This window comes from Panulirus ornatus, chromosome 3 (assembly GCF_036320965.1).
Source record: "Panulirus ornatus isolate Po-2019 chromosome 3, ASM3632096v1, whole genome shotgun sequence".
Taxonomy (NCBI): domain Eukaryota; kingdom Metazoa; phylum Arthropoda; class Malacostraca; order Decapoda; family Palinuridae; genus Panulirus; species Panulirus ornatus.
Window position 1 is genome coordinate 2,267,358 of NC_092226.1, and position 1,153,433 is coordinate 3,420,790.

The 1,153,433-nt window shown below is 41.1% G+C and overlaps 5 protein-coding genes across 10 annotated transcripts in view; 2 read left to right on the forward strand and 3 right to left on the reverse strand.

The window, feature by feature from the left end:
• Positions 1 to 11,478: 11,478 nt before the first annotated feature.
• Atg16 (Autophagy-related 16) lies at positions 11,479 to 123,473 on the reverse strand. Of its 2 annotated transcripts, none has more exons than XM_071682747.1 (13): positions 123,317 to 123,467; positions 101,145 to 101,302; positions 93,384 to 93,523; positions 92,922 to 93,084; positions 80,405 to 80,493; positions 64,289 to 64,427; positions 59,152 to 59,257; positions 50,815 to 50,957; positions 49,656 to 49,776; positions 29,604 to 29,783; positions 19,842 to 19,926; positions 14,598 to 14,744; positions 11,479 to 14,051 (listed from the first exon to the last, which is right to left on the reverse strand). In XM_071682747.1, the coding sequence occupies exons 1-13, from the start codon at positions 123,426 to 123,428 to the stop codon at positions 13,958 to 13,960; spliced, it is 1,677 nt and encodes a 558-aa protein (XP_071538848.1). In that variant the 5' UTR covers positions 123,429 to 123,467; the 3' UTR covers positions 11,479 to 13,957. The 2 variants fall into 2 exon arrangements, with proteins under 2 accessions (XP_071538848.1, XP_071538855.1); XM_071682754.1 differs by having other exon boundaries at positions 13,812 to 14,051; positions 50,815 to 50,954; positions 123,317 to 123,473.
• A 4,858-nt stretch (positions 123,474 to 128,331) lies between these two features.
• On the forward strand, positions 128,332 to 584,425 carry LOC139760017 (mediator of RNA polymerase II transcription subunit 12-like protein). 2 transcript variants are annotated; one of them, XM_071682758.1, is made up of 31 exons: positions 128,332 to 128,461; positions 171,034 to 171,135; positions 190,239 to 190,430; positions 199,420 to 199,582; positions 222,518 to 222,733; positions 242,009 to 242,133; positions 280,606 to 280,859; positions 303,056 to 303,194; positions 306,955 to 307,106; positions 307,315 to 307,409; positions 310,805 to 310,938; positions 322,881 to 323,199; positions 330,943 to 331,124; positions 333,158 to 333,355; positions 348,099 to 348,219; positions 356,319 to 356,434; positions 356,650 to 356,781; positions 382,844 to 382,970; positions 408,947 to 409,083; positions 430,479 to 430,609; positions 444,836 to 445,017; positions 463,302 to 463,514; positions 468,086 to 468,190; positions 480,196 to 480,317; positions 489,422 to 489,537; positions 507,630 to 507,783; positions 539,588 to 539,686; positions 554,251 to 554,435; positions 561,888 to 561,976; positions 569,873 to 570,183; positions 584,186 to 584,425. In XM_071682758.1, the coding sequence occupies exons 1-31, from the start codon at positions 128,369 to 128,371 to the stop codon at positions 584,408 to 584,410; spliced, it is 4,929 nt and encodes a 1,642-aa protein (XP_071538859.1). In that variant the 5' UTR covers positions 128,332 to 128,368; the 3' UTR covers positions 584,411 to 584,425. The 2 variants fall into 2 exon arrangements, with proteins under 2 accessions (XP_071538859.1, XP_071538867.1); XM_071682766.1 differs by having other exon boundaries at positions 584,201 to 584,425.
• A 5,080-nt stretch (positions 584,426 to 589,505) lies between these two features.
• On the forward strand, positions 589,506 to 752,743 carry LOC139760033 (uncharacterized). The gene is made up of 11 exons (XM_071682776.1): positions 589,506 to 589,737; positions 608,989 to 609,118; positions 629,726 to 629,881; positions 655,565 to 655,713; positions 663,729 to 663,852; positions 683,892 to 684,032; positions 699,835 to 699,970; positions 715,334 to 715,474; positions 716,548 to 716,728; positions 734,920 to 735,349; positions 752,070 to 752,743. The coding sequence occupies exons 1-11, from the start codon at positions 589,589 to 589,591 to the stop codon at positions 752,556 to 752,558; spliced, it is 2,226 nt and encodes a 741-aa protein (XP_071538877.1). The 5' UTR covers positions 589,506 to 589,588; the 3' UTR covers positions 752,559 to 752,743.
• A 28,987-nt stretch (positions 752,744 to 781,730) lies between these two features.
• On the reverse strand, positions 781,731 to 1,082,174 carry LOC139760043 (uncharacterized). 3 transcript variants are annotated; one of them, XM_071682799.1, is made up of 24 exons: positions 1,082,081 to 1,082,163; positions 1,016,069 to 1,016,182; positions 1,014,208 to 1,014,357; positions 1,005,001 to 1,007,196; positions 987,933 to 988,032; positions 974,873 to 974,937; positions 960,571 to 960,706; positions 953,708 to 953,851; positions 939,123 to 939,263; positions 923,996 to 924,157; positions 921,853 to 921,988; positions 920,334 to 920,401; positions 915,483 to 915,580; positions 915,236 to 915,343; positions 915,026 to 915,078; positions 914,715 to 914,793; positions 899,002 to 899,109; positions 895,901 to 895,999; positions 878,732 to 878,870; positions 856,734 to 856,846; positions 846,107 to 846,231; positions 821,363 to 821,519; positions 783,173 to 783,361; positions 781,731 to 783,000 (listed from the first exon to the last, which is right to left on the reverse strand). In XM_071682799.1, the coding sequence occupies exons 2-24, from the start codon at positions 1,016,132 to 1,016,134 to the stop codon at positions 782,014 to 782,016; spliced, it is 5,619 nt and encodes a 1,872-aa protein (XP_071538900.1). In that variant the 5' UTR covers positions 1,016,135 to 1,016,182; positions 1,082,081 to 1,082,163; the 3' UTR covers positions 781,731 to 782,013. The 3 variants fall into 3 exon arrangements, with proteins under 3 accessions (XP_071538900.1, XP_071538889.1, XP_071538908.1); XM_071682788.1 differs by lacking the exon at positions 1,082,081 to 1,082,163 and adding an exon at positions 1,080,759 to 1,080,908; XM_071682807.1 differs by lacking the exon at positions 1,016,069 to 1,016,182 and having other exon boundaries at positions 1,082,081 to 1,082,174.
• Positions 1,082,175 to 1,131,885: 49,711 nt separating this feature from the next.
• LOC139760052 (uncharacterized) overlaps positions 1,131,886 to 1,153,433 on the reverse strand; it is a 33,711-nt gene continuing 12,163 nt past the window's right edge. For both annotated transcript variants that reach the window (XM_071682818.1, XM_071682826.1), the window contains exons 2-9: positions 1,148,684 to 1,148,833; positions 1,148,444 to 1,148,557; positions 1,148,027 to 1,148,192; positions 1,147,690 to 1,147,895; positions 1,146,483 to 1,146,693; positions 1,141,761 to 1,141,881; positions 1,133,821 to 1,133,988; positions 1,131,886 to 1,132,346 (exon numbers count right to left, since the gene is read on the reverse strand). In XM_071682818.1, coding sequence (XP_071538919.1) covers positions 1,132,188 to 1,132,346; positions 1,133,821 to 1,133,988; positions 1,141,761 to 1,141,881; positions 1,146,483 to 1,146,693; positions 1,147,690 to 1,147,895; positions 1,148,027 to 1,148,192; positions 1,148,444 to 1,148,557; positions 1,148,684 to 1,148,833 — 1,295 coding nt within the window. In that variant the 3' untranslated portion in view covers positions 1,131,886 to 1,132,187. The remainder of the gene's footprint in view (positions 1,132,347 to 1,133,820; positions 1,133,989 to 1,141,760; positions 1,141,882 to 1,146,482; positions 1,146,694 to 1,147,689; positions 1,147,896 to 1,148,026; positions 1,148,193 to 1,148,443; positions 1,148,558 to 1,148,683; positions 1,148,834 to 1,153,433) is intronic.

Below are 1,153,433 nucleotides of genomic sequence, written 5' to 3' on the forward strand. Positions count from 1 at the left end.
CCCCTCCCCCACCCCATGATTCACTTCCGCTTCTATGGTTCCATCCGCTGCCAAATCCACTCCCAGATATCTAAAACACTTCACTTCCTCCAGTTTTTCTCCATTCAAACTTACCTCCCAATTGACTTGGCCCTCAACCCTACTGTACCTAATAACCTTGCTCTTATTCACATTTACTCTCAGCTTTCTTCTTTCACACACTTTACCAAACTCAGTCACCAGCTTCTGCAGTTTCTCACAGGAATCAGCCACCAGTGCTGTATCATCAGCGAACAACAACTGACTTACTTCCCAGGCTCTCTCATCCACAACACACTGCATACTTGGACCTCTTTCTGCTTATTTTTTACTTATTTTGCTTTGTCGCTGTCTCCCGCGTTAGCGAGGTAGCGCAAGGAAACAGATGAGAGAATGGCCCAACCCACCCACATACACATGTATATACATACACGTCCACACACGCAAATATACATACCTATACATCTCAACGTATACATATATATACACACACAGACATATGCATATATACACATGCACATAATTAATACTGTCTGCCTTTAATCATTCCCATCGCCACCCCGCCACACATGAAATAACCACCCCCTCCCCCCAAATGTGCGCGAGGTAGCGCTAGGAAAAAGACAACAAAGACCACTTTCGTTCGCATTCAGTCTCTAGCTGTCATGTAATAATGCACCGAAACCACAGCTCCCTTCCACATCCAAGCCCCACAGAACTTTCCATGGTTTACCCCCAGACGCTTCACATGCCCTAGTTCAATCCATTGACAGCACATCGACCCCAGTATACCACATTGTTCCAATTCACTCTGTTCCTTGCACACCTTTCACCCTCCTGCATGTTCAGGCCCTGATCACTCAAAATCTTTTTCACTCCACCTTTCCATCTCCAATTTGGTCTCCCACTTCTCCTCATTCCCTCCACCTCTGACACGTATATCCTCTTGGTCAATCATTCCTCACTCATTCTCTCCAAGTGACCAAACCATTTCAAAACACACTCTTCTGCTCTCTCAACCACACTCTTTTTATTACCACACATCTCTCTTACCGTATTATTACTTACTTGATCAAACCACCTCACACCACATAGTGTCCTCAAACATCTCATTTCCAGCACATCCACCCTCCTTCGCACAACTCTATCCATAGCCCACACCTCGCAACCATATAACATTGTTGGAACCACCATTCCTTCAAACATACCCATTTTTGCTTTCCGAGATAATGTTCTCAACTTCCACACATTTTTCAACGCTCCCAGGACTTTCGCCCCCTCCCTTACCCTATGATTCACTTCCGCTTCCATGGTTCCATCCGCTGCCAAATCCACTCCCAGATATCTAAAACACTTCACTTCCTCCAGTTTTTCTCCATTCAAACTTACCTCCCAAATGACTTGTCCCTCAACCCTACTGTACCTAATAACCTTGCTCTTATACACATTTACTCTCAGCTTTCTTCTTTCACACATTTTACCAAACTCAGTCACCAGCTTCTGCAGTTTCTCATATGAATCAGCCACCAGTGCTGTATCATCAGCGAACAACAACTGACTCACTTCCCAAGCTCTCTCATCCACAACAGACTGCACTCTTGCCCCTCTTTCCAAAACTCTTTGCATTCACCTCCCTAACAACCCCATCCATAAACAAATTAAACAACCATGGAGACATCACACACCCCTGCCGCAAACCTATATTCACTGAGAACCAATCACTTTCCTCTCTTCCTACACGTACACATGCCTTACATCCTCGATAAAAACTTTTCACTGCTTCTAACAACTTGCCTCCCACACCATATATTCTTAATACCTTCCACAGAGTATCTCTATCAACTCTATCATATGCCTTCTCCAGATCTATAAATGCTACATACAAATCCATTTGCTTTTCTAAGTATTTCTCACATACATTCTTCAAAGCAAACACCTGATCCACACATCCTCTACCACTTCTGAAACCACACTGCTTTTCCCCAATCTGATGCTCTGTACATGCCTTCACCCTCTCAATCAATACCCAGTCAACAATACACTCACCCCCTTTTTTAATAAATTCCACTGCAATACCATCCAAACCCACTGCCTTGCCAGCTTTCATCTTCTGCAAAGCTTTTACTACCTCTTCTCTGTTTACCAAATCATTCTCCCTAACCCTCTCACTTTGCACACCACCTCGACCAAAACACCCTATATCTGCCACTCTTATCATCAAACACAGTCAACAAACCTTCAAAATACTCACTCCATTTCCTTCTCACATCACCACTACTTGTTATCACTTCCCCATTTGCCCCCTTCACTGAAGTTCCCATTTGTTCCCTTGTCTTACACACTTTATTTACCTCCTTCCAAAACATCTTTTTATCCCCCCTAAAACTCAATGATACTCTCACACCCCAACTCTCATTTGCCCTCTTCTTCACCTCTTGCACCTTTCTCCTGACCTCCTGCCTCTTTTTTTTATACATCTCCCACTCATTTGCATTTTTTCCCGGCAAAAATCGTCCAAATGCCTCCCTCTACTCTTTTACTAATAATCTTACTTCTTCATCCCACCACTCACTACCCTTTCTAATCTGCCCACCTCTCACGCTTCTCATGCCACAAGCATCTTTTGCGCAAGCCATCACTGCTTCCCTATATACATCCCATTCCATCCCCCACTCCCCTTACGTCCTTTGTTCTCACCTTTTTCCATTCTGTACTCAGTCTCTCCTGGTACTTCCTCACACAAGTCTCCTTCCCAAGCTCACTTACTCTCACCACTCTTTTTACCCTAACATTCTCTCTTCTTTTCTGCAAACCTCTACAGATCCTCACCTTAGCCTCTACAAGATAATGATCAGACATCCCTCCAGTTGCACCTCTCAGCACATTAACATCCAAAAGTCTCTCTTTCGCGCGCCTATCAATTAACACGTAATCCAATAACACTCTCTCGCCATCTCTCCTACTTACATACGTATACTTACGTATATCTCTCTTTTTAAACCAGGTATTCTCAATCACCAGTCCTTTTTCAGAACATAAATCTACAAGATCTTCACCATTTTCATTTACAACACTGAACACCCCATGTACACCAATTATTCCTTCAACTGTCACATTACTCACCTTTGCATTCAAATCACCCATCACTATAACCTGGTTGCGTGCATCAAAACTACTAACACACTCACTCAGCTGCTCCCAAAACACTTGCCTCTCATGATCTTTCTTCTCATGCCCAGGTGCATATGCACCAATAATCACCCATCTCTCTCCATCCACTTTCAGTTTCACCCTTATCAATCTAGAGTTTACTTTCTTACATTCTATCACATACTCCCACCACTCCTGTTTCAAAAGTAGTGCTACTCCTTCCCTTGCTCTTGTCCTCTCACTAACCCCTGACTTTACTCCCAAGACATCCCCAAACCACTCTTCCCCTTTACCCTTGAGCTTCATTTCACTCAGAGCCAATATACTTCATATTATTCCCTCCTTTGGTGAACTTCCACTGCTACACTCCTTTCAAGCAATGTACCATACACATTTGTCTTTTATTATACAGCATTTCTAATCTCATCCATCCACCATGCATTTCCCATTCATTCTTATATCTCACAATTTGTACCCAACTACAAATTCTAAAACCTTCAACAGTCTTTCTCTAAATATTCAAAACATCCCATTCAGATATGACTGCAACCCTACATTCACTTCACTTTCATCTAGTCTTTCTGTCACCCTTCATTCATATTCCATCTTGCACTCTCTGATTTATCTCACTTGCCAACACTTTTACTTTTCCATTCTTCCTTACGTCATACCTCCATTGCTCCTTGATCCTCACTTCAAGAACTGCAAAATTGTCAGAATCTCCAAAGAATCCTCTCACAACTCTAGCATCAAGCACAACCTTATTCAACCTTTCATCCACTGCCACACAGTCACTCAAACCCTTTGTTCTTTTCTTCCATTATTTCTACCCAAGTATATCAGTGGATAATCTTGTACTGGAAAAAGATGCTTGCAAGAAATAAGTCCTCTCTCAGTCTAGACTCTATAAGATAACTTCCATTCTCATTTACTACAGGGATGCCTCATGTGCTTGCAAGAAATAAGTCCCCTCTCAGTCTAAACTCCACAAGGTAACTTCCATTCTCATTTACTCCAGGCATGCCCCATTTACCAACTATCTTGCCAATTTCATCACATCCCACCTTTGCACTGGTATCACCTATTACAACCACTTTTCTCTCTCAAACCCATTTATCCATTCATTCAAATTTCCCAGAAACCCTTCATTTCATCCTTGCTTCACAAAGTCTTCATATTCACACAAGTAATCTGCAACATCATCAAAGAACAGTATGAAGCTTTCTTTTTTGTGGTACCATTAATCCACCAATCACAACAAAATGAAAGAAGTCTATGAACCTATACATGACCCACCATGCAATGATTCTCATTCATCTTTTCCACGACAGAGCTTCAGCATTGTTGAAATTCAGATAATGGTTCTCATTAATCATTTACCAGGAAAGACCAATGTTTAAATTCAAACAATGGTCCACATTAACTTCTTTCCAAAGTCTTTACAAGACCAATTCTACTATACAGGCTTCTCTCTCCCAAGCTAGTTGAAGTTGTTGACTCTGTTTCTGGTTGCCAGCCCAAACAATATTAACCCTTCCACAGATACATTACCACAAAACCCTCTAGTTTGCATTAATGTCAACAATTTCACAATGACCAAACTCATTCTCTTGTAGAAGAGTTTGGCCTAAAAAGAAAAAAGATACTCTAGACAATCTTAAAAAGAGGTCTTTATGATAAAGCAATATTAAACCCTGACTTCAGAGGTTCCACAACTGTGACTTTGGTGTTATTTCTGGTCTCATGTACTGCATAAATTGTGTTATGGATGGCAAAAAATGTCTCCCAAGTGTATATATCATAACATATTCTAAGATATCCATGGGGACGGGAGAAAGAATACTGCCCACATATTCCGTGGATCACAGAAGGCAATTAAAAGGGGCGGGAGCGGGTGGCTGGAAATCCTCCCTTCCTGTATTACTTTCCAAAAGAAGGAACAGAGCAAGGAGTCAAGTTAGGATTTATTCCTCTAAAGGCTCAGTCATCTGCTCTTGACATTAACTCACTCATGAGGGAAATGGTGAGCATGTATGAAAAAAAAGTACGAATTATTTTAAGTATCACCAGATACTCTACCAGTCATGTGCAAAGAAAAGCAGACCATGGCCCCCTATCCATAACCAGGTCCCATAAACCTTTCCATGGAATTCCCCTGACAGCCTCATATGCCCTGGTTCATTCCATTAACAGCACATCAACCCCTGTATACCACATCACTCCAACTCACTTTAACCCATGCAGGCCTTTCACCCTCCTGCATGTTCAGACCCCAAGCACTTAAAAGCTTATTCACTCCATCTTCCCATCTTCAATTGGTTTCTTCCTTCTCATCTCCACCTCTGATACATTCAGGTACATCCTCTTCATCAATGTCTCCTCACTCATTCTCTCCATATATCCAGTCCATTTCAGAACACCCTCTTCAGCTCTCTCAACCATATTCTTATTACAGTACCTCTCTCTTACCCTACCATTTCTTAATCAATCCTCCTTACACCACAAAATGTTCTCAAGTATTACATTTCTAACGCCCTCTTCTGTACTTTCTAATCCACAGCCAATTACTCACATCCATACTACGATAACTTTAAATTATATTTTATTTTATATATTATACTTTGTCGCTGTCTCCCACGTTTGCGAGGTAGCGCAAGGAAACAGACGAAAGAAATGGCCCAACCCCCCCCCCATACACATGTATATACATACGTCCACACACGCAAATATACATACCTACACAACTTTCCATGGTTTACCCCAGACGCTTCACATGCCTTGATTCAATCCACTGACAGCACGTCAACCCCGGTATACCACATCGCTCCAATTCACTCTATTCCTTGCCCTCCTTTCACCCTCCTGCATGTTCAGGCCCCGATCACACAAAATCTTTTTCACTCCATCTTTCCACCTCCAATTTGGTCTCCCTCTTCTCCTCGTTCCCTCCACCTCCGACACATATATCCTCTTGGTCAATCTTTCCTCACTCATTCTCTCCATGTGCCCAAACCACTTCAAGACACCCTCTTCTGCTCTCTCAACCACGCTCTTTTTATTTCCACACATCTCTCTTACCCTTACGTTACTCACTTGATCAAACCACCTCACACCACACACTGTCCTCAAACATCTCATTTCCAGCACATCCATCCTCCTGCGCACAACTCTATCCATAGCCCACGCCTCGCAACCATACAACATTGTTGGAACCACTATTCCTTCAAACATACCCATTTTTGCTTTCCGAGATAATGTTCTCGACTTCCACACATTCTTCAAGGCCCCCAGAATTTTCGCCCCCTCCCCCACCCTATGCTCCACTTCCGCTTCCATGGTTCCATCCGCTGCCAGATCCACTCCCAGATATCTAAACACTTCACTTCCTCCAGTTTTTCTCCATTCAAACTCACCTCCCAATTGACTTGACCCTCAACCCTACTGTACCTAATAACCTTGCTCTTATTCACATTTACTCTTAACTTTCTTCTTCCACACACTTTACCAAACTCAGTCACCAGCTTCTGCAGTTTCTCACATGAATCAGCCACCAGCGCTGTATCATCAGCGAACAACAACTGACTCACTTCCCAAGCTCTCTCATCCCCAACAGACTTCATACTTGCCCCTCTTTCCAAAACTCTTGCATTTACCTCCCTAACAACCCCATCCATAAACAAATTAAACAACCATGGAGACATCACACACCCCTGCCGCAAACCTACATTCACTGAGAACCAATCGCTTTCCTCTCTTCCTACACATACACATGCCTTACATCCTCGATAAAAACTTTTCACTGCTTCTAACAACTTTCCTCCCACACCATATATTCTTAATACCTTCCACAGAGCATCTCTATCAACTCTATCATATGCCTTCTCCAGATCCATAAATGCTACATACAAATCCATTTGCTTTTCTAAGTATTTCTCACATACATTCTTCAAAGCATCCATCTTTATCTTCCCAGGTGATGAGCACTCTTTCCAAACATTCTTCAATGCTACCAGGACCTTCAACCCTTCACCCACAGTAAGATTCACCTCACCTTCCTTGATTCTGTTCACTGCCTTATTCACTCCCAGGTATCCAAAACACTTCACTCCATCCAAGTTTTCTCCATTCAAACTCACACACTAACTAACCTGTTTTTTAGCACTGCAAAACCTAATAACCTTGCATTTTCAAAATTCATTCTCAAATTCCTCCTTTCAAACACTCTCCTAAACTCAGCATCCAACTTTTGCAGTTTCTGACTCAATTTCAACTCAAATGTACCATTAGTACCATGTCATCACCAAATAATAACTGACTCATTTCCAAGGTTCCCAACTCAAAACAGATTGCAAACCTGCCAGCCTCTCCAACACCCTTGCATTTATCTCCCTTACCATTCCATTCATGAACAAATTATATAGCCATGATAACATCACACACTCCTGCTGCAGACCCACCTTCATCTGAAGCCACAAACCCTCCTCTCTACCTATTTGCAAACACAAACATCTTAAAATCATGATAAAGCTCCTAACTGCTCCTAATAGCTTTCCTCCCACATTATATATTCGTAATACCTCACACAAAACATTTCTATCAGCCCCATCATATGCTTTCTCCAGGTCCATAAGAGCCATATACAAGTCATTTCGTTTCTCTAAGTATTTCTCACACACATTCTTCAGTGCAAACACCTGATCCATACATTCCCTACCACCACTAAAATCACATTGTTCCTCCCCAATCTGATGCTCGTGCATGTCACCATCCTCTCAATATTCATTCTTCAGTACAACTCACCTTGTATGTACATTCAACAAACTTACACCTCTTGCCTGTGAACCTTTTGCCTTTATACATTAACACTGTACATGCCTTCAAATAATCATTCAAATAATCCTCATGCACCTCACCATGATCCTTACATACAATGAAAATCCTAACCAACCAATCAATGACACAATCATCTCATTCCTTAAGAAATTCAACTGCAGTTCCACATTTCATCCTAAGCAAGGCCTCACCACCTCTCCTTTTTTCACCAAACTACTTCCCATGACTCTCTCACTTCACCTACCTCTCTGACTCAAGCACCCTACATATGCCATCCCGTCATCAAACGCATTCATCAGTCCTGTAAAGTACTCAGTCCATCCCCTCTTCACCTCCTCACTGCCTGTTACAATTTCCCCTTTAACAAACTCATCAATCAATAAACTTTGCCATAACCAGAGAATAAACATGAGAAGTAACATAAACTATTGTTTTGTGACACATTGCCTCATAGTGAAGACACTATTGAAAGGAAATTTCTTAACTTTATATTTTCAGTGTACAGTATCTTTTCTTTTAATAATAAAATGTCAAGATATTCCTAAGAATTTTTGTATTTACAATTATATCACAGCAAAATGAAATACGATTTTATGTATCATATGCCATCAATTGATATCCAACCCATCAGCAGTCCACTTATAAGCGAGAGACTGCAAGATGCATATCACAATTTGAACATGGTGCTCTACTGCTTGTTTGTCGTTGGGTCAATATATTCCTTAGCCAACCCAAAATCTATTATGTTTCTCATTTTGTGCTTTTTTTTGTGGCGCTCCTTCCTATGAGAAAGTTCTAAGGTTTGACATCTCGATAAATTAATCTTCTAGAACGTACATATTCTGTCCTAGTAATTAATTGTATGGCTATTCATAGTACTGTCTTGAGACAGTTACATAGGGGAGTACAGGATGTAAGGCTATCAGTCATGAAGTGAAATCTGAGGTGCTTCGGAGGTTGGATAATGCTGAGAAACTCATGGCCAGAGCCAATTCCATGATTTTCATCCACACAACTGATGCCACTCTTAAGTGCTATGCTAGTGTTTAAGGAGAGGAGTAATGTAATGAATAGAATGTAAACCTTCATGAGCACCTGGATTGAGGAACAGAATCAAAGGAATAGGCCTGTGACAACAATGATAATCCAGAAGTCAAAACCATTATGTAATGACTTGAGTAGTGAAGTAGGCAAGACAAGTCAGGAGAAAACTTTTGGTGCAAGTAGGTGGTGATTAAAAAGATTAAAAATGCACAATTTCTATAATATCCTTATGAGCAGGGACACTGACAGAGCTGATACTAAGGCAGCACAATAGTGCTCAATGCTTTTAAAGAAAAGTTTTGAAGAAGGTGCTAAACATCTAAACAAAAGCTTAATGTTGGTGAAACAAGTATTTTCTAGAAAAGCATGCCAATAAGAACATTCGATGGCAAAAACACAAAAATGCTCCAGAGTTCAAAGCAGCCAAAGATCACTTGATACTACCAATGGGAAGGAATACTAAAGGAGATATTAAGTTGTTGCTATTGTTTCATAAAAAATTCCAAAGCTATGAAGGGTGATGTAAAGCTGGCATTACCTTTTATCTGACACTCTATCTACAAGGTTTAGATCACCAAAAAAATTTGATGATTAGTTTTATGCCTCTTTCTGTAATGCACCCTTGTACCAGTAAAAATTTAGCCACTAAAGCATTGCTTATCACTGATAATGCACCAAGTCATCCTCAACACCTGGCTGAGATAAATCCATCTATTGGAGTGGAGTTCCTAAAAATACCATATTTGCTTCTGCACAAATCAGAGCATGATCTATTGCCACTATCTATCTGTCTATCTATATCTTTGATGCCCATTTCCTCCCTCAAGGGGTTAGCCATGACAGAGTCTCCATAATTGTTGAACTCCAGTGTTGCTTCTTAGCCTGTAGCACCCCATGCTTAACAGGCCAATGGCAGAAAACTCTAGCACAGTGCTTTCAGAGGCTCCTACCTGTTCCTAACTACTTCTACCTAACATGTTGACCTAATATTTCTGCCTAATGTTCCAACCTAATAATTCTACCTAATGCTCCTAGCTAATGCTCCTCCCTACTACTTCTAGCTAACGTTCCTACTAACTACTTATATCTATTGCTCCTACCATTTCGCCAAAAGACGGGGCTAGCACAAAGCACTCACCACAGGAAAATCCAGAGTTAGGAAGAATGAGTTGAGTAAGTTAAGTGCTGTCAAGTGTTATGTGTGATAAGGAGAGACTGTATATCAGTGGACAGACTGCCAGCAGTTCATGTGTAGGTGAAGCAGAAAGAAAAGACAGTTACCACGGTAAAAGGAGCGCAACTTGACAACCACTGAGGTGCTAACACTGCACAACCATCACTAACCCTCCCAATACCCAGGTGGGTAGTGCCAGTAATATAACTCCCTATTGGTAGCTGCCTACCAACTACTACCTACAATCCATCACCACTTTTAAGGCACATCACCTTGGGGGTACGTTCCGCCAACTCTTTGAAGGTATAAAAGGGGATGATTAGCCTTCGAGAGTATACATGTATACATATTTTCTCAGGTTTTGGCAAGGCAGAAACAATTTCACAGAACTATGACTAGCCAACAATATTGGCTATGATGATGTTAAAGATGAGGATGAGTTGCTGGAGTTACATTCTAAGGGTTTCCTTAATGAGAAGCTTATGTATCTGGAAGCAAAAACACTTGAAGAAGTAAGGGAAAAAGAAACATTCCTTAGCACAAGCCAGTTTACATGCAAGGGGTAAACAGAAATGTGTGGCTACTTAGACAAGGCTGTAGCCCTCACTAATAGCATGGATCCCAAACATGAATATTCCACAGAGAGCTTACAAACCTTTCATGTGGCTACAGGGAAATATATAAAGAAAGAGTAATGTCATATAGGTAACAATGAGCAACATTTCTAAAAGGCTTACGAAAAATTTCCCTCCACCTCCATTTCAAAACTGCAAAGTCAGACGATTCAGGGGTTATGTAAACAAGCCTAATAACACTCCCTCTCCCTTCCAGTTACCCCTCACTCAATCACTACCTGAAGTCCTGATCACTGCATTTTCAGACCAGCTTTCATTGAACATCATTTAAAGTAAATCAGATGACAATGTGGTGTACTGCTCTTAGGCTAAGCTGTTTCATGTACACTTAAAAGAAAATTATCTTTACCCAAGGGTCTGGTGGATTTTAAAATAAACACTATTGCTTAAGTTGTTTTGGCTGGTTTGGTTCCTGCAGTAATGATTGCACGATGCATTTTTTTAATAATCATGATGATGTATGACATTAAAAAAAAAGAAATAAAAAAATACATTGTGATTTGTTCTGAAGAAATATATAAGAATTCTCACCTTAGGTAGTTGTTCGACTCATATTAAGAAACATTTCCAGCTCTTAAGATGAGATGCCTTTCAAGAATATAAAGTATAACGAAAAGGACCGAGGTCAGGATAAATAGGTAATATATTTAATGTTCTAATCATTCATACATTCTATATAGTTTAGCATTCATTTGGAGGCATAGGTTAATTTCCAGGAATTGTTACTGCAGACCTAAAATCCAAAAACTGAAGAAGCTATTCTCCTTTCCTGAGTTCTCAAAGCATGCCATTCAGAATATAAAACACATGCAAACTTGATGTTCTTAATCAATGTCAAAGTCATGCCATTTAATATGAAAACTCTGAAGGCAACATGTAGCTCTTATTTCCCTTCAGTGTGTGGCCTTAAGCAACAGGAAAATAGCACATCGTGACATATCCAACACACCATTGCATTTGTGGATTTTCATTAAATGAATGATAACCTGAATTACATCGTACTTAATTGCTTATGTAATGACAAAACGTAATTTTTCATCATAATAAAAGATTATAGTAATGAACAACAGCAGTTATGGTTGTTGCTATATATAGAAAACAGGGTTACCAACAAAGGGCCAGACCCAGGAACTTTTGTCAAACCTCTTTTTCGGTTGTATTATACTGTGCCTTAAAGGCAAAGATACTTTTTTTTTGTTGAGTGTACTTTCCATACTTACTTTATATAATGGGTTTCAACCATTCATTGTAAGATCCAACTTGTGACAGGTCGTCTATGAATGAAATACCATCACAAGTAACATTACAGAGGCATCAGATTTACAAAAATGAAATCACAAAATACCAAGAGTTTAGTGTATTCCAAAAAGATCAAAACTCCTGTTAATATCCACTGTGGCCCATGCAGTCTTCATTATGCTAACGGGTCACTCATCTCCACCCTCACATTTCTTCACTGTCATTCATATTCAAGCTTATGATTCATCATACCAAACTTGAGGTACAGCACACAGCGCACAGAAGAAAACAGAAGCAACTATAGTTAATATTACATCTAAAAAAAACAAGAATAATATAGCTTTGTAAAACGAAATAAGTACAAAATGCAATATACTAGCTTTTCAGTACTTTTGGACATAAGTTCATCTCTGAAATCACTCCTGAAAAAACATTAAGATCACAAACTTTTCTATGATTTAAAAATGTCTATTGGAACTACAAATTACAGTTATGATAAGTTCATATGAAACAAAATCAACAAAAAACGTTTTTCATCATGGGATTTTCTAAGTTTTCCTTTATTTCCCTTTAGTGTGAGCAAACATGTCAGTATAAGGATAAATAAAAATGGAAACTTTTTATACATAAGATCCAGTTCAAAAATCTGTTTGTAGAAACATTATATGCAAAACCTGATGAGTACGCAAAGTAACGTCTTATACATATATAGATTCTCTAAGTATACAACTGCTTGATCATATGGAAGTTAATATAATTATGGTAAAAGGCATTTATTTCTGTAAACAGAGAATAAATCCTTTCAAATGTTCAAAACAAAACAAAGGCATACAAAACATATACATCAACTAAATGAAGATCAATAAGTGGAATTATGTCTGGAAAATATTGTGGAACACAAAGGCAAGGATAACTGTCTTCCCCTGCCAACAAACAAAGCAATCATTGTACATTATATAAGAAGCAAGATGTGTGGATTAAGGAACTCAGTTTAAATGACAGATACTTTAACAGAGATATTGAATAAAAATGCTGGGTTTGAACTGCAGTACGAGAGTATAGAATTTAAATTCACTTGGATGATAAAAAAAGAATCAGAAAGTACCATGAGTACTGTGATAAAGAGAAGGACCTGTTCATACAAATAGCATTCATGGCAATGATGATGAATAACTAACTGCTGATAAATAGTACATTTAACTGCCATAAAGGAAAATAAGCATGAACAAAGGTAAACACTGGGCTATTCCTTGCATTCAAAACAATGGCATTTAAACAATTCATAAGAGAGTTAAGGATGGTGTGAAAACCCATGAATCAGAATAAATAAAAACTAATATAACAATTCTCTATGTACATATATATTTTCATACTTGGATTATAAGTTTATAAAACCTATTATAAGGGATTCTTAGATGTGACTATTTTTACAGGAAATTTTTGAAGTCTAGTAAAAATTTCATATGGATATCTCTATGTATTTGCAGCAATTTCAAATGACAAGAAACATCTTTTCATGGTTCAGTAAAAATCTATGTAAATTTTACAAAAAAAATGGTATCCTGAAACCTTGTTCTTTATACTACATACATAATAGTGCACATCAGCTACTTAGGAACCACTTAATGAGAATCTTATTCATGCACAAAGCCAGAAATTTATCATAAAACTGATAATGTTGTGCAGATGACTCAATATCAACATTCTCATTAATTAGATCTTACATAGCAGTGGCAGTGTTGTAGCAAGATATGAGAGAACTTAAGCATAACCTAGGATTTGGTTTCCTCTATCACAGATGCAAAAACTCAAAAAACATCACTGGTTCAAGCACCAGGAGGCAAAATACATTTTCTTAAGTATTTCAAAAATCTGACCAAGCTATGACTTTTTTAGCTCGATCACAGGACACAAGTGATTTTCCATTCGGATGCCAGGTGCATGCGACGACACAGGCCCTATGAAGGAGAGAAAAAATAAAGAATTTATTCAAGAAAACAAAATCCCTGAACACACTTGCCATCTCAAATGGCATCCTTCCTAGCATATGAGGATAATGGTGTTCTGTACACCATGATCTTGGCATAAAAGAGCAACCACCCATAGACAAACCATTATGAGTACCATCCTACAAGTTCTAGCATGCTGCGGGATCTAACTCAAGTGCAGGATTGAATCCAGCTCTGGAAGCAGAGAAACCACAAGTGCTGTTCATAAGTTCTGAAGTTACAACACTTGTCTTCCTGCAATAAAATCTTTATAGTCATGTAATTAAAAACAATAGATAAATATCATGTGCATGCAAGGCTGCTAATACAAGCAAGTTAATTTCAGGCTATGTATTGCAAGAAAAATATCTTAAGATTACATATAGATCAATTGTCATACTACAGAAATTGTTATTTCTACAATAGAAAAAAATGCATAAAACTGACAATAAAAATCTTAAGAATCAGTTTCATAAGGTTTATCATTATAAGATTACTGTTACATAAGTTACTCACGTATGTTCCCTCAGAGTCCTTTCAAGCTTGCCACAGTTAACATTCCATATATAGACAGTACCATCACCACTGCCTGCTGCAACATAGCTAGCATCTGGTGAAAATGCTGCTCTTGTGTAGTCTGCTCCTACATGGAAGCCATCACCACTGTGGAAACTCACCAACATAAATGATATACCATAAACTCTTCCATATTAATCAATTCATACAAAAATTCCTTACTATTGTATCTTTTTATATTTCTGCTAGCATTATCTAGAACTAACTCCCACCCATCTTGCACAGATACATGCTTTTCGATATTCTTCCAATATCTTACTCTCTTGCCCTGATCCAAGATGATAAATAAATAGAATGAATTCAAAGACCAAAATCAAACATTTCATTTACTAGGAAATAAGCCTAGTTAGGAACGATGCAAACACAAAATTTTTCTCTCAAAAAGAGCAGACTAAGAGGATATCTAAGCTCTCAAAATACTAAATATCTGTCAACATATACAAAAATTTCTTCACTTTAGGAATAAATTCAATGACCAAAAGTAAGGTATGAAAGTAAAAGGAAGGGGATGTAACAGCAACGTAAGCATAAGTTTTTTACTTGCATACTACTAGAACATTAGAATAAGCTACCTCTAGATGTTGTAAATGCAAAAAAACATGTGTGGACGTGTATGTATATGCATGTGTATGGGGGTGGGTTGAGCCATTTCTTTCATCTGTTTCCTTGCGCTACCTCGCAAACGCGGGAGACAGCGACAAAGCAAAATGAATAAAATAAATACCTTCAAAACAAAGTCAAACAAACACTTCAAGGATATTTTCATCAGTAAATATCCTCCTAATCAGTTCTTAATCATTTACTTTAATTTTTCATTTCCATCTTTTTACCCAGTCTTTCTTTTTCAGAATCCAGCCTCTGTGTTGGGATCACCAAAAAAGTAGGAAACCTTTTTCTTATCCAAACTTTCCTATGTGCCTTGCATCCGTATATTAATGATAGGACTACTATATCTTCAAACATACTCACTTATGCCATCCCAGATAACTCTCTCTCTTTCCACACATTCTTTAGTGCTCCCAGAGCCTTTGCTCCCTCACCCATCCTATGACTCACTTCTGAATCCATGGTTCTAGTTGCTTATTAAAGATCATAAAAGCTTTAGCTTTTATCTATGAATGCAGGTTCACAGCAGAGAAAAAATATAATTAAATAGGTTTGTTATGGATAATATCCTGTGCTGGCTGGAGTGAAAACACGCCCAGGGAGAGCCCATCTGGCCCAGACACTATAATATGCTTCACCTTCCTCAATTGCTCATGCACCTGAACAAGCGAGATGGGCTTATTGAGGACAGGATTGGTGACATAAGTGGTCATATCACCTTCATCATGATCAGGTAAGTCCGGGGGACTCAGGGCACCCTCAAAGTGAGCTTCAAACTCTCCCCCACCGAGGATCAAGATATCATCATGTCTATCAACACTAAAGTCATCCTTCCAATTAATGGCCTTCCACACCCTGGCATCATCTACATCATCTAGAAGCCTCTCCCATCTACCCAGATTAACACTACCCTGCTCCACTCCCTGTTTACCCATACACATATTGCTCTGCACAGTGTGTCCTATACTGCACTCAAAATCATCAATATCTAAATTTTCATCAACTGGGTCCATTTTTGCAATACTGTTTACAAACATTTCCTGATCATTTCTGTTAAATCTAAATGGCTTCCTATGCAATCTCGTCTCTCCAGTATTACTAGGGAGAATAGCATGATCTTCAAGCAATGAATGCCCTGGACAGGAGGCCATTTAAATCAATACTTGTATTGGTGAATGTTACCATGATGGGGGTATGATTGGAGAGATAATCACCTCGCTGTATCACAGAAAAATCACTCAAATGGCTCATCAGTGTCTGAGACATGACACTTCTAAATCTGATACCTATTTTTACCAGAAAATGTTTAGTATAGGACTTAAGATTGTAAATCACAAAAAAAGAATTATCAATGCATATGGGAGATAATAGTTCAGAATTATGACAATTCAAACCTCTCATTAATATTGCCAGTTATGACATATCCATTAAGCATAAATCTAAAGTAAAATGTTCCCTGAATTGATGCATATAAATTATGAGAATAGTATCATGAATCACATGGAGGAATATAACAGAAACCAAACAATACTCCTTGTATATTACAGAATTGCAACCACACTTGATCCCCATGCCCATGTGGATAACATGCACCAAATAAGACAACCAGTTTTAACACACACTAACATCCCCCTATTATCTGCAAAGAAAACCACTTTACTTCCGAACATCACATATCTGTGGGACAACATGGGCAGAGGCATCTTAACCTCACTAATAGGGGAGAAAGCATACTTCCCATGTATTCCCTATGTGTCAAAGAAGGCAACTAAAAGGGGAGGGAGCAGGGGGATGGAAATCCTCCCCTCCTGTTTTCTTTTTTTTTTTTTTTACTTCCCAAAAGCAAGAACAGAGAAGAAAGACAAGTGAAGATATTCTCTCTTAGGCTCAGTCCTTTGTTTTTAATGCTACCTCACAAACAGAGGAAATGGCGAATATGTATGAAAGAAAAAAGAAAAGAAAATCAGAAAGTATATTGCTGTACATAAAGGTTTTCTAATTTCTTTATCAATGCTCCAAGATATTATTCTCAAGTTGCTCACTTGCTATGGTGCTTAAAAGCCTATGGGGTCCCAATTAGCTTAAAAACCTGTGTGGTCCCAATTATTAATGACAGCCACATCCCTGTACAACTTGTGTTCTTGGGTGTCTAGACAGATAACACGCCTGACGTTCTCAGGCCACCTCTACTCCATCATCTCAACATCGCACAGCCGACACCACTCCCTCCTGACATTCTGTTGGATACCTTTCTATATGTGTATCCTAAGGTAGTTATCACCATAGCTTTTCAGACATTTAGCATCGTCCAGGATAGCGGTGCACTGATTCTTATCAACCATCATAAAGAGGATGGGGCAGCATCTGGAAGTCGCAGACTCCCCAGACTGACTACTGCCTCCAAGCCTATGGTGTGTACCACTCACATCCACCCCAATCTTTTACCAGATTTTGTTGATTTTTCACAAGTTGTCATAGAACCATCCAGTGCCTCATGCTCATGATAATGTTGGCCTTACATTCCTTTCAATCCAGCACCTCTAAGAAATGTTGTTGCTTCAATATGATTTCTGCCTGCTTATCTACCCAAAACTTAAGCTCAACGTAGTTCATCTTTATCTGGCTACTGGGGGATGTAATTATATCATTTAACATCTACATTTCTTTCACGACCTAATCAAGTCTTCTAATGATCGCTGCAAGCTCTCCCTCCTCTTTCTGGATGCTAATATGCTATCATATCATATTTGTTGAGTTTGGCTAACTGGTGATACTGTAACTTCTGTAACTCAAACAACTGTTTGGTAGCCATGGCCATGTTGATGCTACATGGGCTGGACTACTAGACAACTCAGTAAGTCTCAGGAGCTGTTTCTGGTTTGTTTGCATTGCCCTCCTCACCTGCTACATAATACTAATGTATCCATGATAACATGTATCACAGCACATGCACAGAACAAGGATACAAGGTCAAGAGAGTGGTTTAAGATGTCAAATAAAATAAAGTCTTAATGATTCATTTTCACCTGTCATTGATAAAGAGATCATTGCATAATCATGTCACTTACTGGCTTAATTAGCTGTTGTCAAGGTCAAGTTGCATTCCTCTGACCCAGGTAGCTGTCTTTTCTTTCTCTCTCAAGCACATGTGGCCTGCTGATATTCTGTCCACAGACATACAATCTCTCCTCGTCACATGTAACACATTACAGCACTCAGCTCACACAACTCATTCTTTGTAGCTTTACATTTTCCTGCAGTGAACGTTATGCGCTAGCCCAACTTTCTAGCAAAAGGGTAGGAGCAATAGATAGTTGTAGTAGGTAGGAATATTAGGCAGGAGCATTGGGGGAAACATTAGGTAGAAGTAGTCAGCAGGAACATTAAGTACGAGCACTGGGTAGAAGTAGTCGGCAGGAACATTAAGTAGGAGCACTGGGTAGAAGTAGTAGGTTGGATCTTAAGGCAGGAACATTAAGGAGGAATCTCTGGAAACAATGAATAAGATTTACCCCATGTCAGTGGCCTGTTAAGGGTGAGGCACTAAAGATTAAGAAGCAGCTATGTAATTCATCAGTTGTGGAGACTTTTCCTATGACCAACCCCTTGAGAAAGTTCCTAATTGGAACAGGCATTAGAGAAATAGACAAATATAGACATAAATCACTAGATGTGAATTCCTCCGTACATCTGATCTAACAAGCAATGATTTTTCTGAATAAGCACTGTCTACAAATACACTAGCGCAATGTGTTTCAATTAAGTGCTTTGTTCACCTATCGATTTAACTAAGAGAATCTAAAACAGTACAATGCATGCACAATATTCATAATAGACTTGGGCCATTACATAGATAAAGATATAGATAGCCATGGATGTAAATCACCAAATCATTCCTTGCTTCTGATCTAACATGCTCTTCCTGACAGGGCACTTTCCATAAGTACACTATCAACATGCTTCAATTAAGTTCTTTGTTCACCTATCTCTAATTAAGAGCATTCAAAACAGGACACTGCATGCATAATATTCACAAAGCACTTGGGCTATTAATCATTTGCTCACTTCCAAGAGTCAGGGACCTAACAACAATGCATAAAAGAAATAAGAAATCCTCCACATTGGTTTATAAGTCAAATAAGAGAGGCAATAACCTTGTGCTTGTACAAAAAAAAAATGAATTAATGAAAAAATATTCATCTCATCATGTAATTAATAAGGAGAGATACAGCAGGAAGGATGTTTAACACATTGAGAAGTTAGGGAAAATAAAAGGCAGGGACAGGAAAATGGCAATGTTTGAGAATATTTGGGGGAGGACATCAACTAATGTAGCTGTGTTAATGTGATGCAAATAAAGAACAATCACTGGGAGAAAGGGTAATTCCTTCACTCCACACAATATGGCTTCAATAAAGGTCCTTCACTCTCCAAAATATGGCTTCAATGAAGGAAAACAAGTTTATTGCCATACAAAGTTTTTTCATCATAAAGATAAACATTAAACATTCATTACTTGAAATCTTCATAAATTCCTAAATGAAAAGAGAGGAAGGAGAAAATAACTGAAACACTTACGTGAATGTATTTACAACTTGATTTTTTCTAAGGTCTAAGATTTTCAGAGAATCATCTCGTACACAACTTAGTAAGTAAAACCCATCTGAAAAACAAAATGATTCATAAAATAAACATCAATACTGGCTCAAGTGAAATAAAAACAAATATTTGTAACACATTAGACATGAGAATTTCATTCAAAACATTCAACTCATCTTCCATTTACATGAGGCAGATCATGTGCACTTAGAGAGCATTTTTGAGAATTAAGTCTACAGACCTGGGATTCCTAGCCCAAACCCCACAACCTGGAAGGAGAGTTAAGATGCCCATTTCCCTAGGTTAGGTTGCTGCACTGCTAACCTCAGATCTGACTGAAGGATATGACATCAAACTTTCATTAAATTACAGCATCTACAGTTACTGACATGGGTCCAGGTCAAAGTTCAAGGGAAAGTTATCAATGACCTAAATCTAAAAAAATAATCTCATACTGTCCCCACTAGACTTCAGAGTCATTCACACTATTATAGCATATACTGCAAAAACATCATTTTTCATATATATATTTGCTGCTGTTTCCCACATCAACAAGTAGCATCAGGAAAAGACAAAGAAACAACACTCATTTTCCCCCATCCACATTCTTGCTGTAATGTATGATTCACCGAAACAAAAGCCCCCCAACCAAAGCAAAGTCCTTCCCTGGCCATTTCATATGATGTGGTTCACCCAATTGACAGCAAGTCATCTATCGTGTATCATGTCACTCCAAAAAGCTCTATCCCATACATGCTTCACATACTCCAGCATGTTCATGTTCCCAATAACTCATGGCATCTTTCACTCCATTCTTCTTTCTTATGCTTGGTCTCCTCCTCTTCCTTATTCCCTCCACTTCTGATGTACACTCTCTCTCTCTCTCTCTCTCTCTCAAGCACCAGTCATGGACAAAAGCATCAAGGCTGGGCCTTAATTGAAATAAAGAGAATTATGAAACAGAAAAAGAAAAGACAAGGGAAAGTATTTACAAATTTTGGAGGAAGTGAAAAACCTATATTTTGAAATGTGCCACGTCAAAGTCATTGGGAAAGACATGAGAGGATAGTGAGTTCCAAAGCTTCGACATGTAGGGAAAGCAGCAGGTATCAAAACGGCCCACTCTTGGGTTACCGATGGCCACACAATAATCATGTGACACAGCAGCTTGCCGAGTATTGTATGGTCTAGCTAGTGGTGTGACACACAAGCAGACAGCTCTTGGGAGCAAAAACCAACCTAATACCTATAGAATAGGGAAAGTAAACCAACAGTGCAGCATAGGGCAAGGAACTCAAGTTTATAAGGCAGACTGCTTTCAACTCAACTCTATCAAGTAAGGATGCAGAGCTAGAACAACCCCAAATGTGAGAGCAGTACTCCATACAAGGATGAATCAATCCCTTGTAACAATGGAGCGAATGTTCAGAAGAGAAGTTTTGACATCTAAACATGACACCCAGTTTCTTAGAGGCAGACATAATTATTCCCATAAAGTGGGTTTTTCACGAAAAAGTAGATGTTACAGTAATACCAGGTATGTTCATTGAGTCGAGATGGAATTACAGATCCCTCAAGGGAGAGACAAGAGTTGACGGGTAGAAATTGGGTCTTGGAGGCATTAAACTTAACAAGATTTTGTGTATCTATCTATCTATCTATATCTCTGATGCCTGTTCCTTCCAGGAACTCCCATGGCAAAAGAGTCTACACTTATCCCTGTCCTTACTTGCCTCCCTTGCATACACCATTCCAAGCATTCTTCCACTAATTCTCTCCCTCCAGTATTCTTCCACCCTATTTGCCCATGTCACAGGTGGTCTACCACTCACATCAAAGTCTTTCTGGTCTTTATTTATGGGCATCTCTAACAACTTCTGTTGCTCTACCTTCCCTTCACTTTTCCACTTTGATGGTACTATAGCTGTCTATCCCATAAACAAAGCAGCTTCTTTGGTTCCTGTTTCTCCTCTAACTCCACCTTGCATGATTCTAACATTCCTTCACCCCCTGATGCTCCTCTTCCTAATCTTATGCCCCTTCCTGTAATCTCTTTTAGAACTGTTCAAAAAGTGCTTCTTTCTCTGGACACAAGCATGTCTTATGGTCCTGATGATATCCATCCCCATGTACTGAGAGAGTGTGCCTTTGAACTTGCACCTATGATTGCACATCTGTTCTGTTTCTGTTTAAAAAACAAAGCTTTTCCTTCTCCTTGAAAGCATGCATCAATACATCCCATCCCTAAGAAGGGTGACCATTCTGATCCCTCTAACTATCCTATTGCTTTGACATGTACCATTTCCAAAGTCTTTGAATCCATCCTCAACTCCCATATCCTTAAACACTTCGAAAATCACAGTCTTCTCTCTCATAACCAGTATGGCTTCCATAAGGCGAAATCCACAGGTGATATTCTTTCCTATCTTACTAATGTCTGGTCATGATCCCTGAAAGATTTTGGGGAGTCATACGTGCAGTTGCCCTTGATGTATTTAAGGCTTTTGACAGGGTGTTGCATCAGGGTCTCACCTCTTAAGCTCCCCTCTTTTGGCTTCCCTCCCTTTTTTTGCTCCTTCATATCGAGCTTCCTCTCTGGTCAATCTATCTCTGTAGTTGTTGAAGGATCAGCCTCCCCTCCTTTTCTCCAACAACAGCACTGTCCCTCAAGGTTCTGTCCTATCCCCTACACTTTATCTCCATTTTTCAACAATTTCCTCTTAACAAATAATCCAGTGCACTCATATCCTGACTACTCAACACTGCATTCATCCACATCCTTCAATTCTGCTCCCTCCTCTCTCACTCGATCTGCATCTACTCTTGACACAGCCTCCTCAATAAACTCAGAGTCGGACAGGATATTCAGAGGGGTACACAAAATCTTGTTATGTTTAATGCCTCCAAGACCCAGGTTCTACCCATCTCTAACAAAAACTCATCAAAAATCTCATCTCTCCTTTGATGGTTCTGTAAATGCATCTTTTGACTCAATGAACATACTTGACTTTACTGTAACTTCCACTCTTCCTTGTAAACCCAACATTACAGGAATAGATAAGTCTGCCTCTAAGAAACTGCATGTCCTCTTTAGATGTTGAAATTTCTATTCTTCTGAATAGGTGCTCTGTTTATACAAGGAATTCATTCATCCTTGTATGGAGTATTGCTCTCACATTTGAGGTTGAAAGAGTTGAGTCAAAAGCAGTCCGCCTCATAAACTGTCACATGCTAACTTCCAAACTTGACCCCCTTGTCCTATGCTGCAATGTTGGTTCACTTTCCCTCTTCTATAGGTATTACTTTGCTGCATCACATAATTATTGTATGGCCATCAGCAACTCAAGGGTGAGCCATTTTGAGACCTGTTTCTTTTCCTACATGCTGAAGCTCTGGAACACTCTACCCTCTATGTCTTTCCCAATAATCATGACCTGGCACATTTCAAAAGACAGGTTTTTCACTTTCTAAAACAATTTTAAACACTTTCCCTTGTCTATTCTTTTTCCTTTTCATAATTCCCTCAATATTTCAATTAAGGCCTGGCCTTGATGTGGACTTTTGTCTTTGACTGGAGGCTTCAACATCAAAAAAAAAGTGATCAGACATCTCACCAGTTGCTCCTATGAACACATTCCCATCTAACAGTCTCTCCTTTGCATACCTATCAATTATAACACTGGGGGAGAAAAAATACTTCCCACGCATCCCCTGCATGTTACAGAAGGTGACTAAAGGGGACGGGAGCGGGGGGCTAGAAACCCTCCCCTCCTTGTATCTAAACTTTCTAAAAAGGGAAACAGAAGAAGGAGTCATGCAGGGAGTGCTCATCCTCCTTGAAGGCTCAGATTGGGGTGTCAAATGTGAGTGGATGTAACCAAGATGAGGAAAGAAACCTGGATGTTTTGGCTCTGAGAGAAATGAAGCTCAAGGGTAAAGAGGACGAGTGGCTTGGGAATGTCCTGGAGTAAAGATAGGGGTAGATGAGAGGACAAGAGCAAGGGAAGGAGTAGCACTACTCCTGAAGCAGGAGTTGTGGAAGTATGTGATAGAGTGTAAGAAAGCAAACTCTAGATTGATATGGGTAAAAGTGAAAGTGGATGGAGAGAGGTGGGTGATAATTAGTGCCTATGAACCTAGTCATGAGAAGAAAGATCATGAGAGGCAAGTGTTTTGGGAGTAGCTGAGTGAGTGTGTTAGCAGCTTTGATGCACAAGACCAGGTTATAGTGATGGGTGATTTGAATGCAAAGGTAAGTAATGTGGCAGTTGAGGGTATAACTGGTGTGCATGGGGTGTTCAGTGTTGTAAGTGGAAATAGTGAAGAGCTTGTAGATTTGTGTGCGGGAGACAGCGACAAAGTATAATAAATCAAATAAATACATGTGTATGTGTGTGGGTTGGGCCATTCTCTCATCTGCTTCCTTGCACTACCTCGCTAACGCATGAGACAGCAACTAAGTATAATAAAAAATAAATAAACGTATGTAAGTAGGAGAGACGGCCAGAGGGCATTATTGGAGTATGTGTTGATTGTTAGGTGCGTGAAAGAGAGACTTGGATGTTAATGTGCTAAGAGGGGGAACTGGAGGGATGTTTGATCATTATCTTCTGGAGGCAATGGTGAAGATTTGTAGAGAATGTTAAGGTGAAGCAAGCGATGAGAGTAAGTGAGCTTGTGAGAAAGTACCAGGAGAGATTGAGTGTAGAATGGAAAAAGGTCAGAGCAAATAACATAAGGGGAGTGGGGCAGGAATGGGATGTATTTAGGGAAGCAGTGATGGCTTGCGCAAAAGATGTCTGTGGCATGAGAAAGGTGGGAGGTGGGTAGATTAGAAAAGGTAGTGAGTGGTGGGATGAAGAAGAGATTGTTAGTGAAAGAGAAGAGAGAGGCATTTGGACAATTTCTGCAGGGAAAAAATGCAAATGATTGGGAGATGAATAAAAGAAAGAGGCAGGAGGTCAAGAGAAAGGTGCAAGAGTTGAAAAAGAGGGCAAATGAGAGTTATGGTGAGAGAATATCGTTAAATCTTAGGGAGAATAAAAAGATGTTTTGGAAGAAGGTAAATAAAGTGTGTAATACAAGAGAACAAATGGGAACATTGGTGAAGGGAGTTAATGGGGAGGTAATAACAAGCAATGGTGAAGTGAGAAGGAGATGGAGTGAGTATGTTGAAGGTTTGCTGAATGTGTTTGATGATAGAGTGGCAGATATAGGGTGTTTTGGTTAAGGTGGTGTGCAAAGTGAGAGGGGTAAGGGAGAATGGTTTGGTAAACAGAGAAGAGGTAGTGAAGGCTTTGCGGAAGATGAAAGCTGGCAAGGTGGTGGGTTTGGATGGTACTGCAGTTGAATTTATTAAAAAAAGGGGGTGACTGTGTCGTTGACTGGTTAGTGAGGATATTCAATGCATGTATAGTTCATGGTGAAGTGCCTGAGAATTAGCGGAATGCATATATTGCCAATATATATTGCCAATATACAAAGGCAAAGAGGATAAGAGTGAGTGTTCAAATTACAGAGGTATAAGTTTGTTGAGTATTCCTGGTAAATTATATGGGAGGGTACTGATTGAGAGGGTCAAGGCAAGTACAGAGCATCAGATTCGGAAAGAGCAGTGTGGTTTCAGAAGTGGTAGAGGATGTGTGGATCAGGTGTTTGCTATGAAGAATGTATGTGAGAAATACTTAGAAAAAAAAATGAATTTGTATGTAGCATTTATGGATGTGGAGAGGGCATATGATAGAGTTGATAGAGATGCTCTGTGGAAGATATCAAGAGTATAAGTTGTGGGAGGTAAATTTTCAGAAGCAGTGAAAAGTTTTTATCGAGGATGTAAGGCATGTGTATGAGTAGGAAGAGAGGAAAGTGATTGGTTTCCAGTGAATGTCGGTTTGTGGCAGGGGTGCGTCATGTCTCCATGATTGTTTAATTTGTTTATGGATGGGGTTATTAGGGAGGTGAATGCAAGAGTATTGGAGTGAGGGGCAAGTATACAGTCTGTTGTGGATGAGAGGGCTTGGGAGGTGGGTCAGTTGTTCGTTGATGATACAACACTGGTGGCTGATTCGGGAGAGAAACTGCAGAAGCTGGTGACTAAGTTTGCTAAAGTGTGTGAGAGAAGAGAGCTGTGAGTAAATGTGAATAAGAGCAATGTTATTAGATTCATTAGGGTTGAGGGACAAGTCAATTGGGAGGTAAGCTTTATTGGAGAAAAACTGGAGGAAGCGAAGTGTTTTAGATCTGGGAGTGGAGTTGGCAGCGGATGGAACCATGGAAGCAGAAGTGAGTCACATGGTGGGGGATGGGGCGAATGTTCTGGGAGCGTTGAAGAATGTGTGGAAGGCGAGAACATTATCTCAGAGAGCAAAAATGGGTATGTTTGAAGGAATAGTGGTTCCAGCTATGTTATGTGGTTGCAAGGCGTGGGCTATAGGTAGGGTTGTGCGAAGGAGAATGGACGTGTTGGAAATGAGACATCTGAGGACAATATGTGGTGTGAGGTGTTTTGATCGAGTAAGTAATGAAAGGGTAAGAGAGATGTGTGGTAATAAAAAGAGTGTGGTTGAGAGAGCAGAAGAGGGTGTATTGAAATGGTTTGGTCACATGGGGAGAACGAGTGAGAAATGATTGACAAAGAGGATATATGTGTCAGAGGTGGGGGGAATAAGTGGGAGAACAAACTGGAGGTGGAAGGATGGAGTGAAAAAGATTTTGAGCAATTGGGGCCTGAACATACAGGAGGGTGAAAAGGGGGCAAGGAATAGAGTGAATTGGAATGATGTGGTATACCGGGGTCGACGTGCTGTCAATGGATTGAACCAGGGCATGTGAAGCGTATGGGGTAAACCATGGAAAGTTCTGTGGGGCCTGGATGTGGAAAGGGAGCTGAGGTTTCGGTGCATTATTACTTGACAGCTAGAGACTGAGTGTGAACGAATGGGGCCTTTGTTGTCTTTTCCTAGCACTACCTCATACACATGAGGGGGGAGAAGGTTGTTATTTCATGTGTGTGGCGAGGTGGCGATGGGAATGAATAAAGGCAGACAGTATGAATTATGTACATGTGCATATATGTATATGTCTGTGTGCGTAAATATATGTATACGTTGAGATGTACAGGTATGTATATTTGCGTGTGTGGATGTGGATGTATATACATGTGTATGTGGGTGGGTTGGGCCATTCTTTCGTCTGTTTCCTTGCGCTACCTTGCTGATGCGGGAGACAGCGACAAAAAGCAAAATAAATAAATAAATGTATATGTATGTATATGTATGTGCGTGTGTGGGTGTGTATGTATATACATGTGTTAGTGGGTGGGTTAGGCCATTCTTTCGTCTGTTTTCTTGCGCTACCTCGCTAATGCAGGAGACAGCGACAAATTAAAATAAAATAAAATAAATAAATAATAGTTCCTATTGACCCCTAACCCCACCCACCCAAATCTAATACTTCCTATTGACCCCTACCCTCACCCACTCACATTTACTTATGAATGTCCCTTTTTTAAACCAAATATTCCAAATCAAGAGTCCTTTTTTTAGCACACAGTTCCAAAGCTGCTAATCATTTCCATTCACACTAAGTATATTATATCCCCTAATTTTACCCTCAACTGCCTCTAATACTTGATCATTTGCATTATGTATCTGATTCACTCACTGTTCCTCCCAAAACACTCATCCCTCTTCCTTACTCCTCTTGCTATCAGGTCCACATGCAGTCATCACCCACCTCTGTCTGTGATACTCATCTCATATATTCAAAAAGGTAAAATATACACGTTATATACTGCTTCTCATACAGAGATTGTCAACCTAATAGGCACAAAGGGCTAGTTTAACATTCTGTTAGGCACAAAGGATTAGTTTAACAACCTCTTGGGCATGAGGGGTCAGTACGTGACTAATTCTATGATAGCTTAGTACATCTTAATAAAACCATTATATGCACGCCTGCCTTTCCTACATCAGTAATGCAGCATCAGGAACTGAGATTCAGAGAAAAAGATCATTACTTTGATCCTTAATCTGTTCCTACTTTCTGAAAGTGGTGCATTTGGTGAGAGCAATGTGTAAGTGCAGCAACACCAAAAAATTAATCCAAATCTTTACCATATCCACATAGATAACTAAAAGCATACATAAATTTTTTAAAACTGTCTTAAAACAGTACAAATAATCCACATTATAGATGCCACACTAGTTACCCCAGCGCAGCTATGAGATGCAAAAAATCAAAATCCTAATTTCACAAAAACCATTAAAAATGCAAAACCCACCTACACAACTATGAAACAATGAAAACACAAATTAATAAAACTTATCAACCACATCATGTGAAGGGAAGCATATATCTCACCCCTAGCTAGTGTTAAGGGAACATACATGTTTACATTTCACATACTGACACCCAAACCAGCATGACTAAAATCCATGGTGACCCATGTCACACTTGTACACCACCAGCAATATAATTAAAAACACTTTTCCAAATATGAAACAATGAAGATACAACATAAAATCAACTTATCACATGGCTTGTCCCATGCACTGGCAGAGGGGAGGTGGACATGCTCATGAAGTAAATTCTTGGATGAACAAAGTAGCATTACCAAGGCCACTGCTATATGTGACCACTTCTAGAAGAGTATGTAGCTCTTGCAAAAAAATATATAATATGTCACAGTTGTAAAGAATTTCATAACAAACAACTGTGAAGAAACTGCGAAGCTTGAGTGATGCAGTACAAGATGTGGTCACTATAACAAGCAATTCACTACTCGGACTGCTTTTGTATCATTCACATAGTATAGCAGGCTATGGCAGATATTTAGGGATCACTTACTTTGTCCACTACTGTTGTTTCAGAGCATCTAAACTATCAAAATGTGTTAAACCCATTATTCTAGTTTGAATTTTGCCTCATGCCACTTTAATACACTTAAGCTGTAACTTAATCTACCTCATAACTTGAAGAAAATTCAATCTCTGGCTATGAAACTTTATACAGTTATTTCCTAGCATCAAAGGAACTGAATGGCATGAGACCAATAATTCCAGGTTGAATTTTAAGCAATGTATATAGAGGTTAATCTTGAACCTTAACCTAGCTCATAACTTGGAAAACTCCACCTCTGGCCTTGATACTTAATATAGATAATTTTGATATTTTCAAAACGATATCTTTACCCATTCTAATTTCACTCCCAATTACTATGTTGCATAGCAGAAGACACAAATGTTTTATGGAACACCCCTCTACTTTTTTATATGGGTGAATGAATTATGGCCTCAGGCAACTTATGATCACTACAGCAGCCCAAGTTTAGATTATCAAAATACACTTGCACCGAAAAGTGAAGTACAGAAAACTGAGACCCACACAGAAAGGGTTAACCCTTTAAGTCAACTTGTTCCTGTTTAATGGAATAAAAAATGATTTCTCTGCTGCCTCACAACCAATCAACAGGATAACCTCATCTTTGAGGAATAACTAGAAACTGATTGAATTAAATACAGGGGTTTTGTGGTCCAAATAGAATCAGGCTGAAAAAAATTAGCCCAAGTTCAGTAATAGATTTAACAGGCCTAGTTAATTGTGCCTATGCTGCAAAATAGTAGTACCTAATGGTTCCTTAGGTTATTATGGTTATAAGTCTGGGGTTTCTTAAAAATAACATGAGACTTTGGTAAAATTTTTCATAAAAAATCAATTTCAATCAAGAAATTACCATCTTACCTCTTGATAAGGATAGAGAAGTTATTTTTCCTTGGAGTGGCACCTCATTTGCAGATTGTTCAGTTCGAGTATCCCAAAATCTGATCTTCTTATCAAAATGACCTGATATAATAGTTGTTGCTGCACTGTCAGATGGTACAAGGTCATTACAGCTTGACCCAGCAAAGATTGTTCTTATACCTATGGAAAAAGGAAAGCTTTATCATATAATGGATTACCATCACACACTGTAAACAAAACCTGTTTTAAAGAACAAAATAGTTTTTTTCTCTACCATCACCACTATGATATGTGCCCCTTTCATTAGCCTTACCTGAACATCTAACAAGACAGATACATTCCACAAACATCAAAATACATTTGCTCAAAAATGAACTACTGCTTGTAATCTATCAATGTAAGAGCTGGTCTTTTTCTGTACCACCTTTGCTGTTATGTTATGGCCACATGAGACAAACAACAGATTTGTACTTGTGATCTAAACCAATAAAAGATCTTAACTCCCAATTAACTTGCCCCTCAACCCTACTGAACCTAATAACCTTGCTCTTATTCACATTTACTCTCAACATTCTTCTTGCACACACTTTACCACACTCAGTCACCAACCTCTACAGTTTCTCATCTGAATCAGCAACCAGCACTGTATCATCAGCGAACAACAACTCACTCACTTCCCAAGCCCTCGCTTCCACAACAGATTGCAAACTTGCCCCTCTCTCCAAAACTTTTGCATTCACCTCCCTAACAAATCCCATCAATAAACAAATTAAACAACCATGGAGACATCACACACCCCTGCTGCAAATCAACATTCACTAGGAAGCAATCACTTTCCTCTCTTCCCACTCGTACACATGCCTTACATCCTTGGTAAAAAAATTTCACTGGTTCTAGCAACTTACCTCCCACACCTTATACTCTTAAAAACCTTCCACAAAGCATCTCTATCAACCCTATCACATGCCTTCTCCAGACCCATTAATGCTACATACAAATCCATCTGTTTATCTAAGTAGTTCTCACATATATTCTTCAAAGCAAACACCTGATCCACGCATCTTCTACCACTTATGAAACCATATTGCTCTTCCCCAATCTGATGCTCTGTACATGACTTTGCCCTCTCAACCAATACCCTCCCATATAATTTCCCAGGAATACTCAACAAACTTATTATTTATTTTTATTATACTTTGTCGCTGTCTCCCGCGTTTGCGAGGTAGCGCAAGGAAACAGACGAAAGAAATGGCCCAACCCACCCCCATACACATGTATATACATACGTCCACACACGCAAATATACATACCTACACAGCTTTCCATGGTATACCCCAGACGCTTCACATGCCTTGATTCAATCCACTGACAGCACGTCAACCCCGGTATACCACATCGCTCCAATTCACTCTATTCCTTGCCTTCCTTTCACCCTCCTGCATGTTCAGGCCCCGATCACACAAAATCTTTTTCACTCCATCTTTCCACCTCCAATTTGGTCTCCCTCTTCTCCTCGTTCCCTCCACCTCCGACACATATATCCTCTTGGTCAATCTTTCCTCACTCATTCTCTCCATGTGCCCAAACCACTTCAAAACACCCTCTTCTGCTCTCTCAACCATGCTCTTTTTATTTCCACACATCACTCTTACCCTTACGTTACTCACTCGATCAAACCACCTCACACACACATTGTCCTCAAACATCTCATTTCCAGCACATCCATCCTCCTGCGCACAACTCTATCCATAGCCCACGCCTCGCAACCATACAACATTGTTGGAACCACTATTCCTTCAAACATACCCATTTTTGCTTTCCGAGATAATGTTCTCGACTTCCACACATTCTTCAAGGCCCCCAGAATTTTCGCCCCCTCCCCCACCCTATGATCCACTTCCGCTTCCATGGTTCCATCCGCTGCCAGATCCACTCCCAGATATCTAAAACACTTCACTTCCTCCAGTTTTTCTCCATTCAAACTCACCTCCCAATAGACTTGACCCTCAACCCTACTGTACCTAATAACCTTGCTCTTATTCACATTTACTCTTAACTTCCTTCTTCCACACACTTTACCAAACTCAGTCACCAGCTTCTGCAGTTTCTCACATGAATCAGCCACCAGCGCTGTATCATCAGCGAACAACAACTGACTCACTTCCCAAGCTCTCTCATCCCCAACAGACTTCATACTTGCCCCTCTTTCCAAAACTTTTGCATTTACCTCCCTAACAACCCCATCCATAAACAAATTAAACAACCATGGAGACATCACACACCCCTGCCGCAAACCTACATTCACTGAGAACCAATCACTTTCCTCTCTTCCTACACGTACACATGCCTTACATCCTCGATAAAAACTTTTCACTGCTTCTAACAACTTGCCTCCCACACCATATATTCTTAATACCTTCCACAGAGCATCTCTATCAACTCTATCATATGCCTTCTCCAGATCCATAAATGCTACATACAAATCCATTTGCTTTTCTAAGTATTTCTCACATACATTCTTCAAAGCAAACACCTGATCCACACATCCTCTACCACTTCTGAAACCACACTGCTCTTCCCCAATCTGATGCTCTGTACATGCCTTCACCCTCTCAATCAATACCCTCCCATATAATTTACCAGGAATACTCAACAAACTTATACCTCTGTAATTTGAGCACTCACTCTTATCCCCTTTGCCTTTGTACAATGGCACTATGCACGCATTCCGCCAATCCTCAGGCACCTCACCATGAGTCATACAAACTTATACCTCTGTAATTTCAACACTCACCATTATCCCCTTTGCATTTGTACGATGGCACTATGTATGCATTCAGCCAATCCTCAGGTACTTCACCATGAACCATACATACAATGAATATCATTACCAACAAATCAACAATACAGTCACCCCCTTTTTTAATAAATTCCACTCCAATACCATCCATACCCTCTCTCTTGCCAGCTTTCATCTTCCGCAAAGCTCTCACTGCCTCTTCTCTGTTTACCAAACATTTCTCCCAGACTCTCTCACTTCACTCACCACCTCGACCAAAACACCCTATATCTGCCACTCAATCATCAAACACATTCAACAAACCTTCAATACTCACTCCATCTCCTTCTCACTTCACCACTACTTGTTATTACCTCCCCATTAGCCCTCTTCACTGATGTTCCCATTTGTTCTCCTGTCTTATGCATTTTACTTCCTTCCAAAACATAATCATATTCTCCTTAAAATCTAATGATACTCTCTCACCCCAACTCTCATTTGCCCTCTTTTTCACCTATTGCACCTTTCTCATGACCTCCTGCCTCTTTCTTTTATACATCTTCAAGTCACTTGCACTACTTCCCTGCAGAAATCATCCAAACATCTCTCTCCTCTCTTTCACTAACTAATCTTACTTCTTCATCCCACCACTCATTACCCTTTCTAATCTCCCCACCTCCCACGCTTCTCATGCCAGAGGCATCTTTTGCGCAAGCCATCACTGCTTCCCCAATAACATCCCATTCCTTCCCCACTCCCCTTACATTATTTCCTCTCACCTTTTGTCGCTCTAGATTCAATCTCCCCTAGTACTTCCCCACACAAGTCTCCTTTCCAAGTACAATTACTCTCACCACTCGCTTCACTGCAACATTCTCTCTCCTTTTCTGAAAACCTCTACAAACCTTCACATTTGCCTCCACAAGATAATGATCAGACATCCCTCCAGCTGCACATCTCAGCACATTAACATCCAAAAGTCTCTTTCACTCACTTATCAATCAACACGTAATCCAATAATGCTTTCTGGCCATCTCTCCTACTTACATACGTATACTTATGTATATCTCTCTTTCTAAACCATGAATTCCCAATCACCAGTCCTTTTTCAGCACACAAATCTAGAAGCTCTTCACCATTTCCATTTACAACAATAAACACTCCATGTACACCAATTATACCCACGACTGCCACATTACTAACCTTTGCATTCAAATCTTCCATCACTACTACCCGGTCTCATGCATCAAAGCTGCGAACACATTCAATCAACTGCTCCCAAAACACTTGCCTTCCATGATCTTTCTTCTAATGACCAGGTGCATAGGCACCAATAATCACCCATCTCTCTCCATCCACTTTCACTTTTAACCATATCAATCTAGAAGTTACTTTCTTACACTATATAACATACTCCCACAACTCCTGCTTCAGGACTAGTTCTACTCCTTCCTTTGCTCTTGTCCTCTTACCTCTGACTATACTCCCAAGACATTCCCAAACCACTCTTCCCCTTTACGCTTGAGCTTCTTTCCAATCAGAGCCAAAACATCCAGGTTCCTTTCCTCAAATATACTACCTATCTCTCCTTTTTTCTCATCTTGGTTACATCCATACACATTTAGACACCCCAATCTGAGCCTTTGAGGAGGATGAGCACTCCCTGCATGACTCCTTCTGTTTCCTTTTTTAGAAAGTTAAAGTAACATGGAAGACAGAGACAAAGTATAATAGAAAAAATATATATATTTTGAGGAGGAATGCTATTTCATGTGTGGCAGGGTGGCAATGGAAATGGATGAAGTCAGCAAGAATGGATATGTACATGTGTATAAATGTATATGTCTGTGTATGTATATGTTGAAATGTATATATATGTATATGTGTGTGTGTGTGTGTGTGTGTGTGTGTGTGTGTGTGGGTGTTTTTGTATATACATGTGTATGTAGGTGGGTTGCGCCATACCTCGTCTGTTTCCCTGCGCTAACTCGACAATGAGGGAGACAGTAGTTAAATATAATGAAAAAAAATGTGTATATACGTGTGTATGTGGGTGGGTTGCGCCATTCCTCGTCTGTTTCCTTGCACTACCTCACTGACATAGGAGACGGTGATTAAGTATAAATATATGAATACAATATACATATATACAGTTTTACATACGTACTCACCATTTCCCATATTAGCGAGGTAGCATTAAGAACAGAGACTGAGCCAAAGAGGGAAAATCCTCACATGGCCCCCTTCTCTGTTCCTTCTTTTGGAAAAGTAAAAGCTGGAGGGAAGGATTTCCAGCCCCCCACTCCCTCCACTTTTAGGTGCCTTTTACAACATGCAGGGGATACATGGGAAGTAATCTTTCTCTCCTATCTCCAGCTACAGACTGAGAGTAAACGAATGTGGTCTTTTTTTTTTTGTCTTTTCCTAGCACTACCTCACTGGAAAGGGGGGATGCAATTTCATGTGTGGAGGATGGCGACAGGGATGGATGAAGGCAGCAAGTGTGAATATGTACATGTGTATATATGTATATGTCTGTGTATGTATATATACTCTGTACATGTCTTCACCCTCTCAATCAATACCCTCCCATATAATTTCCCAGGAATACTCAACAAACTTATACCTCTGTAATTTGAGCACTCACCTTTGTCCCCTTTGCCTTTGTACAATGGCACTATGCAAGCATTCCTCCAATCCTCAGGCACCTCACCATGAATCATACATAAATTAAATAACCTTACCAACCAGTCAACAATACAGTCACCCCATCTTTTAATAAATTCCACTGCAATACCATCCAAACCTGCTGCCTTGCCGGCTTTCATCTTCTGCAAAGCTTTTACTACCTCTTCTCTGTTTACCAAATCATTTTCCCTAACCCTCTCACTTTGGACACCACCTCGACCAAAACACCCTATATCTGCCACTCTATCATCAAACACATTCAACAAACCTTCAAAACACTCACTCCATCTCCTTCTCACATCACCACTACTTGTTATCACCTCCCCATTAGCCCCCTTCACTGAAGTTCCCATTTGTTTCCTTGTCTTACGCACTATATTTACCTCCTTCCAAAACATCTTTTTATTCTCCCTAAAATTTAATGAAACTCTCTCACCCCAACTCTCATTTGCCCTCTTTTTCACCTTTTGCACTTTTCTCTTGATTGAGAGGGTGAAGGAATGTACAGAGCATCAGATTGGGGAAGAGCAGTGTGGTTTCAGAAGTGGTAGAGGATGTGTGGATCAGGTGTTTGCTTTGAAGAATGTATGTGAGAAATACTTAGAAAAGCAAATGGATTTGTATATAGCATTTATGGATCCGGAGAAGGCATATGATAGAGTTGATAGAGATGCTCTGTGGAAGGTATTACGAATATATGGTGTGGGAGGCAAGTTGTTAGAAGCAGTGAAAAGTTTTTATTGAGGATGTAAGGCATGTGTACGTGTAGGAAGAGAGGAAAGTGATTGGTTCTCAGTGAATGTAGGTTTGCAGCAGGGGTGTGTAATGTATCCATGGTTGTTTAATTTGTTTATGGATGGGGTTGTTAGGGAGGTGAATGCAAGAGTTTTGGAAAGAGGGGCAAGTATGCAGTCTGTTGTGGTTGAGAGAGCTTGGGAAGTGAGTCAGTTGTTGTTTGCTGATGATAAAGCACTGGTGGCTGATTCATGTGAGAAACTGCAGAAGCTGGTGACTGAGTTTGGTAAAGTGTGTGAAAGAAGAAAGTTGAGAGTAAATGTGAATAAGAGCAAGGTTATTAGGTACAGTAGGGTTGAGGGACAAGTCAATTGGGAGGTAAGTTTGAATGGAGAAAAACTGGAGGAAGTAAAGTGTTTTAGATATCTGGGAGTGGATTTGGCAGCGGATGGAACCATGGAAGCGGAAGTGAATCATAGGGTGGGGAAGGGGGCGAAAACTCTGGGAGCCTTGAAGAATGTGTGGAAGTCGAGAACATTATCTCGGAAAGAAAAATGGGTAAGTCTGAAGGAATAGTGGTTCCAACAATGTTACATGGTTGCAAGGCATGGGCTATGGATAGAGTTGTGCGCAGGAGGGTGGACGTGCTGGAAATGAGATGTTTGAGGACAATATGTGGTGTGAGGTGGTTTGATCAAGTAAGTAATAATAAGGTAAGAAAGATGTGTGTTAATAAAAAGAGTGTGGTTGAGAGAGCAGAAGAGGGTGTTTTGAAATGGTTTGGTCACATGGAGTGAATGAGTGAGGAAAGATTGACCAAGAGGATATATGTGTCAGAGGTGGAGGGAACAAGAAGTGGGAGACCAAATTGGAGGTGGAAAGATGAAGTGAAAAAGATTTTGAGTGATCGGGGCCTGAACATGCAAGAGGGTGAAAGGCATGCAAGGAATACAGTGAATTGGAATGATGTGGTATACCGGGGTCGACGTGCTGTCAATGGATTGAACGAGGGCATGTGAAGCATCTGGGGTAAACCATGGAAAGTTGTGTGGGGCCTGGATGTGGAAAGGGAGCTGTGGTTTCAGTGTATTATTGCATGACAGCTAGAGACTGAGTGTGAACGAATGGGGCCTTTGTTGTCTCTTCCTAGCGCTAACTAGCACACATTAGGGGGGAGGGGGTTGTTATTTTCATGTGTGGCAAGGTGGCGATGGGAATGAATAAAGGCAGATAGTATGAATTGCGTACATGTGTATATATGTATATGTCTGTGTTTGTATATATATGTATACGTTGAGATATACAGGTATGTATATTTGCGTGTGTGGACGTGTATGTATATACATGTGTATGTGGGTGGGTTGGGTCATTCTTTCGTCTGTTTCCTTGTGCTACCTTGATCCAATTCACTCTATTCCTTGCATGTTCAGGCCCCGATCACACAAAATCTTTTTCACTCCATCTTTCCACCTCCAATTTGGTCTCCCTCTTCTCCTCGTTCCCTCCACCTCCGACACATATATCCTCTTGGTCAATCTTTCCTCACTCATTCTCTCCATGTGCCCAAACCACTTCAAAACACCCTCTTCTGCTCTCTCAACCATGCTCTTTTTATTTCCACACATCACTCTTACCCTTACGTTACTCACTCGATCAAACCACCTCACACACACATTGTCCTCAAACATCTCATTTCCAGCACATCCATCCTCCTGCGCACAACTCTATCCATAGCCCACGCCTCGCAACCATACAACATTGTTGGAACCACTATTCCTTCAAACATACCCATTTTTGCTTTCCGAGATAATGTTCTCGACTTCCACACATTCTTCAAGGCCCCCAGAATTTTCGCCCCCTCCCCCACCCTATGATCCACTTCCGCTTCCATGGTTCCATCCGCTGCCAGATCCACTCCCAGATATCTAAAACACTTCACTTCCTCCAGTTTTTCTCCATTCAAACTCACCTCCCAATAGACTTGACCCTCAACCCTACTGTACCTAATAACCTTGCTCTTATTCACATTTACTCTTAACTTCCTTCTTCCACACACTTTACCAAACTCAGTCACCAGCTTCTGCAGTTTCTCACATGAATCAGCCACCAGCGCTGTATCATCAGCGAACAACAACTGACTCACTTCCCAAGCTCTCTCATCCCCAACAGACTTCATACTTGCCCCTCTTTCCAAAACTTTTGCATTTACCTCCCTAACAACCCCATCCATAAACAAATTAAACAACCATGGAGACATCACACACCCCTGCCGCAAACCTACATTCACTGAGAACCAATCACTTTCCTCTCTTCCTACACGTACACATGCCTTACATCCTCGATAAAAACTTTTCACTGCTTCTAACAACTTGCCTCCCACACCATATATTCTTAATACCTTCCACAGAGCATCTCTATCAACTCTATCATATGCCTTCTCCAGATCCATAAATGCTACATACAAATCCATTTGCTTTTCTAAGTATTTCTCACATACATTCTTCAAAGCAAACACCTGATCCACACATCCTCTACCACTTCTGAAACCACACTGCTCTTCCCCAATCTGATGCTCTGTACATGCCTTCACCCTCTCAATCAATACCCTCCCATATAATTTACCAGGAATACTCAACAAACTTATACCTCTGTAATTTGAGCACTCACTCTTATCCCCTTTGCCTTTGTACAATGGCACTATGCACGCATTCCGCCAATCCTCAGGCACCTCACCATGAGTCATACAAACTTATACCTCTGTAATTTCAACACTCACCATTATCCCCTTTGCATTTGTACGATGGCACTATGTATGCATTCAGCCAATCCTCAGGTACTTCACCATGAACCATACATACAATGAATATCATTACCAACAAATCAACAATACAGTCACCCCCTTTTTTAATAAATTCCACTCCAATACCATCCATACCCTCTCTCTTGCCAGCTTTCATCTTCCGCAAAGCTCTCACTGCCTCTTCTCTGTTTACCAAACATTTCTCCCAGACTCTCTCACTTCACTCACCACCTCGACCAAAACACCCTATATCTGCCACTCAATCATCAAACACATTCAACAAACCTTCAATACTCACTCCATCTCCTTCTCACTTCACCACTACTTGTTATTACCTCCCCATTAGCCCTCTTCACTGATGTTCCCATTTGTTCTCCTGTCTTATGCATTTTACTTCCTTCCAAAACATAATCATATTCTCCTTAAAATCTAATGATACTCTCTCACCCCAACTCTCATTTGCCCTCTTTTTCACCTATTGCACCTTTCTCATGACCTCCTGCCTCTTTCTTTTATACATCTTCAAGTCACTTGCACTACTTCCCTGCAGAAATCATCCAAACATCTCTCTCCTCTCTTTCACTAACTAATCTTACTTCTTCATCCCACCACTCATTACCCTTTCTAATCTCCCCACCTCCCACGCTTCTCATGCCAGAGGCATCTTTTGCGCAAGCCATCACTGCTTCCCCAATAACATCCCATTCCTTCCCCACTCCCCTTACATTATTTCCTCTCACCTTTTGTCGCTCTAGATTCAATCTCCCCTAGTACTTCCCCACACAAGTCTCCTTTCCAAGTACAATTACTCTCACCACTCGCTTCACTGCAACATTCTCTCTCCTTTTCTGAAAACCTCTACAAACCTTCACATTTGCCTCCACAAGATAATGATCAGACATCCCTCCAGCTGCACATCTCAGCACATTAACATCCAAAAGTCTCTTTCACTCACTTATCAATCAACACGTAATCCAATAATGCTTTCTGGCCATCTCTCCTACTTACATACGTATACTTATGTATATCTCTCTTTCTAAACCATGAATTCCCAATCACCAGTCCTTTTTCAGCACACAAATCTAGAAGCTCTTCACCATTTCCATTTACAACAATAAACACTCCATGTACACCAATTATACCCACGACTGCCACATTACTAACCTTTGCATTCAAATCTTCCATCACTACTACCCGGTCTCATGCATCAAAGCTGCGAACACATTCAATCAACTGCTCCCAAAACACTTGCCTTCCATGATCTTTCTTCTCATGACCAGGTGCATAGGCACCAATAATCACCCATCTCTCTCCATCCACTTTCACTTTTAACCATATCAATCTAGAAGTTACTTTCTTACACTATATAACATACTCCCACAACTCCTGCTTCAGGACTAGTTCTACTCCTTCCTTTGCTCTTGTCCTCTTACCTCTGACTATACTCCCAAGACATTCCCAAACCACTCTTCCCCTTTACGCTTGAGCTTCTTTCCAATCAGAGCCAAAACATCCAGGTTCCTTTCCTCAAATATACTACCTATCTCTCCTTTTTTCTCATCTTGGTTACATCCATACACATTTAGACACCCCAATCTGAGCCTTTGAGGAGGATGAGCACTCCCTGCATGACTCCTTCTGTTTCCTTTTTTAGAAAGTTAAAGTAACATGGAAGACAGAGACAAAGTATAATAGAAAAAATATATATATTTTGAGGGGGAATGCTATTTCATGTGTGGCAGGGTGGCAATGGAAATGGATGAAGTCAGCAAGAATGGATATGTACATGTGTATAAATGTATATGTCTGTGTATGTATATGTTGAAATGTATATATATGTATATGTGTGTGTGTGTGTGTGTGTGTGTGTGTGTGTGTGGGTGTTTTTGTATATACATGTGTATGTAGGTGGGTTGCGCCATACCTCGTCTGTTTCCCTGCGCTAACTCGACAATGAGGGAGACAGTAGTTAAATATAATGAAAAAAAATGTGTATATACGTGTGTATGTGGGTGGGTTGCGCCATTCCTCGTCTGTTTCCTTGCACTACCTCACTGACATAGGAGACGGTGATTAAGTATAAATATATGAATACAATATACATATATACAGTTTTACATACGTACTCACCATTTCCCATATTAGCGAGGTAGCATTAAGAACAGAGACTGAGCCAAAGAGGGAAAATCCTCACATGGCCCCCTTCTCTGTTCCTTCTTTTGGAAAAGTAAAAGCTGGAGGGAAGGATTTCCAGCCCCCCACTCCCTCCACTTTTAGGTGCCTTTTACAACATGCAGGGGATACATGGGAAGTAATCTTTCTCTCCTATCTCCAGCTACAGACTGAGAGTAAACGAATGTGGTCTTTTTTTTTTTGTCTTTTCCTAGCACTACCTCACTGGAAAGGGGGGATGCAATTTCATGTGTGGAGGATGGCGACAGGGATGGATGAAGGCAGCAAGTGTGAATATGTACATGCGTATATATGTATATGTCTGTGTATGTATATATACTCTGTACATGTCTTCACCCTCTCAATCAATACCCTCCCATATAATTTCCCAGGAATACTCAACAAACTTATACCTCTGTAATTTGAGCACTCACCTTTGTCCCCTTTGCCTTTGTACAATGGCACTATGCAAGCATTCCTCCAATCCTCAGGCACCTCACCATGAATCATACATAAATTAAATAACCTTACCAACCAGTCAACAATACAGTCACCCCATCTTTTAATAAATTCCACTGCAATACCATCCAAACCTGCTGCCTTGCCGGCTTTCATCTTCTGCAAAGCTTTTACTACCTCTTCTCTGTTTACCAAATCATTTTCCCTAACCCTCTCACTTTGGACACCACCTCGACCAAAACACCCTATATCTGCCACTCTATCATCAAACACATTCAACAAACCTTCAAAACACTCACTCCATCTCCTTCTCACATCACCACTACTTGTTATCACCTCCCCATTAGCCCCCTTCACTGAAGTTCCCATTTGTTTCCTTGTCTTACGCACTATATTTACCTCCTTCCAAAACATCTTTTTATTCTCCCTAAAATTTAATGAAACTCTCTCACCCCAACTCTCATTTGCCCTCTTTTTCACCTTTTGCACTTTTCTCTTGATTGAGAGGGTGAAGGAATGTACAGAGCATCAGATTGGGGAAGAGCAGTGTGGTTTCAGAAGTGGTAGAGGATGTGTGGATCAGGTGTTTGCTTTGAAGAATGTATGTGAGAAATACTTAGAAAAGCAAATGGATTTGTATATAGCATTTATGGATCCGGAGAAGGCATATGATAGAGTTGATAGAGATGCTCTGTGGAAGGTATTACGAATATATGGTGTGGGAGGCAAGTTGTTAGAAGCAGTGAAAAGTTTTTATCGAGGATGTAAGGCATGTGTACGTGTAGGAAGAGAGGAAAGTGATTGGTTCTCAGTGAATGTAGGTTTGCAGCAGGGGTGTGTAATGTATCCATGGTTGTTTAATTTGTTTATGGATGGGGTTGTTAGGGAGGTGAATGCAAGAGTTTTGGAAAGAGGGGCAAGTATGCAGTCTGTTGTGGTTGAGAGAGCTTGGGAAGTGAGTCAGTTGTTGTTTGCTGATGATAAAGCACTGGTGGCTGATTCATGTGAGAAACTGCAGAAGCTGGTGACTGAGTTTGGTAAAGTGTGTGAAAGAAGAAAGTTGAGAGTAAATGTGAATAAGAGCAAGGTTATTAGGTACAGTAGGGTTGAGGGACAAGTCAATTGGGAGGTAAGTTTGAATGGAGAAAAACTGGAGGAAGTAAGGTGTTTTAGATATCTGGGAGTGGATTTGGCAGCGGATGGAACCATGGAAGCGGAAGTGAATCATAGGGTGGGGAAGGGGGCGAAAACTCTGGGAGCCTTGAAGAATGTGTGGAAGTCGAGAACATTATCTCGGAAAGCAAAAATGGGTAAGTCTGAAGGAATAGTGGTTCCAACAATGTTATATGGTTGCAAGGCATGGGCTATGGATAGAGTTGTGCGCAGGAGGGTGGACGTGCTGGAAATGAGATGTTTGAGGACAATATGTGGTGTGAGGTGGTTTGATCAAGTAAGTAATAATAAGGTAAGAAAGATGTGTGTTAATAAAAAGAGTGTGGTTGAGAGAGCAGAAGAGGGTGTTTTGAAATGGTTTGGTCACATGGAGTGAATGAGTGAGGAAAGATTGACCAAGAGGATATATGTGTCAGAGGTGGAGGGAACAAGAAGTGGGAGACCAAATTGGAGGTGGAAAGATGAAGTGAAAAAGATTTTGAGTGATCGGGGCCTGAACATGCAAGAGGGTGAAAGGCATGCAAGGAATACAGTGAATTGGAATGATGTGGTATACCGGGGTCGACGTGCTGTCAATGGATTGAACGAGGGCATGTGAAGCATCTGGGGTAAACCATGGAAAGTTGTGTGGGGCCTGGATGTGGAAAGGGAGCTGTGGTTTCAGTGTATTATTGCATGACAGCTAGAGACTGAGTGTGAACGAATGGGGCCTTTGTTGTCTCTTCCTAGCGCTAACTAGCACACATTAGGGGGGAGGGGGTTGTTATTTTCATGTGTGGCAAGGTGGCGATGGGAATGAATAAAGGCAGACAGTATGAATTGCGTACATGTGTATATATGTATATGTCTGTGTTTGTATATATATGTATACGTTGAGATATACAGGTATGTATATTTGCGTGTGTGGACGTGTATGTATATACATGTGTATGTGGGTGGGTTGGGTCATTCTTTCGTCTGTTTCCTTGTGCTACCTTGATCCAATTCACTCTATTCCTTGCATGTTCAGGCCCCGATCACTCAAAATCTTTTTCACGCCATCTTTCCACCTCCAATTTGGTCTCCCACTTCTCCTTGTTCCCTCCACCTCCGACACATATATCCTCTTGGTCAATCTTTCCTCACTCATTCTCTCCATGTGCCTAAACCATTTCCAAACACCCTCTTCTACTCTCTCAACCACGCTCTTTTTATTTCCACACATCTTTCTTACCCTTACATTACTTACTCGATCAAACCACCTCACACCACATATTGTCCTCAAACATCTCATTTCCAGCACATCCACCCTCCTGCGCACAACTCTATCCATAGCCCACGCCTCGCAACCATACAACATTGTTGGAACCACTATTCCTTCAAACATACCCATTTTTGCTTTCCGAGATAATGTTCTCGACTTCCAAACATTCTTCAAGGCTCCCAGGATTTTTGCCCCCTCCCCCACCCAATGATTCACTTCTGCTTCCATGGTTCCATCCGCTGCCAGATCCACTCCCAGATATCTAAAACACTTTACTTCCTCCAGTTTTTCTCCATTCAAACTTACCTCCCAATTGACTTGACTCTCAACCCTACTGTGCCTAATAACCTTGCTCTTATTCACATTTACTATGAACTTTCTTCTTTCACACACTTTACCAAACTCAGTCACCAGCTTCTGCAGTTTCTCACATGAATCAGCCACCAGTGCTGTATCATCAGCAAACAACAACTGACTCACTTCCCAAGCTCTCTCATCCACAACAGACTGCATACTTGCCCCTCTTTCCAAAACTCTTGCATTCACCTCCCTAACAACCCCATCCATAAACAAATTAAACAACCATGGAGATATCACACACCCCTGCCGCAAACCTACATTCACTGAGAACCAATCACTTTCCTCTCTTCCTACACGTAAACATGCCTTACATCCTCGATAAAAGCTTTTCACTGCTTCTAACAACTTGCCTCCCACACCATATATTCTTAGCACCTTCCACAGAGCATCTCTATCAACTCTATCATATGCCATCTCCAGATCCATAAATGCTACATACAAATCCATCTGCTTTTCTAAGTATTTCTCACATACATTCTTCAAAGCAAACACCTGATCCACACATCCTCTACCACTTCTGAAACCACACTGCTCTTCCCCAATCTGATGCTCTGTACATGCCTTCACCCTTTCAATCAATACCCTCCCATATAATTTACCAGGAAACTTATACCTCTGTAATTTGAGCACTCACTCTTATCTCCTTTGCCTTTGTACAATGGCACTATGCAAGCATTCCACCAATCCTCAGGCACCTCACCATGAATCATACATACATTAAATAACCTTACCAACCAGTCAACAATACAGTCACCCCCTTTTTTACTAAATTCCTCTGCAATACCATCCAAACCTGCTGCCTTGCCGGCTTTCATCTTCCGCAAAGCTTTTACTACCTCTTCTCTGTTTACCAAACCATTTTCCCTAACCCTCTCACTTTGCACACCACCTCGACCAAAAAACCCTATATCTGCCACTCTATCATCAAACACATTCAACAAACCTTCAAAATACTCACTCCATCTCCTTCTCACATCACCACTACTTGTTTTCACCTCCCCATTAGCCCCCTTCACTGAAGTTCCCATTTGCTTCCTTGTCTTACGCACTTTATTTACCTCCTTCCAGAACATCTTTTTATTCTCCCTAAAATTTAATTACGTGGAGACAAAATAGACAAGGGAGATATGTAATGAGCACTGACCACCAAAGTTTTGACAATACAGGTTGAAATTGAAGGACCACCTTAAAACCTCCATTAGATCAAATGTAAAACCCCAGTGAGTATCTAGGATGCAAAAAATCCCATCTTTTTCTTGGGGGGAGGCATTTAACTGTTCTGGATACCTAAGGTTGAATTTCATATCATCTTAATTCTTATATCTAAACATTCATTAATATAAAGTCATATATATGGTGTGGGAGGAAAGTTGTTAGAAGCAGTGAAAAGTTTTTATCGAGGATGTAAGGCATGTGTACGTGTAGGAAGAGAGGAAAGTGATTGGTTCTCAGTGAATGTAGGTTTGCGGCAGGGGTGTGTGATGTCTCCATGGTTGTTTAATTTGTTTATGGATGGGGTTGTTAGGGAGGTGAATGCAAGACTTTTGGAAAGAGGGGCAAGTATGAAGTCTGTTGGGGATGAGAGAGCTTGGGAAGTGAGTCAGTTGTTGTTCGCTGATGATACAGCGCTGGTGGCTGATTCATGTGAGAAACTGCAGAAGCTGGTGACTGAGTTTGGAAAAGTGTGTGGAAGAAGAAAGTTAAGAGTAAATGTGAATAAGAGCAAGGTTATTAGGTACAGTAGGGTTGAGGGTCAAGTCAATTGGGAGGTGAGTTTGAATGGAGAAAAACTGGAGGAAGTGAAGTGTTTTAGATATCTGGGAGTGGATCTGGCAGCGGATGGAACCATGGAAGCGGAAGTGGATCATAGGGTGGGGGAGGGGGCGAAAATCCTGGGAGCCTTGAAGAATGTGTGGAAGTCGAGAACATTATCTCGGAAAGCAAAAATGGGTATGTTTGAAGGAATAGTGGTTCCAACAATGTTGTATGGTTGCGAGGCGTGGGCTATGGATAGAGTTGTGCGCAGGAGGATGGATGTGCTGGAAATGAGATGTTTGAGGACAATGTGTGGTGTGAGGTGGTTTGATCGAGTGAGTAACGTAAGGGTAAGAGAGATGTGTGGAAATAAAAAGAGCGTGGTTGAGAGAGCAGAAGAGGGTGTTTTGAAGTGGTTTGGGCACATGGAGAGGATGAGTGAGGAAAGATTGACCAAGAGGATATATGTGTCGGAGGTGGAGGGAACAAGGAGAAGAGCGAGACCAAATTGGAGGTGGAAAGATGGAGTGAAAAAGATTTTGTGTGATCGGGGCCTGAACATGCAGGAGGGTGAAAGGAGGGCAAGGAATAGAGTGAATTGGAGCGATGTGGTATACCGGGGTTGACGTGCTGTCAGTGGATTGAAGCAGGGCATGTGAAGCGTCTGGGGTAAACCATGGAAAGCTGTGTAGGTATGTATATTTGCGTGTGTGGACGTATGTATATACATGTGTATGGGGGGGGGGGGCCATTTCTTTCGTCTGTTTCCTTGCGCTACCTCGCAAACGCGGGAGACAGCGACAAAATGTAATAAAAAAAAAAAATAATATATAGATATGTCAATAGAATCATATTGAATTACTCCTTAGAATAAAACAAATACAGGCAGTATAAACATAATCTGAAAATATCTAAAACATGAATGCTCACGCACTTCAGATTCATACTAAATTGGTGATGTGCTTCCTGCTTCCTCAGTGATTTCTGCTATGTTTGTGGTTATTGTCTTTATTCTGCCCTTATAATGAAATCCAAGAAGTATCCAAATCATAGAGCTGATGGTAGTACAATAAAAAGAAAGCAAGTAATGTCACCAGCTTACAGAAACTTCAAATTCTACAGAAATTAGATAAGGGCAAATCAATTCATAACCTAAGATAATTATGGTGTTGGTAACATGACAATATATAATATCAAGTAGTAACAAGAAAAGCATGATGCCAACCCCAGCACTTCATCTATCTATTTATATCCTTGATGCCCATTTCCTCCAGGAATTCCCATCAAGGGGGTGCACAGAGAAAGAGTCATCACTTATTCCTGTCCTTACATGCCTCCCTCACAAACACCATTCCATGCATTCTTTCACTACTTTGCTCCTTCCAATATAGTCTCCCACTTTATCTCCCCATGTCACGGCTGGTTTTTCTCTCATACCAACCTCTTTTATAGTACTGTCATACATTTTCCTTGTAAACTTCTCATCTTGCATTCTTTCCACATGCCCAAACCATCTCAAAGTATTACATTTCATCCACTCTACCACTTCACAATTCATCACCTTTGTAATCCCTGCCACACCAAATCTCTCATACAAACCCTCATTTCTTTCTTCATTCCATCTAGTCATACCACATGCTCTTCTCAAACAGCTAGTTTCCAAAGACCAGATTCTTGACCTCTGTGACGCATTCCATATCCATGTTTCAGCTTCATAGGTCAAGGTCAGGAGAACTATACCTTCTCTTAATCCTTTCTTAGCTTCCAAACTTCCACATCTACCCTTTGTTATTCTATTAAAGGACCCAGTGACTCTTTTACCCTGTACTGCTCTCTCCCTTCTCTCCTTCCATAATCACAAACTTATCCAAGATATCTTCCAAATACTTAAATTCTATCTCTTCTTTACCTCTTCCAGTCTTTTTCCTCCCATTTCTATAACAGTTTAGTGCACTTTCTTCTCTCATTTGACTGGGCTTTACAAAATCTATACTTTGGCACAGTTTCCTTTCAAACACCAGTGCTTTACTTTTACTTGCATTTACCTTCAGTCACCTACTCTCACACATCATAAAACAAACTTATAACCTTCTGCAACTCCTCTTCACTCTCAGCAAACAACATAGCATCATCCATAAACAGACTTGTCATCAGCCAACATACCTCAACATTATACTCCATCCCTGCATTCCCTTTCCCTAGTTCTGCTTTCATCTCTCTAATCATTCCATCAATATGTGTGTTAAAAGCTACAGTGGCAACACACAGCCCTACCTTACATCCACTTATTCACCAAAACTTTTGCTCAACTCTCCATCCACTCTTATATGTGCATTTGTTCCTCTACTGAAGGCTTCTACACCATCTAACAGTTGTTCCCTAACTTCAAATATCCAGACATCATCCCATAGAGCATTCCCCTTAACTCTGTCATAGCTTTCTCTTGATCCATAAAAGCTGCATGCAGCTTCTTTTCTTTTGCTAGATACTTTTCCAGTCATTCTTACCACAAAATTGTAATCCACACATTCCCTATCTTTTCTAAATCCTCCTTGCTCCTCAATCACTCCACATTCAGTCACTTCCATCACCCTATAAATCAACACTTGCATACTCTTTTCCTCATATACTTAACAGATTAATTCCCCTATAATTGATACATACATCCTTAGCACTGTTTCTATTGAATAAAGCGTGGCGGCAAATATGAATAAATTTGCAAAATTTTCCTTATTCTTTTAACTTTCCTTGATATTTCATATAAGCTGATGGATAATTTCTTTTCTTTTTCTTTGATTAATGCTGGTCCTGGGAACACCACTAATTTTCTAAACTCTGGCCTTCAGTGGGTAAAGGAGCACTTATATGAGTGTGAAAGCACTGCTTTACTTTAGCATACAAGACATATGCTGAGGATACATTTAAGCAAACTGAAAAGCTGTAAGTACTTAATCCATCTCATATCAATAGTTATGAAACTGAAAGGACTTTATATGCAGCTTTTATGCACCTAATTAATTTCAACATTCCATGTAGATCTAGAAAATGAAGTTAGGTCTCACACAGGTTAACCTTAAGCAACTTTAGAAAACTGCTGCACTGCAACAATTTTTCTGTGATACTTCTTGATGTATTGGAAATGAAATGTTTGAGGACAATATGTGGTGTGAGGTGGTTTGATCGAGTAAGTAATGAAAGGATAAGAGAGATGTGTGGTAATAAAAAGAGTGTGGTTGAGAGGGCAGACGAGGGTGTGTTGAAATGGTCTGGACACATGGAGTGAATGAGTGAGAAGAGATTGGCAAAGAGGATATATGTGTCAGAGGTGGAGGGAACAAGAAGCGGGAGACCAAATTGGAGGTGGAAGGATGGAGTGAAAAAGATTTTGAGCAATCAGGACTTGAACGTAAAGGAGGGTGAAAGGTGTGCAAGGAATAAAGTGAAATGGAATGATGTGGTATACCGGGGTCGATGTGCTGTCAATGGATTGAACCAGGGAATGTGAAGCATTTGAGGTAAACCATGGAATGGTATGTGGGGCCTGGATGTGGAAAAGGAGCTGTCTGAGTATGTATAGGTATGTATACATCAAAAGGTATATGTATGTATATGTGTGTGTGTGGGCGTTTATATATATACATGTGTATGTGGGTGGGGTGGGCCATTCCTCATCTGTTTCCTTGCACTACCTCACTAACACAGGAGACCGCAATTAAGTATAACAGATACAAAATATATACTTCTTGATAACTATGATATGTTAACTATGATATGTTCAGAATTGACTGAGTTTGCCAGGTGCTTACCAGAAAATCAACAGAGACAATCATATCTAACTTGAAAAATATTCAGATCTGAACCTGTACATAAAATTCAGGTTTCACTTACATGAACGACTTCTAAGATCCCATATCTTCAAGGTGCGATCATGAGACCCCGTCACCACTTTAGCTGACTCTGATAAAAATCTTGCTGCCATTACTTTACCCGAGTGGCCAGTTAGAGTGTGCTGTTGGAAAGTAACACAGCTATAGCAATAAATCTTCAACAAGATAATAAAATACCTTTTTTCAAATTCATTTACAGATCTCATACACTACAGATAATTATGTTACAAAATAAAGTGACTCTCTGGTTTGTTTCTTAAATGCTTGAAAGAAACTCTGTATTAGCACATATTTCATTAAATACATTATCAACACACATCATCAGTATGAAACTCTTAAAACAGCAAATTAACAACCCTATGGACAGACAGTAAACAAGATTAAACCAGAGAAAATAGAGTAATAAGCACAATAGAGAATACTAAATCATTGAAATGAAATCGTCTGAAATTTCATAAGTTTCCATTCAAAAAAAGTTTTACTATTCCAAATGAAAGTAAATTCATCATCTGTCTTAACTGAGAGGGTAGATGGATATATTAGATGGTAAAGGCACAACATCATATGGTAATACTTTTATATTTCAAATAACTCCTGCCTTGAATTTGTACAGAAAGTGTACCAACAGAACTAAAACTACATCAAGTGTTCTTTAGATCATCTTTTCAGTACTGTTAATGAGTTCTGAACAAACATATAAGGAGTGATAAGTAACAAAGGAAATGAGTAATTATTAATAATGTGAGAAATAAGGGTACATAAGTGAGAAATAGTTAATAGACAGGGAGCAACTCTTACCATTCAAGCGCACATAAAAAAGGTAAGGAATAAATAGAAAACAACAGACTTAACAGGCTCTCTATAAACAGATATGCAATAAAAAAGAAAAAGTGGGATAAAAGAAACCTTCTGAAGAATATCTGATACGTATTTCTGGTATGAAAGTAAAACATGCGCAAGCACATGGAAAGAATAAGCCCCTTAAATAACTCATAAGTTAGATTTAAATGTGTAAAAGTCATAAACAAAGCATGAGAATTATAGTTCACACTCACATAATATATATGGATAGAAGTTAATATGTGGATAATTGTAAGGAAGAGTTGCTGAACTTTCAATATATAATACACATGCTATCATCCCATACATGAAGAACTTACTCTTAATCTATGATCCACAACTGTCCACACTCTGCTGGCAAAGTCACTTGAGGCACCTAGGATGAGTGATTCTTCTGCATCAAAGTCTATGGCTGTCACTCCTGCATTGCTACCAGTTAACAACCCTTTCGGTTCTACCACTGCTGTTCAAGATAAATAAATCTAAATAAGGATACACAAATATGCAAACAGAGAATCATGCAAAACGTTATTGCCACATCCTCAGATTCAATGGCATACTAAAGAAAGGTTGAGATTTTAATTATTTGAAACAAAGTAAGTTTTTGCCTTTCTCTTGCCCGTTAAAGCTGTGAAGATGACGTATTGATATGGAATAGTGCCTGTTCAAAGGATGTAAGGCTGCAATGAATGGCCTTGAACAGGAAGATGTGATCCTTGGGAAAAATATTTATGACCTCGAACATGGAAATGCTGCCATTTCCCTATTCAAGGCCATTCAGCCATACATATTTCCCACGAGTATCCCTTGTTTTCCCCAGTTTCTTAATCAGTGCCCACTTATGTGTGTTGTATCTATGCGTGTGAACATTGCATGAAAAAAATAGTGCAGTGCACATAACGTATCATATATCAGCCCTTAGGGTCACCAGGCTGGAAAAAGACTGTACTTAGGGTTGCAATCCAAAATTTTTGGGCTTTAAATGATACTTTTCTCTTAAAGAATTTACTGTAAAGTTTTGGATATTCCCTAACTTATCCACAAAATTCATTAGACAATAAAAGTTTCTCAACTCCTCTTTCCTTAGCCTGTTATACTATAATGATCCCAAAGCAGAACTCTAGCACTCCACTGGTGACCTCCACCCATTTCATGAAGGCTCCTCTGACATGTCCTTTGTGACCTATCTATCAATCTATATCCCTGACACCAGTTCCAGCTGAAACACCCTCAAGGGGGTGGCCACAGCAATAGTCTCCATAACTAGTGAACTCCAGTGCCACTTCTTAGCCTTTAGTGTCTCACTCTTAACAGGCCACTGGTAGAGGGCAACTCTGGTAGTGTTTGCAGAGGATCCTACCTAATATTCCTACTGACTCCCTCTATCTAATGCTCCTTCCCACTACTTCTACCAAATATTTCTAACTAATGCTGCTGCCTAAATATTCCTAGCAACTACTATCTACTGCTCCTACTATTTTGCCAAAAGGTAGGGCTAATACATAGTGTTCACCACAGGAAAATCTAGAGTAATGAGGAATTAGGAGTGTGAATCACATGTTGTCAAGTGTTACGTATAACAAGGAGAGATTGTAAGTTTGTGAACTGAATGCCAGTAGTTAACATGTGAGTGAGGCAGAAAGAAAAGACAGCTATCTGGGTCAGAGTGCAACTTGACAACCACTGAAGTGCTGGCTCACTAAGCAGCTGTCACTAACCCTCCTGATACCCAGACAGCTAGTATGGGTAATATACCTCCCTTCTCTCCAATGAAGGAGTCTTTCCCTTATTCCTACCTGGTGACCCAGCTTCTTAATCAGCCTTCCATGCTGTACAGAGTCAAATGAATTCTGACAGTCTAGATATTCTCAATATGTTCAGCCTTCTCTTCTGTCTATGGCAAAGCTCACTCTGTTCTCTCACTTAGGTAATTTATCTTCTTCAGAAGGACATCCATTTACTATCTAATCATCTTTTCAAGTACCTTAAAGACCACACTCAAACACAAGACAGTTCTGTAGTTCACTGCTGCTTCCCAGTCTCCTTTCTTATAGACAGGTATGACTTTTGCCCTTTTCCACTCCTCTGGCACTTAGCATTTCTTCAAGCAAACTATCAAGCTTATCTGCAAACATTCTCAGCACATATAGTGAAATTTCATCAGGACCATGAGCCTCAAATGGTTAAGACCCTTTAGTATTCTACTAATGTCTCTTTTCAGTATCTTAATGCTTGATAAGACCTCCTCCCTGTGCCATCTTACTGGTTTGGGGGATATTGTGCCTTCAACTGCAAAAACACTTTTGAATTTGTTATTCAGTTCTTCTCATATCCTTAAATCATCCTTTACAACTCTTCCCTCTGAATCTCTAAGCCTAACTAGCTGCTCTTTAAGTGACAATGCACCTTTGATGAATCCATGAAAAAGTTTTGGATGTTCTTCTGCCTTGTCCACAATATTCTCTTCAAATTTTTTTTGTTCCTCTCTGTTCATTCTGCAAAAGTCTTTCCTTGCTCTCATACATCTCACAATTGATGGTTGACTAGAGTACCACCTATATCTTCATCACATTATAATTTTTATGGTGACCAACTCAACACAGACAAAATATGCCCAAATAGGCAGTAGCTGGAAAGCAGCCAATGACTAGGGAGGTATATTACCAGTACAACCCATCTGGGTACTGGGAGGGTTAATGACAGCTGCATAGTAAGCCAGCAGTTCAGTGGTTTTCAAGTTGCATTCCACTGACCCAGGTAGCTGCCTTCTCTTTCTGCCTTACCCACACTTGGACTACTGGCATTCTGTCCACAAACATACAATTTCTCATTGTCACACACAACACCTGACAACACTTGACTCACACAGCTCATTCTTTGTAACTCTAGACTTTGCTGTGGTGAGTATTACGTACTAGCCCTGCCTTTTGGCAAAATGGTAGGAGCAACAGATAGAAGTAGTAGGCAGGAACATTTACTAAAGAGTATTAGTTAGGCAGCAGGTTTGGATGGTATTGCAGTGGAATTTATTAAAAAAGGGGGTGACTGTATTGTTGACTGGTTGGTAAGGTTATCTAATGTATGTATGATTCATGGTGAGGTGCCTGAGGATTGGCGGAATGCTTGCATAGTGCCATTGTACAAAGGCAAAGGGGATAAGAGTGAGTGCTCAAATTACAGAGGTATAAGTTTCCTGGTAAATTATATGGGAGGGTATTGATTGAGAGGGTGAAGGCATCTACAGAGCATCAGATTGGGGAAGAGCAGTTTGGTTTCAGAAGTGGTAGAGGATGTGTGGATCAGGTGTTTGCTTTGAAGAATGTATGTGAGAAATACTTAGAAAAGCAAATGGATTTGTAAGTAGCATTTATGGATCTGGAGATGGCATATGATAGAGTTGATAGAGATGCTCTGTGGAAGGTACTAAGAATATATGGTGTGGGAGGCAAGTTGTTAGAAGCAGTGAAAAGTTTTTATCGAGGATGTAAGGCATGTGTACGTGTAGGAAGAGAGGAAAGTGATTGGTTCTCAGTGAATGTAGGTTTGCGGTAGGGGTGTGTGATGTCTCCATGGTTGTTTAATTTGTGTATGGATGGGGTTGTTAGGGAGGTGAATGCAAGAGTTCTGGAAAGAGGGGCAAGTATGAAGTCTGTTGTGGATGAGAGAGCTTGGGAAGTGAGTCAGTTGTTGTTCGCTGATGATACAGCGCTGGTGGCTGATTCATGTGAGAAACTGCAGAAGCTGGTGACTGAGTTTGGTAAAGTGTGTGAAAGAAGAAAGTTCATAGTAAATGTGAATAAGAGCAAGGTTATTAGGTACAGTAGGGTTGAGAGTCAAGTCAATTGGGAGGTAAGTTTGAATGGAGAAAAACTGGAGAAAGTAAAGTGTTTTGGATATCTGGGAGTGGATCTGGCAGCGGATGGAACCATGGAAGTAGAAGTGAATCATAGGGTGGGGGAGGGGGCGAAAATCCTGGGAGCCTTGAAGAATGTGTGGAAGTCGAGAACATTATCTCGGAAAGCAAAAATGGGTATGTTCGAAGGAATAGTGGTTCCAACAATGTTGTATGGTTGCGAGGCGTGGGCTATGGATAGAGTAGTGCGCAGGAGGGTGGATGTGCTGGAAATGAGATGTTTGAGGACAATGTGTGGTGTGAGGTGGTTTGATCGAGTAAGTAATGTAAGGGTAAGAGAGATGTGTGAAAATAAAAAGAGTGTGATTGAGAGAGCAGAAGAGGGTGTTTTGAAATTGTTTGGGCACATGGAGGGAATGAAAGAGGAAAGATTGACCAAGAGGATATATGTGTCGGAGGTGGAGGGAACGAGGAGAAGTGGGAGACCAAATTGAAGGTGGAAAGATGGAGTGAAAAAGATTTTGAGTGATCGGGACCTGAACAAGCAGGAGGGTGAAAGGCGGGCAAGGAATAAAGTGAATTGGATCGATGTGGTATACCAGGGTCGACGTGCTGTAAATGGATTGAATCAGGGCATGTGAAGCGTCTGGGGTAAACCATGGAAAGTTCTGTGGGGCCTGGATGTGGAAAGGGAGCTGTGGTTTTGGGCATTATTACATGACAGCTAGAGACTGAGTGTGAACAAATGGGGCCTTTGTTGTCTTTTCCTAGCGCTACCTCGCACACATGAGGGGGGAGGGGGATGTTATTCCATGTAAGGCGAGGTGGCGATGGGAATAAATAAAGGCAGACAGTATGAATTATGTACATGTGTATATATGTATATGTCTGTATGTGTATATATATGTGTCCATTGAGATGTATAGGTATGTATATTTGCGTGTGAGGACGTGTATGTATATACATGTGTATGGGGGTGGGTTGGGCCATTTCTTTCATCTGTTTCCTTGCGCTACCTCACAAACACAGGAGACAGCGACAAAGCAAAATAAAAAAAATCAGTTAGAAAAATTAAGTAGAATTAGTAAACAGGAACACTAGACAGGAGCACTGAGTAAAAGAAGTAGGTTGGAACATAAGGCAGGAACATTAGGTAGAAGCATTAAGTACAAGAAATCTGTAGGAACATGAGGCAGGAGCCTCTGCAAGCACTGCGTTAGAGTTGCCCCCTGCCAGTGGCCTGTAAAGGGTAAGGCACTAGGTTAATAGGTGGCACTGGAGTTCATCAGTTATGGAGACTGCTGTCATGGCCACCCCTTTGGGGGAGTTTCAGAAGGGAACAGGTGTCAGTGATACAGATATACAGATAGATCAAGGCCATCATGAGTGAAAGTAAAGGTAAAAGGAAAAGAAATTAGAAATTAATCAGGGATTTTCTGCTGTTTGTAAACCTGACTCTTAAAGGAAGAAAGGCCATATGAAGAGAGAAAGACAAAAGAAGGAATAAAATCTACAGATTAACTTTTTCAGGGAGGGAGATATTATAAGAGCTAATCCTCGAATGGCTGGTCCCCACACAGGAACTGTGGAACTGTGGTAAGCAGCAGCCAAATGCATGCCATGGTCCAAACCTTGGGGATGGTCACCCATGCAGACAGCCCACAAGAATAATGGCCAAAATAATATCTACAGAATAATCTACAGAATAGAGAGAGTGAGTATCAACATCATGACACACAGAAAGGAAAAGCTGAAGACAGGTGATGCCAGGAGAAATAATTAGACAGAATGCTTTAGATTCCATTTAGTTAATGGAGTGGTGGAGGATGAAACACCCCAAATGCATGAAAAGTATTCCATACTTGGGCGAACAAAATCCTTGTAGATGAGAAATAGCTGCTCACAAGAAAAATCATCATGGCACCTATTCAATACTCCCAGCTTTTGGAAAGCACACTTTATAATGTTGATTATGTGGGATTTCCAGGACAGAGTAGAGGCTATGGCTATGCCTAACATATTTATGTTATTACAGGGTTTGCGACAAGTTCTGAAAATGAGAAGAGGAAAAAATTATTCTTAAAAAGAGATAAAGTAAGAAATTGCATTTCATCACTATCAACTGTTACAAGGTTACTGCTTCCCTAGTCCTAAATGCTACTCAGGTGCAAAATGACTGAGGAAATATGATCAGTATGAGAGAGAAAGCAAGCATTTAAGGGAGGAGGAGAGGAAGAGTGAATTGAAGTATGTAAAGTGGAATCACCAGCCATCAGCATAAGAGAGAATTATGTAATAAGTTGATAAAATATAATCTACTGATAGAGGAAAGAGAGTAGGCAACAGGACAAAACCCTGAGGAACACCACTACTGATAGGATAGAAGGGGTTGTTGCTCCATCAATGACCACTGCATTGAACTGGCCAGAGAAGAAATTATACATCAAAGAACAAAGGGAAGCAGTGAAACTGAAAGAAAAGAATTTACAAAGAAAAGATTTATATAACACCATGTTATATGCTTTGGAGATGTCAAGGGCTACAATATGAATTTCTCCTAAATCCCTGAGGTGAGGACCAGAGGTGAGTCACATTAGAGAGATCACCAGTAGACTTAGCACTGTGACACCCATACGTGTGATCTGAAAGAAGGAAATGATATTCCAAGTGTTTGAGAAAGTGAAAGTTTAGATTTTCTAAGATTCTGAAAACAGCAAAATTGAAAGCAATGGGTGATAGTTGGAGGGATTACAGCAATCTCTTAGGTATGGGTTGCACAAAGTAGGAGGGAAAGTCCAGGTCTTTAGACAGAGACCATACAAGTAAGAACAGATTGGTGCTAGCTCAGAGGCACATTCCCTTAGAACCTCAGGAGGTATGATGCCTGAGCAACATGCCTTATCTACATGTAAATGGGAGAGTACCTGAAAGACCCTGCATAAGGAGAGTGTAGATGACAGGTTCAGTTAGATGACAGCAGAGGATTAGAAGCTGAATCATCTAAAGTCCACTTAAAGGTAAACAGAGTACCAAAAAGAGTGACTTTACCAGCTGCAAAGTTATCAATAGATTGATCAGGTAAGGAAAGATGAGAAAAGGCTGAATTACTGAAGTATTGGTTAAGAGTAATTTGGTTAAAGTAATTTGGTTAAAGACCAAAAAAGATCTGTTGGTAGAAATTGTCAGTGCACTTTCTTTTCACAAAAGTGCACTTGGCTCTCTGATGAACAGCCTTTCATTGATTCCATTCTTTTTTCTTTTTTTTGGATGGGTGGGGATGTTTTGGGCCACTGTCCACTACACAACATCCCTAATGCAGCAAGCATCAGAGCAGGAGCAAACAAACCTCAACTGAGGAGAAAAAATTTAGAAGTTGGGATGTAAGACTCCATCCCAGCCAACATAACCTCTGCTATGCATTCAGCACAACACAAGGCATCCCGACCAGAGAAGCAGTACCCATCCCACAGAAAGTTGATAAAGAAGTTGCACAGAAAGCTTTGAGCTCTCCCAAAGGGCCAAAATTGGCCTTTCAAAGGGGAATACAGGATGGGTGTGCCTAATCAAAATTAACAGAATGTGGTCAGAGGACCTTAAAGGGGAGAAATGATGTATGAAAAGTGAAAGGGTTCAAAGGAAAGAAGAGGTTAAGTGTGTTAGAATAGTAGTTGTAATGGCTTGGAACTGGGGTAGGGTCTTTAATTAAGAGTTCCAGATTGTTTAGGAGAGAGAAAGAAAAGGCCTCAGCTCCACCAGTATCATTCTGGTTAGAGTCTAAACAATCCTTATGGTGTACAATGAAATCCATTGCATAGAGGACATCAGCACGGAGATAGGGTGGAAAAGTTGTACATATTTAGTGGAATTCAGCAGGAAATAAGTAAAACATGAAAGCAAGGTGACAGATAGTAGAAAGATTTTGAGCAAGATGGCATCAAAATTATGAGACCGAAGATCCTTGAAGTGAGCAATATGCTTTTTGTACTACAGTAGGCACAAACTCCACCATTGGAATGTAGGTGATGATAGAAATTACAGTTAGAGAAGTGACACTGCAAAGATTAAGCAGTCTTGGTCAGTTGTATTTCAGAGAGAAGAGAAATATCAGAAGAGAAGGTAAATAGGTGGTGTTCAACAAAGGAAAAGTTAGAAGTAAGCCTGCTAATGTTACAGACACTGACAGAAAAAAGATCCAGGCCTAGGAACTGGTGCTATGGAAGTCAGGTGGATCCCAGTCACATGATGGAAATTAAGTGGGCCAAGGGATCTGCCTAACCCCTCTTGACTGGTAGTGCTGCTCTGAATCGGTGTAGGAGAATCATTTGATGGTTGCACTGCCTTCATTTAGAAGTAATGAACAGTAAGAAAAAACAGAAAAAGAAATAAAGATTTGTGTGAGTAATGTGCTGTCAAGTCTTGTGTATGAGACAAAGAATGTGTGACACTGGGGTTGAATGCCAACAACCCAAATGTGGGCGAGGTAAGGGATAAAAGACAGCAATCTGGGCCTGAAAGAGGGTATGAAATGAACAACATAGTGCTCTTTAACTGCTTGCTGCCACTGTCCCTCTCAAAGCTAGACAGTAGTACCTTCCTGCATGTTCCCCACGACTACTATCATCAAATAGCAGACGCAGCAATAAGTGCCACCTATTATATCTTGAATCTCGTTGCTTTTTCACACCTATTGTTGTACCATCTCTCTCTTTCTGTATGTGAGTGTGTTTTTGTCAGTCAATAACTGGTATGAATAAATTTTTTGCAAAAAAAGAAATACATCCACTTGCAAAAAAAGCATACTAACAACGATTGATATCCCAAAGCTTCAATTTCCTGTCAACACCCCCCGTCGCCAATATTCTTCCTTGTGGACTGAAGCAGACGGAATTCACTTCTCCATCATGTGCATCCTGTCCAAAAGGATAATATATGTTAATATTTCCAAACAGATTCTCACTCAGTAACTTCAAAGTATATACAGGCATCATAATTAAGATTTAAATAAATATTAGGGAAAGATTTTCCATGTGCAAAATTGTTATAAGTGCAGAGAAATGCATACATGAAAAAAACAAGGGATAAGAGACACATCATTATCAATGTAGCTAATCAAATATACAGCAAAAAAAGGGCTTGAAATCTAATAATTTTTCAGTAAATAACATATTTCTCAACATGAATCTAATGACGATTCTTCTAACAAATTAAAATGTTTTTCTTATGGTCACAGCCTAGTCATAATGCTTCCGCCTGCTACACAGAGGTCCCGGGTTCAATCCTGGCTCTTGGAGGTCTGCATATATCTATTTATTTATTTATTTATTTTGCTTTGTCACAGTCTCCCGCGTTAGTGAGGTAGCGCAAGGAAACAGACGAAAGAATGGCCCAACCCACCCAAATACACATGTATATACACACGTCCACAAACGCAAATATACATACCTATACATCTCAACATATACATATATATACACACACAGACATATACATATATACACATGTACATAATTCATACGGTCTGCCTTTATTCTTTCCCATCGCCACCTCGCCACACATGAAAATAACAACCCCCTCCCCCCTCATGTGTGCGAGGTAGCGCTAGGAAAAGACAACAAAGGCCACATTCGTTCACACTCAGTCTCTAGCTGTCATGTATTAATGCACCGAAACCTTAGCTCCCTTTCCACATCCAGGCCCAACAGAACTTTCCATGGTTTACCCCAGATGCTTCACATGCCCTGGTTCAATCGATTGACAGCACGTCAACCCTGGTATACCACATCGTTCTAATTCACTCTATTCCTTACATGCCTTTCACCCTCCTGCATGTTCAGACCCCGATCACTCAAAATCTTTCTCACTCCATCTTTCCATCTCCAATTTGGTCTCCCACTTCTCCTCATTCCCTCCACCTCTGACATATATATCCTCTTTCTCAATCTTTCCTCACTCATTCACTCCGTGTGACCAAACCATTTCAAAACACCCTCTTCTGCTCTCTCAACCACACTCTTTTTATTACCACACATCTCTCTTACCCTATTATTACTTACTTGATCAAACCACCTCACACACCATATTGTCCTCAAACATCTCATTTCCAGCACATCCACCCTCCTCTGCACAGCTCTATCCATAGTTTTGATTTTGATTGAGAGGGTGAAGGCATGTAAAGAGCATCAGATTGGGGAAGATCACTGTGGTTTCAGAAGTGGTAGAGGATGGGTGGATCAGGTGTTTGCTTTGAAGAATGTATGCGAGAAATACTTACAAAAGCAAATGGATTTGTATGTAGCATTTATGGATCTGGAGAAGGCATATGATAGAGTTGATAGAGATGCTCTGTGGAAGGTAAAAAGAATATATGGTGTGGGAGGCAAGTTGTTAGAAGCAGTGAAAAGTTTTTATTGAGGATGTAAGGCATGTGTATGTGTAGGAAGAGAGGAAAGTGATTGGTTCTCAGTGAATGCAGGGGTGTGTGATGTATCCATGGTTGTTTAATTTGTTTATGGATGGGGTTGTTAGGGAGGTGAATGCAAGAGTTTTGGAAAGAGGGGCAAGTATGCAGTCTGTTGTGGATGAGAGAGCTTGGGAAGTGAGTCAGTTGTTGTTCGCTGATGATACAGCGCTGGTGACTGATTCGTGTGAGAAACTGCAGAAGCTGGTGACGGAGTTTGGTAAAGTGTGTGAAAGAAGAAAGCTGAGAGTAAATGTGAATAAGAGCAAGGTTATTTGGTACAGTAGGGTTAACGGTCAAGTCAACTGGGAGGTAAGTTTGAATGGAGAAAAACTGGAGGAAGTGAAGTGTTTTAGATGTCTGGGAGTGGATTTGGCAGCGGATGGAACCATGGAAGCATTGAAGAATGAGTGGAAGTCGAGAACATTATCTCAGAAAGCAAAAATGGGTATGTTTGAAGGAATAGTGGTTCCAACAATGTTGTATGGTTGCGAGGCATGGGCTATAAACAGAGTTGTGCGGAGGAGGGTGGATGTGCTGGAAATGAGATTTTTGAGGGCAATATATGGTGTGAAGTGGTTTGATTGAGTAAGTAATAATAGGGTAAGAGAGATGTGTGGTAATAAAAAGAGTGTGGTTGAGAGAGCAGAAGAGGGTGTTTTCAAGTGGTTTGATCACATGGAGAGAATGAGTGAGGAAAGATTGACCAAGAGGATATATGTGTCAGAGGTGGAGAGAACGAGAAGTCGGAGACCAAAGTGGAGGTGGAAAGATGGAGTGAGAAAGATTTTGAGTGATTGGGGCCTGAAGAAGCAGGAAAAGGCATGAAAAGGTGAAAGGCGTGCAAGGAAAAGAGTGAACTGGAACGATGTGGTATACCGGGGTCGATGTGCTGTCAATGGATTGAACCAAGGCATGTGAAGCATCTGGGGTAAACCATGGAAAGTTCTGTGGGGCCTGGATATGGAAAGGGAGCTGTGGTTTCGGTGCATTATCGACATGCTGTCAATGGATTGAACTAGGGGATGTGAAGCGTCTGGGGTAAACCATGGAAAGTTCTGTGGGGCCTGGATGTGGAAAGGGAGCTGTGGTTTCGGTGCATCATTACATGACAGCTAGAGACCAAGTGTGATCAAATGCGGCCTTTGTTGTCTTTTCCTAGCGCTACCTTGCGTACATGGGGGGGAGGGGATTGTTATTTCTTGTGTGGCGGGATGGCGATGGGAATGAATAAAGGCAGACAGTATGAATTATGTACAAGTGTATATATGTATATGTCTGTGTGTGTATATATATATATGTATACGTTGAGATGTATAGGTATGTATATTTGCATGTGGACGTGTATGCATATACAAGTGTATGTGGATGGGCTGGGTCATTCTTTCGTCTGTTTCTTTGCAATACCTCGCTACTCCTAAAAGGGGTGGGAGAGGGGGAACCAGAAATCCTCCTCTCCAGTTTCTATTTTTCCAAAAGAAGGAACAGAGAAGGCAGCGAAGTGAGGATCTTCCCTCTGAGGCTCAGTCTTGTTCTTAACACCACCTTGCTAATGTGGGAAATGGCGATTATGTATAAAAAAAATCCCTGTATATTCTCTTACTTTTTTTTTCAAAGGACATTATTTATTTTCAACATCATTATCAATAATTTAACATACCTGAGACAGCGCTTCACCAAAACCAGACTCATGTTGTTTTACACAAGATTTAGAAATCTACAAACCTTATCATATTTCTACATTTTAGTCTTCCATAGCTCTGTCCAAGGCTTTGATCTACACCAATCATTATACTTAACAAGCAAGATAGCAGTGTGTAAATCTTGCATCCTTCCAAAGATAAAAACCTTAATGTTTTCAGGTATATCAGTCTCTGGATTTTTTAAAAACAATTTTGGGCTGTACAGCGTAACTACATTTTTCATTTCCTAAGGATGATCAACACTGGTTTTTACATATCTATCTGGGCTCCAGATGCAGCTGAATACCAGCTTATTCTCCATACCATTAAAATTTGTGAAAGAAAATTATAGGCCCTTGGACAAAATGCATGTTAAATATCTATAAAGTTGATAGAGTAAGCTGACCAATCTGGATTACTCAGAACTGGCTTTTTTAAGCCTACTTACTTTTCCTACCTCAGCTAGGTAAGTTCAGGAACAAATAAGCAATGGTTCTATATGATGAAAGCAGAGCTTACCATTCACATCTATGTCCTTCAAACTATTCCCTGCTTTATCCTCATATGCCCTTGTTAAGCCCTAGCTTGACAAGGGCATAACCAGTGGATCTCACCTCACAGAAGCCATACTGGTGATCTGGGAGTAAACCATGAGATTTTTGATGTCTGAGGATAAGGGAGCTGGGGAGGGATGCAAAGACTTTGGAAACAGTTGATAACACAGCAACAGGATGGTAGTAAGAGGGTTTAAAATGGTCACCCTTCTTAGGAATAGGATGCATCAAGGCATGCTTCCAAGAAGAAGGAAATGTTCTGTTTTAAGCAGAAACAGAACAGACAAGCAAGCACAGGTGCATGTAGGGAGGCACACTCCTTCAGTACATAGGAATGAAAGCCATCAGGGACAAAAGGCATCAGGGACAAAAGCCACACTTGTGCCTTGAGAAAGAAGCTATATTCAGACAGTTCGAAAAGTGATTATGGGGAAGGGCATAAGATTAGTATGAAGTATCAGTGGGTGCAGCAATGTTAGAGTCATCCAAGGGAGAATCTGAGGAAAAATGAGAACCACAGAGAGAGTTGCTTTGTCTATGAGAGAGACAGTTATATCATCATAAGAATGGGAAAACAAAGGAAAAGTAGAGCAACAGAGGGTGTTAGCAATGCACTTAGCTAAAGACCAGAAAGATCTATCTCTACACAAAGAGGAGAGGTTACCACAATTCCTTTGAATAAAGGAATACTTTACCTCACAAACAATGCAATTACAATGACTGATGGCTGTGATAAATAATGAATGGGAGTTGGAAGAAAGAGAGTTTTTCCAGGCCCAACATGCCTGATCCCTTGCCCGAATGGATTTAGAACAGGAACAGTTGAACCATGGATCACAGGAAAAGGATGTCTTGCAAAAAGCAGGAATAAATGCTTCTATTCCTACAACAATAACCTCCACTATGCATTTGGCTGAGCAAGAAGCATCATTCATGAATCACAAACAGTGTTACTTTATCATGAATCCAACAGCAACATTCATGAATCACAAACAGTGTTACTTTATCATGAATCAAACAGCAATGTATAACCATGCAAAAAGTGGTGAATAAACGTAAATACTATCTAATTAGTAATACTTCCACCAACCAGACCCTTGAGCAAAATAACTCATCCATGCTTTCAAAATTTTTTTGAAAATATGACAATTACTAAATTTTCCTTTTCCTAAACTTACCCCATTGAGGGAGTTCCCAGAGGGAACATGCACCGAGGATAAATATAGATAAATGGACAGAAAAACTTACATATTTAAGGTATGCTTTGGCAGGTAGAACAGCAGTGAGACAGATAGGTGGACTGCAGGCAAATTTATCGTCAGTAGTCACTTGCTTTGGTTCTCGTGCTGCTTCTTTCAGTTGCTCCTCAAGCATCATCTGTCGCTTCCTATAAAATGCAATTCCACTGTGTAATTATCCTTAAACAGTCACCCTCTGCTTTAAGGATCATTCATGTGAAAAAGTTTCTGTCTCAGAAGTGTCCCAACACTTTTACCTCTCTATTCTTCCTTACACCAAACCTCCAGTTCTCCCTGATCCCAACTTCTACAAGAACTAGAAAGTTATCAGAATCTCCAAAGAATCCCCTCACAACTCTAGTATTCAGCACAACCTTTCTCGACCTTCGTTCAGTGCCACATAGTCAATCAAACCCTTTTGTTCTTCTCTTCCATCATTTCTCATCCATGCATATCTGTGGATCATCTTGTGCAGAAAAAAGGAGTTTGCAAGGAATAAATCCCTCTCAGCACAGTTATCAACAAGATAACTTCTATTCTCATTTACTCCAGGCACTCCCCATTTACCAGCTATTTTGTTAATTTCATAATATCCTACCTTCACATTCATATCAACCATTACAACCACCTTTCTCTTCTTCTTAAACCCATATATACAATCATTCAGATTTCTCCAGATATGCTTCATTTCATCCTTACCTGGCACACTCTTCATATTAACAGGTGCATATACAAATAAATACCCATGGATAGAGTTGTGCGCAGGAGGATGGATGTGCTGGAAATGAGATGTTTGAGGACAATGTGTGGTGTGAGGTGGTTTGATCAAGTAAGTAACGTAAGGGTAAGAGAGATGTGTGGAAATAAAAAGAGCGTGGTTGAGAGAGCAGAAGAGGGTGTTTTGAAATGGTTTGGGCACATGGAGAGAATGAGTGAGGAAAGATTGACCAAGAGGATATATGTGTCGGAGGTGGAGGGAACGAGGAGAAGAGGGAGACCAAATTGGAGGTGGAAAGATGGAGTGAAAAAGATTTTGTGTGATCGGGGCCTGAACATGCAGGAGGGTGAAAGGAGGGCAAGGAATAGAGTGAATTGGAGCGATGTGGTATACAGGGGTTGACGTGCTGTCAGTGGATTGAATCAAGGCATGTGAAGCGTCTGGGGTAAACCATGGAAAGCTGTGTAGGTATGTATATTTGCGTGTGTGGACGTGTGTATGTACGTGTGTATGGGGGTTGGGCCATTTCTTTCGTCTGTTTCCTCGCGCTACCTCGCAAACGCGGGAGACAGCGACAAAGTATAAAAAAAAAAAAAAAAAAAAAAAAAAAACATAATTCAAAATTCCAATCTTTCCACCAGTGAAATGGGGAAATACAGTGGAGGAATACTGGAGGGAGAGAAATGGTGGAAGAATGTGTGGAATGGTGCATATGAGGGAGACAATAACGGATAGGGATAAAAGAAGAATCTTTTGCCATGGCCACCCCGTGATGGGAGATACAGGAGGGAATGAGCATCAGAGATATAGATAGATAGATAGATTCAAGACAACAAAGCTATAGCAAAAATCTTAAATAACTCTTTTGCATTCTGTACTCAGTCTCTCCTGGTACTTCCTCACACAGGTCTCCTTCCCAAGCTCACTTACTCTCACCACCCTCTTCACCCCAACATTCACTCTTCTTTTCTGAAAACCCATACAAATCTTCACCTTAGCCTCCGCAAGATAATGATCAGACATCCCTCCAGTTGCACCTCTCAGCACATTAACATCCAAAAGTCTCTCTTTCACACGCCTGTCAATTAACACGTAATCCAATAACGCTCTCTGGCCATCTCTCCTATTTACATAAGTATACTTATGTATATCTCGCTTTTTAAACCAGGTATTCCCAATCATCAGTCCTTTTTCAGCACATAAATCTACAAGCTCTTCACCATTTCCATTTACAACACTGAACACCCCATGTATACCAATTATTCCCTCAACTGCCACATTACTCACCTTTGCATTCAAATCACCCATCACTATAACCCGGTCTCGTGCATCAAAACCACTAGTGAAAGTAGTAGTGAAAAGGTAGTGAAAGCTTTGCGGAAGATGAAAGCCGGCAAGGCAGCAGGTTTGGATGGTATTGCAGTGGAATTTATTAAAAAAGGGGGTGACTGTATTGTTGACTGGTTGGTGAGGTTATTTAATGTATGTATGACTCATGGAGAGGTGCCTGAGGATTGGCGGAATGCGTGCATAGGGCCATTGTACAAAGGCAAAGGGGATAAGAGTGAGTGCTCAAATTACAGAGGTATAAGTTTGTTGAGTATTCCTGGTAAATTATATGGGAGGGTATTGATTGAGAGGGTGAAGGCATGTACAGAGCATCAGATTGGGGAAGAGCAGTGTGGTTTCAGAAGTGGTAGAGGATGTGTGGATCAGGTGTTTGCTTTGAAGAATGTATGTGAGAAATACTTAGAAAAGCAAATGGATTTGTATGTAGCATTTATGGATCTGGAGAAGGCATATGATAGAGTTGATAGAGATGCTCTGTGGAAGGTATTAAGAATATATGGTGTGGGAGGAAAGTTGTTAGAAGCAGTGAAAAGTTTTTATCGAGGATGTAAGGCATGTGTACGTGTAGGAAGAGAGGAAAGTGATTGGTTCTCAGTGAATGTAGGTTTGCGGCAGGGGTGTGTGATGTCTCCATGGTTGTTTAATTTGTTTATGGATGGGGTTGTTAGGGAGGTGAATGCAAGACTTTTGGAAAGAGGGGCAAGTATGAAGTCTGTTGGGGATGAGAGAGCTTGGGAAGTGAGTCAGTTGTTGTTCGCTGATGATACAGCACTGGTGGCTGATTCATGTGAGAAACTGCAGAAGCTGGTGACTGAGTTTGGTAAAGTGTGTGGAAGAAGAAAGTTAAGAGTAAATGTGAATAAGAGCAAGGTTATTAGGTACAGTAGGGTTGAGGGTCAAGTCAATTGGGAGGTGAGTTTGAATGGAGAAAAACTGGAGGAAGTGAAGTGTTTTAGATATCTGGGAGTGGATCTGGCAGCGGATGGAACCATGGAAGCGGAAGTGGATCATAGGGTGGGGGAGGGGGCGAGAATTCTGGGGGCCTTGAAGAATGTGTGGAAGTCGAGAACATTATCTCGGAAAGCAAAAATGGGTATGTTTGAAGGAATAGTGGTTCCAACAATGTTGTATGGTTGCGAGGCGTGGGCTATGGATAGAGTTGTGCGCAGGAGGATGGATGTGCTGGAAATGAGATGTTTGAGGACAATGTGTGGTGTGAGGTGGTTTGATCAAGTAAGTAACGTAAGGGTAAGAGAGATGTGTGGAAATAAAAAGAGCGTGGTTGAGAGAGCAGAAGAGGGTGTTTTGAAGTGGTTTGGGCACATGGAGAGAATGAGTGAGGAAAGATTGACCAAGAGGATATATGTGTCGGAGGTGGAGGGAACGAGGAGAAGAGGGAGACCAAATTGGAGGTGGAAAGATGGAGTGAAAAAGATTTTGTGTGATCGGGGCCTGAACATGCAGGAGGGTGAAAGGAGGGCAAGGAATAGAGTGAATTGGAGCGATGTGGTATACCGGGGTTGACGTGCTGTCAGTGGATTGAATCAAGGCATGTGAAGCGTCTGGGGTAAACCATGGAAAGCTGTGTAGGTATGTATATTTGCGTGTGTGGACGTATGTATATACATGTGTATGGGAGGGGGGGTTGGGCCATTTCTTTCGTCTGTTTCCTTGCGCTACCTCGCAAACGCGGGAGACAGCGACAAAGTATAATAAAAAAAAATAAAAAAACTCTTTTGCATATGTATGTGCAATCAAAGATGCAAATTGTTCCAAATCACTCATAAGAGATATGTTCTGCAATATACTGACATAAAAGTTGAAGACATATTATCAGAAATAAAAGGCAAGGAAGTAGCACTGAGGTTCATCAGTTATGGAGACTTTTGCCAAGGACATCCCCTCAAGGAGTTCCCAAAATGGTCAGGAATCAGATATACTGACAGACAGATAGATAAAATGGAATGACAGCGAACGAAACAGCAGGCCCAAAGCTTTATCTAAAGACAATGGACCAGACAGAAAATTTTATAATGAAGTCCTTGACTGCTCTTTTCAATAAGTCACATACTATAAGGAAAGTTCCAAAGGGTAAGAGAGATGTGTGGTAATAAAAAGAGTGTGGTTGAGAGAGCAGAGGAGGGTGTTTTGAAATGGTTTGGTCACATGAAGAGAATGAGTGAGGAAAGATTGACTGACAAAGAGGATATATGTGTCAGAGGTGGAGGGAACGAGAAGTGGGAGACCAAATTGGAGGTGGAAAGATGGAGTGAAAAAGGTTTTCAGTGATTGGAGCCTGAACATGCAGGAGGGTGAAAGGCGTGCAAGGAATAGGGTGAATTGGAACGATGTGGTATACCAGGGTCAACGTCTGTCAATGGATTGAACCAGGGCATGTGAAGCATCTGGGGTAACCCATGAAAAGTTCTGTAGGGCCTGGATGTGGAAAGGGAGCTGTGGTTTCGGTGCATTATACATGACAGCTAGTGACTGAGTGTGAACGAATGTGGCCTTTATTGTTTCTTCCTAGCGCTACCTCGCGCACATGAGGGGGGAGGGGGTTGTTATTTCATGTGTGGCAGGGTGGCGATGGGAATGAATAAAGGCAGACAGTATGAATTATGTACATGTGTATATATGTATATGTCTGTGCGTGTATACATATGTATACGTTGAAATGTATAGGTATGGATATGTGCATGTGTGGACGTGTATGTATATACATGTGTATGTGGGTGGGTTGAGCCATTTGTTCGTCTGTTTCCTTGCGCCACCTCGCTAACGTGGGAGACAGTGACAAAGTATAATAAATACAATATAAATAAAAAAAAAGGCAATAAGTAACTGCTCAGAATTTTTTCCCAATTAAATTAATATCTGTAGTTGGAAAACTTATGGAAACTATGATCTGAGACAAAACTGCAAATCACTTAAAAGACCATTACTTAATAAATGATTATCAGCAAGGTTCTCAATTAAATCACTCGTGTCTGACCCATCTACTTGATTCTTTTATGACATAATCATGACATATGATGAAAGTAAAGCAGCTGATAGCATCTTCCTAAATTTTCAAAAGTATTCGATAAAGATCCGCATTAAAGGTTTATAGCAAAGATTAAGTCACACAGTACTGATGAGGTTTTACTTTAGTGGATAAGAAATTGGTTGATTGGCTATAAACAAAAGAGGTGTGATTTACAGTAAAGCCTACTGAATGGTCAGATGTGACAAATGGTGTGCCACAAGGATCAATCCAAGCACTGATTCTCTTTCTCAAATTTATCAATGATACTAATAATGGGCTGCATTGTAAGACATAAAAATTCACAGATAATATTCCATCTATTCATCTATATCTCTGACACCCATTCTCTCCAGGGACTCCCATCAAGGGGGTGGCCACAGCAAAAGAATCTCCACTTATCACTATCCTTAAATGCCTGTCTCATATACACCATTTCATGAATTCTTCCTCCATTTGTCTACCTCCAGGACTCTTCCAATCTATTTTTCATGTTACAGGTGGGTCTCCACTCACACTAATACCTTTAATCATACTGTTGTACACTCTTCTTGTAGACTCCCCATCCTGTATTCTTTCCATAGGCCCAAACCATCTCAAAGAACTGCATTTCCCCACTCCACAATTCATTCTCTTTGCATACCCTACCATACCAAATCTCTCACACTTACACATTACTTTCTTCATTCCATCTAGTCATACCAAAAGCTCCTCTCAAATAAGTGATTTCCACAGCCTAAATTCTTGACCTCTTTGACTAATCCAGTGTCCATGTTTGGCTGCTTAGATTGGGGACTATCCTGCTCCTTAATCCTGTCTTCAATTTCATAATTATATCTCTTACACCTACCCTTAATTTTTCAATTAAGGGACCCAATGAATATTCTACCCTGTACTGCTCTCTCCCTTATCTCTCCTTCCATAAAACAAACTTACCCAAGATGACTCCTAAATTCTTAAATTGTGTCACCTCTTCCAGTCTTTCCCACTTCACATCTATAACAGTTTAGTGCACTTTCTCATCTCACTCTACAGGGCTTTGCAAAATCTATACTTTCACTATGTTTCCTTTCAAACACAATTACTTTACTTTTCTTTGAATTTACCTTCAACTGCCTATGCTTATACATATAAAATACATCTGGAATTACACATATCATAAAATACATCCAGAAACTTTTGCAACTCTTCTTCATTTTCAGCAAATAATACAGTATCATCCACAAACAGGCATGTCACTAAACACCATACCTCACCATCACACCATCTCCACACCCTTTTTCCTAGTTTTGCTTTCATCTCTCTTACCACTCTGTCCATTTATATGTTAAAAAGCCATGGTGACAATACTCAGCCATCTCACATCCACATGTATACCGAAACCGAGACTTACACTCAACTTTCCATCCCCTCTTACACAAGCATTTGCTCCTCTATAGAAGGCTTTAGCAACATCAAAGTCATCCTCCTAACCCGCATACCCTTAAAATATCCCATAAAGCTATTCAACTATTCTCTGTATGTTACCACTAACTATCCCCTCTTCTCAATGTCACCCTCATTTACTCTCTTGTTTTTCTAATACTATTAACCTCCTTCCAAAATATTTTATTATTTTCTATGAATTTCCTGCTCTCTACATCTTTCACTTATCCTCATTTTCAGCTCTCATCCCTTCCTCTCAACCTCATTACACTTTCTTGTGCATCTCCAAATTAATCACACTCCTTCCCTCCAGATACTTTCCATAAACTTCACTCTTCTCTTTCAAAAGTGTTTTAACATCCTTATCCCACCACTCACCACCTCTCTCATGTCTACATCCCAACTTCAATATGTCATAAACTTCACCCACAAATGTAAGCAATGCTTTTCTAAATACTTTCCACTCCTTTTCCAAGGCAATCAAATATACGAAAAATGATAATTATCAACTTAATTCAAACTGTAGCCAAAAGCTATAAATATACATTATAACAATATAAAATGATATGTGTTTTTAAAGGAAGGATGAGGGCAATGACCAATAAACAAGACTAGTCCAAACCATACATCATCACAGCCATTTTTCATTTCATCAAAATCAGCAAGAGTCCCTTTCTTGTACCTCCCTTTTTCCATTTCTGTATTAATATGTCTGTTCAACAACTAATGTTGGGCATTTGATTTATATGTGAAAACGTTCTTTCATACTCATCTGCCGTTTCCCACTTTAGTAAAGTTGTGCACAGAGAAGATGAACAAAAGGCCTCATTTGCTTGCATCTATTTTCTACAGTTACTACAGTTACTTCATATGCTCTGGTTCAATCCAATGACAGTACGTCAACCAATGTATACCACATCTTTCCAATTCACTCTACCCTACATATGCCTTTCACCCTCCTGCATGTTCAGGCCATGAACATTCAAAATCTGCTTACACTCCATTCTTCCATCTCCAGTTTGGTCTCACCCTTCTTGTTCCCTCCACTTTTGACATGTATATCATCCTTGTCAACCTCTCCTCACTCATTCTCTCCATATGTCTATACTACTTCAGCATATTTTCTTCACCTCTCCAAACATACTCTTCTTACTATCATACCTCTCTCTTACCCTATCAATACTTACATGATAATTTCTCCTCACACCACATGCTGTCCCCAAACATTTCATTTCCAACACATCCATCCTCCACTGTACATTTTTAACTAAAGCCCATGCCTCATATCCATACAGCATTTTTGGGACTACTATACTGTCAAACATACCCATCTTTGCCCTTGCAGTTAGTGGCCTCTCTTTCCATACATTCTTCATTGCTCCTAGAACCTTCTCCCCCTCACCTTATGACCGGATATCTACTTCATCCAATTTTTCTCCGTTCAAACTCACACCCAAACTGACCTGTCTCTGCTCTGTTAACACTTATTACTGTGCATTTATTCACATTTATGCATTCTGTAGGGGATGAGGGGGCCTGGAAGGTGAATCAGTTGTTTGCTGATGACACAGCACTGGTGGCAGATTTGAGTGAGAAACTGCAAAAGTTGGTGTTTTGCAGTTTTGCAGTTTCTCACTCAAATCTGCCACCAGTGCTGTGTCATCAGCAACCAACTGATTCACGTCCCAGGCCCCTTCATCCCCTACAGAATGCATACCTGCCCCTCTTTCCAAGACCATTTGCATTTAACTCCCTCACCACCCCATAAGCAAATCAAACAGCCAGGGAAACATCACACACGTCTGCCACAGACCTACCTTCACCTGGAACCACTCACCCCTCCCCTTTACCTACTGGTACACATGCCTTACTTTCTTGATAAAAACTCCTCACTGCTAATAACTTTCCTCCCACACCACATATTTGCCACACCTTTCACAAAAGAACCTGTATCAATCATACCATATGCTTTTTCCACATTTTTTTCTATATGTATTTCTCATACACATTCTTCAGAGCAAACACCTGATCCACATATACTTAACCATTCCTGAAACCAAAGTGTTCCTTCCCAATATGATGCTATGTATGCCATTACCCTCTCAATAACCTCTCATCCATATAACTTACCAGGTATTATTAACAAACTCAACTCTGCAATCTGAATGAACTTTTGTGCCCTGAGCCCTCATACAATAGCACAATACACACTTTCTACCAGTCCTCAGGTACCTTTCCCTAATCCATCATGCAATGAAAATCCCAACTAACCAATCAAGAACTTGATCTACCTAAATTCCCTCTTACACAAGGATGTCACAACCTCTTCTCTCTTCACCAAACCATTCGCCATGACTCACTTCACATGCCTCATCGAACCAATCCTCCTGCATCTCTCACCAAACAGAACAATTCCTGAAAGTACTCACTCCATCTCTTTACCTTACCACTAAATATTACTAATACCCCACTTGCCCCTTCCCCAATATTCCCATGTGTTCTCATGTTTTTCCAACATTATCAACTTCCTTCCAAAAATATTACTATCCCTGAAGTTCACCGATACCCCCTCATCCCAAATCTCACTTGCCCTCTTTTTCAGCCCCTGTACCTTCCTCTTAACCTCCTATCTCTTTCTCTCTTTCTCATGTACATCTCCCAATCACTCCCTTTCCTTCCCTGCATGTACCACCCAAACACCTCTCTTTTCTCTTTCGCTGGCAATTTATTTCATTATCCCAACACACTCCCCTTTCTCACTGACCACCTTCCACATTCCAACACTTCTCTCCGACATGTTAGCACTACATACCTCCCATTCCTTACCCACTTCCCTAGCTTTAAAACTACTGCCTTTTGCCATGCTACACTCAATCTCTCCTGGTATTTCTTCTAATAAGTCTGTTTACCAAGCTTATTTACTCTCACCATCCTCTTCCTAAAACCTCTACAAATCTTCACACTCACCTCAGCCAGGTAATAATCAGACATCCCATCAGCTGCCCCTCTCAAGCACAAATGCATCCATGAGTTTCCCTTTTGCACATTTATCAATCAGTAGATGATCCAAAAATGCTATGTACCAACTTTCTTATACACCCACATACTGTATACTTATGCATAGCCCTATTTATAAAATGAGAAAAAAAATCCATGACTAATATCTATTAGTTGGGCTTACATTAATTCATGATATTTCACTGAACCAGTCCAGAGCAGCTGCTAATGATAAGGACCCATTCACAACTGCTAACAGCATATCCAATGACGTGGGCCTACAACGCAGCACTCAGACAGTCCAAAACCCACATCCCTAAACTGAGCATCACAGTTGTATGGTGGCGTGCATGCAAAGGTTGAGTGTACACCACATAAAACCAGAGCGAAATACAAACCTGAATATGCTGAAAAGGAAGACAGCTTTTGGGAAGAGTAGTATTTTGTGACAAAAAACATTTTGCACCGACTGTCCCACATCCAAACATTGTGTTTAGTGGCCAGTCAATAGCAGCTTTCATTTGCTGTGCATCAGTGGGTATCCATGTATGTCTGTTTGTTCTTTTGACTGTATCATATCATCTTTGAACATACAGCTTTATACATTACATCCTACTTATCCTCAGTTATACCACTGGTATATTATATCATATCACAGTATTATTTTCTGATATGATATACCCTTAAAATGTTATCAGATTAGAGGTAAGGCATGTGATGGAAGGAAAGAGGAGTGGCAGGGTCAGTGCTAGTCTATTTGAATGGAGGCAAGCAGGAGGTGTCGGTCAGCTGGTTGATGTTGGTGAGGGGAGATTCACCTGCCAGAAGTATATTGATATATTAGAGGCTCCTATCCCTGGGGATTGGGGAAAAAGAATACTTCCCACGTATTCCCTGCGTGTCGTAAAGGGCAACTAAAGGGGGCAGAAGCAGAAGGCTGGACATTCTCTCCTCCTTGTACTTCAATTTCTAAAAAGGGAAGAGAAGAAGGAGTCAAGCAGGGAGTGCTCATCTTCCTTGAAGGCTCAGATTGGGATGTCTAAATGTGTGTGGATGTAACCAAGATGAGAAAAAAGGAGAGATAGGTAGGACGTGTGAGGAAAGAAACCTGGATGTTCTGGCTCAAAGTGAAACAAAGCTCAAGGATAAAGGGGAAAAGTGGTTTGGGAAAGTCTTGGGAGTTAAGTCATGGGTTGGTGATAGGACAAGAGGTAAGGAAGGAGTAGCACTACTCCCACCTTTTTCATGCCACATGCATCTTTTGCGCAAGCCATCAATGCTCCCCTAAATACATCCCGTTCCTCCCCCATTCCCCTTACATCATTTGCTCTCACCTTTTGCCATTCTATACTCAATCTCTCCTGGTAATTCCTCACACAAGTCTCCTTTCCAAGCCCACTTACTCTCACCACTCTCTTCACCCCAACATTCTCTCTTCTTTGCTGAAAACCTCTACATATCTTCACCTTCACCTCCACAAGATAGTGATCAGACAACCCTCCAGTTGCCTCCCTCAGCACATTAACATCCAAAAGTCTCTCTTTTACATGTCTATCAATTAACATGTAATCCAATAATGCCCTCTGACCATCTCTCCTACTCACATACAGATACTTAAACTTCTGTTTTTAAACCAGGTATTCCCAATCACCAGTCCTTTTTCAGCACAAAAATCCACAAGCTCTTCACCATTTCCATTTGCAACACTGAACACCCCATGTACACCAATTATACCCTCAACTGCCACATTACTCACCTTCGCATTCAAATATCCCAAGACTAAGACTTGGCCTCATGCATCAAAGTAGCTAATACACTCACTCAGCTGCTCCCAAAATACTTGCCTCTCATGATCTTTCTTCTCATGACCAGATGCATAGGCACTAATAATCACATACAAAAACAGATGGATTTGTATGTGGCATTTATGGATCTGGAGAGGGCAAATGATAGGGTTGATAGAGATGCATTGTGGATGGTTTTAAGATTATATGGTGTTAGGTAAGCTGCTAGAAGCAGTGAAAAGGTTTTACCAAGGATGTAAGGCATATGTACGAGCATGGAGAGGAAAGTGATTGGTTCCCAGTGAATGTCGGTTTGTGGCAGGGGTGCATGATGTCTCCATGGTTGATGAATTTATTTATGGATGGGGTGGCTAGGAAGGTAAATGCAAGTTTTGGAAAAGGAGGCAAGTATGCAGTCTGTTGTGGATGGGAGGGCTTGGGAAGTGATTCAGTTGTTGTTTGTTGATGATACAGCACTGGTGGCTGATTCGGGTGAGAAACTGCAGAATTTGGTGACAGTATGGTAAAGAGTGTGAAATAAGAAAGTTGAGAGTAAATGTGAATAAGAACAAGGTCATTTCGTTCTGTAGGGTTAAGGGACAAAGTAATTAGGAGGTAAGTTTGAATGGAGAAAAACTGGAAGGAGTGAAGTGTTTTAAGTATCTGGAGTGGACTTAGCAGTGGATGGAACCATGGAAGCAGAAGTGAGTCACAGGGTGGGGGAGGGGGCAAAGGTTCTGGAAGCGTTGAAATATGTGTGGAAGGAGAGAATGTTATCTCAGAGAGCAAAAATGGGTATGTTTTAAGGAGTAGTGGTTCCAACAATGCTATATGGTTGTGAGGCATGGGCTATAGATAGGGTTGTGTGGAGGAGGGTGAATGTGTTGGAAATAAAATGTCTGAGGGCAATATGCAGTGTGAGGTGGTTTGATCGAGTAAGCAATGAAAGGGAAAGAGAGATATGTGGTAATAAAGAATGTGGCTGAGAGGGCACAAGAGGGTGTGTTGAAATGCTTTGGACACACAGAGAGAATAGGTGAGGAAAGATTGACAAAGAGGATATATGTGTCAGAGGTGGAGGGAACAGGGAGAAGTTGAAGACCAAATTGGAGATGGAAGGATGGAGTAAAAAGATTTTGAGCGATCGGGGCCTGAACATAGAGGAAGGTGAAAGATATGCAAGATATAGAGTGAATTGGAAAGATGTGGTATACCGGGGTCGACGTGCTGTCAATGGATTGAACCAGGGCATGTGAAGCATCTGAGGTAAACCATGGAAAGTTTTGTGGGGCCTGGGTGTGGAAAGGGAGCTGTGGTTTCGGTGCATTACACATGACAGCTAGAGACTGAGTATGAACGAATGTGGCCTTTTGTCCTTCCCTAGCGCTACCTTGCAAAGTGGAGGGGGAATGCTACTGCATGTGTGGTGGGTTACCAACAGGAATGAATAAAGGCAGCAAGTATGAATTACGTGCATGTGTAAATATGTATTTGTCTCTGTATGTATATATATGTGTATACATTCCTAGCACTACCTCTCATGCATGCAGGGGAAGGGGGGTGTCATTTCATGTGTGGTGGGGTGGCGATGGGAATGAATAAAGGCAGCAAGCATGAATTATGCACATGTGTATATGTGTATAAGTCTGTGTATGTATATATATGCATACGCTGAAATGTATAGGTATGTATATGTGCATGTGCGGACGTGTATGTATATACATGTGCATTGGGTGGGCTGGGCCATTCTTTCGTCTGTTTCCTTGCTCTACCTCGCTAACGCGGGAGACAGCGACTAAGTATAATAAATGAATAAATATATTCTTCAAAGCAAACACCTGATCCACACATCCTCTACCACTTCTGAAACCACACTGCTCTTCCCCAATCTGATGCTCTGTACATGCCTTCACCCTCTCAATCAATACCCTCCCATATAATTTACCAGGAATACTCAACAAACTTATACCTCTGTAATTTGAGCACTTACTTTCATCCCCTTTGCCTTTGTACAATGGCATGGCACTATGCAAGCATTCTGCCAGTCCTCAGGCACCTCACCATGAGTCATACATATATTAAGTAACCTTACCAACCAGTCAACAATAAAGTCACCCCCTTTTTCAATAAATTCCACTGCAATACCATCTTCTTTGCTTTGTTGCTGTCTCACGCATTAGCAAGGTAGCGCAAGGAAACAAACGAAAGAATGGCCTAACCCACCCACATCTGCACGTATATACATACACGTCCACACACGCAAATATACATGCCTATACATCTCAATGTATACTTATATATATACACACACAGACATGTACATACACATGTACATAATTCATACTGTCTGCCTTTATTCATTCCCATCGCCACCCCACCACACACGAAATAACAACACCCTCCCCCCTCATGTGTGCGAGGTAGCGCTAGGAAAAGACAACAAAGGCCACATACGTTCACACTCAGTCTCTAGCTGTCATGTATAACGTACTGAAACCACAGCCCCCTTTCCACATCCAGGTCCACAGAACTTTCCACGGTTTACCCCAGACGCTTCACATCCCCTGGTTCAAGCCATTGACAGCACGTCGACCCTTGTATACCACATCGTTCCAATTCACTCTATTCCTTGCACACCTTTCACCCTCCTGTAAGCTCAGGCCCCGATCACTCAAAATCTTTTTCACTCCATCTTTCCACCTCCAATTTGGTCTCCCACTTCTCCTCGTTCCCTCCACTTCTGACATATATATATATCCTCTTGGTCAATCTTTCCTCACTCATTCTTTCCATGTGACCAAACCATTTCAAAACACCCTCTTCTGCTCTCTCAACCACACTCTTCTTATTACCACACATCTCTCTTACCCTTACATTACTTACTCGATCAAACCACCTCACACCACATATTGTCCTCAAACATCTCATTTGCAGCACATCCACCCTCCTGCGCACAACTTTATCCATAGCCCAGGCCTTGCAACCATATAACATTGTTGGAATCACTATTCCTTCAAACATACCCATTTTTGCTTTCCAAGATAATGTTCTTGACTTCCACACATTCTTCAAGACTCCCATAACTTTCACCCCTTCCCCCACCCTATGATTCACTTCCGCTTCCATGGTTCCATCTGCTGCCAAATCCACTCCCAGATATCTAAAACACTTCACTTCCTCCAGTTTTTCTCCATTCAAACTTACCTCCCAATTAACTTGTCCCTCAACCCTACTGTACCTAATAACCTTGCTCTTATTCACATTTATTCTCAGCTCTCTTCTTTCACACACTTTACCAAACTCAGTCACCAGCTTCTGCAGTTTGTCACACGAATCACCCACCAGCACTGTATCATCAGCAAACAACTGACTCACTTCCCAAGCTCTCTCATCCACAACAGACTGCGTACTTGCCCCTCTTTCCAAAACTCTTGCATTCACCTCCCTAACAACCCCATCCATAAACAAATTAAATGACTATGGAGACATCACACACCCCTGCCGCAAACCAACATTCACTGAGAGCCAATCACTTTCCTCTCTCCCTACACGTACACATGCCTTACATATATAAATAAAAATACATATATGTGTGTGTGTGTGTGTAACTGGGTGGTTGGGCCATTCTTTATCTGTTTCCTTGCGCTAACTTCCTGATACAGAAAACAGCAGTTAAGTATGTAAGAAAGTATGTGAGAAAGTAGTGATAATATGCAATGTTTTTTGATGAGTACTAATGACTTGGCAATGCAGTCCTGCCTAGCATCCCTTTCAATAAGGTATTTTATTTTTTCACACCCTTCAAATTAAAGAAAAACATCACAGTGAGTGTCAAGGAGCATGAATTTTCTGCACTTCAAGAAAGTGTTTCCATCCTGCAACCATTACCCATAATTTTTTTTCATTTTTCTTTCCCCATTCCACATTAGGTACTGTTATTAAAAAGGATAATGGTAGACATGAAAACATTATGATTTTACCTAGATAAAAAGCAATAAAAAAAAAGGACCAATTACCACTCTCATATTTTGCTGGAGAATTGATACGCTTCAGGAATGCAGCTGAAAATGCACTACACAGCCAAAGGTGTTAAACAATGACACCACAGCAACACTAAAATACAAAACTGCATATACACTAGCAATAAAGAATAAAAAGATATAAAATATACGAAAATTAAAAGATACTATATACAGAATAGGTAAATAAAAAATACATAAACAACTGCAAAACAGCCAAACTTGGGTTTAACTGGCAACACTAAAATACAAGACTGCATTTACACTCATAATAGAAAAGAGAGATATAAAAATTAAGTAAATAAAGCAATACTTTATACAGAATGGATAAATATGAAATACATATACAACCCCCAAACAGCCAAAGTTGGGTTTAACTGAATAAAAGGAGTAAAAAGATATAAATAAGAAAATAAAAAGATCCTATATACTGCATAGGTAAATGAAAAATACATAAACAACAGCAAAGAAGCCAAACTTGGGTTTAACTGGCAACACTAAAATACAAAACTGCACTCACACTAGTTATAAAAAATAGATATGAAAAATAGGGAAATGAAAAAATACTTTATACAGAATAGATAAATATAAAGTACATAAACAACCCACAAACAGCCAAATCTATGGAAGGGAAAAGCCTGTACCTTGGCCATTCAATCCATGGGCTAACTTTCCCTTTGCTAAGCAAATTTGGGTATTACAAAGACTGTGCAAGACTGAATCCTTGTAAAGCAAGGGAAGGGTCTCCCTGTCAGTTGTCTATGAAATCAACTTTCAAGAGATCTTAATATCAAGAACACATACTAACTTAAGAACTGTATCATTTTCCATATTAAGTCTTTCTGCATCTTTTGCCTTCTGTGCCATCCATCGGTCAATCAGCTCTCGATTTTCTTCCTGCAACAAATTTGAAAGTTTAATCAAAACAATTAGAAGTTAAATGAAAATCTATAAAAACTATATACTGGAAAATTCTATAATATCTATGTACATGTGAAAGGAGATATCTCATAAATCTTAGGTCATATATGTCAGAAGAATGAATGAGATGAGATTGACATTTAGAAATATTTTCTATTCATTCACTGTTCTTTACTTTCCCATGCTCCCATCTTTACCTTTTCCTCCCTATATATTCACAGAATTAATTCTATTTTAATCACATATTTCTATTTTGAGTGCAGAACAAGCTTAAGGTGAAATATCCCTTACATCTAGCCAAGACACCAAACCTTGATTCTCTCTATGATATACTTGCCTCCAAATCAGTAAAACTGATCAGTTACTAGTAGTATGGTTCTTCACAAACAATGTAAGCAATAATTTTCTTTGTCAACTACAACCTGACATTGGGAGGATTTGTGATGGCTATGCAGAGACAGCAATTAAGTATAATAAAAGAAATAAATACATAGAGTTGTGCACAGAAGGGTGGATGTGCTGGAAATGAGATGTTTGAGGACAATATGTGGTGTGAGGTGGTTTGATCGAGTAAGTAATGTAAGGGTAAGAGAGATGTGTGGAAATAAGAAGAGCGTGGTTGAGAGAGCAGAAGAGGGTGTTTTGAAATGGTTTGGGCACATGGAGAGAATGAGTGAGGAAAGATTGACCAAGAGGATATATGTGTCGGAGGTGGAGGGAACGAGGAGAAGTGGGAGACCAAATTGGAGGTGGAAAGATGGAGTGAAAAAGATTTTGAGTGATCAGGGCCTGAACATGCAGGAGGGTGAAAGGCGGGCAAGGAATAGAGTAAATTGGATCGATGTGGTATACCGTGGTCGACGTGCTGTCAATGGATTGAATCAGGGCATGTGAAGCATCTGGGGTAAACCATGTAAAGTTCTGTGGGGCCTGGATGTGGAAAGGGAGCTGTGTTTTCAGGCATTATTGCATGACAGCTAGAGACTGAGTGTGAACGAATGGGGCATTTGTTGTCTTTTCCTAGTGCTACCTCACACACATGAGGGGGGAGGGGGATGTTATTCCATGTGTGGCGAGGTGGCGATGGGAATGAATAAAGGCAGACAGTGTGAATTGTGTGCATGTGTATATATGTATATGTCTGTGTGTGTATATATATGTGTACATTGAGATGTATGGGTATGTATATTTGTATGTGTGGACCTGTATGTATATACATGTGTATGGGGGTGGGATGGGCCATTTCTTTCGTCTGTTTCCTTGCGCTACCTCACGAACGCAGGAGACAGCAACAAAGCAAAATAACATAAAAAAAATATATATATATATGTCATTTTTATCTATCATACTTTGTTGCTGTCTCCCACGTTAGAGAGCTAGTGCAAGGAAACATTTTTTTTTTTTTTTTTTGCTTTGTCGCTGTCTCCCGCGTTTGCGAGGTAGCGCAAGGAAACAGACGAAAGAAATGGCCCAACCCACCCCCATACACATGTATATACATACGTCCACACACGCAAATATACATACCTACACAGCTTTCCATGGTTTACCCCAGACGCTTCACATGCCTTGATTTAATCCACTGACAGCACGTCAACCCTGGTATACCACATCGCTCCAATTCACTCTATTCCTTGCCCTCCTTTCACCCTCCTGCATGTTCAGGCCCCGATCACACAAAATCTTTTTCACTCCATCTTTCCACCTCCAATTTGGTCTCCCTCTTCTCCTCGTTCCCTCCACCTCCGACACATATATCCTCTTGGTCAATCTTTCCTCACTCATTCTCTCCACGTGACCAAACCATTTCAAAACACCCTCTTCTGCTCTCTCAACCACGCTCTTTTTATTTCCACACATCTCTCTTACCCTTACGTTACTTACTCGATAAAACCACCTCACACCACACATTGTCCTCAAACATCTCATTTCCAGCACATCCATCCTCCTGCGCACAACTCTATCCATAGTCCACGCCTTGCAACCATACAACATTGTTGGAACCACTATTCCTTCAAACATACCCATTTATGCTTTCCGAGATAATGTTCTCGACTTCCACACATTCTTCAAGGCTCCCAGAATTTTCGCCCCCTCCCCCACCCAATGATCCACTTCCGCTTCCATGTTTCCATCCGCTGCCAGATCCACTCCCAGATATCTAAAACACTTCACTTCCTCCAGTTTTTCTCCATTCAAACTCACCTCCCAATTGACTTGACCCTCAACCCTACTGTACCTAATAACCTTGCTCTTATTCACATTTACTCTTAACTTTCTTCTTTCACACACTTTACCAAACTCAGTCACCAGCTTCTGCAGTTTCTCACATGATTCAGCCACCAGCGCTGTATCATCAGCGAACAACAACTGACTCACTTCCCAAGCTCTCTCATCCCCAACAGACTTCATACTTGCCCCTCTTTCCAAAACTCTTGCATTCACCTCCCTAACAACCCCATCCATAAACAAATTAAACAACCATGGAGACATCACACACCCCTGCCGCAAACCTACATTCACTGAGAACCAATCACTTTCCTCTCTTCCTACACGTACACATGCCTTACATCCTCGATAAAAACTTTTCACTGCTTCTAACAACTTGCCTCCCACACCATATATTCTTAATACCTTCCACAGAGCATCTCTATCAACTCTATCATATGCCTTCTCCAGATCCATAAATGCTACATACAAATCCATTTGCTTTTCTAAGTATTTCTCACATACATTCTTCAAAGCAAACACCTGATCCACACATCCTCTACCACTTCTGAAACCACACTGCTCTTCCCCAATCTGATGCTCTGTACATGCCTTCACCCTCTCAATCAATACCCTCCCATATAATTTGCCAGGAATACTCAACAAACTTATACCTCTGTAATTTGAGCACTCACTCTTATCCCCTTTGCCTTTGTACAATGGCACTATGCACGCATTCCGCCAATCCTCAGGCACCTCACCATGAGTCACACATACATTAAATAACCTTACCAACCAGTCAACAATACAGTCACCCCCTTTTTTAATAAATTCCACTGCAATACCATCCAAACCTGCTGCCTTGCCGGCTTTCATCTTCCGCATAGCTTTTACTACCTCTTCTCTGTTTACCAAATCATTTTCCCTAACCCTCGCACTTTGCACACCACCTCGACCAAAACACCCTATATCTGCCACTCTATCATCAAACACATTCAACAAACCTTCAAAATACTCACTCCATCTCCTTCTCACATCACTTCTACTTGTTATCACCTCCTCATTTGCGCCCTTCACTGAAGTTCCCATTTGCTCCCTTGTCTTACGCACTTTATTTACCTCCTTCCAGAACATATACCCTTAATATCTTCCACAGAGCATCTCTATGAACTCTATCATATGTCTTTTTCAGATACATCAATGCTACATACAAATCCATCTGCTTTTCTAAGTATTTCTCACATACATTCTTCAAAGCAAACACCTGATCCACACATCCTCTACCACTTCTGAAACCACACTACTCCTCCCCAATCTGGTGCTCTGTACATGCCTTGAACCTCTTGATCAATACCCTCCCATATAATTTCCCAGGAATATATTTGAGGAATGGAACCTGGATGTTTTGGCTCTGAGTGAAACGAAGCTCAAGGGTAAAGGGGAAGAGTGGTTAGGAAATGTCACGGGAGTAAAGTCAGGGGTTGGTGAGAGGACAAGAGTCACACTACTCCTGAAGCAGTAGTTGTGGGAGTATATGATAGAGTGTAAGAAAGTAAAACTGAGTAAAACTGAAAGTGGATGGAGAGAGATGGGTCATTATTGGTGCCTATGCATCTGGTCATGAGAAGAATGATCATGAGAGGCAAGCGTTTTGGGAGCAGCTGAGTGAGTGTCTTAGCAGCTTTGATGCACGAGACCGGGTTATCATGATGGGTGATATGAATGCAAAGGTTAGTAATTTAAGTGTATAACTAGTGTACATGAGGTGTTCAGTGTTGCAAATGGAAATGGTGAAGAGCTTGTAGATTTGTGGGCTGAAAAAGGACTGGTGATCGGGAATATGTATGTGAGTCATGGATTGCGCAAAAGATGCTTGTGGCATGAGAAAGGTGGGAGGTGGGCAGATTAGAAAGAGAAGTCTGTGGTGGGATGAAGAAGTAAGATTGTTAGTGAAAGAGAGGAGAGAGGCGTTTGGACGAGCTGGGAAGTAGTTCAAATGACTGGGAGATGTGTAAAAGAAAGCGGCAGGAGGTCAAGAGAAATGTGCAAGAGGTAAAAAAGAGGGCAAATGAGAGTTGGGGTGAGAGAGTATCATTAAATCTTAGGGAGAATAAAAAGATGTTTTGAAAGGAGGTTAATAAAGTGCGTAAGACAAGAGAAAAAATGGGAACATCAGTGAAGGGGTCAAATGGGGAGGTAATAACAAGTAGTGGTGAAGTGAGAAGGAGATGGAGTGAGTATTTTGAAGGTTTGCTGAATGTGTTTGATGATAGAGTGGCAGATATAGGATGTTTTGGTCAAGGTGGTGTGCGAAGTGAGAGGGGTCAGGGAGACTGGTTTGGTAAACAGGGAAGAGGTGGTAAAAGCTTTGCAGAAGATGAAAGTCAGCAACTAAGTATAATTACTAAAACCATGGAAAGTTTTGTGGGGCCTGGATGTGGAAAGGGAGCTGTGGTTTTGGTGCATTACACATGACAGCTAGAGACTGAGTGTGAACAAATGTGGCCTTTCTTGTCTTCTCCTAGCGCTACCTTGCATGTGCATGGGGGAGAGGGGTGCCATTTCATGTGTGGTGGGGTGGCGATGGGAATGGATGAAGGCAGCAAGTATGAATATGTATATATGTATATGTCTTGTATGTACATGTATGTATATGTTGAAATGAGGTAGCACAAGGAAACAGATGAGAGAATGGCCCAACCCACCTGCATACAAATGTATATAAATATACACCCACACATGCATATGCATATATACATATTCATACTCAGACTCATACATATATACAAATGTACATAATTCATACTTGCTGACTTCATCCATTCCCGTCACCACCCCGCCATACATGAAATGGCACCCCCCTCCCCCCTGCGCGCGTACGAGGTAGTGCTAGGGAAAGACAACAAAGGCCCCATTCGTTCACGCTCAGTCTCTAGCTGTCATGTGTAATGCACCAAAACCACAGCTCCCTTTCCACACCTAGGCCCCAAAAAACTTTCCATGGTTTACCCCAGATGCTTCACATGCCTTGATTCAATCCATTGACAGCACGCTGACCCTGGTATACCACATCTTTCCAATTCACTCTATTCCTTGCACGCCTTTCACCCTTCTGTATGTCTCCCACTTCTCCTCATTCCCTCCACCAGATATCCTCTTTCTCAATCTTTCCTCACTCATTCTTTCCATGTGATTAAACCATTTCAAAACACCCTCTTCTGCTCTCTCAACCATACTCTTTTTATTACCACACACCTCTCTTCCCCATTCATTACTTACTCGATCAAACCACCTCACACCACATACCCTCCTCAAACATTTCATTTCCAGCACATCCACCCTCCTCTGCACAACTCTATCCATAGCCCACGCCTCGCAACCATGTAATATTGTTGGATCACTATTCCTTCAAACTTACCCATTTTTGCTTTCCAAGATAACGTTATCAGCTTCCACATATTCTTCAATGCTCCTAGAACTTTCGCCCCCTCCCCCCCGCCACACTATGATTCACTTCCGCTTCCTTGGTTCCATCCGCTGCTAAATCCACTCCCAGATATCTAAAACACTTCACTTCCTCCAGTTTTTCTCCATTCAAACTTACCTCCCAATTGACTTGTCCCTCAACCCTACTGTACCTAATAACCTTGCTCTTATTCACATTTACTCTCAGCTTTCTTCTTTCACACACTTTACCAAACTCAGTCACCAGCCTCTGCAGTTTCTCACCCGAATCAGCCACCAGCGCTGTATCATCAGCGAACAACAACTGACTCACTTCCCAACCTTCTCATCCACAACAGACTGCATACTTGCCCCTCTTTCCAAAACTCTTGCATTCACCCTGCATTATGGATGGGGATCCATAAACAAATTAAACAACCATGGAGACATCACGCATCCCTGCCACAAACCAACATTCACTGAGAACCAATCACTTTCCCCTCTTCCTACATGTACACATGCCTTACATCCTCGATAAAAACTTTTCACTGCTTCTAACAACTTACCTCCCACACCATATATTCTTAATACCTTCCACAGAGCATCTCTATCAACTCTATCATATGCCTTCTCCAAATCCATAAATGCTACATACAAATCCATTTGCTTTTGTAAGTATTTCTCACATACATCCTTCAAAGCAAACACTTGATCCACACATCCTCTACCTTTACTGAAACCACACTGCACTTCCGCAATCTTCAAAGCAAACACTTGATCCACACATCCTCTATCACTACTGAAACCACACTGCTCTTCCGCAATTTGATACTCTGCACATGCCTTCACCCTCTCAATCAATACCCTCCCATATAATTTCCCAGGAATATTCAACAAACTTTTTTTTTTTTACTTGTTTTGTCGCTGTCTCCCGCGTTAGTGAGGTAGCGCAAGGAAACAGACGAAAGAATGGCCTAACCCACCCACATACACATGTATATACATACATGTCCACACACGCACAATATACATACCTATACATCTCAATGTACACATATCTATACACACACAGACATATACATATATACACAAGTACATAATTCATACTGTCTGCCTTTATTTGTTCCCATCGCCACCTCGCCACACATGGAATAACAACCCCCTCCCCCTCATGTGTGCGAGGTAGCGCTAGGAAAAACACCAAAGGCCCCATTCGTTCACACTCAGTCTCTAGCTGTCATGTAATAATGCACCGAAACCACAGCTTCCTTTCCACATCCAGGCCCCACACACTTTGCATGGTTTACCCCAGACGCTTCACATGCCCTGGTTCAATCCACTGACAGCACGTCGACCCCGGTATACCACATCGTTCCAATTCACTCTATTCCTTGCACGCCTTTCGCCCTCCTGCATGTTCAGGCCCCGATCACTCAAAATCTTTTTCACTCCATCTTTCCACCTCCAATTTGGTCTCCCACTTCTCCTCGTTCCCTAAACCTCTGACACATATATCCTCTTGGTCAATCTTTCCTCACTCATTCTCTCCATGTGACCAAACCATTTCAAAACACCCTCTTCTGCTCTCTCAACCACACTCTTTTTATTTCCACACATCTCTCTCACCCTTACATTACTTACTCGATCAAACCACCTCACACCACATATTGTCCTCAAACATCTCATTTCCAGCCCATCCACCCTCCTGCGCACAACTCTATCCATAGCCCACGCCTCGCAACCATACAACATTGTTGGAACCACTATTCCTTCAAACATACCCATTTTTCCTTTCCGAGATAATGTTCTACTTCCAAACATTCTTTAAGGCTCCCAGAATTTTCGCCCCCTCCCCCACCCTATGATTCACTTCTGCTTCCATGATTCTGCAGTTTCTTACATGAATCAGCCACCAGCGCTGTATCATCAGCGAACAACAACTGACTCACTTCCCAAGCTCTCTCATCCACAACAGACTGCATACTTGCCCCTCTTTCCAAAACTCTTACATTCACCTCCCTAACAACCCCATCCATAAACAAATTAAACAACCATGGAGACATCACACACCCCTGCCGCAAACCTACATTCACTGAGAACCAATCACTTTCCTCTCTTCCTACACGTACACATGCCTTACATCCTCGATAAAAACTTTTCACTGCTTCTAACAACTTACCTCCCACACCATATATTCTTAATACCTTCCACAAAGCATCTCTATCAACTCTATCTTATGCCTTCTCCAGATCCATAAATGCTACATACAAATCTATTTGTTTTTCTAAGTATTTCTCACATACATTCTTCAAAGCAAACACCTGATCCACACATCCTCTACCACTTCTGAAACCACAGTGCTCTTCCCCAATCTGATGCTCTGTACATGCCTTCACCCTCTCTTTCAATACCCTCCCATATAATTTACCAGGAATACTCAACAAACTTATACCTCTGTAATTTGAGCACTCACTCTTATCCCCTTTGCCTTTGTACAATGGCACTATGCAAGCATTCCGCCAATCCTCAAGCACCTAACCATGAATCATACATACATTAAATAACCTTACCAACCAGTCAACAATACAGTCACCCCCCTTCTTTTTTTTTTAATAAATTCCACTGCAATGCCATCCAAACCTGCTGCTTTGCCGGCTTTCATCTTCCGTAAAGCTTTTACTACCTCTTCTCTATTTACCAAATCATTTTCCCTAACCCCTCTCAACAAACTTATACCTCTGTAATTTGAGCACTCACTTTTATCCCCTTTGCCTTTATACAATGGCACTATGCAAGCATTCCACCAATCCTCAAGCACCTCATCGTGAGTCATACATACATTAAATAACCTTACCAACCAGTCAACAATACAGTCACCCCCTTTTTTAATAAATTCCACTGCAATACCATCCAAACCCGCTGCCTTGCTGGCTCTCATCTTCTGCAAAGCTTTTACTACCTCTTCTCTGTTTACTAAATCATTCTCCCTCACCCTCTCACTTTGCACACCACCTCGACCAAAACACCCTATATCTGCCACTCTATCACCAAACACATTCAACAAACTTTCAAAATACTCACTCCGTCTCCTTCTCACATCACCACTACTTGTTATCACCTCCCCATTAGCCCCTTTCACTGAAGTTCCCATTTGTTCCCTTGTCTTAAGCACTTTATTTACCTCCTTCCAAAACATCTTTTTATTCTCCCTAAATTTTAACGATATTCTCTCACCCCAAATCTCATTTGCCCTCTTTTTGCCTCTTGCACCTTTTTCTTGACCTCCTGCCTCTTTCTTTTATACATCTCCCAGTCAACTGCATTATTTCCCTGCAAAAATCGTCCAAATGCCTCTCTCCTCTCTTTCACTAATAATCTTACTTCTTCAAACCACCACTCACTACCCTTTCTAATCTGTCCACTTCCCATGCTTCTCATGACACAAGCATCTTTAGCACAAGCCATCCTGCTTCCCTAAATACATCCCATTCCTCCATCAATCCCCTTACGTCCTTTGCTCTCACCTTTTTCCATTCTGTACTCAGTCTCTCCTGGTACTTCCTCACACAAGTCTCCTTCCCAAGCTCATTTACTCTCACCACTCTCTTCATCCCAACATTCTCTCTTCTTTTCTGAAAACCTCCACAAGATAATGATCAGACATCCCTCCAGTTGCACATCTCAGCACATTAACATCCAAAAGTCTCTCTTTCGTGCGCCTATCAATTAACACATAATCCAATATCGCTCTCTGGCCATCTCTCCTACTTACATACTTATACTTATGTATATCTCTCTTTAAACCAGATATTCCCAATCACCAGTCCTTTTTCAGCACATAAATCTACAAGCTCTTCACCATTTCCATTTATAACACTGAACACTCCATGCACACCAATTATTCCTTCAACTACCACATTACACACCTTTGCATTTAAATAACCCATCACTATAACATGGTCTCATCCTTCCAAACTACTAACACACTCACTCAGCTGCTCCCAAAACACTTGCCTCTCATGATCGTTCTTCTCATGCCCAAGTGCATAGGCACCAGTAATCACCCATCTCTCTCCATCCACTTTCAATTTTACCCAAATCGATCTACAGTTTACTTTCTTACACTCTATCACATACTCCCACCACTCCTCTTTCAGGAGTAGTGCTACTCCTTCCCTTGCTCTTGTCCTCCCACTAACCCCTGACTTTACTCCCAAGACATTCCCAAACCACTCTTCCCCTTTACCCCTGAGTTTTGTTTCACTCAGAGCCAAAACATCCAGGTTCCTTTCCTCAAACATACTACCAACCTCTCCTTTTTTTTCATCTTGGTTACATCCACTCACATTTAGACACCCCAATCTGAGCCTTCGAGGAGGATGAGCACTCCCTGCGTGACTCTTTCTTCTGTTTCCCCTTTTAGAAAGTTAGAATACAAGGAGGTGAAGGTTTCTAGCCCCCCCCCTGCTCCCATCCCCTTTAGTCGCCTTCTACGACACATGAGGAATGCATGGGAAGTATTCTTTCTCCCCTATCCCCAGCATACTTATACTTATGTATATCTCTCTTTTTAAACCAGGTATTCCCAATCACCAGTCCTTTCTCAGTAAACAAATCCACAAGCTCTTCACCATTTCCATTTACAACACTGAACACCCCGTGTACACCAATTATACCCGTAACTGCCACAGAACTCATCTTTGCATTCAAATAACCCATCACTATAACCCAGTCTCATGCATTAAAGCTGCTAACACACTCCTTCAGCTGCTCCCAAAACACTTGCCTCTTGTGATCTTTCTTCTCATGCCCTGGTGCATATGCACCAAAAATCACCCATTTCTCTCCATCCACTTTCAGTTTTACCTAAATCAATCTAGAGCTTACTTTCTTACACTCTAACACATACTCCCACAACTCCTGCTTCAGGAGGAGTGCCACTCCTTACTTTACTCTTGTCCTCTCATCAACCCCAACTATACTCCCAAGACATTCCCAAACCAATCTTTCCCTTTACCCTTCATTTCATTCAGAGCCAAAACATCCAGGTTCCTTTTCTCAAACATACTACCTATCTCTCCCTTTTTTTCTCATCTTGGTTACATCCACACACATTTAGACACCCCAATCTGAGCCTTCGAGGAGGATGAGCATTCCCCGCATGACTCCTTCTTCTGTTCCCCATTTTAGAAATCTATACAGAAGGAGGGGAGGTTTCCAGCCCCCCGCTCCTGCCCCCTATAGTCACCTTCTACGACACGTGGGAATACATAGAAGGTATATATATTTCAAATATTAACAAAAGAAACATGATCAAACTAGAAATGCCTGAGTACTTAGGGTAAAAAAAAAGAACTGGCCTCATGAGTGAAGTCATTGAAAATGATGGTGAAAGAGAAGCATCTGCTTGTAGTGGGAGAGAGAAAAATTGTTGTATTGGAGTGGAAGATATCACAAATGAAAAACTATGAAGAGTAGTACAACTCTTAAAGAATACAAAAGTTGGGGGCGCAGATGGAGTGGCAAGTGAGAGATGAGTAAAGGTGAAATTCCTGTGAAGCAGATCTGGAAAATGTGTATGGAGGTATACAAAAGTGGTCAAGTGCATAATGACTGGACAGAGGCAGTAACTGTCCTGCTATATAAAAGAAAAGGAGAAAAATGAGTAAAAGAATTGTAGAGGAACATCTTTTAGGATGGTAACATCCTGTTGAACGCATAGAATTTAGTCAAGTTCTTTCTATCTATCTCTATCTCTGAGACCTGTTCCAACTGGAACTCCCTCATGGGGGTGGCCATAACAATAGAATCTCCATAATTAGTGATCTTAAGTGCCACTCCTTAGCCTTTAGTGCCTCATTCTTAACAGGCCACTGGAAGAGGGCAACTCTAGCACAGTGTCTGCAGAGGCTTCTACCTAATGTTCTTACTGACTACTTCTACCTGATACTCCTGACTAAATGCCTAATGCTCCCAACATTTTGTCAAAAGGCAGGGCAAGTGCACAGTGCTCACCTGAAAGAAAAATCTAGAGTTACAAAGAATAAGCTGTGTGAGTTAAGTGTTGTCAAGTTTTATGTGTAACAAGGAGAGTGCCAGAAAACTTTAACGTTTCAGAAAACTTTGAAAGGTGCTAGGAGTACAGCATTAGACAGTGCACTTATAAAGTGGTCTAAGCTCTGACGTAATGAAGGTATACGCATTTCTGAGGAGATGCTTATCAAGCAGGCCAAAGTTTTTCAATGAGAACTTAAGTTAGACTATGACTGTGAATATTTGCTAGGATGGTTACACAAGTTTAAGTGGAGACGTGCAATTTTGAAACTTGTGAGCGGTGAGCAGCATAGTGCTGACACAGAAGCTGCACCAAACTTTCTGGATGAATTTGCATAGTCAGTGGCAGTGGAAAACTTAGCCCCAGAACAAGTGTATAATGCTGACGAATCTGCCCTGTATTGGCGGAGTGTGCCACAAAAAAGCTTTGCTCAAGATATTGAGGAATCTCCATCTGATATATCAATATAAATTTGCTTTGAAGCATTAATGGTTGTATTATTTCTTGTTTTAAACTTTGGTTTACCTTTAAAAACAAAGCAATATGCATGTGGAATGAGCTGGCAAGACTAGGGGTTGGGCATATGTTTATATAGTGGGTTCCCTTAGGGGTCAATTTCACTTTTCCGGCAATGGCCAAGTCCTAAGGTTGCCAGATTAAAGAGGCACAACCTGTTCTAACTTATGAGGAAGCTTACCTGTGCTTTTCTATATTTATCTTCAAGTGCAGTAAATGCTAGGTTAAGAGTTTGATATTCATCTCTAAGAACTTGGTTCACAGCCTGGATATCTGCAATTGTAGACTCTTTCGCTGCCAGGTCTTCTCTTAGAATTAAAAGATCTGACTCATACTCTGCCAATCTGTTGAAAAAATAAGAAAATGATATCAAGTCTTCATGACTGGTGGATTACAATGATATGAGTAATTTTATCATGACTGGTGAATTACTAAGATATGAGTAATTTTACCATAATGGGAAACTTTTCAGAGGCAGGCCTCACAGCTTACCAGTGAAAAGGTTCCTGCCAAAAGGGACAACATTTGTCACAGAGATCCTTCAGCATCTCTTTTTTGGTCTCAATATCTTTATGAGTTATGCAGTCTTGCTATATTCAAAATGTAAACATATTCATACATCACATGAAGCCACTGAACTCACTTGTTTTCCTTCACAGCTAAAATTTTATCCCGCTCCTGGAGGCATTGATTTAACTCTACCAGCTGCTGTGCATTTTCACCTTTCCGTCTGTGCAAATCTGTCAACTCTTCTTGCAATTTATAAACTTTTTGCTCCAAGGCCTGAAAAAACAATACAAAACTGACTAAGTGACTCCATAATATTGCAGTCATTTCATTTTTCATACATATTCACCATTTCCCACATCAGTGAGGTAGCATCAAGAACAGATGACTGAACCTTAGAGGAAAATTCCTCACTTGCCCTCCCCCCTCTCTCTGCTCCTTCTTTTTGAAAAGTTAAACAAGAGGGGAGGATTTACAGCAACCTCCACGCTCCCAGCTCCCACCCGTTTAGTCGCCTATAACACACAGGAAATACGTGGGCAATATTCTTTCTCCCCATCCCCAGGGAATATAGTAGACCTATCCTAATAATTAGCTAGATATGATAAATTCCTACCAGCACCATGACAATGACAAGCTCTAGGTACAACCCTCTCAGAAACCTGTTAGTTTTTCAAGTGGACCATACATATAACAGAAACCTACAATATAAATAAAAAGTGACGAATAATTTCCCCCTTAAATAATAAAAGACTGGGTGTTTGACGGTTATGAAAGGTGCAAACACACTATCAATGCACTTCTAAATGCCAGTACTAAAGGATATTTATTTTTTTAATTTATCAATTTTGCTTTGTCGCTGTCTCCCGCATTAGCAAGGTAGCGCAAGGAAACAGACGAAAGAATGGCCCAACCCACCCACATACACATGTATATACATACACGTCCACACCCGCAAATATACATACCTATACATCTCAATGTATACATATATATACCCACACAGATATATACATATATACCCAAGTACATAATTCATACTGTCTGCCTTTATTCATTCCCATCACCAGCCCGCCACACATGGAATAACAATACCCTCCCCCTTCATGTGTGCGGGGTAGCGGGGTAGCGGGGTAGCGCTAGGAAAAGACAACAAAGGCCCCATTCATTCATTCACACTCTGTCTCTAGATGTCATGTACTAAAGGAAGCCATCTCTATTTCAGTCAGTCCTACCACAGCAAAACTCATATCCATTACTGTGTCAATAAACAGTTCTTTATGAAAGAGCAAATTTTATATTTCTATCCAAGGCAATGCTCAATTCCCCTGAGGAAGTGGAGAAAGATTCTATCCCCATATTCAGTTTCTAAAAGAAGAAACAAAAGCCAGGCACAAAGTGCTAATCCTCTTTGAAGGCTCAGGTTGGGGTGTCTAAATGTGTGTGGACATAACTAAGATAAGAAGAGAGGAGAGATAAGTAGTATGCTAGAGAAAAGAAACGTGGATGTCTTGGCTCTGAGCAAAACAAACCTAAAGGGTGATGTCTTTGGAGTAAAGTCAGGGGTTGGTAATGACAAAAGCTGAGGAAGAGTAGCACTACTCCTGAAGCAAACAGTGAGGGAGTGCATGACAGAGTGTAAAGAAGTAAAATCTTGATTGATGTGGGTAAAAATGAAAAACAATGGCAAGAAATGGGTGGTTGTAGTGCTTATGTACCTGGCCATGAGATGAAAGATCATAAAAAGTAAGTGTTCTAGGAGCATCAAAGTGAGTGTACCAACAGTTTTGATGTAAGAGACCAAATAGTAGTGGTGGGTGATTCAAATGCGGTAAGTTACGTGGCAGCTGAGGGTATAATTGGGGTGCATGGGGTAGTCAGTGTTATTATTTGGAATTGTGAACAGCTTGGAAAGCTGTGCACTGAAAAAGGACAAGTGATTGGGAATACCTGGTTTAAAAAGAGGGATATACACAAGTATACGTATAAGTGTAGGAGAGATGGTCAGTGGGCATTATTGGATTATATAATGTAAGCCGGAAAGGCAGCAGGCTTGGATGGTATTGCAGTGGAATTTATTAAAAAAGGGGGTGACTGTATTATTGACTGGTTGGTAAGGTTATTTAATGTATGTATGACTCATGGTGAGGTGCCTGAGGATTGGCGGAATGCGTGCATAGTGCCATTGTACAAAGGCAAAGGGGATAAGAGTGAGTGCTCAAATTACAGAGGTATAAGTTTGTTGAGTATTCCTGGTAAATTATATGGGAGGGTATTGATTGAGAGGGTGAAGGCATGTACAGAGCATCAGATTGGGGAAGAGCAGTGTGGTTTCAGAAGTGGTAGAGGATGTGTGGATCAGGTGTTTGCCTTGAAGAATGTATGTGAGAAATACTTAGAAAAGCAAATGGATTTGTATGTAGCATTTATGGATCTGGAGAAGGCATATGATAGAGTTGATAGAGATGCTCTGTGGAAGGTATTAAGAATATATGGTGTGGGAGGCAAGTTGTTAGAAGCAGTGAAAAGTTTTTATCGAGGATGTAAGGATGTGTACGTGTAGGAAGAGAGGAAAGTGATTGGTTCTCAGTGAATGTAGGTTTGCGGCAGGGGTGTGTGATGTCTCCATGGTTGTTTAATTTGTTTATGGATGGGGTTGTTAGGGAGGTGAATGCAAGAGTTTTGGAAAGAGGGGCAAGTATGAAGTCTGTTGGGGATGAGAGAGCTTGGGAAGTGAGTCAGTTGTTGTTCGCTGATGATACAGCGCTGGTGGCTGATTCGGGTGAGAAACTGCAGAAGCTGGTGACTGAGTTTGGTAAAGTGTGTGAAAGAAGAAAGTTAAGAGTAAATGTGAATAAGAGCAAGGTAATTAGGTACAGTAGGGTTGAGGGTCAAGTCAATTGGGAGGTAAGTTTGAATGGAGAAAAACTGGAGGAAGTAAAGTGTTTTAGATATCTGGGAGTGGATCTGGCAGCGGATGGAACCATGGAAGTGGAAGTGGATCATAGGGTGGGGGAGGGGGCGAAAATCCTGGGAGCCTTGAAGAATGTTTGGAAGTCGAGAACATTATCTCAGAAAGCAAAAATGGGTATGTTTGAAGGAATAGTTATTCCAACAATGTTGTATGGTTGCGAGGCGTGGGCTATGGATAGAGTTGTGCGCAGGAGGATGGATGTGCTGGAAATGAGATGTTTGAGGACAATGTGTGGTGTGAGGTGGTTTGATCGAGTAAGTAACGTAAGGGTAAGAGAGATGTGTGGAAATAAAAAGAGCGTGGTTGAGAGAGCAGAAGAGGGTGTTTTGAAATGGTTTGGGCACATGGAGAGAATGAGTGAGGAAAGATTGACCAAGAGGTTATATGTGTCGGAGGTGGAGGGAACGAGGAGAAGTGGGAGACCAAATTGGAGGTGGAAAGATGGAGTGAAAAAGATTTTGTGTGATCGGGGCCTGAACATGCAGGAGGGTGAAAGGAGGGCAAGGAATAGAGTGAATTGGATCGATGTGGTATACCGGGGTTGACGTGCTGTCAGTGGATTGAATCAGGGCATGTGAAGCGTCTGGGGTAAACCATGGAAAGCTGTGTAGGTATGTATATTTGCGTGTGTGGACGTATGTATATACATGTGTATGGGGGTGGGTTGGCCCATTTCTTTCGTCTGTTTCCTTGCGCTACCTCGCAAACGTGGGAGACAGCGACAAAGCAAAAAAAAAAAAAAAAAAAATAATTGACTGGCATGTAAAAGAGAGACTTTTGGATGTAAATGGGCTCAGAGGGGTCACTGGAGGAATGTCTGAATATTGTCCTGTGGAGGCAAGGGTAAAGATTTGTAGAGGTTTTTAAAAAAAGAGGAAACAATGTCAATGAGAAGGAAGTGGTGAGAGGGAGTGAGCCAGAGAAGAGGCTTGTGTGAAGACAGATCAGGAAAGACTAAGTGTAGAAAGGCATAAAATGAGAGTAAATGAAGTAACGGGAGTGGGTGAGGAATGGAGGTATTCAGGGAAGAAGAAGGTAGTACTTGAAAGGCAGCCAACAACCAGGGAGGTATGTTACCAGTACTACCTGCCTGGCTATCGGGAGGGTTAGTGACACCTGCATAGTGAGCCAGCACTTCAGGGGTTGTCAAGCTGCAATCATCTAACCCAGGTAGCTGTTTTTCCTTTCAGCCTCACTTACATGTGGACTACTGGCATTCTGTCCACAAACATAAAATTGCTCCTTGTCACACAAAACACTTGACAACACTTAACTCACTCAACTCATTCTTTGTAACTAGATTTTCCTGTAATGATAACTATGTGCTTGCTCTACCTTTTGGCAAAATGTTTGGGGCAATAGACAGAAGTAGTAAGTATGAACATTTAGGCAAGAGCATTAGGTAGAAACATCAGGTTGAAGTCGGTAGAAACATTAGGCAGGAGCATTGGGTAGAAGCAGTCAGTAGGAACCTCTGCAAACACTGTGCTAGACTTGCCCTCTGCCAGTGGCCTCTTAAGGGTGGGGTATTACAGGGTAAGAAGTGGCACTAGAGTTCACTAGTTATGGAGCCTCTACTGTCATGGCCACCCCCTTGAGGGAGTTCCAGTTGGGAACAAGTGTCAGAGATAAAGATAGATGATAGTAATGCAAAAGATGGGAGGTGGGCAGATTAGAAAGTGAATGGTGGGATGAAAAAGCAAAGTTGTTAATAAAAGAGAAAAGGGAGGCATTTGAGCAGTATTTACAGGGAAAGAGTACAAATGATTGGGAGATGTATAAGACAATGTGGCAAGAGGTCAAAAAGAAGGTGCAGCAGTTGAAAAAGAGGGCAAATGAGAGTTGGGGTAAGGGAGTTTCAGTAAACTTTAGGGAGAATAAGAAGATATTTCTGAAAGAGGTAAATATGTGCAAAAGATAAGAGAACAAATGGGAACATCAGTGACAGGAGCAACAGGGGAAGTGATTATAAGTGAGGAGGAGATGGAGTGAGTATTTTGAAAGACTGTTAAATGTGTTTGATGATAGAGTAGCAGATGTAAGGTGTTTTGGATGGGCTGCAATGCAAAGTTACAGATTCATGGAGAGTGGTTTGGTGAAAACCTCGCGTAAGATGATATGCGGTAAAGAAACTTGAATGGATGGTATTGCAGTTAAATTCATCAAGAAATGGCATAAGTTTGTTGAGTATTCCTGGGAAATTATATGGGAGGGTACTGATTGAGAGGTTGAAGGCATGTACAGAGCATCAGACTGGGGAAGAGCAGTGTGGTTTCAGAAGTGGTAGAGGATGTGTGGATCAGGCGTTTGCTTTGGAATATGTGTGAGATAATTACTTAGAAAAACATGCCTTACATCCTTGATAAAAACTTTTCACTGCTTCTAGCAGCTTACCTTCCACACCATATACTCTTAAGAACTTCCACAAAGCATCTCTATCAACCCTATCTTGTGGAAGTGAAGGTAAAGATTTGCAGTGTTTTTCGAAAAAGAAGAGATGTTGGGGAGAAGAGAAAGATGAGAGTAAGTGTGCTTGGAAAGGAGACTTGTGTGAGGAAGTACCAGGAGAGATTAAGTTTAGAATGGCAAAAAATGAGCGCTAATGACATGAGGGGAGTGGGGCAGGAATGGGATGTATTTAGGAAAGCAGTGATGACAAGTGCAACAGATGCATGTGGCACGAGAAAGGTGGGAGGTGGGCAGATTAGAAAGGGTGGTGAGTGGCTGGATGAAGAAGTAAAGTGAAAAAGTGAAAAGAGAGGCATTTGGATGATTCTTAAAAGGAAGGAGTGCAAATGAATGGGAGATGTATAAAAGAAAGTGGCAGGAGGTCAAGAAGAAAGTGCAAGGGTTGAAAAAGAGGGCAAATGAGACTTGGGGTAAGAGATTATCATTAAACTTTAGGGAGAATAATAAAGGTGTTTTGAAAGGAGGTAAATAACACATGTAACTCGAGAACAAATGGGAATATCGATGAAGGGGGCAAGGGAGGAAGTTATAACAGGTAGTGATGAAGTGAGTATTTTGAAGGTTTGTTAAATGTGTTTGGTGATAGAGTGGCACATGTACGGTGTTTTGGTCAGGGTGGTGTGTAAGTTGAGAGGGTCAGGGAAAATGGTTTGGTTAAGAGAGGAGGTGGTGAAAGCTTTGTGGAAGATGAAATCCGGCAGGCTGCTGGTTTGGATGGTATTTGCCTTCCTAGATAATGTTGTCTCTTTACACATTTTTCAGCACTCCCAGAACATTTGTCTCCACCCCTACCATATGACTCACTTCTGCTTCCATGGTTACATTTGCTGCCATGCCCACTCCTAGATATCTAAAACATTTCACTTCCTCCATTTTTTTTTTTATTTCAAACTTACACCTCAACTAACCTGTCCCTCAACCCTGCTGAACCTGATAACCATGCTTTTATTCACTTTCACTCACAACTTTCTTCTTTCACACAACTTCCAAACTCAGTCACCAAATTCAGTAGTTTCTCAGACAAATCTGCCACCAATGCTGTATCATCAGCAACCAAGAAATTACCCACTTCTGAGGCCCTCTCATCCCCACAGCCTGCATATTTGCCCCTCTCCAAGACTCTTGTATTTACCTCCCTCACCAGCCCATCTGTAAACAAATCGAAAAACCAGGGTGATGTCACACACTCCTGATGCGGACAAACCTTCAATTGGAACCATTCACTCTCCTCTCTGCCTGCTCATACACGAACCTTACTCCCTTGATAAAAACTTCTCACTGCTTTTAGCAGCTTTCTTCCATCACTGTGTATTCTTAAGACCTCCCATAAGGCATTTCTATCAACCCTATCATAAGCTTTTTCAAGATCCATAATGACACATACAAATCCATCAGTGGTTCTATGTATTTCTCACACACATTCCTTAAAGCAAACTCCCGATCCACACATCCTCTACCATTTCTGAAACCACACTGCTCCTCCCCAATCTGATGCTCTGTACATGCTCTCACCCTCTCAATCAATACCTTCCCATACAACTTACCATGGATACTCAACAAACTTATGCCTCTTCAGTTTGAACACTCACATTTTTCCCCTATGCCTTTATACAGTGGCACTATACATGCATTCTAGCAATCCTCAGGCACTACATCATGATCCATACATACAATGAATATCCTTACCAACCAATCATCAACACAGTCACCCCTTTTCAAAATAAATTCAAGTGCAATACCATCCAAACCTGCTGCCTTGTATATGTACGTATATGTGCATGTATGGGCATTTATGTACATATTTGTGTATATGAGTGGATGGGCCATTCTTTGTCTGTTGCTGGCGCTACCTCGCTGGTGGGAAATGGCGATCAAGCACAATGATAATGATATTAATAAGATACATATGGAGCGTTAATGGGATGGCCTTGATTAGGGCCTCGGTTGCCCGTGCCATCTCAGTTAACATAAATGAAAATAAATAAAAAAAATCTCATGATGAAAATCTGTTTCAATGCAGTTATGTCCTTTCATTACTCCTTGCTCATATCTCAGAGCACCAGATGTGATTCTTACTAATTCTTTGTATCACTATGTAGCTGTATGCTGTATTCCAACATTAAGTATACTTAGTTATGGTATAATACATCACATTCATTCTTAATACATCCTCATCTATCTAACAGAACAATTACTTAAACTATCCAATCCTTTAAGGAAATACTCCTGTCTCATAGTCTCATACATACTGCATGAAAGCATTTGAGCACTGTCTTCCTCTTCCTTCAGCAACTCCTTACATACTGTACCCTCAAATTCATCAACATGTCAAATGTAAAAATGACATGATGCAAGTAATCTGCTAACCATGTTAAAAGGATATGAAAACATGTTATCAGTGATGAATGATCAATACTGTTAAAGCTCTACAACAATCCATTGTTAGTCTTTCACCTGAACAACCACTGATGAGGCTCCTCCACCTTCACTGCCACTACTGCCACATCCTTGACTCTGCAACTCGGTATTTGCTTGACGTAGCTTCTCATTTTGGAGAGTCAGCTGTAGATTCTCAGTTCTTAATGATTCACTTTGCTCAAAGAGACGATTATCTGAAATATTTCATGTTGTAACCTAGTCAGATCATAATCTAAATACAGTATATACTAAAAAGCTGCAAAATGTCTGCACAAGCAATATATGAAGTTATAATATCACTACAACACTACCTATACAATTTCAAGTTTTTGTGAGTATGTGTGTACCTTTTCCATGGCTGAACTACAGCACTTAGATTCCAGACTTTGGGTGTAAGCACCTCAGAATCAGGGAAACATATCAGGCTACTACATGTTGGTTTTTAAGCTTGTTTTGAGGCCATTAAAGGCTACCCTAGCATTATAGATCACGTGTACTTACTGTATTCACTCAAAAGAGGTGACCAAGCAGCCTTAAATCATAATGAAGGTACCTCACAATCAAAGTCTGGATCCAAAGGTGCCAAAAACTGGCTTTCAAGGTCAGTAAAGGCAACCACTCATGGTTCAGAGTTACAAGAGCTTCATATAGCCCCTAGAGACCCCAAATTTTGGATGTATATACTTTTGGATGTTAATGTGCTGAGAGATGCAACTGGAGGGATGTCTGATCATTATCTTGTGGAGGCTAAGGTGAAGATTTGTAGGGGTTTTCAGAAAAGAAGACAGAATGTTGGGGTGAAGAGAGTGGTGAGAGCAAGTGAGCTTGGGAAGGAGACTTGTGTGAGGAAGTACCAGGAGAGACTGAAAAAAAGGTGAGAACAAAGGAGGTAAGGGGAGTGGGGGAGGAATGGGATGTATTTAGGGAAGCAGTGATGGCTTGCGCAAAAGATGCTTGTGGCATGAGAAGCGTGGGAGGTGGGTTGATTAGAAAGGGTAGTGAGTGGTGGGATGAAGAAGTAAGATTATAATTGCAAGAGAAGAGAGAGGCATTTGGATGATTTTTGCACGGAAAAAATGCAAATGAGTGGGAGATGTATAAAACAAAGAGGCAGGAGGTCAAGAGAAAGGTGCAAGAGGTGAAAAAGAGGGCAAATGAGAGTTGGGGGGACGGGTGCGGGGGCCAGAAACCCTCCCCTCCTTGTATTTTGACTTTCTAAAAGGGGAAACAGAAGGAGTCACGAGGGGAGTGCTCATCCTCCTCGAAGGCTCAGATTGGGGTGTCTAAATGTGTGTGGATGTAACCAAGATGAGAAAAAAGGAGAGATAGGTAGTGTGTTTGAGGAAAGGAACCTGGATGTTTTGGCTCTGAATGAAACAAAGCTCAAGGGTAAAGGGGAAGATTGGTTTGGAAATGTCTTGGGAGTAAAGTCAGGGGTTTGTGAGAGGACAAGAGCAAGGGAAGGAGTAGCAGTACTCCTGAAACAGGAGTTGTGGGGGTGTGTGATAGAGTGTAAGAAAGTAAATTCTACAATGATATGGGTAAAACTGAAAGTTGATGGAGAGAGATGGGTGATTATTGGTGCATATGCACCTGGGCATGAGATGAAAGATCATGAGAGGCAAGTGTTTTGGGAGCAGCTGAATGAGTGTGTTAGTGGTTTTGATGCACAAGACCAGGTTATAGTGATGGGTGATTTCAATGCAAAGGTGAGTAATGTGGCAGTTGAGGGAATAATTGGTATACATGGGGTGTTCAGTGTTGTAAATGGAAATGGTGAAGAGCTTGTAGATTTATGTGCTGAAAAAGGACTGGTGATTGGGAATACCTGGTTTAAAAAGCGAGATATACATAAGTATATGTATGTAAGTAGGAGAGATGACCAGAGAGCGTTATTGGATTACGTGTTAATTGATAGGCGCGCGAAAGAGAGACTTTTGGATGCTAATGTGCTGAGAGGTGCAACTGGAGGGATGTCTGATCATTATCTTGTGGAGGCGAAGGTGAAGATTTGTAGGGGTTTTCAGAAAAGAAGACAGAATGTTGGGGTGAAGAGAGTGCTGAGAGTAAGTGAGCTTGGGAAGGAGACTTGTGTGAGGAAGTACCAGGAGAGACTGAGTACAGAATGGAAAAAGGTGAGAACAAAGGATGTAAGGGGAGTGGGGGAGGAATGGGATGTATTTAGGGAAGCAGTGATGGCTTGCGAAAAAGATGCTTGTCGCATGACATGCGTGGGAGGTGGGTTGATTAGAAAGGGTAGTGAGTGGTGGGATGAAGAAGTAAGATAATTAGTGAAAGAGAGGAGAGAGGCATTTGGACAATTTTTGCAGGGAAAAATGCAAATGACTGGGAGATGTATAAAAGAAAGAGGCAGAAGGTCAAGAGAAAGGTGCAAGAGATGAAAAAGAGGGCAAATGAGAGTTGGGGTGAGAGAGTATCATTAGATTTTAGGGAGAATAAAAAGATGTTTTGGAAGGAGGTAAATAAAGTGTGAAAGACAAGGAAGCAAATGGGAACTTCAGTGAAGGGCACTAATGGGGAGGTGATAACAAGTAGTGGTGATATGAGAAGGAGATGGAGTTAGTATTTTGAAGGTTTGTTGAGTGTGTTTGATGATAGAGTGGCAGATATAGGGTGTTTTGGACAGGGTGGTGTGCAAAGTGAGAGGGTTGGGGAAAATGATTTGGTAAACAGAGAAGAGGTAGTAAAAGCTTTGCGGAAGATGAAAGTCGGCATGGCAGCAGGTTTGGATGGTATTGCAGTGGAATCTATTAAAAAAGGGGATGACTGCATTGTTGACTGGTTGGTAAGATTATCTAATGTATGTATGATTCATGGTGAGGTGCCTGAGGATTGGCAGAATGCTTGCATAGTGCCTTGTGCAAAGGCAAAGGGGATAAGAGTGAGTGCTCAAATTACAGAGGTATAAGTTTGTTGAGTATTCCAGGTAAGTTATATGGGAGGGTATTGATTGAGAGGGTGAAGGCATGTACAGAGCATCAGATTGGGGAAGAGCAGTGTGGTTTCAGAAGTGGCAGAGGATGTGTGGATCAGGTGTTTGCTTTGAAGAATGTATGTGAGAAATACTTAGAAAAGCAAATGGATTTGTATGTAGCATTTATGGATCTGGAGAAGGCATATGATAGAGTTGATAGAGATGCTCTGTGGAAGATATTAAGAATATATGGTGTGGGAGGCAAGATGTTAGAAGCAGTGAAAAGTTTCTATCAAGGATGTAAGGCATGTGTACGTGTAGGAAGAGAGGAAAGTGATTGGTTCTCAGTGAATGTAGGTTTGTGGCAGGGGTGTGTGATGTCTCCATGGTTGTTTAATTTGTTTATGGATGGGGTTGTTAGGGAGGTGAATGCAAGAGTTTTGGAAAGAGGGGCATGTATGAAGTCTGTTGTGGATGAGAGTGCTTGGGAAGTGAGTCAGTTGTTGTTCGCTGATGATACAGCGCTGGTGGCTGATGCATGTGAGAAACTGCAGAAGCTGGTGACTGGTAAAGTGTGTGAAAGAAGAAAGTTCATAGTAAATGTGAATAAGAGCAAGGTTATTAGGTACAGTAGGGTTGAGGGTCAAGTCAATTGGGAGGTAAGTTTGAATGGAGAAAAACTGGAGGAAGTAAAGTGTTTTAGACTTCTGGGAGTGGATCTGGAAGTGGATGGAACCATGGAAGCGGAAGTGAATCATAGGGTGGGGGAGGGGGCAACAATTCTGGGAGCCTTGAAGAATGTTTGGAAGTCAAGAACATTATCTTGGAAAGCAAAAATGGGTATGTTTGAAGGAATAGTGGTTCCAACAATGTTGTATGGCTGCGAGGTGTGGGCTATGGATAGAGTTGTTCGCAGGAGGGTGGATGTGCTGGAAATGAGATGTTTGAGGACAATATGTGGTGTGAGGTAGTTTGATCGAGTAAGTAATAATAGGGTAAGAGAGATGTGTGGAAATAAAAAGAGTGTGGTTGAGAGAGCAGAAGAGGGTGTTTTGAAATGGTTTGGTCACATGGAGAGAATGAGTGAGGAAAGATTGTCCAAGAGGCTATATGTGTCAGAGGTGGAGGGAACGAGGAGAAGTGGGAGACCAAATTGGAGGTGGAAAGATGGAGTGAAAAAGATTTTGAGTGATCGGGGCCTGAACATGCAAGAGGGTGAAAGGTGTGCAAGGAATAGAATGAATTGGAACAATGTGGTATACCGGCGTCAACGAACTGTCAATGGATTGAACCAGGGCATGTGAAGTGTCTGGGGTAAACCATGGAAAGTTCAGCGGGGCCTGGATGTGGAAAGGGAGCTGTGGTTTCGGTGCATTATTACATGACAGCTAGAAACTGAGTGTGAATGAATGGGGCCTTTGTTATCTTTTCCTAGCGCCAACTCGCACACGAGGGGGGAGGGGGTTGTTATTCCATGTGTGGTGAGGTGGCAATGGGAATAAATAAAGGCAGACAGTTTGAATTATGTACATGTGTATATATGTATATGTCTGTGTGTGTATATATATGTGTACATTGAGATGTATAGGTATGTATATTTGCATGTGTGGACGTGTATGTATATACATGTGTATATGGTTGGGTTGGGCCATACTTTCATCTGTTTTCTTGCACTACCTCGCTAACACAGGAGACAGCGACAAAGCAATATAAATAAATAAGTACTTTAAAATCTGGGCAAGGACATCTGTATTCAATGAGAGAAGTGTTCAACTGGTTGGAAAAAGCAAATTTAACTGTAAACCTTGGGAAGGAAGAATTTGCTAGAGCAACTGTAGAATATCTGGGTTATGTCATTGGTAAGAGAAGTGTCTAACCAATTAATGCTAATGTGGAAAGTATTATATAATATCCAGCACCTACAAATAGGAAAGAATTATTGAGATTTCTGGGTATGGCCAGATATTATCGTAGATTCTCTAAGAATTTCCCAATCGTTGCTTTACCATTAACCAACTTATTGTCAAAGATAATAAAATTTGTGTGGAGTGAAACGGATACTCATAAGTCCACCCAAACTTTCTACTACAAATCAAGATAGACCATTTAAATTGTAGATAGATGCTAGTGATTTTGTAGTTGGTGATTTTAATGCAAGAGAAAGATGATGTTGATTTTCCAATTTGTCATTTTTCAAAGAAGATTTTTCATATGAGAAAAACTACAGTACTGTTGAAAAGGAAACACTGGCATTGATTTTAAGTTTGAATCATTTTGATGTTTATTTGAGGATCAGGTAGGCCAATCCATGCGTTTAGTAATCACAACCCCCTTATCTTTTTGCATAAGATGAAAAACGTAAACCAATGTTTAACAAGGCGGAGTCTTTTGTAACAAGATTATAATTTGATTATTAAACATATACGATGAAAGGATAATGTTGTAGTCGATGCCTTGTCTCATATTCCAGTTAGTCATGAGGCAACCTGTAGCTGACTCATGCTCATTTTGGGAGGGGGATGTTACAGTTATCTCCCCTCTTTACCAATAATTATCCAAGGTATATTATATTCTTTTGAAAAGTCTGATTGTCGTACATTTAAATGTGAAATTTTGCTTATTTAATTGTAAATAATTTAATAGCAGGTATTTTCACTATTGTTACAATTCATGGGAGACCAAGGAACATGTAAGAGATAATAGAAATTAATACAAAGTCCTTGTATACAAAAGTAGAAAAAGTACTGGAATGTTCTGGTTTTTCTCACTTTCTGAATAGGTTTTGGTAGGATTTTGTACTATGCTTGTCTGATAAATGTATCATGATATCTGCACACATCTTGGTGACTTCAAAGTATTATAAATTGAGGCCAGTATATTTGCCTAAGACTTGCCAGGTAAAATAAATAGAGGGAGATCATTGTATCAAGAGTGAATTATGTTATATTCATGTTAAGAGCACATGTTTATTTTTTCATGTAAATATATTTTTGTAATTCTTATAGTCCTGTATTTGGCATTTAACCAGTGTTGGATATAAGAGAATGTATATATCAAGCACCTATCAGCAGTCAGATGTTAGCTAGAATGTAAGGGGATCTGTCTAGCCCAAATCTCCTTCAACAGAAGCCATTATTTCAGAGTTCTGTCTTATGGGCCGATGGGGTGATTCTACATCCTTAAAGGAAGGGGTGAGGTCGTAACATAAATGGGAAACAAAAGGAGTCACGCGGGGAGTGCTCATCCTCCTCGTAGACTCAGATTGGGGTGTCTAAATGTGTGTGGGTGTAACCAAGATGTGAAAAATGGAGAGATAGGTAGTATGTTTGAGGAAAGGAACCTGGATGTTTTGGCTCTGAGTGAAACGAAGCTTAAGGGTAAAGGGGAAGAGTGGTTTGGGAATGTCTTGGAAGTAAAGTTAGGGGTTAGTGTGAGGACAAGAGCAAGGGAAGGAGTAGCACTACTCCTGAAACAGGAGTTGTGGGAGTATGTGATAGAATGTAAGAAAGTAAATTCTTGATTAATATGGGTAAAACTGGAAATTGATGGAGAGAGATGGGTGATTATTGGTGCATATGCACCTGGGCATGAGAAGAAAGATCATGAGAGGCAAGTGTTTTGGGAACAGCTGAATGAGTGTGTTAGTGGTTTTCATGCACAAGACTGGGTTATAGTGATGGGTGATTTGAATGCAAAGGTGAGTAATGTGGCATTTGAGGGAATAATTGGTATACATGGGGTGTTCAGTGTTGTAAATGGAAATGGTGAAGAGCTTGTAGATTTATGTGCTGAAAAAGGACTAGTGATTGGGAATACCTGGTTTAAAAAGCGAGATATACATAAGTATACGTATGTAAGTAGGAGAGATGGCCAGAGAGCGTTATTGGATTACGTGTTAATTGACAGGCGTGTCAAAGAGAGACTTTTGGATGTTAATGTGCTGAGAGGTGCAACTGGAGGGATGTCTGATCATTATCTTGTGGAGGCTAAGGTGAAGATTTGTATAGGTTTTCAGAAAAGAAGAGTGAATGTTGGGGTGAAGAGGGTGGTGAGAGTAAGTGAGCTTGGGAAGGAGACTTATGTGAGGAAGTACCAGGAGAGACTGAGTACAGAATGGAAAAAGGTGAGAACAATGGAAGTAAGGGGAGTGGGGAAGGAATGGGATGTATTTAGGGAATCAGTGATGGATTGCGCAAAAGATGCTTGTGGCATGAGAAGAGTGGGAGGTGGGTTGATTAGAAAGGGTAGTGAGTGGTGGGATGAAGAAGTAAGATTATTAGTGAAAGAGAAGAGAGAGGCATTTGGACAATTTTTGCAGGGAAAAAATGCAATTGAGTGGGAGATGTATAAAAGAAAGAGACAGGAGGTCAAGAGAAAGGTGCAAGAGGTGAAAAAGAGGGCAAGTGAGAGTTGGGATGAGAGAGTATCATTAAATTTTAGGGAGAATAAAAAGATGTTCTGGAAGGAGGTAAATAAAGTGCGTAAGACAAGGGAGCAAATGGGAACTTCAGTGAAGGGCGCAAATGGGGAGGTGATAACAAGTAGTGGTGATGTGAGTAGGAGATGAAGCGAGTATTTTGAAGGTTTGTTGAATGTGTTTGATGATAGAGTGGCAGATATAGGGTGTTTTGGTCGAGGTGGTGTGCAAAGTGAGAGGGTTAGGGAAAATGATTTGGTAAACAGAGAAGAGGTAGTAAAAGCTTTGCGGAAGATGAAAGCCAGCAAGGCAGCAGGTTTGGATGGTATTGCAGTGGAATTTATTAAAAAAGGGGGTGACTGTATTGTTGACTGGTTGGTAAGGTTATTTAATGTATGTATGACTCATGGTGAGGTGCCTGAGTATTGGCGGAATGCGTGCATAGTGCCATTGTACAAAGGCAAAGGGGATAAGAGTGAGTGCTCAAATTACAGAGGTATAAGTTTGTTGAGTATTCCTGGTAAATTATATGGGAGGGTATTGATTGAGAGGGTGAAGGCATGTACAGAGCATCAGATTGGGGAAGAGCAGTGTGGTTTCAGAAGTGGTAGAGGATGTGTGGATCAGGTGTTTGCTTTGAAGAATGTACGTGAGAAATACTTAGAAAAGCAAATGGATTTGTATGTAGCATTTATGGATCTGGAGAAGGCAGATGATAGAGTTGATAGAGACGCTCTGTGGAAGGTATTAAGAATATATGGTGTGGGAGGCAAGTTGTTAGAAGCAGTGAAAAGTTTTTATCGAGGATGTAAGGCATGTGTACGTGTAGGATGAGAGGAAAGTGATTGGTTTTCAGTGAACGTAGGTTTGCAGCAGGAGTGTGTGATGTCTCCATGGTTGTTTAATTTGTTTATGGATGGGGTTGTTAGGGAGGTGAATGCAAGAGTTTTGGAAAGAGGGGCAAGTATGAAGTCTGTTGTGGATGAGAGAGCTTGGGAAGTGAGTCAGTTGTTGTTCGCTGATGATACAGCGCTGGTGGCTGATTCATGTGAGAAACTGCAGAAGCTGGTGACTGAGTTTGGTAAAGTGTGTGAAAGAAGAAAGTTAAGAGTAAATGTGAATAAGAGCAAGGTTATTAGGTACAATAGGGTTGAGGGTCAATTCAATTGGGAGGTAAGTTTGAATGGAGAAAAACTGGAGGAAGTAAAGTGTTTTAGATATCTGGGAGTGGATTTGGCAGCGGATGGAACCATGGAAGCGGAAGTGAATCATAGGGTGGGGGAGGGGGCGAAAATCCTGGGAGCCTTGAAGAATGTGTGGAAGTCGAGAACATTATCTCGGAAAGCAAAAATGGGTATGTTTGAAGGAATAGTGGTTCCAACAATGTTGTATGGTTGCGAGGCGTGGGCTATGGATAGAGTTGTGCGCAGGAGGATGGATGTGCTGGAGATGAGATGTTTGAGGACAATGTGTGGTGTGAGGTGGTTTGATCGAGTAAGTAATGTAAGGGTAAGAGAGATGTGTGAAAATAAAAAGAGCATGGTTGAGAGAGCAGAAGAGGGTGTTTTGAAATGGTTTGGGCACATGGAGAGAATGAGTGAGGAAAGATTGACCAAGAGGATATATGTGTCGGAGGTGGAGGGAACGAGGAGAAGTGGGAGACCAAATTGGAGGTGGAAAGATGGAGTGAAAAAGATTTTGAGTGATCGTGGCCTGAACATGCAGGAAGGTGAAAGGCGGGCAAGGAATAGAGTGAATTGTATCGATGTGGTATACCGGGGTTGACGTGCTGTCAGTGGATTGAATCAGGGCATGTGAAGCGTCTGGGGTAAACCATGGAAAGTTGTGTGGGGCCTGGATGTGGAAAGGCAGCTGTGGTTTCGCGCATTATTGCATGACAGCTAGAGACTGAGTGTGAACGAATGGGGCCTTTGTTGTCTTTTCCTAGAGCTACCTTGCACACATGAGGGGGAGGGGGATGTTATTCCATGTGTGGCGAGGTGGCGATGGGAATGAATAAAGGCAGACAGAGTGAATTGTGTGCATGGGTATATATGTATGTGTCTGTGTGTGTATATATATGTGTACATTGAGATGTATAGGTATGTATATTTGCGTGTGTGGACGTGTATGTATATACATGTGTATGGGGGTGAGTTGGGCCATTTCTTTCATCTGTTTCCTTGCGCTACCTCGCAAACAAGGGAGACAGCGACAAAGCAAAATAAATAAAATAAATAACCAAAATCCCTGGGGATAGGGGAGAAAGAATACTTCCCACGCATTCCTCACGTGTCATAGAAGGCAACTAAAGGGAGCGGGAGCGGGGGGCTAGAAACCCTCCCCTCCTTGTATCTTAACTTTCTAAATGGGGAAACAGAAGGAGTCACGCTGGGAGTGCTCATCCTCCTCAAAGGGTCAGACTGGGGTGTCAAAATGTGTGTGGATGTAACCAAGATGAGAAAAAGGAGAGATAGGTAGTTTGTTTGAGGAAAGGAACCTGGATGTTTTGGCTCTGAGTGAAACAAAGCTCAAGGGTAAAGGGGAAGATTGGTTTGGGAATGTCTTGGGAGTAAAGTCAAGGGGTTAGTGAGAGGACGAGCAAGGGAAGAAGTAGCACCACTCCTGAAAGAGGAGTGGTGGGAGTATGTGATAGATATTAAGAAAGTAAACTATAGATTGATTTGGGTAAAACTGAAAGTGGATGGAGAGAGATGGGTGATTATTGGTGCCTATGCACCTGGGCATGAGAAGAAAGATCATGAGAGGCAAGTGTTTTGGGAGAAGCTGAGTGAGTGTGTTAGTAATTTTGATGCACGAGACCAGGTTATAGTGATGGGTGATTTGAATACAAAGGTGAGTAATGTCATAGTTGAGGGAATAATTGGTGTACATGGGGTGTTCAGTGTTGTAAATGGAAATGGTGAAGAGCTTGTAGATTTATGTGCTGAAAAAGGACCGGTGTTTGGGAATTATTTTATTTAATTTGCTTTGTAAGAAAGTAAATTCTCGATTAATATGGGTAAAATTGAAAGTTGATGGAGAGAGGTGGGTGATTATTGGTGCATATGCACCTGGGCATGAGAAGAAAGATCATGAGAGGCAAGTGTTTTGGGAGAAGCTGAATGAGTGTGTTAGCGGTTTTGATGCACGAGACCGGGTTATAGTGATGGGTGATTTGAATGCAAAGGTGAGTAATGTGGCAGTTGAGGGAATAATTGGTATGCATGGGGTGTTCAGTGTTGTAAATGGAAATGGTGAAGAGCTTGTAGATTTATGTGCTGAAAAAGGACTGATGATTGGGAATACCTGGTTTAAAAAGCGAGATATACATAAGTATACTTATGTAAGTAGGAGAGATGGCCAGAGAGCGTTATTGGATTACGTGTTAATTGACAGGCGTCCGAAAGAGAGACTTTTGGATGTTAATGTGCTGAGAGGTGCAACTGGAGGGATGTCTGATCATTATCTTGTGGAGGCTAAGGTGAAGATTAGTATGGGTTTTCAGAAAAGAGGAGTGAATGTTGGGGTGAAGAAGGTGGTGAGAGTAAGTGAGCTTGGGAAGGAGACCTGTGTGGGGAAGTACCAGGAGAGACTGTGTACAGAATGGAAAAAGGTGAGAACAATGGAAGTAAGGGGAGTGGGGGAGGAATGGGATGTATTTAGGGAATCAGTGATGGATTGCGCAAAAGATGCTTGTGGCATGAGAAGAGTGGGAGGTGGGCTGTTTAGAAAGGGTAGTGAGTGGTGGGATGAAAAAGTAAGAGTATTAGTGAAAGAGAAGAGAGAGACATTTGGACGATTTTTGCAGGGAAAAAATGCAATTGAGTGGGAGAAGTATAAAAGAAAGAGACAGGAGGTCAAGAGAAAGGTGCAAGAGGTGAAAAAAAGGGCAAATGAGAGTTGGGGTGAGAGACTATCAGTAAATTTTAGGGAGAATAAAAAGATGTTCTGGAAGGAGGTAAATAAAGTGCGTAAGACAAGGGAGCAGATGGGAACTTCAGTGAAGGGCGTAAATGGGGAGGTGATAACAAGTAGTGGTGATGTGAGAAGGAGATGGAATGAGTATTTTGAAGGTTTCTTGAATGTGTCTGATGACAGAGTGGCAGATATAGGGTGTTTTGGTCGAGGTGGTGTGCAAAGTGAGAGGGTTAGGGAAAATGATTTGGTAAACAGAGAAGAGGTAGTAAAAGCTTTGCGGAAGATGAAAGCCGGCAAGGCAGCAGGATTGGATGGTATTGCAGTGGAATTTATTAAAAAAGGGGGTGACTGTATTGTTGATTGGTTGGTAAGGTTATTTAATGTATGTATGACTCATGGTGAGGTGCCTGAGGATTGGCGGAATGCGTGCATAGTGCCATTGTACAAAGGCAAAGGGGATAAGAGTGAGTGCTCAAATTACAGAGGTATAAGTTTGTTGAGTATTCCTGGTAAATTATATGGGAGGGTATTGATTGAGAGGGTGAAGGCATGTACAGAGCATCAGATTGGGGAAGAACAGTGCGGTTTCAGAAGTGGTAGAGGATGTGTGGATCAGGTGTTTGCTTTGAAGAATGTATGTGAGAAATACTTAGAAAAGCAAATGGATTTGTATGTAGCATTTATGGATCTGGAGAAGGCATATGATAGGGTTGATAGAGATGCTCTGTGGAAGGTATTAAGAATATATGGTGTGGGAGGCAAGTTGTTAGAAGCAGTGAAAAGTTTTTATCGAGGATGTAAGGCATGTGTACGTGTAGGAAGAGAGGAAAGTGATTGGTTCTCAGTGAATGTAGGTTTGCGGCAGGGGTGTGTGATGTCTCCATGGTTGTTTAATTTGTTTATGGATGGGGTTGTTAGGGAGGTAAATGCAAGAGTCCTGGAAAGAGGGGCAAGTATGAAGTCTGTTGGGGATGAGAGAGCTTGGGAAGTGAGTCAGTTGTTGTTCGCTGATGATACAGCGCTGGTGGCTGATTCATGTGAGAAACTGCAGAAGCTGGTGACTGAGTTTGGTAAAGTGTGTGGAAGAAGAAAGTTAAGAGTAAATGTGAATAAGAGCAAGGTTATTAGGTACAGTAGGGTTGAGGGTCAAGTCAAATTGGGAGGTGAGTTTGAATGGAGAAAAACTGGAGGAAGTGAAGTGTTTTAGATATCTGGGAGTGGATCTGTCAGCGGATGGAACCATGGAAGCGGAAGTGGATCATAGGGTGGGGGAGGGGGCGAAAATTTTGGGAGCCTTGAAAAATGTGTGGAAGTCGAGAACATTATCTCGGAAAGCAAAAATGGGTATGTTTGAAGGAATAGTGGTTCCAACAATGCTGTATGGTTGCGAGGCGTGGGCTATGGATAGAGTTGTGCGCAGGAGGATGGATGTGCTGGAAATGAGATGTTTGAGGACAATGTGTGGTGTGAGGTGGTTTGATCGAGTAAGTAACGTAAGGGTAAGAGAGATGTGTGGAAATAAAAAGAGCGTGGTTGAGAGAGCAGAAGAGGGTGTTTTGAAATGGTTTGGGCACATGGAGAGAATGAGTGAGGAAAGATTGACCAAGAGGATATATGTGTCGGAGGTGGAGGGAACGAGGAGAAGAGGGAGACCAAATTGGAGGTGGAAAGATGGAGTGAAAAAGATTTTGTGTGATCGGGGCCTGAACATGCAGGAGGGTGAAAGGAGGGCAAGGAATAGAGTGAATTGGAGCGATGTGGTATACAGGGGTTGACGTGCTGTCAGTGGATTGAATCAAGGCATGTGAAGCGTCTGGGGTAAACCATGGAAAGCTGTGTAGGTATGTATATTTACGTGTGTGGATGTGTGTATGTACATGTGTATGGGGGGGGGGTTGGGCCATTTATTTCGTCTGTTTCCTTGCGCTACCTCGCAAACGCGGGAGACAGCGACAAAGTATAAAAAAAAAAAAAAAAAAAAAAAAAAATTTGCTTTGTTGGTCTTCTGCGTTAGAGAGGTAGCGCAAGGAAACAGACGAAAGAATGGCCCAACCCACCCACATACACACGTATATACATACACGTCCACACACGCAAATATACATACCTATACATCTCAACGTATACATATATATATATATATATATATATATATCAAGGGTAAAGGGGAAGAGTGGTTTGGGAATGTCTTGGGAGTAAAGTCAGGGGTTGGTGAGAGGACAAAAGCAAGGGAAGGAGTAGCAGTGCTCCTGAAACAGGAGTTGTGGGAGTGTGTGATAAGTGTATGAAAGCAAATTCTCAATTAGTATGGGTAAAACTGAAAGTTGATGGAGAGAGATGGGTGATTATTGGTGCATATGCACCTGGGCATAAGAAAGATCATGAGAGGCAAGTGTTTTGGGAGCAGCTGAATGAGTGTGTTAGTGGTTTTGATGCACGAGACCGGGTTATAGTGATGGGTGCTTTGAATGCAAAGGTGAGAAATGTGGCAGTTGAGGTAATAATTGGTATACATGGGGTGCTCAGTGTTGTAAATGGAAATGGTGAAGAGCTTGTAGATTTATGTGCTGAAAAAGGACTGGTGATTGGGAATACCTGGTTTAAAAAGCAAGATATACATAAGTATACGTATGTAAGTAGGATCTGGAGAAGGCATATGATAGAGTTGATAGAGATGCTCTGTGGAAGGTATTAAGAATATATGGTGTGGGAGGCAAGTTGTTAGAAGCAGTGAAAAGTTTTTATCGAGGATGTAAGGCATGTGTACGTGTAGGAAGAGAGGAAAGTGATTGGTTCTCAGTGAATGTAGGTTTGCGGCAGGGGTGTGTGATGTCTCCATGGTTGTTTAATTTGTTTATGGATGGGGTTGTTAGGGAGGTGAATGCAAGAGTTTTGGAAAGAGGGGCAAGGATGAAGTCTGTTGGGGATGAGAGAGCTTGGGAAGTGAGTCAGTTGTTGTTCGCTGATGATACAGCGCTGGTGGCTGATTCATGTGAGAAACTGCAGAAGCTGGTGACTGAGTTTGGTAAAGTGTGTGAAAGAAGAAAGTTAAGAGTAAATGTGAATAAGAGCAAGGTTATTAGGTACAGTAGAGTTGAGGGTCAAGTCAATTGGGAGGTGAGTTTGAATGGAGAAAAACTGGAGGAAGTGAAGTGTTTTAGATATCTGGGAGTGGATCTGGCAGCGGATGGAAACATGGAAGCGGAAGTGGATCATAGGGTGGGGGAGGGGGCGAAAATTCTGGGAGCCTTGAAGAATGTGTGGAAGTCGAGAACATTATCTCGGAAAGCAAAAATGGGTATGTTTGAAGGAATAGTGGTTCCAACAATGTTGTATGGTTGCGAGGCGTAGACTATGGATAGAGTTGTGGGCAGGAGGATGGATGTGCTGGAAATGAGATGTTTGAGGACAATGTGTGGTGTGAGGTGGTTTGATCGAGTAAGTAACGTAAGGGTAAGAGAGATGTGTGGAAATAAAAAGAGCGTGGTTGAGAGAGCAGAAGAGGGTGTTTTGAAATGGTTTGGTCACATGGAGAGAATGAGTGAGGAAAGATTGACCAAGAGGATATATGTGTCGGAGGTGGAGGGAACGAGGAGAAGAGGGAGACCAAATTGGAGGTGGAAAGATGGAGTGAAAAAGATTTTGTGTGATCGGGGCCTGAACAGGCAGGAGGGTGAAAGGAGGGCAAGGAATAGAGTGAATTGGAGCGATGTGGTATACCGGGGTTGACGTGCTGTCAGTGGATTGAATCAAGGCATGTGAGGCGTCTGGGGTAAACCATGGAAAGCTGTGTAGGTATGTATATTTGCGTGTGTGGACGTATGTATATACATGTGTATAGGGGTGGGTTGGGCCATTTCTTTCGTCTGTTTCCTTGCGCTACCTCGCAAACGCGGGAGACAGCGACAAAGCAAAAAAAAAAAAAAAAAAGTAGGAGCGATGGCCAGAGAGCGTTATTGGATTACGTGTTGATTGACAGGCACGCGAAAGAGAGACTTTTGGATGTTAATGTGCTGAGAGGTGCAAATGGAGGGATGTCTGATCATTATCTTGGGGAGGCTAAGGTGAAGATTTGTATGGGTTTTCAGAAAAGAAGAGTGAATGTTGGGGTGAAGAGGGTGGTGAGAGTAAGTGAGCTTGGGAAGGAAACTTGTGTGAGGAAGTACCAGGAGAGACTGAGTACAGAATGGAAAAAGGTGAGAACAATGGAAGTAAGGGGAGTGGGGGAGGAATGGGATGTATTTCGGGAATCAGTGATGGATTGTGCAAAAGATGCTTGTGGCATGAGAAGAGTGGGAGTTGGGTTGATTAGAAAGGGTAGTGAGTGGTGGGATGAAGAAGTAAGATTATTAGTGAAAGAGAAGAGAGAGGCATTTGGATGATTTTTGCAGGGAATTGAGTGGGAGATGTATAAAAGAAAGAGACAGGAGGTCAAGAGAAAGGTGCAAGAGGTGAAAAAGAGGGCAAATGAGAGTTAGGGTGAGAGAGTATCATTAAATTTTAGGGAGAATAAAAAGATGTTCAGGAAGGAGGTAAATAAAGTGCGTAAGACAAGGGAGCAAATGGGAACTTCAGTGAAGGGCGCAAATGGGGAGGTGATAACAAGTAGTGGTGATGTGAGAAGGAGATGGAGTGAGTATTTTGAAGGTTTGTTGAATGTGTTTGATGATAGAGTGGCAGATATAAGGTGTTTTGGTCGAGGTGGTGTGCAAAGTGAGAGGCTTAGGGAAAATGATTTGGTAAACAGAGAAGAGGTAGTGAAAGCTTTGCGGAAGATGAAAGCCGGCAAGGCAGCAGGTTTGGATGGTATTGCAGTGGAATTTATTAAAAAAGAGGGTGACTGTATTGTTGACTGGTTGGTAAGGTTATTTAATGTATGTATGACTCATGGTGAGGTGCCTGAGGATTGGCGGAATGCGTGCATAATGCCATTGTACAAAGGCAAAGGGGATAAGAGTGAGTGCTCAAATTACAGAGGTATAAGTTTGTTGAGTATTCCTGGTAAATTATATGGTAGGGTATTGATTGAAAGGGTGAAGGCATGTACAGAGCATCAGATTGGGGAAGAGCAGTGTGGTTTCAGAAGTGGTAGAGGATGTGTGGATCAGGTGTTTGCTTTGAAGAATGTATGTGAGAAATACTTAGAAAAGCAAATGGATTTGTATGTAGCATTTATGGATCTGGAGAAGGCATATGATAGAGTTGATGGAGATGCTCTGTGGAAGGTATTAAGAATATATGGTGTGGGAGGCAAGTTGTTAGATGCAGTGAAAAGTTTTTATCGAGGATGTAAGGCATGTGTACGTGTAGGAAGAGAGGAAAGTGATTGGTTCTCAGTGAATGTAGGTTTGCGGCAGGGGTGTGTGATGTCTCCATGGTTGTTTAATTTGTTTATGGATGGGGTTGTTAGGGAGGTGAATGCAAGAGTTTTGGAAAGAGGGGCAAGTATGAAGTCTGTTGTGTATGAGAGAGCTTGGGAAGTGAGTCAGTTGTTGTTCGCTGATGATACAGCGCTGGTGGCTGATTCATGTGAGAAACTGCAGAAGCTGGTGACTGAGTTTGGTAAAGTGTGTGAAAGAAGAAAGTTAAGAGTAAATGTGAATAAGAGCAAGGTTAATAGGTACAGTAGGGTTGAGGGTCAAGTCAATTGGGAGGTAAGTTTGAATGGAGAAAAACTTGAGGAAGTAAAGTGTTTTAGATATCTGGGAGTGGATCTGGCAGCGGATGGAACCATGGAAGCGGAAGTGAATCATAGGGTGGGGGAGGGGGTGAAAATCCTGGGAGCCTTGAAGAATGTGTGGAAGTCGAGAACATTATCTCGGAAAGCAAAAATGGGTATGTTTGAAGTTATAGTGGTTCCAACAATGTTGTATGGTTGCGAGGCGTAGGCTATGGATAGAGTTGTGCGCAGGAGGGTGGATGTGCTGGAAATGAGATGTTTGAGGACAATATGTGGAGTGAGGTGGTTTGATCGAGTAAGTAATGTAAGGGTAAGAGAGATGTGTGGAAATAAAAAGAGTGTGGTTGACAGAGCAGAAGAGGGTGTTTTGAAATGGTTTGGGCACATGGAGAGAATGAGTGAGGAAAGACTGACATAGAGGATATATGTGTCAGAGGTGGAGGGAACGAGGAGAAGTGGGAGACCAAATTGGAGGTGGAAAGATGGAGTGAAAAAGATTTTGAGTGATCGGGGCCTGAACATGCAGGAGGGTGAAAGGAGGGCAAGGAATAGAGTGAATTGGATCGATGTGGTATACCGGGGTTGACGTGCTGTCAGTGGATTGAATCAGGGCATGTGAAGTGTCTGGGGTAAACCATGGAAAGTTGTGTGGGGCCTGGATGTGGAAAGGGAGCTGTGGTTTCGGGCATTATTGCATGACAACTAGAGACTAAGTGTGAACGAATGGGGCCTTTGTTGTCTTTTCCTAGAGCTACCTCGCACACATGAAGGGGGAGGGGGATGTTATTCCAGGTGTGGCGAGGTGGCGATAGGAATGAATAAAGGCAGACAGTGTGAATTGTGTGCATGGGTATATATGTGTGTCTGTGTGTGTGTATATATGTGTATATTGAGATGTATAGGTATGTATATTTGCGTGTGTGGACGTGTATGTATATACATTGTGTATGGGGGTGGGTTGGGCCATTTCTTTCGTCTGTTTCCTTGCGCTACCTCGCAAACGCGGGAGACAGCGACAAAGTAAAATATAATAATAATAAAGTGAGTCAGTTGTTGTTCGCTGATGATACAGCGCTGGTGGCTGATTCATGTGAGAAACTGCAGAAGCTGGTGACTAAGTTTGGTAAAGTGTGTGGAAGAAGAAAGTTAAGAGTAAATGTGAACAAGAGCAAGGTTATTAGGTACAATAGGGTTGAGGGTCAAGTCAATTGGGAGGTGAGTTTGAATGGAGAAAAACTGGAGGCAGTGAAGTGTTTTAGATATCTGGGAGTGGATCTGGCAGCGGATGGAACCATGGAAGCGGAAGTGGATCATAGGGTGGGGGAGGGGGCGAAAATTCTGGGGGCCTTGAAGAATGTGTGGAAGTCGAGAACATTATCTCGGAAAGCAAAAATGGGTATGTTTGAAGGAATAGTGGTTCCAACAATGTTGTATGGTTGCGAGGCGTGGGCTATGGATAGAGTTGTGCGCAGGAGGATGGATGTGCTGGAAATGAGATGTTTGAGGACAATGTGTGGTGTGAGGTGGTTTGATCGAGTGAGTAACGTAAGGGTTAGAGAGATGTGTGGAAATAAAAAGAGCGCGGTTGAGAGAGCAGAAGGGGGTGTTTTGAAGTGGTTTGGGCACATGGAGAGAATAAGTGAGGAAAGATTGACCAAGAGGATATATATGTCGGAGGTGGAGGGAACGAGGAGAAGAGGGAGACCAAATTGGAGGTGGAAAGATGAAGTGAAAAAGATTTTGTGTGATCGGGGCCTGAACAGGCAGGAGGGTGAAAGGAGGGCAAGGAATAGAGTGAATTGGAGCGATGTGGTATACCGGGGTTGACGTGCTGTCAGTGGATTGAATCAAGGCATGTGAAGCGTCTGGGGTAAACCATGGAAAGCTGTGTAGGTATGTATATTTGCGTGTGTGGACGTATGTATATACATGTGTATGGGGGGGGGGGGGTTGGGCCATTTCTTTCGTCTGTTTCCTTGCGCTACCTCGCAAACGCGGGAGACAGCGACAAAGTATAAAAAAAAGAAAAAAAAAAAAAAAATTCATACTGTCTGCCTTTATTCATTCCCATCGCCACCACGCCACACATGAAATAACAACCTCCTCCCCTGCATGTGCGCGAGGTAGCACTAGGAAAAGACAACAGAGGCCACAATCGTTCATACTCAGTCTCTAGCTGTCATGTATAATGCACCGAAACCACAGCTCCCTTTCCACATCAGGCCCCACACAACTTTCCATGGTTTACCCCAGACACTTCACATGCCCTGGTTCAATCCACTGACAGCACGTCAACCCTGGTATACCACATCGTTCCAATTCACTCTATTCCTTGCACGCCTTTCACCCTCCTGCATGTTCAGGCCCTGATCACTCAAAATCTTTTTCACTCCAACCTTCTACCTCCACTTTCGTCTCCCACTTCTCCTCGTTCCCTCCACCTCTGACACATATATCCTCTTTCTCAATCTTTCTCCACTCATTCTCTACATGTGACCAAACCATTTCAAAACACCCTCTTCTGCTCTCTCAACCACACTCTTATTATAACCACACATTTCTTACCCTATTATTACTTACTCGATCAAACCACCTCACACCACATATTGGCCTCAAACATCTCATTTCCAGCACATCCCCCCTCCTGCACACAACTCTATCTATAGCCCACGCCTCGCAACCATATAACACTGTTGGAATAACTATTCCTTCAAACATACCCATTTTTGCTTTCTGAGATAATGTTCTCGACTTCCACACATTCTTCAATGCTCCCAGAACTTTCGCCCCCTCCCCTACCCTATGATTCACTTCCGCTTCCATGCTTCCATCCCCTGCCAAATCCACTCCCAGATATCTAAAACACTTTACTTCCTCCAGTATTTCTCCATTCAAACTTACCTCCCAACTGACTTGTCCCTCAACCCTACTGTACCTAATAACCTCGCTCTTATTCACATTTACTCTCAGCTCTCTTCTTTCACACACTTTACCAAACTCAGTCACCAGCTTCTGCAGTTTCTCACATGAATCAGCCACCAGCGATGTATCATCAGCAAACAACAACTGACTCACTTCCCAATCTCTCTCATCCACAACAGACTGCATACTTGCCCCTCTTTCCAAAACTCTTGCATTCACCTCCCTAACAATCCCATCCATAAACAAATTAAACAACCATGGAGACATCACACACCCATGCCGCAAACCTACATTCACTGAGAACCAATCATTTTCCTCTCTTCCTACACATACACATGCCTTACATCCTTGATAAAAACTTTTCACTGCTTCTAACAACTTGCCCCCCACACCATATATTCTAAATACCTTCCACACAGCATCTCTATCAACTCAATCATATGCCTTCTCCAGATCCATAAATGCTACATACAAATCCATTTCCTTTTCTAAGTATTTCTCACATACATTCTTCAAAGAAAACATCTGATCAACACATCCTCTACCACTTCTGAAACCACACTGCTCTTACCTAATCTGATGCTCTGTATATGCCTTCACCCTCTCAATCAATACCCTCCCATATAATTTCCCAGGAATACTCAACAAACTTATACCTCTGTAATTTGAGCACTCACTTTTATCCCCTTTGCCTTTGTACAATGGCACTATGCACGCATTCCTCCAATCCTCAAGCACCTCACCAAGAGTCATACATACATTAAATAACCTTACCAACCAGTCAACAATACAGTCACCCCCTTTTTTTAATAAATTCCACTGCAATACCATCCAAACCCGCTGCCTTGCCGGCTTTCATCTTCCACAAAGCTTTTACTACCTCCTCTCTGTTTACCAAACCATTCTCCCTAACCTTCTCACTTTGCACACCACCTCGACCAAAATACCCTATATCTACCACTCTATTGTCAAACACATTCAACAAACCTCCTAAATACTCACTCCATCTCCTTCTCACATCATCACTACTTGTTATCACCTCCCCATTAGCCCTCTTTACTGAAGTTCCCATTTGTTCCCTTGTCTTACACACTTTATCTACTTCCTTCCACAACATCTTTTTATTCTCCCTAAAATTTAATGATACTCTCTCATCCCAACTCTCATTTGCCCTCTTTTTCACCTCTTGCACCTTTCTCTTGACCTCCTGCCTATTTCTTTTATACATCTCCCACTCATTTGCATTATTTCCCTGCAAAAATCGTCCAAATGCCTCTGTCTTCTCTTTCACTAATAATCTTACTTCTTCATCCCACCACTCACTACCCTTTCTAATCTGCCCACCTCCCACGCCTCTCATGCCACAAGCATCTTTTGCGCAAGCCATCACTGCTTCCCTAAATACATCCCATTCCTCCCCCACTCCCCTTACCTCCTTTGTTCTCACCTTTTTCCATTCTGTACTCAGTCTCTCCTGGTACTTCCTCACAAAAGTCTCCTCCCCAAGCTCACTTGCTCTCACCACTCTCTTTATCCCAACATTCTCTCTTCTTTTGTGAAAACCTCTACAAATCTTCACCTTTGCCTCCAAAAGACAGTGATAAATTCATATAATGATATCACAATACTTGCCATATTGAAACTTTATAAACATCTTCAGAAGTAATAGAGATGTGGATCAAGGTGAATTCTTGGATATCAAACACTTTCAAGCTGAATTTTCTAGGTGTGTGGAACTCTGCCACATGAAATTGTTCAAGAATCATTTAATGCGCCAATTAAGTAATATTTGGGAGTATCAGCCAATACTCTGTGTCTTTCGAGCCAAACTATTTACACTAAGATATCAACCAGTGCAACAATCTGGTCATTTAAAAATTTTGGCCTGCATCTAGTATCCTTATTCATCTAAGAGAAACTACATAAAATTTGGTATCCACGTAGGCAGATAAGTAAAGCACAACACTAACCTAACTAAATGTACCCCAGACGTGAAACATGGGAAAATAAATGCCAATACAAAACGAGTCAGAACAATAACTTATGACCGACTAGTCATCGAACAATGCAACACACGCGGTACAACTCCGGGGTCTGGCCTACTGACCACGGAAAAAATAGGTCTCGATATAGTAATGAAACTCCGATCATTCGACATCACACAAGACCAAACTCAGCGTTGATAATGGAGATCTGACATTAAAAGTTATATAGCTTCCTGTCAGAAAAGGACATAAATATATATAGATCAAAAAAAAATATATTACCACAGCCGAGTATCATGGACGTGACAGGCGCATTTCCGTCAATTAAAACTCAATCTATGTACTTACGTAATTGAAGAAGATCACTTATATTTTCAAATTCCTTCTTATTCCGTTCTCGAAGTTTATAGTAAATAATTTGTCGCCAATCGCCTTCATTAGACTTGTTCCAAGCCATCATTCCCCACCAAGACGTGTTTGGTCGGTTTGTTTCCTCTGGCGAAAAGTAATATTCATCACTTTATCCAGTGTTGTATACAGCAGAATATGGCATTGATTATAGTCAACGATTACTTTTACAAATACAGATAAAATCTTCAAACATGCCTATCAAATTAGTCATTATATTTTCATTTACGCTATACTGAAGCTTGAACATTGACGCATCAATAACTAAGCAATTCAAATATTTGTCACCCATTGTCTCAGTATATGTTGAAACAGGTACCTGTATCAAGTTAAGATAATCTATGAGATCATTCATAAAATATATATATATATATTTATATATATATATATATATATATATATATATATATATATATATATATATATGAATTACATATTCTCATACCCATAAAGGTGGTTAAGATAGTATAAATGGAAGGAATTGAATGATATACTTTCTATGTTTGTTTATATCAAACGCTCGACTAGACCCAAGCAGTGGACGTCCAGACAGCGTACCATCCAACCAGCTAGTACACCATCCCACCAGCCAGCGCACCATTTTGCCAGCAAGTGCACCAGCTCGCCAACTATATCTCCCTATAACGCCATCAAGCATACCATTCCGCCAACCAGAGAACCTTTCCATCAGCCAGTGCATCATCTCACCAATCAGTGCACCATCCCGCCAGCCAGCACGACATTCCGCCAACCAGCACATCATCCAAACCGCGAGCCAGTGCACCATCCCACCAGTCAGCGGGAATTTCAATTGCAAGAAAATGGGGACAGCTTTGGAGACAAATTCTATGAAAATTACAGAACTTCCTTCATCGACATATCACAAAACATAGAACAAGAGGGATGATATGCCATCTGAATTTAACTCTATATTCATACAATGTAGTATGAATATAGATGATATGAAGTATGATAGTATTGTTGGAGAGAATGATTAGGTTTTTTTTTTTTAATATAGTGATGACTAAAGGATGCCACGGTGGGGGGGGGGATCAGAGTGGCTACAGAAACCAAAGAGGAAGTAAAGTCGTGTAAAGTCTGAAATTATCTAAAAATGCTGATTAGGAGATGGACTTATATAATAAAGGTATTAAACAGTACTATAAAGGTCCTGTGAAATCTACATTGAAGGGGTCAGAATTTGGGTACCTACGGTTGTCAGAAAAGATGAAGGATGAAAATGGAAACAGTTTAGAGAAATGTCATAAAGCGAGTTCAGGGATACATGGAGGAAATAGGATACTGCAGCCAGCCAGCATATGAAAGATAAAGGAAAGCAAGGAATGAGTAAAGCAAAGTATGAAAGAGTTGAGAGATTTTGGCAAAAAAAATCAGAGGGCAATCCAAAAATTTAATAGGTCGAGGAAATAAGTTTAATGATGTTTAAAAGTGTTTTTACTGTGGACAAAAATAATACACTAGCATTACCAAGGTAAGAAGAGGATGTAGTCTAGGAACGTTAGTTAATCAGCAGAAATAGAATAATCAAGCATGTAAAACAACTCGACCTTCATAAAGCCCACAGTCCAAATAAAGTTTCCCCACACATACTAAGAATGTGCGAAGGCAATTGCTACACCACTAGAAATGTTCAATGAGTCATCAGTGGAAAGTGTACATAGTTCTAAAGATATGGAAGAGGGCAAATGTGCCTATAGTAAAAAAGGGATCGCGTAACTGCACTGAACTACAGGCCAGTCTTATTAACAGATGTGGTTCATGAAATATTGGAATAGATAATCAGAAAGCAAATAAAGGACTACTTATAAAGGAGAAACTTTCTAACTGGTAGACATTGTTTTATGAAGAGATCATGCATAACTAACCTCCTAGACTTCTATATAGGGCAGGGTGAGCTCCATCTTACAGCAAAGAGAGGGTTGGGTAGACTGGGTGTTCTAGGGCTGCCAGAAAGCATTTGACGATTTCTCAACTAAGATTGATTAAAAAGCGAGATCTACAGATAGGAAGAAGGGGTGAGTTCCTTCACTGGACTGGAGATTACTTTATTAGGAGGGAGTAAGTAACACAGGTAAGGGTAGATCCTGAAAGTGGAATGGGATTACAAGTGGCGTACTGCAGGACTCATTCTTGGGCCCACTGTTATCGTTGGTACATGAAATGCATGTGCCTGATGAACTGGAATTATATTTAAACATATTTGCGGACAATGTCAAAATCACGAGGAAAGTAATGATTAACTCCATCTGCCAACAGTAAGGTCCTGAAAAAAAAATCCATTGTTGGTCGAATGAGTGGATTATAAGATTAATTCCAAGGTGATGAGGTTGGGACAGATGGAAAGGACTTAGCGTAATGATTTTCTAACTGGAAATATATCAAAGAAATCTGCACGTAAAAGAAATCTACGGTTCGACAATGTGCCTAATATGTCGCTAGAGATACGCATTAGTAGAAAAGTAAAAGATGTAAATTGTCTGCCGGCAAATATAAGAATTGCATTCAAATATATGGATGAGGACGTATTTGTAAAACTCTTCATGTTTATATATCAGACCAAAACTGGATTATGCCTCAGGTATGGTCACCGCTCTTATAGAATCATAAACGTCCGAGTGAGGTTAAGAAAAGAGAATGAAGAGAGATTAGCAACAATGAGAGGCTAACAGACTTTGAATTTCTTTTATGATTTGGATGATACTGACAGGGAACAGTTCTTATGGAGATACAGTGACCAGAGGCCATAATAAAAAGCTGGGTAATAAGCCCAGGTTTAGTATTAGGATGGTGGATGGATGGGATAAACTATTCAGTAAGATAGTAAATGCTGGCAGTTTATAAGGGTTTAAGAGGATACTTGACTGAGAATGTTCAGAGATGGGGCCCCGTTAGTGTAGAACTCCCTCCCCGTACTGTTTACATTAAGTAGTTACCATCAAGCCAAGTATGTACCATCCCTACAGATGGTACATGTCTATATGTGTAATGTGTTAATATGTCTATATGTGTAATGTGTTATTTCTGTATGTTTTATCACGATGTCTTTATATATATGTTATTTGCTCTGAACATGCAATTGAAGTTATGTCTATCACGTCTCGGGATAACATATGTACGTTTTCTGTTTCGAAATAATCATAAAGTAGTAGAAAAGTCGCCGTTCTCACCACAGATCAGGGTGACTAAAACCAATGAATGCACGCTAAATGTATAAGTAGATATTATAAAGTAATTATGTGGGGTGTAAACGTAATAATTCACATGTCTAAGTAAACTTTGACTGTATCTCTGATACATATCTTTATAAAACACTGAAGTTCAAGCTGATGATCAGAGCAGTGTTCGAAATAGTTCAGTCTATTTGTTGGGGTTCAGAATTTGACTGATTAAACGTGTCACTGAAACACACGTGGTTCAACAAGTTAATCTATAACTGAGAATTAACCCATTGCTAAGAAAGAAGGTAACACCAAGTGATGGTCCACTGTAATAATCGTGTGAAACAAGAATATTACCAAAATAAATGTTTCCTTATTCCTAACTTTTAGACTAGATTTAGGGATTGCCTTAGAAATCTTTAAATTGTTATGCCTAGTGAAGTTTTTTGAGGTCATCACCCCCATAGTTTGAAAGCTTCAAATACGGAAAATTTTATACAAGATATGATTGTTTTCAGGGGATTTAGTGGACGCACCTTGGGTCCTCAGAGAGAGAGAGAGAATTTTTATCTCTTGATTAGTGAATATGTACAATCACAGTTCAGCAGGAAACTCAGAGAGGTTCTTCACAACACTGATTATTCTCAGCTAGGTTACACTGACAGCATGAAAGCTTGCAGTACTGATTACTGTCAGTTAGGTTACCCTGACAACCTGACCGCTTGTTGTATGACTGGGTAATCAAGGCAGACTCTGTGGGTCCAACTGCAGACCTGCTCACACTGCTCAACACAATTACCGAGGATGCAATAGCTGAATTAATTTGGCGGCCGCAGGTGCTCATCTTTTATATATATTTCCCCTAAACAAGAGATGATGTCATAGAAAACATATTTCAGTGACCAATGCCGGGTGAGGTTCTGGTACTGGCTTCATCATCCACACCAGCTGCCGTAAAGGGGGTCTAATGCTGGCCTTATCCTCCAAACCAGCTGTTGTAAAAGCGTCTGGTGCCAGCCTTACCGTCCACACCAGCTGCCGTGTGAGGGTCTGGTGCTGGCCTCACCGTCCACATCGGCTGTCGTGAAGGAGTCTGGTGCTGGAGTCACCCTCCAAACCAGTTGCAATGAGGGGGCCTGGTGCCACCCTCACCGTCCACACTAGCTGCTGTGAAGGGGTATAGCCCCAGCCTCACCGTCCATACCAGCTGCCATTAGGGGGGGGGGGGTGCTGGTCTCACTGTCCTCACCAGCTGTCATGAGGGGGTCTTGTGCTCGCCTCACTGTCTAGACCATCTTGATTTTCTAAAGTATTAAATGGTTTTGAAAATGTAAATCACCCGCTGTTCCTTTCACTTAAAGGGGGACCATTTCCATGCAGAGCTGTGACTGAAAACATATCTTGATACTGAGGCGATGAATTGTTGAAAAGCACATCCAGGTTTTGTGGTTGCTTCATGAAAAATGACTTTGGGCACTATGTATGCCAGGGTATATATAAGAAGTGTATCCAAAACGCATATCCAAAAATCACACACATCCCTCAAACCACACAGCTAAAAAATGTAATAGGTGCATGATGATGAAAGCTCGACGAGATCGCCCGTATGTGTCCTTAATCCCCATTTTTTTTAATCATCAGTGAAATTCTTCTATTAAATTCCTAACAGTGCGCGTTATCTCTAGCTGATATTGGTGTTAGTTAGAGATGGTCGCTCGGATGTTAGATCGCTAGATTTTGGTGGCGGCCAAAATATTGGCTGGCTATCAGTGGCAAGTTGAGTTGACGCTAACTCAGTGGTCAGGCCAGCAGGATGATGGCTGTACCGTCGGCCGAGAAGCGACCGCTCAAAAGACAAAAATTAGGGCCTCCAGATGTATATCCTCAAGATGCGAAACAGAAAGAGGTACAATTTAGTCATGGTTACTTTTAAACAGGAAATTATACCTCTGATGTTATTTTATGTTTAGATAAATAGTATTACATGTATGGGTTTGAATTTTGACAGTTCATTGGTTAAAATGCTTCTGCCTTCCTACCATTTACTATATGAAATAAGTTTTTTTTTATATATAGGACTGATTGTAGGTGAAAGTTGTTTCCTTGATGAGAACCAGAATTTCTCGAAAAAAAAAAAATCCAGGAGTGGGCTCCACTGGAAGTACAAAAAAATGTTTGAGTTGAATTTATTTTGACAAGATGCATAAACAGTGTACACAACTTTTTTGCGGAAGATAACATGTAAAGTATATAGAAATACTTATTTACGACGTTTTCCTTACAGTTAGTTCAAGATGATTGATGGGTCAAAGACTAACAATAAGAAAATATAAACATGCAGTTGATATTAAGTAGAATGATTCTGTAATGACACTCATATTTTTGCAGTAAAGATAGTGGAAAAGTATATAGCAAAAGGTAAGAAGAAGAATGCAGCTTACATGGATCTGTAGGAAGCGTATGACAGAGTTGAGTGGAATACTTTGTGGGATGTCTTAAGGATATATGTTACAGGAAAAAACTGCTGGATGGTGTAAATGCCATCAATAGAGGAGCAAATGCATGTGTAAGAGTGGATGCAGAGCTGAGCAAAAGTTTTGGATTGCATGTAGGTGTGAGGTAGGGCTGTGTGATGTCGCTGTGGATCTTTTATATATATATATATATATATATATATATATATATATATATATATATATATATATATACATATATAATTATTATTATTTTGCTTTGTCACTCTCCCGCGTTTGCGAGGTAGCGCAAGGAAACAGACGAAAGAAATGGCCCAACCCACCCCCATACACAATGTATACACACACACGTCCACACACGCAAATATACATACCTATACATCTCAATGTACACATATATATACATACACAGACACATACATATATACCCATGCACACAATTCACACTGTCTGCCCCCATTCACTCACATTGCCACCTCGCCACACATGGAATACCTTCCCCCTCCCCCCTCATGTGCGCGAGGTAGCACTAGGAAAAGACAACGAAGGCCCCATTCATTCACACTCAGTCTCTAGCTGCCACGCAATAATGCCCGAAACCACAGCTCCCTTTCCACATCTAGGCCCCACACAACTTTCCATGGTTTACCCCAGACACTTCACATGCCCTGATTCAATCCACTGACAGCACGTCAACCCCGGTATACCACATCGATCCAATTCACTCTATTCCTTGCCCTCCTTTCCCCCTCCTGCATGTTCAGGCCCCGATCACACAAAATCTTTTTCACTCAATCTTTCCACCTCCAATTTGGTCTCCCACTTCTCCTCATTCCCTCCACTTCCGACACATATATCCTCTTGGTCAATCTTTTCTCACTCATTCTCTCCATGTGCCCAAACCATTTCAAAACACCCTCTTCTGCTCTCTCAACCACGCTCTTTTTATTTCCACACATCTCTATTACCCTTACATTACTTACTCGATCAAACCACCTCACACCACACATTGTCCTCAAACATCTCATTTCCAGCACATCCCCCCTCCTGCGCACAACTCTATCCATAGCCCACGCCTCGCAACCATACAACATTGTTGGAATAACTATTCCTTCAAACATACCCATTTTTGCTTTCCGAGATAATGTTCTCGACTTCCACACATTCTTCAAGGCTCCCAGGATTTTCGCCCCCTCCCCCACCCTATGATTCACTTCCGCTTCCATGGTTCCATCCGCTGCAAGATCCACTCCCAGATATCTAAAACACTTTACTTCCTCCAGTTTTTCTCCATTCAAACTTACCTCCCAATTGACTTGACCCTCAACCCTACTGTACCTAATAACCTTGCTCATATTCACATTTACTCTTAACTTTCTTCTTTCACACACTTTACCAAACTCAGTCACCAGCTTCTGCAGTTTCTCACATGAATCAGCCACCAGCGCTGTATCATCAGCGAACAACAACTGACTCACTTCCCAAGCTCTCTCATCCACAACAGACTTCATACTTGCCCCTCTTTCCAAAACTCTTGCATTCACCTCCCTAACAACCCCATCCATAAACAAATTAAACAACCATGGAGACATCACACACCCCTGCTGCAAACCTACATTCACTGAGAACCAATCACTTTCCTCTCTTCCTACACGTACACATGCCTTACATCCTCGATAAAAACTTTTCACTGCTTCTAACAACTTTCCTCCCACACCATATATTCTTAATACCTTCCACAGAGCATCTCTATCAACTCTATCATATGCCTTCTCCAGATTCATAAATGCTACATACAAATCCATTTGCTTTTCTAAGTATTTCTACCATACATTCTTCAAAGCAAACACCTGATCCACACATCCTCTACCACTTCTGAAACCACACTGCTCTTCCCCAATCTGATGCTCTGTACATGCCTTCACCCTCTCAATCAATACCCTCCCATATAATTTACCAGGAATACTCAACAAACTTATACCTCTGTAATTTGAGCACTCACTCTTATCCCCTTTGCCTTTGTACAATGGCACTATGCACGCATTCCGCCAATCCTCAGGCACCTCACCATGAGTCATACATACATTAAATAACCTTACCAACCAGTCAACAATACAGTCACCCCCTTTTTTAATAAATTCCACTGCAATACCATCCAAACCTGCTGCCTTGCCGGCTTTCATCTTCCGCAAAGCTTTTACTGCCTCTTCTCTGTTTACCAAACCATTTTCCCTAACCCTCTCACTTTGCACACCACCTCGACCAAAACACCCTATATCTGCCACTCTATCATCAAACACATTCAACAAACCTTCAAAATACTCACTCCATCTCCTTCTCACATCACCACTACTTGTTATCACCTCCCCATTTGCGCCCTTCACTGAAGTTCCCATTTGCTCCCTTGTCTTACGCACTTTATTTACCTCCTTCCAGAACATAAGAGCAAGGTAATTAGGGACAGTAGGGTTGAGGGTCAAGTCAATTGGGAGGTTAGTTTGAATGGAGAAAAACTGGAGGAAGTAAAGTGTTTTAGATATCTGGGAGTGGATCTGGCAGCGGATGGAACCATGGAAGCGGAAGTGAATCATAGGGTGGGGGAGGGGGCGAAAATCCTGGGAGCCTTGAAGAATGTGTGGAAGTCGAGAACATTATCTCAGAAAACAAAAATGGGTATGTTTGAAGGAATAGTGGTTCCATCAATGTTGTATGGTTGCGAGGCGTGGGCTATGGATAGAGTTGTGCGGAGGAGGGTGGATGTGCTGGAAATGAGATGTTTGAGGACAATGTGTGGTGTGAGGTGGTTTGATCGAGTAAGTAATGTAAGGGTAAGAGAGATGTGTGGAAATAAAAAGAGCATGGTTGAGAGAGCAGAAGAGGGTGTTTTGAAATGGTTTGGGCACATGGAGAGAATGAGTGAGGAAAGATTGACCAAGAGGATATATGTGTCAGAGGTGGAGGGAATGAGGAGAAGTGGGAGAGCAAATTGGAGGTGGAAAGATGGAGTGAAAAAGATTTTGTGTGATCGGGGCCTGAACATGCAGGAGGGTGAAAGGCGGCAAGGAATAGAGTGAATTGGATCGATGTGGTATACCGGGGTCGACGTGATTTCAGTGGATTGAATCAGAGCATTTGAAGCGTCTGGGGTAAACCATGGAAAGTTGTGTGGGGCCTGGATGTGGAAAGGGAGCTGTGGTTTCGGGCATTATTGCGTGACAGCTGGAGACTGAGTGTGAACGAATGGGGCCTTTGTTGTCTTTTCCTAGTGCTACCTCGCACACATGAGGGGGGAGGGGGAAGGTATTCCATGTGTGGTGAGGTGGCGATGGGAATGAATAGGGGCAGACTAGTGTTAATTGTGTGCATGGGTATATATGTATGTGTCTGTATGTGTATATATATGTGTACATTGAGATGTATAGGTATGTATATTTTTCGTGTGTGGGCGTGTGTGTGTGTACATTGTGTATGGGGGTGGGTTGGGCCATTTCTTTCGTCTGTTTCCTTGCGCTACCTCGCAAACGCGGGAGACAGCGACAAAGCAAATTAATAATAATATATTATATGGATGGCGTGAAGGAAAGATGAAAGCAAAACTAGGGAAAAGGGGTGCAGAGATGGAATGTGGTGGTGAGGTTTAGTGGCTAGTGGCAATCCTGTTTGTGGATGATACTTTGTTGTTTGTGGAGAGTGGAGTTGCAGAACATTGTAAGTGTGTTTTATGTGTGTCAGCATAGGCAATTTGAAATAAATGCAAGTAAAAGTAGAATGATGGTGTTTGATAAGAAACGAAGTGAAAGTATAGATTTTGTAAAGCCGTGTGGAATGAAAGAAGAAAGTGTACTAGATTGTGCTATGGATATAGAGGGGAAAAGACTGGAAGAAGGTAAGGGATTTAAGTGTCTAGGAGGTGTCTTGGGTGAGTTTGGTGATACGGTAGGAGAGATAAGGGAGAGAACAGTACAGGGTAGAAGAGTCTTTGGGTTCCTTAATAGAATAGTGAAGGGTAGACGTGTAAATATGAAAGTAAAGAGAGGATTAATGGACAGCATAGTCCTCCCATCCCTGACCTGTGCAGCCATGACATAGATGTGGAATGAGTCACTGAGGTCAAGAATCCAGACTATGGAAATGAGCTATTTGAGAATAGCATGTCGTGTGACTAGATGGAATGAAGAAAGAAATGAAGAGGTGTGTGAATATGTCGTATGGCAAGGAATGCAAAGGGAATGAATTTTGGAGTGATAGAATGGGTGAAACATAATACTTTGAGGTGGTTTGGGCATGTTGAAAGAGTGCAGGACTCAGAGTTTGTGAGGATAGTGTATTATAGTACGGTTAAAGGAGTTGGTGTGAGAAGAAGACCACCTGTGACATGGGCAAATAGGGTAGAGGAATACTGGATGGAGAGAAGTGGTGGAAGAATGCAGGGAATGGTGTGTGTAAGGGAGGCATTTAAGGACTAGTGGAAACTTTTACCTCGGCCACCCCTTGATGGGAGTTCTCAAAGGGAACAGGCATCAGATATAGATAGATAGATAGCTGATATTACAGAGTTGAGCACCAATGGAGAAGAATGAAAATTTGGTGAGAAACAAGTAAACTTTTTATGGATTAAGTTAGATGCTTATGATTTTAATGTGTACGTAGTTGATTATTATTTTTTTCTACTTTGGTGCTAAATTGGTCATTCTTTTCCTTAAATATATTATAAGAACCACAGAGGAAATGCTTATATGTAAATACACTTTATGTGTTATCCTTGATGAAATTAGACTGTATATTTTACCAAATATACTCAGGCAGTCAGTTGAAAATATATTGATATTGTTAACACATAAACTAGTTCTTAGAAACACTTACTTTTTTTTTTAAGCGTCATATGGTATGACTGGCTGAAGAGACAGGAACTGATAGAAAGTTAGTGGTCAGAGCCTGGTAAAGAGAAATATATTTTAAACAATGTCGTACTTGCAGTTCAGATGAACAGTTCCATGAACTTCATACATGATCACATGGCCAAGGATCTGTGTATACCAGTAAGCTGGTATAACAAAACTATACTTTCAAGTTTCCAGGATCAGTCAAGTTTTATCCATCCAGGAATCATGTCAGAGATTTCCCTGTTTTCCTACTGTACACGTATTATTGATTCAGTTGCTGCTGAGCAGAAGACAATGTTTAATGGAATTATGAACTTGTCTGCTTGTGATTTACAAGCTATTACAGTTACTGTCAAAGATGTCTACCTTTTATGTAAGCCAGACATGACAGAATGCATGCAGTTCAGTACGTAACAGAACAATGCCCTTTGGCAGAGATTTGGGAACAGTCAGTGCCTGCAGCAAAGAATCAGTGATGAAGGAAACAGGGACTTTTATGTATAGCATTTATTCCATTTTCTGCAAGCTATTAGTCCGAAGAGGACCATTTCAGGAAATTGTAGATGTCACAGAAAATAAGACCGTCTTTTAATTCTCTGATTTGAGATGGCTGCTTTGATATTTCTCTGTAAGTGCTTTCATGTGCGATCACAAAATCCGTTGTAGATACTTTGAACAGAAAAGTTCACAAGTTAATAGCCTGATAGCAGAAGAAGTACTTTGGCTTTTTATACCATGTCACCACTATGAATCCATAAATTATATTTTTGTATGAAATGGCAAAACTGACCAAATGCTTTCAGAAGAATTCTTAAAAACTATTTGAGCTGTTTCATAAGGACCAAGAGCTGCAGTATTTTGAAAAATATCTTTTATTATCAGAGTTTTAATAATCTAATTGTACCAGATACAAACCGTGAAGAATTCAGCACTGAAATGTTTCAGATGCATATTTTAGCTGTTTGATCATCTGAAAGGGTTCCAGAAAAGGAATGAAATGTGTCTCACTTTCATCATAGCACATTATGAATATGGCATGGAAATCAAGATGCTAGTTGACAAAAACAGAAAAAAATATGAAATTTAGTTAATTAAGTCAGTAGGCCAAAACACCATGGAAGAGGAGGATATTCTGAGTGAACTTGTACTTTATATGTCTGATGCTTGTTCTCAACTGGAACCCCCTCAAGGGGGTGGCCAGGGCAATACAATCTCCATAACTAGTGAACTCCATTACCACTTCATAGCATTTAGTGCCTCCCCCTTAAAAGGCCACTGGCAGAGGGCAACTTTAGTGCAGTGTTTGCAGAAGCTTCTACCATATGTTCCTACTGACCATTTCTACCTAATTCTCCTGCCTAATGTTTTTACCTAATGCTCCTGCCTAAATGTTCCTACCTGCTACTTCTGTTTGTTGCTCCTAACATTTTACCAGAGGCCAGGCAAGCACATGGTGCTCACCACAGGAAAATCTAGTTATGAAGAATGAGCTGCGTGAGTTAGATGTTTTCAAGTGTTATGTATTACAAGGAGAGCTTGTATATTTGTGTATGGAATGCAAGTAGTCCACTTGCGGGTGAGGCAGAAGAAAAGATAGCAATCGGGGCTAGTGGAGTGCAACTTAAGCAAAATTGTTGACAGAGTTACAGAAAAATGATGACCAATACATCAGTTTCACAACTGGTATAGATATTTGCAACTCTTCAAGATTTCATTGATGATTGATTGTGAGGATGACATTAGCCATATGAATTATATCAAAATCAAGTAAATCAAGAAACATTGAAAGAAACTCACTTAGATGTCTTACCTAGGCTTATATTTCATGTTTCAGGTGATGGAGAAGTAAACCTGATCTCGGTATATAAACATTGGAAGAATGGTGACTCTCATCATGTCTGTCAGCTATAAGGTCCAACTCTCGTACCTGTGGCAGTCATTACTGATCTAAATAAGAAATATTTTTTATTTTATTATACTTAGTCACTGTCACCTGCGTTAGTGAGGTAGCGAAAGGAAACAGACAAAACAATGGCCAAACCCACCCACATGCATGTATATACATAAACGCCCACACACGCACATATGCATACCTATACATTTCAGTGTATATATATATACATATACAGACATAGGAAAATGAGATTTTATTTTCTTATATATATGACAGGCGTGCGAAAGAGAGACTTTTGGATGTTAATGTGCTGAGAGGTGCAACTGGAGGGATGTCTGATCATTATCTTGTGGAGGCTAAGGTGAAGATTTGTATGGGTTTTCAGAAAAGAAGAGTGAATGTTGGGGTGAAGAGGGTGGTGAGAGTAAGTGAGCTTGGGAAGGAGACCTGTGTGAGGAAGTACCAGGAGAAACTGAGTACAGAATGGAAAAAGGTGAGAACAATGGAAGTATGGGGAGTGGGGGAGGAATGGGATGTATTTAGGGAATCAGTGATGGATTGCGCAAAAGATGCTTGTGGCATGAGAAGAGTGGGAGGTGGGTTGATTAGAAAGGGTAGTGAGTGGTGGGATGAAGAAGTAAGAGTATTAGTGAAAGAGAAGAGAGAGGCATTTGGACGATTTTTGCAGGGAAAAAATGCAATTGAGTGGGAGATGTATAAAAGAAAGACACAGGAGGTCAAGAGAAAAGTGCAAGAGGTGAAAAAAAGGGCAAATGAGAGTTGGGGTGAGAGAGTATCATTAAATATTAGGGAGAATAAAAAGATATTCTGGAGGAAGGAGGTAAATAAAGTGCGTAAGACAAGGGAGCAAATGGGGAGGTGATAACAAGTAGTGGTGATGTGAGAAGGAGATGGAGTGAGTATTTTGAAGGTTTGTTGAATGTGTTTGATGATAGAGTGGCAGATATAGGGTGTTTTGGTCGAGGTGGTGTGCAAAGTGAGAGGGTTAGGGAAAATGGTTTGGTAAACAGAGAAGAGGTAGTGAAAGCTTTGCGGAAGATGAAAGCCGGCAAGGCAGCAGGTTTGGATGGTATTGCAGTGGAATTTATTAAAAAAGGGGGTGACTGTATTGTTGACTGGTTGGTAAGGTTATTTAATGTATGTATGACTCATGGTGAGGTGCCTGAGGACTGGCGGAATGCGTGCATAGTGCCATTGTACAAAGGCAAAGGGGATAAGAGTGAGTGCTCAAATTACAGAGGTATAAGTTTGTTGAGTATTCCTGGTAAATTATATGGGAGGGTATTGATTGAGAGGGTGAAGGCATGTACAGAGCATCAGATTGGGGAAGAGCAGTGTGGTTTCAGAAGTGGTAGAGGATGTGTGGATCAGGTGTTTGCTTTGAAGAATGTATGTGAGAAATACTTAGAAAAGCAAATGGATTTGTATGTAGCATTTATGGATCTGGAGAAGGCATATGATAGAGTTGATAGAGATGCTCTGTGGAAGGTATTAAGAATATATGGTGTGGGAGGAAAGTTGTTAGAAGCAGTGAAAAGTTTTTATCGAGGATGTAAGGCAAGTGTACGTGTAGGAAGAGAGGAAAGTGATTGGTTCTCAGTGAATGTAGGTTTGCGGCAGGGGTGTGTGATGTCTCCATGGTTGTTTAATTTGTTTATGGATGGGGTTGTTAGGGGGGTAAATGCAAGAGTTTTGGAAAGAGGGGCAAGTATGAAGTCTGTTGGGGATGAGAGAGCTTGGGAAGTGAGTCAGTTGTTGTTCGCTGATGATACAGCGCTGGTGGCTGATTCATGTGAGAAACTGCAGAAGCTGGTGACTGAGTTTGGTAAAGTGTGTGAAAGAAGAAAGTTAAGAGTAAATGTGAATAAGAGCAAGGTTATTAGGTACAGTAGGGTTGAGGGTCAAGTCAATTGGGAGGTGAGTTTGAATGGAGAAAAACTGGAGGAAGTGAAGTGTTTTAGATATCTGGGAGTGGATCTGGCAGCGGATGGAACCATGGAAGCGGAAGTGGATCATAGGGTGGGGGAGGGGGCGAAAATCCTGGGGGCCTTGAAGAATGTGTGGAAGTCGAGAACATTATCTCGGAAAGCAAAAATGGGTATGTTTGAAGGAATAGTTATTCCAACAATGTTGTATGGTTGCGAGGCGTGGGCTATGGATAGAGTTGTGCGCAGGAGGATGGATGTGCTGGAAATGAGATGTTTGAGGACAATGTGTGGTGTGAGGTGGTTTGATCGAGTGAGTAACGTAAGGGTAAGAGAGATGTGTGGAAATAAAAAGAGCGTGGTTGAGAGAGCAGAAGAGGGTGTTTTGAAGTGGTTTGGTCACATGGAGAGGATGAGTGAGGAAAGATTGACCAAGAGGATATATGTGTCGGAGGTGGAGGGAACGAGGAGAAGAGGGAGAGCAAATTGGAGGTGGAAAGATGGAGTGAAAAAGATTTTGTGTGATCGGGGCCTGAACATGCTGGAGGGTGAAAGGAGGGCAAGGAATAGAGTGAATTGGAGCGATGTGGTATACCGGGGTTGACGTGCTGTCAGTGGATTGAAGCAGGGCATGTGAAGCGTCTGGGGTAAACCATGGAAAGCTGTGTAGGTATGTATATATGCGTGTGTGGACGTATGTATATACATGTGTATGGGGGGGGGGTTGGGCCATTTCTTTTGTCTGTTTCCTTGCGCTACCTCGCAAATGCGGGAGACAGCGACAAAGTATAATAAATATAAATATAAAATATATATTTTTTTTTTGCTTTGTCGCTGTCTCCCGCGTTTGCGAGGTAGCGCAAGGAAACAGACGAAAGAAATGGCCCAACTCACCCCATACACATGCCTTGATTCAATCCACTGACAGCACGTCAACCCCGGTATACCACATCGCTCCAATTCACTCTATTCTTTGCCCTCCTTTCACCCTCCTGCATGTTCAGGCCCCGATCACACAAAATCTTTTTCACTCCATCTTTCCACCTCCAATTTGCTCTCCCTCTTCTCCTCGTTCCCTCCACCTCCGACACATATATCCTCTTGGTCAATCTTTCCTCACTCATTCTCTCCATGTGCCCAAACCATTTCAAAACACCCTCTTCTGCTCTCTCAACCACGCTCTTTTTATTTCCACACATCTCTCTTACCCTTACGTTACTTACTCTATCAAACCACCTCACACCACACGTTGTCCTCAAACATCTCATTTCCAGCACATCCATCCTCCTGCGCACAACTCTATCCATAGCCCACGCCTCGCAACCATACAACATTGTTGGAACCACTATTCCTTCAAACATACCCATTTTTGCTTTCCGAGATAATGTTCTCGACTTCCACACATTCTTCAAGGCTCCCAAAATTTTCGCCCCCTCCCCCACCCTATGATCCACTTCCGCTTCCATGGTTCCATCCGCTGCCAGATCCACTCCCAGATATCTAAAACACTTCACTTCCTCCAGTTTTTCTCCATTCAAACTCACCTCCCAATTGACTTGACCCTCAACCCTACTGTACCTAATAACCATGCTCTTATTCACATTTACTCTTAACTTTCTTCTTTCACACACTTTACCAAACTCAGTCACCAGCTTCTGCAGTTTCTCACATGAATCAGCCACCAGCGCTGTATCATCAGCGAACAACAACTGACTCACTTCCCAAGCTCTCTCATCCCCAACAGACTTCATACTTGCCCCTCTTTCCAAAACTCTTGCATTTACCCCCCTAACAACCCCATCCATAAACAAATTAAACAACCATGGAGACATCACACACCCCTGCCGCAAACCTACATTCACTGAGAACCAATCACTTTCCTTTCTTCCTACACGTACACATGCCTTACATCCTCGATAAAAACTTTTCACTGCTTCTAACAACTTTCCTCCCACACCATATATTCTTAATACCTTCCACAGAGCATCTCTATCAACTCTATCATATGCCTTCTCCAGATCCATAAATGCTACATACAAATCCATTTGCTTTTCTAAGTATTTCTCACATACATTCTTCAAAGCAAACACCTGATCGACACATCCTCTACCACTTCTGAAACCACACTGCTCTTCCCCAATCTGATGCTCTGTACATGCCTTCACCCTCTCAATCAATACCCTCCCATATAATTTGCCAGGAATACTCAACAGACTTATACCTCTGTAATTTGAGCACTCACTCTTATCCCCTTTGCCTTTGTACAACGGCACTATGCATGCATTCCGCCAATCCTCAGGCACCTCACCATGAGTCATACATACATTAAATAACCTTACCAACCAGTCAACAATACAGTCACCCCCTTTTTTAATAAATTCCACTGCAATACCATCCAAACCTGCTGCCTTGCCGGCTTTCATCTTCCGCAAAGCTTTTACTACCTCTTCTCTGTTTACCAAATCATTTTCCCTAACCCTCGCACTTTGCACACCACCTCGACCAAAACACCCTATATCTGCCACTCTATCATCAAACACATTCAACAAACCTTCAAAATACTCACTCCATCTCCTTCTCACATCACCACTACTTATCACCTCCCCATTTGCGCCCTTCACGGAAGTTCCCATTTGCTCCCTTGTCTTACGCACTTTATTTACCTCCTTCCAGAACATCTTTTTATTCTCCCTAAAATTTAATGATACTCTCTCACCCCAACTCTCATTTGCCCTTTTTTTCACCTCTTGCACCTTTCTCTTGACCTCCTGTCTCTTTCTTTTATACGTCTCCCACTCAATTGCATATATATATATATTTTTTTTTTTCTTTTTTTTTTATACTTTGTCACTGTCTCCCGCGTTTGCGAGGCAGCGCAAGGAAACAGACGAAAGAAATGGCCCAACCCCCCCCCCATACACATGTATATACATACGTCCACACACGCAAATATACATACCTACACAGCATTCCATGGCTTACCCCAGACGCTTCACATGCCTTGATTCAATCCACTGACAGCACGTCAGCCCCGGTATACCACATCGCTCCAATGTGTGTGTGTGTGTGTATGTATGTATATATGTATATTATCCCTGGGGATAGGGGTGAAAGAATACGTCCCACGTATTCCTCGCGTGTCGTAGAAAGCGACTAGAGGGGACGGGAGCGGGAGGCCAGAAATCCTCCCCTCCTTGTATTAACTTTCTAAAATGGGAAACAGAAGAAGGAGTCACGCGGGGAGTGCATATATATATATATATATATATATATATATATATATATATATATATATATATATATATATATATATATATCTTCCCTGGGGATAGGGGAGAAAGAATACTTCCCACGTATTCCCTGCGTGTCGTAGAAGGCGACTAAAAGGGAAGGGAGCGGGGGGCTGGAAATCCTCCCCTCTCTTTTTTTTTTTTTCTCCAAAGGAAGGAACAGAGAAGGGGGCTGGATGAGGATGTTTCCTCAGAGGCCCAGTCCTCTGTTCTTAACGCTACCTCGCTGACGCGGGAAATGGCGAATAGTATGAAAGAAAGATATATATATATATATATATATATATATATATATATATATATATATATATATATATATATATATATATTTTTTTTTTTTTGCTTTGTCGCTGTCTCCCGCATTTGCGAGGTAGCCCAAGGAAACAGATGAAAGAAATGGCCCAACCCACCCCCATACACATGTATATACATACGTCCTCACACGCAAACATACACACCTACACAGCTTTCCATGGTTTACCCCAGACGCTTCACATGCCCTGATTCAATCCACTGACAGCACGTCAACCCCGGTATACCACATCGCTCCAATTCACTCTATTCCTTGCCCTCCTTTCACCCTCCTGCATGTTCAGGCCCCGATCACACAAAATCTTTTTCACTCCATCTTTCCACCTCCAATTTGGTCTCCCTCTTCTCCTTGTTCCCTCCACCTCCGACACATATATCCTCTTGGTCAATCTTTCCTCACTCATTCTCTCCATGTGCCCAAACCATTTCAAAACACCCTCTTCTACTCTCTCAACCACACTCTTTTTATTTCCACACATCTCTCTTACCCTTACGTTACTTACTCGATCAAACCACCTCACACCACACATTGTCCTCAAACATCTCATTTCCAGCACATCCATCCTCCTGCGCACAACTCTATCCATAGCCCAAGGTAAACACAAGGTAAAGCTTCTCATCGTTCATCCCCAACACCTTCTACACATATTGGCAAAGTATAAAACAGCACCCAAGGAAAAAAAAAAAAATTCAGAAAATGAAAATACTCCGTCACCGAATTCCTCACCTATCACAACAAACTCGACGTTCATGGATTCATTTCCAAAATAATCTCACAAGGATGGGGGGAAGGTGACTGAAACATTTTAGCTGTGAGGGGTTTGCTGAAGTCCTCCTGTTCCCAGAGAGCAGGACATAAGCCAATAACGTACCTTGCACTCCCTCGTTGGGTGGGTGCCCCCAGGTGCTGAGAAGCCTGACAGCTCTCAGGTTCTTGGCAGATTCGATAAAGAGGGGGAGGAACCAGGGACACGGGTTCAATAAGAAATTTAAGGGAAAATCTTATTTCCTTTTAGGGGTGGCTAAGGGCTCCTGAACTAGTGGACAAAAAGGAGGAGAATCTTATTTCAGGATCCCCTGTGCAAATTGCTCCTCTTGGTCTTTACCGAAGTCTCCTGTGCATAGTTTAGGTTTTTTGCTGAATTTTCCGCTGAGTGTCAGCTATGATAGAGGTAGCGATGTAGCCTAACTAACCCCAGCTGGCTAGACTGTCTCTCTCATCCAGAGGACGAATAGTTACGCTACGCGGCCAATTTGCTACGTTGATCTGATCTCAAGAGGTTGGGTTCACCCACGAGTGGGTTATGGGAAGCAGTGAGACTTCTGGAGGTTGATCTTGGCAACTTCGTTAGGTGTGTCATACCACCGCTAGAAAGCATCACAGTTGATGGCGCGAAAGTCGAACTCTTCAGCTGTGCCGCTACTAAAGGTGATCTTGAGAAATGTAACTTGACTATTGGGGGCGGCGTCAAGAGTTCTTTCGTATATGGAGATGAGTGTTAGTGCGGAACAGCAGTAAAAGAAATGCACTAAGTAAGGTTCTTTCGTAGCTTGGTATTGTGATGTTTCTACACAGTGTGAGGCTCTTATAGCTTGTTATCGTGCTGTTTTACTGAGTCTAAGGCTTTAATAGCTTGATACAGGGCTGTTTCTGTTGAGTGTGAGGCTTTCATAGCATGATATCATGCCGTTTCTGTTGAGTCTGAGGCTTTTATATATATATATATATATATATATATATATATATATATATATATATTTTATTTGTTTATTTTGCTTTGTTGCTGTCTCCCGCGTTTGCGAGGTAGTGCAAGGAAACAGACGAAAGAAATGGCCCAACCCACCCCATACACATGTATATACATACACGTCCACACACGCAAATATACCTACCTATACATCTCAATGTACACATATATATACACACACAGACACATACATATATACCCTTGCACACAATTCACACTGTCTGCCCTCATTCACTCCCGTCGCCACCTCACCACACATGGAATACCATCCCCCTCCCCCCTCATGTGTGCGAGGTAGCGCTAGGAAAAGACAACAAAGGCCTCATTCGTTCACACTCAGTCTCTAGCTGTCATGCAATAATGCCCGAAACCACAGCTCCCTTTCCAAATCCAGGCCCCACACAACTTTCCATGGTTTACCCCAGACGCTTCACATGCCCTGATTCAATCCACTGACAGCACGTCAACCCCGGTATACCACATCGATCCAATTTACTCTATTCCTTGCCCTCCTTTCACCCTCCAGCATGTTCAGGCCCCGATCACTCAAAATCTTTTTCACTCCATCTTTCCACCTCCAATTTGGTCTCCCACTTCTCCTCGTTCCTGCCACCTCTGACACATATATCCTCTTGGTCAATCTTTCCTCACTCATTCTCTCCATGTGCCCAAAACATTTCAAAACACCCTCTTCTGGTCTCTCAACCATCCTCTTTTTATTTCCACACATCTCTCTTACCCTTACATTACTTACTCGATCAAACCACCTCACACCACACATTGTCCTCAAACATCTCATTTCCAGCACATCCACCCTCCTGCGCACAACTCTATCCATAGCCCACACCTCGCAACCATACAACATTGTTGGAACCACTATTCCTTCAAACATACCCATTTTTGCTTTCCGAGATAATGTTCTCGACTTCCACACATTCTTCAAGGCTCCCAGGATTTTCACCCCCTCCCCCACCCTATGATTCACTTCCGCTTCCATGGTTCCATCCGCTGCCAGATCCACTCCCAGATATCTAAAACACTTTACTTCCTCCAGTTTTTCTCCATTCAAACTTACCTCCCAATTGACTTGTCCCTCAACCCTACTGTACCTAATAACCTTGCTCTTATTCACATTTACTATGAACTTTCTTCTTTCACACACTTTACCAGTCACCAGCTTCTGCAGTTTCTCACATGAATCAGCCACCAGCGCTGTATCATCAGCGAACAACAACTGACTCACTTCCCAAGCTCTCATCCACAACAGACTTCATACTTGCCCCTCTTTCCAAAACTCTTGCATTCACCTCCCTAACAACCCCATCCATAAACAAATTAAACAACCATGGAGACATCACACACCCCTGCCACAAACCTACATTCACTGAGAACCAATCACTTTCCTCTCTTCCTACATGTACACATGCCTTACATCCTCGATAAAAACTTTTCACCGCTTCTAACAACTTGTCTCCCACACCATATATTCTTAATACCTTCCTCAGAGCATCTCTATCAACTCTATCATATGCCTTCTCCAGATCCATAAATGCTACATACAAATCCATTTGCTTTTCTAAGTATTTCTCACATACATTCTTCAAAGCAAACACCTGATCCACACATCCTCTACCACTTCTGAAACCACACTGCTCTTCCCCAATCTGATGCTCTGTACATACCTTCACCCTCTCAATCAATACCCTCCCATATGATTTACCAGGAATACTCAACAAACTTATACCTCTGTAATTTGAGCACTCACTCTTATCCCCTTTGCCTTTGTACAATGGCACTATGCACGCATCTCCTTCTCACATCACCACTACTTGTTATCACCTCCCCATTTGCGCCCTTCACTGAAGTTCCCATTTGCTCCCTTGTCTTTCGCACTTTATTTACCTCTTTCCAGAACATCTTTTCATTCTCCCTAAAATTTAATGATACTCTCTCACCCCAACTCTCATTTGCCCTCTTTTTCACCTCTTGCACCTTTCTCTTGACCTCCTGTCTCTTTCTTTTATACATCTCCCACTCAATTGCATTTTTTCCCTGCAAAAATCGTCCAAAGCCTCTCTCTTCTCTTTCACTAATAATCTTACTTCTTCATCCCACCACTCTACCCTTTCTAATCAACCCACCTCCCACGCTTCTCATGCCACAAGCATCTTTTGTGCACTCCATCACTGATACCCTAAATACATCCCATTCCTCCCCCACTCCCCTTACTTCCATTGTTCTCACCTTTTTCCATTCTGTACTCAGTCTCTCCTGGTACTTCCTCACACAAGTCTCCTTCCCAAGCTCACTTACTCTCACCACCCTCTTCACCCCAACATTCACTCTTCTTTTCTGAAAACCCTTACAAATCTTCACCTTCGCCTCCACAAGATAATGATCAGACATCCCTCCAGTTGCACCTCTCAGCACATTAACATCCAAAAGTCTCTCTTTCGCGCGCCTGTCAATTAACACGTAATCCAATAACGCTCTCTGGCCATCTCTCCTACTTACATACGTATACTTATGTATATCTCGCTTTTTAAACCAGGTGTTCCCAATCACCAGTCCTTTTTCAGCACATAAATCTACAAGCTCTTCACCATTTCCATTTACAACACTGAACACCCCATGTATACCAATTATTCCCTCAACTGCCACATTACTCACCTTTGCATTCAAATCACCCATCACTATAACCCATCACTTCTCCTCGTTCCCTCCACCTCCGACACATATATCCTCTTTGTCAATCTTTCCTCACTCATTCTCTCCATGTGCCCAAACCACTTCAAAACACCCTCTTCTGCTCTCTCAACCACGCTCTTTTTATTTCCACACATCTCTCTCACCCTTACATTACTTACTCGATCAAACCACCTCACACCACATATTGCCCGCAAACATCTTATTTCCAGCACATCCATCCTCCTGCGCACAACTCTATCCATAGCCCACGCCTCGCAACCAGACAACATTGTTGGAACCACTATTCCTTCAAACATACCCATTTTTGCTTTCCGAGATAATGTTCTCAACTTCCACACATTCTTCAAGGCTCCCAGGATTTTCGCCCCCTCCCCCACCCTATGATCCACTTCCGCTTCCATGGTTCCATCCACTGCCAGATCCACTCCCAGATATCTAAAACACTTTACTTCCTCCAGTTTTTCTCCATTCAAACTTACCTCCCAATTGACTTGACCCTCAACCCTACTGTACCTAATTACCTTGCTCTCATTCACATTTACTCTTGACTTTCTTCTTTCACACACTTTACCAGTCACCAGCTTCTGCAGTTTCTCACATGAATCAGCCACCAGCGCTGTATCATCAGCGAACAACAACTGACTCACTTCCCAAGCTCTCTCATCCACAACAGACTTCATACTTGCCCCTTTTTCCAAAACTCTTGCATTCACCTCCCTAACAACCCCATCCATAAAAAAATTAAATAACCATGGAGACATCACACACCCCTGCTGGAAACCTTCATTCACTGAGAACCAATCACTTTCCTCTCTTCCTACACGTACACATGCCTTACATCCTCGATAAAAACTTTTCACTGCTTCTAACAACTTTCCTCCCACACCATATATTCTTAATACCTTCCACAGAGCATCTCTATCAACTCTATCATATGCCTTCTCCAGATTCATAAATGCTACATACAAATCCATTTGCTTTTCTAAGTATTTCTCACATACATTCTTCAAAGCAAACACCTGATCCACACATCCTCTACCACTTCTGAAACCACACTGCTCTTCCCCAGTCTGATGCTCTGTACATGCCTTCACCCTCTCAATCAATACCCTCCCATATAATTTACCAGGAATACTCAACAAACTTATACCTCTGTAATTTGAGCACTCACTCTTATCCCCTTTGCCTTTGTACAATGGCACTATGCACGCATTCCGCCAATCCTCAGGCACCTCACCATGAATCATACATACATTAAATAACCTTACCAACCAGTCAACAATACAGTCACCCCCTTTTTTGATAAATTCCACTGCAATACCATCCAAACCTGCTGCCTTGCCGGCTTTCATCTTCCATAAAGCTTTCACTACCTCTTCTCTGTTTACCAAATCATTTTCCCTAACCCTCTCACTTTGCACACCACCTTGACCAAAACACCTTATATCTGCCACTCTATCATCAAACACATTCAACAAACCTTCAAAATACCCACTCCATCTCCTACTCACATCACCACTACTTGTTATCACCTCCCCATTTGCGCCCTTCACTGAAGTTCCCATATGCTCCCTTGTCTTACGCACTTTATTTACCTCCTTCCAAAACATATTTTTATTCTCCCTGAAATTTAATAATACTCTCTCACCCCAACACTCATTTGCCCACTTTTTCACCTCTTGCTCCTTTCTCTTGACCTCCTGCCTCTTTCTTTTATACCTCTCCCACTCATTTGCATTTTTTCCCTGCAAAAATCGTCCAAATGCCTCTCTCTTCTCTTTCACTAATAATCTTACTTCTTCATCCCACCACTCACTACCTTTTCTAATCAACCCACCTCCCACGCTTCTCATGCCACAAGCATCTTTTGCGCAAGCCATCACTGCTTCCCTAAATACATCCCATTCCTCCCCCACTCCCCTTACCTCCTTTGTTCTCACCTTTTTCCATTCTGTACTCAGTCTCTCCTGGTACTTCCTCACACAAGTCTACTTCCTAAGGTCACTTACTCTCACCACTCTCTTCACCCCAACATTTTCTCTCCTTTTCTGAAAACCCCCACAAATCTTCACCTTTGCCTCCACAAGATAATGATCAGACATCCCCCCAGTTGCACCTCTTAGCACATTAACATCCAAAAGTCTCTCTTTCGTGCGTCTATCAATTAACACGTAGTCCAATAACACTCTCTGGCCATCTCTCCTACTTACATGCGTATACTTATGTATATCTCGCTTTTTAAACCAGGTATTCCCAATCACCAGTCCTTTTTCAGCACATAAATCTACAAGCTCTTCACCATTTCCATTTACAACAATGTTGTATGGTTGCGAGGCGTGGGCTATGGATAGAGTTGTGCGCAGGAGGGTGGATGTGCTGGAAATGCGATGTTTGAGGACAGTATGTGGTGTGAGGTGGTTTGATCGAGTAAGTAATGTAAGGGGAAGAGAGATGTGTGGAAATAAAAAGAGGATGGTTGAGAGAGCAGAAGAGGGTGTTTTGAAATGGTTTGGGCACATGGAGAGAATGAGTGAGGACAGATTGACCAAGAGGATATATGTGTCAGAGGTGGAGGGAACGAGGATAGCGTCTGTTTCCTTGCGCTATCTTGGAAACGCGGGAGACAGCGGCAAAAAAAAAAAAAAAAAAAAAAAAAAAAAAAAAAAAATTCTTTCTTTCATACTATTCGCCATTTCCCATGTTAGCGAGGTAGCGTTAAGAACAGAGGACTGGGCCTTTGAGGGAATATCCTCACCTGGCCCTCTTCTCTGTTCCTTCTTTTGGAAAATTGAAAAAAATGAGAGGGGAGGATTTCCAGCCACCCGCTCCCATATATATATATATATATATATATATATATATATATATATATATATATATATATATATATATGTGTGTGTACGTGTAGGAAGAGAGGAAAGTGATTGGTTCTCAGTGAATGTAGGTTTGCGGCAGGTGTGTGTGATGTCTCCATGGTTGTTTAATTTGTTTATGGATGGGGTTGTTAGGGAGGTAAATGCAAGAGTTTTGGAAAGAGGGGCAAGTATGAAGTCTGTTGGGGATGAGAGAGCTTGGGAAGTGAGTCAGTTGTTGTTCGCTGATGATACAGCGCTGGTGGCTGATTCATGTGAGAAACTGCAGAAGCTGGTGACTGAGTTTGGTAAAGTGTGTGGAAGAAGAAAGTTAAGAGTAAATGTGAATAAGAGCAAGGTTATTAGGTACAGTAGGGTTGAGGGTCAAGTCAATTGGGAGGTGAGTTTGAATGGAGAAAAACTGGAGGAAGTGAAGTGTTTTAGATATCTGGGAGTGGATCTGGCAGCGGATGGAACCATGGAAGCGGAAGTGGATCATAGGGTGGGGGAGGGGGCGAAAATTCTGGGGGCCTGGAAGAATGTGTGGAAGTCGAGAACATTATCTCGGAAAGCAAAAATGGGTATGTTTGAAGGAATAGTGGTTCCAACAATGTTGTATGGTTGCGAGGCATGGGTTATGGATAGAGTTGTGCGAGGAGGATGGATGTGCTGGAAATGAGATGTTTTAGGACAATGTGTGGTGTGAGGTGGGTTGATCGAGTGAGTACGTAAGGGTAAGAGAGATTTTTTTTTTTATTTTTCCCTTTGGGGTTAGGGAAGGTTAGGGAAGAACAGAGAAGGGCTTGAGGGAAAATTTTAGATTTTGTTCCCTTTTTAAAATTAAAAAAAAAAAAGAAAAAGGGGGGGAAATTTAGCAGTTCCCCTTTTTATGCCCCTTTTATGAAGCAGGGATGTGGGGGTTTTTTTTCCCCAAAAGGGATAATTTTTAAAATTTTTAATTTTAATTTTTAAAAAATATTTTTTTTTTTTTTCTTTTTCCTGCTCCCGGTTTTCGGGGAACGCAAAGGAAAAAACAAAAAATAAATAAAACTTTTTCTCCCGGGTCCAAAGCAAAAACAAAAAGTTCCCCTTTTTTCCCCATTCAATGCCTTGATTAATCCCCTGACAGCCCTCAACCCCGTATACCACATCGCTCCAATTCCCTATTCCTTGCCCTCCTTTACCCCTGCATGTTCAGGCCCCCCATCAACAAAAACCTTTTCATCCTCTTTCACACCTCCAATTGCTCTCCCTCGTACTCCTCGTTCCCTCCACCTCCGACAATATATCCTTTGGTCAATCTTTCCTCACTTCATTCTCTCCATGTGCCCAAACCATTTCAAAATCACCCTCTTCTGCTCGCTCAACCACGCTCTTTTTATTTCCAACATCGCTCTTACCCTGACGTTACTTACTCTATCAAACACCTCACACCACACGTTGTCCTAAACATCTCATTTCCAGCATCCATCCGCTGCGCACAACTCCTATCCATAGCCCACGCCTCGCAACCATACAACATTGTTGGAAACCCACTATTCTTCAAACATACCCATTTTGCTTCCGAGATATGTTTTTCGTCTTCCACATTCTTCTAGGCTTCCAGAATTTTCGCCCCTCCCCCACCCTATGGATTCCAATTCCGCTTCCATGTTCCATCGCTGCCAGGATCACTCCAGATATCTAATCACATTTACTTCCTCCAGTTTTTCTCCATTCAAACTTACCTTCCCCACTTGGCTTGACCCTCAACCCTACTTTACCTAATAACCTTGCTCTTATTCCAGTTACTCTTAAATGTGAAATATATATATATATATATATATTATATATATATTTGATATATATATATATATATATATTATTAGATATCATATATATAATATATAATTATTTGTTTTTTTTTTTTTTTTTTTTTTTATTTTTTTTTTTTTTTTTTTTTGCTCTCCCGCGTTGGCGATGTAGCGCAGGAAACAGACGAACGAACTGTACCAACCACCCATACACATGTCTATACATACGTCCACACACACGCAATATACATACATAACACAGCTTTCCATTGGTTTGCCCCAGACGCTTCACATGCCTTATTCAATCCACTGACAGCACGTCAACCCGGATACCACATCGCTCCAATTCACTCTATTCTTGCCCTACTTTCACCCTCCGCATGTCAGCACCCGATCACACAAAATCTTTTTCATCCATTTTCCACCTCCAATTTGCCCCCTCTTCTCCTCGTTCCCTCCACCTCCGTCACATATATCCTCTTGGTCAATCTTTCCTCACTCTTTCTCTCCATGTGGCCCAAAACCATTTCAATAACACCATCTTCTGCTATCTCAACCACGCTCTTTTTATTTCCACACATCTCTCTTACCCTTACGTTACTTACTCTTTCAAACCACCGCACACCACACGTTGTCCTCAAACATTCTTCATTTTCCAGCAACATCATTCCTCCTGCGCAACAACTCTATCCATAGCCCACGCTCGCAACCATACAACATTGTTGGAACCATATTCCTTCAAACATACCCATTTTTGCTTTCGAGATAATGTTCTCGACTTCCAACATTCTTCAAGGCTCCAGAATTTTCGCCCCCTCCCCCACCCTAAGATCCATTCCGTTCCTTGTTTTTCCATCGCTGCCAGATCCATCTCCCAGATATCTAAAACACTTTACTTCCTCCATTTTTTACTCCATTCAAACTTACCTCACAATTGACTTGTCCTCAACCCCTACTTTACTAAATAACCTTGCTCTTTATTTCACATTTATCTTAAATGTGAATATATTATATATATTTATTATTAATTTATATATATGTATAGATATTTTTTATATATATATATATTATATATATTTTAAATTATATATATTTTTTTTTTTTTTTGTTTTTTTTTTTTTTTTTTTTTTTTTCTCTCCCGCGTTTGCGAGGTAGCGCCAGGAAACAGACGAAAGATGTGTACCAACCCACCCCAATACACATGTATATACATAGTCCACACCACACGACATATATACTACTACACAGCTTTCCATGGTTTACCCCAGACGCTTCACATGCCTTGATTCAATCCACTGACAGCACGTCAACCCCGGTATACCACATCGCTCCAATTCACTCTATTCCTTGCCCTCCTTTCACCCTCCTGCATGTTCAGGCCCCGATCACACAAAATCTTTTTCACTCCATCTTTCCACCTCCAATTTGGTCTCCCTCTTCTCCTCGTTCCCTCCACCTCCGACACATATATCCTCTTGGTCAATCTTTCCTCACTCATTCTCTCCATGTGCCCAAACCACTTCAAAACACCCTCTTCTGCTCTCTCAACCACGCTCTTTTTATTTCCACACATCTCTCTTACCCTTACGTTACTCACTCGATCAAACCACCTCACACCACACATTGTCCTCAAACATCTCATTTCCAGCACATCCATCCTCCTGCGCACAACTCTATCCATAGCCCACGCCTCGCAACCATACAACATTGTTGGAACCACTATTCCTTCAAACATACCCATTTTTGCTTTCCGAGATAATGTTCTCGACTTCCACACATTCTTCAAGGCCCCCAGAATTTTCGCCCCCTCCCCCACCCTATGATCCACTTCCGCTTCCATGGTTCCATCCGCTGCCAGATCCACTCCCAGATATCTAAAACACTTCACTTCCTCCAGTTTTTCTCCATTCAAACTCACCTCCCAATTGACTTGACCCTCAACCCTACTGTACCTAATAACCTTGCTCTTATTCACATTTACTCTTAACTTTCTTCTTCACACACTTTACCAAACTCAGTCACCAGCTTCTGCAGTTTCTCACATGAATCAGCCACCAGCGCTGTATCATCAGCGAACAACAACTGACTCACTTCCCAAGCTCTCTCATCCCCAACAGACTTCATACTTGCCCCTCTTTCCAAAACTCTTGCATTTACCTCCCTAACAACCCCATCCATAAACAAATTAAACAACCATGGAGACATCACACACCCCTGCCGCAAACCTACATTCACTGAGAACCAATCACTTTCCTCTCTTCCTACACGTACACATGCCTTACATCCTCGATAAAAACTTTTCACTGCTTCTAACAACTTTCCTCCCACACCATATATTCTTAATACCTTCCACAGAGCATCTCTATCAACTCTATCATATGCCTTCTCCAGATCCATAAATGCTACATACAAATCCATTTGCTTTTCTAAGTATTTCTCACATACATTCTTCAAAGCAAACACCTGATCCACACATCCTCTACCACTTCTGAAACCACACTGCTCTTCCCCAATCTGATGCTCTGTACATGCCTTCACCCTCTCAATCAATACCCTCCCATATAATTTACCAGGAATACTCAACAAACTTATACCTCTGTAATTTGAGCACTCACTCTTATCCCCTTTGCCTTTGTACAATGGCACTATGCACGCATTCCGCCAATCCTCAGGCACCTCACCATGAGTCATACATACATTAAATAACCTTACCAACCAGTCAACAATACAGTCACCCCCTTTTTTAATAAATTCCACTGCAATACCATCCAAACTGCTGACCCTGCCGGCTTTCATCTTCGCAAAGCTTTTACTACCTCTTCTCTGTTATCTGTTTACCAAATCATTTTCCCATAACCCTCGCTTTGCACACCACCTCGACCAAAAACACCCTATATCTGCCACTCTATCATCAAAAACATTCAACAAACCTTCAAATTTTACTCACTCATTCCTTTAAAATCACCACTACTTATCACCTCCCCATTTGCGCCCTTCACGGATGTTACCATTTGCTCCTTGTCTTACGCACTTTATTTACTCCTTCCAAAGAAATTCTTTTTATTATTCCTAAAATTAATGATACTCTCTCACCCAACTTCATTTGCCCTTTTTTTCACTCTTGCACCTTTCTCTTGACCTCCTGTCTCTTCTTTTATAGTTCCCCTCAATTGACATATATATATATAATTTTTTTTTTTTCTTTTTTTTTTTAATTTGTCACTGTCTCCCGCGTTTGCGAAGGCAGCGCAAGGAAACAGCCGAAAGAAATGGCCCAACCCCCCCCCCATACAATGTTTATACATACGTCCACACCACGCAAATATACATACATTTACACAGCATTCCAAGCTTACCAGACGCTTCACATGCCTTGATTCATTCACTGACAGCACGTCAGCCCGGGTTACCACATCGCTCCAATGTGTGTGTGTGTGTGTATGTATGTATATATGTATATTATCCTGGGGATAGGGGTGAAAGAATACGTCCCACGTATCCTGGTGTGTAGGGTAAAAAGCGATAGAGGGGACGGGAGAGCTGGGAGGGCCAGAAATCCTCCCTCTTTGTATTAACTTTCTAAAAATGGGGAAAACAAAGATGGAGTCCGCGGGGAGTGCATATATATATATATATATATATATATATATATATATTATATTTATATATTATATATATAATATATATATATCTTCCCTGGGGATAGGGGAGAAAGCATAGTCCACGTATTCCTGCGTGTCGTAGGAAGGCGACCTAAAAAGGGACAGAGAGCGGGGGGCTGGAAAAAAAAAAAAAATTTAAAACAAAACTTTTTTATTTTCCTCCCTCTCTTTTTTTTTTGTCTCAAAGGAAGGAACAGAGAAGGGGGCTGGATGTGATGTTTCCTCAGAGGCCCAGTCTCTGTTTTAACGCTACCTCGCTGACGCGGGGAAAAATGGCGTCGAATTGTTATATGAAAGTATAATGATATATATAATATATATTATTTATATATATTATATATATTATATTTATATATTATATTATATATATATATTTTTTTTGTTTTGTTTGTCGCTGTCTCACGCATTTGCGAGGTTAGCCAAGGAAACAGATGAAAGAAATGCCAACCCACCCCCATACACATGTATATACATACGTCCTCACACGCAAACATACACCACCTGACAGCTTTCAAGGTTTACCCCAGACGCTTAACATGCCCTGATTTCAATCACTGAACAGCACGTCAACCCCGGTATACCACATCGCTTCCAATTCACTCTATCCTTGCCCTCCTTTCACCCTCCTGCATGTTTTTTTTTTACAGGCCCGACGGGATCACACAAAATCTTTTTCACTCATCTTTCACCTCCAATTTGGTCTCCCTCTTCTCCTTGTCCCTCCACCTTGACACTATATATCCTCTTGGTAAATCTTTCTCACTAATCTCTCATGTGCCCAAACCATTTCAAAACCACCCTTTTCTACTCTTCAACCACACTCTTTTTATTTCCACACATCTCTTTACCTTAGTGACTACTCGATCAAACCTCTCACACACACATTGTCCTCAACATTCCTTTCCAGACATCCATCCTCCTGCGCACATTTTATCCATAGCCAAGGTAAAAGCAAGGTTAAGCTTCTCATCGTTCATTCCACAACTCCTTTACACATATTGGCAAAGTATCAAACAGCCCCAAGGAAAAAAAAAAAAAATTCAGAAAATGAAAAATACTCCGTCACCTGAATTCCTCACCTATCTCAACAAACTCGACGGTCATGGATTCATTTCCTAAATAATCTCACAAGGATGGGGGGAAGGTGACTGAAACATTTTAGCTGTGAGGGGTTTGCTGAAGTTCTGTTCCCAGAGAGCAGGACATAAAGCCATTAACGTACCTTGCACTCCTCGTTGGGGGGTTTAGTGTCAGTGCCCAGGTGTGGTAAGCCTGACAGCCTCTCGGTTCTTGGCAGCTTCGATAAAGAGGGGGGGAACCAGGGACAAGGGTTCAATAAGAAATTAGGGAAAATTTATTTCTTTTAGGGGTGGTAAGGTCCTGTGAACTAGGGACTAAAAGGAGGAGAATCTTATTTAGGATCCCTGTGCAAATTGCTCCTCTTGGTCTTACGAAGTTCCTGATGCATAGTTTAGGTTTTTTGCTGAATTTTCGATGAGTGTCAGTATGTTAGAGGTAGCGATGTTAGCCTTACTAACCCCAGCTGGCTTGACTGTCTCTCTCTTCCTAGAGGACGAATAGTTACGTACGCGGCAATTTGCTACGTTGATCTGATGCTCAAGATTGGGGTTTGAGCTTCGTTTTTTTTTTTGTTTTTTATCTTGGTTCTTTTTTTTTTTATTTGTTTTTTTTTACGTTTTTTTTTCTTTTTGTTTTCTGTTCATTTTTTGGTTCACCTCTGAGTGGGTTATGGGAAGCAGTGAGACTTCTGGAGGTTGATCTTGGCAACTTGTTAGGTGTGTATACCACCGCTTAGAAAGCATCAAGTTATTGGGCGCGAAAGTCGAAATTTAGCTGTGCCGCTACTAAAGGTGATTTGAGAAATGTATTGGACTATTGGGGGCGGAGGTCAAGAGTTTCTTCGTATATGTGATGGTGTTTGTGCGGGAACAGGCAGTAAAAGAAATGCACTAGTAAGGTTCTTTCGTAGCTTGGTTATTGTTTTTGGATGTTTCTACACTGTGTGAGGCTTTCCATGGTTTGCCCAGACGCTTCACATGCCTTGATTCAATCACGGGACAGCACGTCAACCCGGTATTTACCACATCGCTCCAATTCACTCTATTCCTTGCCCTCCTTTCACCCTCCTGCATGTTCAGGCCCCGATCACACAAAATCTTTTTCACTCCATCTTTCCACCTCCAATTTGGTCTCCCTCTTCTCCTCGTTCCCTCCACCTCCGACACATATATCCTCTTGGTCAATCTTTCCTCACTCATTCTCTCCATGTGCCCAAACCATTTCAAAACACCCTCTTCTGCTCTCTCAACCACGCTCTTTTTATTTCCACACATCTCTCTTACCCTTACGTTACTTACTCGATCAAACCACCTCACACCACACATTGTCCTCAAACATCTCATTTCCAGCACATCCATCCTCCTGCGCACAACTCTATCCATAGCCCACGCCTCGCAACCATACAACATTGTTGGAACCACTATTCCTTCAAACATACCCATTTTTGCTTTCCGAGATAATGTTCTCGACTTCCACACATTCTTCAAGGCTCCCAGAATTTTCGCCCCCCTCCCCCACCCTATGATCCACTTCCGCTTCCATGGTTCCATCCGCTGCCAGATCCACTCCCAGATATCTAAAACACTTCACTTCCTCCAGTTTTTCTCCATTCAAACTCACCTCCCAATTGACTTGACCCTCAACCCTACTGTACCTAATAACCTTGCTCTTATTCACATTTACTCTTAACTTTCTTCTTCCACACACTTTACCAAACTCAGTCACCAGCTTCTGCAGTTTCTCACATGAATCAGCCACCAGCGCTGTATCATCAGCGAACAACAACTGACTCACTTCCCAAGCTCTCTCATCCCCAACAGACTTCATACTTGCCCCTCTTTCCAAAACTCTTGCATTTACCTCCCTAACAACCCCATCCATAAACAAATTAAACAACCATGGAGACATCACACACCCCTGCCGCAAACCTACATTCACTGAGAACCAATCACTTTCCTCTCTTCCTACACGTACACATGCCTTACATCCTCGATAAAAACTTTTCACTGCTTCTAACAACTTGCCTTCCCAAACCATATATTCTTAATACCTTCCACAGAGCACTCTATCCACTCTATCCTATGCCTTCTCCAGATCCATAAATGCTAAAATACAAATCCATTTGCTTTTCTAAGTATTTCTCAAAATACATTCTTCAAAGCAAAAACCCCGAAACGAACATCCTCTACCCCTTCTGAAACCCACTGTCTTCCCCAATCTGTTTCTCTGTACATGCCTTCCCCTCTCAATCAATTTCCCTCCCTTATTTAAATTTTCCAGGAATACTCAACAGATTATACCTCTGTAATTTGAGCACTCACTCTTATCCCCTTTTGGGCCTTTGTACAACGGAAAATGCAGCATTCCGCCAATCCTCAGGCACCTCACCATGAGTCATACATACATTAATAACCTTACCAAACCCGTCAACAAAAACAGTCCCCCCTTTTTTAATAAATTCCATGCAATACCATCCAAACCTGCGGCCTTGCAGGCCCCCTTTTATCTTCCGCAAAGCTTTTACTTCCTCTTCTCTGTTTACCAAATTATTTTCCCTAACCCTAGCCATCTTGCACACCACCTCGACCAAAACACCCTATATCTGCACTCTATCATCAAACACATTCAACAAACCTTCAAAATACTCACTCCATCTCCTTCTCCATCACCACTACTTATCACCTCCCCATTTGCGCCCTTCACGGAAGTTCCCATTTGCTCCTTGTCTTACGCATTTATTTACTCCTTCCAGAAACATCTTTTTATTCTCCCTAAAATTTAATGATACTCTCTCACCCCAACTCTCATTTGCCCTTTTTTTCACCTCTTGCACCTTTCTCTGACTCCTGTCTCTTCTTTTATACGTCTCCCACTCAATTGCATATATATTATATATTTTTTTTTTTCTTTTTTTTTTTATACTTTGTCACTGTCTCCGCCGTTTGCGAGGCAGCGCAAGGAAACAGACGAAAGAATGGCCCAACCCCCCCCCATTACACATGTATTTACATTACGTCCCACACACGCAAATATACATACCTACACAGCATTCCATGGCTTACCCAGACGCTTCACATGCCTTGATTCAATCCACTGACAGCACGTCGCCCCGGTATACACATCGCTCCAATGTGTGTGTGTGTGTGTATTGTATGTATATATGTATATTTATCCCTGGGGATAGGGGTTGAAAGAATCGTCCCACGTATTCTCGCGTGTCGTAGAAAGCGACTAGAGGGGACGGGAGCGGGAGGCCAGAAATCCTCCCCTCTTGTATTAACTTTCTAAAATGGGAAACAGAAGAAGGAGTCACGCGGGGAGTGCATATATATATATATATATATATATATATATATAATATATATATATATATATATATATATATATTATATATCTTCCTGGGGATAGGGGAGAAAGAATACTTCCCACGTTTTCCCTGCGTGTCGTAGAAGGCGACTAAAAGGGAAGGGAGCGGGGGGCTGGAAATCCTCCCCTCTCTTTTTTTTTTTTTTCTCCAAAGGAAGGAACAGAGAAGGGGGCTGGATGAGGATGTTTCCTCAGAGGCCCAGTCCTTGTTCTTATACGCTACCTCGCTGACGCGGGAAATGGCGAATAGTATGAAAGAAAGATATATATATATATAATATATATATATTAATATTTATATATATATATATATATATATATATATATATATTTTTTTTTTTTTGCTTTGTCGCTGTCTCCCGCATTTGCGAGGTAGCCCAAGGAAACAGATGAAAGAAATGGCCCAACCCACCCCCATACACATGTATATACATACGTCCTCACACGCAAACATACACACCTACACAGCTTTCCATGGTTTACCCAGACGCTTCACATGCCCTGATTCAATCCACTGACAGCACGTCAACCCCGGTATACCACATCGCTCCAATTCACTCTATTCCTTGCCCTCCTTTCACCCTCCTGCATGTTCAGGCCCCGATCACACAAAATCTTTTTCACTCCATCTTTCCACCTCCAATTTGGTCTCCCTCTTCTCCTTGTTCCCTCCACCTCCGACACATATATCCTCTTGGTCAATCTTTCCTCACTCATTCTCTCCATGTGCCCAAACCATTTCAAAACACCCTCTTCTACTCTCTCAACCACACTCTTTTTATTTCCACACATCTCTCTTACCCTTACGTTACTTACTCGATCAAACCACCTCACACCACACATTGTCCTCAAACATCTCATTTCCAGCACATCCATCCTCCTGCGCACAACTCTATCCATAGCCCAAGGTAAACACAAGGTAAAGCTTCTCATCGTTCATCCCCAACACCTTCTACACATATTGGCAAAGTATAAAACAGCACCCAAGGAAAAAAAAAAAAATTCAGAAAATGAAAAATACTCCGTCACCGAATTCCTCACCTATCACAACAAACTCGACGTTCATGGATTCATTTCCAAAATAATCTCACAAGGATGGGGGGAAGGTGACTGAAACATTTTAGCTGTGAGGGGTTTGCTGAAGTCCTCCTGTTCCCAGAGAGCAGGACATAAGCCAAAACGTACCTTGCACTCCCTCGTTGGGTGGGTGCCCCCAGGTGCTGAGAAGCCTGACAGCTCTCAGGTTCTTGGCAGATTCGATAAAGAGGGGGAGGAACCAGGGACACGGGTTCAATAAGAAATTTAAGGGAAAATCTTATTTCCTTTTAGGGGTGGCTAAGGGCTCCTGAACTAGTGGACAAAAAGGAGGAGAATCTTATTTCAGGATCCCCTGTGCAAATTGCTCCTCTTGGTCTTTACCGAAGTCTCCTGTGCATAGTTTAGTTTTTTGCTGAATTTTCCGCTGAGTGTCAGCTATGATAGAGGTAGCGATGTAGCCTAACTAACCCCAGCTGGCTAGACTGTCTCTCTCATCCAGAGGACGAATAGTTACGTACGCGGCAATTTGCTACGTTGATCTGATCTCAAGAGGTTGGGTTCACCACGAGTGGGTTATGGGAGCAGTGAGACTTCTGGAGGTTGATCTTGGCAACTTCGTTAGGTTGTGTCATACCACCGCTAGAAAGCATCACAGTTGATGGCGCGAAAGTCGAACTCTTCAGCTGTGCGCTACTAAGGTGATCTTGAGAAATGTAACTTGACTATTGGGGGCGGCGTCAAGAGTTCTTTCGTATATGGAGATGAGTGTTAGTGCGGAACAGCAGTAAAAGAAATGCACTAAGTAAGGTTCTTTCGTAGCTTGGTATTGTGATGTTTTCTACACAGTGTGAGGCTCTTATAGCTTGTTATCGTGCTGTTTTACTGAGTCTAAGGCTTTAATAGCTTGATACAGGGCTGTTTCTGTTGAGTGTGAGGCTTTCATAGCGTGATATCATGCCGTTTCTGTTGAGTCTGAGGCTTTTATATATATATATTATATATATTATTATATTATATTATATATATATATTTATATATATATTTATATATATATATATATATTATTATATATTTTATTTGTTTATTTTGCTTTGTTGCTGTCTCCCGCGTTTGCGAGGTAGTGCAAGGAAACAGACGAAAGAAATGGCCCAACCCACCCCATACACATGTATATACATACACGTCCACACACGCAAATATACCTACCTATACATCTCAATGTACACATATATATACACACACAGACACATACATATATACCCTTGCACACAATTCACACTGTCTGCCCTCATTCACTTCCCGTCGCCACCTCACCACACATGGAATACCATCCCCCTCCCCCCTCATGTGTGCGATGGTAGCGCTAGGAAAAGACAACAAAGGCCTCATTCGTTCACACTCAGTCTCTAGCTGTCATGCAATAATGCCCGAAACCACAGCTCCCTTTCCAAATCCAGGCCCCACACAACTTTCCATGGTTTACCCAGACGCTTCACATGCCCTGATTCAATCCACTGACAGCACGTCAACCCCGGTATACCACATCGATCCAATTTACTCTATTCCTTGCCCTCCTTTCACCCTCCAGCATGTTCAGGCCCCGATCACTCAAAATCTTTTTCACTCCATCTTTCCACCTCCAATTTGGTCTCCCACTTCTCCTCGTTCCTGCCACCTCTGACACATATATCCTCTTGGTCAATCTTTCCTCACTCATTCTCTCCATGTGCCCAAAACATTTCAAAACACCCTCTTCTGGTCTCTCAACCATCCTCTTTTTATTTCCAACATCTCTCTTACCCTTACATTACTTACTCGATCAAACCACCTCACACCACACATTGTCCTCAAAACATTCATTTCCAGCACATCCACCCTCCTGCGCACAACTCTATCCATAGCCCACACCTCGCAACCATACAACATTGTTGGAACCACTATTCTTCAAACATACCCATTTTTGCTTTCCGAGATAATGTTCTCGACTTCACACATTCTTCAAGGCTCCCAGGATTTTCACCCCCTCCCCCACCCTATGATTCACTTCCGCTTCCATGGTTCCATCCGCTGCCAGATCACTCCCAGATATCTAAAACACTTTACTTCCTCCAGTTTTTCTCCATTCAAACTTACCTCCCAATTGACTTGTCCCTCAACCCTACTGTACCTAATAACCTTGCTCTTATTCACATTTACTATGAACTTTCTTCTTTCACACACTTTACCAGTCACCAGCTTCTGCAGTTTCTCACATGAATCAGCCACCAGCGCTGTATCATCAGCGAACAACAACTGACTCACTTCCCAAGCTCTCATCCACAACAGACTTCATACTTGCCCCTCTTTCCAAAACTCTTGCATTCACCTCCCTAACAACCCCATCCATAAACAAATTAAACAACCATGGAGACATCACACACCCCTGCCACAAACCTACATTCACTGAGAACCAATCACTTTCCTCTCTTCCTACATGTACACATGCCTTACATCCTCGATAAAAACTTTTCACCGCTTCTAACAACTTGTCTCCCACACCATATATTCTTAATACCTTCCTCAGAGCATCTCTATCAACTCTATCATATGCCTTCTCCAGATCCATAAATGCTACATACAAATCCATTTGCTTTTCTAAGTATTTCTCACATACATTCTTCAAAGCAAACACCTGATCCACACATCCTCTACCACTTCTGAAACCACACTGCTCTTCCCCAATCTGATGCTCTGTACATACCTTCACCCTCTCAATCAATACCCTCCCATATGATTTACCAGGAATACTCAACAAACTTATACCTCTGTAATTTGAGCACTCACTCTTATCCCTTTGCCTTTGTACAATGGCACTATGCAGCATCTCCTTCTCACATCACCACTACTTGTTATCACCTCCCCATTTGCGCCCTTCACTGAAGTTCCCATTTGCTCCCTTGTCTTTCGCACTTTATTTACCTCTTTCCAGAACATCTTTTCATTTCTCCCTAAAATTTAATGATACTCTCTCACCCCAACTCTCATTTGCCTCTTTTTCACCTCTTGCACCTTTCTCTTGACCTCCTGTCTCTTTCTTTTATACATCTCCCACTCAATTGCATTTTTTCCCTGCAAAAATCGTCCAAAGCCTCTCTCTTCTCTTTCACTAATAATCTTACTGTCTTCATCCCACCACTCTACCCTTTCTAATCAACCCACCTCCCACCTTCTCATGCCACAAGCATCTTTTGTGCACTCCATCACTGATACCCTAAATACATCCCATTCCTCCCCCACTCCCCATTACTTCCATTGTTCTCACCTTTTTCCATTCTGTACTCAGTCTCTCCTGGTACTTCCTCACACAAGTCTCCTTCCCAAGCTCACTTACTCTCACCACCCTCTTCACCCAAACATTCACTCTTCTTTTCTGAAAACCCTTACAAATCTTCACCTTCGCCTCCACAAGATAATGATCAGACATCCTCCAGTTGCACCTCTCAGCACATTAACATCCAAAAAGTCTCTCTTTCGCGCGGCCTGTCATTAACACGTAATCCAATAACGCTCTCTGGCCATCTCTCCTACTTACATACGTTACTTATGTATATCTCGCTTTTTAAACCAGGTGTTCCCAATCACCAGTCCTTTTTCAGCACATAAATCTACAAGCTCTTCACCATTTCCATTTACAACACTGAACACCCCATGTATACCAATTATTCCCTCAACTGCCACATTACTCACCTTTGCATTCAAATCACCCATCACTATAACCCATCACTTCTCCTCGTTCCCTCCACCTCCGACACATATATCCTCTTTGTCAATCTTTCCTCACTCATTCTCTCCATGTGCCCAAACCACTTCAAAACACCCTCTTCTGCTCTCTCAACCACGCTCTTTTTATTTCCACACATCTCTCTCACCCTTACATTACTTACTCGATCAAACCACCTCACACCACATATTGCCCGCAAACATCTTATTTCCAGCACATCCATCCTCCTGCGCACAACTCTATCCATAGCCCACGCCTCGCAACCAGACAACATTGTTGGAACCACTATTCCTTCAAACATACCCATTTTTGCTTTCCGAGATAATGTTCTCAACTTCCACACATTCTTCAAGGCTCCCAGGATTTTCGCCCCCTCCCCCACCCTATGATCCACTTCCGCTTCCATGGTTCCATCCACTGCCAGATCCACTCCCAGATATCTAAAACACTTTACTTCCTCCAGTTTTTCTCCATTCAAACTTACCTCCCAATTGACTTGACCCTCAACCCTACTGTACCTAATTACCTTGCTCTCATTCACATTTACTCTTGACTTTCTTCTTTCACACACTTTACCAGTCACCAGCTTCTGCAGTTTCTCACATGAATCAGCCACCAGCGCTGTATCATCAGCGAACAACAACTGACTCACTTCCCAAGCTCTCTCATCCACAACAGACTTCATACTTGCCCCTTTTTCCAAAACTCTTGCATTCACCTCCCTAACAACCCCATCCATAAAAAAATTAAATAACCATGGAGACATCACACACCCCTGCTGGAAACCTTCATTCACTGAGAACCAATCACTTTCCTCTCTTCCTACACGTACACATGCCTTACATCCTCGATAAAAACTTTTCACTGCTTCTAACAACTTTCCTCCCACACCATATATTCTTAATACCTTCCACAGAGCATCTCTATCAACTCTATCATATGCCTTCTCCAGATTCATAAATGCTACATACAAATCCATTTGCTTTTCTAAGTATTTCTCACATACATTCTTCAAAGCAAACACCTGATCCACACATCCTCTACCACTTCTGAAACCACACTGCTCTTCCCCAGTCTGATGCTCTGTACATGCCTTCACCCTCTCAATCAATACCCTCCCATATAATTTACCAGGAATACTCAACAAACTTATACCTCTGTAATTTGAGCACTCACTCTTATCCCCTTTGCCTTTGTACAATGGCACTATGCACGCATTCCGCCAATCCTCAGGCACCTCACCATGAATCATACATACATTAAATAACCTTACCAACCAGTCAACAATACAGTCACCCCCTTTTTTGATAAATTCCACTGCAATACCATCCAAACCTGCTGCCTTGCCGGCTTTCATCTTCCATAAAGCTTTCACTACCTCTTCTCTGTTTACCAAATCATTTTCCCTAACCCTCTCACTTTGCACACCACCTTGACCAAAACACCTTATATCTGCCACTCTATCATCAAACACATTCAACAAACCTTCAAAATACCCACTCCATCTCCTACTCACATCACCACTACTTGTTATCACCTCCCCATTTGCGCCCTTCACTGAAGTTCCCATATGCTCCCTTGTCTTACGCACTTTATTTACCTCCTTCCAAAACATATTTTTATTCTCCCTGAAATTTAATAATACTCTCTCACCCCAACACTCATTTGCCCACTTTTTCACCTCTTGCTCCTTTCTCTTGACCTCCTGCCTCTTTCTTTTATACCTCTCCCACTCATTTGCATTTTTTCCCTGCAAAAATCGTCCAAATGCCTCTCTCTTCTCTTTCACTAATAATCTTACTTCTTCATCCCACCACTCACTACCTTTTCTAATCAACCCACCTCCCACGCTTCTCATGCCACAAGCATCTTTTGCGCAAGCCATCACTGCTTCCCTAAATACATCCCATTCCTCCCCCACTCCCCTTACCTCCTTTGTTCTCACCTTTTTCCATTCTGTACTCAGTCTCTCCCGGTACTTCCTCACACAAGTCTACTTCCTAAGGTCACTTACTCTCACCACTCTCTTCACCCCAACATTTTCTCTCCTTTTCTGAAAACCCCCACAAATTTCACCTTTGCCTCCACAAGATAATGATCAGACATCCCCCCAGTTGCACCTCTTAGCACATTAACATCCAAAAGTCTCTCTTTCGTGCGTCTATCAATTAACACGTAGTCCAATAACACTCTCTGGCCATCTCTCCTACTTACATGCGTATACTTATGTATATCTCGCTTTTTAAACCAGGTATTTTCCCCAAACACCAGTCCTTTTTCAGCACATAAATCTACAAGCTCTTCACCATTTCCATTTACAACAATGTTGTATGGTTGCGAGGCGTGGGCTATGGATAGAGTTGTGCGCAGGAGGATGGATGTGCTGGAAATGAGATGTTTGAGGACAATGTGTGGTGTGAGGTGGTTTGATCGAGTGAGTAACGTAAGGGTAAGAGAGATTTTTTTTTTTTTCATACTATTTGCCATTTCCCGCGTTAGCGAGGTAGCGTTAAGAACAGAGAACTGGGCCTTAGAGGGAATATCCTCACCTGACCCCCTTCTCTGTTCCTTCTTTTGGAAAATTAAAAAAAAAACAAGAAAGGGGAGGATTTCCAGCCACCCGCTCCCTCCCCTTTTAGTCGCCTTCTATGACACGCAGGGAATACGTGGGAAGTATTCTTTCTCCCCTATCCCCAGGGATAATATATATATATATATATATATATATATATATAAATATATTTTTTTTTTTTTATACTTTGTCGCTGTCTCCCGTGTTTGCGAGGTAGCGCAAGGAAACAGACGAAAGAAATGGCCCAACCCCCCCCATACACATGTACATACACACGTCCACACACGCAAATATACATACCTACACAGCTTTCCATGGTTTACCCCAGACGCTTCACATGCCCTGATTCAATCCACTGACAGCACGTCAACCCCTGTATACCACATCGATCCAATTCACTCTATTCCTTGCCCTCCTTTCACCCTCCTGCATGTTCAGGCCCCGATCACTCAAAATCCTTTTCACTCCATCTTTCCACCTCCAATTTGGTCTCCCACTTCTCCTCGTTCCCTCCACCTCCGACACATATATCCTCTTGGTCAATCTTTCCTCACTCATTCTCTCCATGTGCCCAAACCATTTCAAAACACCCTCTTCTGCTCTCTCAACCATGCTCGTTTTATTTCCACACATCTCTCTTACCCTTACGTTACTTACTCGATCAAACCACCTCGCACCACACATTGTCCTCAAACATCTCATTTCCAGCACATCCATCCTCCTGCGCACAACTCTATCCATAGCCCACGCCTCACAACCATACAACATTGTTGGAACTACTATTCCTTCAAACATACCCATTTTTGCTTTCCGGGATAATGTTCTCGACTTCCACACATTTTTCAAGGCTCCCAAAATTTTCGCCCCCTCCCCCACCCTATGATCCACTTCCGCTTCCATGGTTCCATCCGCTGACAGATCCACTCCCAGATATCTAAAACACTTCACTTCCTCCAGTTTTTCTCCATTCAAACTCACCTCCCAATTGACTTGACCCTCAACCCTACTGTACCTAATAACCTTGCTCTTATTCACATTTACTCTTAACTTTCTTCTTCCACACACTTTACCAAACTCAGTCACCAGCTTCTGCAGTTTCTCACATGAATCCGCTACCAGCGCTGTATCATCAGCGAACAATAACTGACTCACTTCCCAAGCTCTCTCATCCCCAACAGACTTCATACTTGCCCCTCTTTCCAAGACTCTTGCATTTACCTCCCTAACAACCCCATCCATAAACAAATTAAACAACCATGGAGACATCACACACCCCTGCCGCAAACCTACATTCACTGAGAACCAATCACTTTCCTCTCTTCCTACACGTACACATGCCTTACATCCTCGATAAAAACTTTTCACTGCTTCTAACAACTTGCCTCCCACACCATATATTCGTAATACCTTCCACAGAGCATCTCTATCAACTCTATCATATGCCTTCTCCAGATCCATAAATGCTACATACAAATCCATTTGCTTTTCTAAGTATTTCTCACATACATTCTTCAAAGCAAACACCTGATCCACACAACCTCTACCACTTCTGAAACCACACTGCTCTTCCCCAATCTGATGCTCTGTACATGCCTTCACCCTCTCAATCAATACCCTCCCATATAATTTACCAGGAATACTCAACAAACTTATACCTCTGTAATTTGAGCACTCACTCTTATCCCCTTTGCCTTTGTACAATGGCACTATGCACGCATTCCGCCAATCCTCAGGCACCTCACCATGAGTCATACATACATTAAATAACCTTACCAACCAGTCAACCATACAGTCACCCCCTTTTTTAATAAATTCCACTGCAATACCATCCAAACCTGCTGCCTTGCCAGCTTTCATCTTCCGCAAAGCTTTTACTACCTCTTCTCTGTTTACCAAATCATTTTCCCTAACCCTCTCACTTTGCACATATATATATATATATATATATATATATATATATATATATATATATATATATATTATTATTATTATATATATATATATATATATATATATATATATATATATATATATATATATTTTTTATGGGGGGGGGGGTTGGGCCATTTCTTTCGTCTGTTTCCTTGCGCTACCTCGCAGACGCGGGAGACAGCGACAAAGTATAAAAAAAAAAAAAAAAAAAAAAAAAAAAAAATTTTTATACTTTGTCGCTGTCTCCCGCGTTTGCGAGGTAGCGCAAGGAAACAGACGAAAGAAATGGCCCAACCCCCCCATACACATGTACATACACACGTCCACACACGCAAATATACATACCTACACAGCTTTTCATGGTTTACCCCGGACGCTTCACATGCCTTGATTCAATCCACTGACAGCACGTCAACCCCTGTATACCACATCGCTCCAATTCACTCTATTCCTTGCCCTCCTTTCACCCTCCTGCATGTTCAGGCCCCGATCACACAAAATCCTTTTCACTCCATCTTTCCACCTCCAATTTGGTCTCCCTCTTCTCCTCGTTCCCTCCACCTCCGACACATATATCCTCTTGGTCAATCTTTCCTCACTCATTCTCTCCATGTGCCCAAACCATTTCAAAACACCCTCTTCTGCTCTCTCAACCACGCTCTTTTTATTTCCACACATCTCTCTTACCCTTACGTTACTTACTCGATCAAACCACCTCACACCACACATTGTCCTCAAACATCTCATTTCCAGCACATCCATCCTCCTGCGCACAACTCTATCCATAGCCCACGCCTCGCAACCATACAACATTGTTGGAACTACTATTCCTTCAAACATACCCATTTTTGCTTTCCGGGATAATGTTCTCGACTTCCACACATTTTTCAAGGCTCCAAAAATTTTCGCCCCCTCCCCCACCCTATGATCCACTTCCACTTCCATGGTTCCATCCGCTGACAGATCCACCCCCAGATATCTAAAACACTTCACCTCCTCCAGTTTTTCTCCATTCAAACTCACCTCCCAATTGACTTGACCCTCAACCCTACTGTATCTAATAACCTTGCTCTTATTCACATTTACTCTTAACTTTCTTCTTCCACACACTTTACCAAACTCCGTCACCAGCTTCTGCAGTTTCTCACATGAATCCGCCACCAGCGCTGTATCATCAGCAAACAACAACTGACTCACTTCCCATATATATATATATATATATATATATATATATATATATATATATATATATATATATATATATGTATATATATATATATATATATATATATATATATATATATATATATATATATATATATATATATATATATATATGTATATATATATATATATATATATATATATATATATATATATATATATATTATATATATATATATATATATATATATATATATATATATATATATATATATATTAGCTTTGTCGCTGTCTCCCGCTTTAGCGAGGTAGTGCAAGGAAACTTACGAAAGAATGGCCAAACCCACCCACATACACATGTATATACATACACGTCCACACCCGCAAATATACATATCTATACATCTCAATGTACACATATATATATATACACACAGACATATACATGTATACCATGTATACACATGTACATAATTCATAGTTTGCCTTTATTTATTCCCATCGCCACCTCGCCACACATGGAATAACAACCCCCTCCCCCTCATGTGTGCGAGGTAGCGCTAGGAAAAGACAACAAAGGCCCCATTCGTTCACACTCAGTCTCTAGCTGTCATGTAATAATGCACTGAAACCACAGCTCCCTTTCCACATCCAGGCCCCACAAAACATTCCATGGTTTACCCCAGGTGCTTCACATGCCCTGGTTCAATCCATTGACAGCATGTCGACCCCGGTATACCACTTCGTTCCAGTTCACTCTATTCCTTGCACACCTTTCACCCTCCTGCATGTTCAGGCCCCGATCACTCAAAATCTTTTTCACTCCATTTTTCCATCTCCAATTTGGTCTTCCACTTCTCCTCGTTCTCTCCACCTGTGACACATATATCCTCTTTGTCAATCTTTCCTCACTCATTCTCTCCATGTGCCCAAACCATTTCAAAACACCCTTTTCTGCTGTCTCAACCACACTCTTTTTATTACCACACATCTCTCTTACTCTATTATTACTTACTTGATTAAACCACCTCACACCACATATTGTCCTCAAACATCTCATTTCCAGCACATCCCCCCTCCTCTGCACAACTCTATCCCATGTATCTAAAAAAAAAAAAAAAAAAAAAAAAAAAAAAAAAAAAAAGAATCTCCATTCAAACTCACACCCCAGCTAACCTGTCCCTCTCTCTATCCTGGTAAACATGATAACTTCACAGTTATTCACATTTAATCTCACCTTCCTTGTTACTCTCACCTTCCTTCTTTCACACACTTTCAAACTCTGTCACCAGTATTAGGTAAATATAGACAACTGTGAAGTGGTAGGTTCTTTTATAAGACTATATTCTCATTGACAGAGCCTTGTTAAAGGTGTGGACTTGTCTGTGGATAAGGGGCTGTGGTTTCAGAGCATTGTACATATCTGGTAGAAAATGGATGTGAGTGAATGTGGCCTTTCATTGTCTGTGCCTTGCACTAACTGCCTAGTGCAGGAAACATTGATCAAGTATAGAAAAACTGAATGAAATTTCTCATACCTATTGAATGCATATAATGAGCTTTTAAAGAATTTATTGGCATTTTGGTTTCTGTTGATGGCACACATCCACATATTTCCATGATACATATTCTGACCTTGGAAAAAATAGAGGGGACTTTGAGGATGAGGGTTATGTATATCAGGGATAAAGTTGGGTTAATTAGTGTACAGGTAGTTTAAACACAGAAGTAAAACCTGTGAAAACTTCAAACCTGGTGAAGTAGCTGAGATTTATAGCAGAAGTACCATTAATTTGGATCCCTTTTCTTCTTATTCCTCAATTTCTTTAACCCTTTTCGTATTTCATTTAAGGAATAGCTTCAGTGTGGACTTAAGGCTGTGACTGAAGTCTCTTGTATATATGAGTTACGTAGTTGTATCACATATAAGATGGACAGTTTTGTAGCTGCTCTTTTTATGGTATGTGTCCTCTTTATGACTGGTTTATTCATCTTTATTTCAGGATGAATTAGATGATGTTAGTGTAAAACAGGGATTCATACATCGGCCTCAGATCCAGGATGAGTATGGTAGTGCACAGAATACCTCCATCACTCCTGCCAAGGTATGTCAGGATATGACACCTATAAGTTTATGCCATACAAAGTGATGTTAATGGACATTGTTTTTTGGTAGTTGTAAAAATAATTATTTCAAGTAACACGATTTTAGTTATTTTGTGGAAGTTCTGTGCTGTTTCTGGTGTATGGAATTATAGTCAGCAAACAAGTTTTATGTTTTTCATTACTTTTACCTGCAGTATCATATTGCCATTATTGTTTGTTTCTTTGGAAAGAGAAGGTGGTTCTCATGGACTGTAGATGGTCTGTAGATAGCTGGGTACAACTGTAACCTGTATAAAGTTGTAAATGATAGCCTTATGTTCTTTTCTCTGATGTTTCATTGTAACTAGCATACAGTATTAACTATGCTTATAGGTAGTCACATTGAGACAGTGAGGTTTTAGATTCAAAATTACAACCTGCACAGGCATAAAAGAACATCAAGGATGTGTTTTAGAGTACATTAAAAATTTTACTAAATAACATCTATTATACTTTGTCACTGTCTCCCGCATTAACGAGGTAGCACAGGGAAACAAACAAAAGAATGGCCCAACCCACTCACATACACATGTACATACATACACGTCCACACACGCACATATACATACCTATACATTTCAACGTATACTTATATATACATACATAGACATATGCATATATAAACATGTACATAATTCATACTTGCAGCCTTTATTCATTCCCTTCACTACCCTGCAAGGAAAAGACAACAAAAGCCACATTCGTTCACACTCACTCTCTAGCTGCCATGTATAATGCACGGAAACCACAGCTCCCTTTCCACATCCAGGTCCCACAAAACTTTCCATGGTTTACCCCAGACGCTTCTCGTGCCCTGGTTCAATCCGTTGACAGCACGTCGACCCTGGTATACCACATCGTTCCAATTCACTCTATTCCTTGCACGCCTTTCACCCTTCTTCATGTTCAGGCCCCGATCGCTCAAAATATTTTTCACTCCATCCTTCCACCTCCAATTTGGTCTCCACTTCTCCTCGTTCCCTCCACCTCTGACACATGTATCCTCTTTGTCAATCTTTCCTCACTCATTCTCTCCATGTGACCAAACCATTTCAGAACACCCTCTTCTGCTCTCTCAACCACTCCCTTTTTATTTCCACACATCTCTCTTACCTTATTATCACTTACTTGATCAAACCACCTCACACCACATATTGTCCTCAAACATCTCATTTCCAGCACATTCACCCTCCTCCGCACAACTATATCTATATCCCACGCCTTGCAACCATATAACATTGTTGGAACCACTGTTCCTTCAAACATACCCATTTTTGCTTTCTGAGATAATGTTCTCACCTTCCAAACATTTTTCAATGCTCCCAGAACTTTCACCCCCTCCCCCACCCTGTGACTCACTTCCACTTCCATGGTTCCATCCGCTGCCAAATCCACTCCCAGATATCTAAAACACCTCACTTCCTCCATTTTTTCTCCAAACTTACCTCCCAATTGACTTTTCACTTAACCCTACGGTAATTAATAACCTTGCTCTTATTCACACTTACTCTCAGCTTTCTTCTTTCACACACTTCACCAAACTCAGTCACCAGCTTCTGCAGTTTCTCACCTGAATCAGCCACCAGCACTGTGTCATCAGCGAACAACAACTGACTCACTTCCCAAGCCCTCTCATCCACAACAGACTGCATACTTGCTCCTTTCTCCAAAACTCTTGCATTCACCTCCCTAACAACCCCATCCATAAACAAATTAAACAACCATGGAGACATCACGCACCCCTGCCACAAACCAACATTCACTGAGAACCAATCACTTTCCTCTCTTCCTATTCGTACACATGCCTTACATCCTTGATAAAAACCTTTCACTTCTAGCAACTTGCCTCCCACACCATATATTCTTAATACCTTCCACAGAGCATCTCTGTCGACTATATCATATGCCTTCTCCAGATCCATAAATGCTACATACAAATCCATTTGCTTTTCTAAGTATTTCTCACATACATTCTTCAAAGCAAACACCTGATCCACACATCCTCTACCACTTCTGAAACCACACTGCTCTTCCCCAATCTGATGCTCTGTACATGCCTTCACCCTCTCAATCAATACCCTCCCATGTAATTTCCCAGGAACACTCAACAAACTTATACCTCTGTAATTTGAGCACTCACTTTTATCTCCTTTGCCTTTGTACAATGGCACTATGCACGCATTCCACCAATCCTCAGGCACCTCACCATAAGCCATACATACATTGAATATCCTTACCAACCAGTCAACAACACAGTCATCCCCTTTTTTAATAAATTCCTCTGCAGTACAATCCAAACTCGCTGCCTTGCCGGCTTTCATCTTCCACAAAGCTTTTACTACCTCTTGTCTGTTTACCAAATCATTCTCCCTAACCCTCGCACTTCGCACACTACCTCAACCAAAACATCGTATATCTGCCACTCTATCATCTAACACATTCAACAAACCTTCAAAATACTCATTCCATATCCTCACATCACCACTACTTTTTGTTACCTCCCCATTAACCCCCTTTACTGATGTTCCCATTTGTTCTCTTATCTTACGCACTTTATTTACCTCCTTCCAGAACATCTTTTTATTCTCCCTAGAATTTGATGATACTCTCTCACTCCAATTCCAGTTCAAAATACAAAAGTTCTAGATTACAATAAAATCAATGCTCTTGCTATAGGTGATGGAGACAAGTTGCTCTCTTATTATAAAGAACACAAAACTCATCAAAGGATACCTATTCCGTGATGGAAACAAGTTGCTGACTTATAAAGAACGCAAAACTCTCATCAAAGGATAGCAATTCCTGTCTGTCATATAACGATGGAGAGACAAGAACCATAAACTCAAAATACCCAAGAAAACTCAGGAAAATGAGTAAAGAAACTTTAGTGAGATACTGTATAGAAATGGATCTACTTATTTGGAATATTCAGATCAAGGATATGTGTTACCATCAGCTCATTAGAACAGAGGATGGTGCCTACACAGATAACACATTCATTTAGATATTAAAGAAGCAGTATGAATCAGTGTGATTGAACTGTAAATCACCTTGAAGATCACAGCCCAGAAGACTTCCTAGACAGAAATTGTATGTTGCATATAGCTGCTTCATCACCACATGACTTTGAGAAGTCCACTGACTGCATGCCCATACATTCTTCTCTGGCATAAGATTCTTTCTCTTTAAAGAAATGCGAAACACCATTATTACTGGCACTCGCTTGAAAGAATCTTGACTGTGGCATGATTGTGTAAGGGTTGTTATTACATTTAGCGTAGATAGCATGGTCACCTGAGGCCCTAATCAAGGTCATCCCATTAATGCTATATATGATTATGAGGAATGGGATATAAATAGGGTTGTACGGAGGAGGATGGATGTGTTGGAAGTGAAATGTTTGAGGACGTTGACCCCGATATACCACATTGTTCCAATTCACTCTATCCCTTGCACGCCTCTCACCCTCCTGTATATTCAGGCCGCAATTGCTCAAAATCTTTTTCACTCCTTCCTTCCACCTCCTATTTGGTCTCCCTCTTCTCTTTGTTCCCTTCACCTCTGGCACATATATCCTCATTGTCAACCTTTCCTAACTCATTCTCTGCATATATCCAAACCATTTCAACGCACCCTCTTCTGCTCTCTCAAAAATGCTCTTTTTATTTCCACACATCTCTCTCACCCTTTCATTACTTACTTGATCAAACCTCCTCACACCACATATAGTCCTCAAACATTTCATTTCCATCACATCCACCCTCCTCTGTACAACCCAATCTATACCCCATGCCTCACAACCAGATAATGTTTGGAACTACTATTCCTTCAAACATACCCATTTTTGCTCTCTAAGATAATGTTCTCCCCTTCCACACATTCTTCATTGCTCCCTGAACCTTCGACCCCTCCCTTATGCTGTGACTCACTCCCACTCCCATAGTTCACTTGCTGCTAAGTCCACTCCAAATATCTAAAACACATCACTTCCTCCAATTTTTCTCCATTCAAACTTACATCCCAGTTGTTGTCTCTCAACCCTACTGAACTAATAACCTTGCGCTTATTCACATTTACTCTCAACTTTCTCCTTTTGCACACTTTTCCAAACTCAGTCACCTACTTCTGCAGTTTCTCACTTGAACCAGCCATCAGTGCTGTGTCATCGGCAAACAACAACTGACTCACTTCCCAGGCCCTATCATCCCCAACAAACTGCATACTCTCCCCTCTCTCCAAAACCTTTGGATTTACCTCCTTTACCACCCCACCCATGAAAAAATCAAACAACCATGAGGACATCACACACCCATGCTGTAGACCGACCTTTATTGGGAACCAATCGCTTTCCTCTCTTCCTACTCGACACATACTTTACATCCATGGTAAAAACTTTTCACTGCTTCTAGCAGCTTATCTCCCACTGTACATGCTCTTAAGACCTTCCACAAAGCATCTCTATGAACCCTATCATATGCCTTCTCCAGATCCATCAAAGCTACATAAAAATCCATATGCATTTCTCACACATATTCTTCATAGCAAACACCTGATCCACACATCCTTTACCACTTCTGAAACCACACCGCTCTTCTCCAATCTGATGCTCTGTCAATACCCTCCCATATAGTTTTCCAGGAATACTCAACAAACATATGCCTGTGTAGTTTGAACACTCACCTTTATCCCCTTTGCCTTTGTACAGTGGCAATATGCGTACATTCTTCCAATCCCCAGGCACTTCATCATGATCCATACATACATTGAATACCCTTACCAACCAGTGAACAACACAGTCACCCCCTTTCTTAAATTCACCTGCAATACCATCCAGACCTGCTGCCTCGCCAGATTTGATCTTCTGCAAAGCTTTCACTACCTCTTCTCTCTTAACCAAACCTTTCTCCCTGACCCTCTCACTTCGTGCACCTCCCTTACCAAAACACCCTACATCTGCCACTCTGCCATCACACACATTCAACAAACCTTCAAAATACTTGCTCCATCTCCTCAGTTCATCAGTACCTGTTATCACATCCCCCTTGCCCCCTTCACCGATGTTCCCATTTTTTCTGTCATCCTATGCACATAATTTACCTCCTTCCAAAACATCTTTTTATTCTTCGTAAAGTTTAATTATACTCTCTCACCCAACTCTCATTTGCCCTCTTTTTTCAACCCTTGCAACTTCCTCATGACCTCTTGATGCTTTCTTTTATACATCTCCCAGGCATTTGCACTCCATTCTTGTATCATTGAAGCACATCTCTTTATTCTTTCACTAACAACTTTACTTCTTCATCCCACCACTCACTACCTTATATTCTGCGCACATTCCACCTTTCTCGTACCACATGCATCTTTTTCAAATGCTATCACTTCTTCCCTAAATACATTCCATTCCTCACCCACTCCCCTCACCTCATTTGCTCTCACCTTTTGCCATTCTACACCCAGTCTCTCCTGGTACTTCCTGACACGTCTCCTTTCGAAGATCACTTACTCTCACCACTGTCTTCTCTGCTACATTTTCTCTTCTTTTTTGAAAACGTCTACAAATCTTCACCTTTACCTCAATAAGATAGTGATCAGACATCCCTCAGGCTGCCCCTCTCAGCACATAAACTTCCAAAAGTCTTTCTTTTACATGCCTATCAATTAACATGTAACCCAGTAACGCCCATTGACCCTGTCTCATGTTTATATATGTATACTTATGTATATCTCTCTTTTTAAACCAGGTATTCCCAATCACCAGTGCTTTTTCAGCACACAGCTTCACAAGCTCTTCACCATTTCCATTCACAACACTGAATACCCCACGTACACTAATTATACCCTCCACTGCCACATTCCTCATCATCGCATTTAGAACATCCTTCGCTAATACCTGGTCCCCATGCACCAAAGCTACTGACACACTCACTTGGCTGCTTCCAAAACACTTGCCTCTCAAGATCTTTCTTCTCATGACCAGATGCATAAGCACCAATAATCACCCATCTCTCTCCATCCACTTTCAGTTTTAGAATGTACTTTCTTGCACACTATCACACACTCCTACAACTCCTGCTTTAGGAGTAGTGCTTCTCCTGCCATAGCTCTTGTCTCTCACCAACTCCTGACTTTACTCTCGAGTTTTCCAAACCATTCGTCCCCTTTATCCTTCAACTTCGTTTCAGATTGAGCCAGAACATCCAGGTTTCTTTTTCAAAAATACTACCTGTCTCTTCTTTCTTCTTATCTCAGTTACATCTACACACATTGAGACACCCCCTATCTGAGCCTTTGAGGAGGATGAGCACTCCCCGCTTGACTCTTTCTGTTTCCCATTTCAGAAATTGAAATGATGATATAGAGGATGTGTGGATCAGGTGTTTGCTTTGAAGAATGTTTGTGGGAAATACTTAGAAAAACTTGGATTTGTATATATCATTTATGGATCTGGAGAAGGCATATGATAGGATTGATAGAGATTCTTTGTGGAAAGACTTAAGAGTATATGGTATGGGAGGGAAGTTGCTAGAAGCTGTGAAAAGTTTTAAGGCATGTGTACGAGTAGGAAGAGAGGAGAGTGATTGGTTCCCAGTGAATGTTGGTCTGTGGCATGGGTGTGTAATGTCCCCATGGCTGTTTTATTTGTTTATGGATGGGGTGGTTAGGTAGATGAATGCAAGAGTTTTGGAGGGAGGGGTGAGTATGCAGTCTGTTGTGGGTGAGAGGGTTTGGGAAGTGAGTCAGTTGTTGTTTGGTGATGATACAGCTCTAGTGGGTGGTTCCTGTGGGAAACTGCAGAGGTTGGTGACTGAGTTTGGAAAAGTGTGTGAAAGGAGAAAGTTGAGAGTAAATGTGAATAAGAGCAAGGTTATTAGATTCACTAGGGTTGAGGGACAAGTAAATTGGGATGTAAGTTTGAATGGAGATTAACTGGAGAAATTGAAGTGTTTTAGATATCTGAGAGTGGACTTAGCAGTGGATGGAACCGTGGAAGTGGAAATGAGTCAAAGGGTGGGAGAGGGGGCAAAGGTTCTGGGAGTGATGTGGAAGGAGAGAATGTTATCTCAGAGAGCAAAAATGGGTATCTTTGAAGGAATAGTAGTTTCAACAATGTTATATGGTTGTGAGGCGTGGGCTATAGATTGGGTTGTACAGAGGAGGGTGGATGTGTAGGAAATGAAATGTTTGACAGTATGTGGTGTGAGGTGGTTTGATTCGAGTAAGTAATGTAAGGGTGAGAGATATGTATGGAAATAAAGAGTATGGTTGAGAGAGGAGAAGAGGGTATATTGAAATGGTTTGGACATATGGAGAGAATGAGTGAGGAAAGATTAAGAAAGAGGATATATGTGTCGTAGGTGGAGGGAACAATGAGAAGCAGGACACCAAAGTGGAGGTGGAAAGATGGAAAGAAAAAGATTTTGAGAGATCAGGCCTGAGCATACAGGAGGGTGAGAGGCGTGCAAGGAATAGAGTAAATTGGAACAATGTGATATACCAGGGTCGACGTGCTGTCAGTGTACTGAACCAGGGCATTTGAAGCATCTGGGGTAAACCATATGACAAAGTTAAAAAGTCTAGATAACTGGGAATGACTGAAAGTACTGCAGCTTTACTCTTAAGAGAGCAGATAAGAGAGATATATCATGGTCTGAAAAATCTTGGATTTCATTTTCAGTCTTGACTTAAAAGGTCACTGTTGGCATTGTATTCATGAAAGACTAAAATTTTCAACAAAAATTGAAAGGTGAAATAGATTCAATAAGAAAAATATAAACACCCATAATTCAGACTTGTGTCATGCCCCAGGATTCACAATTGTGTTACTCTGTAAAGTGTTCAATATAGATATTTAAGAAGAGCACAGAGAAGTAGCTACAGAATATGCCATACGTGTTAGGATGCAGTGGCTGTTTGGGCCAGTGGATCATAGATTTCAACAGCCTTACTAAGCTGAGAAATGGTGCAGCACCTTGGTCTGCTAAGAATATAAGGGTAGAAGAGCCTTCAAAACCATCGTAACCTTTTGGTTGCCAGTTACGACTAAAATTGCAATACACATTATTCCCATTTCATTACTAAACATGACTTGGTTACCAGTTATGACTAAAGTTGCAAGACACATTATTCCCCTCTCATTGCCAAATACTACCATAGTCTACAATTGTCAAAAAGGTTTTTATGTCCAATGTGGATTGCCAACCCTCTCTATCTATGTTTCTGATGCTTGTTCCTTTTGGGAACTCCCTCAGAGGGGTAGTCAAGGCATAAGAGTTTCCATAACTAGCATTCTCCAACCTTCCCGCAACCAGAAAATGGTGCCAGGATTCCATAAGGTGCTGCCTCCATGTGGTGGCTGGCTGGAACTTAATGTATTGGCAGTGGTTCAGTCAGCTGATGTCTGCCATTCACTTACTGACTCATGTATCACTTTCCTTTTAGTTTACTATGTTTTCCTAAATATATAAGTGATTTAAGGATGGTATGATTCTAGGATGTGCTTTGTAAGTGTTTTGTATATGATAATGCTTGAGTGACTATATTACTCAATGTTTTTGATGAATGTTTATGAGTGGGCAGCACTAGGCTGGTTAGCATCCATTTAACTCCACCTCTTTAAATCATTTGCACTCCTCACAGGTTTTTCATCATAATGCATAGATACGAAGGAGTAGAAAGGAATTCAAACAGTAACAGACCATTAAGTCTAGTTGAGGTTATTTGTAACAGTGAAAGATATCAGGAACTCAGATTAGTGTGGTTAAAGTCAGTAGGCATACAGATAGTTCAAAGAAAATAACCTGCAAATTTTCATGTTTACTAAGGAGGTGCACTAGTGTAAGTCATGGACTTACAGAACATTATTTATTGTCTTTTCGTAAGCATATCTGTAGCACTGCTCTCAACAACTTTGATTGGCAGATCATTCCATATGTTAACAGTCCTTCTGAAGATAAAGTATTTCACCTTATTCAAGGTAAAATGTTTGCCCACAAGTTTGCATCCAATACTTTGAGTGAAATCAGACAAATCAAGGCTCAAGTAGCTTGATAGATGAAGATTATCAAAGCTTTTGATAATTTTGAATGCTTGTATTATTTTTTTTTTTTTTTTTTTTTTTTTATACTTTGTCGCTGTCTCCCGCGTTTGCGAGGTAGCGCAAGGAAACAGACGAAAGAAATGGCCCAACCCCCCCATACACATGTACATACACACGTCCACACACGCAAATATACATACCTACACAGCTTTCCATGGTTTACCCCGGACGCCTCACATGCCCTGATTCAATCCACTGACAGCACGCCAACCCCTGTACACCACATCGCTCCAATTCACTCCATTCCTCGCCCTCCTCTCACCCTCCTGCATGTTCAGGCCCCGATCACACAAAATCCCTTTCACTCCATCCCCCCACCTCCAATTTGGTCTCCCTCTTCTCTCGTTCCCTCCACCTCCGACACATACATCCTCTTGGTCAATCTTTCCTCACTCATTCCCTCCATGTGCCCAAACCATTTCAAAACACCCTCTTCTGCTCTCTCAACCACGCTCTTTTTATTTCCACACATCTCTCCCACCCTCACGTTACCCACTCGATCAAACCACCCCACACCACACATTGTCCTCAAACATCTCATCTCCAGCACATCCACCCTCCCGCGCACAACTCTATCCATAGCCCACGCCTCGCAACCATACAACATTGTTGGAACTACTATTCCCTCAAACATACCCATTTTTGCTTTCCGGGATAATGTTCTCGACTTCCACACACCTTTCAAGGCTCCCAAAACTTTCGCCCCCTCCCCCACCCTATGATCCACCTCCGCTTCCATGGTTCCATCCGCTGACAGATCCACTCCCAGATATCCAAAACACCTCACTTCCTCCAGCCTCTCACCATTCAAACTCACCTCCCAATCGACTTGACCCTCAACCCTACTGCACCCAACAACCTTGCTCTTATTCACACTTACTCCCAACTCTCCCCTTCCACACACTTCACCAAACTCCGTCACCAGCTTCTGCAGTTTCTCACATGAATCAGCCACCAGCGCTGTATCATCAGCGAACAACAACTGACTCACCTCCCAAGCTCTCTCATCCCCAACAGACCTCATACTTGCCCCTCTCTCCAAGACTCTTGCATTCACCTCCCCAACAACCCCATCCACAAACAAACCAAACAACCATGGAGACATCACACACCCCTGCCGCAATCCTACATTCACTGAGAACCAATCACTTTCCTCTCCTCCTACACGTACACATGCCTCACATCCTCGATAAAAACTTTTCACTGCTTCCAACAACTTGCCTCCCACACCACACACTCCTAATACCCTCCACAGAGCATCTCTATCAACTCTATCATATGCCTTCTCCAGATCCATAAATGCTACATACAAATCCATTTGCTTTTCTAAGTATTTCTCACATACATTCTTCAAAGCAAACACCTGATCCACACATCCTCTACCACTTCTGAAACCACACTGCTTGTATTATATCACTTCTTAAACTTCTTTCTTTGCTAAATAGATTTATTTTGTTTGATTGGCTCTCAGAATTTGCTCCTCAGCCCAGAAATCATCTTGGTAGCTTGATGTGGCATTCTCTCCATTCTGTGTATGTCCTTTTTTAGGTAGGGTGACCAAAATTGAAAGCAATATTCAAGATGGGGATGAACCTGTGAATTGTAAAGTGATTTCTCTGGATTAAATCGAAGGCCCTACCTATCTGTCTATTCTGTCTATAGCTTTGACACCTGGAACTCCCTCAAGGGGGTGGCCATGGCAATAGTCTCCATAACTAGTGAATTCTAGTTCTGCTTCTTAACCTTTAGTGCCACACCCTTAACAGGCCACTAGCAGAGGGCAACTCTGGTCCAATGTTTCCAGAGGCTCCTACCTAATGTTCCTACTGACTTCTTTTGCCTAATGCTCCTGCCTAAAGTTCCTACCTATTACTTCTACCTAATGTTTCTGCCTTATGCTCCTACCTAAATGTTTCTACCTACTACTTCTATCTCTTGCTCCTACCATTTGCCAAAAGGCAGGGCTAGCACATGGTGTTCACTGGAGGAAAATTTAGAGTTACAAAGAATGAGCTGTGTGAGTTAAGTGTTGTCAAGTGATGTGTATGACAATGAGGTTATATGTTTGTGGATAGAATATCAGTAGTCCACCTGTGTGTTAGGCAGAAAGAAAGGAATGCTATCTGGGTCAGAGGAGTACAACTTGAAAACCACTATAGTGCTGACTCTCTACACAACCATCACTAACCCTCCCAATACCCAGGCGGGTCATACTGGTAATATACCTGTGTTTGTTGGCTGCCTACTTACTATTAGCTACTGGCGAATTTTGATGTCTTGCCGTGCAACTCATTATCAGTATCATTAATTGTATAAGAAACAGAACCAGCCCAAGACTGATCATTGTGGCACACCACTTGTTATTTCCAACCATTTTGAGGATTGACTGTTAATCATAAATCTGTTTATGGCCAGGCAACCAATTTCCTGTCCACCTTAGTACAACCCAATGTAGGAATATTGTAATGTATATTTTTTGATGAGTTCTTATGAGTTGGCAAGGTGGCTCTGCTTATTACTCCTTTCTATGCAGGTATTTAATGTTTCCCGTTTTTTATGTATTCATCATATTGATTTATTTATATATTTATTTTGCTTTGTCGCTGTCTCCCGCGCCTGCGAGGTAGCGCAAGGAAACAGACGAAAGAAATGGCCCAACCCACCCCCACACATATGCACACACACACACGTCCACACACGCAAACATACACACCCACACATCCCAACGTACACACATATATACACACACAGACACACACATATACACACATGCACACAATTCACACTGTCTGCCCCAATTCACCCCCATCGCCACCCCGCCACACACGGAATAACATCCCCCTCCCCCCTCATGTGCGCGAGGCAGCGCCAGGAAAAGACAACAAAGGCCCCATTTACTCACACTCAGTCTGCAGCTGTCATGCAATGATGCCCGAAACCACAGCTCCCTTTCCACATCCAGGCCCCACAGAACTTTCCATGGTTTACCCTAGACGCTTCACATGCACTGATTCAATCCATTGACAGCATGTCGACCCCGGTAAACCACATCGATCCAATTCACTCTATTCCTTGCCCGCCTTTCACCCTCCTGCATGTTCGGGCCTCAATCACTCAAAATCTTTTTCACTCCATCTTTCCACCTCCAATTTGGTCTCCCACTTCTCGTTCCCTCCACCTCCGACACATATATCCTCTTGGTCAATCTTTCCTCACTCATTCTCTCCATATGCCCAAACCATTTCAAAACACCCTCTTCTGCTCTCTCAACCACGCTCTTTTTATTTCCACACATCTCTCTTACCCTTACATTACTTACTCGATCAAACCACCTCACACCACATATTGTCCTCAAACATCTCATTTCCAGCACATCCACCCTCCTGCGCACTACTCTATCCATAGCCCACGCCTCTCAACCATACAACATTGTTGGAACCACTATTCCTTCAAACATACCCATTTTTGCTTTCCGAGATAATGTTCTCGACTTCCACACATTCTTCAAGGCTCCCAGGATTTTCGCCCCCTCCCCCACCCTATGATTTACTTCCACTTCCATGGTTCCATCCGCTGCCAGATCCACTCCCAGATATCTAAAACACTTTACTTCCTCCAGTTTTTCTCCATTCAAACTTACAACCCAGTTGACTTGACCCTCAACCCTACTGTACCAAATAACCTTGCTCTTATTCACATTTACTCTTAACTTTCTTCTTTCACACACTTTACCAAACTCAATCACCAGCTTCTGCAGTTTCTCACATGAATCAGCCACCAGCGCTGTGTCATCAGCGAACAACAACTGACTCACTTCCCAAGCTCTCTCATCCCCAACAGACTTCATACTTGCCCCTCTTTCCAAAACTCTTGCATTTACCTCCCTAACAACCCCATCCATAAACAAATTTTTTTCAAAAGAAGGAACAGAGAAGGGGGCCAGGTGAGGATATTCCCTCAGAGGCCCAGTCCTCTGTTCTTAACGCTACCTTGCTAATGCGGGAAATGGCGAATAGTTTGAAAGAAAGAAAATATATATATATATATATATATATATCTTTTTCTTTCTTTCTTTCAAACTATACGCCATTTCCCGCGTAGCAAGGTAGCGTTAAGAACAGAGGACTGGGCCTCTGATGGAATATCCTCACCTGGCCTCGTTCTCTGTTCCTTCTTTTGAAAAAAATTTGTTTATGGATGGGGTTGTTAGGGAGGTAAATGCAAGAGTTTTGGAAAGAGGGGCAAGTATGAAGTCTGTTGGGGATGAGAGAGCTTGGGAAGTGAGTCAGTTGTTGTTCGCTGATGACACAGCGCTGGTGGCTGATTCATGTGAGAAACTGCAGAAGCTGGTGACTGAGTTTGGTAAAGTGTGTGAAAGACGAAAGTTAAGAGTAAATGTGAATAAGAGGGGAGGATTTCCAGCCCCCCGCTCCCTCCCCTTTTAGTCGCCTTCTACGACACGCAGGGAATACGTGGGAAGTATTCTTTCTCCCCTATCCCAGGGATAATATATATATATATATATATATATATATATATATATATATATATATATATATATATATATATATATTTGTTGAATGTGTTTGATGATAGAGTGGCAGATATAGGGTGTTTTGGTCGAGGTGGTGTGCAAAGTGAGAGGGTTAGGGAAAATGATTTGGTAAACAGAGAAGAGGTAGTGAAAGCTTTGCGGAAGATGAAAGCCGGCAAGGCAGCAGGTTTGGATGGTATTGCAGTGGAATTTATTAAAAAAGGGGGTGACTGTATTGTTGACTGGTTGGTAAGGTTATTTAATGTATGTATGACTCATGGTGAGGTGCCTGAGGATTGGCGGAATGCGTGCATAGTGCCATTGTACAAAGGCAAAGGGGATAAGAGTGAGTGCTCAAATTACAGAGGTATAAGTTTGTTGAGTATTCCTGGTAAATTATATGGGAGAGTATTGATTGAGAGGGTGAAGGCATGTACAGAGCATCAGATTGGGGAAGAGCAGTGTGGTTTCAGAAGTGGTAGAGGATGTGTGGATCAGGTGTTTGCTTTGAAGAATGTATGTGAGAAATACTTAGAAAAGCAAATGGATTTGTATGTAGCATTTATGGATCTGGAGAAGGCATACGATAGAGTTGATAGAGATGCTCTGTGGAAGGTATTAAGAATATATGGTGTGGGAGGCAAGTTGTTAGAAGCAGTGAAAAGTTTTTATCGAGGATGTAAGGCATGTGTACGTGTAGGAAGAGAGGAAAGTGATTGGTTCTCAGTGAATGTAGGTTTGCGGCAGGGGTGTGTGATGTCTCCATGGTTGTTTAATTTGTTTATGGATGGGGTTGTTAGGGAGGTGAATGCAAGAGTTTTGGAAAGAGGGGCAAGTATGAAGTCTGTTGGGGATGAGAGAGCTTGGGAAGTGAGTCAGTTGTTGTTCGCTGATGATACAGCGCTGGTGGCTGATTCATATGAGAAACTGCAGAAGCTGGTGACTGAGTTTGGAAAAGTGTGTGGAAGAAGAAAGTTAAGAGTAAATGTGAATAAGAGCAAGGTTATTAGGTACAGTAGGGTTGAGGGTCAAGTCAATTGGGAGGTGAGTTTGAATGGAGAAAAACTGGAGGAAGTGAAGTGTTTTAGATATCTGGGAGTGGATCTGGCAGCGGATGGAACCATGGAAGCGGAAGTGGATCATAGGGTGGGGGAGGGGGCGAAAATCCTGGGAGCCTTGAAGAATGTGTGGAAGTCGAGAACATTATCTCGGAAAGCAAAAATGGGTATGTTTGAAGGAATAGTTGTTCCAACAATGTTGTATGGTTGCGAGGCGTGGGCTATGGATAGAGTTGTGCGCAGGAGGATGGATGTGCTGGAAATGAGATGTTTGAGGACAATGTGTGGTGTGAGGTGGTTTGATCGAGTGAGTAACGTAAGGGTAAGAGAGATGTGTGGAAATGAAAAGAGCGTGGTTGAGAGAGCAGAAGAGGGTGTTTTGAAGTGGTTTGGGCACATGGAGAGGATGAGTGAGGAAAGATTGACCAAGAGGATATATGTGTCGGAGGTGGAGGGAACAAGGAGAAGAGCGAGACCAAATTGGAGGTGGAAAGATGGAGTGAAAAAGATTTTGTGTGATCGGGGCCTGAACATGCAGGAGGGTGAAAGGAGGGCAAGGAATAGAGTGAATTGGAGCGATGTGGTATACCGGGGTTGACGTGCTGTCAGTGGATTGAAGCAGGGCATGTGAAGCGTCTGGGGTAAACCATGGAAAGCTGTGTAGGTATGTATATTTGCGTGTGTGGACGTATGTATATACATGTGTATGGGGGGGGGTTGGGCCATTTCTTTCGTCTGTTTCCTTGCGCTACCTCGCAAACGCGGGAGACAGCGACAAAGTATGAAAAAAAAAAAAAAAAATATACATATATATCCTCAGGCACCTCACCATGCCTGGTAAATTATATGGGAGAGTATTGATTGAGAGGGTGAAGGCATGTACAGAGCATCAGATTGGGGAAGAGCAGTGTGGTTTCAGAAGTGGTAGAGGATGTGTGGATCAGGTGTTTGCTTTGAAGAATGTATGTGAGAAATACTTAGAAAAGCAAATGGATTTGTATGTAGCATTTATGGATCTGGAGAAGGCATACGATAGAGTTGATAGAGATGCTCTGTGGAAGGTATTAAGAATATATGGTGTGGGAGGAAAGTTGTTAGAAGCAGTGAAAAGTTTTTATCGAGGATGTAAGGCATGTGTACGTGTAGGAAGAGAGGAAAGTGATTGGTTCTCAGTGAATGTAGGTTTGCGGCAGGGGTGTGTGATGTCTCCATGGTTGTTTAATTTGTTTATGGATGGGGTTGTTAGGGAGGTGAATGCAAGAGTTTTGGAAAGAGGGGCAAGTATGAAGTCTGTTGGGGATGAGAGAGCTTGGGAAGTGAGTCAGTTGTTGTTCGCTGATGATACAGCGCTGGTGGCTGATTCATATGAGAAACTGCAGAAGCTGGTGACTGAGTTTGGAAAAGTGTGTGGAAGAAGAAAGTTAAGAGTAAATGTGAATAAGAGCAAGGTTATTAGGTACAGTAGGGTTGAGGGTCAAGTCAATTGGGAGGTGAGTTTGAATGGAGAAAAACTGGAGGAAGTGAAGTGTTTTAGATATCTGGGAGTGGATCTGGCAGCGGATGGAACCATGGAAGCGGAAGTGGATCATAGGGTGGGGGAGGGGGCGAAAATCCTGGGAGCCTTGAAGAATGTGTGGAAGTCGAGAACATTATCTCGGAAAGCAAAAATGGGTATGTTTGAAGGAATAGTTGTTCCAACAATGTTGTATGGTTGCGAGGCGTGGGCTATGGATAGAGTTGTGCGCAGGAGGATGGATGTGCTGGAAATGAGATGTTTGAGGACAATGTGTGGTGTGAGGTGGTTTGATCGAGTGAGTAACGTAAGGGTAAGAGAGATGTGTGGAAATGAAAAGAGCGTGGTTGAGAGAGCAGAAGAGGGTGTTTTGAAGTGGTTTGGGCACATGGAGAGGATGAGTGAGGAAAGATTGACCAAGAGGATATATGTGTCGGAGGTGGAGGGAACAAGGAGAAGAGGGAGACCAAATTGGAGGTGGAAAGATGGAGTGAAAAAGATTTTGTGTGATCGGGGCCTGAACATGCAGGAGGGTGAAAGGAGGGCAAGGAATAGAGTGAATTGGAGCGATGTGGTATACCGGGGTTGACGTGCTGTCAGTGGATTGAAGCAGGGCATGTGAAGCGTCTGGGGTAAACCATGGAAAGCTGTGTAGGTATGTATATTTTGCGTGTGTGGACGTATGTATATACATGTGTATGGGGGGGGGTTGGGCCATTTCTTTCGTCTGTTTCCTTGCGCTACCTCGCAAACGCGGGAGACAGCGACAAAGTATGAAAAAAAAAAAAAAAATATACATATATATCCTCAGGCACCTCACCATGCCTGGTAAATTATATGGGAGGGTATTGATTGAGAGGGTGAAGGCATGTACAGAGCATCAGATTGGGGAAGAGCAGTGTGGTTTCAGAAGTGGTAGAGGATGTGTGGATCAGGTGTTTGCTTTGAAGAATGTATGTGAGAAATACTTAGAAAAGCAAATGGATTTGTATGTAGCATTTATGGATCTGGAGAAGGCATACGATAGAGTTGATGGAGATGCTCTGTGGAAGGTATTAAGAATATATGGTGTGGGAGGAAAGTTGTTAGAAGCAGTGAAAAGTTTTTATCGAGGATGTACGGCATGTGTACGTGTAGGAAGAGAGGAAAGTGATTGGTTCTCAGTGAATGTAGGTTTGCGGCAGGGGTGTGTGATGTCTCCATGGTTGTTTAATTTGTTTATGGATGGGGTTGTTAGGGAGGTAAATGCAAGAGTTTTGGAAAGAGGGGCAAGTATGAAGTCTGTTGGGGATGAGAGAGCTTGGAAAGTGAGTCAGTTGTTGTTCGCTGATGATACAGCGCTGGTGGCTGATTCATGTGAGAAACTGCAGAAGCTGGTGACTGAGTTTGGAAAAGTGTGTGGAAGAAGAAAGTTAAGAGTGAATGTGAATAAGAGCAAGGTTATTAGGTACAGTAGGGTTGAGGGTCAAGTCAATTGGGAGGTGAGTTTGAATGGAGAAAAACTGGAGGAAGTGAAGTGTTTTAGATATCTGGGAGTGGATCTGGCAGCGGATGGAACCATGGAAGTGGAAGTGGATCATAGGGTGGGGGAGGGGGCGAAAATCCTGGGGGCCTTGAAGAATGTGTGGAAGTCGAGAACATTATCTCGGAAAGCAAAAATGGGTATGTTTGAAGGAATAGTGGTTCCAACAATGTTGTATGGTTGCGAGGCGTGGGCTATGGATAGAGTTGTGCGCAGGAGGATGGATGTGCTGGAAATGAGATGTTTGAGGACAATGTGTGGTGTGAGGTGGTTTGATCGAGTGAGTAACGTAAGGGTAAGAGAGATGTGTGGAAATAAAAAGAGCATGGTTGAGAGAGCAGAAGAGGGTGTTTTGAAGTGGTTTGGGCACATGGAGAGGATGAGTGAGGAAAGATTGACCAAGAGGATATATGTGTCGGAGGTGGAGGGAACAAGGAGAAGAGGGAGACCAAATTGGAGGTGGAAAGATGGAGTGAAAAAGATTTTGAGTGATCGGGGCCTGAACATGCAGGAGGGTGAAAGGAGGGCAAGGAATAGAGTGAATTGGAGCGATGTGGTATACCGGGGTTGACGTGCTGCCAGTGGATTGAATCAAGGCATGTGAAGCGTCTGGGGTAAACCATGGAAGCTGTGTAGGTATGTATATTTTGCGTGTGTGGACGTATGTATATACATGTGTATGGGTGGGGGGGTTGGGCCATTTCTTTCGTCTGTTTCCTTGCGCTACCTCGCAAACGCGGGAGACAGCGACAAAGTATAATAAAAAAAAAAAAAAATATATATATATATATATATATATATATATATAGATATAGATAGCTGGGAATTCATTAAGTGGCCAAAGAGTAAAGTTATGCATAAGTTAAGGTATGTGTATAGTACAGCTACACTGTACAGTGAAAATTTCTGTCTTAGGGATACAATGGATAGGAAGGAATAAGATTTCTGAAGGAAGAAATAAAAAAACTAGGGTGCAAAGGGTTGGGGGGCGAAGTGACTTACCAGTCAGAGGAGAGGTGTTCTGCACTATAAATGAAATGAACTGATGAACTGAGTAATTTCACAGAAATGAATGAAAACACTTTTAGGTAGAGAACATGGATTGAAGAAGTAGGATGTCTTCCACAGAAAGTGACAACTGAAGGGTTCCTACTATACTGTTTGTATAGATTACATGAATTTTATAAATTCAAATTTTTTACAGTATTTCCTTTATACTTTTAGTTAGGAGATATATGATACATGTTTCCCTATTGGGTTATATGCATTGTAATGCCTCCATGATATATGTCTGCATGAAAATGCTGTGAATATCATTTCCTTTTTTTTTTTTTATCAGGTTGCACATTACTTCAATGCCATCTTAAAGAAGAAAGCAGAGTCAAACCAGTTACCAGACACAGCCAGGAAGAAACAGCAAATAAATATCAAAGATAATTTTTGGCTAGTGACACCAAGATCCAAAACTGCAATTGAGGCATGGTTTAAAGACCTTGCTGGATCAAAGGCTCTGACATCCCTTGCTAAAAAAGTAAATAATCATTATGAATTTGATTATTGATAAGAAATGTATTGTGAATATTGTGATTCAACATTTTTTTTCGCATGCAATGATAAAGTTAGAGGTGTATAACTTCATGTAATGGGAAAGTAGCTTTCTCAATTGATTTCTTTTTTAGTAATATGAATCTATCCCATTATCCAACAGGTTCAGTAATGCAGAATCTCACTTCTCTGATAAAATCCTCATTCACACATGCTGCTTTTTTCTGTTTTTCCAACATAGCTTTAATCTTCTTAAAAAGTCTGTCACATGATTTACTTATATATTTGATGTTAATGAACATATCTCTATACTACAGTATTCTTTAAAGTATTTTGTTCATAACAGCAAATTTCTTGACAGTATTTTCATTTTACTTCTCATAGCCATCTCTTCTGCCTTTTCTTTTTTTGTTCTTTGCCGCATTCTGCCTCTGTTGTCATTATATGTACCTTGAAGAATCACCATATACCCTTTACTTCATCTGCATCCCTTTCTCTACTCCCAGCCAAATTTATCTTTACCTTTTTTTCTGACTTAGTTTTGTATTCATTCAGGCTCCATACTGCTATCTTTATATCATTTTTCACTCCCATAGATTAACTTATCAATCTTGTCTTAATCCTCAGTTTTGTTGTTGCCATATAATGATCCATAAGAATTTCCCACACTGCCATCACATCCAGCTTTTCCTGATTTTTTTGACATTTTTATGTGTCCTATCAATATCTGTGGCATGTTATGTCCTCTATCACGTTTCTACATAAATTTGTGAGATAGGTTCTTTTGAAGATAGAGTATTTGCAAGGAGCATGCTTCTTCATGAACAAGTCTGCCAGAAACTCATCATTTGCATTTACTCTTATAATCTTTATCATCCTATTAGGATTTTATCCTGTCATTATAAAACTGTGAAAATTAGGTATGGAGAGGGGTCTCTTGTTTTGGCTCATAGGTAATTCAGTTGTTGTTTGCTAATGACATGGCCCTGGTGGCATATTTGAGCAAGACACAATAGAAGCTGGTGTCTGATGCATATACCCTCTTTGTCATCCTCTTCATATGGCCAAGCCATTTCAGTGTACCTTCAGCTCCTTTAACCATGTTCTTTGTAGCACAACACCTCTCTCTCACCTTGATTTTTTACTCAACCCTCTTCACACAGTATATTGCCCTTAAACATTGCATTCCCACAGATTCACCCTTTTCCATACATTATTCTCAAAAGCCTACACCTTACATACATACAGCACTGTCAGGACTACCCATCTTTGCTTTTACCAACAATGACCTCTTTTACTACACTATTCATGGCACCAAAGACCTTAACCCCTCTCACCCACCCCATGGTTCCATGCTTTCATTCACTGCAATGTCTTCTTCCAGATATCTAAAACATCCCACATCTTCTAGGTTCTTTCCATTCAAACTTACATTCCAACAAGCCTGTTTCTCTTTGTTGTCTTTTCCTAGTGCTACCTTGTGTGCATGTGGGGGGAGGGAGTTGTCATTTATGTGTGGCGGGATGGTGACGGGAACGAATAAAGGCAGCAAGTATGAATTATGCACATGTGTATATATGTATATGTCTGTGTATGTATATATATATGTATACGTTGAAATGTATAGGTATGGATATGTGCTTGTGTGGATGTGTATGTATATACATGTGTATGTGGGTGGGTTTGGCCGTTCTTTCGTCTGTTTCCTTGTGCTACCTCACTAACACTGGAGACAGCAACAGAGTATAATATGATATAATATGGAGAGAGATGGGTGATTATTGGTGCATATGCACCTGGGCATGAGATGAAAGATCAAGAGAGGCAAGTGTTTTGGGAGCAGCTGAATGAGTGTGTTAGTGGTTTTGATGCACAAGACCGGGTTATAGTGATGGGTGATTTGAATGCAAAGGTGAGTAATGTGGCAGTTGAGGGAATAATTGGTATACATTGGGTGTTCAGTGTTGTAAATGGAAATGGTGAAGAGATTGTAGATTTATGTGCTGAAAAAGGACTGGTGATTGGGAATACCTGGTTTAAAAAGCGAGATATACATAAGTATACGTATGTAAGTAGGAGAGATGGCCAGAGAGCATTATTGGATTACGTGTTAATTGACAGGCGCGCGAAAGAGAGACTTTTGGATGTTAATGTGCTGAGAGGTGCAACTGGAGGGATGTCTGATCATTATCTTGTGGGGGCTAAGGTGAAGATTTGTATGGGTTTTCAGAAAAGAAGAGTGAATGTTGGGGTGAAGAGGGTGGTGAGAGTAAGTGAGCTTGGGAGGGAGACTTGTGTGAGGAAGTACCAGGAGAGACTGAGTACAGAATGGAAAAAGGTGAGAACAATGGAAGTAAGGGGAGTGGGGGAGGAATGAGATGTATTTAGGGAATCAGTGATGGAGTGCGCAAAAGATGCTTGTGGCATGATAAGCGTGGGAGGTGGGTTGGTTAGAAAGGGTAGTGAGTAGTGGGATGAAGAAGTGAGATTATTAGTGAAAGAGAAGAAAGAGGCATTTGGACGATTTTTGCAGGGAAAAAATGCAATTGAGTGGCAGATGTATAAAAGAAAGAGACAGGTCAAGAGAAAGGTGCAAGAGGTGAAAGAGAGGGCAAATGAGAGTTGGGGTGAGAGAGTATCATTAAATTTTAGGGAGAATAAAAAGATGTTCTGGAAGGAGGTAAATAAAGTGCGTAAGACAAGGGAGCAAATGGGAACTTCAGTGAAGGGCGCAAATGGGTAGGTGATAACAAGTAGTGGTGATGTGAGAAGGAGATGGAGTGAGTATTTTGCAGGCTTGTTGAATGTGTTTGATGATAGAGTGGCAGATATAGTGTGTTTTGGTCGAGGTGGTGTGCAAAGTGAGAGGGTTAGGGAAAATGATTTGGTAAATAGAGAAGAGGTAGTAAAAGCTTCACGGAAGATGAAAGCCAGCAAGGTAGCAGGTTTGGATGGTATTGCAGTGGAATATATTAAAAAAGGGGGTGATTGTATTGTTGACTGGTTGGTAAGGTTATTTAATGTATGTATGACTCATGGTGAGGTGCCTGAGGATTGGTGGAATGCGTGCATTGTGCCATTGTACAAAGGCAAAGGGGATAAGAGTGAGTGCTCAAATTACAGAGGTATAAGCTTGTTGAGTATTCCTGGTAAATTATATGGGAGGGTATTGATTGAGAGGGTGAAGGCATGTGCAGAGCATCAGATTGGGGAAGAGCAGTGTGGTTTCAGAAATGGTAGAGGATATGTTGATCAGGTGTTTGCTTTGAAGAATGTACGTGAGAAATACTTAGAAAAACAAATGGATTTGTAGCATTTATGGATCTGGAGAAGGCATATGATAGAGTTGATAGAGATGCTCTGTGGAAGGTATTAAGAATATATGGTGTGGGAGGCAAGTTGTTAGAAGCAGTGAAAAGTTTTTATCGAGGATGTAAGGCATGTGTACGTGTAGGAAGAGAGGAAAGTGATTGGTTCTCAGTGAATGTAGGTTTGCGGCAGGGGTGTGTGATGTCTCCATGGTTGTTTAATTTGTTTATGGATGGGGTTGTTAGGGAGGTGAATGCAAGAGTTTTGGAAAGAGGGGCAAGTATGAAGTCTGTTGTGGATGAGAGAGCTTGGGAAGTGAGTCAATTGTTGTTCGCTGATGATACAGCGCTGGTGGCTGATTCATGTGAGAAACTGCAGAAGCTGGTGACTGAGTTTGGTAAAGTGTGTGAAAGAATAGAGCAGAGAGTAAATGTGAATAAGAGCAAGGTTATTAGGTACAGTAGGGTCGAGGGTCAAGTCAACTGGGAGGTAAGTTTGAATGGAGAAAAACTTGAGGAAGTAAAGTGTTTTAGATATCTGGGAGTGGATCTGGCAGCGGATGGAACCATGGAAGCGGAAGTAAATCATAGGGTGGGGGAGGGGGCGAAAATCCTGGGAGCCTTGAAGAATGTGTGGAAGTCGAGAACATTATCTCGGAAAGCAAAAATGGTATGTTTGAAGGAATAGTGGTTCCAACAATATTGTATGGTTGCGAGGCGTGGGCTATGGATAGAGTTGTGCGCAGGAGGGTGGATGTGCTGGAAATGAGATGTTTGAGGACAATGTGTGGCGTGAGGTGGTTTGATCGATTAAGTAATGTAAGGGTAAGAGAGATGTGTGGAAATAAAAAGAGCGTGGTTGAGAGAGCAGAAGAGGGTGTTTTGAAATGGTTTGGTCACATGGAGAGAATGAGTGAGGAAAGATTGACCAAGAGGATATATGTGTCGGAGGTGGAGGGAACTAGGAGAAGTGGGAGACCAAATTGGAGGTGGAAAGATGGAGTGAAAAAGATTTTGAGTGATCGGGGCCTGAACATGCAGGAGGGTGATAGGCGGGCAAGGAATAGAGTGAATTGGATCGATGTGGTATACCGGGGTTGAAGTGCTGTCAGTGGATTGAATCAGGGCATGTGAAGCGTCTGGGGTAAACCATGGAAAGTTGTGTGGGGCCTGGATGTGGAAAGAGAGCTGTGGTTTCGGGCATTATTGCATGACAGGTAGAGACTGAGTGTGAACGAATGGGGCCTTTGTTGTCTTTTCCTAGCGCTACCTCGCACACATGAGGGGGGAGGGGGATGTTATTCCATGTGTGGCGAGGTGGCGATGGGAATGAGTAAAGGCAGACAGTGTGAATTGTGTGCATGGGTATATATGTATGTGTCTGTGTGTGTATATATATATGTGTACATTGAGATGTATAGGTATGTATATTTGCGTGTGTGGACGTGTATGTATATACATTGTGTATGGGGGTGGGTTGGGCCATTTCTTTCGTCTGTTTCCTTGCGCTACCTCGCAAACGCAGGAGACAGCGACAAAGCAAAATAAGTAAAAAAAGATAATATATCTCTCACCCATTCAGTCCTCATACATTTCACATCCACCCTCCTCCATACAACCCTGTCTATAGCCCATACCTTACAGCCATATAACATTGTTGGAACTACTCTTCTTTCAAAATACTCATTTTTGCAGTCCAAGTTAATTTTCTCTCCTTCCACACATTCTTCATTGCTCCCTCCCCCACCCTATGATTCACTTCCGCTTCCATGGTTCCATTTGCTGCAAAGTCCACTCCCAGATATCTAAAATGCTTCTTTTCCTCCAATTTTTCTCCATTCAAACTTACCCCCCAATTAACTTGTCCCTCAACTCTACTGAACCTAATAACCTTGCTCCTCTTCACATTCACTCTCAAATTTTTCCTTTCACAGACTTTTTCAAGCTCAGTCACCGTCTTCTGCAGGATAAGGGCCTTCCCACATATTGTAGAAGGTGACTAAAGGGGTAGGAGCGTAGGGCTAGAAACCCTTTCCTTCTTGTATTTCAGTTTCTCAAAGGGGAAACAAGAAGGAGTCAAGCTGGGAGTGCTCATCCTCCTTGAAGGCTCAGATTAGAGGTGTCTGAATGTGTGTGGATGTAACCAAGATGAGAAGAAAGAAGAGATAGGTAGTATGTTTGAGGAAAGAGACCTGAAGGTTCTGGCTCTGAGTGAAATGAAGCTCAAGGGTATTGGAGAAGAACGCTTTTGGAAAAGTCTTGGGTGTAATGTCAGGGGTTGGCGAGAGGATAAGAGATAAGGAAGGAGTAGCACTACTCCTGAAGCAGGAGTTGTGGGAGTGTGTGATAGTGTAATAAAGTAAATTCTAGATTGATGTGGGTAAAACTTTAAGTGGATGTAGAGAGATGGGTGATTATTGGTGCTCATGCAACTGGTCGTAAGAAAAAGATCATGAGAGGCAAGTGTTTTGGGAGCAGCTGAATGAATGTGCCAGTAGCTTTGGTGCATGAGACTGATTATTGTTGATGGGCGATTTGAATGCAAATGTGAGTAATGTGGCAGTTTAGGGTATAATTGGTGTACATAGGGTATTCAGTATTGTGAATGGAAATGGTGGAGAGCTTGTGGATTTGTGCACTGAAAAAACACTGATGATTGGGAATACTTGGTTTAAAAGGAGAGATATACATAAGTATACATATTTGAGTAGGAGAGATGGTCAAAGTGCATTATTAGATTATGTGTTAATTGATAGGCATGTAAAAGAGAGACTTTTGGATGTTAATGTGCTGAGAGGGACATCTAGTGGGATGTCTGATCACTATCTTGTGGAGGTGAAGGTGAAGATATGTAGAGGTTTTCAATAAAGAAGAGAAAATGTTGGGGAGAAGAGAATGGTGAGAGTAAGTGAGCTTAGAAAGGGGATGTGTGAGGAAGTACCGGTAGAGTTGAGTGTACAATGTCAAAAGGTGAGTGCAAATGAGGTGAGGGGAGTGGGTGAGGAATTGAATGTATTTAGGGAAGCAATGATGGCATGTGCAAGAGATGCATGTGGTATGAGAAAGGTGGGAGGTGGTGGGCAGATTATAATGGTTAGTGAAAGAGAAAAGAGAGGCGTTTGGATGATACTTAAAAGGAAGAAGTGCAAATGACTGGGCAATGTATAAAAGAAAGCGGCAAGAGGTCAAGAGGAAGGTGCAAGAATTGAAAAAAGAGAAAATTAGAGTTGGGGTGAGATAGTATCATTAAACTTTATGGAAAATTTGAAGATGTTTCGGAAGGAGATAAGTAATGTGCGTAAGACATGAGAACAATTGGGTAACATTGGTGAAGGGGTCAAGGAGGGATGTGATAACAGGTAGTGATGAATTGAGGAGATGGAGTGAGTATTTTGAAGGTTTGTTGAATGTGTCCGATGATGGAGTGGCAGATGTAGGGTGTTTTGGTTTGGGTGCAAAGTAATCATGTCAGGGAGAAAGGTTTGCTTAAGAGAAAAGGGTTAGTGAAAGCTTTGTGGAAGATGAAATTTGGCAAGGTGGCAGGTTTGGATGGTATTGCAGTTGAATTCTCTAAGAAAGGGGGTGACTGTGTTGTTGATTGGTTGGTAAGGATATTCACTGTATGTATGGATCATGGTGAGATGCGTGAGGATTGGCAGAATGCATGCATAGTGCCATTCTACAAAGGCAAAGGGGTTAAAGGTGAGTGTTCAAACTACAGAGCATAAGTTTATTGAGTATTCCTGGGAAATTGTATGGGAGGGTATTGATCGAGAGGGTGAAGGCATGTACAGAGCATCAGATCGGGGAGGAACAGTGTGATTTCAGAAGTGGTAGAGGATGTGTGGATCAGATGTTTGTTTTGAAGAATGTGTGTAAGAAATACCTAGAAAAATAGCTGGATTTGTATGTAACATTTATGGATATGGAGGAGGCATATGATAGGGTTGATAGAGATGCTTTGCGAAAGGTCTTAAGAGTATATGTTTGTTTAGGAGGTAAGCAGCTAGAAGCAGTGAAATTTTTTTTACTAAGGATGTAAGGTATGTGTACGAGTAGGAAGAGCAGAGAGTGATTGGTTCCCAGTGAAGGTCGGTCTGCAACAGGGGTGTATGATGTCCCCATGGTTGTTTAATTTGTTTATGGATGGGGTGGTTAGGGAGGTAAATGCAAGAGTTTTAGAGAGAAGGGTGAGTATGCAGTCTGTTTGGGATGAGAGGGCCTGGGAAGTGAGTCAGTTGTTGTTCATCGAGAACAAAATGGGTATGTTTGAAGGAATAGTAGTTCCAACAATATTATATGGTTGCGGGGCATGGGCTGCAGATAGGGCCGAGCAGAGGAGGATGGTTGTGTCGGAAATGAAATGTTTGAGGTTAATATGTGGTGTGAGGAGGTTTGATCGAATAAGTAATGAAAGGGTAAGAGAGAATGTGGTCAAGAGGGCAGAAGAGGGTGTGTTGAAATGATTTGGACACATGGAGAGAATGAGTGAGGAAAGGTTGACAAAGAGGGTATATGTGTCAGAGGTGGAGGGAACAAGGAGAAGCAGGAGACCAAATTGGAGGTGGAAGGATGGAGTGAGAAAGATATTGAGTGATTGGGGCCTGAACATAAAGGCATACAAGGAATAGAGTGAATTGGAACAATTTGGCATACTGGGGTTGACTGGAGTCGACATGCTGTCAGTGAACTAAACCAGGGCATGTGAAGTGTATGGGGTAAACCATGGAAAGGTCTGTGGAGCCTGGATGTGGATAGGTAACTGTGGTATCAGTGCATTATACATGACAGCTGGAGACTGAGTGCGAACGAATGTGGCTTTTTTTGTCAGTTTTTCTGGTACTACCTCGCTGAAGCAGGGGGTAGTGATGCTGTTTCCTTTGGGGCGGGGTAGCGACAGGAATGGATGAAGGCAAGCAGGTATGAATTTATAATTTGTTATTATTCATCGTACATGATCACTGTTTCCCATGTCCATGTAATAGACAACAGGAAACAGACAAAGAATGACCCATCCTCTCAAATATATTCTTATATACATACATACACATACACAGACATATATATACACATGTATATATTCATACTTGCTTGCCTTCATGCATTCCAGGTAGTTATTTGTTCATGTAAAACAATTCTAGAGTTTTGTCATTGTAATTTCTTTTCTGTGTTTAGTGGCATCATTAAATGGGATGTTGTGGTGGGCAAGTGTTGTAAATCCTATCCTTGTCCATCTTGTCTTTCTTGTCTTATGTCTGTAGTTTTCAAGGCAAAGAGGATGATTGTAGATGTGAGTGTGGATTCTTGGATGAGGGCATATGTGTTCATGGAATAGACTTAGTAATTGTCTGCCCTTGTTTTCAGTGTTCTTGAAGTTATTTTGGATAACATTTAATGTATAATAGGGGTTTACAGGAATAGTACCATCAAATAGTTTCTAATACTGTTGATGTTAAATTGGATAATATTTAGTGTGTAATTGGCATTTACAGGGATAATAGAGTTGAATGGATTTTCCTTTGAATGTCCATTTGAATTTAAAGGTTGATGAGATAGTGTGAAGTACATGAAAACTGAAAATTATGTGATGTACTGCACCTGATATTGACAGTCTTACTATTCATTTTAGTTGAGATTGTTTTAGGAGCTAATCAAATCTTTCATCAGGTTCCCATATTCAGCAAGCGGGAAGACATGTTCTTGACATTGTGTGAATACTCAGTACCCATGCTGCGAGCCACTTGGTTTATTAAGATGACATCTGCATATCATGAGTCAAAGGTGGCAGAATCAAAAATTAAGAAGCGACAACAACCAGACATTGCACAAGGTATGTGTATGGGATATGCATGGACATCAGATTTTTTACCTTTGACATGCAGTATTCATCTGAAATGTTGCCAATCTGTGAAAAAATCCTTTATATGATATCTTTTTATTTATTTATTATTCTTGATTGCCATTTTCCACTGATGCAGAGGGTGATGATATCTTCTTATCATATGTTATTAAAGAGAATTTCCCCAAAAGTAGTATACTTAAATTGTTATGGGAAGATGTTGAGTTGATGGGGAGGGCCGTGGCTGGTTCCTTATTTATTTGTTACCAGACTTCACCTGAATGGGGTTATGATGCAAATGAAAAGACATCTTTGGTGAGGCTGAATCACTGGGAGCACAAATTTGTCTCAGAACTTTTCACTCCCGAGGAGTTCACATTTTGTATTTACCGAAAGTAGCACAGCCTTAGGCCACAGGGGCCACTGGAAAGAGAGGTGGAGTAACACCAGGACTCTTTCCCTGAAAGGTCCAAGGGTATTAATTAATGAATGAATATGAGATTTATGAATATTTTCTTGTGCGATTTCATATTACCTACACCTAACCACATTACACACTTTATGGTTATCTCCTTCCTTCATTTTAGACATCCCATAAGTATCATTTACATATGCATCTCTACCTATCTATCTCACTATATCTCTGATGCCCATTCCCATAGGAACTCCCATCAAGGTGTGGCCTTGGCAAAAGAGTCTCCACTTGTCCCTGTCCTTACATGCCTCTCTTGCATACACCATTCCACTCATTCTTCCTCTGTTTCTCTCCCTCCAGTATTCCTCTACCATATTTGCCCATGTCACAGGTGGTCTTCCACTTACACCGACATTTTTAATTGTACTATCATACACTCTCCTTGTAAACTCCCAGTCTTGCTTTCTTTCCACATGCCCAAACCACCTCAAAGTATTATGTTTCACCCATTCTACCACTCCACAGTTCATTCCCTTTGCATTCCTTACGATACTACATCTCTCCTACACCCTTTCATTTCTTTCTTCATTCCAGCAAGTCACACTACATGCTCTTCTGAAATAGCTCATTTCCACAGCATGGATTCTTGACCTCTGTGCCTCATTTCACATTCATGTTTTGGCTGCATAGGTCAGGGTTGGGAGGATTATGTAGTCCCTTAATCCTCTCTTCACTTCCATACTTACGCCTTTACCCTTCATTATTCTGATAAGGGACTCAGTTACTCTTCCACTTAGTACTGTTCTCTCCAATATCTCTCCTTCCATATCACCAGCATTTACCCAAGACAGCCCCCAGATACTTGAATTCTCTCACTTTTTCCAGTCTTTGTCTTCTCATATCCACAGCACAGTTCAATACGCTTTCTTCTTTCACTGTATACGGTTTTACAAAGTCTATACTTTCTCTCCGTTTACTATAAAGCACCATTACTTTAATTTACTTGCATTTACCTTCAATCTCCTTTTCTTACACACATCATAAAACATACTCATACAGTGTTCTGCAACTCCACTCTCCACAAACAGGCTTGCCACTAGCCACCATAATTCATAGCTACACTCCATGTCTGCACCCCCTTTCCCCAGTTTTGCTTTCATCTCTTTTATTGCTCCATCCATATATATATATTCTTTTTTTTCTTTCTTTCAAACTATTCGCCATTTCCCGCATTAGTGAGGTAGCGTTAAGAACAGAGGACTGGGCCTTTGAGGGAATACCCTCAACTGGCCCAATTCTCTGTTCCTTCTTTTGGAAAATTAAAAAAAAACGAGAGGGGAGGATTTCCAGCCCCCCTGCTTCCTCCCCTTTTAGTCGCCTTCTACAACACGCAGGGAATATGTGGGAAGTATTCTTTCTCCCCTATCCCCAGGGAATACATATACATATATATATATATATATATATATATATATATATTTTTTTTTTTTCTTTTTTTTTATACTTTGTTGCTGTCTCCCACGTTTGCGAGGTAGCGCAAGGAAACAGACGAAAGAAATGGCCCAACCCCCCCCATACACATGTATATACATACGTCCACACACGCAAATATACATACCTACACAGCTTTCCATGGTTTACCCCAGACGCTTCACATGCCTTGATTCAATCCACTGACAGCACGTCAACCCCGGTATACCACATCGCTCCAATTCACTCTATTCCTTGCCCTCCTTTCACCCTCCTGCATGTTCAGGCCCCGATCACACAAAATCTTTTTCACTCCATCTTTCCACCTCCAATTTGGTCTCCCTCTTCTCCTCGTTCCCTCCACCTCCGACACATATATCCTCTTGGTCAATCTTTCCTCACTCATTCTCTCCATGTGCCCAAACCACTTCAAAACACCCTCTTCTGCTCTCTCAACCACGCTCTTTTTATTTCCACACATCTCTCTTACCCTTACGTTACTCACTCGATCAAACCACCTCACACCACACATTGTCCTCAAACATCTCATTTCCAGCACATCCATCCTCCTGCGCACAACTCTATCCATAGCCCACGCCTCGCAACCATACAACATTGTTGGAACCACTATTCCTTCAAACATACCCATTTTTGCTTTCCGAGATAACGTTCTCGACTTCCACACATTCTTCAAGGCCCCCAGAATTTTCGCCCCCTCCCCCACCCTATGACCCACTTCCGCTTCCATGGTTCCATCCGCTGCCAGATCCACTCCCAGATATCTAAAACACTTCACTTCCTCCAGTTTTTCTCCATTCAAACTCACCTCCCAATTGACTTGACCCTCAACCCTACTGTACCTAATAACCTTGCTCTTATTCACATTTACTCTTAACTTTCTTCTTCCACGCACCTTACCAAACTCAGTCACCAGCTTCTGCAGTTTCTCACATGAATCAGCCACCAGCGCTGTATCATCAGCGAACAACAACTGACTCACTTCCCAAGCTCTCTCGTCCCCAACAGACTTCATACTTGCCCCTCTTTCCAAAACTCTTGCATTTACCTCCCTAACAACCCCATCCATAAACAAATTAAACAACCATGGAGACATCACACACCCCTGCCGCAAACCTACATTCACTGAGAACCAATCACTTTCCTCTCTTCCTACACGTACACATGCCTTACATCCTCGATAAAAACTTTTCACTGCTTCTAACAACTTTCCTCCCACACCATATATTCTTAATACCTTCCACAGAGCATCTCTATCAACTCTATCATATGCCTTCTCCAGATCCATAAATGCTACATACAAATCCATTTGCTTTTCTAAGTATTTCTCACATACATTCTTCAAAGCAAACACCTGATCCACACATCCTCTACCACTTCTGAAACCACACTGCTCTTCCCCAATCTGACGCTCTGTACATGCCTTCACCCTCTCAATCAATACCCTCCCATATAATTTACCAGGAATACTCAACAAACTTATACCTCTGTAATTTGAGCACTCACTCTTATCCCCTTTGCCTTTGTACAATGGCACTATGCACGCATTCCGCCAATCCTCAGGCACCTCACCATGAGTCATACATACATTAAATAACCTTACCAACCAGTCAACAATACAGTCACCCCCTTTTTTAATAAATTCCACTGCAATACCATCCAAACCTGCTGCCTTGCCGGCTTTCATCTTCCGCAAAGCTTTCACTACCTCTTCTCTTTTTACCAAATCATTTTCCCTAACCCTCTCACTTTGCACACCACCTCGACCAAAACACCCTATATCTGCCACTCTGTCATCAAACACATTCAACAAACCTTCAAAATACTCACTCCATCTCCTTCTCACATCACCACTACTTGTTATCACCTCCCCATTTGCGCCCTTCACTGAAGTTCCCATTTGCTCCCTTGTCTTACGCACTTTATTTACCTCCTTCCAGAACATCTTTTTATTCTCCCTAAAATTTAATGATACTCTCTCACCCCAACTCTCATTTGCCCTTTTTTTTCACCTCTTGCACCTTTCTCTTCACCTCCTGTCTCTTTCTTTTATACATCTCCCACTCAATTGCATTTTTTCCCTGCAAAAATCGTCCAAATGCCTCTCTCTTCTCTTTCACTAATACTCTTACTTCTTCATCCCACCACTCACTACCCTTTCTAACCAACCCACCTCCCACTCTTCTCATGCCACAAGCATCTTTTGCGCAATCCATCACTGATTCCCTAAATACATCCCATTCCTCCCCCACTCCCCTTACTTCCATTGTTCTCACCTTTTTCCATTCTGTACTCAGTCTCTCCTGGTACTTCCTCACACAGGTCTCCTTCCCAAGCTCACTTACTCTCACCACCCTCATCACCCCAACATTCACTCTTCTTTTCTGAAAACCCATACAAATCTTCACCTTAGCCTCCACAAGATAATGATCAGACATCCCTCCAGTTGCACCTCTCAGCACATTAACATCCAAAAGTCTCTCTTTCGCACGCCTGTCAATTAACACGTAATCCAATAACGCTCTCTGGCCATCTCTCCTACTTACATAAGTATACTTATGTATATCTCGCTTTTTAAACCAGGTATTCCCAATCATCAGTCCTTTTTCAGCACATAAATCTACAAGCTCTTCACCATTTCCATTTACAAAACTGAACACCCCATGTATACCAATTATTCCCTCAACTGCCACATTACTCACCTTTGCATTTAAATCACCCATCACTATAACCCGGTCTCGTGCATCAAAACCACTAACACACTCATTCAGCTGCTCCCAAAACACTTGCCTCTCATGATCTTTCTTCTCATGCCCAGGTGCATATGCACCAATAATCACCCACTTCTCTCCATCAACTTTCAGTTTTACCCATATTAATCGAGAATTTACTTTCTTACATTCTATCACATACTCCCACAACTCCTGTTTCAGGAGTATTGCTACTCCTTCCCTTGCTCTTGTCCTCTCACTAACCCCTGACTTTACTCCCCAGACATTCCCAAACCACTCTTCCCCTTTACCCTTGATCTTCGTTTCACTCAGAGCCAAAACATCCAGGTTCCTTTCCTCAAACATACTACCTATCTCTCCTTTTTTCACATCTTGGTTACATCCACACACATTTAGGCACCCCACTCTGAGCCTTCGAGGAGGATGAGCACTCCCCGCGTGACTCCTTCTTCTATTTCCCATTTTAGAAAGTTAATACAAGGAGGGGAGGATTTCTGGCTCCCCGCTCCCGTCCCCTCTAGTCGCTTTCTACGACACGCGAGGAATACGTGGGAAGTATTCTTTCACCCCTATCCCCAGGGATAATATACATATATATATATACATATACACATACACACACATACACATACATACGCACATATACACACACACACACATACAGAGGTATAAGTTTGTTGAGTATTCCTGGTAAATTATATGGGAGGGTATTGATTGAGAGGGTGAAGGCATGTACAGAACATCAGATTGGGGAAGAGCAGTGTGGTTTCAGAAGTGGTAGAGGATGTGTAGATCAGGTGTTTGCTTTGAAGAATGTATGTGAGAAATACTTAGAAAAGCAAATGGATTTGTATGTAGCATTTATGGATCTGGAGAAGGCATATGATAGAGTTGATAGAGATGCTCTCTGGAAGGTATTAAGAATATATGGTGTGGGAGGAAAGTTGTTAGAAGCAGTGAAAAGTTTTTATCGAGGATGTAAGGCATGTGTACGTGTAGGAAGAGAGGAAAGTGATTGGTTCTCAGTGAATGTAGGTTTGCGGCAGGGGTGTGTGATGTCTCCATGGTTGTTTAATTTGTTTATGGATGGGGTTGTTAGGGAGGTAAATGCAAGAGTTTTGGAAAGAGGGGCAAGTATGAAGTCAGTTGGGGATGAGAGAGCTTGGGAAGTGAGTCAGTTGTTGTTCGCTGATGATACAGCGCTGGTGGCTGATTCATGTGAGAAACTGCAGAAGCTGGTGACTGAGTTTGGTAAAGTGTGTGGAAGAAGAAAGTTAAGAGTGAATGTGAATAAGAGCAAGGTTATTAGGTACAGTAGGGTTGAGGGTCAAGTCAATTGGGAGGTGAGTTTGAATGGAGAAAAACTGGAGGAAGTGAAGTGTTTTAGATATCTGGGAGTGGATCTGGCAGCGGATGGAACCATGGAAGCGGAAGTGGATCATAGGGTGGGGGAGGGGGCGAAAATTCTGGTGGCCTTGAAGAATGTGTGGAAGTCGAGAACATTATCTCGGAAAGCAAAAATGGGTATGTTTGAAGGAATAGTGGTTCCAACAATGTTGTATGGTTGCGAGGCGTGGGCTATGGATAGAGTTGTGCGCAGGAGGACGGATGTGCTGGAAATGAGATGTTTGAGGACAATGTGTGGTGTGAGGTGGTTTGATCGAGTGAGTAACGTAAGGGTAAGAGAGATGTGTGGAAATAAAAAGAGCGTGGTTGAGAGAGCAGAAGAGGGTGTTTTGAAGTGGTTTGGGCACATGGAGAGAATGAGTGAGGAAAGATTGACCAAGAGGATATATGTGTCGGAGGTGGAGGGAACGAGGAGAAGAGGGAGACCAAATTGGAGGTGGAAAGATGGAGTGAAAAAGATTTTGTGTGATCGGGGCCTGAACATGCAGGAGGGTGAAAGGAGGGCAAGGAATAGAGTGAATTGGAGCGATGTGGTATACCGGGGTTGACGTGCTGTCAGTGGATTGAATCAAGGCATGCGAAGCATCTGGGGTAAACCATGGAAAGCTGTGTAGGTATGTATATTTGCGTGTGTGGACGTATGTATATACATGTGTATGGGGGGGGTTGGGCCATTTCTTTCGTCTGTTTCCTTGCGCTACCTCGCAAACGCGGGAGACAGCGACAAAGTATAATAAAAAATATATATATATTATACATATATATATATATATATTAATTTGTTTGTCGCAAGCGCAGGAGACAGCGACAAAGTATAATGATATATATATAGGGATATCCCTGGGGATAGGGGAGAAAGAATACTTCCCACGTATTCCCTGCATGTCGTAGAAGGCGACTAAAAGGGGAGGGAGCGGGTGGCTGGAAATCCTCCCCTCTCGTTTTTTTTTAATTTTCCAAAAGAAGGAACAGAGAAGGGGGCCAGGTGAGGATTTTCCCTCTAAGGCCCAGTCCTCTGTTCTTAACGCTACCTCGCAAATGCGGGAAATGGCGAATAGTATGAAAAAAAAAAAAAAAAAAATATATATATATATATATATATATATATATATATATATATATATATATATATATATATATATATAGGGATATCTGATCATTATCTTGTGGAGGCTAATGTGAAGATTTCTTTGGGTTTTCAGAAAAGAAGAGTGAATGTTGGGGTGAAGAGGGTGGTGAGAGTAAGTGAGCTTGGGAAGGAGACTTGTGTGAGGAGGTACCAGGAGAGACTGAGTACAGAATGTGAAAAGGTGAGAACAATGGAAGTAGGGGGAGTGGGGGAGGAAATGGATGTATTTAGGGAATCAGTGATGGATTGCGCAAAAGATGCTTGTGGCATGAGAAGAGTGGGAGGTGGGTTGATTAGAAAGGGTAGTGAGTGGTGGGATGAAGAAGTAAGATTATTAGTGAAAGAGAAGAGAGAGGCATTTGGACAATTTTTGCAGGGAAAAATTGAAATTGAGTGGGAGATGTATGAAAGAAAGAGACAGGAGGTCAAGAGAAAGGTGCAAGAGGTGAAAAAGAGGGCAAATGAGAGTTGGGGTGAGAGAGTATCATTAGATTTTAGGGAGAATAAAAAGATTTTCTGGAAGGAGGTAAATAAAGTGTGTAAGACAAGGGAGCAAATGGGAACTTCAGTGAGGGGCGCTAATGGGGAGGTGATAACAAGTAGTGGTGATGTGAGAAGGAGATGGAGTGAGTATTTTGAAGGTTTGTTGAATGTGTTTGATGATAGAGTGGCAGATATAGGGTGTTTTGGTCGAGGTGGTGTGCAAAGTGAGAGGGTTAGGGAAAATGATTTGGTAAACAGAGAAGAGGTAGTAAAAGCTTTGCGGAACATGAAAGCCGTCAAGGCAGCAGGTTTGGATGGTATTGCAGTGGAATCTATTAAAGAGGGGGGTGACTGTATTGTTGACTGGTTGGTAAGGTTATTTAATGTATGTGTGACTCATGGTTAGATGCCTGAGGATTGGCGGAATGCGTGCATAGTGCCATTGTACAAAGGCAAAGGGGATAAGAGTGAGTGCTCAAATTACAGAGGTATAAGTTTGTTGAGTATTTCTGGTAAATTATATGGGAGGGTATTGATTGAGAGGGTGAAGGCATGTACAGAGCATCAGAAGTGGTAGAGGATGTGTGGATCAGGTGTTTGCTTTGAAGAATGTATGTGAGAAATACTTAGAAAAGCAAATGGATTTGTATGTAGCATTTATGGATCTGGAGAGGGCATATGATAGAGTTGATAGAGATGCTTTGTGGAAGGTATTGAGAGTATATGGTGTGGGAGGCAATTTGTTAGAAGCAGTGAAAAGTTTTTATCGAGGATGTAAGGCATGTGTACGTGTAGGAAGAGAGGAAAGTGATTGGTTCTCAGTGAATGTAGGTTTGCGGTAGGGGTGTGTGATGTCTCCATGGTTGTTTAATTTGTTTATGGATGGGGTTGTTAGGGAGGTGAATGCAAGAGTTTTGGAAAGAGGGGCAAGTATGCAGTTTGTTAGGTATGAGAGAGCTTGGGAAGTGAGTCAGTTGTTGTTCGCTGATGATACAGCGCTGGTGGCTGATTCATGTGAGAATCTGCAGAAGCTGGTGACTGAGTTTAGTAAAGTGTGTGAAAGAAGAAAGTTAAGAGTAAATGTGAATAAGAGCAAGGTTATTAGGTACAGTAGGGTTGAGGGTCAAGTCAATTGGGAGGTAAGTTTGAATGGAGAAAAACTGGAGGAAGTAAAGTGTTTTAGATATCTGGGAGTGGATTTGGCAGCGGATGGAACCATGGAAGTGGAAGTGAATCATAGGGTGGGGGAGGGGGCGAAAATCATGGCAGCCTCCTTCCAGAACATCTTTTTATTCTCCCTAAAATTTAATGATACTGTCTCACCCCAACTCTCATTTGCCCTCTTTTTCACCTCTTGCACCTTTCTCTTGACCTCCTGTCTCTTTCTTTCATACATCTCCCACTCAATTTCAATTTTTCCCTGCAAAAATCGTTGAAATGCCTCTCTCTTCTCTTTCACTAATAATCTTACTTCTTCATCCCACCACTCACTACCCTTTCTAATCAACCCACCTCCCACTCTTCTCATGCCACAAGAATCTTTTGCGCAATCCATCACTGATTCCCTAAATACATCCCATTCCTCCCCCACTCCCCATACTTTCAGTTTTCTAAATTATTTCTTACATTTTTCATATGTATATATATGTATGTGTGTGTATGTGCGTATGTGTGTGTATGTATATATATATGTATATATATATATATAGGGTATTGATTGAGAGGGTGAAGGCATGTACAGAGCATCAGATTGGGGAAGAGCAGTGTGGTTTCAGAAGTGGTAGAGGATGTGTGGATCAGGTGTTTGCTTTGAAGAATGTATGTGAGAAATACTTAGAAAAGCAAATGGATTTGTATGTAGCATTTATGGATCTGGAGAAGGCATATGATAGAGTTGATAGAGATGCTCTGTGGAAGGTATTAAGAATATATGGTGTGGGAGGAAAGTTGTTAGAAGCAGTGAAAAGTTTTTATCGAGGATGTAAGGCATGTGTACGTGTAGGAAAAGAGGAAAGTGATTGGTTCTCAGTGAATGTAGGTTTGCGGCAGGGGTGTGTGATGTCTCCATGATTGTTTAATTTGTTTATGGATGGGGTTGTTAGGGAGGTGAATGCAAGAGTTTTGGAAAGAGGAGCAAGTATGAAGTCTGTTGGGGATGAGAGAGCTTGGGAAGTGAGTCAGTTGTTGTTCGCTGATGATACAGCGCTGGTGGCTGATTCATGTGAGAAACTGCAGAAGCTGGTGACTGAGTTTGGTAAAGTGTGTGGAAGAAGAAAGTTAAGAGTGAATGTGAATAAGAGCAAGGTTATTAGGTACAGTAGGGTTGAGGGTCAAGTCAATTGGGAGGTGAGTTTGAATGGAGAAAAACTGGAGGAAGTGAAGTGTTTTAGATATCTGGGAGTGGATCTGGCAGCGGATGGAACCATGGAAGCGGAAGTGGATCATAGGGTGGGGGAGGGGGCGAAAATTCTGGGGGCCTTGAAGAATGTGTGGAAGTCGAGAACATTATCTTGGAAAGCAAAAATGGGTATGTTTGAAGGAATAGTGGTTCCAACAATGTTGTATGGTTGCGAGGCGTGGGCTATGGATAGAGTTGTGCGCAGGAGGATGGATGTGCTGGAAATGAGATGTTTGAGGACAATGTGTGGTGTGAGGTGGTTTGATCGAGTGAGTAACGTAAGGGTAAGAGAGATGTGTGGAAATAAAAAGAGCGTGGTTGAGAGAGCAGAAGAGGGTGTTTTGAAGTGGTTTTGGCACATGGAGAGAATGAGTGAGGAAAGATTGACCAAGAGGATATATGTGTCGGAGGTGGAGGGAACGAGGAGAAGAGGGAGACCAAATTGAAGGTGGAAAGATGGAGTGAAAAAGATTTTATGTGATCGGGGCCTGAACATGCAGGAGGGTGAAAGGAGGGCAAGGAATAGAGTGAATTGGAGCGATGTGGTGTACCGGGGTTGACGTGCTGTCAGTGGATTGAATCAAGGCATGTGAAGCGTCTGGGGTAAACCATGGAAATCTGTGTAGGTATGTATATTTGCGTGTGTGGACGTATGTATATACATGTGTATGGGGGGGGGGTTGAGCCATTTCTTTCGTCTGTTTCCTTGCGCTACCTTGCAAACGCGGGAGACAGCGACAAAGTATAATAAAAAGAATAATAATATATATATATATATTACCCCTAGGGATAGGGGTGAAAGAATACTTCCCACGCATTCCTCGCGTGTCTTAGAAGGCGACTAGAGGGGACCAGGGGGGGCCAGAAATCCTCCCTTCCTTGTATTTTTTAACTTTCTAAAATGGGAAACAGAAGAAGGAGTCATGCGGGAAGTGCTCATCCTCCTTGAAGGCTCAGATTGGGGTGTCTAAATGTGTGTGGATGTAACCAAGATGTGAAAAAAGGAGAGATAGGTAGTATGTTTGAGGAAAGGAACCTGGATGTTTTGGCTCTGAGTGAAACGAAGATCAAGGGTAAAGGGGAAGAGTGGTTTGGGAATGCCTTGGGAGTAAAGTCAGGGGTTAGTGAGAGGACAAGAGCAAGGGAAGGAGTAGCAGTACTCCTGAAACAGGAGTTGTGGGAGTATGTGATAGAATGTAAGAAAGTAAATTCTCGATTAATATGGGTAAAACTGAAAGTTGATGGAGAGAGATGGGTGATTATTGGTGCATATGCACCTGGGCATGAGAAGAAAGATCATGAGAGGCAAGTGTTTTGGGAGCAGCTGAACGAGTGTATTAGTGGTTTTGATGCACGAGACTGGGTTATAGTGATGAGTGATTTGAATGCAAAGGTGAGTAATGTGGCAGTTGAGGGAATAATTGGTATACATGGGGTGTTCAGTGTTGTAAATGGAAATGGTGAAGAGCTTGTAGATTTATGTGCTGAAAAAGGACTGGTGATTGGGAATACCTGGTTTAAAAAACGAGATGTATGTAAGTAGGAGAGATGGCCAGAGAGCATTATTGGATTACGTGTTAATTGACAGGCGTGCGAAAGAGAGACTTTTGGATGTTAATGTGCTGAGAGGTGCAACTAGAGGGATGTCTGATCATTATCTTGTGGAGGCTAAGGTGAAGATTTGTATGGGTTTTCAGAAAAGAAGAGTGAATGTAGGGGTGAAGAGGGTGGTGAGAGTAAGTGAGCTTGGGAAGGAGACTTGTGTGAGGAAGTACCAGGATAGACTGAGTACAGAATGGAAAAAGGTGAGATATATATATATATATATATATATATATATATATATATATATATATATATATATATATATATATATATATATATATTTATATATATATATATATATATATATATATATATATATATATATATATATATATATATATATATATATATTTATATATATATATATATATATATATATATATATATATATATATATATATATATATATATATATATATATATATATATATATTATCCCTGGGGATAGGGGATTAAGAATACTTCCCACGTATTCCCTGCGTGTCGTAGAAGGCGACTAAAAGGGGAGGGAGCGGGGGGCTGGAAATCCTCCCCTCTCTTTTTTTTTTTTTTTTTTTTTTTTTTTTTTTTTTTTCAAAAGAAGGAACAGAGAATTGGGCCAGGTGACGGTATTCCCTTAAAGGCCCAGTCCTCTGTTCTTAAGGCTACCTCGCTAATGCGGGAAATGGCAAATAGTTTGAAAGAAAAAAAGATATATATATATATATATGTATATATATTTCCAAAACTCTTGCATTCACCTCCCTAACAACCCCATCCATAAACAAATTAAACAACCATGGAGACATCACACACCCCTGCCGCAAACCTACATTCACTGAGAACCAATCACTTTCCTCTCTTCCTACACATACACATGCCTTACATCCTCGATAAAAACTTTTCACTGCTTCTAACAACTTGCCTCCCACACCATATATTCTTAATACCTTCCACAGAGCATCTCTATCAACTCTATCATATGCCTTCTCCAGATCCATAAATGCTACATACAAATCCATTTGCTTTTCTAAGTATTTCTCACATACATTCTTCAAAGCAAACACCTGATCCACACATCCTCTACCACTTCTGAAACCACACTGCTCTTCCCCAATCTGATGCTCTGTACATGCCTTCACCCTCTCAATCAATACCCTCCCATATAATTTCCCAGGAATACTCAACAAACTTATACCTCTGTAATTTGAGCACTCACTCTTATCCCCTTTGCCTTTGTACAATGGCACTATGCACGCATTCCGCCAATCCTCAGGCACCTCACCATGAGTCATACATACATTAAATAACCTTACCAACCAGTCAACAATACAGTCACCCCCCTTTTTTAATAAATTCCACTGCAGTACCATCCAAACCTGCTGTCTTGCCGGCTTTCATCTTCCGCAAAGCTTTTATTACCTCTTCTCTGTTTACCAGATCATTTTCCCTAACCCTCGCACTTTGCACACCACCTCGACCAAAACACCCTATATCTGCCACTCTATCATCAAACCCATTCAACAAACCTTCAAAATACTCACTCCATCTCCTTCTCACATCACCACTACTTGTTATCACCTCCCCATTTGCGCCCTTCACTGAAGTTCCCATTTGCTCCCTTGTCTTACGCACTTTATTTACCTCCTTCCAGAACATCTTTTTATTCTCCCTAAAATTTAATGATACTCCCTCACCCCAACTCTCATTTGCCCTTTTTTTCACCTCTTGCACCTTTCTCTTGACCTCCTGTCTCTTTCTTTTATGTCTCCCACTCAATTTCATTTTTTCCCTGCAAAAATCGTCCAAATGCCTCTCTCTTCTCTTTCACTAATACTTTCACTAAGTCTGTTGGGGATGAGAGTGCTTGGGAAGTGAGTCAGTTGTTGTTCGCTGATGATACAGCGCTGGTGGCTGATTCATGTGAGAAACTGCAGAAGCTGGTGACTGAGTTTGGTAAAGTGTGTGAAAGAAGAAAGTTAAAAGTAAATTTGAATAAGAGCAAGGTTATTAGGTACAGTAGGGTTGAGGGTCAAGTCAATTGGGAGGTGAGTTTGAATGGAGAAAAACTGGAGGAAGTGAAGTGTTTTAGATACCTGGGAGTGGATCTGGCAGCGGATGGAAACATGGAAGCGGAAGTGGATCATAGGGTGGGGGAGGAGGCGAAAATTCTGGGAGCCTTGAAGAATGTGTGGAAGTCGAGAACATTATCTCGGAAAGCAAAAATGGGTATGTTTGAAGGAATAGTGGTTCCAACAATGTTGTATGGTTGCGAGGCGTGGACTATGGATAGAGTTGTGCGCAGGAGGATGGATGTGCTGGAAATGAGATGTTTGAGGACAATGTGTGGTGTGAGGTGGTTTGATCGAGTAAGTAGCGTAAGGGTAAGAGAGATGTGTGGAAATAAAAAGAGCGTGGTTGAGAGAGCAGAAGAGGGTGTTTTGAAATGGTTTGGTCACATGGAGAGAATGAGTGAGGAAAGATTGACCAAGAGGATATATGTGTTGGAGGTGGAGGGAACGAGGTGAAGAGGGAGACCAAATTGGAGGTGGAAAGATGGAGTGAAAAAGATTTTGTGTGATCGGGGCCTGAACATGCAGGAGGGTGAAAGGAGGGCAAGGAATAGAGTGAATTGGAGCGATGTGGTATACCGGGGTTGACGTGCTGTCAGTGGATTGAATCAAGGCATGTGTATGGGGGTGGGTTGGGCCATTTCTTTCGTCTGTTTCCTTGCGCTACCTCGCAAATGCGGGAGACAGCGACAAAGCAAAAAAAAAAAAGATATATATATATATATATATGTATATATATATATATATATATATATATATATATATATATATATATATATATATATATATTTTTGTTTATGGATGGGGTTGCTAGGGAGGTGAATGCAAGAGTTTTGGAAAGAGGGGCAAGTATGCAGTCATTTGGGGATGAGAGAGCTTGGGAAGTGAGTCAGTTGTTGTTTGCTGATGATACAGCGCTGGTGGTTGATTCATGTGAGAAACTGCAGAAGCTGGTGACTGAGTTTGGTAAAGTGTGTGAAAGAAGAAAGTTAAGAGTAAATGTGAATAAGAGCAAGTTTATTAGGTACAGTAGGGTTGAGGGTCCAGTCAATTGGGAGGTAAGTTTGAATGGAGAAAAACTGGAGGAAGTAAAGTGTTTTAGATATCTGGGAGTGGATCTGGCAGCGGATGGAACCATGGAAGTGGAAGTGAATCATAGGGTGGGGGAGGGGGCGAAAATCTTGGGAGCCTTGAAGAATGTGTGGAAGTCGAGAACATTATCTCGGAAAGCAAAAATGGGTATGTTTGAAGGAATAGTGGTTCCAACAATGTTGTATGGTTGTGAGGCGTGGGCTATGGATAGAGTAGTGCACAGGAGGGTGGATGTGCTGGAAATGAGATGTTTGAGGACAATATGTGGTGTGAGGTGGTTTGATCGAGTAAGTAATGTAAGGGTAAGAGAGATGTGTGGTAATAAGAAGAGTGTGGTTGAGAGAGCAGAAGAGGGTGTTTTGAAATGGTTTGGGCACATGGAGAGAATGAGCGAGGAAAGATTGACCAAGAGGATATATGTATCCGAGGTGGAGGGAACGAGGAGAAGTGGGAGACCAAATTGGAGGTGGAAAGATGGAGTGAAAAAGATTTTGAGTGATCGGAGCCTGAGCATGCAGGAGGGTGAAAGGCGGGCAAGGAATAGAGTGAATTGGATCGATGTGGTATACCGGGGTCAACATGCTGTCAATGGATTGAATCAGGGCATGTGAAGCGTCTGGGGTCAACCATGGAAAGTTGTGTGGGGCCTGGATGTGGATAGGGAGCTCTGGTTTCGGGTATTATTGCATGACAGCTAGAGACTGAGTGTGAACGAATGGGGCCTTTGTTGTCCTTTCCTAGCGCTACCTCGCACACATGAGGGGGAGGGGGATGTTATTCCATGTGTGGCGGGGTGGTGATGGGAATGAATAAAGGCAGACAGTGTGAATTGTGTGCATGTGTATATATGTATATGTCTGTGTGTGTATATATATGTGTTCATTGAGATGTATAGGTATGTATATTTGCGTTTGTGGACGTGTATGTATATACATGTGTATGGGGGTGGGTTGGGCCATTTCTTTCGTCTGTTTCCTTGCGCTATTTATTTATTTATTCATTTATTTATTGCGCTATTTATTTATTTATTTATTTATTTTGCTTTGTCGCTGTCTTCCGCTTTTGCGAGGTAGCGCAAGGAAACAGACGAAATAAATGGCCCAACCCACCCCCATAGACAATGTATACACACACACGTCCACACACGCAAATATACATACCTATACATCTCAATGTACACATATATATACATACACAGACACATACATATACACCCATGCACACAATTCACACTGTCTGCCCCCATTGACTCCCATCACCACCTCGCCACACATGGAATACCTTCCCCCTCCCCCCTCATGTGTGCGAGGTAGCACTAAGAAAAGACAACAAAGGCCCCATTCATTCACATTCAGTCTCTAGCTGCCACGCAATAATGCCTAAGTTTGGTAAAGTGTGTGAAAGAAGAAAGTTGAGAGTAAATGTGAATAAGAGCAAGATTATTAGTTACAATAGGGTTGAGGGTCAAGTCAATTGGGAGGTAAGTTTGAATGGAGAAAAACTGGAGGAAGTAAAGTGTTTTAGATATCTGGGAGTGGATCTGGCAGCGGATGGAACCATGGAAGCGGAAGTGAATCATAGGGTGGGGGAGGGGGCGAAAATCCTGGGAGCATTGAAGAATGTGTGGAAGTCGAGAACATTATCTCGGAAAGCAAAAATGGGTATGTTTGAAGGAATAGTGGTTCCAACAATGTTGTATGGTTGCGAGGCGTGGGCTATGGATAGAGTTGTGCTCAGGAGGATGGATGTGCTGGAAATGAGATGTTTGAGGACAATATGTGGTGTGAGGTGGTTTGATCGAGTAAGAAATGTAAGGGTAAGAGAGATGTGTGGAAATAAAAAGAGTGTGGTTGAGAGAGCAGAAGAGGGTGTTTTGAAATGGTTTGGGCACATGGAGAGAATGAGTGAGGAAAGATTGACCAAGAGGATATATGTGTCAGAGGTGGAGGGAACGAGGAGAAGTGGGAGACCAAATTGGAGGTGGAAAGATGGAGTGGAAAAGATTTTGAGTGATCGGGTCCTGAACATGCAGGAGGGTGAAAGGCGGGCAAGGAATAGAGTGAATTGGATCGATATGGTATACCGGGGTCGACGTGCTGCAAATGGATTGAATCAGGGCATGTGAAGCGTCTGGGGTAAACCATGGAAAGTTGTGTGGGGCCTGGATTTGGAAAGGGAGCTGTGTTTTCGGGCATTATTGCATGACAGCTAGAGACTGAGTGTGAACGAATGGGGCCTTTGTTGTCTTTTCCTAGCGCTACCTCGAACACATGAGGGAGAGGGGGATGTTATTCCATGTGTGGCGAGGTGGCGATGGGAATAGATAAAGGCAGACAGTATGAATTATGTACATGTGTATATATGTATATGTCTGTGTGTGTATATATATGTGTACATTGAGATGTACAAGTATGTATATTTGCGTGTATGGACGTGTATGTATATACAATATACATGTGTATGTGGGTGGGTTGGGCCATTTCTTTCGTCTGTTTCCTTGCGCTACCTCGCAAACGTGGGAGACAGCAACAAAGCAAAATAATAATAAAATATACATTTATATATATATATGAAAGAGAGACTTTTGGATGTTGATGTGCTGAGAGGTGCATCTGGAGGGTTGTCTGATCATTATCTTGTGGAGGCGAAGGTGAAGATTTGTAGAGGTTTTCAGAAAAGAAGAGAGAATGTTGGGGTGAAGAGAGTGGTGAGAGTAAGTGAGCTTAGGAAGGAGATTTGTGTGAGGAAGTACCAGGAGAGACTGAGTACAGAATGGAAAAAGGTGAAAACAAAGGAGGTAAGGGGAGTGGAGGAGGAATGGGATGTGTTTAGGGAAGCAGTGATGGCTTGCGGAAAAGATGCTTGTGGCATGAGAAGCATGGGAGCTGGGCAGATAAGAAAGAGTAGTGAGTGCTGGGATAAAGAAGTAAGATTATTAGTGAAAGAGAAGAGTGAGGCATTTGGATGATTTTTGCAGGGAAATAATGCAAATGAGTGGGAGATGCATAAAAGAAAGAGGGAGGAGGTCAAGAGGAAGCTGCAAGAGGTGAAAGAGAGGGCAAATGAGAGTTGGAGTGAGAGACTATCATTAAATTTTAGGGAGAATAAAAATATGGTTTGGAGTGCGAAAGACAAGGGAACAAATGGGAACTTCAGTGAAGGGGGCTAATAGGGAGGTTGATAACAAGTAGTGGTGATGTGAGAAGGAGATGGAGTGAGTATTTTGAAGGTTTGTTGAATGTGTTTGATGATAGACTGTCAGATATAAAGTGTTTTGGTCGAGGTGGTGTGCAAAGTGAGAGGGTTAGGGAAAATGATGTGGTAAACAGAGAAGAGGTAGTAAAAGCTTTGCGGAAGATGAAAGCCGGCAAGGCAGCTGGTTTGGATGGTATTGCAGTGGAATTTATAAAAAAGGTGGGTGACTGTATTGTTGACTGGTTGGTAAGGTTATTTAATGTATGTATGGTTCATGGTGAGGTGCCTGAGGATTGGCGGAATGCTTGCATAGTGCCATTGTACAAAGGCAAAGGTGACAAAGGTGAGTGCTCAAATTACAGAGGTATAAGTTTGTTGAGTATTCCTGGTAAATTATATGGGAGGGTATTGATTGAGTGGGTGAAGGCATGTACAGAGCATCAGTGGGGAAGAGGAGTGTGTTTTCAGAAGTGGTAGAGGATGTGTGGATCAGGTGTTTGCTTTGAAGAATGTATGTGAGAAACACTTAGAAAAGCAAATGGATTTGTATGTAGCATTTATGGATCTGGAGAAGGCATATGATAGAGTTGATAGAGATGCTCTTTGGAAGTTATTAAGAATATGTGGTGTGGAAGGGAAGTTGTTAGAAGCAGTGAAAAATTTTTATCGAGGATGTAAGGCATGTGTAAGTGTAGGAAGAGAGGAAAGCGATTGGTTCTGAGTGAATGTAGTTTTGCGACAGGGGTGTGTGATGTCTCCATGGTTGTTTAATTTGTTTATGGATGGGGTTGTTAGGGAGGTGAATGGAAGAGTTTTGGAAAGAGGGGCAAGCATGTAGTCTGTTGGGGATGAGAGAGCTTGGGAAGTGAGTCAGTTGTTGTTTGCTGATGATACAGCGCTGGTGGCTGATTCATGTGAGAAACTGCAGAAGCTGGTGACTGAGTTTGGTAAAGTGTGTGAAAGAAGAAAGTTGAGAGTAAATGTGAATAAGAGTGAGGTTATTAGGTATAGTAGGGTTCAGGGTCAAGTCAATTGGGGAGGTAAGTTTGAATGGAGAAAAACTGGAGGAAGTGAAGTGTTTTAGATATCTGGGAGTGGATCTGGCAGTGGATGGAACCATGGAAGCGGAAGTGAATCATAGGGTGGGGGAGGGGACGAAAGTTCTGGGAGCCTTGAAGAATGTGTGGAAGTCGAGAACATTATCTCGGAAAGCAAAAATGGGTATGTTTGAACTTTCCATGGTTTACCCCAGATGCTTCACATGTCCTGGTTCAATCCATTGACAGCACGTTGACCCCGGTATACCACATCGTTCCAATTCACTCTATTCCTTGCACGCCTTTCACCCTCCAGCATGTTCAGGCCCCAATCACTCAAAATCTTTTTCACTTCATCTTTCCACCTCCAGTTTGGTCTCCCACTTCTCCTCGTTCCCACCACCTCTGACACATACATCCTCTTTGTCAATCTTTCCTCACTCATTCTCTCCATGTGACCAAACCATTTCAAAACACCCTCTTCTGCTCTCTCAACCACACTCTTTTTATTACCACACATCTCTCTTACCCTTTCATTACTCACTCGATCAAACCACCTCACACCACGTATTGTCCTCAAACATCTATTTCCAGCACATCCACCCTTTTCCGCACAACTATATCTATAGCCCATGCCTCACATCCATATAACATTGTTGGAACCACTATTCCTTCAAACATACCCATTTTTGCTTTCCAAGATAACATTCTCGCCTTTCACACATTTTTCAATGTTCTCAGAACTTTTGCCCCGTCCCCCACCCTATGATTCACTTCCTCTTCCATGGTTTCATCCACTGCCAAACCCACTCCCAGATATCTAAAACACTTCACTTCCTCCAGTTTTTCTCCGTTCAAACTTACCTCCCAATTGACTTGTCCCTCAACCCTACTGTACCCAATAACTGTACTCTTATTCACATTGACTCTTTGCTCTATTCTTTCACACACTTTACCAAACTCAGTCACCAGCTTCTGCAGTTTCTCACCCGAATCAGCCACCAGCGCTGTATCATCAGCGAACAACAACTGACTCACTTCCCAAGCTCTCTCATTCACAACAGACTGCATACTTACCCCCTTTCCAAAACTCTTGCATTCACCTCCCTAACAACCCCATCCATAAACAAATTAAACAACCATGGAGACATTACGCACCCCTGCCGCAAACCAACATTCACTGAGAACCAATCACTTTCCTCTCTTCCTACACGTACACATGCCTTACATTCTCAATAAAAACTTTTCACTGCTTCTAACAACTTCCCTTCCACACCATATATTCTTAATACCTTCCACAGAGCATCTCTATCAACTCTTATCATATGCCTTCTCCAGATCCATAAATGCTACATACAAATCCATTTGCTTTTCTAAGTATTCCTCACATACATTATTTAAAGCAAACACCTGATCCACACATCCTTTACCACTTCTGAAACCACACTGCTCTTCCTCAGTCTGATGCTCTGTACATGCCTTCACCCTCTCAATCAATACCCTCCCATATAATTTACCAGGAATACTCAACAAACTTATACCTTTGTAGTTTGAGCACTCACTCTTATCCCCTTTGCCTTTGTACAATGGCACTATGCAAGCATTCCGCCAATCCTCAGGCACCTCACCATGAATCATGCTTACATTAGATAACCTTACCAACCAGTCAACAATACAGTCACCCCCTTTTTTTAATAAATTCCACTGCAATACATCCAAACCCGCTGCCTTGCCGGCTTTCATCTTCCGCAAAGCTTTTACTACCTCTTCTCTGTTTACCAAATCATTTTCCCTAACCCTCTCACTTTGCACACCACCTCGACCAAAACACCCTATATCTGCCACTCTATCATCAAACACATTCAACAAACCTTCAAAATACTCACTCCATCTCCTTCTCACATCACCACTACTTGTTATCACCTCCCCATTTGCGCCCTTCACTGAAGTTCCCATTTGTTCCCTTGTCTTATTTATTATACTTAACCACTGTCTCCCACATTAGTGAGGTAGCACAAGGAAACAGATGAAGAATGGCGTAACCCACCCTCATATGCATGTATATACATAAACGCCCACACACGCTCATATACATACACAGACATATACATATATACAAATGTGCATATTCTTATTTGCTGCCTATCATATGCCTTCCTCAGATCTATAAATGCTACATATAAATCCATGTTTTTCTCAGTATTTCTCACTCCCATTCTTCAAAGCAAACACCTAATCCATGCATCCTCTACCACTTCTGAAACCACACTGTTTCTCTGCAATCTGATGCCTTGTACATACCTTCACCCTCTCATTTAATACCCTCCCATACAATTTTCCGGGAATATTCAACAAACTTATGCCTCCATAGTTTGAACACACCTTTATTCCCTTTTGTCTTTTTACAGTGGCACTATACATGCCTCCGCTAATCCTCAGGCACTTCACCATGATCCATACATACATTGATTATCCTTATCAACCACTCAACAACACAGTCACCTCCTTTCTTAATAAATTCAACTGAATACCATCCATACCCACCATCTTGCCATATTTTATCTTCCACAAGGCTTGCACCACCTCTTCCCTCTTCACTAAAACCACTCTCCCTGACTCTCTCACTTCGCATTCCACCCTGACCAAAGTACCCTATATCTGCCACTCTTCTCATCAAACACTTTCAACAAACCTTCAGAATACTCACTCCATCTCCTGCTCTCTTCATCACTACCTATTATCCCTTCACCCCATGTCCCCTTCACCAATGTTCCCATTTGTTCTCTTGTCTTACGCAGGTTATTTACCTCCTTCCAAAACATTTTTTCATTTCCATAAAGTTTAATGATACTCTCTCCTCCCAACTCTCATTTGCCCTCTTTTTTAACCTTTGCACCTTCCTCTTGACGTCCAGCCACTTTCTTTTATACATCTAGTCATTTGCACTCCTTCCTTGCACATATTGTCCAAATGCCTCGCTTTTTTATCTCACAAACAACTTTACTTCTTCATCCCACCACTCACTATCCATTCCAATCTGCTCACCTCCCACTTTTCTCATGCCATATGCATCTCTTGCACATGCCATCACTGCTTCCCAAAATATATTCCATTCCTCACCCACTCCCCTCATGTCATTTGCTCTCACCTTTTGCCATTCTACCCTCAGTCTCCTGGTACTTTCTCTCACAAGTCTCCTTTCCAAGCTCGCTTAATCTCACCACTCTCTTCTCCCCAACATTCTCTCTCCATTTCTGAAAACCTCTACTGATCTTCACCTTTACCTCCCCAAGATAATGATCAGACATCCCACCAGCTGCTCCTCTCAGCACATTTACATCCAAAGGTGTCCATTTACCTGCCTATCAATTAACACGTAACCTAGTAATGCCCCTTTGACCCCATCTCCTACTCACCTACATATACTTTTTTATATCTGTGTTTTTGAACCAGGTCTTCCTAATCACCAATCTTTTATCTGCACACAACTCCACAAGCTCTTCACCATTTCCATTCATAACACTGGATACCTCTTTGGTATGCACGTTTTTTTTCTCCACTGTGCATCAAGGCACCATCTGGGCAGGACTCGGAAACTTTATTCAACACTTCACCACAGCATAACAAAGATAGATAAGGGAAACATTTTGTAATTTTTCATAACAGTGCATGCCTGTCTTTGATTTTACAAGGATTTCATATGTTTTAGATGTTTTTTTCATTTTTATGCACATAATGTGGTGACAAGGTCTTTTTGTAGTGCTTTTTAAGGGTTGGTTAATATACTGGGTGTAGGATGAGTATCTGTATAGATATTTCGCTCTATGGAATTTGGAATGAAATTAATGGTGATTGATTGATATAGATATATTACGTTGATTATTTTTTCCCCAGAATGGACTCAGACTCTGACAAGACTTCTGCGTGAACAACTAAACAAAATTGCTGAGATTTATCTTGGTAATCCCAGTTCTGCATCAACTACTCCTTCCGCTGGGTCAACTCCCAATGCTAGTACTCCTGGAGGAACCCTCACAACTAACAATACTGTTGCAGCTGCCCCAGTTCCCGCCACAACACAGCAACCGCAGTCATCACCACACAGTCAGGGTGAGTTCTGAATATAAATTTTTTTCATGTCATTGTCATTTCCTGTAATGTCGAGGTATTGCCAGGAACAAATGAACAAAGGCCACATCCACTTACAACCATTCTCTATCTGTTGTGTATAATGCATTGAAACCTTAGCTCTTTATCCAAAACCAGACCCCACAGACCTTTCCGTGGTTTATCCTGAACACTTTACATGCCCTGGTTTAGTCCATTAACAGCATGTCAACTCCAGTATACCTACCACATTGTTACAGTTCACTCTATCCTTTGCACGACTTTCACCCTCTGGCATGTTAAGTCTGTGATCACTCAAAATGCTTTTCACTCTATCCTTCCATTTTCATTTTGGTCTTTCCATTATCATTGTTTCCTCCACTTCTGACACATATATCCTCTTTGTCAAGCTTTCCTTACTCATTCTTTCCATATGCCCAGACCATATCAGCACACCCTCTTCAGCTCTCTCAACCACATTTTTTATGATCACATATCTCTCTTACTCTCTCATTACTTACTGGATCAAACCACCTCACACCATGTGTTGTCCTCAAGCATTTCATTTCCATCATATCCACCCTCCTCTGCAGAGCCTTATCTATAGCCCATGCCTTACATTCATGTAATATTGCTGGGACTGCCCTTCCTTCAAACTTTCCATTTTTACCCTCTCAGATAATGTTTTCTTTCCACACATTCTTTAGCGTTTCCAGAACCTTCACCCCCTCCCCCACCCAATGACTGACTTAGCTTCCATGTTCCGTTCGCTGTCACATCCACTCCAGATATCTGAGACACTTTACTTTTTTCCTCCAATTTTCTCCATTCAAACTCACACCTCTAACTAACCTTTCCCTCAACCCTGCTAAACTTAATACCCTTGCTTTTATTCACATTCACTCAACTTTCTCCTTTCACACTCTCTTCCGGACTGTCGCTAATTTCTGCATTTTCTCACTTGAATCTGCCATCAGTGCTGTATCATCAGCAAACAACTGACTCATTTTCCAGGTCCTTTCTTCCCTACAGACAGCATACTTACCCCTCTCTCCAAGACTCACATTTACCTTCCTCAACACCCCATCCATAAACAAAATGGACACTCGTGATAAAATCACACACCTCTGCCACAGACCAACCTTCACTGGGAACCATTCACTCTCCTCTCTTCCTAACCATACAGAGGCCTTAAACCCTTGATTTTATAAAAGCTCTTATTGTTTTTAGTAGCTTTCTTCCCTCACCATATATTCTTAAGATCTTCTACAAAGCATCTCTATCACCCCTATCATATACCTTATCCAGATCAATAAATGCCACATACAAATCCTGTATTTCTAAGTATTTCTCACATACATCCTTTGAAGCAAACACCTGATCTGCACATTATCTCCCACCTCTAAAACCACACTGCTCCTCCCCGGTCTGATGCCCTGTACATGCCTTCAACCTCTCAATCAATAACCTTGCATACAACTTAACAGGTATACTTAACAAACCTATACTCCTTTAGTTTGAATTCTCACCTTTATCTTCCTTTCCTTTTTACAGTCTCACTGTAAATGCATTCTGCCAGTCCTCAGACACCTAACCTAACTTAATTACCAACCAGTCAACAACACGGGTACCCCCTTTCTTAATAAAGACAGCAGGATTACCATCCGCTCTGTTTGCCTTGCAGCACTTCATCTTGTCCAAGGCTTTCACCACCTCTTCTTTCTTCACCAAACCACTGTCTATGACTCTCTCAACTTTGCATACCACCCTAACCAAAACATAATACATCCATCTATCTATATCTCTGATGCCCATTTCCTGCAGGAACTCTCATCAAGGGGGTTGCCATGGCAAAAGAACCTCCACTTATTTCTGTCTTTGCATGCCTTCCTTGCACTCACCAATCCACGCATTCTTCCACTGTTTCTTTCTGCACGCCTATACCACATCATAGTATTATGTTTCACCTACTCTGCCACTCCACAATTCATTCCCTTTGCATTCCCTACATCTGCCAGTCTCTCATCAAACACATTTAGCAATCTTCAAAATACTCACTCTTTCTCATCAGTTTATCATTACCAGTTAACACTTCCCTTTTTGCCCCCTTCACTGCTGTTCCCATTTACTCTTTTGTCTTTCACACATTATTTACCCCCTCCAAAATATCTTATTCCTCCTAGAGTTTACTTATTCTCACTTGGTTGATATTTCCCCCTTTGTCCCTCTCACTGATGTTCCAATTTGTTCTATTGCCTTTTGCATAGTATTTACCTCCTTTCAAAGCATCTTTTTATTCTCCCAAAGTGTACTGATACTTGCTCACCCTAACTCTCATTTGCCCTCTTTTTCAACTCCAGCACCTTCCCCTTAACCTCCTGCCACTTTGTTTCATACATCTCCCAAACATTTGCAATCCTTCCCAGTAAGTACTGTCCAGTTTCCTCAATATCCAATTTCACTAGCAACTTCACTTCTTCATTTTACCTCACACTACCCTTTCTAATCTGCCCACCTCCTCCCTTTCGCATGCCACATGCATTTCTTGCACATGCCATCACCACTTCCCTAAACACTACCTGTTCCTCACAATTCCCCTTGCTTCATTTATTTTCACCTTTTGCCATTCTACACTTAATGTCTACAGGTATTTCTTCATACAAGTTTCCTTTGCATGCTCACTTACTCTCACCACTCTTCTCTCCTCAATATTGTATTCTCTTTTTTGAAAACCTCTACAAATCTTCTCTCTTACCTCCACAAAATAGTAATCAGACATCCCACCATCTGCCCCTTTCAGCACATTCATATCCAATAGTTTCTCTTTTACATGCCTATCAGTTAATCAGCAATCCAGTAATGCCCTTTGACCCTCTCTCCTACTCAGATATGTATACTTGTGGATATCTTTTTAAACAAGCTCTTCAGCAGTTACATTCAAATCACTGGATACCCCATGCAATCCAATTGTACCCTATACTGCTACATTATTTTCCTTCGCATTTAAATCATCCATCATTGATGCCTAGTCTCTTCCATCAAAACTACAGACACACTTTTTCTACTGCTCTCAAAACACTTGCCCTTCTTGATCTCTCATGGCCAGGTGCATCTGTCACCATCCACTTTGTTTTACCCACATCAATCTAGAATTTACCTCTGTACGCTCTACCACGCACTCCCACAACTCCTACATCAGGAGTATTGCTACTTTTTTTTAGTTCTTGTCCTCTCACCAAACCCTGACTTTCCTCTTAAGATATTTCCAAACCATTCTTCCCCTGTACCCTCAAGCTTTGTTTCACTCAGAGCCAGAACATCAAGGTTTCTTCCTTAGATATACTACCTTTGTGTACTCTCTTCTAATCTTAATTACATCCCACTCATTTAGACACCCCAGCCCAAGCCTTAAAGGAGGATGAGCACACTCTGCCTGGTTTTCTTTTGTTCCCTCCTTTAGGAATTGAAATACAAGAAGTGATGTGTTTCCAGCCCTCTATTCCTGCCTCTTTCAGTTGCTTTCTGTGACATGCAGGGAATACAGGGTAGAATTTTTTTCCCCCTCCTCAGGATAATTATAAATCTTGAATTTCATTATATTTACTTTCCCTGTGACCTCTTTGACTTTACTTTCTTAAAGTTTTTGCTGGCATTAGTATAAAATTAGTTTTCATAGAAATCTTGGCTCTCCTTGTCACAAGGATAATTCTTTCATAAGTATTTCAGAACATGGATTTTGCTGGCATGGATATAGAATTCATGTATTCATAGAAATCTTGGCTCTCCTTGTCACAAGGATAATTCTTTCATAAGTATTTCAGAACATGCAGAATCCACTGCACCTTCATATGAAAGCTTTCTCCTTGGAAATGAGGCACTGTTTGAGAAAAAACTATATTGTTGATTATAATTTTTTTTACAAAATATCTTTCTGGCCAAATTTACTCTGTAGTTTCACTCATTGGTTTCAAGGTTTTCAAACTCCACGCTGTCCCTTCAAAATTACTACTACTTCTTGCCATTTTTTTTCTTGCTAGCTTTCATTTGTTTTGGGCTACTTTTATCTGTAATCGTGTAAGCTGTAAATTGGTTTGCACAAGATAACCTAACTATCTTAGAAAAACTTGTGAAACACAAATGTTTGGATAAGTACATGATGACTAAAATGTTTGATAGAGCTTTTAGTGTTTAAATTCTTGGCCTCATTAGAATCTTTGAAACAGTAATTTTGATATTAATGGATGGTTGTCTAGGTAATGTACAAGAAGAGCAAATTGATTTATGCATACACAAAAGGAGTAAGATTTACCATGCTTGTTTCTAAGTTTCATAGCTGTTTAATGAATGCAGATTTCCGCATTTATATTTTATGCACAAGGTAAACCTTTGGTTTTAATGACTAATTTTTACACTTACACAAGCAACCAAGAGATGATGTGCTCTCTTGGGGTATGTGTTTAAACACCAATTCATCCAAAAAATTGAGTTTAACCATTACGATTCACCCTTTTTTGTGATTAGCTTACATATGGCCTGCTGATTCTCGCTCATAAAGATTCAATGACCTTATAATTGCTCACTGTCTATCTATCTATATATCTCTGATGCCTGCTCCCACCTGGAACTCCCTCAAGGGGATTGCCACAGCAGTAGAGTCTCCATAACTAGTGAACTCTAGTGCCACTTCTTAGCATTTAGTGCCTCACTCTTAACAGGCCACTGGCAGAGGGCAACTCTAATTAATTGTTTGCAGAGTGTTCTACCCAATGTTCCTACTGACTTTTACTACATATTGCTCCTACCTACCATCTCCACTTAATGCCTCTACTTAATGCTCTGCAACTCTCTCAACCACACTCTCTTATTACCACACCTTCCTCTTACCCTTTAATTACTAACTTGATCAAACCATCTTACATCACATATTGCTCTACTAATTCTAACTATTGCTCCTACCATTTTGCCAAAGCACGGCTAGCTCATAGTGCTCACCATTGGTAAATCAAGAGTTGCGAAGAAAGAGCTGTGCGAGTCAAGTGTTGTTAGGTGTTATATATGACAAGGAGAGATTGCATGTTCATGGACAGAATGCCAATAGTCCATGGGTAGGTGAGACAGAGAAAGACAACTGTCTGGGTCAGAGGAGTGCAACATGGCAACCACACATCCAACTTTAACCCTCCTAGTACCCAGATAGGTGGTACTAGTAGTGTACCTTCCTGGTTGTTGACTGCCTACCAGCTGCTACTTACCACAATTGTCCGCTCAGGGCTGTAATGTAATTACATGTGCTGTATGGGAGGGGAGTTTTATACTTTTAGGGCTCTATCTCCTGAATCATCCTATTCTATTTTACTTTTGTCACTGTCTCCTACGTTAGCGAGGTAGCCCAAGGAAACAGGTGAAAGAATGGCCCAACCCACCCACATGCACATGTATATACATACACATCCACACACGCAAATATACATACCTATACATCTCAATGTATACATATATATACACACACAGACATATACATATATACACATGTACATAATTCATACTGTCTGCCTTTATTCATTCCCATCGCCACCCCACCACACGTAAAATAACAACCCCCTCCCCCCCGCATGTGCGCGAGGTAGCGCTAGGAAAAGGCTACAAAGGCCACATTCATTCACACTCAGTCTCTAGCTGTCATGTAATAATGCACTGAAACCACAGCTCCCTTTCCACATCCAGGCCCCACAGAACTTTCCATGGTTTACCCCAGACGCTTCACATGCCCTGGTTCAATCCATTGACAGCATGTCGACCCCGGTATACCACATCGTTCCAATTCACTGTATTCCTTGCACGCCTTTCACCCTCCTGCATGTCCAGGCCCCTATCACTCAAAATCTTTTTCACTCCATCTTTCCACCTCCAGTTGAGTCTCCCACTTATCCTATTATCTTATCTCCCTCTTATCCTGTTGTCCTAATATCCTATTATCATAAAATCTTTTGAAGTTTTAAAATTCTGTATGTTGTCTGTTTGACAGTATTTTCATTCAGTTTATTCCATTCATCCATTACTCTTATACTTTGAGTACTTTTTATATCCTTCATAACAAGTTTCTTCTTTAATTTTGATGGCATATGGCTGTTCCATTCCTGGTTCTTTCAAATAACCGAGGGTGTTTTGAAATGGTTTGATCACGTGGAGAGAATGAGTTAGGAAAGATTGACAAAGAGGATATATGTGTCAGAGGTGGAGGGAACGAGGAGAAGTGGGAGACCAAGTTGGAGGTGGAAAGATGGATTGAAAAAGATTTTGAGTGATCGGGGCCTGAACATGCAGGGGGGTGAAAGGCGTGCAAGGAATACAGTGAATTGGAACGATGTGGTATACCGGGGTTGATGTGCTGTTAATGGGTTGAACCAGGGCATGTGAAGTGTCTGGGGTAAACCGTGGAAAGTTCTGTGGGGCCTGGATGTGGAAAGGGAGCTGTGGTTTCGGTGCATTATACATGACAGCTAGAGACTGAGTGTGAATGAATGGGGCCTTTGTTGTCTTTTCCTAGTGCTACCTCGCGCATATGCGGGGGAGGGGGTTGTTATTTCATGTGTGGCGAGGTGGCAATGGGAATAAATAAGGGCAGACAGTATGAATTATGTACATGTGTATATATGTATATGTCTGTGTGTGTATAAACATGGATACGTTGAGATGTATAGGTATGTATATGTGCATGTGTGTATGTGGGTGGGTTGGGCCATTCTTTCGTCTGTTTCCTTGCGCTACCTCGCTAACGCGGGAGACAGCGACAAAGTATGTTAGAAATAAAAAAAGAAGTTGGTTTGATCAAGTAAGTAATCAAAGTAAGTAATTAAATGGTAAGAGGAAGGTGTGGTAATAAAAGAGTGTGGCTGAGAGAGTTGCAGAGGGTGTGCTGAAATGGTTTGGACATATAGAGAAAATGATTGAGGAAAGGGTGACAAAAAGAATAGACATGTCAGAAGTAGAGGGGACTGGGAGAACAAGGTGGACCTAATTGGATATGGAAGGGTGGAGTGAAAAAGATTTTGAGTGATTAGGGCCTAAACATGCAGGAGGGTGAAAGGCATGCCCAGGATAGAGTGAATTGGAATAATGTGGTTTACAGGGGTCAACATGCTGTCAACGAACTGAACCAGGGCATGTGAAGCATCTTGGGTAAACAATAGAAAAGAATTGTGGGGCCTGGTTGTGGATAGGGAGGTGTCGTTTCAGTGCATTTCATGTGAGAACTAAAGAATGGATGTGAGCATATGTGGCCTTTCTTCATATGTTCCTGGTGCTACCTCGCTAACATGGGAAATGGCGGTAAAATACGACAAAAGTCTTTATTGCTCTTCTCTGGACCTTCCCTGTTAGTTCTTTGTTCTTCTTTGAGTGTGGTGACAAAATACAAAATATGTTAAGAATATTTTGCTCTGTGGAATATTTTTCTGTCCAGATGGAAAATCCAAAATCCAAAATTCCAAAATCTGAAAACTTCCAAAAATGGAAGTATTTTATGGAGTGTCAGTCGTGTAAGAAACAACTTGAGTGGTTCCGAGCTCACCTGATTTGTGCCACACGTTTAACCTCTTCTCACATGAATCAGTTGTTTGTGATCACTGCTACCAGCCACATGTATGTGCATTTTTTTTTTTTTTTTTTTTTTTTATACTTTGTCGCTGTCTCCCGCGTCTGCGAGGTAGCGCAAGGAAACAGACGAAAGAAATGCCCCCCCCCCCCCCATACACATGTACATACACATGTCCACACACGTGTATACATTACCTACACAGCTTTCCATGGTCCACCCCAGACGCCTCACATGCCTTGATTCACTCCACTGACAGCACGTCAACCCCTGTATACCACATCGCTCCAATTCACTCTATTCCTTGCCCTCCTTACACCCTCCTGCATGTTCAGGCCCCTGATCACACAAAATCTTTTTCACTCCATCTTTCCACCTCCAATTTGGTCTCCCTCTTCTCCTCGTTCCCTCCACCTCCGACACATATATCCTCTTGGTCAATCTTTCCTCACTCATTCTCTCCATGTGCCCAAACCATTTCAAAACACCCTCTTCTGCTCTCTCAACCACGCTCTTTTTATTTCCACACATCTCTCTTACCCTTACGTTACTTACTCGATCAAACCACCTCACACCACACATTGTCCTCAAACATCTCATTTCCAGCACATCCATCCTCCTGCGCACAACTCTATCCATAGCCCATTATTCTCGGAAATTTCTTTGCTTTTTTTTGCTTTTTTGGATTTTATCTTACAGTCACAATGTTCTAGATGCTACCTCACTAGTGCGGGAAATGGTGAAAATGTACAAAAGAAAATGTCAAAAACACCTACAGATGTCCCTCTGGGTAACAGTGAGAGAAAGAATAGTAAGCATCTCTCATTATCAATTGTGAAGAAAATGGAGCTACTGCAGAAACCTGAACGTGGTGTGTCTGTGAGGTATGTGACCTAGGATTATGGAGAGGGAACTACCACACTATACGATTTCAAGAAACAGAAAGACAATTTGATTAATTCTTATTAATTCTTATGCTGAAATTGATGAACAGATATTGATGAAAAATAGGAAAACACTGCATAGTGCAAAAAATGATGATTTTGTTCATGAGTTGAAAGAGTGGGTTCATCAGCATAGGTGTGAACAAGTGCCACTGAATGATATGTTTGTCATGGAACAAGCTATGTCATGAAGAACTGAAGATTGACTGCAAATATTCAGTAGATTGGGTACAGAAATCTGTCACTGTATAAGAATTCTGAAAAATTTTGGTGATACAGCTTCTGCTGATAGTGAAGCAGTGGAAAATTACAGATTTATGATGCTGATGAAAGATCACCATACTGGTGCTATGATCTTAGAAAAACTTTATCTCAGTGACTGATGAGAGGTCACCCACTGGAGTTAAAGATGCTAAGGACAGGCTGACTGTTATTTGACATGCAAATACAGGATGTTTGCACAAATGTAAACTGGCACTGATCAGGAAAAGTAAACACCCAAGGTCTTTAAAGGTGTATGAACTTTGCCTGTTCATTATTTTGCCAACACAAAAGTGTGGATAACCGTTGAAATATTTTCTGATATGTTCAATAAGCTGTTTTTTCCAGTGGCACAAGCTCATTGTAGGGGAGCTGGACAGTAAGAAAGTGTAAGATTTTATTGTTCCTAGACAACTTTTCTGAAAGTTCCCCTCCTGAACTTCTTGTGAAGAATGATATTTTTGGACTCCCTATTAGGAGAGTAAATGGAAATGGGAGCAAGGGATGGATCCCCCTTCTTTTAGATTTCATTGTCTTAAAGAGGGAGCAGAAGGAGCCAGGCAGGGAGTGCTTACTCTTCACAGAGACTCAAACTTAGGCTGAGGTGTCTAAATGTGTGTGAATGTAACTAAGATGAGAGAAAAGAGGAGAGATAGGTAGTATGTTTGAGGAAAACATCCTGAGTGAAAGAAAGCTCAAAGGTAAAGGGGAAGAATGCTTTGGAAATATCTTAGGTTGTTGAGAGGACAAGAGCTTGGGAGGGAGTAGCACTACTTCTGAAGCAATTATGGGAATGTATGATAGTGTGTAATGAAGTAAATTCTAGATTGATTTGGTTAAAATTGAAAGTGGATGGCAAGAGATGGGTGATTATTAAGGTTTATGCACCTGGCCATGAGAAGAAAGATCATGAGAGGGAGCAGCTCAATATGTGTGTCAGCAGTTTTAATGGAAGAAACCAGTTATTAGTGATGGATAATGTGGAAGCAAAGGTAAGTAATGTGGCAGTTGAGGGTATAATTGATGAGCATAGGGTATGCAGTGCTATGAATGGAAATACTGAAGAGCTTGTGGAGTAATGGTCTGAAAAAGGACTTGTGATTGGGAATACCTGGTTTAAAAAGAATGATATACAAAAGTATATTTATGTGAGTAGGAGAGATGGTCAGCTTATTTGTTGGTAAGTGGTAAAGAGAGACTTTTGGAAAGGGGCAGATGGTGTGATATATGATGTATGACCCCTGTCTTGTGGAGGCAAGGGTGAAGATTTGTAGAGGCTTTCAAAAAAGGGGAAACATTGTCAGGGAGAAGAGAGTGGTGAGAGTAAGTGAGGTGGGATGAGAGACTTGAGAAGAAATACCAGGAAAGATTAAGTATAGAGGGGCAAGAGGTGATAGTAAATGAAGTGAGGGGAATGGGTGATGAATGGGAGGTATTTAGGGAAGTGGTGACAGCATGTGCAAGAGATGCATGTGGCATGTGAAAAGTGGGAGGTGGGTAGACTAGAGAGGGTAGTGAGTGGTAGGATGAAGTAAAGTTGCTAGTGAAAGAGAAAATTGAGGCATTCGGGCAGTACTTACAGGGAGGGAATGTAAATAATTGAGGGATATATGAGAGAAAGCAGATCAAGGGGAACATGCAGGGGTTGAAAAAGAGGGCAAATAAAAGTTGGGATAATTGACTAATGGTAAACTTTAAGGTTAAAAACATGATTTGGAAGGAGGTAAATGCTGTATGAAAGATAAGAGGATGAATGGGAACATTGGTGAAGGAGGCAAAGGGGAAGTGATGAGAGGTATGATGAAGTGAGGAGGAGATGGACTGAGTATTCTAAAGGACTTCTGAACATGTTTGATGGTAGAGTGGTAGATGTAGCTTGTTTTGGTTGGGGTGGTATGCAAAGTGAGAGTCATGGAAATTGGTTTGGGGAAGAGAGAAGAGATGGTGAAAGCCTTGCAAAAGATGAAATGCGGCAAGGTAGTAGATGGTATTGCGGTCGAATTTATTAAGAAAGTGGATGTCTGTGATGTTTATTGGTTGGTAATGATTTTCAGTGTATGCATGGATCGTGGTATAATGCCGTTGTTTAAAGGGAAGGGGGATAAAGTTGAGTGTTCAAACTACATAGGTATAAGTATACTGAGTATACCTGGTAAGTTGTATGGGAGGGTATTGATTGAGAGGTTGAAGGCAAATACAGAGCATCAGATTGGGGAGGAGCATTGTGGTTTCAAAAGTGGTAAAGGATGTGTGGATCAGGTGTTTGTTTTAACGAATGTGCGTAAGAAATATTTAGAAAAGCAGATGGATTTGTATGTGGTATTTATGGATCTGAAGAAAGCATGTGATAGGGTTGATAGGGATGCATTGTGGAAAGTCTTAAGAATATATGGTGTGGAAGGAAAGTTTGGTAGAAGCAGTGTGAAGTTTTTCCAAGGGTGTAAGGCTTGTGTACGAGTAGGAAGAGAATGGTTGATGTCAAATGGTTAATGTCAACATGGTTGTTCAATTTATTCATGGACAGGATGGAGAGAGCAGTAAATGTGTGAGAGGGCCTGGGAAGTGAGTCAGTTGTTATTTGCTGATGATACAGCACTAGTGGAAGATGCGTGTGAGAAACTGCAGAAGTTGGTGACAGAGTTTGGAAGTGTGTGTGAAGGGAGAAAGTTGAGAGTGAATATGAATAAAAGCAAGATTATAAGGTTTAGAAGGGTTAAGGGACAGGTTAGTTGGGGTGTGAGTTTGAATGAAGAAAAATTGGAGGTAACGAAGTGTTTTAGATATCTGAGAGTGAATATGAGGGCAAATGGAACCATGGAAGCAGTGTTATGGGGTGGGGGAGAGGGTGAAGGTTGTAGGAGCAGTGGAGAATGTGTAGAAAGAGAGAAATTGATCTGGGAGTGCAAAATTGGGTGTATTTGAAGGAGTAGTAGTCCCAACAATATAATATGGATACGAGGCATGAGCTGTAGATAAGGTTGTGTGGAGGAGGATGGATGTGTTGGAAATGAAATGATGGAGGACAATATATGGTGTGAGATGGTTTGATCAAGTAAGTAATGAATGGGTAAGAACGATGTACAGCCATAAAAAGAGTGTGGTTATGAGAGCTAAAGAGGGTGTGTTGAAGTGGTTTGGATGTATGGAAAGAATGAGTAAGGAAAGATTTGCCAAGAGGATATATGTGTCAGAAGTGGAGAGGACAAGAAGGTGTAAGGATGGAGTGAAAAAGATTATGAGTGATCAAAGGCTGATCATGCAGGAGATGAAAGGCATACACAGGATAGATTGTATTGGTATGTTGTATTATACTGGGGTTGTTGTGCTGGTAATGGACTGAACCAGGTCATGTGAAGCATCCGGGGTAAAGCATTGAAAGATCTGTGGGCCTAGTTGTGGATAGGGAGATGTGGTGTCATTGCATTTTACATGGCAGAGAATGGATGTGGCCTTTCTTTGCCTGTTCCTGGTGTTACTTCATTAATGCAGGAAACGGTGATCAAGTGTGAAGTGAAAAAACTTTGAACTGGTATGGCATCTTAAATTCAGCCTTGTGACCATGGAATTTTACAAGCATTGAAAAGTAAATGAATGTAGTTTTTTTTTAACAATGTATGTGCTGCAATGAACAGAGGCAAAAATATTATTAGGGTGAAGGAAGCATCAGTGCAGCTGCTGATTCTTGAAATGCTGTTTATACACCCTTATTAGTAAATGCTTGGCAGAATCTTTGGCCTTCAACAATGTGATTGTTGTAAGAATGGAAACATTTATCCACTCTTCCTCCAAGACAACTTCGTCTGCCAGTAAATGATTCTGCCATTCTAGTTTTGAGGCCATTCAGGCAAGGGATGAGGCATGTCAAGCTTTGAAAAACTTTCCCTCCTCCAACTCCTGTTCAGCATGTATCACTGCCCATAATCATTGCAAGTATTTTATTCCTGAGGCCAAGTGTTCCTTTTTTCAAAGGAAGTGCAATAAGCATCAGGGTCTCTCTCATCTCTAAGCTCCCCTCTTTTGGCTTCCCTTCCTCACTTTGTTCCCTCATATCTAACTTCCTCTCTGGCTGATCTATATGTGTGGTTGTTGATGGATCAGCTTTTTCATCTTTTGATCAATATTGGTGTTCATCAGTGTTCTGTCCTAGCCCCTATACTTTTCTCCTTTTTCCTATGGATTTCCTTTCTTTCACAAACAACCTAATGCACTCATACTCTGACAACTTAACTCTGCATTTTTCCACATCCTTCAGTTCTGCTGTATCATCTCCCACTCAACCTGCATCTCGTTTTGACACAACTTCCTTAATAAATTTAAACTTGAACTGGACATCTCAGTGGGGTAGATGAAATCCAGTTAAGTTTAATGCCTCAAAGACTCAGTTTCTACCCATTTCTTTTTGGAAAACTCCTCACAACTTTCCTCTCTTCTATGATGATTCTGTAATTCCACCTCTTGACTCAATGAACATACTTGGTATTACTGTAGCATCCACTCTTTCTTGGAAACTCCACATTATGGAAATAGATAAGTCTGTCTGTAGGAAACTGGGAGTCCTGTTTAGATGCTGAAGTTTCTTTTCTTCTGAACATTTGTTCCATTAATGCAAAGGCTTGATCCATACTTCTATGGAGTACTGTTCTCACATTTGGGATGGTTCTAGTTCAGCATCCTTACATGACAAAGTTGAATCAAAAGCGATCCAACTTGTAAACTTTCCCAGGCTAACTTCAAAACTTGACCTGCTTGCCCTACGTCTCAATATCGGTTCACTTTCCCTTTTCTGTAGGTATTACTTGGGTTTTCTCCCTTGAGCTGGCTGCTTCCATGCTGCCCCTACTAGCAAGGTCATGCAAAACTTGGCAACTTGCTGCATCACATGATTACTGTGTGGCCATTGGCAACTCAAGGCTTCGCTGTTTTGATTGCTGTTCTTCCCCCTACATCTCAAAACTTTGTAACTCTCTACTGTCACAGGATTTTCCTGATAACTGTAACCTGGCACATGATAAAAGACAAGTATTTTGTTTCATCCAAATTTTGTAAATACTTTCCCTTGTCTCATCTATTCCCCATTCATATTCCTCTCTGTATTTCAAGATCTGGCTATGATGTAGAGTTTTGTCATTGTCTAGTGCCTCCATTGTAAAGAAAAAATTGAAGACTGAAAATGCCAGGCCTCCTTACTGATGCAAAAGGTTTATTGTTGGAGAGAGAATGATGTAGAGGAAGCAGATATCGATGAAAGGTTGAATATTGCTTGTGATTCTACTATGGTGCATTCATTGAGTGAGAGGGAGATTACTGAAATGATGTGTGAAGTGTAGATAAGTGTTAGGATAGCACTGATGATGAAGATCCTGTAGATATATTTGATGCTTTTTCCCTTCAGGAAGTCACTCAAGGGGTTGGCTGTGGTAAAAGAGTCTTCATAATTGGTGAACTCCAGTGCCACTTTTTAGCCTTTTGTGATTCACCCTTAACTGGCCACTGGTAGAGGGCATCTCTAGCAAATTGTTTTTAGAGGTTACTACTTAATTACTTACCAACTACTACTTCCTAATGTGCCTCCTAATGTTTCAACCTATTACATATATGTAATGCTCCAACTTAATGTTCCAACCTAATACTTCTACCTAATGCTTCTGTCCAATGTTCATACCTACTACTTCTGTCTATTACTCCTATCATTTTGCCAAAAGGCAGGGCTAGAGCACTCTCCACAGGAAGAATCTAGAGTTGTGTAGGTGAGTTGTGTGAGTTGAATGTTGACAGGTGTTGTATATGACAAGGAGAGACTGTATATTTGTGGACAGAATACTAGCAGTCCACATGTGGGTGAGGCAGAAAGAAAGAAAAAATGCTACCTGGGTCAAGGGAGTGCAACTTGACAGCCACTGATGTGCTGGCTCATTCCACAGACATCACTGACCTTCCCAATAACCAAGTGGTTAGCACTGGTAATAAACCTCCTTGGTTGGTGGCTGCATACCAACTGGTAAAAATGTGTGTGGGGAGAGGTATATCATCATCTATACCTGGACAATCCCTTAAGGTGTGTTTCCCACTTTACATTTGGAAATAACATCCAACTGGCACAACAGGAATGTAAGAATTTGTAAATTACTTCCTCTAAATCCAAAAGTGCAAATATGCACAAAAAAAGAACACCTTAAACATCTAGGACCCAAGACTCTTCACTGCCTTGCCAGCTACCATCAGAAACAGGATGGGATGCACACTAGAGAAGTGTAAAAATACATTGGACAAGTACCTACAAAGTGTACCAGGATGTGGGAGCTATATAAGGACTGAAGGGTTTGGCTTCCAACAGCCTGGTCAACCAACGGTTGGGCCTAACCCAGGCTGTATGAAGACTTCACCAGGTATGCAACAGGTTAATTGGGCATAGCACTGGCTGTAGGGATGAAGACCCATGAAGACTTAACTATGTATGCAACAGGTTAATTGATGGCCTTGAATAGTGTGCATTTGTCAGTGTGAGCAAGTTATTAAGGCAGATTATTCAGTTAGAGACTGCTCAGATGTTAATCAATGTCACAGTGCTGCTTCATCTCTGGAAAATCCCGTTCCTGGCCCATCTTCATGTGTCCTGGCTGATAACGAAGATGTCAACATTGATGAACACTCTTCCTCAAGTTCCTGAAGCAAGATGTAATGTCCTGCATTGATTGTATTCAGCTTACTTTGTTGATGGAAAACATCAGTGCTTCTATATATAACTGTACAAAACATTATTTTTTGCACAAAACTGTATCTGAATTCAATCTCCACCTAAATCACAATGTCTTAGTGTAACATAGCCGACATTCATTCTTGCATTATCCATAATATCTGATGTACTGAATTTATTTTCATTATTACCTTTATAATCTCAGAAAATTTGAATCCTGTTATTATTTTATTATTATTATTTTGCTTTGTCGCTGTCTCCCGCGTTTGCAAGGTAGCGCAAGGAAACAGACGAAAAAATGGCCCAACCAACCCCCATACACATGTATATGCATACACGTCCACACACGCAAATATACATACCTATACATCTCAATGTACACATATATATACACACACAGACATATACATATATACACATGTACATAATTCTTACTGTCGGCCTTTATTTATTCCCATCGCCACCTCGCCACACATGGAATAACATCCCCCTCCCCCCTCATGTGTGCGAGGTAGCGCTAGGAAAAGACAACAAAGGCCCCGTTTGTTCACACTCAGTCTCTAGCTGTCATGTAATAATGCCCGAAACCACAGCTCCCTTTCCACATCCAGGCCCCACAGAACTTCCCATGGTTTACCCCAGACGCATCACATGCCCTGATTTAATCCATTGACAGCATGTCGACCCCGGTATACCACATCGATCCAATTCACTCTGTTCCTTGCCCGCCTTTCACCCTCCTGCATGTTCAGGCCCCCATCACTCAAAATCTTTTTCACTCCATCTTTCCACCTACAATTTGGTTTCCCACTTCTCCTCGTTCCCTCCACCTCTGACACATGTATCCTCTTGGTCAATCTTTCCTCACTCATTCTCTTCATGTGCCCAAACCATTTCAAAACACCCTCTTCTGCTCTCTCAACCACGCTCTTCTTATTTCCACACATCTCTCTTACCCTTACATTACTTACTCGATCAAACCACCTCACACCACATATTGTCCTCAAACATCTCAATTGCAGCACATCCACCCTCCTGCGTGCTACTCTATCTATAGCCCACGCCTCGCAGCCATACAACATTGTTGGAACCACTATTCCTTCAAACATACCCATTTTTGCTTTCCGAGATAATGTTCTCGACTTCCACACATTCTTCAAGGCTCCCAGGATTTTTGCTCCCTCCCCCACCCTATGATTCACTTCCGCTTCCATGGTTCCATCCGCTGCCAGATCCACTCCCAGATATCTAAAACACTTTACTGCCTCCAGTTTTTCTCCATTCAAACTTACCTCCCAATTGACTTGACCCTCAACCCTACTGTACCTAATAACCTTGCTCTTATTCACATTTACTCTTAACTTTCTTCTTTCACACACTTTACCAAACTCAGTCACCAGCTTCTGCAGTTTCTCACATGAATCAGCCACCAGTGCCGTATCATCAGCGAACAACAACTGACTCACTTCCCAAGCTCTCTCATCCCCAACAGACTGCATACTTGCCCCCCTTTTTGGCAAAACTCTTGCATTCACCTCCCTAACAACCCCATCCATAAACAAATTAAACAACCATGGAGACATCACACACCCCTGCCGCAAACCTACATTCACTGAGAACCAATCACTTTCCTCTCTTCCTACACGTACACATGCCTTACATCCTCGATAAAAACTTTTCACTGCTTCTAACAACTTGCCTCCCACACGATATATTCTTAGTACCTTCCACAGAGCATCTCTATCAATACTATCATATTCCTTCTCCAGATCCATAAATGCTACATACAAATCCATTTGCTTTTCTAAGTATTTCTCACATACATTCTTCAAAGCAAACACCTGATCCACACATCCTCTACCACTTTTGAAACCACACTGCTCTTCCCCAATCTGATGCTCTGTACATGCCTTCACCCTCTCAATCAATACCCTCCCATATAATTTCCCAGGAATACTCAACAAACTTATACCTTTGTAGTTTGAGCACTCGCTCTTATCCCCTTTGCCTTTGTACAATGGCACTATGCACGCATTCCGCCAATCCTCAGGCACCTCACCATGAGTCATGCTTACATTAGATAACCTTACCAACCAGTCAGCAATACAGTCACCCCCTTTTTTTAATAAATTCCACTGCAATACCATGCAAACCCGCTGCCTTGCCGGCTTTCATCTTCCGCAAAGCTTTTACTACCTCTTCTCTGTTTACCAAATCATTCTCCCTAGCCCTCTCACTTTGCACACCACCTCGAGCGAAACATCCTATATCTGCCAGTGTATCATCAAACACATTCAACAAACCTTCAGAATACTCACTCCATCTCCTTCTCACATCACCACTACTCTTTATCACCTCCTAATTAGCCCCCTTCACTGAAGTTCCCATTTGCTCCCTTGTCTTACGCACTTTATTTACCTCCTTCCAGAACATCTTTTTATTCTCCCTAAAATTTAATGATACTCTCTCACCCCAACTCTCATTTGCATGGGAAGTATTCTTTCTCCCCTATCCCCAGGGATAGGGGATGTTAGACTGTTATCTCCAAATTTTTTGAAACTCTTTAACATAAGTTTTCAGACCCTCAAAATCCCATAATTTTTTCTGATTATTAGTATGGATTGTGCACTGCTAGATCTACTGGTGATCTCTCTGGTATGACTCACCTCTAGTCCTCCTCTCTTAGGCATTTTGATGAAACTTTTGCAGCTTGACATTCCCAAAACATTTGACTGGGTGTGGCATAAATCTTTACTCTCTAAACTTTATTCTGCTGGTTTTCGTGCTTCTCTCTTTTCCCTGCTGTATAGCTTCCTCTTCAGTCATTCCATTGCAATAGTCAATGATTGAGTGACTTTCCCCTCTTTTGCTCTCAACAGTGATGTCTATCCAGGCATCTGTCTCTTACTCTCTTTCTAATCTCCATATAATATATGATCTTCCCTCTTCAACTTTCAGCTTCACTTTTATATTGATAACTCGACTATAATAGCTTAACTCGCTTTTCCTCCTCTCCTTCTAATTCTCATTTTCTTTCTTGTGCTGAACATATTTCCTATTTCACTTCAAAAAATTGATAAAAACAGTAACCTGCTGCTAAAGTGCTGTTTTTCCTCATGTCTCTCTTGAAGAGTCACTTGTTTTCCAAAAATCATTTTCAAAGCACACTTTTCAACTTTGCAATAACATAGACATATTGAGCATAAGCGTATCCTCCACTTTTTCTAGGAAACCCCTTATAATCATCATTAAAGTCTTGCTTCCTAAAAGCTGGAAATGTATAGGTTCCATAATTACTTTTCTCATAAACATGTGTTTCATGTCTGTAGTAGTTTTATTTGCCCTTGCATGGAGTGCTACTTAGATAACCCGGATAATTTTTTCATCTATCTTTCTGTTACTGGGAGTGGAATCAAGATATGTCATTAATTCTCATGGTATAACTTCTTTTCAGCCATCTCTCTCTATCCTGTGATGTTTCTGCCTTCTCTCTGCTCTACTGGCAGTACTTTGGCCACTGCTTATGTGAGCTGTCTCTATGTATCTATGCCATCAAGGCTTGGATATGAGGCATGCGTCTGTCTACTGCCTCCCACATTTCTGTGGTCAGACTGGCCACCTGAGAATTGACCATTATGATACATTATAAGGGTAAAATGGTGTTTTAACCTCCACTGAGGAAGCACTCTCTCAGAAGCTCACATGGCTGTACCTACAGTAGAGAAATGGTTTTGCATACTTAAGAACATACATTTTTTTATACTGGAAAACAATTTGTTTCACAGGATTGTCAGGATCTGGTAGTGGGCTAGTGGTGAGTGGTGGACCAGGTCAGACAACCAATGCTCAGTTGACGCATGTTTTACGCAACTGGAATTACTGCCTTCAGCTGGCTCACTTCATGTACCAGGTTTGCAGGTCTTGTTATTTTTGTTGATTATGTTAGAAGGATTGATTAAACACAAGGTGTTGTGAAATTCTAAAAGGGTTTTACAGAGTCACTGAGAATGTGGCATCATTACCTACTTTATGGTAGGAAAAATTTGAACATTTGAGGGGAATAAAGCCATAAAAGCTACCCTCTTTCCTTTAAAGAGTGATTGATAACAGTAAGTCAGTGTTTTTATTGATTTAAGAAAAACTACTCATAAAGTAACTTCCATAAGTACATTAGGTCCTTGTAGTTGAGAGGATTTTATTTTCAAGTTTCCAACTTTTGCAGCCTTTTTATATGTGATAGAAACCACCCTTTTGTGAATTCCATTTCTTACTTGGCCCTTTACCTGAGTAGGTGAAATAAGTAGGCTAAAGAGAACAATTAAGGTCAAAATATAAATTCAGAGGCATATTCAGTGACTTGACTTTATCTAAGGGGAGAAAGAACCTGTCCATACTCTGCAACTAGCTTCCCGGTTTCTGGCATTAGGACTGGCTTATTACACTGCTACCTTAATCAGTTAGGAAGAGGTTAGACTTTACTTGATTTTCTCTACCCTAGGCTAGCTTTACTTCATACATTCAGTGTTTGCATGTAGACAGCACATCTACATGTAACATTGGGAACAGAAGGAGCCAGGTAGGGAGTGCTCATCCTTGTCAGAGGCTCAGGCTGGGTGTTTGAATGTACATCGATGTAACCAAAACATACAAGAATTTCAAATCAGTGGGAACCGATGAAAATCGTCAGGAATTAATCAAAATCCAAAGAGAGTGTAAGAAGGTCATAAGGCAGAGTAAACTTGAGGAAGAAAAAAGAATTTCAATGAATGTTAAGAATAATCATATGGAATTCTTCAAATATATAAGACGAAGGAAAAGAGTAAAAGGAGGAATTGGACCTTTATGAAACGAACATTATACACTGACTACTGATGACAAGGAAATGGGTACCATACTAAATTATTCTTTTAACTCCATATTCACATTTGAAGAAACATCACTGATAATGCAACCAATGAAAATGTTTCAAGGATTTGATGATGAAGAGTTGAAAGTTAGAGAAATAAAGAGCTCTGAAGTACTTAAATACTTGGACCAATTAAATCCTAACAAATCTGACAGCCCAGGTAGCTTAGCTCCAAGATTTTTAAGGGGGTTCAGGAGATAGCTGATATACTCAAAATAAAAAAAATATTCAACAAATCTCCATCAGATAGTCAGGTGCCAACTGACTGGAAACTAGCAAATGTTACTCCTATATATAAAAAAAGACAAAAAAGTGTGCATTGAACTACCACCCAGTTAGCCATATGTCAGTGTTAGGTAAAATGATGGAAAAAAATAGTATAAGATTGTCACGTTTCTAGAAGATCACAGGATTATATCGGACAACCACTACAGTTTCCACAATAGAAGATCCAGCCTGACGAATTTCCTGAAATTTTTTAATGTTGTTTCAGAATTGGGATGAAAAAGTACTGTGTAATGTTGTATATTTAGATTTCCCAAAGGCTTTCAATAAAGTACCTCACAAGATACTTTTACATAAACTCAAAGCACATGGAGTCAGTGAATAACTTTGTACATGGATCAGGGACTTGCCTACTAGAAGAAAGCAGCGTGTTGTATTAAACAGCGAAGCCTCAGATTGGCTAAACATAATGAGTGGTGTGCCACCGGGGTCAGTCCTAGGCCCCATTCTTTTCATAATATACACTAATGACCTAGAACGTGGTCTCATATCTAAGATCTTCCAATTTGCTGATGATAGTATGCATGAGGTAAAAGCTGTAAACAGGCAGGACTGCAAAATGATTCAAAGAGATCTTTACTTACTAGCAGAGTGGTCAGACTGATGGCAAATGAAGTTTGATGTAAACAAGTGTAAAGTGATGCACTTTGGAGACAAGAATATATGTTACAACTACAAACTATTCGGAAACTCTCTAACTAAAGTAAATGAAGAAAAGGACCGTGGAGTTGTCTTTAGCAACAGTCTGAAGTACAATAGTGTCAGGCAGCATGTAAAAAAAAAAAAAAGCACCCAAAGGTTAGGTTTCATAGCCAGGAACATAATTACAAGACATCAGAAACAATTCTTACACTTTATAATTCTCTAATAATACCACCTTGGATATAGTGTGGTCCCCAAACTATAAAAAGGATGAGGAAAAATTAGAGCTTGTTCAAAAACATGCGACAAAAATCGTCCCATCCCTTTGAAATCTGGCATACGAAGAGAAGCTAAAGCAATTGGATTTCTTCTCCCTTAAAAATATGAAGACTTTGCAGCAATGTTACCCAAGTTTTCAAAATTCTGAACAAGTTGTTGTGTAAATCACAAACATCTTTTTCAAATACAAAATATGGTTACTAGGACAAATGGAATAAAACTCAAAGCTCAAAGATGTAGTACGAACATGGGAAAAGGTTCTCTCCTTATAGGTGTTTGGAGCACTGGAATAAGTTACCATCAGATGTAGTGAATGCTAAGACTATAAACTCCTCCAAAAGTTGTTTAGACAATATATTATATTTTATTATACTTTGTCGCTGTCTCCCGCGTATGCGAGGTAGCGCAAGGAAACAGACGAAAGAAATGGCCCAACCCCCCCATACACATGTATATACATACGTCCACACACGCAAATATACATACCTACACAGCTTTCCATGGTTTACCCCAGACGCTTCACATGCCTTGATTCAATCCACTGACAGCACGTCAACCCCGGTATACCACATCGCTCCAAATCACTCTAAATTCAGGTATACTCTGAGAAAACCACCAGAAAAAACTGTATAAATGACAGTGGTAACGTGGATAGTAGAAGGCTAATGTGCAGCACTAGGAAGTCTGTGATAGCTTAAAGAAACCTCTGAGCTGAGTTACATTTTCTTGTCAAGTTAAGAAAAGACAACCCAGTCATAGGCCAATCAGGCATCCTGTTGTCTGTCTTTCACATGTTAACTCATGAAAAATGAGAAGAGAGGAGAGATAAGTAGTATGATTGAGGAAATAAATTTGGATGATCTGTCTCAGAGTGAAGCGTAGCTCGAAGGTAAATGGGAAGAATGGTTTGGAAATGTCATAGGAATAAAGTCGGGTTGGTTGGTGTGTGTGACAGAGTGTAAGGAAGGAAATTCTAGATTGATGTGGTTAACACTGAAAGTGTATGGCAAGAGATGGGTGATTATTAGTGCTAATGCACCTGGCCATTAGAAGAAAGTTCTTGAGAGGCAAATTTTTGGAAGCCACTGAGTGAGTCACTGCTTCAGCGGATGGAACCATGGAAGCGGAAGTGGATCATAGGGTGGGGGAGGGGGCGAAAATCCTGGGAGCCTTGAAGAATGTGTGGAAGTCGAGAACATTATCTCGGAAAGCAAAAATGGGTATGTTTGAAGGAATAGTGGTTCCAACAATGTTGTATGGTTGCGAGGCGTGGGCTATGGATAGAGTTGTGCGCAGGAGGATGGATGTGCTGGAAATGAGATGTTTGAGGACAGTGTGTGGTGTGAGGTGGTTTGATCGAGTAAGTAACGTAAGGGTAAGAGAGATGTGTGGAAATAAAACGAGCGTGGTTGAGAGAGCAGAAGAGGGTGTTTTGAAATGGTTTGGGCACATGGAGAGAATGAGTAAGGAAAGATTGACCAAGAGGATATATGTGTCGGAGGTGGAGGGAACGAGAAGTGGGAGACCAAATTGGAGGCGGAAAGATGGAGTGAAAAAGATTTTGTGTGATCAGGGCCTGAACATGCAGGAGGGTGAAAGGCGGGCAAGGAATGGAGTGAATTGGATCGATGTGGTATACCGGGGTCGATGTGCTGTCAGTGGATTGAATCAGGGCATGTGAAGCGTCTGGGGTAAACCATGGAAAGCTGTGTAGGTATGTATATTTGCGTGTGTGGACGTATATATATACATGTGTATGGGGGTGGGTTGGGCCATTTCTTTCGTCTGTTTCCTTGTGCTACCTCGCAAACGCGGGAGACAGCGACAAAGCAAAAAATATATATATATATATATATATATATATTTAGGGAGAATAAAATGATGTTCTGGAAGGAGGTAAATAAAGTGTGTAAGACAAGGGAGCAAATGGGAACTTCAGTGAAGGGCGCAAATGGGGAGGTGATAACAAGTAGTGGTGATGTGATAAGGAGATGGAGTGAGTATTTTGAAGGTTTGTTGAGTGTGTTTCATGACAGAGTGGCAGATATAGGGTGTTTTGGTTGAGGTGGTGTGCAAAGTGAGAGGTTTAGGGAAAATGATTTGGTAAACAGAGAAGAGGTAGTAAAAGCTTTGCAGAAGATGAAAGCCGGCAAGGCAGCAGGTTTGGATGGTATTGCAGTGGAATTTATTAAAAAAGGGGGTGACTGTATTATTGACTGGTTGGTAAGGTTATTTAATGTATGTATGACTCATGGTGAGGTGCCTGAGGATTGGCGGAATGCGTGCATAGTGCCATTGTACAAAGGCAAAGGGGATAAGAGTGAGTGCTCAAATTACAGAGATATAAGTTTGTTGAGGACGGGAGCGGGGGGACAGAAATCCTCCCCTCCTTGTATTTTTTTAACTTTCTAAAATGGGAAACAGAAGAAGGAGTCACGCGGGGAGAGCTCATCCTCCTCAAAGGCTCAGATTGGGGTGCCTAAATGTGTGTGGATGTAACCAAGATGTGAAAAAAGGAGAGATAGGTAGTATGTTTGAGGAAAGGAACCTGGATGTTTTGGATCTGAGTGAAACGAAGCTCAAGGGTGAAGGGGAAGAGTGGTTTGGGAATGTCTTGGGAGTAAAGTCAGGGGTTAGTGAGAGGACAAGAGCAAGGGCAGGAGTAGCAGTACTCCTGAAACAGGAGTTGTGGGAGTATGTGATAGAATGTAAGAAAGTAAATTCTCGATTAATATGGGTAAAACTGAAAGTTGATGGAGAGAGATGGGTGATTATTGGTGCATATGCACCTGGGCATGAGAAGAAAGATCATGAGAGGCAAGTGTTTTGGGAGCAGCTGAATGAGTGTGTTAGTGGTTTTGATGCACGAGACCGGGTTATAGTGATGGGTGATTTGAATGCAAAGGTGAGTAATGTGGCAGTTGAGGGAATAATTGGTATACATGGGGTGTTCAGTGTTGTAAATGGAAATGATGAAGAGCTTGTAGATTTATGTGCTGAAAAAGGACTGATGATTGGGAATACCTGGTGTAAAAAGCGAGATATACATAAGTATACTTATGTAAGTAGGAGAGATGGCCAGAGAGCGTTATTGGATTACGTGTTAATTGACAGGCACGCGAAAGAGAGACTTTTGGATGTTAATGTGCTGAGAGGTGCAACTAGAGGGATGTCTGATCATTATCTTGTGGAGGCTAAGGTGAAGATTTGTATGGGTTTTCAGAAAAAAAGAGTGAATGTTTGGGTGAAGAGGGTGGTGAGAGTAAGTGAGCTTGGGAAGGAGACTTGTGTGAGGAAGTACCAGGAGAGACTGAGTACAGAATGGAAAAAGGTGAGAACAATGGAAGTAAGGGGAGTGGGGGAGGAATGGGATGTATTTAGGGAATCAGTGATGGATTGCGCAAAAGATGCTTGTGGCATGAGAAGAGTGGGAGGTGGGTTGATTAGAAAGGGTAGTGAGTGGTGGGATGAAGAAGTAAGAGTATTAGTGAAAGAGAAGAGAGAGGCATTTGGACGATTTTTGCAGGGAAAAAATGCAATTGAGTGGGAGACGTATAAAAGAAAGAGACAGGAGGTCAAGAGAAAGGTGCAAGAGGTAAAAAAAAGGGCAAATGAGAGTTGGGGTGAGAGAGCATCGTTAAATTTTAGGGAGAATAAAAAGATGTTCTGGAAGGAGGTAAATAAAGTGCGTAAGACAAGGGAGCAAATGGGAACTTCAGTGAAGGGCGCAAATGGGGAGGTGATAACAAGTAGTGGTGATGTGAGAAGGAGATGGAGTGAGTATTTTGAAGGTTTGTTGAATGTGTTTGATGATAGAGTGGCAGATATAGGGTGTTTTGGTCGAGGTGGTGTGCAAAGTGAGAGGGTTAGGGAAAATGATTTGGTAAACAGAGAAGAGGTAGTAAAAGCTTTGCGGAAGATGAAAGCCGGCAAGGCAGCAGGTTTGGATGGTATTGCAGTGGAATTTATTAAAAAAGGGGGTGACTGTATTGTTGACTGGTTGGTAAGGTTATTTACTGTATGTATGACTCACGGTGAGGTGCCTGAGGATTGGCGGAATGCGTGCATAGTGCCATTGTACAAAGGCAAAGGGGATAAGAGTGAGTGCTTAAATTACAGAGGTATAAGTTTGTTGAGTATTCCTGGTAAATTATATGGGAGGGTATTGATTGAGAGGGTGAAGGCATTTACAGAGCATCAGATTGGGGAAGAGCAGTGTGGTTTCAGAAGTGGTAGAGGATGTGTGGATCAGGTGTTTGCTTTGAAGAATGTCTGTGAGAAATACTTAGAAAAGCAAATGGATTTGTATGTAGCATTTATGGATCTGGAGAAGGCATATGATAGAGTTGATAGAGATGCTCTGTGGAAGGTATTAAGAATATATGGTGTGGGAGGCAAGTTGTTAGAAGCAGTGAAAAGTTTTTATCGAGGATGTAAGGCATGTGTACGTGTAGGAAGAGAGGAAAGTGATTGGTTCTCAGTGAATGTAGGTTTGCGGCAGGGGTGTGTGATGTCTCCATGGTTGTTTTAATTTGTTTATGGATGGGTTTGTTAGGGAGGTAAATGCAAGAGTTTTGGAAAGAGGGGCAAGTATGAAGTCTGTTGGGGATGAGAGAGCTTGCTAAGTGAGTCAGTTGTTGTTCGCTCATGATACAGCGCTGGTGGCTGATTCATGTGAGAAACTGCAGAAGCTGGTGACTGAGTTTGGTAAAGTGTGTGAAAGAAGAAAGTTAAGAGTAAATGTGAATAAGAGCAAGGTTATTAGGTACAGTAGGGTTGAGGGTCAAGTCAATTGGGAGGTAAGTTTGAATGGAGAAAAACTGGAGGAAGTGAAGTGTTTTAGATATCTGGGAGTGGATCTGGCAGCGGATGGAACCATGGAAGCGGAAGTGGATCATAGGGTGGGGGAGGGGGCGAAAATTCTGGGAGCCTTGAAGAATGTGTGGAAGTCGAGAACATTATCTCGGAAAGCAAAAATGGGTATGTTTGAAGGAATAGTGGTTCCAACAATGTTGTATGGTTGCGAGGCGTGGGCTATGGATAGAGTTGTGCGCAGGAGGATGGATGTGCTGGAAATGAGATGTTTGAGGACAATGTGTGGTGTGAGGTGGTTTGATCGAGTAAGTAACGTAAGGGTAAGAGAGATGTGTGGAAATAAAAAGAGCGTGGTTGAGAGAGCTGAAGAGGGTGTTTTGAAATGGTTTGGGCACATGGAGAGAATGAGTGAGGAAAGATTGACCAAGAGGATATATGTGTCGGAGGTGGAGGGAACGAGGAGAAGAGGGAGACCAAATTGGAGGTGGAAAGATGGAGTGAAAAAGATTTTGTGTGATCGGGGCCTGAACATGCAGGAGGGTGAAAGGAGGGCAAGGAATAGAGTGAATTGGAGTAATGTGGTATACCGGGGTTGACGTGCTGTCAGTGGATTGAATCAGGGCATGTGAAGCATCTGGGGTAAACCATGGAAAGCTGTGTAGGTATGTATATTTGCGTGTGTGGACTTATGTATATACATGTGTATGGGGGTGGGTTGGGCCATTTCTTTCGTCTGTTTCCTTGCGATACCTCGCAAACGCGGGAGACAGCGACAAAGCAAAAAAAAAAAAAAAAGTTTGTTGAGTATTCCTGGTAAATTATATGGGAGGGTATTGATTGAGAGGGTGAAGGCATGTATAGAGCATCAGATTGGGGAAGAGCAGTGTGGTTTCAGAAGTGGTAGAGGATGTGTGGATCAGGTGTTTGCTTTGAAGAATGTATGTGAGAAATACTTAGAAAAGCAAATGGATTTGTATGTAGCATTTATGGATCTGGAGAAGGCATATGATAGAGTTCATAGAGATGCTCTGTGGAAGGTATTAAGAATATATGGTGTGGGAGGCAAGTTGTTAGAAGCAGTGAAAAGTTTTTATCGAGGATGTAAGGCATGTGTACGTGTAGGAAGAGAGGAAAGTGATTGGTTCTCAGTGAATGTGGGTTTGCGGCAGGGGTGTGTGATGTCTCCATGGTTGTTTAATTTGTTTATGGAAGGGGTTGTTAGGGAGGTGAATGCAAGAGTTTTGGAAAGAGGGGCAAGTATGAAGTCTGTTGGGGATGAGAGAACTTGGGAAGTGAGTCAGTTGGTTTTCGCTGATGATACAGCGCTGGTGGCTGATTCGTGTGAGAAACTGTAGAAGCTGGTGACTGAGTTTGGTAAAGTGTGTGAAAGAAGAAAGTTAAGAGTAATTGTGAATAAGAGCAAGGTAATTAGGTACACTAGGGTTGAGGGTCAAGTCAATTGGGAGGTAAGTTTGAATGGAGAAAAACTGGAGGAAGTAAAGTGTTTTAAAAATCTGGGAGTGGATCTGGCAGCGGATGGAACCATGGAAGCGGAAGTGGATCATAGGGTGGGGGAGGGGGCGAGAATCCTTGGGAGCCTTGAAGAATGCGTGGAAGTCGAGAACATTATCTCGGAAAGCAAAAATGGGTATGTTTGAAGGAATAGTGGTTCCAACAATGTTGTATGGTTGCGAGGCATGGGCTATGGATAGAGTTGTGCGCAGGAGGATGGATGTGCTGGAAATGAGATGTTTGAGGACAATGTGTGGTGTGAGGTGGTTTGATCGAGTAAGTAACGTAAGGGTAAGAGAGATGTGTAGAACTTAAAAGAGCTTGGTTGAGAAAGCAGAAGAGGGTGTTTTGAAATGGTTTGGGCACATGGAGAGAATGAGTTAGGAAAGATTGACCAAGAGGATATATGTGTCAGAGGTGGAGGGAACGAGGAGAAGAGGGAGACCAAATTGGAGGTGGAAAGATGGAGTGAAAAAGATTTTGTGTGATCGGGGCCTGAACATGCAGGAGGGTGAAAGGAGGGCAAGGAATAGAGTGAATTGGATCGATGTGGTATACCGGGGTTGACGTGCTGTCAGTGGATTGAATCAGGGCATGTGAAGCGTCTGGAGTAAACCATGGAAAGCTGTGTAGGTATGTATATTTGCGTGTGTGGACGTATGTAAATACATGTGTATGGGGGTGGGTTGGGCCATTTCTTTCGTCTGTTTCCTTGCACTACCTCGCAAACGCGGGAGACAGCGACAAAGTATAATAATGATATATAAAAAAAATATATATATATATATATATATATATATATATATATATATATATATATATATATATATATATATATATATCATAGGATCATAGGGTGGGGGAGGGGGCGAAAATTTTGGGAGCCTTGAAAAATGTGTGGAAGTCGAGAACATTATCTCGGAAAGCAAAAATGGGTATGTTTGAAGGAATAGTGGTTCCAACAATGTTGTATGGTTGCGAGGCGTGGGCTATGGATAGAGTTGTGCGCAGGAGGATGGAGGTGCTGGAAATGAATTGTTTGAGGACAATGTGTGGTGTGAGGTGGTTTGATCGAGTAAGTAACGTAAGGGTAAGAGAGATGTGTGGAAATAAAAAGAGCGTGGTTGAGAGAGCAGAAGAGGGTGTTTGGAAATGGTTTGGGCACATGGAGAGAATGAGTGAGGAAAGATTGACCAAGAGGATATATGTGTCGGAGGTGGAGGGAGCGAGGAGAAGAGGGAGACCAAATTGGAGGTGGAAAGATGGAGTGAAAAGGATTTTGTGTGATCGGGGCCTGAACATGCAGGAGGGTGAAAGGAGGGCAAGGAATAGAGTGAATTGGAGCGATGTGGTATACAGGGGTTGACGTGCTGTCAGTGGATTGAATCAAGGCATGTGAAGCGTCCGGGGTAAACCATGGAAAGCTGTGTAGGTATGTATATTTGCGTGTGTGGACGTGTGTACATGTGTATGGGGGGGTTGGGCCATTTCTTTCGTCTGTTTCCTTGCGCTACCTCGCAACCGCGGGAGACAGCGACGAGGTATAAAAAAAAAAATATTTTAATTTTTTTTTTTTTTTTAATTTTCCAAAAGAAGGAACAGAGAAGGGGGCCAGGTGAGGATATTCCCTCAAAGGCCCAGTCCTCTGTTCTTAACGCTACCTCGCTATCGCGGGAAATGGCGAATAGTATGAATATATATATATATTTTTCTTTTTTCTTTCAAACTTTTCGCCATTTCCCGCGTTAGCGAGGTAGCGTTAAGAACAGAGAACTGGGCCACTGAGGGAATATCCTCACCTGGCCCCCTTCTCTGTTCCTTCTTTTGGAAAATTGAAAAAAAAATATTGAGAGGGGAGGATTTCCAGCCTCCCGCTCCCTCCCCTTTTAGTCGCCTTCTACGACACGCAGGGAATACGTGGGAAGTATTCTTTCTCCCCTATCCCCAGGGATAATATATATATATATATATATATATATATATATATATATATATATATATATATATATATATATATATGTGTGTGTGTGTGTGTGTGTGTAAATATGAATATATTTATTTTTTCATACATATTTGCCATTTCTCATGTAAGTGAGGTAGTACTAAGAACAGGGGACTGAGCCTTAGAGGGAATATCCTCACTTGGCACCCTTCTCTGTTTCTTCTTTTGCAAAATTAAAATTACATGCACAGAAAACCTTTAATTTAACAAACCCCAATATAATGGATTTCGGATTTAATGGACTGGGCAAATAATAACACATTAGTAAATAATAATTTGGAAAATAAAAAAATTCAAGAGTCTCAAATGCCACACCACGAACATTTCATATTACACTTGTTTTCTTGGTAGCATGGGGGTATACTTTTTTTGTTTTGGTCTCATGCTGCCACAATTCAGTTAACTGGGAGTCTGTCTTATAGTACTGTAAATATCACATTATGTTTGCTGCTGTTAATGTTAAGAAACTTCATGAAGTACTTGATATTAATAAAGATGCCAATTTCCATGGTTACACATCAACAGAGAAGCATAACTCAATCTTGGTGAACGTTGGAAGAGAACAGAAATACAAGGAAAACCAGATTACATTAGATTCACATACTGTGCTGAGAATTACAGAATTATATATATATATATATATATATATATATATATATATATATATATATATATATATATATATATATATCTTTTTCTTTCGTACTATTCGCCATTTCCCACGTCAGTGAGGTAGCGTTAAGAACAGAGGAATGGGCCTTTGAGGGAACATCCTCACCTGGCCCCCTTCTCTGATCCTTCTTTTGGGGATAGGGGTGAAAGAATACTTCCCACGCATTCCTCGTACGTCGTAGAAGGCGACTAGAGGGGACGGGAGCGAGGGGGGCCAGAACTCCTCCCTCCTTGTATTTTTTAACTTTCTGAAATGGGAAACAGAAGAAGGAGTCACATGGGGAGTGCTCATCCTCCTCTAAGGCTCAGACTGGGGTGTCTAAATGTGTGTGGATGTAACCAAGATGTGAAAAAAGGAGAGATAGGTAGTATATTTGAGGAAAGGAACCTGGATGTTTTGGCTCTGAGTGAAACGAAGCTCAAGGGGAAAGGGGAAGAGTGGTTTGGGAATGTCTTGGGTGTAAAGTCAGGGGTTAGTGAGAGGACAAGAGCAAGGGAAGGAGTAGCAGTACTTCTGAAACAGGAGTTGTGGGAGTATGTGATAGAATGTAAGAAAGTAAATTCTCAATTAATATGGGTAAAACTGAAAGTTGATGGAGAGAGATGGGTGATTATTGGTGCATGTGCACCTGAGCATGAGAAGAAAGATCATGAGAGGCAAGTGTTTTGAGAGCAGCTGAATGAGTGTGTTAGTAGTTTTGATGCACGAGACCGGGTTATAGTGATGGGTGATTTGAATGCAAAGGTGAGTAATGTGGCAGTTGAGGGAATAATTGGTATACATGGGGTGTTCAGTGTTGTAAATGGAAATGGTGAAGAGCTTGTAGATTTATGTGCTGAAAAAGTATTGGTGATTGGGAATACCTGGTTTAAAAAGCGAGATATACATAAGTATACGTATGTAAGTAGGAGAGATGGCCAGAGAGTGTTATTGGATTATGTGTTAATTGACAGGTGCGCAAAAGAGAGACTTTTGGATGTTAATGTGCTGAGAGGTGCAATTGGAGGGATATCTGATCATTATCTTGTGGAGGCTAAGGTGAAGATTTGTATGGGTTTTCAGAAAAGAAGAGTGAATGTTGGGGTGAAGAGGGTGGTGAGAGTAAGTGAGCTTGGGAAGGAGACTTGTGTGAGGAAGTACCAGGAGAGACTGAGTACAGAATTGAAAAAGGTGAGAACAATGGAAGCAAGGGGAGTGGGGGAGGAATGGGATGTATTTAGGGAATCAGTGATGGATTGCACAAAAGATGCTTGTGGCATGAGAAGAGTGGGAGGTGGGTTGATTAGAAAGGGTAGTGAGTGGTGGGATGAAGAAGTAAGATTATTAGTGAAAGAGAAGAGAGAGGCATTTGGACGATTTTTGCAGGGAAAAAATGCAATTGAGTGGGAGATGTATAAAAGAAAGAGACAGGAGGTCAAGAAAAAGGTGCAAGAGGTGAAAAAGAAGGCAAATGAGAGTTGGGGTGAGAGAGTATCATTAAATTTTAGGGAGAATAAAAAGATGTTCTGGAAGGAGGTAAATAAAGTGCGTAAGAAAAGGGAGCAAATGGGAACTTCAGTGAAGGGCAAATGGGGAGGTGATAACAAGTAGTGGTGATGTGAGAAGGAGATGGAGTGAGTATTTTGAAGGTTTGTTGAATGTGTTTGATGATAGAGTGGCAGATATAGGGTGTTTTGGTCGAGGTGGTGTGCAAAGTGAGAGGGTTAGGGAAAATGATTTGGTAAACAGAGAAGAGGTAGTAAAAGCTTTGCGGAAGATGAAAGCCGGCAAGGCAGCAGGTTTGGATGGTATTGCAGTGGAAGTTATTAAAAAGGGGGGTGACTGTGTTATTGACTGGTTGGTAAGGTTATTTAATGTATGTATGACTCATGGTGAGGTGCCTGAGGATTGGCGGAATGCGTGCATAGTGCCATTGTACAAAGGCAAAGGGGATAAGAGTGAGTGCTCAAATTACAGAGGTATAAGTTTATTGAGTATTCCTGGTAAATTATATGGGACGGTATTGATTGAGAGGGTGAAGGCATGTACAGAGCATCAGATTGGGGAAGAGCAGTGTGGTTTCAGAAGTGGTAGAGGATGTGTGGATCAGGTGTTTGCTTTGAAGAATGTCTGTGAGAAATACTTAGAAAAGCAAATGGATTTGTATGTAGCATTTATGGATCTGGAGAAGGCATATGATAGAGTTGATAGAGATGCTCTGTGGAAGGTATTAAGAATATATGGTGTGGGAGGCAAGTTGTTAGAAGCAGTGAAAAGTTTTTATCGAGGATGTAAGGCATGTGTACGTGTAGGAAGAGAGGAAAGTGATTGGTTCTCAGTGAATGTAGGTTTGCGGCAGGTGTTTGTGATGTCTCCATGGTTGTTTAATTTGTTTATGGATGGGGTTGTTAGGGAGGTGAATGGAAGAGTTTTGGAAAGAGGGGCAAGTATGAAGTCTGTTGTGGATGAGAGAGCTTGGGAAGTGAGTCAGTTGTTGTTTGCTGATGATACAGCGCTGGTGGCTGATTCATGTGAGAAACTGCAGAAGCTGGTGACTGAGTTTGGTAAAGTATGTGAAAGAAGAAATTTAAGAGTAAATGTGAATAAGAGCAAGGTAATTAGGTACAGTAGGTGTTGAGGGTCAAGTCAATTGGGAGGTAAGTTTGAATGGAGAAAAACTGGAGGAAGTAAAGTGTTTTAGATATCTGGGACTGGATGTGGCAGCGGATGGAACCATGGAAGCGGAAATGGATCATAGGGTGGGGGAGGGGGCGAAAATCCTTGGGAGCCTTGAAGAATGTGTGGAAGTCGAGAACATTATCTCGGAAAGCAAAAATGGGTATGTTTGAAGGAATAGTGGTTCCAACAATGTTGTATGGTTACGAGGCGTGGGCTATGGATAGAGTTGTGCGCAGGAGGATGGATGTGCTGGAAATGAGATGTTTGAGGACAATGTGTGGTGTGAGGTGGTTTGATCGAGTAAGTAACGTAAGGGTAAGAGAGATGTGTGGAAATAAAAAGAGCGTGGTTGAGAGAGCAGAAGAGGGTGTTTTGAAATGGTTTGGGCACATGGAGAGAATGATTGAGGAAAGATTGACCAAGAGGATATATGTGTCGAAGGTGGAGGGAACGAGGAGAAGTGGGAGACCAAATTGGAGGTGGAAAGATGGAGTGAAAAAGATTTTGTGTGATCGGGGCCTGAACATGCAGGAGGGTGAAAGGAGGGCAAGGAATAGAGTGAATTGGATCGATGTGGTATACCGGGGTTGACGTGCTGTCAGTGGATTGAATCAGGGCATATGAAGCGTCTGGGGTAAACCATGGAAAGCTGTGTAGGTATGTATATTTGCGTGTGTGGACGTATGTAGATACATGTGTATGGGGGTGGGTTGGGCCATTTCTTTCGTCTGTTTCCTTGCGCTACCTCGCAAACGTGGGAGACAGCGGCAAAAAAAAAAAAGAACATATGTACGATGGAATGATAAGAGAAATGAAAGCAAAACTAGGGAAAAGAGGTTCAGAGATGGAGTGTGGTGGTGAGATGTGGTGGCTAGTGGCAAGCCTGTTTGCAGATGATACTATGTTGTTTACTGAGAGTGAAGAGGAGTTTCAGAAGTTTGTAAGTGTGTTTTATGATGCATTTAAGTTTTCGGGATTGAAGGTAAATGTAAGTAAAAGTTATTTATTATATTTTGTCGCTGTCTCCCGCGTTTGCGAGGTAGTGCAAGGAAACAGACGAAAGAAATGGACCAACCCCCCCATACACATGTATATACATACGTCCACACACGCAAATATACATACCTACACAGCTTTCCATGGCTTACCCCAGACACTTCACATGCCTTGATTCAATCCACTGACAGCACGTCAACCCTGGTATACCACATCGCTCCAATTCACTCTATTCCTTGCCCTCCTTTCACCCTCCTGCATGTTCAGGCCCTGATCACACAAAATCTTTTTCACTCCATCTTTCCACCTCCAATTTGGTCTCCCTCTTCTTGTTCCCTCCACCTCCGACACATATATCCTCTTGGTCAATCTTTCCTCACTCATCCTCTCCATGTGCCCAAACCACTTCAAAACACCCTCTTCTGCTCTCTCAACCACGCTCTTTTTATCTCCACACATCTCTCTTACCCTTACGTTACTCACTCGATCAAACCACCTCACACCACACATTGTCCTCAAACATCTCATTTCCAGCACATCCATCCTCTTGCGCACAACTCTATCCATAGCCCACGCCTCGCAACCATACAACATTGTTGGAACCACTATTCCTTCATACATACCCATTTTTGCTTTCCGAGATAATGTTCTCGACTTCCACACATTCTTCAAGGCCCCCAGAATTTTCGCCCCCTCCCCCACCCTATGATCCACTTCCGCTTCCATGGTTCCATTCGCTGCCAGATCCACTCCCAGATATCTAAAACACTTCACTTCCTCCAGTTTTTCTCCATTCAAACTCACCTCCCAATTGACTTGACCCTCAACCCTACTGTACCTAATAACCTTGCTCTTATTCACATTTACTCTTAACTTCTTCTTCACACACTTTACCAAACTCAGTCACCAGCTTCTGCAGTTTCTCACATGAATCAGCCACCAGCGCTGTATCATCAGCGAACAACAACTGACTCACTTCCCAAGCTCTCTCATCCCCAACAGACTTCATACTTGCCCCTCTTTCCAAAACTCTTGCATTTACCTCCCTAACAACCCCATCCATATATATATATATTATATTTTATTTTTTATTATACTTTGTCGCTGTCTCCCGCGTTTGCGAGGTAGCGGAAGGAAACAGACGAAAGAAATGGCCCAACCCCCCCCATACACATGTATATACATACGTCCACACACGCAAATATACACACCTACACAGCTTTCCATGGTTTACCCCAGACGCTTCACATGCCTTGATTCAATCCACTGACAGCACGTCAACCCCGGTATACCACATCGCTCCAATTCACTCTAGAAGGGGGGGGGGGGCGAAATTTTTGATTTTTTAACTTTCTAAATTGGAAACAGAAGAAGGATCACGGGAGTCTCATCCTCTTAAGGCTCAGACTGGGGTGCTAAATGTGTGTGGATGTAACCAAGATGTGAAAAAAGGAGAGATAGGTAGTATGTTTGAGGAAAGGAACCTGGATGTTTTGGTCTGAGTGAAACGAAGCTCAAGGGTAAAGGGGAAGAGTGGTTTGGGAATGTCTTGGGAGTAAAGTCAGGGGTTAGTGAGAGGACAAGAGCAAGGGAAGGAGTAGCAGATACTCCTGAAACAGGAGTTGTGGGAGTATGTGATAGAATGTAAGAAAGTAAATTCTCGATTATATGGGTAAAACTGAAAGTTGATGGAGAGAGATGGGTGATTATTGGTGCATATGCACCTGGGCATGAGAAGAAAGATCATGAGAGGCAAGTGTTTTGGGAGCAGCTGAATGAGTGTGTTAGTGGTTTTGATGCACGAGACGGGTTATAGTGATGGGTGATTTGAATGCAAAGGTGAGTAATGTGGCAGTTGAGGGAATAATTGGTATACATGGGGTGTTCAGTGTTGTAAATGGAAATGGTGAAGAGCTTGTAGATTTATGTGCTGAAAAAGGACTGATGATTGGGAATACCTGGTTAAAAAGCGAGATATACATAAGTATACTATGTAAGTAGGAGAGATGGCCAGAGAGCGTTATTGGATTACGTGTTAATTGACAGGCGCGCGAAAGAGAGACTTTTGGATGTTAATGTTGCTGAGAGGTGCAACTGGAGGGATGTCTGATCATTATCTTGTGGAGGCTAAGGTGAAGATTTGTATGGGTTTTCAGAAAAGAAGAGTGAATGTTGGGGTGAAGAGGGTGGTGAGAGTAAGTGAGTTGGGAAGGAGACTGTGTGAGGAAGTACCAGGAGAGATGGTACAGAATGGAAAAAGGTGAGAACAATGGAAGTAAGGGGAGTGGGGGAGGAATGGGATGTATTTAGGGAATCAGTGATGGATTGCGCAAAAGATGCTTGTGGCATGAGAAGAGTGGGAGGTGGGTTGATTAGAAAGGGTAGTGAGTGGTGGGATGAAGAAGTAAGAGTATTAGTGAAAGAGAAGAGAGAGGCATTTGGACGATTTTTGCAGGGAAAAAATGCAATTGAGTGGGAGATGTATAAAGAAAGAGACAGGAGGTCAAGAGAAAGGTGCAAGAGGTAAAAAAAGGGCAAATGAGAGTTGGGGTGAGAGTATCATTAAATTTTAGGGAGAATAAAAAGATGTTCTGGAAGGAGGTAAATAAAGTGCGTAAGACAAGGGAGCAAATGGGACTTCAGTGAAGGGCGCAAATGGGAGGTGATAACAAGTAGTGGTGATGTGAGAAGGAGATGGAGTGAGTATTTTGAAGGTTTGTTGAATGTGTTTGATGATAGAGTGGCAGATATAGGGTGTTTTGGTCGAGGTGGTGTGCAAAGTGAGAGGGTTAGGGAAATGATTTGGTAAACAGAGAAGAGGTAGTAAAAGCTTGCGGAAGATGAAAGCGGCAAGCAGCAGGTTTGGATGGTATTGCAGTGGAATTTATTAAAAAAGGGGGTGACTGTATTGTTGACTGGTTGGTAAGGTTATTTAATGTATGTATGACTCATGGTGAGGTGCTGAGGATGGCGGAATGCGTGCATAGTGCCATTGTACAAAGGCAAAGGGGATAAGAGTGAGTGCTCAAATTACAGAGGTATAAGTTTGTTGAGTATTCCTGGTAAATTATATGGGAGGGTATTGATTGAGAGGGTGAAGGCATGTACAGAGCATCAGATTGGGAGAGCAGTGTGGTTCAGAAGTGGTAGAGGATGTGTGGATCAGGTGTTTGCTTTGAAGAATGTTGTGAAAAATACTTAGAAAACCCAAATGGATTTGTATGTAGATTTATGGATCTGGAAAAGGCATATGATAGAGTTGATAGAGTGCTCTTGGGAAGGTTTAAGAATAAAAGGTGTGGGGGGGCAATTTGGGTTGGGAAGCATTTTAAAAAGTTTTTTCAGGATGTAAGGCATGTTTTCGTGTGGGAAGGGGGAAAAGTGATTGGTTTTCAGTAAAGGGGGGGTTTTTTTTTTGGGGCAGGGGTGTGTGTTTGTCTCCATGGTTTTTTAAATTTTGTTTAGGGAAAGGGGTTGTTAGGGAGGTAAATGAAAATTTTTTGGAAAGAGGGGAAAGTATAAAGGGTTGTTGGGGATGAGGAGTTGGGAAGTGATTCATTTGGGTTTTTCGTGATGATACCCCGCTGGGGGCTGTTTCCCTGTGAGAAACTGCAGAAGCTGGTAAAGGATTTTGGGTAAAGTGTGGGGAAAGAAGAAATTTAAAGAGAAAATTGGAATAAGAGAAAGGGTTTAATTAGGTCCATAGGGTTGGGGGGGTAAAGTAAATTGGGGGGGAAGTTTGAATGGAAAAAACTGGAGGAAAAAAAGTTTTTTTAAAAATCTGGGAGTGGATTTTGGCAGCGGATGGAACCATGGAAGCAAAAGTGGACCATAGGGTGGGGGGGGGGGAAAATTTGGGGCCTTGAAGAATGGTGGAAGTCGAAAAAACATTATCTGGGGGAAAGAAAAAATGGGTATTTTTTAAAGGAATAGGGGTTTTCCAACAATGTTGTAGGGTTTGCGAGGGTGGGTTATGGATAGAGTTGTGCGGGGAGGATGGAGGCTGGAAATGAGATGTTTGAGGACAATGTGGGTGTGAGGTGGTTTGATCGAGTAGAAAACGTAAGGGTAAGGGGAAAAGTGTGGAAATAAAAAAGCGTGGTTGAGGGGAGCAGAAGAGGGTTTTTTGGGAAAAGGTTTTGGGGCACATGGAGAGAATGAGTGGGGAAAGGGTTGACCAAGAGGAAAATTTGTGTCGGAGGTGGAAAAACGAGGAGAAGAGGGGCCCAAAATTTGGGGAGGTGGAAAGAGGGAGTGAAAAAGATTTTGTGTGATGGGGGCCCTGAACGCAGGAGGGTGAAAGGGGGGCCAAAATTTTGTTGGTTTATGTGGTAACCCCGGGGGGGGCTGTTTTGTGGGAACACTGTGAAAGGCTGGGGGAAAAATGGAAAATTTAGGTAAAGGTTGTGGAAGAAAGGGAAATACAAAGTGAAAAAGGGGGGGTTATTTTTTTTGGTTTTTCAGAAAAGGGGAGGGCAAAACAAAAAAATTTTATTTAATTAAAAAAAATTAAAAATTAATTTTTAATTTTTTAATTAAAATTTTAAAATTTAAAAATTAAACAAGGGATCATAGGGTGGGGGGGGGGCGAAAATTTTTGGGGCCTTGAAAAATGTGTGGAAGTCGAGAACATTATCTCGGAAAGCAAAAATGGGTATGTTTGAAGGAATAGTGGTTCCAACAATGTTGTATGGTTGCGAGGCGTGGGCTATGGATAGAGTTGTGCGCAGGAGGATGGCGGTGTGGAAATGAATTGTTTGAGGACAATGTGTGGTGTGAGGTGGTTTGATCGAGTAGTAACGTAAGGGTAAGAGAGATGTGTGGAAATAAAAAGAGCGTGGTTGAGAGAGCAGAAGAGGGTGTTTGGAAATGGTTTGGGCACATGGAGAGAATGAGTGAGGAAAGATTGACCAAGAGGATATATGTGTCGGAGGTGGAGGGAGCGAGGAGAAGAGGGAGACCAAATTGGAGGTGGAAAGATGGAGTGAAAAGGATTTTGTGTGATCGGGGCTGAACATGCAGGAGGGTGAAAGGAGGGCAAGGAATAGAGTGAATTGGAGCGATGTGGTATACAGGGGTTGACGTGCTGTCAGTGGATTGAATCAGGGCATGTGAAGCGTCTGGGGTAAACCATGGAAAGCTGTGTAGGTATGTATATTTGCGTGTTGTGGACGTGTGTACATGTGTATGGGGGGGTTGGGCCATTTCTTTCGTCTGTTTCCTTGCGCTACCTCGCAACCGCGGGAGACAGCGACGAGGTATAAAAAAAAAAAAAATATTTTAATTTTTTTTTTTTTTTTAATTTTCCAAAAGAAAGGAACAGAGAAGGGGGGCCAGGTGAGGATATTCCCTCAAAGGCCCAGTCCTCTGTTCTTAACGCTACCTCGCTATCGGGGAATGGCGAATAGTATGAATATATATATATATATCTTTTTCTTTCGTACTATTCGCCATTTCCCACGTCAGTGAGGTAGCGTTAAGAACAGAGGAATGGGCCTTTGAGGGAACATCCTCACCTGCCCCCTTCTCTGTTCCTTCTTTTGGAAATTGAAAAAAAATATTGAGAGGGGAGGATTTCCAGCTCCCGTCCATCCCCTTTTAGTCGCCTTCTACGACACGCAGGGATTACGTTGGGATAGTATTCTTTCTCCCTACCCCAGGGAAAATAAATATATATATATATATATATTATATATATATATATATATATATATAATATATATATATATATGTGTGTGTGTGTGTGTGTGTGTAAACTATGAATATATTTATTTTTTCATACATATTTGCCATTTCTCATGTAAGTGAGGTAAGTACTAAGAACAGCGGACTGAGCTTAGGTGGGATATCCTCACTGGCACCCTTCTCTGTTTTTCTTTTGCAAAATTAAAATTACATGCACAGAAAACCTTTAATTTAACAAACCCCAATATAATGGATTTCGGATTTAATGGACTGGGCAAATAATAACACATTAGTAAATAATAATTTGGAAAATAAAAAAATTCAAGATTCTCAAATGCCACACTCACGAAACATTTCATATTACACTTGTTTTCTTGGTAGCATGGGGGTCTACTTTTTTTGTTTTTGGGTTCTCATGCTTGCCACAATTCAGTTAACTGGGAGTCTGTCTTATAGTACTGTAAATATCACATTATGTTTGCTGCTGTTAATGTTAAGAAACTTCATGAAGTACTTGATATTAATAAAGATGCCAATTTCCATGGTTAACTCAACAGAGCATGCATAATCACTCTTGTGTGAACGTTGAACGAGAACAGAAATACAAGGAAAACCAGATTACATTAGATTCAATACTGTGCTGAGAATTACAGAATTATATATATATATATATAATATATATATATATATATATATATATAATATATATATATATATATGTGTTTATATCTTTTTCTTTCGTACTATTCGCCATTTCCCACGTCAGTGAGGTAGCGTTAAGAACAGAGGAATGGGCCTTTGAGGGAACATCCTCACCTGGCCCCCCTTCTCTGATCCTTCTTTTGGGGATAGGGGTGAAAGAATACTTCCCACGCATTCCTCGTACGTCGTAGAAGGCGACATAGAAGGGGACGGGAGCTGAGGGTTTGGGGGGTTTGGGGGCCAGAAACTCCTCCCCTCCTTGTATTTTTTAACTTTCCTGAAATGGGAAACAGAAGAAGGAGTCACATGGGGAGTGCTCATCCTCCTCTAAGGCTCAGACTGGGGTGTCTAAATGTGTGTGGATGTAACCAAGATGTGAAAAAAGGAGAGATAGGTAGTATATTTGAGGAAAGGAACCTGGATGTTTTGGCTCTGAGTGAAACGAAGCTCAAGGGGAAAGGGGAAGAGTGGTTTGGGAATGTCTTGGGTGTAAAGTCAGGGGTTAGTGAGAGGACAAGAGCAAGGGCGGAGTAGCAGTACTCCTGAAACAGGAGTTGTGGGAGTATGTGATAGAATGTAAGAAAGTAAATTCTCAATTAATATGGGTAAAACTGAAAGTTGATGGAGAGAGATGGGTGATTATTGGTGCATGTGCACCTGAGCATGAGAAGAAAGATCATGAGAGGCAAGTGTTTTGGGAGCAGCTGAATGAGTGTGTTAGTAGTTTTGATGCACGAGACGGGTTATAGTGATGGGTGATTTGAATGCAAAGGTGAGTAATGTGGCAGTTGAGGGAATAATTGGTATACATGGGGTGTTCAGTGTTGTAAATGGAAATGATGAAGAGCTTGTAGATTTATGTGCTGAAAAAGGACTGATGATTGGGAATACCTGGTGTAAAAAGCGAGATATACATAAGTATACTTATGTAAGTAGGAGAGATGGCCAGAGAGCGTTATTGGATTACGTGTTAATTGACAGGCACGCGAAAGAGAGACTTTTGGATGTTAATGTGCTGAGAGGTGCAATGAGGGATGTCTGATCATTATCTTGTGGAGGCTAAGGTGAAGATTTGTATGGGTTTTCAGAAAAAAAGAGTGAATGTTTGGGTGAAGAGGGTGGTGAGAGTAAGTGAGCTTGGGAAGGAGACTTGTGTGAGGAAGTACCAGGAGAGACTGAGTACAGAATGGAAAAAGGTGAGAACAATGAAGTAAGGGAGTGGGGGAGGAATGGGATGTATTTAGGGAATCAGTGATGGATTGCGCAAAAGATGCTTGTGGCATGAGAAGAGTGGGAGGTGGGTTTGATTAGAAAGGGTAGTGAGTGGTGGATGAAGAAGTAAGAGTATTAGTGAAAGAGAAGAGAGAGGCATTTGGACGGTTTTTGCAGGGAAAAAATGCAATTGAGTGGGAGACGTATAAAAGAAAGAGACAGGAGGTCAAGAGAAAGGTGCAAGAGGTAAAAAAAAGGGCAAATGAGAGTTGGGGTGAGAGAGCATCGTTAAATTTTAGGGAGAATAAAAAGATGTTCTGGAAGGAGGTAAATAAAGTGGTAAGACAAGGGAGCAAATGGGAACTTCAGTGAAGGGCGCAAATGGGGAGGTGATAACAAGTAGTGGTGATGTGAGAAGGAGATGGAGTGAGTATTTTGAAGGTTTGTTGAATGTGTTTGATGATAGAGTGGCAGATATAGGGTGTTTTGGTCGAGGTGGTGTGCAAAGTGAGAGGGTTAGGGAAAATGATTTGGTAAACAGAGAAGAGGTAGTAAAAGCTTTGCGGAAGATGAAAGCCGGCAAGGCAGCAGGTTGGATGGTATTGCAGTGGAATTTATTAAAAAAAGGGGGTGACTGTATTGTTGACTGGTTGGTAAGGTTATTTACTGTATGTATGACTCACTGGTGAGGTGCCTGAGGATTGGCGGAATGCGTGCATAGTGCCATTGTACAAGGCAAAGGGGATAAGAGTGAGTGCTTAAATTACAGAGGTATAAGTTTGTTGAGTATTCCTGGTAAATAATATGGGAGGGTATTGATTGAGAGGGTGAAGGCATTTACAGAGCATCAGATTGGGGAAGAGCAGTGTGGTTTCAGAAGTGGTAGAGGATGTGTGGATCAGGTGTTTGCTTTGAAGAATGTCTGTGAGAAATACTTAGAAAAGCAAATGGATTTGTATGTAGCATTTATGGATCTGGAGAAGGCATATGAAAAGAGTTGATAGAGATGCTCTGTGGAAGGTATTAAGAATATAGGGTTTGGGAGGCAAGTTGTTAGAAGCAGTGAAAAGTTTTTATCGAGGATGTAAGGCATGTGTACTGAAAGGAAGAGAGGAAAGTGTTTGGGTTTTCTCAGTGAATGTAGGTTGCGGCAGGGGTGTGTGATGTCTCCATGGTTTTTTTAAATTTGTTTATGGATGGGTTGTTAGGGAGGTAAATGCAAGAGTTTTGGAAAGAGGGGCAAGTATGAAGTCTGTTGGGGATGAGAGAGCTTGCGAAGTGAGTCAGTTGTTGTTCGCTGATGATACAGCGCTGGTGGCTGATTCATGTGAGAAACTGCAGAAGCTGGTGACTGAGTTTGGTAAAGTGTGTGAAAGAAGAAAGTTAAGAGTAAATGTGAATAAGAGCAAGGTTATTAGGTACAGTAGGGTTGAGGGTCAAGTCAATTGGGAGGTAAGTTTGAATGGAGAAAAACTGGAGGAAGTGAAGTGTTTTAGATATCTGGGAGTGGATCTGGCAGCGGATGGAACCATGGAAGCGGAAGTGGATCATAGGGTGGGGGAGGGGGCGAAAATTCTGGGAGCCTTGAAGAATGTGTGGAAGTCGAGAACATTATCTCGGAAAGCAAAAATGGGTATGTTTGAAGGAATAGTGGTTCCAACAATGTTGTATGGTTGCGAGGCGTGGGCTATGGATAGAGTTGTGCGCAGGAGGATGGATGTGCTGGAAATGAGATGTTTGAGGACAATGTGTGGTGTGAGGTGGTTTGATCGAGTAAGTAACGTAAGGGTAAGAGAGATGTGTGGAAATAAAAAGAGCGTGGTTGAGAGAGCTGAAGAGGGTGTTTTGAAATGGTTGGGCACATGGAGAGAATGAGTGAGGAAAGATTGACCAAAGAGGATATATGTGTCGGAGGTGGAGGGAACGAGGAGAAGAGGGAGACCAAATTGGAGGTGGAAAGATGGAGTGAAAAAGATTTTGTGTGATCGGGGCCTGAACATGCAGGAGGGTGAAAGGAGGGCAAGGAATAGAGTGAATTGGAGTAAGTGGTAATACCGGGGTTGACGTGCTGTCAGTGGATTGAATCAGGGCATGTGAAGCATCTGGGGTAAACCATGGAAAGCTGTGTAGGTATGTATATTTGCGTGTGTGGACTAATGTATAATACATGTGTATGGGGGTGGGTTGGGCCATTTCTTTCGTCTGTTTCCTTGCGATACCTCGCAAACGGGGGAGGACAGCGACAAAGCAAAAAAAAAAAAAAAGTTTGTTGAGTATTCCTGGTAAATTATATGGGAGGGTATTGATTGAGAGGGTGAAGGCATGTATAGAGCATCAGATTGGGGAAGAGCAGTTGTGGTTTCAGAAGTGGTAGAGGATGTGTGGATCAGGTGTTTGCTTTGAAGAATGTATGTGAGAAATACTTAGAAAAGCAAATGGATTTGTATGTAGCATTTATGGATCTGGAGAAGGCATATGATAGAGTTCATAGAGATGCTCTGTGGAAGGTATTAAGAATATATGGTGTGGGAGGCAAGTTGTTAGAAGCAGTGAAAAGTTTTTATCGAGGATGTAAGGCATGTGTACGTGTAGGAAGAGAGGAAAAGTGATTGTTCTCAGTGAATGTGGGTTTGCGGCAGGGGTGTGTGATGTCTCCATGGTTGTTTAATTTGTTTATGGAAGGGGTTGTTAGGGAGGTGAATGCAAGAGTTTTGGAAAGAGGGGCAAGTATGAAGTCTGTTGGGGATGAGAGAACTTGGGAAGTGAGTCAGTTGGTTTTCGCTGATGATACAGCGCTGGTGGCTGATTCGTGTGAGAAACTGTAGAAGCTGGTGACTGAGTTTGGTAAAGTGTGTGAAAGAAGAAAGTTAAGAGTAATTGTGAATAAGAGCAAGGTAATTAGGTACACTAGGGTTGAGGGTCAAGTCAATTGGGAGGTAAGTTTGAATGGAGAAAAACTGGAGGAAGTAAAGTGTTTTAAAAATCTGGGAGTGGATCTGGCAGCGGATGGAACCATGGAAGCGGAAGTGGATCATAGGGTGGGGGAGGGGGCGAGAATCCTTGGGAGCCTTGAAGAATGCGTGGAAGTCGAGAACATTATCTCGGAAAGCAAAAATGGGTATGTTTGAAGGAATAGTGGTTCCAACAATGTTGTATGGTTGCGAGGCATGGGCTATGGATAGAGTTGTGCGCAGGAGGATGGATGTGCTGGAAATGAGATGTTTGAGGACAATGTGTGGTGTGAGGTGGTTTGATCGAGTAAGTAACGTAAGGGTAAGAGAGATGTGTAGAACTTAAAAGAGCTTGGTTGAGAAAGCAGAAGAGGGTGTTTTGAAATGGTTTGGGCCATGGAGAGAATGAGTTAGGAAAGATTGACCAAGAGGATATATGTGTCAGAGGTGGGGGGAACGAGGAGAAGAGGGAGACCAAATTGGAGGTGGAAAGATGGAGTGAAAAAGATTTTGTGTGATCGGGGCCTGAACATGCAGGAGGGTGAAAAGGAGGGCAAGGAATAGAGTGAATTGGATCGATGTGGTATACCGGGGTTGACGTGCTGTCAGTGGATTGAATCAGGGCATGTGAAGCGTCTGGAGTAAACCATGGAAAGCTGTGTAGGTATGTATATTTGCGTGTGTGGACGTATGTAAATACATGTGTATGGGGTGGTTGGGCCATTTCTTTCGTCTGTTTCCTTGCACTACCTCGCAAACGCGGGAGACAGCGACAAAGTATAATAATGATATATAAAAAAAAAATATATATATAAAATATTATATATATATATATATATAATATATATATATATATATATATATATATATATATATCATAGGATCATAGGGTGGGGGAGGGGGCGAAAATTTTGGGAGCCTTGAAAAAATGTGTGGAAGTCGAGAACATTATCTCGGAAAGCAAAAATGGGTATGTTTGAAGGAATAGTGGTTCCAACAATGTTGTATGGTTGCGAGGCGTGGGCTATGGATAGAGTTGTGCGCAGGGGGAAATGGAGGTGCTGGAAATGAATTGTTTGAGGACAATGTGTGGTGTGAGGTGGTTTGATCGAGTAAGTAACGTAAGGGTAAGAGAGATGTGTGGAAATAAAAAGAGCGTGGTTGAGAGAGCAGAAGAGGGTGTTTGGAAATGGTTTGGGCACATGGAGAGAATGAGTGAGGAAAGATTGACCAAGAGGATATATGTGTCGGAGGTGGAGGGAGCGAGGAGAAGAGGGAGACCAAATTGGAGGTGGAAAGAGGGGAGTGAAAAGGATTTTGTGTGATCGGGGCCTGAACATGCAGGAGGGTGAAAGGAGGGCAAGGAATAAGAGTGAATTGGAGCGATGTGGTATACAGGGGTTGACGTGCTGTCAGTGGATTGAATCAAGGCATGTGAAGCGTCCGGGGTAAACCATGGAAAGCTGTGTAGGTATGTATATTTGCGTGTGTGGACGTGTGTACATGTGTATGGGGGGGTTGGGCCATTTCTTTCGTCTGTTTCCTTGCGCTACCTCGCAACCGCGGGAGACAGCGACGAGTATAAAAAAAAAAAATATTTTAATTTTTTTTTTTTTTTTAATTTTCCAAAGAAGGAACAGAGAAGGGGGCCAGGTGAGGATATTCCCTCAAAGGCCCAGTCCTCTGTTCTTAACGCTACCTCGCTATCGCGGGAATGGCGAATAGTATGATATAATATAATATTTTTCTTTTTTCTTTCAACTTTTCGCCATTTCCCGCGTTAGCGAGGTAGCGTTAAGAACAGAGAACTGGGCCACTGAGGGAATATCCTCACCTGGCCCCCTTCTCTGTTCCTTCTTTTGGAAAATTGAAAAAAAAAATATTGAGAGGGGAGGATTTCCAGCCTCCCGCTCCCTCCCCTTTTAGTCGCCTTCTACGACACGCAGGGAATACGTGGGAAGTATTCTTTCTCCCTATCCCCAGGGATAATATATATATATATTATATATATATATATATATATATATATATTATATATTATATATATATATATATGTGTGTGTGTGTGTGTGTGTGTAAATATGAATATATTTATTTTTTCATACATATTTGCCATTTCTCATGTAAGTGAGGTTAGTACTAAGAACAGGGGACTGAGCCTTAGAGGGAATATCCTCACTTGGCACCCTTCTCTGTTTCTTCTTTTGCAAAATTAAAATTACATGCACAGAAAACCTTTAATTTAACAAACCCCAATATAATGGATTTCGGATTTAATGGACTGGGCAAATAATAACACATTAGTAAATAATAATTTGGAAAATAAAAAAATTCAAGAGTCTCAAATGCCACACCACGAACATTTCATATTACACTTGTTTTCTTGGTAGCATGGGGGTATACTTTTTTTGTTTTGGTCTCATGCTGCCACAATTCAGTTAACTGGGAGTCTGTCTTATAGTACTGTAAATATCACATTATGTTTGCTGCTGTTAATGTTAAGAAACTTCATGAAGTACTTGATATTAATAAAGATGCCAATTTCCATGGTTACACATCAACAGAGAAGCATAACTCAATCTTGGTGAACGTTGGAAGAGAACAGAAATACAAGGAAAACCAGATTACATTAGATTCACATACTGTGCTGAGAATTACAGAATTATATATATATATATATATATATATATATATATATATATATATATATATATATATATATATATATATCTTTTTCTTTCGTACTATTCGCCATTTCCCACGTCAGTGAGGTAGCGTTAAGAACAGAGGAATGGGCCTTTGAGGGAACATCCTCACCTGGCCCCCTTCTCTGATCCTTCTTTTGGGGATAGGGGTGAAAGAATACTTCCCACGCATTCCTCGTACGTCGTAGAAGGCGACTAGAGGGGACGGGAGCGAGGGGGGCCAGAACTCCTCCCCTCCTTGTATTTTTTAACTTTCTGAAATGGGAAACAGAAGAAGGAGTCACATGGGGAGTGCTCATCCTCCTCTAAGGCTCAGACTGGGGTGTCTAAATGTGTGTGGATGTAACCAAGATGTGAAAAAAGGAGAGATAGGTAGTATATTTGAGGAAAGGAACCTGGATGTTTTGGCTCTGAGTGAAACGAAGCTCAAGGGGAAAGGGGAAGAGTGGTTTGGGAATGTCTTGGGTGTAAAGTCAGGGGTTAGTGAGAGGACAAGAGCAAGGGAAGGAGTAGCAGTACTTCTGAAACAGGAGTTGTGGGAGTATGTGATAGAATGTAAGAAAGTAAATTCTCAATTAATATGGGTAAAACTGAAAGTTGATGGAGAGAGATGGGTGATTATTGGTGCATGTGCACCTGAGCATGAGAAGAAAGATCATGAGAGGCAAGTGTTTTGAGAGCAGCTGAATGAGTGTGTTAGTAGTTTTGATGCACGAGACCGGGTTATAGTGATGGGTGATTTGAATGCAAAGGTGAGTAATGTGGCAGTTGAGGGAATAATTGGTATACATGGGGTGTTCAGTGTTGTAAATGGAAATGGTGAAGAGCTTGTAGATTTATGTGCTGAAAAAGTATTGGTGATTGGGAATACCTGGTTTAAAAAGCGAGATATACATAAGTATACGTATGTAAGTAGGAGAGATGGCCAGAGAGTGTTATTGGATTATGTGTTAATTGACAGGTGCGCAAAAGAGAGACTTTTGGATGTTAATGTGCTGAGAGGTGCAATTGGAGGGATATCTGATCATTATCTTGTGGAGGCTAAGGTGAAGATTTGTATGGGTTTTCAGAAAAGAAGAGTGAATGTTGGGGTGAAGAGGGTGGTGAGAGTAAGTGAGCTTGGGAAGGAGACTTGTGTGAGGAAGTACCAGGAGAGACTGAGTACAGAATTGAAAAAGGTGAGAACAATGGAAGCAAGGGGAGTGGGGGAGGAATGGGATGTATTTAGGGAATCAGTGATGGATTGCACAAAAGATGCTTGTGGCATGAGAAGAGTGGGAGGTGGGTTGATTAGAAAGGGTAGTGAGTGGTGGGATGAAGAAGTAAGATTATTAGTGAAAGAGAAGAGAGAGGCATTTGGACGATTTTTGCAGGGAAAAAATGCAATTGAGTGGGAGATGTATAAAAGAAAGAGACAGGAGGTCAAGAGAAAGGTGCAAGAGGTGAAAAAGAAGGCAAATGAGAGTTGGGGTGAGAGAGTATCATTAAATTTTAGGGAGAATAAAAAGATGTTCTGGAAGGAGGTAAATAAAGTGCGTAAGAAAAGGGAGCAAATGGGAACTTCAGTGAAGGGCAAATGGGGAGGTGATAACAAGTAGTGGTGATGTGAGAAGGAGATGGAGTGAGTATTTTGAAGGTTTGTTGAATGTGTTTGATGATAGAGTGGCAGATATAGGGTGTTTTGGTCGAGGTGGTGTGCGAAGTGAGAGGGTTAGGGAAAATGATTTGGTAAACAGAGAAGAGGTAGTAAAAGCTTTGCGGAAGATGAAAGCCGGCAAGGCAGCAGGTTTGGATGGTATTGCAGTGGAAGTTATTAAAAAGGGGGGTGACTGTGTTATTGACTGGTTGGTAAGGTTATTTAATGTATGTATGACTCATGGTGAGGTGCCTGAGGATTGGCGGAATGCGTGCATAGTGCCATTGTACAAAGGCAAAGGGGATAAGAGTGAGTGCTCAAATTACAGAGGTATAAGTTTATTGAGTATTCCTGGTAAATCATATGGGAGGGTATTGATTGAGAGGGTGAAGGCATGTACAGAGCATCAGATTGGGGAAGAGCAGTGTGGTTTCAGAAGTGGTAGAGGATGTGTGGATCAGGTGTTTGCTTTGAAGAATGTCTGTGAGAAATACTTAGAAAAGCAAATGGATTTGTATGTAGCATTTATGGATCTGGAGAAGGCATATGATAGAGTTGATAGAGATGCTCTGTGGAAGGTATTAAGAATATATGGTGTGGGAGGCAAGTTGTTAGAAGCAGTGAAAAGTTTTTATCGAGGATGTAAGGCATGTGTACGTGTAGGAAGAGAGGAAAGTGATTGGTTCTCAGTGAATGTAGGTTTGCGGCAGGTGTTTGTGATGTCTCCATGGTTGTTTAATTTGTTTATGGATGGGGTTGTTAGGGAGGTGAATGGAAGAGTTTTGGAAAGAGGGGCAAGTATGAAGTCTGTTGTGGATGAGAGAGCTTGGGAAGTGAGTCAGTTGTTGTTTGCTGATGATACAGCGCTGGTGGCTGATTCATGTGAGAAACTGCAGAAGCTGGTGACTGAGTTTGGTAAAGTATGTGAAAGAAGAAATTTAAGAGTAAATGTGAATAAGAGCAAGGTAATTAGGTACAGTAGGTGTTGAGGGTCAAGTCAATTGGGAGGTAAGTTTGAATGGAGAAAAACTGGAGGAAGTAAAGTGTTTTAGATATCTGGGACTGGATGTGGCAGCGGATGGAACCATGGAAGCGGAAATGGATCATAGGGTGGGGGAGGGGGCGAAAATCCTTGGGAGCCTTGAAGAATGTGTGGAAGTCGAGAACATTATCTCGGAAAGCAAAAATGGGTATGTTTGAAGGAATAGTGGTTCCAACAATGTTGTATGGTTACGAGGCGTGGGCTATGGATAGAGTTGTGCGCAGGAGGATGGATGTGCTGGAAATGAGATGTTTGAGGACAATGTGTGGTGTGAGGTGGTTTGATCGAGTAAGTAACGTAAGGGTAAGAGAGATGTGTGGAAATAAAAAGAGCGTGGTTGAGAGAGCAGAAGAGGGTGTTTTGAAATGGTTTGGGCACATGGAGAGAATGATTGAGGAAAGATTGACCAAGAGGATATATGTGTCGAAGGTGGAGGGAACGAGGAGAAGTGGGAGACCAAATTGGAGGTGGAAAGATGGAGTGAAAAAGATTTTGTGTGATCGGGGCCTGAACATGCAGGAGGGTGAAAGGAGGGCAAGGAATAGAGTGAATTGGATCGATGTGGTATACCGGGGTTGACGTGCTGTCAGTGGATTGAATCAGGGCATATGAAGCGTCTGGGGTAAACCATGGAAAGCTGTGTAGGTATGTATATTTGCGTGTGTGGACGTATGTATATACATGTGTATGGGGGGGGTTGGTCCATTTCTTTCGTCTGTTTCCTTGCACTACCTCGCAAACGCGGGAGACAGCGACAAAATATAATAAATAACTTTTACTTACATTTACCTTCAATCCCGAAAACTTAAATGCATCATAAAACACACTTACAAACTTCTGAAACTCCTCTTCACTCTCAGTAAACAACATAGTATCATCTGCAAACAGGCTTGCCACTAGCCACCACATCTCACCACCACACTCCATCTCTGAACCTCTTTTCCCTAGTTTTGCTTTCATTTCTCTTATCATTCCATCCGTACATATGTTCTTTTTTTTTTTTGCCGCTGTCTCCCACGTTTGCGAGGTAGCGCAAGGAAACAGACGAAAGAAATGGCCCAACCCACCCCCATACACATGTATCTACATACGTCCACACACGCAAATATACATACCTACACAGCTTTCCATGGCTTACCCCAGACACTTCACATGCCTTGATTCAATCCACTGACAGCACGTCAACCCTGGTATACCACATCGCTCCAATTCACTCTATTCCTTGCCCTCCTTTCACCCTCCTGCATGTTCAGGCCCTGATCACACAAAATCTTTTTCACTCCATCTTTCCACCTCCAATTTGGTCTCCCTCTTCTTGTTCCCTCCACCTCCGACACATATATCCTCTTGGTCAATCTTTCCTCACTCATCCTCTCCATGTGCCCAAACCACTTCAAAACACCCTCTTCTGCTCTCTCAACCACGCTCTTTTTATCTCCACACATCTCTCTTACCCTTACGTTACTCACTCGATCAAACCACCTCACACCACACATTGTCCTCAAACATCTCATTTCCAGCACATCCATCCTCTTGCGCACAACTCTATCCATAGCCCACGCCTCGCAACCATACAACATTGTTGGAACCACTATTCCTTCATACATACCCATTTTTGCTTTCCGAGATAATGTTCTCGACTTCCACACATTCTTCAAGGCCCCCAGAATTTTCGCCCCCTCCCCCACCCTATGATCCACTTCCGCTTCCATGGTTCCATTCGCTGCCAGATCCACTCCCAGATATCTAAAACACTTCACTTCCTCCAGTTTTTCTCCATTCAAACTCACCTCCCAATTGACTTGACCCTCAACCCTACTGTACCTAATAACCTTGCTCTTATTCACATTTACTCTTAACTTTCTTCTTCCACACACTTTACCAAACTCAGTCACCAGCTTCTGCAGTTTCTCACATGAATCAGCCACCAGCGCTGTATCATCAGCGAACAACAACTGACTCACTTCCCAAGCTCTCTCATCCCCAACAGACTTCATACTTGCCCCTCTTTCCAAAACTCTTGCATTTACCTCCCTAACAACCCCATCCATATATATATATATCATATTTTATTTTTTATTATACTTTGTCGCTGTCTCCCGCGTTTGCGAGGTAGCGGAAGGAAACAGACGAAAGAAATGGCCCAACCCCCCCCCATACACATGTATATACATACGTCCACACACGCAAATATACACACCTACACAGCTTTCCATGGTTTACCCCAGACGCTTCACATGCCTTGATTCAATCCACTGACAGCACGTCAACCCCGGTATACCACATCGCTCCAATTCACTCTATTCCTTGCCCTCCTTTCACCCTCCTGCATGTTCAGGCCCCGATCACACAAAATCTTTTTCACTCCATCTTTCCACCTCCAATTTGGTCTCCCTCTTCTCCTCGTTCCCTCCACCTCCGACACATATATCCTCTTGGTCAATCTTTCCTCACTCATTCTCTCCATGTGCCCAAACCACTTCAAAACACCCTCTTCTGCTCTCTCAACCACGCTCTTTTTATTTCCACACATCTCTCTTACCCTTACGTTACTCACTCGATCAAACCACCTCACACCACACATTGTCCTCAAACATCTCATTTCCAGCACATCCATCCTCCTGCGCACTACTCTATCCATAGCCCACGCCTCGCAACCATACAACATTGTTGGAACCACCATTCCTTCAAACATACCCATTTTTGCTTTCCGAGATAATGTTCTCGACTTCCACACATTCTTCAAGGCCCCCAGAATTTTCGCCCCCTCCCCCACCGTATGATCCACTTCCGCTTCCATGGTTCCATCCGCTGCCAGATCCACTCCCAGATATCTAAAACACTTCACTTCCTCCAGTTTTTCTCCATTCAAACTCACCTCCCAATTGACTTGACCCTCAACCCTACTGTACCTAATAACCTTGCTCTTATTCACATTTACTCTTAACTTTCTTCTTCCACACACTTTACCAAACTCAGTCACCAGCTTCTGCAGTTTCTCACATGAATCAGCCACCAGCGCTGTATCATGAGCGAACAACAACTGACTCACTTAGCAAGCTCTCTCATCCCCAACAGACTTCATACTTGCCCCTCTTTCCAAAACTCTTGCATTTACCTCCCTAACAACCCCATCCATAAACAAATTAAACAACCATGGAGACATCACACACCCCTGCCGCAAACCTACATTCACTGAGAACCAATCACTTTCCTCTCTTCCTACACGTACACATGCCTTACATCCTCGATAAAAACTTTTCACTGCTTCTAACAACTTGCCACCCACACCATATATTCTTAATACCTTCCACAGAGCATCTCTGTCAACTCTATCAAATGCCTTCTCCAGATCCATAAATGCTACATACAAATCCATTTGCTTTTCTAAGTATTTCTCACATACATTCTTCAAAGCAAACACGTGATCCACACATCCTCTACTACTTCTGAAACCACACTGCTCTTCCCCAATCTGATGCTCAGTACATGCCTTCACCCTCTCAATCAATACCCTCCCATATAATTTACCAGGAATACTCAACAAACTTATACCTCTGTAATTTGAGTACTCACTCTTATCCCCTTTGCCTTTGTACAATGGCACTATGCACGCATTCCGCCAATCCTCAGGCACCTCACCATGAGTCATACATACATTAAATAACCTTACCAACCAGTCAACAATATAGTCACCCCCTTTTTTAATAAATTCCACTGCAATACCATCCGAACCTGCTGCCTTGCCGGCTTTCATCTTCCGCAAAGCTTTCACTACCTCTTCTCTGTAAGTAAAAGTATGTAATGGTATTTGAAAGAATACAGTGAAAGTATAGATTTTGTTAAACCATTGAGAGTGAAAGGAGAAAGTGTACTAATTTGTGCTTTAGGTATGGGGAAGTAGGACTCACAGAAGTGAGAGAATTTAAGTATTTGGGAGCTGTCTTGGGTAAGTGTGGTGATATGGAAGGAGAGATATGGGAGAGAGCAATACAGGGTAGAAGTCATTGGGGTCACTAATAGAATAATGAATGGTAGAGGTGTAAGTATGGAAGTGAGGAGAGGACTAAGAGACAGCGTAGTCCTCCCAACTATAACCTATGCAGCTGAAACATGGACATGGAATGAGTCACTGAGGTCAAGAATCCAGGCTGTAGAAATGAGCTATTTGAGAAAAGCATGTGGTGTGACTAGATGGAATGAATAAAAAAATTAAGGGGTGTATGAGAGAGATGTTATGGCAGGGAATGCAAAGGGAATGAATTATGGAGTGATAGAATGGGTGAAATGTAATACTTTAAGTTGGTTTGGGCATGTTGAAAGAATGCACGACTGGGAGTTTACAAGGAGAGTGTATGGTAGTACAGTTAAAAGGGTTGGTTTGAGTGGAAGACCATCTGTGACCAGGACAAATAAGATGGAGGAATACTGGAGAGAGAGAGAAATAGTGGAAGAATGCGAGGAATGATGTATGCGAGGGAGGCGACCTGGACAAATAAGGTGGAGGAATACTGGAGAGAGAGAAATAGTGGAAGAATGCGAGGAATGATGTATGCGAGGGAGGCATATAAGGACAGGGAAAAGTGTAGACTCTTTTGCTGTGGCTACCCCGTAATGGGAGCTCTCGGAGGGTATGGGCATCAGAGATGTAGATAGATATATAGATAGCATGTAGTGTGCAAAAGGTGGGAAGTAGGCAAATTTTGAAAGAGTAATGAGTGTTGGGATGAAGGTAAGATTGCAAGTGAAAGAGAAAAAAGAGGTATTTGGGCAGAATTTACAGGAAAGGAGTGCAAAGGATTGGGGATGCATAAGAAAAAATGGCAGGAGGTCAAGAGGAAGTTACAGGGGTTGAAAAAGAGACAACTGAGAGTTGCAGTGAGTGAGTAACGGTAACTTAAGGGAGAATAAGATGTTTTGGAAGGAGGTAAATAATGTTCGTAAAGCAAGAAATATATGGGAACATTGGCAGAAGGGGCAAAGGGGAAGTGATAACAGGTAGTGATGAAGTGGGGAGGAGGTATAGTGAGTATTTTGAAGGACTGTTAAATGTGTTTGATGACAGAATAGCAAATTTTGGATGTTTTGGTTAAGGTGGTATGCAAAGCAAGAGAGTCATGGAGAATGGTATGGTGAAGAGATAAGAGGTAGTGAATGCCTTGAGTAAGATGAATGTGGCAAGATGGCTGGAGTACATGGTATTTCAGTTGAATTTATTAAGAAAGGGGGTGAATGTGTTCTTTATTGGTTGGTAATGATTTTCAGTGTATTTATGGATCATAGTAAGGTACCTAAGGATTGGTAGAATGCTTGCATAGTGCCATTGTATGAAGAGAAGTGGGATAAAGGTGAGTGTTCAAACTACAGAGGTATAAGTTTGTTGAGTGTACATGCCAAGTTGTATGAGAGGGTTTTGATTGAGAGGGTGAGGGCATGTACAGAGCATCAGATTGAGAGAGGAGCAGCATGGTTTCAGACAGAGGATGTATGGATCAGGTGTCTGCTATAAAGAATGTGTGTGAGAAATACATAGAGAAATGGATGGCATTGTATGTGGCATTTATAGATGGGCGAAAGCAAATGATAAGGCTTATAGAGATGTGTGTGGAAGGTCTTAAGAATACACAGGGTGGTAGGAAAACTTCCAGAAGTAATGTAAAGTTTATATCAAGGGTAAGGCATATTTATGAGTAGAAAGAGAGAAGAGTAAATGGTTCCAAGTGGTCGGTCTGTAGTATGGGCATGTGATATCACCGTGATTGTTTAATGTGTTTACAGATGGGTTGGTGAGGAAGGTAAATGCAAGAGTTTTGGAGATAAGGGTGAATATGCAGTCTGTGGGAGATGAGAGGGCCTGGGAAGTGAAAGTCAGTTTTTGTTTGCTGATGATGTATCACTGGTGGCATATTCAAGTGAGAAACTTTAGAATTTGGTGACAGTTTGGAAGAATGTCTGAGAGTAGGAAGTTGAGAGTAAATTTGAATGAAAACAAGGTTATTAGCTTTAGCAGGGTTGAGGGACAGATTAGTTGGGATGTAAGTCAGAATGGATAGAAATTGGAAGAGGCAAAATGTTTTAGATACCTGGGAGTGGACATTGCAGTGAATGGAACCATGGAAGTGGAAGTGTCTGTGGGGGGTATGTTTTGGAATTACAGAAGAGTGTGGAAAGAGAACATTTTCTGGGAGGGGAAAAATGAGTACGTTTGAAGGTATAGTAGTCCCATCAATATCATATGGATGCAAGGCTTAGGCTATAGGTGAGGCTGTGCGAAGTTAGATGGATGTGTTGGAAATTGAATGTTTGAGGATAATATAAGATGTTAGGTTTGATCAAGTAACTAATGAAAGGATAAGAGAGATGTGTGATAATGTAAAGAGTGTGATAGAGAGAGCAGAAGAGGGTGTGCTGAAATGATGTAGACATATGGAGAGAATGAGTGAGGAAAGGTTGACAAAGGAGGTATGTGTATCAGAAATGGAAGATGTAGGGAGAACGGGGAAACCAAATTCAAGATGGAAGGATGAAGTGAAAAAGATTTTGAGTGATTGGGACCTGAATAGGCAGGAGGGTGAAATGCATGCATGGGATTGAGTGAATGAGCATTGTCATATACTGTACAGGGTCATCAAGCTGTCATTGGACTGAACAGTGCATGTGAAGTGTTCGCGGTAAATCATGAAATGATCTGTGGGGCCTGGATAAGGAGCTGTGGTTTTGTTGCATTACACATGACTGTTGAGATTGGATGTAAGAGGATGTGGCCATTCTTCATCTGTTCCTGGCACTACCAAGCTAACATGGGAAATTTCAACCAAGTATGAAGAAAAACATCTCTTGCACAGATTCTCCCAAACTCAGACACCAGTTTCTGCAGTTTCTCACTCATATATGCCACCAGTGCCACATTATCAGCAAGCAACAACTGATTCACCTATTAAAAAAAAGCCCACCCCCACCCCAGCAAACTGCTTACTTGTTTCTCTTTCTCCAACATCCTTACATTAAACTCCCTCACCTTATCCATCAACATTGAATAGCCATGATGACATCACACACTCTTGCCCCAGACCTACTTTTTCCTGGAACCACTCAACCTCTTCTCTACTAATTCATACATATGCCTTATTCTCATGATGAAAACTTCTTACTGTTTTGATGGCTTTTCTACTACAGCATATATTCATAGCACCTTCCACAAAGCATGTCTACCATCCCTATCCAATCCTTTCTTCAGATCCCAAGATACCAAAAACAAACCCTTCTGTTTCTCGTAAGTATTTCACACTCATTCTTCAAAGCCAATCCTTGATCGACACTTCCTCTTCCTCTTCCGAAGCCACATTTTTCTCCCCAGTCTGATGCTCTGTGGATGCCACCACCTTGTCATTCACCACTCATGCATGCATTTTACCAGGTACACTAAGAAAACTAATACTTCTGTAATTTGAAAACTCACCTTTGTCCCCCTTGCATTTTGCATTTACGCAGTGGCACTGTACATACATTCTGCCAGTCTTAAGGCATTTTATCATGATCCATACATATATTAAAAATCCTAACTAGATGATTAGCATTGCAACATTATGATTATATGTGTATTCATGCATTGTTAGATCTGAGAATGTTTCAGAAAGTTTTCAAACTCATAATGCAATCATATATTCTTGTTTTCTTGCAGGAAGGATTACTTGACCGTCAGGAACTGTTAGAGTGGGTTGTGGAGGCATTTGTACGTTGGCGTGGAGCTGAACATGATGTTGTTCTCCGTGTTGTGTTGCCTCTGCCTTTACAGTACCTAGATGAGATCACACAGTCAGAATATCTGTCACGCAAATTAGCTTATTACTCAGCATCAAAACTGGCTCAACTTTGTCATGATTCTGGCTATGCCTCACCTAGGCCACAGTCTCCAGTTAACCAGACTAGTAATGGGTAAGGATGCAGGATAAGTTTTTAACTTTTGTAATTTGAGAGTATTAAGCATCCTCAGAGCTCACATCAACATTCTGTATGATTTTCAGTGCTAGAAAAGGAATGTTATATCATATAACTGTAGGTTTGCGGCAGGGGTGTGTGATGTCTCCATGGTTGTTTAATTTGTTTATGGATGGGGTTGTTAGGGAGGTGAATGCAAGAGTTTTGGAAAGAGGGGCAAGTATGCAGTCTGTTGTGGATGAGAGAGCTTGGGAAGTGAGTCAGTTGTTGTTCGCTGATGATACAGCGCTGGTGGCTGATTCATGTGAGAAACTGCACAAGTTGGTGACTGAGTTTGGTAAAGTGTGTGAAAGAAGAAATGTAAGAGTAAATGTGAATAAGAGCAAGGTTATTAGGTACAGTAGGGTTGAGGGTCAAGTCAATTGGGAGGTAAGTTTGAATGGAGAAAAACTGGAGGAAGTAAAGTGTTTTAGATATCTGTGAGTGGATCTGGCGGCGGATGGAACCATAGAAGCGGAAGTGAATCATAGGATGGGGAGGGGCAAAAATTCTGGGAGCCTTGAAGAATGTTTGGAAGTCAAGAACATTATCTTGTAAAGCAAAAATGGGTATGTTTGAAGGAATAGTTGTTCCAACAATGTTATATGGTTGTGAGGCGTGGGCTATGGATAGAGTTGTGCGCAGGAGGGTGGATGTGCTGGAAATGAGATGTTTGAGGACAATATTTGGTGTGAGGTGGTTTGATCGAGTAAGTAATGTAAGGGGAAGAGAGATGTGTGGAAATAAAAAGAGTGTGGTTGAGAGAGCAGAAGAGGGCGTTTTGAAATGGTTTGGTCACATGGAGAGAATGAGTGAGGAAAGATTGACCAAGAGGATATATGTGTCGGAGGTGGAGGGAACGAGGAGAAGTGGGAGACCAAATTGGAGGTGGAAAGATGGAGTGAAAAAGATTTTGAGTGATCGGGGCCTGAACATGCAGGAGGGTGAAGGCATGCAAGGAATAGAGTGAATTGGATCGATGTGGTATACCGGGGTCGACATGCTGTCAATGGATTGAACCAGGACATGTGAAGCGTCTGGGGTAAACCATGGAAAGTTGTGTGGGGCCTGGATGTGGAAAGGTAGCTGTGGTTTTCGGTGCATTATTACATGACAGCTGGAGACTGAGTGTGAATGAATGGGGCCTTTGTTGTCTTTTCCTAGTGCTACCTCACACACATGAGGGGGGAGGGGGATGTTATTCCATGTGTGGTGGGGTGACGATGGGAATAAATAAAGGCAGACTATGAATTATGTACATGTGTATATATGTATATGTCTGTGTGTGTATATATATGTGTACATTGAGATGTATAGGTATGTATATTTGCGTGTGTGGACGTGTATGTATATACATGTGTATGTGGGTGGGTTGGGCCATTCTTTTGTCTGTTTCCTTGCTCTACCTCGCTAACTCGGGAGACAGTGACAAAGCAAAATAATAATAAAAGAAAAATAACTGTATTGTATCATATACCTTGTATTTTGATTTCTATAAAGGGAAACAGAAGAAGGAGTCAAGGAGGGAGTGCTCATCCTCCTTGAAGGCTCAGATTGGGGTGTCTGAATGTTTGTGGATATAACCAAGATGAGAAGAAAGGAGAGATAGGTAGTATGTTTGAGGAAAGAGACCTGGATGTTCTGGCTCTGAGTGAAATGAAGTTCAAGGGTAAGGGGGAAGATTCGTTTGGGAAAGTCTTGGGAGTAAAGTCAGGGGTTGGTGAGAGGACAAGAGCTAAGGAAGGAGTAGCAATACTCCTGAACCAGGAGTTGTGGGAGTATGTGATAAAGTGTAAGAAAGTAAATTCTTGATTGATGTGGGTAAAACTGAAAGTGGATGGAGAGATAGGGGTGATTATTAGTGCCTATGTACCTGGTCATGAGAAGAAAGATCATGTAAGGCAAATGTTTTGAAAGCAGTTGAGTGAGTGTATTAGCAGCTTTGATACACGAGACAGGGTTATAGAGATGAGGGATTTAAATATGAAGGTGAGTTATGTGACAGTTGAGGATATGATTGGAATACATGGGGTCTATAGTGTTGTGAATGGAAATGGTGAAGAGCTTGTGGATTTGTGTGCTGAAAAAGGACTGGTGATTGGGAATACCTGGTTTGAAAGATATACATAAGCATATGTATGTGAGTAGGAGAGATTGTCAAAGGGCAGTGGCAGTTGAGGATATAATTGGTATGCATGGGATGTTCAGTTTTGTGAAAAAAAAAATGAAGAGCTTGTTTATTTGTCTGCTGAAAAAGGACTGATGGTTAGGAATACCTGATTTAAAGAGGTATACATAAGTATGTGTATGTGAGTAGGAGAGATGGTCAAAGGGCATTATTGGACTACATGTTGATTGATAGGCTTGGTAAAGAGACTTTTGGATGTTAATGTGCTAAGAGGGGCAGCTGGAGGGATGTCTGATCACTATCTTTTGGAGGCAAAGGTGAAGATTTGTAGAGGCTTTCAGAAGAGAGAATGTTGGGGAGAAGAGAGTCTTGAGAGTAAGTGAGCTTGGAAAGGAGACTTGTGTGAGGAAGTATCAGGAGATTTTGAGTATAGAATGGCAAAAGGTGAGAGCTAGTGATTTGAGGGGAGTGGGGGAGGAATGGGATGTATTTAGTGAAGCAGTGTTGGCTTGCACAAAAGATGCATGTGGTATGAGAAAGGTTGGAGGTAGGCAGATTAGAAAGGGTAGTGAGTGGTGGGTTAAGAATTTAGATTGTTAGTGAAAGAGAATGTTTGGACGATGTTTGCAGGGAAGTAGTGCAAATGACTGGGAGATGTATAAAAGAAAGCGACATGGGGTCAAGAAAAGGTGCAAGAGTTGAAAAAGAGGACAAATGAGAGTTTGGGTGAGAGAGTATCATTAAATTTTAGGGAGAATGAAAAGATGTTTTGGAAGGATGTAAATGATGTGCATAAGACAAGAGTTCTGGGAGTGTTGAAATATGTGTGGAAGTTGAGAACATTATCTTGGAAAGCAAAAATGGGTATGTTTGAAGGAATAGTTGTTCCAACAATGTTATATGGTTGTGAGGCGTGGGCTATGGATAGAGTTGTGCGCAGGAGGGTGGATGTGCTGGAAATGAGATGTTTGAGGACAATATTTGGTGTGAGGTGGTTTGATCGAGTAAGTAATGTAAGGGGAAGAGAGATGTGTGGAAATAAAAAGAGTGTGGTTGAGAGAGCAGAAGAGGGCGTTTTGAAATGGTTTGGTCACATGGAGAGAATGAGTGAGGAAAGATTGACCAAGAGGATATATGTGTCGGAGGTGGAGGGAACGAGGAGAAGTGGGAGACCAAATTGGAGGTGGAAAGATGGAGTGAAAAAGATTTTGAGTGATCGGGGCCTGAACATGCAGGAGGGTGAAGGCATGCAAGGAATAGAGTGAATTGGATCGATGTGGTATACCGGGGTCGACATGCTGTCAATGGATTGAACCAGGACATGTGAAGCGTCTGGGGTAAACCATGGAAAGTTGTGTGGGGCCTGGATGTGGAAAGGTAGCTGTGGTTTTCGGTGCATTATTACATGACAGCTGGAGACTGAGTGTGAATGAATGGGGCCTTTGTTGTCTTTTCCTAGTGCTACCTCACACACATGAGGGGGGAGGGGGATGTTATTCCATGTGTGGTGGGGTGACGATGGGAATAAATAAAGGCAGACTATGAATTATGTACATGTGTATATATGTATATGTCTGTGTGTGTATATATATGTGTACATTGAGATGTATAGGTATGTATATTTGCGTGTGTGGACGTGTATGTATATACATGTGTATGTGGGTGGGTTGGGCCATTCTTTTGTCTGTTTCCTTGCTCTACCTCGCTAACTCGGGAGACAGTGACAAAGCAAAATAATAATAAAAGAAAAATAACTGTATTGTATCATATACCTTGTATTTTGATTTCTATAAAGGGAAACAGAAGAAGGAGTCAAGGAGGGAGTGCTCATCCTCCTTGAAGGCTCAGATTGGGGTGTCTGAATGTTTGTGGATATAACCAAGATGAGAAGAAAGGAGAGATAGGTAGTATGTTTGAGGAAAGAGACCTGGATGTTCTGGCTCTGAGTGAAATGAAGTTCAAGGGTAAGGGGGAAGATTCGTTTGGGAAAGTCTTGGGAGTAAAGTCAGGGGTTGGTGAGAGGACAAGAGCTAAGGAAGGAGTAGCAATACTCCTGAACCAGGAGTTGTGGGAGTATGTGATAAAGTGTAAGAAAGTAAATTCTTGATTGATGTGGGTAAAACTGAAAGTGGATGGAGAGATAGGGGTGATTATTAGTGCCTATGTACCTGGTCATGAGAAGAAAGATCATGTAAGGCAAATGTTTTGAAAGCAGTTGAGTGAGTGTATTAGCAGCTTTGATACACGAGACAGGGTTATAGAGATGAGGGATTTAAATATGAAGGTGAGTTATGTGACAGTTGAGGATATGATTGGAATACATGGGGTCTATAGTGTTGTGAATGGAAATGGTGAAGAGCTTGTGGATTTGTGTGCTGAAAAAGGACTGGTGATTGGGAATACCTGGTTTGAAAGATATACATAAGCATATGTATGTGAGTAGGAGAGATTGTCAAAGGGCAGTGGCAGTTGAGGATATAATTGGTATGCATGGGATGTTCAGTTTTGTGAAAAAAAAAATGAAGAGCTTGTTTATTTGTCTGCTGAAAAAGGACTGATGGTTAGGAATACCTGATTTAAAGAGGTATACATAAGTATGTGTATGTGAGTAGGAGAGATGGTCAAAGGGCATTATTGGACTACATGTTGATTGATAGGCTTGGTAAAGAGACTTTTGGATGTTAATGTGCTAAGAGGGGCAGCTGGAGGGATGTCTGATCACTATCTTTTGGAGGCAAAGGTGAAGATTTGTAGAGGCTTTCAGAAGAGAGAATGTTGGGGAGAAGAGAGTCTTGAGAGTAAGTGAGCTTGGAAAGGAGACTTGTGTGAGGAAGTATCAGGAGATTTTGAGTATAGAATGGCAAAAGGTGAGAGCTAGTGATTTGAGGGGAGTGGGGGAGGAATGGGATGTATTTAGTGAAGCAGTGTTGGCTTGCACAAAAGATGCATGTGGTATGAGAAAGGTTGGAGGTAGGCAGATTAGAAAGGGTAGTGAGTGGTGGGTTAAGAATTTAGATTGTTAGTGAAAGAGAATGTTTGGACGATGTTTGCAGGGAAGTAGTGCAAATGACTGGGAGATGTATAAAAGAAAGCGACATGGGGTCAAGAAAAGGTGCAAGAGTTGAAAAAGAGGACAAATGAGAGTTTGGGTGAGAGAGTATCATTAAATTTTAGGGAGAATGAAAAGATGTTTTGGAAGGATGTAAATGATGTGCATAAGACAAGAGTTCTGGGAGTGTTGAAATATGTGTGGAAGTTGAGAACGTTATTTCGGAAAGCAAAGATGGGAATGTTTGAAGGAATAGTGGTTCCGACAATGTTATATGATTGTGAGGCGTGGGCTATGGATAGAGTTGTGCAGAGGAGGGTGGATGTGTTGGAAATGAGATGTTTGAGGACAATATATGGTGTGAGGTGGTTTGATCAAGTAAGTAATGAAAGAGTAAGAGAGATGTGTGGTAATAAAAAGAGTATGGTTGAGAGAGCAGAAGAGGGTGTTTTGAAATGGTTTGGTCACATGGAGAGAATGAGTGAGGAAAGATTGACAAAGAGGATATATGTGTCAGAGGTGGAGGGAACAAGAAGTGGGAGACCAAATTAGAGGTGGAAAGATGGAGTGAAAAAGATTTTGAGTGATTGGGGCCTGAGCATACAGGAAGGTGAAAGGCGTGCAAGGAATAGAGTGAATTGGAAGTGTGGTATACTGGGGTCGACATGCTGTCAGTGGATTGAACCAGGGCATGTGAAGCATCTGGGGCAAGCCATGGAAAGTTTTGTGGGGCCTGGATGTGGAAAGGGAGCTGTGGTTTCGGTGCATCATACATGACAGCTAGAGACTGAGTGTGAACGAATGTGGCCTTTGTTGTCTTTTCCTAGTGCTACCTTGCACACATGCGGGGGGAGAGGGTTGTCATTTCATGTGTGGTGGGGTGGCGATGGGAATGAATAAAGGCAGACTATGAATTATGTACATGAGTATATATGTATATGTCTATGTGTGTATATATATGTATACGTTGAGATGTATAGGTATGTATATATGCTGTGTGTGGATGTGTATGTATTTTCATGAGCATGTGGATGGGTTGGGCCATTCTTTCGTCTGTTTCCTTGCACTACCCTGCAGAGGGTGATGACTGAGTTTGGAAGAGTGTGTGAAAGGAGAAAGATGAGTGCAAATGTGAATAAGAGCAAGGTTATTAGGTTCATTAGGGTTGAAGGACAAGTTAACTGGGATGTAAGTTTGAATGGGAGGTGGGTTGATTAGAAAGGGTAGTGAGTGGTGGGATGAAGAAGTAAGAGTATTAGTGAAAGAGAAGAGAGAGGCATTTGGACGATTTTTGCAGGGAAAAAATGCAATTGAGTGGGAGATGTATAAAAGAAAGAGACAGGAGGTCAAGAGAAAGGTGCAAGAGGTGAAAAAAAGGGCAAATGAGAGTTGGGGTGAGAGAGTATCATTAAATTTTAGGGAGAATAAAAAGATGTTCTGGAAGGAGGTAAATAAAGTGCGTAAGACAAGGGAGCAAATGGGAACTTCAGTGAAGGGCACAAATGGGGAGGTGATAACAAGTAGTGGTGATGTGAGAAGGAGATGGAGTGAGTATTTTGAAGGTTTGTTGAATGTGTTTGATGATAGAGTGGCAGATATAGGGTGTTTTGGTCGAGGTGGTGTGCAAAGTGAGAGGGTTAGCGAAAATGATTTGGTAAACAGAGAAGAGGTAGTAAAAGCTTTGCGGAAGATGAAAGCCGGCAAGGCAGCAGGTTTGGATGGTATTGCAGTGGAATTTATTAAAAAAGGGGGTGACTGTATTGTTGACTGGTTGGTAAGGTTATTGTATGTATGACTCATGGTGAGGTGCCTGAGGATTGGCGGAATGCGTGCATAGTGCCATTGTACAAAGGCAAAGGGGATAAGAGTGAGTGCTCAAATTACAGAGGTATAAGTTTGTTGAGTATTCCTGGTAAATTATATGGGAGGATATTGATTGAGAGGGTGAAGGCATGTACAGAGCATCAGATTGGGGAAGAGCAGTGTGGTTTCAGAAGTGGTAGAGGATGAGTGGATCAGGTGTTTGCTTTGAAGAATGTATGTGAGAAATACTTAGAAAAGCAAATGGATTTGTATGTAGCATTTATGGATCTGGAGAAGGCATATGATAGAGTTGATAGAGATGCTCTGTGGAAGGTATTAAGAATATATGGTGTGGGTGGCAAGTTGTTAGAAGCAGTGAAAAGTTTTTATCGAGGATGTAAGGCATGTGTACGTGTAGGAAGAGAGGAAAGTGATTGGTTTTCAGTGAATGTAGGTTTGCGGCAGGGGTGTGTGATGTCTCCATGGTTGTTTAATTTGTTTATGGATGGGGTTGTTAGGGAGGTGAATGCAAGAGTTTTGGAAAGAGGGGCAAGTATGAAGTCTGTTGGGGATGAGAGAGCTTGGGAAGTGAGTCAGTTGTTGTTCACTGATGATACAGCGCTGGTGGCTGATTCATGTGAGAAACTGCAGAAGCTGGTGACTGAGTTTGGTAAAGTGTGTGAAAGAAGAAAGTTAAGAGTAAATGTGAATAAGAGCAAGGTTATTAGGTACAGTAGGGTTGAGGGTCAAGTCAATTGGGAGGTGAGTTTGAATGGAGAAAAACTGGAGGAAGTGAAGTGTTTTAGATATCTGGGAGTGGATGTGGCAGCGGATGGAACCATGGAAGCGGAAGTGGATCATAGGGTGGGGGAGGGGGCGAAAATTCTGGGAGCCTTGAAGAATGTGTGGAAGTCAAGAACATTATCTCGGAAAGCAAAAATGGGTATGTTTGAAGGAATAGTGGTTCCAACAATGTTGTATGGTTGCGAGGTGTGGGCTATGGATAGAGTTGTGCGCAGGAGGATGGATGTGCTGGAAATGAGATGTTTGAGGACAATATGTGGTGTGAGGTGGTTTGATCGGGTAAGTAACGTAAGGGTAAGAGAGATGTGTGGAAATAAAAAGAGCGTGGTTGAGAGAGCAGAAGAGGGTGTATTGAAATGGTTTGGGCACATGGAGAGAATGAGTGAGGAAAGATTGACCAAGAGGATATATGTGTCGGAGGTGGAGGGAACGAGGAGAAGAGGGAGACCAAATTGGAGGTGGAAAGATGGAGTGAAAAAGATTTTGTGTGATCGGGGCCTGAACATGCAGGAGGGTGAAAGGAGGGCAAGGAATAGAGTGAATTGGAGCGATGTGGTATACCGGGGTTGACGTGCTGTCAGTGGATTGAATCAAGGCATGTGAAGCGTCTGGGGTAAACCATGGAAAGCTGTGTAGGTATGTATATTTGCGTGTGTGGACGTATGTATATACATGTGTATGGGGGTGGGTTGGGCCATTTCTTTCGTCTGTTTCCTTGCGCTACCTCGCAAACGCGGGAGACAGCAAAAAAAAAAGAAAAAAAAAAGTTTGAATGGAGAAAAATTGGAGGAAGTGAAGTGTTTGAGATATTTGGGTGTGGACGTAGCAGTGGATGGAACCATGGAAGCGCAAGTGAGTCACGGGGGATGAGGGGCCTGGAAGCAATGAAGAATGTGTGGAAGGAGAGAATGTTATTGTGGAGAGCAAAAATGGATATGTTTGAAGGAATAGTAGTTCCAACAATGTTATATGGATGCGAGGTATGGGCTGCAGATAGGGTTGTATGGATGAGGGTGGATGTTGGAAATGATATGTTTGAGGACAATATGTGGTGTGAGGTGGTTTGATCAAGTAACTAATGAAAAGATCATAAGAGAGGTGTGTGGAAATAAAAAGATTTTGGTTGAGAGAGCAGAAGTGGGTGTGTTGAAATGGTTTGGGCATATGGAGAGAATGAGTGAGGAAAGATTGACAGAGGATATGTGTGTAGGAGGTCGAGGGCACAAGGAGAAGCGGGAGACCATATTGGTGGTGAAAGGATGGAGTGATAAAGATTTTGAGCGATCGGGGCCTAAACATACAGGAAGGCGAGAGGCTTGCCAGGAATAGAGTGAATTGGAACTATGTGGTTTACTATGGTCAATGTGCTGTCAGTGGACTGACCCAGGACATGTGAAGCTTCTGGAGTAAACCATGGAAAGGTCTGTGGGGCCTGGATGTGGAATAGGGAGCTGTGGTTTTGGTGCATTACACATGACAGCTAGAGATTGAATGTGAATGAATGGGGCCTTTTTGTCTATTCCTGGTGCTACCTGGATGAAGCAGGGGATAGTGATGCTGTTTTCCTGTGTGGCGGGGTAGCAACAGGAATGGATGAAGGCAAGCAAGTATGAATATGTATATGTGTATGTAAGTAGTGTCTGTGTATGTATATGTTGTATATGTTGATATGTATATGTATGTATGTGTATATATGTGTATATGATTGGATAGGCCACTGACATGGGAAACAGCGATTATGTATAATAAATAAATAAGTAATAAGGTAACACCATAGAGGATGTCAGTGTAAAAATTTTTGTTTTGTGTGTATGTTTGGTACGTTGGGGATATAGTTTTGTCTTCAAAGGATGACAGACACTTTGGGATGATTTTGTCCGTCATCTTTGCCATTAATTGTTCTATTTATTTATCCATCTGTCACTGGGAATCACTCTTTGACTTGCAACATAACCTTGGTCATACCTTGAAAAGCCAAAATTGTATACTCATGAAACCTACTACTTTTTTTTTCATAGAGAATTGATTTGTATAAGATCCATTAGATCAATAAGTAGCCAACAATTGGGTTTTAGGAAAGGTAAGGGATGTGTGGATTAGATTTGTGCTGTGAAGATGACTGTAAAAGTTTCAAGCAAAAGGTCATAAGCTGTATGCAGCTTTTATGGATCTGTAGAAAGAGTTTGACATAGTCGAGTGGAATGCTGTATGGGATATGTTAAGGATATATGGAATATGGGACAACTATTTGATGATGTGAAAACTTTTTATGGAGGAGCAAATGCATGTGTAAGAGTGGATGGAGAGTTGAGCGAGGGTTTCAGAATACATGTGGGTGTGAGGCAGGGTTGTATGATGTCACCATGGCTTTTTAACAATACATATGGATGGATTGGTAAGGGAGATGAAAGCAAAAGCAAAGGGTGCAGAGATGGATTGTAGTGGTGAAGTACAGTGGCTAGTGACAAGCCTCTTGTGGATGATACTGTGGTATTTGCTAAGAGTGAGAAGGAGTTGCAGAAGTTTCTTAGTGTGTATACCTTGTGTATAGTCTTCAGGGATCTTCACCCACACAGTTTGGGCTAGGCCTAACCTGCTTGATTAGGTGGCTGGTTGACCAAGCTGGTGGAAGCCAGAACCCTCAGGTCCACATTTCCCCCACAGCCTGGCTGATTTGGAATAGTTTGTAGGTATTTGTCTGTTGCACTCATTTTGCACTGCTGTTTCTGATGATACAGGTTCTACCACTCTAGTCTGGCACTGTGTGGTCCAGCAACTCCCATGGTCCGGTATGTTTTGAATTTGCCTTCATTAGTTCGTGGATCTGCCATCAGAGCAGCACTATTAGCAGTGCTGTGCGATAATCTGTTTACACTGCAGCCAAGCTAATCAACCGTCCTGTTAATTTCTTATAATCAGTTTTTTGCTGAAAATGAAAGACAGAAAAGTTTAAAGTTTCAGAAAACTTTGAAAGGTGCCAGGAGCACAGAATTAGACAGTGCACTTGTAAAGTGGTTTAAGCTCCCACATAATGAAGGTGTAAGCATTTCAGGGGAGATGCTTATTGAGCAGGCCAAAGTATTTTGTCGAGAACGAAAGCTAGACTGTGACTGAATATTTGCAAGGATGGTTACACAAGTTTAAGTGCATAGTGTGTACAGAGAAGAGCTTAGTGCTGACATGGAAGTTTGTAGTGTGAGGTCATATTAAAAGAATCAATGAAAACTCCAATTCTCTATCAAACAATCAACAGTAATACATACAGGCCAAGAGAGAGTGTGCAAGTTGGCTTCCTGGCCGGGACTGATGCAGCACAAGCTGGCTGCCTTTACAATAAGAATAAAACAACAATAGTAACAAGAGTTGACTGAAACCAACTGCCAATCTGTGATTGTTACATTAACAAATCATAAAGCTGTGACAAAGTTTGTGGATGAATTTGCAGTTAGTGGTAATGGAGAACTTAGCCCCAGAACAAGTGTATAATGCTAACGAATCTGCCTTGTATTGGTGTGGTATGTCATGGAAACCTTGTCCAAGATATTGGAGAGTCTCCATCTGGGGATACTTTTGATGTAAACTGATATAACAATAAAAGCCTTGTTTGAAAGATTTAATGGTTGTATTAAGAATATATGGTGTGGAAGGCAAGTTGTTAGAAGCAGTGAAAAGTTTTTATCAAGGATGTAAGGCATGTGTATGAGTAGGAAGAGAGAGGAAAGTGATTGGTTCTCAGTGAATGTTGGTTTGTGGCAGGGGTGCATGATGTCTCCATGGTTGTTTAATTTGTTTGTGGATGGGGCTGTTAGGGAGGTGAATGCAAGAGTTTTGGAAAAAGGGGCAGGTATGCAGTCTGTTCTGGATGAGAGAGCGTGGGAAGTGAGTCAGTTGTTGTTCACTGATGATACAGTGCTGGTGGCTGAGTCGTATGAGAAACTGCAGAAGGTGGTGACTGAGTTTGGTAAAGTGTATGAAAGAAGAAAGCTGAGAGTAAATGTGAATAAGAGCAAGGTTATTAGGTACAGTAGGATTGAGGGACAAGTCAATTGGGAGGTAAGTTTGAATGGAGAAAAACTGGAGGAAGTGAAGTGTTTTAGATATCTGGGAGTGGATTTGGCAGTGGATGGAACCATGGAAGTGGAAGTGAATCATAGTGTGGGGGAGGGGGTGAAAGTTCTGGGAGCATTGAAAAATGTGTGGAAGTTGAGAACATTACTTGGAAAGCAAAAATGGATATGTTTGAAGGAATAGTGGTTCCAACAATGTTATATGGTTGCGAGGCGTGGACTATAGATAGAGTTGTGCGGAGGAGGGTGGATGTGACGTGTTGGAAATGAGATGTTTGAGGCCAATGTGTGGTGTGAGGTGGTTTGATCGAGTAAGTAATGAAAGAGTAAGAGAGATGTGTGGTAGTAAATAGAGTGTGGTTGAGAAAGCAGAAGAGAGTGTTTTGAAATGGTTTCATCACATGGAGAGAATGAGTGAGGAAAGATTGACAAAAAGGATATACGTGTCAGAGATGGAGGGAAAGAGGAGAAGTGGGAGACCAAATTGGAGGTGGAAAGATGGAGTGAAAAAGATTTTGAGTGATCGGGGTGTGAACATGCAGGAGGGTGAAAGGAGTGCAAGGAATAGAGTGAATTGGAACGAAGTGGTATACCGGGGTCAACGTGCTGTCAGTGGATTGAACCAGGGCATGTGAAGCGTCTGGGGTAAACCATAGAAAGTTCTGTGGGGCCTGGATGTGGAAAGGGAGCTGTGGTTTCGGTGCTTTATACATGACAGCTAGAGACTAAGTGTGAACGAATGTGGCCTTTGTTGTCTTTTCCTAGTGCTACCTCGCGCACATGCGGGGGGGAGGGGGTTGTCATTTCATGTGTGGTTGGGTGGTGACGGGAATGAATAAGGGCAGACAGTATGAATTATTTTTTTTTTTTCATACTATATAATTGGTATACATGGGGTGTTCAGTGATGTAAATGGAAATGGTGAAGAGCTTGTAGATTTATGTGCTGAAAAAGGACGGGTGATTGGGAATACCTGGTTTAAAAAGCGAGATATACATAAATATACGTATGTAAGTAGGAGAGATGGCCAGAGAGCGTTATTGGATTACGTGTTAATTGATAGGCGCGCGAAAGAGAGACTTTTGGATGTTAATGTACTGAGAGGTGCAACTGGAGGGATGTCTGATCATTATCTTGTGGAGGCAAAGGTGAAGATTTGTAGGGGTTTTCAGAAAAGAAGAGAGAATGTTTGGGTGAAGAGAGTGGTGAGAGTAAGTGAGCTTGGGAAGGAGACTTGTGTGAGGAAGTACCAGGAGAGACTGAGTACAGAATGGAGAAAGGTGAGAACAAAGGAGGTAAGGGGAATGGGGGAGGAATGGGATGTATTTAGAAAAGCAGTGATTGCTTGCGCAAAAGATGCTTGTGGCATGAGAAGCGTGGGAGGTGGACAGATTAGAAAGGGTAGAGAGTGGTGGGATGAAGAAGTATGATTATTATTGAAAGAGAAGAGAGGCATTTGGACGATTTTTGCATGGAAAAAATGCAAATGAGTGGGAGATGTATAAAAGAAAGAGGCAGGAGGTCAAGAGAAAAGTGCAAGAGGTGAAAAAGAGGGCAAATGAGAGTTAGGGTGAGAGAGTATCATTAGATTTTAGGGAGAGGAGAAAGATGTTTTGGAAGTAGGTAAATAAAGTGTATAAGACAAGGGAACAAATGGGAACTTCAGTGAAGGGGGCTAATGGGGAGGTGATAACAAGTAGTGGTGATGTGAGAAGGAGATGGAGTGAGTATTTTGAAGGTTTGTTGAATGTGTTTGATGATAGAGTGGCAGATATAGGGTGTTTTGGTTGAGGTGGTGTGCAAATTGAGATGGTTAGGGAAAATGATTTGGTAAACGTTGAATAGGTAGTAAAAGCTTTGCGGAAGATGAAAGCCGGCAAGGCAGCAAGTTTGGATGGTATTGCAGTGGAATTTATTAAAAAAGGGCGTGATTGTATTGTTGACTGGTTGATAAGGTTATTTAAAGTATGTATGACTCATGGTGAGGTGCCTGAGGATTGGCGGAATGCTTGCATAGTGCCATTGTACAAAGGCAAAGGAGATAAGAGTGAGTGCTCAAATTACAGAGGTATAAGTTTGTTGAGTATTCCTGGTAAATTATATGGGAGGGTATTGATTGAGAGGGTGAAGGCATGTACAGAGCATCAGATTGGGGAAGAGCAGTGTGGTTTCAGAAGTGGTAGAGGATGTGTGGATCAGGTATTTGCTTTGAGGAATGTATGTGAGAAATACTTAGAAAAGCAAATGGATTTGTGTGTTACATTTATGGATCTGGAGAAGGCATATGATAGAGTTGATAGAGATGCTCTGCGGAAGGTATTAAGAATATATGGTGTGGGAGGCAAGTTGTTAGAAGCAGTGAAAAGTTTTTATCGAGGATGTAAGGCATGTGTACGTGTAGGAAGAGAGGAAAGTGATTGGCTCTCAGTGAATGTAGGTTTGCGGCAGGGGTGTGTGATGTCTCCATGGTTGTTTAATTTGTTTATGGATGGGGTTGTTAGGGAGGTGAAAGCAAGAGTTTTGGAAAGAGGGGCAAGTATGCAGTCTGTTGTGGATGAGAGAGCTTGGGAAGTGAGTCAGTCGTTGTTCGCTGATGATACAGCGCTGGTGGCTGATTCATGTGAGAAACTGCAGAAGCTGGTGACTGAGTTTGGTAAAGTGTGTGAAAGAAGAAAACTGAGAGAAAATGTGAATAAGAGCAAGGTTAATAGGTACAGTAGGGTTGAGGGTCAAGTCAATTGGGAGGTAAGTTTGAATGGAGAAAAACTGGAGGAAGTAAAGTGTTTTAGATATCTGGGAGCGGATCTGGCAGCGGATGGAACCATGGAAGCGGAAGTGAATCATAGGGTGGGGGAGGGGGCGAAAATTCTGTGAGCCTTGAAGAATGTGTGGAAGTCAAGAACATTATCTCGGAAAGCAAAAATGGGTATGTTTGAAGGAATAGTGGTTCCAACAATGTTGTATGGTTGCGAGGCGTGGGCTATGGATAGAGTTATGTGCAGGAGGGTGGATGTGCTGGAAATGAGATGTTTGAGGACAATATGTGGTGTGAGGTGGTTTGATCGAGTAAGTAATGTAAGGGTAAGAGAGATGTGTGGAAATAAAAAGAGTGTGGTTGAGAGAGCAGAAGAGGGTGTTTTGAAATGGTTTGGTCACATGGAGAGAATGAGTGAGGAAAGATTGACCAAGAGGATATATGTGTCAGAGGTGGAGGGAACGAGAAGTGGGAGACCAAATTGGAGGTGGAAAGATGGAGTGAAAAAGATTTTGAGTGATCGGGGCCTGAACATGCAGGAGGGTGAAAGGCGTGCAAGGAATAGAGTGAATTGAAACGATGTGGTATACTGGGGTCGACGTGCTGTCAATGGATTGAACCAGGATATGTGAAGCGTCTGGGGTAAACCATGGAAAGTTCTGTGGGGCTGGATGTGGAAAGGGAGCTGTGGTTTCGGTGCATTATTACATGACAGCTTGAGACTGAGTGTGAACGAATGTGGCCTTTGTTGTCTTTTCCTAACGCTACCTCACACACATGCGGGGGGGAGGGGGTTGTTATTCCATGTGTGGTGAGGTGGCGATGGGAATAAAGAGGGTGACTGTGCTGTTGATTGGTTGGTAAAGATATTCTATGAATGTATGGCTTATGTTGAAGTGGATGAGAATTGGCGGTATGCAAGCATAGTACCATTATACAAAGACAAATGGGATAAAGGTGAGTTTTCAAATTACAGAGGCATAAGTTTATTGAGTGTTCATGGGAAATTATACTGGAGGGTATTGATTGAGAGCGTCAAGGCATGTACAGAGCATCAGATTGGGGAAGAGCAGTGTGGTTTCAGAAGTGGTAGAGGATGTGTGTAGCAGGTGTTTGCTTTCTAGAATGTATGTGAGAAATACTTAGAAAAACAGATGGATTTGTATGTAGCATTTATGGATCTGGAGAAGGCATGTGATAGGGTTGATAGAGATGCTTTGTGGGAGGTTTTAAGAGTATATGGTGTGGGAGGTATGGTGCTAGAAGCAGTGAAAAGTTCTTACCAAGGATGTAAGGCATGTGTATGAATAGGAAGAGAGGAAAGTGATTGGTTCCCAGTGAATGTTTGCGGCAGGGGTGCGTGATGTCTCCATGGTTGTTTAATTTGTTTATGGATGGGGTTGTTAGGGAGGTAAATGCAAGTTTTGGAAAGAGGGGTAAGTATGCAGTCTGTTGTGGATGAGAGGGCCTGGGAAGTGAATCAGTTGTTGTTCACTAATGATACAGTGCTGGTGGCTGATTTGGGTGAGAAACTGCAGAAGTTGGTGACTGAGTTTGGTAAAGTGTGTGAAAGAGGAATGTTGAGAGTAGATGTGAATAAGAGCAAGGTTATTAGATTCATTAGGGTTGAGGGACAAGTTAATTGGGAGGTAAGTGTGAATGGAGAAAAACTGGAGGAAATGAAGTGTTTTAAACATCTGGGAGTGGCCTTAGCTGCAGATGGAACCATGGAAACAGAAGTGAGTTACAGGGTGGAGGAGGGGGCGAAGGGTCTGGGAGCATTGATAATGTGTGGAAGGCGAGAACATTATTTGTAGAGCAAAAATGGGTATGTTTGAAGGAATAGTGGTTCCAAGAATGTTATATTGTTGCAAGGCATGGGCTATAGATAGGGTTGTGCGAAGGAGGGTGGATGTGTTTGAAATGAAATGTTTGAAGACAGTATGTGGTGTGAGATGGTTTGATCAAGTAAGTAGTGAAAGTGTAAGAGAGATGTGTGGTAATAAAAAGAGTATGGTTGAGAGAGCAGAAGAGGGTGTGTTGAAATGGTTTGGACACATGGAGAGAATGAGTGGGGAAAGATTGACAAAAAGATTACATGTGTCAGAAGTGGAAGGAAGAAGAAGTGGGAGACCAAATTGGAGGTGGAAGGATGGAGTGAAAAAGATTATGAGCGATCAGGACCTGAACATACTGGAGGGTGGAAGGTGTGCCAGGAATAGAGTCAATTGGAATGATGTGATATACCTGGGTCGACTTGCTGTCAGTGGATTGAACCGGGGCTTGTGAAGCATCTGGAGCAAACCATGGAAAGTTTTGTGTTGCCTGGATGTGGAAAGGGAGCTGTCGTTCGATGCATTACATATAACAGCTAGTGACTGAGAGTGAATGAATGTGGCCATTTTTTGTCATTTCCTGGTGCTACCTCGCTGGAGGGGGAATGCTATTGTCATGTTTTGCAGGGTGGCGATGGGAATGGATGAAGGCAGCAAGTATGATTATGTACATGTGTATATATGTATATATCTGTATGTATGTATAGGTATATGTTGAAATGTATATGTGCGTGTATGGGCGTTTATGTGTATACATGTATATGTGGTTGGGTTTGGCCATTCATTGTCTGTTTCCTTGCGCTACTTCGTTGATGCAGGAGACGGCAATTGAATATGATAATATGATGTATATTTATATTTTATCCATGGGGATAGGGGAGAAAGAATACTTCCCACATATTCCTGCATGTCTTAAAAGACGACTAAAATAGGAGGGAGCGGGGCTGCTGGAAATCCTCCCCACTCGTTTTTAATTTTCCAAAAGAGGGAACAAAGAGGGTTGCCAAGTGAGGATATTCCCTCTAAGGCTCAGTCCTCTGTTCTTAATGCTACCTCATCTACGTGGGAAATGGCGAGTATTTAAGAAATAAAGATATATTTATATTCGTAAATTGCTTGCAATATAAGCAGCCAGTTTAAATATGGAGTAATTTCCAGAGCTAAAGAGGTAAAAATTAGTTTAAAAAGTTTATCTATCAAAGAAAAAGTTGATTATAAAGTTTTATAGAATGGTGAGTGATGTTTAAAGTAAATGTTGGCATGATGTTCTCAATCAACAAAGCTACATGTTTTGTCTCAATGCAATGTTGCCAACTGTATTGACTCATACTGTAAATACTGCCTAGCTACCAGTTTTCATTATTCAGTAGATGATTATTATTTGCCAGTTTACGTAATTTTTTGTAATTTTTTTTGTTTGGCTTTATTTCACATGACTCAAAGAGGAAATTTGGCAAATGCGATGTAAGGAGTTCAAAGGGCTTACATCAGGCACCAGTTCATTACATGCCCTTTCAGATCACCAATATAATATTTTCATATTTATTCATCACCATGCATTTTGCATTGGTCACAATATTTTGGGAGATACAGGATCAATCAAATACTATTCCTGAAGTGTTATACCACTTCCTATTTCGTTTTATTTCTGGCTGAGGAAATATTTGAAAATGAAGAAATGGCAGCAAACTAGAGTAGTGTGTGCTAAAGTCTGCTGACAATGCAACTTACTCCCCATCATTTAAAGGTTTGTGCTTGTTTATGCCTCACCTTCTTACTCTAGTGTGATGATGTTATGAAAATCTTTCATTATAGAATTGAAAATTCTTTGAATGATAATTGGTACTGATACCCAATGATGTTATCTGCTCAGGATCTCTCTCTCTCTCTCTCTCTCTCTCTCTCTCTCTCTCTCTCTCTCTCGTGTGTTAGCATGTAAACTATCATATGGACTCAGATTTAGCTTGGAAAATAAACTAATGGAGACTACTGGCTGTTTTATTTCCAACTTTAGTAGTATGACTTGATAGGTGTCACGAACAGGTAAGGTACAGTATTTACAGAGCTGGTGGATGAGCCAGTGTCATAAAGATTGTCTTATTTTCAAGTCTTAACTCTCAGTAATTACATCTGATAATCATAAGATATTAAGAAATATTTTAAAGTCATCTTAATCAATGCAGTCCCTTGATCTATCTAACTTATATAAGTAAGCCAATAAATGGCAATTTAGAATTATGCTAAGCTATTACAGCAGCCTGACTGGTGCTGGGTTGCCAGTCTCTGGCCGGAGATGTTCTTGCGGCAGCCAGTCATTGTTGTCTGATAACCACAGTGACTCCTTACTCCATTCACACCCTTCACCTGTCTGTGTCCACCAATACCAGCTAAGCTTTGTGTCCACCCAGCTATCAGATGTAACCGAACAGGGTATACCTGGTTTTGTTGCACCTCTTACGTAGCACAGTGAGTAGGATTTGAACCAATGTTTTCTTTATTTTCCAGAGCTTCAGTAGTCCTGTCATAATGTTTAAGCAACTTAGAGAAGCAAGATCTTCCCACTCTGAAACAAATTGTCCAGGGTTTTATAATTTCTTCACTTCCATAATTTTAGTCAGCTTACCCCTTGTAACTCTTTTGAAGATTTTTAGGATGTGTGATGTTAATGTTATTGGCCTATAGCCTCTTGGGATTGCTTTGCTTCCACCTTTGTGGGGTGAGGCAGTGTGGACCAGTTTCAGACTCACAGGAGTGATGCCAGAATCTAGATTTTTTTTCAGAGAATATTTTGTGCCTGTGAAAGAGGTGTCTTGCATTTCTTTATGAAGACTGAATTCCATGAGTCCAGACCTAGGACTGAGTGCATGGGCATGTGCTCAATAGCACTCTTGAAATCTTGTGTTGAGGAGTGATATCTGCTATGTGTACAATTGGGAAATTACTGTTTAGGAAGAAGTATTCTTGGGTCATTCATTTTTAATGATTTTGGCTCGGTGGATACTGATTCATATTGCCATATTAGAATCTCTTGACAGTCGTCTGGTAAGTTACCTTCTGTTTGAAGTGGGCTGTGGAGTTTGTGGCTCTGGATTTGCATTTTGCATATGTATGAAAGTATTTTGGGTTGTATCTTATTTATGGCTTTTTGTTCTTTTTCCTGTGTTTCATGTGACATTTTTAGTTTATGGTCTCCTGTAATTCACTTGATAGATTTTCTTTCATTTGTTGGGTGAGCTGTGGCTTCTTTAGAAGATCTGTAATTCTTTTTTTTCACTGCATGTAAAGTGGTCATCTTTCTCATTTTGACCTAGATCTGTTGAGCTTTCTACTTTTAGTACTTAGCACGGTTTCCTATTGTGTTGCAGACATTTCATTGATCACATCCTGAAAACTCTTCCACTGTTTTGTGAATTCTAACAAAGTATAGGGTGTTTGAGATGGTAACATCACTTAATAGTTCCACATTATTCATGAACATAAAGTCCAGAATGTTATTTCCTTTGGTCGGTTTCATTATTTGTTGAGTGAGGGAGAACTTTTCACAGTTTGAATAACTTTTTTTTTGTAGATAGTTTGCAGAGTTCCTTCCAGTGTCAGTATTTTCCACTGCAGTGTTATTTCCTACCTCCCTTCATTTTATGTGTGCCATGTTGAAGTCTCCAAAGATACTTGTGCTTGAGGCTGGGTTTTTAAGGAAGTCGAGACATTATTCTGTGTTTCATATTTGTTCTGTAAATTTGCATCTGGTGGGTTATAGATGAATGTAATTACTTAGTTGTTTTAAGTGTATCTGGTATATATACAAAACTTCACGTGATCTAGTCCTGTAACATCAGTACAGGTTGTAAATTGGGATCCACACCTCACTTTTCATATGGCCTTTTGTAAATGTTCCAGTGCAGATGGCAAATACTGCACTTGACTCACTTAGTAAACCACTTGTGGATGGCATCTTATTTGTTCTGTGTGATTTCAATTCCTGTATTGTAGCTTATATGAAGGATGTTATATTACTTGTGTCTTTGTTGTTTTGAGGGGTTAATATCCTCTGTGTGTCTGCTGAACTTGGCAGAACTTTCAGTTCCCTCACCATTCTGAGGAAGGAAGCCATTGTCACTTCATCCATTGGTAGTTCTTCCCTGTCTCTGGCACTTTGTCTTTCAATAAAAAAGAATATGTTAAATTGTCCCTGAAATGTGGTAGTTCTCTTATTACTTGTTCAAGCAGTGCTTAATTTTTAGTGATTGCACAATTTTGGATGGTAGAATCTATGTTCTTCCACATACCAGTTCAGAAATTTTCTAGGTTGTGTAGATTTACATTTTAAGTAGTGCAAAATGCCAGTCTTCCCATACATGTAATTTCCCTTTGTGTAGTATCTTCAGACTTTGCCCATCCCCTGCATTTGTTGTTCATTTGCTGCTTTGTATCTAACCATGCCTGAGAGAGCTTACTGACTTTTGCTTTCTTCCTTCCCAACTTCTTCCATACTTGAGTCAGCATCAGAGTCCCTTTCCACACACATCTGTGCTAGAAGTTTCCTGCTCTCCACTTTCTCCTTCTCCTTCCATACCTTAGTCAGTGTCATGTATCTCTTGGTAAGATGTCTGTGCTTGCCATTTCCTGACTTTCTACTTCCATACTTAGATCAGCGTCTCTGTCACTTTCTTTGCTTTTATTTGTAGTTGAAGTGTCCTGACTTCTACTTGCAACATACATATCTATAGTGGACTCTCGAGAATATCCACGGGTGATTCTCCACTCAGTAGTAAAAAATGCATGAAAAAAGGACCATGGTATTCTGAAGCTTTGAGTTTCTGAGTTTCTACAGCCAAAAGACAATGTCTAATGAAATGAAGAAAATTTGGTAGGCACCTACCTGCTTACCTGCAAACATCTTTGTTTTTAATGTTTTTTTAGCTGTTTCTTACCAATCTTATTTTATTCCCTGTAACTCTGCTGGTAGGTAGTAGTTTGTTGGCAGCCACCTACCAGAGAGGTATTAGGAGGGTTAGTGACAGTTGCACAGTGGACAACACTTCTGTGGTTGTCAAGTTGCACTCCTTTGACCCAGGTAGCTGTTTTTCTTTCTGCCTTAACTGCACGTGGACTGCTGGCACTTTTGCCCCAAATATACAACCTATTTTTATCTCACATAACACTTGATAACACGTATCTCACACAACTCATTCTTCGTAACAAAATTTTTCTGTGATGAGCGCTGTGTAATAGCACTGCCTTTTTGCAAAATGGTAGGAGCAGTAGGTATAAGTAGGAGGTTGGAATGTTTGACAGGAGCATTATGTAAAAACATGAGGTGGAGGTAGTATTTAGGAGCTTTACATAAAAGTAGTAGGTTGGACCGTTAGGTAGGCATATTAGGTAGAGGTAGTTGGTAGGAACATTAGGTAGAAGCCTCTGAAAACACTGATAGAGATGCTCTTTGCCAGTGACCTAATAAGGGTGAGGCACTAAAGGCTTAAGAAGTGGTGCTGGAGTTCAGCAGTTATGGAGAATCTTTTGCCTTGGCCTCCCCCTTAAGAGAGTCCCAAATAGGACAGGCATCAGAGATATAAATAGATAGAAAGATAGATAACTCTGCTGCTATGTTAGCAACTCAGGCATTCCTTTGAACTTCCTTCTGGTTTGGCATATTTAGGATGATAGATTATTTGTTCTAATCTACATGTACTCATATAGTTTTACTTTATAGAATCAGTGTGAGTGGGCAGGGCTCTGGGAGCAGTCAGCCTTCAGGTCCAGCCATAAATCCTCTTGCATCGACTTTTCAAGAGCTTCTATCGTGTCACCAGCATCGCCCAATTGTCTTAGCAACCTCTTGCTTCATTCAGGTACAGTACTTGTAGCTGAAGTAGCATATGTAGCTCATAGCTAGATGATTCAAGTTGTTTGTATGTTTACATTTTATACTGCTTTTGACATACAAAGAACAATATTATCTTTAGAATAGGGTGATATCCAGACTTCATCAACCCAAATTCTTGTTACCCATAACTGTATGTTTTGACTTTAGTCCATGGTGGCTGAAATTTTTTTCCCATTGATTTGACAATCAGTAGAATTTCCTTGGTCTTTAGATATTCACCAGACATCCTTTCCTACAGAGCGATGATTTATGCTTACTTTACATACGTGTATGTTCAGCACACTATGACATCATGTTATGCAGTGTAAGCGTTCATGCTATATTGTATCATCACATAGTATAAAGAAAATTTTTTTTCGTTCTTTCGTATTTGTTCACTGTTTCAGGCATTAGTAAGGTAGCAACAGGACCAGACAAAGAAAAGGCTTCATTCACAGATATCCATTCTCTGTCTGTCATGTGTAATGCACTAAAACCACAACTTCCTATCCACAACCAGGCCCCACAGAGCTTTCTGTGGTTTCCATGGCTGTAAGGAAAAAATCATCAATAGATAGGTGAGAAGAGGTATATAAACTGACATCATTTGTGATACATATACCCCAAGTTACCAACACAAAAGTGATTCATATACATTTTTGTGTATCAAATTGTGTCCTCTGCCTCAGGAAGGAACTTTCACGAATAAACAAACAGCTTTTTCTCCACATGTGAACTCTATAGCTGTCATTTGTAATGCACCAAAGCCAGAGCCTACCGTCCATAGCCAGGCCTCACAAACTATGGTTTGCCTTTATTGCTCTGTATACTTTGGTTCAGGTGATTTGAGAGCTTAGCACCCCCATATACCATATCAGTTCAGTTCACTGTATCCCTTCTTGCTCTTTACCCTCTTGAATGTTCAGACTCCATAATCCCAAAGCCTCCTTCACTATTCTTTAATCTGATGAACAGAAAATTCAAAGTAGTATCAATGCAGACCTCAGGGAAGGACTCTGCACCTGACCTAACAGTACCCGAGGAACATGACCTTTGATGTGACCTTGCAGGAGAGGTTATGGCAAAGGCCATGTTCCTAATCTTTTACCACCAGTATTTTAGCCTGTTCCGGATCAATAAATGCTGCTTACACACACATTTTTTGTAGTAGCTTTTGAGCAGACCTCTTCAGGTTGAAGGTCTTTAAGAGATGCCCCTATACTTATCTACCCCCCTTTATAATTTTTCCCTGAACCACATATGAATATCTGTAGATTGTTTTATCACAGCCTCACTGCACATATTAGTTCATATACATGGGCACGACTGTCTCTCTGTAGTTATGATATTCATCTGACCAAGCTCATTGTAAACTGTTAAAAGCAGTATAATCTTGTTCTAGAGTTGATTTACTTATGCCTTCAGGAAGTTTGATGTACCCTTTTTTGTTTGATGCCTTAATTTTAATTTTCATGTTTTCCTATATGTGTATATCATTTTTTACCTTATTCACCCTTCACCAGTTCTCATCTTAAGTTAGCACCAGGAACAGAAACAGTGGCCTCATTTGCACACAGCCACTTTTTAGTTTATATGTTTTTATCTGATTCATCCTTCACCAGTTCTCATCTTAACAAGTTCGCACCAGGAACAGAAACAATGGCCTCATTTGCACACAGCCATGTTCTAGTTTATATGTATAATCACGGAAATCAGAACTCACCACCACCATTTTTGATTACGTTATTTTTTTTTTTATTTTGCTTTGTCGCTGTCTCCCGCGTTTGCGAGGTAGCGCAAGGAAACAGACGAAAGAAATGGCCCAACCCACCCCCATACACAATGTATACACACACACACACGTCCACATACGCAAATATTCATACCTATACACCTCAATGTACACATATATATACATACACAGACACATACCTCTATACCCATGCACACAATTCACACTGTCTGCCCCCATTCACTCCCATCGCCACCTCTCCACACATGGAATACCATCCCCCTCCCCCCTCATGTGTGCGAGGTAGCACTAGGAAAAGACAACAAAGGCCCCATTCGTTCACACTCAGTCTCTAGCTGCCACGCAATAATGCCCGAAACCACAGCTCCCTTTCCACATCCAGGCCCCACACAACTTTCCATGGTTTACCCCAGACGCTTCACATGCCCTGATTCAATCCACTGACAACACGTCAACCCCGGTATACCACATCGATCCAATTCACTCTATTCCTTGCCCTCCTTTCACCCTCCTGCATGTTCAGGCCCCGATCACACAAAATCTTTTTCACTCCATCTTTCCACCTCCAATTTGGTCTCCCACTTCTCCTCGTTCCCTCCACCTCCGACACATATATCCTCTTGGTCAATCTTTCCTCACTCATTCTCTCCATGTGCCCAAACCATTTCAAAACACCCTCTTCTGCTCTCTCAACCACGCTCTTTTTATTTCCACACATCTCTCTTACCCTTACATTACTTACTCGATCAAACCACCTCACACCACACATTGTCCTCAAACATCTCATTTCCAGCACATCCACCCTCCTGCGCACAACTCTATCCATAACCCATGCCTCGCAACCATACAACATTGTTGGAACCACTATTCCTTCAAACATACCCATTTTTGCTGTCCGAGATAATGTTCTCGACTTCCACACATTCTTCAAGGCTCCCAGGATTTTCGCCCCCCACCCTATGATTCACTTCCGCTTCCATGGTTCCATCCACTGCCAGATCCGCTCCCAGATATCTAAAACACTTTACTTCCTCCAGTTTTTCTCCATTCAAACTAACCTCCCAATTGACTAGACCCTCAACCCTACTGTACCTAGTAACCTTGCTCTTATTCACATTTACTTTTAACTTTCTTCTTTCACACACTTTACCAAACTCAGTCACCAGCTTCTGCAGTTTCTTGCATGAATCAACCACCAGCGCTGTATCATCAGCGAACAACAACTGACTCACTTCCCAAGCTCTCTCATCCACAACAGACCTCATACTTGCCCCTCTTTCCAAAACTCTTGCATTCACCTCCCTAACAACCCCATCCATAAACAAATTAAACAACCATGGATACATCACACACCCCTGCTGCAAACCTACATTCACTGAGAACCAATCACTTTCCTCTCTTCCTACACGTACACATGCCTTACATCCTCGATAAAAACTTTTCACTGCTTCTAACAACTTGCCTCCCACACCATATATTCTTAATACCTTCCACAGAGCATCTCTATCAACTCTATCATATGCCTTCTCCAGATCCATAAATGCTACATACAAATCCATTTGCTTTTCTAAGTATTTCTCACATACATTCTTCAAAGCAAACACCTGATCCACACATCCTCTACCACTTCTGAAACCACACTGCTCTTCCCCAATCTGATGCTCTGTACATGCCTTCACCCTCTCAATCAATACCCTCCCAAATAATTTACCAGGAATACTCAACAAACTTATACCTCTGTAATTTGAGCACTCACTCTTATCCCCTTTGCCTTTGTACAATGGCACTATGCACACATTCCGCCAATCCTCAGGCACCTCACCATGAGTCATACATACATTAAATAACCTTACCAACCAGTCAACAATACAGCCACCCCCTTTTTTAATAAATTCCACTGCAATATCATCCAAACCTGCTGCCTTGATTACGTAAATGAAGATATTCTTGAAAATTCTTAATTCAGCAACCCTTTTCATTTAAATTTGTGCAGGCTATTACTCTAGACTGTCCTACTGCGTTAGTGTGGAACAATGCAGGTGAGGGCAAAGCCACATCTTGGTTGACCGGATCTCCTCTTGACTTACTTCCATGTGCCCCATCTGAGCTTCCCATGCCCCCACGGTACAATAACCAGCATGTCAGGTGAGATAAAGTAATTTAATTTTCTTGTGATATTTCTGACTTGTTAACATGAAGGATTTTTGCTTGAGATGTTATTTCATATCATCAATCTCATCATACTGAGATTAATAGACTTATATTCGCGGTACAGCATATTTCATTTATCACTGTCAGCATATCCAGATTTAGATCGATGGATTAATGTTAATAGCACAGCATTTATTTTTAGAGTTCAGTTGCGCATGATGGAAGAACACATTCGCCAACGAAGTCGTGCAGCAGAAAATAGATGGTCTTTAGATAAGTATGCTGTAAATGTTGCAGGTAAGATGAGGCCATGATTTTTGCATGTTTTTTCCATACAGATGGGTTACAATATAGTGTAATTTGATGCAACAGTGTCAATTCATCATGAGCACCCATGAAGTGTCACAAGTAATGTGGCAGTTGAGGGTGTAAGTAGGGGGCATGGAGTATTCAGTAAGGTTAATAGAAATGAACATCTTGTGAAGCTTTGTACTGCTGAGAAAGGACTGGTGACTGATAATATATGGTTTAAAAAGAGAGACATACATAAGTACATGTGGGTAGTGGGAAAGTTGGTAGTTGGGCATTATGGGAGTACGAATCTTAGATGTGGATGTACTGAGAGGGGCAGCTGGTGGGATATCTGATCATTACCTGGTGGAGGCAAGAGTGAAGAATTGTAGAGGTTTGTGGAAAAAGGAAAATTAAGAAGAGGTTGGTAAAAGTAAATGAGCCTGGAAAGGAGACTTATGAAATATCAGGAGAAATTAAATATAAAATGGCAAAATGTTAGAGTAAATTAAGTAAGGGGAGTGGGTGAGGAATGGAAGGTGTTTAGGGTCACAGTGATGGTATGTGCAAAAGAAGTGTGTGGCATGTGGAGGGAGGGAGATGGGCTGATGAGACAGGGAAGTGAGTGGTGGGATGATGAAGTGAAATGGCTAGTGAAAAGGAAAAGGGAAGCGTATGGGCAATACTTATAGGGAAGCAGTGTGAGTGATAGGAAGATGTACAAGAGAAAGCGGCAGGATTGAAAAAAGGGCCAATGAGAGCTGGGGTGAGTGAGTATCAGGGAGAATATGATGTTTTGTTAGGTTAACAGTGTGATAAAAACAAGAAGAGTGAGAAGAGGTTGACAAAGAGGACATATGTTATAAGTGGAGGGGATGAGAAGGGGGAGGTCAAATTGGATATGGAAGGATGGATTGAAAGGCATGCATGGGTTAGAGTAAATTGCATTGATGTGGTATACATGGATCGTGCTGTCAGTGTGCTGAACCAGGGCTTGTGAAGTGGCTTAGGGAAACCATGGAAAGGTCTTTTGGGCCTGTTTGTGGATAGGTGGCTGTGGTTTTAGTGCATTGCTTGATAATCAGAAAATAGATGTATGCAATTGTAACCTTTCTTCATCTGTTCTTGGTACTAATTTGCTAATGTGGAAAACAGAGAACAAATATGAATGATTTATTTTTATGCTTGATCAGCATTTCCCACATTTGCAAAGTAACACCAGGAACATATGAAGAAAGGTTTCATCTGCTCATATCCATTCTTTAGATCTCACATGTAATGCACCAAAACCACAGCTCCCCATGTACAAACAGGCCTTGTGGACCTTTCCATGGTTTACCCTGGATGCTTCACATATCCTGGCTCAGTCCATTGACAGCACAATCCCATTATACCACAACATTTCAAATCACTTTATCCTGCGGACAACTTTCACCCTGCTGCATGTTCAGTCACCCAAACGCTCAAAATCTTTTGCACTTCATCGTTCTATCTCCAATTTGGTCTCTCTCTTTCCCTTGCTCCCTCAACTTCTAACACATATATCCTCTTTACCACCCTTTCCTCACTCATTCTCTTATCTTCAGACCATTCCAGCACACCCTCTTTAGCTCATTCAGCCACTTTTTATTACTACACCTCTCTTAAATTTTTATTACTTAATCATACCACCTCACTCCACATATATTGTCCTCAAACGTTTCATTTCCAACACATCCACCCATTTCTGCACAATCTTATCTTTAGCCCATGCCTCGCATCCATATGATATTGTTGGAATGACTATACCTTCAGACACACCCATTATTGCCCTTGTAGATAATATTCTCTCTTTTCACACATTCTTCATTGCTCCCAAAATCTTCACCCCCCTCGCTCTCCCATGATTCACTTCAGCTTCCATGGTCCCATTCACTGCCCTGTACATTTCCAGGTATCTAAAACACTTCACTTCATCCTCCTACATCTAAAACATGTCACTTCATCCTATTTTTCTCCATTTTGTCACACTCCCTATACATATATTTGATGCCCAATTCCTTTGGGAACTCCCATCAAAAGGTTCGCCACAACAAGTCTCCAATTATCCCTTTCCTTACACAATGTCCCCATGGTTGTTAAATTTGTTTGTGGATGGGGTGGTTAGGGAGTTAAATGCAAGAGTTTTGGAGAGAGGGGCGACCCATACATACTTTGAATATCCTTACCAACCAATCAACAACAGTCCCCCCCCCCCCCCCCCCCTCTCTCTCTCTCTCTCTCTCTCTCTCTCTCTCTCTCTCTCTCTCTCTCTCTCTCTCTCTCTCTCTCTCTCTCTCTCTCTCTCTCTCTCTCTCTCTCTCTCTCTCTCTCTCTCTCTGCAGTACCATCGAAACCTGCTGCTTTGCCGGATTTTATCGTCTGCAAAGCTCTCACTGCCTCTTTTCTCTTAACCAAACTATTCTCCCTGACCCTCTCACTTCACACCCCACCCCGACCAAAACACCATGTATCTGCCACTCTATCATCAAACACATTGAACAAACCTTCAAAATACTCACTTCATGTCACTTCATCACTGCCTGTTATTACTTCCCCACTTGCCGTCTTCCAGTAATCTTTTTATTCTTCCTAAAGTTTAATGATACTCTCTCACCCCAACTCTCATTTGCCCTTTTTTTTTTCAACCCTTGCACCTCTCTCTTGACCTCCTGCCACTTTTATTTTTTTTTCTATATATCTCCCAGATATTTGTAATCCTCCCTTGCAAGTATCATCCAAATGCCTCTCTTTGCTCTTTTGTTAACAACTTTACTTCCTCATTCACCACTTACTACCCTTTCTAATTTGCCCTCCTCCCACCTTTCTCATGCCACATGCATCTTTTGCACATGCCACCACTGCTTCCCTAAATACATGATACCTAGAGACTGAGTGTGAATAAATGTGGCCTCTTTTGTCTGTTTTCCTAGCGCTACCTCGCTGAAGGGGGGTTCGCACTTCTTTTTCCTTTGGGGCAGGTTATTGCCAGGATTGGATGAAGGCAAGCAAGTATGAATATTTACAAGTGCATGTATGTATATGTTTGTATGGATATGTATGTGTTTGTGGGTGTATGTATATATGTGTGTATATGAGTGGATGGGTTGTTCTTCGTCTGTTTCCTGGCGCTACCTTGCTGGCGTGGGAAATGGCAATCAAGTGTAATAATGATAGTAGTAGTATAATATGTATGTGAATGAATATGTCTTTCTTCATCTGTTTCCTGGTGCTACCTTGCTAAAGCAGGATATGGTGATCATGTATGAAGAATAGAATATATATATATATATATAGCTGTTAGTAATTTTGTTTTGGTAAGGAAAATAGTTATATATGTAAAACACATTAAGGAGTAGATAACTATTTTACTTTATCAACAGGATCAACCATTAATCGAGTTTTGGGAGCGCTTGATGCCCTTGATCGTCATTGCTTTGATCGTGTTGACTCAAATAACTCTCTTGACACATTGTACAATAAGATTTTTGGTTCTGTGAAAGAAGCCAGTAATGAGGTATGTGAGTATGTCCATATTGGTTATCAAATTTGTAAAGTTTTTAACTTAGTGTTGTATTTGATATTGATATGTGTGTTATTAACTCTTTAAGAGGTATATTTATTTATTTTGCTTTGTTGCTGTCTCCCGCATTACTGAGGTAGCGCAAGGAAACAGATGAAAGAATGGCCCAACCCACCCACATACACATGTATATACATACACGTCCACACACACAAATATACATACCTATACATCTCAATGTATACATGTATATACACACACACATATACATACATACACATGTGCATAATTCATACTGTCTGCCTTTACTCATTCCCATCGCCACCTCGCCACACATGGAATAACAACCCCCTCCCCCCTCATGTGTGTGAGGTAGCGCTAGGAAAAGACAACAGAGAGGTAAGGACACATAATAGATGACCTTTTATATAGCATTTGTCCCTCTTATTAAGACAGTATCATCAGTCTCATAAACCTTTCGGTCCTTCCTTAAAGACTCTGATATCACAGATGTGACTGAAGTCCTTTATTTAGAGCTCTTTTCTAGCCTTTTACCTGACAAGATTAGGGTGAGTAATACTGTTGCCCTACACATGAATAACCCTGAAGAACTCATCTGTGAGTTCTTGGTATTACTGGTAATCTCTTAGGCCCAGTTTGAGATAAACTTTTCCAATATATCTCTCTGAGGAGACTAGTTTCTTCTCCACTTAACCCACGTGGCAGCTTTGTAGAGTTTAGACAATTTACATCTAATGATTTCTCAGTTTAGCTCGGTGTCATCTTGTAAAAATTTGTTTCATACTTTTGTGGCCTGTAGAAGGACAGTTAGTGATATTCATACCCTGTCCAGACTCAAGACTCTTGTTTTCTTTGATGACAATCCTCTTAGGTTCCTCTTAGAGTGGAACCGTAATATGTAGAAATAGTATCCCTTTTTTCACTCTTGAAAGACATCACTGATTGAGCTTCATATCTCATACTCAGTTTGATTTCTTAAGACTTGTTGACCTATCCAGAGTTTGTTGTGCTCCCTGGATCCTTGAACCACTTTTGGCAAGGAATGTTTTTACATGGATGAAGAACTCTCTTCTTTTTAATTTTTTGTCTCAACCTGGGGCTCAACCTCAGACCTCCTCAGAAACATTTTATTGTCTCGACCTAGAGCTCTTCCTTAGCCCTTCTCTCTCTCTCTCTCTCTCTCTCTCTCTCTCTCTCTCTCTCTCTCTCTCTCTCTCTCTCTCTCTCTCTCTCTCTCTCTCTCATTTTTTTTGATATACTGTTTCCTGCATCAGCGAGGTAGCGCAAGGAAACAGATGAAGAACGACCCAACCACTCACATACACATATATATATGCCCATACACACATGTATAGACACACATATGTACACATGTACATATTCATGCTTGCTGCCTTCATCCATTCCCATTGCTACCCCACCAAACAGAATCCCCCCCCCCCTCACACACACACACACACACACACACACACACATAGTGAGTTTGCACCAGGAAAAGACAAAATAGGCCACATTCGCTCACTCTCAGTTTCTAGCTGTTATGTGTAATGCACCGAAACCACAGCTCCTTTTCCACATCCAGGCCCAACAGACCTTTCCATGGTTTACCCCAGATGCTTTACATACCCTGGTTCAGTCCATTGACAGCACATCAACCCCAGTATACCACATCGTTCCAATTCACTCTATTCCATGCACGCCTTTCCCCCTCCTGTATATTCAGGCCCCGACTGCTCATGATCTTTTTCACTTCATCCTTCCACCTCCAGTTTGGTCTTCTGCTTCTCCTTGTTTCCCCCACCTCTGACACATATATCCTCTTTGTCAATCTTTCCTCACTCATTCTCTCCATGAGTCCAAACCATTTCAATACACCCACCTCTGCTCTCTCTACCACACTCTTTTTGTTACCACTCATCTCTCTTACCCTTTCATTACTTACTTGATCAAACCAACTCACACCATATATTGTCCTCAAACATTTCATTTCCAACACATCCAACCTTCCCCACACAACCCTATCTGTAGTCCATGCCTCGCAACCATATAACATTGTTGGAACTACTTTTCCTTCAAACATACCCATTTTTGCTCTCTGAGATATTTTTCTCACCTTTTACACATTCTTCCTAACTCCCAGAACCTTCATCCCCTCCCCCACCCTATGACTCACTTTTGTGAAGTCCACTCCCAGATATCTAAAACATTTCACTTCCTCCAGTTTTTCTCCATTCAAACTTACCTCCCAATTAACTTGTTCCTCAACCCTACTGAACCTAATAGACTTGCTCTTATTTGTATTTACTCTCTACTTTCTCCTTTCACACACTTTGCCAAACCCTGTCACAAACCTCTGCAGTTTCTCACCCAAATCAGCCACCAGTGCTGTATCATCAGTGAACAACAACTGACTCACTTCCCAAGTCCTCTCACCCAGAGCAGACTGCATACTTGCCCCTCTCTCCAAAACTCTTGCATTCACCTCCCTAACCACCCCTTCTGTAAACAAATTAAACAACCATGGAAACATTATACACTCCTGCCACAAACCAACATTTACTGGAAACCACTCTTTTTCCTCTCATCCTACTCGTACGCATGTCTTACATCCTTGGTAAAAACTTTTCACTGCTTCTAGGAACTAACCTCCCACACCATATTCTCTTAAAACCTTCCACAAAGCATCTCTGTCAATTCTATCATATGCCTTTTCCAGGTCCATAAATGCTATATACAAATTCATTTGTTTTTCCAAGTATTTCTAACATACATTTTTCAAACCAAACACCTGATCCACACATCTTCTACTACTTCTGAAACCACACTGCTCTTCCCCAATATAATTTCCCAGGAATACTCAACAAACTTATGCCTCTGTAATTTGAACACACACCTTTATCGCCTTTGCCTTTGTACAATGGCACTATGCATGCATTCCACCAATCCTCAGGCACTTCACCATGATCCATACATACATTGAATATCCTTACCAACCAGTCAACACAGTCACCTCCTTTTTTAATAATTGTAAAGCTTTCACTATATATATATATATATATCTTTTCTTTTTTCTTTTAAACTATTCGCCATTTCCCGCGCTAGCGAGGTAGCGTTAGGAACAGAGGACTGGGCCTTTTTTGGAATATCCTCACCTGGACCCCTCTGTTCCTTCTTTTGGAAAATTAAAAAAAAAAACGAGAGGGGAGGATTTCCAGCCCCCCCGCTCCCTCCCCTTTTAGTCGCCTTCTACGACTCGCAGGGAATACGTGGGAAGTATTCTTAATCCCCTATCCCCAGGGATAATATATATATATTTTTTTTTTTTTGCTTTGTCGCTGTCTTCCGCGTTTGCGAGGTAGCGCAAGGAAACAGACGAAAGAAATGGCCCAACCCACCCCCATACACATGTATATACATACGTCCACACACGCAAATATACATACCTACACAGCTCTCCATGGTTTACCCCAGACGCTTCACATGCCTTGATTCAATCCACTGACAGCACGTCAACCCCGGTATACCACATCGCTCCAATTCACTCTATTCCTTGCCCTCCTTTCACCCTCCTGCATGTTCAGGCCCCGATCACACAAAATCTTTTTCACTCCATCTTTCCACCTCCAATTTGGTCTCCCTCTTCTCCTCGTTCCCTCCACCTCCGACACATATATCCTCTTGGTCAATCTTTCCTCACTCATTCTCTCCATGTGCCCAAACCATTTCAAAACACCCTCTTCTGCTCTCTCAACCACACTCTTTTTATTTCCACACATCTCTCTTACCCTTACGTTACTTACTCGATCAAACCACCTCACACCACACATTGTCCTCAAACATCTCATTTCCAGCACATCCATCCTCCTGCGCACAACTCTATCCATAGCCCACGCCTCGCAACCATACAACATTGTTGGAACCACTATTCCTTCAAACATACCCATTTTTGCTTTCCGAGATAATGTTCTCGACTTCCACACATTCTTCAAGGCTCCCAGAATTTTCGCCCCCTCCCCCACCCTATGATCCACTTCCGCTTCCATGGTTCCATCCGCTGCCAGATCCACTCCCAGATATCTAAAACACTTCACTTCCTCCAGTTTTTCTCCATTCAAACTCACCTCCCAATTGACTTGACCCACAACCCTACTGTACCTAATAACCTTGCTCTTATTCACATTTACTCTTAACTTTCTTCTTTCACACACTTTACCAAACTCAGTCACCAGCTTCTGCAGTTTCTCACATGAATCAGCCACCAGCGCTGTATCATCAGCGAACAACAACTGACTCACTTCCCAAGCTCTCTCATCCACAACAGACTTCATACTTGCCCCTCTTTCCAAAACTCTTGCATTCACCTCCCTCACAACCCCATCTATAAACAAATTAAACAACCATGGAGACATCACACACCCCTGCCGCAAACCTACATTCACTGAGAACCAATCACTTTCCTCTCTTCCTACACGTACACAAGCCTTACATCCTCGATAAAAACTTTTCACTGCTTCTAACAACTTGCCTCCCACACCATATATTCTTAATACCTTCCACAGAGCATCTCTATCAACTCTATCATATGCCTTCTCCAGATCCATAAATGCTACATACAAATCCATTTGCTTTTCTAAGTATTTCTCACATACATTCTTCAAAGCAAACACCTGATCCACACATCCTCTACCACTTCTGAAACCACACTGCTCTTCCCCAATCTGATGCTCTGTACATGCCTTCACCCTCTCAATCAATATCCTCCCATATAATTTACCAGGAATACTCAACAAACTTATACCTCTGTAATTTGAGCACTCACTCTTATATATATATATATAGCCCTGGGGATAGGGGAGAAAGAATACTTCCCACGTATTCCCTGCGTGTCGTAGAAGGCGACTAAAAGGGAAGGGAGCGGGGGGCTGGAAATCCTCCCCTCTCGTTTTTTTTTTTTTTTTTCCCAAAAGACAATGTGTGGTGTGAGGTGGTTTGATCGAGTAAGTAATGTAAGGGTAAGAGAGATGTGTGGAAATAAAAAGAGCGTGTTTGAGAGAGCAGAAGAGGGTGTTTTGAAATGGTTTGGGCACATGGAGAGAATGAGTGAGGAAAGATTGACCAAGAGGATATATGTGTCAGAGGTGGAGGGAACGAGGAGAAGTGGGAGACCAAATTGGAGGTGGAAAGATGGAGTGAAAAAGATTTTGAGTGATTGGGGCCTGAACATGCAGGAGGGTGAAAGGAGGGCAAGGAATAGAGTGAATTGGATCGATTTGGTATACCGGGGTTGACGTGCTGTCAGTGGATTGAATCAGGGCATGTGAAGCGTCTGGGGTAAACCATGGAAAGCTGTGTTGGGCCTGGATGTGGAAAGGGAGCTGTGGTTTCAAGCATTATTGCGTGGCAGCTAGAGACTGAGTGTGAACGAATGGGGCCTTTGTTGTCTTTTCCTAGTGCTACCTCGCACACATGAGGGGGGAGGGGGATGGTATTCCATGTGTGGCGAGGTGGCGATGGGAGTGAATGGGGGCAGACAGTGTGAATTGTGTGCATGGGTATATATGTATGTATCTGTGTATGTATATATATGTGTACATTGAGATGTATAGGTATGTATATTTGCGTGTGTGGACGTGTGTGTGTGTATACATTGTGTATGGGGGTGGGTAGGGCCATTTCTTTCGTCTGTTTCCTTGCGCTACCTCACAAACGAGGGAGACAGCGACAAAGCAAAATAATGATAATAATGAATTATTATTATTATTATTATTATTATTATTATTATTATTTCCTAAATACATCCCATTCCTCCCCCACTCCCCTTACTTCCATTGTTCTCACCTTTTTCCATTCTGTACTCAGTCTCTCCTGGTACTTCCTCACACAGGTCTCCTTCTCAAGCTCACTTACTCTCACCACCCTCTTCACCCCAACATTCACTCTTCTTTTCTGAAAACCCATACAAATCTTCACCTTAGCCTCCACAAGATAATGATCAGACATCCCTCCAGTTGCACCTCTCAGCACATTAACATCCAAAAGTCTCTCTTTCGCACGCCTGTCAATTAACACGTAATCCAATAACACTCTCTGGCCATCTCTCCTACTTACATAAGTATACTTATGTATATCTCGCTTTTTAAACCAGGTATTCCCAATCATCAGTCCTTTTTCAGCACATAAATCTACAAGCTCTTCACCATTTCCATTTACAACACTGAACACCCCATGTATACCAATTATTCCCTCAACTGCCACATTACTCACCTTTGCATTCAAATCACCCATCACTATAACCCGGTCTCGTGCATCAAAACCACTAACACACTCATTCAGCTGCTCCCAAAACACTGGTTGGTAAGGTTATTTAATGTATGTATGACTCATGGTGAGGTGCCTGAGGATTGGCGGAATGCGTGCATAGTGCCATTGTACAAAGGCAAAGGGGATAAGAGTGAGTGCTCAAATTACAGAGGTATAAGTTTGTTGAGTATTCCTGGTAAATTATATGGGAGGGTATTGATTGAGAGAGTGAAGGCATGTACAGAGCATCAGACTGGGGAAGAGCAGTGTGGTTTCAGAAGTGGTAGAGGATGTGTGGATCAGGTGTTTGCTTTGAAGAATGTATGTGAGAAATACTTAGAAAAGCAAATGGATTTGTATGTAGCATTTATGGATCTGGAGAAGGCATATGATAGAGTTGATAGAGATGCTCTGTGGAAGGTATTAAGAATATATGGTGTGGGAGGAAAGTTGTTAGAAGCAGTGAAAAGTTTTTATCGAGGATGTAAGGCATGTGTACGTGTAGGAAGAGAGGAAAGTGATTGGTTCACAGTGAATGTAGGTTTGCGGCAGGGGTGTGTGATGTCTCCATGGTTGTTTAATTTGTTTATGGATGGGGTTGTTAGGGAGGTAAATGCAAGAGTTTTGGAAAGAGGGGCAAGTATGAAGTCTGTTGTGGATGAGAGAGCTTGGGAAGTGAGTCAGTTGTTGTTCGCTGATGATACAGCGCTGGTGGCTGATTCATGTGAGAAACTGCAGAAGCTGGTGACTGAGTTTGGTAAAGTGTGTGAAAGAAGAAAGTTAAGAGGAAATGTGAATAAGAGCAAGGTTATTAGGTACAGTAGGGTTGAGGGTCAAGTCAATTGGGAGGTGAGTTTGAATGGAGAAAAACTGGAGGAAGTGAAGTGTTTTAGATATCTGGGAGTGGATCTGGCAGCGGATGGAACCATGGAAGCGGAAGTGGATCATAGGGTGGGGGAGGGGGCGAAAATTCTGGGGGCCTTGAAGAATGTGTGGAAGTCGAGAACATTACCTCAGAAAGCAAAAATGGGTATGTTTGAAGGAATAGTGGTTCCAACAATGTTGTATGGTTGCGAGGCGTGGGCTATGGATAGAGTTGTGCGCAGGAGGATGGATGTGCTGGAAATGAGATGTTTGAGGACAATGTGTGGTGTGAGGTGGTTTGATCGAGTAAGTAACGTAAGGGTAAGAGAGATGTGTGGAAATAAAAAGAGCGTGGTTGAGAGAGCAGAAGAGGGTGTTTTGAAGTGGTTTGGGCACATGGAGAGGATGAGTGAGGAAAGATTGACCAAGAGGATATATGTGTCGGAGGTGGAGGGAACAAGGAGAAGAGGGAGACCAAATTGGAGGTGGAAAGATGGAGTGAAAAAGATTTTGTGTGATCGGGGCCTGAACATGCAGGAGGGTGAAAGGAGGGCAAGGAATAGAGTGAATTGGAGCGATGTGGTATACTGGGGTTGACGTGCTGTCAGTGGATTGAATCAGGGCATGTGAAGCGTCTGGGGTAAGCCATGGAAAGCTGTGTAGGTATGTATATTTGCGTGTGTGGACGTATGTATATACATGTGTATGGGGGGGGTTGGGCCATTTCTTTCGTCTGTTTCCTTGCGCTACCTCGCAAACGCGGGAGACAGCGACAAAGTATAATAAAAAAAAAATAATTATTATTATTATTATTATTATTATTGTTATTATTATTATTATTATTATTATTTTACTTTGTTGCTGTCACCCACATTAGCTAGGTAGCGCAAGGAAACAGACGAAAGAATGGCCCAACCACCCACATACACAAGTATATGCATGCACAACCATACACGCACATATACATACCTATACATCTCAACATATACATATATATACACACACAGATATATACATATATACACATGTACGTAATTCATACTGTCTGCCTTTATTCATTCCCTTTGCCACCCCGCCACACATGAAATAACAACCCCCTCCCCCCGCATGTGCGAGGTAGCGCTAGGAAGAGACAACAATGGCCACATTCATTCACACTCAGTCTCTAGCTGTCATTTATAATGCACCGAAGCCACAGCTCCCTTTCCACATCCAGGCCCCACAGAACTTTCCATGGTTTACCCCAGACGCTTCACATGCCCTGGTTCAATCCATTGACAGCACGTCGACCCCTGTATACCACATCGTTCCAATTCACTCTATTCCTTGCACGCCTTTTACCCTCCTGCATGTTCAGGCCCCGATCACTCAAAATCTTTTTCACTCCATCTTTCCACCTCCAATTTGGTCTCCCACTTCTCTTTGTTCCCTCCACCTGACGTGTATATCCTCTTGGTCAATCTGTCTTCTCTTATTCTCTCCATGTGACCAAACCATTTCAAAACACCTTCTTCTGCTCTCTCAACCACACTCTTTTTAGTACCACACATCTCTCTTACCCTATTATTACTTACTCGATCAAACCACCTCACACCACATATTGTCCTCAAACATCTCATTTCCAGCACATCCACCCTCCTCCACACAACTCTATCTATAGTCCATGCCTCGCAACCATATAACATTTTGTTGGAACCACTATTCCTTCAAACATACACATTTTTGCTTTCCGAGATAATATTCTCGACTTCCACACATTCTTCAACGCTCCCAGGACTTTCGCCCCCTCCCCCACTCTATGATTCACTTCCGCTTCCATGGTTCCATCCACTGCCCAATCCACTCCCAGATATGTAAAACAGTTCACTTCCTCCAGTTTTTCTCCATTCAAACATACCTCCCAATTGACTTGTCCCTCTACCCTACTGTATTTAATAACCTTGCTCTTATTCACATTTACTCTCAGCTTTCTTCTTTCAGACACTTTACCAAACTCAGTCACCAGCTTCTGCAGTTTCTCACACGAATCAGCCACCAGCGCTGTATCATCAGCGAACAACAACTGACTCACTTCCCAAGCTCTCTCATCTACAGCAGACTGCATACTTGCCCCTCTTTCCAAAACTCTTGCATTCACCTCCCTAACAACTCCATCCATAAACAAATTAAACAACCAAGGAGACATCACACACCCCTGCCACAAACTGACATTCACTGAGAACCAATCACTTTTCTCTCTTCCTACACGTACACATGCCTTACAGCCTCGATAAAAACTTTTCACTGCTTCTAACAACTTGCCTCCCACACCATATATTCTTAATACCTTCCACAGAGCATCTCTATCAACTCTATCATATGCCTTCTCCAGATCCATAAATGCTACATACAAATCCATTTGCTTTTCTAAGTATTTCTCACATACATTCTTCAAAGCAAACACCTGATCCACACATCCTCTACGATTTCTGAAACCACACTGCTCTTCCCCAGTCTGATGCTCTGTACATGCCTTCACCCTCTCAATCAATACCCTCCCATATAATTTACCAGGAATACTCCACAAACTTATACCTCTGTAATTTGAGCACTCATTTTTATCCCCTTTGCTTTTGTACAGTGGCACTATGCAAGCATTCTGCCAATCCTCAGGCACCTCACCATGAGTCATACATACATTAAATAACCTTACCAACCAGTCAACAGTACAGTCACCCCCTTTTTTTGATAACTTCCACTGCAATACCATCCAAATCTGCTGCCTTGCTGGCTTTCATCTTCCACAAAGCTTTTAGTACCTCTTCTTTGTTTACCAAATCCTTCTCCCTAACCCTCTCACTTTACACACCACCTCAACCAAAACACCCTATATCTGCCACTCTATCATCAAACACATTCAACAAGCCTTCAAAATACTCACTCCATCTCCTCACATCACCACTACTTGTTATCACCTCCACATTAGCCCCCTTCACTGAAGGTCCCATTTGTTCCCTTGTCTTACACACTTTATTTACCTCCTTCCAAAACATCTTTTTATGCTCCCTAAAGTTTGATGATACTTTCTCACCCCAACTCTCATTTGCCCTCTTTTTCACCTCCTGCACCTTTCTCTTGACCTTATGCCTTTTTCTTTTATACATCTCCCAATCATTTGCACTATTTCCCTGCAAAAATCGTCCAAATGCCTCTCTCTTTTCTTTCACTAATAATCTTACTTCTTCATCCCACCACTCACTACCCTTTCTTATCTGTCCACCTCCCACGCTTCTCATGCTACAAGCATCTTTTGCGCCAGCCATCACTGCATCCCTGAATACATCCCATTCCTCCCCCACTCCCCTTACGTCCTTTGTTCTCACCTTTTTCCACTCTGTACTAGTCTTTCTTGGTACTTCCTCACACAAGTCTCCTTCCCAAGTTCACTTACTCTCACCACTCTCTTCACCCTAACATTCTCTCTTCTTTTCTGAAAACCTCTACAAATCTTCACCTTTGCCTCCACAAGATAATGATCAGACATCCCTCCAGTTGCATCTCTCAGCACATTAACATCCAAAAGTCTCTCTTTCGGGTGCCTATCAATTAACACATAATCCAATAACACTCTCTGGCCATCTCTCCTATTTACATACGTATACTTATGTATATCTCTCTTTGTAAACCAGGTATTCCCAATCACCAGTCCTTTTTCAGCACATAACTCTACGAGCTCTTCACCATTTCCATTTACAACACTGAACACCCCATGTACACCAATTATTCCCTCAACTGCCTTATTACTCACCTTTGCATTCAAATCACCCATTACTATAACCTGGTTTCGTGCATCAAAACTACTAACACACTCACTCAGCTGCTCCCAAAACACTTGCCTCTCATGATCTTTCTTCTCATGCCCAGGTGCATATGCACCAACAATCACCTATCTCTCCCCATCCACTTTCAGTTTTACCGATAGCAATCTAGAGTTTACTTTCTTACACTCTATCACATACTCCCACCACTCCTGTTTCAGGAGTAGTGCTACTCCTTCCCTTGCTCTTGTCCTCTCACTAACCCCTGACTTTACTCCCAAGACATTCCCAAACCACTCTTCCCCTTTACCCTTGAGCTTCGTTTCACTCAGAGCCAAAAGATCCAGGTTCCTTTCCTCAAACATACTACCTATCTCTCCTTTTTTCTCATCTTGGTTACATCCACACACATTTAGACACCCCAATCTGAGCCTTCGAGGAGGATGAGCACTCCCCGCATGACTCCTTCTTCTGTTTCCCTTTTCGAAAGTTAAGATACAAGGATTGGAGGGTCTCCAGCCCCCGCTCCCGTCCCTTTTTGTTGCCTTCTACGACACATGAGGAATTATATGGGCAATATTTATGAAAATACGGTACAAATCCCTGATGAAAGGATGGAGTTATATTACTACATGTTCAGAGAGGGTGAACAGTGCTCTATGTTTAGCCCTTACATGTGAATTAAAGCAGTCAAACCTGGAAACACTGATCTAACTTGGTAGTAATTTTTAAGCTGCTAGACTTAGGATTTGGGGAGTTTTCATGTTTGAGAGGCATTGATTTTCAGATCTTGACCTGTTGTCATGCCCTTCACATTGACATAAACTGTTTACATAGCAGACTTAAATATACATATAGTGTGTATGTATTCAGTCATTTTGAATTGTACATCATACTGGCTGTGAATTGTAATTAGTGATATAATTCTGAATTTTTTTACTTATTTCCATACAGAACCCAAGTAGCAACAGCAGCTCTGGTAGTAACACTTATTCGGGAAATAACAGTAGCAGCAACAACACCAGTGTTAGCAAGGATGAAGCTATTGTGCGTACACTCTGTGAATGGGCAGTGTCTGTGCAACGTTGTGGTGAACACCGTGCATTAGTTGTCGCCCGTTTGTTGGAAAAAAGACAAAATAATCTCTCCTCAGCAGAGAATGATCTTCCAGATGAGAAGGACTCTGTTACCTCTAATCAAATGATAGCACCAGGTGGATATATCTTCCAAAATCTTCTGCTGAAGTTCCTGGATACACAGGCTCCTGTTTATGGTAAGTCATTTCTATGTGTTTATCATTTCAAGAAGTATATTAGCAGTTAGATAGTTTTTCTTACAAAGTATAGCTTTCTTTGTATTGGTGAGCCTGTTCTGCTACTCTGATTCAACACAAAATGCCATGACAGACAGATTATGACAGAAATCCTTAGTGGTGGGTATTCTTGGTGTATTGGGGTAAGAATATTACTCACATATCCTCTGCATGTTAGGTGAGGCACCTAATGGGCAGAATGGGGGAGGTGGATGGGAACTCTCCTGTCCTATATTAGCAATTTTAAGAATACGAAGAGACTAAAACAAGTAAGGAATTTTTTTCCTATTTGTTACTTATTTCTGAATGTGCATTGATACAGTTAGAATAGAAGTAGGGGAGATAGTTGCTATGTTTGATAAGAGAAACATGGATTTTCTGGCTCTGAGTTAAATATGGTTGAAAGGGAAGGGAGTAGAATGTTTTAGGAATGTTCATTGGGTAAAGTCCAAGATTAGTGAGAGGGTAAGGCTTCTTGTCTCCCTCCCATCCATTCATCTTCATAACAAATCACTAGTCCCTACCCAGAAATGAAAAGCTCACCCTTGCCTCACACTGTCATGTATAATGCACCGAAACCACAGCTCCCTTTCCACATTTAGGCCCCACAAAACTTTCCATGGTTTACCCCAGACGCTTCACATGCCCTGGTTCAATCCATTGACAGCACTTCGACACCAGTATACCTCATCGTTCCAGTGCACTCTATTCCTTGCACACCTTTCACCCTCCTGCATGTTCGGGCCCCTATCGCTCAGAATCTTTTTCACTCCATCCTTCCACCTCCAGTTTTGTCTCCAACTACCCCTCGTTCCCTCCACCTCTGACACATATATCCTCTTTGTCAATCTTTCCTCACTCATTCTCTCCATGTGACCAAACCATTTCAATACATCCTCTTCTGATCTCTCATCCACACTCTTTTTATTACCACGCATCTCTCTCACCCTTTCATTACTTACTCGATCAAACCACCTCACACAACATATTGTCCTCAAACATCTAATTTCCAAAACATCCACCCTCCTCAGCACAACCCTATCTATAGCCCACGCCTGGCAACCATACAACATTGCTGGAACCAATATTCCTTCAAACATACCCATTTTTGCTTTACGAGATAAATTTCTTGCCTTTTACACATTCTTCATGGCTCCCTGAACTTTTGCCCCCTCCCCCACTCTGTGACTTACTTCCGCTTCCATGGTTCCATCCACTGCCAAATCCACTCCCAGATATCTAAAACACTTCACTTCCTCCAGTTTTTCTCCATTCAAACTTACCTCCCAATTGACTTGTCCCTCAACCCTTCTGTACCTAATAACCTTGCTCTTTTTAACATTCACTCTCAGCTTTCTTCTTTGACACACTTTACCAAACTCAGTCACCAGCTTCTGCAGTTTCTCACCCAAATCAGCCACCAGTGCTGTATCATCAGTGAACAACAACTGACTCACTTCCCAAGCTCTCTCATCCACAACAGACTGCATACTTGCCCCTCTTTCCAAGACTCTTACATTCACCTCCCTGACAACCCCATCCATGAACAAATTAAACAACCATGGAGACATCACACACCCCTGCCACAAACCAACATTCACTGAGAACTAATCACTTTCCTCTCCTCCTACATGTACACATGCCTTACATCCTCGATAAAAAATTTTCACTGCTTCTAACAACTTACCTTCCTTACCATATATTCTTAATACCTTCCACAGAGCATCTCTATCAACTCTATCATATACCTTCTCCAGATCCATAAATGCTACATACAAATCCACTTGCTTTTCTAAGTATTTCTCTCATACATTTTTCAAAGCAAACACCTGATTCACACATTCTCTACCACACCTGAAACCACACTGCTCTTCCCCAGTCTGATGCTCTGTACATGCCTTCACCCTTTCAATCAATACCCTCCAATATAATTTCCCAAGAATACTCAACAAACTTATACCTCTTTAATTTGAGCACTCACTCTTATCCCCTTTGCCTTTGTACAGTAGCACTATGCAAACATTCTACCAGTCCTCAGGCACCTCACCACGAGTCATACATACATTAAATAACCTTACCAACCAGTCAGCAATACAGACACCCCCTTTTTTAATAAATTCCACTGCAATACCATCTAAACCTGCCACCTTGCCAGCTTTCATCTTCCTCAAAGCTTTTACTACCTCTTCTCTGTTTACCAAATCCTTCTCCCTAACCCTCTCACTTTGCACACCACCTCAACCAAAACACCCTATATCTGCCACTCTATCATCAAACACATTCAACAAACTTTCAAAATACTCACTCCATCTCCTCACATCACCACTACTTGTTATCACCTCCCCATTAGCCCCAGTCACTGATGTTCCCATTTGTTCCCTTGTCTTATGCAGTTTATTTACCCCCTTCCAAAACATCTTGTTATTCTCCCTAAGATTTAATGATACTTTCTCACCCCAACTCTCATTTGCCCTCTTTTTCACCTCTTGCACCTTTCTCTTGACCTCCTGCCTCTTTCTTTTATACATCTCCCAGTCATTTGCATTATTTCCCTGCAAAACTTGTCCAAATGCCTCTCTCTTCTCTTTCACTAATAATCTTACCTCTTCATCTCACCTCTCACTACCCTCTCTAATCTGCCCACCTCCCATGCTTCTCATACCACAAGCATCTTTTGCACAAGCCATCACTGCTTCCCGAAATACATCCCATTCCTCCCCCACTCCCCTTACGTCCTTTGTTTTCATCTCTCTCCATTCTGTACTCAGTCTCTCCTGGTACTTCCTCTCACAAATCTCCTTCCCAAGCTCACTTTCTCTCACCACTCTCTTCACCCCAACATTCTCTCGTCTTTTCTGAAAAACTGCAAATCTTCACCTTTTCCTCCACAAGATAATGATCAGACATCCCTCCAGTTGCACCTCTCAGTACATTTACATCCAAAAGTCTCTCTTTTGTGCGCCTATCAATTAACACATAATCCAATAACACTCTCTGGCCATCTCTCCTACTTACATACGTATAGTTATATATAACTCTCTTTTTAAACCAGGTATTCCCAATCACCAGTCCTTTTTCAGCACATAAATCTGCAAGCTCTTCACCATTTCCATTTACAACACTGAACACCCCATGTACACCAATTATTCCCTCAACTGCCATATTACTAATCTTTGCATTCAAATCACCCATCACTATAACCCAGTTTCGTGCATCCAAACTACTAACACACTCACTCAGCTGCTCCCAAAACACTTGCCTCTCATGATCTTTCTTCTCATGCCCAGGTGCATGTGCAATAATAATCACCCATCTCTCTCCATCCACTTTCAGTTTTACCCATATCAAACTAGAGCTTACTTTCTTACACTCTATCACATACTCCCACCACTCCTATTTCAGGAGTAGTGCTACTCCTTCCCTTGCTCTTGTTCTCTCACTAACCCCTGACTTTACTCCCAAGACATTCCCAAACCACTCTTCCCCTTTACCCTTGAGCTTCGTTTCACTCAGAGCCAAAAGATCCAGGTTCCTTTCGTCAAGCATACTACCTATCTCTCCTTTTTTCTCACCTTGGTTACATCCACACACATTTAGACACCCCAATCTGAGTCTACGAGGAGGATGAGCACTCCCCGCGTGACTCCTTTTTTTGTTTCCCCTTTTAGAAAGTTAAAATACAAGGAGAGGTGTGTTTCTACCCCCCCCCCCCCCCCCCCCCCCCCCCCCACTCCCGTCCCCTTTAGTCGCCTTCTACAACACATGAGGTGTGCGTGGGAAGTATTCTTTCTCCCCTATCCCCAGGGATAGGGGAGACTTCATATATGCTTGTATTGCCTTCAGAGGATGATATGAAACTGTGGCCTGTGTTTGTGTCATTATCAGATATAAGAATTAAGAACAGGGAGGATGCAAGTACAGTTGCTTGGGGGTTCTGAGCTTTTACCATGGAGGCACAGGAGATGGCATGGTTTGCAGCTATTAGTTGTTATCTGTTCGTTAAAAAGTTGTGTATCCATGTATCAATTTTTCTGGTTATTCCCATCCTTATCATTTTTTGTGCTATGACACCATGGTCACATTTGTCAAATACTCTTGCTAAGAAGTGGCACTGGAGTTCACTAGTTATGGAGACTCATATTGCCATGGCCACCCCCTGAAGGGAGTTCTACTTGGAGCAGGCATCAGAGATATAGATAGATATAGATAGATAGTCTGTGTAAATCATGTGCTGTAGTGTTGAATCAAATTATTGAGATTCAAAACACAAATGATATGATTTGAAACAAAACTCTGTCCAATTCTTTAGCCACAAAGAAATGTAGTATATGATGAATCAAATTTGTTATACACAGTTGACAATCTTAGTAAGATAATAGAGATACTTAGATCTGGTAGATGTTGAACCTGAGTGATTTGCCAGAGAGACACATGTTGAATTTTTTTAATGAAGTGCTGCTACCATTAGTGAGGATGATATTGTTTCCCAAAATAATTTTCTTCTACCTATTTCAAGACAACAGCCCTCTCCACTCATCATGGTTTGTCACAAATTGGTTCCTGTAACACCCTGAAATTACATTGTTGCCACATCTACCTACATCCCCAAGACTGAATCCCATAGAAAATGTTTGGGTAGCCTTGATATACAAAATTGGCCAAAATGATTCCAAAAACAATGCCATAGCCAGGAGCAACTCATTACTAGTGTGATGTTGGCATGAGAAGGCCAAAGAAGCCTTTTAACTCTGCTGGGGTTAACATATATTTTTCCGACTGTGTATTATAAGTAGATTTGAATATAATTTTGTTGTATGGTCATCAGTCAAACAGATGAACATTAGCAAGTTAGAGGTCATTCAGAATTACTCCACAAGCAAACTTGTGGGGGTAGAAGTACCTTGGATCTTTGCAGCCAAGAAGTGAAACATAATTGACGAGATATGCACAACAGCAAACATTTGGCATAAAGAATAATAATTTAAACCTGAAAGCTTCTGAGCAGGGAAAATACAGAAATATCAAGTTTTGAATGATACCTAGGGCTACACCAAAAAGATGTAAAACAAAAATATTTGTTTAGCAAAAAAGGGTGATAAGATTACATAATGCAACACCAGGAGAAATAAGAAACACACTGGGAACAACTGCAGAAAAATTTTAAGAACACTAGATTTATGATTAGAGTTAGTCCCTGATGAGCCTTGGATTGATTGTGATGAAGAATATGTGGCTATGAAAAGAAACAGTTTTCTAAACCTTTAATTCAACAGACAAGACATGCATTAAGCACTTGGTGCTAGCCTTGCCATTTTGGCAAAATTTCATTGTAGGGAGATAAGTAGCCCCCTTGTTTCATCCTATTACTTTAATCTTGGTCACATAATTTCAGTTTTATTGTGTTTCACCATTCCAAATGCAGCTATGTTTAACTTTCTTTGGTAATATGCTCTTTCAAATGCTGCCATCAGCTCTTCTACTTATTCCCAGGAGTTTGCCACCAGAGCTGTGTCATCAGGAAATAGCATCTGATTCACCTGGTGTGACCCACAGCCCCAACATACTCCAGATTACCTCTTTCTCTAAAACAACCTTGTCTTTACCTCTCTTTCCACCTAGTCTATAAAGAGATTAAACAGCCAAGATGATGATACATGACTTTTTCTGAGTATTTCTCTCATACTCTAAATAGCAAACACCTGGTCCAAACACTCCCCCCTTCTGAAACTAATCCTCCCACCCAGTCAGCTCAGCTGTGTTCATAACATAGGCCTTTGAACTACCACACTCCTCCTTACCCTGCTTTTCTACAGTGGTGCTATACTTATACTGTACTCCACCAGTCCTCACATACCTCACCTTGAACTCTGCACACATTGAACAGTCTGACTAACCAGCCATCAGTGCCATCATCCCTTGTCTTGAGGCACTAATCTGTAGTTCTGACCACCATTATGCTCTAATCACAGTTCAAGGATTTCATTACCTCCTCCCCCTTTACCATCTCATATACCATGACTTTTGCCCTACATTCCACTTTATCCCATGCGAGCCACATTCATCTTTAAATCATCTAACACATTCAGTAGGCCTTCAGAATACTTACTTCATCTTTTACCACTTTCCCTTCTGATGTTACATACCGATATCATTCTTTTCTCCTTTGACCAAAGCATTTCTTTTTAGTGCATGTTGAGCATCCCTAATCCAAAATGCTCCAAAATCTAAAACTTTTTGAGCAGTGACATGATATTACAAGTGAAAAATTCCACACCTGATCTCACTTGCCCATGCTGGGCTGTAATGCACTATTGCTGCCAGTTTGTTACAAACCATCGTCATCACTAGACCTATGTGCATTACTCACTGGTTTTTGCTTATTTTCTGCTCTGCATGAATAAGTGTAAGAACATGATTGCTTACCAGTTGCTCATGAATTTAGAGTCAGGAATGAAGTTGATGCCAAACAACCACATATTGTCCATATGGGCAGCTGAGGTTTTGACTCCTTATCTCTCTGATGGTTGTGTTCCACAAACTTTGTTTCATGTGCAAAATTATTAAAAATATTGTACATATTACCTTCAGGCTATGTGTATAAGTTGTTTATGAAACACAAATGGATTTTGTGTTTGGATTTGGGTCCCATCCCCAAGATATCTAATAATCTATGTGGAATGTGGAAAACAGGATGGTATGGAAACAAATGGGTTAGAGCTGAGACATACTTAAACGTTTGAACCGTTCATTCGTCTTCCTCAGGAGATACTGATTCCAATATTTGGCAGGATCATATTCCCCTGCAAGTGATGGTCACCCAGTTGGATGCCTTGATGTGTTGCTTTCTGATTGGATCACTTGTCCTGCTGCCTCCACTCGTTCACAGTGATCTCTGCTGCCTGACATGACCAGCAGATGAATCCAGACCTTTTGTTAACGTTTTTCTTTATCTCTTCCTGTAGGTAAGCTTTCACACTGTCACTGAATGGTGGATGCCAAGGCAACTATAGGCAAGCGACAAACTGTTTAGAGATAGTGTGAGAGCTTACCTAGAGGAAGGTATTAAGAACAACATTAACACAAGGTCTGGGTTCATCTGCTGGTCACGTCAGGCAGTGGAGATCAATGTGAATGGGTGGAGGCAGCTGGACAAGAGATCCAATCAGAGAGCGACATGCCAAGTTGTCTGACCAGGTGACCATCACTTGCCTGGGAACACAGTTCTGCCGAATGCTGGAATCAGTGTCTCCTGAGGAAGGTGGTTGAATGATCAAAACATTGAGGTATGTCTTAAGTCTAACCCATTTGTTTCCACATATCTCATGTATATGCAAGTACTCCAAAATCCAAAAAAATCCAAAATCTGAAACACTTCTGGTCCCAGGCATTTCAGAGAAGGGATACTCAACCTGTATCATTATTACTCTATCACCAACTTTCCATTGCCCTCTTTTCCAGCTGTTGTACCTCACTTTTGATCTACTATCACTTTCTCTAGTACTCCTCCTAATCTTCCTTCCTTGTTCCATCACTTGATACCCTTTCTCACTCATCCGCATCCCACCATTTGCTTGCCACATCTTATTACTGCTTCTGAGTGAACAAATTTATGTGTTGTTCTTGAGAGCACTGTGTTCTCATAGTTGTATTTGAGAAAAAGATGATCCACAACTCCTAGTACCTAACATTTATATCTTTCAACAGATGAGAATGCTTTGTCTGTAAGGTCACAAGAATTTGGGAACCTAGTCCTTCTGTTTTCTGAACTAATCCGTCAAGATGTATTCAGCCATGATACGTATATGTGTACTCTCATCTCTCGTGGTGACTTAGCAGCTGGAACCCCAGATTTAAAGGCAGATTCATCATTTGGAGAAAAGAAGGAGGTATTTACTTTTAGTTTCAAAATGTTTCATGTATACCATGCTCTGAAATATGATGTACTTTTTGTATCTAAAGATGACTGATATCATAATTAATTGAAACAAATTGAAAATTGGAAGTTAGACTTACAAAAATGCTCTTAAGCAATGAGGTGAAGAAGTGAAGAGTAGCTAGAGTGAGTACTTTGAAGGATTGTTGAATGTGATTGATGATAGGATGGCAGATGTAGGGTATTTATTTTGGAGAGGTATGTGAATTGAGAGAGTATATAGCAAATGGTATGGTGGAAAGAGATGCTGTGAAAGCCTTGCATAAGATGAAATGTAGCAAGGTGGCTAGAGTGGGTGGTATTGGAGTTGAATTTCTTAAGAAGGAGAGTGACTGTATTGTTGATTATTTAGTTAGGATTTTCAGTGTATGTATGGCATACAGTTTGATTTAAAAAGGTATTAGTTTATTGCGTGTACCTGTTAAGTTGTACAAACAAGTGGTGATCAAGAGGGCGGTTGAAAGCACAGGGCGCCAGACTGAGAAGGGACAACGTGGTTTCAGGAGTGGTAAAGGATGTGTGGATCTGATGTTTGCTGTGAAGAATGTGTGCGAGAAATAAGCAGAGAAACAGATGGATTTGTATGCGGTATTTATGGATATGGAGAAAGCCTATGATAGGCTTTATGGAGATGCTTTGTAGAAAGTGCCATAAACTTATGGGAGGAAACCTATGAGAAGAAACGAGGAGTTTTTATCAAGAAAGGCGTTTATGCGAGTAGGTAGAGATGTGGGGCTAGTGGTTTCAGGTGGAGGTGGGTCTGTGGCAGGGGTGTATTATGTCACCATGGCTGTTTGAATTTTTGTGGATAGGGTGATGACAGTGGCAAATGCAAGGGTCTTGGAGAGAGGAACAGGTATGCAGTCTGCTGGGGATTGGGGTGGGAGGGTTGCTGGGAGTGAGTCATTGGTTGTTTGTTGATGATACAATGCTGATGACATATTTGAGTGACAAACCTCAGATGCTGGTTTCTGAGTTTGGGGGAATGAGTGAAAGGAGAAAGTTGAGGGTAATGTGAATAAAAGTACGTTTATTAGGTTTAGCAACAAAAAGAGAGAGCTTATTTGGAGTGTGTATTTGAGGAGAGAGAACTTGGAGTACATGGAGTCTTTTAATTTCCTGGGAGTGGATGTGTCAGTGAATGGAACAATAGGATATGAAGTGAGCCGTAGGGTGGGTGAGGGGCAAAGCTCTTAGGTGCATTAAGTAATTTGTAGAAAGAGAGGTCATGTGTTTAAGGGTAGAGATGGGTATGTTTGATGGCTCATTAGTGTGTAGGTGTGGGCCTTAGCCAAAATTTTAAAGGATAAGGTGAATATATTGGAAATAAGATATTTGAGGATTGTATGGTGTAAGAAGGGTTCATCGATAGGGGGGTAAGGGAGAGGTGTGGCAGTAAGAGGAGTATTTACGAGAGAGCTGAAGAGGCTCTACCGATACTGTTTGGACATATTGAGAATATGAGTAAGGAATGGATGACTACGAGGGTATACATGCCAGAAGTGTAGGGAACAAATACAAGGGAGAAGCTACGGATGAGGTGGAAGGACGGAGTGAAAGATGGTTTCAGGGCTTGGAGCCTGAACCTGCACAAGGGTGCAAGGAATGTAAAGGATGGGACCAACTGGAACGTTGCAGTTTCTGGGGATGACTTGCTGTCAGTGGGCAGAACCACAACACATGAAGCAGTTGGGGGAAACCATGGAAAGGTTTGTGGGGCTTGACTGTGGGTAGAAGGTTTTGGTTTTGATGCATTATGCAGGACAGCTAGAGAGTGGATGTGAGAGACTGAGGACATTTCTTCTGCTCTAAGCAGTATCTCATTGACATGGAAAGTGACTAACATATGAAAAACTATATATATTCATTTAGGTTACTGGAATAGTTGAAATGGGATACTTAACCGAAGTTTAATATAGAAATAGACTTTTCCTCTTTCAAACAGAATCAAATAGATATCCACATCTTTAAAATTCTTTTCTGAAGGATGGAACAGACAACATAGATGATGATCTTGGGAAGATTCTTCAGAAGATAACAGTCAATACCAGCCTTGAGGAATCTGGGACAGGTGGGAGAGGAGAACTTGTAGGGGAAGGTAAACAGCGGCCCCCAAGACATTTAGTTTATGCACAGCACTTTCCGTTACCACAAGATGATGCTTACATGCATGAGATCAATCAGGTGAGGGCATGCAAGTTGAGTGCTATATTTTGTGTTGAAAGCTCTAGTCATGGATAAAAGTGCTCAACAAGTTTATACCTTAACCCTTTATTGTTTTACTTTTCCTTTTTCATGCAGAGATTTTTTCAAGTTGCATGAAAAAAGTTTATTTAACTTCACAGTTTCAAAGATTTTCATATGACATTGAAGTAGGTCACTTTAGATAACTATTTTCTCCACAACTATAATCCTGATAATGTGTAAAGGTTTTGTTTTGAATCAGCTTAAAGTGCCAAGGAGTGCAAGAGTGATACCAGAGTGTCAAATGAGTTACCAACATGTGTTTTGTTTATTTATCTCTTGTTGTAACTTTGATTACTGCTTGTCATTAATATATTTGTATAGGAAGCCTTGGTTTTGTTATAATCAGTGTAACAGTGGGTAGTAGTTGGTAGGAAGCCACTGACCAGGGAGGTATGTTACCAGTATTACCTGCCTGGATATTAAGAGGGTTAGTGACAGCTGTGTAGTGAGCCAGGACTTCATTAGTTGTCAAATTGCTCTCCTTTGACCCAATTAGCTGTCTTTTCTTTCTTCTTCACCCATTCATGGACTGCTGGCATTCTTTCCATAAACATATAGTCTCTCCTTGTCACATAATACTTGACAACACTTAACACACACAACTCATTCTTTGTAACTCTTAAGAGTTTTCTGTGGTGAGCGTTATGCACTAACCCTGCCTTTTCGCAAAAGGGTGGGAGCAATACATGGAATTTGTATGTAGGAACATTAGGTAGAAGTAGTAGGAGCATTCGGTAGAAGTAGTAGGTTGGAAGATAGACACAGTAGATAATAGGTAGTAGACAGGAACATAAGTAGGAACCTCTGAAAACATTGTGCTAGGGTTGCCCTTTGTCATTAGCCTGTTAAGGGTGAGGCACTACAGGTTAAGAAGCAGCTCTGGAGTTCAACAGTTATGGAAATTCTTTTGCTATGGCCACCACCTTGAGGCAGTTCCCAAAGGGAATGGGTGTCAGAGATCTAGATAGATAGATAGATCAGAGTAATTTAAAGTTTTTTTAACAAAATTCTAAAGATTTGTGAAGCTGGCACCTTTAGTAACATATGACATATTTGACTTGTCTGTTCTCATTAATTTTTTTGTCATCACTTTTGTAAAGATTGGTATCTGAATAAAGGGATTCTTTTTTATCATTATTAGTGTCCTGTTTTTCATCATGAGGCATCAGCATACACGCTTCAAGAATGATAGAAATCATTCAGTGTTGCATCTTTCCACGTAGTGAAGTGGGAAGGTGAATTCACTTATTTTTGTGTACTTCTTGAATTTATAATCTTTATTTGTTTCTGTCTGTATTAGATTCATGATTGCATTATCTAAAAACTCTAAGATATAGTCCACGTCTTTACTTTCTTCATAGAGTACTGCATTAGCTGAAATATCACTGCTAGACCAGTCGTAAGTGAAATGATGTAGTGTAAAATCACCAGCTTTGCAAGACCCACAGTGTTAGCAAAGTCATGCAGTGTCAAGGGATGACTGGTGGCAACACTGACTTCACTGGCTCCACATATGCTAGGAATGCCTTCTTTTGTCACTGTTAGTTGAAAAGTTAAAATCATCATTCACATGATTGAAAGACAGATCATTGTCAAGTAATTCATGGTCATTTACCTGGTCCTCTAAATATAGCAAATGTCACTTAGTTTCTCTTCAAGAATACAAGCAGGAACATGTGCTGCCAACCTGGTAACCACCCAGACTGGGGTAAGGACCTTTAGAAATAGGCAGAACATCGAGAGGAAGGTGTGGTGCAGGTGCTGAAAGAGAGGGCATTTAAAAGTTAGTGTTAGAGTATTGGCAACTTCAGGGAGAAGAAGAAAATGTTTTGAATTTTTAAGTGAGATGAATAGTGTGAGGAGTACAAGAGAAAAAGTGAGAGCATCAGTGAAGCAAGGAGATGGGAAGTGGTAACAGGGAAGGAAAAGATGGAGTAGGTATTTTAGGGGAGTGTCAAATGTGTTTAAGAGTAGGTTGGCAGGTATGGGGATGTTTGGATCACGTAAATACACAAAGCAAGGTTAAATGGCAACTGGTTTGATGAAAAGTGATGGAATGTTTGTATGATATGAAGTGTGGGAAGACTGATGGAGTTGATGGGATTGCAGTCCTCCAAAATAAAGGTTTATGTCTGACCTTGTGTGATCACTTTGGATGGGCACCATGGTGGTGTGTGGTGCTGCTGTAGCTGCCTCCATGTAGCTAGGGTGCTCTTTTGAATTTTTTTTAACTTTTCTGTGTTCATAGTAGGATTCCGATCTTGTGCTTTGTTATATAATTGTAAGGGAGTGCATATGAACACCAAACATCTCTAGAGGTATGTAGTTTTGTGGTGTCACTGTAATTCTTGGCTAGTAACATGCATTATTAGGTTTCAGTGTTGTTGTGTGTCTCCTATTAATTTTGTATATGAAGTTTTTAATTTTTTGTCTTTTTTGTTTTTCACTGGTAGTATTGTATCTGATATTAATCGTCCCCTCTTTTTTTTTTTTTTAATTTTCCAAAAGAAGGAACAGAGAAGAGGGTCAGATGAGGATATTCCCTCAGAGGCCCGTCCTCTGTTCTTAACGCTACCTTGCTAACGCAGGAAATGGAGAATAGTTTGAAAGAAAGAAAGATTAATAACACCACATGGCCTTACCAATAGCTGAATTCTGTTTTGATTACCCCTCTTTTTTTTTCGCTGTCTCCCGCGTTTGCGAGGTAGCGCAAGGAAACAGACGAAAGAAATGGCCCAACCCACCCCCATACACATGTATATACATGCATGTCCACACATGCAAATATACATACCTACACAGCTTTCCATGGTTTACCCCAGACGCTTCACATGCCCTGATTCAATCCACTGACAGCACGTCAACCCCGGTATACCACATCGATCCAGTTCACTCTATTCCTTGCCCTCCTTTCACCCTCCTGCATGTTCAGGCCCCGATCACACAAAATCTTTTTCACTCCATCTTTCCACCTCCAATTTGGTCTCTCACTTCTCCTCGTTCCCTCCACCTCCGACACATATATCCTCTTGGTCAATCTTTCCTCACTCATTCTCTCCATGTGCCCAAACCATTTCAAAACACCCTCTTCTGCTCTCTCAACCACGCTCTTTTTATTTCCACACATCTCTCTTACCCTTACGTTACTTACTCGATCAAACCACCTCACACCACACATTGTCCTCAAACATCTCATTTCCAGCACATCCTGCGCACAACTCTATCCATAGCCCACACCTTGCAACCATACAAAATTGTTGGAACCACTATTCCTTCAAACATACCCATTTTTGCTTTCCGAGATAATGTTCTCGACTTCCACACATTCTTCAAGGCTCCCAGGATTTTCGCCCCCTCCCCCACCCTATGATCCACTTCCGCTTCCATGGTTCCATCCGCTGCCAGATCCATTCCCAGATATCTAAAACACTTTACTTCCTCCAGTTTTTCTCCTTTCAAACTTACCTCCCAATTGACTTGAACCTCAACCCTACTGTACCTAATAACCTTGCTCTTATTCACATTTACTCTTAACTTTCTTCTTTCACACACTTTACCAAACTCAGTCACCAGCTTCTGCAGTTTCTCACATGAATCAGCCACCAGCGCTGTATCATCAGCGAACAACAACTGATTCACTTACCAAGCTCTCTCATCCACAACAGACTTCATACTTGCCCCTCTTTCCAAAACTCTTGCATTCACCTCCCTAACAACCCCATCCATAAACAAATTAAACAACCATGGAGACATCACACACCCCTGCCACAAACCTACATTCACTGAGAACCAATCACTTTCCTCTCTTCCTACACGTACACATGCCTTACAACCTCGATAAAAACTTTTCACTGCTTCTAACAACTTGCCTCCCACACCATATATTCTTAATACCTTCCACAGAGCATCTCTATCAACTCTGTCATATCCCTTCTCCAGATCCATAAATGCTACATACAAATCCATTTGCTTTTCTAAGTATTTCTCACATACATTCTTCAAAGCAAACACCTGATCCACACATCCTCTACCACTTCTGAAACCACACTGCTCTTCCCCAATCTGATGCTCTGTACATGCCTTCACCCTCTCAATTTATACCCTCCCATATAATTTACCAGGAATACTCAACAAACTTATACCTCTGAAATTTGAGCACTCACTCTTATCCCCTTTGCCTATGTACAATGGCACTATGCACGCATTCCGCCAATCCTCAGGCACCTCACCATGAGTCATACATACATTAAATAACCTTACCAACCAGTCAATAATACAGTCACCCCCCTTTTTAATAAATTCCACTGCAATACCATCCAAACCTGCTGCCTTGCTGGCTTTCATCTTCCGCAAAGCTTTTACTACCTCTTCTCTGTTTACCAAATCATTTTCCCTAACCCTCTCACTTTTCACACCACCTCGACCAAAACACCCTATATCTGCCACTCTCTCATCAAACACATTCAACAAACCTTCAAAATACTCACTCCATCTCCTTCTCACATCACCACTACTTGTTATCACCTCCCCATTTGCGCCCTTCACTGAAGTTCCCATTTGCTCCCTTGTCTTACGCACTTTATTTACCTCCTTCCAGAACATCTTTTTATTCTTCCTAAAATTTAATGATACTCTCTCACCCCAACTCTCATTTGTCCTCTTTTTCACCTCTTGCACCTTTTTCTTGACCTCCTGTCTCTTTCTTTTATACATCTCCCACTCAATTGCATTTTTTCCCTGCAAAAATCGTCCAAATGCCTCTCTCTTCTCTTTCACTAATACTCTTACTTCTTCATCCCACCACTCACTACCCTTTCTAATCAACCCACCTCCCACTCTTCTCATGCCACAAGCATCTTTTGCGCAACCCATCACTGATTCCCTAAATACATCCCATTCCTCCCCCACTCCCCTTACTTCCATTGTTCTCACCTTTTTCCATTCTGTACTCAGTCTCTCCTGGTACTTCCTCACACAAGTCTCCTTCCCAAGCTCACTTACTCTCACCACCCTCTTCACCCCAACATTCACCCCTCTTTTTAAAAGAATTTATCTGGAATGCATAGCTAGCTGGAGGTTGCCATGCATACAAGCACACATGAGGAGTCCTGGTCAATTAGGTAACAAGTCATGTGTGCCCCAAACAACCAGTATACTGCTACTGGCATCACTGCCCTATGTATTGTCATGACCTTTATGCACACGAGTGGAAAGTTACCTACTACTTGATGGTCACAAAAATGACAACAAAGGGGGAGGTGGAGAAACGAGCAGTATGGATCTCCTGTAGAGATACCAACCCTCAGATGCTGACACCAAATCCCTCCAGCAGTGTGCTGGTGTTGGTGCTGACCTCTAGAGAAGGGTAGGTTCGACCAAGGCAGCTATCAGAAGTGCATATGACATCAAATGTTAATGAGATATGCACCAACACAAAACTTGATGAACTTCAGGTCTTACTCTCACAACACAGGGTTGACATTGTAGCAGTGAGTGAGACCAAACTGCATAGCCTGATACCCACTGAGATGGTGGACTTAACAAAATTTTGATTTGCTACACCAAGATTGTAATCATGCAGCGACTGAAAGAAAGAGTAGAGGTGGATTGATGTTCTACATGCATGAAGATCTTCAGTGGTGTACTCCCCCAGAGATTCAAGTGCCTGATGAACTGGAGGTACTTTGGTGTCCTTAATCCAAGTCAAGCACGTCATGCACTAATGGCAAATGTTTACATACCACCTGATGTCATTGCTGCTAGGAGGCAGTTGTTTTTAGAACATCTTGTAGACAGTGGACCTGATACGAAACTGTAGACTCAATGTCCATGTTGTTATAATGGGTGACTTAAACTCCAAGTTTGACTTTGAATCAGTATGTAGGAACATTTCTGCATAACAAATTGTGGATCATCTTATCAGGTGCATTGCCATATTGGATGAATTAGTAACAGACATCCTCTGCCATGTGCCATCTCAGATACTGCCCTCCTTTGGCATTTCAGATCACATTATGGTTATTTGACTTCTATAACTGACTTTGATGCTGCTACTTGAAGTTTGCAGGACAAACAGCAAAACTTTTGAGAGATGCTTCCCCGTAGTGACATTCTCCATTCGTGACAGTGACCCAGGCTGGATGATGGCACGAATCAAGACCCTTCTCTATAAGCATAACAGGGCATACACACAGTCACCACCACCAACTGCTGGAACTAAGATTGCAAGTCAGTAGCAAGATTAAGAAAGCAAAAGAAAAATGGTATGGGTGTCGGGTTAAAAACCTGTGTTGATCTAGTTACAGAGGTGTCAGCCCTTACAAATCATAAACCAAAACCCTGGAAAATTGATCAGTTAGAAATGCTAGATGATAAAGCATTAGGAGAACAAAATAATCTCTACTTCTCTGAAGTGTACAATCGCATTGCCCCTCCCGATACTGAGTCTTTAGCCACGAATCTACCAGCAAAAGTGAATACTTTGTTATTTTGACCTTGGGATGTCGCCAAGTATCTGGTCAAACTCAGGACAAGTATGTCAACAATCCCTAACAAGTTACCCATTTCACTTATGAGAGAGTTCACCTTTGAACTAAATGTTCCTCTTACAGGAGCATATAAAAGATCCATTACAGATGGCTATACTCCGACCATCTGGTGCCATGCAACAATGGTATCGATACCTAAAAAGCAAAGTTTCCTCTGTTGATAGTATCAGACCAGATAGCCTGACTCCATCCTTTTCTAAAGTTTTAGAAAGCTTTTTCATCTCAGAAATGATATCTGATATCAAACCTCATTTTGACCCTAGACAATATGGGAACATAAAGAACTCCTCCATGACCCACTATCTTGTGCACCTCATTCACAAAATGCTTTCTGATCTTGACAAACCAGGAAAAATTTTCTCATTCATTATGTATGGTTTTAGCAATGGCTTCAACATAATTGATCACACCATCATTGTAAGTCACCTCATAGAGTGAGGATGAAGGGGATCACTAACTAGATGGTTTATTGGATTTCTTCAGAACCTCTCCCAAAGAGTGCTTACCCCCTCTGGGTGCATGAGTAGTATAAGCTATACCTCCTGTGGGGCCCCTCAAGGAACACTTTATTGTCCTATCATGTCCTTGGCAATGACTAGTGGAGCTGCACAACACACAGAAACATGTTTGGAGCACATCGATGACCTGACCATCTATGAAAGTGCTCTACACGTGCTGAAGAAATACAGTGCCCAATCCAGTCAACTTGTCGAAACATGCATAACTTACATACCCTTGAGTATTGCTCCCCACCATTTCATGTTATTGTCAAGAAGCCCTCACAGAGTCCTGCTTACAGACATTGTTACAAATGAGGGATGCATTGAGATGAGCACAAGGACATCATGTGACAGTGACCAACTGTTCGGATGCAGAGCATGCTTAGAAAGGCTGTGTACTCCATATATGGCAGGACTGTTTAACTTTAGTGGTCTGTGACGTTGTGACAACAAAGAAGAAACTGTTGTATATATCTTTTGGTGTAAATCAAACTGATTTTTCTGTTATTATTACAAACCAACTTGTTTTTTGTTATGGCAAACAACCCTTTAATTAATTATTGATTATTGTAAACATTTGCCTTATGGATCTAACATCCTCAGCCATGTGATTTTTACCAAAATAAAACCACATTGCCTGTCTGTCTGTCTGTGAGATGTGAGCCACGAGGCCAGGAGCAGATGGGTCAGTGATATCAACCTGTTGTTTGGTGGTCATTGGTTGGCTGAAAGTGAACCAGTTAAGTAAATGCCTTTGGTGAAACAAGGATCAATCAGAAAGAGTGAACAAAGGAGTATCATATTATTATGAGGGCAGGAATGATCCTACCCTTATATTCCCAAGGAATATCTCATGGCTTGAGGGGCAACCCATTGAAGATGAAAAAAAATTCAACCTTCAAAACCTACATTTCTGTGCAATGAATGACTTCTTCAGTAAATATCTCCTCCAAACTTCTGGGTTACTTGGCTCTAAACCTCATAGCACCTTCAGTTAGATGATTACATGAGATGAACAACTCCTCTCGGTGGATATATACACTTTGAGTTTTGCCCCTCAGTATGATAGCTGTGCATGGAACCTGGATGGAGGTGAGTTGGCATTGTGCAATGATTTCTCCTCAGCCAGTCAACTTCAGCCATGTTAAGAAGAGCACATTTGCGTGTGTTTTCTTTGAAGAAAATTGAACGACTCATAGCAAAATTTAGAGAACCAGGAAGATGATTCTAAATTATTTGATGATGATGATTTATATTCTGATTGTGTGCAGAGGGATTTTATGGACACTGACTTCTTTAGCATCAAAAGTTGAACAAGGTTAGGTGGGAAAAGGATTTCTTGCATAAGTAGAGGGAACGTTGCCATTACCTGCCAAACCTTTTGCAACACTGCATCTGACTTACAGCTGGTATTTTCATAAACATTTTTACCCTGCTTATATGAAAGAATTATCAGTAAGTGACATTAATTATTACAAGTTTTATTAAATAAGATAAAGTGTAATGATAATCAGTAATTGATATTTTGGTGTAAGTAAAGTAAACAGTAAAATATGCAGTGACAACTTTAAGCATAATCATGATAGAGTCCAACAAGTTTATGGCCTCTAGTCTCCGGCATCATGGTGTGCTAAGAATCTCCAGATATCTACCTGACTCTACTGCCAGTGAGATAGTAGTAGAACAGGCCCCTCCCATGACCTTTCCCTCTCGGTAAGACCTCCCTCTTTTTCTATTCACTATACCAACATTTGTGGTCTCTCTGGTAACATCTCTTTTGAACACCATCTATTTAGTACCTCTCCTGATATATCATTTCTCTTGGAGACACATTTATCTAATAATGTGTTTACAAGTCCCTTTTTCATATTCAGCTATGATCTCCACTTATGATTCCAATTCAGATGTGGTGTTTGTGCTTATTCCAACATCAGCACACCTGTTGCACAGCCCGAGGACCTTGAATCCCCACACTTTTCCTCTGTTTCACCTATTGCTCTTCTACAAAGTTTATATCTTACTTTATCTATCTAAATTTCTGCCATGGGACTGTGGCATCCTCTAACCCATAAGCCAAGATCTTATACTTTGAGGATTTCAGTGTTCACCATGGGGAATGGTTGAATTCATCCCATATGGACAGTGGAGGGATTGAAGCCCTCACATTCTTCATTCTTAATGATTTAGAGCAAATTATCTCCCTATCCATATTCCTAACTGTTGTGACCACTCTCTTGATATTCTGGATTTATTTTTCACCTCTAGTTCATCCTGCTTTAACTACACAATCTCGCCCCAGTTGATTCATTTGATCACCCTCATAAATGTATCTCATTTAACAGCATTTCCCCCTCCAGCAGCCCCTTCTAAGCATGAATACTGACACCAACAAAGCATAATGGAATAATTTACGTAACTTCTTTTCTGACTGTCTCTTATGTGATGATGCTTCTATCTTCCTCCAGATGCATAGCAGAGTTTGTTCTTGTGGGAATGGAAGCATTTATCCCCTCTTCCTTCAAGATGACCTCTTCTTATCTTTGGTTCAATCATTCCTGTTCTGAGGTCATTCAGGCAAGGGATCAGGCATATTGAGCTTGAAAAAACCTTCTTCCACCGACTCCCATTCAGCTTTTATCACAACCTGTAACTATTGCAAGCATGTTATCCATCTGGCAAAGCATTCCTCTTTTCAAAAGAGGTGGGATAACCTCTCCATCATCCACTGATAGGTCTTTCTGGTCTTTAGCCAAGGGCATCTTTAACAACAACTATTACTCTACCTTTGCTTCACTTTTCCATTCTGATGGTACTATAGCTGTCTCTTTCATAAACAAAGCAACTTTCTTTGATTCCCTTTTCTCTTCTGAATCCACCTTGGTTGACTCTAACAGTCCTTCACCCACAGATGTTCCTCTTATTTATCTTGTTCCCTTCCCCGTAATCTCTTTTCAGAATGTCCAAAAAATGCATCTTTGGACACAAGCAAGACTTATGGTCCTGTTGGCATCCATCCCCATGTACTGAAATTGTATGCCTCTGAACTTTCACCTGTTCTTGCTCATCTGTTCTGTTTCCGTTTAGAAAACAAAACATTTCCTTCTTGGAAGTATGCAGTAATACATCCCATCCCGAGTAACAGTGATCATTCTGAACTGTGTAACCATCGTCCTGTAGTTTTAACATCAACCAGTTCCAAAGTGTTAGAATCCTTCCTCCTCTTCCATATCCCTAGACACCTCTAAACTCAGTCTTTGCTCTGATCATCAGTATGGCTTCCGTAAGGCAAGGTCGACTGGTGATATTCTGTCCTAATGTCTAGTCATCATCTGTGAAAGAGTTTGGGGAGTCTTGTGTAGTTGCCCTCGATATTTCTAAAGCCTTAGACAGGGTGTGGCATCAGGGTCTCATCTTTTAGCTCTCCTCACTTTCCTTCTTCATATCAAGCTTTCTCTCTAGCATCTTTGTCTTTGTGGATGATGAGGGATCAGCCTCCCCCCTTTCTCCGTCAACAGTGGTGTCCCTGAAGGTTGAATGTCCCCTACATTTTTTCTCCTTTTTTTCAATGATTTCCTCTCTTCCACAAATGACCAAATGTACTCATATGCTGATGACTCAACACTGCATTCAACCACACCTTTCAGTTCTGCTCCTCTTCTCTCACTCGATCTGCCTCTCTTCTTGACACAGCTTCCTCAATAAACTCTGACTTGAACAGGATATTTCAGTGGGATAGATGAAATCTAGGTAAGTTTTATACCTCCAAGACCCAGTTTCTACCCGTTTCTATCGAAAACTCCTCAGGACTCGTCTCTCCTTAACCTGTTCTATAAATCCACCTCTTGACTCAGTGAACAAATATACCTGGTATTACTGTATACATAAGTATACGTATGTAAGTAGGAGAGATGGCCAGAGAGCGTTATTGGATTGCGTGTTAATTGACAGGCGCGCGAAAGAGAGACTTTTGGATGTTAATGTGCTGAGAGGTGCAACTGGAGGGATGTCTGATCATTATCTTGTGGAGGCTAAGGTGAAGATTTGGATGGGTTTTCAGAAAAGAAGAGTGAATGTTGGGGTGAAGAGGGTGGTGAGAGGAAGTGAGCTTGGGAAGGAGACTTGTGTGAGGAAGTACCAGGAGAGACTGAGTACAGAATGGAAAAAGGTGAGAACAATGGAAGTAAGGGGAGTGGGGGAGGAATGGGATGTATTTAGGGAATCAGTGATGGCTTGCACAAAAGATGCTTGTGGCATGAGAAGAGTGGGAGGTGGGTTGATTAGAAAGGGTAGTGAGTGGTGGGATGAAGAAGTAAGATTATTAGTGAAAGAGAAGAGAGAGGCATTTGGATGATTTTTGCAGGGAAGAAATGCAATTGACTGGGAGATGTATAAAAGGAAGAGACAGGAGGTCAAGAGAAAGGTGCAAGAGGTGAAAAAGAGGGCAAATGAGAGTTGGGGTGAGAGAGTATCATTAAAGTTTAGGGAGAATAAAAAGATGTTCTGGAAGGAGGTAAATAAAGTGCGTAAGACAAGGGAGCAAATGGGAACTTCAGTGAAGGGCGCAAATGGGGAGGTGATAACAAGTAGTGGTGATGTGAGAAGGAGATGGAGTGAGTATTTTGAAGGTTTGTTGAATGAGTTTGATGATAGAGTGGCAGATATAGGGTGTTTTGGTCGAGGTGGTGTGCAAAGTGAGAGGGTTAGGGAAAATGATTTGGTAAACAGAGAAGAGGTAGTAAAAGTTGCGGAAGATGAAAGCCGGCAAGGCAGCAGGTTTGGATGGTATTGCAGTGGAATTTATTAAAAAAGGGGGTGACTGTATTATTGACTGGTTGGTAAGGTTATTTAATGTATGTATGACTCATGGTGAGGTGCCTGAGGATTGGCGGAATGCGTGCATAGTGCCATTGTACAAAGGCAAAGGGGTTAAGAGTGAGTGCTCAAATTACAGAGGTATAAGTTTGTTGAGTATTCCTGGTAAATTATATGGGAGGGTATTGATTGAGAGGGTGAAGGCATGTACAGAGCATCAGATTGGGGAAGAGCAGTGTGGTTTCAGAAATGGTAGAGGATGTGTGGATCAGGTGTTTGCTTTGAAGAATGTATGTGAGAAATACTTAGAAAAGCAAATGGATTTGTATGTAGCATTTATGGATCTGGAGAAGGCATATGACAGAGTTGATAGAGATGCTCTGTGGAAGGTATTAAGAATATATGGTGTGGGAGGCAAGTTGTTAGAAGCAGTGAAAAGTTTTTATCGAGGATGTAAGGCATGTGTACGTGTAGGAAGAGAGGAAAGTGATTGGTTCTCAGTGAATGTAGGTTTGCGGCAGGGGTATGTGATGTCTCCATGGTTGTTTAATTTGTTTATGGATGGGGTTGTTAGGGAGGTAAATGCAAGAGTCTTGGAAAGAGGGGCAAGTATGAAGTCTGTTGGGGATGAGAGAGCTTGGGAAGTGAGTCAGTTGTTGTTCGCTGATGATACAGCGCTGGTGGCTGATTCATGTGAGAAACTGCAGAAGCTGGTGACTGAGTTTGGTAAAGTGTGTGAAAGAAGAAAGTTAAGAGTAAATGTGAATAAGAGCAAGGTTATTAGGTACAGTAGGGTTGAGGGTCAAGTCAATTTGGAGGTAAGTTTGAATGGAGAAAAACTGGAGGAAGTAAAGTGTTTTGGATATCTGGGAATGGATCTGGCAGCGGATGGAACCATGGAAGCGGAAGTGGGGGTGGGGGAGGGGGCGAAAATTCTGGGAGCGTTGAAGAATGTGTGGAAGTCGAGAACATTATCTCGGAAAGCAAAAATGGGTATGTTTGAAGGAATAGTGGTTCCAACAATGTTGTATGGTTGCGAGGCGTGGGTTATGGATAGAGTTGTGCACAGGAGGATGGATGTGCAGGAAATGAGATGTTTGAGGACAATGTGTGGTGTGCGGTGGTTTGATCGAGTAAGTAACATAAGGGTAAGAGAGATGCGTGGAAATAAAAAGAGCGTGGTTGAGAGAGCATAAGAGGGTGTTTTGAAATGGTTTGGGCACATGGAGAGAATGAGTGAGGAAAGATTGACCAAGAGGATATATGTGTTGGAGGTGGAGGGAACGAGGATAAGTGGGAGACCAAATTGGAGGTGGAAAGATGGAGTGAAAAAGATTTTGTGTGATCGGGGCCTGAACATGCAGGAGGGTGAAAGGAGGGCAAGGAATAGAGTGAATTGGATCGATGTGGTATACAGGGGTTGACGTGCTGTCAGTGGATTGAATCAGGGCATATGAAGCATCTGGGGTAAACCATGGAAAGCTGTGTAGGTATGTATATTTGCGTGTGTGGACGTATGTATATACATGTGTATGGGGGGGGTTGGGCCATTTCTTTCGTCTGTTTCCTTGCGCTGACTCGCAAACGCGGGAGACAGCGGCAAAAAAAAAAAAAAAAATTACTGTAATATCCCCTCTTTCTTGGAAACTCCATATAGTGAAAATAGCTAAGTCTGCCTGCTTCTGTTCCTCTGAACAGTTGCTCCATTTATACAAAGTATTGATTCATCCATGTATGAAGTGCTGCTTTCATATCTTGGATGGTTCTTCTTCTGCATTCTTACTTGATAGAGTTGAGTCAAAAGTGTTCTGACTTGCAAACTCTCCCAGACTAACTTCCAAACTTTACCCTCTTGCCCTACTCCACAGTGTTATTCACTTTCCCTCTTTTATAGGTATTTGGTTTTTGCTTCTGAGAGCTGGCTGCTTGTGTACTCCCACCTCTTACTGGACCACACAATACTTTGCAGGCTGCTGGATCACATGATTACTGTGTTGCCATTGGCAACTCACGGATGGGCTGTTTTGATAATCATTTCTTTCCTTACTCCTCGAAGCTTTGGAACTCTGTACCTTCTCATGCCATCCACAACAACTATTACCTAGCACATTTTAAAAGAGATTTTTCACTTTGTTCAATTTTTTTGATACTTTCCCCCTTCTTAATCCTTTCAGTATTTCAGTTAAGGCCCAGTCTTTGTGTGGACTTTTGTCTCTGACTGGACCTCCAACATAAAAGAAAAAAGCTCGCTTGACACTCAGGCTTTATTATCACACTTTTTAGCATATTATGCTGAAGCATCTATAAAACTTAAACATGTTATTACAGTGAAGATAAGGGACAAAAGAAACTTCTGCCTTGATTTTTTCTATTTTTATGAATATCTTTGAAAGTGTAAGGTTAGATACAATATTAAATGATTTGAAAGACCATGAATTTTGAAAGTTTGAAAGGATAGCTTAGTGGAACTTTAAGAGTTTAAGACCTGAGGGAATCATCATTGCTAGGTTTAATGTCGGTACCTATATATTTGTTTCGGTGTAATCCACATGTTTTTTTATTAAGGGAATGATTTTGTTCAATAATGTATAGAATGAAAATGTGAGAGGTTGAATTCACTGTAACCAAAGGAGATTTGTATTCATATACTAAAAAGGATCCTGTGGTGAGAGCATACTCTTCATGGTAATACTGTTTCTTACTTATTGACATATAGAATCAGAGAATCACCTAAACTGATCTGAAATTATGGTTATGGTATATTTTTTGAGTGATTCATTGTATATGTGAAGATGTAATGATAAAGATTTTAATTTTCAGCGGTATGTTCTACTGTGTGGTGTAGGAAAAGCACGGGATGAAGCACGAACATCAGCAAAGAAACTAACGAAGGAAATTTGCAAGCTGTTTAGCAAGAAGTTTAGTATTGATATTGCAGAAGGTACTAATCATTTATACATTTTGTTTACTTTCTCACTATACTGAATCAAATAGAAGCATATTTGCACTCATGTCTTGATAAAGCAGCTAGACCTTGACACAAGGAGCCCATTCCTCTAACAAAGTATTTGTACTTCCCATGAGCCACCTTTCTTGGTTGGTCAGGCATTACCTTTGTAAGTAAATGAAGTCATTTTTTTTCTACAAGAATGTAATCTTAGCCATATCCATAATGATGGTAAACCAATTTGAGAGTCCTTTTTACAGTTATACCAATTTGATTATGTTAAGCAAGTGCAGTAAGCTGATGATATTCATGTTGGCAACCATAAAGTTATGGTGCTGAAAGTTTATGTATATTATGTTTGTGTAATTGTAGTTTGTGCTCAGAAAGTTTCAGCTGTTGCACAATAGATATAGAATTGTAAAGTGTGATCATCTTCAACTAGTTTGCTAATATGAATCATGCTTCAGCAAAGTATGGAATAGCATCTGCTGTTTACTTCAACCATCTCTTGTGACACATCTTAAAAGTAGCTGGGCCCTTCATGCTTGAGAATAATTTCTTTCTTCTCATTATCATTATATTGGGAGTTCAACCAATCAGATTGGGTCTTTAGTGGCTCTAGAAGATGATTAAGTATCAGGCATGCTGTCATATTCACGAAATGAGTATTAACACTGTGTGCATTTTTTTCATGTTGAAGGCTCCATTCACAGACAAAAGTCCACATCAAGTCTGGGCTTTAATTGAAATAGAGAGAGAATTATGAAGTGGAAATAGAAAAGACAAGGGAAAGTATTGATGAATTTTTAAGGATGTGAAAGACCTGTCTTTTGAAATGTGCATGGTCATAGGTATTGGGAAAGGCATGAGAAGGTAGAGAGTTCCAAAGCTTTGATGTGTAGGGAAAGAAGCAGGTATCAAAATGGCCTATCCTTGAGTTGGTGATGGCCATACGATAATTGTGTGATGCAGCATCTTGCTGAGTATTGCATGGTCTAGCTAGTGGTGGGAGTACACAAGCAGCTAGCTCTCAGGAGCAAAATCTAAAGTAACATCTATAGAAGAGGGAAAGTGAAGCAATGTTGTGGTGTTAGGAAGTTAGCCTGGGACAGTTTATAAAAGGGATTGCTTTCAATTTGACTGTCAAGTGAGAATACAGAGCTAGAACCACCCTAAATTGAGAAGTACTCCATACAAGGATGAATCAGTCCTATGTATAAATGGAGCAACTGGTCAGAAGAGAAGAGGTTTCGACATCTAAACAGGACACCCAGTTTCTTAAGAGGCAGACTTAACTGTTCCTGTAATGTGGCATTACAATAAAGAGTGGATGTTACAGTTATACCAAGAATGTTTATTAAGTCAAGAGGTGGAATTACAGAACTGTCAAAGGAGAGGCGAGAGTTTTTAGAAGTTTCCTATTGAAAGATGGGTAGAAATTGGGTCTTAGAGGCATTAAACTTAACATGATTTTGTGTATCCCACTGAAATATCCTATCTAAGTCTGAGTTCATTGAGGAAGCTGTGTCAAGATGAGATGCAGATCGAATGAGAGAAGAGGGAGCAGAATCGAAGGATGTGGATGAATTCAGTGTCAGTTTTTAACATGGGCTAAAAGGTTAAAAAGCAGAATGCAGGGAGGAGTATGAAAGGAAGGTAACTGAAAGCTTAGATGGAAGTGCAGTGAATTTGGGAATGTGGTCATGTGTGAATGAGGTGTTGAAAGTTTGTACAGAAATACAATTGAAGGTTGTAGAATCAGTAGTTATATACAAGGTAGTGAGATACAGGAATAAAAAGGACAGTGCATGGTGGACACAAGCGATCAAAAATGCTGTGGAAGAGAAGAAAAAGGTATATGTTAGATTGCTCGATATGAATATTCCAGTGGAAGTTCAGCAAAGAAGGAGGGAAGAATACAAAATATTTAAGTGGAATGTTAAAGAGCTGATAGAGGAAAGCAAAGAAAGAGTAGATGAAGATTTTGGAAGGAATTTAAATGGGAAGTTTCTGGATGATAAGAAACTATACTTTAAGTTGGTGAAAAAGGAAAGAGGTGGATATATGAGTGAAAATGTTGATGTAAGAAGCAAGGAACGTGAGTTCCTGAATCAAAAGGAGGGATGTGGGAGAAGGTAAGGCAGCAGTTGTTCCATGCATGTGTATGGAGATGGAAGGAAGAGGATACAAGTGCAAAAAGGGAAGTAAGAAAGGCAATAATGAGGCTGAAGGTAGGAAAGGCAACTGGTGTGGATGGAATTATGGCTGAAATGCTGAAATATGGAGGAGAAAGTGTGATAGAGTGGATACATCTTATATGTAATTTAACATGGAAACAGAATGTTGTGCCTGAGGATTGGATGAAAGCTATTATTGTGTCTTTACTCAAAGGAAAAGGTGCTAGGGATGTAGCAATTATAGGAGAATAAGTCTGTAACATATGCCAGGAAAAGTGTATGCAAGAATATTAATTGACAGTGATGGAAGTGACTGAATGCATACTTAAGTAAAGAGCAAAGGTGGGAGGAGGTGAGGCACCAGTTGTTCCATGCATGTGTATGGAGGATGGAAGGAAGAGGATACAACTGCAAGGGCCTATAGCAAAAAGGGAAGTAAGAAGGGCAATAATGAGGCGGAAGGTAGGAAAGGCAACTGGTGTGGATGGAATTATGGCTGAAATGTAATATGGAGGAGAAAGTGTGATAGAGTGGATGCATCTTATATGCAATTTAGCCTGGAAACAGAATGTTGTGCCTGAGGATTGGGTGAAAGCTATTATTGTTTCTTTACTTGAAGGAAAAGGTGCTAGGGATGTATGTAGCAATTATAGGAGAATAAGTCTGTTAAGTATGCCGGGAAAAGTGTATGCAAGAATATTGATTGACAGTGATGGAAATGACAATGTATACTTAAGTAAAGACCAAGGGGTTTTAGGAAAGGTAAGGGATATGTGGATCAGAATTTTGCTGTAAAGATGACCGTATAAAAGTGTTTAGCTAAAGGTAAGAAGTTGTATGCAGCTTTTATGGATCTGGAGAAAGCATATGACAGAGTTCAGTAGTATGCTTTGTGGGATGTGCCAAGGATATATGGTATAGGGGAATTACTGTTGGATGGTATGAAAGCCTTTTATAGAGGAGCAAGTGCATTTATAAGAGTGGACAGAGAGCTCAGCAAAAGTTTTGGGATACATGTAGGTGTGAGGCAGGTCTGTGTGATGTCACCATGGCTTTTTGATATTTACATATTTATTATACTTAATCGCTGTCTCCCGCATCAGCAAAGTAATGCAAGGAAACAGACAAGACATGGCCCAACCCACCCACACACACGTATATACATAAACACCCATACGTGCACATATACATACATATACATTTTAACGTATACATAGGTACATATACATATATACTCATGTACATATTCATACTTGCTACCTTCATCCATTCCTGTTGCCATCCTGCTACTCATGAAATACGTCCATTGACAGCATGTCAACCCCTGTCTACCACATCTTTCCAATTCACTCTATTCCTTGCATGCCTTTCACCCTCTTGTATGTTCAGGCCCCGATTACTCATAATCTTTTTCACTCCATCCTTCCACCTCCAATTTGGTCTCCTGCTTCTCCTTGTTCCCTCCACCTCTGACACATATATCCTCTTTGTTAATCTTTCCTCACTCATTCTCTCCATGTGTCCAAACCATTTCAACGCACCCTCTTATGCTCTCTCAACCACACTCTTTCTACGACCACACATCTCTCCTACCCTTTCATTACTTACTCGATCAAACCACCTCACACCACTTATTTTTCTCAAACATTTCATTTTCAACACATCCTTCCTCCTCAGCACAACCCTATCTATAGCCCATGCCTCGCAACCCATTGTTGGAATCACTATTTCCTCAAACATTACCATTTTTGCTCTACGAGATAACATTCTCGCTTTCCACACGTTCTTCAACGCTCCCAGAACCTTCTCTCCCTCCTCAACCCTGTGACTCACTTCCGCTGCTATGTCCACTCCCAGATATCTAAACACTTCACTAACTCCAGTTTCTCTTCATACTTTTTTTTTTTTTTTTTTTTTTTATACTTTGTCGCTGTCTCCCGCGTTTGCGAGGTAGCGCAAGGAAACAGACGAAAGAAATGGCCCAACCCCCCCCCATACACATGTACATACACACGTCCACACACGCAAATATACATACCTACACAGCTTTCCATGGTTTACCCCAGACGCTTCACATGCCTTGCTTCAATCCACTGACAGCACGTCAACCCCTGTATACCACATGACTCCAATTCACTCTATTTCTTGCCCTCCTTTCACCCTCCTGCATGTTCAGGCCCCGATCACACAAAATCTTTTTCACTCCATCTTTCCACCTCCAATTTGGTCTCCCTCTTCTCCTCGTTCCCTCCACCTCCGACACATATATCCTCTTGGTCAGTCTTTCCTCTCTCATTCTCTCCATGTGCCCTAACCATTTCAAAACACCCTCTTCTGCTCTCTCAACCACGCTCTTTTTATTTCCACACATCTCTCTTACCCTTACGTTACTTACTCGATCAAACCACCTCACACCACACATTGTCCTCAAACATCTCATTTCCAGCACATCCATCCTCCTGCGCACAACTCTATCCATAGCCCACGCCTCACAACCATACAACATTGTTGGAACCACTATTCCTTCAAACATACCCATTTTTGCTTTCCGAGATAATGTTCTCGACTTCCACACATTCTTCAAGGCTCCCAGAATTTTCGCCCCCTCCCCCACCCTATGATCCACTTCCGCTTCCATGGTTCCATCCGCTGCCAGATCCACTCCCAGATATCTAAAACACTTCACTTCCTCCAGTTTTTCTCCATTCAAACTCACCTCCCAATTGACTTGACCCTCAACCCTACTGTACCTAATAACCTTATTCACATTTACTCTTAACTTTCTTCTTTCACACACTTTACCAAACTCAGTCACCAGCTTCTGCAGTTTCTCACATGAATCAGCCACCAGCGCTGTATCATCAGCGAACAACAACTGACTCACTTCCCAAGCTCTCTCATCCCCAACATATATATATATATATATCCCTGGGGATAGGGGAGAAAGAATACTTCCCACGTATTCCCTGCGGCTACCTCGCTAATGCGGGAAATGGCAAATAGTATGAAAAAAAAAAAAAATATACATATATAGCTGTGTAGGTATGTATATTTGTGTGTGTGGACGTATGTATATACATGTGTATGGGGGTGGGTTGGGCCATTTCTTTCGTCTGTTTCCTTGCGCTACCTCAAAACGCAGGAGACAGCAAAAAAAAAAAAAAAAGAAAAAAAGATATATATATATATATATATATATATATATATATATATATATATATTGGGAGGTGAGTTTGAATGGAGAAAAACTGGAGGAAGTGAAGTGTTTTAGATATCTGGGAGTGGATCTGGCAGCGGATGGAACCATGGAAGTGGAAGTGGATCATAGGGTGGGGGAGGGGGCGAAAATTCTGGGAGCCTTGAAGAATGTGTGGAAGTCGAGAACATTATCTCGGAAAGCAAAAATGGGTATGTTTGAAGGAATAGTGGTTCCAACAATGTTGTATGGTTGCGAGGCGTGGGCTATGGATAGAGTTGTGCGCAGGAGGATGGATGTGCTGGAAATGAGATGTTTGAGGACAATGTGTGGTGTGAGGTGGTTTGATCAAGTAAGTAACGTAAGGGTAAGAGAGATGTGTGGAAATAAAAAGAGCATGGTTGAGAGAGCAGAAGAGGGTGTTTTGAAATGGTTTGGGCACATGGAGAGAATGAGTGAGGAAAGATTGACCAAGAGGATATATGTGTCGGAGGTGGAGGGAACGAGGAGAAGAGGGAGACCAAATTGGAGGTGGAAAGACGGAGTGAAAAAGATTTTGTGTGATCGGGGCCTGAACATGCAGGAGGGTGAAAGGAGGGCAAGGAATAGAGTGAATTGGAGCGATATGGTATACCAGGGTTGACGTGCTGTCAGTGGATTGAATCAAGGCATGTGAAGCGTCTGGGGTAAACCATGGAAAGCTGTGTAGGTATGTATATTTGTGTGTGTGGACGTATGTATATACATGTGTATGGGGGTGGGTTGGGCCATTTCTTTCGTCTGTTTCCTTGTGCTACCTCGCAAACGCGGGAGACAGCAACAAAGCAAAAAAAAAAAAAAAAAAAAAAAAATATATATATATATATATATATATATATATATATATTTGCGTGTGTGGACGTGTGTATGTACATGTGTATGGGGGGGGTTGGGCCATTTCTTTCGTCTGTTTCCTTGCGCTACTTCGCAAACGCGGGAGACAGCGACAAAGTATAAAAAAAGAAAAAAAAAAAAATAATATATATATATATATATATATATATATATATATATATATATATACCCTGGCTTAGTCCACTAATAACATTTCATCCCCTGAATACCCCATCATTCTAATTTTCAATCTGCCCCATGCATGCATTTCACCCTCCTGGATGTTCAGCCCTAAATAATTTAAGATTATTTTCACTTCAGCATTCCATCTTCCTATTGGTCTCCCACTTCTCCTTGTACCTTCCATTTCTGCCATATATATCCTCTTTGTCAACCTCTTTTCACTCACAGGATGGCCTAGATAATGATAAGTCAGTTGCCTGTGCTGTCTCTGCAAACATTGCTAATAGAATTATCTCATGTTTTATAATTTCATATGAACAGTAAAGTTGTAATGTTGTAAGAGAATGTTTGGAATTTGAAAGTGAAGACAAGTTTGATCGCGAGGAGCCTAGTTGACAACCTCCACAAAAAGCAATCAGCTGACTGCTGGTTGGCTGGCTGGTGGTACTTACAGCATATGGGTAGGAATTATGGTTAGCATATGAAAATTTTGCACTTTCTGTGAAACTGATTTGCAGAAATAAATGAACATAATTTTTGAATATCAAAAAATTAGACACAGAAATGCCTGTAAGATATTGTCGCTTTACAAAGTTCTTCATACCTTCATTGTCTGTTGACAGTTTTTTTCCACAGGCTTTCAGACACCTTTTTTTTTTTTCTTATTTTTGCAGTCAGTGTATGATGGGTCACTTTGCTGAGGATGTTCGGTTTCTCATGAAACTCCTTAGCCCTATCATAAAGCATCAGCTGAGAACTTGCGATGCCTTTGTTCCTTGGTTGCCGGAACCATTCATATAACACTTTACCCAGGCTGGTGCACTTAGGGTCATTTAGTTTTTTCTTTAAGCCATGGGTTCCTGTGATTTGCTATCAGCATAGAATTGCCACATTTTCTCATGCTGGTCACACACTTGTACTGTGACTGTCCTTGGTCTAGTTTTTGCAGAATTTCAATTTTTCTTTTTTTACTTTGAGGATTACACTTCCTTGTAGCAGTATTGCACTCACACTTGCCTTGTGATGGGAGAAAGAATTGATATCAAATGAAGGGCACAGAGGTTGCCTAGCAGGAACCAAGACTCCTTGACGACTTATGCTTGACTCAGCGTCAGTCATGGGTTAAGCATCAGTGACTGCAGCACAGTGATGGGAATTTTGAATGGCCAGATCTTTCATTAAGTAGATTATTTTGTTAGATAGATATTTGAATGTGAGATACTCTACCTGTATTGGGGAGAAGCCCTAGGAAAGTTTCAGGCGAATAGAGTATGCTATCAGAAGGTATTTGAGTAGGGAATCATAGAGACTTTTATGCCATGGCAGCGGCCCTTCACCCCCCAAAACAAGGGGAGAGTTCCTAGGAGAAGTAAGGCATAAGTGATTAAGTAGATTTAAGGAGAGAAATTCAAGATTCTGTGCTGTTGAGGCATTTTGTGTTAGAATGGTAATGAGAATAGATATGTTAGTCTTGCTTGTCAGAGCAGCATGCTGTACAAAGAAGATAATGTGCCTTTGGGTATTGGACCTAAACTGAGAATGAATGTCAGAGTGTGCTGAGAGACTGTGCCTTTGATCTAACCTTTGTAAATGGTAATTAAGTTGAATAGGTGGATTAATAATGAGATGGCTGATGTCAGAATGTTTTGTAATTTTTTTCTCAGGTGGTAAAGTGAAGAAGTCTTCACGTGGGGAATTCAACTTTGAGAACATCATGAGTAGATTCTGTGGTCTTTCTTACTTTGATCAACATCATATCACAAGTACAGTGGCATCTCAGGTAAGTTGCTAAAGAATAGCTCTTGTTAACTTGACTCTTTTTTTAACTTCAGTATTAGCTTTTAGAATGAAGCTCTGGTATGGTATTCTTTTTGATGAGGGATTAAGTTTTTAAGAATTTTGTCTATATTTTCACATTACTTATTATTGTCTCTGATTTTTTAAAATAATTAATTCATTTTAGTTGAACTACTGTAACAAAAGCACTTCTTTTAGGTTTTGGAGATGCTCTCAGGTTGTGGCTCTGGCATGTCTAACTATCTTCCAACCCATGACCACATTGCTTTCTTGATGGACCTGATGGAAGTTGCACTTAATGTTCATGGACTCATAGAACTTTGTATTCAGGTTTGTAGTAATTTCTTTTTGCTAGATGATTAATGAAACATTAGCTTTACAGTTTTCTATTTCTTGGAGTTTCAGATTATTCACTAATACATTGTATCATCTAAGTTTCCTGTGTTACTTGAAAAATTTGAATAAAATCATAGAATTAGAAGTGAAACCCCCTTTTTATGAAAAGCTTACAAAAATAGCATTTAGAAAAATAGGAAAATCCTAAAATTTTGTTGATGGGTTAGCAGAACTAGACTAGTTACTGCATAACATCGGAAATAAACTGTAATGTGTATTTTGCATTGTAGTTAGCAGAATACATTGTTTTCTGTCTACAAACATACAATCTCTCCTTGTTACACACAACACATGGCGACACTTAATTCATTTAGCTCATAACTCTAGGTTTTCCTGCGGTGAGCACTGTGTGCTAACCCTGCCTTTTGGCAAAATGGTAGGAGCAGTAAAAAAAAAAAAGTGGTAGTATCAAGTAGGAACATTGGATAGGAGCCTCTGTAAAGACTGCTAGAATTGCCCTCTGCCACTGGCCTGTTAAGGCTTAGGCACTAAAAGCTAAGAAGTGGCACTGAAGTCCACTAGTGTTATGGAGACTCTGTTGCCATGGCCACCCCCTTAGGGGAGTTCCAGGTGGAACAGGCATCAGAGATATAGATAGATAGAGAGATAATACTTCAACAATGAAGCATGCTTTTTCTGCTTATATAGCATTGTTATCATTGTGAAGAATTTAGATAATTCACCTCATAAACCACATGCTGTGTTTCACCACTTACCTCCTTTCTCTAATACCTATTTTCACATTCCAATTCGTACTGCCTTTTCTCTAATGCCCACATCCTACCTTCTGCATACCACGCACATCCCTTGCACATATAAGCAGTGCTTTCCTAAATAACTTCTGTTCATCTTCCATTCTGCTAGTTTTTGTTTACTCTCACCATATACCATTCCTCACCCAATCTTTCTTGGTATCTCTTCCCAAATGTCTCTTTTTCAAGTTCACTCACTTTCACCACACTCCACCTGTCATCTCTTTTCCTAAAGCTACTATTAACTTACACATTTCCACCAAGAAGTGATCAGACATCTTACCAACTTCCCCTTAGGATATTTACATCTGGCATTCTCTCATTGGCACACATCTGTCACTTAGTACATAATCCAGTAATGCCTACTCTTAGGGAGAGTGGCAGGATTGCAATCTGTTGAGAATGAGACAGCCCGGGAAGTGATTCTATTGTTGTTTGCTGATGATGCAACACTGGTTATCTTGGTGAACCAAAGTGGGTATGTTTGAAGGATTAATAGTTCCAACTATATTATATGGTTGTGAGGCATGGGCTGTAGATGGGGTTGTGCAGAGGAGGGTGAATGTGTTGGAAATAGAATGTTTAAGGGTAATATATGGTGTGAGATGGTTTGATGGGGCAAGTAATGAAAAGGTAAGAGAGATGTGTGTTAATAAAAAGAGTTTGGTTGAGAGAGCAGAAGAGAGTGTGTTGAAATGGTTTGGACATGTGGAGAAAATGAGTGAGGAAAGATTGACAAAGAGGATACATATATGTCAAAGGTGGAGGGATCAAGTAGAAGCGGGAGACCAAATTTGAGGTGGAAGGATGGAGTGAAAAAGATTTTGAGCGACCGGGGCCTGAACATACAGGAAGTGAAAGGCTTACAAGGAATAGAGTGAATTGGAATGATGTGGTATATCGAGGTCATCGTGTTTTCAATGGACTGAACCAGGGCATGTGAAGTGTCTGGGGTAAACCACGGAAAGGTCTGCGGTGCCTGGAAGTGGATATGGGGCTGTTTTTTCGGTGCATTACACAGAACAGCTAGAGACTGAGAGTGAAAGAATGAGGCCTTTTTTGTCTTATCCTGGTGCTACCTTGCTGAAGGGGGGGGGGGGATGCTATATCCTGTGTCACGGGTAGCGAGAGGAACGGATGAAGGTAAGCAAGTTTGAATGTGTACATGTGTATATATGTTTTTTTTGTTTTTTTTTTTATTATACTTTGTCGCTGTCTCCCGCGTTTGTGAGGTAGCGCAAGGAAACAGACGAAAGAAATGGCCCAACCCCCCCCCATACACATGTATATACATACGTCCACACACGCAAATATACATACTTACACAGCTTTCCATGCCTTGATTCAATCCACTGACAGCACGTCAACCCCGGTATACCACATCGCTCCAATTCACTCTATTCCTTGCCCTCCTTTCACCCTCCTGCATGTTCAGGCCCCGATCACACAAAATCTTTTTCACTCCATCTTTCCACCTCCAATTTGGTCTCCCTCTTCTCCTTGTTCCCTCCACCTCCGACACATATATCCTCTTGGTCAATCTTTCCTCACTCATCCTCTCCATGTGCCCAAACCACTTCAAGACACCCTCTTCTGCTCTCTCAACCACGCTCTTTTTATTTCCTCACATCTCTCTTACCCTTACGTTACTCACTCGATCAAACCACCTCACACCACACATTGTCCTCAAACATCTCATTTCCAGCACATCCATCCTCCTGCGCACAACTCTATCCATAGCCCACGCCTCGCAACCATACAACATTGTTGGAACCACTATTCCTTCAAACATACCCATTTTTTCTTTCTGAGATAATGTTCTCGACTTCCACACACTCTTCAAGGCCCCCAGAATTTTCGCCCCCTCCCCCACCCAATGATCCACTTCCGCTTCCATGGTTCCATCCGCTGCCAGATCCACTCCCAGATATCTAAAACACTTCACTTCCTCCAGTTTTTCTCCATTCAAACTCACCTCCCAATTGACTAGACCCTCAACCCTACTGTACCTAATAACTTTGCTCTTATTCACATTTACTCTTAACTTTCTTCTTCCACACACTTTACCAAACTCAGTCACCAGCTTCTGCAGTTTCTCACATGAATCAGCCACCAGCGCTGTATCATCAGTGAACAACAACTGACTCACTTCCCAAGCTCTCTCATCCCCAACAGACTTCATACTTGCCCCTCTTTCCAAAACTCTTGCATTTACCTCCCTAACAACCCCATCCATAAACAAATTAAACAACCATGGAGACATCACACACCCCTGCCGCAAACCTACATTCACTGAGAACCAATCACTTTCCTCTCTTCCTACACGTACACATGCCTTACATCCTCGATAAAAACTTTTCACTGCTTCTAACAACTTTCCTCCCACACCATATATTCTTAATACCTTCCACAGAGCATCTCTATCAACTCTATCATATGCCTTCTCCAGATCCATAAATGCTACATACAAATCCATTTGCTTTTCTAATTATTTCTCACATACATTCTTCAAAGCAAACACCTGATCCACACATCCTCTACCACTTCTGAAACCACACTGCTCTTCCCCAATCTGATGCTCTGTACATGCCTTCACCCTCTCAATCAATACCCTCCCATATGATTTACCAGGAATACTCAACAAACTTATACCTCTGTAATTTGAGCACTCACTCTTATCCCCTTTGCCTTTGTACAGTGGCACTATGCACGCATTCCGCCAATCCTCAGGCACCTCACCATGAGTCATACATACATTAAATAACCTTACCAACCAGTCAACAATACAGTCAACCCCTTTTTTAATAAATTCCACTGCAATGTATATATGTATATGTCTATTTTATTTTTTTATTTATTATACTTTATCGCTGTCTCCTGCATTAGCGAGGTGCCGCAAGGAAACAGACGAAAGAATGGCCCAACCCACCCACATACACATGTATGTACATACACGTCCACACATGCACATATACATACCTATACATCTCAACTTATACATATATATATATACATACAATGACATATACACATATACACATGTGCATAATTCATACTGTCTGCCCATATTCATTCCCGTCGCCACCCTGCCACACATGAAATGACAACCCCTTCCCCCGAAATGTGCGCGAGGTAGCGCTAGGAAAAGACAACAAAGGCCACATTCGTTCACACTCAGTCTCTAGCTGTCATGTATAATGCACCGAAACCATATCTATGCACTGAAACCATAGCTCCCTTTCCACATCCAGGCCCCACAAAACTTTCCATGGTTTACCCCAGACGCTTCACATGCCCTGGTTCAATCCATGGACAGCACGTCGACCCCGGTATACCACATCGTTCAGATTCACTCCATTCCTTGCACACCTTCCACCCTCCTGCATGTTCAGGCCCCAATCACTCAAAATCTTTTTCACTCCATCTTTCCACCTCCAATTTGGTCTCCCACTTCTCCTCATTCCCTCCACCTCTGACACATATATTCTCTTTGTCAATCGTTCCTCACTCATTCTCTCCATGTGGCCAACCATTTCAAAACACCCTCTTCAGCTCTCTCAACCACACTCTTTTTATTACCACATATCTCTCTTACCTTTTCATTACTTATTCGATCAAACCACCTCACACCACATATTGTCCTCAAACATCTCATTTCCAGCACATCCACCCTCCTGCGCACAACTCTATCTATAGCCCACACCTTGCAACCATATAGCATTGTTGGAACCACTATTCCTTCAAACATCCCCATTTTTGCTTTCCAGGATAACGTTCTTGACTTCCACACATTTTTCAATGCTCCTGGAACTTTCGCCCCCTCCCCCACCCTATGATTCACTTCCGCTTCCATGGTTCCATTCGCCGCCAAATCCACTCCCAGATATCTAAGACTCTTCACTTCCTCCAGTTTTTCTCCATTAAAACTTACCTCCTAAATGACTTGTTCCTCAACCCTACTGTACCTAATAACCTTGCTCTTATTCACATTTTCTCTCAGTTTTCTTCTTTCACACACTTTACCAAACTCAGTCATCAGCTTCTGCAGTTTCTCACACGAATCTGCCACCAGTGCTGTATCATCAGCAAACAACAACTCACTCACCTCCCAGGCTCACTCATCCACACCAGACTGCATATTTGCCCCTCTTTCCAAAACTCTTGCATTCACCTCCCTAACAACACTATCCATAAACAAATTAAACAACCATGGAGACATCATGCACCCTTGCCAGAAACCAACATTCACTGAGAACCAATCACTTTCCTCTCTTCCTATACTCACATGTGCCTTACGTCCTCAATAAAAACTTTTCACTGCTTCTAACAACTTGCCTCCCACACCATATATTCTTAATACCTTCCACATAGCATCTCTATCAACTCTATCATATGCCTTCTTCAGATCCATAAATGCTACATACAAATCCATTTGCTTTTGTAAGTATTTCTCGCATACATTCTTCAAAGCAAACACCTGATCCACACATCCTCTACCACTCCTGAAACCACACTGCTCTTCCCCAATCTGATGCTCTGTACATGCCTTCACCCTCTCAATCAATACCCTCCCATATAATTTCCCAGGAATACTCAACAAACTTATACCTCTGTAATTTGAGCACTCACTCTTATCCCCTTTGCCTTTGTATAATGGCACTGTGCAAGGATTCCGCCAATCTTCAGGCACCTCACCATGAGTCATACATACATTAAAATAACCTTGCCATCCAGTCAACAATACAGTCACCCCCTTTTTTAATAAATTCCACTGCAATACCATCCAAACCTGCTGCCTTGCCGGCTTTCATCTTCCGCAAAGCTTTTATTACCTCTTTTCTGTTTACCAAATCATTCTCCCTAATCCTCTCACTTTGCACACTACCTCAACCAAAACACCCTATATCTGCCACTCTATTATCAAACACATTCAACAAACCTTCAAAATACTCACTCCATCTCCTTCTCACATCACCACTACTTGTTATCACCTCCCCATTAGCCCCCTTCACTGATGTTCCCATTTGTTTCCTTGTCTTATGCACTTTATTTACCTCCTTCCAAAACATCTTTTTATTCTCCCTAAAATTTAATGATGCTCTCTCACCCCAACTCTCATTTGCCCTCTTTTTCACCCCTTGCACCTTTCTCTTGACCTCCTGCCTCTTTCTTTTATACGTCTAGTCAGTTGCATTATTTCCCTGCAAAAATCGTCTAAATGCCTCTCTCTTCTCTTTCACTAATAATCTTACTTCTTCATCCCACCACTCACAACCCTTTCTAATCTGCCCGTCTCCCACGCTTCTCAAGCCACAAGCATCTTTTGCACAAGCCATCACTGCTTCCCTAAATACATCCCATTCCTTCCCCACTCCCCTTTCGTCCTTTGTTCTCACCTTTTTCCATTCTGTACTCAGTCTCTCCTGGTACTTCCTCACACAAGTCTCCTTCCCAAGCTCGCTTACTCTCACCACTCTCTTCACTCCAACATTCTCTCTTCTTTTCTAAAAATCTCTACAAATCTTCACCTTTGCCTCCAAAAGATAATGATCAGACATCCCTCCAGTTGCACTTCTCAGCACATTAACATCCAAAAGTCTCTCTTTTGCATGCCTATCACTTAACACATAATCCAATAATGCTCTCTGGCCATCTCTCCTGCTTACATACGTATATTTATCTATCTCTCTCTTTTTAAACCAGGTATTCCCAATCACCAGTCCTTTTTCAGCACATAAATCTACAAGCTCTTCACCGTTACCAATTACAACACTGAACACCCCATGTACACCAGTTACTCCCTCAACTGCCACATTACTCACCTTTGCATTCAAATCACCTATCACTATAACCCGGTCTTGTGCATCAAAATTACTGACACACTCACTCAGCTGCTCCCAAAGCACTTGCCTCTCATGATCTTTCTTCTCATACCCAGGTGCATATGCACCAATAATCACCCATCTCTCTCCATCCACTTTCAGTTTTACCCATATCAATCTAGAGTTTACTTTCTTACACTCTATCACATACTCCCACCACTCCTGTTTGCTACTCCTTCCCTTGCTCTTGTCCTCTCACTAACCCCTGACTTTACTCCCAAGACATTCCCAAACCACTTTTCCCCTTAACCCTTGAGCTTCGTTTCACTCAGAGCCAAAAGATCCAGGTTCCTTTCCTCAAACATACTACTTATCTCTCCTTTTTTCTCATCTTGGTTACATCCACACACATTTAGACACCCCAATCTGAGCCTTCAAGGAGGATGAGCACTCCCCGCATGACTCCTTTTTCTGTGTCCCCTTTTAGAAAGTTAAAATACAATGAGGGGAGGGTTTCTAGCCCCCCGCTCCCATCCCCTTTAGTTGCCTTCTACGACACATGAGGAATGTGTGGGAAGTATTCTTTTTCCCCTATCCCCAGGGATAGGGGAAAAAAACTTATCATTTTACAAATTTTATCAACAAATACAAATTAGATAACTTTATTGTTGATAAGATTTGTAAAATGATAAGTTTATGAACACTCGTTGTCTGTCTTGGACAATTGCATGTTTACCAAATGGTGTCATAGCTTTGTCTCTTTGATGTATATGAACTTACTATTATATTTCTCTCTTGTGTCTCCCCTGATGATGTAATTATTACGCGAAAGTGCACTTGGGAACTTATCGTGTTTCATTTTCCCCCATGGACTCGTAGGAATGTATGTATATGTGCATGTATGGGTGTTTATGTATATATGTGTATGTGAGTGGATGGGCCATTCTTCATCAGTTTGCTGGTATTACCTCACAAATGTGGGAAGCAGTGATTAAGTATAATATGTACATATTGCAGTGGAATTTATTAAAAAAAGGGTGTGTCTGTATTGTTCACTGGTTGGTAAGATTATGTAATGTATGTATGACTCATGGTGAGGTGCCTGAGGATTGGTCGAATGCTTGCATAGTGCCATTGTACAGAGGCAAAGGGGATAAAAGTGAGTGCTCAAATTACAAAGGTATAAGTTTGTTGAGTATTCCTGGTAAATTATATGGGAGGGTATTGATTGAGAGGGTGAAGGCATATACAGGGCATGAGATTGGGGAAGAGCATTGTGGTTTCAGAAGTGGTAGAGGATGTGTGGATCAGGTGTTTGCTTTGAAGAATGTATGTGAGAAATACTTAGAAAAGCAAATGAATTTGTATGTAGAATTTATGTATCTGTAGAAGGCATATGATAGAGTTGATAGAGATGCTCTGTGGAAGGTATTAAGATTATATGGTGTGGGAGGCAAGTTGTTAGAAGCAGTGAAAAGCTTTTATCAAGGATGTAAGGCGTGTGTACGTGTAGGAAGAGAGGAAAGTGGTTGGTTCTCAGTGAATGTTGGTTTGCGGCAGGAGTGCATGATGCCTCCATGGTTGTTTAATTTGTTTATGGATGGTGTTGTTAGGGAGGTAGGTGAATGCAAGAGTTTTGGAAAGAGGGGCAAGTATGCAGTCTGTTGAGGATGAGAGAGCTTGGGAAGTGAGTCAGTTGTTGTTTGCTGATGATACATTGGTGGTGGCAGATTCGTGTGAGAAACTGTAGAAGCTGGTGACTGAGTTTGGTAAAGTGTGTGAAAGAAGAAAGCTGAGAGTAAATGTGACTAAGAGCAAGGTTATTAGGTGCAGTAGGGTTGAGGGAGAAGTCAATTGGGAGGTAAGTTTGAATGGAGAAAAACTGGTGGAAGTAAAGTGTTTTAGATATCTGGGAGTGGATTTGGCAGCGGATGGAACCATGGAAGCGGAAGTGAATCATAGGGTGGGGGAAGGGGCGAAAGTTCTGGGAGCGTTGAAGAATGTGTGGAAGTTGAGAACGTTATCTCGGAAAGCAAAAATGGGTATGTTTGAAGGAATAGTGGGTCGAACAATGATATATGGTTGCGAGGTGTGGGCTATAGATAGAGTTGTGCAGAGGAGGGTGGATGTGCTGGAAATGAGATGTTTGAGGACAAAATGTGGTGTGATGTTGATTGATCGAGTGAATATTGAAAGGGTAAGAGAGATGTGTGGTGGTAAAAAGAGTGTGGTTGAGAGAGCAGAAGAGGGTGTTTTCAAATGGTTTGGTCACATGGAGAGAATGAGTGAGGAAAGATTGACAAAGAGGATATATGTTTCAGAGGTTTAGGGAATGAGAAGTTGGAGACCAAATTGGAGGTGGAAAGATGGAGTGAAAAAGATTTTGAGTGATCGGGTCCTGAACATGCAGGAGGGTGAAAGGCGTGCAAGGAATAGAGTGAATTGGAACGATGTGGTATACCGGGGTCGACGTGATGTCAGTGGAGTGAACCAGAGCATGTGAAGCATCTGGGGTAAACCATTGAAAGTTCTGTGGGGCCTGGATGTGGAAAGGGAGCTGTGGTTTCGGTGCATTATTACATGATAGCTAGAGACTGGATGTGAACGAATGTGGCCTTTGTTGTCTTAGAGCTATCTTGCGCACATGCAGGGGGAGGAGGTTGTCTTTTCATATGTGGCGGGGTGGCAACGGGAATGAATAAAGGCAGACAGTATGAATTATGTGCATGTGTATATATGTATATGTCTGTGTGTGTATATATATGTATATGTTGAGATGTATAGGTATGTATATATTGCGTGTGTGGATGTGTATGTATATACATGTTTATGTGGATGGGTTGGGCCATTCTTTCGTCTGTTTCCTTGCGCTAACCCACTAATGTAGAAGACAGCGACAAAGCAAAATAGAAAAAAATAATAGTAATGATAAATTTTTTTTTTTTTTTTTTTTGCTTTGTCGCTGTCTCCCGCGTTTGCGAGGTAGCGCAAGGAAACAGACGAAAGAAATGGCCCAACCCACCCCCATACACATGTATATACATACGTCCACACACGCAAATATACATACCTACACAGCTTTCCATGGTTTACCCCAGACGCTTCACATGCCCTGATTCAATCCACTGACAGCACGTCAACCCCGGTATACCACATCGCTCCAATTCACTCTATTCCTTGCCCTCCTTTCACCCTCCTGCATGTTCAGGCCCCGATCACACAAAATCTTTTTCACTCCATCTTTCCACCTCCAATTTGGTCTCCCTCTTCTCCTCGTTCCCTCCACCTCCGACACATATATCCTCTTGGTCAATCTTTCCTCACTCATTCTCTCCATGTGCCCAAACTATTTCAAAACACCCTCTTCTGCTCTCTCAACCACGCTCTTTTTATTTCCACACATCTCTCTTACCCTTACGTTACTTACTCGATCAAACCACCTCACACCACACATTGTCCTCAAACATCTCATTTCCAGCACATCCATCCTCCTGCGCACAACTCTATCCATAGCTCACGCCTCGCAACCATACAACATTGTTGGAACCACTATTCCTTCAAACATACCCATTTTTGCTTTCCGAGATAATGTTCTCGACTTCCACACATTTTTCAAGGCTCACAGAATTTTCGCCCCCTCCCCCACCCTATGATCCACTTCCGCCTCCATGGTTCCATCCGCTGCCAGATCCACTCCCAGATATCTAAAACACTTCACTTCCTCCAGTTTTTCTCCATTCAAACTCACCTCCCAGTTGACTTGACCCTCAACCCTACTGTACCTAATAACCTTGCTCTTATTCACATTTACTATGAACTTTCTTCTTTCACACACTTTACCAAACTCAGTCACCAGCTTCTGCAGTTTCTCACATGAATCAGCCACCAGCGCTGTATCATCAGCGAACAACAACTGACTCACTTCCCAAGCTCTCTCATCCCCAACAGACTTCATACTTGCCCCTCTTTCCAAAACTCTTGCATTCACCTCCCTAACAACCCCATCCATAAACAAATTAAACAACCATGGAGACATCACACACCCCTGCCGCAAACCTACATTCACTGAGAACCAATCACTTTCCTCTCTTCCTACACATACACATGCCTTACATCCTCGATAAAAACTTTTCACTGCTTCTAACAACTTGCCTGCCACACCATATATTCTTAATACCATCCACAGAGCATCTCTATCAACTCTGTCATATGCCTTCTCCAGATCCATAAATGCTACATACAAATCCATTTGCTTTTCTAATTATTTCTCACATACATTCTTCAAAGCAAACACCTGATCCACACATCCTCTACCACTTCTGAAACCACACTGCTCTTCCCCAATCTGATGCTCTGTACATGCCTTCACCCTCTCAATCAATACCCTCCCATATAATTTACCAGGAATACTCAACAAACTTATACCTCTGTAATTTGAGCACTCACTCTTATCCCCTTTGCCTTTGTGCAATGGCACTATGCACGCATTCCGCCAATCCTCAGGCACCTCACCGTGAGTCATACATACATTAAATACCCTTACCAACCAGTCAACAATACAGTCACCCCCTTTTTTAATAAATTCCACTGCAATACCATCCAAACCTGCTGCCTTGCCGGCTTTCATCTTCCGCAAAGCTTTTACTACCTCTTCTCTGTTTACCAAATCATTTTCCCTAACCCTCTCACTTTTCACACCACCTCGACCAAAACACCCTATATCTGCCACTCTATCATCAAACACATTCAACAAACCTTCAAAATGATAAATATATATTTGTTTATTTTATTATCCTTTGTTGCTGTCTCCTGTGTTATCGAGGAAGCACAAGGAAACATATGAAAGAATAGCCCAACCCCCCCACATACACTTGTATCTACATATACATCCACACATGCACATGTACATACCTATACATTTCAATGTATACATATCTATACATACACAGACATATACATATATACACATGTGCATAATTCATACTTACTGCTTTTATTCATTCCCATCGCCACCCCACCACACATGAAATGACAACTCCCTCCCCCAGCATGTGCACGAGGTAGCCCTAGGAAAAGACAACAAAGGCCGCATTTGTTCACACTCAGTCTCTAGCTGTCTGTCTTATGCACTTTATTTACCTCCTTCCAAAATATCTTTTTATTCTCCCTGAAATTTGATGATACTCTCTCACTCCGACTCTCATTTGCCCTTTTTTTCACCTCTTGCACCTTTCTCTTGACCTCCTGCCTCTTTCTTTTATACATCTCCCAGTCATTTGCACTATTTCCCGGCAAAACTCGTCCAAATGCCTCTCTCTTCTCTTTCAGTAATAATCTTACTTCTTCATCCCACCACTCACTACCCTTTCAAATCTGTCCACCTCCCACGCTCCTCATGCCACAAGCATCTTTTCCGCAAGCCATCACTGCTTCCCTAGATACATCCCATTCCTCCCCCACTCCCCTTACATCCTTTGCTCTCACCTTTTTCTATTCTGCACTCAGTCTCTCCTGGTACTTCCTCACACAAGTCTCCTTTCCAAGCTCACTTACTCTCACCACTCTCTTCACTCCAACATTCTCTCTCCTTTTCTGAAAACCTCTACAAATCTTCACCTTTGCCTCCACAAGATAATGATCAGACATCCCTCCAGTTGCACCTCTTGAGATATATTTTTTTTTTTTGTATGTCCAACTTATTCATGCTGTAATTCATTTTTATTCTTTCTATATAGTGATGAAAATTATATGGTTTGTAAAATAATACAGACAAATATTAGAAAGTTCTGTGGGGCCTGTATGTGGAAAGGGAGCTGTGGTTTCGGCGCATTATTACGTGACAGCTAGAGACTGAGCGTGAAAGAATGGGGCCTTTGTTGTCTTTTCCTAGCACTACCTCGCACACATGAGGGGGAAGGGGGTTGTTATTTCATGTGTGGCGAGGTGGTGATGGGAATGAATAAAGGCAGACAGTATGAATTATGTATATGTGTATATATGTATATGTCTGTGTGTGTATATATATGTATACGTTGAGATGTATAGGTATGTATATTTGCGTGTGTGGACGTGTATGTGTATGTGGGTGGGTTGGGCCATTCTTTCATCTGTTTCCTTGCGCTACCTCGCTAATGCGGGAGACAGCGACAAAGCAAAATAAATAAATAAAGATATTAGAAACAGTAAGTAACGTAAGGGTAAGAGAGATGTGTGGAAATAAAAAGAGCATGGTTGAGAGAGCAGAAGAGGGTGTTTTGAAATGGTTTGGGCACATGGAGAGAATGAGTGAGGAAAGATTGACCAAGAGGATATATGTGTCGGAGGTGGAGGGAACGAGGAGAAGTGGGAGACCAAATTGGAGGTGGAAAGATGGAGTGAAAAAGATTTTGTGTGATCTGGGCCTGAACATGCAGGAGGGTGAAAGGAGGGCAAGGAATAGAGTTAATTGGATCAATGTGGTATACCGGGGTTGACGTGCTGTCAGTGGATTGAATCAGGGCATGTGAAGCGTCTGGGGTAAACCATGGAAAGCTGTGTAGGTATGTATATTTGCGTGTGTGGACGTATGTATATACATGTGTATGGGGGTGGGTTGGGCCATTTCTTTCGTCTGTTTCCTTGCGCTACCTCGCAAACGCGGGAGACAGCGACAAAAAAAGAAAAAAAAAATTAGAAACAGATTATTCTTTGCCTTATATTTTATGTTAGTAATAGTTCAGCCACCAAAGATGCCATAACTGACTCCCTCCCAGACCCTAGTTCTAACTCTCATAGTCCCCCCCTCCCTTATCTCCCCAGTACAGTTCCCCATACTGAACAGGTACAGTGCACGGTTACAGGTGGAAGGAGATGTGTCCATAGATCTTACTGGTTGACACTTGCCAATCATTTGGCAGGGAAAAAATTCTATTAAGATTCATGAACTTTGTAATTATTCTACACGTTTGAATTTCCTTATGAATTTTGTTATACTTGATCACTCTTTCTTGCTTTAGCTAGTTAGCACCTGGAAACAGACAAAGAATAACTTTTCCACTCATTATTCATTTATTTATTTTGCTTTGTCGCTGTCTCCCACGTTAGTGAGGTAGCGCAAGGAAACAAATGAAAGAATGGCCCAACCCACCCACATACACATGTATATACATACACATCCACACATGCAAATATACATACCTATACATCTCCATATACACATATATATACACACACAGACATATACATATATACACATGTACATGATTCATACTGTCTGCCTTTATTTATTCCCATCGCCACCCTGCCACACATGAAATAACAACCCCCTCCCCCCTCATGTGCTCGAGGTAGCGCTAGGAAGACAACAAAGGCCCCATTTGTTCACACTCAGTCTCTAGCTGTCATGTAATAATGCACCAAAACCACAGCTCCCTTTCCACATCCAGGCCCCACAGAACTTTCCCTGGTTTACCCCAAACGCTTTACATGCCCTGGTTCAATCCATAGACAGCACGTCAACCGCGGTATACCACATCGTTCCAATTCACTCTATTCCTTGCACGCCTTTCACCCTCCTACATGTTCAGGCCTCAATCACTCAAAATCTTTTTCACTCCATCTTTCCACCTCCAATTTGGTCTCCCACTTCTCCTTGTTCCCTCCACCTCTGACACATATATCCTCTTTGTCAATCTTTCCTCACTCATTCTCTCCATGTGACCAGACCATTTCAAAACACCCTCTTCTGCTCTCTCAACCACACTGTTTTTATTACCACACATCTCTCTTACCCTATTATTACTTACTCGATCAAACCACCTCAAACCACATATTGTCCTCATACATCTTATTTCCAGCACATCCACCCTCCTCCGCACAACTCTATCCATAGCCCATGCCTTGCAACCATACAACATTGTTGGAACCACTATTCCTTCAAACATACTCATTTTTGCTTTCTGAGATAATGTTCTTGACTTCCACACATTCTTTAAGGCTCCCAGAACTCTCACCCCCTCCCCCACCCTATGATTCACTTCCACTTCTATGGTTCCATCCGCTGCCAAATCCACTCCCAGATATCTAAAACACTTCACTTCCACCAGCTTTTCTCCATTCAAACTTACCTCCCAATTGACTTGACAATCAACCCTACTGTACCTAATAACCTTGCTCTTATTCACATTTACTCTCAACTTTCTTCTTTCACACACTTTACCAAACTCAGTCACCAGCTTCTGCAGTTTCTCACATGAATCAGCCACCAGCGCTGTATCATCAGTGAACAACTGACTCACTTCCCAAGCACTCTCATCCACAACAGACTGCATACTTGCCCCTCTTTCGAAAACCCTTGCATTCACCTCCCTAACAACCCCATCCATAAACAAATTAAACAACCATGGAGACATCACACACCCCTGCCGCAAACCTACATTCACTGAAAACCAATCACTTTCCTCTCTTCCTACATGTACACATGCCTTACATCCTCGATAAAAACTTTTCACTGTTTCTAACAACTTGCCTCCCACACCATATATTCTTAATACCTTCCACAGAGCATCTCTATCAACTCTTATCATATGCCTTCTCCAGATCCATAAATGCTACATACAAATCCATTTGCTTTTCTAATTATTTCTCACATACATTCTTCAAAGCAAACACCTGATCCACACATCCTCTACCACTTCTGAAACCACACTGCTCTTCTCCAATCTGATGCTCTGTACATGCCTTCACCCTCTCAATCAATACCCTCCCATATAATTTCCCAGGAATACTCAACAAACTTATGCCTCTGTAATTTGAGCACTCACCTTTGTCCCCTTTGCCTTTGCACAATGGCACTATGCACGCATTCCGCCAATCCTCAGGCACCTCACCATGAATCATACGTACATTAAATAACCTTACCAACCAGTCAACAATACAGTCATCCCCTTTTTTAATAAATTCCACTGCAATGCCATCCAAACCCGCTGCCTTGCTAGCTTTCATCTTCCGCAAAGCTTTTACTACCTCTTCTCTGTTTACCAAATCATCCTCCCTAATCCTCTCACTTTGCACACCATCTCGACCAAAACACCCTATATTTGCCACTTTATCATCAAAAACATTCAACAAACCTTCAAAATACTCACTCCATCTCCTTCTCACATCACCACTACTTGTTATCACCTCCCCATTAGCCCCCTTCACTGAAGTTCCCATTTGTTCCCTTGTCTTATGCACTTTATTTACCTCCTTCCAAAACATCTTTTTATTCTCCCTAAAATTCAATGATGCTCTGTCACCGCAACTCTCGTTTGCCCTCTTTTTCACCTCTTGCACCTTTCTCTTGACCTCCTGCCTCTTTCTTTTATACATCTCCCACTCATTTGCATTATTTCCCTGCAAAACTTGTCCAAATGCCTCTCTCTTCTCTTTCACTAATAATCTTACTTCTTCATCCCACCACTCACTACCCTTTCTAATCTGCCCACCTCCTACGCTTCTCATGCCACAAGCATCTTTTGCACAAGCCATCACTGCTTCCCTAAATACATCCCATTCCTCCCCCACTCCCCTTATTTCCTTTGTTCTCACCTTTTTCCATTTTGTTCTCAGTCTCTCCTGGCACTTCTTCACACAAGTCTCCTTCCCAAGCTCGCTCACTCTCACCACTCTCTTCACCCCAATATTCTCTCTTCTTTTCTGAAAACCTCTACAAATCTTCACCTTCGCCTCCAGAAGATAATGATCAGACATCCCTCCAGTTGCACCTCTCAGCACATTAACATCCAAAAGTCTCTCTTTCACGCGCTTATCAATTAGCACGTAATCCAGTAATGCTCTCTGGCTATCTCTCCTACTTACATATGTATACTTATGTATATCTCTCTTTTTAAACCAGGTATTCCCAATCACCAGTCCTTTTTCAGCACATAAATCTACAAGCTCTTCACCATTTCCATTTACAACACTGAACACCCCATGTATACCAATTATTCCCTCAACTGCCACATTACTCACCTTTGCATTCAAATCACCCATCACTATAACCCGGTCTCGTGCATCAAAACCACTAACACACTCATTCAGCTGCTCCCAAAACACTTGCCTCTCATTATCTTTCTTTTCATGCCCAGGTGCATATGCACCAATAATCGCCTGTATCTCTCCATCAACTTTCAGTTTTACCCATATCAAGCTAGTTTACTGTCTTACACTCTATCACATACTCCCACCACTCCTGTTTCAGGAGTAGTGCTACTCCTTCCCTTGCTCTTGTCCTCTCACTAACCCCTGACTTTACTCCCAAGACATTCCCAAACCACTCTTCCCCTTTACTCTTGAGCTTCGTTTCACTCAGAGCCAAAAGATCCAGGTTCCTTTCCTCAAACATACTACCTATCTCTCCTTTTTTCTCATCTTGGTTACATCCACACACATTTAGGCACCCCAATCTGAGCCTTCGAGGAGGATGAGCACTCCCTGCGTGACTCCTTCTTCTGTTTCTCCTTTTAGAAAGTTAAAATACAAGGAGGGGAGGGTTTCTAGCTCCTCGCTTCCGTCCCCTTTAGTCGCTTTCTACGACACGTGAGGAATGTGTGGGAAGTATTCTTTCTCCCCTATCCCCATATACACCATATACACATATATACCATATACACATATGCACTCATATACACATATATATGCTTAAACACCCATACATGCACATGTACATACATATGCATATCAACATACAAATATGCATGCATATACATACATGTGCACAGACATATACATATATACACATGTACATATTATACTTGCTTACCTTCATCCATTTTAGGCGCTACCCCACCCCATAGGAAACAGCATTGATATCCCCTGCTTCAGCAAGGCAGGGCCAGGAAAACAGACAAAAAAGGCCACATTCGTTTACACTCGGTCTCTGGCTGTCATGTGTAATGCACCAAAACCACAGCTCCCTATCCACATCCAGACCCCACAGATCTTTCCATAGTTTACCCCAGACATTTCACATGCCATGGTTCAGATCTTTCCATAGTTTACCCTAGACATTTCACATGCCATGGTTCAGTCCATTGACAGCATGTCAACCCTGGTATACCACATCATTCCAATTCACTCTATTCCTTGCATGCCTCTTACCTTCTGTATGTTCAGGCCCCAATAACTCAAAATCTTTTTCACTCCATCCTTCCACTTCCAATTTGGTCTCCTGCTTCTTCTTTTTCCATTCACCTTTGACACATTTCTCCATATGTTCAAACCATTTCAACACACCCTCTTCTGCTCTCTCAACCACACTTTTTATTTCCACACTTCTCTCTTACCTTTTCATTGCATACTTGATCGAAACCCCTCACACCACATATTTTCCTCATACATTTCATTTCCAACACAACTGCCTTTCTCCATACAACCATCTCTATAGTCCATGCCTCGCAACCATATAACATTGTTGGAACTACTATTCCTTCAAACATCCCCATTTTTGCTCTCTGAGATAACGTTCTCTCCCACACATTCTTCATCGCCCCCAGCACCTTTGCCCCCTCCCCTACCCTGTGACTCACTTCCGCTTCCATGGTTCCATTTGCTGCTAAGTCCAATCCCAGATATCGAAAACACTTCACTTCCTCCATTTATTCTCCAATCAAACTCACATCCCAATTAAGTTGTCCCTAAACCCTAGTGAACCTAATAACTTTGCTCTTATTCACTTTTACTCTCAACTTTCTCCTTTCATACACTTTTCCAATCTCAGTCATCAACTTCTGCAGTTTCTCACTCGAATTAGCCACCACAGCTGTATCATTGGTGAACAACAACTGACTCACTTTCCAAGCCCTCTCATCCCCAACAGCCTGAATACTCACCCCTCTCTCCAAAACTCTTGCATTTACCTCCAGAACTACCCCATCCATAAATAGATTTAGCAACCATGGGGGCATCACACATCCCTGCCACAGGCTGACCTTTATTGGGAACCAATCACTCTCCTCTCTTCCTACTTGTACTCATGCCTTACATCCTTGGTAACAACTTTTCACTGCTTCTAGCGGCTTACCTCCCACACTATATACTCTTAAAACCTTCCACAGAGCATCTCCATCAACCTTGTCATATGCCTTCTCCAGATCCATAAATCCATCTGTTTTTCTTAGTATTTCTCACATACATTCTTTAAAGCAAACACATGATCCACACATCCTCTGCCACTTCTGAAACAACACTGCTCCTCCCCTGTCTGATGCTCTGTAAATGCCTTTACCCTCTCAATCAATGCCCTCCCATATAATTTCCCAGGAATACTCAACAAACTTATGCCTCTGTAGTTTGAACACACCTTTATCCCCTTTGCCTATGTGCAGTGGCACTATGCATGCATTCTGCCAATCCTCAGGCACTTCACCATGATCCATATAAACATTGAATAACCTTACCATCCAATCAACAACACAGTGAGTCCCTTTCTTATGTTTAAAGCTAAATAGAATACTTTACAAAGGACAGATATAAGCTGTTCTATTTTCTCAATATTGATAGGACAACCACATCTAAAAAAAGGACAGATTGTCCTTAAAAGTCCAGACTTATCAGTCCTGTCACACACTGTGGATTTGGCTATATCAGCAGTAGCTGGTAATGCTGTTCAATATCATCGTCAACTTTACAGTGTTCAGTTCTCTAACTTCTCGCTTACGGTCTGGTCTATACAAGTTGACTAACAACAATACAAGATTACAACGGACCATGGTCCTTGGAATACCAGACAAAGTTCTCAGCATTGAGATTGCCTCTGTCTCAGGCACTTCTGAGTCTCAGCCTGACTCTGTCTGTGGCAGAGACTTCTCAGTCATCTGACAGCCAGGTTGCCAGCAGCCAGGACAAGGAGCCTTTCCAAAACCAGGGGGCCTTACCTGATGTACTAACTCAAGCTCAGCCATCAGGACACGGACGATGAGGTACTCTGTTTTGAGTACCAAAAATGCCACCTGACTAAGAAAATTATTAGAGGCCATGTCACCAGCCTTAATAATTTGCTAATTCTAGAGTTTATGTATAGATATTGTACCGTACAGTATGCCTAATAGTTTAATGAGTGTACTTAAATTTCAGACTTACCTTTCATTTCCTGCCATGGAAATTATTTGGTATATCAAAGCTAAGTTCATGGTATTGGTTTGGTTTCAAGGCTTTCAAAACAGTACATTTTTAAATATAGATTTTAAAAAATTTGTTCCGCAAAAAAGTTGCAGAACTAATAGAAAATTCTTACTTATTCTTGGATTTAGCATAAATAAGCATTTGCTATGGGTTTGAAGCTTTTTTCCTTGTTTTATTAATTTTTTTATTTGAAAACTTATCTTTATCAGATTATCATTAACTTCCCATAACTAGGTATTGAAATAATCAGATAATCTATGTCGAACTTAGAAATTGGGGTTATCGGATTATTGTTGTCGAAGTCAACTTTTGAGTTGTTGGTGCTCAGCACTGATAATGAGATATGTGGAAAACAGGATGGTATGGAAACAAGTGGGTTAGAGCTGAGACATACCTCATAGTTTCAACTGTTCAGTGTTCTTCCTCAGGAGATACTAATTCCAGCATTCGGTAGGACTGTGTTCCCCAGCAAGTGATGGTCACCCAGTTAGATGCCTTGGCATTTTGCTCTCTGATTGGATCGCTTGTCCTGCTGTCTCCACCCATTCTCAGCGATCTCTGCTGCCTGACGTGACCAACAGATGAACTCAGACCTTGTGTTAGCATTCTTGATCCCATCCTGTAGGCAAGCTCTCACACTAAACAGTTTTTCAGTTGCCAGTAGTTGCCTTGACGTCGACCGTTTTGTGATAGAGTGGGAGCTTGCCTAGAGAATGTGTCAACCGTTTAGTGATAGAGTGGGAGCTTGCCTAGAGAATGTGTCAACCGTTTAGTGATAGAGTGGGAGCTTGCCTAGAGGAAGGGATTAAGAACAATAACAGAAGGTCTAGGTTCATCTGTTGGTCACGTCAGGCCATGGAGATTGCTGTGAACAGGTGGAGGCGGCAGGACAAGTAATCCAATCAGAGAGCAACATGCCAAGTCATCCAACCATCACTTGATGGGGAACACAGTCTTACCAAATGCTGGAATCGTTATCTCCTGAGGAAGACCGTTGAATGGTTGAAATGTTATGGTATGTCTCAGCTCTTAACTCATTTGTTTCCATAACATCCTGTTCTCCACATTTTTCATGATGGATAATACTTAGTGAGATATCTTGGGAATGGGACCCAAATCCACACACAAAATCCATTTATGTTTAATATACAACTTATACACATAGCTGTGAAGATAATGTATACAGTATTTTCAAAATATTTGTGCATGAAACAAAGTTTGTGTAACACTGAACCATCAGAAAGCTAAAATGCCAAAATGTGAGCCACCCTTGTGGACAATTTGTGGTTGTTTGGCATCATCTTCATTCCTGACTGAATTTATATGCCACTGATAAGCAATCATTTTCTTACACTTATTCACACAGAGTATAGAATAAGCGTAAAACACTGAGTAATGCACATAGGTCTGGCAGTGATGATGGTTTGTAACAAACTGGTGCAAACAGAGCATCAGAGCCAAGCATGGGCCAGTAAGGTCAGGTGTGGAATTTTCCAATTGTAGCATCAGGTCACTGCTCAGAAGGTTTGGGATTTTGGGTTTTCAGATTAGGTATGCTCAACCTGTAGAAAGAGGAAAGGTTTTTGGTTCTCCCTGTCATTTTTAGTCATCTTCTGTAATATGCAGGAGACACAAGGGTAGTATTCTTTCTCTTCTCTCCACAGGGATAGATGTAGATGCTGGACAGATGTAGTGAGGAATTTGTTTTGGGTTTAGAATGTGATAGATGAAGATGTGCAAGAATGGTTAACGATTAAATACAGTGAGAGCATTTATTTATGAAAGTGGTATGTGTGAAGGCCTTCGTTATAGCTTATGAATCAACTTTGTGTGTAGAGCAAAAAGTAAGTGCTTCATAAGTGTAGGAGTTTATATTTCACTTCAGCACTCTGGACATGTGTCATTGATTTTGAAAATTAAGTGGAGTGGGGTAAGTGATGTTGTAAAGGCCAGGTTTACCAAATCCACCCCATTTAATTGGGAATATGGTGATAATGATAGGTAGTTTGAACTAAGTATGTATGATCTTGCTCCAGAGTAGACAACAGATCTTAATGATAATGGTGGAAATGCTGGAGTAGATGCTGATTCATTTCATCAAATATTGTGCATTGATATATATTAGGCTCATGCTCAGTGACTTGCGAAAACATGTCGGTAGCTAGAGAGAAAGCTTAAGAAAACCTGGAATTTCATGAAGCTGCAAGTATGAGAACCATTCTTTGGTGGATAGTGAGTGAACTGAACATGTAGCATCTTGGTAAGAGATTTTGCTGCTAGGTCTCTATCATTAGCTTTATGGATTTCATTCTCATCATTAGCTTTATGGATTTTGTATGTGGGTAATACATGGCAAATAGTGAGAAATGCCAATGAGGAAAAGAGGAGAAAGATAACTACCCATACATCTGGGGATGGGGAGAAAGAATACTTCCCACGCATTCCTCACGTGTCGTAGAAGGTGACTAAAGGGGATGGGAGCGGGGGCTAGAAACCCTCCCCTCGTATTTTAACTTTCCAAAAGGGGAAACAGAAGGAGTCACACGGGGAGTGCTCATCCTCCTTGAAGGCTCAGATTGGGGTGCCTAAATGTGTGTGGATGTAACCAAGATGAGAAAAAAGGAGAGATAGGTAGTATGTTTGAGGAAAGGAACCTGGATCTTTTGGCTCTGAGTGAAATGAAGCTCAAGGGTTAAGGGGAAGAGTGGTTTGGGAATGTCTTGGGAGTAAAGTCAGGGGTTAGTGAGAGGACAAGAGCAAGGGAAGGAGTAGCACTACTCCTGAAACAGGAGTGGTGGGAGTATGTGATAGATAGTAAGAAAGTAAACTCTAGATTGATATGGGTAAAAGTGAAAGTTGATGGAGAGAGATGGGTGATTATTGGTGCATATGCACCTGGGCATGAGAAGAAAGATCATGAGAGGCAAGTGTTTTGGGAGCAGCTGAATGAGTGTGTAAGTGGTTTTGATGCACGAGACCGGGTTATAGTGATGGGTGATTTGAATGCAAAGGTGAGTAATGTGGCAGTTGAGGGAATAATTGGTGTACATTGGGTGTTCAGTGTTGTAAGTGGAAATGGTGAGGAGCTTGTAGATTTATGTGCTGAAAAAGGACTGGTGATTGGGAATACCTGGTTTAAAAAGAGAGATATACATAAGTATACATATGTAAGTAGGAGAGATGGCCAGAGAGCGTTATTGGATTACGTGTTAATTGATAGGCGCGTGAAAGAGAGACTTTTGGATGTTAATGTGCTGAGAGGTGCAACTGGAGGGATGTCTGATCATTATCTTGTGGAGGCGAAGGTGAAGATTTGTAGAGGTTTTCAGAAAAGAAGAGAGAATATTGGGGTGAAGAGAGTGGTGAGAGTAAGTGAGCTTGGGAAGGAGTCTTGTGTGAGGAAGTGCCAGGAGAGACTGAATACAGAATGGAAAAAGGTGAGAACAAAGGAGGTAAGGAGGGTGGGGGAGGAATGGGATGTATTTAGGGAATCAGTGATGGCTTGCGCAAAAGATGCTTGTGGCATGAGAAGCGTGGGAGGTGGGCAGATTAGAATGGGTAGTGCGTGGTGGAATGAAGAAGTAAGATTATTAGTGAAAGAGAAGAGAGAGGCATTTGGACAATTTTTGCAGGGAAATAATGCAAATGAGTGGATGTATAAAAGTAAGAGGCAGGAGGTCAAGAGAAAGGTGCAAGAGGTGAAAAAGAGGGCAAATGAGAGTTGGGGTGAGAGTATCATTAAATCTTAGGGAGAATAAAAAGATGTTTTGGAAGGAGGTAAATAAAGTGCATAAGACAAGGGAACAAATGGGCACTTCAGTGAAGGGGGCTAATGGGGAGATGATAACAAGCAGTGGTGATGTGAGAAGGAGATGGAGTGAGTATTTTGAAAGTTTGTTGAATGTGTTTGATGATAAAGTGGCAGATATAGGGTGTTTTGGTCGAGGTGGTGTGCAAAGTAAGAGGGTTAGGGAAAATGATTTGGTAAACAGAGAAGAGGTAGTAAAAGCTTTGCGGAAGATGAAAGCCGGCAAGGCAGCAGGTTTGGATGGTATTGCAGTGGAATTTATTAAAAAAGGGGGTGACTGTATTGTTGACTGGTTGGTAAGGTTATTTAATGTATGTATGACTCATGGTGAGATGCCTGAGGATTGGCGGAATGCTTGCTTAGTGCCATTGTACAAAGGCAAAGGGGATAAGAGTGAGTGCTCAAATTACAGAGGTATAAGTTTGTTGAGTATTCCTGGTAAATTATATGGGAGGGTATTGATTGAGAGGGTGAAGGCATGTACAGAGCATCAGATTGGGGAAGAGCAGTGTGGTTTCAGAAGTGGTAGAGGATGTGTGGATCAGGTGTTTGCTTTGAAGAATGTATGTGAGAAATACTTAGAAAAGCAAATGGATTTGTATGTAGCATTTATGGATGTGGAGAAGGCATATGATAGAGTTGATAGAGATGCTCTGTGGAAGGTATTAAGGATATATGGTGTGGGAGGCAAGTTGTTGGAAGCAGTGAAAAGTTTTTATCGAGGATGTAAGGCATGTGTACGTGTGGGAAGAGAGGAAAGTGATTGGTTCTCAGTGAATGTAGGTTTGCGTGAGGGGTGTGTGATGTCTCCATGGTTGTTTAATTTGTTTATGGATGGGGTTGTTAGGGAGGTGAATGCAAGAGTTTTGGAAAGAGGGGCAAGTATGCAGTCTGTTGTGGATGAGAGAGCTTGGGAAGTGAGTCAGTTGATGTTTGCTATGATACAGCACTGTTGGCTGATTCATGTAAGAAACTGCAGAAGCTGGTGACTGAGTTTGGTAAAGTGTGTGAAAGAAGAAAGTTAAGAGTAAATGTGAATAAGAGTAAGGTTATTATGTACAGTAGGGGTGAGGGTCAAGTCAATTAGGAGGTAAGTTTAAATGGAGAAAAAATGGAGGAAGTGAAGTGTTTTTAGATATCTGGGAGTGGATTTGGCAGTGGATGGAACCATGGAAGTGGAAGTGAATCATAGGGAGGGGGGGAGGGGGCGAAACTTCTGGGGGCCTTGAAGTATGTGTGGAAGTTGAGAACATTATCTTGGAAAGCAAAAATGGGTATGTTTGAAGGAATAGTGGTACCAACAATGTTGTATGGTTGCGAGGCGTGGGCTATGGATAGAGTTGTATGCAGGTGGGTGGATGTGCTGGAAATGAGATGTTTGAGGACAATATGTGGTGTGAGGTGGTTTGATCGAGTAAGTAATGTAAGGGTAAGAGAGATGTGTGGGAATAAAAAGAGTGTGACTGAGAGAGCTGAAGAGGGTGTTTTGAAATGGTGTGGTCACATGGAGAGAATGAGTGAGGGAAGATTGACCAAGAGGATATATGTGTCAGAGGTGGAAGGAATGAGGAGAACTGGGAGACCAAATTGGAGGTAGAAAGATGGAGTGAAAAAGATGTTGACTGATCGGGGCCTGAACATGCAGGAGGGTGAAAGGCGTGCAAGGAATAGAGTGAATTGGAACGATGTCGTATACCGGGGTCGACATGCTGTCAATGAATTGAACCAGGGCATGTGAAGCGTGTGGGGTAAACCATGGAAAGTTGTGTGGGGCGTGGATGTGGAAAGGGAGCTGTGGTTTTGATTCATTATTACATGATAGCTAGAGTCCAAGTTTGAATGAATGGGGCCTTTGTTGCTGTTTCCTATCGCTACCTCGCACACATGAGGGGGGAGGGGGTTGTTATTCCATGTTTGGCGAGTTGGCGATGGGAATGAGTAAAGGCAGACAGTATGAATTATGTACATGTGTATATATGTATATGTCTGTGTGCATATATATGTATCTATTGAGATGTATAGGTATGTATGTTTGCGTGTGTGGATGTGTATGTATATACATGTGTATGTTGGTGGGTTGGGCCATCCTTTCGTCTGTTTCCTTGCGCTACCTCGCTAACGCGGGAGACAGCGACAAAGCAAATTATAAATATATAAACATCTGATGTGTGTTGTAAGAGATGACTAAAAAGGGGGTGTGAGAGGCTGGAAATTCTCCCTCTTGTATTTTTCCTTTTAAGATGTGGGAACTGAGAAAGGTGGGGATCGTCACATCCTGTTTTAACTTTTCAGAGGAAAGAACAAAAAGGATCCAAGAGAAGCTTTGTTATCTGTTCCTGTTGCTGTTTCATAATGGTGGGAAGTGGTGAACATAAAGAAAAGGAAGAATATTAGTTTATAGTGTGGCTTTACTTAAATTGATATTTTTTAAAGCTTTTCATTATTAGACTTTCCATTATGCTCCTCAGATGATTAAAGAAGTGAGCGAGATTGAGGTTCAGCTGGTGGAACGAGGATGTATAGCTGGCTGGTACTGTCCAACTCTTCTATTATATGTTGTTGGTGTTCTCAGGAAGTATCATTGTTGTTTGCTGGGTAAGTCAGTATTTATGATTTCGTAGGGGATTTGACAAACACAAACATTAATTTTGTAAAAGTTGTAATACCTATTTAGTGCATTAATTAGTTTACTGTTCTGACAGTCAAGCATATTTCTTTAGATACAGAATGATTTTTGTCAATTGTTGTTTGTTCATGATACAGCACTAGTAGCAGATTCAATTGAGAAATTGAAGAAGTTGGTGACTGAGTGTGGAAGTGTATGAAATGTAGAAGTTGAGAGTAAAATGGTTATTAGGTTTAGCAGGGCAAAGGGACAGGTTAGCTGGGGTATGAGTTTGAATGGAGAAAATTTGGAGGAAGTGAGGTGTTTTAGCTATCTGGGAGTGCTTATGGCAGCAAATGGAATCATGGAAGAGGAAGTGAGTCACCAGGTGAATGAGGGGGGAGGAGGGGGGTGAAGATTCTGGGAGCATTGAAGAATGTATGGAACAAAGGTTGTTGCCTGAGATGGTGAAAATGGGTATGTTTGAAGGTATAGTAGCCCAAGCGATGCTTTATGGATGCAAATCATAGGTTTTAGACTAGAATGTGTGGAGGTGGGTAGATGTGTTGAAAATGAAATGTTTTAGGACAATATGGGGTGTGTAGTGGTTTGATCGATTAACTAATTAAATGGTTAGAGAAGTGAGGTTGAGAGAGCTTAAGAGGGTTTGGTGAAATGGTTTGACCATGTAAAGTTTGTACTATAGGTGATTGTGTTCGTCATCACTCTGGTGAAGTTTATCATATTTGCCTCACTGTGTTGTACTGGAGGTGAATGTGTTCATCTTCACTATGGTGAAGTTCATCATACTTGCCTTACTGTGTAGTATTGGAGGTGAGTGTGTTCATCATCACTATGGTGAAGTTCATCATAATTGCCTTACTTTGTAGTACTGGAGATAAGTGTGTTCATCAACACTACGGTGAAATTCATCACACTTCCCTTACTAGGGGAGATAGAGTACTTCCCATGTATTCCCTGCGTGTATTAGAAGGCGACTAAAAGGGGAGGGAGTAGGGGGCTGGAAATCCTCCCCTCTCGTTTTTGATTTTCAAGAGGAACAGAGAAGGGGGCCAAGTGAGGATATTCCCTCAAAGGCTCAGTCCTCTGTTCTTAATGCTGCCTTGCTAATGTGGGACATGACGAATAGTATATATATATATATATATATATATATATATATATATATATATATATATATATATATATATATTTAATGTATGTATGACTCATGGTGAGGTGCCTGAGGATTGGCGGAATGCGTGCATAGTGCCATTGTACAAAGGCAAAGGGGATAAGAGTGAGTGCTCAAATTACAGAGGTATAAGTTTGTTGAGTATTCCTGGTAAATTATATGGGAGGGTATTGATTGAGAGGGTGAAGGCATGTACAGAGCATCAGATTGGGGAAGAGCAGTGTGGTTTCAGAAGTGGTAGAGGATGTGTGGATCAGGTGTTTGCTTTGAAGAATGTATGTGAGAAATACTTAGAAAAGCAAATGGATTTGTATGTAGCATTTATGGATGTGGAGAAGGCATATGATAGAGTTGATAGAGATGCTCTGTGGAAGGTATTAAGAATATATGGTGTGGGAGGCAAGTTGTTAGAAGCAGTGAAAAGTTTTTATCGAGGATGTAAGGCATGTGTACGTGTAGGAAGAGAGGAAAGTGATTGGTTCTCAGTGAATGTAGGTTTGCGGCAGGGGTGTGTGATGTCTCCATGGTTGTTTAATTTGTTTATGGATGGGGTTGTTAGGGAGGTAAATGCAAGAGTCTTGGAAAGAGGGGCAAGTATGAAGTCTGTTGGGGATGAGAGAGCTTGGGAAGTGAGTCAGTTGTTGTTCGCTGATGATACAGCGCTGGTGGCGGATTCATGTGAGAAACTGCAGAAGCTGGTGACGGAGTTTGGTAAAGTGTGTGGAAGAAGAAAGTTAAGAGTAAATGTGAATAAGAGCAAGGTTATTAGGTACAGTAGGGTTGAGGGTCAAGTCAATTGGGAGGTGAGTTTGAATGGTGAAAAACTGGAGGAAGTGAAGTGTTTTAGATATCTGGGAGTGGATCTGTCAGCGGATGGAACCATGGAAGCGGAAGTGGATCATAGGGTGGGGGAGGGGGCGAAAATTTTGGAAGCCTTGAAAAATGTGTGGAAGTCGAGAACATTATCCCGGAAAGCAAAAATGGGTATGTTTGAAGGAATAGTAGTTCCAACAATGTTGTATGGTTGCGAGGCGTGGGCTATGGATAGAGTTGTGCGCAGGAGGATGGATGTGCTGGAAATGAGATGTTTGAGGACAATGTGTGGTGTGAGGTGGTTTGATCGAGTAAGTAACGTAAGGGTAAGAGAGATGTGTGGAAATAAAAAGAGCGTGGTTGAGAGAGCAGAAGAGGGTGTTTTGAAATGGTTTGGGCACATGGAGAGAATGAGTGAGGAAAGATTGACCAAGAGGATATATGTGTCGGAGGTGGAGGGAACGAGGAGAAGAGGGAGACCAAATTGGAGGTGGAAAGATGGAGTGAAAAGGATTTTGTGTGATCGGGGCCTGAACATGCAGGAGGGTGAAAGGAGGGCAAGGAATAGAGTGAATTGGAGCGATGTGGTATACAGGGGTTGACGTGCTGTCATTGGATTGAATCAAGGCATGTGAAGCATCCGGGGTAAACCATGGAAAGCTGTGTAGGTATGTATATTTCCGTGTGTGGACGTGTGTATGTACATGTGTGTGGGGGGAGTTGGGCCATTTCTTTCGTCTGTTTCCTTGCGCTACCTCGCAAACGCGGGAGACAGCGACAAAGTATAAAAAAAAAAAAAAAAAAATATATATATATATATATATATATATATATATATATATATATATATATATATATATATATATATATATATATATATTTTTCATACTATCCGCCATTTCCCGCGACAGTGAGGTAGCGTTAAGAACAGAGGACTGGTCCTTTGAGGGAATATCCTCACCTGGCCCCCCCTTCTCTGTTCCTTCTTTTGGAAAATTAAAAAAAAGAAAAAAAAACGAGAAGGGAGGATTTCCAGCCCCCCGCTCCCTTCCCTTTTAGTCGCCTTCTACGACACGCAGGGAATACGTGGGAAGTATTCTTTCTCCCCTATCCCCAGGGAAAATATATATATATATTTTTTTTTTATACTTTGTCGCTGTCTCCCGTGTTTGCGAGGTAGCGCAAGGAAATAGACGAAAGAAATGGCCCAACCCCCCCCATACACATGTATATACATACGTCCACACACGCAAATATACATACCTACACAGCTTTCCATGGTTTACCCCAGACGCTTCACATGCCTTGATTCAATCCACTGACAGCACGTCAACCCCGGTATACCACATCGCTCCAATTCACTCTATTCCTTGCCCTCCTTTCACCCTCCTGCATGTTCAGGCCCCGATCACACAAAATCTTTTTCACTCCATCTTTCCACCTCCAATTTGGTCTCCCTCTTCTCCTTGCTCCCTCCACCTCCGACACATATATCCTCTTGGTCAATCTTTCCTCACTCATCCTCTCCATGTGCCCAAACCACTTCAAAACACCCTCTTCTGCTCTCTCAACCACACTCTTTTTATTTCCACACATCTCTCTTACCCTTACGTTACTCACTCGATCAAACCACCTCACACCACACATTGTCCTCAAACATCTCATTTCCAGCACATCCATCCTCCTGCGCACAACTCTATCCATAGCCCACGCCTCACAACCATACAACATTGTTGGAACCACTATTCCTTCAAACATACCCATTTTTGCTTTCCGAGATAATGTTCTCGACTTCCACACATTCTTCAAGGCCCCCAGAATTTTCGCCCCCTCCCCCACCCTATGATCCACTTCCGCTTCCATGGTTCCATCCGCTGCCAGATCCACTCCCAGATATCTAAAACACTAAAACACTTCCTCCAGTTTTTCTCCATTCAAACTCACCTCCCAATAGACTTGACCCTCAACCCTACTGTACCTAATAACCTTGCTCTTATTCACATTTACTCTTGACTTTCTTCTTCCACACACTTTACCAAACTCAGTCACCAGCTTCTGCAGTTTCTCACATGAATCAGCCACCAGCGCTGTATCATCAGCGAACAACAACTGACTCACTTCCCAAGCTCTCTCATCCCCAACAGACTTCATACTTGCCCCTCTTTCCAAAACTCTTGCATTTACCTCCCTAACAACCCCATCCATAAACAAATTAAACAACCATGGAGACATCACACACCCCTGCCGCAAACCTACATTCACTGAGAACCAATCACTTTCCTCTCTTCCTACACGTACACATGCCTTACATCCTCGATAAAAACTTTTCACTGCTTCTAACAACTTTCCTCCCACACCATATATTCTTAATACCTTCCACAGAGCATCTCTATCAACTCTATCATATGCCTTCTCCACATCCATAAATGCTACATACAAATCCATTTGCTTTTCTAAGTATTTCTCACATACATTCTTCAAAGCAAACACCTGATCCACACATCATACTATTCACCATTTCCCGCATTAGCGAGGTAGCGTTAAGAACGGAGGACTGGTCCTTTGAGGGAATATCCTCACCTGGCCCCCCCTTCTCTGTTCCTTCTTTTGGAAAATTGAAAAAAAAAAATGAGAGGGGTGGATTTCCAGCCACCCGCTCCCTCCCCTTTTAGTCGCCTTCTACGACATGCAGGGAATACGTGGGAAGTATTCTTTCTCCCCTATCCCCAGGGATATATATATATATATATATATATATTTTCCTTTGTCGCTGTCTCCCGCGTTTGCGAGGTAGCGCAAGGAAACATACGAAAGAAATGGCCCAACCCACCCCCATACACATGTATATACATACACGTCCACACACGCAAATATACATACCCATACATCTCATCGTATACATATATATACACACACAGACATATACATATATACACAAGTACATAATTCATACTGTCTGCCTTTATTCACTCCCATCGCCACCTCACCACACATGAATTAACAACCCCCTCCCCCCCTCATGTGTGCGAGGTAGCGCTAGGAAAAGACAACAAAGGCCACATTCGTTCACACTCACTCTCTAGCTGTCATGTAATAATGCACTGAAACCACAGCTCCCTTTCCACATCCAGGCCCCACAGAACTTTCCGTGGTTTACCCCAGATGCTTCACATGCCTTGGTTCAATCCATTGACAGCACATCGATCCCGGTATACCACATCTTTCCATTTCACTCTATTCCTTGCACGCCTTTCACCCTCCTGCATGTTCAGGCCCCGATCACTCAAAATCTTTTTCACTCCATCTTTCCACCTCCAATTTGGTCTCCCACTTCTCCTTGTTCCCTCCACCTCTGACACATATATCCTCTTTGTCAATCTTTCCTCACTCATTCTCTCCATGTGACCAGACCATTTCAAAACACCCTCTTCTGCTCTCTCAACCACACTGTTTTTATTACCACACATCTCTCTTACCCTATTATTACTTACTCGATCAAACCACCTCAAACCACATATTGTCCTCAAACATCTCATCTCCAGCACATCCACCCTCCTGCGCACAACTCTATTCATACCCACGCCTCGCAACCATATAACACTGTTGGAACCACTATTCCTTCAAACATACCCATTTTTGCTTTCCGAGATAATGTTCTCGACTTCCACACATTCCTCAACGCTCCCAGAATTTTCGCCTCCTAGCCCACCCTATGATTCACTTCTGCTTCCATGGTTCCATCCACTGCCAAATCCACTCCCAGATATCTAAAACACTTCACTTCCTCCAGCTTTTCACCATTCAAACTTACCTCCCAATTGACTTGACCCTCAACCCTTGCTCTTATTCACATTTACTCTCAGCTTTCTTCTTTCAGACACTTTACCAAACTCAGTCACCAGCTTCTGCAGTTTCTCACATGAATCAGCCACCAGCGCTGTATCATCAGCGAACAATAACTGACTCACTTCCCAAGCTCTCTCATCCACAACAGACTGCATACTTGCCCCTCTTTCCAAAACTCTTGCATTCACCTCCCTAACAACCCCATCCATAAACAAATTAAACAACCATGGAGACATCACACACCCCTGCCGCAAACCTACATTCACTGAGAATCAATCAGTTCCTCTCTTCCTACACATACACATGCTTTACATCCTCGATAAAAACTTTTCACTGCTTCCAACAACTTGCCTCCCACTTCATATATTCTTAATACCTTCCACAGGGCATCTCTATCAACTCTATCATATGCCTTCTCCAGATCCATAAATGCTACATACAAATCCATTTGCTTTTTTTAATTATTTCTCACATACATTCTTCAAAGCAAACACCTGATCCACACATCCTCTACCACTTCTGAAACCACACTGCTCTTCCCCAATCTGATGCTCTGTACATGCCTTCACCCTCCCAATCAATATCCTCCCATATAATTTACCAGGAATACTCAACAGACTTATACCTGTGTAATTTGAGCACTCACTCTTATTCCCTTTGCCTTTGTACAATGGCACTATGCAATCATTCCACGAATCCTCAGGCACCTCACCATGAATCATACATACATTAAATAACCTTACCAGCCAGTCAACAGTACAGTCACCCCCTTTTTTAACAAATTCCACTGCAATACCATCCAAACCTGCTGCTTTGCCGGCTTTCATCTTCCGCAAAGCTTTTACTACGTCTTCTCTGTTTACCAAATCATCCTTCCTAACCCTTTCACTTTGCACACCACCTCGACCAAAACACCCTATATCTGCCACTCTATCATCAAACACATTCAACAAACCTTCAAAATACTCCCTTCATCTCCTTCTCACATCATCACTACTTGTTATCACCTCCCCATTAGCCCCCTTCACTGAAGTTCCCATTTGTTCCCTTGTCTTATGCACTTTATTTACCTCCTTCCAAAACATCTTTTTATTCTCCCTAAAATTTAATGATACTCCCTCACCCCATCTCTCATTTGCCCTCTTTTTCACCTCTTGCACCTTTCTCTTGACCTCCTGCCTTTTTCTTTTATACATCTCCCAGTCAGTTCCATTATTTCCCTGCAAAAATTGTCCAAATGCCTCTCTCTTCTCTTTCACTTATAATCTTACTTCTCCATCCCACCACTCTCTACCCTTTCTAATCTGTCCACCTCCCACGCTTCTCATGCCACAAGCATCTTTTGTGCAAGCCATCACTGCTCCCCTAAATACATCCCATTCCTCCCCCACTCCCCTTACCTCCTTTATTCTCACCTTTTTCTTTTCCATTCTGTACTCAGTCTCTCCTGGTACTTCCTCACACAAGTCTCCTTCCCAAGCTCACTTACTCTCACCACTCTCTTCACACCAACATTCTTCTTTTCTGAAAACCCATACAAATCTTCACCTTCGCCTCCACAAGATAATGATCAGACATCCCTCCAGGTGCACCTCTCAGCACATTAACATCCAAAAGTCTCTTTTGTGCGCCTATCAATTAACACATAATCCAGTAACGCTCTCTGGCCATGTCTCCTGCTTACATACGTATACTTATGTATGTATCTTTTTAAACCAGGTATTCCCAGTCACCAGTCCTTTTTCAGCACATAGATCTACAAATTATTCACCATTTCCATTTGCAACACTGAACACCCCATGTATACCAATTATTCCCTCGACTGCCACATTACTCACCTTTGCATTAAAATCACCCATCACTATAACCTGGTCTCGTGCATCAAAACTACTAACACGCTCATTCAGCTGCTCCCAAAACACTTGCCTCTCATGATCTTTCTTCTCATGCCCAGGTGCATATGCACCAATAATCACCCATCTCTCTCCATCTAATTTCAGTTTTACCCATATCAATCTAGAGTTTACTTTCTTACTCTCTTATCACATACTCCCACCACTCCTGTTTCAGGAGTACTGCTACTCCTTCCCTTGCTCTTGTCCTCTCACTAACTCCTGACTTTATTCCCAAGACATTCCCTAACCACTCTTCCCCTTTACCCTTGAGCTTCGTTTCACTCAGAGCCAAAAGATCCAGGTTCCTTTCCTCAAACATACTACCTATCTCTCCTTTTTTCTCATCTTGTTTACATCCACACACATTTAGACACCCTAATCTGAGCCTTCGAGGAGGATGAGCACTCCCCGTGTGACTCCTTCTTCTGTTTCCCCTTTTTGAAAGTCAAAATACAAGGAGGGGAGGGCTTCTAGCCCCCCGCTCCCGCCCCCTTTAGTCGCAATCTATATGAAAGTGAAAAAGATTTTGAGTGATCGGGGCCTGAACATGCATGAGGGTGAAAGGCGGGCAAGGAATAGAGTGAATTGGATCGATGTGGTATACCGGGGTTGACGTGCTGTCAGTGGATTGAATCAGGGCATGTGAAGCGTCTGGGGTAAACCATGGAAAGTTGTGTGGGGCTTGGATGTGGAAAGGGAGCTGTGGTTTCGGGCATTATTGCATGAAAGCTAGAGACTGAGTGTGAACGAATGGGGCATTTGTTGTCTTTTCCTAGCGCTACCTCGCACACATGAGGGGGAGGGGGATTGTATTCCATGTGTGGCGAGGTGGCGATGGGAATGAATAAAGGCAGACAGTGTGAATTGTGTGCCTGGGGATATATGTATGTGTCTGTGTGTGTATATATATGTGTACATTGAGATGTATAGGTATGTATATTTGCGTGTGTGGATTTTTTTTTTTTTTTTTTTTGCTTTGTCACTGTCTCCCGCGTTTGCGAGGTAGCGCAAGGAAACAGACGAAAGAAATGGCCCAACCCACCCCCATACACATGTATATACATACGTCCACACACGCAAATATACATACCTACACAGCTTTCCATGGTTTACCCCAGACGCTTCACATGCCCCGATTCAATCCACTGACAGCACGTCAACCCCGGTATACCACATCGCTCCAATTCACTCTATTCCTTGCCCTCCTTTCACCCTCCTGCATGTTCAGGCCCCGATCACACAAATTTTTTTTCACTCCATCTTTCCACCTCCAATTTGGTCTCCCTCTTCTCCTCGTTCCCTCCACCTCCGACACATATATCCTCTTGGTCAATCTTTCCTCACTCATTCTCTCCATGTGCCCAAACCATTTCAAAACACCCTCTTCTGCTCTCTCAACCACGCTCTTTATTTCCACACATCTCTCTTACCCTTACGTTACTTACTCGATCAAACCACCTCACACCACACATTGTCCTCAAACATCTCATTTCCAGCACATCCATCCTCCTGCGCACAACTCTATCCATAGCCCACTCCTCGCAACCATACAACATTGTTGGAACCACTATTCCTTCAAACATACCCATTTTTGCTTTCCGAGATAATGTTCTCGACTTCCACACATTTTTCAAGGCTCCCAAAATTTTCGCCCCCTCCCCCACCCTATGATCCACTTCCGCTTCCATGGTTCCATCCGCTGCCAGATCCACTCCCAGATATCTAAAACACTTCACTTCCTCCAGTTTTTCTCCATTCAAACTCACCTCCCAATTGACTTGACCCTCAACCCTACTGTACCTAATAACCTTATTCACATTTACTCTTAACTTTCTTCTTTCACACACTTTACCAAACTCAGTCACCAGCTTCTGCAGTTTCTCACATGAATCAGCCACCAGCGCTGTATCATCAGCGAACAACAACTGACTCACTTCCCAAGCTCTCTCATCCCCAACAGACTTCATACTTGCCCCTCTTTCCAAAACTCTTGCATTCACCTCCCTAACAACCCCATCCATAAACAAATTAAACAACCATGGAGACATCACACACCCCAGCCGCAAACCTACATTCACTGAGAACCAATCACTTTCCTCTCTTCCTACACGTACACATGCCTTACATCCTCGATAAAAACTTTTCACTGCTTCTAACAACTTGCCTCCCACACCATATATTCTTAATACCTTCCACAGAGCATCTCTATCAGCTCTATCATATACCTTCTCCAGATCCATAAATGCTACATACAAATCCATTTGCTTTTCTAAGTATTTCTCACATACATTCTTCAAACAAACACCTGATCCACACATCCTCTACCACTTCTGAAACCACACTGTGGATGTGTATGTATATACATTGTGTATATGGGTGGGTTGGGCCATTTCTTTTGTCTGTTTCCTTGCGCTATCTCACAAACGCGGGAGTAATTGACAAAGCGAAAAAAAAAAAAAAAAAAAATATATCAGAAGTGGCAGGGACAAGAAAGGGGCAGACCAAAATGGAGAGTGAAAGGCATGCACAGGTTAGAGTGAATTGGAATGATGTCATACATTGGGGGCAGAAAATTGTCAGTGGACTGAACTATGGCATGTGAAGTGAAGTCAGTCTTTCTGAGTATATCATCTAATATCTCAGTATTTATGAGTGGTTTTATTTTGTTGTTTAAATTAAGTTGATTTAATTTTCCATGCACTTTGAGGTGATTGATGATTTGTATTAATCAGTTAACATTCTTTATGCATCTTTCATATTTCCTTGGAGTCATATTTGTACTTTTCTTCCACCTAAAGGGTCCGAATTCTGATTTCTTGTTTTTTTTGCCTTGTTCATGTATGTGAATAGTTACTTTCAGTTTCTTTCCATGTTCTATATAACTCTCTCCATTAATTTTCAATTCCTTCAATTGGATTTCAATATTTTTACATCTGTATTCCATATAATCCCCTCAGGCTGTTTTACTCATGCTTCTTTCAATCCTTTCCTTCTTCTTAAGTGCTATTTTACTCTTCATCTGCTGTTTTCTCTTCCTTGGTATCTTCCATTTTGCTCTTTTTTCCTTTTCGTTACGTATTAGGTTGCTGATTATAATTATTTGCCCTTGTCCCTCATAATGTATTTTTGGGTTTGTATATAGGTTATTGCCTAAAATCCTTTTAATGATCTCTCTCTAGTCTAATTTTTTGTGGTAAAAATTCTTCTCTAAACTTGCTGTTGCCTTCTGTTCCTGTGCCATATTCACATTCATTCATGTCCACATTAAATGTTGTTATGGTTTCTATGAAATTATGAGGTGATAGACTTAAGACATTTCCTATTGTGTCTGAAAACAGTGCCTTCATTTGTAAGAAGATCTATGTTCCATCTTATCAGTGTATGGGCTACCTTTACTGGGCTGAATGAATCATATATTAACTTGTCTTTGGAACTGTATTTTTCTTCTACTGATCAAATCTTCCTTGGTTGTATCTACATCTATAGTCCATTTCTCTTTCCTGCCACTCATTGAAATTGAAGTTAAAATCCCCAGTCACTTTAATTGTGGATATGGTTTCTTTCATCCCTTCAGTATTTCTGCAACTTTCATTAAGATTAGCTTAGTTGTTTAGCTTTGTTTTTGATGGTATGATACTAAGTCTATTTTGTTTAATTCTTGGATGCTTACTGTTATTTTTTACATTTATGTTGACTCATGTTTTGTATCAGCTTTCCTTCTTGGGTGTTATGGACACACCATGAATTGTGGCCTATGTATGTTGGTCTAAACTTTTTTTCACTAAAGATTTTGATTAATGCATATACCTACTGTATTAATTCCAAGTTTTGGATACAAAAGATTGAGCTTCAAATGGTGACTTACAGGCCACAATTTACAGTATATTGCCACACCTCCCCACTTGAAATTGGTTCTGTCTGCTTTGAATATTTCAAATTGTTCCAAGTTTGTGTCACTTTTCGTTTCATTAAAGCCAACTTTCTGACATGTTGATTAAAATGAGCTGAAAATGAAATGAGTAAGAAAGATGGAGTGAAAGAAAGATTTAGGTTATTAGAGCCTGAACTTGCAGAAAGATGTAAGGCATGCATGGGATAGAGTTGTAGTAATGTGATTTACATTGGGAAATTTGCTATCAGTAGGCAAAACCACAGCATGTGAAACAGTCAGGAGAAACCACAGAAAGATCATTAAGAAAGGCTTGGCTCTGGTTAGGGAGTTCTAGTGTCAGTATGCTATATGTGACAGCTAGAAAGAGGCCATTATTATGTTCTTGATGCAGCCTCTAATGTGGGAAATGACAAAAAGGTATGAAAAAGTGTGTAAACATATGTGTATATGTAGAAATAGTACCCATAATTAGGGACAGTGGTCATTTAGTGAATTTGCATCATGACATATACCCCATGCTGTACCTCCCCTCATCCGATCCTCCAACTTCTCTCTACTGCCTCTGCTGGGTGATTGATGCTGTAACTATGGCAGTGCACCAAGGCTCTGTGATACGTGTTGGCTCACTTGTTTTTACACATCCTTTACATTTACATGTATTTCTTTCATAATGAATGGAAGGAGGAGTGGTATGGATGGGAATGAATGAAAATTATCAGGGAAGAGGGAAAGAAGGATGTGCAATTCTGCTATAGCCAGTAGTGTAGGAGGGTGTCACAGAACATGAATGGAATAGGTCAAGAATAGTGTGGGTGAAAGGAAAGACTGGAATTGCGACATACTCATAGGTATGTATTGATTGAGAGGGTAAAGGCATGTACAAAGCATCAGATTGGGGAAGAGCGATGTGGTTTCAGAAGTGGTAGAGGATGTGTGGATCAGGTGTTTGCTTTGAATTTTTTTTTTTTTTTTTTTGTCGCTATCTCCCGCGTTTGTGAGGTAGCGCAAGGAAACAGACGAAAGAAATGGCCCAACCCACCCCCATACACATGTATATACATACGTCCACACACGCAAATATACATACCTACACAGCTTTCCATGGTTTACCCCAGACGCTTCACATGCCCTGATTCAATCCACTGACAGCACGTCAACCCCGGTATACCACATCGATCCAATTCACTCTATTCCTTGCCCTCCTTTCACCCTCTTGCATGTTCAGGCCCCGATCACACAAAATCTTTTTCACTCCATCTTTCCACCTCCAATTTGGTCTCCCACTTCTCCTCATTCCCTCCACCTCCGACACATATATCCTCTTGGTCAACCTTTCCTCACTCATTCTCTCCATGTGCCCAAACCATTTCAAAACACCCTCTTCTGCTCTCTCAACCACGCTCTTTTTATTTTCACACATCTCTCTTACCCTTACGTTACTTACTCGATCAAACCACCTCACACCACACATTGTCCTCAGACATCTCATTTCCAGCACATCCATCCTCCTGCGCACAACTCTATCCATAGCCCACGCCTCGCAACCATACAACATTGTTGGAACCACTATTCCTTCAAACATACCCATTTTTGCTCTCCGAGATAATGTTCTCGACTTCCACACATTCTTCAAGGCTCCCAGGATTTTCGCCCCCTCCCCCACCCTATGATCCACTTCCGCTACCATGGTTCCATCCGTTGCCAGATCCACTCCCAGATATCTAAAACACTTTACTTCCTCCAGTTTTTCTCCATTCAAACTTACCTCCCAATTGACTTGACCCTCAACCCTACTGTACCTAATAACCTTGCTCTTATTCACATTTACTCTTAACTTTCTTCTTTCACACACTTTACCAAACTTTGAAAAATGTATGTGAGAAATACTTGGAAAAACAGATGGATTTGCATGTAGCATTTATGGATCTGGAGAAGGCATATGATAGGGTTAATAGAGATGCTTTGTGGAAGGTTTTAAGAGTATGTGGTGTGGGAAGTAAGTTGCTAGAAGCAGTGGAAAGTTCTTTACCAAGGATGTAAGGCATGTGTACGAGTAGGAAGAGAGGAAAGTGATTGGTTCTCATTGAATGTCGGTTTGCAGCAGGGGTGCATGATTTCTCCATGGTTGTTTAATTTGTTTATGGATGGGAGGGTTAGGGGAATGAATGCAAGAGTTTTGGAGAGAGGGGCAAATATGCAGTCTGTTGTGGATGAGAGGGACTGGGAAGTGAGTCGTGTTGTTCACTGATGATACAGCGATGGTAGCTGATTTGGGTGAGAAACTGCAGAAGTTGGTGACTGAGTTTGGTAAAGTGTGTGAAAGAAGAAAGTTGAGAGAAAATATGAATAAGAGCAAGGTTATTAGGTTCAGTAGGGTTAAGGGACAAGTTAATTGGGAGGTTAAGTTAGAATGGAGAAAAACTGGAGGAAGTGGAGTGTTTTAGATACTTGGGAGTGAACTTAGCAGTGGATGGAATCATGGAAGCGGAAGTGAGTCACAGGTTGGGGGAGGGGGCGAAGGTTCTGGGAGCATTGAAGAATGTGTGGGAGGTGAGAACATTACCTCAGAGAGCAAAAATGGGTATGTTTGAAGGAATAGTGGTTCCAACAATGTTATATGGTTGTGAGGCATGGGCTATAGACAGGGTTGTGCGGGGGAGGATGGATATGTTGGAAATGAAATGTTTAAGTACAATATGTGGTGTGAGGTGGTTTGATCAAGTAAGTAATGAAAGGGTAAGAGAGGTGTGTGGTAATAAGAACAGTATGGTTGAGAGAGCAGAAGAGGGTGTATTGAAATGGTTTGGGCGCATGGAGAGAATGAATGAGGAAAGATTGACAAAGAGGATATATGTGTCTGAGGTGGAGGGAACAAGGAGAAGTAGGAGACCAAAGTGGAGGTGGAAGGATGGAGTGAAAAAGATTTTGAGCGATCGGGGCCCGAACATACAGGAGGGTGAGGCGTGCGAGGAATAGAGTGAATTAGAACAATGTGGTATACTGGGGTCAATGTGCTGTCAGTGGATTTAACCAGGGCATGTGAAGCATCTGGGGTAAGCCATGGGGCCTATATGTGGAAAGGGAGCCATGGTTTGGGTGCATGACACATGACAGATAGAGACTGAGTGTGAACGAATGTGGTTTTTTTTTCTCTTTTCTTGGCACTACCTCTGCTGGAAGGGGTGGGGGAATACTGTTTCCTGTGCAGTGGGTGGCAATGGGAATGGATGAAGGCAGAAATAGGAATGTGTTATTCATTTATTTATTTATTATACTTTGTCGCTGTCTCCCGCATTAGCGAGGTAGAACAAGGAAACAGACGAAAGAATGGCCCAACTCACCCACATACTCATGTATATACATACACGTCCACACATGCACATATACATACCTATACATTTCATTGTGTATATATATATATACACATTTGGACGATTTTTGCAGGGAAAAAATGCAAATAAGTGGGAGATATATTAAAGAAGGAGACAGGAGGTCAAGAGAAAGGTGCAAGAGGTGAAAAAGAGGGCAAATGAGAGTTGGGGTGAGAGAGTATCATTAAATTTTAGGGAGACTAAAAAGATGTAATAAAAAGAATGTAAACGAATGGGGCCTTTGTTGTCTTTTCCTAGCGCTACCTCGCACACATGAGGGGGGAGGGGGATGTTATTCCATTTGTGGCGAGGTGGCGATGGGAATGAATAAAGGCAGACAGTGTGAATTGTGTGCATATGTATATATGTATGTGTCTGTGTGTGTATATATATGTGTGCATTGAGATGTATGGTATGTATATCTGCGTGTGTGGACGTGTATGTATATACATGTGTATGGGGGTGGGTTGGGCCATGTCTTTCGTCTGTTTCCTTGCGCTTCCTTGCAAACGTGGGAGACAGCGACAAAGCGACAAAGCATATATAAAAAGATGTTCTAGAAGGAGGTAAATAAAGTGCGTAAGACAAGGGAGCAAATGGGAACTTCAGTGAAGGGGGCTAATGGAGAGGTGATAACAAGTAGTGGTGATGTGAGAAGCAGATGGAGTGAGTATTTTGAAGGTTTGTTGAATGTGTTTGATGATAGAGTATCAGATTTAGGGTGTTTTGGTTGAGGTGGTGTGCAAAGTGAGAGGGTTAGGGAAAATGATTTGGTAAACAGAGAAGAGGTAGTAAAAGCTTTGTGGAAGATGAAAGCCGGCAAGGCAGCAGGTTTGGATGGTATTGCAGTGGAATCTATTAAAAAAGGGGGTGACTGTATTGTTGACTGGTTGGTAAGGTTATTTAATGTATGTATGACTCATGGTGAGGTGCCTGAGGATTGGCAGAATGCATGCATAATGCCTTTGTATAAAGGCAAAGGGGATAAGAGTGAGTGCTCAAATTACAGAGGTATAAGTTTGTTGAGTATTCCTGGTAAATTATATGGGAGGGTATTGATTGAGAGGGTGAAGGCATGTACAGAGCATCAGATTGGGGAAGAGCAGTGTGGTTTCAGAAGTGGTAGAGGATGTGTGGATCAGGTGTTTGCTTTGAAGAATGTATGTGAGAAATACTTAGAAAAGCAAATGGATTTGTATGTAGCATTTATGGATCTGGAGAAGGCATATGATAGAGTTGATAGAGATGCTCTGTGGAAGGTACTAAGAATATATGGTGTGGGAGGCAAGTTGTTAGAAGCAGTGAAAAGTTTTTATCGAGGATGTAAGGCATGTGCATGTGTAGGAAGAGAGGAAAGTGATTGGTTCTCAGTGAATGTAGGTTTGCGGCAGGGGTGTGTGATGTCTCCATGGTTGTTTAATTTGTGTATGGATGGGGTTGTTAGGGAGGTGAATGCAAGAGTTTTGGAAAGAGGGGCAAGTATGAAGTCTGTTGGGGATGAGAGTGCTTGGGAAGTGAGTCAGTTGTTGTTCGCTGATTATACAGCGCTGGTGGCTGATTCATGTGAGAAACTGCAGAAGCTGGTGACTGAGTTTAGTAAAGTGTGTGAAAGAAGAAAGTTAAGGGTAAATGTGAATAAGAGCAAGGTTATTAGGTACAGTAGGGTTGAGGGTCAAGTTAATTGGGAGGTAAGTTTGAATAGAGAAAAACTGGAGGAAGTAAAGTGTTTTAGATATCTGGGAGTGGATCTGGCAGTGGATGGAACCATGGAAGTGGAAGTGAATCATCGGGTGGGGGAGGGGGCGAAAATCCTGGGAGTGTTGAAGAATGTGTGGAAGTCGAGAACATTATCTCAGAAAGCAAAAATGGGTATGTTTGAAGGAATAGTGGTACCAGCAATGTTATATGGTTGCGAGGCGTGGGTTATGGATAGAGTTGTGCGAAGGAGGGTGGATGTGCTGGAAATGAGATGTTTGAGGACAATATGTGGTGTGAGGTGGTTTGATCTAGTAAGTAATGTAAGGGTAAGCGAGATGTGTGGAAATAAAAAGAGCGTGGTTGAGAGAGCAGAAGAGGATGTTTTGAAATGGTTTGGGCACATGGAGAGAATGAGTGAGGAAAGATTGACCAAGAGGATATATGTGTCGGAGTTGGAGGGAACAAGGAGAAGTGGGAGACCAAATTGGAGGTGGAAAGATGGAGTGAAAAAGATTTTGAGTGATAGGGGCCTGATCATGCAGGAGGGTGAAAGGCAGGCAAGGAATAGAGTGAATTGGATCGATGTGGTATACCAGGGCCGACATGCTGTCAATGGATTGAATCAGGGCATGTGAAGCGTGTGGTGTAAACCATGGAAAGTTCTGTGGGGCCTGGATGTGGAAAGGGAGCTGTGGTATCGGGCATTATTGCATGACAGCTAGAGACTGATTGTGAACGAATGGGGCCTTTGTTGTCCTTTCCTAGCGCTACCTCGCACACATGAGGGGGGAGGGGGATGTTATTCCATGTGTGGCAAGGTGGCGATGGGAATGAATAAAGGCAGACAGTGTGAAGTGTGTGCATGTGTATATATGTAGGTGTCTGTGTGTGTATATATATATGTGTACATTGAGATGTATGGGTATGTATATTTGCGTGTGTGGATGTGTATGTATATACATTGTGTATGGGGATGGGTTGGGCCATTTCTTTCGTCTGTTTCCTTGCGCTACCCTGCAAACGCAGGAGACAGTGACAAAGCAAAATAAATGAATATATATATATATATATATCCCTGGGGATAGGGGAGAAAGAATACTTCCCACGTATTCCCTGCGTGTCGTAGAAGGCGACTAAAAGGGGAGGGAGCGTGGGGCTGGAAATCCTCCCCTCTCAATTTTTTTTGATTTTCCAAAAGAAGGAACAGAGAAGGGGGCAGGTGAGGATATTCCCTCAGTGGCCCAGTTCTCTGTTCTTAACGCTACCTCGCTAACGCGGGAAATGGCGAATAGTTTGAAAAAAAAAAAAAAATATATATATATATATATATATATATATATATATATATATATATATATATATATATATATATATATATATTATCCTTGGGGATAGGGGATTAAGAGTACTTCCCACGTATTCCCTGCGTGTCGTAGAAGGCGACTAAAAGGGGAGGGAGCGGGGGGCTGGAAATCCTCCCCTCTCGTTTTTTTTTTTTTTTAATTTTCCAAAAGAAGGAACAGAGAATTGGGCCAGGTAAAGGCCCAGTCCTCTGTTCTTAACGCTACCTCGCTAATGCGGGAAATGGCGAATAGTTTGAAAGAAAGAAGAAAGATATATATATATATATATATATATATATATATATATATTTTTTTTTTTTTTTTGCCGCTGTCTCCCGCGTTTGCGAGTTAGTGCAAGGAAACAGACGAAAGAAATGGCCCAACCCACCCCCATACACATGTATATACATACGTCCACACACGCAAATATACATACCTACACAGCTTTCCATGGTTTACCCCAGACGCTTCACATGCCCTGGTTCAATCCACTGACAGCACGTCAACCCCGGTATACCACATGGATCCAATTCACTCTATTCCTTGCCCTCCTTTCACCCTCCTGCATGTTCAGGCCCCAATCGCACAAAATCTTTTTCACTCCATCTTTCCACCTCCAATTTGGTCTCCCACTTCTCCTCGTTCCCTCTACCTCTGACACATATATCCTCTTGGTCAATCGTTCCTCACTTATTCTCTCCATGTGCCCAAACCATTTCAAAACACCCTCTTCTGCTCTCTCAACCACGCTCTTTTTATTTCCACACATCTCTCTTACCCTTATGTTACTTACTCGATCAAACCACCTCACACCACACATTGTCCTCAAACATCTCATTTCCAGCACATCCATCCTCCTGCGCACAACTCTATCAATTGCCCATGCCTCGCAATCATATAACATTGTTGGAACCCCTATTCCTTCAAACATACCCATTTTTGCTTTCTGAGATAATGTTCTCGCCTTCCACACATTTTTCAATGGTTCCAGGACTCTCGTCCCCCTCCCCCACTCTATGACTCACTTCTGCTTCCATGATTTCATCCACTGCCAAATCCACTCCCAGATATCTAAAACACTTTACTTCCTCCAGTTTTTCTCCATTTAAACTTACCTCCCAGTTGACTTGTCTCTCACCCCTACTGTGCCCAATAACCTTGCTCTTATTCACATTTACTCTCAGCTTTCTTCTTTCAGACACTTTGCCAAACTCAGTCACCAGCTTCTGCAATTTCTCACCCGAATCAGCCACCAACCCAGTATCATCAGCGAACAACAACTGACTCACTTCGCAAGCCCTCTCATCCACAACAGACTGCATACTTGCCCCTCCCTCCAAGCCTCTTGCATTCACCTCTAACAACCCCATCCATAAACAAATTAAACTTAAACTTTCTGAAAGGGGAAACAGAAGAAGGAATATGTACAAATGTATATATGTATATGTCTGTGTGTGTGAATATGTATGTATGCAATGAAATGTATGCAGAAGTGAGTAACATAGCAGTTGAGGGTATAATTGTTGTACATGGAGTGTTCAGTGTTGTAAGTGGAAATGGTAAAGAGCTTCTAGATTTGTGTGTTGAAAAAGGACTGTTGATTGGGAATACCTGGTTTGAAAAGAGAGATATGCATAAGTATACGTATGTAAGTAGGAGAGATGGCCATAGAACGTAATTGAATTACATGTTAATTGATAGGCGCATGAAGAGAGACTTTTGGATGTTAATGTGCTGAGAGGGGCAACTGGAGGGATGCCTGATCATTATCTTGTGAAGGTGAAGGTGAAGTTATATAGAGGCTTTCAGAAAAGAAGAGAAAATGTTGAGGTGAAGAGAGTGGTGAGAGTAAGTGAGCTTGGAAAGGATACTTGCGTGAGGAAGTACCAGGAGATATTGAGTGCAGAATGCAAAAAGGTGAGAGCAAATGATGTAATGGGAGTGGGAGAGGAATGGGATGTATTTAGGGAAACATTGATGGCTTGTGCAAAAGATGCCTGTGGCATGAGAAGCGTGGGAGGTGAGCAGATTAGAAAGGGTAGTGAGTGGTGGGATGAAGAAGTAAGATTGTTAGTGAAAGAGAAGAGAGAGGCATTTGGACGATTTTTGCAGGGAAATAGTGCAAGTGACTGGGAGATGTATAAAAGAAAGAGGCAAGAGGTCAAGAGAAAGGTGCAAGAGGTGAAAAAGAGGGCAAATGAGAGTTGGGGTGAGAGAGTATCATTAAATTTTAGGGACAATAAAAAGATGCATTGGAAGTAGATAAAAAAGTGTGTAAGACAAGAGAACAAATGGATATAATGGTGAAGGGGCAAATAGAAAGGTAATAAATAGTAATAGTGAAGTGAGAGGGAGATGGAGTGAGTATTTTGAAGATTTGTTGAATGTATTTGATGATTGGCAGATATAGGGTGTTTTGGTTGAGGTGGTGTGCAGAGTAAGAGGGTCAGAGAGAATGATTTGGTAAACAGAGAAGAGGTAGTGAAAGCTTTGCGGAAGATGAAAGCCGGCAAGGCGGCAGGTTTGGATGGTATTGCTGTGGAATTTATTAAAAAAGAGGGTGACTGTGTTGTTAACTGGTTTGTGAGAATATTCAGTGTATGTATAGTTCATGGTTAAGTGCATGAGGATTGGCAGGTTGCATGCATAGTGCCATTGTACAAAAGCAAAGGTGATGAAGGTGATTGTTCAAATTACAGAGGTATAAGTTTGTTGAGTATTCCTGGGAAATTATGTGGGAAGGTATTGATTGAGAGGGTGAAGGCATGTACAGAGCATCAGATTGGAGAAGAGCAGTATGGTTTCAGAAGTAGTAGAGGATGTGTGGATCAGGTGTTTGCTTTGAAGAATGCATGTGAGAAATACTTAGAAAAACAGATGGATTTGTATGTAGCTCTTATGGATTTGGATAAGGCACATGATAGAGTTGATAGAGATGCTCTGTGAAAGATGTTAAGAGTATATGGTTTGGGAGGTAAGTTGCTAGAGGCAGTGAAAAGTTTTTATTGAGGATATAAGGCATGCGTATGGTAGGAAGAGAGGAAAGTGATTGGTTCCCAGTGAATGTCGTTTTGCGGCAGGGATGTATGATGTCTCCATGGTTGTTTAATTTGTTTATGGATGGGGTTGTTAGGGGAAAAAAAAAAAAGATAAGTATATGAGTGTATGTATATGTATGTATACGTTGCAAGGTTTTTTTTTTTTTTTTTTTTATACTTTGTCGCTGTCTCCCGCATTTGCGAGGTACATATATGTGCATGTGTGGGCTTTTATGTATATGTGTGTGTATGTGGGGGGGTTGGGACATTCTTTCTCTCGTTTCCTTGCACTACCTCGCTAACATTGGAGACGGGGACAAAATATGATAAAAAAAAAGGACATTGAAATGTTTATGTATGTATATATGTATGTGTGTGTGTGGGTGTTTTTGTATATATGTGTGTCTATGAGTGGTTGGGCCATTGTTCATCTGTTTCCTTGTGCTACCTCGCTGATGCAGGAAACAGAGATGAAGTATGATAGAAATGAATAAATGTGTATACATGTACAGAGCATCAGATTGGGGAGGAGCAGTGTGGTTTTAGAAGTGGTAGAGGATATGTGGATCAGGTGTTTGCTTTGAAGAATGTATGTGAGAAATACTTAGAAAAAGAGATGTATGTGTATGTAACGTTTGTGGATCTTGAGAAGGCATATGACAGGGTTGATAGAGATGCTTTGTGGAAGGTCTTAAGAGGATATGGTGTGGGGGTTAGTCACTAGAAGCAGTGAAAAGTTTTTATCAAGGTTGTAAGGCATGTGTACGAGTAGGAAGAGAGGAGAGTGATTGGTTCCCAGTAAAGGTTGGTCTGCAACAAGGACGTAGAATGTCCCCATGGTTTTTTAATTTATTTATGGATGGGATGGTTAGGAAGGTGAATGCAAGAGTTTTGGAGAGAGGGGTAAGTATGTAGTTTTTTGGAGATGAGAGGGCCTGGGAAGTGAGTCATTTGTTGTTTGGCGATGATACAGCGCTGGTGGCTGATTTGAGTGAGAAACTGTGGAAGTTGGTGACTGAGTTTGGAAAAGTGTGTGAAAGGAGGATGTTGAAAGTAAATGTGAATAAGGGCAAGGTTATAAGGTTTAGTAGGGTTGAGGGACAAGTTAAGTGGGATGTAAGTTTGAATGAAGAAAAATTGTAGGAAGTGAAGTGTTTTAGATATCTTGGAGTCGACTTTGCAGCAAATGGAAGCATAAGTGAGTCACAGGGTGGGGGAGGAGGTGAAGGTTCTTGGAGCAATGAAGAATGTGTGCAATGAGAGAATGTTATCTTGGAAAGCAAAAATGGGTATGTTTGAAGGAATAGTAGTTCCAACAATATTTTACAGTTGTGAGGCATGGGTCTATAGATAGTGTTGTACATAGGAGGGTGGATATGTTGCAAATGAAATGTTTGAGGACAATATGTGGTGTGAGGTGGTTTGATCAAGTACGTAATGAAAGGGCAAGAGAGATGTGATCAAATGAAAAGTGTGGTTGAGAGGGCAGAAGAGGGTATGTGGAATGGTTTGTTCATATGGAGAGAATGAGTGTGGAAAGATTGACGGAGGATATATGTGTCAGACGTGGAGGGAAGAAGGAGAAGTGGGAGACCAAACTGGAGATGGACGGATGGAGTGAAAAAGATTTTGAGTGATTGGGGCCTGAACATGTAGGAGGGTGAGAGATGTGCAAGGAATAGAGTGAATTGGAATATGGTATACTGGGGTCAATATGCTGTCAGTGGATTGAACCATGGTATGTGAAGCATCTGATGTAAACAATGGAAAGGTCTGTGTTGCTTGGATGTGGAAAGGGAGCTGTGGTTTGGGTGCATTATACATGACAGCTAGAAACTGAGTGTGAATGTATGTGGTCTTTTTGTCTTTTCTTGGCACTACCTCACTGGAAGGGGCGGGAGGAATGCTGTTTCCTGTGTGGCAGGGTGGCAACAGGAATGGATGAAGGCAGCAAATAGGAATGTGATAACAAGTAGTGGTGATGTGAGAAGGAGATGGAGTGAGTATTTTGAAGGTTTGTTGAGTGTGTTTGATAATAGAGTGGTAGATATGGGGTGTTTTGGTCGAGGTGGTGTGCAAAGTGAGAGGGTTAGGGAGAATGATAAACAGAGAAGAGGTAGTAAAAGCTTTGCAGAAGATGAAAGCCAGCAAGGCAGCGGGTTTGGATGGTATTGCAGTGGAATTTATTAAAAAAGGGGGTGACTGTATTGTTGACTGGTTGGTAAGGTTATTTAATGTATGTATGACTCATGGTGAGGTGCCTGAGGATTGGCGGAATGCTTGCATAGTGCCATTGTACAGAGGCAAAGGGGATAAGAGTGAGTGCTCAAATTACAGAGGTATAAGTTTATTGAGTATTCCTGGTAAATTATATGGGAGGGTATTGATTGAGAGGGTGAAGGCACGTACAGAACATCAGATTGGGGAAGAGCAGTGTGGTTTCAGAAGTGGTAGAGGATATGTGGATCAGGTATTTGCTTTGAAGAATGTATGTGAGAAATACTTAGAAAAGCAAATGGATTTGTATGTAGCATTTATGGATCTGGAGAAGGCATATGATAGAGTTGATAGAGATGCCCTGTGGAAGGTATTAAGAATATATGGTGTGGGAGGCAAGTTGTTAGAAGCAGTGAAAAGTTTTTATCGAGGATGTAAGGCATGTTTACGTGTAGGAAGAGAGGAAAATGATTGGTTCTCGGTGAATGAAAGTTTGCGGCAGGGGTGTGTGATGCCTCCATGATTGTTTAATTTGTTTATGGATGGGGTTGTTAGGGAGGTGAAAGCAAGAGTGTTGTGGAGAGGGGTAAGTATGCAGTTTGTTCTGGATGAGAGAGCTTGGGAAGTGAGTCAGTTGTTGTTTGCTAATGATACAGCACTGGTGGCTGATTTGGGTGTGAAACTGTAGAAGTTGGTGACTGAGTTTGGTGAAGTGTGTGAAAAATGAAAGTTGAGAGTAAATGTGAATAAGTAGGGTTGTGGGACAAGTTAATTGGAAGGTAAGCTTGAATAGAGAAAAACTGGAGGAAGTGGCATGTTTTAGATATCTGGGAGTGAATTTAGCAGTGTATGGAACCATGGAAGCAGAAGTGAGTCACAGGGTTGAGGAGGAGGCAAACTTTCTGGGAGCGTTGAAGAATGTGTGGAAGACGAGAACATTATCTCGGAGAGCAAAAATGCGTATGTTTGAAGGAATAGTGGTTCCAACAATGTTAAATGGTTTTGAGGCATGGGCTATATATAGGGTTGTATGGAGGAGGGTGGATTTGTTGGTAATGAGATGTGTGAGGACAGTATGTGGTGTAATGTGGTTTGATTGAGTAAGTAATGAAAGGTAAGAGAGATGTGTGGTAATAAAAAGAGTGTGGTTGAGAGAGCAGAAGAGGGTGTGTTGAAATGGTTTGGTCACATGGAGAGAATGAGTCCAGAAAGATTGAGAAAGAGGATATATGTGTCAAAGGTAGAGGGAATGAGAAGCGGGAGACCAAATTGGAGGTGGAAGGATGAAGTGAAAAAGATTTTGAGCGATCGGAGACTGAACATAGAGGAGGGTGAAAGGTGTGCATTGAATAGAGTGAATTGGAACAATGTGGTATACCGGGGTCGATGTGCTGTCAATGGATGGAACCAGGGTATGTGAAGCGTCTGGGGTAAACCATGGAAAGTTTTGTGGGGCCTGTATGTGGAAAGGGAGCTGTGGTTTTGTTGCATTACACATGATAGCTAGAGACTGAGTATGGACGAATGTGGCCTTTGTTGTCTTTTCCTAGTGCGACCACGCTGGGGGGGGGGGTGCTATTTCATGTGTGGTGGGGTGGTGATGGGAATGGATGAAGGCAGCAAGTATGAATATGTACCTGTGTATATATTTGTATGTCTGTGTATGTATATGTATATATACATTGAAAGGTGTGGTATACCAGGGTTGACGTGCTGTCAGTGGATTGAACCAGGGCATGTGAAGCATCTGGGGTAAACCATGGAAAGTTTTATGGGGCCTTGATGCCGAAAGGGAGCTGTGGTTTCGGTGCATTATACATGACAGCTAGAGATGAGTGTGAACGAGTGTGGCCTTTGTTGTCTTTTCCTAGCGCTACCTCGTGCACATGCAGGGGAAGGGGTTGTCATGTCGTGTGGTGGGGTGGCATTGGGAATGAATAAAGGCAGCAAGTATGAATTATGTACATGTGTATATATGTATATGTTTGTGTATGTATATATATATGTACGTTGAAATGTATAAGTATGTATATGTGCATGTGTGGACGTGTATGTATATACATGTGTATGTGGGTGGGTTGGGCCTTTCTTTCGTCTGTTTCCTTGCGCTACCTCACTAACGTGGGAGACAGTGGCAAAGTATAATATATAGATACAAACAAATAACGTTGAAAGGTATAGGTATGTATATGTGTGTGTGCGGGCGTTTATGTTTATACATGTGTATGTGGGTGGGTTGGGCCATTCTTTCATCTGTTTCCTTGCACTACCTTACTAATGCGGGAGACGGCTGCTAAGTATAATAAGAAATGAAAATATATCAATCTAGATCTCTGACCCCCTTCCCCTCTAGGAATTTTCATGAAGTGGGTGGCCACAGTATAAGAGTCTTCACTTATCCCTTTCCTTTAGTGCTTCCTTCACATACCCCATCCCAAGCATACTTCCACCATTTCTCTCCCTCTATTACTCTTCCACTTTCGTTAATTTATGTGAAATAAAGTTATCTCTAAAAAATACAGATAGACAGTACTATGGGTGTAGTATAGTTATTTTACATATCATATGAATATATGGTTCATGAAATGCAATAATGTTCAAAGATTTATGACTATTTTTTGTAGATTTTAACTTTTAAATCTACTGGATCTTTTCCAGTGTCTCAGGAACAAACTTCTGCCATTTTTGAGGGTTTATGTCGTCTAGTAAAGGCTAATCCCTCAGAATGTACATCTCCTGAAAGAGTGGTTTTTGCTTACTTGTATGAACTGTATGCTTCCTGCTCCTTCTTGAAGGTAAGTTGTGGATATTATGTAGAATTAACAAAGTTTTGAATCATCCACAGGCCTATAACAGTCTTGTGTTGTAATTTCCTCAAGATATCTTGTTTTATGTGTAATTTTTATGTAGAGTATTTAATTTGAACAAGGAAAGATCTATTATCTTTGTTGTTTCACTAAGTGTAGCAGGTTAGATAGTGATCTTTTCTGTAATATCTTGAGTATTTGCTCTTTGACTTTGCAGCTCTATATCTATTGTTTGGGAAGTATGTATATTACATCCTCATAAGCTAATAATGTCATTTTTGCTATGGCATTGTTGTAAACATTGAGGTTAGGAGGCACTGCTAATGCAGGACAGGCTCAAAATTGGGAAAGGTTTTGAAATTCAGTGCCTCATGGGTGATACTTGAGTTTTCTGGAGTATCCAAGCCTCACCCCACCTTCTCATGCTGACCTTGTTATTACAATCTTAGTGATGGAACAGAAGGGGAGAGGCATTGCCTAACCCCATCACAGCAACAACAGTAGTATTTTTTAAATACAGACACTGGATACTGCTGGCTTGCTGGAGAAGGCAATCCAAACAAAGGATAAGTCACTGAAGCAGCCATTTATGATGTTTACTTTCTGGTCAGCATGGCCCTCTAGCATCTTTGGAAGGTTTCTAGTTTCTTTGATTTCAGGGAGAGATGTTGGTGAAATTCATGTAGTTTCTGAACACATTTTATTGGTGCTGTTTGATAGAAACCCATAATTTTTTGCAAAAACAGAGATGGTAAAAATTTAAGAATAAACCTATTCTTATGAAATGATGGAGAACCTCTATGGAATATTATCCTCTATATTAAGTCAGGACTCTTAAAGGTGTCCTTGGTCTTAGAAGATTATGCATGACAACATTTGGTTACTCATCCAAGGTCTTTTAAGCCTTTGTCAACAACAAAATTCCTTTTGGAATCAAAATCAAAGTTATACTTCTCTCACCATCTTGGGCTTTCTCTATAGCCCATGATGTCAGAAAGTGGTGTCTAATTTGGCTTTCTTAAGAAATGTCATGTTGCATATTACTTTTTTCCTTGAGAGAGAGAGGGGGTGGGGGCACCATTTTAAACCTTGACTGAGCAAGTTCTCTCTCAGATGCTCATAGGGTTATGCCTTCCATAGAGAAATAGTTTTCATCTTTATAAACCTTTATTTCTTACCCATGATTTTCTTAAGTAATTTTGATTGTGAGTATTTTGTTTCATGTCTTAAGCCTGTTTTGCTTAATGGTATTATTGATAACCAAAAGACTAGCTTTAGGTGAGGATGAGGATGTGTCCTTAATCCTGAATAGATATTATTTTACCATGTGGTAAAAGTAATCTCACTGTTAAGGATTAGATGATAATTCTCAAGAGTAGGTAGTAGTTGGTAGGCAGCCAGCTACCAGGGAGGTATATTACCAGTACTGCCCATCTGGGTATCAGGAGGGTTAGTAATGGCTGCATAGTGAACCAGCATTTCAGTGGTTGTCAGGTTGCACTCTGACCCAGGGAACTGTCTTTTCTTTCTGTCTCGCTCACATGTTATCTACTGGCACTCTGTCCAGAAACATACAATCTATCCTTGTCATACATAACACTTTACAACACTTAACTCATACAGCTCATTCTTTGTAACTAGATTTTCTTGTGGTGAGTGCTATGTACTAGCCCTGCCTTTTGGCAAAATGGTAGGAACAATAGATAGAAGTGGTAGGTAGAAACATTTGGGTAGGAGTTTTAGGTAGAAACATGAGGTAGAAGTGGTTGTTAAGAACATTGGGCAGGAACGTTAGATAGAAGTAGTCAGTAGGAACATTAGGTAGGAACCTCTACATACAGTATGCTAGACTTGCCCTCTGCCAGGGCCTGTTAAGGGTGAGGCACTAAAGGCTGTGAAGCGGCACCGGAGTCCACAAGTTATGGAGACTATTGCCTTGGCCACCCCATTGAGGGAGTTCCAGAAGGAAACAGGCATCAGAGATATAGATAGTCAGATAATTCTCAAGTATTAAGAGAGTGCCCTGGGTTTAGATAGGATAAGTTAAAGATATGTGTAGCCATCCTACATACCCATTATTTCTGCATAACTTGCATAAAGTAAGTTGGCAACAAATGAGCTGAGAGGCCCTGAGATGTGCTCTTATATAATGGTATGCTTTGATAAAATTTTGTCTTTAATAGTTATTGACCATAGATTGCTAGTCTTTGGTTACTTTATATATACATATATGTATATTGGAAAGGATCACAATTTTGCGTGTGATCAAGATATTCCTGTGAGTCCATGGGGAAAATGAAACACGAAAAGTTCCCAAGTGCACTTTCGTGTTATAATCACATCATCAGGGGAGACACAAGAGAGAAATATAACAGTCAGTTGATATACATCGAAGAGATGAAGCTAGGATGCCATTTGGTAAACGTGATAGTCCAAAACATACAACGAGCATTCATAAACTTATCATTTTACAAATCTTATCAACAATAAAGTTATCTAATTTGTATAGACCATCACTAATATTAAGATTATAATTCTTTGTGTATTTAATGATAGAAAATTCAATGATATTTCTCTTGGTAATAGAGTTAGAGTTGATAACTGAGATGGCGTTACTCCAGTCAATACAATGATCATAGTTTTTAACATGATTAAACAAGGCATTTGATTCTTGTCCGTTCTTAGGGCATTACGTATTTGCAGTCCAGAATTTATTGATGATGAGTTTGAGAAGATATATTCTATTGGACCCAAGTTAAAGTACCCTAGATCTTTCATTGATACATCCCTCATGTTAGCAAAGAAATCATTTCATAGAGTTGAGCCCAAACCTCCCATTGACACCAAGAATCTTTTAGTTCTCCCTTTTAATAATAATTTCACTTTGCTTCCCATGTTGCTTAAATCCTTTAATGTAAATGTTGCCTTTAGCAACAATAATACTATAAAGAATATCTTAATCAGGAATTCACCAGAAAATTCTCTTGGTTGCATCTATAAAGTGCCTTGTGGAAACTGATAAATTATATGTTGGTCAGACTGGTAAGGATTTTCTGTGAGACTTAAGCAACATAAATATAGTATAAGAATGGGAGAAGAATCAAATGCCTTGTTTAATCATGTTAAAAACTATGATCATTGTATTGACTGAAGTAACCCCATCTCAGTTATTAACTCTTAACTCTGTTACCAAGAGAAATATCATTGAATCTTCTATGATTAAATACACAAAGAATTATAATCTTAATATTAGTGATGGTCTATACAAATTAGATAACTTATTGTTCATTTTTTTTTTTTTTATGCTTTGTCGCTGTCTCCCGCATTTGCGAGGTAGCGCAAGGAAACAGACGAAAAAAATGGCCCAACCCACCCCCATACACATGTATATACATACACGTCCACACACGCAAATATACATACCTACACAGCTTTCCATGGTTTACCCCAGACGCTTCACATGCCCTGATTCAATCCACTGACAGCACGTCAACCCCGGTATACCACATCGATCCAATTCACTCTATTCCTTGCCCTCCTTTCACCCTCCTGCATGTTCAGGCCCCGATCAGACAAAATCATTTTCACTCCATCTTTCCACCTCCAATTTGGTCTCCCACTTCTCCTCGTTCCCTCCACCTCTGACACATATATCCTCTTGGTCAATCTTTCCTCACTCATTCTCTCCATGTGCCCAAACCATTTCAAAACACCCTCTTCTGCTCTCTCAACCACGCTCTTTTTATTTCCACACATCTCTCTTACCCTTACGTTACTTACTTACTCGATCAAACCACCTCACACCACATATTGTCCTCAAACATCTCATTTCCAGCACATCCACCCTCCTGCGCACAACTCTATCCATAGCCCATGCCTCGCAACCATACAACATTGCTGGAACCACTATTCCTTCAAACATACCCATTTTTGCTTTCCGAGATAATGTTCTCGACTTCCACACGTTCTTCAAGGCTCCCAGGATTTTCGCCCCCTCCCCCACCCGATGATCCACTTCCGCTTCCATGGTTCCATCCGCTGCCAGATCCACTCCCAGATATCTAAAACACTTTACTTCCTCCAGTTTTTCTCCATTCAAACTTACGTCCCAATTGACTTGACCCTCAACCCTACTGTACCCAATAATCTTGCTCTTATTCACATTTACTCTTAACTTTCTTCTTTCACACACTTTACCAAACTCAGTCACCAGCTTCTGCAGTTTCTCACATGAATCAGCCACCAGCACTGTATCATCAGCGAACAACAACTGACTCACTTCCCAAGCTCTCTCATCCACAACAGACTTCATACTTGCCCCTCTTTCCAAAACTCTTGCATTCACCTCCCTAACAACCCCATCCATAAACAAATTAAACAACCATGGAGACATCACACACCCCTGCCGCAAACCTACATTCACTGAGAACCAATCACTTTCCTCTCTTCCTACATGTACACATGCCTTACATCCTCGATAAAAACTTTTCACTGCTTCTAACAACTTGCCTCCCACACCATATATTGTTAATACCTTCCACAGAGCATCTCTATCAACTCTATCATATGCCTTCTCCAGATCCATAAATGCTACATACAAATCCATTTGCTTTTCTAAGTATTTCTCACATACATTCTTCAAAGCAAACACCTGATCCGCACATCCTCTACCACTTCTGAAACCACACTGCTCTTCCCCAATCTGATGCTCTGTACATGCCTTCACCCTCTCAATCAATACCCTCCCATATAATTTACCAGGAATACTCAACAAACTTATACCTCTGAAAATTGAGCACTCACTCTTATCCTCTTTGCCTTTGTACAATGGCACTATGCACGCATTCCGCCAATCCTCAGGCACCTCACCATGAGTCATACATACATTAGATAACCTTACCAACCAGTCAATAATACAGTCACCCCCTTTTTTTTTATAAATTCCACCGCAATACCATCCAAACCTGCTGCCTTGCCGGCTTTCATCTTCTGCAAAGCTATTATTGTTGATAAGATTTGTAAAATGATAAGTTCATGAATGCTCATTGTATGTTTTGGACAATCACATGTTTACCAAATGCTGTCCTAGCTTCGTCTCTTCGATGTATATCAACTGACTGTTATATTTCTCTCTTGTGTCTCCCCTGATGATGTGATTATTACACGAAAGTGCACTTGGGAACTTTTCATGTTTCATTTTCCCCGTGGACTCATAGGAATATAAATATATTCATTTATTTTGCTTTATCGCTGTCCCCGTGTTTACGAGGTAGTGCAAGGAAACAGACGAAAGAAATGGCCCAACCTACCCCCATACACATGTATATACATACACGTCCACACACGCAAATATACATACCTATACATCTCAATGTACACATATATATACACACACAGACATATACATATATACATATGTACATAATTCATACTGTCTGCTTTTATTTATTCCCATCGTCACCTGGCCACACATGGAATAACATCCCCCTCCCCCCTCATGTGTGCGGGCTAGCGCTAGGAAAAGACAAGAAAGACCTCATTCGTTCACACTCAGTCTCTAGCTGTCATGTAATGATGCCCGAAACCACAGCTCCCTTTCCACATCCAGGCCCCACAGAACTTTCCATGGTTTACCCCAGACGCTTCACATGCCCTGATTCAATCCATTGACAGCACGTCGACCCCGGTATACCACATCGATCCAGTTCACTCTATTCCTTGCCCGCCTTTCACCCTCCTGCATGTTCAGGCCCCAATCACTCAAAATCTTTTTCACGCCATCTTTCCACCTCCAATTTGGTCTCCCACTTCTCTTCGTTCCCTCCACCTCCTACACATATATCCTCTTGGTCAATCTTTCCTCACTCATTCTCTCCATGTGAACAAACCATTTCAAAACACCCTCTTCTGCTCTCTCAACCACGCTCTTTTTATTTCCACACATCTCTCTTACCCTTACATTACTTACTCGATCAAACCACCTCACACCACATATTGTCCTCAAACATCTCATTTCCAGCACATCCACCCTCCTGCGCACAGCTCTATCCATAGCCCACGCCTTGCAACCATACAACATTGTTGGAACCCCTATTCCTTCAAACATACCCATTTTTGCTTTCCGAGATAATGTTCTCGACTTCCAAACATTCTTCAAGGCTCCCAGGATTTTCGCCCCCTCCCCCACCCTATGATTCACTTCTGCTTCCATAGTTCCATCCGCTGCCAGATCCACTCCCAGATATCTAAAACACTTTACTTCCTCCAGTTTTTCTCCATTCAGACTCACCTTCCAATTGACTTGACCCTCAACCCTACTGTACCAAATAACCTTGCTCTAATTCACATTTACTCTTAACTTTCTTCTTTCACACACTTTACCAAACTCAGTCACCAGCTTCTGCAGTTTCTCACATGAATCAGTCACCAGCGCTGTATCATCAGCGAACAACAACTGACTCACTTCCCAAGCTCTCTCATCCCCAACAGACTACTTACTTGCCCCTCTTTCCAAAACTCTTGCATTCACCTCCCTAACAACACCATCCATAAACAAATTAAACAACCATGGAGACATCACATACCCCTGCCACAAACCTACATTCACTGAGAACCAATCACTTTCCTCTCTTCTACACGTACACATGCCTTACATCCTCGATAAAAACTTTTCACTGCTTCTAACAACTTGCCTCCCACACCATATATCCTTAGTACCTTCCACAGAGCATCTCTATCAACTCTATCATATGCCTTCACCAGATCCATAAATGCTACATACAAATCCATTTGTTTTTCTAAGTGTTTCTCATATACATTCTTCAAATCGTGGTTGAGAGAGCAGAAGAGGGTGTTTTGAAATGGTTTGGGCACATGGAGAGAATGAGTGAGGAAAGATTGACCAAGAGGATATATGTGTCGGAGGTGGAGGGAACGAGAAGTGGGAGACCAAATTGGAGGTGGAAAGATGGAGTAAAAAAGATTTTGTGTGATCGGGGCCTGAATATGCAGGAGGGTGAAAGGAGGGCAAGGAATAGAGTGAATTGGATCGATGTGGTATACTGGGGTTGATGTGCTGTCAGTGGATTGAATCAGGGCATGTGAAGCGTCTGGGGTAAACCATGGAAAGCTGTGTAGGTATGTATATTTGTATATATATATATTTTTCTTTCTTTCATACTATTCGCCATTTCCCGCGTCAGCAAGGTAGCGTTAAGAACAGAGGACTGGGTCTCTGAGGAAACATCCTCATCCAGCCCCCTTCTCTGTTCCTTCCTTTGGGAAAAAAAAAAAAAAAAGAGAGGGGAGGATTTCCAGCCCCCCGCTCCCTTCCCTTTTAGTCGCCTTGTACGACACACAGGGAATACGTGGGAAGTATTCTTTCTCCCCTATCCCCAGGGATAATATATATATATATATTTTTTTTTTTTTTTTTTTTGCTTTGTCGCTGTCTCCCGCGTTTGCGAGGTAGCGCAAGGAAACAGATGAAAGAAATGGCTCAACCCACCCCCATACTCATGTATATACATACGTCCACACACGCAAATATACATACCTACACAGCTTTCCATGGTTTACCCCAGACGCTTCACATGCCTTGATTTAATCCACTGACAGCACGTCAACCCCGGTATACCACATCGCTCCAATTCACTCTATTCCTTGCCCTCCTTTCACCCTCCTGCATGTTCAGGCCCCGGTCACACAAAATCTTTTTCACTCCATCTTTCCACCTCCAATTTGGTCTCCCTCTTCTCCTCGTTCCCTCCACCTCCGTCACATATATTCTCTTGGTCAATCTTTCCTCACTCATTCTCTCCATGTGCCCGAACCATTTCAAAACACCCTCTTCTGCTCTCTCAACCACGCTCTTTTTATTTCCACACATCTCTCTTACCCTTACGTTACTTACTCGATCAAACCACCTCACACCACACATTGTCCTCAAACATCTCATTTCCAGCACATCCATCCTCCTGCGCACAACTCTATCCATAGCCCACGCCTCGCAACCATACAACATTGTTGGAACCACTATTCCTTCAAACATACCTTCCATAGAGCATCTCTATCAACTCTATCATATGCCTTCTCCAGATCCATAAATGCTACATACAAATCCTTTTGCTTTTCTAAGTATTTCTCACATACATTTTTCAAAGCAAACACTTGATCCACACATCCTCTACCACTTCTGAAACCACACTGCTCTTCCCCAATTTGATGCTCTGTACATGCCTTCACCCTCTCAATCAATACCCTCCCATATAATTTACCAGGAATACTCAACAAACTTATTCCTCTGTAATTTGAGCACTCACTCTTATCCCCTTTGCCTTTGTACAATGGCACTATGCACGCATTCCGCCAATCCTCAGGCACCTCACCATGAGTCATACATACATTAAATAACCTTACCAACCAGTCAACAATACAGTCACCCCCTTTTTTAATAAATTCCACTGCAATACCATCCAAACCTGCTGCCTTGCCGGCTTTCATCTTCTGCAAAGCTTTTACTACCTGTTCTCTGTTTACCAAATCATTTTCCCTAACCCTCTCACTTTGCACACCACCTCGACCAAGACACCCTATATCTGCCACTCTATCATCAAACACATTCAACAAACCTTCAAAATACTCACTCCATCTGCTTCTCACATCACCACTACTTGTTATCACCTCCCCATTAGCGCGCTTCACAGAAGTTCCCATTTGCTCCCTTGTCTTACGCACTTTATTTACCTCCTTCCAGAGCATCTTTTTATTCTCCCTAAAATTTAATGATACTCTCTCACCCCAACTCTCATTCGCCCTCTTTTTCACCTCTTGCACCTTTCTCTTGACCTCCTGTCTCTTTCTTTTATACATCTCCCACTCAATTGCATTTTTTCTCTGCAAAAATCGTCCAAATACCTCTCTCTTCTCTTTCACTAATAATCTTACTTCTTCATCCCACCACTCACTACCCTTTCTAATCAACCCACCTCCCACTCTTCTCATGCCACAAGCATCTTTTGCGCAATCCATCACTGATTCCCTAAATACATCCCATTCCTCCCCCACTCCCCTTACTTCCATTGTTCTCACCTTTTTCCATTCTGTACTCATTCTCTCCTGGTACTTCCTCACACAAGTCTCCTTCCCAAGCTCACTTACTCTCACCACCCTCTTCACCCCAACATTCACTCTTCTTTTCTGAAAACCCATACAAATCTTCACCTTAGCCTCCACAAGATAATGATCAGACATCCCTCCAGTTTGAATGGAGAAAAACTGGAGGAAGTGAAGTGTTTTAGATATCTGGGAGTGGATTTGGCAGCGGATGGAACCATGGAAGCGGAAGTGGATCATAGGGTGGGGGAGGGGGCGAAAATTCTGGGGGCCTTGAAGAATGTGTGGAAGTCGAGAACATTATCTCGGAAAGCAAAAATGGATATGTTTGAAGGAATAGTGGTTCCAACAATGTTGTATGGTTGCGAGGCGTGGGCTATGGATAGAGTTGTGCGCAGGAGGATGGATGTGCTGGAAATGAGATGTTTGAGGACAATGTGTGGTGTGAGGTGGTTTGATCGAGTGAGTAACGTAAGGGTAAGAGAGATGTGTGGAAATAAAAAGAGCGTGGTTGAGAGAGCAGAAGAGGGTGTTTTGAAGTGGTTTGGACACATGGAGAGGATGAGTGAGGAAAGATTGACCAAGAGGATATATGTGTCGGAGGTGGAGGGAGCAAGGAGAAGAGGGAGACCAAATTGGAGGTGGAAAGATGGAGTGAAAAAGATTTTGTGTGATCAGGGCCTGAACATGCAGGAGGGTGAAAGGAGGGCAAGGAATAGAGTGAATTGGAGCGATGTGGTATACCGGGGTTGACGTGCTGTCAGTGGATTGAATCAAGGCATGTGAAGCGTCTGGGGTAAACCATGGAAAGCTGTGTAGGTATGTATATTTGCGTGTGTGGACGTATGTATATACATGTGTATGGGGGGGGGTTGCGCCATTTCTTTCGTCTGTTTCCTTGCGCTACCTCGCAAACGTGGGAGACAGCGACAAAGTATTAAAAAAAAAAAAAAAAAAAAAAAAATCCCTTTAGTTGCACCTCTCAGCACATTAACATCTAAAAGTCTCTCTTTCGCGCACCTGTCAATTAACACGTAATCCAATAACGCTCTCTGGCCATCTCTCCTACTTACATACGTATACTTATGTATATTTCGCTTTTTAAACCAGGTATTCCCAATCACCAGTCCTTTTTCAGCACATAAATCTACAAGCTCTTCACCATTTCCATTTACAACACTGAACACCCCATGTATACCAATTATTCCCTCAACTGCCACATTACTCACCTTTGCATTCAAATCACCCATCATTATAACCCGGTCTCGTGCATCAAAACCACTAACACACTCATTCAGCTGCTCCCAAAACACTTGCCTCTCATGATCTTTCTTCTCATGCCCAGGTGCATATGCACCAATAATCACCCATCTCTCCCCATTTATTTATTATTTTATTTTGCTTTGTCGGTCTCCCGCGTTAGCGAGGTAGCTAACCACAGGAAGGTGTATAATCTTATTATTATTAAACAACCCTACGACTATTCTATCAGTCATCCTGAGGTTCTAGCAGCTTCAAGGCTGAGCTACACTCAGCAGCAGGGACCGTATGGACTCCTCTTAAGTATGAAGTTCTTTGATGAGGTGGTACTCTTGTTTAGTCAAGTTATGAAAACACCACCTCACCAAAGGTGACTTCATTTATTTTGTTAAATGAAGAAGGTACAGCCTCACCAAAGGTGATTTTTTTCACCTGTGTAAACTCGAGCAGACAGGGTCTGGCAAAACCTAGCGTCCATTATGATCATCATAAAGCCCCAGTACCTCTTTTCCAGCTTCAAGGCTGTGCTGAAATCAGTAGCAGGGAAAGGATGGACTTCTTTGGAGTGAGTTCTCTGTTGAGACTGTACTTTGATGATCTAACCTTGTAGAAGGCAACTTTTCACATGCAGCATAACCACAAGCAGGTGGAGTCCAGTTAACACCTATATATATATGTATATATATTTTTATATATGTGAATAAGAGCAAGGTAATTAGGTACAGTAGGGTTGAGGGTCAAGTCAATTGGGAGGTAAGTTTGAATGGAGAAAAACTGGAGGAAGTAAAGTGTTTTAGATATCTGGGAGTGGATCTGGCAGCGGATGGAACCATGGAAGCGGAAGTGGATCATAGGGTGAGGGAGGGGGCGAAAATCCTGGGAGCCTTGAAGAATGTGTGGAAGTCGAGAACATTATCTCGGAAAGCAAAAATGGGTATGTTTGAAGGAATAGTGGTTCCAACAATGTTCTATGGTTGCGAGGCGTGGGCTATGGATAGAGTTGTGCGCAGGAGGGTGGATGTGCTGGAAATGAGATGTTTGAGGACAATGTGTGGTGTGAGATGGTTTGATCGAGTAAGTAACGTAAGGGTAAGAGAGATGTGTGGAAATAAAAAGAGCGTGGTTGAGAGAGCAGAAGAGGGTGTTTTGAAATGGTTTGGGCACATGGAGAGAATGAGTGAGGAAAGATTGACCAATGGGGTAAACCCAGGAAAGCTGTGTAGGTATGTATATTTGCGTGTGTGGACGTATGTATATTCATGTGTATGGGGGTGAGTTGGGTCATTTCTTTCGTCTGTTTCCTTGCGCTACCTCGCAAACGCGGGAGACAGTGACAAAGCAAAAAAAAAATATATATATATGTATATATATATATATATATATATATATATATATATATATATATATATATATATATATTTTTTTTTTTACACAGCTTTACATGGTTTACCCCAGACGCTTCACATGCCCTGATTCAATGCACTGACAACACGTCAACCCCGGTATACCACATCGCTCCAATTCACTCTATTCCTTGCCCTCCTTTCACCCTCCTGCATGTTCAGGCCCCGATCACACAAAATCTTTTTCACTCCATCTTTCCACCTCCAATTTGGTCTCCCTCTTCTCCTTGTTCCCTCCACCTCCAACACATATATCCTCTTGGTCAATCTTTCCTCACTCATCCTCTCCATGTGCCCAAACCATTTCAAAACACCCTCTTCTGCTCTCTCAACCACGCTCTTTTTATTTCCACACATCTCTCTTACCCTTACGTTACTCACTCGATCAAACCACCTCACACCACACATTGTCCTCAAACATCTCATTTCCAGCACATCCATCCTCCTGCGCACAACTCTATCCATAGCCCACGCCTCGCATCCATACAACATTGTTGGAACCACTATTCCTTCAAACATACCCATTTTTGCTTTCCGAGATAATGTTCTCGACTTCCACACACTCTTCAAGGCCCCCAGAATTTTCGCCCCCTCCCCCACCCTATGATCCACTTCCGCTTCCATGGTTCCATCCGCTGCCAGATCCACTCCCAGATATCTAAAACACTTCACTTCCTCCAGTTTTTCTCCATTCAAACTCACCTCCCAATTGACTTGACCCTCAACCCTACTGTACCTAATAACCTTGCTCTTATTCACATTTACTCTTAACTTTCTTCTTCCACACACTTTACCAAACTCAGTCACCAGCTTCTGCAGTTTCTCACATGAATCAGCCACCAGCGCTGTATCATCAGCGAACAACAACTAACTCACTTCCCGAGCTCTTTCATCCCCAACAGACTTCATACTTGCCCCTCTTTCCAAAACTCTTGCATTTACCTCCCTAACAACCCCATCCATAAACAAATTAAACAACCATGGAGACATCACACACCCCTGCTGCAAACCTACATTCACTGAGAACCAATCACTTTCCTCTCTTCCTACACGTACACATGCCTTACATCCTCGATAAAAACTTTTCACTGCTTCTAACAACTTTCCTCCCACACCATATATTCTTAATACCTTCCACAGAGCATCTCTATCAACTCTATCATATGCCTTCTCCAGATCCATAAATGCTACATACAAATCCATTTGCTTTTGTAAGTATTTCTCACATACATTCTTCAAAGCAAACACCTGATCCACACATCCTCTACCACTTCTGAAACCACACTGTTCTTCTCCAATCTGATGCTCTGTACATGCCTTCACCCTCTCAATCAATACCCTCCCATATAATTTACCAGGAATACTCAACAAACTTATACCTCTGTAATTTGAGCACTCACTCTTATCCCCTTTGCCTTTGTACAATGGCACTATGCACGCATTCCGCCAATCCTCAGGCACCTCACCATGATTCATTTATTATATTATTTATTATACTTTGTCGCTGTCTCCCGCGTTTGCGAGGTAGCGCAAGGAAACAGACGAAAGAAATGGCCCAACCCCCCCATACACATGTATATACATACGTCCACACACGCAAATATACATACCTACACAGCTTTCCATGGTTTACCCCAGACGCTTCACATGCCTTGATTCAATCCACTGACAGCACGTCAACCCCGGTATACCACATCGCTCCAATTCACTCTATTCCTTGCCCTCCTTTCACCCTCCTGCATGTTCAGGCCCCGATCACACAAAATCTTTTTCACTCCATCTTTCCACCTCCAATTTGGTCTCCCTCTTCTCCTCGTTCCCTCCACCTCCGACACATATATCCTCTTGGTCAATCTTTCCTCACTCATTCTCTCCATGTGCCCAAACCACTTCAAAACACCCTCTTCTGCTCTCTCAACCACGCTCTTTTTATTTCCACACATCTCTCTTACCCTTACGTTACTCACTCGATCAAACCACCTCACACCACACATTGTCCTCAAACATCTCATTTCCAGCACATCCATCCTCCTGCGCACAACTCTATCCATAGCCCACGCCTCGCAACCATACAACATTGTTGGAACCACTATTCCTTCAAACATACCCATTTTTGCTTTCCGAGATAATGTTCTCGACTTCCACACATTCTTCAAGGCCCCCAGAATTTTCGCCCCCTCCCCCACCCTATGATCCACTTCCGCTTCCATGGTTCCATCCGCTGCCAGATCCACTCCCAGATATCTAAAACACTTCACTTCCTCCAGTTTTTCTCCATTCAAACTCACCTCCCAATTGACTTGACCCTCAACCCTACTGTACCTAATAACCTTGCTCTTATTCACATTTACTCTTAACTTTCTTCTTCCACACACTTTACCAAACTCAGTCACCAGCTTCTGCAGTTTCTCACATGAATCAGCCACCAGCGCTGTATCATCAGCGAACAACAACTGACTCACTTCCCAAGCTCTCTCATCCCCATCAGACTTCATACTTGCCCCTCTTTCCAAAACTCTTGCATTTACCTCCCTAACAACCCCATCCATAAACAAATTAAACAACCATGGAGACATCACACACCCCTGCTGCAAACCTACATTCACTGAGAACCAATCACTTTCCTCTCTTCCTACACGTACACATGCCTTACATCCTCGATAAAAACTTTTCACTGCTTCTAACAACTTTCCTCCCACACCATATATTCTTAATACCTTTCACAGAGCATCACTATCAACTCTATCATATTCCCTCTCCAGATCCATAAATGCTACATACAAATCCATTTGTTTTTCTAAGTATTTCTCACATACATTCTTCAAAGCAAACACCTGATCCACACATCCTCTACCACTTCTGAAACCACACTGCTCTTCCCCAATCTGATGCTCTGTACATGCCTTCACCCTCTCAATCAATACCTTCACACATATATATATATATATATATATATATATATATATATATATATATATATATATATATATAATGTAAATGTGAATAAGAGCAAGGTTATTAGGTACAGTAGGGTTGAGGGTCAAGTCAATTAGGAGGTGAGTTTGAATGGAGAAAAACTGGAGGAAGTGAAGTGTTTTAGATATCTGGGAGTGGATCTGGCAGCGGATGGAACCATGGAAGCGGAAGTGGATCATAGGGTGGGGGAGGGGGCGAAAATTCTGGGGGCCTTGAAGAATGTGTGGAAGTCGAGAACATTATCTCGGAAAGCAAAAATGGGTATGTTTGAAGGAATAGTGGTTCCAACAATGTTGTATGGTTGCGAGGCGTGGGCTATGGATAGAGTTGTGCGCAGGAGGATGGATGTGCTGGAAATGAGATGTTTGAGGACAATGTGTGGTGTGAGGTGGTTTGATCGAGTGAGTAACGTAAGGGTAAGAGAGATGGGTGGAAATAAAAAGAGCGTGGTTGAGAGAGCAGAAGAGGGTGTTTTGAAGTGGTTTGGGCACATGGAGGGAATGAGTGAGGAAAGATTGACCAAGAGGATATATGTGTCGGAGGTGGAGGGAACGAGGAGAAGAGGGAGACCAAATTGGAGGTGGAAAGATGGAGTGAAAAACATTTTGTGTGATCGGGGCCTGAACATGCAGGAGGGTGAAAGGAGGGCAAGGAATAGAGTGAATTGGAGCGATGTGGTATACCGGGGTTGACGTGCTGTCAGTGGATTGAATCAAGGCATGTGAAGCGTCTGGGGTAAACCATGGAAAGCTGTGTAGGTATGTATATTTGCGTGTGTGGACGTATGTATATACATGTGTATGGGGGGGGTTGGGCCATTTCTTTCGTCTGTTTCCTTGCGCTACCTCGCAAACGCGGGAGACAGCGACAAAGTAAAAAAAAAAAAAAAAATTATATATATATATATATATATATATATATATATATATATATATATATATATATATATATATATATATATATATATATCCCTGGGGATAGGGGAGAAAGAATACTTCCCACGTATTCCCTGCGTGTCGTAGAAGGCGACTAAAAGGGGAGGGAGCGGGGGGCTGGAAATCCTCCCCTCTCGTTTCTTTTTTTTTTTTTTTTAATTTTCCAAAAGAAGGAACAGAGAATTCGGCCAGGTGAGGGTATTCCCTCAAAGGCCCAGTCCTCTGTTCTTAACGCTACCTCGTTAATGCGGGAAATGGCGAATAGTTTGAAAGAAAAAGAAAAAATATATATATATATATATATATATATATATATATATATATATATATATAAAGTTTGGTAAAGTGTGTGGAAGAAGAAAGTTAAGAGTAAATGTGAATAAGAGCAAGGTTATTAGGTACAGTAGGGTTGAGGGTCAAGTCAATTGGGAGGTGAGTTTGAATGGAGAAAAACTGGAGGAAGTGAAGTGTTTTAGACATCTGGGAGTGGATCTGGCAGCGGATGGAACCATGGAAGCGGAAGTGGATCATAGGGTGGGGGAGGGGGCGAAAATTCTGGGGGCCTTGAAGAGTGTGTGGAAGTCGAGAACATTATCTCGGAAAGCAAAAATGGGTATGTTTGAAGGAATAGTGGTTCCAACAATGTTGTATGGTTGCGAGGCGTGGGCTATGGATAGAGTTGTGCGCAGGAGGATGGATGTGCTGGAAATGAGATGTTTGAGGACAATGTGTGGTGTGAGGTGGTTTGATCGAGTGAGTAACGTAAGGGTAAGAGAGATGTGTGGAAATAAAAAGAGCGTGGTTGAGAGAGCATAAGAGGGTGTTTTGAAGTGTTTGGGCACATGGAGAGGATGAGTGAGGAAAGATTGACCAAGAGGATATATGTGTCGAAGGTGGAGGGAACAAGGAGAAGAGGGAGACCAAATTGGAGGTGGAAAGATGGAGTGAAAAAGATTTTGTGTGATCGGGGCTTGAACATGCAGGAGGGTGAAAGGAGGGCAAGGAATAGAGTGAGTTGGAGCGGTGTGGTGTACCGGGGTTGACGTGCTGTCAGTGGATTGAATCAAGGCATGTGAAGCGTCTGGGGTAAGCTATGGAAAGCTGTGTAGGTATGTATATTTGCGTGTGTGGACGTATGTATATACATGTGTATGGGGGGGGTTGGGCCATTTCTTTCGTCTGTTTCCTTGCGCTACCTCGCAAACGCGGGAGACAGCGACAAAGTATAATAAAAAATAATAATAAATATATATATATATATATATATATATATATATATATATATATATATATATATATATATATATATGGGATGTATTTAGGGAATCAGTGATGGATTGCGCAAAAGATGCTTGTGGCATGAGAAGAGTGGGAGGTGGGTTGATTAGAAAGGGTAGTGAGTGGTGGGATGAAGAAGTAAGAGTATTAGTGAAAGAGAAGAGAGAGGCATTTGGACGATTTTTGCAGGGAAAAAATGCAATTGAGTGGGAGATGTATAAAAGAAAGAGACAGGAGGTCAAGAGAAAGGTGCAAGAGGTGAAAAAAAAGGGCAAATGAGAGTTGGGGTGAGAGAGTATCATTAAATTTTAGGGAGAATAAAAAGATGTTCTGGAAGGAGGTAAATAAAGTGCGTAAGACAAGGGAGCAAATGGGAACTTCGGTGAAGGGCGCAAGTGGGGAGGTGATAACAAGTAGTGGTGATGTGAGAAGGAGATGGAGTGAGTATTTTGAAGGTTTGTTGAATGTGTTTGATGATAGAGTGGCAGATATAGGGTGTTTTGGTCGAGGTGGTGTGCAAAGTGAGAGGGCTAGGGAAAATGATTTGGTAAACAGAGAAGAGGTAGTGAAAGCTTTGCGGAAGATGAAAGCCGGCAAGGCAGCAGGTTTGGATGGTATTGGAGTGGAATTTATCAAAAAAGGGGGTGACTGTATTGTTGACTGGTTGGTAAGGTTATTTAATGTATGTATGACTCATGGTGAGGTGCCTGAGGATTGGCGGAATGCGTGCATAGTGCCATTGTACAAAGGCAAAGGGGATAAGAGTGAGTGCTCAAATTACAGAGGTATAAGTTTGTTGAGTATTTCTGGTAAATTATATGGGAGGGTATTGATTGAGAGGGTGAAGGCATGTACAGAGCATCAGATTGGGGAAGAGCAGTGTGGTTTCAGAAGTGGTAGAGGATGTGTGGATCAGGTGTTTGCTTTGAAGAATGTATGTGAGAAATACTTAGAAAAGCAAATGGATTTGTATGTAGCATTTATGGATCTGGAGAAGGCATATGATAGAGTTGATAGAGATGCTCTGTGGAAGGTATTAAGAATATATGGTGTGGGAGGAAAGTTGTTAGAAGCAGTGAAAAGTTTTTATCGAGGATGTAAGGCATGTGTACGTGTAGGAAGAGAGGAAAGTGATTGGTTCTCAGTGAATGTAGGTTTGCGGCAGGGGTGTGTGATGTCTCCATGGTTGTTTAATTTGTTTATGGATGGGGTTGTTAGGGAGGTAAATGCAAGAGTTTTGGAAAGAGGGGCAAGTATGAAGTCTGTTGGGGATGAGAGAGCTTGGGAAGTGAGTCAGTTGTTGTTTGCTGATGATACAGCGCTGGTGGCTGATTCATGTGAGAAACTGCAGAAGCTGGTGACTGAGTTTGGAAAAGTGTGTGAAAGAAGAAAGTTAAGAGTAAATGTGAATAAGAGCAAGGTTATTAGGTACAGTAGGGTTGAGGGTCAAGTCAATTGGGAGGTGAGTTTGAATGGAGAAAAACTGGAGGAAGTGAAGTGTTTTAGATATCTGGGAGTGGATCTGGCAGCGGATGGAACCATGGAAGCGGAAGTGGATCATAGGGTGGGGGAGGGGCGAAAATCCTGGGGGCCTTGAAGAATGTGTGGAAGTCGAGAACATTATCTCGGAAAGCAAAAATGGGTATGTTTGAAGGAATAGTGATTCCAACAATGTTGTATGGTTGCGAGGCGTTGCTATCGATAGAGTTGTGCGCAGGAGGATGGATGTGCTGGAAATGAGATGTTTGAGGACAATGTGTGGTGTGAGGTGGTTTGATCGAGTGAGTAACGTAAGGGTAAGAGAGATGTGTGGAAATAAAAAGAGCGTGGTTGAGAGAGCAGAAGAGGGTGTTTTGAAGTGGTTTGGGCACATGGAGAGGATGAGTGAGGAAAGATTGACCAAGAGGATATATGTGTCAGAGGTGGAGGGAACAAGGAGAAGAGGGAGACCAAATTGGAGGTGGAAAGATGGAGTGAAAAATATTTTGTGTGATCGGGGCCTGAGCATGCAGGAGGGTGAAAGGAGAGCAAGGAATAGAGTGAATTGGAGCGATGTGGTATACCGGGGTTGACGTGCTGTCAATGGATTGAAGCAGGGCATGTGAAGCGTCTGGGGTAAACCATGGAAAGCTGTGTAGGTATGTATATTTGCGTGTGTGGACGTATGTATATACATGTGTATGGGGGGGGTTGGGCCATTTCTTTCGTCTGTTTCCTTGCGCTACCTCGCAGACGCGGGAGACGGCGACAAAGTATAATAAATATAAATAAAATATATATATATATATATATATATATATTTTTTTTTTATTCTTTGTCGCTGTCTCCCGCGTTTGCGAGGTAGCGCAAGGAAACAGACGAAAGAAATGGCCAAACCCCCCCCCATACACATGTATATACATACGTCCACACACGCAAATATACATACCTACACAGCTTTCCATGGTTTACCCCAGACGCTTCACATGCCTTGATTCAATCCGCTGACAGCACGTCAACCCCGGTATACCACATCGCTCCAATTCACTCTATGCCTTGCCCTCCTTTCTCCCTCCTGCATGTTCAGGCCCCGATCACACAAAATCTTTTTCACTCCATCTTTCCACCTCCAATTTGGTCTCCCTCTTCTCCTTGCTCCCTCCACCTCCGACACATATATCCTCTTGGTCAATCTTTCCTCACTCATCCTCTCCATGTGCCCAAACCACTTCAAAACACCCTCTTCTGCTCTCTCAACCACGCTCTTTTATTTCCACACATCTCTCTTACCCTTACGTTACTCACTCGATCAAACCACCTCACACCACACATTGTCCTCAAACATCTCATTTCCAGCACATCCATCCTCCTGCGCACAATTCTATCCATAGCCCACGCCTCGCAACCATACAACATTGTTGGAACCACTATTCCTTCAAACATACCCATTTTTGCTTTCCGAGATAATGTTCTCGACTTCCACACATTCTTCAAGGCCCCCAGAATTTTCGCCCCCTCCCCCACCCTATGATCCACTTCCGCTTCCATGGTTCCATCCGCTGCCAGATCCACTCCCAGATATCTAAAACACTTCACTTCCTCCAGTTTTTCTCCATTCAAACTCACCTCCCAATTGACTTGACCCTCAACCCTACTGTACCTAATAACCTTGCTCTTATTCACATTTACTCTTAACTTTCTTCTTCCACACACTTTACCAAACTCAGTCACCAGCTTCTGCAGTTTCTCACATGAATCAGCCACCAGCGCTGTATCATCAGCGAACAACAACTGACTCACTTCCCAAGCTCTCTCATCCCCAACAGACTTCATACTTGCCCCTCTTTCCAAAACTCTTGCATTTACCTCCCTAACAACCCCATCCATAAACAAATTAAACAACCATGGAGGCATCACACATCCCTGCTGCAAACCTACATTCATATATATATATATATATATATATATATATATATATATATATATATATATATATATATATATATATATATATATATATATATATATATCTTTTTTCTTTTCTTTCAAACTATTCGACATTTCCCGCATTAGCGAGGTAGCGTTAAGAACAGAGGACTGGGCCTTTGAGGGAATACCCTCACCTGGCCCAATTCTCTGTTCCTTCTTTTAGAAAAAAAAAAAAAAAAAAAAAAAAAAAATTGGAGGTGGAAAGATGGAGTGAAAAAGATTTTGTGTGATCGGGGCCTGAACATGCAGGAGGGTGAAAGGAGGGCAAGGAATAGAGTGAATTGGAGCGATGTGGTATACCGGGATTGACATGCTGTCAGTGGATTGAATCAAGGCATGTGAAGCGTCTGGGGTAAACCATGGAAAGCTGTGTAGGTATGTATATTTGCGTGTGTGGACGTATATATATACATGTGTATGGGGGGAGTTGGGCCATTTCTTTCGTCTGTCTCCTTGCGCTACCTCGCAAACGCGTGAGACAGCGACAAAGTATAAAAAAAAAAAAAAAAATAATATATCAGGGATACTGCCTTTTTATTTTGATTATTACATAGTATGAATTATGTAGTATGTGGTCTAACAGACACCTGGACAGGACTTTATGCCATATTATCTTCTATTCACTCTGATAGTGCTATGAGCAAGGATTCTTAATTTTACTACCTTTTTTTTTTTTTTTTTGTATGGCTGAACAGGTATATTATCAAAGATGTTTTACAATAAAGAAATTTGAGACTAGTGGAAGGGATTCTGTTTTTCAAATTAAGGTTAAATCTAATTTAATTTATTCTGAATCATTACCAGAGGTGGGATTACTGAATAGAATATTGATTAATTGATATGTTTTAAACCAAACCAAATGTGATCAATAATTAGGATTAAAGTCATAACCTTTTGGTAAAGGCAATTTAGATGTATTTAAACTAATTTTTGCTTTATACGTTTTCAGTCAAAGCATCATGAGTTGCTGTCAGTGGTTTACCCAAAAATCAAGCAAGCTTTATATGCAAGCATTGCAGCAGCACAGGGAACTTATCGGTGGTCTCTCCAGTTTATGGATGAGTACATAAAAAACCCAAAGTATGTATTAAAATGTTTGTTTTGACAGTTAGGTGTATGGGTTTTACACACACACACTCACACATATTTCCTTTTCTTTTTTATCTTACGTGTTTGCCATTTCCAGTTTTGGTGAGGTAGCATCAGAAGCAGATGAAGAAATAGCCTAATTTGCTTATATCCACTCTTTAGCTATCATGTGTATGCACCAAATTCAGAGTCAGCTATCCACAACCAGGCCTCACAAGACATTTCTGTGGTCTGCCCTGATTATTTAATATGCCTTGGTTCATTCCATTGATAGCACATCACCCCCTGTGTACCACAACACAACAATTCACTCTGTCCTCTATATTTGATGTTTAGTCTGATTGAGCAATTTCTAAGATTTTCAGTAACAGTTGGACTGGTGAGATATCAGTTTTCAAATTGAATGCACAAAGTGTTGCTACTCTCAGCAAAACAAAAGTGTAGAATGATGTACTTATAAAGTATATCCAAGCAACAAATCATATGAGTGGCTCTCACAGAAACAGAGAAAATTTTTGTCATTATACTTTGTCGCTGTCTCCCGCGTTAGTGAGGTAGTGCAAGTAAACAGATGAAAGAATGGCCCCAAAACACCTACATACACATGTATATACATAAACGCCCACACATGCACATATACATTTCACTGTATACATACATATACATACACAGACATATACATATATATACACATGTACATATCATCCATCCACCCCCCCCACCACCACCACCACACATGAAATGGCACCTCACCCCCTCTTGCATGCATGCAATGTAGCGCTGGGAAAAGACAACAAAGGCTGCATTTGTTCACACTCAGTCTAGCTGTCATGTAATAATGCACCAAAACCACAGCTCCCTTTCCACATCCAGGTCCCACAATACTTTCCATGGTTTACCCTAGACGCTTCACATGCCCTGGTTCAATCCATTGACAGCACATTGACCCCAGTATACCACATTGTTCCAATTCACTCTATTCCTTGCATGCCTTTCACCCTCCTGAATGTTCAGATCCTGATCACTCAGAATCTTTTTCTCTCCATCCTTCCACCCCCATTTTGGTCTCCCACTTCTCCTCGTTCCCTACACCTCTGACACATATATTCTCTTTGTCAATATTTCCTCACTCATTCTCACCTTGTGACCAAACCATTTCATTACAGCCTCTTCTGCTCTCTCAACCATACTCTTTTTATTACCACACATCTCTCTTACCCTTTCATTACTTATTCAATCAAACCACCTCACACCACATATTGTCCTCAAACATTTCATTTCCAACACATCCAGCCTCTTCATCACAACCTTATCTATAGCCCACGCCTCGCAACCACATAACATTGTTGGAACCACTATTCCTTCAAACATACCCATTTTTGCTCCGAGATAACATTCTCACCTTCCACACACATTCTTCAATGCTCCCAGAACCTTTGCCCCCTCCCCCACCGTGACACATCCACTTCCATGGTTCCATCCACTGCCAAATCCACTCCCAGATATCTAAAACACTTCACTTCTTCCTGTTTTTCTCCTTTCAAACTTACCTTCCAATTGATTTGTTCCTCAACCCTGCTGAACCTAATAACCTTGCTCTTATTCGCATTTATGCTCAACTTTCTTCTTTCACACACTTTACCAAACTCAGTCACCAGCTTCTGCAGTTTCTCACCTGAATCGCCACCAGCGCTGTATCATCAGCGAACAGCAACTGACTCACTTCCCAAGCCCCCTCATCCACAACAGACTGCATATTTGCCCCTCCCTCGAAAACTCTTTCATTCACCTCCCTAAAAACCCCATCCCTGAACAAATTAAACAACCATGGAGACATCACGCAACCCTGTTGCAAACCAACATTCATTGGGAACGAATCACTTTCCTCTCCTCCTACTCTTACACATGTCTTACATCCTTAAATTTTAGCTGGTGAAATATGTACAACCTGGTGACAACACTGACATCAGTTTAGTAAAAGATATTCCCTGGATTAGATCTGTATGTGAGCTAAGTATATCATTGCCATTCTTACTGTTATGGGAGACCAGCTTGAGACCTTTAGACTGCCTGAACCAAGAAATCAGTGGACAATAAATGTAAGTAACATAATTGGTCCAAATTAGTCCAGCCAGCTGACCAGTAAAGACGTTTATGTTATACCTGCTTATCACTCACCAGAATTGATCATTTTACCCTTCTTTTCAATTTGATATTAGCCATAAAGGATGTAAATAAGGAGACTCAAGAACAGGCAATTGTGACAAGCTCCATCACTCACCAGAATTGATCATTTTACCCTTCTTTTCAATTTGATATTAGCCAGAAAGGATGTAAATAAGGAGACTCAAGAACAGGTAGTTGTGACAAGCTCCACAAAAAGGAAGCTTTAGTAAGGGATGAAACATGTAACACCCGAGAACAGAAGTTTAGAGTTTTTGATTAAAATGAAAAAAATCAGAATTAGGGATTAAAGCAATAAGAGGTGGAAGTAATAAAACTCAATGATCAGTTTAAAGATTATGACAAGTGTCAGGGTATTAAAAGATATGATAAATGATCATAAGCACAGATTGGCATCACTTGAGGGGCTTGATAAAGCATGTAACCAGGGGTATGAAGGTTGAATGACAAAAGAACAGGAGAGATCAGGAAGGGCTATTTTAGATGTCCAAGAGGATGTTGTAGATTAGGAAATGCTCATTATACTTTTTTTTTAAGCATTGAAGGGGGAGCTGCAGTTTTCTTGGATGGGCAGTGGACTCAGAGCATATTGACTGATGCAGTGCGATAGGAACCTGGGAACACTATGATATGTACTGTTATATAGAACAAGTAGCAAAATGTATGGTCTAGTAGATGATAAATTCAGAAAAGTGCAGAGCAAATAGGATTAGTGCTTATTGGCAAAAAGGGAGATAATGAAAAAGCCAGAGGTACACAGTTTGATGAACCAAAACTGGTGGATGAAGAGAATACACCAAATAAAAAAGAAGACAATTGAGAAACATCGTAAGCCAATATTCCAGTTTCATGATAAGAGAAGGGGGCCAGGCGGTATGATACAGTGGTTAAATTGATGAAAACTACTATTGACGTTTGTGTAAATAAATTATACATTTCCCTTTTCCATAGCCAGAGGTTGAACCATAATGTGACATTCATTTTTTTTTTCTAATTTCATTTCAAGATAGAAGTTTCAGTTTTCTAAATTATTTCTTACATTTTTCATATGTATATATGGATTTGTATGTAGCATTTATGGATCTGGAGAAGGCATATGATAGAGTTGATAGAGATGCTCTGTGGAAGGTATTAAGAATATATGGTGTGGGAGGAAAGTTGTTAGAAGCAGTGAAAAGTTTTTATCGAGGATGTAAGGCATGTGTACGTGTAGGAAGAGAGGAAAGTGATTGGTTCTCAGTGAATGTAGGTTTGCGGCAGGGGTGTGTGATGTCTCCATGGTTGTTTAATTTGTTTATGGATGGGGTTGTTAGGGAGGTGAATGCAAGAGTTTTGGAAAGAGGGGCAAATATGAAGTCTGTTGGGGATGAGAGAGCTTGGGAAGTGAGTCAGTTGTTGTTCGCTGATGATACAGCGCTGGTGGCTGATTCATGTGAGAAACTGCAGAAGCTGGTGACTGAGTTTGGTAAAGTGTGTGAAAGAAGAAAGTTAAGAGTAAATGTGAATAAGAGCAAGGTTATTAGGTACAGTAGGGTTGAGGGTCAAGTCAATTGGGAGGTAAGTTTGAATGGAGAAAAACTGGAGGAAGTAAAGTGTTTTAGATATCTGGGAGTGGATCTGGCAGTGGATGGAACCATGGAAGCAGAAGTGGATCATAGGATGGGGGAGGGGGCGAAAATTCTGGGAGCCTTGAAGAATGTGTGGAAGTAGAGAACATTATCTCGGAAAAAAAAATGGGTATGTTTGAAGGAATAGTGGTTCCAACAATGTTGTATGGTTGCAAGGCGTGGGCTATGGATAGAGTTGTGCGCAGGAGGATGGATGTGCTGGAAATGAAATGTTTGAGGACAATGTGTGGTGTGAGGTGGTTTGATCGAGTAAGTAACGTAAGGGTAAGAGAGATGTGTGGAAATAAAAATAGCTTGGTTGAGAGAGCAGAAGAGGGTGTTTTGAAATGGTTTGGTCTCATGGAGAGAATGAGTGAGGAAAGATTGACCAAGAGGATATATGTGTCGGAGGTGGAGGGAACGAGGAGAAGTGGGAGACCAAATTGAAGGTGGAAAGATGGAGTGAAAAAGATTTTGTGTGATCGGGGCCTGAACATGCAGGAGGGTGAAAGGAGGGCAAGGAATAGAGTGAATTGGATCGATGTGGTATACCGGGGTTGACGTGCTGTCAGTGGATTGAATCAGGGCATGTGAAGCATCTGGGGTAAACCATGGAAAGCTGTGTAGGTATGTATATTTGCGTGTGTGGACGTATGTATATACATATGTATGGTGGTGGGTTGGGCCATTTCTTTCGTCTGTTTTCTTGCGCTACCTCGCAAACGCGTGAGACAGCGACAAAGCAAAAAAAAAAAAAATGTGTGTATATGTGTGTATGTGTGTATATGTGTGTATGTGTGTGTGTATGTATATATATATATATATATATATATATATATATATATATATATATATATATATATATATATATATATATATATATATATATATTTATATTATCCCTGGGGATAGGGGTGAAAGAATACTTCCCATGCATTCCTCACGTGTCGTAGAAGGCGACTAGAGGGGACGGGAGCGGGGGGCCAGAAATCCTCCCCTCCTTGTATTTTTTAACTTTCTAAAAAATGGGAAACAGAAGGAGTCACGCGGGGAGTGCTCATCCTCCTCGTAGACTCAGGTTGGGGTGTCTAAATGTGTGTGGATGTAACCAAGATGTGAAAAAAGGAGAGATAGGTAGTATGGGTATGTTTGAAGGAATAGTGGTTCCAACAATGTTGTATGGTTGCAAGGCGTGGGCTATGGATAGAGTTGTGCGCAGGAGGATGGATGTGCTGGAAATGAGATGTTTGAGGACAATGTGTGGTGTGAGGTGGTTTGATCGAGTAAGTAACGTAAGGGTGAGAGAGATGTGTGGAAATAAAAAGAGCGTGGTTGAGAGAGCAGAAGAGGGTGTTTTGAAATGGTTTGTGCACATGGAGAGAATGAGTGAGGAAAGATTGACCAAGAGGATATATTTGTCGGAGGTGGAGGGAACGAGGAGAAGTGAGAGACCAAATTGGAGGTGGAAAGATGGAGTGAAAAAGATTTTGTGTGATCAGGGCCTGAACATGCAGGAGGGTGAAAGGAGGGCAAGGAATAGAGTGAATTGGATCGATGTGATATACCGGGGTTGACGTGCTGTCAGTGGATTGAATCAGGGCATGTGAAGCGTCTGGGGTAAACCATGGAAAGCTGTGTAGGTATGTATATTTGCGTGTGTGGACATATCTATATACATGTGTATGGGAGTGGGTTGGGCCATTTCTTTCGTCTGTTTCCTTGCGCTACCTCGCAAACGCGGGAGACAGCGACAAAAAAAAAAAAAGGTAGTATGTTTGAGGAAAGGAACCTGGATGTTTTGGCTCTGAGTGAAACGAAGCTCAAGGGTAAAGGGGAAGAGTGGTTTGGGAATGTCTTGGGAGTAAAGTTAGGGGTTAGTGAGAGGACAAGAGCAAGGGAAGGAGTAGCACTACTCCTGAAACAGGAGTTGTGGGAGTATGTGATAGAATGTAAGAAAGTAAATTCTCGATTAATATGGGTAAAACTGAAAGTTGATGGAGAGAGATGGGTGATTATTGGTGCATATGCACCTGGGCATGAGAAGAAAGATCATGAGAGGCAAGTGTTTTAGGAGCAGCTGAATGAGTGTGTTAGTGGTTTTGATGCACGCGACCGGGTTATAGTGATGGGTGATTTGAATGCAAAGATGAGTAATGTGGCAGTTGAGGGAATAATTGGTGTACATGGGGTGTTCAGTGTTGTAAATGGAAATGGTGAAGAGCTTGTAGATTTATGTGCTGAAAAAGGACTGGTGATTGGGAATACCTGGTTTAAAAAGCGAGATATACATAAGTATACATATGTAAGTAGGAGAGATGGCCAGAGAGCGTTATTGGATTACGTGTTAATTGACAGGCGCGCGAAAGAGAGACTTTTGGATGTAAATGTGCTGAGAGGTGCAACTGGAGGGATGTCTGATCATTATCTTGTGGAGGCGAAGGTGAAGATTTGTATGGGTTTTCAGAAAAGAAGAGTGAATGTTGGGGTGAAGAGGGTGGTGAGATTAAGTGAGCTTGGGAAGGAGACTTGTGTGAGGAAGTACCAGGAGAGACTGAGTACAGAATGGAAAAGGGTGAGAACAATGGAAGTAAGGGGAGTGGGGGAGGAATGGGATGTATTTAGGGAATCAGTGATGGATTGCGCAAAAGATGCTTGTGGCATGAGAAGCATGGGAGGTGGGTTGATTAGAAAGGGTAGTGAGTGGTGGGATGAAGAAGTAAGATTATTAGTGAAAGAGAAGAGAGAGGCATTTGGACGATTTTTGCAGGGAAAAAATGCAATTGAGTGGGAGATGTATAAAAGAAAGAGACAGGAGGTCAAGAGAAAGGTGCAAGAGGTGAAAAAGAGGGCAGATGAGAGTTGGGGTGAGAGAGTATCATTAAATTTTAGGGAGAATAAAAAGATGTTCTGGAAGGAGGTAAATAAAGTGCGTAAGACAAGGGAGCAAATGGGAACTTCAGTGAAGGGCGCGAATGGGGAGGTGATAACAAGTAGTGGTGATGTGAGAAGGAGATGGAGTGAGTATTTTGAAGGTTTGTTGAATGTGTTTGATGATAGAGTGGCAGATATAGGGTGTCTTGGTCGAGGTGGTGTGCAAAGTGATAGGGTTAGGGAAAATGATTTGGTAAACAGAGAACAGGTAGTAAAAGCTTTGCGGAAGATGAAAGCCGGCAAGGCAGCAGGTTTGGATGGTATTGCAGTGGAATCTATTAAAAAAGGGGGTGACTGTATTGTTGACTGGTTGGTAAGGTTATTTAATGTGTGTATGACTCATGGTGAGGTGCCTGAGGATTGGCGGAATGCGTGCATAGTGCCATTGTACAAAGGCAAAGGGGATAAGAGTGAGTGCTCAAATTACAGAGGTATAAGTTTGTTGAGTATTCCTGGTAAATTATATGGGAGGGTATTGATTGAGAGGGTGAAGGCATGTACAGAGCATCAGATTGGGGAAGAGCAGTGTGGTTTCAGAAGTGGTAGAGGATGTGTGGATCAGGTGTTTGCTTTGAAGAATGTATGTGAGAAATACTTAGAAAAGCAAATGGATTTGTATGTAACATGTATAGATCTGAAGAAGGCATATGATAGAGTTGATAGAGATGCTCTGTGGAAGGTATTAAGAATATATGGTGTGGGTGGCAAGTTGTTAGAAGCATTAAAAAGTTTTTATCGAGGATGTAAGGCATGTGTACGTGTAGGAAGAGAGGAAAGTGATTGGTTCTCAGTGAATGTAGGTTTGCGGCAGGGGTGTGTGATGTCTCCATGGTTGTTTATTTTGTTAGGTGAATGCAAGAGTTTTGGAAAGAGGAGTCAAAAATGAAGTCTGTTGTGGATGAGAGAGCTTGGGAAGTGAGTCAGTTGTTGTTCGTTGATGATACAGCGCTGGTGGCTGATTCATGTGAGAAGCTGCAGAAGCTGGTGACTGAGTTTGGTAAAGTGTGTGAAAAAAGAAAGTTAAGAATAAATGTGAATAAGAGCAAGGTTATTAGGTACAGTAGGGTTGAGGGTCAAGTCAATTGGGAGGTAAGTTTGAATGGAGAAAAACTGGAGGAAGTAAAGTGTTTTAGATATCTGGGAGTGGATCTGGCAGCGGATGGAACCATGGAAGTGGAAGTGAATCATAGGGTGGGGGAGGGGGCGAAAATCCTGGGAGCCTTGAAGAATGTGTGGAAGTCGAGAACATTATCTCGGAAAGCAAAAATGGGTATGTTTGAAGGAATAGTGGTTCCAACAAAGTTGTATGGTTGCGAGGCGTGGGCTATGGATAGAGTTGTGCGCAGGAGGATGGATGTGCTGGAAATGAGATGTTTGAGGACAATGTGTGGTGTGAGGTGGTTTGATCGAGTAAGATGAAGGGTAAAGAGATGAGTGGAAATAAAAAATAGCTGGTTGAGAAAGAGCAGAAGAGGGTGTTTTGAAATGGTTTGGTCCCCATGGAAGAATGAGTTGAGGAAAGATTGACCAAAGGATATATTGTCGGAAGGTGGAGGGAAACGAGAGAGTGGGAGACCAAATTGAAGGTGAAAGATGGAAGAAAAAGATTTTGTGTGAGGGGCTGAACTGCAGGAGGGTGAAAGGAGGGCAAGGAATAGATGATGGTATCGATGTGGTATACCGGGGTTTGACGTGCTGTCATGATTGAATCAGGGGCAAGTGAAGCATCTGGGGTAAACCATTGGAAAGCTCTGTAGGTATTGTATAATTGCTGTGTGAACCGTATGTATATACATAAGTCTGGTGGTGGGTTGGGCCATTTCTTTCGTCTGTTTTCTTGCGCTAAACATCGCAAACGCGGAAGACACGACAAAGCAAAAAAAAAAAATAAAATGTGTGTATATGTGTGTATGTGAGTAAATGTGTGTATGTGAGTGTGTATGTATACTATATATATAAATATGATATATATATATATATATATATTTATTTTTTTATACTTTGTCGCTGGCTCCCGCGTGTTGGCGAGGTAGCGTCAAGGAAACAAAGACGAAAGAAATGCCCAACCCCCCCCTACACAAGTACATACATACGTCCACACACCAATATTACATACCTACACAGCTTTCCAAGGTTAACCCCCAGACAGCTTCACAGCCATGATTCAATCCACTGACAGCACGTCAACGCCCTGTATACCACATCGCTCCAATTCACCTCTATTCCTTGCCCTCTTTCACCCTCCTGCATGTTCAGCCCCGATCACACAAAAAAAATCCTTTTCACTCCATCTTTCCACCGCCAATTTGTCTCCTCTTCGCCCGTCTCCCTCCACCTCCGACACATTTATCCTCTTGTCAATCTTTCCTCACTCATTCTCTCCATGTGCCCAACCACTTTCAAACACCTCTTCTGCTCCGCAACACGCTCTTTTTATTTCCACACATCCCTCTTACCCTTAACATTGTTACTTTATCTCGATCAACCACCTCACACCATCACATTGTCCTCAAACATCCATTTCCCACACATCCACCTCCTGCGCACAACTCTATCCATAGCCCACGCCTCGCAACCATACAACATTGTTGGAACCACTATTCCTACAAGACATACCCATTTGTGATTTCCGGGATAATGTTCTCTGACTCCACACATATTTGCAAGCTCCCAAAAATTTTCGCCCCCTCCCCCACACCTATGATCCAATTCAGCTTCCATTGGGTTCCATCCGCGACAGATCCACTCCCAAATATCTAAAACATATATAATATTTATATTATCCCCTGGGATAGGGTGAAAGAATACTTTCCCAGCATTCCCTCACGTACGTAGAAGCGACTAGAGGGACGGAGCGGGGGGCCAGAAAATCCTCCCCTCTTGTATTTTTTTAGCTTTCTAAAAAATGGGAACAGAAGGAGGTCACGCGGAGTGCTCCCATCCTCCTCCGAACGCAGGTTGGGTGTTCTTAATTGTGTGGATGTAACCAAGATGTGAAAAAAGTGAGAGATAGGTATAATGGGTATGTTTGAAGAATATGGTTCCAACAATGTTGTATGGTTAGCAAGGCGTGGGCTATGGATAGAATTGTTGCGCAGGAGATGGATGTCTAAATGAGATGTTTGAGGACATGTGTGGAGTGAGGTGGTTTGATCGAGTAAGTAACTTAAGGGTGAGAGAGGTGGTGTGGAAATAAAAAGAGCGGGTTGAGAGAGCAGAAGTAGTGTTTTGGAAATGGTTTGTGCACATTGAGCTAGAATGAGTGAGAAAGATTGCAAGAATTATAATGTGTCAGGTGGAGGAACGGGGAAAAAAGGGAAGACCAAAATTGGAGGTGGAAAATGGAGTAAAAAGATTTTGGGGGATCGGGGCCCAAAAAACTGCGGGAGGGTGAAAGGGGGGCAAGGGAGTAAATTGGATGATGTGATATCCCGGGGTTGACGTTGTCAGGGGATGAATCGGGGCTGTAAAGCGTTGGGGTAAACCAGGAAAAGTGTTAGTATTTTAAATTTGCGTTGTGGACATATTATATACAGGTATGGAGGGGGGGGCCTTTTTCTTTTTCTGTTTCTTGGACCTCGCAAACGGGGGAGACGCGAAAAAAAAAAAAAAAGGTAGATGTTTGAAAAAAGGAACCTGGAGTTTTTGGCTCTGAGTAAAACGAACTAAGGGGTAAAGGGGAAGAGTGGTTGGGAATGTTTTTGGGAAAAATTGGGGTATGAAGGACAAGAAAAGGGGAAGGAGAAACACTACTCCTGAAACGGGAGTTTGGGGAGTTTGGATAGAATGTAAGAAAGTAAATTCTCGATTAATAGGGTTTTAAAACTGAATTTTGATGAGAGAGAGGGTGATTATTGGTGCATATGCACCTGGCTGAAAGAAAGATCATAGAGGAAATTTTTTGGGAGCAGCTGAATGGTTGTTAGTGGTTTTGATGACGCGCCCGGGGTTTTATAGGAGGTGTTTGAAATGCAAAATATAAGTGGCATTGGGGGAATAAGGGTGTACATGGGTGACATGTTGTAAATGGAAAGGGTAGAGCTTGTAGATTTATGGAAAAAAAAAGGACTGGTGTTTTTGGGAATACCGGTTTAAAAGCGAGAATCAAAGTATACAATGAATGGGAGAGATGGCCAAGGGGGTTATTAAAAATTTTAAGACAGGCGCGCGAAAAGAGATTTTGGAGTAAAGGCGAGAGGTGCAACGGGGGGTGTCGAATTATCTTGTGGGGGCAAGGGTGAATTTTTGTATGGTTTTCGAAAAAAGAGTAAATTTTGGGGTGAAGAGGGTGGTGAGATTAGTAGTTTGGGGAAGGAGACTTGTGTGAGGAAGTACCAGAAACGAGTACAAAATGGAAAAGGGTAAACAATAAGTAAGGGGAGTGGGGGGGGAATGGGGTATTTAGGGAATCATGATGGTTTTGCGCAAAAGTTTCTTGGGCGAGAAGAAGGGAGGGGGTTGATTAGAAAGGTATGAGTGGGGGGAGAAGAAGTAAGATTTTATAAAAGGGAAAAGAAGGGCATTTGGACATTTTTGCAGGGAAAAAATGAATTTTGAGTGGGAGATGTATAAAAAAAGAACAGGAGGTCAAGAAAAGGTGCAAGAGGTGAAAAAGAGGGCAGATGGAGTTTGGGGGGAGGAGTATCATTAAAAAAATTTTGGAGAATAAAAAGTGTTCGGGAAGAGGGAAATAAAGTGCGAAGACAAGGGGGAATGGGAACTTCAGTGAAGGGGGCCCAATGGGGAGGGGAAAACAAATAGTGGGGTGTAGAAGGGGTGGGAGTGAGTTTTTGAAGGTTTGTTGAATGTGTTTGATGATAGAGTGGGGATAAGGGTGTCCCCCGGGCGAGGTGGTGTGCAAAGGGATAGGGTTTTGGGAAAATGATTTGGGAAACAGAGAACAGTTAAAAGCTTTTCGGAAGATGAAAGCCGGGAAGGCAGCAGGTTTGGGTGGGATTGAGTGGAATTTATTAAAAAAGGGGGTGAATGTTGTTGATGGTTGGTAAGGTTATTTTAAGGTGTATGACCAGGGGAGGGGCCAGGATTTGGGGGAATGCTGCATATCCATTGTACAAAAGGGAAAGGGGGTAAGAGTGGTGTCAAATTACAGAGTTTTTTTGTTGAATTCCCGGGAAATTAATGGGGGGGTATTTAAATTGAGAGGGGGGAAGGCATGTACAGAGCATCAGATTGGGGAAAGCAGTGTGGTTTCAGAAGTGGTAGAATTTGGATCAGGTGTTTGCTTTGAAAAATGATTGAAAATACTTGAAAAAAAATGATTGTATGTAACAGTATAGATTGAAGAAGCAATGATAAAATTTTTAGAGGTGCTCTGTGGAAGGTATAAGAATATATGGTGGGGGGCAATTTTTAGAAACATTAAAAAATTTTTTCGGGATGTAAGGGAGGTACGGTGAAGAGAGGAAAGGTTGGGCTCAGTGAATGTAGGTTTGCGGGAGGGGGTGTGATTCCCATGGGGTTTTTTATTTTGTTAGGGAAATGCAAGAGTTTTGGAAAGAGGGGTCAAAAATGAAGTCTGTTTGGGGTGGAGAGAGCTTGGGAAGTGGTCATTTTTTTTCGTTGATGAACAGCGCTGGTGTGATTCAGGGAAACTCAGAACTGGGGACTGATTTGGAAATGTTGAAAAAAAAAAGTTAAGATAAAAGGAATAAGAGCAAGGTTATTTGGTACAGTGGGTGAGGGGGAATCATTGGAGGTAAAATTTGAATGGAAAAAATGGGGGAATAAATTTTTAATATCTGGGATGGATCTGGCAGCGGATGGGAACCCTGGAAGGGAAGTAATCAAGGGTGGGGGGGGGGGCGAAAATCCCGGGGCCTTGAAGAATGTGGGAAGTCGAGAAATTTCTCGGAAACAAAAAAGGGATGTTTGAAGGAAAAAGTGGTTCCCAAAAAGTTGTATTTGCGAGGCTGGGGTATGGGTAGAGTTGTGCGCAGGGGATGGATTTTTCCTGGAAATGAATGTTTGAGGACAAGTGGGGAGGTGGTTTGATCGAGTAAGTAATGTAAGGGCAAGAGAGAGTGTGGAAATAAAAAGAGCGTGGTTGAGAGAGCAGAAGAGGGTTTTTAAAATGGTTTTTTTCACAGGAGGAATTTGGAAAAAGATTGCCAAGGGGTTTTGGGGGTGGGGAATGGAGGGGAAGAGGGAGGGGGGAAAAAATTGGAGGTGGAAAGAGGGAGTGAAAAAGTTTGGTTTGATCGGGGCCTGAACTGCGGAGGGTGAAAGCGGGCAAGGAATGAGTGAGGGGATCGAGGGTATACTGACGTGCTGTCAGGGGATTGAATAGGGCATGTGAAGAAATTCTGGGGAAACCCAAGGAAAGCTGTGGGTCCGGGAAATTTGGAAAGGAAGCTGGGTTTCGGTGCAATTTTGGGCATGAAAGCTAGAGACTGAGTGTGAACGAATGAGGCCTTTGTTGTCTTTTCCTAGCACTACCCCGCACACATGAGGGGGGAGGGGGATGGTATTCCATGTGTGGCGAGGTGGCGATGGGAATGAATAAAGGCAGACAGTGTGAATTGTGTGCATGGGTATATATGTATGTGTCTGTGTGTGTATATATACGTGTACATTGAGATGTATCGTTATGTATATTTGCGTGTGTGGACGTGTGTGTATATACATGTGTATGGGGGTGGGTTGGGCCATTTCTTTCGTCTGTTTCCTTGCGCTACCTCGCAAACGCCGGAGACAGCGACAAAGCAAAATATGATAAAAAAAAAAAGGCAAAAGAAAGAAAAGATGCTTGATAAAGCGTTACTAGAGGCAATAGAATAGTAATTGGGAATGTTTTGGTTTGAAAAAAGGTGTATACATAAGTATGTGTGAGAGTGGGTTTAGGGTCATTGAACATCATTAGATTATATGTCAATTGAAAGATGTGTGAAGGAGGTGTATGTGTTGAGAATGGTAGCAGTAGGGATACTTGATCATTTCTTATGGAGGCAGTTGTGATTTTTTTATTTACAGGCTTGGGGAAGCCTCATCCTTTTCAAATATCCATATATCTTTCTACTCGCAAGTGGTTATTGCATCGCATATTCATTAGTGAAACAGTTGTGCAATTTTTTCAGCAAATGTTTTGAAAACTACTATGGTATCCAACACTTGGAGGTTTGTTGTGGTTAGTAACTGAAATGTAAAAGGATTTAGCTTGTGTTGCCTTTCGATGAATGCAAGCAAAGCTGAAGAAAATTGGAAGAGTAGAAGGAACATGTTTGTGAAAAACATATCAAAGTGGAGTCGTATGTAGAGATGTATAAGAAATTATATTGTAAGGAAAAGATGATGTGTAAACTTTCATGCTGTATGGTAGGAGAAAGCATTAATGATCTAATTAGTATTTTCAGTGCATGGAAACAGCTAATAGGGAAAGATTGTATAGTTCCTTTGTTTGTGAACTAAGATAGCATACTTAAGATGTAGAGATGTTTTTTCTCCTTTGCAACAAACTGATACTTTTGACATTTGCCAGATTAAAGGTGGACTCCGGTATTATCAAGCAGTTGGCTGATCCTGGAAATCGATATAGTTTTGTATGTAACGCTATCATTGATGCTTGTTCACCCAACACTCCCAATGAGAAGTTAAATGACATGGCTATCCTGTGTGCTGAACTGACTGCCTCATGTAATGCTTTGTCTGCAGAATGGTTAGGTTTGTATTGAAATTGTTTCAATTGTTTCAACATGATTGTGATATATGTTAGTTCACTTCCATATATTATTTGTACTTCACTAGTGAGTAATGAGATTTGTATTCATTTATTTAATATACTTGATTGCCATTTTCCACATCAGCGAGTTAGTGCCAGGAAACAGACAAAGAAATACCCATCCACTCATATTATTTATTATTTTTGTTACACTTAATCACTGTTCCCCTTGTCAGCAAGGTAACGGAGGGAAACAGACGAAGAATGGCCTAACCACATTTACATACATAAACGCCCATACATGCACATTCTATTCTATTCTATTATACATTGTCGCTGTCTCCCACGTTAGCAAGGTAGCGCAAAGAAACAGACGAAAGAATGGCCCAACCCACCCACATACACATGTATATACATACACGTCCACACACGCACATATACCTACCTATACTTTTCAACGTATACATATATATACACACACAGACATATACATATATACACATGTACATAATTCATACTGTCTGCCTTTATTCATTCCCATCGCCACCTCGCCACATGAAATAACAACCCCTTACCCCCTCATATGTGCGAGGTAGTGCTAAGAGAGGACAACAAAGGCCACATTCGTTCACACTCAGTCTCTAGCTGTCATGTAATAATGCACCGAAACCATAGCTCCCTTTCCACATCCAGGCCCCACAGAACTTTCCATGGTTTACCCCAGACGCTTCACATGCCCTGTTTCAATCCATTAACAGCACGTCGACCATGGTATACCACACTGTTCACTCTATTCCTTGCATGCCTCTCACCCTCGTGCATGTTCAGGCCCCGATCACTCGAAATCTTTGTCACTCCAGCTTTCCACCTCCAATTTGGTATCCCACTTCTCGTTCCCTCCACCTCTGACATATATATCCTCTTTGTCAATCTTTCCTCACTCATTCTCTCCATGTGACCAAACCATTTCAAAACACCCTCTTCTGCTCTCTCAACCACACTCTTTTTATTACAACACATCTCTCTTACCCTATCATTACTTACTCGATCAAATGATCTCACACCACATATTGTCCTCAAACATCTCATTTCCGGCACATCCACCCTCCTCCACACAACTCTATCCATAGCCCACACCTTGCAACCATATAACATTGTTGGAACCACTATTCCTTCAAACATACCCGTTTTTGCTTTCCGAGATAATGTTCTCGACTTCCATACATTCTTCAAGGCTCCCAGAATTTTCGCTCCCTCCCCCACCCTATGATTCACTTCCGCTTCCATGGTTCCATCTGCTGCCAAATCCACTCCCAGATATCTAAAACACTTCACTTCCTCCAGTTTTTCTCCATTCAAACTTACCTTCCAATTAACTTGACCTTCAACCCTACTGTACCTTATAACCTTGCTCTTATTCACATTTACTCTCAGCTTTCTTCTTTCACACACTTTACCAAACTCAGTCACCAGCTTCTGCAGTTTCTCACAAGAATCAGCCACCAGCGCTGTATCATCAGCGAACAACATCTGACTCACTTCACAAGCTCTCTCATCCACAACAGACTGCATACTTGCCCCTCTTTCCAAAACTCTTGCATTTACCTCCCTAACAACTCCATCCATAAACAAATCAAACAACCAAGGAGACATCACACACCCTTGCCACAAACCTACATTCGCTGAGAACCAATCACTTTCCTCTCTTCCTACACGTACACATGCCTTACATCCTCGATAAAAACTTTTCACTGCTTCTAACAACTTGCCTCCTACACCATATATTCTTAATACCTTCCACAGAGCATCTCTATCATATGCCTTCTCTTGATCCATAAATGCTACATACAAATCCATTTCCTTTTCCAAGTATTTCGCACATACATTCTTCAAAGCAAACATCTGATCCACACATCCTCTACCACTTCTGAAACCACACAGCTCTTCCCCAATCTGATGCTCTGTACATGCCTTCACCCTCTCAATCAATACCCTCCCATATAATTTCCCAAGAATACTCAACAAACTTATACCTCTGTAATTTGAGCACTCACTTTTATCCCCTTTGCTTTTGTATAATGGCACTATGCAAGCATTCCGCCAATCCTCAGGCACCTCACCATGAGTCATACATACATTAAATAACCTTACCAACCAGTCAATAATACAGTCACCCCCTTTTTTAATAAATTCCACTGCAATACCATCCAAACCTGCTGCCTTGCCGGCTTTCATCTTCCGCAAAGCTTTTACTACCTCTTCTCTGTTTACCAAATCATTCTCCCTAAACCTCTCACTTTGCACACCACCTTGACCAAAATACCCTATATCTGCCACTCTATCATCAAACACATTCAACAGACCTTCAAAATACTCACTCCATCTCCTTCTCACATCACCACTACTTGTTATCACCTCCCCATTAGCCCCCTTCACTGAAGTTCCCATATTTTCCCTTGTCTTGCACATTTTATTTACCTCCTTCCAAAACATCTTTTTATTCTCCCTAAAATTTAATGATACTCTCTCACCCCATCTCTCATTTGCCCTCTTTTTCACCTGCATCTTTCTCTTGACCTCCTGCCTCTTTCTTTTATATATCTCCCATTCATTTGCATTATTTCCCTGCAAGAATCATCCAAATGCCTCTCCCTTCTCTTTCACTGATAATCTTACTCCTTCATCCCACCACTCACTACCCTTTCTAATCTGCCCACCTCCTACACTTCTCATGCCACAGGCATCTTTTGCACAAGCCATCACTGCTTCCCTAAATACATCCTCTTCCTCCCCCACCCCCCTTACGTCCTTTGTTCTCACCTTTTTCCATTCTGTACTCAGTCTCTCCTGGTACGTACTTCCTCACACAAGTCTCCTTCCCAAGCTCACTTACTCTCACCGTATGTATATTTTTTTTTTTTTTTTTTTTTTATACTTTGTCGCTGTCTCCCGCGTTTGCGAGGTAGCGCAAGGAAACAGACGAAAGAAATGGCCCAACCCCCCCCCATACACATGTATATACATACGTCCACACATGCAAATATACATACCTACACAGCTTTCCATGGTTTACCCCAGACGCTTCACATGCCTTGATTCAATCCACTGACAGCACGTCAACCCCGGTATACCACATCGCTCCAATTCACTCTATTCCTTGCCCTCCTTTCACCCTCCTGCCTGTTCAGGCCCCGATCACACAAAATCTTTTTCACTCCATCTTTCCACCTCCAATTTGGTCTCCCTCTTCTCCTCGTTCCCTCCACCTCCGACACATATATCCTCTTGGTCAATCTTTCCTCACTCATTCTCTCCATGTGCCCAAACCACTTCAAAACACCCTCTTCTGCTCTCTCAACCACGCTCTTTTTATTTCCACACATCTCTCTTACCCTTACGTTACTCACTCGATCAAACCACCTCACACCACACATTGTCCTCAAACATCTCATTTCCAGCACATCCATCCTCCTGCGCACAACTCTATCCATAGCCCATGCCTCGCAACCATACAACATTGTTGGAACCACTATTCCTTCAAACATACCCATTTTTGCTTTCCGAGATAATGTTCTCGACTTCCACACATTCTTCAGGGCCCCCAGAATTTTCGCCCCCTCCCCCACCCTATGATCCACTTCCGCTTCCATGGTTCCATCCGCTGCCAGATCCACTCCCAGATATCTAAAACACTTCACTTCCTCCAGTTTTTCTCCATTCAAACTCACCTCCCAATTGACTTGACTCTCAACCCTACTGTACCTAATAACCTTGCTCTTATTCACATTTACTCTTAACTTTCTTCTTCCACACACTTTACCAAACTCAGTCACCAGCTTCTGCAGTTTCTCACATGAATCAGCCACCAGCGCTGTATCATCAGCGAACAACAACTGACTCACTTCCCAAGCTCTCTCATCCCCAACAGACTTCATACTTGCCCCTCTTTCCAAAACTCTTGCATTTACCTCCCTAACAACCCCATCCATAAACAAATTAAACAACCATGGAGACATCACACACCCCTGCTGCAAACCTACATTCACTGAGAACCAATCACTTTCCTCTCTTCCTACACGTACACATGCCTTACATCCTCGATAAAAACTTTTCACTGCTTCTAACAACTTTCCTCCCACACCATATATTCTTAATACCTTCCACAGAGCATCTCTATCAACTCTATCATATGCCTTCTCCAGATCCATAAATGCTACATACAAATCCATTTGCTTTTCTAAGTATTTCTCACATACATTCTTCAAAGCAAACACCTGATCCACACATCCTCTACCACTTCTGAAACCACACTGCTCTTCCCCAATCTGATGCTCTGTACATGCCTTCACCCTCTCAATCAATACCCTCCCATATAATTTACCAGGAATACTCAACAAACTTATACCTCTGTAATTTGAGCATTCACTCTTATCCCCTTTGCCTTTGTACAATGTATATATATATATATATATATATATATATATATATATATATATATATATATATATATATTTCTTTTTTTTTTTTTTTTGCTTTGTCGCTGTCTCCCGCATTTGCGAGGTAGCGCAAGGAAACAGACGAAAGAAATGGCCCAACCCACCCCCACACACATGTATATACATACGTCCACACACGCAAATATACATACCTACACAACTTTCCATGGTTTACCCCAGACGCCTCACATGCCTTGATTCAATCCACTGACAGCACGTCAACCCCGGTATACCACATCGCTCCAATTCACTCTATTCCTTGCCCTCCTTTCACCCTCCTGCATGTTCAGGCCCCGATCACACAAAATCTTTTTCACTCCATCTTTCCACCTCCAATTTGGTCTCCCTCTTCTCCTTGTTCCCTCCACCTCCGACACATATATTCTCTTGGTCAATCTTTCCTCACTCATTCTCTCCATGTGCCTGAACCATTTCAAAACACCCTCTTCTGCTCTCTCAACCACGCTCTTTTTATTTCCACACATCTCTCTTACCCTTACGTTACTTACTCGATCAAACCACCTCACACCACACATTGTCCTCAAACATCTCATTTCCAGCACATCCATCCTCCTGCGCACAACTCTATCCATAGCCCACGCCTCGCAACCATACAACATTGTTGGAACCACTATTCCTTCAAACATACCCATTTTTGCTTTCAGAGAAAATGTTCTCAACTTCCACACATTCTTCAAGGCTCCCAGGATTTTCGCCCCCTCCCCCACCCTATGATTCACTTCCGCTTCCATGGTTCCATCCGCTGCCAGATCCACTCTTAGATATCCAAAACACTTTACTTCCTCCAGTTTTTCTCCATTCAAACTTACCTCCCAATTGACTTGACCCTCAACCCTACTGTACCTAATAACCTTGCTCTTATTTACATTTACTCTTAACTTTCTTCTTTCACACACTTTACCAAACTCAGTCACCAGCTTCTGCTGTTTCTCACATGAATCAGCCACCAGCACTGTATCATCAGGGAACAACAACTGACTCACTTCCCAAGCTCTCTCATCCCCAACAGATTTCATACTTGCCCCTCTTTCCAAAACTCATGCATTCACCTCCCTAACAACCCCATCCATAACCAAATTAAACAACCATGGAGACATCACACACCCTTGCCGCAAACCTACATTCACTGAGAACCAATCACTTTCCTCTCTTCCTACATGTACACATGCCTTACATCCTCGATAAAAACTTTTCACTGCTTCTAACAACTTGCCTCCCACACCATATATTCTTAATACCTTCCACAGAGCATCTCTATCAATTGAATCAAGGCATGTGAAGCGTCTGGGGTAAACCATGGAAAGCTGTGTAGGTATGTATATTTGCGTGTGTGGGCGTATGTATATACATGTGTATGGGGGTGGGTTGGACCATTTCTTTCGTCTGTTTCCTTGCGCTACCTCGCAAACGCGGGAGACAGCAGCAAAAAAAAAATATATATATATATATATATATATATATATATATAGGGAATAGGGGATTAAGAATACTTCCCACGTATTACCTGCGTGTCATAGAAGGCGACTAAAAGGGGAGGGAGTGGGGGGCTGGAAATTCTCCCCTCTCGTTTTTTTTTTTTTCCAAAAGAAGGAACAGAGGGGGCTAGGTGAGGATATTCCAAAAAAGGCCCAGTCCTCTGTTCTTAACGATACCCCGCTAACGCGGGAAATGGCGAATAGTTTAAAAGAAGGAATATATAGGGTATCCCTGGGGATAGGGGATTAAGAATACCTCCCACGTATTCGCTGTGTGTCATAGATGGTGACTAAAAGGGGAGGGAGCGTTGGGCTGGAAATCCTCCCCTCTTGTTTTTTTTTTTTTTTAATTTTCCAAAAGGAGGAACAGAGGGGGGGGCCAAGTGAGGATATTCCACCGAGGCCCAGTCCTCTGTTCTTAACGCTTCCTCACTAATGCGGGAAATGGCGAATAGTTTAAAAGTCTGAGTTTGGTAAAGTGTGTGAAAGAAGAAAGTTAAGAGTAAATGTGAATAAGAGCAAGGTTATTAGGTACAGTAGGGTTGAGGGTCAAGTCAATTGGGAGGTGAGTTTGAATGGAGAAAAACTGGAGGAAGTGAAGTGTTTTAGATATCTGGCAGTGGATCTGGCAGTGGATGGAACCATGGAAGCGGAAGTGAATCATAGGGTGGGGGAGGGGGCGAAAATTCTGGGACCCTTGAAGAATGTGTGGAAGTCGAGAACATTATCTCGGAAAGCAAAAATGGGTATGTTTGAAGGAATAGTGGTTCCAACAATGTTGTATGGTTGCGAGGCGTGGGCTATGGATAGAGTTGTGCGCAGGAGGATGGATGTGCTGGAAATGAGATGTTTGAGGACAATGTGTGGTGTGAGGTGGTTTGATCGAGTAAGTAACGTAAGGGTAAGAGAGATGTGTGGAAATAAAAAGAGCGTGGTTGAGAGAGCAGAAGAGGGTGTTTTGAAATGGTTTGGGCTCATGGAGAGAATGAGTGAGGAAAGATTGACCAAGAGGATATATGTGTCGGAGGTGGAGGGAACGAGGAGAAGAGGGAGACCAAATTGGAGGTGGAAAGATGGAGTGAAAAAGATTTTGTGTGATCGGGGCCTGAACATGCAGGAGGGTGAAAGGAGGGCAAGGAATAGAGTGAATTGGAGCGATGTGGTATACCGGGGTTGATGTGCTGTCAGTGGATTGAATCAAGGCATGTGAAGCATCTGGGGTAGACCATGGAAAGCTGTGTAGGTATGTATATTTGCGTGTGTGGACGTATGTATATACATGTGTATGGGGGTGGGTTGGGCCATTTCCTTTGTCTGTTTCCTTGCGCTACCTTGCAAACGCGGGAGACAGCGACAAAGCAAAAAAAAAGAAAAAAAAATATTATTATTATTATCACTGGGGATAGGGGAGAAAGAATTCTTCCCACGTATTCCCTGCATGTCGTAGAAGGCGACGAAAAGGGAAGGGGGGCTGGGAATCCTCCCCTCTCATTTTTTTTTAATTTTCCAAAAGAAGGACCAGAGAAGGGGGCCAGGTGAGGATATTCCCTCAAAGGCCCAGTCCTCTGTTCTTAACGCTACTTCGCTATCGCGGGAAATGGCGAATAGTATGAAAAAAAAAAATGTTGAAATGTATATGTATGTACATGTGCATGAGTGGGCATTTATGTATATACATGTGTATGTGGGTGGGTTACACCATTCCTCATGTGTTTCCTTGCCCTATCTCTTTAATGCGGGATACAGCAGTTAAGTACAATAATAGAAAAAAATATTGCTGGAAACTTCAACATATACCTACATATATATACACAGACGTATACTTATACGCACATGTACATATCCATACTTGCTGCCTTCATCCTTTCCTGTCGCCACCCCGCCACACACGAAATAGCATCCCCCCCTTCCAGCAAGGCAGCACCAGGAACAGACAAAAAAGGCCACATTCGTTCACACTGTCTCTAGCTGTCATGCGTAATGCACCAAAACCATAGCTCCCTTTCCATATCCTGGCCCCACATACCTTTCCATGGTTTACCCCAGATGTTTCACATGCCCTGGTTCAAACCATTGACAGCACAGCAACCCCAGTATATCGCTTCATTCCAATTCATTCTATTCTTTGCATGCCTTTCACCCTTCCGTATGTTCAGGCTCCGATTGCTCAAAATCTTTTTCACTCCATCCTTCCACCTCCAATTTAGTCTCCCGCTTCTCCTTGCTCCCTCCACCTCTGACACATATATCCTTTTTGTCAATCTTTCCTCACTCATTCTCTCCATGAGTCCAGATCATTTCAACACACCCTCTTCTGCTCTTTCAACCATTCTTTTTATTACCACACATCTCTCTTACCCTTTCATTACTTAATCAAACCACCTCACAGTGCATATTCTCCACAAACATTTCATTTCCAACACATCCACCCTCCTCCTCACAACCTTATCTATAGCCCATGCCTCGCAACCAAATAACATTGTTGGAACCACTATTCCTTCAAACATGCTTGTTTTTGCTCTCTGAGATAATGTTCTTGCCTTCCACACATTCTTCAGTGCTCCCAGAACTTTCACCCCCTCCCCCACCCCTTGACTCACTTCCACTTCTGTGGTTCTATCTGCTGCTAAATCCACTCCCAGATATCTAAAACACTTCACTTCCTCCAGTTTTTCTCCATTCAAACTTACTTCCCAATTAACTTGTCCCTCAACCCTGCTGAACCTAATAACCTTGCTTTTATTCACATTTACTCTCAACTTTCTTCTTTCACATACTTTACCAAACTCACTCACCACCTTTTGCAGTTTCTCACCTGAATCAGCCACCAGCATTGTATCATCAACGAACAACAACTAACTCACTTCCCAAGCCCTTTTATCCACAACAGACTGCATACTTGCCCCTCTCTCCAAAACTCTTGCATTCACCTCCCTAACCACCCAATTCATAAACAAATTAAACAACCATGGAGGCATCACGCACCCCTTCCGCAAACCGACATTCACTGGGAACCAATCACTTACCTCACTTCCTACTTGTACACATCCCTTACATACTTGGTTAAAACTTTTCACTGCTTCTTGGAACTTGCCTCGCACACGATATACTCTTAAAACCCTCCACAAAGCATCTATATCAACCCTATCATATACCTTCTCCAGATCCATAAATGCTACGTACAAATCCATCTGTTTTTCTCACACATTCTTCAAAGCAAACACCTGATCTACTCACCGTCTACCACACTGCTCTTCCCCAATCTGATGCTCTGTACATGCCTTGACCCTCTCAATCAATACCCTCCCATATAATTTCCCAGGAATACTCAACAAACTTATGCCTGTGTAATTTGTACACTCACCTTTATCCCCTTCATCTTTGTATAATGGCACTATGCATGCATTCTGCCAATCCTCAGGCACTTCACCATGATCCATACATACAATGAATATCCTTACCAGCCAATCAACAACACAGTCACCCCCTTTTTTTATGAATTCCACTGCAATACCATCCAAACCTTTCCTGCAATATACATAATACTATAGATATAAGGGCCTCATGCCAACCAGCTTAGTTTAGATCTAGCTGGAAAAGTGGATACTTATATATACATTTTTCTGAGATGGCATCTAGAGGCTGCAAGCATCTGGCAGACACATTTTGCTATATCTAAGGCCATTTTTCACAAGAGCAAAAAAGTACTCTGTGGCAGCATCAGCTAAGATGTACAAGGTCTACAAGGCATATTTTTGCATGCCTGTTGGGGATCAAGACAAATTTTGGGCACCTCATTTCACTTGTGACCACTGCAAAAAATTCTGGAAGGTAAGATTGACAATTGTTGCTCGTTTGGATGGCAGAATTTTATGTTTTAAACATTTTTAGTATTTTTAGAATTTAAAATTTTGTAATTTTCATTTTTTTGAATTTTCATTGTCATTGAAAAAATATCGTACATGGAATATGTTGAAAGATTCTCTTACACATTAGTCATGGGTGAAATGAATTTATAAACAAATATATAATTTTTTCATAATCACAATTTTATATTGTTCTTTTGCAGGCTGGTAATGAGGGTGAAAGGGAGCCATGAAGTTTACTATCCCAAGAATTTGGTAGGAACTCACTGACCACTCAAGCAATTGCTCCTTCTGCTTGGTGGACCTTTCCAAACATTGGACCGGCAAGACTGCACCTGCTGTCACTTATCCTGACCTTTCATCTTCCATTGCCATAGTGCCATACAGCCCTGGGCTCCCTGTACCCTTTCCTCCAGAGAGAGCAGCTGTCATCAGAACAGACCAACAAGTCAGAGGGGTGGAATATGAGATCCAGATTACAATTTTAGAGTTACAGATGAGGAGAGAAACTCATACAACCCCATTCAAAAAGACCTCAATGACTTGAACAGAGATCTTGGTCCCACAAAGTCCAGTGTTGAGCTTTTGACATTTAGACTAAAGCAGCGGAACTTGTTGGATGAAAGAATTCAAACTGCAGATCAGAGGAAGCATCACCTAGGTTTTCCAGCTTCTTTACCCTTCAAAATGGGCTCTGCTTTTGCCACAATGTAATCAGTCTATTTGAGGCAATTGGAATCACTTGTAACCCAAATGAGTGGGGCCTCTTTATTGACAGCTCATCCAGGAGCCTCAAAGCTGTGCTGCTTCATAATTGAAACAAGTGCCTGTCTCTTCCCTTGGCTTACTTGGTGCACTCGAAGAATGCAACAATGTCAAGACCTTTCTAGACACCTTGAAGTATGGTAAGTGCAGCTGGGAGGTCATCAGAGATTTCAAAATGGTGACATTCCTGATGGGTCTCCAAAGCGGTTTTTCCAATTTTCCCCACTATCTTTGCCTTTGGGACAGCAGGGTCACTACAGTGCAGTACCACAGGTGGGACTGGCCACACTGAAGTGAATTCTCTGTGGGGATGAACAACGTCAAGTGGGAGCCACTGGTGGACCCACGGCAGGTGCTGATACCACTACTGCACATTGAATTAGGCCTTATGAAAGAATATGTCACAGCACTAGATAAGGAGTCTGCATCCTTCAGGTACCTTCAAGACTCTTCCTTAAGCTGTCTGAGGCAAAGGTCAAAGCTGGTGCCTTTGTCGGACCACAGGTAAAGAAGATCCTGGAGTGCAAGGAATCCCCCAAGGAGCTTACTAGGAAGGAGAAAACAGCTTGATACAGCTTTGTTGCAGTGGTTTGGGGCTTCCTGGGCAATCATAAGGCCAAAAATTTTGTGGAGCTGGTTGAGACTGTGGTGAAGAATTACAGTAAAATGGGTTGCAGAATGTCCCTCACAGTCCATGTCCTTGATGCTCATGTTGATAAATTCACGAACATGAGAGTGTACTTGGAGGAGCAAGGCAAGCACTTCCACCAGGATATACTGGACTTTGAATGCTGCTACTACGGAACATGTAATGAGAACATGATTAGAGATTATATTTGGGGTCTGATTCATGAAAATAATTTACAGTACAATCGTACATCTTGAAGAACTGCTCACTTCTGAATATTTTGTGATCAATTTTGTTTAACATTAGTGTGAATACATATTAATTTTGATTGATATATTGTTTTTCTAACTTTTTTTTATTTTTTTTTTTATACTAATCGCCATTTCCCGCATTAGCGAGGTAGCGTTAAGAACAGAGGATGAGGACTGGGCCTTTGAGGGAATATCCTCACCTGGCCCCCTTCTCTGTTTCTTCTTTTGGAAAAAAAAAAAGAGAGGGGAGGATTTCCAGCCTCCCGCTCCCTCCCCTTTTAGTCGCCTTCTACGACACGCAGGGAATACGTGGGAAGTATTCTTTCTCCCCTATCCCCAGGGGGATAAAAATGTGCAAATTCACCCATTGTCCAATTGGAAATAGGTAAATTTCAAAATATCTGTCCTGGTCACAGAAGCAAAGTTTGAAGGGAATGATAGCCTATTTCTCTAGTTTTTCCACATCAGCTAGGAAATAACACTTACTACCCTGAAAAAAATTTGTGTCACAGTGTAATTGGTTTACATGGGGTGTTTAGTGATATGAAAGGAAATGGTGAGGAGCTGGTGGAGATATGTGCTGAGAAAAGACTGGTGATTGGGAATACCTGTTTTACAAAGAAGGATATACACACGTATATATATGTGAATAGGAGAAATTGTCACCGGGTATTATTGAAATACATATTAATCGAAAGGTTTGTCAGTAAGAGACTTTTGGATGTAAATGTGCTGAGAGTATAAGATGTATAAGAGAAAGCAGCATGAGGTCAAGAGGAAGGTGCAAGGGTTGAAGAAGAGGGCTGATGAGAGTTGGGGTGAGAGTATCATTAAACTATAGGGAGAATAAGAAGATATTTTGGAAGCAGATGAATAATATGCCAGAGACAAGAGAACAAATGGGAACATCACTAAAGGGGGAAGTGATAACAGATAGTGATTGAGTGAGTTCATGGAGTGAGTATTTTGAAGGATTGTTGACTGTGTTTGATGACAGAGTGGCATATGTAGAGTATTTTGGCTGGGGTGGTGTGCAAAGTGAGGTAGGGTGATATGGTAAAGAGAGAAGAGGTGGTGAAAGCCTTGCAGAAAATGAAATCCAGCAAGGCGGGAGGAGTGGATGGAATTGCAGTTGAATTTATTAAGAAAGGAGAAGAATGAGCTTTTGATTGGTTAGCAAGAATGTTCATTGTATGTATGGATCACAGTGAAGTGCCTAAGGATTGGTGGAATCCATGTATAGTGCCATTATACAAAGGCAAAGGTGATAAAGGTGAGTGTCCAAATTACAGAGGATAATATAAGTTTGTTGAATATCCATGGAAAATTGTATGGGAGGGTATTGACTCAGAGGGTGAAGGCAAGTACAGAGCATCAGATTAGGGAGGAGCAGTGTGGTTTCACAAATGGTTGAGGATGTGTGGATCAGGTGTTTGCTTTTTTTTGAAGAATATGTGAGAAATGGTTAGAAGAACATATGGCTTTGTATATGGCATTCATTGATCTGGAGAAGGTATATGATAAGATTGATGTGATGCTTTGTGGAAGGTCTTAAGAATATTATTATTATTATTATTTTGCTTTGTCGCTGTCTCCCGCGTTTGCGAGGTAGCGCAAGGAAACAGACGAAAGAAATGGCCCAACCCACCCCCATACACATGTATATGCACACACGTCCACACACGCAAATATACATACCTATACATCTCAATGTGCACATATATATACGCACACAGACACATATATATATATACCCATGCACACAATTCACACTGTCTGCCTTTATTCATTTCCATCGCCACCTCGCCTTACATGGAATACCATCCCCCTCCCCCCTCATGTGTGCGGGCTAGCGCTAGGAAAAGACAACAAAGGCCTCATTCGTTCACACTCAGTCTCTAGCTGTCATGCAATAATGCCCGAAACCACAGCTCCCTTTCCACATCCAGGCCCCACACAGCTTTCCATGGTTTACCCCAGACGCTTCACATGCCCTGATTCAATCCACTGACAGCACGTCAACCCTGGTATACCACATCGATCCAAGTCACTCTACTCCTTGCCCGCCTTTCACCCTCCTGTATGTTCAGGCCCCGATCACTCAAAATCTTTTTCACTCCATCTTTCCACCTCCAATTTGGTCTCCCACTTCTCCTCGTTCCCTCCACCTCCGACACATATATCCTCTTGGTCAATCTTTCCTCATGCATTCTCTCCATGTGCCCAAACCATTTCAAAACACCCTCTTCTGCTCTCTCAACCACGCTCTTTTTATTTCCACACATCTCTCTTACCCTTACATTACTTACTCGATCAAACCACCTCACACCATACATTGTCCTCAAACATCTCATTTCCAGCACATCCACCCTCCTGTGCACAACTCTATCCATAGCAGTGAGTTTTCATTAAAGGTGTAAAGATATGTGTATGAGTAGGAAAAGATGAGAGTTATTAGTTCCCAGTGAAGGTCAGTCTACAGCAGGGGTGTGTGATGTCCCCATGTTTGTTTGATTTATTTATGAATAGGTCGGTTAGGGAGGTAAATGCAAGAGTTTTGGAGAGGGGGTGAGTATGCAGTCTGTTGGGGATGAGAGGGCCTGGGAAGTGAGTCAGCTGTTGTTCACCAATGATACAGCATTGGGGACTGATTTGAGTGAGAAACTGCAGGAGTTGGTGATTGAATTTGGAAAAGTGTGGGAAAGGAGAAAGTTGAGAGTGAATGTGAATAAAAGCAAGGTTATTAGGATCAACAGGGTTTAGGAACAAGTTTGCTGAGATGTAAGTTTGAATGGAAAAAACTCGAGGAAGTGAAGTATTTTGATATTTGGGAGTGGACTTGGTAGTGAATGGAACCATGAAAACGGAAGTGAATCATAGAGTGGGGGAGGGGGCAAAGATTCTGGGAGTGATAGAGAATGTTTGAAAGAGAAAAGGTTATCTCAGAGAGCAAAAATTCATATGTTCGAAGAATTAGTAGTTCCAACAAATTATATGGTTGTGAGGCATGGGCTATGGATAGGGTTGTGTGGAGGAGGATGAATGTGTTGGAAATAAAATGTTTGAGGACAATATGTTTTGTGAAATGGCTTGATTGAGTTAGTAATTAAAGGGTAAGAGATATGTGCTGTAGTAAAAAGAACATGGATGAGAGAAAAGAAGAGGGTGTGTTAAAATGGTTTGGACATGGAGAGAATGAGTGAGGGAAGGTTGACAAAGAGGACATATGTGTCAGAGGTGGAGGGAACAAGGAGAAGCAGGAACTAAATTGGAGGTGGAAGGATGGAGTGTAAAAGATTTTGAGCAGTTGGAGCCTGAACATGCAGGAGAGTGAAAGGTGTGCATGGAATAGAGTGAATTGGAGTGCTGTGATATACTGGGGTCAGTGTGCTGTCAGTGGACTGAACCAGGGCATGTGAAACTTCTGTGATAAACCATGGAAAGGTCTGTGGGACCTGGATTTGGATAGGGAGCTGTGGTTTTGGTGCATTACACATGACAACTAGGAATGAGTGTGAGTGGTTGTGGCCTTTCTCTGTATGTTTCATGGCAACCTCACTGACACTGGGTGGTGATGCTGTTCCCTGTGGGGCAGGATGACGCTGGGAATGGATGAAGGTGAGTAAGTATATGTACATGTGTATATATGTGTGTATATGTTTTTAATGACCCCTGATATAATGGATTTCGGATTTAATGGACAGATATTAATACAGTACATTAATGATGATTTAGAAATTAAAGAAACTGAAAAATCTTAAATGCTGCACCATGTGCATTTCATATTGCACTTGTTTTTGGTAGTGTTGGCTAGACTTGCTTTGTTTCAGTATCAGTCTTCCCCAAGCTATCGTGCAGTCAGGTTTTATACAGAGTATTTGTGTTATTTCAGAATTGTGGATTTATTTATTTATTTCATTTATTTATTTTACTTTGTTGCTGTCTCTCGCGTTAGCAAGGTAGCGCAAGGAAACAGATGAAAGAATGGCCCAACCCACCCATATACACCTGTATATTCATATATGCCCACACATGCACGTATGCATACCTATACATTTCAATGTATACATATACATACACAGACATATACATGTATACAAATGCACATATTCATACATGCTGCCTTCATCCATTCCCACCGCCACCCCACCACATATGAAATGACACCCCCCTCCCCCAGCATGCACGTGAGGTAGCGCTAGGAAAGGACAGCAAAGGCCACATTCGTCCACACTCAGACTCTAGCTGTCATGTGTACTTCACCGAAACCATAGCTCCCTTCCCACATCCATGCCCCACAAAACCTTCCATGGTTTACCCCAGATGCTTCACATACCCTGGTTCAATTCATTGACAGCACGTCAACCACGGTATACCTCATCATTCCAATTCACTCTATTCCTTGCAAGCCTTTCACCCTCCTGTATGTTCAGGCCCCGATCACTCAAAATCTTTTTCACTCCATCCTTCCACCTCCAATTTGGTCTCCCACTTCTCCCCATTCCCTCCACCTCTGACACATATATCCTCTTTGTCAATCTTTCCTCACTCATTCTCTCCATGTGACCAAACCATTTTAGTACACCCTCTTCTGCTCTCTCAATCACATGTTTTATTACCAAACACCTCTCTTACCCTTTGAATATTTATTGAATTATTTATAATCCTTGCAATTCAAAATGGCGTGAAGCGATTGTAGGAGGTTCAATTAAAGCAGGCAGTCCATCCTCACTGTATTGCAAAGAAGTATCATTTCACAGAAGAAGGGTGGCATCACCTCTGTCTCAGTCAGTCTTTTGTCTCTAACTGTCTGGCAAGCATTCCCATACTGTCGGATGCCCTTCGCCCAGCTATTGTACTACACACTAAACCACCACCACCCCTATGAGATTTTAGTAGCTGAATATGACATTTTGTTACAACTAAAACAAAACTAAAAACGAGAAAACAAAAAAAGTGAAATTAAAATTTGACAAAGCAGAAGGTAAATATGCATACAAATCACTTCTCAGCAACAAAACACTTCCTTTACATGCAAGCAGAACTAAAATGACATAACAAATTAGTTTGTTCACTCTTCACAGTAGCCACCACAAACATAAACTTGCTAGTGTCCAGGCGGTGTCTCAGATGGTGAGGGCACCACTGCCTGAGTCTTGGTGTCACCACAAGTGGGGGAGAAGTTGCTGCTGGTGGGTACTCCCCTTGTCCCATGGGTGTCATGGGGATTTGCAAAACCCAGGGGTTTAGGTGACATCAGTTTCACAAAGACAGCCAGCCACTGCCGTCCAGCTTCACAGAGTATTGTGTTTGCAACTTCACCGAATATTGTGTATGCAGCTTCACCTCCACTACCATGCCCGGCCTCTCCCACACCTTCGAAGTGACGCATCATTCTGCATGCAGACAGGGGTGCCCACAGACAACTGGGGCAGCATAGTGGTGTCACCTGCTTAGCTGCTCTGCATGCGAGCCTGGCTCTCTGTTATGGCCCACTCCCTGTTTTGCAGAGTTCTCCATCACTAGTTTATCAGATGATGTTGCCAGGGTTCTGGGACACCATATCACAGATGTTTTACTGCTGCCAGCTGTGCTGGTGACTTATCTCCCTCTCTTAGGGGGTTGTTGAGATATTAGAGCATAGACTGTGTCGCTTTGCTGTTGTGCAGGCTACTTCCAACACCTGTGTTGCCCCTCAACACCCATTTGGCTGCCTTTACTGCTGCTTCAGTGCATCCATTGGACTGGGGAAGTGGGCTAAGGAGATGCTGGCCATGATTCCCCATTTTTTTTTTTGTAGGAAACTTCCACCTCCTCGCTGTCTAGATTGATTCCCCTGTCCGAGGCGATTTCCTTAGGTGCACCCCATCTCCTGAAGAAGGTGAGTGGCCCCGCGATAACTTGGGGTTTTCCCACGTAGGTTTGAATCTTACTTGCTGAGCCATGTAAGAGGTGCATTGAAATTATGTAGTCCATCCTCACTCTATTATAAGAAGTATCCTTTTACAGGAGAGGGCATGGCACCACCTCTATCTCAGTCTAGATCCTGCTTCCAACTGCCTGGCAAGTGTTTCCACGCTTCTAGGTGCCTGCTGCCCAACTATTGTGCCACATTTTAAACCCTACAGCAATAGTGGAATTAAAGCGTGTGAACTTAAATGTGGCATAGAAATAGGTTACATTCGATTTAATGGACTTTGGCATTAATAGACACCCCTTCCACCCAATTAGTCCAGTAGTAATAAGGTTTACCATACATGTATGTGTATTTGCATATATGTGTATGTGAGTAGATGGGTCTTTCTTCGCCTGTTTCCTGGTGCTACCTTGCTATCATGGGAAGCAGCAATCAAGTATGATAATTCATATAAATATGTTTTTATGTAACTCATTTGTCAAGAACAGATTAGGTTTTGATTACTATATGATACTTTATTTATGTATTCCATAGTTGCATTTTAATGGTAGTTTATTGGATAGTTTATTGTGTCATGTAACTTTTTAGTTTTTCCACATTTGTCACTGAAATTTGCAAAACAGAGATGATAATATTAGCTACATTTTGGGCCTACGTAGGTGTAGGATTGATGTGAGTGTGGTGTAGGTGTGAGTCTGCTATTATAATTCTGCTCCAGATCAGTGAGCCACCAGCAGCCAGTGGTTTGGTGATTTTCACCTATTTTGATGAGTGATGAATCTTTTTCATTTCATCATCCATTATCAAATAGGTTCCATAAATCTCGCATGTGAAAAGGCAATGAACTAACACTTCTAACATTTCTAGGGGTGCTACATGCTCTGTGTTGCTCATCAAAGGATAGCACTGGCTACATTGATGTGCTAGGACAGGTTGGACTCCGCGACCCACATTCTGCGCCTACAATTCACAGTTCCTTGGCTGTATTTACTGCCATTCTCATTGCACGTCACTGTTTCACCCTGCCTGACTTTTTCAAGATTGTTGTTCTGCCATCTCTAATGGAAGCTTGGAATTCAGGTAGGATATGATAATATTTATGTTCTCTTTTGATTCAACTAGTTTCTAACAGAATGAATCTTTCTATCTCTGACACCCATTCCCTATGGGAACTCACATTAAGGGGGTTGCCATGGCAGAAGAGTCTTCACATGTCTCTGCCCTTACATGCCTTCCTCGCATACATTATTCCATGCATGCTTTCACCATTTCTCTCCCTCCAATTTTCTTCCACATTATTTCTTCAGGTCACAAGTGGTCTTATACTGTCATACACTCACCTTGTAAACTCCCAGTCTTGTATTCTTTCCACATGCCCAAAGCACCTCTAAGTTTTATGTTCCACCCACTCCACCACTCCACAATTGATTCCCTTTGCATTTCCTGCTAAACCCCATTTTCCATATGCCTCTTCATTTCTTTCTTCATTCTATTTAGTAATACCAGATGCTTCTCTCAAATAGCCCGTTTCCACCGTCTGGATTCTTGACCTCTGTAACTCATTCCATGTTTGAGCTGAATAAGTCAGGGTTGGGAGGAGTTTGGGGTCTGTTAATCCTCTGTTCACTTCCATACTTACACCTCTACCCTTCATTATTCTGTAAAGGGATCAATGACTCTTCTACACTACTTTACTCTCTCCCTTATCTATCCTTCCATATTGCCAAACTTACACGAGACAGTCCTTAAATACTTAAATTCCCTCACCTCTTCCAGTCTTTCTTCCCCAGTGTCCAGAACACAGTTTAGTACACCCTCTTTTGGTCTATATGGTTTTGCAAAATTTATACTTTCACTATGTATCTTTTTAAGCAACATTACTTTTCCGTGCATATACCTTCAATCGCCTATGCTTATGCACATGGTAAAACACACATCCTTCTGCAACTCCTCTACACTCTCAGCAAACAATACAGTATCATCCACAAACAGGCTTACCTCTGGCTACCATACCTTCCTGCTACACACCATCTTTGCATCCCTTTTCCCAAGTTTTGATGTCATCTCTCTTATCTCTCCATTCATATATATATATTAAAAAGTGATGATGACATCACAGCCTTGACTCACACCCACTCTCCATCTACTCTTGCACATGCATTTGCTCCTCTATAGAAGGCTTCCACACCATCCAGCAGTTTTCCTTCTACCCCACATATCCTTAACACATCCCACAGAGCATTCCACTTGAAACTGTCATGCATTTTCTCCTGATCCATAAAAACTGCTTGCAACTTCTAATCATTCACTAAATACTTTTCCATAGTCATGTTCACCACAAAAATCAGTTCCACACATTCTTTACCTTTCCCAAAAACCCCTTGCTCATCACTTATTCTGCATTCAGTCACTTCCATCACTCTATCAATCAACATTCTTGCATGTACTTTTCCTGTTTTACTTAACAAACTTATTCCCCATAACTGCTATGTACATTCTTAGCATCTCTCCCTCTGAATAATGGAACAAAAATATCTTCCACTCAATCCTCAGGAACAGCTATCTGTTTCCATGGTAAGTAACATATCAGATGCATCCACTTTGCCACACTGTCTCCTCTATACATCCAGTCTGTCACACAATCTCCTCTATACGTCAGCATTTCAGCCATGATCTTATTCACTAAAGGTGCCTTTCCTAACTTTCTCCATCATTATTGTGCATATTATCTTCCTTTTTTGCTGTAGGCCTTTGCGTTTCTATCCTCTTCCTTCCATCCTCCATACCCGTGCATGTAACAACTTTTGCCTCACCTTCACCCACATACATCAGTTCTACAAAATGCTCTTTTCTATTTTCCTTTCACTTTCTCATTTTGATTCAGCAACTCCCCTTTCCCTGCTTCTCACATTACCATTTCCACTCTTACATCCACCTCTTTCCTTTTTCACCTCCTTTCAGCACACTTTCTTATTTTTCTTCAGCTTTTCACTCAACTTTCTTCCATAATTGTCATCTATTCTCTCTTTGGTTTCCATCAGCTTCTTATCATTCTGCATACACATCTTATATTCTTCCATCCTCCTTTGCTGAAGTTTCATTGGTGCATTCCTTTCAAGCAATCTACCATATGCCTTTTTCGTCTCTTCCACAGCATTTTTTTTTATCTCTTCCCTCCATCATGCATTTTTTTTTTATTCCTATATATCACATCCTTGTATTCAACTACTAATTCTGAAACCTTTAATAGTCTTTCTTTAAACATTTTAAACACCTTATCCAAACTTGTCTGTATCCCCCATATTCACTGCACTTCCATAAAAACTTCCAGTCACCCTCCTTCGATACTCTTGTCTACATTTTTCCTGATTCACCTTTTCACTTACTAACACTTTTACCTCCCCATTCTTCCTTACACCATACCTTCACTTCTCCCTGATCGTCATCCCCACAAGAACTGTGAAATGGTCAGAGTTTCAAAGAATCCTCTCAACTCTAGCACTTGGCATGGTCTTTCTCAATCTTTCATCTGCTGCTGCATAGTCAGTCAAACTCTTTTCTCTTCTCTTCCATCATTTCTCATCCAAGTATACCTATGGGTCATGTTGTGCAGAAAAAAGATGTCCGTCTCAGCACAGATAACCTTCATATAACTTCCACTCTCATTTACTCCAGGCACTACCCATTTACCAACTAGCTTTCCAGTTCCATCAAATCACCCACTACATCCTTGTGTCTCTCATTCTCAAAACCGTTTATACAGTCATTCAAATTTTCCGGGTGATTCGGATGAGAAACTGCAGAAGCTGGCGACTGAGTTTGGTAAAGTGTGTGAAAGAAGAAAGCTGAGAGTGAATGTGAACAAGAGCAAGGTTATTAGGTTCAGTAGGGTTGAGGGACAAGTAGATTGGAAGGTAAGTTTGAACACGCCCTCTTTTACTCTCTCAACCACACTCTTATTACTACACATCTCTCTTACCCTTTTATTTCTTATTCGATTAAACCTCCTCACACCCATATTATCTTCAAGCATCTTATTTCCAACACATCCACCCTCCTGTATACAACCCTCTCTATAGTCCTTGCCTCACAACCGTATAATATAGTTGAAACTACCATTCCTCTTCTGCTCTCTCAACCACACTCTTTAAAATTTCATTACTTACTCAATCGAACCACCTCTCACCACATATTTTCCTCAAACATTTCATTTCCAACACATCCACCTTCCTCTGTATGGCCGTGTCTGTAGCTCATGCCTCGCAACCATATATTTTTTTTGGAACCACTATTCCTTCAAACATACCCATTTTTGCATTTTGAGATTACATTCTCTCCTTCCACACATTCTTCATTGCTCCCAGAACCTTTGCCTCTCTCCCCCACCCTGTGACTCACTACAGCTTCCATGGTTCCATTCCCTGCCAAGCGCACTCCCCAATATCTAAAAAAACTTCTTCCTCCAATCTTTATCCATTCAAGCTTGCATCCCAACCATCTTGTCCCTCAGCCCTGCTGAACCTGATAACCTTGTTCTTATTCACATTTACCATCAACTTTCTTCTTTCGCACACTTTTCCAAACTCAGTAACCAACTTCAGCGGTTTCTCACTCGAATGAGCCACCAGTGCTGTATCATTGGCATCAACAACTGACTCACTTCTCAGGCCTTATCCCCTACAGACTTCAAACTTGCTCCTCTCTCCAAAACTCTTGAATTTACCTCCTTAACCCATCTATAAGCAAAGTGTACAACCTTGGAGACATCATATGCCTCTGCCACAGACCAACCTTCACTAGGAACCAATCACACTCCTCTCTTCCTACTCTTACACTGTCTGACACCCTTGATAGAAACTTGTAATATGATCTTTATATTCCAGTTCATAACCATTCATTCCTGATCCATCTGCAGTTGTATAAGATACTTGAATTCTGACATCACCATCACCTGATATTCCTGACTTGTCTGCAGTTCTGGTGGAGGAAATGTCTTTCTTGCCTCATTTGGTGTTTTAAGGTTTTTGCCCTTTTATTGTATTCATTGCCTTTTTCTTCTCTTCCCTTGGTGTATTAATCCTGATGAATGCTCTACTAAATTCCACTTTATTTTTTTAAGTTTATTAGCCTATCTAAATACCTCCTAGCTAAATAACTCCAAATCAAATGCAACCATGTCCCATTAAGTCTGGTCATTTCAGTGTGTATGTGTTTTTTCATTGTCTTGAAGGAGGGGGTATCTATAAGTTGTTGAAGTGTGAAGCAGAGGTAAGCTTTTTATTTATTCTTGTGGGATGTTTTTTAGTTATGGAGTGGTTTGGATTGGAAGAGTCTAGTTCTGTTGCAGAGATAGTGAGGGAAAGATGTAGTGGATTTTTTTTTTTTGTACGTGTTAAATGTTTGTTGCTGCTAATTCTTTGGATATGTTATATTTGGTCAGGATGATTACTTGATTTTATTATACATCATTGTTACTGTTCCTGACCTGGGAAGAATGAATGGGAATAATGAGGACCTGTACTTTCTATGTTTGGTTGCCATTTTTATCATTTGATATAGGTGGTATCTTCCTTTTTTTGTATGATACTTGACACATGAAAATTTAACTATCTAAAGGGTATACTTCAGTGATCCATTATTACTTGTTACAGGTGAGGGAAATCCTGATGCAGAGCCAGGTGGCCGCCTTACCTGTCACCTGCTATTGCGTATCTTTAAGAGTGTTGACACTCCTCAACCAGCACAGTATTCAGCAGGTCAGTTTAATAGATCAAGAAGAAATTATTATGAAACAGTGTAAAAGAAATGTTAACCTTCAAAAAAGATGTAGATACTTTAAATTCAAGTTGTTTGCCAGAGATGAGTTTGTGTGCCAGTGAGATGAGTTGTGTGCTAAGTCCTAGGCATCTGCAACAGTGTAGCTGTCTGCATGGATAGTCTGCCAATATTTTCACCCATAATGGTAGTAAGTATGTTTGTGTGTTCATGAAGCATTTTTTCTTCTTAACACTTAATGTCATCTGTATGTAAGAAAGAGTGATGCTATATCCTTTTAGTCTGGAGAGAAAAAGCTCTTTCTACAGACACTAAGTCAAGTGATATATTCTGAAGAAATTAATAAGGAGTAATTATTCACATGAGCCAATGGGTTGTCATTGCTTTCCAGCTAATTTTGAGCGCTGTACCATGTGGTCCTCTGTGATGTAGCAGGTAGCATTCATGACCATGAAGCTTTAATGGGCAGCCTAGGGTCGAGCACATAGGTTCGAATCCTAGTTATGACAGTTGGTTCATTATTAACCCGGCTTTTCATCCACCCATAGGGGTTGGCTGATAAAATGGGTGACTAAAGGGATTGGGAGGGGGGGGGGAATGAAATGTTTGAGGACAATATGTGGTGTTAGATGGTTTGATCAAGTAGATAATGAAAGGTTAAGAGAGATGTGGTTGAGAGCGCAGAAGAGGATGTGTTGAAATGGTTTGGACATATGGAGAGAATGAATGAAGAAAGCTTGACAAAGAGGATATATTTGTCAGAGGTGGAGGGAACAAGAAGCGGGAGACCAAATAGGAGGTGGAAGGATGGAGTGAAAAAGATTTTGAGTGATCAGGGCCTAAACATATGGGAAGGTAAGAGGCATGCAAGGTATAGAGTGAATTGGAATGATGTGGTGTACCGGGGTCAACGTGCTGTCAGTGGACTGAACCAGGCACGTGAAACGTCTGGGGTAAAACATGGAAAGGTCTGTAGAGCCTGGATGTGAATAGGGAGCTGTGGTTTTAGTGCATTACACATTGCAGCTAGAGACTGTGAATAAATGTGGCCATTTTTGTCTGCTTTTTTGGCATTACCTCGCTAAAGCGGGGGGCAGCAATGCTGTTCCCTTTAGGGTGGAATGGATGAAGGCAAGCATGAATAATTGCTTTTTTCTACTTAATTGCCGTCTCCCAGGTCAGCAAGGTAGTGCAAGGAAACAGACGAAGAATGGCCCACCCACATACACAGGTATATACATGTGTATATATCTGTGTATGTGTATGTATATGTATGTAATATGTTGATATGTATATGTATGTATATGTGTGTATATGGGCATTTATGTATACATACTTGTATATGAGTGGATGGGCCATTCTTCGTCTGTTTTCTGGCGCTACCTCGCTGACGCAGGAAACAGCGATTATGTATAGTATATAGATATGATAGAGATGCTCTGTGGAAGGTATTAAGAATATATGGTGTGGGAGGCAAGTTGTTAGAAGCAGTGAAAAGTTTTTATCGAGGATGTAAGGCATGTGTATGTGTAGGAAGAGAGGAAAGTGATTGGTTCTCAGTGAATGTAGGTTTGCGGCAGGGGTGTGTGATGTCTCCATGGTTGTTTAATTTGTTTATGGATGGGGTTGTTAGGGAGGTGAATGCAAGAGTTTTGGAAAGAGGGGCAAGTATGAAGTCTGTTGGGGATGAGGGAGCTTGGGAAGTGAGTCAGTTGTTGTTCGCTGATGATACAGCGCTGGTGGCTGATTCATGTGAGAAACTGCAGAAGCTGGTGACTGAGTTTGGTAAAGTGTGTGAAAGAAGAAAGTTAAGAGTAAATGTGAATAAGAGCAAGGTAATTAGGTACAGTAGGGTTGAGGGTCAAGTCAATTGGGAGGTGAGTTTGAATGGAGAAAAACTGGAGGAAGTGAAGTGTTTTAGATATCTGGGAGTGGATCTGGCAGCGGATGGAACCATGGAAGCGGAAGTGGATCATAGGGTGGGGGAGGGGGCGAAAATTCTGTGAGCCTTGAAGAATGTGTGGAAGTCGAGAACATTATCTCAGAAAGCAAAAATGGGTATGTTTGAAGGAATAGTGGTTCCAACAATGTTGTATGGTTGCGAGGTGTGGGCTATGGATAGAGTTGTGCGCAGGAGGATGGATGTGCTGGAAATGAGATGTTTGAGGACAATGTGTGGTGTGAGGTGGTTTGATCGAGTAAGTAACGTAAGGGTAAGAGAGATGTGTGGAAATAAAAAGAGCGTGGTTGAGAGAGCAGAAGAGGGTGTTTTGAAATGGTTTGGGCACATGGAGAGAATGAGTGAGGAAAGATTGACCAAGAGGATATATGTGTCGGAGGTGGAGGGAACGAGGAGAAGAGGGAGACCAAATTGGAGGTGGAAAGATGGAGTGAAAAAGATTTTGTGTGATCGGGGCCTGAACATGCAGGAGGGTGAAAGGAGGGCAAGGAATAGAGTGAATTGGAGCGATGTGGTATACCGGGGTTGACGTGCTGTCAGTGGATTGAATCAAGGCATGTGAAGCGTCTGGGGTAAAACATGGAAAGCTGTGTAGGTATGTATATTTGCGTGTGTGGACGTATGTATATACATGTGTATGGGGGTGGGTTGGGCCATTTCTTTCGTCTGTTTCCTTGCGCTACCTCGCAAACGCGGGAGACAGCTACAAAGCAAAAAAAAAAAAAAAAATATATAGATATGATATATATATTGGTGCTCTGTACGTGCCTTCACCCTCTCATTCAATACCATCCCATATAATTTCCCAGAGGTACTCAACATACTTGTGCCTGTGTAGTTTGCACACTTACCTTTAGCACCTTTGCATTTGTACAGTGGCACTGTGCATGCATTCTGCCAATCCTCAATCACTAAACCGTGATCCATACATACACTAGATATCCTTACCAACCAACATCCAATCAACAACACAGTCACTCCCTTTCTTAATGAATTCTATTGCAGTACCATCCAAACCTGCCGCCTTGCCACATTTCATCTTTTGCAAAGCTTTCACTACCTCTTCTCTCTTAACCAAACCATTCTCCCTGATCCTCTCACTTTGCACACCGCCCTAACCAAAGCACCTTATATCTGCCACTCTTATCATCAAACACATCCAACAAACCTTAAACACTCACTCCATCTACTTCCCACTTTATCACTCACTGTTATTACTTCCCCACTTGCCCCCTTCGCGGATGTTCCCATTTATTCTCTTGTCTTATGCACATTATTTACCTGCTTCCGAAACATCTTTTTACTCTCCCTAAAGTTTAGTGATACTCTCTCATCCCATCTCCCATTTGCCCTCTTTTTCAACCCTTGCACCTTTCTCTTGACCTCCTGCCGCTTTCTTTTATACATTTGCACTCCTTCCCTGCAAGTATCGTCCAAAGGCCTCTCTTTTCTTTTTCTCAAACAACTTTACTTCTTCATCCCACCACTCACTACCCCATTTAATCTGCCCATCTTCCATTTTTCTCATGCCACATGCATATTTTGCACATGCCGTCACTGCTTCCCTAAATATATCCCATTCCTCCCTCACTCCTCTTACGTCATTTGCTCTCACCTTTTGCCATTCTACACTGAATCTCCTGGTACTTCCTCACACAAGTCTCCTCTTCAAGCTCACTTACTCTCACCACTCTCTTCTCCCCAACATTCTCTCTTCTTTTATGAAAACCTATGATCTGCCTGAGGATTGGCAGAATGCATGCATAGTGCCATTGTACAAAGGCAAAGGGGATAAAGGTTAGTGTTCAAATTACAGAGGTATAAGGTTGTTGAGTATTCCTGGGAAATTATATGGGAGGGTATTGATTGAGAGGGTAAAGGCATGTAAAGAGCATCAGATTGGGGAAGATCAGTGTGGTTTCAGAAGTGGTAGAGGATGTGTGGATCAGGTGTTTGCTTGAAGAATGTATGTGAGAAATACTTAGATTGGATTAGATTTGTATGTAGCATTTGTGGATCTGGAGAAGGCATATGATGGAGTTGATAGAGATGCTCTGTGGAAGGTATTACAAGTATATGGTGTGGGAGGTAAGTTGCTAGAAGCAGTGAAAATTTTTTATCGAGGATGTAATGCATCTGTATGAGTAGGAAGAGAGGAAAGTGATTGGTTCCCAGTGAATGTAGGTTTGCGGCAGGGGTGCATGATGTCTTTATGACTGTTTAATTTGTTTATGGATGGGGTTGTTAGGGAGGTGAATGCAAGAGTTTTGGAGAGAGGGGCAAAAAAGGCCACATTCGTTCACACTCAATCTCTAGCTGCCATGTGTAATGCACCAAAAACACAGCTCCCTTTCCTCATCCAGGCCCCACAAGATTTTCCATCGTTAAGCCAGATGCTTCACATGCCCTGGTTCGATCCATTGATGGCAAATCGACACCGGTATATCACATCGTTCCAATTCACTCTATTCCTTGCATGCCTTTCACCCTCCTGTATGCTCAGGCCCTTATCGCTCAAAATTCTTTTCGCTCCGTCCTTTCACCTCCTATTTGGTCTCCTGCTTCTTCTCATTCCCTCCAGTTCTGACGCATATATCGTGTTTATCAATCTTTTCTCACTCACTCTCTCCAGTGACCAAACCATTTCAACACACCCTCTTCTGCTCTCTCAACCACTTTCTTTTTATTACCACACATCTCTCTTACCCTTTCATTACTTAATCAATCAGACCACCTCACACCACATATTGTCCTCAAACATTTCATTTCCACCACATCCACCCTCCTCCACACAACCCTATCTATAGCCCATGCCTCACAACCTTATAATATTGTTGGAACCACTGTTCCTTCAAACATGCCCATTTTTGCTCCAAGATAATGTTCTCGCCTTTCACACATTCTTCTATGCTCGCAGAACCATTGCCCCCTCCCCCACCCTGTGACTCACTTCCACTTCCATGGTTCCTTCTGCTGCTAAATCCACTCCCAGATATCTAAAACACTTCACTTCCTCCAGTTTCTCTCCATTCAAACTTACCTCCCAATTAACTTATCCCCCAACCCTAACATTGCTAATAACATTGCTCTTATTCACATTTACTCAGCTTTCTTCTTTCACACACATTATATTTATTTATTTATTTTTTTTTTTTGCTTTGTCGCTGTCTCCCACGTTTGCGAGGTAGCGCAAGGAAACAGACGAAAGAAATGGCCCAACCCACCCCCATACACATGTATATACATACGTCCACACACGCAAATATACATACCTACACAGCTTTCCATGGTTTACCCCAGACGCTTCACATGCCCTGATTCAATCCACTGACAGCACGTCAACCCCGGTGTACCACATCGCTCCAATTCACTCTATTCCTTGCCCTCCTTTCACCCTCCTGCATGTTCAGGCCCCGATCACACAAAATCTTCTTCACTCCATCTTTCCACCTCCAATTTGGTCTCCCTCTTCTCCTCGTTCCCTCCACCTCCGACACATATATCATCTTGGTCAATCTTTCCTCACTCATTCTCTCCATGTGCCCAAACCATTTCAACACACCCTCTTCTGCACTTTCAGTCACGCTCTTTTTATTTCCACACATCTTTCTTACCCATTCATTACTCAATCAAACCACCTCACGAAAAATGTTTTCCTCAAACATTTCATTTCCAACACATCCACCCTCCTCCGCACAACCCTATCTATAGCCCATGCCTCGCAACCATATAACATTGTTGGAACCACTATTCCTTCAAACATACCCCTTTTTGCTCTCCGAGATAACTTTCTCACTTTCCACACATTCTTCAACGCTCCCAGAACCTTCGCCCCCTACCCTGCCTCGTGACTCACTTCTGCTTCTATGGGAGGTGGGCAGATTAGAAAGGGTAGTGATTAGTGGGATGAAGAAGTAAGATTGTTAGTGAAAGAGAAGAGAGAGGCGTTTGGACGAGACAGGAGGTCAAGAGAAAGGTGCAAGAGGTGAAAAAGAGTGCAAATGAGAGTTGGGGTGAGCGTATCATTAAATTTTAGGGAGAATAAAAAGATGTTTTGGAAGGAGGTAAATAAAGTATGTAAGCCAAGAGAACAAATGGGAACATCAGTGGAGGGGGCTAATGGGGAGGTAATAACAAGAAGTGGTGAAGTGAGAAGGAGATGGAGTGAGTATATTGAAGGTTTGTTAAATGTGTTTGATGATAGAGTGGCAGATATATGGTGTTTTGGTTGAGGTGGTGTTCGAAGTGAGAGGGTCAGGGAAAAAGATTTAGTAAACCTTTGGATGGTATTGCAGTGGAATTTATTAGAAAAGGGGTGACTGTGTTGTTGACTGATTGGTAAGGATATTCACTGTATGTATGGTTCATGGTGAAGTGCCTGAGGATTGGCGGAATGCATGCATAGTGCCATTGTATAAAGGCAAAGGGGATAAAGATGAGTGTTCAAATTACAGAGGTGTAAGTTTGTTGAGTATTTTTGGGAAATTATATGAGAGGGTATTGATTGAGAGGGTGTAGGCATGGACAGAGCAACAGACTGGGGAAGATTACTGTGGTTTCAGAAGTGGTAGAGGATGTGTGGGTCAGGTGTTTGCTTTGAAATTTGTTTGTGAGAAATACTTAGAAAAACAGATGGGTTTGTATGTAGCATTTATGAATCTGGAGAAGCCATATGATAGAGTTGATAGAGGTCCTTTGTGAAAGGTATTAAGAGTATATGTTGCGGGAGGTAAGTTGCTAGAAGCAGTGAAAAGTTTTTTCAAGGATGTAAGGCATGTGTACGTGTAGGAAGAGAGGAAAGTGATTGGTTCCTAGTAAATGTCAGTTTGTGGCAGTGGTGCGTGATGTCTTCATGGCTGTTTAATTTGATTATGGATGGGATTGTTAGGAAGATGAATGCAAGAGTTTTGAAGAGAGGGGCATGTATGCAGTCTGTTGTGGATGAGAGGGCCTGGGGAAGTGAGTCAGTTGTTCGCTGATGATACAGCGCTGGTGGCTGATTTGGGTGAGAAGCTGCGGAAGTTGGTGACTGAATTTAGTATAGAGTGTGAAAGATTAAAGCCGAGAGTAAATGTGAAAAAGTGCATGGTTATTAATTTCAGTAGGGTTGAGGGATAAGTTCATTGGGAGATGAGTTTGAATGAGAAAAACCTGGAGGAATTGAAGTGTTGTAGATATCTAGGAATGTATTTAGCAGCGGATGGAACCATGGAAGCAGAAGTGAGTCACAGGGTGGGGGAAGGGGGCGAAGGTTCTGGGAGCATTGAGGAATGTGTGGAAGGCAAGAACGTTATCTTGGAGAGCAAAAATGGGTATGTTTGAAGGAATAGTGGTTCCAATAATGTTATATGGTTGTGAGGTATGAGTTATAGGTAGGATTGTGCTGAGGAAGGTGGTTTTGTTGGATATGAAATGCCTGAGGACAATATGAGGTGTGAGGTGGTTTGATCATGTAAGTAATGAAAGGGTAAGAGAGATGTGTGGTAATAAAAAGAGTGTGGTGGAGAGAGGGTGTATTGAAATGGTTTGGTCACATGGAGAGAATGAGTGAGGAAAGATTGACAAAGAGGTTATAGGTGTCAGAGGTAGAGGGAACAAGGAGAAGTGGGAGACCAAATTGGAGGTGGAAGGAGGAATGAAAAAGATTTTGAGCGATTGTGGCCTGAACATACTGGAGGGTGAAAGGCATGCAAGGAATAGAGTGAATTGGAATGATGTGTTATACCATGGTTGACATGCTGTCAATGGATTGAACCAGGGCATGTGAAGTGTCTGGGATAAACCGTGAAAAGTTTTGTGGAGCCTAGATGTGGAAAGGGAGCTATGGTTTTGGTGCATAACACATGCCAGCTAGAGACTGACTGTGAGCAAATGTGGACTTTGTTATCTTTTCCCAGCGCTTCCTCGCGTGCGTGCGTGGGGGTGGGGGGTGCCATTTCATCTGTGGCAGTATGGCAACGGGAATGGATGAAAGAAGCAAGTATGAATATGGCCATGTTTATATATGTATTTGTCTGTGTATGTATATGTATGTATACGTGGAAATGTATAGGTATGTATATGTGTGCATGTGGGTGTTTATGCATATGCATGTGTATGTTGGTGGGTTGGGCCATTCTTTCATCTGTTTCCTTGCGCTACCTCACTAATGCGGTAGACAGCAACTAAGTATGATAAAAAAAGAATATGTACATATAATGATTTATTAAAAAAAGGGGGTGACTGTATTGTTGACTGGTTGGTAAGGTTATTTAATGTATGTATGACTCATGGTGAGGTGCCTGAGGATTGGCGGAATGCGTGCATAGTGCCATTGTGCAAAGGCAAAGGGGATAAGAGTGAGTGCTCAAATTACAGAGGTATAAGTTTGTTGAGTATTCCTGGTAAATTATATGGGAGGGTATTGATTGAGAGGGTGAAGGCATGTACAGAGCATCAGATTGGGGAAGAGCAGTGTGGTTTCAGAAGTGGTAGAGGATGTGTGGATCAGGTGTTTGCTTTGAAGAATATATGTGAGAAATACTTAGAAAAGCAAATGGATTTGTATGTAGCATTTATGGATCTGGAAAGATCAAGATCAAGAGAGGCAAGTGTTTTGGGAGCAGCTGAATGAGTGTGTTAGTGGTTTTGATGCACGAGAACGGGTCATAGTGATGGGTGATTTGAATGCAAAGGTGAGTAATGTGGCAGTTGAGGGAATAATTGGTATACATGGGGTGTTCAGTGTTGTAAATGGAAATGGTGAAGAGCTTGTAGATTTATGTGCTGAAAAAGGACTGATGATTGGGAATACCTGGTTTAAAAAGCGAGATATACATAAGTATATTTATGTAAGTAGGAGAGATGGCCAGAGAGCGTTATTGGATTACGTGTTAATTGACAGGCGTGCGAAAGAGAGACTTTTGGATGTTAATGTGCTGAGAGGTGCAACTGGAGGGATGTCTGATCATTATCTTGTGGAGGCTAAGGTGAAGATTTGTATGGGTTTTCAGAAAAGAAGAGTGAACGTTGGGGTGAAGAGGGTGGTGAGAGTAAGTGAGCTTGAGAAGGAGACCTGTGTGAGGAAGTACCAGGAGAGACTGAGTACAGAATGGAAAAAGGTGAGAACAATGGAAGTAAGGGGAGTGGGGGAGGAATGGGATGTATTTAGGGAATCAGTGATGGATTGCGCAAAAGATGCTTGTGGCATGAGAAGAGTGGGAGGTGGGTTGATTAGAAAGGGTAGTGAGTGGTGGGATGAAGAAGTAAGAGTATTAGTGAAAGAGAAGAGAGAGGCATTTGGACGATTTTTGCTGGGAAAAAATGCAATTGAGTGGGAGATGTATAAAAGAAAGAGACAGGAGGTCAAGAGAAAGGTGCAAGAGGTGAAAAAAAGGGCAAATGAGAGTTGGGGTGAGAGAGTATCATTAAATTTTAGGGAGAATAAAAAGATGTTCTGGAAGGAGGTAAATAAAGTGCGAAAGACAAGGGAGCAAATGGGAACTTCGGTGAAGGGCGCAAGTGGGGAGGTGATAACAAGTAGTGGTGATGTGAGAAGGAGATGGAGTGAGTATTTTGAAGGTTTGTTGAATGTGTTTGATGATAGAGTGGCAGATGTAGGGTGTTTTGGTCGAGGTGGTGTGCAGAGTGAGAGGGTTAGGGAAAATGATTTGGTAAACAGAGAAGAGGTAGTGAAAGCTTTGCGGAAGATGAAAGCCGGCAAGGCAGAAGGTTTGGATGGTATTGCAGTGGAATTTATTAAAAAAGGGAGTGACTGTATTGTTGACTGGTTGGTAAGGTTATTTAATGTATGTATGACTCATGGTGAGGTGCCTGAGGATTGGCGGAATGCGTGCATAGTGCCTTTGTACAAAGGCAAAGGGGATGAGAGTGAGTGCTCAAATTACAGAGGTATAAGTTTGTTGAGTATTCCTGGTAAATTATATGGGAGGGTATTGATTGAGAGGGTGAAGGCATGTACAGAGCATCAGATTGGGGAAGAGCAGTGTGGTTTCAGAAGTGGTAGAGGATGTGTGGATCAGGTGTTTGCTTAGAAGAATGTATGTGAGAAATACTTAGAAAAGCAAATGGATTTGTATGTAGCATTTATGGATCTGGAGAAGGGATATGATAGAGTTGATAGAGATTCTCTGTGGAAGGTATTAAGAATATATGGTGTGGGAGGAAAGTTGTTAGAAGCAGTGAAAAGTTTTTATCGAGGATGTAAGGCATGTGTACGTGTAGGAAGAGAGGAAAGTGATTGGTTCTCAGTGAATGTAGGTTTGCGGCAGGGGTGTGTGATGTCTCCATGGTTGTTTAATTTGTTTATGGATGGGGTTGTTAGGGAGGTGAATGCAAGAGTTTTGGAAAGAGAGGCAAGTATGAAGTCTGTTGGGGATGAGAGAGCTTGGGAAGTGAGTCAGTTGTTGTTCGCTGATGATACAGCACTGGTGGCTGATTCATGTGAGAAACTGCAGAAGCTGGTGACTGAGTTTGGTAAAGTGTGTGAAAGAAGAAAGTTAAGAGTAAATGTGAATAAGAGCAAGGTTAGTAGGTACAGTAGGGTTGAGGGTCAAGTCAATTGGGAGGTAAGTTTAAATGGAGAAAAGCTGGAGGAAGTGAAGTGTTTTAGATATCTGGGAGTGGATCTGGCAGTGGATGGAACCATGTAAGCGGAAGTGAATCATAGGGTAGGGGAGGGGGTGAAAATCCTGGGAGCCTTGAAGAATGTGGAAGTCGAGAGCATTATCTCGGAAAGCAAAAATGGGTATGTTTGAAGGAATAGTGGTTCCAACAATGTTGTATGGTTGCGAGGCGTGGGCTATGGATAGAGTTGTACGCAGGAGGGTGGATGTGCTGGAAATGAGATGTTTGAGGACAATGTGTGGTGTGAGGTGGTTTGATCGAGTAAGTAATGTAAGGGTAAGAGAGATGTGTGGAAATAAAAAGAGCGTGGTTGAGAGAGCAGAAGAGGGTGTTTTGAAATGGTTTGGGCACATGGAGAGAATGAGTGAGGAAAGATTGACCAAGAGGATATATGTGTTGGAGGTGGAGGGAACGAGGAGAAGAGGGAGACCAAATTGGAGGTGGAAAGATGGAGTGAAAAAGATTTTGAGTGATTGGGGCCTGAACATGCAGGAGGGTGAAAGGCGGGCAAGAAATAGAGTGAATTGGATCGATGTGGTATACCGGGGTTGACGTGCTGTCAGTGGATGGAATCAGGGCATGTGAAGCGTCTGGAGTAAAACATGGAAAGTTGTGTGGGGCCTGGATGTGGAAAGGGAGCTGTGGTTTCGGGCATTATTGCGTGACAGCTGGAGACTGAGTGTGAACGAATGGGGCCTTTGTTGTCTTTTCCTAGTGCTACCTCGCACACATGAGGGGGGAGGGGGATGGTATTCCATGTGTGGCGAGGTGGCGATGGGAATGAATAGGGGCAGGCAGTGTGAATTGTGTGCATGGGTATATATGTATGTGTCTGTGTGTGTATATATATGTGTACATTGAGATGTATAGGTATGTATATTTGCGTGTGTGGGCATGTGTGTGTGTACATTGTGTATGGGGGTGGGTTGTGCCATTTCTTTCGTCTGTTTCCTTGCGCTACCTCGCAAACGCGGGAGACAGCGACAAAGCAAAGTAAATAAATATATAATGATTTAAGAAAGAAAACTGGTCCCATAACTGATCCTGGTGGCACTCCACTTTTCCATCAAACTATCCTTAGGTTTCATCATCAATTGCCACTCTATGTTTATGACTAGTCACCCAATTTCCTGCCCACTGAATTAGAACCCCATCTTTTCTGTATGACTAGTAACTTTTGATATGGAACCTTATTGAAAGCTTTTTGAAAAACAAGGTAAATCAACTGCTTTGCTTTTGTCATACACCTTGATTACATCATAAGAAAGAGTCAAGATTATTTTGTCAGACATGCATCTGTTTCCTTTATTTCTTTATTTTCTAAAAGTATATGTGAATATTAGATATGTAATCTGAACTAGAATAACCAGGAATAGAAATATGTGCACTTTTTCATTCAAGGTTCATCTCAGAATGTACCAGCAGGCATGTCTCAACGCAGCATCCGACTCAGCTGTGACCGTCATTTATTAGCTGCTGCCCACAATGCCATCGCCGTTAGTCCTCTCGTTGCCGTTTTGAAGGTAATATATTTGGCTATGGTCTTCTTATATATGTATATCAGGTTGAAACAGGGAAATCAGTCCCTCACTGATTAGAGAAGGCTAATCAGTGCTATTGGGCCTCAGTAGATTTGCTATATTACCCACCAGCTGCTGTGCAACTACTGCCTATGCCAGTTCAGCCATGTATCTTTGCCTCAGTGCTCTATATTTGTTTTAAAGAGCTACTATAGAGGGCAGCTGGGTCATATATTTTCAATACTTAATAAAAAGTAGGTCTTATGTTTATGTGAAGATAGGGATTCAAAGCATTTCATTAGATATCGTACTACACTTCAATAAAGTGATTATTTGAATATCATAAACTTATTGGAAGAATTCTCATGGGAACCAAGTCCATGGCCATTGTGCACTAACACCCAACATGCTCTCCCATGTTAACTTTTTTCATTACACATGACATCCATTATCCCTAAAGAACTTGTTCATATTACAGAATCATGATTAGATAAGAATAACAGAATTAACTATAAAAAGAAAAAACATGTATGTACCCAATTTTTGATAAGATTCATATATTTATTTATTTATTTTGCTGTGTCGCTGTCTCCCACGTTTGCGAGGTAGCGCAAGGAAACAGACGAAAGAAATGGCCCAACCCACCCCCATACACATGTATATACATACACGTCCCCACACGCAAATATACATACCCATACATCTCAATGTACACATATATATACACACACAGACATATACATATATACACATGCACACAATTCACACTGTCTGCCTTTATTCATTCCCATCGCCACCTCGTCACACATGGGATAACATCCCCCTCCCCCCTCGTGTGTGCGAGGTAGCGCTAGGAAAAGACAAAGGCCCCATTCGTTCACACTCAGTCTCTAGCTGTCATGCAATAATGCCCGAAACCACAGCTCCCTTTCCACATCCAGGCCCCACACAGCTTTCCATGGTTTACCCCAGACGCTTCACATGCCCTGATTCAATCCACTGACAGCACGTCGACCCCAGTATACCACATCAATCCGATGCACTCTATTCCTTGCCCGCCTTTCACCCTCCTGCATGTTCAGGCCCCGATCACTCAAAATCTTTTTCACTCCATCTTTCCACCTCCAATTTGGTCTCCCACTTCTCCATGTTCCCTCCACCTCCTACACATATATCCCCTTGGTCAATCTTTCCTTACTCATTCTCTCCATGTGCCCAAACCATTTCAAAACACCCTCTTCTGCTCTCTCAACCACGCTCTTCTTATTTCCACACATCTCTCTTACCCTATTATTACTTACTTGATCAAACCACCTCACACCACATATTGTCCTGAAACATCTCGTTTCCAGCACATCCACCCTCCTGCACACAACTCTATCCATAGCCCACACCTCGCAACCATACAACATTGTTGGAACCACTATTCCTTCAAACATAGCCATTTTTGCTTTCGGAGATTATGTTCTCAACTTCCACACATTCTTCAAGGCTCCCACGATTTTCGCCCTCTCCCCCACCCTATGATTCACTTCCACTTCCATGGTTCCATCTGCTGCCAGATCCAGTCCCAGATATCTAAAACACTTTACTTCCTCCAGTTTTTCTCCATTCAAACTTACCTCCCAATTGACTTGACCCTCAACCCTACTGTACCTAATAACCTTGCTCTTATTCACATTTACTCTCAGCTTTCTTCTTTCACACACTTTACCAAACTCCGTCACCAGCTTCTGCAGTTTCTCACACGAATCAGCCACCAGCGCTGTATCATCAGCGAACAACAACTGACTCACTTCCTAAGCTCTCTCATCCACAACAGACTGCATACTTGCCCCTCTTTCCAAAACTCTTGCATTCACCTCCCTAACAACCCCATCCATAAACAAATTAAACAACCATGGATACATCACACACCCCTGCATTCACTGAGAACCAATCACTTTCCTCTCTTCCTACACATACACATGCCTTACATCCTTGATAAAAACTTTTCACTGCTTCTAACAACTTGCCTCCCACACCATATATTCTTAATACCTTCCACAGAGGATCTCTATCAACTCTATCATATGCCTTCTCCAGTTCCATAAATGCTACATACAAATTCATTTGCTTTTCTAAGTATTTGTCACATACATTCTTCAAAGCAAACACCTGATCCACACATCCTCTACCACTTCTGAAACCACACTGCTCTTCCCCAATCTGATGCTCTGTACATGCCTTCACCCTCTCAATCAATACCCTCCCATATAATTTCCCAGGAATACTCAGCAAACTTTTTCATTTTTTTTTTTTTTTGCTTTGTCGCTGTCTCCCGCGTTTGCGAGGTAGTGCAAGGAAACAGACGAAAGAAATGGCCCAACCCACCCCCATACACATGTATATACATACGTCCACACACGCAAATATACATACCTACACAGCTTTCCATGGTTTACCCCAGACGCTTCACATGCCTTGATTCAATCCACTGACAGCATGTCAGGAGGAAGTGAAGTGTTTTAGATATCTGGGAGTGGATCTGGCAGCAGATGGAAACATGGAAGCGGAAGTGGATCATAGGGTGGGGGAGTTGGCGAAAATTCTGGGGGCCTTGAAGAATATGTGGAAGTCGAGAACATTATCTCGGAAAGCAAAAATGGGTATGTTTGAAGGAATAGTGGTTCCAACAAAGTTGTATGGTTGCGAGGCGTGGGCTATGGATAGAGTTGTGCGCAGGAGGATAGATGTGCTGGAAATGAGATGTTTGAGGACAATGTGTGGTGTGAGGTGGTTTGATCGAGTGAGTAACGTAAGGGTAATAGAGATGTGTGGAAATAAAAAGAGCGTGGTTGAGAGAGCAGAAGAGGGTGTTTTGAAGTGGTTTGGGCACATGGAGAGAATGAGTGAGGAAAGATTGACCAAGAGGATATATGTGTCGGAGGTGGAGGGAACGAGGAGAAGAGGGAGACCAAATTGGAGGTGGAAAGATGGAGTGAAAAAGATTTTGTGTGATCGGGGCCTGAACATGCAGGAGGGTGAAAGGAGGGCAAGGAATAGAGTGAATTGGAGCGATGTGGTATACCGGGGTTGACGTGCTGTCAGTGGATTGAATCAAGGCATGTGAAGCGTCTGGGGTAAACCATGGAAAGCTGTGTAGGTATGTATATTTGCGTGTGTGGACGTATGTATATACATGTGTATGGGGGTGGGTTGGGCCATTTCTTTCGTCTGTTTCCTTGCGCTACCTCGCAAACGCGGGAGACAGCGACAAAGTATAATAAATATAAAAATAAATGAATGCGAGTGTGATGAATTTGGCAAAATAGTTGGTAAATGTAGAGTGCCTGGAGTAAATGAGAATGGAAGTTATCTTGTGAATGCCTATGCTGGGTGGGATGTATTCCTTGCAAATCCCTTTTCTCAACACAAGATGCTTCTTAGGAATATGTGGATGAGAAAAGACTGAAGAGAAGAACAAAGGGTTTGATTGATTATGTAGCAGTGGATGAAATGTTAGAAAAGGTTGTGCTGGATACTAGAGTTGTTGGACTATTCTTTAGAGATTCTGACTATTTTGCAGACCTCTTGGAGGTGAGGATCAGGGAGAAACAGATGTATGGTGTAAGGAATAATAGAGAGGTAAAAGTGTTGAGAAGGGAGAAGATGAGTCAGAAAGAATGCAAGGAATATGAAAACAGGGTGACTGAAATTTCAAGTAGGGATGCTGTCATGTGTGAATGAGGTGTTTAAAATTTTTAGAAAAGGACTTTTAAATGTAGAATCAGTTGTTGGATACAAGGTCGTGAGTTATAAGAATAAAAGGGGAAATGCCTGGTGGGCGGATGAGATTAGAAATGCCATGAAAAAGGTATATGGTAGATTGCTTAAAAGTAACGAGGCAGTGAAAGCTCAACATGTAACATGAGATGGCTGGTAAAGAAGAGAAAAGAAAGAGTAGTTGAAGAATTTGTAAGAAAGTTGAGTGAGAAGTTTTAAGGAAAATAAAAGATTGTACAGGAAGGACGTGATAAAGGAAAGGTGGATGTTAGAGTGGAAATGTTAAGGTGAGAAGTAAGGAAGGGGAGTTGCTGAATCAAAAGGAGGAAGTGAAAAGTAGATGGAAAAAGTATATCGAAGACTGATGAATGAGAGAGAATGTGAGGCAACAGTTGTTACATGCATGGGTATGGAGATGAAAGGAAAGGATACAAGATCAAGGGCCTGTAGCGAGAAGGGAGATAGGATGGCTTTAATGAAGTTGAAGGTTGGACAGGCACCTGGATTGATTGGAATTATGGCTGAAATGTTGAAGCATGGTGTAGAAAGTGTGATAATAGTGGATGCATTTGATATGTAATTTACAAAAAAGTGCTGAGGATGTATGGAGCAATTATAGGGGAATAAGTGTACTAAGTATACCAGGAAGAGTGTATGCAAGAGTTTTGAGTGTCAGAAGTGACTAAATACAGGATAAATGAGGAGCAAAGAAATTTTAGGAAAGCTAGGGGATATGTGAATCAGATTTGTGTGAGAATAACTGTGGAAAGGCTTGTAACAAAAGGTAAGAAGCTGTATATAGCTTTTATAGATCTGGGGAAAGCAGTTGATGGTCAAGTGAAATGCTTCAGAGGATTTTTGAGGATGTATGGGGTAGGACATCATTTAGATGGTATGATAGTCTTTGATAGAGTAGTAAATGCATGTATAAGATTGGATGGAGGGGAGTAAAAGTATCAGTGTATATATGGGTATAATGCAGAGCTTTGTTAAGTCACTGTGGCTTTTCATCATAAACATGAATGAAATGATATACATAAATGAAATGAGAAGAAAGATCATGAGAAGCAACTGTTTTGGGAGCAGCTTAATGAGTGTGTTAGTGGTTTTGATGCACAAGACCGGGTTATAGTGATGGGTGATTTGAATGCAAAGGTGAGTAATGTGGCAGTTGAGGGAATAATTGGTATACATGGGGTGTTCAGTGTTGTAAATGGAAATGGTGAAGAGCTTGTAGATTTATGTGCTAAAAAAGGACTGGTGATTGGGAATACTTAATTTAAAAAGTGAGATATACATAAGTATACGTAAGTAGGAGAGATGGCCAGAGAGCGTTATTGGATTACGTGTTAATTGACAAGCGCACGAAAGAGAGACTTTTGGATGTTAATGTGCTGAGAGGTGCAACCTGAGGGATGTCTGATCATTATCTTGTGGAGGCTAAGGTGAAGATTTGTATGGGTTTTCAGAAAAGAAGAGTGAATGTTGGGGTGAAGAGGGTGGTGAGAGTAGGTGAGCTTGGGAAGGAGACTTGTGTGAAGAAGTACCAGGAGAGACTGAGTACAGAATGGAAAAAGGTGAGAACAATGGAAGTAAGGGGAGTGGGGGAGGAATGGGATGTATTTAGGGAATCAGTGATGGAGTGCACAAAAGATGCTTGTGGCATGAGAAGCGTGGGAGGTGGGTTGATTAGAAAGGGTAGTGAGTGGTGGGATGAAGAAGTAAGATTATTAGTGAAAGAGAAGAGAGGCATTTGGATGATTTTTGCAGGGAAAAAATGGAATTGAGTGGGAGATGTATACAAGAAAGAGACAGGAGGTCAAGAGAAAGGTGCAAGAGGTGAAAAAGAGGGCAAATGAGAGTTGGGGTGAGAGAGTATCATTAAAGTTTAGGGAGAATAAAAAGATGTTCTGGAAGGAGGTAAATAAAGTGCGTAAGACAAGGGAGCAAATGGGAACTTCAGTGAAGGGCGCTAATGGGGAGGTGATAACAAGTAGTGGTGATGTGAGAAGGAGATGGAGTGAGTATTTTGAAGGTTTGTTGAATGTGTTTGATGATAGAGTGGCAGATATAGGGTGTTTTGGTCGAGGTGGTGTGCAAAGTGAGAGGGTTAGGGAAAATGATTTGGTAAACAGAGAAGAGGTAGTAAAAGCTTTGCGGAAGATGAAAGCCGGCAAGGCAGCAGGTTTGGATGGTATTGCAGTGGAATTTATTAAAAAAGGGGGTGACTGTATTGTTGACTGGTTGGTAAGGTTATTTAATGTATGTATGATTCATGGTGAGGTGCCTGAGGATTGGCGGAATGCGTGCATAGTGCCATTGCACAAAGGCAAAGGGGATAAGAGTGAGTGCTCAAATTACAGAGGTATAAGTTTGTTGAGTATTCCTGGTAAATTATATGGGAGGGTATTGATTGAGAGGGTGAAGGCATGTACAGAGCATCAGATTGGGGAAGAGCAGTGTGGTTTCAGAAGTGGCAGAGGATGTGTGGATCAGGTGTTTGCTTTGAAGAATGTATGTGAGAAATACTTAGAAAAGCAAATGGATTTGTATGTAGCATTTATGGATGTGGAGAAGGCATATGATAGAGTTGATAGAGATGCTCTATGGAAGGTATTAAGAATATATGGTGTGGGAGGCAAGTTGTTAGAAGCAGTGAAAAGTTTTTATCGAGGATGTAAGGCATGTGTACGTGTAGGAAGAGAGGAAAGTGATTGGTTCTCAGTGAATGTAGGTTTGGGGCAGGGGTGTGTGATGTCTCCATGGTTGTTTAATTTGTTTATGGATGGGGTTGTTAGGGAGGTGCATGCAAGAGTTTTGGAAGGAGAGGCAAGTATGAAGTCTGTTGTGGATGAGAGAGCTTGGGAAGTGAGTCAGTTGTTGTTCGCTGATGATACAGTGCTGGTGGCTGATTCACGTGAGAAACTGCAGAAGCTGGTGACTGAGTTTGGTAAAGTGTGTGAAAGAAGAAAGTTAAGAGTAAATGTGAATTAGAGCAAGGTTATTAGGTACAGTAGGATTGAGGGTCAAGTCAATTGGGAGGTAAGTTTGAATGGAGAAAAACTGGAGGAAGTAAAGTGTTTTAGATATCTGGGAGTGGATCTGGCAGCGGATGGAACCATGGAAGCGGAAGTGAATCATAGGGTGGGGGAGGGGGCGAAAATCGTGGGAGCCTTGAAGAATGTGTGGAAGTCAAGAACATTATCTCGGAAAGCAAAAATGGGTATGTTTGAAGGAATAGTGGTTCCAACAATGTTGTATGGTTGCGAGGCGTGGGCTATGGATAGAGTTGTGCGCAGGAGTGTGGATGTGCTGGAAATGAGATGTTTGAGGAGAATGTGTGGTGTGAGGTGGTTTGATCGAGTAAGTAACGTAAGGGTAAGAGAGATGTGTGGAAATAAAAAGAGCGTGGTTGAGAGAGCAGAAGTTGGTGTTTTGAAATGGTTTGGATACATGGAGAGAATGAGTGAGGAAAGATTGACCAAGAGGATATATGTGTCGGAGGTGGAGGGAACGAGGAGAAGAGGGAGACCAAATTGTAGGTGGAAAGATGGAGTGAAAAAGATTTTGTGTGATCGGGGCCTGAACATGCAGGAGGGTGAAAGTAGGGCAAGGAATAGAGTGAATTGGATCGATGTGGTATACCGGGGTTGACGTGCTGTCAGTGGATTGAATCAGGGCATGTGAAGCGTCTGGGGTAAACCATGGAAAGTTGTGTGGGGCCTGGATGTGGAAAAGGAGCTGTGGTTTCGGTGCATTATTGCATGACAGCTAGAGACTGAGTGTGAACGAATGGGGCCTTTGTTGTCTTTTCCTAGCGCTACCTCGCACACATGAGGGGGGAGGGGGATGGTATTCCATGTGTGGCGAGGTGGCAATGTGAATGAATAAAGGCAGACAGTGTGAATTGTGTGCATGGGTATATATGTATGTGTCTGTTTGTGTATATATATGTGTACATTGAGATTTATGGGTATGTATATTTGCGTCTGTGGACGTGTATGTATATACATGTGTATGGGGGTGGGTTGGGCCATTTCTTTTGTCTGTTTCCTTGCGCTGCCTCGCAAACGCGGGAGACAGCGACAAAGCAAAATAAAAAAAAAAAATATGAAATGATAAGAGAGATGAAATCAAAACTTCGGAAAAGTGTTGGAGAGATGGAGTGTGGCAGAGGTACATTGGCTAGTGACAGCCCTGTTTATAGATGTTCCTGTGTTGTTTGCTGAGAGTGAAGAATAGTTGCAGAAGGTTGTATGTATTTTTTATGATGTGTGTTAGCATAATTGATGGAAGATGAATGCAGTTAAGATTAAGGTAATAGTGTTTGAAAAGAAATAGTGAAAGTATAGATTTTGTGAAACCACCTTGGGTGAAAGAAGAAAGTGTGCTGAACTTTGTTATAGGTATGGAGGAGAAAGACTGGAAGAGGTGACTGAATTTAAGTATTTTGTAGCTATCCTGCATAGATTAGGTGATATGGAAGGAGAGAAAAGGGAGAGAGCAACACAGGATAGAAGAGTCATTGGGTCCCTTAATAGAGTAATGAAATGTAGAGGTGTAGGTTTGGAAGTGAAAAAAATTTTAAGGGACGGCACAAGCCTTCCAACTTTGACCTATGCAGCCGAAACATGCATGTGGAATGACTCATAGAGGTCAGGAATCCGGACTAGGGAACTACAAGTTTTTTGAGAGGAGCATATGGAATGAAGAGAATAATGTGATGTATGAGAGGTCTGGCATGGCAGGGAATGCAAAGGGAATGAATAATAGTAGAATGGGTGAAACATTATACTTTGAGGTGGATTGGGTCTGTGGAAAGAATACAAGAAAGTGATTCTACAAGGAATGTGTATGATTATGTGAATAAATGGGTTGGTATGAGAGGAAGACAACCTTTGACATGGGAAAATAGAGTGGAAGAATAGTGGAGGAAGGGAAATTAGGGTAGAATGCATTGAATATTGTATGAAAGGGAGGCATGTGAGAACAGAGATAAGTGGAGACTGGTCATGTCCACCCCTTGAAGGGAGTTCCCACTTTCTGGCTGGTCATTTTGTGATAAACCATAGAATTACAGGGCTTGCCCCTGGATGGGTTCTTTCAAGTTTTAATCCTTACTGAGATTTCATGAATCTTGGCTCTGAGCTCCAACTCAAATTGCTGATGACTTAGATGAGCTGCTTCTTTAGGGTTCACAGATCCCCCACTTTATGAATGGTATTGCTCAAGATAGATCTGTGATATTAGATGCCATATCATGTTTACCTTATGGCTGCTCTTTTAGAATTTACCCAGCATTTTGTTTACCACATACTCTACCATTTATTATATTTTTGCAGGCAATGCTAATTGTTAGTGATGTTTTAAGTGGCCAGAGTAAGAGCCAAGCTTCCATATCTGACATACTTGGCACATCTGACATGGGAAGCGGCTCCAATGACTCTGATATGATGGGGTAAGTGCTTATCTTATCCTCAGTCGAATTATACAAGTAGGGTTCTGTATATTTTCTTTGCAGGATTTTTAAATTTCAAATGTTTAGGTTAAAGAAAGTGTAGACATTTTTATTTGGGAACAGAGAATGCTGATAATGGGTTGTTGAAATGTAAATAGGATTACCTTATATGTCTATTATTGTCACACCAGGTTAATTAGGTTTACACAGCCTCTTCAACATTACTCACAATCTACCCCCCTTTTTTTTTGCTTTAGATCAACCCAAGGCTAGTATGTTAACTCTGTCGATGAATAATGTGATTGAATTTAAATGCACTGTCATTCTTTTCTGTTTATAACATTTCATTTCCGACACACCCACCCTCCTCTGAACAACCCACGCCTCACAACCATATAACATTGTTGGAACCACTATTCCTTCAAACATACCCATTTTTGCTCTCTGAGATCACGTTCTCACCTTCCATGCTTTCTTCAACACTCCCAGAATCTTTGCCCTCTCCCCCACCCTGTGACTCACTTTTTCTTCACTGGTTCCATCTGCTGCTAAGTCCACTCCCAGATATCTAAAACACTTCACTTCCTCCAGTTTTTCTCCATTCAAACTTACCTCCCAATTAACTTGTCCCTCAACCCTACTGAACCTAACAACCTTGCTCTTATTCACATTTACTCACAACTTTCTTCTTTCACACACTTTACCAAACTCAGTCACCAACTTCTGCAGTTTCTCTCCCAAATCAGCCACCAGTGCCCTATCATCATTGAACAACAACTGACTCAATTCCCAAACCCTCTCATCCACAACAGACTGCATACTTGCCCCTCTCTCCACAACTCTTACATTCACCTCCCTAACCACCCCATCCATAAACAAATCAAACAGCCACAGAGACATCACGCACCCCTGCCATAAACCAACATTCACTAAGAATCATCACTTTCCTCTCTTCCTACTCATACACATGCCTTACATCCTCGATAAAAACTTTTCACTGCTTCTAACAACTTACCTCCCACACCATGTACTCTTAATACCTTTAACAAAGCATCTCTATCCTCTCTATCATATGCTTTTTCCAGATTCATAAATGCCACATACAAATCCATCTGCTTTTTTAAGTATTTCTCACGTAAGTTCTTCAAAGCAAACACCTGATCCACATCCTCTACCACTTCTGAAACCACACTGCTCTTCCCCAATCTGATGCTCTGTACATGCCTTTACCCTCTCATATAATTTCCCAGGAATACTCAACAAACTTATACCTCTGTAATTTGAACACTCACCCTTATCCCCTTTGCCTTTATACAGTGGCACTATGCATGCATTTCACCAATCCTCAGGCACCTCATCATGAACCATAAATACATTCAATATCCTTACCAACTAGTCAACAACAGTCTCCCCCTTTTTTGATAAATTCCACTGCAATACCATTCAAACCAGCCGCCTTGCCCCCTTTTATCTTCCGCAAAGCTTTCACTACCTCTTCTCTGTTTACCAAACCAATCTCCCTAACCCTCTCACTTTGCACACCACCTCGACCAAAACACCCTACATCTCCCACTCTATCATCAAACACATTCGACAAACCTTCAAAATACTCACTCCATCTCCTTCTCACTTCACCATTACTTGTTATTACCTCCCCATTAGCCCCCCTTCATTGATGTTCCCATTTGTTCTCTTGTCTTACCAACTAGTGGATATCCTTACCAACTAGTCAACAACATAGTCTCCCCCTTTTTTGATAAATTCCACTGCAATACCATTCAAACCAGCCGCCTTGCCCCCTTTTATCTTCCGCAAAGCTTTCACTACCTCTTCTCTGTTTACCAAACCAATCTCCCTAACCCTCTCACTTTGCACACCACCTCGACCAAAACACCTTACATCTCCCACTGTATCATCAAACACATTCGACAAACCTTCAAAATACTCACTCCATCTCCTTCTCACTTCACCATTACTTGTTATTACCTCCCCATTAGCCCCCCTTCATTGATGTTCCCATTTGTTCTCTTGTCTTACCAACTAGTGAATATCCTTACCACCTAGTCAACAACATAGTCTCCCCCTTTTTTGATAAATTCCACTGCAGTACCATTCAAACCAGCCGCCTTGCCCCCTTTTATCTTCCGCAAAGCTTTCACTACCTCTTCTTTGCCAAATCAATCTTCCTAACCCTCTCACTTTGCACACCACCTCGACCAAAACACCCTACATCTCCCACTGTATCTTCAAACACATTCGACAAACCTTCAAAATACTCACTCCATCTCCTTCTCACTTCACCATTACTTGTTATTACCTCCCCATTAGCCCCCTTCATTGATGCTCCCATTTGTTCTCTTGTCTTACCAACTAGTGAATATCCTTACCAACTAGTCAACAACATAGTCTCCCCCTTTTTTGATAAATTCCACTGCAATACCATTCAAACCAGCCACCTTGCCCCCTTTTATCTTCTGCAAAGCTTTCACTACCTCTTCTCTGTTTACCAAACCAATCTCCCTATCCCTCTCACTTTGCACACCACCTCGACCAAAACACCCTACATCTCCCACTGTATCATCAAGCACATTCGACAAACCTTCAAAATACTCACTCCATCTCCTTCTCACTTCACCATTACTTGTTATTACCTCCCCATTAGCCCCCCTTCATTGATGTTCCCATTTGTTCTCTTGTCTTACCAACTAGTGAATATCCTTACCAACTAGTCAACAACATAGTCTCCCCCTTTTTTGATAGATTCCACTGCAATACCATTCAAACCAGCCGCCTTGCCCCCTTTTATCTTCCGCAAAGCTTTCAGTACCTCTTCTTTGTTTACCAAACCAATCTCCCTATCCCTCTCACTTTGCACACCACCTCGACCAAAACACCCTACATCTCCCACTGTATCATCAAACACATTCGACAAACCTTCAAAATACTCACTCCATCTCCTTCTCACTTCACAATTACTTGTTATTACCTCCCCATTAGCCCCCCTTCATTGATGTTCCCATTTGTTCTCATGTCTTACCAACTAGTGAATATCCTTACCAACTAGTCAACAACATAGTCTCCCCCTTTTTTGATAAATTCCACTGCAGTACCATTCAAACCAGCCACCTTGCCCCCTTTTATCTCCCACAAAGCTTTCACTACCTCTTCTCTGTTTACCAAACCAATCTCCCTAACCCTCTCACTTTGCACACCACCTCGACCAAAACACCCTACATATCCCACTGTATCATCAAACACATTTGACAAACCTTCAAAATACACTCTCCATCTCCTTCCCACATCACCATTACATGTTATTACCTCCCCATTAGCCCCCCTTCATTGATGTTCCCATTTGTTCTCTTGTCTTTCCCCAAAATTCAATGATACTCTCTCACCCCCAACTCTCATTTGACCTCTCTTTCACCTCTGGCACCTTTCTCTTAACCTCCTGCCTCTTTCTTTCATACATCTTCCAGTCATTCGCACTACTTCCCTTCAAATAATCATCCAAACCCCTCTCTCTTCTTTCACTAACATTCTTACTTCTTCATCCCACCACTCACTACCCTTTCTAATCTGCCCACCTCCCACGCTTCTCATGCCACAAGCACCTTTTGCGCAAGCCATCACTGCTTCCCTAAATACATCCCATTCCTCCCCCACTCCCCTTAAGTCCTTTGTTCTCACCCTTTTCCATTCTGCACTCAGTATCTCCTGGTACTTCCTCACACAAGTCTCCTTTCCAAGCTCACTTATGCTTGCCACTCTCTTCACCCCAACATTCTCTCTTCTTTTCTGAAAACGTTTACAAATCTTCACCTTCACCTTCACTAGATAATGATGAGACATCCCTCCAATTGCCCCTCTGAGCACATTAATATCCAAAAATCTCTCTTTCACCCACCTATCATTTAACATGTATTCCAATAATGCTCTCTGGCCATCTCTCCTCCGTACATACATATACTTGTGTATATCTCTTTTTAAACCAGTCCTTTATCAGCACACAAATCTAAAAGCTCTTCTTTTCCATTTACAACACTAAACACCCCATGTACACCAGTTATATCCTCAACTGCCACATTACTCACCTTTGCTTTCAAATCACCCATCGCTATAACCCAGTCTTGTGCATCAAAGCTGCTAACACACTTACTCAGCTGCTCCCAAACCACTTGCCTCTCATAATCTTTCTTCTCATGACTAGGTGCATATGCACCAATAATCACCCATCTCTCTCCATCCACTTTCAGTTTTATCCATATCAATCTAGAGTTTACTTTTTACATTACCACATACTCCCACAACTCCTGCTTCATGAGTAGTGCTACTCCTTCCTTTGCTCTTGTCCTTTCACCAACTCCTGACTTTACTCCTAAAACATTCCCAAACCACTCTTCACCTTTACCCTTGAGCTTCATTTCACTCAGAGCCAAAACATCCAGGTTCCTTTCCTCAAACATACTACCTATCTCTCCTTTTTTCTCATCTTGGTTACATCCACACACATCTAGACGCCCCAAATCTGAGCCTTCGAGGAGGATGAGCACTTCCCACATGACTCCTTCTGTTTCCCCTTTTAGAAAGTTGAAATACAAGGAGGGGAGGGTTTCTAGCCCCCCATTCCTGTCCCCTTCAGTCACTTTCTACAACATGCGAGGAATGCGTGGGAAGTATTCTTTCTCCCCAATCCCCTATCTATCTATGTTTCTGATTCCCATTCCCTTCAGGAACCTTCTCAAGGGGATGGCCACAGAAGTAGTCTCCATAACTGGTGAACTGCAGTGTCACTTCTTAGCCTGTAGTGCCTCACCCTTAACAGACTACTGGCAGAGGGCATCTCTAGCACAGTATTCTCAGAGGCTTTTACCTATTGTGTCTACTGGTTGCTTCTGCTTAATATTTCTATCTAATATTCCAACTTACTACTTTTACCTAATGTTCCACTTACTGTTCCTACCTATTACTTCTATCTAATGTTCCTCCCTACTGCTCCTGTCTAATGTTCCTACCTACTACCTCTATCTGCTGCTCCTGCCATTTTCTCATTGTCCTCATCATAATTCAGCTTCAGCTGTACCATTTTATTTTTCACAGTATGATATTAATCTATCCTTTAAGTTTTGAAATGAGCAGCAAGAACCCATTATGTTTTGGTGGTGGTCACTTATAAAGATTTTTTATGTGCAACTTTGGAACAATGTGGTATAATTGGTTCAATGTAGTGTCTGGACTGAACTAGGGCATGGAAAGGTCTGTGGGGCATGGATGTGGATAGGGAGCTGTGGTTTCGGTGCATTACGCATAACAGCTAAAGACTGAGTGTGAACGAATCTAGCCTTATTTTTCTGTCTTCCTGGCACTACCTAGCTGAAGCAGGGATTAGCAATGCTGTTTCCTGTGTTGCTGGGTAGTGACAGGAATGGATGATGGCAAGCAAGTATGAATATGTGCATGTATATATATGTATATGTCTGTGTATGTGTTTTTTTATCTGTCTCCCGCGTTTGCGAGGTAGCGCAAGGAAACAGACGAAAGAAATGGCCCAACCCACCCCCATACACATGTATATACATACGTCCACACACGCAAATATACATACCTACACAGCTTTCAATGGTTTACCCCAGACGCTTCACATGCCCTGATTCAATCCACTGACAGCATGTCAACCCCGGTATACCACATCGATCCAATTCACTCTATTCCTTGCCCTCCTTTCACCCTCCTGCATGTTCAGGCCACGATCACACAAAATCTTTTTCACTCCATCTTTCCACCTCCAATTTGGTCTCCCTCTTCTCCTCGTTCCCTCCACCTCCGACACATATATCCTCTTGGTCAATCTTTCCTCACTCATTCTCTCCATGTGACCAAACCATTTCAAAACACCCTCTTCTGCTCTCTCAACCACGCTCTTTTTATTTCCACACATCTCTCTTACCCTTACGTTACTTACTCGATCAAACCACCTCACACCACACATTGTCCTCAAACATCTCATTTCCAGCACATCCATCCTCCTGCGCACACCTCTATCCATAGTCCACGCCTCGCAACCATACAACATTGTTGGAACCACTATTCCTTCAAACATACCCATTTTTGCTTTCCGAGATAATGTTCTCGACTTCCACACATTCTTCAAGGCTCCCAGAATTTTTGCCCCCTCCCCCACCCTATGATCCACTTCCGCTTCCATGGTTCCATCCGCTGCTAGATCCACTCCCAGATATCTAAAACACTTCACTTCCTCCAGTTTTTCTCCATTCAAACTCACCTCCCAATTGACTTGACCCTCAACCCTACTGTACCTACTAACCTTGCTCTTATTCACATTTACTCTTAACTTTCTTCTTTCACACACTTTACCAAACTCAGTCACCAGCTTCTGTAGTTTCTCACATGAATCAGCCACCAGCGCTGTATCATCAGCGAACAACAACTGACTCACTTCCCAAGCTCTCTCATCCCCAACAGACTTCATACTTGTCCCTCTTTCCAAAACTCTTGCATTCACCTCCCTAACAACCCCATCCATAAACAAATTAAACAACCATGGAGACATCACACACCCCTGCCGCAAACCTACATTCACTGAGAACCAATCACTTTCCTCTCTTCCTACACGTGCACATGCCTTACATCCTCGATAAAAACTTTTCACTGCTTCTAACAACTTTCCTCCCACACCATGTATTCTTAATACCTTCCACAGAGCATCTCTATCAACTCTATCATATGCCTTCTCCAGATCCATAAATGCTACATACAAATCCATTTGCTTCTCTAAGTATTTCTCACATACATTCTTCAAAGCAAACACCTGATCCACACATCCTCCACCACTTCTGAAACCACACTGCTCTTCCCCAATCTGATGCTCTGTACATGCCTTCACCCTCTCAATCAATACCCTCCCATATAATTTGCCAGGAATACTCAACAAACTTATACCTCTGTAATTTGAGCACTCACTCTTATCCCCTTTGCCTTTGTACAATGGCACTATGCACGCATTCCGCCAATCCTCAGGCACCTCACCATGAGTCATACATACATTAAATAACCTTATCAACCAGTCAACAATACAGTCAACCCCTTTTTTAATAAATTCCACTGCAATACCATATATATATATATATATATATTTTTTTTTTTTTTTTTTTTTTTTTTGCTTTGTCGCTGTCTCCCGCGTTTGCGGGGCAGCGCAAGGAAACAGACGAAGAAATGGCCCAACCCACCCCCATACACATGTATATACATACGTCCACACACGCAAAATATACATACCTACACAGCTTTCCATGGTTTATATTTTTTTTTTTTTTTTTTTTTTTTTTTTTTTATACTTTGTCGCTGTCTCCCGCGTTTGCGAGGTAGCGCAAGGAAACAGACGAAAGAAATGGCCCAACCCCCCCCCCATACACATGTACATACACACGTCCACACACGCAAATATACATACCTACACAGCTTTCCATGGTTTACCCCAGACGCTTCACATGCCTTGCTTCAATCCACTGACAGCACGTCAACCCCTGTATACCACATGACTCCAATTCACTCTATTTCTTGCCCTCCTTTCACCCTCCTGCATGTTCAGGCCCCGATCACACAAAATCTTTTTCACTCCATCTTTCCACCTCCAATTTGGTCTCCCTCTTCTCCTCGTTCCCTCCACCTCCGACACATATATCCTCTTGGTCAATCTCTCCTCACTCATTCTCTCCATGTGCCCAAACCATTTCAAAACACCCTCTTCTGCTCTCTCAACCACGCTCTTTTTATTTCCACACATCTCTCTTACCCTTACGTTACTTACTCGATCAAACCACCTCACACCACACATTGTCCTCAAACATCTCATTTCCAGCACATCCATCCTCCTGCGCACATCTCTATCCATAGCCCACGCCTCGCAACCATACAGCATTGTTGGAACCACTATTCCCTCAAACATACCCATTTTTGCTTTCCGAGATAATGTTCTCGACTTCCACACATTTTTCAAGGCTCCCAAAATTTTCGCCCCCTCCCCCACCCTATGATCCACTTCCGCTTCCATGGTTCCATCCGCTGACAGATCCACTCCCAGATATCTAAAACACTTCACTTCCTCCAGTTTTTCTCCATTCAAACTCACCTCCCAATTGACTTGACCCTCACCCCTACTGTACCTAATAACCTTGCTCTTATTCACATTTACTCTCAACTTTCTTCTTCCACACACTTTACCAAACTCAGTCACCAGCTTCTGCAGTTTCTCACATGAATCAGCCACCAGCGCTGTATCATCAGCGAACAACAACTGACTCACTTCCCAAGCTCTCTCATCCCCAACAGACTTCATACTTGCCCCTCTTTCCAGGACTCTTGCATTTACCTCCTTTACAACCCCATCCATAAACAAATTAAACAACCATGGAGACATCACACACCCCTGCCGCAAACCTACATTCACTGAGAACCAATCACTTTCCTCTCTTCCTACACGTACACATGCCTTACATCCTCGATAAAAACTTTTCACTGCTTCTAACAACTTGCCTCCCACACCATATATTCTTAATACCTTCCACAGAGCATCTCTATCAACTCTATCATATGCCTTCTCCAGATCCATAAATGCTACATACAAATCCATTTGCTTTTCTAAGTATTTCTCACATACATTCTTCAAAGCAAACACCTGATCCACACATCCTCTACCACTTCTGAAACCGCACTGCTCTTCCCCAATCTGATGCTCTGTACATGCCTTCACCCTCTCAATCAATACCCTCCCATATAATTTACCAGGAATACTCAACAAACTTATACCTCTGTAATTTGAGCACTCACTCTTATCCCCTTTGCCTTTGTACAATGGCACTATGCACGCATATATATATATATATATATATATATATTTTTTTTTTTTTTGCTTTGTCACTGTCTCCCGCGTTTGCGAGGTAGCGCAAGGAAACAGATGAAAGAAATGGCCCAACCCACCCCCATACACATATATATACATACGTCCACACACGCAAATATAGATACCTACACAGCTTTCCATGGTTTACCCCAGACGCTTCACATGCCCTGACTCAATCCACCGCCAGCACGTCAACCCCGGCACACCACATCGCTCCAAATCACTCCATCCCTTGCCCTCCCCTCACCCTCCTGCATACATATATATATATATATATATATATATATATATATATATATATATATATATATATATATATATATATTTATTTATTTATTTATTTATTTATTTTGCTTTGTTGCTGTCTCCCGCGTTTGCGAGGTATATATATATATATATATATATATATATATATATATATATATATATATATATATATATATATATATTGGAAAGGATCACAACTTTTCGCATGATCAAGATATTCCTATGAGTCCACGGGGAAAATGAAACACGAAAAGTTCCCAAGTGCACTTTCGTGTAATAATCACATCATCAGGGGAGACACAAGAGAGGAATATAACAGTCAGTTGATATACATCGAAGAGACGAGGCTAGGACGCCATATATATATATATATATATATATATATATATATGTATATATGTATATATATGTGTTTATGGATGGGGTTGTTAGGGAGGTGAATGCAAGAGTTTTGGAAAGAGGGACAAGTATGAAGTCTGTTGGGGATGAGAGAGCTTGGGAAGTGAGTCAGTTGTTGTTCGCTGATGATACAGCGCTGGTGTCTCATTCATGTGAGAAACTGCAGAAGCTGGTGACTGAGTCTGGTAAAGTGTGTGAAAGAAGAAAGTTAAGAGTAAATGTGAATAAGAGCAAGGTTATTAGGTACAGTAGGGTTGAGGGTCAAGTCAATTGGGAGGTAAGTTTGAATGGAGAAAAACTGGAGGAAGTAAAGTGTTTTAGATATCTGGGAGTGGATCTGGCAGCGGATGGAACCATGGAAGCGGAAGTGGATCATAGGGTGGGGGAGGGGGCGAAAATCGTGGGAGCCTTGAAGAATGTGTGGAAGTTGAGAACATTATCTCGGAAAGCAAAAATGGGTATGTTTGAAGGAATAGTGGTTCCAACAATGTTTTATGGTTGCGAGGCGTGGACTATGGATAGAGTTGTGCGCAGGAGGATGGATGTGCTGGAAATGAGATGTTTGAGGACAGTGTTTGGTGTGAGGTGGTTTGATCGAGTAGGAAACGTAAGGGTAAGAGAGATGTGTGGAAATAAAAAGAGCGTGGTTGAGAGAGCAGAAGAGGGTGTTTTGAAATGGTTTGGACACATGGAGAGAATGAGTGAGGAAAGATTGACCAAGAGGATATATGTGTCGGAGGTGGAGGGAACGAGGAGAAGTGGGAGACCAAATTGGAGGTGGAAAGATGGAGTGAAAAAGATTTTGTGTGATCGGGGCCTGAACATGCAGGAGGGTGAAAGGCGGGCAAGGAATAGAGTGAATTGGATCGATGTGGTATACCGGGGTTGACGTGCTGTCAGTGGATTGAATCAGGGCATGTGAAGAGTCTGGGGTAAACCATTGAAAGCTGTGTAGGTATGTATATTTGCGTGTGTGAACGTGTATGTATATACATGTGTATGGGGGTGGGTTGGGCCATTTCTTTCGTCTGTTTCCTTGCGCTACCTCGCAAACGCGGGAGACAGCGACAAAGCAAAAAAAAAAAAAGAAAAAATATATATATATATATATATATATATATATATATATATATATATATATATATATATATATATATATATATATTCTTTCTTTCATACTATTCGCCATTTCCCGCGTTAGCAAGGTAGCGTTAAGAACAGAGGACTGGGCCTCTGAGGGAATATCCTCACCTGGCCTCGTTCTCTGTTCCTTCTTTTGGAAAATCAAAAAAAAAAGAGAGGGGAGGATTTCCAGCCCCCCGCTCCCTACCCTTTTAGTCGCCTTCTACGACACGCAGGGAATACGTGGGAAGTATTCTTTCTCCTCTATCCCCAGGGATAATATATATATATATGTTTCCTTGCGCGACCTCGCAAACACGCGAGACAGCGACAAAAAAGAAAAAAAAAATTATCCCTCGGGATAGGGGATTAAGAATACTTCCCACGTATTCCCTGCATGTCGTAGAGGGCGACTAAAAGGGGAGGGAGCAGGGGACTGGAAATCCTCCCCTCTCGTTTTTTTTTTTTAATTTTCCAAAAGAAGGAACAGAGGGGGCCAGGTGAGGATATTCCAAAAAAGGCCCAGTCCTCTGTTCTTAACGCTACCTCGCTAATGTGGGAAATGGCGAATAGTTAGAAAAAAATATATATATATATATATATATATATATATATATATATATATATATATATATATATATATATATATATATATGTATATATATATATATATATATATATATATATATATATATATATATACAAAGAAAAAATATATATATATATATATATATATATATATATATATATATATATATATATATATATATATATGTATTTATTTTCCTTTGTTGCTCTCTCCCGCGTTAGCGAGGTAGCGCAAGGAAACAGACGAAATAATGGCCCAACCCACCCATATACACATGTATATACATAAACGTCCTCACACGCAAATATACATACCTATACATCTCAATGTACACATATATATACACACACAGACATATACATATATACACATGTACATAATTCATACTATCTGCCTTTATTCATCCCCATCGCCACCCCGCCACACATGGAATAACATCCCCCTCCCCCCTCATATGTGCGAGGTAGCACTAGGAAAAGACAACAAAGGCCCCATTCGTTCACACTCAGTCTCTAGCTGTCATGTAATAATGCACCGAAACCACAGCTCCCTTTCCACATCCAGGCCCCACAGAACTTTCCATGGTTTACACCAGACGCTTCACATGCCCTGGTTCAATCCATTGACAGCACGTTGACCCCAGTACACCACATCGTTCCAATTCACTCTATTCCTTGCACGCCTTTCACCCTCCTGCATGTTCAGGCCCCCATCACTCAAAATCTTTTTCACTCCATCTTTCCACCTCCAATTTGGTCTCCCACTTCTTGTTCCCTCCACCTCCGACACATATATCCTCTTACTCAATCTTTCCTCACTCATTCTTTCCATGTGACCAAACCATTTCAAAACACCCTCGTCTGCTCTCTCAACCACACTCTTTTTATTTCCACACATCTCTCTTACCCTTACATTACTTACTCGATCAAACCACCTCACACCACATATTGTCCTCAGACATCTCATTTCCAGCACATCCACCCTCCTGCGCACAACTCTATCCATAGCCCACGCCTTGCAGCCATACAACATTGTTGGAACCACTATTCCTTCATACATACCCATTTTTGCTTTACGAGATAATGTTTTCGACTTCCACACATTCTTCAAGGCTCCCAGAATTTTCGTCCCCTCCCCCACCCTATGATTCACTTCCGCTTCCATGGTTCTATCTGCTGCCAGATCCACTCCCAGATATCTAAAACACTTTACTTCCTCCAGTTTTTCTCCATTCAAACTTACCTCCCAGTTGACTTGACCCTCAACCCTACTGTACCTAATAAGCTTGCTCTTATTCACATTTACTCTTAACTTTCTTCTTTCACACACTTTACCAAACTCAATCACCAGCTTCTGCAGTTTCTCACATGAATGAGCCACCAGCGCTGTATCATCAGCGAACAATAACTGACTCACTTCCCCAGCTCTCTCATCCACAACAGACTGCATACTTTCCCCTTTCCAAAACTCTTGCATTCATCTCCCTAACAACCCCATCCATAAACAAATTAAACAACCATGGAGACATCACACACCCGTACCGCAAACCTACATTCGCTGAGAACCCGTCACTTTCCTCTCTTCCTACACGTACAGATGCCTTACATCCTCAATAAAAACTTTTCACTGCTTCTAACAACTTGCCTCCCACACCATATATTCTTAATACCTTCCACAGAGCATCTCTATCAACTCTATCATATGCCTTCTCCAGATCCATAAATGCTATATACAAATCCATTTGCTTTTCTAAGTATTTCTCACATACATTTTACAAAGCAAACACCTGATCCACACATCCTCTACCACTTCTGAAACCACACTGCTCTTCCCCAATCTGATGCTCTGTACATGCCTTCACCTTCTCAATCAATACCCTCCCATATAATTTACCAGGAATACTCAACAAACTTATACCTCGGTAATTTGAGCACTCACTCTTATCCCCTTTGCCTTTGTATAGTGGCACCATGCAAGCATTCCGCCAATCCTCAGGCACCTCACCATGAATCATACATACATTAATAAATAACCTTACCAACCAGTCAAAAATACAGTCACCCCCTTTTTTCAATAGATTCCACTGCAATACCATCCAAACCTGCTGCCTTGCCGGCTTTCATCTTCCGCAAAGCTTTTACTACCTCTTTTCTGTTTACCATATCATTTTCCCTAACCCTCTCACTTTGCACACCACCTCGACCAAAACACCCTATATCTGCCACTCTATCATCAAACACATTCAACAAACCTTCAAAATACTCACTCCATCTCCTTCTCACATCACCACTACTTGTTATCACCTCCCCATTAGCCCCCTGCACTGAAGATCCCATCTGCTCCCTTGTCTTACGCACTTTATTTACCTCCTTCCAAAACATCTTTTTATTCTCCCTAAAATTTAATGATACTCTCTCACCCCAACTCTCATTTGCCCTCTCTTTCACCTCTTGCACCTTTCTCTTGACCTCCTGCCTCTTTCTTTTATACATCTCCCACTCATTTGCATTTTTTCCCTGCAGAAATCGTTCAAATGCCTCTCTCTTCAAAACACCCTCTTCTGCTCTCCCAACCACGCTCTTTTTATTTCCACACATCTATCTTACCCTTACGTTACTTACTCGATCAAACCACCTCACACTACACATTGTCCTCATACATCTCATTTCCAGCACATCCACCCTCCTGCGCACAACTCTATCCATAGCCCACGCCTCGCAACCATACAACATTGTTGGAACCACTATTCCTTCAAACATACCCATTTTTGCTCTCTGAGATGATGTTCTCGACTTCCACACATTCTTCAAGGCTCCCAGGATTTTCGCCCCCTCCCCCACCCTATGATCCACTTCCGCTTCCATGGTTCCATATATATATATATATATATTTTTTTTTTTGCTTTGTCGCTGTCTCCCGCGTTTGCGAGGTAGCGCAAGGAAACAGACGAAAGAAATGGCTCAACCCACCCCCATACACATGTATATACATACGTCCACACACGCAAATATACATACCTACACAGATTTCCATGGTTTACTCCAGACGCTTCACATGCCCGGATTCTATCCACTGACAACACGTCAACCCCGGTATACCACATCGATCCAATTCACTCTATTCCTTGCCCTCCTTTCACCCTCCTGCATGTTCAGGCCCTGATCACACAAAATCTTTTTCACTCCATCTTTCCACCTCCGATTTGGTCTCCCACTTCTCCTCATTCTCTCCACCTCCGACACATATATCCTCTTGGTCAATCTTTCCTCACTCATTCTCTCCATGTGCCCAAACCATTTCAAAACACCCTCTTCTGCTCTCTCAACCACGCTCTTTTTATTTCCACACATCTCTCTTACCCTTACGTTACTTACTCGATCAAACCACCTCACACCACACATTGTCCTCAAACATCTCATTTCCAGCACATCCATCCTCCTGCGCACAACTCTATCCATAGCCCACGCCTCGCAACCATACAACATTGTTGGAACCACTATTCCTTCAAACATACCCATTTTTGCTTTCCGAGATGATGTTCTCGACTTCCACACAATCTTCAAGGCTCCCAGGATTTTTGCCACCTCCCCCACCCTATGATCCACTTCCGCTTCCATGGTTCCATCTGCTGCCAGATCCACTCCCAGATATCTAAAACACTTTACTTCCTCCAGTTTTGCTCCATTCAAACTTACCTCCCAATTGTAGATTTATGTGCTGAAAAAGGACTGGTTATTGGGAATACCTGGTTTAAAAAGCGAGATATACATAAGTATATGTATGTAAGTAGGAGAGATAGCCAGAGAGCGTTATTGGATTACGTGTTAATTGACAGGTGCGCGTAAGAGAGACTTTTGGATGTTGATGTGGTGAGAGGTGCAACTGGAGGGTTGTCTGATCATTATCTTGTGGAGGCTAAGGTGAAGATTTGTATGGGTTTTCAGAAAAGAAGAGTGAATGTTGGGGTGAAGAGGGTGGTGAGAGTAAGTGAGCTTGGGAAGGAGACTTGTGTGAGGAAGTACCAGGATAGACTGAGTACAGAATGGAAAAAGGAGAGAACACTGGAAGTAAGGGGAGTGGGGGAGGAATGGGATGTATTTAGGGAATCAGTGATGGATTGCGCAAAAGATGCTTGTGGCATGAGAAGAGTGGGAGGTGGGTTGATTGGAAAGGGTAGTGAGTGGTGGGATGAAGAAGTAAGATTATTAATGAAAGAGAAGAGAGAGGCATTTGGACGATTTTTGCAGGGAAAAAATGCAATTGAGTCGGAGATGTATAAAAGAAAGAGATAGGAGGTCAAGATAAAGGTGCAAGAGGTGAAAAAGAGGGCAGATGAGAGTTGGGGTGAGAGAGTATCATTAAATCTTAGGGAGAATAAAAAGATGTTCTGTGAGGAGGTAAATAAAGTGCGTAAGACAAGGGAGCAAAAATGGAACTTCTGTGAAGGGTGCAAATGGGGAGGTGATAACAAGTAGTGGTGATGTGAGAAGGAGATGGAGTGAGTATTTTGAAGGTTTGTTGAATGTGTTTGATGATAGAGTGGCAGATATAGGGTGTTTTGGTCGAGGTGGTGTGCAAAGTGAGAGGGTTAGGGAAAATGATTTGGTAAACAGAGAAGAGGTAGTAAAAGCTTTGCGGAAGATGAAAGCTGGCAAGGCAGCAGGTTTGGATGGTATTGCAGTGGAATATATTAAAAAAGGAGGTGATTGTATTGTTGACTGGTTGGTAAGGTTATTTAATGTATGTATGACTCATGGTGAGGTGCCTGAGGATTGGCGGAATGCGTGCATAGTGCCATTTTACAAAGGCAAAGGGGATAAGAGTGAGTGCTCAGATTACAGAGGTATAAGTTTGTTGAGTATTCTTGGTAAATTATATGGGAGGGTATTGATTGAGAGGGTGAAGGCATGTACAGAGCATCAGATTGGGGAAGAGCAGTGTGGTTTCAGAAGTGGTAGAGGGTGTGTGGATCAGGTATTTGCTTTGAAGAATGTATGTGAGAAATACTTAGAAAAGCAAATGGATTTGTATGTAGCATTTATGGATGTGGAGAAGGCATATGATAGAGTTGATAGAGATGCTCTGTGGAAGGTATTAAGAATATATGGTGTGGGAGCCAAGTTGTTAGAAGCTTTCATCGAGGATGTAAGGCATATGTACGTGTAGGAAGAGAGGAAAGTAATTGGTTCTTAGTGAATGTTGGTTTGTGGCAGGGGTGTGTGATGTCTCCATGATTGTTTAATTTGTTAATGGATGGGGTTGTTAGGGAGGTGAATGCAAGAATTTTGGAAAGAGGGGCAAGTATGCAGTCTGTTGTGGATGAGAGAGCTTGGGAATTGAGTCAGTTGTTGTTCGCTGATGATACAGCAGTGGTGGCTGATTCGTATGAGAAACTGCAGAAGCTGGTGACTGAGTTTAGTAAAGTGTGTGAAAGAAGAAAGCTGAGAGAAAATGTTAATAAGAGTAAGGTTATTATGTACAGTAGGGTTGAGGGACAAGTCAATTGGAAGGTAAGTTTGAATGGAGAAAAACTGGAGGAAGTGAAGTGTTTTAGATATCTGGGAGTGGATTTGGCAGCGGATGGAAGCATGGAAGTGGAAGTGAATCATAGGGTGGGGGAGGGGGATGAAAGTTCTGGGAGCGTTGAAGAATGTGTAGAAGTCGAGAACATTATCTCGGAAAACAAAAACGGGTATGTTTGAAGGAATAGTGGTTCCAACAATGTTATTTGGTTGCGAGGCGTGGGCTGTAGATAGAGTTGTGCGCAGGAGGGTGGATGTGCTGGAAATGAGATGTTTGAGGACAGTATGTGGTGTGAGGTGGTTTGATAGAGTAAGTAATGAAAGGGTAAGAGAGATGTGTGGTAAAAAAAAGTGTGGTTGAGAGAGCAGAAGAGTGTGTTTTGAAATGGTTTGTCACATGGAAAGAATGAGTGAGGAAATATTGACCAAGAGGATATATGTGTCAGAGGTGGAGGGAACGAGGAGAAGTGGGAGACCAAATTGGAGGTGGAAAGATGGAGTGAAAAAGATTTTGAGTGATCGGGGCCCGAACATGCAGAAGGGTGAAAGGTGTGCAAGGAATAGAGTGAATTGGAACGATGTGGTATACCAGGGTCGATGTGCTGTCATTGAATTGAACCAGGGCATGTGAAGCGTCTGGGGTAAACCATGGAATGTTCTGTGGGGCCTGGATGTAGAAGAGGAGCTGTGGTTTCGGTGCATTATACATGACAGCTAGAGACTGAGTATGAATGAATGTGGCCTTTGTTGTCTTTTCCTAGCGCTACCTCACACACATGCGGGGGAAGGGGTTGTTATTTCGATTGTGGCGGGGTGGCAACAGGAATGAATAAAGGCAGATGGTATGAATTATGTACATGTGTATATATGTATATGACTGTTTGTGTATATATATATGTATACGTTGAGATGCATAGGTATGTATATGTGCTTGTGTGGATGGGTATGTATATACCTGTGTATGTGGGTGGGTTGGGCCATTCTTTCGTCTGTTTCCTTGTGCTACCTCGCTAGTGCGACAAAGTATAATAAATAAATATAAATGTGTATATATGTATGTAAGTGAATGAGTCTTTCTTTTCCTGTTTCCTGGCACTACCTTGCTTACATTGGAAACAGCAATGAGGTATAATGATATAGAAAATATGATTAAAAAACAGGAGAACATTATGAATTAGATGATATGGGCAGTTGTGTGAAACTATGGATCTCTATTTATTCATTACAGGAAATATGCTGACAAAGCAACTGGATCTCTGTTTATTCATTACAGGAAAGATGCTGACAAAGCAAGCCTAGCAGACTTTGCTCGTTATGCTTTAAGACAAATCTGCTCTCAGGAGTGGGTAAGAGAGCGGTGTTTAAAAATTCCTGAGGAACTTTGCAGTGCTCAGAACCTTCTAGACAGTGCTATCACTCCAAGACAGGTAGGAACCTGGCTTTGTAAAAAAAAAAATGAAATATATATCATTTGCATCAAAATTTTTGTGAGTAGAAGGATTCTTTAATATGTAAACGTCTGTGAGACTATATTGGTAGTACACACAACTGAAATCATTGATGATTGGAAAGAATCAGAGGAAGATTAGGTATTACATACGTAACAACAATATCATGCCATTGAAAATGGGTTGTGGTATACTTTATTTGTTTTTCAATTTGGAAGCTTTGATCATTGTTAATCCACTTCTTGAATTTACTTCATGTGTGTCAGACTCTGAATATACTTAGAATTTTTATTTCTACCTTGTTTTTAAATTTATAATCACTATTTAAAAATTATAGATTGCCAGATATGTACTGCATATCTGTCGCATAGGCAATAACCTTAGATTAACCAAATCACAAGAATAGATTAGGAAATTCTAAGAAGGCAAACTCATTTTTGAATCAGTTATTGAAGATTTTCATCTTCATCTGACTACACTAGTTCATGAATTTTCTGATTAAGAAGCATATTGCTTGCTTACTCAGTAAAGACTTGCAAGTTTCAGAACTCAGAAAACTCATGAATTCATGTGGCCAAAAAAATTGATAAAAGTATTCTATCATTATTAATGTGCTCCTGTTTTGTTTTGTTTTTGTTTTTCTTTCTTCTCAGTTTGATTTTAGGGCAAGCCATCTGCTTGACAACTGTGCAATGCTGTAAGTTTTGGGTGTGCTCAGTATTAGCACTGGATTACCAGTATTTACCTTGCATATTCTAGTCTATTTCCCCTCACCACACACACAGTGAATAGTTCATCATAGTATGTAAAGATAGAACAATCACAAACCTTAACATGAAATAAGAAACTTGTTAGAAAAGCTGTAAAGAAGTATTTTGTGCTGTTTTCCACTCCTGGCTTGCCTTTGCTAAAGAAAGTACTGCATAAATATCAGGTCCTAAGCTGTGGTTTTGGTGCATTACACATGGCAGCTAGATACTTAGTGTGAATGAATGAAGCCTTTTTTGTCTGTTTTCCTAGCATTACCTTGCTGATGCCGTGGGTGGCTTGGCGATGTGGAGAATGGATGAAGGCAAGTATGGATATGCACATGTGCATATATGTATATGTCTTTGTATGTGTATGTATATATGTTGATATGTTTATGTATGTATATGTATATGTATGTGCATATATGTATATATGAGTGTATGGGTTTTTCTTCATCTGTTTACTGGCAATACCTTGCTGACGTAGAAAATGGCAATCAAGTATGATGAATGATTTTGTTTTATCATTATTATTATTATTGTTATTATTATTATTATTATTATTATTATTATTATTATTATTATTATTATATGGTGTGGGAGGAAAGTTGTTAGAAGCAGTGAAAAGTTTTTATCGAGGATGTAAGGCATGTGTACGTGTAGGAAGAGAGGAAAGTGATTGGTTCTCAGTGAATGTAGGTTTGCGGCAGGGGTGTGTGATGTCTCCATGGTTGTTTAATTTGTTTATGGATGGGGTTGTTAGGGAGGTAAATGCAAGGGTTTTGGAAAGAGGGGCAAGTATGAAGTCTGTTGGGGATGAGAGAGCTTGGGAAGTGAGTCAGTTGTTGTTCGCTGATGATACAGCGCTGGTGGCTGATTCATGTGAGAAACTGCAGAAGCTGGTGACTGAGTTTGGTAAAGTGTGTGGAAGAAGAAAGTTAAGAGTAAATGTGAATAAGAGCAAGGTTATTAGGTACAGTAGGGTTGAGGGTCAAGTCAATTGGGAGGTGAGTTTGAATGGAGAAAAACTGGAGGAAGTGAAGTGTTTTAGATATCTGGGAGTGGATCTGGCAGCGGATGGAACCATGGAAGCGGAAGTGGATCATAGGGTGGGGGAGGGGGCGAAAATTCTGGGGGCCTTGAAGAATGTGTGGAAGTCGAGAACATTATCTCGGAAAGCAAAAATGGGTATGTTTGAAGGAATAGTGGTTCCAACAATGTTGTATGGTTGCGAGGCGTGGGCTATGGATAGAGTTGTGCGCAGGAGGATGGATGTGCTGGAAATGAGATGTTTGAGGACAATGTGTGGTGTGAGGTGGTTTGATCGAGTGAGTAACGTAAGGGTAAGAGAGATGTGTGGAAATAAAAAGAGCGTGGTTGAGAGAGCAGAAGAGGGTGTTTTGAAGTGGTTTGGGCACATGGAGAGAATGAGTGAGGAAAGATTGACCAAGAGGATATATGTGTTGGAGGTGGAGGGAACGAGGAGAAGAGGGAGACCAAATTGGAGGTGGAAAGATGGAGTGAAAAAGATTTTGAGTGATCGGGGGCTGAACATGCAGGAGGGTGAAAGGAGGGCAAGGAATAGAGTGAATTGGAGCGATGTGGTATACCGGGGTTGACGTGCTGTCAGTGGATTGAATCAAGGCATGTGAAGCGTCTGGGGTAAACCATTGAAAGCTGTGTAGGTATGTATATTTGCGTGTGTGGACGTATGTATATACATGTGTATGGGGGTGGGTTGGGCCATTTCTTTCGTCTGTTTCCTTGCGCTACCTTGCAAACGCGGGAGACAGCGACAAAGCAAAAAAAAAATATATATATATATTATCCCTGGGATAGGGGTGAAAGAATACTTCCCACGCATTCCTCACGTGTCGTAGAAGGCGACTAGAGGGGACGGGAGCGGGGGGCCAGAAATCCTCCCCTCCTTGTATTTTTTTAACTTTCTAAAAAATGGGAAACAGAAGAAGGAGTCACGCGGGGAGTGCTCATCCTCCTCGAAGGCTCAGACTGGGGTGTCTAAATGTGTGTGAATGTAACCAAGATGTGAAAAAAGGAGAGATAGGTAGTAGGTTTCAGGAAAGGAACTTGAATGTTTTGGCTCTGAGTGAAACGAAGCTCAAGGGTAAAGGGGAAGAGTCGTTTGGGAATGTCTTGGGAGTAGAGTCAGGGGTTAGTGAGAGGACAAGAGCAAGGGAAGGAGTAGCACTACTCCTGAAACAGGAGTTGTGGGAGTATGTGATAGAATGTAAGAAAGTAAATTCTCGATTAATATGGGTAAAACTGAAAGTTGATGGAGAGAGATGGGTGATTATTGGTGCATATGCACCTGGGCATGAGAAGAAAGATCATTAGAGGCAAGTGTTTTGGGAGCAGCAGAATGAGTGTGTTAGTGGTTTTGATGCACAAGACCGGGTTATAGTGATGGGTGATTTGAATGCAAAGGTGAGTAATGTGGCAGTTGAGGGAATAATTGGTGTACATGGGGTGTTCAGTGTTGTAAATGGAAATGGTGAAGAGCTTGTAGATTTATGTGCTGAAAAAGGACTGGTGATTGGGAATACCTGGTTTAAAAAGCGAGATATACATAAGTATATGTATGTAAGTAGGAGAGATGGCCAGAGAGCGTCATTGGATTACGTGTTAATTGACAGGCACGCAAAAGAGAGACTTTTGGATGTTAATGTGCTGAGAGGTGCAACTGGAAGGATGTCTGATCATTATCTTGTGGAGGCTAAGGTGAAGATTTGTATGGGTTTTCATAAAATAAGAGTGAATGTTGGGGTGAAGAGGGTGGTGAGAGTAAGTGAGCTTGGGAAGGAGACTTGCGTGAGGAAGTATCAGGAGAGACAGAGTACAGAATGGAAAAAGGTGAGAACAATGGAAGTAAGGGGAGTTGGGGAGGAATGGAATGTATTTAGGGAGTCAGTGATGGATTGCGCAAAAGATGCCTGTGGCATGAGAAGAGTGGAAGGTGAGTTGATTAGAAAGGGTAGTGAGTGGTGCGATGAAGAAGTAAGAGCATTAGTGAAAGAGAAGAGAGAGGCATTTGGACGATTTTTGCAGGGAAAAAATGCAATTGAGTGGGAGATGTATAAAAGAAAGAGACAGGAGGTCAAGAGAAAGGTGCAAGAGGTGAAAAAGAGGGCAAATGAGAGTTGGGGTGAAAGAGTATCATTAAATTTTAGGGAGAATAAAAAGATGTTCTGGAAGGAGGTAAATAAAGTGTGTAAGACAAGGGAGCAAAAATGGAACTTCAGTGAAGGGTGCAAATGGGGAGGTGATAACAAGTAGTGGTGATGTGAGAAGGAGATGGAGTGAGTATTTTGAAGGTTTGTTGAATGTGTTTGATGATAGAGTTGCAGATATAGGGTGTTTTGGTCGAGGTGGTGTGCAAAGTGAGAGGGTTAGGGAAAATGATTTGGTAAACAGAGAAGAGGTAGTAAAAGCTTTGCGGAAGATGAAAGCCAGCAAGGCAACAGGTTTGGATGGTATTGCAGTGGAATTTATTAAAAAAGGGGGTGACTGTATTATTGACTGGTTGGTAAGGTTATTTAATGTATGTATGACTCATGGTGAGGTGCCTGAGGATTGGCGGAATGCGTGCATAGTGCCATTGTACAAAGGCAAAGGGGATAAGAGTGAGTGCTCAAATTACAGAGGTATAAGTTTGTTGAGTATTCCTGGTAAATCATATGGGACGGTATTGATTGAGAGGGTGAAGGCATGTACAGAGCATCAGATTGGGGAAGAGCAGTGTGGTTTCAGAAGTGGTAGAGGATGTGTGGATCAGGTGTTTGCTTTGAAGAATGTATGTGAGAAATACTTAGAAAAGCAAATGGATTTGTATGTAGCATTTATGGATGTGGAGAAGGCATATGATAGAGTTGATAGAGATGCTCTGTGGAAGGTATTAAGAATATATGGTGTGGGAGGAAAGTTGTTAGAAGCAGTGAAAAGTTTTTATCGAGGATGTAAGGCATGTGTACGTGTAGGAAGAGAGGAAAGTGATTGGTTCTCAGTGAATGTAGGTTTGCGGCAGGGGTGTGTGATGTCTCCATGGTTGTTTAATTTGTTTATGGATGGGGTTGTTAGGGAGGTGAATGCAAGAGTTTTGGAAAGAGGGACAAGTATGAAGTCTGTTGTTGTTGAGAGAGCTTGGGAAGTGAGTCAGTTATTGTTTGCTGATGATACAGCGCTGGTGGATGATTCATGTGAGAAACTGCAGAAGCTGGTGACTGAGTTTGGTTAAGTGTGTGAAAGAAGAAAGTTAAGAGTAAATGTGAATAAGAGCAAGGTTATTAGGTACAGTAGGGTTGAGGGTCAAGTCAATTGGGAGGTAAGTTTGAATGGAGCAAAACTGGAAGAAGTAAAGTGTTTTAGATATCTGGGAGTGTATCTGGCAGCGGATTGAACCATGGAAGCGGAAGTGGATCATAGGGTGGGAGAGGGGGCGAAAATCCTGGGAGCCTTGAAGAATGTGTGGAAGTCGAGAACATTATCTTGGAAAGCAAAAATGGGTATGTTTGAAGGAATAGTGTTTCCAACAATGTTGTATGGTTGCGAGGCGTGGGCTATGGATAGAGTTGTGCGCAGGAGGATGGATGTGCTGGAAATGAGATGTTTGAGGACAATGTGTGGTGTGAGGTGGTTTGATCGAGTAAGTAACGTAAGGGTAAGAGAGATGTGTGGAAATAAAAAGAGCGTGGTTGAGAGAGCAGAAGAGGGTGTTTTGAAATGGTTTGGGCACACGGAGAGAATGAGTGAGGAAAGATTGACCAAGAGGATATATGTGTCGGAGGTGGAGGGAACGAGGGGAAGTGGGAGACCAAATTGGAGGTGGAAAGATGGAGTGAAAAAGATTTTGTGTGATCGGGGCCTGAACATGCAGGAGGGTGAAAGGAGGGCAAGGAATAGAGTGAATTGGATCGATCTGGTATACCGGGGTTGACGTGCTGTCAGTGGATTGAATCAGGGCATGTGAAGCGTCTGGGGTAAACCATGGAAAGCTGTGTAGGAATGTATATTTGCGTGTGTGGACGTATATATATACATGTGTATGGGGGTGGGTTGGGACATTTCTTTCGTTTGTTTCCTTGCGCTACCTCGCAAGCGCGGGAGACAGTGGAAAAAAAAAAAATTATTATTTTTATTTTTTTTATTTATTTTGCTTTGTCGCTGTCTCCCGCATTAGCGAGGTAGCGCAAGGAAACAGACGAAAGAATAGCCCAACCCACCCACATATACATGTATATACATACACGTCCACACACGCAAATATACATACCTATAAATCTCAATGTACACATATATATACACACACAGACATATACATATATACACATGTACATAATTCATACTGTCTGCCTTTATTTGTTCCCATCGCCACCTTGCCACACATGGAATAACAACCCCCTCCCCCCTCATGTGTGCGAGGTAGCCCTAGGAAAAGACACCAAAGGCCCCATTCGTTCACACTTAGTCTCTAGCTGTCATGTAATAATGCACCGAAACCACAGCTCCCTTTCCACATCCAGGCCCCACACAACTTTCCTTGGTTTACCCCAGACGCTTCACATGTCCGGGTTCAATCCATTGACAGCACATCGACCCTGGTATACCACATCGTTCCAATTCACTCTATTCCTTGCATGCCTTCTGCATGTTCAGACCCCGATCACTCAAAATCTTTTTCACTCCATCTTTCCACCTCCAGTTTTGTGTCCCACTTCTCCTCGTTCCCTCCACCTCTGACACATATATCCTCTTGGTCAATCTTTCCTCACTCATTCTCTCCATGTGACCAAACCATTTCAACACACCCTCTTCTGCTCTCTCAACCACACTCTTTTTATTTCCACACATCTCTCTTACCCTTACATTACTTACTCGATCAAACCACCTCACACCACATATTATCCTCAAACATCTCATTTCCAGACATCCACCCTCCTCCGCACAACTCTATCCATAACCCACGCCTCGCAACCATACAACATTGTTGGAACCACTATTCCTTCAAACATACCCATTTTTGCTTTCTGAGATAATGTTCTTGACTTCCAAACATTCTTCAAGGCTCCCAGAATTTTCACCCCCTCCCCCACCCTATGATTCAGTTCCACTTCCATGGTTCCATCCACTGCCAGATCCACTCCCAGATATCTAAAATACTTTACTTCCTCCAGTTTTTCTCCATTCAAACTTACCTGCCAATTGACTTGACCCTCAACCCTACTGTACCTAATAACCTTGCTCTTATTCACATTTACTCTTAACTTTCTTCTTTCACACACTTTACCAAACTCAGTCACCAGCTTCTGCAGTTTCTTACATGAATCAGCCACCAGCGCTGTATCATCAGCAAACAATAACTGACTCACTTCCCAAGCTCTCTCATCCAGAACAGACTGCATACTTGCCCCTCTCTCCAAAACTCTTGCATTCACCTCCCTAACAACCCCATCCATAAACAAATTAAACAACCATGGAGACATCACACACCCCTGCCGCAAACCTACATTCACTGAGAACCAATCACTTTCCTCTCTTCCTACATGTACACATGCCTTACATCCTCGATAAAAACTTTTCACTGCTTCTAACAACTTGCCTCCCACACCATATATTCTTAAAACCTTCCACAGAGCATCTCTATCAACTCTATCATATGCCTTCTCCAGATCCATAAATGCTACTTACAAATCCATTTGTTTTTCTAAGTATTTCTCACATACATTCTTCAAAGCAAACACCTGATCCACACATCCTCTACCACTTCTGAAACCACACTGCTCTTCCCCAATCTGATGCTCTGTACATGCCTTCACCCTCTCAATCAATACCCTCCCATATAATTTACCAGGAATACTCATCAAACTTATACCTCTGTAGTTATTATTATTATTATTATTATTATTATTATTATTATTATTATTATTATTATACTTGATCACCGTCTCCTGTGTCAGTGAGGTAGTGACAGGAAACAGACAATGAATGGCCCATCTTCTCATACACATTTATATATACATAAACACCCATACACATATACATATCAACATATACACATATACATACTCAGACACTGAAACCACAGCTCCCTCTTCACATAGAGTTCCCACAGACCTTTCCATTGTTTACCTCAGGTGTTTCACGTACCCTGGTTCAGTCCTTTGACAGCATGTCAACCTCTGCATACCACTTTGTTCCAATTCACTGCATTCCTTGCTTGCCTCTCACCTTCCTGTATGTTCAGGCCCCAATTGCTCAAATAATTTTTGACTCCATCCATCCATCTCCAATTAGGTCGCTTCTCCTTTTTCCCTCCACCTCTGGCACATATATCCTCTTTGTCAATCTTTCCACACTCATTCTCTCCATGTGTTCAAACCATTTCAACACACCTTCTTCTGCTCACTCAACCACACTCTTTTATTTCCATATATCTCTCTTACCCTTTCATTACTTACTCAATCAGACCACATCACACCACATATTGTCCTCAAACATTTCATTTCCAACATATCCACCCTCCTCCATACAACCGTAACTATACCCCATGCCTTGCAATCATATTACATTGTTGGAACTACTATTCCTTCAAACATACCCATTTTTGCTATCCAAGATAATGTTCTCTTCTTCTACATATTCTTCATCACTCCCAGAACCATCGCCCCCTCCCCTACCCTGTGACTCACTTCCGCTTCCATGGTTCCATTTGCTGTTAAGTCCACTCCCAGATATCTAAAACTCTTCACTTCCTCCAATTTTTCTCCACTCAAACCTACATTCCAATGTACTTGTACCTCAACCCTACTGAACCTGATAACCTTGCTCTTATTCACATTTACTCTCAACTTTCTCCTTTACGCTTTTTCCCAAACTCAGTCACTCACATCTGCAGTTTCTCACTCAAATCATCCACCAGAGCTGTATCATCGTGAGCAACAACTGACTCACTTCCTAGGCCCTCTTATCCACTTAAGGTTGCATACTCATCCCTCTCTCCAAAACTCTTGCATTCATATCCCTAACCACGCAGTCCATTAAAAGATTCAACAACCAAGGGGACATCACACACCCCTGCCATAGGCCGACCTTCACTCAGAATCAATCACTCTCCTCTTCTTACTCATACACATGCCTTAAATCCATGGTAAACTCTTTTCACTTCTTTTTTGCAGCTTACCTCCCACACCATATACTCTTTAGACCTTCCATAAAGCATCTCTGTAAACCCTATCATATGCCTTTTCCAGATCCATAAATGCTACCTACATACAAATCCATCTGTTTTTTTAATTATGTCACACATTCTTCAAAGCAAACACCTGATCCACACATCCTCTACCACTTCTGAAACCACACTGCTCTTCCTGAATCTGATGCTCTATACATAGCATCCTCTCAATCAGTGCCTTCCTATACAATTTCCCAGGAATACTCAACAAACTTATGCCTCTATAGTTTGAACACTCACCTTTATTCCCTTTGCCTTTGTACAGTGGCGCTATGCATGCATTTAGCCTATCCTCAGGCATTTCACCATGATCCATACATACACGGAAAATCCTTACCTACCAATCAACAACACAGTCATCCCCTTTCTCAATAAATTCTACTGCAGTACCATCCAAACCTGCTGCCTTGCCAGATTTCATCTTCCACAAAGCTTTCACTGCCTCCTCTCTGTTAGCCAAACTATTCCCCCTGACTCTTTCACTTTGCACACTACCCCAACCAAAACACCCTACATCTGCCACTCTATCATCAAACACATTCAACAAACTTTCACTATACTCACTCCATCTCCTTATTTCATCACTACCTGTTATTACTTCCCTCCTTGCCCCTTCACGGATGTTTCCATTTGTTCTCTTGTCTTATGCATGTTTTTATCTCCTTCCAAAACATCTTTTTATTCTTCCTAAAGTTTATTGATACTCTATCACCTCAACTCTTATTTGCTTTTTTTTCCCTGTAATTATTGTCCAGACACTGCTCTTTTCTCTCTCACTAACCAAATGGTAGGAGCATTAGATAGAATTAGTGGATAGGAACATTGGATCATTTAGGCAGGAGCATTAGGTAGAAAGAAAGATTAGATAGAAGTAGTAGGTAGGATCATTAGGTAGAAGAAGTTTGTTGGAACATTAGGTAGGAGCCTCTGCAAACACTGCACCAGAGTTGCCAAGTGCCAGTGACGTGTTTAGGGTGAGGCACTAAAGGCTAAGAAGCAGCACTGGAGTTCAATAGTTATTGAGACTGTTGCTGTGGCCACCCCCTTGAAGGAGTTCCAATTGGAACAGGAATCAGAGATATTTATTTATTTATTTATTATTTTGCTTTGTCGCTGTCTCCTGCGTTAGTGAGGTAGTGCAAGGAAACAGACGAAAGAATGGTCCCTGGGGATAGGGGAGAAAGAATACTTCCCACGCGTTCCTCGTGTGTCGTAGAAGGCGACTGAAGGGGATGGGAGCGGGGGGCTGGAAACCCTCCTCTCCTTGTATTTTAACTTTCTATAAAGGGGAATCAGAGATATAGATAGATAAACATCATCCCTAACCTGTTACCAGAGTCCAACCTTCAGGGAATAGTTAAGACCAGCTGACCACTGGCAAGAATTAGAATTGTGGTGGGATTCATGAACAAGGAAGTATTTAGCAAACTATTCATTCACCTCTTACACAAGGCCAGGAATTTTAAAATAGCGGTAAGAATTTTTTTTTTTTTTTTTTTTTTTCCCTTCTTTGTCACTGTCTCCCACGTTTGCGAGGTAGCGCAAGGAAACAGACGAAAGAAATGGCCCAACCCACCCCCATACACATGTATATACATACGTCCACACACGCAAATATACATACCTACACAGCTTTAAATGGTTTACCCCAGACGCTTCACATGCCTTGATTCAATCCACTGACAGCACGTCAACCCTGGTATACCACATCGCTCCAATTCACTCTATTCCTTGCCCTCCTTTCACCCTCCTGCATGTTCAGGCCCCGATCACACAAAATCTTTTTCACTCCATCTTTCCACCTCCAATTTGGTCTCCCTCTTCTCCTCATTCCCTCCACCTCCGACACGTATATCCTCTTGGTCAGTCTTTCCTCACTCATTCTCTCCATGTGACCAAACCATTTCAAAACACCCTCTTCTGCTCTCTCAACCACGCTCTTTTTATTTCCACACATCTCTCTTACCCTTACGTTACTTACTCGATCAAACCTTCTCACACCACACATTGTCCTCAAACATCTCATTTCCAGCACATCCATCCTCCTGCGCACAACTCTATCCATAGTCCACGCCTCGCAACCATAGAACATTGTTGGAACCACTATTCCTTCAAACATACCCATTTTTGCTTTCCGAGATAATGTTCTCGACTTCCACACATTCTTCAAGGCTCCCAGAATTTTCGCCCCCTCCCCCACCCTATGATCCACTTCCGCTTCCATGGTTCCATCCGCTGCCAGATCCACTCCCAGATATCTAAAACACTTCACTTCCTCCAGTTTTTCTCCATTCAAACTCACCTCCCAATTGACTTGACCCTCAACCCTACTGTACCTAATAACCTTGCTCTTATTCACATTTACTCTTAACTTTCTTCTTTCACACACTTTACCAAACTCAGTCACCAGCTTCTGCAGTTTCTCACATGAATCAGCCACCAGCGCTGTATCATCAGCGAACAACAACTGACTCACTTCCCAAGCTCTCTCATCCCCAACAGACTTCATACTTGCCCCTCTTTCCAAAACTCTTGCATTCACCTCCCTAACAACCCCATCCATAAACAAATTAAACAACCATGGAGACATCACACACCCCTGGCGCAAACCTACATTCACTGAGAACCAATCACTTTCCTCTCTTCCTACACGTACACTTGCCTTACATCCTCGATAAAAACTTTTCACTGCTTCTAACAACTTTCCTCCCACACCATATATTCTTAATACCTTCCACAGAGCATCTCTATCAACTCTATCATATGCCTTCTCCAGATCCATAGATGCTACATACAAATCCATTTGCTTTTCTAAGTATTTCTCACATACATTCTTCAAAGCAAACACCTGATCCACACATCCTCTACCACTTCTGAAACCACACTGCTCTTCCCCAATCTGATGCTCTGTACATGCCTTCACCCTCTCAATCAATACCCTCCCATATAATTTGCCAGGAATACTCAACAAACTTATACCTCTGTAATTTGAGCACTCACTCTTATCCCCTTTGCCTTTGTACAATGGCACTATGCACGCATTCCGCCAATCCTCAGGCACCTCACCATGAGTCATACATACATTAAATAACCTTACCAACCAATCAACAATACATTCACCCCCTTTTTTTAAATGAATAACAAGTAGTGGTGATGTGAGAAGGAGATGGAGTGAGTATTTTGAAGGTTTGTTGAATGCGTTTGATGATAGAGTGGCAGATATAGGGTGTTTTGGTCGAGGTGGTGTGCAAAGTGCGAGGGTTAGGGAAAATGATTTGGTAAACAGAGAAGAGGTAGTAAAAGCTTTGCGGAAGATGAAAGCCGGCAAGGCAGCAGGTTTGGATGGTATTGCAATGGAAGGAGAATTATGTTTGATAAAAAAAGTCTCTCCTCCTTACATACATATACTTATGTATATCTTGCTTTTTAAACCAGGTATTCCCAATCACCAGTCTTTTTTCAGCACATAAATCTACAAGCTCTTCACCATTTCCATTTACAACACTGAACACCCCATGTATACCAATTATTCCCTCAACTGCCACATTACTCACCTTTGCATTCATATCATCCCTCATTATAACCTGATCTTGTGCTTCAAAACCACTAACACACTCATTCAGCTGCTCCCAAAACACTTGCCTCTCATGATCTTTCTTCTCATGCCCAGGTGCATATGCACCAATAATCACCCTTCTCTCTCCATCAACTTTCAGTTTTACCCATATCAATCAAGAGTTTACTTTCTTACACTCTATCACATACTCCCACAACTCCTGTTTCAGGAGTAGCGCTACTCCTTCCCAGAGAGCGTTATTGGATTACGTGTTGATAGGCGCGCGAAAGAGAGACTTTTGGATGTTAATGTGCTGAGAGGTGCAACTGGAGGGATGTCTGATCATTATCTTGTGGAGGTGAAGGTGAAGATTTGTAGAGGTTTTCAGAAAAGAAGAGAGAATGTTGGGGTGAAGAGAGTGGGAGTGAGCTTGGGAAGGAGACTTGTGTGAGGAAGTACCAGGAGAGACTGAGTACAGAATGGAAAAAGGTGAGAACAAAGGAGGTAAGGGGAGTTGGGGAGGAATGGGATGTATTTAGGGAAGTAGTGATGGCTTGCGCAAAAGATGCTTGTGGCATGAGAAGTGTGGGAGGTGGGTTGATTAGAAAGGGTAGTGAGTGGTGGGATGAAGAAGTAAGATTATAAGTGAAAGAGAATAGAGAGGCATTTGGACAATTTTTGCAGGGAAAAAATTCAGATGAGTGGGAGATGTATAAAAGAAAGAGGCAGGAGGTCAAGAGAAAGGTGCAAGAGGTGAAAAAGAGGGCAAATGAGAGTTGGGGTGAGAGAGTATCATTAAATTTTAGGGAGAATAAAAAGATGTTTTGGATGGAGGTAAATAAAGTGCATAAGACAAGGGAGCAAATGGGAACTTCAGTGAAGGGGGCTAATGGGGAGGTGATAACAAGTAGTGGTGATGAGAAGGAGATGGAGTGAGTATTTTGAATGTTTGTTGAATGTGTTTGATGATAGAGTGGCAGATATAGGGTGTTTTGGTCAAGGTGGTGTGCAAAGTGAGAGGGTTAGGGAAAATGATTTGGTAAACAGAGAACAGGTAGTAAAAGCTTTGCGGAAGATGAAAGCCGGCAAGGCAGCAGGTTTGGATGGTATTGCAGTGGAATTTATTAAAAAAGGGGGTGACTGTATTGTTGACTGGTTGGTAAGGTTATTTAATGTATGTATGATTCATGGTGAGGTGCCTGAGGATTGGCGGAATGCTTGCATAGTGCCATTGTACAAAGGCAAAGGGGATAAGAGTGAGTGCTCAAATTACAGAGGTATAAGTTTGTTGAGTATTCCTGGTAAATTATATGGGAGGGTATTGATTGAGAGGGTGAAGGCATGTACAGAGCATCAGATTGGGGAAGAGCAGTGTGGTTTCAGAAGTGGTAGAGATGTGTGGATCAGGTGTTTGCTTTGAAGAATGTATGTGAGAAATACTTAGAAAAGCAAATGGATTTGTATGTAGCATTTATGGATCTGGAGAAGGCATATGATAGAGTTGATAGAGATTCTCTTTGGAAGGTATAAAGAATATATGGTGTGGGAGGCAGGTTGTTAGAAGCAGTGAAAAGTTTTTATCGAGGATGTAAGGCATGTGTACGTGTAGGAAGAGAGGAAAGTGATTGGTTCTCAGTGAATATAGGTTTGCAGCAGGGGTGTGTGATGTCTCCATGGTTGTTTGATTTGTTTATGGATGGGGTTGTTAGGGAGGTGAATGCAAGAGTTTTGGAAAGAGGGCAAGTATGCAGTCTGTTGTGGATGAGAGAGCTTGGGAAGTGAGTGAGTTGTTGTTCGCTGATGATACAGCGCTGGTGGCTGATTCATGTGAGAAACTGCAGAAGCTGGAGACTGAGTTTGGTAAAGTGTGTGAAAGAAGAAAGTTAAGAGTAAATGTGAATAAAAGCAAGGTTATTAGGTACAGTAGGGTTGAGGGTCAAGTCATTTGGGAGATAAGTTTGAATGGAGAAAAACTGGAGGAAGTAAAGTGTTTTAGATATCTGGGAGTGGATCTGGCAGCAGATGGAACCATGGAAGTGGAAGTGAATCATAGGGTGGGGGAGGGGGTGAAAATTCTGGGAGCGTTGAAGATTGTGTGGAAGTCGAGAACATTATCTCGGAAAGCAAAAATGGGTATGTTTGAAGGAATAGTGGTTCCAACAATGTTGTATGGTTGCGAGGCATGGGCTATCGATTGAGTTGTGCGCAGGAGGGTGGATGTGCTGGAAATGAGATGTTTGAGGGTAATATGTGGTGTGAGGTGGTTTGATCGAGTAAGTAATGTAAGGGTAAGAAAGATGTGTGGAAATAAAAAGAGCGTGGTTGAGAGAGCAGAAGAGGGTGTTTTGAAATGGTTTGGTCACATGGAGAGAATGAGTGAGGTAAGATTGACCAAGAGGATATATGTGTCAGAGGTGGAGGGAACGAGGAGAATTGGGAGACCAAATTGGAGGTGGAAAGATTGAGTGAAAAAGATTTTGAGTGATTGGGGCCTGAACATGCAGGAGGGTGAAAGGCATGCAAGGAATAGAGTTAATTGGAATGATGTGGTATACCAGGGTCGACGTGCTGTCAATGGATTGAATCAGGGCATGTGAAGCGTCTGGGGTAAACCATGGAAAGTACTGTGGGGCCTGGATGTGGAAAGGGAGCTGTGGGTTTGGTGCATTATTACATGACAGGTAGAGACTGAGTGTGAACGAATGGGGCCTTTGTTGTCTTTTCCTAGTGCTACCTCACAAACATGAGGGAGAAGGGGGTTGTTATTTCATGTGTGGTGAGGTGGCGATGGGAATAGATAAAGGCAGACAGTATGAATTATGTACATGTGTATATATTTATATGTCTGTCTGTGTATATATATGTGTACATTGAGATGTATAGGTATGTATATTTGCGTGTGTGGACGTGTATGTATATACATGTGTATGTGGGTGGGTTGGGCCATTCTTTCATCTGTTTCCTTGTGCTAGTTCGCTAACACGGGAGACAGCGACAAAGCAAAATAAATTGAATATAAAAAAAAAAGTCCTACAAGGTGTGCCACAAAAAGATAGGATACAGCTGATATCAGTTGCTTACAAAGAGGTAAAACAGAATATAGGAAAGTGTTCAGCTTTGAGACCAGACTTAATGAAATGATAAGACTGGATGACAGAGGAAATGCTACATGGTAGGAGCAGTAGATAGAAGTAGTAGGTAGGAACATTTAAGTAGGAGCCTGAGGTAAAAACTTTAGGGAGAAGTAGTAAGTAGGAATATTAGGCAGGAGCATTAGGTAGCAATAGTCAGTAGGAATGTTAGGTGGAAGCATCTGCTAACACACCTTAGAATTGCTCTCTGTCAGTGGCCTGTTAAGGGTGAGGCTTTACTAAAGGCTAAATAGCAGCACTGGAGTTCACTAGATATGGAGACTCTATTGCCATGGCCACCCCCTTGAGGGATTTCCAGAAGGGAACAGGAGTTAGAGATATAGATAGATAGATAGATAGATAGATGTTATGGAGAGAACTGATTAAATTAATTGACAAGAAATTTAAAGTCATGAACTTATTAAGAATTTAAAAGTATTGCTCTCAAAGAGACCAAAAAGAAAAGTGATTGAGTGAAAAAGTAGAGCTAGGAATTAACATAGATGAAAAGCTGGAATTGAGAGCATTTTGAAAAACAGCATATTAGAGAGACAGGTAGATAGTGTGATACTGAGAACTTTTGCTGTTAGAAGTAGAAAGCTGTTGATGGAAATGGTCACTGTGTATACAGGATATGCGAAAAAACTGAATGTTGCTGTGATGTCATCAGCAGTAAACTGGAGATAATTCAGGAATGCATCACAAGCAAAATTGAGGGATTGGAATAGGGACTGTTGTGGCTGGTTGAAAGAACTTAATACAATCTAGAGAGACAAGCAAGCTCATGGTAGTTTGTGGATGACAACATATTGAAGGAATTAGAAAATTATCAGAATAAATCGCAATATAGAAGAAAGAGAATAGGCCGGCTCACATTGGTTTGAATCATGATTACGGCAGTCAGGTTCATGGTCAACCCAGCTGTTCATCCACCCATTGGGGTTGGTGGATGAAATGGGGGTAGTGATGCTGTTGTTTGTGGGATGGGGTATTGCCAGAAATGGATGAAGGCAAGCAAGTATGAATATGTATATGTCCATATGTGTCTGTATATGTATATGTATATGTATGTATATGTGCATTTATTTTTTTTTCATACTATCGCCATTTCCTGCATTAGCGAGGTAGCATTAAGAACAGAGGACTGAGCCTTTGAGGGAATATCCTCACTTGGCCCCTTTCTTTATTTCTTCTTTTGGAAAATTAAAACGAGAGGGAAGGATTTCCAGCCCCCGCTCCCTTCCCCTTTTGTTGCCTTCTATGACACGTAGGGGATATGTGGGAAGTATTCTTTCTCCCCTATCCCTAGGAAAAGATCATGAGAGGCAAGTGTTTTGGGAGCAGCTGAATGAGTGTGTTAGTGGTTTTGATGCACAAGACTAGGTTATAGTGATGGGTGATTTGAATGCAAAGGTGAGTAATGTGGCAGTTGAGGGAATAATTGGTATACATGGGGTGTTCAGTGTTGTAAATGGAAATGGTGAAGAGCTTGTAGATTTATGTGCTGAAAAAGGACTGGTGATTGGGAATACCTAGTTTAAAAAGCGAGATATACATAAGTATACATATGTAAGTAGGAGAGATGGCCAGAGAGCGTTATTGGATTACGTGTTAATTGACAGGCGCCCGAAAGAGAGACTTTTGGATGTTAATGTGCTGAGAGGTGCAACTGGAGGGATGTCTGATCATTATCTTGTGGAGGCAAATGTGAAGATTTGTATGGGTTTTCATAAAAGAAGAGAGAATGTTGGGAAGAAGAGGGTGGTGAGAGAAAGTGAGCTTGGGAAGGAGACTTGTGTGAGGAAGTACCAGGAGAGAATGAGTACAGAATGGAAAAAGGTGAGAACAAAGGAGGTAAGGGGAGTGGGGGAGGAATGGGATGTATTTTAGGGAATCAGTGATGGCTGGTGCAAAAGATGCTTGTGGCATGAGAAGCATGGGAGGTGGGGTGATTAGAAAGGGTAATGAGTGGTGGGATGAAGAAGTAAGATTATTAGTGAAAGAGAAGAGAGAGGCATTTGGATGATTTTTGCAGGGAAAAAATGCAAATGAGTGGGAGAGGTATAAAAGAAAGAGACAGGAGGTCAAGAGAAAGGTGCAAGAGGTGAAAAAGAGGGCAAAAGAGAGTGGGGTGAGAGAGTATCATTAAATTTTAGGGAGAATAAAAAGATGTTTTGGAAGGAGGTAAATAAAGTGCGTAAGACAAGGGAGCAAATGGGAACTTCAGTGAAGGGGACTAATGGGGAGGTGATAACAAGTAGTGGTGATGTGAGAAGGAGATGGAGTGAGTATTTTGAAGGTTTGTTGAATGTGTTTGATGATAGGGTGGCAGATATAGGGTGTTTTGGTCGAGGTGGTGTGCAAAGTGAGAGGGTTAGGGAAAATGATTTGGTAAACAGAGAAGAGGTAGTAAAAGCTTTGCGGAAGATGAAAGCCGGCAAGGCAGCAGGTTTAGATGGTATTGCAGTGGAATGTATTAAAAAAGGGGGTGACTGTATTGTTGACTGGTTGGTATGGTTATTTAATGTATGTATGACTCATGGTATCACTGGGGATAGGGGAGAAAGAATACTTCCCACGTGTTCCCTGCGTGTCGTAGAAGGCGACTAAAAGGGGAGGGAGCGGGGGGCTGGAAATCCTCCCCTCTCATTATTCTTTTTTTTTTTTTTTAATTTTCCAAAAGAAGGAACAGAGAAGGGGGCCAGGTGAGGATATTCCCTCAAAGGCCCAGTCCTCTGTTCTTAACGCTACCTCGCTAACGCGGGAAATGGCGAATAGTTTGAAAGAAAGATGACTCATGGTGAGGTGCCTGAGGATTGGCGGAATGCGTGCATAGTGCCATTGTACAAAGGCAAAGGGGATAAGAGTGAGTGCTCAAATTACAGAGGTATATGTTTGTTGAGTATTCCTCGTAAATTATATGGGAGGGTATTGATTGAGAGGGTGAAGGCATGTACAGAGCATCAGATTGGGGAAGAGCAGTGTGGTTTCAGAAGTGGTAGAGGATGTGTGGATCAGGTGTTTGCTTTGAAGAATGTATGTGAGAAATACTTAGAAAAGCAAATGGATTTGTATGTAGCATTTATGGATCTGGAGAAGGCATATGATAGAGTTGATAGAGATGCTCTGTGGAAGGTACTAAGAATATATGGTGTGGGAGGCAAGTTGTTAGAAGCAGTGAAAAGTTTTTATCGAGGATGTAAGGCATGAGTACATGTAAGAAGAGAGGAAAGTGATTGGTTCTCAGTGAATGTAGGTTTGCGGCAGGGGCGTGTGATGTCTCCATGGTAGTTTAATTTGTTTATGGATGGGGTTGTTAGGGAGGCGAATGCAAGAGTTTTGGAAAGAGGGGCAAGTATGCAGTCTGTTGTGGATGAGAGAGCTTGGGAAGTGAGTGAGTTGTTGTTCGCTGATGATACAGCGCTGGTGGCTGATTCATGTGAGAAACTGCAGAAGCTGGTGACTGAGTTTGGTAAAGTGTGTGAAAGAAGAAAGTTAAGAATAAATGTGAATAAGAGCAAGGTTATTAGGTACAGTAGGGTTGAGGGTCAAGTCAATTGGGAGGTAAGTTTGAATGGAGAAAAACTGGAGGAAGTAGAGTGTTTTCGATATATGGGAGTGGATCTGGCAGCGGATGGAACCATGGAAGCAGAAGTGAATCATAGGGTGGGGGAGGGGGCGAAAATCCAGGGAGCCTTGCAGAATGTGTGGAAGTCGAGAACATTATCTCGGAAAGCAAAAATGGGTATGTTTGAAGGAATAGTGGTTCCATCAATGTTGTATGGCTGCGAGGCGTGGGCTATGGATAGAGTTGTGCGGAGGAGGGTGGATGTGCTGGAAATGAGATGTTTGAGGACAATATGTGGTGTGAGGTGGTTTGATCGAATAAGTAATGTAAGGGTAAGAGAGATGTGTGGAAATAAGAAGAGCGTGGTTGAGAGAGCAGAAGAGGGTGTTTTGAAATGGTTTGGGCTCATGGAGAGAATGAGTGAGGAAAGATTGACCAAGAGGATATATGTGTCGGAGGTGGAGGGAACGAGGAGAAGTGGGAGACCAAATTGGAGGTGGAAAGACGAAGTGAAAAAGATTTTGAGTGATCGGGGCCTGAACATTCAGGAGGGTGAAAGGAGGGCAAGGAATAGAGTGAATTGGATCTATGTGGTATACCAGGGTCGACGTGAATGGATTAGATCAAGGCATGTGAAGCGTCTGGGGTAAACCATGGAAAGTTGTGTGGGGCCTGGATGTGGAAAGGGAGCTGTGCTTTCGGGCATTATTGCATGACAGCTAGAGACTCAGTGTGAACGAATGGGGCCTTTGTTGTCTTTTCCTAGCACTACCTCGCACACATGAGGGGGTGGGAATGTTATTCCATGTGTGGCGAGGTGGCGATGGGAATGAATAAAGGCAGACAGTGAATTGTGTGCATGTGTATATATGTATATGTCTGTGTGTGTATTTATATGTGTACATTGTGATGTATGGGTATGTATATTTGTGTGTGGGGACGTGTATGTATATACATGTGTATGGGGGTGGGTTGGGCCATTTCTTTCGTCTGTTTCCTTGCGCTACCTCGCAAATGCGGGAGACAGCTACAAAGCAAAATAAATAAAAATGAATATTGTTATTATTACTATTATTATTATTATTATTATTATTATTATTATTATTATTATTATTATTATTATTATACTTTATCGCTGTCTCCCACATAAGAGAGGTAGCGCAATGAAACAGACTAAAGAATGGCCAGACCCACCCACATACACATGTATATGCATAAAGCCCTTGCATGCACATATACATGCCTATACATTTCACTGTATACATACATATACATACACAGACATATACATATATACACATGTACATATTCATACATGCTGCCTTCATCCATTCCTGCTGCCAAACATGAAATGGCACCCCCTCCCCCCGCATTCATGCGAGGTAGTGCAAGGAAAAGACAACAAAGGCCACATTCGTTCACACTCAGTCTCTAGCTGTCATGTGCAACGCACTGAAACCACGGCTCCCTTTCCACATCCAGGCCCCACAAAACTTTCCAGAGTTTACCCCAGACGCTTCAATCCATTGACAGCACATCAACCCCAGTATACCACATCGTTCCAATTCCCTCTATTCCTTGCACACCTTTCATCTTCCTGTATGTTCAGGCCCTGATTACTTACAATCTTTTTCACTCCATCTTTCCTCCTCCAATTTGATGTCCCACCTCTCCTTGTTCCACCTTTGACATATATCCTCTTTGTCAATCTTTCCTCGCTCATTCTCTCCATGCGTCCAAACCATTTCAATACGTCCTCTTCTGCTCTCAACTACACTCTTTTTATTATCACACATCTCTCTTACCCTTTCATTACTTACTTGATCAAACCACCTCATGCCACATATTGTCCTCAAGCATCTCATTTCCAACACATCCATCCTCCTCCGCACAACCCTATCAATAGCCCATGCCTCACAACCTTATAACATTGTTGGGACCACTATTCCTTCAGACACACCCATTTTTGCACTCCGAAATAATGTTCTCGTCTTCCACACATTCTTCATTGCTCCCGGTACCTTCGCCCCCTCCCCCACCCTGTGACTCGCTTCTGCTTCCATGGTTCCATCCGCTGCTAAATCCACTCCCAGATATCTAAAACACTTCACTTACTCCAGTTTTTCTCCATTCAAACTTACCTCCCATTTGACTTGTCCCTCAACCCTACTGAACCTAATAACCTTGCTCTTATTCACATTTACTCTCAGCTTTCTTCTTTCACACACTTTACCAAACTCAGTCACCAACTTCTGTAGTTTCTCACCCGAATCAGCCACCAGCACTGTGTCATCAGCTGTATCATCACTTCCTAAGCCCTCTCATCCACCACAGACTGCATACTTGCCCCTCTCTCCAAAGCTCTTGCATTCACCTCACTAACAACCCCATCCATAAACAAATTAAACAACCATGAAGAAATCACGCACCCCTACCGCAAACCGACATTCACTGGGAACCATTCACTTTCCTCTCTTCCTACTTGTACACATGCCTTACATCCTTTATAAAAACTTTTCACTGCTTCTAACAACTTGCCTCCCACACCATGTACTCTTAATAACTTCCGCAAAGCATCACTATCATCTTTATCATATGCCTTCTCCAGACCCATAAATGCTACCAACAAATCCATCTGTTTTTCTAAGTATTTCTCACATACATTCTTCAAAGCAAACACCTGATCCACACATCCTCTACTGCTTGTGAAACCACAGTACTCTTCCCCAGTCTGATGCTCTGCACATGCCTTCACCCTCTCAATCAATACCCTCCCATACAATTTCCCAGAAATACTCAACAAACTTATACCTCTGTAATTTGAACACTCACCTTTATTTCCTTTGCCTTTGTACAATGACACTATGCATGCATACTGCCAGTCCTCAGACACTTCACCATGAACCATACATACATTGAATATCCTCACCAACCGGTCAACAAGACAGTCACCCCCTTTTTTACTATATTCCTCATTAGTACCATCCAAACCTGCTGCCTTGCTGGCTTTCATCTTCCGCAGAGCTTTCACTACCTCTTTTCTATTTACCAAATCATTCTCCCTGATCCTCTCACTTTGCACACCACCTTGTCCAAAACTCCCTATATCTCCCACTCTATCATGAAACACATTCAACAAACCTTCAAAATGCTCACTCCTTCTCCCTCTCACTTCACCACTACTTGTTGTTACCTCCCCATTATCCCCCTTCACCGATGTTCTCATTTGTTCACCTGTCTCACACACTTTATTTACCTCCTTCTAAAACATCTTTTTATTCTCCCAAGGATATATGGATGGTGAGAATATTATCTCGGAGGGGAAAATTGGGTATGTTTCAAGGAATAGTGGTTCCAACAGTGTTTTATGGTTGCTAGGCATGGACTATAGATAGGGTTTTGCGGAGTAGGTTGGATGTGTTGGAAATGAGATGTTTGAGAACAATATGTAGTGTGAGGTGGTTTGATTAAGTAATGAAAGGGCAAGAGATATGTTTGGTAATAAAAAGAGTGTAGTTGAGAGAGCCGAAGAGGGTGTATTGAAATGGTTTGGTCACATGGAGAGAATGAGTGAGGTAAGATTGACAAAGAGGTTATATGTGTCAGAGGTGGAGGGAACAAGGAGAAGTGGGAGCCTTATATATATATATTATCTTTATTATTATATATATATATTTTGCTTTGTCACTGTCTCCCGCATTAGCGAGGTAGCGCAAGGAAACAGACGAAAGAATGACCCAACCGACCCACATACACATGTATATACATACACGTCCACACACGCAAATATACATACCTATACACCTCAACGTATACATATATATACACACACAGACACATACATGCATACACATGTACATAGACCATACTGTCTGCCTTTATTCATTCCCATTGCCACTCTGTCATCAAACACATTCAACAAACCTTCAAAATACTCACTCCGTCTTCTCACATCACCACTACTTGTTATCATCTCCCCATTAGCCCCTTCACTGAAGTTCCCATTTGTTCCCTTGTCTTATGCACTTTATTTACCTCCTTCCAAAACATCTTTTTATTCTCCCTAATATTTAATGATACTCTCTCACCCCAACTCTCATTTGCCCTCTTTTTCACTCTTGCACCTTTCTTGACCTCCTGCCTCTTTCTTTTGTACATCTCCCACTCATTTGCATTTTTTCCCCGCAAAAATCGTCCAAATGCGTCTCTCTTCTCTTTCACCAATAATCTTACTTCATCCCACCACTCACTACCCTTTCTAATCAACCCACCTCCCACGCTTCTCATGCCACAAGCATCTTTTCCACAAGCCATCACTGCTTCCCTAAATACATCCCATTCCTCCCCCACTCCCTGTACGTCCTTTGTTCTCACCTTTTTCCATTCTGTACTCAGTCTCTCCTGGTACTTCCTCACAAAAGTCTCCTTCCCAACCTCACTTACTCTTACCACTCTTTTCACCCCAGCATTCTCTCTTCTTTTCTGAAAACCTCTACAAATCTTCACTTTTGCCTCCACAAGATAATGATCAGACATCTCTCCAGTTGCACCTCTCAGCACATTAACATCCAAAAGTCTCTCTTTTGCTCGCCTATCAATTAACACTTAATCCAGTAACGCTTTCTGGCCATCTCTCCTACTTACATACGTACACTAACGTATATCTCTCTTTTTAAACTTTTTAAATATATATATACAGTCTGTTGTGGGTGAGAGAGCTTGGGAAGTGAGTCAGTTGTTGTTCGCTGATGATACAGCGCTGGTGGCTGATTCGTGTGAGAAACTGCAGAAGCTGGTGACTGAGTTTGGTAAAGTGTGTGAAAAAAGAAAGCTGAGAGTAAATGTGAATAAGAGCAAGGTTTTTAGGTTCAGTAGGGTTGAGGGACAAGTCAGTTGGGAGGTAAGATTTTAATCGAGTAAAACTGGAAGAAGTGAAGTGTTTTAGATATCTGGGAGTGGATTTGGCAGCAGGTGGAACCTGGAAGCGGAAGTGAATCACAGGGTGGGGGAGGGGGCAAGAGTTCTGGGAACGTTGAAGAATGTGTGGAAGTCGAGAACATTATCTCGGAAAGCAAAAATGGGTATGTTTGAAGGAATATTGGTTCCAACAATGTTTTATGGTTGCAAGGCATGGGCTATAGATAGAGTTGTGCGAAGGAGGATGGATGTGCTGGAAATGAGATGGTTGAGGACAATATGTGGTGTGAGTTGGTTTGATCAAGTAAGTAATAATAGGATAAGAGAGATGTGTGGTAATAAAAAGAGTGTGATTGAGAGAGCAGAAGAGGGTGTTTTGGAATGGTTTGGTCACATGGAGAGTATGAGTGAGGAAAGATTGACCAAGAGGATATGTGTCGGAGGTGGAGGGAACAAGGAGAAGTGGGAGACCAAATTGGAGGAGGAAATATGGAGTGAAAAAGATTCTGAGCGATCGGGGCCTGAACATGCAGGAAGGTGAAAGGCGTGCATAGAATAAAGTGAATTGGAACGATGTGGTATACTGGGGTTGACTTACTGTCAATGGATTGAACCAGGGCGTGTGAGGCGTGTAGGGTAAACCATGGAAAGTTGTGTGGGGCCTGGATGTGGAAAGGGAGCTGTTGGTTTCAGTGTATTATACATGACAGCTAGAGACTGAGTGTGAACGAATGGGGCCTTTGTTGTCTTTTCCTAGTTCTACCTCGCGCACATAAGGGGGGAGGGGGCTGTTATTTCATGTGTGGTGGGGTGGCGATGGGAATGAATAAAGGCAGACAGTATGAATTATGTACATGTGTATATATGTATATGTCTGTGTGTGTATATATATGTATACGTTGAGATGTATAGGTATGTATATTTGCGTGTGTGGACATGTATGTATATTCATGTGTATGTGGGTGGGTTGGGTCATTCTTTCATCTGTTTCCTTGCGCTACCTCACTAACGCTGGAGACAGCGACAAAGCAAAATAAAAAATATATATATACATACACCACATCATTCCAATTCACTCTATTCCTTGCTTGTCTTTCACCCTTCTGTATGTTCAGGCCCCGATCGCTTAAATCTTTTTCACTCTGTCTTTCTACCTCCAATTTGGTCTCCTGCTTCTCCTTGTTCCCTCCACCTCCAACTCATATATCCTCTTTGTCAATCTTTCCTCACTCATTCTCTCCATATGTCCAAACCATTTCAACACACCCTCTTCTGCTCTCTCAACCACACTCTTTTTATTACCACACATCTTACTTACCCTTTCAGTACTTACTCGATCAAACCACCTCACACCTCATATTGTCCTCGAACCATTTCCATCACATTCATCCTCCTCCGCACAACCCTATCTATAGCCCATACCTTGCAACCAAATAACATTGTTAGAACTACTTTTCCATCAATCATATAATTTTTTGGTCTCCGAGATAATGTTTTCACTTTACACACATTCTTCAACCCTTCCAGAACATTCACCCCCTCGTCTACCCTGTGACTCACTTCTGCTTCACTGGTTCCATTCACTGCTAAGTCCACTCCCAGATATCAAAACCACTTCTCTTCCTTTAGATTTTCGTAATTAGGCCTTCAGCTGTCCGTTCCATCTTACCTAACATAGAAAAATATGAGATGTGCAAGAATTCCTAGAGATAAATTAAAAATGCTCCTGATAGATATTTGAGAGCCCAGGAAAATGGTGAAAAGATTTGAATGATGTTTTGTCCCATGAAATGAAAACATGCAAAGAGAGAACATTGAAACCATTTAAAGGTTAGACAAACTGATAAAAATGGTTCCATATGAATCCTAATCTGAGAGATCAGCACAGTGCTCATGATAGCACAGAGTAACAGTATTGTTGATAAGTAGTATATATGCCAGCCTTACTACATAGCAAAATCTTGTCATAGGTATCCATAGGTAGGTACTATCTTTTCTGTCAGTGTGGGATCATGTTACAACCTACTTGGTCAGGGTGTTCATAAGTATTACTTTCTGAAGCTTCATATTTTTGAGTCTTAGTTGGTTTGTTTTGGCAGAGGATTCACTGGTTAGATATCTGAGATATGGACAGTCTTTGTTTTGGTGGTTTAGGATTCACAGTAATTACAAATGGGGATAGGGGAGAAAGATTACTTCCCACACATTCCTCATGTGTCGTAGAAGGCAACTAAAGGGGACAGGAGCGGGGAGCCAGAAACCCTCCCCTCCTTGTATTTTTTAACTTTCTAAAAGGGGAAACAGAAGAAGGAATCATGTGGGGAGTGCTCATCCTCCTCGAAGGCTCAGATTGGGGGTGTCTAAATGTGTGTGGATGTAACCAAGATGAGAAAAAAGGAGAGATAGGTAGTATGTTTGAGGAAAGGAACCTGGATGTTTTGGCTCTGAGTGAAACTAAGCTCAAGGGTAAAGGGGAAGAGTGGTTTGGGAATGTCTTGGGAGTAAAGTCAGGGGTTAGTGAGAGGACAAGAGCAAGGGAAGGAGTAGCACTACTCCTGAAACAGGATTGATGGGAGTATGTGATAGAGTGTAAGAAAGTAAATTCTAGATTGATATGAGTAAAACTGAAAGTTGATGGAGAGAGAGGGGTGATTATTGGTGCATATGCACCTGGGCATGAGAAGAAAGATCATGAGAGGCAAGTGTTTTGGGAGCAGCTGAATGAGTGTGTTAGTGGTTTTGATGCACAAGACCGGGTTATAGTGATGGGTGATTTGACTGCAAAGGTGAGTAATGTGGCAGTTGAGGGAATAATTGGTATACATGGGGTGTTCAGTGTTGTAAATGGAAATGGTGAAAAGCTTGTAGATTTGTGCTGAAAAAGGACTGGTGATTGGGAATACCTGGTTTAAAAAGCGAGATATACATAAGTATATGTATGTAAGTAGGAGAGATGGCCAGAGAGCGTTATTGGATTACGTGTTAATTGATAGGCACGCGAAAGAGAGACTTTTGGATGTTAATGTGCTGAGAGGTGCAACTGGAGGGATGTCTGATCATTATCTTGTGGAGGCGAAGGTGAAGATTTGTATGGGTTTTCAGAAAAGAAGAGTGAATGTTGGGGTGAAGAGAGTGGTGAGAGTAAGTGAGCTTGGGAAGGAGACTTGTGTGAGGAAGTGCCAGGAGAGACTGAGTACAGAATGGAAAAAGGTGAGAACAAAGGAGGTAAGGGGAGTGGGGGAGGAATGGGATGTATTTAGGGAATCAGTGATGGATTGCGCAAAAGATGCTTGTGACATGAGAAGCGTGGGAGGTGGGTTGATTAGAAAGGGTAGTGAGTGGGGGGATGAAGGAGTAAGATTATTAGTGAAAGACAAGAGAGAGGCATTTAGACGATTTTTGCAGGGAAAAAATGCAAATGAGTGGGAGATGTATAAGAGAAAGAGGCAGGAGGTCAAGAGAAAGGTGCAAGAGGTGAAAAAGAGGGCAAAAGAGAGTTGAGGTGAGAGAGTATCATTAAATTTTAGGGAGAATAGAAAGATGTTTTGGAAGGAGGTAAATAAAGTGCGTAAGACAAGGGAGCAAATGGGAACTTCAGTGAAGGGGGCTAATGGGGAGGTGATAACAAGTAGTGGTGATGTGAGAAGGAGATGGAATGAGTATTTTGAAGGTTTGTTGAATGTGTTTAATGATAGAGTGGCAGATATAGGGTGTTTTGGTCGAGGTGGTGTGCAAAGTGAGAGGGTTAGGGAAAATGATTTGGTAAGCAGAGAAGAGGTAGTAAAAGCTTTGCGGAAGATGAAAGCCGGCAAGGCAGCAGGTTTGGATGGTATTGCAGTGGAATGTATTAAAAAAGAGGGTGACTGTATTGTTGACTGGTTGGTAAGGATATTTGATGTATGTACGATTCATGGTGAGGTGCCTGAGGATTGGCGGAATGCTTGCATAGTGCCATTGTACAAAGGCAAAGGGGATAAGAGTGAGTGCTCAAATTACAGAGGTATAAGTTTGTTGAGTATTCCTGGTAAATTATATGGGAGGGTATTGATTGAGAGGATGAAGGCATTTACAGAGCATCAGATTGGAGAAGAGCAGTGTGGTTTCAGAAGTGGTAGAGGATGTGTGGATCAGGTGTTTGCTTTGAAGAATGTATGTGAGAAATACTTAGAAAAGCAAATGGATTTGTATGTAGCATTTGTGGATCTGGAGAAGGCATATGATAGAGTTGATAGAGATGCTCTGTGGAAGGTGCTAAGAATATATGGTGTGGGAGGCAAGTTGTTAGAAGCAGAGAAAAGTTTTTATCGAGGATGTAAGGCATGTGTACGTGTAGGAAGAGAGGAAAGTGATTGGTTCTCAATGAATGTAGGTTTGCGGCAGGGGTGTGTGATGTCTCCATGGTTGTTTAATTTGTTTATGGATGGGGTTGTTAGGGAGGTAAATGCAAAACTTTTGGAAAGAAGGGCAAGTATGCAGTCTGTTCTGGATGAGAGAGCTTGGGAAGTGAGTCAGTTGTTGTTCGCTGATGATACAGCGCTGGTGGCTGATTCATGTAAGAAACTGCAGAAGCTGGTGACTGAGTTTGGTAAAGTGTGAAAGAAGAAAGTTAAGAGTAAATGTGAATAAGAGCAAGGTTATTAGGTACAGTAGGGTTGAGGGTCAAGTCAATTGGGAGGTAAGTTTGAATGGAGAAAAACTGGAGGAAGTAAAGTGTTTTAGATATCTGGGAGTGGATCTGGCAGCGGATGGAACCATGGAAGTGGAAGTGAATCATAGGGTGGGGGAGGGGGCGAAAATTCTGTGAGCCTTGAAAAATGTGTGGAAGTCGAGAACATTATCTCGGAAAGCATAAATGGGTATGTTTGGAGGAATAGTGGTTGCGACAATGTTGTATGGTTGCGAGGCGTGGGCTATGGATAGAGTTGTGCGCAGGAGGGTGGATGTGCTGGAAATGAAATGTTTGAGGACAATATGTGGTGTGAGGTGGTTTGATCGAGTAAGTAATAGTAGGGTAAGAGAGATGTGTGGTAATAAAAAGAGTGTGGTTGAGAGAGCAGAGGAGGGTGTTTTGAAATTGTTTGGTCACATGGAGAGAATAAGTGAGGTAAGATTGACCAAGAGGATATATGTGTCGGAGGTGGAGTGAACGAGGAGAAGTGGAAGACCAAATTTGAGGTGGAAAGATGGAGTGAAAAAGATTTTGAATGATTGGGGCCTGAACATGCAGGAGGGTGAAAGGCATGCAAGGAATAGAGTGAATTGGAACGATGTGGTATACCGGGGTCGATGTGCTGTCAGTGGATTGAACCAGGGCATGTGAAACGTCTGGGGTAAACCATGGAAAGTACTGTGGGGCCTGGATGTGGAAAGGGAGCTGTGGTTTCGGTGCATTATTACTTGACAGGTAGAGACTGAGTGTGAACGAATGGGGCCCTTGTTGTCTTTTCCTAGCGCTACCTCACACACATGAGGGAGGAGGGGGATGTTATTCTATGTGTGGCGAGGTGGTGATGGGAATGAATAAAGGCAGACAGTGTGAATTATGTACATGTGTATATATGTATATGTCTGTGTGTGTATATATATGTGTACATTGAGATGTATAGGTATGTATATTTGCGTGTGTGGACGTGTATGTATATGCATGTGTCTGTGGTTGGGTTGGGCCATTCTTTCGTCTGTTTCCTTGCGCTACCTCGCTAATGCGGGAGACAGCGACAAAGCAAAATGAATAAAATAAACAATTATGTCTACTGCTTGTACATGTTGTGAGTATAAGACTAGTTAAACTGTTTGTCTATCGCTTTGGGTATTTTATACCCAGTAACTTCATTACAGTTTTGCTGGAGGGATCGAGTGCACACAGGCATTTTCATTTTTGTCGGTAAAGGTCTTGAGGAATGAGGGTCCCCAGCTATCCATCTATCTACATCTCTAACGCCTGTTGCAATTGTGATTCCCTCAAGTATATGGCCACAGCAAAAGAGTCTCCATAACTGATGAACTCCAATGCCACTTCTTAGTCTTTAGTGTCTCACCCTTAATAGGCCACTGGCAGAGGGTAACTCTAGTACAGTGTTTGCAGAGGATCCTACTTAATGTTCCTAAAGATTACTTCTATATAATGCTCCTACCTACAATTGGGTCCCCAGCCCCTACTGCTAACCCTAGCAAAACGCAGGTATGCATAATTTCTTGGGGTTACAGTAATGAATATGAATAAAACAATCCAGGAGTCTTACATATGTCATCACCCTAATATAGATTAAGGGCACTGTTCATGTAAGAAATACAGCTGTATATGCTTGATCCACCCGTTACCCATTGTAAATTGAAACATTTGAGGAATAGATAGATCTGTTGGATGATATGATTGATAACATTGGGTGTCATCCTTGCTGTTAATGTATTAACTGTTGCTGCTGCTACTGCTCAGGTTTAAGATCCACTCCACATATTTTCTATTGGATAGAATTAAGAAATTGATAATACAGTCATTTATCCTTAAAATATCAACTTCAGTAGAAAATAGTACAGTATGTAAAGTAAAATGTGGAATGCTATAATGTCTAGTTCCATTCCTGAAACCTTAGAGGTATCTTAAGATTATTGGTCTCAGAATTTCATGAATTTAGAATTGTTCCAGAACCACCCTTTCTGGGTCAATTAAGTATAATTATATGTAGAGATTGTTAGTATGTTATCAACCCTCTAATGACTCCAGACATATTTATACAAGCAAAGCGATATAATGGATATCTATGTGTCAAGGTTCACAACTCAGTTTCAAGGCCATACTTGAGTGCGGGTGATGGCTGGCTTGACATTGTGCTATCATTTCTCCCTGCAGTCAGTCATCCTCCATCTATGCTAATGAGAGTACATGTTCATAAGTTCTCTTGGAAGAAAATTGAGCAGCTTTTATCTGGATTTAGAGAACCAGGCAGATGATCCAGAATTATTTGATTATGATATGTCTTTTGATCTGATTTAGTGGGCACTGACTCTTCCAGCATTGAAAATTGATCAAGCTAAGGTAGGGAAAGGTTCGAAAATGGAGGCAATGTTGCCAGTGCCCTCCTGACCTTGACACACTGCATCTGATTGGTGCAGTTGGTAATTTTAGAAACTTTTATTGTTTTGCATTAATGAAAATAGTTATCATCAAGTATCAATGAATATAACATGAGAAGATTCATTATACAAGATAAAACATGATTATTATCTGTAATCAACTTTCTTTTGTAGGTAAAATTGATGAAACACACACAAGGCAACTTGCTTCATTCTCAGGCTTAGTAACCCCTGCACATTTGACTGTGTTGTGCTTAAACATCCACAGAACTTGCACGTACTATATGAGGGAAAGTGGTGCAGGAAATATTCATCTTTAGTGATTGTTTTTCATTGTTATTAAAGTATCTTTGAAACTGTAAACATTTTTTTTTTAACATGAAAAATGTGAATTTGATGGTAGGAAAGGAGAAGTTAAAGAAATGTTTGAGGGTTAATTGTGTTTACTTGATAATTCTGCTTTCCTTCAAAAGTTGTAGATAATTTACTATGTATGAAATGACATTATGTTTCCCACTGGTTATATGTACCATTCTGTTTCAGGCCCAAAGGCTTTTGCACCAAATTTGCCATCCAGATTCTCCCAATACTCACAGTGATGCTTCACAAGACCAGCGAACTGTAATTTCCCATATACTGCAGGTATGAAACAATCTCATTTGCTAACAGATATCCAGTAAACATTGTTTTACTGCACAGTAGATCAGCTACTGCAGGAGCTCTGTCATACACCCTTGATCTCTACGCATATCCATAGATACTTCCATTAGGAGTTACACCTTTAGCTCAGATTTTCCCACATTGTCTTTCCACTTCTCCTTTCATGCCATGCCATCTTAACATTCCATCATTAAGCATGACAGCTTCACACCAGTCAAAATTAGAATAGGAGACCTAAAAACTCTCAACTAGTCCCGTCATGACAGTATTGTGCATTCCGTTTTTTTCTCAATCTGTATTTGAGTTAATGACCACACTCTTCGTTCACTTTTAAGAATATCACCATGATGTGTCTTTAACAATTTTGAGTGACCGGGGCCTGAACATGCAGGAGGGTGAAAGGCGTGCAAGGAATAGAGTGAATTACAACAATATGGTATATTGGGGTCAACATGCTATTAATGGATTGAACCAGGGCATGTGAAGCATTTTGGGTAAACCATGGAAAGTTATGTGGGGCCTGGATGTGGAAAGGGAGCTGTGGTTTCAGTGCATTATACATGGCAGTGTGAACGAATGTGGCCTTTGTTGTCTTCTCCTAACGCTACCTCGCGCACATGCGGGGGGGTGAGGGGGTTGTCATTTCATGTGTGGCGGGATGGCGACGGGAATGAATAAGGGCAGACAGTATGAATTATGTACATAGACAATCACATGTTTACCAAATGGCGTCTTAGCTTCGTCTCTTCGATGTACATCAACTGATATATTTCTCTCTTGTGTCTCCCCTGATGATGTGATTATTACACGAAAGTGCATTTGGGAACTTATTCGTGTTTCATTTTCCACATGGACTCATAAGAATGTGTATATATGTATATGTCTGTGTGTGTATATATTTGTATACGTTGAGATGTATAGGTATGTATATGTGTGTGTGTGGACATGTATGTATATGCATGTATATGTGGGTGAGTTGGGCCATTCTTTCGTCTGTTTCATTGCGCTATCTCGCTAATGTGGGAGACAGCGACAAAGTATAATGAATAAGTGAAATGACTGTATTGTTGACTGGTTGGTAAGGTTATTTAATGTATGTATGACTCATGGTGAGGTGCCTGAGGATTGGCGGAATGTGTGCATAGTGCCATTGTACAAAGGCAAAGGGGATAAGAGTGAGTGCTCAAATTACAGAGGTATAAGTTTGTTGAGTATTCCTGGTAAATTATATGGGAGGGTATTGATTGAGAGGGTGAAGGCATGTACAGAGCATCAGATTGGGGAAGAGCAGTGTGGTTTCAGAAGTGGTAGAGGATGTGTGGATCAGGTGTTTGCTTTGAAGAATGTATGTGAGAAATACTTAGAAAAGCAAATGGATTTGTATGTAGCATTTATGGATCTGGAGAACGCATATGATAGAGTTGATAGAGATGCTCTGTGGAAGGTATTAAGAATATATGGTGTGGGAGGCAAGTTGTTAGAAGCAGTGAAAAGTTTTTATCAAGGATGTAAGGCATGTGTACGTGTAGGAAGAGAGGAAAGTGATTGGTTCTCAGTGAATGTAGGTTTGCGGCAGGGGTGTGTGATGTCTCCATGGTTGTTTAATTTGTTTATGGATGGGGTTGTTAGGGAGGTGAATGCAAGAGTTTTGGAAAGAGGGGCAAGTATGAAGTCTGTTGGGGATGAGAGAGCTTGGGAAGTGAGTCAGTTGTTGTTCGCTGATGATACAGTGCTGGTGGCTGATTCATGTGAGGAGCTGCAGAAGCTGGTGACTGAGTTTGGTAAAGTGTGTGAAAGAAGAAAGTTAAGAGTAAATGTGAATAAGAGCAAGGTTATTAGGTACAGTAGGGTTGAGGGTCAAGTCAATTGGGAGGTGAGTTTGAATGGAGAAAAACTGGAGGAAGTGAAGTGTTTTAGATATCTGGGAGTGGATCTGGCAGCGGATGGAACCATGGAAGCGGAAGTGGATCATAGGGTGGGGGAGGGGGCGAAAATTCTGGGAGCCTTGAAGAATGTGTGGAAGTCGAGAACATTATCTCGGAAAGCAAAAATGGGTATGTTTGAAGGAATAGTGGTTCCAACAATGTTGTATGGTTGCGAGGCGTGGGCTATGGATAGAGTTGTGCGCAGGAGGATAGATGTGCTGGAAATGAGATGTTTGAGGACAATGTGTGGTGTGAGGTGGTTTGATCGAGTAAGTAATGTAAGGGTAAGAGAGATGTGTGGAAATAAAAAGAGCGTGGTTGAGAGAGCAGAAGAGGGTGTTTTGAAATGGTTTGGGCACATGGAGAGAATGAGTGAGGAAAGATTGACCAAGAGGATATATGTGTCGGAGGTGGAGGGAACGAGGAGAAGAGGGAGACCAAATTGGAGGTGGAAGGATGGAGTGAAAAAGATTTTGTGTGATCGGGGCCTGAACATGCTGGAGGGTGAAAGGAGGGCAAGGAATAGAGTGAATTGGAGCGATGTGGTATACCGGGGTTGATGTGCTGTCAGTGGATTGAATCAAGGCATGTGAAGCGTCTGGGGTAAACCATGGAAAGCTGTGTAGGTATGTATATTTGCGTGTGTGGACGTATGTATATACATGTGTATGGGGGTGGGTTGGGCCATTTCTTTCGTCTGTTTCCTTGCGCTACCTCGCAAATGCGGGAGACAGCGACAAAGCAAAAAAAAAAAAAAAAAAAAAAATTATTATTATTATTTATATTATCATTTTATTTAGAGGGTGGTGAGTGTAAGTGAGCTTGGGAAGGAGACTTGTGTGAGGAAGTACCAAGAGAGACTGAGTACAGAATGGAAAAAGGTGAGAACAATGGAAGTAAGGGAGTGGGGGAGGAATGGGATGTGTTTAGGGAATCAGTGATGGATTGCACAAAAGATGCTTGTGGCATGAGAAGAGTGGGAGGTGGGTTGATTAGAAATGGTAGTGAGTGGTGGGATGAAGAAGTAAGATTATTAGTGAAAGAGAAGAGAGAGGCATTTGGACGATTTTTGCAGGGAAAAAATGCAATTGAGTGGGAGATGTATAAAAGAAAGAGACAGGAGGTCAAGAGAAAGGTGCAAGAGGTGAAAAAGAGGGCAAATGAGAGTTGGGGTGCGAGAGTATCATTAAATTTTAGGGAGAATAAAAAGATGTTCTGGAAGGAGGTAAATAAAGTGCATAAGACAAGTGAGCAAATGGGAACTTCAGTGAAGGGCGCAAATGGGGAGGTGATAACAAGTAGTGGTGATGTGAGAAGGAGATGGAGTGAGTATTTTGAAGGTTTGTTGAATGTGTTTGATGATAGAGTGGCAGATATAGGGTGTTTTGGTCGAGGTGGTGTGCAAAGTGAGAGGGTTAGGGAAAATGATTTGGTAAACAGAGAAGAGGTAGTAAAAGCTTTGCGGAAGATGAAAGCCGGCAAGGCAGCAGGTTTGGATGGTATTGCAGTGGAATTTATTAAAAAAGGGGTGACTGTATTGTTGACTGGTTGGTAAGGTTATTTAATGTATGTATGACTCATGGTGAGGTGCCTGAGGATTGGCGAAATGCGTGCATAGTGCCATTGTACAAAGGCAAAGGGGATAAGAGTGAGTGCTCAAATTACAGAGGTATAAGTTTGTTGAGTATTCCTGGTAAATTATATGGGAGGGTATTGATTGAGAGGGTGAAGGCATGTACAGAGCATCAGATTGGGGAAGAGCAGTGTGGTTTCAGAAGTGGTAGAGGATGTGTGGATCAGGTGTTTGCTTTGAAGAATGTATGTGAGAAATACTTAGAAAAGCAAATGGATTTGTATGTAGCATTTATGGATCTGGAGAAGGCATATGATAGAGTTGATAGAGATGCTCTGTGGAAGGTAAGAATATATGGTGTGGGAGGCAAGTTGTTAGAAGCAGTGAAAAGTTTTTATCGAGGATGTAAGGCATGTGTACATGTAGGAAGAGAGGAAAGTGATTGGTTCTCAGTGAATGTAGGTTTGTGGCAGGGGTGTGTGATGTCTCCATGGTTGTTTAATTTGTTTATGGATGGGTTTGTTAGGGAGGTGAATGCAAGAGTTTTGGAAAGAGGGGCAAGTATGAAGTCTGTTGTGAATGAGAGAGCTTGGGAAGTGAGTCAGTTGTTGTTCGCTGATGATACAGCGCTGGTGGCTGATTCATGTGAGAAACTGCAGAAGCTGGTGACTGAGTTTGGTAAAGTGTGTGAAAGAAGAAAGTTAAGAGTAAATGTGAATAAGAGCAAGGTTATTAGGTACAGTAGGGTTGATTGTCAAGTCAATTGGGAGGTAAGTTTGAATGGAGAAAAACTGGAGGAAGTAAAGTGTTTTAGATATCTGGGAGTGGATCTGGCAGCGGATGGAACCATGGAAGCAGAAGTGAATCATAGGGTGGGGGAGGGGGCGAAAATCCTGGGAGCCTTGAAGAATGTGTGGAAGTCGAGAACATTATCTCGGAAAGCAAAAATGGGTATGTTTGAAGGAATAGTGGTTCCAACAATGTTGTATGGTTGCGAGGCATGGGCTATGGATAGAGTTGTGCACAGGAGGGTGGATGTGCTGGAAATGAGATGTTTGAGGACAATGTGTGGTGTGAGGTGGTTTGATCGAGTAAGTAATGTAAGGGTAAGAGAGATGTGTGGAAATAAAAAGAGCATGGTTGAGAGAGTAGAAGAGGGTGTTTTGAAATGGTTTGGGCACATGGAGAGAATGAGTGAGGGAAGATTGACCAAGAGGATATATGTGTCGGAGGTGGAGGGAACGAGGAGAAGTGGGAGACCAAATTGGAGGTGGAAAGATGGAGTGAAAAAGATTTTGTGTGATCGGGGCCTGAACATGCAGGAGGGTGAAAGGAGGGCAAGAAATAGAGTGAATTGGATCGATGTGGTATACCGGGGTTGATGTGCTGTCAGTGGATTGAATCAGGGCATGTGAAGCATCTGGGGTAAACCATGGAAAGTTGTGTGGGGCCTAGATGTGGAAAGGGAGCTGTGGTTTCGGGCATTATTGCATGACAGCTAGAGACTGAGTGTGAACGAATGGGGCCTTTGTTGTCTTTTCCTAGTGCTACCTTGCACACATGAGGGGGAGGGGGATGGTATTCCATGTGTGGCGAGGTGGCGATGGGAATGAATAAAGGCAGACAGTGTGAATTGTGTGCATGGGTATATATGTATGTGTCTGTGTGTGTATATATATGTGTACATTGAGATGTATAGGTATGTATGTTTGCGTGTGTGGACGTGTATGTATATACATTGTGTATGGGGGTGGGTTGGGCCATTTCGTTCGTCTGTTTCCTTGCGCTACCTCGCAAACACGGGAGATAGCGACAAAGCAAAATAAATAAATGAATATATTTATTTATTTATTTTGCTTTGTCGCTGTCTCCCGCGTTTGTGAGGTAGCGCAAGGAAACAGACGAAAGAATGGCCCAACCTACCCACATACACATGTATATACATACACGTCCACACACGCAAATAGACATACCTATACATCTCAACGTATACATATATATACACACACAGACATATACATATAGACACATATACATAACTCATACTGTCTGCCTCTATTCATTCCCATTGCCACCTCGCCACACATGAAATAACAACCCCCTCCCCCCTCATGTGTGCGAGGTATCACTAGGAAAAGACAACAAAGGCCACATTCGTTCACACTCAATCTCTAGCTATCATGTAATAATGCACCGAAACCACAGCTCCCATTCCACATCCAGGCACCACAGAACTTTCCATGGTTTACCCCAGATGCTTCACATGCCCTGGTTCAATCCATTGACAGCACGTCGACCCCAGTATAACACATCGTTCCAATTCACTCTATTCCTTGCATGCCTTTCACCCTCCTGCATGTTCAGGCCCCGATCACACAAAATCTTTTTCACTCCATCTTTCCACCTCCAATTTGGTCTTCCACTTCTCCTCGTTCCCTCCACCTCTGACACATATATCATCTTGGTCAATCTTTCCTCACTCATTCTCTCCATGTGACCAAACCATTTCAAAACACCCTCTTCTGCTCTATCAACCACACTCTTTTTAGTACCACACATCTCTCTTACCCTACTATTACTTACTCGATCCAACCACCTCACACCACATATTGTCCTCAAACATCTCATTTCCAGCACATCCACCCTCCTGCGCACAACTCTATCCATAGCCCATGCCTCGCAACCATATAACATTGTTGGAACCACTATTCCTTCAAATATACCCATTTTTGCTTTCCGAGATAATGTTCTCGACTTCCACACATTCTTCAAGGCTCCCAGAATTTTCGCCCCCTCCTCCACCCTATGATTCACTTCCGCTTCCATGGTTCTATCCGCTGCCAAATCCACCCCAGATATCTAAAACACTTTACTTCCTCCAGTTTTTCTCCATTCAAACTTACCTCCCAGTTGACCTGTCCCTCAACCCTACTGTACCTGATAACCTTGCTCTTATTCACATTTACTCTCAGCTTTCTTCTTTCACACACTTTACCAAACTCAGTCACCAGCTTCTGCAGTTATTCACAGGAATCAGCCACCAACGTTGTATCATCAGCGAACAACAACTGACTCACTTCCCAAGCTCTCTCATTCACAACAGACTGCATACTTGCCCCTCTTTCCAAAACTCTTGCATTCACCTCCCTAACAACCCATCCATAAACAAATTGAACAACCATGGAGACATCACACACCCCTGCTGCAAACCTACATTCACTGAGAACCAATCACTTTCCTCTCTTCGAACACGTACATATGCCTTACATCCTCGGTAAAAACTTTTCACTGCTTCTAACAACTTGCCTCCCACACCATATATTCTTAATACCTTCCACAGAGTATTTCTATCAACTCTGTCATATGCCTTCTCCAGATCCATAAATGCTACATACAAATCCATTTGCTTTTTAAGTATTTCTCACATACATTCTTCAAAGCAAACACCTGATCCACACATCCTCTACCACATCTGAAACCACACTGCTCTTCCCCAATCTGATGCTCTGTACATGCCTTCACCCTCTCAATCAATACCCTCCCATATAATTTCCCAGGAATACTCAACAAACTTATACCTCTGTAATTTGAGCGCTCACCTTTGTCCCCTTTGCCTTTGTACAATGGCACTATGCAAGCATTCCGCCAATCCAAAGGCACTTCACCATGAGTCTGACATACATTAAATAACTTTAGTTAACCAGTCAACAATTCAGTCACCCCCTTTTTTAATAAATTCCACTGCAATGCCATCCAAACCCACTGCCTTGCCGGCTTTCATCTTTCGCAAAGCTTTTACTACCTCTTCTCTGCTTACCAAATCATCCTCCCTAACCCTCTAACTTTGCACACCACCTCGAGGAAAACACCCTATATCTGCCTCTCTATCATCAAACACATTCAACAAACCTTCAAAATACTCACTCCTTCTTCTTACATCACCACTACTTGTTATCACCTCCCCATTAGCCCCCTTCACTGAAGTTCCCATTTGTTTCCTTGTCATACGCACTCTATTTACCTCCTTCCAAAAAATCTTTTTTATTCTCCCTAAAATTTAATGATGCTCTCTCACCCCAACTCTCATTTGCCCTCTTTTTCACCTCTTGCACCTTTCTCTTGACCTCCTGCCTTTTTCTCTTATACATCTCCCACTCATTTGCATTTTTTCCCTGCAAAAATCGTTCAAATGCCTCTCTCTTCTCTTTCACTAATACTCTTACTTCTTCATCCCAGCACTCACTACCCTTTCTAACCTGTCCACCTCCCACGCTTCTCATGCCACAAGCATCTTTTGCGCAAGCCATCACTGCTTCCCTAAATACATCCCATTCCTCCCCCACTCCCCTTACCTCCTTTGTTCTCACCTTTTTCCATTCTGTACTGAGTCTCTTTTGGTACTTCCTCACACAAGTGTCCTTCCCAAGCTCACTTACTCTCACCACTCTCTTCACCCCAATATTCTCTCTACTTTTCTGAAAACCTCTGCAAATCTTCACCTTCACCTCCACAAGATAATGATCAGACATCCCTCCAGTTGCACCTCTCAGCACATTAACATCCAAAAGTCTCTCTTTCGGGCGCCTATCAATTAACACGTAATCCAATAACGCTCTCTGGCCATCTCTCCTACTTACATATGTATACTTACGTATATCTATCTTTTTGAACCAGGTATTCCCAATCGCCAGTCCTTTTTCAGCACATAAATCTACAAGCTCTTCACCATTTCCATTTACAACACTGAACATCCCATGTATACCAATTATTCCCTCAACTGCCACATTACTCACATTTGCATTCAAATCACCCATCATTATAACCCGGTCTCGTGCATCAAAACTACTAACACACTCATTCAGCTGCTCCCAAAACACTTGCCTCTCATGATCTTTCTTCTCATGCCGAGGTGCATATACACCAATAATCACCCATCTCTCTCCATCAACTTTCAGTTTTACCCATATCAAACTAGAGTTTACTTTCTTACACTGTATCACATACTCCCACCACTCCTGTTTCAGGAGTAGTGCTACTTCTTCCCTTGCTCTTGTCCTCTCACTAACTCCTGACTTTACTCCCAAGACATTCCCAAATCACTCTTCCCCTTTACCCTTGAGCTTAGTTTCACTCAGAGCCAAAACATCCAGGTTCCTTTCCTCAAACATACTACCTATCTCTCCTTTTTTTTCTCTCATCTTGGTTACATCCACACACATTTAGACACCCTAGTCTTTGACATATCCATTCTAAAGGTGGTATTTGAGCCTTCTATGGTACAAAACTCCTTTCCTCACCATATGGATCATGAGCCTCCCAACTTCCATGCCTTTTGGTAAAAGATTTCTTTACCCTGTAAACTTCAGTGTTTTTTATGTTTTCCTCCCAATTTTGCCTGTTAGGTAAAGCTCTGTGATTATTTGATTTTTGTTGCCCAAGATTGTTGCTCTCATCACATTCACTTGCTAAAACCTTCAATGCTGAGTTTTTCTGAGTACAGCACAAAGATTGGAGCATCTGTACTCAGGATTATCCCAGTGTCCTTCAGGTTTTTTTTATCTTATTCCCTTCATTTTAAGCTGGAATTTATAGTCACCACCACCACTCTTCTAACATATGTAACTTCTATTTTTTAAACTTGAATCCTGCTACTGGAGACACATTGCACCAGCTTCTTGGTCTCCCAGTTTAAATATTTTCTATGGTGTTTCAGACTGGATATGTCCATCCCTTATTCCCCTCTTGAAATGTCAACTTTGGCATTTTTGGGTACTCTTTGGTGTTCCGTACACAGTTTTTACCCCAACCTTTCTTAGGACATGTACTTCTTCCCACGTTGGGATGCCACCAGCTGTGCTGACCCTATTGCAGAGGTCATCCTAGCTTGACTGGAGTCATGTTAATTAGTTCATCTGACAACACTCTCAAAAATGTATATATTTTAGTGACATCTGCCCCTCCAGCAGCCTCTTCTAGATGTATATATTGGCACCTCAACAAAACTGACTGGAATAAGTAAATGAAATTCTTTTCTGACTTTCCCTGGGGAATTTCTTTTGTGTGGTGATGTTTCTCCACCAAATGCACAGCAGAGGTTACTGTTGAAGGAACGGAAGCATTTATCCCCTATTCCTCCAAGATACCCTTTTCATCCAGTCCATGGTTCAACCATTCCTGTCCTAAAGCCATTCATGCAAGGGACCAGGCATATCGGGCTTGGAAAAACTCTCCTTCATTTGATTCCCATTCAGCATTTATCAATGCCTATAATTATTACAAGTACATTTTTCTTGAGGCAATAACCTCTCCTCATCATCCACCAATAGGTCTTTCTGGTCTTTAGCTTTGGGCATTGGTAACAACTTCTGTTGCTCTATCTTTCCTTCACTTTTCTGTTCTGACACTACTATAACTTTCTTCCCCATAGACATAGTATCTCTCCTTGTTTCCCATATCTCCTCCAACTCTACCTTGAATGACCATAGCAATTCTTTACCACCTGATGCTCTTCTTTCTAATCCTTTGTCCCTTCCTGTAATCTCTTTTCAAATTGTCCAAAAAGCAGTTCTTTCTCTAGACGTAAACAAGACTTATCCTCTAATGGCATCCATCCCCATGTACTGAAAGAGTGTACCTCTGAACTTGCACTTGTGCGTGCTTGTCTGTTCCATGTCTTTTTAAAAACCAAACTCCCCTTCTTGGAAGTATGTATTGGTACTTCCACCTCTAAGAAGAGTGACTGTTCTAGCCCCTCTAACTATCATCCTGTTGCTTTGACATCTACCATTTCCAAAGTCTTTGAATCCCTCTTCATCTCCCATATCCTCGGACATCTTGAATCTCAGTCTTCTCTCGTCACTAGTATGTCTTCCTTAAGGTGAGACCTACTGGTGATATTGTTTCTTATCTTACTGGTCATCATGCCTTAAAGATATTGGGGAATCTTATGCAGTTGCCTTTGACATATCCAAAGCTTATGGCAGGATGTGGCATCAGGGTCTCATCTCTAAGCTCCCCTCTTTTGGCTTCTCTCTTTCACTTTGCTCGCTCATATGTAGGTTCCTCTTTCGCCAGTGTATCTCTATGTTTGCTGCTCTATCAGCCTCTTCCCCTTTCTCCATCAGTAGTGATGTTCCTCAAGTTTCTTTCCTGTCTCCTACACTTTTTCTTCTTTTCATCAACAATTTTCTCTCTTCCACACATAATCAAATGCACTCATATGTTAACAACTCAAGGCAACATCCTTCCACATCCTTCAGTTATTATTCTTCTCTCACTTCATCTGCATCTCATCTTGAAACAATTTCCTAAATAAACTCAGGCTTGGACAGGAAATCTCAGTGGGGTAGGTGAAATTTAGTTAAGTTTAATGCCTCCAAGACCCAGTTTCTGCCCATCTCTCTATCAAACACTCCTCACAATTTTTCCATCTCCTTTGACAGCCTTGTAATTCCACCTTTTAATTCAATGAACATACTTGGTATTACTGTAATATCCACTCTATCTTGTTACCCCATGTTAAGGATATAGCTAAGTCTGCCTCTAACAAACTGTGTGTCCTGATTAGATGTCGGAATTTCTTTTCTTCTGAACAGTTGCTCCATTTATGCAAAGGGTTGATGCATCTGTGTGTGGAGTACTGCTTTCACATCTGGAGTTATTCTGGCTCTGCATCTTTACACGACAGAGTTGAATTGAAATTGGTCCAACTTATAAACTCATCCAGACTAACTTCAAAACTTGACCTGCATTCCATATGCTGCGGTGTTGGGTTACTTTCTCTGTTTTATAGGTATTGCTTTAGTAGGTAGTAGTTAGTAGGAAGCCGATACTACCTGCCTGGGTATTGGGAGGGTTAGAGACGGTTGCATAGTGAGCTAGCACTTCATTGGTTGTCAAGTTGCACTCCTCTGACCCAGGTAGCTGTTTTTTCTTCCAGCGTCACCCTCATATGAACTGCTGGCATTCTCTTTACAAACATACAATCTCTCTGTGTCACATATGCACTTCATTGGTTGTCAAGTTGCACTCATCTGACCCAGGTAGCTGTATTTTCTATCTGCCTCATCCACATGTGGACTACTGGTATTTTGTCCACAAACATAACACTTTACCATGCCAAACTCAAATAACTTATTCTTTGTAACTGTAGATTTTCCAGTGGTGAGAGCTATGCACTAGCCCTGCTTTTTGGCAAAATGGTAGAATCCATAGAGAGAAAAAGTTTATAGGAACATTAGACTGGAGCATTAAGTCGAGGTAGAAGTAGTTGGTAGGAACATATGTGGGGGCATTAGGTAAAAGTATTAGGCTGGAACATTAGGTAGTACCAGGTAGGATTATTAGGTAGGATCCTCGTAAAACATTGCATTTCATAGAGTGGCTCTTTGCCGGTGGCCTATTAAGGTTGAGGCACTAAAGACTAGAAAGTGGCCCTGGAGTTCACCAGTATTGGAGAATGTGGCCACCCCCTAGAAGTAGTTCCAGGAGGGAATAGGCATCAAGAGATATAGATAGGTAGATAGATAGATTGCCTTGGGTTTTGCTCCTGAGAGCTTAGTATTTGTTTACCCACACTACTAGCTGGACCACGCAATGCTCGGCAATCTGCTGCATCACATAATTATACTTTGAAGGCATTGGCAACTCGGGGTGTCTTTGTAATACCTATTTCTTTCCTTACACCTTGATGCTTTAGAATGCTGTATCCTCTCATGTCTTTTCCAATAACTATGTCCTGGTACATTTTAAAAGACGGGTTCTTCACTTTCACCATAATTTGTAAATACTCTCAATTGTCTCTTCTTTTCCCCTTTCATTAACCTCTCAGTATTTCAATTAGGGCCCAGCCTTGATGTGTACTTTCTCTATGACTAGAGCCTCCTATGTAATGTATATATTTCTCACACTTTTCCGAACTCAGTCACCAACTTCTGCAGCTTCTCACTCAAATGAGCCACAAGAGCTGTATCATTGGCGAACAGCTGACTCACTTCCCAGGCCCTCTCATCCTCAACAGACTGCATACTCGCCCCTCTCTCCTTAACTCTTGCTTTTACCTCCCTAACCACCCCATCCATAAACAAATTTAACAGCCATAGGGACATCACAGACCAACATTCAATAGGAACCATTCACTCTCCTCTAAGTATTTCTCACGCATTCTTCTGTGCAAACACCTGATCCACATATCCTCTACCACCTCGGAAACCACACTGCTCTTCCCCAGTCTGATGCTCTGTACATGCCTTCACCCTCTCAATCAATACCCTACCATATAACTTCCCAGGAATACTCAACAAACTTATGCGTTTGCAATTTGAACACTCACCTTGATCCCTTTTGTCTTTGTACAGTGACATTATGCATGCATGCCACCAATCCTTAGGCTCTTCACCAAGTTCCATATATGCATTGAATATCCTTACCAACCAGTCAATAACACAGTCACCCCCTTTTTAAATAAATTCCTCTGCAATACCATCCAAACCCGTCGCCTTGCCAGATTTCATCCTCCCCAAAGCTTTCACTACCTCTTCTCTCTTAACCAGACCATTCTCCATGACCCTCTAACTTTGCATCCCACCCCATCCAAAACACCCTATATCTGCCACTCTGTCATCAAACACATTCAACAAACCCTCAAAGTACTCACTCCATCTCCTCACTTCATCACTACCTGTTGGTACTTCCCCTCTTGCCCCCTTCACCAATGTTCCCATTTGTTCTCTTGTCTTACGCATGTTATTTTCCTCCTTCCAGAACATCTTTTTATTCTCCCTAAAGTTCAGTGATACTCTCTCACCCCAACTTGCCCTCTTTTTCACTTCTTGCACCTTTCTCTTGACCTCCAGCCACTTTCTTTTATACCTCTCCCAGTTATTTGCACTCCTTCCTTGCAAGTATTGTCCAAATGCCTCTCTTTGCTTTTTCACTAGCAGCTTAACTTCTTCATCCCACCATTCACTACCTTTTCTAATCTGCCCATCTCCTACCTTTCTCATGCCACATGCATCTTTTGCACAAGCCATTACTACTTCCCTAAATACATCCCATTCCTCACCCACTCCCCTGACAGCATTTGCTCTCACCTTTTGTCATCCTGCACTCAATCTCTCCTGATGCTTCCTTACACAAGTCTCCTTTCCAAGCTCACTTAACCTCACCACTCTGGGGATAGGGGCTGTGGTTTCGGTGCATTGCATGTGAAAGCAAGAGAATGGATGGGAGTGAATTTAGCTCATCTTTTTCTGTTCCTGGCACTACCTTGCTAATGTAGAAAACTAAAAGAATAATCTTTGTTGCCCATTTCTTGACCGTCCATGAGCTTTTTGTGCTTTTTTAGGTGCACTAACAAAACCCATGAAGCATGTTCAAGTTTTGTATCATATGTGGGATATGAATAGCTTGCTAAATATTTTCTTATCCTTAAACACTTGAAAACTGTTTTGATATTTTCTAGCAGATAGTTGACCTCTGACTTTTCTCCTTTTGTGGAACTCTGACACAGGTTAGGTATGATGTCAACTCCCGAAGCTTATTTCCTGCTAGGTAATAATCATATTGAAGTCTTCTTTCACCTTGTCTTGTCTTCATTACTTTACATTAGCTAGGGCTGAATTTCATCAATGATGTTTCAGACCAACTTCGGAGTCTGTTTATGTCTCCTTGTAAGCTGATGTAATCCTCCTCTCTTTTCACTTCCCTCATGACTTTTTTTTTGTCTGCAGACATTGTACATGACAGCTAGAGACTGTATGTGAGCAGATGATGCCATTTTTTTTTTTTTATTCATTCCTGATCCTAGCTTAAGGGGAAAGATAGTAAGGTATAAAAAAGAAAGTAAAAAAAATACATAAATGCAGATGTTTTGTGTAAATTTATTTTCATGTCATGAAAGGGCATAGTTCTGTGTACTTTATATATGAGCAAGATAATATAGAAACTTTCCTGTATACTTTAAAGCAAAACATAACAATATCACTTTGGTTATGAAACCAACATACAAAAGTTTTTGAGTAATGTTACTTATTAATGTATTTTTGAAGGATTTAGATGAATGGAGTTTGCGCATCTCCTGGTTGGACCTTCACCTAATGTATGAACAACAGCGAGTTTCATCTCAGGAGCTTAATTCATGGCTTGACAATGTGGCTCAGGCTGCAATAGAAGTGTTCCACCTCAACCATGACCCAGATCGATCACCTATGTCTCACTCACTGTCTGGTCACAGGTAATGTTTTGGTGTTGGATTACCATGATGAAATTATCTTTTTTCTTTTTTGAATAAACAGAGTGTAGGAGAAGCCATATCCTTTTATATAGTAATTTATTAATGCATGTAATTTGCCTCAGAAGTTTACATTGGAAAAACGTATGATTATGCCTGCCTTCTTTACGGAGATCACCATATTATTATATTATTTTGCTTTGTCGCTTTATCCCGCGTTAGCGAGGTAGCGCAAGGAAACAGACGAAAGAATGGCCCATCCCTCCCCCATACACAATGTATATACATACACTTCCACACACGCAAATATACATACCTATACATCTCAATGTACACATATATACACACACACAGACACACACATATATACCCATGCACACAATTCACACTGTCTGCCTTTATTCATTCCCATCGCCACCTCGCCACACATGGAATACCATCCCCCTCCCCCCCTCATGTGTGCGAGGGAGCACTAGGAAAAGACAACAAAGGCCCCATTCATTCACACTCAGTCTCTAGCTGTCATGCAATAATGCCCGAAACCACAGCTCCCTTTCCACATCCAGGCCCCACACAACTTTCCATGGTTTACCCCAGACGCTTCACATGCCCTGATTCAATCCACTGACAGCACGTCAACCCTGGTATACCACATCGATCCAATTCACTCTATTCCTTGCCCTCCTTTCACCCTCCTGCATGTTCAGGCCCCGATCACGCAAAATCTTTTTCACTCCATCTTTCCACCTCCAATTTGGTCTCCCAGTTCTCCTCGTTCCCTCCACCTCCGACACATATATCCTCTTGGTCAATCTTTCCTCACTCATTCTCTCCATGTGCCCAAACCATTTTAAAACACCCTCTTCTGCTTTCTCAACCACACTCTTTTTATTTCCACACATCCCTCTTACCCTTACATTACTTACTCGATCAAACCACCTCACACCACACATTGTCCTCAAACATCTCATTTCCAGCACATCCATCCTCCTGCGCACAACTCTATCCATAGCCCACACCTCGCAACCATACAACATTGTTGGAACCACTATTCCTTCAAACATACCCATTTTTGCTTTCCGAGATAATGTTCTCGACTTCCACACATTCTTCAAGGCTCCAAGGATTTTCGCACCCTCCCCCACCCTATGATTCACTTCCGCTTCCATGGTTCCATCCACTGCCAGATCCACTCCCAGATATCTAAAACACTTTACTTCCTCCAGTTTTTCTCCATTCAAACTTACCTCCCAATTGACTTGACCCTCAACCCTACTGTACCTAATAACCTTGCTCTTATTCACATTTACTCTTAACTTTCTTCTTTCACACACTTTACCAAACTCAGTCACCAGCTTCTGCAGTTTCTCACATGAATCAGCCACCAGTGCTGTATCATCAGCGAACAACAACTGACTCACTTCCCAAGCTCTCTCATCTCCAACAGACTTCATACTTACCCCTCTTTCCAAAACTCTTGCATTTACCTCCCTAACAACCCCATCCATAAACAAATTAAACAACCATGGAGACATCACACACCCCTGCCGCAATCCTACATTCACTGAGAACCAATCACTTTCCTCTCTTCCTACACGTACACATGCCTTACATCCTCGATAAAAACTTTTCACTGCTTCTAACAACTTGCCTCCCACACCATATATTCTTAATACCTTCCACAGAGCATCTCTATCAACTCTATCATATGCCTTCTCCAGATCCATAAATGCTACATACAAATCCATTTGCTTTTCTAAGTATTTCTCACATACATTCTTCAAAGCAAACACCTGATCCACACATCCTCTACCACTTCTGAAACCACACTGCTCTTCCCCAGTCTGATGCTCTGTACATGCCTTCACCCTCTCAGTCAATACCCTCCCATATAATTTACCAGGAATACTCAACAAACTTATACCTCTGTAATTTGAGCACTCACTCTTATCCCCTTTGCCTTTGTACAATGGCACTATGCACGCATTCCGCCAATCCTCAGGCACCTCACCATGAGTCATACATACATTAAATAACCTTACCAACTAGTCAATAATACAGTCACTCCCTTTTTTAATAAATTCTACTGCAATACCATTCAAACCTGCTGCCTTGCCGGCTTTCATCTTCCGCAAAGCTTTTACTACCTCTTCTCTGTTTACCAAATCATTTTCCCTAACCCTCTCACTTTGCACACCACCTCAACCAAAACACCCTATATCTGCCAATCTATCATCAAACACATTCAACAAACCTTTAAAATACTCACTCCATCTCCTTCTCACATCACCACTACTTGTTATCACCTCCCCATTTGCGTCCTTCACTGAAGTTCCTATTTGCTCCCTTGTCTTACGCACTTTATTTACCTCCTTCCAGAACATCTTTTTATTCTCCCTAAAATTTAATGATACTCTCACCCCAACTCTCATTTGCCCTCTTTTTCACCTCTTGCACCTTTCTCTTGACCTCCTGTCTCTTTCTTTTATACATCTCCCACTCAATTGCATTTTTTCCCTGCAAAAATCGTCCAAATGCCTCTCTCTTCTCTTTCACTAATAATCTTACTTCTTCATCCCACCACTCACTACCCTTTCTAATCAACCCACCTCCCACTCTTCTCATGCTACAAGCATCTTTTGCGCAATCCATCACTGATTCCCTAAATACATCCCATTCCTCCCCCACTCCCCTTACTTCCATATAAAGCCACAGTGACAGCACACAGCCCTACTTACACCCACATGTATGCCAGAAGTATTGCTCAACTCTCCATTCACACATATTTATTTGCTACTCTGTTGAAGGCTTTCACACCTTCTAGGAGTTGTTCCCCTATGCCATATATCCTTAACACTTCCCATAAAGCATTCCACTTGACTCTGTTATACTTATTCTCTAGATCCATAAAAGCTGCATGCAGGTTCTTATCTTTCCTTAGATACTTTTCCACAGTCATTTTTACCACAAAAATCTGAACCACACATTCCCTACCTTGCTAAATTCCCCTTGCTCCTCACTTATTTTGCATTCAATCACTTCCATCATTCTGTCAAACAGGATACACTTTTCATTTTCTACTTAACAGACTTTTCCCCAAATAAATGCTGCATACATCCTTAGCACCTTTTCCTTTGAATAAAGGAACAGTAATAGCTTTCACCCAAACCTCAGACACAATCTTCTGTTCCCATGCTAAGTTTCATATCAGGTGCATCTAGTCTATCACACTTTTCCTACATACTTCAGCATTCCAGCCATAATCCCATCCCCTCCAAGTGCCATTCTTACCTTCAGCCTCTTTATTGCTCTTTTCACTTCCCTTATTGCTGTAGGCCCTTTCACTTGTATCCTGTTCCTTCCATCCTCCATACCCATGCATGTAACGACTGCTGCCTCACATTCTCCTCTGTTCATCACTTCAAAATACTCTTTCCATTTTCATATCACGTACTCCTTTTTGGTTCAGCAACTCCCGCACCTTGCTTTTCACATAAACATTTCCACTGTTACATTCACCTCTTTCCTTTTTCACCCCCTTCCAGCACAATTTTTCTAAACTTTTTACTCAACTTTCCTCCAAAATCTTCATCTACTCTTTCTTTGCTTTTCTCTCAGATTCAGAACATTCTGCTCACATATCTTATATTTTAACCTCCTTTGCTATACTTCTACTGGTACATTCCTTTCAAGCAGTCTACCACATGCCTTTTTCTTCTCCTCCACAGCATTTCTAATCTCATCCATCTGCTGTGCATTTCCCCTTTTATTCCTATATCTCACAACCTTGTATCAAACTATTAATTTTACAACCTTTGATTTGATAGTCCTTCTCTAAACCTTTTAGACACCTCATTTACACATAAATGCATCCCTACATTTCGTGCACTTCCATCCAGACTTTTAGTCATCCTTTTTTCTTACCCCTCCTCATTCTAATTCATCTTCTCTCTTGGCAACACTTTTACCCCGCCATTCTTCCTTACACCATTCCTCCACTTCTCCTCGATCCTCACCCCACATAAGAACTGCAAAATGGTCAGCCTCAAGAGAATCCCCGAACAAGTTTAGCTTCTATCACAGCCTTTCTCAACCTTTCATCCACTGCTTCATAGTCTATCAAACCTTTTTGTTCTTTTCCTCCATCGTTTTTTATCCTTGTTTACCTCTGGATCATCTTGTGTTGTAAAAGCTTTTTGCATGAAATAAACCCTTCTCACCACAGACATTCACAAGATAACTTCCATTCTCATTTACTCTAGGCACTCCCTATTCAACAAGTTTCTTAACAGTTTCACCACATCCCACCTTCAAATTCATATTACCCATTACAACTATCTCTCCTTCTCAAAACCACTTATAGTCATTCAAATTTCTCCAGAAATGCTTCATTTCATCTTTACCTTGCATGTTCATGGGCGCCTGCATACTTTACAAATCCAGTCCTTTCTTTCACTCTCACTATTCTTGGTCCTTTCCATCCATGCCCTGTAACACCCTCCCATACTCTCAGTGATAGCAGAATTGCACATTCTTCTTTCCCCTTTCCTCAGATAATTTTCATTCATTCCTGTCCATACCACTGTTCCTTCCATGCCCTCCCATAACTTGCATTCATCATTTCCATTTTCATTCCATACACCCTGCCAAAGTATATGAGTTTCCCCAATCCTGGGCACCTCCAGACTATAAGTTTTAAATCTCTGAAATGCATCCTCTTTTTACAATCACCAGTTATCCCATTTACATTGACAGCCATAATCCTTAATCGCACATCCCATTTACTCCTCAGTGTTACTGGTGGAATCCAATGCCTTTTCTTAGCCATTTGTACCTCACCCTCGGCAGACCACTGGCAAAGGGCAACTCTTGCACAGTGTTTCTCAGAGGCAGTTAGGCCCTCAAATTGTCTAAAAAAGTAAAATCCCGGCACATATCAATTGTCTGAGTCTCTGTTTAAAAAAGAAAAGAATGACTTTACCCTGATGGAGTTGGGCAATGCCTTCCACTTGTGTTCTGCATTTAAGGGTATAATAACAAGGTCACCTTGAGAAGATGGGGCAAGACTTGCATACTCCAGAAAACTAGAGTATCCTCTTGTGGCACTGAAATTCAAAACCTTTCCCAACTTTTGAACCTGAACTGCTGTAGCAGCACCTCCTAATCTCATTGGTTATAACACTGCCACTGTGCATCCATATATACAAGTTAAAAAGCCAAGTGACATCACAGTCCTGCCATACATCCACATGTACACTGAAACTTTTGCTTAACCCTTCATCCACTTTTACACATGCATTTGCTCCTCTATAGAAGGCTTTCACACCATTCAATATTTGTTCCCCTACCCCACTTATCCTTAATAAATCCCATAAGGCATTCCACTTGATTCTGTCATACCCATCCTCCAGATCCATAAAAACTGCATACAGCATCTTACTTTTCACAAGATACTTTTTCAGTCATTCTCACCACAAAAATCTAATCTACTCATCTTCTTGCTCATCACTTATTCTGTATTCAGTATTTTCATCACTGTCTCAGTCAACACTCTTGCATACATTTTTCCTGGTATACTTAACAGACTGATTCACTTACTATTGCTACATATGTCCTTAGCACCTTTTCCTTTGAATAAAAGAACAATAATTGCTTTCAATAAGTCCTCGGGCACAACCCTTTGCTTCCTTGTGAAATTACATATTAAATACATCCACTCTAACAAACGTTCTCTCCTCCAAATTTCAACATTTTTTATTGTAATCCCATCCACTCCAGGTGCCTTTCTTACCTTCATCCTTATTGTAGCCCTTTTTACCTCCATTCTTGCTGTAGACCCCAGCACTTGTATCATTTTTCTTTCATTCTCCATACCCATGCATGTAACTACTGCTGCCTCACTTTCTCTGATATTCATCAGTTCTGCAAAATACACTGTCCATCCTTTTTTTTTCACTTCCACCTTTTGATTCAGGAAGTCCCTTACTTCTCGCATTTACATTTCCACTGTTACATCCACCTTCCTTCTTTTTCATGCCCTTCCGGCACAATTTCATAATTTTCCTGAACTTTTCACTTGACTCTGTTTCAAAATCTTCTACGCTTTCTTTGTTTCCTCAGTCAGCTTCAACACTATGTTTTCACATCATATTCTTCCCTCCTCCTTAACTGAACTTCCAATGTTTATTTCTTTTCAAGCATTCACCTCTTACACAGGAAATTTAATCTCATACATCCACTGTGCATTTAACCTTTTATTCTTATATCTCGGGACCATGTGTCAAACTTCTAATTTAACAGCCTTTAGCAGTCTTTCTCTAAACATTTTAAATGCCTCACATAATCACATATGACTACACTCCCACATTTACTGCACTTCTATCTAATTTTTTGGTCATCCTCCTTTCTTACTTCTTGCATTCTTTCCAATTCATCTTCTCATTTGCCATCACTTTTACCTCACCATTCTTTCCTACACCATTCCTCTACTTCTCCTTGATCCTACTCTCCAGAACTGCAGAATGGTCTCTCTCCAAAGAATCCTCCCACAACTCAAGCACCCAGCACAACCTTTCTCAGCCTTTTATCCACAGCCATATATTCAGTCAGACCCTTTTGTTCTTGTCTTCCATCATTTCTCATGCATGCACATCTGTAGATTATCTTGTGTTGAATAAAGATGTTTGCAAGGAACAAACCTGTCTCAGCACAGACAACCACAAGATGACTTCCATTCTCATTTGCTTCAGACACTCCCCATTTACCAAGTATCTTGCCAGTTTCATCACATCCTACCTTCACATTCATGTCACCCATTAATTTCTCTCCTCATGATTCTGTCATTCAGATATCTTTGAAAATGCTTCATTCTTAACTTTCTCAATCTTCATATTAACAGGTACATTTACATATACCCATGGTTCTGGTCGTCTTTCCCTTCACACACAGTATTCTTGATGTATTCCATCCATACTCTGTAATACCCTCCCATATTGCATTGATATCACAATTGCACATCCTCTTCTCCCTCTTTTCAGATAATTTTCATTTATCCATAGCATTCCTCCTTCCACACGCACTCCACAACGTGCTTTCATACTTTTCATTTTCACTCTACATGTACTCTGTCCAATTTCCTGCACATCCATCACATAACTTTAAAATTTCTCCACAAGCTCCCTCCTTTGACACACCAGTCATCCTATTAACATTCATTTACTCAAACTAGTCATCCTATTAACATTTAGAACCATCACCCTGAATTGCTGTTTGGTAACTGCCCTCATATCTGAGCTTCCTAAAGTTGTGCAAGAGAGTGTTTTAAAAGTAGCAGGTGAGTATAGGCACTGTTTATGCTGATAAAGCTTCTTGTTTTTCAGAATCCTTATTAGATTATGTCAGTCACTATAAAGAAAAGATTGAGCTGCATTGAACAAAATTTGTCTTTTTTTTCAGAACTCGGAAGCCTCAGTCCATCTGTCTGGTAGCTCCCCTCATATCTAAGCTTCCTAAAGCAGTTCAAGGGAGAGTTTTAAAAGTAGCAGGTGAGTATAGGCATTGTTTATTATAAGAATAAAACTTCTTATTTTAAAGATTTTTTATTAGGTTATGTGACCAACAAAAAGAGTGTATGGGTGACTGGAGAGACTGGATGTGTGTGATCAACTTGGGGAATTGGAAATGGGAAGAATTATAATTGATTTAGTAGGATCATGAATTATAGCCTATATAAGAATTGTTTTATTTGTTATTTAGGAAAAGAAAGTGCTGAGTGGACAGGATTCATATGTGTTCTCAAGTTTAAGAGATTAAAAATGAAGTATGGAGCTTGAGTGAACATTCATATCATGACAAATTTTATAGAACTGAATATTTAGGTGCAAATGTTTAGTAGTGAAGAAGAGGAGATAAAATTAGTGGAGCACTTTTATGCTTTTTATGCAGCTGTGCTTGATGGATCCATGCAATGCATGAAATGTGCATGTGCATAATTAATTTTATATCCCTTTGTAGTAGTTTAGTACTGGGTTTTTAGTTAAGTTTAGCCATAGTAAAAAAAATTAGAATTGATGCATGTTTGATTTGATATGACTATGTGGGTCAAGAGGAGATGGATGTGATTACTGTAACAATGGTCATATGGAACAGAATTGTAATGCTTCTGTCAGTGTTCACAGCATGAGAGAATGATGATACAAGCAGTTAGCATACCAGAAGTCATTCCTGATTGTTATTGAAAATTGAAAAACATGCATTCGTGATATGATTTTGGCTTTATTGATCCATACACTTTGAACCTATTGAAATCCAAGCATTGAAATTTTAATATAGGAAAGATTGGAATTGTGAAGTATGTATTTGTATATGTGCCTGTGCATATGAAGACCTTACAAGATAAGCATGAAATGAAGCATTTCTGGAGAATTTGTGTGATACAAAGGTGAATGTAATGGGTGATACGAATGCAGAGGTGCGGTGTGATGAAGTTGGCGAGATATTGGTAAGTGGGGAATGCTTTGAGTAAAAGAGAACTGAAGTTATCTTGTAGATGTCTGTTCTGAGAGAGGGGGTTTATTCCTTGCAAACACTTTTTTGCAATACAAGATGGTCCACAGGTAATACATGGATGAGAAATGATGGAAGAGAAGAGCAAAAGGGTTTGATTGACTATGCGGTAGTAGATAAAACATTGAGAAAGGCCATGCTAGATGATAGAGCTGTGATAGGGTTCTTTGGAGACCCAGACCATTTCACAGTTCTTGTAGTGGGGTGAGGATCAGGGAGAAGCGAAAGTATGGTGTAAGGAGGAATAGGGAGGTAAAAGTGCTGGTAAGCGAGAAGGTGAATCAGAATCTGTATGCATTCTTACTTTTACCATGCTGATCTTTGAGTTTCTTATATCTTCCACTATCGCAGTCAACCTCAAAAGGACCCATTGTTGTGTTTTTTTTTAATTTGTTTGTATTCCTTTGTATATTGAAGAATGACATTTCTCTTAACTACCTCACCATAACCCATCACTCATCTTGCCTTTTTCTTTTCATATGTTTGCCATTTCTCATGTTTCCCTGGGGATATGGGGAGAAGGAATACTCCCTACAAATTCCATGTATGACATGGAAGGCTACTAGGGAGGTTGAAATAGAAATGACAACCCTTCACTTACTTGTATTTCAATTTTCTGAAAGTTAGAGTAGAAAAGGGAGCCTATCAGGGAGTGCTTATCATCCTCAAAAGCTGGAGTAGAAGGAGCCAAGTAAGGAGTCTTAGGCTAGGATGTCAGAATGTATGTGGATTTAACCAAGATGAGGAGAAAAGATTTTTCTTGTTGTATAATGCTATATTGTTTCTATAGCTCCTCCACTGGTGTAGTTATCTATTGTAGGTTCTTCCAGAATGTTTTTCAGTCATGTCTAACTTCCTTTTAAATGTTTCTCTGATCAATCTACATAGATTTCTTGGATCACCAGGTTTTTTTTTTTTTTTTTTTTTTTTTTGCTTTGTCTCTGTCTCCCGCGTTTGCGAGGTAGCGCAAGGAAACAGACGAAAGAAATGGCCCAACCCACCCCCATACACATGTATATACATACGTCCACACACGCAACTATACATACCTACACAGCTTTCCATGGTTTACCCCAGACGCTTCACATGCCTTGATTCAATCCACTGACAGCACGTCAACTCCGGTATACCACATCGCTCTAATTCATTCTATTCCTTGCCCTCCTTTACCCTCCTGCATGTTCAGGCCCCGATCACACAAAATCTTTTTCACTCCATCTTTCCACCTCCAATTTGGTCTCCCTCTTCTCCTCGTTCCCTCCACCTCCAACACATATATCCTCTTGGTCAATCTTTCATCACTCATTCTCTCCATGTGCCCAAACCATTTCAAAACACCCTCTTCTGCTCTCTCAACCACGCTCTTTTTATTTCCACACATCTCTCTTACCCTTACGTTACTTACTCGATCAAACCACCTCACCACACATCGTCCTCAAACATCTCATTTCCAGCACATCCATCCTCCTGCGCACAACTCTATCCATAGCCCACGCCTCGCAACCATACAACATTGTTGGAACCACTATACCTTCAAACATACCCATTTTTGCTTTCCGAGATAATGTTCTCGACTTCCACACATTCTTCAAGGCTCCCAGAATTTTCGCCCCCTCCCCCACCCTATGATCCACTTCCGCTTCCATGGTTCCATCCGATGCCAGATCCACTCCCAGATATCTAAAACACTTCACTTCCTCCAGTTTTTCTCCATTCAAACTCACCTCCCAATTGACTTGACCCTCAACCCTACTGTACCTAATAACCTTGCTCTTATTCACATTTACTCTTAACTTTCTTCTTTCACACACTTTACCAAACTCAGTCACCAGCTTCTGCAGTTTCTCACATGAATCAGCCACCAGCGCTGTATCATCAGCGAACAACAACTGACTCACTTCCCAAGCTCTCTCATCCACAACAGACTTCATACTTGCCCCTCTTTCCAAAACTCTTGCATTCACCTCCCTAACAACCCCATCCATAAACAAATTAAACAACCATGGAGACATCACACACCCCTGCTGCAAACCTACATTCACTGAGAACCAATCACTTTCCTCTCTTCCTACACGTACACATGCCTTACATCCTCGATCACCAGGTATTGCATTAAATAATCGCTTCAAGTTCCTTGCTGGGCAGTTTTGTATCTTCCCCGGAAACCTTTTCGATTTGTCCTAGGAATCACACTTGACTTATTCATTCTTTATTTTCCTCTGATGGTTGCTTTCATTTTAAAACATTGTTTATTAATCCCTCTACTTGTTAACAGGCATCTGTTAACGAATATATCTCCCTTTTATTTTGAAGATTGTAAATCTGTAGCTGTTTTAATCTTTCGTAGTAATTCATATGCCCCAGTTCATTTATTTTACTTGTGAAATGTTTGTTTTCTCTCTACCCTGTTTAATTCAGTCTGTTTTATTAATGACCTTACAGCACAGTAGTATTCAAGCTTATGAGATTTCTGAAGTTATGCGATAGTTATATTCTTAAAAATGGTGGTATGAATCAAAAGCGCACAAGTCATATTATGTAAGTAATGGAGTTGGGGGTTTTATTATTAATAAGACAGTTCTGATTATTGTACCAATGAAAAACTACATAATACTTGTACCTGGAAATATGATATACTGTAACATACAAACTCTACAATGAATTTTTTTTAATGAAAACAGAAAATAAACTAAATGACAAAACTTACTTTCAGTGCTGTTCCTAAATTCCTTGCTGGCGCTGATGGAGAGGGAGGAGTTGAGTGGAGTTTCTAAGGAAGGGATTTATCTGGGTCAGATGATGTACTTGTGGAAGGTGATAGTGATGGCTGAATGAGTTCAGCTAGTACATATCTGAAGTGTTGCTGGCTGGTCCTCCTTGTGTGTTTCTTTTTCTTCAAAAAGAAATCTAGTGTTTTCTGTTTAGTCTTCTTTGTCATCTCATGGAAGAATTCTCTGTAGCACCTGATGTTAGCTACAGTATTTGGGACCTCTTTCGAACTCCTTACTATCTTTGGGTCATCCTTGTCAAATATAGTGAGAGCAAGGTCAGTGTTTTGAAATTCTTCAGTTAACCTTTTGCTAGACAGAGAATGTACTTGCTCAACTTCCCCCTCTTCTGTTTCCACCTCTCATGGCATGCTGTATCCTACTGATGATCATCATCATTCGAGGGCTTTTCCTGATGTGATACTCTTCCACATGAACTCCTCACCCACATCAAAGCTACCCCTACCACACACACACACACACACTTGATACTTCTATGTCAACACCAAAACCCCTGGAATCCATGAACGAAATTGAGGAAAAAGCTTCCACCACACTCCATTCATTCATACAGACACTGATGATTTCCTTCCAGGCCTCACCGATGATCATGATGGCATCCCTGATGGTGATGGACTTCTAGAATTCCTTCACATTCATCTGGTCATTCTCTGTAGCTTTCATGATCTTTGCAAGTGTTCTCCGTAGTAATTAGTGGCCTTCAAGGTAGATATCATTCCCTGGTCCATTGCCTGGATTAATTTTGGGCTGAAGGAAGATTGATGTTCTCAATAGGGTCTAGTATTGAAGATGGATGGCCAAGGGCATCATTGTCAGTGATGAATCTTGAAATTTATATGCTTCTCAGCTCTATGTCGAGCTTTGCATGAAAATGATCACAAAAAATTTTGCCTGTTATCTACCTCTTTGGATTATGATGATAATGGACAGGAGAATATTGCTTCTTGTATCCCTTAAGAACCCAGGAATTTTCTGAATTGTACTCCATTAATGGTTTAAGCTTTCAGTCACCTCCAGCATTTCCCCCTTAAGCAATGAGACAAACAATGACAGCAATGAATCCTGGTGAAATCTTCTCTCCATGGGAAGTGTACATTCTCAGAGGTATTCTCTTCCAAAGTAATTCCTCATCAGTAGTCTTAAGAGTTCCTGGGAAATTTTCAGCAGCAGTGACATCAGCAGAAGCAGCATCAGTCATCTTAATGTTGTGGTTATTGTGATATTTCCAAATATTCACAAACCATCTAGGACATGCTTGAAAAATCTTCGTTGCTCCTTCTGCTGCTAAGTCAGCATAATAATCCAGGCCTTTGCATGTATCACAAGCATGCTGAAGATAATATTTTCATATGTTTGGTGTTCGATAAGTGTGCTCAACATTCATTCCATTCTCTCCAATATCAGACTTTGGTAATAGGAGGTGATAGATGCACTCTGCTCGATCTCCTCTACACTGTTACAAATAATCTGCAAAGTATACTCACTAAGTCCAGTGGCACAGCTAATATCAGCTGTTTGTTCACCTCTCATTATCATAACATTTGAGCACATCCATTTTAACCTCATTGGTACCATTGTTATAAGGAAAATTTAAAAGACGGTTTGGTGGCATGATGCAAGGGGCAAAATAAGGGCAATGTACAATATACTGCAGCACAGTATACCGTAGCAGTCTATGACTATAGACTGTATCCATAGCATGTGTATACACTTTTCATGTTCAGTGCTGGCAGTGCCACACCATTATGCTGCCAGCCAAGTGATGATTGCACTATTCTAAACTTAAGTGCGTACAAACTTAAGAAAGTGTAAGTGGACCATGTGTGTTACTCTAAAAATAGCATCAATCAAATTTCCATAAATTGAGAGGTCCCTATTTGTACACTAAACAGTTTCATGATTGATTGTCTCTCTTGCTGCAAATGTACTTAATATCATTCCACTCATTATTAACCTAAAAGCACCATCTTTTCTTTATGTCCTTTAAATTCAAGTCTTTCACTTCTAATTATTCCCAAATTTTTGACATTTACTCAACTCCTTATTTCTTTTTCTGTAGGGCTTTGGTATGTAGATGCTGAAATAGCATTAATTACTCCATGACTTTTTAAGTACTTGATAGCTGTTTCCCACATAAGCGAGATGGCACCAGAAAAAAAAAAAGTCAGTTTGCATCTAGTCACATCCATTCTCTAGCTGTCATGTGTAATGCACCAAAAACTAGTTCCCCATCCACAACCAGGCCACACAGACCTTTCAGTGTTGCATCCTGGATTCTTTATATGCCTTGGTTCAGCCCATTGATAGCACGCCACTGCCAGTATACCACACTGTTCCAATTCACCCTATCCCATGCATGCCATTCACCATCTTGCATAGTTATTCCCTGTTCAGTCAAAATCTTTTTCACTCCATCTTACTCTCTCCAATTCGGTCTTTCTTCTTATTCCCTCCATTTCTTACACATATAGCCTCCTTGTCACTTTTTACTCACTCATTATCTCTTTGTCCAAACCATTTCAGTACACCCTCTTCAGTTTTCTCAACCACACACTTTTTATGACCGCACCCCTCTCATGCCCTTTCTTTACTTTCTCAATCAAGCCACTTCTCACCATATGTTGTCCTTAAGCATTTCATTTCCAACACATCCACCTTCCACTGCACAGCCTTATCGATTGACCATGTCTTGCATCCTTATGATATTGTTGGGACAACTATACCTTCAAGCATACCCATTTTTGCCTTCCCAGATAGCATTTTCTCTTTCCACACTTTCATCAGTGCTATCAGAACCTTTGCCCCCTCACCTACCTTATGACTCATTTCTGCTTCCGTGGTTCCATTTGTCCACTCCCATGTATGTAAAACACTTCACTTCTCCCAATTTTTCTCCATTTAAACTCACACCAGAACTAACTTGTTCCTCAACCCCTAATAACCTTTTTTCACAAGCTCATCCTAAATTAATTACCAGCTTTTTCGGTTTGCCAACTTGAATCTGCCATCAGCGCTGTATCATCAGCAAACAAGAACTGACCTGCCAGGCTCTCTCATCCCCCACAAAATGCATACTTGCTGCTCTCTCCAAGACTCTCGCATTTACATCTCTTGCCACCCCACAGATAAACAAATTGAACAACCATAGTGACATCACACACCCTTGCTGCTTACCAACCTTCACTTGGAACCATTCATTTTCTATGACTCCATGACTTATTTGATCTAGATTCTCATAAGTATACAACATTAGTTCTTTCATCTATTCATATACAGATAACACCCAAATCCCTTTATAGTTTTGCTTGATCTTCCACACACGTTACTGCCCCACTTACTCGTGTCAGCTGATTGCACTTACTCCTATGTCATCTGACTAGACTCTTCTTTACCTCCTTGTCTGTGTTTGAGATCATGATTAAAGACTTATTGTGGCCAGAACTGTCCCTTGTGGTATTCCTGATAGCACTTCTTCATACATGATTCTATTTGTAACTAATTTGAACTTTCTGTTGGTTAGAAATTCTTTGATCCATTTTCCTCGTTTTACTTGTGTTTTTCATTTTGCCACATTCTTTATTAACAATTGATATTTCATCAGTTACTTTTGCAAAATTAAGAAAAGGTAAAGGCATGTACAGAGTGTCAGATTGTAGAAGGAGCAGTGTGGTTTCAGAAGTAGTAGAGGATGTGTGGATCAGGTGTTTGTTTTAAAGGATGTGAGAAATACTTTGAAAAATAGATGGATTTGTACGTAGCATTTATGGATATGGAGAAGGCATAGGATAATGTTGATAGCAATACATTGTGGAAGGTCTTCAAAGTATACCATGTGGGAGGAAAGCTGCTAGAAGCAGTGAGAAATTTTTATCAAGGGTGTAAGGTATGTATATAAGTTGGAGGGGAGAGTGAAGGTTTATCTGTGGCAGGGGTGTATGATGTCACCATGGTTATTCAGTGTGGATAGAATAGTCAAGGAAGTAAATGTCTGTGTTGGAGAAAGGGGTCTTAGATATTGTATACATATATTCATTTTTTTGCAAGAATATGAAGATTTAGTGCTGTGTATAAAATTATCTTTTTCAGGTCAGGTGCTGGAGTCTGTGAATTTTGGTGCCTATTCTGGTAATTCAAAACCAACAGATGATGAAAATGCAACAACTGAGGGCCCTGTGTCAAGCCCTCCTCCAAGTCATAGTCAGCCAAGTAGTGTGAGCAGCAGCAATGGAATGGAGAATCCTCCAAGTGGCAGGTCACTGGGACACTGGCCTCTAGCATCTCATCGTCCTTTCCTCCAACTCGTGCTTATGTGTCTTGATGGTCAGGATGATCAATTATCTGAACTTCTTGAATCTCTCAGAACCCAGCTCACTCAGTCCCTCTTCTCTCCAAAAGAGGTACGTCTGTACTATATTATTAAATGCTACTTAAGTCATTTTGACGTAAAGACCCATTTCATTAAAACACTGAAATTTTCATATCATAGATTACTCATAGTACTTTTTTTTTGGGGGGGAGGGTGTGTGTGTGTGTGTGTGTGTGTGTGTGTGTGTGTGTGTGTGTGTATGTGTATGTGTGTGTGTGTGAGAGAATTAGACTTAATTTTGAGTGTGGTTACTTGTGATGAAATGTGAGAGAATTATACTTAATTTTGAATGTGGTTACTTGTGATTTTCATTTTTAATCATGAAATATTATACAATATACTAGAATGAATGTATTATATATGAATATATGATAAATGATTATTTTTTCATATTTGATCTCTGTTTCCCACATTAGTGAGGTAACACTAAGAACAGATGAAGAAAGGCCTCATTTGCTCACATCCATTCTGTAGCTGTTGTTTGTAATGCACCAAAATTGCATTAACCTATCCAGGAATGCACAAACCTTTCCCTGGTTTATCCCTTCCACTTAACATGCCTGGTTCAGTCTGTTGACAGCATGTCAAACCCTCTATGCAACGTTCTTCCAGTTTACTCTATATCATGCATGCCTTTCATCCTCCTATATGTTCAGGTTTTGATCATTTAAAATCTTTTTCACTCCATCCTTCCATCTCTAATTTGGTCTCCCCCTTCTTGTTTTCTTCACTTAAGACACATATATCCTCTTTCTTAACCTTTCCTCGCTCATTTTCTGCATATGTCCTAACCATTTCAGTGCACCCTCTTATGCTATCTTAACCACAGTCTTTTTATTGCCATACATCTCTCTTACCCATTAATTACTTACTTGATCAAATCACTTCACACCACACATTGTCCTCAAGTTGTGGTGATGTGAGAAGATGAAGTGAGTATTTTGAAGGTTTGTTGAATGTGTTAGATGATCAAGTGGCAGATGTAGGGTGTTTTGGTCGAGGTGGTGTGCTAAGTGAGAGGGTTAGGGAGAATGATTTGATAAAAAGAAAAGAGGTAGTAAAAGCTGTGCAGAAGATGAAAGCTGGCAAGGCAGCTGGTTTGGATTGTATTGCAGTGGAATTTATTAAAAAAGGGAGTGACTGTGTTGTTGACTGGTTGGTAAGGATATTTAATGTATGTATGACTCATGGTGAGGTGCCTGAGGATTGGCGGAATGCATGCATAGTGCCATTGTACAAAGGCAAAGGGGATAGAGGTGAGTGCTCAGATTACAGAAGTATAAGTTTGTTGAGTATTCCTGGGAAATTATATGGGAGGGTATTGATTGAGGGTGAAAGCATATACAGAGCATAAGACTGGGGAAGAGCAGTGTGGTTTCAGAAGTGGTAGAGGATGTGTGGATCAGGTGTTTGCTTTGAAGAATGTATTTGAGAAATACTTTGAAAAGTAAATGGATTTGTATGTAGCATTTATGGATCTGGAGAAGGCGTATGATAGAGTTGATAAAGAAATACTCTGTGGAAGGTATTAAGAATATATGGTGTGGGAGGCAAGTTGCTAGAAGCAGTGAAAAGTTTTTATCGAGGATGTAAGGCATGTGTACATGTAGGCAGAGAGGAAAGTGATTGGGTCTCGGTGAATGTTGGTCTGTGGCAGGGGTGCGTGATTTCTCCATGGCTGTTTAATTTGTTTATGAATGGGGTTGTTAGGGAGGTGAATGCAAGAGCTTTGGAAAGAGGGGTAAGTATGTAGTCTGTTGTAGATGAGAGGGCTTGGGAAGTGAATCAGTTGTTGTTCGCTGATGATATAGCACTGGTGGCTGATTCGAGTGAGAAACTGCAGAAGCTGGCGACTGAGTTTAGTAATGTGTTTGAAAGAAGAATGCTGAGAGTAAATGTGAATAAGAGCAAGGTTATTAGGTACAGTAGGGTTGAGGGTCAAGTCAGTTGGGAAGTAAGTTTGAATGGAGAAAAACTGGAGGAAGTGAAGTGTTTTAGATATGTGGGAGTGGATTTGGCTGCGGATGGAACCATGGAAGCGGAAGTGAGTCATAGGGTGGGGGAGGGGGCAAAAGTTCAGGGAGTGTTGAAAAATGTGTGGAAGGTGAGAACATTATCTCATCAAGCAAAAATGAGTATGTTTGAAGAAATAATGGTTCCAACAATGTTATATGGTTGTGAGGCATGGGCTATAGGTAGGGTTTTGCGGAGGAAGGTGAATGTGTCAGAAATGAGATGTTTGAGGACAATATGTGGTGTGAGGTGGTTTGATCGAGTAAATGATGAAAGGGTAAGAGAGAAGTGTGGTAATATAAAGAGTGTGGTTGAGAGAGCAGAAGAGTGTGTTTTGAAATGGTTTGGTCACATGGAGAGAGTGAGTGAGGAGAGATTGACAGAGAGGATATATTTGTCAGAGGTGGAGGGAACGAGAAGTGGGAGACCAAATTGGAGGTGGAAGGATGGAGTGAAAAAGATTTTGAGCGATTAGGGTCTGAACATGCAGAAGGGTGAAAGTCATGCAAGGAATAGAGTGAATGGGAACGATGTGGTATACCGAGGTCGACGTACTGTCAGTGGATTGAACTAGGGCATGTGAAGCGTCTGGGGTAAGCCATGGAAAGTTTTGTGGGGCCTGGATGTGGAAAGGAAGCTGTGGTTGTGGTGCATTATACATGACAGCTAGAGACTGAGTGTGAATGAATGTGGCCTTTGTTTTCTTTTCCTGGCGTTACCTCACACATGTGCAGGGGGAGGGGGTTGTCATTTCATGTGTGGCGGGGTGGCGACGGGAATGAATATTGGCAGCAAGTATGAATTATGTACATGTATATATATATATATATGTCTGTGTATGTATATATATAAGTGTGTACGTTGAGATGTATAGGTATGTATATGTGCGTGTGTGGACGTGCATGTATGTACATGTGTATGTTGGTGGGTTGGGCCATTCTTTTGTCTGTTTCCTTGCGCTACCTTGCTAACATGGGAGACAGCGACAAAGTGCGTAAGACAAGGGAGCAAATGGGAACTTCAGTGAAGGGGGCTAATGGGGAGGTGATAACAAGTAGTGTGATGTGAGAAGGAGATGGAGTGAGTATTTTGAAGGTTTGTTGAATGTGTTTGATGATAGAGTGGCAGATATAGGGTGTTTTGGTCGAGGTGGTGTGCAAAGTGAGAGGGTTTGGGAAAATGATTTGGTAAGCAGAGAAGAGGTAGTAAAAGCTTTGCGGAAGATGAAAGCCGGCAAGACAGCAGGTTTGGATGGTATTGCAGTGGAATTTATTAAAAAAGGGGGTGATTGTATTGTCGACTGGTTCGTAAGGTTATTTAATGTATATATGATTCAAAGTGAGGTGCCTCAGGATAGGCGGAATGCTTGCATAGTGCCATTGTACAAAGGCAAACGGGATAAGAGTGAGTGCTCAAATTACAGAGGTATAAGTTTGTTGAGTATCGCTGGTAAATTATATGGGAGGGTATTGATTGAGAGGGTGAAGGCATGTAAAGAGCATCAGATTGGGGAAGAGCAGTGTGGTTTCAGAAGTGGTAGAGGATGTGTGGATCAGGTGTTTGCTTTGAAGGATGTATGTGAGAAATACTTAGAAAAACAAATGGATTTGTATGTAGCATTTATGGATCTGGAGAAGGCATATGATAGAGTTGATAGAGATGCTCTGTGGAAGGTATTAAGAATATATGGTGTGGGAGGCAAGTTGTTAGAAGCAGTGAAAAGTTTTTATCGAGGATGTAAGGCATGTGTACGTGTAGGAAGAGAGGAAAGTGATTGGTTCTCAGTGAATGTAGGTTTGCAGCAGGGGTGTGTGATGTCTCCATGGTTGTTTAATTTGTTTATGGATAGGGTTGTTAGGGAGGTGAATGCAAGAGTTTTGGAAAGAGGGGCAAGTATGCAATCTGTTGGGGATGAGAGAGCTTGGGAAGTGAGTCAGTTGTTGTTCGCTGATGATACAGTGCTGGTGGCTGATTCAAGTGAGAAACTGCAGAATCTGGTGACTGAGTTTGGTAAAGTGTGTGAAAGAAGAAAGTTAAGAGTAAATGTGAATAAGAGCAAGGTTATTAGGTACAGTAGGGTTGAGGGTCAAGTCAATTGGGAGGTAAGTTTGAATGGAGAAAAACTGGAGGAAGTAATGTGTTTTAGATATCTGGGAGTGGATCTGGCAGTGGATGGAACCATGGAAGCGGAAGTGAATCATAGGGTAGGGGAGGGGGCGAAAATTCTGTGAGCCTTGAAGAATGTGTGGAAGTCGAGAACATTATCTCGGAAAGCAAAAATGGGTATGTTTGAAGGAATAGTGGTTCCAACAATATTGTATGGTTGTGAGGCGTGGGCTATGGATAGAGTTGTGCGCAGGAGGGTGGATGTGCTGGAAATTGGATGTTTGAGGACAATATGCGGTGTGAGGTGGTTTGATCGAGGAAGTAACGTAAGGGTAAGAGAGATGTGTGGAAATAAAAAGAGCGTGGTTGAGAGAGAAGAAGAGGGTGTTTTGAAATGGTTTGGACACATGGAGAGGATGAGTGAGGAAAGATTGACCAAGAGGATATATGTGTCGGAGGTGGAGGGAACGAGGAGAAGTGGGAGACCAAATTGGAGGTGGAAAGATGGAGTGAAAAAGATTTTGAGTGATTGGGGCCTGAACATGCAGGAGGGTGAAAGGCGGGCAAGGAATAGAGTGAATTGGATCGATGTGGTATACCGGGGTTGACGTGCTGTCAGTGGATTGAATCAGGGCATGTGAAGCGTCTGGGGTAAACCATGGAAAGCTGTGTAGGTATGTATATTTGCGTGTGTGGACGTATGTATATACATGTGTATGGGGGTGGGTTGGGCCATTTCTTTCATCCGTTTCCTTGCGCTACCTCGCAAACGCGGGAGACAGCGACAAAGCAAAAAAAATGTTGTGGGAGTATGTGATATAATGTAAGAAAGTAAATTCTCGATTAATATGGGTAAAACTGAAAGTTGATGGAGAGAGATGGGTGATTATTGGTGCATATGCACCTGGGCATGAGAAGAAAGATCATGAGAGGCAAGTGTTTTGGGAGCAGCTGAATGAGTGTGTTAGTGGTTTTGATGCACGAGACCGGGTTATAGTGATGGGTGATTTGAATGCAAAGGTGAGTAATGTGGCAGTTGAGGGAATAATTGGTATACATAGGGTGTTCAGTGTTGTAAATGGAAATGGTGAAGAGCTTGTAGGTTTATGTGCTGAAAAAGGACTGATGATTGGGAATACCTGGTTTAAAAAGCAAGATATGCATAAGTATACTTATGTAAGTAGGAGAGATGGCCAGAGAGCGTTATTGGATTACGTGTTAATTGACAGGCGCGCGAAAGAGAGACTTTTGGATGTTAATGTGCTGAGAGGTGCAACTGGAGGGATGTCTGATCATTATCTTGTGGAGGCTAAGGTGAAGATTTATATGGGTTTTCAGAAAAGAAGAGTGAGTGTTGGGGTGAAGAGGGTGGTGAGAGTAAGTGAGCTTGGGAAGGAGACTTGTGTGAGGAAGTACCAGGAGAGACTGAGTACAGAATGGAAAAAGGTGAGAACAATGGAAGTAAGGGGAGTGGGGGAGGAATGGGATGTATTTAGGGAATCAGTGATGGATTGTGCAAAAGATGCTTGTGGCATGAGAAGAGTGGGAGGTGGGTTGATTAGAAAGGGTAGTGAGTGGTGGGATGAAGAAGTAAGAGTATTAGTGAAAGAGAAGAGAGAGGCATTTGGACGATTTTTGCAAGGAAAAAATGCAATTGAGTGGGAGACGTATAAAAGAAAGAGACAGGAGGTCAAGAGAAAGGTGCAAGAGGTGAAAAAAAGGGCAAATGAGAGTTGGGGTGAGAGAGTATCATTAGATTTTAGGGAGAATAAAAAGATGTTTTGGAAGGAGGTAAATAAAGTGCGTAAGACAAGGGAGCAAATGGGAACTTCAGTGAAGGGCGCAAATGGGGAGGTGATAACAAGTAGTGGTGATGTGAGAAGGAGATGGAGTGAGTATTTTGAAGGTTTGTTGAATGTGTTTGATGATAGAGTGGCAGATATAGGGTGTTTTGGTCGAGGTGGTGTGCAAATTGCGAGGGTTAGGGAAAATGGTAAACAGAGAAGAGGTAGTGAAAGCTTTGCGGAAGATGAAAGCCGGCAAGGCAGCAGGTTTGGATGGTATTGCAGTGGAATTTATTAAAAAAGGGGGTGACTGGATTGTTGACTGGTTGGTAAGGTTATTTAATGTATGTATGACTCATAGTGAGGTGCCTGAGAATTGGCGGAATGCGTGCATAGTGCCATTGTACAAAGGCAAAGGGGATAAGAGTGAGTGCTCAAATTACAGAGGTATAAGTTTGTTGAGTATTCCTGGTAAATTATATGGGAGGGTATTGATTGAGAGGGTGAAGGCATGTACAAAGCATCAGATTGGGGAAGAGCACTGTGGTTTCAGAAGTGGTAGAGGATGTGTGGATCAGGTGTTTGCTTTGAAGAATGTATGTGAGAAATACTTAGAAAAGCAAATGGATTTGTATGTAGCATTTATGGATCTGGAGAAGGGATATGATAGAGTTGATAGAGATGCTCTGTGGAAGGTATTAAGAATATATGGTGTGGGAGGAAAGTTGTTAGAAGCAGTGAAAAGTTTTTATCGAGGATGTAAGGCATGTGTACGTGTAGGAAGAGAGGAAAGTGATTGGTTCTCAGTGAATGTAGGTTTGCGGCAGGGGTGTGTGATGTCTCCATGGTTGTTTAATTTGTTTATGGATGGGGTTGTTAGGGAGGTAAATGCAAGAGTTTTGGAAAGAGGGGCAAGTATGAAGTCTGTTGGGGATGAGAGAGCTTGGGAAGTGAGTCAGTTGTTGTTCGCTGATGATACAGCGCTGGTGGCTGATTCATGTGAGAAACTGCAGAAGCTGGTGACTGAGTTTGGAAAAGTGTGTGGAAGAAGAAAGTTTAGAGTAAATGTGAATAAGAGCAAGGTTATTAGGTACAGTAGGGTTGAGGGTCAAGTCAATTGGGAGGTGAGTTTGAATGGAGAAAAACTGGAGGAAGTGAAGTGTTTTAGATGTCTGGGAGTGGATCTGGCAGCGGATGGAACCATGGAAGTGGAGGTGGATCATAGGGTGGGGGAGGGGGCGAAAATCCTGGGGGCCTTGAAGAATGTGTGGAAGTCGAGAACATTATCTCGGAAAGCAAAAATGGGTATGATTGAAGGAATAGTGGTTCCAACAATGTTGTATGGTTGCGAGGCGTGGGCTATGGATAGAGTTGTGCGCAGGAGGATGGATGTGCTGGAAATGAGATGTTTGAGGACAATGTGTGGTGTGAGGTGGTTTGATCGAGTGAGCAACGTAAGGGTAAGAGAGATGTGTGGAAATAAAAAGAGCGTGGTTGAGAGAGCAGAAGAGGGTGTTTTGAAGTGGTTTGGGCATATGGAGAGGATGAGTGAGGAAAGATTGACCAAGAGGATATATGTGTCGGAGGTGGAGGGAACAAGGAGAAGAGGGAGACCAAATTGGAGGTGGAAAGATGGAGTGAAAAAGATTTTGTGTGATCGGGGCCTGAACATGCAGGAGGGTGAAAGGAGGGCAAGGAATAGATTGAATTGGAGCGATGTGGTATACCGGGGTTGACGTGCTGTCAGTGGATTGAATCAAGGCATGTGAAGCGTCTGGGGTAAACCATGGAAAGCTGTGTAGGTATGTATATTTGCGTGTGTGGGCGTATGTACATACATGTGTATGGGGGGGGTTGGGCCATTTCTTTCGTCTGTTTCCTTGCGCTACCTCGCAAACGCGGGAGACAGCGACAAAGTATAATAAATATATATAGGATAGGGGAGAAAGAATACTTCCCACGTATTCCCTGCGAGTCATAGAAGGCGACTAAAAGGGAAGGGAGCGGGGGGCTGGAAATCCTCCCCTCTCGTTTTTTTTTTAATTTTCCAAAAGAAGGAACAGAGAAGGGGGCCAGGTGAAGATATTCCCTCAAAGGCCCAGTCCTCTGTTCTTAACGGTACCTCGCTATCGTGGGAAATGGCGAATAATATGAAAAAAAATATATATATATATATATATATATATCTTTCTTTCTTTTAAACTATCCGCCATTTCCCGCATTAGTGAGGTAGCGTTAAGAACAGAGGACTGGGCCTTTGTGGAATATCCTCACCTGGCCCCCCTCTGTTCCTTCTTTTGGAAAATTAAAAAAAAGAAAAAAAAAATGAGAGGGGAGGATTTCCAGCCTCCTGCTCCCTCCCCTTTTAGTCGCCTTTTACGACACGCAGGGAATACGTGGGAAGTATTCTTCATCCCCTATCCCCAGGGATAAAATATATATATATATATATATATATATATATATATATATATATATATATATATATATATATATATATATATATTTTTTTTTTTTATTATACTTTGTCGCTGTCTCCCGCGTTTGCGAGGTAGCGCAAGGAAACAGACGAAAGAAATGGCCCAACCCCCCCCCATACACATGTATATACATACGTCCACACACGCAAATATACATACCTACACAGCTTTCCATGGTTCACCCCAGACGCCTCACATGCCTTGATTCAATCCACTGACAGCACGTCAACCCCGGTATACCACATCGCTCCAATTCACTCTATTCCTTGCCCTCCTTTCACCCTCCTGCATGTTCAGGCCCCGATCACACAAAATCTTTTTCACTCCATCTTTCCACCTCCAATTTGGTCTCCCTCTTCTCCTCGTTCCCTCCACCTCCGACACATATATCCTCTTGGTCAATCTTTCCTCACTCACCCTCTCCATGTGCCCAAACCACTTCAAAACACCCTCTTCTGCTCTCTCAACCATGCTCTTTTTATTTCCACACATCTCTCTTACCCTCACGTTACTCACTCGATCAAACCACCTCACACCACACATTGTCCTCAAACATCTCATTTCCAGCACATCCATCCTCCTGCGCACAACTCTATCCATAGCCCACGCCTTGCAACCATACAACATTGTTGGAACCACTATTCCTTCACACATACCCATTTTTGCTTTCCGAGATAATGTTCTCGACTTCCACACATTCTTCAAGGCCCCCAGAATTTTCGCCCCCTCCCCCACCCTATGATCCACTTCCGCTTCCATGGTTCCATCCGCTGCCAGATCCACTCCCAGATATCTAAAACACTTTACTTCCTCCAGTTTTTCTCCATTCAAACTCACCTCCCAATTGACTTGACCCTCAACCCTACTGTACCTAATAACCTTGCTCTTATTCACATTTACTCTTAACTTTCTTCTTCCACACACTTTACCAAACTCAGTCACCAGCTTCTGCAGTTTCTCACATGAATCAGCCACCAGCGCTGTATCATCAGCGAACAACAACTGACTCACTTCCCAAGCTCTCTCATCCCCAACAGACTTCATACTTGCCCCTCTTTCCAAAACTCTTGCATTTACCTCCCTAACAACCCCATCCATAAACAAATTAAACAACCATGGAGACATCACACACCCCTGCCGCAAACCTACATTCACTGAGAACCAATCACTTTCCTCTCTTCCTACACGTACACATGCCTTACATCCTCGATAAAAACTTTTCACTGCTTCTAACAACTTTCCTCCCACACCATATATTCTTAATACCTTCCACAGAGCATCTCTATCAACTCTATCATATGCCTTCTCCAGATCCATAAATGCTACATACAAATCCATTTGCTTTTCTAAGTATTTCTCACATACATTCTTCAAAGCAAACACCTGATCCACACATCCTCTACCACTTCTGAAACCACACTGCTCTTCCCCAATCTGATGCTCTGTACATGCCTTCACCCTCTCAATATATATATATATTTTTTTTTTTTTTATACTTTGTCGCTGTCTCCCGCGTTTGCGAGGTAGCGCAAGGAAACAGACGAAAGAAATGGCCCAACCCCCCCCCATACACATGTATATACATACGTCCACACACGCAAATATACATACCTACACAGCTTTCCATGGTTTACCCCAGACGCTTCACATGCCTTGATTCAATCCACTGACAGCACGTCAACCCCGGTATACCACATCGCTCCAATTCACTCTATTCCTTGCCCTCCTTTCACCCTCCTGCATGTTCAGGCCCCGATCACACAAAATCTTTTTCACTCCATCTTTCCACCTCCAATTTGGTCTCCCTCTTCTCCTCGTTCCCTCCACCTCCGACACATATATCCTCTTGGTCAATCTTTCCTCACTCATTCTCTCCATGTGCCCAAACCACTTCAAAACACCCTCTTCTGCTCTCTCAACCACGCTCTTTTTATTTCCACACATCTCTCTTACCCTTACGTTACTCACTCGATCAAACCACCTCACACCACACATTGTCCTCAAACATCTCATTTCCAGCACATCCATCCTCCTGCGCACAACTCTATCCATAGCCCACGCCTCGCAACCATACAACATTGTTGGAACCACTATTCCTTCAAACATACCCATTTTTGCTTTCCGAGATAATGTTCTCGACTTCCACACATTCTTCAAGGCCCCCAGAATTTTTGCCCCCTCCCCCACCCTATGATTCACTTCCGCTTCCATGGTTCCATCCGCTGCCAGATCCACTCCCAGATATCTAAAACACTTCACTTCCTCCAGCTTTTCTCCATTCAAACTTACCTCCCAATTGACTTGAACCTCAACCCTACTGTACCAAATAACCTTGCTCTTATTCACATTTACTCTTAACTTTCTTCTTTCACACACTTTACTAACCTCAGTCACCAGCTTCTGCAGTTTCTTGCATGAATCAGCCACCAGCGCTGTATCATCAGCGAACAACAACTGACTCACTTCCCAAGCTCTCTCATCCACAACAGACTGCATACTTGCCCCTCTTTCCAAAGCTCTTGCATTCACCTCCCTAACAACCCTATGCATAAACAAATTAAACAACCAAGGAGACATCACACACCCCTGCCGCAAACCCACATTCACTGAGAACCAATCACTTTCCTCTCATCCTACACGTACACATGCCTTACATCCTCGATAAAAACTTTTCACTGCTTCTAACAACTTGCCTCCCACACCATATATTCTTAAAACCTTCCACAGAGCATCTCTATCAACTCTATCATATGCCTTCTCCAGATCCATAAATGCTACATAAAAATCCATTTGCTTTTCTAAGTATTTCTCCCATACATTCTTCAAAGTAAACACCTGATCCGCACATCCTCTACCGCTTCTGAAACCACACTGCTCTTCCCCAATCTGATGCTCTATACATGCCTTCACCCTCTCAATCAATACCCTCCCATATAATTTACCAGGAATACTCAACAAACTTATACCTCTGTAATTTGAGCACTCACTCTTATCCCCTTTGCCTTTGTACAGTGGCACTATGCAAGCATTCCGCCAATCCTCAGGCACCTCACCATGAATCATACATACATTAAATAACCTTACCAACCAGTCAACTATACAATCACCCCCTTTTTTAATAGATTCCACTGCAATACCATTCAAACCTGCTGCCTTACCGGCTTTCATCTTTCGTAAAGCTTTTACTACCTCTTCTCTATTTACCAAATCATTTTCCCTAACACTCTCGCTTTGCACACCACCTCGACCAAGACACCCCACATCTGCCACTCTATCATCAAACACATTCAACAAACCTTCAAAATACTCACTCCATCTCCTTCTCACATCACCACTACTTGTTATCACCTCCCCATTAGCCCCCTTCACTGAAGTTCCCAATTGCTCCCTTGTCTTACGTACTTTATTTACCTCCTTCCAAAACATCTTTTTATTCTCCCTGAAATTTAATGATACTCTCTCACCCCAGCTCTCATTTGCCCTCTTTTTCACTTCTTGCACCTTTCTCTTGACCTCCTGCCTCTTTCTTTTATACCTCTCCCACTCATTTGCATTTTTTCCCTGCAAAAATCGTTCAAATGCCTTTCTCTTCTCTGTCACTAATAATCTTTCTTCTTCATCCCACCACTCACTACCTTTTCTAATCAACCCACCTCCCACGCTTCTCATGCCACAAGCATCTTTTGCGCAAGCCATCACTGCTTCCCTAAATACATCCCATTCCTCCCCCACTCCCCTTACCTCCTTTGTTCTCACCTTTTTCCATTCTGTACTCAGTCTCTCCTGGTACTTCCTCACACAAGTCTCCTTCCCAAGCTCACTTACTCTCACCACTCTCTTCACCCCAACATTCTCTCTTCTTTCTGAAAACCCCCACAAATCTTCACCTTCGCTTCCACAAGATAATGATCAGACATCCCTCCAGTTGCACCTCTCAGCACATTAACATCCAAAGTCTGTCTTTCTTGCGTCTATCAGTTAACAAGTAATCCAATAACGCTCTCTGGCCATCTCTCCTACTTACAAACGTATACTTATGTATGTCTCGCTTTTTAAACCAGGTATTCCCAGTCACCAGTCCTTTTTCAGCACATAAATCTACAAGCTCTTCACCATTTCCATTTACAACACTGAACACTCCATGTATACCAATTATTCCCTCAACTACCACATTACTCACCTTTGCATTCAAATCACCCATCACTATAACCCGGTCTTGTTCATCAAAACCACTAACACACTCATTCAGCTGCTCCCAAAACACTTGCCTCTCATGATCTTTCTTCTCATGCCCAGGTGCATATGCACCAATAATCACCCATCTCTCTCCATCAACTTTCAGTTTTACCCATATCAATCTAGAATTTACTTTCTTACACTCTATCACATACTCCCACAACTCCTGATTCAGGAGTAGTGCTACTCCTTCCCTTGCTCTTGTCCTCTCACTAACCCCTGACTTTACTCCCAAGACATTCCCAAACCACTCTTCCCCGTTACCCTTTAGCTTCGTTTCACTCAGAGCCAAAACATCCAGGTTCCTTTCCTCAAACATACTACCTATCTCTCCTTTTTTCTCATCTTGGTTACATCCACACACATTTAGACACCCCAATCTGAGCCTTCGAGGAGGATGAGCACTCCACGCGTGACTCCTTCTTCTGTTTCCCCTTTTAGAAAGTTAAAATACAAGGAGGGGAGGGTTTCTGGCCCCCCACTCCCGTCCCCTTTAGTCGCCTTCTACGACACATGAGGAATGCGTGGGAAGTATTCTTAATCCCCTATCCCCTATCCATACATATATACACATTTGCATCTTCATATTGCTGCCTTCATCCATTCCGTCATCACCCCACCACACATGAAATGGCAACCTTCTTCCCCCATGCGCATGAGGTAGTCCTAGGAAAAGACAACAAAGGCTACACTAGTTCACACTCAGTCTCTTGCTGTCATGTGTAATGCACTGAAACCACAGCTCCCTTTCCACATCCAGGCCCCACAAAACTTTCCATGGTTTACTCTGATCACTCAAAATATTTTTTACTATTCTTCCATCTTCAATTTAGGCTCCAGCTTATCCTTGTTCCCTCCACCTCTGACACATATATTGGATGTGCGCAGTTGAAATACATAATTTAGTGCAATTGCAAACACAGATTATATGAATAAAGAAAGGTGTAAGAAAGAAGTTTGAGTTGAAGGAATAACCAAAAAGGCAAGAACATAAGCTCATTAAAAGTTGTTATATGTTGCTATAGGCAGATATATTGGTGAAGAAGGTGAGGATTACAATGTATGAGGGTGTAAGGAATTAGTGGAAGACTGTGACAAAACGTGGACAGATGCAGTGAATGACATTTAGTGTTAGAGATGATTCACTTGATGCCAGAAGAATTATTTTTGGTCATACTGAAAGGCAATGTTTTGTGTGCAAGGGTGGCATGCCAACTCTGTATCCAAAGTGAAAAATTAAGGAATACTTATTTTAGTCTGGAAGACTGTGACAGTGGACATAAGTTAAGGACGTGTGTGATGAGGGGCTGAATGTGTTTGATCCATCCCATGTATATGGGAATGGATTTAAAGGTATTAGATTGACAGATTTTTATTAATCTCATCTCAGTTTTATTGGTGACTGTTTAACCAGGTTCTAAATAATCAGGAGAAGCCTGGAGCATTGCAAGTCACATTTCCTGAAGATGGGAGAAGTCGTCAGCTGATGCTGGAGGCATTGAGTCTGCGATTTGCTTTAGTTGGAGGTCTTTTTGATGTGATCACTTCATCTTACTCTAATTCCATCATCACTGAATGGGCTTTACTCCTTGTAAACCTCATTATATTTGGAGTAATTGATCTCTCTAACAATAGGTAAGTGATAGTAAAACTGAGTATTCTTTTGAGTTAGACTGTCATATGAAATATGCTTGAGACAGCTACTGTGTCCTTAGATTTTTTGTTGATTGATTGATTCACCTTCTTAATCAGGATGATGAGATCATGTGTACTGCAATGAGCATTAGGGTATCATGCTTTATTTTTTGTGGTTTACAGCACTCAAAAGACAAAGTCTAGACCACTCTAACATATTAGCCATCATTGCACGTAAGTTATCCTACATTTGGTAGCAAATCACAGCCCCAGTAAGTGAACACAATAACCATCTAACTTTGATACCCAACCCTCGCATGCCTAAGCGCTTAGACTCATTGTCCAGAGGTGATTTGATGTACAGTCAGGTGAAGTCCTCATTATAATTAAGAATGACTTGAGAACAGATTTAGGTCATAATTAATCAAGCTGAATTTCAATTTTAGATGACAGACATTGAAGTGTTGCCATTATCAAGTGTATGCATGAGTCTTGATATTATGAGGGATGGTGGCTCCATTATTCTCTGGTGTTTTTATGAGATCTCATATGAGGAATCAGGTAATTAGTGTTTTATCACCATTTGTGTACTTGCCCTCAAATGATGTTGCAGTTACCTGTGATTCAATACTTTGTGCTGTGCAGAGCTGCATGGAGGTCTTACACTTATGTTGTGTGTATGTGGGTGTCTTATGTTGACCTTTGACCAGGTATGACTAGTTTTGGTTCCTAGTATTCCTAAGAAGAGGTCTTTCATATGTAAGAGTTTTGGTCCGTAGTATTCCAAAGAAGAGGTTCACTTTATCTTTCGTATGTAAAACTTTTTGTTCCCAGTTCCTGTGAAGTATTTATTTGCTGAATTGAATAATACATTTATTTATTATAAGTGACGCTGGCACTGCATTGACAAATGATATGTGAAGCTATAAATTCCCCCCTTTTTTTTTTTTTTGCTTTGTCGCTGTCTCCCGCGTTTGCGAGGTAGCGCAAGGAAACAGACGAAAGAAATGGCCCAACCCACCCCCATACACATGTATATACATACGTCCACACACGCAAATATACATACCTACACAGCTTTCCATGGTTTACCCCAGACGCTTCACATGCCTTGATTCAATCCACTGACAGCACGTCAACCCCGGTATACCACATCGCTCCAATTCACTCTATTCCTTGCCCTCCTTTCACCCTCCTGCATGTTCAGGCCCCGATCACACAAAATCTTTTTCACTCCATCTTTCCACCTCCAATTTGGTCTCCCTCTTCTCCTCGTTCCCTCCACCTCCGACACATATATCCTCTTGGTCAATCTTTCCTCACTCATTCTCTCCATGTGCCCAAACCACTTCAAAACACCCTCTTCTGCTCTCTCAACCACGCTCTTTTTATTTCCACACATCTCTCTTACCCTTACGTTACTCACTCGATCAAACCACCTCACACCACACATTGTCCTCAAACATCTCATTTCCAGCACATCCATCCTCCTGCGCACAACTCTATCCATAGCCCACGCCTCGCAACCATACAACATTGTTGGAACCACTATTCCTTCAAACATACCCATTTTTGCTTTCCGAGATAATGTTCTCGACTTCCACACATTCTTCAAGGCCCCCAGAATTTTTGCCCCCTCCCCCACCCTATGATTCACTTCCGCTTCCATGGTTCCATCCGCTGCCAGATCCACTCCCAGATATCTAAAACACTTCACTTCCTCCAGCTTTTCTCCATTCAAACTTACCTCCCAATTGACTTGAACCTCAACCCTACTGTACCAAATAACCTTGCTCTTATTCACATTTACTCTTAACTTTCTTCTTTCACACACTTTACTAACCTCAGTCACCAGCTTCTGCAGTTTCTTGCATGAATCAGCCACCAGCGCTGTATCATCAGCGAACAACAACTGACTCACTTCCCAAGCTCTCTCATCCACAACAGACTGCATACTTGCCCCTCTTTCCAAAGCTCTTGCATTCACCTCCCTAACAACCCTATGCATAAACAAATTAAACAACCAAGGAGACATCACACACCCCTGCCGCAAACCCACATTCACTGAGAACCAATCACTTTCCTCTCATCCTACACGTACACATGCCTTACATCCTCGATAAAAACTTTTCACTGCTTCTAACAACTTGCCTCCCACACCATATATTCTTAAAACCTTCCACAGAGCATCTCTATCAACTCTATCATATGCCTTCTCCAGATCCATAAATGCTACATAAAAATCCATTTGCTTTTCTAAGTATTTCTCCCATACATTCTTCAAAGTAAACACCTGATCCGCACATCCTCTACCGCTTCTGAAACCACACTGCTCTTCCCCAATCTGATGCTCTATACATGCCTTCACCCTCTCAATCAATACCCTCCCATATAATTTACCAGGAATACTCAACAAACTTATACCTCTGTAATTTGAGCACTCACTCTTATCCCCTTTGCCTTTGTACAGTGGCACTATGCAAGCATTCCGCCAATCCTCAGGCACCTCACCATGAATCATACATACATTAAATAACCTTACCAACCAGTCAACTATACAATCACCCCCTTTTTTAATAGATTCCACTGCAATACCATTCAAACCTGCTGCCTTACCGGCTTTCATCTTTCGTAAAGCTTTTACTACCTCTTCTCTATTTACCAAATCATTTTCCCTAACACTCTCGCTTTGCACACCACCTCGACCAAGACACCCCACATCTGCCACTCTATCATCAAACACATTCAACAAACCTTCAAAATACTCACTCCATCTCCTTCTCACATCACCACTACTTGTTATCACCTCCCCATTAGCCCCCTTCACTGAAGTTCCCAATTGCTCCCTTGTCTTACGTACTTTATTTACCTCCTTCCAAAACATCTTTTTATTCTCCCTGAAATTTAATGATACTCTCTCACCCCAGCTCTCATTTGCCCTCTTTTTCACTTCTTGCACCTTTCTCTTGACCTCCTGCCTCTTTCTTTTATACCTCTCCCACTCATTTGCATTTTTTCCCTGCAAAAATCGTTCAAATGCCTTTCTCTTCTCTTTCACTAATAATCTTTCTTCTTCATCCCACCACTCACTACCTTTTCTAATCAACCCACCTCCCACGCTTCTCATGCCACAAGCATCTTTTGCGCAAGCCATCACTGCTTCCCTAAATACATCCCATTCCTCCCCCACTCCCCTTACCTCCTTTGTTCTCACCTTTTTCCATTCTGTACTCAGTCTCTCCTGGTACTTCCTCACACAAGTCTCCTTCCCAAGCTCACTTACTCTCACCACTCTCTTCACCCCAACATTCTCTCTTCTTTTCTGAAAACCCCCACAAATCTTCACCTTCGCTTCCACAAGATAATGATCAGACATCCCTCCAGTTGCACCTCTCAGCACATTAACATCCAAAGTCTGTCTTTCTTGCGTCTATCAGTTAACAAGTAATCCAATAACGCTCTCTGGCCATCTCTCCTACTTACATACGTATACTTATGTATGTCTCGCTTTTTAAACCAGGTATTCCCAGTCACCAGTCCTTTTTCAGCACATAAATCTACAAGCTCTTCACCATTTCCATTTACAACACTGAACACTCCATGTATACCAATTATTCCCTCAACTACCACATTACTCACCTTTGCATTCAAATCACCCATCACTATAACCCGGTCTTGTTCATCAAAACCACTAACACACTCATTCAGCTGCTCCCAAAACACTTGCCTCTCATGATCTTTCTTCTCATGCCCAGGTGCATATGCACCAATAATCACCCATCTCTCTCCATCAACTTTCAGTTTTACCCATATCAATCTAGAATTTACTTTCTTACACTCTATCACATACTCCCACAACTCCTGATTCAGGAGTAGTGCTACTCCTTCCCTTGCTCTTGTCCTCTCACTAACCCCTGACTTTACTCCCAAGACATTCCCAAACCACTCTTCCCCGTTACCCTTTAGCTTCGTTTCACTCAGAGCCAAAACATCCAGGTTCCTTTCCTCAAACATACTACCTATCTCTCCTTTTTTCTCATCTTGGTTACATCCACACACATTTAGACACCCCAATCTGAGCCTTCGAGGAGGATGAGCACTCCACGCGTGACTCCTTCTTCTGTTTCCCCTTTTAGAAAGTTAAAATACAAGGAGGGGAGGGTTTCTGGCCCCCCACTCCCGTCCCCTTTAGTCGCCTTCTACGACACATGAGGAATGCGTGGGAAGTATTCTTAATCCCCTATCCCCTATCCATACATATATACACATTTGCATCTTCATATTGCTGCCTTCATCCATTCCCGTCATCACCCCACCACACATGAAATGGCAACCTTCTTCCCCCATGCGCATGAGGTAGTCCTAGGAAAAGACAACAAAGGCTACACTAGTTCACACTCAGTCTCTTGCTGTCATGTGTAATGCACTGAAACCACAGCTCCCTTTCCACATCCAGGCCCCACAAAACTTTCCATGGTTTACTCTGATCACTCAAAATATTTTTTACTATTCTTCCATCTTCAATTTAGGCTCCAGCTTATCCTTGTTCCCTCCACCTCTGACACATATATTGGATGTGCGCAGTTGAAATACATAATTTAGTGCAATTGCAAACACAGATTATATGAATAAAGAAAGGTGTAAGAAAGAAGTTTGAGTTGAAGGAATAACCAAAAAGGCAAGAACATAAGCTCATTAAAAGTTGTTATATGTTGCTATAGGCAGATATATTGGTGAAGAAGGTGAGGATTACAATGTATGAGGGTGTAAGGAATTAGTGGAAGACTGTGACAAAACGTGGACAGATGCAGTGAATGACATTTAGTGTTAGAGATGATTCACTTGATGCCAGAAGAATTATTTTTGGTCATACTGAAAGGCAATGTTTTGTGTGCAAGGGTGGCATGCCAACTCTGTATCCAAAGTGAAAAATTAAGGAATACTTATTTTAGTCTGGAAGACTGTGACAGTGGACATAAGTTAAGGACGTGTGTGATGAGGGGCTGAATGTGTTTGATCCATCCCATGTATATGGGAATGGATTTAAAGGTATTAGATTGACAGATTTTTATTAATCTCATCTCAGTTTTATTGGTGACTGTTTAACCAGGTTCTAAATAATCAGGAGAAGCCTGGAGCATTGCAAGTCACATTTCCTGAAGATGGGAGAAGTCGTCAGCTGATGCTGGAGGCATTGAGTCTGCGATTTGCTTTAGTTGGAGGTCTTTTTGATGTGATCACTTCATCTTACTCTAATTCCATCATCACTGAATGGGCTTTACTCCTTGTAAACCTCATTATATTTGGAGTAATTGATCTCTCTAACAATAGGTAAGTGATAGTAAAACTGAGTATTCTTTTGAGTTAGACTGTCATATGAAATATGCTTGAGACAGCTACTGTGTCCTTAGATTTTTTGTTGATTGATTGATTCACCTTCTTAATCAGGATGATGAGATCATGTGTACTGCAATGAGCATTAGGGTATCATGCTTTATTTTTTGTGGTTTACAGCACTCAAAAGACAAAGTCTAGACCACTCTAACATATTAGCCATCATTGCACGTAAGTTATCCTACATTTGGTAGCAAATCACAGCCCCAGTAAGTGAACACAATAACCATCTAACTTTGATACCCAACCCTCGCATGCCTAAGCGCTTAGACTCATTGTCCAGAGGTGATTTGATGTACAGTCAGGTGAAGTCCTCATTATAATTAAGAATGACTTGAGAACAGATTTAGGTCATAATTAATCAAGCTGAATTTCAATTTTAGATGACAGACATTGAAGTGTTGCCATTATCAAGTGTATGCATGAGTCTTGATATTATGAGGGATGGTGGCTCCATTATTCTCTGGTGTTTTTATGAGATCTCATATGAGGAATCAGGTAATTAGTGTTTTATCACCATTTGTGTACTTGCCCTCAAATGATGTTGCAGTTACCTGTGATTCAATACTTTGTGCTGTGCAGAGCTGCATGGAGGTCTTACACTTATGTTGTGTGTATGTGGGTGTCTTATGTTGACCTTTGACCAGGTATGACTAGTTTTGGTTCCTAGTATTCCTAAGAAGAGGTCTTTCATATGTAAGAGTTTTGGTCCGTAGTATTCCAAAGAAGAGGTTCACTTTATCTTTCGTATGTAAAACTTTTTGTTCCCAGTTCCTGTGAAGTATTTATTTGCTGAATTGAATAATACATTTATTTATTATAAGTGACGCTGGCACTGCATTGACAAATGATATGTGAAGCTATAAATTCCCCCCTTTTTTTTTTTTTTGCTTTGTCGCTGTCTCCCGCGTTTGCGAGGTAGCGCAAGGAAACAGACGAAAGAACTGGCCCAACCCACCCCCATACACATGTATATACATACGTCCACACACGCAAATATACATACCTACACAGCTTTCCATGGTTTACCCCAAACGCTTCACATGCCCTGATTCAATCCACTGACAACACGTCAACCCCGGTATACCACATCGATCCAATTGACTCTATTCCTTGCCCTCCTTTCACCCTCCTGCATGTTCAGGCCCCGATCACACAAAATCTTTTTCACTCCACATTTCCACCTCCAATTTGGTCTCCCACTTCTCCTCGTTCCCTCCACCTCCGACACATATATCCTCTTGGTCAATCTTTCCTCACTCATTCTCTCCATGTGCCCAAACCATTTCAAAACACCCTCTTCTGCTCTCTCAACCACGCTCTTTTTATTTCCACACATCTCTCTTACCCTTACGTTACTTACTCAATCAAACCACCTCACACCACACATTGTCCTCAGACATCTCATTTCCAGCACATCCATCCTCCTGCGCACAACTCTATCCATAGCCCACGCCTCGCAACCATACAACATTGTTGGAACCACTATTCCTTCAAACATACCCATTTTTGCTTTCCGAGATAATGTTCTCGACTTCCACACATTCTTCAAGGCTCCCAGGATTTTCGCCCCCTCCTCCACTTCCGCTTCCATAGTTCCATCCGCTGCCAGATCCACTCCCAGATATCTAAAACACTTTACTTCCTCCAGTTTTTCTCCATTCAAACTTACCTCCCAATTGACTTGACCCTCAACCCTACTGTACCTAATTACCTTGCTCTTATTCACATTTACTCTTAACTTTCTTCTTTCACACACTTTACCAAACTCAGTCACCAGCTTCTGCAGTTTCTCACATGAATCAGCCACCAGCGCTGTATCATCAGCGAACAACAACTGACTCACTTCCCAAGCTCTCTCATCCCCAACAGATTGCATACTTGCCCCTCTTTCCAAAACTCTTGCATTCACCTCCCTAACAACCCCATCCATAAACAAATTAAACAACCATGGAGACATCACACACCCCTGCCGCAAACCTTCATTCACTGAGAACCAATCACTTTCCTCTCTTCCTACACGTACACATGCCTTACATCCTCGATAAAAACTTTTCACTGCTTCTAACAACTTGCCTCCCACACCATATATTCTTAATACCTTCCACAGAGTATCTCTATCAACTCTATCATATGCCTTCTCCACATTCATAAATGCTACATACAAATCCATTTGCTTTTCTAAGTATTTCTCACACACATTCTTCAAAGCAAACACCTGATCCACACATCCTCTACCACTTCTGAAACCACACTGCTCTTCCCCAATCTGATGCTCTGTACATGCCTTCATCCTCTCAATCAATACCCTCCCATATAATTTACCAGGAATACTCAACAAACTTATACCTCTGTAATTTGAGCACTCACTCTTATCCCCTTTGCCTTTGAACAATGGCACTATGCACGCATTCCGCCAATCCTCAGGCACCTCACTATGAGTCATACATACATTAAATAACCTTACCAACCAGTCAATAATACAGTCACCCCCCTTTTTTAATAAATTCCACTGCAATACCATCCAAACCTGCTGCCTTGCCGGCTTTCATCTTCCGCAAAGCTTTTACTACCTCTTCTCTGTTTACCAAATCATTTTCCCTAACCCTCTCACTTTGCACACCACCTCGACCAAAACACCCTATATCTGCCACTCTATCATCAAACACATTCAACAAAACTTCAAAATACTCACTCCATCTCCTTCTCACATCACCACTACTTGTTATCACCTCCCCATTTGCGCCCTTCACTGAAGTTCCCATTTGCTCCCTTGTCTTACGCACTTTATTTACCTCCTTCCAGAACATCTTTTTATTCTCCCTAAAATTTAATGATACTCTCTCACCCCAACTCTCATTTGCCCTTTTTTTTCACCTCTTGCACCTTTCTCTTGACCTCCTGTCTCTTTCTTTTATACATCTCCCACTCAATTGCATTTTTTCCCTGCAAAAATCGTCCAAATGCCTCTCTCTTCTCTTTCACTAATAATCTTACTTATTCATCCCACCACTCACTACTCTTTCTAATCAACCCACCTCCCACTCTTCTCATGCCACAAGCATCTTTTGCACAATCCATCACTGATTCCCTAAATACATCCCATTCCTCCCCCACTCCCCTTACTTCCATTGTTCTCACCTTTTTCCATTCAGTACTCAGTCTCTCCTGGTACTTCCTCACACAAGTCTCCTTCCCAAGCTCACTTACTCTCACCACCCTCTTCACCTCAACATTCACTCTTCTTTTCTGAAAACCCATACAAATCTTCACCTTCGCCTCCACAAGATAATGATCAGACATCACTCCAGTTGCACATCTCAGCACATTAACATCCAAAAGTCTCTCTTTCGCGCGCCTGTCAATTAACATGTAATCCAATAACGCTCTCTGGCCATCTCTCCTACTTACATACGTATACTTATGTATATCTCGCTTTTTAAACCAGGTATTCCCAATCACCAGTCCTTTTTCAGCACATAAATCTACAAGCTCTTCACCATTTCCATTTACAACACTGAACACCCCATGTATACCAATTATTCCCTCAACTGCCACATTACTCACCTTTGCATTCAAATCACCCATCACTATAACCCGGTCTCGTGCATCAAAACCACTAACACACTCATTCAGCTGCTCCCAAAACACTTGCCTCTCATGATCTTTCTTCTCATGCCCAGGTGCATATGCACCAATAATCACCCATCTCTCTCCATCAACTTTCAGTTTTACCCATATTAATTGAGAATTTACTTTCTTACATTCTATCACATATTCCCACAACTAGATTACTAAATTTGATTAGTGCATCCCTGTATATCAATAGAATATGACATGTTTGGTTTGCAGACATCTTAGAATTTATTCTGTTGCTATTTGTGACCATGTATGATTACAAAGAAAATCACTTTTTCTGTCTGGTTATGAATATCTATCTATCTTGAGATGAAATTTCTACAGAGTTGTGTACTTATGGTCATAGACAAAAGCAAGGACCAACAATGTGGGTGGCATTATGGAAAGGTATGGGTGAATAATGACTGAGGCTCAAGTTTGTAATATGCATCACCAGAAGTATGCTTTATTGTTCACCTTGGTTAATTTTTTACTTTTTATCATTTCCTTTGGTACTTAGAATCAAACAAATCTATGGTCATGAGTCCTCCTGATTTTACTGCCAAAGATAGGAATGGCTCAGACAGAAGTAGTACTGGCCCCTCCCATGGGGCCCTACAAGTGTAAGATTCCTTACCTGTACAGTACAAATAGGTAATTACAAAGGTAGGTTAGAGACTTGAAAACAACCATCATTTCATTATGAATTTGATGGTGACCATTTTTTTCAAATATGCTAAGAGCAGCAAAAGGTCATAGTGAGAAATTTGTTTAAAGAAATGTGATGAAGTTCTTTAATAATAGAGTGGTAGATAAATGGCTAAGGTGAAGATTTGTATGGGTTTTCAGAAAAGAAGAGTGAATGTTGGGGTGAAGAGGGTGGTGAGAGTAAGTGAGCTTGAGAAGGAGACCTGTGTGAGGAAGTACCAGGAGAGACTGAGTACAGAATGGAAAAAGGTGAGAACAATGGAAGCAAGGGGAGTGGGGGAGGAATGGGATGTATTTAGGGAATCAGTGATGGATTGCGCAAAAGATGCATGTGGCATGAGAAGAGTGGGAGGTGGGTTGATTAGAAAGGGTAGTGAGTGGTGGGATGAAGAAGTAAGAGTATTAGTGAAAGAGAAGAGAGAGGCATTTGGACGATTTTTGCAGGGAAAAAATGCAATTGAGTGGGAGATGTATAAAAGAAAGAGACAGGAGGTCAAGAGAAAGGTGCAAGAGGTGAAAAAAAGGGCAAATGAGAGTTGGGGTGAGAGAGTATCATTAAATTTTAAGGAGAATAAAAAGATGTTCTGGAAGGAGGTAAATAAAGTGCGTAAGACAAGGGAGCAAATGGGAACTTCAGTGAAGGGCGCAAATGGGGAGGTGATAACAAGTAGTGGTGATGTGAGAGGGAGATGGAGTGAGTATTTTGAAGGTTTGTTGAATGTGTTTGATGATAGAGTGGCAGATATAGGGTGTTTTGGTCGAGGTGGTGTGCAAAGTGAGAGGGTTAGGGAAAATGATTTGGTAAGCAGAGAAGAGGTAGTGAAAGCTTTGCGGAAGATGAAAGCCGGCAAGGCAGCAGGTTTGGATGGTATTGCAGTGGAATTTATTAAAAAAGGGGGTGACTGTATTGTTGACTGGTTGGTAAGGTTATTTAATGTATGTATGACTCATGGTGAGGTTCCTGAGGATTGGCGGAATGCGTGCATAGTGCCATTGTACAAAGGCAAAGGGGATAAGAGTGAGTGCTCAAATTACAGAGGTATAAGTTTGTTGAGTATTCCTGGTAAATTATATGGGAGGGTATTGATTGAGAGGGTGAAGGCATGTACAGAGCATCAGATTGGGGAAGAGCAGTGTGGTTTCAGAAGTGGTAGAGGATGTGTGGATCAGGTGTTTGCTTTGAAGAATGTATGTGAGAAATACTTAGAAAAGCAAATGGATTTGTATGTAGCATTTATGGATCTGGAGAAGGCATATGATAGAGTTGATAGAGATGCTCTGTGGAAGGTATTAAGAATATATGGTGTGGGAGGAAAGTTGTTAGAAGCAGTGAAAAGTTTTTATCGAGGATGTAAGGCATGTGTACGTGTAGGAAGAGAGGAAAGTGATTGGTTCTCAGTGAATGTAGGTTTGCGGCAGGGGTGTGTGATGTCTCCATGGTTGTTTAATTTGTTTATAGATGGGGTTGTTAGGGAGGTAAATGCAAGAGTCCTGGAAAGAGGGGCAAGTATGAAGTCTGTTGGGGATGAGAGAGCTTGGGAAGTGAGTCAGTTGTTGTTCGCTGATGATACAGCGCTGGTGGCTGATTCATGTGAGAAACTGCAGAAGCTGGTGACTGAGTTTGGTAAAGTGTGTGGAAGAAGAAAGTTAAGAGTAAATGTGAATAAGAGCAAGGTTATTAGGTACAGTAGGGTTGAGGGTCAAGTAAATTGGGAGGTGAGTTTGAATGGAGAGGGACTGGAGGAAGTGAAGTGTTTTAGATATCTGGGAGTGGATCTGGCAGCGGATGGAACCATGAAAGCGGAAGTGGATCATAGGGTGGGGGAGGGGGCGAAAATTCTGGGGGCCTTGAAGAATGTGTGGAAGTCGAGAACATTATCTCGGAAAGCAAAAATGGGTATGTTTGAAGGAATAGTGGTTCCAACAATGTTGTATGGTTGCGAGGCGTGGGCTATGGATAGAGTTGTGCGCAGGAGGATGGATGTGCTGGAAATGAGATGTTTGAGGACAATGTGTGGTGTGAGGTGGTTTGATCGAGTGAGTAACGTAAGGGTAAGAGAGATGTGTGGAAATCAAAATGGTGGTTGAGAGAGCAGAAGAGGGTGTTTTGAAGTGGTTTGGGCACATGGAGAGAATGAGTGAGGAAAGATTGACCAAGAGGATATATGTGTCGGAGGTGGAGGGAACGAGGAGAAGAGGGAGACCAAATTGGAGGTGGAAAGATGGAGTGAAAAAGATTTTGTGTGATCGGGGCCTGAACATGCAGGAGGGTGAAAGGAGGGCTAGGAATAGAGTGAAATGGAGCGATGTGGTATACCGGGGTTGACGTGCTGTCAGTGGATTGAATCAGGGCATGTGAAGCGTCTGGGGTAAACCATGGAAAGCTGTGTAGGTATGTATATTTGCGTGTGTGGACGTATGTATATACATGTGTATGGGGGGGGGTTGGGCCATTTCTTTCGTCTGTTTCCTTGCGCTACCTCGCAAATGCGGGAGACAGTGACAAAGTATAAAAAAAAAAAAAAAGATAAATGGAATATACGGAGTGATAAGATATAGTGCAAAGAAATTGAAAAAGGTATATGACAGTAAAGAAAGTTTGAGTTAAGACCTTACAGGTATAGAAGTTCCTCTTTATGCCTTACAGGTAGGTACTTAGTCTGTATACACTTATCCTACAGTTACATATTAATGACACAGTTGTAGATATACACATACACATAAACAAGTAGTGTTCACATAAATACATGTTAATTTATGTATTGTTTTGTACTCATACTTTCCAAAAAATAGCTAAGCAAGGATTTCTCCATGGACAGGCTGGGGTGTCTGAATATGTGTGCATTATTGCGTGACAGCTAGAGACTGAGTGTGAACGAATGGTGCCTTTGTTGTCTTTTCTTAGCGTTACCTCGCACACATGAGGGGGGAGGGGGATGGTATTCCATGTGTGGTGAGGTGGCGATGGGAATGAATATAGGCAGACAGTGTGAATTGTGTGCATGGGTATATAGGTATATGTCTGTGTGTGTATATGTATGTGTACATTGAGATGTATAGGTATGTATATTTGCGTGTGTGGACGTGTATGTATATACATGTGTATGTTGGTGGGTTGGGCCATTTCTTTCGTCTGTTTCCTTGCGCTACCTCGCAAACGCGGGAGACAGCGACAAAGCAAAATAAATAAATAATAATAATAATAATACATGTTTTTTTTTCCGCTGTCTCCCGCGTTTGCAAGGTAGCGCAAGGAAAAAGACGAAAGAAATGGCCCAACCCACCCCCATACACATGTATATACATACATGTCCACACACGCAAATATACATACCTACACAGCTTTCCATGGTTTACCCCAGACGCTTCACATGCCCTGATTCAATCCACTGACAGCACGTCAACCCCGGTATACCACATCGATCCAATTCACTCTATTCCTTGCCCTCCTTTCACCCTCCTGCATGTTCAGGCCCCGATCACACAAAATCTTTTTCACTCCATCTTTCCACCCCCAATTTGGTCTCCCACTTCTCCTCGTTCCCTCCACCTCCGACACGTATATCCTCTTGGTCAATCTTTCCTCACTCATTCTCTCCATGTGCCCAAACCATTTCAAAACACCCTCTTCTGCTCTCTCAACCACGCTCTTTTTATTTCCACACATCTCTCTTACTCTTACATTACTTACTCGATCAAACCACCTCACACCACACATTGTCCTCAAACATCTCATTTCCAGCACATCCATCCTCCTGCGCACAACTCTATCCATAGCCCACGCCTCGCAACCATACAACATTGTTGGAACCACTATTCCTTCAAACATACCCATTTTTGCTTTCCGAGATAATGTTCTCGACTTCCACACATTCTTCAAGGCTCTCAGGATTTTCGCCACCTCCCCCACCCTATGATCCACTTCCGCTTCCATGGTTCCATCCGCTGCCAGATACACTCCCAGATATCTAAAACACTTCACTTCCTCCAGTCCCTCTCCATTCAAACTTACCTCCCAGTTGACTTGACCCTCAACCCTACTGTACCTAATAACCTTGCTCTTATTCACATTTACTCTTAACTTTCTTCTTTCACACACTTTACCAAACTCAGTCACCAGCTTCTGCAGTTTCTCACATGAATCAGCCACCAGCGCTGTATCATCAGTGAACAACAACTGACTCACTTCCCAAGCTCTCTCATCCACAACAGACTTCATACTTGCCCCTCTTTCCAAAACTCTTGCATTCACCTCCCTAACAACCCCATCCATAAACAAATTAAACAACCATGGAGACATCACACACCCCTGCCGCAAACCTACATTCACTGAGAACCAATCACTTTCCTCTCTTCCTACACGTACACGTGCCTTACATCCTCGATAAAAACTTTTCACTGCTTCTAACAACTTGCCTCCCACACCATATATTCTTTCCTTCCACAGAGCATCTCTATCAACTCTATCATATGCCTTCTCCAGATCCATAAATGCTACATACAAATCCATTTGCTTTTCTAAGTATTTCTCACATACATTCTTCAAGTATATGTATGTAAGTAGGAGAGATGGCCAGAGAGCGTTATTGGATTACGTGTTGATTGATAGGCGTGTGAAAGACAGACTTTTAGATGTTAATGTGCTGAGAGGCGCAACTGGAGGGATGTCTCATCATTATCTTGTGAAGGTGAAGATTTGTAGAGGTTTTTAGAAAAGAAGAGATAATATTGGGGTGAAGAGAGTGGTGAGTATAAGTGAGCTTGGGAAGGAGACTTGTGTGAGGAAGTACCAGGAGAGACTGAGTGCAGAATGGAGCAAAAGGTGAGAGCAAAGGATGTAAGGGGAGTGGGGGAGGAAAGGGATATATTGAGGGAAGCAGTGATGGCTTGCACAAAAGATGCTTGTGGTATAAGAAGCATGGGTGGTGGGCAGACTAGAAAAGGTAGTGAATGGTGTGATGCAGAAGTAAGATTATTAGTGAAAGAGAAGAGAGGCATTTGGATGATTTTTGCAGGGAAAAAGTACAATTGACTGGGAGATGTATAAAAGAAAGAGGCAGGAGGTTGGGAGAAAGATGCAAGAGGTGAAAAAGAGGGCAAATGAGAGTTGGGGTTAGAGAGTATCATTAAATTTGGGGATATGGGAGAAAGAATACTACCCACGCATTCCTCACATGTCGTAGAAGGCAACTAAAGGGGATGGGAATGGGGGGCTAGAAATGCTCCCCTTCTTATATTTTAACTTTCTAAAAGGGGAAACAGAAGAAGGAGTCATGCAGGGAGTGCTCATCCTCCTCGAAGGCTCAGATTGGGGTGTCTAAATGGGTGTGGATATAACCAAGTTGAGAAAAAAGGAGAGATAGGTAGTATGTTTGAGGAAAGGAACCTGGATGTTTTGGCTCTGAGTGAAATGAACCTCAAGGGTAAAGGGGAAGAGTGGTTTGGGAATGTCTTGGGAGTAAAGTCAGGGGTTAGTGAAAGGACGAGAGCAAGGGAACCAGTAGCACTACTACTGAAACATGAGTGGTGGGAGTATGTGATAGAGTGTAAGAAAGTAAACTCTAGTTTGATATGGGTAAAACTGAAAGTTGATGGAGAGAGGTGGGTGATTATTGGTGCATATTCACCTGGGCATGAGAAGAAAGATCGTGAGAGGCAAGTGTTTTGGGAGCAGCTGAGTGAGTGTGTTAGTAGTTTTGATGAACGAGACTGGGTTATAGTGGTGGTTGATTTGAATGCAAAGGTGAGTAATGTGGCAGTTAAGGGAATAATTGGTGTACATGGGGTGTTCAGTGTTGTAAATGGAAATGGTGAAGACCTTGTAGATTTCTGTGCTGAAAAAGGACTGATGATTGGGAATACCTGGTTTAAAAAGAGAGATATACATAAGTATACATATGTAAGTAGGAGAGATGGCCAGAGAGTGTTATTGGATTACGTGTTAATTGATAGGCGCGTGAAAGAGAGACTTTTAGATGTTAATGTGCTGAGGGGTGCAACTGGAGGGATGTCTCATCATTATCTTGTGGAGGCAAAAGTGAAGATTTGTAGAGGTTTTCAGAAAAGAAGAAAGAATGTTGGGGTGAAGAGGGTGGTGAAAGTGAGTGAGCTTGGGAAGGAGACTTGTGTGAGGAAGTACCAGGAGGGACTGAGTACAGAATAGAAAAACGGGAGAACAAAGGAGGTAAGGGGAGTGGGGGAGGAATGGGATATATTAAGGGAAGTAGTGATGGCTGGCACAAAAGATGCTTTTGGCATGAGAAGCGTGGGAGGTGGTCAGATTAGAAAGGGTAGTGAGTGGTGGGATCAAGAAGTGAGATTATTAGTGAAAGAGAAGAGAGAGGCATTTGGACGATTTTTGCAGGGAAATAATGCAAATGAGTGGGAGATGTATAAAAGAGAGGCAGGAGGTCAAGAGAAAGGTGCAAAAGGTGAAAAAGAGGGCAAATGAGAGTTGGGGTGAGGGAGTATCATTAAATTTTAGGGAGAATAAAAAGATGTTTTGGAAGGAGGTAAATAAAGTGGGTAAGACAAGGGAACAAATGGGAACATCAGTGAAGGGGGCTAATGGGGAGGTGAAAACAAGTAGTGGTGATATGAGAAGGAGATGGAGCGAGTATTTTGAAGGCTTGTTGAATGTGTTTGATGATAGAGTGGCAGATATAGGGTGTTTTGGTCGAGGTGGTGTGCAAAGTGGGAGGGTGAGGGAAAATGATTTGGTAGACAGAGAAAAGGTAGTAAAAGCTTTGTGGAAGATGAAAGCTGGCAAGGCAGCAGGTTTGGATGGTATTAAAAAAGGGGGTGACTGTATTGTTGACTTTTTGGTAAGATTATGTAATGTATGTGTGACTCATGGTGAGGTGCCTGAGGATTGACAGAATGCTTGCATAGTGCCATTGTACAAAGGCGAAGGGGATAAAAATGAGTGCTCAAATTAGAGGTATAAGTTTGTTGAGTATTCCTGGGAAATTATATGGGAGGGTATTGATTGAGAGGGTGAAGGCATGTACAGAGCATCAGATTGGGGAAGAGGAGTGTGGTTTCAGAAGTGGTAGAGGATGTGTGGATCAGGTGTTTGCTTTGAAGAATGTATGTGAGAAATACTTAGAAAAGCAAATGGATTTGTATGTAGCATTTATGGATCTGGAGAAGGCATATGACAGAGTTGATAGAGATGTTCTGTGGAAGGTATTAAGAATATATGGTGTGGGAGGCATGTTGTTAGAAGCAGTGAAAAGTTTTCATCGAGGATGTAAGACATGTGTATGAGTAGGAAGAGAGGAAAGTGACTGGTTCTCATTGAATGTCAGTTTGCGGCAGGGGTGCATGATGTCTCCAAGGTTGTTTAATTTGTTTATGGATGGGGTTGTTAGGGAGGTGAATGCATGAGTTTTGGAGAGAGGGGCGAGTATGCAGTCTGTTGTGGATGAGAGAGCTTGGGAAGTGAATCAGCTGTTGTTCGCTGATGATACAGCGCTGGTGGCTGATTCATGTGAGAAACTGCAGAAGCTGGTGACTGAGTTTGGTAAAGTGTTTGAAAGAAGAGAGCTGAGAGTAAATGTGAATAAGAGCAAGGTTATTAGGTACAGTAGGGTTGAGGGACAAGTCACCTGGGAGGTAAGTTTGAATGAAGAAAAACTGGAGGAAGTGAAGTGTTTTAGATATCTGGGAGTGGATTTGACAGCGGATGGCACCATGGAAGTGGATTGAGTCACAGGGTGGAGGAGGGGGCGAAAGTTCTGGGAGCGTTGAAAAATGTGTGGAAGGCGAGAACATTATCTTGGAAAGCAAAAATGGGTATGTTTGAAGGGATAGTGGTTCGAACAATGTTATATCTTTGTGAGGCATGGGCCATAGATAGAGTTGTGCGGAGGAGGGTAGATGTGCTGGAAATGAGATGTTTGAGGACAATATTTGGTTTGAGGTGGTTTGATCTAAGTAATGAAAGGGTAAGAGAGATGTGTAGTAATAAAAAGAGTGTGGTTGAGAGAGCAGAAGAGGGTGTTTTGAAATGGTTTGGTCACATAGAGAGAATGAGTGATGAAAGATTGACAAAGAGGGTTTATATGAGAGGTGGAGGGAATGAGGAGAAGTAGCAGACCAAAATGGAGTGGAAGGATAGAGTGAAAAAAATCTGAGCAATCGAGGCCTAAACATGTACGAGGGTAAAAGGCATGCAAGGAATAGAGTGAATTGGAATGATGTTGTATACCGGGGTTGACGTGTTGTCAGTGGATTGAATCAGGGCATGTGAAGCGTCTGGGGTAAACCATGGAAAATTTTGTGGGGCCTGGATGTGGAAAGGGAGCTGTGGTTTCGGTGCATTATACATGACAGCTAGAGACTGAGTGTGAACGAATGTGGCATTTTTTTGTCTTTTCCTAGCACTACCTCGCGTGCATGTGAGGGGAGGGTGGATGTCATTTCATGTGTGGCGGGGTGGCGACGGGAATGAATAAAGGCAACAAGTATGAATTATGTATATGTGTATATATGTGTATGTCTGTGTATGTATACATTTGTATACTTTGAAATGTATAGGTATGTATATGTGTGTGTGTGTGTGGATGTGTATGTATATACATGTGTATGTGGGTGGGTTGGGCCATTCTTTCATCAGTTTTCTTGTGCTACCTTGCTGATGCGGGAGACAGTGACAAAATATAATAAAAATAAATAAATAAAACCCAGGATGAGAGGAACTTGGATATTTTGGGAGTAAGTGAAACTTAATTTGAAGGGGAAAGAGTTGAAATGGATTAGGAATGTTCACGGGGAAAAGTTTGAGGTTAGTTTGAGGCTGAGAGCAATGGAAGGGGTGGCTCACCTGATGGTGCTGTGAGACTGTGTTTAAGCGTAAGGAAGTGAGTTTCATACTGATGTGGGAACGAGTGAAATTAGACTGTGAGGGGTGGTGACTGTTAATCCTTATGCACCTGGTAGTGAGAGGAGTAAAGAAGAAAGGAGTGCTTTTCAGGAGCTGAGTGAGTTTTTGGCAGTTTTGATGCAAGGGATTGAATCTTGATGATAGGAGATCTGGATGCAAGGGTGGATGATGTAGCAATGTAGGGCATATCTGTTGGACATGGGGCCCTGCTACCTATGAAAATTGGGAAGAGCTGTCCAAGTTGTGTGCTGAAAGAAGATTGGAGATTGATCATTATTTCATACTAAGTTCCCTCTGTCACCTTAGCAAGGAAGCATAAGGAGCAGATGAACAATAGTCTCATTTCTTCACATAAACTCTCTGGCTATGGTATATGATGTATTGGAACAAGAGCCTGTAACCAACAGCTAAGCCCTTGTACTATATCAAAATTCACCTTGATGTCTTCTTATACCCTGGTTCAGTCCATTGACAGCACATTGTCATCAGTATACCATGTCAGTCCAGTGCATTCTATCACATGAATACCTCTCAGAATCCTGAATGGTCAGGCCTTGGTACCTCAACACCTTCCTCACTCCATCCTTCCATCAACTTCTTGGTTTCCCTCTCTTTCTTCCTATTTCCACTGCTGAAAGAACCACTTTTACAGTCTTTCTTCACTCACCCCATCCAAATGTCCAAACCATTTTAACACAGCTTTGTCAGATCCCAGTCAGACTATCCCTTCCATCACTCCTCTCTCTTACATTGTTATATATTTATATTATATTTATTTTGCTTTGTCGCTGTCTCCCGCATTTGCGAGGTAGCGCAAGGGAACAGACGAAAGAAATGGCCCAACTCACCCCCATACACATGTATATACACACATGTCCACACATGCAAATATACATACCCATACATCTCAATGTACACATATATATACACACACAGACACATACATATATACACATGCACACAATTCACAGTGTCTGCCTTTATTCGTTCCCATCGCCACTTCACCACACATGGAATAACATCCCCCTCCCCCCTCATGTGTGCCAGGTAGCGCTAGGAAAAGACAACAAAGGCCCCATTCGTTCACACTCAGTCTCTAGCTGTCGTGCAATAATGCCCGAAACCACAGCTCCCTTTCCACATCCAGGCCCCACAGAACTTTCCATGGTATACCCCAGACGCTTCACATGCCCTGATTCAATCCATTGACAGCACGTCGACCCCGGTATACCACATCGATCCAATTCACTCTATTCCTTGCCCGTCTTTCACCCTCCTGCATGTTCAGGCCCCGATCACTCAAAATCTTTTTCACTCCATCTTTCCACCTCCAGTTTGGTCTCCCACTTCTCCTCGTTCCCTCCTTAGACACATATATCCTTACAAAACCAACCTGCTTCACACAACATATTGTCCTTAGGCATTTCATTTCTAACACACCCACTCTCTTCCATCCCTTCTAGCTTATCCATCTTTGCCCTAATAGACATTGACATTTTCATCCATACTCTTCTTAACACACTCAAGAGCTTGGTCACCTCTCTCACCCTGTGACAGATCAGCCCCCATGATCCCGTAATCTGTGATGTCCACTCCCAGTTACTTAAAGCACTCTGCTTCCTGCAAATTTTCCCAATTCAAACATATCCAGACTATGTGGATTCATTTCCCTGCTGCATCTCATTACCATACTTTTGTTCACATTTGCTCTAAGTACTATTTCACACACTCTTCCAAATTATTACCAGCTTACAGACTTTGTTTCTGGAGTCTGCCACCATACCCATGTCAACTACAAACTGCAACTGATTACCTTCAATTCCCTCATCCTTCACCTTTAGCATACAGTAGACTTGTCCCTCATTCTAAGGTCCTTGCATTCACCTCCTTTGCTACCCCATAAGTTAACAGATTAAACATCCAGTATGACATAACACATCTTTGATACGTACCAACTTTTTCTGATAACCATTCAACCTCTTCCCTTCATCTTTGCATTATTCTTGTGGTCAAAACTCCTGACTACATTTGGAAACTTTCAGATCATCCCATATATTTGTATTACCTTGCACTAAACCTTTATGTCAACTTTGTCTTACGCATTTTCCAGGTCTATAAATGCCATATACAGTTCACTGTCTTGCTTCAAGTATTTCTCAAACAGATTCTTCAGATTGTTTGGACTAATTGATTAAAAAAAGAAAGTATAATTGGATGAGTTGGGTTAGGGGTCAACAGGCATGATTAGATCATGTGCTGATTGACAGCCATACAAATGAAAGATTGTTAGATTTGAGCATGCTGAGAAGGGTGGCAGGTGGAATGTCTTTCATATCTTAGAGGAAGCTAGTATGAAAGTTTATAGTTATAAAAACAAATGAAATGTGCAGGAAGTGGCAAAAGTGAGTAACTGGGAAAATAGACCTATGTACATAGATGCTAAGGGAGCTTAAGTAAAAGATGTCACACAGTGAGAGTAAATGAAACATAGGTTGTGATAGAGGAATGGAAGATATTTAGGAAAGTTATGCAGGTAATGTTTGTGGAATGTGGAAGGTGGGATGTGGATGTCAGAAAAAGGGCAGTTAGTCGTAGAATGTTAGATTGCTGTTGGAAGAGTTAAGAGTGGTGTACTGATGGTACCAAAATGGAAAGGGTATGAATGATTGAGATAGATGACAAAAGAAACCAGCAGGAGGTTAAGAGATAGGTACAAGAGTTGAAAAAGAGGTTAAAGGAAAGATGGAGTGAGAGCAAATTGATGAACTTTTTTTAGAATAAGATTTTTTGGAATGAGTTGGGTAGTTTGACAAAAACAAGAGAACATTTGGGAGCAACAGTGAGGGGACCAGATGAGAGACTTATGAGGGATAGAAGAGGTGAAAAAGAGGTGGAGTGAGTATTTTGAAGGACTGTTGAATATGTTTGGGATGATGGCATTAATGTTGAATGGTATGGTGAAATGAGAAGAGGTATTAGAAGCCTTGAATAAGATGAAGTGTGGTAAAGCAGTGGGGGTGAATGGGATTACTGTTTAATTTTTCAAGAAAGGAGGTGACAGTGTTGTTGATTGGTTCGTCAGGCTATGCAGTGTTTATATGGCCCATGGTGAGGTGCCTCAGGACTGACAGAATGCATATTTAGTTCTCTCAGATAAAGAAAAGTAAGACAAAAGTGAAAGCTTGAATTGCAGTAATGTAAGTCTATTAAGTATACTTGATAAGGAGTATGGGAGTGATTATTGATAGGGTAGTGCCTTTCTCAAAACCTCTGATTACAGAGGAGTAGTGTTGGTTTAGGAGAGGTAGATGATATTTGGACCAAGTGTTTACCTTCGAGTTTTGTGTGAAAAATACTTAGAGGAAGAGAGTGAAGTTTATGTCTCACTTATGGATCTGGAGAAAGTCTATAATACTTTTGGACAAAGGCCTTGTGGAAAATGCAGTGAGGAGTTTTAACCACAAGAGTAAGGTGTGAGCAGACAGGAAAGGAGAAGGGTAAGAGAATCTTGGTGTTGGTGGGTCTGTATCAAAGATGTATGATGTCATCTTAGTTGTGTAATGTTTTTAGGTGAAATTATGAGGGAGGTAAATGCTAGGGTGTTAGGGTGAGGGGCAGGTGTGCATTATGCTGGGTTTAGGGATGCATGGGAGGTGAATCAGTTGCTGTTTGCAGATGTCACAGCTTTGGTTGTAGACTCCAGAGAGAAGCTCCAGAAGCTGGTGCAGTTTGAGAGAGTGTAAGAATGGAAAAAGTTGAGAGTAGATGTGAACAAATGTAAGATAATGATATGCAACAGAGGAGTGAGACAGGATGAGTTGAGTGTAAGTTTGAATTGGGTAGACCTGGATGAAGTGGATTGTTGTAGATACCTGAAAGTGTACATGACAGCAGATGGAATTTGGGGGGGGCTAAAGTGAGTCTTAAGTTGGAATAGGGTGTTTTGGTCCTGAGGGCTTCCAAGAACACATAAAAGGAGAGGTCACTATTTGTGAGGGTAAAGATGGGTATGTTTGAAAGTAACATAGTCCTGATATTGTTGTATGGAAGTGAGTCTTGGGCCTTGAACACAAAAGAATGGGAGAGAGTGAAAATATTGGAAATGAAAGGTCTGAGGACACTAATGTGTTGTGAGATTGATCACATAAGAAACAACACTGTAAGAAAGAGGTATAGTAGTTAGTGCACTTAGCTTGAGAGAGCTGACCTGGGTGTAATTACCTGTTTGTACCGGGAGGCAGTTTTACACACGCGAGGCCATATCTCTCGAACATTCTCTGATATTATACAGCCTCTTAGATTTATGTCTGCTGTTTGCACTAAGCATGTCCTCAGTCATTTTACCCCATTCATCCACCACTCTTCAACTATAGAGGTATTTCTTCACATCCTTATTTGTAAGTTTCTTCCTTAATTTCATGTTATAGCATATGGTTGCTTTATCCCTACATTTCTTGAAGAGGTGTGTTCACTATCCACATCATAAATCTCTATTAGAGTTGTGATTAGATCACCCCTAACACCCCTAACTCTTCTCTCTTTCCAGCTGGGTAGAAATAAAGACACTAGCTTTTACCTGTTACTTAACATTTTCTATTCTGGTACTATCTTTGTTGCCCTCCTCTGAACCTTCTGTGTGAGGTCTTAGTGCTTGTTTTGGTGCAATGACCAAACATGGGGAGCACATTCTAGTTTTGGCCTTATGTAGGATATAAATTGCTTGCTAGATAGGTACTCCTGTAGCTGTATACTTGAAAGCTATTTTGATATTTACCAGTAGATAGTTTGTCTCCCCAACTATTCTCTAAATAATGGACTCTGTTGACAGGTTAGGGATGATTCTACTTCCAAGTCCTTCTTGCTCAAGAATCTCAAAGCTTATTTCCTGCTAGGAAATAGTCGTATTGAGGCTGTCTTTTGCTTTATCCCATCATTATTACATTTGCTTGGGTTGAATTTCGTCTGCCATGTTTCAGACCAGTATAAAATCTGTTTAGGTCCACTTATGAGCTGTTACACCCCCCCCCCCCCCACTTTTCACTTCCTTCAAGACCTTTGCATGATCTGCAGACATATTCAGGTGGGATTCCAAACCTTCAGATAAGTCAGTGATATAGATCAAGAAGAGTAATGGCCCATGAAACAAACCTTGTGGCACTCCTATGGTCACCTCAACCCATTTGGAAAAGGCTCGTCTTACTTGCATCCTTTATTCCCTCCCACTGAGATATTCTGTCCATTGTTGGGGTTTTGTTCTTGCCTGATGATACAATTTTTTAATTTGCCTCCTGTGTAGTATAGAGTCAAATACTTTTTGGTGGTCCAGATACAGACAGCCCACCCATCTTTCCCTTTTGTCCAGGACTTAACTCACTCTCTCGTAGAACTTTTAAGAGGTTAGTTACACACAACTGGCTTTCCATAAAATCATGCTTCTCTCGCTTGGAAAGTTTCTTTTCTGTAAGAACTTATCCACTTGCTTTCAAAAAATGTTTTATGCCTTATACACCATTCCTGTTAGTGCTGTAATGGTTTAGACATATGGAGATGAATACAGACAGACAAAGAGAATCTACATGTTAGAGATGGAGGGAGGAAGGGGGATGGTTAGGCCAAGGGGATGGAGAAGGAAGGTTTTGAGATAACAGAGCCTTGACATTTAGGAGGGTAAGAGATGTGTATGGGATAGGAAATGGATAGGCATAGTGTATGGGGGTAACATGCTGTCAGTAGGCTGAACAGGGCATATGAAGTGTTCAAGGTAAACCATGGGATGGTCTGTGGTGCTTTGTTGTGGATGATGTGCTGTAATCAGAACATGACAGCTAAAGAATGAATATGTGCAATTGAGGCCATTGTTTGGTTATTCATGATGCTGCTTAATGGAAGTGGGAGAAGCATTTCATAGTAACAGATCTATATCTTTTATGAGATTCTTAACATTCATTATTTAATTGAAAACCTTCTTACTACAGTGAACTCTTCAATACAGTCTTGGACATGCTGGCAACTTTAATCCACTCCACACTAATGTCTGATGGTCCTTCAGAATCTCGTGAGGAAAACAGAAGACACTATTACAATCTGGTTAAGAAGATCAAAAAGGTAAGAACTTGGAAAGTCTTTTGTGTAGTGGTACAGTATACACTGGAAGATATTAAGATAACATGTTGTATATGGATGGAATGAAATACCAGCTTTTATGCGTGATATCTGGGTTTTTCTATTTATGGATATAATGGCCTTTGATTTACTTAATAGTGAACCATATCACACGTGATGTTATATTAGAATGTGATACATTTAGCATGTATTTATGGTATGAATTATTTACTGGACTTTTAGCATTGTATTGTAGAGGAATTTCATTTTCCTTCACTGTAATGTTGCATTGCCGGTAATTGATAAAGATAGTGGAGAGGAAGTAACAGCATCATGAAGCATCCTATTTGCATCCCCCTTTACTATACTCCTCCTCTTGCATAAGGCAGTTACTACATTGTTCTTATTATTAATGCATACATGTTTATGTTTTGTGGAAATTCATTATTCAGTGATGATATTTACTGCTAATGCATTGTTTTGTAAGGTCCCACTTGGATACTATTGGCATTTAGTTTAGAAATAGCCATGATTAATATCTTTGAAAGATTTTTTCAGTTGAATATTACCTTTTGGAATCTCTTTTATAAAAAATTGTATGGGCCACCACCCAATGATTTCATTTGGCAAAGGTTTTTGCATTGCATGTGTTAATGATATCCTCTTTTTTTTCTTCTCAGTAGCTTCTTGGTCCCTTGTTAGAGTATTGAAGGGTAGATAAAGTATGGAAGTAAAGAAAGGATTAAGCATAGTCCTCCCAACCCTGACCTATGCAGCCGAAATATGGACATGAATTGAGTCAGAGGTCAAAAATCCAGGCTGTGGAAATGAGCTGTTTGAAAGGAGCAAGTGGTATGACTAAATGGAATGAAGAAAGAAATGAGGGGATGTATGAGAGAAGAGTTATGGCAGGGAATGCAAAGGGAATGAAGTGTGGAGTGGTAGAGTGGGTGAAATGTAGTACTTTTGGGTGATTGGGCTTATGGAAAAAATAAAAGATGGGGAATTTACAAGGAGATAGGGGAGAAAGAATTCTTTCCATGCATTCCTCACCTGTCATAGAAGGCAACTAAAGAGGACAGGAGCTGGGGGCTGAAAACCCTCCCCTCCTTGTATTTTAACTTTCTAAAAGGGGAAACAGAAGAAGGAGTCACGCGGGGAGTGCTCATCCTTCTCGAAGGCTCAGATTGGGGTGTCCAAATGTGTGTGGATGTAACCAAGATGAGAAAAAAGGAGAGACAGGTAGTATGTTTGAGGAAACAAACCTAGATGTTTTGGCTTTGAGTGAAATGAAGTTCAAGGGTAAAGGGGAAGAGTGGTTTGGGAATGTCTTGGGACTAAAGACAGGGGTTAGTGAGAGGACAAGAGCAAGGGAAGGAGTAACACTACTCCTGAATCAGGTGTGGTGGGAATATGAGATAGAGTGTAAGAAAGTAAACTCTAGATTGATATGGGTAAAACTGAAAGTTGATGGAGAGAGATGGGTGATTATTGGTGCATATTCACCTGGGCATGAGAAGAAAGATCATGAGAGGCAAGTGTTTGGGAGCAGCTGAGTGAGTGTGTTAGTAGTTTTGATGCACGAGACCGGGTTATAGTGGTGGGTGATTTGAATGCAAAGGTGAGTAATGTGCCAGTTGAGGGAATAATTGGTGTACATGGGGTGTTCAGTGTTGTAAATGGAAATGGTGAAGAGCTTGTAGATTTCTGTGCTGAAAAAGGACTGGTGATTGGGAATACCTGGTTTAAAAAGAGAGAGATATACATAAGTATAAGTATGTAAGTAGGAGAGATGGCCAGAGAGCGTTATTGGATTACGTGTTAATTGATAGGCGCGCAAAAGAGAGACTTTTGGATGTTAATGTGCTGAGAAGTGCAACTGGAGGGATGTCTGATCATTATCTTGTGGAGGCGAAGGTGAAGATTTGTAGAGGTTTTTAGAAAAGAAGAGAGAATGTTGGAGTGAAGAGAGTGGTGAGAGTAAGTGAGCTTGGGAAGGAGACTTGTGTGAGGAAGTACCAGGAGGGACTGAGTACAGAATGGAAAAAGGTGAGAACAAAGGAGGTAAGGGGAGTGGGGGAGGAATGGGATGTATTTAGGGAATCAGTGATGGATTGCGCAAAAGATGCGTGTGGCATGAGAAGCGTGGGAGGTGGGCAGATTAAAAAGGGTAGTGAGTGGTGGGATGAAGAAGTAAAATTATTAGTGAAAGAGAAGAGAGAGGTATTTGGACGATTTTTGCAGGGAAATAATGCAAATGAGTGGGAGATGTATAAAAGAAAGAGACAGGAGGTCAAGAGAAAGGTGCAAAAGGTGAAAAAGAGGGCAAATGAGAGTTGGGGTGAGAGAGTATCATTAAATTTTAGGGAGAATAAAAAGATGTTTTGGAAGGAGGCAAATAAAGTGCATAAGACAAGGGAACAAATGGGAACTTCAGTTAAGGGGGCTAATGGGGAGGTGATAACAAGTAGTGGTGATGTGAGAAGGAGATGGAGTGAGTATTTTGGAAGTTTGTTGAATGTGTTTGATGATAGAGTGGCAGATATGAGGTGTTTTCGTCGAGGTGGTGTGCAAAGTGAGAGGGTAAGGGAGAATGATTTGGTAAACAGAGAAGAGGTAGTAAAAGCTTTGCGGAAGATAAAACCCGGCAAGGCAGCGGGTTTGGATGTTATTGCAGTGGAATTTATTAAAAAGGGGGGTGACTGTATTGTTGACTGGTTGGTAAGGTTATCTAATGTATGTGTGACTCATGGTGAGGTGCCTGAGGATTGGCAGAATGCTTGCATAGTGCCATTGTACAGAGGCAAAGGGGGTAAAGGTGAGTGCTCAAATTACAGAGGTATAAGTTTGTTGAGCATTCCTGGGAAATTATATAGGAGGGTATTGATTGAGAGGGTGAAGGCATATACAAAGCATCAGATTGGGGAAGGGCAATGTGGTTTCAGATGTGGTAGAGGATGTGTGGATCAGGTGTTTGCTTTGAAAAATGTATGTGAGAAATACTTAGAAAATCAAGTGGATTTGTATGTAGCATTTATGGATCTGGAAAAGGCATATGATAGAGTTGATAGAGATGCTCTGTGGAAAGTATTAAGAGTATATGGTGTGGGAGGCAAGTTGTTAGAAGCAGTGAAAAGTTTTTATCGAGGATGTAAGGCATGTGTACGTGTAGGAAGAGAGGAAAGTGATTGGCTCTCAGTGAATGTAGGTTTGCAGCAGGGGTGTTTGACATCTCCAATATTGTTTAATTTGTTTATGGATGGGGTTGTTAGGGAGGTGAATGCAAGAGTTTTGGAAAGAGGGGCAAGTATGAAGTCTGTTGTGGATGAGAGAGCTTGGGAAGTGAGTCAGTTGTTGTTCGCTGATGATACAGCGCTGGTGGATGATTCATGTGAGAAACTGCAGAAGCTGGTGACTGAGTTTGGTAAAGTGTGTGAAAGAAGAAAGTTGAGAGTAAATGTGAATAAGAGCAAGGTTATTAGGTACAGTTGGGTTGAGGGACGAGTCATTTGGGAGACAGCGACAAAGTATAATAAAAAAAATAATAATATATATAAAAGCTTTGCGGAAGATGAAAGCCGGCAAGGCAGCAGGTTTGGATGGTATTGCAGTGGAATTTATTAAAAAAGGGGGTGACTGTATTGTTGACTGGTTGGTAAGGTTATTTAATGTATGTATGACTCATGGTGAGGTGCCTGAGGATTGGCGGAATGCGTGCATAGTGCCATTGTACAAAGGCAAAGGGGATAAGAGTGAGTGCTCAAATTACAGAGGTATAAGTTTGTTGAGTATTCCTGGTAAATTATTTTTTTTTTTTTTTTTTTTTTTTATACTTTGTCGCTGTCTCCCGCGTTTGCGAGGTAGCGCAAGGAAACAGAGGAAAGAAATGGCCCAACCCCCCCCATACACATGTACATACACACGTCCACACACGCAAATATACATACCTACACAGCTTTCCATGGTTTACCCCAGACGCTTCACATGCCTTGATTCAATCCACTGACAGCACGTCAACCCCTGTATACCACATCGCTCCAATTCACTCTATTCCTTGCCCTCCTTTCACCCTCCTGCATGTTCAGGCCCCGATCACACAAAATCTTTTTCACTCCATCTTTCCACCTCCAATTTGGTCTCCCTCTTCTCCTCGTTCCCTCCACCTCCGACACATATATCCTCTTGGTCAATCTTTCCTCACTCATTCTCTCCATGTGCCCAAACCATTTCAAAACACCCTCTTCTGCTCTCTCAACCACGCTCTTTTTATTTCCACACATCTCTCTTACCCTTACGTTACTTACTCGATCAAACCACCTCACACCACACATTGTCCTCAAACATCTCATTTCCAGCACATCCATCCTCCTGCGCACAACTCTATCCATAGCCCACGCCTCGCAACCATACAACATTGTTGGAACCACTATTCCTTCAAACATACCCATTTTTGCTTTCCGAGATAATGTTCTCGACTTCCACACATTTTTCAAGGCTCCCAAAATTTTCGCCCCCTCCCCCACCCTATGATCCACTTCCGCTTCCATGGTTCCATCCGCTGACAGATCCACTCCCAGATATCTAAAACACTTCACTTCCTCCAGTTTTTCTCCATTCAAACTCACCTCCCAATTGACTTGACCCTCAACCCTACTGTACCTAATAACCTTGCTCTTATTCACATTTACTCTTAACTTTCTTCTTCCACACACTTTACCAAACTCAGTCACCAGCTTCTGCAGTTTCTCACATGAATCAGCCACCAGCGCTGTATCATCAGCGAACAACAACTGACTCACTTCCCAAGCTCTCTCATCCCCAACAGACTTCATACTTGCCCCTCTTTCCAGGACTCTTGCATTTACCTCCCTAACAACCCCATCCATAAACAAATTAAACAACCATGGAGACATCACACACCCCTGCCGCAAACCTACATTCACTGAGAACCAATCACTTTCCTCTCTTCCTACACGTACACATGCCTTACATCCTTGATAAAAACTTTTCACTGCTTCTAACAACTTGCCTCCCACACCATATATTCTTAATACCTTCCACAGAGCATCTCTATCAACTCTATCATATGCCTTCTCCAGATCCATAAATGCTACATACAAATCCATTTGCTTTTCTAAGTATTTCTCACATACATTCTTCAAAGCAAACACCTGATCCACACATCCTCTACCACTTCTGAAACCGCACTGCTCTTCCCCAATCTGATGCTCTGTACATGCCTTCACCCTCTCAATCAATACCCTCCCATATAATTTACCAGGAATACTCAACAAACTTATACCTCTGTAATTTGAGCACTCACTCTTATCCCCTTTGCCTTTGTACAATGGCACTATGCACGCATTCCGCCAATCCTCAGGCACCTCACCATGAGTCATACATACATTAAATAACCTTACCAACCAGTCAACAATACAGTCACCCCCTTTTTTAATAAATTCCACTGCAATACCATCCAAACCTACTGCCTTGCCGGCTTTCATCTTCCGCAAAGCTTTTACTACCTCTTCTCTGTTTACCAAATCATTTTCCCTAACCCTCTCACTTTGCACACCACCTCGACCAAAACACCCTATATCTGCCACTCTGTCATCAGACACATTCAACAAACCTTCAAAATACTCATTCCATCTCCTTCTCACATCACCACTACTTGTTATCACCTCCCCATTTACGCCCTTCACTGAAGTTCCCATTTGCTCCCTTGTCTTACGCACCCTATTTACCTCCTTCCAGAACATCTTTTTATTCTCCCTAAAATTTACTGATAGTCTCTCACCCCAACTCTCATTTGCCCTTTTTTTCACCTCTTGCACCTTTCTCTTGACCTCCTGTCTCTTTCTTTTATACTTCTCCCACTCAATTGCATTTTTTCCCTGCAAAAATCGTCCAAATGCCTCTCTCTTCTCTTTCACTAATACTCTTACTTCTTCATCCCACCACTCACTACCCTTTCTAAACAGCCCACCTCCCACTCTTCTCATGCCACAAGCATCTTTTGCGCAATCCATCACTGATTCCCTAAATACATCCCATTCCTCCCCCACTCCCCTTACTTCCATTGTTCTCACCTTTTTCCATTCTGTACACAGTCTCTCCTGGTACTTCCCCACACAGGTCTCCTTCCCAAGCTCACTTACTCTCACCACCTTCTTCACCCCAACATTCACTCCTCTTTTCTGAAAACCCATACTAATCTTCACCTTAGCCTCCACAAGATAATGATCAGACATCCCTCCAGTTGCACCTCTCAGCACATTAACATCCAAAAGTCTCTCTTTCGCACGCCTGTCAATTAACACGTAATCCAATAACACTCTCTGGCCATCTCTCCTACTTACATAAGTATACTTATGTATATCTCGCTTTTTAAACCAGGTATTCCCAATCATCAGTCCTTTTTCAGCACATAAATCTACAAGCTCTTCACCATTTCCATTTACAACACTGAACACCCCATGCATACCAATTATTCCCTCAACTGCCACATTACTCACCTTTGCATTCAAATCACCCATCACTATAACCCGGTCTCGTGCATCAAAACCGCTAACACACTCATTCAGCTGCTCCCAAAACACTTGCCTCTCATGATCTTTCTTCTCATGCCCAGGTGCATATGCACCAATAATCACCCACCTCTCTCCATCAACTTTCAATTTTACCCATATTAATCGAGAATTTACTTTCTTACATTCTATCACATACTCCCACAACTCCTGTTTCAGGAGTATTGCTACTCCTTCCCTTGCTCTTGTCCTCTCACTAACCCCTGACTTCACTCCCCAGACATTTCCAAACCACTCTTCCCCTTTACCCTTGAGCTTCATTTCACTCAGAGCCAAAACATCCAGGTTCCTTTCCTCAAACATACTACCTATCTCTCCTTTTTTCACATCTTGGTTACATCCACACACATTTAGGCACCCCACTCTGAGCCTTCGAGGAGGATGATCACTCCCCGCGTGACTCCTTCTTCTGTTTCCCATTTTAGAAAGTTAATACAAGGAGGGGAGGCCCCCCGCTCCCGTCCCCTCTAGTCGCTTTCTACGACACGCGAGGAATACGTGGGAAGTATTCTTTCACCCCTATCCCCAGGGATAATATACATATATATATACATATACACACACACACACACATACACACACATACGCACATACACACACACACACACACATACATATATATACATATGAAAAATGTAAGAAACAATTAAGAAAACAAACTTTTAGCTTGAAATGAATGAAAAAAATGAATGTCACATAATGGTTCAACCTCTGGCTATGGAAAAGGAAATGTACAATTTATTCAGAGGGTGAAGGCATGTACAGAGCATCAGATTGGGGAAGAGCAGTGTGGTTTCAGAAGTGGTAGAGGATGTGTGGATCAGGTGTTTGCTTTGAAGAATGTATGTGAGAAATACTTAGAAAAGCAAATGGATTTGTATGTAGCATTTATGGATCTGGAGAAGGCATATGATAGAGTTGATAGAGATGCTCTGTGGAAGGTATTAAGAATATATGGTGTGGGAGGAAAGTTGTTAGAATCGTGAAAAGTTTTTATCGAGGATGTAAGGCATGTGTACGTGTGGGAAGAGAGGAAAGTGATTGGTTCTCAGTGAATGTAGGTTTGCGGCAGGGGTGTGTGATGTCTCCATGGTTGTTTAATTTGTTTATGGATGGGGTTGTTAGGGAGGTAAATGCAAGAGTTTTGGAAAGAGGGGCAAGTATGAAGTCTGTTGGGGATGAGAGAGCTTGGGAAGTGAGTCAGTTGTTGTTCGCTGATGATACAGCACTGGTGGCTGATTCATGTGAGAAACTGCAGAAGCTGGTGACTGAGTTTGGTAAAGTGTGTGGAAGAAGAAAGTTAAGAGTAAATGTGAATAAGAGCAAGGTTATTAGGTACAGTAGGGTTGAGGGTCAAGTCAATTGGGAGGTGAGTTTGAATGGAGAAAAACTGGAGGAAGTGAAGTGTTTTAGATATCTGGGAGTGGATCTGGCAGCGGATGGAACCATGGAAGCGGAAGTGGATCATAGGGTGGGAGAGGGGGCGAAAATTCTGGGGGCCTTGAAGAATGTGTGGAAGTCGAGAACATTATCTCGGAAAGCAAAAATGGGTATGTTTGAAGGAATAGTGGTTCCAACAATGTTGTATGGTTGCGAGGCGTGGGCTATGGATAGAGTGGTGCGCAGGAGGATGGATTTGCTGGAAATGAGATGTTTGAGGACAATGTGTGGTGTGAGGTGGTTTGATCGAGTAAGTAACGTAAGGGTAAGAGAGATGTGTGGAAATAAAAAGAGCGTGGTTGAGAGAGCAGAAGAGGGTGTTTTGAAATGGTTTGGGCACATGGAGAGAATGAGTGAGGAAAGGTTGACCAAGAGGATATATGTGTCGGAGGTGGAGGGAACGAGGAGAAGAGTTAGACCAAATTGGAGGTGGAAAGATGGAGTGAAAAAGATTTTGTGTGATCGGGGCCTGAACATGCAGGAGGGTGAAAGGAGGGCAAGGAATAGAGTGAATTGGAGCGATGTGGTATACCGGGGTTGACGTGCTGTCAGTGGATTGAATCAGGGCATGTGAAGCGTCTGGGGTAAACCATGGAAAGCTGTGTAGGTATGTATATTTGCGTGTGTGGACGTATGTATATACATGTGTATGGGGGTGGGTTGGGCCATTTCTTTTGTCTGTTTACTTGCGCTACCTCGCAAATGCGGGAGACAGCGGCAAAAAAAAAAAAATACGTAAGTATACGTATGTAAGTAGGAGAGATGGCCAGAGAGCGTTATTGGATTAGGTGTTAATTGACAGGCACGCGAAAGAGAGACTTTTGGATGTTAATGTGATGAGAGGTGCAACTGGAGTGATGTCTGATCATTATCTTGTGGAGGCGAAGGTGAAGATTTGTATGGGTTTTCAGAAAAGAAGAGTGAATGTTGAGGTGAAGAGGGTGGTGAGAGTAAGTGAGCTTGGGAAGGAGACTTGTGTGAGGAAGTACCAGGAGAGACTGAGTACTGAATGGAAAAAGGTGAGAACAATGGAAGTAAGGGGAGTGGGGGAGGAATGGGATGTATTTAGGGAATCAGTGATGGATTGCGCAAAAGATGCCTGTGGCATGAGAAGAGTGGGAGGTGGGTTGATTAGAAAGGGTAGTGAGTGGTGGGATGAAGAAGTAAGATTATTAGTGAAAGAGAAGAGAGAGGCATTTTGGACGATTTTTGCAGGGAAAAAATACAATTGAGTGGGAGATGTATAAAAGAAAGAGACAGGAGGTCAAGAGAAAGGTGCAAGAGGTAAAAAAGAGGGCAAATGAGAGTTGGGATGAGAGAGTATCATTAGATTTTAGGGAGAATAAAAAGATGTTTTGGAAGGAGGTAAATAAAGTGCGTAAGACAAGGGAGCAAATGGGAACTTCAGTGAAGGGCGCAAATAGGGAGGTGATAACAAGTAGTGGTGTTGTGAGAAGGAGATGGAGTGAGTATTTTGAAGGTTTGTTGAATGTGTTTGATGATAGAGTGGCAGATAAAGGGTGTTTTGGTCGAGGTGGTGTGCAAAGTGAGAGGGTTAGGGAAAATGATTTGGTAAACAGAGAAGTGGTAGTAAAAGCTTTGCGGAAGATGAAAGCCGGCAAAGCAGCAGGTTTGGATGGTATTGCAGTGGAATTTATTAAAAAGGGGATGACTGTATTATTGACTGGTTGGTAAGGTTATTTAATGTATGTATGACTCATGGTGAGGTGCCTGAGGATTGGCGGAATGCGTGCATAGTGCCATTGTACAAAGGCAAAGGGGATAAGAGTGAGTGCTCAAATTACAGAGGTATAAGTTTGTTGAGTATTCCTGGTAAATTATTTTTTTTTTTTTTTTTTTTTTTATACTTTGTCGCTGTCTCCCGCGTTTGCGAGGTAGCGCAAGGAAACAGAGGAAAGAAATGGCCCAACCCCCCCCATACACATGTACATACACACGTCCACACACGCAAATATACATACCTACACAGCTTTCCATGGTTTACCCCAGACGCTTCACATGCCTTGATTCAATCCACTGACAGCACGTCAACCCCTGTATACCACATCGCTCCAATTCACTCTATTCCTTGCCCTCCTTTCACCCTCCTGCATGTTCAGGCCCCGATCACACAAAATCTTTTTCACTCCATCTTTCCACCTCCAATTTGGTCTCCCTCTTCTCCTCGTTCCCTCCACCTCCGACACATATATCCTCTTGGTCAATCTTTCCTCACTCATTCTCTCCATGTGCCCAAACCATTTCAAAACACCCTCTTCTGCTCTCTCAACCACGCTCTTTTTATTTCCACACATCTCTCTTACCCTTACGTTACTTACTCGATCAAACCACCTCACACCACACATTGTCCTCAAACATCTCATTTCCAGCACATCCATCCTCCTGCGCACAACTCTATCCATAGCCCACGCCTCGCAACCATACAACATTGTTGGAACCACTATTCCTTCAAACATACCCATTTTTGCTTTCCGAGATAATGTTCTCGACTTCCACACATTTTTCAAGGCTCCCAAAATTTTCGCCCCCTCCCCCACCCTATGATCCACTTCCGCTTCCATGGTTCCATCCGCTGACAGATCCACTCCCAGATATCTAAAACACTTCACTTCCTCCAGTTTTTCTCCATTCAAACTCACCTCCCAATTGACTTGACCCTCAACCCTACTGTACCTAATAACCTTGCTCTTATTCACATTTACTCTTAACTTTCTTCTTCCACACACTTTACCAAACTCAGTCACCAGCTTCTGCAGTTTCTCACATGAATCTGCCACCAGCGCTGTATCATCAGCGAACAACAACTGACTCACTTCCCAAGCTCTCTCATCCCCAACAGACTTCATACTTGCCCCTCTTTCCAGGACTCTTGCATTTACCTCCCTAACAACCCCATCCATAAACAAATTAAACAACCATGGAGACATCACACACCCCTGCCGCAAACCTACATTCACTGAGAACCAATCACTTTCCTCTCTTCCTACACGTACACATGCCTTACATCCTTGATAAAAACTTTTCACTGCTTCTAACAACTTGCCTCCCACACCATATATTCTTAATACCTTCCACAGAGCATCTCTATCAACTCTATCATATGCCTTCTCCAGATCCATAAATGCTACATACAAATCCATTTGCTTTTCTAAGTATTTCTCACATACATTCTTCAAAGCAAACACCTGATCCACACATCCTCTACCACTTCTGAAACCGCACTGCTCTTCCCCAATCTGATGCTCTGTACATGCCTTCACCCTCTCAATCAATACCCTCCCATATAATTTACCAGGAATACTCAACAAACTTATACCTCTGTAATTTGAGCACTCACTCTTATCCCCTTTGCCTTTGTACAATGGCACTATGCACGCATTCCGCCAATCCTCAGGCACCTCACCATGAGTCATACATACATTAAATAACCTTACCAACCAGTCAACAATACAGTCACCCCCTTTTTTAATAAATTCCACTGCAATACCATCCAAACCTACTGCCTTGCCGGCTTTCATCTTCCGCAAAGCTTTTACTACCTCTTCTCTGTTTACCAAATCATTTTCCCTAACCCTCTCACTTTGCACACCACCTCGACCAAAACACCCTATATCTGCCACTCTGTCATCAGACACATTCAACAAACCTTCAAAATACTCATTCCATCTCCTTCTCACATCACCACTACTTGTTATCACCTCCCCATTTACGCCCTTCACTGAAGTTCCCATTTGCTCCCTTGTCTTACGCACCCTATTTACCTCCTTCCAGAACATCTTTTTATTCTCCCTAAAATTTACTGATAGTCTCTCACCCCAACTCTCATTTGCCCTTTTTTTCACCTCTTGCACCTTTCTCTTGACCTCCTGTCTCTTTCTTTTATACTTCTCCCACTCAATTGCATTTTTTCCCTGCAAAAATCGTCCAAATGCCTCTCTCTTCTCTTTCACTAATACTCTTACTTCTTCATCCCACCACTCACTACCCTTTCTAAACAGCCCACCTCCCACTCTTCTCATGCCACAAGCATCTTTTGCGCAATCCATCACTGATTCCCTAAATACATCCCATTCCTCCCCCACTCCCCTTACTTCCATTGTTCTCACCTTTTTCCATTCTGTACACAGTCTCTCCTGGTACTTCCCCACACAGGTCTCCTTCCCAAGCTCACTTACTCTCACCACCTTCTTCACCCCAACATTCACTCCTCTTTTCTGAAAACCCATACTAATCTTCACCTTAGCCTCCACAAGATAATGATCAGACATCCCTCCAGTTGCACCTCTCAGCACATTAACATCCAAAAGTCTCTCTTTCGCACGCCTGTCAATTAACACGTAATCCAATAACACTCTCTGGCCATCTCTCCTACTTACATAAGTATACTTATGTATATCTCGCTTTTTAAACCAGGTATTCCCAATCATCAGTCCTTTTTCAGCACATAAATCTACAAGCTCTTCACCATTTCCATTTACAACACTGAACACCCCATGCATACCAATTATTCCCTCAACTGCCACATTACTCACCTTTGCATTCAAATCACCCATCACTATAACCCGGTCTCGTGCATCAAAACCGCTAACACACTCATTCAGCTGCTCCCAAAACACTTGCCTCTCATGATCTTTCTTCTCATGCCCAGGTGCATATGCACCAATAATCACCCACCTCTCTCCATCAACTTTCAATTTTACCCATATTAATCGAGAATTTACTTTCTTACATTCTATCACATACTCCCACAACTCCTGTTTCAGGAGTATTGCTACTCCTTCCCTTGCTCTTGTCCTCTCACTAACCCCTGACTTCACTCCCCAGACATTTCCAAACCACTCTTCCCCTTTACCCTTGAGCTTCATTTCACTCAGAGCCAAAACATCCAGGTTCCTTTCCTCAAACATACTACCTATCTCTCCTTTTTTCACATCTTGGTTACATCCACACACATTTAGGCACCCCACTCTGAGCCTTCGAGGAGGATGATCACTCCCCGCGTGACTCCTTCTTCTGTTTCCCATTTTAGAAAGTTAATACAAGGAGGGGAGGCCCCCCGCTCCCGTCCCCTCTAGTCGCTTTCTACGACACGCGAGGAATACGTGGGAAGTATTCTTTCACCCCTATCCCCAGGGATAATATACATATATATATACATATACACACACACACACACATACACACACATACGCACATACACACACACACACACACATACATATATATACATATGAAAAATGTAAGAAACAATTTAGAAAACAAACTTTTAGCTTGAAATGAATAAAAAAATGAATGTCACATAATGGTTCAACCTCTGGCTATGGAAAAGGAAATGTACAATTTATTCAGAGGGTGAAGGCATGTACAGAGCATCAGATTGGGGAAGAGGCAGTGTGGTTTCAGAAGTGGTAGAGGATGTGTGGATCAGGTGTTTGCTTTGAAGAATGTATGTGAGAAATACTTAGAAAAGCAAATGGATTTGTATGTAGCATTTATGGATCTGGAGAAGGCATATGATAGAGTTGATAGAGATGCTCTGTGGAAGGTATTAAGAATATATGGTGTGGGAGGCAAGTTGTTAGAAGCAGTGAAAAGTTTTTATCGAGGATGTAAGGCATGTGTACGTGTAGGAAGAGAGGAAAGTGATTGGTTCTCAGTGAATGTAGGTTTGCGGCAGGGGTGTGTGATGTCTCCATGGTTGTTTAATTTGTTTATGGATGGGGTTGTTAGGGAGGTGAATGCAAGAGTTTTGGAAAGAGGGGCAAGTATGAAGTCTGTTGGGGATGAGAGAGCTTGGGAAGTGAGTCAGTTGTTGTTCGCTGATGATACAGCGCTGGTGGCTGATTCATGTGAGAAACTGCAGAAGCTGGTTACTGAGTTTGGTAAAGTGTGTGAAGAAGAAAGTTAAGAGTAAATGTGAATAAGAGCAAGGTAATTAGGTACAGTAGGGTTGAGGGTCAAGTCAATTGGGAGGTAAGTTTGAATGGAGAAAAACTGGAGGAAGTGAAGTGTTTTAGATATCTGGGAGTGGATCTGGCAGCAGATGGAACCATGGAAGCTGGAAGTGGATCATAGGGTGGGAGAGGGGGCGAAAATTCTGGGAGCCTTGAAGAATGTGTGGAAGTCGAGAACATTATCTCGGAAAGCAAAAATGGGTATGTTTGAAGGAATAGTGGTTCCAACAATGTTGTATGGTTGCGAGGCGTGGGCTATGGATAGAGTGGTGCGCAGGAGGATGGATGTGCTGGAAATGAGATGTTTGAGGACAATGTGTGGTGTGAGGTGGTTTGATCGAGTAAGTAACGTAAGGGTAAGAGAGATGTGTGGAAATAAAAAGAGCGTGGTTGAGAGAGCAGAAGAGGGTGTTTTGAAATGGTTTGGGCACATGGAGAGAATGAGTGAGGAAAGGTTGACCAAGAGGATATATGTGTCGGAGGTGGAGGGAACGAGGAGAAGAGTTAGACCAAATTGGAGGTGGAAAGATGGAGTGAAAAAGATTTTGTGTGATCGGGGCCTGAACATGCAGGAGGGTGAAAGGAGGGCAAGGAATAGAGTGAATTGGAGCGATGTGGTATACCGGGGTTGATGTGCTGTCAGTGGATTGAATCAGGGCATGTGAAGCGTCTGGGGTAAACCATGGAAAGCTGTGTAGGTATGTATATTTGCGTGTGTGGACGTATGTATATACATGTGTATGGGGGTGGGTTGGGCCATTTCTTTTGTCTGTTTCCTTGCGCTACCTCGCAAACGCGGGAGACCGGCAAAAAAAAAAAGAAATACATAAGTATACGTATGTAAGTAGGAGAGATGGCCAGAGAGCGTTATTGGATTAGGTGTTAATTGACAGGCGCGCGAAAGAGAGACTTTTGGATGTTAATGTGATGAGAGGTGCAACTGGAGTGATGTCTGATCATTATCTTGTGGAGGCGAAGGTGAAGATTTGTATGGGTTTTCAGAAAAGAAGAGTGAATGTTGAGGTGAAGAGGGTGGTGAGAGTAAGTGAGCTTGGGAAGGAGACTTGTGTGAGGAAGTACCAGGAGAGACTGAGTGCTGAATGGAAAAAGGTGAGAACAATGGAAGTAAGGGGAGTGGGGGAGGAATGGGATGTATTTAGGGAATCAGTGATGGATTGCGCAAAAGATGCCTGTGGCATGAGAAGAGTGGGAGGTGGGTTGATTAGAAAGGGTAGTGAGTTGTGGGATGAAGAAGTAAGATTATTAGTGAAAGAGAAGAGAGAGGCATTTGGACGATTTTTGCAGGGAAAAAATACAATTGAGTGGGAGATGTATAAAAGAAAGAGACAGGAGGTCAAGAGAAAGGTGCAAGAGGTAAAAAAGAGGGCAAATGAGAGTTGGGATGAGAGAGTATCATTAGATTTTAGGGAGAATAAAAAGATGTTTTGGAAGGAGGTAAATAAAGTGCGTAATACAAGGGAGCAAATGGGAACTTCAGTGAAGGGCGCAAATGGGGAGGTGATAACAAGTAGTGGTGATGTGAGAAGGAGATGGAATGAGTATTTTGAAGGTTTGTTGAATGTGTTTGATGATAGAGTGGCAGATAAAGGGTGTTTTGGTCGAGGTGGTGTGCAAAGTGAGAGGGTTAGGGAAAATGATTTGGTAAACAGAGAAGTGGTAGTAAAAGCTTTGCGGAAGATGAAAGCCGGCAAAGCAGCAGGTTTGGATGGTATTGCAGTGGAATTTATTAAAAAAGGGGATGACTGTATTATTGACTGGTTGGTAAGGTTATTTAATGTATGTATGACTCATGGTGAGGTGCCTGAGGATTGGCGGAATGCGTGCATAGTGCCATTGTACAAAGGCAAAGGGGATAAGAGTGAGTGCTCAAATTACAGAGGTATAAGTTTGTTGAGTATTCCTGGTAAATTATATGGGAGGGTATTGATTGAGAGGGTGAAGGCATGTACAGAGCATCAGATTGGGGAAGAGGAGTGTGGTTTCAGAAGTGGTAGAGGATGTGTGGATCAGGTGTTTGCTTTGAAGAATGTATGTGAGAAATACTTAGAAAAGCAAATGGATTTGTATGTAGCATTTATGGATGTGGAGAAGGCATATGATAGAGTTGATAGAGATGCTCTGTGGAAGGTATTAAGAATATATGGTGTGGGAGGCAAGTTATTAGAAGCACTGAAAAGTTTTTATCGAGGATGTAAGGCATGTGTACGTGTAGGAAGAGAGGAAAGTGATTGGTTCTCAGTGAATGTAGGTTTGCGGCAGGGGTGTGTGATGTCTCCATGGTTGTTTAATTTGTTTATGGATGGGGTTGTTAGGGAGGTGAATGCAAGAGTTTTGGAAAGAGGGGCAAGTATGAAGTCTGTTGGGGATGAGAGAGCTTGGGAAGTGAGTCAGTTGTTGTTCGCTGATGATACAGCGCTGGTGGCTGATTCATGTGAGAAACTGCAGAAGCTGGTTACTGAGTTTGGTAAAGTGTGTGAAAGAAGAAAGTTAAGAGTAAATGTGAATAAGAGCAAGGTAATTAGGTACAGTAGGGTTGAGGGTCAAGTCAATTGGGAGATAAGTTTGAATGGAGAAAAACTGGAGGAAGGAAAGTGTTTTAGATATCTGGGAGTGGATCTGGCAGCAGATGGAACCATGGAAGCGGAAGTGGATCATAGGGTGGGGGAGGGGGCGAAAATTCTGGGAGCCTTGAAGAATGTGTGGAAGTCGAGAACATTATCTCGGAAAGCAAAAATGGGTTTGTTTGAAGGAATAGTGGTTCCAACAATGTTGTATGGTTGCGAGGCGTGGGCTATGGATAGAGTTGTCCGCAGGAGGATGGATGTGCTGGAAATGAGATGTTTGAGGACAGTGTGTGGTGTGAGGTGGTTTGATCGAGTAAGTAACGTAAGGGTAAGAGAGATGTGTGGAAATAAAAAGAGCGTGGTTGAGAGAGCATAAGAGGGTGTTTTGAAATGGTTTGGGCACATGGAGAGAATGAGTGAAGAAAGATTGACCAAGAGGATATATGTGTCGGAGGTGGAGGGAACGAGGAGAAGTGGGAGACCAAATTGGAGGTGGAAAGATGGAGTGAAAAAGATTTTGTGTGATCGGGGCCTGAACATGCAGGAGGGTGAAAGGCGGGCAAGGAATAGAGTGAATTGGATCGATGTGGTATACCATGGTTGACGTGCTGTCAGTGGATTGAATTAGGGCATGTGAAGCGTCTGGGGTAAACCATGGAAAGCTATGTAGGTATGTATATTTGCGTGTGTGGACGTATGTATATACATGTGTATGGGGGTGGGTTGGGCCATTTCTTTTGTCTGTTTCCTTGCGCTACCTTGTAAACGCGGGAGACAGCGACAAAGAAAAAAAAAAAAAAAAAAGAAAGAAAATTACTAATGTCTGGTCATCATCCCTGAAAGATTTTAGGAAGTCATGTGTAGTTGCTGTTGACATATCTAAGGCTTTTGACACGGAATGGCATTGGGGGTCTCATCTCTAAGCTTCCCTCTTTTGGCTTCCTTCCCCATTGTGCTCCTTCAACTTTATCTTCCTCTTCAGCCGATGTATCTATGTTGATGTTGATGGATCAGCCTCCCCCCTTTTCTCCATCAAGAGCAGTGTCCCTCGAGATTCTGTCCCATCCCATACACTTTTTCTCCTCTTTTTCAGTGGTTTCCTTTCCTCCACAAATAATCCAGTGCACTCATTTGCTAATGACTCAACACTGCATTCATCTACATCCTTCAGTTCTGCTCCCTCTTCTCTCACTCAATCTGCATCTTGTCTTGACACAGTTTCCTTATAAACTCAGACTTGGACAGGATATCTCAGTGGGGTGCACAAAATCTTAAGTTTTATGCCTCCAAGGCCCAGTTTCTACCTATCTTTCTATCAAAAACTCCTCATAACTCTCGTCTCTCCTTTGAGGGTTTTGTAATTCCACCTTTTGACTCAGTGAACATGCTTGGTATTACTGTAATGTTCACTCTTTCTTGGAAACCCTACATTACGGGAATAGCTAAGTCTGCCTCTAAGAAACTGGGTGTTCTGTTTAGATTTCGAAACTTCTCTTCTGAACATTTGTTCCATTTATGCAAGGAATTGATTTTTCCTTTTATGGAGTACATCCTTGCTTGACTGAGTTGATTTGAAAGCAGTCCAGCTTATGAAGTGTCCCAGGCTAACTTCCAAACTTGACCCCCTTGCCCTATGCTGCAATGTTGGTTCACTTTCCCTCTTCTATGGGTATTAGTTTGATTTTTGCTCTTGAGAGCTGGCTGTTTGTGTGCCCACACAACTAGCTAGACCACACAGTACTCAGCAAGCTGCTATGTCACATGACTGTTTTGTGGCCATAGGCAACTCAAGGGTGGGCTGTTTTGATACTTGCTTGTTTCCTTACACTTTGAGGTTTTGGAACTTTCTACTTTCTCATGTTTTTCCAAATACCTATGACCTGGCACATTTCAGAAGACAGGTTTCTAACTTTCTCCAAAATTTGTAAATACTTTCCCTTGTCTTTTCTTTTTCTGTTTTATAATTCTCTCTATATTTCAATTAAGGCCCAGTCTTGATGTGGGCTTTTGCCCATGACTGGAACCTTCAACATAAGAAGAAAAAAGAAATGAAGAATCATGTATTTCAGAGGAGTTACAATTTCAGAAGGAAGCTCAGTTAGAGGGTTAAGGATGGCACATTAAATAAGATTTTAGTGGAAAAATGAATATGGGAATTTTAGATATATATATTAAAAAAGGGGGTGACTGTATTGTTGACTGGTTGGTAAGGTTATTTAATGTATGTATGACTCATGGTGAGGTGCCTGAGGATTGGCGGAATGTGTGCATAGTGCCATTGTACAAAGGCAAAGGGGATAAGAGTGAGTGCTCAAATTACAGAGGTATAAGTTTGTTGAGTATTCCTGGTAAATTATATGGGAGGGTATTGATTGAGAGGGTGAAGGCATGTACAGAGCATCAGATTGGGGAAGAGCAGTGTGGTTTCAGAAGTGGTAGAGGATGTGTGGATCAGGTGTTTGCTTTGAAGAATGTATGTGAGAAATACTTAGAAAAGCAAATGGATTTGTATGTAGCATTTATGGATCTGGAGAAGGCATATGATAGAGTTGATAGAGATGCTCTGTGGAAGGTATTAAGAATATATGGTGTGGGAGGCAAGTTGTTAGAAGCAGTGAAAAGTTTTTATCGAGGATGTAAGGCATGTGTACGTGTAGGAAGAGAGGAAAGTGATTGGTTCTCAGTGAATGTAGGTTTGCGGCAGGGGTGTGTGATGTCTCCATGGTTGTTTAATTTGTTTATGGATGGGGTTGTTAGGGAGGTAAATGCAAGAGTCTTGGAAAGAGGGGCAAGTATGAAGTCTGTTGGGGATGAGAGAGCTTGGGAAGTGTGTCAGTTGTTGTTCGCTGATGATACAGCGCTGGTGGCGGATTCATGTGAGAAACTGCAGAAGCTGGTGACGGAGTTTGGTAAAGTGTGTGGAAGAAGAAAGTTAAGAGTAAATGTGAATAAGAGCAAGGTTATTAGGTACAGTAGGGTTGAGGGTCAAGTCAATTGGGAGGTGAGTTTGAATGGAGAAAAACTGGAGGAAGTGAAGTGTTTTAGATATCTGGGAGTGGATCTGTCAGCGGATGGAACCATGGAAGCGGAAGTGGATCATAGGGTGGGGGAGGGGGCGAAAATTTTGGGAGCCTTGAAAAATGTGTGGAAGTCGAGAACATTATCCCGGAAAGCAAAAATGGGTATGTTTGAAGGAATAGTGGTTCCAACAATGTTGTATGGTTGCGAGGCGTGGGCTATGGATAGAGTTGTGCGCAGGAGGATGGATGTGCTGGAAATGAGATGTTTGAGGACAATGTGTGGTGTGAGGTGGTTTGATCGAGTAAGTAACGTAAGGGTAAGAGAGATGTGTGGAAATAAAAAGAGCGTGGTTGAGAGAGCAGAAGAGGGTGTTTTGAAAGGGTTTGGGCACATGGAGAGAATGAGTGAGGAAAGATTGACCAAGAGGATATATGTGTCGGAGGTGGAGGGAACGAGGAGAAGAGGGAGACCAAATTGGAGGTGGAAAGATGGAGTGAAAAGGATTTTGTGTGATCGGGGCCTGAACATGCAGGAGGGTGAAAGGAGGGCAAGGAATAGAGTGAATTGGAGCGATGTGGTATACAGGGGTTGACGTGCTGTCAGTGGATTGAATCAAGGCATGTGAAGCGTCCGGGGTAAACCATGGAAAGCTGTGTAGGTATGTATATTTGCGTGTGTGGACGTGTGTATGTACATGTGTATGGGGGGGGTTGGGCCATTTCTTTCGTCTGTTTCCTTGCGCTACCTCGCAAACGCGGGAGACAGCGACGAGGTATAAAAAAGAAAAAAAAAAAAAAAAAATCCGTGTTGGTATGTGGGTTAAGCATAAGATAAAGAATGCATTGATTAAATGGTCGTGAGTGTTAGCTAATAAGTAAATGAAGTAGATAATGAAACATTTAGAACATGCACTGCCAATTTTAATTGGGAAGTTGCTTTTACATGAATTTAGAAATCTTACCATACATGTAGAATCTTAAAACTATCACTTTTCCATAGGAAATTGGTGAGCGTAATAATGTGTCCTTACGCTTGGTACGACAGTTGATTCCGCTTCCCAAGTTGCAGGCAGAAGTCATTACCCTTGAGCCCTGGGGATCGGTCACAGACACAAAAGGCAACCGCCTACAAGAATTTGATAAAGATAAGAAGCATGTAAGTTATAGGGAGTTTTGATGTGACTTATAAAGATTTCTTGAAAACTAAGGAATAGCCTAACATTAGATTAATTATATTGAAGAAATCGCAGGATATTTTGCTTTTTGCATCTTAAACCATCTCTTGATGGACAGCAAAGTGTAACTTCCTTTAAGCACCAGGATCATTGCATGTATCTGAAGATTCCTCTATAAAAGTACTTTTCTAATTTGTTTATATGCTTACTCTGAATTTCCATCTTGCTTCAGTCATATGTTTACTGGACAGAAATTTTTTATTGTAACAAGCCTTGCCATACTGATTTTTTTTTTTCAGCCATTGACAATTTATCTGTTTGTCAGAATTCTTGATATCTCAGCTTCCTGTTTGCTCTCTTTTCAAATAGGACTTCCAAGGTATTTGAACTCATGTATTCAGCTACTGAAATTTTTGTAATTCTTATACAGTACAGTTTATGCTGTTGTAGTGGAGTTACTAGTTATGGAGACTCTATTGCCATGGCCGCCCCCTTGAGAGAGTTCCAATTGGAACAGGTATCAGAGACGTAGGTAGATAGATAGACATATTCTACCATGTCGGGTTTAATGGGAATATTACTTAACCTATTACTATTATGCTTCATTTTCACACAAAGTTTGGTCATATGACCTGAAATGACATTCATATGTCCATTTACATAGTGTTAATGGTCATCAGATTATCATTGCCTCTTATATTTTATCTCAGATTTGAAATAGATATGCCTAGAACCTGTAGAAGTACGTGCATTATATCTTATTACATATGTGAATGCTATACCTTTGTAAAGCAGAGACAGAAAATAAGCAGGCAAAAATAACAACATGATCACACCTAATTTGGCTGTGAGGTTGGTGAATTAAACTAATTGTAGGCTCCACTTAACATCTGTAAATCATTTGTGGAAAGCTTATGCCAGTGGGTTGGTAAGAAGAAAAGCAGTTCCTGTTCCCTTAATATAGAGAAAAAATACAAAGCATCTTTACAGTTGTTATAATTGTATGGCAGATGTTTATGGATACTTTGATTAAAAAAAAGGCACATATCAAGTATCCAAACATTCCTTCTACTGTGCATCCTGTGACTCATTTTAGTGAAATTCCTGGACCAGAACAACTTTTTGATTTCAGGAACTTGACTCAGATGAAGGCATTGTATCCTGAGTGGAGAGCCTTCTCCAGATGCAGATTCTGAATACACTTTAACAAAATTCATTCACCCATGCTACTAAATCCGATTGAAGAGAATGGCATTGTCAGAATTTTAACCTAACCAAAGGTATCAGCTGAACTTCTTGGATTTAAGTTAAAGAATGGAGACTACTCACTCCCCAGACATATTACTGACATAAACATCATGAAAAAAGTTTATGAGCTTTTTCAAAGCATTGACTATTGGTTTACTGCAGTATTGCTATGTATCAGATAAGATGAACACAAAGGGTAAAGACTGCCAGCCTTGTTACCGGTGCCTTTTTGTTGACTCTTCCAAGTGAAGTTTAAAGGCAATATTACTGTGCAGTGCAAACCAAATCACATCTTTACCATAAGGACATTTGGTTTATATGAAAGAGACTTATGAAAATCTTACATTCCTCTTGTATAAGATAAACTTTGGAGAATACAAAGCTTATCTACCTTTGGAGAAACAGCCAATGTTTACGAAATACTTGTGTTTTCTATACCCCTTGGACTGTGGAGTAGATTATTTCTGTATTAGCAAACCTTAAACTCATCCACTTGTGGACTTGCAAAAAATTCTGCTACCACCACTTAGCATAAAGTTTAGATAAATGAAAATCATCATCAAAGTTTTTGTTAAAAAAGGATTGGGAATTCATTACCTGTGTTGTCTTTTCCCTCAGCTCAATAATGCCAGACTAGAGGAAGGGGTCCTTAAATAATTCAAGTCTTGAACGATCTAGTCTTTCAGGGTGCATTGTACAGTTGTGAAAGCAATGATTAGGTTTCTTTTAATGGGTATCATTAACAACTCATTTGGAAAGAGAACATTTGATAACTACAAGGAAATAGATGAAGGCATTATCAGAAAGCATAACATTTTTGGGTTGTAATATGGTTCTTGAAATACTCTTCATAAACCTCTTTATTAATTTTTTCCCTGAAAACTTAGGAGCTGTAATCAAAGAACAGGGTAAAAGATTCCTCCAAGACATTTCAGAATTAGAGGAGGTATCAGGAAAGATAGGATACCCACTTGATGGCAGAGGGATGAATCTAGATAAGTTCATGAGAGAAAATTAACAAAAATGAAGGTTCTTAAACTCAGCTAATCATGAAGTGGTGGTCAAAAGTATTATGAATATGAGCAAGCCTTTTCTGGTTTATGTTTTTTTTTTTTTATACTATACTTTACCGCTGTCTCCCACGTTAGCGAGGTAGCACAAGGAAACAGACGAAAGAATGGCCCAACCCACCTATGTACACATGTATATACATACATCTCCACACACGCACATATACATACCTATACATTTCAACGTATACATATATATACATACACAGACATATACATATATATACATAAGTACATAATTCATACTTGATGCCTTTATTCATTCCCGTCACCACCCTGCCACACATGAAATGACAACCCCCTCCCCGCACATGCGCGAGGTAGCACTAGGAAAAGACAACGAAGGCCACATTCATTCACACTCAGTCTCTAGCTGTCATGTATAATGCACCAAAACCACAGCTCCCTTTCCACATCCAGGCCCCACAAAACTTTCCATGGTTTACTGCAGACACTTCACATGCCTTGGTTCAATCTATTGACAGCATGTCAACCCCGGTATACCATGTCATTCCAATTCACTCTAGTCCTTGCACACCTTTCACCCTCCTGCATGTTCAGGCCATGATTGCTTAAAATCTTTTTCACTCCATCCTTCCACCTCCAATTTGGTCTCCCACTTCTCCTCGTTCCCTCCACCTCTGACACATATATCCTCTTTAATCTTTCCTCACTCATTCTCTTCATGTGACCAAACCATTTCAAAACACCCTCCTCTGGACTGGTTTATGGTATGTTGCATTTAAGTATGAAAGTTCCATATGAGGGGTTCCTTCAGCAGGAAAGCAGATCATGTAGCATTTAACGTATCAGAGTTGAGAATTACAAGGTGTTTTATAATATGTTGCATCAATTACCTTATTAAGATTTTGTATTTCTGTTATGCACTAATGTATTCTTGATGTGTTAGAAAAAAATTTGATTATGTAGTGATATGGAGGATATGTTTATGAACTTGAAGCAACTTCTTTTTATTAAATCAACTCATGAAAAATGGAATTTCATGGACCATTATTTTATTTTGCACTCCACCTTCTTTTGTTTTCCAAACACAACTAAATTGATTCTTTTTTGTGTTCATAATTTTTACTGTAACTCACTTCTCAGATTCATTCATCTTTGTTTATCTTGCTGATTTTGTCACATTACTGTATCATTTGACTGTACTGACATTCCTTCCCAAAGCAAACATAAAAAAGCTTCAAATATCACTAAACAAAGCACTAAAACAATCACTGGCTTCTTAGCAACTTCAAGCATTCTACATCATAGTGAAACAAAAAAAATTCCTATTTATTAATATTTATTTATTGTACTTTGTCGCTGTCTCCTGCGTTAGTGAGGTAGCACAAGGAAACAGACGAAAGAATGGCCCAACCCACCCACATACACATGTATATACATACACGTCCACACACACAAATATACATACCAATACATCTTTATATATATATTTATTATACTTTGTCGCTGTCTCCCGCATTTGCGAGGTAGCGCAAGGAAACAGACGAAAGAAATGGCCCAACTCCCCCCATACACATGTATATACATACGTCCACACACGCAAATATACATACCTACACAGCTTTCCATGGTTTACCCCAGACGCTTCACATGCCCTGATTCAATCCACTGACAGCACGTCAACCCCGGTATACCACATCGCTCCAATTCACTCTATTCCTTGCCCTCCTTTCACCCTCCTGCATGTTCAGGCCCCGATCACACAAAATCTTTTTCACTCCATCTTTCCACCTCCAATTTGGTCTCCCTCTTCTCCTCGTTCCCTCCTCCTCCGACACATATATCCTCTTGGTCAATCTTTCCTCACTCATTCTCTCCATGTGCCCAAACCACTTCAAAACACCCTCTTCTGCTCTCTCAACCACGCTCTTTTTATTTCCACACATCTCTCTTACCCTTACGTTACTCACTCGATCAAACCACCTCACACCACACATTGTCCTCAAACATCTCATTTCCAGCACATCCATCCTCCTGCGCACCACTCTATCCATAGCCCACGCCTCGCAACCATACAACATTGTTGGAACCACTATTCCATCAAACATACCCATTTTTGCTTTCCGAGATAATGTTCTCGACTTCCACACATTCTTCAAGGCTCCCAGAATTTTCGCCCCCTCCCCCACCCTATGATCCACTTCCGCTTCCATGGTTCCATCCGCTGCCAGATCCACTCCCAGATATCTAAAACACTTTACTTCCTCCAGTTTTTCTCCATTCAAACTCACCTCCCAATTGACTTGACCCTCAACCCTACTGTACCTAATAACCTTGCTCTTATTCACATTTACTCTTAACTTTCTTCTTCCACACACTTTACCAAACTCAGTCACCAGCTTCTGCAGTTTCTCACTTGAATCAGCCACCAGCGCTGTATCATCAGCGAACAACAACTGACTCACTTCCCAAGCTCTCTCATCCCCAACAGACTTCATACTTGCCCCTCTTTCCAAAACTCTTGCATTTACCTCCCTAACAACCCCATCCATAAACAAATTAAACAACCATGGAGACATCACACACCCCTGCCGCAAACCTACATTCACTGAGAACCAATCACTTTCCTCTCTTCCTACACGTACACCTGCCTTACATCCTCGATAAAAACTTTTCACTGCTTCTAACAACTTTCCTCCCACACCATATATTCTTAATACCTTCAACAGAGCATCTCTATCAACTCTATCATATGCCTTCTCCAGATCCATAAATGCTACATACAAATCCATTTGCTTTTCTAAGTATTTCTCACATACATTCTTCAAAGCAAACACCTGATCCACACATCCTCTACCACTTCTGAAACCACACTGCTCTTCCCCAATCTGATGCTCTGTACATGCCTTCACCCTCTCAATCAATACCCTCCCATATAATTTACCAGGAATACTCAACAAACCAATACATCTTAACGTATACATATATATACTCACTCAGACATATACATATATACACATGTACCTAATTCATACTGTCTGCCTTTATTCATTCCCATCGCCACTCCATCACACATGAAATAACAACCCCTTCCCCCCTCAAGTGCGTGAGGTAGCACTAGGAAAAGACAACAAAGGCCACATTCATTCACACTCAGTCTCTAGCTGTCATGTATAATGCACTGAAACCACAGCTCCCTTTCCACATCCAGGCCCCACAGAACTTTCCATGGTTTAACCCAGACGCTTCACATGCCCTGGTTCAATCCATTGACAGCACGTCGACCCCAGTATATCACATCGTTCCACTTCACTGCATGTTCAGGCCCCAATCACTCAAAATCTTTTTCACTCCATCTTTCCACCTCCAATTTGGTCTCCCACTTCTCCTCGTTCCCTCCACTTCTGACACATATATCCTCTTGGCCAATCTTTCCCCACTCATTCTTTCTGCTTATATTTCGATATGCTTGGCACTTAGCTCTTTGCAACAGCTCTAGATTCTTCTCACCTAAACCACCCCATAGCCAACCACCAACCTTAAGTAGGAACAAAAACTGACTGCCACCTCATTTTTTGGTAATCTGTGTTCACAGATCCCCCTTCACCCAACAGCCACTTGAGTGATAGAACATAAATTATATTTTATTTTTTTTTTTATTATACTTTGTCACTGTCTCCCGCGTTTGCGAGGTAGTGCAAGGAAACAGACGAAAGAAATGGCCCAACCCCCCCCCATACACATGTATATACATACGTCCACACACGCAAATATACATACCTACACAGCTTTCCATGGTTTACCCCAGACGCTTCACATGCCTTGCTTCAATCCACTGACAGCACGTCAACCCCGGTATACCACATCGCTCCAATTCACTCTATTCCTTGCCCTCCTTTCACCCTCCTGCATGTTCAGGCCCCAATCACACAAAATCTTTTTCACTCCATCTTTCCACCTCCAATTTGGTCTCCCTCTTCTCCTTGTTCCCTCCACCTCCGACACATATATCCTCTTGGTCAATCTTTCCTCACTCATCCTCTCCATGTGCCCAAACCACTTCAAAACACCCTCTTCTGCTCTCTCAACCACGCTCTTTTTATTTCCACACATCTCTCTTACCCTTACGTTACTCACTCGATCAAACCACCTCACACCACACATTGTCCTCAAACATCTCATTTCCAGCACATCCATCCTCCTGCGCACAACTCTATCCATAGCCCACGCCTCGCAACCATACAACATTGTTGGAACCACTATTCCTTCAAACATACCCATTTTTGCTTTCCGAGATAATGTTCTCGACTTCCACACATTCTTCAAGGCCCCCAGGATTTTCGCCCCCTCCCCCACCCTATGATCCACTTCCGCTTCCATGGTTCCATCCGCTGCCAGATCCACTCCCAGATATCTAAAACACTTCACTTCCTCCAGTTTTTCTCCATTCAAACTCACCTCCCAATTGACTTGACCCTCAACCCTACTGTACCTAATAACCTTGCTCTTATTCACATTTACTCTTAACTTTCTTCTTCCACACACTTTTCCAAACTCAGTCACCAGCTTCTGCAGTTTCTCACATGAATCAGCAACCAGCGCTGTATCATCAGCGAACAACAACTGACTCACTTCCCAAGCTCTCTCATCCCCAACAGACTTCATACTTGCCCCTCTTTCCAAAACTCTTGCATTTACCTCCCTAACAACCCCATCCATAATTCAAATTAAACAACCATGGAGACATCACACACCCCTGGCGCAAACCTACATTCACTGAGAACCAATCACTTTCCTCTCTTCCTACACGTACACATGCCTTACATCCTCGATAAAAACTTTTCACTGCTTCTAACAACTTTCCTCCCACACCATATATTCTTAATACCTTCCACAGAGCATCTCTATCAACTCTATCATATGCCTTCTCCACATCCATAAATGCTACATACAAATCCATTTGCTTTTCTAAGTATTTCTCACATACATTCTTCAACGCAAACACCTGATCCACACATCCTCTACCACTTCTGAAACCACACTGCTCTTCCCCAATCTGATGCTCTGTACATGCCTTCACCCTCTCAATCAATACCCTCCCATATAATTTACCAGGAATACTCAACAAACTTATACCTCTTTAATTTGAGCACTCACTCTTATCCCCTTTGCCTTTGTACAATGGCACTATGCACGCATTCCGCCAATCCTCAGGCACCTCACCATGAGTCATACATACATTAAATAACCTTGCCAACCAGTCAACAATACAGTCACCCCCTTTTTTAATAAATTCCACTGCAATACCATCCAAACCTGCTGCCTTGCCGGTTTTCATCTTCCGCAAAGCTTTCGCTATCTCTTCTCTGTTTACCAAATCATTTTCCCTAACCCTCTCACTTTGCACTCCACCTCGACCAAAACACCCTATATCTGCCACTCTATCATCAAACACATTGAACAAACCTTCAAAATACTCACTCCATCTCCTTCTCACATCACCACTACTTGTTATCACCTCCCCATTTGCGCCCTTCACTGAAGTTCCCATTTGCTCCCTTGTCTTACGCACTTTATTTACCTCCTTCCAGAACATCTTTTTATTCTCCCTAAAATTTATTGATACTCTCTCACCCCAACTCTCATTTGCCCTTTTTTTCACCTCTTGCACCTTTCTCTTGACCTCCTGTCTCTTTCTTTTATACATCTCCCACTCAATTGCATTTTTTCCCTGCAAAAATTGTCCAAATGCCTCTCTCTTCTCTTTCACTAATACTCTTACTTCTTCATCCCACCACTCACTACCCTTTCTAATCAACCCACCTCCCACTCTTCTCATGCCACAAGCATCTTTTGCGCAATCCTTCACTGATTCCCTAAATACATCCCATTCCTCCCCCACTCCCCTTACTTCCATTGTTCTCACCTTTTTCCATTCTGTACTCAGTCTCTCCTGGTACTTCCTCACACAGGTCTCCTTCTCAAGCTCACTTACTATCACCACCCTCTTCACCCCAACATTCACTCTTCTTTTCTGAAAACCCACACAAATCTTCACCTTAGCCTCCACAAGATAATAAATACATAAATACATCAAATTAACCCAAAGGAAACTATCTGGGTCATTCTCAGTAGAGTAAGAAAGTGATTGGAGCATATTTGTCACTACCACCAAGTACTTCATATGAAAGCAGGTTTTTCTGAACCTCTCAGAAAATCTCAGAAAATTATTAGATAATCTTAAACTGTGAAAGCAGATTCCAAAAGGATTGAGAAGAGGGCTTGCTTATATGGGATAATGATAATCAAATGCTTATCTGAACACTGAATCAAGAATGATATAAAAATCAGAATTATATTACAGTTTCAAGGAAAAAACACTTTACTCTCAATTCAATTAAAGAGACAGTCTATGAAGCTTAAAAGTCACAAGTAGAGCAAAAAATGATCTCCATCTCCATGATTTGTTAGCACTTTTAGTAACCTAAAGATTTATGCTTTATTGATTTTCACAGCATGCCATGAAAAAATCTTAGATCAGAAAATGAAAGTAAGAACCGTATGTTCACTATGATATATGAGAACAAGAATGGAGTATAAACTGAGATCCCACTACCTGCATGAATAGCTGAGGGAAATACCTTGATTAACCCCCCCCCTTCCCCCTCCAACTGAAAAGGAGCTAAGAACTATTAATGGACCCATTATTTATAAATAGTTGAGAAAAAGATGTTATTGTAGTTGTTGCCCAGGTTCCTTTTTTGGATATCCCTCAGTTTCATGCTTCCTATGCACTCCCAACAGCTTTAAAGACAAGAGACAGTTTAATTTTGTCTGTGCTGTGCCAGAGATGTGCAGTAAGTGATTATAATATTTTTGGTGTTAATGGAGGAGAGGGACAGGTGAGCTGGGTAGTGTGGATTTGGAAGATATAATCTGGAGAAGGATTTCCTTGAGAACAGCAATAGGAAGATAATTATTCAGTGGAGTAAACTTTGAATGCATAGGTGATGGCAATATGTATATATATTTTTTTTTTTTTTTGCTTTGTCGCTGTCTCCCGCGTTTGTGAGGTAGCGCAAGGAAACAGATGAAAGAAATGGCCCAACCCACCCCCATACGCATGTATATACATACGTCCACACACGCAAATATACATACCTACACAGCTTTCCATGGTTTACCCCAGACGCTTCACATGCCCTGATTCAATCCACCGACAGCACGTCAACCCCGGTATACCACATCGCTCCAATTCACTCTATTCCTTGCCCTCCTTTCACACTCCTGCATGTTCAGGCCCCGATCACACAAAATCTTCTTCACTCCATCTTTCCACCTCCAATTTGGTCTCCCTCTTCTCCTCGTTCCCTCCACCTCCGACACATATATCCTCTTGGTCAATCTTTCCTCACTCATTCTCTCCATGTGCCCAAACCATTTCAAAACACCCTCTTCTGCTTTCTCAACCACGCTCTTTTTATTTCCACACATCTCTCTTACCCTTACGTTACTTACTCGATCAAACCACCTCACACCACACATTGTCCTCAAACATCTCATTTCCATCACATCCATCCTCCTGCGCACCACTCTATCCATAGCCCACGCCTCGCAACCATACAACATTGTTGGAACCACTATTCCTTCAAACATACCCATTTTTGCTTTCCGAGATAATGTTCTCGACTTCCACACATTCTTCAAGGCTCCCAGGGTTTTCGCCCCCTCCCCCACCCTATGATCCACTTCCGCTTCCATGGTTCCATCCGCTGCCAGATCCACTCTCAGATATCTAAAACACTTCACTTCCTCCAGTTTTTCTCCATTCAAACTCACCTCCCAATTGACTTGACCCTCAACCCTACTGTACCTAATAACCTTGCTCTTATTCACATTTACTCTTAACTTTCTTCTTTCACACACTTTACCAAACTCAGTCACCAGCTTCTGCAGTTTCTCACATGAATCAGCCACCAGCGCTGTATCATCAGCGAACAACAACTGACTCACTTCCCAAGCTCTCTCATCCCCAACAGACTTCATACTTGCCCCTCTTTCCAAAACTCTTGCATTCACCTCCCTAACAACCCCATCCATAAACAAATTAAACAACCATGGAGACATCACACACCCCTGGCGCAAACCTACATTCACTGAGAACCAATCACTTTCCTCTCTTCCTACACGTACACATGCCTTACATCCTCGATAAAAACTTTTCACTGCTTCTAACAACTTGCCTCCCACACCATATATTCTTAATACCTTCCACAGAGCATCTCTATCAACTCTATCATATGCCTTCTCCAGATCCATAAATGCTACATACAAATCCATTTGCTTTTCTAAGTATTTCTCACATACATTCTTCAAAGCAAACACCTGATCCACACATCCTCTACCACTTCTGAAACCACACTGCTCTTCCCCAATCTGATGCTCTGTACATGCCTTCACCCTCTCAATCAATGCCCTCCCATATAATTTACCAGGAATACTCAACAAACTTATACCTTTGTAATTTGAGCACTCACTCTTATCCCCTTTGCCTTTGTACAATGGCACTATGCACGCATTCCGCCAATCCTCAGGCACCTCACCATGAGTCATACATACATTAAATAACCTTACCAACCAGTCAACAATACAGTCACCCCCTTTTTTAATAAATTCCAGTGCAATACCATCCAAACCTGCTGCCTTGCCGGCTTTCATCTTCCGCAAAGCTTTTACTACCTCTTCTCTGTTTACCAAATCATTTTCCCTAACCCTCTCACTTTGCACACCACCTCGACCAAAACACCCTATATCTGCCACTCTATCATCAAACACATTCAACAAACCTTCAAAATACTCACTCCATCTCCTTCTCACATCACCACTACTTGTTATCACCTCCCCATTTGCGCCCTTCACTGAAGTTCCCATTTGCTCCCTTGTCTTACGCACTTTATTTACTTCCTTCCAGAACATCTTTTTATTCTCCCTAAAATTTAATGATACTCTCTCACCCCAACTCTCATTTGCCCTTTTTTCACCTCTTGCACCTTTCTCTTGACCTCCTGTCTCTTTCTTTTATACATCTCCCACTCAATATCATTTTTTCCCTGCAAAAATCGTCCAAATGCCTCTCTCTTCTCTTTCACTAATACTCTTACTTCTTCATCCCACCACTCACTACCCTTTCTAATCAACCCATCTCCCACTCTTCTCATGCCACAAGCATCTTTTGCGCAATCCATCACTGATTCCCTAAATACATCCCATTCCTCCCCCACTCCCCTTACTTCCATTGTTCTCACCTTTTTCCATTCTGTACTCAGTCTCTCCTGGTACTTCCTCACACAAGTCTCCTTCCCAAGCTCACTTACTCGCACCACCCTCTTCACCCCAACATTCACTCTTCTTTTCTGAAAACCCATACAAATCTTCACCTTAGCCTCCACAAGATAATGATCAGACATCTCTCCAGTTGCACCTCTCAGCACATTAACATCCAAAAGTCTCTTTCGCGCGCCTGTCAATTAACACGTAATCCAATAACGCTCTCTGGCCATCTCTCCTACTTACATAAGTTTTTTTTTTTTTTTTTTCATACTCTTCGCCATTTCCCGCCTCAGCAAGGTAGCGTTAAGAACAGAGGACTGGGCCTCTGAGGAAACATCCTCACCCGGCCCCCTTCTCTGTTCCTTCCTTAGGGGGAAAAAAAAAAAAAAAAAAAAACGAGAGGGGAGGATTTCCAGCCCCCCGCTCCCTCCCCTTTTAGTCGCCTTCTACGACACGCAGGGAATACGTGGGAAGTATTCTTAATCCCCTATCCCCAGGGATATACATATACATAAGTATACTTATGTATATCTCACTTTTTAAACCAGGTATTCCCAATCATCAGTCCTTTTTCAGCACATAAATCTACAAGCTCTTCACCATTTCCATTTACAACACTGAACACCCCATGTATACCAATTATTCCCTCAACTGCCACATTACTCACCTTTGCATTCAAATCACCCATCACTATAACCCGGTCTCGTGCATCAAAACCACTAACACACCCATTCAGCTGCTCCCAAAACACTTGCCTCTCATGATCTTTCTTCTCATGCCCAGGTGCATATGCACCAATAATCACCCATCTCTCTCCATCAACTTTCAGTTTTACCCATATTAATCGAGAATTTACTTTCTTACATTCTATCACATACTCCCACAACTCCTGTTTCAGGAGTATTGCTACTCCTTCCCTTGTTCTTGTCTTCTCACTAACCCCTGACTTTACTCCCAAGACCTTCCCAAACCACTCTTCCCCTTTACCCTTGAGCTTTGTTTCACTCAGAGCCAAAACATCCAGGTTCCTTTCCTCAAACATACTACCTATATATATCTGTAAGGATGTAAATGTGAATAAGAGCAAGGTTATTAGGTACAGTAGGGTTGAGGGTCAAGTCAATTGGGAGGTGAGTTTGAATGGAGAAAAACTGGAGGAAGTAAAGTGTTTTAGATATCTGGGAGTGGATCTGGCAGCGGATGGAACCATGGAAGCGGAAGTGGATCATAGGGTGGGGGAGGGGGCGAAAATTCTGGGAGCCTTGAAGAATGTGTGGAAGTCGAGAACATTATCTCGGAAAGCAAAAATGGGTATGTTTGAAGGAATAGTGGTTCCAACAATGTTGTATGGTTGCGAGGCGTGGGCTATGGATAGAGTTGTGCGCAGGAGGATGAATGTGCTGGAAATGAGATGTTTGAGGACAGTGTGTGGTGTGAGGTGGTTTGATCGAGTAAGTAACGTAAGGGGAAGAGCGATGTGTGGAAATAAAAAGAGCGTGGTTGAGAGAGAAGAAGAGGGTGTTTTGAAATGGTTTGGGCACATGGAGAGAATGAGTGAGGAAAGATTGACCAAGAGGATATATGTGTCGGAGGTGGAGGGAACGAGAAGTGGAAGACCAAATTGCAGGTGGAAAGATGGAATGAAAAAGATTTTGTGTGATCGGGGCCTGAACATGAAGGAGGGTGAAAGGAGGGCAAGGAATAGAATGAATTGGATCGGTGGTATACCGGGGTTGACGTGCTGTCAGTGGATTGAATCAGGGCATGTGTAGCGTCTGGGGTAAACCATGGAAAGCTGTGTAGGTATGTATATTTGCGTGTGTGGACATATGTATATACATGTGTATGGGGGTGGGTTGGGCCATTTCTTTCATCTCTTTCCTTGCGCTACCTCGCAAACGCGGGAGACAGCGACAAAGCAAAAAAAAAAAAATATATATGTATATATATATATATATATATATATTATATATATATATATATATATATATATATATCTTCTTTCTTTCAAACTATTCGCCATTTCCCGCATTAGCGTGTAGCGTTAAGAACAGAGGACTGGGCCTTTGAGGGAATATCCTCACCTGGCCCTCCTCTCTGTTCCTTCTTTTGGAATATTAAAAAAAAAGAAGAGGGGTGGATTTCCAGCCCCCCGCTCCCTCCCCTTTTAGTCGCCTTCTACGACACGCAGGGAATACTTTTGAAGCATTCTTTCTCCCCTATCCCCAGGGATAATATATATATATATATATATATATATCCAATAACAGGCGTGCGAAAGAGAGACTTTTGGATGTTAATGTGCTGAGAGGTGCAACTGGAGGGATGTCTGATCATTATCTTGTGGAGGCTAAGGTGAAGATTAGTATGGGTTTTCAGAAAAGAGGAGTGAATGTTGGGGTGAAGAAGGTGGTGAGAGTAAGTGAGCTTGGGAAGGAGACCTGTGTGGGGAAGTACCAGGAGAGACTGTGTACAGAATGGAAAAAGGTGAGAACAATGGAAGTAAGGGGAGTGGGGGAGGAATGGGATGTATTTAGGGAATCAGTGATGGATTGCGCAAAAGATGCTTGTGGCATGAGAAGAGTGGGAGGTGGGCTGTTTAGAAAGGGTAGTGAGTGGTGGGATGAAGAAGTAAGAGTATTAGTGAAAGAGAAGAGAGAGGCATTTGGACGATTTTTGCAGGGAAAAAATGCAATTGAGTGGGAGAAGTATAAAAGAAAGAGACAGGAGGTCAAGAGAAAGGTGCAAGAGGTGAAAAAAAGGGCAAATGAGAGTTGGGGTGAGAGACTATCAGTAAATTTTAGGGAGAATAAAAAGATGTTCTGGAAGGAGGTAAATAGGGTGCGTAAGACAAGGGAGCAAATGGGAACTTCAGTGAAGGGCGTAAATGGGGAGGTGATAACAAGTAGTGGTGATGTGAGAAGGAGATGGAATGAGTATTTTGAAGGTTTGTTGAATGTGTCTGATGACAGAGTGGCAGATATAGGGTGTTTTGGTCGAGGTGGTGTGCAAAGTGAGAGGGTTAGGGAAAATGATTTGGTAAACAGAGAAGAGGTAGTAAAAGCTTTGCGGAAGATGAAAGCCGGCAAGGCAGCAGGTTTGGATGGTATTGCAGTGGAATTTATTAAAAAAGGGGGTGACTGTATTGTTGACTGGTTGGTAAGGTTATTTAATGTATGTATGACTCATGGTGAGGTGCCTGAGGATTGGCGGAATGCGTGCATAGTGCCATTGTACAAAGGCAAAGGGGATAAGAGTGAGTGCTCAAATTACAGAGGTATAAGTTTGTTGAGTATTCCTGGTAAACTATATGGGAGGGTATTGATTGAGAGGGTGAAGGCATGTACAGAGCATCAGATTGGGGAAGAGCAGTGCGGTTTCAGAAGTGGTAGAGGATGTGTGGATCAGGTGTTTGCTTTGAAGAATGTATGTGAGAAATACTTAGAAAAGCAAATGGATTTGTATGTAGCATTTATGGATCTGGAGAAGGCATATGATAGAGTTGATAGAGATGCTCTGTGGAAGGTATTAAGAATATATGGTGTGGGAGGCAAGTTGTTAGAAGCAGTGAAAAGTTTTTATCGAGGATGTAAGGCATGTGTACGTGTAGGAAGAGAGGAAAGTGATTGGTTCTCAGTGAATGTAGGTTTGCGGCAGGGGTGTGTGATGTCTCCATGGTTGTTTAATTTGTTTATGGATGGGGTTGTTAGGGAGGTAAATGCAAGAGTCCTGGAAAGAGGGGCAAGTATGAAGTCTGTTGGGGATGAGAGAGCTTGGGAAGTGAGTCAGTTGTTGTTCGCTGATGATACAGCGCTGGTGGCTGATTCATGTGAGAAACTGCAGAAGCTGGTGACTGAGTTTGGTAAAGTGTGTGGAAGAAGAAAGTTAAGAGTAAATGTGAATAAGAGCAAGGTTATTAGGTACAGTAGGGTTGAGGGTCAAGTCAATTGGGAGGTGAGTTTGAATGGAGAAAAACTGGAGGAAGTGAAGTGTTTTAGATATCTGGGAGTGGATCTGTCAGCGGATGGAACCATGGAAGCGGAAGTGGATCATAGGGTGGGGGAGGGGGCGAAAATTTTGGGAGCCTTGAAAAATGTGTGGAAGTCGAGAACATTATCTCGGAAAGCAAAAATGGGTATGTTTGAAGGAATAGTGGTTCCAACAATGTTGTATGGTTGCGAGGCGTGGGCTATGGATAGAGTTGTGCGCAGGAGGATGGATGTGCTGGAAATGAGATGTTTGAGGACAATGTGTGGTGTGAGGTGGTTTGATCGAGTAAGTAACGTAAGGGTAAGAGAGATGTGTGGAAATAAAAAGAGCGTGGTTGAGAGAGCAGAAGAGGGTGTTTTGAAATGGTTTGGGCACATGGAGAGAATGAGTGAGGAAAGATTGACCAAGAGGATATATGTGTCGGAGGTGGAGGGAACGAGGAGAAGAGGGAGACCAAATTGGAGGTGGAAAGATGGAGTGAAAAAGATTTTGTGTGATCGGGGCCTGAACATGCAGGAGGGTGAAAGGAGGGCAAGGAATAGAGTGAATTGGAGCGATGTGGTATACAGGGGTTGACGTGCTGTCAGTGGATTGAATCAAGGCATGTGAAGCGTCTGGGGTAAACCATGGAAAGCTGTGTAGGTATGTATATTTGCGTGTGTGGACGTGTGTATGTACGTGTGTATGGGGGTTGGGCCATTTCTTTCGTCTGTTTCCTCGCGCTACCTCGCAAACGCGGGAGACAGCGACAAAGTATAAAAAAAAAAAAAAAAAAAAAAAAAAAAAAAAAAAAAAATATATATATATATAAAGATGTTCCGGAAGGAGGTAAATAAAGTGCGTAAGACAAGGGAGCAAATGGGAACTTCAGTGAAGGGCGCAAATGGGGAGGTGATAACAAGTAGTGGTGATGTGAGAAGGAGATGGAGTGAGTATTTTGAAGGTTTGTTGAATGTGTTTGATGATAGAGTGGCAGATATAGGGTGTTTTGGTCGAGGTGGTGTGCAAAGTGAGAGGGTTAGGGAAAATGATTTGGTAAACAGAGAAGAGGTAGTGAAAGCTTTGCGGAAGATGAAAGCCGGCAAGGCAGCAGGTTTGGATGGTATTGCAGTGGAATTTATTAAAAAAGGGGGTGACTGTATTGTTGACTGGTTGGTAAGGTTATTTAATGTATGTATGACTCATGGTGAGGTGCCTGAGGATTGGCGGAATGCGTGCATAGTGCCATTGTACAAAGGCAAAGGGGATAAGAGTGAGTGCTCAAATTACAGAGGTATAAGTTTGTTGAGTATTCCTGGTAAATTATATGGGAGGGTATTGATTGAGAGGGTGAAGGCATGTACAGAGCATCAGATTGGGGAAGAGCAGTGTGGTTTCAGAAGTGGTAGAGGATGTGTGGATCAGGTGTTTGCTTTGAAGAATGTATGTGAGAAATACTTAGAAAAGCAAATGGATTTGTATGTAGCATTTATGGATGTGGAGAAGGCATATGATAGAGTTGATAGAGATGCTCTGTGGAAGGTATTAAGAATATATGGTGTGGGAGGAAAGTTGTTAGAAGCAGTGAAAAGTTTTTATCGAGGATGTAAGGCATGTGTACGTGTAGGAAGAGAGGAAAGTGATTGGTTCTCAGTGAATGTAGGTTTGCGGCAGGGGTGTGTGATGTCTCCATGGTTGTTTAATTTGTTTATGGATGGGGTTGTTAGGGAGGTAAATGCAAGAGTTTTGGAAAGAGGGGCAAGTATGAAGTCTGTTGGGGATGAGAGAGCTTTGGAAGTGAGTCAGTTGTTGTTCGCTGATGATACAGCGCTGGTGGCTGATTCATGTGAGAAACTGCAGAAGCTGGTGACTGAGTTTGGTAAAGTGTGTGGAAGAAGAAAGTTAAGAGTAAATGTGAATAAGAGCAAGGTTATTAGGTACAGTAGGGTTGAGGGTCAAGTCAATTGGGAGGTGAGTTTGAATGGAGAAAAACTGGAGGAAGTGAAGTGTTTTTGATATCTGGGAGTGGATCTGGCAGCGGATGGAACCATGGAAGCGGAAGTGGATCATAGGGTGGGGGAGGGGGCAAAAATTCTGGGGGCCTTGAAGAATGTGGTGAAGTCGAGAACATTATCTCGGAAAGCAAAAATGGGTATGTTTGAAGGAATAGTGGTTCCAACAATGTTGTATGGTTGCGAGGCGTGGGCTATGGATAGAGTTGTGCGCAGGAGGATGGATGTGCTGGAAATGAGATGTTTGAGGACAATGTGTGGTGTGAGGTGGTTTGATCGAGTGAGTAACGTAAGGGTAAGAGAGATGTGTGGAAATAAAAAGAGCGTGGTTGAGAGAGCAGAAGAGGGTGTTTTGAAGTGGTTTGGGCACATGGAGAGGATGAGTGAGGAAAGATTGACCAAGAGGATATATGTTTCGGAGGTGGAGGGAACAAGGAGAAGAGGGAGACCAAATTGGAGGTGGAAAGATGGAGTGAAAAAGATTTTGTGTGATCGGGGCCTGAACATGCAGGAGGGTGAAAGGAGGGCAAGGAATAGAGTGAATTGGAGCGATGTGGTATACCGGGGTTGACGTGCTATCAGTGGATTGAATCAAGGCATGTGAAGCGTCTGGGGTAATCCATGGAAAGCTGTGTAGGTATGTATATTTGCGTGTGTGGACGTATGTATATACATGTGTATGGGGGGGGTTGGGCCATTTCTTTCGTCTGTTTCCTTGCGCTAACTCGCAAACGCGGGAGACAGCGACAAAGTATAAAAAAAAAAAAAAATATATATATATATATATATATATATATATATATATATATATATATATATATATATATATATATATATGAGTGTGTTAGTGGTTTTGATGCACAAGACCGGGTTATAGTGATGGGTGATTTGAATGCAAAGGTGAGTAATATGGCAGTTGAGGGAATAATTGGTATACATGGGGTGTTCAGTGTTGTAAATGGAAATAGTGAAGAGCATGTAGATTTATGTGCTGAAAAAGGACTGGTGATTGGGAATACCTGGTTTAAAAAGTGAGATATACATAAGTATACATATGTAAGTAGGAGAGATGGCCAGAGAGCATTATTGGATTACGTGTTAATTGACAGACGCGCGAAAGAGAGACTTTTGGATGTTAATGTGCTGAGAGATGCAACTGGAGGGATGTCTGATCATTATTTTGTGGAGGCTAAGGTGAAGATTTGTATGGGTTTTCAGAAAAGAAGAGTGAATGATGGGATGAAGAGGGTGGTGAGAGTAAGTGAGCTTGGGAAGGAGACTTGTGTGAGGAAGTACCAGGAGAGACCGAGTACAGAATGGAAAAAGGTGAAACAATGGAAGTAAGGGGAGTGGGGGAGGAATGGGATGTATTTAGGGAATCAGTGATGGAGTGCGCAAAAGATGCTTGTGACATGAGAAGAGTGGGAGGTGGGTTGATTAGAAAGGGTAGTGAGTAGTGGGATGAAGAAGTAAGATTATTAGTGAAAGAGAAGAGAGAGGCATTTGGATGATTTTTGCAGGGGAAAAATGCAATTGAGTGGGAGATGTATATAAGAAAGAGACAGGAGGTCAAGAGTTAGGTACAAGAGGTGAAAAAGAGGGCAAATGAGAGTTGGGGTGAGAGAGTATCATTAAATTTTAGGGAGAATAAAAAGATGTTTTGGAAGGAGGTAAATAAAGTGTGTAAGACAAGGGAGCAAATGGGAACTTCAGTGAAGGGCGCTAATGGGGAGGTGATAACAAGTAATGGTGATGTGAGAAGGAGATGGAGTGAGTATTTTGAAGGTTTGTTGAATGTGTTTGATGATAGAGTGGCAGATATAGGGTGTTTTGGTCGAGGTGGTGTGCAAAGTGAGAGGGTTAGGGAAAATGATTTGGTAAACAGAGAAGAGGTAGTAGGAGCTTTACGGAAGATGGAAGCTGGCAAGGCAGCAGGTTTGGATGGTATTGCAGTGGAATTTATTAAAAAAGGGAGTGACTGTATTGTTGACTGGTTGGTAAGGTTATTTAATGTATGTATGACTCATGGTGAGGTGCCTAAGGATTGGTGGAATGATTGCATAGTGCCATTGTACAAAGGGAAAGGGGATAAGAGTGAGTGCTCAAATTACAGAGGTATAAGTTTGTTGAGTATTCCTGGTAAATTACATGGGAGGGTATTGATTGAGAGGGTGAAGGCATGTACAGAGCATCAGATTGGGAAGAGCAGTGTGGTTTCAGAAGTGGTAGAGGATATGTGGATCAGTTGTTTGCTTTGAAGAATGTATGTGAGAAATACTTAGAAAAGCAAATGGATTTGTATGTAGCATTTATGGATGTGGAGAAGGCATATGATAGAGTTGATAGAGATGCTCTGTGGAAGGTATTAAGAATATATGGTGTGGGAGGCAAGTTGTTAGAAGCAGTGAAAAGTTTTTATCGAGGATGTAAGGCATGTGTATGTGTAGGAAGAGAGGAAAGTGATTGGTTCTCAGTGAATGTAGGTTTGCGGCAGGGGTGTGTGATGTCTCCATGGTTGTTTAATTTGTTTATGGATGGGTTTGTTAGGGAGGTGAATGCAAGAGTTTTGGAAAGAGGGGCAAGTATGAAGTCTGTTGGGGATGAGAGAGCTTTGGAAGTGAGTCAGTTGTTGTTTGCTGATGATACAGCGCTGGTGGGTGATTCATGTGAGAAACTGCTGAAGCTGGTGACTGAGTTTGGTAAAGTGTGTGAAAGAAGAAAGTTAAGAGTAAATGTGAATAAGAGCAAGGTTATTAGGTACAGTAGGGTTGAGGGTGAAGTCAATTGGGAGGTAAGTTTGAATGGAGAAAAACTGGAGGAAGTGAAGTGTTTTTGATATCTGGGAGTGGATCAGGCAGCGGATGGAACCATGGAAGCGGAAGTGGATCATGGGGTGGGGGAACGGTCGAAAATTCTGGGAGCCTTGAAGAATGTGTGGAAGTCGAAAACATTATCTCGGAAAGCAAAAATGGGTATGTTTGAAGGAATAGTGGTTCCAACAATGTTGTATGGTTGCGAGGCGTGGGCTATGGATAGAGTTGTGCGCAGGAGGATGGATGTGCTGGAAATGAGATGTTTGAGGACAATGTGTGGTGTGAGGTGGTTTGATCGAGTAAGTAACGTAAGGGTAAGAGAGATGTGTGGAAATAAAATGAGCGTGGTTGAGAGAGCAGAAGAGGGTGTTTTGAAATTGTTTGGGCACATGGAGAGAATGAGTGAGGAAAGATTGACCAAGAGGATATATGTGTCGGAGGTGGAGGGAACGAGGAGAAGAGGGAGACCAAATTGGAGGTGGAAAGATGGAGTGAAAAGGATTTTGTGTGATCGGGGCCTGAACATGCAGGAGGGTGTAAGTAGGGCAAGGAATAGAGTGAATTGGAGCGATGTGGTATACCGGGGTTGACGTGCTGTCAGAGGATTGAATCAAGGCATGTGAAGCGTCTGCGGTAAACCATGGAAAGCTGTGTAGGTATGTATATTTGCGTGTGTGGACGTATGTATATACATGTGTATGGGGGTGGGTTGGGCCATTTCTTTCGTCTGTTTCCTTGCGCTACCTCGCAAACGCGGGAGACAGCGGCAAAAAAAAAAAAAAAACTTACAAAAGCAAATGGATTTGTATGTAGCATTTATAGATGTGGAGAAAGCATATGATAGAGTTGATAGAGATGCTCTCTGGAAGGTATTAAGAATATATGGTGTGGGAGGCAAGTTGTTAGAAGCAGTGAAAAGTTTTTATCGAGGATGTAAGGCATGTGTATGTGTAGGAAGAGAGGAAAGTGATTGGTTCTCAGTGAATGTAGGTTTGCGGCAGGGGTGTGTGATGTCTCCATGGTTGTTTAATTTGTTTATGGATGGGGTTGTTAGGGAGGTGAATGCAAGAGTTTTGGAAAGAGGGGCAAGTATGAAGTCTGTTGTGGATGAGAGAGCTTGGGAAGTGAGTCAGTTGTTGTTTGCTGATGATACAGCGCTGGTGGCTGACTCATGTGAGAAACTGCTGAAGCTGGTTACTGAGTTTGGTAAAGTGTGTGAAAGAAGAAAGTTATGAGTAAATGTGAATAAGAGCAAGGTTATTAGGTAAAGTAGGGTTGAGGGTCAAGTCAATTGGGAGGTAAGTTTGAATGGAGAAAAACTGGAGAAAGTGAAGTGTTTTAGATATCTGGGAGTGGATCTGGCAGCGGATGGAACCATGGAAGTGGAAGTGGATCATAGGGTGGGGGAGGGGGCGAAAATTCTGGGAGCCTTGAAGAATGTTTGGAAGTCGAGAACATTATCTCGGAAAGCAAAAATGGGTATGTTTGAAGGAATAGTGGTTCCAACAATGTTGTATGGTTGCGAGGCATGGGCTATGGATAGAGTTGTGCGCAGGAGGATGGATGTGCTGGAAATGAGATGTTTGAGGACAATGTGTGGTGTGAGGTGGTTTGATCGAGTAAGTAACGTAAGGGTAAGAGAGATGTGTGGAAATAAAAAGAGCGTGGTTGAGAGAGCAGAAGAGGGTGTTTTGAAATGGTTTGGGCACATGGAGAGAATGAGTGAGGAAAGATTGACCAAGAGGATATACGTGTCGGAGGTTGAGGGAACGAGGAGAAGAGGGAGACCAAATTGGAGGTGGAAAGATGGAGTGAAAAAGATTTTGTGTGATCGGGGCCTGAACATGCAGGAGGGTGAAAGGAGGGCAAGGAATAGAGTGAATTGGAGCGATGTACCACATCGCTCCAGGGTTGACGTGCTGTCAGTGGATTGAATCAAGGCATGTGAAGCGTCTGGGGTAAACCATGGAAAGCTGTGTAGGTATGTATATTTGCGTGTGTGGACGTACGTATATACATGTGTATGGGGGTGGTTTGGGCCATTTCTTTCGTCTGTTTCCTTGCGCTACCTCGCAAACGCGGGAGACAGCAGCAAAAAAAAAAAAAACTTACAAAAGCAAATGGATTTGTATGTAGCATTTATGGATGTGGAGAAGGCATATGATAGAGTCGATAGAGATGCTCTGTGGAAGGTATTAAGAATATATGGTGTGGGAGGCAAGTTGTTAGAAGCAGTGAAAAGTTTTTATCGAGGATGTAAGGCATGTGTATGTGTAGGAAGAGAGGAAAGTGATTGGTTCTCAGTGAATGTAGGTTTGCGGCAGGGGTGTGTGATGTCTCCATGGTTGTTTAATTTGTTTATGGATGGGGTTGTTAGGGAGGTGAATGCAAGAGTTTTGGAAAGAGGGGCAAGTATGAAGTCTGTTGGGGATGAGAGAGCTTGGGAAGATAGTCAGTTGTTGTTTGCTGATGATACAGCGCTGGTGGCTGACTCATATGAGAAACTGCAGAAGCTGGTTACTGAGTTTGATAAAGTGTGTGAAAGAAGAAAGTTAAGAGTAAATGTGAATAAGAGCAAGATTATTAGGTACAGTAGGGTTGAGGGTCAAGTCAATTGGGAGGTAAGTTTGAATGGAGAAAAACTGGAGGAAGTGAAGTGTTTTAGATATCTGGGAGTGGATCTGGCAGCGGATGGAACCATGGAAGCGGAAGTGAATCATAAGGTGGGGGAGGGGGCGAAAATCTTGGGAACCTTGAAGAATGTTTGGAAGTCGAGAACATTATCTCGGAAAGCAAAAATGGGTATGTTTGAAGGAATAGTGGTTCCAACAATGTTGTACGGTTGCGAGGCGTGGGCTATGGATAGAGTTGTGCGCAGGAGGATGGATGTGCTGGAAATGAGATGTTTGAGGACAATGTGTGGTGTGAGGTGGTTTGATCGAGTAAGTAATGTAAGGGTAAGAGAGATGTGTGGAAATAAAAAGAGCGTGGTTGAGAGAGCAGAAGAGGGTGTTTTGAAGTGGTTTGGGCACATGGAGAGAATGAGTGAGGAAAGATTGACCAAGAGGATATATGTGTCAGAGGTGGAGGGAACGAGGAGAAGTGGGAGACCAAATTGGAGGTGGAAAGATGGAGTGAAAAAGATTTTGTGTGATTGGGGCCTGAACATGCAGGTTGGTGAAAGGCGGGCAAGGAATAGATTGAATTGGATCGATGTTGTATACTGGGGTCAACGTGCTGTCAATGGATTGAACCAGGGCATGTGAAGCGTCTGGGTTAAACCATGGAAAGTTGTGTGGGGCCTGGATGTGGAAAGGGAGCTGTGGTTTCGGGCGTTATTGCATGACAGCTAGAGACTGAGTGTGAACTAATGGGGCCTTTGTTATCTTTTCCTAGCGCTACCTCGCACACATGAGGGGGGAGGGGGATTGTATTCCATGTGTGGCGAGGTGGCGATGGGAATGAATAAAGGCAGACAGTGTGAATTGTGTGCATGGGTATATATATATGTGTCTGTGTGTGTATATATATGTGTACATTGAGATGTATAGGTACGTATATTTGTGTGTGTGGACGTGTATGTATATACATGTGTTTGGGGGTGGGTTGGGCCATTTCGTTCGTCTGTGTCCACACACGCAAATTTACATACCTATACATCTCAATGTACACATATATATACACAGACAGACATATACATATATACACATGTACATAATTAATACTGTCTGCCTTTATTTATTCCCATCGCCACCTCGCCACACATTGAGTAACAATCCCCTCCTCCCTTCTGTGTGCGAGGTAGCGCTAGGAAAAGACAAAAAAGGCCCCATTCGTTCACACTCAGTCTCTAGCTGTCATGTAATAATGCACCGAAACCACAGCTCCCTTTCCACATCCAGGCCCCAGAGAACTCTCCATGGTTTACCCCAGACGCTTCACATGCCCTGGTTCAATCCATTGACAGCAAGTTGACCCCGGTATACCACATCGTTCCAATTCACTCTAATCCTTGCACGCCTTTCACCCTTCTGATGTTCAGGCCCCGATCACTCAAAATCTTTATCACTCCATCTTTCCACCTCCAATTTGGTCTCCCAATTCTACTCGTTCCCTCCACCTCTGACACATATATCCTCTTGGTCAATCTTTCCTCACTCATTCTCTCCATGTGGCCAAATCATTTCAAAACACCCTCTTCAGCTCTCTCAACCACACTCTTTTTATTTCCACACATCTCTCTTACCCTTACATTACTTGCTCAATCAAACCACCTCACACCACATATTGTCCTCAAACATCTCATTTCCAGCACATCCACCTTCCTGCACACAACTCTATCCATAGCCCACGCCTCACAGCCATACAACATTGTTAGAACCACTATTCCTTCAAACATACCCATTTTTGCTTTCCGAGATAATGTTCTCGACTTCCAAACATTCTTCAAGGCTCCCAGAAATTTCGTCCCATCCCCTACCCAATGATTCCCTTCCGCTTCCATGGTTCCATCCACTGCCAGATCCACTCCCAGCTATTTAGAATACTTTACTCCCTCCAGTTTTTCTCCATTCAAACTTACCTCCCAATGGACTTGACCCTCAACCCTACTGTACCTAATAACCTTGCTCTTATTCACATTTACTCTTAACTTTCTTCTTTCACACAGTTTACCAAACTCAGTCACCAGCTTCTGCAGTTTCTTACATGAATCAGCCACCAGCGCTGTATCATCAGCGAACAACTGACTCACTTCCCAAGCTATCTCATCCACAACAGACTGCATACTTGCCCCTCTTTCCAAAACTCTTTCATTCACCTCCCTAACAACCCCATCCATAAACAAATTAAACAACCATGGAGACATAACACCCCCTGCCGCAAACCTACATTCACTGAGAACCAATCACTTTCCTCTCTTCCTACACGTACACATGCCTTACATCTTCGATAAAAACTTTTCACAAAAGGCCACCCTTTTGAGGGAGTTCTGGTTGGAGGATGTGTCAGAGATATAGATAGATATCGTCAAGTCTTTGGTGGGATTTTGATTTGTGTTATTCAGGAGCTAAGTATGTACACTGGTTTGGGGAAACAGTCTTAACATTGCCTCCAGAATTTATCATGAAAATCACTTGTCATTGTTAGAATTTTTGCATTTTCTTTGAAAACTAATTGTTAGGTACATTTTGTTGATATTAATTTCCTGTATTGTTTTTGCTGTAAACAAGGGTTGACATCATGTAACTGCATTTCAGGGTCTACAAGCAGCAGAAAAACAAAAGCTTAGTCCATGGGATATTTTGGATGGGCATCGTAATCCTGCTCCACTGTCATGGGCATGGTTTGGTGCTACTCGTTTGGAACGCAAACCTCTTAAGTATGAAGAAGCTCATAGGCTTTTAAGGTGAGTCAATGAAAGACAGTCATAACTGTAAATTGGTATGTATTATATTGTGAATATGTACCTTGCCTTACCCTTCTTTCCAGCCCTAGGACCCCTTTGGCTTCTGTAGCATTCCAGAAGTTAGACTCTTCCTATAGGAAGGATCACAGGTCAAGAAATGCGGTGATATTTTTTCTTAATGGGATGAGTGGAGAATAGTTAAAGTGTAAATTTTTTCTAGTGGGGAAGTTCCATTAAAGAAAATGTCAGTTAACTCATAACTTATATTTAGCCCTTTGTAGATTATGATGGAAATATATATGCTTGGGTCCAGTAGACGATGATTTATATTTATGGTATGTATTTTGTGCCTGAATTTTAAATGGGTGAGTGTGATGTGGGACATAAAAAGTTGCTAGGCATTGTCATTATGGAATTATGGGGCCAACACACTGCCAGTGCTGCTATGAAATTTGTGAAGACTCATTAGATCCGAGAGACAGGGCTATGCAGTATTTTAGATTTGACGAGGAGCTGTCACCTGTCACACTGCAAGTGAAGAGTCACCATTGGCAAAGCTGTATGATTGGGAGGAAAGTCTCGTCAGAGGACTTATCACTTCAAAGGAGTCCACTTTTCCTTGTTACTGGAAGTAATGCAGCCTTGGGCTACAGGAACCTTTAGAAAGAGGACCGGGGTAACACTAGGACTCTTTCTTAGAAAGAGAACTTAGGTAATTTTTTTTCATACTTGCTCACAGTTTCCCACATTAGCAAAGTAGTGCAGGAACAGATGAAGAAGGCCTCATTTGTTCACATCCATTCTCTAGCTTTCACATGTAATGAACTAAAACCACAGCCCCCTATCCACAACCAGGCCACATAGACTTTTCCGTGGTTTCACCAGCTGCTTCATAGATGCTGGTTCAGTCCATTGCCAGCATCAATCCTTTTATATCACATCTTTCTGGTCCACTCTTTCCGTGCATTCCTTTCACTGTCCTGCATGCTCAGGCTTTGAGCACTGAAAAAAATTTTTCACTCCAACCTTCCATCTTCAATGTGGTCTCTTCCTTCTTGTCCCCTCCACTCCTGACAAATATATTCTCTTGGTCAATCTCTCCTTACTCATTTTGTCCTTATGGTCAAACTATTTCATCTCACCTTCTTCAGGTCTTTCAGCCACAACTTGCTCTTTTATTACTTACTCGATCAAACCATCTCACACCTCATGTTGTCCTCAAACGTTTCATTTTCAACTCATCCACCCTTCACAATGCATCCTCATTATTAGGCCTACTATCTCTTCATGCATACCCATTTTTGCCCTCTCAGATAATAACCTCGCTTTCCACACATTCTTCAATGCTTCCAGAACCTTCTCACTCATGGCCAACCTATGACTCATTTCTGCTTTCATATGCTGCTCTGTCCACTCCTGGGTATCTACAACACTTCACTTTACCATTCAGACTCACACCCCATCCAACCTGCCTCTCTACCTTGCTTACTTGATAACTTTGTTTTATTTACATTCACTCTCATCTTCCTTTCTTACACTCTTCCAGACTTAGTTATCAAATTCCAAAGTTTCTCATTCAAATCTGCCACCCGTGCTGTCATCAGCAAATGGCAGCTTTCACCTCATTTACCTCCCTTCCCACCCCTGCTGCAGTTCAACCATGCTCCTTCAGTAACTCATTTCCAAAACCAGGATGCCTGAACCATCTGACTTATTCCATGTCCATGTTTTGGTTGCAACGGTCAGGGCAAAAAGAAGAAATCCTTTATGTATAATATGTTGTTAACATAGGGGAAAAAAGATGCTTATCATGAAGAATTTGGTAGGGTGGTTTAGACAAGATGAGAGAGAGAGAGAGAGAGAGAGAGAGAGAGAGAGAGAGAGAGAGAGAGAGAGAGAGAGAGAGAATACAGGGGAATCACAAGAATATGGATATGAGGCCATGGACAATAGTAATGTTAGGAGACTAGGAATACATTGGGAGAATAAGCAAATGGATTTGTATGTAGCATTTATGGATCTGGAGAAGGCATATGATAGAGTTGATAGAGATGCTCTGTGGAAGGTATTAAGAATATATGGTGTGGGAGGAAAGTTGTTAGAAGCAGTGAAAAGTTTTTATCGAGGATGTAAGGCATGTGTATGTGTAGGAAGAGAGGAAAGTGATTGGTTCTCAGTGAATGTAGGTTTGCGGCAGGGGTGTGTGATGTCTCCATGGTTGTTTAATTTGTTTATGGATGGGGTTGTTAGGGAGGTAAATGCAAGAGTTTTGGAAAGAGGGGCAAGTATGAAGTCTGTTGGGGATGAGAGAGCTTGGGAAGTGAGTCAGTTGTTGTTCGCTGATGATACAGCGCTGGTGACTGATTCATGTGAGAAACTGCAGAAGCTGGTGACTGAGTTTGGAAAAGTGTGTGGAAGAAGAAAGTTAAGAGTAAATGTGAATAAGAGCAAGGTTATTAGGTACAGTAGGGTTGAGGGTCAAGTCAATTGGGAGGTGAGTTTGAATGGAGAAAAACTGGAGGAAGTGAAGTGTTTTAGATATCTGGGAGTGGATCTGGCAGCAGATGGAACCATGGAAGCGGAAGTGGATCATAGGGTGGGGGAGGGGGCGAAAATTCTGGGAGCCTTGAAGAATGTGTGGAAGTCGAGAACATTATCTCGGAAAGCAAATATGGGTATGTTTGAAGGAATAGTGATTCCAACAATGTTGTATGGTTGCGAGGCGTGGGCTATGGATAGAGTGTGCGCTGAGGGAAGAGGGTGTTTTGAAGTGGTTTGGGCACATGGAGAGGGGGGGGGTTTTTTTTAAAAAAAAAGGGGGGAATTTTTGGGGGAAAAAAAAGGGGGGGGAAATGGGGGGAAAAAGGGGTTTTTTAAAAAGGGGGGGGGGGGAAAAAATTCCCCCAAAAAAGGGGAAATTTTTTTTCCCGGGGAAAATTTTTTTGGGGTTGGAAAAAAAATTTTTTTGGGGGGGGTTTTTGGGGGGGGGTTTATTTTGGGGGGGGTTTTTTTTTTTTTTTTTTTTTTTTTTTTTGGGGGGGGTTTTTTTTTTTTTTAAAATTTGGGGGGGGGGGGGGGTTGGGGGGTTGTTTTTTTTTTTTTTGGGGGGGGGGGTTTTGGGGGGTTTGGGGGGTTTTTTGGATTTTTGGGGTTTTTTTTTTTTTTTGGGGTTTTCCCCTTTTTTTTGGGGGGGGGTTGGGGGGGGGGGGCCCCCAAAGGGTTTTTTTCCCCCTTTTTTGGGGGGGCCCCCTTTGTTGGTTGCGAGGCGTGGGCTATGGATAGAGTTGTGCGCAGGAGGATGGATGTGATGGAAATGAGATGATTGAGGACAATGTGTGGTGTGAGGTGGTTTGATTGAGTGAGTAACGTAAGGGTAAGAGAGATGTGTGGAAATAAAAAGAGCGTGGTTGAGAGAGCAGAAGAGGGTGTTTTGAAGTGGTTTGGGCACATGGAGAGGATGAGTGAGGAAAGATTGACCAAGAGGATATATGTGTCGGAGATGGAGGGATCAAGGAGAAGAGGGAGACCAAATTGGAGGTGGAAAGATGGAGTGAAAAAGATTTTGTGTGATCGGGGCCTGAACATGCAGGAGGGTGAAATGAGGGCAAGGAATAGAGTGAATTGGAGCGATGTGGTATACCGGGGTTGATGTGCTGTCAGTGGATTGAATCAAGGCATGTGAAGCGTCTGGGGTAAACCATGGAAAGCTGTGTAGGTATGTATATTTGCATGTGTGGACGTATGTATATACATGTGTATGGGGGGGGGTTGGGCCATTTCTTTCGTCTGTTTCCTTGCGCTACCTCGCAAACGCGGGAGACAGTGACAAAGTATAATAAAAAAATAAAAAAAATTGTGAATATCACTGCAGATGAATTTATTGTGAATAGCAAAGGTATGAGATTTAGAGACAACATCGGGAAATTAAAGCAGATATTGTTTTCAGAAAAAAATATACAAAGGAGATAGATTAACACATATTCCTTCCTAGAAGATACAGTTGCAATCAAGGAATACTGAGGTAAAAGAGGATGAAATTTGATGTGTATTTATATCCAGAACTTCTCATAGATGATGACTCTCCCAGTAACTGTGTAGTGGAGAAAGACATAAAAAAGCCTGCTAGATTTTTTTATAGTACTTTATACATCCCTTTAAAAAGACAAACAATGAAAGCATAATCTAACTACAGAGGACAAATGTATTGAGCCCAGGGCTTTTTTGTTGCTGAGTTTTCTATATATTGGATCACATATTCAGTTGCATATGTTCATTTGTTTCCCCTTTTAGAAAGTTAAAACGAATGAATGTGAACGAATGGGGCCTTTGTTGTCTTTTCCTAGCGCTACCTCGCACACCTGAGGGGGGGAGGGAGTTGTTATTCCATGTGTGGCGGGGTGGCGATGGGAATAGATAAAAGCAGACAGTATGAATTATGTTTTTTTTTTTTTTTTGCTTTGTCGCTGTCTCCCGCGTTTGCGAGGTAGCGCAAGGAAACAGACGAAAGAAATGGCCCAACCCACCCCATACACATGTATATACATACATCCACACACACGCAAATATACATACCTACACAGCTTTCCATGGTTTACCCCAGACGCTTCACATGCCTTGATTCAATCCACTGACAGCACGTCAACCCCGGTATACCACATCGCTCCAATTCACTCTATTCCTTGCCCTCCTTTCACCCTCCTGCATGTTCAGGCCCCGATCACACAAAATCTTTTTCACTCCATCTTTCCACCTCCAATATGGTCTCCCTCTTCTCCTCGTTCCCTCCACCTCCGACACATATATCCTCTTGGTCAATCTTTCCTCACTCATTCTCTCCATGTGACCAAACCATTTCAAAACACCCTCTTCTGCTCTCTCAACCACGCTCTTTTTATTTCCACACTTCTCTCTTACCCTTACGTTACTTACTCGATCAAACCACCTCACACCACACATTGTCCTCAAACATCTCATTTCCAGCACATCCATCCTCCTGCGCACAACTCTATCCATAGTCCACGCCTCGCAACCATACAACATTGTTGGAACCACTATTCCTTCAAACATACCCATTTTTGCTTTCCAAGATAATGTTCTCGACTTCCACACATTCTTCAAGGCTCCCAGAATTTTCGCCCCCTCCCCCACCCTATGATCCACTTCCGCTTCCATGGTTCCATCCGCTGCCAGATCCACTCCCAGATATCTAAAACACTTCACTTCCTCCAGTTTTTCTCCATTCAAACTCACCTCCCAATTGACTTGACCCTCAACCCTACTGTACCTAATAACCTTGCTCTTATTCACATTTACTCTTAACTTTCTTCTTTCACACACTTTACCAAACTCAGTCACCAGCTTCTGCAGTTTCTCACATGAATCAGCCACCAGCGCTGTATCATCAGCGAACAACAACTGACTCACTTCCCAAGCTCTCTCATCCCCAACAGACTTCATACTTGCCCCTCTTTCCAAAACTCTTGCATTTACCTCCCTAACAACCCCATCCATAAACAAATTAAACAACCATGGAGACATCACACACCCCTGCCGCAAACCTACATTCACTGAGAACCAATCACTTTCCTCTCTTCCTACACGTACACATGCCTTACATCCTCGATAAAAACTTTTCACTGCTTCTAACAACTTGCCTCCCACACCATATATTCTTAATACCTTCCACAGAGCATCTCTATCAACTCTATCATATGCCTTCTCCAGATCCATAAATGCTACATACAAATCCCTTCAGTGAAGGGCGCAAATGGGGAGGTGATAACAAGTAGTGGTGACGTGAGAAGGAGATGGAGTGAGTATTTTGAAGCTTTGTTGAATGTGTTTGATGATAGAGTGGCAGATATAGGATGTTTTGGTCGAGGTGGTGTGCAAAGTGAGAGGGTTAGGGAAAATGATTTGGTAAACAGAGAAGAGGTAGTGAAAGCTTTGCGGAAGATGAAAGCCGGCAAGGCAGCAGGTTTGGATGGTATTGCAGTGGAATTTATTAAAAAAGGGGGTGACTGTATTGTTGACTGGTTGGTAAGGTTATTTAATGCATGTATGACTCATGGTGAGGTGCCTGAGGATTGGCGGAATGCGTGCATAATGCCATTGTACAAAGGCAAAGGGGATAAGAGTGAGTGCTCAAATTACAGAGGTATAAGTTTGTTGAGTATTCCTGGTAAATTATATGGGAGGGTATTGTTTGAGAGGGTGAAGGCATGTACAGAGCATCAGATTGGGGAAGAGCAGTGTGGTTTCAGAAGTGGTAGAGGATGTGTGGATCAGGTGTTTGCTTTGAAGTATGTATGTGAGAAATACTTAGAAAAGCAAATGGATTTGTATGTAGCATTTATGGATCTGGAGAAGGCATATGATAGAGTTGATAGAGATGCTCTGTGGAAGGTATTAAGAATATATGGTGTGGGAGGCAAGTTGTTAGAAGCAGTGAAAAGTTTTTATCGAGGATGTAAGGCATGTGTACGTGTAGGAAGAGAGGAAAGTGATTGGTTCTCAGTGAATGTAGGTTTGCGGCAGGGGTGTGTGATGTCTCCATGGTTGTTTAATTTGTTTATGGATGGGGTTGTTAGGGAGGTAAAAGCAAGAGTTTTGGAAAGAGGGGCAAGTATGAAGTCTGTTGGGGATGAGAGAGCTTGGGAAGTGAGTCAGTTGTTGTTCGCTGATGATACAGCGCTGGTGACTGATTCATGTGAGAAACTGCAGAAGCTGGTGACTGAGTTTGGTAAAGTGTGTGGAAGAAGAAAGTTAAGAGTAAATGTGAATAAGAGCAAGGTTATTAGGTACAGTAGGGTTGAGGGTCAAGTCAATTGGGAGGTGAGTTTGAATGGAGAAAAACTGGAGGAAGTGAAGTGTTTTAGATATCTGGGAGTGGATCTGGCAGCGGATGGAACCATGGAAGCGGAAGTGGATCATATGGTGGGGGAGGGGGCGAAAATTCTGGGGGCCTTGAAGAATGTGTGGAAGTCGAGAACATTATCTCGGAAAGCAAAAATGGGTATGTTTGAAGGAATAGTGGCTCCAACAATGTTGTATGGTTGCGAGGCGTGGGCTATGGATAGAGTTGTGCGCAGGAGGATGGATGTGCTGGAAATGAGATGTTTGAGGACAATGTGTGGTGTGAGGTGGTTTGATCGAGTGAGTAACGTAAGGGTAAGAGAGATGTGTGGAAATAAAAAGAGCGTGGTTGAGAGAGCAGAAGAGGGTGTTTTGAAGTGGTTTGGGCACATGGAGAGTATGAGTGAGGAAAGATTGACCAAGAGGATATATGTGTCGGAGGTGGAGGGATCAAGGAGAAGAGGGAGACCAAATTGGAGGTGGAAAGATGGAGTGAAAAAGATTTTGTGTGATCGGGGCCTGAACATGCAGGAGGGTGAAATGAGGGCAAGGAATAGAGTGAATTGGAGCGATGTGGTATACCGGGGTTGACGTGCTGTCAGTGGATTGAATCAAAACATGTGAAGCGTCTGGGGTAAACCATGGAAAGCTGTGTAGGTATGTATATTTGCGTGTGTGGACATATGTATATACATGTGTATGGGGGGGGGGGGTTGGGCCATTTCTTTCGTCTGTTTCCTTGCGCTACCTCGCAAACGCGGGAGACAGCGACAAAGTATAAAAAAAAAAAAAAAATCCATTTGCTTTTCTAAGTATTTCTCACATACATTTTTCAAAGCAAACACCTGAATTATGTACATGTGTATATATGTATTTGTCTGTGTGTGTATATATATGTGTACATTGAGATGTATAGGTATGTATACTTGCGTGTGTGGACGTGTATGTATATACATGTGTATGTGGGTGGGTTGGGCCATTCTTTCATCCGTTTCCTTGCACTACCTTGCTAATGCGGGAGACAGCGACAAAGCAATATAAAAAATAAAATAAAATAAAAATAATGTTCATTTTATTATGTGGGTTGAATTATTATGTAAACCTGTAAGCAATTCCTAAGCTAACTTCTCTACCTTATTTTCATTCTTATTTGATTTTAGGTTTCACACACATACGATAACCAAGCCTGTTGCATATTACTTGGAACCACCACCACTACCACCAGAAGATTTGGAGCCAGTGCCAGATAAACAAGTAAGTGAAGAAGAGAAATTACAGAAGTTGGTAAGTGAATTTTACATGTTTTATAGAAAAAGGAAGTTTAAGGTTTAAGGTCCTGTGAGAGTGAAGCAGGGTATTTGAAAGGAGGGAGAATGAAGTGGTTGACTTTGTTGTATCATACATAGTGAATGAATAATGTGAGCTAAAATATCAATTTATGATGAATGTTAGCAACACTGTAGTTCCTTTAGAATTATGTTATGTGAGTCAGGCAACTCTTCTAGACAAAAATTTATACATTGAGTTTTGCACCTCTATTTCAAGGCTGCCCACCAAGACAGGGTGGTGTCCAAGGTGGCATTGTTTGATAATTTCTCCCCACAGTCACTTGGTCCTTTGTTAGAATAAAATGAGGGGTAAAGGTGTAAGTATTGAAGTGAAAAAGGGTTTGAGGGACAGCATAGTCTTCCTAGCCATTACAAATGAGTGGATGTATTAGAGATGTGGTGTGGCAGGGAATGCAAAGGGAATGAATTTTGGTGTGGTAGAGTAGGTGAAGCATTATTCTTTGAGGTGGTTTGGGCAGGTGGAAAGAGTGCAAGACAGGGAGTTTACAAGGAGAGTGCATGATAGTACAATTAAAGGTGTTGGTGTGAGAGGAAGACCACCTGTGACTTGGGATGTAGAGGAAGAATAATAGAGGGAGAGAGATTGTGGAAGAATGAGTGGATTAGTGTATACGAGGGAAGCATGTAAGGACAGGGGTAAATGGAGACTCTTTTGCTATGGTCACCCTCTTGATGGGAGTTCCCAGAGGGAATGGGCATCTGAGATATAGAAATATAGATATTCAGTCATCCTTCAGTCATGCCAGTGAGAGCACATTCTCTTGTGTTTTCAAGGAAGGAAATTGGCTGTCTCTTAGCTAGATATAGAGGACCAGGCAGATAATGATCAGTAGTGATCAGTTTTGATATTGTGGAAAGTGATTTTATGGCTACTGACTCGAACACTGAAAATTAACCAAGATGAGACAAGAGAAGGTGTTTCTTGCATAAATGGAGGTAATGTTGCCAGAACCTGTCTGACCTTGAAAGCTTCATAAGGTTATCAGTCGTCTTACATGTCTTCTTAGGTCGACCAGACCCATCCTTTTGGGGAGGAATGACATTAAAAGGAAAAGACAAAAGTGTCTAGATGATGAAGGTCTGCTTTTTAGGGAGGGATGACTTTTAAAGGAAAAAAAAGTGTCTGGATGGTGAACTCAGCCTTGCCAGTACATTTTGAAATCTCACTCGTAGGCACATTTGTTGTTCCCAAACAAGAATGCTTGCCTTTTCTTCCTGGGACAACTTCATGAGACCCATGGTTGATTTCTGGTAGAGTGAAAATTTCCCCAGGAACAGAATTAGCAAAAGTACTATGCCCAGTAATCCTTGGGGATATGGGAGAAAGGATACTTCCCACGTATTTCCTGCGTGTCGTAAAAGGCGACTAAAAGGAGAGGGAGTGGGGGGCTGGAAATCCTTTCCTCCCGTTTTTTTAATTTTCCAAAAGAAGGAACAGAGAAGGGGCGAAGTGAAGATATTCCCTCTAAGGCTCAGTCCTCTGTTCTCAACGCTACCTCGCTAATGTGGGAAATGGCAAATATGTATGAAAAAAAAAACTCAGTACCTTGAGATAGATAAGGTGGCTATTTATGTCACCTAACTTCTAAGACTGTACCATGCTGGCAGACAAACAATATCTCCATCACAGTGGAGAAATAGGATTTTTCTTCTTTCATAAGTTTGTCATTTCCCACATGAGTGATGTAGCGTCCAGAACAAATGACCTAACAGGTTATAAAGGGAAAGATAAGTTTGCATGAAGGCCTTATTTTAGACAGGAACCATCAAATTTTTTTTCATACTGTATGTATATGTTTCATCTTTTTTTGATACTTGTTTGTTATTTCCCACATTATTGAGATAGCACTAGTAAAAGACAGAGAAATTGCCTGATTTCGCTCACATTCATTCTCCAGCTGTCATTTACAATGCACTGAAATCACAGCCCCCCCATCCACAGTCAATCTGTACAGACTTTCTTGCCATTGCTCACGGCCTTTCCATATGTCCTGATTCAGTCCACTGACAACATGTCACCCCATGAATACCAAATCCCTCTACTCTATCCTGTGCATGCCTTACACCTTCCTACTTGTTCAGGCCCCAAATGCTCAGAACATTTTCCTCTCCATCCTTTCATCTCCAGTCACCCATTTCTACATGCTCCCTCCACTTCTGACACATGTATCCTCTGTCAAACTTTCATCACTCATTTTTTCGATCTGTGCAGACATTTCATCTCATATTCCTGAGATCTCCCAACCATTCTCTTCTTATTTCCACACCTTTCTTACCCTGTCATTTCTTATTTAATCAAACCACCTGTCACCACATATTGTCCTCATAGCATTATATTTCCAACACTTGAACCTCTTCCATGCCTTCTCATCTATAGCCTATGCCTTTCACCCGTACAGCACTGTCAAGACGACTATAGCTATATTTTCTAACATGCTTATCTTTGCTCTTTCAAATGTAACCTCTCTTTCCCTTTTCAAGTCCTTCACCCCTCACTTACCGTATGACTCACTTCAGCTACCATGGTTCCATTTGCTACTATTTCCACTGGCAGGTGTCTAAAATTCTGTACTTCCTCCATGTTTTCATTCAAAATCACACCCCATCTAACCTGCCTCTCTACAGTGTTGAACCTATGTTTTTTATTTGGACATAACCGAGATGAGAAGAAAATAGAGATAAGTATTATGTTTGAGTGGGAGTGGATCTAGCAGCAGATGGAACCATGGAAGCGGAAGTGAATCATAGGGTGGGGGAGGGGGCGAAAATCCTGGGAGCTTTGAAGAATGTGTGGAAGTCGAGAACATTATCTCGGAAAGCAAAAATGGGTATGTTTGAAGGAATAGTGGTTCCAACAATGTTATATGGTTGCGAGGCATGGGCTATGGATAGAGTTGTGCGCAGGAGGGTGCATGTGATGGAAATGAGATGTTTGAGGACAATGTGTGGTGTGAGGGGGTTTGATCGAGTAAGTAATGTAAGGGTAAGAGAGATATGTGGAAATAAAAAGAGCGTGGTTGAGAGAGCAGAAGAGGGTGTTTTGAAATGGTTTGGGCACATGGAGAGAATGAGTGAGGAAAGATTGACCAAGAGGATATATGTGTCGGAGGTGGAGGGAACGAGGAGAAGTGGGAGACCAAATTGGAGGTGGAAAGATGGAGTGAAAAAGATTTTGAGTGATTGAGGCCTGAACATGCAGGAGGGTGAAAGGCGGACAAGGAATAGAGTGAATTGGAGCGATATGGTATACCAGGGTTGACGTGATGTCAGTGGATTGAATCAGGGCATGTGAAGCGTCTGGGGTAAACCATGGAAAGTTGTGTGGGGCCTGGATGTGGAAAGGGATCTGTGGTTTCGGGCATTATTGCATGACAGCTAGAGACTGAGTGTGAATGAATGGGGCCTTTGTTGTCTTTTCCTAGCGCTACCTGGCACACATGAGGGGGGAGGGGGATGGTATTCCATGTGTGGCGAGGTGGCGATGGGAATGAATAAAGGCAGACAGTATGAACTGTGTGCATGGGTATATATGTATGTGTCTGTGTGAGTATATATATGTGTACATTGAGATGTATAGGTATGTATATTTGCGTGTGTGGACGTGTATGTATATACATGTGTATGGGGGTGGGTTGGGCCATTTCTTTCGTCTGTTTCCTTGCGCTACCTCGCAAACGCGGGAGACAGCGACAAAGCAAATAAATATTATGTTTGAGGAAAGGAACATAGATGAAATAGCTCTGAGTGAAACAAAGCTCTAGGATAAAGGGGATGAATGGTTTGGAAATGTCATAAGGATAACGTCTAGGGTTATTATGAGGGCAAGAGTGAGGGAAAGGGAAGCACTTCTTCTGTAGAAGTTGTGAAAATGCATCAAAGAGTATAAGGAAGTGAGCCCCCCACATTGATTTGGATGAAAAAGTGAATTTTGAGGGGAAGTGACTTAGTGCCTAAGCAACTGACTGGTAGAAGACTGAGGACGAGAGGCAAGTGTATTGGGAGGAGCTAAGTGAGTGTGTCAGTAGTTTTGATGTCAGAGACTGGGTATAACTGAAATGTGTGGCATTAAAGGGGGTGGCATGCAGTACTCTGGGATGTGAATGGAGATGGTCACCAGCTTGTAGAGTTGTAGGCTGGAAAAGGACTGATGATTGGGAACAACTGGTTTAAAAAGAGGGACATACGTAATTGTACAAGGGTAAGTTGGAAGATCAAAAGTAGGCATTACTGAATTAAGTACCAATTGATAGGCATGTAAATTAGACACTCTTAGATGAGAATGTGCTGAGAGGGGCAGCTGGTTGGGTGTATGATTACTACTTGGTGGAGGTAAGGGTGAAGACTTGTTGAGGCTTTGGGAAAATTGAAAATGATATGGGTAAGATGAGGGCAGTGAAAGTAAGTGAGCTTGGAAAAGAGGCTCGTGTGAAGAAATACTGGGAAAGACTAAATGTATAATGGGAAAATATGAGAATAAATGAAACTAGGGAAGTGGGTGAGAAAAGGAGGGTGTTTTAGGAAGCAGTGCTGATATGTAGAAAAGAAGTGTGTTGCATTTACCTAACTAACCACCCCATCCATAAACAAATTAAACAACCATGGCGACATCACACATCCCTGCCGCAGACTGACCTTCACTGGGAACCAGTCACTCTCCTCTCTTCCTACTCGTACACATGCCTTACATCTTTGGTAAAAACTTTTCACTGCTTCTAGCAACTTACCTCCCGTGCCATATGTTCTTCAGACCTTCTACAAATCATTCTATCAACCCTATCATATGCCCTCTCCAGATTCATAAATGCTACATTCAAATCCATCTGTTTTTCTAAGTATTTCTCACACTTGTTCTTAAAAGCATACACCTGATCCTCACATCCTCTACCACTTCTGAAACCACACTGCTCTTCCCCAATCTGATGCTTTGTGCATGCCTTCACCCTCTCAATCAATACCCTCCCATATAATTTCCTTGGAATACGCAACAAACTTATGCCTCTGCAGTTTGAACACTCACCTTTATCCCCTTTGCCTTTGTACAATGGCACTATTACACCAATCCTCAGGCACTTCACCATGATCTATATATTCTTTGAATATCCTTACCAACCAATCAACAACACAATTACCCCCTTTCTTAATAAATTCTACTACAATGCCATCCAAACCCGCTGCATTGCCAGATTTCATCTTCCGCTACCTTATCTCTCTTAACCAAGCTGTTCTCCCTGATCCTCTCACTTCACACACCACTCTAAACAAAACACCCTATATCAGCCACTGTATCATCTAACACATTCAACAAACCTTCAAAATACTCTTTCCATCTTATCACTTCATCACTACCTGTTATTACTTCCCCACTTGCCTCCTTCACCGATGTTCCCATTTGTTCTCTTGACTTACGCATGTTATTTACCTCCTTCCAAAACATCTTTTTATTTTTTTTAAAGTTTAATGATACTGTCTCACCCCAACTCTCTTTGCCCTCTTTTTCAACCCTTGCATCTTCCTCTTGACCTCCTGCTGCTGTCTTTCATTTGTCTCCCAGTCATTTGCACTCCTTTGCAAGTATCATCCAAAGGCCTCTTTTCTCTTTCACTGATAACTTCACTTCATCCCACCACTCACTCCTCTTTTTAATCTGCCCACCACCTCCCACCTTTCTCATGACACATTCATCTCTTGCTTAAGCCATCACTGCTTCCCTGAATACATCCCATTCCTCCCCCACTCCCCTCATTTTATTTGCTCTCACCTTTTGCCATTCTGCACTCAATCTCTCCTGGTACTTCCTCACACAAGTTTTTTTCTGAGCTCACTTACTCTGACCACTCTCTTCTTATCTTTTTCTCTTTTTTTGAAAACCTCTACAAATCTTCACCATTGCCTCCACAAGATAGTAATCAGACATCCCTCCAGCTGCCCCTCTCAGCCCATTAACATCCAAAAGTCTTTCTCTCACATGCCTATTAATTAACACATAATCCTTGCTGTCATGGCAAAGGAGGATGATACACATAGTACTGCAGCTTTATACATTGACAAACAGCCTTTTGACCTAAAAAATTGTAGAGATAATCAGCAGTAAGTACCCTGAACAAACGTCAAAAATTTCAGAGTATCTATCAAAGATTTTTGTCTATGAGTCAGTGACATTCGGCTCCCTCTCTGAAATATTCAAATCTCTCGAAGTTGTTGCTGTAGAGAAAGATGTTAGTGTGGTTTTGGTGCATTACACATAACAGCTAAAGACTGAGCATGAACATATGTGGCCTTTTTTGTCTCTTTTACTGGTGCTACCTCGCTAAAGCACGGGGTAGTGAAGCTGTTTCCTGTGGGCCAGGGTAGTGCCAGGAATGGATGAAGGCAAGCAATTATGAATATGTATATAAGTTTATATGTATATGTCTGTGTATGTATATGTATGTATGTGTTGATATGTATATATATGTATATGTGCATATAGGCTTTTATGTGTATATCAGTGGACGGGCCATTCTTCAACTGTTTCCTGACACTACCTCGCTGATGCAGAAAACAGTGATTAAGTATGATAAATAGATAAAATACATAGAAAGAGTGTGGTTGAGAGAGCAGAAGAGGGTGTGTTGAAATGGGTTGGTCACATGGAGAGAATGAGTGAGGAAAGATTGACAAAGAGGATATATGTGTCAGAGGTAGAGGAAACGAGAAGTGGCACTTCAAATTGGAGGTGGAAGGATGGAGTGAAAAAGATTTTGAGTGATTGGAGTATGAACATACAGGAGGGTGAAAGGCATACAAGAAATAGAGTGAATTGGAACGATGTGGGATACCAGGGTTGACGTGCTATCAATGGATTGCACCAGGGCATGAGAAGCATATGGGGAGCTGTGGTTTTGGTGCATTACACATGACAGCTAGAGACTGAGTGTGAATGAATGTGGCCTCTGTTGTCATTCCTGCATTAGCGAGGTAATATGAGGAAACAGACAAAAGAAATAGCCCAACCCACCCACATACACATGCATATACCTAAACACCCACACATGCACATATACATACCCATACATTTCAATGTATACATACATGTACATTTATTTATTTATTTATTTATTTATTTTTTTTTTTTGCCGCTGTCTCCCGCGTTTGCGAGGTAGCGCAAGGAAACAGACGAAAGAAATGGCCCAACCCACCCCCATACACATGTATATACATACGTCCACACACGCAAATATACATACCTACACAGCTTTCCATGGTTTACCCCAGACGCTTCACATGCCTTGATTCAATCCACTGACAGCACGTCAACCCCGGTATACCACATCGCTCCAGTTCACTCTATTCCTTGCCCTCCTTTCACCCTCCTGCATGTTCAGGCCCCGATCACACAAAATTTTTTCACTCCATCTTTCCACCTCCAATTTGGTCTCCCTCTTCTCCTCGTTCCCTCCACCTCCGACACATATATTCTCTTGGTCAATCTTTCCTCACTCATTCTCTCCATGTGCCCGAACCATTTCAAAACACCCTCTTCTGCTCTCTCAACCACGCTCTTTTTATTTCCACACATCTCTCTTACCCTTACGTTACTTACTCGATCAAACCACCTCACACCACACATTGTCCTCAAACATCTCATTTCCAGCACATCCATCCTCCTGCGCACAACTCTATCCATAGCCCACGCCTCGCAACCATACAACATTGTTCGAACCACTATTCCTTCAAACATACCCATTTTTGCTTTCCGAGATAATGTTCTCGACTTCCACACATTCTTCAAGGCTCCCAGAATTTTCGTCCCCTCCCCCACCCTATGATCCACTTCCGCTTCCATGGTTCCATCCGCTGCCAGATCCACTCCCAGATATCTAAAACACTTCACTTCCTCCAGTTTTTCTCCATTCAAACTCACCTCTCAATTGACTTGACCCTCAACCCTACTGTACCTAATAACCTTGCTCTTATTCACATTTACTCTTAACTTTCTTCTTTCACACACTTTACCAAACTCAGTCACCAGCTTCTGCAGTTTCTCACATGAATCAGCCACCAGCGCTGTATCATCAGCGAACAACAACTGACTCACTTCCCAAGCTCTCTCATCCCCAACAGACTTCATACTTGCCCCTCTTTCCAAAACTCTTGCATTCACCTCCCTAACAACCCCATCCATAAACAAATTAAACAACCATGGAGACATCACACACCCCTGCCGCAAACCTACATTCACTGAGAACCAATCACTTTCCTCTCATCCTACATGTACACATGCCTTACATCCTCGATAAAAACTTTTCACTGCTTCTAACAACTTGCCTCCCACACCATATATTCTTAATACCTTCCACAGAGCATCTCTATCAACTCTATCATATGCCTTCTCCAGATCCATAAATGCTACATACAAATCCATTTGCTTTTCTAAGTATTTCTCACATACATTCTTCAAAGCAAACACCTGATCCACACATCCTCTACCACTTCTGAAACCACACTGCTCTTCCCCAATCTGTCCTAGCATTGTCTCTTCGATGTATATAAACTGACTGTTATATTTCTTTCTTGTGTCTCCCCTGATGATATGATTATTACACTAAAGTGCACTTGGGAACTTTTCGTGTTTCATTTTCCCTGAGTACTCATAGGAATATCTTGATCACGCGCAAAATTATGATCTTTTCCAACAGATATATACATATATACACACGTACATAATTCATATTTCCTGCCTTTATTCATTCCGCCGCCACCCCGCCACACATGAAATGATGCCCCCCTCCCCTCGCAAGCGCACGAAGTAGTGCTAGGAAAACACAACAAAGACCAAATTCGTTTACATTCAGTCCCTAGCTGTCTTGCATAATGCACCAAAATCACAGCTCCCATTCTACATCCAGGCCCCACAAAACGTGCCATGGTTTACCCTAGACACTTCACATGCCCTGGTTCAATCCATTGATAGCACGTCGACCCCAGTATACCACATCGTTCCAATTCACTCTGTTCTTTGCATGCCTTTCACCCTCCTGCATGTTCAGGCCCTGATCGCTCAAAATCTTTTTCACTCCTTCCTTCCACCTCCAATTTGGTCTCCCACTTTTCCTCGTTCCCTCCACCTCTGACACATATATCCTCTTTGTCAATCTTTCCTCACTCATTCTCTCCATGTGACCAAACCATTTCAATACACCCTCTTCTGCTCTCTCAACCACACTCTTTTTATTACCACACAGCTCTCTTACCCTTTCATTACTTATTCAATCAAACCACCTCACTCTACATATTGTCCTCAAACATCTCATTTCTAACACATCCACCCTCTTCAGCACAACCCTATCTATAGTCCACGCCTCGCAACCACATAACATTGTTGGAACCCCTATTCCTTCAAACATACCCATTTTTGCTTTCTGAGATAATGTTCTCACCTTCCTTACATTCTTCAATGCTCCCAGAACCTTCGCCCCCTCCCCCACCGTATGATTAACTTCCACTTCCATGGTTCCATCCACTGCCAAATCCACTCCCAGATATCTAAAACACTTCACTTCCTCCAGTTTTTCTCCATTCAAACTCACCTCTCAATTGACTTGACCCTCAACCCTACTGTACCTAATAACCTTGCTCTTATTCACATTTACTCTTAACTTTCTTCTTTCACACACTTTACCAAACTCAGTCACCAGCTTCTGCAGTTTCTCACCTGAATCAGCCACCAGCACTATATCATCATCAAACAACAACCGACTCGCTTCCCAAGCCCTCTCATCCACAACAGACTACATACTTGCCCCTCTCTCCAAAACTCTTGCATTCACCTCCCTAACAACCCCATCCATAAACAAATTAAACAACCATGGAGACATCATGCACCCCTGACACAAACTGACATTCACTGAGAACCAATACCTTTCCTCTCTTCCTACTCCTACACATGCCTTACATCATCGATTACAAACTTTTCACTGCTTCTAGCAACTTGCCTCCCACACCATAAACTCTTAATACCTTCCACAGAGCATCTCTATCAGCTCTTATCATATGCCATCTCCAGATCCATAAATGCTACATACATATCCGTTTGTTTTTCTTAGTATTTCTCACATACATTCTTCAAAGAAAGCACCTGATCCACACATCCTATACCACTTCTGAAACCACACTGCTCTTCCCCAATCTGATGCTCTGTACATGCCTTCACCTTCTCAATCAATACCATGCCATATAATTTTCCTGGAATACTCAACGAACTTATACCTCTGTAATTTGAAAAACCATCTTTATCCCCCTTTGCCTTTGTACAGTGGCACTATGCATGCATTCTTCCAATCCATAGGCACTTCACCATGAGCCATACATACATTGAACATCCTCACCAACCAATCATCAACACAGTCACCTCCCTTTTTTCTAATAAATTCCTCTGTAATGCCATCCAAACCTGCCACCTTGCCAGCTTTCATCTTCCGCAAAACTTTCACTACCTATTCTATGTTTACCAAACCATTCTCCTTAACCCTCTCACTTCACACTCCACCTCGACCAAAACACCATATATCTGCCACTATATCATCTAACACATTCAACAAACCTTCAAAATACTCACTCCATCTCACATCACTACTACTTGTTATTACCTCCCCATTAGCCCCCTTCACCGATGTTCCCATTTGTTCTATTGTCTTATGCACTTTATTTACCTCCTTCCAAAACATCTTTTTATTCTTCCTAAAATTCAATGATACTCTCTCACCCAAACTCTCATTTGCCCTCTTTTTCACGTCTTGCACCTTTCTCTTAACCTCCTGCCTCTTTCTTTTATACATCTCCCAATCATTTGCACTATTTCTCTGCAAAAATTGTCCAAATGCCTCTCTCTTCTCTTTCACTAACAATCTTACTTCTTCATCCCACCACTCATTACCCTCTCTAATCTGCCCACCTCCCACGCTTCTCATGCCATAAGCATCTTTTGCGCAAGCCATCACCGCTTCCCTAAATACATCCCATTCCTCCCCCACTCCCCTTACATCCTTTGCTCTCACCTTTATCCATTCTGCACTCAGTCTCTCCTGGTACTTACTCACACAAGTCTCCTATCCCAAGCTCACTTACTCTTACCACTCTCTTCACCCCAACATTTTCTCTTCTGAAAACCTCTACAAATCTTCACCTTCGCCTCCACAAGATAATGATTAGACATCCTTCCAGTTGCACCTCTCAGCACATTAACATCCAAAAGTCTCTCTTTCACATGCCTATCAAATAACACATAATCTAATAATGCTCTCTGGCCATATCTCCTGTTTAAATATGTATACTTATGTACATTCCCAATCATCAGTCGTTTTTCAGCATACAAATCTACAAGCTCTTCACTATTTCCATTTACAACACTGAACACCCCATGTACACCAATTATTCCCTCAACTGCCACATTACTCACCTTTGCATTCAAATCACCCACCACTATAACCTGGTCTTGTGTATTAAAACTGCTAACACAGTCACTCGGCTGCTCCCAAAGCACTTGCCTCTCATGATCTTTCTTCTCATGCCCAGGTGCATAGGCACCAGTGATCATCCATCTCTCTCCATCCACTTTCAGTTTTACCCATATCAATCTAGAGTTTACTTTCTTACACTCTGTCATATACTAGAACAACTCCTGTCTCAGGAGTAGTGCTACTCCTTCCTTTGCTCTTGTCCTCTTACCAACCCCTGACTTTACTCCCAAAATATTCCCAAACCACTCTTCCCCTTTACCCTTGAGCTTCGTTTCACTCAGAGCCAAAACATCCAGGTTCCTTTCCTCAAACATACTACCTGTCTCTCGTTTTTTCTCATCTTGGTTGCATCCACACACATTTAGACACCCCAATTTGAGGCTTTGAGGAGGATGACACTCCTCGTGTTACTCCTTCTTCTATTTCCCCTTTTAGAAAGTTAGAATACAAGGAGGGGAGGGTTTCTAGCACCTTGCTTCCATCTCCTTCATTCGCCTTCTACGACACGTGGGGAATGCATGGTAAGTATTCTTTCTCCCCCATCTCCAGTTATAGGGGAGTGTCCTTGGGGACATATACATATATACACATGTTCATATTCATACTTGCTGCCTTCATCCATTCCCATCGCCACCCTGCCACACATGAAGCAGCGCCCCCCTCCCTTTGTGTGTGCGAGGTAGTGCTAGGAAAAGACGACAAAGGCCACATTCGTACACGCTCAGTCTGTAGCTGTCATGTGTAATGCACCGAAAGTACTGCTCCCTTTCCACATCCAGGCCCCACAAAACTTTTCATGGTTTACCCCAGATGCTTCACATGCCCTGTTTCAATCCATTGACAGCACGTCAACCCTAGTATACAACATCATTCCAATTCACTCTATTCCTTGCACTCTTTTCACCCTCCTGTAGATTTGGCCCCGATCGCTCAAAATCTTTTTCACACCATCCTTCCACCTCCAGTTTGGTCTCCCGCTTCTCCTTCCCTCCACCTCTGACACATATATCCCCTTTGTCAATCTTTCCTCACTCATTCTCTCCATGTGTCCAAACCATTTCAACACACCCTCTTCTGCTCTCTCAACCACACCCTTTTTATTACCACACATCTCTCTTACCCTTTCATTACTTACTCGTTTAAACCACCTCGAACTACATAATGTCCTCAAACATCTCATTTCCAACATATCCACTTTCCTCTTCACAACTTTATCTATACCACATGCCTCACAACCATATAACATTGTTGGAACCACTATTTCTTGAAACATACCCATTTTTGCTCCGAGATAACGTTCTCACCTTCCACACATTCTTCAACGCTTCCAGAACCTTTGATCCCTCTCCCACCCTGTGACTCACTTCCGCCTCCATGACTCTAGCCGCTACTAAGTCCATTCCCTGACACCTAAAACACTTCTCTTCCTCCAGTTTTTTCCATTCAAATTTACCTCCCAATTAACTTGTCCCTCAACCCTATTCACATTTACTCTCAACTTTCTTCTTTCACACACTTTACCAAACTCAATCACAAACTTCTGCAGTTTCTCACCCGAATCAGCCACCAGCACTGTATCATCAGCAAACAACAACTGACTCACTTCCCAAACCCTATCATCCAGAACGGACTGCATACTTGCCCCTCTTTCCAAAGCTCTTGCATTCGCCTCCCTAACAACCCCATCCATAAACAAATTTAACAACCATGGAGACATCACGCACCCCTGCCACAAACTGACATTCACTGGTAACCTATTACTTTCCTCTCATCCTACTCGTGCACATGCCTTACATCCTTGATAAAAACTTTTGACTACTTCTAGCAACTTACCTCCCACACCACATACTCTTAAAATCTTCCACAAAGCATCTCTATCCACCTTGTCATATTCCTTCTCCAGATCCATAAATGCCACATACATATCCATTTGTTTTTCTTAGTATTTCTCACATACATTCTTCAAAGCAAACACCTGATCCGCACATCCTATACCACTTCTGAAACCACACTGCTCTTCCCCAATCTGATTCTCTGTACATGCCTTGACCCTCTCAATCAATACCCTTCCATATAATTTCCCAGGAATACTCAACAAACTTTTTTTTTTCTTTTTCCGCTGTTTCCCGCGTTTGCGAGGTAGCGCAAGGAAACAGATGAAAGAAATGGCCCAACCCACCCCCATACACATGTATATACATACGTCCACACACGCAAATATACATACCTACACAGCTTTCCATGGTTTACCCCAGACGCTTCACATGCCTTGATTCAATCCACTGACAGCACGTCAACCCCGGTATACCACATCGTTCCAATTCACTCTATTCCTTGCCCTCCTTTCACCCTCCTGCATGTTCAGGCCCCGATCACACAAAATCTTTTTCACTCCATCTTTCCACCTCCAATTTGGTCTCCCTCTTCTCCTCGTTCCCTCCACCTCCGACACATATATTCTCTTGGTCAATCTTTCCTCACTCATTCTCTCCATGTGCCCGAACCATTTCAAAACACCCTCTTCTGCTCTCAACCACGCTCTTTTTATTTCCACACATCTCTCTTACCCTTACGTTACTTACTCGATCAAACCACCTCACACCACACATTGTCCTCAAACATCTCATTTCCAGCACATCCATCCTCCTGCGCACCACTCTATCCATAGCCCACGCCTTGCAACCATACAACATTGTTCGAACCACTATTCCTTCAAACATACCCATTTTTGCTTTCCGAGATAATGTTCTCGACTTCCACACATTCTTCAAGGCTCCCAGAATTTTCGCCCCCTCCCCCACCCTATGATCCACTTCCACTTCCATGGTTCCATCCGCTGCCAGATCCACTCCCAGATATCTAAAACACTTCACTTCCTCCAGTTTTTCTCCATTCAAACTCACCTCCCAATTGACTTGACCCTCAACCCTACTGTACCTAATAACCTTGCTCTTATTCACATTTACTCTTAACTTTCTTCTTTCACACACTTTACCAAACTCAGTCACCAGCTTCTGCAGTTTCTCACATGAATCAGCCATCAGCGCTGTATCATCAGCGAACAACAACTGACTCACTTCCCAAGCTCTCTCATCCACAACAGACTTCATACTTGCCCCTCTTTCCAAAACTCTTGCATTCACCTCCCTAACAACTCCATCCATAAACAAATTAAACAACCATGGAGACATCACACACCCCTGCCGCAAACCTACATTCACTGAGAACCAATCACTTTCCTCTCTTCCTACACGTACACATGCCTTACATCCTCTATAAAAACTTTTCACTGCTTCTAACAACTTGCCTCCCACACCATATATTCTTAATACCTTCCACAGAGCATCTCTATCAACTCTATCATATGCCTTCTCCAGATCCATAAATGCTACATACAAATCCATTTGCTTTTCTAAGTATTTCTCACATACATTCTTCAAAGCAAACACCTGATCCACACATCCTCTACCACTTCTGAAACCACACTGCTCTTCCCCAATCTGATGCTCTGATGATCATTTAATTTGAACACTCACCTTTATCTCCTTTACCTTTGTACAATGGCACTATGCATGCATTCTGCCAATCCATAGGCACTTCACCATAATCCATACATACACTGAATATCCTTACCAACCAATCAACAACACAGTCACCCCCTTTTTTAATAAATTCTCTTGCAATTCCTTCCAAATGTTCTGCCTTGCCAGCTTTCATCTTCCGCAAAGCTTTTACTACCTCTTCTCTGTTCACCAAACCATTCTCCCTGACCCTCTCACTTCGCACACCACTCGAACCAAAACACCCTATATATACTGCTCTGTCATCAAACACCTTCAAAATATTCACTCCATCTCCTTCTCACTTCATCACTACTTATTATTACCTACCCATTTGCCCCCTTCACTGATGTTCCCATTTGTTCTCTAATCTTACGCACGTTATTTGCCTCCTTCCAAATCATCTTTTTATTCTCCCTAAAATTTAATACTCTCTCACCTGAACTCTCATTTGCCCTCTTTTTCACCTCTAACACCTTTCTTTTGACCTCCTGTCTCTTTCTTTTATGATCTCCCTGTCATTTGCACTACTTTCCTGAAAAATCGTCCAAACGCATCTCTCTTCTCTTTCACTAACAATCTTACTTCTTCATCCCACCATTCACTACCCTTTCTAATTTGCCCACCTCCCACCTTTTTCATGCCACATGCATCTTTTGTGCAAGCCATCACTGCTTCCCTAAATACATCCCATTACTCCCCCACTCCCCTTACATCATTTGTTCTCACCTTTTGCCATTCTGCGTTCAGGGCCTGAACATACAGGAGGATGGAAGGCATGCAAGGAATAGAGTGAATTGGAACGATGTGGTTTACCAGGGTGGAGGTGCTGTCAATGGATTGAACCAGGGCATGTGAAGCATCTGGGGTAAAGCATGGAAAGGTCTGTGAGGCCTGGATGTGGAAAGGGAGCTCTAGTTTTGGTGCATTACATATGACAGCTAGAGAGTGAGTGTGTACAAATATGGCCTTTTTCTCTGTTCCTGCCACTGCCTCGCTTGCAGGGGGGTTAGATTCTATTATGTGTATGACAGGTTGGCGACGGGAATGGAAGAAGGCAGCAAGTATGGATATGTACATGTGTATGTCTGTGTATTTACATGTATGTATTCGTTGTAATGTATATGTGTGTGGCCTTTTATGTATACACGTGTATGTGAGTGTGTAGGGCCATTCTTGCGCTACCTCACTAACGTGGAGAGATGGCGGTTAAGTATAATAGATAAGATATATATGAATATAAATTTATTTATTTTTTCTTTCATACATATTCACCATTTCCTGCATTTGCGAGGTAGTGTTAAGAACAGAGGACTGAGCCTTGGAGGGAATATCCTCACTTGGCTCTGTTCCTTTTTTTGGGAAAGTAAATTCTACATTGGTATGGGTGAATTTAAAAGTGGATAGAGAGAGATGGGTAATTATTGGTGCTTATACACCTGGTCCTGATAAGAAAGATCATGAGAGGCAAATGTTTTGGGAGCAGCTGAGTGAGTGTGTCAGCAGCTTTGATGCATGAGACCAGGTAATAGTGATGGGCAATTTAAATGTGAAGGTGAGTAATGTGGCAGCTGAGGGTATAATTGGTGTAAATAGGGTATTCAGTGTTGTGAATATAAATGGTGAAGAGCTTGTGAATTTGTGTACTGAAAAAAGACTGGTGATTGTGGTGATTGAGAATGCCTGGTTTAAAAGGAGAGATATACTTAAGTATTCATTTGTGAGTAGGAGAGATGGTCAGAGGGCATTATTGGATCACATGTTAATTGATAGGTATGTAAAAGGGAGTCTTTTGGATGTTAATGTGCTGAGAGGGGCAGCTGGCAGATGTCCGATCACTATCTTGTGGAGGCAAAGGTGAAGATTTGTCGATGTTTTCAAAAATGAAGAGCAAATATTGGGAAGAAGAGAGTGATGAGAGTAAGTGAGCTTGGAAAGGAGACTTGTGTAAGGAAATACCAGGAGCGATTGAGTGTAGAATGGCAAAAGGTTAGAGCAAATGATGTAAGGGGAATGGATGAGGAGGGGGATGTATTTAGGGATGCACTGATGTTAGGTGCAAAAGATGCATGTGGCATGAGAAAGGTGGGAAGTGGGGAGATTAGAAAGGGAAGTGAGTGGTGGGATGAAGAAGTAAAGTTATTAGTGAAAGAGAAAAGAGAGGCGTTTGACGATACTTGCAAGGAAGGAGTGCAAATGAGTGGGAGATGTATAAATGAAAGCAACAGGAGGCCAAGAGGAAGGTAGAAGGGTTGAAGAAGAGGGCAAATGAGAGTTAGGGTGAGAGAGTATCATTAAACTTTAGGGAGAATAAAAAGATGTTTTGGAAGGAGGTGAATAATGTGTGTAAGACAAGAGAACAAATAGTAACATTGGTGAAGGGGGCAAAGAGGGAAGTAATAACAGGTAGCGATGGAGTGAGAAGGAGATGGAGTGAGTATTTTGAAGGTTTGTTGAATGTGTTTGATGATAGAGTGGCAGATGTAGGCTATTTTGGTTGGTGTGGTGTTCGAAGTGAGAGGATCAGGGAGAATGGTTTGGTTAAGAGAGAAAAGGTTGTGAAAGCTTTGCGGAAGATGAAATCTGGTAAGGCTACGGGTTTGGATGGTATTGCAGTGGAATTATTAAGAATGGGGGTGACTTTGTTCTTGATTGGTTGGTAAATATATACATTGTATGTATGGATCATGGTGAAGTGCCTGAAGATTGGCAGAATGCGAGCATAGTGCCTTTGTACAAAGGGGGATAAAGGTGCGTTTTCAAAGTACAGAGGCATAAATTTGTTGAGCATCCCTGGGAAATTATTTGGGTGGGTATTAATTGAGAGGGTGAAGGTGTGTACAGAGCATCAGTTTGGGGAAGAGCATTGTGGTTTCAGAAGTGGTAGAGGATGTGTGGATCAGGTGTTTGCTTTGAAGAATGTGTGTGAGAAATACTTAAAAAAGAGATAGATTTGTATGTAACATTTATGAATCTGGAGGAATCATATAATAGGGTTGATAGAGATGCTTTGTGGAAGGTCTTAATAGTATATGGTATGGGAGGTAAGCTGCTAGAAGCAGTGAAAAGTTTTTACCAAGGATGTAAGGCATGTGCACGAGTAGGAAGAGAGGAGAGTGATTGGTTCCCAGTGAAAGTCGGTCTGCTGCAGGGATGGGTGATGTCCCAATGGTTTGTTTTTTATGGGTTGATTAGGGAGGTAAATGCAAGAGTTTTTGAGAGAGGGGTGAGTATGCAGTCTGTTAGGGATGAGAGGGCCTGGGAAGTAAATCAATTGTTGTTCGCTGATGATACAACTCTGGTGGCTGATTCGAGAGAGAAACCACAGAAGTTGGTGACTGAATTTGGAAAAGTGTGTGAAAGAAAGTGGAGGGTAAATGTTGGTTGAGTAGAGTTGGGTGACAAGATGATTGGGAAGTAAGTTTGAATGGAGAAATATTGGAGGAAGTGAAGTGTTTTGGATATTTGGGAGCAGACTTAGCAGCGAATGGAACCATGGAAGAAGAAGCGAGTCACTGGGTGGGGGAGGGGGCAAAGGTTTTGGTAGCGATGAAGAATGTATTGAAGGAGGCAATGTTATCTTGGAGAGCAAAAATGGGTATGCTTGAAGGAACTGTAGTTCCAACAATATTATCTGGTTGCGAGGCATGGGCTATAGATAGAGTTGCATGGAGGAGGGTGGATGTGTTGGAAATGAAATGTTTGAGGACATTATGTGGTGTGGAGTGGTTTGATTGAGTAAGTAATGAAAGGGCAAGAGAGATGTGTAGAAATATAAAGAGTGTGGTTGAGAGAGTAGAAGAGGGTGTGTTGAAGTGGTTCGGACACATGGATAGAATGAGTGAAGAAAGATTGACAAAGAAGATATATGTGTCAGAGATGGAGGGAATGAGGAGAAGTTGGAAACCAAATTGGAGGTGGAAGGATGGAGGATGAAAGGTGTGCAAGAAATAGAGTGATTTGGAATATTGTGGTATACCGGGATCAACGTACTGTCAATATTGAACCAGGGCTTGTGAAGAGTCTGGGGTAAACCATGGAAAGGTCTGTAGGAACCTGGATATGGAAAGGGAGCTGTTGTTTCAGTACATTACACATTACAGCTAAAGATTGAGTGTGAACGAATGTGGCATTTTTTGTCTGTTCCTGGTGCTGCCTCACTAAAAGGGGAGGGGGGGGGGAATGGAGGCAGCAGGTATGGATATGTACATGTGTATAAATGTATATGTCTGTGTATGTATATATATATATATATATATATATATATATATATATATATATATATATATATATATATATATATATATATATATATATGTATGCGTGGGAAATATTCTTTCTCCCCTATCCCCAGGGTCTGGGGTAAACCATGGAAAGTTCTGTGGGGCCTGGATGTGGAAAGGGAGCTGTGGTTTCGGTGCATTATACATGACAGCTAGAGACTGAGTGTGAACAAATGTGGCCTTTGTTGTCTTTTCCTAGTGCTACCTCGCGTACATGCGGGGGGAGGGAGTTGTTATCTCATGTGTGGCGGGGTGGCGAACAGAAGGAACAGAGAAGGGGGCCAGGTGAGGATATTCCCTCAGAGGCCCAGTCCTCTGTTCGTAACGCTACCTTGCTAATGCGGGAAATGGCGAATAGTTTGAAAGAAAAAGAAAAAGTATGCGTTGAAAGGTATATGTATGTATATGTGCGTGTGTAAGCATTTATGTATATACATGTGTATGTATGTGGGTTGGGCCATTCCTTTTCTGTTTCCTTGCACTACCTCACTAATGCGGGAGATGGCGGTTAAGTATGATAAGTAGATAAATATAAATGATAATGTTTGTGTGAGAGAACCTAATCACTTTTTAGAAAACCAAAATTTCTTGAGTTGCTTTGCTCTGTATTAATGTAAGTTTCAATTTTCATAGCAGGTGAAAGAGGAGGTGAAAGCTCCAGATACACCAACATCTGACCAGTCACCGCGTGGAGCTACAAAACGTGGAGGTAAAACCCAGCGCAGCAGACGACGACCACCTAGACCAGTGGCTAGTGTGAACAGCATGGCTAGTGTAAGTATATTTCTTTTTTTTTACAACTTTTTACTCTTTTCTGCCTAATGAAGTACCACCAGGAGTAGACAACTAATCCTTCAAGGAAAAGTTCTCTCACAGCTCCTTCATTTCCTTGTTTAGAAATTTTGAACACAGGAGGGAAAGATTTTTGCCCCCATTCCCACCCATCTGATTTATCTTCTGCACCATGCTGGAAATGTTGATGGACAGTTGGCCCATATCCAACCCAGATGTTCCTCCTCCCATCAGGGCTGATCGGTAAATGGGTACCACCTGGCTTAGGCTGGGGCGTGTGAGTGTGTGTGCTCACGAACATAGGAGTAAAGACATGGTACATCCATATGCTGGGCATCATAAGTGTATAAACTTTCTCCCTGTAATACATAAATAGTAATCACAATTGCGAATCACTTCCACCTTTGTCCAATTTTTTGCATTCATGGTAGAATTGTTGAAATATTGTGTTTAGGAGAAAAGATATTTTGCTCTTATTTTTTTTCATATGAAAATGATTAAAATAGCAGGCCCTGATAAGTTTATCTGAAACAATGAAAGGGGTGAAACATGAGATAGTTTAGCCCTTGACTGTCCTTTTAGTAAGTTACATGCTAAGGAAAAAGTTCGAGATGACTGGAAGTTTGCCAGTGCAACACTGATATTCAGAAATGATAAGTCACAACCCAGAAATATGGAAACCATCATTTAGAGTAAGAACTGTAAACCATTAAGAGGACTACCACTTAATATATGATTCTCAGCATGGATTTTGACAAAATCACTCATGTCTGACAAGTGCTTTTGATTTTTTTTATGTTCTAATCAACATATATGACAAAGGTTGATGTTATATGTCTGGATTTTCAAAAAGCTTTTGAAAAGGTTCTGCATGATAGATTACAAGCAAAAATTAAGTCACATAGCATTGACAGGGTTGTACTTCACTGTGTAGTAAAGTGCTCAACTAGCTATATATAAAGAGTAGTGATTGATGGTCAAACATTCAGAATGGTTAGACGTAACAGTTAGAGTGCCTTAATGATCAGTCTCGTGACCAGTGCTCTTTCTCATATATATTTATGATATTGATGATGGGCTGAATGCAAGATATCAAAATTTGCTGATGATACAGCTGGGAAATAGAACTACAAATAAACTTGAACATCTACAGCTTCAAACTGACAAAGACAAACTGATGAACTGGGCTCATCAGTGGCAAATGAATATTGATGTTGATAAGTGCAAAGTTTTACAATTGGTAGTAAAAGTGAAGAGGCAAGATACAGTATGAATTCTGTTAACTGCCAAAGGTAAGTAAGGAAGAAGACATGGGTGTAATAATCTCTGGTGCCCTAAAACCAAGCATACATAGAATTACATAAGGTACACAGACCAAACAGACCCCAAGTCCAAGCGAGATGGTCTAGTACAAAGAAAAATGTAAGGAATAGAAGAAAAGGATAGCAAAAGCAAAGGCTCTCTCCCCACCCTCCACTCCCTCTGGCACATGCCGGCAGGGAAACGGGTAGAAAAATTTCCTTGCAGGATTGATAGCCTGAAGGAAATTTTTATAGGAAAGTCATGAGGTATAATGAACATGATTATGTCATGCATCCCTTCACTTTTTGTTATAAAGACAATACTAAGGATAAACTTAATCGCTCTCTCAAAGCAAGTGATATGAGTGAATAAATGTTAGTATGATGCTGCAACATGGGCAGGAAGAGATTAGTGGTTGAAAAGTTAGCATGATGTACCATTGCACTATGATGACAGATTGAATTGATTACTCATTACTGAGAGTGACAAGTGATGATCAGGCCTGATTTTGAAGATGATAAGGGTGTTTTTCTGAACATTTTATGGGAGCTTATTCTACTCATCATTAATGTCGGTAAAAAGATATTTTAATGCTATCCAGGTTACTTCAGTGACCTCTTAGTTTCAGTCCATTTCTTCTCATCAGTAATGCTGGCACTATTGTAAGAAAAGTCCATTATCAATGTTGTTGAGTCCTTTAAGTATTTTGAAGCATTCTATTAATTTGCCCTGGATGCACCTCTTGCTTAGGGAGAATAACTTTAATTCCTGCAGTCTCTCCTTTTATGTTTTGTTATACCAGGAGGGAATCAATTTAGTTGCTCTTTGCTATACAGCCTCAAATTAAAGAATTTGCTTATTTAAGAAGGGGGCCCAAAATTGCTGTGCATGTGTGGTTTTACTAAACTTAGGTCTAGTGGCAATATCACATCCTTGCTTTTGTACATAAAGTTTCTGTTTATAGATCCTAACATCCTGTTTGCTTTCTTGGCAGCTATGGCTGGCTTTTTTTTGTGATAAAGCAACAGTAGTAGAATGTGCTAAGAAATTTAAGAATGTTAAAGTAAATTGTAAAGAAGTACATAGTGGCTTATTGGAAAATACTTAGACATGAAAGAAAAAGCAGTAGAAAAGAATTCCAAGAGTGCTGGTTTTCCAGAATTCATTACTTTGAAAATTGTATCAGGATGGTGAGCATAAATAAAGGGAGAAATGTGGAGAGATTTATAAGCAGAATGTAAAATGAATGAGTAGGTAAATTTTTCTATTACAATTTAGAACCAACAAACAAGCAGAAAGAAGTACTTGTATGTAGTCAAAGAAATCATCCCCTCAAAATACCTTAATCAGTTATAGGAAATTTCACATTAACCACTGCAAGTTAAAGACATGGAAAGCAAACCCAAATACCATTGTTATAAAAAAAAGATAACAGAAAATATATAGCAAAATGATGAATACAAGACCGATAACCATAACATATGATGGCACAAAAAATCCTTACAAGGTAAATAATGGCTGGAGAGATGTCACTTTCAGATTATACAACCCATCCCCAACTCACTAGTGTCAGCTGTATGGTAATGCAAAGGATAAGTGTACATTAGCAAATGTATGGTTTGTAAGAATCTTTCAAGACACCACATGCATATAGAGATGTAATTAACAGATTTCATTTTGCAATTAAACATAAATACAATTTAAAAAAATGCATCAAATTGAAAAGAGAAATACAAATTTTAACTTTTGTGTACACCCCAAAAATAAGAATTGCAGAAGCAAGAAGAGGCATATCTTTTGGGTAACAAAGAAGAAGTCTACCTCTTTATTCCTTACATGTCACAGAAAGCGACTAAAGGGGGTAGGAGTGGAGCTCTGAACCCCCCATTTCCACCTAAAAGTTGAAACAGAAGGAGCCAGGCAGGGAGTGCTCATCCTTCTTGAAGGCTCAGGCCGAGGTGTCTAAATGTATGTGGATGAAACCAAGATGAGAAGAGAGGAGAGATAGGCAGTATGTTTAAGAAATTATACCTGGATGATCTGTCTCTGAGGGAACCAAAGTTCAAGGATAAAGGGGAGGAATGGTTTAAAATGTCATAGGTGTAAAATCAGGGGTTGGTGAGAGGACTAAAGCCGAGGAAGGAGTAGCACTATTCCTGAAGTGTGAGTTGAGGATGTGTGTGAAAGAGTGTTAGAAAGTAAATTGTAGATTAATGTGGATAAAAATGAAAGTAGATGGCGAAAGATCGGTAATTACTAGTGATTATGCACCAGATCATGAGAAGAAAAATGAAAAGGGGCAAGTATTTTGGGAGTAGCTGATCTGTCAGCAATGTTGATGTAAGATACTCGGTATTAGTTATCAATAGGTGGTTTGAATGTGAAGATGAGTAGTGTGGCAGCTGAGGGTATAACTGGAGGGCATAGGGTATTCAGTATAATGAATGGAAATGGTGAACAGCGTGAGGAGTTGTCTGCTGAAAAAGGACTGGTGATGGGGAATACCTGGTTTAAAAAGAGGGACATTCGACATATGTATATACATATGTGAGTATGAGAGGTGGTGAGCAGGCATTATTGGATTACATATTTCTTTGATATGCCTGTAAAAGAGAGCCTTTTAGATGTAGATGTGCTGTGGTGGCAGCTTGTGGTTTGTCTGAGAGCTATCTTCTGTAGGCAAGGATGAAGATTACATATGTAGAGGTTTTCAGAACAGAGGAAAGAGTGTTGGTGAGAAAATAGGGGTGAGGGTAAGTGAGCTTGGAGAAAAGACTTTTGTGAAGAAATAGCATGAGATATTGAGTGTAGATTGGCATAAGGTGAGAGTAAAGGAAGCAAGGGGGATGGGTGAGGAATTGGCATGTGAAAGAGTAATGAGTGTTGGGATGGAGAAGTAAAGTTACTAGTGAAAAAGAAAAGAGGTGTTTGGACAGTACTAACAAGAAAGGAGTGCAAATGATTGGTGGTTTGATAAGAGAAAGCAGCAGGAGGTCATGAGGAGGGTGTAAGGGTTGAAAAAAAGGGCAAATGAGAGTCGGGGTGAGCAAGTATCAGTAAATTTTAGGGAGAAGTTGATGTTTTGGAAGAAGGTTGATAACATGCAAAAAACAAGATAACAAATAGGAATATCAATGAAGAGGACAAAAAGAGAATTGGTGATAGGTAGTGATGAGTGAGGAGTAGATGGGGTGAGTATTTTGAAGGACTGTTGAACATGATAGGTGATAGGGTGGCAGATGTTGGGTGTTTGCATTGGGGTGTTATACAAAGTAAAAGAGCCATGGAAAGTGTGGTTTGTTGAATAGAGAAGAGGGGGGTCAAAGCCTTTTGTAAGATGAAATGTGGCATAGCAGCTGGAGTGGATGGTATTGCAGTTAAACTTATTAAGGATGGGGATGACTGTGTTACTGTTTGGTTAGTATGAATTTTCAATTTATGTATGGATCATGGTGAGGTGCCTGTGGATTAGTGGAATGTGTATATTGTGTCTATGTAAAAGCAAGAGAGATAAAGGTGAGTGTTCACACTACAGAGGTATAAGTTTGTTGAGTGTACCTGGTAAGTTGTATGGGAGGATGTTGATTGAGAGGGTGAAGGCATGTACAGAGCAACAGACTGGGGAGGAGTAGTGGGTTTCAGAAGTGGCAGAGAATATGTGGATCAGGTGTTTTGCTTATACTTGGAGAAACGCATAGATTTTTATGTGGCATTTATGGATCTGAAGAAAGCACATGATAATGATGATAAAGATCCTTGTGGAAGGTCTGAAAAGTATTCAGTGTGGGAGGAAAGTTGATAGAAGCATTAAGAAGTTTTTATCAATGGTGTAAGGCATGTGTACAAGTAGGAAGAGAGAAGAGTGAATGGTTCTAAGTGAAGGTTGGTCTGCAGCAGGGATATGTGATGTCACAGTGGTTGTTCAATTTGTTTATGGATGGGGTGATGAGGGATGTAAATGTGAGAGTCTTGAAAAAATGGGCAAGTATGCTGTTTAAAAGGGATGAAAGGGCATGGGAAGTGAGTCAGTTGTTTGCTGATGATACAGAACTGATGGCAGATTTGACTGAGAAATTTCAGAAGTTGGTGACTGAGTTTAGAAGAGTGTCTGAAAGGAGGAAGTTGTGAGGAGATGTTAATATAAGAAATGTTATTAGGTTTAGCATGGCTGAGGGACAAGTTAGACTGTAGTGTGAGTTTGAATGGAGAAATCTTAGAGGAAATGAACTGTTTTAGATACCTGGGAGTGGATATGGTAGCATGTGGAACCATGGAAGTAGAATTGAGTTATAGGGTGGATGAGGGGGTAAAGTTTGTAGGAGCACCGAAGAATGTGTGGAGAGGATGTTATCTGGTGGGGCAAAAATGTGTATGGCTGAAGGTATGGTAGTCCCTACAATATTATATGAATGTCAGGCATGGGCTATGGATAAGGCTGTGCAGAGGAGGATGGATGTATTGGAAATGAACTGTTTTAGATACCTGGGAGTGGATATGGTAGCATGTGGAACCATGGAAGTAGAATTGAGTTATAGGATGGATAAGGGGGTAAAGTTTGTAGGAGCACTGAAGAATGTGTGGAGAGGATGTTATCTGGTGGGGCAAAAATGTGTATGGCTGAAGGTATGGTAGTCCCTACAATATTATATGAAAGTCAGGCATGGGCTATGGATAAGGCTGTGCAGAGGAGGATGGATGTATTGGAAATGAAATCTTTGAGGACTGTATGTAGTGTGAGGCAGTGTGATTGATTATATGAAATAGTAAGAGAGAGTTGTGGTAATAAAAAGAATGTGGTTGAGAGAGTTGAAGAGTTACATAGATACATAGATCATGCAGACTTAAAGTCCAAGGAAAGTGGTCTGGCCTTAACACTACTTTCAAGCAATTAAAAAAAATCAGTCCTCTTAAAAGGAGTTGAGGAAAAGAATAGCAAAATGAAGGCTCTCTCCCCACCCTCCACTTCCTCCGTCAACACACTCGACAGGAAAGGGGTAGAAAATAATACCTTGTTGGATTAATATGCCTAAAAGAAGTTTTTTGAGAATCATAAGGTAGAATGAACATGTCCTGCATTCCATCACCAGTGACATACATCCCTTCAGTTTTTGTTATAAAGACAATAGTAAGGAAAAACTTGAGCTCCAGCCCCTCATCTTACCATGCCTATATATATTATTCCTGATGCTGAAAAGTGATACAATAATCTTTACATACTCTCTTAAAGCTTGTGTCATGGGTTAATCAGATCTGGTATGTTACCACAGCATAGCCAGGGAGAGATCGGTGATTGAGAAAGTAGCATGATATACCGCTACGTTATGTTCATTGATTAAATGAATTATTCAGTACCATAGAGTGACAGGTAATGATCAAGCCTAATTTTCAAAATCTTATGGATGTTGTTTTGAACAACATTTTCTAGGAGCTAATGCCTTGCATCAATGATATCTTTGGTAAAGAAATATTTTGTACAGTCCTTGTTAACTCTGTAACCTATAAATTTTAGTAATTTTCTCTCTGGTGGTTCTGGCACTTCTCTAAAGAAATTATCAACATCATTGTTGTTAAATCCTTTAAGAATTTTTTAATTAAGATATTCTATTTATTTGCCTCAGAGCTGCCCCTTCCTTAGGGAGTTTAATTTCCACAATCTAGCCACATATGGTTTGTTACACAAAGAAGGAATAAATGTAACTGCTCTTCACTCCACTACTTCCAACTTAAGAATATCCTTGCTTAAGTGGGGGCCCCAAAACTACACTGCATATTTGAGGCAAGGTCTAACTAGCCTTATGTATTGTGGCAATATCACATCTTTGCTTATGTATGAAAAGGGTAAGTTAATAAATCCTAATATCCTGTGTTTTCTTGAAAGCTTCATTACAATGCAGAAGGATTTTCAAGTTGTTGGAGACAGGGACCTCTTACGCTTGGGATGTCCTTTATCTTGTGGCCCATCAGCTCATATTTGGATTTTTTTTGAGATTTCATAGTTGTAATAGCTGACATTTATTGACGTTAAAGGCATGTGTCATTTTCCAGATCATTAATGATTTTATCTAGATCCTCTTGTATATGGACGCCTGTGGTGTAGCACTTAGCGTTCTTGACCATGACACATTCATGGAACACCCAGGGTTAAGTGCATAGGTTTGAATCCTGTTCACAAGAGTCATCCATTGCCAACCCAGCTGTTCATCCACCCCTAGGGGTTGGTCGATAAAATGGGTACCTGGCTCAGGCTATGGGATGAATGAATGTGGCCTTTTTTGTCTGTTTTCCTGGGGCTAACTCGCTGAGGCAGGGGTTAGCAATGATGTTTCCTGTGGGACAGAATAGCACTAGGAATAGATGAAGGCAAACAAGTATGAAAATATGTACATGTGTATATACCTATATGTCAGTGTATGTGTATGTATATGTATTTCATTATTATTATATTTTGTCGCTGTCTCCCGCATTAGCGAGTTAGTGCAAGGAAACAGATGAAAGAATGGACCAACCCACCCACATACACATTTATATACATGCACACCCACACACACCCATATACATACCTATACATTTCAACGTATACATACATATACATACACAGACATATACATATATATATACACATGTGCATAATTCACACTTTCTGCCTTTATCCACTCCCATCACCACCCCACCACACATGAAATAGCACCCCACTCCCCCCACACGCGCGTGAGGTAGCACTAGCAAAAGACAACAAAGGCCACATTCATTCACATTCAGGCTTTAGCTGTCATGTTTAATGCATCGAAACCACAGCTCCCCCTTTCCACATCTAGGCCCCACAAAGCTTTCCATGGTTTACCCCAGACGCTTCACATGCCCTGGTTCAATCCATTGACAGCACGTCAACCCTGTTATACCACATCATTCCAATTCACTCTATTCCTTGCATGCTTTTCACCCTCCTGTATGTTCAGGCCCCAATCGCTCAGAATCTTTTTCACTCTATCCTTCCACCTCCAATTTGATGTCCCACTCCTCCTTGTTCCCTCCACCTTTGACATATATATCCTCTTTGTCAATCTTTCCTCACTCATTCTCTCCATGTGACCAAACCATTTCAATACACCCTCTTCTGCTCTCTCAACCACACTCTTTTTATTACCACACATCTCTCTTTCCTTTTCATTACTTACTCGATCAAACCACCTCACACCACATATTGTCCTCAGACATGTCATTTCCAAAATATCCACCATCCTCCGCACAACCTTATTGATAGCCCACGCCTCGCAACCATATAACATTGTTGTAACCACTATTCCTTCAAACATACCCATTTTGGTCGAGGTGGTGTATGAAGTGAGAGGGTCAGGGAGAATGACTTGGTACACAGAGAAGCGGTAGTGAAAGCTTTGTGGAAGATGAAAGCTGGCAAGGCGGCAGGTTTGAATGGTATTGCAGTGGAATTTATTATAAAGGTGATTCATAGTGAAGTGCCTTAGGATTGGTGGAATGCATGCATATTGCCATTGTATAAAGGGAAAGGGGATAAAGGAGAGTCTTCAAATTTCAGAGGTATAAGCTTGTTGAGTATTCCTGGGAAATTGTATGGGAGGTTATTGATTGAGGGTAAAGGCATGTACGGAGCATAAGATTGGGGAAGAGCAGTGTGGTTTCAGAAGTGGTAAAGGATGTGTGGATCAAGTGGTTGCTTTGAAGAATGTATGTGAGAAATACTTAGAAAAACAGATGGATTTGTATGTAGCTTTTATGGATCTGGAGAAGGCATATAATAGAGTTGATACAGATGCTTTGTGGAAGGTATTAAGAGTATACAGTGTGGGATGTAAGTTGCTAGAAGCAGTGAAAAGTTTTTATCAAGGATGTAAGGCATGTGTTATCCCTGGGAATAGGGGAGAAAGATACTTCCCACGTATTCCTTGCGTGCGGTAGAAGGCGACTAAAAGGGGAGTGAGCGGGGGGCTGGAAATCCTCCCCTCCCGTTTTTTTTTTTTTTTTTTTCTAATTTTCCAAAATAAGGAACATAGAAGGGGGCCAGGTGAGAATATTCCCTCAAAGGCCCAGTCTTCTGTTCTTAATGCTACCTCACTAATGTGGGAAATGGGGAATAGTATGATAGTATGAAAGAATTAAGGCATGTGTATGAGTAGGAAGAGAGGAAAGTGATTGGTTCTCAGTGAATGTCGGTTTGCGGGAGGGGTGCGTGATGTCTCCATGGTTGTTTAATTTGTTTATAGATGGGGTTGTTACTGAGGTGAACGCAAGAGTTTTAGAGAGAGGGGCAGTTATGCAGTCTGTTGTGGATGAGGGCTTAGGAAGTGAGTCAGCTGTTGTTCGCTGATGATACAATGCTGGTGGCTGATTCGGGTGAGAGATTGCAGAAGCTGGTGACTGAGTTTGGTAAAGTGGGTGAAAGAAAAAAGCTAAGAGTAAATGTGAATAAGAGCAAGGTAATTAGGTTCAGTAGGGTTGAGGGACAAGTTTATTAGGAGGTAAGTTTGAATGGAGAAAAACTTGAGGAAGTGAAGTGTTTTAGATATGTATGAGTGGATTTGGCAGTGGATGGAACCATGGAAGTGGAAGTGAGTCACAGGGTGGGGGAGGGGGCGAAGGTTCTGGGAGCATTGAAGAATGTGTGGAAGGCGAGAACGTTATCTCGGAGAGCAAAAATGGGTATGTTTGAAGGAATAGTGGTTCCATCAATGATGTATGGTTGCAAGGCATGGGTTATAGATAGGGTTGTGCGGAGGAGGGTGGATGTGTTGGAAATGAAATGTTTGAGGACAATATGTGGTGTGAGGTGGTTTGATCGAATAAGTAATGAAAAGGTAAGAGAGATGTGTGGTAATAAAGAGAGTGAGGAAAGATTGACAAAGAGGATATATGTGTCAGAGATGGAGGGAACGAGGAGAAGTGGGAGGCCAAATTGGAGGTGGAAGGATGGAGTGAAAAAGATTTGAGCGATCGGGGCCTGAACATACAGGAGGGTGAGAGGCATGCAAGGAATAGAGTAAATTGGAATGATGTGGTATACCAGGGTCGACATGTTGTCAGTGGATTGAACCAGGGCATGTGAAGTGTCTTGGGTAAACCATGGAAAGTTTTGTGGGGTCTGGATGTGGAAAGGGAGCTATGGTTTTTGTGCATTACACATAACAGCTAGAGACTTAGTGTGAATGAATGTGGCCTTTTTTGTCTTTCCCTAGTGCTACCTTGCATGCATGGGGGGTGCTGTTTTTCATGTGTACCAGGGTGGTGACGGGAATGGATGAAGACAGCAAGTATGAACATGTACATGTGTATGTATGTATATGTATGTGGATGTATATGTACGTATACATTGAAATGTTTAGTTATGTATATGTGAGTGTGTGGACATTTATGTATATATATGTGTATGTGGGTGGGTTGGGCCATTTTTTTGTCTGTTTCCTTGTTCTACCTCACTAATGTGGGAGACAGTGACAAAGTATGATAGAAGCAAGAAAAAATGAAATCCCAAGGCCCAAACTTTATGAGAGACTTTGTTGAATTCTTTCAGGTAGTCCAGAAGTGTATTTATTGCTTTTTCTTGCCGTGGATACTGAATAATGTATGATAAGATTCAAGGAGGTTTGTAAGGCATAATCTGAGCCTTTTATAACCATGCTTTGTAGTATTGATCACGCTGTGTTGTGGGTGTCCTGAAATGGTTTGGTGAGGAAATGTTGACAAATAGGATATTTGTGTTAGAGGTGAAGTGAACAATGAGAATAGGGAGGCCTAATTGTAGATGGAAAAATGGAGTGAAAAAGGTTTTGAGCAGTTGGGGCCTGAGCCTGGAAGAGAGCGTTAGGCATGCAGGGGAGAGAATGAATTGGAATAGTATGGTATGCTGTGACAGACATGCTGGCATTGGACTGAAATAGGGCATGTGAAGCTCCTGGGATAAGTCATGGAAAGGTATGCTGGGTCCGGTTGTGAATTGAGAGCTGTAGTTTCAGTACATAATATATGACAGCTAGAGAATGGACAAGAGTGGATGCAGTCTTTCTTTGTGTGTTTTTGGGGCTACCTCGCTAATGCAGGAAGTGGAAATCAAGCATAAGAAGGAGATATCAATAGAATTTTTCCTAACAGATCTTTTGCTGTTGTGTTAGTGAGCTTTATTTGTAAGGGGATATTGTCAGCTCAGCAATCACAAGCTATTTCTAAAAGTGATACTGTTTCTCGAAACCAGTTTCCCTCGTTATCCATGAGAGGTAACTCTGGAATATCTCCGCTGAGTAAAGGAAAGAAATGGAAGACCTTTCCCTCTGGAACTCCTAAGCCTCCTCATCTTCAAGATTATGGCAAGTGCATCCTCTGATGTTCTCCTAAGGGGGAATAATGTGGATGGTTCTTCCCAAGTGCATTCTCTGGGTGCTCATTCTGGGGAGAATCCTTCAGGCACACACCTGAAGAAGTGCTCAAGTGCCTCTAAGAGTAAAAAATCACCAGCTCCTTGTATGGGGCAAAGTATTGAAAAATCAAGGAGAAACTATTATATTTAAAACCATCTATTTGTGATCTAATTTGTGAGAATGAGCACATGTGATGTGAGAGATTCATCTTAGTTATCTGTTGTATTTCCTAGGCATGATCCAAAACTAGTTGAATCATCAGCAAACAGAACCAAAAGCCAAAAGCTGTAAGAAGATCTTAAATTCTTAATGACTGAAACTTTCCTCAGGATCATTTACCGACAATACACCAAGGTTGGAAATGAGAACTTAAGACCATTGGATATGACTGAATTATATTAATCCATTCCTCCCTAAAAGGCTGAAGGAAATGGCATTATTGTGAAGTCAGAAATTATTCATAATGTAATTCCTTTAAGGGCTTCATTACAATTCACAACAGTTAGAGTAAATTTTAATTAGAAAATTATTGTCATCTCATCTCTCTCCAGAAGGAAAGCTTATATACACTGATACTAAAGACCTAATAGGTGAAATACCAAGCCCTTTTCTTTTGCATGGTGACTTCAGTACACACAGCCCTGTATAGGACAGAGGACACAATTGAAAGGATTCGAGAAGGAAATTAATTGAAAACTCGTCAGACTTTGACATAGTATATTTTAATGATGATATGGTAGCCCTACTTACCACAATGTACACATTGGGAAGCTTTGTGATATTCATCTTTTAGTTTGTTCCAGTGAAGGTTTTCTGGGCTTTGACTGATCATCTATTCAAGACCTCCATGGTAGTGATCACTTGCCAGTCCTGCTAAGTACAACAGAAAATACTGCACCAGTAGCCCTTCAAGATGGAAACCTGAGGTAGCTGATTGGGATGTACATAAAATTCTAATCAAGTGTGTGTGAATTTACTGGTGTTGAAGAATCATTTGATTATTTTGTAAGCATTATTTTAGATGCTGCATTTTTTAAAATCAAGTACAGAAATTCATGACCAGCACTACCATAGAGGAACCAGTCACATAGGCATTGGAAGATTGTGAGATCTGCTTAAAGAAGATAAATGATAATTCCTTGGCAAATATATAAATTCATCAAGTACTGTATCTGGAATAAAAGGCCAAGGATAAAGTATGTGGAAGATACTAACTGTAGTACCAACCCTGCAAAAGTTTGGAAGAGAATAAAGAAACTAGTTGTAAAGTATCCTTCTGCTCCTTTGCCATGCCTTAACAATTGAGGTTTTATACTAAATGACCATTCTGTGGTAGCTAATATTCTTGCTGAAAACTTCTTGACAGTGGCTAGTGTCAGCAGATACAGTAGGGAGTTTTAAGAAATTAGATAAGTAGAGGCTTTTCCCCTGTCTGTTTCCCCTAATAACAAAGAGAATTATAATGAGCTGTTTAATATGAAGGAAATAATAATGGTTTTGTCAGATACTGAATCCATTGCTCCAGGGAAAGATGAAGTATGCGATGATGTATTCATACATTTTGTTCGCTATGTTTGACCAAAAGTTAAAGACAAAAGAGAAGCATATTGGACATTACTTGAAGGGAAGGAGTACAAGTGATTGGGAGATGTACAAGAAAAAGTGGCAGAAGGTCAAGAGGAAGGTGCAGGGCTGAAAAAGAGGGCAAATGAGAGTTAGGATGAGTGAGTATCAGCATACTTTAGGGAGAATAAGTCTCTGTTTTAGTAGGAGGCTAATAATGTGTGAAAACAGAACAAATGGGAACATAGTTGAAAGGGACAAAGGGGAAGTGGTAACAGGCAAAGATGAGGTGAAGAGATGGAGTGAATACTATGAAGGACTGTTTTACCATCTTTTAAGGTTAGTTTGACTGCTTCAGAGAACAGCTGATGTTTTTGAAATGCAAGTAGCAAATACATAAGATAACTGCAAATGGTTGTACTAACACAAATGTTATATTTGATACCAGTATATTCGGAACCCTAATAACTGGGAGTTCAGTGTTGCAAACAGATGCTGAGACTTAAAGTTCAGCTATGGCAGAAAAGGTTTCTTCTGTCGAAAATATTACAGAATAGATAGTTAAAAAGCATTGTAGAATAAATGACTCCAGAATATTGTATTTCTATTTCAAGTCAAATCATCTAATTTTATTCAACAACAGTACTGTCTTGTTACAAGATATGATGATTGACTTATTTGTATTTAACACCTTTAGGCACTGATGCGTTTTATATATTTGATGTATTGAAGGTCATTCATGCACTAATGACATCATTATGTACTTATGTATCCAATTGGAAAAACTGCGTATGTGTATGCAAATCATACTTTGTTGTTAGCTACACCACAGCAAGGGTTGGATAAATTGATGGTCCAGTTTGATAAGTTGTGTCAGTGGGAGATGCCAAAAATGAATGCAAATAAAAGTATGACACTAAATTTTTAAAAGGAAGGGAGGTTAGATTTGTAAGATCAGGTAACATGGTGTAGAACTGGAACCTGTGGTTGTTTAGATTTTTGGGAGTGATATTTATTAAAGATCTGATAAGAAAGCTTAAGTTGAATATAGTTATGCTGGGAGAAAAACTGGATAAGCACTGAAGGCTTTGGTGAGTGGAAATGAAATTAAGCTAATTTTGCACAAGAAGCTTGCTCAAAAGAGTATCTTCCCAACACTGTTGATGAATGAATTCTCTTTAATTTATACAGGTCTGATTAGGTAAGAAAATAAGAGCAGTAGAGATTAGAAGCCATGGTGAATGGAAAAAATTTAAGCACAGAGTGTGGTAGAAGTTTTGCAAAAGAGTACTTTTTAGATGCAAAACTGAAGTGTGGTGGGTCAGATTAGGACAAATATAGAAGCACTAGAAATTAATCATTTGCTTAATATCCTTTTTTGGAATTAGGAGTATGAATAGATCATAAGATAATGAAGAAAGAAGGTTATTTGGTGTGAAGAAATTATTATAAAATCACACATGAAATTCATATAGGATGGTTTGTTCATGTAGAATGTATGGCCTATGATACACTAGTTGAGAAGGTGTATTTTATGACAATTTGGGATATGAATATTTCAGATGAAAATGTTAAAGGAATGACTAGAGATTGAAAGCAGGGAAAGCATTATTTTGTGTATATGATAGTGTGATTGGAGAAATTGGTCTATATTAACAAATGAGCTAAGTAAGTAAAGTGAAAAAGTAAGAAGCACTCTTATAGATATGGAAAGATCATATTTCACTTTAACATACTGTACATAGGTTAAACCTTAATCTACTCCTTTTGTCTTCTGACAACACTTATATGACTACTCCCATCACATGACATCTTAAAACTTTCCACCTCTACTTTTTAAAGTCTGTCTGGTGTTTTCTTCCACCAGTTATCCAAGATGTCATGAGATGCATACCCATTACCACAGCAGATGAAAAAAAAAAATCACATCTCAGACACCTACAGAATGTCAATATGAGAGCACATATTTCACCCTAATAATTTAGGTCATCCAACAATGTACCTGTTCTCTCAGGGTTATAAGGGTGTTGAGGAGAGCTGACATTTTCCTGTCTTCCTAGTGATGGAAGAGATCTCTTTAGGCTACTGATGGTACAAGTCAATTGGGTATCTATACTTAGGTGGAAAAAGATGGAATAGATTTATATCAGCCCCCATTTCCATGAAGAACTTCAGTTGATATTAATTGCTCTGTTCGGCTTGAAATGAGCTTCCTTAGACCAGTTTTCTTCTTATTTGGTAGGAATAATATTAATCCTATTTATTAATTATGTTCTGTAATGTTTTACAGATGTAGCTGATTCCAAGAATAGTTTCATTAAGAAATTATAAAGATGCTTATATATGTGTCATCTCACTTTAGAAGTGGTCAGTAGTTTACGCATTGTAGACAGGTAAAATCATAAAGAGCCTTAAGATTAGAGCAGATAAACACTAGTGTTTTGAATTGAATCACTTTATTTCTCTGTGTATTAGGGTACATATTCAGATTTTTTTCTCAAGGATGCATTCAATGAAATTTTATGTTATTGCAGCCCACAATGCAAGCCATAACCTACCAGAGCCCAAGCTTTAGTGGGCCAACACCAACTCAGTGGGGTTCTGGCTTTGGTCAGCAACAGCCACCTCAGCAACAACAACCTTTCTACTCACAACAGCCATTACCACCAGGTTTGTTCTGTCAGTACTAAATAGTACTAATATTTCTTTTTTATCCTTGATATATTTTATTGATTAGTTTTCCTAATTCTTTTATTGTTTCAGTTACTGTATGATAATTCTAGGTCATTATTTTCAAAACCATTCCCATTGTTATAATTGCTTTATTTATAGGTGTTTCTTCATTGAAAGCAGATGAAAAAAAATAGTCTATCACAAAGCACATTGTCCATTCGAAACATATATTACCCATAAAATTTTGTTTTTTCCTGCTTCTTTTGATAGTGGTACCATTAGAGATTTTATAATCACGGCATGATTTGTATACAAAATAAACATGATCAGCATGATGTACAAGTTGTTTGTCTCTCTTCTGCAGTGTTATCATAAGGTAACATGAGTATACAGAAGATCCTAATACACATTTTTGTTCATAAGTCACCGTATACTTGGAAATAGTGCATACTACATTGTATTAACATATACCATCCTCACTCATGCTTGTGAGATGATGTGTGAAATCATCCAGTGATCTTTGAGTTAGAATTGCTCATTGTAATTTCTCTTTCATAAGAAGAAAAAGCTGTTGGACTAACCTTGATAAGTTTTTCCTTTGACCATACTCTTGTCATTTTTTTATTAAACATTTTTAATCATCTTTTTCATTTTAACTCAAACTATTATATATTTTTTTTTTCATTTTACACTTTCTTTTCTTTTCAAACCCTAATGCTGATTAGGAGTACTGTGCATAACATACACCACTGTACTGAAAGGAAAAGCATGGATATCACAGTTTGGGAATTATTAGGTCTCAGAGTAAGTAATGTAAAGAGTAACTGCTGAGTTCCCTGTAACAGTATTGGAAGCCACCAAAGGGGTAGCATTCATGGAAATCCTGTTGGACATTGGGTTGTCATAAATCAAGCAAGTGAGACTAATTATTTAAGGAAGATTACATTCCTAACCAAATTTTTTTGCATCAAAGTCTTTGGAAACGAAGAACTTACCATGCTCTCTCAGTATACAGATTAGAAGCTATTTAATGAAAACTTTGCAGAAAATATGGTGATGAGGGCTTGACGTGGTGGTGAAGTTGGGTAAGATAGAATGAGGTTTACTTTACATAGCCAATGGTTTTTCTTAAATGAAATACTAGCAAGAGCTTAAACTTGATATTTCTTGCAGCATTCCTTCTTAGTAGAAGCATCAAGCAAGCTTTGGTGATCTTTAACCCTGGAGCAGTCTTTTCTTTCTTGCTTCCTTTTTCTAATTAGTAACATAACCCTAAAGCAAGACAGACAACATGACACTCACACACTTTTAATTCTACAGTTTGGAAAGAAGTGTAAAGAGACACATGGTAATAAATGCATGTCAGGAAATAGCTGACTGTGGTCTCAACCATAGGCCTGCTTGGGTTTGAATCCAAGGCTGGGCATTCAGCCAACAGTTCACCCAACTATTCATTTTGTCTTTGAGTTTGTTGCTTGATTGGGTACCTGACTGAATGAGTCCAATTTGCCCTGCCTCTGGAACTAGCACAGCCTTGATCTGCAGGAGCTCATTCTTAGAAAGAAATGTTGGGTTGATATAAATGAATGAATAGAAGTCTTCATTTTTCTTTCACATATGATCCGATTTTTCTCCATCCAAACTCACATCCCAACGAACCTGTCCCTCGCATCCCAACTAACCTGTCCCTCAACCCTCCTAAAGCTAATATCCTTGCTTTTATTGACATCCAGTTACAACTTTCTCCTTTCATACACTTCCAAACTCAGTCATTAACTAATGCATTGTCAAATTCAAATCTGCCACCAGTGCTGTATCATCAGCCAACAACAACTGACTCGCTTCTCAGGTCCTCCCATCCTCAAATCTGCCACCAGTGCTGTATCATCAGCAAACAACAACTGACTCACTTCTCAGGCCCCCCTATCCCCCATAGGCTTCATATTTGCCCCTCTCTCCATGACTTTCACATTTACCTCCCTTACAACCCCATCCATAAACAAATTAAACAACGAAGGTGACATCACACACCCTGCCATAGACCATCCTTCACTTAGAACCATTGGTCCACTTAGAACCATTCACTCTCCTCTCTTCTTGCTCTAACACATGTCTTACACCTTTGATAAAAACTTTTCACTGCTTCTAGCAGCCTTCCTCCCTCACCATATATTCTTAAGACCTTCCACAAAGCATCCCTATCAACTCTGTCATATGCTTTCTCAATATCCATAAATGCCACATATAAATCCATCTGTTTTTCTTTATTTTTCTAACACACATTGTTTAAAGCAAGCACCTGATACCGCACATCCTCTCCCCCTTCTGAAACCCCACTGCTCCTCCTCACTCTGATGCTTTGTACATACCCTCACCCCCTCAGTCAATACCCTCCCAGACATCTTACCAGATATACTGAACAAACTTATACCTCTTTAGTTTGAACAGTCACCTTTATCTCCCATGCCTTTATACAGTGGTACTAAACATGCCCTTTGCCAGTACTCAGGCACCTCACCATGATCCATACATATATTAAGAAATATATACCAACCAGTCAGCAACACAACTACAGTATAGTGCAGCACAACTGCAATACCATCTACTCCGCTGCCTTGCTGCATTTCATCTTCCATAAGGCTTTTACCACCTCTTCTCTCCTCACAAAACCACTCTCCATGATTCTCTCACCTTGTATACCACCCTGACCAAAACTGTCTGATTGTCATGCCTTATATACAACCAGTTCACCCAGAACTTCAGACAGTTCACATGCTCTGGTTCAGTTCATTGACAATTCATTGACCCTGTTATAGCACATCGTTCCAGTTCGCTTTATCCCATGTGTGCCATTCACTCTCCTACATGTTCAGGCCCTGATTGCTCAAAATCTTTTTCATTCCATCATTCTAAATCCACTTTGTTCTCCCCGTTCTCCTTGTTCCCTTTACTTCTGACACATAATTTCTCTTTCATCAACCTTCCTCGCTCATTCTCTTCCTCTGTCAAACCATTTCAACACACCCCCTTATGCTCTCTCAACTACACTTTTTACTAACACACGTCTCTCTTACTGTTTCATTATTTGATAAACCCACCTCACACTACAAATTGTCCTCAAACATTATGTGGATGGTTTGAGCCATTCTAGGATTAAATATAATATAAAAAATATTGATGATTTATATATGTATATATTTATTCATCTATCATAGTTGATCGCTGTTACCCATGTTCGCAAGGTAGCACCAGGAAATATATGAAGACCCATCTGCTCATTTTCTTTATTTATTATACTTAGTTTCTGTCTCCTGCATTAGCAAGGTAGCGCATGGAAACAGACAAAAGAATGGCCCAACCCACCCATATACACATGTATATACATAAATGCCCGCACACACGCACATAAACGTACCTATACATTTCACCGTATACTTACATATACATACACAGACATATACATATATACACAAGTACACATTCACACTTTCTGCCTTCATCCATTCTTGTCGCTACCCCACCACACAGGAAATGGCACCCCCCTTCCCCCGTGCACATGTACAAATAGTGCTAGGAAAAGACAACAAAGGCCACACTTGTTCATGCTCAGTCTCTATCTGTCGTGTGTAATTCAGTGAAACCACAGCTTTCTTTCCACATCCAGGCCTCACAAGACTTTCCATGGTTTACCCCAGACGTTTCACATGCCCTGGTTCAATCCACTGACAGCATATCCACCCCAGTATACCACATCGTTCCAATTCACTCTATTCCTTGCATGCCTTTCACCCTCCTATATGTTCATATACACATATATATATATATATATATATATATATATATATATATATATATATATATATATATATATATATATATATATACACACGCCCATACACAGCATATATATATATATATATATATATATATATATATATATATATATATATATATATATATATTTTTTTATTTATTTTTTTTTTTTCTTTTTTTTATACTTTGTCGCTGTCTCCCGCGTTTGCGAGGTAGCGCAAGGAAACAGACGAAAGAAATGGCCCAACCCCCCCCCCATACACATGTATATACATACGTCCACACACGCAAATATACATACCTACACAGCTTTCCATGGTTTACCCCAGACGCTTCACATGCCTTGATTCAATCCACTGACAGCACGTCAACCCCGGTATACCACATCGCTCCAATTCACTCTATTCCTTGCCCTCCTTTCACCCTCCTGCATGTTCAGGCCCCGATCACACAAAATCTTTTTCACTCCATCTTTCCACCTCCACTTTGGTCTCCCTCTTCTCCTTGCTCCCTCCACCTCCGACACATATATCCTCTTGGTCAATCTTTCCTCACTCATCCTCTCCATGTGCCCAAACCACTTCAAAACACCCTCTTCTGCTCTCTCAACCACGCTCTTTTTATTTCCACACATCTCTCTTACCCTTACGTTACTCACTGGATCAAACCACCTCACACCACACATTGTCCTCAAACATCTCATTTCCAGCACATCCATCCTCCTGCGCACAACTCTATCCATAGCCCACGCCTCGCAACCATACAACATTGTTCGAACCACTATTCCTTCAAACATACCCATTTTTGCTTTCCGAGATAATGTTCTCGACTTCCACACATTCTTCAAGGCCCCCAAAATTTTTGCCCCCTCCCCCACCCTATGATCCACTTCCGCTTCCATGGTTCCATCCGCTGCCAGATCCACTCCCAGATATCTAAAACGCTTCACTTCCTCCAGTTTTTCTCCATTCAAACTCACCTCCCAATTGACTTGACCCTCAACCCTTCTGTACCTAATAACCTTGCTCTTATTCACATTTACTCTTAACTTTCTTCTTCCACACACTTTACCAAACTCAGTCACCAGCTTCTGCAGTTTCTCACGTGAATCAGCCACCAGCGCTGTATCATCAGCGAACAACAACTGACTCACTTCCCAAGCTCTCTCATCCCAACAGACTTCATACTTGCCCCTCTTTCCAAAACTCTTGCATTTACCTCCCTAACAACCCCATCCATAAACAAATTAAACAACCATGGAGACATCACACACCCCTGCCGCAAACCTACATTCACTGAGAACCAATCACTTTCCTCTCTTCCTACACGTACACATGCCTTACATCCTCGATAAAAACTTTTCACTGCTTCTAACAACTTTCCTCCCACACCATATATTCTTAATACCCTCCACAGAGCATCTCTATCAACTCTATCATATGCCTTCTCCAGATCCATAAATGCTACATACAAATCCATTTGCTTTTCTAAGTATTTCTCACATACATTCTTCAAAGCATATCTCATAAAAGTAAAAATGGGTATGTTTGAAGGAATAGTGATTCTAACAATGTTGTATGGTTGCGAGGCGTGGGCTATGGATAGAGTTGTGCGCAGGAGGAAGGATGTGCTGGAAATGAGATGTTTGAGGACAATGTGTGGTGTGAGGTGGTTTGATCGAGTAAGTAACGTAACGGTAAGAGAGATGTATGGAAATAAAAAGAGCGTGGTTGAGAGAGCAGAAGAGGGTGTTTTGAAATGGTTTGGGCACATGGAGAGAATGAGTGAGGAAAGATTCACCAAGAGGATATATGTGTCGGAGGTGGAGGGAAGGAGGAGAAGTGGGAGACCAAATTGGAGGTGGAAAGATGGAGTGACAAAGATTTGTGTGATCGGGGCCTGAACATGCAGGAGGGTGAAAGGAGGGCAAGGAATAGAGTGAATTGGATCGATGTGGTATACCGGGGTTGACGTGCTGTCAGTGGATTGAATCAGGGCATGTGAAGCGTCTGGGGTAAACCATGGAAAGCTGTGTAGGTATGTATATTTGCGTGTTTGGACGTATGTATATACATGTGTATGGGGATGGGTTGGGCCATTTCTATCATCTGTTTCCTTGCGCTACCTCGCAAACGCGGGAGAAAGAATACTTCCCACGTATTCCCTGCGTGTCGTAGAAATCTCTTTTTTTTTTTTCCAAAAGAAGGAACAGAGAAGGGGGCCAGGTTAGGATGTTCCCTCAAAGGCCCAGTCCTCTGTTCTTAACGCTACCTCGCTAACGCGGGAAATGGCGAATAGTTTGAAAAAAAAAAAAAAGATATATATATATATATATATATATATATATATATATAGTTTGAAAAAAAAAAAAAAGATATATATATATATATATGTGGAAGTCGAGAACATTATCTCGGAAAGCGAAAATGGGTATGTTTGAGGGAATAGTGGTTCCAACAATGTTGTATGGTTGCGAGGCGTGGGCTATGGATAGAGATGTGCGCAGGAGGATGGATGTGCTGGAAATGAGATGTTTGAGGACAATGTGTGGTGTGAGGTGGTTTGATCGAGTAAGTAACGTAAGGGTAAGAGAGATGTGTGGAAATAAAAAGAGCGTGGTTGAGAGAGCAGAAGAGGGTGTTTTGAAATGGTTTGGGCACATGGAGAGAATGAGTGAGGAGAGATTGACCAAGAGGATATATGTGTCGGAGGTGGAGGGAACGAGGAGAAGAGGGAGACCAAATTGGAGGTGGAAAGATGGAGTGAAAAAGATTTTGTGTGATCGGGGCCTGAACATGCAGGAGGGTGAAAGGAGGGCAAGGAATATAGTGAATTGGAGTCATGTGGTATACAGGGGTTGACGTGCTGTCAGTGGATTGAATCAAGGCATGTGAAGCGTCTGGGGTAAACCATGGAAAGCTGTGTAGGTATGTATATTTGCGTGTGTGGACGTGTGTATGTACATGTGTATGGGGGGGGGGGGCATTTCTTTCGTCTGTTTCCTTGCGCTACCTCGCAAACGCGGGAGACAGCGACAAAGTATAAAAAAAAAAAAAAAAAAAAAAAAAAATATATATATATATATATATATATATATATATATATATATATATATATATATATATATATATATATACATATATATATATATATGCTTGTATGGTATTCCAGTGGAATTTATTAAAAAAGGGGGTGACTGTATTGTTCACTGGTTGGTGAGGTTATTTAATGTATGTATGACTCATGGTGAGGTGCCTGAGGATTGGCGGAATGCGTGCATAGTGCCATTGTACAAAGGCAAAGGGGATAAGAGTGAGTGCTCAAATTACAGAGGTATAAGTTTGTTGAGTATTCCTGGTAAATTGTATGGGAGGGTATTGATTGAGAGGGTGAAGGCATGTACAGAGCATCAGATTGGGGAAGAGCAGTGTGGTTTCAGAAATGGTAGAGGATGTGTGGATCAGGGGTTTGCTTTGAAAAATGTATGTGAGAAATACTTAGAAAAGCAAATGGATTTGTATGTAGCATTTATGGATCTGGAGAAGGCATATGATAGAGTTGATAGAGATGCTCTGTGGAAGGTATTAAGAATATATGGTGTGGGAGGCAAGTTGTTAGAAGCAGTGAAAAGTTTTTATCGAGGATGTAAGGCATGTGTACGTGTAGGAAGAGAGGAAAGTGATTGGCTCTCAGTGAATGTAGGTTTGCGGCAGGGGTGTGTGATGTCTCCATGGTTGTTTAATTTGTTTATGGATGGGGTTGTTAGGGAGGTGAATGCAAGAGTTTTGGAAAGAGGGGCAAGTATGAAGTCTGTTTGGGATGAGAGAGCTTGGGAAGTGAGTCAGTTGTTGTTCGCTGATGATACAGCGCTGGTGGCTGATTCATGTGAGAAACTGCAGAAGCTGGTGACTGAGTTTGGTAAAGTGTGTGAAAGAAGAAAGTTAAGAGTAAATGTGAATAAGAGCAAGGTTATTAGGTACAGTAGGGTTGAGGGTCAAGTCGATTGGGAGGTGAGTTTGAATGGAGAAAAACTGGAGGAAGTGAAGTGTTTTAGATATCTGGGAGTGGATCTGGCAGCGGATGGAACCATGGAAGCGGAAGTGGATCATAGGGTGGGGGAGGGGGTGAAAATTCTGGGAGCCTTGAAGAATGTGTGGAAGTCGAGAACATTATCTCGGAAAGCAAAACTGGGTATGTTTGAAGGAATAGTGGTTCGAACAATGTTGTATGGTTGCGAGGTGTGGGCTATGGATAGAGTTGTGCGCAGGAGGATGGATGTGCTGGGAATGAGATGTTTGAGGACAATGTGTGGTGTGAGGTGGTTTGATCGAGTAAGTAACGTAAGGGTAAGAGAGATGTGTGGAAATAAAAAGAGCGTGGTTGAGAGAGCAGAAGAGGGTGTTTTGAAATGGTTCGGGCACATGGAGAGAATGAGTGAGGAAAGATTGATCAAGAGAATATATGTGTCGGAGGTGGAGGGAACGAGGAGAAGAGGGAGACCAAATTGGAGGTGGAAAGATGGAGTGAAAAAGATTTTGTGTGATCGGGGCCTGAACATGCAGGAGGGTGAAAGGAGGGCAAGGAATAGAGTGAATTGGAGCGATGTTGTATACCGGGGTTAATGTGCTGTCAGTGGATTGAATCAAGGCATGTGAAGCGTCTGGGGTAAACCATGGAAAGCTGTGTAGGTATGTATATTTGTGTGTGTGGGCGTATGTATATACATGTGTATGGGGGTGGGTTGGGCCATTTCTTTCGTCTGTTTCCTTGCGCTACCTCGCAAATGCGGGAGACAGCGACAAAGCATAAAAAAATAATGTATATATATATTTATCCTTGGGGATAGGGGAGAAAGAATACTTCCCACGTATTCCCTGCTTGTCTTACAAGGCGACTAAAAGGGAAGGGAGCGGGGGGGGCTGGAAATCCTCCCTTCTCTTTTTATATATATATATATATATATATATATATATATATATATATATATATATATATATATAATGGAAGTAAGGGGAGTGGGGGAGGAATGGGATGTATTTAGGGAATCAGTGATGGATTGCGCAAAAGATGCTTGTGGCATGAGAAGAGTGGGAGGTGGGTTGATTAGAAAGGGTAGTGAGTGGTGGGATGAAGAAGTAAGAGTATTAGTGAAAGAGAAGAGAGAGGCATTTGGACGATTTTTGCAGGGAAAAAATGCAATTGAGTGGGAGATGTATAAAAGAAAGAGACAGGAGGTCAAGAGAAAGGTGCAAGAGGTGAAAAAAAGGGCAAATCAGAGTTGGGGTGAGAGAGTATCATTAAATTTTAGGGAGAATAAAAAGATGTTCTGGAAGGAGGTAAATAAAGTGCGTAAGACAAGGGAGCAAATGGGAACTTCAGTGAAGGGCGCAAATGGGGAGGTGATAACAAGTAGTGGTGATGTGAGAAGGAGATGGAAGTGTATTTTGAAGGTTTGTTGAATGTGTTTGATGATAGAGTGGCAGATATAGGGTGTTTTGGTCGAGGTGGTGTGCAAAGTGAGAGGGTTAGGGAAAATGATTTGGTAAACAGAGAAGAGGTAGTGAAAGCTTTGCGGAAGATGAAAGCCGGCAAGGCAGCAGGTTTGGATGGTATTGCAGTGGAATTTATTGAAAAAGGGGGTGACTGTATTGTTGACTGGTTGGTAAGGTTATTTAATGTATGGATGACTCATGATGAGGTGCCTGAGTATTGGCGGAATGCATGCATAGTGCCATTGTACAAAGGCAAAGGGGATAAGAGTGAGTGCTGAAATTATAGAGGTATAAGTTTGTTGAGTATTCCTGGTAAATTATATGGGAGGGTATTGATTGAGAGGGTGAAGGCATGTACAGAGCATCAGATTGGGGAAGAGCAGTGTGGTTTCAGAAGTGGTAGAGGATGTGTGGATCAGGTGTTTGCTTTGAAGAATGTATGTGAGAAATACTTAGAAAAGCAAATGGATTTGTATGTAGCATTTATGGATCTGGAGAAGGCATATGATAGAGTTGATAGAGATGCTCTGTGGAAGGTATTAAGAATATATGGTGTGGGAGGAAAGTTGTTAGAAGCAGTGAAAAGTTTTTATCGAGGATGTAAGGCATGTGTACGTGTAGGAAGAGAGGAAAGTGATTGGTTCTCAGTGAATGTAGGTTTGCGGCAGGGGTGTGTGATGTCTCCATGGTTGTTTAATTTGTTTATGGATGGGGTTGTTAGGCAGGTGAATGCAAGAGTTTTGGAAAGAGGGGCAAGTGTGAAGTCTGTTGGGGATGAGAGAGCTTGGGAAGTGAGTCAGTTGTTGTTCGCTGATGATACAGCGCTGGTGGCTGATTCATGTGAGAAACTGCAGAAGCTGGTGACTGAGTTTGGTAAAGTGTGTGGAAGAAGAAAGTTAAGAGTAAATGTGAATAAGAGCAAGGTTATTAGGTACAGTAGGGTTGAGGGTCAAGTCAATTGGGAGGTGAGTTTGAATGGAGAAAAACTGGAGGAAGTGAAGTGTTTTAGATATCTGGGAGTGGATCTGGCAGCGGATGGAACAATGAAAGCGGAAGTGGATCATAGGGTGGGGGAGGGAGCGAAAATTCTGGGAGCCTTGAAGAATGTGTGGAAGTCGAGAACATTATCTCGGAAAGCAAAAATGGGTATGTTTGACGGAATAGTGGTTCCAACAATGTTGTATGGTTGCGAGGCGTGGGCTATGGATAGAGTTGTGCGCAGGAGGATGGATGTGCTGGAAATGAGATGTTTGAGGACAATGTGTGGTGTGAGGTGGTTTGATCGAGTGAGTAATGTAAGGGTAAGAGAGATGTGTGGAAATAAAAAGAGCGTGGTTGAGAGAGCAGAAGAGGGTGTTTTGAAGTGGTTTGGGCACATAGAGAGAATGAGTGAGGAAAGATTGACCAAGAGAATATATGTGTCGGAGGTGGAGGGAACGAGGAGAAGAGGGAGACCAAATTGGAGGTGGAAAGATGGAGTGAAAAAGATTTTGTGTGATCGGGGCCTGAACATGCAGGAGGATGAAAGGAGGGCAAGGAATAGAGTGAATTGGAGCGATGTGGTATACCGGGGTTGACGTGCTGTCAGTGGATTGAATCAAGGCATGTGAAGCGTCTGGGGTAAACCATGGAAAGCTGTGTAGGCATGTATATTTGCGTGTGTGGACGTATGTATATACATGTGTATGGGGGGGTTGGGCCATTTCTTTCGTCTGTTTCCTTGCACTACCTCGCAAACGCGGGAGACAGTGACAAAGTATAATAAAAAAGAAAATATAATATATATATATATATATATATATGGAAGTAAGGGGAGTGGGGGAGGAATGGGATGTATTTAGGGAATTAGTGATGGATTGTGCAAAAGATGCTTGTGGCATGAGAAGAGTGAGAGGTGGGTTGATTAGAAAGTCTAGTGAGTGGTGGGATGAAGAAGTAAGAGTATTAGTGAAAGAGAAGAGAGAGGCATTTGGACAATTTTTGCAGGGAAAAAATGCAATTGAGTGGGAGATGTATAAAAGAAAGAGACAGGAGGTCAAGAGAAAGGTGCAAGAGGTGAAAAAAAGGGCAAATCAGAGTTGGGGTGAGAGAGTATCATTAAATTTTAGGGAGAATAAAAAAATGTTCTGGAAGGAGGTAAATAAAGTGCGTAAGACAAGGGAGCAAATGGGAACTTCAGTGAAGGGCGCAAATGGGGAGGTGATAACAAGTAGTGGTGATGTGAGAAGGAGATGGAGTGAGTATTTTGAAGGTTTGTTGAATGTGTTTGATGATAGAGTGGCAGATATAGGGTGTTTTGGTCGAGGTGATGTGCAAAGTGAGAGGGTTAGGGAAAATGATTTGGTAAACAGAGAAGAGGTAGTAAAAGCTTTGCGGAAGATGAAAGCCGGCAAGGCAGCAGGTTTGGATGGTATTGCAATGGAATTTATTAAAAAAGGGGGTGACTGTATTGTTGACTGGTTGGTAAGGTTATTTAATGTATGTATGACTCATGGTGAGGTGCCTGAGGATTGGCGGAATGCATGCATAGTGCCATTGTACAAAGGCAAAGGGGATAAGGGTGAGTGCTCAAATTACAGAGGTATAAGTTTGTTGAGTATTCCTGGTAAATTGTATGGGAGGGTATTGATTGAGAGGGTGAAGGCATGTACAGAGCATCAGATTGGGGAAGAGCAGTGTGGTTTCAGAAGTGGTAGAGGATGTGTGGATCAGGTGTTTGCTTTGAAGAATGTATGTGAGAAATACTTAGAAAAGCAAAGGGATTTGTATGTAGCATTTATGGATCTGGAGAAGGCATATGATCGAGTTGATAGAGATGCTCTGTGGAAGGTATTAAGAATATATGGTGTGGGAGGCAAGTTGTTAGAAGCAGTGAAAAGTTTTTATTGAGGATGTAAGGCATGTGTACGTGTAGGAAGAGAGGAAAGTGATTGGTTTTCAGTGAATTTAGGTTTGGGGCAGGGGTGTGTGATGTCTCAATGGTTGTTTAATTTGTTTATGGATGGGGTTGTTAGGGAGGTGAATGCAAGAGTTTTGGAAAGAGGGGCAAGTATGAAGTCTGTTTGGGATGAGAGAGCTTGGGAAGTGAGTCAGTTGTTGTTCGCTGATGATACAGCACTGGTGGCTGATTCATGTGAGAAACTGCAGAAGCTGGTGACTGAGTTTGGTAAAGTGTTTGGAAGAAGAAAGTTAAGAGTAAATGTGAATAAGAGCAAGGTTATTAGGTACAGTAGGGTTGAGGGTCAAGTCAATTGGGAGGTGAGTTTGAATGGAGAAAAACTGGAGGAAGTGAAGTGTTTTAGATATCTGGGAGTGGATCTGGCAGCGGATGGAACCATGGAAGCGGAAGTGAATCATAGGGTGGGGGAGGGGGTGAAAATTCTGGGACCCTTGAAGAATGTGTGGAAGTCGAGAACATTATCTCGGAAAGCAAAAATGGGTATGTTTGAAGGAATAGTGGTTCCAACAATGTTGTATGGTTGCGAGGCGTGGGCTATGGATAGAGTTGTGCGCAGAGGATGGATGTGCTAGAAATGAGATGTTTGAGGACTATTTGTGGTGTGAGGTGGTTTGATCAAGTAAGTAACGTAAGGGTAAGAGAGATGTGTGGAAATAAAAAGAGCGTGGTTGAGAGAGCAGAAGAGGGTGTTTTGAAATGGTTTGGGCACATGGAGAGAATGAGTGAGGAAAGATTGACCAAGAGGATATATGTGTCGGAGGTGGAGGGAACGAGGAGAAGTGGGAGACCAAATTGGAGGTGGAAAGATGGAGTGAAAAAGATTTTGTGTGATTGGGGTCTGAACATGCAGGAGGGTGAAAGGAGGGCAAGGAATAGAGTGAATTGGATCGATGTGTTATACCGGGGTTGACGTGCTGTCAGTGGATTGAATCAGGTCATATGAAGCGTCTGGGGTAAACCATGGAAAGCTGTGTAGGTATGTATATTTGCGTGTGTGGATGTATGTATATACATGTGTATGGGGGTTTGTTAGGCCATTTGTTTCGTCTGTTTCCTTGCGCTACCTCGCAAACGCGGGAGACAGCGGCAAAAAAAAAAAAAGAAAAATATACATACATATATGTATATATATATATATATATATATATATATATATATATATATATATATATATATATATATATATTTACCCATATCATTCTAGAATTTACTTTCTTACACTCTATCACATACTCCCACAACTCCTGTTTCAGGAGTAGCGCTACTCCTTCCCTTGCTCTTGTCCTCTCACTAACCCCTGAATTTACTCCCAAGACATTCCCAAACCACTCTTCCCCTTTACCCTTGAGCTTCGTTTCACTGAGAGCTAAAACATCCAGGTTCCTTTCCTCAAACGTACCACATATCTCTCCTTTTTTCTCATCTTGGTTACATCCACACACGTTTAGACACCCCAATCTGAGCCTTCGAGGAGGATGAGCTCTCCCCACGTGACTCCTTCTTCTGTTTCCCCTTTTAGAAAGTTAAAATACAAGGAGGGGAGGGTTTCTGGCCCCCCCCTCCCGTCCCCTTTAGTCACCTTCTACGACACGTGAGGAATGCGTGGGGAGTATTCTTTCTCCCCTATCCCCAGGGATAAACTGAAAGTTGATGGAGAGAGATGGATGATTAATGGTGCATATGCACCTGGGCATGAGAAGAAAGATCATGAGAGGCAAGTGTTTTGGGAGCAGCTGAATGAGTGTGTTAGTGGTTTTGATTCACGCGACCGGTTTATAGTGATGGGTAATTTGAATGCAAAGGTGAGTAATGAGGCAGTTGAGGGAATAATTGGTGTACATGGGGTGTTCAGTGTTGTAAATGGAAATGGTGAAGAGCTTGTAGATTTATGTGCTGAAAAAGGACTGGTGATTGGGAATGCATTATTACATGACAGGTAGAGACTGAGTGTGAACGAATGTGGCCTTTGTTGTCTTTTCCTAGCGCTACCTCGCTCACATGAGGGGGGAGGGGTTTGTTATTCCATGTGTGGTGAGGTGGCGATGGGAATAAATAAAGGCAGACAGTATGAATTATATACATGTGTATATATGTATATGTCTGTGTGTGTATATATATATGTGTACATTGAGATGTATAGGTATGTATATTTGCATGTGTGGACGTGTATGTATATACATGTGTATGTAGGTGGGTTGGGCCATTCTTTCGTCTGTTTCCTTGTGCTACCTCACTGACTGGGAGACAGCGACAAGTATAATAAATAAATGATTATATATATGCATGTGCATGAGTCAGTTGGTCCCTTCTCGTCTGCTTCCTGGGTTCACCCTACTGAAGCAGTCAAGGAGGGGTGTGTGATGTCCCCATGGTTTAATTTGTTTAGGGATGAGGTAGTTAGGGAGATGAATGCAAACGTTTTGTTGAGAGGGGCGAGTATGGAGCCAGTTGGGGTTGAGAGGGCCTGGGAAGTGAGTGAGTTATTGTTTGCTGATGATATAGCTCTGGTGGCTGACTCAGTTGGGAAACTGTAGAAGTTGGTGACTGAGTTTTGGGAGAACAAGGCATGGGAATATGTGAGAATGGTGTAGCTGTGTAAGATGCTCAGTGAATATGGTGTATGTCGGGCATACTGCATATATCTCTATTCTCTATAACAGGAAATTGCATGTAGGATGTAGGTAGAAGCAATATATTATTCAATAAACACCATTCCGTAGATGCCATTTTCCTAAGAGAAAAATTTGCTTCTTCGGGATCATTAATGAGAGTCTACTGAAATCATTTGTTTATGGTAAAAAAGAATGGCTGTAGATTCTGTCCATCATCAAACATTTAGCCAACATTTGAGAATTACCCCTGAAATTGTTTCCACCTTCATTGGATTAAAAAACTCAGATGAATAACTTGGTGATCATTGTGGTTTCAAAACCAGATAGGTTTCTAGCCAGTGGCAGGTAAACATGATCACATCCAGAAAATGAAACAGAATGAGCCATTTTCATACAGAACTTAAATTCCAGGCCCAACTGGATATGGCTGGTATGTCATGACAAGCATTTTTTTCATGATTATTCTTTCTTTTTATCTCCACAGAACCTTGGCCACTTACAGCAAGGTTTAAAAAAAATGCTAACAATGCATACATGAAAAAGAGTGATGACCAAGCTCCGCCGAAGACAGGAACAGAGTTTAATATAAGGGATAATAAAACCAGTAGCAATGAAACTGCTGAAGGTATTATATTAATAGTAATCACATATTTCTGTACCCAAAAACATTACTTAAAAAAATGCTTCTTTGCTGCTTTTGCTGCACTAGGTTGGGTGGGAGTTGTCGTGGTTGTAGGTTGGCATGTTGTGTGTGAATCTTTAATCGATTATTGGTGAAGGGGGAGATGTATTTACACTGCTTTAAATGCTTTTATCCAGTTCATGATCGAATAGTTGCACTTGTTTAAATGTCACTTTCAGGAAATATACTCAAGACTCAGGGCAGTAAAATCAATGATATTTGTTCTTGTAGGCATTTGAAAATGCAGTAGTTGTCCCTTGCCAAAAATAGATGTTGCAATTCTTATTATAGATTGATCTACTTATTTTTACATTATGGTTATTTATAAAGCTTTTCAGGGTTTTTAGTGTATTAGAGTATAATTTCAGTGGATGACAGGAAGTCTAGAATGACCAACAAATAATAGAATGAATATATGTACTTTAAATATTGGCAGACTGTTACAGTACAGACTTTAATTTCTTTTCGTAAAAAACATTCCACATTGCTGGTTAGTTATAACTATTTGAATAATGTTATTCAGGTACAAAACTGGTTATGAGTGGAATGATGTTCGAGGAAAATTGTACTGAAAATTTGTGTTAATCTTTTGTTCCAGTAATTGTTGTGTTGCACCTTCCAAATGTTATGATTCCATTTGTTCTTAATGACGTTACAATTTTTCTTAAATTGTACTTTGTCTAATGCAATAGCAGATTGACTGTGTATATGAAAACAAGGATGTAGAGTAATTTCATATTTCTCTCCATGGTCTGTATTTAATAACAGTGTTCAATAAAGAATTTTAATGTACATACACTTAAGTACATCTGTATCTGCTCAGAAGTCTTTTAAGATGTAGTATGAGGGAGAATGTCAGCAGAATTGTTCCAGTGCTAGAAAAAGATATGGGATTTAGGTTGTTCATTTTCTAAGTGTAAGAGTTGAAGCATTTTTACTGGAAAACTTGCTGTTTGTGATGAGATATTTCTTTTTTGTCAGTCACCATTTCTTCAAACATGCAATTTTTTTGGCAGCTGGTGGTGCCAGGTTCCAGACAGCTGGCTCTCATAGTCGAGTAGCAATTCGACAGATGCTTGGTCAGCGCCATCCTGGTGGACCTCCAGCTATCATGGCTGGTCAGCCTACGAATGCAGGTTTCTCAAGTATGGCTGGTGGTCCAATAACAACAATGAGCCGTCAGGGAATTATGATAAGGTACCATTCATAGATAATGGTGATGTTCACCTGACTACCTTCTTATTTTTGCTTGAAGTTGTCTATATTCCATTCTGGATAAAGATTGATAGTATTCTGTATTGCTGTGCATTAGAATATTTAGAAAGATTTTTCAAAATGTATTTAACATTTTTTTTTTCCACATTAGCAGAGTAGCACTAGGAACAGTTCTCTAGTGGTCAGTGTGCAATGTATAGAAACCACAACTCCCTGTCCAAAGCCAGTCCCCACAGACCTTTCCAAGGTTTACCCCAGCAACTTCACATGCCCAGATTCTGTCCATTGACATCACATTGACTCTTGTATACCACATATTTTCAGTTCACTTTATCCTATGCATACCTTTAATTCTCCTGCATGTTCAACCCTAATCGCTCAAGATCTTTTTTAGTCCATCCTTCCATCTTCCATTTAACTTCCTCTTCTCTTTGTTTCCTTCACTTCAGACACCTATCTCCTCTTCCAAACAATTTTAGCACACCCTCTTTCGCTTTTTCAAGCACGCCTTTTTTTTTATTACCACTCATCTCTTTTACACTTTCATTCCTTACTCAATCAAACCGCCTCACACCACATTTTCCAAACATATAATTTCCAACACTTCTACACTATTCTGCAAAAAATCATCTGTAGACCATTGGATGTACCAAAGTCCATGGGTCTTGCTCACTCAGCTGTGGCTTTTTCTTTCTTTCTTTTGTACATACTCACCTTCTGCTTTAACGAGGTAGTATGAGGAACAGACAAAGATTTTGCCTTATATCCTCATGTCTGCTCTAGCTTTCATGTATCATGCATCAAAATCAAAGCCCCCTGGCCACAACTAGGCCCCACAGACCTTTCTGTGGTTTCCCCAGACCATTTCATATTCTCTGATTCAGCTCTGTGACAGCATGTCATCCCCTGTTTACCACATATTTTTTATTTATTCTTTCCATTGCATGCCTTATGCCCTCCCGCATGTACAGGTCCCAAATCTTCAAAGCACCTTTCACCCCAGCCTTCCACCTTGGTATCCCCTTTTTCCTTGTTCCCTATTTCCTCTCTTATCATCTCCTTATGTCCCAACCATTCAAGCTTACCCTCTTCAGCTTTCTCATATATGATCATCTTTCTGTCACACCTCTCACCTGTGTGGCAGCTATTAGACAGAGTAAATGTAAAATGAAATTTAGTTTTTTGACTGGTACTCCATTAACCGCCAAGTTAATGAATAGGTAAATTAGCATTGTAAGGGAAAAATTAGAAATCCTATTTAGAGTTTGGATAGAAGACCAGAATCACAGGAACATGCTCTTAATAACTGTGATTATACATAAGTTATTATATAACAATTTAAATAGTGAACTAAGCAAGAAAACTCTGGAGGGAATTTTGGTACGAGTTGTGTAGTTTGAGAGATCCAAAACGCATCATGGGTTCCATGATATTTGCATGACTGGGGAGGCTCCCAGTGCTGATACAGAGGCAACAGAATGGTATCTTGAGTATTAGAAGAAAATCATTGAGGAAAGATGTTATACAGCTCAACAAGTGCTTAATGTTGACAAGGCTGCCATAATTTGGAAAACAATATGAATCAGGATATTTTTTAGCAAGGATTTAGTGCAGCCAAAAATTGCATGAAGCTTCAAGTGGAAGTGTTCCATTTAGAAAATCCTGATGGTATGAAGAATAGGGCTGTGTAACTTCTATTTTACCTCTGAGTTGACAACCTAACCAGAAGGCTTGGGTCCCTCAAAGTATTTTCCATATTCTTACTGGCTCTTCCTCTTTAGCTTTAGAGTGCAACTGCCAGTAAAACTTTAGTCATTTAAGTATTGCTTGTTTTTGATAATGCACCAGATCATCATGAAGACTTTTTTTTTTTTTTTTTTTTTTAATACTTTGTCGCTGTCTCCCGCGTTTGCGAGGTAGCGCAAGGAAACAGACGAAAGAAATGGCCCAACCCCCCCCCATACACATGTATATACATACGTCCACACACGCAAATATACATACCTACACAGCTTTCCATGGTTTACCCCAGACGCTTCACATGCCTTGATTCAATCCACTGACAGCACGTCAACCCCGGTATACCACATCGCTCCAATTCACTCTATTCCTTGCCCTCCTTTCACCCTCCTGCATGTTCAGGCCCCGATCACACAAAATCTTTTTCACTCCATCTTTCCACCTCCAATTTGGTCTCCCTCTTCTCCTCGTTCCCTCCACCTCCGACACATATATCCTCTTGGTCAATCTTTCCTCACTCATTCTCTCCATGTGCCCAAACCACTTCAAAACACCCTCTTCTGCTCTCTCAACCACGCTCTTTTTATTTCCACACATCTCTCTTACCCTTACGTTACTCACTGGATCAAACCACCTCACACCACACATTGTCCTCAAACATCTCATTTCCAGCACATCCATCCTCCTGCGCACAACTCTATCCATAGCCCACGCCTCGCAACCATACAACATTGTTGGAACCACTATTCCTTCAAACATACCCATTTTTGCTTTCCGAGATAATGTTCTCGACTTCCACACATTCTTCAAGGCCCCCAGAATTTTTGCCCCCTCCCCCACCCTATGATCCACTTCCGCTTCCATGGTTCCATCCGCTGCCAGATCCACTCCCAGATATCTAAAACACTTCACTTCCTCCAGTTTTTCTCCATTCAAACTCACCTCCCAATTGACTTGACCCTCAACCCTACTGTACCTAATAACCTTGCTCTTATTCACATTTACTCTTAACTTTCTTCTTCCACACACTTTACCAAACTCAGTCACCAGCTTCTGCAGTTTCTCACATGAATCAGCCACCAGCGCTGTATCATCAGCGAACAACAACTGACTCACTTCCCAAGCTCTCTCATCCCCAACAGACTTCATACTTGCCCCTCTTTCCAAAACTCTTGCATTTACCTCCCTAACAACCCCATCCATAAACAAATTAAACAACCATGGAGACATCACACACCCCTGCCGCAAACCTACATTCACTGAGAACCAATCACTTTCCTCTCTTCCTACACGTACACATGCCTTACATCCTCGATAAAAACTTTTCACTGCTTCTAACAACTTTCCTCCCACACCATATATTCTTAATACCTTCCACAGAGCATCTCTATCAACTCTATCATATGCCTTCTCCAGATCCATAAATGCTACATGCAAATCCATTTGCTTTTCTAAGTATTTCTCACATACATTCTTCAAAGCAAACACCTGATCCACACATCCTCTACCACTTCTGAAACCACACTGCTCTTCCCCAATCTGATGCTCTGTACATGCCTTCACCCTCTCAATCAATACCCTCCCATATAATTTACCAGGAATACTGAACAAACTTATACCTCTGTAATTTGAGCACTCACTCTTATCCCCTTTGCCTTTGTACAATGGCACTATGCACGCATTCTGCCAATCCTCAGGCACCTCACCATGAGTCATACATACATTAAATAACCTTACCAACCAGTCAACAATACAGTCACCCCCTTTTTTAATAAATTCCACTGCAATACAATCATGAAGACTTGACTGAGATAATACAAGTGTTAGGGTGAAGTACCTCCCTAAAAACACCATTTCCATGCTTTAGCTCAAGGATCAGAATGTGATTGCCACCTTCAAAGCATATCACCTTAGGAAGACATTTGTTAATTCCTCAGTCATCCAGATAGGGAGGGTAAGCCTTTAATCAGGGGATGGTAGAATAATTGATTTGAATGTTGTACACATTATCACTTTGCTGTGGAAGAAGTTCACACCCATGACAGTGAACAGTATGTGCATGGTTTCCCAGCTTTAGGGCAGGCAGAAATGATTCCCAGATCCAGCAGACAGCTTTGACTCTTGCCAAGAATGGTGGCTCTGAAGAAATTACATGATGTGGCTCAGTTTCTGAACTCACATATGAGGACCTAACCCTGAAGAACTTTTGCTTTTGTAGGCAGAAAATCCGTTAGAGGAATGGGCAGAAACATCCTCTTCCAGTTGCCACTGTGTTCAGTCAAATGGAACATGCTAAGTCCCTCATTAAAGAAATGGATCTCATATCTGAAAATGCCCTTGTTTACTGTAGAGGGCTCACAGATCTCTTACATAGCTAAAAGGAATTTTATAAAGAGAAACTAAGGCTTGAGAACTAACTTCTCTTCCTATACATCCAGTTGCAACATTTGCTGAATCAGGTATATCAAAGGGTGACATAGACAACCCTAGTGCCTCTTCCTTTTATTCCTAGTAACCCTCACCAGAATAAGCAAAATGATTGTAGTAGAAGTTAATCAAATGAAGAAGCAAAAAGGCTTCAGACACAATATACATATGGATAGAAGTGAACCAGATGGAGTGTAATGAGGATAAATTTGGGCAAATATGTTTTGAAACAAGTAAAAAGGCATCATTGCCACAATGTAAAGGCCCAGCAGAGAAGGCAATAGGAAATTAAACAAATGTAAAAGATTTTGATATCATAAGAAAGAGACTAGAATTAAAATGTAAAAGATTTTAATATTATCAAAAGTAAGAGACTAGAATTGGGAGAACATAATGAGAACATAGCACAGTTGAGCCAAGTAAAGAGTAGTATTTTTTTTGAGAATTATCACTACAAAAGAGAAAACAGTTGATAAAAATGTTCATTGTATATAAAAGAAGCAAAATGTAATTCTGCTGTGCTGTATGGTCATCAACAAAGCAATGACAAATAAGCACTTTGAGAGAATTCAGAAATTCATAGTAAGAACTGAGGGGGATGGAACATATGAACTACCATGAAAAGCTAAAACAATATTACTATATAGCTTAAAAGAAAGAGAAGGATGTATTATAATCTATGTATTTATTATTTATATTGCTTTGTCGCTGTCTCCCGCATTTGCGAGGTAACGCAAGGAAACAGACGAAAGAAATGGCCCAACCCACCCCCATACACATGTATATACATACACGTCCACACACGCAAATATACATACCCATACATCTCAATGTACACATATATATACACACACAGACACATACATATATACACATGCACACAATTCACACTGTCTGCCTTTAGCCTTTATTCATTCCCATTGCCACCTCGCCACACATGGAATAACATCCCCCTCCCCCCTCATGTGTGCGAGGTAGCGCTAGGAAAAGACAACAAAGGCCCCATTCGTTCACAGTCAGTCTCTAGCTGTCATGTAATAATGCCCGAAAATCACAGCTCCCTTTCCACATCCAGGCCCCACACAACTTTCCATGGTTTACCCCAGATGCTTCACATGCCCTAATTCAATCCATTGACAGCATGTCGACCCCGGTATACCACATCGATCCAATTCACTCTATTCCTTGCCCGCCTTTCACCCTCCTGCATGTTCAGGCCCTGATCACTCAAAATCTTTTTCACTCCATCTTTCCACCTCCAATTTGGTCTCCCACTTCTCCTCGTTCCCTCCACCTCCAACACATATATCCTCTTGGTCAATCTTTCCTCACTCATTCTCTCCATGTGCACAGACCATTTCAAAACACCCACTTCTGCTCTCTCAACCACGCTCTTTTTATTTCCACACATCTCTCTTACCCTTACATTACTTACTCGATCAAACCACCTCACACCACATATTGTCCTCAAACATCTCATTTCCAGCACATCCACCCACCTGCACACAACTCTATCCATAGCCCACGCCTCGCAACCAAACATCATTGTTGGAACCACTATTCCTTCAAACATATCCATTTTTGCTTTCCGAGATAATGTTCTCGACTTCCACACATTCTTCAAGGCTCCCAGGATTTTCGCCCCCTCCCCCACCCTATGATTCACTTCTGCTTCCATGGTTCCATCTGCTGCCAGATCCACTCCCAGATATCTAAAACACTTTACTTCTCCAGTTTTTCTCCATTCAAACTTACCTCCCAATTGACTTGACCCTCAACCCAACTGTACCTAATAACCTTGCTCTTATTCACATTTACTCTTAACTTTCTTCTTTCACACACTTTACCAAACTCAGTCACCAGCTTCTGCAGTTTCTCACATGAATCAGCCACCAGCGCTGTATCATCAGCGAACAACAACTGACTCACTTCCCAAGCCCTCTCATCCCCAACAGACTTCATACTTGCCCCTCTTTCCAAAACTCATGCATTCACCTCCCTAACAACCCCATCCATAAACAAATTAAACAACCATTGAGACATCACACACCCCTGCCACAAACCTACATTCACTGAGAACCAATAACTTTCCTCTCTTCCTACACATACACATGCCTTACATCCTCTATAAAAGCTTTTCACTGCTTCTAACATCTTGCCTCCCACACCATATATTCTTAGTACCTTCCACAAAGCATCTCTATCAACTCTATCATATGCCTTCTCCAGATCCATAAATGCTACATACAACTCCATTTGCTCTTCTAAGTATTTCTCACATACATTCTTCAAAGCAAACGCCTGATCCACACATCCTCTACCACTTCTGAAACCACACTGCTCTTCCCCAATCTGATGCTCTGTACATGCCTTCACCCTCTCAATCAATACCCTCCCATATAATTTACCAGGAATACTTAACAAACTTATACCTCTGTAATTTGAGCACTCACTCTTATCCCCTTTGCCTTTGTACAATGGCACTATGCACGCATTCCGCCAATCCTCAGGCACCTCACCATGAATCATACATACATAAATAAACTTACCAACCAGTCAACAATACAGTCTCCCCCTTTTTTAATAGATTCCACTGCAATACCATCCAAACCTGCTGCCTTGCCAGCTTTCATCTTCTGCTAAGCTTTTACTACCTCTTCTCTGTTTACCAAATCATTTTCCCTAACCTTCTCACTTTGCACATCACCTCGACCAAAACACCCTACATCTGCCACTCTATCATCAAACACATTCAACAAACCCTCAAAATACTCACTCATCTCCTTCTCACATCACCACTATTTATTATCACCTCCCCATTTGCCCCCTTCGCTGAAGTTCCCATTTGCTCCCTTGTCTTACACACTTTATTTACCTCTTTCCAAAACATCTTTTTATTCTCCCTAAAATTTAATGATACTCTCTAACCCCAACTCTCATTTGCCCTCTTTTTCATCTCTTGCACCTTTCTCATGGCCTCCTGTCTCTTTCTTTTATACATCTCCCAGTCATTTGCATTTTTTCCCCGCAAAAATCGTCCAAATGCATCTCTCTTCTCTTTCACTAATAATCTTACTTCTTCATCCCACCACTCACTACACTTTCTAATCAACCCACCTCCCACACTTCTCATGCCACAAGCATCTTTTGCGCAAGCCATCACTGCTTCCCTAAATATGTCCCATTCCTCACCCACTCCCCTTACCTCCTTTGTTCTCACCTTTTTCCATTCTGTACTCAGTCTCTCCTGGTACTTCCTCACACAAGTCTCCTTCTCGAGCTCACCTACTCTCACCACTCTCTTCACCCCAACATTCTCTCTTCTTTTCTGAAAACCCATGTATCTATGTATCTATTATTATATTTTATTTTGCTTTGTTGCTGTCTCCCGCGTTCGCAAGGTAGTGCAAGGAAACGGTTGAAAGAATGGCCCAACCCACCCACATACACATGTATATACGTACACGTCCAACACACGCAAGTATATATACCTATACATCTCAATGTATACATATATATACACACAGACATATACATATATACACATGTACATAATTCATACCGTCTGCCTTTATTCATTCCCATCGCCACCTCGCCACACATGGAATAACAACCCCCTCCCCCCTCATGTGTGCGAGGTAGTCCTAGGAAAAGACAACAAAGGCCCCATTCATTCACACTCAGTCTCTAGCTGTCATGTAATAATGCACCGAAACCACAGCTCCCTTTCCACATCCATGCCCCACAGAACTTTCCATGGTTTACCCCAGATGCTTCACATGCCCTGGTTCAATCCATTGACAGCACGTCGACCCCGGTATATCACATCGTTCCAATTCACTCTATTCCTTGTACGACTTTTACCCTCCTGCATGCTCAGGCCCCGATCACTCAAAATCTTTTTCACTCCATCTTTCCACCTCCAATTTGGTCTCCCACTTCTCCTCGTTCCCTCCACCTCTGACACATATATCCTCTAGGTCAATCTTTCCTCACTCATTCTCTCCATGTGCCCAAACCATTTCAAAACACCCTCTTCTGCACTGTCAACCACACTCTTTTTATTACCACACATCTCTCTTACCCTATTATTACTTACTCGATCGAACCACCTCACACCATATATTGTCCTCAAACATCTCATTTCCAGCACATCCACCCTCGTGCGCACAACTCTATCCATAGCCCACGCCTCGCAACCATACAACGTTGTTGGAACCACTATTCCTTCAAACATACCCATTTTTGCTTTCGGAGATAACGTTCTCGACTTCCACACATTCTTCAAGGCTCCCAGAATTTTCGCCCCCTCCCCCACCCTATGATTTACATCCACTTCCATGGTTCCATCCGCTGCCAAATCCACTCCCAGATATCTAAAACCCTTCACTTCCTCCAGTTTTTCTCCATTCAAACTTACCTCCCAATTGACTTGACCCTCCACCCTACTGTACCTAATAACCTTGCTCTTATTCACATTTACTCTCAACTTTCTTCTTTCACACACTTTGCCAAACTCAGTCACCAGCTTCTGCAGTTTCTCACATGAATCAGCCACCAGCACTGTATCATCAGCAAACAACAACTGACTCACTTCCCAAGCTCTCTCATCCACCACAGACAGCATACTTGCCCCTCTTTCCAAAACTCTTGCATTCACCTCCCTAACAACCCCATCCATAAACAAATTAAACAACCATGGAGACATCACACACTCCTGCCGCAAACCTACATTCACTGAGAACCAATCACTTTCCTCTCTTCCTACACATACACATGCCTTACATCCTCTATAAAAGCTTTTCACTGCATTTTGAAGATTTGTTGAATGTGTTAGATTGATAGAGTGTTAGATATAGGGTGTTTTGGTCAGGGTGGTGTGCGAAGTGAGAGAGTTAGGGAGAATGATTTGGTAGACAGAGAAGAGGTAGTATAAGCTTTGCAGAAGATGAAAGCCGGAAAGGCAGCGGGTTTGGATGGTATTGCAGTGGAATTTATTAAAAAGGGGGGGACTGTGTTGTTGACTGGTTGGTAAGGATATTTAATGTATGTATGAATCATGGTCAAGTCAATTGGGAGGTGAGTTTGAATGGAGAAAAACTGGAGGAAGTGAAGTGTTTTAGATATCTGGGAGTGGATCTGGCAGCGGATGGAACCATGGAAGCGGAAGTGGACCATAGGGTGGGGGAGGGGGCGAAAATTCTGGGGGCCTTGAAGAATGTGTGGAAGTCGAGAACATTATCTCGGAAAGCAAAAATGGGTATGTTTGAAGGAATAGTGGTTCCAACAATGTTGTATGGTTGCGAGGCGTGGGCTATGGATAGAGTTGTGCGCAGGAGGATGGATGTGCTGGAAATGAGATGTTTGAGGACAATGTGTGGTGTGAGGTGGTTTGATCGAGTGAGTAACGTAAGGGTAAGAGAGATGTGTGGAAATAAAAAGAGCGTGGTTGAGAGAGCAGAAGAGGGTGTTTTGAAGTGGTTTGGGCACATGGAGAGAATGAGTGAGGAAAGATTGACCAAGAGGATATATGTGTCGGAGGTGGAGGGAACGAGGAGAAGTGGGAGACCAAATTGGAGGTGGAAAGATGGAGTGAAAAAGATTTTGTGTGATCGGGGCCTGAACATGCAGGAGGGTGAAAGGAGGGCAAGGAATAGAGTGAATTGGAGCGATGTGGTATACTGGGGTTGACGTGCTGTCAGTGAATTGAATCAAGGCATGTGAAGCGTCTGGGGTAAACCATGGAAAGCTGTGTAGGTATGTATATTTGCGTGTGTGGATGTATGTATATACATGTGTATGGGGGGGGTTGGGCCATTTCTTTCGTCTGTTTCCTTGCGCTACCTCGCAAACGCGGGAGACAGCGACAAAGTATAATAAATATAAAATAAATATGAATCATGGTGAGGTGCCTGAGGATTGGTGGAATGCATGTATAGTGCTATTGTACAAAGGCAAAGGGGATAAAGGTGAGTGCTCAAATTACAGAGGTATGAGTTTGTTGAGTATTCCTAGGAAAGTATATGGGAAGGTATTGATTGAGTGGGTGAAAGCATGTACAGAGCATCAGATTGGGGAAGAGCAGTGTGGTTTGAGAAGTGGTTAAGGATGTGTGGATCAGGTGTTTGCTTTGAAGAATGCATGTGAGAAATACTTAGAAAAGCAAATGGATTTGCATAAAGCTTTTATGGAGCTAGAGAAGGCATATGATAGAGTTGATAGAGATGCTCTGTGGAAAGTATTAAGAATGTACGGTACGGGAGGCAAGCTGCTAGAAGCAGTGAAAAATTTTTATCAAGGATGTAAGGCATGTGTACGAGTAGGAAGAGAGGAAAGTAATTGGTTCTCAGTGAATGTCAGGTTGCGGAAGGGGTACATGATGTCTCCATGGTTGTTTAATTTGTTTATGGATGGGGTTGTTAGGGAGGTGAATGCAAGAGTTTTGGAGAGAGGGGTAAATATGCAGTCTGTTGTGGATGAGAGGGCTTGGGAAGTGAGTCAGTTGTTGTTCTCTGATGATACAGCGCTGGTGGCTGATTCGGGTGAGAAACTGCAAAAGCTGGTGACTGAGTTTGGTAAAGAGTGTGAAAGAAGAAAACTGAGAATAAACGTGAGTAAGAGCGAGGTTATTAGGTACAGTAGGGTTGAGGGACAAGTCAGTTGGGAGGTAAGTTTGAATGGAGAAAAAACTGGAGGAAGTGAAGTGTTTCAGATATCTGGGAGTGGATTTGGCAGTGGATAGAACCATGGAAGTGGAAGTGAGTCACAGGGTGGGGGCGAAAATTCTGGGAGCGTTGAAAAATGTGTGGAAGGCGAGAACATTATCTTGGGAAGCAAAAATGGGTATGTTTGAAGGAATAGCAGTTCCAACAATATTATATGTTTGCGAGTCATGGGCTATAGATAGAATTGTGTGGAGGAGGGTGGATGTGTTGGAAATGAGATTTTTGAGGACAATATGTGGTGTGAGGTGGTTTGATCGATTAAGTAATGAAAAGGTAAGAGAGATGTGTGGTAATAAAAAGAATGTGGTTGACAGAGCAGAAGAGGGTGTTTTGAAATGGTTTGGTCACATGGAGAGAATGAGTGAGGAAAAATTGAGAAAGAAGATATATGTGTCAGGGTGGAGGGAACGAGGAGAAGTGGGAGACCAAATTGGAGGTGGAAGGACAGGGTAAAGAAGATTTTGAGCAATTGGGGTTTGAACATGCAGGAGGGTGAAAGGCGTGCAAGGAATAGAGTGAATTGGAATGATGTGGTATACCAGGGTCGACGTGCAGTCAGTGGATTGAACCAGGGCATGTGAAGCGTCTGGGGTAAACCATGGAAAATTTAATGGGGCCTGGATGAGGAAAGGAAGCTGTGGTTTTGGTGCATTATACATGACAGCTAGAGACTGAGTGTGAATGAATGTGGCCTTTATTGTCTTTTCCTAGAACTGCCTTGCACGCATGGGGGGAGGGGGTTGTCATTTCACGCGTGGTGGGGTGGAGACGGGAATGAATGAAGGTAGCAAGTATAAATTATGTACATGTATATATATGTATATGTCTGTATGTATTTATGTATGTTGAAATGTTTAGGTATGTATATGTGCGTGTGTGGACATGATGTATGTGCATGTGTATGTGGGTTGGTTGGGCCATTCTTTCATCTGTTTCCTTGCGCTACCTCGCTAACATGGGAGATAGCGATGAAGTATAATGATAATAATGATTATATACATTATCCCTGGGGATAGGGGTGAAAGAATACTTCCCACGCATTCCTCGCGTGTCGTAGAAGGCGACTAGAGGGGACGGGAGCGGGGGGCCAGAAATCCTCCCCTCCTTGTATTTTTTAACTTTCTAAAATGGGAAACAGAAGAAGGAGTCACGCGGGGAGTGCTCATCCTCCTCGAAGGCTCAGACTGGGGTGTCTAAATGTGTGTGGATGTAACAAAGATGTGAAAAAAGGAGAGATAGGTAGTATGTTTGAGGAAAGGAACCTGGATGTTTTGGCTCTGAGTGAAACGAAGCTCAAGGGTGAAGGGTAAGAGTGGTTTGGGAATGTCTTGGGAATAAAGTCAGGGGTTAGTGAGAGGACAAGAGCAAGGGAAGGAGTAGCAGTACTCCTGAAACAGGAGTTGTGGGAGTATGTGATAGAATGTAAGAAAGTAAATTCTCGATTAATATGGGTAAAACTGAAAGTTGATGGAGAGAGATGGGTGATTATTGGTGCATATGCACCTGGGCATGAGAAGAAAGATCATGAGAGGCAAGTGTTTTGGGAGCAGCTGAATGAGTGTGTTAGTGGTTTTGATGCACGAGACCGGGTTATAGTGATGGGTGATTTCAATGCAAAGGTGAGTAATGTGGCAGTTGAGGGAATAATTGGTATACATGGGGTGTTCAGTGTTGTAAATGGAAATGGTGAAGAGCTTGTAGATTTATGTGCTGAAAAAGGACTGGTGATTGGGAATACCTGGTTTAAAAAGCAACATATACATAAGTATACATATGTAAGTAGGAGAGATGGCCAGAGAGCATTATTGGATTACGTGTTAATTGACAGGCGCGCGAAAGAGAGACTTTTGGATGTTAATGTGCTGAGAGGTGCAACTGGAGGGATGTCTGATCATTATCTAGTGGAGGCTAAGGTGAAGTACCAGGAGAGACTGAGTACAGAATGGAAAAAGGTGAGAACAATGGAAGTAAGGGGAGTGGGGGAGGAATGGGATGTATTTAGGGAATCAGTGATGGATTGCGCAAAAGATGCTTGTGGCATGAGAAGAGTGGGAGGTGGGTTGATTAGAAAGGGTAGTAAGTGGTGGGATGAAGAAGTAAGATTATTAGTGAAAGAGAAGAGAGAGACATTTGGATGAATTTTCCAGGGAAAAAATGAAATTGAGTGGGAGATGTATAAAAGAAAGAGACAGGAGGTCAAGAGAAAGGTGCAAGAGGTGAAAAAGAGGGCAAATGAGAGTTGGGGTGAGAGAGTATCATTAAATTTTAGGGAGAATAAAAAGATGTTCTGGAAGGAGGTAAATAAAGTGCGTAAGACAAGGGAGCAAATGGGAACTTCAGTGAAGGGTGCGAATGGGGAGGTGATAGCAAGTAGTGGTGATGTGAGAAGGAGATGGAGTGAGTATTTTGAAGGTTTGTTGAATGTGTTTGATGATAGAGTGGCAGATATAGAGTGTTTTGGTCGAGGTGGTGTGCAAAGTGAGAGGGTTAGGGAAAATGATTTGGTAAACAGAGAAGAGGTAGTAAAAGCTTTGCGGAAGATGAAAGCCGGCAAGGCAACAGGTTTGGATGGTATTGCAGTGGAATTCATTAAAAAAGGGGGTGACTGTATTATTGACTGGTTGGTAAGGTTATTTAATGTATGTATGACTCATGGTGAGGTGCCTGAGGATTGGCGGAATGCGTGCATAGTGCCATTGTACAAAAGCAAAGGGGATAAGAGTGAGTGCTCAAATTTCAGAGGTATAAGTTTGTTGAGTATTCCTGGTAAATTATATGGGAGGGTATTGATTGAGAGGGTGAAGGCATGTACAGAGCATCAGATTGGGGAAGAACAGTGTGGTTTCAGAAGTGGTAGAGGATGTGTGGATCAGGTGTTTGCTTTGAAGAATGTATGTGAGAAATACTTAGAAAAGCAAATGGATTTGTATGTAGCATTTATGGATCTGGAGAAGGCATATGATAGAGTTGATAGAGATGCTCTGTGGAAGGTATTAAGAATATATGGTGTGGGAGGCAAGTTGTTAGAAGCAGTGAAAAGTTTTTATCGAGGATGTAAGGCATGTGTACGTGTAGGAAGAGAGGAAAGTGATTGGTTCTCAGTGAATGTAGGTTTGCGGCAGGGGTGTGTGATGTCTCCATGGTTGTTTAATTTGTTTATGGATGGGGTTGTTAGGGAGGTGAATGCAAGAGTTTTGGAAAGAGGGGCAAGTATGAAGTCTGTTGTGGATGAGAGAGCTTGGGAAGTGAGTCAGTTGTTGTTCGCTGATGATACAGCGCTGGTGGCTGATTCATGTGAGAAACTGCAGAAGCTGTGACTGAGTTTGGTAAAGTGTGTGAAAGAAGAAAGTTAAGAGTAAATGTGAATAAGAGCAAGGTTATTAGGTACAGTAGGGTTGAGGGTCAAGTCAATTGGGAGTTAAGTTTGAATGGAGAAAAACTGGAGGAAGTAAAGTGTTTTAGATATCTGGGAGTGGATCTGGCAGCGGATGGAACCATGGAAGCGGAAGTGGATCATAGGGTGGGGGAGGGGGCGAAAATCCTGGGAGCCTTGAAGAATGTGTGGAAGTCGAGAACATTATCTCGGAAAGCAAATATGGGTATGTTTGAAGGAATAGTGGTTCCAACAATGTTGTATGGTTGCGAGGCGTGGGCTATGGATAGAGTTGTGCGCAGGAGGGTGGATGTGCTGGAAATGACATGTTTGAGGACAATGTTTGGTGTGAGGTGGTTTGATCGAGTAAGTAAGGTAAGGGTAAGAGAGATGTTTGGAAATAAAAAGAGCGTAGTTGAGAGAGCAGAAGAGGGTATTTTGAAATGGTTTGGGCACATGGAGAGAATGAGTGAGGAAAGATTGACCAAGAGGATATATGTGTCGGAGGTGGAGGGAACGAGGAGAAGAGGGAGACCAAATTGGAGGTGGAAAGATGGAGTGAAAAAGATTTTGAGTGATCGGGGCCTGAACATGCAGGAGGGTGAAAGGAGGGCAAGGAATAGAGTGAATTGGATCGATGTGGTATACCGGGGTTGACGTGCTGTCAGTGGATTGAATCAGGGCATGTGAAGTGTCTGGGGTAAACCATGGAAAGCTGTGTAGGTATGTATATTTGCGTGTGTGGATGTGTATGTATATACATGTGTATGGGGGTGGGTTTGGCCATTTCTTTCGTCTGTTTCCTTGCGCTACCTCGCAAACGCGGGAGACAGCGGCAAAAAAAAAAATACAGTGAAAGTACAAAGAAAAATGTATTGAACTTGAAAGCCTTTCACCAAGGAGGATATAAAGTTACTGATTGTACAAAGATACCTTGGTATATACCAAAGATGAATCAGACAAAAATATATGCGAGTCCAATCAGGAATCTTCGATGCCTATTGCAGGAGAAACAAGAAACATGCATGTAACAGCTACAAAAACATTTAAAAAAAATTGGCATGTGGTTTGAAGTCTGTCTCAGATGAACATAGAATAGATAAGTATGTCATGCAGGTAGCAACAAAGAGGAACAGTATTATTCTTAAAACAAGCTTGGTGGTAAGTGCTATGAACTAGTCTGGCCATTTTGGCAAAATCTTGTAGAAAGTACTTTTATGTACATAAATGCTCCAGCCCATCCCCCTCCTTCACCACTTCAAGCTCCATCACCACATTTTCTTGTATGTATTCATTGGTATTTAAATTAATAAATGCAAGTCTGTGAAAGGCAGTTCTTGGGCTAAGGTGTAGCAAGTATATTCTCTACTTAATGGTTAGATATGGAAAATTTGTGCTCAGGAACATAACTCATTATACAAAGGGAATACAAATGAATTCAAACAGCAACAGACAATTGTGTCTTTTTGATGCTGTTTGTGATAGTGGAAGATATTGGAAACTGGCAGCATAGTGTGGTAAAAGTTAGAAGGAACACAGATAACTCAAATTGTCATTTTGATTATGGAGGTACAAGTAATGAAAGTTGTGGACTTGAAGCAAAATACGTATCAAGATTATTCTCAAACATAACTATGGTCCTGCTTTCAACAACTCTACTTGGCAAATCGTTCCATGTGTTAACAAGCCAGTTGAAGGAAAAGTACCTTGCTTCATTCGTGGTAAATTGTTTGCCCACAAGTTTGTATTGATTACTATGAGTAAATCTGATGAATCAAGTCTTAGTTAATTTGATAGATCAAGATTATCAGAGCCTTTGATTATTTTGAATAATTGTATTAGATCCATTCTGTCTCTGTCTTTTTTTAAATGGGGTGACTAAAACTAAACACAGTGTTCAAGATGTGGACATAAGAGTGAATTGTAAAAGTGAGGATGTTTTCCCTGGACTTAAATTCAAAGGCTTTATCTATGGAACCAAGAATTATGTTTGCTCTTTTCAATACTTCTGTGCACTGCTTACTAGGTTTTAGGTCACCAGCGATTATTACACCTTAGTCTTTTTTCTCATTTACCATGTACACTTCAACAGAATTCATACAGTAGCTTACCCTTTCATTTTTTCTGCCAGTATGGAAAACTTTGCACTTATTAAAATTCATTTGCCACTTATGAGGTCAGTTCTTCAGTGTTTCTGTGTTAGTTTGAAGGCATAGATGTTCAAGTCCATTTGTAATTTATTACCTAGCTTTGTATCAGCAGCAAATTTTGATACCTTGCAATGCAGCCTATGATCAATATCATTAATATATATGAGAAAGGGAACTGGCTTCACGACTGAGCCTTGTTGCACTCCACTTGTTACATCAAACCATTGTGAGGCTTGACAATTAATCATTACTATGATAACAGCCATTCAACTAATTTCTTATCCACTAAGGTACAACCTCATCAGTACCCTGTAACATAATTTTTGCTAGTAATTTTTGATGCAGAACCTTATAGAAAGCTTTTTGAAAGTCTAGAAAGATAACATCAGCTGCTTTACTTTTACTTTTGTCGTACATGTTGATTATATCATTAAAAAAGTCAAGCAGATTTGTCAAATAGATTTTTATTGAAAACCATGCTGAGAATCATTTATTAAGTGCTGGTCCTCAAGATAGTTTACAATTTTATCTCAAATGATGTTCTCCATCAGTTTTCCAGTAACAGACGTTGAGCTAATAGGACAATAATTTCCGGGCAGTGACTTCATACCATTTTTCTGGATATTGATGTTACATTGGCACACTTCCATTTATCAAACTTTTCCTGTAGCAGGTGACTTATTAAAAAGGGCACTTAAGGGCTTTACTCTCTCAGTTTTTGCCTCTTTCATTGTTCTTGGATACAACTTATCAGGGCATACCATTTTATTTACTTTCATTCTGTTTATTTCTGAAAATATTTCCTCAGCTTTTGTCAGTTTCTTGAGGAACATTTCCTACTCTTATCAGTGAGACTGGATTTCAGACATGGTTTGTGTCTTCAGTCATAAATAAAGATGCAAAAAAGTCATTTAATATATTTGCCATGGCCTCATTGTCTTGAACAAGTCACTGTTTTCCATAATTATTTCACCGATTGACTAGGTAATGACTTTTGTTTCTAACATAACTGTAAACTCCTTAAAGCATCTTTTGCTATTTTCAGCAATATATGCTTCATAATGGTGTTTACTTTGTCATATAACTCCCTTACTTTCTCTTTGCAGATTTACTTAAAGTACTCTTTCGTGTTGGGTGTTGGATTTTCTGAGTTTTTATAAACTACTTTCTTAGACAACACGCACTTTTTTAGTTTACTGATCCACCAGCTTAGTTGTATGTAAAAAATACATTGTCTTCTATGCATTTGTACTTATATTCTCTCTGCTGCTTTGAACTTTTTTGTGAAGCTTTTCCAAGCTAAATGTGTGTCATTTTAATTGACTCTATCATCCCAGGTTTGCCTATCAAGAGCACTGTGAAGATTATTAAAATTTGCACTTCTTTAGATGGGTATTTTTTCACAACTATTACTTTAACCAACATTATATGCAGTGTTGAAAGCGACCTCAAAAGTAATTTGCCAGTGATGGGTTTTCAGGTGCTCTGTTAATGATGTTTCATACAATGACAGATTTTGCAGGACCATGACACCTTTGTTATATGGGTGTGGCTGTGTGTATGGAACTCATTGATAGAATTTTATGATTGACTGTGTTAGGTATAAGATGGTTCTGGAATCACTCCAATGTTCCTAAATCTAGGATGCTGCATTTACCTAAGCTGTCCCTCTCCACAGTTTATTGCCTTCTATCAAACATTTGGTGTGTCTCATATAATATTTTGAAACTTTTTCAAAATTCTTTTGCCTCCTTGCAGATCTGGATTGCGAGGCGGTATTCCAGGTCCTCAACAAGGGCCTATGTATGGTAGTGGTGGGGCTATGCAAGGTGGTCCTATGCCCCAGGGGATGCCAGGCCAGGGAAGTCAGATGTACTCAGCCATAGGTACAGGTGGTCCAGGAGGTCCTCCAGGTGGGCCAGCCGGACCTGGCCAAGGAGGCATGGCCCAGTATGGAACATACCAACAGGGTCCCATGGGAAGTGGACAAATGATGAGCCAGGGTCCAGGTGGAGCTAGTGTCCCTACAGGTCCTGGAGGCCCTGCAACAAGTATTATGAGTCAGGGCTACCAACCAGGCTATCAGACTAATCCAACGATGATGGGACTACGCCAGCAACAACCTGGTGGTTACATTGGACAGGGCATGACACAGTCACAGATTGTACAGCGACCACAGTATATACAGGTTAGTAATCACTGTTTCTCTCAGCATAAACGAGTAATCTGTACTAGAGTTTTCCTAAAGATTCACCTTTGGGCAACAAATGAATCATAGTTTTTCCATGAATTTTGGAAAACATATCAATTCGTCACATAGTTTTGCAGAAAATGTTTTGAAAGGGTTTTTACTGTACTAAAAAAGCAAGCCATTTGATCCTGTATGCATGTCACATGATGTGACTAGGTTAATATTTTATTTCAGTATCATATAAATCGCTGTTCCTACACCTTTATGCAGTAACTTAGATACATTTGTTCACCTTCCAATGTTGGCCACTTACTTTCTAAAAAACTGGGTTCATTAAAAATTTACTCAGTGAAGTTGGCATCATTTCTGCATTCAATTTGAGCCTGAGAAGCTTCCACTCACAAGCCCATTAAACCCAAAAAATTTGTCACACTTGAACTGAATATCTAATGTGTATATCACACAGGGGCCCCTTTATATTCTATTTCCCTTCTTACTTGTGTATGGTAGGCTTCATGAGCTGTAGACCCTCCAAAATCACGAAAGAAACAAGGATCACTTCCTGGAACTCTTCTCTCATGAGTGGACAATGTTTGTGTATGTGAAGAGGGAGGGGGAGGGCTGGAAGGTAAAGATGTTTGTTGTTTACATTTAACACAACTCTGTTGTGGCTAGAGGCTAGTGACAGTTTGGGAGAGTGTGAAAAAAATTTGAAGTTGATGTGAATAAAAATAAGGGGTTTTAAACAGGATGATTTGAGTTTGAGTTTTAAATGTATTAGACCCAGAGTACTTTGGTTACCTGAGAATAGACATGACAGCACAGGAACAATGAGAGTTGACTGAAGCCACATAGTGAAAGAGGAGGTTAAGGTCCTGCACATGTCAAGGCATGTGTAATTACTTATGTGTACATCATAGGATCTCATCTCTTGTGGAATACTTGTAAGTCTTTGTAAGTTGCTAGCATTCACGGGCTCATTGCTTAAACCATTCCAACTATCCATCACCCGTACAATAATCCAGTGTTTACCTTCATCCTACTTTAACCATCCTCTTTCTCGGCTTCTGATCATGGCCTCTGGTAAATCTGGTACTGGACCTTGTAAAGAACTGGTTACTGTCATTGTCATCCAGTTGATTTAGGAACAGTTACCAAGTCACCTCTCTCCCATCTCTTCTCAGAGGTGGACAGCTGCATAGCCTTCAACTTCCCAATGTACCTAAGCTGTCTTATGATCTTTGTCCATATGAGAAAAGAGGAATTAAAGTTAAAGTAGTCCCAGTAGTGTTGCTTGGTTGTGAAGTATGGGCCTTAAATGAATGTATGGAAAGAGAGTGAATGTGCTAGAAATGAAAACTTCCAGGACAAAATGTAGTGTGAAGCAGATTGCTTTAGTAAGAAATGACCTTATTAAAGAGAAGTGTTATAGAGAGAATAGTCTAAGTAAGAGGGCTGAGATTGTTTAGGCATATGGAGAGGATGAGTTAAGAGAGATTAACAAAAAGGGTCTACATATCAGAAGCAGAGGGAGGGAATACCTACCTATTAAGAGATTTTGACATTAGTTCAGGCTGCTGCATAATGCTCACTACATGTCTTGCTTGGCGAACAATAATGTTACCTTCTGCTGCCGTGATTATTACATCTTGATCTTGTATTTACATAGAACTGTTTTACACATTCATCAGGATTTCCTCTAAACACTTTTGCCATGCACATGCATGTTTTATGGACCTACATGGTATAGTGGTTAGGGTTCTTGACCATGAGGCATTCATGGGCCACCCAGGGCCATGCACATAGGTTTAAATCCTAGCTGCAGCTGTCAGTGCACAGTCAACCAGCATTCATCACCTCTAGGGTTTGGTGAATGAAATGGGTACATGGCTTAGGCTAGGGAAATTCTCCCCTCAAGTTTTTACTTTTCCAAAAGAAGGAACAGAGAAGGGGGCAAGTGAGGATTTTCCCTCGTAGGCTAAGTCATCTATTCTTAATACTACCTCTCTAATGCGAGAAACAGCGAATAGTATAAAAAGAACATGCAGGAGGGTGAAAGGTGTGCAAGGAATAGAGTGAATTGGAACGATGTGGTATAATGGGGTCGATGTGCTGTCAATCGATTGAACCAGGGCATGTGAAGCTTCTGGGATAAATCATGGAAAGTTTTGTGGAGCCTGGATGTGGAAAGGGAGCTGTGGTTTCGGTGCATTATACATGAGAGCTAAAGATTGAGCGTGAATGAATATGGCCTTTGCTGTCTTTTCCTCGCGCTACCTCGCGCACATGGGGGGGTAGGGGGTTGTCATTTCGTGTGTGGCGGGGTGGCGACAGGAATGAATAAGGGCAGACAATATGAATTATGTACATGTATATATATCCATATGTCTATGTGTGTATGCATATGTATAAGTTGAGATGTATAGGTATGTATATGTGCGTGTGTGGACGTATATGTATATACTTGTGTATGTGGAGGGGTAGGGCTATTCCTTCGTCTCTTTCCTTGCGCTACCTCGCTAACGTGGGAGACAGCGACAAAGAATATTTCCCACGCATTCCTCGCGTGTCGTAGAAGGCGACTAAAGGGGACGGGAGAGGGAGGCTAAAAACCCTCGCCCCCTTGTATTTTAACTTTCTAAAAAGGGGAAACAGAAGGAGTCACGCGGGGAGTGCTCATCCTCCTCGAAGGCTCAGATTACGGTGTCTAAATGTGTGTGGATGTAACCAAGATGAGAAAAAAGGAGAGATAGGTAGTATGTTTGAGGAAAGGAACCTGGATGAAACGAAGCTCAAGGGTAAAAGGGAAGAGTGGTTTAGGTATATCTTGGGAGTAAAGTCAGGGGTTAGTGAGAGGACAAGAGCAAGGGAAAGGGTAGCACTACTCCTGAAACAAGAGTGGTGGGAGTATGTAATAGAGTGTAAGAAATTAAACTCTAGATTGATATGGGTAAAACTGGAAGTGGTTGGAGAGAGATGGGTGATTATTGGTGCATATACACCCGGGCATGAGAAGAAAGATCATGAGAGGCAAGTGTTTTGGTAGCACCTGAGTGAGTGTGTTAGTAGTTTTGATGCACTAGACCAGGTTATAGTGATGGGTGATTTGAATGCAAAGGTGAGTAATGTGGCAGTTGAGGGAATAATTGGTGCACATGGGGAGTTCAGTGTTGTAAATGGAAATGGTGAAGAGCTTGTAGATTTATGTGCTGAAAAAGGACTGGTGATTGGGAATACCTGGTTTAAAAAGAGAGATATACATAAGTATACATATGTAAATAGGAGAGATGGCCAGAGACCTTTATGAGATTACGTGTTAATTGATAGGCACGCGAAAGAGAGGCTTTTGGATGTTATTGGGCTGAGAGGTGCAACTGGAGGGATGTCTGATCATTATTTTGTGGAGGCGAAGGTGAGGATTTGTAGAGGTTTTCAGAAAAGAAGAGAGAATGTTGGGGTGAAGAGAGTAGTGAGAGTAAGTGAGCCTTGGAAGGAGACTCGTGTGAGGAAGTACCAGGAGGGACTGAGTACAGAGTGGAAAAAGGTGAGTGACGGTAGCATACAGCCACCGCCGCAATATGCATTCGACTTGTCGATGTGTCTGATAATCTTGCAATTCACATACAAACATGCAGTTAGCTGCGGTCTTCTTCGACCCACGAGCTGAGTGATCCCCCATCAAGAGGTTTTTAACAAAGGACGTAAGGGGAGTGGGGGAGGAATGGGATGTATTTAGGGAAGCAGTGATGGCTTCCGCAAGAGATGCTTGTGGCATGAGAGCGTGGGAGGCGGGCAGATTAGAAAGGGTAGTGAGTGATGGGATGAAGAAGTAACATTATTAGTGAAAAAGAAGAGAGTGGCATTTGGACAATTTTTGCAGGGAAATAATGCAAATGAATGGGAGATGTATAAAAGAAAGAGGCAGGAGGTCAAGAGAAAGGTGCAAGAGGTGAAAAAGAGGGCAGATGAGAGTTGGGGTGAGAGAGTATCATTAAATTTTAGAGAGAATAAAAAGATGTTCTGGAAGGAGGTAAATAAAGTGCTAAGACAAGGGAACAAATGGGAACTTCAGTGAAGTGGTATAATGTGGAGGTGATAACAAGTAGTGGTGATGTGAGAAGGAGATGGAGCGAGTATTTTGAAGGTTTGTTGAATGTGTTTGATGATAGAGTGGTAGATATAGGGTGTTTTGGTCGAGGTGGTGTGCAAAGTGAGAGGGTGAGGGAGAATGATTTGGTAAACAGAGAAGAGGTAGTAAAAGCTTTGCGTAAGATGAGAGCCGGCAGGGCGGCGGGTTTGGGTGGTATTGCAGTGGAATTTATTAAAAAAGGGTGTGACTGTATTGTTGATTGGTAGGTAAGGTTATTTAATGTATGTATGACTCATGGTGCAGTGCCTGAGGATTGGAGGAATGCTTGCATAGTGCCATTGTACAAAGGCAAAGGGGATAAAGGTGAGTGCTCAAAATACAGAGGTATAAATTTGTTGAGTATTCCTGGTAAATTATATGGGAGGGTATTGATTGAGAGGGTGAAGGCATGTACAGAACATCAGACTGGGACAGTGCAGTGTGGTTTCAGAAGTGGTAGAGGATGTGTGGATCAGGTGTTTGCTTTGAAGAATGTATGTGAAAAATACTTAGAAAAGCAAATGGATTTGTATGTAGTGTTTATGGATCTGGAGAAGGCATATGATAGAGTTGATAGAGATGCTCTGTGGAAGGTATTAAGAATATATGGTGTGGGAGGCAAATTGTTAGAAGCAGTGAAAAGTTTTTATCGAGGATGTAAGGCTCGTGTAAGTGTAGGAAGAAAAAAAAGTGATTGGTTCTCAGTGAATGTTGGTTTGCGGCAGGGGTGTGTGATGTCTCCATGGTTGTTTAATTTGTTTATGGATGGGGTTGTTAGGGAGGTGAATGCAAGAGTTTTGGAAAGAGGGGCAAGTATGCAGTCTGTTGTGGATGAGAGAGCTTGGGAAGTGAGCCAGTTGTTGTTCGCTGATAATACAGCACTGGTGGCTGATTTGTGTGAGAAACTGCAGAAGCTTGTGACTGAGTTTGGTAAAGTATATGAAAGAAGAAAGCTGAGAGTAAATGTGAATAAGAGCAAGGTTATTAGGTACAGTAGGGTTGAGGGTCAAGTCAACTGGGAGGTAAGTTTGAATGGAGAAAAACTGGAGGAAGGAAATTTTTTAGATATCTGGGAGTGGATCTGGCAGCGGATGGAACCATGGAAGCGGAAGTGAATCATAGGGTGGGGGAAGGGGCGAAAATCCTGGAGCCTTGAAGAATGTGCGGAAGTCGAGAACATTATCTTGGAAAGCAAAAATGGGTATGTTTGAAGGAATAGTGGTTCCATCAATGTTGTATGGTTGCGAGGCATGGGCTATGGATAAAGTTGTGCGCAGGAGGGTGGATGTGCTGGAAATGAGATGTTTGAGGACAATATGTGGTGTTAGGTGGTTTGATCGAGTAAGTAATGTAAGGGTAAGAGAGATGTGTGGAAATGAAAAGAGCGTGGTTGAGAGAGCAGAAGAGGGTGTTTTGAAATGGTTTTGGCACATGGAGAGAATGAGTGAGGAAAGATTGACCAAGAGGATATATGTGTCGGAGGTGGAGGGAACGAGGAGAAGTGGGAGACCAAATTGGAGGTGGAAAGATGGAGTGAAAAAGATTTTGAGTGATCGGGGCCTGAACATGCAGGAGGGTGAAAGGCGGGCAAGGAATAGAGTGAATTTGATCGATGTGGTATACCGGGTTTGATGTGCTGTCAGTGGATTGAATCAGGGCATGTGAAGCGTCTGGGGTAAACCATGGAAAGCTGTGTGGGGCCTGGATGTGGAAAGGGAGCTGTGGTTTCGGGCATTATTGCATGGCAGCTAGAGACTGTGTGAATGAATGAGGCCTTTGTTGTCTTTTCCTAGCGCTACCCCGCACACATAAGGGGGGAGGGGGATGGTATTCCATGTGTGGTGAGGTGGCGATAGGAATGAATAAAGGCAGACAGTGTGAATTGTGTGCATGGGTATATATGTATGTGTCTGTGTGTGTATATATATGTGTACATTGAGATGTATAGGTATGTATATTTGCGTGTGTGGACGTGTGTGTATATATACATGTGTATGGGGTGGGTTGCACCATTTCTTTCGTCTGTTTCCTTGCGCTACCTCGCAAACGCGGGAGACAGCGACAAAGCAAAATAATAATAATAATAAATATAGAGTATCATTAATTTTTAGGGAGAATAAAAAGATGTTCTGGAAGGAGGTAAATAAAGTGCATAAGACAAGGGAGCAAATGGGAACTTCAGTGAAGGTCGTATAATGTGGAGGTGATAACAAGTAGTGGTGATGTGAGAAGGAGATGGAGCGAGTATTTTGAAGGTTTGTTGAATGTGTTTGATGATAGAGTGGTAGATATAGGGTGTTTTGGTCGAGGTGGTGTGCAAAGTGAGAGGGATGAGGGAGAATGATTTGGTAAACAGAGAAGAGGTAGTAAAAGCTTTGTGTAAGATGAGAGCCGGCAGGGCGACAGGGTTTGGGTGGTACTTGCAGTGGAATTTATTAAAAAAGGGTGTGACTGTATTGTTGATTGGTAGGTAAGGTTATTTAATGTATGTATGACTCATGGTGAGGTGCCTGAGGATTGGAGGAATGCTTGCATAGTGCCATTGTACAAAGGCAAAGGGGATAAGAGTGAGTGCTCAAATTACAGAGGTATAAGTTTGTTGAGTATTCCTGGTAAATTATATGGGAGGGTATTGATTGAGAGGGTGAAGGCATGTACAGAGCATCAGACTGGGGACAGTGCAGTGTGGTTTCAGAAGTGGTAGAGGATGTGTGGATCAGGTGTTTGCTTTGAAGAATGTATGTGAGAAATACTTAGAAAAGCAAATGGATTTGTATGTAGCTGTTTATGGATCTGGAGAAGGCATATGATAGAGTTGATAGAGATGCTCTGTGGAAGGTATTAAGAATATATGGTGTGGGAGGCAAATTGTTAGAAGCAGTGAAAAGTTTTTATCGAGGATGTAAGGCTCGTGTAAGTGTAGGAAGAAAAAAAGTGATTGGTTCTCAGTGAATGTTGGTTTGCGGCAGGGGTGTGTGATGTCTCCATGGTTGTTTAATTTGTTTATGGATGGGGTTGTTAGGGAGGTGAATGCAAGAGTTTTGGAAAGAGGGGCAAGTATGAAGTCTGTTGGGGATGAGAGAGCTTGGGAAGTGAGTCAGTTGTTGTTCGCTGATGATACAGCGCTGGTGGCTGATTCATGTGAGAAACTGCAGAAGCTGGTGACTGAGTTTGGTAAAGTGTGTGAAAGAAGAAAGCTGAGAGTAAATGTGAATAAGAGCAAGGTTATTAGGTACAGTAGGGTTGAGGGTCAAGTCAACTGGGAGGTAAGTTTGAATGGAGAAAAACTGGAGGAAGGAAATTTTTTAGATATCTGGGAGTGGATCTGGCAGCGGATGGAACCATGGAAGCGGAAGTGAATCATAGGGTGGGGGAAGGGGCGAAAATCCTGGAGCCTTGAAGAATGTGCGGAAGTCGAGAACATTATCTTGGAAAGCAAAAATGGGTATGTTTGAAGGAATAGTGGTTCCATCAATGTTGTATGGTTGCGAGGCATGGGCTATGGATAAAGTTGTGCGCAGGAGGGTGGATGTGCTGGAAATGAGATGTTTGAGGACAATATGTGGTGTTAGGTGGTTTGATCGAGTAAGTAATGTAAGGGTAAGAGAGATGTGTGGAAATGAAAAGAGCGTGGTTGAGAGAGCAGAAGAGGGTGTTTTGAAATGGTTTTGGCACATGGAGAGAATGAGTGAGGAAAGATTGACCAAGAGGATATATGTGTCGGAGGTGGAGGGAACGAGGAGAAGTGGGAGACCAAATTGGAGGTGGAAAGATGGAGTGAAAAAGATTTTGAGTGATCGGGGCCTGAACATGCAGGAGGGTGAAAGGCGGGCAAGGAATAGAGTGAATTTGATCGATGTGGTATACCGGGTTTGATGTGCTGTCAGTGGATTGAATCAGGGCATGTGAAGCGTCTGGGGTAAACCATGGAAAGCTGTGTGGGGCCTGGATGTGGAAAGGGAGCTGTGGTTTCGGGCATTATTGCATGGCAGCTAGAGACTGTGTGAATGAATGAGGCCTTTGTTGTCTTTTCCTAGCGCTACCCCGCACACATAAGGGGGGAGGGGGATGGTATTCCATGTGTGGTGAGGTGGCGATAGGAATGAATAAAGGCAGACAGTGTGAATTGTGTGCATGGGTATATATGTATGTGTCTGTGTGTGTATATATATGTGTACATTGAGATGTATAGGTATGTATATTTGCGTGTGTGGACGTGTGTGTATATATACATGTGTATGGGGTGGGTTGCTCCATTTCTTTCGTCTGTTTCCTTGCGCTACCTCACAAACGCGGGAGACAGCGACAAAGCAAAATAATAATAATAATAAATATAGAGTATCATTAATTTTTAGGGAGAATAAAAAGATGTTCTGGAAGGAGGTAAATAAAGTGCATAAGACAAGGGAGCAAATGGGAACTTCAGTGAAGGTCGCAAATGGGGAGGTGATAACAAGTAGTGGTGATGTGAGAAGGAGATGGAGTGAGTATTTTGAAGGTTTGTTGAATGTGTTTGATGATAGAGTGGCAGATATAGGGTGTTTTGGTCGAGGTGGTGTGCAAAGTGAGAGGATTAGGGAAAATGATTTGGTAAACAGAGAAGAGGTAGTAAAAGCTTTGTGGAAGATGAAAGCCGGCAAGGCAACAGGTTTGGATGGTACTGCAGTGGAATTTATTAAAAAAGGGGGTGACTGTATTGTTGACTGGTTGGTAAGGTTATTTAATGTATATATGACTCATGGTGAGGTGCCTGAGGATTGGCGGAATGCGTGCATAGTGCCATTGTACAAAGGCAAAGGGGATAAGAGTGAGTGCTCAAATTACAGAGGTATAAGTTTGTTGAGTATTCCTGGTAAATTATATGGGAGGGTATTGATTGAGAGGGTGAAGGCATGTACAGAGCATCAGATTGGGGAAGAGCAGTGTGGTTTCAGAAGCGGTAGAGTATGTGTGGATCAGGTGTTTGCTTTGAAGAATGTATGTGAGAAATACTTAGAAAAGCAAATGGATTTGTATGTAGCATTTATGGATTTGGAGAAGGCATATGATAGAGTTGATAGAGATGCTCTGTGGAAGGTATTAAGAATATATGGTGTGGGAGGCAAGTTGTTAGAAGCAGTGAAAAGTTTTTATCGAGGATGTAAGGCATGTGTACGTGTAGGAAGAGAGGAAAGTGATTGGTTCTCAGTGAATGTAGGTTTGCGGCAGGGGTGTGTGATGTCTCCATGGTTGTTTAATTTGTTTATGGATGGGGTTGTTAGGGAGGTGAATGCAAGAGTTTTGGAAAGAGGGGCAAGTATGAAGTCTGTTGGGGATGAGAGAGCTTGGGAAGTGAGTCAGTTGTTGTTAGCTGATGATACAGCGCTGGTGGCTGATTCATGTGAGAAACTGCAGAAGCTGGTGACTGAGTTTGGTAAAGTGTGTGAAAGAAGAAAGTTAAGAGTAAATGTGAATAAGAGCAAGGTTATTAGGTACAGTAGGGTTGAGGGTCAAGTCAGTTGGGAGGTGAGTTTGAATGGAGAAAAACTGGAGGAAGTGAAGTGTTTTAGATATCTGGGTGTGGATCTGGCAGCGGATGGAACCATGGAAGCGGAAGTGGATCATAGGGTGGGGGAGGGGGCGAAAATTCTGGGAGCCTTGAAGAATGTGTGGAAGTCGAGAACATTATCTCGGAAAGCAAAAATGGGTATGTTTGAAGGAATAGTGGTTCCAACAATGTTGTATGGTTGCGAGGCGTGGGCTATGGATAGAGTGGTGCGCAGGAGGATGGATGTGCTGGAAATGAGATGTTTGAGGACAATGTGTGGTGTGAGGTGGTTTGATCGAGTAAGTAACGTAAGGGTAAGAGAGATGTGTGGAAATAAAAAGAGCGTGGTTGAGAGAGCAGAAGAGGGTGTTTTGAAATGGTTTGGGCACATGGAGAGAATGAGTGAGGAAAGATTGACCAAGAGGATATATGTGTCGGAGGTGGAGGGAACGAGGAGAAGAGGGAGACCAAATTGGAGGTGGAAAGATGGAGTGAAGAAGATTTTGTGTGATCGGGGCCTGAGCATGCAGGAGGGTGAAAGGAGGGCAAGGAATAGAGTGAATTGGAGCGATGTGGTATACCGGGGTTGACGTGCTGTCAGTGGATTGAATCAAGGCATGTGAAGCGTCTGGGGTAAACCATGGAAAGCTGTGTAGGTATGTATATTTGCGTGTGTGGACGTATGTATATACATGTGTATGGGGGTGGGTTGGGCCATTTCTTTCGTCTATTTCCTTGCGCTACCTCGCAAATGCGGGAGACAGCGACAAAGCAAAAAAAAATATATATATATATATATATATTTTTTTTTTTTTTGCTTATATATATATATATATATATATATATATTTTTTTTTGCTTTGTCGCTGTCTCCCGCGTTTGCGAGGTAGCGCAAGGAAATAGATGAAAGAAATGGCCCAACCCACCCCCATACACATGTATATACATACGTCCACACACGCAAATATACATACCTACACAGCTTTCTATGGTTTACCCCAGACGCTTCACATGCCCTGATTCAATCCACTGACAGCACGTCAACCCCGGTATACCACATCGCTCCAATTCACTCTATTCCTTGCCCTCCTTTCACCCTCCTGCATGTTCAGGCCCCGATCACACAAAATCTTATTCACTCCATCTTTCCACCTCCAATTTGTTCTCCCTCTTCTCCTCGTTCCCTCCACCTCCGACAAATATATCCTCTTGGTCAATCTTTCCTCACTCATTCTCTCCATGTGCCCAAACCATTTCAAAACACCCTCTTCTGCTCTCTCAACCACGCTCTTTTTATTTCCACACATCTCTCTTACCCTTACGTTACTTACTCGATCAAACCACCTCACACCACACATTGTCCTCAAACATCTCATTTCCAGCACATCCATCCTCCTGCGCACCACTCTATCCATAGCCCACGCCTCGCAACCATACAACATTGTTGGAACCACTATTCCTTCAAACATACCCATTTTTGCTTTCCGAGATAATGTTCTCGACTTCCACACATTCTTCAAGGCTTCCAGAATTTTTGCCCCCTCCCCCACCCTATGATCCACTTCCGCTTCCATGGTTCCATCCGCTGCCAGATCCACTCCCAGATATCTAAAACACTTTACTTCCTCCAGTTTTTCTCCATTCAAACTCACCTCCCAATTGACTTGACCCTCAACCCTACTGTACCTAATAACCTTGCTCTTATTCACATTTACTCTTAACTTTCTTCTTTCACACACTTTACCAAACTCAGTCACCAGCTTCTGCAGTTTCTCACATGAATCAGCCACCAGCGCTGTATCATCAGCGAACAGCAACTGACTCACTTCCCAAGCTCTCTCATCCCCAACAGACTTCATACTTGCCCCTCTTTCCAAAACTCTTGCATTCACCTCCCTAACAACCCCATCCATAAACAAATTAAACAACCATGGAGAGATCACACACCCCTGCCGCAAACCTACATTCACTGAGAACCAATCACTTTCCTCTCTTCCTACACGTACACATGCCTTACATCCTCGATAAAAACTTTTCACTGCTTCTAACAACTTGCCTCCCACACCATATATTCTTAATACCTTCCACAGAGCATCTCTATCAACTCTATCAGATCCATAAATGCTACATACAAATCCATTTGCTTTTCTAAGTATTTCTCACATACATTCTTCAAAGCAAACACCTGATCCACACATACTCTACCGCTTCTGAAACCACACTGCTCTTCCCCAATCTGATGCTCTGTACATGCCTTCACCCTCTCAATCAATACCCTACCATATAATTTACCAGGAATACTCAACAAACTTATACCTCTGTAATTTGAGCACTCACTCTTATCCCCTTTGCCTTTGTACAATGGCACTATGCACGCATTCCGCCAATCCTCAGGCACCTCACCATGAGTCATACATACATTAAATAACCTTACCAACCAGTCAACAATACAGTCACCCCCTTTTTTAATAAATTCCACTGCAATACCATCCAAACCTGCTGCCTTGCCAGCTTTCATCTTCCGCAAAGCTTTTACTACCTCTTCTCTGTTTACCAAATCATTTTCCCTAACCCTCTCACTTTGCACACCACCTCGAACAAAACACCCTATATCTGCCACTCTATCATCAAACACATTCAACAAACCTTCAAAATACTCACTCCATCTCCTTCTCACATAACCACTACTTGTTATCACCTCCCCATTTGCGCCCTTCACTGAAGTTCCCATTTGCTCCCTTGTCTTATGCACTTTATTTACCTCCTTCCAGAACATCTTTTTATTCTCCCTAAAATTTAATGATACTCTCTCACCCCAACTCTCATTTGCCCTCTTTTCACCTCTTGCACCTTTCTCTTGACCTCCTGTCTCTTTCTTTTATACATCTCCCACTCAATTGCATTTTTTCCCTGCAAAAGTCGTCCAAATGCCTCTCTCTTCTCTTTCACTATATATATATATATATATATATATATATATATATATATATATAATATATATATATATATATATATATATATAATGTTGTATGGTTGCGAGGCGTGGGCTATGGATAGAGTTGTGCGCAGGAGGATGGATGTGCTGGAAATGAGATGTTTGAGGACAATGTGTGGTGTGAGGTGGTTTGATCGAGTAAGTAACGTAAGGGTAAGAGAGATGTGTGGAAATAAAAAGAGCGTGGTTGAGAGAGCAGAAGAGGGTGTTTTGAAATGGTTTGGGCACATGGAGAGAATGAGTGAGGAAAGATTGACCAAGAGGATATATGTGTCGGAGGTGGAGGGAACGAGGAGAAGAGGGAGACCAAATTGGAGGTGGAAAGATGGAGTGAAAAAGATTTTGTGTGATCGGGGCCTGAACATGCAGGAGGGTGAAAGGAGGGCAAGGAATAGAGTGAATTGGAGCGATGTGGTATACAGGGTTTGACGTGCTGTCAGTGGATTGAATCAAGGCATGTGAAGCGTCTGGGGTAAACCATGGAAAGCAGTGTAGGTATGTATATTTGCGTGTGTGGACGTGTGTATGTACATGTGATTGGGGGGGGGGGGTTGGGCCATTTCTTTCGTCTGTTTCCTTGCGCTACCTCGCAAACGCGGGAGACAGCGACAAAGTATAAAAAAAAAAAAAAAAAAAAAAAAATATATATATATATATATCTATTTTATTTATATATTTTACTTTGTCGTTGTTTCCCGCGTTAGTGAGGTAGCGCAAGGAAACAGATGAAAGAATGGCCCAACCCACCCACATACACATGTACTTATATACACATCCTATAAGTCCACTGGGAAAATAAAACATGATAAGTTTACCAAGTGCACTTTCATATAATAATCGCATCATCATGGGAGACACAAAAGAGAAATATAAGTCGGTTGATATACATCGAAGAGACGAAGCTAGGAAGTTAATGGGAAGGTGATAACAAGTAGTGGTGATGTGAGAAGGAGATGGAGTGAGTATTTTGAAGGTTTGTTGAATGTGTTAGATGATAGAATGGCAGATAAAGGATGTTTTGGTTGAGGTCGAGGTATAAGTTTGTTGAGTATTCTTGGGAAATTATATGGGAGGGTATTGATTGAGAAGGTCAAGGCATGTACAGAGCATCAGATTGGGGAAGAGCAGTGTGGTTTCAGAAGTGGTAGAGGATGTGTGGATCTCGTGTTTGCTTGAAAAATGTGAGAAATACTTAGAAAAGCAAATGGATTTGTATGTAGCATTTATGGATGTGGAGAAGGCATATGATAGAGTTGATAGAGATGCTCTGTGGAAGGTATTAAGAAAATATGGTGTGGGAGGCAAGTTGTTAGAATCAGTGAAAAGTTTTTATCGAGAATGTAAGGCATGTGTATGTGTAGGAAGAGAGGAAAGTGATTGGTTCTCAGTGAATGTTGGTTTGTGGCAGGGGTGTGTGATGTCTCCATGGTTTAATTTGTTTATGGATGGGGTTGTTAGGGAGGTGAATGCAAAAATTTTGGATAGAGGGGAAGTATGCAGTCTGTTGTGGATGAGAGAGCTTGGGAAGTGAGTCAGTTGTTGTTTGCTGATGATACAGCGCTGGTGGCTGATTCATGTGAGAAACTGCAGAAGCTGGTGACTGAGTTTGGTAAAGTGCACCAAGTGCACCAATAATGAACCATCTCTCTCCATCAACTTTCAGTTTTACCCATATCAATCTAGAGTTTACTTCTTACACTGTATCACGTACTCCCACCACTCCTGTTTCAGGAGTAGTGCTGCTCCTTCCCTTGCTCTTGTCCTCTCACTAACCCCTGACTTTACTCCCCAAACATTCCCAAACCACTCTTCCTCTTTACCCATGAGCTTCGTTTCACTCAGAGCCAAAACATCCAGGTTCCTTTCCTCAAACAAACTACCTGTCTCTCCTTTTTTCTCATCTTGGTTACATCCACACACATTTAGACACCCCAATCTGAGCCTTCAAGGAGGATGAGCACTCCCCGCGTGACTCCTTCTGTTTCCCCTTTTAGAAAGTTAAAATACAAGGAGGGGAGGGTTTCTAGCCCCCTGCTCCCGTCCCCTTTAGTCGCCTTCTATGACACATGAGGAATGCGTGGGAAGTATTCTTTCTCCCCTATATAAATATATATTTTTTTTTGATTTTCCAAAAGAAGGAACAGAGTAGGTTCAGGTGAGGATATTCCAAAAAAGGCCCAGTCCCCTGTTCTTAACGCTACCTCGCTAACGCTGTAAATGGCGAATAGTTTAAAAGAAAAAGAAATATATATATATATATATATATATATATTTATATATTCATTTTATTGCTTTGTCACTGTCTCCCGCGTTAGCGAGGTAGCGCAAAGAAACAGACGAAAGAATGGCCCAACCCACCCACACACACATGTATATACATACACATCCACACACGCAAATATACGTACCTATACATCTCTATGTACACATATATATACACAGCATAGACATATACATATATAAAAATGTACATAATTCATACTGTCTGCCTTTATTTATTCCCATCGCCACCTCACCACACATGGAATAACAACCCCCTCCCCCTCATGTGTGCAAAGTAGCGCTATGAAAAGACAACCAAGGCCCCATTCATTCACACTCAGTCTCTAGCTGTCATGTAATAATGCACCAAAACCAGAGTTCCCTTTCCACATTTACGCCTCACAGAACTTTCCATGGTTTACCCCAGACGCTTCACATGCCCTGGTTCAATCCATTGACAGCACGTCGACCCTGGTATACCACATCGTTCCAATTCACTCTATTCCTTGCACGCCTTTCACCCTCCTGCATGTTCAGGCCCCGATCACTCAAAATCTTTTTCACTCCATCTTTCCACCTCCAATTTGGTCTCCCACTTCTCGTTCCCTCCACCTCTGACACATATATCCTTTTGGTCAATCTTTCCTCACTCATTCTCTCCATGTGACCAAACCATTTCAAAACACCCTCTTCAGCTCTCAACCACACTCATTTTATTTCCACACATCTCTCTTACCCTTACATTACTTACTTGATCAAACCACCTCACACCACATATTGTCCTCAAACATCTCATTTCCAACACATCAACCCTCCTCTGCACAACCCGATCTATAGCCCATGCCTCGCAACCATATAACATTGTTGGAACCACTATTCCTTCAAACATACCTATTTTTGCTCTCCAAGATACCATTCTCGCCATCCACACATTCTTCAACACTTCCAGAACTTTTGCCCCCTCCCCCACCCTGTGACTCACTTCCATTTCCATGGTTCCATCTGCTGCTAAATTCACTCCCACATATCTAAAACTTTTCACTTTTTCCAGTTTTTCTCCATTGAAACTTACTTCCCAATGGACTTGTCCCTCAACCCTACTGAACCTAATAACCTTGCTTTTATTCATATTTACTCTCAGCTTTCTTCTTTCAGACACTTTACCAAACTCAGCCAACAGCACTGTATCATCAGTGAACAGCAACTGACTCATTTCCCAAACCCTCTCATCAACAACTGGCTGCATACTTGCCCCTCTCTCCAAAACTCTTGTCATTTGCTTTGATTAGGGCCTCAGCTACCCATGATGTCTCAGCTAACATAAAAAAAATACTTTTCCTTGGTAATCATTACTATAAAAGTCTGATCCACACATCTCCTACCTTTCCTAAAACACCCTTGCTCTTCACTTATTCTGCATTCAGTCACTTCCTTCACTCTGTCAATTTATATTATTGCATATGGCACCAGAGGCATTGTGGCAACTGTAGATAAATAAAAGAGCTGTGATTACAAAATGATTTGTTCCTGTCAGCTTCTGTGAAGCCATACTTACAGATCTCATGTTGAATTTGTGTTGAGTGGTAAGAATACAGGTATGGAATTCATTGTAAAATTTATTGTAGTGTACTCATTGATCATCTTCCTTGCCTTTTTATGGGGTAACATTTGTGTAAGGTGACATTAATAACATTTCTTATACATGAAAAATAGCAGCAAACAAAATCAAGAATGAAATAATGATGTTATTCCATATTCTGTAATTTTGATATATAAAAAAGAAAAAATGTGTACTTGTTTTTCAGGGTCCAGGTGGAAATGGCAGCATGGGGATGATGAGTGGGAATCAAGGCTATACTCGACCAGCTATGCAAGCTATGGGACCAGGGCAAACTTTAGGTCCAGGACAAAGCATGGGACCTGGTGGGCAGGGCATGGGTCCTGGTGGGCAGGGCATGGGTCCAGGTGGACAAACCATGGGTCCTGCTGGGCAAGGTATGGGTCCTGGTGCACAGACTATGGGCCCCACTAATGCTAGCATGATGAGGCAGCGCTTGATGCTCACAGGTGCACCTGCCAGTGCTGCTCAAACAGGTCCAGGTGGTCCTGGTCAGGGGGGAGCCCTCTTATCTCATCTTCAACGACCTATGGGAGGTGTACAACAACAGCAACAACAACAGCAGCAACAGTCACAGCAACAACAACAGCAGCAGCAACAGCAGCAGCAGCAGCAACAACAAATGATGCATGCTAATTCTCAGGGACTGGGCTATCCACAGCAGCCGCCCTACTGAACTCTGTAGGTGGATGAAAGGGGGAAAGATATATATATGAAATAGTACAACCTTTTTCATTGACCATTGTTAGTCAGTAGATCCTTTAATCAATTTTCATTACAAAGCCAGAGATATTATGCATATTTTGATTTAATACAACTTGAAATGTTGCCTTGGGATTTTCCCAGGGCTTCCAAGTAATATCTAAGGTGTTTTATTAACCCATATAGTATTTTTCCTTTTATTAATGTGGCTGCAATCCTCATCCGTAACTTTTCCTGTTAGCAAAAGTATTTGTGAATTATTTCAATTAATTCATATAAGTTTGAATGAATTCAGGACAAAAACAGTTCCATAGATTTTATATACTAAAAAAAATACATATGTTTAAGTTTAGTGTGTGCTAAAGGTTTAACCCCTTGACTCTTCATTTTGGTTTTTTTTCCAACATTTAAACTTCACATATTTCAAGTGGTATAGAAAATCTGTTTAGCCTTAAATTTTAAGGCTATTAATATATCAATCAAAAATCCCTTCAGAGGCATATTTGGTACAATACTATTATTTTGATGTATAGACATTTTGTAGATGATTCAGCACAAAGTGTTAAAAATGCAGTAGCAAGCCCTGAGTGTCTAGTGAGTTATTATGCATATTTGTTTAATTTACCTACACTGAAAAACTGATTACTGAGGTATATTACCAGTAGTACCCAAATGGGTATCGGGAGGGTTAGTGATGGCTGCATACTGAGCCAGCTCCTCAACAGTTGTCAAGTTGCAGTTCTCTGGCCCAGTTAGCTGTCTTTCTTTCCACCTCACCTACACATGGACTACTGGCATTCTGTCCACAAACATACCCCCTCCCCTAGTCATAGATAACGCTGACAACATTTAATTCATACAGCTCATTCTTCATAACTTTAGATTTTCCTGCGGTAAGCACTATGCGCTAACACTGCCATTTGGAAAAATGATAGGCACATTTTGGCTGAAGCATTAGGTAGAAGTAGTAGGTAGGAGCATTGGGTAAAAGCAGACAATAGTAAATTAGATAGGAGCCTCTGCAAACACTGTGCTAGAGTTGCCCTCTGTTAGTGGCCTGTTAAGGATGAGGCACCAAAGTAGAGGCTTTGGAGTTTACTAGTTATGGAGACTTTATTGCCATGGCCACCCCCTTGAAGGAGTTCCAGTTGCAACAGGCATCAAAAATGTAGATAGCTAGATTGATGTGTTGTCAGTGGACTGAACAAGGGCACGTGAGACATTTGGGGTAAACCATGGAAAGGTCTTTGGGGCCTGAATGTGGATAGAGAGCTGTGATTTCGGTGCATTACACAACAGCTAGAGATTGAATGTGAACGAATGTGGCCTATTGTGTCTTTTCCTGGCATTACCTTGCTGTAGCAGGGGGTATTGATGCTGTTTCCTGAGGGGTAGGGTAGCACTGGGAATGGATGAAGGCAAGCAAAATGAATATGTACATGTTTATATATGTATATGTCTGTATATATCCCTGGGGATAGGGGAGAAAGAATACTTCCCATGTATTTCCTGCATGTCGTAAAAGGTGACAAAAAGGGGAGGGAGTGGGGGGCTGGAAATCCTCCCCTCCAATTTTTTAATTTTCCAAAAGAAGGAACAGAGAAGGGGGCCAAGTGAGGATATTCCTCCAAGGCTCAGTCCCCTGTTCTTAACGCTACCTCACTAATGCGGGAAATGCTGAATATGTATGAAAATGCGTACGTATATGTTGATATGCATATGTGTGTATATAAGCATTTTTATTATTTATTTATATATTTTATTTATTTTGCTTTGTCGCTGTCTCCCGCATTTGCGAGGTAGCGCAAGGAAACAGACGAAAGAAATGGCCCAACCCACCCCCATACACATTTATATACATACACGTCCACACACGCAAATATACATACCTATACATCTCAATGTACACATATATATACACACACAGACACATACATATATACCCATGCACACAATTCACACTGTCTGCCTTTATTCATTCCCATCGCCACCTCGCCACAAATGGAATAACATCCCCTTCCCCCCTCATGTGTGCGAGGTAGCGCTAGGAAAAGACAACAAAGGCCCCATTCGTTCACACTCAGTCTCTAGCTATCATGCAATAATGCCCGAAACCACAGCTCCCTTTCCACATCCAGGCCCCACACAACTTTCCATGGTTTACTCCAGACGCTTCACGTGCCCTGATTCAATCCATTGACAGCACGTCGACCCCAGTATACCGCATCGATCCAATTCACTCTATTTCTTGCCCGCCTTTCACACTCCTGCATGTTCAGGCCCCAATCACTCAAAATCTTTTCCACTCCATCTTTCCACCTCCAATTTGCTCTCCCACTTCTCGTTCCCTCCACCTCAACACATATATCCTCTTGGTCAATTTTTCCTCACTCATTCTCTCCATGTGCCCGAACCATTTCAAAACACCCTCTTCTGCTCTCTCAACCACGCTCTTTTTATTTCCTCACATCTCTCTTACCCTTACATTACTTACTCGATCAAACCACCTCACACCACATATTGTCCTCAAACATCTCACTTCCAGCACATCCACCCTCCTGCGCACAACTCTATCTATAGCCCACGCCTCGCAACCATACAACATTGTTGGAACCACTATTCCTTCAAACATAGCCATTTTTGCTTATATATATATATATATATTTTTTTTTTTTTTTTTTTTTTTTTATACTTTGTCGCTGTCTCCCGCGTTTGCGAGGTAGCGCAAAGAAACAGACGAAAGAAATGGCCCAACCCTCCCCATACACATGTACATACACACGTCCACACACGCAAATATACATACCTACACAGCTTTCCATGGTTTACCCCGGACGCTTCACATGCCTTGATTCAATCCACTGACAGCACGTCAACCCCTGTATACCACCTCGCTCCAATTCACTCTATTCCTTGCCCTCCTTTCACCCTCCTGCATGTTCAGGCCCCGATCACACAAAATCCTTTTCACTCCATCTTTCCACCTCCAATTTGGTCTCCCTCTTCTCCTCGTTCCCTCCACCTCCGACACATATATCCTCTTGGTCAATCTTTCCTCACTCATTCTCTCCATGTGCCCAAACCATTTCAAAACACCCTCTTCTGCTCTCTCAACCATGCTCTTTTTATTTCCACACATCTCTCTTACCCTTACGTTACTTACTCGATCAAACCACCTCACACCACACATTGTCCTCAAACATCTCATTTCCAGCACATCCATCCTCCTGCGCACAACTCTATCCATAGCCCACGCCTCGCAACCATACAACATTGTTGGAACTACTATTCCTTCAAACATACCCATTTTTGCTTTCCGGGATAATGTTCTCGACTTCCACACATTTTTCAAGGCTCCCAAAATTTTCGCCCCCTCCCCCACCCTATGATCCACTTCCGCTTCCATGGTTCCATCCGCTGACAGATCCACTCCCAGATATCACTTCCTCCAGTTTTTCTCCATTCAAACTCACCTCCCAATTGACTTGACCCTCAACCCTACTGTTCCTAATAACCTTGCTCTTATTCACATTTACTCTTAACTTTCTTCTTCCACACACTTTACCAAACTCCGTCACCAGCTTCTGCAGTTTCTCACATGAATCAGCCACCAGCGCTGTATCATCAGCGAACAACAACTGACTCACTTCCCATATATATATATATATATATATATATATATATATATATATATATATATATATATATATATATGCAACTGGAGGGATGTCTGATCATTATCTTGTGGAGGCTAAGGTGAAGATTTGTATGGGTTTTCAGAAAAGAAGAGTGAATGTTGGGGTGAAGAGGGTGGTGAGAGTAAGTGAGCTTGGGAAGGAGACTTGTGTGAGGAAGTACCAGGAGAGACTGAGTACAGAATGGAAAAAGGTGAGAACAATGGAAGTAAGGGGAGTGGGGGAGGAATGGGATGTATTTAGGGAATCAGTGATGGATTGCGCAAAAGATGCTTGTGGCATGAGAAGAGTGGGAGGTGGGTTGATTAGAAAGGGTAGTGAGCGGTGGGATGAAGAAGTAAGAGTATTAGTGAAAGAGAAGAGAGAGGCATTTGGACGATTTTTGCAGGGAAAAAATGAAATTGAGTGGGAGACGTATAAAAGAAAGAGACAGGAGGTCAAGAGAAAGGTGCAAGAGGTGAAAAAAAGGGCAAATGAGAGTTGGGGTGAGAGAGTATCATTAAATTTTAGGGAGAATAAAAAGATGTTCTGGAAGGAGGTAAATAAAGTGCGTAAGACAAGGGAGCAAATGGGAACTTCAGTGAAGGGCGCAAATGGGGAGGTGATAACAAGTAGTGGTGATGTGAGAAGGAGATGGAGTGAGTATTTTGAAGGTTTGTTGAATGTGTTTGATGATAGAGTGGCAGATATAGGGTGTTTTGGTCGAGGTGGTGTGCAAAGTGCGAGGGTTAGGGAAAATGAGTTGGTAAACAGAGAAGAGGTAGTAAAAGCTTTGCGGAAGATGAAAGCCGGCAAGGCAGCAGGTTTGGTTAGCAAGGAAGTGCAAGGAAACAGACAAAAGTATGGCGCAACCCAACCACATACACATGTATATACATACATGTCCACACACGCACATATACATACCTATACATCTCAATGTATAAATATATATACACACACACACACACACACACACACATGTACATAATTCATACTGTCTGCCCTTATTCATTCCCGTTACCACCCTGCCACAATTGAAATGAAAACCCCTCCCCTGCATGTGCGCGAGGTTGCACTAGGAGAAGACAAAAAAGGCCGCGTTTGTTCACACTCATAGCTCCCTTTCCACATTCAGGCCCCACAAAACTTCCCATGGTTTACCCCAGATGCTTCATATGCCCTGGTTCAATCCATTGGCAGCACGTTGAATATATATATATATTTTTTTTTTTTTCTCAAACTATTCGCCATTTCCCGCGTTAGCGAGGTAGCGTTAAGAACAGAGAACTGGGCCATTGAGGGAATATCCTCTGTTCCTTCTTTTGGAAAATTAAAAAAAAAAATTGAGAGGGGAGGATTTCCAGCCCCCCGCTCCCTTCCCTTTTAGTCGCTTTCTACGACACGCAGGGAATACGTGGGAAGTATTCTTTCTCCCCTATCCCCAGGGATATATATATATATATATATATATATATATATATATATATATATATATATATATATATATATATTTTTTTTTTTTTTTTTATACTTTGTCGCTGTCTCCCGCGTTTGCGAGGTAGCGCAAGGAAACAGACGAAAGAAATGGCCCAACCCCCCCCATACACATGTACATACACACGTCCACACACGCAAATATACATACCTACACAGCTTTCCATGGTTTACCCCGGACGCTTCACATGCCTTGATTCAATCCACTGACAGCACGTCAACCCCTGTATACCACATCGCTCCAATTCACTCTATTCCTTGCCCTCCTTTCACCCTCCTGCATGTTCAGGCCCTGATCACACAAAATCTTTTTCACTCCATCTTTCCACCTCCAATTTGGTCTCCCTCTTCTCCTCGTTCCCTCCACCTCCAACACATATATTCTCTTGGTCAATCTTTCCTCACTCATTCTCTCCATGTGCCCGAACCATTTCAAAACACCCTCTTCTGCCCTCTCAACCACGCTCTTTTTATTTCCACACATCTCTCTTACCCTTACGTTACTTACTCGATTAAACCACCTCACACCACACATTGTCCTCAAACATCTCATTTCCAGCACATCCATCCTCCTGTGCACAACTCTATCCATAGCCCACGCCTCGCAACCATACAACATTGTTGGAACCACTATTCCTTCAAACATACCCATTTTTGCTTTCCGAGATAATGTTCTCGACTTCAACACATTCTTCAAGGCTCCCAGGATTTTCGCCCCCTCCCCACCCTGTGATTCACTTCCGCTTCCATGGTTCCATCCGCTGCCAGATCCACTCCCAGATATCTAAAACACTTTACTTCCTCCAGTTTTTCTCCATTCAAACTTACCTTCCAATTGACTTGACCCTCAACCCTACTGTACCTAGAGGGGACGGGAGTTTGTTTGCTTTGAAGAATGTATGTGAGAAATACTTAGAAAAACAAATGTATTTGTATGTAGCATTTATGGATCTGGAGAAGGCATATGATAGAGTTGATAGAGAGGCTCTGTGGAAGGTATTAAGAGTATATGGTGTGGGAGGCAAATTGCTAGAAGCAGTGAAAAGTTTTTATCAAGGATGTAAGGCATATGTATAAGTAGGAAGAGAGGAATGTGATTGGTTCCCAGTGAATGTCGGTTTGCGGCAGGGGTGACTCCATGGTTGTTTAATTTGTTTATGGATAGGGTGGTTAGGTAGGTGAATGCAAGAGTTTTAGAGAGAGGGGCAAATATGCAGTCTGTTGTGGATGAGAGGGCTTGGTGAGTCAGTTGTTGTTCGCTGATGATACAGTGCTGGTGACTGATTTGGGTGAGAAACTGCGAAAGCTGGTGACTGAGTTTTTAAAGTATGTGAAAGAAGAAAGCTGAGAGTAAATGTGAGCAAGGTTATTAGGTTCAGTAGGATTAAGGGACAAGTCAATTGGGAGGTAAATTTGAATGGAGGAAAACTGGAGGAAGTGAATTGTTTTAGATATTTGGGAGTGGATTTAGCAGCAGATTGAACCATGAAAGTGTAAGTGAGTCACAGGGTGGGAGAGGGAGCAAAGGTTCTGGGAGCGTTGAACAGTGTGTGGAAGGCGAGATTGTTATCTTGGAGAGCAAAAATGGGTATGTTTGAAGGAATAGTGGATCCAGCAGTGTTATATGGCGTGGGCTATAGATAGGGTTGTGCAGAGGATGGTGGATGTGTTAGAAATGAAATGTTTGAGGACAGTATGTGGTGTGAGGTGGTTTGCTTGAGTAAGTAATGAAAGGGAAAGAGAGATGTGTGGTAATAAAAAGAGTGTGGTTGAGAGAGTAGAAGAGGTTGTATTGAAATGGTTTGGTCACTTGGAGAGAATGAGTGAGGAAAGATTGACCAAGAGGATATATGTGTCATAGTTGGAGGGAAGAAGGAGAAGTGGGAGACCAAATTGGAGGTGGAAGGATGGAGTGAAAAAGATTTTGAGCAGTTGGGGTCTGAACGTGCAGGAGGGTAGAAAGCCTGCAAGGAATAGAGTGAATTGGAATAATGTGGTATACTGGGGTCGATGTGCTATCAGTGGATTGAACCAGGGCATGTGAAGTGTCTGGGGTAAGCCATGGAAAGTTTTGTGGGGCCTAGATGTGGAAAGGGAGCTGTGGTTTCAGTGCATTCCACATGAAAGCTAGAGACTGAGTGTGAACGAATGTAGTCTTTGCTGTCGTTTCCTAGCACTACCTCGCATGTACACAGGGGTGGAGGATGCCATTTCATGTGTGGTAGGGTGGCGACAGGAATAGATGAGCACAGCAAATATGAATATGTACATGTGTATATATATGTATATGTCTGTGTATATATATGTATGTATATGTTGAAATGTATATATATGAATATGTGCATATGTGGGCATATATGTATATACATGTGTATGTAGGTGGGTTGGGCCATTCTTTCGTCTGTTTCCTTGCACTTCCTCGCCAACACGGGAGACAGCAAGAAGGTATAATAAAACAAATGAATAATGATATAATTTTTTATTTATTATACTTTGTTGCTGTCTTCCGCATTAGCGAGGTAGCACAAGGAAACAGATGAAAGAATGGCCCAATCCACGTACATATACATGTATATACATACACGCCCACATATGCACATAAACATACCTATACATTTCAACGTATTTATATACTGACATAATACTATATACACATGTACATTTTCATACATACATGCCGCCTTCATCCATTCCTGCCACCACCCCACCACACATAAAATGGCACCCCCTCCCCCCGCTGTGTGCATGAGGTAACGCTAGGAAAAGACAACATAGGTCACATTCGTTAACACTCAGCCTCTAGCTGTCATGTGGAATGCACCAAAACCACAGCTCCCTTTCCACATCTAGGCCCCAAAAAACTTTCCATGTTTTACCCCAGACACTTCTCATGCCCTAGTTCAATCCATTGACAGCACGTTGACCTTGGTATACCACATCGTTCCAATCACTCTATTCCTTGTACGCCTTTCACCCTCCTGCATGTTCAGGTCCCAATCACTCAAAATCTTTTTCAATCTATCCTTCCACCTCCAATTTGGTCTCCCGCTTCTCATTCCCTCCACCTCTGACACATATACCCTCTTTGTCAATCTTTCCTCACTCATTCTATCCATGTGACCAAATCATTTCAATACACCCTCTTCTGCTCTTTCAACCACACTCTTTTTATTACCACACAACTCTCTTACCCTCTCAGTACTTACTTGATCAAAACCACCTCACACCACATATTGTCCTCAAACATCTCATTTCCAACACATCCACCCTCCTCCATACAACCTTATCAATGGCCTATGCCTCGCAACCATATAATATTGTGGGAACCACTATTCCTTCAAACATACCCATTTTTGCTTTCCGAGATAACTTCCACACATTCTTCAACGCTCCCTGAACCTTCACTCCCTCCCCCACCCTGTGACTCACTTCTGCTTCCATGGTTCCATATGCGACCAAATCCACTCCTAGGTATTTAAAACACTTCTCCCTCCAGGTTTTCTCCATTGAAACTTACCTCCCAATTGACTTGTCCCTCAACCCTACTGAACCTAATAACCTTGCTCTTATTCACATTTACTCTCAGCTTTCTTCTTTGACACACTTTACCAATCTCAGTCACCAGGTTCTGCAGTTTCTTACCCGAATCAGCCACCAACGCTGTATCATCAGCGAACAACAACTGACACTTCCCAAGCTCTCTCATCCCCAACAGATTGCATACTTGCCCCTCTCTCCAAAACTTTTGCATTCACCTCCAAACAACCCCATCCATAAACAAATTAAACAACCATGGAGACACCTCTGCCAGAAACCAACATTCACTGGGAACCAATCACTTTCCTCTCTTCCTACTTGTACACATGCCTTCCATCCTTGATAAAAACTTTTCACTGCTTCTAGCAACTTGCCTCCCACACCATATACTCTTAATACCTTCCAAAGAGTATCTCTATCAACTCTATCATATGTCTTCTCCAAGTTTAAGTCCAGTGAAAAGTGTAGTGCTGCCACAGAAGCTTGTAGTGTGAGGTCGTATTAAAAGAATCAATAAAAACTCCAATTCTCTATTAAACAACCAACATCAATATGTACAAGGCAAGAGAAAGTGTTCTAGCCGGATGCCTGGCTGGGACTGATGCAGCGAGGGATGGCTGCCTCGACGATAACAATAGAACAACAATAGTAACGAGTCGACCAAAGCCAACTACCAACCTATGGTCGTTCGTTACATTGACTACTCGTCACAAAGCTGTGACAAAGTTTGTAGATGAATTTGCACAGCTAGTGGTAGTGGAAAACTTGACCCCAGAACACGTGTATAAAGCTGATGAATCTGCCCTGTATTGGTTTCATATGCTTACATGGGTTCCCTTAGGGTTCAAGCTCTTTTTTCCAGCATTTCTGTGGTCTGGCAATGGCCATGTCCCAAGGCTGCCGAATTAAAGAGGTTCAACTTGTATTTCTTGAATCATGCTGCAGATATCCCTGAAGATTACACTATTCATGTCAAAGAGAAATGATTTGTCCTGTTTTTGTTCTGTACATTCAAATTATAATTTTTCTATAAAATTTTTAATATCTCAATGTTTTTGGTCAATCTTCACAAAATTCTGTGACTTACCTTTTTGAATACATACCTATTCACTCAATTGGTTTGCTGACGAGTAGCATTTGAAGGTTGTGTTGGTTGTACCAGAATCCATTCCTCATATTTCTGGTACAGACCTGTCCTTGGATTACTATGCATCATCTTTTATTTTTATCGACAATAAGGATTGTTTATTCTTCCATATACTTTCCAGAAATGTGACATTAATTGTGGAAACATTAGCACATCCATTGAGATGAATTTATTAAATTGGCAGTCTTTTCACACAGTTTTAAGAGATAAGACTCACGCTTCTTGAAGAGCTTAGTTTCTTTAGCTTGTCTGCAAAGATATAGGTCCTTCAGTAGAATTGTTTGATTTGATTACAGGAATTCTGGTGTGAGCATCTTAATATGGATTTGAGGGAGAAAGAATACCACCAGTTTATCATAGAGGATACTGAGAGGAGCTGCCAGGAAGGAGAAAGGTTGGGTGAAGAGAGGCATCAATAAATCCTTCCCTCCTGTTTGGTAACTTTTACAAGTAGTAATAGACGCAAACTGATGATTTTTCCCAAAAGATTTAGACTCCTTTTCCTAACACCGATTTACTAAAACATGGAAAGGTGAATAGGTTTGAAAAAAGTAGACTCATTGCGCTATAGTTTTCTTATCTTTGGTGGTATTTTCTAAATTGATGTAGGTCTAGTATTTAGTGAATAAAGTCAGTATCAGGTGGATATAGTTGACAATTCTTATTATGTACCTCCATTTCCAATTCAGTTTCCTCTAGATATGATTTCAGCCTGTTTGTTGCTTTTAACTTTATTACCATTTATATGAGTTAGATCAAATGCCAAGGAACCTGGATGTAAGGCTCTTCAATGAAACTAAGCTCAAGAGGAAAGAGGAAGAATGAAGTGGGAATGTCCTAAGGGGTAAAGTCTGAGGTTAGTGTAAAGGTGAAAAAGTTGTGGGAATCTGTGAAAGAGTGTTAGGAAAAGAGCTCCAAACTGATGTGAGTGAGCTCCACACTGAAAAGAGACAAGTGTTTTGGGAGGAGCGGAGGAAGCACTTTGGCAAATTTGATGCATGTTATATTAGTGGTGGGTGATTTAAATGCATGAGTTGTAGATGCATTAATCAAGGGAATAATTGAAGGGCATGGGGTACCTGGTCTGAATGAAAATGGTGAGCTGCTAAAAAAAAAGAAAAAACTGGTAGCTGTGAATATCTTGTTTAAAGCAAAAGGACATACAGGTAAACCAACAAATTTCTGGCAACTGATGGTTTGGCTCCTCCTTTAGTCTGGACAAAATTACGTGAGGGAACTTGAAATTACCGCGGCCACCAGTTTACTGGGCGGCCACAGATGGCATTGTGTGTAGGGCATGCTTATTTACATTCTTTACACTGCACTTGTTGGTAGTGATACCGCAGTTCTGTGAGATTCTTAGCTTATTTTGCTTAAATTTAACCCTAGCTATGGCTTCTAAGACATAAAAGTGTCAGTCATGGTGTCAAAAGGAAACACCAGTCCATATCGATCCAAGATAAGGTAGAACTGTTGAAAAAAATGGACCATGGTGTTTCGGTGTGTAAGATGTGTGACATCTACAGTATTGGTTCATCAACTGTTTATGATATAAAGAAGCAAAGGGAGAAAATATTGAAATTCTGTGCAGACAGCGATTCCAAGAAGCAAATGACGATTAGAAAAACTCTGAAAGATGCTAAAAGTACTGAGCACACATGAGTGACGATGGAATGGTTTTGACAGCGTTGGAGTGCACTTGTCAGGTAGCACGAGAGATGTATTATTAGCGGGGTTAGAGGTGTGTTGAATTATTATTACGTGACCACTGTTGGTCCAGCAAAATGATTAATCCGGCAAGGCTTTGGAACCAAGAGTGCTGGAAAATTGGTGGAGTACCAGTATATGAATATATATGTGAGTGTATGGGATTGGGGTTGACAGGAATTACTGTATTATGTACTAATTGATAATTAATCCTTGGGAAAGGGAAAATAAATCCATCCATAATTCCTGCATGTCATAGAAGACGATTATATGGGGCTGGAAGCACTTTCCTTCTTATATGTCAATATTTAAAGATGGAAATGATGAAGGCTTAGGCTGGGGTACATGAATGTGATTAAGATGAAAAGAAATGAGAGATAGTGTGTCTGGGGAAAGAAACCTGGATATTCTGGTTCTGAAAGAAACAAAGGTCAAGGTATGGTATGAAAATGTCTTAGGAGTAAAGTCAGGGCAAGAGCTGAGGAAGAGTGGTGCTACTGCTGAAGCAGGAGTTGGGGGAAGGTGTGAAAGAGTGCAAGGAAGTGACCTCCAAAGTAATGTCAATAAAAATGAAAGTGGATTGCTTATGCACCTCTTTAAAAAAAAATTAACATTAGAGGTAAATGTTTTGGGAGCAGCTGAATGAATGTGCCAGCAGTGTTTATGCAAGAGACCCTGTATTACTGATGGGTGATTTATATGTGAACGTGAGTGATGTGGCAGATGGGGTATTAAGTAATGTGAATGGAAATGGTGAGCAGCTTGTGGAGTTGTGTGCTGTATAAGGGCTGGTGATTGGGAATACCTGACTAAAAAAGAGGAATATACACAGGACAGCTTATGTTGTGAAGGTGAGGGTGAAGATTTGTTGAGGTTTTCGGAAAAGAGGAAACTATATGGATGAAAAGACGGTGAAAATATGTGTATTTAGAAAAAAGACGTGTGCAGAAATACCAGGTAAGATTGAGTGTAGAATGCAAAAGGTGGGAGTAAAGTAAGCAAAGGAAACAGGTGATGAATGCGAGGTATTTAAAGAAGCTGTGCTGGCATGTGCAAAAGATGGATGTTATATGCATAAGGTAGGAGATGGGCAGGTTAGAAAGAGTAGTAAATGGTAAATGAAAGAGAAAAGGGAGATATATGGGTGGTACTTACAGGATAGAGTGTGAATGAATGGAGGTATAATAGAAAGTGGCAAGAGATCAAGAGGAAGGTGCACTAGTTGGAGCATGGACAAATGAGAGAAGGGGGAGTGAATATCAGTAAACTTAAGGAAGAATAAGATGGGTATGTGAATATGAAGGTTTTACAAGGTAAGGATGAAACAAAGCATTTCTGGAGATATATGGATGACTGTATAAATTGTTTTGAGAATGAGAGGAACATGGTTGTAGTGATTAATATGAAAGTGAAAATGGGATGTGATAAAACTAACGAGATAGTAAATAGGCAGTGCCTGGAGTAAATAAGAATTTAAGTTGCCTTTTGGATGTCTGTCCTGAGAGGGCTTTACTCCTTGTAAATATCTTTTTTCAGCACAAGATGATCCACAGGTATACATGGGTGAGAACTGATGGAAGAGAAAAGCAAAAGGCTTTGATTTACTATGTGGCAGTGGTAAAAGCTATTATTTTTCCTTTGTTAAAAAAAAGATGCTAAGGATGTATGTATCAAATATAGGAGAAAAAGTTTAAGTATACCAGGAAAAGTGTATTCAAGAATGTTGATTGATAGAGTGATGGGGTTTTTGGAAAGGTAGGAAATGTGTGGATCAGAATTTTGTGGTAAACATGACCATGGAAAAGTATTCAGCAAAAGCTATGAAGCTGTATGCAACTTTTAAGGATTTGGAGAAAGCATATGACACATTCCAATGGAATGCCCTCTTGGATGTGTTAAGGATATATGGGGTAGGGTGACATTGTTGGATTTTGTGAAAGCCTTCTATAAAAGACCAAATGTGTGTGTAAAAGTGGATTGAGAGTTAAGTGAAAGTTTCTGTATGCATATGGGTGCGAGGCAGGTCTTTGTGAAGTCAAGTGGCTTATTAAAATATATATGGATAGAGTGATACAAGAGATGAAAGCAAAACAAGGAAAATGGGGGTGCAGACATGGAGTGTGGAGGTGATGTATGGTTGCTATTAGCAAGCCTGTTTACAGAGAAGACTGTTGTTTACTGTGAACGAAGAGGAGTTGCAGAAAGTTCTAAATGTGTTTTATGATGTGTGTAAGCATGGGCGATTCAAGGTAAATGCGAGTAAATGTAAAGTAATGGTCTTGAAAGGAAAAAAAATGAAAATATAGACTTTGCAAAACCATAGAGTGGTGTAGCGGTTAGCATTCACGGGCTACCCAGGGTCAAGCGCAAAGGTTCGAATCCTGGATACGGCAGTTGGTATACAGTTATCCCAGCTGTTCATCCACCCCTAGGGTATATATATATATATATATATATATATATATATATATATATATTTTTTTTTTTTTTTTTTTTTTTATACTTTGTCGCTGTCTCCCGCGTTTGCGAGGTAGCGCAAGGAAACAGACGAAAGAAATGGCCCAACCCCCCCCCCCATACACATGTACATACACACATCCAGACACGCAAATATACATACCTACACAGCTTTCCATGGTTTACCCCAGACGCTTCACATGCCTTGCTTCAATCCACTGACAGCACGTCAACCCCTGTATACCACATGACTCCAATTCACTCTATTTCTTGCCCTCCTTTCACCCTCCTGCATGTTCAGGCCCCGATCACACAAAATCTTTTTCACTCCATCTTTCCACCTCCAATTTGGTCTCCCTCTTCTCCTCGTTCCCTCCACCTCCGACACATATATCCTCTTGGTCAATCTCTCCTCACTCATTCTCTCCATGTGCCCAAACCATTTCAAAACACCCTCTTCTGCTCTCTCGACCACGCTCTTTTTATTTCCACACATCTCTCTTACCCTTACGTTACTTACTCGATCAAACCACCTCACACCACACATTGTCCTCAAACATCTCATTTCCAGCACATCCATCCTCCTGCGCACATCTCTATCCATAGCCCACGCCTCGCAACCATACAACATTGTTGGAACCACTATTCCCTCAAACATACCCATTTTTGCTTTCCGAGATAATGTTCTCGACTTCCACACATTTTTCAAGGCTCCCAAAATTTTCGCCCCCTCCCCCACCCTATGATCCACTTCCGCTTCCATGGTTCCATCCGCTGACAGATCCACTCCCAGATATCTAAAACACTTCACTTCCTCCAGTTTTTCTCCATTCAAACTCACCTCCCAATTGACTTGACCCTCACCCCTACTGTACCTAATAACCTTGCTCTTATTCACATTTACTCTCAACTTTCTTCTTCCACACACTTTACCAAACTCAGTCACCAGCTTCTGCAGTTTCTCACATGAATCAGCCACCAGCGCTGTATCATCAGCGAACAACAATTGACTCACTTCCCAAGCTCTCTCATCCCCAACAGACTTCATACTTGCCCCTCTTTCCAGGACTCTTGCATTTACCTCCTTTACAACCCCATCCATAAACAAATTAAACAACCATGGAGACATCACACACCCCTGCCGCAAACCTACATTCACTGAGAACCAATCACTTTCCTCTCTTCCTACACGTACACATGCCTTACATCCTCGATAAAAACTTTTCACTGCTTCTAACAACTTGCCTCCCACACCATATATTCTTAATACCTTCCACAGAGCATCTCTATCAACTCTATCATATGCCTTCTCCAGATCCATAAATGCTACATACAAATCCATTTGCTTTTCTAAGTATGTGAGAAAAATATATATATATATATATATATATATATATATATATATATATATATATATATATATTTTTTTTTTTTTTTTTTTTTTTCATACTATTCGCCATTTCCCGCGTTTGCGAGGTAGCGCTAAGAACAGAGGACTGGGCCTTAGAGGGAAAATCCTCACCTGGCCCCCTTCTCTGTTCCTTCTTTTGGAAAATCAAAAAAAAAAAACGAGGGGGGAGGATTTCCAGCCACCCGCTCCCTCCCCTTTTAGTCACCTTCTACGACACGCAGGGAATACGTGGGAAGTATTCTTTCTCCCCTATCCCCAGGGATAGGATATATATATATATATATATACATATATATATATATATATATATATATATATATATATATATATATATATATATATATATATATGGTGAAGAGCTTGTAGATTTATGTGCTGAAAAAGGACTGGTGATTGGGAATACCTGGTTTAAAAAGCGAGATATACATAAGTATACGTATGTAAGTAGGAGAGATGGCCAGAGAACGTTATTGGATTACGTATTAATTGACAGGCGCGCGAAAGAGAGACTTTTGGATGTTAATGTGCTGAGAGGTGCAACTGGAGGGATGTCTGATCATTATCTTGTGGAGGCTAAGGTGAAGATTTGTATGGGTTTTCAGAAAAGACGAGTGAATGTTGGGGTGAAGAGGGTGGTGAGAGTAAGTGAGCTTGGGAAGGAGACTTGTGTGAGGAAGTACCAGGAGAGACTGAGTACAGAATGGAAAGAGGTGAGAACAATGGAAATAAGGGGAGTGGGGGAGGAATGGGATGTATTTAGGGAATCAGTGATGGACTGCGCATAAGATGCTTGTGGCATGAGAAGAGTGGGAGGTGGGTTGATTAGAAAGGGTAGTGAGTGGTGGGATGAAGAAGTAAGATTATTAGTGAAAGAGAAGAGAGAGGCATTTGGACGATTTTTGCAGGGAAAAAATGCAATTGAGTGGGAGATGTATAAAAGAAAGAGACAGGAGGTCAAGAGAAAGGTGCAAGAGGTGAAAAAGAGGGTAAATGAGAGTTGGGATGAGAGAGTATCATTAAATTTTAGGGAGAATGAAAAGATGTTCTGGAAGGAGGTAAATAAAGTGCGTAAGACAAGGGAGCAAATGGGAACTTCAGTGAAGGGCGCGAATGGGGAGGTGATAACAAGTAGTGGTGATGTGAGAAGGAGATGGAGTGAGTATTTTGAAGGTTTGTTGAATGTGTTTGATGATAGAGTGGCAGATATAGGGTGTTTTGGTTGAGGTGGTGTGCAAAATGAGAGGGTTAGGGAAAATGATTTGGTAAACGGAGAAGAGGTAGTAAAAGCTTTGCGGATGAAAGCCGGCAAGGCAGCAGGTTTGGATGGTATTGCAGTGGATTTGATTAAAAAAGGGGGTGACTGTATTATTGACTGGTTGGTAAGGTTATTTAATGTATGTATGACTCATGGTGAGGTGCCTGAGGATTGGCGGAATGCGTGCATAGTGCCATTGTACAAAGGCAAAGGGGATAAGAGTGAGTGCTCAAATTACAGAGGTATAAGTTTGTTGAGTATTCCTGGTAAATTATATGGGAGGGTATTGATTGAGAGGGTGAAGGCATGTACAGAGCATCAGATTGGGGAAGAGCAGTGTGGTTTCAGAAGTGGTAGAGGATGTGTGGATCAGGTGTTTGCTTTGAAGAATGTATGTGAGAAATACTTAGAAAAGCAAATGGATTTGTATGTAGCATTTATGGATCTGGAGAAGGCATATGATAGAGTTGATAGAGATGCTCTGTGGAAGGTATTAAGAATATATGGTGTGGGAGGCAAGTTGTTAGAAGCAGTGAAAAGTTTTTATCGAGGATGTAAGGCATGTGTACGTGTAGGAAGAGAGGAAAGTGATTGGTTCTCAGTGAATGTAGGTTTGCGGCAGGGGTGTGTGATGTCTCCATGGTTGTTTAATTTGTTTATGGATGGGGTTGTTAGGGAGGTGAATGCAAGAGTTTTGGAAAGAGGGGCAAGTCTGAAGTCTGTTGTGGATGAGAGAGCTTGGGAAGTGAGTCAGTTGTTGTTCGCTGATGATACACCGCTGGTGGCGATTCATGTGAGAAACTGCAGAAGCTGGTGACTGAGTTTGGTAAAGTGTGTGAAAGAAGAAAGTTAAGAGTAAATGTGAATGAGAGCAAGGTTATTAGGTACAGTAGGGTTGAGGGTCAAGTCAATTGGGAGGTAAGTTTGAATGGAGAAAAACTGGAGGAAGTAAAGTGTTTTAGATATCTGGGAGTGGATCTGGCAGCGGATGGAACCATGGAAGCGGAAGTGAATCATAGGGTGGGGGAGGGGGCGAAAATCCTGGGAGCCTTGAAGAATGTGTGGAAGTCGAGAACATTATCTCGGAAAGCAAAAATGGGTATGTTTGAAGGAATAGTGGTTCCAACAATGTTGTATGGTTGCGAGGCGCGGGCTATGGATAGAGTTGTGTGCAGGAGGGTGGGTGTGCTGGAAATGAGATGTTTGAGGACAATGTGTAGTGTGAGGTGGTTTGATCGAGTAAGTAATGTAAGGGTAAGAGAGATGTGTGGAAATCAAAAGAGCGTGGTTGAGAAAGCAGAAGAGGGTGTTTTGAAATGGTTTGGGCACATGGAGAGAATGAGTGAGGAAAGATTGACCAAGAGGATATATGTGTCGGAGGTGGAGGGAACGAGAAGTGGGAGACCAAATTGGAGGTGGAAAGATGGAGTGAAAAAGATTTTGAGTGATCGGGGCCTGAACATGCAGGAGGGTGAAAGGCGGGCAAGGAATAGAGTGAATTGGATCGATGTGGTATACTGGGGTTGACATGCTGTCAGTGGATTGAATCAGGGCATGTGAAGCGTCTGGGATAAACCATAGAAAGCTGTGTAGGTGTGTATATTTGCGTGTGTGGACATATGTATATACATGTGTATGGGGGTGGGTTGGGCCATTTCTTTCGTCTGTTTCCTTGCGCTACCTCGCAAACGCGGTAGACAGCGACAAAGCAAAAAAAAAAAAAAATATATATATATATATATATATATATATATATAAATGGGGAGGTGATAACAAGTAGCGGTGATGTGAGAAGGAGATGGAATGAGTATTTTGAAGGTTTGTTGAATGTGTCTGATGACAGAGTGGCAGATATAGGGTGTTTTGGTCGAGGTGGTGTGCAAAGTGAGAGGGTTAGGGAAAATGATTTGGTAAACAGAGAAGAGGTAGTAAAAGCTTTGCGGAAGATGAAAGCCGGCAAGGCAGCAGGTTTGGATGGTATTGCAGTGGAATTTATTAAGAAAGGGGGTGACTGTATTGTTGACTGGTTGGTAAGGTTATTTAATGTATGTATGACTCATGGTGAGGTGCCTGAGGATTGGCGGAATGCGTGCATAGTGCCATTGTACAAAGGCAAAGGGGATAAGAGTGAGTGCTCAAATTACAGAGGTATAAGTTTGTTGAGTATTCCTGGTAAATTATATGGGAGGGTATTGATTGAGAGGGTGAAGGCATGTACAGAGCATCAGATTGGGGAAGAGCAGTGCGGTTTCAGAAGTGGTAGAGGATGTGTGGATCAGGTGTTTGCTTTGAAGAATGTATGTGAGAAATACTTAGAAAAGCAAATGGATTTGTATGTAGCATTTATGGATCTGGAGAAGGCATATGATAGAGTTGATAGAGATGCTCTGTGGAAGGTATTAAGAATATATGGTGTGGGAGGCAAGTTGTTAGAAGCAGTGAAAAGTTTTTATCGAGGATGTAAGGCATGTGTACGTGTAGGAAGAGAGGAAAGTGATTGGTTCTCAGTGAATGTAGGTTTGCGGCAGGGGTGTGTGATGTCTCCATGGTTGTTTAATTTGTTTATGGATGGGGTTGTAAAGGAGGTAAATGCAAGAGTCCTGGAAAGAGGGGCAAGTATGAAGTCTGTTGGGGATGAGAGAGCTTGGGAAGTGAGTCAATTGTTGTTCGCTGATGATACAGCGCTGGTGGCTGATTCATGTGAGAAACTGCAGAAGCTGGTGACTGAGTTTGGTAAAGTGTGTGGAAGAAGAAAGTTGAGAGTAAATGTGAATAAGAGCAAGGTTATTAGGTACAGTAGGGGTGAGGGTCAAGTCAATTGGGAGGTGAGTTTGAATGGAGAAAAACTGGAGGAAGTGAAGTGTTTTAGATATCTGGGAGTGGATCTGTCAGCGGATGGAACCATGGAAGCGGAAGTGGATCATAGGGTGGGGGAGGGGGCGAAAATTTTGGGAGCCTTGAAAAATGTGTGGAAGTCGAGAACATTATCTCGGAAAGCAAAAATGGGTATGTTTGAGGGAATAGTGGTTCCAACAATGCTGTATGGTTGCGAGGCGTGGGCTATGGATAGAGATGTGCGCAGGAGGATGGATGTGCTGGAAATGAGATGTTTGAGGACAATGTGTGGTGTGAGGTGGTTTGATCGAGTAAGTAACGTAAGGGTAAGAGAGATGTGTGGAAATAAAAAGAGCGTGGTCGAGAGAGCAGAAGAGGGTGTTTTGAAATGGTTTGGGCACATGGAGAGAATGAGTGAGGAGAGATTGACCAAGAGGATATATGTGTCGGAGGTGGAGGGAACGAGGAGAAGAGGGAGACCAAATTGGAGGTGGAAAGATGGAGTGAAAAAGATTTTGTGTGATCGGGGCCTGAACATGCAGGAGGGTGAAAGGAGGGCAAGAAATAGAGTGAATTGGAGTCATGTGGTATACAGGGGTTGACGTGCTGTCAGTGGATTGAAGCAAGGCATGTGAAGCGTCTGGGGTAAACCATGGAAAGCTGTGTAGGTATGTATATTTGCGTGTGTGGACGTGTGTATGTACATGTGTATGGGGGGGGTTGGGCCATTTCTTTCGTCTGTTTCCTTGCGCTACCTCGCAAACGCGGGAGACAGCGACAAAGTATAAAAAAAAAAAAAAAAAAAAAAAAAATATGTTCCTATGAGTCCACTGGAAAAATGAAACACAATAAGTTCCCAAGTGCATTTTTGTGTAATAATCATATCATTAGGGGAGACACAAGAGAAAAATATAAGTCAGTTGATATACATCGAAGAGATGAAGCTAGTATGCCATTTGGTAAACATGTGATTGTCCATAACATACAACGAGTGTTCATAAAGTTATAATTTTACAAATTTTATCAACAATAAAGTTATCTAATTTGTATAGACCATCACTAATATTAAGATTATGATTTTTTGTGTATCTAATAATAGAACATTCAATGATATTTCTCTTTGAAATAGAGTTAGAGTTAATATCTGAGATGGCATTACTCCAGTCAATACAATGATCATAGTTTTTAACATGATTAAACAAGGCATTTGATTCTTGTCCCATTCTTATACTATATTTATGTTGCTTAAGTCTAACAGAAAGATCCTTACCAGTCTGACCAAAATGAAATTTATCACCATTTCCACATGGCACTTTATAGATGCATCCAAGAGAATTTTCTGGTGAATTCCTGATTAAGATATTCTTTATAGTATTATTATTGCTAAAGGTAACATTTACATTAAAGGATTTAAGCAACATGGGAAGTAAAGTGAAATTATTATTAAACAGAACTAAAAAAATTTTGGTGTCAATGGGAGGTTTGGGCTCAACTCTATAAAATGATTTCTTTCCTAACTTAAGGGATTTATCAGTGAAAGATCTAGAGTACTTTAACTTAGATCCAATAGGATATATCTTCTCAAACTCATCATCAATGAACTCTGGACTGCAAATACGTAATGCCCTAAGGAACATAGATTGAAATGATGATGATTTAACTCTGTCATGTTGAGATGAGTAATAATGGATATATGAGCATACATTGGTGGGTTTTCTGTATATGCTAAACTTAAACTTGTTTCCTTGCCTATTGATCATGCAATCTAAAAATGGAAACATACCATTATTTTCATTTTCAACAGTAAATTTGATGGAAGGTACTAAATTGTTAAGTAAGGGGATCTTTCACTGATAAATCCCATAAGTTAGCAAAGAAATCATTTAATAGAGTTGAGCCCAAACCTCCCATTGACTCCAAGAATCTTTTGGTTCTCCCATTTAATAATAATTTCACTTTACTTCCCATGTTGCTTAAATCCTTGAATGTAAACGTTGCCTTTAGCAACAATGATACTATAAAGAATATCTTAATCAGGAATTCACCAGAAAATTCTCTTGGATGCATCTATAAAGTGCCATGTGGAAATGGTGATAAATTCTATGTTGGTCAGACTGGTAGGGATCTTTCTGTTAGACTTAAGCAACACAAATATAGCATAAGAACAGGACAAGAATCAAATGCCTTGTTTAATCACGTTAAAAACTATGATCATTGTATTGACTGGAGTAGTGCCATCTCAGATATTAACTCTAACTCTAGTACCAAGAGAAATATCATTGAATCTTCTATTATTAAATACACAAAGAATTATAATCTTAATATTAGTAATGGTCTATACAAATTAGATAACTTTATTGTTGATAGAATTTGTAAAATGGTAAGTTTATGAATGCTCATTATATGTTTTGGACAATCACATGTTTACCAAATGGCATCCTAGCTTCGTCTCTTTGATGTACATCAACTGACATATTTCTCTCTTGTGTCTCCCCTGATGATGTGATTATTACACAAAAGTGCACTTGGGAACTTATCATGTTTCATTTTCCCAGTGGACTCATAGGAATATCTTGATCATGAGGAAAATTGTGATCCTTTCCAACATATATATAGGGAGATGGAGTGAGTATTTTGAAGGTTTGTTGAATGTGTTTGATGATAGAGTGGCAGATATAGGGTGTTTTGGTCGAGGTGGTGTGCAAAGTGAGAGGGTTAGGGAAAATAATTTGGTAAACAGAGAAGAGGTAGTAAAAGCTTTGCGGAAGATGAAAGCCGGCAAGGCAGCAGGTTTGGATGGTATTGCAGTGGAATTTATTAAAAAAGGGGGTGACTGTATTGTTGACTGGTTGGTAAGGTTATTTAATGTATGTATGACTCATGGTGAGGTGCCTGAGGATTGGCGGAATGCGTGCATAGTGCCATTGTACAAAGGCAAAGGGGATAAGAGTGAGTGCTCAAATTACAGAGGTATAAGTTTGTTGAGTATTCCTGGTAAATTATATGGGAGGATATTGATTGAGAGGGTGAAGGCATGTACAGAGCATCAGATTGGGGAAGAGCAGTGTGGTTTCAGAAGTGGTAGAGGATGTGTGGATCAGGTGTTTGCTTTGAAGAATGTATGTGAGAAATACTTAGAAAAGCAAATGGATTTGTATGTAGCATTTATGGATCTGGAGAAGGCATATGATAGAGTTGATAGAGATGCTCTGTGGAAGGTATTAAGAATATATGGTGTGGGAGGCAAGTTGTTAGAAGCAGTGAAAAGTTTTTATCGAGGATGTAAGGCATGTGTACGTGTAGGAAGAGAGGAAAGTGATTGGTTCTCAGTGAATGTAGGTTTACGGCAGGGGTGTGTGATGTCTCCATGGTTGTTTAATTTGTTTATGGATGGGGTGGTTAGGGAGGTGAATGCAAGAGTTTTGGAAAGAGGGGCAAGTATGAAGTCTGTTAGGGATGAGAGAGCTTGGGAAGTGAGTCAGTTGTTGTTCGCTGATGATACACCGCTGGTGGCTGATTCATGTGAGAAACTGCAGAAGCTGGTGACTGAGTTTGGTAAAGTGTGTGAAAGAAGAAAGTTAAGAGTAAATGTGAATAAGAGCAAGGTTATTAGGTACAGTAGGGTTGAGGGTCAAGTCAATTGGGAGGTGAGTTTGAATGGAGAAAAACTGGAGGAAGTGAAGTGTTTTAGATATCTGGGAGTGGATCTGGCAGCGGATGGAACCATGGAAGCGGAAGTGGATCATAGGGTGGGGGAGGGGGCGTAAATTCTGGGAGCCTTGAAGAATGTGTGGAAGTCGAGAACATTATCTCGGAAAACAAAAATGGGTATGTTTGAAGGAATAGTGGTTCCAACAATGTTGTATGGTTGCGAGGCGTGGGCTATGGATAGAGTTGTGCGCAGGAGGATAGATGTGCTGGAAATGAGATGTTTGAGGACAATGTGTGGTGTGAGGTGGTTTGATCGAGTAAGTAACGTAAGGGTAAGAGAGATGTGTGGAAATAAAAAGAGCGTGGTTGAGAGAGCAGAAGAGGGTGTTTTGAAATGGTTCGGGCACATGGAGAGAATGAGTGAGGAAAGATTGACCAAGAGAATATATGTGTCGGAGGTGGAGGGAACGAGGAGAAGAGGGAGACCAAATTGGAGGTGGAAAGATGGAGTGAAAAAGATTTTGTGTGATTGGGGCCTGAACATGCAGGAGGGTGAAAGGAGGGCAAGGAATAGAGTGAATTGGAGCGATGTGGTATACCGGGGTTGACGTGCTGTCAGTGGAGTGAATCAAGGCATGTGAAGCGTCTGGGGTAAACCATGGAAAGCTGTGTACTTATGTGTATTTGCGTGTGGGGACGTATGTATATACATGTGTATGGGGGTGGGTTGGGCCATTTCTTTCGTCTGTTTCCTTGCGCTACCTCGCAAACGCGGGAGACAGCGACAAAGCAAAAAAAAAAATATATATATATATATATATATATATATATATATATATATATATATATATATATATATTTTTACTTATTTTTTATTATACTTTGTCGCTGTCTCCCACATTAGCGAGGTAGCACAAGGAAACAGATGAAAGAATGGCCCAACTCACCCACATACACATGTATATACATACACGTCCACACATGCACATATGCATACCTATACATTTCAATGTATACATATATATATACATATACATATATATACACATGTACATAATTCATACTTGCTGCCTTTATTCATTCCTGTCACCACCCCGCCACACATGAAATGACAACCCCCTCCCCCTGCATGCGTGCAAGGTAGTGCTAGGAAAAGACTACAAAGGCCACATTCGTTCACACTCATTCTCTAGCTGTCATGTATAATGCACCAAAACCAAGGCTCCCTTTCCACCTCCAGGCCCCACAAAACTTTCCACGGTTTACCCCAGACGCTTCATATGCCCTGATTCAATCCACTGACAGCACGTCAACCCCAGTATACCACATCGTTCCGATTCACTCTATTCCTTGCACGTCTTTCACCCTCCTGCATGTTCAGGCCCCAATTGCTCAAAATCTTTTTCACTCCATCCTTCCACCAATTTGGTCTCCCACTTCTCGTTCCCTCCACCTCTGACACATATATCCTTTGTCAATCTTTCCTCACTCATTCTCTCCATGTGACCAAACCATTTCAATACATCCTCTTTGGCTCTCTCAACCACACTCTTTTTAGTACCACACATCTCTCTTACCCTTTCATTACTTAATCGACCAAACCACCTCACACCACATATTGTCCTCAAACATTTCATTTCAACACATTCACCCTCCTCTGCACAACCCTGTCTATAGCCCATGCCTCGCAAACATATATCATTGTTGGAACCACTATTCCTTCAAACATACCCATTTTTGCTCTTCGAGATAGTGTTCTCGCCTTCCACACATTCTTCAACGCTCCCAGAACCTTCGCCCCTACCCCACCCTGTGACTCACTTCCACTGTTAAATCCACTCCCAGATATCAAAACACTGCACTTCCTCCAATTTTTCTCCATTCAAACTTACATCCCAATTAACTTGTCCCTTAACCCTACTGAACCTAATAATCTTGATCTTATTCACATTTACTCTCAACTTTCTCCTTTCACACACTTTTCCAAACTTGGTCACCAACTTCTGCAGTTTCTCACATGAATCAGCCACTAGAGCTTTATCATCAGCAAACAACAGACTGCATACTCACCCATCTCCAAAACTCTTGCATTTAACAACCTAACCACCTCATCCATAAATAAATTAAACAATCACTGGGACATCACACACCCCTGCAGCACACCAATTCACTGGGAACCTGGATTATTATTATTTTTTTTTTTTTTTGGATATGGGGAGGGGAGACATACTGGAAGAGGTGAGAGAATTTAAGTATTTAGGGAACTGTCTTAGGTAAGTTTGTTACTATGGAAGGAGAGTTAAGGGAAAAAGCAGTACAGGTTAGAAGAGTCAGTGTTCCTGAACAGAATAAGTAAGGGTAGAGGTGTCAGTATGGTAGTGAAGAGAGGATTAAGGGACAGCATAGTCCTCCCAAATCTGACCTATGCAACTGAAACATGGGCATGGAATAAGTCACAGAGGTCCATAATCTAGGCTGTGTTAATGAGCTATCTGAGAGGAGCATGTAGTATAACTATATGGAATGAGAAAAGAAATGAAGGGGTGTATGAGAGATGTGGTATGACAGGGAATGCAAAGGGACTAAATTGTAGAGTGGTTGAATGTAATACTTTGAGGTGTTTGGGGCATGTGAAATGGTGCAAGACTGGGGGTTTACATATAGTTATGGTAGTACAATTATAGGGGTTGGTGTGAAAGGAGGACCATCTGTAACATGGGGAAATAAACTGGAAGAACACTTGATGGAGAGAAATGATGGGAGAATGCATGGAATGTTGTTTGGAAGAGAGGCATGTAAGGACAGGGATGAAAGGAGACTCTTTTGCCATGGCCACCTCCTTGATGGGAGTTCCCAGAGGGAACGGGCATCAGATAGATATCGGTGGGGACAGCATTGACTTTAATCTCATGCGGCTTCGAGAGTGTGACAGACAGATGCATACACACCATGGGTTAGCTTCTAACCTTGGAAAAGTGTGTGAAAGGAGAAAGTTAAGAGTAAATATGAATAAGAGCAAAGTTATTTGGTTCATCAGGGTTGAGGGACAAGTTAATTGGGATGTGCGTTTGAATGAAAAAACTTTTGAGGATGAGATTTGTTTTAGATATCTGGGAATGGACTTAGCAGTGAATGGAACCATGGAAGCAGAAGTGAGTCACACGGTGGGGAAGGGGGCATAGGAGGTGAGTCAGTTACAAATTACAAATGACATGGATATGATGGCTCACTCTTAAGTGAGAAACTGCATAACCTGGTATCTAAATTTGGGAGTGTGTACAAAAAGGGGAAGTTAAGGGTTAATGTGAATGAAAGTAGGGTTATGAGGTTTAAGAAGGAGAAACAGGCTCGTACGAGTGTGGAACTGAATGAAAAGAACCTGACAGAAAAAGAGTGATTTGAATACATGAGCATAGACATGGCACTGGATGATAAAATAGTACCTGAAATCAACCAAAGGGTGGAGAAGAGGGCAAAGATCCTACATGTACTAGGTTGTCTGAAAAAAAAAAAAAAATCACTGTCTGTAAGGGCAAAGACAGGAATGTCTGATGGTAAAGTAGTTCCTATTGGTGCAGTATGGATGCAAGTCATGAGCCCTAAATGTAAAAGTACATAAGAGGGCAGATGCATTGGAAATGAATGTCGTAGGACAATATGTGGCATAAGGAAGGTTGACCAAGTAAGGAACGGCAGGGGAAGAGAGAGGTGTGGTAGTAAAGTACTATGTTTGAGGTAGATCAACAGGTTGTACTGAAATTGTTTGGGTATATAGAGGTGATGAGTAAGGAAAGACTGATGAAGAGCATATACATGTAAGAAGTGGAAAGAAGAGGATGGGGAAATTAATGATGAGATGGAAAGATAGAGTTGAGTGTTTTGAGTCATCAGGACCTGAAGAAGCTGTAGGGTGTGGGACATGCACAGGAATAGAGAACTACAGTGATGCGCTGTACAGGGAGCATTGTGCTGTCAGTGGGATGATCCAAGGCATGTGAAGTAGTCTGGGAAAACCACAGAAAAGTCTGAGACTTGGCTGTGGATAGGTAACTACAGTTTTGGTGCATCATAAATGAAGGCTAAGGTGGATGCAAGTAAATGAGGTTATTCTTCCTCCATTCCTGGCACTACCTTCCTGTGCTGGAGATAGGGAACAAGTATGAAGAAAAATATAATGTAGACAAAGCAATTAAGCAGATTTTGAGGATAAATATTTCTCTAATAGTGGTGTTGTGAAGGGTCCAATTGTATTGATACTTCTTAGAAATGACTTGCTAACTGTCATGTTTTTCTCTTGCTGTGTAGCCTTCAGGAAAAAATTGGTTGCAATCAAATTTCACTTGATATATTTTGCTCATTTATCCTTGATGCTACCTTGCAATGGCAGGAGAAGCAATTAAGTTTTAAAAGAAGATAACCTTAGCTATATCTAATACCTCGTTTTAAACTAACTTGTATGGTCTTTAAATTTAAGTTCTTTGCTAATATCCACCAATCTACCTGCTTTTGTATATATTACTTTTAGTATGCTTCACCCACACCCAAGTAGAAATTGAAAACTTACCCTTGCCTCATACTTCATTAACCTTTACTCGCAGATCCCCCAACCCCAACATATATATATATCATTGGCAAACACATACACACCTAAATAACCCAAGAAGCACTAAACAACCAGCCTTCCAACTTGGTCTTAAACTTCAACCACCAGAAACTGCAATGCCAGTCACATTCTTCCACTTGTGCTCTGGACATCACTAATCACTACAAACACTGTTTCAACCATATCCCAAAGCTCTTCATGCCCATGATGCAGCTACCATAAAGACACGGAGCACTTAATACTCAATTGCCCTGCACTCTGCATGTAACTGCACACATAACATCACAAAACTGCATGACCAGTAGTCCTGGCAGGTGGATATGGCCAGCTTTCTGAGTGCTACAGTAGTCTCATAAGAATAGAAGAGACTCCTGGAGCAGGTAAGTAAGGTAAGTATAGTCCTGTTGTAAGACCCAACTGATTCTGTACATATAAGAGGTTCTGTCTCTTTCTCTGGATCTTCCATCATAAAAATTCTTTCTATATTTTCTCCTGTGCTTTCATTAGTTTACTTGATACCTTAATGAATATTTCATGATCCTTCGAGTCAGTTTACTTGATACCTTAATGAATATTTCATGATCCTTTGAGTCTGCCTTAGCACTTTAGCTATTATCTTTCATTTTGATGTAACTAAGAGGCCATCCCTTCCTCTCAGCACTTAATTCATCAATCTGTTTAGTCTTCCTTCTTCTCTCATTCCTCCAATATTTCCTGTGAACCAATATCAAGATTTATCTGTTCCTTTCTAGCTCTTGTTTTAGTTAGGATGGTATCTAGATGAATCCTATTAGGACTAGGAATCTCTTTTCATCTGCTATCATAATTTTTCTTTTCCTTTTTAACTCCTTTCAATTTGTCAATTTGAAGTACTCAATCCTCATGTTCTACATCTCCTAAACATGACACTTTTTGTGTCTGTACACAAACTAAGTAGAAGTTGAGATTGCAGGTGAATGACCATGTTAGATGTGCTTTTAAGTGTTATGTATAAGAGGTGAGTATGTATGTGAGTAGGGTGGTCAGTGTGTGGGGCTGGGTAGGGTCATCTCTGGAAGCATAGGTCTTTTTTGTCCATCTCTGTGAATTTTTGCCAACACTTTGCATAAATTTGTGCCAGGGTTATTCAATGATAATTTGGACTCTGTTATAGTTACTGCAAAGCATTTCCTATGATAATAAGTAAGGGCCTAATCACAATCTCCTATGGTGTAAAACACACTAAGACATTTTAGCAGACAGCGATTCTTAGTGTACCTATAAATGTAGTAAGATTAACTTTCAGTTGATTTACTAGGAAGAAGATGAAAATAATCTAATGTAGTCTAAGGATGAATGTAACAGTTACAGGGATATAAAAATCATTTCATCATAAATTCATAAGGTTTACATTTTCACTTCTAGGGTACATGAGATATACAAAGACTAGTTATTTTGTTCATGCTTTTTAAAATCACCAGATGAAACTCATACATAAAAGTTCACACTTTGTCATATTTTCTGAGGCAATTAGTTGGCAAAAGTGAAAATAAAATGACATTCTGTGTTCTCATACCAAAAGAGAAATTCAAAAATCTTTAAGTTCTAACCATATATGTAGGCAAGAACTGATATATATGTATATGTACACAGTTTATAATCATAGCAAAATACTCTTATGTAGGTGCACTGGTAAATGCCAGTGTTTGTTGCCATACCAAAGAGTTCGAAGGTGAGGGTGGCTGGTGAGTTGCTAATACCACCTGCTCAGCAGCTTCTGCTTCATTATCATTCAAAGCTGAACCCAGTGAAGAGGCCATTCTCATGGTTGATACCCCTTCTCCCTGAAGCTCTCCACTTGATCCTACTCCTTCTTGTGTATCTACAGTATGGATATTAACTGATCCTCCTCCACTTGTAACTGATCTGGAGGTTGATGTAACTGCTGAAGCAGTACCTGCTACTGACAGTCCAGGAATCAGGGAAATAATCTGTCCAGCAGGAAGAGAAAGGGTGACTGTGTCAGGACTGTCAGTTGTTACCAATGCTAATGTTGCACCCTGTTGTCCCCCATCACTGCTTACTAACAAGGGGCGAGCTGTCTGTGTTGTTCCAACTACTACTGATTGTCCCTCAGCCCCAGTGCCTACTAAACGTACATATTGGTCACCACTGGCTAGAGGTGTAATCTCTCCCATTGCCTGAGTTAGTAAGTCATCTTCTGTGCCCTCTGCTCCAGAAGTACTGGGCTCTCCACGTGCTAAACTCACAAGGCGATGGTTTCGTAAGAGGTTACCATCTGTTACAAGTTGACTTCCTAGTGCAAGCTCACCAGACAATCCAGCAGGAGCCTCTACTAAGGGATCAACATCACTCACTGCTGACTCAGGGACATCTGCAGCAAAATCCTTAAGTGATGAGCTATCAGCACAAAGGTCTTTATGTTGATGACGCTGATGACGCAGAAGTCTTGCTCTTGAAGCATACTGGCGATAGCACCATTTACATGGATGGGGATATGTGGTGGTGGCACCAACAGTTTGGGAGAAAGAAGGTCCCTCACCACTTTCACTCTCATTGTGGGTTGTGGATGGAGGTGGAAGTTCTGCTCCTGGATGATATTTTAAGATGTGCAACTTGCGCTTGCTGCTGCTGCGATACCTCTAAAATGAGCAAAATATTCTAAATGCAATTGTAAAACTGTCATTAGCAGAAATTATAGTCTATGTTTCATATGAGGCAATAACATATATGCAATTCACGGCTACTTATTCCCAAATTTATGAAAAAATTGGCAAACTGTAGATAAACAGTACAACTATATCAAATACTTACCTTATCACAGTACTGGCAGTAATAACAGCGTGTGGCCTTAAGAATAGGCTGGTTGAGTTCAGGTACACTAGTCAGGTCCACACTAGGATGGCGTTTCGCTAAGTGATTTACCAGCATCCCTCGCCTTTTGAAACCAAGAAGGCAAGTATGGCACTTGTATACAAATTGCTTGTAGTCTGTTGGGTCAACCTGAAAGAAAGAAATGAAAATATAAACTACCAACCTGGTTTTACTTTTATAATTAAATCAACACACTCAAAATCTAAAAATGTTATGTGGTGATTGTAACAGACTGCATGTTTTGGATGCTTCGTAAGAGATATTTTTCCACTATGATTACTCATGAGTTTATTCATAAAGTATTCTGACCTTGTTTTTTAACCAAGTACTAAAGTAAAAATGTACTAAGATACTTCAATGATAATATCTTAGGACCTTCTTCACATGAACATGTACAAAAACACAGTATACAGCTTCCTTGTACAAAAACATATTATAGTGCATAGCTACAGTGTTGAGCTCTTGAGTGTTGTAGAATTTACAGAGAGGGGTGAGGAATATCATTAAATTCTGGTCCATTATCATGGGTAAGCCTATAACGATAAACACCAGTTACATAACTAAGATATCTGGTACTTTTGCCTGCAAGAAAAAAAATGTCATTTCCTTGTTTATGTTGTCATTACAGTTACGGCAAGGAAGATGACAGACATTATAAGCTAATGCCTCCAGCAGTAAGGTTTCCCTCTGCTACACAGTATCCCATTAGACTATTGAAGTTGGTTAACCCTGATTTACTGGATGGAAAGAGAGAGGTTGGAAATAAAAAGGCCATGCAGTAATGTACAAATGAACATGGAGTGTCAATGGTTCATAATTTTATTTTTTTGTGTGACCTGGCAACCTACTGGTCCACAGTGCATCCGATTTCATGTATAATATGATAATCATAGGAAACAGTTGTCAGTGTTATTTGAATGGCCAAATATGCTGGTAGTAATGACGAATACCATCAATTATAGTCAAATTTGAGTTTCAAAGAATAAATACTGTCGCAGACAGCTGTTTTGTTAATTTATAAAGTTGCTGATTATGATTTATAAAAGGCTTGGACACTGCCCTCCACAGACCTAAGCAGTGCCCTATATATTGATTACAAAATATCTACATCATATTCTGACATACCCTGACATACCATAATACATAAGTTACCTTGTACCCTTATTTCCTATATTATTATCCACAAATCATGTGGCATTGCAATACTGTTGGCTATTGCTGGTGGTGGATTAACTGACAGCAGATGAATGGCAGGAAAAGTGTGGGAAAGCTGAATGTTTACAGCCGATGTCCAGCCTTGCCTCCTCATTCTCTACCCTCTGCACTATGCTCCATACACCCATAATAGTAAGTTTGTTGGAGGAAATAAGTTTCATTTTTGATTTAAATACTATTCCTCTAAAATCCTGCATAATTTTAAACTTCAACATTAACAAAATTGGATGCACTGTGGACCAGTAGGTTGCCAGGGCATGATAATGAAACCTTCAGACTTTTTTTAGTAATGCATTTGTTCCATTAGAAAAGAGATCCATTTGGGGACCTATCCACTCCTCAGGAAAGGCTCACGTTAAAAACTCCATCCCAATGGACATCTTTAACCTGACACTGTGCCTGATCTCAGTTAGGCATCTGCACGGATGCAGTATAATCCTTGAAGATAAGAGGCTTGGAAATCCCTTTAGACATAGAATGGGAAAAAATCTTTTCCAGTAACTCTAGGATAGACAAATTTGTTAGAACCTTTGTTCATTTAGCAGCAGACAGCCACACACAACAATGTTTCTATGAAATAAAATTCCACACCCTGGAATTAGGACATATTGGGATATGAACAACAACAGGACAACAGCCCCTTTTTGTTATGAAAGAACTTTGGCATAGTGCCTACATATAAGGTCCATCACCTTTATGACTGAAGAATGGAAACACAACTATGATTCAATGTTTCCATCAAAACCACAACAAAAGTCACAGAAAATCTCTAAGATATGGATTTTTTTGAGGTCCTTTGAGTCAGTACACCGAATTAAGGATCTAAAAAATTTCTTGGGAAGTGCTATTGCAAGATTTCTCCTTTCTGCAGGAAAAAATCTATTTATTGAGAATATAACGATTTTGGCCTTCACATGTCACTGCACAGAGGTGTGAAAATGAACTTTCTAACAAATTACTCGAACTGACATCGAAACATTGAGGTCTGGGACCATAAGTGACTGATATTGAAACACCGAGATCTGGGACCATAGGGGAGAAACAGAATGCCCCTCTGAGTGTTCCAATCTTTTACTACACATGTAAAGTTCTAGCTGGTAAAAACAGAGCTTACCAGAATCAATGATAAAACACTTTTTGAAAAGTGTTTAGGACTTGAAGCGATGTCTGGCAGATTCCTCCTCTGAAGCTGATATCACCAAAATGTCGTAAAAGTAAGCAAGAACTATTATTTCCAAGGATATTAGTTTTTGCAGCAGGATTGATATTACTCTGGAAAAAATTGTGGGGCTATGCATAAACTAAATGGTATCACCCTCAACTACCAGTCTGTGAACCAATTCCATATGGCAAAAACCTACCCATTCAGGGGTGTTCTGAAATGTGCCAATATGTGCCCTTTACGTCTAGGCTGATTGCCCTGTTGTCAATCTGTGAAGCCAAGTGGAAACTTTGTGCAGTGGTTATGCTAAACTTATTTCAAAGTATGCGGGTGTTTGGAAGAGACAAATTCAAAATCTTTCTTTCCTTGCTGATTCCATTTTTATTCAAAATCTTTCTATACCTGCTGGTTCCCTTTTTGACCAAAAACAAGACTATCAAGGGGGAGGGGGTGTCCTACAGCAGGCTCTATGACTTACTTGCTTACAGGGTAACCCCGTAATGGCCAAGTAAGGACCTGCCAGTTCCACTCCACACCTTTTTTTCAATATTAGACACTCCACTTGTCAGACTCAAAAGTTCTTGGAAGTCTCAACTAGTAAGGAGCTATTTTGAAGGGAATCTGCTTGAAGACCCAGCTTAATTGCCTTGAAAGGGCAGTCTTGAAAAGGGACTTCTGCCTCCAGCAAAGCTGGACTTAAATGCACTACATTTCTTCCTTCTTAAAGGCATATGGAAGGAATTGCAAATCCCTCTTGAATTATTCCTTCAGATTTGGGAATAACAGAGCCATGAACTTAATGTTCCCTTCTGGCAGTTTCCTTCATCAAGACAAGGTTAAAAACAAGATTTCTTCAGCCTGATGGTTCTAAAAGATCTAGTTCTTAGAACATTCTTAATAGCCTTGTGGGATAAGAGGGAGCCATAAAGGGTGAGGATTAAAATAACTCTCTCTGTTTTCCATTATTAAGAGAAGACAAAGCTTGTTACGTGCACTATTGCTCAGACATCAGACAGTTCATAAAAGTCATTCTGTTTGAAAGCTGTATTAAGATATGCCCTAAGACTCTTCCACTGAGCTCCAATTTAACTGACTGCTCTGTCAGTGCGGGATGAAATTCAATAAAAATAGGGGGACTCCATAATTCCTTTATCTACAGAACTGCTCTGCAGAAAGAACATGACAGATTGAGCATTCTCAATCTTAAACATTGCTTCAAAAATGAGTAAATTTTAATTTCGTTTTCTGGATTGGAGGAGTATTTCAAAGTCCTCAAGGATCTGGGACATATATGGATTAACCAGAAAATCCTACAAGGAAAAAGGCACTCTTATTTCCCAAAGAAAAACCTTTGTCTCTTTGAAAAGGTAGTATTAATGATATTGGGGACCTCTGAAACATCTTCAGAGAATACTTACACTAAGGAAAAAGGCAGTCTGGATGCCCAAAGAAAAGCCTTTGTCTCTTCCCAAAGGCAGTATTGATGACATTGGGGACCTCTGAAATATCTTCAGAGAATACTGAAACTAGCTGTCTGATCTCTGTGAGTGCTTGCTTAGCATCAAACAGGTTCTTCCTGGGAAAAGAATGTGATAGTGAAAAATCTAAGAACAACCAAAACCAAGCTTTATAAGAATAATTGATGTCTAACAATAAGAATCGTCAACAAACAGATGTTACAGAACATACCAGCACCACCAGCAAGCCTAATACCAATGCCTACCAAGGAGAGAGCGAGAGTGCTTATCCACTTGGCAACCATACTTAAAAGAAAGAAGCCAACTATTTAACTAAATGAGTTTTCATTCATCTTGCATACAGGCATTGAAGATCCCCAGTGGGCCACCTTCCCAAGCACTTGATATTGCTACTTACTCTCACTGCCAACAGAGATTATACAAACCTGAAATAAGTGCATAAAGACACATAGCTTGTAGAACATAACATCTCCACTAGCAAGTATCAAACCACTGCTTGCCAAGTTTGTATTACCTGCATCTTTTAAGTGAACTAAGTAAAAAGCTATTATTGGTTGGCGGTACTTGGAGAACTGGCCCAATGGATGAATGACTGTTCAATTAGTCAAAGACCCTGTCCCTTTCTTGCAGCCTAGTAAGGAAGTAAATAAGCACTCTCCCTTACACCTCAACAGATGATGGTTTGATGGTCACTGGTGGAGGTGTTGATATGTTCTATAGAGCATGTTTTTGTGAACTTTCAATTCATATGACCTCTGAGTCGTCAGCAAACTTGGTAAATAATCATTACTGTTTGCTAGTGCCTGGAGAATAGGCCCAATGGATAGCCATGATGTTTACAAATACAAAGGAATTTAAACAGAAACTGCCCACTGGGTCTTTTTGAGGCTGTTTGCATTTGTGGAACAAATCTGAAACTCATAGACTAGTGCTAGCATGTATCCAGGATTTTGTTGTAGGGAGGGGTAATGAAATTTCAGTGTGTGTGTGTGTGTGTGTGTGTATAGGGGTGTTATAAGCTGACTGAGACGATGATGAAAACATCAAAAAAAGAGTGGTATGTAAAAACACATTCCATCTTAGAAAACTTAGCAGTTATTGAGGTATTTAGATTTCAATTAAATTACTGACACCAATCAAATTCTTGTAAAATTGAAAATAGCTGTTATACAGAGCTAAGCTTATTATGAGACTGGTTACCAGTTTTGAGTTTAAATAAATCTATGATATTCAGAAGTGGTAGAGGATGTGTGGATCAGGTGTTTGCTTTGAAGAATGTATGTGAGAAATACTTAGAAAAGCAAATGGATTTGTATGTAGCATTTATGGATCTGGAGAAGGCATATGATAGAGTTGATAGAGATACTCTGTGGAAGGTATTAAGAATATATGGTGTGGGTGGCAAGTTGTTAGAAGCAGTGAAAAGTTTTTATCGAGGATGTAAGGCATGTGTACGTGTAGGAAGAGAGGAAAGTGATTGGTTCTCAGTGAATGTAGGTTTGCGGCAGGGGTGTGTGAAGTCTCCATGGCTGTTTAATTTGTTTATGGATTGGGTTGTTAGGGAGGTGAATGCAAGAGTTTTGGAAAGAGGGGCAAGAATTAAGTCTGTTGTGGATGAGAGAGCTTGGGAAGTGAGTCAGTTGTTGTTCGCTGATGATACACCGCTGGTGGCTGATTCATGTGAGAAACTGCAGAAGCTGGTGACTGAGTTTGGTAAAGTGTGTGAAAGAAGAAAGTTAAGAGTAAATGTGAATAAGAGCAAGGTTATTAGGTACAGTAGGGTTGAGGGTCAAGTCAACTGGGAGGTAAGTTTGAATGGAGAAAAAATGGAGGAAGTAAAGTGTTTTAGATATCTGGGAGTGGATCTGGCAGTGGATGAAACCATGGAAGCGGAAGTGAATCATAGGGTGGGGGAGGGGGTGAAAATCCTGGGAGCTTTGAAGAATGTGTGGAAGTCGAGAACATTATCTCGGAAAGCAAAAATGGGTATGTTTGAAGGAATAGTGGTTCCAACAATGTTGTATGGTTGCGAGGCGTGGGCTATGGATAGAGTTGTGCGCAGGAGGGTGGATGTGCTGGAAATGAGATGTTTGAGGACAATGTGTGGTGTGAGGTGGTTTGATCGAGTAAGTAATGTGTGGAGATGTGTGGAAATAAAAAGAGCATGGTTGAAAGAGCAGAAGAGGGTGTTTTGAAATGGTTTGGGCACATGGAGAGAATGAGTGAGGAAAGATTGACCAAGAGGATATATGTGTCAGAGGTGGAGGGAACGAGGAGAAGTGGGAGACCAAATTGGAGGTGGAAAGATGGAGTGAAAAAGATTTTGAGTGATCGGGGCCTGAACATGCAGGAGGGTGAAAGGCGGGCAAGGAATAGAGTGAATTGGATCGATGTGGTATACTGGGGTTGACGTGCTGTCAGTGGAGTGAATCAGGGCATGTGAAGCATCTGGGGTAAATCATGGAAAGCTGTGTGGGGCCTGGATGTGGAAAGGGAGCTGTGGTTTCGGGCATTATTGCATGACAGCTAGAGACTGAGTGCGAACGAATGAGGCCTTTGTTGTCTTTTTCTAGCGCTACCCCGCACACATGAGGGGGGAGGGGGATGGTATTCCATGTGTGGCGAGGTGGCGATGGGAATGTATAAGGCAGACAGTGTGAATTGTGTGCATGGGTATATATGTATGTGTCTGTGTGTGTATATATATAAGTGTACATTGAGATGTATAGGTATGTATATTTGCGTGTGTGGACGTGTGTGTATATACATGTGTATGGGGGTGGGTTGGGCCATTTCTTTCGTCTGTTTCCTTGCGCTACCTCGCAAACGCAGGAGACAGCGACAAAGCAAAATAAATAAATAAATAAATTATATTTAATAACATAAAAGCAATGATAGCAATTATCAAGGAAGTTTTGTTTGATGATACAATTTATGCTTTAGCTGGGAGAAAAATTTTTAATGTAACATGTCATTATTTTGGGGAAATGATAAAACTGAAAAGCTTGTCTCATTACTAACGCATGAAAATTAATAAAACAATCAAATATACATAGCACTATATCTATTCTTTACTTTTAAAAGATTAAAAAGTTACTAATCATCATTATCAATGAACGAGTTTACTGTACATTGGATATCTAAAAGGGGGGATGCCTCTTCCCTGCCATCTTGGATACTCCCCTCTGCAGTAAGAAGAGAAATGCATACAGTGAATTTAGTGAAATACTTGCAGGCTTTTCATTTGACTATGGAGGTGCAAGTTGTGTCAGTTGTGGATTTGAAGCAAAGTATTTATCGAGCTTATTCTTAAACAGATCTTTGGTGTGGCTTTCAGCTACTCTAACCGTCAAATCATTCCACATGTTAACATTCCTGGTGAAGAAAACATTCATGCACCAATTAATATCCATTACTATGAACAAGATCAGACAAATATAGCATTAATTAGCCTTTAGAATTTTCAAAGCCTCTGATATAAGATCACCCTTAACATTCTCTTTTCCAAGGTAATTGAATTTTAGTTATATGATTTCTTTCTCAGTCCAGAAATCATCTTAGTAGCTGAGCACTGAACTCTTTCCATTCTGCCTATGTCTTTTCAAGCAAGGTGACCAAAACTGAACACAACATTCAAAGTGGGAACACATCAATGAATTGTAAAGAGTGAGGTTAATTTCTCTTACTTAAATTCAAAAGCTCTTTTTATAAATCTAATACTTTTGTTCACTTTTTTAATGTTCCTTTGCTTTGCACTGCTTGCTTGGCATTAGGTCACCATTGATAACAACACTTGAGTCCTTTCCATTATTCTTTTGGAGCTTAACAGAGTTCATACTATAGCTTGTCACCTTGATTTAATTCCAGCTATGTAAAACTTTGCTCTTGTCAACATGAGAATTCATTTGTCACCTGTGAGCCTTGGATCAATGAAAATTCAATTTAAGTAGTTGAAAAGCCAGTTCTTTTCTTATATCCCAGTTGGCAAGTGGGTAAGTGTTCCAATTTCCACCCTGGGGTTAGTGGGAAAGCTCGCTGGTGAAAGTGTTGGTATATCAAAAGTTATACCTCCCACAGACCATTTTGAAGGTAAGTGTAGGAATAATGACAAAGTACAAAGGTAAACTCTCACCTTGTAACACACAAATAGTAATCATATTGATGTAATTAGGTCTGTAATGTAGCAATTACTGGGGAATAAGTTTGTTTAGTATACCAGGAAAAGTTTATGCAAGGACGTTGAGTGATAGTGATAGAAGTGACTGAATGCAGAATAAGTAAGGAGCAAGAGGATTTTAGGAAAAGTAGGGGATTTCTGGTGAGAATGACTGAAAATTTTGAGAATGGTATGAAGCTGTATGCAGCCTTTATGGATCTGAAGGAAGCAAGCATACAACAGAGTTGAGTAGAATGCTTTATGGGATGTATTAAGGATATATGGGGTAGGGGTATAACTGCTGGAGGGTATGAAAGTATTCTTTAAAGGAGTAAATGCATGGATGGAAAGCTGAGGGAACATTTTGGTGTACAAGTGAGTGTGAAACAGAGCTGTGTGACATCATGGCTTTTTAACATATTATATATTCATTTATTTATTTATTTTACTTTATCACTGTCTCCTGCGTTTGTGAGGTAGCGCAAGGAAACAGACGGAGGAAATGGCCCAACCCACCCCCATACACATGTATATACATACATGTCCACACACGCAAATATACATACCTATACATCTCAATGTACACATATATATACACACACAGACACATACATATATACCCATGCATACAATTCACACTGTCTGCCTTTATTCATTCACATCGCCACCTTGCCACACATGGAATACCATCCCCCTCCCCCCTCATGTGTGCGAGGTAGCGCTAGGAAAAGACAACAAAGGCCCCATTCGTTCACACTCAGTCTCTAGCTGTCATGCAATAATGCCCGAAACCACAGCTCCCTTTCCACATCCAGGCCCCACACAACTTTCCATGGTTTACCACAGATGCTTCACATGCCCTGATTCAATCCATTAACAGCACGTCAACCCCGGTATACCACATCGATCCAATTCACTCTATTCCTTGCCTGCCTTTCACCCTCCTGCATGTTCAGGCCCCGATCACTCAAAATCTTTTTCACTCCATCTTTCCACCTCCAATTTGGTCTCCCACTTCTCCTCATTCCCTCCACCTCCGACACATATATCCTCCTGGGCAATTTTTCCTCACTCATTCTCTCCATGTGCCCAAACCATTTCAAAACACCCTCTTCTGCTCTCTCAACCACGCTCTTTTTATTTCCACACATCTCTCTTACCCTTACATTACTTACTCGATCAAACCACCTCACACCACACATTGTCCTCAAATATCTCATTTCCAGCACATCAACCCTCCTGCGCACAACTCTATCCATAGCCCACGCCTCGCAACCATACAACATTGTTGGAACCACTATTCCTTCAAACATACCCATTTTTGCTTTCCGAGATAATGTTCTCGACTTCCACACATTCTTCAAGGCTCCCAGGATTTTCGCCCCCTCCCCCACCCTATGATTCACTTCTGCTTCCATGGTTCCATCCGCTGTCAGATCCACTCCCAGATATCTAAAACACTTTACTTCCTCCAGTTTTTCTCCATTCAAACTTACCTCCCAACTGACTTGACCCTCAACCCTACTGTACCTAATAACCTTGCTCTGATTCACATTTACTCTTAACTTTCTTCTTTCACACACTTTACCAAACTCAGTCACCAGCTTCTGCAGTTTCTCACATGAATCAGCAACCAGCGCTGTATCATCAGCGAACAACTGACTCACTTCCCAAGCTCTCTCATCCCCAACAGACTGCATACTTGCCCCTCTTTCCAAAACTCTTGCATTCACCTCCCTAACAACCCCATCCATAAACACATTAAAGAACCATGGAGACATCACATACCCCTGCCGCAAACCTACATTCACTGAGAACCAATCACTTTCCTCTCTTCCTACACGTACACATGCCTTACATCCTTGATAAAAACTTTTCACTGCTTCTAACAACTTTCCTCCCACACCATATATTCTTAACACCTTCCACAGAGCATCTCTATCAACTCTATCATATGCCTTCTCCAGATCCATAAATGCTACATACAAATCCATTTGCTTTTCTAAGTATTTCTCACATATATTCTTCAAAGCAAACACCTGATCCACACATCCTCTACCACTTCTGAAACCACACTGCTCTTCCCCAGTCTGATGCTCTGTACATGCCTTCACCCTCTCAATCAATACCCTCCCATATACTATCCATCATTTCCCGCATTAGCGAGGTAGCGTTAACAACAGAGGACTTTGCCTCTGAGGAAATATCCTCACCCGGCCCCCCTTCTCTGTTCCTTCTTTTTGGAAAATTGAAAAAAAAAACGAGAGGGGAGGATTTCCAGCTACCCGCTCCCTCCCCTTTTAGTCGCCTTCTACGACACGCAGGGAATACGTGGGAAGTATTCTTTCTCCCCAATCCCCAGGGATAATATATATATATATATATATATATATATATATATATATATATATATATATATATATAATAAATTCCACTGCAATACCATCCAAACCTGCTGCCTTGCCGGCTTTCATCTTCCGCAAAGCTTTTACTACCTCTTCTCTGTTTACCAAATCATTTTCCCTAACCCTCTCACTTTGCACACCACCTCGACCAAAACACCCTATATCTGCCACTCTGTCATCAGACACATTCAACAAACCTTCAAAATACTCATTCCATCTCCTTCTCACATCACCGCTACTTGTTATCACCTCCCCATTTACGCCCTTCACTGAAGTTCCCATTTGCTCCCTTGTCTTACGCACCCTATTTACCTCCTTCCAGAACATCTTTTTATTCTCCCTAAAATTTAATGATACTCTCTCACCCCAACTCTCATTTGCCCTTTTTTTCACCTCTTGCACCTTTCTCTTGACCTCCTGTCTCTTTCTTTTATACTTCTCCCACTCAATTGCATTTTTTCCCTGCAAAAATCGTCCAAATGCCTCTCTCTTCTCTTTCACTAATACTCTTACTTCTTCATCCCACCACTCACTACCCTTTCTAAACAGCCCACCTCCCACTCTTCTCATGCCACAAGCATCTTTTGCGCAATCCATCACTGATTCCCTAAATACATCCCATTCCTCCCCCACTCCCCTTACTTCCATTGTTCTCACCTTTTTCCATTCTGTACACAGTCTCTCCTGGTACTTCCCCACACAGGTCTCCTTCCCAAGCTCACTCACTCTCACCACCTTCTTCACCCCAACATTCACTCCTCTTTTCTGAAAACCCAGGTTTGGATGGTATTGCAGTGGAATTTATTAAAAAGGGGGGTGACTGTATTGTTGACTGGTTGGTAAGGTTATTTAATGTATGTATGACTCATGGTGAGGTGCCTGAGGATTGGCGGAATGCGTGCATAGTGCCATTGTACAAAGGCAAAGGGGATAAGAGTGAGTGCTCAAATTACAGAGGTATAAGTTTGTTGAGTATTCCTGGTAAATTATATGGGAGGGTATTGATTGAGAGGGTGAAGGCATGTACAGAGCATCAGATTGGGGAAGAGCAGTGCGGTTTCAGAAGTGGTAGAGGATGTGTGGATCAGGTGTTTGCTTTGAAGAATGTATGTGAGAAATACTTAGAAAAGCAAATGGATTTGTATGTAGCATTTATGGATCTGGAGAAGGCATATGATAGAGTTGATAGAGATGCTCTGTGGAAGGTATTAAGAATATATGGTGTGGGAGGCAAGTTGTTAGAAGCAGTGAAAAGTTTTTATCGAGGATGTAAGGCATGTGTACGTGTAGGAAGAGAGGAAAGTGATTGGTTCTCAGTGAATGTAGGTTTGCGGCAGGGGTGTGTGATGTCTCCATGGTTGTTTAATTTGTTTATGGATGGGGTTGTTAGGGAGGTAAATGCAAGAGTTCTGGAAAGAGGGGCAAGTATGAAGTCTGTTGGGGATGAGAGAGCTTGGGAAGTGAGTCAGTTGTTGTTCGCTGATGATACAGCGCTGGTGGCTGATTCATGTGAGAAACTGCAGAAGCTGGTGACTGAGTTTGGTAAAGTGTGTGGAAGAAGAAAGTTAAGAGTAAATGTGAATAAGAGCAAGGTTATTAGGTACAGTAGGGTTGAGGGTCAAGTCAATTGGGAGGTGAGTTTGAATGGAGAAAAACTGGAGGAAGTGAAGTGTTTTAGATATCTGGGAGTGGATCTGTCAGCGGATGGAACCATGGAAGCGGAAGTGGATCATAGGGTGGGGGAGGGGGCGAAAATATTGGGAGCCTTGAAAAATGTGTGGAAGTCGAGAACATTATCTCGGAAAGCAAAAGTGGGTATGTTTGAAGGAATAGTGGTTCCAACAATGTTGTATGGTTGCGAGGCGTGGGCTGTGGATAGAGATGTGCGCAGGAGGATGGATGTGCTGGAAATGAGATGTTTGAGGACAATGTGTGGTGTGAGGTGGTTTGAGCGAGTGAGTAACGTAAGGGTAAGAGAGATGTGTGGAAATAAAAAGAGCGTGGTTGAGAGAGCAGAAGAGGGTGTTTTGAAATGGTTTGGGCACATGGAGAGAATGAGTGAGGAAAGATTGACCAAGAGGATATATGTGTCGGAGGTGGAAGGAACGAGGAGAAGAGGGAGACCAAATTGGAGGTGGAAAGATGGAGTGAAAAAGATTTTGTGTGATCGGGGCCTGAACATGCAGGAGGGTGAAAGGAGGGCAAGGAATAGAGTGAATTGGAGCGATGTGGTATACAGGGGTTGACGTGCTGTCAGTGGATTGAATCAAGGCATGTGAAGCGTCTGGGGTAAACCATGGAAAGCTGTGTAGGTATGTATATTTGCGTGTGTGGACGTATGTACATGTGTATGGGGGGGGGGGTTGGGCCATTTCTTTCGTCTGTTTCCTTGCGCTACCTCGCAAACGCGGGAGACAGCGACAAAGTATAAAAAAAAAAAAAAAAAAAAAAAAAAAAAAAAAAAAAAAATATATATATATATATATATATATATATATATATATTCTTTTCTATCTTTCAAACTATTCGCCATTTCCCGCATTAGCGAGGTAGCTTTAAGAACAGAGGATTGGGCCTTTGAGGGAATATTCTCACCTGGCCCCCTTCTCTGTTCCTTCTTTTGGAAAATTAAAAAAAAAAAACCGAGAGGGGAGGATTTCCAGACCCACACTCCCTCCCCTTTTAGTCGCCTTCTACGACACGCAGGGAATACATGGGAAGTATTCTTTCTCCCCTATCCCCAGGGATACATATTTTTTTTTTTTTTTTTTTTTTTTTTTTTTTTATACTTTGTCGCTGTCTCCCGCGTTTGCGAGGTAGCGCAAGGAAACAGACGAAAGAAACGGCCCAACCCACCCCCATACACATGTATATACATACACGTCCACACACGCAAATATACATACCCATACATCTCAATGTACACATATATATACACAGACAGACATATACATATATACACATGCACACAATTCACACTGTCTGCCTTTATTCATTCCCATCGTCACCTCGCCACACATGGAATAACAACCCCCTCCCCCCTCATGTGTGAGAGGTAGCGCTAGGAAAAGACAACAAAGGCCCCAGTTGTTCACACTCAGTCTCCAGCTGCCATGCAATAATGCCTGAAACCACAGCTCCCTTTCCACATCCAGGCCCCACACAACTTTCCATGGTTTACCCCAGACGCTTCACATGCCCTGATTCAATCCATTGACAGCACGTCGACCCCGGTATACCACATCGATCCAATTCACTCTATTCCTTGCCCTCCTTTCACCCTCCTGCATGTTCAGGCCCCGATCACTCAAAATATTTTTCACTCCATCTTTCCACCTCCAATTTGGTCTCCCACTTCTCCTTGTTCCCTCCACCTCCAACACATATATCCTCTTGGTCAATCTCTCCTCACTCATTCTCTCCATGTGCCCAAACCATTTCAAAACACCCTCTTCTGCTCTCTCAACCACACTCTTCTTATTTCCACACATCTCTCTTACCCTTACATTACTTACTCGATCAAACCACCTCACACCACATATTGTCCTCAAACATCTCATTTCCAGCACATCCACCCTCCTGAGCACAACTCTATCCATAGCCCACGCCTCGCAACCATACAACATTGTTGGAACCACTATTCCTTCAAACATACCCATTTTTGCTTTCCGAGATAATGTTCTCAGCTTCCACACATTCTTCAAGGCTCCCAGGATTTTCGCCCCCTCCCCCACCCTATGATTCACTTCCGCTTCCATGGTTCTATCCACTGCCAGATCCACTCCCAGATATCTAAAACACTTTACTTCCTCCATTTTTTCTCCATTCGAACTTACCTCCCAACTGACTTGACCCTCAACCCTACTGTACCTAATAACCTTGCTCTTATTCACATTTACCCTTAACTTTCTTCTTTCACACACTTTACCAAACTCAGTTACCAGCTTCTGCAGTTTCTCACATGAATCAGCCACCAGCGCTGTATCATCAGCGAACAGCAACTGACTCACTTACCAAGCTCTCTCATCCACAACAGACTGCATACTTGCCCCTCTTTCCAAAACTCTTGCATTCACCTCCCTAACAACCCCATCCATAAACAAATTATATATTTATTTTATTTATTTAGTTTGCTCTGTCACTGTCTCCCGTGTTAGCGAGGTAGCGCAAGGAAACAGACAAAAGAATGGCCCAACCCACCCACATACACATGTATATACATACACGTCCACACAAGTAAATATACATACTTATACATCTCAATGTATATGTATATATACACACACAGACATATACATATATACACATGTACATAATTCACACTGTCTGCCTTTATTCATTTCCATCGCCACCTTGCCACACATGGAATAACAACCCCCTCCCCCCTCGTGTGTGCGAGGTAGCGCTAGGAAAAGACAACAAAGGATAGAGTGATAAGAGAAATGAAAGCAAAACTAGGGAAAAGGGATGCAGAAATGGAATGTGGTCATGATTTATAGTGGCTAGTGACAAGCCTGTTCGCAAATGATACTGTTTTGTTTTCTGAGAATCTGAAAGCTATCTTGATAAATTTGGAGATATGGAAGGAAAGATTAAGAAGAGAACAATTCAGGTTAGAAAAGTCACTGGGCCCCTTAATAGAATAATGAAGGGTAGAGGTGTAAGTATGGAAGTGAAGAAGGATTAAGGGATAGCATAGTCTTCCCAACACTGACCTATGAAGCCAAAATATGGACATGGAAGTCACAAAGGTCAAGAATTCAGGCTGTGGAAATCAGTTATTTGAGAGGAACAAGTGGTAAAACTAGATGGAATGGAGAATGTAAAGAGGGTGAATGAGTGATTAGTATGGCAGAGAATACAGAGGGAATGAATTGTGGAGTGGCAGTGGGTGAAACATAGTAGTCTGAGACTGTTTGAGCATATGGAAAGAATGCGAGATGGGGACTTTACAAGGAGTTTATGATAGTATGATTAAAGGGGTTGGTGTGAAAGGCAGACCACCAATGACATGAGTAAAAGGAGCAGAGGAATACGGAAGGGAGAGAAATGGAGGAAGAATACATGGAATGGTGTATGCGAGGGAAGCATGGAGGAACTGGGATGTGAAATTTTTGCTGTGGCCACCCCTGTGATGGGAGTTCCCAGAGAGAATGAGCATCAGATATATTGTGTATGAATTTGCATCTTATAAATGTCATGAAATAGTGACAAAGTGGGCATGGGAATGAATGGGCCATAATTCAAAAACACACCCTTGTCTCTGATACATCATAATGGTTCTACCTTTAGTGAATGTGCTTAGTGCAAGCTTTATCCAAAAGGGCATGTACTGAACTGTATGTTCCTTGACAATTTATTAATAAGCTTTTGTGGATATGAGTTCAAGAAATCTCCCCCAAGAGTGTAATTCCCCTTCATCCCATAAAATTCTATGGTAAAATGGGTTCCACTATACATATTTTTGCTTACTTTGCATTTTCCAAGATTATATCTCCAAAGTAAACCAAGGGATATTAGTAAAAGTATAAAACAAACATATTACAGGCTAATCAATTCTGCAGAGTGAGAAATATCCACAATAGTTTGCACACTTCTAACAACAAATGAATTCTTGACAATATGCAGGCAGGGATGATGTTAGAAGAAAAAAAAGTATCCAGCTGGAGAAGTTAGCCCTGCTAGAATGTATTGAATATCCAGCTAGAGAAGTTAGCCCTGCTAGAATGTCTTGAATATCCAGCTGGAGAAGTTAGCCCTGCTAGAATGTCTTGAATATCCAGCTGGAGAAGTTAGCCATGCTAGAATGTCTTGAAATCTTGCTTGAAGACACATTTTCTTGCTTTCAAAGAAAAATGTGGGCCTTCTCTTTTTAGCATGATTTCTTCCGACCCATGGTTAAAGTAGAAGAAAAATATCACTGGAGCAGAAATAGCAAAAATATCACAAAACACAAGGACAGCAACAAAAGTTGCAATCCTCCAATTTCAATACCACAAGGTAAATGATAATGCAAATCATGCATCTGATTTCTATGACTACCATGCTGTCAAACATTTGATATCCCCAGCATAAGTGAGTAATAGAATTTGCTATGCAAATAAATCCAGATGCATACAAGCCTTATTCTAAAAAGTAAACATCAGATTTTTTTGTGGAGATTTTAAACTACAGAATCTTACTAGAGAAAGCAGCTAAATATGACATTAAGGGTATGATAATATGTTGGATTAAAGTTTTTATGAAACACAAAGTTCAAAATAATACCAAATGGTACCAAGTTGGAAAATGTCCTATTGGGGTCCCACAAGGAATGATGCTAGCCTCAGTTCTCTTCATAAATATGATTTGTTGTGTTGTACAGTAACAAAAGAAACAAACAAAAGCAAATTAGAGAAAATTCAGAGGCACTTCCCAAGCAAAATCGAGATGATGCAACATATAAACCAATATGAAAGGCTGAAAAAACTGGAACTACATAGCCCAGAATGAAGAAGATAAAAATATATAATCTATGTGTGACAACAAACTGAAAGTATAAAGGAAAACATACTGAACTTGGAAGCATCTCGGCAAGGAATACAGAGTATATACCATGGAACATACCAAACATAAATCAGACAAAAAATATAGAAAAAAACAGCTAGGAGGCTACAATGACAAATGATTATATTACTGTACCATGGAAAAGAAGTGAGGGGAGTAGGTAAGGAATGGAAGGTATTTATGGAAGCAGTAATGGCATGTGCAAGACATGTATGAGGCATGCAAAAGGTGGGAGGTGTGCAGACTAGAAAGGTTAGTGAGTGGTGATATGAAGTAAAGTTGCTAGTGAAAGAAAAAAGAGAGGCATGCGGGCAATACTTACAGGGAAGGAGTGCAGATGACTGGGAGATGTATAAGAGGAAGCAGCAAGAGGTCAAGAAGAAGGTGCAGGGGTTGAAAATGAGGGCAAATGAGAGTTGGGATGAGAGAATATCGTTAAACTTTAGGGAGAATAAAAAGATGCTTTCGAAGGAATTAAATAATGTGTGAAAGACAAGAGAACAAATGGGAACATTAGTGAAGGGGGCAAAAGGAGAAGGGATAACGGGTAGTGATGGAGGGAGTCTTTTGTAGGATTGCTGAATGTGTTGGATGATAAAGTGACACATGTAGGATATTTTGGTCAGGGTGGTATGCAAAGTGAGAGTTCATGGAGGGTAATTTGTAGGAGAGAGAGGAGGTGACGAAAGCCTTGCAGAAGATGAAATCTATCAAAGCAGAGGGTGCAGATGTATTGCAGTTGAATTTACAGAGAAAGAGGATGACTGTGCTGTTGATTGGTTGGTATGGTTATTCACTGTATGTATGGATCATGGTGAAGTGGCTGAGGATTGATGGAATGCATATATAGAGCCATTGTATAGAGGCAAAAGAGATAAAGGTGTGTTCAAACTACAGAGGAATAAGTTTCTTGAGTATACCTGGTAAACTGTAAGGAGGGTAATGATTGAGGGTGAACGTATGTACAGAGCATCAGATTGGGGAGGAGCAGTTTGGTTTCATAAGTGGTAGAGGATGTGTGGATCAGGTGTTTGCTTTGAAGAATGTGTGTGATAAATACTTACAGAAACAGATGGATTTATATGCGGAGGTGAATGATAGGGTTGCTAGAGATGCTTTGTGGAAGGTCTTAAGAATATATGGTGTGTGAGAAGAAGTTATCAAGGGTATAGGCATGAGTACAAGTACAAAAAGAGAAGAGTGATTGGTTTCCAGTGAAGGGGTATGTGATGTCTCCATGGTTTTTTAATTTGGTTTGTGGATGAAGTGGTGAGAGTGGTAAATGCAAGAGTATTAGAAAGAGGGATGAGTATGCAGTCTATTGGGGATGAGAAGGCTTGGGAAAGGAGTCAGTTGCTGTTTGCTGATGATACAGCACTGGTGGCTGATTTGTGTGAGAAACTGCAGAAGTTGGTGACTGAGTTTGGAAGAGTGTGTGAAAGAATACAGTTGAAAATAAATATGAATAAAAGCAAGGTTATTACATTGATAAGGGTTGAGGGACAAGTTAGCTGGGGGCTAAGTTTAAATGGAGAAAAATTGGAGGAAGTAAAGTGTTTCAGATATCTGGGAGTGAACTTGGCAGTGAAAGGAATCATGGAAGTGGAAGTGAGTCATAGGGTGAGGGAAGGGACAAAACTTCTGGGAGCAATGAAAAATGTGTGGAAAGAGAGAATTTTATCTCAGAGCAAAAATGGGTATGTTTGAGGGAATAGTAGTTCCAACAATATTATAAGGTAGCAAGGCTTGGGTTATAGACAGAGTTGTGAGGAGGGTGAATTTATTCGAAATGAAATGTTTGAAGACAATATTTGGTGTAAGGTGGTTTGATTGAGTAAGTAATGAAAGGGTAAAAGAGATGTGTGAAAATAAAAAGAATATGTTGAACTGCTTTGAACATATGGAGAGACTGAGTGAGAAAAGATGGACGAAGAGGATATATGAGTCAGAAGTGGATGGAACAAGGAGAAGCAGGAGACCAAATCTGAAGTAAAAGGATAGACTAAAAAAAGTTTGAGCAGTCAGGGCCTGAACATGTAGGAGGGTGAAAGGTGTGCATGGAATAGAGCGAACTGGAACAATGTGGTATCCTGGGGCCAACGTGCTGTCAATGGACTGAACCAGGGCATGTGAAACATCCAGGGTAAACCATGGAAAGATCTATGGAGCCTGAATGAGGATAGGGAACTGTGGTTTCGGTGCATTACATATGGCGGCTTGTGTATGGATGTAAGCAGATGTGGCCTTTCTTCGTGTTTCCTGGCACTACCCCACTGATGCAGGGGATGGCGAAGCTGTTTCCTGTGGGGTGGGGTGGCAATGGAAAATGGATGAATGCGAGCAAGTATGAATATGTACAAGTGTATATAAGTATATGTACGTGTATATGTATATATATGCATAAACTAGATCATGCACACCACTGTGACCTCTAGCAACAAGTATTTTATTTTTTTTTATAATACTTTGTCGCTGTCTCCCGCGTTTGCGAGGTAGCGCAAGGAAACAGACGAAAGAAATGGCCCAACCCCCCCCCATACACATGTATATACATACGTCCACACACGCAAATATACATACCTACACAGCTTTCCATGGTTTACCCCAGACGCTTCACATGCCCTGCTTCAATCCACTGACAGCACATCAACCCCGGTATACCACATCGCTCCAATTCACTCTATTCCTTGCCCTCCTTTCACCCTCCTGCATGTTCAGGCCCCGATCACACAAAATCTTTTTCACTCCATCTTTCCACCTCCAATTTGGTCTCCCTCTTCTCCTTGTTCCCTCCACCTCCGACACATATATCCTCTTGGTCAATCTTTCCTCACTCATCCCCTCCATGTGCCCAAACCACTTCAAAACACCCTCTTCTGCTCTCTCAACCACGCTCTTTTTATTTCCACACATCTCTCTTACCCTTACATTACTCACTCGATCAAACCACCTCACACCACACATTGTCCTCAAACATCTCATTTCCAGCACATCCATCCTCCTGCGCACAACTCTATCCATAGCCCACGCCTCGCAACCATACAACATTGTTGGAACCACTATTCCTTCAAACATACCCATTTTTGCTTTCCGAGATAATGTTCTCGACTTCCACACATTCTTCAAGGCCCCCAGGATTTTCGCCCCCTCCCCCACCCTATGATCCACTTCTGCTTCCATGGTTCCATCCGCTGCCAGATCCACTCCCAGATATCTAAAACACTTCACTTCCTCCAGTTTTTCTCCATTCAAACTCACCTCCCAATTGACTTGACCCTCAACCCTACTGTACCTAATAACCTTGCTCTTATTCACATTTACTCTTAACTTTCTTCTTCCACACACTTTCCAAACTCAGTCACCAGCTTCTGCAGTTTCTCACATGAATCAGCCTCCAGCGCTGTATCATCAGCGAACAACAACTGACTCACTTCCCAAGCTCTCTCATCCCCAACAGACTTCATACTTGCCCCTCTTTCCAAAACTCTTGCATTTACCTCCCTAACAACCCCATCCATAAACAAATTAAACAACCATGGAGACATCACACACCCCTGCTGCAAACCTACATTCACTGAGAACCAATCACTTTCCTCTCTTCCTACACGTACACATGCCTTACATCCTCGATAAAAACTTTTCACTGCTTCTAACAACTTTCCTCCCACACCATATATTCTTAATACCTTCCACAGAGCATCTCTATCAACTCTATCATATGCCTTCTCCAGATCCATAAATGCTACATACAAATCCATTTGCTTTTCTAAGTATTTCTCACATACATTCTTCAAAGCAAACACCTGATCCACACATCCTCTACCACTTCTGAAACCACACTGCTCTTCCCCAATCTGATGCTCTGTACATGCCTTCACCCTCTCAATCAATACCCTCCCATATAATTTACCAGGAATACTCAACAAACTTATACCTCTGTAATTTGAGCACTCACTCTTATCCCCTTTGCCTTTGTACAATGGCACTATGCACGCATTCCGCCAATCCTCAGGCATCTCACCATGAGTCATACATACATTAAATAACCTTACCAACCAGTCAACAATACAGTCACCCCCTTTTTTAATAAATTCCACTGCAATACCATCCAAACCTGCTGCCTTGCCGGCTTTCATCTTCCGCAAAGCTTTCACTACCTCTTCTCTGTTTACCAAATCATTTTCCCAAACCCTCTCACTTTGCACACCACCTCGACCAAAACACCCTATATCTGCCACTCTATCATCAAACACATTCAACAAACCTTCAAAATACTCACTCCATCTCCCTCTCACATCACCACTACTTGTTATCACCTCCCCACTTGCGCCCTTCACCGAAGTTCCCATTTGCTCCCTTGTCTTACGCACTTTATTTACCTCCTTCCAGAACATCTTTTTATTCTCCCTAAAATTTAATGATACTCTCTCACCCCAACTCTCATTTGCCCTTTTTTTCACCTCTTGCACCTTTCTCTTGACCTCCTGTCTCTTTCTTTTATACATCTCCCACTCAATTGCATTTTTTCCCTGCAAAAATCATCCAAATGCCTCTCTCTTCTCTTTCACTAATACTCTTACTTCTTCATCCCACCACTCACTACCCTTTCTAATCAACCCACCTCCCACTCTTCTCATGCCACAAGCATCTTTTGCGCAATCCATCACTGATTCCCTAAATACATCCCATTCCTCCCCCACTCCCCTTACTTCCATTGTTCTCACCTTTTTCCATTCTGTACTCAGTCTCTCCTGGTACTTCCTCACACAGGTCTCCTTCTCAAGCTCACTTACTCACACCACCCTCTTCACCCCAACATTCACTCTTCTTTTCTGAAAACCCATACAAATCTTCACCTTAGCCTCCACAAGATAATGATCAGACATCCCTCCAGTTGCACCTCTCAGCACATTAACATCCAAAAGTCTCTCTTTCGCACGCCTGTCAATTAACATGTAATCCAATAACGCTCTCTGGCCATCTCTCCTACTTACATAAGTATACTTATGTATATCTCGCTTTTTAAACCAGGTATTCCCAATCATCAGTCCTTTTTCAGCACATAAATCTACAAGCTCTTCACCATTTCCATTTACAACACTGAACACCCCATGTATACCAATTATTCCCTCAACTGCCACATTACTCACCTTTGCATTCAAATCACCCATCACTATGACCCGGTCTCGTGCATCAAAACCACTAACACACTCATTCAGCTGCTCCCAAAACACTTGCCTCTCTTGATCTTTCTTCTCATGCCCAGGTGCATATGCACCAATAATCACCCATCTCTCTCCATCAACTTTCAGTTTTACCCATATTAATCGAGAATTTACTTTCTTACATTCTATCACATACTCCCACAACTCCTGTTTCAGGAGTATTGCTACTCCTTCCCTTGCTCTTGTCCTCTCACTAACCCCTGACTTTACTCCCCAGACATTCCCAAACCACTCTTCCCCTTTAACCTTGAGCTTCGTTTCACTCAGAGCCAAAACATCCAGGTTCCTTTCCTCAAACATACTACCTATCTCTCCTTTTTTCACATCTTGGTTACATCCACACACATTTAGGCACCCCACTCTGAGCCTTCGAGGAGGATGAGCACTCCCCGCATGATTCCTTCTTCTGTGTCCCATTTTAGAAAGTTAATACAAGGAGGGGAGGATTTCTGGCCCCCCGCTCCCGTCCCCTCTAGTCGCTTTCTACGACACGCGAGGAATACGTGGGAAGTATTCTTTCACCCCTATCCCCAGGGATATATATATATATATATATATATATATATATATATATATATATATATATATATATATATATATATATATATACAGTCTTGGCAGAAAAAATTGGCATGCTAGGGACTGAGCCAGTATTTTTTGCTCATTTGTATCATACCCCCAAAACATGACTGAAATGTCAAAAAATATTGAGGGGGCTCATGGACTTTGGTGGTGGTGGTGGGTGTTGGGTATGGGGGTAGCAATAGGTGGTGGTCAACCACCAGTCTGCTGGAGCTATTGTGGTGGGTGGATGTTTTTCTTCTGTTGTCACCCTGACATCCAATTTTTTTTTGCCCTACTCACGTGTGCTTTGTGGTGGGATTGTGCTGCAATGTCTTGCCATAAGGACTTGCCTAATGAAGATATTGCTGCTATTGTAGTCTTGTACAAGGGAGGGAAGTGTAATAAAGAAATAGCTGAGACTATGAAGTGTGCAAAGATGGATGAAGTGATTCATTGACGGTGTTGCCAATGACATTCCTACCTAGAAAAAACAACCTGGATAACCTCATATCACTTGGCAATGCACTCTGAAGATTATCCAACATCAAGGAGACAAGAATCCACATATTTTGACACAAAAGTTAAAGGAAGACACCCCTGGGCTACTTGGTCATGTGTCTGTATGTAATATTCATAACTGGATTCATGATGACTTGAAATTCAATACATGTATGTCTCACAAGAAACCACTTTTAACAAACCACTAGCAAAAGAATAGACTCACATTGCTAAGAAATATTTGCAGTGGGGCAACAAAAAGTGAAGAAAGTGTTATGGTCTCATGAGGCTAGCTTTAATGTTACTGGCAGCTGTAGAGGCCAGGTTGTGACCAATTACAACCTTAAGTACATTCAAGCAATTAAAATTTCCAGACTCACTAATGGTATGAGGGCTTTTGGCTACAATTGTGTTGGAAGTCTTGTGTTTTTACCTTGAAATGTGACTATGAATCAGCATCAATACCTGGTGCTGTTGTCCGATGAATTATCTGACTGTTTTGAGAAGACTGGTTGTGATATTCTTATGCAAGATGGCACACTGTGCCACATTGCTAAATTGATACATGACTGGTTGGCATTTGGTAAAGTGACATACATTCAGGACTGGCCAAGTAACTCACCTAACTTTAACCCTATTGAGAACTTGTGGTCGATTATAAAGTCATATTTGTGTGGGTGGGATACATCCAGCATTCCTAAGTTCCAAGCCACCATCCAGGATATTTGGGACAACTCTGACTACATACTTTCAGTATCTGTTCCTAAGCGCCTTTAGGATTGTTTTAAGGCCAAGGGATGTCATACAAAGTACTATGGGGGTGAGTACCTGTTTTATCTTGTTTATTGATATTTTTTTATACTGCGTCACACTATGAGTAGGACTCAAGTTTTTCCGTCGGGACTGTATATGTATATGTACATGTATGTGCATATATGTATATACATGTATATGTGGGTGGATGTCTTTGTTCATGTGTTTCCTGGCACTGCCTCACTAATGCGGTAAACAGTGATCAAGTGTCATAATGATAAAAACCAGGAAAAAGAAGAAACATGCATGGAAAAACTACAGAGACATAGAGAACTTGATATGTGGTTGAAATCAGCACCAAATAACCCAGAACAGGTAACGCTATACACAGATAATGTTATACAGATGACAGCAGAGAGGAACAGTATAATTAATCAAGCAATACCTATATGTACTGTATGGGGAGGGAGTTTTACACTTGTGGAGCCAGATCTCTTGAACTTTCACTACTGACATACAACTTATCAAATTTATGTATGCTGTCTGCATTAACCATTTCCTCAATTATCTTACATCATTTATCTACCACTCATACTGTAAAGATTCTTCTTTACATCTTTTTTAACAAGATTGTTGCTAAATTTCACATCATGTACACTGGTTGCTATATCCACATCTTGAAGAATTGTACACTGTTTGTGTCATCAGTCTGCTTTTAAAATTTAAAGGTTATCAGGTCACCAATCACTCTAATCTCTTCCAAGGCAAGCAAAGTTAGAGCCTTCAGCCTTTCCATGTGAGTGTGTGTGAGACTACTATTTGTGTGTTATGGGGAGAGACTTGACACTCATGTTACTCCACCTCTTAACCTTTAATACTCTCTTATAATTTTTTGAAGTTATGCATGCTGTCTGCATTAACCATGTCCTTAGTCAATCCATTCCATTCATCCACCACTCTAATACAATAAAAGTACTTTTATAAATCCTTATTTGTGAGTTTCTTAATTTCAAGTTATGTCCTCTCTCAAAGAAATATCCACAGTCCACTTCGCCGATTTCTTTTAAAAACTTGAAGGGTGTGATCAGGTATTCCAAGGAGAGTATACTCAAAGCCTCCATGTAGCTTAGCTCTCTTCATTCAGGTACCATCAATGTTTTCCCTCCAGTACACCTTCTCTATGAGCACATTTTTTTCTAGGATATGAATAGTTTCCTAAATATTTCCTTATCCATATACTTGAATATATTTATTTATTTTACTTTGTCGCTGTCTCCCGCGTTTGCGAGGTAGCGCAAGGAAACAGATGAAAGAAATGGCCCAACCCACCCCCATACACATGTATATACATACACGTCCCCACACGCAAATATACATACCTATACATCTCAATGTACACATATATATACACACACAGACATATACATATATACACATGCACACAATTCACACTGTCTGCCTTTATTCATTCCCATCACCACCTCGCCACACATGGAATAACATCCCCCTCCCCCCTCATGTGTGCGAGGTAGCGCTAGGAAAAGACAACAAAGGCCCCATTCGTTCACACTCAGTCTCTAGCTGTCATGCAATAATGCCTGAAACCACTGCTCCCTTTCCACATCCAGGCCCCACACAACTTTCCATGGTTTACCCCAGACGCTTCACATGCCCTGGTTCAATCCATTGACAGCACGTCGACCCCGGTATACCACATCGTTCCAATTCACTCTATTCCTTGCCCACCTTTCACCCTCCTGCATGTTCAGGCCCCGATCACTCAAAATATTTTTCACTCCATCTTTCCACCTCCAATTTGGTATCCCACTTCTCGTTCCCTCCACCTCCGACACATATATCCTCTTGGTCAATCTTTCCTCACTCATTCTCTCCATGTGCCCAAACCATTTCAAAACACCCTCTTCTGCTCTCTCAACCACACTCTTCTTATTTCCACACATCTCTCTTACCCTTTCATTACTTACTCGATCAAACCACCTCACACCACATATTGTCCTCAAACATCTCATTTCCAGCACATCCACCCTCCTGCACACTACTCCATCCGTAGCCCACACCTCGCAACCATACAACATTGTTGGAACCACTATTCCTTCAAACATAGCCATTTTTGCTTTCCAAGATAATGTTCTCGACTTCCACACATTCTTCAAGGCTCCCAGGATTTTCGCCCCCTCCCCCACCCTATGATTCACTTCTGCTTTCATGGTTCCATCTGCTGCCAAATCCACTCCCAGATATCTAAAACACTTTACTTCCTCCAGTTTTTCTCCATTCAAACTTACCTCCCAGTTGACTTGACCCTCAACCCTACTGTACCTAATAACCTTGCTCTTATTCACATTTACTCTTAACTTTCTTCTTTCACACACTTTACCAAACTCAGTCACCAGCTTCCTGCAGTTTCTCACATGAATCAGCCATCAGCACTGTATCATCAGTGAACTGACTCACTTCCCAAGCTCTCTCATCCCCAACAGACTGCATACTTGCCCCTCTTTCCAAAACTCTTGCATTCACCTCCCTAACAACCCCATCCATAAACAAATTAAACAACCATGGAGACATCACACACCCCTGCGCAAACCTACTCTAATATTTGTCAGAAGACAGTTTGTCTCCTTAGCTATTTTCCTAATACAGGACTCTGGTGACAGATTAAGGATAATGTCTACTACCAAGTCCTCCTTACACAAAAAATTTTGAAGCTTATTTTCAGCTAAGCAATAGTCATATTGAGGCCATCTTTCACTTTGTCTGATCCTCTGTGCTTTACATTTGCTCAGGCTGAATTTCATCAACCACGTTTCAGATCAACTTTAGAGTCTATATTGGTCCTTTTGTAATTTGATGCAATCTTCTTCAGTTTCTATTTCTCTCATTACCTTTACATCATTGCCAGACATATTCATGTAGGATTTCTTACTTTCAGGCAAGTCATTCAAAAGATCAAGAAGAGCAATGGTACCAGAACCAAACCTTCTGACACTCTGCCAGTCATCTAAACTCATTTGGAAAAGGCTTCTCTAACATGCATCCTTTGTTCCCTTCTACTCAGAAAACCCTATATCCATCTTTATTCTTACCTGATGATCCACCTTCTTCATCAGCCTCATATGTAATAGAGTATCAAATGCCTTCTGGCAGTCCAGATATAGACAGACCACCCAGCCTTCCCTTTTGTCCAGGACTAAGCTCACTCCCTCATTAATTTCTAAAAATTTAGTTACACATTACCTCCTTTCCCTAAAATCACTTATGATATGTCTCCTCCATACAAATTCATCCACTTGCTTCAAATCATCTTTTCCAAAAGCTTATACATCACACTCACTTGTGAGGCTGGTTTGAAGTTCATCACATATTCCCAGTCTCCTTTCTTGTATACAGGTATAACATTTGCCCTTTTCCATTCCCTTGGATGTGTGATGAAATTTCATCTGGATCATGAGCCTTACATGGGTCAGGTCCTCTTTGTATTCTGTTAAAATGTTTTCTAGATGTGTCAACAATTTCCAAAACCTCCTTCCTATTCCATTTCACTGGTGTTGGGGCTATCATACCTTCCAATGTGAAAACACTTTTGAATTTGTAATTCATTTCCTCACATATCCTTATATCATCCTCTACAATATTTCCCTATGAACTTCTTAGCCTCTTTAGCTGCTCCTTAACTGACAACAGACCCCAATGAATTTATGGAAAAGTTTTGGATATTCACCAGCCATATCCACAATATTCTCAAAGTTTCTTTGTTCCTCTTTTCTTATATTGCTATACTCATTCCATGCTCTCTTCGGCCTTGCAATTGCTGGCTGGCTAGAGTGCCATGTACATCTTTATCACAGCACATCTCAAAGTTCCACTGCTTTATGACACCTTATATTAAACCAATCCTTCATCTTCTTCACTGCTCCTTCTGTATTAGAGGCCTGAAGTACCCTTGCCTCTACTTAATCATTGAAATTTCACAGAACTTCTTAACACAATATCCTGGTTCCTGGCTACTGAAATCCATTTCCCATTTACAATGCCACAGAAATTATTGAGGTTTGTGTAGTTTCAGTGATCATATCTCCTCTTTATATCCTATTTTACCTCTGCTCTTTTAATGTCCTCCTTTACCATATATTCAAACTTGACCATTACATGATTACTTCTTCCAACTCATGTCTCATATATAATGTTCTCAATATCTATGTTTTCCAATAAATATTCTAAAACTTGTGCCTCCATGACTTCCTATTACCATGAGAATTCCAGTTCCCCTATTCTGTCTCTTTACAGTTGATAATCTCCCATTATCAGTAAGTTATCATTTCTAAGAAGCGAGTGCTTCAATGCTTAAATGTACAATCCTGATTGTTCCTTCATTGTTTTATTATTATACTTTGTCGCTGTCTCCCACGTTAGCAAGGTAGCACAAGGAAACAGACGAAAGAATGGCCCAACCCACCCACATAGACATGTATATACATACACGTCCGCACACGCATATATACATACCTATACATCTCAACGTATACATCTATATACACACAGAGGCATATACATATATACACATGTACATAATTCATAGTCTGCCCTTATTCATTCCCATCGCCACCCCGCCACACATGAAATAACAACCCCCTCCCCCCGCATGTGCATGAGGTAGCACTAGGAAAAGACAACAAAGGCCACATTCGTTCACAGTCTCTAGCTGTCATGTATAATGCACCGAAACTACAGCTCCCTTTCCACATCCAGGCCCCACAAAACTTTCCATGGTTTACCCCAGACGCTTCACATGCCCTGGTTCAATCCATTGACAGCACATCGACCCTGGTATACCACATTGTTCGATTTCACTCCATTCCTAGCATGCCTTTCACCCTCCTGCATGTTCAGGCTCCGATCACTCAGAATCTTTTTCACTCCATCTTTCCACCTCCAATTTGGTCTCCCACTTCTCCTCGTTCCCTCCACCTCTAAAACATATATCCTCTTTGTCAATCTTTCCTCACTCATTCTTTCCATGAGACCAAACCACTTCAAAAACACCCTCTTCTGCTCTCTCAACCACTATTTTTACTACCACACATCTCTCTTACCCTTTCATTACTTACTCGATCAAACCACCTCACACCACATATTGTCCTCAAACATCTCATTTCCAGCACATCCACCCTCCTCTGCACAACTTTATCTATAGCCCACGCCTCACAACCATATAACATTGTTGGAACCACTATTCCTTCAAACATACCCATTTTTGCTTTCCAAGATAACGTTCTTGCCTTCCACACATTCTTCAACGCTCCCAGAACTTTCGCCCCCTCCTCCACCCTTTGATTCACCTCCGCTTCCATGGTTCCATCTGCTGCCAAATCCACTCCCAGATATCTAAAACACTTCACTTCCTCCAGTTTTTCTCCATTCAAACTTACCTCCCAATTGACTTGTCCCTCAACCCTACTATACCTAATAACCTTGCTCTTATTCACATTTACTCTCAGCTTTCTTCTTTTACACACTTTACCAAATTCAGTCACCAGCTTCTGCAGTTTCTCACCCGAATCAGCCACCAGTGCTGTATCATCGGCGAACAACAACTGACTCACTTCCCAAGCTCTCTCATCCACAACAGACTGCATACTTGCCCTTCTTTCTAAAACTCTTGCATTCACCTCCCTCCTTCATTGTTATCACTGTATATTTGTTCCAATTCATTGCCTTTCTTGGAAGTTTATATAATAATAACACTACTATGCTTTTCTTCCCTACAATCACTATTCCCATTGTGTATTGTTTGAATGGGCCATCTTCCACATGTGTAATTACCTATCTGTACTGTATGGCAAGGGAGTTTTACACTTATGGGACCCCATCTTTTTAAAGACTATTATTATACAACCTCTTGAATTTATGTATGCTGTCTGAATTAGCCATGTACTTAGTCAATCTGTTCCAATATTCCACCATCATTGTACTATAAAAGTACTTCTTTATATCCTTATTTGCAAGTTCCTTACTTACTTTCATGGCCTCTGGTTCCTCTTTCCCTACATCTCTTAAAGTACTATCCACTGTCTACTTCATATATCACTTTTAAAAACTTGAAGATTGTCATCAGGTCAACCCTCACTTTTCTCTCTTTCAAGATGGGTAAATGTAAAGCCTTCAGCCTTTCCCTGTAGCTTCTCTCTTAACCCTAATACCATCTTTGCTGCCTTCCTCTGGACTTCTCTATGAGTTCTTCATGCTTCTTTACGTGTGATGACCAAATTGAGAAGCATATTTTAGTGTTGTTCTCATGGTGGATATGAATAGCTTGCTAAAGATTTCTTTATCTATATACTTGAAAGGTATTGTGATATTTGCCAGCATACAGTCTGTGTAGGTACCCTTGTGTGCTGATGCTATCCTCTCCACTTTTCATTCCCTCATGACTTTTGCATCATCTTCAAACATATTCAGGTAGGATTCCATACCTTCAATTAAGTCATTAATGCATATCAAGAAGAGTAATGGTTCCAGAACCGAACCCTGTGGCACTCCATTGATCACTTTGACCAATTTGGAAAAAGCTCCTATGGCATGAGTCCTTTGTTCCCTTTGACTACGATAATCTTCTATCCAACAAACGAGTCTTCTTATTCCAGCATGGTGATTCAGCTTATAATCAACCTCCTATATGGTGCAGTGTTATATGTCTTCTGGCAATCCACATACAGACAGCCCATCTAGCCTTCCCTTTTGTCCAGGACTGAGCTCACTGTCTCATAAAATTCTGCAAGGTTAGTTACGCATGGATTCCTTTCCCTAAAATCATGCAGTCTCTCACTTAGGAAGTTTTTCCTCTGCATTAAGTCATCCACTTGCTTTCTAATAACCTTTGCCTAACCCTTACACACCAAACTCATTAGTGAGACCGGTATGTAGTTCAATGCCTTTTCCTGGTCTCCTTTCTTATATATGAGTATGATGTTTGCCCTCATCCATTCCCTCATCACAATGCCTCTCTCTAGCAACATCTTGAGCAGTAATTCAAGAGGTCTAACATGAGACTCTGCACACCTCTTAAAAAAATCAGTTCCTCATGTATCCTTACATCATAGTTTACAACATTTTCTTCTGAATCCCTTCTGCACCTCAACTGACAACTGGCTCCTGCTAAATTAATGGAATTAATTTGGATTCTTAGCTTCTTTGTCTACAATATTCTTTTCAAAGTTTCTTTATTCCTCTTTTCTTATCCTGCTATACTCATTCCATGCTCTCTCATACAGTGCTAATGCTAGCTGGCTAGAGTGCTTTCTGCATCTTTGCCACACTGCTTATCTTGAAGCTCCTTTGCTTTATGACATCTTTTACTAAATCATTCTTTCCTCTTTCTTACCATTCCCTCTGCATCTGAAGCTTGAGGAATGCCTCTAGTCCTTCAATGTAAATTTCTCAGAGCCTCTCAAACAATGCCCTGGTTCCCGGACACAATTCCATTTCTCAATCTATATTACCATAGGAATTATTGAGGTCTGTGTAGTTTCCACAATTATACCTCTTTATTTTCTGTCTTACCTCTTCACTTTAAATGTCCTTTTACAACTTATTCAAACTTAAGCATTACATGATCACTTTTGCTAACCAGTGTATTGTAAATAATGGTTTTAATATCCATGCTAGTATAAATGAAGATAAGGGGTAGCAACAATACTGTATCAGTCCCTCTCATCCTAGTTTGCTCTATGACATGCTAGTACATAAAGTTTTCTTGTATACGCTCCAAAAACTTGTCTCCATGACTCCCTATGACCATAAGAATACAAATTCCTTCAGTTTATCTCTTTATAAATGAAATTTCCATTATCAAGTAGTTTACCACCTATAAGAAGTGAATGTTTCAATGCTTCATGTACCATCTTGATTGTTTCTTCATTATTACTATTTGTTACGGTTCACTGCAATTGTCTGAAGGATTATATGCTAATAGCACCACAGTGCTCGTCTTCCCTACAGTTATTGTTTCCATTGTGTACTGTGTGAATGGGACATCCTCCACTATTTCTTGAAACTTCAAGCTCTCTTTTATCAAAAGGGCAATTCCTCCCCCTCCTTTATCTTTCCTTATCATTCTTGTTACCATGTATCCCTCTGTGCAGAGGAGATGAGAGCTTATCTCTGGTAAGCTTAGTTTCCACAACTTCAATAACATCAGATGCACTTTCCCCTAATATGATCCTTGAATTCCATGTTCTTACCAATACCTATCAACTTCAATAACATCAGATGCACTTTCCCCTAATATGATCCTTGAATTCTATGTTCTTACCAATACCTATCAACCCATCCACATTTGAATACATTACTTTCAGTCTGCCATTACCATCTAACTCAAGCCCTATCTGCAGTTTTAGTGGAGCTGCTCTACTCTCTTGTCATGTGTGGCATCTCCAGTTGTTTGTCTTCTGACCATCCTCTTTTCTTTTCTCACTTCCCTTGATCTATCACGCTTTTTGAATATTCCACCAAATTTCATCATGCTTTTAAGATTCTTAGCTTTTTAAAATATTTCTTGGCTAGATGAGTCCAAGTCAAATGTACCAATAACTGGTCACCCCCTTACATCTTGGTTATAACTTCTAATCCTTCCCCTTTCCTTTATTAAAGAAGTCACATCTGACAGTCTTATAGCCTCCTTTGTATCCCTTTCTTCCTAATCTGGTGTATAATCTTCTTTTAGCTCAAAAATAATTAGTGATTTATATCTGTCAACTTCCTGCTCTACTAATCTTTATAATTTTGGTGCAACCCATTTTTTAACAGGATCCCTTGGTGTTGTAGTTCAACTTCTGTGTCTCCAACCTTCTTTATAATCTGTCTTTTGGCTAGCAAGCACTAGTCCTGTATTCTCTTTACTTCTCTAAACCTTCCATTAACTAGCTGATATACTTCCTTGATTGCTTCATCTCTTAACAGAGCGTATTCCTTTTTCAATTGCTTTATTCAATTTCCTTGTCACCTAGGGTCCATGGTCCCCTCCTTCACCCTTAACATTCTATTGATCTGCTCCTGAATTTGCTCCTAATCTTCCCTGCTCTCTACTTCATCAGTCTCTATGTGTGTTTCTGTCCTTTTTCCTACCTGATCAGCTTTCAATACTATGTCTTTTCTTCTATTTGAAAGCCCCCTGGTAATGCTCCTGCAATTTCATGTCCAATAGTGTCATCCAATTTTTCCCCTCATTGCACAGCCTTTAGCGCATAAGAAATTGCCTTCTTTTTATTGGCTTCATCTTCTTTACTCTGATCTGGTATCACCTAGATCACCCTCCCCGGTGTTTTTATCCTCTAGTCTCATGGCTATGCATGAGTGTCTATTAAACACACATAACATGGTACATACATACAAGGTTAAGAAATGAGGAACCACAAGTGTAAAGCTCTTTCCCTATAACACACAAGCAGTAATCACATAAGTACTGACACACTGCATAATCAGTCAGCTGACTGAGTGCAAATAAACACTACACTCTGTGCTGCTCATACCCTTTATAACTTCTGACTCATGTATACTTTGAAAAGGATATACCATGTCTGCAAAAAACCTTGGCCACTACAAAAATTTACTACCCCCTCCTCACAGTACAAAAAAATAAGTCACACTTATATTTTAGTACTTTTCCATGTCTCCTTTGGTCCAGATTACCATCTGCAGATGTGTGGGGATGAAACTGGCAAGGCTCCTGAAGTATTCCAGGTCCGTTGGGTCCTAATCTCCTACACAAGGAATAGCACTCTCATCTGGTTCCAGTAAATCTTGATTGGGTCAAGGTCTGGGGAGTTCCCAGGGCATTCGAGAAGTTGAATATTTTTCTCTGATAATCAATTTATCATCTTTCTAGCCTTTTGGTAAAGGGCACTATGCTGCATAAAGTGATCACACTCATATGAGGAATCAGATGGTCCTCCAACATTCAAATGTACTGCTCTCCATTCCCTGTAGTGTTTTTACATAAGAAGCACAAACCTACCCTATCCATTGCACTATTGAAGCAAACCCAGATCATCACACTATCTACGCATTTCACCATCAGTGTAGAATAAGATTCATACTGGCTAGCACCCTCCGGCCTTAATACACTGTTGCTCACTCCAGTCCGCGTGTTTCTTTGCATATGTGAGTAATTTTTCTTTTATTTCCTTAGTAAGTAGGGACTTGGCAGCTGGCTTAAGGGAAGGAAAGTAAAGTCCTTTAGCAGGCAATGGTGAATGATTCTTTGAGAGACATTTCTTAGAAGTTTGGATAACTTTTCTAGAGTTCAGTGGCTGAAATGCAGGATTGCTTCAGCTCTTCTCATCTTAGGAGGTTATCTGTAGATCTAGAAGTCTTCCTTGGGCAACTTGGGATAGGTTTTAGTACTGGGATGACATCATCAGGGGAGCCATGAGTGATGGCAATCAGCTCCTAATTGTGTGTTATGAGCATCCAGGTGTGCCTAGGAAGCTCTTATATGCCCAAATTTTCTTAATTACAGGCAAAAATTCTGGCTTTCTCCTCATTAAAAAGACAAAAGTCAGCTGTCTTGAAGCACAAGTGGAAGATATACAGCACCCATAAGTGTAATTCACCAAGAATAGGAAAGACAGGATATCCTTTCCTTAAGATAGCCTGAGGCACAGTGAAGTAGGTTGCTGGTGCTCACACCATTTGAAACACTAGTTTCAGCGACCATGTGTACAATGATTTCACCCTGAGAGCCTCATATCCTTGTATCCACAATAAACCTTAGCCAGTATTGTCTCTGAAAACAGATGGTAGTGGACAAGGTTCTTTGCAGACAGTAAAATATCCTTAAGAATATCACAGGATAATGTAACTTGCCTATAAACAGAAATCCAAGCTCAAATATTGTACTGGTAGACTTTGAATGAAATAACACAAGCACAAGAAACTGTAGACACTGATATGTATATAGGCATTTCAGAAGCTTATTACAAATGACCAGTACAGCAAAACCTCTGTTATCCGAAATGCTTCTGGCAATCTGCCATTTTGAATAACAAAAGTTACAGTTATTCAGTTCTTTAAAAATATATCTATATTCATTTATTATACTTAAGCACTGTTTCCCGCATCAGTGAGGTAGCGCCATGAAACAGACGAAGAAAGGCTCATCCACTCGTATACACATATATAAAATATAATAACACTTCAGAAATTGTCCATACCTTGCTATATGCAAGAATTATGATCTGCAAGAATGTTGCACAAACAGAAACTGCATATAACATAACAATAAACATATAGAGAAAAATGGGATGTGTGCAGCAGCTTTGTGGTCAGCATTGGTTGATTCTCCAATTTCCTTCATATTATATAGCTTCTGGCATCGAGTAAGCTTATCGAGCCATCCTTTACTTACTTGAAATGTCTTTGGCTCATCTTTACTGTCTTCTTTACATAAATGTGGCTGCTTTACTTTGTTGTCTCATGCTATGTGTGCAACAAGAGCATTTTCTCTTTTCCATTAGTGGATTTATAACCCTTGTGGTTACATTGGCAGACAGTGGAAAAGAGTGGACCACAGCACTTCGAATTTTCTCTACATTTTTCTTTATCCTGCAGACTGTAGATTCACCCAGGTTGTAAACACAACCAAGCACAGATGCTGCCTCACCAGCATCAGCACATCATAAGAGTTCTAGCTTTGTTTCTAAAATCAAAGGTGTTCTCTACCATTTAATTGCTGGTTCTGGGGTAGGAGAAGATGATGTTGGACGTTTGGATGTCAGAGTAACATACACAACAGGATGCAGGAAAATCATATTAGCAGGTGTACTTAAAACTCATAAATCTGCAAACAACAGTGCTAACTGCAAAACTGACTTACTGGCAGGAATGTGGTGAGCACCAAGTAGGAGATACTCCACCAATCAACCCTTCCTGAAGTTTTGGCACACTTTCTACTGTACTGATGTTCCCTCACCAGCATAAGCATGTCATACAATATATAGCTTTGTTTGTAAGGTCAGAGAGGTTCTTTTCTGTTTACCTGCTGGTTCTAGGGTAGAAGATGTTGCTGGACATTTGAATGCCATGTTTACAAACACAAACGCAGTGGATTGGAGGAAAATCACAACAGTAGGTATACCTAAATCGCAAAAGTAGCACAGATCCAAACACAGTGGTGGTAACTGCGAGAGTGATCCGCTGGGAGGAACATGGCACACTCCACTCAGGATCCATGCTTACTCCATCTGTCAACCATTACTGAAGTTTGGGCACACTTTCTGCTGTATATACATTTTAAAATATTTTACATTGAGGAAATATTAATCTATGCAAGAAAATAAGCACTACTAAATTCCTCAATCCTCTACTGCTGCTTGTTGCTTCGTAAATAGTCGTCATGCCAACGGTGAAGTCCTTTAAAAGTGCCACCTTTGAGGCTTAAAACCCTTACCCTTGCACTGTGTGCAAGATGTAGATGGCTTCAATGAGCTGTCACACAATTGCTAATGATGCTTGAAAGGGGACATTGCCCTTAATAGTTATCAAGATGTCCAAGACAAGCATGCAACGCCATTCCAGAAAGCACATAAGAGATGGTAAACAATCACCAGCACCACAGGAAACCAGGTGGTAAATAACCTAATCATTGCAGTATGGTGTTAGCCCTACATAAAATATTTTTACATATCTTCGTAATTTTTCAATTTCCAGTTATCCGTGGTTTGCCAACTGAAACTGAAAAACATGTTGGTTTGAGCATTTTGTTGCCATGAATTATGGATAACAGAGGTTTTACTGTATATCAGAGGATAAATACTATAATATCAAACATATCTATATGATATAACATTCACTAACAAATCAATAAAATCAACCTAAAATCATGGAGAATAAATGACCAACTTACTGTCTGATTGGTCAACTGGTGTCTATATACAAACACTAAGTGCAATATTACAAACAAATGGCAAAATGCACAGAGGTATGACAGGCTTTTTAAGATTCTAAGGGATACTTGCACTTGAAAAAGATGGAAAACATTTTCTGAAGGTGTGGGGTAAGTTTGAATATCGTTATGGGAATAAATGCGAAAAAATACATTTGCTTGTTGCAGCGAAAGGGTTAAAGTAAGTACAGAAAGCCTACTAATCAAAACAAATGAGAGTAACCTTGAGATCTGTGAACACCAAGCACAACCATTTAACAATTACGGCCAAGGAAAATGGTAAAAGAAAGGACAGGTTTCTTATCCATCATCCCACTAAATGACATTTAAAGTGCACTAATGAATCATGAAAATAATTACAATAAAAGAATTCAAATATCTTAATAAAATAACACTGATAGTCTTACCACTAAACTGCTGAGAATTGACAGCACCCTGTAAGCTTGAACAAGAATATCTATCTGATTAATCTCTACTATCAATAGCTTGTAAATGATGTGGTAAATGTAAAATAACACAAACCAAAACAGAGTGCAAATCAGGATGTCACTCACGTGTTGGAATTTTCGTTTACCATAATTCCTCTTTCAAGTGAAATTTCTAGGCAGCTTTTACCACAGAAGCAATGAGCAACTTGGGAGATTGTATTGGTTCAAAGGTTAAAACGAAAATATGAAATGGATTTCCTGCTAAACTATTATGTACAGCAACAACAACAGAATTTGATTTGTTACCTGACCCTGTAACTGAAGGATACACTGTAAACACATGAGGCACTGGGTTTTGTAAGATGACTGGAATGTCAGCAAAATTGTATAGATTTCCCTCCCATTTGTTTAACTTTTAGCACTTCAATAATTTTTTGTCTAAAAGGTTGATTTATGGGATGCTAGATAACTACTTGAGGACAAGCAATTACAATGAACAGAAATGGACTCTGCATATTTTGGAAAGATTGACATGAATTAACCCCAACAGGACAAAAAAGAACACTGAAGAGAAATGGACTTTGCACATTCTGGAAAAACTGGCATCAGTTCCCCTGAACTGTGGGTTCACATATCACACTTGAAAATAATTCAATATATCTTCCATAACCCTATTACAAACATCAAAAGACCTGGAAAGTTATCTAACACGTGCTTGATGTAAGTATGAACACTGTACCTTTGGGACAAACTTGGGTGGAGCTTTGGCAACAGATTTTGAGGTTCGTGCTTCACGTTCAGTTGAATGCATACGCTTAGAGTGCTCTCGTAACTTATCTTTTCGTTTAAATCTTTTTCCACAGTCTGGACAAAGAAAGTCTCGACGATCTGAGTGACTGGAAATATAAAAATGTCAAGATAACCTAGTGTACTCTTCATGAAGAGAAGCCACAGAATTACATATAGAGTATGAAAAATACAATAAATATCCAATAAACACAATGTGCAAGTCATCTGAACTTATAAAAACATCACATAAATCACAAAACCATCATAAAATGTACCCTCACAAGGATACCTGGTTTGATGAAAAGAATGTCTATTTTTTCTATAAATACTACCTAGCTGCACAATACTGGTAAAGAGCTTTATACCCATGGGCCCCATCTCCTTAACATTCTATGCTAACAATCTGCCATTTCAAACCTTTGCAGTCTGCTAGCATTCTGTCTCTGGCTAGTGTATTCCAACCATCCACCATCCTAAAACTTAACCAGTACTTCTGAACATTCTTTCCAACAAGCTGTTTACCCATATTTTTGTTTTTGCCTCTGGTGCTGCATCTTTTGAAGAACTTCTCCGTATTAGTATCATCCTGGAGATTTAGAAACTTGAAGGCTGTTATCATATCCCCCACTTTCTCCACTAATCCATAGTGAGTAGTTTTGTAGCCCTCAGCCTCTCAATATAGCTCTATTCTTTTAATTCAGGTATTAGTTCCTCTTCCTTGTACCCTCTCAATCATATCTTTGTGCTTCTCTTGGTGCAATGACCAGTTCTGCAAGGCATAATCCAGTTTTGACCTGATATATGTAGAGAATAATTTTACGAACATGTTGACGTCCATGTATTAAATCTAATGCAATTTTTATATTTGCCTATAGACACCTTGTCTCTTTTACAGTTCTCGTAATATGTATATGGCAATAAACTAAGCACAATGTTGACCCCTTGACCTCTTTCACACACAGAACTCCATAGTTTATTTCCCACTGGGTAATAACTATACCTTGACCCTCTTTGTTCTTGCACTTACTTGGACTAAATCTCATTATCCTATTTATGTAATCCTGATCTGTTCATCATCATTCTTGGTTTTTCTAATGACCTTGACATCATCAAAAGTCCTGTGGCACACCACTTGTAACCTCAGCCCCCTTCAAGTATGCATCTCTTATGTCTTCGTTACTCCTTTTTAGTAAGGTAGTCTTCTATCCAGTGGAACCCATCCTTTATTCCTGCCTGTAGATCTAGCTTCTTATCAACCACTAATGAGGAACAATGTCAAAGGCTTTCTAGTAGTCCAAGAGCATACGTCAATTCAGTCCTCTCTCGGATCCAAGATGGAGCTCACCGCCATAAAGTCTAGAAGACTAGTTATGCGTTGACTCCTTTCCCTAAAACCGTGTTGTTTCCCACTTAGAAAGTTTTTACTTTGCAAGTAGTTATATATTTGTTTTCTGAATATCTCTTTCAGGGATTTACAAACCACATTTGTTAGTGAGACTGGCTAGTAGTTCAGTGCAGTCATCTAATCCCCACATTCTCTAAGCATGTATGGGAGACTTCATCAGGACCATGGGATTTTAATAGATCAATCTTTTTATTAGACTTATCATCTCTTGTCAATTAATATATGTCACATGACTTTATCCCCCCTCCAATCCTGGTAATGCTAGTGCTTTACTGTCCTCCATAGTAAAAACATTTTAAACATCATCCAACCTCTTCCATATTCCTTTATCATCCTAGAGAATTCTTCCCTCTGAATACCTTAGGGTGATTAGTTTCTCTTTCATAAAGTTTCTTTCCAATGAACTTATATTTCCTCAATGAGATATCCTTGTACTCTCTCATATTATAACTTTCTTGTTGAACTGAATCTCTCTCTATTCTAATCCTTAAACTCTATAAGCCACCATAGGTATCCATACTTGGACCCCTTCAAGGTAAATTTCACAAAATCTTCTGGAGCACTATTCAGTATTCTTATTGTAGAACTTCTCCCAATCAATACTTTCAAAGAACTTGATCAGGTCCACATAGCTGCCATGACTGTGCTTCCTCTTTGGTTTCTCTATCCAATCTGATGCCCATAATACATCCCCCACCACCACATATTCAAAAACAATCACTACATATTCACTCTATCCAATAGGAGCATCGCTCTTCATGTTTTATTTCCATGCTGCAGTGTGTAAAGATAAGATCAAGTACAGATGGTGTATCATCCCCCACACTTCTAATATGTTCTGTGACATGGTGATGCAGAAAGTTCTCCAGTAAAATTTCAAGAAAATTGTGCATCCATGGCTTAGCATATCCATGGGAATCTATGTTCTCCAAGCCTATTTCCCTGTAACTGAAATCCCCCATTCATTATCAGTAATTTACCACCTCCAAAGAGGGAAAGTCTTGTTGCTTCCTTCACCACCCTTATTGTTCCTTCATTATTCTCTCCAAATGCCTATTCTGCATCATTGCAGTTCTTTAAAGGATTGTAAACTAACAATACTATTACATACTTCCTATCCATAGTGTTTATCTGAAGGCACCAGGTACTTATATTTCCTTGAGTATAATGGAATCCCTTATCAAGAGAGCTAATCTCCCTTCCTTTAATCTTTCTATCCCTTCTTACTACTGTGTACCTATCTGGACAGACATGGTTAGAATTAAGTTCATTGGTAAGTTTTGTCTCCATCAATCCCACAATGTCTGTGTTACAATCTCCTAAATGGTCCGTGAAGTCGTGCTTCTTCCATTTTCCCACCAGGCCAACTGCATTTGTATACAGAACATTGAACCTAGAATACTTGCTACTAGGAAGTTCTGGCCTCCTTGTATTGGAGGTGGAGGTGTTGTTCCTCCCTCTGGCTTTAACTGACTTCTTATATCTTTTGTCTTTTGCCAGTTCTCATTGGTTATTTCTCTCTTTTCCCTTGGTCTGTCACTCCTGAGAAACACTCTTTTTTACTCCTTCTTCCTGGTAAGTTAATATGCCTGTTTAATTACCTCAGTTACAAATCTCCAAATCAAATACCTTAAATGGCCTTCCCATGGTGTACAATCTGCATTTCCCCTTTCCTGAATTACCCCAAATGGCACTTCCCCAAGTGTCTTGTCTGTATTTCGTCATTCTCCTGACTTCTTTAATTTCACCATTTGTTTATAATAAAACACTGCCTGCAGTATTTCTTGGACATTCTGTCTTTCCTGGCTTCTCTTTCCTCCATGTCCAGCTGGTGATCTTCCTCCAAGCCAAATATCATTACTGACTAATGCTTGGTGACCACCATCTGCACATCCATCCTTACCTACAAAGTGTCCCATCCATATTATCTCTTGGAGTCTTGCACTGTCCTCCTCTTTATCTCATAGCTTATCTAAAATTAATGCACAGCTGTCCTAAACAATATTTGCCCCTTTAACTATTCATCTAATCTACCAAATGTTTCCTTAATCATGTTGTATTTGACTATGTGCATTGCCTCTTCAATGGCCCTGTACATTATTTACTTTTGCCTAACTGTTTCAAGATTTCTAGACCTATGTTATTCAGTTACTGCAACTTCTGCTGAGCAGTCATCTTCCATTCTGAAATCCTATCTTAGTCTTTATCTTTCTCTTTCCACTTGTGTTCCCATGCTATGCACATCCTCCAGTTCCTCATCTTTACTGTTATGCTCCACCACAGTTATGCTTAACTGGTGTGCCTCTATTTCTCTCTAGTGGGATATTCACAGAAGAAACTTGTGAACTCCCATATTATCTATAGAGTGCAAGTTATCAGCTTTCTGTAACCCCAAGGCACCCATGGCATCATCAGTCTCCCTGGGAAACCCTCATTCTTTTTTTTAAGTTGAAGGCTCCAGCCAAGGACAAAAGTCCACATCAAGGGTGGGCCTTAATTGAAATATAGGGGAGGATTATGAAACAGAACAAGGACAGACAAGGGAAAGTATTTACAAATTACACAGAAAGTGAAAGACCTGTCTCTTGAAATGTGTCAGGTCATAGTTAGTTGGAAAGACATGAGAAGGTAGAGAGTTTTAGAGCATCGACGTGTAAGGAAAGAAGTAGGTATCAAAATGGCCCACCCTTATGTTGCCAATGGCCACACAATAATCATAAGACGCAGAAGCTTGCTGAGTATAGTGCGGTCTCGTAAGTGGAGGGGGCACACAATCAGCCAGCTCTCAGGAAAAAACACAAAAGTAATACCTATAGAAGAGGGAAAGTGAACCAACATTGTGGCATAAGGCAAGGGGGTCAAGTTTGGAAGTTAGCCAGGGACAGTTTATTTGTCGGATTGCTATCAACTCAGTCAAGTAAGGATATCAAGCAAGAACCATCCCAAATTTGACAGCAGTACTCCGTACAAGGACGAATCAATCCCTTGTATAAACGAAGCAAATGTTCATTGTCTCATTTACCTTTTAAATACCCGTATCTATTCCCATGCTGTTTAACTTTCCCTTAGATTAATTAGGACAGACTGCCTTAGGGCTTACAGAAACAGGCTTATCCAAGTTACATCCACTCATCCACTCTATCTGTTATGGCTTTGAGAACTTTGTTTGCCTGGTTCAAATAGTATTGCTATCCTCACTACCCCCTAAATATCTAGAATTGTAGTTTAATTGCCTTATTTTTCAAAATTCATCAACCTACTAAAATATGCCTGAACAAGATGTTCACTGGTAGAGACTTAGAGTTGCTAATTCATGTTAATCTGGTCTATTCCTCTTCCTCTTGATTGCTCTCTTTTCATAATGTTTCACTGAGCACTGAGATCTTGGCCTTGTCTCCTACCCTGTCTTAGCTAGTGTGTGGCTTGTAGTTAGTAAAAAAGAAAAAAAATGGATGGTCAGTTTCATAACCAGCAAAACTGGCACCTGATTCTCAGTGGTATCTATTCAAATATCCCTCAGTAAGCAAACTTATTTCATCTCAGATTTACTTCTTCTTACATAATTCCTAGTGATCCTAAAGCTATCTAAAGCCACCCCTGTGTATTCCTCTCTCCCACTGCCTGCCAAAATAGGTGTCTCCTGAATCCAACAAAATCTTGACATTCCTGAGGAGTTTCTGGTGTTAACCGAAGCTTGCCTACATATCTGTACTGACTGAGGTTACTTACTGTTTTCCGCTGGTAAATGAAAATAGTCACAAGTCAATCAAGAGAAATGGCAGAGCTCACAAAATTTCCCTCTCCTCAACATGTATGATTTCAAAGAGCTCACAAAATTTCCCTCTCCTCAATATGTATGATTTTAAAGTTTTACAATACTTTTACATTACTTGCAACATTTCAAACTGATACATTTCACACTTGAGGCACATGAGAGTTAGGGTACAGTATCAACTTGTTACACACACACACTCTGTACAAGTGAAAGATGTGAAAAATGGATTTTTTTTACGTCTATACTTCAATGAATAAAATATTCTTTGAATAATAACGTCAAGATATTTTAAGATATTCCTTTATCTATCATGCATTTCATCATCATATAATGGCAAAATACTTGATTCATACACCGCTATCAGGCAAAATATGTCTGTATCCCACCTGACGGCAAAATGTGTTTGGACCCCACCCACCAGTGTTTTGCCTGTCAAAAACAAATTACCTGATGCATGCCACATTTTCTGTACATTGTTATACCTACTATCCCATTATATATTACTTTCTGAGTTGGTGTAGTCATAATGATATGTCTGCAAGGAAGTTGAAGTTACTCAGAGTACAAGATGTAAGGCTATCACCATCGAGGTGAAATTATGGATACTTTAAAGTTTGATGATGGCAAGAAACTTGTGATTATAGCAAGCCTATCTCAAGAAAATCAATGAGGAAGGAGGTCACTCACCTTAGCAAGTATTCAATGTGAATGAGGCACATTAAATTTAGAAAAAAATGAAAGCCAGAATATTAGATAGTAATTAGTAAGAGAATACGTGGAAAGTATTCTTTCTCCCATATCCCAGATGTTTTGGAAGTATGTAAATAATGTGCATAACACAAAGGAACAAATGTGAGCATCTGTAAAGGTAGCAAGGAGGGAAGTGATAACAGGTAGTGCTGAAGTGAGGAGATGGAGTGAGTATTTTGAAGGTTTGCCGAATGTGTTTGACGATAGAGTGGCAGATGTTAGGTGTTTGGTAGGGTGGTGTGCAAAGTAAGAGAGTTAGGGAGAGTGGTTTGGTGAAGAGAGAAGAGAAGGTGAAAGCCTTACAAATCTGGCAAGGCAGCAGGTTTGGATGGTATTGCAGTTAAATTCATTACGAAAGGGGGTGACTGTGTTGTTGATTGGTTGGTAAGGATATTTAATGTATGTATGGATCATGATGAAGTGCCTGAGGATTGGCAAAATGCATGGATAGTGCCACTGTACAAAGGCAAAGGGGACAAAAGTGAGTGTTCAAACTATAGAGGCATAAGTTTGTTGAGTATTCTTGAAAAATTGTATGGAGGGTATTGATTGAGAGGGTGAAAGCATGCATAAATCATAAGATTGGGGAGGAGCAGTGAGGTTTTGGAAGTGGCAGAGGATGTGCAGATCATGTGATTGCTCTGAAGAACATGTGAGAAATAATTAGAAAAATAGATAGATTTGTAAGTAGCAGTTATGGATCTGGGGAAAAAAAAGCAGATGGATTTCTATATAGCATTTAAGGATCTGCAGAAAGCATATGACAGGGTTGATAGAGATGCTTTGTGGAAGGTCTTAAGAGTATCAGTGTGGGAAGTAAGCTGCTTGAGGTAGTGAGAAGTTTTTATCAAGGGTATAAGCATGTGTACTCGTAGGAAGAAAGGAGAGCGATTTGTTTTCAATAAAGGCCAGTCAGTCTGCAGTAGGGGTGTGTGATGTCCTCATCGTTGTTTAACTTGTTTATGGATGGGGTAGTTAGGGAGGTAAATACAAGAGTGTTGGAGAGAGGGGTAACAATGCAGTCTATTGGGGATGAGAGGGCCTGGAACAAGAGCCAATTACTGTTCACCGAGATACAGCTTTGGTGGCTGATTCCAGTGAGAAACTGCAGAAGTTGGTGACTGAGTTTGGAAGTGTGTAAAAAGAGGAAATTGAAAGTAAATGTGAAAAAGAGCAAGTTTATTAGGTTCAGAAGGGTTAAGGGACAAGTTAGTTGAGATGTGAGTTTGAATGGAGAAAAATTGGAGGATGTATAGTGATTTAGATATCTGGGGGTGGAGTTAGCAGCAAATGGAACCATGGAAGTGGAAGTGAGTCATAGGGTGGGGGAGGGGGTGAAGGTCCTGGGAGCAATGAAGAATGTGTGGAAAGAGAGAACATTTTCTTGGAGAGCAAAAATTAGTATGTTTAAAGATCCAGTAGTTCCAACAATATTATATGATTGTGAGGCATGGGCTATAGATAGGGTTGTTTAGAGGAGGGTGGATTTGTTGGAAATGAAATGTTTGAGGACATCTGGTGTGAGGTGGTTTGATCGAGTAAGTGATGAAAGGGTAAGAGAAATGTGTGGTAATTAAAAGAGTATGGTTGAGAGAGTAGAAGAGGGTGTGCTGCAATGGTTTGGACATATGAAGAGAATGAGAGAGGAAAGGTTGATAAAGAGAATACATGTGTCAGAGGTGGGGGGAGCAAGGAGAAGCAGGAGACCAAATTGGAGGTGGAAGGATGGAGTGAAAAAGATTTTGAGTGCTTGGGGCCTGAACATGCAGGAGGGTGAGAGTCATGCAAGGAATAAAGTGAATTAGAAAGATGTGGTATACAGGGGTTTACATGCTATCAATGGACTGAACCAGGGCATATGAAATGTCCGGGCAAACCATGGAAAGGTCTGAGGGGCCTGTATGTTGATGGGAGCTGTGCTTTCAGTGCATTACACAATTACACAAGACAGCTAAAGACAGAGTGTGAACGAATGTGGCCTCTTTTGTCTGTTTTCCTGGTACTAGCTTGCTGATGCAGGGGGGTGGTAAAGCTGTTTCCTATGGGGCAAGGTGGGGCCGGGAATGGATAAAGGCAATTATGAAAATGTACATGTGTATATACGTATATGTCTGTGTATGTGTATGTATATGAGTATATTTGGATATCTATTTTTCACATATATTTGCCATTTCCCACTTTAGCGAGGAAGCCTTTGAAGGAAAATCCTCACTTAGCCCCCTTCTCTGTTCCTTCTCTTGGAAAAGTAACTGGAGGGGAGGATTTCCAGCCCCCTGCTGCTACCCATTTAGTCACCTTCTACATCACTCAGGGAATGTGTGGGAGGTATTCTTCCTCCCCTATCCCTAGAGATTATTTGGATTACTTGCAGGGGGTGGGAGCCGGCGGGGCGGTGGGTTTGGATGGTGTTGCAGTGGAGGTTATTGAGGTGTGTGTGTGTGTGTGTGTGTGTGTGTGTGTGTGTGTGGGGGGGGGGGGGTGACTGTGTTGTGGACCGGTTGGTGAGGATATTCATTGCATGTATGGCTCATGGAGAAGTGCCTAAGGATTGGCGGAATGCATGCATAGTGCCATTGCACAAAGGCAAAGGGGATCAAGGTGAGTGTTCAAATTACAGAGGTATAAGTTTGTTGATTATTCCTGGGAAATTATATGGGAGGATATTGATTAAGAGGGTGAAGGCATGTACAGAGCATCAGATTGCGGGAGACAGCAACAAAGTATAATATAAAATGAATAATATTTATTCATATATTTTGCTTTGTCACTGCCTCCTGTGTTAGCGAGGTAGCACAAGGAAACAGACAAAAGAATGGCCCAACCCACCCACATACACATGTATATACATACATGTCCACACACACACACATATACATACCTATATATCTCAATGTTATTTTATTTTTATTTTTCATTTTGCTTTGTCGCTGTCTCCCATGTTAGCGAGGTAGCGCAAGAAAACAGACGAAAGAATAGCCCAACCGACCCACCCACATACACATGTATATACATACACGTCCACACACGCAAATATACATACCTATACATCTCAATGTGCACATATATATACACACACAGACATATACATATATACACATGTACATAATTCGTACTGTCTGCCTTTATTTATTCCCATCGCCACCTCGCCACCCATGGAATAGCAACCCCCTCCCCCCTCATGTGTGAGAGGTATTGCTAGGAAAAGACAACAAAGGCCCCACTCGTTCACACTCAGTCTCTAGCTGTCATGTAATAATGCACCGAAACCACAGCTCCCTTTCCAAATCCAGGCCCCACACAACTTTCCATGGTTTACCCCAGACGCTTCACATGCCCTGGTTCAATCCATTGACAGCACGTCAACCCCGGTATACCACATCGTTCCAATTCACTCTATTCCTTGCATGCCTTTCAGCCTCCTGCATGTTCAGGCCCCGATCACACAAAATCTTTTTCACTCCATCTTTCCACCTCCAATTTGGTCTCCCACTTCTCCTCGTTCCCTCCACCTCTGACACATATATCCTCTTGGTCAATCTTTCCTCACTCATTCTTACCATGTGACCAAACCATTTCAAAACACCCTTATCTGCTCTCTCAACCACACTCTTTTTATTACCACACATCTCTCTTACCCTATTATTACTTACTCGATCAAACCACAAATTGTCCTCAAACATCTCATTTCCAGCACATCCACCTTTCTCCGGACAACTCTAACTATAGCCCATGCCTCACAACCATATAAAATTGTTGGAACCACTATTCCTTCAAACATACCCATTTTTGCGTTCCGAGATAATGTTCTCAACTTCCACACATTCTTCAACGCTCCCAGAACTTTCGCCCCCTCCCCACCATATGACTCACTTCCACTTTCATGGTTCCATCAGCTGCCAAATCCACTCCCAGATATCTAAAACACTTCACTTCATCCAGTTTTTCTCCATTCAAACTTACCTCCCAATTGACTTGACCCTCAACCCTACTGTACCTAATAACCTTGCTCTTATTCACATTTACTCTCAGCTTTCTTCTTTCACACACTTTACCAAACTCAGTCATCAGCTTCTGCAGTTTCTCACACGAATCAACCACCAGTGCTGTATCATCAGCGAACAACAACTGACTCACTTCCCAAACTCTCTCATCCACAACAGACTGCATACTTGCCCCTCTTTCCAAAACTCTTGCATTCACCTCCCTAACAACCCCATCCATAAACAAATTAAACAACCATGGAGACATCACACACCCCTTCCGCAAACCAACATTCACTGAGAACCAACCACTTTCCTCCCTTCCTACTCGTACACATGCCTTATAGCCTCAATAAAAACTTTTCACTGCTTCTAACAACTTGCCCCCACACCTTATATTCTTAATACCTACCACAGAGCATCTCTATCAACTCTATCATATGCTTTCTCCAGATCCATAAATTTTTTTTTTTTTTTTTTTTTTTTTTTTTTTTTTTATACTTTGTCGCTGTCTCCCGCGTTTGCGAGGTAGCGCAAGGAAACAGACGAAAGAAATGGCCCAACCCCCCCCCATACACATGTACATACACACGTCCACACACGCAAATATACATACCTACACAGCTTTCCATGGTTTACCCCAGACGCTTCACATGCCTTGATTCAATCCACTGACAGCACGTCAACCCCTGTATACCACATCGCTCCAATTCACTCTATTCCTTGCCCTCCTTTCACCCTCCTGCATGTTCAGGCCCCGATCACACAAAATCCTTTTCACTCCATCTTTCCACCTCCAATTTGGTCTCCCTCTTCTCCTCGTTCCCTCCACCTCCGACACATATATCCTCTTGGTCAATCTTTCCTCACTCATTCTCTCCATGTGCCCAAACCACTTCAAAACACCCTCTTCTGCTCTCTCAACCACGCTCTTTTTATTTCCACACATCTCTCTTACCCTTACGTTACTTACTCGATCAAACCACCTCACACCACACATTGTCCTCAAACATCTCATTTCCAGCACATCCATCCTCCTACGCACAACTCTATCCATAGCCCACGCCTCGCAACCATACAACATTGTTGGAACTACTATTCCTTCAAACATACCCATTTTTGCTTTCCGGGATAATGTTCTCGACTTCCACACATTTTTCAAGGCTCCCAAAATTTTCGCCCCCTCCCCCACCCTATGATCCACTTCCGCTTCCATGGTTCCATCCGCTGACAGATCCACTCCCAGATATCTAAAACACTTCACTTCCTCCAGCCTCTCACCATTCAAACTCACCTCCCAATTGACTTGACCCTCAACCCTACTGTACCTAATAACCTTGCTCTTATTGACATTTACTCTTAACTTTCTTCTTCCACACACTTTACCAAACTCCGTCACCAGCTTCTGCAGTTTCTCACATGAATCCGCCACCAGCGCTGTATCATCAGCGAACAACAACTGACTCACTTCCCAAGCTCTCTCATCCCCAACAGACTTCATACTTGCCCCTCTTTCCAAAACTCTTGCATTTACCTCCCTAACAACCCCATCCATAAACAAATTAAACAACCATGGAGACATCACACACCCCTGCCGCAAACCTACATTCACTGAGAACCAATCACTTTCCTCTCTTCCTACACGTACACATGCCTTACATCCTCGATAAAAACTTTTCACTGCTTCTAACAACTTTCCTCCCACACCATATATTCTTAATACCTTCCACAGAGCATCTCTATCAACTCTATCATATGCCTTCTCCAGATCCATAAATGCTACATACAAATCCATTTGCTTTTCTAAGTATTTCTCACATACATTCTTCAAAGCAAACACCTGATCCACACATCCTCTACCACTTCTGAAACCACACTGCTCTTCCCCAATCTGATGCTCTGTACATGCCTTCACCCTCTCAATCAATACCCTCCCATATAATTTACCAGGAATACTCAACAAACTTATACCTCTGTAATTTGAGCACTCACTCTTATCCCCTTTGCCTTTGTACAATGGCACTATGCAAGCATTCCGCCAATCCTCAGGCACCTCACCATGAGTCATACATACATTAAATAACCTTACCAACCAGTCAACAATACAGTCACCCCCTTTTTTAATAAATTCCACTGCAATACCATCCAAACCTGCTGCCTTGCCGGCTTTCATCTTCCGCAAAGCTTTTACTACCTCTTCTCTGTTTACCAAATCATTTTCCCTAACCCTCTCACTTTGCACACCACCTCGACCCAAACACCCTATATCTGCCACTCTGTCATCAGACACATTCAACAAACCTTCAAAATACTCATTCCATCTCCTTCTCACATCACCACTACTTGTTATCACCTCCCCATTTACGCCCTTCACTGAAGTTCCCATTTGCTCCCTTGTCTTACGCACCCTATTTACCTCCTTCCAGAACATCTTTTTATTCTCCCTAAAATTTACTGATAGTCTCTCACCCCAACTCTCATTTGCCCTTTTTTTCACCTCTTGCACCTTTCTCTTGACCTCCTGTCTCTTTCTTTTATACTTCTCCCACTCAATTGCATTTTTTCCCTGCAAAAATCGTCCATAAATGCTACATACAAATCTATTTGCTTTTCTAAGTATTTCTCACATACATTTTTTCAAAGCAAACACCTGATCCACACATCCTCTACCACTTCTGAAACCACATTGCTCTTCCCCAATCTGATTCTCTGTACATGCCTTCACCCTCTCAATCAATACTCTCCCATATAATTTCCCAAGAATACTCAACAAATTTATACCTCTGTAATTTGAGCACTCCCTTTTATCCCCTTTGCCTTTGTATAATGGCACTATGCAAGCATTCTGCCAATCCTCAGGCACCTCACCATGAGTCATACATACATTAAATAACCTTACCAACCAGTCAACAATACAGTCAACCCCTTTTTTAATAAATTCCACTGCAATGCCATCCAAACCCATTGCCTTGCTGGCTTTCATCTTAAATGAATGAATTATATTTATTCATTTATATTTATAATACTTTGTCGCTGTCTCCCGCATCAGCGAGGTAGCGCAAGGAAAGACAAAAGAATGGTCAAACCCACCCACATACGCATGTATATACATACACGTCCACACACGCACATATACATAGCTATACATTTCAACGTATACATATATATATATTATCCCTGGGGATAGGGGAGAAAGAATACTTCCCACGTATTCCCTGCATGTTGTAGAAGGCGACTAAAAGGGGAGGGAGCAGGGGGCTGAAAATCCTCCCCTCTCGTTTTTTTTTTTTTTCCAAAAGAAGGAACAGAGAAGAGGGCCAGGTGAGGATATTCCCTCAAAGGCCCAGTCCTCTGTTCTTAATGCTACCTCGCTAATGCAGGAAATGGCAAATAGTTTGAAAGAAAAACATAATATATATATATATATATATATATATATATATATATATGTGTCGTACAAGGTGACTAGAGGGGACGGGAGCGGGGGGCCAGAAATCCTCCCCTCCTTGTATTTTTAACTTTCTAAAATGGGAAACAGAAGAAGGAGTCACGCGGGGAGTGCTCATCCTCCTCGAAGGCTCAGACTGGGGTGTCTAAATGTGTGTGGATGTAACCAAGATGTGAAAAAAGGAGAGATAGGTAGTATGTTTGAGGAAAGGAACCTGGATGTTTTGGCTCTGAGTGAAACGAAGCTCAAGGGTAAAGGGGAAGAGTGGTTTGGGAATGTCTTAGGAGTAAAGTCAGGGGTTAGTGAGAGGACAAGAGCAAGGGAAGGAGTAGCAGTACACCTGAAACAGGAGTTGTGGGAGTATGTGATAGAATGTAAGAAAGTAAATTCTCGATTAATATGGGTAAAACTGAAAGTTGATGGAGAGAGATGGGTGATTATTGGTGCATATGCACCAGGGCATGAGAAGAAAGATCATGAGAGGCAAGTGTTTTGGGAGCAGCTGAATGAGTGTGTTAGTGGTTTTGATGCACGAGGACGGGTTATAGTGATGGGTGATTTGAATGCAAAGGTGAGTAATGTGGCAGTTGAGGGAATAATTGGTATACATGGGGTGTTCAGTGTTGTAAATGGAAATGGTGAAGAGCTTGTAGATTTATGTGCGGAAAAAGGACTGGTGATTGGGAATACCTGGTTTAAAAAGCGAGATATGCATAAGTATACGTATGTAAGTAGGAGAGATGGCCAGAGAGCGTTATTGGATTATGTGTTAATTGACAGGCGTGCGAAAGAGAGACTTTTGGATGTTTATGTCGGAGAGGTGCAACTTTTGGTATGAGGATGTGGAGAATAGGTCGTTTGCTTGTGTGGTTTGCGTTTAAGCTGTGGTGGGTGTTGTATTTTGGTGTGGACTAGTAGAGACAGGGAGGAGTTATGTCGTTGTGTTTTGTCTGATGGTGTATGTGAGATGGTAGGGTTAGGTTATCTGGGGGTGGCATTGAGGTTGGGCATTTGGAGGTGCGAAATGTGTTGTGGTGTTGGGAAGTTTGGGGGGTGGTTGGGTGTGGGGGTGGGGGGGTGTGATTGTATTGGTGGTGTGTTGGTTATGTTTGGGTTTTGTGGGGTTTGTCGGTTGGTGTGCATGTTTGTTCTGTTGTTTGTTGAGTTGAGTGGCTGTGAACTGTGTGTTTGGGTTGTGATGGGGTGTTGTGGCTCTGGTGTGGGATTATTTGTGTGGCTTTTCGCAGGTCAGGATCTTGGTTTGCTAGATGGTTGGTTGGTGTGTGGGCTGATGGTAGTGGTGGGTGAGGTGTTTTGTTGTGATGTATGCTTAGTGGGTGATTGGCTGTGGTTGTGCGTTCGAATGTTGGGGTGAGTGATGCTTTGTATTGTTGTTTGATGATAGGTGTGGGTGGTGGTTGTGGTTGTCTGTGTGTTTATGTGTTTAATGGTGTGTTGTGGGTGGGTGGTTGGTTTGTGGTTAGTGTCGTGGTGTGCTTGTTGTGGGATTTTGTTGATGTGGGACTACTGGTCGTGGATGTGGTGTGGTGTGGGTGTGGGAGAGTGGATGGGTGTTGCTAAGAGTAGAGGGTGGGATGGCGGTGTTTAGTAGTGTTGTGGTGGTTGTTGTTTTTGGTTTGCTGTTCTGTTTTTGGTGTGGTTTGTGTGGTTTGTGTGTGTTTTGGTTGGGGTGTATGGTTCATGTTGTGTGTAGATGGAGTGTTTTTGATTAATGTGGGTGAATTTATGGGTGAGTTTTGGTGTTTGTTGCGTGTCTTATGTATTTTTATATTTATATTTTTTATATATTTTCCAATATGTAAATTGAAACGATTATATTTATTTTTGATTATATATATTATATGCTATATTCTATTATATTAATAACTTTTTACATATATAATATTTATTTTATTTTCATGTGTTATTAATAGATTTTTTAATATATTTAACATCTATATTATATATGGCGTTGATATAAGTTATCATATTAATATCTATAATTTCATATAATATATAGATTTATATTTAATGATATAATAATATATTTTATATGTCTGATTCCCATTATCTTGTGGGGTAAGGTGAAGGTTTGTATGGGTTTTCAGAAAAGAAGAGTGAATGTTGGGGTGAAGAGGGTGGTGAGAGTAAGTTAGCTTGGGAAGGAGACTTGTGTGAGGAAGTACCAGGAGAGACTGAGTACAGAATGGAAAAAGGTGAGAACAATGGAATTAAGGGAGTGGGGGAGGAATGGATGTATTTAGGGAATCAGTGATGGATTGCGCAAAAGATGCTTGTGGCTGAGAAGTGTGGTGTTGGGTGCTTTTTTTGTTGTATATCCTGTTTTTTTTTTTTATTTTTTTGATTAGAAAGGGTAGTGAGTGGTGAAATGAAGAAGTAAGATTATTAGTTAAAGAGAAGAGAGAGGCATTTGGACGATTTTTGCAGGGAAAAAATGCAACTGAGTGGGAGATGTATAAAAGAAAGAGACAGGAGGTCAAGAGAAAGGTGCAAGAGGTGAAAAATAGGGCAAATGAGAGTTGGGGTGAGAGAGTATCACTAAATTTTAGGGAGAATAAAAAGATGTTCTGGAAGGAGGTAAATAAAGTGCGTAAGACAAGGGAGCAAATGGGAACTTCAGTGAAGGGCGCAAATGGGGAGTGATAACAAGTAGTGGTGATGTGAGAAGGAGATGGAGTGAGTATTTTGAAGTCTGTTGAATGTGTTTGATGATAGAGTGGCAGATATAGGGTGTTTTGGTCGCGGTGGTGTGCAAAGTGAGAGGGTCAGGGAAAATGATTTGGTAAACAGAGAAGAGGTAGTAAAAGCTTTGCAGAAGATGAAAGCCGGCAAGGCAGCAGGTTTGGATGGTATTGCAGTGGAATTTATTAAAAAAGGGGGTGACTGTATTATTGACTAGTTGTAAGGTTATTTAATGTATGTATGACTCATGGTGAGGTGCCTGAAGATTGACGGAATGCGTGCATAGTGCCTTTGTACAAAGGCAAAGGGATATGAGTGAGTGCTCAAATTACGGAGGTATAAGTTTGTTGATTATTCCTGGTATATTATATGGGAGGGTAATTGATTGAGAGGGTGAAGGCATGTACAGAGCATCAGATTGGGGAAGAGCACTGTGGTTTCAGAAGTGGTAGAGGATGTGTGGATCAGGTGTTTGCTTTGAAGAATGTATGTGAGAAATACTTAGAAAAGCAAATGGATTTGTATGTAGCATTTATGGATCTGGAGAAGGCATATGATAGAGTTGATAGAGATGCTCAGTGGAAGGTTTTAAGAATATATGGTGTGGGAGGCAAGTTGTTAGAAGCAGCGAAAAGTTTTTATCGAGGATGTAAGGCATGTGTACGTGTAGGAAGAGAGGAAAGTGATTGGTTCTCAGTGAATGTAGGTTTGCGGCAGGGGTGTGTTGATGTCGCCATGGTTGTTTAATTTGTTTATGGATGGGGTTGTTAGGGAGGTGAATGCAAGAGTTTTGGAAAGACGGGCAAGTATGAAGTCTGTTGGGGATAAGAGAGCTTGGGAAGTGAGTCAGTTGTTGTTTGCTGATGATACAGCGCTGGTGGCTGATTCATGTGAGAAACTGCAGAAGTTGGTGACTGAGTTTGGTAAAGTGTGTGAAAGAAGAAAGTTAAGAGTAAATGTGAATAAAGAGCAGGTAATTAGATACAGTAGGGTTGAGGTCAAGTCAATTGGGAGGTAAGTTTGAATGGAGAAAAACTGGAGGAAGTAAAGTGTTTTAGATATCTGGGGGTGGAGTTAGCAGCAAATGGAACCATGGAAGCGGAAATGGATCATATGGTGGGGGAGGGGGCGAAAATCCTGGGAGCCTTCAAGAATGTGTGGAAGTCGAGAACATTATCTCGGAAAGCAAAAAATGGGTATGATGAGGATTGGGGTTCCAACAATGTTGTATGGTTGCAGGGCGTGGGCTATGGATAGAGTTGTGCGCAGGAGGATGGATGTGCTGGAAATGAGATGTTTGAGGACTAGTGTTGTGGTGTGAGGTGGTTTGATCGAGTAAGTGATGAAAGGGTAAGAGAAATGTGTGGTAATTAAAAGAGTATGGTTGAGAGAGTAGAAGAGGGTGTGCTGCAATGGTTTGGACATATGAAGAGAATGAGAGAGGAAAGGTTGATAAAGAGAATACATGTGTCAGAGGTGGGGGGAGCAAGGAGAAGCAGGAGACCAAATTGGAGTGGAAGGATGGAGTGAAAAAGATTTTGAGTGCTTGGGGCCTGAACATGCAGGAGGGTGAGAGTCATGCAAGGAATAAAGTGAATTAGAAAGATGTGGTATACAGGGTTTACATGCTATCAATGGACTGAACCAGGGCATAAATAAATGTCCGGGCAAACCATGGAAAGGTCTGAGGGGCCTGTATGTTGATGGGAGCTGTGCTTTCAGTGCATTACACAATTACACAAGACAGCTAAAGACAGAGTGTGAACGAATGTGGCCTCTTTTGTCTGTTTTCCTGGTACTAGCTTGCTGATGCAGGGGGGTGGTAAAGCTGTTTCCTATGGGGCAAGGTGGGGCCGGGAATGGATAAAGGCAATTATGAAAATGTACATGTGTATATACGTATATGTCTGTGTATGTGTATGTATATGAGTATATTTGGATATCTATTTTTCACATATATTTGCCATTTCCCACTTTAGCGAGGAAGCCTTTGAAGGAAAATCCTCACTTAGCCCCCTTCTCTGTTCTTCTCTGGAAAAGTAACTGGAGGGGAGGATTTCCAGCCCCCTGCTGCTACCCATTTAGTCACCTTCTACATCACTCAGGGAATGTGTGGGAGGTATTCTTCTCCCCTATCCCTAGAGATTATTTGGATTACTTGCAGGGGGTGGGAGCCGGCGGGGCGGTGGGTTTGGATGGTGTTGCAGTGGAGGTTATTGAGTGTGTGTGTGTGTGTGTGTGTGTGTGTGTGTGTGTGTGTGTGTGTGTGTGGTGTGTGTGTGTGTGTGTGTGTGGTGTGTGTGTTGTGGGGGGGGGGGGGGTGACTGTGTTGTGGACCGGTTGGTGAGGATATTCATTGCATGTATGGCTCATGGAGAAGTGCCTAAGGATTGGCGGAATGCATGCATAGTGCCATTGCACAAAGGCAAAGGGGATCAGGTGAGTGTTCAAATTACAGAGGTATAAGTTTGTTGATTATTCCTGGGAAATTATATGGGAGGATATTGATTAAGAGGGTGAAGGCATGTACAGAGCATCAGATTGCGGGCTTTCCAGGGGTTCCCCCAACGCTTACATCCCCGTTCAATCCATGACAGCACGTAACCCCGGTATACCACATCGTCCAAATTTCACTCTTTCCTTGCTCCTTTCACCTCCGATGTTCGGGCCCCGATCACACAAAATCTTTTCCTCCATCTTTCCACCCCCAAATTTTGGGTCTCCCATTCTCCTCGTTCCCCTCCCCTCGACACAAACCTTTTGGTCAATTTTTCCCTCAAAATTCTTCCAGGACCAAACCATTTCAAAACACCCTTTCTGCTCTCTCAACCACCCTTTTTTTTCCCCACATCTTCCCTTTCCCAAATTTTTCTTACCGACAAAACCACAAATTTTTCCTCAAACATCTCATTTCCAGCACACCCCTTTTTTCCGACAAATCAAAAAATTTGCCCCGCCCCAACCATATAAAAATTTTTGGGGAAAACTATTCCTTCAAACATACCCATTTTTGCTTCCGGATAATGTTTTTCACTTTTCCCCACTTTTTCAAGTCCCAAAATTTCGCCCCCTCCCCACCAAAAACCCCTTTCCCTTTCATGGTTCCATCGCTGCCAAAACCCCTCCCAGATATCAAAACACTTCACTTACGTTTTTCCCCTTCAAACTACCTCCCCAATTGACTTGCCCCCAACCCTACTGACCTAATAACCTTGCTCTTATACATTTACTCCCACTTTCTTCTTCACCACTTTACCAAAACCGTCACCGCTTCGCAGTTTCTCACAGAAACCCACCGGCGTATCACAGCGAACAACAACTGACCACTTCCCAAAAACTTCCCTCCCAACAGACTCATACTTGCCCCTTTTCCCAAAACCCTTGCATTACCCCCCCAACAACCCCCCCAAAAAAAAAACAACCTGGAGACATCCAACCCCTTCCGCAAACCAAAATTTTTCTGAGAACCAACATTTCCCCCTTCCTACCGTACAATGCCTTTTAACCTCAAAAAAAACTTTTCACTGTTCTAACAACTTCCCCCAACCTTTTAAATTTTTAAAAACCCCCAAGAGCCTTATCAACTCTATCATAGCTTTTTCCGTCCATAAAAGCACATACAAATCTATTTGCTTTTCTAAGTATTTCTCACATACATTTTTTCAAAGCAAACACCTGATCCACACATCCTCTACCACTTCTGAAACCACATTGCTCTTCCCCAATCTGATTCTCTGTACATGCCTTCACCCTCTCAATCAATACTCTCCCATATAATTTCCCAAGAATACTCAACAAATTTATACCTCTGTAATTTGAGCACTCCCTTTTATCCCCTTTGCCTTTGTATAATGGCACTATGCAAGCATTCTGCCAATCCTCAGGCACCTCACCATGAGTCATACATACATTAAATAACCTTACCAACCAGTCAACAATACAGTCAACCCCTTTTTTAATAAATTCCACTGCAATGCCATCCAAACCCATTGCCTTGCTGGCTTTCATCTTAAATGAATGAATTATATTTATTCATTTATATTTATAATACTTTGTCGCTGTCTCCCGCATCAGCGAGGTAGCGCAAGGAAAGACAAAAGAATGGTCAAACCCACCCACATACGCATGTATATACATACACGTCCACACACGCACATATACATAGCTATACATTTCAACGTATACATATATATATATTATCCCTGGGGATAGGGGAGAAAGAATACTTCCCACGTATTCCCTGCATGTTGTAGAAGGCGACTAAAAGGGGAGGGAGCAGGGGGCTGAAAATCCTCCCCTCTCGTTTTTTTTTTTTTTTCCAAAAGAAGGAACAGAGAAGAGGGCCAGGTGAGGATATTCCCTCAAAGGCCCAGTCCTCTGTTCTTAATGCTACCTCGCTAATGCAGGAAATGGCAAATAGTTTGAAAGAAAAACATAATATATATATATATATATATATATATATATATATATATATGTGTCGTACAAGGTGACTAGAGGGGACGGGAGCGGGGGGCCAGAAATCCTCCCCTCCTTGTATTTTTAACTTTCTAAAATGGGAAACAGAAGAAGGAGTCACGCGGGGAGTGCTCATCCTCCTCGAAGGCTCAGACTGGGGTGTCTAAATGTGTGTGGATGTAACCAAGATGTGAAAAAAGGAGAGATAGGTAGTATGTTTGAGGAAAGGAACCTGGATGTTTTGGCTCTGAGTGAAACGAAGCTCAAGGGTAAAGGGGAAGAGTGGTTTGGGAATGTCTTGGGAGTAAAGTCAGGGGTTAGTGAGAGGACAAGAGCAAGGGAAGGAGTAGCAGTACTCCTGAAACAGGAGTTGTGGGAGTATGTGATAGAATGTAAGAAAGTAAATTCTCGATTAATATGGGTAAAACTGAAAGTTGATGGAGAGAGATGGGTGATTATTGGTGCATATGCACCAGGGCATGAGAAGAAAGATCATGAGAGGCAAGTGTTTTGGGAGCAGCTGAATGAGTGTGTTAGTGGTTTTGATGCACGAGACCGGGTTATAGTGATGGGTGATTTGAATGCAAAGGTGAGTAATGTGGCAGTTGAGGGAATAATTGGTATACATGGGGTGTTCAGTGTTGTAAATGGAAATGGTGAAGAGCTTGTAGATTTATGTGCGGAAAAAGGACTGGTGATTGGGAATACCTGGTTTAAAAAGCGAGATATGCATAAGTATACGTATGTAAGTAGGAGAGATGGCCAGAGAGCGTTATTGGATTATGTGTTAATTGACAGGCGTGCGAAAGAGAGACTTTTGGATGTTTATGTGCTGAGAGGTGCAACTGGAGGGATGTCTGATCATTATCTTGTGGAGGCTAAGGTGAAGGTTTGTATGGGTTTTCAGAAAAGAAGAGTGAATGTTGGGGTGAAGAGGGTGGTGAGAGTAAGTTAGCTTGGGAAGGAGACTTGTGTGAGGAAGTACCAGGAGAGACTGAGTACAGAATGGAAAAAGGTGAGAACAATGGAATTAAGGGAGTGGGGGAGGAATGGGATGTATTTAGGGAATCAGTGATGGATTGCGCAAAAGATGCTTGTGGCATGAGAAGAGTGGGAGTTGGGTTGATTAGAAAGGGTAGTGAGTGGTGAAATGAAGAAGTAAGATTATTAGTTAAAGAGAAGAGAGAGGCATTTGGACGATTTTTGCAGGGAAAAAATGCAACTGAGTGGGAGATGTATAAAAGAAAGAGACAGGAGGTCAAGAGAAAGGTGCAAGAGGTGAAAAATAGGGCAAATGAGAGTTGGGGTGAGAGAGTATCACTAAATTTTAGGGAGAATAAAAAGATGTTCTGGAAGGAGGTAAATAAAGTGCGTAAGACAAGGGAGCAAATGGGAACTTCAGTGAAGGGCGCAAATGGGGAGGTGATAACAAGTAGTGGTGATGTGAGAAGGAGATGGAGTGAGTATTTTGAAGGTCTGTTGAATGTGTTTGATGATAGAGTGGCAGATATAGGGTGTTTTGGTCGCGGTGGTGTGCAAAGTGAGAGGGTCAGGGAAAATGATTTGGTAAACAGAGAAGAGGTAGTAAAAGCTTTGCAGAAGATGAAAGCCGGCAAGGCAGCAGGTTTGGATGGTATTGCAGTGGAATTTATTAAAAAAGGGGGTGACTGTATTATTGACTAGTTGGTAAGGTTATTTAATGTATGTATGACTCATGGTGAGGTGCCTGAAGATTGACGGAATGCGTGCATAGTGCCTTTGTACAAAGGCAAAGGGGATAAGAGTGAGTGCTCAAATTACGGAGGTATAAGTTTGTTGATTATTCCTGGTATATTATATGGGAGGGTATTGATTGAGAGGGTGAAGGCATGTACAGAGCATCAGATTGGGGAAGAGCACTGTGGTTTCAGAAGTGGTAGAGGATGTGTGGATCAGGTGTTTGCTTTGAAGAATGTATGTGAGAAATACTTAGAAAAGCAAATGGATTTGTATGTAGCATTTATGGATCTGGAGAAGGCATATGATAGAGTTGATAGAGATGCTCAGTGGAAGGTTTTAAGAATATATGGTGTGGGAGGCAAGTTGTTAGAAGCAGCGAAAAGTTTTTATCGAGGATGTAAGGCATGTGTACGTGTAGGAAGAGAGGAAAGTGATTGGTTCTCAGTGAATGTAGGTTTGCGGCAGGGGTGTGTGATGTCGCCATGGTTGTTTAATTTGTTTATGGATGGGGTTGTTAGGGAGGTGAATGCAAGAGTTTTGGAAAGACGGGCAAGTATGAAGTCTGTTGGGGATAAGAGAGCTTGGGAAGTGAGTCAGTTGTTGTTTGCTGATGATACAGCGCTGGTGGCTGATTCATGTGAGAAACTGCAGAAGCTGGTGACTGAGTTTGGTAAAGTGTGTGAAAGAAGAAAGTTAAGAGTAAATGTGAATAAGAGCAAGGTAATTAGGTACAGTAGGGTTGAGGGTCAAGTCAATTGGGAGGTAAGTTTGAATGGAGAAAAACTGGAGGAAGTAAAGTGTTTTAGATATCTGGGAGTGGATCTGGCAGCGGATGGAACCATGGAAGCGGAAATGGATCATATGGTGGGGGAGGGGGCGAAAATCCTGGGAGCCTTCAAGAATGTGTGGAAGTCGAGAACATTATCTCGGAAAGCAAAAATGGGTATGTTTGAAGGAATAGTGGTTCCAACAATGTTGTATGGTTGCAGGGCGTGGGCTATGGATAGAGTTGTGCGCAGGAGGATGGATGTGCTGGAAATGAGATGTTTGAGGACAATGTGTGGTGTGAGGTGGTTTGATCGAGTAAGTAATGTAAGGGTAAGAGATGTGTGGAAATAAAAAGAGTGTGGTTGAGAGAGCAGAAGAGGGTGTTTTGAAATGGTTTGGGCACATGAAGAGAATGAGTGAGGAAAGATTGACCAAGAGGATATATGTGTCGGAGGTGGAGGGAAAGAGAAGTGGGAGACCAAATTGGAGGTGGAAAGATGGAGTGAAAATGATTTTGTGTGATCAGGGCCTGAACATGCAGGAGGGTGAAAGGAGGGCAAGGAATAGAGTGAATTGGATCGATGTGGTATACCGGGGTGGACGTGCTGTCAGTGGATTGAATCAGGGCATGTGAAGCGTCTGGGGTAAACCATGGAAAGTTGTGTGGGGCCTGGATGTGGAAAGGGAGCTGTGGTTTTGGGTATTATTGCATGACAGCTAGAGACTGAGTGTGAACGAATGGGGCCTTTGTTGTCTTTTCCTAGTGCTACCTCGCACACATGAGGGGGGATGGTATTCCATGTGTGGGGAGGTGGCGATGGGAATGAATAAAGGCAGACAGTGTGAATTGTGTGCATGGGTATATATGTATGTGTGTGTGTGTGTATATATATGTGTACATTGAGATGTATAGGTATGTATATTTGCGTGTGTGGACGTGTATGTATATACATTGTGTATGGGGGTGGGTTGGGCCATTTCTTTCGTCTGTTTCCTTGCGCTACCTCACAAATGCAGGAGACAGCGACAAAGCAAAATAAAAATATAATGTTTAATTTTCAGTGAATTGTATGGGGGGCAAATGAACCCTGTTGCCCCTTCCTGCTGTCACCCTTGTTGGCACATAACACCTCTAAAGTTTGTTTTCTGTTCTCTCTCAATAATGTTTAACTCACTGAATGAACCCTCCTTTTACTCCTCCCTGAAATGCTAGTTTTTACTATCCACCTCCAGGGACAGTGTCAGACACTTCCTTACAGTTTAAAAACACCCAGTCTACCCATTTAAAATTCTTAAAAATAAAGTACAAAGATAAGAATATCATGCAACAATTACTGAAGATTAGTTAACCTTATTTGCACTTTGCATTAAAAACACATAATTTCTTCAACAAAAATCTTGAATACAGTATCAATTTTCATTCCACACTTGATAACCATTTCCCACGTTTGTGAAAGCTCACATTTACTCCTATCCATTCTCTATTAGTAATGTGCAATGCATATGACTTATGTTCACAATGGGTTTGTATAACTCATTACATATACATTTCTTCCTCTTAATTTAGTATGAACAAAATATATCTCAAACAAATGACCCATTCTATCCAGTTTAAATTCAAATAAACTTGTTCATAATATGCTAATGGACCAACACTAGTATGTTCTAAAAACTGGAGCTTTCCTTACCTGAGCATATGAATCTTCAGCTTGTCAGCAGAAGGCATCTCTTTGCTGCACGTGGAACAGACATGAGTTATGACGGCATGGTAGGAACGAATGTGGCGTCGAATCTTACTATATGTAGGAAATACCTGCACAGGCAAAATTTAATATTGTGGGTTATTTGTATTACTATTCCTAAGTCTGAAAACATTGAAATAATAAGCTTGAGATTCAGTGAAGGAGCGAATATCATACAGAATACAATATCTAATACAGGGAGTTCTTGATTACACCATCAATGTGTTTCTGAAAAATGCAACTTTAATCCAAATGATGTTCATTGAGATTAGTTTTCCCACAAAAGAATTATTACAGATTGGTGTTGCAGTCTCACACAACACATCACAAACATATTTTGTGGACAAACAAGGCTGGAAACCTTTCTAAATTAATAGAAAGACAATATTAGCACACTTGGCTACCCACATCATACATAGGATAATGCTCCTCAAGTTTGGTCACTGCACACAAAGAATCACAAAAAGCTAACAGAAAAGGTCCAAAGGAGAGCAACAAAAGATGGTAATAGAATTAAGAGAGGAGTCACAAGGAAAGGCTGGAAGCTTTAAATCTGCCTGTCTTGGAAGAAAGAAAAGTGAGGGAGTGACCTAATCACAACATTAAGTTTTTATAGCAGAATAATGATGTACATAGTGAACAGTTTTCTTTAAGAGATATAGGGACAGAACAACTAGATAACATGATATGAAACTGAGCAATCAACTTTACAATATATGTAAAGATGTACTAGTGGTGGATGAATGAAAAAAGACAAAATAAATTTAGTGGACAGGATATGTGAATATAAGAAGTTGTATGACAGAGAACTTCAAGAAATGGGAACCATTACAAATAGGTAATTACAGGATGGATTCCTCTGAGGCAAGATCTTTGATAAGACCGTACTTTGTTTCATCAACTGATGATGATGAAACTTTGCCAAAGGTGAGTTTTCACTGACAGTGTAACCTTAAGCAGGAAGAGACCTGTGGGTAACACCAAAGGTCATAAAGTGTAGTGATGTTGAGTGTGGATTAAAGTGGGAAGAATGTAAAGAAACTGAGCCATAGTTGGTTAGTGCAGTAGTATATGGAAACATGCCTGAGGAGGATGTGTTTTTGAGTATCCTGCAGGGCATGGTATTAGCTTCAAGACGCTCTGTAATAAAAGTATCTGACACAGAAAAGAATGTATATGAGAGTAAGCCCAGAGCTTAAATGATAACACTAGAGTGAGTAAATGAAGTGGAAACTGAAGAAGGTCAAGAAAAAATGAAAAGTGATGTGGATCCCATACATGAATGGGCAAAAAGATTCTAATAAAATTTAATGATGAGAAATTTGGACATCATGGAAAAAATAACAGCTTTTCAGCCCAACAGGAAAAGAGATAGAAAGTGAAGATAAGGTCAAAGATTTGGGAATAATCATAAAAGAAATTCTTGAATTCAAGAAGCACATTGATAAGATAATGCTCTCCAGCAGAATAAAGAGTGGATTTATTATAATTATACTTGATCATCATTTCCTGTGTTCGCAAGGTAGTGACAGGAAACAGACAAAGAAAGACCAATCCACTCGTATACACACATATGAACATACACATATATATTGGAAAGGATCATAATTTAGCGCGTGATCAAGATATTCCTATGAGTCCACTGGGAAAATGAAACATGATAAGTTCCCTTATCGTGTTCCATTTTACCAGTGGACTCATAGGAACACATATATATACATACATATACAAATATACAGAAGAAGGAGTCAAGCAGTTCAACCTCCTCAAAGGCTCAGATTGGGGTGTCTGAACGTGTGTGGATGTAAGCAAGATGAGAAGAAAGGAGAGATAGGTAGCATGTTTGAGGAAAGAAACCTGGATGATCTGGCTTTGAGTGAAATGAAGCTCAAGGGGAAAGGAGAAGAGTGGTTTGGGGAAGTCCTGGGAGTAAAGTCAGGGCTTGGTGAGCTAAGGAAGGAGTAGCACTACTCCTGAAGCAGGAGTAATGGGAGTATGTGATAGAATGTAAGAAAGTAAACTCTAGACTGATGTGGGTAAAAGTTGATGGAGAGAGATCGGTGATTATTGGTGCCTATACACCTGGTCACGAGAAAACAGATCATGAGAGGCAAGTGTTTTGGGAGCAGCTGAGCGAGTGTGTTAGCAGTTTTGATGCACAAGACTGGGTTATAGTAATGGGTGATTTAAATGCAAAGGAGAGCAGTGTGGCAGTTGGGTATAATTGGTGTACATGGGGTGTTCAGTGTTGTAAATGGAAATGGTGAAGAGCTTGTGGATTTGTGCACTGAAAAAAGTCTGGTGATTGGGAATATCTGGTTCAAAAAGGGAGTTATACAAAAGTATAAGTATGTGAGTAGGGAAGATGGTCAAATGGTGAAGAGCTTGCGGATTTGTGCACTAAAAAAAGTCTGGTGATTGAGAATATCTGGTTCAAAAAGGGAGATATACAAAAGTATAAGTATGTGAGTAGGGAAGATGGTCAAAGGACATTATTGGATTGTGTTGATGGAAAGATGTGCAAAAGAGAGTCTTTTGGATGTCAACAGGCTAAGAGGGGTAGCTGGAAGGATGTCTGATCACTATCTTGTGGAGGCAAAGGCAAAGATTTGTAGAGGTTTTCAGAAAAGAAGAGAGAATTTTGGGGATAAGAGAGTAGTGACAGTAAATGAGCTTGGAAAGGAGACTTGTGTGAGAAAGTATCAGAAGAGACTGAGTGTAGAATGGCAAAAGGTGAGAGCAAATGACATGAGGGGAGTGGGTGAAGAATGGGATGTATTTAGGGAAGCAGTGATGGCATGCATAAAAGACTGATGTGGTCTGAGAAAGGTGGGCAGATCAGAAAGGGTAGTGAGTGGTGGGATGAAGAAGTAAGATTGTTAGTGAAAGAGAAAAGAGAGGCGTTTGGATGATATTTGCAGGGAAATAGTGCAAATGACTGGGAGATGTATAAAAGAAAGTGGCAAGAAGTCAAGAGAAAGGTGCAAGAGGTGAAAAAGAAGGCAAATGAGAGTTAGGGTTAGAGAGTATCATTAAGTTTTAGTCAGAATAAAAAGATGTTTTGGAAGGGAGTAAATAACGTGCATAAGACAAGACAACAAATTGGTGAAGGGAACAAGTGGGGAAGTGATAACAGATAGTGATGGAATGAGTATTTTGAGGGTTACTTGAATGTGTTTGGTGACAGAGTGGCAGATATAGGGTGTTTTGGTCGGGCTGGTATACAAAGTGAGAGGGTCAGGGAGAATGATTTGGTGAAGAGAGAAGAGGTAGTGAAAGCTTTGCAAAAGATGAAATTGGGCAAGGTGGTGGGTTTGGATGGTATTGCAATGGAGCTTATTAAAAAAAGGGGATGACTGTGTTGTTGATTAGTTGATAAGGATATCTAATGTATGTATGGACCATGGTGAAGTGCCTGAGGATTGGTGGAATGCATGCATAGTGCTATTGCACAAAGGCAAAGGGATAAAGGTGTAATCAAACTACAGAGGTATAAGTTTGTTGAGTATTCCTGGGAAATTATATGGGAGGGTATTGACTGAGTGGGTGAAGGCAAGTACAGCGCAACAGATTGGGGAGAGCAGTGTGGTTTCCAAAGTGGTAGAGGATGTGTGGATCAGGTGTTTGCTTTGAAGAGTTTTGTGGTTTCCGAAGTGGTAGAGGATGTGTGGATCAGGTGTTTGAAGAGTTTATGTGAGAAATTCTTAGAAAAACAAATGGATTTTATGTAGCATTTATGGATCTAGAGAAAGCATATGAATAGGGTTGATAGAGATGTTTGTGGAAGGTTTTAAGAGTATATGGTGTGGGTGGTAAGCTGCTAGAAGCAGTGAAAAGATTTTACCAAGGATGTAAGGCATGTGTACAAGCAGGAAGAGAGGAAAGTGATTGGTTTCCAGTGAATGTCAGATTGCAGCAGGGGTGTGTGATGTCTCCATGGCTGTTAAATTTGTTTATGGATGGGGTTGTTGGGGAGGTGAATGCAAGAGTTATGGAGAGAGGGGTAAGTATGCAGTCTGTTCTGGATGAGAGGGCTTGGGAAGTGATTTAGTTGTTGTTCACTGATGATACAGTGCTGGTGGCTAATTCGAGTGGGAAACTGTAGAGGCTGGTGACAGTATGGTAAAATGTGTGAAAGAAGAAAGTTGAGAGTAAAGTGAAAAAGAGCAAGGTTATTAGGTTCAGTAGGGGTGAGGGATAAGTTAATTGGGAGGTAAGTTTGAATGGAGAAAAAGTGGAGGAAGTGAAGTGTTTGAGATGTCTCACAGTATATTTACCAGCGGATGGAACCATGGAAGCAGAAGTGAGTCACAGGGCTGGGGAGGGGGTGAAGGTTCTGGGAGCATTGAAGAATGTGTGGAAGGAGAGAACATTATCTCGGAGAGCAAAAATGGGTATGTTTGAGCGAATAGTGGTTCCAACAACGTTATATGGTTGCGAGGCATGGGCTATAGATAGGGTTGTGCAGAAAAAGGGGGATGTGTTGGAAATGAACTGTTTGAGGACAATATGTGATGTGAGGTGGTTTGATCGAGTAAGTAATGAAAGGGTAAGAGAGATGTGTGGTTGTGGTTGACAGATCAGGAGAGTGTGTGTTGAAATGGTTTGGACACATGGAAAGAATGAGTGAGGAAAGATTGACAAAGAGGATATATGTGTCAGAGGTGGAGGGAACAAGAAGTGGAAGACCAAATTGGGGTTGGAAGGATATATCAACATATACATACACATACATTACATATATACACATGTACACATCCATACTTCCTTGCCTTCATCCATTCCTGTCGCTACCCTGTCCCACAGAAAAACAGCATCGCTATTCCCTGCTTCATACATATTTCATATCTATTCACTACACCTGATTGCTGTTTCCTGCATCAGCAAAGTAGCTCCACCAAACAGTCGAAAAAAGACCCATCCACATATATATACATACACGCACATACACATACATATACATATCAACATATACAAATGATATGGTATACCGGGGTCGATGTGCTGTCAATGGATTGAATCAGGGCATGTGAAGCGTCTGGGGTATAACATGGAAAGTTTTGTGGGGCCTGGGTGTGGAAAGGGAGCTGTGGTTTCGGTGCATTATACAGGACAGCTAGAGACTGAGTGTGAACGAATGTGGCCTTTGTCGTCTTTTCCTAGCACTACCTCGTGCACATGAGGAGGGAGGGGGTTGTCATTTCATGTGTGGCTAGGTGGCGATGGGAATGAATAAGGGCAGACAGTATGAATTATGTACATGTGTATATATGTATATGTCTGTGTGTGTATATATATGTATACGTTGAGATGTATAGGTATGTATATGTGCGTGTGTGGACGTGTATGTATATACATGTGTATGTGGGTGGGTTGGGCCATTCTTTCGTTTGTTTCCTTACGCTACCTCGCTAATGCAGGAGACAGTGACAAAGTATAATAAATAAATATATAAATGAGATGTATTTAGGGAAGCGGTGATGGCTTGCGCAAAAGATGCTTGTGGCATGAGAAGCATGGGAGGTGGGCAGATTAGAAAGGGTAGTGAGTGGTGGGATGAAGAAGTAAGATTATTAGTGAAAGAGAAGAGAGAGGCATTTGGACGACTTTTGCAGGGAAATAATGCAAATGACTGGTAGATGTATAAAAGAAAGAGGCAGGAGGTTAAGAGAAAGGTGCAAGAGGCAAAAAAGAGGGCAAATGAAAGTTGGGGTGAGAGAGTATCATTAAGTTTTAGGGAGAATAAAAAGATGTTTTGGAAGGAGGTAAATAAAGTGCGTAAGACAAGGGAACAAATGGGAACTTCAGTGAAGGGGGCTAATGGGGAGGTGATAACAAGTAGTGGTGATGTGAGAAGGAGATGGAGTGAGTATTTTGAAGGTTTGTTGAATGTGTTTGATGATAGAGTGGCAGATATAGGGTGTTTTGGTCAAGGTGGTGTGCAAAGTGAGAGGGTTAGGGAGAATAATTTGGTAAACAGAAAAGAGGTAGTAAAAGCTTTGCGGAAGATGAAAGCCGACAAGGTTTGGATGGTATTGCAGTGGAAATTGTTAAAAAAGGGGGTGACTGTATTGTTGACTGGTTGGTAAGGTTATTTAATATATGTATGACTCATGATGAGGTGCCTGAGGACTGGCAAAATGCTTGCATAATGCCACTGTATAAAGGCAAATGGGATAAGAGTGAGTGCTTAAATTACAGAGGTATAAGTTTGTTGAGTATTCCTGGGAAATTATATGGGGGGTACTGATTGAGAGGGTGAAGGCATGTACAGAGCATTAGATTGGGGAAGAGCAGTGTGGTTTTAGAAGTGGTAGAGGATGCATGGATCAGGTGTTTGCTTTGAAAAATGTATGTGAAAAATACTTAGAAAAGCAAATGGACTTGTATGTAGCATTTATGGATCTGGAGAAGGCATATGATAGAGTTGATAGAGATGCTCTGTGGAAGGTATCAAGAATATATGGTGTGGGAGGTAAGTTGTTAGAAGCAGTGAAAAGTTTTTATCGAGGATGTAAGGCATGTGTACGTGTAGGAAGAGAGGAAAGTGACTGGTTCTCAGTGAATGTAGGTTTGCGGCAGGGGTGTGTGATGTCTCCATGGTTGTTAAATTTGTTTATGGATGGGGTTGTTAGGGAGGTGAATGCAAGAGTTTTGGAAAGAGGGGCAAGTATGGAGTCTGTTGTGTATGAGAGAGCTTGGGAAGTGAGTCAGTTGTTGTTTGCTGATGATACAGCGCTGGTGGCTGATTCAGGTGAGAAACTGCAGAAGCTGGTGACTGAGTTTGATAAAGCGTGTGAAAGAAGAAAGCTGAGAGTAAATGAGAATAAGAGCAAGGTTATTTAGGTAAAGTAGGATTGAGGGACAAGTCAATTGGGAGGTAAGTTTGAATGGAGAAAAACTGGAGGAAGTGAAGTGTTTTAGATATCTGGGAGTGGATTTGGCAGCGGATGGAACCATGGAAGCAGAAGTGAATCATAGGGTGGGGGAGGGGATGAAAGTTCTGGGTGCACTAAAAAATGTGTGGAAGTCGAGAATGTTATCTTGGAAAGCAACAATGGGTATGTTTCAAGGAATAGTGGTTCCAACAATGTTATATGGTTGCGAGGCGTGGGCAATAGATAGAGTTGTGCGGAGGAGGGTGGATGTGCTGGAAATGAGATGTTTGAGGACAATATGTGGTGTGAGGTGGTTTGATCGAGTAAGTAATGAAAGGGTAAGAGAGATATATGGTAATAAAAAGAGTGTGGTTGAGAGAGCAGAAGTGGGTGTTTTGAAATGGTTTGGTCACATGAAGAGAATGAGTAAGGAAAGCTTGACAAAGAGGATATATGTGTCAGAGGTAGAGGGAACGAGGAGAAGTGGGAGACTAAATTGGAGGTGGAAAGATGGGGTGAAAAAGATTTGGAGTGATCGGGGTCTGAACATGCAGGAGGGTGAAAGGCTTGCAAGGAATAGAATGAATTGGAATGATATGGTATACTGGGGTCGACGTGCTGTCAATGGATTGAACCAGGGCATGTGAAGTGTCTAGGGTAAACCATGGAAAGTTCTGTGGGGCCTGGATGTAGAAAGGGAGCTGTGGTTTTGGTGCATTATACATGACAGCTAGAGACTGAGTGTGAACGAATGTGGCCTTTGTTGTCTTTTCCTAGCGCTACCTTGTGCACATGCGAGAGGGAGGGGGTTGTCATTTCATGTGTGGCGGGGTGGCGATGGGAATGAATGAGGACAGACAGTATGAATTATGTACAAGTGAATATATTCCTATATATTCATTCCCATCACCACCCAGCCACACATGAAATGACTACCCCCTCCCTCCGCATGTGCGCGAGGTAGCACTCGGAAAAGACAACACTGAGTGTATATATGTATATGTCTGTGTGTGTATATACATGTATATGTTGAGATGTATAGGTATGTCTTATGTGCTGTGTGTGGACGTGTATGTATATGAATGTGTATGTGGGTGGGTCGGGCCATTCTTTTGTTTGTTTCCTTGCGCTACCTCGCTAACGCAGGAGACAGCAACAAAGTATAATAAATAAAAAATATAATAAATGAAATATACGAACATGGACATATACGTATATACACATGTTCATATTCATACTTGCTTGCCTTCACCCAATCCTAATGCCATCCCACCCCACAGAAAACAGCCACACCACCACCCTGCATTAGCAAGTTAGCACGAGACAACAGACAAAAAAGGTCACATTCATTCATACTCATTCTCTAGCTGTCATGCGTAATGCACTGAAGTCACAGCTCCCTATCCACATCCAGGCCCCATAGACATTTCCATGGTTTACCCCAAACATTTCACATGCTCTGGTTCAGTCCATTGACAACACATCGACCCCAGTATATCTCCTCATTCCAATTCACTCTATTCCTTGCAAACCCCTTACCCTCCTTCATGTTCAGGCTCCGATCACTTAAAATTTTACTGCTTCATCCTTCAACCTCTAATTTGGTCTCCTGCTTCTCCTTGTTCCCTCCACCTCTGACACATATATCCTCTTTGTCAACCTTTCCTCACTCATTCTCTCAATATGTCCAAACCATTTCAACACACCCTCTTCTGCTCTCTCAACCACATTCATGTTATTAATACACATCTTTCTTACCCTTTCATTACTTACTTGAACAATGTATATATGTTACTGCCCATGTATTCCCTACATGTCATAGATGGCGACTAAAAGGGGTGGAAGTAGGCAGTTGGCCTTCCTCCCCTTTTGTTTTACTTTTCTAAATGAAGGAACAGAGCGGAGGGCCAAGTGAGGATTTTTCCCTCTAAGGCTCAGTCACCTGTTCTTGACACTAACTCACTAATGTGGGAAATGGCAAATATGTATGAGAGAGGGAAATATCATAAATTCATTTTCAGTGAAAATTGGTTCTCAAGTCTAATGATAAACTTACTTCTGTATAACAGCTGTAGTCAATTATGAATATTTACATTTTACATCCAAATAATTGAAAAATTGCTAAGTTCTCTGAAATACTATGTAATCTTACATACCACTCGTGTTTTGAGCTTTTCATTATTGTCCTAGTAAGTTCATAATTCATTTCCCTTCCCAACCTGAACAAATCCTGGATATAACCAAGCTATTTTTCTATCTAATTTTTCTTGGTCCAGCAATATCTGCTTTTGGTCATGTGATCAGTAAAAAATAATTACCATAATTTTTTCATGAGAATCTGGGAACCACAAAAAAAAAATTTCTTTGCATGCCAAAACAAAGTGCTACACCTGTCACCTCTGGGGTGCCAACCCATGATATACAAGTGTGAGAAAATGTAAGAGAGGAAAATGTTAAGAATAAATACCTACAAAAAATAAGGTATCGAGGTACAGCAGGTAGGTAGGGCAGGATGGTTGGAGAGTAAGTTTGAATGGAAAGGGCCTTAATGAAGTAGTGTTCTTTAGCTGCCTAAGAGTGGATGCAGCAGCAGATGGAAGCATGGGGGCTGAAGTGAGTCAGAGTGAGAGAGGGGACTCTGTTTCATGGTACACTAAGCAGTATGTGGAGGTAGGATTTGTGTCTGTCTAGGTAAAGATGAATATGTTTGAAGTCACTGCAGTCCCAGCAATGTTGTATGGATGTGAGTCTTGAGCAATGCAAAAGACTGGAAAAGGTTAGACATGTTGGAAATGAAATGTCTGAGAACAATATGCAGTGTAAGGATGCTTAATCACATAAGAAATTACAGGATATGAGAGAGGTGATGTCACAAGCACAGTCAGATTAACTGAACTGATCAGGGTAAGCTAAAATAGTTTGGGCATAAGGAAAGGATGAATAAAAGAAGACTGACTCAGAAAATCTGTGTCAGAAGCGAAGAGAGGAAGGGAGTTGGGGAAGAACAAGATGGACATGGAAGGATAAAGTGAAGAAGGCCTTGGGGTATCAGGGCCTGAACATTCAGGAGGATGGGAGGCCAGTAGGGAATGGAATGAAATGGATCAGAGTGGTATACATGTGACAAAGTGGTGTAAATAGGTTGAAGCAGTCAAGGTAAACCATGGAACAGTCTATGAACCCTGACTGTGGAGGGATGGCTCTGGCTTCAGTACATTATACATGACAAAAGAAAGTGGATGTTTGCAAGTGAGGCCATTTTCCATCTGTTCTTGACACTATCTCATCAAAGCATGTGAAACAAATGGGTAAAAAAGAAGTAACTCCACGTTTGTATCATCTGTAGCCTTAGCATTACAAACAGATGACTGAGCCTTCAAGAAAAAATCCCCTCAGTTCCTTCCTACTTTTCTATTTTTGGAAATTAATAATACTAAACTTACAATACAGTAAACGGGATCCTTTTTTAATACATGATTGTCTTTCCTGCTTTAGCATGACAGCTTCATGAACAAACAAACAAAGGCCTTCTTCAAACATTTCCAGTCTCTAATTGTTATGCATAACATAATGAAAGAGAGCAAGATATATGTTGAATCATTCCAAGTCTTCAAAGTGAAAATCACTTATTTAATGATATGGTTTAATGAATACTATATGAAATATTCTAGGAACAACACTAAAAATTAGCTTACCTTATTGCAAGTAGGACATTTGTACTCTCCATTGACACAATGTGTAGACACATGGGTCTTCAGAGCAGCCACAGAGAAGAATCCTTGCCTGCAAATGGGGCAGTCATAGCCTTCTGGGGAGTTAACAGAGTTAGTGTAAGTCTTTGTACAACAGTCAGAAACAAAGTATCTTAAATAAAATCATTCTTATTACAGGTTCCCATCACCCCCCCCGCCACGCATGGGGTGGCAGCCCCCTCCCCCCGCATGTGTGCGAGGTGGCGCTGGGAAGGGACAGCGGGGGGCACATTTGTTCACACTCAGTCTCTAGCTGTCGTGTATAATATATATATATATATATATATATATATATATATATATATATATATATATATATATATCTTTCATACTATTCGCCATTTCCTGCGTTAGCGAGGTAGCGTTAAGAACAGAGGGCTGGGCCTTTGAGGGAATATCCTCACCTGGCCCTCTTCTCTGTTCCTTCTTTTGGAAAATTAAGAAAAAAAGAGAGGGGAGGATTCCAGGAACCCACTCCCTCCACTTTTAGTCGCCTTCTACGACATGCAGGGAATACGTGGGAAGTATTCTTTCTCCCCTATCCCAGGGAATATATATTTATATATATATATGGAGGAATGCGTGCATGGTGCCATTGTACAAAGGCAAAGGGGATAAGAGTGAGTGCTCAAATTAAAGAGGTATAAGTTTGTTGAGTATTCCTGGGAACTTATATGGGAGGGTATTGATTGAGAGGGTGAAGGCATGTACAGAGCATCAGATTGGGGAAGAGCACTGTGGTTTCAGAAGTGGTAGAGGATGTGTGGATCAGGTGTTTGCTTTGAAGAATGTATGTGAGAAATACTTAGAAAAGCAAATGGATTTGTATGTAGCATTTATGGATCTGGAGAAGGCATATGACAGAGTTGATAGAGATGCTCTGTCTAAGGTATTAAGAATATATGGTGTGGGTGGCAAGTTGTTAGAAGCAGTGAAAAGTTTTTATCGAGGATGTAAGGCATGTGTACGTGTAGGAAGAGAGGAAAGTGATTGGTTCTCAGTGAATGTAGGTTTGCGGCAGGGGTGTGTGATGTCTCCATGGTTGTTTAATTTGTTTATGGATGGGGTTGTTAGGGAGGTGAATGCAAGAGTTTTGGAAAGAGGGACAAAAATGAAGTCTGTTGTGGATGAGAGAGCTTGGGAAGTGAGTCAGTTGTTGTTCGCTGATGATACAGCGCTGGTGGCTGATTCATGTGAGAAACTGCAGAAGCTGGTGACTGAGTCTGGTAAAGTGTGTGAAAGAAGAAAGTTAAGGGTAAATGTGAATAAGAGCAAGGTTATTAGGTACAGTAGGGTTGAGGGTCAAGTCAATTGGGAGGTAAGTTTGAATGGAGAAAAACTGGAAGAAGTAAAGTGTTTTAGATATCTGGGAGTGGATCTGGCAGCGGATGGAACCATGGAAGCGGAAGTGAATCATAGGGTGGGGGAGGGGGCGAAAATCCTGGGAGCCTTAAAGAATGTGTGAAAGTCGAGAACATTATCTCGGAAAGCAAAAATGGGTATGTTTGAAGGAATAGTGGTTCCAACAATGTTGTATGGTTGCGAGGCGTGGGCTATGGATAGAGTTGTGCGCAGGAGGGTGGATGTGCTGGAAATGAGATGTTTGAGGACAATGTGTGGTGTGAGGTGGTTTGATCAAGTAAGTAATGTAAGGGTAAGAGAGATGTGTGGAAATAAAAAGAGCGTGGTTGAGAGAGCAGAAGAGGGTGTTTTGAGATGGTTTGGGCACATGGAGAGAATGAGTGAGGAAAGATTGACCAAGAGGATATATGTGTTGGAGGTGGAGGGAACGAGGAGAAGTGGGAGACCAAATTGGAGGTGGAAAGATGGAGTGAAAAAGATTTTGAGTGATCGGGGCCTGAACATGCAGGAGGGTGAAAGGAGGGCAAGGAATAGAGTAAATTGGATCGATATGGTATACCGGGGTTGTCGGGCTGTCAGTGGATTGAATCAGGGCATGTGAAGCGTCTGGGGTAAACCATGGAAAGCTGTGTGGGGCCTGGATGTGGAAAGGGAGCTGTGGTTTCGGGCATTATTGCATGACAGCTAGGGACTGAGTGTGAATGAATGAGGCCTTTCTTGTCTTTTCCTAGTGCTACCTCGCACACATGAGGGGGGAGGGGGATGGTATTCCATGTGTGGCTGGGTGGCGATGGGAATGAATAAAGGCAGTGTGAATTGTGTGCATGGGTATATATGTATGCGTCTGTTTGTGTAATATATATGTGTACATTGAGATGTATAGGCATGTATATTTGCGTGTGTGGACATGTGTGTGTATATACATGTGTATGAGGGTGAGTTGGGCCATTTCTTTCGTCTGTTTCCTTGCGCTACCTCGCAAACGCGGGAGACAGCGACAAAGCAAAATAAATAAAATAAATAATATATATTTATTTTTTCTTTCAAACTATTCGCCACTTCCCGCGTTAGCGAGATAGCGTTAAGAACAGAGAACTGGGCCTTTGAGGGAATATCCTCACCTGGCCCCCTTCACTGTTAATATATGTATATTTTTTTTTTTGCTTTGTCGATGTCTCCCGTGTTTGCGAAGTAGCGCAAGGAAACAGACGAAAGAAATGGCCCAACCCACCCCCATACACATGTATATATATACGTCCACACACACAAATATACATACCTACACAGCTTTCCATGGTTTACCCCAGACGCTTCACATGCCCTGATTCAATCCACTGACAGCAGGTCAACCCCGGTATACCACATCGATCCAATTCACTCTATTCCTTGCCCTCCTTTCACCCTCCTGCATGTTCAGGCCCCGATCACACAAAATCTTTTTCACTCCATCTTTCCACCTCCAATTTGGTCTCCCACTTCTCCTTGTTCCCTCCACCTCCATCACATATATCCTCTTGGTCAATCTTTCCTCACTCATTCTCTTCATGTGCCCAAACCATTTCAAAACACCCTCTTCTGCTCTCTCAACCACGCTCTTTTTATTTCCACATATCTCTCTTACCCTTACGTTACTTACTCGATCAAACCACCTCACACCACACATTGTCCTCAAACATCTCATTTCCAGCACATCCATCCTCCTGCGCACAACTCTATCCATAGCCCACGCCTCGCAACCATACAACATTGTTGGAACCACTATTCCTTCAAACATACCCATTTTTGCTTTCCGAGATAATGTTCTCGACTTCCACACATTCTTCAAAGCTCCCAGGATTTTTGCCCCCTCCCCCACCCTATGATCCACTTCTGCTTCCATGGTTCCATCCGCTGCCAGATCCACTCCCAGATATCTAAAACACTTTACTTCCTTCAGTTTTTCTCCATTCAAACTTACCTCCCAATTGACTTCACCCTCAACCCTACTGTACCTAATAACCTTGCTCTTATTCACATTTACTATGAACTTTCTTCTTTCACACACTTTACCAAACTCAGTCACCAGCTTCTGCAGTTTCTCACATGAATCAGCCACCAGCACTGTATCATCAGCGAACGACAACTGACTCACTTCCCAAGCTCTCTCATCAACAACAGACTTCATACTTGCCCCTCTTTCCAAAACTCTTGCATTCACCTCCCAAACAACCCCATCCATAAACAAATTAAACAACCATGGAGACATCACACACCCCTGCCGTAAACCTACATTCACTGAGAACCAATCACTTTCCTCTCTTCCTACACGTACACATGCCTTACATCCTCGATAAAAACTTTTCACTGCTTCTAACAACTTGCCTCCCACACCATATATTCGTAATACCTTAGACAGAGCATCTCTATCAACTCTATCATATGCCTTCTCCAGATCCATAAATGCTACATACAAATCCATTTGCTTTTCTAAGTATTTCTCACATACATTGTTCAAAGCAAACACCTGATCCACACATCCTCTACCACTTCTGAAACCACAGTGCTCTTCCCCAGTCTGATGCTCTGTACATGCCTTCACCCTCTCAATCAATACCCTCCCATATAAGTTCCCAGGAATACTCAACAAACTTATACCTCTGTAATTTGAGCACTCACTCTTATCCCCTTTGCCTTTGTACAATGGCACTATGCACAAATTCCGCCAATCCTCAGGCACCTCACCATGAGTCATACATACATTAAATAACCTTACCAACTAGTCAACAATACAGTCACCCCCTTTTTTAATAAATTCCACTGCAATACCATCCAAACCTGCTGCCTTGCCAGCTTTCATCTTCCACAAAGCTTTTACTACCTCTTCTCTGTTTACCAAATCATTTTCCCTAACCCTCTCACTTTGCACACCACCTCGACCAAAACACCCTATATCTGCCACTCTATCATCAAACACATTCAACAAACCTTCAAAATACTCACTCCATCTCCTTCTCACATCACCACTACTTGTTAACACCTCCCCATTTGCGCCCTTCACTGAAGTTCCCATTTGTTCCCTTGTCTTACGCATTTTATTTACCTCCTTCCAGAACATCTTTTTATCCTCCCTAAAATTTAATGATACTCTCTCACCCCAACTCTCATTTGCCCTATTTTTCACCTCTTGCACCTTTCTCTTGACCTCCTGTCTCTCTTTTATACATCTCCCACTCAATTGCATTTTTTCCCTGCAAAAATCGTCCAAATGCCTCTCTCTTCTCTTTCACTAATAATCTTACTTCTTCATTTCACCACTCACTACCCTTTCTAATCAACCCACCTCCCACTCTTCTCATGCCACAAGCATCTTTTGCGCAATCCATCACTGACTCCCTAAATACATCCCATTCCTCCCCCACTCCCCTTACTTCCATTGTTCTCACCTTTTTCCATTCTGTACTCAGTCTCTCCTGGTACTTCCTCACACAAGTCTCTTTCCCAAGCTCACTTACTCTCACCACCCTCTTCACCCCAACATTCACTCTTCTTTTCTGAAAACCCATACAAATCTTCACCTTAGCCTCCACAAGATAATGATCAGACATCCCTCCAGTTGCACCTCTCAGCACATTAACATACAAAAGTCTCTCTTTTGTGCGCCTGTCAATTAACACGTAATCCAATAACGCTCTCTGGCCATCCCTCCTACTTACATACGTATACTTATGTATATCTCGCTTTTTAAACCAGGTATTCCCAATCACCAGTCCTTTTTCAGCACATAAATCTACAAGCTCTTCACCATTTCCATCTACAACACTGAACACCCACACCAATCATTCCCTCAACTGCCACATTACTCACCTTTGCATTCAAATCACCCATCACTATAACCCGGTCTCGTTCATGAAAACCACTAACACACTCATTCAGCTGCTCCCAAAACACTTGCCTCTCATGATCTTTCTTCTCATGCCCTGGTGCATATGCACCAATAATCACCCACCTCTCTCCATCAACTTTCAGTTTTACCCATATTAATCGAGAATTTACTTTCTTACATTCTATCACATACTCCCACAACTCCTGTTTCAGGAGTACTGCTACTCCTTCCCTTGCTCTTGTCCTCTCACTAACCCCTGACTTTACTCCTAAGACATTCCCAAACCACTCTTCCCCTTTACCCTTGAGCTTCGTTTCACTCAGAGCCAAAACATCCAGGTTCCTTTCCTGAAACATACTACCTATCTCTCCTTTTTTCACATCTTGGTTACATCCACACACATTTAGACACCCCAGTCTGAGCCTTCGAGGAGGATGAGCACTCCCCGCGTGACTCCTTCTTCTGTTTCCCATTTTAGAAAGTTAAAAATACAAGGAGGGGAGAGTTTCTGGCCCTCCGCTCCCGTCCCCTCTAGTCGCCTTCTATATAATGCAAGAGTTTTTGGAAAGAGGGGCAAGTGTGCATTCTGTTGTGGATGAGAGAGCTTGGGAAGTGAGTCAGTTGTTGTTTGCTGATGATACAGCGCTGGTGGCTGATTCATGTGAGAAACTGCAGAAGCTGGTGACTGAGTTTGGTAAAGTGTGTGAAAGAAGAAAGTTGAGAGTAAATGTGAATAAGAGCAAGGTTATTAGGTACAGTAGGGTTGAGGGACAAGTCATTTGGGAGTTAAGTTTGAATGGAGAAAAACTGGAGGAAGTGAAGTGTTTTAGATACCTGGGAGTAGATTTGGCAGCGGATGGAACCATGAAAGCGGAAGTGGATCATAGGGTGGGGGAGGGGGCGAAAGTTCTGAAAGTGTTGAAAAATGTGTGGAATTTGAGAATGTTATCTTGGAAGGCAAAAATGGGTTCCAACAATGTTATATGGTTGTAAGGCATGGGCTATGGATAGAGTTGTGAGGAGGAGGGTGGATGTGCTGGAAATGAGATGTTTGAGGACAATATGTGGTGTGAGGTGGTTTGATCGAGTAAGTAATGAAAGGGTAAGAGAGATGCAAGGTAATAAAAAGAGTGTGGTTGAGAGAGCAGAAGAGGGTGTTTTGAAATGGTTTGGTCACATGGAGAAAATGAGTGAGGAGAGATTGACAAAGAGGATATATGTGTCAGAGGTGGAGGGAACAAGGAGAAGTGGGAGACCCAACAGGAAGTGGAAAGATGGAGTGAAAAAGACTTTGAATGATCGGGGCCTGAACATGCAGGAGGGTGAAAGGCGTGCAAGGAATAGAGTGAATTGGAATGATGTGGCATACCGGGGTCGACGTGCTGTCAATAGATTGAACCAGGGCATGTGAAGCGTCTGGGGTAAACCATGGAAAATTTTGTGGGGCCTGGATGTGGAAGGGAGCTGTAGTTTCGGTGCATTATACATGACAGCTAGAGCCTGAGTGTGAACGAATGTGGCCTTTGTTGTCTTTTCCTAGTGCTACCTAGTGCTACTGAGGGGGTTGTTATTTCATGCGTGGCGGGGTGGTGACAGGAATGAATAAGGGCAGACAGTATGAATTATCTACTTGTGTATATATGTATATGTCTGTGTGTGTATACATATATGTATACATTGAGATGTATAGGTATGTATATGTGCGTGTGTGGACGTGTATGTATATACATGTGTATATCGGTGGGTTGGACCATTCTTTCATCTGTTTCGTTGCGCTACCTCGCTAATGCGGGAGACAGCGACAAAGTATAATAAATAAATATAAATCTGGATTTAATGGAGCCTCCAGCCTAAGGTATTTCAACCTTATCAATCTTAACTATTCTCATTAACAAAAATTGTCAAACAGGAACTATGGTGGAGTCAGACCCCTGTATATTTACAATCCAAAACAGTCAGTTGCTATAACAATCTGGCTTTACAACTGATGACAATCAGTTGCTATAACATTCAGCTTTTACAAAATATAACAATTCAGTGTTGTAAATGGAAATGGTGAAAAGCTTGTACATTTGTGTGCTGAAAAAGGACTGGTGACTGGGAATACCTGGTTTAAAAAGAGAGATATACATAAGTATACATATGGGAGAAAGAATACTTCCTACGCATTCCTCATGTGTCGTAGAAGGCGACTAAAAGGGACGGGAGCGGGGGGCTAGAAACCCTCCCCTCCTTGTATTTTAACTTTCTAAAAGGGGAAACAGAAGAAGGAGTCACGCGGGAAGTGCTCATCCTCCTCAAAGGCTCAGATTGGGGTGTCTAAATGTGTATGGATATAACCAAGATGAGAAAAAAGGAGAGATAGGTAGTATGTTTGAGGAAAGGAACCTGGATGTTTTGGTTCTGAGTGAAATGAAGCTCAAGGGTGAAGGGGATGAGTGGTTTGGGAATGTCTTGGGAATAAAGTCAGGGGTTAGTGAGAGGACAAGAGCAAGGGAAGGAGTAGCACTACTCCTGAAACAGGAGTGGTGGGAGTATGTGATAGAGTGTAAGAAAGTAAACTCTAGATTGATATGGGTAAAACTGAAAGTTGATGGAGAGAGATGGGTGATTATTGGTGCATATGCACCTGGGCATGAGAAGAAAGATCATGAGAAGCAAGTGTTTTGGGAGCAGCTGAATGAGTGTGTTAGTGGTTTTGATGCACGAGACCGGGTTATGGTGATGGGTGATTTGAATGCAAAGGTGAGTAATGTGGCAGTTGAGGGAATAATTGGTATACATGGGGTGTTCAGTGTTGTAAATGGAAATGGTGAAGAGCTTGTAGATTTATGTGCTGAAAAAGAACTGGTGATTGGGAATACCTGGTTTAAAAAGAGAGATATACATAACTTTACGTATGTAAGTAGGAGAGATGGCCAGAGAGCGTTATTGGATTACGTGTTAATTGATAGGCGCGCAAAAGAGAGACTTTTGGATGTTAATGTGCTGAGAGGTGCAACTGGAGGGATGTCTGATCATTATCTTGTGGAGGCGAAGGTGAAGATTTGTAGAGGTTTTCATAAAAGAAGAGAGAATGTTGGGGTGAAGAGAGTGGTGAGAGTATGTGAGCTTGGGAAGGAGACATGTGTGAGGAAGTACCAGGAGAGACTGAGTACAGAATGGAAAAAGGTGAGAACAAAGGAGGTAAGGGGAGTGGGGGAGGAATGGGATGCATTTTGGGAAGCAGCGTTGGCTTGCCCAAAAGATGCTTTGGCATGAGAAACGTGGGAGGTGGGCAGATTAGAAAGGGTAGTGAGTGATGGGATGAAGAAGTAAGATTGTTAGTGAAAGAGAAGAGAGAGGTGTATGGACAATTTTTGCAGGGAAGTAGTGCAAATGACTGGGAGATGTATAAAAGAAAGAGACAGAACATCAAGAGAATGGTGCAAGGGTTTTTTTTAGGGAGAATAAAAAAATGTTTTGGAAGGAGGTAAATAAAGTGCATAAGACAAGAGAACAAATGGGAACATCTGTGAAGGGGGGGAAATGGGGAGATAATAACAAGTAGTGATGAAGTAAGGAGATGTAGTGAATATTCTGAAGGTTTGTTGAATGTGTTTGATGATAGAGTGGCAGATAAAGGGCATTTTGGTTGAGGTGGTGTGCAAAGTGAAAGGGTCAGGGAGAATGGTTTGGTAAACAGAGAAGAGGTAGTGAAAGCTTTGCAGAAGCTGAAAGCCAGCAAGGCAGCATGTTTAGATGGTATTGCAATGGAATTTATCAAAAAAGGGGTGACTGTATTGTTGACTGGTTGGTAAGGATATTCAGTATACGTATACTTCACGGTGAAGTGCCTGAGGATTGGCGGAATACATGCATAGTGTCACTGTACAAAAGGAAACGGGATAAAGGGGAGTGTTCAAATTACAGAGGTATAAGTTTGTTGAGTACTCCTGGGAAATTATATGGGAGGGTATTGATTGAGTGGGCAAAGACATGTACAGAGCATCAGATTGGGGAAGAGCAGTGTGGTTCCAGAGGTGGTAAAGGATGTGTGGATCAGGTGTTTGCTTTGAAGAATGTATGTGAGAAATACTCAGAAAAACAGATGGATTTGTATGTAGCATTTCTGGATCTGGAGAAGGTATATGGTAGGGTTGATAGAGATGCTCCGTGGAAGGTATTAAGAGTATATGGTGTGGGAGGTAAGTTGCTAGAAGCAGTGAGAAGTTTTTTACCAAGGAAGTAAGGCATGTGTACAAGTAGGAAGAGAGGAAGGTGATAAGTTCCTAGTAAATGTCAGTTTGCGGCAAGGGTGCATGATGTCTCCATGGCTGTTAAATTTGTTTATGGATGGGGTTGTTAGGGTGGTAAATGCAAGAGTTTTGGAGAGAGGGGCAAGTATGCAGTCTGTTACGGAAAGACGTCTCGGTAAGTCAGTCAGTTGTTGTTCACTGATGATACAGCCTGGTTGCTGATTCGGGTGAGAAACTGCAGAAGTTGGTGACTGAGTTTGGTAAAGTGCGTGAAAGAAAAAAGCTGAGAGTAAATGTGAATAAGAGCAAGGTTATTAGGTTCAGTAGGGTTGAGGGACAAGTAAATTGGGAGGTAAGTCTGAATGGAGAAAAATTGGAGGAAGTTAAGTGTTTTAGATATCTGGGAATGGATTTGGCAGTGGATGGAACCATGGAAGTGGAAGTGAGTTACAGGGTGGGGAGGGGGCAAACGTTCTAGGAGCATTTTATCTCACAGTGCAAAAATTGGTATGTCTCAATGAATAGTGGTTCCAACAATGTTGTATGGTTGTAAGGCATGGGCTATATAGATAGGGTTGTGCAGAGGAGGGTGGATGTGTTGGAAATTAGATTTTTGAGGACAATATGTGGTGTGAGGTGGTTTGATGGAGTAAGTAATGAAAGGGGAAGAGAGATGCGTGGTAATAAAAAGAGTGTGGTTGAGAGAGCAGAAGAGGGTGTTTTGAAATGGTTTGGACACACGGAGAGAATGAGTGAGGAAAGATTGACAAAGAGGATATATGTGTCAGAGGTGGAGGGAATGAGGAGAAGTAGGAGACCAAATTGGAGGTGGAAAGATGGAGTGAAAAAGATTTTGAGCGATCTGGGTCTGAATATGCAGGAAGGTGAAAGGTGTGCAAGGAATAGAGTGAATTGGAATGATGTGTTATACCGAGGTTGATGTGCTGTCAATGGATTGAACCAGGGCATGTAAAGCGTCTGGGGTAAACCATGGAAAGTGTTGTGGGGCCTAGACGTGGAAAGGGGGGTGTGGTTTTGGTGCATTACACATGACAGCTAGAGACTGAGTGTGAGCGAATGTGGCCTTTGTTGTCTTTTCCTAGTGCTACCTTGCACGCGCGTGGGGGGAGGGGGTGCCATTTCATGTGTGGCGGGGCAGCGACAGGAGAGGATGAAGGTACTAAGTATGAATATGAACATGTGTATATATGTATATGTCTTGTGTATGTATATGTATGTATACGTTGAAATGTATAGGTATGTATATGTTCGTGTGTGGGCATGTATGCATATACATTTGTATGTTGGTGGATTGGGCCATTCTTTCATCTGGTTCCTTGCACTACCTGGCTAACACGGGAAACAGCGACAAAGTATAATGAAATAAATGAAATATGTGTATATGTTGAAGTGTATAAGTATGTATATGTGCGTGTGTGGGCATCTATGTATATACATGTGTATGTGGGTGAGTTGGGCCATTCTTTCATCTGTTTCTTTACGCTACCTCGTTAATGCGGGAGACAACAACTAAGTATTATAAATAAATGAATAAATAAAATGAATGTGAAAGTGGGATGTGATAAAACTGGTGAGATAGGTGGTGAATGAGGAGTGCCTTGAGTCATTTTAAATGAGAAAGGAAGTTATCTCATGGATATTTGTTCTGAGAGGGGCTCATTCCTTGCAAACACTTTTTCAGCATAAGATCATCCACAGATATACATGGATGAGGAATGATGGAAGAGAAGAGCAAAGAGCTTTGATTGACTATGTGGCAGTGGATGAAAGATTCAGAAAGGCCTTGCTAGATGCTAGAGTTGTGTGGGGATTCTTTGGAGAGACTGATCATTTTGAAGTCTTTTGGGAATGAGGATCAGGGAGAAGTGGAGGTATTATGTTAGGAAGAATGATGAGGTAAATGTGTTGGCAAGCAATGAGATGAATCAGAAAAAATGCAGGGAGGAATATGAAAGCAAGGTAACTGAAAGCTTAGATGAAAATGCAGTGAATGTAGGGACGCAGTCTGTGTGAATGAGGTGTTCAAAATGTTTAGAGAAATACTAGTAAAGGGTGTAGAATTAGTTGTTGGATATAAAATAGTGAGAGACAGGAATAAAAAGGGCAATGCATGGTGGACAGAAGAGATTAGAAAAGCTTTGAAAGAGAAGAAAAAGGCACATGGTAGATTGCACGATAGGAATGTACCGGTGGAAGTTCAGCAAATGAGGAGGGAAGAATACGAAATATGTAAGTGGAATGTTAAGAAGCTGATAGAGGAAAGCAAAGAAAGAGTAGATGAAAATTTTGGAAGGAAGCTTAATGAAAAAATTTGGGATAATAAGAAACTGTACTGGAAGGAGGTGAAAAAGGAAAGAGGTGGATGTAAGAGTGGAAATGTTAATATGAGAAATAAGGAAGGGGAGGTGCTGAATCAATAGGAGGAAGTGAAAGGAAGATGGAAAGATTATTTTGAGGAAGTGAAGTGAGCCAAAAAAAGATTGGTGATTGGGAATACCTGGTTCAAAAAGAGAGATATATATATATATATATAAGTATACATATGCGAGTCGGAGAGATGGTCAAAGGGCATTATTGGATTGTATGTTAATGATAGGTGTGTAAAAGAGAGACTTTTGGATGTTAATGTGCTGAGAGGGGCAGCTGGAGGGATGTCTGATCACTATCTTGTGGAGGCAAAGATGAAGATTTGTAGAGGTTTTCAAAAAAGAAGAAAGAATGTTGGGGAGAAGACACTGGCAAGAGTAAGTGAGCTTGGAAAGGAGACTTGTGTGAGAAAGCATCAGAAGAGATTGAGGGTAGAATGGCAAAAGGTGAGAGCAAAGGATAAGAGGGGAGTGGGTGAGGAATGGGATGTATTTAGGGAAGCAGTGATGGCTTATGCAAAAGATACATGTGGCATGAGAAAGATGGGAGGTGGGCAGATTAGAAAGGGTAGCAAGTGGTGGGATGAAGAAGTAAAGTTGTTAATGAAAGAGTGAATAGAGGCGTTTGGATGATACTTGTAAGGAAGTAGTGCAAGATGTATAAAGGAAAGTGGTAGTAGGTTAAGAGAATGGTGCAAGGGTAGAAAAAGAGGGTAAACGAGAGTTGGGATGAGAGAGTATCATTAAACTTTAGGGAGGATAAAAAGATGCTTTTGAAGGAGGTAAATAACGTACAAAAGATAACAAAACAAATGGGAACATTGGTGAAGGGGGCAAATGGGGAAGTAATAAAAGTAGTGATCAAGTGAGGAGATGGAGTATTTTGAAGGTTTGTTGAATGTGTTTGATGACAGAGTGGCAGATATAGGGTGTTTTGGTTGGGGTGGTGTGTGAAATGAGAGTGTCAGGGAGAATAGTTTGGTAAAGAGAGAGGAGGTAGTGAAAGCTTTGTGGAAGATGAAATCCAGCAAGATGGGGGATTTGGATGGTATTGCAGTGGAATTTATTAATAAAAGGGGGTGACTCTGTTGTTGATTGGTTGGTAAGGATATTCAATGTATGTATGGACCATGATGAAGTGCCTGAGGATTGGTGGAATGTGTGTATAGTGCCACCGTACAAAGGTGAAGATTTGTGGGGGTTTTCAGAAAAGAAGAGAGAATGTTGGGATGAAGAGAGTGGTGAGAGTAAGTGAGCTTGGGAAGGAGACTTGTGCGAGGAAGTACCAGGAGAGACTGAGTACAGAATGGAAAAAGGTGAGAACAAAGGAGGTAAGGCGAGTGGGGGAGGAATGGGATGTATTTAGGGAAGCAGTGATGGCTTGCGCAAAAGATGCTGGTGGCATGAGAAGCGTGGGAGGTGGGTTGATTAGAAAAGGTAGTGAGTGGTGGGATGAAGAAGTAAGATTATTAGTGAAAGAGAAGAGAGAGGTATTTGGACAATTTTTGCAGGGAAAAAATGCAAATGAGTGGAAGAGGTATAAAAGAAAGAGGCAAGAGGTCAAGAGAAAGGTGTAAGAGGTGAAAAAGAGTGCAAATGAGAGTTGGGGTGAGAGAGTATCATTAAATTTCAGGGAGAATAAAAAGATGTTTTGGAAGGAGGTAGATAAAGTGCGTAAGATAAGGGAGCAAATGGGAACTTCAGTGAATGGAGAGGTGATAAAAAGTAGTGGTGATGTGAGAAGGAGATGGAGTGAGTACTTTGAAGGTTTGTTGAATGTGTTTGATGATAGAGTGGCAGATATAGGATGTTTTGGTCGAGGTGGCATGCAAAGTGAGAGGGTTAGGGAAAATGATTTGGTAAATAGAGAAGAGGTAGTAAAAGCTTTACGGAAGATGAAAGCCGGCAAGGCAGCGGGTTTGGATGGTATTGCAGTGGAATTTATTAAAAAAGGGGGTGACTGTATTGTTGACTGGTTGGTAAGGTTATTTAATGTATGTATGATTCATGATGAGGTGCCTGAGGATTGGCGGAATGCTTGCATAGTGCCATTGTACAAAGGCAAAGGGGATAAGAGTGAGTGCTCAAATTACAGAGGTATAAGTTTGTTGAGTATTCCTGGTAAATTATATGGGAGGGTATTGATTGAGAGGGTGAAGGCATGTACAGAGCATCAGATTGGGGAAGAGCACTGTGGTTTCAGAAGATAAAAAAACTTTTCACTGACTGTAACAACTTGCCTCCCACACCATATATTCTTAGTACCTTCCACAGAGCATCTCTATCAACTCTATCATATGCCTTCTCCAGATCCATAAATGCAACATACAAATTCATTTGCTTTTCTAAGTGTTTCTCACATACATTCTTCAAAGCTAACACCTGATCCACACATCCTCTACCACTTATGAAATCACACTGCTCTTCCCCAATCTGATGCTCTGTGCATGCCTTCACCCTCTCAATCAATACCCTCCCATATAATTTACCAGGAATAATCAACAAACTTATACCTCTGTAATTTGAGCACTCACTCTTATCCCCTTTGCCTTTGTACAATGGCACTATGCAAGCATTCCGCCAATCCTCAGGCACCTCACCATGAATCATACATACATTAAATAACCTTACCAACCAGTCAACAATACAGTCACCCCCTTTTTTAATAAATTCCACTGCAATACCATCCAAACCTACTGCCTTGCTGGCTTTCATCTTCCGCAAAGCTCTTACTACCTCTTCTCTGTTTACCAAATCATTTTCCCTAACCCTCTCACTTTGCACACCACCTTGACCAAAACACCCTATATCTGCCACTCTATCATCAAACACATTCAACAAACCTTCAAAATACTCACTCCATCTCCTTCTCACATCACCACTACTTGTTATCACCTCCCCATTAGCGCCCTTCACTGAAGTTCCCATTTGCTCCCTTGTCTTACGCACTTTATTTACCTCCTTCCAGAACATCTTTTTATTCTCCCTAAAATTTAATGATAATTTAATGATACTCTCTCACCCCAACTCTCATTTGCCCTCTTTTTCACCTCTTGCACCTTTCTCTTGACCTCCTGCCTCTTTCTTTTATACATCTCCCACTCATTTGCATATTTTCCCTGCAAAAATCATCCAAATGCCTCTCTCTTCTCTTGCAATAATAATCTTACTTCTTCATCCCACCACTCACTATCCTTTCTACTCTGCCCAACTCCCATGCTTCTCACGCCACAAGCATCTTTTGCAAAAGCCATCACTGCTTCTCTAAATACATCCAATTCCTCCCCCACTCCCCTTACCTCCTTTGTTCTCACCTTTTTCCATTCTGTACTCAGTCTCTCCTGGTACTTCCTCACACAAGTCTCCTTCTCAAGCTCACTTACTCTCACCACCCTCTTCACCCCGACATTCTCTCTTTTTTTCTGAAAACCCATACAAATCTTCACCTTCACCTCCGCAAGATAATGATGAGACATCCCTCCAGTTGCACCTCTCAGCACATTAACATCCAAAAGTCTCTCTTTTGTGCGCCTGTCAATTAACACGTAATCCAATAACGCTCTCTGGCCATCTCTCCTACTTACATATGTATACTTATGTATATCTTCCTTTTTAAACCAGGTATTCCCAATCACCAGTCCTTTTTCAGCACATAAATCTACAATCTCTTCACCATTTCCATTTACAACACTGAACACCCCATGTATACCAATTATTCCCTCAACTGCCACATTACTCACCTTTGCATTCAAATCACCCATCACTATAACCTGGTCTTGTGCATCAAAACCACTAACACACTCATTCAGCATGTGTACGTGTAGGAAGAGAGGAAAGTGATTGGTTTTCAGTGAATGTAGGTTTGCGGCAGGGGTGTGTGATGTCTCCATGGTTGTTTAATTTGTTTATGGATGGGGTTGTTAGGGAGGTGAATGCAAGAGTTTTGGAAAGAAGGGCAAGTATGCAGTCTGCTGTGGATGAGAGAGCTTGGGAAGTGAGTCAGTTGTTGTTCGCTGATGATACAGCGCTGGTGTCTGATTCATGTGAGAAACTGCGAAGCTGGTGACTGAGTTTGGTAAAGAGTTTGAAAGAAGAATGTAAGAGTAAATGTGAATAAGAACAAGGTTATTAGGTACAGTAGGGTTGAGGGTCAAGTCAGTTGGGAGGTAAGTTCGAATGGAGAAAAAATGGAGGAAGTAAAGTGTTTTAGATATCTGGGAGTGGATCTGGCAGTGGATAGAACCATGGAAGCAGAAGTGAATCATAGGGTGGGGGAGGGGGCGAAAATCCTGGGAGCGTTGAAGAATGTGTGGAAGTCGAGAACATTATCTCGGAAAGCAAAAATGGGTATGTTTGAAGGAATAGTGGTTCCAACAATGTTGTATGGTTGCGAGGCGTGGGCTGTGGATAGAGTTTTGCGCAGGAGGGTGGATGTGCTGGAAATGAGATGTTTGAGGACAATATGTGGTGTGAGGTGGTTTGATCGAGTAAGTAATGTAAGGGTAAGAGAGATGTGTGGAAATAAAAAGAACGTGGTTGAGAGAGCAGAAGAGGGTGTTTTGAAATGGTTTGGGCACATGGAGAGAATGAGTGAGGAAAGATTGACCAAGAGGATATATGTGTCGGAGGTGGAGGGAATGAGGAGAAGTGGGAGACCAAATTGGAGGTGGAAAGATGGAGTGAACAAGATTTTGAGTGATCGGGGCCTGAACATACAGGAGGGTGAAAGGCAGGCAAGGAGTAGTGTGAATTGGATCGATGTGGTATACCTGGGTCGATGTGCTGTCAATGGATTGAATCAGGGCATATGAAGCGTCTGGGGTAAACCATGGAAAGTTGTGTGGGGCCTGGATGTGGAAAGGGAGCTGTGGTTTCGGGCATTATTACATGACAGCTAAAGACTGTGTGTGAACGAATGGGGCCTCTGTTGTCTTTTCCTAGCGCTACCTCGCACACATGAGGGGGGAGGGGGATGTTATTCCATGTGTGGCAAGGTGGCGATGGGAATAAATAAAGGCAGACAGTATGAACTATGTACATGTGTATATATGTATATGTCTGTGTGTGTATATATATGTGTACATTGAGATGTATAGGTATGTATATTTGCGTGTGTGGACGTGTATGTATATACATGTGTATGGGGGTGGGTTGGGCCATTTCTTTCGTCTGTTTCCTTGCGCTACCTTGCAAACTCGGGAGACAGCGACAAAGCAAAATAATAATATAATAACAATCTTTTTATGAGGTAATTAGTTAATTACAGGCCATAATAACCCTAAACAATATTTCAACCTTATTCATATTTATCATGAAATATAGTTGTTATACTGAGGTTTTCAAGGGAATATATTAAACTCTAAAAAAATACCAGATATTGTAGGCGATTTCCTGCACAAAAAAGAAAATTCTGTACTGGAAAGAATCAAGGAAAATATCTTATAATGCCTCACCTAGCTGAAAGCTACCCAATAAATACAAAGCAAATAATGATAAAATTTTTGTAAAATGCAATCACATAATTACAGGTATTAATGACCCCCCCAAATAATTTCAACTCCATATTTCCACCCTGGACTCATACTGAGTATAAACAATAGTCCTTATACTGAGGTTTTTAAGCAACACAAAATACCAAAAATTGAAGGTAACATTTCAGAATATTTTTTTGACAAAAAAAACTTTTTTCATTTAAAACTGTGATATAACAAAATGAAATGCTTCTATACTTGAAATAATCACAGAAAATATTTCATAATGCTTTCCTACACTGACACATAACCAGTAAATGCAAAGCAAATAATAAGACAATCATTTTAAAATATAATTGTTTAATTACAGGCTGTAATGACTCCTTAGCAATATTTTAACCTCAAATTCATATTCAGCATGAGAAATAGTCCTTGTACTGAAGTTTTCTAGAAAATCTATTTCCATACCAAAAACTGCAGGTAATAGTTCAGAGCAATTTTTTCGACCAAAAAAGCTTTTTCTTTTAAGATTATAACATAATGAAACTCTTCTATACTTGAAATTATATTGGAAAATATCTCATGATGCTTCCTAAAGTTGACATGTACCCAATAATTGTGAGGCAAATATTAACACAATCTTTTAATTACATGCTGTAATGACCCCTAAAAAATATTTCACCCAATTCATATCTAGTATGAAATATAGTCGTTATACTGAGGTTTTCAAGGAAATCTATTAAACTTTGAAAAATACCAATAATAATTGTAGGTGATTTTTTGCCCAAAGAACTTACTCTTTGAAAATTGGAATGGAATGAAATGCTTCTGTACTGGAAATAATCATGGAATACATCTCAAAATGCTGCACCTAGCTGGCAGCTACCCAATAAATACAAAGCAAATAATGATACAGGTTGAACATCCCTAATCCAAAAATCTAAGATCTAAAATTCTCCAAAATCTGAAACTTAAGTGGTGATATGATGTTACAAGTGGAAAATTCCATACCTAAACACATATTTTTCATTGCATTAATGGTACTTCAGATTTTTTACTGTTAAGTACCTATGTGTGAATAAGTGTAAGAAACTGATTGCTTATCAGTAGCATATAAATTCTGAGTCAGGAATGAAGTTGATACCAAACAACCACAGATTGTCAACATGGGCAGCTGTGGTTGTAACACCTTAGCTTTAAGATGGTTCATTGTTACATAAACTTTGTTTCATGTGCAAAATTATTAAAAATATTGTGTAAATTACCTACAGGCTATGTGTATAAGATGTATATGAAACATAAATAGATTTTGTGTTTCGACTTGGGTCCCATCCCCAAGATACAGTAAACCCTCAATTCAACGGACACCAATGTAATAGATCTTGGATTTAATGGACCAGGCAAATAATAACACATTAATAAATAAAAATCTTAAAATGAAAATAAATTAAAAAACATCTCAAATGCCACACCATGCATATTTCATATCACCCTTGTTTTTGGTAATGTAAAGTATACTCAGTTTGTTTTGGTCTTGGTATACAAAGAATTGTGACTATTCATTTAATAATTTTGCAATCTTTACAATTCATAATGGTATCAAGTGATACGGGAGTTAAAAGAAAGTGTGTAAACTGTATATTGCATACTGTATCAAAAAATGGCTTATGGGGTTTACTGTGTCTCATTATGTACATGGAATTATTCCAAAATCTATTTCATATAAATCCAAAATCTAAAACACCTCTCGTCCCAGGCATTTCAGATAAGGGATACTCAACCTGTACAATCTTTGTAAAAGGTAATATCATAATTACAGGTCTTAATGACCCCCAAAATACTTTCAACCCTAGATTCGTACTGAGCATGAAAACTAGTCCTTATAGTGAGGTTTTTCAAGCAAACCTATTATCCAACAAAAAATACCAAATATTGCAAATAATAGTTCTACACAATTTCAAGAAAGGAAACATTTTTTCTTTTAAAACTGTGATATAATGAAATGAAATGCTTCTATACTTGAAATCATCACAGAAAATATCTCATAATGCTTCCCTCAGTCAACACATACCAAGTAAGTACAAGGCGAATAATAAATCTTTCTATAAAGGTAATCATTTAATTACAGGTCGTAATGACTCCTAACCAATATTTCAACCCCAGATTCATAACAAGCATGAAAAATAGTCCTTATAATAAGGTTTTCAAGAAAATCTAATACCCTACAAAAAAACCAACAATTGTAGGCAATAGATAGTTTGGAGGATTTTTTACCCCATTTTTTTCTTTTACAATTGTAACATAATGAAACACTTCTATATCTAATAATGCTTCCCCTAACTGACAGACGCCCAATATATATGAAGCAAATAATGACACAATCTTTGTAAAATGCAATCACATAATTACAAGTCTTAATGACCCCAAAACAGAATATGTATTCAACATGAAAAATAGTCTGTATACTGAAGTTTTGAAACAAATCTATTACCCTACAAAAAATAATAAGTTTGCAGGTAACAGTTCAGGAGTTTCTTTAGACCAATAGCTTTTTCTTTTAAAACTGTCATATAATATAATGAAATGCTTCTGTACTTGAAATAATCACGTCAACTATCTCATAATGCTCCACTTCACATATGTTAGCATCACGAGATGCAATGCTGTCTCCGAAATATATGGCTGAAGAAAAAGGACTTCCTGATAGATTTGCTATTCTTCTTTATGGCTGGATGCGACTCTCATTATAGCCATAATGGCAAGCAACTGCTGAAGTGCTAAACCCATGCTCAAGTTCACTTAGCATCTTGAAAAGGCTCACTTGTAGTAAGAGTACTTGCAGGATGCTGATGCATAGTGGTGACTGATTTGAAAGGGTAAAAGTGTAATAATATGTGTGGCAAACGACATGTCCTTATTCTTTGAATGCTAGCAGAGAAATGACTCTCTGGGTGGTCAGTTGGCCTCATATTATACCACAACAGCTTGTGTAATAATGAAGAATTACAAATAATTTACATGCCATGCCCTTGTTATTTAGAAATAATTAAATGTCATGACCCTACTGTATATGGATAAAATGTTTGCCCATTTCCATTCCCTTGGCACTTTGCATGTCTCCAATGACTTCTTGAACAATAATCTAAGCAGTTTATCTAGTGTATCTGCATACATCTTTAGCACATATTGTGAAATATGATCAGAACCATGACCCTTCTTAAATGGACATGTCCTTTTACTATTGTTAATATCTTTTCTAGTTATCTCAATGATTTCCAAAAACCTCCTTCCCGTTCCAGCTCACTGGTGTTGGAGCTATATTGTCTTTCACTGTGAAAACACCTCATAACTTGCTTTTCAGGTCCTCATATCTTCACATCATCTTTTAAATTTTTTTGCTCTAAATCCCTTAGCCTGATTAGCTCCTCCTCAAATGACAAATGACTCCTGATGAATTTACGGAAAAGTTTTGGATTTTTCAACTGCCTTGTCCAAAATATTTATTTCAAAGTTTCTTCTTTCCTCTTTTCTTATCCTGCTATACTTGTACCATGCTCTCTTATACCTAGCAAGTGCTGGCTGACTGGAGTACCATTGCATATCTCAAAGATCCTTTGCTTTTTGATATTTATTCATTTTATTATACTTTGTCGCTATCTCCCGCGTTAGCGAGGTAATGCAAGGAAACAGACGAAAGAATGGCCTAACCCACCCACACACACATGTAATACATACACATCCACACACACATATATACATACCTATACATCTCAACGTATACATATATATACACACACAGACGTATACATATATATACACACACAGACGTATACATATATATACACACACAGATGTATACATACATACACATGTATGTAATTCATACTGTCTGCCCTTATTCATTCCTGTCGCCACCCCACCACACATGAAATGACAACCCCCCTACCCCCACATGTGTGTAAGGTAGTGCTAGGAAAAGACAACAAAGGCCACATTCATTCACACTCAGTCTCTAGCTGTCATGTATAATGCACCAAAACCACAGCTCCCTTTCCACATCCAGGCCTCACAAAACTTTCCATGGTTTACCCCAGATGCTTCACATGCCCTGGTTCAAACCATTGACAGCACGTCGACCCCGGTATACCACATCGTTCCTTGCACACCTTTCACCCTCCTGCATCTTCAGGCCCATTCCTTCCTCCATCTCACCACTCACTTTGTATTTGAGGATTGAGGTACCCATGTCTCTACTCCATTGTAAATTTCACAGAACCTTTCACTACAAAGCCCTGGTTCCTGGCCACTAAATTCCATTTCCCAATATGTGTTAAACTGAAATTATCGAGGTTTGTGTACTTTCCACAATCAAATCTCTACGTCCTGTCTCACCTCTGCTCCACTTATATCTGATGGCAGCAAAGCAGTTGCGCCTTCATGGATATTACAAGGACAGATTTCATTTTATGCTGTTCATCTCTGACTCTCTAGAGATAGAAATAACATCTGTAAAGGTACAAAAATGTCAAGTGTTCAGGGAAGGGGAAAAAAACCTGTGGATTAGATCTAAGAGTTAACTTGTATATAATGCAACTTAAGTAAAATATCAAATTTCACTAACCAGTGTGAAACTTGATGTGGGTGTTTAAGGCAGAATTACTACAAAATTGTCTCAAGCACCAAGTACATCTAAAAGGCTTCTCTGCTTCATTTCCATGAACAGTTGTGTGTGCTTCCAAGCGATCACGTCGTGAGAAGGACTGAAAAAAAGAAAAAGAATTATAAACTGGTCATTCAAAATAAAAATCAATATTACAGGGAACTCCTTCACAATAAAAGACAATAACCTTTTAGTGACACTATTTCTGGAAAACATCCTTAAAACAAAAAATATGAAACATCCCTAAGGATATGGGAGAAAGAATTCTAGGCCCTTATTCCCTGTGTGTCATAGAAGGCCACTAAGAGAGGCAAAAGCAGGGTGCTGGACCCATCCCCATTCTTGTATTTCAGTTTCTAAAAGCTGAAACAGGGGCTAAGTGTGGAGTGCTCACCCTTCTCAATGGCTCAGGCTGAGGTGTCTGAATATGTGTGGATGTTGCCAAATTAAGCTAGAAGAGGTAGGCAACATGTTTGAGGAGAGGATCCAAGATGTTCTGGCTTTGACTGAAACAAAACTCATGGGTGAGGAGGAAGAATAGTTTGGAACATCTTAAGCGTAAAGTACCTAAAAGCAACTATGATGAGATTTTGCTACGGTAGCAGGGCTAGCATGTTGCACTCACCACTTGACCGTGTATGTTGAAACATTTCTCTCAAGCACACTGCCTCATCTCCTCACTTGTCTAATTTCTAATGCTGTTCTTTTCAGCAGCTTCTCCTCTGGCATATCTACCTATTCTAGACTCACCTGGTCTTGTCTTCAACGACTGAGTCTAATCTTTTGATGGTTACTGAAGTCACTCCATTAGAGTTTCTTAGATTACCCAGTATCACGTTAAATAATCATTCTAACTTCAAGTACCTCTGTCCTATGCATCTCTGGTTTGTTTCCAGAAATCACCCTTGACTTATTGATTCTCTAACATCCTTGGTTGCTTTCAGGTTCAGAACATTATTCTTTACTCCCTTTATCACATATCTTTCCCTTTGACATTTGAGTTTGTAAAGCTCTAGTTCTTTTAGTAATTCAAGGTAATTCATATGCTCCGATTCATTTATCTTACTTGTGAAATGTTTCCGTATTCTCACTATCTTGTTTAATTCAACCAGTTTTACTGGTGATCATACAATACAGCAGTTTGAGTTTGCTTCTAGCATAAACATTCTTTGTAAAACATTATGAAAATATTCTTATGTAAAAATTATTCGATCTAGTTTATTTGCTTTAATATATATCCCTGGGGATAGGGGAGAAAGAATACTTCCCACGCATTCCTCACATGTCATAGAAGGAGACTAAAGGGGATGGGAGCAGGGGGATAGAAACCCTCCCCTCCTTGTATTTTAACTTTCTAAAAGGGGAAACAGAAGAAGGAGTCATGCGGGGAGTGCTCATCCTCCTCAAAGGCTCAGATTGGGGTGTCTAAATATGTGTGGATGTAACCAAGATGAGAAAAAAGGAGAGATAGGTAGTATGTTTGAGGAAATGAACCTGGATGTTTTGGCTCTGAGTGAAACGAAGCTCAAGGGTAAAGGGGAAGAGTGGTTTGGGAATGTCTTGGGAGTAAAGTCGGGGGTTAGTGAGAGGACAAGAGCAAGGGAAGGAGTAGCACTACTCCTGAAACAGGAGTGGTGGGAGTATGCGATAGAGTGTAAGAAAGTAAACTTTTGATTGATATGGGTAAAACTGAAAGTTGATGGAGAGAGATGGGTGATTATTGGTGCATATGCACCTGGGCATGAGAAGAAAGATCATGAGAGGCAAGTGTTTTGGGAGCAGCTGAATGAGTGTGTTTGTGGTTTTGATGCACAAGACCAGGTTATAGTGATAGGTGATTTCAATGCAAAGGTGAGTAATGTGGCAGTTGAGGGAATAATTGGTATACATAGGGTGTTCAGTGTTGTAAATGGAAATGATGAAGAGCTTGTAGATTTATATGCTGAAAAAGGACTGGTAATTGGGAATACCTGGTTTAAAAAGAGATATACATAAGTATACATATGTAAGTAGGAGAGATGGCCAGAGAGCATTATTGGATAATGTGTTAATTGATAGGCGTGCGAAAGAGAAACTTTTGGATGTTAAAAAATGTGCTGAGAGGCACAACTGAAGGGATGTCTGATCATGATCTTGTGGAGGCGAAGGTGAAGATTTGTAGAGGTTTTCAGAAAAGAAGAAAGAATGTTGGGGTGAAGAGAGTGGTGAGAGTAAGTGAGCTTGGGAAGGAGACTTGTGTGAGGAAGTACCAGGAGAGACTGAGTACAGAATGGAAAACGGTGAGAACAAAGGAGGTAAGGGGAGTGGGGGAGGAATGGGATGTATTTAGGGAAGCAGTGATGGCTTGCGCAAAAGACGCTTGTGGCATGAGAAGCGTGGGAGGTAGGCAGATTAGAAAGGGTAGTGAGTGGTGGGATGAAGAAGTAAGATTATTCATGAAAGAGAAGAGAGAGGCATTTGGACGATTTTTGCAGGGAAATAATGCAAATGACTGGGAGATGTATAAAAGAAAGAGGCAGGAGGTCAAGAGAAAAGTGCAAGAGGTGAAAAAGAGGGCAAATGAGAGTTGGGGTGAGAGAGTATCATTAAATTTTAGGGAGAATAAAAAGATATTTTGGAAGGAGGTAAATAAAGTGCGTAAGACAAGGGAACAAATGGGAACTTCAGTGAAGGGGGCTAATCGGGAGGTGATAACAAGTAGTGGTGATGTGAGAAGGAGATGGAGTGAGTATTTTGAAGGTTTGTTGAATGTGCTTGATGACAGACTGGCAGATATAGGGTGTTTTGGTTGAGTGCTGTGCAAAGTGAGAGGGTTAGGAAAATGATTTGGTAAACAGAGAAGAGGTAGTAAAAGTTTTGTGGAAGATGAAAGCTGGCAAGGCAGCGGGTTTGGATGGTATTGCAGTGGAATTTATTAAAAAAGGGGGTGACTGTATTGTTGACTGGTTGGTAAGGTTATCTAATGTATGTATGATTCATGGTGAGGTGCCTGAGGATTGGCGGAATGCTTGCATAGTGCCACTGTACAAAAGCAAAGGGGACAAAGGTGAGTGCTCAAATTACAGAGGTATAAGTTTATTGAGTATTCCTGGTAAATTATAAGGGAGGGTATTGATTGAGAGGGTGAAGGCATGTACAGAGCATCAGATTGGGGAAGAGCACTGTGGTTTCAGAAGTGGTAGAGGATGTGTGGATCAGGTGTTTGCTTTGAAGAATGTATGTGAGAAATACTAAGAAAACAAATGGATTTGTATGTAGCATTTATGGATCTGGAGAAGGCATATGATAGAGTTGATAGAGATGCTCTGTGGAAGGTATTAAGAATATATGGTGTGGGAGGCAAGTTGGTAGAAGCCGTGAAAAGATTTTATCGAGGATGTAAGGCATGTGTATGTGTAGGAAGAGAGGAAAGTGATTGGTTCTCAGTGAATGTAGGTTTGCGGCAGGGGTGTGTGATGTCTCCATGGTTGTTTAATTTGTTTATGGACGGGGTTGTTAGGGAGGTGAATGCAAGATTTTTGGAAAGAGGGGCTAGTATGAAGTCTGTTGGGGATGAGAGAGCTTGGGAAGTGAGTCAGTTGTTGTTCGCTGATGATACAGCGCTGGTGGCTGATTCATGTGAGAAACTGCAGAAGCTGGTGACTGAGTTTGGTAAAGTGTGTGAAAGAAGAAAGTTAAGAGTAAATGTGAATAAGAGCAAGGGTATTAGGTACAGTAGGGTTGAGGGTCAAGTCAATTGGGAGGTAAGTTTGAATGGAGAAAAACTGGAGGAAGTAAAGTGTTTTAGATATCTAGGAGTGGATCTGGCAGCGGATGGAACCATGGAAACGGAAGTGAATCATAGGGTGGGGGAGGGGGCGAAAATCCTGGGAGCCTTGAAGAACGTGTGGAAGTCAAGAACATTATCTCGGAAAGCAAAAATGGGTATGTTTGAAGGAATAGTGGTTCCAACAATGTTGTATGGTTGCGAGGCGTGGGCTATGGATAGAGTTGTGCGCAGGAGGGTGGATGTGCTGGAAATGAGATGTTTGAGGACAGTATGTGGTGTGAGGTGGTTTGATCAAGTAAGTAATATAAGGGTAAAAGAGAAGTGTGGAAATAAAAAGAGCGTGGTTGAGAGAGCAGAAGAGGGTGTTTTGAAATGGTTTGGGCACATGGAGAGAATGAGTGAGGAAAGATTGACCAAGAGGATATATGTGTCGGAGGTGGAGGGAATGAGGAGAAGTGGGAGACCATATTGGAGGTGGAAAGATGGAGTGAAAAAGATTTTGAGTGATCGGGGCCTCAACATTCAGGAGGGTGAAAGGCGGGCAAGGAATAGAGTGAACTGGATCGATGTGGTATACCAGGGTCGACGTGCTGTCAATGGATTGAATCAGGGCATGTGAAACGTCTGGGGTAAACCATGGAAAGTTCTGTGGGGCCTGGATGTGGAAAGGGAGCTGTGGTTTCGGGCATTACTGCATGACAGCTAGAGACTGAGTGTGAATGAATGGGGCCTTTGCTGTCTTTTCCTAGCGCTAACTCACACATATGAGGGGGGAGGGGGATGTTATTCCATATGTGGCGAGGTGGCGATGGGAATGAATAAAGGCAGACAGTGTGAACTGTGTGCATGTGTATATATGTATGTGTCTGTGTGTGTATATATATGTGTACATTGAGATGTATGGGTATGTATATTTGGGTGTGTGGACGTGTATGTATATACATAAGTATGGGGGTGGGTTGGGCCATTTCTTTCGTCTGTTTCCTTGCGCTACCTTGCAAACACGGGAGACAGCGACAAAGCAAAATAATAATAATAATAATAATAATAATAATAATAATAATAATAATAATAATAATAATGATAATAATAATAATAATAATAATAATAATAATAATCACCTCTTGCACCTTTCTCTTGACCTCCTGTCTCTTTCTTTTATACTTCTCCCACTCAATTGCATTTTTTCCCTGCAAAAATCGTCCAAATGCCTCTCTCTTCTCTTTCACTAATACTCTTACTTCTTCATCCCACCACACACTACCCTTTCTAAACAGCCCACCTCCCACTCTTCTCATGCCACAAGCATCTTTTGCGCAATCCATCACTGATTCCCTAAATACATCCCATTCCTCCCCGACTCCCCTTACTTCCATTGTTCTCACCTTTTTCCATTCTGTACACAGTCTCTCCTGGTACTTCCCCACACAGGTCTCCTTCCCAAGCTCACTTACTCTCACCACCTTCTTCACCCCAACATTCACTCCTCTTTTCTGAAAACCCATACTAATCTTCACCTTAGCCTCCACAAGATAATGATCAGACATCCCTCCAGTTGCACCTCTCAGCACATTAACATCCAAAAGTCTCTCTTTCGCACGCCTGTCAATTAACACGTAATCCAATAACGCTCTCTGGCCATCTCTCCTACTTACATAAGTATACTTATGTATATCTCGCTTTTTAAACCAGGTATTCCCAATCATCAGTCCTTTTTCAGCACATAAATCTACAAGCTCTTCACCATTTCCATTTACAACACTGAACACCCCATGCATACCAATTATTCCCTCAACTGCCACATTACTCACCTTTGCATTCAAATCACCCATCACTATAACCCGGTCTCGTGCATCAAAACCGCTAACACACTCATTTAGCTGCTCCCAAAACACTTGCCTCTCATGATCTTTCTTCTCATGCCCAGGTGCATATGCACCAATAATCACCCACCTCTCTCCATCAACTTTCAATTTTACCCATATTAATGAGAGTTGGGGTGAGAGACTATCAGTAAATTTTAGGGAGAATAAAAAGATGTTCTGGAAGGAGGTAAATAGGGTGCGTAAGACAAGGGAGCAAATGGGAACTTCAGTGAAGGGCGTAAATGGGGAGGTGATAACAAGTAGCGGTGATGTGAGAAGGAGATGGAATGAGTATTTTGAAGGTTTGTTGAATGTGTCTGATGACAGAGTGGCAGATATAGGGTGTTTTGGTCGAGGTGGTGTGCAAAGTGAGAGGGTTAGGGAAAATGATTTGGTAAACAGAGAAGAGGTAGTAAAAGCTTTGCGGAAGATGAAAGCCGGCAAGGCAGCAGGTTTGGATGGTGCAGTGGAATTTATTAAGAAAGGGGGTGACTGTATTGTTGACTGGTTGGTAAGGTTATTTAATGTATGTATGACTCATGGTGAGGTGCCTGAGGATTGGCGGAATGCGTGCATAGTGCCATTGTACAAAGGCAAAGGGGATAAGAGTGAGTGCTCAAATTACAGAGGTATAAGTTTGTTGAGTATTCCTGGTAAATTATATGGGAGGGTATTGATTGAGAGGGTGAAGGCATGTACAGAGCATCAGATTGGGGAAGAGCAGTGCGGTTTCAGAAGTGGTAGAGGATGTGTGGATCAGGTGTTTGCTTTGAAGAATGTATGTGAGAAATACTTAGAAAAGCAAAGGGATTTGTATGTAGCATTTATGGATCTGGAGAAGGCATATGATAGAGTTGATAGAGATGCTCTGTGGAAGGTATTAAGAATATATGGTGTGGGAGACAAGTTGTTAGAAGCAGTGAAAAGTTTTTATCGAGGATGTAAGGCATGTGTACGTGTAGGAAGAGAGGAAAGTGATTGGTTCTCAGTGAATGTAGGTTTGCGGCAGGGGTGTGTGATGTCTCCATGGTTGTTTAATTTGTTTATGGATGGGGTTGTAAAGGAGGTAAATGCAAGAGTCCTGGAAAGAGGGGCAAGTATGAAGTCTGTTGGGGATGAGAGAGCTTGGGAAGTGAGTCAATTGTTGTTCGCTGATGATACAGCGCTGGTGGCTGATTCATGTGAGAAACTGCAGAAGCTGGTGACTGAGTTTGGTAAAGTGTGTGGAAGAAGAAAGTTGAGAGTAAATGTGAATAAGAGCAAGGTTATTAGGTACAGTAGGGGTGAGGGTCAAGTCAATTGGGAGGTGAGTTTGAATGGAGAAAAACTGGAGGAAGTGAAGTGTTTTAGATATCTGGGAGTGGATCTGTCAGCGGATGGAACCATGGAAGCGGAAGTGGATCATAGGGTGGGGGAGGGGGCGAAAATTTTGGGAGCCTTGAAAAATGTGTGGAAGTCGAGAACATTATCTCGGAAAGCAAAAATGGGTATGTTTGAGGGAATAGTGGTACCAACAATGCTGTATGGTTGCGAGGCGTGGGCTATGGATAGAGATGTGCGCAGGAGGATGGATGTGCTGGAAATGAGATGTTTGAGGACAATGTGTGGTGTGAGGTGGTTTGAGCGAGTAAGTAACGTAAGGGTAAGAGAGATGTGTGGAAATAAAAAGAGCGTGGTTGAGAGAGCAGAAGAGGGTGTTTTGAAATGGTTTGGGCACATGGAGAGAATGAGTGAGGAGAGATTGACCAAGAGGATATATGTGTCGGAGGTGGAGGGAACGAGGAGAAGAGGGAGACCAAATTGGAGGTGGAAAGATGGAGTGAAAAAGATTTTGTGTGATCGGGGCCTGAACATGCAGGAGGGTGAAAGGAGGGCAAGAAATAGAGTGAATTGGAGTCATGTGGTATACAGGGGTTGACGTGCTGTCAGTGGATTGAAGCAAGGCATGTGAAGCGTCTGGGGTAAACCATGGAAAGCTGTGTAGGTATGTATATTTGCGTGTGTGGACGTGTGTATGTACATGTGTATGGGGGGGGGGGGCCATTTCTTTCGTCTGTTTCCTTGCGCTACCTCGCAAACGCGGGAGACAGCGACAAAGTATAAAAAAAAAAAAAAAAAAAAAAAAAAAAAAAAAAAAAAAAAAAATAATAATAATAATAATAATAATAATAATAATAATTCCTCCCCCACTCCCCTTACATCCTTTGTTCTCACCTTTTTCCATTCTGTACTCAGTTTCTCCTGGTTCTTCCCCACACAAGTCTCCTTCCCAAGCTCACTTACTCTCACCACTCTTTTCACTCCAACATTCTCTCTTCTTTTCCGAAAACCTCTACAAATCTTCACCTTTGCCTCCACAAGATAATGATCCGACATCCCTCCAGTTGCACCTCTCAGCACATTAACATCCAAAAGTCTCTCTTTCGCACGCCTATCAATTAACACATAATCCAATAACGCTCTGGCCATATCTCCTACTTACATACGTATACTTATGTATATCTCTCTTTTTAAACCAGGTATTCCCAATTACCAGTCCTTTTTCAGCACATAAATCTACAAGCTCTTCATCATTTCCATTTACAACACTGAACACCCCATGTACACCAATTATTCCTTCAACTGCCACAATACTCACCTTTGCATTCAAATCATCCATCACTATAACCCGGTCTCATGCATCAAAACTACTAACATACTCATTCAGCTGCTCCCAAAACACTTGCCTCTCATGATCTTTCTTCTCATGCCCAGGTGCATATGCACCAATAATCACCCATCTCTCTCCATCAACTTTCAGTTTTGCCCATATCAATCTAGAGTTTATTTTCTTACACTATCACATACTCCCACCACTCCTGTTCCAGGAGTAGTGCTACTCCTTCCCTTGCTCTTGTCCTCTCACTAACCCCTGATTTTACTCCCAAGACATTCCCAAACCACTCTTCCCCTTTACCCTTGAGCTTCGTTTCACTCAGAGCCAAAACATCAAGGTTCCTTTCCTCAAACATACTACCTATCTCTCCTTTTTTCTCATCTTGGTTAAGTATTCTTTCTCGCCTATCCCCAGGGATGTATTTAGGGAAGCAGTGATGGCTTGCGCAAAAGATGCTTGTGGCATGAGAAATGTGGGAAATGGACAGATTAGAAAGGGTAGTGAGTGGAGGGATGAGGAAGTAAGATTATTAGTGAAAGAGAAGAGAGAGGCATTTGGATGATTTTTGCAGGGAAATAATGCAAATGACTGGGAGATGTATAAAAGAAAGAGGCAGGAGGTCAAGAGAAAGGTGCAAGAGGTGAAAAAGAGGGCAAATGAGAGTTGGGGTGAGAGAGCATCATTGAATTTTAGGGAGAATAAAAAGATGTTTTGGAAGGAGGTAAATAATGTGCATAAAATAAGGGAACAAATGGGAACTTTAGTGAAGGGGGCTAATGGGGAGGTGATAACAAGAAGTGGTGATGTGAGAAGGAGATGGAGTGAGTATTTTGAAGGTTTGTTGAGTGTGTTTGATGATAGAGTGGCAGATATAGGGTGTTTTGGTCGAGGTGGTGTGCAAAGTGAGAGGGTTAGGGAAAATGATTTGGTAAACAGAGAAGAGGTAGTAAAAGCTTTGCTGAAGATGAAAGCCGGCAAGGCAGCGGGTTTGGATGGTATTGCAGTGGAATCTATTAAACAAGGGGGTGACTGTATTGCTGACTGGTTGGTAAGGTTATTTAATGTATGTATGTATCATGGTGAGGTGCCTGAGGATTGGCGGAATGCTTGCATAGTGCCATTGTACAAAGGCAAAGGGGATAAAAGTGAGTGCTCAAATTACAGAGGTATAAGTTTGTTGAGTATTCCTGGTAAATTGTATAGGAGGGTATTGATTGAGAGGGTGAAGGCATGTACAGAGCATCAGATTGGGGAAGAGCACTGTGGTTTCAGAAGTGGTAGAGGATGTGTGGATCAGGTGTTTGCTTTGAAGAATGTGTGTGAGAAATACTTAGAAAAGCAAATGGATTTGTATGTAGCATCTATGGATCTGTAGAAGGCATATGATAGAGTTGATAGAGATGCTCTGTGGAGGGTATTTAAGTATAAATGGTGTGGGAGGCAAGTTGTTAGAAGCAGTGAAAAGTTTTTATCGAGGATGTAAGGCATGTGTACATGTAGGAAGAGAGGAAAGTGATTGGTTCTCAGTGAATGTAGGTTTGCGGCAGGGGTGTGTGATGTCTCCATGGTTGTTTAATTTGTTTATGGATGGGGTTGTTAGGGAGGTGACTGCAAGAGTTTTGGAAAGAGGGGCAAGTATGCAGTCCGTTATGGATGAGAGAGCTTGGGAAGCGAGTCAGTTGTTGTTCGCTGATGATACAGCGCTGGTGCCTGATTCATGTGAGAAACTGCAGAAGCTGGTGACTGAGTTTGGTAAAGTGTGTGAAAGAAGAAAGCTGAGAGTGAATGTGAATAAGAGCAAGGTTATTAGGTACAGTAGGGTTGAGGGACAAGTCAATTGGGAGGTAAGTTTCAATGGAGAAAAACTGGAGGAAGTAAAGTGTTTTTGATATCTGGGAGTGGATTTAGCAGCGGAGGGAACCATGGAAGTGGAAGTGAATCATAGGTGGGGAGGAGGCGAAAATTATGGGAGCGTTGAAGAATGTGTGGAAGTCGAGAACATTATCTCGGAAAGCAAAAATGGGTATGATTGTAGGAATAGATGGTTCCAAGATTGTTATATGGTTGCGAGGCGTGGGCTATGGATAGAATTGTGCGGAGGAGGGTGGATGTGCTGGAAATGAGATGCTTGAGGACAATATGTGGTATGAGGTGGTTTGATCGAGTAAGTAATAATAGGGTAAGAGAGATGTGTGTTAATAAAGAGAGTGTGGTTGAGAGAGCAAAAGAGGGTGTTTTGAAATGGTTTGGTCACATGGAGAGAATGGATGAGGAAAGATTGACCAGGAGGATATATGTGGAAAGGGAGCTGTGGTTTTGGTGCATTATTACATAACAGCTTGGGACTGTGAACGAATGTGGCCTTTGTTGTCTTTTCCTAGCGCTACCTCGTGCACATGAGGGGGGAGGGGGTTGTTATTTCATGTGTGGCGGTGTGGCTATGGGAATGAATAAAGGCAGATAGTATGAATTATGTACATGTGTATATATGTATATGTCTGTGGGTGTATATATGTATACGTTGAGGTGTATAGGTACGTATATTTGCGTGTGTGGACGTGTATGTATATACATGTTTATGTGGGTGGGTTGGGCCATTCTTTTGTCTGTTTCCTTGCGCTGCCTCGCTAACGCAGGAGACAGCGACAAAGCAAAATAAATAAATAAATATTATTTATCTATTATGAATAAATAAATGAATAAATAAATAAATAATAATAATAATGATAATAATAATAATAATAATAATAATAATAATAATAATATTAATAATAATACTAATAATAATAATAATATTAATGATAATAATAATAATAAGTTGCTTGAAGCAGTGATAATTTTTCCCAAGGATGTAAGGTATGTGTAAGAGTAGAAAGACGGAAAAGTGATTGGTTCCCAGTGGATTTCAGTTTGCGGTAGGGGTGTGTGATGTCTTCATGGCTGTTGAACCTGTTCATGGATGGGGTGGTTAGGGAGGTACATGCAAGAGTTTTGGAGAGAGGAGCAAGTATGCAGTCTGTTGTGGATGAGAGGGCTTGGGAATTTAGTCAGTTGTTCACAGATGATATAGTGCTGGTGGCTGATTTGGGTGAGAAACAGCAGAAGCTGGTGACTGAGTTTGGTAAAGTGTGTGAAAGAATAAAGTTAAGAGTAAATGTGAATAAGAGCAAGGCTATTAGGTTCAGTAGGGTTGAGGAACAAGTTAATTGTGAGGTAAGTTTGAATGGAGAAAAAATGGAGGAAGTGAAGCATTTTTGATATTTGGGAGTGGATTTAGCAGCAGATGGAACCATGGAAGTGGAAGCGAGTCACAGGGTGGGGGAGAGGGAAACGTTCTGGGAGCGTTGAAGATTGTGTGGAAGGTGAGGATGGTATCTCAGAGAGCAAAAATGGGTATGTTTGAAGGAATAGTGGTTCCAACAATGTTATATGGTTGTAAGGCATGGGCTTCAGATAGGGTTGTGTGGAGGAGGGTGGATGTGTTGGAAATGAAATGTCTGAGGACAATATGTGGTGTGAGGTGGTTTGATCAAGTAAGTAATGAAAGGGTACGAGAGATGTATGGTAATAAAAAGAGTGTGGTTGAGAGAGCAGAAGAGGGTGTGTTTAAATGGTTTGGACATATGGAGAGAAAGAGAGAGGAAAGATTCACAAAGAGGATATATGTGTCAGAGGTGGAGGGAACAAGGAAAAGCAGGAGACCAAATTGGACGTGGAAGGAAGGAGTGAAAAAAGATTTTGAGCGATTGGGGCCTGAACATGCAGGAGGATGAGAGGTGTGCAAGGAATAGAGTGAATTGGAACTATGTGGTACATTGGGGTTGACATGCTGTCATTGGACTCAACCAGGGTATGTGAAGCATGTGGGGGAAACCATGGAAAGGCCTGTAGGGAGCTGTAGTTTTGGTGTATTCAAATTGCCCATCACTGTAATCTGGTCTACTGCATGAAAGCTGCTAATACACTCACTAAACTGCTCCCAAAACACTTCCCTCTCATGATTTCTCATGATCAGATGCATAAGCACCAATAATCACCCATCTCTCTCCATCCACAACAATCTAGAATTTACTTTCTTACACTCGTACATGTGTAATATATACATGTTATTATCATTTTCATGCTTATGGCATGAGAAGTGTGGGAGGTGGGTTGAGTAGAAAGGGTAGTGAGTGGTTGGATGAAGAAGTAAGATTATTAGTGAAAGAGAAGAGAGAGGCATTTGGACGATTTTTGCAGGGAAAAAATGCAAATGAGTGGGAGATGTATAAAAGAAAGAGACAGGAGGTCAAGAGAAAGGTGCAAGAGGTGAAAAAGAGGGCAAATGAGAGTTGGGGTGAGAGAGTATCATTAAATTTTAGGGAGAATAAGATGTTCTGGAAGGAGGTAAATAAAGTGCGTAAGACAAGGGAACAAATGGGAACTTAAGTGAAGGGGGCTAATCGGGAGGTGATAACAAGTAGTGGTGATGTGAGAAGGAGATGGAGTGAGTATTTTGAAGGTTTGTTGAATGTGCTTGATGATAGAGTGGCAGATATAGGGTGTTTTGGTTGAGGTGGTGTGCAAAGTGAGAGGGTTAGGGAAAATGATTTGGTAAACAGAGAAGAGGTAATAAAAGCTTTGTGGAAGATGAAAGCCGGCAAGGCAGCAGGTTTGGATGGTATTGCAGTGGAATCTATTAAAAAAGGGGGTGACTGTATTGTTGACTGGTTGGTAAGGCTATTTAATGTATGTATGATTCATGGTGAGGTGCCTGAGGATTGGCAGAATGCGCGCATAGTGCCATTGCATAAAGGCAAAGGGGACAAAGGTGAGTGCTCAAATTACAGAGGTATAAGTTTGTTGAGTATTCCTGGTAAATTATATGGGAGGGTATTGATTGAGAGGGTGAAGGCATGTACAGAGCATCAGTTTGGGGAAGAGCACTGTGGTTTCAGAAGTGGTAGAGGATGTGTGGATCAGGTGTTTGCTTTGAAGAATATATGCGAGAAATACTTAGAAGAGCAAATGGATTTGTATGTAGCATTTATGGATATGGAGAAGGCATATGATAGAGTTGATAGAGATGCTCTGTGGAAGGTATTAAGAATATATGGTGTGGGAGGCAAGTTGTTAGAAGCAGTGAAATGTTTTTATCGAGGATGTATGGCATGTGTATGTGTAGGAAGAGAGGAAAGTGATTGGTTCTCAGTGAATGTAGGTTTGCAGCAGGGGTGTGTGATGTCTCCATGGTTGTTTGATTTGTTTATGGACGGGGATGTTAGGGAGATGAATGCAAGAGTTTTGGAAAGAGGGGCAAGTATGAAGTCTGTTGGGGATGAGAGAGCTTGGGAAGTGAGTCAGTTGTTGTTCGCTGATGATACAGCGCTGGTGGCTGATTCAGGTGAGAAACTGCAGAGGCTGTGGACTGAGTTTGGTAAAGTGTGTGAAAGAAGAAAGTTAAGAGTAAATGTGAATAAGAGCAAGGGTATTAGGTACAGTAGGGTTGAGGGTCAAGTCAATTGGGAGGTGAGTTTGAATGGAGAAAAACTGGAGGAAGTGAAGTGTTTTAGATATCTGGGAGTGGATCTGGCAGCGGATGGAACCATGGGAGCGGAAGTTGATCATAGGGTGGGGGAGGGGGCGAAAATCCTGGGAGCCTTGAAGAATGTGTGGAAGTCGAGAACATTATCTCGGAAAGCAAAAATGGCTATGTTTGAAGGAATAGTGGTTCTAACAATGTCGTATGGTTGCAAGGCATGGGTTATGGATAGAGTAGTGTGCAGGAGGGTGGATGTGCTGGAAATGAGATGTTTGAGGACAATATGTGGTGTGAGGTGGTTTGATCGAGTAAGTAATGTAAGGGTAAGAGAGATGTGTGGAAATAAGAAGAGCGTGGTTGAGAGAGCAGAAGAGGGTATTTTGAAATGGTTTGGGCACATGGAGAGAATGAGTGAGGAAAGATTGACCAAGAGGATATATGTGTCAGAGGTGGGGGGAACGAGGAGAAGTGGGAGACCAAATTGGAGGTGGAAAGATGGAGTGAAAAAGATTTTGAGTGATCGGGGCCTGAACATGCAGGAGGGTGAAAGGAGGGCAAGGAATAGATTGAATTGGATCGATGTGGTATACCTGAGTCGACGTGCTGTCATTGGATTGAATCAGGGCATGTGAAGCATCTGGGGTAAACCATGGAAAGTTCTGTGGGGCCTGGATGTGGAAAGGGAGCTGTGGTTTCAGGCATTATTGCATGACAACTAGAGACTGAGTGTGAACGAATGGGGCCTTTGTTGTCTTTTCCTAGCACTACCTCGCACACATGAGGGGGGAGGGGGATGTTATTCCTTGTGTGGTGAGGAGGCGATGGGAATGAGTAAAGGCAGACAGTGTGAATTGTGTGCATGTGTATATATGTATATGTCTGTGTGTGTATATATATGTGTACATTGAGATGTATGGGTATGTATATTTGGGTGTGGGGACGTGTATAGTATATACATGTGTATGGGGGTTGGGCCATTTCTTTCGTCTGTTTCCTTGCGCTACTTCGCAAACGCGGGAGACAGCAACAAAACAAAATAAATCAAATAAATAATTTTCATCATTATACTTTGTAGCTGTCTCCCGCATTAGCGCGGTAGCACAAGGAAACAGATGAAAGAATGGCCCAACCCACCCACATACACATGTATATACATACACGCCCACACACGCACATATACATACCTATACATTTGAATGTATACATACTTATACATACACGGACAAATACATATATACACATGTACATATTCATACTTACTGCCCTCAACCATTCACGTCGCCGCCCCGCCACACATGAAATAGCACTCCCCTCCCCCCATATGTGCATGAGGTATCGCTATGAAAAGACAACAAAGGCCACATTCGTTCATGCTCAGTCTCTAGCTGTTATGTGTAATCCACCAAAACCACAGCTCCCGTTCCACATCCAGGCCCAACAAAACGTTCCATGGTTTACCCCAGACACTTCACATGCCCTGGTTCAATCCACTGACAGCATGTCAACCCCGGTATACCACATCGTTCCAATTCACTCTATTCCTTGCACGCCCTTCACCCTCCTGTATGTTCAGGCCCTGATCGCTCAAAATCTTTTCCACTCCATCCCTCCACCTCCGATGTGGTCTCCCACTTCTCCTTGTTCACTCCACCTCTGACACATATATCCTCTTGGTCAATCTTTCCTCACTCATTCTTTCCATGTGACCAATTTCAAAACACCCTCTTCTGCTCTCTCATCCATACTCTTTTTATTACCACACATCTCTCTTACCCTTTCATTACTTACTCAATCAAACCACCTCACACCACATATTGTCCTCAAACATTTTATTTCCAACACAACATTGTTGGAACCACTATTCCTTCAAACATACCCATTTTTGCTTTCCGAGAAAATGTTCTCGCCTTCCACGCATTTTTCAACGCTTCGAGAACTTTCGGCCCCTTCCACACCCTGTGACTCACTTCCGCTTCTATGGTTCCATCCACTGCCAAATCCAGTCCCAGATATCTAAAACACTTCACTTCCTCCAGTTTTTCTCCATTCAAACTTACCTCCCAGTTGAATTGTCCCTCAACACTACTGTACCTAAATAACCTTGCTCATATTCACATTTACTCTCAGCTTTCTTCTTTCACACACTTTACCAAACTTAGTCACCAGCTTCTGCAGTTTCTCACTCGAATCAGCCACCAGTGCTGTATCATCAGCGAACAACAGCTGATTCACTTCCTAAGCCCTCTCATCCACAACAGACTGCATACTTGCTCCTCTTTCCAAAACTCTTGCATTAACCTCCCTAACAACACCATCTATAAACAAATTAAACAACCATGGAGACATCATGCACCCCTGCTGCAAACCAACATTCTCTGAGAACCAATCACTTTCCTCTCTTCCTACTCGTGCACATGCTTTACATCCTCGATAAAAATTTTTCACTGCTTCTAGCAACTTGCTTCCCACACCATATATTCTTAATACCTTCCACATAGCATCTCTGTCAACTCCATCATATGCCTTCTCCAGATCCATAAATGCTACATACAAATCTATTTGTTTTTCTAAGAATTTCTCACATACATTCCTCAAAGCAAACACCTGATCCACACATCCTCTACCACTTCTGAAACCACACTGCTCTTCCCCAGTCTGATGCTCTGTACATGCCTTCACCCTCTCAGTCAATACCCTCCCAATACCTTTCCACAGGGGTATAAGTTTGATGAGTATAAACACAAAAATATAAAGATAAATACTGGTTAAATGAAATACAAGGAAATCACGAGGTAAAAACATTCTTTTTTTTATACACATTTGCCTTATCCCACATTAGCTAGGTATCATTAAGAACAGAGGAGTGAGCCTTAGAAGGTATATCCTCACCTAGCTCACCTCTCTATTCCTTCTTTTGGAAAATTATAAATGGGAGGGGGGATTTCCAGCCCCCCACTCACTCCCCTTTTAGTCACCTTCTACGACACACAAGGAATAAGTGGGAAGTATTCTTTCTCCTTTAACTCCAGGGATAAAAAACAGACATATATGAGAAAAAAGGAGGTCATCTAAGTCAAAGAGCCAAACTAAATAATTTCAAAAAGTAATCAAAGTAATATGAAAAGTGATCCATGAACTACATTAATCATAATAAATTCTAAAAGTTTAAAAAGCTAATATTCCCTGTGCATTTTCCATACTTCACAATACGGCATCATTTATGTGCAAGAGCTTTCCTACAAGCAAAGGGCAAGCTCTTTAAACTCTCTATGATAGTGCCCCAAATTAACAAATATGACAAGAAATATGTGGTACTTACTTTGTAACAGAAGTCACACTTATATCGTTTTGTTGGGATTGGCAGATAGAAACCATGCTCCTCTACATGAGTAGATAACTCCACATCACTCTCAAAAACCTGTAAAAAGAATAAATGAAGTCTTTACTTCTTGCCTACTTTATGTCCAATATACAACCTCCTGAACCATCACTAAGGTAACCAATTCAAAAGTTTCTCCAAACATACTGATCACAATATAACAACTCACATTCACTTTCACTGATCTAGGTATCTTTTTGCAACAGATATTCAGGTATTTCATTTCAAGCAAAAAAACTTTCTACATTCTGACCAAGAAGGCTTGAAGGCAGCATCTTGACCACTCAAGCAAGCTGTTAGGCCCTGACAAGTAAAACAACTACCCTACCGAAGTATCCAATTCTAGCAAAAGATTTTCCATACGCTGGCCAATTAATACTGAAACTGCTCCTGTCATCTGATGATGATCCTTAGAAGATGGATCTGCTCTCTTCAGTACCATTACAACCACTTTTGTAAGTGCATGGCTGTCAACCTGAGTTTTGCATACCTGCTGAGAGGGTTTTGGAGAAAGGAGTAAGTCTGCAGTCCAACTGGAGGGTGGGAAAGCCCGGAAAGTGAGTCAGTTGTTATTTGCTGATGACACTGTTTTGATCTTTAGTTTGAAAGAGAAACTGCTGAAGTTAGTGTCTGAGTTTGGGAAAGGAGAAAGTTGAGAGTAAATGTGAATAAAAGCATGGTTAGTTGGAATGTGAGTTTGAAAGGAGGGATCCAGAGAATGTGGGTTGTTTTAGATATCTGGAAGTGGACAAGGCAATGAATTGAAACTATGGAAGCTGAAGTGAGCCAAAGGGTAGGTGAGGGGGTTACAGTCCTGAGCACATTGAGGGGTATGTAGAAAGAGAAGTCACTTCAGTGATGGAAGAGATGGACATGTTTAATGGATAAATAGTTCTGACTATCATAGAGATGCAAGGAATAAGTATGGAGCCTACATATGAAAGTAGAGAGGAGAGTGAATATGTTCAAAATCAAATAAGTAGTGTGAGGAAGATTTATCAAGTGAGAAATGACTGAGTAAGAGAGCAGTGTGGTAATAAAAGTATGGTTGAGAAACCTGAAGAGGGTGGGCTGATACAGTTTGAACATATGGAAAGAATGAGCGAGGAGAGATTTACAACAAGGATATATGTCAGATGTGGAGTAGAAAAGGAGAAATGGGAGACCAGACCAGAAATGGAAGGAGGGAGTGAATAAGGTTTTGAGTGCTCAGTCCTTGAACAAGCAGGAGGGTGTATGGCATGCACTGGAGTGATGAGGTATACAGGGGGTGATATGTTATCGATGAACTTAACAAGGGAATAAGAAGAGGTCAGGAGAGACCCTGGAAAAGTCTGTGGCACCTAGTTATGGATAAGGGACTGTAGTTTCAGAACATTATACACGACAGTCTGAGAATGAATGTAAGTGAATGAGGCCTATTTTTTGTCAGTTCCTAGTGCAATCTTGCTAATGCAGAAAATAGCAAGCAAGTATGAATAAAATATATACTAGACTTTGCTTTCTGTCAAATAAGTCCCTGCTATCTTTATGGGGCTCGTACAGCACTCAGGAACCCAACCAAATCCACTGGTTAGGAACATAGGTCATAAAATATAGAGGTGTTGTCTGTACAACTATATGCAGAGTGCACAGGGCAACTGCACAGAAACTGCTCAGTGTCTCTGTTGTAGTAGTTGTATCATGGGCAGGAAGGGTCTTGTAATATGCTGTAACTGTAATTGCAACTGTTGTGTTGTAGGGGTGGGTGATATCCTTAGCATAGATAACAAAGTGTGACTTGTGTTTCTTTGGGGATGTTGCCTCTGATGGGTGTTTGTCTGGTGGGGTAAAGATGACTGGATGCTCTCCTACCACCACCACCACCACCTGAGTGATGTTGACAAATGAACAGAAAATGGTAGCTAATTATCTACAAACTAGGAACACTACCTAAATTCTTGTCTGAGTGCTAAAAGCAAATATACATTATACACAAATTCATACGTGATCAACAGAGAAAAAAATCAATAAATACACAATGTTGAAGCCTAAAAGCCTGGTGAAGCAACTACACACTGCAACTTAGGTTGAAACAGTCAAATGAGGTCATAGGCAACATATTACAGCTCCATATATACTGTAGGTAATAACCAAAAACTGTATCTTAAGATAAAAAAAAGCCAGATGATCGCAACTTTAAGTAAAGGATGCATTAGGTAAGAGGGTTTAGAGACATGTCAGAACTCACTGATATCCCTCAAAGGCACCACAGAAGTCACAATGTAAACAACAGAGACAGAATTGTGTTTCCTGTCACCAGCAGCCAAGTTGTGAAGCTTACTGTGTTGGGAAAGGGATCTCTCTTAGAATGTAAGCTGCCTGTTGGTGTCAGACACATGAAATATTCATATCTTATGAACAGGAAGATAGGCATCCCCAGAGGGTGGAAAATTGGGATGATTACCTCCAGTTAGAAACACTAGACTCTAACATGCCAGTGCTAACATGGTAATTTCCCACTTGAAAGAAAAGGTTCTGTTACTTGACCAAGCAAAACCTATGATTCAGTTTGTTTGGTGATAATCCAACATTTGGACTATGAATTCAGGGCCTCAATTAGGAAAAGGTAATGAATTATCAACTGTTTCACTTGTTTCTTGGGGTCATGACTACCTGATTCACAGAAGATGGGTACTGGGTATGTAGGCCTTCTGTATCAGTTCGGTTCCCTTGTATGAACAGAAATGATAAGCATGTACAAAAAAAACTTTTCAAACCTGGCTTTTCTACTTTTTTAAAGTATCTTCAGAACACATTTTCAAGTCATTCTTCCAATGCACATCCTCCTCCTACACTCAAAACTTTACTTTTACCCTAACAAATAAAAGTACCTCCATTTCAAACACCTACTGAACTCTTACGTTAATGCATTCGTACATCTACAAAAACAACTCTATCAGAAATGTATCTTAGCCATACTCACAACAGGGACTGAAGATTTATAAATCACTGTCAGGAAAATAAATCTTTCAACAAACCACATACAATTAATGAGATACCTTAATACACTGAGGGCAAGTCTTATCCTCTTCCTTCAAAGTGATGGCAGAGGCATCTTCTTGTTTGACATCAGCTCGCTCATGAGCATGCTGGTGTATCCTTAGCACCTGTGAGAAAATAACCTAGTTAAATAAGCAAAATAATCTAAACATCAATTTCACCGGTGAGAAAATAACCTAGTTAAATTAGCAAAATAATCTAAACATCAATTTCAAATCAACAGAATTGCATGAACTAATCCTTCACCACAAGTGATGAAACAAAATTCAACTGTGGTGCTACCAGACTGCCTTTGGCAAGGCCATGCCATCATCCAAGGATGAAAGAAAGAACAGTTTTGTCAAGGACATTCTCACTCTAAAGGAGTCCATAATTACCTTGTTCCTGTTTGCAATGAAGCAAGTACTGTCCATACACCTCTCTATTCTTTTTCACTAACAACCTTATTTGTTCACTCCACCACTTACTACCCTTTCTAACCTGCCCACTTCCCATCTTTATTGTGCCACATGCATCTTTTGTATAAGCCATCACTGCTTCCCTAAATACAAACCATTCCTATCCACTCCCCTCCTCATCCACTCCCCTTACTTCATTTGCTCTCACCTTTTGCAATTCTGCACTCAATCTTTCCTGGGAATTTTCTCACATAAGTTTCCTTTCCACGCTCACTTAATCTCACCACTCTCTTCTCCCTTACATTCTCTCCTCTTTTTTGGAAACCTCTATATATTTTCACCTTCACCTCCGCAAGATAGTGATCAGACATCCAACTAGCTGCCCCTCTCAGCACATTTATATCCAAAAGTCTCTTTTATATGCCAATCAATTAATACATAATCTAATAATGCCCGCTGATCATCTCTCCACACATTAGGGGCAATCATAGCCGAGCAGACACTGTACCCAGCTACCACACAAATAAAGCAGTAAGTTCTGTAAAATGGCTGACTACTAGTAATGTGAGCCTGATGGGAATTGACCAGCCTAGACCTCATTGCTCATGGATGTGAGATGAAGGGTATTCCATTACTGGTATTTGAAATCAATTCCCCATTAGGGGTGATCATAGCCCAGCAGTTGGTGTTCCCCACTAACACATAAATGGAGTGGGGTTTGAATTCTTGCTGCTGGAGGGCTTTATGTGTTCTATGAAATGTTAGTGTTCATATGCACTAAGATTGTGTTCATATACGTCTACAAGTGACAGAGAGTTCTCTAAAATTGCTGACTACTAGTAATATGAACCTGATGGGAAATGACCAGTCTAGACACCACTGCCCATGGATGTGACACGAAGGGTATACGATTACTAGTAACTGAATAGTCATTTCCCTATTAGGAGCAATCAGAGCAAAGCAGTAAGCATTCCCAGCTACCATGTAAATGGAGTGACGTTCAAATTCTTGTTGTTGGAGGGCATTATGTAAACTGGTGTTTGCTTTGAAGAATGTGTGTGAGAAATACTTGCAAAACAGATGGATGTGTATGTAGCATTTATGGATCTGGAGAAAGCATATGATAGGGTTGACAGAGATGCTTTGTGGAAGGTCTTAAGAGTATATGATGTGGGAGGTAAGCTGCTAGAAGCAGTGAAAAGTTTTTATCAAGGGTGTAAGGCATGAATACGAGTAGGAAAAGAGGAGAGTGATTGGTTCCCAGTGAAGGTCAGTCTGTGGCAGAGGTGTGTGATGTCCCTATTGTCGCATAATTTGTTTATGGATGGGGTAATTAAGGAGGTAAATGCAAGAGATTTGGAGAGAGGGCTGAGTATGCAGTCTGTTGGGGATGAGAGAGCTTGGGAAGTGAGTCAGTTGTTGTTCGCTGATGATACAGCGCTGGTGGCTGATTCATGTGAGAAACTGCAGAAGCTGGTGACTGAGTTTGGTAAAGTGTGTGGAAGAAGAAAGTTAAGAGTAAATGTGAATAAGAGCAAGGTTATTAGGTACAGTAGGGTTGAGGGTCAAGTCAATTGGGAGGTGAGTTTGAATGGAGAAAAACTGGAGGAAGTGAAGTGTTTTAGATATCTGGGAGTGGATCTGGCAGCGGATGGAACCATGGAAGCGGAAGTGGATCATAGGGTGGGGGAGGGGGCGAAAATTCTGGGGGCCTTGAAGAATGTGTGGAAGTCAAGAACATTATCTCGGAAAGCAAAAATGGGTATGTTTGAAGGAATAGTGGTTCTAACAATGTTGTATGGTTGCGAGGCGTGGGCTATGGATAGAGTTGTGCGCAGGAGGATGGATGTGCTGGAAATGAGATGTTTGAGGACAATGTGTGGTGTGAGGTGGTTTGATCGAGTGAGTAACGTAAGGGTAAGAGAGATGTGTGGAAATAAAAAGAGCATGGTTGAGAGAGCAGAAGAGGGTGTTTTGAAGTGGTTTGGGCACATGGAGAGAATGAGTGAGGAAAGATTGACAAAGAGGATATATGTGTCGGAGGTGGAGGGAACGAGGAGAAGAGGGAGACCAAATTGGAGGTGGAAAGATGGAGTGAAAAAGATTTTGTGTGATCGGGGCCTGAACATGCAGGAGGGTGAAAGGAGGGCAAGGAATAGAGTGAATTGGAGCGATGTGGTATACCGGGGTTGACGTGCTGTCAGTGGATTGAATCAAGGCATGTGAAGCGTCTGGGGTAAACCATGGAAAGCTGTGTAGGTATGTATATTTGCGTGTGTGGACGTATGTATATACATGTGTATGGGCGGGGGTTGGGCCATTTCTTTTGTCTGTTTCCTTGCGCTACCTCGCAAACACGGGAGACAGCGACAAAGTATAATAAAAAAAATATAAATATATATGTATACATACATAGGGGAGAAAGAATACTTCTCACGTATTCCCAGCATATCGTAGAAGGCAACTAAAGGGGGCAGGGGTGTGGGGCTGGAAACCCTCCCCTCCTTGTATTTCAATTTCTAACAAGGGAAACAGAGGGAGTCAAGTGGGGAGTGCTCATCCTCCTCAAAGTCTCAGATTAGGATGTCTGAATGTGTGTGGATGTAACCAAGATGAGAAGGAAGGAGAGATAGGTAATATGTTTGAGGAAAGAAACCTGGATATTCTGGGTCTGAGTGAAACGAAACTCAAGGGTAAAGGGAAAGAGTGGTTAGGGTCAGTCTTAGGGATAAAGTCAGGTGTTGGTGAGAGGACAAGAGCTAAGGAAGGAGTAGCACAACTCCTGAAGCAGGAGTTGTGAGAGTATGTGATAGAGTGTGAAAAAGTAAATTCAAGATTGATGTGGGTAAAACTGAAAGTGGATGGAGAGAGATGAGTAATAATTGCTGCTTATGCACCTTGTTACAGTTATCTCCCCTATTTACCAATGAATGTTATAGTTACCCATAATATCTTATTCAGTTTTCTTTGAGAAATTGTATAGAAACTGGAAGAAGGCCAAGGTCAAGCTCTCTCTCAGGAATGGTCATAACAGGAAGATGTGACAGAAAGCTGTTGGTAAATGTATAATGTAATCTGTACAGTGAATTTGCCAGAGAAATGTTAAGTAAAGTAATAGAGAGAGATCTATGTATCATGATAAATTGTATTATTCATGTAACAAGACAGCAATGTTTGTTTCGCTATTATAAATATATTTCTATAGATTTTATCTGTGTCTGGTATTTGACCAACTTGAGAAGGGAAAACTAGGTATATCATTACGGCTGTCAGGTGTCAGGAAATGTTAGCCAGATTGTACGGGAATCTGTGTCTTGCCCAAATCTCCCTGTTAACAGAAGCTGTTATTTGAGAGTTATCTGTTTTAATGGGCCTATGGGCTGATTATATACCCTTTAATGTGTAAGGGGTGGAGGCAGAGTGTAACATGGGGGCCAGTTTGGGATGGATCTTGAACTGTGAAACCTGCCGTCTGGGATCTTGAATTGTGAAAACTGCTGTCTGGAATTGTGAATTGTGAAACCTGCCATCAGGGAGCTGAATATGTGGAAGCCTGCTGTCCAGGATATGAATATGTGAATACACAGTCCAGGGAGCTGAAATTGTGAAACCATGTAATTCAAGCTGGCCAGAGTGTGTGGGTCAGTACTCTACTGTACTCTCTTGAAATATATAGAGAAGATTTCTCCAAAGAAGTAAGTGTTCATACTTGTAAATATAGTGTGTTTAAACATGGCAGATAACGTCAAGAAGTCTACTGAAACTCAGGATGTACATTTTCTGTACCAGTGCAATAAAGATGAAATGAACCAGGTAGCAGTGAATTATGGAATTTCTCTGTTGACACATGTCAAAAGTGACATGCAGAGAGTATTAATTGATCAGTTGGTCTCCATATTAATATTGAAGGAACCTTAAGATGTTGATAGTAGTAAAAACATTGCAATGGAGAGATTAAGATTAGAATTTGACCTAAGATAATACAAATAGAGGCTGAAAAGGAGAGAATACATGCTGAAACAGAAAAACAGAGAATCCAGGCTGATAAAGAAGTAAGGCTTAGACAACTGGAAATAGAAGAAAGGACAGGCTCAAAGAGAAGAATTGGGGATAAGGATGATAGAGTAAGTCAGTTACCTGAGTTTATAGAAAAAGAAGCTTAGGGTTGTATGGAGGAGGGTGGATGTGTTGGAGAGAAATGTTTAAGGACAATATATGGTGTGAGGTGGCTTGATCGAGTAAGTAATGATAGGGTAAGAGAGATGTTTGGTAATAAAAAGAGTGTGACTGAGAGAGCAGAAGAGGGTGTGTTGAAATGGTTTGGACATATGGAGAGAATGAGTGAGGAAAGATTGACAAAGAGGACATATGTGTAAGAGGTGGAGGGAAGGAGAAGCAGGAGACCAAATTGGAGGTGGAAGGATGGAGTGAAAAAGATTCTGAGTGATTGGGTTCTGAACATACAGGAGGGTGAAAGGCGTGCAAGTGTAAATTAATACGATGAGGTATATTGGGGTCAACGTGCTGTCAATGGATTGAACCAGGGCTTTTGAAGCATCTGGGGCAAACCATGAAAAGGTCTATGGGGCCTGGTTGTGGATAGGGAACTGTGGTTTTGGTGAAAGCTTTGTAGAAGATGAAAGCTGGTAGAAGGTTTGGATGGTATTGCTGTGGAATTTACTATAAAAGGGGGTGACTGTGTTGATGACTGGTCGGTGAGGATATTCCATGTATGTATGGTTCATGGTTAAGTGCTTGAGGATTGGGGGAATGCATGTATAGTGCTATTGTACAAATGCCATGGGGATAAAGGTGAGTGCTCAAATTACAGAGGTATAATTATGTTGAGTACTCTAAGGAAATTATATGGGAGGGTATTGACTGAGAGGGTAAAGGCATACACAGAGCATCAGATTGGGGAAGAGCAGTGTGGTTTCAGAAGTGGTAGAGGATGTGTAGATCAGGTGTTTGCTTTGAAGAATGCATGTGAGAAATACTTAGAAAAACAAATAGATTTGAATGTAGCATTTATGGATCTGGAGAAGGCATATGATACGAGTTGATAAAGATGCTCTGTGGAAGGTATTAAGAGTATATGGTATGGGAGGTAAGTTGCTAGAAGCAAAGTTTTTATCGAGAATGTAAGGCATGTGTACGAGTAGGAAGAGAGGAAAGTGATTGGTTCCCAGTGAATGTTGGTTAGCGGCACGGGTGCGTGATGGTTGTTTAATTTGTTTATGGATGGGGTTGTTAGGGAGATGAATTCAAGAGTGTTGGAAAGAGGGGCAAGTATGCAATCTGTTGTGGATGAGAGGGCTTGGGAAGTGTGTCAGTTGTTGTTTGCTGATGATACAATGCTGGTGGCTGATTTGGGTGAGAAACTACAGAAGTTTGTGACTGAGTCTGGTAAAGAGTGTGAAAGAAGAAAGTTGAGGGCTGATTCAGGTGAGAAACTGCAGAGGTTTGTGACTGAGTCTGGTAAAGAGTGTGAAAAAAGAAAGCTGAGAGTAAATGTGAATAGGAGCAAGGTTATTAGGTACAGGAGGGATCAGGGACAAGTCAAGTGGGAGGTAAGTTTGAATGGAGGAAAACTGGAGGAAGTGAAGAATTTTTAGGCGAGAACATTATCTCGGAGAGCAAGAATGGGTATGTTTGAAGGAATAGTGGTTCCAACAATGTTATATGGTTGTGAGGCATGGGCTATAGATAGAGTTGTGCAGAGGTGGGTGGATGTGTTGGAAATAAAATGTTTGAGGACAATATGTGGTGTGAGGTAGTCTGATCGAGTAAGTAATGAAAGGGCAAGAGAGATGTGTGGTAATAAAAAGAGTATGGATGAGAGAGCAGAAGAGGATGTGTTGAAATGGTTTGGTCGCATGGAGAAAATGAGTGAGAAAAGATTGACAAAGAGGATATATGTGTCAGAGGTGGAGGGAACGAGGGGAAGTGGGAGACGAAATTGGAGGTGGAAAGATGGAGTGAAAAAGATTTTGTGTGATCGGGGCCTGAACATGCAGGAGGGTGAAAGGAGGGCAAGGAATAGAGTGAATTGGATCGATGTGGTATACCGGGGTTGACGTGCTGTCAGTGGATTGAATCAGGGCATGTGAAGCGTCTGGGGTAAACCATGGAAAGCTGTGTAGGTATGTATATTTGCGTGTGTGGACGTATGTATATACATGTGTATGGGGGTGGGTTGGGCCATTTCTTTTGTCTGTTTCCTTGCGCTACCTCGCAAACGCAGGAGACAGCGACAAAGCAAAAAAAAAAAAAATATCCCTGGGGATAGGGGAGAAAGAATACTTCCAACGCATTCCTGACGTGTCATAGAAGGTGACTAAAGGGGACGGGAGCGGGGGGCCAGAAACCCTCCCCTCCTTGTATTTCAACTTTTTAAAAGGGGAAACAGAAGGAGTCACGCGAGGAGTGCTCATCCTCCTCGAAGGTTCAGATTGGGGTGTCTAAATGTGTGTGGATGTAACCAAGATGAGAAAAAAGCAGAGATAGGTAGTATGTTTGAGGAAAGGAACCTGGATCTTTTGGCTCTGAGTGAAACGAAGCTCAAGGGTAAAGGGGATGAGTGGTTTGGGAATGCCTTGGGAGTAAAGTCAGGGGTTAGTGAGAGGACAAGAGCAAGGGAAGGAGTAGCACTACTCCTGAATCAGGAGTTGTGGGAGTATGTGATAGAGTGTAAGAAAGTAAATTCAAGATTGATATGGGTAAAACTGAAAGTTGATGGAGAGAGATGGGTGATTATTGGTGCATATGCACCTGGGCATGAGAAGAAAGATCATGATAGGCAAGTGTTTTGGGAGCAGCTGAATGAGTGTGTTAGTGGTTTTGATGCACAAGACGGGGTTATAGTGATGGGTGATTTGAATGCAAAGGTGAATAATGTGGCAGTTGAGGGAGTAATTGGTATACATGGAGTGTTCAGTGTTGTAAGTGGAAATGGTGAAGAGCTTGTAGATTTATGTGCTGAAAAAGGACTGGTGATTGGGAATACCTGGTTTAAAAAGCGAGATATACATAAGTATACGTATGTAAGTAGGAGAATTGGCCAGAGAGCATTATTGGATTACGTGTTAATTGATAGACGCACAAAAGAGAGACTTTTAGATGTTAATGTGCTGAGAGGTGCAACTGGAGGGATGTCTCATCATTATCTTGTGGAGGCGAAGGTGAAGATTTGTGGGGGGTTTCAGAAAAGAAGAGAGAATGTTGGGGTGATGAGAGTGGCGAGAGTGAGTGAGCATGAGAAGGAGACTTGTGTGAGGAAGTACCAGGAGAGACTGAGTAAAGAATGGAAAAAGGTGAGAACAAAGGAGGTAAGGGGAGTGGGGGAGGAATGGGATGTATTTAGGGAAGCAGTGATGGCTTGTGCAAAAGATGCTTGTGGCATGAGAAGCGTGGGAGGTGGGTTGATTAGAAAAGGTAGTGAGTGGTGGGATGAAGAAGTAAGATTATTAGTGAAAGAGAAGAGAGAGGCATTTGGACGATTTTTGCATGGAAAAAATGCAAATGAGTGGGATAGGTATAAAAGAAAGAGGCAGGAGGTCAAGAGAAAGGTGCAAGAGGTGAAAAAGAGGGCAAATGAGAGTTGGGGTGAGAGAGTATCATTAAATTTTAGGGAGAATAAAAAGATGTTTTGGAAGGAGGTAAATAAAGTGTGTAAGACAAGGGAGCAAATGGGAACTTCAGTGAAAGGGGCTAATGGGGAGGTGATAACAAGTAGTGGTGATGTGAGAAGGAGATGGAGTGAGTATTTTGAAGGTTTGTTGAATGTGTTTGATGATAGAGTGGCAGATATAGGGTGTTTTGGTCGAGGTGGTGTGCAAAGTGAGAGGGTTAGGGAAAATGATTTGGTAAATAGAGAAGAGGTAGTAAAAACTTTACTGAAGATGAAAGCCGGCAAGGCAGCAGGTTTGGATGGTATTGCAGTGGAATTTATTAAAAAGGGGGGTGACTGTATTGTTGACTGGTTGGTAAGGTTATTTAATGTATGTAGGATTCATGGTGAGGTGCCTGAGGATTGGCGGAATGCGTGCATAGTGCCATTGTACAAAGGCAAAGGGGATAAGAGTGAGTGCTCAAATTACAGAGGTATAAGTTTGTTGAGTATTCCTGGGAAATCATATGGGAGGGTATTGATTGAGAGGGTGAAGGCATGTACAGAGCATCAGACTGGGGAAGAGCAGTGTGGTTTCAGAAGTGGTAGAGGATGTGTGGATCAGGTGTTTGCTTTGAAGAATGTATGTGAGAAATACTTAGAAAAACAAATGGATTTGTATGTAGCATTTATGGATCTGGAGAGGGAATATGATAGAGTTGATAGTGATGCTCTGTGGAAGGTATTAAGAATATATGGTGTGGGAGGCAAGTTGTTAGAAGCAGTGAAAAGTTTTTATCGAGGATGTAAGGTATGTGTACGTGTAGGAAGAGAGGAAAGTGATTGGTTCTCAGTGAATGTAGGTTTGCGGCAGGGGTGTGTGATGTCTCCATGGTTGTTTAATTTGTTTATGGATGGGGTTGTTAGGGAGGTGAGTGCAAGAGTTTTGGAAAGAGGGGCAAGTATGAAGTCTGTTGTGGATGAGAGAGCTTGGGAAGTGAGTCAGTTGTTGTTCGCTGATGATACAGCGCTGGTGGCTGATTCATGTAAGAAACTGCAGAAGCTGGTGACTGAGTTTGGTAAAGTGTGTGAAAGAAGAAAGTTAAGAGTAAATGTGAATAAGAGCAAGGTTATTAGGTACAGTAGGGTTGAGGGTCAAGTCAATTGGGAGGTAAGTTTGAATGGAGAAAAACTGGAGGAAGTAAAGTGTTTTAGATATCTGGGAGTGGATCTGGCAGCGGATGGAACCATGGAAGCGGAAGTGAATTATAGGGTGGGGGAGGGGGCGAAAATTCTGGGAGCCTTGAAGAATGTTTGGAAGTCGAGAACATTATCTCCGAAAGCAAAAATGGGTATGTTTGAAGGAATAATGGTTCCAACAATGTTGTATGGTTGCGAGGCGTGGGCTATGGATAGAGTTGTGCGCAGGAGGGTGGATGTGCTGGAAATGAGATGTTTGAGGACAATATGTGGTGTGAGGTGGTTTGATCGAGTAAGTAATGTAAGGGTAAGAGAGATGTGTGGAAATAAAAAGAGTGTGGTTGAGAGAGCAGAAGAGGGTGTTTTGAAATGGTTTGGTCACATGGAGAGAATGAGTGAGGAAAGATTGACCAAGAGGATATATGTGTCAGAGGTGGAGGGAACGAGGAGAAGTGGGAGACCAAATTGGAGGTGGAAAGATGGAGTGAAAAAGATTTTGAGTGATCGGGGCCTGAACATGCAGGAGGGTGAAAGGCGTGCAAGGAATAGAGTGAATTGGAATGATGTGGTATACCGGGGTCGACGTGCTGTCAATGGATTGAACCAGGGCATGTGAAGCGTCTGGGGTAAACCATGGAAAGTTGTGTGCGGCCTGGATGTGGAAAGGGAGCTGTGGTTTCGGTGCATTATCACATGACAGCTAGAGACTGAGTGTGAACGAATGGGGCCTTTGTTGTCTTTTCCTAGCGCTACCTCGCACACATGAGGGGGGGAGGGGGTTGTTATTCCATGTGTGGCGAGGTGGCGATGGGAACAAATAAAGGCAGACAGTATGAATTATGTACATGTGTATATATGTATATGTCTGTGTGTGTATATATATGTGTACATCGAGATGTATAGGTATGTATATTTGCGTGTGTGGACGTGTATGTATATACATGTGTATGTGGGCGGGTTGGGCCATTCTTTCGTCTGTTTCCTTGCGCTACCTCGCTAACGCGGGAGAGAGTGACAAAGCAATATAAACATAAAAAAAAATATGGTATATGGTTTCAGAAGTGGTAAAGGATGTGTGGATCAGGTGTTTGCTTTGAAGAATGTATGTGAGAAATACTTAGACAAGCAAATGGATTTGTATGTAGCATTTATGGATCTGGAGTAGGCATATGATAGAGTTGATAGAGGTGCTATGTGGAAGATATTAAGAATATATGGTGTGGGAGGCAAGTTGTTAGAAGCAGTGAAAAGTTTTTATTGAGGATGTAAGGCATGTGTACGTGTAGGAAGAGAGTAAAGTGATTGGTTCTCAGTGAATGTAGGTTTGCAGCAGGGGTGTGTGATGTCTCCATGGTTATTTAATTTGTTTATGGATGGGGTTGTTAGGGAGGTGAATGCAAGAGTTTTGGAAAGAGGGGCTAGTATGCAGTCTGTTGTGGATGAGAGACCTTGGGAAGTGAGTCAGAGTTTGTTCGCTGATGATACAGCGCTGGTGGCTGATTCATGTGAGAAACTGCAAAAGCTGGTGACTGAGTTTGGTAAAGTGTGTGAAAGAAGAAAGTTAAGAGTAAATGTGAATAAGAGCAAGGTTATTAGGTACAGTAGGGTTGAGGGTCAAGTCAATTGGGAGGTAAGTTTGACTGGAGAAAAACTGAAGGAAGTAAGTGTTTTAGATATCTGGGAGTGGATCTGGCAGGGGATGGAACCATGGAAGCGGAAGTGAATCATAGGGTGGGGGAAGGGGCAAAAATCCTGGGAGCCTTGAAGAACGTGTGGAAGTCAAGAACATTATCTCGGAAAGCAAAAATGGGTATGTTTGAAGGAATAGTGGTTCCAACAATGTTGTATGGTTGCGAGGCGTGGGCTATGGGTAGAGCTGTGCGCAGGAGGGTGGATGTGCTGGAAATGAGATGTTTGAGGTTAATGTGGGGTGTGAGGTGGTTTGAACGAGTAAGTAATGTAAGGGTAAGAGAGATGTGTGGAAATAAAAAGAGCGTGGTTGAGAGAGCAGAAGAGGGTGTTTTGAAATGGTTTGGGCACATGGAGAGAATGAGTGAGGAAAGATTGACCAAGAGGATATATCTGTCGGAGGTGGAGGGAATGAGGAGAAGTGGGAGAGACCAAATTGGAGGTGGAAAGATGGAGTGAAAAAGATTTTGAGTGATCGGGGCCTGAACATTCAGGAGGGTGAAAGGCGGGCAACGAATAGAGGGAATTGGATCGATGTGGTATACCTGGGTTGACGTGTTGTCAATGGATTGAATCAGGGCATGTGAAGCGTTTGAGGTAAACCATGGAAAGTTCTGTGGGGCCTGGATGTGGAAAGGGAGCTGTGGTTTCGGGCATTATTGCATGACAGCTAGAGACTGAGTGTGAACGAATGGGGTCTTTATTGTCTTTTCTTAGCGCTACCTCGCACACATGATGGGGGAGGGGGATGTTATTCCATGTGTGGCGAGGTGGCGATGGGAATGAATAAAGGCAGACAGTGTGAATTGTGTGCATGTGTATATATGTATGTGTCTGTGTGTGTATATATATGTGTACATTGAGATGTATGGGTATGTATATTTGCGTGTGTAGACGTGTATGTATATACATGTGTATGGGGGTGGGTTGGGCCATTTCTTTCGTCTATTTCCTTGCGCTACCTCGCATATGTGGGAGACAGCGACAAAGCAAAATATAATATGAATAATATACATAAACGCCCATACATGCACATGTATATATGTATATATATATATACATGCACAGACAAATACATATATATACACAGTACATATTCATACTTGCTGCCTTCATTCCCATTTTCTATCATATTTAAACGCTGTTTCCCACATCTGTGAGGTAGCACAAGGAAACCAACCACCTACATACACATATATATCTACATAAATGCCCATGCATGTACATATACATATCTATATATACATACATATTCATATCAACATATACATACATATATATAAACATACACAGACATACACATATATACACATGTACATATTCATGCTTGAATTCATCCATTCCTGTCACTATCTCGCCACAAAGGAAATAGCGTCGTTACCCTCTGCTTAAGCGAGGTAGTGCCAGGAAAACAGACAAAAAAGGCCACATTCATTCACACTCAGTCTCTAGTTGTCATGTGTATTATTGGTGCTTATGAGAAGAAAGATCTAGAGAGGCAAGTGTTTTGAGAGCAGGTGAGTGAGTGTGTCAGCAGTTTTGGTGCATGGGACCAAGTATTAGTGATGGGTGATTTTGGTGCATGGGACCGAGTATCAGTGATGGGTGATAGTGTGAAGGCAAGTAATGAGGCAGTAGAGGGTATGATTGGTGTACATGGGGTATTCAGTGCTGTGAATGGAAATGGTGAAGAGCTTGTGGATTTGTGAGCTGATAAAATACTGGTGAATAGGAAGACCTGGTTTAAAAAGAGAGATCCACACAAGTATACATATGTGAGTCAGTTGTTGTTCACCAATGATATAGCAGTGGTGGTTGATTTGAGTAGGAAACTGCAGAAGCTGGTGAATGAGTTTGGAAAAGTGTGTGAAATGAGAAATTTGAGAGTAAATGTGAATAAGATTAAGGCTATTAGATTCAGCAGGGTTGAGGAACAAGTTAGTTGGGATGTAAGTTTGAATGGAGAAAAACTGGAAGAAGTGAAGTGCATTAGATATCTGGGAGAGGACTTAGCAGGGAATGGAACCATGGAAGCGGAAGTGAGTCTTAGAATGGGGAAGGAGAAGAACGTTCTGGGAGCAATGAAAAATGTATGGAAAGAGAGAACGTTATCTCAAGTATTCAGTCTCATGAATGGAATCAGTGAACAGCTTATGGAGGTGTGTGCTGAAAAAGGACCAATGATTGGGAAAACCTGATTTAAAAGTAGGGAAATCAGCAAGTATATGTATGTGATTAGGAGAGAGGGGTAAGCAGGCATTACTAGATTTCATATTAATTGACTGGCATGTACAAGAGAGACTTTTGGATATAAATGTGATGAAAGGGGTAGCTGGGAGATGTCTGATCAATATATGGTGGAAGCGAGGGTGAAGATTTGCAGAGGTTTTCAGAAAAGAGGCAACAATGTCAGGGAGAAGAAAGTGCTGAAGAGCTTGGAAAAGAGGCTAGTGTGACAAAATACCAGGAGAGACTGAGTGTTAAATGGCAAAATGTGAGGGTGAATGAAGCAAGGGGAGTGGATAAGAAATGGGAGGTATTTAAGGAAGGAGTGTAGCTTATGCAAGAGATTATATGGCATGAAAAGGTGGGAGGTGGGCAGATTAGAAAGAGTAATGAGTGGTGGGAAGAAGTAAAATTGCCAGTAACAGAGAAAAGGGAAGTTTTTGGGTAATACTAACAAGGAAGGAATGCAAATGGTTGGGTAATGTATAAAAGAAAGCAGCAAGAAGCCAAGATGAAAGCACAAGGGCTGAGGAAGAGGGCAAATGAGTTGCAATGAGCATGTACCAGTAAACTTTAGGGAGAAGAGGAGGATGTTTTGGAAGGAGGTTAATAATATGCGAAATCAAAGAGAACAAATAGGAAGATTGGTAAAGGGGGCAGAAAGGGAAGTGGTAACAGGTAGTGATGAAATGAAATGGAGTGAGTATCATGAGGGACTACTGAATGTATCTGATGATTTGATGGCAGATATACCGTGTTTGGGCTGGAATGGTATGCAAGATGAGGGAGTCATTGAAAGTAATTTAGTGAAGAGAGAAACAGGGGTGAAAGTCTCACATAACATGAAATATGGCAAAGCTCCTGGAGTGGATGGTCTTGCAGCTGAATTCATTGAGAAAGAGGGTGACTGTGTTGTTGATTTCTGGTTAAGATTTTCAATGTATGTATAGATCATGGTGAGGTGCTTGAGGATTGGTGGAATGCATGTACAGTGCCACTGTGTAAGGGCAAGGGTGGGATAAAGGTGAGTGCCCAAAATATACAGGTATAATTTTTTTGAGTGTACTGGGTAAGTTTCACTGGGGAAGGGGGGGAGGAATTGCTTGATAGGGTGAAGGAATGTACAGAACAACAGCTTGAGGAGGGGCATTGTGGCTTTAGAAGTGGTACAGGATGTGTGGATCAGGTGTTTGCTTTAAGGAATGTTTGTCAGAAAGATAAACAGATGGATTAGTATGTGGCATTCAGCGATCTGGAGAAAGCATATGGCTGAGTTGATAGACATGCCTTGTGGAAGGTTTTAAGAATATACAGTGTGGAAGGAAAGCTGCCAGAAGCAGAAAAGATTTTACCAAGGGTGAAATGTACATGTAAGAGTAGGAAGAGGGGAAAGTGAATGGTTCCATGTGAATGTTGGTTTGTTGCATGGGTGTATGATGTTACCATAGTTGTTTAGACTGTTTATGGAAGGGATGTTGTGGGAGGTAAATGCGAGTCTAGGAGTGAGGGGTGAGAACACAGTCTGTGGGGGTAAAGAGGTCCTTGGAAGTGAGTCCATTGTTGTTTGCTTTTGATACAGTACTGGTGGAGAATTTGAGTGAGAAACTGCAAAAGTTTGTGAATGAGTTTGAAAGAGTGTGTGAGAGGAGGAAGTTGAGAGCAAATGTGAATAAAAGCAAGGTTATTAAGTTTAGCAGGGTTGAGGGATAGGTCAGCTGGAGTTTGAGTTTGAATGGAGAAAACTTGGAAGAAGTGAAGTGTTTTTGATACCTGGGTGAGGAAATGGCAGGGAATCAAACCATGGAAGTGCAAGTGAGTCACTGGGTGGGTGAGGGGGCAAAGGTTCTGAAAGCACAGATGAAGGTATGGAAAAAGAGAACATTATCTGGGAGCAAAAATGAGCATGTCTGAAGTTATAGTAGTCCCAATAATAAAATATGAATGCGAGGCATGGGATATAGATTAGGCTGTGTGGAGGAGGTGAAGGTGTTGGAAACAAAATTTCTGAGAACAATAAGTGGTAAGAGGTGGTTTGATCAAGTAATCAATGAAAGGGTAAGAGAGAGGTGTGGCAATAAAAAGAGTGGGGTTGAGAGAGCTTAAGAGGGTGTGCTGATATGGTTTGGACATATGAAGAGAATGAGTGAGGAAAGGTTGACAAAGAGGATATATGTGTCATGCGGAGGGAAAAAGGAGAATGGAGAGACAAAACTGGAAATGGAATGATGCAGTGAAAATATTCTAGGTAATCAGTGCCTGAACATGCAAGAGAATGAAAGGCATTTACAGGACAGAGTGATCTAGAATGATGTGGTATAGTGAGGTCAATGTGCTAGCACGTCAGTGGATGGGCATGTGAAGTGCCTGGCATAAACCATGGAAAAGTCTGTGGGGCATGTCTTTTGGATAGAGAACTGTGGTTTTGATGCATTACACATTATAGCTAGAGAATGAATGTGATCAGGTGCAGTCTTTCTTTGACTGTTCCTGGTGCAACCTCATTATAATACCCAGGAAATGACAATGAAGTATGAAAAAAATTTATAAACTTTTTAATTTACCAATCATAACAGTTTACAAAAACCTGTACCTCAGGCATTGTGAAGACCAGATTGCATATCATGCATTGCCTGTGCTGAAGGCTCCCTTCTGGCAGAACATTAGCACCTCTGTGGAGTATAATGAAACTCATTATCATAACAATCATTATCATAACAATTATTTCTCATTCCTAATCAAGCATATCAATGTGTGTGACCAGTATGTGGAAAGATTAGGTATGTGTAACCATAAAAGTGCAAAAAATATCACATTAGTTTAAGATACTGGTATATACACAATAATAATCAGGCACTATTTCTTGTAATCATCTGAATTACTGAGTACCAGGAATTTCATTACCCTTCTGATCCTGCCTGGGATGCGCCAGCAATTGACGTTCCTTGCCCACACGGCTAATCATGACAAACGTATCCATGAAGGTAATGCAATAAAAATAGAAATAAAGATATTATCAATTCTAAATAACAAACAAAATTCTGAAATGTGTGTATTGTCAACCAGTGTACCATAAAAATAACCTTGAACAAACATAAAACACTGATATTCAACCTTAACTCTTTTAATGAGCCTCTTAATGCCTGTTCCATTCTCCCCATTACCACGTGATCGCCTTGTCTTTATCCTCTTGCGTTTCTTTCGTTCCTCCTCCCCAACTTTCTGTAATAAAATTGTTGGTTAAAGTAAAACTCAACTTTTATACATCTATCAAATTAGGAATTCATTAAATTTTGACATTATTACTGGAACAATTACAAAAAAACTTATAATCTTAATAATTAAAACTAGAGCTACTGACCTCATCATGACAGACTAGATGTTGCTGGAATTCAGCAGATGACTCAAAACCTTCATCACATTCATAACATGACCAAGACTTTCTAAGAGAGTCCAAGACTGTAATGTAAGAAGGTGTATAACTACATATACTATAAATGCATGTAAAACTTGTTACAGGGAAAACATCTAAGACTGAGAAAATCTTAGGCTCTAAACACAGGCAGAGTTTTTGTTTTTCTGAACTTCTACATATATTTTAAAAGATACATTAAAATATCTTACTTGCTGTGTATTGAGTAATTTTGGTGTAGACAGTTACCCCAGTATACTATTGTGTATGATGTTTTCCCATAATAGGTATATTCACTATGTCACAATACTCTAACTAAACAAAACAAGCATAAAGTGAAGAAATGCATTAATCTTAAAGTTTCTCATGACAAAATCTTGACCAAAATTTCTAGATTCCTGAAGTTTCTCCATAATCCTCTTGGAATACTATACTCTATGAATGAGATCTTAAACATCTCAAACAGCCTGTTTTCAGTTTCTACACATTTTTTGAGTAAATATGGTGAGATGCTACCTGGTCCATCAGCGTTTTATCTTTTCTTCATCCTGATGTTTGATTTCATTGCTTTTCAAATACACTCTGTGTCAGATGTCAATATATCAATTGATTTCAAGTTATCAAGTGATTGGTGTAAGCAATATGCCTATACATAAGATTGAAAAAAGAATGCCACAAGCCTTTAATTCTTATTGTGTCTCATAAATCAATTAAAGAAAGTAAATTATAAAATCAAGTCTTCACGAGACAATGACTCAGTTAATTGAAAAATTCAAAACAACAATACAATTCACTTTTTCTCTGTATGGATAAAACTCCAAAACAATGGAACCTTTTAATCCTTTTACACATAAAAATCTGAAACAATGGCATCATTCAGTTTTTCTCCGACAATCTGGAAAATGACCTTACCAACCAGTCAACAATACTGTCACCCCCTTTTTTAATAAATTCCACTGCAATACCATCCAAACCCGCTGCCTTGCCGGCTTTCATCTTCCACAAAGCTTTTACTACCTCTTCTCTGTTTACCAAATCATTTTCCCAAACCCTCTCACTTTGCACACCACCTCGACCAAAACACTCTATATCTGCCACTCTATCATCAAACACATTCAACTAATCTTCAAAATACTCTATCTCCTTCTCACATCACCACTACTTGTTATAACCTCCCCATTAGCCCCCTTCCCTGAAGTTCCCATTTGCTCCCTTGTCTTACACCGTTTATTTACCACCTTCCAAAACATTTTTTCATTCTCCCTAAAATCTAATGATACTCTCTCACCCCAACTCTCATTTGCCCTCTTTTTCACCTCTTGCACCTTTCTCTTGACCTCCTGCCTCTTTCTTTACTACATCTCCCAGTCATTTGCATTATTTCCCTGCAAAAATCATCCAAATGCCTGTCTCCTCTCTTTCACTATTAATCTTACTTCTTCATCCCACCACTCACTATCCTTTCTAATCTGCCCACCTCCCACACTTCTCATGCCACAAGCATCTTTCGCGCAAGCCGTCACTGCTTCCCTAGATACATCCCATTCCTCCCCCACTCCCCTTACGTCCTTTGTTCTCACCTTTTTCCATTCTGTACTCAGTCTCTCCTGGTACTTCCTCACACAAGTCTCCTTCCCAAGCTCACTTACTCTCACCGCTCTCTTCACCCCAACATTCTCTCTTCTTTTCATTATGTGGCAGGGTGGTGACAGGAATGAATAAGGGCAGACAGTATGAATTATGTACATGTGTATATATGTATATGTCCGTGTGTGTATATATAAGTATACGTTGAGATGTATAGGTATGTATATGTGTGTGTGTGGACGTGTATGTATAAACATGTGTATGTGGGTGGGTTGGGCCATTCTTTCGTCTGTTTCCTTGCGTTACCTCGCTAACGCAGGAAACAGCGACAAAGTATAATATATATATTTACATATATTTCTTTCTTTTTCTTTCAAACTATTCGCCATTTCCCGCATTAGCAAGGTAGTATTAAGAACAGAGGACTGGGCCTCTGAGGGAATATCCTCACCTGGCCCTCTTCTCTGTTCCTTCTTTTGGAAAATTAAGAAAAAAAACAAGAGGGGAGGATTTCCAGCCCCCCGCTCCCTCCCCTTTTAGTCGCTTTCTACGACACGCAGGGAATACATGGGAGGTATTCTTTCTCCCCTATCCCCAGGGATATATTTACATATATATTTTATTTTGCTTTATCGCTGTCTCCCGCGTTTGCGAGGTATCACAAGGAAACAGATGAAAGAAATGGCCCAACCCACCCCCCTACACATGTATATACATACACATCCACACACGCAAATATACATACCCATACATCTCAATGTACATATATATATACACACACAGACACATACATATACACACATGCACACAATTCACACTGTCTGCCTTTATTCATTCCCATCGCCACCTCGCCACACATGGAATAATATCCCCCTCCCCCCTCATGTGTGCGAGGTAGCGCTAGGAAAAGACAATAAAGGCCCCATTCGTTCACACTCAGTCTCTAGCTGTCATGCAATAATGCACCAAAACCACAGCTCCCTTTCCACATCCAGGCCCTACACAATTTTCCATGGTTTACCCCAGACGCTTCACATGCCCTGATTCAATCCACTGACAGCACGTCAACCCCGGTATACCACATCGATCCAATTCACTCTATTCCTTGCCCGCCTTTCACTCTCCTGCATGTTCAAGCCCTGATCACTCAAAATTTTTTTCACTCCATCTTTCCACCTCCAATTTCGTCTCCCACTTCTCCTTGTTCCCTCCACCTCTGACACATATATCCTCTTGGTCAATCTTTCCTCACTCATTCTCTCCATGTGCCCAAACCATTTCAAAACACCCTCTTCTGCTCTCTCAACCATGCTCTTTTTATTTCCACACATCTCTCTTACCCTTACATTACTTACTCAATCAAACCACCTCACACCACACATTGTCCTCAAACATCTCATTTCCAGCACATCCACCCTCCTGCACACAACTCTATCCATAGCCCACGCCTCACAACCATACAACATTGTTGGAACCACTATTCCTTCAAACATACCCATTTTTGCTTTCCGAGATAATGTTCTTGACTTCCAAACATTCTTCAAGATTCCCAGGATTTTCGCCCCCTCCCCCACCCTATGATTCACTTCCGCTTCCATGGTTCCATCCGCTGCCAGATCCACTCCCAGATATCTAAAACACTTTACTTCCTCCAGTTTTTCTCCATTGAAACTTACCTCCCAATTGACTTGACCCTCAACCCTACTGTACCTAATAACCTTGCTCTTATTCACATTTACTCTTAACTTTCTTCTTTCACACACTTTACCAAACTCAGTCACCAGCTTCTGCAGTTTCTCACATGAATCAGCCACCAGCGCTGTATCATCAGCGAACAACAACTGACTCACTTCCCAAGCTCTCTCATCCACAACAGACTTCATACTTGCCCCTCTTTCCAAAACTCTTGCATTCACCTCCCTAACAACCCCATCCATAAACAAATTAAACAACCATGGAGACATCACACACCCCTGCCGCAAACCTACATTCACTGAGAACCAATCACTTTCCTCTCTTCCTAAACGTACACATGCCTTACATCCTCGATAAAAACTTTTCACTGCTTCTAACAACTTGCCTCCCACACCATATATTCTTAGTACATTCCACAGAGCATCTCTATCAACTCTATCATATTCCTTCTCCAGATCCATAAATGCTACATACAAATCCATTTGCTTTTCTAAGTATTTCTCACATACATTCTTCAAAGCAAATACCTGATCCACACATCCTCTACCACTTCTGAAACCACACTGCTCTTCCCCAATCTGATGCTCTGTACATGCCTTCACCCTCTCAATCAATACCTTCCCATATAATTTACCAGGAATACTCAACAAACTTATACCTCTGTAATTTGAGCACTCACTCTTATCCCCTTTGCCTTTGTACAATGGCACTATGCACGTATTCCGCCAATCCTCAGGCACCTCATCATGAGTCATACATACATTAAATAACCTTACCAACCAGTCAACAATACAGTCACCCCCTTTTTTAATAAATTCCACTGCAATACCATCCAAACCTGCTGCATATATATATGTATGCAAATTTGCTTACTTCTTGTCCCAGGAATCCCCTTACTTCTTCAACACTTCTGTAACATTTGTATAGTGCTCAGGAAACCAGCCATGACCACCAGGCAGGAACAAAGTCATAAAGTATGATAATGTTGCATATAAAGTCTTTGTAGGATAAACACTTGACGATTGAAGAGTATGTCTTTATTGACTTCAGTATGGGGGGATGCATCTGGGGCATAAACGGTCTCATGATATGTTGACCTGGTGTTTGTAATGTCGAAGAAGGCAAGTGTGTCCAGAATAAAAATACACCAAAAAAAGTTACTTGACCACGCCAAGTGAGTGCAATTACAGACAGAGATATATTGGTTGGAATGGAGTTTACGATATAGTTTGGTAGAGTTACTGTTCAGTGCTTATCAAATCAATACAAATACAATGAGAATATTGTTTGTCAATATTGTGTTTGAGGTGGATGCCAGGACAGAGGTCACACTCCTTAAGTACTGGTGGGTAATTTGTAAAGCCCTGTTCATTAGGTTCTATTGTGTACTACAAAAAGGCTTTCATATTTAAGTGAAGTGCTTCTTATTGCATGATTTACAGAATGAAAATTATCAGATGATCAGATATGGCAGAAGAAAGTAGACAAAATTTCTAAAGCAAACATGTAATATCTCACTTTTTATCTCCTCTCCAGTGGGCTCAAGGGTCTGCAGGTTCCTCTTGTCAGCATACTGCTTTGAATATCTGTTCAAATAGATATAAAGTATCACTGATTGGTTAGTTAGGCTGATTGAAATCTGTATAGCCCCAAGATGAGGTGCCAGAGGAATGGTTAAATGCACGTATAGTGCCCTTGCATACAGGTAACAGGAACAAAAATTAATATGCAAACTACAGAAATATGTCAGTTGAGTACATCTGGTAAAGTGTATGGGGGACTGGTGACTAAAAAGTTGGTGGCAGGCACAGAGAATATGACTACAAAATATCAATCTGCAGAAAATAAATAATAAGGCTGACAGAGATGCCTTCTAGAGGTTGTTATGAATATATGGTGTGGGAGTACAGGTACAAAATGCAGAGAAATTTTACTAGGAGAGATGAGCAAGTAGAAAGGAAGTTAACTGATACCTAGTGAAGATGGCGTTTGGATCAAGAATGTGCAACGTCACCATGTCACTCTAAGTTGTTTATGGACAGATATGGGAGGTAGATGCAAGGGTCTTGGAACAAGGGGCATTATACTAGGAGTGAGGTTGCTTGGAAGGTGAATCAGTTGCTGTCTGGAAATTGCACAACTCTGGTGGAAGACTCGAGAGAGAAACTGTAGAAAGCAGTAAGAGAGGATCAGACAGCATGTGAAAGGAAGAAGTTAAAAGTCAATATGAACAAAAGAAGGTAATGAGGTGTGACAGGTGTTGGGACAGAATGGCCTGAGAGTACATTTGAAAGGGGAGGACCTGGAAGAATGGAAGTGTTTTAGACACCTGAGTGTGGACCTGCAGTGGATGGAACCATGGAGGTTAAAGTGAGTCATAAGGTGTAAGGGGCTAGAGTCTTGATTGCACTAAAGAATGTGAAGAAGGAAAGGTCAATGCCTGTAGGGGTAAAGATGGATATATCTGTGGATATGGTGGTTCAAGCAGTGTTGTACTGATGTGAGTCTTAAGCCCTAAAGGCAAAGGAAAGGAAGAGGACAGATGTTTCGAAAATAAAATGCATAAAGATGATATGTGGTGCGAGATGGACTGATAGTGTCAGATAAGTCAGTGTCAGAGAGAAGTGTGGTAGTAAATGCAGTCTGACTGAAAGGTATGCTGAAATGGATTAGGTATATGGAGAAGACAGGTGAAAAGAGAGTGTCAGTTAAGTGGATATATATTTCTGATGTGGTTGGGTCAAGGGATGGGGAAGACTGAGAGGATGAAAGGATGGTGTAAAGAGGGCCTTGTAGTACCATACAGTGGGTGGGTTTGGATGTAATGATGGTTGACCTTGGTTTCCATGTATTATCTAAAGAGAATGGATATGTGTAAGTGTGGCAACTTCGTTTGTTGCTGATGTAACTTTGCAACAGCAGAGGAAACAATTAGGTAAAAAAAATTCATTCCATACATAGTTATAATGAGTATATTTCAATTACAAATATCAAAACTAAAAATATAGGCTCCATTGGGCAAAAGAAAACAACTTACCCAACTCTGAGTTCAGTGCGAGAAGCTATATCAGTAGTGGTAAGGAAGAAGAGAGCCCCATCTATCTGCATAACCACACAGTTCTGTTCCAAGTAAGTCGTCGCTTTTCGCACAAACCGCATCCAATTTGAAGACCCTGCCCAGAAAATGTGACCATTGAAATGTATGAAGAAATTCTTATTTGTATATCAATCTACCAATGTATCTTTGATGGCCACCCCATTCAAGAACTGCAACCAAGGGGGTGGTCACAGCAAAAGAGGGTCCACTTGTATTTGTCCTTACTTGCCTCCCTAACATACACTATTCTACCCATTCTTCTACCACTTCTCTTCCTTTAGTATTCTTCCACTCTGTTTCCCAATGCCTCCCTCTCATGCCAAATCTTTAATTATACCATCACACATTATACTAATTATACTATCATCCTTGTAAACTCCCCATCTTACATTCTTTCCACATGCACAAACCACCTCAAAGTATTATGTTTCACTGACTCTACGATAATTCATTCCCTTTGTATTCTTTGCCATAGCATATCTCTCATAAGCCCCTTTATTTCTTTCTTCATTCCATCTAGTCATACCACTTGCTCCTCAAATAGCTCATTTCCACAACCTGGATTCTCGACTTTCTATAACTCATTCCATGTCCATGTTTCAGCTGCATGGGTTATGTTTGGGATGTCTATGCTGTCCCTTAATCCTTTCTTCACTTTCATACTTACACATTTACTCTTCATTATTCTATTAAGGGACCCACTTACTCTTCTACCCTGTACTGCACCTCCATTATCTCTCCTTCCATATCACCAAATTTACCCGAGACAGCTCTTGGATACTTAAATTCTCTTACTTCTTCCAGTTTTTCTCCTTCAATATCCAAAGCACAGTTTAGTACAATTTTTTCTCTCACTGTATATGTTTGGCAAAATCTATATGTTCACTCTGTTTCCTCTCAAGCACCATTACTTTACTTTTACCTGCAATCACCTTCAATTGCTCAAGCTTAAACAACATAAAACATTAACTTAAAACCATCTGGAACTCTTCACTCTCAGCAAACAACACAGTATCATCAGCAAACATGCATGTCATTAACAATCATACCTTACTGCAACACTCAATCTTTGCATCCTCTTTCCCTAGCTTTGCTTTCATCTCTCTTATCACTCCATTCATATATGTATGCTAAAAAGCTTTGGTGACATCACATGGCCTGCCTCACGCCCACATGTATACCAAAACTTTCGCTCAACTCTCCACTCTTAACACATGCATCTGCTCCTCTATTGAAGGCTTTTACACCATGCAACAGTTGTCCCCAAACCGATATATCCTTAACACATCCAATAGAGCATTCCACTCAACTCTGTCATACACTTTCTCCAGATCCATAAAAGCTGCATACATCTTCTAAACTTTCACTAAATACTTTTCCACAGACATCTTAACCACAAAAATTTGGGTCATCCACACATCCCTTTTTTTCCATCAATCTATCAAACTGCTGACTCACTCACTCAACTGCTCCCAACACATTTGTCTCTCTTGTTCTATTATCATGGCCAGATGCATAAGCACTAATAATCATCCATCTCTAACAAGCCACTTTCATTTTTATCTACATCAGCCTGAGGCTCACTACCTTACATTCTTTCACACCCTCCCACAACTCCTGCTTCAGCAGTAGTGCTACCACTTCTTTAGTATTTGCCCTCACACCAACCACTAACTTAACTCCTAATAAATTCCCAAACTATTCTTTTCCTTTACCCTTGAGCTTTGGTTTATTCATAGTAAGAACATCAAGGTTCCTTTCCTCAAACATACAACCTACCTCTCCTTCTTTTCATCTTGGTTACATACACACACATTCAGACATCTCAGACTGACCCTTCAAGGAAGATAAGCACTCCCCACTTCTGTCCTATCTTTTAGAAACTTAAATACATTATCATGCACATATGCATCTTGCAGCATGACCTTGTGACCTTGATCAAATGTAGAACTTTGCATGCTATATCTATGGTACAAGTGAGATGCAAATTACCTTGCAACATATGAATCTTAAGATATTATTTATTAATCTGCAACTTAGCTTTTCAGAGAGAAAAATATCAGCCACCTTACTCATACTGTACCTTCATCAGAAATATCCAAGTGTAAGATTTCTTCTCCAGAAATGATGGTGTAAATGAGGCCAAAAGGAGCAATGGATTCAATGGCTTCTACTTTCATAATTCCTTCAAAGGGCCCGAACTGGGTTCGCTTTGGAATAGGCTTGCGAGCAAACACACCAAACTCTGTAAAAAGCAAGCCCTAAAATATTAAACAGAGTAATGCCACATAATCATACTTCTTAACTCTTTACAGTATATTCATCCATTATTTAATATACTTGATCGATGTCTCCCGCATCAGTGAGGTAGTGCCAGGAAGCAAAGAATGGCCTATCCACTTATACACACACACACATATATTTCATATTTTCTTTATTATACTTTGTCGCTGTCTCCTGCATTAATGAGGAAGCGCAAGGAAACAGACGAAAGGTTGGCCCAACCCACCTACATACACATGTATATACATACACATCCACACATGCACATATATATACCTATACATCTCAATGTATACAAATATACACACACACACAGACACATACATATATACACATGTACATAGTTCATACTGTCTGCCCATATTCATTCCCGTCGCCACCCCGCCAAACATGAAATGACAACCCCCTCCCCCGCATGTGCGCGAGGTAGCGCTAGGAAAAGACAACAAAGGCCCCCTTCGTTCACACTCAGTCTCTAGCTGTCATGTATGATGCACTGAAACCACGGCTCCCTTTCCACATCAAAGCCCCACAAAACTTTCCATGGTTTACCCCAGATGCTTCACATGCCCTGGTTCAATTCATTGACAGCATGTCGACCCCCGTACACCACATCGTTCCAATTCACTCTATTCCTTGCACGCCTTTCACCCTCTTGCATGTTCAGGCCCTGATCATTCAATATCTTTTTCACTCCATCTTTCCAACTTCAATTTGGTCTCCCACTTCTCCTCGTTCCCTCCACCTCTGACACATATATCCTCTTTGTCAATCTTTTCTCACTCATTCTCTCTATGTGACCAAACCATTTCAAAACACCCTCCTCTGCTCTCTCAACCACACTCTTTTTATTACCACACATCTCTCTTACCCTTTCATTACTTACTCGATCAAACCACCTCACACCACATATTGTCCTTGAACATCTCATTTCCAGCACATCCACCCTCCTCCACACAACTCTATCTATAGCCCACGCCTTGCAACCATATAACATTATTGGAACCACTATTCCTTCAAACATACCCATTTTTGCTTTCCAAGATAACATTCTTGACTTCCATACATTTTTCAACGCTCCCAGAACTTTTGCCCACTCCCCCACCCTTTGATTCACTTCTGCTTCCACGGTTCCATCCGCTGTGAAATCCACTCCCAGATATCTATATATATATATATATGGATGTTTTGGCTCTGAGTGAAACGAAGCTCAAGGGTAAAGGGGAAGAGTGGTTTGGGAATGTTTTGGGAGTAAAGTCAGGGGTTGGTGAGAGGACAAGAGCAAAGGAAGGAGTAGCACTACTCCTGAAACAGTTGTGGGAGTATGTGACAGAGTGTAGGAAAGTAAACTCTAAATTGATATGAGTAAAACTGAAAGCGGATGGAGAGAGATGGGTGATTATTGGCACCTATGCACCTGGGCATGAAAAGATACATCATGAGAAGCAAGTGTTTTGGGAGCAGCTGCGTGAGTGTGTAATCAGTTTTGATGCATGAGACTGGGTTATAGTGATGGGTGATTTGAATGCAGAGGTGAGTAATGTGGCAGTTGAGGGAATAATTGGTGTACATAGGAGGTTCAGTGTTATAAATGGAAATGGTGAAGAACTTGTAGATTTGTGTGCTAAAAAATGACTAGTGATTGGGAATACCTGGTTTAAAAAGAGAGATATACGTAAGTATACATATGTAAGTAAGAGAGATGGCCAGAGAGCATTATTGGATTACATGTTAATTGATAGGCATGTGAAAGAGAGACTCTTGGATGTTAATGTGCTGAGAGGTACAACTGGAGGGATGTCTGATCATTATCTTGTGGAAGTGAAGGTAAAGATTTGTAGAGGTTTTCAGAAAAGAAGAGAGAATGTTGGGGTGAAGAGAGTGGTGAAAGTACATAAGCTTAGGAAGGAGACTTGTGTGAGGAAGTACCGGGAGAGACTGAGTTCAAAATGGAAAAAGGTGAGAGCAAAGGACATAAGGGGAGTGGGGGAGGAATGGGATGTATTTAGGGAAGCAGTGATGGCTTGCGCAAACAGTGCTTGTGGCACAAGAAGAGTGGGAGGTGGGCAGATTAGAATGGGCAGTGAGTGGTGGGATGAAGAAGAAAGATTACTAGCGAAAGATAAGAGAGAAGCATACGGACAATTTTTGCAGGGATATAGTGCAAATGACTGGGAGATGTATAAAAGAAAGAGGCAGGAGGTCAAGAGAAAGGTGCAGAAGTGAAAAAGAGGGCAAATGAGAGTTGGGGTGAGAAAGTATCATTAGATTTTAGGGAGAATAAAAAGGTGTTTTGGAAGGAGGTGAATAAAGTGCGTAAGACAAGAGAACAAATGGGAACGTCGGTGAAGGGGGTTAATGGGGAGGTAATAACAAGTACTGGTGATGTGAGAAGGAGATGGAGTGAGTATTTTGAAGGTTTGTTGAATGTGTTAGATGATAAAATGGCAGATAAAGGGTGCTTTGGTTGAGGTGATGTGCGAAGTGAGAGGGTCATGGAAAATGATTTGGCAAACTGAGAAGAGGTAGTGAAAGTTTTGCATAAGATGAAAGCTGACAAGGTGGTGGGTTTCGATGGTACTGCAGAGGAATTTATGAAGAAAAGGGGGTGACTGTGTTCTTGACTGGTTGGTAAGGATACTCAATGTATGTATAGCTCATGGTCAAGTGCCTGAGGATTGGCGGAATGCATGCATAGTGCCATTGTATAAAGGCAAAGGGGATAAAGGTGAGTGCTCAAATTACAGAGGTATAAGCTTGCTCAGTATTCCGGGTAAATTACATGGGAGGGTATTGATTGAGAGGGTGAAGGCATGTACAGAGCACCAGATTGGGGAAGAGCAGTGTGGTTTCAGAAGTGGTAGAGGATGTGTGGATCAGGTGTTTGCTTTGAAGAATGTTTGTGATAAATACTTAGAAAAGCAAATGGATTTGCATGTAGCATATATGGATCTGGAGAAGGCATCTGATATAGTTGATAGAGATGCTCTGTGGAAGGTATTAAGAATATATGGTAGGGGAGGCAAGTTGTTAAAAGCAGTGAAATGTTTTTCTCGAGGATGTAAGGCATGTGTGCGAGTGGGAAGAGAGGAAAGTGATTGGGTCTCAGTGAATGTCGGTTTGCGGCAGGAGTGCGTGATGTCTCCATGGTTGTTTAATTTGTTTATGGATGGGGTTGTTAGGGAGGTGAATGCAAGAGTTTTGGAGAGAGGGGCAAGAATGCAGTCTTTTGTGGATGAGAGAGCTTGGGAGGTGAGTCAGTTGTTGTTCGCTGTTGATACAGCACTGGTGGCAGACTCAGGTTAGAAACTGTAGAAGCTGGTGACTGAGTTTGGTGAAGTGTGTGAAATAAGAAAGCTGAGAGTAAATGAGAATAAGAGCAAGGAAATTAGGTACAGTAGGATTGAGGGACAAGTCCATTGGGAGATAAGTTTGAATGGAGAAAAACTGGAGGAAGGGAAGTGTTTTAGATATCTGGGAGTGGATTTGGCAGCGGATGCAACCATGGAAGCGGAAGTGAGTCACAGGGTGGGGGAGGGGGCAAAAGTTCTCGGAGCATTGAAAAATATGTGGAAAGTGAGAACATTATCTCAGAAAGCAAAAATGGGTATGTTTGAAGGAATAGTGGTTCCAACAATGTTATATGGTTGCGAGGCATGGGCTATAGATAGAGTTGAGTGGAGGAGGATGGATGTGCTGGAAATGAGATGTCTGAAGATAAGACGTGGTGTAAGCTGGTTTGATCAAGTAAGTAATGAAAGGGCAAGAGAGATGTGTGGTAATAAAAAGAGTGTGGTTCAGAGAGCAGAGGAGGGTGTTTTGAAATGGTTTGGTCACATAGAGAAAATGAGTGAGAAAAGATTGACAAAGAGGATATATGTATCTGAGGTGGAGGGAACGAGGAGAAGTCTGAGACCAAACTGGAGGTGGAAAGATGGAATGAAAAAGATTTTGAGCGATTGGGGTCTGAACATGCAGGAGGATGACAGGCATGCAAGGAATAGAGTGAATTGGAATTATGTGGTATACCGGGATTGGCGTGCTGTCAATGGATTGAACCAAGGAATGTGAAGCATCTGGGGAAAACCATGGAAAGTTTTGTGGGGCCTGGATGTGGAAAGGGAGGTGTGGTTTTGGTGCATTTTACATGACAGCTAGAGACTGAGTGTGAACAAATGTGGCCTTTGTTGTCTTTTCCTAGCACTGCCTCGCTCACATGCAGGGGGAGAGGGTTGTCATTTCATGTGTGGTGGGGTGGCGATGGAAATGAATAAAGGCAGTAAGTATGAATTATGTACATGTGTATACATGTATATGTCTGTGTATGTATATATATGTATACGTTGAAATGTATAGGTATGTATATGTGTGTGTGAGGATATGTATGTGTCTACATGTGTATGTGGGTGGGTTGTGCCATTCTTTCGTCTGTTTCCTTGCGCTACTTCGCTGATGCGGGAGACAGCAACACAGTATAATAATTTTTTTTTTTTTTTTGCTTTGTTGCTGTCTCCCGCGTTTGCGAGGCAGCGCAAGGAAACAGACAAAAGAAATGGCCCAACCCACCCCCATACACATGTATATACATACGTCCACACACGCAAATATACATACCTACACAGCTTTCCATGGTTTACCCCAGACGCTTCACATGCCCTGATTCAATCCACTGACAGCACGTCAACCCCGGTATACCACATCGATCCAATTCACTCTATTCCTTGCCCTCCTTTCACCCTCCTGCATGTTCAGGCCCCGATCACACAAAATCTTTTTCACTCCATCTTTCCACCTCCAATTTGGTCTCCCACTTCTCCTTGTTCCCTCCACCTCCAACACATATATCCTCTTGGTCAATCTTTCCTCACTCATTCTCTTCATGTGCCCAAACCATTTCAAAACACCCTCTTCTGCTCTCTCAACCACGCTCTTTTTATTTCCACACATCTCTCTTACCCTTACATTACTTACTCGATCAAAGCACCTCACACCACACATTGTCCTCAAACATCTCATTTCCAGCACATCCATCCTCCTGCGCACAACTCTATCCATAGCCCATGCCTCGCAACCATACAACATTGTTGGAACCACTATTCCTTCAAACATACCCATTTTTGCTTTCCGAGATAATGTTCTCGACTTCCACTCATTCTTCAAGGCTCCCAGGATTTTCGCCCCCTCCCCCACCCTATGATTCACTTCCGCTTCCATGGTTCCATCCGCTGCCAGATCCACTCCCAGATATCTAAAACACTTTACTTCCTCCAGTTTTTCTCCATTCAAACTTACCTCCCAATTGACTTGACCCTCAACCCTACTGTACCTAATAACCTTGCTCTTATTCACATTTACTCTTAACTTTCTTCTTTCACACACTTTACCAAACTCAGTCACCAGCTTCTGCAGTTTCTCACATGAATCAGCCACCAGCGCTGTATCATCAGCGAACAACAACTGACTCACTTCCCAAGCTCTCTCATCCACAATAGACTTCATACTTGCCCCTCTTTCCAAAACTCTTGCATTCACCTCCCTAACAACCCCATCCATAAACAAATTAAACAACCATGGAGACATCACACACCCCTGCCGCAAACCTACATTCACTGAGAACCAATCACTTTCCTCTCTTCCTACACGTACGCATGCCTTACATCCTCGATAAAAACTTTTCACTGCTTTTAACAACTTGCCTCCCACACCATATATTCTTAATACCTTCCACAGAGCATCTCTATCAACTCTATCATATATATATATATATATATATATATATATATATATATATATATATGTGTGTGTATGTTTGGGGACAGTGTGTGGTGTGGGGTGGTTTGGTCGAGTGAGTGATGTGGGGGTGGGAGAGATGTGTGGAGGTGGAGGGAGCGTGGTTGGGGGAGCGGAGGAGGTTGTTTTGGGGTGGTTTGGGCACATGGAGAGAGTGGGTGGGGAGGGATTGACCGGGAGGATGTGTGTGTCGGAGGTGGAGGGAATGAGGGGAGGTGGGGGGCCGGGTTGGGGGTGGAGGGATGGAGTGAGGGGGGTTTTGGGTGGTCGGGGCCTGGGCATGCAGGGGGGTGACGGGCGGGCGGGGAATGGAGTGAGTTGGATCGGTGTGGTGTGCCGGGGTTGATGTGCTGTCGGCGGATTGAGTCGGGGCGTGTGAGGCGTCTGGGGTGGGCCGTGGGGGGCTGTGTGGGTGTGTATGGTTGCGTGTGTGGACGTGTATGTGTATACATGTGTATGGGGGTGGGTTGGGCCATTTCTTTCGTCTGTTTCCTTGCGCTACCTCGCAAATGCGGGAGAAAGTGACGGGGTATAGTAAAAAAAAAAATAATATATATATATATATATATATATATATATATATATCCCTGGGGATGGGGAGAAAGAATACTTCCCACGTATTCCCTGCGTGTCGTAGAAGGCGACTAAAAGGGGAGGGAGCGGGGGGCTGGAAATCCTCCCCTCTCGTTTTTTTTTTTAATTTTCCCAAAGAAGGAACGGAGAATTGGGCCAAGTGAGGGTATTCCCTCAAAGGCCCAGTCCTCTGTTCTTAACGCAACCCCGCTAATGCGGGAAATGGCGAATAGTTTGAAAGAAAGATATATATATATATATATATATATATATATATATATATATATATATATATATATATATATATATATATATATTTTCATACTATTCGCCATTTCCCGCATTAGCGAGGTAGCGTTAAGAACAGAGGACTGGGCCTTTGAGGGAATATCCTCACCTGGCCCCCTTCTCTGTTCCTTCTTTTGGAAAATTTAAAAAAAAAAAAAAATGTAAGGGTAAGAGAGATGTGTGGAAATAAGAAGAGTGTGGTTGAGAGAGCAGAAGAGGGTGTTTTGAAATGGTTTGGGCACATGGAGAGAATGAGTGAGGAAAGATTGACCACGAGGATATATGTGTCGGAGGTGGAGGGAACGAGGAGAAGTGGGAGACCAAATTGGAGGTGGAAAGATGGAGTGAAAAAGATTTTGAGTGATCGGGGCCTGAACATGAAGGAGGGTGAAAGGCGTGCAAGGAATAGAGTGAATTGGATCGATGTGGGACACCGGGGTCAACGTGCTGTCAATGGATTGAATCAGGGCATGTGAAGCGTCTGGGGTAAACGATGGAAAGTTGTGTGGGGCCTGGATGTGGAAAGGGAGCTGTGGTTTCGGGCATTATTGCATGACAGCTAGAGACTGAGTGTGAACAAATGGGGCCTTTGTTGTCTTTTCCTAGCGCTACCTCGCACACATGAGGGGGGAGGGGGATGTTTTTCCATGTGTGGTGAGGTAGCGATGGAAATAAATAAAGGCAGACAGTGTGAACTGTGTGCATGTGTATATATGTATATGTCTGTGTGTATATATATGTGTACATTGAGATGTATGTGTATGTACATTTGCGTGTGGGGACGTGTATGTATATACATGTGTATGGGGGTGGGTTGACTCATTTCTTTCGTCTGTTTCCTTGCGCTACCTCGCAAACGCGGGAGACAGCAACAAAGCAAAATAAATATAAGTCAATAAATATATATATATTCTCACATTCATACAGTATGAATTATGTACATGTGTATATATGTATATGTCTGTGTGTGTATATATATGTATACATTGAGATGTATAGGTATGTATATTTGCGTGTGTGGACGTGTATGTATATACATGTGTATGTGGGTGGGTTGGGCCATTCTTTTGTCTGTTTCCTTGCGCTACCTCGCAAATGCAGGAGACAGTGACAAAGCAAAATAATAATAAAAAATATATATATATATATATATATATATATATATATATATATATATATATATATATATATATATATATATATTTATATATATATATATATATTTATATATATATATATATATATATATATATATATATATATATATATATATATATATATATATATATATGAATGTAGGTTTGCGGCAGGGGTGTGTGATGTCTCCATGGTTGTTTAATTTGTTTATGGATGGGGTTGTTAGGGAGGTGAATGCAAGAGTTTTGGAAAGAGGGGCAAGTATGAAGTCTGTTGGGAATGAGAGAGCTTGGGAAGTGAGTCAGTTGTTGTTCGCTGATGATACAGCGCTGGTGGCTGATTCATGTGAGAAACTGCAGAAGCTGGTGACTGAGTTTGGTAAAGTGTGTGAAAGAAGAAAGTTAAGAGTAAATGTGAATAAGAGCAAGGTTATTAGGTACAGTAGGGTTGAGGGTCAATTCAATTGGGAGGTGAGTTTGAATGGAGAAAAACTGGAGGAAGTGAAGTGTTTTAGATATCTGGGAGTGGATCTGGCAGCGGATGGAACCATGGAAGCGGAAGTGGATCATAGGGTGGGGGAGGGGGCGAAAATTCTGGGGGCCTTGAAGAATGTGTAGAAGTCGAGAACATTATCTCGGAAAGCAAAAATGGGTATGTTTGAAGGAATAGTGGTTCCAACAATGTTGTATGGTTGCGAGGCGTGGACTATGGATAGAGTTGTGCGCAGGAGGATGGATGTGCTGGAAATGAGATGTTTGAGGACAATGTGTGGTGTGAGGTGGTTTGATCGAGTAAGTAACGTAAGGGTAAGAGAGATGTGTGGAAATAAAAAGAGCGTGGTTGAGAGAGCAGAAGAGGGTGTTTTGAAATGGTTTGGTCACATGGAGAGAATGAGTGAGGAAAGATTGACCAAGAGGATATATGTGTCGGAGGTGGAGGGAACGAGGAGAAGAGGGAGACCAAATTGGAGGTGGAAAGATGGAGTGAAAAAGATTTTGTGTGATCGGGGCCTGAACATGCAGGAGGGTGAAAGGAGGGCAAAGAATAGAGTGAATTGGAGCGATGTGGTATACCGGGGTTGACGTGCTGTCAGTGGATTGAATCAAGGCATGTGTATGGGGGTGGGTTGGGCCATTTCTTTCGTCTGTTTCCTTGCGCTACCTCGCAAACGCGGGAGACAGCGACAAAGCAAAAAAAAAAAAAAGAAAAAAAAAATATATATATATATATATATATATATATATATATATATATATATATATATATATATATATATAAATCATCTAATTTATCATACTTTGTCACTGTATCCCACATTAGTGAGGTAGTGTAAGGAAACAGACGAAAGAATGGCCCAACCCACCCACATACACATGTATATACATACACGTCTACACACGCACATATACATACCAATACATCTCAACGTATACATATATATATATACATACAAAGACATATACATATATACACATGTACATAATTCATACTTGCTACCTCTATCCATTCCCGTTGCCACCTGGCACACATGAAATGATAACCCCCTCCCCCCGCATGTCCACGAGGTAGCGCTAGGAGAGGACAACAAAGGCCACATTCATTCACACTCAGTCTCTAGCTGTCATGTATAATTTACCAAAACCACAGCTCCCTTTCCACCTGCAGGCCCCACAAAACTTTCCATGGTTTACCCCAGACGCTTCACATGCCCTGGTTCAATCCACTGACAGCACATTGACCCCGGTATACCACATCATTCCAATTCACTTTATTCCTTGCACGCTTTTCAATCTCCTGTATCTTCAGGCTCCGGTCCCTCAAGATCTTTTTCACTCCATCCTTCCACCTCCAATTTGGTCTGCCACTTTTCCTCATTCCCTCCACCTCTGACACATATATCCTTATTATCAATATCTTTACATTATTATTATTATACATGATTGCCATTCACCACATCAGCGAGGTAGCACCAAGAAACACACAAAGACCCATCCACTCATATACACATATATACATACATGCTCAAGCACGTATATATACATACATTATATTTCATTTATTTTATTAGATTTGATTGCTGTTTCCTGCATCAGCAAGGTAGCACCAGGAAACAGACAAAGAATGACCCATCCACTCATATACACATGTATATACATAAACACCCATACATGTACATATACATATCAACATATACAAATATACTTTTTTTCTTTCATACTATTCGCCATTTCCTGCATTAGCTAGGTAGCGTTAAGAACACAGGACTGAGCCTTTGAGGGAATATTCTCACTTGGCCCGCTTCTGTTTCTTCTTTTGGAAAATCAAAAATGAGAGGGGAGGATTTCCAGCCCCCCACTCCCTCCCCTTTCAGCCGCCTTCTACAACATGCAAGGAATACGTGGGAAGTATTCTTTCTCCTTTATCCCCAGGGATAACACATATACATACATATACATATATACACTTGCACATATTCATACTTGCTTGTCTTCATCAATTCCCAATGCCACCCAGCTCCAGAGGAAACAGCATCACCACCCCCTGTGTCAGTGAGGTAGTGCCATGGAAACAGGCAAAAAAAAGGCCACATTCATTCACACTCAGTCTCATTCTTCCACCTCCAATTTGGTCTCCAGCTTCTTGCTCCTTCCACCTCTGACACATGTATCCTCTTCGTCAACCTTTCCTTACTCATTCTCTCCATATGTTCAAACCATTTCAGCACATCCTCTTCAGGTCTCAACCACACTCTTCTTATTACCACACGTCTCTCTTACCTTTCATAATTTACTCAATCCAACCACCTCACACCACATATTGCCATCAAACATTTCATTTCCAATACATCTACCTTCTTCCACACATCCTCATGTATAACCTATGCCTTGCATCCATACAACATTGTTGGGATTACTATATCTTCAAACACCCATTTTTGTCCTCCTAGATAATACCCTCTCTTTTCACGCATTTCTCACTACTTCCAGAACCTTTGCCCCCTCACCCCCAATGACTCACTTCTGCTTCCAGACATGTGTACTGTTCATGTAATGATATGTATTTGTGTATCATGCTTAATTTCTTTTTTTTTTTTGTTGCTTTGTCGCTGTCTCCCGCGTTTGTGAGGTAGCGCAAGGAAACAGACGAAAGAAATGGCTCAACCCACCCCCATACACATGTATATACATACGTCCACACACGCAAATATACATACCTACACAGCTTTCCATGGTTTACCCCAGACGCTTCACATGCCTTGATTCAATCCACTGACAGCACGTCAACCCCGGTATACCACATCGCTCCAATTCACTCTATTCCTTGCCCTCCTTTCACCCTCCTGCATGTTCAGGCCCCGATCACACAAAATCTTTTTCACTCCATCTTTCCACCTCCAATTTGGTCTCCCTCTTCTCCTCATTCCCTCCACCTCTGACACATATATTCTCTTGGTCAATCTTTCCTCACTCATTCTCTCCATGTGCCCGAACCATTTCAAAACACCCTCTTCTGCTCTCTCAACCACGCTCTTTTTATTTCCACACATCTCTCTTACCCTTACGTTACTCACTCGATCAAACCACCTCACACCACACATTGTCCTCAAACATCTCATTTCCAGCACATCCATCCTCCTGCGCACAACTCTATCCATAGCCCACGCCTCGCAACCATACAACATTGTTGGAACCACTATTCCTTCAAACATACCCATTTTTGCTTTCCGAGATAATGTTCTCGACTTCCACACATTCTTCAAGGCTCCCAGAATTTTCGCCCCCTCCCCCACCCTATGATCCACTTCCGCTTCCATGGTTCCATCCACTGCCAGATCCACTCCCAGATATCTAAAACACTTCACTTCCTCCAGTTTTTCTCCATTCAAACTCACCTCCCAATTGACTTGACCCTCAACCCTACTGTACCTAATAACCTTGCTCTTATTCACATTTACTCTTAACTTTCTTCTTTCACACACTTTACCAAACTCAGTCACCAGCTTCTGCAGTTTCTCACATGAATCAGCCACCAGCGCTGTATCATCAGCGAACAACAACTGACTCACTTCCCAAGCTCTCTCATCCCCAACAGACTTCATACTTGCCCCCCTTTCCAAAACTCTTGCACTCACCTCCCTAACAACCCCATCCATAAACAAATTAAACAACCATGGAGACATCACACACCCCTGCCACAAACCTACATTCACTGAGAACCAACCACTTTCCTCTCTTCCTACACGTACACATGCCTTACATCCTCGATAAAAACTTTTCACTGCTTCTAACAACTTGCCTCCCACACCATATATTCTTAATACCTTCCACAGAGCATCTCTATCAACTCTATCATATGCCTTCTCCAGATCCATAAATGCTACATACAAATCCATTTGCTTTTCTAAGTATTTCTCACATACATTCTTCAAAGCAAACACCTGATCCACACATCCTCTACCACTTCTGAAACCACACTGCTCTTCCCCAATCTGATGCTCTGTACATGCCTTCACCCTCTCAATCAATATCCTCCCATATAATTTACCAGGAATACTCAACAAACTTATACCTCTGTAATTTGAGCACTCACTCTTATCCCCTTTGCCTTTGTACAATGGCACTATGCACGCATTCCACCAATCCTCAGGCACCTCACCATGAGTCATACATGCTTAATACATATAGTAAAATTATGCCTGAAAAGATACCATAAAATGTGTACTGTGTAAATATGTATATGAGATATCATGCCCAGAAAAAGCAGTTATCTTACATTAGCTGCCTGTTCACTTCAATGTGATTTTTGTAAAGTAAAACCTAGCCACACAAAAATAAAGGAAAATACACTATTCTTCTGGGTTTTTCTATATCAGTGAGTATTACAATATACATATATTCCGTAGGAATTAATTTCTGTGTTTGCACTCGGAGCATTTCAGATGAAATGTGCAGTTTCAGAGTTGAAAATCTACACAAGGGCAATGAATTTTCATTTTGCTATTATGAATAGCTGTAACATACCAATGACAAGTGTATAATGAGGAACAAAACAAAACACTTATTGGACAGGCAAGATTTAAATAACAGACACTCACATTTCTGTGACAATTGATGCATGATTCAGCTCAATATTCAAACATGACTAAACAGTTGAAAAAAAATAGTGACATCACCAATTCTTAAAAGAAAAAAGAATATGACATAGCAAACATTTATTCCTGGGGAGGGAAAGCAGAGAATACCTCTTCCATGTCTACAGAAGGCAAATATGAGGGGCATGAGCTTGAGGTTGAAACCTTCCCCTCATGTACTATTACTCCCCAAAATAAGTAAAAAAGAAAGGAACCATTGAGGATTTTCCCTCTAAAGCTAAGATGTTTCTTCCAAATGCTATCTTGCTAAGGTAAGTAAGTAAGAAGACATGAAAGAAAGAAAAAGTTTAGCAAGGACAATCACAGGAAAGATGTAAAGGTATGTCTTGAAACCTGTTTTAAAACATGAGCAAAAGATAGAAACAAGAATCACTTAGGAAAAGTAAAGATCAAAAACCGAAATTTAAATCATACTTACGAACAAAAGCATGGATGCATGATTCAATTTTCTTTTAAATCCAAGGCAAAGATTGATAAAATGAGCAGTCTCACTACACCTTATCAAAATCCAGCATGATTTAGCAATATCTTATCAAGAAATCAGGATACACTTAAACAGATGTACTGAAGAATGACTCAGTACCACCTCCATGTACACATTACTTCTTAACCTGATGATCCATGAAAATGTCACATCAATGTGACTAGCAAAAAAAAGGGAAATGCAAACATTAAGTAAAAAATAGTAAGTAATAAAGGCTGATGCATGCAGAAATCTGTTTGAGAGAGACTTGGGAGAAGACACTGTTCCAAACCTGTCACCAGAGTCCCTTATTCAGAGTATAGTACAGGAGACCAACTGTTGGCTTGCAAATATCAGAAGAGCATTCAAGTATGTGAATAACGAAATATTCTGCAAACTGTTCACATCTTGGATTAGGACAAAATTAGAATATGCTTTCCAAGTAATTAAAGAAGCACAATGAACTTAAAAAGAAGATGTAGGAAAGGGCAAATAAAACAGTATCAGAATCAACAGCTATGTTATCGGGATGGAAAGTTTTGTGGGGCCTGGATGTGGAAAGGGAACTGTGGTTTCTGTGCATTCCACATGACAGCTGAAGACTAAGTGTGAACGAGTGTGGCCTTTGTTGTCTTTTCCTAGCACTGCCTCACACGCATTCAGGGGAGGGGGTGCCATTTCATGTGTGGTGGGGTGGTGGTGGGAATGCATGAAGGTAGCATGTATGAATATGTACATGTGTATATATGTATATGTCTGCATTATGTGTATGTATACGTTGAAATGTATAGGTATGTATATGTGCGTGTGTGGGCGTTTATGTATATAAATGTGAATGTGGGAGGGTTGGGCCATTCTTTCATCTGTTTCTTTGCGTTACCTCATTAACACGGGAGACAGTGACAAGTATAATAAATAAATAATAAAATGTTATAGGGAGAGGTTAGAGGTCTTAGATTTGTCCATCATGGAAGAAAGAAAAGTAAGGGGTAAGATGATCATCACTTTAAGCTTTTAAACCTGAATGATGAAGTCAACAGTAAACAATTCTTTGAAAGACGCAAGGATTCAATAACAAGAGGCCAGATTGTGATGTCAAGCAAGAAACTCGTTAGAGAAGATGTAATGAAGCACTTTCATTGTATACAGGAAGTGGATGAATGAAATGAACTAAATTATGTGATTGTGACTGCAGAAAACACACAGAAGTTAAAAAAGTTATCACGGTAGTGAAAGTTCAAGGGATGGGGCTCTACTAGTGTAGAAGTCCCTCCCTGTACAATACAAATAGGTAATCAAAAACAGATAACTGAAAAAACATATACAGGCTTTTACTTCTAATGTGAGCAACAGAAACATTAAAATCATATCCAGAGACAAAAAAAAAGGGTCCACACAAGGAAAAGTAGGAAGGGACATTGATGAGCTGGTGAAAACTTAAGATGATAAATACATAATCTGACTCTTTCAAATGGGAGTACAAAAACTTTATTAAAGTGAAATACATAAGCAAAGAAATTTTACCTTCTGTATCTGTAACTTTACGAATCACAAGATGCTGAGCAGGTAGGGATGCCCAGGCTCTTGTCTGGACAGGTTTATCTGATATTGCTTGTATATGGTGTTGTTGGCAATCATGGTTAGGCTGCCCACATTCTCCACAACCTAGACAGCAAAAGAAAATACAAAAAAGTTCAAAAATTGTCAGTAATTAAATATAGGATTTTGAAATTTGAAAAAAGAAATTCCTGTACAGGGGTCTTGTGAGAAAGGGTGAGACTCCATGTATCCAATCTGGGATAAATTAAGCCTAACTAAACCCCCTTGGGATAATATCCCCCATCTGTTTGTAAGATATACAAGATAAACCACTTGAGTTACTGTTCAATGTGTCACTGATAGTGCCAAGGGTATGAAAAAGGGCAAACACCACACCTACACGTAAGAAAGGAGACTGGGAATAGAAGCTGAACTACAGACCAGTCTCACTAATAAGTGTCAGCCACACTAAATGTCCATCTATCTATCTATCTATATCTCTGATGCCTTGTCCAATTGGAACTCTCTCAAAGGGGTAGCCATGGCAACAGTCTCTCCAAAACTAAAGAACTCTAGTACCAATGATGATTCTTACAGAAGAGTATAGAGAGAAGTTGCATTATTTTTTATTTTTTTTTTATTATACTTTGTCGCTGTCTCCCGCGTTTGCGAGGTAGCGCAAGGAAACAGACGAAAGAAATGGCCCAACCCCCCCCCCATACACATGTATATACACACGTCCACACACGCAAATATACATACCTACACAGCTTTCCATGGTTTACCCCAGACGCTTCACATGCCTTGATTCAATCCACTGATAGCACGTCAACCCCGGTATACCACATCGCTCCAATTCACTCTATTCCTTGCCCTCCTTTCACCCTCCTGCATGTTCAGTCCCCGATCACACAAAATCTTTTTCACTCCATCTTTCCACCTCCAATTTGGTCTCCCTCTTCTCCTCATTCCCTCCACCTCCGACACATATATCCTCTTGGTCAATCTTTCCTCACTCATTCTCTCCATGTGCCCAAACCACTTCAAAACACCCTCTTCTGCTCTCTCAACCACGCTCTTTTTATTTCCACACATCTCTCTTACCCTTACGTTACTCACTCGATCAAACCACCTCACACCACACATTGTCCTCAAACATCTCATTTCCAGCACATCCATCCTCCTGCGCACAACTCTATCCATAGCCCATGCCTCGCAACCATACAACATTGTTGGAACCACTATTCCTTCAAACATACCCATTTTTGCTTTCCGAGATAATGTTCTCGACTTCCACACATTCTTCAAGGCCCCCAGAATTTTCGCCCCCTCCCCCACCCTATGATCCACTTCCGCTTCCATGGTTCCATCCGCTGCCATCCACTCCCAGATATCTAAAACACTTCACTTCCTCCAGTTTTTCTCCATTCAAACTCACCTCCCAATTGACTTGACCCTCAACCCTACTGTACCTAATAACCTTGCTCTTATTCACATTTACTCTTAACTTTCTTCTTCCACACACTTTACCAAACTCAGTCACCAGCTTCTGCAGTTTCTCACATGAATCAGCCACCAGCGCTGTATCATCAGCGAACAACAACTGATTCACTTCCCAAGCTCTCTCATCCCCAACAGACTTCATACTTGCCCCTCTTTCCAAAACTCTTGCATTTACCTCCCTAACAACCCCATCCATAAACAAATTAAACAACCATGGAGACATCACACACCCCTGCTGCAAACCTACATTCACTGAGAACCAATCACTTTCCTCTCTTCCTACACGTACACATGCCTTACATCCTCGATAAAAACTTTTCACTGCTTCTAACAACTTTCCTCCCACACCATATATTCTTAATACCTTCCACAGAGCATCTCTATCAACTCTATCATATGCCTTCTCCAGATCCATAAATGCTACATACAAATCCATTTGCTTTTCTAAGTATTTCTCACATACATTCTTCAAAGCAAACACCTGATCCACACATCCTCTACCACTTCTGAAACCACACTGCTCTTCCCCAATCTGATGCTCTGTACATGCCTTCACCCTCTCAATCAATACCCTCCCATATAATTTACCAGGAATACTCAACAAACTTATACCTCTGTAATTTGAGCACTCACTCTTATCCCCTTTGCCTTTGTACAATGGCACTATGCACGCATTCCGCCAATCCTCAGGCACCTCACCATGAGTCATACATACATTAAATAACCTTACCAACCAGTCAACAATACAGTCACCCCCTTTTTTAATAAATTCCACTGCAATACCATCCAAACCTGCTGCCTTGCCGGCTTTCATCTTCCGCAAAGCTTTCACTACCTCTTCTCTGTTTACCAAATCATTTTCCCTAACCCTCTCACTTTGCACACCACCTCGACCAAAACACCCTATATCTGCCACTCTATCATCAAACACATTCAACAAACCTTCAAAATACTCACTCCATCTCCTTCTCACATCACCACTACTTGTTATCACCTCCCCATTTGCGCCCTTCACTGAAGTTCCCATTTGCTCCCTTGTCTTACGCACTTTATTTACCTCCTTCCAGAACATCTTTTTATTCTCCCTAAAATTTAATGATACTCTCTCCCCCCAACTCTCATTTGCCCTTTTTTTCACCTCTTGCACCTTTCTCTTGACCTCCTGTCTCTTTCTTTTATACATCTCCCACTCAATTGCATTTTTTCCCTGCAAAAATCGTCCAAATGCCTCTCTCTTCTCTTTCACTAATACTCTTACTTCTTCATCCCACCACTCACTACCCTTTCTAATCAACCCACCTCCCACTCTTCTCATGCCACAAGCATCTTTTGTGCAATCCATCACTGATTCCCTAAATACATCCCATTCCTCCCCCACTCCCCTTACTTCCATTGTTCTCACCTTTTTCCATTCTGTACTCAGTCTCTCCTGGTACTTCCTCACACAGGTCTCCTTCCCAAGCTCACTTACTCTCACCACCTTCTTCACCCCAACATTCACTCTTCTTTTCTGAAAACCCATACAAATCTTCACCTTAGCCTCCACAAGATAATGATCAGACATCCCTCCAGTTGCACCTCTCAGCACATTAACATCCAAAAGTCTCTCTTTCGCATGCCTGTCAATTAACACGTAATCCAATAACGCTCTCTGGCCATCTCTCCTACTTACATAAGTATACTTATGTATATCTCGCTTTTTAAACCAGGTATTCCCAATCATCAGTCCTTTTTCAGCACATAAATCTACAAGCTCTTCACCATTTCCATTTACAACACTGAACACCCCATGTATACCAATTATTCCCTCAACTGCCACATTACTCACCTTTGCATTCAAATCACCCATCACTATAACCCGGTCTCCTGCATCAAAACCACTAACACACTCTTCAGCTGCTCCCAAAACACTTGCCTCTCATGATCTTTCTTCTCATGCCCAGGTGCATATGCACCAATAATCACCCATCTCTCTCCATCAACTTTCAGTTTTACCCATATCAATCGAGAATTTACTTTCTTACATTCTATCACATACTCCCACACCTCCTGTTTCAGGAGTATTGCTACTCCTTCCCTTGCTCTTGTCCTCTCACTAACCCCTGACTTTACTCCCCAGACATTCCCAAACCACTCTTCCCCTTTACCCTTGAGCTTCGTTTCACTCAGAGCCAAAACATCCAGGTTCCTTTCCTCAAACATACTACCTATCTCTCCTTTTTTCACATCTTGGTTACATCCACACACATTTAGGCACCCCACTCTGAGCCTTCGAGGAGGATGAGCACTCCCCGCGTGACTCCTTCTTCTGTTTCCCATTTTAGAAAGTTAATACAAGGAGGGGAGGATTTCTGGCCCCCCGCTCCCGTCCCCTCTAGTCGCTTTCTACGACACGCGAGGAATACATGGGAAGTATTCTTTCACCCCTATCCCCAGGGATAATATACATATATATATATACATATACACATACACACACATACACATACATACGCACATATACACACACACACACATACATATATATACATATGAAAAATGTAAGAAACAATTTAGAAAACTGAAACTTCTAGCTTGAAATGAATGAAAAAATGAATGTCACATAATGGTTCAACCTCTGGCTATGGAAAAAGGAAATGTATAATTTATTTACACAAACGTCAATAGCAGTTCTCATCAATTTAACCACTGTATCAATAAGCTTCAATGTCTAAGCTACATTTTTCTCCAATTTCACTATTTTCTTGTCAAAACACCATGTATGAAAACTATCACTCCAGTAACACAACTATAAACATTTACTTCCCCTTTAAAAAAGTTCTGGGGAAGTCTGTCTCGATACACTGCGGGAAACTCTACCACCTGGTGAGGTTTGTGTTGCAATCGTTCCCGATTCACAAACGTAGTAGCATCACTGGTGGGCCAAAGTTGCATTATATCACTATTAAATTTTACATTATTACTGGGTCCCCAATCCCAGATCCTGCACAGGTCCAAATTGAGAAGGGAAATATGATCAGTATGAGAAATAGAATGAGTATTATACGGAGGACAGGGGGCAAAAAAGAGTTGAAGTATGTAAAGTAGAATCATCAGCATAACAGCGAAAAGGGTTAGAAGTAAAAGAGAAATCACAGACTGAGAGAAGAGAATAGATGATAGGACAGAACTCTGAGGAGGATCATTATTTGATGGGATAAGATGAGGAAGTTGCTGCATACATGACTACTGCAATGGAATGGCCTGAGAGGAAACCATACATCAGAGAACAGAGAGAGAAGTAGTGAAACAAAGGCAGAAAGTTTAAGAAGCAAAGACTTATGCCAAATCCTGTCAAATGCCTGGAGTTGTTGAGGGATAAAACAAAAGTTTTACAAAATCCTTGAGAGAGGAGGACCAGAGGTGAGACACATTAGAAAAGATCACCAATAGCCCTAACACTGCAAAATTCATGCTAAATGAAGAAAATGGGGTTTTAAATGTTTCAGAAAATGAGAGTCTAGGAGAGTTTAAAAGGCTCTGGAGAGAGCAGAAGTGAAAGCAATGGGGCAACAGTTACAGGGGTTAGAGTAGCCTCCTTACTTAGGAACAGGCTGCACCAAGGGATGCTTCCAAGGAATAAAGAAAGTTTGAGTTTCTAGACAGAGGTGGAACAGGCAAGCACACTTCCTTAAAACAAGAGGAGGTATGCCATCTGAGCCATACACCTTATCCATCTGGATCTGGAAGACCCTGCATGAGGAGAAAACATGAGATAGCATTTGTTGATAGGGAGGAGATAGAGGTGGATTAGAGCCTGAATCATCCAAAATTAAGGCAGAGGAAAAATTAAACAGCACCAAAAAAAAGAACAGCTTTTTCAGTTGAAGAGTTAGTTATAGATTGATCTGGTTGGAAAAGTGGATGAAAGGTTGAATACCATAAGTTGTTGGAGATACCTTTGGTTAAGGACCAAAAAGATATGTCACTGGAAGAACAAATCAAGTCAGCACACTTTTATTTTATGAAAGCATGCTTAGCTCTTTGAAGAACAGCAAAGAAGGGCAAAAGTGAATTTCTGGGGAAGTAAAGAGTTTTAAGGTCTAGCACACATCATCCCTGAAGTGACAGGCATCACAGCAGGAGTGATCAAGTCATAATTGAGGAGAGTGAAATTTGGGAAGATAACAACCAAGATAACATGTGCTATGCATTTAGCACATTAAGAGGCATCCTGACCGGAGAAACAGTACCCATTCCAAGGAAAGTTAATATATATACTATCTAAATCTCTGATGCCTGTTCTCTCCAGTAACTCCCATCAAGGGGTGGCCACAGCAAGAGTCTCCACTCATCCCTGTTCTTACATGCCTCCCTCACATATTTCATTCCCTGCATTCTTCCACTATTTCTCACCCTCCAGTATTCCTCCACCTTATTTGCCCATGTCATGGGTGGTCTCCCTCCAACACAAACCAATTTAATTGTACTATCATACATTCTCCTTGTTATGTCCAGTCTTGCATTCTTTCCAAAATTCCAAACCACCTCAAAGTATTGCATCTCACCCATTCTACCACTAAGCAATTCATTCTCTCTGCATTCCCTGCCATACCACATCCCTCATGCACCCCTTCATTTCTTTCTTCATTCCATCTAGTCACACCACCTGCTCTTCTCAATAGCTCACTTCCACAGCCTGGATTCTTGACCTCTCTGTGACGCATTCCGTATCCATGTTTCGACTGTATAGGTCAGGGCTGGGAGGACTATGCTGTCCCTTAATCCTTTCTTCACTTCCATACTCACACCTCTACCCTTCTTTATTCCATTAAGGGATGCAATGACTCTTCTATCCTATACTGCTCTCTCCCCTACCTCTCCTTTCATATCACCAAACTTACCCAAGCCAGCTCCTAAATACTTAAGATTCTCTCACATCTCCTAATCTTTCTCCTCCAAAATCCATAGCATAATTCATTACACTTTCTTCTTTCACTCTACATCTATACTTTCACTATGTTTCCTTTCAAACACCATTTCTTTACTTTTACTTGCATTTATCTTCAATTGCCTACACTTAAACACATCATAAAACACACTTCCAACCTTCTGCAACTCCTCTTCACTCTCAGCAAACAACACAGAATCGTCCGCAAACAAGCTTACCACTATCCACCATATCTCACCATACCTGCATCCTTTTCCCAAGTTTTGCTTTCATTTCTGTTATCACTCCATCCTTATATATACTAAAAAGCCAAGGTGACATCACTCAGCCCTGTCTCATACCTACATGTAACCTAAACTTTCACTTAACTCTCCATCCACTCTTACACATGCATTTGCTCCTCTATAGAAGGCCTTCACACCATCCAACAGTTGCCTCCCTACCCAATACATCCTTAATACATCCCATAAAGCATGCCACTCAACTCTGTCATACGCTTTCTCCAGATGCACAAAAGCTGTATACAACTTCTTACCTTTCTTTGAATACTTCAAGGTCATCTTTACCATAAAAATCTGATCCACACATCTCTTACCTTTCCTAAAACCCCCTTGCTCTTCACTTATTCTGCATTCAGTCACCTCCATCACTCTATCTATTTGCATTCTTGCATACACTTTTCCTGATATAAATGAAACTCATTCCTCTATAATTGTTACATACATCACTAGCATCTTTTCCTTTGAATAATAGCTTTCACTCAAACCTTGACACAACCTTGTTTCCATGCTAAATTACATACCATATGCATCCACTTTATCACACTTTCTCCTGTATACTTAACGATTTCGGTCATAATCTCATCCACTCCTAAAGCCTCAAAATTGACTTTCTTACATCCCTTTCTTACTATAGGCCCTTGCGCTTGTGTCCTCTTTCTTCCATTCTCCATAGCAATGCATGTTAATGCTGCCTCTCCTCCTCCCACATTCATCAGTTCTTCAAAATACTCTTTCCATCTTCATTGCACTTCTTCCTTTTCATTCAGCAACTCCCCTTCCTTACTTCTCAACATTAACATTTCCACTCTTACATCCAAATATTTCCTTTTTCACCTCTTACTTCTAAAATCTTCTTCTACTCTTTCTTTGCTTTCCCCTATCAGTTTCTCAGCACTCCACTTACATATTTTGTATTCTTCCCAACTCCTTTGCTGAACTTCCATTGGTACTTTCCTATTGAGCAATCTAAAATGTGCCTTTTTCTTCTCTTCCACAACATTTCTCATCTCTTCTGTCCACCATGCATAGCCCTTTTCATATCTGTATCTCACTATCTTACATCCAACTTATAATTCTACAACCTTTAATAATATTTCTCTTTACATTTTAAAAACCTCATTCACACATGAATGCATCACTAAATTCATTGCATTTCCATCTAGGCTTTCACTTACCTTCCTTTTGAACTCTTTCCTGCATTTTTTCTGATCCATCTGCTCACTTGTCCACACTTCAACATCTCCATTCTTCCTTATACCATACATCCACTTCTCCCTGATCCTCATCCCCACAAGAACTGCGAAATGGTCAGAGCCTCTCAAGAATCCTCTCACAACTCTCACATCTAGCACAACCTTTCTCAATCTTTCATCCACAGTCACATACTCAATCAAATCCCTTTGCTCTTCTCTTCTACCATTCCTCATCCATGTATATCTGTATATCCACAAGATAACTTCCATTTTCATCTACTCCAGGAACTCCCCATTTAGCAACTTTCTCATTCATCACATCCCACTTTTGCATTCATATCACCCAATATGACCACATTTCTCTCATTCTCAAAACCATTTATACATTCAAATTTCACCAGGAAAGCTCCATTTCATCATTACCTTGTACAGTCTTCATATTCAGAGGCACATATACACATACCCATGCATACTTCACAATCCCAATCTTTCTTTTCACCCACACTCTTGGTGATAGCAGAATTGCATGTCCTTCTTTCCCTCTTCCCAAAAACTTTCACTCATTCCTTTCCATACCACACCTTCCATACCTCCCATAACTTTCATTCATCATTGTCATTTTCATTCCACACACCCTGCCAAAGGATATGGGTTTCCACAATTACCAGCATAACAAAGCTGCAACTTTTAAACCTCTCCACAAGCTCTCTCCTTTCACTCTCACCAGTCATCACATTTACATTCAGCGCCATAACCCTCAATTGCTTGTCTCTTTTAATCCACGGCATATGTGATGTACTCTAATGCTGCTTCTCGGCCTTTTGTGCTTCACCCTTGACAGGTCAATGTATATGTTGAGATGTAGAGGTATGTATATGTGCATGTGTGGACGTGTATGTATATACATGTGTATGTGGGTGGGTTGGGCCATTCTTTCGTCTGTTTCCTTGCACTACCTCCCTAACACAGGAGACAGTGACAAAGTATAATATTATTAAAAAAAAACATGACATATATCCCTGGGGATTGGGGGAAAGAATACTTCCCACGCATTCCTGATTGTTCCTTGATAATTGTCATTGTATATATGTTCTGGATTGCTGAAAATCTTTGGAGGATTACATATCTTCTACACTATTATGCAGTTCTTGTTCCTGATTTTGCAATACACTTAATAACATACACTATGGAGTGTTAGTACAGAAAGTGACATGTCAAAATATAAGGAAAAAATGTAGTGGATGAAAGAATTTTGAACAAATGGAAAATGCAAAATAGTAGCAAAGGGAAACATATCTGAGGAAGATGTACTGTCTGGGGCATTGCAAGGAACAGTTCTAGCCACAATGCTCTTCATAATCACGATTTCAAAAACAGGCAACGAAGTAAGACAGAGGGTAGTCAGATGTTTGACATAAAACATAGAGGGTAGTCAGATGTTTGACATAAAACATAGAGGGTAGTCAGATGTTTCACATAAAACAAGAGAGTATATAGAGCAACAGAGAATGTGGAAAACCAAGAGAATCTTTGAAGAGACTGGATAACATCTACAGATAGGTAGATGAGAACTTAATGGAATTCTATGAAGAGGAACAAGAATACATCAGTCATTGGACACCTAATGCTTGTGTAATGCCTACATACAGAGGCCTCACACGAAAAGAAATATAGAGAGAAACAAATGTCAGAGATGTGACAGTAATCATTGATGAAAAACTTGAATTCAAGGAACATATTGACAAGATAGTGCTTTCAAAAAACTTGAATTCAAGAAAGATAATGATGAGATGGTGCTTTCAAGCTAAGTAATGGGTGGAATTTTACTGAGAACCTTTGCAACAAGATACAAACAATGCTGAAAATTTTTAATGTATATATAAGAAGTAGACTCAAATACTGCCTTGTTGTATGATCAATAAAACATCCTGAAATAAAGTTAGAGAGAATACAGAAACATTTCAAAAGTAAGGTAAATGGAATGGAGTACAAGAATTACCATAAATTACTAAAAGAATGAAAACTTTATAGACTTGAACACAGAAAGAGATACATGGAATGGAGCATATGACATACCATAAATTACTAAAAGAATGAAAACTTTATAGACTTGAGCATCGGAGGGAGAGATACATGATATATATGCCTGGCAACAAATAAAGAAAATAAAGAAAAATGTCCTAAACCTGAAAGTAACCAGACAAGGATAATACAGCATCTTAGTCAGGAGTAATTCCTGGAAGAATATTAAAGATGTACAAGACAATGATACATGAATGTCCAGCAAGAAAGTTGAAATGATTATCTAATGCGAAACTGGATGATCTATGAAACTGAAATGGAATAGCAACAGAAATATCCAAAAGATGATTAGACCTATGGTTAAGGACAATACTGGATGAACCTAGTATAGATAACTATGCCAAAGGAGTAGCTGCTCAAAAGAATAGCATCATACATTGAGCAATATATGTGATGGGATAAGGCAAGGCAGTCAATAGAAATGTCATTCATAAACATACAAGTCAAGTGATGAGCACAATGTGCTAGCCCTACCAATAATGTAAAATCTCATCAAAGGTACTTGTAGCAAGGTAAGTAGGTAAAGTTACCCTTCCCATTGTGTACTGTCTGAGTGGGTGATCTACTACTGTTTCCTTAAACTTAAAGTTATCTCTTGTCAGGGAAAGCCAAATCTCCTCCTCCTTTGTCTTTTCTTTCCCTTCTTCCTATCATGTACCACTCTGAACAGAAAAATAAGATCTACTTAAGACTTGTTTCCACAACTCCAACAATATCAGGTGCTTTTTTCCCTTAAACAATCCTTAAATTCCAGCTCTTTAACATGAACTATGAATTCATCTGCATTTCTATACAATACTTTCATTCTACCATCACCTCTGCTTAACATTCCTACTTCTCTACAGCACTAGAAGAGGTGGTCTGTCCTCTTGCCTCATTTGATATGTCAAGCTTGATGAATACTCTACTGAATTCCATCTTGTTTTTGAGTTTCCAAGCATGGCATAGTACCTCCTGGCAAGATGACACCAAACCAAATGTAACCATAATTGGCTGTCCCTCTTTGTCTTGAATATGACCAACAATTCTCTTTCCTTTATCATAAAGATTGAATCTGGTAATAAGCATTTCTTCTTTCTTTTCCCTTCCCTCATCATTTCGTTTATGTTCTTTATCCAGTCTAGAAATATTCAAAGAAATATTTATATCAGTCAAGCTCATAGTTAACAAATCTTTCTAATTTTGGTGCCACCTAAGAAAATCAGTATTGGTTTATCAACCTCTGTGCCTTTGGCTTTCTCTATAATCCCCCTATTTGCTTATAAGCATTCATCTTGTATGCTCTGCACTTTCATGAAATTCTCATCGACTGGACCATAAATTTTCCTAACTGTTCAGTTTCTAATAGTACATACCATTCTGCCTACAGCTTCACTTAGTGCCCTGGGCACCTCAATTTCAGTGTCCCCAGGTTCCTGTCCCACTACATCAGTCAACGTGCTTCCAGTGTTGCCAAGCTCCCCAAAATTGCACCTCCCTCCACTAATCAAAAAAACATATATCTGTAGGCAGTTTATGGACATTTACTCTTGTTTGACAGCCACTCGGACATCTAGAATACCCGTTTCTGACCTCTTCTGCTCTTTTGTCATTCTGCCTTTGTTCCCCTGATTATATACTTTGTCATCTCCCTCAAATGATGCTAAACTTTGCTGATGATCATTCATCTTAACTTTTAATTCCCTGAGTTCCTTTCATTTCATGACATATCAAGATCTTTAATTGATTTCTGAGTTTCCTTATTCAAATTTCTAATCACATTAATCTTTAATCCTTTTTTTTTTATTATTTCAACCAACAACCCCAAATTTCTGTTCTTTAGTGTTACATGCTTATCTTTCCCTCTTGCTTTCCTTTTATAGATCTTGTCTCAACTGCCTGGTCTTGATATTCTCCCTTATCTAGACCTATTTCTGGCTAATAACAAATTGAAGAGAAGGGTAAAAAAACAACTCTAACATATGATATGGAGGTATATCTTGACTACCTTTTGTGGTCTGCTGGCTGTTCTAACTTGAACCAATTACCCTACTTACATTTACTGCCCTCCTATTTTCTTAGTTTAGGCAGGCTAAAGGTCTAAAACTCCTCCCCCATAATATATTGTAAGAATAACCAAGATATAGTTGGTTAACATACAAACAGGTTTTTTTTTTTTTTTGCTTTGTCGCTGTCTCCCGCGTTTGCGAGGTAGCGCAAGGAAACAGACGAAAGAAATGGCCCAACCCACCCCCATACACATGTATATACATACGTCCCCACACGCAAATATACATACCTACACAGCTTTCCATGGTTTACCCCAGACGCTTCACATGCCTTGATTCAATCCACTGACAGCACGTCAACCCCGGTATACCACATCGCTCCAATTCACTCTATTCCTTGCCCTCCTTTCACCCTCCTGCATGTTCAGGCTCCGATCACACAAAATCTTTTTCACTCCATCTCTCCACCTCCAATTTGGTCTCCCTCTTCTCCTCGTTCCCTCCACCTCCGACACATATATCCTCTTGGTCAATCTTTCCTCACTCATTCTCTCCATGTGACCAAACCATTTCAAAACACCCTCTTCTGCTCTCTCAACCACGCTCTTTTTATTTCCACACATCTCTCTTACCCTTACGTTACTTACTCGATCAAACCACCTCACACCACACATTGTCCTCAAACATCTCATTTCCAGCACATCCATCCTCCTGCGCACAACTCTATCCATAGCCCACGCCTCGCAACCATACAACATTGTTGGAACCACTATTCCTTCAAACATACCCATCTTTGCTTTCCGAGATAATGTTCTCGATTCCACACATTCTTCAAGGCTCCCAGAATTTTCGCCCCCTCCCCCACCCTATGATCCACTTCCGCTTCCATGGTTCCATCCGCTGCCAGATCCACTCCCAGATATCTAAAAACACTTCACTTCCTCCAGTTTTTCTCCATTCAAACTCACCTCCCAATTGACTTGACCCTCAACCCTACTGTACCTAATAACCTTGCTCTTATTCACATTTACTCTTAACTTTCTTCTTTCACACACTTTACCAAACTCAGTCACCAGCTTCTGCAGTTTCTCACATGAATCAGCCACCAGCGCTGTATCATCAGCGAACAACAACTGACTCACTTCCCAAGCTCTCTCATCCCCAACAGACTTCATACTTGCCCCTCTTTCCAAAACTCTTGCATTCACCTCTCTAACAACCCCATCCATAAACAAATTAAACAACCATGGAGACATCACACACCCCTGCCGCAAACCTACATTCACTGAGAACCAATCACTTTCCTCTCTTCCTACACGTACACATGCCTTACATCCTCGATAAAAACTTTTCACTGCTTCTAACAACTTGCCTCCCACACCATATATTTAATACCTTCCACAAACAGGTTTTATCGAGGGAAAATTTTTTTTAACAACACAAACAGGTTGTATCAAGAGAGGATTTTTTTTAATAACCTGTTGTCAGTGTTGCCATCAAGCTGCATTTATCTTAACAACTAAGAATTTAGTTAGTGACACTTTACATTAATTCCTAATACATTTGCTCATCGCTCCTAGGTTGGCCACCCACAGTATTGCTGTTTGGATATCCTTCATATGCTCAGTATTTTAAACCTGGGAATCCTCTCATCCAGTTTAATAACCTCTCAAAATAGGAATAGAAGAAATAGCTGAGAGGACATTTCCTTAAAAGCTTGGTCAGCTGTTCCTGTTGTTACTTCATTAAGGTGGGACACAGAAAGCTAGTACACCCATCCCCACTTTTTATGTGAGGGTTATGTTCCGCAGAAACCTTGCACAAAGAGAAATTGCATACAGCGAACCAATCAAAAGAGAAAAATGGGAGTTTTGGCACACTCAACTGCACACATCCACATAGTAACAAACTCTGTATATAAAGGGAGACTGGTATAAGGAGATTCCTCGCATAAAAGTAAAATTGCATGGAGTTTTCTGCATAGAGCAATGGATGGGTGTATAAGGAAATAGATATATTTGAAAAATGGCCACATTTGCATGCATCCAACCTCTAAATGTCATGTACAATGTAACTAAACCACATCCCCCATCCACATCTAGGCTCCAAAAATCACTCCATGATTTTTCCCTGACTATTTCATACACCCTAATTCAGCCCAATGACAAGTTGTCCCCTGTACACCACATCACTCTGATTCACTCTTATGCCATGCATACTTTTCATCATCCTGAATGTTCAGGATCTAATAACTCAAAGCCTCTTTCAATCCATCCATTCTTCCATCTCCTCACTCCCCTTTTCCTTGCTCCCTCCAATCATGACTGGTACATCTTGTTGGTCAGTCTCTCTTCACTCATCCTTTTTGTGTCCACATCATTTCAGAATATTTCGGTCAGCTCTCTCAGTCATCCTTCAGTTACTATTATAGATGTCTCACACTGTCCTTGCATGCACAATAAATCCTTCTCACACCACAGTTTGTCCTCAGGCTCTTACAGGAGATATATGAATATCAAGAGTTACACCATCTTATGAAGAAGCCAGTCAATGAAAACAGCAATGAACAACTCAGAATTGTCTTGACTCTTACCATCTCTCTCTGGGATTTTGGGAATAATTAGTTGCTGACCAGGAAGGGATGCCCAGGCTCTGGTCCTGACTGGTTTATCAGTTTCTTCTTGTATACGATGCTGTGGACACTGATGGGCGTAAGTTTGCTCACATTCTCCACACCCTGAGGGAAACTTAATAGTAAGAATTACACTTTTTTCACATATATTCATCATTTTCCCTTTATACACAGAGATACATGAAGTCAATGGACTGAACCAGAGAATAGGGAGCAGCTGGGGCAAACCATGAAAAGGTCTGTGGAGCCTGGTTGTCAATCAGAGGCTGTAATTTCAATGCATTACACAAATAGAGTGTACATGAGCAAATGAGGACTTACTTCATCTGTTCGTGATGCTATTTTGCTGGTATGGAAAATGGCAAACAAGCATGAAATAAAAATTCACTATTTACCAGATTATCAAAGCTCTAGCAAATGACAAAGACTGCACCCATTTCCCATATAATGTATATTGCAATGAAACTAGAGTCCCTCTATCCACAGCCAAGCACCATAGACCTTTCTGTGGTTTCCCCTGACCATCTTCATAGCCAAGCACCATAGATGTTTCTGTGGTTTCCCCTGACCATCTTCATATGTTCTGTTATAGACCACTAACAGCGTGTCATCCCTTAGATACCACACTGCTCCAGTATGTCCTATCCCATGGCATGTCTCATACTCCTAAAGTTCAGATCCTGAAAACTCATAGCATCTTTCACTCCATCGCTGCATGTCATCTTTGGTACCCCCCCCTCCTTTTGTTCCCCACACTTCTGACATAGACACTGTACATCCTCTTAGTCACTCTCTCCTTGTCCTATTCATATCGTGAAACCATTTCAGCATACCTTGTTTAGCTCTTTCAAAATACTACGCTTACTACCAAAACTCTGCCACATTCCTCGATTGATCAACTTTCCTCACACCACGTATTGTTCTCTGGCATATCATTTCCAACACATCCATCCTCTTTCAAACATTTGCATGTAAGAGTCCATGACCTACATCCATACAGTACCATAAGGCCTACTATGTGATCAAACATACCCATCTTTGCCCACACAGACAGACTTCTCTTTCCATACACTAGTTAATGCAGCCAGAGCTATACATGCTTAAAAAGTCATCAACACAACTAACTATGTCTATTACTTTTTATACTTGGTTATGTAGGACAATGCATCAAATCACATCATTAACTGTACACATCCAAGCATTATAGAGGATAGGGTCCCAAAAGAAAACTCAACACATAGACTAAATGTGTATTTTTATGGGTATGTTTGAAGGAATAGTGGTTCCAACAATGTTATGTGGCTGTGAGGCTTGGGCTATAAATAGGGTTGTACAAATGAGGTGGATGTGTTGGAAATGAGATGTTTGAGGACAACAGGTGGTGCGAGGTAGATTGATCAAGTAAGTAATGAAAGAGTAGAAAGATGTGTGGAAATATAAAGTGTGTGGTTGAGAGAGTAGAAGAGGGTATGTTGAAATGGTTTGGTCATATGGAGAGAATGAGTAAGGAAAGATTGATAAAGAGGATATATGAGTCAGAGGTGGAGGGAACAAGGAGAAGCAGGAGACCAAATTGGAGGTGGAAGGATGGAGTGAAAAAGACTTTGAGCAAATGGGGCCTGAACATACAGAAGGGTGACAGGCATGCAAGGAACAGAGTGAATTAAAATGATGTGGTATACTAGGGTCAATGGGCTGTCAATGGACTTAACCAGGGCATGTGAAGCATCTGGGGAAAATCATGAAAAGGTCTGTGGGGCCTGGATATGGATAGGGTGCATTACACATGACAGCTAGAGATTGAGTGTGAACGAATGTGGCTCTTTCTGTCTGTTTTCATGGTGCTACCTCGCTGAAGCAGGGGCAGCCATGCTGTTTCTTCTGGGGTATGGCAGCAACAGGAATGGATGAAGGCAAGCAGGTATGAATATGTACATGTGTATATATCTATATGTCTGTGAGTGTGTATGTATATCTATGTATTTCTTGATATGTATATGTATGTATATGTGCATATATGGGCATGTATGTATATATTTGTGTATGTGAGTTAATTGGCCATTCTTTGTCTGTTTCCGCAGATGCGGGAAACAGCGATTATGTGAATAAATAGATAAATATATATAGGGGAGAAAGAATACTTCCCACGTATTCCCTGCATGTCGTAGAAGGCGACTAAAAGGGAAGGGAGCGGGGGGCTGGAAATCCTCCCCTCTCATTTTTTTTTTTTAATTTTCCAAAAGAGGGAACAGAGAAGGGGGCCATATGAGGATATTCCCTCAAAGGCCCAGTCCTCTGTTCTTAACGCTACCTCGCTAATGCGGGAAATGGCAAATAGTATGAAAAAAAAAAAAAAAATAATAATAATAATAATAATAATAATAATAATAATCATAACAATCCTGAAACAGGAGTTGTGGGAGTATGTGAAAGAGTGTAAGAAAGTAAACTCTAGATTGATATGGGTAATACTGAAAGTGGATGGAGAGAGATGGGTGATTATTGGTGCATATGCACCTGGGCATGAGAAGAAAGATCATGAGAGGCAACTGTTTTGGGAGCAGCTGAGAGAGTGTGTTGGAAGTTTTGATGCATGAGACCGGGTCATAGTGATGGGTGATTTGAATGCAAAGGTGAGTAATGTGGCAGTTGAGAGAATAATTGGTGTACATGGGGTGTTCAGTGTTGTAAATGGCAATGGTGTAGAGCTTGTAGACTTGTGTGCTGAAAAAGGACTGGTGATTGGGAATACCTGGTTCAAATAGAAAGATATACATAATTATACATATGTAAGTAAGAAAGATGGCCAGAGAGCTCTAATGTATTATGTGTTAATTGATAGGCGTGTAAAAGAGAGACTGTTGAATGTTATGTGCTGAGAGGAGCAATTGGGGGGATGTCTGATCATTATCTTGTGGAGGCGAAGGTGAAGATTTGTAGAGGTTTTCAGAAAAGAAGAGAGAATGTTGGGGTGAAGAGAGTGGTGAAAGTAAGTGAGCTTGGGAAGGAGACTTGTGTGAGGAAATACCAGGAGAGACTGAGTGCAGAATGGAAAAAAGGTGAGAGCATAGGACATAAGGTGAGTGAGGGAGGAATGAGATGTATCAAGGGAAGCAGTGATGGCTTGCACAAAAGATGCTTGTGGCATGAGAAGCATGGGAGTTGGGCAGAGTAGAAAGGATAGTGAGTGGTGGGATGAAGAAGTAAGATTATTAGTGAAAGAGAAGAGAGAGGCAATTGGACAAGTTTTGCAGGGAAATAGCGCAAATGACTGGAAGATGTATAAAAGAAAGAGGAAGGAGGTCAAGAGAAAGGTACAAGAGGTGAAAAAGAGGGCAAATGAGACTTGGAGTGTGAGAGTATCATTAAATTTTAGGGAGGATAAAAAGATGTTTTGTAAGGAGATAAATAAAGAGCGTAAAACACGGGAACAAATGGGAGCATCTGTGAAGGGGACTAATGGGAATGTAATAACAAGTAGTGGTGATGCAAGAAGGAGATGGAGTGAGTACTTTGAAGTTTTGTTGAATGCATTAGATGATAGAGTGGCAGATATAGGGTGTTTTGGTCAAGTGGTGTGCAAAGTGAGAGGGTTAGGGAGAATGGTTTGGTAAACAGAGAAGAGGTAGTGAAAGCTTTATGGAAGATGAAAGATGGCAAGGTGGCGGGTTTGGATGGTACTGAGTGGAATTTATCAAAAAAGGGGGTGACTGTGTTGTTGACTGGTTGGTGAGGATATTCAATGTCTGTATGGCTCATGGTGAAGTGCCCAAGGATTGGCAGAATCCATGCATAGTGCCATTGAACAAAGGCAAAGGGGATAAAGGTGAGTGTTCAAATTACAGAGGTATAAGTTTGTTGAGTATTCCTGGGAAATCATATGGGAGGGTATTGATCGAGAGGGTGAAGGCATGTACAGAGCATCAGATTGGGGAAGAGCAGTGTGGTTTCAGAAGTGGTAGAGGATGTGTGGATCAGGTGTCTGCTTTGAACAATGTATGTGAGAAATACTTAGGAAAAAAAAATGGATTTGTATGTAGCATTTATGGATCTGGAGAAGGCATATGATAGAGTTGATAGAGATGCTCTGTGGAAGGTATTAAGAGTATATGGTGTGGAAGGAAAGTTGTTAGAAGCAGTGAAAAGTTTTTATCAAGGATGTTAGGCATGTGTACGAGTAGGAAGAGAGGAAAGTGACTGGTTCCCAGTGAATGCTGGTTTGTGGTAAGGGTGCATGATGTCTCCATGGCTGTTGAATTTGTTTATGGATGGGGTTTTTAGGTAGGTGAATGCAAGAGTTTTGGAGAGAGGGGCAAGTATGCAGTCTGTTGTGGATGAGAGGGCTTGGGAAGACAGTCAGCTGTTGTTCACTGATGATACAACGCTGGTGGCTGATTTGGGTGAGAAACTGCAGAAGCTGGTGACTGAGTTTGGTAAAGTGTGTGGAAGAAAAAAGCTGAGAGTAAATGTGAATAAGTGCAAGCTTATGAAGTACAGTAGGGCTGAGGGACAAGTAAGTTTGAATGAAGAAAAACTGGAGGAAGTGAAGTGTTTTAGATATCTGAGAGTGGATTTGGCAGCGGATGGAACCATGGAAGTGGAAGTGAGTCACAGGGTGGGGGAGGGGATGAAAGTTCTGGGAGCGTTGAAGAATGTGTGGAAGGCGAGAACATTATCTCGGAAAGCAAAAATGGGTATGTTTGAAGGAATAGTGGTTCCAACAATATTATATGGTTGCGAGGCATGGGCTATAGATAGGGATATGCGGAGGACGGTGGATGTGTTGGAAATGAGATGTTTAAGAACAATATGTGGTGTGAGGTGGTTTGATTGAGTAAGTAATGAAAGGGTAAGAAAGATGTGTGGTAATAAAAAGAGTGTGGTTGAGAGAGCAGAAGAAGGTGCATTGAAATGGTTTGGTCACATGGAGAGAATGAGTGAGGAAAGATTGTCAAAGAGGATATATGTGTCAGAGGTGGAGGGAACGAGAAGTGGGAGACCAAATTGGAGGTGGAAGGATGGAGTGAAAAAGATTTTGAGCGATTGGGGCCTGAACATGCAGGAAGGTGAAAGGGGCCTAGATGTGGAAAGGGAGCTGTGGTTTCAGTGCATCATACATAACAGCTAGAGACTGAGTGTGAACGAATGTGGCCTTTGTTGTCTTTTCCCAGCACTAACTTGTGCGCATGCGGGGGGAAGGGGGGTGTCATTTCATGTGTGGCGGGGTGGTGATGGGAATGAATAAAGGCAGCAAGTATGAATCATGTAGATGTGTATATATGTATATGTCTGTGTATGTATATACATTGAAATGTATAGGTATGTATATGTGTGTGAGTGGATGTGAATGTATATACATGTGTATGTTGGTGGGTTAGGCCATTCCTTCGTCTGTTTCCTTGCACTACCTAACTGACGCGGGAGACAGCAACAAAGTATAATAGATATTTATTTATTCATTCTATTTTGCTTTGTCGCTGTCTCCCGCGTTAGCGAGGTAGCACAAGGAAACAGACGAAAGAATGGCCCAACCCACCCACAAACACATGTATATACATAAACGTTCACACACGCAAATATACATACCTATACATCTCAACGTATACATATATATACACACACAGACATATACATATATACACATGTACATAATTCATACTGTCTGCCTTTATTCATTCCCATCACCACCTCGCCACACATGAAATAACAACCCCCTCTCCCTCATGTGTGTGAGGTAGCGCTAGAAAAGACAACAAAGGCCCCATTCGTTCACACTCAGTCTCTAGCTGTCATGTGATAATGCACCGAAACCACAGCTCCCTTTCCACATCCAGGCCCCACACAACTTTCCATAGTTTACCCCAGATGCTTCACATGCCCTGGTTCAATCCATTGACAGCATGTCGACCCTAGTATACCACATCATTCCAATTCACTCTATTCCTTGCACGCCTTTCACCCTCCTGCATGTTCAGGCCCCAATCACTCAAAATCTTTTTCACTCCATCTTTCCACCTCCAATTTGATCTCCCGCTTCTCCTCGTTCCTTCCACCTCTGACACATATATCCTCCTGGTCAATCTTTCCTCACTCATTCTCTCCATGTGACCAAACCATTTCAAAACAACCTCTTCTGCTCTCTCAACCACACTCTTTTTATCACCACACATCTCATTTACCCTATTATTACTTACTCGATCAAACCACCTCACACCGAATATTGTCCTCAAACATCTCATTTCCAGCAAACCCACCCTCCTCTGCACAACTCTATCCATAGCCCATGCCTCACAACCATACAACATTGTTGGAACCACTATTCCTTCAAACATACTCATTTTTGCTTTCCGAGATAATGTTCTCGACTTCCACACACGAAGGTGTTGCCTTTTATTGATTTAACTGTCTGCCTCTCTATTATATTTGCATAATAAACTATTCATACTTTTAATGACATGGTGAGGACAAAATCATTTATCATTTATGTCAAGTATATTTTTGAAGAAAACCTACTATGTGAGAAGAGAAAAGTCTTTACACCATACTCGTTTCTAAAATGAGTAGATCTGAATATGCCTTCAGCAGATACAATGGAATTCTAGTTCCTTTGAATGCAGAATCACTTCGTTATTTCATCGGAAATACCCGCCTTGGTATTGGGAGGGTCAGTGATGGCTGTTTAGTGAGCCAGCACTTAAGTGGTTGTCAAGTTGCACTGCTTTGAGCCAGGTAGCTGTCTTTTCTTTATGTAAGCATCAAGTGATGCCTATAGCACTGAAATTATTAACCTTACAAGGATTAACCTTACAAGGATTCATACTCACAAAAATCTGCTCCAATAAATTCTGCTTCCACTTCTTGGGTGGTAGCAGTGGAGTTGACTTCGTTATGATTCCCTTTATCAGATTCTTCAACTGCAAGACTTGGTGGGGTAACAGCAACTGTATCTGGCTGTACATTCTGCAAAATAAAGCTCTCACACTATACATCTTCTACAAGGTATGCTACAGTCAATACTACCAACACTCATAAGAATAAAGACCCTTAACTCTTAGGCTGCATCATACAAGCAGAGTGGTCTGCTTGACAGGTTGTGATAGACAGTAGAGTGGTAACTGGCAAAGACTTTGGCCAAAATCTTTTTAATACCTGGCTAAAGCTTCATTATCTCTTACCCACAGCTGTCACTAGTAATCTAAAAATACAGCTGGAAAAATTCCATACCTCACAATCACTCATAATTCATCAGAGTGTAAAAGCATGATCAAGGTGGGAATCTAAAACTATACAGATAAAATTATACAGCAACTATTATAGGAATATAAAACACATATACCGTGTATACTTGTGTATAGTTCGAGTTTTTAAGACCAAATTTTTAGGCAGAAAATTAATGGGTTGACCAATATATGGGTAACAGTTTCATCAGGTTGAAATCTGTGCATGATGGGAAGGGCTTGGCACAACTTTTAACTTCAGACATGAAAAATATCTACCAGTTACTGCCAGTAAACAATGGAAATGTAAAATATGTACCAATTAGTAATGAAAAGCTATGCAGTGCCTTCAGCAGATGAAGCTCTCAAACTTACAGTAGGCTAACTTACAATGTGCTTTCAGTAGTCTTTGTTGAAGTTGTTAGTACGGGCTACTTATCATATCATGTACGGTATCATAGTACTCACAGATCTTCAAAAAACACTGGTAATAAAAACCTTTTCGATATTTCACACAATATAATGATCCCCTTCAATCTGATATTGTTTACAACAAGAGTATCAGCTGTTTGGTCTTTCTGGCAAGAGAGTCACACAAACACCCATACTGGTATTTGTTTGGTGTCTCTTATGTAGTTTTGGTAATGAATATTTGTAAATCAAAAGTACTGTAACATTGTATTATATACAAACTTGTCATATTTCTGGGAAATAAGAGGCAAGACACTAAGTGTATGTGTATAAACACAGTTTCAACAAACAGAAATATTAAAGGCTGCTTATGAAGAGCCGATGCAAAGGCAAAGCCTCTGTGACCAGGGCTTCGCTGTATCAGCTAAAAAGTATTGCTTTTTGAAGCCTTTTCAGTTACAAAAAACTGTTACATCACAAATATATTTTACCTTAACTGAGCCTGAATGAATATATTCTCAGAAATGAATAGTAGTTTTGCTGTAACATGATGTATTTCAAAGTAAAATAATATAAAATAACGACAGACAAAAGAGGTTAAACAAACTTCCGATGTTCATGAGATGTTATTTGGTTTTTTAATAGTGTTTGGTTAAAATATTGTTATATTACAAAATATTATATTCATACTGTGCTTGATATAATACATTCATGGAAATGTAATATTTTTATTGTAATGATGTATGTATTACAGTGGAAAATGCAATAAAATCATGATGAAAACAATTGACTTTTGTCTTCTTTCATAGTTCCAAAGATGTTACCATAATCACTTTTCAAATGATTTTCAGTTGATAAAAAAGTATTTATTTTATATTTATTTTGCTTTGTCGCTGTCTCTCGCGTTTGCGAGGTAGCGCAAGGAAACAGACGAAAGAAATGGCACAACCCACCCCCACACACAATGTACACACACACACGCCCACACACGCAAATATACATACCTATACATCTCAATGTACACATATATATACACACACAGACACATACATATATACCCATGCATGCAATTCACACTGCCTGCCCCTATTCATTCCCATCGCCACCTCGCCACACATGGAATACCATCCCCCTCCCCCCTCATGTGTGCGAGGTAGCACTAGGTAAAGACAACAAAGGCCCCATTCGTTCACACTCAGTCTCCAGCTGTCATCCAATAATGCCCGAAACCACAGCTCCCTTTCCACATCCAGGCCCCACACAACTTTCCATGGTTTACCCCAGACGCTTCACATGCCCTGATTCAATCCACTGACAGCACATCAACCCCAGTATACCACATCGATCCAATTCACTCTATTCCTTGCCCGCCTTTCACCCTCCTGCATGTTCAGGCCCCGATCACTTAAAATCTTTTTCACTCCATCTTTCCACCTCCAATTTGGTCTCCCACTTCTCCTCGTTCCCTCCACCTCCGACACATATATCCTCTTGGTCAATCTTTCCTCACTCATTCTCTCCATGTGCCCAAACCATTTCAAAACACCCTCTTCTGCTCTCTCAACCACTCTTTTTATTTCCACACATCTCTCTTATCCTTACATTACTTACTCGATCAAACCACCTCACACCACACATTGTCCTCAAACATCTCATTTCCAGCACATCCACCCTCCTGCGCACAACTCTATCCATAGCCCACGCCTCGCAACCATACAACATTGTTGGAACCACTATTCCTTCAAACATACCCATTTTTGCTTTCCGAGATAATGTTCTCGACTTCCACACATTCTTCAAGGCTCCCAGGATTTTTGCCCCCTCCCCCACCCTATGATTCACTTCCGCTTCCATGGTTCCATCCGCTGCCAGATCCACTCCCAGATATCTAAAACACTTTACTTCCTCCAGTTTTTCTCCATTCAAACTTACCTCCCAATTGACTTGACCCTCAACCCTACTGTACCTAATAACCTTGCTCTTATTCACATTTACTCTTAACTTTCTTCTTTCACACACTTTACCAAACTCAGTCACCAGCTTCTGCAGTTTCTCACATGAATCAGCCACCAGCGCTGTATCATCAGCGAACAACAACTGACTCACTTCCCAAGCTCTCTCATCCCCAACAGACTTCATACTTGCCCCTCTTTCCAAAACTCTTGCATTCACCTCCCTAACAACCCCATCCATAAACAAATTAAACAACCATGGAGACTTCACACACCCCTGCCGCAAACCTACATTCACTGAGAACCAATCACTTTCCTCTCTTCCTACACGTATACATGCCTTACATCCTCGATAAAAACTTTTCACTGCTTCTAACAACTTGCCTCCCACACCATATATTCTTAATACCTTCCACAGAGCATCTCTGTCAACTCTGTCATATGACTTCTCCAGATCCATAAATGCTACATACAAATCCATTTGAAAAAAAAGTATTACAATAATATTCTACTCAAACTGACTTGAATAGATACTTGAATGGAAATTCACAATATTTTTGATGAAACTATCTGGGTTTCAGCGAGAAGTACCATAATAATAAATTGTAAACAATTTGCCTCTGACGCTCTATGTTTCAGGCTCAGCAAACCTCAGTTTATGGGACAATGAATCTTTTTTAGTTGAGAATTTTCTAAAATGAGTTTTTTAAATACATATTCACCATTTCTTGCATTAGCAAGGTAGCATTAAGAACAAAGGACTGAGCCTAAGAGGGGATATCCTCACATGACCCCTTCTCTGTTCCTTCTTCAGGAAAAATTAAAACTGGAGGGGAGGATTTCCAGCACCCCACTCCCAGCCCTTTTAGTCGCCATTTACGACATGCAGTGAATATGTGGGAAGTATTATTTCTCCCCTATCCCCAGGGATAAAATGAGTTTTATATGACTTAATATATGGTGCTTTATTACCCTGACTGATCCATTAATCACAAAAACTTGGGTCAACCCATACACAAGGTAGACTTATAAACAAGTCATTAGTTCCAAGTGAATGTCAGTCTGCAGCAGGGGTGTGTGATGTCCCCATGGTTGTTTAACATGTTTATGGATAGGGTGGTTAGGGAGGTAAATGCAAGAGTTTTGAAGAGAGGGGCGAGTATGTAGTCAGCTGCAGATGAGAGGGCCTGGAAAGTGAGTCAATCGTTGTTTACCAATGACGCAGCTCTAGTTGCTGATTCAAGTGAGAAACTGCAGAGGCTGATGATGGAGCTTGAAAAAGTTATGAGGATATGTGAATAAGAGCAAGGTTATTAGGTTCAGTAAGGTTGAGGAACAGGTTTATTGGGATGTAAGTTTGAATGGAGAAAAATTGGAGGAACAGAAGTGTTTTAGATATCAGGGAGAGGACACTGCAGTGAATGGAACCATGGAAACAGAAGTGAGTCACAGGCTGGGTGAGTGGTGAGGGTTCTGGGAGCGATGAAGAATGTGTGGAAGGAGAGAATGATATCTCGGAGCAAAAATGGGTGTGTTTGAAGGAATAGTAGTCCCAACAATGTTATATGGTTGTGAGGCATGGGCTACAGATAGGGTTGTATGGAGGAGGGTGGATGTGTTGGAAATGAAATATCTGAAGACAGTATATGGTGTAAGGAGGTGGTTTGATCGAGTAAGTAATGAAAGCATAAGAGAAATGTATAGAAATAAAAACAATGTGGTTGAGAACAGAAGAGGGTGTGTTGAAATGGTTTAGACATGTGGAAAGAATAAGTGAGGAAAAATTGACAAAGAAGATATGTGTGTCAGGGGCAAAGGGAGCAAGGAGAAGCGGGAGACCAAACTGGAAGTGGAAGGATGGAGTGAAAAATATTTTGAGCGATCAGGGCCTAAACATACATGAGGGTGAGAGGCATGCAAGAAGTAGAGTGAACTGGAATGATGTGGTATACCAAGGTTGATGTGCTGTCAATGGACTGAACCAAGTCATGTGAAACGTCTGGAGTAAACAATGGAAAGGTCTGTGGGGCCTGGATGTGGACAGGGAGCTGTGGTTTGAGTGTGAATGGATGTGCCCTTTTTTGTCTGTTTTCCTGGCACTAGCTTGCTGAAGCTGGGGGTTGCAATGCTGTTTCCTGTGGGGTGGGGTAGCACGAGGAATGGATGAAGGTAAGCAAGTATGAATATGTACATGTGTATACATGAATATGTCTGTGTATGTATATGTATGTATATGTGTATATGTTGATATGTATACATCTAAGTATGTATATGTGCATGTATGGGCATTTATGTATGTGCATATGAGTGGATGGGCCATTCTTCATCTGTTTCCTGGCATTACCTTGCTGACATGGGAAACGGAGATCAAGTATAATAAAAGAAGCAAGAGTTGTGGGAGTGTGAGATAGAGTGCAAAAGAGTAAATTCTAGATTGATGTGGGATGGGTGATTATTGGCACTAATGCACCTGGTCATGAGAGGCAAGTGTTTTGGGAGCAGCTTTGGTGCATTTGACCGGGTATTAGGAATGGGTGATTTAAATGCAAAGGTGAGTAATGTGGCAGTTGAAGGTATAATTGGTGTACATGGGATATTCAGTGTTGTGAATGGAAAAGGTGAAGAGCTTGTGGATTTGTGTGTTGATAAAAGACAGGTGATTGGGAATACCTTGTTTAAAAAGAGGGATATACATAAGTATATGTACGTGAGTAGGAGAGATGGTCAAAGGGCATTATTGGATTATGTGCTCATTGATATGCATGTAAAAGAGAGACTTTCAGATGTTAATGTACTGAGAGGGGCAGCTGGAGGAATATCTGATAACTATCTTGTGGCGGCGAAGGTGAAGATTTGTAGAGGTTCTCAAAAAAGAAGAGAGAATGCTGGGAAGAAGAGAGTGGTGAGAGTAAGTGAGCTTGGAAAGGAGACTTGTGTAAGGAAGTATCAGGGGAGATTGAGCACAGAACAGCAAAAGGTGAGAGCAAATGACATGAGGGGAGTGGGAGAGGAATGGGATGTATTTAGAGAAGCAGTGATAGCATGTGCACAAGATGCATGTGACATGAGAAAGATGGGAGGTGGGCAGATTAGAAAGGGTAGTGACTGGTGGGATGAAGAGGTAAATTTGTTAATGAAAGAGAAAAGAGAGGCATTTGGATGATATTCAAAGGGAAGGAGTACAAATGACTAGGAGATGTATAAAAGAAAATAGCAGGAGGTCAAGAGGAAGGGGTAAGGGCTGAAAAAGAAAGCAAATGCGAGTTGGGGTGAAAGAGTATCATGAAACTTTAGGGAGAATAAAAAGATGTTTCAGAAAAAGAGGTAAATAATGTGCATAAGACAAGAGAACAAATGGGAACATCAGTGAAGGGGGCAAGCACAGATGAAATAACAAGTAGTGATGAAGTGAGAAGGAGCTGGAGTGAGTAGTTTGAAGGTTTGTTGAGTGTTTGATGACAGAGTGGCAGAGTGTTCAAACTACAAAGGCATAAGTTTGTTGAGTATTCCTGGGAAATTGTATGGAAGGGTATTGATTGAGAGGGAGAAGACATGTACAGAGCACAAGATTGGGGAGTAGCAGTGTGGTTTCAGAAGTGGTAGAGGATGTGAGGATCAGGTATTTGTTTTGAAAAATGTGTGAGAAATACTTTGAAAAAGAGATGGATTTATATGCAGCATTCATGGATCTGGAGAAGGCATATGATAGGGTTGATAGAGATGCTTTGTGGAAGGTCTTAAGAGTATATGGTGTTTGAAGTAAGCTGGTAGAAGCTGTGAAAAGTCTTTACCAATGATGTAAGGCATGTGTACAAGTAAGAAGAGATGAGAGTGATTGATTCCCAGTGAAGGTTGGTCTGTGGCAGGGGTATGTGATGTCCCCATGGTTGTTTAATTTGTTTATGGATGGGGTGGTTAGGGAGGTAAATGCAAGAGTTTTGGAGAGAAGGGTGAGAATGCATTCTGTTGGGGATGAGAGGGCCTGGGAAGTAAATCAGTTGTTGTTCCCTGATGATCCAGCTCTGGTGGTTGAATCAAGTGAGAAACTGCAGAAGTGGGTGACTGAGTTTGGGAAAGTGTGTGAAAGGAATAAGTTGAGTAAATTTCTATAAGAGCAAGATTATTAGGTGCAGTAGGGTTGAGGGACAAGTTAATTGGGATGAAAGTTTGAATGGAGAAAAATTGGAGGAAGTGAAGTGTTTTAGATACCTGGGAGTGGAATTAGCAGCAAATAAAACCATGGAAGCAGAGGTGAGTCACAGAGTGGAGGAGGGGGTGAAGGTTTGGGGAGCGATGAAGCATGTGCGGAAGGAGAGAGCATTATCTTGGAGAAAAACGGGTATGTCTGAAGGAATAGTAGTTCCAACAATACTATATGGTTGCAAGGCAAGGGATATAGATAGGGTTGTATGGAGGAGGTTGGATGTGCTGGAAATGAAATGTCTGAGGACAAGATGTGGTGTGAGGTGGTTTGAGTGAGTAAGTAATGAGAGGGTAAGAAAGATGTGTGGAAATAAAAAGAGTGTGGTTGAGAGAGCAGAAGAGGGTGCATTGAAATTGTTTGGAGATATGGAGAGAATGAGTGAGGAAAGATTGACAAAGAGGATATATGTCTCAGAGGTGGAGGGAGCAAGGAGAAGCAGGAGACCAAACTGGAGGTGGAAGGATGGAGTGAAACAGATTTTGAGTGATAGGGGCCTGAACATACAGGAGGGTGAGAGGCATGCAAGGAATAGAGTGAATTGGAATGATGTGGTTTACCAGGGTCCACATGCTGTCAATGGATTGAACTAGGGCATGTGAAACATCTAAGGTAAACCATGGAAAGGTCTGTGGGGGCTGGATGTGGATAGGTAGCTGTGGTTTTGGTGCATTACACATGACAGCTAGAGACTAAGTGTGAACAAATGTGGCATTTTTGTCTCTTTCCCTGGCACTGCCTCACTTAAAACAGGGGGTACTGATGTTGTTTCGTGGAGGGTAAGGTGGCGCCAGGAATGGATAAAGGCAAGCAAGTAGGGATATGTATATGTGCATGTATGTATAATGTATATGTTGATATGTATATGTATGTATATGTGCATGTGCAAGTGTTTAAGTACATATATGTGTATATGAGTGGATGGGCCATTCTTCGTCTGTTTCCTGACACTACCTCACAAATGCAGGAAACGGTGATCAAGTACAATAAATACATAAGTACATATGAATATATATACAGATGCTCCCGACTTACGACCTATGTGACTTATGACCATCCATACATACAACTGGAAAAAAATATACATTAAAAGTGGGTGTTCAAACTACAGAGGAGTAGGTTTGTTGAGTATTCCTGGGAATTATATGGAGGGGTAATGATTGAGGTGAAAATATGTACAGAGCATCAGATTGGGGAAGAGCAGGGTGGTTTCAAAAGTGGTAGAGGATGTGTAGATCAGATGTTTGCTTTGAAGAAAGTGTGAGAAATACTTAGAAAAACAGATGGATTTGTATGTAGCATTTAGGGATCTAGAGAATGCATATGATAGGCTTGATAGGGATGCTTTGTGGAAGGCCTTAAGAGTATATGGAGTGGTAGGTAAGTTGCTATAAGCAGTGAATAGCTTTTACCAAGGATGTAAGGCATGTGTTCGAGAAGGAAGAGAGGAGAGTGATTGGTTCCTAGTAAATGTCAATCTGTGGCAAGGGTGTGTGATGTCCCCATGGCTGTTTAATTTGTCTATGGATATGTACATATACATATCACCATATACACATATACATACATATACAAACACATACACAGATATATACTTATATACACATGTACATATTCATACCTGCTTGCCTTCATTCATTCCTGGTGCTACCCAACCCCACAGGAGGTAGCATCGTTACCCCCTAATTCAGAGAGGTTGTGCCAGGAAAACAGACAAAAAAAGGCCACATTTTTTCACACTCAGTCTCTTACTGTCATGTGTAATGCACTGAAACCATAGCTCCCTATCCATATCCAGGCCCTACAGACCTCTCCATGGTTTACCCCAGGCATTTCACATGCCTTGGTTCAGTCCATTAACAGCATGTCTAACCCAATAAACCACATTGTTCCAACTTACTCTATTCTTGCATGCCTCTCACCCTCCTGTAACTTCAGGCTCCAATCTCTCAAAATCTTTTTCACTCCATCCTTCCACCTCCAATATGGTCTCCCACTTCTCCTTGTTCCCTCCAGCTCTGACACATATATCCTCTGTCACAACACACCTTCTCCTCTCTCAACCACACTCTTTTCATTTACACACATCTCTCTTACCCTTTCATTACTTACTCGATCAAACCACCTCACAACACATATTGTCCTCAAACATTTCATTTCCTACACATCCAACCTCCTCTGTACAACCCTATCTATAGCCCATGCCCCATAAGCATATAATATTGTTGGAACTACTATTCCTTCAGACATACCTATTTTTGCTCTCCAAGATAATGTCTCTCCTTCCACACATTCTTCATCGCTCCCAGAACCTTCATCCCATCCCCCACCCTGTGACTCAATTCCACTTCCATGGTTCTCTTTGCTGCAAATTCCATTCCAGATATCTAATACTTCACTTCTTCCAATTTTTCTCCACTCAAACTTACATCCCAATTAACTCGTCCTTTAACCCTACTGAACCTAATAACCTTGCTCTTATTCAAATTCACTCTCAACTTTCTCCTTTCACACACTTTTCCAAAATCAGTCACCAACTTTTGTAGTTTCTCACTCGAATCAGCTACTAGAGATGTATCATAAACGAACAAATGACTCACTTCCCATGCTCTCTCATCCCCAAATGACTGCATACTCACCCCTTTCTCCAAAACTCTTGAATCTACCTCCCTGAACATCCCATCCATAAAAAAATTAAACAACTATGAGGACATTACACACCCTTGCCACAGACCGACATTCACTGGGAACCAATTACTCTCCTCTCTTCCTACTCGTACGCATGCCTTACATCCTTGGTAAAAACACTTCACTGCTTCTAGCAATGAGCCTACCGTACCATATACTCTTAAGACCTTCCACAAAGCATCTCTATCAACCCTATCATATACATTCTCCAGATCCATAAATGCTACATACAAATCCATCTGTTTTTCTAAGTGTTCCTCACACAAATTCTTCAAAGCAAGCATCTGATCCACATATCCTCTACCACTTCTGAAACCACACTGCTCTTCCCCAATCTGATGCTCTGTTCATGCCTTCACTCTCTCAATCAATACCCTCCCATATAATTTCTCAGAAATACTCAACAAACTTATGCCTATGTAGTCTGAGCACTCTTCTTTATCCCCTTTGTCTTTGTACAATGCTACTATGCATGCATTCCGCCAGTCCTCAAGGCAATTCACCATGATCCATACATACAATGAATATCCTTACCAACCAATCAACAACACAGTCATCCCCTTTCTCAATCACTTCTACTGTAATACCATCCAGACCTGCTGCCTTGCTGAAATTTCATCATCTGAAAATTTCACTACTTCTTCTCTCTCTTAAAAAACCATTTGACCTGATCCTCTCATTGTGCACACCACACCAACCAAAACACCCTACATCTGCCAGTCTATCATCAAACACATCCAACAAACCTTCAAAATACTCACTCCATCACCTTCTTACTTCATCACTACCTTTTGTTACTTCCAGCCTTGTCCCCTTCACTAATGTTCCCACTTTTTCTCTTGTCTTATGCACATTATTTACATCCTTCCAAAACATCATTTTACTCCTCCTACTTTTTAATGATACTCTCTCACCCCAAATCTCACTTGCCCTCTGTTTCAACCCTTGCACCTTCCTCTTGACCTCCTGCCACTTTCTTTTATACATCTCCCAGTCATTTGCACTCCTTCCTTGTATCATCCAAAGTCCTCTCTTTTACTAATAACTTTACTTCTTCATCCCACCACTCCCTACCCTTCATAATCTGCCCACCTCCCACCATTCTCATGCCAAATGCATCTCTTGTACATGCCATCACTGCTTCCCTAAAAATAATCCATTCCTCATCCACTCCCCTCATGTCATTTGCTCTTACTTTTTGCCATTCTACATTCAATCTCTCCTGGTACTTCCTTACATAAGTCTCCTTTCCAAGCTCACTTACTCTCATCACTCTCTCCTCCCCCCAACATTCTTTCTTCTTTTTTGAAATCCTCTACAAATCTTCACCTTCGCCTCCACAAGACAGTGATCAGACATCCCTCCAGCTGCCCCTCTCTGCACATTTACATCCAAAAATCTTTCTTTTACATGCCTATCAAAATAAACAGTAATCCTATAGTGCCCTTTGACCATCTCTCCTATTTGCATACATATACTTATGTGTATCTCTCTTTATAAACAAGGTATCCCCAATTGCTAGTCTTTTTTCAAAACACAATTCCACAAGGCCTTCACCATTTCCATTCAGAAAATTGAGCACCCCATGTACACCAATTATACCCTCAACTGCCACATTATTAACTTTTGCATTTCAATCACCCATCACTAATACCCAGTCAGTCTTATGCATCAAACTCACTGACACACTCTCAGCTGCTCCTAAAACACTTGCCTCTCATGATCTTTCTCATGATGAGGTGCATATATCCAATAATCACCCATCTCTCTCCATCACTTTTAGTTTTACCCACATAAATGTAGAATTTACTTTCTTACACTCTATCATACACTTCCACAACTCCTGTTTCAGAAGTAATGCTACTCCTTCCTTAAATTGATTTATAATACTTGATCACCGTTTCCCACATCAGCGAGTTAGTGCCAGGAAACAGACTAAGAATGATCTATCCATTTATATATACATAAATACCCATACATGGACTTATACATACATAGACATATCAAAATATCCACATATACACATACGTATATACACAAAAAAGGGAGGTAATAACAAGTAGTGATGATGTGAGAAGGAGATGGAGTGAGTATTTTCAAGGTTTGGTAAATGTGTTTGATATTACAGTGGCAGATATAGGATGTTTTGGTCGAGGTGGTGTGCGAAGTGAGAGGGGTCAGAGAGAATAGTTTGGTAAACAGAGAAGAGGTAGTGAAAGCTTTGCAAAAGATGAAAGCCAGCAAGGCAGCAAGTTTGGATGGTACTGCAGTGGAATTTATTATAAAAGGGGGTGACTGTGTTGTTGATTGGTTGGTATGATATTCAGTGTATGTATGGATCATGGTGAAGTGCCTGAGGATTGGTGGAATGCATGCATAATGCCATCGCACAAAGGCAAAGGGGATAAAGGTGAGCATTCAAATTACAGAGGAATAAGTTTGTTGAGTATTCGTGGGAAATTATATGAGAGGGTAGTGATTGAGAGGGTAAAGGCATGTACAGAGCATCAGATTGAGGAAGAGCAGAGTGGTTTCAGTCTCCAGCTGTCATGTGCAATGCAATGAAACTACAGCTCCCTATCCACATCAGGCCTCAGACCTTTCCATGCTTTACTCCAGAGGTTTCACATGCACTGGTTCAGTCCACTGACAGCATATCAACCCTGGTATACCACATTGTTCCAATTTACTCTATTCCTTGCATGCTTTTCATCCTCCTGTATGTTTAGGCCCCAATCACTCAAAATCTTTTCACTCCATCTTTCCACCTCCAATACGAACCTCTGTATTCCCCGCATGTCATACAAGGCATCTAAAGGGGTGGGAGCAGCAGGCTAAAAACCCTCCCCTTCTTGTACTTCAATTTCTAAAAGGGTTAACAGGAGTCACGCAGGGAGTGCTCATCCTCCTCGAAGGCTCAGATTGGGGTGTCTGAATGTGGTTGCATGTAACGAAGATAAAAAGAAAGGAGAGACAGGTAGTATATTTGAGGAAAGAAACCTGGATACTCAGGCTCTCTGAAATGAAGCTGAAGGGAAAAGGGGAAGGACAGTTTGGAAATGTCTTGGGAGTAAAGTCAGGGGATGGTGAGAGGACAAGAGCTAAGGAAGGAGTAGAACTACTCCTAAAGCAGTTGTGGGAGTGTGTGACAGAGTGTAAGGAAGTAAATTCTAGATTGATGTGGGTAAAACTGAAAGTGGATGATGAGACAAGGGTGATCATTGGTGCTTATGCACCTGGTCATGAGAAGAAAGAGCATGAGAGGCAAGTGTTATAAGAGCAGCTGAGTGAGTGTGTAAGCAGTTATGGAGCACAAGACCGAGTATTAGTGATGGGTGATTTGAACGCGAAGGTAAGTAATGTGGCAGTTGAGGGTATAATTGGTGGGCATGGGGCATTGAGTGTTGTGAATGGAAATGGTGAAGGGCTTGCGAATTTGTGCTGAAAAAAGACTGGTAATTGGGAATACCTGGTTTAAAAACAGAAATATACACAAGTACAAATATGTGAGTAAGAGAGATGGTCAAATGGCATTACCAGATTATGTATTAATTGATAGGCATGCAAAAGAGAGACTTTTGGATGAAAATGAGCAGAGAAGGACAGCTGGTGGGATGTCTGATCACTATCCTGTGGAGATGAAGGTGAAGATTAGACGTTTTCAAAAAAAGAGGGGAGATTTAGGAGAGAAGAGGATGGTCAGAGCAACTATGCTTAGAAAGGAAACTTCTGTAAAGAAATTTCATGAAAGACTGAGCATAGAATGGCAAAAGGCAAGAGCAAATGGTGTGAGGGGAGTGGTTGAGGAATGGGATGTATTTAGGGAAGCAGTGATGGCATGTGGCATGAGAAAGATGGGAGGAGGGCAGATTAGATAGGGTAGTGAGTGGTGGAGTGAAGAAGTAAAGTTGTTAGAGGGAAAAGAGAGAGATGTTTGGACAATACTTACAAGGAAGGAGTGCAAATGATAGAGATGCATATGAGAAATTGGAGGAGGTCAAGAGAAAGGTTTTTAAATGCACTAATGAGGATGTTAAAGTCTGGAGGTAATACATATGTAACATTGTTGATTATTGCCTACAAGTGTATTGTCAGTTACAAATGGTATTACCGTGATGCAGGCACTTCACTGTATTGCGGTTCGGAAGTCCCTTTTCTCCTAAGAATAAACTTATGTGACCTGAATATGAATAAGAATAGCTGCAAAAAAATTAGTATAAACAATATTTCAGATTGGTGAAAACAGTTGCAAGAACATGACAAAATTGCATTCAAGAATAGTGAGATCGTGTATTTGCATTCAAGGATAGCTTGTAAACAAGAGAATGATATGATTTTTTATACAACTATGGTACTGAGGTCAGACCTTTCAAAATTCATTTTGTGAATGTAGAGAACAGTATTTGTTTCGGGTATGAAGAGAAGGAAAACAATCACTTGTTATGTATGCACATATATGGCCAGTATAAAAAAAATTCCAATTCCATAAGGTAAATGTAATAATATAGAATATCACCAAAATTATTACTGTACCAGTAAATACTGATATGGATGGTATTTCTCTTCAAAATTCTTCTATTATAAAAGACTGAAATTCAATTCGCAAAAAATGATAAGGAATAAAATCAATCTACAACTAGAAATGTAACATCCTAACCTGTGATGCTGATGTTCTAAGGTGAGAATCAAGGCTGTTATCTTCTCTTTGTTTTAGCTGCTCTTCTGTGATAAAAGGAGATGAACATGTAAAAACACACAAATATGGTGAACAAATAGACATACAGGTACCAAACCATTTATTTGGGTTCCAGAAAACTGGAAGTTCCAGAAATCCAGATATTTTTGAAGCTGGCCGGTTTTATTCTATGCAAAAGGGTCATCATGTCAAGCAGCCACGTCACTTGATGAAGGGGCTATACAAGTGTATAAAATTTGACAATGACACTCCAGTTGTGCTCCAACTCACTGACAGGGAAATTGTAAACATGGTAATGAATTCTGATAAGAACAAATCAGATGAGAGTGATGATGACGGAGGTGAGGTTAGCACACTGAAAGAAGAAAAGAAAGTGTAAACAGATAGGTGCATCAGTCTGACTAGGGAATTGATTCAGGGACTGGAGCAACAGAGCTTTATCAGTGAGCAATGTATAAAGTCAATTTAAGATATACAAGAGAAGAAAAACCAAAGTATATGAAACAACGGATTCTGTAGGACATATTTGCAAAGATCAATCAGAAACTTTCGAGTGAAGTTCGACCTGAGCTTCAACCTTCGACTTCCAATACCTGTGCTTCTTACTATACCTGTCATTCCAGATGTTGAATTGTTTTCAGATGATGATTAGTGGATTAATAGTGATTAACCAGACCCTGCTTTTGAAGAGGATAAATTTGTGGCTATGTGGTAAAAACAGTTTCGATCTTTATTTTCCTTCATTTACTTTCCATCGTCTGTTTTAAATTTTCAATTCTATACTTTACAAAGTATTCTATACTTCAAGAATTTAAAGTGGATTATTGAAAATCAAACAGAAGCTGCTTTAGGTTATCATTTTGTATCTCTTCAATAAAATTTTGTTCTTTACTTTTCATTGTTTATATTATATTTCACATACATATTAGGCTGAGTTCCAGAAAACCAGAAAATCCTGAAATCTAGATCACCTACAGTTCTAGGCTTTCCGAATAATTGTTACGGTACCTGTATTATGTACAGAACACAAGTTAATCCCAAAAAACTCCAACATTCATCTGTTTTAGGCATTTCCTCTTAGAAATGCATCAAACGAGAATATGTTTGTAAACTGCTTATGCCTTTAGAGTGAAAAAGCATCTATGGAAAATAAAAAAGAAAGACTAACAGAACAAATGTAATGTTAATGAGATAATAAGGATCAGCATTAACTTTTTAACATACCTGCAATATATGAGACATGTGAAAGTTTATCTCTACTTGCTCAAGCAAAAATTTAATCATCACACATCTGTAAAAATACAATACATATCACTGAGGGTAGTGAAGTTCATCTGACAGCAGGAAACCAAGTTTACCCCTAGGAAATTGACAGACCTGACCTTCTCACAGTTTGTGAGGTATGGGTCAAGGGACCAAAGTTCTAGATTAATTCCCAGGAAAGATACGTGTGGCCTTAGACATCAGGGGCATACAATAACTGCAGCCACTTATGACAAGATACGTAAATACAGGTGACAGACTGTATTCTAAGAACAATGGCTACTGAACATAAGTGGAGGAAGTGGCTGACATTTTCTGGACAGTAATGTATTTACCATACGTTGTGTCAACAATATAAAATTCTGGGGTGGTAAATTATTGGAATAGAATGGAGTGAGGCATTATGATCATGTATACTGAATAGTATAAATGGCTATACAAAGAGCATAGGTATCTTAATGCATGATGAGTGGTCACCATTTTCCTTTCAATCATGTTACAAATGTTTCTATCTTTCCTTTCCTCACATGTTACACCTTTGTCCCCATTTCCTTCACTCAAAGTATCACCTGTGTTCTTGAAGCATTATGCAGGAACATTAGGTAGACCCATAGATAGAAGAAGTTGGCAGGAATATTAGGTAGGAGCCTCTGAAAAAACTGTGCTAGAGTTGCCCTTTGCCAGTGGTCTGTCAAGGGTGAGGCATGAAAGGCTATGAAGTGGCACTAGAGTTCAGCATTTATTGAGACACTTTTGTCATGGCCACCCTCTTGAGGGAGTTCCCTAAGGGAATGGGCATCAGACATATAGACAGATAGATAGAATAGGTAGATGAGTAGTCTGAGAATACTTCTTTATTGGAAAGATGCAAATTCTAGGTTCTTAAGTGAAACAAGTGTAAAGACAACTTTTATAAAGAAACATGAAAAGCAATACTATTACGCATTTCTTGGCAACAAACCAAATGGAATATGACATTAATAGATGGTCTGGGGAAACAACAGAAGGATCAGTGATAGGATGGTGTGGGTTTCTATGTGAAATGACAATGTTGAAAGGATAAATGGGATTTTTGTACTTTTTTCTTTTAATTTCTATATAATTTTCTCCCTAACAATCAGTATCTTCATAAGGGTCAGGTCATTGTGAATGATGAAGTGAAGAGGTGGCTGACCTGACACATAAAGGTTAGATCAAAAGTTGCTGACATTGAGGGTGTTGTGAAGTTGAGCAAGCAATGAAGATGGAGGTGGATATCTACTTACCTCCCTGGCAAATTTTGCCATTGTGGCAGAGCTAGCATGTTGTACTTACTGCTGGACTCATATGTTGATGAATGATGTTTCTTTTGACCATCTCACCTCATCCCTTCACTTAAACTGCTTGATGTATGGATGCTTTTCTTTTCAACAATTACTTCTCTGGCACAGTTATCTATTCTAGGTTCACCTGGTATTGTCTTCAACTAAGAGTCTACTCTTCTTTTGAATGTTTTTTAAGTCACTCCACTTAAATATCTTAGATCACCCAGAATCGCATTCAATAATAGTTCTAACTTCCTTACTATGCATTCATGTATGTCATGTGCATTTTTGTTGTTTCCATGAAAAACTTAATGATTCCATTTTGTCCCTGTCTAATTGATTTCAGGTTCTGGATGTGTTGGAAATGATATGTTTGAGGAAAATATGTGGTGTGAAGTGGTTTGATCAAAGTAAGTAATGAAAGGGTAAGAGAGATGTGTGGTAATAAAGAGTGTGATTGAAAGAGCAGATGAGGGTGTACTGAAATGGTTTGGTCACATGGAGAGAATGAGTGTGGAAAGATTGACAAAGAGGACATATGTGTCAGAGGTGGAGGGAACGAGAAGAGGGAGACCAAATTGGAAGTGGAAGGATGGAGTGAAAAAGATTTTGAGCGATCAGGGCTTGAACATACAGGAGACGAAAGGCGTGCAAGGAATAGAGTGAATTGGAACAATAAGATATACCGGGGTCAACATGCTGTCAATGGATTGAACCAGGGTATGTGAAGTGTCTGGGGTAAACATGAAAAGTTTTGTGGGGCCTGAATGTGGAAAGGGAGCTGTGGTTTTAGTGAATTACACATGACAGCTAGACACTGAGTGTGAACAAATGTGGCCTTTGTTGTTGTTTCCTGGTGCTACCTCGCATGCACGCGGGGGGGGAGCGGGGTGTCAGTTCATGTGCAGCGGGGCGAGGCAGGAATGGATGAAGGCAGAAAGTATGAATATGTTCATGTGTATATATGTATATGTCTGTGTATATATATGTAAAACAGGAGTTGTGGGAGTATGTGATAGAATGTAAGAAAGTAAATTCTCAATTAATATGGGTAAAACTGAAAGTTGATGGAGAGAGGTGGGTGATTATTGGTGCATATGCACCTGGGCATGAGAAGAAAGATCAAGAGAGGCAAGTGTTTTGGGAGCAGCTGAATGAGTGTGTTAGTGGTTTTGATGCACGAGACCGGGTTATAGTGATGGGTGATTTGAATGCAAAGGTGAGTAATGTGGCAGTTGAGGGAATAATTGGTATACATGGGGTGTTCAGTGTTGTAAATAGAAATGGTGAAGAGCTTGTAGATTTATGTGCTGAAAAAGGACTGATGATTGGGAATACCTGGTTTAAAAAGCGAGGTATACATAAGTATACTTATGCAAGTAGGAGAGATGGCCAGAGAGCGTTATTGGATTACGTGTTAATTGACAGGCGTGCGAAAGAGAGACTTTTGGATGTTAATGTGCTGAGAGGTGCAACTGGAGGGATGTCTGATCATTATCTTGTGGAGGCAAAGGTGAAGATTTGTATGGGTTTTCAGAAAAGAAGAGTGAATGTTGGGGTGAAGAGGGTGGTGAGAGTAAGTGAGCTTGGGAAGGAGACCTGTGTGAGGAAGTACCAGGAGAGACTGAGTACAGAATGGAAAAAGGTGAGAACAATGGAAGTAAGGGGAGTGGGGGAGGAATGGGATGTATTTAGGGAATCAGTGATGGATTGCGCAAAAGATGCTTGTGGCATGAGAAGAGTGGGAGGTGGGTTGATTAGAAAGGGTAGTGAGTGGTGGGATGACGAAGTAAGAGTATTAGTGAAAGAGAAGAGAGAGGCATTTGGACGATTTTTGCAGGGAAAAAATGAAATTGAGTGGGAGATGTATAAAAGAAAGAGACAGGAGGTCAAGAGAAAGGTGCAAGAGGTGAAAAAAAGGGCAAATGAGAGTTGGGGTGAGAGAGTATCATTAAATTTTAGGGAGAATAAAAAGATGTTCTGGAAGGAGGTAAATAAAGTGCGTAAGACAAGGGAGCAAATGGGAACTTCAGTGAAGGGCGCAAATGGGGAGGTGATAACAAGTAGTGGTGATGTGAGAAGGAGATGGAGTGAGTATTTTGAAGGTTTGTTGAATGTGTTTGATGATAGAGTGGCAGATATAGGGTGTTTTGGTCGAGGTGGTGTGCAAAGTGAGAGGGTTAGGGAAAATGATTTGGTAAACAGAGAAGAGGTAGTGAAAGCTTTGCGGAAGATGAAAGCCGGCAAGGCAGCAGGTTTGGATGGTATTGCACTGGAATTTATAAAAAAAGGGGGTGACTGTATTGTTGACTGGTTGGTAAGGTTATTTAATGTATGTATGACTCATGGTGAGGTGCCTGAGGATTGGCGGAATGCGTGCATAGTGCCATTGTACAAAGGCAAAGGGGATAAGAGTGAGTGCTCAAATTACAGAGGTATAAGTTTGTTGAGTATTCCTGGTAAATTATATGGGAGGGTATTGATTGAGAGGGTGAAGGCATGTACAGAGCATCAGATTGGGGAAGAGCAGTGTGGTTTCAGAAGTGGTAGAGGATGTGTGGATCAGGTGTTTGCTTTGAAGAATGTATGTGAGAAATACTTAGAAAAGCAAATGGATTTGTATGTAGCATTTATGGATCTGGAGAAGGCATATGATAGAGTTGATAGAGATGCTCTGTGGAAGGTATTAAGAATATATGGTGTGGGAGGAAAGTTGTTAGAAGCAGTGAAAAGTTTTTATCGACGATGTAAGGCATGTGTACGTGTAGGAAGAGAGGAAAGTGATTGGTTCTCAGTGAATGTAGGTTTGCGGCAGGGGTGTGTGATGTCTCCATGGTTGTTTAATTTGTTTATGTATGGGGTTGTTAGGGAGGTAAATGCAAGAGTTTTGGAAAGAGGGGCAAGTATGAAGTCTGTTGGGGATGAGAGAGCTTGGGAAGTGAGTCAGTTGTTGTTCGCTGATGATACAGCGCTGGTGGCTGATTCATGTGAGAAACTGCAGAAGCTGGTGACTGAGTTTGGTAAAGTGTGTGGAAGAAGAAAGTTAAGAGTAAATGTGAATAAGAGCAAGGTTATTAGGTACAGTAGGGTTGAGGGTCAAGTCAATTGGGAGGTGAGTTTGAATGGAGAAAAGCTGGAGGAAGTGAAGTGTTTTAGATATCTGGGAGTGGATCTGGCAGCGGATGGAACCATGGAAGCGGAAGTGGATCATAGGGTGGGGGAGGGGGCGAAAATTCTGGGGGACTTGAAGAATGTGTGGAAGTCGAGAACATTATCTCGGAAAGCAAAAATGGGTATGTTTGAAGGAATAGTGGTTCCAACAATGCTGTATGGTTGCGAGGCGTGGGCTATGGATAGAGTTGTGCGCAGGAGGATGGATGTGCTGGAAATGAGATGTTTGAGGACAATGTGTGGTGTGAGGTGGTTTGCAGGAGGGTGAAAGGAGGGCAAGGAATAGAGTGAATTGGAGCGATGTGGTATACCGGGGTTGATGTGCTGTCAGTGGATTGAATCAAGGCATGTGAAGCGTCTGGGGTAAACCATGGAAAGCTGTGTAGGTGTGTATATTTGCGTGTGTGGACGTATGTATATACATGTGTATGGGGGGGGGTTGGGCCATTTCTTTCGTCTGTTTCCTTGCGCTACCTCGCAAACGCGGGAGACAGCGACAAAGTAAAATAAAAAAAAATAAATATATATGTATATATACATTGAGAGGTGCAACTGGAGGGATGCCTGATCATTATCTTGTGGAGACGAAGGTGAAGATTTGTAGAGGTTTTCAGAAAAGAAGAGAGAATGTTGGGGTGAAGAGAGTGGTGAGAGAAAGTGAGCTTGGGAAGGAGAATTGTGTAAGGAAGTACCAGGAGAGAATGAGTACAGAATGGAAAAAGGTGAGAACAAAGGACATAAGGGGAGTGGGGGAGGAATGGGATGTATTTAGGGAAGCAGTGATGGCTTGTGCAAAAGATGCTTGTGTCATGAGAAGCGTGGGAGGTGGGCAGATTAGAAAGGGTAGTGAGTGGTGGGATGAAGAAGTAAGATTAGTAGTGAAAGAGAAGAGAGAGGCATTTGAACGATTTTTGCAGGGAAATAATTCAAATGAGTGGGAGATGTAAAAAAGAAAGAGGCAGGAGGTCAAGAGAAAGGTGCAAGAGGTGAAAAAGAGGGCAAATGAGAGTAGGGGTGAGAGAGTATCATTAAATTTTAGGAAGAATAAAAAGATGTTTTGGAAGGAGGTAAATAAAGTGTGTAAGACAAGGGAGCAAATGGGAACTTCAGTGAAGGGCGCTAATGGGGAGGTGATAACAAGTAGTGGTGATGTGAGAAGGAGATGGAGCGAGTATTTTGAAGGTTTGTTGAGTGAGTTTGATGATAGAGTGGCAGATATAGGGTGTTTTGGTTGAGGTGGTTTGCAAAGTGAGAGGGTTGGGGAAAATGATTTGGTAAACAGAGAAGAGGTTGTAAAAGCTTTGTGGAAGATGAAAGCCAGCAAGGCAGCGGGTTTGGATGGTATTGCAGTGGAATCTATTAAAAAAGTAGGTGACTGTATTGTTGACTGGTTGGTAAGGTTATTCAATGTAAGTATGATTCATGGTGAGGTGCCTGAGGATTGGCGGAATGCTTGCATAGTGCCATTGTACAAAGGCAAAGGGGACAAAGGTGGGTGCTCAAATTACAAAGGTATAAGTTTGTTGAGTATTCCTGGGAAATCATATGGGAGGGTATTGATTGAGAGGGTGAAGGCATGTACAGAGCATCAGATTGGGGAAGAGCAGTGTGGTTTCAGAAGTGGTAGAGGATGTGTGGATCAGGTGTTTCCTTTGAAGAGTGTATGTGAGAAATACTTAGAAAAGCAAATGGATTTGTATGTAGCATTTATGGATCTGGAGAGGGCATATGACAGAGTTGATAGAATGTAGCATTTATGGATCTGGAGAGGGCATATGACAGAGTTGATAGAGATGCTCAGTGGAAGGTATTAAGAATATATGGTGTGGGAGGCAAGTTGTTAGAAGCAGTGAAAAGTTTTTATCGAGCCTTGAAGAATGTGTGGAAGTCGAGAAGATTATCTCGGAAAGCAAAAATTGGTATGTTTGAAGGAATTAAGGTTCTAACAATGTTGTATGGTTGCGAGGCGTGGGCTATGGATAGAGTTGTGCACAGGAGGGTGGATGTACTGGAAGATGTTTGAGGACAATATGTGGTGTGAGGTGGTTTGATCGAGTAGGTAATAATAGGGTAAGATAGATGAGTGGTAATAAAAAGAGTGTGGTTGAGAGAGCAGAAGAGGGTGTTTTGAAATGGTTTGGTCACATGGAGAGAATGAGTGAGGAAAGATTGACCAAGAGGATATCTGTGTCAGAGGTGGAGGGAACGAGGAGAAGTGGGAGACCAAACTGGAGGTGGAAAGATGGAGTGAAAAAGATTTTGAGTGATCGGGGCCTGAACATGCAGGAGGGTGAAAGGCGTGCAAGGAATAGAGTGAATTGGAACGATGTGGTATACTGGGGTCGACGTGCTGTCAATGGATTGAACCAGGGCATGCAAAGTGTCTGGGGTAAACCATGGAAAGTTTTGTGGGGCCTGGATGTGGAAAGGGAGCTGTGGTTTTGGTGCATTATTACATGATAGCTAGAGACTGAGTGTGAACGAATGGGGCCTTTGTTGTCTTTTCCTAGCGCTACCTCGCACACATGAGGGGGAGGGGGTTTTCATTTCATGTGTGGCAAGGTGGCGATGGGAATGAATAAAGGCAGACAGTATGAATTATAAACATGCGTATATATGTATATGTCTGTGTGTGTATATATATGCATACGTTGAGACGTATAGGTATGTATATTTGTGTGTGTGGACGTGTATGTACATACATGTGTATGTGGGTAGGTTGGGCCATTCTTTCGTCTGTTTCCTTGCACTACCTTGCTAACGCGGGAGACACCGACAAAGCAAAATCATCAAATAAATAAATAGATACGTTGAAATGTATAGGTATGTATATGTGCGTGTGTGGGCGTTTATGTATATACATGTGTATGTGGGTGGGTTGGGCCATTCTTTTATCTTGCGCTACCTCGCTAATGCAGAAGACAGCGTCAAAGTATAAGAAAATAATAAAATATACATACATATACATACATGCACATGTACATATTCATACTTGCTGCCTTCATCCATTCCCGTCGCCACCCCACCACACACAAAATATTACCCCCCTTTCCCCCTTCCAGCAAGGTAGCATCATCCTTCCACCTCCACTTTGGTCTCCCACTTCTCCTTGTTCCCTCCACCTCTGACACATATATCCTCTTTGTCAATCTTTCCTCACTCATTCTCTCTATATGTCCAAACCATTTCAACACACCCTCCACTGCTCCCTCAACCACACTCTTTTTATATATATTATCCCTGGGGATAGGGGAGAAAGAACACTTCCCAAGTATTCCCTGCATGTCGTAGAACGCGACTAAAAGAAGGAACACAAAAAGGGGGCCAAGTGAGGATATTCCCTATAAGTCTCAGTCCTCTATTCTTAACGTTACCTCGCTAACACGGGAAATGGCGAGTATGTATGAAAAAAATACTGGTTTTTTGCTCTTGAGAGCTGGCTGCTTGTGTGCCTCTACCACTAGCTAGACCACACAATTCTTGTGAAGGTGCTGCATCACATGATTATTGTGTGGCCATCAGCAACTCAAAACTCTCTACTTTCTCATGTCTTTCCCAATAACTATGACCTGGTACATTTAAAAAGACAAGTCTTTCACTTTCTCAAAAATTAATTATTACTTTCACCATGTTATCCCTAAGGATCGGGGAGAAAGAATACTTCCCACATATTTCCTGCATGTCGTAAAAGGCTGCTAAAAGGGAAGAGAGAAGGGGGCTGGAAATCCTCCCCTTCAGTTTATTAATTCTTCAAAAGAAGGAACAGAGAAGGGGGACAAGGCAGGATTTTACCTATTAGGATCAGTCCTCTGTTCTTAACACTATCTCAGTAACACAGGAAATGGCGAATATGTATGAAAAAACTTTCCATTGTCTTTTCTTTTTCCATTTCATAATTCTAAGATCACTTCTGCTTCCATGGTTCCATCTGCTGCCAAATCCACTCCCAGATATCTAAAACACTTCAGTTCCTCCAGTTTTTCTCCATTCAAACTTACCTCCCAAGTGACTTGTCCCTCAACCCTACTGTACCTAATAACCTTGCTCTTATTCACATCTACTCTCAGCTTTCTTCTTTCACACACTTTAACAAACTCAGTCACCATCTTCTGCAGTTTCTCACACAAATCAGCCACCAGTGCTGTGTCATCAGCGAACAACAACTGACTCACTTCACAAGCTCTCTCATCCACAACAGACTGCATACTTGTCCCTCTCTCCAAAACTCTTGCATTCACCTCCCTACCTCCCTAACAACCTCATCCATAAACAAATTAAACAACCATGGAGACATCACACACCCCTGCCGCAAACCAACATTCACTGAAAACCAATCACTTTCCTCTCTTCCTACTCGTATACATGCCTTACATCCTCAATAAAAACTTTTCACTGCTTCTAACAACTTGCCCCCCCCCACACCATATATTCTTAATACTTTCCACAGAGCATCTCTATCAACTCTCTCATATGCCTTCTCCAGATCCATAAATGTTACATACAAATCCATTTGCTTTTCTAAGTATTTCTCACATACATTCTTCATTATTTATTTACTATTACATTATTCATATTTATTTACTATACTTAACCACTGTCTCCTGCATTAGTGAGGTAGCACAAGGAAACAGATGAAGAATGACCCCACCCACATACACATGTATATACATGAACGCGCACACACGCACACATACATTTCAGCATATACATACATATACATACACAGACATATACATATATACACATGTACATATCCATACTTGCTGCCTGCATCCATTCCCATCGCCACCCCGCCACACACAAAATAGCATCCCCCTTCCAGAGAAACAGTGCCAGAAACAGACAAAAAGGCCACATTCGTTCACACTCAGTCTCTAGCTGTCATGTATAATGCACCGAAACCACAGCTCCCTTTCCACATCCAGGCCCTACAGAACTTTCCATGGTTTACCCCAGATGCTTCACATGCCCTAGTTCAATCCACTGACAGCATGTCAACCCTAGTATACCACATTGTTCCAATTCACTCTATTCCTTGCACACCTTTCACCCTCCTATAAGTTCAGGCCCCAAGCACTCAAAATCTTTTTCACTTTCCTTCCACCTCCAGCTTGGTCTCCCACTTCTCCTTCTTCCCTCTGCCTCTGATACATATATCCTCTTTGTCAATCTTTCCTCACATCTCTCTTACCTTTTCATTACTTACTCAATCATATCACATCACACCACATATTGTCCTCAAACATTTCATTTCCAACACATCCACCTTCCTCTGCACAATCCTATCTATAGCCCATGCCTTGCAACCAGATAACATTGTTGAAACCACTATTCCTTCAAACATACCCATTTTTGCTCTCTGAGATAACGTTCTCGCATCCAAACATTCTTCAACTCTCCCAGAACCTTCGCTCCCTCTCCCACAATGTGACTCACTTCTGCTTTCATGATTCCATCTGCTGCTAAGTCCAAACCCAGATATCTAAAACACTTCACTTACCCCAATTTTTCTCCATTTAAACTTACCTTCCAATGAACTTGTCCCTCAACCCTACTGAACCTAATAACCTTGCTCTTATTCACATTTACTTCAACTTTCTCCTTTCACACACTTTACCAAACTCAGTCACCACCTTCTGCAGTTTCTCACCTGAATCAGCTATCAGTGCTGTATCATCAGCGAACAACAACTGACTCACTTCCCAAGCCCTCTCATCCACAACAGATTGCATACTTGCCCCTCTGTCCAAAACTCTTGCATTCACCTCCCTAAACACCCCATCCATAAACAAATCAAACAACCATGGAGACATCACGCACCCCTCCCGCAAACCGACATTTACTGGGAACCAATCACTTTCCTCTCTTCCTACTTGTATACATGCCTTACATCCTTGGTAAAAACTTTTCACTACTTCTAACAACTTACCTCTAACACCATATACTCTTAAGACCTTACACATAACATCTCTATTAACCCCATCATGTGCCTTCTCCAGATCCATAAATGCTACATACAAATCCATATTTTTATAATTATTTCTCACATACATTCTTCAAAAGAAACATCTGATCCACACATCCTCTACCACTTCTGAAACCACACTGCTCTTCCCCAATCTGATGCTTTGTACATGCCCTCTCAATCAATACCCTCCCATAAAATTTCCCAGGAATACTCAACAAACTCATGCCTCTGTAATTTGCACACTCACCTTTATCCCATTTACCTTTGTACAATGGTACTATACATGCATTCCGCCAATCCTCATATACATAAACATACACAGACATATACATATATACACATGTACATATTCATACTTGCTTGCCTTCATCCATTCCTGGTGCTACCCCATCCCACAGGAAACAGCATCGCTACCCCCTGCTTCAGCAACATAGCACCTCGAAAACAGACATTGAAGGTCACATTCATTCACACTTAGTCTCTATCTGTCATATATAATGCACTGAAACCATAGCTCCCTATCCACATCCAGGCCCCACAGACCTGTACATGGTTTACCCCATACATTTTACATGCCCTGGTTCAGTCCACTGACAGAACATCTTGCACTTACCTCCCTAACCATCCCATCCATAAACACACACCCCTGTATAGACTGACATTCACTGGGAACCAATCACTCTCCTCTTTCTACATGCCTTACATCCTTGGTAAAATCTTTTCACTGCTTCTAGCAACTTACCTCCCACACCATATACCCTTTAGACCTTCCAACAAAGCATCTCTATCAATCCTATCGTATGCATTCTCCAGATCCAGAAATGCTACCTACATACAAATCCACCTGTTTTTCAAAGTATTTCTCATACACATTCTTCAAAGCAAACACCTGATCCATACATCCTCTACCACTTCTGAAACCACACTGCTCTTCCCTAGTCTTATGCTCAGACCATGCCTTCAACATCTTAATCAATACCCTCCCATATAATTTCCCAGGAATACTCAAGAAACTTATATCTCTGTAGTTTGAACACTCACCTTTATCGCATTGTCTTTGTACAATGGCACTATGCAAGCATTCTGCCAATCCTCAGGCACTTCACCATGGTCCATACATACACTGAATATCCTTACCAACCAATCAACAATACAGTAACCCCATTTTTTAATAAATTCCACTGTAATACCATCGAAACATGCCACCTTGCCAGATATCATCTTCTGCAAAGCTTTCACTCATCAAAACCCAAAACAGTAATTCTTATAACTATGAACATGCGGTTACAATAAAAGACTACATTCTATTCCTTACCAAGGGATAGAGAGTTATGTATTGAGTTAGAGTTGGAGGATACCATCATCAGGAGTGCTCCATCACTGCTGTCATCCCCATCACCAACCAAAAGGGATACCTGCAACAAAATCCAACATCAGGGAATGAGAGAAGCATCTTGAAGTATGTACATTCTATCATGTCACTGTCCAAAGGTATCAATTTCCAGACCTCAAAAAAAAATGGCTTCACATCCACAATTTATACCAAGAACAAGCAATTATCCAGCAAAACTTTTAATACTTCCTGTCAGTGACAGCTTCTAACAGTAAAATTCAGTTTGCATAACCCATGATAATGATTGATTTTATAAAAGTTGGAGGATAAAATTTAAATTTTCACCAAACCCACATAGACATAATTTATCTGGGTTCAGTCTCAATGATCTGAACAGAATGACACAATCCACTGAAAAGGGAACATACACTCATAAAAAATTACACACATAGGATAGGTGATGTGCAAAACAATGTATAATTGCTCATCTCTCATCCAAATGTAAATCCTAGAAATCCTAGAAAAACTACAAAGAAAAGAATTAACAATTAGAAGAACAAAGAGGGACAAGAAAAGAACAATAGTGTCATTTACAACTAAATTCTGTACCCTCAAAATTCTTATTCATAAAATTCATTCATTTTTACTCCTCAACAACACTATATAGAAAATCCCCTTGAAAAGCTACCCTGATCTAAGAAAGAAAGCAATTGAGATAATTAAGATGGGTAAGACAGCAAAATTAGAATGTATGTACAACAATAAGCAATGGTTAAGAAATAACTATGAACTCTGCAAAATTGCAAAAGAGCTGGTATTATAAAGATGCAATACTAAAAATGCCTGAGACTAGCTATGCAAGTTCTTTAGCATTATTGGTACATTCAGGGTGAGCGCACAGTTTCAGATCCTGGTTGAGGCAGTTGGTTCCACAGTCAAACTAGATGTTCATCCTCCCCTAAGTGCTGGTCAATGAACTGGGTACTTTCAGAGGGTGAAGGTATGTACAGAGCATCAGATTGGGGAAGAGCAGTGTGGTTTCAGAAGTGGTAGAGGATGTGTGGGTCAGGTGTTTGCTTTGAAGAATGTATGTGAGAAATACTTAGAAATACAAATGGATTTGTATGTAGCATTTATGGATCTGGAGAAGGAATATGATAGAACTGATAGAGATGCTCTGTGGAAGGTATTAAGAATATATGGTGTGGGAGGCAAGTTGTTAGAAGCAGTGAAAAGTTTTTATCAAAGATGTATGGCATGTGTATGAGTAGGAAGACAGGAAAGTGACTGGTTCACAGTGAATGTCGGTTTGCGGCAGGGGTGTGTGATGTCTCCATGGTTGTTTAATTTGTTTATGGATGGGGTTGTTAGGGAGGTGAATGCAAAAGTTTTGGAGAGAGGGGGCAAGTATGCAGTCTGTTGTGGATGAGAGAGATTAGGAAGTGAGTCAGTTGTTGTTCGCTGATGATACAGCGCTGGTGACTGATTCATGTGAGAAACTGCAGAATGTGGTGACTGAGTTTGGTAATGTGTGTGAAAGAAGAAAGCTGAGAGTAAATGTGAATAAGAGCAAGGTTATTCGGTACAGTAGGGTTGAGGGACAAATCAATTGGGAGGTAAGTTTGAATGGAGAAAAACTGGAGGAAGTGAAGTATTTTAGATATCTGGGAGTGGATTTGGCAGCGGATGGAACCATGGAAGCAGAAGTGGGTCACAGGGTGGGGGAGGGGGGCAAAAGTTCTGGGAGCGTTGAAAAATGTGTGGAAGGCAAAAATGGGTATGTTTGAAGGAATAGTGGTTCCAACAATGTTATATGGTTGCAAGGCATGGGCTATAGATAGAGTTGTGAAGAGGAGGGTGGATGTGTTGGAAATGAGATGCTTGAGGATAATATGTGGTGTGAGGTGGTTTGATCGAGTAAGTAATGAAAGGGTAAGAGAGATCTGTGGTAATAAAAAGAGTGGAGTTGAGAGAGCAGAAGAGGGTATTTTGAAATGGCTTGGTCACATGGAGAGAAAGAGTGAGGAAAGATTGACAAAGAGGATATACGTGTCAGTGGAGAGAACGAGGAGAAGTGGGAGACCAAATTGGAGGTGGAAAGATGGAGTGAAAAAGATTTTGAGTGATTGGGGCCTGAACATGCAGGAAGGTGAAAGGTGTGCAAAGAATAGAGTGAACTAGAATGATGTGGTATACCGGGGTCGATGTGCTGTCAATGGATTGAACCAGGGCATGTAAAGCATCTGGGGTAAACCATGGAAAGTTCTGTGGGGCCTGGATGTGGAAAGGGAGTTGTGCTTTCGGTGCATTATACATGACAGCTAGAGACTGAGTGTGAACGAGTGTGGCCTTTGTTGTCTTTTCCTAGTGCTACCTCATGCACATGCAGGGGAGGGGGTTGTCATTTCATTAATGGCAGAGTGGCGATGGGAATGAATAAAGGCAGCAAGTATGAATCATGTACATGTGTATATATCATACAAACCTCCAACAGCCAGGATCGAACCCAGGACCCCTGTGCAAGAGGCAGGCATGTAACCGCTAGGCTATGGGACTGTATAATAGGAAACAACTATTCGAAATACTAAGTACTCGAATACCCTTCGTCTCACAATGGTGAGCAACGGGGTCTATACCGGTTATTTCCGAACAGACGCACATAGCTAGCTGATAGCGTTTTACCGAACCTAACTGTACAATGTGGAGGTATATGAATACGAATAAAGTGCATATGAATGCGCACCTTCATAGAACATACAAACCTCCAACAGCCAGGATCGAACCCGGGACCCCTGTGCAAGAGGCAGGCATGTAACCGCTAGGCTATGGGACTGTATAACAGGAAACAACTATTCGAAATACTAAGTACTCGAATACCCTTCGTCTCACAATGGTGAGCAACGGGGTCTATACCAGTTATTTCCGAACAGACGCACATAGCCAGCTGATAGCGTTTTACCGAACTTAACTGTACAACGCGGAGGTATATGAATACGAATAAAGTGCATATGAACGTGCACCTTCATAGAACATACAAACCTCCAACAGCCAGGATCGAACCCAGGACCCCTGTGCAAGAGGCAGGCATGTAACCGCTAGGCTATGGGACTGTATAACAGGAAACAACTATTCGAAATACTAAGTACTCGAATACCCTTCGTCTCACAATGGTGAGCAACGGGGTCTATACCGGTTATTTCTGATCAGACGCACATAGCCAGCTGATAGCGTTTTACCGAACTTAACTGTACAACGCGGAGGTATATAAATACGAATAAAGTGCATATGGACGCGCACCTTCATAGAACATACAAACCTCCAACAGCCAGGATCGAACCCGGGACCCCTGTGCAAGAGGCAGGCACAGGCTGTTGGAGGTTTGTATGTTCTATGAAGGTGCGCGTTCATATGCACTTTATTCGTATGTGTATATATGTATATGTCTGTGTATGTACACATATGTATTCATTGAAATGTATAGGTATGTATATGTGCATGTGTGGACGTGTATGTATATACATGTGTATGTGGTTGGGTTGGGCCATTCTTTCATGCTTCCTTACTCTACCTCGCTAACGCAAGAGACAGCGACAAACTATAATAAAAAAAGAAAAAAAATACTATTCCTTTAAACAAACCCATTTTTGCACTCCAAGATAATGTTCTCTTTTTCCACACATTTTTCAATGCTCCATGAACATTTGCCCCTTACCCCAGCACATGATTCATTTCTGCTTCCATGGTTCCATTTGCTGCTAAGTCCACTCCCAAATATCTAAAACACTTCCTCCAATTTTTTTCCTTTCAAACTTATTTCCAAAGTAACTTATCCCTCAACCCTGCTAAACCAAATAACCTTGCTTTTATTCACATTTACTCTCAACTTTCTCCATTCACAACTCTTCCAAACTAAGCCACCAACTTCTGCAGTTTCTCACTCAAATCAGCCTCCAATGCTATATCATCGGTGAACAACAACTGACTTATTTCCCAGGCCTTTTCATCTCATACAGACTTCATACTCACCCCTCTCCCCAAGTTTCTTGCATTTACCTCCCTCACCACCTCATCCATAAACAATAACAAATTAAACAACCATGGAGACATCATACACCTCTGCCATAGACTGATCTTCACTTGGAACCAATCAATCTCCTCTCTTCCTAAGCATACACATGCCTTACAGCTTTGATAAAAACTTCTTACTGCCTCTAATAGTTTACCTGGTCAAAAAGAGAGATATACATAAGTATATATATGTGAGCAGGAGAAATGGTTAAATGGCATTATCAGATTATGTGTTAAATGATAGGTATGTAAAAGAAAGACTTTTGGATGTCAATATGCTAAGAGGGGCAGCTGGTGGGATGCTTGATCATGACCTTGTGAAGGAAAAGGTGAAGATTTGTAGAGGCTTTCAAAAAAGAAGAATGCTGGAGAGAAGAGAGATGTGAAAGTAAGCTGGAAAGTAGACTTAGTGTGAGGAGGTAACAGGAGAGACTGAGTGTAGAATGGCAAAAGGTGAGAGGAAATGACATGAGGAGAGTGGGTGAGGAACGGGAAGTACTCAGGGAAGCAGTGATGGCATGTGCAAGAGATGCATGTGGCATGAGAAAGGTGGGAGGTCAGTAGATTAGAAAGGGAAGTGAGTGGTGGCATGAAAAAGTAAAGTTCTTAGTGAAAGAGAAAAGATAAACATTTGGATGATACTTGTAAGGAAGGAGTGCAAAAGACTGGGAGATGTATAAGAGAAAGCGGCAGGAGGTCAAGAGGAAGTGCAAGGATTGATAAAGAGGGCAAATGAGAGCTGGGTGAGAGAGTATCATCAAACTCTTGAGAGAATAAAAGATGTTCTGGAAGGAGGTAAACAACTTGAGTAAGATAAAAGAACAAATTGCAACATTGGTGAAGGGGGAAAGGGAGAAAGTGATAACAGGTAGTGATGAAGTGAGAAGATGGACTAAGTATTCTGAAAGTTTGTTGGAGCTGTTTGATGACAGAGTGGCAGATGCAGGGGTTTTGGTTGGAGTGGTGTGCAAAGTGAGGTCAGGGAGAATGGTTTGGGGAGAGAAGAGGCAGTGAGAGCTTTGCAGAAGATGAAATTGGCTGGTAAGGATATTCGATATATGTATGGATCACACTGAAATGCCTGAGGTTTGGTAGAATGCATGCATAAAGCAATTGTACAAAGGAAAAGGGGACAAAGGTGAGTGTTCAAACTACAAAGGCATAAGCTTGTTGAGTATTCCTGGAAAATTGTATGGGAGGGTATTGACTGAGAGAGTAAAGGCATGTACAGAGCATCAGATTGGGGAGGAGCAGTGTGGTTTTAGAAGTGGTAGAGGAAGTGTGGATCAGGTGTTTACTTTGAAGAATAAATGAGAGAAATACTTAGAAAAACAGATGGATTTGTGTGTAGCATTTATGGATTTGGAGATGATATATGACAGGGTTGATAGAGATGCTTTGTGGAAGGTAAAATGCTAAAAGCAGTGAGAGGTTTCTATCAAGGGTGTAAGGCTTGTGTACCAGTAGGAAGAGAGGGGAGTGACTGGTTCCTAGTGAAAGTTGGTCTCCGCCAAGGATGTGTGCTGTCCCCATGGTAGCATAAGTTGTTTATGGATGGTGTGGTTAGGGAGGTAAATGGAGAAAGTGAAGTGGACTTGGCAGCTAATGGAACCATGGAAGCAGAAGTGAGTCATTGGGTGAGGTAAGGTGGTAAAGGTTCTGGGAGCAATGAAGAATGGAGTGGAAAGACAGAACGTTATTTTGAGAGGCAAAAATGGGCATGTTGGAAGGAATAGTAGTTCCAACAATATTATATGGTTGCGAGTGGGCTACATACAGAGTTGTATGGAGGAGGGTGGATATGTTGGAAATGAAATGTTTGAGAACAATATATGGTGTGAGGTGGTTTGATAAGTAATGAAAAGGTAAGAGAGATGTGTAGAAATAAAACTGTGTGGTTGAGGGAGCAAAAAGGGTGTGTTGAAATGGTTTGGACAGATGGAGAGAATGAGAGAGAAAAGGTTGACAAAGAGGATATATGTGTTAGAGGTGGAGGGAACAAGGGGAAGCAGGAGATCAAATTGGAAGTGGAAGAATGGAGTGAAATAGATTTTGAGTAACTGGCGCCCGAACATACAGGTGGGTGAAAGGCGTGCAAGAAACAGAGTGAATTGGAACGATGTGGTAAACCAGGTATTTAAGGAAGCAGTGTTGCAATGTGCAAGAGAAGTATGTGCCATACGGAAGGTGGGAGGATGGCTGGAGCAAAAATATAGTAAGTGGCATGATGTTGAAATAAAGTTGTTCGTGAAAAAAGAGAGATGTATTAGCAAAAATTATAGGGAAGGAATGCAAATTACTGAATAATGTTCAAGGACATCAGCAGGAGGCAAAGATGATGCAAGGGTTGATAAAGATGGTAGAGTTGGAACTAACAAGTATTAGTAAACTTCAGGGAAAATAAAAAGAAGGACTGCTGAATGTGTTTGATGATAAAGTGGCAGATGTAGCGTGTTTGAGTCAGGGAGGTATGTAAAGGGAGAGAGTCATGGAAGTGATTTGGTCAAAAGAGGAGAGACAGTGAAAACCTTGTGTAAAGGAATCATGGTAAGGCAGCTGGAGTGGATGGTACTTCAGTTGAAATTCTTAAGAACGGGTATAAATGCGATGATGATTGGTTTGTTAAACTTTCTAATACACGTATGGATCAGGGTGAAGTGCCTGAGGACTGGCAGAATGCATGTATAGTGGCACCATATAAAGGTAAGGGGGACAAAAGTGAGTATTTGTACTACATAGGCATAAGTTCACTGAGAGTACCAGGTAAGTTATATGGGAGAGTGGTAAACGATAGATTGAAGGCATGAAAAAGCATCAGACTGGGGAAGAACAATGTGGTTTTGGGAGTGGTAGTGGATGTGATGATCTGGTGCTTGCTTTAATGAATGTGTATGAGAAATGCTTAGAGAAATGGTAGGATTTGTGAGTGTCATTTATGAATCTAGAGAAAATACATGAAAGGTCTTACAGACATATGGTGCAGAAGGAAAGATACCAGAAACATTGAGGAGTTTTTATCAAGACTGTAAGGCATATGTGTGAGTAGGAAGAAAGTAGAGTTGTTCGACGTGAAGGCTGGTATATGGCAAGGGTGCATGATGACATCCTGGCTCTTTAATTTGTTCATGTATGGGGTGGTGTACCTACCGAAAAGTATTTACAATGAGATTTAGCTAGGATGGTTGTGCCAGCAAGAAGTGCTCACCTCATGCCTTGCTTTGTTTATGCCTGTTCTCAGTTGCTACCTGCATTGTATATTCATTAATTCTTGGTTCACCTGGGGTTGATTTCAACCACATATCAAGTTTTCTTTTATATATTTCTGTTGTTTCATGCATGTTTTATCTCTTCTGACATTAAACTGACTAATCATTCTAGCTTCATATATTTTTGTCTGATTTATGTTCAGTATGTTCCACAGTATTCTTGCTGACCTAACAAATCTGCATATTCCCTGATGAGAGGCTTTCATTTTCCTTTATAGCTTCAATTTGTTATTATGTGTAAATGATCATATACGTTTTTTCTACGCTATATATTTGGACTGCTTTTAACCTTTTGTGGTAGTCCATATGTTCCATCTCCCTTTGAAGTGCTTCTGATGTCTTTCTAATTTGTAAATTTCTAATCATTAGGTTGGAGACCATACAACAAAAAAGTATTCAACTTTGCTTCTCATATATACATTGAGCATTATCATCAGTAGGTTTCAATCTCTTAAAGAGAAAGTTCTCAAAAGTACCACTCAATGATGACATGACACAGTAATCTTATTATGCTCACTGAAATCTAATTTCTCATTTATGAGGACAACTAATTCTTTAAAATCTGGCCCTCTTTCTATCAGTATCCCTGTCAGGCCTTTATATGGGACTACTAATGAATCTTTCCCTGCCTTTATATGGCACTACTAATGAATCTTTCTCTGAGCCATAAATTATTTACTCAAATAAATCTTTATTAAATTCCTTTATGTTCACTTCTGTCCATCTATAAATTGTGCTGCTTTAGTCTTTTTGTATCCCTAACTGATTAGTTTCTGATCCAATCATTTTGCTTACTCTGGGAGGTAAATGCAAGGGTCTTGGACACGGGCGTATATGTCATCAGTAAGGAATGAGGTGGAACAGGAAGTGAATCAGTTGTTGTTTGCTGATGACAAAGTACTGACAGTAGAGTTGACTGAGAAACTGTAGAAGCTGATGTCTGAGTTTGGGTTAAGTGAAACACTGTGTGGGGTGAGGGGCAAAGGAATGCGGGGAAAGACAGGTTATTAATTGGGGGGAAAAGATGGGTATGTATAAAGGCATAGCATTCAGTGATGTAGTATGGATGCAAGGCATTGGCTACAGACAAAGGTGTGCACAGGTGTGTGGATGTGTTGGAAACAAACTTAAGGAAAGTATGTGATGAAAGGTGATTTGGTTGAGAAACTAATAAAAGGGTAAGAGAGGTGTGATAATGAGAAGTGTAGCTGAGAAGAGCTGAATACAGCATGCTGATATATTTTGGACATATAGTGATAATGAGTGAAAAGAGGTGGATAAAGAGGATGCACATGTCAGAAGTGAAGGAAACAAGGAGAAAGGGGGACTAAACTGGAGATGGGAGGGTGGAGTGAAAAAAAAGCATAGGATAGAGTGAATCACAGCAACACAGTATTATAGGGGTTATGTGCTCTCAATAGACTGAACCAGGCTTATGAAGCAGCTGGAGGAACCATGGAGAGGTATATGGGGCCTGGTTGTGGATAATGCACTGTGGTTTTGGTGCATTACACATGGCAGCATGAATGGATGTGAGCAAATGAGGCTCTTCTTTGTTTGTTCCTGGCACAACCTCGTTAACATGAGAAACAGCAAATAAGAATGAAAGAAAGAAAAGAAGAATGTTGGTGTAAATGGCAAGGTAGATGGGTATTGAAAGCCAAAAATAATAACTATAGAAAATAAAGGTGTCGAAGTATGGCCTTCCTCTTTCAACAGGAATCACCAGTTCGAGATAATTCTTGGTTGACTTAGAACTGCTCACTATGTGTTCATTCATAATCACTTGCTGGAGAGGGGAACTGCTTCAGTATGTGACACCTGCACCCACAATATTACCATGGAACATGTACTGCCAGTATCCCATAAAATATGATTCTCAGAGAGAAGCATATTTTACATAATTTTACATAATAAGAGACAGGATGTCAGGAGAAAGGTGCAAGAGGTGAAAAAGAGGGCAAATGAGAGTTGGGGTGAGAGAGTATCATTAAATTTTAGGGAGAATAAAAAGATGTTCTGGAAGGAGGTAAATAAAGTGCATAAGACAAGGGAGCAAATGGGAACTTCAGTGAAGGGCGCAAATGGGGAGGTGATAACAAGTAGTGGTGATGTGAGAAGGAGATGGAGTGAGTATTTTGAAGGTTTGTTGAATGTGTTTGATGATAGAGTGGCAGATATAGGGTGTTTTGGTCGAGGTGGTGTGCAAAGTGAGAGGGTTAGGGAAAATGATTTGGTAAACAGAGAAGAGGTAGTAAAAGCTTTGCGGAAGATGAAAGCCAGCAAGGCAGCAGGTTTGGATGGTATTGCAGTGGAATTTATTAAAAAAGGGGGTGACTGTATTGTTGACTGGTTGGTAAGGTTATTTAATGTATGTATGACTCATGGTGAGGTGCCTGAGGATTGGCGGAATGCGTGAATAGTGCCATTGTACAAAGGCAAAGGGGATAAGAGTGAGTCCTCAAATTACAGAGGTATAAGTTTGTTGAGTATTCCTGGGAAATTATATGGGAGGGTATTGATTGAAAGGGTGAAGGCATGTACAGAGCATCAGATTGGGGAAGAGCAGTGTGGTTTCAGAAGTGGTAGAGGATGTGTGGATCAGGTGTTTGCTTTGAAGAATGTATGTGAGAAATACTTAGAAAAGCAAATGGATTTGTATGTAGCATTTATGGATCTGGAGAAGGCATATGATAGAGTTGATAGAGATGCTCTGTGGAAGGTATTAAGATTATATGGTGTGGGAGGCAAGTTGTTAGAAGCAGTGAAAAGTTTTTATCGAGGATGTAAGGCATGTGTACGTGTAGGAAGAGAGGAAAGTGATTGGTTCTCAGTGAATGTAGGTTTGCGGCAGGGGTGTGTGATGTCTCCATGGTTGTTTAATTTGTTTATGGATGGGGTTGTTAGGGAGGTGAATGCAAGCGTTTTGGAAAGAGGGGCAAGTATGAAGTCTATTGTGGATGAGAGAGCTTGGGAAGTGAGTCAGTTGTTGTTCGCTGATGATACAGCGCTGGTGGCTGATTCATGTGAGAAACTGCAGAAGCTGGTGACTGAGTTTGGTAAAGTGTGTGAAAGAAGAAAGTTAAGAGTAAATGTGAATAAGAGCAAGGTTATTAGGTACAGTAGGGTTGAGGGTCAAGTCAACTGGGAGGTAAGTTTGAATGGAGAAAAACTGGAGGAAGTAAAGTGTTTTAGATATCTGGGAGTGGATCTGGCAGCGGATGGAACCATGGAAGTGGAAGTGAATCATAGGGTGGGGGAGGGGGCGAAAATCCTGGGAGCCTTGAAGAATGTGTGGAAGTCGAGAACATTATCTCGGAAAGCAAAAATGGGTATGTTTGAAGGAATAGTGGTTCCAACAATGTTGTATGGTTGCGAGGCGTGGGCTATGGATAGAGTTGTGTGCAGGAGGGAGGATGTGTTGGAAATGAGATGTTTGAGGACAATGTGTGGTGTGAGGTGGTTTGATCGAGTAAGTAATGTAAGGGTAAGAGAGATGTGTGGAAATAAAAAGAGCGTGGTTGAGAGAGCAGAAGAGGGTGTCTTGAAATGGTTTGGGCACATGGAGAGAATGAGTGAGGAAAGATCGACCAAGAGTTTATACGTGTCGGAGGTGGAGGGAACGAGGAGAAATGGGAGACCAAATTGGAGGTGGAAAGATGGAGTGAAAAAGATTTTGTGTGGTCGGGGCCTGAACATGCAGGAGGGTGAAAGGCGGGCAAGGAATAGAGTGAATTGGATCGATGTGGTATACCGGGGTTGACGTGCTGTCAGTGGATTGAATCAGGGCATGTGAAGCGTCTGGGGTAAACCATGGAAAGTTGTGTGGGGCCTGGATGTGGAAAGGGAGCTGTGGTTTCGGGCATTATTGCGTGACAGCTGGAGACTGAGTGTGAACGAATGGGGCCTTTGTTGTCTTTTCCTAGTGCTACCTCGCACACATGAGGGGGGAGGGGGATGGTATTCCATGTGTGGCGAGGTGACGATGGGAATGAATAGGGGCAGACAGTGTGAATTGTGTGCATGGGTATATATGTATGTGTCTGTGTGTGTATATATATACGTGTACATTGAGATGTATAGGTATATATATTTGCGTGTGTGGGCGTGTGTGTGTGTACATTGTGTATGGGGGTGGGTTGTGCCATTTCTTTCGTCTGTTTCCTTGCGCTACCTTGCAAACGCGGGAGACAACGACAAAGCAAAATAAATAAATAAATAAAGAATGGAAAGGTGGGTAATGTGGCAGTTGAGGGAATAATTGGTGTACATGGGGTGTTCAGTGTTGTAAATGGAAATGGTGAGGAGCTTGTAGATTTACGTGCTGAAAAAGGACTGGTGATTGGGAATAATACCTGGTTTGAAAAGAAAGATGTACTCAAGTATACGTATATAAGTAGGAGAGATGGCCAGAGAGCGATATTGGATTACATGTTAATTGATAGGCATGTGAAAGAGAGACTTTTGGATGTTTATGTGCTGAGAGGTGCAACTGGAGGGATGTCTGATCATTGTCTTGTAGAGGTAAAGGTAAAGATTTGTAGAAGTTTTCAGAAAAGAAGAGAGAATGTTGGGGTGAAGAGAGTGGTGAGAGTAAGTGGGCTTGAGAAGGAGACTTGTGTGAGGAAGTACCAGGAGAGACTGAGTGCAGAATGGAAAAAGGTGAGAGCAAAGGACAAAAGGGAAGTGGGGGAGGAATGGGATGTATTTAGGAAAGCAGTGATGGCTTGTGCAAAAGATGCTTGTGGCATGAGAAGTGTGGGTGGTGGGCAGATTAGAAAGGGTTGTGAATGGTGGGATGTGCGTGTGTGGATGTGTATGTATATACATGTGTATGTGGGCACAACAAAGTATTATGATATAAAAAAAAATGGAGAAATAAATGTATTGGAGGAATTTTAAAAAACAGTGTTAATGAATATAGTTCAACCCCTTCACATCTCCAGACAGATATTCATGCAAGCTGGGTGATGTCTTTTGGATGGCAGATGTTTACATATCAAGTTTCATGCCTTGATTTCAAGTCTTTTGTGGTGGCTGAATGGCAGAACACAATGAATTCTCCCCAGTCAGTTTTTCTCCAGCCATGCCAATGGGAGCACACTTGTATGAGTTTTCAAGGAAGGAAACAGAGGAGCGTTTAGCAGACCAGGCAGATGATCCTGAATCGTCTGACAATGATGATCTGTCTTTAGATCACGCGGAGAGTGATTTGATAAACATAAACTCTTTCATCATCTAAAGGTTGACCAAGAAGAGGAAGGAAAAGGTTTTCCAGCAAAAGTTGAGACAGTGTTGCCAATGCTCACCTTACCTTTACAAGACTGTAAGACTGGTGAGGTGTGTAATTTTACAAACTTTTATAGTTTTGCTGTTATGACAAAATGAATGACACTGAGTAACAAGAAAAGAATATTAGAATAAACATAATAATGATCCGTAATCGATATTTCAGTATAGATAAAAAGAAAGATAGAGCACATGCAGTGGCAACTCACATGACACTCAGGCCTAACTTTCATACTTTTTGATGCATTGTGCTGAAAACATTGACAAAACTTCCACATATGATCCTAGTTAAAGAAGTGGGTGAAAATAATTTCTTTTTCATTATATTATGAATATCTTTAAAACTGAGGTTAACTATACTTTTTAAACAACCTGAAAAATATGAATTCAGGGAGTTAGAAAGAATAACTCAATGGGATATTAAGGGGCTAAAGAACTTTTTAAAGGATGGCAAAATAATTTTTGCAACCAATTTATGCTTCTATATATCTATTTCATGTTTAAAAAAAAAGCCAAATTAGCATTAAGTTTTGGTGATGTGTAAACTCTTACAAAATCAATCTACCTCAACCTTCCTTAGGAACCATTTGTTGAAACAAACCTAGTTAAGATTTCAGCAAAGCAAACTTCTTCCATCTTCATTAAAATGGTACCTTAGTCTAGATGATATGGGTCTACCATATGACAGATTCTTTCTACAGAAGAAACAGTTTTCCAGAGTTCCTTAGCTCACCTTTGAAGTTTACATGTGCCTCAGAGTTAGTCTGAGTGAAAAGTTTTCTCTAACCCTTTTCCTTCATGTGGATATGCTCTCATGCTCTTAGGATAAGTACAAAGAAGAAAAAAAAGGTTGATTTTTGAAGAATTACATATGTCTTTCTCTGCAAGGGTGTGTCCATCTAAGCAATTTTCCAGTTTGTTTAACCTGCTTGGCCTTCCCTTCCTTTTTGAAAAGCTTCCCTTTACTTTCTGTGAATGCCCTGGGTTGGTGCTTGCAATCTAAAACAAAAATTTTGAGCTCTAAGTTGCAGGAAGGAGACACGTCAACACATCAGCCAGGTAGTGGTTGCTCAGAAGTAATGGTAGGCCCAAAATGAGCAACTGCTGTTGATACCTTACAGGTCATTCACAAAGGGTGATTGGAGGATAATATCTTGTACAAAGGCAAAGGGGATAAGAGTGAGTGCTCAAATTACAGAGGTATAAGTTTGTTGAGTATTCCTGGGAAATTATATGGGAAGGTATTGATTGAGAGGGTGAAGGCATGCACAAAGCATCAGATTGGGGAAGAGCAGTGTGGTTTCAGAAGTGGTAGAGGATGTGTGGATCAGGTGTTTGCTTTGAAGAATGTATGTGAGAAATACTTAGAAAAGCAGATGGATTTGTATGTAACATTTATATATCTGGAGAAGGCATATGATAGAGTTGATAGAGATGCTCTGTGGAAGGTATTAAGAATATATGGTGTGGGAGGTAAGTTGTTAGAAGCAGTGAAAAGTTTTTATCGAGGATGTAAGGCATGTGTACGTGTAGGAAGAGAGGAAAGTGATTGGTTCTCAGTGACTATTGGTTTGCGGCAGGGGTGCATGATGTCTCCATGGTTGCTTAATTTGTTTATGGATGGGGTTTTTAGAGGTGAATGCAAGAGTTTTGGAAAGAGGGGTAAGTATGCAGTCTGTTGTGGATGAGAGAGCTTGGGAAATGAGTCAGTTGTTGTTCGCTGATGATACAGCGCTTGAGACTGATTCGGTTGAGAAACTGCAGAAGGTAGTGACTGAGTTTGGTAATGTGTGTGAAAGAATAAAGCTGCGAGTAAATGTGAATAAGAGCAAGGTTATTAGGTACAGTAGGGTTGAGGGATAAGTCAATTGGGAGGTAAATTTGAATGGAGAAAAACTGGAGGAAGTGAAGTGTTTTAGATATCTGGGAGTGGATTTGGCAGCGGATGGAACCATGGAAGTGGAAGTGAATCATAGGGTGGGGGAGGGGGCGAAAGTTCTTGGAGCGTTGAAAAATATGTGGAAGTTGAGAACGTTATCTTAGAAAGCAAAAATGGGTATGTTTGAATGAATAGTGGTTCCAACAATGTTATATGGTTGCAAGGCATGGGCTATAGATAGAGTTGTGCGGAGGAGGGTGGATGTGCTGGAAATGAGATGTTTGAGGACAACATGTGGTGTGAGGTGGTTTGATCGAGTAAGTAATAATAGGGTAAGGGAGATGTGTGGAAATAAAAAGAGTGTAGTTGAGAGAGCAGAAGGGGGTGTTTTGAAATGGTTTGGTCACATGGAGAGAATGAGTGAGGAAAGATTGACAAAGAGGATATATGTGTCAGAGGTGGAGGGAACGAGGAGAAGTGGGAGACCAAATTGGAGGTGGAAAGATGGAGTGAAAAAGATTTTGAGTGATCAGGGCCTGAACATACAGGAGGGTGAAAGGCATGCACGGAATAGAGTGAATTGGAACGATGTGGTATACTGGGGTTGACGTGCTGTCAATGGATTGAACCATGGCATATGAAGCATCTGGAGTAAACCATGGAAAGTTTTGTGGGGCCTGGATGTGGAAAGGGAGCTGTGGTTTCGGTGCATTATACATGACAGCTAGAGACTGAGTGTGAACGAATGGGGCCTTTGTTGTCTTTTCCTAGTGCTACCTCGCGCACATGCGGGGGGAGGGGATTGTCATTTCATGTGTGGTGGGGTGGCGACGGGAATGAATAAGGGCAGACAGTATGAATTATGTACATGTGTATATATGTATATGTCTGTGTGTGTATATATATGTATATGGTGAGATGTATAGGTATGTATATGTGCTGTGTGTGAACATGTATGTACATACATGTGTATGTGGGTGGGTTGGGCAATTCTTTTGTCTCTTTCCTTGCGCTACCTCGCTAACGTGGGAGACAGCGACAAAGTATAATAGATAAATCTTCTAAAAAAATACAGAAGGCTGGCTGAGTCCTAACCTGAAAATTCCCAGGGAATATCTCATTCTCATCAGACACTGTCTTGAAGTGAAACTGCTTTCAATCTTTAAAACCTGCCTTTCTTATATAAAAACTATTAAAAAGTTACTGGATCTTGTCAGTCCATGAATACCAACAGATTCACTGATAAACTTGCAAACACTTTCACAGTTAATGCATAGAGGGTTGTGGATATACTGGAAACTAAACTAATTAAAAGGAAAATCTGGACACCAAACATCTGGCCTTGAAAAGAAAAGAAATCAATTATTCAGTCTATCTGTGAAATATCCCATGCTAACTTTAAAAAAAAAAATCTGAAAAGGGAACAATCCATGGTAGGAACTGGCTGGCTACTGACTGGTGTAATTTCACATATGAGACACTCAGAGCCAGGGTGATGAATCAAGGGACCACTGATGTTGAGACAGAAGCTCTAAAACATCCACCACACACTTTTCACCCTTACACATTGATGAACATTCATTGTCTTACCATCTGACCAGTTACAGAAGCATGTGGTGGATATTCTGGAACTTTAATCTCAATATTGAGTGGTAAGCTGGTTTATCACTGTGGCTCCAACCGCCTCATATGATTCTCATATAAACCTAATACTCCTATTACTCTTTAAAGTACTACATACTGTTTTCAGGGTAAATGCCTTGCAGCAATGCAGCTAGTTCTGAAGGAAAACAAATACCTTAGTCAACATTCTAATGACTAGTCCAACATTCATCTTGAAGCTCAGGCAATCAGCTGCTGACACAGGACAACAGATATCAACTAAGCTAATCATAAGGAAATCCACATTCAGAAAACTGCAGCTGACAGCATGATGACTCTAGTGAGACTTGGAGTGATTAACCTCTTGTCTCATATTCCTATAGTAAGATGAGTGTGTCTGATTCCTGAACAATGCACTGCTGTAAAGCAATGTGACAGACAGAATCCCTAGATGAAACAAGCTAAGCAGGTAATCCTTGAGATTATTTCCTATACCTCCACTCCTTTCCACAGATGGAAACAGTTGAGACTTAAGGGCCTAGAGCACCATAAAAAATTTTCATGGGCCAAAGAAATGTCCTTTAGGAGTATATATCTGAACCTGATGATTTGTTTCAGGAACCTAAAAGATGGAAGTCAAATAATGCTGACATGTTATATGGGTATCAGGGCTTTCCATATCATGGTCCAACTGCACCTGCCTAAACTCTGATGAGTACATTAACTAAAAACCAATTCTATCTGAAGGTATTATCAAAACTACAATAAATCAAAATGCTATTACTTTACTATCATAAATCATCACCTTCTCTGTAAATGATCCAAGCTTTTAAGGTAAAGTTTTAAAATCCTGAACAAATAGAATTTTGGCAACATCTCAAACATCCACTTTCAGGTGACTGTGAATAAAATGATAAAACAAAACAAGTAAATTCAATCTACTGACCTGATCTGGTTGAGAAGGTAGTAAGTGCTGTGCTAGTGAAGTTTGCTGGGAGGATCCTGGCATGGCCACGCCTGTTTCTATAGCCCTATTTTGTTCAGATGATGCTGTGTTTAGACTGAGTGAATTGTTTAAGGATCCTCCTGACAGTTCTCTTGGGTCAAGCAAAGACTGGTGACTGGCAGCTAGATCGTTGAAGCTTCTCTGATTATGTCCCCTATCAGAGATATCATCCTTACCATGGGAGCCTGAACTTAAACCATCTTCGCTACCAACTGAGCTCTCATCATTTAGCTCAAGCACATAAGACTGACTCAACTGATCAAAATCTTGGGTCCCTGAGTTACCAGCCACATTATCTGCAACAATAGCATTAGTTGCACTGTTAGCAAGGGACACAAGAGGTTCCAATTCTCCTGATGCACTTTCTAGTCCTCCTGAGTCATCTTCAAGCCTTACTGAAGCACTTTCTAGTTCCCCAGACCCACCTCCATCACTCAAGTGATCAGTGTCAGATGCTGTACTACATCCAGGCAATCCAGAAGCAATATCCAACAGTGGCAGACTACTTCCAAGCACTGATACCGGATCTGTTATACTGTGTGAACTTGAAGTTGATGGCTGACCTTTACTTGGGTCTGCAGGTGTACTGACATGTCTACTGGTAGTCTTTGATGTACATGGGAGTGATGCCCTGCTGGATCCTGGGATAGCTAGTGGATCATCAAGGTAAGGCCCTGGATCAGGAGGTGGAGGGGGAGTGTTTGGAGGAGAACGCTGCCCACTTTCCACTCCAGGTAAACTTGCATCAAGAGAATTACCAGAAAAATGTGAGAGAGAAAGGGATAACTGCTCTATGAATCGGTTGGCACTAGCTCTTCCACTTGTGAACATCCCTTGAGGACTAACAAGTAGTGCAACATCTTGACTGTCATCACTGTGCTGTAAACCAACTTCTGATGTTGATATTTCATCTCCCTCATCATCCATTACTGGTAACTGCATCTGTCCTGTTGGGGCAAGATTATCTTCCTCAGATTCATCATCAGAAGACTGGTCTACTGAATCCATTATCCCTCGACCACTAGTGGAGTCAACAGTTGAATCAAGTATAGCAACACTAGCCAAACTTGGAGAAACTGGGCTGCTAGGCCCTGACACATCATTGCCTTGAAATTCTGCAGGTGTAGGGGGTATAGAGTCAATATGTCCAGTAGATGATGATACAATGCAATTATCTGCAGGTGTGCTTGGTGACCCTAAAGGAGTTATATGACCCCTGACACTACTGCTAGCCTCACAGCCAGATGCAATACCAGTAAGTGCCTCTGCTTCACCATCACTAAGTCGACCTAATCGACTTCTAATACTAGAGGGTCCAGGCGATGAACTGAGCTGTGGTAAACTCTCTCGAGAATCATTACTCCCATCAGCATCACTATCTGAAGACTTTGATCTCTGATGTCGAGGGAGAATCCGATGACTGGGACTTGGCTGTGGCACAGCCACAAGGCCACTTGTCCCAGGCTGAGAAATAGTTTGAATACCACTAGAACATGGTTGCAATACAGTATGAAGGCCACTTGAACCAGGCTGTGGTATACCCTGGAAACTACTAGTACTGGCCCGAGATACACCCTGAAGTCCACTAGGGCCAGGTTGAGAACCAACAATATTGCTCATTGCTAATCTTTTCTGTTTGGCCCATACACTTTCACTCAATGTTGGACTTACAGTATCATCATCATCATCATCATCATCATCATCATCATCAGATATCACATCTGGTGATGGCCACCTTGGTTGTGAGTGAGGTAAAACTGGTTGTGAAGAAAACAAACTGTTAGCAGAAACTAAGTTACTACCTCTGCTTCCTGAGCACCCTACTGAGGAGGGTGGCAGTCTGTGAGATTCAGACACAACAAGACTTTCTGTAGCACTAGTAATACTACTGCTCACACTAGTTGGAAGGCTTGGAAGAGAGCTAGTATGTGAAAGGTCTTCCATTGGGGAATCAGGATGTTCTAGGGATGCTTCTATTCCAGCCATTGGGCTACTGTATGGGGGTGGTGGTGAATATCTCGCAGCTGATGAGAGATTGGGGTCCTGAGGACTCACATGACGCTCACATTCTGCACTTGATGATGGCTGGGGTGACAATCCTCCACTGTAACCTCCATTCAAGTTCAGATACCCAACCTGATAAGCACAGAGGAAAAAATCAAGATGAAAAATAATCCAAAATTCTGTCAAAGTTAAATATGAATTCCCTGAAACATCTCATCCCTAAATAATCTAAAGGAATTCAAAAACTTTTCAGGTGAGGATATTCTCACTTCCTCAGTATTATATGAAGCATTCTTAACAAGTTCATGAAATATAATACACATCCAGAGGTTACCAATTCTAGCAAATGTGTCCACTACCGACACTATAAGCAAGGAGATGCAAGCAGACCTAAGCTTTGTGAACAATCATATGTCACAGCTGCAGAAGCATTGGTGACCCTGTTAGCATAGACTCATGAAACTTGCTACATCAGGGGCATTATACCATCCTTGCTACACTTACTTCCTGATCTATGCATAAATGGATTAATGCTATTCAAAAGAGACAGTCATTACAAAAAGAAATGGGCTCTCAGCAGTGACAAGTTAAGCTGTGGGTACTGATGCTATTATGCCCTTGTCCAATACTTGGACAAAAGATTACATGAAAAAACAATCCAATCATATACAGTGGCCCCATTTCTACTAATTACATCACAGTGCATCTGAACTTTTACATAAACTATAGGATTTAAATTCTGAAGAGATTATATGACAATAAAAAGCATGAAATCTATGTAAAATGCAGCTTAGTGTAAGATTCATTCATCTTATTCACCAATAAAACTGTGCTCACAGGAGAAATATAAGCTAAGTGTGACAAAAAGTGACTGGAAACAAAACAGATCACCATGTTCATCCCTCTCACTGCTATGAGAGGAGAGATCCCAACAAACTTGTCCATGCCAGACTCTACAGCATGATACCCTCACTCTATCATAACAAAACAATGGTAGATTTATGATGTTTTTCAGTATGCTTTTGAAAACTGTTCATACTTTTCATTGCAAAGCCATCATTTCATAAAAGAACATTTTCTACTCCAATTATTTACACACAAAAGGATGAACATAGGAGGCAAAACTGCTGTATAACCCAAAGACTAGAGCTAATCTATATATCTAATGCACCATCAGTGCAATAAATCTTAATATATAAAAAATCTACTGACAGAGTTGTGCGGAGGAGGGTGGATGTGCTGGAAATGAGATGTTTGAGGACAATACGTGGTGTGAGGTGGTTTGATCGAGTAAGTAATAATAGGGTAAGAGAGATGTGTGGTAATAAAAAGAGTGTGGTTGAGAGAGCAGAAGAGGGTGTTTTGAAATGGTTTGGTCACATGGAGAGAATGAGTGAGGAAAGATTGACCAAGAGGATATATGTGTCAGAGGTGGAGGGAACGAGAAGTGGGAGACCAGATTGGAGGTGGAAAGATGGAGTGGAAAAGATTTTGAGTAACTGGGGCCTGAACATGCAGGAGGGTGAAAGGCGTGCAAGGAATAGAGTGAATTGGAACGATGTGGTATACCGGGGTCGAAGTGCTGTCAATGGATTGAACCAGGGCATGTGAAGCGTCTGGGGTAAATCATGGAAAGTTCTGTGGGGCCTGGATGTGGAAAGGGAGCTGTGGTTTTGGTGCATTATTACATGACAGCTAGGACTGAGTGTGAACGAATGGGGCCTTTGCTGTCTTCCTAGCGCTACCTCGCGCACATGAGGGGGGAGGAGGTTGTTATTTCATGTGTGGCAGGGTGGTGATGGGAATGAATAAAGGCAGAGAGCATGAATTATGTACATGTGTATATATGTATATGTCTGTGTGTGTATATATATGTATACGCTGAGATGTATAGGTATGTATATTTGCGTGTGTGGACGTGTATGTATATACATGTGTATGTGGGTGGGTTGGGCCATTCTTTCGTCTGTTTCCCTGCGCTATCTCGCTAATGTGGGAGACAGCGGCAAAGCAAAATAAAATAATGAATAGATAGATAAAAAAAATCTATTAGTTATCTATCTTACCATTCAAAAGAGATCTTTTTTCTAAAAAACAAAAATTATGTATTTTTCATGCTTGATCACTGTTTCTTGCATTACTGAGGTAGCACCGGGAACAGATGAAAAAAAGCCACTTTTGCTCATATCCATTCTCTAGTTGTCATGTGCAATGCATGAAAACTACATCTATCTGTCCAAAACCAGACCCCACAGACCTTTCCTTGGTTCACCCCATCTGCTTCACATGTCCTTGTTAAGTCCAATGACAGCACATCAACTTCTGTATACCACATCATTACAATTCACTCTATCCCATTCACACCCTTCATCCACCTGCATGTTCTGGCCCCAGTCACTCAAAATCTTTTTCATTCCAATTTGGTCTCACTAGTTTCCTTGTTCACTCCATCTGACACATGTATCTTCTTTGTCGACCTTTCCTTGCTCATTCTCTCCATCAACGTTTCCTCACTCATTCTCTTCATAAATAAGTCCAAATCATTTCAGAACACTGTCTTCAAGTCTCTCAAACACGCAATTTCTTTACTCCACAACTCTCTCTTACCACTCTATTACTTACTTACTCCATCAAAACACCTCACGTGACATATTGTCCTCAAACATTTCATTTCTAATACATCTATCCTCCTCACATCCATATGATATTGTTGGGCCTACTTTACCTTCAAAGAAAACAATTTTTGCCCTCTTCAGTGCTCCCAGAACCTTTACTCCCTCATCCATACCATGACTCACCTTTCTATGGTTCCATTTGCTGCCATGTCCTAGGTATCTAAAAACACTTCATTTCCTTCAATTTTTCTCCACTGAAACTCACACACCCTCATCTAACCTGTTCCTCAACCTGCTAGGCTTAATAACCTTGCTTTTATTAACATATATTCTCAACTTCCTTCTTTCATACACACAAACTCAGTCACCAGTTTCTGCAGTTTCTAAACCAAACCTGCCACCAGTGCTGTATCATCAACAAACAACAACTGACTCACCTATGAGACCCTTTCATCAGGCAATCAAGAGAAAGATGCAAGGGTTGGAAAAAAGTGCATATGAGAGTTAGGGAGAGCAATTATCGGTAAATTTCTGGGAGAATAAGATGTTTTGGAAGGAGGGTAACAGTGACAGAAAAACATAGAGAAAAAATGGAAAACCAGTGAGAGGGGCAAATGGGGATAATGTAACAGGGGAGATGAGGAAGAGATGAAGCAAGTATTTTGAAGGACTGTTAAATGTTTTTGATAAGAGGGTGGCAGATATATGGTGTTTGGGTTAGCAAGGTCTGCAAAGCGAGAGGGTCATAGAAAGCAGTTTGGTAAAGAAATCTTTTTATTATGTTGAAGGCTCCAGTCATGAGCAAAAGTCCACATCAAGGCCGGGCTTTTACTGAAATATACAGAAAATCATGAAACGGATAAAGAAAAGACAAGGGAAAGTATCTATGAACTTTGGAGGAGCTGAAAAACCTGTCTTTTGAAATGTCCCACGTCATAGTTATTGGAAAGACAATGATGGTGACATGCCTGAAGAATGTATGTATAGTGTCACTGTATAAGGGCAAGGGAAAGGTGAATGTTCGAAATACAGAGGTTTATGATTGTTGAGCTTACCTGGTAAGTTCTACGGGAGAGTGGTGATTGAGAGGGTGAAGACATGTACAGAGCATCAGACTGAGGAAGAAAAAAGTGGTTTCAGAAGTGGAAGAGGATTTGTGGATCATATGTTTGCTTTGAAGAGTGTGTGTGTGAAAAATACTATGAGAAAAAGCAGGATTTGTATATAGCATTTATAGATATGGAGAAAGCACATCACAGGGTTGGTAGAGATGCCTTATGGAAGATCTTATGGATATATGGTGGAAAAGGGATAGCTACTGGAGGCAGTGAGAAATTTTTATTAAGACTGTAAGGCATGTGTATGAGTATGAAGAGAGGAGACTGAGTAGTTCCAGGTGAAGGTAGGTTTGTAGCAGGGGTGTGTAATGTCACCATGGCTGTTTAACTTGTTTATGGATGAAGTGGTGAGGGAAGCAAATGCAAAGGTCTTGGAAAGGGGTGACTAGGCAATCTACAAGGGGTGGCTGATCTCTGAAGCAAATCAGTTGTTTGCTGTTAACACAGGACTGGTGGCAGATGCATGTGAGAAACAGCAGAAGATGGTGACTAAGTTTGGGAATGTGTGTGAGAGGAAGAAGTTGTGAGCAAAAGTGTATATAAGCAGTGTCATTAGGTGTAGCAGGGTAGAGGAGCAAATTGGTTGGGGTGTGAGTTTGATGGAGAAAATTTGGAAGAAGTGATGTGTTTTAGATACCTTAGAGTGGACATGACAATAATTGGAACCATGGAGGGAGTAGTGTGTCATATAGTAGATGAGGAGAAAAGAAAGATGAAAATGGGTATGCTTGAAGGTACAGTAGTCCTAATGATGTTGTATAGATGCAAGGCATGGGCTATAGATATGGAAGGTGTTGGGGAGGGTGGTGATGTGGGAAATGAAATGTTTGAAAACATGAGCGAGTAAGTACAAATATGGTCAGAGAGAGGTGTAGCATTAAGAAGATTGTGGGTGAGAGAACTGAAGATCATGTGCTGAAATGGTTTGGACATATGGGCAGACTGAGTGAGGGGAAGTTGACAGGTATGTGCATCAGAGGTGGAGGGTACAAGGAGAAGGGGAAAACATCATTGAAGATGGAAGGATGGACTGAAAAAGATTCAGAATGGCAAGGGCTTGACCTTGCAGGAGGGTAAAAGGCATGCATAGGATAGAGTGAATTGGAATAATGTGGTATACAGGGATCAACATGCTCTTCGTTGTATATCAACTGACTTGTATTTCTTTCTTGTATCTCCCCTGAGGATGTGATTATTACACAAAAGTGCACTTGGGAACTCATCGTGTTCCATTTCTATGGACAAGAGGCTGTGATTTTGTTGCTTTGCACATGACAGCTAGAAAAAGGACGTGAGAGAATGCAGCCTTTCTTTGTGTGTTCCTAATGCAACCTTACAAAAGGAGGAAAAATCAGATATATATGAAAGAAAAAGAGCTCTACCTTACAGGTACATGGTGACCTACTGAACATCAGGTATTGCTAGAACACTGAAAATCTATCTATCCATCCATCTATATCTCTGATGACCATTCCCACTAGGAACTCCCTTATGAGGGTGGCCATGGCAAAAGTCTCCTTAACTGAACTTCAGCACTACTTTTAGCTTTCAGTGCCTCATCTTGAACAGGCCACTAGTGCAGCATCTTCAGAGGTTTCTACCTAAAGTTCCTACCAACTACTTCTACTTAATGTGTCTCCCTAATGCTTCTGCCAAATGTTTTAACCTACTACATCTACCTAATACTCCTATTAATGTCCCTACTTACTACTCCAACACAATGTTTCTAATGCTCTAGTTTAATGTAACTACCTACTAATTTTATCTGTGGTTCCTACCATTTTGCCAAAAAGCAGGACTAACACATAGCACTCACTGCAGGAAAGAGTTATGCAGAATGAGTTGTACGAGTCAAGAGTTGTCAAGCGTTATGTGCGGCAAGGAGAAATTGTATGTTTTTGTGGACAGAATGCCAACAGTCCATGCATGGGTGAGTAAGAAAGAAAAGACAGCAATCTAGGTCAAAGAGTGCATCTTGACAACCAATGAAGTGCTGGGTCACTACTCATCATCCATCACTAACATTTTCAACACCCAGGCTGGTAAAATCAGTTATATACCTCCCTGGTTGGTGATTGCTTACCAACTAGTACCTTTGAAATTCCTTTCCTATAACCTGCAAACTCCCAAAATCCATGGTCCAGTGCATTTATATTACTACTAAATCAGAGTGTGTTTCCAGGAAATTTCGGTTCAGCAGAAGTTTATCAAAACTTTATATAGTCCATATTTGCATATTCATAAGAACCTGCATTAATGTACAAAACTCTGCTAATGTTATGATGTATTCAGACCACAATCTGTCCCCATATGGTACATGTATTTCTAAAATCCATATGAATCCAAAATCTGCATATTGTTTGGTCCCAAAAATCTTAAAAAAATTATATTCTACCTGTGCAACAATAGAAAATAAAAAGTCTCATAACTTCAAAAAGGTAGGAACTATAACTAAAGCTGCTAGATTACGGATTTCTGGTATCCTACACGTTCTCTTAGTCACAGTCTGACATGAAAAATTAGTTAGAATATGACTGACAACTTTTAATCTGACTCACACCAAAAGAAAAACTTACGAGAATCTTGACCAAACCAATAAGAATCATCTACAAAGAAAAATCTATGTTCTGTGCTCTCAATGATCTTCAGAGCATTTCTCATGCTAAAGAATATAAATGAGAAGACAAGCTTTGGGATGAGAACATGCATTTTCTGGGATATTGGGGTTTGACTGAAAATAGCTAAAACACCCACAATCAAAGCCACTTGCTTGACCATCTGCAGCAGTTACAGGCATAAGGGACAGAGCAAAGCTGAACAATTACTGGTACTTCTGGTACCCACTGGAGCAATGCGAGATACTGCCATCTAGCAGTAGTGTCCAATCCAAAAAGATAACCTCTGATTATACAGTTTGTAGCTAATTTCCAATGATCACCTACTTGCATTGGTTTTTAAATACCACACTATCATATTTTAGACCTGCCATTTCTTCTGAAATCTATGACACTAGAAATATGGTGCCACAAGCACACTGGCAGAATGAGAGAAAAGAACCAACATACACCTTCATAAGGGCACATGAGACGTAATATTCCACAATTTCTAAGCAATGCCCTTGTCTCCATTTACAGAGTCGTATTTTTTCTTCCAATCATTGTCAAGTCCAGGAGAAGGAAGAAATGTTTCTAATGTCAAATTACCAATGATGAATGAAAGGAAGATTGGCCATTAGCATTATGGTTTAGATATTAGCAATATGATTCCTCATTTTCCATCCTGCTTTTGCTCTGAATAAAAGTATATAATAAGGGTACAGGAAAATGCATGGCCATCAAGTACTGATGTTCCTAAGATTACTGTAAAGACATCAGTACAATTCTAACATGATACTGAAAATGAAAGCCAACCTGCTGCTGTAGTCGCCTGTGATTCCAAAGTTCACCACTGTCTACATCATCAGAATCAGAATCCTGAGAGAGCGGGCATCTAACAGAGGAAGGAACAGCTGATGCTTGATGAGCTCTACCTGCCATTGCTGATAACTTGTCTGGAAATACCTGTGAAGAAAATTCTTTATTTTAATAAATGTTTCACAAAATGTAGAGTACAGTAATAATGAATTCCTGTGTACATTACACCTTCATGTTATAACAGCTAAAGGACTCATGTAAAAGAACAAACATGTTGCAAAAACCAGAAAGCAGACAGCAACAGCCTTCCAGCACTACAAAAATATGAGAGGGATAAGTAAAGTGTAGATCAGGGGGAATATCCCAAAAAGTGTAAGGTGAAAGTGTAATGAATCATGCTAGGAAAGTGTTTGGAGATAAAGCAGCTTAAGAAACTTTTTTATCATACCGTCTCCTCCCCACCAGATGGGAGTTCCAAGAGAAATGAGGAACCGGTGATATATACAAATAGAGAGAGAGAAACAGACAGGTAAATGAAAACAGTTAATGCAGTGTAGCTCAGGAGCAACTATTGCACAAAAAGTAGCCTCCCCGTGATATACAGGTTACACACAATGGGAATAAGAAAGGAAGTCTGTCATAAAAATAATAACCGTCTCCAAAAGAACAGAAGAAAGCAACAAAAGTGTGTAAAACAGGATAATGGTCTAATAAATGCCTCCAAAAGTAAACCATGGATAGAAAAGAACATCAGCAAGGAAATAAACTAGGACATAGAGGAAGGCCTCAGATAGAGGTCATGATTTATCCCATATGACTGAGGCAACTGTATATCAGTCCTTTAAACATAAAACAACTAATCTCTGTTTTGTGCCAGTTCTAGAAATCTAAATTCAAAATCAGGTAAACACTCTCCATGCGTTAATGTGGAAAAACCTAGATGTACCTTAATATTGTCATAAACAAATATGGAAATTTTTCTGGTTGAAAAAATATGTACTATGTAAGAAATATTATAGAGTTGGGGTGTGTAAAAAAAAAAAGTGGGCAAAAGAAAGAACAGATTAAATCATACATAGGGTATTGTATGTAGGAAGCTGACGACCAGGGAGGTATATTACCAGTACTACCCGCCTAGGTATCAGGAGGGTTAGTGATATTGGCATAGTGAGCCAGCACTTTAGTGGTTGTCAAGTTGCACTCCTCTGACCCAGGTACCTGTCTTTTTTTTCTACCTCACTAACATATGGACTACGGGCATTCTGTTTACAAACATACGATCTCTCCTTGTCAACACAACTCACACAGCTTATTCTTCGTTACTCTAGATTTTCCTGCAGTGAGCACTATATGCTAGCCCTGCCTTTTGACAAAATGGTAGAAGTAGATAAAAGTATTATGTAGGGATATTTAGGCCGGAGCATTAGGTAGAAACATTAAGTAGAAGTAAGGAGCATTAGATAGAAATAGTGATTACGAACATTAGGTAGGAGCCTCCACAAATACTGGGCTAGAGTTGCCTTCTGCCAGTGGCCTGTTAAGGGTGTGGCACTAAAGGCTAAGAAACGGCACCAGAGTTCTTTAGTCATGGAGACTCTGTTGCTGTGACCACCCCTTTGAAGGAGTTCCAATTGGAACAGGCATCAGAGATATAGATCAACAGACAGATAGGGTATCCTTACATATATCTAAAAACAAATATCTAAACAAATGGAAGGACTTAATATTCTATTATAAAAGACTATGAAGAAATCCTTAAAGTAAATCTTTATAATACAAGAGGAATCATATGTTAATCACAAGGGATGGCATCATTAGACTCTCCCTATCTGTGGTTATGCTGTGAATGAAAAGTCACCTTCGACCAGGTTGTATCGCTGGAGTATAATCTCATCAGAGAACTTTTCAATCCGAAGGAGTCCATTCTTTCCCTGCTACTAATTGCAGTGCAGCCTTAAAGCTGCAGGAACATCTGGAAAAGGGGTCCTGGGGTTATATGATAATGACAATTAAACAGGATCATAAAAGAAAGAAAAATTTGCACAAGAATCCTTTCACTAATTAACAAATAAACCTACCAAGGATAACAATACTCTAAACTTAGCATTAAGGAAAAACAAGAACCTTACAATGTCTCATGAAATGAGAAAGAAATTAAGAACCAACAATAACTGCACGGCAAAATTTTACTTAAATACAAGATCAAATACACAGAAAAGTCATAAAAGTAAAAAAAAATATCAAAAAATGTCCATCAGTCCCCTTCCCCCAAGCCAACATGGCATGGGCAAAACATGCCTATATCATATTTCATTTTATCCAATATCATGTTCTACTTTATATAGAAGTCTTTTCTTGCTATAATAAGTGTAACTCATTGATCATTTTTCAAAACAAAATCATAAATATATGTAAAATTACAAGCCCCATTAGTCTGATGTAGTGTTGTCAAGGTCAGGGGGCACTGGCAACAGTGCCTTCAAAATTTCTACAAAATATTCTTCTACCTCATCTTAATCAACTTTCAATGTTGAAAGAGTCATTGTCCATAAAATCACTCTCCACATTATTTGAAGACTGATCATGATGATCAAATAATTCAGGATCATCTGTCTGGTCCTTTAAATCTACCTAAATGCTGATCAGTTTCATTCCTAAAAAACTCTCGAAAATGTGCTCTTATTGGCATGGCTAAATGATGACTTATATTGGGGAGAAATCACATGCAGTGCTACCTTAGCTACTAATATGTTCATTGTGCAACACTAAAACTGAAGCACTGAACTCAATGCGTAAATATCAGTCTAGAGGCATCACTCAACTCTTGAATATCTGTTAAGTGGCTTATAATGGGGGATTTCAATTTTTCAAATGAAAAGATAGATTTTGGGACTTTGAATTCTAAAGGAAAAGTCATGGAAACACAAGTTCATAGACTGTATCAGAAAAACTGAAAATCTCCTATAACAGTTTATCAGTCATCATACTAAAACCAAAGAGAATGATATATTATAATTACTTGATTAGTGATACATCATCATTACTTGATGTTTTCTTCAAACAAAGTAGTCATGTAAAGCTTGAATTTTATCTGTTTATCAATAGTGGATGTTCTGGCTGAGTGAAACAAAGCTTAATGGTAAAGGGGAAGAATAGTTTGGTAGTCATGGGAGTAAAGATAGGTTGGTGAGAGAACAAGAGCTAAAGAAGTAGCAACACTACTCCTGAAGTAGGGGTTGAGAAAGTGTGTGATAGAGTGTAAGGAAGTAGATTCTAGATTGATGTGGATAAAACTGAAAGTGGATGGAGAGAGATAGGTGATTGTTGGGGCTTATGAACCTGGTCATGAGAAGAAAGATCTTGAAAGGCAAGTGTCTTGAAAGCAGCAGAGTGAGTGTGCTAGCAGTTTTGCTGCATGAGACCGGGTATTAGTGATGGGTGATTTAAATGCAAAGGTGACTAATGTGGTAGTTGAGAGCACAATTGGTGTACATGGGGTATTCAGTGCTGTGAATGGAAATAGTGAAAAGCTTGTAGATTTGTGCTGAAAAAAGACTGGTGCTTGGGAATACCTGGTTTAAAAAGAGATATACTCAAGTATACATATGTGAGTAGGAGAGATGGTCAAAGGGTATTATTAGACTATGTGGTTATTGGTAAGCATGTAGAAGAGATACTTTTGGATCTTAATGTGCTGAGACGGGCAGCTGGTGGGATGTATGATTACTATCTTGTGGAGGTAGAGGTGAAGATTTGTAGAGGTTTTCAAAAAAGAAAAGAGAATGTTGGGGAGAAGAGAGTGGTGAGAGTAAGTGAGCTTGGAAAGGAGACTTGTGTGAGAAAGTGCCATGAGAGATTGAGCGTACAATAACAAAAGGTGAGAGGAAATGAAGTGAGGGGAGTGGGTGAGAAATGGGATGTATTTAGGGAAGCAGTGATGGCATGTACAAGAGATGCATGTGGCATGAGAAAGGTGGGAGGTGGGCACATTAGAAATAGTAGTGAGAGGTGGGATGAAGAAGTAAAGTTGTTGGTGAAAGAGAAAAGAGAGGTGTTTGGACAATAACAGCAAGGAAGGAGTGTAAATAACTGGGAGATGTATAAGAGAAAGTGGCATGAGGTCAAGAGAAAGGTGCAAATGAGAGGGCAAATAAGAGTTGGGGTGAGAGAGTACCATTAAACTTCTGGGAGAGTAAAAGGATGTTTTGGAAGGAGGTAAATAATGTGCGTAAGACAAGAGAAGAAATGGGAACATCAGTGAAGGGGGAAATGGGGGAAGTGACAACAGGTAGTGATGAAGTGAGGAGATGGAGTGAGTATTTTGAAAGTTTGTTGAATATATTTGATGATAGAATGCAGATGTACGGTGTTTTGTTCGAGGTGGTGAGGCAAAGTGAGAGAGTCAGGGAGAGTGGTTTGGTGAAGAGAAAAGATATAGTGAAAGCCTTGCATTAGATGAAATCTGGCAAGGCGGTGGGTTTGGAGGGTATTGCTGCTGAAATCAATATGAACAGGGATGACTGTATTGTTGATTGGTTGGTAAGGATATTCAGTGTAAGTATGGATCATAGTGAAGTGCCTGAGGATTGGCAGAATGCATGTATAATGCCACTGTACAAAGGCAAAGGGGATAAAGGTGAGTGTTCAAACTACAGAGCCATAAGTTTGTCGAGTATTCCTGGAAAAATGTATGGGAGAGTATTGATTGAGAGGGTAAAGGTATGTACAGAGCATCAGATTGGGGAACAGCAGTGTGGTTTCAGAAATGGTAAAGGATGTGTGGATCAGGTGTTTGCTTTGAAGAATGTGTGTGAAATGCTTAGAAAAACAAATGGATTTGTATGAAGCATTTATGGATCTGGAGAATACATATGATAGGGTTGGTAGATATGCTTTGTGGAAGGTCCTTAGAGCATATGGTGTGGGAAGTAAGCTGCCAGAAGCAGAGAAGTTTTTATCAAGGGTGTAAGGCATGTGTATGAGTAGGAAGAGAGGAGAGTGATTGGCTCCCACTGAGGGCCTGGGAAGTAAGTCAATTGTTGTTCACCAGTGATACAGCACTGGTGGCTGATTCGAGAGAGAAACTGCAGAAATTGGTGATTGAGTTTGGAAAAGTGTGTGAAAAGAAAATGTTGAGGGTACATGCTAATGTTAAGTTAGCCAGGATGTGAGTTTGAATGGAAAAAAAATTAGTGGAAGTGAAATGCTTTAGATATCTGGGAGTGGACTTAACAGTGAATTGAACCATGGAAGTGGAAGTGAGTCATAAGGTGGGGGACAAAGCGAAGGTTCTGGGAACGATGAAGAATGCATGGAAAGAGAGAGCATCATCCCAGAGCAAAACTGGGTATGTTTGAAGGAATAGTAGTTCCAACAGTATTATGTGGATGCAAGGCATGGGCTATAGATAGGGTTGTACAGAGGAGGGTGGATGTGATGGAAATGAAATGTTTAAGGACAATATGTGGTGTGAGGTGGTTACATAGAGTAAGTAATGAAAGGATAAGAGATGTGTGATAATAGAGTGTGGTAGAGAGAGCAGAAGAGGGTGTGTTGAAATGGTCTGGACATAGAGGGAATGAGTGAGGAAAAGTTGACAAAAAGGATGTCAGAGGTGGAGGAAAGAAGGAGAAGCAGGATACAAAATTGGAGGTGGAAGGATTTTGAGTGGTCAGGGCCAGAACATGCAGGAGGGTGAGAGATGTGCAAGGAATAGAGTGAATTGGAATGATGTGGTATACTGGGGTCAATGTGTTGCCAATGGACAAAATCAGGGCATCTGAAACATCTGGGGTAAACCCTGGAAAGGTCTGTGGGGCTTGGATGTGGATAGGGAGTTGTGGTTTCTGTGCATTACACATGGCAGCTAGAGATTGAGTGTGAATGAATGTGGCCTTTTTTGTCTGTTTTCCTGACGCTATCTTGCTGATGCAGGGGGTTGTGATGCTGTTTCCTGAAGTGTAGGGTGTTACCAGGAATGGATGAAGGCAAGCAAGTATAAATGTATACATCTGTATATATGTATATGTATGTGTATGTATATGTGTATATGTTGATATGTATGTGTAAATGTATATGTATGCAAGTATATGAGTGGATGGGTCTTTCTTCATCTGTTGCCTGGCACTATCTCATTGACACAAGAAACGGCAATCAAGTATAATAATAAAAAAAATCAACAGTATTGTGCAATGCTGTGCTGTGCTGTATGTATATGTCTGGAAAATGTCTTGGGAAAAGGTTACGTTTGACCTCACACACAAAAATTACATTAAAGATCAGCGGTATCAAGGGTGTTATAATGAGTGTTAGTGATTGCCTTTGCAATGAAGATATGGGTGTAGTGAAAAAAGTGTACAGTAAACACAAAATTATGCATGCTTGGTAAAACGCTAGCCACAAACCATCCTTAAACATAGCTTAGTTAACGTAAGAGTATTTTGAATATTGGATGCACTGAAGATTAGTATGTGAAGATAAGGATGCAATGAAGATGATGGTGAAGATGAAAAGATGATAAAACTTTTGTAATGAGGATATAAACATATGGTTATGAGAGTGAGTGAGGATGTCAATTAGTGAAGAGGAGCATATACTGAAGATGTAGTTTAATGAAGATGTGATTTAGTGATGATGCCCTTTCTGGTCTGACCCCCTAAAATGATCCAAACTAGGTTCAAGGCCATGCAAAGAAGCTAGTGATAATTACATTCATGATGTTTATGAAAAAGACAGTGTAGTGAATATAAGGTGAAGTGAAGATGAGGGTGTACTACAGCTGAGTGTGTATTGAAAATAGAGTGAGAATGAGGACATAGTAAAGATACAGTTCAGTGAGAATGTAGTTCAGCAAAGATGAGGGTATAGAAAATATGGCCCTTGTTCTGAACCCCTTAATGATTCAAACTAGCTTCTTTGGGAAAGCTTGTTTAGTACAAGAACATTGAGATGGATGAGTTTGTGCAATTTACAACAGAGTAGGAACACTGGTACCTTTTGCCTCAAATACACAGTGATGGAAAAAAAAATGGTGCTACAGTTCCTTGGTGTAAAGATGAGCATCACTAACCATGACATATTCACAGACAGGATTGAGGGTTAAGTGCATAGATTCAAATCCTGGTTACGTCAGTTGCTCCATAGTCAACCCAGGTGTTGTTGTTCTTTCCCAAGGAGTTGCTCAATAAAATGGGTACCTGGCTTAGGCTTGGATAAATGTGGCATGATGAGGGTTGATCAAATAAGCAATGATAGGGTAAGAGAAAGGGGTGGTCATAAGAGGAGTATGTATGAAATAGCTGAAAATGAAAAGTGAGGAAAGGATGACTAAGGGGGTATACATATCAGAAGTAGAGAGAACATTGAAAAGGGGGAACTGGGGAGGTGGTGCAAGGATGGAGTGAAAGATAACTTTGCCTGAACATGCAGGAGGGTGCAAGGTGAGCATGGGATAGAGGGAACAAGAGTGATGTACTTAACAGGATGCAACATGCTGTCAATGGGCTAAACCATGGCATATGAAGCAGTCAAGGAAAATCATGGAAAGATCTGAGAAGCCTAGTCATGATAGGAGGCTCTGGTTTTGATGTATTATACATGACAGATGAAGAAAAGATGAGAGCAAAGGAGGCTATTTCTTCATTTGTTCCTAGCAGTACTTTGCTAATTCTGGACATGGAAAAAAAAATAAGAAAAGAAGTAAAGAAGTACTTTTACACTACAAGAGAAGTAAATGAATGGAATAAACTAAGTGATAAAACTGAATGTGGACAGCAGACAATAGTTAAAAAGGTGTAATATGGGTAGAGAAAGTTCAAGAGATGGGGCCCACAACTGTAGAACTCCCTCCCCACATAGCATATATAGGTAACTACAGAAAGCAAATGAAAGTGGCCAAAATATTTATACTAGTGGAATAGACAAGAGGACAGTAACAGCATGGTAGACAGAAATGAATCATTGAAGAGAGGTGATGCAATACCAGGAGAGTTAATAAGATGAAAGGCTTTTGATTCAACTGTGGATAAGAGAGAGGTGGAGGAAGAGCCACCAAGATATGCAATTAGTTCTTCAAACACTAACAAGAAAGCCCTGGGTATATGGAGTAACTGTGCATGAAAAAAGTTATGCTATGCCCAACACATGTGTTGTTGTCAAGCTTCAATTGTAGGGTTTCAAAACTTAACAGCTGGGAAACAAGAGAGATTTATATAGATTTTTTTTTTTTTTTTTTTTTTTTTTTTTATACTTTGTCGCTGTCTCCCGCGTTTGCGAGGTAGCGCAAGGAAACAGACGAAAGAAATGGCCCAACCCCCCCCCCCCCATACACATGTACATACACACGTCCACACACGCAAATATTCATACCTACACAGCTTTCCATGGTTTACCCCAGACGCTTCACATGCCTTGATTCAATCCACTGACAGCACGTCAACCCCTGTATACCACATCGCTCCAATTCACTCTATTCCTTGCCCTCCTTTCACCCTCCTGCATGTTCAGGCCCCGATCACACAAAATCCTTTTCACTCCATCTTTCCACCTCCAATTTGGTCTCCCTCTTCTCCTCGTTCCCTCCACCTCCGACACATATATCCTCTTGGTCAATCTTTCCTCACTCATTCTCTCCATGTGCCCAAACCACTTCAAAACACCCTCTTCTGCTCTCTCAACCACGCTCTTTTTATTTCCACACATCTCTCTTACCCTTACGTTACTTACTCGATCAAACCACCTCACACCACACATTGTCCTCAAACATCTCATTTCCAGCACATCCATCCTCCTACGCACAACTCTATCCATAGCCCACGCCTCGCAACCATACAACATTGTTGGAACTACTATTCCTTCAAACATACCCATTTTTGCTTTCCGGGATAATGTTCTCGACTTCCACACATTTTTCAAGGCTCCCAAAATTTTCGCCCCCTCCCCCACCCTATGATCCACTTCCGCTTCCATGGTTCCATCCGCTGACAGATCCACTCCCAGATATCTAAAACACTTCACTTCCTCCAGCCTCTCACCATTCAAACTCACCTCCCAATTGACTTGACCCTCAACCCTACTGTACCTAATAACCTTGCTCTTATTGACATTTACTCTTAACTTTCTTCTTCCACACACTTTACCAAACTCCGTCACCAGCTTCTGCAGTTTCTCACATGAATCCGCCACCAGCGCTGTATCATCAGCGAACAACAACTGACTCACTTCCCAAGCTCTCTCATCCCCAACAGACTTCATACTTGCCCCTCTTTCCAAAACTCTTGCATTTACCTCCCTAACAACCCCATCCATAAACAAATTAAACAACCATGGAGACATCACACACCCCTGCCGCAAACCTACATTCACTGAGAACCAATCACTTTCCTCTCTTCCTACACGTACACATGCCTTACATCCTCGATAAAAACTTTTCACTGCTTCTAACAACTTTCCTCCCACACCATATATTCTTAATACCTTCCACAGAGCATCTCTATCAACTCTATCATATGCCTTCTCCAGATCCATAAATGCTACATACAAATCCATTTGCTTTTCTAAGTATTTCTCACATACATTCTTCAAAGCAAACACCTGATCCACACATCCTCTACCACTTCTGAAACCACACTGCTCTTCCCCAATCTGATGCTCTGTACATGCCTTCACCCTCTCAATCAATACCCTCCCATATAATTTACCAGGAATACTCAACAAACTTATACCTCTGTAATTTGAGCACTCACTCTTATCCCCTTTGCCTTTGTACAATGGCACTATGCAAGCATTCCACCAATCCTCAGGCACCTCACCATGAGTCATACATACATTAAATAACCTTACCAACCAGTCAACAATACAGTCACCCCCTTTTTTAATAAATTCCACTGCAATACCATCCAAACCTGCTGCCTTGCCGGCTTTCATCTTCCGCAAAGCTTTTACTACCTCTTCTCTGTTTACCAAATCATTTTCCCTAACCCTCTCACTTTGCACACCACCTCGACCCAAACACCCTATATCTGCCACTCTGTCATCAGACACATTCAACAAACCTTCAAAATACTCATTCCATCTCCTTCTCACATCACCACTACTTGTTATCACCTCCCCATTTACGCCCTTCACTGAAGTTCCCATTTGCTCCCTTGTCTTACGCACCCTATTTACCTCCTTCCAGAACATCTTTTTATTCTCCCTAAAATTTACTGATAGTCTCTCACCCCAACTCTCATTTGCCCTTTTTTTCACCTCTTGCACCTTTCTCTTGACCTCCTGTCTCTTTCTTTTATACTTCTCCCACTCAATTGCATTTTTTCCCTGCAAAAATCGTCCAAATGCCTCTCTCTTCTCTTTCACTAATACTCTTACTTCTTCATCCCACCACTCACTACCCTTTCTAAACAGGTATGTAAATAGGAGAGATGGCCAGACAGCGTTATTGGATTATGTGTTAATTGATAGGCATGCGAAAGAGAGACTTTTGGATGTTAATGTGCTGAGAGGTGCAACTGGAGGGAATGTCTGATCACTATCTTGTGGAGGCGAAGGTGAAAATTTGTAGAGGTTTTCAGATAAGAAGAATGTTGGGGTGAAAAGAGTGGTGAGAGTAAGTGAGCTTAGGAAGGAGACTTGTGTGAGGAAGTACCAGGAGAGACTTGAGTACAGAATGGAAAAAGGTGAGAACTAAGGAGGTAAGGGGAGTGGGGGATTGGAATGGGATGTACTTCGGGAAGCAGTGATCGCTTGCACAAAAGATGCTTGTGGCATGAGAAGTGTGGGAGGTGGGTTGATTAGAAAAGGTAGTGAGTGGTGGGATGAAGAAGTAAGATTATTAGTGAAAGAGAAGAGAGAGGCATTTGGACGATTTTTGCAAGGAAATATTGCAAATGACTGGGAGGTGTATAAAAGAAAGAGGCAGGAAGTCAAGAGAAAGGTGCAAGAGGTGAAAAAGAGGGCAAATGAGAGTTGGGGTGATAGAGTATCATTAAATTTTGGGGAGAATGAAAAGATGTTTTGGAAGGAGGTAACTAAAGTGAGTAAGACAAGGGAGCAAATGGGAACTTCAGTGAAGGGGGATAATGGGGAGGTGATAACAAGTAGTGATGTGAGAAGGAGATGGAGTGAGTATTTTGAAGGTTTGTAGAATGTGTTTGATGAAAGAGTGGCAGATATAAGGTGTTTTGGTCAAGGTGGTGTGCAAAATGAGAGGGTTAGGGAAAATGATTTGGTAAACAGAGAATAGGTAGTAAAAGCTTTGCGGAAGATGAAAGCCGGCTAGGCAGTGGGTTTAAATGGTATTGCAGTGCAATGTATTAAAAGAGGGGGTAACTGTATTGTTGACTGGTTGGTTAGGTTGTTTAATGTATGTATGTCTCATGGTGAGGTGCCTGAGGATTGGGGGAATGCTTGCATAGTGCCATTGTACAAAGGCAAAGGGGATAAAAGTGAGTGCTCAAATTACAGAGGTATAAGTTTGTTGAGTATTCCTGGGAAATTATATGGGAGGGTATTGATTGAAAGGATTAAGGCATGCACAGAGCATCAGATTGGGGAAGAGCAGTGTGGTTTCAGAAGTGGTAGAGGATGTGTGGATCAGGTGTTTGCTTTGAAAAATGTATGTGAGAAATACTTAGAAAAGCAAATGAATTTGTATGTAGCATTTATGGATCTGGAGAAGGCATATGATAGAGTTGATAGAGATGCTCTGTGGAAGGTATTAAGAATATATGGTGTGGGAGGCAAGTTGTTAGGAGCAGAGAAAAGTTTTTATCGAGGATGTATGGCATTTGTACGTGTAGGAAGAGAGGAAAGTGATTGGTTCTCAGTGAATGTAGGTTGGGTAGGGGTGTGTGATGTCTCCATGGTTGTTTAATTTGTTTATGGATGGGGTTGTTAGGGAGGTGAATGCAAGAGTTTTGGAGAGAGGGGCAAGTATGAAGTCTGTTGTGGATGAGAGAGCTTGGGAAGTGAGTCAGTTGTTGTTTGCTGATGATACAGTGCTGGTGGCTGATTCGTGTGAGAAACTGCAGAAGCTGGTGACTGAGTTTGGTAAAGTGTGTGAAAGAAGAAAGCTGAGAGTAAATGTGAATAAGAGCAAGGTTATTAGGTACAGTAGGGTCGAGGGACAAGTCAATTGGGAGGTAAGTTTAAATGGAGAAAAACTGGAGAAAGTGAAGTGTTTTAGATATCTGGGAGTGGATTTGGCAGCGGATGGAACCATAGAAGTGGAAGTGAATCACAGGGTGGTGGAGGGGGCAAAAGTTCTGGGAGCCTTGAAGAATGTGTGGAAGTCGAGAACATTATCTTGGAAAGCAAAAATGGGTATGTTTGAAGGAATAGTGGTTCCAACAATGTTATATGGTTGCGAAGCGTGGGCTATGGATAGAGTTGTGCGGAGGAGGGTGGATGTGCTGGAAATGAGATATTTGTGGACAACATGTGGTGTGAGATTGTTTGATCGAGTAAGTAATAATAGGGTAAGAGAGATGTGTGGTAATAAAAAGAGTGTGGTTGAGAGAGCAGAAGAGGGTGTTTTTGAAATGGTTTTGTCACATGGAGAGAATGAATGAGGAAAGATTGACCAAGAGGATATATGTGTCAGAGGTGGAGGGGATGAGGAGAAGTGGGAGACCAAATTGGAGGTGGAAAGATGGAGTGAAAAAGATTTTGAGTGATCGGTGCCTGAACATGCAGGAGGGTGAAAGGCGTTCAAGGAATAGAGTGAATTGGAACGATGTGGTACACTGGGGTCGACGTACTGTCAATGGATTGAACCAGGGCATATGAAGTGTCTGGGGTAAACCATGGAAAGTTCTGTGGGGCCTGGATGTGGAAAAGGAGCTGTGGCTTCGGTGCATTATTACATGACAGCTAGAGACTGAGTGTGAACGAATGTGGCCTTCGTTGTCTTTTCCTAACGCTACCTTGCGCACATGAGGGGGGAGGGGGTTGTTATTTCATATGTGGCAGGGCGGCGATGGGAATGAATAAAGGCAGACAGTATGAATTATGTACATGTGTCTATATGTATGTCTGTGTGTGTACATATATGTATACGTTGAGATGTATAGGTGTGTATATTTGCGTGTGTGGATGTGTATATATATACATGTGTATGTGGGTGGGTTGGGCCATTTCTTTCGTCTGTTTCCTTGCGCTACCTCGCTATCACAGGAGACAGCGACAAAGCAAAATAATAATAATAATAGGTAGAAACTGAATTTCACCAAACCTGAACTTAACCAGGTAACTGCTTTCCAATTCTAAGATGCTGCACAGGTCGAAATCAAGAGGAGAAATATGTTAAATACAATAAAGAGAATAATAAATGGTCAGGAAGGAAAGGACAGGTGGTTGAAGCATGAAGAAAAGAATCATCATCATACAAGTGTACAGGGTTACAGGCTAAAAAAAATTCATCTTGTAAAAAAAGAAACAAGGTGATTCAGAAAGAATTCTGTGGAACATTATTATTGACATAATAAGAGAAGTTGCTCCATCAGTGATACCAAGACAGAATGACTAGAAAGGAAGCTATGTACAAAGAAATGTAGGAAATCTAAAGGAAACCAGTTTAGAAAGCAAAGACGTGTACTACAACCCATCAAATGCTTTAGAGATGCCAGGGGACACAACAAAAGATTCACTAGAATCCCAGAGAAAGGAGAACCAGCAGTGAGTCAAGCAGATCCCTAGTGTACCTTGCATTACAAAAGCCACACTGGTGATCTGATAGAGGGGAATAAGATTCCACATGCTTAAAAAAGTGAAAATTGGAAAGAATCTTAAGGATCTTTAGGACAGCAGGAGTGAAAGTGATGGGATGATAGGTGGAGGGGTTAGAATGGTCCTCTTTCTAAAAGAAGTGATGCACCTAGGCATGCTTCCAGGATGGGAAAAGTTGGGTTTTAAGACAGAGTAAAATAAGTGAACAATATCAAAGCTAGCTCAGAGGAACACTCTCTCAAGACATGACAAGATATCCCAATTTGATCATATGCCTTATGCAAATGAAGTTGGGAGAAGAACTTGCATGAGGGAAATACAGGAAAGGGTACAAGTTCAGTGGGAGGATGTGGAGGGGCCGGCTAGATAATGAATCATCAAAAATTGAGTTAGAGAAAGATAAGCTGCTGAAAAGAGTGGTTTTAACAGATAGTTACAGACTAATTGGATTTGAAAAGTGGAAGAAGGCTGAACTGCATAAGTTATTAGAGATACATTTGCTTAAAAACCAAAAATGTTACCATTACATGAAGAAGTCAGTATTTGTTCTTTTTATAAAGGTGTGTTTGCTTTCCAATAATTCCAAGCAGATATGAAGTCGAAATGAGTTTCTGGAAAGATGAGTTTCATGGCCTGAAAGTCTATGTCACTGATTATATGGTCAAATGGGTGGTCCATTCAATTCCTAATACATACCAATAGTAAGTCAACCTATTTCAGGCCCTGGAATTTATAATGTCTTTTCCTACTGAAAATTTCAATTTCATTAACATTATCTTACAAAATTACTTATGCCTAAAACCTTCAAAGGTAATTATTCTTTTTTAGCAAATAATAGGAATCATACTTTTCAGGATTTTTCCTTTTATGAATTAAGTCTAATGTTAATACCACCAGTCTGCACTCCTGAGAAAATGTGTCCCAAGTCATTTTTGTCATTCTCAGTTGTTCTAGTATTAGAGTCTTTGCAGAAAGTGAATGATCTTATCACATTTTCCAGTTCCACAATTCTGCCAACCTTGAAGGGTGATGCTAACATGCAACAGCAATCTAGCCTATGAAGTATGCTTACTCAAGCCATTCATGTTGCTCCACATAAAACCTTGAAGAGGGAAATGGCTACTTATGTTTTAGGTGTTTAATACAGTTCAGTTCAGTTATAGGGCAGAAGGCTTCACCTGTTCTTTGGTTCATCCCTTTACTGTATAATATATCATGCATTATTCTGAGTTTTGAACTGGTCTGTGGTATACATGGATTCTATATTGTCTATTCATTCCCTATGCTCTTCCCATTTTCTTTTCCTTAATTTCAGAATCTGCATATCCATTCCATAGAATTTTCTATATCCTTGGTTTCAAGTAGGAATTCACCTATCACCTGGTTTTGGTCAGTTATGTATCATTACTATACTTACATTTACTGGCCATGGAACCTCCTAAATATTTATTCCTATCATTTAGGCACAGGTTATTTGTTCTAAAGAGGAACGTGATAGAGAATGCTGGTCTAAAATTTTAGTGTTTCTTCAGACATTACATATTTCTTCCAAATTTCATAAATTGTACATCTAATCCACAATAGTCTCTTCTGCTATCTTAACAAGTATCAGCCCATTACCTGAAAATAAGTATGCTCAACTCAAAGGTCGCCATCTTCACAACCCTTTCATAATTCTTCCATATCTTGCAAAATTTGAAAGTTACTATTATAAACAGCATTGTAGAACCTGCAAATACCTATCTTATCCAACTAATGTTTTCTTATACTTTTTGTTCCTTTTAAAACTAACACTTGTTTTATTACCTTCACGTATGTTTACAGATGTGTCTATCAATTTTGAGTGTACTTTGTAATCATTAATGTACTGATTAATTTTCCTCTTTTTATTCTATTTATTTTGCTTTGTCGCTGTCTCCCGCATTAGCGAGGTAGCACAAGGAAACAGACAAAAGAATGGCCCAACCCACCCACATACACATGTATATACATACACGTCTACACATGCACATGTACATACCTATACATCTCAACGTATATATACATATACACACAGACATATACATATATACACAAGTATATAATTCATACTGTCTGCCCTTATTCATTCCTGTTGCCACCCCACCACACATGAAATAACAACCCCCTCCCACGCATGTGTGCAAGGTAGCGCTAGGAAAAGACAACAAAGGCCACATTCATTCACACTCAGTCTCTAGCTGTCATGTATAATGCACTGAAACCACAGCTCCCTTTTCACATCCAGGCCTCACAGAACTTTCCATGGTTTACCTCAGATGCTTCACACGCCCTGGTTCAATCCATTGACAGCAAGTCGATCCCGGTATACCAAATTGTTCCAATTCACTCTATTCCTTGCACGCCTTTCACCCTCCTGCATGTTCAGGTCCCGATCACTCAAAATCTTTTTCACTCCATCTTTCCACCTCCAATTTGGTCTCCCACTTCTCCTCGTTCCCTCCACCTCTGACACATATATCCTCTTGGTCAATCTTTCCTTGCTCATTCTCTCAATGTGACCAAACCATTTCAAAAACACCCTCTTCTGCTCTCTCAACCACACTCTTTTTATTACCACACATCTCTCTTACTCTATTATTACTTACTCGATCAAACCACCTCACACCACATATTGTCCTCAAACATCTCATTTCCAACACATCCGCCGTCCTCCGCACAACTCTATCTATAGCCCATACCTCGCAACCATATAACATTGTTGGAACCACTATTCCTTCAAACACACCCATTTTTGCTTTCTGAGATAATGTTCTCGACTTCCACACATTCTTCAACGCTCCCAGAACTTTCACCCTCTCCCCCACCCTATGATTCACTTCTGCTTCCATGGTTCCATCCGCTGCCAAATCCACTCCCAGATATCTAAAACACTTCACTTCCTCCAGCTTTTCTCCATTCAAACTTACCTCCCAATTGACTTGTCCCTCAAACCTACAGTACCTAATAACCTTGCTCTTTTTACAAAGCTAAAAATTTATCAAAATCTATTGCTAACATTAATAATGGCTGTAATTTACAATTTTTTATGCAGCATTCAAGTACATATTACTTTCAATACATCCACCATCTGTAAATGCACTTTGACTCTCTTTGGTCTCATCATCCACATAAATATCATTTTCAATTCATTTTCCACAGGCGACTGACAAAATAAAATAGATGATATATGTGACAGCGCTATTGGCCTTAGTTTCATTGTTCTGGGCTTCTTTGTAGGTAGCATTTGGCAGGCAACCACTGCCCAGGGAGAATATTACCAGTATTACACACATGTGTATATTGGTAGGATCAGTGATGACTGCATTAGTGAGCCAGCACTTCGGTGGGTGTCAAGCTGCACTTCTTTGACCCAGTTAGCTATCTTTTCTTTCTGCCTCATCCACACATGGAATTCTGGTATACTGTCCACAAAAAGGCAATCTCTTCTTGTTACAAATAACTGATGACTACGTTACAAATAACAGTTGACTACACTCAAATCACATAACTCATTGTTTGCAACTCTCAATTTTCTGTAGTGAGAACTATGCACTAGCCTAGCCTTTTGGCAAAATGGTAGGAGCAATAGATAGCAGTAGGTACAAACATTAGGCAGGAGCTTTAGATAGAAACATTCTGTGGAAGTTGAAGGTAGGAGCAATAAATAGCAGTGGGTACAAACATTAGGCAGGAGCTTTAGATAGAAACATTCTGTGGAAGTTGAAGGTAGGAGCATTAGCTTGGAGCATTAGGTAGAAATAGTAGATTGTAACATTAGGCTGGTATATTTGTCAGCAACAATAGGTAGAAATAGATGGTAGGAACATTAGATAGAAGCCTCTCAAAACACTGCACGAGATTTGCCCTCTACCCATGGCCTGTTAAGGGTGAGGTACTAAAGGTTAAGAAGCAGCAATAGCATTCAAGAGTGATGGTGAATATTTTGCTGTGGCCACTCCCTTGAGGGAGTTCCCAAAGGGATCAAAAGTCAGAGAAATAGATAGATAGATATATAGATAGATATACAGATTTAAGTCCTCCATTCATTTGGATTATGTTGCTTAAGAAGACGATCAATCCATATTTTTCTTTGGCACAGAATGATATAAAGGTGTAAGCATTATATCAAGAAAACTTTCAGATCAATGTATTTAAGAATAAGCAATACACTTGAATATATATATATATATATTTTTTTTTTTTCTTTTTATACTTTGTCGCTGTCTCCCGCGTTTGCGAGGTAGCGCAAGGAAACAGACGAAAGAAATGGCCCAACCCACCCCCATACACATGTATATACATACGTCCACACACGCAAATATACATACCTACACAGCTTTCCATGGTTTACCCCAGACGCTTCACATGCCTTGATTCAATCCACTGACAGCACATCAACCCCGGTATACCACATCGCTCCAATTCACTCTATTCCTTGCCCTCCTTTCACCCTCCTGCATGTTCAGGCCCCGATCACACAAAATCTTTTTCACTCCATCTTTCCACCTCCAATTTGGTCTCCCTCTTCTCCTTGCTCCCTCCACCTTCGACACATATATCCTCTTGGTCAATCTTTCCTCACTCATCCTCTCCATGTGCCCAAACCACTTCAAAACACCCTCTTCTGCTCTCTCAACCACGCTCTTTTTATTTCCACACATCTCTCTTACCCTTATGTTACTCACTCGATCAAACCACCTCACACCACACATTGTCCTCAAACATCTCATTTCCAGCACATCCATCCTCCTGCGCACAACTCTATCCATAGCCCACGCCTCGCAACCATACAACATTGTTCGAACTACTATTCCTTCAAACATACCCATTTTTGCTTTCCGAGATAATGTTCTCGACTTCCACACATTCTTCAAGGCCCCCAGAATTTTCGCCCCCTCCCCCACCCTATGATCCACTTCCGCTTCCATGGTTCCATCCGCTGCCAGATCCACTTCCAGATATCTAAAACACTTCACTTCCTCCAGTTTTTCTCCATTCAAACTCACCTCCCAATTGACTTGACCCTCAACCCTACTGTACCTAATAACCTTGCTCTTATTCACATTTACTCTTAACTTTCTTCTTCCACACACTTTACCAAACTCAGTCACCAGCTTCTGCAGTTTCTCACATGAATCAGCCACCAGCGCTGTATCATCAGCGAACAACAACTGACTCACTTCCCAAGCTCTCTCATCCCCAACAGACTTCATACTTGCCCCTCTTTCCAAAACTCTTGCATTTACCTCCCTAACAACCCCATCCATAAACACATTAAACAACCATGGAGACATCACACACCCCTGCCACAAACCTACATTCACTGAGAACCAATCACTTTCCTCTCTTCCTAAACGTACACATGCCTTACATCCTCGATAAAAACTTTTCACTGCTTCTAACAACTTTCCTCCCACACCATATATTCTTAATACCTTCCACAGAGCATCTCTATCAACTCTATCATATGCCTTCTCCAGATCCATAAATGCTACATACAAATCCATTTGCTTTTCTAAGTATTTCTCACATACATTCTTCAAAGCAAACACCTGATCCACACATCCTCTACCACTTCTGAAACCACACTGCTCTTCCCCAATCTGATGCTCTGTACATGCCTTCACCCTCCCAATCAATACCCTCCCATATAATTTACCAGGAATACTCAACAAACTTATACCTCTGTAATTTGAGCACTCACTCTTATCCCCTTTGCCTTTGTACAATGGCACTATGCACGCATTCCGCCAATCCTCAGGCACCTCACCATGAGTCATACATACATTAAATAACCTTACCAACCAGTCAACAATACAGTCACCCCCTTTTTTAATAAATTCCACTGCAATACCATCCATATATATATATATATATGTTGGGGTGAAGAGGGTGGTGAGAGTAAGTGAGCTTGAGAAGGAGACCTGTGTGAGGAAGTACCAGGAGCGACTGAGTACAGAATGGAAAAAGGTGAGAACAATGGAAGCAAGGGGAGTGGGGGAGGAATGGGATGTATTTAGGGAATCAGTGATGGATTGTGCAAAAGATGCTTGTGGCATGAGAAGAGTGGGAGGTGGGTTGATTAGAAAGGGTAGTGAGTGGTGGGATGAAGAAGTAAGAGTATTAGTGAAAGAGAAGAGAGAGGCATTTGGACGATTTTTGCAGGGAAAAAATGCAATTGAGTGGGAGATGTATAAAAGAAAGAGACAGGAGGTCAAGAGAAAGGTGCAAGAGGTGAAAAAAAGGGCAAATGAGAGTTGGGGTGAGAGAGTATCATTAAATTTTAGGGAGAATAAAAAGATGTTCTGGAAGGAGGTAAATAAAGTGCGTAAGACAAGGGAGCAAATGGGAACTTCAGTGAAGGGCGCAAATGGGGAGGTGATAACAAGTAGTGGTGATGTGAGAAGGAGATGGAGTGAGTATTTTGAAGGTTCGTTGAATGTGTTTGATGATAGAGTGGCAGATATAGGGTGTTTTGGTTGAGGTGGTGTGCAAAGTGAGAGGGTTAGGGAAAATGATTTGGTAAACAGAGAAGAGGTAGTGAAAGCTTTGCTGAAGATGAAAGCCGGCAAGGCAGCAGGTTTGGATGGTATTGCAGTGGAATTTATTAAAAAAGGGGGTGACTGTATTGTTGACTGGTTGGTAAGGTTATTTAATGTATGTATGACTCATGGTGAGGTGCCTGAGGATTGGCGGAATGCGTGCATAGTGCCATTGTACAAAGGCAAAGGGGATAAGAGTGAGTGCTCAAATTACAGAGGTATAAGTTTGTTGAGTATTCCTGGTAAATTATATGGGAGGGTATTGATTGAGAGGGTGAAGGCATGTACAGAGCATCAGATTGGGGAAGAGCAGTGTGGTTTCAGAAGTGGTAGAGGATGTGTGGATCAGGTGTTTGCTTTGAAGAATGCATGTGAGAAATACTTAGAAAAGCAAATGGATTTGTATGTAGCATTTATGGATCTGGAGAAGGCATATGATAGAGTTGATAGAGATGCTCTGTGGAAGGTATTAAGAATATATGGTGTGGGAGGAAAGTTGTTAGAAGCAGTGAAAAGTTTTTATCGAGGATGTAAGGCATGTGTACGTGTAGGAAGAGAGGAAAGTGATTGGTTCTCAGTGAATGTAGGTTTGCGGCAGGGGTGTGTGATGTCTCCATGGTTGTTTAATTTGTTTATGGATGGGGTTGTTAGGGAGGTAAATGCAAGAGTTTTGGAAAGAGGGGCAAGTATGAAGTCTGTTGGGGATGAGAGAGCTTGGGAAGTGAGTCAGTTGTTCGCTGATGATACAGCGCTGGTGGCTGATTCATGTGAGAAACTGCAGAAGCTGGTGACTGAGTTTGGTAAAGTGTGTGGAAGAAGAAAGTTAAGAGTAAATGTGAATAAGAGCAAGGTTATTAGGTACAGTAGGGTTGAGGGTCAAGTCAATTGGGAGGTGAGTTTGAATGGAGAAAAACTGGAGGAAGTGAAGTGTTTTAGATATCTGGGAGTGGATCTGGCAGCGGATGGAACCATGGAAGCGGAAGTGGATCATAGGGTGGGGGAGGGGGCGAAAATTCTGGGGGCCTTGAAGAATGTGTGGAAGTCGAGAACATTATCTCGGAAAGCAAAAATGGGTATGTTTGAAGGAATAGTGGTTCCAACAATGTTGTATGGTTGCGAGGCGTGGGCTATGGATAGAGTTGTGCGCAGGAGGATGGATGTGCTGGAAATGAGATGTTTGAGGACAATGTGTGGTGTGAGGTGGTTTGATTGAGTGAGTAACGTAAGGGTAAGAGAGATGTGTGGAAATAAAAAGAGCGTGGTTGATAGAGCAGAAGAGGGTGTTTTGAAGTGGTTTGGGCACATGGAGAGAATGAGCGAGGAAAGATTGACCAAGAGGATATATGTGTCGGAGGTGGAGGGAACGAGGAGGAGAGGGAGACCAAATTGGAGGTGGAAAGATGGAGTGAAAAAGATTTTGTGTGATCGGGGCCTGAACATGTAGGAGGGTGAAAGGAGGGCAAGGAATAGAGTGAATTGGAGCGATGTGGTATACCGGGGTTGACGTGCTGTCAGTGGATTGAATCAAGGCATGTGAAGCGTCTGGGGTAAACCATGGAAAGCTGTGTAGGTATGTATATTTGCGTGTGTGGACGTATGTATATACATGTGTATGGGGGGGGGGTTGGGCCATTTCTTTCGTCTGTTTTCTTGCGCTACCTCGCAAACGCGGGAGACAGCGACAAAGTATAAAAAAAAAAAAAAAAAAAAAATGTGAGTCACAGGGTAGGGGAGGGGGCGAAAGTTCTGGGAGTGTTGAAAAATGTGTGGAAGGCAAGAACATTATCTCGGAAAGCAAAAATGGGTATGTTTGAAGGAATAGTGGTTCCAACAATGTTATATGGTTGCGAGGCATGTGCTATAGATAGAGTTCTGCGGAGGAGGGTGGATGTGTTGGAAATGAGATGTTTGAGGACAATATGTGGTGTGAGGTGGTTTGATTGAGTATGTAATGAAAGGGTAAGAGAGGTGTGTGGTAATAAAAAGAGTGTGGTTGAGAGAGCAGAAGAGGGTGTTTTGAAATGGTATGGTCACATGCAGAGAATGAGTGAGGAAAGATTGAGTGAGGATATATATGTCAGAGGTGGAGGGAACAAATAGAAGTGGGAGACCAAATTGGAGGTGGAAAGATGAAGTGAAAAAGATTTTGAGTGATAGGGGCCTGAACATGCAGAAGAGTGAAAGGCGTGCAAGGAATAGAGTGAATTGGAATGATGTGGTATACCAGGGTTGCCATGTTGTCAATGGATTGAACCAGGGCATGTGAAGCATCTGGGGTAAACCATGGAAAGTTTTGTGGGGCCTGGATGTGGAAAGGGAGCTGTGGTTTTGGTGCATTATACATGACAGCTAGAGACTGAGTGTGAATGAATGTGGCCTTTGTTGGTTTTTCCTAGCACTACCTTGCGTGTGTGCTGTTTCATGTGTGGTGGGGTGGTGACGGGAATGGATGAAGGCAGCAAGTATGAATATGTACATGTGTATATATGTATATGTCTGTGTATGTATATGTATGTATACGTTGAAATGTATAGGTATGTATATGTGCAAGAGTGGGCATTTATGTATATGCATGTGTAGGTGGGAGGGTTGGGCCATTTCTTTTGTCTTTAACATAGATCTTTCATTGACAAATCCCTTAAGTAAGCAAAGAAATAATTTTATAGAGTTCAACCCAAACCTCCCATTGACACCAAGAATCTTTTAGTTCTCCCTTTTAATAATAATTTTACTTTACTTCCCATGTTGTTTAAATCCTGTGATGTAAATGCTCCCTTCAGCAACAATAATATGATAGAGAATATCTTAATCAGGAACTCACCAGAAAATTCTCTTGAATGCATCTATAAAGTGCCATGTAGAAATTGTGATAAGTTTTATGTAGGGCAGACTGATAAGGATCTTTCTGTTAGACTTAAGTAACATAAATATAGTATAAGAACAGGACAAGAATCAAATGCCTTGTTTAATGACATTCAAAAATATGATCATTATACTGACTGGAGAAATGCCATCTCAGTTATCAACTCTAACTCCGGTACCGTGAGAAATATCAAAGAATCTCCTATTATTAAATACCCAAAGAATTATAACCTTAATATTTGTGAAGGTCTATAAAAATTGGATAGCTTTAGTGTTGATAAAATTTGTAAACAGTTCCCCTTCTTGTCCACATAATAAGTTTGTGATACACTCATTGTCTGTCTTGGACAATCACTTGTTTACCAAATGGCATCCTCGCTACATCTCTTTGTTGTATATCAACTGACTTATATTTCTTTCTTGTATCTCCCCTGATTATGTGATCATTACAAGAAAGTGCACCTGGGAATTTATCGTGTTTCATTTTCCCCGTGTACTCATAGGAATATACTTAATCACATGCAAAATTGTGATCCTTTCCATACACACATATATACATAAACACCCATACATGCACATATACATACATATACATTTCAACGTATACATATATATTCCCATGAGTCCATGAGGAAAATGAAACATGATAAGTTCCCAGGGACTTATCGTGTTTCATTTTCCCCATGGACTCATAGGAATATCTTGATCACGCGCAAAATTGTGATCCTTTCCATACATATATATACATACACAGACATATACATATGTGCATATGTTCATATTCATATTTGCTCCCATCATCCATTCCCGTCACCACCCCACCACACATGAAATAGCATACCCCCCCCCAGCAAGATAGCACCAGGAAAAGACAAAAAGGCTACAGTTGTTCACACTCAGTCTCCAGCTGTCATGTGTAATGCACCAAAACCATAGCTCCCTTTCCACATCCAGGCCCCACAAACCTTTCCATGGTTTATCCCAGATGCTTCACGTGCCCTTGTTCAATCTGTTGACAGCACATTGACCACAGTATACCATATCATTCCAATTCACTCTATTCCTTGCACACCTTTCACCCTCCTGTATTTTCAGGCCCTGATTGCTCTAAATATTTTTCACTCCATCCTTCCACCTCCAATTTGGTCTCCCACTTCTCCTCGTTCCCTCCACCTCTGACACATATATCCTCTTTGTCAATCTTTCCTCACTCATTCCCTCCATGTGTCCAAGCCATTTCAATACACCCTCTCCTTCCCTCTCAACCACTCTTTTCATTACCACACATATCTCTTACCCTTTCATTACTTACTCGATCAAACCACCTCACACCACATACTGTCCTCAAACATTTCATTTCCAACACATCCACCCTCCTCCACACAACCCTATCTTTAGCCCATGCCTCGCAACCATATAACATTGTTGGAACCACCATTCCCTCAAACATGCCCATTTTTGCTCTACAAGATAGTGTTCTCACCTTCCACACATTCTTCAATGCTCCCAGAATCTTTGCCCCCTCCCCCACCCTGTGACACTTCTGCTTCCATGGTTTCATTCACTGCTAAGTCCACTTTCAGATATCTATAACACTTCACTTCCTCCAGTTTTTCTCCAATCAAACTTACCTCCCAATCAATTAGTCCCTCCACCCTACTGAACCTAATAACCTTGCTCTTATTCACATTCACTCTCAACTTTCTCCTTTCACACACTTTACCAAACTCAGTAACCAACTTCTGCAGCTTCTAACCCGAATCAGCCACCAGCGCTGTATCATCAACAAACAACAATTGATTCACTTCCCAAGCCCTCTCGTCCACAACAGATTACATACGTGCCCCTCTCTCCAAAACTATTGCATTTACCTCCCTAACCACCCCACCCATAAACAAATTAAACAGCCATGGAGACATCACACACCCCTGCCGCAAATCAACATTCAGTGAGAACCAATCATATTCCTCTCTTCCTATTCATACTCATGCCTTACATTTTCACTGCTTCTAGTAACTTACCTCCCACACCATATACTCTTAAAACCTTCCACAAAGCATCTCTATCAACCCTATCATATGCTTTCTCCAGATCCATAAATGCTACATACAAATCCATCTGTTTTTCTCGGTATTTCTCACATACATTCTTCAAAGCAAACACCTGATTCACACATCCTCTACCACTTCTGAAACCACATTGCTCATCCCCAATCTGATGCTCTGTACATGCGTTGACCCTCTCAATCAATACCCTCCCATATAACTTCCCAGGAATACTCACAAACTTATACCGCTGTAATTTGACCACTCACCTTTATCCCCTTTCCCTCTGTACAATGGCACTATGCATGCATCTCACAAATTCTCAAGCACTTAACCATGATTCATACATACACTGAATATCCTTACCAACCAATCAACAACACAGCCATCCCCTTTTTTAATAAATTCCCCTGCAATACCATCCAAACCCACCGCCTTGCCATCTTTCACAACCTCTTCTCTGTTTACCAAACCATTCTTCCTGACCCTCTCACTTCACACACCACCCTGACCAAAACACCCTATACCTGCCACTCTATCATAAACACATTCAACAAACATTCAAAATATTCACTTCATCTCCTTACTTCATCACTACTTGTTATTACCTACTCATTTGCCCCCTTCATCGACATTCCCATTTGTTCTCTCGTCTTATGCAAGTTATTCACCTCCTTCCAAAATCTTTTTATTCTCCTTAAAATTTAATGACACTCACCCTAACTCCCATTTGCCTTCTTTTTCACCTCTTGACCTCCTGCCTCATTCTTTTATACATCTCCCAGTCATTTGCACTATTTCTTTGCAAAAAATCATCCAAATACCTCTCTCTTCTCTTTCACTTATAGTCTTACTTCTCCATCCCACCACTCACTACCCTTTCTAATCTTCAGACCTCCCACATTTCTCATGCCACAAGCATCTTTTGCACAAGCCATCACTGCTTCCGTAAATACATCCCATTCCTCCCCCACTCCCCTTACGTCCATTGCTCTCACCCTTTTCCATTCTGCACTCAGTCTCTCCTAGTACTTCCTCACACAAGTCTCCTTCCCAAGCTCACTTACTCTCATCACTCTCTTCACCCCAACATTCTCTCTTCTTTTCTGAAAACCTTGACAAATCTTCACCTTTCCCTCCACAAGATAGTGATTAGACATCCCTCCAGCTGCCCCTCTCAGCACATTAACATCCAAAAGTCTCTCTTTTACATGCCTATCAGTTAACACATATTTCAATAATGCCCTTTGACCAAATCTCCTTATGTATATCTCTTATGTATATCTCTTTTTAAAACAGGTATTCCCAATCACCAGTCCTTTTTCAGCACACAAATCCACAAGTTCTTCACCATTTCCATTAACAACACTGAACACCCAATGTACACCAATCATACCCTCAACTGCCACATTACTCACCTTCGCATTCAAATCACCCATCACTATAACCCAGTCTCGTGTATCAAAGCTGCTGACACACTCACTCAGCTGCTCTCAAAATACTTGCCTCTCATGATCTTTCTACTCATGACCAGGTGCATAAGCACCAATAATCATCCATCTCTCTCCTTCCCCTTTTAGTTTTACCCACATCAGTCTAGAATTTTCAAACACTCTATCACATACTCCCACAACTCCTGCTTCAGAAGTAGTGCTACTCCTTCTTTAGCTCTTGTCCTCTCACCAACCCCTGACTTTACTCCCGAGACATTCCCAAACCACTCTTCCCCTCTACCCTTGAGCTTCATTTCACTCAGAGCCAAAACAGTTCGGTATCTTTCCTCAAAAATACTACCTATCCCTCCTTTCTTCTCATCTTGGTTACATCCACACACATTCAGACACCCCAATCTGAGCCTTTGAGGAGGATGAGCACTCCCCGCTTCACTCCTTCTTCTGTTTTTATCTTATACTCATTATACTTGATCCCTGTTCCCACGTTAAAGAGGTAGCACCAAGAATCAGAGAAAGAACAGCCCATCCACTCATACACACACACACACACACACACACACACACACACACACACACATACACAAACACACACACATATATCATACTTTATTTTTATTTATTTATTTATTTTGCTTTGTCGCTGTCTCCCGCGTTAGCGAGGTAGCGCAAGGAAACAGATGAAAGAATGGCCCAACCCACCCACATACATATGTATATACATACACGTCCACACACGCAAATATACATACCTATACATCTCAACGTATACATATAAATATACACACACAGACATATACATATATACAAATGTACATAATTCACAGTCTGCCTTTATTCAATCCCATCGCCACCTCGTCACACATGAAATAACAACCCCCTCCCCCTTCATGTGTGCGAGGTAGCGCTAGGAAAAGACAACAAAGGCCAAATTCGTTCACACTCAGTCTCTAGCTGTCATGTAATAATGCGCTGAAACCACAGCTCCCTTTCCACATCCAGGCCCCACAGAACCTTCCATGGTTTACCCCAGACGCTTCACATGCCCTGGTTCAATCCATTGACAGCAAGTCGACCCCGGTATACCACATCATTCCAATTCACTCTATTCCTTGCACGCCTTTCACCCTCCTGCATGTTCAGGCCCCGATCACTCAAAATCTTTTTCACTCCATCTTTCCACCTCCAATTCGGTCTCCCACTTCTCCTCGTCCCCTCCAACTATGACATATATATCCTCTTGGTCAATCTTTCCTCACTCATTCTCTCCATGTGCCAAACCATTTCAAAACACCCTCTTCTGCTCTCTCAACCACACTCTTTTTATTACCACACATCTCTCTTACCCTATTATTACTTACTCGATCAAACCACCTTACACCACATATTGTCCTCAAACATCTCATTTCCAGTACATCCACCCTCCAGCGCACAACTCTATCCATAGCCCATGCCTCGCAACCATGCAATATTGTTGGAACAACTATTCCTTCAAACATACCCATTTTTGCTTTCCGAGATAATGTTCTCGAGTTCCACACATTCTTCAAGGCTCCCAGAATTTTCGCCCCCTCCACCACCCTATGACTCACTTCCGCTTCCATGGTTCCATCTGCTGCCAAATTCACTCCCAGATATCTAAAACACTTCACTTCCTCCAGTTTTTCTCCATTCAAACTTACCTCCCAATTGACTTGACCCTCAACCCTGCTGTACCTAATAACCTTGCTCTTATTCACATTTATTCTCAACTTTCTTCTTTCACACACTTTACCAAACTCAGTCACCAGCTTCTGCAGTTTCTCACATGAATCAGCCACCAGCGCTGTATCATCAGCAAACAACAACTGACTCACTTCCCAAGCTCTCTCATCCAGAACAGACTGCATACTTGCCCCTCTTTCCAAAACTCTTGCATTCACCTACCTAACAACCCCATCCATAAACACATTAAACAACCATGGAGACATCACACACCCCTGCCGCAAACCCACATTCACTGAGAACCAATTACTTTCCTCTCTTCCTACACATACACATGCCACACATCCTCGATAAAAACTTTTCACTGCTTCTAATAACTTGCCTCCCACACCATATATTCTTAATACCTTCCACAGAGCATCTCTATCAACTCTATCATATGCCTTCTCCAGATCCATAAATACTACATACAAATCCATTTGCTGTTCTAAGTATTTCTCACATACATTCCTCAAAGCAAACACCTGATCCACACATCCTCTACCACTTCTGAAACCACACTGCTCTTCCTCAATCTGATGCTCTGTACATGCCTTCACCCTCTCAATCAATACCCTCCCATATAATTTACCAGGAATACTCAACAAACTTATACCTCTGTAATTTGAGCACTCACCTTTGTCCCCTTTGCCTTTGTACAATGGCACTATGCAAGCATTCCACCAATCCTCAGGCACCTCACCATGAATCATACATACATTAAATAACCTTACCAACCAGTCAACAACACAGTCACCCCCTTTTTTTATGCAAGCATTCCGCCAATCCTCAGGCACCTTACCATGAATCATACATATATTAAATAACCTTACCAACCAGTCAACAATACAGTCACCCCTTTTTTAATAAATTCCACTGCAATACCATCCAAACCCGCTGCCTTGCCAGCTTTCATCTTCCGCAAAGCTTTTACTTCCTCTTCTCTGTTTACCAAATCATTTTCCCTAACCCTCTCACTTTGCACACCACCTCGACCAAAACACCCTATATCTGCCACTCTATCATCAAACACATTCAACAAACCTTCAATATACTCACTCCATTTTCTTCTAATATCACTACTACTTGTTATCACCTCCCCATTGGCCCCCTTCACTGAAGTTCCCATTTGCTCCCTTGTCTTACGCACTTTATTTACCTCCTTCCAAAACATTTTTTATTCTCCCTAAAATTTAATGATACTCTCTCACCCCAACTCTCATTCTCCCTCTTTTTCACCACTTGCACCTTTCTCTTGACCTCCTGCCTCTTTCTTTTATACATCTCCCACTCATTTGCATTTTTTCCCTGCAAAAATCGTCCAAATGCCTCTCTCTTCTCTTTCACTACTAATCTTACTTCTTCATTCCACCACTCACTACCCTTTCTATTCAACCCACCTCCCACGCTTCTCATGCCACAAGCATCTTTTGCGCAAGCCATCACTGCTTTCTTAAATACATCCCATTTCTCCCCCACTCTCCTTACCTCCTTTGTTCTCACCTTTTTCCATTCTGTACTCAGTCTCTCCTGGTACTTCCTCACACAAGTCTCCTTCCCAAGCTCACTTACTCACACCACTCTCTTCAACCCAACATTCTCTCTTCTTTTCTGAAAACCCCTATATATATGAATATATTGTTGTTGTTGTTCGCTGATGATACAGCGCTGGTGGCTGATTCATGTGAGAAACTGCAGAAGCTGGTGACTGAGTTTGGTAAAGTGTATGAAAGAAGAAGTTACGAGTAAATGTGAATAAGAACAAGGTTATTAGGTACAGTAGGGATGAGGGTCAAGTCAATTGGGAGATAAGTTTGAATTGAGAAAAACTGGAGAAAGTAAAAGTGTTTTAGATATCTGGGAGTGGATCTGGCAGCGGATGGAACCATGGAAGCGGAAGTGAATCATAGAGTGGGGGAGGGGGCGAAAATCCTGGGAGCCTTGAAGAATGTGTGGAAGTCGAGAACATTATCTCGGAAATCAAAAATGGGTATGTTTGAAGGAATAGTTGTTCCAACAATATTGCATGGTTGCGAGGCATGGGCTATGGATAGAGTTGTGCGCAGGAGGATGGATGTGCTGGAAATGAGATGTTTGAGGACAATATGTGGTGTGAGGTGGTTTGATCGAGTAAGTAATGTAAGGGTAAGAGAGATGTGTGGAAATAAGAAGAGCATGGTTGAGAGAGCAGAAGAGGGTGTTTTGAAATGGTTTGGTCATATGGAGAGAATGAGTGAGGAAAGATTGACCAAGAGGATATATGTGTCGGCATTGGAGGGAACGAGGAGAAGTGGGAGACCAAATTGGAGGTGGAAAGATGGAGTGAAAAAGATTTTGAGTGATCAGGGCCTGAACATGCAGGAGGGTGAAAGGTGTGCAAGGAATAGAGTGAATTGGAATGATGTGGTATACCGGGGTTGACGTGCTGTCAATGGATTGAACCAGGGCATGTGAAGCGTCTGGGGTAAACCATGGAAAGTTCTGTGAGGAGTGGATGTGGAAAGGGAGCTGTGGTTTCGGTGCATTATTACGTGACAGCTAGAGACTGAGTGTGAATGAATGGGGCCTTTGTTGTCTTTTCCTAGCGCTACCTCGCACACATGAGGGGGGAAGGGGTTGTTATCGCATGTGTGGCGAGGTGGCGATGGGAATAAATAAAGGCAGACAGTATGAATTATGTACATGTGTATATATGTATATGTCTGTGTGTGTATATATATGTATACATTGAGATGTATAGGTATGTATATTTGCGTGTGTGGACGTGTATGTATATACATGTGTATGTGGGTGGGTTGGGCCATTTTTCGTTTGTTTCCTTGCGCTACCTCGCAAACGCGGGAGACAACGACAAAGCAAAATAATAATAATAATAATATATATATATTTTTTTTTTTATACTTTGTCGCTGTCTCCCGCGTTTGCGAGGTAGCGCAACGAAACAGACGAAAGAAATGGCCCAACCCCCCCCACATACACATGTATATACATACGCCCACACATGCAAATATACATACCTACACAGCTTTCCATGGTTTACCCCAGACGCTTCACATGCCTTGATTCAATCCACTGACAGCACGTCAACCCCGGTATACCACATCGCTCCAATTCACTCTATTCCTTGCCCTCCTTTCACCCTCCTGCATGTTCAGGCCCCGATCACACAAAATCTTTTTCACTCCATCTTTCCACCTCCAATTTGGTCTCCCTCTTCTTGTTCCCTCCACCTCCGACACATATATCCTCTTGGTCAATCTTTCCTCACTCATCCTCTCCATATGCCCAAACCACTTCAAAACACCATCTTCTGCTCTCTCAACCACGCTCTTTTTATTTCCACACATCTCTCTTACCCTTACATTGCTCACTCGATCAAACCACCTCACACAACACATTGTCCTCAAACATCTAATTTCCAGCACATCCATCCTCCTGTGCACAACCCTATCCATAGCCCATGCCTCGCAACCATACAACATTGTTGGAACCACTATTCCTTCAAACATACCCATTTTTGCTTTCCGAGATAATGTTCTCGACTTCCACACATTCTTCAAGGCCCCCAGGATTTTCGCCCCCTCCCCCACCCTATGATCCACCTCCGCTTCCATGGTTCCATCCGCTGCCAGATCCACTCCCAGATATCTAAAACACTTCACTTCCTCCAGTTTTTCTCCATTCAAACTCACCTCCCAATTGACTTGACCCTCAACCCTACTGTACCTAATAACCTTGCACTTATTCACATTTACTCTTAACTTTCTTCTTCCACACACTTTTCCAAACTCAGTCACCAGCTTCTGCAGTTTCTCACATGAATCAGCCACCAGCGCTGTATCATCAGCGAACAACAACTGACTCACTTCCCAAGCTCTCTCATCCCCAACAGACCTCATACTTGCCCCTCTTTCCAAAACTCTTGCATTTACCTCCCTAACAACCCCATCCATAAACAAATTAAACAACCATGGAGACATCACACACCCCTGCCGCAAACCTACATTCACTGAGAACCAATCACTTTCCTCTCTTCCTACACGTACACATGCCTTACATCCTCGATAAAAACTTTTCACTGCTTCTAACAACTTTCCTCCCACACCATATATTCTTAATACCTTCCACGGAGCATCTCTATCAACTCTATCATATGCCTTCTCCAGATCCATAAATGCTACATACAAATCCATTTGCTTTTCTAAGTATTTCTCACATACATTCTTCAAAGCAAACACCTGATCCACACATCCTCTACCACTTCTGAAACCACACTGCTCTTCCCCAATCTGATGCTCTGTACATGCCTTCACCCTCTCAATCAATACCCTCCCATATAATTTACCAGGAATACTCAACAAACTTATACCTCTGTAATTTGAGCACTCACTCTTATCCCCTTTGCCTTTGTACAATGGCACTATGCACGCATTCCGCCAATCCTCAGGCACCTCACCATGAGTCATACATACATTAAATAACCTTACCAACCAGTCAACAATACAGTCACCCCCTTTTTTAATAAATTCCACTGCAATACCATCCAAACCTGCTGCCTTGCCGGCTTTCATCTTCCGCAAAGCTTTCACTACCTCTTCTCTGTTTACCAAATCATTTTCCCTAACCCTCTCACTTTGCACACCACCTCGACCAAAACACCCTATATCTGCCACTCTATCATCAAACACATTCAACAAACCTTCAAAATACTCACTCCATCTCCTTCTCACATCACCACTACTTGTTATCACCTCCCCATTTGCGCCCTTCACTGAAGTTCCCATTTGCTCCCTTGTCTTACGCACTTTATTTACCTCCTTCCAGAACATCTTTTTATCCTCCCTAAAATTTAATGATACTCTCTCACCCCAACTCTCATTTGCCCTTTTTTTCACCTCTTGCACCTTTCTCTTGACCTCCTGTCTCTTTCTTTTATACATCTCCCACTCAATTGCATTTTTTCCCTGCAAAAATCGTCCAAATGCCTCTCTCTTCTCTTTCACTAATACTCTTACTTCTTCATCCCACCACTCACTACCCTTTCTAATCAACCCACCTCCCACTCTTCTCATGCCACAAGCATCTTTTGCGCAATCCATCACTGATTCCCTAAATACATCCCATTCCTCCCCCACTCCCCTTACTTCCATTGTTCTCACCTTTTTCCATTCTGTACTCAGTCTCTCCTGGTACTTCCTCACACAGGTCTCCTTCTCAAGCTCACTTACTCTCACCACCCTCTTCACCCCAACATTCACTCTTCTTTTCTGAAAACCCATACAAATCTTCACCTTAGCCTCCACAAGATAATGATCAGACATCCCTCCAGTTGCACCTCTCAGCACATTAACATCCAAAAGTCTCTCTTTCGCACGCCTGTCAATTAACACGTAATCCAATAACGCTCTCTGGCCATCTCTCCTACTTACATAAGTATACTTATGTATATCTCGCTTTTTAAACCAGGTATTCCCATTCATCAGTCCTTTTTCAGCACATAAATCTACAAGCTCTTCACCATTTCCATTTACAACACTGAACACCCCATGTATACCAATTATTCCCTCAACTGCCAGATTACTCACCTTTGCATTCAAATCACCCATCACTATAACCCGGTCTCGTGCATCAAAACCACTAACACATTCAGCTGCTCCCAAAACACTTGCCTCTCTTGATCTTTCTTCTCATGCCCAGGTGCATATGCACCAATAATCACCCACCTCTCTCCATCAACTTTCAGTTTTACCCATATTAATCGAGAATTTACTTTCTTACACTCTATCACATACTCCCACAACTCCTGTTTCAGGAGTATTGCTACTCCTTCCCTTGCTCTTGTCCTCTCACTAACCCCTGACTTTACTCCCCAGACATTCCCAAACCACTCTTCCCCTTTACCCTTGAGTTTCGTTTCACTCAGAGCCAAAACATCCAGGTTCCTTTCCTCAAACATACTACCTATCTCTCTTTTTTTCACATCTTGGTTACATCCACACACATTTAGGCACCCCACTCTGAGCCTTCGAGGAGGATGAGCACTCCCCGCGTGACTCCTTCTTCTGTTTCCCATTTTAGAAAGTTAAAAAAATACAAGGAGGGGAGGATTTCTGGCCCCCCGCTCCCGTCCCCTCTAGTCGCCTTCTACGACACGCGAGGAATATATGTATATATTTTCTTTTTCTTTCAAACTATTCGCCATTTCCTGCGTTAGCGAGGTAGCGTTAAGAACAGAGGACTGAGCCTTTGAGGGAATATCCTCACCTGGCTCCCTTCTCTGCTCCTTCTTTTGGAAAATTAAAAAAAATATGATGAGAGGGGAAGATTTCCAGCCCCCCGCTCCCTCCCCTTTTAGTTGCCTTCTACGACATGCAGGGAACACGTGGGAAGTATTCTTTCTCCCCTACCCCCAGGGATATATATATATTTTGCGACAAAGCAAAATAAATAAATAATGTTAATGTGCTGAGAGGTGCAACTGGAGGGATGTCTGATCATTATCTTGTTGAGGCTAAGGTGAAGATTTGTATGGGTTTTCAGAAAAGAAGAGTGAATGTTGGGGTGAAGAGGGTGGTGAGAGTAAGTGAGCTTGGGAAGGAGACTTGTGTGAGGAAGTACCAGGAGACACTGAGTACAGAATGGAAAAAGGTGAGAACAATGGAAGTAAGGGGAGTGGGGGAGGAATGGGATGTATTTAGGGAATCAGTGATGGATTGCGCAAAAGATGCTTGTGGCATGAGAAGAGTGGGAGATGGGTTGATTAGAAAGGGTAGTGAGTGGTGGGATGAAGAAGTAAGGGTATTAGTGAAAGAGAAGAGAGAGGCATTTGGACGATCTTTGCAGGGAAAAAATGCAATTGAGTGGGAGATGTATAAAAGAAAGAGACAGGAAGTCAAGAGAAAGGTGCAAGAGATGAAAAAAAGGGCAAATGAGAGTTGGGGTGAGAGAGTATCATTAAATTTTAGGGAGAATAAAAAGATGTTCTGGAAGGAGGTAAATAAAGTGCGTAAGACAAGGGAGCAAATGGGAACTTCAGTGAAGGGCGCAAATGGGGAGGTGATAACAAGTAGTGGTGATGTGAGAAGGAGATGGAGTGAGTATTTTGAAGGTTTGTTGAATGTGTTTGATGATAGAGTGGCAGATATAGGGTGTTATGGTCGAGGTGGTGTGCAAAGTGAGAGGGTTAGGGAAAATGATTTGGTAAACAGAGAAGAGGTAGTAAAAGTTTTGCGGAAGATGAAAGCCGGCAAGGCAGCAGGTTTGGATGGTATTGCAGTGGAATTTATTGAAAAAGGGGGTGACTGTATTGTTGACTGGTTGGTAAGGTTATTTAATGTATGTATGACTCATGGTGAGGTGCCTGAGGATTCGTGGAATGCGTGCATAGTGCCATTGTACAAAGGCAAAGGGGACAAGAGTGAGTGCTCAAATTACAGAGGTAATTAGGGAGAATAAAAAGATGTTCTGGAAGGAGGTAAATAAAGTGCGCAAGACAAGGGAGCAAATGGGAACTTCAGTGAAGGGCGCAAATGGGGAGGTGATAACAAGTAGTGGTGATGTGAGAAGGAGATGGAGTGAGTATTTTGAAGGTTTGTTGAATGTGTTTGATGATAGAGTGGCAGATATAGGGTGTTTTGGTCGAGGTGGTGTGCAAAGTGAGAGGGTTAGGGAAAATGATTTGGTAAACAGAGAAGAGGTAGTGAAAGCTTTGCGGAAGATGAAAGCCGGCAAGGCAGCAGGTTTGGATGGTATTGCAGTGGAATTTATTAAAAAAGGGGGTGACTGTATTGTTGACTGGTTGGTAAGGTTATTTATTGTATGTATGACTCATGGTGAGGTGCCTGAGGATTGGCGGAATGCGTGCATAGTGCCATTGTACAAAGGCAAAGGGGATAAGAGTGAGTGCTCAAATTACAGAGGTATAAGTTTGTTGAGTATTCCTGGTAAATTATATGGGAGGATATTGATTGAGAGGGTGAAGGCATGTACAGAGCATCAGATTGGGGAAGAGCAGTGTGGTTTCAGAAGTGGTAGAGGATGTGTGGATCAGGTGTTTGCTTTGAAGAATGTATGTGAGAAATACTTAGAAAAGCAAATGGATTTGTATGTAGCATTTATGGATCTGGAGAAGGCATATGATAGAGTTGATAGAGATGCTCTGTGGAAGGTATTAAGAATATATGGTGAGGGAGGAAAGTTGTTAGAAGCAGTGAAAAGTTTTTATCGAGGATGTAAGGCATGTGTACGTGTAGGAAGAGAGGAAAGTGATTGGTTCTCAGTGAATGTAGGTTTGCGGCAGGGGTGTGTGATGTCTCCATGGTTGTTTAATTTGTTTATGGATGGGGTTGTTAGGGAGGTAAATGCAAGAGTTTTGGAAAGAGGGGCAAGTATGAAGTCTGTTGGGGATGAGAGAGCTTGGGAAGTGAGTCAGTTGTTGTTCGCTGATGATACAGCGCTGGTGGCTGATTCATGTGAGAAACTGCAGAAGCTGGTGACTGAGTTTGGTAAAGTGTGTGGAAGAAGAAAGTTAAGAGTAAATGTGAATAAGAGCAAGGTTATTAGGTACAGTAGGGTTGAGGGTCAAGTCAATTGGGAGGTGAGTTTGAATGGAGAAAAACTGGAGGAAGTGAAGTGTTTTAGATATCTGGGAGTGGATCTGGCAGCGGATGGAACCATGGAAGCGGAAGTGGATCATAGGGTGGGGGAGGGGGCGAAAATTCTGGGGGCCTTGAAGAATGTGTGGAAGTCAAGAACATTATCTCGGAAAGCAAAAATGGGTATGTTTGAAGGAATAGTGGTTCCAACAATGTTGTATGGTTGCGAGGCGTGGGCTATGGATAGAGTTGTGCGCAGGAGGATGGATGTGCTGGAAATGAGATGTTTGAGGACAATGTGTGGTGTGAGGTGGTTTGATCGAGTGAGTAACGTAAGGGTAAGAGAGATGTGTGGAAATAAAAAGAGCGTGGTTGAGAGAGCAGAAGAGGGTGTTTTGAAGTGGTTTGGGCACATGGAGAGAATGAGTGAGGAAAGATTGACCAAGAGGATATATGTGTCAGAGGTGGAGGGAACGAGGAGAAGAGGGAGACCAAATTGGAGGTGGAAAGATGGAGTGAAAAAGATTTTGTGTGATCGGGGCCTGAACATGCAGGAGGGTGAAAGGAGGGCAAGGAATAGAGTGAATTGGAGCGATGTGGTATACCGGGGTTGACGTGCTGTCAGTGGATTGAATCAAGGCATGTGAAGCGTCTGGGGTAAACCATGGAAAGCTGTGTAGGTATGTATATTTGCGTGTGTGGATGTATGTATATACATGTGTATGGGGGGGGGTTGGGCCATTTCTTTCGTCTGTTTCCTTGCGCTACCTCGCAAACGCGGGAGACAGCGACAAAGTAAAAAAAAAAAAAAAAAAAAAAAAAAAAGTTTGTTGAGTATTCCTGGTAAATCATATGGGAGGGTATTGATTGAGAGGGTGAAGGCATGTACAGAGCATCAGATTGGGGAAGAGCAGTGTGGTTTCAGAAGTGGTAGAGGATGTGTGGATCAGGTGTTTGCTTTGAAGAATGTATGTGAGAAATACTTAGAAAAGCAAATGGATTTGTATGTAGCATTTATGGATCTGGAGAAGGCATATGATAGAGTTGATAGAGATGCTCTGTGGAAGGTATTAAGAATATATGGTGTGGGAGGCAAGTTGTTAGAAGCAGTGAAAAGTTTTTATCGAGGATGTAAGGCATGTGTACGTGTAGGAAGAAAGGAAAGTGATTGGTTCTCAATGAATGCAGGTTTGCGGCAGGGGTGTGTGATGTCTCCATGGTTGTTTAATTTGTTTATGGATGGGGTTGTTAGGGAGGTGAATGCAAGAGTTTTGGAAAGAGGGGCAAGTATGAAGTCTGTTGGGGATGAGAGAGCTTGGGAAGTGAGTCAGTTGTTGTTCGCTGATGATACAGCGCTGGTGGCTGATTCATGTGAGAAACTGCAGAAGCTGGTGACTGAGTTTGGTAAAGTGTGTGAAAGAAGAAAGTTAAGAGTAAATGTGAATAAGAGCAAGGTTATTAGGTACAGTAGGGTTGAGGGTCAAGTCAATTGGGAGGTGAGTTTGAATGGAGAAAACCTGGAGGAAGTAAAGTGTTTTAGATATCTGGGAGTGGATCTGGCAGCGGATGGAACCATGGAAGCGGAAGTGGATCATAGGATGGGGGAGGGGGCGAAAATTCTGGGAGCCTTGAAGAATGTGTGGAAGTCGAGAACATTATCTCGGAAAGCAAAAATGGGTATGTTTGAAGGAATAGTGGTTCCAACAATATAATTTCAGTAAATCATCTTTTATTACATACCATATATTCAAGTCTTTAATATGCATTAGTGACTGCCTCACTTGTAGTCTTTCATCAAACAAAGTGTCTATTTCCTATCATTCATAATTACTAAACACTATATATATATATATGGATTGCGCAAAAGATGCTTGTAGCATGAGAAGAGTGGGAGGTGGGTTGATTAGAAAGGGTAGTGAGTGGTGGGATGAAGAAGTAAGAGTATTAGTGAAAGAGAAGAGAGAGGCATTTGGACGATTTTTGCAGGGAAAAAATGCAGTTGAGTGGGAGACGTATAAAAGAAAGAGACAGGAGGTCAAGAGAAAGGTGCAAGAGGTGAAAAAAAGGGCAAATGAGAGTTGGGGTGAGAGAGTATCATTAAATTTTAGGGAGAATAAAAAGATGTTCTGGAAGGAGGTAAATAAAGTGCGTAAGACAAGGGAGCAAATGGGAACTTCAGTGATGGGCGCAAATGGGGAGGTGATAACAAGTAGTGGTGATGTGAGAAGGAGATGGAGTGAGTATTTTGAAGGTCTGTTGAATGTGTTTGATGATAGAGTGGCAGATATAGGGTGTTTTGGTCGAGGTGGTGTGCAAAGTGAGAGGGTTAGGGAAAATGATTTGGTAAACAGAGAAGGTTTGGATGGTATTGCAGTGGAATTTATTAAAAAAGGGGGTGACTGTATTGTTGATTGGTTGGTAAGGTTATTTAATGTATGTATGACTCACGGTGAGGTGCCTGAGGATTGGCAGAATGTGTGCATAGTGCCATTGTACAAAGGCAAAGGGAATAAGAGTGAGTGCTCAAATTACAGAGGTATAAGTTTGTTGAGTATTCCTGGTAAATTATATGGGAGGGTGTTGATTGAGAGGGTGAAGGCATGTACAGAGCATCAGATTGGGGAAGAGCAGTGTGGTTTCAGAAGTGGTAGAGGATGTGTGGATCAGGTGTTTGCTTTGAAGAATGTATGTGAGAAATACTTAGAAAAGCAAATGGATTTGTATGTAACATTTATGGATCTGGAGAAGGCATATGATAGAGTTGATAGAGATGCTCTGTGGAAGGTATTAAGAATATATGGTGTGGTAGGCAAGTTGTTAGAAGCAGTGAAAAGTTTTTATCGAGGATGTAAGGCATGTGTACGTGTAGGAAGAGAGGAAAGTGATTGGTTCTCAGTGAATGTAGGTTTGCGGCAGGGGTGTGTGATGTCTCCATGGTTGTTTAATTTGTTTATGGATGGGGTTGTTATGGAGGTGAATGCAAGAGTTTTGGAAAGAGGGGCAAGTATGAAGTCTGTTGGGGATGAGAGAGCTTGGGAAGTGAGTCAGTTGTTGTTCACTGATGATACAGCGCTGGTGGCTGATTCATGTGAGAAACTGCAGAAGCTGGTGACTGAGTTTGGTAAAGTGTGTGAAAGAAGAAAGTTAAGAGTAAATGTGAATAAGAGCAAGGTTATTAGGTACAGTAGGGTTGAGGGTCAAGTCAATTGGGAGGTGAGTTTGAATGGAGAAAAACTGGAGGAAGTGAAGTGTTTTAGATATCTAGGAGTGGATCTGGCAGCGGATGGAACCATGGAAGCGGAAGTGGATCATAGGGTGGGGGAGGGGGCGAAAATTCTGGGAGCCTTGAAGAATGTGTGGAAGTCGAGAACATTATCTCGGAAAGCAAAAATGGGTATGTTTGAAGGAATAGTGGTTCCAACAATGCTGTATGGTTGCGAGGTATGGGCTATGGATAGAGTTGTGCGCAGGAGGATGGATGTGCTGGAAATGAGATGTTTGAGGACAATGTGTGGTGTGAGGTGGTTTGATCGAGTAAGTAACGTAAGGGTAAGAGAGATGTGTGGAAATAAAAAGAGCGTGGTTGAGAGAGCAGAAGAGGGTGTTTTGAAGTGGTTTGGGCACATGGAGAGAATGAGCGAGGAAAGATTGACCAAGAGGATATATGTGTCAGAGGTGGAGGGAACGAGGAGAAGAGGGAGACCAAATTGGAGGTGGAAAGATGGAGTGAAAAAGATTTTGTGTGATCGGGGCCTGAACATGCAGGAGGGTGAAAGGAGGGCAAGGAATAGAGTGAATTGGAGCGATGTGGTATACCAGGGTTGACGTGCTGTCAGTGGATTGAATCAAGGCATGTGAAGCGTCTGGGGTAAACCATGGAAAGCTCTGTAGGTATGTATACTTGCGTGTGTGGACGTATGTATATACATGTGTATGGGGGTGGGTTGGGCCATTTCTTTCGTCTGTTTCCTTGCACTACCTCGCAAACGCGGGAGACAGCGACAAAGTATAAAAAAAAAAAAAATATATACTAGAGGGGACGGGAGCGGGGGGCCAGAAATCCTCCCCTCCTTGTATTTTTTTAACTTTCTAAAATGGGAAACAGAAGAAGGAGTCACGCGGGGAGTGCTCATCCTCCTCGGAGGCTCAGATTGGGGTGCCTAAATGTGTGTGGATGTAACCAAGATGTGAAAAAAGGAGAGATAGGTAGTATGTTTGAGGAAAGGAACCTGGATGTTTTGGCTCTGAGTGAAACGAAGCTCAAGGGTAAAGGGGAAGAGTGGTTTGGGAATGTCTTAGGAGTAAAGTCAGGGGTTAGTGAGAAGACAAGAGCAAGGGAAGGAGTAGCAATACTCCTGAAACAGGAGTTGTGGGAGTATGTGATAGAATGTACGAAAGTAAATTCTCGATTAATATGGGTAAAACTGAAAGTTGATGGAGAGAGATGGGTGATTATTGGTGCATATGCACCTGGGCATGAGAAGAAAGATCATGAGAGGCAAGTGTTTTGGGAGCAGCTGAATGAGTGTGTTAGTGATTTTGATGCACGAGACCGGGTTACAGTGATGGGTGATTTGAATGCAAAGGTGAGTAATGGGGCAGTTGAGGGAATAATTGGTATACATGGGGTGTTCAGTGTTGTAAATGGAAATGGTGAAGAGCTTGTAGATTTATGTGCTGAAAAAGGACTGATGATTGGGAATACCTGGTTTAAAAAGCGAGATATACATAAGTATACTTATGTAAGTAGGAGAGATGGCCAGAGAGCGTTATTGGATTACGTGTTAATTGACAGGCGCACGAAAGAGAGACTTTTGGATGTTAATGTGCTGAGAGGTGCAACTGGAGGGATGTCTGATCATTATCTTGTGGAGGCTAAGGTGAAGATTTGTATGGGTTTCCAGAAAAGAAGAGTGAATGTTGGGGTGAAGAGGGTGGTGAGAGTAAGTGAGCTTGGGAAGGAGACTTGTGTGAGGAAGTACCAGGAGAGACTGAGTACAGAATGGAAAAAGGTGAGAACAATGGAAGTAAGGGGAGTGGGGAGGAATGGGATGTATTTAGGGAATCAGTGACGGATTGCGCAAAAGATGTTTGTGGCATGAGAAGAGTGGGAGGTGGGTTGATTAGAAAGGGTAGTGAGTGGTGGGATGAAGAAGTAAGAGTATTAGTGAAAGAGAAGAGAGAGGCATTTGGACGATCTTTGCAGGGAAAAAATGAAATTGAGTGGGAGATGTATAAAAGAAAGAGACAGGAGGTCAAGAGAAAGGTGCAAGAGGTGAAAAAAAGGGCAAATGAGAGTTGGGGTGAGAGAGTATCATTAAATTTTAGGGAGAATAAAAAGATGTTCTGGAAGGAGGTAAATAAAGTGCATAAGACAAGGGAGCAAATGGGAACTTCAGTGAAGGGCGCAAATGGGGAGGTGATAACAAGTAGTGGTGATGAGAGAAGGAGATGGAGTGAGTATTTTGAAGGTTTGTTGAATGTGTTTGATGATAGAGTGGCAGATATAGGGTGTTTTGGTCGAGGTGGTGTGCAAAGTGAGAGGGTTAGGGAAAATGATTTGGTAAACAGAGAAGAGGCAGTAAAAGCTTTGCGGAAGATGAAAGCCAGCAAGGCAGCAGGTTTGGATGGTATTGCAGTGGAATTTATTAAAAAAGGGGGTGACTGTATTGTTGACTGGTTGGTAAGGTTATTTAATGTATGTATGACTCATGGTGAGGTGCCTGAGGATTGGCGGAATGCGTGCATAGTGCCATTGTACAAAGGCAAAGGGGATAAGAGTGAGTGCTCAAATTACAGAGGTATAAGTTTGTTGAGTATTCCTGGTAAATTGTATGGGAGGATATTGATTGAGAGGGTGAAGGCATGTACAGAGCATCAGATTGGGGAAGAGCAGTGTGGTTTCAGAAGTGGTAGAGGATGTGTGGATCAGGTGTTTGCTTTGAAGAATGTATGTGAGAAATACTTAGAAAAGCAAATGGATTTGTATGTAGCATTTATGGATCTGGAGAAGGCATATGATAGAGTTGATAGAGATGCTCTGTGGAAGGTATTAAGAATATATGGTGTGGGAGGCAAGTTGTTAGAAGCAGTGAAAAGTTTTTATCGAGGATGTAAGGCATGTGTATGTGTAGGAAGAGAGGAAAGTGATTGGTTCTCAGTGAATGTAGGTTTGCGGCAGGGGTGTGTGATGTCTCCATGGTTGTTTAATTTGTTTATGGATGGAGTTGTTTGGGAGGTGAATGCAAGAGTTTTGGAAAGAGGGGCAAGTATGAAGTCTGTTGGGGATGAGAGAGTTTGGGAAGTGAGTCAGTTGTTGTTCGCTGATGATACAGAGCTGGTGGCTGATTCATGTGAGAAACTGCAGAAGCTGGTGACTGAGTTTGGTAAAGTGTGTGAAAGAAGAAAGTTAAGAGTAAATGTGAATAAGAGCAAGGTTATTAGGTACAGTAGGGTTGAGGGTCAAGTCAATTGGGAGGTGAGTTTGAATGGAGAAAAACTGGAGGAAGTAAAGTGTTTTAGATATCTGGGAGTGGATCTGGCAGCGGACGGAACCATGGAAGCGGAAGTGGATCATAGGGTGGGGGAGGGGGCGAAAACTCTGGGAGCCTTGAAGAATGTGTGGAAGTCGAGAACATTCTCTCGGAAAGCAAAAATGGGTATGTTTGAAGGAATAGTGGTTCCAACAATGTTGTATGGTTGCGAGGCGTGGGCTATGGATAGAGTTGTGCGCAGGAGGATGGATGTGCTGGAAATGAGATGTTTGTGGACAATGTGTGGTGTGAGGTGGTTTGATCGAGTAAGTAACGTAAGGGTAAGAGAGATGTGTGGAAATAAAAAGAGCATGGTTGAGAGAGCAGAAGAGGGTGTTTTGAAATGGTTCGGGCACATGGAGAGAATGAGTGAGGAAAGATTGACCAAGAGAATATATGTGTCGGAGGTGGAGGGAACGAGGAGAAGAGGGAGACCAAATTGGAGGTGGAAAGATGGAGTGAAAAAGATTTTGTGTGATCGGGGCCTGAACATGCAGGAGGGTGAAAGGAGGGCAAGGAATAGAGTGAATTGGAGCGATGTGGTATACCGGGGTTGACGTGCTGTCAGTGGATTGAATCAAGGCATGTGAAGCGTCTGGGGTAAACCATGGAAAGCTGTGTAGGTATGTATATTTGCGTGTGTGTACGTATGTATATACATGTGCATGGGGGTGGGTTGGGCCATTTCTTTCGTCTGTTTCCTTGTGCTACCTCGCAAACGCGGGAGACAGCAACAAAGCAAAAAAAAAAAAAAATATATATATATACAAATCCATTTGCTTTTCTAAGTATTTCTCACATACATTCTTCAAAGCAAACACCTGATCCACACATCCTCTACCACTTCTGAAACCACACTGCTCTTCCCCAATCTGATGCTCTGTACATGCCTTCACCCTCTCAATCAATACCCTCCCATATAATTTACCAGGAATACTCAACAAACTTATACCTCTGTAATTTGAGCACTCACTCTTATCCCCTTTGCCTTTGTACAATGGCACTATGCACGCATTCCGCCAATCCTCAGGCACCTCACCGTGAGTCATACATACATTAAATAACCTTACCAACCAGTCAACAATACAGTCACCCCCTTTTTTAATAAATTCCACTGCAATACCATCAAAACCTGCTGCCTTGCCGGCTTTCATCTTCCGCAAAGCTTTTACTACCTCTTCTCTGTTTACCAAATCATTTTCCCTAACCCTCTCACTTTGCCCACCACCTCGACCAAAACACCCTATATCTGCCACTCTATCATCAAACACATTCAACAAACCTTCAAAATACTCACTCCATCTCCTTCTCACATCACCACTACTTGTTATCACCTCCCCATTTGCGCCCTTCACTGAAGTTCCCATTTGCTCCCTTGTCTTACGCACTTTATTTAACTCCTTCCAGAACATCTTTTTATTCTCCCAAAAATTTAATGATACTCTCTCACCCCAACTCTCATTTGCCCTTTTTTTCACCTCTTGCACCTTTCTCTTGACTTCCTGTCTCTTTCTTTTATACGTCTCCCACTCAATTGCATTTTTTCCCTGCAAAAATCGTCCAAATGCCTCTCTCTTCTCTTTCACTAATACTCTTACTTCTTCATCCCACCACTCACTACCCTTTCTAATCAACCCACCTCCCACTCTTCTCATGCCACAAGCACCTTTTGTGCAATCCATCACTGATTCCCGAAATACATCCCATTCCTCCCCCACTCCCCTTACTTCCATTGTTCTCACCTTTTTCCATTCTGTACTCAGTCTCTCCTGGTACTTCTTCACACAAGTCTCCTTCCCAAGCTCACTTACTCTCACCACCCTCTTCACCCCAACATTTACTCTTTTTTTTCTGAAAACCCATACAAATCTTCACCTTAGCCTCCACAAGATAATGATCAGACATCCCTCCAGTTGCACTTCTCAGCACATTAACATCCAAAAGTCTCTCTTTCCTGCGCCTGTCAATTAACACGTAATCCAATAATGCTCTCTGGCCATCTCTCCTACTTACATAAGTATACTTATGTATATCTCGCTTTTTAAACCAGGTATTCCCAATCATCAGTCCTTTTTCAGCACATAAATCTACAAGCTCTTCACCATTTCCATTTACAACACTGAACACCCCATGTATACCAATTATTCCCTCAACTGCCACATTACTCACCTTTGCATTCAAATCACCCATCACTATAACCCGGTCTCGTGCATCAAAACCACTAACACACTCATTCAGCTGCTCCCAAAACACTTGCCTCTCATGATCTTTCTTCTCATGCCCAGGTGCATATGCACCAATAATCACCCATCTCTCTCCATCAACTTTCAGTTTTACCCATATTAATCGAGAATTTACTTTCTTACATTCTATCACATACTCCCACAACTCCTGTTTCAGGAGTACTGCTACTCCTTCCCTTGCTCTTGTCCTCTCACTAACCCTTGACTTTACTCCCAAGACATTCCCAAACCACTCTTCCCCTTCACCCTTGAGCTTCGTTTCACTCAGAGTTTCACTCAGATGTTTGAGGACAATGTGTGGTGTGAGGTGGTTTGATCGAGTAAGTAACGTAAGGGTAAGAGAGATGTGTGGAAATAAAAAGAGCGTGATTGAGAGAGCAGAAGAGGGTGTTTTGAAATGGTTTGGGCACGTGGAGAGAATGAGTGAGGAAAGATTGACCAAGAGGATATATGTGTCGGAGGTGGAGGGAACGAGGAGAAGAGGGAGACCAAATTGGAGGTGGAAAGATGGAGTGAAAAAGATTTTGTGTGATCGGGGCCTGAACATGCAGGAGGGTGAAAGGAGGGCAAGGAATAGAGTGAATTGGAGCGATGTGGTATACCGGGGTTGATGTGCTGTCAGTGGATTGAATCAGGGCATGTGAAGCGTCTGGGGTAAACCATGGAAAGCTGTGTAGGTATGTATATTTGCGTGTGTGGACGTATGTATATACATGTGTATGGGGGTGGGTTGGGCCATTTCCTTCGTCTGTTTCCTTGCGCTACCTCGCAAACGCGGGAGACAGCGACAAAAAAAAAAAAAGGGGGTGACTGTATTGTTGACTGGTTGGTAAGGTTATTTAATGTATGTATGACTCATGGTGAGGTGCCTGAGGATTGGCGGAATGCGTGCATAGTGCCATTGTACAAAGGCAAAGGGGATAAGAGTGAGTGCTCAAATTACAGAGGTATAAGTTTGTTGAGTATTCCTGGCAAATTATATGGGAGGGTATTGATTGAGAGGGTGAAGGCATGTACAGAGCATCAGATTGGGGAAGAGCAGTGTGGTTTCAGAAGTGGTAGAGGATGTGTGGATCAGGTGTTTGCTTTGAAGAATGTATGTGAGAAATACTTAGAAAAGCAAATGGATTTGTATGTAGCATTTATGGATCTGGAGAATGCATATGATAGAGTTGATAGAGATGCTCTGTGGAAGGTATTAAGAATATATGGTGTGGGAGGCAAGTTGTTAGAAGCAGTGAAAAGTTTTTATCGAGGATGTAAGGCATGTGTACGTGTAGGAAGAGAGGAAAGTGATTGGTTCTCAGTGAATGTAGGTTTGCGGCAGGGGTGTATGATGTCTCCATGGTTGTTTAATTTGTTTATGGATGGGGTTGTTAGGGAGGTGAATGCAAGAGTTTTGGAAAGAGGGGCAAGTATGAAGTCTGTTGGGGATGAGAGAGGTTGGGAAGTGAGTCAGTTGTTGTTCGCTGATGATACAGCGCTGGTGGCTGATTCATGTGAGAAACTGCAGAAGCTGGTGACTGAGTTTGGTAAAGTGTGTGAAAGAAGAAAGTTAAGAGTAAATGTGAATAAGAGCAAGGTTATTAGGTACAGTAGGGTTGAGGGTCAATTTAATTGGGAGGTGAGTTTGAATGGAGAAAAACTGGAGGAAGTGAAGTGTTTTAGATATCTGGGAGTGGATCTGGCAGCGGATGGAACCATGGAAGCGGAAGTGGATCATAGGGTGGGGGAGGGGGCGAAAATTCTGGGAGCCTTGAAGAATGTGTGGAAGTCGAGAACACTATCTCGGAAAGCAAAAATGGGTATGTTTGAAGGAATAGTGGTTCCAACAATGTTGTATGGTTGCGAGGCGTGGACTATGGATAGAGTTGTGCGCAGGAGGATGGATGTGCTGGAAATGAGATGTTTGAGGACAATGTGTGGTGTGAGGTGGTTTGATAGAGTAAGTAACGTAAGGGTAAGAGAGATGTGTGGAAATAAAAAGAGCGTGGTTGAGAGAGCAGAAGAGGGTGTTTTGAAGTGGTTTGGGCACATGGAGAGAATGAGTGAGGAAAGATTGACCAAGAGGATATATGTGTCGGAGGTGGAGGGAACGAGGAGAAGAGGGAGACCAAATTGGAGGTGGAAAGATGGAGTGAAAAAGATTTTGTGTGATCGGGGCCTGAACATGCAGGAGGGTGAAAGGAGGGCAAAGAATAGAGTGAATTGGAGCGATGTGGTATACCGGGGTTGACGTGCTGTCAGTGGATTGAATCAAGGCATGTGTATGGGGGTGGGTTGGGCCATTTCTTTCGTCTGTTTCCTTGCGCTACTTCGCAAACGCGGGAGACAGCGACAAAGCAAAAAAAAAAAAAAATATATATATATATATATACATATATATATACTATGTGTGAGATTGTTGTGTGGGGATGCACTTGGGAGCTTTTCATGTTTCATTTTCCCCGTGGACTCATAGGAATATCTTGATGACGTGCAAAATTGTGATCCTTTCCAATATATATATACATATGTAGAGGTTTTCAGAAAAGAAGAGAGAATGTTGGGGTGAAGAGAGTGGTGAGAGTAAGTGAGCTTGGGAAGGAGACATGTGTGAGGAAGTACCAGGAGAGACTGAGTACAGAATGGAAAAAGGAGAGAACAAAGGAGGTAAGGGGAGTGGGGGAGGAATGGTATGCATTAGGGAAGCAGTGATGGCTTGCTTGTGGTATGAGAAGCGTTGGAAGTGGGCAGATTAGAAAGGGTAGTGAGTGGTGGGATGAAGAAGTAAGATTATTAGTGAAAGAGAAGAGAGAGGCATTTGGATGATTTTTGCAGGGAAATAATGCAAATGAGTGGGAGATGTACAAGAGAAAGAGGCTGGAGGTCAAGAGAAAGGTGCAAGAGGTGAAAAAGAGGGCAAATGAGAGTTGGGGTGAGAGAGTATCATTAAATTTTAGGGAGAATAAAAAGATGTTTTGGAAGGAAGTAAATAAAGTACGTAAGACAAGGGAGCAAATGGGAACTTCAGTGAAGGGGGCTAATGGGGAGTTGATAACAAGAAGTGGTGATGTGAGAAGGAGATGGAGTGAGTATTTTGAAGGTTTGTTGAATGTGTTTGATGATAGAGTGGCAGATATAGGGTGTTTTGGTCGAGGTGGTGTGCAAAGTGAGAGGGTTAGGGAAAATGATTTGGTAAACAGAGAAGAGGAAGTAAAAGCTTTGTGGAAGATGAAAGCCGGCAAGGCAGCGGGTTTGGATGGTATTGCATTGGAATTTATCAAAAAAGGGGGTGACTGTATTGTTGACTGGTTGGTAACGTTATTTAATGTATGTATGATTCACGGTGAGGTGCCTGAGGATTGGCGGAATGCTTCCATAGTGCCATTGTACAAAGGCAAAGGGGATAAGAGTGAGTGCTCAAATTACAGAGGTATAAGTTTGTTGAGTATTCCTGGGAAATTATATGGGAGGGTATTGATTGAGAGGGTGAAGGCATGTACAGAGCATCAGACTGAGGAAGAGCAGTGTGGTTTCAGAAGTGGTAGAGGATGTGTGGATCAGGTGTTTGCTTTGAAGAATGTAAGTGAGAAATACTGAGAAAAGCAAATGGATTTGTATGTAGCATTTATGGATCTGGAGAAGGCATATGATAGAGTTGATAGAGATGCTCTGTGGAAGGTATTAAGAATATATGGTGTGAGAGGCAAGTTGTTAGAAGCAGTGAAAAGTTTTTATCGAGGATGTAAGGCATGTGTACGTGTAGGAAGAGAAGAAAGTGATTGGTTCTCAGTGAATGTAGGTTTGCGGCAGGGGTGTGTGATGTCTCCATGGTTGTTTAATTTGTTTATGGATGGGGTTGTTAGGGTGGTGAATGCAAGAGTTTTGGAAAGAGGGGCAAGAATGAAGTCTGTTGGGGATGAGAGAGCTTGGGAAGTGAGTCAGTTGTTGTTCGCTGATGATACAACGCTGGTGGCTGATTCATATGAGAAACTGCAGAAGCTGTTGACTGAGTTTGGTAAAGTGTGTGAAAGAAGAAAGTTAAGAGTAAATGTGAATCACAGCAAGGTTATTAGGTACAGTAGGGTTGAGGGTCAAGTCAATTGGGAGGTAAGTTTGAATGGAGAAAAACTGGAGGAAGTAAAGTGTTTTAGAAATCTGGGAGTGGATCTGGCAGCGGATGGGACCATGGAAGTGGAAGTGAATCATAGGGTGGGGGAGGGGGCGAAAATCCTGGGAACCTTGAAGAATGTGTGGAAGTCAAGAACATTATCTCGGAAAGCAGAAATGGGTATGTTTGAAGGAATAGTGGTTCCAACAATGTTGTATGGTTGCGAGGCATGGGCTATAGATAGAGTTGTGTGCAGGAGGGTGGATGTGCTGGAAATGAGATGTTTGAGGACAATATGCGGTGTGAGGTGGTTTGATCGAGTAAGTAATGTAAGGGTAAGAGAGATGTGTGGAAATAAGAAGAGCGTGGTTGAGAGAGCAGAAGAGGGTGTTTTGAAATGGTTTGGGCACATGGAGAGAATGAGTGAGGAAAGATTGACCAAGAGGATATATGTGTCGGAGGTGGAGGGAACGAGGAGAAGTGGGAGACCACATTGGAGATGGAAAGATGGAGTGAAAAAGATTTTGAGTGATCGGGGCTGAACATGCAGGAGAGTGAAAGGCGTGCAAGGAATAGAGTGAATTGGATCGATGTGGTATACTGGGGTCGACGTGCTGTCAGTGGATTGAATCAGGGCATGTGAAGCGTCTGGGGTAAACCATGGCCTGGATGTGGTATACCGGGGTCGATGTGCTGTCAATGGATTGAATCAGGGCACATGAAGCGTCTGGGGTAAACCATGGAAAGTTCTGAGGGGCCTGGATTTGGAAAGGGAGCTGTGGTTTCGGGCATTTTTGCATGACAGCTAGAGACTGAGTGTGAACAAATGGGGCCTTTGTTGACTTTTCCTAGCGCTACCTCGCACACATGAGGGGGGAGGGGGATGTTATTCCATGTGTGACGAGGTGGCGATGGGAATGAATAAAGGCAGACAGTGTGAATTGTGTGCATGTGTATATATGTATGTGTCTGTGTGTGTATATACATGTGTACATTGAGATGTATGGGTATGCATATTTGCGTCTGTGGACGTGTATGTATATACATGTGTGTGGGTTGGGCCATTTCTTTCGTCTGTTTCCTTGCGCTACCTCGCAAACGCGGGAAACAGCGACAAAGCAAAATAAAGAACATAAAAAAATATATATATTTTTATATAAATAAACATAAATACATAAATGCCCATACACACATATACTTAAAATACATATGAACATATATACATATACATACACATAAACTGACATATACATATATACATTTGCACAAACTCATATTTACTTGCCCTTATCTATTCCTGGCTCCACCCCACCCTACAGGAAACAGCAGTGCTACTCCCGACTCCAGCAAAGTAGTGCCAGAAAAACAAAAAAGGACCAATTCATTCACACACAGTCTCTTGCTGTGATGTGTAATGCACCAAAACCACAGCTCCCTATCCACATCCAGTCCCCACAAACTTTTCCATGGCTTACTCCAGATGTTTCACATGCTTTGGTTCAGTCCACTGACAGCAGTCGACCCCAGAATACCACATTGTTCCAATTCACTATATTCCTTGCAGTTCTCTCACCCTCCTGTAGGTTTAGGCCCCAGTCACTCAAAATCTTTTTCAATCCGTCCTTCCACCTTCAATTTGGTCTCCCATTTCTCCTTGTTCCCTCCACTCTGACACATATATCCTCTGTGTCAACCTTTCCCCACTCATTCTCTCCATATGTCCAAACCATTTCAACATACCCTCTTCTGCTATCTCAACTCTTTATATATTACTATCATCATTATCATTATTATTATCATCAATATCATTATTATTATTATTATTCTTTTTTTTTTTTTTTTTGCCGCTGTCTCCCGCGTTTGCGAGGTAGCGCAAGGAAACAGACGAAAGAAATGGCCCAACCCACCCCCATACACATGCCTTGATTCAATCCACTGACAGCACGTCAACCCCGGTATACCACATCGCTCCAATTCACTCTATTCTTTGCCCTCCTTTCACCCTTCTGCATGTTCAGGCCCCGATCACACAAAATCTTTTTTACTCCATCTTTCCACCTCCAATTTGGTCTCCCTCTTCTCCTCGTTCCCTCCACCTCCGACACATATATCCTCTTGGTCAATCTTTCCTCACACATTCTCTCCATGTGACCAAACCATTTCAAAACACCCTCTTCTGCTCTCTCAACCACGCTCTTTTTATTTCCACACATCTCTCTTACCCTTACGTTACTTACTCGATCAAACCACCTCACACCACACATTGTCCTCAAACATCTCATTTCCAGCACATCCATCCTCCTGCGCACAACTCTATCCATAGTCCACGCCTCGCAACCATACAACATTGTTGGAACCACTATTCCTCTAAATATACCCATTTTTGCTCTCCGAGATAATGTTCTCGACTTCCACACATTCTTCAAGGCTCCCAGAATTTTCGCCCCCTCCCCCACCCTATGATCCACTTCCGCTTCCATGGTTCCATCCGCTGCCAGATCCACTCCCAGATATCTAAAACACTTCACTTCCTCCAGTTTTTCTCCATTCAAACTCACCTCCCAATTGACTTGACCCTCAACCCTACTGTACCTAATAACCTTGCTCTTATTCACATTTACTCTTAACTTTCTTCTTTCACACACTTTACCAAACTCAGTCACCAGCTTCTGCAGTTTCTCACATGAATCAGCCACCAGCGCTGTATCATCAGCGAACAACAACTGACTCACTTCCCAAGCTCTCTCATCCCCAACAGACTTCATTCTTGCCCCTCTTTCCAAAACTCTTGCATTCACCACCCTAACAACCCCATCCATAAACAATGTATGTATGTATGCTTCATGGTGAGGTGCCTGAGGATTGGCGGAATGCGTGCATAGTGCCATTGTACAAAGGCAAAGGGGATAAGAGTGAGTGCTCAAATTACAGAGGTATAAGTTTGTTGAGTATTCCTGGGAAACTATATGGGAGGGTATTGATTGAGAGGGTGAAGGCATGTACAGAGCATCAGATTGGGGAAGAGCAGTGTGGTTTCAGAAGTGGTAGAGGATGTGTGGATCAGGTGTTTGCTTTGAAGAATGTATGTGAGAAATACTTAGAAAAGCAAATGGATTTGTATGTAGCATTTATGGATCTGGAGAAGGCATATGATAGAGTTGATAGAGATGCTCTAAGGAAGGTACTAAGAATATATGGTGTGGGAGGCAAGTTGTTAGAACCAGTGAAAAGTTTTTATCGAGGATGTAAGGCATGTGTACGTGTAGGAAGAGAGGAAAGTGATTGACTCTCAGTGAATGTAGGTTTGCGGCAGGGGTGTGTGATGTCTCCGTGGTTGTTTAATTTGTTTATGGATACATGTACATATACATACATATACATATCTAAAAATATACATACATATACATATATACACATTCCTATGAGTCCACGGGTAAAATGAAACACAAACTTTTCGTGTTTCATTTTCCCCGTGGACTCATAGGAATATCTTGATCACAGGCAAAATTGTGATCCTTTCCAATATATACACATGTACATACATATTCATACTTGCTCACCTTCATCTATTCCTGGTGCCACCGTGCCCCACTGGAAACAGCATCACCACCCCCTGCGTCAGCGAGGTAGCACCAGGAAACGGATGAAAAAAAGCCACATCCACTAACACTCAAGCTGTTATGTATAATACATCGAAACCACAGCTCCCTATCCACATCCAGGCCCTGGAGACCTTTCCATGGTTTACCCCAGATGTCTCACATGCCCTGGCTCAGTCAACTGACAGCAAGTCAACCCCAGTATACCATACCATTCCAATTCACTCTATTCCTTGCATGCCTTTCACACTCCTGCATGTTCAGGCCCTGATCACTCAAAATCTTTTTCACTCCATCCTTCCACCTTCAGTTTGGTCTCTCACTTCTTATTCCCTCCACCTTTGACACATACCCTTCTTTGTCAACCTGTCCTCACTCAAAGAGTCAGGATTTGTCTTACGTTCAATATTCTAGTAAAAATATGCCAGTCACACTCATTAAAAAGATATTGCCAACATAGCACTGAATGTAAAGAAATGGCTGACCCTACCAACACTTTGACTCCAAACTTTTAACCTAACTAAAGCAAGCATATATGAATTTAACCAAATCAAACCTAACTTAACACAGAGGATAAACTGTCATTTTGGGCCACAGTGTTACTAGAAATTTGGTGATACACATGACCAATTATTGCCTTATTCAATAACATATATAAAAATCTTATGCTCTAAATCATGCCTCACAACTACCATTATGGTCTTGAAACCCAACTCTCTAAATCATGCCCCACAACTACCATTATGGTCTTGAAACCCAACTCTCTAAATCATGCCCCACAACTACCATTATGGTCTTGAAACCCAACTCTCTAAATCATGCCCCACAACTACCATTATGGTCTTGAAACCCAACTCTATCACGACAGAATGATACCAGTCAATATTTAATGCCATTGCCATAAGTATGGTTGTTTTGGGTAAGCTCCAAAGGCAAAGCCACCTGGTTTAGGGTTAGGTTAGGTATGACTGGATTAGGTTTAATCCAAGGGTACAATACCTAATAGCAGGACTTTGGGCAAAGTTCCATTTCAAGGGCATCACAGAAGTACCTCAAAGGTTAGGAAGAAACATATGGGAGGGTGTTAAAGAGCATGGATGGAATGGATCAAGAATAGTGTGGGTGAAAGGAAAGATTGGGATTGTGAAGCATGTATGGATATGAGTATATGCTCCCGTGAATATGAAGACTGTACGAGATATGGATGAATCGAAGCTTTTCTGGAGAAATTTAAATGACATAAACAATTTTGAAAACAAGAGAAATGTGGTCATATTGGGTGATATGAATGCAACAGCGGGATGTGATAAAATTGGTGAGATAGTCGGTAAATGGGGAGTGTCTGGAGAAAGTGCGAATGGAAGCTATCTTGTCGATATTTGTGCGGAAAGGGGTGTATTCCTTGCAAACATCTTTTTTCAGCACAAGATGATCCACAGATATACAAGGATGTACAATGATGGAAGAGAAGAGCAAAAGGGTTTGACTGACTATGTGGCAGTGGATGAAAGATTGAGAAAGGCTGTACTGGATGCTAGAATCATAAGAGGATTCTTTGGAGACCGTCCAATTTGCGGTTCTTGTGGGGATAAGGATCAGGGAGAAGTGGAGGTATGGGGTAAGGAAGAATGGAGAGGTAAAAGTGCTGGCAAGCAGGAAGATGAACTAGGAAAAATAAAGGAAGGAGTATGAAAGGAAGGTAACTGAAAGCTTAGATGGAAGCACAAAGAATGTAAGAACACATTTGTGTGTGAATGAGGTGATTAAAATTAGGAGTTGGATATATGGTAGAGATATAAGAATAAAAATGGCAATGTATGGGGGACAGAAGAGATCAGAAATGCAGTGGAAGAGAAGAAAAAGGCATGTGTTAGACTGCTCAATAGTAATGTATCAATGGAAGTTCAGTAGAGAGGGAAGAATGCAAAATATGTAAGCAGAATGTTAAGAAGCTGATAGAGGAAAGCACAGAAAGAGTAGATGAAGATTTTGGAAGAAAGTTAGCTAAAATGTTTTGGGATAATAAGAAACTATACTAGAGGGTGAAAAATGAAAGAGGTGGATGTAAGGGAGGGAATGGTGATGTGAGAAGTATGAACAGGGTATTGCTGAATCAAAAGGAGAAAGTGAGAGGTAGATGGAAAGAGTATTTTGAAGAACTGATGAATGCAGTTGAAGGGGAGGCAGCAGTTGTTACATGCATGCGTATGGAGGAGGGAAGGAAGAGGATACAAGTGAAGGGACCTATACATAAAAATGACGTAAGATGGGCAAGAATGTGGCTGAAGGTAGGAAAGGCACCTGAAGTGGATGTGATTACGGCTGAAATGCTGAAGTATGGAGGAGAAAGAGAGAGAGTGGATGCAACTTATGTGTAATTTAGCATAGAAACAGAAGGTTGTGCCTGAGGATTGGGAGAAAGCTATTATTGTTTCTTTATTCAAAGGAAAAGGTGCTAAGGATGTATGTAGCAATTACAGAGGAAAAAGTCTGTCAACTTATTAAACATTATACCAGGAAAAGTATTCATTTATTCTATTTATCATACTTTGTCGGTCTCCCGCATTAGCGAGGTAGCGCAAGGAAACATAAAAGAATGGCCCAACCCACCCACATACACATGTACATACATGCACGCACATATACATACCTATACATCTCAACGTATACATATATATATACACACACAAACATATACATATATATACATGTACATAACTCATGGTCTGCCCTTATTCATTCCCGTCGCCACCCCGCCAAACATGAAATGAAAACCCTCTTCCTCCGCATTGTGCGCAAGGTAGCACTACGAAAAGACAACAAAGGCCACATTCGTTTTACACTCAGTCTCTAGCTGTCTGTATAATGCACTGAAACCACGGCTCCCTTTCCACATCCAGGCCCCACAGAACTTTCCATGGTTTACCAGATGCTTCACATGCCCTGATTCAATCCACTGACAGCTCGTCGACCACCGGAATACCACATCGTTCCAATTCACTCTATTCCTTGCATGCCTTTCACCCTCCTGCATGTTCAGGCCCGATCACTCAAAATCTTTTCACTCCATCCTTCCACCTTCATTGGTCCTCTCACATCCTTATTCCCTCCCCTTTGACACATACCCTTCTTTGTCAACCTTCCTCACTCAAAGAGTACAGATTTGATTAACTCCAATATTCTATAAAAATATGCAGTCACACTCATTAAAAAGATATGCCCAACATAGCACTGAATGTATAGAAATGCTGACCCTACAACAACTTTGACTCCAAACTTTTAACCAAACAAAAGCTACATATAGACTTTAACCAAATCAAACCTAACTTAACACAGAGGATAAACTGTCATTTTGGGCCACAGTGTTACTAGAAATTGGTGATACACATGACCAATTATTATTGGCTAATCAATAACATATATAAGATAAATCTTATGCTCTAAATCATGCTCAAACTACCATTCATGGTCTTGAAACCCGAACTCTCTAAATCATGCCCCACAACTACCATTTGGACATGAAACCAACTTCACTAAATCATGCCCCACAACTACCATTATGGTCCCCCCCCCCCCCCCCTTTTGAAACCCAACTCTCTAAATCATGCCCCACAACACCATTATGGACTTTAGAAACCCAACTCTATCACGAAGAATGAACCAGTCCAAATATTAATGCCAATGCCATAAGTAATGTTGTTTTGGTAAGCTCCAAAGGCAAACCACCTGTTTAGGGAAGATTTGTGTATGACGGATTAGGTATAATCCAAGGGTACAATACCTAATACAGGACTTTGGGCAAGTTCCATTTCAAAGGCATCACAGACGAACCTCAAAGTTAGGAAAAACATATGGTAGGTGTTAAAGACATGGATGGAAAGGTTCAAGAATAATGTGAGGTGCAAAGGAAATATTGGAATAGTGAAAAGCATGTATGGATAAGAGAATATCTCCCTGAATATAAGACTTACGATATAAGATTGAATCGAAGCTTTTCTGAGAAATTTAAATGACAACAACAATTTTGAAACAATAGAAATTAGGTCATAATTGGTGGATATGAATGTCAACAGGCGGATGTGATAAAATTGGTGAGATAGTCGGTAAAGGGGGAGTGACTGGAGAAAGTGCAATGAAGCTATCTGTCGATATTTGTGCGGAAAGGGGTGCTAATTCCTTGCAACCATCTTTTTCAGCACAAAGATATCCACAGATATACAAGGATGTACAATGATGGAAGAGAACAGCAAAAGGGTTTTGACTGACTATGTGGCAGTGGATGAAAGATTGAGAAAGGCTGTACTGATGCTAGAATCATAAGAGGATTCTTTGGAGACCGACCCCCTTTGCGGTTCTTGTGGGGATAAGGATCAGGGAGAAGTGGAGTAATGGGGTAAGGAAGAATGGAGAGAAAAGTGCTGGCAGCAGAAGAAGAACTAGGTAAAAGTAAAGGAATAGTAGAAAGGAAGGTAACTGAAAGCTTAGATGAAGCACAAAGAAGTAAAACATATTTGGTGTGTGAAAGAGGTATTAAAATTAGTAGTTGGATATATGGTAGAGATATAAGAATAAAAAATGGCAATGTATGGTGGACAGAAAGAGATCAGAAAGCAGTGGAAGAGAAGAAAAAGGCATGTGTTTAGACGGCTCAATAGTAATGTATCAATGGAAGTCAGTATAGAGTGGAAGAATGCAAAATATGTAAGCAGACATGTTAAGAAGACTGATAAGCAGAAAAAGCACAGAAAGAGTAAGATGAAAGATTTTGGAGAAAGTTAGCTAAAATGTTTTGGGGGATAATAAGAAACTAAACTAGTAGGGTGAAAAAATGAACGAGGTGGATGTAAGGGAGTGAATAGGTGATGTGAGAAGTATGAACAGGGTATGTGCTGAATCAAAAGGAGAAGTGAGAGGTAGATGAAAAGTATTTTGAAGAACTGATGAATGCAGTTGAAGGGAGGCAGCAGTTTTTACACATGCATGCGTAATGGGTGTGGAGGAGGAAGGAAATGATACAAGGAAGGGACCTATACATAAAAATGACGTAAGATGGCAAGAATGTGGCAGAAGGGAGGAACGGCACCTGAAGTGGATAGTGATACGGCAGTAAATGCTGAAGTATGGAGTAGAAAGAGAGAGAGTGGATTCAACTTATGTGTAATTAGCATAGAAACAGAAGGTTGTGCTGAGGATTGGAGAAAGTCATATTATTTTGTTTCTTTATTCAAAGGACAAGGTGCTAAGGTGTATGTACAATTACAGAGGAAAAAGTCAGGTCAACTTATTACACAATATACCAGGAAAAGTAATTCATATATTCTATTTATCATACATTGTCGGTCTTCCCGCATATAGCGATGTAGCGCAAGGAGAAACATAAAAGAATGGCCAAACCCACCACATACACATTACATACATGCAACTCACAAATACATACCTATACATCTCACGTATAATTTATATTATACACACACAATACATATACATATATATACCTGTACATAACTCATGGTCTGCCCTAATTCATTCCCGTCGCCAACAAAAGAGCCCGCCAAACATGAAATGAAAACCCTACTTCCCCCGCATGGCGCAAGGGACACTACGAAAAGACAACAACGGCCACATTCCGTTTACACACTCAGTCTCTACTGTCATAGTATAATGCACAGAAACCACGGCCCCATGCCACAGACCAGGCCCCACAAACTTTCCATTTTACCCCAGATGCTTCACATCGCCCTGATTCATCCACTGACACTCGTCCCGACACCATCGGAATACCACATCGGTTCCAATTCACTCTATCCTTGCATGCCTTTCACCCTCCTGCATGTATCAGGTCCCGATCACTCAAAATCTTTTTCCACTCCATCCATTCCACCGTCCAATTTTGGTCACCCACTTCTCTCATCCCCTCACACCTCTGACAACATATATCCTCTTGGGTCAACTTTCCTCACTCACTATCTCTCCATGTGACCAAATCAATTCAAAACAACCCTTTTCGCTCTCTCAACCACATCTTTTTAATACCTACACATCTCTCTTGACCTGTCATTACTTACTGTCGATCAAACCACACTCCACCACATATTATCCTCAATACATCTCATTTCCAGCACATCCATCCTCCTGCGCACAACTCTATCCATAGTCCACGCCTCGCAACCATACAACATTGTTGGAACCACTATTCCTCTAAATATACCCATTTTTGCTCTCCGAGATAATGTTCTCGACTTCCACACATTCTTCAAGGCTCCCAGAATTTTCGCCCCCTCCCCCACCCTATGATCCACTTCCGCTTCCATGGTTCCATCCGCTGCCAGATCCACTCCCAGATATCTAAAACACTTCACTTCCTCCAGTTTTTCTCCATTCAAACTCACCTCCCAATTGACTTGACCCTCAACCCTACTGTACCTAATAACCTTGCTCTTATTCACATTTACTCTTAACTTTCTTCTTTCACACACTTTACCAAACTCAGTCACCAGCTTCTGCAGTTTCTCACATGAATCAGCCACCAGCGCTGTATCATCAGCGAACAACAACTGACTCACTTCCCAAGCTCTCTCATCCCCAACAGACTTCATTCTTGCCCCTCTTTCCAAAACTCTTGCATTCACCACCCTAACAACCCCATCCATAAACAATGTATGTATGTATGCTTCATGGTGAGGTGCCTGAGGATTGGCGGAATGCGTGCATAGTGCCATTGTACAAAGGCAAAGGGGATAAGAGTGAGTGCTCAAATTACAGAGGTATAAGTTTGTTGAGTATTCCTGGGAAACTATATGGGAGGGTATTGATTGAGAGGGTGAAGGCATGTACAGAGCATCAGATTGGGGAAGAGCAGTGTGGTTTCAGAAGTGGTAGAGGATGTGTGGATCAGGTGTTTGCTTTGAAGAATGTATGTGAGAAATACTTAGAAAAGCAAATGGATTTGTATGTAGCATTTATGGATCTGGAGAAGGCATATGATAGAGTTGATAGAGATGCTCTAAGGAAGGTACTAAGAATATATGGTGTGGGAGGCAAGTTGTTAGAACCAGTGAAAAGTTTTTATCGAGGATGTAAGGCATGTGTACGTGTAGGAAGAGAGGAAAGTGATTGACTCTCAGTGAATGTAGGTTTGCGGCAGGGGTGTGTGATGTCTCCGTGGTTGTTTAATTTGTTTATGGATACATGTACATATACATACATATACATATCTAAAAATATACATACATATACATATATACACATTCCTATGAGTCCACGGGTAAAATGAAACACAAACTTTTCGTGTTTCATTTTCCCCGTGGACTCATAGGAATATCTTGATCACAGGCAAAATTGTGATCCTTTCCAATATATACACATGTACATACATATTCATACTTGCTCACCTTCATCTATTCCTGGTGCCACCGTGCCCCACTGGAAACAGCATCACCACCCCCTGCGTCAGCGAGGTAGCACCAGGAAACGGATGAAAAAAAGCCACATCCACTAACACTCAAGCTGTTATGTATAATACATCGAAACCACAGCTCCCTATCCACATCCAGGCCCTGGAGACCTTTCCATGGTTTACCCCAGATGTCTCACATGCCCTGGCTCAGTCAACTGACAGCAAGTCAACCCCAGTATACCATACCATTCCAATTCACTCTATTCCTTGCATGCCTTTCACACTCCTGCATGTTCAGGCCCTGATCACTCAAAATCTTTTTCACTCCATCCTTCCACCTTCAGTTTGGTCTCTCACTTCTTATTCCCTCCACCTTTGACACATACCCTTCTTTGTCAACCTGTCCTCACTCAAAGAGTCAGGATTTGTCTTACGTTCAATATTCTAGTAAAAATATGCCAGTCACACTCATTAAAAAGATATTGCCAACATAGCACTGAATGTAAAGAAATGGCTGACCCTACCAACACTTTGACTCCAAACTTTTAACCTAACTAAAGCAAGCATATATGAATTTAACCAAATCAAACCTAACTTAACACAGAGGATAAACTGTCATTTTGGGCCACAGTGTTACTAGAAATTTGGTGATACACATGACCAATTATTGCCTTATTCAATAACATATATAAAAATCTTATGCTCTAAATCATGCCTCACAACTACCATTATGGTCTTGAAACCCAACTCTCTAAATCATGCCCCACAACTACCATTATGGTCTTGAAACCCAACTCTCTAAATCATGCCCCACAACTACCATTATGGTCTTGAAACCCAACTCTCTAAATCATGCCCCACAACTACCATTATGGTCTTGAAACCCAACTCTATCACGACAGAATGATACCAGTCAATATTTAATGCCATTGCCATAAGTATGGTTGTTTTGGGTAAGCTCCAAAGGCAAAGCCACCTGGTTTAGGGTTAGGTTAGGTATGACTGGATTAGGTTTAATCCAAGGGTACAATACCTAATAGCAGGACTTTGGGCAAAGTTCCATTTCAAGGGCATCACAGAAGTACCTCAAAGGTTAGGAAGAAACATATGGGAGGGTGTTAAAGAGCATGGATGGAATGGATCAAGAATAGTGTGGGTGAAAGGAAAGATTGGGATTGTGAAGCATGTATGGATATGAGTATATGCTCCCGTGAATATGAAGACTGTACGAGATATGGATGAATCGAAGCTTTTCTGGAGAAATTTAAATGACATAAACAATTTTGAAAACAAGAGAAATGTGGTCATATTGGGTGATATGAATGCAACAGCGGGATGTGATAAAATTGGTGAGATAGTCGGTAAATGGGGAGTGTCTGGAGAAAGTGCGAATGGAAGCTATCTTGTCGATATTTGTGCGGAAAGGGGTGTATTCCTTGCAAACATCTTTTTTCAGCACAAGATGATCCACAGATATACAAGGATGTACAATGATGGAAGAGAAGAGCAAAAGGGTTTGACTGACTATGTGGCAGTGGATGAAAGATTGAGAAAGGCTGTACTGGATGCTAGAATCATAAGAGGATTCTTTGGAGACCGTCCAATTTGCGGTTCTTGTGGGGATAAGGATCAGGGAGAAGTGGAGGTATGGGGTAAGGAAGAATGGAGAGGTAAAAGTGCTGGCAAGCAGGAAGATGAACTAGGAAAAATAAAGGAAGGAGTATGAAAGGAAGGTAACTGAAAGCTTAGATGGAAGCACAAAGAATGTAAGAACACATTTGTGTGTGAATGAGGTGATTAAAATTAGGAGTTGGATATATGGTAGAGATATAAGAATAAAAATGGCAATGTATGGGGGACAGAAGAGATCAGAAATGCAGTGGAAGAGAAGAAAAAGGCATGTGTTAGACTGCTCAATAGTAATGTATCAATGGAAGTTCAGTAGAGAGGGAAGAATGCAAAATATGTAAGCAGAATGTTAAGAAGCTGATAGAGGAAAGCACAGAAAGAGTAGATGAAGATTTTGGAAGAAAGTTAGCTAAAATGTTTTGGGATAATAAGAAACTATACTAGAGGGTGAAAAATGAAAGAGGTGGATGTAAGGGAGGGAATGGTGATGTGAGAAGTATGAACAGGGTATTGCTGAATCAAAAGGAGAAAGTGAGAGGTAGATGGAAAGAGTATTTTGAAGAACTGATGAATGCAGTTGAAGGGGAGGCAGCAGTTGTTACATGCATGCGTATGGAGGAGGGAAGGAAGAGGATACAAGTGAAGGGACCTATACATAAAAATGACGTAAGATGGGCAAGAATGTGGCTGAAGGTAGGAAAGGCACCTGAAGTGGATGTGATTACGGCTGAAATGCTGAAGTATGGAGGAGAAAGAGAGAGAGTGGATGCAACTTATGTGTAATTTAGCATAGAAACAGAAGGTTGTGCCTGAGGATTGGGAGAAAGCTATTATTGTTTCTTTATTCAAAGGAAAAGGTGCTAAGGATGTATGTAGCAATTACAGAGGAAAAAGTCTGTCAACTTATTAAACATTATACCAGGAAAAGTATTCATTTATTCTATTTATCATACTTTGTCGGTCTCCCGCATTAGCGAGGTAGCGCAAGGAAACATAAAAGAATGGCCCAACCCACCCACATACACATGTACATACATGCACGCACATATACATACCTATACATCTCAACGTATACATATATATATACACACACAAACATATACATATATATACATGTACATAACTCATGGTCTGCCCTTATTCATTCCCGTCGCCACCCCGCCAAACATGAAATGAAAACCCTCTTCCCCCGCATGTGCGCAAGGTAGCACTACGAAAAGACAACAAAGGCCACATTCGTTTACACTCAGTCTCTAGCTGTCATGTATAATGCACTGAAACCACGGCTCCCTTTCCACATCCAGGCCCCACAGAACTTTCCATGGTTTACCCCAGATGCTTCACATGCCCTGATTCAATCCACTGACAGCTCGTCGACACCGGAATACCACATCGTTCCAATTCACTCTATTCCTTGCATGCCTTTCACCCTCCTGCATGTTCAGGTCCCGATCACTCAAAATCTTTTTCACTCCATCTTTCCACCTCCAATTTGGTCTCCCACTTCTCCTCATCCCCTCCACCTCTGACACATATATCCTCTTGGTCAATCTTTCCTCACTCATTCTCTCCATGTGACCAAATCATTTCAAAACACCCTTTTCTGCTCTCTCAACCACATTCTTTTTAATACTACACATCTCTCTTACCTTTTCATTACTTACTCGATCAAACCACTTCACACCACATATTATCCTCAAACATCTCATTTCCAGCACATCCACCCCCCTCCGCACAACTCTATCTATAGCCCATGCCTCGCAACCATATAACATTGTAAGAACCACTATTCCTTCAAACACCCAGTTTTGCTTTCCAAGATAATGTTCTCGACTTCTACATATTTTTCAATGCTCCCAGAACTTTTGCCCCCTCCCCCACCCTATGATTCACTTCCACTCCCATGGTTCCATCCGCTGCCAAATCCACTCCCAGAAATCTAAAACACTTCACTTCCTCCAGTTTTTCTCCGTTCAAACTTACCTCCAAATTGACTTGTCCCTCAACCCTACAGTACCTAATTACCTTACTCTTATTCACATTTACTCTCAGCTTTCTTCTTTCACAAACTTTACCAAACTCAGTCACCAGCTTCTGCAGTTTCTCACCTGAATCAGCCACCAGCGCTGTATCATCAGCGAACAACAACTGACTCACATCCCAGGAAAAGTGTACGTAAGAATATTAATTGAAAGAGTGATGGAAGTGACTGAAAGCAGAATAAGTGAAGAGCAAGGGTTTTTTAGAAAAGGTAGGGGATGTGTGGATCAGATTTTTGTAATAAAGATGACCGTAGAAAAGCATCTAGCAAAAGGTAAGAAGTTGTATGCAGCTTTTATGGATCTGGAGAAAGCGTACGACAAAGTTGAGTGGAATTCTTTGTGGGATGTGTTAAGAATATATGGCAGAGGGGTACAGCTGTTGGATGGTGTAAAAACTTTTGATAAAGGAGCAAACGCATGTGTAAGAGTCAATGGAGAGCAGAGCAAAAGTTTTGGAATACACGTAGGTGTGAGGCAGGTCTGAGTGATGTCACCATGGCTTTTTAACGTAGAAAAGGGGTGCAGAGATGGAGTATGGCAGTGAAATATGGTGACTACTGACAAGCCTGTTTGTAAAAAAATGAAAAGGAGTTACAGAAGGCTGTAAATGTGTTTTATGATGTATGTAAGCATAGGAGACCGAAGGTAAATGCAAGTATAGGCAAAGTAATGGTGTTTGAAAGGAAACAGAGTGAAAGTATAGATTTTGTAAAACCATATAGAGTGAAAGAAGAAAGTGCAGTAAATTGTGCAGTGGATATGGGGGAAAAAGACTGGAAGTGAGGGAATCTAAGTATCTGGGAGGTGTCTTTGGTAAATGTAATGATATGGAAGGAGAGATAAAGGAGAAAGCAGTACAGGGTAAAAGAATCATTGAGTACTTTAATAAAAATGAAGGGTAGAGGTGTAAGTATGGAAGTAAAGAAAGGATTGAGGTACAGCATATTCCTCCCAAACCTGACCTGTGCAGCCAAAATATGGACATGGAATGAGGCACAGGGGTCAAGAATCCAGGCTGTAGAAATGAGCTATTTGAGAAGAACATGTGGTGTGACTCGATGAAATGATGAAAGAAATGAAAGGGTGTAAGAGAAATGTGGAATGGCAAGGAATGCAAAGGGAGTGAATTGTAAAGTGGTAGAATGGGCGGAACGTAATACTTTGAGGTGGTTTGGGCATGTGGAAAGAATGCAAGACTGGGAGTTTACAAGGATATTGTATGATAGTACAATTAAAGGGGTTGGTGTGAGTGGAAGACCACCTGTGACATGGGCAAGAGAAACAAGAGGAAGAATGTGTGGAATGGTGTATGTGACGGAAGCATGTAAGGCCAAGGATAAGTGAAGACTCTTTCACCATGGCCACCCCTTGATGGGAGTTCCTGGAAGAAATGGGCATCAGAGATATGGATAGATAAATAGATAGACACTTACATTAAGTGATTAAAACCAAAAATTGTGACTTCTGGTAATAACTTTTTTTTTTTCTATGCTAAATGAGGCAGAGGGATGGGTTATGAAAATCAGGTACATATGGGGCAATGGCACTGAATCCCTTCAGAAAGTCAACACAACTAATGAAAACCCCACTTACATTCCCCTTTTAACCTATATTACTTTATTACTAAATGTTTGTCTAATAAATATCACAGTGCTTTGTATTCAGCTGATAGGAATTTTTATACTGACTATGCTTACAGTGATATATATAATGGAAAGATGACAGCAATGTTACATTTGTATATTTTGACAATGATATTAAAAATCACATCAAAAGTCAGCCCATATGGGAAGTTAGTTTAGGTATTCATAGGTTTAGTTGATTTATATTTGTGCTTCACTTACTTTCGACTTCACATTTCCTTGATTATAGCCATCCCTACTATCATTTCATCCTTAATAAGAAAGAGGGAAATGCTTCATATCGTGCTTTGTGGCAAAAATCACCTACTAAATATTAATAATTCAATTATGTGTGTTTCTTCCAAATTCAGATATCATTTCTATGGTGGCCCTGAACTGGTTCATTACCGGGATTTGGTTATGCACTTCCATGATGTAGTGGTTAGCATTCCTGACTCAAACACACACAGGCCGCCCATGGTCGAGCCCATAGATTCGAATTCTGGCTGCAGCAGTTGGTCTACAGTCAACCCAGCTGCTCATCCACCCCTACAGGTTGGTCTAATGGGTATCTGGTTCAGTCTAAAGTATATATATATATATATATATATATATATATATATATATATATATATATATATATATCAATATTGGGATGGCCTTGATTAGGACCTCAATTGCCCGTACCATCTCAGCTAACATGAAAAAAAAATATGGTTGGGATTTGGGAAGGGGTGTGGCTATCATAACTCATGTCCACTGGGTTGTGGTTAGTTTAGGTATGAGTGGGATGGGGGAGGACCAACAGCAATAAGGTTCCGTGTGGTTTGGGGTGAATCCTGGTTTGCAGTTAGGTTAGGTAAGGTCAATTTTGGTGATTCATTTTAATCAAACAATTTTCTTTGTTTCAAGGCCATCCTACTTTTGTTACAAGTTCAAAACGAAAATTATTTTGAAAATCATACTCAAATCAATACTGCTAAACATGGAAATCCTGAAAACAAATTATAGAGATTTTTCATTTATATGATTGGTTAGTTTGCTGGTTGAGGGGTAACCTGTTTTTATCTTCAACACCATGACCACTTTGGCATGTTTCTTGCGACCACCAGAGTAAAAACAGAAAATGCACATAAATAACTCAATGAAATGGAATGAGTACTTTAACTTAAGAATAACTATTTGCACATGCATGCAAACTAAGGATTACCATGAGGTATGACACCCTGACACTTTCCTGGGATAATGAAACTACATCATTCAGCAAACCTATGAAATCTCCACAAGTAATAGTTCACGAAATTTCTGCGTTAATCAGTTTATGGGTAATACATACATAAAGATCAGTCAACCAACTAATTTGCTTATTTAAGTACGATTACACAATTCTTCAGCTTATGAACCTTCTTAGTATTAAGAAATTATAGTAAGCTTATTCCCAAATAAATAATCTGACATCATCGCTACAAAGTGCACGAAGCTGCATAATAATAAACATTCAGTTATGTAATTTCTCGGGAGCATTGAGACACATCCATTCTTAACGAAAGCCTGAAATTAACTGGCCAGACACCAGTATTTGGGTCAAGTCCATTTTGCCCTTGTCGGGGGAAGACCCTTCATCAAAGTAGCCATTTTGTGTATTACTAAATATAAGCTTAATTACTAGGTGACGTTGACATGTAACATAGTTTATATAAAATGGAGGTACTCTACCAAAGCCTACTTACGGTACAAAGAAACCGCTCTGAAGTCTCTCAGTTCTCTTGCAAATAACCTGAATTTACTTTCTCCCCTTTTTCGCAAGGTTGGACTGGTCTGACGTCACACAAAAGTATTGGAACACCATTAATCAATCATTCATAATACGTTTCCTATTATGTTCTCCCATAGTTTATTAAGCATATTCAACATGAATTTTTAGTATTGTATGAAGATAACCAAATAGTAAATATTCAACAGATTGAATATTTACCTTAACGCCAGCGGATGGAAATTAATTACAGAAAACTTCAAGGGTGACCTTAACAAATGTAATATCCAAGAACAACCTTACAATAACCTCAACAAATTACAGAAACTTGGTTCAATTAATACCCTGAGAGCACTTCTTACCCAAATATTCAGATCACAGCTAATATAGTAACAAATGTACAACGGCATCAAACTAATATTATATATTCTGAGGAACTTGTGCTACAGGGCCAAGATCTAGGGATATGCTACAGGGTCAAGGTCCATGGCTGTCCTAAAGGGCCAAGGTCCATGACTGTGCTACAGAGGTAAGGGTCATGCCTGTGCTACAGGTCCAAAGTGAATGGCTGTGCTAAAGGGCCAAGGTCCATGTCTGTGCTACAGGTTCCAATGTCCATGGTTGTGCTACAGAGCATGGTCAATGGCTGTGCTACAGGGCCAGGGTTGCAGGGCCAAGGCCCATGAGTGTGCTGCAGGGCCACTGTCTATGGCTGTGCTACAGGGTCAAGGTCCATGGATTTGCGGCAGGTCCAAGGTCCATGACTTGCTACAGGGCCAAGGTCCATGGCCGTGCTACACAGCCAAGGTCCATGAACTGTGCTACAGGGCCAAGGTCCACGGCCGTGTAACACAGCCATGGTCCATGGCTGTGCTAAAGGGTCAAGGTCCATGGCTGTGCTACTGGGCCAAGTTCCATGGCTGTGCTTCAGGGCTAAGGTCCATGGCTGTGCTGCAGGGCCAGGGTTCATGCTTGTGCTGTAGGGCCAAGGGGCATGGCTGTGCTAAAGGCCCAAGGTCCATGGCTGTGTTACAGGGCCAAGGTCCATGGCCGTGCTACACAGCCAAGGTCCATGGCTGTTTTGCAGGGCCAAGATCCATTACTGTGCTACAGGGCCAAGGTCCATGGCTGTGTTGCTGTAGGGGGCGGTGGGAGGAGATGAGACCAGGGTCCAGGATGTTTCAGGAGGTACACAGCCTAGGACGCATGGTACAGTCTAGAACGCATGGTACAGTCTTGGACGCATGGTACACAACCTAGGACGCATGACACAGTCTAGGACACATGGTACACAGCACAGGACGCATGGCACAGTCTAGGACGCATGGTACACATTATAGAACACATGGTACAGTCTAGGATGCAAAGTACAGAGCCTAGGACACATGGTACAGTTAGGACGCATGGTACACAGCCTAGGACGCATGATACAGTCTAGGACGCATGGTACATAGTCTAGGACACATGGTACAGTCTAAGACACAGGGTACAGAGCCTAGGACACATGGCATAGTCTAGAACGCATGGTGCACAGCCTGGGACGCATGGTACACAGCCTAGGACGCTTGGTACACAGCCTTGGACGCATGGTACACAGCCTAGGACGCATTCTACAGTCTAGGATGCACGGAACATAGTTTAGGACACATGGTACAGTCTAGGACGCAGGGTATAGAATCTAGGACGCATGATACAGTCTAGGAAGCATGGCACACAGCCTAGAACACACGGTACAGTCTAAGGCGTATGGGACACAGCTTAGGTCACCTGGTACTGTCTAGGACGCATGGTACACAGTCTATGACACATGGTACAGTCTAGGACGCATGGTACACAGTCTAAGACACATGGTACAGTCTAGGACGCATGGTATACAGCCTAAGACAAATGGTACAGTCTAGGACACATGATAAAGTCTAGGACACATGGTACAGTCTAGGACGTATGGTACACGGTCTAGGACACATGGTACAGTCTATGATGCATGGTACACAGTCTAGGACACATGGTACAGTCTAGGACGCATGGTAACTGCCTAGGACATTGTGCAGTCTAGGACACATGATAAAGTTTAGGTCACATGGTACAGTCTAGGACGCATGGTACACGGCCTAGGACACATGGTACAGTCTAGGGCGCAGGGTACAGAGCCTAGGACACATGGTACAATCTAGGACGCATGGTACACAGCCTAAGACACATGGTACAGTATAGGACGCAGGGTACAGTCTAGGACGTATGGTACACAGCCTAGGACACATGGTACAGTCTAGGACGCATGATACAAGTCTAGGACACATGGTACCGTCTAGGACGCATGGTACACAGCCTTGGACACATGGTACAGACAAAGAAGCAGGGTACAGAGCCTAGGACGCATAGTACAGTCTAGGAAGCATAATATACAGCCTAGGACACATGGTAGTCTAAGACACAAGGTACACAGCTTAGGACACATGGTACAGTCTAGGACACAAGGTACACAGCTTAGGACACATGGTACAGTCTAGGACGCAGGCTGCAGAGCCTAGGACACATGGTACAGTCTAGGACGCATGGTACACAGCCTAAGACACATGGTACAGTCTAGGACGCAGAGTTCAGTCTAGGACGCATGGTACACAGCCTAGGAAACATGGTACAGTCTAGGACACATGATAAAGTCTAGGACAAATGGTACAGTCTAGGACGCATGGTACACGGCCTAGGACACATGGTACAGTCTAGGACGCATGGTACACAGCCTAGGACGCATGGTACACAGCCTAGGACGCATGGTACAGTCTATGACGCATGGCATACAGTCTATGACGCATCGTACAGTCTATGACGCATGGTACACAGCCTAAAACGCATGGTACACATCCTAGGACGCATGGTACACAGCCTAGGACGCATGGTACAGCCTAGGACGCAGGAAACACAGCCTAGGGCGCATGGTACATAGTCTAGGAGGCATCATTTGCCGCGAGACCTCAGAACTTGAACTGTTTCTGTGTTAAATTCATCTCATCTGTCATTCGTAGACATGAGGGAATTGTGTGAAGTTTGGTTCCGTCTGGAGATCTCTTATGTACACCACCAAAAATGTGAATTTAATATTAATACGAGAAAGTTGGCAAACGACAGTCAGTAATTGATTTACTATAACCTTTTACATTTCACAATTTGTATTGGCATTTACTGCTTGTGATATCATTTATATCTTATAACCCACCATCTTTAATTGTATAGTTGCTAACAAAACTCTAAGGACATAAATATCTTTTTCTATAAAAATCAGGAATCACTCTATTGTGGGGCTCAGCACTACAGTTCTTTACACAAATCTAATTTCTTATTGTGAGAGATTTACCTACCATCTTAGCATAAGTTACACTAATAACAGATTAATCATGGTTAAAGACATTAGTTACACTAATAAGATATGGTCATGTTCTTCATTCTTGGCTGATGAAAGATATCCTGAAGCAAGCTTGGCTCCACGCTCAGCACAGTCATTGATGACATTTAGAACTTTCAAGCTGAGTGCAGGTGTCTAGGATGCAGCAGACAGTCGTCAGTCTTCATGTCAGGACTTCCGGGTTGTACTGAAGAAGGTGAGAGGTGAAGCAGGAGTTGCATCCGACACATCCAGGCCTCAAGCGTTGCTCAGTGTGACTGTAGGTGGAAAATCAGGCTTCTCAAATCCCGGTCCCAAGGGTTTCATGGTAGGGACAGGTCACTGTCTGGTGTCATCACTAGTCAGATTGTTGGAACGACGTTCCTCTAGTGGCACCTTGTTCCTGACAAGCACAAGAGGCGCACCATCTCAGTAGTCAGATACCAGAAACGCCGTTGAAACGCACGGTTTCCACTCTTGGAGGTCAGTGGGTTGACAGCCTCATCCTGCAGCAGAACTGGAACAGCTTTAAGTTGTGCCACGATGCATCCACAGAAGACCAACAGGTCATCCACCAAGATGACGAAGTCGCTTACTCTTGATTTCTTTATGGTGACTGAGCCAGGTGGTGGGAGCTGCTGACCTGCTTCTCAGTCATGCATATGTTGGACAACCGTAACTGAGACATCTATCTGACCCCGTGCAGTGCACCGGGTCGTCTGAAGGTGATGGGTTGGTCAGCCACTGCTGTATCGAGGACCACTATACAGACGTCAGTAAACTCTCGATAACCATCTTTCAAACCAGACCTCTGCGCGGGCGGCTTGTACAACGTTGCTCCTACAGTCCTAGAACAGATTTCCTGCCGCTTCGCTGAACACAGCCGCATTAAACCGTAAAAGTGGCTCATCCCGCGTACTTGACAGTAATTCACAGTCCTCACGTAACCTGGACGTGGATCATTCATCCGTAAGTCGTGAAAAACATGTGACCAGTGTTACCACTCAAAAAATGGCAATTCCCAGGACTGGCCTCCAATAAATCCCCAAGATGGACCATAAAATATCAACACTCCCTAACTTCACATAAATGACGTCCCTATCACTCACTGAAGTACACATCTAACCTCAACCAGATATTATTGATGACAAACTTGAGTTAATGCGTCTTCGTCACTGGCATCCTCACATCGCCTAGGTCACGCAGGGTTACCATGTCCCTCCTTGTAGCAGGCCAGGTACCGCTTGTGGCGCTCTGCATCCTTAACGTCTTATACGTCACACAGGCCTGACGCTGGCGACAACGTAATACCTAGCTAGTGTCGCGTGATGGTCTGCTTCGGTGGGAGGCTATTGGCTGCAGTGGACACGAGATCTACTTGTCTGCTTGGTTTTGACCACGTTGAGCTAGGAAACATTACCCTCTCACAGGCAGAGGAATGAGGCAGCCTAATTGTTGCCATCTTGAACAGCCCGTCGCTCAGACCACAAACTTGTTGCCGCATCACTCATGCTTTCCATAGATTCTTTGTCATACAGCAAATCATTACACTGATCCTGCAGCTTATCTGTGTTCATTTTTTCCGAGTGTAGAAAAAAGATTGCCAGTTTTACTATGGACTCGATGTTTCTCAGGGGGGAAAAGATCCACGATTCCCAGCGTGGCTAGGACGGTGTTTTGATCAACTGAAAATTTCTTTCATTTGTGAACACAACTCCAACATGAACGATCGACTGTCAAGGTGACATCTTTCCTCCTTACCTCCCTCAGGTTCCTTACAATGCAGAGCCTCACATCCACCATCAAGGTCACTCACACTGACTTTCTTGTATGCAACAACAGTATTACTTCACGTAAACATACCAAAACATACCACGCCTCGCAACCATACAACATTGTTGGAACCACTATTCCTTCAAACATACCCATTTTTGCTTTCCGAGATAATGTTCTCGACTTATAACATTCTTCAAGGCTCCTAGAGTTTTCGCCCCCTCCCCCACCCTATGATTCACTTTCGCTTCCATGGTTCCATCCGCTGCCAGATCCACTCCCAGATATCTAAAACACTTTACTTCCTCCAGTTTTTCTCCATTCAAACTTACCTCCCAATTGGCTTGACCCTCAACCCTACTGTACCTAATAACCTTGCTCTAATTCACATTTACTCTCAACTTTCTTCTTTCACACACTTTACCAAACTCAGTCACCAGCTCCTGCAGTTTCTCACATGAATCAGCCAATACCGCTGTATCATCAACGAACAACTGACTCACTTCCCAAGCTCTCTCATCCACAACAGACTGCATACTTGCCCCTCTTTCCAAAACTCTTGCATTCACCTCCCTAATAACCCCGTCCATAAACAAATTAAACAACCATGGAGACATCACACACCCCTGCCGCAAAGCTACATTCACTGAGAACCAATTACTTTCCTCTCTTCCTACACATACACATGCCTTACATCCTCGATAAAAACTTTTCACTGCTTCTAACAACTTGCCTCCCACACCATATTATATTAATACCTTCCACAGAGCATCTCTATCAACTCTATCATGTGCCTTCTCCAGATCCATAAATGCTACTTACAAATCCATTTGCTTTTCGAAGTATTTATCACATACATTTTTCAAAGAGAGGAAAGTGATTGGTTCTCAGTGAATGTAGGTTTGCGGCAGGGGTGTGTGATGTCTCCATGGTTGTTTAATTTGTTTATGGATGGGGTTATTAGGGAGGTGAATGCAAGAGTTTTGGAAAGAGGGGCAAGTATGAAGTCTGTTGGGGATGAGAGAGCTTGGGAAGTGAGTCAGTTGTTGTTCGCTGATGATACAGCGCTGGTGGCTGATTCATGTGAGAAACTGCAGAAGCTGGTGACTGAGTTTGGTAAAGTGTGTGAAAGAAGAAAGTTAAGAGTAAATGTGAATAAGAGCAAGGTTATAAGGTACAGTAGGGTTGAGGGTCAAGTCAATTGGGAGGTAAGTTTGAATGGAGAAAAACTGGAGGAAGTAAAGTGTTTTAGATATCTGGGAGTGGATCTGGCAGCGGATGGAACCATGGAAGCGGAAGTGAATCATAGGGTGGGGGAGGGGGCGAAAATCCTGGGAGCCTTGAAGAATGTTTGGAAGTCGAGAACATTATCACGGAAAGCAAAAATGGGTATGTTTGAAGGAATAGTGGTTCCAACAATGTTGTATGGTTGCGAGGCGTGGGCTATGGATAGAGTTGTGCGCAGGAGGGTGGCTGTGCTGGAAATAAGATGTCTGAGGACAATGTGTGGTGTGAGGTGATTTGATCGAGTAAGTAATGTAAGGGTAAGAGAGATGTGTGGAAATGAAAAGAGCGTGGTTGAGAGAGCAGAAGAGGGTGTTTTGAAATGGTTTGGGCACATGGAGAGAATGAGTGAGGAAAGATTGACCAAGAGGATATATGTGTCGGAGGTGGAGGGAACGAGGAGAAGTGGGAGACCAAATTGGAGGTGGAAAGATGGAGTGAAAAAGATTTTGAGTGATCGGGACCTGAACATGCAGAGGGCGAAAGGCGGGCAAGGAACAGAGTGAATTGGATCGATGTGGTATACCGGGTTTGACGTGCTGTCAGTGGATTGAATCAGGGCATGTGAAGCGTCTGGGGTAAACCATGGAAAGTTGTGTGGGGCCTGGATGTGGAAAGTGAGCTGTGGTTTCGGGCATTATTGCATGACAGCTAGAGACTGAGTGTGAACGAATGGGGCCTTTATTGTCTTTTCCTAGCGCTACCTCGCACACATGAGGGGGGAGGGGGATGGTATTCCATGTGTGGGGAGGTGGCGATGGAAATGAATAAAGGCAGACAGTGTGAATTGTGTGCATGGGTATATATGTATGTGTCTGTGTGTGTATATATATGTGTACATTGAGATGTATAGGTATGTATATTTGCGTGTGTGGACGTGTATGTATATACATGTGTATGGGGGTGGGTTGGGCCATTTCTTTCGTCTGTTTCCTTGCGCTACCTCGCAAACGCGGGAGACAGCGACAAAGCAAAATAAATAGATATAAAATAATTTTTCAAAGCAAACACCTGATCCACACATCCTCTACCACTTCTGAAACCACACAGATCTTCCCCAATCTGATGCTCTGTACATGCCTTCACCCTCTCAATCAATACCCTCCCATATAATTTCCTAGGAATACTCAACAAACTTATACCTCTGTAATTTGAGCACTTACCTTTGTCCCCTTTGCCTTTGTACAATGGTACTATGCAAGCATTCCGCCAATCCTCAGGCACCTCACCATGAATGATACATACATTAAATAACCTTACCAACCAATCAACAATACAGTCAACCCCTTTTTTAATAAATTCCACTGCAATACCTTCCAAACCCACTGCCTTGCCCGCTTTCATCTTCCGCAAAGCTTTTACTACCTATTCTCTGTTTACCAAATCATTTTCCCTAACCCTCTCACTTTGCACACCACCTCGACCAAATCACCATATATCTGCCACTCTATCATCAAACACATTTAAGAAACCTTCAAAATACTCACTCCATTTCCTTCTCACATCACCACTACTTGTTATCACCTCCCCATTAGCTCCTTTCACTGAAGTTACCATTTGTTCCCTTGTCTTACGCACTTTATTTACCTTCTTCCAAAACATCCTTTTATTCTCCCTTATATATATATATATATATATATATATATATATATATATATATATATATATATATATATATATATATATATATATATATATAAGCTAAATAAAACCTTTTTTACATTATAAAAAAGATTGATAAAGGTTCACAAATTGTTCACATCCAGGGTGTTCACTATTAACAAATTTCCTAACAACTTTTTTAATTAGAGCTAACACACATTGATAACTGTCAATGTAGCCAAACCTTATTATATAATAGCCTTACTAAGTGCTTCTCTCCACAAACTTTCTACGTATCAACTATTAACGCTTTGTCACACTCAAAGTCCTTCTCCAGCACCAAATACTGATCTGCCCCACAGACCTGGTGTAATACACTTCTTGAGCCCAACCCACCCTGAGTACTGGGGTCAAACCGACCCTTCCTCGTACCCGTGTGGTCGTCGACTTAGTACCAACATCCGCGATCAAGCTACAGCTTGGAAGATTTTATGTCACTCCACATAACCAGGTGGTTCTTACCTGACACACTCCACATCATTTAACAGCTCAGTTGAATGTCATTAAGGCGACTAAACGATATTTGAACACCAGATCTGTATTCAACATGAAAAATACCCCTTCTGATGAGATTTTAAAGGAAATCTATTTTTTCTGAGAAAAATGCCAAAAATTTTTCAGGGTAATTTTTAGCTCAAAAGGCTTTTTGTTTTAAAATTGAAAGATGAGATATTCAAACACTTCTATTCTTGAAATGATCATGGAAAATATATCATAATGCTCTCAGTTACCGATACATACCCAGTAAATATGCTGGAAAGGAGCAAAAAATATTTTGAAATTGGCTTCATTTAACAGCTGAATTGAATATCATGAACAGAATGATATTTTGATACCAGATTTGTATTCAGCACGGAAAATACTCCTTATTATGAGAATTTAAAGGAAATCTATTATCATGAGAAAAATCCCAAAAATTTCAAGTAATAGTTCAGGATATTCTTAGCTTAAAAGCTTTTTGTTTTCAAATTGGAAGATATGATATTCAGATACTTTTATATTTCAAATGATAATGGAAAATATATCATAATGCTCTCAGTTATCGAAACATACCCAGTAAATGTAATGCAAAGGAGCAAAAAATATTTTGAAATTGACTTCATCTAACAGCTTAATTGTATGTCATAAAGACGACTAACAGATATTTCAACACCAGATTTATATTCAGCATGAAATATATTTCTTAATATGAGATTTTAAAGGAAATCTATTTTTTCTGCGAAAAATGCCTGAAATTGAAGGTAATAACTTATGGTATTTTCTAGCTGAAAAACCCTTTGGTTTTAAAACTGAAAGATGACATATTCAAACACTTACATCCTTGATATAATCGTATATAATATATGACAATGCTCTCACCAATATATACCCAGTAAATACGATACAAAGGAGCAGAAAATATTTTGAAATTGACTTTAACTAACGACTTAATTGAATGTCATAAAGACGACTAAACGATATTTTAACACCAAATTTGTATTCAGCACGAAAAATACCTCTTATAACGAGCTTTTAAAGGAAATCTATTTTTGTAAGAAAAATGCCAAAAATTGAAGGTAATACTTCAGGTTATTTTTTAGCTCAAAAACGTTTTGTTATGAAATTAAAGATGAGATATTTAAACACTTCTATTCTTGAAATAATCATAGAAAATATGTCATAATGCTCTCAGTTACCGATACATACCCATTAAAGACGATGCAGAAGAGCAGAAAATAATTTGAAACTGACTTCATTTAAGAGCTCAATTGAATGTCATAGAGGCGACTAAACGATATTTGAAAACCAGATCTGTATTCAGCAGGAAAAATACCACTTTTGATGAGATTTTAAAGGAAATCTATTTTTTTGAGTAAAATGCCGAAAATTGAAGATAATACTTCAGGGTATCTTTTAGCTCAAGAAACTTTTTGCTTTAAAATTGAAAGACGAGATATTTAAACACCTCCATTCCTGAAAGAATCGTAGAAAATATATCATAATGCTCTCAGTTACCGATATATACCCAGTAAACACGATGCAGAGGAGCAGAAAATATTTTCAAATTGACTTCATTTAACAGCTCAATTGAATGTCATAAAGACGACTAAACGATATTTTATCACCAGATTTGTATTCAGCATGAAAAATACCCCTTCTGATGAGATTTTAAAGGAAATCTATTTTTCTGAGAAAAATGCCAGAAATTGAAGGTAATACTTCAGGGTATTTTTTAGCTCAAAAAACTTTTTGTTTTAAAATTAAAAGATGAGATATTCAAACACTTCTATTCTTAAAATAATCATAGAAAATATATCACAATGCTCTCAGTTACCGATACATACCTAGTAAATACGATGCAAAGTAGCAGAAAATATTTTGATTGTCTTCATTTACCAGCTGATTTGAATATCATAAAGAAGACTAACTGATATTATAATACCAGATTTGCATTCAGCGCGGAAAATACTCCTTATAATGAGATTTTAAAGGAAATCTATTATCATGAGAAAAATCCCAAAAATTGAAAGTAATAGTTCATGATAATTTTAGCTCAAAATCTTTTTCTTTTCAAATAGGAAGATAAGATATTGAGACACTTTTATATTTCAAATGATAATGGGAAATATATCATAATGCTCTCAGTTACTGATACATACCCAGTAAATATGATGTAAAGGAGGAGAAAACATTTTGAAATTGACTTTATTCAACAGCTTAATTGAATGTAATAAGCCGACAAAGCGATATATTAACACCAGTTTTTATCCAGCATGAAACATACTTTTTATAATGAGATTTTAAAGGAAATCTACTTTTGGAGAAAAATTGAAAGATGAGATATTGAAACACTTCTATTCTTGGAATGATCATAGAAAATATATCATAATGCTCTCCGTTACCGTTACATACCTAGTAAATACGATACAAAGGAGCCAAAAATATTTTGAAATGGACTTCATCTACCAGCTTAATTGAATGTCATAAAGACGACTAACAGATATTTCAACACCAGATTTGTATTCAGCATGAAATATATTTGTTATGATGAGATTTTAGAGGAAATCTATTTTTCTGAGAAAAAGGCCAGGGTATTTCTTAGCTCAAAAAACTTTTTGTTTTAAAATTGAAAAATGAGATATTGAAAAACTTCTATTCTTGAAATGATCATAGAAAATATATCATAATGCTCTCAGTTATCGGTACATACCCAGTAAATGTAATGCAAAGGAGCCAAAAATATTTTGATATTGACTTCAGCTAACAGCTTAATTGTATGTCATAAAGATGTCTAACAGATATTTCAACACCAGAATTGTATTCAGCATGAAATATATTTCTTATAAGATTTTAAAGGAAATCTATTTTTTCTGAGAAAAATGCCTAAAATTGAAGGTAATAACTTAGGGTATTTTCTAGCTCAAAAAACCTTTGGTTTTAAAACTGAAAGATGACATATTCAAACACTTACATCCTTGATATAATCGTATATAATATATGACAATGCTCTCACCAATATATACCCAGTAAATACGATACAAAGGAGCAGAAAATATTTTGAAATTGACTTTAACTAACGACTTAATTGAATGTCATAAAGACGACTAAACGATATTTTAACACCAAATTTGTATTCAGCACGAAAAATACCTCTTATAACGAGCTTTTAAAGGAAATCTATTTTTGTAAGAAAAATGCCAAAAATTGAAGGTAATACTTCAGGTTATTTTTTAGCTCAAAAACGTTTTGTTATGAAATTAAAGATGAGATATTTAAACACTTCTATTCTTGAAATAATCATAGAAAATATGTCATAATGCTCTCAGTTACCGATACATACCCATTAAAGACGATGCAGAAGAGCAGAAAATAATTTGAAACTGACTTCATTTAAGAGCTCAATTGAATGTCATAGAGGCGACTAAACGATATTTGAACACCAGATCTGTATTCAGCAGGAAAAATACCACTTTTGATGAGATTTTAAAGGAAATCTATTTTTTTGAGTAAAATGCCGAAAATTGAAGATAATACTTCAGGGTATCTTTTAGCTCAAGAAACTTTTTGCTTTAAAATTGAAAGACGAGATATTTAAACACCTCTATTCTTGAAAGAATCGTAGAAAATATATCATAATGCTCTCAGTTACCGATATATACCCAGTAAACACGATGCAGAGGAGCAGAAAATATTTTCAAATTGACTTCATTTAACAGCTCAATTGAATGTCATAAAGACGACTAAACGATATTCTATCACCAGATTTGTATTCAGCATGAAAAATACCCCTTCTGATGAGATTTTAAAGGAAATCTATTTTTCTGAGAAAAATGCCAGAAATTGAAGGTAATACTTCAGGGTATTTTTAGCTCAAAAAACTTTTTGTTTTAAAATTAAAAGATGAGATATTCAAACTCTCAGTTACCGATACATACCTAGTAAATACGATGCAAAGTAGCAGAAAATATTTTGATTGTCTTCATTTACCAGCTGATTTGAATATCATAAAGAAGACTAAACGATATTATAATACCAGATTTGCATTCAGCGCGGAAAATACTCCTTATAATGAGATTTTAAAGGAAATCTATTATCATGAGAAAAATCCCAAAAATTGAAAGTAATAGTTCATGATAATTTTAGCTCAAAATCTTTTTCTTTTCAAATAGGAAGATAAGATATTGAGACACTTTTATATTTCAAATGATAATGGGAAATATATCATAATGCTCTCAGTTACTGATACATACCCAGTAAATATGATGTAAAGGAGGAGAAAACATTTTGAAATTGACTTTATTCAACAGCTTAATTGAATGTAATAAGCCGACAAAGCGATATATTAACACCAGTTTTTATCCAGCATGAAACATACTTTTTATAATGAGATTTTAAAGGAAATCTACTTTTGGAGAAAAATTGAAAGATGAGATAGTGAAACACTTCTATTCTTGAAATGATCATAGAAAATATATCATAATGCTCTCCGTTACCGATACATACCTAGTAAATACGATACAAAGGAGCCAAAAATATTTTGAAATGGACTTCATCTACCAGCTTAATTGAATGTCATAAAGACGACAAACAGATATTTCAACACCAGATTTGTATTCAGCATGAAATATATTTGTTATGATGAGATTTTAGAGGGAATCTATTTTTCTGAGAAAAAGGCCAGGGTATTTCTTAGCTCAAAAAACTTTTTGTTTTAAAATTGAAAAATGAGATATTGAAACACTTCTATTCTTGAAATGATCATAGAAAATATATCATAATGCTCTCAGTTATCGGTACATACCCAGTAAATGTAATGCAAAGGAGCAAAAAATATTTTGATATTGACTTCAGCTAACAGCTTAATTGTATGTCATAAAGATGTCTAACAGATATTTCAACACCAGAATTGTATTCAGCATGAAATATATTTCTTATAAGATTTTAAAGGAAATCTATTTTTTCTGAGAAAAATGCCTAAAATTGAAGGTAATAACTTAGGGTATTTTCTAGCTCAAAAAACCTTTGGTTTTAAAACTGAAAGATGACATATTCAAACACTTCCATCCTTGATATAATCGTATATAATATATGATAATGCTCTCACCAATATATATCCAGTAAATACGATACAAAGGAGCACAAAATATTTTGAAATTGACTTTACCTAACGATTTAATTGAATGTTATAAAGCATGAAATATATTTTTTATGATGAGATTTTAAAGGAAATCTATTTTTTCTGAGAAAAATGCCTAAAATTGAAGGTAATAACTTAGGGTATTTTCTAGCTCAAAAAACCTTTGGTTTTAAAACTGAAAGATGACATATTCAAACACTTCCATCCTTGATATAATCGTATATAATATATGATAATGCTCTCACCAATATATATCCAGTAAATACGATACAAAGGAGCACAAAATATTTTGAAATTGACTTTACCTAACGACTTAATTGAATGTTATAAAGACGACTAAACGATATTTTAACACCAGATTTGTATTCAGCATGAAAAATACCTCTTATAACGAGCTTTTAAAGGAAATCTATTTTTCTAAGAAAAATGCCAAAAATTGAAGGTAAAACTTCAGGGTACTTTTTAGCTCAAAAAACTTTTTGTTATAAAGTTAAAAGATGAGATATTTAAACACTTCTATTCTTGAAATAATCATGGAAAATATATTATAATGCTCTCAGTTACCGATACCTACCCATTAAACACGATGCAGAGGAGCAGAAAATAATTTGAAATTGACTTCATTTAACAGCTCAATTGAATGTCATAGAAGCGACAAAACGATATTTGAACACCAGATCTGTATTGAGCATGAAAAATACCCCTTTTGATGAGATTTTAAAGGAAATCTATTTTTTTGAGTAAAATGCCAAAAATTGAAGGTAATACTTCAGGGTATCTTTTAGCTCAAGAAACTTTTTGCTTTAAAATTGAAAGAGGAGATATTTAAACATCTCCATTCCTGAAAGAATCGTAGAAAATATATCATAATGCTCTCAGTTACCGATATATACCCAGTAAACACGATGCAGAGGAGCAGAAAATATTTTCAAATTGACTTCATTTAACAGCTCAATTGAATGTCATAAAGACGACTAAACGATATTTGATCACCAGATTTGTATTCAGCATGAAAAATACCCCTTCTGATGAGATTTTAAAGGAAATCTATTTTTCTGAGAAAAATGCCAGAAATTGAAGGTAATACTTCAGGGTATTTTTTAGCTCAAAAAACTTTTTGTTTTAAAATTGAAAGATGAGATATTCAAACACTTCTATTCTTGAAATAATCATAGAAAATATATCACAATGCTCTCAGTTACCGATATATACCTAGTAAATACGTTGCAAAGTAGCAGAAAATATTTTGAAAATTAACTTCATTTACCAGCTGAATTCAATATCATAAAGAAGACTAACTGATATTATAATACCAGATTTGCATTCAGCGCGGAAAATACTCCTTATAATGAGATTTTAAAGGAAATCTATTATCATGAGAAAAATCCCAAAAATTGAAAGTAATAGTTCAGGATATTTGTAGCTCAAAATCTTTTTCTTTTCAAATAGGAAGATAAGATATTGAGACACTTTTACATTTCAAATGATAATGGGAAATATATCATAATGCTCTCAGTTACTGATAAATACCCAGTAAATATGATGCAAAGGAGGAGAAAACATTTTGAAATTGACTTTATTCAACTGCTTAATTGAATGTAATAAGCCGACAAAACGATATATTAACACCAGTTTTTATCCAGCATGAAACATACTTTTTATAATGAGATTTTAAAGGAAATCTACTTTTGGAGAAAAATTGAAAGATGAGATATTGAAATACTTCTATTCTTAAAATGATCATAGAAAATATATCATAATGCTCTCCGTTACCGATACATACCCAGTAAATACGATATAAAGGAGCCAAAAATATTTTGAAATGGACTTCATCTACCAGCTTAATTGAATGTCATAAAGACGACTAACAGATATTTCAACACCAGATTTGTATTCAGCATGAAATATATTTGTTATGATGAGATTTTAGAGGAAATCTATTTTTTGTGAGAAAAATGGCAGGGTATTTCTTAGCTCAAAAAACTTTTTGTTTTAAAATTGAAAAATGAGATATTGAAACACTTCTATTCTTGAAATGATCATAGAAAATATATCATAATGCTCTCAGTTATCGGTACATACCCAGTAAATGTAATGCAAAGGAGCCAAAAATATTTTGATATTGACTTCAGCTAACAGCTTAATTGTATGTCATAAAGATGTCTAACAGATATTTCAACACCAGAATTGTATTCAGCATGAAATATATTTCTTATGATTTCTTATGATAAGATTTTAAAGGAAATCTATTTTTTTCTGAGAAAAATGCCTAAAATTGAAGGTAATAACTTACGGTATTTTCTACCTCAAAAAACCTTTGGTTTTAAAACTGAAAGATGACATATTCAAACACTTCCATCCTTGATATAATCGTATATAATATATGATAATGCTCTCACCAATATATATCCAGTAAATACGATACAAAGAAGAAAATATTTTGAAATTGAATTTACCTAACGACTTAATTCAATGTTATAAAGCATGAAATATATTTTTTATGATGAGATTTTAAAGAAAATCTATTTTTTCTGAGAAAAATGCCTAAAATTGAAGGTAATAACTTAGGGTATTTTCTAGCTCAAAAAACCTTTGGTTTTAAAACTGAAAGATGACATATTCAAACACTTCCATCCTTGATATAATCGTATATAATATATGATAATGCTCTCACCAATATATATCCAGTAAATACGATACAAAGGAGCACAAAATATTTTGAAATTGACTTTACCTAACGACTTAATTGAATGTTATAAAGACGACTAAACGATATTTTAACACCAGATTTGTATTCAGCATGAAAAATACTTTTAAAGGAAATCTATTTTTCTAAGAAAAATGCCAAAAATTGAAGGTAATACTTCAGGGTATTTTTTAGCTCAAAAACCTTTTTGTTATAAAGTTAAAAGATAAGATATTTAAACACTTCTATTCTTGAAATAATCACGGAAAATATATCATAATGCTCTTAGTTACCGATACATACCCATTAAACACGATGCAGAGGAGCAGAAAATAATTTGAAATTAACTTCATTTAACAGCTCAATTGAATGTCATAGAGGCGACAAAACGATATTTGAACACCAGATCTGTATTGAGCATGAAAAATACCCCTTTTGATGAGATTTTAAAGGAAATCTATTTTTTTGAGTAAAATGCCAAAAATTGAAGGTAATACTTCAGGGTATCTTTTAGCTCAAGAAACTTTTTGCTTTAAAATTGAAAGACGAGATATCTAAACACTTCTATTCTTGAAATAATCATAGAAAATATATCATTATGCTCTCAGTTACCGATACATACCTAGTAAACACGATGTAGAGGAGCAGAAAATATTTTGAAATCAACTTCATTTAACAGCTCAATTGAATGTCATAAAGACGACTAAACGATATTTGATCACCAGATTTGTATTCAGCATGAAAAATACCCCTTCTGATGAGATTTTAAAGGAAATCTATTTTTCTGAGAAAAATGCCAGAAATTGAAGGTAATACTTCAGGGTAATTTTTAGCTCAAAAAACTTTTTGTTTTAAAATTGAAAGATGAGATATTCAAACACTTCTATTCTTGAAATAATCATGGAAAATATATCATAATGCTCTCAGTTACCAATATATACCCAGTAAATACGATGCAAAGTAGCAGAAAATGTTTTGAAATTGACTTCTTTTAACAGCTGAATTGAATATCATAAAGAAGACTAACTGATATTATAATACCAGATTTGCATTCAGCTCGAAAAATACTCCTTATAATGAGATTCTAAAGGAAATCTATTATCATGAGAAAAATTCCAAAAATTGAAAGTAATAGTTCAGGATATTTTTAACTCAAAATCTTTTTGTTTAGAAATAGGAAGATAAGATATTGAGACACTTTTATATTTCAAATGATAATGGAAAATATATCATAATGCTCTCAGTAAATATGATGCAAAGGGAGTAGAAAACATTTTGAAATTGACTTTATTTAACTGCTTAATTGAATGTAATAACTGAAAAAACGATATTCTAACACCAGTTTTTATCCAGCATGAAACATACTTTTTATAATGAGATTTTAAAGGAAATCTGTTTTCTGAGAAAAATTGAAAGATGAGATATTGAAACACTTCTATTCTTGAAATGATCATAGAAAATATATCATAATGCTCTCCGTTACCGATACATACCCAGTAAATACGATACAAAGGAGCCAAAAATATTTTGAAATGGACTTCATCTACCATCTTAATTGAATGTCATAAAGACGACTAACAGATATTTCAACACCAAATTTGTATTCAGCATGAAATATATTTCTTATGATGAGATTTTAGAGGAAATCTATTTTTCTGAGAAAAATGCCAAAAGTTGAAGGTAATGCCTCAGGGTATTTCTTAGTTCAAAAAACCTTTTGTTTTAGAATTGAAAGATGACATATTCAAACACTTCCATCCTTGATATAATCATATACAATAGATGATAATGCTCTCACCGATATATACCCAGTAAATACGATACAAAGGAACAGAAAATATTTTGAAATATGCTTTATTTAACGACTTAATTGTATGTCATAAGGACGACTAAACGATGTCTTAACACCATATTTGTATTCAGAATGAAAAATGCTTCTTATAACGAGATTTTAAAGGAAATCTATTTTTCTAAGAAAAATGCCAAAAATTGAAGGTAATACTTCAGGGTATTTTTTAGCTCAAAAAACTTTTTGTTTTAAAATTGAAAGATGAGATACTCAAACACTTCTATTCTTGAAATAATCATAGAAATATATTATAATGCTCTCAGTTACCGATACATACCCAGTAATTACCATGCAAAGGAGCAGAAAATATTTTGAAAGTAACTTCATTCAACAGCTGAATTGAATATCATAAAGACGACAGAACGATATTTTAATACCAGATTTGTATTCAGCACGAAAAATACTCCTTATAAAGAGATTTTAAAGGAAATCAATTATCATGAGAAAAATCCCAAAAAATTGAAAGTAATAGTTCAGGATATTCTTATCTTAAAAGCTTTATGTTTTGAAATTGGAAGATATGATATTGAGACACTTTTATATTTCAAATGATAAACAGAAAATATATCATAATGCTCTCAGTTACCGATACATACCCAGTAAATGTGATGCAAAGGAGCAAAAAATATTTTGAAATTGACTTCAATTTAACAGCTTAATTGAATGTCATAATGGTGACTAAACGATATTTTACACCAGTTTTTATCCAGTAGGAGAACTAGTTTTTATAATGAGATTTTAAATGAAATCTATTTTCTGATAAAAATGACAAAAATTGAAGGTAATACCTCGGGGTATTTTTTAACTCAAAAGACATTTTGTTTTAGAATTGAAAGATTAGATATTAAAACACTTTATTCTTGAAATGATCATAAAAAATATATCATAATTCTCTCAGTTATCGATACATGCTCAGTAAATGCGATGCAAAAGAGCAAAAAATATTTTGAAATTGACTTCATCTAACAGTTTAATTGTATGTTATAAAGACGACTAAGAGATATTTCAACACCAGATTTGTATTCAGCATGAAATATATTTCTTAAGATAAGATTTTAAAGGAAATCTATTTTTTTCTGAGAAAAATGCCTAAAATTGAAGGTAATAACTTAGGGTATTTTCTAGCTGAAAAACCCTTTGGTTTTAAAACTGAAAGATGACATATTCAAACTCTTTCACTCTTTATATAATCGTATATAATATATGATAATGCTCTCACCGATATACACCCAGTAAATACGATACAAAGGAGCAGAAAATATTTTGAAATTGACTTTACCTAACGACTTAATTGAATATCGTAAAGACGACTAAACGATACTTTAACACCAGATTTGTATTCAGTACGAAAAATACCTCTTATAATGAGATTTTAAAGAAAATCTATTTTTCTAAGAAATATGCCAAAAATTGAAGGTAATACTTCAGGGTATTTTTTAGCTCAAAAAACGTTTTGTTATAAAATTAAAAGATGAGATATTCAAACACTTCTATTCTTGAAATAATCGTAGAAAATATACCATAATGCTCTCAGTTACCGATACATACCCAGTAAATACGATGCAAAGTAGCAGAAAATATTTTGAAATTGACTTCATTTAACAGCTGAATTTCATATCATAAAGAAGACTAAACGATATTATAATACCAGATTTGAATGCAGCGCGAAAAATACTAATTATAATGAGATTTTAAAGGAAATCTATTATCATGAGAAAAATCCCAAAAATTGAAAGTAATAGTTCAGGATATTTTTAGCTCAAAATCTTTTTGTTTTGAAATAGGAAGATAAGATATTGAGACACTTTTATATTTCAAATGATAACGGAAAATATATCATAATGCTCTCAGTTACCGATACATACCCAGGAAATATGATGCAAAGGGAGCAGAAAACATTTTGAAATTGACTTTATTTAACTGCTTAATTGAATATAATAGGCCGACAAAACGATATTTTAAAACCAGTTTTTATCCAACTTGAAAAATACTTTTTATAATAAGATTTTAAAGGAAATCTGTTTTCTGAGAATAATTGAAAGATGAGATATTGAAACATTTCTGTTCTTGAAATGATCATAGAAAATAAATCATAATGCTCTCGGTTACCGATACATACCCAGTAAATACGATACAAAGAAGCCAAAAATATTTTGAAACGGACGTCATCTATCAGCTTAATTGAATGTCATGAAGATGACTAACAGATATTTCAACACCAGATTTGTATTCAGCATGAAATATATTTCTTATGATGAGATTTTAGAGGAAATCTATTTTTTTGAGAAAAATGCCAAAAGTTGAAGGTAATACCTCTTGGTATTATTTTTCCTCAAAAAACCTTTTGTTTTAGAATTGAAAGATGACATATTCAAACGCTTCCATCCTTGATACAATCATATACAATAAATGATAATGCTCTCACCGATATATACCCAGTAAATACGATACAAAAGAGCAAAAAATATTTTAAAATATGCTTTATTTAACGACTTAATTGTATGTCATAAGGACGTCTAAACGATGTTTTAACACCAGATTTGTTTTCAGCATGAAAAATGCTTCTTATAACGAGATTTTAAAGGAAATCTATTTTTCTAAGAAAAATGCCAAAAATTGAAGGTAATACTTCAGGTTATTTTTTTTAGCTCAAAAAACTTTTTGTTTAGAATTGAAATATGAGATATTCAAACACTTCTATTCTTGAAATAATCATAGAAAATATATCATAATGCTCTCAGTTACCGATACATACCCAGTAAATACCATGCAAAGGAGCAGAAAATATTTTGAAAGTAACTTCATTCAACAGCTGAATTGAATATCATAAAGGCGACAGAACAATTTTTTAATGCCAGATTTGTATTCAGCACGAAAAATACTCCTTATAATGAGATTTTAAAGGAAATCTATTATCATGAGACAAGTCCCAAAAATTGACAGTAATAGTTCAGGATATTCTTAGCTTAAAAGCTTTTTGTTTTGAAATTGGAAGATATGATATTCAGACACTTATATATTTCAAATGATAATGGAAAATATATCATAATGCTCTCTGTTAACGATACATAACCAGTAAATATGATGCAAAGGAGCAAAAAATATTTGGAAATTGACTTCAATTTAACAGCTTAATTGGATGTCATAAAGGCGACTAAACGATATTTTAACACCAGTTTTTATCCAGCGGGAGAAATACTTTTTATAATGAGATTTTAAATGAAATCTATTTTCTGAGAAAAATGACAAAAATTGAAGGTAATACCTTGGGGTACAATTTTAAGTCAAAAGACATTTTGTTTTAAAATTGAAAGATTAGATATTGAAACACTTCTATTCTTGAAATGATCATAGAAAATATATCATAATGCTCTTAGTTATCGATACATACCCAGTAAATGCGATGCAAAGGAGCAAAAAATATTTTGAAATTGACTTAATCTAACAGCTTAATTGAATGTCCTAAAGACGACTAACAGATATTTTAGCACCAGATTTGTATTCAGCATGAAATATATTTCTTAAGATGAGATTTTAAAGGAAATCTATTTTTCTCAGAAAAATGCCTAAAATTGAAGGTAATAACTTAGGGTATTTTCTAGCTCAAAAACTCTTCGGTTTTAAAACTGAAAGATGACATATTCAAACACTTCCATCTTTATATAATCGTACATAATATATGATAATGCTCTCACCGATATATACCCAGTAAATACGATACAAAGGAGCAGAAAATATTTTGAAATTGACTTTACCTAACGACTTAATTGAATGTCATAAAGACGACTAAAAGATATTTTAACACCAGATTTGTATTCAGCGTGAAAAATACCTCTTATAACGAGCTTTTAAAGGAAGTCTATTTTCTAAGAAAAATGCCAAAAATTGAAGGTGATACTTCAGGTTATTTTTTAGCTCAAAAAACTTTTTATTATAGAATTAAAAGATGAGAGATGTAAACACTTCTATTCTTGAAATAATCATAGAAAATATATCATAATGTTCTCAGTTACCGATATGTACCCATTAAACACGATGCAGAGAGACAGAAAATATTTTCAAATTGACTTCATTTAACAGCTCAATTGAATGTCATAGAGGCGACTAAACGATATTTGAACACCAGATTTGTATTCAGCCTGAAAAATATCCCTTCTGATGAGATTTTAAAGGAAATCTATTTTTCTGAGAAAAATGCCAGAAATTGAAGGTAATACTTCAGGGTATTTTTTAGTTCAAAAAACTTTTTGTTTTAGAATTGAAAGATGAGATATTCAAACACTTCTATTCGTGAAATAATCATAGAAAATATATCCTAATGCTCTTAGTTACCAATACATACCCAGTAAATACGATGCAAAGTAGCAGAAAATATTTTGAAATTGACTTCATTTAAAAGCTGAATTGAATATCATAAAGAAGACTAAATGATATTATAATACCAGATTTGCATTCAGCGAGAAAAATACTCCTCATAATGAGATTTTAAAGGAAATTTATTATCATGAGAAAAATCCCAAAAATTGAAAGTAATAGTTCAGGATATTTTTAGCTCAAAATCTTTTTGTTTTGAAATAGGAAGATAAGATATTGAGACACTTTTATATTTCAAATAATAATGGAAAACATATCATAATGCTCTCAGTTACCGATACATATCCAGTAAATATGATGCAAAGGGAGCAGAAAACATTTTGAAATTGACTTTATTTAACAGCGTAATTGAATGTCATAAGCCGACAAAACGATATTCTAACATCAGTTTTTATCCAGCATGAAACATACTTTTTATAGTGAGATTTTAAAGGAAATCTATTTTCTGAGAAAAACTGAAAGATGAGATATTGAAACACTTCTATTCTTGAAATGATCATAGAAAATATATCATAATGCTCTCAGCTACCGATACATACCCATTAAATACGATACAAAGGAGCAAAAAATATTTTGAAATGGACTTCATCTACCAGCTTAATTGAATGTCATAAAGACGACTAACAGATATTTCAACACCAGATTTGTATTCAGCATGAAACATATTTCTTATGATGAAATTTTAGAGGAAATCTATTTTTCTGAGAAAAATGCCTAAAATTGAAGGTAATACCTCAGGGTATTTTTTAGCTTAAAAAACCTTTTGTTTTAGAATTGAAAGATGGCATATTCAAACACTTCTATCCTTGATATAATCATATACAATAAATGATAATGCTCTCACCGATATATACTCAGTAAATACGATAGAAAGGAGCAGAAAATATTTTGAAATATGCTTTATTTCAAGACTTAATTGTATGTCATAAGGACGACTAAACGATATTTTAACACCAGATTTGTATTCAGCATGAAAAATGCTTCTTATAACGAGATTTTAAAGGAAATCTATTTTTCTAAGAAAAATGCCAAAAATTCAGGGTATTTTTTTAGCTCAAAAAACTTTTTGTTATAAAGTTAAAAGATGAGATATTTAAACACTTCTATTCTTGAAATAATCATGGAAAATATATTATAATGCTCTCAGTTACCGATACATACCCATTAAACACGATGCAAAGGAGCAGAAAATAATTTGAAATTGACTTCATTTAACAGCTCAATTGAATGTCATAGAGGCGACAAAACGATATTTGAACACCAGATCTGTATTGAGCATAAAAAATACCCCTTTTGATGAGATTTTAAAGGAAATCTATTTCTTTTTTAATAAAATGCCAAAAATTGAAGGTAATACTTCAGAGTATCTTTTAGCTGAAGAAACTTTTTGCTTTAAAATTGAAAGACGAGATATCTAAACACTTCTATTCTTGAAATAATCATAGAAAACATATCATAATGCTCTCAGCTACCGATACATACCCATTAAATACGATACAAAGGAGCAAAAAATATTTTGAAATGGACTTCATCTACCAGCTTAATTGAATGTCATAAAGACGACGAACAGATATTTCAACACCAGATTTGTATTCAGCATGAAACATATTTCTTATGATGAAATTTTAGAGGAAATCTATTTTTCTGAGAAAAATGCCTAAAATTGAAGGTAATACCTCAGGGTATTTTTTAGCTCAAAAAACCTTTTGTTTTCGAATTGAAAGATGACATATTCAAACACTTCCATTCTTGATATAATCATATACAATAAATGATAATGCTCTCACCGATATATACTCAGTAAATACGATAGAAAGGAGCAGAAAATATTTTGAAATATTCTTTATTTAACGATTTAATTGTATGTCATAAGGACGACTAAACGATATTTTAACACAAGATTTGTATTCAGCATAAAAAATGCTTCTTATAACGAGATTTGAAAGGATATTTATTTTTCTAAGATGCCAAAAATTGAAGGTAATAATACTTCAGGGTATTTTTTTAGCTCAAAAAACTTTTTTGTTATAAAGTTAAACGATGAGATATTTAAACACTTCTATTCTTGAATTAATCGTGGAAAATATATCATAATGCTCTCAGTTACCGATACATACCCATTAAACACGATGCAGAGGAGCAGAAAATAATTTGAAATTGACTTCATTTAACAGCTCAATTGAATGTCATAGAGGCGACAAAACGATATTTGAACACCAGATCTGTATTGAGCATGAAAAATACCCCTTTTGATGAGATTTTAAAGGAAATCTATTTTTTTTTGAGTAAAATGCCAATAATTGAAGGTAATACTTCAGGGTATCTTTTAGCTGAAGTAACTTTTTGCTTTAAAATTGAAAGACGAGATATCTAAACACTTCTATTCTTGAAATAATCATAGAAAATATATCATAATGCTCTCAGTTACCGATACATACCTAGTAAACACGATGTAGAGGAGCAGAAAATATTTTCAAATTTACTTCATTTAACAGCTCAATTGAATGTCATAAAGTCGACTAAACGATATTTGATCACCAGATTTGTATTCAATATGAAAAATACCCCTTCTGATGAGATTTTAAAGGAAATCTATTTTTCTGAGAAAAATGCCAGAAATTGAAGGTAATAGTTGAGGGTATTTTTTAGCTCAAAAAACTTTTTGTTTTGAAATTGAAAGATGAGATATTGAAACACTTCTATTCTTGAAATAATCATAGAAAATATATCATAATGCTTTCAGTTACCAATATATACCCAGAAAATACGATACAAAGTAGCAGAAAATGTTTTGAAATTGACTTCATTTAACAGCTGAATTGAATATCATAAAGAAGACTAAACGATATTATAATACCAGATTTGCATTCAGCTCGAAAAATACTCCTTATAATGAGATTTTAAAGGAAATCTATTATCATGAGAAAAATCCCAAAAATTGAAAGTAATAGTTCAGGATATTCTTAGCTCAAAATCTTTTTGTTTTGAAATAGGAAGATAAGATATTGAGACACTTTTATATTTCAAATGATAATGGAAAATATATCATAATGCTCTCAGTTACCGATACATACCCAGTAAATATGATTTAAAGGAGGAGAAAACATTTTGAAATTGACTTTATTTAACTGCTTAATTGAATGTAATAAGCCGACAAAACGATATTTTAAAACCAGTTTTTATCCAACTTGAAAAATACTTTTTATAATGAGATTTTAAAGGAAATCTATTTTCTGCGAATAATTGAAAGATGAGATATTGAAACACTTCTGTTCTTGAAATGATCATAGAAAATAAATCATAATGCTCTCGGTTACCGATACATACCCAATAAATATGATACAAAGAAGCCAAAAATATTTTGAAACGGACTTCATCTACCAGCTTAATTGAATGTCATAAAGACGACTAACAGATATTTCAACACCGGATTTGTATTCAGCATGAAATATATTTCTTATGATGAGATTTTAGAGGAAATATATTTTCTGAGAAAAATGCCTAAAATTGAAGGTAATACCTCAGGGTATTTTTTAGTTCAAAAAACCTTTTGTTTTAGAATTGAAAGATGACATATTCAACACTTCCATCCTTGATATAATCATATACATTAAATGATAATGCTCTCACCGATATATACCCAGTAAATACGATACAAAGGAGCAGAAAATATTTTGAAATATTCTTTATTTAACGACTTAATTGTATGTCATAAGGACGACTAAACGATATTCTAACACCATATTTGTATTCAGCATGAAAAATGCTTCCTATAACGAGATTTTAAAGGAAATCTATTTTTCTAAGAAAAATGCCAAAATTGAAGGGTATTTTTAAGCTCAAAAAACTTTTTGTTTTAAAATTGAAAGATGAGATATTCAAACACTTCTATTCTTGAAATAATCATAGAAAATATATCATAAACTCTCAGTTACCGATGCATACCCAGTAAATACCATGCAAAGGAGCAGAAAATAATTTGAATTTGACTTCATTTAACAGCTGAATTGAATATCATAAAGACGACAGAACGATATTTTAATACCATATTTGTATTCAGCACGAAAAATACTCCTTATAATGAGATTTTAAAGCAAATCTATTATCATGAGAAAAATCTCGAAAATTGAAAGTAATAGTTCAGGATATTCTTAGCTTAAAAGCTTTTTGTTTTCAAATTGGAAGATATGATATTCAGACACTTATATATTTCAAATGATAATGGAAACCATATCAAAATCCTCTCAGTTACCGATACATACCTAGTGAATATGATGCAAAGGAGCAAAAAATATTTTGAAATTGACTTCAATTTAACTGTTTAATTGAATGTCATAAAGGCGACTGAACGATATTTTAACACCAGTTTTTATCCAGCAGGAGAACTACTTTTTATAATGAGATTTTAAATGAAATCTATTTTCTGAGAAAAATGACAAAAATTGTAGGTAATACCTCAGGGTACTTTTGAACTCAAAAGACATTTTGTTTTTAAATTGAAAGATTAGATAATGAAACACTTCTCTTCTTGAAATGATCATAGAAAATATATCATAATGCTCTCAGTTATCGATATATACCCAGTAAATGCGATGCAAAGGAGCAAAAAATATTTTGAAATTGACTTAATCTAACAGCTTAATTGAATGTCCTAAAGACGACTAAAAGATATTTCAACACCAGAGTTGTATGCAGCACGAAATATATTTCTTATGATGAGATTTTAAAGGAAATCTATTTTTTCTGAGAAAAATGCCTAAATTTGAAGGTAATAACTTATGGTATTTTCTAGCTCAAAAACCGTTTGGTTTTAAAGCTGAAAGATGACATCTTCAAACACTTCTATGCTTGATATAAACGTATATAATATATGATAATGCTCTCACCGATATATACCCAGTAAATACGATACAAAGGAGCAGAAAATATTTTGAAATTGGCTTTACCTAACGAGTTAATTAAATGCCATAAAGACGACTAAACGATATTTTAACACCAGATTTGTATTCAGCGTGAAAAATACCTCTTACAACGAGCTTTTAAAGGAAATCTATTTTTCTAAGAAAAATGCCAAAAATTGAAGGTAATACTTCAGGTTGTTTTTTAGCTCAAAAAACTTTTTGTTATAGAATTAAAAGATGAGATATTTAAACACTTGTATTCTTGAAATAATCATAGAAAATATATCATAATGCTCTCAGTTACCGATACATACCCAATAAACACGTTGCAGAGAAGAAAATATTTTGAAATTGACTTCATTTAACAGCTCAATTGAATGTCAAAGAGGCGATTAAACGATATTTGAACACCAGATCTGTATTCAGCAGGAAAAATACTCCTTTTGATGAGATTTTAAAGGAAATCTATTTTATTGAGTAAAATGCCAAAAATTGAAGGTATCTTCAGGGTATCTTTTAGCTCAAGATACTTTTTGTCTTAAAATTGAGAGATGAGATATTTAAACACTTCTATTATTGAAATAATCATAGAAAATATATCATAATGCTCTCAGTTACCGATACATACCCAGTAAACACGATGCAGAGGACCAGAAAATATTTTCAAATTGACTTCATTTAACAGCTCAATTGAATGTTATAAAGACGACTAAACGATATTTGATCACCAGATTTGTATTCAGCATGAAAAATACCCCGTCTGATGAGATTTTAAAGGAAATCTATTTCTCTGAGAAAAATGCCAGAAATTGAAGATATTTTTTATCTCAAAAAACTTTTTGTTTTAAAATTGAAAGAAGAGATATTCAAACACTTCTAATCTTGAAATAATCATAGAAAATATATCATACTGCTCTCAGTTACCAATACATACCCAGTAAATACGATGAACTCAAAAGACATTTTGTTTTAAAATTGAAAGATTAGATAATGAAACACTTCTATTCTTGAAATGATCATAGAAAATATATCATAATGCTCGCAGTTATCGATACATACCCAGTAAATGCGATGCAAAGGAGCAAAAAATATTTTGAAATTGACTTCAGCTAACAGCTTAATTGAATGTCATAAAGACGACTAACAGATATGTCAACACCAGATTTGTATTCAGCATGAAATATATTTCTTATGATGAGATTTTAAAAGAAATCTATTTTTTCTGAGAAAAATGCCTAAAATTGAAGGTAATAACTTAAGGTATTTCTAGGTCAAAAACCCTTTGGTTTTAAAACTGAAAGATGACAATTCAAACACTTCCATCCTTGATATAGTCGTATATAATAAATGATAATGCTCTCACCGATATATACCCAGTAAATACGATACAAAGGAGCAGAAAATATTTTGAAATTGACTTTACATAACGACTTAATTGAATGTCATAAAGACGACTAAACGATATTTTAACACTAGATTTGTATTGAGCATGAAAAATACCTCTTATAACGAGCTTTTAAAGGAAAACTATTTTCTAAGAAAAATGCCAAAAATTGAAGGTAATACTTCAGGGTATTTTATAGCTCAAAAATATTTTTGCTTTAAGATTGAAAGACGAGATATTTAAACACTTCTATTCTTGAAATAATCATAGGAAATATATCATAATGCTGTCAGTTACCGATACATACCCAGTAAACACGATGCAGAGGAGCAGAAAATATTTTGAAATTGACTTCATTTAACAGTTCAATTGAATGTCATAAAGACAACTAAACGATATTTGATCACCAGATTTGTATTCAGCATGAAAAATACCCCTTCTGAGGAGATTTTAAAGGAAATCTATTTTTTTGAGAAAAACTCCGGAAATTGAAGGTAATACTTCAGGGTATTTTTTAGCTCAAAAAACTTTTTGGTTTAAAATTGAAAAATGATATAATGAAACACTTCTATTCATGAAATAATCCTAGAAAATATATCATAATACTCTCAGTTACCAATACATACCCAGTAAGTACGATGCAAAGTAGCAGAAAATATTTTGAAATTGACTTCATTTAACAGCTGAATATAATATCATAAAGAAGACTAAACGATATTATAATACCAGATTTGTATTCAGCGCGAAAAATACTCCTTATAATGAGATTTTAAAGGAAATCTATTATCATGAGAAAAATCCCAAAAATTGAAAGTAATAGTTCAGGATATTTTTAGCTCAAAATCTTTTTCTTTTCAAATAGGAAGATAAGATATTGAGACACTTATATTTCAAATGATAATGGAAAATATATCATAATGCTCTCAGTTACTGATACATACCCAGTAAATATGATGCAAAGGAGCAGAAAACATTTTGAAATTGACTTTATTTAACTGCTTAATTGAATGTAATAAGCCGACAAAACGATATTTTAACACCAGTTTTTATCCAGCATGAAACATACTTTTTATAATGAGATTTTAAAGGAAATCTATTTTCTGAGAATAATTGAAAGATGAGATACTGAAACACTTCTATTCTTGAAATGATCATAGAAAATATATCATAATGCTCTCAGTTACCGATACATACCCAGTAAATACGATACAAAGAAGCCAAAAATATTTTGAAACGGACCTCATCTACCAGCTTAATTGAATGTCATAAAGACGACTAACAGATATTTCAACACCGGATTTGTATTCAGCATGAAATATATTTCTTATGATGAGATTTTAGAGGAAATCTATTTTTCTGAGAAAAATGCGAAAAGTTGAAGGTAATACCTCAGGGTATTTTTTAGCTCAAAAAACCTTTTGTTTTAGAATTGAAAGATGACATATTCAAACACTTCCATTCTTGATATATTCATATACAATAAATGATAATGCTCTCACCGATATATATATCTAGTAAATATGATACAAAAGAACAGAAAATATTTTGAAATATGCTTTATTTAACGACTTAATTGTATGTCATAAGGACGACTAAACGATATTTTAACACCAGATTTGTATTCAGCATGAAAAATGCTTCTTATAACGAGATTTTAAAGGAAATCTATTTTTCTAAGAAAAATGCCAAAAATTGAAGGTAATACTTCAGGGTATTTTTTAGCTCAAAAAACTTTTTGTTTTAAAAATGAAAGATGAGATGTTCAAACACTTCTATTCTTGAAATAATCATAGAAAATATATCATAAACTCACAGTTACCGATACATACCCAGTAAATACCATGCAAAGGAGCAGAAAATATTTTGAAATTGACTTCATTTAACAGCTGAATTGAATATCATAAAGACGACAGAACGATATTTTAATACCAGATTTGTATTCAGCACGAAAAATACTCCTTATAATGTGATTTTAAAGGAAATCTATTATCATGAGAAAAAACCCAAAAATTGAAAGTAATAGTTCAGGATATTCTTAGCTTAAAAGCTTTTTGTTTTAAAATTGGAAGATATGATATTCAGACACTTTTATATTTCAAGTGATAATGGAAAATACATCATAATGCTCTCAGTTACCGATACATACCCAGTAAATATGCTGCAAAGGAGCAAAAAATATTTTGAAATTGACTTCATTTAACAGCTTAATTGAATGTCATAAAGGCGACTACACGATATTTTAACACCAGGTTTGTACTCAGCATGAAATATATTTCTTATGATGAAATTTTAAAGCTCAAAATGCCTAAAATTGAAGGTAATAACTTAGGATATTTTCTAGCTCAAAAACCCTTTTGTTTTTAAACTGAAAGATGACATATTCAAACACTTCCATCCTTGATATAATCGTATATATGATAATGCTCTCACCGATATATACCCAGTAAATACGATACAAAGGAGCAGAAAACATTTTGAAATTGACTTTATCTAACGACTTAATTGAATGTCATAAAGACGACTAAACGATATTTTAACACCAGATTTGTATTCACAGCATGAAAAATACCTCTTATAACGAGCTTTTAAAGGAAATCTATTTTTTTAAGAGAAATGCCAAAAATTGTAGATAATACTTCAGGGTATCTTTTAGCTCAAAAAACTTTTTGTTATAAAATTAAAAGATGAGATATTTAGACACTTCTATTCTTGAAATAATCATAGAAAATATATCATAATACTCTCAGTTACCGATACATACCCAGTAAACACGATGCAGAGGAGCAGAAAATATTTTGAAATTGACTTTATTTAACAGCTCAATTGAATGTCATAGAGGCGACTAAACGATATTTGAACACCAGATCTGTATTCAGCATGAAAAATACCCCTTTTGATGAGATTTTAAAGGAAATCTATTTTTTTGAGTAAAATGGAAAAATTGAAGGTAATACTTCAGGGTATTTTTTAGCTCAAGAAACTTTTTTTTTAAATTGAAAGACGAGATTTTTAAACACTCTTATTCTTGAAAATAGAAAATATATCATATTGCTCTCAATTACCGATACATACCCAGTAAATACGATGCAGAGGAGCAGAAAATATTTTCAAATTGACTTCATTTAACAGCTCAATTGAATGTCATAAAGACGACTAAACGATATTTAATCACCAGATTTGTATTCAGCATGAAAAATACCCCTTCTGATGAGATTTTAAAGGAAATCTATTTCTCTGAGAAAAATGCCAGAAATTCAAGGTAATACTTCAGGGTACTTTTTAGCTCAAAAAAACTTTTTGTTTTAAAATTGAAAGATGAGGTATTCAAACACTTCTATTCTTGAAATAATCTTAGAAAATATATCATAATCTTCTCAGTTACCAATACATACCCAGTAAATATGATGCAAAGAGCAGAAAATATTTTGAAATTGACTTCATTCAACAGCTGAATTGAATATCATAAAGACGACTAAACGACATTATAATACCAGATTTGCATTCATCACGAAAGATATTCCTTATAATGAGATTTTAAATGAAATCTATTATCATGAGAGAAATCCCAAAAATTGAAAGTAATATTTTTAGCTGAAAATCTTTTTGTTTTGAAATAGGAAGATAAGATATTGAGCCACTTTTATATTTCAAATAATAATGGAAAATATATCATAATGCTCTCAGTTACTGATACATACCCAGTAAATATGATGCAAAATGCAGAGAATATTTTGAAATTGACTTTATTTAACTGCTTAAATGAATGTAATAAGCCGATTAAACGATATTTTAACACCAATTTCTATCCAGCATGAAACATACTTTTCATAATGAGATTTTAAAGGAAATCTATTTTCTGAGAAAAATTGAAAGATGGGATATTGAAACACTTCTATTCTTGAAATGATCATTGAAAATATATCATAATGCTATCAGTTACCGATACGTACCCAGTAAATACGATACAAAGGAGCCAAAAATATTTTGAAATGGACTTCATCTACCAGCTTAATTGAATGTCATAAAGACGACTAACAGATATTTCAACACCAGATTTGTATTCAGCATGAAATATATTTCTTATGATGAGATTTTAAAGGAAATCTATTTTTCTGAGAAAAATGCCAAAAGTTGAAAGTAATACCTCAGGGTATTTTTTAGCTCGAAAACCTTTTGTTTTAGAATTGAAAGATGACATATTCAAACACTTCCATTCTTGATATAATCATATAGAATATATGATAATGCTTTCACCGATATATACCTAGTAAATACGATACAAAGGAGCAGAAAATATTTTGAAATTTAAAGACTTAATTGTATGTCATAAAGACGACTAAAGAAAATTTTAACACCAGATTTGTATTCAGCATAAAAAATACTCTCAATTACCGATACATACCAAGTAAATATGATGCAAAGGAGCAAAAACTTTTTTGAAATTTACTTCATTTGACAGCTTAATTGAATGTCATAAAGACGACTATTTTAACACCAGTTTTTATCCAGCATGAAAATTACTTTTTATAATGAGATTTTAGTGCAAACTATTTTTTGAGAAAAATGACAAAAATTGAAGGTAATACCTCGGGGTACTTTTTAACTCAAAAGATATTTTGTTTTAAAATTGAAAGATTAGATATTGAAACACTTCTATTCTTGAAATGATCATAGAAAATATATCATAATGCTCTCAGTTATCGATACTTACCCAGTAAATGCGATGCAAAGGAGCAAAAAATATTTTGAAATTGACTTCATCTAACAGCTTAAATGAATGTTATAAAGACGACTAACACATATTTCAACACCAGATTTGTATTCAGCATGAAATATATTTCTTATGATAAGATTTTAAAGGAAATCTATTTTTTCTGAGAAAAATGCCTAAAATTGAAGGTAATAACTTAGGGTATTTTTTAGCTCAAAAAACCTTTCGTTTTAAAACTGAAAGATGACATATTCAAATACTTCCATCCTTGATATAATCGTATATAATATATGATAATGCTCTCACCGATATATACCCAGTAAATACGATACAAAGGAGCAGAAAATATTTTGAAATTGACTTTACCTAACGACTTAATTGAATGTCATAAATACGACTAAACAATATTTTAACACCAGTTTTGTATTCAGCATGAAAAATACTTCTTATAACGAGATTTTAAAGGAAATCAATCTTTTTAAGAAAAATGCCAAAAATTGAAGGTAATACTTTAGGGTATTTTTTAGCTCAAAAAACGTTTTGTTATAAAATTAAAAGATGAGATATTTAAACACTTCCATTCTTGAAATAATCATAGAAAATATATCATAATGCTCTCAGTTACCGATACATACCCAGTAAACACGATGTAGAGGAGCAGAAAATATTTTCAAATTGACTTCATTTAAAAGTTCAATTGAATGTTATAGAGGCGACTAAACGATATTTGAACACCAGATCTGTATTCAGCATGAAAAAAAAACCCTTTTGATGAGATTTTAAAGGAAATCTATGTTTCTGAGGAAAATGCCAAAAATTGAAGGTAATACTTCAGGGTATTTTTTAGCTCAAAAAGCTTTTTGTTATAAAATTGAAAGATGAGATATTCAAACACTTCTATTCTTGAAATAATCATAGAAAATATATCATAATGCTCTCCGTTACCGATACATACCCAGTATATACGATTCAATGGAGCAGAAAATATTTGGATATTGACCTCATTTAACAGATTAATGGAATGTCATAAAGACGATTAAACTATGTTTTAACTTCAGATTTTTATTCAGCATGAAAAATTACTTCCTATGATGAGTTTTAAGGGAAATCTCTTTTTTCTTTTTTTTTTTAATGCCAAAGGATAATTTTTGGCTCAAAAATCTATGTTGCAAATTTGAAAGGTAGGATATTTAAACACTTCTATTCTTGAAATAATCATGGTAAGTATATTATAATGCTTGCAGTTACCGATACCTACTCTCTAAATAAGATGGAAAGGAGTAGAAATATTTTAAAATTGACTTCATTTAACAGCTTGATTGAATGACGTAAGGACGACTGAATGACATTTTAACACCAGATTTGTATTTAGCATGAAAATGCTTCTTATAATGAGTCTTTAAAGGTGATCTATTTTTCTGATAAAATTCCCAAAATTTTTATTAAGGGTATTTTCCCTTATAAAACTTTATGTTTTCAAATAGAAACATGAGATATTCAAACACTTCTATACCTGAAATAATCATGGAAAATATATCAAAATGCTCTCAGTTACCGATATATACCCAGTAAATACGATGTAGAGGAGCAGAAAATATTTTGAAATTGAGTTCATTCAACAGCTTAATTGAATGTCATAAAGACGACTAAACGATATTTTAACACCAGATTTGTATTCTGCATAAGAAATACTTTTTATAGTGAGATTCTAAGGAAAATCTATTTTTCTAAGAAAAATGCCAAAAAATATGGGTAATAATTCAGGGTATTTTTTAGCTCAAAAAACCTTTTGTTTTGAAATTGAAAGATAAGATATTCAAACACATCTTTATTTGAAATAATCATAGAAAATATATCATAATGCTCTCACTTACCGATACACACCCAGTAAATACGCGATGCAAAGGAGCAGAAAATATTTTGAAATTGACTTCATTTAACAGCTTAATTGAATGTCATAAAGGCGACTAAACGATATTTGAACACCAGATATGTATTCAGCATTAAAAATACATCCTATAATGAGTTTTTAAAGGAAATCGATTTTTTTGAGAAAAATGCCAAAGGGTAATTTTTGGCTCATAAATCTTTTTGTTCCAAAATTGAAAGCTAGGATATTCAAACATTTTTATGCTTGAAATAATCATGATAAATATATTATAATGCTTGCAGTTACCGATGCCTACTCTCTAAATAAGATGTAAAGGAGCAGAAATATTGTAAAATTGACTTCATTTAACAGCTTAATTGAATGACGTAAGGACGACTAAATGATATTTTAACACCAGATTTGTATTTAGCATGAAATATACTTCTTATAATGAGTTCTTATAGTTAATCTATTTTTCTGATAAAAATTCCCAAAAACTGTAGTTAATAGGTCAGGGTATTTTTTCCTTATATATCTTTTTGTTTTAAAATTGAAAGATAAGATATTCAGACACTTTCATATTTGAAATAATGATGGAAGATATATCATAATGCTCTCATTTACGGTTATATTTTCTGTAAATACGATGCAAAGGAGCAGAAAATATTTTGAAATTGACTTCATTTAACAGCTTAATTGAATGTTGTAATAACGACTAAACGATATTTTAACAACAGATTTTATTCACCAGGAATAATACTTCTTATAATAAGATTCTAAAGGAAATCTATTTTTCTGAGAAAAATGCCAAAACTTTTTGTTTTAAAATTGAAATATGTGATATTCAAACACTTCTATTCTTGAAATAATCATAGAAAATATTTCATAATGCTCTCAGTTACCGATACATACCCAGTAAATACGATGCAAAGGAGCAGAAAGCATTTTGAAATTGAGCTCATTCAACAGCTTAATTAAATGTCACAAAGACAACTAAACGATATCTTAACACTAAATTTGTATTCTGCATAAGAAATACTTTTTATAATGAGATTTCAAACTAAATATATTTTTCTAACAAAAATGCCAAAAAATGTGCGTAGTACGTCAGGTTATTTTTAGTTCAAAAAACTTTTTGTTTTAGAATTAGGATATAAGATATTTAAACACTTCTATACTTGAAATAATCATAGAATTCTTTTTTTTTTTTTTGCTTTGTCGCTGTCTCCCGCGTTTGCGAGGTAGCACAAGGAAACAGACGAAAGAAATGGCCCAACCCACCCCCATACACATGTATATACGTACACGTCCATACACGCAAATATACATACCTATACAGCTTTCCATGGTTTACCCCAGACGCTTCATATGCCCTGATTCAATCCACTGACAGCACGTCAACCCCGGTATACCACATCGAACCAATTCACTCTATTCCTTGCCCTCCTTTCACCCTCCTGCATGTTCAGGCCCCGATCACACAAAATCTTTTTCACTCCATCTTTCCACCTCCAATTTGGTCTCCCACTTCTCCTCGTTCCCTCCACCTCCGACACATATATCCTCTTGGTCAATCTTTCCTCACTCATTCTCTCCATGTGCCCAAATCATTTCAAAACACCCTCTTCTTCTCTCTCAACCACGCTCTTTTTATTTCCACACATCTCTCTTACCCTTACGTTACTCGATCAAACCACTTCACACCACACATTGTCCTCAAACATCTCATTTCCAGCACATCCATCCTCCTGCGCACAACTCTATCCATAGCCCACGCCTCGCAACCATACAACATTGTTGGAACCACCATTCCTTCAAACATACCCTTTTTTGCTTTCCGAGATAATGTTCTCGACTTCCACACATTCTTCAAGGCTCCCAGGATTTTCGCCCCCTCCCCCACCCTATGATTCACTTCCGCTTCCATGGTTCCATCCGCTGCCAGATCCACTCCCAGATATCTAAAACACTTTACTTCCTCCAGTTTTTCTCCATTCAAACTTACCTCCCAGTTGACTTGACCCTCAACCCTACTGTACCTAATAACCTTGCTCTTATTCACATTTACTCTTAACTTTCTTCTTTCACACACTTTACCAAACTCAGTCACCAGCTTCTGCAGTTTCTCACATGAATCAGCCACCAGCGCTGTATCATCAGCGAACAATCACAGAAAATATATCATAATAATCTCAGTTACCGACATATACCCAGTAAATACGATTCAAAGGAGCAGAAGATATTTTGAAAGTGACTTCATTTAACAGATTAATTGAATATCATAAAAACGACTAAACAATATCTTATCAGTTACCGATATATACTCAGTAAATACGATGCAATGGAAGGAAAAACGTTAAAATTGACTTGATTTAACAGCTTAATTGAGTGTCATTAAGAGGACTGGACGTTATTTTATCCCCAGATTTTTATTCAGCATGAAAAATACTTCTTGTAATGAGTTTGTAAAGGAAGTCTTTTTTCTGAGAAAAATACCAAATATTGAAGGTAATACTTCAGGGAAGTTTTTGACACCAAAATCTTTTTGTTTCAAAATTGAAAGATAAGATATGCAAACACTTCTATATTTGAAATAATCATAAAAGATATATCATAATGCTATCAGTTACTCATACATACTCAGTAAATGCGATGCAAAGTAACAGAAATACTTTAAAATAGAATTCATTTAACAGTTTTATTGGGTGTCATTAAGAGGACTAAACATTATTTCAAAATTGCATTTGCATTCCCAATGAAAAATGCTTCCTCTGATGAGTTTTTAAAGGAAATATATTTTCTGAGAAAAATCCTAAAAATTGCAGGTGATAGCTCAAAATTGAAAGATTAGACATTTTATCAGTTCTATACTTGAACAATCATGGAAAATATATCATAATGCTCTCAGTTACCGATACATACCCAGTAAATACGAAGCAAAGGCGCGGAACATACTTTAGAATTGACTTCATTTAACAGCTTAATTGAATGTTAAAAAGGCGACTCAAACACATTTTAACACCAGATTTGTATTCAGCATGAAAAATACTTCTTATAATGAGTTGTTAAAGGAAATCCATTTTTCTGAGAAACATGCTCAGATATTCAAACACTTCTATACTTGAAATGATCATGGAAAATATATCATAATGCTCCCACTTACCGATACATACCCAGTAAATACGATGCAAAGGAGCAGAACATATTTTGAAATTAAATTCATTTAACAGCTTAATTAAATGTCATAAAGACGACTAAACGATATTTTAACACCAGATTTGTATTCAGCATAAAAAATTATTTTTATAATGAGTTCTTAAAGGAAATCTATTATCTTTTTTTTTTTTTTTTGAGAAAAATGCCAAAAATTGAAGGTATTATTTAGCTCAAAAAACTTTTTGTTTTAAAATTGAAAGATAAGATATTCAAATACTTCTATACTTGAAATAATCATGGAAAATATATCATAATGCTCTGTGTTACCAATACATACCCAGTAAATATCATAATGATTTCAGTTACAGATACATACCCAGTAAATACGATGCAAAGGAATAGAAAATATTTTGAAATTAGATTCATTTTACAGCTTAAGCGAATGTTTTAAAGACGACTAAACGATATTCTGATACCAGATTTGTATTCAGCATGAAAAATGCTTCTTATAGTGAATTTCTAATGGAAATCTATTGTTTTGGGAAAAAGTATGAAAATTGAAGGTAATTTTTAGCTCAAGAAACTTTTGTTTTGAAATTGATAGATTAGATATTCAAACACTTTTATACTTGAGATAATCATGGAAAATATATCATAATGCTCTCAGTCACCGATACATACTCAGTACATACGATGCAAGGAGCAGAAAATATTTTGAAATTGACTTCATCTAACAGTTTGATTGACTGTCATTAACATGACTAAACGTTATTTTAATAAGAAATTTGTATTTAGCATGATCAATACTTCTTGATGTGAGTTCTTAAAGGAAATCTATTTTACTGACAAAAGTACCAAAAATTGAAGGGTATGTATAAGCTCCAATTTGTCTTCTTTTTTTAACAATTGAAAGATAAGATATTCTAACACTTCTATACGTGGAATGATCATGGGAAATATATCATAATGGTCTCAGTACCCAATAGATTCTCAGTAAATACGATACAAAGGAACAGAAATATTTTAAAAATGAACTTCATTTGACAGCTTAATTGACTGTCATTAAGTGGACTAAACGTAACTGCAACACCAGATTTGTATTCAGGTTGATAAATACTTCTCATAATGAGTTTTTGAAGGAAATCTATTTTACTGAGAATAGTACCAAAAATCGAAGGTTATTTTTTTAGCAACAAAATTTATTTGTTTCAAAATTGAAACATATTCAAACACTTCTATACTTGAATTAATCATGGGATATGCTTCATAATGGCCTCAGTACCAAATACATACTCAGTAAATACGATAGAAAGGAACAGAAAATATCTTAAAATTGACTTCATCTAACAGCTTTACTGAATTTCATAAAGAAAACTAAACGCTATTTTAACACTAGTTTTTCATTCAGCATGAAAAATGCTTTGTATAATTACTTTTTAAAGGAAATCTATGTTCTGAGGATAATGCCAAAAATTGAGAGTATTTTTATCTCAAAAACGTTTTGTTTCAAAATTGAAAGATAAGATATTCAAACACTTACATACTTGAAATAATCATGATATATATATATATATATATATATATATATATATATATATATATATATATATATATATATATATATATTATTTTATTTCTATTTATTTTGCTTTGTCGCTGTCTCCCGCGTTTGCGAGGTAGCGCAAGGAAACAGACGAAAGAAATAGTCCAACCCACCCCCATACACATGTATATACATACACATCCACACACGCAAATATACATACCCATACATCTCAATGTACACATATATATACACACACACAGACATACATATATACACATGCACACAATTCACACTGTCTGCCTTTATTCATTCCCATCGCCACCTTGCCACACATGGAATAACATCCCCCTCCTCCCTCATGTGTGCGAGGTAGCGCTAGGAAAAGACAACAAAGGCCCCATTCGTTCACACTCAGTCTCTAGCTGTCATGCAATAATGCCCGAAACCACAGCTCCCTTTCCAAATCCAGGCCCCACAGAACTTTCCATGTTTTACCCCAGACGCTTCACATGCCCTGATTCAATCCATTGACAGCACGTCGACCCCGGTATACCACATCAATCCAATTCACTCCATTCCTTGCCCGCCTTTCACCCTCCTGCATGTTCAGGCCCCGATCACTCAAAATCTTTTTCACTCCATCTTTCCACCTCCAATTTGGTCTCCCACTTCTCCTCGTTCCCTCCACCTCCGACACATATATCCTCTTGGTCAATCTTTCGTCACTCATTCTCTCCATGTGACTAAACCATTTCAAAACACCCTCTTCTGCTCTCTCAACCACGCTCTTTTTATTTCTACACATCTCTCTTACCCTTACATTACTTACTCGATCAAACCACCTCACACCACATATTGTCCTCAAACATCTCATTTCCAGCACATCTACCCTCCTGCGCACAACTCTATCCATAGCCCACGCCTCGCAACCATACAACATTGTTGGAACCACTATTCCTTCAAACATACCCATTTTTGCTTTCCGAGATAATGTTCTCGACTTCCACACATTCTTCAAGGCTCCCAAGATTTTTACCCCCTCCCCCACCCTATGATTCACTTCCGCTTCCATGGTTCCATCTGCTGCCAGATCCACTCCCAGATATCTAAAACACTTTACTTCCTCCAGTTTTTCTCCATTCAAACTTACCTCCCAATTGACTTGACCCTCAACCCTACTGTACTTAATAGCCTTGCTCTTATTCACATTTACTCTTAACTTTCTTCTTTCACACACTTTACCAAACTCAGTCACCAGCTTCTGCAGTTTCTCACATGAATCAGCCACCAGCGCTGTATCATCAGCGAACAACAACTGACTCACTTCCCAAGCTCTCTCATCCCCAACAGACTTCATACTTGCTCCTCTTTCCAAAACTCTTGCATTCACCTCCCTAACAACCCCATCCATAAACAAATTAAACAACCATGGAGACATCACACACCCCTGCCGCAAACCTACATTCACTGAGAACCAATCACTTTCCTCTCTTCCTACACGTACACATGCCTTACATCCTCGATAAAAACTTTTCACTGCTTCTAACAACTTGCCTCCCACACCATATATTCTTAATACCTTCCACAGAGCATCTCTATCAACTCTATCATATGCCTTCTCCAGATCCATAAATGCTACATACAAATCCATTTGCTTTTCTAAGTATTTCTCACATACATTCTTCAAAGCAAACACCTGATCCACACATCCTCTACCACTTCTGAAACCACAATGCTCTTCCCCAATCTGATGCTCTGTACATGCCTTCACCCTCTCAATCAATACCCTCCCATATAATTTATCAGGAATACTCAACAAACTTATACCTCTGTAATTTGAGCATATATATATATATATATATATATATATATATATATATATATATATATATATATATATATATATATATATATATATATATATATATATATATATATATATAAATAATTTTCCAAAAGAAGGAACAGAGATGGGGCCAGGTGAGGATATTCCCTCAAAGGCAAAGTCCTCTGTTCTTAACGCTACCTCGCTAATACGGGAAATGGCGAATAGTATGAAAGATATATATATATATATATATATATATATATATATATATATATATATATATATATTCTTTTTTCTTTCAAATTATTCGCCATTTCCCGCATTAGCGAGGTAGCGTTAAGAACAGAGGACTGGGCCTTGAGGGAATACCCTCACCTGGCCCAATTCTCTGTTCCTTCTTTTGGAAAATTGAAAAAAAAAAAAAAATGAGAGGGGAGGATTTCCAGCCCCCCGCTCCCTCCCCTTTTAGTCGCCTTCTACGACACGCAGGGAATACGTGGGAAGTATTCTTTCTCCCCTATATATATATATATATATATATATATATATATATATATATATATATATATATATATATATATATATATATATATATATATATAAGTCCCAGTTACCGATACATACTGAGTAAATAAGATGCAGAGAAACAGAAATATTATAAAGTTGAATTCATCTAACAGTTTAATTGAATGTCATAAAGACGGCTAAACGATATTTTAACGCCAGAAATGAATTCAGCATGAAAAATACTTCTTATAATGAGTCTTAAAAAGGAAATCTTTTCTGTGAGAAAAATACCAAAAATTGAAGATAATAGTTCAGGGTATTTTTGGCACCAAAAACTTTTTGTTTCAAAATTGAAAGATAAGATATTCAAACACTTCTATACTTGAAATAATCATGATAAGTATATCATAATGCTCTCACTTGCCGATACATACCCAGTAAATACCATGCAATGGAGCAGAACATATTTTGAAATTGACTTCATTTAACAGCTTAATTGAGTCATAAAGACAACTAAATGTAATTTTAACACTTTTTTTATTCAGCATGAAAAATACTTCTTATGACTTTTTAAAGGAAATCTATTTTCTGAGAAAATGCCAAAAATTCAGGGTATTTTTTGCTCAAAAAGTTTTTTTTTTCAAAATTGGAATATTAGATATTCAAACTCTTCTATACTTGAAATAATCATGGAAAATATATCATAATGCTCTCAGTTAGCGATACATACCCAGTAAATACGATGCAAAGGAGCAGAACATATTTTGAAATTGACTTCATTTAACAGTTTAGTTGAGTGTCATTAAGAGGACTAAACATTATTTTAACACCAGGTTTGTATTCAGCATGAAAAATACTTCTGATAATGAGTTTTTAAAGGAAATCTTATTTTCTGAGAAAAATTTCAGAAATTGACGGTAATAGTTACTTTACAGTGGCGTATCTAAGGTAAGGCAGGTGCACTGGGCGCCATTGAAGTGAGGCGCTACTCAACAGGTTTGTTTTTGACCTATACTACCCAATTGACATTTTTAACGGTTTGGTTATGTGAGATAAAAAAGAAACTCGCCTACTTTTCAACTATAGTAATATTTTGCAACTATCGGTTGCATTACCACTTCTACGTTAGTTTTGATCAAATATGTCTAACTTTGTCTTTAAGAGGTTGTATGAATTTAAGTATGGCCTAACTCTTCACCAGTTTATAATTACAATATGTATATTTTTATATACATCCACTGTATGTACATTTTTCATGAAGCCAGGGGCGCAATTTCAGTTCTTGCCATAGGCGTTATTTCGTCTAGATACGTACGTACCTGAGAAGGTGATGTGGCTGGCGAGACCTGGATATTTTAATGGCAAGTGAGGGTATGGGGAAGTGGGTCAATTGATTCGCAAATATACAGGATGAGTTTATGGGCAAAACCAAGGGAAGGGGTGAAAAGAACTGCGTACACTGTTAAAGTATAAGTAAATTCAAGACTAAAGCGGAGTAGGATGAAAGTAGCTCGAGTGATGGGTGACTGTTATTGTGGATATACCTGTTAGTGAGAGAAGTAAAGACACAAGTGTTTCTAGTGAGTGTCCGGTTGAGTCCTTTGGCAACGATGAAGATGATTGACTGTAATGATGGATGACCCAGCAACTGAGGGTATACGTGTAGGGCGTGTGGTCATCAGCAGGGGTGAGTGTTATTTGAGAAAAGCTTGTCGAGTTATGTGCAAAATGGTGTAATGATTGGAAATACTTTTGAAAAGGTGCTCATACTATTATACATGAATGAACAGAGTTGGGGATCAATCAGGCATTAGTCAGTTCTAAGAGATAACCGTGCAAAGTTGAAGGGTGAGAAGGTGCTAAGAAAGGTGGCAAGTGGATTGTATGATCATTTCTTAACTGATGTGGATGGAAATGCTCATGTTGGTATTAGGAAAAGGGGAAATTTCATGTGTGTGGAAGAAATAATGAAAGTGAGCAAACTTAAAAAGGGGCCTTTGTGCATAAATCCTGCCAGAGATTGAGTAAAGAATGGCATACGGTAATATTTAATGAAATAAGGAGAGTGGAATGAATTTAGAGGAGCAGTGATTAAATGTTTGTGTATAGTGTGTGGTATATGCGGAAGGTGGGATGTGGATGTATGAGAAAGGGTAGCGATTGATCTAATGAGCAAGTTAAATAACTGGAGAAAAAGAAAAGGGGAAATGTATAGATATTACATGCAAAAGGATGAATAATTGCAAGGAATACAAGAGAAGTGGCACAGGAAAGTTACACTAGTTGAATGAGGGGAAAGAAGGGGAGATGATAATGATAAACTAGAGGGAATAAAAAAAATGCCTTGATGCCTTGAAAGGAGTTAATAGATAGGTCACAAGAAATAGGCAAAGTTGTGAAGAGATTGAATATTAAAGTATTTTGAATCTCTTGGATGATAATGTGGCACGTACTGTGTTTAGGATGACGTGGAATGCAAAGTTATTGTTAAGGCAACTGGTGTAATGAATACAGAGGAGGTGGAGACAACCTTGAGCAAGAAGTGTGGCAAAGCTGTAAGAGTAGATGGATTGCAGTCAGGTTTCTCGGCTATTTGATATTTGTATAGCTTAGAGTGAAGTGCCTGAGGACTAAAAGAATGCATGTATAGTGCCCACACACAAAGGAAAATGGGAAAAAATGAATGTTTGAATTGCATAGTTTTACGCCTGTTAAATGTAGCTGGTGTGTATAAGAGAGTGGTGTGATTAAGAGGGTAGTGGCATGTACAGAGCATCTGACTGAAGAAGAACAGTGTGGCTTCAGGAGTGACATAGGGTGTGTGGACCAGTTGTTTGCTTTGAAGAGATTGTGTGAGAAATATTTTGATAGAGTGAACTGTGCATATCATTGATGGATCTGGCGAAAGGAAATGATAGGGTTGGAGAGGCCTTTTGGAAGGCTCTGTGAATCTTTGAGGTAAATGGGAAGTAACTAAATGTAATGAGTGTTTAGTGAAAGAGTGATGCATGCATGAGTAAGAAGAGAGGAGTGCCTACCTACCTGTGAGAAAATGTGACAAGTTTTTGTGAAGATGGCATGGCTAGTACATAGCATTCAATGCATTGTACCTGTTGATTTTTTCTTTTTCTTTTTGCTTTCATGGTTACTGCCCAATCTAGCTTCAGAGATCGGTTTCAGTCATAAATCTAATCTTTTAGATGTTTCAGTAGTCACTCCATAAATTTTTTTCAGTTACCTTTGGTATTGCAATAGGTAATCTCTGAAGCTTATTTGCAGGACACTCATACATTTTCGACTAATATCTTGTTAGTATGTTCAAGGAATCATTCCCACTTTCTTGATTTTGAATCTTCCTTGCTGAGATGCTTACAGTTTTAAGTCATTATTTCTTCTATTTGCTCTCATGCATATATTATCATGTGGCTTTCTCTTCTTTCAGCCTAATGGTAATTCATACACATCAGTTTTGCCGGTGAATTTTCTGTATTCTTTCTGTCTAGTTTCATCTGTTTAATTGGAAATCATACATTCTTATATACTTTCTGTCTCTATTTTTCAGTTGTTTCAATGCTAATAATCAAGCTATTATGCCTGTCAATAACAGTCCACCAAAGAAAATACACAGAGCAGTATATTCCTACTAGTACTAATTTTACTTACCCATATCAGTATGAAGCCAAAAACTGTATATGACTACCTTTTGAAATCACAGATAACAATGAACCTCTTATATCAAATAACATCATTCCAATATTCCCTTCTTTTTAAACTTACTGCTAGTGCAAGGAGAAACAAGATCATTTATGCCCTCTTTATATTTCAATGCAGTCAGCTTTCCCTCGTATATGTTTGGACAAGATAACTGAAAGTATTTGAATGTGACCAGTTGGGTGCAAATGTCGTTACTGCTGGTGTCTTTCATGTAAAATTTGTATATTCAGACTGCTTCAGAACACTTGACGACAGATATCTGTGATACTCATGATCTTATTCATATTCATGATGGATCTTGATTTTGGGTTGACTACATAAAACTTTGTGAGGCTTGAATTAAATGAACCTTACACACAGATAGTATGAGATCAATATAAATAATTGCAATATGAAAGACTTGTTGACTTGTGATGAAATATGCAGAATTATTGGCATACACTCTAATTCAGTTTCAGTTGCTACTTCTAGCTAGGAGTTCCTCCTTAGGTTTGTAGATTTGACTTTTCAAGGTAGAAGCATCGTAGGAAGAGGGGAAGATGAATAAGGGAAGCGAGTTCTATGGCTTCACTATTTGAAGAAAGGAGATATCATAATGGTCAGTCCTTATATGGCTAGTCTCACAGAAAATATGGGAAGTAGCAGCAGATGAATGGTCCAGGCCTCGGTGATAGGGCTGTGCAGATCATGAAAGCAGCAGCAAAAAATAATTCCTGCAGAAGAATGACACAAAAGCAACATAACAGCGGACAGAGAGGGATGGCTAGAAAGAAGTCGTGCCTGGAGAATCAATGAAACAAAGGATTTTGATTCTGCTCTGGCTAATGAAGATAGTGGAGGAGTTACCCCAAATATATGAGCAGCAAATAAGATTTGTGTAGATATGGAACAGCTGCTAACAAGAAATAATTGCAGCACCTACAAAATACCCCATTTTGGGAAACATTTTGTAGCATTGATTATATAGGGTTTTTGAGAGAGAGAAGGATACTGTATAGCCCAGGGTGTCTCAAACTTTTTGGCCTGTGGTCTATTTTAAGACCTCATGTACTATTAAGGTCCTGTAAAGTCTAAAATTCAGGGCATAGAATTTGAAAGGAGGGTGTGTCATCTTCAAGTATCACTTTTGCGAGATATCATCTCACCAAAACCTTTATAATTTCTTTCAGATATGTTTTACTTAAAGCCTCCAATATCTTCTGAATACTGTATAATCCTCACAATATGTGAAATATTTTTCAAATGGTGATTATTACAGTTTAGACTACCTGAATTAGTGCCTCAAATGATGTCTTAAAAAATAGTGAAAATTTATGTGGCACCCTCAGGCATGTACTGTGGCTCTCAAACAAATGTTGTGTCCTCCCTAGTGGACCATAAAGGCCAACATGTTATTGTTATTGCAGGGACGAATTGTTTTAAAACTAAAATGGGGTAAGAGTGAAATCACAATATAAGTGTACAGGTCTGAATTGAGAAAGGCATGTTTGGTAAGAGGAAGGAAGGAAAAATGTATTGAATTTTGTGGAGTGAATAGGGTGTGATGAAGAGAGATCATCAGTGGAAAGAAGAAAGGGAGTTGGTGATAGAACAGAACCTTGAGGGAAACCACTGTTGGCACAACAAAAGGGGAAATCTCTCCATCAGTGGCCACTGCAGTGTATCAGCTACAGAGGAAGCTGTGTATTAGGGAACAGAGAGAAGCAGAAGAATCAAAGGAAGGAAGTTTGGGAAACAAAAACTTTGTCATACCTTGTCATATGGTCTGGAGATGTTGAGGGCCATTTAGCTGAGAGATGAGGAGCAGCGATAATACACATGGATGAGATTACTGGTAGACCTTGCACTGTAAAAACTATATTGAAGATAAAGAAAAAAAAACTGTAATGGTATGCTCGAGTGCGAGAAAGTGAATTAACAAGAGTTTCACTGACTTTGGAGACAGCAGAAGTGAGAGCAATGGGGTAATATTTGGAAGGGTCTCCTTTCTTAGTGATGAGATACATGAAGGTATGTTTCCAAGAAGTATGAGTTTTGAAACAGACAAAATAGGCAAGCTAGGATTGAAGCTAGCTCAGAGACACTTTTTGTAGGTTTGTAGGAGGTATGCCATCTGGGCCATATGCCTTCTCCACTTGAAGATGGCTATGTACTCAGAAGACCCCTCACAAGGAAAGTATAGGAGAGGACATAGGTTCAAGAGGAGGAGATGGTGAAAAAGGACTAAATGTAGAAACATTCAGATTATAAAGAGGAGAATAAGTTACAAAAACAACTAGTGACTGATCGGATCTGAGGAGAGCAGGAAAGGCTGAATTATAGAAGGTATTGGAGATGCTTTTGATTAAGAACCAGAAAGATTTATTAATAGAAAAAGAAGCCAAATCAGCACCCTTTCCTATATGAAGGTGTGCTTGACTTCATGAAGAACTGCTTTGCAATGATTCTGAGCAGAAAGGAAATCAAAATAGCATTCAGGGGAAGAGAATAGTGTCTTGACTGATACACTTTGAGCCTAGTATGAATGGCATCATAGCAGGAGCAATTAAAACCAATTGAGGGAGAGATCTTGTATAAAGAATGCATGACTTCACCTCAGTCAAAGTAAGCTTTATTATATGGATATCACTGCTGAGCCCATCAAGGCCAGTAAAGCAGTACCTGTCCCAAGGAGAACTTGCACACAGCTGACAGCTGAATTGTTATCATAAAGTGCCAGTTTTAGCATTTTGAAGTGGGATAGTGAGTTTTATGTTACTGACAACTAAATTTCCATAGTTAGTCTTCATTCAGTCATATCATACATAAATCTGTAAAATTAGATATAGAAGACTGAATTTGATATAATGGCCCCCTGTACCCGTACACACCAAAGTACTATAACACAAAGCCTCATGAATTCTCAATAGTGATGGAACAATTTACTCTGAATCAAGGAGACATCCTTGATAACTTTGAAGTATCACTGTAATCCCTTAAGAGCCTGACTAGTGCAAAATGTTTTGATTAAGATTTAATTCACTTCCCCTTTCTCTCCAACTTTTGATGTGCAGTTAACATGTTTTTATTACTCTAAATACACTCCCATATTCTTCTGTCATTCCTTATGAAACTGAGAATCGATTTATAGTCTTGGTCTTCAAGTGACAGAGCATAGATTCCTCACCTCTTTTAGTCTGGATTTGCTGGAAGATGACATTCCTCATTTACTTCTTAACTTTTGTATCAAGAAAGAGAGCCTCTGTAGATGATTGTGTACTCTCTGCTTTCACATCAAAGAAGAGTTTCTATTTCTAAGATTTTGGGATAAACATAGCCTAATTTTTGCAATCAAATCAGTAATGTGGTAGCTGAACATGGATTTGTCTTATGATCTCAGTTTAGTGTGTGATATCTTTAATTCCCAGTGGTATAATTATAAAGATACTGGTACCACTAAAGATTACTTCATATTTGCATGCCTTCCCACTTTAGTGAGGCATCATTAAGAACAGATTACTGAGCTATTCAAAGAAAATTTTGATAAAATTAACAATCCTACTAATAATAACTTTATTTCAGAATAACATCCATATATAAAAAGTATTCAAAAACAACATACAAATACAAACTGATGACAGCTGCTTTAAGCTGATCTCTTACTTAATGTACTTATCACACCTGCTGTTATCACTTGCCATAACAAAGGTATATGTTTAGGGCTTGCTCGGTTTGTCCTGGCATTCCCTGCACTGTGGAGATAGCTGGAGAGCCTTGTTTTGCCTAAGTATTATGATTTTCCAGTTCTCTGCATGAAACTATGAATGTTATGATTGAATATAGACTTTCCTTTGCTTTACCTTACATATAATGATTAAACATGGCCTCAAAGTGCTCCTGATGACCAGAGGTAGGCTTAGGATCCCCACGCTCCATGATAACTTTCTCACACTCTTCTAGTGTAGCTTCCCCAGACACCATTCTTGCACCTAATCCTGAGTTCCATGATACATATCGAGCCTGTGAATCAACATAATATCAAAAGAGAGTCAAGATGTTGTTAAGCTAATTTTGTTGCAAGGTCATATGCGACTGATTCATCCTGTAAACATACATAGCCTGAATACAAGGGTACATTACTCTCAGTCATACCTCTTTATGTTAAACACAAATATTCAGCCCAGACTTAAACTTTATGGGTGAGGAAGAATATACCAGTTTTTAAAGTGATGGCAAACCAAGCTCAAAGGATGACAGAATGAAAGAGTTGGTAAATAAATATAGATATACAAATTCAGAGTCTAACAAAGGGTAAAAAAGAAGTAAAAAATGAATCGGCTAACCCTTAGGTTGCTACCGGACTTAAACTCCTTCAGAGAATCATCTAATATAATCTCTCACCACATCCTTTTGATTTTTCCTAGCTTTAATTAACCTTTCCTTGGTTCTCTACATCCACCAGCTTTCTATCTTCTGCTGGTATCTCATCTTTTTGTTACCCTTCAGCATTATATAGTCCATCATGCCCTCTTTTCTTCAAGCCATAAATCTTTCTTTTTGGGACAGTACTAGAAGGATATTATACAGTGTCTGCAAAGAAAACCTAGTCCACCACCCCATTCATTTTCAAAGGTGATGTTAAACTAACATTTTAGTATTGTGTCATCTCTCCTTTGGCCTTGATTACCATTAGTAGACAACTGAGCATGGAAATGGCAAGGGTTCTGAGATATTCTAGGTACATGTTTTGGGTCAATAGGGTCTTGGTCTTAATGGGGCAAGGTACTGATGAGGTGTTGCAGGTAGCAGCCACCTGATTGTGGCTCCTGAGTGCCTAGTGCACCTAAAAATCTCAAGTGTGCCCAATTTTCTTACTTCCATACAAGAATTCAGGCCTTCTCCTCCCAAGAAAAGTAAATGTCAACCATCTCGAGCACAGGTGAAAGAAATACATCACCCAGAAGTAAAATTCACAAAATAAAGTGGCAGCCTGGAATAGTGAAGAGTGAACATCCTTTCCTCAAGATAGCCTGTGGCAAACTGAGGCAGGTTGCAGGTGCTCACACCATTAAAAACACTAGTCTCAGCAACGAGATGTATGCATGTCTCACCCTGAGAGCAGCATGTACTTAAAACCACAATAAACCTTAGCTGTGTATTGCCTTTGAAAATATTTGGAGAGGGCAGATGCTGTTTTTTGCAGACATTGTACAAAAATTTTCCTAGATTAAATGCTCTTCTACATGTATTTCCTATGAACTATTTATCATTCTCCTTGATCATTTGTATTTCTTATAATCTCTTTAAATTTTCTATTGTTCTAAATATGACCTTACTGACTTTACATGTTCCCTAACTCTTTCTGCTCTAAAAGTAATAGGTGACAATCGTAAGAGAATCAGGAAACATTATTTAAAATGCTCCTACTGAAACAAAGACATAAGCAATGTATTATCTCTAACTGTATGAAATATAAAATCCAAAAGTGACTTACATTGAGAGACTTCCTCAAAATGCCCTCAGAAATTATTTTTGTAGCATTTTTAAGACCTCGGGCAAATGTGTCCATGGCAGCAATATGGGAAATGAAGAGGTCACGCAGCTCAGTGGATTCACGACGAACCTTAGCATCAAAGTTCAATCCACCAGGTGCAAGGCCACCCTAAAATGTAAGAAGTACGTGATCCTCCAGCCTTATTGTATCTTCCAAGTACAAATTATAATTACTGTATTAAGAAAAACATTAAATTTTACATGGTTTAGTGTGTAATGTTATATATTCACAACCCCACAGGGCCTGAGTCAGAACCTAAGGCAAGACAGGACTGGCAGGGAGTAATTTATTGAAGTATAGTCATAATCATGTCATTCTCATGTCAAGGCACTACATAAAAGGAGTAATTTATTGTAATATGCTCATAAATATGTCATTCTCATAATCAGTCACTATGTATAGTATATACATAACTTATGTAATGACAACCCCTACAAAAAGCGAGGGGTGCAAAAGATACTACTCTATCAAAAAATCAAGGTAGGATATTAATAATACAAAAGCTTCTTTTTTCTACCACATTTCTATGTGTTTTTCTATATCCAATGCACCTCTTCTTAGACAGCAGGGTTGAGCCATCTCTAAACGTTAGTGTCTATCCTCATTTCTATAGGTTGCTCCATCGGTATAAATTATTAAAAAATGAGCTCACTGGTGTTCTAATAGCAAAATACAAATCAGAATGGGGTCTTTCAAAGATGAAAAAAACTAACACAACACTGTTTGATGAAAGACACAAGTGATTAAAGGATTCATATCACACAAAAAGAAAAATAATGTAAAGAGAAAAATAATGAATAGAAAGAAGGTAAAGGAGCTGGTGGAAGGAATGAAAAATGCTGCAGGGAAATTGTGGTACTGCATAGAAGAGATGAGGAGAAAGTAATACAAAGCATGGAACAGAATCCAAAAGTTTTGTCCTCATACATGAATAAACAAAAAGAACAAAAAAGAAGAGACTGGGCTCTTTAAAGTGGGAGAAAATTTTGATGGCAACCCGAATAAAATACAAGAGATTCTTATCTACATCCTCCTTGATTTAACCCTTTCCCATGTTTTCTCCATTTCTTTTAACATTCCCAAACTGTCTCAGTCGTTCATTGCTCCCTCATACATACTCCTCTTACTACCACTCCTCTCTTTTACCATATCATTTCTAACTCAATTAACTCTTTCCACATCACATACTCTCCTCAAACATTTGACTTCCAACACATCCACCATCTTCTGCACTTTTTTATCTATGGTCCATGCCTTGTATCCACTCAACCTTGTTGGAACTACTCTACCACCAAACATACCCATTACTGCTCTCACAGACACTAACCTCTTCCAACACACCCCTCAATGCACCCAAGACCTTAGCTCCCTCATCCATCCCATGACTCACTTCAAATTCCATGGTTCCATCCACTGCTGTGTACAACTACAGGTATCTAAAACACACCACTTAATCCGTTCTTGCCAATCAAACTCATTCTACAACTAACCAGTCTCTTTCCACTGCTAAACCTAATAATCTTGTTTTCATTCACATTTACTCTCAACTTTCTTCATACACTCCCTCCCAGACTCAAAAACCATCTTCTGCAGTTTATCACTTGAATCTGCCACCACTATGTCATCAGCGAACAACATGTAACTCACCTCCCAGACACCCCCACACCCAACAGACTCTCCAAGACAGCGGCAACAGCTCCCTCCCCAAGACACTTGCATTCAACTCTCTCAACATTCCAACCATAAACAAATTAGACAGCCATGATGACATCACACAATCCTAAAGCAGACCCACCTTTACCTGGAACCTCTTGGCCTTCTTTTCTCCTACTCTCCTACATCCCTTCCTCTCGAAGAAAACTCTTGGCCGTCTCAAGAAATTTTCCTTCTACACCATATGATCATTATACCTTCCACAGAGCATCCCTATGAACCCTATTGTATACCATCTCCAGTTTCATAAAGGCCACATACAAATCCTTCTTTTTCTCAAAGTATTTCTCACACAGTTATATCCTCTACCATACCTGAAACCATATTGTTCCTCTGTGTATGCCACCACCCTCTCAATCACCACTTTCCCATTCACCTTACCAGGTACATTCAACAAACATACATCTCTGTAATTAGAACATTCACTTTTGCCCCTTATACTTTATACTATGGCACTATACATGCATTCCTATCCTCAGGCACCTCACCATGATCCATACATACATTAAAAATCCTAACTAATGTCAACAAAAAAATTACCACCTTTATTGTGAAATTCAACTGCAATCCCATCCACTCCAGCAAGTTTTCCAAACTTCATCTTATACAAGGCTTTCACTTCCTCTTCTCTTTTCATCAAACCACCTTCCATGACTGTCTCACCTCACATACCTCCACATCCCACATCTGCCATCTATCACTGAATGTATTCCACAAACCTTCAAAACACTCACTCCTCTTCACTTCATTGCCTGTTACCACTTCCCCACTCACCCTCTTCACCAATGTTCCTATTTGTTGTTTTTGTCACCATTAAACTTCCTCCAAAACATTTTCTTGTTTTTCCTGAAGTCTTCTTTTCTTGAAGTCTTATACTCACTCACCCCAACTCTCATTTGCCCTTTTTTAAGCCTCTGCAACTAACTTTTGACCTCCTACTGCTTTCTCTTTTACACCCCCCCTCCCCCCCAGTCATTAGCACTCCTTCCCTGCAAACAACACTCATTCACCTCTCTTTTCTCTTTTACTAGCAACTTAACTTCCTCATGCCATCACTTACTACCCTTTCTTGCCAGTCCATCTACCATCCTCATGCCACGTACTTCTTTCACATGGGTAAGCAGTAATTTCGTAAATACCTCCAATTCCTTGCCCACTTCTGAGCTTCATTTACTCTCACCTTCTGCTATTCTACACACTCTCTCCTGGCATCTCTTCACACAAACTCTTTTTCCAAGCTCATTCACTTTCACCATCCTCTTCCCATCTATATAATTTCCACTTTTTCTAAAGCTTCTACAAACTCTCACCATTCATCTTCACCAAATAATGATCAAGCATCCCTTGAACTTCCCTTTTTAGCACATTCTCATCCAAGTCATTGCTTTGCATGCCAGTCAGTTTGTACATAATCCAACAATGCCTGCTTTCCATCACCCCTACTCACCTATGCATATTTTGTATTTCTGCTTTTAAACACAGTATTCCCAATCACCAATCCTTTTTCAGCACACTATTCCACGAGCTGTTAACCATTTTCATTCACGCTACTGAATATCCCATACCCTCCAATTATACCTTCAACTGCCAAATTTACCTACATTTGCATTCGACTCAACACGGCATTCCCATTCACCAATCCTTTTTTGGCACACTATTCCATGAGCTGTTAACCATTTTTATTCACACTACTGAGTATCCCATATCCTATAATTATACCCTCATCTGCCACATTTACCTATTCTTGCATTCGACTCACCCATCACTAAATACACCCATACTTTGCTTTATGTGGGAGTTATGTTCTGTGAAAATCTAACGCAAAGAAAAATCGCATATAGCAAACCAATAAACTCAGGCCTAATGCTTACTCCATCCGTCAACCCTCACTGAAGGTTTGGTGCTCTTTCTACCACAAATACCTGCATAACAGCACATTCTGGCTGCTAAAAAAGAGGGGTTGATGGAAGTAGTTTCCTTGCAGAATAGCAAAACTGCATACAGTGATCCCACCTAGAGCAAGGGATGGGTGCATTTGATCTCTTCATTTGCATTAATCTACTGACACACTCAGCTCCTCACAAAACTCTCGCTTCTCTTCCTTAGTCCTCTTGCTTCCTGGCATATAAGCACTAACAAACACCTAAGAATTGTAATTCATTTTCTCTCACATCAGTCTAGAGATTACTTTCTTATACTCTTTAACACATTCCCGCAATGCCTTCCTCAACAGCGGTACTACCCTTCCTTAACTCTTGCCTTCACATTTACTGATTTTACTCCTTAGACATCCCAAATCATTCTTTTCCCTTCCCTCGTACCCAGAACATCTAAGCTTGTCTTGTCAAACATATTACCTGTCAATCCCTTCTAATTTGGGATACAATCACATTCAGGCACATCAGCCTGAGCCTTCAGAGAGAATGAGCACTCCATGCTTGGCTCTTTTATTCCAACTTTTCGGAATTGCAATACAAGGAGGGGAGTGTTTCTAGCCCCTTGCTCCTGAACCCTTTAGTCACCTCCTATGACGTGCAAGGATACATTGGAAGTAGTCTTTCTCCTCTAACCTTAAGAATAGGATGGTACTGCAGTTGAATTTATTAAGAAAGGGGGTGACTATGTTGTTGATTGGTTGGTAAGAATATTCAAGTTATGTATGGATCATGGTGAAGTGCCTGAAGATTGGCAGAATGCATGTATAGTGCCACAGTACAAAGGCAGAGGGGGTAAAGGAGAGTATTCAAACTACAGAGGCATAAGTTTGTTGAGTATTACTGGAAAATTGTATGGGAGGGTATTGATTGAGCATCAGATAAGGGAGGAGCAGTGTGGTTTCATAAGTGGAAAAGGATGTGTGAATCAGGTGTTTGCTTTGAAGAAACCATGTGAGAAATACTTAGAAAAACAGATGGATTTGTATATAGCATTCGTGGATCTGAAGATGGCATATGATAGGATTGATAGAGATGTCTTAAGAGTATATGGTATGGGAGGTAAACAGATAGAAGCTGTGAAAAGGTTGTATCAAAGATGTAAGGCATGTGTACGAGTAGAAAGAGAGGAGAGTGATTGGTTCCAAGTGAAGATTGGTCTGTGTCAGGGGTGTGTGATGTCGTTATGGTTGTTTAATCTGTTTATTAATGGGGATGACTAAGGAGGTAAATGCAAGAGTTTTGAAAAGAGGGGCAAGTATGCAGTCTCTTGGGGATGAGAGGGCCTGGGAAGTGAGTCAGTTGTTGCTCGCTGATGATACAGCACTGGTGGCTGATTCAAGTGAGAAACTGTAAATGTTGGTGACTGAATTTGGAGAAGTGTGTGAAGGAGAAAGTTGAGAGTAAATGTGAATAAGAGCAAGGTTATTGGGTTCAGTAGGGTTGAGGGACACATTAGTTGGGATGTAAGTTTGAATGGAGAAAAATTGGAGGAAATAAAGTGTTTTAGATATCTGGGGGTGGATTTAGCAGTGAATGGAACCATGGAAGTGGAAGTGAGTCACAGGGTGGGGGAGAGGGCAAAGGATCTGGGAACGATGAAGAATGTGTGGAAAGAGAGAATGTTATTTCGGAGAGCAAAAATGGGTACATCTGAAAGAAAAGTAGTTACAGCAATATCATATAGTTGCGAGGCATGAGCTATAGAAAATGTTATACGGAGGAGGGGTGGATGTGTTGGAAATGAGTAGTTTGAGGACAATATGTGGTCTGAGGTAGTCTGATTGAGTAAGCAATGAAAGTGTAAGAGAGATGTGTAAAAATAAAAAGAGTGTGGCTGAAAAAGCAGAAGAGGGTGTGTTGAAATGGTTTGAACATATGGAGAGAATGAGTAAGGAGAGGTTGACAAGGAGGATATATGTGTTAGAGGTGGAGGGAATAAGACGTGGGATACCAAACTGAAGGTGGAAGGATGGAGTGAAAAAGATTTTGAGTGATCAGGGCCTGGACATACAGAAGAGTGCAGAAGGCATGCAAGGAGTAGAGTGAATTGGAACAATGTGGTATACTGGGGTCAACATAGTGGATCGAACCAGGGCATGTGAAACGTTTGGTGTAAACCATGGAAAGGTCTGTGGGGCTTGGATGTGGATAGGGAGCTGTGGTTTTGGTGCATTACAACGTAACAGCTACAGACTGAGTGTGAATAAATGTGGCCTGTTTTGTCTGTTTTCCTGGCACTGCCTGGCTGAAGCTGGAGGTAGTAATGCTGTTTCCTGGGGGTGGAGTAGTGCCAGGGATGGATGAAGGCTGGCAAGTATGAATATGTACGTGTATATATGTCCGTGTATGTATATGTATGTACATGTGTATATGTTGATTTATATGTTGGCAGACTGTTGGGGATGAGAGAGCTTGGGAAGTGAGTCAGTTGTTGTTCGCTGATGATACAGCGCTGGTGGCTGATTCATGTGAGAAACTGCAGAAGCTGGTGACTGAGTTTGGTAAAGTGTGTGAAAGAAGAAAGTTAAGAGTAAATGTGAATAAGAGCAAGGTTATTAAGGTACAGTAGGGTTGAGGGTCAAGTCAATTGGGAGGTGAGTTTGAATGGAGAAAAACTGGAGGAAGTGAAGTGTTTTAGATATCTGGGAGTGGATCTGGCAGCGGATGGAACCATGGAAGCGGAAGTGGATCATAGGGTGGGGGAGGGGGCGAAAATCCTGGGAGCATTGAAGAATGTGTGGAAGTCGAGAACATTATCTCGGAAAGCAAAAATGGGTATGTTTGAAGGAATAGTGGTTCCAACAATGTTGTATGGTTGCGAGGCGTGGGCTATGGATAGAGTTGTGCGCAGGAGGGTTGATGTGCTGGAAATGAGATGTTTGAGGACAATGTGTGGTGTGAGGTGGTTTGATCGAGTAAGTAATGTAAGGGTAAGAGAGATGTGTGGAAATAAAAAGAGCGTGGTTGAGAGAGCAGAAGAGGGTGTTTTGAAATGGTTTGGGCACATGGAGAGAATGAGTGAGGAAAGATTGACCAAGAGGATATATGTGTCGGAGGTGGAGGGAACGAGGAGAAGTGGGAGACCAAATTGGAGGTAGAAAGATGGAGTGAAAAAGATTTTGAGTGATCGGGGCCTGAACATGCAGGAGGGTGAAAGGCAGGCAAGGAATAGAGTGAATTGGATCGATGTGGTATACCGGGGTATATATATATATATATATATATATATATATATATATATATATATATATATATATATATATATATATATACCCCGGTATACCACATATATATATATATATATATATATATATATATATATATATATATATATATATATATATATATATATTCAAGAAGCTGGCCACATCTCTAGTTGGGGCCATAGGTCATACAAAGTTGTGATTGTTTTCATCTATGTGCAGAGAGTGCAGGACAATTAAGTAGGAAGTGCTCAGTGGCTTCTTTGTGGAAGGGTCTTGGGATATGGTGAAACTGTTCGTTATGTTGCAGTGATGGGTGATGTCCAGAGCACAGATGGGCAAGTGTGATACATGTTTGTCTGGGCAGTGTGCCTTCTGATGGGAGTATGTCTGGAGGGTCGAAGATTAAAACTGATCAGGTTAGTGTTGGCAGACTGGTTGTTTAATGCTTTTCAAGTTATTTCAGTGTGTATGTGTTTTGTCATTGTTATATTTATTAGGGGTCAGGGGCTCAGTGAGAGGAGGTTACTGAAGTATGAGTCAGAAGTACGCTTTATATTTCTACTTAGGGGTTGTTCGTAAGTTATTGAGTGGTATGGGAGGGAGGAGTCTAGTGCTACTGCATAGAACTGAGAGCTGAGCATGTTGAGGTGGGACTGTATCGGGAAGATCTTTGTGTCACTAGGAAGGTGTTAAGTGTTTGTGGTCACTAGGCAGCCAATGACTGGTGTGAGTTCACGATTTTGGTTGATTTGTAGCTTTGTTATAGTTGCTTTGAGAGGGTGGAAGACTATTCAAGGCTTTCACCACCTCTTCTCTTTTCACCAAATCATATGCTATGACTCTTGCTCTGCACATCTCCATGTCCCTAACATACTGAATATGCTACATTATCACCTAACGCATTCAATAGTCTTTCAAAATTCTCATTCCATACCTTCATTTCTTCTTTGCTTGTTCCTACTTATCTGGTTCCCCTCATATGCATCATATTTCTTAAGGCTCTTAAAATGAATTTACAACTAACCTGCTCTATCACTGTTTTCATGATCATAGTGCAGTTGCGAATATCCATGGGGAACTGGTCTGTGTCCCATCCCAAGTCTGGAGATCCAGTATTAGCATCAATACTCCCTAGCATTCCATACCTAAGACAAATATCATTATCAGAGAGATATATATAGCAGTTTAAAGTAAAATATAAACCACATATGGTATCATAAAATGTCAAGGTACTGTAAAATAACATAATTTCTGGCTGATTAACCATGGCTCATTAATCATTTCTGACTTTAAGGTCCACACATTTAATGCTATAAGGAACTTCAAAAATATTTGAAACCTAATTATATTAAAATTCAAAAGATACTGTCATTAACAGATTTAATGAAAAGACATCACTGCAGTATTATACCAATGGATCATAAAGCAGTTTTTCATAATGCCCGTGATGGTAAAAGCAAAGAAAGTAAGCATTTTTGATAATCTAAATCATTTGCCTTGGTGTATTTTTCATCCATTCATTAGTGGGGCTGAGTGTCTGATGCTTGATGATATAACTAGAGAAATTGTGGAAGCTGTCATAAGAAGTCCTAAAAATTGATTCTGCAACATTATCCATTAGTAGAGATGTATTCCTAACCTCTGAAAATGACTAAACCTTCTTAAAAAAAAAAAAAAGAAAAAAAAAAACATGATTTGCACAGGAAATTTTCTGATGCTGACCCATTAAATATGTAAATTATGTCAAGACTAGAAGAGTTTGGTATTATTATGTGCACCTGATAGCTTATGCTACAACAATTAATACTAAAGAGTATTGCGCAAGGTGGCTTACTGAACAGAAATCATAGGACAGCATCTTATAATAAAGATATATTGTGGTCAGTGTTGCTGACTATGAATCATGTAGGCCAGTGTTCACATCCTGGACAGGACAGTCAGCTTATGGCCAATGCAGTTGGTCATCCTCCCATCATAGCTGGTTAACAAAGTGGCCCTTAGCATATGGTGGGGTATAAAGTACAAATACTGCATCTTGGTTCAAATCCAGAGACCATGATTGGGGCTTAGAATTGCTTCCAACTTCAGAAAATTTTTTTGAACATATATGTATATTTTTTTTTTATCTATAATTACCAAAGGACCTATTTCTATGAAAGAGTCCTGCATTACCTAGGACCCTTCTCAAGGCCCCAGCCCATGGCTGCATGACTTCCAGCTGCAGAGAAATGTAAACTCCTCCGGAATGAAAAGTTCTTTGACCAGATTGTACTCCCAGTGATAAAGCCTTGCCAAGCATGACTTTTAACTTGAAATGTAACCTTGAGCAGGCAAAGTCACTTGGTGTTACCAGGCCCTGCCTGCAAGTAATAGGTTATACCGCATGTGAAAAGTCATCTTTTGGAGGCTATAGCACTGGGAGTACAGTCTTTTCAAAGAACTTCTCACTTTAGAGGAGTCTACATATACCAGCTAATGGAAGTAGCACAGACTTGGGTTGAAAGAGCCTTTAAAAAAAGGTCCTAGGTAACACCAAGGCTCTTTCATAGAAATTAGTCTTGCAATAATTATAGAAAAATAAATGAATTCAATACTGGTTCACTTTTTCCTACATTAGTGAGATAGCACCATGAGCAGTTGAAGATACACCACTTGGAAGGAGTGATCATGTAATGCTCAAGTTTGAATCTGAGGTAGAAGAGGACATTAAAGAGTAAAGGGAAGACATAAGAAAGAAATATAATCACAAGCTATACAAACCTCAATAATTTCTAGGGTAAAGTAGATTGGGAAACGGAATTCAGTAGCCAGGAACCAGGGCTTTGTACTTTGGCTTTGAGTGTTTAGGGCCTAATCATGCAGAAGAATGCCAGGCATGCATGGAATAAAAAGAATTGGAGCACTGTAGTATACTGGGGACAATGGGCTGTACCAGGACATATGAAGCAGCCAGGGGTGTGGTTGTGAATAGAAGGCTCTAGTTTTGGTGCATTATGCAAGATAGCTTAAAGCTAAAGCTGTCTTTCATCTATTCCTTGCATTACCTCATTTTTGGAGGTAATGGCAAAGATTTTATGAAGTACTTTTATAGTACAAGACTATCAGATGAATGGAATAAACTGAATGTTAAAATTATGAGTACAGACAGCATATTGAAGTTTAAAAAGGTGTATGATAGAAAAGAAACTTAAAGAGATGTAGCCCCATGTGTGTAGAACTCCCTACCCATACAGCACAAAGAAGTCATTTCTTCAACTCTCGAGCTCTAATGTACAGTGCTTCAAAACTAGACCCAACTGTTCACAGCCAAATGCCCAAGACCATTTTTATGGTTTCGCCAGACCATTTCATACGCCCTGGTTCAACGCGATGACAGAACCACCCAATGACAGAACTTCCTCCCCCATATTGCATGCTCACTCAATCCAATGTATGACTCACTCTCCTGAATGTTCAGGTCAAAATGACTCAGAGCTCTTTCACTCCAATCTTCCTTCCATTGCCTTTTTGGTAAACCCCCCCCCCCCCCCCCCCTGCTCAATCTACTTCTCAGAAGCAGATTCTCTTAATCAGTCTACCTCTCCATTCAAACAAACTATTTCAGCAAACTCAAGTCCACTCTCTCAGTCAAAATGTGCTCACTACATGTTGCTTTTAGTGTCAATCCATCAATGATCAACCCTCCAAACCCTACATGCTGTCCTCAGACATCTCATTTGCAAAACACCCACCCTCTTCCATGCTGTTTCTTTCAAGATTTAAGACTTGCATCCATATACATTCATTACCCTTGGGATTACTAAATCCTCAAACATAACCATCTTTGCCCTAACAGATGCTGAATCCTCCTTCCATGTACATCTAAATGCACACCAGGAACTTAGCCACTTCTCCCACCCTAAGACTCACTTCAGCTCCCATGATTTCATTCTGCTACCACGTCAAGTCCCAACTTCCTAAAATCAATCCACTTCCTCAAGGTTCTCCCCATTCAAATTCACACCCAAACCATCTTGTCACCTTCCTATTACATATCATTACCATACTTTTGTTAGCATAAATTCTCACTTCCTGCTTTTACACACCCTCCCAAACTCGGACACTAGCCTCTGCAGTTTCTCTCACAAGTTAGCTACCAGGGTTGTATCATATGAAAACAGCAACTGTCTCACTTCCTAAGCCCCTCCACCCATCCCCATCACACCACAAAACCACCCATCGCTCTGTTTTACTGTACAACAACTGTAGCACTGAAAAAAAATTTCAAGTGGTTTTTTGCATGTACGAGGATCATCTAGAACTTAGTATGATTAAGTGAAACTTTAAAAGATTGGTCATCTGCGAGTTATAGGGATAGAGTTTTACACATATGTTGCCCTGTCTCTTAACTTTGTGTGAGTACTGTCTTTACTTCTATGTATGTATGCATGCACACACACATACCACATCCATAGCCAGGTACCCATTCATTGACCAGCCCTGAGGGGAGAATGAAAACTTGGATTGGGTATAGGTCAACTGCCATGCTCATGATTTGAACCCATGCAGGTCTGACCCTGGGCTAGACCGTAGTGACTTGTAGTCAGTAACACTAAACCATAGAGGCCTGTGTATGTAGGCATGTATGTAGCATTTGCAGTCAAATGTTTCTAATATGGGTGCCACTAGAAATAAGAGAAGAATGGCGTTGCAGCGTGGAATCAGGATCAGCTGTCAACAAGAATTAACATTATCACTAATACTTGATCCACATTGATTTAAATGTACATGGGATCCACTTAAGAATCTACATGTACATGTGCTAAAGATCAAAATTTTATCAAATTACTGATCATCACCGAGGTAACGCCAGGAGAAAAAAAAGAGGCCACATTCACTCACAGTCTCTAGCTGTCATGTGTAATGCACCGAAACCACAACTCCCCAGATGGTTTGATTGAGTAATTAATGAAAGGGTAAGAAAGATGTGTGGAAATAAAGAGAGTGTGGTTGAGAGAGCAGAAGAGGGTGTTTAAATGGTTTAGACATATGGAGAGAATGAGTGAGGAAAGATTGACAAAGAGGATATATGTCAGAGGTGGAGGGAACAAGAAGTGGGAAACCAAATTGGAGATGGACGGATGGAGTGAAAAAGATTTTGAGCAATCAGGGCCTGAACATTCAGGAGGGTGAGAGGCTTGCAAGGAATAGAGTGAACTGGGACAATGTGATACACCAGGTCGACGTGTTGTCAGTGGACTCACCCAAGGGATGTGAAACATCTAGGGTAAACCATGGAAAGGTCGGATGAGCCTGAATGTGGATAGGGAGCTGTAGTTTCAATGCATTACACATGACAACTATAGAATGTATGTGAGTGGATGTGGACATTCTCCATATGTTTTCTGGCACTATCTCGCTGTTGCAAGTGGTGGTGATGCTGTTTCCATTGGGGTGGGGTAGTGCTGGGAAGTGGATAAAGGCAAGAGAGGGAATAGATCCTTCTTCATCTGTTTCCTGGCGCTACCTTGGTAATGTGGGAAATGGCGATCAAATATGATAAAAAAAAAATAATAGAATTTCAACTTCTACAGATGTATTCTAAAAGACTCATTCATATTCTATAGTCAAGCAAAGCCAAAATTAGATTAAATGCAGAACTTAAGTTTACTATTTCATGACTAATATTTTCACTGTTGTGTTTCTTTAACCTCTAACACACTTCCTAATTCTTTTCAACGTTTTATGACATCCCTCCCAAACATACGCAGATGAGAAGACAACATCATGCTCATATGGGTGCCCAGCGAGCATTGTGTGGTTGGGCTCAATATTAAGCTTGAAATGTTGTGTGAGTCCATATTGATGCAGGAATGCCATCACTGTCTGAGCATCATAGTCATACTGGTGACGTGTTGGTTCCTTGGCCTTTGGTTCAATCAGCAACTGACCTTTGAAGCCAATCTTTTCCTTGTAGCCTGTAAAACAAAATTAGCTTAAGAATGTCTAGCACTGAAACAGGGCTCGGCAGCTCTAGACGATAATGACTGCTAGGAGTGGAAATGGGTTACCTTCATTGATGATGAAGAGTAAGAATAACATACTGTGCAAGCAAACTGTAAACTCCTTACTTGACTTGTTTACAAAGGATCATTTTTCCCATGAACTAACTTTCAGTGGTTTTGTTGTGATAGTGAAAGAACTGCATATATACAGCATAAAAAGGCAAAGAAAGAAACAAATTATCTATGCATGGCAACATAAGGGAAGGTATAAAAGAAAATATGTCAAACCTGAAAGCCTTTCAACAAGGATACAGGTATTGGATCTTCAAAGCATCATGGGTATGAAGGGTCTTGGGTTATGAAGCGCATGTAGAGTTGTAGGTATGAGTGATGTACCGAGCACAGATGGAAAAGTATGACTTGTGTCTGTCAGGGAAATGTTCCTTCTGATGGGCATATGTCTGGTGAGGTGGTGTTTAAGACTGAACTAGGAGGGCTCCTGTTTAGTGCTCAACAGTAATTGTCAGTTCAAGATGGCTGGAAAATGTGAGCTTGATTTGTCTTCCCTGGGGTTAAAAGAGTGACTGAAGACTTCTGTGGAGATGCAGACATTCTTTTCTGGATGAGCCTAAAACCTTATCATTATTTTGTGGCATAAAGTTTGTACATTGGAGCTTAGAATGTTCATGGGTTGACACTAATAGACTGTGATAATCCAAAATAGATAAAAAAAAAATGAACAAAAATTTAAAGTATACTTCTGGGTGGAGTTTAGAAATGTGTGATACACTACACCATTATGAAGAGCTGCAATAAGTATGTTCAAAGGAAGATACCATAAAAAAAAAAGAAAGGGAAGCCATTATACCCCTTTCAAGATGTTTCATGATACACCAAGATCATCTGACCAACTACTAAGTACTTTAGCTCAAAGTTTGAAATAAACCACATAATTGTATATTTTCTGACCGATAACCATCCTGTAGAAGGCAGCAAAATGATCGAGGTCTGCTTTAACGTCAGTGTTGAGTAACGAGTTGTAGCCCTCACGGCCTCCCCAAAAAACAAAGTTCTCTGCTCCAAGTCTTGTAGCAATTTCCAGGCCTTTCTTTACTTGTGCACAAGCATAGGCCGTCACATGGGCGTCACAACTTGTTCCAGCACCATGCATATACCTTTGGGGAGACACAACATATTTGGTTAAACATACATACCCTTAATGACCTATACAGTTTAAAGAGATTTATGCATTGTATTCAATGATAACACTAATTGTATAGCATGCAAATTTATGGTGCTGAAGTACCTTGGGTGGTTAAATAGGTTACAGGTAGCCCATAAAAGTTTGACACCAGTTTTTCTCTGAAGCTCTGCAGCCAAATCTACCAATTCATCTAAGTTAGCGTTAGTTTCTGCTAATGTATCGCCTTCAGGAGCCAGATCACGGTCATGGAAGGTCCAATATTTGTTCCCTAGATAAATATATTGGATCAGAACTCATGTCTGTCTTAAAAGATGAAGGACTACTGCTGAAATTTTAGATTATCACAACACATAACCTTATCTTTGGTACAAAAGTAAGTTTGATTTTGTTACATCTTTTAGTTCTTATAAAATTAAGATTCAGAATGTTTCAAACACCAGTACCCTTATAAATAGTTTTGGTATTCTTTCTTTCATTTTACCTGCACGATGAAAACACAGAATGACTATGGCACTTTACCCAATTTAGAGAAGAATTCAAAAGCTGCACGAAGACGACGTTTTGCATTTTCTACTGAGTTGGTACCATCCTCCCATGGTCGTTTAATTGTTGCAGCACCAAATGGGTCTGTACCTGGAGGGTCAACACTGCATCTAAGTTAAAACATAAAGAAAGTCAATAATATAGTTTGTATGAGTGCCTTATATCAATCACTCAACTTTTATGCTGCCTCCAGTGGTCAGATATACTTGTACTCACCTTCTCCTCGAAAAGAGTGCCAGTAACAGACGGAGAACCGTAGCCAATCCTCCATAGTTCTACCAAGAATCTCCTGATGGGCATCATAGTGGCGAAATACCAAAGTTTCACTGGCATTAGCATCAGGATTGTACTCAATCTCCCCAATACCTGTTATGGGAAAAGCAACTGATGAATGATTGATAAATGAAAGATACCAGAAGAAAAACAAGGTTATCTTATACATTTGGATTCTGCACTTTCATAGTAATATATACAACTGCATCATACAAAATAGAATTTACTTTGAAGACACAGGTACAAAAATTCACAGAACATTCTCCATATTTCTTATAAATAAATTCAGATGAACTCATGAATCTTACCTTGTTACATATACTGAAATAGATCCTACAAATCTGTAGAACTGATGAAATGTAAGCAGATTCAACATGGTGAATTCATGTTTTTAGAATGGTAGCAACAAAGATTTTAAGAGGCCATCGAAAATCGGACCGATGAGGATTAATTTGTGCACTTTTTAAACCACATTTTCTGTTTTGGTGTGATTATTAATCTTGGGTGTTCTGAAGATATTTCATTTACATTCATTTTTGAGCATGTCATCATGAAAAATAACTCCAGATCTTGAGGGAGATTTCAATCACAAGACCCCCATTGCAGGGCACTGCTCCAGAAATCTTTATGTTCCGTGCGGCAAAAGCTCCTTCAGAGCCAGAAAAGCACATTAATTGCTGTACTAGCAGTCACGGACACCAAGAGAGAATGGTTGGCATATGGCCCTACACGAAAAGGGGATAGAGGACCACGTGCCAAGAACATAACTACATGCCAATTTCTATAAATATGTTTATTATATGAAATCAATCACTTTATCAATATTTATCAAATTTCTCCCTTCTTCTGGGCCCTCGGGGAGGCCCGGAATACATGGATTTTGCCTCGGTATCCCTGCCATCTTGGCAGATCTGCAAGAAGTTCCACAAATCAAACTTAGACATGGGTATCTGTTATGTTCTTGAGAAGTGAATAACACTTATTAGATCCACACTCAGTCCACAGACTGGATCGATCCTGGCATTATCAAACTGTTTTAATGCATTCCGTAGGTAACTTGAAAAATGAAGTTTCTTGTTGGTCCAGTGTCGCAGTGAACTCGTGAAATATGGTTGACCAGTGATGCTGGTCAACATGTACCATTTTTATCTACCTGATGTTTGACCAAATGAGTAAGTATGGATATCCAAATGAAGATCAGTATCCAACCATTCTACTGAGCTAAAAATCTGTGGTGTGAGGTGGTAAGTTCAGCGAGTGTCTTGTCATTCGTTCAAATGGGAGAAAAAAAAAACAAGTTCAATCACACATGAAGATCAACTGTGGACAAACTTTAAGGTCCATGCCACTAGAGGAAGTAGACTGCCCGACCTTGAGTACAACACGGATAATATGATGAACACATTATCTGTGATAAAGCATTAGGCAAGGCCGAGAGTGCAGCAAGTGAGGGTCGTCCCTCAGGGATGACATCCAATCGCCGTTTCCTACGCTAGCGAGGCAGCGCCAGGAATAGACGAAGAAAGGCTGCGTCCGCTCACATCTATTCTCTGTCTCTCACGTGTAATATATATATATATATATATATATATATATATATATATATATATATATATATATATATATATATCCCCTGGGGATAGGGGAGAAAGAATACTCCCCACGAATTCCCTGCGTATTGTAGAAGGCGACTGAAAGGGGAGGCAGCGGGGGCCTGGAAATCCTTCCCTCCCATTTTAATTTTTCCGAAAGAAGGAACAGAGAAGGGGGCCAAATGAAGATATTCCCTCTAAGGCTCAGTCCTCTGTTCTTAACGCTACTTCGCTCACGCTGGGGGCCTTGAAGAATGTGTGGAAGTCGAGAACATTATCTCGGAAAGCAAAAATGGGTATGTTTGAAGGAATAGTGGTTCCAACAATGTTGTATGGTTGCGAGGCGTGGGCTATGGATAGAGTTGTTCGCAGGAGGATGGATGTGCTGGAAATGAGATGTTTGAGGACAATGTGTGGTGTGAGGTGGTTTGATCGAGTGAGTAACGTAAGGGTAAGAGAGATGTGTGGAAATAAAAAGAGCGTGGTTGAGAGAGCAGAAGAGGGTGTTTTGAAGTGGTTTGGGCACATGGAGAGAATGAGTGAGGAAAGATTGACCAAGAGGATATATGTGTCGGAGGTGGAGGGAACGAGGAGAAGAGGGAGACCAAATTGGAGGTGGAAAGATGGAGTGAAAAAGATTTTGTGTGATCGGGGCTTGAACATGCAGGAGGGTGAAAGGAGGGCAAGGAATAGAGTGAATTGGAGCGATGTGGTATACCGGGGTTGACGTGCTGTCAGTGGATTGAATCAAGGCATGCGAAGCGTCTGGGGTAAACCATGGAAAGCTGTGTAGGTATGTATATTTGCGTGTGTGGACGTATGTATATACATGTGTATGGGGGGGGGGGGTTGGGCCATTTCTTTCGTCTGTTTCCTTGCGCTACCTCGCAAACGCGGGAGACAGCGACAAAGTATAAAAAATATATATATATATATATATATATATATATATATATATATATATATATATATATATATATATATATATATTCCTATGAGTCCACGAGGAAAATGAACCACGATAAGTTCCCAAGTGCACTTTCGTGTAATAATCATATCATCAGGGGAGACACAAGAGAAAAATATAAGTCAGTTGATATACAATATTTCTTTATTACTCCCCAAGAGGAAAAATAAATGTAATTCAGTGGTGTAAACCAGTGAGTAATCAAACACCGATGTCAATTTCATCACGTTAACATGTTTATAGTGAAATTTTCTCAGCCCTCAAAGGCATATCAATTAGTTTTGTCGAACAGAACTCCCTTGACTACTGCATATCAGCTGTTCTATGTTATCAAATATAAATATATTTACTTTCAGAAATGGTTGCCGGTTTTAAACTTACCTGAATTTCATTCAATTTCTTTGCAAATTTTAGTATTATCAATCGATGAATTCAGTATTCGAATAACTCAAAAAGCTTTCTAAATTCTCTCAAACCTAATGTATTCTTACATTTGACTCTTATTTTGAGTTCTTTACCACCATCTTAGCGTGTTCATCATTCGCTCCCCCCCTCCCCACCTATGAAAGTCAACAACCCTCCTTCACCAACCAAGCCTCCGCGTGTACAAAATAAATGAAGAGAGCTACTACTGGAGACTGCACTGCAACTTCTCAGAATCCATTTTTTCCCCTTTGACGCAATTGGAATTACGAGTTAAAAACTTGCAGTTCATACTGTTATAGTCTATTAACGCTAAACTGTTTTGGTGTTTAGTCATTATTGGCAAATTTATCTATCACCGCAGCTGATTTCATATTGACTAGGGAATTATGATTATAAGTGTAAAGTTTTAAAGTGAAAAAAATTATTTATATATTTATCTTATTAATTTTATTTACCTTGATCGCAGCAAACGGAACCATGAAAGTAGAAATGAGTCATAGGGTGGGTGAGGGGGAGGTTTTGGGAGCACTGAAGAACTTGTGGAATGAGATTGTTGTCAGGGTAAGCGAATATGAGTATGTTTGAAAGTACAGTTGTTCTAACAATGTTATATGGATACGAAGCATGGGCTACAGATGAGGATGTGCGAAGGGGGGGGGGGGGATTTATTGGAAATGAAATGTGCGAGGTAGTTTGATCGAGTAAGTAATGAAAGGATATGAGAGACGTGTGGTAATAAACAGTGTAGTTGAGAGTGTTAAAGTGGGTGTGTTGAAATAGTCTGGACATATGCAAAGAATGAGTGAGGAAAGGCTAACAAAGAGGATATGTGTCAGCAGCTGAGGGAACAAGGAAAACGGTAAGACCAAATTGGAGGTGGAAGGATAAAGTGTAAAAATTTTTGAGTGATCGAGGTTTTAAACAGCAGGAAGGGGAAAGGTGTGCATGGGATACACTGAACTGGTGTACAGGGGTCGACGTGCTCTCAATGGAATGAACCAGGGCACGTGAAACACCCGGGGAAACCATGGAAAGTTCTGTGGGACCTAATTGAAGTAAGGGTAGGGAGCTGTGGTTTCGGTGCATTGCAATTGCAAATGACAGCTAGAAAATGGATGTGAGTGAATGCAGCCTTTTGTTCCCGACACCATTTGCATGAAGAAGGAATCGGTGATCAAGTATGAGAAAAACATGTATACGTGAGATTATCAAATTCGACGTAAGCAAGTATGAGGGATGTGGGGCGTGGTGGCGAACAGGTCTGGCGGCTAGCGTTGCAGACGACCGACACGCCCCACGGCGCGGAACACTCACATTCAGGTCTATATGATACCCGAGACTACGAGACGCTCCTCCATCTCTATATCTGGTGCCCATCCCCATGTTCCACATACCTTTGTCCATCACTATGACCTTCCTACCTTAGCTTGTTCCTCATGCCAGTATTCCTTACCCAACTGTCCTCACCAACACTACCTCCAACCAAGCCTCCTTATCTTTAGTTCATCCGAGATAACCAGTCTATCGCCCATACAATTTATGAGCAAAGTTCTGAAAAAATAAATCAATTTGTGGGATGAGCTACATCTGGTAGCAAGAACCAAATACTAGCCAAATATTAAGACGCGGTTGTTCGCTATGCCATATTATGATACGAAATATTACAAGGTTCGAAAACTAGTTTAGTGCTTCCTCTGACCAATATTTG

What these genes read in the sequence shown, in the direction of transcription:
- LOC139760033 (XM_071682776.1), top strand. Translation starts at nt 589,589, where the DNA reads ATGCTGGAGGCATTGAGTCTGCGATTTGCTTTAGTTGGAGGTCTTTTT. An exon ending in TGGTTAAGAAGATCAAAAAG is followed by an intron (nt 609,119 to 629,725) that starts GTAAGAACTTGG and finishes ACTTTTCCATAG; the next exon opens with GAAATTGGTGAGCGTAATAA. An exon ending in CGTCAGGGAATTATGATAAG is followed by an intron (nt 716,729 to 734,919) that starts GTACCATTCATA and finishes GCCTCCTTGCAG; the next exon opens with ATCTGGATTGCGAGGCGGTA.
- LOC139760017 (XM_071682758.1), top strand. Translation starts at nt 128,369, where the DNA reads ATGATGGCTGTACCGTCGGCCGAGAAGCGACCGCTCAAAAGACAAAAA. An exon ending in ACAACCAGACATTGCACAAG is followed by an intron (nt 199,583 to 222,517) that starts GTATGTGTATGG and finishes TTTTTTCCCCAG; the next exon opens with AATGGACTCAGACTCTGACA. An exon ending in CAAGTACAGTGGCATCTCAG is followed by an intron (nt 356,435 to 356,649) that starts GTAAGTTGCTAA and finishes CACTTCTTTTAG; the next exon opens with GTTTTGGAGATGCTCTCAGG.
- Atg16 (XM_071682747.1), bottom strand. Translation starts at nt 123,428, where the DNA reads ATGATGGCTTGGAACAAGTCTAATGAAGGCGATTGGCGACAAATTATT. An exon ending in TTAGCTGTGAAGGAAAACAA is followed by an intron (nt 93,085 to 93,383) that starts GTGAGTTCAGTG and finishes TTTTTTCAACAG; the next exon opens with ATTGGCAGAGTATGAGTCAG. An exon ending in GCTTTGGGATATCAATCGTT is followed by an intron (nt 50,958 to 59,151) that starts GTTAGTATGCTT and finishes TATCTTGAACAG; the next exon opens with CAGTGGTAGAACCGAAAGGG.
- LOC139760043 (XM_071682799.1), bottom strand. Translation starts at nt 1,016,134, where the DNA reads ATGGACTCCTTCGGATTGAAAAGTTCTCTGATGAGATTATACTCCAGC. An exon ending in TACCTTCTCAACCAGATCAG is followed by an intron (nt 988,033 to 1,005,000) that starts GTCAGTAGATTG and finishes ATTTTGTTGCAG; the next exon opens with GTATCCCTTTTGGTTGGTGA. An exon ending in TTAGAACATCAGCATCACAG is followed by an intron (nt 960,707 to 974,872) that starts GTTAGGATGTTA and finishes TTTATTTTGCAG; the next exon opens with AATGTACAGCCAGATACAGT.